The sequence below is a fragment of the Rhinolophus sinicus genome, linkage group LG01 (assembly GCF_036562045.2).
Source record: "Rhinolophus sinicus isolate RSC01 linkage group LG01, ASM3656204v1, whole genome shotgun sequence".
Taxonomy (NCBI): domain Eukaryota; kingdom Metazoa; phylum Chordata; class Mammalia; order Chiroptera; family Rhinolophidae; genus Rhinolophus; species Rhinolophus sinicus.
The window spans coordinates 105524847-106676131 of NC_133751.1; the positions used below are offsets into that span (position 1 = coordinate 105524847).

General features: G+C 40.0%; 3 protein-coding genes, 3 long non-coding RNA genes and 1 pseudogene across 11 annotated transcripts; 2 read left to right on the plus strand and 5 right to left on the minus strand.

The window, feature by feature from the left end:
- Positions 1-209168: 209168 nt before the first annotated feature.
- Positions 209169-230698, minus strand: DIPK2A (divergent protein kinase domain 2A). The gene is made up of 3 exons (XM_019750561.2): positions 229898-230698; positions 215333-215636; positions 209169-212017 (listed from the first exon to the last, which is right to left on the minus strand). Exons 1-3 carry the CDS (start codon positions 230552-230554, stop codon positions 211686-211688), a joined length of 1293 nt encoding a protein of 430 aa, XP_019606120.1. The 5' UTR covers positions 230555-230698; the 3' UTR covers positions 209169-211685.
- Positions 230699-230910: 212 nt separating this feature from the next.
- On the plus strand, positions 230911-241220 carry LOC109457580 (uncharacterized). 3 transcript variants are annotated; one of them, XR_012496931.1, is made up of 3 exons: positions 230911-231049; positions 231908-232130; positions 240968-241220. It is a non-coding gene; the product is annotated as an uncharacterized LOC109457580 (long non-coding RNA). The 3 variants fall into 3 exon arrangements; XR_012496930.1 differs by having other exon boundaries at positions 230936-231049; positions 231693-232130; XR_002139044.2 differs by lacking the exon at positions 230911-231049 and having other exon boundaries at positions 231249-232130.
- Positions 241221-331690: 90470 nt separating this feature from the next.
- LOC109457575 (large ribosomal subunit protein eL31) lies at positions 331691-332057 on the minus strand (annotated as a pseudogene).
- A 46266-nt stretch (positions 332058-378323) lies between these two features.
- On the plus strand, positions 378324-948739 carry SLC9A9 (solute carrier family 9 member A9). Of its 2 annotated transcripts, none has more exons than XM_074334001.1 (16): positions 378324-378652; positions 394329-394531; positions 428665-428742; positions 430242-430318; positions 535346-535461; positions 568038-568143; positions 642769-642907; positions 647217-647322; positions 673627-673715; positions 732978-733091; positions 734689-734800; positions 754558-754711; positions 827314-827365; positions 839889-839968; positions 945544-945649; positions 947059-948739. In XM_074334001.1, exons 1-16 carry the CDS (start codon positions 378484-378486, stop codon positions 947284-947286), a joined length of 1929 nt encoding a protein of 642 aa, XP_074190102.1. In that variant the 5' UTR covers positions 378324-378483; the 3' UTR covers positions 947287-948739. The 2 variants fall into 2 exon arrangements, with proteins under 2 accessions (XP_074190102.1, XP_074190104.1); XM_074334003.1 differs by having other exon boundaries at positions 378327-378515.
- On the minus strand, positions 833912-858236 carry LOC141571883 (uncharacterized). Of its 3 annotated transcripts, XR_012496939.1 has the most exons (6): positions 857445-858236; positions 853326-853423; positions 840572-840661; positions 839178-839287; positions 836801-836899; positions 833912-834918 (listed from the first exon to the last, which is right to left on the minus strand). It is a non-coding gene; the product is annotated as an uncharacterized LOC141571883 (long non-coding RNA). The 3 variants fall into 3 exon arrangements; XR_012496937.1 differs by having other exon boundaries at positions 833912-836899; positions 840572-840688; XR_012496935.1 differs by having other exon boundaries at positions 833912-836899; positions 857445-858235.
- A 58089-nt stretch (positions 948740-1006828) lies between the features above and the next one.
- Positions 1006829-1009987, minus strand: LOC141567153 (uncharacterized). The gene is made up of 3 exons (XR_012489574.1): positions 1009792-1009987; positions 1008610-1008791; positions 1006829-1008210 (listed from the first exon to the last, which is right to left on the minus strand). It is a non-coding gene; the product is annotated as an uncharacterized LOC141567153 (long non-coding RNA).
- Positions 1009988-1096645: 86658 nt separating this feature from the next.
- CHST2 (carbohydrate sulfotransferase 2) lies at positions 1096646-1099233 on the minus strand. Its single transcript, XM_019753595.2, has 2 exons — positions 1099095-1099233; positions 1096646-1098989 (listed from the first exon to the last, which is right to left on the minus strand). The coding sequence occupies exon 2, from the start codon at positions 1098805-1098807 to the stop codon at positions 1097215-1097217; it is 1593 nt and encodes a 530-aa protein (XP_019609154.2). The 5' UTR covers positions 1098808-1098989; positions 1099095-1099233; the 3' UTR covers positions 1096646-1097214.
- Positions 1099234-1151285: the final 52052 nt, after the last annotated feature.

Here is a 1151285-nt window from a genome sequence, read left to right on the forward strand (position 1 = left end):
TAGATTTCCCTAAGCCATTGTTCCATAGGGAAATAACACTGGACAAAAGATATCTCTATTTTCAACTATCTGTCATCTACTGGTCAGTTTACTCTCTCTGGATAGTGAAGCATCGCAGATCCCTCTGGGCATAAAGAACTTATTTACATGGGCCATTTGTCCCAGACTCAATGGTCTTATGTTAAATTAGCAAATAGCTAGAACAAAATGAATCCCTTTCAACACATATAGTTCAGAGCCATATTTTTCTCATATTGATGACTTGGAGAAAGCGTTGCCTCCCAATTTTGTTCTAGATGCCTAATGTTATGCTGCATCAGTCAAATCACATTATATCGAGTTATAGAGCAGGTCAGCACAAATGGCCGTGTTCAAAGAAGTCTCTGACTTCCTGCCAAATCATTTGGCACCACTCAAGTTGTCATCGGCTTGAATTACTTGTAGATCATTTCAGGAGATATTAAGATAATTATTGGCTAGTCTCATAAGGGTAGGAAGCCAGCAAAGCACTCACTGAATCTCTGCATCCATCTATAAATTGAGGAACAGATGTTTTATATCTTAAAACAATATAATTCATGTCATGTTATTGCATGCACCATTTCAGTTTATGTTCTATTATCCTACTCTTAAATTATATAATATACTGTGGTAATTTATCCAGTTGATATTAGAATGCATACAGCCTTGTTGTACGTAAGATACTTTCTCTCAGTGCTTTGCTGTATTTTTCTGCTAAAGAGTTATTAGAGAGTATATGGCACTTGGTCATGTTACATTCAAGAAACAATTGAAAATTAAGCAACAAAAACTACTTTTTAAGAGAAATATGCACACCACAACTGACATTACAGAAATACTCTCCATTTATAGTGAATTACATCGCAAAATTTCTTTCAAAGCCTTGGTGCCTAAAATGACATTTCACGTAGAAACTATACAATTATGGACCCCACATTCTGGTTATAATTCAATAATGTATTGATGATAATATCTTATTTACAATATTGATGCTGTGAATAAAGCCAGTCTACCCAAGCGGAAGCTCTAAGACCTCAACTGTTGGAATGATGCTCTAGCAGAGAAAGCATGCTCAATCTCTACACCTTCATCATTGACTTCTAAAGGTGCCAGCCGTATGAGAAAGAATAAAGAATCTCTTTTATCCCCTCAAAATCAAGCTACAGTGAAACAGAATGGATATTAGAGCCATGTAAAAATGAGTCATATCCCTAACTCTGTAACTTCTATATGAATAATGGAAATGGTGGATAACTAGTTAATTCTTGCCTCAACTTCAACCCTTCCACAGCTTCCCACTCTACCCATTTGAACTTTATTTTCCCATGTCTTCTTTTCTGATTACTTATTCCAGCTTATCAAGGAGAAGCTGTATGGTAGTAAAAAGCACAGCCTAGAGTCAGACCACCTGGGCTCAAAATAGGACTTAATATCCGAAAACAGTTCTCCATGGGTCTTTCACATTCCTGCGTATCTTTCCAGCAGAGGCACTGGCAGCCTTTATTCTAGAATATGTTTTTTCTAAGTTGTTTGTATAGAGGACAACCTTGGACAACACAGATCGTCCAAGTGTCTCTGGACCAGAGAGCATATTTATTTGTTTCCCAGTACAATAAAAATAATATCTTCATCCAAGGCAAATGTTGGAGAAATTTGCATTCAGCCCATTAAAAAGATTGGGATTTCCTAAACTTGGGGTTCCTCAACTTTGACGGGGTTCCATAGCATCCACCTAGTTCTGCCTCCACATTACAGAGATTGAGCATGCTTTCTCTTCTAGAACATTCTGGGACTTGAGAGGCAAGGGGAACCAACAGGAACAGGATACTGGTGCTGCCTGCTGTGCCCTTTGTGTTGGATCCAGGAATCCTTTGTCTGCGGCCAGCATCCATGTCACTACAAAAGGCTTACAAGTGGGGTAAAATCTCAGACCTGACACTCTGCCACGTAATAGGCATTTGACCTTGGAAATGAACCTTCAGTTTTCATATTTAAAAACTGAGATTAACCATAGTCTTTGCCTTACAAGATTGTTAGATGTTTAAATAAACTAATGCACATGAAACATTTAGCATGATTCCTGGCACTCTAAATGTACAAAAGTAAGTTATTGCTATTGATTTGTGTGTGTGTGTTTTCTAACATTTTTTGCTTTTGAAAAAACTTTTGGTCCTCTTATATGCACAATTCATCCTTGTGGAAGTACAAATTCATCTTTTCTTGTTTGTTTGTTTTAACAGTGAGAGTATTTGTATGAAACTGGAAGGTAAAAGCATTCAATAAAATACAATAGATATTTGTATGCCAACTATAATTATATACATATATATATATATATATATACAAATATATATATATATATATATATATATATATATAGTCACGAGATATGGAGTTCAGCATAGGGAATAGAGTCAATGGAATTGTAATAGATATGTACGATGTGGGGGACAGTCGATTAGGAGAGAGGGGTTGTCACTTTGTCGGGGGTGAAATGTCTGGCTATTGCATTGTTTTGTGCACCTGAAACTAATGGCATTAGAAAATATACAATAGAACCTGGGAGTTGCATATCTAAGCACCATTCAGAGATTTGCAGAAGCGCAAAAAGGAGCTTACTGCTTTTGCTCTCACAGCTCCGAGATGTGGGTTTAGCTCTAGATACTATAATAGTACAGAGAAGTTGCTGTCTAAGACAGAAAAATCCCAAATGGATAAACAGATAACATCAGAGCACCTTACCTTGAGGACCCAGGCGCTGATAGTTTCTCCATATTCTCCCAGGTGACCCTAACATTCAGCCAGGTTGAAAATTACTGTTCCGGTCAAAAGGATTTGACTAAGATGGTGGTTGAATCTTGACTGGAAGCAACTGGAGAGCTTTAAAAAGTACATATGGATGCCAGTGCCCACCCCCAGAAATCCGATTTAATTAGTTTAAGTGAGACTCCACCATCAGGATATTCAAAACAACCCAGGCTATTTTAATCAACAGCTAACATTCTAAGCAAATAGAGTAGGAAAAATCCAAAGACCTCTCTTTTTAAACATCCCATTGAGGAAGGGCAAGAGGTGTAATAAAATCATAAAAAAATGGGAAGGATGAACCCACCATTTCTCATACTTCAAAGTTTTTAATGTGCAAAATCAAGGTGAAGGCTCTCAAAATCTTAAGTCCAGATAAATTGGTTTTGCTTTCAATGTGTTCAAAGTGGACCTGCACTTCTTTCCCAAAACAAAAATTAAATTGTGATGCACTGTAAACTAAACATTGTGTATGTCTATGTTGATGATTCAAACAATTGCTGTAGCCAAAGATGCTACAGACATTACTCAGATAGGTTGTATAGACAAGTCTATAGTTAATCCTCATGATTTGGGGAGGTCATGTTTGTTCTGAATGCAGGTGTCTTTGTTCTTTACATCAGCATGTTTCACTCACATGTTTGTAAAACATGATACGATCCAGTGTAGGAAAGTCAAAACAGGAGTGTGACTGAATTACCTGCAAAATAAACAGTTACATCTAAAGAGTGAGTTTTAGACCACCCCTAGACCAGGATTTTACAGGGACATTTCAATTTAAACATGAATATTTAAGCCATAAAAAATATGGTTTAAAAGCAAATGCTGCTTGAAAATGAGGAACCTGTAAAAACAATTTAGGAAAAATATTTTAAAATGTTATTGGTGAACAACCTTATAATTCTCTCCCTATAAAATCAAAATACAGTGATCAAGACAAGTTAATCACTAGTTCATTTTATTCCTTATCAGTGGCATTCAAAGGGATAGGGCATTGATCTTTGAAAAGTTTCTTCTCTATATGTCAGGCACTTTACCATTATTTCATTTTCTGGCACAAAAAGCCCTATTAGGTGTTGTTCTTATTGAGGCTCAAGGAGATGAAGTTGTGGTAAAGGCAGGAGTGGATCTCATTAGTCTCAGGTAGAAACCTCACTCTTTCCCACTGCATCACTTGGCATTGACAATGGACTCAGCATATAGCAGTACCTAATGAACAGAATTGTGTCCCTCCAAAACTCATGTGTTGGAGTCCTAACCCCCAGTATGACTGTATTTGGACAGGGGGCCTTAAGGAGGTAATTAAGGTTAAATGAGGTCATAAGGATGGGGCCCTAATCCGATAGAAATGATGCCTCATAAGAAAAAGAGTCATCAAAGATCTCTTTCCCTCTCTCTCTGTCTTTCTATGAGTACACAGAAAGGAAGCTACTTGAAGACACAATAAAAATATGTAGGCATCTGCGAGCCAGAAAGTGGGCCCTCACCAGTGACCAATCCTATCGGTACCTTGATCTTGGACTTCCAGGCTCCAGACCTTTGAGAAAGTAAATTTCTGTTATTTAAGCCACCCAGTCTATGATATTTTGTTATGGCAGCAAGAGTAAACTAACACAGAAGGAAATGGTTCTCTAATTCATTTATCCTGCTATGTATGTCTGGAATCATGATCTGTTGGATAGTGAAGAAATACAGTTGAAATATCTCATACCATCTCCTCAGCATACTAGCCAGTGAACTTGTGCATGCCAAAAATTATTTGAGTCCCAGTTTTCTCATTTATAAAATGGAATTTTTACTATTTGCTCAGACAATCCCTCCAAATTGTTATGAAGATGAAAATACTACCGTGTTTCCCCAAAATAAGACCTAGCCAGACAATCAGCTCTAATGCATCTTTTGGAGCAAACATTAATATAAGACCAGGTATTATATTATAGTAAAGACCGGGTCTTATATTAATTTTTGCTCCAAAAGACATTAAAGTTGATTGTCCAGCTGGGTCTTATTTTCAGGGAAACATAGTAATGCTTTACAAATTGTAAAGAACTCAGCAAGCATAAGGAAATATCATCAGTAAAAATCTACTAGATGTGACAGTTATTTAGAAAATACGGGTTTCCTCCAAAAAAAGCACAGAAAATACTTATGGTATCAAGGAATGTTGTAGAGTTACACTCAGAATAGATTTCAAATGGCCTGTCTTATAAAATTTTAATTTCTCTGTAGAACCCAAGAGACCTCTTAGGATTTCCTGATTGAGTGGCCATAGGTGTGCAGAGTTACAACCCCTCATTATACACCAACAGGTTTTATATTCCCTTACTAGCCTTCCTTTCAAGGAATTCCTCCTCTACCTGGAGCATATATTAGTTTTTTTTCTGAGTACCTGGGTATCAAAATACCTGCATTCTTATTCCAAGTCAGCCACATTCTAATTATGGATACCATTATAATTAACCTCTGTGGACATAGCCTCTTCCCGGGCTATGTTCAGGGTAGCCAGATAAAATATAGGAAGCTCAGTTAAATTTCAATTTAAGATGAACAAATAATTTTTTCAAGTATAAGTGTGTCCTGTATTTTTATTTGCTATAATTGACAATTCTGGCTGAGTGACTTATCAGTTCCTGCATTCCTGGCACAGAAGATATAAAATAATGACAATAACAGTAGCTGATTTATTTGAGTGTATTCTGTGCCAGACTATACTTCGTGCTTTAACATATATTGTCTAAGTTAATCCTCTAGAAAACATATAAGATAGTATGAAGTTAGAAGGAGCAAAGTCCCCAAGACTGGCCTCTCTGCTGAAACCAATTGAAAGTTCAGAGTCATCAACACAGCCCCAGGTTTCAATAATTCACGAGAGGTACTCACAGAACTCACTGAAAACTGTTATAATCACAATTACAGTTTACTATAAGCTAAGGAATACAGATTAAAATCAGCCAAGGGAAGAGGCGCATAGAGCAGAGTCCAGAAGGGTTCCATAGGTTGAGTTTCCAGTTGTCCTCTACCTGTGGAGTCATGGGCAGTATTAACTCCTCCCAGATGATGTGTGCCAATGCACACAGAGCACTGCCAACCAGGAAAGCTTACCTGAGCTATGGTGTCTTTATTGGAGCCTAACGTCGACTGCCCACATGGCTGCCCATCATTCTCCAGCTCCTTCACAGGTAAAGCTAATGCTCTGAGACTCAACGTCCCCACCATAAATCACATTGTAGATTTTCTGACATGGCACAAAGCCCCCAGGTAAACAAAGATACCCTTATCAGGTAAGACATTCCAAGGGTCCAGAGATAACTTCAAATAGTCCAGGGTAAAGGCCAGACCTCTCTTTGGGCAAGGTTAATTTCTATTCTAGTCTAGATTTAGGAATTCCTGTGTATTTGGCCAAAATAACATCATTATTAAGACCCAATAGATACCCATTACATATATCATGTTAACAAAAGAATAGAGAAAACTGAGGACACAGAGAGTGATGTGAGGAGGCCAGAGTCACACAATTCAGCAGCCAAGTCAGGATTTAACAAAGGTCTCCTAATTTAGAACTCAACAAAGACTATACCACCTCCTCTATACAGAGAGAAAGAGAGAGAGAGAGAGAGAGAGAGAGAGAGCGAGAGAGAGTCTTTGCTCTAGATAACAGAAGATCAACCAAGATGACATAACAGTATGGCTGGATGGTTCAGTTGGTTAGATCACGAGCTCTGAACAACAAGGTTGCCAGTTCTATTCCTACATGGCCCAGTGAGCTGCGTCCTCCACAACTAGATTTAAGACAACAAGCTGCCGCTGCTGTTGAGCTGCCAGAGGGGCAGCTGGATGGCTCAATTGGTTACAGCGTGGGCTCTCAACAGCAATGTTGCCTGTTCAAATCCCACATGGGATGGTGGGCTGTGTCCCCTGCAACTAAGATTGAAAATGGGGACTGGATTTGGAACTGAGCTGCGCCATCCACAACTAGATTGAAGGACAACAACTTGGAACTAATGGGCCCTGGAAAAACAAACTGTTCCCCAATATTCCCCAGTTAAAAAAAAAAAGTCAGAAGAAACAGAAGATAACATAACAAAGGAAGGCACAAAGCAGGCACTCAGTCACACATATGAGGTTAACTAACTAACAGTTTAATAGCTTAGGAAAGATTTTCTAAAACGAAGAGTGGTGGATTTTTAATTTTTTGCTCTTGTTCTTTGTTTGCTTACATTTTACATTTGTCTTTAGATACCACCTCAATAAAATGGTCTCCAAAAGGAGTGTTTTGTTATTTGGATTGAATTTTTGTATTTGTTTTTATTGAGAGATGTGTTGAAAGTGCAGGAGAAATGGAATGTGAGGTGGTGGGAGTTAGAGAATCAAAAAGCTATTTTGTCCTCTCTCTTTTTTTTTTTATTTTTCTAGCTTTAAAATAGTCTCACAATAATATACTACCACCTAAGGGTAATATTAACAAATGCTTAAACACCAGTACACCAAGGACACCAACTAATTAGACTCTCAGATAAAACGAATCAGTCAAGATGCTGGCCATAGGTCATGGGTTTTGAGAAATCAGATGCGTGTGCACACTGGCTGAACGTCAGTGTTTTACAATTCATATATCCTAATGTTTATTTGAGCACCATTAGGGAGTGAATATATATGCCCCCATTTCAAAGGTTTAGATCTTAACCACCAATGTGATGGTATTAGGAGGCAGAGCTTTGGGAGGTGACCGGTCATAAGGGCAGCCCTCATTAATGGGATTAGTGCCCTTATAAAAGGGATCCCAGAAGACTTGCCCACCCCTTCTACCATTTGAGGACACATTAAGAGGATGCCCAAATGAATCAGGGACAGGTTCTCATCAGACACCAAATCTTCCAACACCTTGACCTTGGATTTCCCAGCTTCCAGAAATGTGAGAAATAAATGTTATTTAAGCAACCCAGCCTATGGCATTTTTGTTACAGGAGCCCAAGCAGACTAAACAAGTACTTATTGTGTATGGATCATTATTTACAAACATGTTGTAGTACTTAGTTTTTACAACAACATTCCATTTTACAGATAATAAAACTGAGGCCTAGAAAAGTTAAATAACTGCCCAATATTTCTAGCTAGTAAGTGGCAAAATTTAAATTTGTACCCAGTTTCTGCAACTTCAGGACTCATAATATTAAGAACATAAAATTTCCTCATAATATAGTGAGATAATAAGATATGTGGACAATTGATAAAGGCATTATTGTTTGTGTGATTTGGCTTTGTTTTGCTTTGGTTGGATTTAGTTTGGTTTTAAACCAACAGTTCTGAAAGAAAATTTTGAAATTAACATTTTAGCTTAAATTACTTTATTTGTTTTGCCTCAAAGCAAAGATGTTTCAGCAAATTTAACTTGTCAACAGAAATTCTATAGCAATTTCACATCATAAAAAAGTAAAAATATTAAAATAAATAGTTTAGCAGCTGTAAGTACTTCTTATTTAAAGTGTTTACCGCATTCAGCCTATTGCTTTTCTCAGACTTCTGCAATTATTTTCATGGATGGTTGATAAATAAACTCCAGAGTGAAGAAGAAGATGGGAATGGGAAAGCCATGCCTCATGGTAGGAACCATCCCCCAAATCACAATGCATCTTTGTATACCTGAGTCTTTACAACAGTTGTACAGAGTAAAAATGGCACATTGGTCTTCCTTTCTTAACTGAGTCCAACTGGACTCAGACTCATGGAGAAGGAAACAGCAGGTTAATGTTGCACTTCCCCAATAGATATTGGGCAGGATCCAGTACTCGGGGCAGTAATCATGGCAACAGGTGGGTAAATAGGAAGGATAATTGAGATAAAAGTATTACTGGAGAGATCCAAGATGGCAGAGTAGAAAAACACTGTACCTGTGTCCTTCCATGAACACATTAAAATTACAAGTAAGTTATAGAACAATCAACCTGGAAAACCACCTAAAGTCTAGCCAAACAGAAGTTCTATAACTGAAAATATAAGGAAGAAGACACGTGGAGATGGGTAGGAGGGGCTCAGATGCAGAACAGGCCCCAAACTTCCCTGTTGTGGTTGAGAATCAGGAGGGATATCTCAGCCACAAAAGTTCCCTCTGGAGGAGCAAGGGACCCCAGATTCCCACACTAGGCTCCCCAGCCCAGAGTACTGGTATCAGGAAGAGGTGCCCCACAACATCTGGCTGTGAAAAACTGGGGATTCCAACCATCCAGATGGGACAAAAGGATGTAAAAAACCCAGTCATCCTCTTAAATGACTCGTGCACAGACTCATTTGCTCATAGGCACTTACCTTGGGCTCCAGTGGAAGGATGGTGACTCAGTGGGCCTTGAAGACATACAGGGGGCAGACTGAGTTGTGTGGCCACAGGGGAGGACTGGAAGACAGACAGTATTTTCCTGGTGAGGGGTCCTCCTCCCAAGCATCTGGAAGGGGTGGTGCCATCTTTTCTATGTTGAGCCCACCCTCACAGGCCAATCTGAATCTGATTGACCTGGTGAGCTCTGCTGCTCCACCCTGCTGACTCAGCTGGGACCCTGTGCCACCCAACTCATGCAACTTGAACAGCCAGCTCCTCTCACATTGCACTTTTTCTTGGAAAACTATCTGAGTCCATGGGCTGCAGATAGGTGGCAAATGGTCTCAGTATGCTCTGAGACTTTTGCTGAGTTGCTCCAGGCTCAGCACTGGCACCAAATCAGAGTCTACATTAACATGATGACCACAATGCTTCCCACTCTGGTGACTCCCTGAGATCCTGCCTCAGCCAACTTGTGCACCACACAAGACTTTATCAGTGACTGAACCTTAAAGGAGCCAGCAGGTGGCAGCAGGCCTCTGGGTGTCCTGGCTTTTTGCAGAGTTACCCAGGCCAGGTACTGGTGGCAGATGTCCTCAGTTCACAATATGGCATCTCCCACATGCCTCCAGGTTTAGCACAGGCAGCAAACAACCAAGGATTGCGTTGTAGCTCTTACCATGTAGCCCCCACGAGTCACAAGCAGTGGTTGTCCTGGGCCTGCACCAGAGCCTCTCCTAAGAGGCCCAAGAACCAATATACTTGGGGGCTGGCTTCAGACCACAGTAGAACAATGCCCAATTAGCACACAAATGGCACACACAAAGGGTTGCCTCAACAGGCACCAGAGCCCACTGGGGTGAATTCCACTCAGTGGGGTAACCCTCCCACAAAGCAGCCCGTAAGCTGGACATGGCCAAAGTCCACACAACCAGTCAGCCTGAACATCATTCCCACCCACTGACATGCCAATAGCAACCAAGACTCAACTATAACAGAAGGGCACGCACAACACAACAAGGGGCACTTCAGGAGCTCAGATGACCAAGGAGAGTAAGTGACCCCATGGGACACTTACTACATAAGGCCACCTGGCAAGACTAAAACATATAGCAGATCTACCTAATACATAGACACAAACACAAAGAAGCAGCCTAAATGATGAAACAAAGAAATGTATCCCAAATGAAAGAACAGGAGAAAAATCCAGAAAACGAACTAAATGAAATGGAGGCAAACAACCTATCAGAGCTATAGTTTAAAACACTGGTTATAAAGATGATCAAGGAACTTAGTGAGAAAGAGAGTGCAAACATAAAAAAAGGACATAGAAACTATTAAAAAAAAGAGCAAATTAGAAGTGAAGCATACAATAACTGAAATGCAGAATGCGCTAGAAGGAATCACCAGAAGATTAGATGACTCAAAGAATTGAATCAGCAATTTATAAGACAAGATAGCATAAAACACCCAATTGGAACAGCAAAAAGAAAAAGGAATTTTTCAAAATGAGGATAGTTTAAGAGACTTCTGTGACAACATCAAGCATAATACATTTGCATCATAGGGTTACCGGAAGGAGAAGGGAGGAAGCAAGAGATTGAGAACCTTTTTGAAAAAAAAAGACTGAAAACTCTCTTAACCTGGCAAACAAAATAGACATACAAGCCCAGGAAGTGCAGCGAGTCCCAAACAAGATGAACCCAAACAGGCCCACAACAAGACACATTATAATTAAAATGGCAAAGGTTAAAGACATATAGAATCCTAAAAGCAGCAAGAGAAAGGCAACTAGTTACTTGAAAGGGAGCCCCCGTAAGACCATGGGAGCCCCCATAAGACCATAAGCTGATTTGTCTAGAGAAACTTCACAGGCCAGAAGGGGTTGACAGAAAATATTCAACGTGATGAAAAACAAGGACCTACAACCAAGACTACTCTACCCAGCAAGCTATCATTTAAAATTGAAGGAGAGATAAAGAGCTTCCCAGACAAGGAAAGCTAAAGGAGTTCATCACTACCAAACCAGTATTACAAGGAATGTTAGAGGGACATCTTTAAGATGAAAAGAAAAAAGAAAAGAAATCACAATCATGAATAATAAAATAGCAATAGCTACATATCTGTAAACAATTACTTTCAATGTGAAATGGATTAAACACTGCAATCAAAAGACATCTGAATGGGCAAGAAAACAAATCCCTTACATATGCTGCCTACAAGAGACTCACTTCAGAGTGAAAGACACACACACCGGAAAGTAAAGGGATGCAAAAAGATATTTCTATGAACATGGGAGAAAAAAAGCTAGGGTAGCAGTACTTACATCAGATAAAATAGACTTTAAAACGAAGGCTATAACAAGAGACAAAGAAGGACCAGTAATCCCACTTCTGAAGAAACCCGAAAATGTACTTTGAGGGAATGTGTGTATCCATATGTTCATTGCAGTATTGTTTACAATAGCCAAGATGTGGAAGCAGCCTGGGTGTCCATCAGTGGATGAATGGATAAAGAAAATGTGTCATATATATGTGTATATATATACACACACACATATACATATACATATATATGTATATGTATATGTGTGTGTGTATGTATATATATATATGTGTATATATATACATATATACATATATATACATATATATACATATATATACATATATATGTATATATATATATATATATATATATATATATATATATATATATAAAATATTGCTTGGCCAGGGAAGGGAAGAGGTTCTTGCCATCTATGGCGGCATGCATGGATCTGGAGGGTATTGTGCTGAGTGCAGTGTGTCAGACAGTGAAAGATAGATGCAATGTGATTTCACTTAAATGTGGAATCTAAGAACGAAATTAACAAACAAAACAGATAGAAACACATAGATACAGGGAACATTTTGATGGTTGCCAGATGAGAGGGAGTTTGGGTGTGTGGGTGAAAGAAGATGAAGGGATTAAGAAGTACAAATTTGTTGTTACAAAGTAGTCATGGGGATGTAGAGTATAACATATGGATACAGTCGATAATATTGCAATAACTATATAGGGTGTCAGATGGGTACTAGATTTATTGGGATTATACATGGAAGGGGTTTGGGGACAGGGTGAAAAAGGTGAAGGGATTAAGAAGTACAACTTGGTAGTTACAAAATAGTCATGGGGATGTAAAGTAAAGCATAGGGAATATAGTTAGTGATATGGTAATAACTATGTATAAGGCTAGGTAGGCACTAGACTAATCAGGTCACTTCTTAAATTATATAAGTATCTAACCACTATAACCTGAAATTAATATAAAATAACATTGAATGTCAACTGTAATTGATAAATTTAAAAAGGGAGGAGAAAGGAGAAGGTATAAAACAAGTTACGGGGATGTAATGTACAGCCTGGGGAGTATAGTCAATAACATTGTGACAGTGCGGTACGGTGTCAGATGGCTGCTGGACTTATCATGGTGATCACTTCTCTAGGTATATAAATGGTGAATAACTATGGTGTACACCTGAGACTAATATAATGTTGTATGTTAGCTATATTTTTAATAAAAATCTTTAAAAAGTATTACTGCAAGGCAGGAATTAACATTGAAAATAAATATGGAAACAGTTTAAAGAATTGCTAATGAAGAAACAATTTTAATATGAAGAGGTTATTTAGTGGGAGACCAAATTAGCATTTCTGCATTAGTTATATGTAGCTAATGCTGCACATTACGTGACTATGCTGAAGCTATTACAGAATAAAAGAATTGCTGAGTCAGTAACAGATCATAACCCGGAGATGAGTAAATATTATTAATTATACTTTCATACCAATCTTACGAGCATGTTGATAAAAATCTAAGCCAAATAATGAGTGAATCTGAAATCCTTTCTTTTCCCAGTGTTACCTGCAGCCCAAGAAGAAAAAGCATAGAATATATCCACACCGTTTTTGTGTATCTAAGTCAGATATCTGGGTCATTAAATTGGGCAGTGAGGAATAAAATAAGTAGCAACAAAAAGTAAAAGATTGCAAAGAATTAGGCATATTCAAGAGTCATCAATAATCACTCATTCATCACTCATGTCTGGAACTGTGGGTATTAATAGTTTGGGTTGTAATGCATCCCCAAAATCCAAAGTTCACAAGTCAGAGATGTGCCAGTTCTCACAGATGCATGTGTGCACACATAAAATCACCTAATGAGTCTATCATAGTCTAGGCTCTAAAGCAAAAGAGTACCCACTCAGAGTGACTAGACCAGGTTCCATGGTAATATCAAGGTCCATTCAAAGAACATCTGTTACCTCTGGTATTTCCATGACATCTGAGGGAATCTACAGTAACTCCTTTTCATCACAGATGAAGCCAGAACAGCATATTATGAAGCAAATGCACTACGTATGGATGTTTTAAGTAAATGGGCCACATACAATCTTTTTCAAAGGTATTCCAAATCAGAGTCCAGTCTGGTAATCAGTACTAAACTGGCTCAAATAAGGATGATTGTGTTGAAGTTTCATCCAATAAATAGCACGGTTAATATTCTATGCCAACTTGCTACTGGTGTTTGTGTATGGCAAATAAGTAGATCTAGAGATTCGGGGTTGAGGATATGTGAGCCTCTTCATTTAAGAGGCAGAAATCACACTAATCAAATTCCCCAGAGAGTACCCCCAGCTGCTACAGCAAAAAGAAAGATTACCTGGTCTGAGTCCCATCTGAACTCGAAAATTGAAGCCAATGAACAGAAGTAAACATACATGAGAATGGAGACTCTTATAGTCTGATTAATTCATTTTGGAAATGGCTGATTGGTTTTGAAAAGGGAACTAAATTTACCATTTGTACACTTCATATCAGTATGTTTAAGAAAGAAATTTACTCTAACATTTGTCAACTACTGTGTTTCTTAGGGTTTTATGTGTGTGTTCTTTTGTCTGTTGTAAAATACTATTTTCACTCCATTTGTGCCTTTAATCCCACTTTATAAGGAATGGCTTAAAGGCTCCAGTAGTGGCTGACATTAAAGCTGTCGTTTAGTTAAACAGCACTAATCCACTAGGAGAGGACATGTCATTGGGAGAAGCCTGAGCTTTAGCAGTGGTCAATAGCAGCTGCATTACTGAGAACAGAGGCAAGCCAGGGGAAGAGGAGAGTGGTAGAGTACAGACATTTCCGTGGATCACGGAGTACTCTATTCAAAATTATCCCATGTTAACAATATGGATGTTCCTTAAACTCAGGGAGTTACATATACAAAAATCAGTAATTCAATTTTTTACATGACAAAATTTGGTTTTCAAAAATAATCAACACTACAGACTGAAATTTAGATTTTAATCTCTGCTAACTTTCTGTACTGAATGTCTGTAGGGTATTTTACTTTCATACTGTATTTCTTTCGCTGTAATATTTCCTTTTACTCAGTTCACCCTTCCCATTCCTAGCCCAATGTCTAGGTAATTAATGTTAATAGCTTGGAGTTAATTCCTTCACATCTTCTATTATAGATTCTGTTCATAAAACACAAAACAGAAATTTATAGAAATGTAGAGAAAAATGATTGAAAAATAACAGTTAAAATGATTTATTTTTCTCTCAATTAAAAATATATTTATTGATTTTTCTATTTTAAAAGCAAACACAAATATAAAAAAAAATGAACCTTATGCAATGGCATGTTCTAAGACAATCATGCTAATATTTTAGAAAATTTCTTAAATTATTTATCTTCATAGATTTAGGAATTTTCTAAAGTTGTACATATATAGGTATATATACATACAAAATTTTAAGCCCGATTACATTTACCTGCAGCCTTTAATAAAATTAAGAATGAATTTTAAAGATACTTATAAATATCTGCATAATACTCCATTGAATGAATGTATCATGGATGTAACTATTAGTACCAGTATCCATATGCTTCTCTTCATTCCCAGATGCCCTTGCAGTTAGATTATCTATATTCTAGTCAATGGAATGTAGATGAGAGTAATGTATATCACTCTCAAGCCTATCCCCAAACTTTTCCTTGTAATTCCCTTTGTTCTCCATTCTTTATTCTCTCAGCTGTATATAGAGGATCAAGCTAGACTCAGGAATCCAAGAAGATGGAAAGAATCTGTGTTGTGGAATCACCACATAAAAGGTCACTAACTAAGTGCCTGATTAAATTGTGACATGAGCAAGAATCAGAACTGTATTTTAGTAGGTCATGAAGGTGGTTGTTTTGTTACATCATCAGGCTTACAACACCCAATGCATAGCTTCCATCCAATGTTTATCTTCTGGACATAGTGGTTAAGTGGTTGTCATGGAGGTGCCTTCTAAGATCTCCTACAAGAGCAACTGCAGCAGGAAGGGTGGTTCACTGACAGCCCAAGCTACTGCTCCTTTGGCTCTGCCGTGACGTTTACACCAAGGCCAGGCTTCTCCTGGACAACTCCCAGCCAATGGCTGAGTACAGAGTGTTAGAACAAGGATACTCCTACCCAAAGCAGGAATCCTGCAACCTTCATCCAGGGACTCCCCATCAGCATAGCTGAGACTTTCTAAGAACTGCACTGCTGTCTGAAGCTTTCTATCCAATCCTTTGTTCCTTCTCTCCTTTCACAGGTGTCAGACTTGCAGCTCAGTCTGAAGGCTCTTCCAACTCCTGCTCCCATTTCTTTTCTTTCACAGGAGTTTCATCTAATAAATATTTTACATGTATAATCTCATCTTTACATCTTCTTCCTGTAGGATCCAAACCAACATAAGTTATTTCAAAATTTTAACTATTATATATAAAATCATGATGAAAATATTTATGCATATTTTTTCTGAATTTCATATAAAATTATTAAAAGATATTCTTCAGTAGACAATATGAATATATTTAAAACTCTGGACACATATTGTCAAACAGTGTTCCAAATTATTGCAATTTACTGTAATACCAATAACAAATGAATGCTTGTATTACCATATCCTCAGCAGAATTAAATAGTATAGTTTTAAAAGATAACAAAAGTGTTTTACTAACTAGAAGGGCAAAAGTCATCATCCATAGCTTTTTTATTTTATTTTTTTCATAAAATTGTTTATAATTGCAGTAGCTAACTTTCCTAATATTCATCACGAGTAGAGAAAATAAATATTTTAAATATTTATTTAAATATTTACACAATGGAATACTATGATAAATAACTATGCCTACATGCAAAAATATGAGTGAACCTCACAAACATGATGTTGGATGAAAGAGGCCCGTTGCAAGAATCCATGCTTTACAATTCTATTGATATACGAAGTTTAAAGACAGCTGCAAGAAAGTCATGGTGGTAAAAGTCAGAATACTGATACCAAGAACAGTGAAGTGCGTGTGGAAGGTCATTTGTCTCTGATTCAGCATCAATGAAGCATGAGGGTTAACTGCTTAGTTCATAGCTGTTTTATTACAAACTTTTTCAAACCTAGTGAACTTAAATATAATTCTTGCTATATGTATATTTACACTGCCCTTTTGTGAGAATACTATCTGTATCTTTTGCCCATTTATGTCTTATAGATCTTACCATTTTTTCTATTTGTGATATTTATGTTTATTCACTAAAATCCCTAGGTCTTCTTTAAATTCTTTTAGAAAAAAACAGAAAACTAATTTTAAATAGAAATAGAATAACTAAACAGAAAATGTCTCTTTGTAAATACATCCATGTTACATGTGGCTAATGATAAAATATAAGTAGTACTTTTCCAGTTGTCATGAGCTCCTCTCTTAACAGAACGTCAATATTTATTTTTTGGCAAATTTTAAATACTAACAATGATGTACGTGCAAAATTACTTATCAAGAAAAAAACAAAACAAACAAACAAAGAAAAAAGAAACCTCTGCTAAAGATACTTAAGAAAATGTCATATATTTTTCTTAAGATTTTTTATTAAAAATATACCTAACATACAATTTTATATCAGTTTCAGGTTTACATCATAGTTATTCAACATTTGTATACCTAAAGAAGTGATCACCAAGATAAGACCAGCAGCCATCTGTCTCCATACCACGCTATCACAATATTATTGACTATATTCCCGATGCTGTACATTACATCCCCATGACTTATTTGTTTTATATCTGGAAATTTGGACCTTTTATTGCCCTTTATATTCCCCTCTATTTTTTAAAATTTCAATTAAATTCAACATTCAATATTATTTTATATTAATTTCAGGTGTACAGCATAGTGGTTAGACATTTATAATTTAAGAAGTAATCCCCTGCCTAGTCTAGTACGCACCTGGCACTATACATGCTTTTTACCATATTGTTGACTATATTCCCTATGCTATACTTTACATCCCCATGACTATTTTGTAACTACCAACTTGTATTTCTTAATCCTTTCACCTTTTACACCCTGTCCCCAACTCCCCTCCCATCTATACTCTGATAAATCTAGTACTCATATGACACCTTACATAGTTATTACAATACTATTGACTATATTCCTTATGCTATACTTTATGACAACCAATTTGTACTTCTTAATCCCTCCACTTTTTCACCCATCCCTTCAATGCCTCTATCATCTGGCAACAATCAAAATGTTCTCTATATCTATGAGTTTGTTTCTGTTTTATTTGTTTGTTTATTTTGTTCCTTAGATTCCACATATAAGTGAAATCACATCGCATCTGTCTTTCTCTGTCAGACATTTCACTCAACACAGTACCCTCCAGGTCCATCCATACCACTGCAGATGGCAAGAACATATTCCCATCCATTGTGAAGCAATATTCCTTTGTACGTATGTACCACCTCCTCTTCACCTGTTCATCCATCGACAGACCCCAGGCTGCCTCCACATCGTGGCCATTGTAAACTACGTTTCACTGAACAGATGGATGTACACATCCCCTTGAAGTGGTGTTTGGGGTTCTTCGGATAAATACCCAGAAGTGTGATAATAGGGTCCTTCTTTGTCTCTTGTTACAGCCTTTGTTTTAAAGCTTATTTTGTCTGGTATAAGTATTGCTACCCCAGGTTTTTGTTTGTTAATTTCCATTTTCATTAAATATCTTTTTCCATCCCTTTACTTTGTCTGTGTGGGCCTTTCAATCTGAAATGAGTTTCTCGTAGGCAGCATACATAGGGTTTTTGTTTTTCTTATCCATTCAGCCACCCTCAGTTTTTTATTGGAGCATTTAATCCATTTACATTAAAAGTAATTGTTGTGTTCACTTCGGCAGCACATATACTAAAAGTAATTGTTGATAGATAGGTAGTTATTGACATTTTATTATTGATATTTTTTATCTCTATTTTTTTTCTCTTTTTGTCTTAAAGAATTCCCTCTAGCATTCACTGTCATATTGGTTTGGTGGTGATGAACTCCTTTAGTTTTTTCTTGTCTGGGAAGCTCTTTATCTCTTCAATTTTTAATGATAGATTTGCTGTGTAGAGTACTCTTAGTTGTAGCTCCTTACTTTTCATCACTTTGAATACTTTTTTGCTAGTTTCTTCTGGCCTGCAAAGTTTCTGTTGAGAAATCAACTAACAATCTTCTGGGAGCTCCCTTGTAAGTTACTTGTTGTCTTTCTCTTCCTGCTTTTGGGATTCTCTCTTTGTCTTTAAATTTGTCATTTTAATTATAATGTGCTTTGGTCTGGATCTGTTTGGGTTCATCTTGTTTGCACTCTCTGCACATCCTGGGCTTGTATGTCTATTTTCTTCACCATGTTAGAGAAGTTTTCCATCATTATTTCTTCAAATAGGTTTTCAATTCCTCACTCTCTCTCTTCTCCTTCTGGTATACCTATGATGCAAATGTTGTTATGCTAAATGTTATCCCAGAGGTCCCTTAACTTATCATCATTTTTTAAATTATTTTTATCTTTTTGTTGTTCTGTTTGTTTTCTGCTTTCTTGTCTTCTAAATAACTGATTCAATCCTATGCTTCATCCAGTCTGATGGTGATTCTTTCTAGTGCATTCTTTATTTCAGTTATTGTATTTTTTTGTTTCCAACTGGCTGTTTTTATGGCTTCTATGTCCCTTTTTATGCTTGCTATCTCTTTGTTGAAGTTCTCACTAAGTTCCTTGAGCATCCTTATAACTAGTGTTTTGAATTCTGTCTCTGGTAGGTTGCTTACCTCCATTTTGTTTATTTTATATTACTTTTTTTTTTTGAGTCTTCTCCTGTTCTTTCATTTGGGACATATTTCTTTGTTTCTTTGTTTTGGCTGCTTCTCTGTGTTTGTTTCTATGTATTATGTAGATATGTTACATCTCCTAGTCCTGCTGTGATGCCTTATATTGTAGATGCTCTGTTGGGACCAGTCTCCCTGGTCACCTTCACTGGGTGCTGCAGGAGTGTCCATTGTCTGTGCCCTCCTGTAGTTGAGCCTTGATTGTTATTGGCATGTCAGTGGGTGGGATTGACCCTCAGGCTGACTGGCTGTGAGTTTAGCCAAGTCCACAGTTTATAGGCTGCTGTGGGGGGTAGGCCTTACCCCACTGAGGAGGATCTGCCCCAGTGCACTCTGCTGCCTGTTGAGACCACTCTTCATGTGTGCCAGTTGTGGAGCTAACTGAGTGATCTCTGCTGTGGTCCAAAGCCAACTAACATGTATGTTGGTTCAGGGGCCTTTAGGAAGGGGTTCTTGTGCAAACCCAGGTCAGTCACTGCCTATGACTGACCAGAGACTACCTGGTAGGAACTACATAGTGATGCACAGTTAGTTGCTGCCTATGCTAGATCTGAAGACATGTGGGAGAGGCCATGCTTTGAACTGAGGAAGGATGCCATTGGCACTGGGTGTGGGATAGCTCCACAAAAAGCCAGGAAACTCCCAGGCCTGCTGCCACTTGCTGGCTCCTGTAAGGTTCAGCAGCTGATAAAGCCTCATGTGGTGTAATACAGAGTTAGGTATGTCAGGGTCTCAGTGAATCACCAGGGTGAAGCAAACAGAACTCAACAGACCAATTCAGGTTTAGATTTGGCCATAGGTGTGGTGGGGGGGCTCAACACAGGAAAGATGGCACCTGCCTGCCAGCTGCACAGGAGAAGGAACCCACACAGGGAAAATGACAACTGTCCCTCCAGTCCTCATCCCAAAGTTACAAAACTCAGTCTTTCACTGTATGTTTCCAACACCCCCCAAGTCCCTGTCCCTCTGAAGGAGCCCAGGGTTAGTGTCTGCCAGCAAGTAAGTTTGCATGGTCCCTTTAAGAGGGTGTCTGCGTTTCCCACAATCTTCCATCCCACCCAGCCAGAATCCCCACTGTTTTTTACAGCCAGATGTTGTGGGGGCTCCTCTTCTCAGCACCAGTACTTCAGGCTGGGAAGGCTGGTATGAGGCTAGGGTCCCTCACTTCTCTGGGAGGGAACCTCTGTGGCCAAATATCCCCCTTCCCCTCCAATTTTCAACCACCACATCACTGGTTCCATATCTTCATATGGCTTCCAATCTTGATATGGCTTCTTTTTTACATCCTTAGTTATAAAACTTCTGTTCAGCTCAACTTCAGATGGTTCTTTATGTTGATTGTTCTATAATTTGATACTACTTTTGATGTGTTCACAGAATGAAGCAAGCGTAGTATTTATCTACTCTGCCATCTTGGTTCTCCATGTTTTCTTTTTCCAAATAGCAGTGTTGACTGTCTTTTGCTCATCTTCCATGTCTTCAAGGAATAAAATCAGTTGTGATTATTCTTCAACTGTATCTTCAAAATAAAAAATCACAAGGCAAAAAAGATTCAAACTTTTATAAAGACTCTGCATTGGACCACTGAGTTAACACATACACACATCCTTTAAGCCCTAATATTGGCATACATAAATATAGAAAATAATGTTACAAATACCTTTGTATCAAACACCAAGTTTAAGAAACAAATATTGCAGGTCATATCAAAGCCCCTTGTGTAATCTCTTCAAACTCTTTCCTCTACACTCCCCCAAAGACAGACACTATCATGAATTTAATCTTTATCATTCTTATGCTTGTTTTTACACTTTCACTACATATGTGTTACACATCAATAAACCTACAAACAACACTGGTTTGCATTATTTAAATTTTATGTAAATTATGTCATATTTTATATATTCTTCTGCAACTTGTTTCTTTACCTCAAATTTATATTGTTGAGGTTTACTGATCTTAGCAGGTGTATCTCTGGCTCATTTTAACTGTTGGATAGAACCTTCCTACTACAGGTAGTATCTGTGGAATAGCAACATCAGAGCACCTACAAGTATGTTAGAAATGCAGAATCTCAGGGTCCACCTCAGACCCACAAAATCAGAATCTATATTTTAACAAGATCCCTGAATGATTCAGATGCACACTAAGTTTGAGAAATATTGGCATTGAATTCCTTTGTATTAAAACTTCACACCTTATCCAGTCTCTGCTAATGGATATCTAGACTATTTCTAAAATTTTAATATGCTGATTTGACATTTAGCTTGTTTTATGTTTTCCTTTTTAAGAAAACTTTTCTATCAACACAATAATAAAGGTTTTATGAGTGGCCCCATTTAGACATGTAAATACTTACTGAAGGATGAGTTGGACTAGTCATATATAATTTGCTTAATAGACCTCAATGCACAAGACATGCCATATTTCCTTATTTTTATACTAAATGGATTAAATTGCTGCATATGTTAATCAAAGTCAACAAGATGTCCAACATCACAAGTTTTCATGGTTTCCTCTCCCTCACATCCATTATACCAGAACCTTAACCTGCAAACATAAGAATGAGGGATCTTGTTTTCAGTCCACCCTGGCAATGCTGAGAATGCTCCCTGACCCGACATTTGAAACCCTCTCAGAGGTCTGTGGCTCCACTCCTTCTGCACTAAAATTCACCAGGGACCACTTTACTAAGTCTAACCCATGTAGTCACAGGCAGTCATTTGCTGAAAGGTCCTGCCACATCCAGGGTGCTGTGTCTCAGCATACCATCGTTGGGTCACCTGCAACTCTTCTGTTTTCTTTCTCAGTGTTTGAGGCATCAAGCTCTTGGGTATAACTATTCTCTACTGAGAACACAAAGTACCACCGGAGTTCTCTCATGCTCTTTGGGTCAAATCTAGCATGCCTAAAACACCTTTTTTTTTTCAAAAATCTGTTCATTTTCCTTTAGGGACAAGGAGAGCTCAGAATTTGGGAAGAAGCCCAATTTAAGCCCTCTCATTTCTTTAGAGAAAAATAAAAAACCCAGAAAATAATAAAAGGTGCCAATTAATTTTTCATAACTTACTCTGTTGCAAGCTTAACATTTGCTAAGTTTGCAGGATCTAATTCAGGATAAATCAACCAAGTTCTCTTCAGTACCGATTGCCCTTAGCACTGAGTCACTACATTTTTCCAACTCACCTGCCCCACCTCAACACTTTCCCTTTTGTAAATTAGAAATTTGGCCCAATAGAGCATAACTGGATTATCCAAGCTCCCAAGTTTGCTCAGAAAATGATGAAGCCAGAGATCCTCTGGAAAATATCACTTAGGAAATGGTCTCACTGGTTTGATGCTGCATGAGTCCAGTAGGATTCCCCCTGCCTAGAACCATCATGGGGGTTCACTCAAAATGTTGCCTTGGCAATCAAATTGCAATCACACAACCAGTCCCTATTATCAATGAATTACAAGATGAATTTTAAAAAATAGAATATTTGGCTGCCTTGGTTAAGGTAGAAATGGATCAGAGAAACGGGTAGGATTGACAGGTGGTGTGAAGGCAAAACCTAGGAAGTCAGCATTAAAGATTTGCTAAAGTGGACACAGCTGGTTGGTGGTAGAGCTGGCAGAATTCCATGAGTTTAGCTGCCCAGGGAACGCCATTTAATAAACCTGTTCATACTTTATCTCACTCAATCTATAAAATCATCCTGTAGGGTAATGTAATGATCATCATCTTACATATAAAGAATCTAAACCTCATAATTTTTATAAAAAGGATTATGTACCTAGTAAGTAACAGAACTGAGTTTGCTCCAGATGGGACTTCTGGCTACAGACCCTCTCTCTTTCCTGTACACCAAATAGCCAATAAAGATATCAGATAGTTATAGACCTCTAGAATTACCAGCCCCATATTAGCAGCAATCATCCAGATGGCTCCATCTTTTGGCCTATTTCTGCTCAGGTTGAACTCCATCCACCTGAAAATAAGCTAAAGTGTTTCTAGAAGATATGCTCTAGAAAATGTCTGCTCCTACCAGGACACAAATCCTGAACTATCCCTTCCTGCCAGGCTTCTGCTGGGTGTTGTCAGATGAGGACACCACCATTTTTCATCAGGTAATCACTGGGCACTTCCATCTCCGGCCAGAGCTGGGACACCAGAAAACTCAAGATTCCAGACTTGGGCTTTGTTCTACTGTGTTGTACCAAAGAATGAATCTCAATCTTGATCTCTCTCAATCTCTCTCTCTCTCTCTCTCTCTCTCTCTCTCTCTCTCTCTCTCTCTCTCTCAGTCTCTCCCCACCCCCCAAAGAAGGCTATTAGTGTTCCCTATATAGGCCTTATAGTAAAATTGTTAATCATTTTTTACTGAAAACTTCTTTCAGTAAATGATGTCCTTTCATCTGATCACCACTAGGGCACATGTCAACTGAGAGCTCAGACAGATATAAAGAACCAGTTATCACTCAAACTCATCTCACTTATATGATGAGCTGGTGATACTCAATAGTTGGGTTTTGTAAACCCAGATACTTCCTTCATCAAGGGTATCCATGTATGGAGGCTTCTGGACATCCCACTCCATCAGTGTTTGTCAGACGTGTCTCAGTCCTTTCTGAAGCCAGGCCCAAGAGATCCCCACAAGGATGATACAGATAGCCAATATTTATTGTTCTGCCCTGCATAAGCCCTGGGTCAGATGTCATGTTTATATTACTTATTCTCCTCATAAACCTGCAGGTAGGTATTATTAACTTCATTTTCATGTAAGGAAACTGAGAATCAGAAACTTTAAGCTGTCTGACACTATTGAGATCATAAGTAAATTATCATTATTTTACCTAAGGTCCTTCTGTCTCTGAAACCCATGGCTATGAGTTTGTATCTTCCTCAAATTCATACCCCAATGTGACTTTATCTGGAGATAACGTATTTAGGAGGTAATTAAGGTTAAATCAGGTCATAAGGATGGGGCCTAATCCAATAGGTCTAGTGGCCTTACAGGAAGAAGATCTCTCTCTCTCTCTCTCTCTCTCTCTCTCTCTCTCTCTCTCTCCTCCCACCCCCTCCCCCACCATCATCACCACCATGTGAGGACAGACCAAGAAGGCAGCCATCTGCAAACCAAGAAGAGAGCTCTTACCAGGAACTAAATCAATAAGCACCTTGATCTTGGGCTTTCTAGTCTCCAGAAATATGAAAAATAAATTTCTATTGTTTAAGCCCACAGTCTGTGGCATTTTGTTAGAGCAGCCCAAGACATCCATTCTCTTTCCTCTATATCAGTAGTGTGCGTGTGTGTGTGTGTGTGTGTGTGTGTGTGTGTGTGTGTGTGTGTACTAACCTCCAGGACATTTTAGTCTCTCCACAAATATTGATATACACTTATGTGCCCTGTGTTGTGTATGGAAAATATAAATAATGAGAAAAAATAGATGTGGCTCCCAACCTCGCAGAGCTTCAGTCTAGTGGAAGAGGTAAACAGAAATCAAATCATCATACACATATATTAACACGATTACTGAGATCAGGCTCCCTGGCCCCCATGTACATCAAGCATGTCTATATAAGTCCAAAGGTAATTTATGAACACAACTCAGGATTTATTTTTCCCAGATATTTCTCATTCCATGGGGTAATTAGTAGATATATATTGGTATTCATTTAAGAGGCAGGATTCTACCAACCCCACGACTCAGATTCGTCCAAGTCTCAGCTAGGGTAAGTCTGGACACTGTGATGTAGCAATTAGCCTCAAAATGAACCTTACTCTGGAAGAGGCAGCACATGACTGTATAATTACATCAAGGTATAAAATCTGAAAGCAGACATCCTTGAGAGAAATTTTACCAACAGGGTATGTGCAAATATTTCCTATGGTATTTTGCCTCAGGCCAGTCTGGGAGAAAAACTATGACTTCAAAAATGCAATATGAGGTTAAAGTCTTACTAAAGTAATTTTATTTCCATTTTATAAGTCTTGTGTACATTTCAGATAGTTTCAACTGCCTTGGGGAAAAAATATTAGAAATGAAGCTTGGAACATTTCCTTTGAAGGAAAACTCTTATGCTATTAGCTGTTTGGGGAAATGTTACTTATGGCAGAATGATTAAGAGAATTTTAAGATAATTGCTGCTCAGTACTCCAGTTTAGAATTTGAGGTTGGACTTTGAAAGGGCAGAGTTGGCAGAAATTTTATGACATCTTAAATAAATTATAAGAGGGCACTTTCATTGTGTTTAAAAGAGCATTATTTTCCAGAACCAGCGAGAGTCTCTCGCAGGAGCACTTTTCACCTTTAACTGCTATAGAGTGAGCAAGTAACCTCATTTCTTAGATGCCTGCAATGGAGCTAAGTGGCTGCTGGTTCAGGTCCCTCAGATCTTTAAGGAACAGGAATAGAGCATTTGACTGAATGGGAAATAGGGGCTTGGCTGAGGCCACCGTCACAAGGGCCTATTGGTTGGCCTTGGTGATCCTTCTCTTCCATGGACTGTAACTCAGTTTCCAAAGGAAGGTTGGAGATAAAGTTGAAATGAATGTAGCTCAGAGTTCTGATGCTGTCTTCTTAAGTGGGATAGCAAAACACCTATAGATTTAATGGAGAAATAGGTGGTTTCCTTATAACTGGGGCAGATATGGTGATTAGCCTCACAGTGAGTCACCTGTGCTGTGCAGTTCCTGAGTACATACACCTATTTAATAGAACATCGGTAACAGACTTCAGTGGAGAATATGGACACTGCCAGTTGGCAGAGGGCTCATTACAATAACATAACCTACAAACTCAATCATTACCACACTCCTGCTCAGAATCCTTCGATGGCCTCCTGATGCCCACTGAATAAAACCTAAACTCAGGATGGCATACTTCTATCAAAATAGCATTGTAACTACCAATCTCCTTTCCATATTTGGCAATTCAGGATGCCACCTTACTTGTTTGCCTCCGGGTCTTTTCTCCCATATTCCATCCTTCTACTCACCCCCCACTTTCAAGTCTTGACTCCAGTGTAAAGCTACCTGCCTTATCTGAGGTTGTACTTGCTCTACCCACCAGCACCCTTCATCTGTCCATTACAGTACTTTTGGTCACTTTGTATGGTCTTTGTTTGCTTTGTCACAAAACTTTAAGCTCCCTGAGAACACAATCCATGTTGTAAACTTCTTTCTAACTTACTCACTGGGTGACTTTGGACAAATTATTTAACCACTTTGTAGCTCAGTTTCCATGTAGGAAGGTAGCTACTTATGCCATATTTCCTTGTACTTTGAAAAATAAAGAGATGTTGTCCAGCCTGGTGACGGTGATTATAAAGAGGTTGTACTTGAAGTTCACAACAGAGAAGGGACAATTCAGAAGTGAGGACTCAAAATTAACAGGGATCAGGAAAACTAAGTCTCTGAGATCCCTGGAGATAGTGGGAAGAACCACAGGGTTGGGGTTCCAGACACCCTGATTAAATCTTGAAGAATAAGATTGTCCCAAGAGACTCAAAGATTTATGGTTATCCATCCAAACAACAGATATACACACCTGTATTTCCTAATGTTACACTATTGATTACATCCTGATAATCTCCATTTTCAAGGTTTGCCCCAGGAATTAGCTCTAATTCTTCTCATACCTTTTGTCAAATTATATCAATAGTTGTAAAATAAAATAATAAAAATTAAAAATTGGACACTATTCAGGCTTTCATAAAGCTCTCCTGTGTAATTGTAAAGACTCAGAATTGTAGTTCATTATGACAGCAATCCCTTCAGAGTACACCCCAAGCACTAGATCTGCCCAGTACTTCAGATATACAGAGGAACGAAAGGTCATTCTTCAGAGTGCAGACTGTAGCCTAGAAATATCTCAGGACTAGGAACAGTAAACCCCAGCCTCCTGGCTCCTGGAACACCTTTATACCTTGATCTAGTGTGATCTTTATAAGAAAAGTGGATATCCCATTCTGAGGTGGTTACACTGATATTTCCAAATCCATGAAGTTGATTCCATTTCAACAGTTGTAATATCCTATAAAGGATTATTATCACTTTCATCTTATAGTTTCTGAAACGTATTCAGGAGGTTAGTCATGCAATCAAAATAATAACTTTTGATATCTCTGGAAGAGAGGGATACTAGTAATGTATCACTAATGAAGAGGGATAACTTCATAAAAGTTAGATGAACAACATTACCAGTATCCCAAAACATTATAATTGAGGAAGAGTTCAGTGTCATCTTCATATTGGCCTTCCATGACCTAAACTATAATGGCACAACCTCCTTTCCATGTAAATAACAGATACAGATCCAGAAACACCATAATACATCCTTAGTAATCTGATATCTTTCCCTGGGACAAAATGGAGACACTTAAAGAAAAGCTTGTGATGTTAACCCATCAATCATTCAGCAGACCTCCAATGAAGTGCTTAGCACATCTATTGGCCCAAGTCCACAGAACATGGGCTTTTTGGATTCCTTGAATAATTTTCACATGTTCCTTAAATTCCACGAAAATGTAAACCATTTTGCGATGGCATCTAAGAAAAAAAACAGTTTTTCCCTGAAATGGTTATTTATGTATGTATGTATGTATGCATGTATGTATGTATGTATTTATTTATTTATATTTATTTATTTTTACATTAAATTTCTTGGGATAACATTAGTTAATAATCTTATATACATTTCAGGTGTACATCTTTTAATACAACATCTGTATACACTATTATGTGCTCACCACCTAAAGTCTAGTCTCATTCTATCACCTTGTTTTTGACCTCTTTACCCTCTTTGTTCTCCTCTACCCTCTTACCTCTGGTAATCACCATTCTGTTGTCTGTACATATGAGATTGCTTTTCTGTTTGTTTGTTTTGTTTGTGTGTTGCTTTTTGTTTTATACCCCACACATGAGTGAATGAAATATCAGAAAGAGAAATGAAGAAAACAATCCCACTTACAAGTGCAACAAAAATGATAAAATACCTAGGACTACTCTTAACAAAGAATGTAAAGGACTTATACACTGAAAATTATAAGACATTGTTGAGAGAAATTGAAGAAGACACAAAGAAATGGAAAGATACCCCATGTCCATGGATTAGAAAAACTAACATTGTTAAAATGGTTGTTTCCTGAAGCTATATAAAGATTTAATGCAATCTCCCTCAAAATTCCAGTGGCATTTTTCACAGAAATAAAACAAACAAACAAACAAAAACAAAAAACAAACACACAAAAAACCCTCAGAAAGACCCCAAATAGCCAAAGCAATCCAGAGAAAAAAGAACAAATCCAGACTTCACTCCCTGAATTCAAAATATACTACAAAGCTACAGCAATCAAAATAGCATAGTATTGACAGAAAAGCAGACCCAGAGAAAAATGGAACTAAATTGAGAGCCCAGAGGTAAACCTACACATATATGGGCAACTACTTTTCAACAAAGGAGCCCAAAACATACAATAGAGAAAGGAAAGCCTCTTCAATAAATGGGGTTGGGTAAACTGGAAGACTACAAGGAATAGAATGAAACTGGACTGCTATCTGACATTGTGCACAAAAATTAACTCAAAATGGATTAAAAACTTGACTATAAGACCTGAGACAATAAGATACATAGAAGAAAACATAGGCACTAAAAGACTCCTTGGCCTCAAAAGGATTTTTGTTAACTTGACCCCAAAGGCAAGGAAAGTAAAAAGCAAAAATAAATGAATGGGACTATATTGACCTAAAAGCTTTCGCCCAGCAAAAAGAATTGTCAACAAAACGAAAAGGCAACCAACTGAATAGGAGAAGATATTTGCAAATGATACCTCCAATAAGGGTCTAATATCCAAAATGTATAAAGATCCCATACAACTCAATGATTAAAAAATAAAAATAAATAAACAATCTGATATAAAAAATGGGTTGAGTACATAAATAGACACTTTTCCAAGGAAGACAGACAAATGGCCAACAGATATATGAGAAGATGCTCAACTTCACTAACTAGAAGGGAACTGCAAATCAAAACCACAATGAGATACCACCTCACATCTGCTAAAATGGCTATTATCAATAAGACAAGAAAATAAAAGTGTTGTAGCGGATGTAAAAAGAAGGGAATCCTTGTACACTGCTAGTAGGGATGTACATTGGTGAAGCCACTACAAAAAACAGTATGATGTTTCCTCAAAAAATTAAGAATAAAACTACCATATGACTCAACAGTCCCTTTTCGGGGTATCTACTCAAAAATTTTGAAATGCTCTTTTAAAATCATGAATGATTTTAAACAATTCTCTTGGTCAATTTAGAAATTGGTGCTTTCTCCAGGTTTGAAGCTGTCTTTTCCAAATCATGAGGCACTGTTTTTTACTAATATTTCCAGGTAAACAATACCCCAAAGTATTACATATATATGGTTAACATCTTCCAAAATAGTATTTTGCTAGAAATAGAAAAGATGGTTTCATGGGTGGATAGTTCATGTTGAAGGCTTGTAATGGTGTGCATCTTGAGGCTTGAAGGTGGGGTAGGTCAAAGTCTATCACTTAGAAAATGTGGCAGACAGTGGGAAGCTTCACACAGGAGAATTTGCTTTCGTAAGTTCAGTATGGTCTAGGATTAGTATCTTAAGCTTTTTATGCTCAGACCTCATTTTGCTAGCACAATGAAAGCATCTCCTTCTACCGGGGGGTTGGTGGGTAGGAGAGACTAATGTGAGCTAAGCTCACACTCTCATTAAATAAGATATAGAATTATTTCTCTTTCACATAAAATAAGTCTAGAGATGAGAACCAAGGTTGGTGTAGTGATTGCATTATTACCATGGACCTAAACTCTATTTCTCTACTCTACTATTTTTACCCTTGACTTCTGTTATCAAAGCTACCTCATGTCCAAGATGGCTGTTGGAGCTCCCATAATGACGTCCACAGTCAAGGAGAAATAAGGAAGAAGAGGCAGAGAGCTAAAAAGGGCCATGATAGTCGTTGGTCTGCTTTTTAACAAATATTTTGGAAGATCTACCCTAATATTATTGTTTACATGTCCCAATGACTGGGGAAAAAAAGGTCTGTATATTTAATATTTTACTGATTCCACCTGGAATAAAACTGGAGTTCAATGAGTAAGGTAGAAGTAGAAAATGGAGATTTTTGGTAACTAGCATCTCTAGTTACATATTCTGATGTGTGAATCAGAATAGCAAGTTATTAATTTACAGTAAAAAATACTACTGTATTATTTTAAGGAGTGGGATGAGTTGGATGGAAAGACAAGTCAAGCCATTAAGTAGGAGTTGGCCATTAAGCAGGTAGGCAGATGGTGCATTACTTAGAAGTGATCCCAATCAAACAGGCAGCCACAGGTAGAGAAATAAGACAGAGCAGAAGTCAAAGCCAATAAATAAAGCAGGACAACTAAAGAAAGAGATGTCAACATAAGAGCATAGCAAGGAAGTAGAAGGAAGAAAATCAAACCACATCAAAACTCAAAGAATTTATAAAGGGAATATATTTGCAGAGCCAAAATAATTCTGCTCTAACAAGGTTTCTCAACCTCAGTGCTACTGACATTTTAAACTGAATAAGTCCTTGTTAGAGGGGGCCTTCCTGCCTTGCAGCCTCCTTAGCCTCCACCCACCAGTCATGACAATAAGGCATGTTTGCAGATATTGCCTAATGGCTCCTGACCTGAGGTACCACCGTGCTGGAAACTTTGTTGCTATACCGGCCGGTTTTGTTGTTCCGACTCGAGAATGCCTTGAAAGCACTGAGTCACTGCTTACATTTCATGCATCTTATCTCAGGAGTTGTGCCTCTCAAAGGCACTGGTGGTGGCATCAGGGAGTTGGAGGTGACCTAAGACATCTGTCACTCGGGAAGGGGTCAGTAAAGGGGTGTGGATGCATGTTCTGGAATCCTAGGCAGCAGTTAAAAGCAAAAAATTAGATGGATGTACAGCAACATGAATATAACTTTCAAACATAATGTTACGTCTTAAAAATTTAAGGGAGGTCTATAGAGTAAAGTTTATAGAAGTTTAAAATACAGATACACATAAAATAACTTTACAGGTTTCACAAGGATACAGACCAACCAAAGGTTATATATCAAACATATGAATACCTATGTAGGGGAGAGGACTGGAATTGAGAATGTTAGGGAGAAAATGAAATTAAATTAAGGATGAAGCCTTACATAGTACAGTGAGTTAGTATGTGATGAAATGAAGAGCATAATTAAATTAACTGAGGGCTGGCTGTTCAATAAGAAAGAGAAAGGAAGAGAGGAAGAAAGAAAATAACCCTGGATATCTTAAATTCCAATTTTCACCAGACGTTGACATAGTGTCATGGCGAAGGCCTTCCTGGTACTGAGTAAGCTAATAATCTGTGAATAAGTTATGTAGCATCTTGCTGATAATTTGTTTCTAAATTCAATGAAAGTCTCTCAGGCTCTAAGTCCCAGGAGGTGAGCTTTTGTCATCAAACTATTGAAGTATATTCCATGATATCTATTTTAACCTCAGAATCTGATCTGGTTCCAATATTATTTCAGGGTTGATTTAAACTGTATACAATTATCCAGCTTTTAAAAATGGAATTGCCTTTTTATAATGGGAAAGGTGCTGCCTTTATTGAATCTCCATGAAACCACTAAGCACATAACAAGCAATCTGTCCCAAGATGGAGCTTTGACTGGGAAATTACCAGACATAAAGGAATGACCCCTTTTCCTAAACTGATGAAATCATAGCAACGTAGGAATTCAAACTAGCTAAAATAAGAATATTGAAAGTTGACATTTCATGATAATCGCAAAAAAGAACATTTCAAAGTTTTTTAAGTTTTGGTATTCACCCAAAACTTATTCTCAAACTGTTTCCCACTATTCCACTAAATACCAGCTCTAGGTTACATTTAAGGTATAAAATATCCCCAGTTTTCTCCTGTTGAATCCCCATATGTCATTAAGATAAAACAAGCTCACTTTGAACCAAGAGTCTTTGGCTAGTTTTATGTCTTCCAGGGAAAATCTGAAATTTGAGTAAAGCAATCATTTCAGTAAAGGCTTTGGAAATGAGTACTTTTCCTTTTATGGCAACTTATTCCAGTCACTTCTCTGTTCTCTGGCAAGTCTAAACGACAACTTAACCACTTTTGTAGTTCATTCAAATCTTGGATAAGAAAAGTTATTCAAGGACATATATCTAACACTCAAAGTTCCGTCGATTTCCCCAGAATGAATCACAATCTCTGCAAGATGCAGAAAGAAAGTTACAAGCCCTGAAGTCTTCACTTCCTTCCATGCCACCCTGGTCACCACAGAAGCCTCTGGAGGCTGGAAAGCTTTGTCAGCAAAGCCACATGACTTTCTGCCTGTGCTGACTCTGCCCAAGGATTCTACCAGGGCACCCGGCCCAGACCCTCATCAGTTGGTCACGGTGGGCTGTGGTGCGCGGGTCCTGTGCTGACACAGACTCAAAGATGTGCCAGCTGTGCCAGCAATTGCTGCTGGAAGCCTCTCATCATGCTTGTGACCAGGCTACGGAAATTGCCATAGGAAGCCTTGCAGTTTGGTAATAATTGGGAGAGAGAGAGAGAGAGAGAGAGAGAGAGAGAGAGAGAGAATTGCCCAGAACTCCATATGTAGTCCACACCTTAGAGAGGCAACAGGGAGCCTGACTTTCTGGGCTGAACCCTGGCTCTGTCATTATTCACTGTGTGATCCACATAATAAGTTATTTGCCTCTTCGTGCCTTACTTTCCGTATCTGTAAATTGAGGATAAAAGAACCAAACGCTTAGGACTCTTATGAGGACCAAAGGAGTTAAAATTTGTAAAGCAGTTGGAACAATGCCTGGCACATAGTAAGAATTAAATAAATGTTTGCTATATACATTTATTTCATTAAGTTTCACCCAAGAAGGGATGCAGCCATGTTCTAGTCTCTTACATAAAAATGGGCCTTTGAAATTCGTGGACATCTTCTCACAAGATTTTAGCCCTGTTTCTATTTTCCAATATAAAATTCATCTCACATAGATAAGATGCAGTTTGTCTCGTTTCAGCGGATTCATACAGCAACATAGATGAAAGAGCACTGGAGATGGCAGAAGATGGCATGGCAGGCGAGCCATACTGCCTGCCTCCAGCGCAGTGAAACCGAACAGAGGGAGTCAGAAACTGGGACCTTAGGCAGAGCTCTCACTCTGAGCTTGGCTGCTGTGGCCCTGTCTATAACTAACAAATCTCAGAGCCATCAACTAACTTTAACAATCTATAAATCAAATCATTTGAAATAAAAGGCTGAATGCAATGAACCAATGGAGAAATGCGGTGTTGTGAGGGCCCAAGGCAGGGAGATGCTTTGTTAGCCTTTCCCTAGGTGTAGTTACAATCATTACGCATATGCGTACTGTCCCTTCTTAAATCATTGTCCTTTCTCTACCAACACAAATTATTTAAGGAATACAGGTCAGGGTTGGGGGAAGTATTATCTAGTATAAATCAGTGCAATTTAAATGATGAGATATTTTCAAATTTTAATTAGTGAGTTTTAAAAACAATGGAGTTTATCAAGTTGAAGTCCTTTTTTTAACAGTAAAAGGAAATGTTTTGCACCTAGCCGAAGCCATACAGGTCTTTGCTTTAGGGGATCTAAATTGCCCTGACTTTGGCTCCCACCGCCTCTGGCCCACTGTAGGCTCCCTGTTCCTGGAGTCCCCAGGAGGGGTTTCACATGTGCTCAAACACCAGCCTACTGTCCACTGTCCTGCCGCTTCCCCAGGCTGCTGTTGATCTGCCCACTTTGCCCCTTAGAACTTCTGCAGTGCCAGTCTGGAAAAGGCAGTGTCCCTGTCAGCTGGGGCCGGTGTCTCTAAGAAGGCTCCTCACTGTGAGGCTAAGGACAGTTCCACCAAACTCCCTGGCTGCTTTGTGTTACCTCCACCTGGCAGGTCGCCCTCCCTGGAGTTCCCCGGACTCCACAGTCCCCCACTCCTGGGTCTGCAAGCTGTCAAATTCTGTGGTCATTTCAGCACAACGGGAGGAAAGGAGCTGTGCTCCCCGCTTCACCTTAAGAATTGTTGAAATGTTCCCAAAGGCAGTGTGTCTTGGGTCTAAAAATATTTCAAGGTTAAAATAGTTTCTTGGGGTGTTAGTTACACATTGCTCTTCCTCCCAAGTAGGGTTTCTGGGCCCATTCTCAGGAATTTTTTTTCGCTTTCCCATTCCCAAACCACAAGAAAAGTTGGTTGGGAAATCGGGAAAATCGGCTCCTTGAACCCAGTAATACCCACAATGGGAAACAAAGGTACTACTCACAACGTATCTCTTAGACATTTTTTCTATTTAACGCTATCTAAAGTGACATTGTGTTACAATGTTACACACCACCAGACATGCACACAGAACACCAGAATGAGCTATCACATGACCAGCTAATTTTAGCTCTTGTAAATCGAGCACATTTGATCATGGAGAACAGAAAACAGTTTGTATTTACACAGAAAAATATTTATTTTCACAACCCAGGATTTGACTACAAAGTCATCTTCAGGTGAACTGACTAAGGAAGTCTAAGGTAGTTTACCTTAATATGACATTGTAGTCAAATCCTGGGTTGTGAAAATAAATATTTCTCTGTGTAAATACAAACTGTTTTCTGTTCTCCACGATGAATTGTTTCCACAAAGTGATGGCCGATACTACCAACCACATTCGATCAGTTTGTTTACAGCTGACGATTGTGATGTATGTGAGTGTTCTTCACTCTCTCAGCTACTGTGGGTAAGTCAGTCTATTTAAAAACAACTTGCACTGTTAATATTTTATTCCAATATTACAATAATCTCCAATCTCATATCATAATGTTTTGTGGCACTTTTTAGCTATAAATATTCGCTGCACAATATAGGTCTGTCTCAGTTTTTTCTTAATGCTTCTAAAGGAAACAAAATTTGAATTGGTTAAACGTAGAAATAGAGATCTCGTGTCTCTCACAAAATACTTGAGCAACGTTAGTTGTCTATGTGAGATGGAAGAAGATGAATTTTTTGCCTTGTCAAGTAAGAATGAAATTGCACGATTGGCAAAGTCATTAATGGAAAGCTTTTTAAAGGAACATTTACAGTAGAAGAAGTGCCAAGAGAAGAAACAAAGGATGTCCTTAGAGAGAGTTCTGCCATTAAATAAGAATCTGATCTGAAGTGTGAATTGACTAAAACAATATCAATTTTGACTTCAAAGCCTAGCCCTATGCATGCAGAAAAAATATTTGCTTCTCTAAGGAAGGAAATGAGCTTATATGAGGCAACACATTCTTTCACTCCCAACTTGAAGATGCTTTTAGATACACACATAAAAATATGAACAACATCTACAGAAAATGAAAGAAATTTTTCCACATCAAGTATATTTGTTACAAAGCGAAGATTGTCTGATTGGGCAATTACCATTCTATGATTCTTAAAGTTTCATTTTAAAAATGACAAATAAAAATGATTTGAAATATTTCTTAAATTTTCAAATGGATAATATTGCTTTTGTTTTCTATTAATGTTTAATTTAATAAATAAAATATTTAAATGAGATTGGAAATGTTGACGCACTGTGTGATATATGTAAAAACTCACTGTATACTATAAGGTTTGGTTAAATAAAGTTTGTATTAATTACATTGTTTATATTCTTGAAGTATAACAGAAACGTAGCCAAAATGATACCATAGTGACCTCTGTTTAGCGCTCAGGGCAAGAGATGTACTAGTCATGAAATTCCGGTCGACCTCCATTTAGGAAATTTTATTTGCTCAAGTTTTGCATCAACCTTTTACATACAGGAGTGTCTCAAAACCTCTGAAAGACTGCGCCGGGGCCACAAATCCCAGTTGCCCCATCTTCTCTACCACTTTTCTGTTTACTAACATTTACTGTTACAGCCATTATTACAGATTATCAACAAAAGTTAAATAAAAAAGATTATTTCGGGAATTTTCGAGAATTCTCGGGAAATATGATTTCCCCGTTCTCGATTCCCGAAGGTTCCAAAATGTCAGGAATTTGGAAACTCTACACCCAAGGACTCAAATGTGCCATCAGTGGTAAGGTGACAGTCCCCGCCAGGCACTAACTGCATCGCGTCCTTCCAGTGCAGATGACCTCTTTATCAGGCCTGGCTGGCCTGAGCTGGCTGCTTGTCTATGAATGAGATCCTCTGCACATACACTTCTGTTGGGACACTCACCCTTTCCCAAGGCCTAGAAGTTTCTTAAACTTAGCAGTAAACATAGTTTAAGTCCTTTCCCAGGCATCTCCTCAATCCTCAAGAAAATAGTCTCAAAATACTATTGCTCAAGCTTTGAGAAAACCCACTTGATATAAGCCAAATCTTCAGGCAAACCTCTAGAGAGGTGGCTGGCCAACATTAGGAGAAAGAAAAATATAAAGAAAGTGGCATCTTGCTAATTATTCCTCCAAAATCCATTCTCCCCTCCTTCCAAATTGTGAGGTTTTAGCTGGGCATGAGGGTGCCAGCCATGATTGCATAGCTCACGCTCCCTTCCACCCAGGAGTCACCATGTGGCTGAGCTTTTGCCAACCGGACACAAGTGAAAACATTATGTGCAGCACTTGTGCCATTTGCTTAAAATGAAATCTTTACTTCCTCTCTCCCCTCATTAGCACTGACAGTAACCAAGCTGCTACCAAGGGACAATGAAGCAAAGTTACCAGGAGTGAGGAAGTGAGGGAGGAAGAAAGGGAAAGGAAATGTGCTTTCTTAAGCATCACAGTTTGTGGACTGAGATGAATACCTACCAGGATTGCTTGTTAAGAGACAATGTTAATGATAATACATTATAAGAAGTCTGGCAATTAAGTCCGTGAACTTGTTGCGATGATGTTGCTAACTTTTTTTGATATCAGATGGATTATTCATTACGAATTTGTACCAACTGGACAAACAATTAACCAAGTTTACTCTTTCAAAATGCTGAAAAGGCTGCATGAAAAAGTTAGACGACCTGAAATTTTCGCCAACAATGCATAGCTCTTGTATCACGACAATGTACCAGCTCACACGGCACTGTCAGTGAGGGAGTTTTTAGCCAGTAAACAAATAACTGTATTGGAACACCCCCCCTACTCACCTTATCTGGCCCCCAATCACTTCTTTCTTTACCTAAAGATAAAGGAAAATTGACAGGAAGACATTTTGATAACATTCAGGACATCAAGGGTAATACGATGACAGCTCTGATGGCCATTCCAGAAAAAGAGTTCCAAAATTACTTTGAAGGGTGACATCGGTGCATAGCTTCACAAGGGGAGAACTTTGAAGGTGAACATAGTGATATTCAGCAATGAAGGACATAGCACTTTTTCTAGGATGAGTTCGCGAACTTAATTGACCTCGTATACTTGAAAGTTGCTGAGAGCAGTTAAATGTTCTCACTACACACCAAAAAAAAAGGTAATTATGTGTTAACTGTTAACAAACCACATTGTATTAACTAACCACTTTGAGCTGTTAACTAATTTTACTGTGGTAATCATTTCACAATATATATGATCATGTACATGTATCAAATCATCACATTGCACACCTTAAACTTACACAATGTTATGTGTCAATTATATCTCAATAGACCTGGAGTGGAGAGAAAAGACAACAGTGGCGTCAGAACTAGCTGGATCAACATAAGTGCAAGAACTCCCGTGAGAGAAGAAAACCTCTTCCCAGGAAGCTGAATATTTATGCTATTGGGTCTCAAATTCAGTTTGAGCGTGAGTCAACTGAGGGGCATGTTAATAGAGTGAAAGCTCCACCCCGAGATTCTGACTTTGGTCAGTCTTTGGTGGAGGTCCCAGGAGTACATTTTTCAAACACTTCTCTCAGCAGTCCAGCTGCACCATCAAACACCCAAACTTGTTTGCAATGGCTACACTAACCCATTGTGAAGTGGAATAAAAAAAATGAGATCGTAAAAACAGTAGAAACCTATAAAAAGCCTCAGGAAATAATAAGCTCATTTATTATCTTCCAGCCAAACTTTACTTCTAGGACGCTCTTCTGAGAAAAGAATCACATCTTATTTATTTCCTTGCAAAAAGTATTTTTATAGAGTATGAACTTTTATTTTGACCTTTGTAGTATTTCCTTATTTACAAGTTTTCCTTATGGTAAGAAAAGAAACTTTATTGACAAAGAAACTTCATTGAGTTGTCTCTCCAAATTATTCTAGATCCCTAGTTACAGAAGCCTAAATTAATGAGGTCGCCCCACCTTCTTCTGCCTCAACTACCGTGTCCTTCATGGAAAATATAACTGTTTGGTGTTAAAAATCCTTTGAACTTAGTTCATAGTAGCATCAGAGACTTGGCACACCCCTTAACAGTGTCTCCCTGTTTCTCCCATCAGTCCCTGTCCTTCCCGTATCTCAGACGAATCCTCTATCATATTTCCTCCTGCTGTGGAAGAAGTTTCTGTGTGGTCTCCGTCTAATCTTGCTCCTTTCTTGCATCTCCCTCCACAGACAGTCTAGACATAGTCTTCTAAATGCTGATTTGTCCATGAATTTTCCTAACTAAAATTCTTTAAATGCCAGAGGATAAAATCTCAATCCTCTAACCTGCTGTCTTAAAAGCCCTTTATTATCTGGCCCTCCTCCAAGGTTTCATGCCTTGATAAGCAGCACACCTTAGCCGTTCCAATGTCTCTGGGCCTTTGCATATGCTGTTCCCTGTGCCTGTATGACTCACTTAAACCAGGAACTTTGAAATAAAAAGGTAAAATTGTTCTCCTCTATTTGCTAAAGCAGGGTTTGTCCGCCTTCATCTTCCCCATTCCAACCACTGCCCTCATCACATGCACGCACTGTAGCATAAGCAAAGCCCTATTTGTTCCTAGGGCCTCTGAAGTCTCACCACATCCCCCCGTGATCACTCTGGCACATTCAGCGGCTCTGTGCTCCAATGCACTCTGCATAGCAGCTGTTCCAAGGTCTCTCACGGACGGTCACAATTCATAAACTCCATGTTCTTCCTACTGACCACAGTGACTGGTTGCTTCCATTCTGGGGTCTCATTAACTCCAACACCCACTACAGGATGTGACCAAATAACAACAAATGATGTCATTTTTTTGTTTTCATTTTTTAATTTTTTTTCAATTACAGTTGACATTAAATATTATTTCATATCAGTTTCAAATATACAGCATGGTGAATAGGCATTTATATAATTTACGAAGTGATCCCCCAATCAGTCTGGCACTACACATAGTTATAACAATATTATTGCCTATATTCTCCAAGATGTATTACTTTACATCTTCATGACTATTTCGTAAACACCAATTAGTACTTTTTAATCCCTTCCCCTTTTTCACCCACACCCTCTAACCTCCTCCCATCTGGCAACCATCAAAATGTTCTTTGTATTTGAGTATGTTTTGCTTTGTATTTTTTGTTTATTCTGTTCTTTAGATTCCACATTTAAATGAGATCATATAGTATTTGTCTTTCTCTGTCTCACTTATTTCACTTAGCATAATACCCTCTAGGTCCCTCCATGTTGTCACAAATGCTAAGATTTCATTCTTTTTTATGGCCAAGTAATAAATAGTCCATTGTACTCATACGTGTCTGTTTTTATGCCAATACCAGTCTGTTTTGATTACTATACCCTTGTAATATAGTTTGATATCACATAGCACAAACCTCCAACTTTGTTCTTTCTCAAGATCGCTCTGGCTATTCAAAGTCTTTGTGGTTACATATAAATTTTAGCATTATTTGTTCTGGTTCTGTGAAAAATGCCTCTGATATTTTGATAGAGATTGTATTGAACCTATAGATTGCTTTGGGTAGTATGGACATTTTAACTATGTTAATTCTTTGTATCCACGAACGTGGTATATGCTTCCATTTATTTCTGACTTCTTCAATTTTTCTTCAATGTCATAATTTTCTGACTACAGGTCTTTTACCTCCTTGTTTAAATTTACGTCTAGTTATTTTATTTTACTTGATGCAACTGTAAGTACATTGTTTTCTTAATTTCTCTTTCTGACAGTTCATAACTGGTATATAAATAATGCCACCAATTTCTGAATATTAATTTTTTATCCTACTAGTTTACTGAATTCATTTATCAGTTCTAATAATTTTTTTTTGGACTCTTTCAGGTTCTCTATGTATAGTATCATGTCATATGCAAATAATGACAGTCTTATTTCTTCCTTTCCAAATTGAATGCATTTTATTTCTTTTCCTAATCTGATTACTATGCCTAGGACTTCCAGTACAATGTTGAATAAAAGTAGTGAAAGTAAACATGCTTGTCTTTTACCTGATCTTAAGGAGTATGATGTTAGCTGTGAGTTTGTCAGATATGGCCTTTAACATACTGAAGTATGTTTCCTCTATTCCCATTTTGCTGAAAGTTTTTGTCATAAATGGATGCTGGATTTTGTCAAATTATTTTTCTGCATCTATTGATATAATCATAAAGTTTCATTTTTTATTTTGTTTGTGTGGTGTATAATGTTAATTGATTTGCAGATATTGATCAAACCTTGTATACCAGCAATGAATACCACCTGATCAAGGAGTATGATCATTTAAATGTATTGTTGAGTTCAGTTTGCTAATATTTTCTTATGGATTTTTGGATCTATGTTCATCAGGGATATTGGCTTATTTATTTATTTATTTACTTATATATATATATATTTTTTAATTGTCTCTGTCTGGTTTTAGAATCAGGGTAATGGAGACCTCATAAAATGAGCTTGGGAGCCTTCTCTCCTCTTGAATCATTTGGAATACTTTGAGAAGGATAGGTATTAACTCTTCTTCAAATGCCTGGTAAAATTCACCTGTGAAGCCATCTGGTCCAGGAATTTTGTTTGTTGGGAGTCTTTTTATCACTGATTTGATTTTGTTAGTTAATAATCAATCAGTTCATATGTTCTGTTTTTTCTTGATTCAATTTTGGAAGACTGTATGCTTCTAGGAATTTATCCACTTCTTCCAGATTGTTCAATTTGTTGGTATATAATTGTTCATAATATTTTCTTATATTTCTTTGTATTTTTGTGGTTTCAGTTGTCTTTTCTCCTATTTCATTTCTGATTTTATTTATTTGGGTCCTTTCTCTTTTTTCCTTGAGGAATCTGGTTGAAAGTTTATTAATTTTGATTATCTATTCAAGGAAACAGCATTTATTTTCATTGATCTTTTGCATTTTGTTTTTAGACTCTATTTCATTTATTTCTACTTGGATCTATCTTATTTCCTTCCTTCTACTCTCTTTGGACTTTTTTTCTTTTATTCTAGTTTCTTTAAGTGTAAAGTTAGACTGTTTATTTGATAATTTTCTTGTTTCTTAAGGTAGGCCTGTATTGCTATGAATTTCCCTCTTAGGACTGCTTTTGCTATGTCTCATAGATTTTGGGTCATTGTGTTTTCATTTTCATTTGCCTCAAGGTATCTTTTGATTTATTCATTGATCTCATTGTTAACCCATTCATTGTTTACCAGCATATTATTTAACCTCCATGTGTTTGTGTGCTTTTCAGTTTTTTTCTTATAATTGATTTCTATTTTTATACCATTGTGGTCAGAGAAGATTCTTGATACTATTTCAATCTTCTTAAGTATTGAGACTTGTTTGTGCCCTAATATGTGGTCTATCTTGCAGAATGTTCCATGTGCAACTACAACCATTTTATCCATTTACAGATCCAATACAAGAAGAAATAAGGATAGTGACAAAAAGAAAATTATTTTTCAACTCGTGTCTGTCTGTTTTAGGAAAGGACTGCCTCGAAATGCCCTGGAATCTTCCCCTTTGATCTTGGTGGACAGAACTGGGTTACAAAGCCTCGTTGGAAGGGAAGCTGGGCAGGCTAGAATCTTACTTTCTTGAGGTCTCTGTGAAAAGTTGGGGAGAAAGAGGCTGAGAATGGGTGTTAGATGAGCCAAACAAGTGTCTGCCACAGGTAGATTGGGAGAACCAGGATTCCAGTACAGGCATGTTTGATTTCAAAGGCCATCTCCCTTTCATTATTCTATACTGTTGTTACATGAATATAAACTAATTTATAGGAATTTAATATATTAGTTAAAAATCCAACTAAGGTTTCTATTTCCATTCTGAACTCTTTCAAAAAAAGCCTGACTTTTCTGCCTAGTGACCCATGATAAAAATAGCATGCTATAAATAAACTATTTAGCTTTATTGAATAGGGATATTAACTCTCTTGAGAATATGTTTTCTCTTTGATATAAAAAAATACGAGTGATGTTATAAAGCAGGAGTCATCAATTTGGCAACAGACTTCAGATATATTTAAATTGGAGAAGGATGGATTATATGCTTTTGGAAGACCCATTGTATATTTTTGATCATAAATTCATGGAACCTAGGTCACATGTTTCTACTACCTCTTTCAACCAAATATGTCTTCAACATTTTCAAATTTCAAGCCAGAATCTTATTGCAAATATTTTTTTATTTCTTTGAAGACTAAAGTAGACAGCGATTTATTGATATTTATCAATGTGAAGAGGTAAAAGACTAGAGAATTTCAATCAAAAATTTTGAAGATAAATATTTACTTATTAAATCAATTTCATTGTTGAAATGCAGTTCAGATCCATATTTCACTTTAAACGTAAAGTTGCCATTCATTCACTTTTACAAGAAATAACTGATTTTCCTTATTAAAGGCAAAAGGAAATGAATGTCTGTTTATCCAAAAATGAGCAAGGTTAGTTACTTTAAGGCATAAGAGAACAACCTCCGCTTTTAGTCCAAAAAATCACCATGATTAACTACACTAGTTGTCAATGATAAAGTAGTTTTTCTGGTTTAATAGTTCACATTTTTATTTATGGGATCACCTTTTTTCTGTTATAGGTATATAAGAAAGGAGTGGATTATATACATTGGTGCTCAGATTTGTCATCTAAAATGAGACATTTATAAAAGTACATTAAAGCAATATTATCTTCAGGGGTGCTTAAAAACTCCCATTAAAAGAAACAAAATCCTTCAAGTATCTGATAGAAACAGAGTTCATCCTGAGGATGGTTACAAATTACTAGCTGAATGCTGAGTATGGTTATTGACCTCAGAACTGCCTGGTGAGAAACACTAGTGTAAGGCTGCACTCATTAAAACTGCATTCAGCTCTGTGCAACAGAAAAGCAACTAAATGCAGCTTCTATATATAAAAGTGTATTGTTCCACCCAGCGAGGCATCGAGAAAAGGCCGGTCAGGGCAGGGATGGCACCTAACTGATGATATCAGGGGTCCAGCCCCATAAACCCTCATGTGCAGGCATTCATCCTCACAGTCACAGGGTAGCAGCTTGCACCGCCAGGTAATCAGTCTCATCCCAGGTGGCATGAAGAAGGAAGGGAGGTGTGAGATCTGGCTAGTAGTCCTAGAAACACCATTGTGAACTTTTATAAAATAATTTGAAAACCATTGTGCCATTCGGGGTGTCATGAGGGGTCTCTGGTCCCGCTCCCCACATAAGAATGCAAGATATGGTGAGGCCAAAAAGGAACACCCATGGAGCCATAGGTAGGGGAGTCACACCACTATATTCTCGCCGGCAGCTGGGTTGGAGACACAGGAAGCAGGAGCTACACTATCTGCAACCCGCCGTCCACTTCTCTCTGCCAACCAACCTCACTTACCAGTTGCAATCCACCATGCTAACTGCAATCCGTTCTTGTTAGCTCAGCCATCATCCTCTTGCTGGTCCCCATTTTCTGCTAGCGTAGCCACGGCAGTTATATTAGTGGCCAGTGGCTCACTGATTACAGCTGACGGCCAACTAGCCACAGCTGATGGCCATCCAATCACAGTTGATGGCCATTAACTACCCAAGTGAGCACCTTTCTACATAAGGGCGAGAGCCTGGAAACTGCACTCCTGGCTCTGTCCCCACACATTGATTCTAGTGTTATGCAGGGTCTCTGGTTCCGCTCCCACTCTCAGCGGGTAGACACAGAGTATGGTGAGGCCAAAAAGGAACAATGGAGCCATGGATAGGGGGTTCACAGCACTATAGTCTCGCTGGCGGCTGGGTTGGAGACACAGGAAGCAGGAGCCACATGATTTGCAATCCGCAGTCCACTTCTCTGCCATCCTACCAACTTGCCAGCATAACCACGGCAATTATATTAGTGGCTAATGGCTAACTGGTTACAGCTGATGGCCAACTAGTTACAGCTGATGGCCATCTGATTACAGCTGATGACCATATAATAATTGAGCCAGCACCTTTCCACGTGAGGCCAAGAGCCTGGAAACTGATCTCTGGGTCTCTGTCCCTACATCTAGTCCCCACATTTTTAAGTGAAAAAAACTAAAACACTCTAAGATCAAATAGCTTTCCCTAGGTGGCCCATTGATTTATGTTTAGAACAAGAGTAAGTCTTTTTAGTTCTTGGGCTGATGACATTTCTATTCCATGCACTACTTCCTTGCTGTTGGGTGGGCTTCCTTTGGAAAGCCAGTAATGCTGGCATCGGGGACCTCTCCATACCTGAAGGAGAAAAGTTAGCAAAGGGTTGGGTCACTGACTCTTAAGCATTTTACAGTATGGACACCAGACCAGTGAGACATCCTTCTCTATAATCCCATCCTTCTCTGTCATCCACAGTCACCTTTTGGATCCTGGGCCTCAAAAGACAAAACATAAAGAAATGTTGGTGAAGAGAACCATGGTCCCAATTACAATGACCATGGTGGTGAATGTGGTGGGTGCTGTGTGGTGAAGGGAGTGGAAGGTGAGGGACTGGTGCAGAGGAAAGAGAATCAAATTCATTTTGAAATGTGGACGTTTTTCTCAGCTTTGTGCACCACATCAAAGCATGGAGACAAACGCCAAGGTCTTATTTGACATCCTACTCATACATAGACAGAGAAGATACCTCATAAGTATCACTGACATTATATAGGTGGCCTAATACTTTAACCACTCCCAAGCAGCTTAAGTACTTCTGGTTTAACCGACATGAGTACCGAGCTCCTGTTATCAAAATAACTGTGTCATGCAGCTCAGTGGAATGACTGTCAGCTGAGAGTGGAGCCATGCGGTTAGTCAGAATTCTACTTGAGGAAGCTGAGACGTCTCCTGCTGTGTGTAATGGCAGATGGCCTCAGCATGCCTTTATGCCTTGTCAGATGTTATTCATCTATGACCAAAGGAACAGGTGGCAACCAGAGACTACGATTTCCTTCAGAAGTCACCTGAGCTACAGAAAAGTATGAATTGTCTCAATATGTTAAAAATCTCCACAGTGCTTATTTTTAATAATTGTACTTTTTAAGCAAGTGGAAATGAGGAACTAACATTTTACCTTCATTTTCCTGGTGTCTATGAAAGACTATATAGAATATTTCAGTGAGTAACTACTCACTTAAAAACTGGACAAAAGTAATTCTAAAATAGGATTTTAACTCCATATTTAATGAAAAATTCATTAAACCTGAGTATTTCATTACCATGAAATGCATTTGATTATATTTTATAGCATGAATAGGAGTTCCCCAAGTATAAAGCATTAAGCCAAATGTTTTCCACATTAAGGTGCATTAGGAATATAAATTATTCCAAACCAAAGGCTAGTTCCTTCCGAGTTCACTTCTGTGCAGCCCCAAGATATCACCTGGGATCAATGCCTGTCTGAGTCTTCCCGGAGGAAGGCTCCTAATGGGCCTCATCAATCCACATTGGTATATTTCTGAAAAGCAGTTAAAATGCCAGCCTCCCAAATTAAAACCTTAAATTTATTACCTACAGTTATTAAAATGCCATGATCAGATGCTATTTAGCATCACCCAAACTGTTTCCCTTTCTTATCATTATTTGTATTAGTGAAAGTCATTTAAAAATGAAGTCCCATTCCAATTTATCTTCGTATTTATATTGTTGGTCTAGTCTAAGAAGAAGAAAAAACACCTAATCCCTTTACAAATGAAAATTTCCTTTTGTGTTCTGAACTAATTTAATCTAAAGTGTTAACTCTGCAGAAGGTACATTCAGAAGCGAGCACTCTCATCCCAAGGGCTAGAGAGGTAACAGGTTTATCTTACTTACGCATCTGGTGCTGTAATTCATGAGGACTGAAAGTCTGGACTCACCACTCGTAGCTCACAGCCAGCAGTAGCCCCCTGTATTCAAAAAGTTCTGCCGTGGCCAAGGAAGAAGATATTAAGCTCAACCCAGTGCAGTGTCCAAGATAAATACAGACTAAACCCAGAGCTACATCATAAACCTTTGGGAAGTGGAAGGGAGCAGCTGTTCAGTGTCATGGGAAACTCCTAGAACTGAAGTTTGGGAGGTAGGAGGAAGAGGACCTGGAAAGAAAACCTTCACTTCACCCACCTTGTGAGGGGGAGTACATGTTCCAAAGCAAACAGCTCCGAATCATAAGAATGAGTATGTTTTCTCCTATGTGCGCCATGACTGCAATCTACTTCTTTGTATGTTTTAGACTCACCTCTGCAAAAAGAAACACATGACGGTTTAAGTTTGATGTTTGGAGCGAAATACTGAATGCTCCCTCAGATGAATCCACCCAAGATCTATTTCTCTGTTAAGTGTCAAAAAAAGTCTCCACATTTTCCCCACATCAATGGCCCAGCTCATTTCTTTTCCACTCCCCATGGAAAGTGGCTGTGGGGACAGAGTCCCAGAGAGCAGTTTCCAGGTTCTACACTTCATGTGGAAAGGTGCTGGCTTTGTTATTAGATGGCCATCAGCTGTAATAAGATGGCCATCCGCTGTGGCTGGTTGGCCATCAGCTGTTACCGGTTTGCCTCTAGCCACTAATATAACTGCGGTGGCTATGCTGGCAAGGGGGTTAGTTGATTAGCAGAGACAAGTGGACTGCGGATTGCAGATTATGTGGCTCCTGCTTCCTGTGTCTCCAACCCAGCCGTCAGCGAGAATATAGTGGTATGACTCCCCTAGCTATGGCTCCGTGGGTGTTCCTTTTTGGCCTCACCATACTCTGTGTCCACCCACCGAGAGTGGGGCCAGAAACCCTGCATGACGCATGGTGCAGCAAGCAGGGTATGGTACCAACCAAAACTCTCCAAAAGGCAGTGGAGCAGTTTGTGTGGATGAACACTTAGTCTCAGGAAGACCAAGAGGAGTGGCACTGGGAGCAGGAGAAGATGTGGATGGTTCTCCGACCAGCATAGAAAAAGCCATGCAGCTGCTGGAGAGCTGGACCCCCATGGAGGGTTGGAAAGACGTGGATGGTTCTCCAACCAGCATAGGCCAGAGAAAGCAAAGGTCATTGCAGCCGTGTGGGCTGGGAAGTGCTTGCTGAGACAGACCAGTCATGGGACTTATAGTCCCAGGAGGAAACGCTTGCTGAGCCCTCCCTGGAGAATGCAGGTGAAGTTAAGGTCATCCCTCACCCCCAGATTGGGGAGGACTTGGAGCCCTCGCCCAGTGTAGAGGGCACACATTGTGAGGCCAACGCACAACCCTAGTAAATGACTATGGACTATGGGGAATTGCCTTCCATCCCTGATTTGATGGACCACTTGACTGCTTAGGAACGTACCACCATGTAGTGGAACTGGTGGATGTTTACTTCCTGTGTCTCACCCAGTCACCAGTGAGACTGTGGTGCAGGAAGACTCCTTGTTGGGGTACAGGTGGATGTTTACTTCCTGTGTCACGACCGGCCGCCATAGAGAATATGTATGCACCTTGGCTGTGAGCCACTATTGTTCCAGCACGGTGCCCTGAGAAACCCTGGCTGTGCCCAGGAAGTCTGGCTGTGTTCAGAGAGACTGGAGGTACCCTGAGAAACCCTGGCTGTGCCCAGAAAGTAGGTGGACATCGAGGGACACCCCCTGGGACATTATTTGAACTGGACTAAAAGTTCTTCTCATGAGCTGGGCCCCTCATGGAAGATGTTTGTTGCGTGGATTGTGAGGCGAGACCCTGGAGGGGTGGAGTGTGGGGACAGAGCCCCAGAGAGCAGTCTCCAGGCTCTTGGCCTCACATGGAAAGGTGCTGGCTCAGTTATTAGATGGCCATCACCTGTAATCAGATGGCCATCCACCGTGGCTGGGTGGCCATCAGCTATTCCCGGTTTGCCATTAGCCACTAATATAACTGCCGTGGTTATGCTAGGGAGTTGGTTGGTTGGCAGAGAGAAGTGGACTGCGGATTGCAGATCATGTGGCTCCTGCTTCCTGTGTCTCCAACCCAGCCACCAGCAAGAATATAGTGGTATGACTCCCCTATCCATGGCTCCGTTGGTGTTCCTTTGTTGCCTCACCGTACACTTAGAGCGGGACCAGAGACCCTGCATGACAGCAGCATTCTATTTGGGACTCAGAAGCCATTTTCAATAGAGTCAACATACGTCCAGCTTCTAGGGGCATATTCTTTGCCACTCTTCCTCTTTAAGCTTAGCCCAGGACACAATTAGAAAACCACTTTTAACCAGATTGTGGTTTGCTTTTTAATTTCAGTTAGATTGAAGGAGGACACATATAAGTCATGGCTCAAATTTGTCCCCAGATTAGACCTTGAATGAAGCATCCCAGGCAGGTTTGTTCCTGCCTGAATGTTTGTTTCACAGCCCTTGCGAAACCTCTGTCAAAGCAAAGCTGTTCGACAGGTTCACAGTTAACAAGAGCCTTGGTAAACTCCACTGTTAGCAGAAGTTACAGCATCTACTAAAAATCATGTACAAAGCTACACAAGTGCATGAAGGTGAGCACTTGGAATATTTCTGCTTCCTGGAGGTGAGATAAACAACTTAGGATTGTGGTTGATTAATCCAACAACACCCTTGAATACTGGACTCACTCTGAAGCAGCTTGGACATTAAATGGGGAAATACTTGATGTGCTGCAGTCCCCAGTATGGTCTTCTTTCCCCATTTTTATTTAAGAAAGTCCACATTCACTCATGAATTCAGTATGGTCAGGACTATAGGACATGGCGTGGAATCATGCCCTCACTTGGGCCTGTCATGACAAGCTGAGAGTAAAGTTGCCTCAGCAGAAAACAGGAGCTTGAGCAGACACCAGATGGGCCCAGAGCATCTAGGTGAGCTAATCCTGTTCACCTGCTCCCATAAGATCAGTGAGGTTAAACATATAGTATGATGTGGCTGCTGAAAACTAAGATTATCAAAGCATCTGCCACTTGCTGGTTTCGTAATCTTGGGCACGTTCTTAAGCTTTCTTTCATAGTTTCCTCATCTGTGAAGTATGGACAACAATATGTCATGAGATTGTTGCCAGGAGTAAATAAACTAACACACAGAGTACTCAGCACAGTGCATAGTTCACAGAGGATGCTTTACAAATCTTACCTCCACATTCTAATTAGGTAACCCTCCCTCACTGCGGTAGGCTGAAAAATCAGTCCTCTGAAAGGTGTCCATATCCTAATGCTTGGAACCTATCAATATAAATGACTTGCTAAAAAGTGTCTTGGAAAACGGTTTTTGAGATGACATTTTCCTAGATTATCTGAATCTTAACTGTAAGTGTCATTGTAAGAGAGAGGCAGAGGAAGAAGGCAGCCACAGAAGACGAGGCAGCAACAACCAGAGGCTAAGATGAGAGTGACACGGCCACAAAACAAGAAATACAAGCGTCCACCAGGAGCAGAACGAGGCAAGGAGGCGTTCTGGCTTACAGCCTCTGATGGAAAAGCAGTGCTGCTGACATCTACATTTTAGCCCAGTGAAACTGATTTCAGATTTTGGTCTCCAGAACGGTAAGAGAATACATTTCTGTTGTTTGAAGCCACTACATTTGTGGTGATTTGTTACAGAAGGTACAGGAAACAAATACTTCCCTAACTTCATCAGTGTCACATACTGCCGTACCACACATTGGCCACCCTCCTTTCAAAGCCACCAGCCATTCCTTTCATTGTTCACAGTCAACCACCCTGTGTGTGTCATGCAATGCTGTGCATTTAATTGTAACATCCAAGTAAGAAGTGTCTGTTTTCCCTTCAATTGCCTATTTCACCTCAAAATAAAGAGAAAATCCTCAGGTGTTTATGATACACTGCACCATAGATTGAGCCAGCTAGGAGGCCCTGGGGCCTGCTGCACTTTGGGATTCCATGTTAAAGGCCACCATTGCTTTGCTTCCAAGTCCTTCTTCACCAGGGAAGGTCCAGCACTGAAGCAGACCTTCTGGCTTGGTGAGGCAGGAGCAGCTTGTGCTGGAGGGAAGAATGGACATTTTCTCAATTGCTTTCCTATGGTCATCAAAACAAGTAATTGAGACAAGTAATTGAGTAATAGAGTCAATGATTTTCAGTGGTACATGGGCACAGAATTAAATAGCATCACTGCCTTTTCAATTCTCTTTCAATCCCATTTACATCAAGGAGAAAGACTAATGGTATTTATGTTAATTATGACCTATTTATGGCAAAGTTTTCTCTTTCTTAAACATGTGTGATAATTATGCAAAGTTTCCTTCTTAAATGAACATATTTAAATAAACATATGAATCATCTTAAACAAAAGTATAAAATAAATAACACCACAGAGGGTCATAGTGAGGATAGTTGTCAAATGCTTAAACTTGGGGACATACCACCCTAAAAGGACAAGAGCTTCTATGAAGTCCTTGAAAGACTGCATCCAACCCCAGAGTTCCCCAGACCATCGGCAATTAACATCAACACCTTAAACCCAGGCCTGTACAGGCCCCAAACTGCTCTAAAATAGTTCTAGTGTTTTTGCCTGAGAACCCAGTGTGAGAGAGGGCCTCGGTGCCTCTGGGAAGTGCCGTGGGCATCCACACCATCCTGCTGAGCCAAGTCATCTGAACTGCATCATCCACCAACTCCCTGGACCGTCTCCACAGTACTCAAGAGAGCCTTGTCAAGGGCACATATCTACAATTCGGAAATTAAGCAATTGTCCATCTGATCTTACTTTTCCTGTCTTTCCAGAAATAGAAAGGTAATTGGCTTCTACATTAGCCACCAGAAAAAACTGTGTGACTGAAGGGACCTGTGTTCTAATGGTCACTTTAAAAGAAAAATATAGTTCAGTCATATTAAATAATTCAGGAGTCATGTAATTGCAGTAATTTTCACATTGAAAACAAAACATAAACACTTAGATGACTTGGACTGAGTCATACTTCACTTTGGTTAGTGGAAAATGACAGTAATACAGCTAGGGTTTATTTTTCTCCCATGGATGATAACAAAACTACACTCCAGGACTTCTAATGTGCAGAAAAGAAAATTACTTCCAGTCTTTCAGGTACTTACGTTACACTCATGAGTGTGGGGAAATGGTGCTCCCTTAAGTTACCTATAACAGATTCTGCTTCCTTTCTGAGTCCCATCCATGGCGTGGCAGAGAGAAAAACCTAAATTTTGCTTCAATAGAGTAATCCCAGACCAAACCCATTGTTGAACCATCAGTTTAGGCCACACAATCTCATTTTGAAAAAGTCTGTTCTTTTCCCTTCCTTCGTTAGTTTGGCAGTGGGCATATGACAGAGATTGACACGCTCTTGGAGCAGGAGGTAAATGGGGTGATGTACGTGTAGTTGTGCTCCTTACGCAGTTCTACTCATTGCTGAGCCTTCCAGCAGTGGCTACTGAATGGTTAAAAAGAGTCCACCACTCATCTACCTCTTCACTGAATCGGGGTTCTACAGGCTTCTCTAGATGACTCTTGGAGTTACGGGCATCCTGAGGGCTGGCCCGGGCAGGCTGTGCTACAGCTATGGATTATAAAAGCACTTCACTCTTCACACGGATCAAACCCAGACTCTGACTCAGATTGTCTGTTTTTAAATCACTGCTTACACTCTGTGACCTTGAGCAACTTATGGAATATCTTTGTGCCTGGGTTTTCACATGTATAAAATGGGGAGGGGGGAATAATAATAATAATAATAATAATAATAATATTGTCTACCTCAGAGTTTCTGTGACCATGAATTAATAAAGATAAAATGCTGTGAGCAGTAATTGGCACTTACAGGTGCTATATAATTGTTTATTACTATTATTTTCACTGTTGTGCTAGGAAGGTGTTCAGCCAGAGAGTCTGGTTCCTTCCACCTCCCACGGGAGCATGTGAGAACCACCAAATTCTATTTGGATCACACACCAGCCAAAGGAAGCTCACGGATCTACAGTCAGATCTTCTCAGGCTTTGCCCTGGGGCATTTCTCAGCGGTGACCAGCTGCAGGTTAATAGGAGAGCAAACTGTCAGGCAGCCTTCTCCAAGAATCTCAGAATGAACCAAGGAAAACTCTGCCCACGTCATGCCTTACGGTTCACTAATCAGCAGGCCCAGGCCAAAGCCAAAGAAGGGAGGCGAGGCTCTGTCTCACCTCCCACTCTCATCCTCTTCCCATGGTCATTCAGAAACTGCCACCAGGGTTTCTTTTTTACTTTCCCTTCCTGTCTTTCTTCCTTTGCACCATATCTTCCTCTTCCAGACACTGGGTGTTGGCTATGCCACAACAGTGGATAGAATCGAGGAGAATTTAACTAACGATGAGACCTAAATCAAGAAGCTTTTAAACATATCATACATACATGTTACACTAGGTTATAACAGCAAGAACCATTTTCAAATACCCATTGGTAGAAGGAAAAAAGTAAAAACAACTATATTGAATTGGAAGCTGGAATTCAGAGAAGTAGCAGGAATCCAGTATATTTCAGCTCATGGAACTGACTTTCTGAAGACACACCTCCCAGACCCTTTTCCAATGATAAATTGGGAGAGGAGGAAACATTTTCACTAAAAATAAAATGCTGATTCCAGGTAATTATAAACTAAGATTTTCTGGGGAAATTGGCCATAAGATGGATCTTTCAAATTATAATGAACAAAACAGGAAACAAAGCACCTTAATGACAAACAACATACAGTCAGGGTTCCTTACAGACATTTTCTGCAGGAAATGTCAGTTTCTGATCAATATATTATATTATATTATATTATATATATGAAAAGGAAGATCACTGGGCTCCTTGCAGAGGCCTGCTGTGAACTATCAAGGTAGGCCACACACAGAGGTTCAAGACCTGTCTATTCTCCATTCAGCCAATACCACTAAGCAGACCTGCTATTCTGACAGCAGGGAAGTGCTGTGGGACTTCCCCAGGCTACTCACACTAAAATTTAAAAAGAGAGGCTATTCCATAGAATACATATAGATATACAGACTTCTCTTTACTTAAAAGGTATAATCACCCCTCAAGGAGCTGCTGCATTTTCTAAAAAGCAGACACCACTGCTGATAGTGTCAGGTGTGAACGACACATCTCTTCTATTAACACTGCAGCCACGTTACATTATTGTGTTTTCAGAGGTGCTGCGTGTGTGTCCAGGCACATGATGAAAAGGTTAAACAGGCTCAGATTCAGAAAGAAAACTTTGGCAACTCTAATTGCGTTGCCCATCTCTGTCTGTAAGGTCATTTATTTGCTGTAATTTTGTGGAAATGGCAGGCCTAACTCATTAAAGTTATTGATGTTTTTTAAATGGAAATGGTTCATAACAGTTTAACAGAAGAAACAAAGTCTTGGGGGCATGCAGAAGTTTCTTCATTAAAAAAATAATAATAAACTAATGCTGAATTTGTAGCATGGTGATTTAATAAACAATGGTAACGCTTGCCCAAATATACTAGATCCAAAAAAGTACCATATGTCTTGATTATAATCAGTAATTAGGATAGAATTGGGAAGTAATGGAATTACAGAATTTTAGACCTGGAAGAGCTGGAATAGATCATTTCAGCTAATCTCTCTTAGTTTCTTCCTCCCAATTACCCTCAGCCCTTTCTCTTCCACACACATTTTACAGATGCAACAACTGAGTCCCTAGCCTACAAAAGTTAATTAATGTAGGCTACATATTTAAATATTATAACTGAAAGTCATCATTCTCACTTCAAAGCACAGAAAAAGCCAAAATAAATTCTACAGTAAACCACAGCCTAAAACAAAAATTTGCATTGTATAAGATGAAGAGGCTAATATCCTTGTTATATAGACAATTCCTTATTAATCATGACAAAAGTTAAATAGTCCAAAGCAGAAATAGAGAAAAGACATTACTAGACAATTTAAAAAAGAATCCATAGGAATTCTCGATCAATGTTTAATCTTAACAGAAAGCAAAGTAATGCAAATTGTGACATTCTGTGTTCAGGTATCCACCAAAACATATTTTTGAGAAGGTTGATATTCAGTCTTGTGGGGGGTTAGGGAAAAGAGTCCTTTTATATGCTGCTAATATTCATGAAAACTTGTACATTCTGAACAGCAATGTAACAATATGTCAAAAACCTTTAAAAAGTATGCCCTTTGACCTACTAACTTAATTTCTAACCATTTATCCTAAGAAATTAATTAAAGATGTACACCAATAATTATGTAACGAATGTTTATTGGAGTGATACAGGAGTGAAAGTTGGAATCAATTTAAACATATAATAGGGATGGCATAAATATTTTGTACATTTATTCAATTGACTACTACCCAGTAATCATATTATATGGCAAAGTAAGTTTAATGCCACAAAAATGTTTATAAAAATATCAGATTATAGAAGAAAGGTACAGTGTGACTTAATAAGCTAATCTATCAATAATATGTGTGTATACATATAGAGAGAAAATAAATACCATAAAAGTAGTAAAGTAGTAACGTAGTAGCACTGAATGATTTTTTTCATCTTCATTATTTTCCATAACTTTTTAAACCTTTACCAGTGAACATGTATTACCTAAGACAGAACAATTTAAATAACAACAAAGGATCTATTAAGATAAATCTGATTTGATTATCAACGTGGAGGCAGAATTTTGTAATCTCTAGGAACCGTTCTAAAGATATCATTTTATAGTTCAAAACTGAGCTTTCAGGAAACCACACACTTTTGAATTCTGCTTCAATAAGACAAGTGATTGCACACACACACGCGCACGCACGCACACACACACACACACACACACCCTTCATAGGGAATTATTATTGTTTTTTTTACATTTAAGAAACATATTTTTGTTAACTATTTTTACTTATGTAGAATTCACATAACATAAAGTTAACCCTTTTAAAGTGGCATTTGATACATTCACAATGCTGTGCAACCACCACCTCTATGTAGTTCCAGAACATTTCCATCACCCCCAAAGGAAACCCCATACCCATTAGCAGTCACTCCCCATTCTCCCTGCTCCCCCAGTTCCCCTGGCAACTGTTAATCTCTTTTCTGTCTCTGAATTTGCCTGTTCTGGATATTTCATATACATAAACTCATAAGATATGTGGTCTTTTGTGTCTGGCTTCTTTCTTCCTTCCTTCCTTCCTTCCTTCCTTCCTTCCTTCCTTCCTTCCTTTCTTTTAACATTTTTTTATTAGTTTCAGGTCCACAAAACAATGTAATAGTTAGACATTTATCATTTATATCCATCACACAGTGACAACCCTCCTCCCCCCATCCACTAATACTTCATTTAACCTTTGGAGGTGTTGGTGGGGCAGTTAGGGAGGAGGACTTAGTGTCCCTTTAAATCTTAAGCATCACTTTGTAACTTCATGGCTGAAACAGGGTCACCGCTTTAAATGCCTTTAGCACCTGAATAATTAGTAATCAGGGCAGAGTTAGATAGTGCTTCTGCTTCAGAGCTGGTGATTATCATTCCTGACACAGAATTCAACTTTTGGTAGGCAGAAGGCACACTGCTGTCACTATTATACTCTGCTCCATGCTCCAAATTTATTTTCAGCTTCTGTTTGGAAAAAAGAAAAAGAATCCTTGTGAAGATTTTACCCATTGCAGCCTCTTAGTGGAGTGATTTTTTTCTCCCACTGGCTCTATTCATAGGTGACATAATTGATTATTTGATGAAAGCAAAGATATGTTTTTGGAAAACTAGGGTGTTTCTCAAAGAAATATTAAACATTTCTGAGAATACATTTTGTATATGTATTCATTTTTTTATTTTATTAAATTTACTGGAGTGACACTGGTTAAAAAAATTATATAGGTTTCAAGTGTACGATTCTATAGTATATCATCTGTATACTGCATTATGTGTTCACTATCCAAAGTCAAATCTCCTTCTGTCATAATGTATTTGACCCTCTTTCCCTCTTCTACCTCCTCCCCCGTTTTTCTCTAGTAACCACCATACCGTTGTTTATGTCTATGAGTTTTTGCTTATTTGTTTTGTTTGTTCGTTGCTTTTAGTTTTATATTCCACATGTGGGTGAGATCATGTGGTACTCAATTTTTTCTGTCTGATTTATTTCGCTTAGCATGATAATCTCAAGATCCATCCTTGTTGCCACAAGTGGCAATATTTCATCTTTTCTTATGGTCGAGTAATATTCCATTGTATATACTCATATATACCACATCTTCTTTATCCAATCATCTACCAAAGGATACTTTGATTGTTTCCGTGTCTTGACCACTGTAAATAACGGTGCAGTGAACATAAGGGTACATATATCTTTATGAATAAATGTTTTCAAATTTTTTGAGTAGATACCCGGAAGAGGGATTACTGGGTCACAAGGTAGCTCTTTTCTCAATTTTTTGAAGACCCTCCATACCATTTTCCATAGTGGCTGTACCAATTTACATTCTCACCAGCAGTGTATGAGGGATCCTTTTTCTCCACAGGCTTTCCAACTTCTTATTACCATTCTAACAGTTGTGAGGTAGTATCTCATTGTGGTTTTGATTTGCATTTCCCTAATATCTAGTGAAGTTGAGCATCTTTTTGTATATCTATTGGCCATTTGTATATTTTCTAGGGAGAAGCATCTGTTCAGGTCCTCTGCTCATTTTTAATTGGATCATTTGTTTTATTGTTGTTGAGTTGTATGAGTTCTTTTTATATTTTGAATATGAACCTTTTATCGAAGATGTTGTTTACAAATATCTTCTCCGATTTGATTGGTTGCCTCTTTGTTTTATTGATGGTTTCTTTTGCTGTGCAAAAGCTTTTTAGTTTGACATATTCCTATTCATTTATTTTTACTTTACTTCTCTTGCCTGTGAGGCCAAATTCATAAAATCATTTCTAAGACCAAGGTCCATAAGTTTAGTACTTATGTTTTCTTCTATGCAATTTATTATTTCAGGTCTATATTTAGGTCTTTGATCTATTTTGAGTATATTTGTGTGTATGGTGACAAATAGAAGCCTCGTTGCATTCTTTTGCACATGGCTTTCCAATTTTCCCAGACCACTTATTGAAAAGGCTTTCTATTCTTCATTGTATGACTTTTGCTCCTTTGTTGAAAATTAGTTGCCCATATATATGTGGGTTTATTTCTGGGCTCTCAATTCTGTTACATCGGCCTGCGTGTCTGGTTTTTATTTTACTTTTATTTTTATTTTTTTGCCAATTCCACACTGTTTTGATTATTGTTACTTTGTAGTATAATTTGAAGTCAGGGTGTATGATACCTCTGTAATGTAATAGTTAGACATTTAGATATTACATACCTCCTTTTTTCTCAGGATTTCTTAGGCTATGTGAGGTCTTTTGTGGTTCTATACAAATCTGATGATTTTTTTTTTCCTATTTTAAAAACAAATGTCATCAGGATTTTGATGAAGATTGTATATTTTGCACGATTTATGTCAAAAGTGTTAAAAAAAGGAGGATATTTAGAAAAGAGTATTGAATTATAGGTAAGATTCCGAAAGTAGCATGAACAAATTACAAAGTCTGGCTGTCCAATTTTCAATTTTGTGCATTGTGCCTATAAACAAACATATGTACAAAACTGTCTAAAGCCATGGTTTATCTAGTGCCTGTTAATTTAGGATCCTTTTGGAAGAACACCTGTAACAAGTCAATCGCCATTCACATTTGGAGTGCAAGTAACCAAATTACCAACTGTAAATCCATTTTTCCACTCTCAATGTTGGATGCTATAGAAAAGGAAGGAAGGAAGGAAGGAAGGAAGGAAGGAAGGGAGGGAGGGAGGGAGGGAGGGAGGGAGGGAGGGAGGGAGGGAGGGAGGAAGGAAGGAAGGAAGGAAGGAAGGAAAGAAGAGAGAAAGAGAGAGAGAAAGAGAGAAAGAAAGAAATGTAAGATTACCACAACAAAAAAATCTTAAAATTCCTACTAATGAAAGTGTGGTCACAGCTAATACCTCCATGCATTGTATGAATAAACAAACAAACTAGAAAACAGACAAATACAGTGTACTGTGGGACTGCTGTATGACATGGGTCATCCTTGACCTGTCATGAACTTCTTGAATGAGGTCCCATTCTCATTATAGCACCATCACTTCTGTGCTCTACTGGCATTGCTGTCTTCTAATTACAATCCTTGGATATGGAGAGCCAGGCTTAAGACACGTTTTTTTTAAGTAGTGTAAGCAATTTTGGATTCTATGATCCAAAAGTTCCTTTACTAGAATTTAAATATAATGTTGACATATTTGGTATATTTGGTATAAGTGGCAAATGGCCATTTCCCATTCTTTCAGATGCTCGAGAGAGAGAAGGAAGTATATGCGATGCAGAAGTGATGTGTTGATGCTCAACTTTAAAACAACAACAACAAAAAACAAGTTTCAGGTCAGAGTAGCAGGGTGCTGTAGCAGGGAGACTGCAGGAGCCGGACAATGGCAGGAGCACACCAGGGCACAGCACTTTGCCTAGTCCTTTGTGTAGGATCATTAGACCAAACGTGTGAGGATAAGAACCAGATTTTCTTGGAATCTGGCATGGTATTAATGAGGGTGACTCTTGAAAATGCTCAGAAGGTGTTAAAAAGAATTTTTAGAAGGCAAGTTATTGTAGAAATGAAGATGTCAGAGACATACTAAGGTAATCAGCATAGTTTGCCAAGTATGTCCTATTCTCCTTCATCTTCGAGGAACTTCCAGGTGATGCTATGGGCGGAGCCATGTGACTATTTTTGGTCATTGAGTCACAAGTTCACAAGTGTTATTTCTAGAAGAGAACGTTTAATAGCGAGTGGGAGACACCCAAGCTTTCATTTTCTTTCTGGCATGGTAACTGGCCACATTCAAGTGGCAGCTACACTCTCAAACACACTTGCTAGTGTGTTTCTAACAAGTTATTATGAATCCAAACTCCTGTAGACCCACAATACACACTGTCAAATAAGAAATAAAATTTGGTTATTTGAAGCCACTGATATTTGGAGTTGTTACGCCAGCATAACCCAATATTCTAACTGATACATATATATAATAACTTCCAACTGGAGAGAGCCTAAGAAATCAGATATAAATGATAAAAGTCATAGAAAGATACAAAGACCATAAAAATCCCAGATTAGTTAGACATGAATGTTGTGAACAAATAAACAGACAACAAAGCAGTCTTGAACTAGTGCATTTCAGGGAGGGGAGATAAATATTCTGGAGGAGGGAAGTGATGAATCCAGAGCTACAAGAATAGACCCAATAAATAGAAATGTCTTTATATTGGCTACAAGTCCTTCAAGGAAAGTAAAAACCATTCATAGAATAGTTTCTTTTCATGAGAACTTGGACATAATTTCCTTACTTCTGGTAAACTGTCCTATACATAAAATTCACCATTCCATTATTCTAACACTACTGTCATTTTACCAACTGAAAAGCTATAGGATTATGTTTTTATTATACAGACAAAATAAACACACTGCCAACTAATCTTTCATCCTAAATCAACTGTTTCTCCAAACCGCATGAAAAAACAAAGTAAGAATATGGAGAATGTAAATTTCCACAAAACATTTATTTGTTTTTCCTTGTTAATAACAAAAATTCTCTGTAGATTTTGAGAGACAGAATTTGTGCTACTTATATTTTGTTCCTTCAGCATAAAAGTAGATCAGAACTATGCTATCTATGACACTCCCATTTCATAAGTGAAGAAAGGAAGATCCAGTAGAATCACGGAGCCAACCAAAATGCATTCAGGGTCCATTTTTAGTATTATTTATTGTCTAAAATACTTGACATTCATTTGGTCATTCAATAGATATATAATGAATACCTAACATGCAGCAAGACACAATTTAATAGGAAAGGCAACCCTCAATGGGTAATTAATTTCCAAAAACAGAAAACCCTAGGCTTGAAGTACAGGGAATTAGCTGTGAAGGCACATGAAGGGCCATGTAACCTGGGGATAGGAAGCCAGAGGAAAGCTTCCTAGCCATGATGTCTGAAATGAGACCAGATTAAGGTGGCTGAGAGCATGAACTTTCCAAGAAGGATAAAAAAGAGAGAACCTTATGATTCTCCATACTTATATGGGATCTAAAGAACGAAAATAAATGAACAAACAAAACAGAAACAAGCTCACAGATGTAGAGAACAAACTGATGGTTGCTAGAGGGAAGGGGTGTTGGGGAGTTGGGTGGAAAATGTGAAGGGACTAAGATATACAAGTTGGTAGTTACAAAATAGACACAGGGATGTAAAGTACAGCCTGGAGAATATATACAATAATGTTACAACAACTATGTATAGTGCCAGGTGGGTACTAAATTAATTGGGGTGATCATTGCATAAACTATATAGATGTCTAACCACTATGCTGTACATCTGAAATTAATATAAAATAATACTGAATGTCAACTGTAACTTAAAAAAACAAAAACAAAAAAAAAACACTTTTTTTAAAAAGACCTGAAGGAAGAGAGTGCACAGTGGACCTTTGGTCAGTAGATTAGGGTTCTCAAAGGCAAATGAAGAGTGGTCAGAGATGAAATTAATGAGGTTGATTTGACAGGATTCAGATCTTGAAGCTCCTTTTAAACCATGTAAAGGGGCTTGCATTTTGGTTAAAAACCAGTAAGCCATTAAGGGATTTAAGCAGAGACATTGTTGTGATTATACTTGAGGTTTAGCAAGGTCACTCTAACTGTGGTTTAGAAAATGGATTGGACAGTGTAAGCCTGGAAATAGAGTGACAGATTGGGCAACATTCTAAATGCTCTAGTGAGATATTGTGTTTCCCTGAAAATAAGACCTAACCGGACTGTCAGCTCTAATGCATCTTTTGGAGCAAAAATTAATATAAGACCCGGTCTTATTTTAATATAATATAAGACTGAGTCTAATATAATATATAATATAATAAATATAATATAACATAATATAATATATATAATAATATTGGGTCTTATGTAATATAAGACCAGGTCTTATATTAATTTTTGCTCCAAAAGATGCATTAGAGCTGATGGTCCAGCCAGGTCTTATTTTCGGGGAAACACGGTATATGTCCTCTAAACTAGGATAGTGGCAGCAAATTGGATAAAATTGGAAAGTTTGAGAGAAAGAAAATACAGTCAAGACAATGTCCACAGAACAGAGGATGGGGAGAATGTTCAGGGACATCCCCCCAGCAGTTCTGGGCTCATTTGCCTTCCTTGTAATCTTAGTTCCATCACTTACTATTCGGTAACCTTGAGGACCTTTCCCAACCTATTTTGCAATAGTTTTTCTCATGTAACAAATAAGGATAAAAATAGTAGTTACCTTATAGGTTACCTTACCAAAGAGAAGCAGCCTAAATAAGGAAACAAACAAATGTGTCCCAAATGAAGGAACAGAAGAAAATTCCAGAAAAGGAACTAAACAAAATGGAGGCAAGCAACCTACCAGAGACAGAGTTCAAAACACTGGTTATAAGGATATTAAAGAAACTTAGTGAAAACTTCAATAAAAGTATAAAAAATGACATAAACACCATAAAAAAGAACCAGTCAGAAGTGAAGAATACAATAACTGAAGTGAAGAATGTACTAGAAGGAATCACCAGCAGAATGAAAAAGCAGAGGATCAACTCAGTGATTTGGAAGACAAAGTAGGAGAAAACACCCAATTGGAATAGCAAAGAGAAAAAAAAAATCCAAAAAATGAGGATAATTTAAGAGACCTCTGGGACAACATCAAGTATAGCAACATTCGCATTATAGGAGTACCAGGAGAAAAGAGAAAGCAAGGGATTGAGAATCTCTCTGAAGAAATATGACTGGAAATGTTCCTAACCTGGTAAAGGAAATAGACATGCAAGTCCAGGAAATGCAGAGAGTCCCAAACAAGACAAACCCAAACAGGCCCAAACCAAGACACATTATAATTAAAGTGGCAAAGGTTAAAGACAAATAGGGAATCCTCAAAGCAGCAAAAGAAAAGCAGTTAGTTACCGACTAAGAAAAAGAAACGCAGTTAGTTACTCGTTGAAAAAATAATGACTGAAAACTTCCCTAACCTGGTGAAAACAATAGACAAAGAGAATTCTAAAAGCAGCAAGAGAAAGGCAATTAGTAACTTATAAGGGAGCTCCCATAAGATTGTCAATTGAAAACTTCCCTAACCTGGTGAAAACAATAGACATACAAGTCCAGGAAGTGCAGAGAGTCCCTAACAAGATGAACCCAAACAGACCCACAGCAAGACACATCATAATTAAAATGGCAAAGGTTAAAGACAAAGAGAATTCTAAAAGCAGCAAGAGAAAGGCAATTAGTAACTTATAAGAGAGCTCCCATAAGATTGTCAGCTGATTTCTCAACAAAAACTTTGCAGGCCAGAAGGATTTAGCATGATATATGCAACATGATAAAAAGAAAGGACCTAAAACCAAGGATACTCTATACAGCAACTGCATCATTTAGAATAGGACAGATAAAGAGCTTCCCAGACAAGAAAAAGCTAAAGGAGTTCATTACCACTAAACCACTATTACAAAGAGTGTTAGAGAGATTTCTTTAAGATAGAAATAAAAAACGTAAATTATGAATAATAAAATGGCAATAGCTACATATCTATCAACAATTACTTTCAATATAAACGGGTAAAATGCTCCAATCAAAACATGCAGGAGGGCTGAAGAGATAAGGAAACAAAACCCTTACATATGCTGTCTACAAAAGACTCAGCTTTGAATTGAAATATACACACAGATGCAAGTAAAGGGATAGAAAAAGATATTCCAGGAAAACAGAAACAAAAAAAATTTTTGAGGCCACCTCAGGGATGATGTAGATGCCTGATCACTGCACTCTACACCTGAAGCTGAAGCTGAACAATAATGAATGTCAACTACAAATATATATACATATATATATATATATATATATATATATATATATATATGAAAGACATGGAGTACAGCATTAGGAATAGAGGCAGTGGAAATGTAATGGTTGTGTGCAATGTCAGAGGGATAGTAGATGGGGGAGGGGGGTTATCACTGTGTGAGGGATATAAATGATAAATGTTTAACTATTACATTATTTGTACACCTGAAACTAATTTTAAAAAAATGTTAAAAAAAAATTCAGCTGGAGTAGCAATACTTTTACCAGACAAGATAGACTTTACAACAAAAGCTATAACAAGAGACAAAGAGGACTCAGTAATCCCACTCTGGAAATTTATCCGAAGAAACCAAAAACGCTACTTCAAGGTGATGTGTACATCCATACTCGTGTGTTCATCGCAGCATTATTTACAGTGGCCAAGGTATAGGGGCAGCCTCAGTGTTTGTTGATGGCTGAATGAATAAAGAGGAGGTAGTACATATATACAATGGCACATTGACCAGCCATGGAAGGGAACAGGTTCTTGCCATCGGTGGTGGCATGGATGGACCTGCTGGGTCTTATACTGAGTAGAGTATGTCAGACAGAGAAAGACAGATGCAATGTGATTTCACTTATATGTGGAATCTAAAGAACAAAATAAACAAAACAATACAAAAAACAGAAACAAACTTATAGATACAGAAAACACTTTGATGGTTGTCAGATGGGAGATGGTTTGGAGGTGTGGATGAAAAAAGGGGAAGGCATTAAGTACAAATTGTTGTTACAAAGCAGTCATGGGATATAGGTCATAGCATAAGGAATACAGTCAATAATATCGTAATAACTATGTATGGTTTCAGATGGGTACTAGATATGTTGGGGTGATCGATGGCGGTATTGGGAGTAGGGTAACAAAGGTGAAGGAATTAAAAAGTCCAAATTGGTAGTTACAAAATAGTCATGGCGATGTAAAGCATAGGGAATATAATCAATGATATGGTAATAACTATGTATAGTGCTAGGCAGGTAGTAGTCTAATCAGGTTTATCACTTCTTAAATTATGTAAATGTCTAACCACTATGCTGTTTTCCTTAAATTAATATAAAATAATATAGAATGTCAACTGTAATTGAAAATTTAAAAAAGGGGGAAAAGATGAAGATGAAAAAGAGATCCAAATTTCCAGGTATAAAACAAATAAATCATGGGGCTATAATGTACAGCATGGGGAATATAGTCAATAATATTGTGATAGTGTGGTACGGTGTCAGGTGGTTGCTGGACTTATCATGGTGATCACTTTTTAGGTATATAAATGTTGAGTAATTATGGTGTACACCTGAAACTAATATAATATTGTATGTTTGCTATATTTATAATAAAAATCTTTTTTAAAATAAGATGCTTTGATGGATAGATAGAAGGATGAAATAAATGAGATATGTGACAACTTAAAAACAGAAAATGTAGCAAAATATTAATGGTAGAGTCTAGGTGATAGATATGTGATTGGTAACTTCACAATTTTTTAACTTTTCTTCATGTTTTAAAATTTTTCTAATGTTGTAAAAAATACTTGTAAGTAATCATTTCACTCAAGTTCTTGGTTTCTTCACCTACCATCCTCTCAAGGGCCTTGTTTCATCAATTATGCACTTTCTCACTTTCTCCCTCCTGGCTCTTTCTTCTTTTTAGCACTTTTAATAGAGGGACAGAGGGAGGAAGAAAGAAATGTATTCGATTAGCTTTAGAGAAGTAAGGATTGTACTATTCAAAATTTGCAAGTTGCAGAAACTTAACTCAATCTGACTGAAGCAAAATAAAGAACTGACTCTCTTAACTCAATAGTCCAGCTGCAGCAGTGGCAAATCTAGAAGCTTCAGGCATAATAGGATCCATGAGTTCAAATCATAATATCAATAATCCACCTCTTTCTCTCTCTGCCCTTCTTTTACTATGTTGATGTCTTTTCAGCTACTGTAAGATTACTTGAGAAGCAGTTGTGTGAGGGGTAGGATTGTAGTATCATCTGACATGTTTATTGTATAATCGTCTCAAATTCTGGAGAAATCTCCCCCTTGGACTTGTGTCTCCTGGCCATCACCATGTCACTGGCCATACTCGTTGGAGCTTTATCAATGCATGTGTCTTTTCCCTCACCCCACAATCACTTCATGGTCCTCTGCAGTCTGGATTCTGCAGCCACAGCCTCACTGAAACTGCCATTACACTCGTACCCCACAACTTCTACCTTGAGGAAGTGGGGCATGCAGTTCTTAGCATAGTCGTCCTCTGAGCAGCATTTGACTTTCCTGACCACTTATTCCTTCCTTACTCTGGATTCTCCCAGTAGCAGAGCCTGAGACAAGGACTTGGGTTCAAGTAGTGCATTTAAAGGATAATCTCAAGAACCACACATGAGGAAGTAGAAAAAAAGTGAGACAGGGAATAGAGAAATGCTAACAGAAAGTCAGTGGTAAAAAAGGCCCTCATCAACTATGTGTGGTGCCAGGTACGGACTAAACTAATCAGAGGGAATCACACTGTAAATTATATAAATCTCTGACCACTATGCTATACCTGAAACTAATATAAAATAATACAGAATGTCAATTGTAATTGAAAAAAGATGTACATTGACCAGTGTCTGGCACATAATAAATGCTCAATAAATTAAAAAAGAAAAGAAAGGCCCTCATCAATTTTCTTCTGGACTGTGACAATAATCCCCTAATGGGTGGCCTTGACTAGGTTTTTCCTCTCTAAATCCACCCCTCAGCATACATTCAAGGAAATTTACACAAACCTGACAACCCCCACTTCTGCAAAAAAACAAAAACAAAAACAAAATTTCTTTTCATGCTTCCAGATCCCTAGCAAATAAAATCTAATCTACTTAGCATTCAGCACAAGACTTCCCACCACTTAACTCTTACTTGGTTTCTTGTCACTCCTTACCCTGGTTTCCACCTGTCGTTCTGGGGTCTGGTACTTAACTACTGTGGGACTCCCGACAAGCTATGCTCTTTCACACCATCTTGTTTTGCCAAGGTTATATCCCTGAAGCACTCTTCCCACCCCTGCACCTGAAATGTCTTTCGCATCCTCCATGACTGGATCGGACGTCCTCCATGTCCCATTGCACCATGAGCAAACCTTTATATTGGCACCATTTAACACTATGATATCAACACAATCTGTTCCCTTTTTCCATATCCCGTATCAGACCATAAGGATCTCATGGGTAAAGGTCATTTATTATTCAGTAGGCACTTAAATATTGAACTGATCTGTAAAAATAGGAGTAGTATTATTACCAACGTCTCTAAATTCAAGCATATAAAATTGATTCCAATTTCTTTTAGGACCTAAAGTTACAAGAGTCATTTATTGAAGGAGGTTAAAAACAGCAAGGGGGTCTAGTTTCTTCTGCATAATAAGGTAGTATATTGGAGCTAGCCAAGTGCCGACACCATGAATTGCTGGAGCTGGTGAAGGGGAGAGGCCAACCACCCCACTCTGTGCTCCTTGACTCTCTCCTTGGTGAATTTGCTGGGATTTCCAAGCTCTGAAATTAGCTTCAAGCCCCTAAAGCTGAGACTTGTTTTTATAAATCTGTACCAAGAATTTCAGCTGCTATTTATCTTGCCTACATTAATAGATGTAAACTTCTACCACAAAAATGGGTGACTTGATCTTACTTGTTGAGATTCTCAGAATGGCCTGTTATTAATAGTAGAGAATTTTTAGTCAACATTTATTCAACTAATATTATGTTTTGTTTTCATTAATATTTTGAAAAATAAAACATGTAATGTTATAAGTATTAAATGGTAAAACGGAAAAAAAAAAAGCATCAGTGCTCTCTAAAACACCATTCCATGATGATGGAAATGTTCTGGATCTGTGCTACCCAATATGATAGCCACTATGCATATGGGACCAGTAAGCCTTGAAATGTGGATAGTACAACTGAGGAACAAACTTTTTATTTTATTTTATTGCAATTAAGTTCAATTTAAATAGCTGCAAGTGGCCAACATATTAGACTCCGAGGGATAGATAGTAAAAACTCTTTCCTGTTGTTTCCTCTTAGCCACCAAGTTCCTTTCCTCAGAGATATCCATTGTTATTAGGTTCCTGAACAAATTTCCAGTGATATTCTATATAGTTACAAACATATCATGTGTATGTGTATGCACAAATAGCAATATACAAGTTATACAAACCACTTTGCGTCCTGTTTTTTTCCCTTAACAAGATATTTTGTCAATATGTCCTTATCAAAATGTAGAATTAACTCATGCAGGAGTACTCCAGAGTATTTATTTTTAATGTATGTACCATAACTAGTATTCAATTCATAGACATCTTACTTGCTTTAATATTTTGCTGTGAAGATAATTTATAATGAATATTTTACAAGTCCCCAAGACCATCTACATATTCATGATTCATCAGAAGAATTCTCAGGTCTCACAATTTAGTTGTGCTCACAGCAAAGGTTTCTTGCAACCAAAGGATACATGACAGTACCAGCAAGGGGGAAAAGCACAGATAGAGTCTGGAGACATCTGCAGGCTTCCTATGTTCTCTTCCTCCTGTGAGAGCGGACCTCAGAGTGTGTTCACTGTTTTCACAGCAAAAAATGCAGTAACATGTGTGCCATGTTTCTCCCCAGGAAAACCCATCAGAGATTTGGTGTCAAAGTTTTCATTGTGGACTGGTCACATCGGTTCCTCTTGACTGGCAACTACCAAAATCCTAAATTTCCAGAAGGAAGGCAGTTGCTCAGTGCCCCAAGTGGGTAAAACTGCCTTACCTCTTAGGAAAAGTTTCATATCAGTGCAGGGAACTATTTACCAGCCAAGTTACCAGATGCCAACTGAGGGTCAACCTTGTTAGCAAGCCTTTCTAAAACAACAGACTCAGACTTGCTATGTTAACTCTTTTCTGCCCTATAAATATTTTTGCACATACCTGATTTTTCACATGTGCGAGTATATCTGTAGGATAAATACCTAGATATAGAAATCCTGCATCAAAGAGCATGAACATTTCTAATATTAACAACTATTGTTGAATTGTAGCAGTTCACACTTGCATCTGCAGTGTATGAGAGTGTTTCCCTAAATCCCCACCAACACAATGAAAGAAATATTGTGAAATATTTACTAGTATGTACAAGGCAATGTTCTAGGCACCAATAATATGTCATTAAACAAGGCAGAGGTTCCTGCTTACATTCTATGGGAAGAAAAGCAGAAATCAATAAGTAAATGAGTAAGTGAACAAAATAACTTCAATAACAAAATGGTAAATCATATGAGGAAAGTAGAATTAAATCACATAATATATGGGGACAAAAGGCCTAATTTGGATTCAGTAGTCAAGGAAGTTATCTCTGATGAAATGATCTTTGAGATGAGATTTCAATTACAAGAAAGAGACAACTATCTCAAGACTGGAGGCAGAGCCCTACCAGACAAGCTTGAAACAGTAGTGAGTGGGCCCAAGGCAGGAACAAAATAAAGATCCTACGGCCAGGACAACGTATTGCGTCAAGGAGGAGAATAGCTCAAGGCGAAATCACAGAGGACAGCAGGGGCTTTCTGTGTCAATGCAAGAAGTTTTGTTTTCATTCTGAGTGCTACTGGAAAAAGCAGTCTTATATGCATAGTCTTTTGACACCCTCTCAGCCACATGAGAATGGGCCTTGGGCCAGAAATGCTTCCTTACCAAGAGTTAAAGAGTCCTCACAACCTCACAGCCTGTGCTGGGCTTACTGCCTTGTGTGAGAATGTATTTCCCTGTTTCAGACTCAATGTGTACTGCTTCGTTCTGCTTAAGCATGTGAATCACTTGGCATCTGGTCAGCCTCACTACTATTATCTGTCCCCTGCAGGGAGAAGATAGGCTCGTTCTGTTTTAGCACAAGAAGGGTGCATGCAGGCCTATTGCTCTGTGTCAGATGCCAGGAGGGACCTGTTGGCTGTGGGGGGCCGACACCCGCTACTGAAGCCGATCTTGCTCTGTCTCTTCTCTATGCAAGTAAAGCACTGCCCTTTCCAGTGCTTGACTCTGTTGTTTTCCTTGGTGACTCTGATGCCTAGATACTGTGGCAGAAGTGCTCAGACTTCTACTCCTGGTGATAGACAACAGATGCCACTTGCTTAACAATGCAATGTGAAACTTTTGGGAGATTTTAAGTCGGGGACAAAAGTGATCAGTTGACAACTGTGTAGAGAATGGATTTGAAAACAATAAAAGAAAAAGTGGTTAGAATTTGGAAGTTATTAAGGCATCCCACGTGAGAGATGACAGTAATTAAACTACAGTAGTAGCGGTAGGGATGAAAGAAGTGAAGCCGAATCTAGTTGCTGAGAGTTTGGATGTATGTATTTTGAGGACTGAAACTAACATGATATCTGTCCCTGTGTTAAACAATCCTGGGACCAGGTATATTTTCCTTTCCCTGTGTTAAATAATAATGAGAACAAGCATAAAATAACTCAGGTATTGCTTGAGGAATTACTTGTTCTTTAAAAGACAAGATTGTGGAACAAACTAAATAGCTCTCTCATCAAGACTAGTAGCTTCAATACTATGCAACCTATCCAAAGTTATTGTATCCTAAACTCAGTTTTTTGGCTTATAAGACCCACCTTAAAAATTACTCAGCCCAGGCCCTAAAGCCCTGTAAATATCCTCTCTGATTTCCCCTTCTGAGACACTGCTAAAATTGTCAAAGTGGCTTCTCCTTTACTACAGAAGATCTAATAAACTTGGCTTGATCAACAGGTTTTCCTTTTGTAGACTTGAAGGACTACAGTATGTTGGGAGAAAGGGAAACAGAAGCAAAGAGAGTCTTATGAAAAATTGCTATCCTACTTCTGTTACTGTAGTTTTCAGAATCGTAGTATGAGATCCTAGTAGAATGAGTCCTGATTAAAATTCAAAATGCTTGGTCAATGGCAAATCCATTGAATTAAACCTCTCAGTGCCTCAAGCTCCTATTCTACTAAATAATGTAAAAATAAAAAATCTAAACTCTGGTCCACCTTCAAAAATATAGAATAATATTTATAAAACATTGAGTAGCTTGAGGGGAAAATTGAACTTCATAAAGTAAAGGAACTGTATTATTTTCTGATTGGCATGGAACTTTTAGTTCATATTCAACCATCTATCCCTTTGAAGTACCAGATGAGATTTTCTGATTCCCCAGAAAGTGTCATGAAAGCAGCCTAATTATGTTTTACATGAATTTAGAGTCTATTAAAATAGGTGACAGAACTAGCATCTGGGTGTTAATTTCCCTTCAAATAGTACGAAATAGATAATCCCAGAGCCAGTGAGCCCTTGAAAATAGGCATAATGCTACATTACACAGAATAGTGATGGATAAATTAAGGGGCAGAAATATTGGCAGATAACCATACAGGGCTTTATTCAGTTTATGCAAATTCAATTTTTAAACATCACTTATCTCAAAAAAATCCATGCTTGTTATCACAGCTATATTGAAGTTTTGCTGACTTCAAAATGTATAGAAATTTTTGCTCAAAAGGAGAGAAAACAGCTATACTTCTTGATGGTTTGAATTTTTTTTCAGTGTGTATTTCTCATCAACTATTTGTGATTTCCTTATACATTGGGCCAGGTGTTACAACAAACCAGTAAAAATCTTTTCAATGAATACACAATAGTTATTCAGAAAATGAGGGTCTATAAACAGTGTGTTGTGGTACACCATCCTGCAAAAGCTAAATATAGTGCTGGGTCAATTCCTTTAGGTCACTAAATAGAACTCCTGGCAAATCCAGTCAATTACTTTTTGTAACCCCCCCACCCCCCATCCCTGAACACTTTCACCACCTGTCTTCATGTCTGACCACTCCAGTCATTTCAAGCAGTTCAAAAACGGAAGAAGGAAAAAATCCTGGCAAACCCATATGCCAAACTAAATCATCCAGGAGACCAAATGCCTTCTGAATCCAAGAAGTGGTTATTTATAGACCTGTAATTAGTGATTAAATCTCCAGGGAGTACTTTGTTTTCTTTTTAACCTTAAACTCCTCTCAGCTGCTGTGTGTTCTCATACTCCATGTGATGCCATACACCTCTGCCATTTATTAGGAAGCAGCCTAGTAATTACTGTGGGAAATGTGTTCTTCACAGCAAGTCTAGTTTGCCTTGTGTTTTCAGTGGCCAATTGTTATTTAAAATAAGATCAAAGTCTAATTTTTCATGGTCAACCATTAAAAAGCCCAGCAATGTTTCACAATGTAGAAATTTGGAGATACATTAAAAAGGAAAAGCAGGTTTGAATTAGTAGTGATATTTCTGATATACTTAAGCTGAAATTGTGATATTTAAGAAATGAGTGTTCAAGTAGGACAAACATCCAAGCTTACTACAGTACCACAGATTTAATAACTGAGAAGTAAGTTAGATTAAAAGTGTGCCTCTCAGGCCAGCTCGGTGGCTCAGGCGTGCTCCTAACTTCAAAGGCTGCCAGTTCGATTCCCACATGAGCCAGTGGGCTCTCAACCACAAGGTTGCCGACTGGACTCCCGCAAGGGATGGTGGGCTGTGCCCCCTGCAACTAGCAACAGCAACTGGACCTGGAGTTGAGCTGCGCCCTCCACAACTAAGACTGAAAGGACAACAACTTGACTTGGAAAAAAGTCCTGGAAGTACACACTGTTCCCCAGTAAAGTCCTGTTCCTCTTCCCCAGTAAAATCTTAAAAAAAAAAAAAAAAAAAAGCAAAACAAAAACAATATGCTTCTCTATTATCAATTGTTCTGAATATTTAACTAGTCAAGGATTATATATTTAATTAAAATTTCCCCAGTACAAGCAGGAACTACACTTCTAACATTGAAAAATAGATATCAGAAAACAAAACAAAAAAATGATTAAAGATTTCATTCAAAGAATTCCAAATAATTTATGTAGACATTCTGCCCTCAAGGAGGGGGAGCATAACAACCAACTACTGAAGTACAGGCTGCACACAGTGACTTCCTTCCAAAGAGCACACAGTATGGAAAGAGGGGACAAGAGAGTAACTTTATGGTCGAGAAACCTGACAAATACCACCTCAGCCAGATGATCAAGGTCTATATCAATAGTGATAGTTCATGTTGACAGTGTATATCCTTGATCTGATGTGATGAGAATGACATTTCACGTCTGGATATTACCCCCAAATCCATAACCTCAGTCTAATCATGAGAAAAACACCAGACAAACTGCACTGGAGGGCCATCCTACAAAACACCTGACCAGTTCAAAACCATAAGGTCATCAACAACAGTAAAAGTCTGAAAAACTGTCACAACCAAGAGGACCCCAAGGAGACATGACAACTAAATGTGATATGGTATATCCTGGATGGAATCCTGGAACAGAAAAAGGACATTAAGTTAAAACTAAGGAAATCTGAATGAAGTATAGGCTTTAGCTAATAATATATCAATATTGATTTGTTAATTGTAATAAATGTGCCATACTAATATGTTAATAATAGCAGGAAATTGTGGGGGTATATGGGTATTCTCTGAACTACTTTTGCAATTTTCTGTAAATTACAATTTAATAAAAAATAAGGTATAATCATCATAATCATCATTATCCACATGGGCATAGCCAACACCCAGATCTTGGTTACGAATACCAAAGGCTCCTTGGAAAAGTGGCTGATTCTTGGACTAGGACAGAAAATAAAACCTGGAGCATCTTATAGCATCAGAAAGTAAGAAAGTGCTCAAAAAAAAAAAAAAAAAATCCATGATGATGAGTGCTATGAAAAGGATACAGGAACCGACTTAAAAATCTCCTAATGGCAAAGCTAAAAAGAAAAATACTAATTTAGCTTTTGCCACTAATACAAGAGAGAAGGAAACTAATATTGATTGCAGGCCGTTTATGAACCAGGCACTATGTTAAATGCTGACCACTCACGTCTCATGCATTTAATCCAAGGAACCACTCTGTGAAGTAGATGTGATTCTCTTAACTTCACGAGTAAGCTGTAGGTCAAAAAGTTCAGTTATCTTACCCAGAGTCACACAGGTCTCATGAACAAAACTCGATTTTGAATCCTGGATCCTAAATCCATATTTTCTTTTCTCTATTGAATGCTACCCCTAATTCAAATTCAATCTTCAACTGGTCATGCAATTTAGTCCTAAATTATATAAAGATTTTTTACAAATACACATTAAAGAGTTTTAAAAATTGGATGAAGAGAAGAGCCTTATATTAGAATTTATTATCATTATTCCTTTAGTGATCATGATGGACAAATTCTAAACAAAATAGCTGCAAAGCTGAGGAAATGATAAAAAAAAAAAAAAAAAAATCCATCCCAATCGAGGTACCCAGACAGAGCTTATCTGTTTTTGGAACTCTAATGCACATCGCAGCAGTGACATCTAAACACTCAGTCTGCCCCTTAAACAGCAGAATCTTTCTGATTCACTTCTGCTTACTTAGCAGAACCAGTTTCTGCTACAAATTGGTGAGTAAACAGCTAATTGAACTTTCGTATGACATCATCACAGAAAAGAATCCAACATACATACCGTATAAGGCTGCCCCCATCAAGCTGCCACCGTGGAAAGACGAAAAGGGATCTAGTAAACAGAGTATCACTGGAAAATGGTTTGATGCACAGTGAAGACACAACCCACTATAACACATACACTGCCCATGTGGGGTTACATCACGCTTCACACATCTCCACTCCCCCCTCCCCTCCTTGCCCCACCATCCATGGTTCTGGGTTACTTTATCACCCAAAGGCCTTAGTATCCAGACACTGACCCGGTGACTGGTCACTGCTGTGTTTAATCAATACTTCCCTACTTCGCTTCTGTGGAAGTTCTTCCTTCTTTGTGAATAAGTAACTCATATTGGTTGTTCTTGAACTATAGGAGTTTTATTTAAGTTTTTTCTTCCTTCAGCCTCTTTACTTAGGGGTCCATTCCAACCACTTTTAAATTCTAACATGAACATTGTCTTGGGAATTGAGTAGCCTGGAAAGTTTAAGTCCTAGACAGTGACCAGTTCTATGAGGTATCCCCGATATGTTTTTATGACTTTGAGATCGTGTCCTTTCAGACCCCCTCTTTTTCCTTCCAAATCACACTCTTTATAATTATTCAGTTAATCACTGTTATAGTAGATTGTTTCCATTATTTCTTTGTAAACAAACTTTATATATTATATGAAACAACTTTTTAAATCTTCTTAGAATCTGATCGTGTTGTTTTCCTATTTTCTTTGCATATACAAGCCCTAACTCATTGAATAGACTAAGAAGTTTAAAATATCTGGAACTAATATAGGTAGAAATAGCCTTATTGTACTGAGAAGGCATCTAAGGCCTTCAAAATTGGGCTTCCAGAATCTGGAAAAGCTTTATTAAGCCAGAGCTCAGAATCAAAAGGCTTGACATACAGTAAACCAACTCAAGTTTCTATGTCAAAGAGAAAAACCTGCCATTTGGGATGATTTGTTGGGGGAGGGGGATAACTAACTAATAGCAGAGTTTGAAAAATACTATTTCTAATATTTTCCCACAGTAACAGTCTAGGGACTTTTTTTTATTAGATAACGAAGAAGCTGACTCTGCATAACATTCTGACAATTTGCCTCTTTGGACAAGGGTGGGAAAAGCAAGTATTCAAACTCTGGAAAAAGCCATCTCCATGGAAACCCTTATGTTTACCCTTCTTTGGGGAAGTTGTGTGAGTACAGGACTCTCCATGTCTAGGCAGGTGACACATAGAAAGAGCTTTCAGAGAAGAGGGTCTCCAAAGCCCTTCTCCAGTGAATGCCTCGGGCAGTCATAAGATTATTAGATTTCTCTGGTAAGTAGATGTCTGCATAACTGCCCAAAGCCACATGCTACCACAACAAATGAAATCACTGGGAATTTAGCTCCTGGATTTAATGGCTGATGAGAGAAATGGCCAAAAAGAGAGAGTGGGTGGAGGAATGGGTAAAACCAGTTGCAGAAAGAATGGGACAGTTCTTCTTTCAAAAAATAAATCAAATTTTAGCATCCAGTGTTTCTAATTAAATTTGGATTATTTAAAAGCAATTCCATTTCCTGTCACAATCTGTTTTAGAAAGGATTAAGCACAATGCTAAAGAAGAGATTTGGGGTTCACAAACCCTTGAATAAACAGCACCGTTTTAATATAATAGGTCAAATATGAGCCTGACTCCCACTATAGAAAAACCTGGGAAATGTACATGCAGGATCTCATTGTAGTTAACATTAGACTTTACACAAATGAGGGTAGAAAAAATAGCCAAACTGTACAATAGGTATAATTGTATACCTGAATCCCACTTGACAGATCTGCTGTAAGCTCTTAGAGAACCAATTTAAAAGGATTTAAAAAAAAAAAATTACAATTTTACTATTTTTTTTCCTTTCTCATCAAGTGTACTCGTTTTCTGGTGGGTTAATAAAGAAAGCACATTCTATGATCAGAGCGGTAATGGGAGCTCAGGGGAGGATGGAGCCCAGGTGGTTAGGAGTAAAAGTAGGCATTTTATTGATGAAGTATATTTGAAATGAACTATGAAGGAGAAAGAAAAATGAATTTTGATAGTTGATGATAGTGAGTAGTAGTGTCCAGAGAGAGGGGCAGTGTAATAATTAATAAATAATAATAATAATAGTTTTGTGTAGATGAAATTAGTAATTTGTTTAGAACATCAGTTATCAAAGTATGATTTCCAGACCAGCAGTATCAGCATGATATGGAACCATGTTAAAACTATAAATTTTTCTAAAGAATATATTGAGGAGGAAGTTGCAAGATGGCAGATTAGGTAAATGCTATGCCTACTGCCTCCTTGGATCACATAAGATTACAAATAAATTATAGAACAATCAACCTCAAGAATCATCTGAAGACTAGCTGAATAGAATCTCTATAATTAAGGAAATAAAGATGCTACATTGAGACTGGTAAGAAGGGGGTGATGCAAAGTCGGCTGACCTCAAACCCACAGACAGAGGTTGAATGCCAGGAGGTAAGCCTAGGTGGCCGAGGTCCCCTTGGAAGAGGAAAAAGTCCCAGCCCCACACCAAGCACTCCAGTCCAGGGGTCCTGTGATAGGAAAAGGAGTTCCCACAACATCTGGCAGTGAAAATCAACAAGGATTCTGTCTGTCCATCCTGGTGAGATAGAAGGTGGCTAGAAACACAGATGCCCTCTTTAAAAGCCTGTGCACAGACTCACTCACTTGCAAGCACTCATTCTGAGCCCGGCAGAGAGGCAGCAACTCGAGAGGTGCCAGAGACATACAGGGAAAGACTGAGCTGTGTGGCTTCAGGATGAGGTTTGGAAGGACAACAGTCATTGTCCCTGCGTGCAGCCTGCCTCACATCTAGCTTATAAGAAGGCATCATCTTTTCTACATTGAACCCTCCCCCAAAGTGTTCATCAGAGAGTGCATTGGTCTGAGACATTTGGTGATGCCCTGGGTCCCCTCCCTACACAGTTACTATTGCATTGCCAGAGGCACTCCTGGCTCCTGGGTGCTGGCCCTGCCCCACAAGCTACAGAAACCTTTTACAGCACCAGATGGCCTGTGATAGCTGTGAAACTCTTGGGGGTAGTCAGTGAGCCACATTCTGTGTTGCAGCCTCTCTTAGGTGGCTCCCAGGCAAGAGGCGAGAAGCAAGTGGTGGCTTACCATGGTGTTCTCAGGGAGTTTTTTACAAAGTGGTCATGGGCCCAGCCCCAGCACAAGAATGGAAACTGCATTAACTTTGTAAAAACCACTGCCCACACCCTGTAACTCCCTGGAACCGTATCCCACCCACCTAGTGCTACATTGCTCAGGGCACTCGCAGCTCCTCTGTGGCTGGACCTGCCGCAGAAGCTACAGAAGCCTTTTACAGCAATGGCTGCACAGAGAACTCTCAGTGATGGGCAGTCAGCCACAACTTGCCCTGAAGCCTCTCTTGGGTAGCTCTTGGGGACCTGCGGGCCTAAGGCGAACAGTGACCTGCTGTGGTGTTCTCAGGGAGTTTTGCAAAGGGGCCATAGGCCAGGCACTGGTGCAATAACTGAATCTGCACTAACCTTGTAAAAAGCATTGACCATGCCTTTTGACTCCCTGGGACCCCTCCACATCCAGCTAGTGCCCAGGACACTTTTAACAGTGGGTCAACCAACTCGGCCCTTGCACCTAAGGGGGCTCTTTCAATGGCTGAGCCTTGCAGGCAGCTGACAGGTGGTGACAGGCCTAGGAGACCCTGAGCCTTTTGCTAAGCTGCCCCAGGACCAATACTGGTGGCAGCTGGCCTCGGTTCACAGTGAGGCCACCAACACATGCCTGCAAGTATAGCACAGGGAGCAGTCAACACATATAGCTTTGTAGCTTCTACCGGGTATCCCTGGGCTGGTTACAGGCAAGGCTAAAATTGGCCTGCACAGAAGCCCCACCCATGAGACACCAGAAACAATACAACCAGAGGCTGACTTCAGACCATATCAGAGCACTACCTTGTTAGACCCACAAGTGGCACACCCAAAGGGTGGTCTCAACAAGCACAAGAGCCCATGGGTGTGAATCCCCCTCTGAAGTGTAACCCTTCACAGAGCAGCTCATACTCTGGCTGTAGGCATAACCAATCTGTATAGTCAGTCAGCCTGGGAGTAAATCCCACCCCCTGATGTGCCAAAAGCAATCAAGGCTAAACTACAATAGGAGAATAAACTCAACACACACAAGGAGCACTCCTGAAACACACACACAGGAGACTAAGGAAATTGCTGTTGGATCACACAGGACACATACTACATAAGGTCACCCAACAAAGTCTGAGAAACACAGAGGATCTATCTAACACATAGAAGTAAACACAGAGAGGCAGCCAGAATGAGGAAACAAACATGCTCCAAATAAAAGAACAGGAGAAACCTCCAGAAAAAGAACTAAAGGAAATAGAGGCAACCAACTTACCTGACAGACCTTAAAACACTGGTTATAAGAACGCTTAAGGACCTTAGTGATAGCTTCAACAAAAATAGTTAGCATAAAGAAGGGACATAGAAACCATAAAAAGAACCAGTCAGAAATAAAGAACACAATAACTGAAATGAAGAATACACTAAAGAAATCACCAGCAAATTAGATTAAACAGAGGATCAAATCAGCAATTTAGAAGACAAAGTAGTAGAAAATTGGAACAGGAAAAAGAAAAAAAGTATAAAGAAAAAAAAAATGAAGATGGTTTAAGACTTTTGGGACAACATCAAGCATAACATTTGCATCAGAGGAGTACCAGAAGGAGAAGAGAAGGAAAAGAAATTGAGAACCTATTTGAAGAAATAGTGACTGAAAACTTCCCTAATCTGTTGAAGGAAACAGACATACAGCCCAGGAAGTACAGAGAGTACCAAATAAGATGAACCCAAACAGGCCCACACCAAGGTACATTATAATTAAAATGATAAAGGTTAAAAACAAAGAGAGAATCCTAAAAGCAGCAAGAGAAAGACAACTAGTTAGTTACAAGGGAGCTCCCATAAGATTGTCAGTTGTTTTCTCAACAAAAATATTGCAGGCCAAATGGGAGTGGCAGAAAATATTCAAAGTGATGAAAAACGAGGGCCTACAACCAAGACTATTCTACCCAACAAAGCTATCATTTAAAATTGAAAGAGAGATAAACAGTTCCCAGACAAGAAAAAGCTAAAGGAATTCATTATCACCAAGCCAGTATTACAAGGAATGTTAACAGGACTTCCTTATGCAGAAGAAATGAGAAAATAAACAAAAGAAGGTAAAAATATGAATAATATAATAGCAATAACTATGTACCTATCAATAATCACTTTAAATGTGAATAGATTACATGCTTCAATTAAATGATATAGGGTAGCAGAATGGATAAGAAAACAAGATCCATACATATGCTGTCTACAAGAGACCCACCTAAGATCAAAATACACACATAAACTGAAAGTAAAGGGATGGAAAAAGATATTTTACACAAATGGAAGAGAAAAAATACAGAGCAGCAATACTAATATCAGACAAAAGAGACTTTAAAACAAAGACTATAATAAGAGACAATGAAGGACATTGCTTAACAATAAAGGGATCAATCTAACAACAGGACATCACCTTAGAAACATTTATGCACACAGCATAGGAGCACCTAAATATATAAAACAAATATTGACTGACATTAAGGCAGAGATCAACAGTAAAACAATTATAGTAGGGAACTTTTATAGTAGGGAACAATTATAGTAGGGAACTATCAAAGGACAGGTCTCCCAGATAGAAAATCAACACAAAACAGCAACCTTAAATGACATGCTAGACCAGATGGAATTAATGGATATTTTCAGAATATTTTACCCCAAAGAAACAGAATGTACATTCTTTTCAAGTGCAGATGGAACATTTTCCAAGACAGACCAAACGTTAGGCAACCAAACAAGTCTCCATAAATTTAATAAGATTGAAATAATATCATGAGTCTTCACTGACCACAATAGTATGAAACTAGAAATCAATTGCAAGAAAAAAACTGACAAACACTAAATAACATGCTACTAAATAATGAATGGGTCAACAATGAGATCAAGGAAGAAATAAAAAGATACCTTGATACAAATGAAAATGAAAACACAACAACCCAAAATCTATGGGATGCAGTGAAAGTGGTCCTAAGAGGGAAATTCATAGCAAGACATGACTACATATAGAAACAAGAAAAATCTCAAACAGTCTAACTTTACACCTAAGAGATGTAGAAAAAGAATAGCAAACAAAGTCCAAAGTGAGTACAAGGAAAGAAATAACTAAATAGAAGCTAAATAAATAAATAAATGATCAATGAAACCAAGAGCTGGTTTTTGGAAGACAAAATTGACATACATTTAACCAGATGAATCAAGAAAAAAGACAAAGGATCCAAATAAATAAAATCAGAAATGAAAGAAAAAAAGTGACAAAGGACACCACAGAAATAAAATTTTAAAAATTTTTTAAAAATTAAGAAAATACTACCATATACCAATAATTTGGATAATCTGGAGGAAATGGATACATTCCTAGAAACATACAATCTTCCAGGGCTGAATAAAGGAAAAACAGAAAATCTGAACAAACCAATTACTCGTAATGAGATCAAATGAATAATCAACAAGCTCCCAACAAACAAATGTCCTGGACCAGATGGCTTCACAGGTGAATTTTACCAAACATTCAAAGATTTAAACCTGTTCTTCTTAAACTATTCCAAAATATTCAAGAGGAAAGATGGCTCCCAACCTCATTCTATGAGGCCATTATTAACCTGATTCGAAAACCAGACAAAGGCATTACAAAAAAAAAAAAAAAAAAAGAAAGAAAGAAAGAAAAATAGACCGATATCCCTAATGTAAAAATCCTCAACAATTTATTAGAAAACTGAATTCAGCAACACATTAAAAAGATCATATACTACAATCAAGTGGGATTCATTCCTGGTATGCAAGGTTGATTCAATATCCATAAATCAATGTGATGCACCACATTAACAAAATGAAAAATAAAAATCATATGGTCATATCAGTAGATGCAGGAAAGGTGTTTGAAAAAATTCAGCATCCATTTATGGTAAAAACTCTTAGCAAACTGAGAATAGAAGGAACATGTCTCCACATAATAAAAGCCATATATCACAAACCCACAACTAATATCGTAGTCAATGGGGAAAACTAAATGCATTCTCCTTAAGATCAGGAAAAAGACAAAGATGCCTGCATTCACCACTTTTATTCAACATAGTACTGGAAGTCTTAGCCACAGCAATCAGACATGAAAAACAAATAAAAGTCAAATAAAAGGAGGAAGTAAAATTGTCATTATTTGTAGATGACATGATACTATATATAGAGAGAACCCCAAAGATTCCACCAAAAAACTAATAGAACTGATAAATGAATTTGGTAAAGTAGCAGGATACAAAATTAATATTCAGAAATCAGTTGCATTTGTATACACCAATAATGAACTATCAGAAGGAGAAATTAAGAAAAAATCCCATTTACAATTGCATTAAAAAAAAAATACATAGGAATAAATTTAACCAAGAAAGTAAAAGACCTGTACTCAAAAAATTATATAAGACATTGAAGAGAGAAATTCAAGAAGATACAAATAAATGGACACATACACTATGCTCATGGATATGAATTAATATAGTTAAAAACTGTCCATAGTACCCAAAACAATCTATAGATTCAATGCAATCTCTACCAAATGACCAATGGCATTTTTCACAGAACTAGAACAAATAATCCTAAAATTTATATGGAATCATAAAAGACTGTGAATAGCCATGACATTGAACAAAGTTGGAGGCATCATGCTATCCAATATCAAACCATGCTACAAGGCTATAATAATCAAAACAGCATGATACTAGGATAAAAGGTACATAGATCAATGGAACAGAATAGAAAACCCAGATATAAACTCGTACCTATGTGATCATTTAATCTATGACAAAGGAAGCAAAAATATGCATTTTTGGTAAAGACAGTCTATTCAATAAATGGTGCTGGGAAAAGTGCACAGATACATGCAAAAAAATTAAACTGGACCACCTTCTTATGCCATATACAAGAATGAACTCAAAATGGATTAAAGGCAAGGATGTCCACTTTCACCACTTTAATTCAACATAATATTCAAAGACCTAGCCACAGCAATCAGACAAGAAAAAGGAATAAAAGGTAGCTGAATAGAAAAAAAAAAAAAAAAGACTTAAAGACCTGAAACCATAAAACTCCTAGAAGAAAATATAGAAATTAAACTCTCAGATATTACCCTTAGTAATAGTTTCATTGGTGTATCTCCCCAGTCATGGGAAACAAAAGAAAAAATAGGGGCAACAGGTTTCCTCAGTGGTTAGAGCACGGTAATCATAACACCCAGGTTGCATGTTCGATTCCCACATGGGCCTGTGAGCTGTGCCCTCCTCAACTGATTGAAAACGACTTGACTTGGAGGTAATGGGTCCTGGAAAAATACACTCTTTCCCAATATTCCCCAATAAAATTTTTTTTTAAAGTAAACAAATGGGACTACATCAAACTAAAATGCCTTTGCACAACATTAATCATCAGAAATGCAAATAAAAACCATAATGAGATATCACCTCGTACCTGTCAGTATGTCTATCATCAATAAATCAACAAAAAAACAACAAGTGCTGGCGAGGATGTGGAGAAAAGGGAACCCTCGTTCACTGTTGGTGGGATTGCAAATTGGTGCAGGCACTATGGAAAGAGTAAGGAGGTTCCTGGAAAATTAAAGGTAGAACTACCTTATGACCCAGCAATTCCACTCCTGGGTATTTATCCAAAGAAATTCAGAACATTAATTCAAAAAAATATATGTGCACCCCTATGTTTACTGCAGCGCTATTTACAATAGCCTAAATATGGAAGCAACTGAAATGCCCATCAATATACAATTGGATAAAGAGGTACATTTATACAATGGAGTATTTCTCTGCCGTAAAATAGGTTGGAATCTTACTATTTGCATCAACATGGGTGGACCTAGAGAATATTATGCTAAGTGAAATAAATCAGACTGAGAGAGACAAATACCATATGATCTCACTTATATGTGGAATCTAAAAACAGAATAAATGAACAAACCAAACAGAAATGAACTCACAGATACAGAGAACAAACTGATAATTGCTAGATGGGAGAGGTGTTGGGGGGATGGGTGAGAAAGGTGAAGTGGTTAGGAAGTAGAAATTAGTAGTCACAAAATAGTCACAGGAATGTGAACTACAATATGGAAAATAGTCAATAATGTTGTAAAAACTATATGGTGTCAGATGGGTGCTGGTCTTATGAGGGGGTATCACTTCATAAATTATATAAATGCTTAACCACTGCACTGTACACCTGAAACTAGTATACAATAATATTGAATGTTAACTATAATTAAAAAATATATATGTCATGGGATATAAAGTACAGCATAGGGAATATAGTGAATGGTATTGTAATAGCTATGTACAGTGTCAGATGGGTAGTAGAGTTGCTGGGGTTATCATTTTGTGAGGTGTGTAAATGCCAAATCATTATGTTGTTTTGTACACCTGACATTAATTTAAAAAAATAACATAAGAAAAGAAATTAATAGCCTCTTAAAAAAAAGAATATATTGAAATTACCACCAGATACATGACAAAGTGCTCAGCTTTACAATCATCAAGAAAATGCAAGTCAAAACCACAATGAGATGTCATCTAACACCTGGTAGACTGGCTATTGTCAGAAAACCGAAATAATAAATGTTGGTGAGGATGTAGGGAAAAGTGAACCCTAGTGCACTGTTGGTGGGTATGTAAATTGGTGCAGCCACTATGAAAAGAGTTCCTCAAAAATTTAAAAAAGAACTACGATATGATCCAATAATCTCACTTCTGAATATATATCTGAGGGAGATAAAATCACTATCATGAAAAGATATTTGCATCTCTACATTCACTGCAGCATTATTCACAAAAGCCAAGACCTCTAAACAACCAAGTGTCCAGTGACAGATGAATGGATCAAGAAAATGTAGTAGATACGAGTATGTACATGTGAAATATTCTTCAGCGATAGAGAGAGAATCAAATCTTGCCATTTGCAACAGTGTGGATGCAACACAAGGGTATTGTTCTCAGTAAAATAAGTCAAACAGAGAAAGATAAATATTGCATGACTTCACTTATATATGGAATCTAAAAAAAAAATAGTGAATTCATAGAAACAAAGAATAGATTGATGTTTGCTAGAGGCCTGGGGTTGGGGCTCATTTATTCTCCTCTTATACTGGTTCCTATTCCTACTTTCGTATTTAAGTCTCTTATCTTATAAACATGTCACTTTTACAGGAAAACTCAGATTTTTTTTCCAGGTAACTGGAATCCAATGTGTACATAAATGTTGTAAATATTTCCAAGTCTGGAAAACAATAAATGTGAAGCTGATTATTTCATAGGAGAATGCATCATAATTAAGGGATATCAGCACTCAAAGATTAAAATATTTTACTTAGTTTTAAAATAAGTTAATGTATATATTGTAAAGAATATGCAGGGATAATATCGATGTGAGCCAAAAAAATTGATACTCTGACATTCAGTGCCTAATTGCAGTAATTTATCCAAGTTTTCTGGGATGGAAATCAATACATTGTAAATGATGACAAAGCATCCTTAGCTAACAAACTGATATGAGAACAATATACCATCTATGCAGAGAATTTGTTACACTGGAGAAAGGAGGGCAATATCGGCTAGGATAGGAATCTGAGAGTGATGGATAGTAACCTATTAAATAAAATAGGAATCCATGAGTTCAAAAGTATATAAACAAATAAACGAATAAATGGAAAGTTTGATAAAAAGTAGAATATTTCAGAGCCTCAATTTACCCTTTCAAAAATTACTTATTAATTGCAAGAGGAGAAGAATAATTTTATGGTGGAGAAGCTTGACAGACACCATGTTAATCAAGTGATCAGAATGAACATCAAACATAAAACAAATTGAAATCATATGCCTCCTGATAGGATGTGATGAAAACACAGTATTACTTCTGAGATAGCCCTGTCAAAGAGGCCTAAGTTCAATAATTATTTAAAAAAAAAAAAAAGACAAGCCCAAGTTGAGGGGAATTTTACAAAATAACTGACCTGTATTCTTCAACTATTCAAATCATAAAAATCAAAGGCAAAACTGAGAAAGACTGAAAATGACGTGACAACTAAATGCAATGTGTGAGTCTGAACTGGATCCTTTGCTATGAATGCGTTATTGGAACAACTGGAGAAACTTGACTGGGATCTCAGGATTAAATGTGAACAACATGTGGCTGTTCACTTCCTGAATATGACGGCTGTGTTATGGCAATCTGCGCCAACGCTCTAGTCTGTGGGATGTGCACACTAGGATGTTTGGAGGTGATGAAGCATCAGGTTGGCAACTTACTGTCAAATGGTTTGACAAAAACAAAGTTCTGTTACTGTATTAGCATCTTTTTGGTAAGTTTGAGGATGTTTCACAATAAAAATTACTAATAAAAATTAAACACAAAATGTTGGATTTAGACAGGACTGCCTTGGTTGCCAGTGCTAGAAACCCAATGTAAGATCACAAACCCAATGTACAGTCCCAAACTTTGGGCTATGCTAGCAAGCAGGGCACAAGGGTTCCAGTATGGGGATGGACAGAGCATGAAAAGTCACCCCAATGTATCAAGGGGATCACTTCATAGACTGTGTAGATGCATGACCAATGCACTGTACAACTGAAGCTGAAGTACAATTAGATATATATATATAGAGAGAGACTATATATATATACATATATATAGACTATATATATATATAGTCATGGGCAGTGGAGTGTAGCATAAGGAAGATAGTCAATCATATTATCACAGCTATATATCATGTCAGAGGGGTAGTAGATTGGGAGAGGAGTGTTATCTTTGTGAGGGGTACAAATGTCTAACTATTATGTTGCTTTGTACACATGAAACTAATAAATAATAATGATAATAATAATAATAAAGTCACCCCAATGAATTTAATTTTTAAAAAGCTATTTTGAATCATGCTCAACAAGGCAAAGTTGCCAGAGGGTGTGTGGTCAGTCCCAGGGCAGGTCAAGCAAAGCAGCAATGAGAGCTTTATCCTCACAGGAAGTTCAGCAGAGACTGTGGAGTTTAAGGACAACTTAGGCACAGAAACAAAACAGAAGCCCAGCTAGCCCGACAAGATGGAGAATGAGGCCCAAAGTACCATGCAGAAGAGGAACACAGGGAGAAACCGAGTCCCAGAGAATTCCTTCATCTCTCCCTCTCTGTGCATAGTAATATTCTTTCTAATAGGAAAAAACTGAGGGGAAGAAAATTAAATGCACATCAGTGGGTGATTGCTTAAATAAACGATAATACAGCCATACAATGAAACACTTCACAGCTATTTAGAAGGCATGGCTGACTTATGCTCTGACTATAAACCCATGAGAGCAAGACATTTGTCTACTTCACTTACTGTCTGAAAATGGCATGTGGTAGTTGTTCAATAAATATGTGTTGAATATACGAAGGAATGACTATTAATTAAAAAAAAAAAAAAAAACAGATTGCAAAATAGTATGAATATGAGTCAATTTCATCTAAGTTTTACCTAAATGTCACAAGCCCTCCAGTGTTTTCCCTTTGAATATCAAACCGAACAACTCAAGCCCTAATTCCTCTTAACTTTTTTTGTTGGGGGGCACATTTGTAAGGCGGATAGGGCCTCCATTCTCTTACACATTGCCTGTCCCTCTCATTCCGATGTCCTGCCCAGTCCTCTCTCAGCTCTTACCATCACATCTCTGTCCTCTTCCTCCATCACTTGGCCACAAGCATGAACTGTCTCCCTCGTCACTTCTATCCCCGCTAATAAAGGCTGTTTTGTGCAGTACATTTTAATTGAAGACTTGTGAACAACAGAGGGTCATTTCAGCTCAGTTCTCGAACAATCTGAAAATGAATAGCAGGCATCACTATGCTCAAACTCACAGGACATTCTTTGACAAGGAACCTCTTTCCCAAATGTATGGCTTTCCTAGTTCCCAGTATCCCCGTGATTTCCCTCAGCAGCTTTCTACTGCCTGGGCCTCCTCTCACACCTCATATTTTCTAATATCCAATGCTTTCTGCATTACATACCCCATACTTGCTTGCATGCAGCTCTGGAAATGGTAAAAATAACTGTTAATTTACTATACACAGGAATTTTTGTCTCTTCTTGGTCCCAAATTTTCCCATCCAACTGAGCCCTGAGCCTTTTCTTTTCACAGCCACTAACCCAACTCATTACTATTTTTTTCCACCAACATGCAGCTATCTTCCTAAAACAATTTCTGCCCTTCTAGACCAATGTGCCCAAAGTGAAGGCTATTTTTGAACTAGAAAATATTGTAACCTAATTATGCATAGATATAATCAGAAAGAATACGCCAAAACATTAATAGTAGTTATATCAAGCAGATGGGGCACCAGGGGTTGAAATCATAAATACCTACAGGGCTATACAGGCAACAAAACCAAGTGAATCATGCTGATATAAAATATATTTCTTTAACTGACTCTGGGTGATGAACACACAATGGGATTTATAGATGATGTAATACAGAATTGTACACCTGAAATATATGTAATTTTATAACAATTGTCACCCCAATAAATTTAATAAAATAAAATTAAATATATATATTTCTTTAAAGAAGCAGCAAAGTTTGCAGGGGCATTGCTTTGCCAGACATGTGCCTGATTTACTTTCAAAAGTTATAAATATTAGTATAATATATTCGGGTTACCTCAATGCACATAGATTTTCCTTAACTTAATGCATAGATATTTGCTTTAAACTTTCATAATAAACAATAGTCCATGAAATCCTTAATTGGAAGCCAGAAAAGCAAGATCTGGAGATTTTTATCACAGACATCTGAAATTCAGGTATATATGTAAAGTCTTCTAAACTTTAAGTAATAGCTTATTTAAGAGACAATACTAAAATGACAAATTACCTGATTAAGAAATGGGAAAGGGATCTGAATATACATTTATCCAAAGAAGAAAACCAAATGACTACGAACACATGGAAAGATTTCATTAACCACCAGGGAAAAGCTAATTGAAATTCCAATGAGATACCACTTTACACCCATTAGGATGGCTAGAATCAAAAAGTCAGATAATAGCAAGTGTTGGTGAGGATGTGGAGAAATTGGAACCATCATACACAGCTGGTGGGAAGGTAAAATAGTGTAGCTACTTTGAAGAATAATCTGGCAGTTCTGAAAATGGTTAAACATATAGTTACCATATGATTCAGCAATTCCACTCCTAGGTATATACCCAACAGAAAATAAAACAAACATCCACAGAAAAACGTGTATAAAAATGTTCACAATAGTCAGAAAAGTAGTAACTTCTCAAATGTCCATCAGCTGATGAATGAAAAAATAAAATGTGGTCTATCCATACAATGGAATATTATTTGGCAATAAAAAGAAATGAAGTACTGATACATACTACAATGTGGACGAAACTTGAAAACATTATACTCAATAAAAGAAGTCAGTCTCAAAAGACCACATATTACATGAGTCCTTTTAATATGAAATGTCCAGAATAGTCAAATTTATAGAGGCAGAAAGCAGAGTAGTGGTTGCCAATGGTTGGGGATATTGGGAGAATGTAGGAGGTGACTGCTAATAGGCACATAGTTTCTTTCTGGAGTAATTGTCCTAAAATTGATTGTGGTAATAGATACACAAATCTGTGTTTATACTAAAAGTAACTAAATTGTACATTGTAAATGGGTAAATTGTATGATATGTGAGCTATATCTCAATAAAACTGTTTTAAAAAGCACCAACTGAGCCAAATACAACATATCTGCAGGCCTGATGTTACCTGCAGACCATCCAGTTTGGGATCTTTATACTTTCTTATTTAGCGAATGTTTTATAGTGAGCTTTGTAGAAGTAAGCTCTCACTTCCATAACAAAATGCCACAGAGTTGGTGACTTAGGGAACAGAAATGTGTGGATTACCATTCTGGAGGCTGGGAAGTCCAGATCGAGGTGCTGGCAAGGTAGGTTTTATTCTGCAGCCTCTTCTCTCGGCTTGCAGATGGCCACCATTCTCTGAGTGCTCAGGTGCCCTCTTTGTGCATGTAAGGAGAACGAGCTGGCAAGCTCGCTAATGTCTCTTTTATAAAGGCACTAATGCCGTCATGATGTCCCCACTCTCTTCACCTCTCCCAACCCTAATTACCTCCCACAGTTTCCATCTCCAAGTACCGTCTGACAAGGGGTTAGGGCTTCAACATTTGAATTTTGGGAGTACACAAACATTCACTCCATAACAAACATGAATTACTCTATAATTTTAAAATTATGCTTTTAATTTAAAAAAAAAGAGTGGAACCTTTACTCTTATCGTCTCGTTTTATCTTAAAGACTAGAATGTAAGCTCCATGGGGCTGGGAATTTATTCATTGGTGAACCCGACTGCCTGAAATAGAGTTGGCACTTAAAAATATTTGCAGAAAGAAGGAATAGAGGAAGGGTGGCGGGCTAATGAACAGCACCCTAAGGCAGAGCGTTCAGGTGGGGGTTAAGAACACAAAGCTATGGAACCTACAGGGCTGCAGAGGCTAAGGCTCTCGGGAACCTTTATCCCCAAATTTCACGTTCTTCATCCAGGCACAGTGTTTGCCTATCTGGCCTGTTTTAAAGACAGGCAGTGAGCTGAGGTAGGAGTAATTCACCACTGTAGGTAATCCTTGTGTGCTGCCTGAAGCCATTTCAAATGGCGCAGATGTCGCGAGGCCATCTGCACAGGATGTGGCTCAGCACACGGAAGCAGAGACCGGTTAGCGGACAGCCAGAACAAGCCTCCGTGTGAACTGAGACGACAGTGTCCCGCACATACATGGGGCCCTGATAACTCGTGTGGCAGCGAGAAAGAAAGCCAGGGATGGGGTGTATCTCCGAGAGCAGCCACGGACTTTTGTCTGCGACTGGCCGTGCCTGTACATCGTGTGCCTCATCTGCCAGGTCACTTGAGACTTTCAGTGTTGCCATGACAGTAGCATTCCTGTACGCTGCAAGGCTGAGCACACCACAGTTTGGCTCCTTGGATGCTTTCAGTGTCCCGGTGGCAGGTCTCACAGTCTCACTTCCTTCCCTTCCCTCACACTCCACCTGGTTCCTTGAATGAACTGTCAAACACATAGTCTGACTTCTTTTCTTTAACAATAGTGTCTAACGTCATATGATTCTACTATCAAATCACACAGGCAAAGAATTCAGTGTTGGGGGAGAAATTTCCGAGAAGCAACAAAGAAATCAGCACTATGTTTTCAAGTGGCAGCTTAAAAGAAATGATGCCTTATAGCTGTATAATTCTGTACAAATTACAAAGCCCTTTCACATGTTTACCTCATCTGATCGTTTCAAATCCTACAGATATTAGCATCCGATAGCTGAAGCTCAGAGGAGAGAATAAAACACATTTAAGACTGAGCTGTTTACACTGTGCACGCTGCTCTGGGTGGTGGGGTGTGTGGACCCACCTAATGCTCACAGCAGCCCTGGCAGGAAGGAAAAGTGATGATCCAGTGAGGGAAGGGGCACGACAGGCCTCACAGCTTCGTCAACACCTCACAAGGACACAAAAGAGGAGGCCGGAGAGCAAGGCTGCCAAGCCTGCCAGGCCGGCTCTGCCCGCGCCGGGGTTTGTCCTGAGCTCATCGGCCTGCCTCTGTGCATGTGGCAGAAGCAGAATGTTAAAAACCGTCAGTCGATGCCAGGACTCTTGTACCATCCATTAGCCAGATCATTACTGCTGCTATTGATGTGCTGAAGAGGCAGGAGTGTTTGATTTGAGTTTTAATAAAGGTAGATGATTTATTAGCTTGTCTTTCTGAACTTCTTTATCTTAAAACTGAGCACAGGCAGACACACGCGCACGCGGGCGCGCATTTACTTGTGTGAACTGATGACAAGAGTTTTCTTTTTTGTTGCTAACTGAAATAAGAGGCTTACTAATTATTCTTTGGAGAAAAACGTATTGTGTGTCTTCCCAACTACCCTTAAAATAGGCTTCGCGACAGAGCTGGAGGAGATGGAGCCTGAAAAGAGTGGCTGTGCAGGTGTACAGTGAAAGGATGGGATGCCTAAAAAAGTCAATTCATCAACACACACTCGTTTTGTTTTTATTATTATGTGCTTAACTCTGGTAGCTGTTAAAAAAAAAATGTCCTTTTTGGGTAGTCTCCTCAAGAAGTTTGCATTGTCAAGAAGACAAGCCTAACAGATATAAAATAGAGGATGTCACTGACGCCCATGCTAAACTGTGTGGTACAGACAAAGGATTCTCATCCTTGGCAGAGAGTCTAGGACCAAGTACAATTTACCAGGTACAAGCTTTGAAGTTGTATGGAGCAGCCCTTCCAGGATCCTTTCTTACATGTGTGTGTCTGTGGGGGAGGAGAGGGCAGGGGTGATGGCCAGGGCAAGGGAATATATATGATCGTATGATTGTGATTATACTTTTAATCTCCATTGATTGAGAATAGATGTATGTGCAAATGGGTTCAAGAACATCTTGGAGTAAGAATCCTGCTCTCCGTGAGTTTAGTACCTGCATACTTTAAGGGGGAAAAAGCAAAATAAGTCAGGAAAGATGGGAGACTGTGGCAATTAGGATAGACAAAGAAGAGCTAGTAAAATGTGATTGAAAAAGGAGCAGAGGGAGACATGGGGCTAAGGCTCAGATAGAGGCATGAGTTTCCCATTTTGGGTCCTGTAGGGAATAATGTCATGCTTGAACTCGACTTTTTCAGGGCTTTCTGTTTTCATAATCTAACATAGTCATGCAAGTTCCTACTTAGAATGGAATCATCCCACATAATTTCTTGGCCAACAGTATTGTGAAAGTTATTCAAATTACTGTTTTTTCCATTGCGATGTTTCTAGGCCACTTAGGTAATTCATAGTAGAGACATATGGACTGAGCCAAATTATCTTTAACACATTCTTTATATTCTTACTAGTACAGAAATTCTAAAGTGAAAAATATGAGATGCCACATACTTATTTCAATAACTACTCAAAGACAAAATATATGTATATAGCTAAGATTCTTTTTAGCAAAATCTAGTCAAATGAATCCTGCCATGTCTGGAGTGTTTAGCTCACTGGAGGGCACAAAGGCAACCCTCCACTGAACTACTAGGTAACCTCCCTATTCATTGTACAATTGTCCTGAGACTTACCAGTGATTATTTCTGGTTTTCCAAAGAACATGAAACAATAGTAGAAGAAATGATTAAATTCCTCTCAGACCACAGGTCAATCCTTTTAGCTTGACTTCTAAGATTGCACACAGACCACATTCAGTTTCCTATATCCTCAGGCACACAATATTTCACATCCTAAAAGAGACTGTGTTGTTTCCAGCTTCAAGACAGAGGTCCTGAAGAGAAAAAGGGATGTTATAATTTTTCTTGTAATCCAGAGAAAGACAGATCCCATGTGATCCAGAGAAATGGAGGCAGAGCCAGAGGTGGAGGAATTGTTGTATTGTTTCATAAGAGAAAGCAGAATGGGGAGAGAAGAGTAGTGTATCTATCAGTTACTGTTGTAATAATGCTGTATAACAAAGTACCCCCAAACTCTGGGGATTAGAACATAAGCATCATTTTCCTTATGCACAGGTCTTTAGCTTGGCTGGTGTGACTGCTCTAGGCTGAGAATTGGCTCCAAAATGTACAGTGGGACCATATCTACTCCAGACGTCTTTCATCTTCCTCGGACTCGTGACTACCTGGAGCAAGTTCTTACTGACACTCAGCAAACTGGGTACTTACAAAAAAACCAAGAATCAAATGTAAGAGAAAGTTAGAGCTTCTTAAGAACCTCTTGAGACCCAAGAGAAAGAAAAAAGGAAAAATACCATTCAGGACCTGGGAAGCACGGTTCTCTCCAAACAGGCATTCTGACCTCATACCCTTGCTCCTAACTTGCCTATGCACTTTTCTAATGGACTTCTGAATTTACGGTGGCCAAGACATGGAAACAACCAATGTGTCCTTCAGTAGACAATTGGATAAAGAAGATGTGGTATATATACACAATGGAATATTATTCTGCCATAAGAAAAGATGAAATAGTGGCATGTGACAACATGGATGGATCTTGAGACTATTATGCTAAGTGAAATAAGTCAGACAGAAAAAGTTAAGAACCACATGACTTCACTCATATGTGGGATATAAAACTGAAAGCAACAAAGGAACAAGACAAACAAAGAAAGAAATGAATTTTCTCTACTCTTTATATTCTACTGATACATGGCTAAATTCATAACTCAAAAACAGTTAGATATTAAGGACAGGAACAAAAAAAGAGAAAAGCCTCTCTCTGAAGACAAACAGCAGACCCTACTTTGTAAGTTGCTCATTCTTTCTGAGCCTCAGCCTCTACAAAATAGGATTTTTGATTGCAGACAATACTGGAAGACTAAAAGCAGTAAAGTAACTTAATGAAGGGAAAGGGTGTTCGAAGTCATGAGTGCCTTGCTGAGAGAAATGCTAGAACTAAATAATTTTCACAACATTTTATTCTCAAATAAAATTTAAAAAACACCACTAGTAGATTTTCCAACGGCCATGTCTGAACCCAAAAGAAATATGCCAATATATATGTATGTAGGATAACTGTCCTAAGAAAGAGGTTTCATTTTCCAGCCACGGGAAGGTGTCAGGGTAGCAAGAGATGTCAGGAACAGGTGTGAGTAAGGTCAGAAATAATTTATAGGACACAGTTTTATCTTGGAATAGGCACAGGCACTACTAGAAACTCCATTCCCATCCCTTTCTATATCTTGAGCTCCATTTCTCCCTTGCACTCTGTGGGGCTGGTTGGGCTCCATGCAAATGAATGGAGAGGGAGTCAGAGGGAGTGGACAAGAAGAACTCACTCAGGGGTGCTGAGTGCACCAGAGTAGTCTACTTGGACATGCGGCTGGGTGCTGTATTCAGCCCTCTATAGAACAACCCACTTGTCAATCAAACAAGCCACTGTGAGCTTCCTCCTACAATTGCTTTACCTCAGGCAATAAATAGCAGAGTGACACCACCCAGACCCTGCCACTTCTGCTTATGCTATGGGCTTCAGAGACATTGTTAGTGCCATTTGCCCTGAGGCTCAGGGCATATGCCTTCACCTGCAGGGACACTGAATTTTTGTGTTGGTCACCAGAGTCATGCCAACTGCTAGAGGAAGACGAGGCCCCTAGGGCTGGAATATCAGCTCAGTGAGTGGCACTTGGTGAGCAAGTAGTCAAAGCCTCACGTGATGGGCAGAAGCAAGATGCCAGCCCCCATGGTGCTGCCAGAGAAACTGGAAACTGGTTCCCTGATAAGGTGGGCAGAAATATATCCCAGTATTTTGGGCTTCTTTTCAAAGAATGGGGCAAGACCCACAAGCCCAGAGAGAAAACAAGCAAGAGTAGGATGGCAAAACTGCCAGCTGGATGGTTGCTATGCTCTGTTTGTTTCCTTTGTTTGCTTTACTCATGTTCTGCCTCAGTATTGACTATAGTAATTGTGTCTTTAAATGCCAGCCTATCTCAGTGGTGGAACATTCCAGAGAAAACAGGACTTCGTCAAACTAGCATAGTATGTGGTGGCAGTGGCCACCTGGAGAGATTGCCTCCGGGGTGACGGAATTGGAAATGCTCAGTTCAGGTGGTTTCCGCCTTCAAGGAACATATGATTTAATGTTAAGGAGGGATTTCCTCCTCACAAGGGATGATAAGTTATTTGTTATACAGGATTTTTATTTTCCTTGGTGGTCAAGAATGTGGTCTCTGGAATTAGACCTAGGACTCAATTTGGTCCCACCACCTACATCTGTGTGATCTTGAATAAGCTTCTTAGTTATCTAAACTGGTTTTCTCATCTAAAATGGAGACAATTATTGTAACTTATACCACTGTTGTAAGGCTTAAATAAAGTAATACATGTAAAGTTCTTGGTACAAGGCCTGGAAGAACAGAATACATATTTATCATCATTATTACCATTGCTCCTTATACTTTCTGGAAATTTGGAGACTAGAAGTGATACTCTTACTCAAAAAAATAAAATTATAGGGTGGAAGGAATTGCTAAATCCCCCTATCACTCTCTCCTACTTCTCTCTCCCCATCATAAGTGGACTGCTGACTCTAGATAATTTAATAAGAATCACACTTTCCTGGGTGGGAGAGAAGAGTCTCTGGAAGATAGTGAAGCTCTTTTGTGAGGTAAGTTGGCTTCTGAGATGAGCAGAAAAGAAAACAAATGTGCCTCATTAGTTTAATAGAAACCAAACACTCCTCATGTCTCCTGGTATTGGAATAAGGCCTTCATATTGATTAACATCTCAGGAAAAACAAAAGTAAATGGCCCCTTCACCAACATTAAAATTCACTTTTAGAGGACAAGCTTCCCTTTTGAGGCCTACAGTTTAAGAGCCCATGATTCATGGCTCATGATGAGGGACTATCAAAAGGAAAAGTTAAATTAGAGAAGCTACATCTCCCACCCATGGGACTGGAACGTCCCCTCTCCCATACTCAATACAGCAATATTCACCAAATACAGAGAGAAAAACAATCCAAGGAGCCAGATCTTTTACTGTGGGAAAGGGGCATTTTTGGATACAGAGAAAAGGACAGGCATGTCTGGGGCATGGGAGTGGAGAATCTGAGGGCAGATCATGAGAAAAAAGAAGTGTCACCAGGGATGCCTTCCCACATGTGTGTTAAAGTACCTCAGACTTCATCAGACTGTCCCTGTGAGACCCAGTGGAAAACCCAATACAACTGGGCAAGTCTTTCAGTAAAGAAAACTATTTACATCTGCCCTATATGGAGTTGCTAATCTTGGTGACACTGAAGATACCAGGTAGAAAGCGGAAAGAAGGGGGCCTGTTTGGTCCTATTTCCTTCCAAGCACAGCACAGAAGTAGCTCCAAATTATCAGGTGAACTGCATTTTGAAGTACCAGATGGAAATTAATGGTACAAGTTAATGAGGTCAGCAAATTCAGGAAAAGCAGGAAAGCTTTAATGGGTCAGAGACACACTGGAGGTAAAGGGAGGAAGAAGGTAGATATAAAATGTGAGGAAAGTTAAGATAAAACAATAATCATTAGAGAAATTGAATTAGTGAGCAAAAGTTTCTCCCACCAAAAGATACCAGGTTTAGACAATTATATCACAGTTTTACCAAAACTTGAAAGAACTGATAATATTCATATTACAGAAATTGTTTCATGACTAGAAAAAATGAGAAAGCCACAACTCATTTTGCAATGCCAATATAACCTGGATACCATAACTGGAGAGCAATAGTACAATAAAAGAAAATTTATATCTGTCTCACCCATGAATATAGATTCAAAAATACTAAATAAATAATACATAGCCATTTCAGTAGCTTGTTTTTAAAAATGAATGAGAAGAGTTATCTCAGTCTTACAGTTTCAGGTTTTTGTCAAAAGTAAACTATAAATCTCTTGAAAATCAGAGAGCTTCCAGTTTTTTCCAAACTGGCCAGAAACTCCATTCTATGATGCCAAGATCCAGGGAATGTATAAAATGCATTTGAACAGGATCTTGAAACCATCTGCCTAATGCTTCAGTCACCACAGTCTTATCCCAGCTAGCAGGAAGGAGGAACAGGAAAAGGGCCAGGGCCCTATCTTTAAGGACACTTCCTCAAAGCCTCACAGAATACATCGGATTACATACCATTGGCCAGAACTTACTGAAATGTCCACCCATAGCTTCAGATACAGCTGGAAATGGTGCTGTTTGTTCCAGGCAACTATCTTCCCAGTTAAGTCAACAGATCCCCAACTAAAATTAAAAGGCAAGTAGGTAGGTAGATAGGTGAGTATAAATGCAGAACCAGTCCAAGTTGGCTTTGTCCTGTTTCATATGAGATACTGAGTTGGTTTTCGGAGATGACAGTACAAGGCCACAGATTATACAGTCAGACATGCTCACCAGAGAAAGAATTTACCCTAGAGTAACATTTCAATGACACCAGATCAAAATCCATCCCTGATTATATACTAAACCCTCCGAATTCAAACATTTGACACATGAAAAGCCATGCTCCCTTAGTGCCTGTGCAGTAAGCTCTCATTATACTGAAATACTGTAACTCCATATAATATGCAAAACTTCCCCCATTTTTTCCTTAAATGTGAATCAAAATTCTCAGGTGGTAAGACAGATTTGAGCCATGCCTCCTGTCTCCTTGGCAGCTGACTCCAGAATAAAGCTTTTTCTTTTCTCAAAAGTTGATGTCATAGTATTGGCTTGTGTGTGAGTCTAACTGCAAGCCCCTGCTCTGTAACATAGGTACAGAAGATGATGATGATAGCTAGCTAGCTAGCTAGCTAGAGAGAGAGAGAGAGATGATAGATAGATAGATAGATAGATAGATAGATAGATAGATAGATAGATAGATATAGATAGATAAATGATAGATGATAGATAAATAGATGGATGATAGATGATAGACAGATTATAGCAACACAATAGTAACAACCCATTTAAAACATAATAAAAAAAGCTCCCACCAATAATAACAATAATACATAATATGGACATAGGAATAAATATAAAAAAAACAGCAACCAAAAACATATATATATATACATGAAAATATTTAAAGGTTATTAAGAATCTAATAGAAAATTTGAATAGGTAGAAAGATATACAATATTCAGGATAAAAAGGCTCAATATCACAAAGACTTTAGTCTCATCAAATTAATCAATAAATTCAAAGCAACATCAATACAAAGCTGACCTGGGTTTTTAATGAAATTGTCAAGCAAGTTCTAAAATTCTCATAGGAGAACAAGAGGTGAAGACTCAATTTTGAAGAGGAATTAAATGGCAAGAATTACCCTAGCAGATATTAGATAATAAATAAGTTGGAAAGGAGTAGAAACATAGACAAATGAAACAGTAGTGTCAGAAAAAGATCCAAGCATACACAGAAACTTGATATCTGGCAGTGGTGAAATATATAGCATACAAATCAGTGGGTATATTAGTCAGGGTTCTCCAGAAAAATGAACCAATAGAGTGTGTGTGTGTGTACATGTGTGTGTATCAGTATATCTATCTCTCTATTGAGAGAGAGATTTATCTTAAGGAATTGGCTCAAATGACTGCAGAAGATGGCAAGTCCAAGCTCTGCAAGGTAGGCCAGTGAAATGGAGATGTCGCAATTCAAGCTTGAAGGGAGGCTGCTGGCAGAATTCCCTCCTCTTCTGAAGAAGAGGTAAGTCTTTTCCTATCAAAGCCTTCAAATGATTGGATGAGGCCCACTTATGTTATGGAGTACTCTGCTTCACTCAAATTCGAATGATGTAAGTATTAATCATATAAATAAAATACCTTCACAGAAACACCTCTGTAGAATACTGTTTGACCAAATATCTGGGAGCTGTGGCATAGCCAAGTTGACATATAAAGGTAACCATCACAGTGGAGTAAGATAAAGCAATTCTAAATGTTATGTTGGCACAAGCAATTTTCTGTGGAAAAAAAAATTAGATTCCCACTTACTTTACTCCAAAAATTAATTCAAGATGAATTAAGACTTCAATGTAAAGTAGTATCACTTTCAAACATTTAGAAAAAAATATATGTATTTTTTTTGTTGCCTCAGGGTAAAGAAAGAGTTTATTAAACATCACAAAAGCACATTCTATAAGGGGAAATTGATCAATTCAATAATCTAATAATAAAAACTGTTCTTTAAGTAAAGGAACCCATAGTCATCAAAATGGCAGCGTGTGGTGAGCCTCTGTAAATCTCCCCTGGAATTTACAACAGATAGAACAACTATAACTCCACAAAGGACTCCCTGCACAGCAGACAGGCAAGATGAAGAAGCCCACTACTGAATTCACCTAAAGGTGGGCGAATTGTGTGAGCAGGGGAGGTGGCAAGGGAGAAGTGCGGAGATGGAGTCGCAGACACAGGACGCAGACCTAGCTCAGTGCTCCGAGCTCACTGCATCCCGGAACTACCGCAGCTGCAGGAGAGGGAAGAACTCAGACTGCTAGGGTTCCATTTAAGGCCCACAGGACTGAGCGGGAAAGCATATAACGGATAAACCCAAAGCTCACAGCAGAGACCTCAGAGAAAGACTGAGGGAAGAAGGCTGAAAACGGTGGTTTAAGCCCTCACTGCTGAGCAGAGAACAGAAGCCTTAGGCACTGAGATTAGCCGCCCCCTCACTACCCTCGCAGAGCTTAACCCACCCCCACCTACCCGGTGCTAGAAGCGGAACATTAGCAGTATCATATCAAAAGAACAGAATATTTGCAGTTCTGAGAACTGTGGACCGAAGACACAGATTCGCAGCCCAACTAGTTCTGGCAAAGGGGAGGGAGCTGTGGAAGCAGGACCACTGTGGTGGTGGCCGCCGCCATTGCTCTGAGCCACCTCTCACAACTCAGCCCGCCCCTGGTCCCACCTATCAGGGCGGATCTCTGCAGGAGTAAACAGAACTGCTGAAATACACGGGCACTGAATCTGGTGCAGGAAGAGCTTTCGAACTTCAAAAGCTCTATGCATCCCCAGAGGGACTCAGCCCCCTATGACCCAGGTGAACTTTTAACAGAGGAGAAGCCATCTCCCAGGGTATCCCCCTATTGTGTAAGAAGCTGGAATAAAGCAGAGAAAATATAGCACTACAGTGTGAAAGAGAAAGAAGGCTGCAGTCAGAGAGAAAACAAAACATTCTACCAACAAGTACTGGAAAACAAAAGAAAGACCTCTTCCTATCAACCTGTTACAGAAGCCAATCCTGTAGATGTCTAGGAAGAGAAATAATATATCAGTAATTGTCGTGATAACCAAGTCAACAAGACAGCTCAGAAAGAAGGTGAAAAGTCTCCAGAAAATGAACTTAAAGATATGGAAATATGTGACTTAAATGACAGAGAATTCAAGATTGCAGTTCTGAAAAAACTCAATAAGATGCAAGAAAATACAGAAAGGCAGTTTAATGAACTCAACAACACAATAAAGAACAACATGAGCATTTTACAAAAGAGATTGAAATTTTTAAAAAGAACCAAATAGAATTTCTGGAGATTAAGAAATCAATAAAAGAAATTAAGAATGAAATAACCACCTTAGGTAGTAGAGTTGACCAGATGGAGGAAAGAATCAGTGACATCGAAGATACAAACCTGGAAGTCACACAGATGGAAGAAGAAAGAGACTTGAGACTTAAAAGAAATGAAAGAACTCTACAAGAACTTTCTGACTCCATCAGAAAGAGCAATATAAGAATAATGGGCATACCAGAAGGAGAAGAAAGAGAGAAGGGAACAGAGAATATATTCAAACAAATTGTTGATGAGAACTTCCCAAACTTGTGGACAGAACTGGATCCTCGAATCCAAGAAGCAAATAGAACACCTAATTACCTCAATCCCAACAGGCCTTCTCCAAGGCACATTGTATTGAAGCTGTCTAAAATCAACGACAAAGAAAGAATCCTCAAGGCAGCCAGGGAAAAGAAGACGGTAACTTACAAAGGAAAGCCCATTAGATTATCATCAGATTTTTCAGCAGAAACTCTACAAGCCAGGAGGGAGTGGAACCAAATATTCAAACTATTGAAAGAGAGAAATTATGAGCCAAGAATAATATATCCAGCAAAGATATCCTTTAGATATGAAGGAGGAATAAAGACCTTTCCAGACATACAGAAGCTGAGGGAATGTTCTCATACACGACCTGCACTACAAGAAATACTAAAGGAGGCTATTTGACCACCATCAACAGGGACAATTGGTGGCAACCGAAACATAAAGAGGGGGAGAGTAAAGGCCTGAACCGGAATATGGGAATGGAGAAAGTAAGCGTGCTGAAGAAAATGGAATACTCTAAATATCAAACATTCTTTTACATAAACTTAAGGGTAACCACTCAAAAAAAATCCAGAACTGAAATATACACTGTAATAAACTAAGAAACAGAGGGAAACATCATAGAATACCACCACACAGAAATAATAGACAACAACAAAAAGGCAAAGAAACAATGGAGACACAGCCTTACCAGAAAACTAAAGATAGAATGACAGGAAATCCTCACATATCAATAATCACCCTAAATGTAAATGGACTGAACTCACCAATAAAAAGGCACAGAGTAGCAGATTGGCTCAAAAAACTAAACCCAACCATATGCTGTCCCCAAGAGACACATTTCAGCTACAAGGACAAGCATAGACTCAAAGTGAAAGGGTGGAAACTCCAAGCAAATGGTACCCAGAGAAAATCAGGTGTAGCCATAATGATATCAGATGAAACACACTTCAAGGTGAAAAAGATAAAAAGAGACAAAGGTGGACATTTCATAATGGAAAAGGCGACTATGCAACAAGAAGACATAACAGTCATCAATATTTATGCCCCCAATCAGGGAGCACCGGAATATACCAAGCAACTACTAACAGAACTAAAGGGAGAAATAGACCAAAACACAATTATACTAGGGGACTTAAATACATCATTGGAAGCTATGGATAGATTATCCAAACAGAAAATAAATAGCAAAATAGCAGCCCTAAATGACACATTAGATGAAATGGACATAATTGACATATATATAGAACCTCATCCTAAAACATCAGACTATACATTTTTTCTAGTGTACATGGAATAGTCTCAAAGATAGACCATATATTGGGACATAAAATCAGCCTCAGCAAATTTAAGAAGACTGAAATCATATCAAGCATATTCTCTGATCACAAGGCTTTGAAATTGGATATCAACTGCAAAAAGAAACCAGGAAAAAACACAAATACATGGAGATTAAACAACATATTTTTAAAGAATGACTGGGTCAAAGAAGAAATTAGAGGAGAGATCAAAAGATACATAGAAACAAATGACAATGAAAATACATCCTACCAAAATTTTGGGAATGCAGCGAAACAGTTTTAAGAGGGAAATTTATATCATTACAGGCCTTTCTCAAGAAACAAGAAAAATCCCAAATAACCTCATGTTACACCTTAAAGAACTAGAAAAAGAAGAACAAGTGAAACCCAAGGTCAGCAGAAGAAAGGAAATAACAAAAATTAGAGCAGAACTAAATGAAATAGAGAACAAAAAGACAATAGAAAAAATTAATGTGACAAAGAGCTTGTTCTTTGAAAAGATTAACAAAATTGACAAACCCTTCCCTAGACTTACTAAGATAAAAAGAGAGAAGACACTAATTAACAAAATCAGAAATGAAAAATGGGAAGTTATCACGGACACAACAGAAATACAAAGGATCATCCAAAAATACCATGAAGGACTATATGCCACCAAATTCAATAACCTAGAAGAAATGGACAACTTCTTAGAAACAAACAGGCTTCCTAGACTGAACATGAAGACCTGGAAAATCTAAAGAGACCTATCACCACTAATCCAAAACCTTCCTAAAAGCAAAAGTCCAAGACCAGATGGCTTCACTAGTGAATTCTACCAAACCTTCAAAGAGGATCTAATACCAATCCTACTCAAACTCTTCCAAAAAATTGAAGAAGAGACAGTACTCCCCAACTCACTTTATGAGGCCAACATTACCCTATACCAAAACCTAATAAGGACTACACAAAAAATAAAACTACAGACCAATACCTCTGATGAATACAGTTGCAAAAATCCTAAAAAAAATTCTAGCAAATCGGATACAACAATGCATTAAAAAGATTATTCATCATGACCAAGTGGGGTTCATCCCTGGGGCACAAGGATGGTTCAACATCCACAAATCCATCAATGTGATATATCACATAAAGAAAATAAAGGAAAAAAATCATATGATTATATCATATGATGCAGAAAAAGCATTTGACAAGATACAACATCCATTTATGATTAAAACACTTAATAAAATAGGTATAGAAGGAAAATACCTTAATATAATAAAGGCCACATATGACAAGCCCTCATCTAATCTCATAATTAATGGTGAAAAACGGAAGCCCTTTGCTCTACGTTCAGGAACACGACAGGGCTTTCCCTTTCACCTCTTCTTTTCAACATAGTGTTGGAACTCCTTGCCAGAGCAATTAGTCAAGAGAAAGAAATAAAAGGCATCCAAATTGGGAATGAAGAAGTTCAATTGTCACTCTTTGCAGATGACATGATGCTTTGTATAGAAAACCCTAAAGACTCCACCAAAAAGCTATTAGAAACAATCAACGAATACAGTAAACTTTCCGGCTACAAAATCAACATACAAAAGTCCATTGTATTCCTATATACTAACAATGAAATCTCAGAAAAAGAAATACAAAAAACAATTATTTTTGCAATTGCAGCAAAAAGAATAAAATACCTAGGAATAAACTTAACCAAGGATGTGAAAGACCTATAGGCTGAAAACTACGAGACATTTTTGAAGGAAATTGAAGAAGACACAAAGAAATGGAAAGACATTTTGTGCTCATGGATTGGAAGAATCAACATAGTTAAAATAGCCACATTACCCAAAGCAATATACAGATTTAATGCAATCCCCATCAAAATCCCAATGGCATTTTTTAAAGAAGTAGAACAAAAAATCATCAGATTTGTTTGGAATCACAAAAACCCCGAACAGCCAAAGCAATCTTTAGAAAAAAGAACAATACTAGAGGCATCACAATCCCTGACTTCAGCTTGTACCACAGGGCTACAATAATCAAAACAGCATGGTATTGGCAGAAAAACAGATACGTGGACCAATGGAATAGAATTGAGAACCCAGAAATAAAACCATATAAATATGGACAGATAATTTTTGACAAAGAAGCAAAAAACATACAATGGAGAAAAGACAGCCTCTTCAATAAATGGTGCTGGGAGAATTGGATAGCCACGTGCAAAAGAATGAAACTGGACTGCTATCTGTCACCATGTACCAAAATTAATTCAAAATGGATCAAAGACTTAAGCATAAGACCTGACACAATAAACTGCATAGAAGAAAACATAGGTACTAAACTTATGGACCTTGGGTTCAAAGAGCATTTTATGAATTTGACTCCAAAGGCAATGGAAGTAAAAGCTAAAATAAACGAATGGGACTATATGAAACTTAAAAGCTTCTGCACAGCAAAAGAGACCATCGACAAAATAAAGAGGCAACCAACTAAATAGGAGAAGATTTTTGCAAACAGTGCCTCTGATAAGGGACTAATATCCAAAATATACAAGGAACACATGCAATTCAACACCAAAAAAACAGACAACCCAATTGAAAAATGGGCAGACTACCTGAAGAGACATTTCTCCAAAGAGGACTTACAAATGGCAAATAGACATATGAAAAAATGCTCAACATCACTAATCATCAGAGAAATGCAAATCAAAACCACAATGAGATATCACCTCACCCCAGTCAGAATGGCTATCATCAACAAGACAAATAGTAACAAGTGTTGGAGAGGCTGTGGAGAAAAAGGAACCCTCATACACTGTTGGTGGGAATGCACACTGGTGCAGTCGCTATGGAAGGCAGTGTGGAGGTTCCTTCAAAAAATTACGAATAGAATTACCATATGATCCAGCAATCCCTCTCCTGGGTATCTACCCAAAATATCTTAAAACATTTATACATAAAGACACTTGTGCTCCAATGTTCATTGCAGCTTTGTTTGCGGTGGCCAAGACATGGAAACAACCAAAATGTCCTTCGATAGATGAATGGATAAAAAAGTTGTGGTATATATACACAATGGAATACTATTTGGTGGTAAGAAAAGTTGAAATAGGACCATTTGTGACAACATGGATGCATCTTGAGAGTGTAATGCTAAGCGAAATAAGTCAGACAGATAAAGCAGAGAACCATATGATTTCACTGATATGTTGTGTATAAACCAAAAACAACAAGAGAACAAGACAAACAAATGAGAAACAAATACTCATAGACACAGACAATAGTTTAGTGGTTACCAGAGGGTAAGGGGGGAGGAGGGTGGTAGATGAGGGTAAAGGGGATCAAATATATGGTGATGAAAGGAGAACTGACTCTGAACACAGAATGGGATTTATAGATGATGTAATACAGAATTGTACACCTGAAATTTATGTAATTTTACTAACAATTGTCACCCCAATAAACTAAAAAAAAAAAAAAAAAAATACAAAGTGATTGTTATATAGTAGTCATGGGGATGTAGGGTATAGCATAAGGAATATAGTCAATAATATTGTAATAACTAGGTATGGTGCCAGATCTATCAGGGTGATAGATGGGAATGGGGTCTGGGACAGCGTGTAAAAGGTGAAGTATAGTCACGGGATGTGGAGTCTAGCACAGAGAATAGTCCATGGTCTTGTAACAACTATATAAGATGTCGAAGGGTAGTAGCTTGGGGAGGTGGTTTATCACTTTATGTGGGTTATAAATGTCTAACTATTACATTGCTTTGCACACCTGAAACTAATTTAAAAATATATACATTTTTTAAAAAGACTTAAGTCTAACTCCCTGACACTGTGCATGATTGCACTAACCTTAGACTGCTTACCTCTAGACTTCTTATATGTGCAAGGAAAATAAATTTCTCTTTTATTTAAAAAAAGAGAAAAGAAAAGGAACCCATAATCAAAGTTCCAAAACAATAACAGACTGGAATTTGTTTTTTGTTTTTTCATTTTTCATTCATAATTGTAATAAAATAAATAACAAAGTCATAGTCTCTATATTTAAAACATTTCATAAAACTTGTGAGAAAAAAAGACAAACAGCTAAATAGAAAATAAGCAAAAGATATCAACAGACAATTCACAGAAGAGGAAACATAAGTGGCTAATAAAAGTGTAAAATTTGTTCAATCTTTCTAGTAATCAGGAAAATAAAATTTAAGACAATATTATGCTAGTTCATATCCATCTTAGTAGAAAAAGTTAAAAAGTCAAATAACTGTAATTTCATGATAACAAGAATTTAGAGAAACAGACCCTCATGTCCTGCATGATGCAACTACTTTGCGAAAAACTGAGTAATTTCCGTGGAAATTGAAGATGCTCATGCACTTCAAACCAGCAGTTTCATTCTTGGTATACACCTTAGAGAAACTCTCCTAGCTATGACCAAGGATGGCAAGAAAGAATGAACACAGTAACATTATTTGTAATTGCAAAAATTAGAAACAACCTCCTACCTGTCAAGGAAAATGGATTCTTAACATGTAATATATTCACTTTTCATTCAATATTATATTACATAATAGCTAAAATAAATGACCTCTACAGCATACATTGTGTACCATGTATCCAAATCTCAGAAACATAGTATATAATCTGATCCTAATTACACAAATTTTGAAAACATGCAATGCAATATTATACATTATTTATGAGTTTGTGTGTGTGTATATATATAAATAGAGTAAGGTATACAAATGTGAATGAAAATGATAAACACCAACTTCATGACAGAGGTTACCCCTTAAAAGATGAGGGAGGGGAATGAGATCTGGGAGTGTTACAAGACATGCTTCAACTGTATGTATACTATTTTAAGAAACAATATGAAGCAAGAAAGACATGTTAGAATTTGATAGAGCGGTGTGATGGGTACACAGGTATTCTTTATGTTATCCACTCTACTTGTCTGTCATAGTTTAATTATTTCAAAATAAAACATGTATATTAAGAACACACAATGTGATATATAGATGATGTATTATAGAATTGTAACCTGAAACCTATGTAACTTTACTATTGTAACCCCAATAAACTTTAATTAAATAAAAAAAGAATTTACTCATAATTTTTAAACTGCCTCTGTCACACACAAAAAAGCCAATATCTGTTTCAAAAACATATTTGTTTTGGACAGAGTATATAGATGTAGAGTGGTTTCCTGACTTGATAAAACAAATTCCATTTAACAGACTCTGAACAGCATCCCTAATTTACTTAAGTACAAATTCTCTTGAACACTACACAACCACACACTTGTTGATTGTGAGGAAATGCTTCTGTTGCTATGAATTTAAAGATCTGTCAGTTGACAAAAATATAGTAAATTGTTAAAGGAAAAGATAAATACCCAAAGTGTTTAGCCAACTAGAAGAAAAATTATAGCTATTTTTTAACAAAAATTTACAACATTTATTCATTTCATTTATGTACACATTAACTGTTCTCATTGTAATGATATATAATAAAACCTTGTTACAGTTAAAGTGTTCAGTTAAATTCTATGTGTTATGAATTAAAGAGATGGCCACTTCCAACATGAAAATATTTGAAATAATACAGTGATATAGTAAAGAAAGATTCAATAAAATGTATCTCCCTCCCCTCTTTGTTTCTTTCATGGACCTTAAGTTTTAACCTCTGTATATAGTGAGTTGTGTGAAAACCACCAGGTGAGGCCAATGGAAACAAATCACAGAATGAGGAGCGAGAGAGACTTGGGTTCCATTCCAAGCCCAGCCACTTTCTAAATGTGAGACCTAACTTGAGAATTTTCCCCATCTTGAGCTTCAGCTTCCCTGTCTATAAAATCTGGATAACAATGCCTAGCTTATAGGGTGAAAGATCAATATGTACACTCATGTATATAGTGTAAACAAGTCATGCCAGCAAGTTGGAGCTATTATTACTAGCTTTTACATACGAGAACGTTTGTGTCAGCCAATATGTAAATGTAACAATAGTTTCAATCCGAGTAAAAATAAGCACTGTCCAAGTGAAGAAAATTATTTAATCAGTCAATCAAAGTCAGTGACTTGCAAGCAAACTTTAAGCGTACTTGAAAATGTTGGGGGAAATGCAGTTATAGTTTGTGCTAATTCTCTAATTTTAAGTAACACCTATTCACAGAAAGACTTGCTCATCTACAAATGGGCTACAGCATGTGCACTCAGAGAAACACTAATGAAAACTAAGTGTTTCCAATTTATACACTCATTTCCTTAAAGTTCTGCTCTCTACAAGTCCATATGTTATATCATGATTACTGAGGCACTCACTAAACATGGAGGGAGACACTGAGTTTTTCCTTCAAGAGAGAACCTGCTGCAAGAAGTGCAGGTAACTGACAACACCCAGCTGCACCACCTTGTCCACCCATCACAGTATTCAATTCTATCCAATGACTGAGCACAGGGGCATGCTGGGGCCCAGCCATTTCTACCCAATGTAGACCTCCTGTGTGGGCCATCTTTGCTTCCCAAGGATCTGGCCAAGATTTCTTGGAGCTGAACAACAGTCCAGGCTCTTCCTACACAATCCTCCCTCCTTCACACTCTCAAGTCACCGTACTTGCTCTACAAGTACTACACCGCAATCTGAAAGCTTTCCCTGCCTATTTTTGTTCCCTCTTCCTTTTATTTTCATAGGTATAATCTTCAATAAATCTCCTGTACTTATTGTTTTCGCTTCTGCCTCCTGGAGGACCTGAACTGAAACAAGGAAAAATAAATACTGTTGCCCAAGAGGAATTTGTAATCTAGAATATAACATAAGTTAAAATATAATATAATATATAATACAAATTACTTATATTACTATGGAAATGTGTAAATTTTAAAAGCACATTATGATTAGTCCATTGCAAAGCAAAATTATTATAGCCACCCCCCCAAAAAAAAAAAAAGTTTAAAAGATATATTTCTTAGAGTCTTTTTGTTCTGTTATGATATCTTGGGGGCAAATGGGACAAGGTGGACAATCATTCAGAAAAAAGAAAAAAATCCAACTTTTAATTATTGTATCCTACTATTGTTAGCAAGAACAGTAGCTGTAGTTACCCTGACCAACAGTACTTGACACTATTGAAATCTTTTCTTTATGAAGAATTATGGGGTGTGATTGACTCCTTATTTTTCAACTTTGAGAGACTATTCTTGAGATTTGTTGATGGTTATTTGAGTTGATACAAGTACATAAAAGCATGCTATAAAATTAATGTTTGAGAAAAATATTGCAAGATATCTGACATATTATTTACACTACAAATATTTGCTATGTATTATGGGCAAGGCTCAATGTAAGTGCTAGTGCTATTGGAGAGTTATGAAATTGAAGCAAATATGAATATTACCTCAAGGAGCTTAGAGTCAAGTTAGGGATTTCAAAATTATTTGGATATTTCCATTTTTAAAGTCATACTTGCAAATTTAGAATATTCAAAAAACAGGGGAAAGTAGCCAGAAGGAAAATACATTAAAGAAAATAAAGATAAATACAAGGCATCAATTTATGAAAGAGGTAAAGATAAAATTTTCTGAGAGTTCAGAATAAAGAGCAGTATTTTCAGTAGGGTTGAGAGCAGAAAAAGGGGATATCATGAGAAATTTCACAGGCAAGAAGGAATTGGAGATCAGAGGGACAGTATTTGGACTTCAAGCACAGAATAATGCCATACCATGCAAAGGGAAGAAAGCAACAATGTAAGGTGAACACAGAAGCAAGGACATGAAGAAGTCTTGAGGAAAAAAATATTAATTCAGGTTTGCTTGTACAGAGGATAAATCAAAAGATATAGTGAAAAATAGGATGGAGAGGTAAACTGAGGCTAAATTTGGAGGACCTTGAGTGCTACACAGAAGGGTCTTATTTTATATCATACACCCACTGACAGAAACAGAATAATGAAAAACGAACAGGTGCACTCTTTTACAATAAGTGAACACCAAATTAAAATATTAGCATCACCTTTGACTCAATATCACAAAGGCAAAACTTTTGCATCCAATTTAAAATAATTACAATAAAGAACAAATGACAGCCTGCCTGAAGAGAAATAATAGTAACGAACTTTGCATTCATTTAAGTTAATATGTATTTCTACACTTGCTTTTATTCTGCAAAATAACATATTTTTTTCTAATATCTTTCTCCATGAAAAAGGTAAGGGTTTCATATCTTATGTCTATGTACAGAGAACACAACATATTTAAAAGTTCACTTAGCTTGGAGTGGGAGATTTAAGTTCTGGATTGTATCAGTTAGAAAGCTTTATGCTCCAAGTGATAGAAAACACCAACTCAACTAGCTTAAACAATAAATAAGAATTACTGCTTCATATAACTAGAAATCCAGGGCAGAAAGTTTCCAAAATTGGTTAATTCAGCACTGAACAATATCATCCAGAACTCCTCAGCATGCAGTTCCCCTTCAGGCTAGCACCCCTCGTGGTGACAAGGTGGCACTCTGTTCCAGGCATCAATCTCAATTAGCAATGTGTAGCTGAAAAAGGAGGGCATCTGTCCTGTTTGCCTGCTTTGCTGAGCCAGAGAACCTTTACAAGAAGCCCCTCAACAGATTTTTCCCTCCCATTTCATTGGCCAGTGGCCAGTATGAGTTGACAAGCCCCTTCTTAAGGCTGAGACCATACAGGATTAGATCTGGGTCAATGATGCAGGGCTTGGACACCTAAAAAATTTAGGGTCAGCCACCAAGGATAGTTAAAAGTCTTGGGTTGACAACCAAAAATGCTGCTTCTTAGTCTGCTACTACATTGCTGTATCACTGTGCATGACATTTAGTATCTCTGAGCCACAATATTCTCATTTGTAAAATAAGGATTTTTTTTTTAAATTTCCACATTACTTACCAATTTACTATTAATTATCCTGCATATAAATTTATCTTTTTCCTCAAATTTTTCTTTCCTTTAGTTGTATTTCTTGTTTTTATTTTGACTGAAATTTAGTAAGTTGGTTATTTTATGTTGGAAAGAATTTCAGATAAAATTGTGATCAACAGGGGTCGGCCCAGTGGCTCAGGTGGTTGGAGCACTGTGCTCCTAACTCCGAGGTCGCCAGTTCAATTCTCACCATGGGCCAGTGAGCTGCTCTCTCTACAGCTAAGATTGTAAACAACAGCTCTCCTTGGAGCTGGGCTGCTGTGAGCAACCAGAGGTTGGCGTGAGTTGCTGTGTGCTGCTGTGTACTGCTGTGGGCTACTATGTGCTGCCATGAGCGGCTGGTGGCTAGTGTGAGTGGCCAGCAGCCAGCGTGAGCTGCTGTGGCCTGCCGTAGGCTGCTGTGGACTTCTGTGTGCTGCCATGGGCTACTGTGTGCTGCCATGAGCAGCTGGTGGCAAGCGTGAGTGGCCGGTAGCCAGCATGAGTAGCCAGCAGCCAGCGTGAGCTGCCCGTGAGCTGAGGTGAATGACGGACCAATGACTGGTGACCAACTGCCTCAGCCAGCATGGGCCAGGAGCTGTGTCCTACACAACTAGATTGAAAAACAACAGCTTGAACTGAACTGGGGGGGAGGCAGAAAAAGGGGGAGGGAATTGTGATCAACAGAAAAAAACTGGTAAAAATGTGCAATTAATATACAGAAAAGGGCTGATTTCACATATAAAATGTACAAAGAAAGAAAGGAAAGAAGGGGGCTCCTTCAAATTGGAAAGAAAAAAATCCAGTTTAAAAAATGGGCAAGATTGCAGAGTAGGTGAATGCTGTGCTTGCCTCCTTTCATAACCAAAATTATAACAAAATTTCAGCAAAACTACAGAAAAACCATCAATGAGAATTGCTTGAAGTCCAGCTGAAAAGAAGTCCCATAACTAGGACATGCAGAATAAGCCACATCCAGACTGGTGAAGAGGCAGAAGGGGTTGGTACCACACCCACCTCTGGTGGTTAAAAATGTGGAGGGATATCTGCAGAGGTCCTCCCTGAGGAGTGAGGGGTCCAAGCCCCACATCAGTCTCCCCAGTCCAAGGGTTCTAGTGCCAAGAAGAGAAGTCCTCATATCTTCTGGCTGTGTAGCTGAGTGAGACAAAGGACAGCTGAAGTCCCAGGAGCGCCTGTGAAAGGGCCCACACACAGACTTACTTGTAGATGGACTCACTCTCTGAGCTCCAGCTCTGGCTTGAAAGTCACCAGGGACATACGGGGAGGAAATGGATTGTCTGACCTCAGAATGAGGGCTAGAGGAGCAACTTTCCCTCAGAGAGAAGTACTGGCAGAATCCATTATTTCTTTGTTGAGTCCACCCCACTCCCAGTGTGCAGACACAGACAGCCACCATAGCTGAGTTTCCATCAACCTGGCTAACACTGTTTGCCCCACCCTGGTGATTCCCTAAGGTCCTGCCCCACCCAGTTTACAGGCCCACCTAAGCCACTTCCAGTTTCTTTTCCATCCAAATGGCTTGTCTTGGCTCATGCTGTGGACTTTCCTAAAACCTCAAAGGTTCACACACCCCAAACAAACAGCATCTGGCCTTGGCAAGCCCGTAACTCTTGCTAGGCAGCCCCAACTGGGCACTAGTGGCAGCCAGACTTGGTTCACAGCTTAGTTCTCCCACACACCTCCAACCCCAGAGTAAGTGACAACTATCTGTAGATCACTTTGTAGCTCATACCAAGTAGCCCCAGGCAGGACACAGGCAGTGGCTGAACCTGGCCTTCAACAGAGCCCCTCCCAAGAAGCCCCAGACACAACACAGCTGGTGATCAGCTTCAGACCCCACCAAAGCACCATCCAACCATCTCCACAATTGAAACACCCAAAGGGCAGACTCAGCAGGCACCAGAGTCCTGCAAAAGCAAATCCTGCTCCATAGGGTCAACCCCTGCACATCGGCTCCTCCACTATAGTTAGAGCCAGTCTTCACAACCAATCAGCCTGAGGGTCAATTCCACCCATTGATGTGCAAACAGCAACCAAGACTCAACTAAAACAAGAGGGCACACAGAATGCATACAAGGGACACACCTGCAGCACCTGGTTCAGGTGACAAGGGAGACTGTGCCACTGGGCCAGACAGGGCACTTACTATATAAGGTCACTCTATTAAGACCAGGAAACATAGCAGCTCTACCTAATACATGCAAACAAACACAGGGAGGGAACTAATATGGGGAGACAAAGTAATATGTCCAAAATAAAAGAAGAGTACAAAGCTCCAGAAAAGAAACTAAACAAAATAGAGACAAGCAATCTACCAGATGCGGAACTCAAAACACTGGCTATAAGGATGCTAAACAATATTTGGGATAACTTCAACAAAGAGATAGGAAACATAAAAAAGGAGACAGAAAACAGAAAGAAGAAGCAGTCAGAAATGAGGAATACAATAAATGAAAAAAGAACACATTAAAGGGAATCAACAGATTAGAAGAAGTGGAGGATCGAATCAGTGGTTTGGAAGATAAGATAACAGAAAACATCATCAGAACAGCAAAAAGGAGAAAGAAACTTTAAAAATGAGGATAGTTTAAGGGTCTTCTGGGACAACATCAATGGTACCAACATTCACATCTTAGGTGTACCAGAAGGAGAAGAGAGACAGCAAGGAATTGGAAACCTATTTGAAGAATCAATAATGGAAAATGCCCCTAACCTGCTAAGGGAAATAGACATACAAGCCCAGGAAGTTCAGAGAGTCCCTAAAAAGATGAACCCAAACAGGCCTACACAAAGAGATATCATAATTAAAATTGTAAAGGCTAAAGACAAAGAAAGAATCTTAAAAGCAGCAAGAGAACAGCGATTAGTTACCCACAAGGGAGCTCCCATAAGACTGTCAGTTGATTTCTCAACAGAAACTTTGCAAGTCAGAAGTGATTCGCAGGAAATATTGAAAGTGATGAAAAGCAAGGACCTACAACCAAGACTACTTTAAACAACAAGACTATCATTTAAAATTGAAGGACAGATTAGGAGCCTCCAAGACATGAAAAAGCTAAAGAAATTCATTACCACCAAACCAATATTACAAGAAATGTTAAAGGGACTTCTTTAAGAAGAAGAAGAAAAAAGATGAATAATAAAATGGCAATAACTACACACCTATTAACAATTACATTCAATGTAAATGTATTAAATGCTTTAATCAAAAGATATAGGGTGGCTGGATGGATAAGAAAATAAGACCTTTACATATGCTGCCTATAAGAGACTCATTTCAGATGGAAAGACACACACAGACTGAAAATAAAGGGATGGAAAAAGATATTTCACGAAAATGGAAACAAAGAAAGCCTGGGGTAGCAATACTTATGCAAGACAAAATAGGTTTAAAACAAAAGCTATAACAAGACATAAAAAGGACACAAGAATCCCACTTCAGGATATTTATCCAAAGAAACTCAAAACACTACTTCAAAGGGACATGTGCATCCATATGTTCATTGCTGCATTATTTACAATAGCCAAGATATGGAGGCAATCTGGCTGTCCATCAATGGATAAATGGTTAAAAAAGATGTGTATATATACATACACACACACACACACACACACACACAGTGGAATATTATTCAGCCATAAAAAGAAGGAAATCTTGTCATCTGCAACAACATGGATGGACCTAGAGGGTATTGTGCCTAGTGTAATAAGTCAGACAGTGAAAGACAAATGTCAGATGATTTCACTTATATGTGGAATCTTGAGAACAGGATAAACAATCAAAACAGAAACAAGCTCATAGATACAGAGTATTTTAATGGTTACTGGATGGGGGTGGGAGTTGGCAGGTTGGGTAAAGGGGGAAGACAAGAGGTTTAAACTGGTAGTTACAAAATAGTTATGGGGATGTACAGTATAACATGGGGAATATAATATAGCATGGAAAATATAATATATACATATGGGGGTGCCAAAAAATGCATACATATGACTCGTATTCATTTTTGTTATTGGTATATATTGAGTATTACAATTTTAATACAGTTTTTCCTTTCTTAAAATATGTATACATATTTTTGGCACCCTCTGTGTGTGTGTGTGTGTGTGTGTGTGTGTGTGTGTGTGTATAATGCTGATGTGAAACTATCTCAAAGAAAAACACAATCCAAAAGAATGTACACAATATGATAGCATTTGCTCAAGAAAAGTAGAAAAATATGTTTGCTCACATTTCATAAAATTATCTCTTGAAGTATAGCTTAGAAACTAATTCTATTAATTCCCAGTGTGAAAGGGAACTTGACAACTGAGGAACAGAGTTGGGAGAAAGATCTTTTTCACTGTAAATTATTTATTTATGTATTTATTTATTTTTGAGTATTTAACTATATATGGATGCATTGTGTTTTCAAAGGTAAATAAAAATACTTTTAAATTGCTGTGATAGATGTTTTATAAAATTAAAAAGGTTGCTTCACAGCATCTATCTCATAAAATGTCTCAGTAATCATCATCATATATATACATATATATATATATATATATATATATATATATATATTTCTATCCAGGAAAAAGTACATTTTTTTTTAATTTGAAAGAATATATCAGTAGAACTTCTGACTTTAAAACAGTATTTTGCTCGTTAATTATCAACTGTTCTAGGAATAGCATATGTATGGCTGAGGTTGGTTCATTAATGTGTACATCTGGAAATGGATTATGTGTAGAAATCCAAACTTTGGTATCCTGCAATCAGTTGCTGTGACAGCTGTGTAGGCCACTCACAAGGGCACCTTCACGTCTGGAGAGAAGCCAATATGCTTTCCTATTTCCTGGTTCATCTGCCACTAACTAGCAAGACATGACTAGGCCCATGATAAGGATCAACCCTCAGCTTCACCTATATCATTATGGAGACTAGATTTGCCTTCAAGATGGGAATCAAGGCTACAATTTAGGCAAGTGCACATAACATTTATTTTGAACACTGGGCAATGAGAAACTCCCTGATTTTAATTATAACATGCTATTTGGGGAAACTCTATAACATGGGAGGGTCGTTCAAAGCGAGCTAGTCAGCCACTGCCAGAAATGGAGCTCCTCTCCATACATTTCTGATTGCATCTAGCAATAAGAGTTTAGACTTCATATCCTCCTACTTACAAATCAGTTCACTTGTAAGTTATCTACATATACTTCTTTAGTAATAAATTATATGCAGTATAAAACCTACATAAGAAATAGAATTTTTTAAAGATCAAGGGAAAAATAAACATATATAAAACTTCCAATATTTTGTTCTCACACTCCAATATCATGCATTCCCTTTGGTGTGAACCCTTTAACATGGAATATCAAAATTAATTAATTTAGTAATTTTGGCATAATTTCCATACTATTATACTTTTTGTGAGTATAATTGTAACTAAGAATATAATTATAATTAATATATGTATCTAAATAGATTACTTCTTTATTCAAAAATGGATTTCATGATCCTGAGCTACACAGAAGGCTGTGTTCTACATGATTTGAATGAAGTAAAGACTAACAAGTCCTTTTCTTTGCCCTTAAGAAGCATAAACTTAGTAGGGATATTGAAATCTATGATTATATATAAAATATATATTAATATGAACTGATAACAACAATACACTCAAATGCTTTAGAATTTAGAGGACAGACAAAAGATCATTTCAACAGGAATCTTCAAGAAAGACTTGACTGAAGAGACTAGAATTACATCTTGACTTTGAATCATAAGAAGCTTTAACTGATAGAGATGGGTGTAGGCAGAGATGTCATTGGGCATGGGGGCAATGGCAGGAGTGATATAGTAGAACAATGAGGGGTGTTCAAAGTACAAGGAGAGCTACGTTGGAAGTGTGAGCTGGGAGTCAGGTTGTGGGACCTCAAATGTCTGGCTAAGGATTTTTGGTGTTTGCTTAACACACATTAAGAAATCTCTGGAGAAGATGTGATAGAATTGAAAGGATTCTAGAATAAGAGTTAGGACACATGGTTCTAGTGCCATTTACATTTATTTGACATCAAGAAAATTACTCAATCTCTCTAAACCTCGTTTTCCTTCCTAGATGAAAGCTTCCTTGATCACTGATATTCTCAATTCCTCAAGGACATTTGAGAATTCCTTGGCTTAAACTTGAGTCTTGTTGGAAGTATATCATAATAATCCAAAGAAGGGCCTGCCTAGGATGGTGGCATGCAAGAAGGCAGTAGTGTCTATAATAATAAACACACATTGCTCTGCTACAGACTTCCCTTATAGAATTGTTTAAATGAGATTGAGAAGGAAGAAAGAATGTGAATGACATTGCCAAGATCATACCACTGGAGCATAGCGAGTGATTGGAAACAGGGTAACGGGAGAGAGAAATGCAAGACAAGACTGGTAGCCTACATTAACAAGAGAATTTCAGCACCATTAACAGAGAGATTGGTATTATTAAGAGGCAAATGTTCTAGAAGAAGGAGGTGAGGACAGTTTGGGGCCTATTGAGTTTAAGTAGGTAAAAGCTTCTCCACGTCAAAATATTAAGGAAGTTGGTAATTTGAAATTAAATTAATAGCTTTGAGAATCATCTCCTAAGAAGGGAAAATTAAAGATCAAAGAATAATAAATACATGTTTTCAAAGAATTAAGAAAGATATAGGAAAATGCTCAGAAAATATTCTCAAGTAAAAAAAGCAAGATACATATTTTGGATTGGAATGTATATAAATATATTCATAAAAATAGAAAATAATCAAAATGTTATGTAATTCAGTCTAAATTATGAACCCATGAACAATTTTTATTATTTATACTTTTTTGTACAGGTTTTGCATTCCAAATTCACTTTTGCAAATCAAATTCATCCTTTTGCAGATCAAATTTTTCCACAAAAATGTTTTCTTAATCTTTGTAATAAATATAAATCCAATGTTAAGTTATTGTTAAAATTAAATATTTTATTGCATATATTTAATAATAAACATAAAATACTTATATTTAACATAAGAAATACTTATTTACTTATAGCTTCATTTATAATGGTTCTGCTGCTGCTTGTGGTAATTTCATATACATATTCATAAAATAATTATGACAATCTGTAGGAGTAATAGTTGCAATGAAATGATTAATAACATCTACCAAATGTTCATGGTTTGATGGATCAGCCAAAATATTTCTTGCACAGAAATTAATTTTTGAAAAAAAACTTCTTCAATGGGGTTCATTATTGGAGAGTATGGTGGTAGAAATACTAAAGTCTGTCTTGTCTGACCAACAAGATCACATACTTCCTGGGTTTTGTGGAGGCTTGCATTGTCCAAAACCACACTTCCTCCAGATTATCTTCATCCAATTTCTGCAAAAATCTCTGAAGAAATTCACAAAAAATATTTGAAGTAACCGTAGAATGTGTAATTACTTTGTGCCACATCATTCCCTGAATGTTTATTGCTGCAATTAGAGAAACATTTCACCCTCTAATCATTGGCATGGTCACACAAGCTGGTATATTAACTTTCTATCACACCTTTGTTTTTCAAAAATTAAGTTCTGCACAAGAAATATTTTGGATGATCCACCAAACCATGAATATTTGGTAGATGCTATTAATCATTCCATTGTAACTATTACTCCTACAGATTGTCATAATTATTTTATGAATATGCATATGAAATTACCATGAGCAGGGGCAGGAGAACAGTTATACATAAATGAAGCTATAAGTAAATAAGTATTTCTTATGTTAAGTATAAGTATTTTATGTTTATTATTAAATATATGCAATAAAATGTTTAATTTTAACAATAACTTAACATTGGATTTATTTTTATTACAAAGATTAAGAAAACATTTTTGTGGAAAAATTTGATCTGCAAAGGATGAATTTGATTTGCAAAAGGGTGAATTTGGAGTGCAAAATCTGTATTCTTATGGTTTTCTATGATGAACATACATTATTCTTGTAAACAGAAAAAAAAACAGTGAAAAAGGAAATTCAAAAACAAAGTGAAGATCAAAAAGTTGCTAAATTCTTCATAAGACTTTTTAACATAAATGTCTCCACATTTCACTGCTCTCCAATGGGTTACAATACAAGAATCAATTATCTCAAATCTACATAGTTCCAATTACAAATCATGAGCTGTTTATTCTCACATTCCTGGTAGAATCAAGCACATTTTTCTTCTTCCATAGCAAGTTTCAACCTGTTTTCTTCCATAGCAGGTTTCTATATATTTAAAGGAAGTGGGAAAATATATCTGGACAGGGAGAAAACCTTTGAGAGAAAAAAGATAACACTAAGTGTCAAGATAGAAAACTCAAGCTTCAACAATACAAGACTGCCCCACTAAATTAACTCCATCACCAAGAATTAAAACTGAGACTTTATGGTTTAATGCATGTTGCCAACATCTTGTCCCTTAACCCAGACCAAAGTAAGTAAATAAATAGATAGATAGATAGATAGATAGATAGATAGATAGATAGATAGATAGATAGATAGATATAGATAGATAGATAGATAGATAGATAGATAGATAGATAGATAGATAGATAGATAGATAGATAGATAGATAGATAGATAGATAGATAGATAGATAGATAGATAGATAGATAGATGATAGATAGATAGATAGATAGATAGATAGATAGATAGATAGATAGATAGATAAAACTATATCAAATATAGGAGGAGTCTTAAACTGAAAAAGAGACACTTTTATTAAATATAGAATTAAGGAATCTAATTTGTTAGGCCAAATATAGCCAAAGTATAAAAAACAAAGTAAGTAAATTGGTTTTGTCTACTCAGAGACTCACATTTATGTTGATATTATCTGTAATTAGGCCAGAGTAGAATACAGTAGATAATGATTACAGGGTTCTCCGAAATTGGTTAGTATTTTTCCTTCCCAACTATTTGGAAGGGGGCTCTTTGGGTTATACCAAGTGACCTGAGATATTCATTTTTCCTAATGAGAACACTCCTAAAGCCACTTGGACATAGATAAAAACGTTAAGTGACCTATGTGATGCCATAAATCAAGAGAACAGACAGTGACAGGAACAAATGGGAGGTTATTCCTTGTGCAACATTTAGGTGGGAGGTAACTCTACTGTTTAGGTAGGAGGTGGCTCTGGCACTAGGTGCTCAGGTATGATCTCTTAGCCAATGGGAGTGATCCCTGGGTTGGCCTAGCCTGCTGGCTCCACATCTGGAGCTGCGCACATCGATGCACAGCCTGACACTAAACCTAGTCTAGAATATTCTTCAAAAAGAACTGCTGCACCATGGTGGACGTTCTAACATCTTCTGCTTGTGGTCTCTCCTGTTTCTGGAAAACGACATAGCATATTGGGCAGAACACAGGTTTTGGAACTAGAGAGACCTGGGTTTAAATCCAGTAGCGCAGTGTGATTTGACCTTACCACATGACATTAGAATAGTCATTGAACCACTTGAAACCTAAGATTTTTGCATCTGTAAAAGAGGGGGCAGGAGGAATTCTGCCACAGAAGATAATATTTAAGTGAGATAACAATATAAATATTGTAACTATATCAATTCAATGCTAATGTAGTGCATTGCCATGTAACAAAGAACTACTATATTAGGTTCTCCAGAGAAGCAGAACCAAATGAGATTTTCTACTTATCATTTATCTATCTATCTGTCTGTCTATCTGTCTCTCTCTCTCTCTCTCTCTCTCTCTCTCTCTCTCTCTCTCTCTCTCTATCTACTATTTATCAAGAGATTTATTATAAGGAATTGACTCACATGATTACGGAAGCTGAGAAGTTCCAAGATCTGAAGTCAGCAAGCTGGAGACCCAGATGTTAAGCTCCAGTCTGAAAGCCGCAGACTTCAGACCCAAAAAGAGCCAATGTTTTAGTTTGAGTCCAAAGGCGGGGAAAGACGGATGTTCCAGCTCAAGTCCTCGGGCAGGAAGCATTCCCCTCCTTACTCCCAGGACGTTCAGCCTTCTTGTTCCACTCAGGCCTTCAACAGTTTGGATGAGGCCCACCCACATTAGGGAGGGTCTTCTCCTCTACTTAGTCTATGGATTCAAATATTAATCTCATCCAAAAATGCCCTCACAGACACACCCAGAATAATATTCTACCAGATATCTGGGTGCCCTCTGGCCCCATTAAGTTGACACATAAAGTTAATCATCACTGCAGAATCTCAGTGATTTACAAGGAGCATTCATCCTGCTTAGTGGCTACCCCAGGCATGATCTCACAGCAATGGTAGAAAACACAAGAACGTGCCCATTTTAAACACAAGCACAGTTAAGATTCTGTTCACATCATGTCTGCTAACATCTGGTTGGCTAAAGCAAGCCACATGGCAGGCCCAGCATTAATGGAACATAGAAATACACCCATGTCTGGTAGAAGAAACTGCAAAGCCATGGAGCAAAGGGCTTTCATACAAAGAATGGCAAAAACTGGGAAAAATACTGCAATTTACTGTGGTAACCCAATGCCTGGCACATGTTAGATATTCAGCAAATTTTATTTACGTGCCTTTCCCACTCCCTCTATCCCAGTTCCATTTGCTGTTTTCCAAGAATTTTCCCTTTCTTCCTTACAATGTTCTACATTGAATACAAATATAATATTTTAAGAATTAAGGTAATGCTCGTAATAAGAAAATGTTCTTTCAATCTATGGCAGTTTTTATGTGCCAGGCCAGCAGTATCTTTAACTGACCCACATTATCTGTTAGTTCATTTCCCTGTGAGGTTTCACAATCAATGTGTAACGTGTGTAAGTAATTTACATCCTATTTTTCAGCATGCCCTACTTCACACTTGCCTATGTTGACTTTCACTTGCTGTTATTTTGCTCAATTAAGTATGTTTGTTCCCCAATTATCTCATCTATTCAGTATGTTAAGGGAGTCTTTACAGCTCCTTTCTCATCTTTGCCCTGACTGAATAATTTATCATCTGCTGCATTAGCCATCTTGCCATTCAGTCCTACTCGTCAGAGAGTTCTTTGAAAATATGAACATTTCAAGTCCCAGTGTAGAAGGCAAGGATGTCGTACAATTAATTTCTTTTCATGCTGTGACTTGCCTTTTTCTCTTCCTTGTTTTACTAATCTCTCAACTTGTTTTTAATTCCATAATAGAATTTTATGTCTCACCACAGTGCTGCCTGTTCCTTTGTATATTTCTTTATGGAACAAATATGAAGAGCTTATCAAGATGTCAACAGTCACAGCTAATATCTTCAGGCAATGTGAAAATCACTCATAAAGAACTGAAGGGTTCAGATGGAATTTTAATCTTTGGAAGCCAATGTTTAACACTGAGATGTGTATTTAACCCTTAAGATGTCTCATTTCAAAAGAAGAACACTAAGAGTATTTGTTGCCACTCTTAGTTGCCACTTCTAGCATCTACCAGGCGCTGTCCATACAGCTCAGATACTATTTCACTTTAATTCTCACCACACTGCTATGTTATATCCACTTTACAGGTAAAGAAACTTGAATTAACCTCAGTTTAAAGGACTTGACGAGGGTTACCGGCAAAGATGTAAAATTTCTAATTATTGGTCCCAAAGTTCATTTCTTTCCTCTAAATCTCACTTAAGAGCACTTTCTCATCCTTTCTTTGTTCTATGACTCTTAGTAATAAACAGAAATTCTCACCATCCCATAGTTAGATTGAAAATTAAGTATAAATGGGGCAGGCCCAGTGGCTGAGGTGATTGGAGTGCTGTGCTCCTAACGCCGAAGTCACTGGTTCGATTCCCACATGGACCAGTGAGCTGTGCCTTCTACAGCTAAGATTGTGAACAACAACAGCTCTCCCTGGAGTTGGGCTGCTGTGGGTTGCTGTGAGCAGCCGGAGTTGGCATGAGCTGCCGTGGGCTGCTATGTGCCGCCATGAGTGGCCGGTGGCCAGTGTGAGTGGCCAGCAGCCAGCGTGAGCTGCTGAGTGCTGCCGTGGGCTACCGTGTGCTGCCATGAGTGGCCAGCAACCAGCATGAGCTGCCATGGGCTACCATGTGCTGTCGTGAGTGGTCGGCAGCCATTGTGAGCAGCCAGCAGTCGGCGAGAGCTGCTGTGAGCAGCCAACTGATGACTGGCAACTAGCTGCCTCAGCCAGGGGAGCACAAGGCTCATAACACCAGCATGGGCCAGGGAGCTGTGTCCTACATGACTAGACTGAGAAACAACTGGCTAGTACCAGAGTGGGGACGAGAGGTGGAAGAAGGGGGTAAAAAAAGAAAATTAAGTATTAATTTCAAAAATAAATTGAAGCAATAGGACAAAACTACCACTTTTTTCAAACTATACTCTTCCCTTAAAAATATATATGATATTCCCCACTATGGGAATTTCCCATCTCGACTTGAGAATCAATCCTTTATAGTATTAAAATCAGTTCATGAAAAATATCTCCCCCACACTAGTCTTCAAATAGGCTGATCTATTGCTCTCATTATACAGTATCTCCAAACGTTTTTCGTCACACATCCCTATTAGTAAAAAAATTTGCATATGCATCTCCAGTGCAAGTATATTGATTTACAGCTCATTTACATGGACTACTTTGATCTGTGTGCTAAATATTTTATAAAGCTACTGTTTTTCTTACATTTTAGGAAAGAAATATAATTAGAGGTTTTAATATCTCTTCCACCGCAGCGTGGGAGAAAGGAGAATTAGACACCAGTGCTGAATGATAAACTCCCTGAGATCCTCAACAATGTCTTACTTGCCTTCGACTCTTCATGACCTAGCACAGCCCTGGACAGTGCTAAGCATGGGATTGGCCTTCTAGAGGAGCAGTGAAAGACAGAGCTGACTTTCTAGGAAAAGATAAGGGCCAAGTCTTTGTTGTACTTCTCTAAATCTAGAGCAATCTTTTGCCAAAGACACAGCAGATCTTCCATCTTTTCCCTCAATATTGTGAATTTTCCAGTGAAATGCATCTGTTTGCTGCCACAACACTCGAAGATGGAATGGTTCAGATGAAGAACACTGACACGAGGCTTCCAGGTTTCCATCGGAGCCCCTTTTTTGTCACCTGTTACAGAAGCTTGAAACAGATAATTATGAATAACCTTGCAGCTACACCAAACCAAAAAAGAGAATGCTGGTAATTTTTTTCTAAAAATTATATTGTATCTATTCAAAGATTTACATAAACACCTTTAAAAAACATAGTTATTTGAATCACTCTAATACTGAGAAAAAAAGAAATCCAAAAGCTGTTCTTTCTTTTTCATACTCCCAAGTAAAAAAGCAAAGGGTGCCCAGAGGTGAGTAAAGCTATGGCTTGGTTTGATGTTCTGCTGGACCCAAACCCAGTAAGAGTTCAGCACCCCCACAGAAACTTAGGGTCTACAAGTGCCAGACTGTTCTCCTGTGAAGATGACTCATTTGCTGGAATCTAAGGAGAGGTAAAGACAACCAAATGAAGACTAATGAGTGATGGAGTAGGAACGAAGTCATAAATTTCCTTGTGCTGACCTGGCTCTTTCTGTTCAGGGAATGGTTGCACTTGATTGAATTACCGAAATGATATTATAGGAAAAGACAAATAAAAGAGGGTGGGGGTCAGGGGAAGAGAGACTCTTTCTTAGCGTAACTGAAAATTTCCACTTTAGAAAAAACACCATTTATTTATATAATTAAATATATCATGTGTAAATCATTCTGCCAAACGTACATCATATCTGAATACTGCCTCTTGGGATTTTGTCAGAGTTTGATGTTTCGAAGACCACACTAATGTGAAAGATTGAAATAAGTTATACCATATAAATAGAAAATTCTGCCATCAGATGGCAGTTTTCTGTCAGACAGCTGCCCTCTATCTTTTGAATTAGATCTAGTTGCCTTCCTGGAAATAAGTATTCTTATCTGAGACTAAAGCATTCACAATACAAAAGAGAAAGTTAAAATACTCTAAAGATTTACAAGGCAAGCCACTGACTTCTCAATATTTAGTATTTTAACAGAAAGGTAAGTCACATACATAATATAGGCAAAATAAAAGAGTGTAAATTATAATGTGCATTCCGCAGGACTAAAATAGAATCCTTAATTTTTTATCCTCCCTGTAATGGAGGGTGTTGTGTGTGAGAAAGGCTTCTCGCTGGGCGTTCTCCTGGGGAACAAGGTGGATTATGAAAGTTTTGCCCTGGCTTAAATGTCACATTCTCTACAGGAACAGTTATATTGCTTTTCTACTAACGTGCTTCCTACCACAGATGTGGGATCCAGAGCAAGGAGTGCCTACAGCCAACATCTGAGCACCCACCAATGCCTAGTGCTTTCATTCTGTCGCTTGAATGTGGATTAGACAGTATTAGTCCCTTTATACAGCTGTGGAAATTGAGGCTCAGGAAAGTTTAATAACTTGTCCAAACCCAGACAGCCAGTAAACAGCCAAGGTCTGTTTCCCAAAGCCCATGATGAGTGTGTCATGCTTCGTGTGTGGACACCAGCAGATGTTCGGGAGGTTCCAGGCTTGTATTCACTTCAGCAATGGTGGAATAAAATATAACACCTTCCAGACACTCCTGTGATCTCATACAGGATTAATCCTTACTTTTAATTTGACTTGACATTGTAGGCATTTTTTAATATTTAAATTGAACACTTAACTTTCTTCCACTAGAAACAAATCTAACAAAGCCTCAATTTCTTAATTAATTATGCATATACATAAAGTTTAAAAGATGGAAAAGTGAGTTACCCAGATGTATAAGAACCTGTTAAACTAATAACTTCCTCCTTATGAACTTAGTGTTTCATACCATCATCTCATTCCTTACAACATCGTTCTATAAAATCTGATTATCACATTTCATCCTTATCCCTAGATTCTGAAGACTGCTATTTCTAAACTAGCTCATCCAAAGAAGCCTCAGGAGGAAAGATTTATTTTATTGTCTTAGCCTTTTCAGACTTTTCTTAAATAAAAACAGAGCTGAAAGATGGGGAGTATGAGTATACCATAGGAGCCAAAAAACTGTATACAAATGGACACTTTGGTCAGTGTTGCTCAAGCAGTAGTTTGCCATAATCAGAAGTGTCTGGATGCTGATGGGAACCACTTTGAGCACCTCTTGTAATTGCAGAAGTCAAACGTGACTTGTATTCATCTTTTGTTATCAGTGTATATTGAGTATTACAATTTTAATACAGTTTCCTTTCTTAAAATGTGTATACATCTTTTCGGCACCCTCTGTATGTTTGAATAGAATTGTAACCCATACCAATAGCCCAGTGGCTTTTCACTAAGGAGTGCTTTTCTCCATTCTAGTATTACTGCCTACTTACCCCTTCCCCTCATTTTCCTCAAATATAATTAGGACAGATTCTAGAATCATGATCAAATGAATTTCTCCATCATTCTCACAGTATATGGTGCACACATGCACATGACTACTTATTATTTATTTATTAGTAAAGCTACAATAATATGTCTTTCCTTATTAAACCTGGTGATTACACAAGCCAGGCAAGAAGAATTTGTGTCTTCTCCTCTGTGAGCCCACAAGCTTTGAATTTCTCACAAGTTTCTTTCCTTAGAAATTAATCAGTAAAGCAACACTTAAAATTAATAGAAAACAAATACTCCTACCCATGCCTTGAAACATAACTAGACTAGTAATTAGACTCTGAATTTGATAATGGAATCAGCCTCAGGGGGTTTCACATGTATTTATTTCATTCAACATGTACTTAGCCAACTCAAGCCGCAATTTTCATGGCATTTCATGGCTATTCACTGCAAAAAGGGAAAAGGGAGGGAAAGAGATAATTTCATAATCTAGAACAAAAGTAAAATAACACTAAGATCTACCCAAAATGCACCATTGTGGACACTCTATTGTGGTCCAGACCTGTCTGGAATAAGAGGCCTCATGATAATATCTCAATGTCCCCATTCACACTGCCAAAGCCTGGTTAACTACACCTTTGTACAGGTTACCACATGGTAAATAATAGATTTTCATCCGTTTATTATCATGCAGTTTATTATCACATAGATGCAAATTACCCACACTGATATCAACTCAAGTAACACTTGCTTTGACTAAAAAATACTGATTCTTTGCCAAAAAGCTGTGCCTATACTTGAAATGGATTTTTAGAAAAAGCAATGCAATCCAAATTGGAAATAACCATACCTGGATCTCCAGCTTCTCCCTTAGATGAGAAAGATGTGAGTTTAGAAGTATCTTTATTACTGCTCTTCTTGGCACCTGTCAAATAGGACATCAGAGAGAAGCATATTGAGGCCTCATAAGAGAGGTACAGAACTTCCCTGGTGTGTATATATCATTGTCATGACCAGTGATTCCCCTGGCAACACAGAACACCTCCCACATGTAACAATGATATTGAGCAGAACCCTGTCAATTTTCTTGAGGTATGTTTTACTTTAGTAAGGACTGCCATACCAACACATTACTTACAGATTGGGTGGCTTAAACAACAGAAATTTATTGTGTGATAGTTCTGGAGACTAGATGTCAAAAATCAAGGTGTCAGCGGGCTTGGTCCCATCTGGGGACTGGCTATTCCTTGGCTTGCAGATGGCTATTTTCTCCCTATGTCTCTTCCTTGTCTCCTGTGTGCATCTCTGTGTCCAAATGTTGCCTTTTAATGAGGATAGCATTCATTGGATCAGGGCACACCCTAATAATCTCATTTAACTCGATCATCGCTGTAACTGTAAAGATGACTAGTCTAGTCACATTCTAGACTACAAAGAGTTAGGATTTCAACATCTGAATTTTGAGGGGACATAATTCAACCCATAACAAGGCATTACTACCCAAATATCTTGGACAATTTAGGAGCACTGTGCCCCATTTTATGCAGTAAGTTCTTGATCTTCCTTAACACCAAATTTTAATAAGAGGCTGGTGTAGATACAGGAGATCCGAATAATATAAGGGCCCAATTTCTGCCCTCAAAAGGTAACTAATCTAATTGAGAAACTGGACACACGCAGAGAAGATAAATAACAATACAATGTGCTTATGATGAATAGTAAGATAAAATGTTATCAACTGAATTATATTCTTCCATTTCCTTTCAATTTTAATAATGCATTTACCAGTGCAACCAAATATAACTTGTTTGAGCAACCGCAGAAACAATTGTAGCCATGCCTTACTCAGTGAATAGAGGCCAAGTACAAAGAAAACCACCAGGAAACTGCTTTTTGGGGTAATAGGCCAGTATCAGAGTTCAGTGTACAATAAAATACCAACAGGACCTTTACGATTTACTTGCTCTGGATACTAGCAGCTATACTTGTGCTAGCAGACAATGGAACTTCCAGCCATCACGTAGGTCATTTAAACCAGTTTTCTAACACTGGGACATGTATTGTAAACTTATAAATGAGGGCTCCGAGACTCAGGATCCCTTCGTTGAACTAGCCAAGGTCATACTGCAACTTGGCAGTAAAGGAAGGACTGGATCTTGAGTTCTTTCTTCTTCTCCACACTGATCTGCTTCTCATAGAGTGAAAGTAAGGGTTGTGAACCTTGCATGGGTAGGTTTGTTCTGTGCAGTGTTCTGTGCAGAACTTACAACTAATCTGTACCTGCTCTAGGCAGCTGTCTCCTAAATGTGTGTTGTAGGCTGCAGGGCCTGTCTGTGGAAGGCTGCGGATGAATCAGGAATAACAACTCAGAGTGAAGGCTCCACCAGTGTTGGGTCAAGAACTGTCTATCTATCTTCTCAGGTGAAAAGATATATTTATAATTTATACTCATATTATCAACAATCAATTCAGAAACCTGCATTCTTTGGGACTACTTCTGTTCCCAGAAATTTGATACACAGTTTGCAAATATGTTGCTCTGTTTCCATGCATTTCCTGCTTGTATGGGTCTTATTCCTATTGAGGGTAAAGAACAGACACAGAACCAGACCATTTATGTAAAGGAAAGGGAGAAATACAATAGAATGGTTGCTGGAATCATTGAGGTCATATCCCCAAGGAGACCTCAGAATCACCTGGTATAATAGCTCAGGGCCCATGATGGCAGGGATCCCTCACACCCCCATGTCCTTTCATGAAGGTAATTTTGCCCTCCTCTCACCAAGAGATGATGTGTATTGCCCCTCCACTTCAAGCTGGGCTGGCCCTACGACTGACTTTGACTTTGGTGCTTTTTGAGTTTTGAACTTTGGTCTTAAGAGAACTTACAACTACTGTTTTTACCTTCTTGGAAGCCAGACACCATGTAAATGAGCTGAATGATAAATGACCATGTGGACAGAAAATACTCCCAGCCTCCTAGATGTCCCCGTCAAGGCCCCAGGCATGTTGATGTAGGTGAGGCTATCTTGGACCTTCCCACCCAGCCCAACTGCCAGTTGAATGCAACGATATGAATGAGCCCAGGAAAGACTCACCAGAAGAAACAGTGTGCCAACCCATACAATCATGAGAAATTAAAGGGTTGTTGTTTTAAACCACAGTTTTGGGGAAGCTTATTACACAGGAATAGAAACCAGAAACATTTGAGAGCTCTTCTGAAATACCCAGGCATCCTTAACTCCCTCCCTTGGATTCTGATGCACTACCCACCTTCCCAGGAACCTAACATCTGTCAGGTGGGACGCGATAACATGACTTTTTCTTGCCCTCCAGTTGTCTAAATGAAGACAATTACATAGCCATAGTATAAGCCAGGTTGTGGCAAGGCCATGAATTAGGAACACAAGAATGTTGTCCTTTGTAAGTGCACCCCAGCATTGTTGTCAAAAAGTTTGAGAATTTCTGCTTTAAAGAATCATTAAAAATGATTCTCATTCAACAACAACAAAAAATGAACAACCTGATTTTGAAAATGTGCAAAAGACTTAAATCGACATTTCTCCAAATAAGATATACAAATGGCAAAGCACCTGAAAAGATGTTTAACATCGCTAAGTATTACAGAAATGAAAATCAAAACCATAATGAAATACCACATCATGCCAATTAGAATGGCTACTATCAAAATAAATAAATAAATAAATAAATAAATAAATAAATAACAAGTCTTGCCAAGGTTGTGGAGAAATAGGAATCCTGTGTACAGTTGGTGGGAAAGTAAAATGATGCAGCTGCTGTGGGAAACAGTATGGTGATTCCTCAAAAAATTAACCATAAAATTATCACGTGATCCAGGAATTTCGTTCCTAGATATATAACCAAAAGAATTGAAAGCAGGGACTTGCATGGATTTTTTACACTCATGTTTACTGCAGCATAGTGACAATAGCCAAAACGTAAAATTAATCCAAATGTTCATTAACAGATCAATACATAGACAAAATGTGGTATATAAATACAATGGAATATTATTCAACCTTAAACAGGAAGTAAATTCTGGCACATGCTATCATATGAATGAATATCGAAGACTAAATTATGCTAAGTGAAACAAGTCAGATGCAAAAGGACAAATATTGTATAATTCCTCTTATATGAAGAACCTAAAATTCATAGAAATTGGAAGTAGAATAGTGGTTACCAGGAGTTTGGGGGAGAAAAGAATGGATATTATTATTTAATGGGTATGGATTTTCAACATAGGAAGATGAAAGAATTCTGGAGATGGATGATGGTGATGGTGGCACAACGATGTGAATGTTCTTTGTGCCACTGAACACTTAAAATGGTTAAAATGGTAAATTTATGTTATGTATATTTTACCACAATAGAAAAATAAAATTTAATTTAAAAAGTGTTTGTCAACCTAGGGGCATATTCAAATAATATGGGGCAAATTTTTAAAATCTCAGTATGTGGGTCCCACCCCAGACTGAGTAAGTCAGCATTTCTAGGGAAAGGGCACAGGGACCCAATATTTTCTAAACTCTTTCCAGGTGCTGAAAAAACTACATAGTCAGTGTTGAGAATCACTATGTTAAATACTGGAATTACTTAATCTACTTCCTGTGTTCAGATTAACATGCACTCAGCACACTAAAATCAACACCATCAATTAAAATATGGAGAGAATCACTGTAATTACAAAATCATATTGACATTCTTAAAGACTTTTTCAAGTTACTAATGTATTAATCTGATTAAGGCTATATAAAGATGCTGCTGAGAACTGAAGTTTACCCAATCAATTGTTCATTCTGCAGCAATTGGGGTTGGAACGAAGTTTTACATCAATTTGCTTTCCTCACACAGCCTTTGGTTTTATATGTTATTAATGTTACCCTCACACTCCTTCCTCACAAATCTGTCCCAGCTCTGGAGCAGTTCCTGCCTCCCAGGAGCTCTGTCCACATTTGGTCCAGCCATAGACCTAAGTATAGCAGACTCTGGTTCCTTTTCTCTGCACATTAGGAAAAGACGGGTGGTATCACTTCCACTCCTAAGCCATCTACTTGGTCCCTGCTCTTCCTCATCAAGGTCTCATCTCTGTCACTCTCTAATGTGAGCCTTAGTTTGTTACGGTGCTGGTTACTCCTAGAGTTCCTGTATGCCAGACCCCTCAAAGACATGCATAGTGACTGTGTGGGCTTCCATGGTGAGTTGAATCAGTACCAGGCCATGTTTACTGACATTTTCATGTTCCTCATCCTGTCTCTGCCCCACCACCACCAAGTAGGATTTAACAAGCATACTAGAATTGTCTGAGAATCCAGGGGGCTAAATGGTGTAACACTGCAGCACTGAAAACAACAAGAAAGAGGATGGTAGGCATTCTTAGTCTCAAAAAAGCCTCCAATGATGTGGAGCAACTGGAACTCTAGTACGAATGCAAAATGATGCAGCACTTTACAAGGCCATTTGGCAGCTTCTTAAATGTTCAACATGCATTCACAATGAGACCCCAAAACTTACTCTTACATATTTACCCAAGAGAAATGAAAAGTTACATTCACACAAAACCTATTCACGACTAGTCATAATTGCCAAAAACTCAAATATCCTTCAACTGATGAATGGATAAACAAGCTGTAATACAACCCTACCACAAAATACTACTCAACAATATAAAGGAATGAACTATTGACACGTGCAATACAGTAACGTGGATAAATTGCAAATGCATTCATTGTGCTAGGCAAAAGATACAAGGCTAAAAAGGTTACATATTCTGTGATCCATTTACATGACATTTTGGAAAAAGCAAATCTCTAAGGACATATTAGTAGTCACCAGGGATTAGGGATGGAGGTGAAGTATACTATAAGGGGGTACTAGAAAATGTTGGGAGGGATGATAGAATTACTCTGTATCTTGATTGTAGTGTTGATTATATGACTGTTGCACTTACACAATTCTTATAATTGTATACTAGAAAAGGTGGATTTTATCTTATATAAATTATTCCTGAATAGCTGACTTTAAAATAATTAAAACTCTCCAAACATGGCAGAGACAATGGGCTTTATATCCTTGATCTTTATCACCATGCCAAATATACAGTAGGTGTTCAAGTAAAATTAATACCCTCCTGGCAGTACACAAGGATTTCTCATTAGTCACCATCTCAGTGGGCTCCAGCTACCTGTTATGTCCTCTCTCTTCCTCTCTTCTTTCTCTTTCAGTTCCACTCTTTTTCTCTTCCCTAACTTCCCCAAATTTCTATTTGTTTCTTATTCTGAACTGTTTACCTATTTCATTTAAAAAATTTAATAATTACCCCCATTACCCCGAATAATGCCTGACACAGAACAAGAGGTCAAGAAACAGTATGGAGAAAGGACGGTAGCAAAGGAGGAAGGAAGGAAGGAAGGAAGGAAGGAAGGAAGGAAGGAAGGAAGGAAGGAAGGAAGGAAGGAAGGAAGGAAAAAAGGAAGAGAGGAGGGAGGGAGGTCTTCCTCCAGGATTCACCTTTAGGACCTCAGTTTCTACCTCCAAGCAGCTTATAGAGGGATATTTTTCCCCTCCAAATTTCCCTTCCAAAGAACATTTGTGCAACTGTTAAGATAATAACATCTACACACGCACACACACACACACTCATTTAAATACCTTCCTTAAATATGTGTGTTTGCGTATATAATTTTATTACATCATTTACTCATTAAAAAGCTTATAAGAGGCACCAGAAGTGAGAAATTTTGATGTTTGAAAGTTAGAAAGTTAGGATCTTGAAAGGCAGTAGTAGAATGACCATCAAAATATCTTAAATATTTGCACATCGAAGGAAACACTACTGCATTCTGGAAGTACTAATAACATAAAGTATAGAATAAGAAAATGTGAGAAGAGACTAAATAATTCTGATAAAGTGTCTCAATTTTCCCAGGGCAAATGGGAACATATGAAGGGATTAGTTCTGAGAAAACTCAGATAGAAACACCAAAATGTCATAATTTTGTGCAGTATGGCTTTCCAACACATATCCCATCAAAAATTGAGTAGAAATCTTCCTGCCAGAAATGAAAAGGGCAGGTCCATGCCTTACAGATAATGGGGAAAATAAAGGCTGTGCTCTATTTGTTTTGAGATCTGTCTATTCTCAATCACATTGGACAATTGAGATCTAAGTAAAAGTGTAAAATGAATAAATGACCAATCTCTGACCTCAAGGAGCTCAAAGTTTAGGAAAAAATTGCTCACCAACAATGGTGACTGTCCAGTATAATAGGTGGGGTGATAGCAACATGTATGGTGTGCCATGGGGATACAGGAAAAGGGGCTGATCCAGGCAATCAGAGAAGACCCAAGAGCAGATATGACATCGGGGATTATTTTTAACAATGATGTTAAACCATCATGGAAATTCAACTTAAAACCATTAGATACCACTTCATACCCACTAGGAGGGCTAGAATAAAAAACAAGATAATAACAACTGTTGGTGAGGATGTGGAGAAACTGGAACCTTCATACACTGTTGGTGGGAATTTTAAGAAATACAGATGTTTTGGAAAACAGTTTGGCATTTCCCCAAAAAGTTTAATGTAAAGTTACCAAACGACCCAGCAATTACACTTGTAGGTACATACCAAAGAGAAATATCCACACAAAAACTTGAATACAAATGTGAATAATAACTGAAAAGTGGAAACAACCCAAAGTCTATCAGCTGATGAACGTATAAATAAATTGTGGTATGTCCATACAATGCAATATTATTTGACAATAAGATGAAGTACTGATACATACTACACACAGGTGAACCTTGAAGACATTATGCAAAGTGAAAGAAGCAAGTCACAAAATGCCACATATTGAATGACTTCATTTACATGAAATGTCCATAGTAGGCCAATCCATAGATACAGTAAGTATATTAGTGTGTGCCTTAGTCTTATTAGAGAATACCCAAGTAAAGGCTTGAAAAATTCTCAGCCTATGCAACAATTGAGATAGCACATTAGGAAGAGAATACTAAGGGTATGGTCAAATGACCATTTGATTGAGTGTGAACCACAGAACTAATCAGCTATCTGGTCAGAAGGCAGGTGCTAGTCTCCAAGCCAAAGGAAGAATGACCTTAAAGGCAGTTCAGATAGCATCAGAGCTGCCAGAGGCCCAGAGTCTAAGGCTGTGGGGGTGGGGGTTAGAGGCTAGAGGGGTCTAGCAGTTTCAAAGTCAAAAAACTGGTGGCTGTGCTATCCCAATTCATGCTGACCAGTACTGCCTCACACCTCAGGCTCCACTCCCAGCATTCCAGTGCCCTGGTCCTTGGCTATCCCAGGTGCAGCTCTGGTGGCCCTGGGGCAGCAAGGCTGCATTGGCTGTACCTCTGGAGGGTGCAGATAGCAAACTTGGGCAGCCTCCCTGTGGGCCTGGAGAACATGGCTGGAAGCTGTCCTGCAGAGCCTGTGGCTCAGGACCCCAACCTGGGAGAGTCCAGAACCCAGGCAGAAAGCACGGCCATCCCAGTCACTCAGGGCCATCTCACTGAGCCATGCAAGTGACTATCACCACGGTGGGCCTGGAAGTCAGAGCACTGAGTCAAAGAGGATTATTCACAAACTTAGTATCTCATGGAGTTTGCCATGTAGTCTGTACTACTTGGAACAAGTTATGCCTTTCTTCTTTCCTATTTCTCCATTTTAGAATTAAAATGTCCATCCTGTGCCTTTTCCACCATTGTATTTTGGAAGCACCTAACTTGTTTTGTTTCACAGATTCCCATCTAGAGAGGAATTTGCCTCAGGATAAATTGTACCTTGAATCTCACCCTGTCTGATCTAGGTATTTAGATAAAACATTCAGCTTTATACATTTGGGTTGTTGCTGGATCAAGTTAAGAATTGGGGGGGCTATGAAGATGGAATGAATGCATTTTGCGTGTGAGATGGACATGAATTTAGGGGCACAGTGGTGGAATGCTATAGATTTAATATTGGTATCTCCCCCAAAAGTCATATGTTGAAATTTTAACCCCCAACTTAATGGTCTTAGGAGGCGGGGCCTTTGGAAGGTGATTAAGTCCTGAGGGTGGAGCCCTCATCAATGGGATTAGAGACCCCAGAGGTGTTTCCTGCACTGTGTCATGTGACAACACAGTGAGAAGTCAATTTTCTATGAGCTAAGAAGAGGGCCTTCACAAAAACACCTTAGTATTGAATTTCCCAGCTTCCAGAATTGTGAGACATAAATTTCTGTTGTTTATATACCACCAAGTCTATGATATTCGGTTATAATAACCCCAACAGACTAAGACACAGGTAAAAGAAAATAAATCTCTTGCAATGTAATCCCATTTTGGTGTTGGCTTCTCAGAGGACAAAAAATAATAAATGGGGAAAAAGCAGTGAAAATATTATTGATTTAGCTTATTTTTGTTGAAATTCAACATTCATTCAATAAACATTTTTGACCACCTATACCTACAATAGAGTAACTGAAATCAAATCCCAAAAAGAATTTCTTGGTTATATTAATATTTGTTTCTTAAGGTTCTATGGTTTTGTATTACATGTTAATAATTTGGCCTTGGTTCAGCACACTTTTTATATTGTGGAGGAATATTGGTTATCATATAAAAAGAAACATTGTATAGTACCAAGGGAAACCTTAAAACTTTCAGCTTTCCCCTTATATTTTAAATGTATTTGTATACAAAGAAGGACAAAAGACCAAAAATAAATAACAACAACAAAGAATGATTGCTGAGTGGTAGAATTATGGGTTATTTTCCATGTTTACTCTCTTCATTGTACTTTTGTAAATTACCCAAAATTTCTATAATAAACATTTTGGTAATGAGTAAGATTTCTATTTGTTGAAGTTACCTATAGAAAGAGCTAAACTCTTTGAGGCAGATAAGAAAAGGTGATTTTCTAGTTTCAGAGACCTTGGCAAGACTCATTTAGTGTGTTGCCATTGGACATAAGAATAAGAATTGCTACATTTAAAAAAAAAAAATCTAGAAAGATCCATATGTTATGTTGAATCTCCTAGATTAGCTGAATCATCCCTCTGCAATTTGATGTAAATATTTTCATAAGTCTTATTATTAAATCCCCTACAACTGTCTAGGAACTATGAGAAACAGTACTTTTAAATAGAAGAACAAGTTCACACCCAATGCTCATTAACATTGAAAGGATATTTAAATTCAACATAATTCTCAAAAGAGAAAATTTAGAAGCAGCGATGTCTGAACCTGAGGTGCATTTCAGTTCCCTTTTCACCATACCCTCATTTTTTTTTTTTTGGTCTTGTGCATAAAAACTCATCCCCTCACTCTGGCTCCTTTCTTGCCCACAGCAAGGAAGTCAGATGTAGCACAAGCCTGTACCTGAAAGATAAAAAGTAAAGGACATTACACTTTTATCCTTGGGAGATTTCATTTTGCTTGCTTCATTATGTCTACAGCAAGCTAGTCTTTCAATATCTGTGCCATTCAATTTCTCTACCAGAATCTAGTCAAGATTAAAATATAAAAGCTTTATAACTCTTGCCAACACCCTGAACAACTGTTCATATAGAACTCCAGATAAAAAGTCCCACTAGGTATAGAAAAATGAAGGTTACCATTCAAGAACATTGAAGCAAAAAGGCCATTAAAGGTAAGAAATGATAGCATAATTGGAAATATGAAATCATTTTCCTTTGTTTGAGAAGACTAATTTCATTGTTTAAAACACTATATTCAGTTTGAAGTACAAAGCAGTGGGCCAAAACGTCTTGCTTTAACCTCTTACTATAATAGACTTTGAGACAAGATTGGTGGATCCAGGTAGCTCTCAGTAAATGGTGAGAACCATTTGATTTTTTGAGAATGCTGACAGGGGAAATAAATTTGGAAAACATTAAATCTATTCTGGAGGTACCAGAGTACTTTTTTATGTGTTACTATGAATTTGACTAGTGTTCCCAGTCTCAAATTAACATATTTTTTTAAAGTAAACACTTCAATTACACAAAACCAACAGGACTTGAAATGTAAGCAATCTCATTTCACAATATAGAGCACCAACAATAGCAAAATAAATTAGATCATTATTATAAGGTCTTTTATTAATTACTCACATGTAATATAACAATATTGGCCTGAGAATTAAAGAAAGCTAAATTCTGATCTCAGACATACCCTCTATTAGCTATACTAATTAGAGAAACAAACTGAACTCTCTTATCTGTTTCTTCATCTACAAAATGGGTTTAATAATGTCTGCTCTGTCAATGACAAGGAATAATGTAAGATTTAAATAAGAAAATGTTATATTAGTGTTCTGTACATCATGAAGCATTACTCAAAATAAAGATGATTACTTCCAGCTACGTGAAACTACTAATGTAGAGCATATAGGAAAGACAGCAATGTGGATTCATACTCCATCAACAGTGTCGAATACATACTAAAGGGCCTAGAGCAGAAGGAACTGGATAGAATGTTCTCTCTCTCTCTCTCTCTCTCTCTCTCTCTCTCTCTCTCTCATACACACACAACACACACACACACACACACACACACACACACACACACACACCACCCCTAATCAAAGCCAGCTATGGACAGCAACTTGGGTGATAAAGGAAAAGTAATATTTAAGAGCAAATTAAATATATTCTTTAATTCAGTAAAGAAAAAAATGCTAAGTGTTTTATGTTCTTAGTATTTAATATTAGTTCAATAGATAAAACATTTTATTTTCTTAAATATGCACATATGAGAAAAATAATAAAATTAGAACCCTACCTCATACCATTAACCAAAATAAAATCTACTTGATGAAAAGAAAGAAATATATATTTTTTTGTTTAAGCCACACAGAAAAAAATAGGTGCCTGACCTCTTACATAAAGATGAAAACTTTCTAAGCATAACAACAAAGGTAAAAACCATAAAATAAAGCATTGGTAAAATTTAATAATAAAAATTAAAATTTTATCTGTATCAGAACATCATAAACAAAAATTAAATGGCAGGTGACAAACTGGGGAAATATTTATAACATATTACGAAAGGATTGTTATTCTTATATATAAAAGATTCAAAATCAACTCATAAAAAGTAAACAATACAATAAAAAAATTGTTATGACAGTTCTCAAAAGAATAAATACAATCAATAAACATCTTTAAAGGGTCAACTTTCATTATAACAAAACTGTAAGTTAAAATAAAGCATAATGATTCTTCTCCTCTCAACTTGGTAGAGAGTTCAGGAAGACCAGCACAACTAAACATGGCTAATGGGAATTTAAGTTGTTACAGCATTTCTGAAAAGTCATTAGGCTATGTAAATTATTTTACTTGTTTAAGCTAAATTTGTTGAGTGTCAATAAAAGTCAGATACTCTGCTACAAATGGGAGAGAGAATAAGACATGCAAAATCCCACCATCAAAAAGCTTATGATCTAGTACAAAAAACAAGCATTACATTTTTTACAAATACCTATATTAACATACATAGTAATGGCATGAGATGACTGGAAGGAGGAAATGGACTTGAGGTCTGTTCTGGATCTAGAATTCATAGACCTTAATGTGAGGTATTTGCTCTCAAGAACATGTTTCTAGCATGATCAAGTGACCAACTACACAGCTGGGTAGATGGTGGATCATTCACAGATAGGAGCAAATCCCAGAAGAGGAACAGGCTGGGAAGGGAATAAGGAGATGTTAGGTGTGACAGGCTTGTGAGACATCCAAAGTGAGAAAATGAGTTATAAAAGAGATCTGTATGGTGTAGGGTGAATGAGTCACCCCAAGAAATGCCAGTGTGGTATGTGAATTATTTTTAGCTAAAGCAATTGAGACCCTGTGGGTCAACAGAAATGCCTGCATCCACCTTTCTTAAGTACCTAGAAGAATTTAAATTAGGGGCCTTGCCCATAATAAGAGTTATTATCAGAGATTACCCTTTTTGACCTATCTATATGGCAGGGCAAACATCTAGTTACTTAAGTATATGAGGTCTGACAACTAAGTTTGAGAACTGGCCACCGTGCACTTACATTGGCAGCACTGTACAAACAGCTCAGTAAGGTTTCATAGCCTTGGTTTATCAGAGTCTCACAGCTGTGTTCAAGTCAACATGTGGCGGTATCTTGCTGAGTGGCGTCCATTATTATTGTTGTGTGGTTTTGTGTGCTGTCGCAAGAATGTCTGAGTTTGAATTACAGTAACAAACAAACATTAAATTTCTTGTTAATCTTGGCAAGAGTGGAAGTGAAATCAGGGACATGTTAGTTCAAGCTTATGGGGATAATGCCGGGAGAAAAATGGCAGTGTACAAATGGGTTAAACATTTTCTCAGGGGAGAGAATGCATCACTGATGAAGAGCGGTCAGGGCAGCCAAGTAACGAGCAGAAGTGTTGAAAACATTGCAAAAATTTATCGAATTGTGCATCACATTTGTCAGCTGACTGTGAGAAGCATAGCAGACCAAGTAAGTATTGATAGAGAAACTAGGAAACCAGCTAGGAAAATCTTAACTGAAGATCTTGGCATGAGAAAGGTGTGTGCAAAAATGGTCCCGAAGGCACTTACTGATGAACAAAAGCAAAGAAGAGTCAAAGTTTAACAAGACCTTTTGGAGAGGCAAGATGATGTTTTGGGCCATGTTATCACTAGTGATGAAACATAGGTGTATGAATATGACCCTGAAGCAAAAAGTCAAAGTACACAATGGAAGCCAGACAATTCTCCACGACTAAAAAAGCTCCGTCAGTCCTAATCAAGAGTCAAAACTGTGCTACTAACATTTTTTTGTATATCAGAGGGATTATTCATTATGAACTTGTACCAACTGGACAAACAGTTAACCAAGTTTACTATTTGGAAGTGCTGAAGAGACTGCATTGAAAAGTTAGACGACCTGAACTTTTCTCCAACAATTCATGGCTTTTGCATCACAAAAATGGCACTGTCTGTGAGGGAATTTTTAGCCAGTAAACAAACAACTGTATTGGAACACCCTCCCTGCTCACCTGATCTGGCCCCCAGTGACTTCTTTCTTTACCTGAAGATAAAAGAAATATTGAAAAGAAGACATTCTGATGACATTCAGGACATCAAAGGTAATATGACGACAGCCCTGATGGCCATTCCAGAAAAAGAGTTCCAAAATTGCTTTGAAGGGTGGACTAGGCCCTGGCATCGGTTCGTAGCTTCCCAAGGGGAGTACTTCGAAGGTGACTGTAGTGATATTCAGCAATGAGGTATGTAGCACTTTTTCTAGGATGAGTTCTCAAACTTAATTGTCAAAACTCGTATGTTTTTCTTATTGATGTATGAATGACCTTCCTCCTTTCTGAAGTCTCAGGTGCCTTACCTCATTCCATAGCTCAGAATTCCATATATACCTCATTCTACCTGTCTCTGGATCTATCATGTATGTTGGTGGTCACTGACTCCCTCTTATTTATGGGGGCGGGGGTGTTCCCATTTGTACCTATGTAATTAAATGTGATCATTTTCTCTTGTTAACCTGTTTCATGTTGATTTGCACATTATACCAACCCAAAGAACCTAGAAGGGTAGAGGAAAATGTCTTCCTCCTCGACAATGAGAAACATAAATTAATGAATTATCAACATAGAGTTCATGGGAGTTGATAAGATAGGCTAGAAAGAAAGAAAAGATTGAGACAAGGATGTTGCTGTTGAAATCACCCAATTGTGGAGGAGTAAAAAAGTATTGTGGTCCAAAACTTCTGAGAAGTCAGGTAAAGACAAGAAGGAAAAGTGTCCTCAGAACTTTGCAACCAGGAGGTCATTGGTATTTTAGTAAAACAGTTTCAATTCTCTACTTCTAGGAATTTATTCTAAGGAAATAATTAGCAGAGCACAGAAAACATTAGGTAAGAAGATATCACATGATTATGTATAATAGGAAAATGTCACAAATGATCTAAATAACTGAAAATAAGTAGCTAATAAATTATGTTTCTTCTATAAATAGAAAGCTATTCACCATTCAAAATGCTTTTGAAAAAGGTATAAGTATACAGGGAATTTTTCATGATAAAATGTTAATTTTAAAAAAATAGGATACAAAAATATATAGTATAATTTCGAATTGTGAATAAATAAAAATATAGAGTAGCACATAAAATATATTTGAAGACAATATATCAATTCCTTTCTGTGTATTGTTATGGATGATTTCTATTTTCTTACGTTTTTTAAAAGTTTTCTCAATATTTCTACTATCACCCGTGTGTTACTTTAATAAGAAGAAACTATAAATTACATACATATTTTAATAAGAGCCTCCCCTATACACCTCTGACCTCCCTAGAGTTTTTAGTGATATTAAAACCAATTTTCACAATTCAAATATAAGTTTCAAATGATATGTCTGACCAATACGAGAATTTTTAAAACAATTGTGGAAAATATCGATACAAATTTTTTATTTTTTACATATGTCAAAAATGCAGAAATAACAAAGTTAAAGCTACCAAATCAGTAAACAGTATTTCAAGAGTTTATTGTGCCGATAAAAACAGTCCGAGAACTGGGAGCTTTTACATTCGAAGACTGACTTGAAGCTCAGAGTGTGAAATTACAGGATGGCTTATAAAGTGCAAATGAGGAAGATATTAACCTTTATAATGAGTGGCTACTAATGAGGGTTTCCAGATGTCAAGGGACTGGTTAAACATGATTATCTCATACCGTTTTTGGGGAGATGGCTTAAGTTTCTTTTATAGTTGTCAGAGACATTTACAAGGAATAACCTAAGTTAAGTTTTTCTCATGTTCATGAACCAAGCTAGACTTAGTGTTGCTCACATGGCTTAAATGGTTTTGTCTTCTCAAGGACTACTCAAGTTGGGTCTCTATTTTAAATTAAATTTTAACACACAAAAAAATAAATTTAGGTTATTGGAAAGAGATAGGAGAGAATGAATGACGCTTGTGACAATCAAGGAGGAATGCTACAAAAGAAACGGCCCCGAGGCAGGAAGGCCAGCCCCTGCCAGCCTCTGAATGCCATGGGAAGAGTTCCAGGGATACAGAGAGAATGAACAAGCTTCACTTCTAAAGTCTGACACCTGCATCTCTATTTTTTCAGCTAATTCTGTTGCTGAAACAGATTAGATGAAAAAGACACCAAAAACTCTTTCCAAAAGTTAAATTTCTATATTTATTTCTAAAATGATGTAAACAAAACTAATAAACCCTGGGGGGTGGGGGGGAGATAATAATTGACCTAGGCACCTGGTTTCAAACTCAGTGTTCAATTCCATGACCTATCAAAATGACACTTTGGGGAGGAGGCTTAGAGATTTAGATAATAGCTTTCAGCTAAAAACAAAAGAGCAATAGTATAGGTTTCTAATGGGTGATTGAGTTTCTGGTCTGGAGCAAGTCACTATGCTTTAAACAAAAAAGTCTGTTTTCACAAGTTACCATGCTTTCAAAACCAAAGTTATGGTAATAAAATTTGAAGTAATAAAAGACAATACCTATTTTCAAAAAAACATATGGCAAAGCGTTATAGAAAATAGACAGAAATCTTCTTTGCACCGCCCCCACAAAACACACACACACACACACACACACTCTCAAAGAAGGGTCTGCCTCTTCACTGAAGAAAGTTTAAAAACCTGATGGCTAAAGTTACTGCAGGTATCCAAAGACAGATTTTGAGATGAGAAAACCCTGTATTTTGTTTCTGAGATTAAGAAGAATGTATAAACAGCACACTTTTTAGCATATTCATATGCCTTTTCTCTTTTCCACCCAGTCATGTGCCCTCAGAAGTTCTTCAGCACTACTTATACAATAGAAATACCTCAGTTCTACTTCAGTCTACCTTAAACTAAGGTTATCCTTTTTTATCTACTTGCTTCAAAGAAAACTGTGCGTTGAAATAAAGAACTTTAAAAAAAGTCACCATTATAAGTTAATCTGTTTTGTAACAACTGTGATCATAAATGCTAATAAGGAAAATAGCTATTTTAATGAAAAGCATGCATCACCACAACTAAGTCTGAAATGTGTTAGAATATCTTTCTTGGTGATTTTATTGCCTCTCTTATTAAAAGCCTACTATTTTTTTATTACATTCAACTTTCTGCCCTAATTCTTAAGAGTGATTAAATGTCTGCCTTCCATTCTGACAGATTTTAATTTTGCTAAATGCCACTTCCAACTTTTAGATTTTTGAAAGTTTTCATTAGAGTAGACTGCTGGCAGAGCTTTGTGAAGATAATCTACTCAGTATCTCCTATGTCATTATGGGCTCAGTTTCCAATGGGCCTCCAAATTATATCTATAAAGTATGATAATCCTCTTAACAGACAAAATTGCTTATTTTCTACATAATAGTTAATTTCCACCATAGTAGTACAAGAATAACTTATCTATGATTTTAAAAGACTGCCAACTTATTAAATCCAAAAGAATGTTTTCTTATTGTGCAAGAGCAGATAGAGATTGAAAATTTTAATTTGATGCCAAAGAAGTAGAGTATTTAATTCATGCTTTAGTTTCACTTGCTGCCTAAATCTAAGCCAGACCCATACACAGACCTCCTGGACTGGGATTTCCAAGCACAGTGCCCACCAGTCAAGAAGGTGGAGAACATGTGAGAAGTAGAACCTCAGTGCACGGTGAGAGTATAGGACCCATGCAAAGGGACAGCTGCCAGCCAACACCAGCCAACTTTGGCTGGAAGAGAATATGGACCGGGTGAAACCAAAGCTTGGGATTCATCAAGACAAGCCAGACATAAAGATTTATGTATATTAGCAACTAATACTAAAAAAAAACAAGAACTAAACAAATAAACAAAAACAAAAACTCTGAAGGTTAAACCAAACAAGCAAACAAATGCTTGTGGTCCATATCCAGTGACCATTTTGCTACTTCTGATGTAGGAAACCCTCTATAGGATGTAACCTTTCTCTAACTGCGCCTGAAATTCCCACTGTACTTACTGACTCCTTTAAATTTATAAATGATACTATTTAAATATAACTTTGCTATCTGAAAGGAAAAACATTAATAATTCAGTTAGCATACTGTCTTGGTTTATAAAATCAGAAAATATTAATCTGAAACTAACAGAAATGAAACACAAAACAGCTGGGTTTTGATGATGGAGATGAGAGAGAGAAAGCTTGGTTAAGAAAATTCCAGTGGATTGTAGCATAAGAAAGGCTAGATGTATATGAAGCAATGGTCAGGGATTTTTGAGGAAATGGGGTACATGAGCTTAGAAGATTCTGAGGACCTAGAGACTCTGCTAGAGTCCCATGTAAGAGGGATGAAGCACAAAGCTACCTCGATTTCTAAAAGTTGCCAGAGGCCAGCTCTGCTCTCCAACAATTATTTCTATTAGCAATTTAGTGTCATAAGCCCCAGATCAACTAAATAATGTATGGGGGTGGGGGAGTTGCTCATTTTTATTTTCATCAATCATGTTAAAATTGAACATTATACAAAGCATTCAAACATTTCAGAATCATATTATTAAACGACCACCAAGTCTTGGCAACCAAGACAGAACAAAACAAGGAATCAAAGCAAAAGAGAAATTTTAATAGTACAGCAGCTAGGATGTTTTGCAAGCCAATTTGTTTATAAGTGTTAAGTAGCAAACTAGAAAGTACTCATAGGACACAAAAACATGCCAAATATTGAGATAAGTGCACTGCCAGGTTCGAAATTACATATCCTAAGTACCAAGAGTCCAAAACACTCCCAAGCCCCAATTCAGTACCTCTAGTCTGCCTGTCTACTTTCACCCTTCTTGTTTCTTCTGATAAAGCACAAAATTCTCTGTTCTTTCATGATGGCACTTACCATAAGCTGGTATGGACTATGGTTAATTGTCTTCACTTGAACAACTGAAAGGCAGGGAAAGGTTGTTATTATCAATAACATAACTGACAGCAGGATCCCTGACAGAAAATACCTGCTCCCTATACTTTGATGTCAATCCACTGATGGTGGCATTTCCTTAGCGCTTACTGAGAGCTCCCTTTCTCTCAGGTATTCCCAGGAAACACCTGCTCTACCTTCTTGTCTGGCTCTGCTGGCAGCCTTGTCAAAGATGGTGTCACTTCTCCCATCAGAATCTGTCAGCTAGTAACTGCTTCCAAAGTTTGCTTTTCATAATACTCTTAAGCTGGCTCTAATGTGTATCTTTGTATTGAGAATTCTCCTTATAAAGCTAGTTTTTCCTTCACATTTTAAAATTTATTTTTTATACAAAATTCTCCCAAGCTCCTATAAAACCTAAAATCTGTTAAAACTGTCCTAATGTAGTCACCCTTCCTAAGGCTTTATGATGACAAAGACATGAGCTCTGTCATACTTACCTCTAAACTTCCTAGTACTGCAAATTCCTGTGTCTTTGTAACCATTATGCAACTTTCTCTTAGGACAGGATTTGGTCCCTAATAGGTATCAGTTCTTTCTAGCAGTTCAAAGGAACCTTCATCCATACCAACTGACAAAGTTTAATTTCCTCTCTCCCTCTGCTAAAATAACGGCTAAGAGAAGTTACATTGCTGAAAGTGAGTATGACTCTCTGGCTGATGAAACTATGTGCATGAGAGGGCATCCTGAAAGCCTATCAGTGAACTTGAGAGATCACAGAACCCCATTTTGCTTGAACAGGTCATTGACAAAAGCAGCATGAGACCAGTGCTTCTCAAACCTCAATTCCCTGCAGATCTACTTGAATGCCCATTCTGACTCACTGGGTTTGGGCCCTGTGTTCTGACAGGCTCCCAGGGGCTGCCATTACTGTTGGTCCATGACGACCACACTTTGAGTACCAAGGATGCAGGCAAGGTGCCTTTGGAACTCTTCCCCCGACACTTTTACAGTTTTCCTCTTCCCCAAAGACCCACCCAAACCTGCCCAAGCCTGCCCCCCACTTCCTGCCCCACTTCAGTCCCTCATCACTCTTTATCCACCCTTTGATTCCTATACGGGTTCCCTCAGCAGGCCGCAACATTACAAGAGAGAGCTTGGTGGCTGACTCATAGGAAATATTAATAGCAGCTTGTTGAGCTATGCTTTATTTTATGAATCTCTAACTGATCTAGAAGCAGTAAGAGAAAGATTCTAGAGCAAGAGTGGGAGCTTTCTCTGGATTCCTTAAATCCCAACCCATGGGATCTACCTAAAGTCACATATGTCAGCTGATTCACTTTTGCTCCTGAATGTTCTTGTGCTGGAAATGTCCATTATTTGGCACCTCTCGAGTTCACCTGCCTCAAGTGACTATGATTCTCCTGATTTTATCCTAACCCCCAGGTTGAGATGCTGTGACAGCTTAGTCAGGAACTGAGATTGTTAAAAATGTTAAAATGCTTCTGAAATCCTATCAGACCTGGCAATATTACAGGAATGAATCACAGACAGAAGAATGTCCAACTTTCAGCTGAAATGAGAATGTCTTTATCTAAATTCCATTAAAGCTGGCACCTTTCAGAGAGTTCTCTGACAGAAACAAAACTCAAATACAAAGTCTGCAAACCTGCCAAGTCCCCTTATCTGAATAACCTTCAATTTAGGGCTGGCCTATATCATTGACTTTAGAAAATTACCTGTCATTCCATTTTTGCTTCTTGTGTAATTTAGGTTTTGTTAGTTCAGTTCAAGTATCATTTACAACATAACATTAAGATTCCTTTATTGTCATTACTTTACCTCCATAAATATACATGTCCATCAATGAGAAAGAAAAGATATTTTAAAGTTGAAAATTTTAAAGATTATATGCTCAACTATTCCTGCACCAATGTAGAAGAACCACCAGCCCCAATTTTGAATGTACTTGTTCCTGAGAAATGTTTTGAAATGGAGTTGAAATTGAGTTCTTTATAAGCTGGATGAAGGTACCCAATCTCTTGCGTAAGTTAACCGTCAACAGAAACAGAAAGGATAAGTCAAGTCAACAACAAATGAACCATATCATTAGGCAATGAAAAATAAAAGGATTACCAGAATGGGAATCAGAGAAAGCACAATATTTGTCTGGGATTTCCTCCTTAACCAACTAGCATGATTCTGATTGCATCTCCAATATTGGTTTATTTCAACAAAGATTATCCTAATTATCCTAATGATTTTTTCAACAATTACTTAGAAAAGTGTTTACTCACTTTCCCATCAAGGCAAACAATAAAGGGATCTGATTTTACAACATTGATAGGATGATCTTACTCACATCCCAGGGCCAGCAGAGTATTGACAGGACAGACAGACCAAGAGCCTCCTCTCCTGAACTAAACACACATGAAGTGTTTCCTAGCATTTCCTTCTCCTTGAGTACGAAAGAGTTGAGAATAAAAATCTCAGTCTGAAATGGCATATTCTGGGCAATGCAGAGTAAAGTGAGGGTCCTCCTATAACTTTATGGCTAAAGCTAAACAGTCTTAAATTAATCTCACAACATCCAGTCACCTATGTGACTTTGAATTATCAAGAAAACTCTCAACTAACTTCAAGGCTCTGGCTTGGAAGGAACAGCAGAAAATCATTAGGTATTAAGCATACACAGCAAGCATCTGCTGGGAAATTATGTAAATCCAACTAACTCTTTAAATCCCAGATTTAGAACTAGAATCCTGGGATGGCCTCTTAGCCTCCCAATCACAGCTTCTGTGGGATGTGAGAAAAAGGAACAATAAAGCCAATGCACATTAGAAATCTATTGTATGGATTCCTCAGTGACCTGGGAGGCTGGAGAGACAGCTCAGCTTGGTGGTGGAGAGCGCTGGCAGCCAGCAGCTTTGTGTGTGCCTGGCTGTGGCGAAACATAACCCCAGAGTCAGGAGCAGCCTCTAACAAGCATGGGCTGCTCGCTGCTGCCCTCCACCATCCTTAATAAGTGCCTGTTAGGTGTCGGTCATGTTCAGGGTTCTGGTCAGACAGAGAAAAGATGAGTACAGCAAGGTCCTCTCCCTGTTATCCTGTTTATTTATAAATACCACTCAACCCCTTGCCACCCAGGAAACCCTCAGTGAGCATCTGTTGAAAGGCACATAGCCCGGAACCAAGAATGGGAACATTTCAATAGATTAAAGGACAAGAGCCAACAGATCCACTTATGAATTTTAAAAAAAAACTGGAAGAAAGAATTGTACACAGAGGTTGGCTTAGTAAGTTTGGAAATTAATCAAGCTACCATCAGTATTATCTGGATTTTAAAGACACGGTGTTTTCAGAAATTGCCTTCTCTTAATTATATAATACCCAAAGTTTCCCTTTCTGAAAATTATCAATTAATGAAATAAGAGATGGTCTATATGCAATATAGGAAAATATGCATTTCTCCTCTGTTCTTGCAATAATATGAAACCTGGACTATTTTGTATGAAAACACACTTACCGAAATGCAGCTTTACAAATATTACCAAAAATATATGCCCTTATATCACTTCGTCAGAAAGTCAGCCTGGACTAAAATGACAGTAATTCTCAGCAAAGGCAAACAATTATTTGCCAAACTAAACTACTACAATATTTTATGGCTCAGGATCAGTTGTCAACAGTATAATGCAAATATTTTAGAATGCTTGATTACACAAGACTAGTTCGTTAATGCAAAATTCAAAGTATATTTATTTGATAAATATAAATATGTATGCTGATCAATAAAATATTAGCAGTGGGTTAGATTTTTTACAGTATTTCCATTTTGCGAAACAGAAAAATAACTACTGCTATTATAGGGCATTTTGCTGTTCAATGTCCTTTATTTGTTAGTAGAACATTACCCAAATATATGGAAAGTTATACCTGAAAGTAGGCAATGCCAGGAGTCAACACACTTGTTCTGTTAGAAACCAAACAGTAAATATTTTAGTCTTTTTTTAAAATGGTATGAGCTATTTTTTTTATTAGTTTCAGATGTACAAAACAATGTAATAGTTAGATGTTTACCCCCCTCACAAAGTGATAACCCCTCCCCCAATCTACTACCCCTCTGACATAGTGTATAGCTGTTACTTTACAGGCCACATGGTCGCTGTTGCAACCCGGCAGTTGTAGCACAAAAGCATCCACAGACAATAGGTAAAAGAATGAAAGTGGCAGTGAGCCAATAAAACCTTATAAACTTTGATCCCATGACCACAGGATGGTGAGGAGACAGACTACATTACAGACAATTACGACTTAAAAGTTACCAATGTCAGAAAACCCATCACACAGTAGCTTAAGCAAAAAAAAAAAAAAAAAAGTATTGGCTCTCAAAAACAAAACAAAAGAACTTCATTAACTAAAACAGGTGACAGACCGGATTTGACCCATGGACCATAGTTTGCTAACTCTTGAATAAAGCCAAACCCCAGTATGCAAATCAGATCCAACAATGTCATAAAGATTTACCTAATAATTTTAGCATTCACAGTTTATTCCAACTGCATTTTGTAATTACACTAAGTCCATATTTTCACAAATATATAGGAAATGAAAAATTCTGATTCAGTACATAACCAGGTTAACAATTTTTCAATGAATAAGTATTCATTAAACCAGAATATATCACATATTGTTGTGCGATTAGATTATACAGAAAATTGCATAAGCGATTAATATTCTGTGAAAACTTCATAATCGAAGCACATTTAAGTATCTTAAAGTAGTGCTGAAAGGTAAGTATAAACAACTTTCATTATATAATATGTTAAAATATAATTTCAAAACGACAAATTATGGCTGTCAAGCAAATATATAGAATGAACACATGTTAATGATTTTATTTAACTCATTATTTAATGAGAGAACTGGTAAGATGCCAAAACTGGTCCAAAGAGCACTTGAAAAGGTGAATGTAGGCAATTTAACAAGAAAGAGTAAGGATAAGATAACTGGGTTAGATTTAAAACTGGTTAATAACCCTACACCCGAGGTTATCTGATCCACCGGACAGAAATTACTTGCATATCTACCCGACAAAAATCTATAAGTTAACCTCCTATGTCTTACAGAGTTGTAAACAGCCTAGGTCAGTAAAAGCCCAACACTGTATTGAAAGAATACCCAGTAATCTCTCTTACCTATTTCCAAGTTTCAAATAATTTTTCTGACAACATTGGTGATTAGCTTATATCTGTTCTGCATCTTTGAAACACCTTGAAATTTATTAAATAAATTCTATACATTATCATATCATCTTTTCTCACCCATAAAAATAAAGGATAGAATTAGAAAATAGGTGCTCTTCTCTGAATCATAGCACAATGGAGACTAAAAACAATTAAGGACAGCCTTCTCCCAATCTGTCCTGCACGAAGGCCTGGGTTGTGAGTACAGCACAGCTGTTCTCACATCCTCAGCTTTACTGTCCCAGAAATCTATAGTCACACGGTTAACAGTGGACAGCTGAATGGATGAAAGTATATTAGTATCATGGAATAACTGCAGCTATTGCCATCATGTTGTAGAAACATATTTTGGCTTGAAATATTTTCACAATATACGTGTAGTCATAGGTGAAAAAAGTTTAAGTTACTAAATGATGTATATAGGCACTTCTTTCCATGAGTACATTTTCCTAGTTTTCTGCATTACTTATATAGTTTTAAAAGCTTAAGATTCTCTCCTAATTCCTCAAATGTTGTCTGTACATAATGACTTGCTTCCAAAGAGTACAGTATACAATGGAAGAAAAAATAACTTTACAGTGGAGACAGATGACAAACTACCTCAGACAGGTGATCCAGGTCAGTAACAACAGTGATAACTCATGTCAATAGCATGTACCCTTGACATGACGTGATGAAATGGCCCTTTACCTCTGTCATCTTCCTCCCAAAAAACCCAAAGTCCCAGTCTAATCATGAGAAAAACTTCAGATAAATCCAAATTGAGATTCATTCTAGAAAATACCTGAGCTGTACTACTCAAAACTGTCAAAGTCATAAAAAACAAGGCAAGTCTGAGGAACCATTACATCCAAGAGGACCCTGAAGGAGACATGACAACTGAGTGTAACATAACATCCTGGAACAGAAAAGGAACATTAGGCTAAAAACTGAGGAAATCCAAATAAAGAATGGACATTAGTTAATAATGATCTATCAAAATTGGTTCATTAATCATAATAAATGTGTCATACTAGAGTAAGATATTAGTAACAACGTAAAAGAAGTATGTTTCTCTCTGTTTTACTTTTTACCCAATCCCAGAGATTTCCCCCATTTTGCTTTCTCCCACCCCCTTAATCTACCACCAAAGAATCTCAGGTAACCCTTTTATGTCTCCGCCTTTGATTCTAATGTATAAAATAAGCTGCAAAACTGCTGTTCTCCAGAGCGTTTTCTCAATTTGTTGAGATTTTATTTCCTGGCAATTGTCATCAGTTTGACTCAAATAAACTTATAAGAATTCCCTACAGGCTTGGACGTTTCTTAAGTTGACAATCTCTTTAAAATTTTTTCACTCACGTTTCACCTTCACAAAGTATTTTAAACAAGGAAGGCATCTTCTATGAATTTATGCTTCTATATTTTCAAATCTGCCATCTCAAGTCTCAAAGTCTCCTTTCTCAGAAAAAAAAATACTTCTATAGGCATCACATTACAATTTTCTCCAATCTTTCCTTAATTGTTCCCTTTAAGAGAATTCTCTGCACATATATGAAAAATGGTAATTTGGATATAAGGAGATTTGAAATTCTTATAGGGCTTTCACGATCGATTTCCTATCACATAAACTGTGCTCTGTAATAACGTTTTACTTTATGAATACCACTCTGATGCCTAAGTTAAATCAATGCAGCCATATTGGTAAGGAGAAAAACGGTAAAAACATTAAAGGCAGGTTCTGCTCCATAAACACTCCAGTTAGTGTAGTGTGACAGAGGAACCTAACAAGTCATCCAGGGGTCAGAGCTGATTGTGTCTGAAACTTCACAAGTCATATAATCTGTGTGGTAGTTTTAAGTATAAGTAGTATGATAAATGTGTACAAATAAACTTTATATCCCCAGGGCTTGTTAGTGGCAGGAAGATCCCCAGTCAGAAATCTGCATGACAGAGGTGTCTAGTAAGCACTTCAAATACCTTTATTAAAATCTGCACCAGAATATGTGTTAATTAACATAGAGGGTGTTTAGAAAATAATTGTCACAGGTGAAATAGATGGGGTTTTAATGGTTTTACTTGGATTAGGGTGATCATACCATGTCTGCCACTCTTGAATGAAGTAAGTATAAAAAGCCAGCAAGCCCACCCCTCAAAGCCTGCTGCTCCAATGTGTCCTGCGTCCCCCCACTTTCCAGATGAACTTGTGACCTGACCGCACCAGAGCATCAGTGCTTGACCCACTAGAATGGTGGATCACGGTTTGTGTCCGAAGTAGTAAGAGCCAGTATTTATTGATCACTTACTGTGTCAGGCACTGTTCTAAGCTCCATACATGTAGAAACGTATGCAGTCTCTCTGAACTCTCCTAGAGCTACATATAACAGATAAAGAAACAGAGGCACAGAGAGGTACATAACTTGCTGAAGATCTTAGTGCCAATTAGAGATGATAATGACAGAAGCCCTCCTTCACCATAGAACTTCATTATGTCCTATATTCTAAAATTTAGAAACTTCAATAACAAAAATATCCTTAAGGTGTTAACTGTCTTGAATATATTGCATGACATGACCCATTCAAGGTCATACTCTCCTTTGTACTTCTGAAGCAACATTTGACTCCCTTTTATTTCGAATGTTTGTTTTTAGAACGTTTATTTGAATCTCTTTTCCAATGTATATTTGACCTTTCTTACTGCTGTCTCTTAAATTTGCAAAATGAATTTAATTGCATTGAAATTAGTGTGTTAAAAATTATTGTGTGATACTCTCTGGACTTGGGCTGGTGGTCATTTCCAACATGTCCTCCTCCACAGTGACAAATGCCATGCTTGGCCTTTCCCCACCAGACTTTGGTATAGTCTCGGCTTGACCTGGAACAGAACAGATCCTGACAAAGAGATGGGCTAAAGAAAAAAATCTCATGATGTATTACTTTCAGAAAACCTTCCCTGAGCAGTTTTCAGTTTGAAAGTCTTTCATCATTTTAGGTAGAAATCATACTGAGCCTATCTTCTGTGTTTGCTTGTTCCGTCTAGCTCTGTTATCCATTTCCACCACTTATAAGACTCCATAAAGAATTTTTTCTAGGTAGACTATTTTCACTGGTAGGTAAGACCCACATTTTATGGCTGCTCCTCTGTCCAAGAATCAGAAAGGTGAAGGATACCCCTGCTTAGTTATCTCCACCAAATGGACTCCATTCTGCATAATTTGGTGATCCGGGGATGACCCAACATGTTCACTTGATGACTTCTAGGACTATCATGTCCCAAATCAGCTGCGAGAAAATGGAAATAGTTTTTTCTAATACAATAATCCCATTCTGGCCAGATGGCATCTGGTATCTATCTATAGGAAGAGGAAGTGTAGAAAAGAAAGACGCACTTTAATTGACTCCCTCTCAGATGTTCAGGAAAGGTTGCAAATCTTATTAAGTAAAAAGAGAAATGCGGAGAGACAAGGAGAAAACGTGGGAACAAGCCTTGTACAAGTATCTATTAAAAGGCCCCAGAAGCCAAAGTCCTAATCCTCATACTTAGAGGGGGTACAGGTCCAGGTCCCTCCACTAGACTATGTCAGGGAACATGGAGCCCTGTGAAATGCCAGGCATTGGTACAGGGGTGCCAGTAACTTCAATAACCTTTCTGCTTTGTTCCTAGAATGATACCCACCCTTGCAGTAAACCCATACAAGCTACCAGATTTTCCTCCTCAGGGATGCCGGGAAAGTTTCTGTCCAATTATTTCAACATAAAATTAAATATTCAAAACATTATTATTTAAGTTCCTAAACCTGAGAAGTCATACATTAGAAATGATGGGCAGTGGTGGCCACTCCACTTATAGTAAATGGAGCAAAGACTGATCCCCAGGACAAGTCATTTTTCAGAAATTAATTCCTGCACTATCCATTTTGTCACTTTGGAATAATAGTATATCAAAATCATCTCTCTCCTCAAGTAAGCCTAAATTACAAAGGACAGCGAAATAGAAATATTTTAGTCTAGCAGTAAGCAGTGAACAGATGCAAAATTGAAACAGGAATAATTGTAAGCAACTGTTTTAGGTTGTAATGTAATCTCACCTCATAGATGAAAGAATGTGTTATTCTGAAAAAATAAATAAATAAAAACCTGCCTGGATAACTACAAACATATTATAAAGTTGGCGAATTACACCTGATGCTGAGAACGTCTTAAAAATCTTAAGAGCTGTCCATTTGGGAAAGGAGGACTCCAAAAACGTTTACCATATAAAATTTCTATATTTAAATGTATGTGGTTGACCATATAAAATGTGTTCAATCCGTATTAGAATATTTTAATTAAATATAAGTTGATTTTTTTAACCAGAGACATAGGATAACACTGAAAGTCTGTGTATGAAACTAAAAAGTATGAAATAATTATTATTTGCTTATTAGCAAAATCTTAAAAAGGAAAAGTGATCTTTGGTCTGATAAGACCAACAACAAACCGTGTAATTTATAATAGAGTTGGGCCTGAGGCCAGCCTCCAAACAGTGAATAAAACGTGAGGGAGGAAGGGAGAAAATATGTCAGTTTAAACTCTGCAAATAGCAAAGACTTTGTTTCTAGAAAATTGGGGTGACCTAAATAGCTCCATCTGCTTTAATAAAATATTCATATTTTATCTCATTTTTATTTCCAAAACATTCATTGCAAGTTTGAGGATTTTTTTTTTAATGCCCATTAGGAAAAATTTATCCAGTATGTGAAAATCAGGCAAAATGATCAGTGTGTGTCCTTTCACTGTCACCCTGGAACACTGTCGAATGAAAGTCAGCTGACTGGGGGATTATCCCTTTGTTTGACTTACTATTTACCTTTGATTAAAGTTCAGACTCTGTAAAGTGACTTATTAACGTGTAGAAAATTGATAACTTGCAAATGATTTTGATCTGGTAAAGATGAAAATAATGTCTGCCCTGTAGAAAATATAACTCCAAAGATTAAAGCTTCATTGTCCTATTTTGCACCTAATTCAGTGCTCTCATTTCTGTATTCTTTTTGGAGTCCTCCTTTGGTCCAGGTTTGCCATTCTGCTGCTTCCCTCATTAATGAGTTAAATACACCCTTGACTCACTATGTTCATATGAAAATTATGTTTTAACTATTTAAGTATTATATTTTATCATCTTTAAATCTCAAAAACCTGCAACTGAAAAAAAATATTCTTCAGTAGTCTTGCTCATCTGCAGTTTCACTTTCCAAGGTTCCAGTTACCAGTGGTCAACTGTGGTCTGAAAACATTAGATGAAAAATTCCAGAAATAAAAAAATTCGTAAATTTTAAATTGCATGACGTTCTGAACAGCATGATGAAATTTCGAGCTGTCTAGCTATGTCCCGCCCAAAAAAGTGAGTCATCCCTTTGTTCAGCTTATCCGTGCTGTGTACACAACCTACCCCTTAGTCACTAAGTGGCCTCTTGGTTATCATGTTGTCAGGTCAGTTATCAGAGAGACAGAGAGAGAGTGTGAGAGAGAGAGAGAGAGAGAGAGAGAGAGAGAGAGAGAGAAACACATTCACATAATTTTCATTACAGGTTATTGTTATAATTGTTCTATTTTATGATCAGTTATTGTTGTTAATTCTTACTGAGCCAAATGTATTAATTACACTTCACCATAGGTATGTATTTATAGAAATCATATATATATATATGTATATATATATATATATATATATATATATATATATATATATATACACACACACACACACACATACATATATATGTATATATGTATAACGTATATATTATTTAGTACTGTCCAAAGTTTCAGGCATCCACTGGGGGTCTTGGAACATATCCCCCTTGAATAGGAAGGGACTACTGTATAATAAAAATAAAACTTACATGAATTTTAAAGAACATAATTTTATATTGTACTCTATAGTTACAAGTGCTATTACTATGAGATATATGACATTGGAAATTTGGAGCACAGAATATTTTTTTCCATACAAGAATTTGAATCTCTGCACTAAAACTAAAGAGCTAACACTTTATGCAAAACACGACATTTTTTTCATTTGAAATGAATTGAAGTATGTTATAATTGCAAACTGGAGTGTTCTTTACAAATACCATTGTAACAGGACCCAGATAATTTGAAAATTATGTGAATCATAATTATGTGAATCACAGGAAGTATCCACTTGAATTTCTCAAGTATAAAATCTTCCAATTTTACAGTTATTTTAAAATCAATTGCATTTTATTTTGATACATTCTTAATATGCATTTAAAAATTCTTAGTTAGATTTTAGAAGTCTGACTTCATAAGCCCTCAGATAATATCTATCTGTATTTATCCAAAGGTTCCTAAAAAAAAAATAGCTGTTTATTATACCAGTTATTAAACGAAGAATATCAGTGATATATGTGAAGTGTTTTTGGCCCATTATTCCAGACAAAACCTGAAAAGCATATCCATGTTTTGTTCTTTGATAACCACATGAGTTATAACACATGAGGCATTGCCTTGATATCACTGGAGCAAAATTTAAGACTTGGATGGTAGTAGCTCAACATGACCCTAATTGGGAGATTTGGATTTGTGTACTGCAAATTTGGTGTAACAATGTAAGTCATGAGATATTGAGTTCTTAAGGGGATGTCATATACTGTAAAATAAAAAAGAATTTGTAGCTCAGTAAAGGAAGCAACATAAATTTAAAAGCTTGAAAGATCAGGAGATGATTTAGCAGAGTTTAAAATAGGTATATAACTAGATATACAAATATATAGAGTCCAATATTCTAGAAATTCAAGAATACTTAATTATACGTTAATATGTGTAGTTTAATTATATGTTTTTATTGGGAATGATGATGTTATAGGTGACTTACAGACTTTTGAAGACTGAGCTAATTGCATTTTATTTTATCTCAGCTACAGCAGACTTTTCTCTCCCCTTGCTGACAATAGACACCAAAAAAAGACTAGCAGTAAAAAGCCTCCACTGTCTTAAATTATCAGCTGATAACATGCCAAGGTCCTCAAAAGGAAAGCTAATGGAAAAAATTGAACCAAACTATCTATCACATAGTAATTATATAGCCAAACAAAGGCTACATAATTCCTAGAACAAAGCAATTTGACTGCAAATCCTTAGAGTGATACAGTTTAAAAACAAAAGAAAATACATATAAATGTTTGGACTTTTTTCTAGCAAGGTTATTGTTTGTGATAATGTATTTTATCTTGGAACGATAGTATTGTTAGTAAATAGTTATGTTAATTTTGTTAGAAATTTAGAATCCTGTAAGGTATGTAATATACACACACGCACACACACACGTGTGTGCGTGTGTGTGTGTGTGTGTAGTATAAAATAAACGAGGCAATATTTTAAAATCAACCATAAACTAGGAACACTCTACTGATAGAATGGGATTAAAAATTTCCCCTGGAAAATATACCCATGGGGCAAGATAACATAGCTTTACAAAAATTTAAAAAAAAAAGACAAGAAAAGGACTTATTTTCTAGCTCTGAATGTCACTCCGAAAATGTACCCTAGCACCAAGTTCAATGGCCTCCAATAGCACTTTTCCTAGGCTTCTTAGAAAAGTGGCTGCGGCCATATTTGGGTCAGGAAGATCGAGGCAAATGAAGATCACCTTATTGGCCAAAAAGCAAGAAAGCTTTCTAAGTTAATAGGGACATATCAAAGTCACATGCAAGCCAATCAAAATGACTGTGTTTCTTGGGGTACCCTAACAAAACACTGCTAGAAGGACGTCTTGAAGAGATGCCTGGAGTCACGAGACACCCTCAAGACTGTGTTATGAATTTGAAAAGCCATTACTCTAATACTGGATATAAGATTCATTATCTTTAACTCCCTCACAGTTGTAGTTCGCTGCTGCCTACACAGAGGTTCCTTCTAACCCACTTCTCACCACGTTCATCTTCTCCAGTGTCTCTTACAGTGAAGAACAATAGTGTTTGGAAAGGCAGAGTTAAGACTAAAAAATATATAGGTATGAATATGTGGGTTTTTATATCCAAATAGGAGAGACTATCATGACTAAATCAGTCCCTCTACAATCAACAGAAACATATAGTAGATGCTGTAAAATTTAAAATCTCAATTCATTTTTAAAAATCTTTAATTTACTCTGTGGAACCAGCTTCATGAGCCTTCAGTGTCACATTGTTCTTTGTTCTTCCAAAATAATGCCATGGCTCCTGTTCTTTCCAGTGTATGTTTCTTTTCAAAATATGTGCCTGTGTACTTGAGTGACTGTTAATGTCCTAAGAATTGAGGTGTCTGACTTCTGACTGTTAGATGCTCCCTTGTTTCCTCTTGAATGCACATTTTGTGCAAAAAACAAAAACCATGCTTCCAAACCCCAAGTGTATAATCTTTTCCTGTACCCATAACAGAGTCTGGGAATAAAACCTGGTCGGTATCTCACTGATCAAGTGTCTGATGACAGGGAGTAGGGTGTTTAAGATTCAAGAATAGGCTCTATGGTGTCTCTTCGCTAATAAATGATGGTTCTCTTGCTAGAATTTGGCTTAAGGCTTACTTTCATCGTAACCTACTCCTGGGACAGGGTGGTGGGAGGCAGGCATGGCCCAAACAATCTTAAATCACTAGAAGCTCCGACATTTTATGAGAGAAGCTAATAGTTGATAAACGGCTCTGATCATAGCACAAGGAAGGCTATTTCACTATATTAACCTCTAATATTCTTAGTAACTAGATCAAAATGCATCAATAACCAGAATTCAGACTGCATTTTGTATGATAAAGTTGGACAAAGTGATTTTTAACTAACTTTATACACATTTAAAAAGAAAACAGGATAAAGTTTGTCATTTTTTCAATAAATATTTTTTAACAGATCACAGTGATTTCTAATCATGTAGTCCAAATTTTTGAAAATGTAGATGTCCCTGAAAAACCATGGAATTCTACTTTCAACACTCTTCTTCTGTTAATTATCTCGATTACCTTGGGCAAGTATTGTGGTAAACATTAAAAATGTATGTGACAGTGCTTCAAAAAGTTGGAAACGAATAAATAAGGCTACAGTTCTAAACCTTTTTGTTCTACTAGAGTGCACACGGCAGATGACCTTCACATACACTGTCCACTCTTTTGGGAATACTTACATATTTTACAAATACTCACATAGCACTTTCTATATTCCAGGCCCCATTCTAAGCAACTTGTAAATAGTAACTCATTTAATGCAGTTGGTATGAAGTAAGTATCCTTATAATTTCTGGACACAGGGCTGGTGGTGCTACTCACAGTGCGCATATGTGCAGGTAAGAGCAGAAACTGCACTGACTTTGTAGAAACTACCATCCAGACCCTTCAGCCCCATGCATCTAAATCTGCAGTCCCAATGTCACTCTGGGCACCAGGTGCCCAGAGTAAAATTTCTATTTTACAGATGACGAAACTGAGGCACAGAGAGGTCATGATGTTGAGACAGTTTTTCCTGCAGGCCCCCCTAAGAGCTCAATCTCCCCCTTATTGGAGCTATCTCCAGCAAGCTCCGCCTAAGAGCTCTGTCCCTTCCTCCTCCCTCCTTATTGGAGCTGTCTCCTGCAGACCCTCCGGCTCAGAGCTCCGTTCCCCTCCTCCTCCCATACCTTATCAGAGATGACTCCTGCAGGCACCATAGTTAGCGGCCTCCCTGTCAAAACAAAGTTGAGGGATCACAGCAGCTAGGGACAGATCTCCCTGGCACCCTGGCTAGATTTCCCCCACAGACCCGAAGGCCTGACCCTATAAAATTAAGAGCCTGACCCGGGGAAGGGATCAGTTCTTTGGGAAATATCCCACTGAGCCCACTAGTGTAAAAGCTGAGTTCTCCATGCCCTCTGGGTGCCGTTTGGGTTCCTCGGTCCTCGCCCCTTTTTCCGCAACAATGAAACTAACACAGGGTCACACAGGTAGTGGAGTCACATAATTAAAATATAAGCCTAGCTCTATAACGACCACAGGAAGCCGTGTCTAATGAAAATAAAATGAATCATGCTGCAGTTTCTGTTTGTTATTAGCTTTTGAGTTTTTAGTGATTGTACAAGCCAAGTCACAAGAAGAATGAAATCAGCTATTTGAAGACCCCAAATTGTAATTTTACAGGGAAAAATAAAAGAGCTACTTTTTTTAATTAAACCTGGTTTTGAATGTCAACTTTTTAAACCATCTCCCCTCTCCCCACCTCTTAGTAATAATAATAAGACAGTCGCTTGGGAAGAATGTGGCATGGGGGTAAAGAGGAAAGGTTTTGATGTAAACTTCAGAATAACTTAACACTGAAATTCTTAAAGAAACATAATTATTAGTCCTGAGTATTTAGGATCAAATAATAATTTTTGTGGTTTTCCTTATTCAAGACCTGCTGCTGAATCATTTCCCACAGATTCAGGACCCCCCAGTCTCTCTTTTATCAGTTTCCACAAGAGAAAAAGAATAAATGGGCCAAAACTGAGTGATGCTTCTCAGATGAACATAAAATTCCTGTGGCTTCATTTTTCCTTTCTAATCCAATAGCAGTAACTTTTTACTCGTAAAAAAATTAAATGAGATTCTTCTTCCCAAGCAGAAGTTCTAGTGATAGCTGCTGGTTAAGTGATTTAGTGAAGTTTAGTAACAATGGATTTCCTCTTTAGCTAGAGTTGCCACTGGCAACAATTCCATTTTATGCATATTTCAGCACAGTAATGATTCAGAAATGATGCCTCAACAATCTTGTATCCTGAACAGAAACAAAGAGCTTTAAACACTGCAGCAAGAAGAGTGATTTCCCAGTTAGTATTCTACAAAAAACACTGCTGCTAGTTTGCCTACTATTTGTCAGGTCCTGCCACCATCAGGGGAGACCAAGAAAAGTCATAGAACACATCCCAAAACAGGTCCCACAGCAGTGGTAGGAAAGTCAGAAGAGTAAATAAGCATAGAACAAAGTGATCCGTGGTCTGACACAGGCATATAAAACATTGTGGAAACACTGCAAGGGAATAGCTCCATCATCTTGGGGAATCACTGATGAGATGACCTTTAGTTTTGCCTTGAAGGGCAGTGGAATTTTAACAGGTGGAGAAGAAGGCAGAAGGTGTCGATATTTCAAGGAGGAAGGGCAGCAGGAGAAAGGGCATAGAAGAATGAGAGGCAATAATTTGTTTGTGGGACTGATGATAATTCTTAGTGACTGGAGAACAGTGCCCCTGGGAGAAAGCTGGTGAGAAATGAGTCTGGAGAGGAGTGTGGGGATGACTGGAGAAGACCCCTGTAGGTCATTTTAAGGAGTTTATATTTTATCCCACAGACGAATAAGAGTTTTTGGTTTTGGTTTTGTTTTTTACGTTTAAAAGCAAGCCAAATAACACTTTTTAAAAATTGTTATTTTGAAAGATCACTCTGGTTGCAAAATGTGGAGGTTAGAGTGAAGAAGAAATTAGAAATGGGAAGACCTGCTAGGGGAGAGCTGTAATAATTCTAATGGAAGGTAATAGGGGGAGCCAAAGAGGTCAAGAAGACGGCTGTGGCCGAGCTTCATGACGCAGAATCCGCGGGAGTTGGTGACTGACTGGTTAGTTGAGATAAGAGAAAGGATGATGCACAGGTTTATGATTTGGATCACTGACACCACTAGCTGAGCTCCGAAGTATAGAAAGAGATAGATTTACCCAGAAAGAGAAAAACTGAAAACATGCCTGGTACTAGTGAAAGGAAAGGACAACGGGGAGTAACCGAATTGGAGTGTTTGAGCACAAAGCACAGAGACTGGAGACATTTGTAGAAGTCATGAGGTGGGAGGAGCCCCATGGCATCAAAAACCACGCTGCGGAGAGGAGAATGGACAGACGCCAACTAATAGAGGCAAGAGCAATAGAAGCAGGAATGGTATTGGGTGGTTCAGGGTCACTTGCAGCCCCTCCAGAGTAAAGATGCGGGCTCAGAGGGTTTTAGCTACTAGAGTTGCCACTGGGCCTCCAGGAAGACTGGAGGTCAGCTGCACGACCACTGCTGTGCCCAGTGAGTCCTGACCACGTGCCCTTCCAAGTCTTCCAGGAGTGCAGGGCCTTCCACTCCCGCAGCCTCCCATGGACCCCGACCACAAAGCCCTGCCACCCCAGCCAGCATGAGCACAGCCTGTTTCTATGAAAAACAAAACAAAACAAAAAAAACGAATACCAAGAACATAATGTGCAAAACCTCTGAGAGTTTCAGGACGGTAATACTTTCCAAACAGTAACTTATTTATTTTCTTTTTGGTATATTTTTATTTGTTTTTATGCCCCTTTGTCTTTTCTTTATGTAAGCTTACAACACAGGCAACAACAATACACTATGCTTATTATTGACTTTAAACCTATGGCGTTGGATTTTCCTAGCAAGCCCCTTTAGAGATATGATACAATAGTATATATTATGCCCTTCAAGTACTAGGCCCTTCTTAGAAATTAATTTCTGAAAAAGCCGATGCATTTGTGTTTCAAATCTTATGATCATCTGGGTATGGTTTTAATGCCAATGAAACTTCAATACACAAAAGTTATACTTTAGACACTGTACATGGCTTGCTAATTATATCTACCCATAAATTCCAGTTCTTTTTCTTCTCACATTAGATCAGAAGAAACTGTAAGCTCTAAGGCTTTATTTGAATAAAAATTAATAAAGCACATGCTGTAGGTAACTACAGGACAGATGATGTGGTTTCTTCAACAAATAAATCACAAGCAAAAAAAGAAATCTATATAAAACCCATAGATTAAGAGATTAAAATCATATGAATCAAAATGTGTGTGCCTGATTTAAATAGTTCAAATAAATTCAAGTTAAAATACAAATATATACAAAAAAGTATGACATTTATGAGACACTTGGAAATTTGAACACTGGCTGGATTTTGATGACAAGAGGAATATTGTTAATTACATTTATTTTTGATAATGCTTTCTGTTTATGCTTTAAAAAGGGAATTCTGATTTTTTAAAAACACATACTAGTAATTAAGAGTTTTTTTCAAAATAATTACAGGAGCGGAGAAATGGGTGAAGGCATAGATGAAACAATATTGGTCATAAGATAATTGTTGAAGCTGAGATGGAGACTCTTAATACTGTTACGACTCCTTTTACACATATTTTGAAATTTTTTATAATAAAAACTTTTTAAACATCAATAAAGACCTTCAGCATCTACCCTTTCTGAGCCTTGATATTATATAACATAAATGAGAGCACTTTGTCTTCTTCCAAATGTGTGTTTATGCATGTGTGTATATGAAAATATGACTGGAAATAAAAATGCCAAAATATTCATAGTGACTCTATGTGAATGGTATGTGCTTTAGACTGAATGTTTGTATTCTCCCAAAATTCACATTATAGCCTAATGTCCAGTGTGATCAGGTTTGGAGGTAGGGCCTTTGGGAGGTGATTAAGTCTTGGAGGTGGAACCCCATGCATGAATGGGGTCAGTGCCCTTATAAGAAGAGACCCCAGAGAGCTCCCTTTCTCCTTCCACCATGTGAGGACACGAGAAGATGACTATCTATGAACCAGGAACCAGGCCCTCACCAGACATTGAATCTGCCAGCACCTTGATAGCAGACTTCCCAGCCTCTGTAATTGTGAGAAATAACTTACTGTGGTTCATAAGCAATCTAGTCAATAGTATTTCTGCTACAGCAGTCAAAATGGACTGTGTGATTCTGTGATAAGTTCTTCAAACTTTTCTACTTATCTGTGTTATATATATTTTTCCCTCACAGTGGATATATATGAGGCATGACCAAAAATTATGGTGAATGTTTAAATTTAAAAAACAAAACAAAACATTTTTTACAGGAAAAGACACGTTGCCATTTATCCCCCTCGCTTCAAACACACTTATCCCATTGTTCTTGCCACTTTCTGAAGCAGTTCTGGAAGTCCTCTTTCGTGAGTGTCTTTAGTTGCACTGTCATGGCTGCCTCGATGCCCTGAATCAATTCAAAACATTTTCCTTTCATGGTCATTTTGACTTTGGGGAAGAGCCAGAAGTCGCACAGTGCCAGATCCAGTGAATAAGGTAGATAAGGACACACCACAATGTTTCCATTTGACAGAAATTGCCATACCAGAAGTGATATGTGACACAGAGCATTATCATGAGGGAGGATGAAGTAAAGACACTCACGAAAGAGGACTTCCAGAACTGCTTCAGAAAGTGGCAAGAGCAATGAGATCAGCGTTTTTGAAGCGAGAGGGAGTACTTGAGGGGGATTAATGGCAATGTATATTTTACTGTAATACATTTTTTTATTTAAATATTTACTATACTTTTCTGTCACACCTCATATAATGTTAAAAGATTTTTTCTTTCATTTTGCACAAATATCCATTATGCCAGAGACAGTAGCTGAATTTATGGGGCTTAAATTACATTGCACAAATTGGTGGATTTCCTGAACTGAAACACATACATGTTGAGAATTACTGAGCCAGTCAGAACCCTCTTAGTTACTAATATTTTCGGCACTAGTTCTTTCATATTTCCTGAATCTCACATTGAACATGATGTTGTTTCAACTGTATTTAAATATATACTTTTGTCATGATTTAATCTAAAGTAACACAAAAGTCCAATTCTAAGTTTTCTGCCCAAATGAAACATTTTTTTCTACTTCATATTTCAGGTATCAAGTTAATTCTTTTAGCAAGTTGATTCCAGGGGTCTATGATTTTACAAACACTTATTGACCATCTACTATGCTTAAGATACTGTGTTGAGTACTATAGAAAATAAATGACCAACTTATGTCAATTCTGTCTCTCTCTCTCTCTCTCTCTCTCTCTCTCTCTCTCTCTCTCTCTCTCCATACACACACACACAGAGGGTGCCAAAAAAATGTATACATATTTTAAGAAAGGAAAACGGTAATACTCAATATATACTAGTAATAAAAGATGAATATAAGTCATGTGTATACATTTTTTGGCATATATATGTATATGTGTATATGTATATACTATGCTGATGGCAACCACTTTGAGTACCTCTTGTAATTGCAGAAGTAAAATGTGACTTGTATTCATTTTTTGTTATTGGTTTATATTGAGTATTACAATTTTAATAAATATACACATGTGTAAGACAAATAAAATGTGATAGAATGAGATGTTAAAATACAGTGGGAAAAATAAAAGAGTGACAGATTAGTTCTGATGAGTTGTGCTTGAAATCTTCATGGAGATGATGACATGTAAGCTGGGTCTTCAAAAGTGGATGGCATATAACAAGCAAAAATGTACAAAAGGGCGTTTTTTCCCCTTGTCTGTGAAAAACACTCCTTGTTTTTCTTTACTGACACACTTACAATACTTCTGACACCAGATCTGTGTGTTTTCACATATCAAGCAATTCTCTGGAACACTAGATGGGTGCTTTAAAATTCATTTCAATTTGGACGCTATCTACCCCGAGTCAGCATCAGATCCCACAAGTTAAGGGCTCTGTCCCACAAGACTGCTCCCACATCAGACACCAATCACAAATCCCGGGTTCTCACCTATACTTCTACCGACTGCCTATAGATCAGGGTTCCCATGACTCTTCCTTGGATTAGATAATTTGTCAGAATAGCTCACAGAACTCAGGAAAATACTTATTTACATTTACTAGTTTATTATAAAGGGTGCAATAAAGGATACAAATGAGCAGCTAGATGAAAACATATACTATAAGGCAGGTTCTAGAAGGGTCTTACTGCAGGAGCTTCTGTCCCTGTGGAATTGGGATGTACTGTCCTCCTGGGATGCAGATCTGTTCACCAACTCCAAATCTCTTTGACCCTGTACTATTGGGGTTTTTGTGGAGGCTTCATCAAATAGCATGATGGATCATTAACTCAGTCTCCAGCCCCTTTCCCCTTTGCACAGGACGGGTGGTAGGGCTACAAATTCCAAGCTCCTAATCATGGCTTGATCTTTCTGGTGACCAGCCCATATCTGAGGATTTCCAGGAGCCCACACAGAGTTACTTCATTAGGACAAAAGTCACTCCTGTCACTGAGAAAATTCCAACAGATTGGGAGCTCTGTGTAAGGAACCAAGGTCAAAGATCAACTAATAGAACAAAAGATGCTCCTAGTGCTCTCATCACTTAGAAAATTAAAAAGATTTTAGGAGTTTTATGCCAGGAACCAAGGATAAATAGATAGATATGAGAGAGAGAGAGAGAGAGAGAGAGAGAGAGAGAGAGAGAGAGAGAGAGAGAGAGAGAGAGAGAAGGGAAGGGAAGGGAAGGGAAGGGAAGGGAAGGGAAGGGAAGGGAAATATCAAGGGAAATGACAAGAAGAAGCAGCCCGGTAGCACACAGCATACAAGAATCTTAAGTGAGAGATAAGCCTGGAGAAATGAATTAGGATCCAATCATAGGTGGCCGTGGATGCCATATTGAGACTCTACGCTATTTAAGAAAATGCAGCCAAAAATTAAATTTTACTGTGATACAATTTTATTGGTGTCATAATGTTCACTAAATGTAATTGTCTAGTTAATGATTATAATCATTACTAATGAAAATTTTACTCGAGTAGGCATCTCAGAACTCTTGAGACCCAATGGCCTGCCTAAATCATCTCAGTTTTCCACTAAGAGTGTGATGATGAATGAAACTCTTGGAAATATCTACGTATTTAGGAAGTAGATAAAAAAAGGATGAAAAAGTAGATTAATTAAAAGAATATACCTCAAACTTCCTTCAAGGTTTTTGCTCAAAGCTCATGCTATTTCTCTCTCCCCATCACACGTGTCTCTTCGTATCCTCTGCATGTTCTTCTCTGACCATCCAGTTCACATCCCCTTACCTGCACTGGGGTCGTTATAGTCATCCAAGCACAGCGGGCCTGCCTGGCTTGACTCTGAGCAAGCTCTATTCTGACGTGCTTCAATAACTACGCCTTTGTCTCTAAGCTCATATGAAAAAGAAATATTCTCTCTCAAGACATTATTTTCATACACTGATGCCCTGACAAGTATTAGGTTAGTAAAATCCCATTACCACATATCTGAAGGGACAGAATGGAAGGCATCATACATGATCCCATCTTGAGTTGAGTTAAAGGAATACACTCAGGCTGGTCTGTGTACATTCATTGCTCAACCTGCAGACCCAACTTGGGGCTGAATAGAAAAGCCCAAAGTGAGAACTTTATGATAAGCAATTTTACAAAGCAGCCTTAGGCAGTAGTATATACAACTGTGTATAAAAACAATGGCCAGTTTTAAAATAAAATCCCAATGTCAGGCATAAAAATGCATTTTTCTTGCTTTACTCTGAAAGAATGCACTAGGGAGAAATTCAACAAATAGAACCTGTTGAAAATATGAGCATTCCTGCAGGCTTATTTCCAGTGGGACATTAGCAGAGGCTTGCAGTAAAACCTCTATTAATGAGGACAATATGTTCCAATGACACACTTATTCATCAGATATTTCTTCAACAAGACAGAAGAAAATACAAAAGATCGAGGTGTCAGCTTCAGAACTTCCTGTAGGAAGGTAAAAAATACGATGTAATATACAATATGACAAAATACTAAAGAAAATAGCAGCAAATCTGCTGGAGAACATAAAATAGGCCTCCTAAGATTTAGTACAGAAGTAAATAAGGAGAAATCACACTAAAGGATACTAGAGAAGAAACTCAATATTAACTTGCAGTCAAGACAGATAGAGGTTTATTAAAGGGTTGGCTGGAGAAGGCTCACCAGCTGAGCTGTTGGAGGGCAGCACAGCTTAGGTTGCAGTAATGCAGGACACAGTTTCTCCCTGTTTCAGCCACCTCTGCAGCTGCCATTGGTGACTCAGCGGAGCTGATGGTGGGGTAGAGACTGGGAGGAGTAGCCTAGGGAAGAACTGAAGTGTCATTCTCCCTTCCAGTTTCTAAAGGAGTGACTCAACTTACTTTCACTTACAGTCCCAGAGTCCTCTTGACTTGAGTCTCTTACCCACTTGCATCCCAAGTTCTGATATCCTTTTAAGAGGAAACCAAACCTTTCCCTCCACAATTTGAATAAATAGATAGAAAACTTAAGTCCATAAGTGCTATTTAGGGTAAGATATTCATTAAATACAAGAGTCAAAACAAATGTCCACCAGGACCAGCAGGTGACATAAATGAATGAAGGAATTGAGCTGGGGGGTCATTGGGGCCTTTTTGCCTAGGACATACCCTATCTCCAGGGGACAGACATCACACAGCTTCAACTGAGGGCATCCAAGGGGAAGTCCGGATGGTTATAAATATTGCAAGTCTTCTTCTATTTCAAGAGGGATGCTCGTCCTATTTTTATGCAAAATGTTTGTACTTTTAAACATTGGTAACGAATTCATTAAAGCAAACAAAACACTGCAAGGCTAAACAAAACAGTTTGCAGGCTAAACGCAGGACATGGATTGCCATTTTGTAACTTGTTCATCAAGAAGTATTCAGTCAACTAGGCAACCTGGTAGAAGTGACAGTTACCAGAGTCTCCTTTGTTTTGGCAAAGTCAAGAATAAAGAGAACAGGAAGGCATTGGTTTGTGGGGGTTACGGCAAAATGGAGGTGAGAAATATTTTGAAGACCTCACAGTTTTGCTTATTGCAGCACTGTCTGCATATATTTACCGTGCTTCCCCAAAAATAAGACCTAACCGGAAAATAAACCCTAGCATGATTTTTCAGGATGACATCCACTGAACATAAGCCCTAATGAGTCTTTCGGAGCAAAAATTAACATAAGACCTGGTCTTATTTTCGGGGAAACACGGTAGATGGGTCTAGTGGCAAATGTGTGGTGCCATTTGTTAAACCTAACCACATACAAAGCTTTACTTCTCCCAGTTTTAATACTGCCAATTTCATCATAAAAGAGATTAGTTGCAAGTTTTCAATGACCAAGGTATCACCATACTCTATGCTTTTTTGGAGCAAAGCCTATTTATGAATCACATTAACTTTCAACTATAAGGATAATTTCTCAAGATGCAGCAGACCTAGTGCGGTTTTGGATTCCTCAGCCCAAACATAAACAAGGATCTGAGAATACTGGCACTTTTAAGGAATTAAACTGTAATCTGCAATGCAGCAATAATTTACTACAGAACTTTTGGGCAAGAAGCCTGCTGCAAATCGTCAGTCTGAAATGTTATTAACACAGCTATTGGAGTCACCAAAGACACTATAGACGTTTTTTATGCTGTTCTTAGATGCCGAAATATATAAATCACTTAACTGCTGCACAGAAATTGCTTTAGGCAAGTAAATTCAACATTTGCTATCAACTGATTTCAAAGAAAGCAGCAAGCTAATGAATAGTTCTTGGGTTAGGAAGAATCCGGAAGCTTAAATTGGATAGATAGCAAGAACCACCCACAATGATACCCTAAAGTACTCACATACTTATGAGTAAAAGGAACATATATACATTTATAGGTATGCGTGTGAGGTATCTACAGTGTGTGTATGGAGAAAATATTCTTTTGGAAAAACCGGAAACATTCATGTGGTTTCATTATGAATTCTTTAAAGCTGCTACTGCTTGCTTACATGCTTTCTGCACTCTGTTGTAAATTTATTTTCTACATAAATAAATATTATCTCATTACCAACCATTTCCATTAGAGTCTAGCAGACCATGAAATAGGCCTTGCAAGATCAAGCAATGCACTTAGGTCCCCCAAAAAACATTGTTTTGGCTTCTAGCTTAAGAACTCATGGAAAAATAAAATTTTACATAACAGTTTGGAGAAAATACACTTTGTAATCCTTACCAGTCAAAAGCGGTTCTGAAAGAAAAAAGCAGATCTTACAACTATAAAAAAATAAATGTTTCTATTTCTACTTACTTCTTTGTCTACCTTTCTAATATTTCTAACTTTTGCATTGTTTTCAATAACCCATATTTAAAAGAGTATATTTTCCCTAATGCATAAATCACTCAAGAACAAAACACCCTTAGATTTCAATCTACTTAATTAAATCCTAAGTAAGTAAGCAAACTACTCCCCCCACTTGCCCAAAGCACATCATTTCCAAGGATAATGTCACTAAAAATGTCATAATAATTCAAGAGCAAGTCAGTGGCCACATCCTAGATTCCATTCTGAAATGTGGCTAACATACCAACGAATCTAGTTGTAGATTCCATTAATTAGGCAAACGACAACCACAACAAATGCACACAGTCAATTCTTATATAAATTTTAGGAGCTTTCATAAAGTGCATGTGCCCAGAGTTCAAAGTTCAGAAAGAATATTTAAGAAACACTAAAGAGTTAGACTTTTGCTCAGAATTTAAAGTAGTGGGAAATGTAACAACATAAACTTATGCAGCACACGTCTATTGCCAAGTTTAGGAACTAGAAGACACCCAGGAACCAATGCAAGGGACTGGCCCAGCAGGAACGGTCAGTTTTGATTGGCAGAAGGCGTGCCTTGAGGGGCACAGTAAAGCACACAAGAGCCCCAGAGAAGAGGCTGTGCACAGGCCCCTGGCTGCTTACACAGCAAAACCATCAGAGTTCCGCAGCGTTAATGACACATGGCAGTATTTTTATTTAGCAGAGAAACAAAATTTTAAAGGAACTGAGCTTCTATTTGAGGGAAAATTAATTCACTAAATCATTTTGTCTAATACAGTGTTTCTATTACTCGTTATAGGAAGTTGATTTGGGTGGCCATATTTCAAAGTTGAGGATCTTTTTCACATACTTAAAGGGGTTTCTAAAATTACATATGAACTTATATGGAGACTCTATTTTCAAAAAAGCAATCAGTCTTAAAATTCAACTACCCAGTGGTGCTAAGGTATGACGCAAAGGCGTGACCCTGGGAACATTCCCTGTGCCTACCAGCGACCAATCTAGGTATAGCAGACAGTGTATTCTGAAGGCATTTAGGAGACAATTTTTATAACTAATATTAAACAATGATAAAAGACCTGAATGACAGCTATATTTAATTGGATTCCAACTTCAAGTAATGTAGTTACTGTGAGTTCTCAAGCCAAAGACAGGCCCAATGAAAGCAATGTTTCACATAGATAATCTGGTAAAAGTCTGTAGTATGCTTTGAATTGGGGGTAAATAAAATCTGGGAAAAGAGTGATATGTCTGTAACAACGAGTCAGTTGAGGGTCATAGCTATGAGTCTGGGAAGAAAGGAACATTGTAAAGGAAGAGTAAACAGAACTCTGTGGCTAATTAAATAAGAGAGAGAATGGAGAGGAATAAGTCAATGCTGACTCATAATGTAACCCTTCATGCCTGGGAGAAAACTATGTCACCAACTGAAGGGGGGCGGGGGGAGGACAGGAAGAAGATCCAGATGAGAGGGAGGCTTGATTTAGGATATCTGAGTTTGAGCTAATACTGGGATGTGCATAAGAAAATGTTCCATTGGTGTCTGGAAAGATGAACCTGGAACTAGAGTGTACAGTGAAATATGACAATAGAGTAATATGAAGACTTTCATGAGTGGTTGGTTGGTAGAGTTTAGCATCTTATCTGTACAGAACTTCTTATGTAGGCCAGTAGCTAAAGTAGTCACTGAAAGGAAGTTGAAAATAATCTTCATTCATTCCAAAAATAGACATTTATTTTCATCATGAATGACATATCACATTTATTCTATATCAATTACAGCCTAAGCCCATTTCCATTAAGAAGGTTTACAAGCAAAATTTAAAGTACATGAAAGTCAATTCAGGGTATCTAGGGAATGCATGCTATCTTCCTTTATGTTAGAAACAACTTGGATATTGAAAAATAAAGACAATTGTTTTCATATCACGGACAATATCAGTGTGACTCTATCTTCACAATTGGATAACATATTCTCTGTCTGCACAATTTGATAGCATGCTCCATCCTTTAAAACACTTGTTCGCAAACCTAGTCTTAAAATGCTATTGCACCTAGATTCAATGTTTCATTAAACTCACTTATAAAAAATACCCTGCCATTATCTTTGCTATAACTACCAATATGACTTAGCTCCCATTTTCCATGATATAATTAAGTCACATTGAATCTATTCCAGCTCTGTTGCATAGTTATTTCTGTTATGTCTCTAACACAGTTGGGTATGAGGTCACATAACAATTCAAAAACCTGTCCAAAATATAGTGAATCCAAAGTGTAACAGTTTAGAGTTCCAGTCAAGATGGTGGACTAGGTAAATGCTGTGTTTACCTCCACTCACAACCACATTAAAATTACAACTAAACTACAGAATAATCATCATTGAGAATCACCTGAAGTCTAGACAAACTGAAGCCCTACAACCAAGGACATACAGAAGAAGCCCCCTCCAGACTGGTAGGAGGGGCAGAGATGGGGAACTGGCTGGGCCGACACCCACGTGTGACTATTAAAAATCAGGAGGGATATCTCAACTGTGGAGGTCCCCACCACCGCAAAGGAGTAAGAGATCCCAGCCCCTCTCCAGCCCAGGGTTCCAGTGCCAGGGAGGGAAGTCACCATAACTTCTGGTTGTGAAAACCAGCAGATATTTGGTTGAGGGAGACGAGGGTGTTTGGAGTCCCAGGCACTCCTCTTAAAGGGTCGATGCACAGACTTACTTGTGCTGACGGACTCACTCAGCCTGAGCTCCAGCACTGAAGCAACAGCTCAAAAGGTGCCAGGGACATATGGGAGGAACTGAGATGTCTGGATTCAGGGCAAGGGCTGGAGGTGCAGCTTTCTCCCAGATGGACGAATTGATGGAAGGTATTGTTTCTTTGTTGAGCCCGTTCACTTTCTGGCATGCAGACACAAGTGGCTGCTATATCTGAGTTTTCATCAACCCGACTAACAACATTCACTTGCCTTTCCCTGGTGAATCTGATACCCTACCCCACTCAACTTTCAGGCACACACAAGCTGCTTCCAGTCACCTTTCTGTACAAACAGTCTGTCTTGCTGCAGATACCTAAAATCTCTTAAATGTTCACAAAACCCAAACGATCAGTATTTTGCTTTGACATGTCCTGTACCTCTTGCTGAGCAGCCCTAAGCCTGGCACTAGTCACAGCCAGTCTCAGTTCACAGCTGGGCCTCTTGAGGCATCTCCAAGCTCAGCACAGATAGCGGCCTTCTGTGGATTGCAATATGGCTCATGCCAGGAGGCCCAGGCAGGACAAAGGATGAACTTGGTCTGCAGTGGGGGCCCCTCTGAGTAGGTGCTGGGAACTGGCATGTATGAAGGCCAGCTTCAAACTGAGTCAAAGCATTACCTGGCCCACTCCAAAGCTTACACACCTAAAGTTCAGACTGAGCAGGCACCACAACCCTGCTAAAGAGAATTCTGCTCTGTAGGGTCAGCCCTTGCACAGCAACTGCTTTACTGTAGTCACAGCCAGTCCTCAAAACCAATCAGCTCAAGAATCAATCCCTCTCATTGATGTAAAATAGCAAGCAAGGTTCAATTACAATAGGAGGGCACATACAATCCACACAAGGGACACACCCGGAGCACGCAGCTCTGGTGACAAGGGAGACTGTGCCACTAGGCCCCACAGAACATCTACTACATAAGGCCACTCTACTAAGACTGGGACGCATAGCAGATATACCTAATACATAGAAGCAAACATAGGGAGGCAGCCAAAATGGAGAAAGAAACATGTCCCAAATAACAGAACAGAACAAAGCTCCAGAAAAAAACTAAAGAAAACAGAGGCAAGTGATCTAGCAGATGCAGAGTTCAAAACACTGGTTATAAGGATGCTCAATCATTTCAGGGAGAACTTCAACAAAGGGATAGAAAACATAAAAATGGAGATAGAAAATATGAAAAAGAACAACTTAGAAATAAAGAATACAATAATTGAAATGAAGAATACATTAGAGGGAATCAACAGTAGATTAGATGAAGCAGAAGATCAAATCAGTGATTTAGAAGCTAAGTAGCAAAAACACCCAAATAGAACAGCCAAAAGAAAAAAAGGATCCATAGATAGATGATAGCTAGCTAGCTAGATAGATAGATAGATAAGGGGTCTCTGGCATAACATCAAGCATATCAAAGGGTACCACAAAAAGAAGAGAGAGAGCAAGGAATTAAAAACGTATTTGAAGAAATAATGATGGAAAACTTCTTTAACCTGGTAAAGGAAATAGACAAACAAGCCCAGGGAGTGCAGAGTCCCAAACATTATGAACCCAAACAGGCCCACACCCACAACGGGACACACCATAATTAAAATGCCAAAGGTTAAAGACAAAGAAAGAATCTTAAGAGCAGCAGGAGAACATCAGTTAGTAATACTTGCAAGGAGCTCCCATAAGATGTCAGCTGCCTTGTCAACAGAAACTTGGCAGGCCAAAAGGGACTGACAGGAAATATTTAAAGTGATAAAAAATAAGGTCCTACAACCAAGATTACCCTACCCAGCAAAGCTATCATTTATATTTGAAGGACAGATAAACAGCTTCCCAGACAAAAAAAAAAACACTGAAGGAGTTATCATCACCAAACCAGTATTACAAGAATTGTTAAATGGACTTCTTTAAGAAGAAGAAGAAGAATTTTAAAATATGAAGAATAAATGGCAGTAACTACATATTTATCAACAATTACTTTAAATATAAATGGATTAAATGCTCCAATCATAAGATAGCATGGCTGAATGGATAAGAAAACAAAACCCTTAAATATGCTGCCTACAAGGGACTCACTTCAGATTGAAAGACACACACACACTGAAAGTAAACAATGAGAAAAGGTATTTCATAAAAATGAAAATGAAAAAAAGAAAAAAAAAAGCTGGTGCAGCAGTGCTTACACCAACAAAATAGACTTTTTATAACAAGAGATAAAGAAGGACCCAGTAATCCCATTTCTGGCATTTATCTGAAGAAACCCAAAATGCTACTTCAAGGGGACATGTGCATCCATATGTTCACAGCAGCATTGTTTACAATGGCCAAGATGTTGAGGCAGCCTGGGTGTCTGTTGATAGATGAATGGATAAAGAGGAGGTGCTACATATATACAGTGGCATATTGCTTGGCCATAACTGGGAATGGGTACTTGCCATTTGTGGTGGCATGGAGGGACCTGGAGGGTATTGTGCTGGGTGGAGTGTCAGACAGAGAAAGACCAATGCAATGTGATTTTACTGATATGTGGAATCTAAAGAACAAAATAAATAAATAAACAAAACAGAAACAAACTCATAGATACAGAGGATATTTTGATGATTGCCAGATGAGAGGAGGGTTGGAGGGGGTGGGTGGGAAAGGGATTAAGAAGTACAAATTGGTTGTCACAAAGTACTCATAGGGATGTAAAGTAAATCATAGGGAATATAGTCAATGATATGGTAATAACTATGTATAGTACCAAGTGGGTACTAGACTAGTCAGGGGAATCACTTCTTAAATTATACAAATATCCAACCACTATGCTGTACACCTGAAATTAATATAAAATAAAATTGAATGTCAACTATGATTGAAAAATTTTAAAGAGGGGGAAGATGAAGGTCAATAAGAGGTCCAAATTTCCAGGTATAAAAGAAAGAAGTCATGGGGATGTAATGTACAGCATGGGGAATATAGTCAGTAATATTGTGATAGCATGGTATGGTGTCAGATGGTTGCTGGACTTATCATGGTGATCACTTCTTTAGGTATATAAATGTTGAATAACTATGGTGTACACCTGAAACTAATATAATATTGTATGTTAGCTATATTTTAATAATAATCTTTAAAAAAGTGTAAGTTTAATCATTCAAAAATGAGTGCTGATGGAAGTAAAAGCAAAAATAAATGAATGGGACTATATGAAACTTAAAAGCTTCTGCACAGCAAAAGAAACCATTGACAAAATAGAGACGCAACCAACTGAATGGGAGAAGATTTTTGCAAACAGTGCCTCCGATAAGGGGCTAATATCCAGAATATACAAGGAACTCATGCAACTCATCAACAAAAAAACAAACAACCCAATTGAAAAATGGGCAGAGGACTTGAAGAGACATTTCTCCAAAGAGGACATACAAATGGCAAATAGACATATGAAAAAATGCTCAACATCACTAATCATCAGAGAAGTGCAAATCAAAACCACAATGAGATATCACCTCACCCCAGTCAGAATGGCTATCATCAACAAGACAAATAATAACAAGTGTTGGAGAGGCTGTGGAGAAAAAGGAACCCTCGTACACTGTTGGTGGGAATGCAGACTGGTGCAACCGTTATAGAAGGCAGTGTGGAGGTTCCTCAAAAAATTACAAATAGAATTACCATATGACCCAGCAATCCCTCTCCTGGGTATCTACCCAAAAAATCTGAAAACATTTATACATAAAGACATGTGTGCTCCAATGTTCACTGCAGCTTTGTTTACGGTGGCCAAGACATGGAAACAACCAAAATGTCCTTCGATAGATGAATGGATAGAGAAGTTGTGGTGTATATACACAATGGAATACTATTCGGCAGTAAGAAAAGATGACATAGGAACATTTGTGACAACATGGATGGATCTTGAGAGTGTAATGCTGAGTAAAATAAGTCAGACAGAAAAAGCAGAGAACCATGTGATTTCACTGATATGTGGTATATAAACCAAAAGCCAACAAAAGAACAAGACAAACAAATGAGAAACAGAAACTCATAGACACAGACAATAGTTTAGTTGTTACCAGAGGGTAAGGGGTTGGGGGATGGGAGATGAGGGTAAGCGGGATCAAATATATGGTGATGGAAGGAGAACCGACTCTGGGTGGTGAACACACAATGGGATTTATAGATGATGTAATACAGAATTGTACACCTGAAATCTATGTAATTTTGCTAACAATTGACACCCCAATAAATTTAAAAAAAAAATAAAAAAAAAATGAGTGCTGGTAGTTTCAGACAGGCAAATCATTTGCCTTTTTATAAATCTTTTCCCAGAGTATCAAATTCCTGATTTTCTTTATCATGGGATCATAAATGTCTTACCATATCTTTATTAAAATTGTCATGCACGATGTTAGTAAAAGCCAACATATCAGAAATAAACATTTTTAATAGTTCATTAGTTGGGTGATATTAGCTAGAATGCTTTCAGCTGCAAATAAAATCCTGACTTAACTGGCTCAGATAAAGCTATGCATTGCTCATATGCTTACAATTCCAGAGAAGGGCATAGTATAGGTTTGGAACAAGCCAATAATTCCAGTCTTATTTCTCTGTAATTCCCACCACTGGGAATTACGTAATTCCATCCTTAGATTAGCTTCTGCATGGTGGAAAAAGAGCTGTGGCAGTTCAGAATGTTTTATCTGCACCTCCATGACAACCAGAGAAAGAGAGAATATGTATCCCTTTCAAGTGGCTCTTTCTTAAGAGCAAGGGAATTTCTTTTCCTGAAGCCCATAGCTAACCTTCCTCTTGTCTCATTGGCACAAACTGAGTCACATCATGTGCCCATTTCTGAAGCACTCACTGGCAAAGAGGGATTATTTTAGGTTGGTGACACCAATCCCTAGAATTGAAGCCCATGGGCTGGAATGGTAAAAGGATATATCATCAGAAAAGGGGGAAACTGTCAGGAAGGAAAAAAGAAAGAAATGGACATTGCAGCAGACCAAAAATCTCTGCCACTGGACATAATTTTTATTTTTTAAGTGGGGATTTCTGGTGTGAGATAAAGGAGAAAATGGAGAATAAGCCATTTCACAGTTTTTATGGGTACCTGCTCCTCCCGAATGCCCTACCTTTTTTCCTTTTATATTTGTCATTGCTCTCCATTTTTGCACCTAATCGCAAAGTAAATGCCTCAATAAGATCAGTGAGTAGGATCGAATATACTGGAATGCCATCTTTCTAGTAATTTTTTTTCATGTATGTATTTTTCTTCTATTTTTGGAAATATTATTCAAGTTCCTAATATTTGGAGGGAAACTTGTCAAGAAATAAAGACTTTTTGTGTATCATTTGTAATACTAGATCATTTCCAATACTTTTTCAAGTATCCATGGTATTTTAGAAATAGTATCAATTTACCTAAGGAGATCTCACATTATCACTGCTAAAGCAAAACTTAAATTTAAAATACAATATACTTGAGATGTGTCCAATTTAATATTTTCTCCATCTCACACATACTGCTTGTGAAAAGGGTGTAGGTTTATCTGTTCCCTCCAGAGGGCCTCCCGACCCTGGGAGCCCACCAGCAATGAAAGTGCCTTCTTGTTCTCCTACTACTATGGAGACTCAATCCCTTGGCCCCAAAATCAAAATGTATCACAAATAGCAGTTACTATTTATTGAGCATGCAGAAGGTTATCTCAGTTACTTCTCATCTCGATCCTTCATGGTAAACATTACTTTCTTAATTTGTTTCTAGAACACTGAAGCCTACAGAAGTTAAATTTCACAGTTATCAGACTAATGATTGGTAGGCAAGATTCGAAATTATGTCTGCTGATTCAAGGGCCATGTCATTTCCAGTGTGTCAAATGGCTTCTCAATTCCAAATGCCCACCAACAGTTTTGCTAATTAATAAACTTTTTTGGGAAGCAATTCTGGATGCATAGCAAAACTGAGCAGAAATTAAATGGAAAGTACAGAGTTCCCATATACTTCTCCCCCTACATGTGCATAGATTCCCCGTTAACATCCCCACCAGAGTAGTATATTTGCTACACCCAATTCACTCTTGGTGTTATACATTCTACGGGTTAGAAATAAGTGTAAGACAAGAACTCATTCATACAGAATAGTTTCATTTCCCTAAAAACATTCTGTGCTTTGCCTATTTATTCCTGCTGCCCTCATATCCTTGGCAAACACTGATCTTTTTACTGTCTTCATGGTTTTACCTTTTCCTAAATGCCGTATGGTTGGAATCATACTGTATATAGCCTTTTCAGATTGGCTTCTTTCACTTAGTAATATACATTTCAGCATCCTCTATGTCTTTTCATGGCTTGATAACTCATTTCTTTTTAGTGCTGAATAAGACCCCATTGTCTGGATGTACCACACTTTGTTTATCCATCACCCTTGAAGGACATCTTGGTTGCTTCCAAGTTTTGGTAATTATGAATAAAGCTGCTGTAAACATCCCTGTGCAGGTTTTTATAAAACATAAATTTTCAATCCCACCCAAAATTCTCAGTTACTTCCAACCCTAAAAATCGCTTAGAACTACAAAAATTGTCACAAAGATTTATGCCAGGCTTGTCTTCTAAAGGAATTTCCCAGGGACATAAAGAATTCTCTAAATAAAAAGAAACATGTTTTAGAAATATAGGTTAGCAGTTAATATTTTATGAGAGAGTTTAGATAAAATTTATACATAAGTATAACATGGATTTCTTAACACAATGTAACTCCCGATATATTGAAAAAATAAAATTTGAAGAATATTATTATAATAATAAAGATTAGTTTTCACTGTTCAATTGATAGAAATAAAAGTCCCAGTGCCAAATGAAAATGACAAAGTGGAATTATTTTCCAGGAATTACATATTCATATACCATCAATTCTTGGCACATAGAGTGAACATATTTTAAAAACAAACAAACAAACAAACAAAAATACTGTGCAAACAAACACAAGAACCTTATCCTCGGAGGTCTTAGATTTTGTGCTCACAGACGGAAGACAAATGATGTGACGCCTGCAGCATTAAAGAGCAATGTAATTAATTCCAAATCATAAATTCCACTGAGGGCTTAATGTCCAATATGCGCTGAAACAATCATTTTAAAACAAGGACACATAAAATAAATTCCATTTTCCATACAGTTTTAGGAGTTTAATTTGAATCTGATGAATTATATTTAACATATAAATTTTTTATTGGAGAGTTTGTGTTATTTTATGTTATTCTTTTTATAACTGGTAGAGATAAAGATAAGAATGGTCTATAGGAAAAGAGGTATTTAATCAAGCCCTTACAGCTGACAATTTCAAAGTCACTGTGGACAATGTGTAGCCATGCAAGCTGACCAAGGGCAATCTCACTGTGAAAGCCAAGTCTGGAGAAGGGCAAGAAAGGAGAGAAGGAAACCAACTCTACCCTAAATAACAATGTAAAATACAAACTTGACAATGACAGGAGCTGCCTGGGAAATGAAAATCGTTTTCTTTTTCTTTATGGACTTTGAGTAGAGACCAGTCAGGTTACTCAAATGCTTACAAGGACCAGGCAAGTAACTGGTTGGGACTGAAGAAAACTGGGAAATCCATGCCTAATGTAGAGTGGCAATGCTACTCAGTGTCAGCCAATTGTTGCTAAGCAGAAATGAGGAACTAGTGTGGTTAGATTTTACTACATGGTGAATTATCTTGTCAAATCCTTTGCCTGTTTTTAAATTGAGTTGCTTGTTTTTGTATAGAATATTGAGCACGTTTTATATCAGGTTGGTGCAAAAGTCATCGCGGTTTTTGCACTTGTTTTTAACCTTTTAAACCGCAATTACTTTCGCACCAAACTAATATAATCTGGATATAAGTCCTTTATCAGATATGTGCTGTACAGATATTTTCTCCAAGCCTGTGGCTTGTCTTTTCACTTTCTTGACAGTCAAGAATAATGTTTTGAAGAGTACAAGTTTTTACATTTGATGAAGTGCTAGTTATCAGTCGGTTCTTTTATGGATTGTACTTTTGGTGTTGTATCTATGAACTCTTTTTCTAGCCTAAGACCATGAAGACTTTCTTCCATGCATTCTTCTAGAAGGCTTATAGTTTTAGGATTTACATTTAGATCTATGAACCCCTTCAAGATAATTTTATTCTGTGGTATGGGTTATGGATCAAGTCCTTTTTTCTTTTGCACGTGGATTTCCAACTGTTCTACCAAAATTTCTTGAAAAGACTGAATGACCTTTGCAATTTGTCAACAATCAGGTGTCCAGACTTTTGCTTCTGAGAAGACAGAGTAAATGTGCTTTTCCCTATTTCTCCCATGAAGTACAACTAAAGACTCTGAACACTATATAGGGGGTGCCAAAAAAAGTATACACATGACTCATATTCATCTTTTGTTATTGGTATATATTGAGTATTACAATTTTAATACAATTTTCCTTTCTTAAAATGTGTATACGTTGTTCTTTTTTTTTTTTTTCCTCCGGTACTCTCTGTACATAAAACAAACATAAGAAGACTTTGAAAGATGGAGAGAAAAAGGCAGACTGGCAGGGGACCCGAGAAATGACAAAGCAGTAAGTTCCATGGGTTTTCTTTTTGCCTCAGACATTCCAGGCTTGGACCTGAAGAAGCCAGTGATCCAGAAATGCCATTGGGTGCAGACAGTAAAAAACCCCAACACAAGCCTGCTCCCTCGAGCCGAAGAATCAGAAAAAGGACAACCTAAAAGACAAAGCTCTTTAGACATTTATTACTGTACTCCAGTCAAACACCACAAAAAGGGCGGGGGGTGGGTGGGCGCCCACACCCATGCCAGGAAAGGCTGAGTGGGGAGCCTAGATGTCGAGTCTTGGGAGGCTGTAATGAGGTGCCCCAGTGCTGTCTGCCTAATGTCAAAGGCGGCAAAGTAGGAAGCAAAAACCTCCACACTAGTGTGGACATCTGTACTGCATTCTCTCTGACCAATCTGCTGGCAATCTTACATTTATTCATCTAGAGAGTGTGTTTCGTTTCTTCTTTAGCTGCCTTTAAGATTTTCCTTTTATTACGCCTTCTAAGTAACTTAATTATAATATGCCTTGTAGTTTTCTTCACATTTCTTATGCACGGAGTTCATTGAGTTTCTTGGATCTGTGGGTTTAATATTTCAACAAATCTGAAAGTTCCTTAGCCATTATTTATTCAAACATTTTTCTACACCCCTCTGCTTCAAAGATTCCAATTACATGCATATTAGGCTGCTTGCAGCTGTCCCCAAACTCACTAATGCTCTTTTATTTGCTTTTATGTTCTCTTCTCTCTCGATGTTTCATTTTGGATAAATTTTATTGTTATGTCTTCAAGTGTACTAATCTTTTCTGCAATGTCTTATCTGCTGTATATACTATATTTTTAAATCTCAGTCATTGTGGTTCTCATCTCCTGAAGTTTGATTTGGGTCTTTTAAATATATTATTTAGCCTTATTAATATATGGAATATAGTTTAATAACTGGTTTTATGTCCTTATCTTACCCTAGTTCTGAGTCAGCTTTAATAAATTGATTTTTCTCATCATTATAGTCCATATATTCCTGCTTCTTTGAATGCCTGGTGATATTTGACTAGATGCCAGACATTGCCAATTTTATGTTATTGAAGTCTGCATATTTTTGTATAAATATTCTTGAGCTTTCTTTTTTAACACAGTTAAGTTACTTGGGAAACCTTGATCTTTTTGGATCTTACTTTTAAGATCTTTTATGACTAGATTTGTTAATATTTATTAAGACTAGGTACGACTAGAGTAACATTTAGTTTAGAGCTAATTAATTGTTCTCCACTACTGAGACCCTTCTGAGCACTCTACTCAATGTCCTGTGAATTGTGAGGGTTTTCCAGTGTGGCCAGTAGAATTAGACCTATTTCCTTATCTTATTATCTCTAATCTTTTTTGGGATGGTTCTTTCCTTAACTTCAGGTAGTTTCCTCACATGCGTGTGTTGGTTAGTATTCTATTGAATACTAAAGTGTGACCCTTTGCAGATTTCCCAAATTCTCTCTGTGTATCTCTCCCCTTTCAACACTTGGCCCTGTGAACTCTATCTACCATAATCTCTGTGGATTCCTAGCAGCATCTCTTTAACTCAGGGAGACCACTATCTTCTGCCTCAGTTTCTCTTCCCTGCATTGTGGCCTGGAAACTGTTTCAGGCAATAAGAGATGCAATACTAAGGCTAACTTCATGTGTTTCCCATATTTCAAGGATCACTAACTTCCGTTGTCTGATGTCTAGTGCCTTGAAAACATTTTTCATACATTTTTGTCTTGTTTGTTTGTTGCCAAGAAGAGGGTAATTCAATCTGTTATTCTATGTTGGCTAGAAGAAGTCTGGTGAGAAGGTCTTGAAGAAAACCAGATTTTAAAATTGTACAGTCAGAAGAGAAAGGAAGTTATATCTTCCTACCCCCTTCTACTTTTCAGTGGGATTTGGCATTCCAGCCATCACCAATAACTACGTGGTGTGTTTTTTTGTCTCCCTAGTCCCCCCACCTTCACCAACTTCCATACCTCAGACTTAGGGAAATATACTGTTGGGAAAATGGGGATAGATACTGGACCTAGATCTTACTCCTCTGTATAGAAGTTGAGTTTTTCTGAAAAGTCAGTGGTGATTCACCCAGCACAGTTTCAATAGAAGCTTGTAACTGACAATGCAGACTTGAGATTAGGATGAGACATTTCTCTGGGAAGACCTAAAATTTGTGAATGTGTCTTTACACCAGTCCTGAAAAGTGCACATATGCCAAAGGTGCATTCTTCTAAGGGAAGAACTCAGGAAAAATATAAGCTAAACTTTCCCCCATCCTAACATATTCTAGAATAAGCAACCCTAAACTTCAGTACTTAATTTCTCCCAGAATAGAGTATAAATAATAGATTCATAAATACAGGAAGAAGAAACTAGTGAAAGCTACAAGTTTCTAAAGTTAGACTCATTTGCTTAGTCTGAGATTGCTGAAACTTGACATTTAGAGAGTAATAGTATTCCCTAGCTGTGCAAAAACAAGTTTTTTCTTAGAGAAAAACCATTAAAGAAGTGGCCATTCCAGAATAAAATAATTTTTCAGGGTATGATATAGCCTTGCAACACATTTTTAATGTAGTGTTACCAAAATCTGCCATTTGAGTTGAAGTTCTAGTGAAAAACTTAATGCTCAAAACTAACCGACTTCTCTGCCTTCTTCCATACTTTATTCCAGCTTCCTTCTAAGAGAAACTCTCTGTTTAAATAGACATACATCTTATGTTTTCATGAAGTTCATTCCTCAGAAAGACGGCCAAAAAGGACAAGAAAAGAAAACTATATGCTTATACTACCTTGTTTGACTCCCATGATATCAAAGACATTGGTAAACTTTATAAGAAAAACATGATGTCCTAACACAGATATAATTGTTAACTGCAATAGCCTACCTTTTCATAGCATCTAAGTCAAGTCTTTCAAATGTATAAAGATGATTTAAAAATAAATTCTTACTTCATTAACGTGTGTGTGTGTGTGTGTGTGTGTGTGTGTAGTAGAAACCCAATATTACAGCTGCAGGCACTTCTTCCTTTCTCAAAAACTCCAGTTGTCTTCCCTTGAACCTGGCAGATAGTCAATAGCTGTGAAATGATAACCTGCAGGAGATGACTGAGCCCTTCCTCATACAGCATAGAGGTGTCTGATGTACACAAGGCCCCTTTATACTCTGAGCACGTAATCTCCTGTCCTGTCCTAAGATTAGACACAAACCAGCTGATAGGTCTTGATTTCCCAATCTCATTGAAGCATGGGCACAATAAACAAGTATTTTAAGGCCTCTAATAGTATGGAAGGGCAGATCCTGCCTCTGATAAGACCAGAAAAATCTTTACTCTGCTCCAGAAAGTCAAGGCACCATAGACTCTCTTAGTTTCCAGTGCTTTTAGCTCCAATTGTACAGTAGCAATCAATTCTCCTAGTCATTTATCCAACAAATATTTATTGTGCATCTGTTATGTGTTAGGCATTGTGCTAGATGATAGAGACACGAAGGAGAACAAGTCAGAAAAGGCCTCTGAAGTCACAAAGAACAGAAGAAAGTAAGAATAAGTAATAGATAAACAAAAAAGATAATTTCAGCAAAATAAGTGCTTTAAAGGAGAAAAAACAGGGTAGTTAGTAAAGAGTACTTTGGTATGTGGGGTTTCCTTTAAAAGTCTTCTCTGAGTAGGTGACATTTGGGCTGTGATGGAATGCAAGCCACACCAGGAGTCCAGGTAAGAGCCTTCTCCCAATTATAAGGGCAGGAAGGGCAAGGTAAGGTTCTATAAGACCCCAGTACTTTTCTGCAGCCTCTGCCTCCCAAACATTAGATCTCATGAACACTGACCTACTGATCTACTCCACTGTGACACACCTGTTCTACCCCCAAACTCCTCCAATGTTGCACGCAAGCCCTAAGAATTCACAGCTCTGTCAGAACAGTCACCAATCCAGGTCCAACACTAATTATCAACACTCCAAGAACGACATTAGCTTTATTGTACAAGTCTATGTAGAAATGGTCTTTGGGTGTCTCCCCAGCCAGGAGTTAGAGCTGTGCTCAAATCACAATTACAGGAAGATGCTGACACAAGAAATGGGGAGAAATTGATGTTGTCTAGGACCTGAATTAACTCTCTTCTAGAAGCCAGGCCACATTCATGCTGTTGGAGTATGAGACACTTAAAATAAATACTTTATATTTTTAATAAGCTAGCTTGAGTTACTCTCTGTTACTTACAATAAAAAATATTAACAATAGGAGGAGATCCAAGATGGTGGAGTAGATAAACACTGTGCTTGCTTCATCCTATGAACACATCAAAGTTACAACTAAATTATGGCACAGTCAACTTGGAGAACCATCTGAAGTTAGCTGAGCAGAAGTTTTGTAACTAAGGATATGAAGAAGCCATGTCGAGACTGGTAGGAGGGTAGGACATGTGAAACAGGCTGGTCCCACATGCACCTGTGGGAGTTGAAGATCTAGAGAGCTATCTCAGCCACAGAGTTCCCCACAACGGAGCAAGGGACTCCAGCCCCCCACAGCAGGCTCCCCAGCCTAGAGTACCGGTGCCAGGAAGAAGAGTCTCCACAACTTCTCACTGTGAAAACCAGTGGGATTCTGACCATCCAGGTGGGACAGAAGGCTGCGGGAAACCCAGATATCCTCTAAAACAGGGTAGTTAGCACACATGCACTCACCCTGGGCGCCAGTGGAGGGATGCTGAGTCTGGGGACATCGGAGACATATGGGGATACTGAGTTGTGTAACCTCAAGGTAGGGACTGGAGGGAGAGTCCCCATTTGCCCTGGGTGAGGCCCTCCTCCCATGTAGCCAGCGGGCAGACACCATCTTTCCTGTGGTGAGTCTGCCCCCACAGGCCAGATCTGAACCTGATTGGCCTGGTGAGCTCTGCTGATCCACCAAGCTGACCGATAGAGACCCTGCTTCACCCAACTTGCATACCAAAGGCTTATTAGTGCTGAACCTTATGGCAGCTGGCAGGTGGCAGCAGGCCTCAGAGTGTCCTGACTTTTTGCAGAGCTACCCCAGACCGGGTAATGGTGGCAGCCACTATGAGTTTGAACTGTGGTCTCTCCCATGCACCTCAGGGTACAGCACAGGCAGCAACTAATTGTGAATCTCTTTGTAGCTCCTACCAGATACTTCCAGGCCAGTCACTGGAAGTACCTGGTAGGAGCTACAGTGGCTAACCTGGGCCTGCACTAGAGCCCCTTCCAAGAGGCCCCAGAACCGACATACTTGGAGGTTGGCTTCAGACCACAGCAGAGCATCACCCAATTAGCTCTACAAGCATCACACAAAAAGGCACCAGAGCCCACAGGGGTGATTCCCACTTCATGGAGTAAGCCCACTGCACAGCAGTCCATAAGCTATGGAGATAGCCAAACCCCACAGCCAGTCAGCCTAAGGGTCAATCCGACCCACTGGCATGCCAATATCAATCAAGGCTCAACTACAACAGGAGGGCACACACAACCTACACAAGGGACACTACTGGAGCACCCGGCTCGGGTGACCAGGGAGACCGTGCCACTGGTCCTCACAGGACACTTACTACATAAGGCCACCAGGCAAGACTGAGAGACATAGCAGCCCTATGTAATACATATAACCAAACACAGAGAGGCAACCAAAATGAGGAAATAAAGAAATGCATCCCAAATGAAGGAAAGGGAGAAAACTCCAGAAAAAGAACAAAACAAAATGGAATCCATCAACCTACCAGATACAGGGTTCAAAACAATGGTTATAAGGATGCTCAAGGAACTTAATGAGCACTTCATCAAAGAGATTACAAGCATAAAAAAGGACAGAGAAACCGTAAAAAAGGAACCAGTCAGAAATGAAGAATACAATAACTGAAATGAAGAATGTACTAAAAGGAATCACCAGCAAACTAGATGAGAATCAAATCAGAGATCTGAAGACAAAGTAGCATAAAGCACCCAATTGGAAGAGCAAAAAGAAAAAAAAGAGTCCAAAAAAATGAGGATAGTTTAAGAGACCTCTGGGACAACATCAAGCATAACAATATTCACTTCATAGGGGTACCGGAAGGAGAAGAGAGAAAGCAAGGGATTGAGAATGTATTTGAAGAAATAATGACTGAAAACTTCCCTAACCTGGTGAAGGAAATAGACGTACAAGCCTAGGAAGTGCAGAGATCACAAACAAGATGAACCCAAACAGGCCCACACCAAGACATATAATCATAATTAAAATGGCAAAGATTAAAGACAAAGAGAGAATCCCAAAAGCAGCAAGAGAAAGACAAGTGGTGACTTATAAGGGAGCTCCCATATGATTGTCAGCTGACTTGTCAAAAGAAACTCTGTAGGCCAGAAGGAATTGGCACGAAATATTGAAAGTGATGAAAAACAAGGATCTACAACCAAAATTACTCTACCCAGCAAAGCTATCATTTAGAATAAAAAACCAGATAAAGAGCTTCCCAGACAAGAAAAAGCTAATGGAGTTCATCACCACCAAACCAGTATTACAAACAATGTTAGAGGGACTTCTTTAAGGCTGGAAAAATAAAAAGATAAAAAATATGAATAAAATGGCAATAACTAACATATTTATCAACAATTACTTTAAGTATAAATGGATTATATGCTACAATTTAAAACATAAGGTGACAGAAAGGATAAAAAAACAAACCGCTACATATGGTCTCTACAAACAACTTCAGATTGAAAGACACACACTAACTGAAAGTAAAGGGATGGGAAAAAGATATTTCATTAAAAAGGAAACAAACAAACAAACAAAGTTGGAGTAACAATACTTATACCAGACAAAATAAAACAAAGGCTATAACAAGAGACAAAGAAGGACCAGTAATCCCATTTCTGGGTATTTATCTGAAGAAACAAAAACACTACTTCAGGAGACATGTGCATCGGTATGTTCATTGCAGCATTGTTTACAATGACCAAGATGTGGAGGCAGTGTGAGTGTCCATCGATGGAAGAATGGATAAAGAACAGGTGTACATATATATAATGGAATATTTGCTTGGCCAGGGAAGGAAATGGGTTCTTACCATCTGCAGCAGCATGGATGGACCTGGAGGGTACTGTGTTGAGTGGAGTGTAAGACAGAGAAAGACAGATGCAATGTGATTAGCTTATATGTGGAATCTAAATAACAAAATAAATGAGAAAACAGAAACAAACTCATAGATACAGAGAACATTTTGATGGTTGCCAGATGGGAGGGGGGTTAGAGGTGGGTGAAAAAGGAGAAAGGATTAAAAAGTACAAATTGGTAGTTACAAAGCAGTAATGGGGGTGTAAATTAAAGCATATGGAATATAGACAATAATGTGGTAATAACTATGTATAGTGCCAGGTGAGTACTAGACTAGTCAGGAGGTTCACTTCTTAAATTACATAAATGTCTAACCACTATACTCTGTACACCTGAAATTAATATATAATAATATTGAATGTCAACTGTAATTGAAAAAATAAGTGAAGAGGGACAAAAGGTGAAGGGAAATAGAAGGTTCAAATTTCCATATATAAAACAAATAAGTCATGGGGATGTAATGTACAGCATGGGAAATATAGTCAATAATATTGTGATAGCGTGGTACGGTGTCTGATGGTTGCTGGACTTATTACGGTGATCACTTCTTTAGGTATATAAATGTTGAATAACTATGGTGTACACCTGAAACTGATATGATATTGTATGTTAGCTATATTTTTTAATGCCAATCTAAACAAAAATTAACTATAACACTTTCTCCACTTTCACTCTACCATACAAGTGTTTCTATTTAACGGCAGTTCTGAGCTATGCACCCAGTGATTCAATATAATGATGAGTAGCCACACATGGTCAGCGTTCCCATGCATTTTCTTCCTGATGGTAGAGAAGTTTCACTAGACAGTCTGTCATTCTTAAATACTAGTGGCTTATACTGTTTTCCAAATATAATACTGGAAGCATCTAGCTCTCAAATTGCCCAGCTGTTATTTATATCATAGCTTTCATCTGATGGCCAACCTTTTGATAATAATGTGTTCATTTTCCTGGTTCTGTCAATATTTACCTTGATATCATTGATTATTTCTAATAGGGTGCTATTGGAGCAAATACCAATGATCTATTCATTGATCAGTAATAATGTGTAAAAGAAATGTCACATTTTCCTTTCCACTGGTTAATTTAGTTCAGTGTATTTGATAGGAATTATAGACTTTAATCTATATCTTTATCAACTTTAATCTTTATCAACTTTAATCTCATGTACAAATATATAATAAAAACAAAATCAGGAATAGATTTTGTTTACAAATAGTTTCCCTCTGTAATAATTTCAAAAACTACCAGAATAAACCTCTAACATTCCTTTTGGTGCTAAACTCTGAAAGGAATTAGTTATGGGTTTTTAAAGGTCTCTGATGTAATCCCTTGTGGTTATATTCAATTATCTCTACTAAAGAGTAACACACCCATTTCTTTCTATGGCTGTCTTATCATGTGTTTAAGTTTTGTCTACAATCCAGGTATTGCCTGCATTTTGATGTTCCTTCACAGAGGTGGCAGTCCATGTGTTAGGGAATGTGCTTTGAGTACCATGGGGTGATCTGCAGGACTGGAGAGGTGACCTTCCTGAGAAGCTCTGTGTCAGCATGGTCCTCGCTGATCTGTAGCAGGTCCCAGCTGACCAGGCAGATATTGGAGAAAAATAGCCAAAGCATTAGGCAAAGCTACCAAAAACAAAACACACAAAACAACACACATAATAACCTATATACAAATGGAAGCAAGAGAAAGGACAGAAAAGCTGAGAATAAACAAGAAATGTGGAAACCTTTCAGTTTTAAAACGGGATGTAGAAATTTAAAATAAGTTTACCAAGAGGCAGCAAAGACAGCATGATGGCTGAGGAAGTGCTACGAATTGGAAGCTCTAACCAGCCATTTATTTACCTGAATGGAACCTTTAGCTATCCTTTGATGTTCTGAAGATCAGAAGCTCCAGCTAGCATCAGGAGTCTTTATGAAAATCATACATGTTGGAGAAACAAAGTAAATGGCTTGACTTCAATATTTGTTTATAGAAATAGCAGTGCCGTTTATCATGTGACCTGCAATGCTTTAAGTTGGCTGGTCTCATAAAGCCTATTGGGAACATTCTAAACACTTATCTGGGTAAGATATAGAACCTCCTTGAATGTTAAAAAATGTCCAGACTGCAACAGTGTCTGAATCATCTATCTATTACTGTGGAACAAAATGCTCCAAAACTTAATGACTTAAAAATATAAGCCATTTTGTTTGCCGATGAGTCAGTGAGTCAGCAGTTTAGGCTGCCTCATCCGGGCAGTTCTCGTATTGCTTTTGCCAGGTCAGTCACATGGCAGCAGGAACTGGTCGGCTTGGCTGAGGCGGCACACTGTGTGGCCTCACTGACGTATCTGGAAGTGGGTGCCGCCTGTCAGCTGGGCTCCATGTCTCCAGGCTTTGTGCTCTGGCTCCTTCCCAGGGCAGCAGCAGCAGTGCCAGGATGCCAAGAGCAGGCACTATGAGGCCTCTCAAAGTCTAGGTTCAAAGTCACACCATTCTGCCACATTCTACCAGCCAAAGCAAATAACAAAGCCAGTCCCAGGACTAAGGAGTGGGGAAACAGAACCTACTTCTCATGGGAGGAGGAGAAAAGTCACATCGTGAAGGGGCTTGTATACAAAGTGGGAGGAATTCATGAGCCATCTTTACAAACAATCATCTATGATATCCTTAATGCATTTTTCCTCACACCTGGGGGGCTAGCTCCCAATAAAAAAACAACTGGCATTTAAAGAAAAGGTGCTAAACTGTACTAACTTTGGAAAATGGTATTTTGCTTAGAAAATGTAGGACTAAAGATAACAGGAAAGGTGCATAAACACTGTGCTTCCTGTGGGGGTGTGGGTTAGCAATACTGTACTGGTAGATCTACTGAGACTAAGTGAGTAAATAAAGGCATGGCAGATGGGGGGCAGCCAGGTGTGTCACTGTTGGAGAAGGAGGCTACCAACGGGGTGGGAGGGAAGGCGGGTGGGGGTAGGCTAACAAACCTTGTGGTCCTGGGTTACATTTGGAGACATCGGGAAGAAATCATATTTAGCTTAACATAGATACAGATAGATAGATACACAGCTATAGATATCTGCATATACATATGTGTTGTCATGCGGGAGACCCTGCTCGCTCCGCCATTTGTCGTGCTGGGCGGCCTGTGGGGTCTCTCGTCCCGCTCCCCACATAAGAACACAGGATATGGTGAGGCCAAAAAGGAACACCCATGGAGCCATAGGTAGGGGAGTCATACCACTATGGTCTCACTGGAGGCTGGGCCCACCGGACGTGCAACCTGCCGTCAGCCTTTCCGCCAACCAACCGAGGACTCTCCTCCACTCTCCTCGACTCTGTTTCTCTCCTCTCTTCCGCTTTCCTCGGCTCTCCTCTTCCGCTCGGCTCCTCGGCAATCCTTGGCAGTCCTCGGCAGTCCTTGGCAGTCCTCGGCTCTCCTCCGTAGCCGCAGCAGTTATACAAGAAGCCAATCGGCTAATCGGCCACAGCCAATGGCCAATCAGCCACAGCTGACGGCCATCCACCACAGGAGCCAGTACCCCTCCATGTGAGGCCGAGAGCCTGTAAACTACTTTCTGGGGCTCTGTCCCCACAGTGTGCATGTATGTTAATACACATACATAAGTTTCTAGCTGTGGCCCTTGAGGGGACTTACAAGCAATGACAGTCCTATAGCAAGAAGCACACCAAGGGCCTACATCTTTCTTTCTATGTCATTCTCCAATTAAGGAACCAGTGCTCTTAGGAGAAACGGCTGGGGCAGGGAATATACAAGACGAGCCTGGAGCATTTTGTAGTGCCGTAAAGTATGGAAATGCTGAAAAAAACAATGCGAGCATGTCAAAAGGATGCAGGAGCCAACCTAAAGAATTCCCAATTGCCAAAGCTGGAACAAGTCAAGCAAAAAAAACATAAATACGGTTATTAGGTTATAACCCTAAAACATAAAATCAATCTCCATGAGTTTGTACTTATATAAAGAAATGATTAAATACATATGTGGGGGACAAGAGACAAATCTACTATACAAAAGAATTCCAAAAATTGTACGTAGCTACTCTTCCTCTGAAGGACGCAGCTTAATTCCCCAAACCTTCAGAGTGCACTGTGCATAGTGACCTGCTTCCAAAGAATAAACAGGAGAACAAAATGGCGGCATGAGGTGAGCCTCTGTAAATCACCCCTGGAATTTACAAAGAATCGAACAAAAATAACTCCACAAAGGACTCCCTACATAGCAGACAGGTAAGACGAAGAGGCCCACTACTGAATTAACACAAAGGTGGGCGAATCCCGAGAGCGGGGGGAGGTGGGAAGGGAGAAGTGCGGAAACGGAGCCGCGCGGGTGCGGGACGCAGACCTAGCTCAGTGCTCCGAGCTTGCTGCATCCCAGAACAACTGCAGCTGCGGGAGAGGGAAGAACTCCAACCGCAAGGGCTCTGCTTATGGCCCACAGGGCTGAGGGGGCAGCATATAACACAGCTGAACCCAACATTCACGGCAGGGACCTCGGAGAAGAGACTGAGGAAAGAAGGCTGAAAACGGTGGTTTAAGCCCTCACTGCCCAGCAGAGAACAGAAGCCTTAGGCACTGAGACTAGCAGCCCTCTCCCTACCCTCCCAGAGCTCGCCCCGCCCCCACCTGTCCAGTGCTAGAAGCAGAACAATAGCAGTGACAGATCAAAAGTACAGAATATTTGCTGTTCTGAGAACTGTGGACCGCAGACCCAGAGTCCCAGCCCAACTAGTTCAGGCAAAGGGGAGGGAACTGTGGAAGCAGGACCAGCTGTGGTGGTGGTCGCAGCTATTGCTCTGGGCCACCTCTCACAACTCACCCTGCCCCTGGTCCCACCTATCTGGGCGGATCCCTGTAGGAGTAAACAGAACTGCTGAAACATTCGGGCTCTGAATCTGGTGCAGGAAGACCTTTGGAACTTCAAAAGCTCTCCGCATACCCAAACGGACACTGCACCCTGTGAACCAGGCGAACTATGAACAGAGGAGAAGCCCGTCTCCCAGGGAATCCCCCATTCTGTGAGAAGATGGAATAGTACAGAGAAAACATAGCACTACCGTGTGAGAGACAAAAAAAAGGCCGCAGTCGGAGAGAAAATAAAACATTCTACCAACAAGTACTGGAAACAAAAGAAAGACCTCTTCCTATCAACCTGTTGCAGAAGCCACTCCTGTAGCTGTCTAGGAAGAGAAACAATCAATCAGTAATTGCCATGAATAACCAAGGCAACAAGACAGCTCAGAAACAAAGTGAAAATTCTCCAGAAAATGAACTAAAAGATACGGAAATATGTGATTTAAATGACAGAGAATTAAAGACTGCAGTTCTGAAAAAACTCAACGAGCTACAAGAAAACACAGAAACGCAATTTAATGAACTCAGAAACACAATCAAAGAACAACATGAACATTTTACGAAATAGATTGAAATTTTAAAAAAGAACCAAATAGAATTTCTGGAGATTAAGAATTCAATAGAAGAAAATAAGAATGAAATAACCACCTTAGGTAGTAGAGTTGACCAGATGGAGGAAAGAATCAGTGACATTGAAGATAGAAACCTGGAAGTTACACAGATGGAAGAAGAAAGAGACTTGAGACTTCAAAGAAATGAAAGAACTCTACAAGAACTTTCTGACTCAATCAGAAAGAACAATATAAAAATAATGGGCATACCAGGAGAAGAAAGAGAGAAGGGAACAGAGAATATATTCAAACAAATTGTTGATGAGAAATTCCCAAACGTGTGGAAAGAATTGGATCCTCAAATCCAAGAAGCAAATAGAACACCTAATTACCTCAATCCCAACAGGCCTTCTCCAAGGCACATTGTATTGAAGCTGTCTAAAATCAATGACAAAGACAGAATCCTCGAAGCAGCCAGGGAAAAGAAGACGGTAACCTACAAAGGAAAGCCCATTAGATTATCATCAGATTTTTCAGCAGAAACTAAACAAGCCAGGAGGGAGTGGAACCAAATATTCAAACTATTGAAAGAAAGTATGAGCCAAGAAAATATATCCAGCAAAGATATCCTTTAGATATGAAGGAGGAATAAAGACCTTTCCAGACATACAAAAGCTGAGGGAATTTTCTAACACACGACATGCACTACAAGAAATACTAAAGGAGGCTATTTGACCACCATCAACAGGGACAATTTGTGGCAACCGAAACATAAAAAGGGGGAGAGTAAAGGCCTGAACTGGAATATGGGAATGGAGAATGTAAGCGTGCTGAAGAAAATGGAGTACTCTAAATATCAAACTTTCTTTTACATAAACTTAAGGGTAACCACTCAAAAAAAAAACAAAAAAATCCAGAACTGAAATATATACTGTAATAAAAGAAGAAACAACGGGAAGCATCATAGAATACCACCACACAGAAATAATAGACAACAACAAAAAGGCAAAGAAACAATGGCAACACAGCCTTACCAGAAAACGAAAGATAGAATGACAGGAAATCCTCACATATCAATAATCACCCTAAATATAAATGGACTGAACTCACCAATAACAAGGCACAGAGTAGCAGAATGAATCAAAAAACTAAACCCAACCATATGCTGTCTCCAAGAGACACATCTCAGCTACAAGGACAAACATAGACTCAAAGTAAAAGGTGGAAATTGACACTGCAAGCAAGTGGTACCCAGAAAAAATCAGGTGTAGCCATAATGATATCATATGAAGCAGACTTCAGGGTGAAAAGGATAACAAGAGACAAAGATGGACATTTCAAAATGGTGAAGGGGAGTATACAACAAGAAGACATAACAGTCATCAATATTCATGCCCCTAATCAGGGAGCACCGAAATATACCAAGCAACTACTAACAGAACTAAAGGGAGAAATTGACCAAAACACAATTATACTAAGGGACTTAAATACATCATTGACAGCTATGGATAGATCATCCAAACAGAAAATAAATAACAAAATAGCAGCCCTAAATGACACATTAGATGAAATGGATATAATTGACATATATAGAGAACTTCATTCTGAAACATCAGACTATACATTTTTTTCTAGTGTACATGGAACAGTCTCAAGGATAGACCATATATTGGGACATAAAATCAGTCTCAGCAAATTTAAGAAGACTGAAATCATGCCAAGCATATTCTCTGATCACAAGGCTTTGAAATTGGATATCAACTGCAAAAAGAAAGCAGGAAAAAAACACAAATACATGGAGATTAAACAACATACTTTTAAAGAACGACTGGGTCAAAGAATACATTATAGGAGAGATCAAAAGATACATAGAAACAAATGGCAATAAAAATACATCCTACCAAAATTTGGGAGATGCAGCAAAAGCAGTTTTAAGAGGGAAATTTATCTCATTAGAGGACTATCTCAAGAAACAAGAAAAATCCCAAATAAATAACCTCACATTACACCTTAAAGAACTAGAAAAAGAAGAACAAGTGAAACCCAAGATCAGCAGAAGAAAGGAAATAACAAAAATCAAAGCAGAACTAAATGAAATAGAGAACAAAAAGACAATAGAAAAAATTAATGTGACAATGAGCTATTACTTTGAAAAGCTTAACAAAATTGACAAACTTTTGGCTAGCTCACTAAGATAAAAAGAGAGAAGACACTAATTAACAAAATCAGAAATGAAAAAGGGGAAGTTATCACGGACACCACAGAAATACAAAGGATCATCTAAGAATACTACGAAGGACTATATGCCACCAAATTCAATAACCTAGAAGAAATGGACAAGTTCTTAGAAACATATAGCCTTCCAAGGCTGAACCTTGAAGAACTGGAAAATCTAAACAGATCTATCACCAGTAACAAAATTGAATCAGTCATCCAAAACCTTCCCAAAAGCAAAAGTCAGGGACCAGATGGCTTCACTAGTGAATTCTACCAAACCTTCAAAGAGGATCTAATACCAATCCTGCTCAAACTCTTCCAAAAAATTGAAGAAGAGACAGTACTCCCTAACTCATTTTATGAGGCCAACATTACCCTGATACCAAAACCTGGTAAGGACAGCACAAAAAAAGAAAACTACAGACCAATATCTCTGATGAATACAGATGCAAAAATCCTAAACAAAATTCTAGCAAATCGAATACAACAATGCATTAAAAAGATTATTCATCACGACCAAGTGGGGTTCATCCCTGGGGCACAAGGATGGTTCAACATCCACAAATCCATCAATGTGATACATCACATAAACAAAATAAAGGACAAAAATCATATGATTATATCAATTGATGCAGAAAAAGCATTTGACAAGATACAACATCCATTTATGATTAAAACACTTAATAAAATAGGTATAGAAGGAAAATACCTTAACATAATAAAGGCCATATATGACAAGCCCTCAGCTAATCTCATAATTAATGGAGAAAAATTGAAGCCCTTTGCTGAACGTTCAGGAACATGACAGGGCTGTCCCCTATCACCTCTGCTTTTCAACATAGTGTTGGAAGTCCTTGAGAGAGCAATCAGGCAAGAGAAAGAAATAAAAGGAATCCAAATTGGGAATGAAGAAGTTAAATTATCACTCTTTGCAGATGACATGATGCTATATATAGAAAACCCTAAAGACTACACCAAGAAGCTATTAGAAGCAGTCAACGAATATAGTACAGTTGCCGGCTACAAAATCAATGTACGAAAGTCCATTGCATTCCTATATACTAACAGTGAAATCTCAGAAAAAGAAATACAAAAACAATTCCTTTTGCAATTGCAGCAAAAAGAATAAAATACCTAGGAATAAACTTAACCAATGATGTGAAGGACCTATATGCTGAAAACTATAAGACATTTTTTAAAGAAATTGAAGAAGACACCAAGAAATGGAAAGACATTCCGCGTTCATGGATTGGAAGAATCAACATAGTTAAAATGGCCATATTACCCAAAGCAATATACAGATTTAATGCAATCCCCATCAAAATCCCAATGGCATTTTTTAAAAGAAATAGAACAAAAAATCATCAGATTTGTTTGGAACCACAAAAGACCCCGAATAGGCAAAGCAATCTTAGGAAAAAAGAACAGTAATGGAGGTATCACACTTCCTGACTTTGGCTTGTACTACAGGGCTACAATAATCAAAACAGGATGGTATTGGTAGAAAAACAGACACATAGACCAATGGAATAGAATTGAGAACCCAAAAATAAAACCACATAAATATGGACAGATAATTTTTGACAAAGAATCTAAAAACATACAATGGAGGAAAGGGAGCCTCTTCAATAAATGGTTCTGGGAGAATTGCATAGCCACGTGCAAAAGAATGAAACTGGACTGCTATTTGTCACCATGTACCAAAGTTAATTCAAAATGGATCAAAGACTTAAGCATAAGACCTGACACAATAAACTGCATAGAAGAAAACATAGGTACTAAACTTATGGACCTTGGGTTCAAAGAGCATTTTATGAATTTGACTCCAAAGGCAATGGAAGTAAAAGCTAAAATAAACGAATGGGACTATATGAAACTTAAAAGCTTCTGCACAGCAAAAGAAACCATTGACAAAATAAAGAGGCCACCAACTGAATGGGAGAAGATTTTTGCAAACAGTGCCTCCGATAAGGGCTAGTATCCAGAATATACAAGGAACTCATGCAACTCAACAACAAAAAACAAACAACCCAATTGAAAAATGGGCAGAGGACTTGAAGAGACATTTCTCCAAAGAGGACATACAAATGGCAAATAGACATATGAAAAATGCTCAACATCACTAATCATCAGAGAAATGCAAATCAAAACCACAATGAGATATCACCTCACCCCAGTCAGAATGGCTATCATCAACAAGACAAATAGTAACAAATGTTGGAGAGGCTGTGGAGAAAAAGGAACCCTCATACACTGTTGGTGGGAATGCAGACTGGTGCAGCCATTATGGAAGGCAGTGTGGAGGTTCCTCAAAAATTACGAATAGAATTGCCATATGACCCAGCAATCCCTCTCCTGGGTATCTACCGCAAAAATCTGAAAACATTTAGAGATAAAGACACGTGTGCTCCAATGTTCATTGCAGCTTTGTTTACAGTGGCCAAGACATGGAAACAACCAAAATGTCCTTCGATAGATGAATGGATAAAGAAGTTGTGTTATATATACACAATGGAATACTATTCGGCGGTAAGAAAAGATGATATAGGAACATTTGTGACAACATGGATGGATCTTGAGAGTGTAATGCTGAGCGAAATAAGTCAGACAGAAAAAGCATAGAACCATGTGATTTCACTGATATGTGGTATATAAACCAAAAGCAACAAAAGAACAAGACAAACAAATGAGAAACAGAAACTCATAGACACAGACAATAGTTTAGTGGTTACCAGAGGGTAAGGGGGGTGGGGGGTGGGAGATGAGGGTAAGGGAAATCAAATATATGGTGATGGAAGGAGAACTGACTCTGCGTGGTGAACACACAATGGGATTTATAGATGATGTAACACAGAATTGTACACCTGAAATCTATGTAATTTTACTAACAATTGTCACCCCAATAAATTTAAAAAGAATAAAAAAAGAATAAACAGGAAAGGAAAAAAAGTAACTTCCCAGAGGAAAAGCCTGGCAAGCACCGCCTCAGGCAGATGATCAAGGTCAACATCATCAGTGAGAAGTCTTGCTGGTAAACTGAGCCTCAGTGTGATTAATGAGAGGGGCATTTCATCTGTGTGGTCATCCTTTCAAAATCCCATAACCCTCGTCTAAGCATAAGAAGACCATCAGACAGTACCCCTCCAAACATCCAAGTCGTTCAAATCAAGGAAAGTTTGAGAAACAGTCATAGACTAGAGGTGGCTGGGGATACATGAGGACTGAGTGTAATGGGATATCTTGGAACAGAAAAAGGACATTAGGCCAAAATTAGCGAAATCCAAATGAAGTATGGAGTCTAGTTCATGTACCAATGTTGGGTCCTTAGTTGTCACAAACTTACATTGTAATAAAACATGTTGATAACAGGGGAAACTGGATGAGGGTTTATTAGGAACTCTCTATGCTATCTTTGCAACCTTTCCATAACTCTAAAAGCTTATAAAATAAACAAACAAACAAATAAACAAACAAACTTGGGGAATTCTTGTAGTTTCCTGTTCTGTCGTTTAAACTTTATTTCCACCTGCTTTTCCATCTTTCCATCCTGCAACCTTGGAGTCTCTTAATCTGCCCTTTGGGATTGAAAAAGTCTGGATGACACATTGACCTTCATATATATATATATATATATATATATATATATATATATATATATATATATATATATATATATATATATGTAAGTATATATATATTTAAATACATATATTCCCACATATACATACACATATACACTTGAAATGCACAAACACACATATATATGCATATACACACATATGTGTGTATAAAAATAAATATACAAAGATATTAAAAGTCCTCTGCATAGCCTATTAGGCTTTTCTTAAATAAGAATACAGTTTTACATGCTGCTCAGAAATCTATTTTCTTCATGAAATGTATTTATGAAGCTTCAAAGCCCCACATAGGCATAGACCCCCTTCCAAGTATCTGAATCTTTTTTTTTCTACTAAAGACAGTCCCTAAATTGTGTAAACTTCAGGCCCCACAAAACCTGGATTCACCTGCTTCCACGTGCATTAATAGATACCTGTGTTATCATGTTTAATACCAGAAAGTATCATAGTATTTTACTCCATGTATGGACCACCTTTTTTTAAAATCAATCCCTTAAAGAGATGTCTAGTTTTTCTAATTCTTTGAAATATCATCCCGTATCTCAGCTTGGCTGTCAGCCAGCATCTCTCGACGATGCTTTCTCTGTGCCCTGAAGCCTGACCCTCACTCCTGGGTAGTGTTCCTCCTCTGCGGCTCGGCCCTCTAATGGTCTTCAGGAAAGAACTGGGCGTAAGTTTGAGACAATACAAAATAAGTATGGGTTCTTGAGAAGGAAATCAGTGAAGATGTATTTTGTTGAATATTATTATGACAATCATTTTATCAAAACATTAGTATGGTATAAGTGCTCTGTGCAAATGTAACTCTCAGAGTAACTGGAAAAAGAGAAACTATAACAGATCTGAGATACACTGTAGCGGAAGCTGCAATCTCAAGGGCAAAAGATCCCTTGATAAGAGAGACGATCTTTGAAATAGAAAATATAAACAAACAAATAATGAGGAATAGAGACATGGTCTGCAGAGAGGGCAGGGTGAGGTATGTTGGTGGGCGTACTTTAGAAAGGCACCCTCATAAGCTTCCCATTGTTTTATTCCTCCTGTGATAACAGGAGGCTGCCTTATGTACCTGGATAGGAATTTGCCACTGAGGCACGCAGAAAGTAGACAAAAAGTTTAGAAGAAAGCAAATTCATGCAGCAGCATGATGGATGGTTTCAGCATTTGGGGACGAAGCTACATTCCTCACTCATTGCACACCAGACAACATGAAGGGGTTGTGCAGCTCTGGGCAGGATCACAACTGAAGGACGGCCAGTCCCAGGAAGGGCAAGGCAAACCTGCAAGGGTAAGAGGGGACTGACTCTTCCTGAGGACTGCAGACAGGAACGAGTGGTGAGCAGAAAAAGAGTTGCACACAGGGGACTTATATGGCCAGTGTGGCACGGTGAGGTCTGGAGGAGAGCGACAACTGGAAGCAGAGCCCTGAATTCAACTCCCGTCTCTGCGATTTACTTGCTCTGTGCCCTTGGATAAGGCACTTAACCTCTGGGATAATAGCTTATGCGCCATCTTACAACATTTGGGTCGATAACAGACCACTCATAGCACGGTGTTCTCATAAGATTATAATGGCGATGAAAAATTCCTATGTGGTGCCATAGTGTCATCATAGCCAAAGTTACATGGTAGCGCAAAGCATTATGTGTTCATGGTGATGCTGGTGTAAAGAAACCTACTGCACTGCCAGTGGATAAAAATATAGCGCATACAATTATGTACAGTACATACTATTTGTAATAATAAATGACTATATAACATAATATTGGTGATAATAAACGACTATGTTACTGGTTTATGTATTTACTATACTATACTTTTTGTTATTTTACAGTGTACTTATAAAAAAAAGTTTGCTTTCAAACGGTATTCAATGTCATTCTGGCAGAGCTACATACATCTGGTGTTTACTGAGTCTCTTGATTGCATCATTTTAACTTGTGTTTGATTTAACTTCATATTGTTTTGTACAGTAACATGTTGTACAGGCTTGTAACCTAGGGGCAATAAGCTATACCATACGCCTGGGAGTGCAGTGGGCTGTGCCATCCAGGTGTAAGTGCACTCTGTGATGTCCGCACAATAACACAATCGCCTAACAACGCATTTCTCAGAATGTATCCCCATCATTAAGCAAGGCATGACTGTAAAGTGTTAAGTATAATGCCTGTCACTTAGTGTGTGTACATGACAGTGGTATTATTTTAAATGATGTTAATATTAATAGATTTAAATTAATTGTTCCTTCTCTCTCTTGTTTCCATCTGATACTAGCTTCTTTATTTCCCCAGGCCTCAAGTCATCCCTGTGGTTTCTCAAAAAAGATCAATTTTTCAGTAATTCTGGGCATATCCTTACTCATTAGATTTATTCACAATAGCTACTATTTATTTCTAAAGATATAATTGAAGAAGCTCTGGTAGCTCTTGCACTTATAAAACATAAACTTGCATGGACACTGTTGAAGAGGCACTGCTCCCTGTTCACTCACAGTCATTACTGCCCCCTTGCCAGTTCTGGAACAATAATGGGCAGTCTTCTTCTCATCTCTACGACATCAATCAGATGTTAGAGTTAAAAAATATTTTCAGAGGTTTCTAAAGAAGTTAAACATAGAATTCCCATGTAACCCAGCAATCCACTCCGCAGCATATATCCCAAAGAATTGAACACAGGGACTCAGACAGACATCTGTATACCAGTGTCCATTTCAGCATTTTTCACAATAACCAAGAGATGAAAACAATTCAAGTATCCATCAACTAATGGATGGATGAGCAAACGTAGCATCTACATACAGTGAAATGTTACTCAGCCACAGTAAGGAATAAAATTCTGACACATGCTGCAACATGGATGAACCTTCAAAAAAATATGCTAAGTGAAAGAAGCCAGGCACAAAAGGACAAATATATATAATTCTTAGGCAAATTCATAGAGACAGACAGATTAGAAATTACTAGGGGCTGGGAATAAGGAAAATGGGGAGCTATTGCTTAATGGGTACAGAATTTTGGGGGGTGATGAAACAATTTGGAAATAGATGGTGATGATGGTTGCATGACATTGTGATGTAATTAATACCACTTAAAATAGTTAAATCACTAATTTTGTTTTATACATTTTACCATAAAAAGAGGGGGGAAAGATGAATGACAAACTTTTTAAAAAGCACTCTAATTCATCAGTTATAACAAACATTTCTTCAAATTTTAACATACCTGAAATCAAATTTGTTTTGCAATCAGTGGTGTCTTACACTTGCTGTCTGCCAGGCAGTACTTGTGAAATGGAACCATAGCCTGCACAAGTTCAAACTTGGCTGTTATTCCCTTTATTATTGGAAAGGTGCTGCTCCTAAACACTTCAGTCAACACAGTGTTCAACAACCATTGAAGGAAGGAAATACAGGTCCTATTTTTTTGTGTCTGAAAACTTGTTACATCTACTGCTAAGTTCAAGAAAGTGCCAGCATCGAAACACAGAATTGGTCAGGCTACGGGTTGGAAAAAAATTCTGGAGGCAGCACTGATGGGCTCTTTGGAGAAATGTGGCTGTACCCATACCTTTGACGACACACAGGATGACAAACAGTGTGGAAAATATGCACAGTGAGGGCTCGCTCTAAACAAAAAAATGTCAGTCAAGAGAGTGGGTGACCGAATATAAACTGTTTTGCAAATACCTTAGCCCATCTATTTTGCTTATGATTTCCGTTTTAAGTATACATACCAAAAAGTCTAAGCAACCTCTATCAATACATACAAAATAAAAATTTTAAGTGATAAGACTTACTGTGACATCGCTTGTTTTTCTTTTAACCTCCCTCTACTTAGGAGTAAATAAAATAATGATATCTTACAAAAGTCATGTTAGATTTAATTACAGTAATTGCGGTAATGCAGTAATTGCAACAACCAACCAAAAATTAATACCCTTAATATATGGAACACCCCTACAATGCAATAGAAAAATATAAACAAACCAACTTTTAAAAGTGGGCAAAAAAAAAAAGCAGTTCACAAAAAAATTTAATGATTATCAAACTTCATGGAAAGATGGTTAGCCTCATTAAGGCTGGAGCTGCAGTGTTGGTGGAAGAAACTGACTTCCAACTCACATTTCCAGGTGGAATGACTGCCTAAGAGTCGCACTCTGGGTCTTCTCCCCTCCCCCAGTGGCTCATCTAATTGGTGAGTTTGGGAAAGGGAACAAGAGGTGGGCAATTCAACCACTTTCTCTTTCTTTTTAGGATGCAACTGTCCTCCGAATCACAAATTCTCTTCTTCTCCATGTGTGTTTTCCAGGGAGAGATTGCCAGTGGCAGAAGGTCTTTCTGCCTGTGATAAAAGCGGGGAAGATTAATGGTAGGGTATTTGAAAAACTATTGTCATCCTGAATGTAGGCCATGCTGTCCGGTAGCTTTATCAATAGTGTTGGTGATATTCTCCACCTTCTTGATTCCTGCATCTGCCTCTTAATTAATTCTAAGTTAGGCAAGAAGGTAAGGTGGTGTTATTAATCCTCTCAAGCCTCATCAATGCATTATTAAGCAGCTGCAAATAAAAATGAGGGTAATGGTATTTTGCACATATTGGTAAAAAAATAAATACATAAATAATAGTGTTGGCAGGTGTTAAGAAGCCAATTTCCATACACTGTTTTGGAGAATATAAGTTGATAAAGGTTTTGGGAGAATTTGGAATTGATATTTACATATTTAAATATGCACACCTTTGACCTGGCAATTCCACTTCCTAAAGTACTCAAACGTACACAGGGTTATTTGTATACAGATATTCATAACATGGGTGTGTAATAGTGAAAAAGTAGCCATTGCCATACTTTGTTTTATTTTTCTAGTTAATCAGACACTATCATGGCTACTTTTTATGCAGAAATACTACAGAATAATTTAGAACAGGGTGGGCAAACTGGGCCATGGGCTAAACCTGGCCTATTTTTACAAATAAAGCCTTATTGGAACTGTCATGCGGGAGACCCTGCTCGCTGTGCCATTTGTCGTGCGGGGAGGCCTGCAGGGTCTCTGGTCCCACTCCCCATACAAGAATGCAGGATATGGTGAGGCCAAAAAGGAACACCCACGGAGCCATAGATGGGGGAGTCATACCACTATATTCTCTCTGGCGGCACTATACTCTCACTGGAGGCTGGATCCACACTGTCCGCAAACCGCCATCCGCGCTTGCCAGCCCAGTCGCCATCTTCTTGCTAGCCCCATTCTCTCTTCTTCTCTCTCTGCTAGCGTAGCCACAGCAGTTATATTAGTGGCCAATGGCTCACTGGTTACAGCTGACGGCCAACTAGCCACAGCTGATGGCCATGCAATCACAGTTGATGGCCATTTACTACCTGAGCCAGCACCTGTCTATGTGAGGCTGAGAGCCTGGAAACTACTTTTTGGGGCTCTGCCCCCACAGGAACACAACCTTGTTCCTAAGTTTATGTATTTTCTATGGCTGGTTTTGTGCTATATGATGATAGAGTTCAGTGACTGCAACCAAGGCCACATGGCTGCAAAGTCTAAAATATTTATTATCTTGCCTTTAAAGAAGATGCTTGCCAGCCTCTGATTTAGAAGAATGAAGTGGAGCAGTTTAGACTGATAGGCTCTGAGGCCTATCTTAAAAAAAAAAAAAATTCCAATTGAAGACTCATATGATTCCTATTAGTGTGAACTCCATTATATAAAAAATCTGTTTGTACGTTTACATAAATGCAATCCAAAACAAACAGAATTTAACTACTGTTAATTCTGTTTGTTTTGGATTGCATTTATGGGCATATATTCATGTATTCCTTCTGAAAAGTATTGTGTATTGTAGACATCAAGAAGGGCAAAGAAAATGTCTGGATCCATCCAGAGGGTCTTCTCTTTGCCTCCTAGCAACTCCTGTCCCTCTACTAAATCTTTTGCCTAAGATTCACATTCTGCCAAGAAAAGAACTTCATTTGATTTTCCACCATTTTTACTGGTACTGTGTCCTTCCCATGAGGAGGGTAGAGATGATAGTTTATTATTTGATTATTAATGAGCTTATAAATTTTGCTATGTTAGCTCCCATTGTGTTTCCTCTCTTGAGAACTGTCAGTAAGACTTAATTTATAGATCCTGGTTTCATTTAATTTTGATCAGATAAACTAAAGACAACTTATAATAAATGAGCTGAAAACAAGTAGCTGTACCTTAAGGATCGTGGTAAGTGACATTTTTTCTTATTTTGGGTAGTTCAATAAAAGAGATGGAAAAATTAAGCTTCAAGAATGAGAATCTGACAATAGTAAATAGTCTTGGATCAGTCCTCCTTCCCCAAAAAAGTTTGAATTATTTTTTCCCTTGCTGATATCAATTATCCTATAAAGCACAAGAAACTAGAAACTAAATTCTCATGCTGACTCACCTTTGGCAGTTTCACCTAAACCATAGGAAGTTTTCTAAAAATATATGCTGCCTCTCCCCCTACTAAAACTAGTTTCCAGTCCTCACATTGGTGGCTATGCACTGCCAGGAAGCAAGAAGCGTATTATTTAATCCTTGAATAAATTTTCTTTTCTCTCTGGGCAGAGCATCACTGTTAATATGCTATTACAATACATTTGTATAGCATGTGACAACTTACGAAGTGTTTGCCCAAACATTACTCCATCTGTCCAGTTAAGAGTCAGGAAATTCTGCGTAATATGTACACTGTCTCATAGATGAGAACTGGCAAGTGTGAAGAGACTCACTCTCCTTCTCAGGAACATCGAAGTACGTATTTTTAACAGTTCAAAGATGGCTTTCCTTTTTTTAATTGCCTTGTCTCAAATGACATCAGAGAAACTTATTTCCATGTGGAATGAACAAGTGTTTGATTTCTATTTATGGCTTTAAGAACAGCAAACTACTTTTCGAAGAATGTTAGTGCTAGAGGAAGAGAACTATCCTCAAAACTTCATATCTAAGTGAGATCATACAGTATCTGTCTTTCTCAGTCTGACATCATTTTGTGAGGGGTGTAAATGTCTAACTATTACATTGCTTTGTACATCTGATACTGAAAAAAAAAAATTTGTATCTCACTATGAGTACATCAGCATCATTAACTAGTTTCATAAGACCAAAATCTTGTCTGTAACTTCTCCTAATTCTTACCGTATTCTACTTTCCCATTTGAAAATAAGTTATGTCTTAAAATCATTACATAAAAGGATGACAAAAAACATAGTGTCCCAATAAGTGAGAAAAATCAAAGAAACTCAACTCATGGTGTTATTCTAAAAATATAGGCATTAAGAAAAAAACTCTAAAAGGTTGAGTTTCAGAATTGATGAGACAACTGAAAACACATCTTTTAAAGCAAGTCTCAGAAAATAATTTGGGGTGGGTGTGTTTTCCTCACCACTCCCTTCCCAGCAACCAAAACTTCACAAGTATATAAAAAACGGAAAGATAACTTAGGATACCACAAGTATAATTAGGTAATTTGGGGTAACTAAGTCCCCTTCCCCCCAAAAAAAAGGGGAAGAAAAGGATGAAGGCATTACAAAAACTAAAACCAATAATTAATGTCTTTAAATATAAAAAGAAAAATTAAAAATTAATTAGACCACTTAATGACATTAGTCTTTGACTTTGTTCCAGGATTAAAATGAAATATTGAAAGAACATTGCTTCTGCTAGTTGTATCTTCATCTAACATCCTATAGATGACCGTTTTCAATATTTTGAGTTACACAGAAAATGAAATATACATAGAAATATACATCTGTGATATACATAGAAAAGGAAAGCTAAAGTTAACAAAATCCTAAACCTGTTTGAGTAACTGTTGAGCTTATTTTTAATGGTCTTTCACCTTTCAAGGTGGACTTCCTTACAAGTCTATATTCTTAAAACTTAGGGTACAAGGCATGAGCTACAGTTTCAACACTATTTGTAGGATAAAGAAAAGTGAAAGGAAAAAAATTTAAAAGGTTGAGGATGATCCCTAGCGTCTTGGTAAGAAACGTCTATCCTGTAGAGAATTTTGAGACAAACTGACAATTGCCAGGAAGCAAAATCTTAATGAACTGAAAAAACTCTCTGGAGAATGGCAGTTTTGCAGCTTACTTTTTAGAACCAAAGGAGGAGACATAAGGAGGGTTACATGGAGTCCACTGGTGGTAGATTAAGGGGATGGGAGAAAGCAAAGTGGGGAAATCTCGGGGTACACATACTTTTACATTGGTGGGTACAGGATAATTAACAATTAACATTTATAGCACATAGAGGTGGCATTGGAACAAGGTAACAATAAGGGGTTCTGTGGTCTCCTGCTCTGGTGCGGGTGGGCTGTGCCCTGAAAGGTCTGGAAAGGGAGGTTGCTGACATTCCAAGAGTATCTTAGATGCAAAAAATAGACAGGTTCACTTAAGGTAAAGATAGGCCTTTGCCCAAGTTCCTCATCAGCTTTTCAATTAATAGCTTTAGCAGCCATTGATGATCACTGCCTAGCTTTTGTCAATTAATTAGCAACTGCAAAATAGTGATATTCTAACACACCTTCTGCATTTATTAACTGGAATAATTCTACAGATTCTTCGCTTTCAATTATTTGACTACCTTGGGGTAAGGCAGGATAAATGCTTCTTTCTCTCCAAGTTACCATTCTTTCAGAACAATTCCTCAATATCCTTCCAAAGATGACTAAGTTGACTTGTTTTGGTTTTGGTTGCTGTTATCATTTTGAATGCCTAATTCACATTTAATGTGTTTCGATCCATTTTAGTTATTATGCTTATTGATCATCAAATTACCCCTGTATATAGCCAGTGGCTTATATAATTGGATTTTGAGCTTTTGAGAAAACACCAGTGGTATTTGAGAGCTTTTCTGTATTAGCGACATTGAGGTATCACTAATTTTTTAGATGTGAAATAGTATTGTGATTTTGCTGGAGGGGAAAACACCTAATGTGTACATTTTAATCAAACGATCTCTCTCCGATTTTCTCAAAATAAGCTGGAGGCAAGTAGGTTGAGGTATAGATGAAACAAGTTTCAGCATGTTGATAACTTTCGAAGTTAGTATTAACCACAGTTACACTATTGTTCATTAATTATTCTCTTGGATACATTTGAAAAATTCTATAATGAAGTGTTAATACCATTTTAGTAGTAAAAGCTTAAAATGTCACGATCACTGAAAAACAGAAAACACAAATACCTTAAGTCCAGCTCACATCCAACCAGATAGTTTCTAAAAATTGTATCAAAATACATGCAAGAGGAAAAAAATAACTTATCTACACAACTTTCCACTCAAGGAAAAATTAGATCTTTGAAGTTAACAGATAGTCTGACAAGTGTGATTCTTAAAGTATTCTTTATTAAGATCATTAAAGTTGTAGAAACAACTTTATATTGTAAAGGCACAGGGAGACAGTTCTGATAAAATATTCAAATCAAACAGTAACTTACAGTACAAAAGACAATTTTAATGCACATACAAACCCCAAATGTCTGATTCAAAAATATTTTACTGTGTCTATTAATGGGGAATGATTAAAAATATAAATTGCTGCTGTATAATAAATATCTGATAGTGAATATCTTGATAGCAAAGTGAACAAAATATTTATTGCTTTTCACATACATATTTTTCCCTGTAATTTTAAATTCCTAATTCTTTTACTATCTTCTCCTCAACCTTTTTCAAAGATAAAAGAAATTCCACATAATCTCACGGGGAAAATGGTAGTTATAAAAAAACTACCTCCAGTAGCAATCACTGCTGGCAGCTGTTTTCTCACTTCCTGTTCTGCAATCACAAATCACTCTTCCCAAAAGTAAGATAAATGTTTGCTAAACCACAGGAAGACAACCCCTCTGTGATTGGCATTCTAAAGTTTGCAATGAATATTTATCAATATAAAAGGTGTCCATTTTGAAAATGTGTATTTTACTTGGAGTTTTGAGTAAGAGGCGAATGTCTGACAAGTAATTTTACTTACTCCCCTAAAGTTTTCCAAAGTTGTAAAAAGTCAGGTTAGTAAAAATTTCTAGCACTTAAATGTTTCTTTGAGGGCTAGTTGATATAGGTAATGTACTGATGTATAAAAGTTAACCTATTGCAACCTATTTTATAATGGAGAGATCTTACCCTTCTTCCAGTTTTAAACTGGGATCACCTTTATTAACTTCATACTGCTCTTTTTATAGTAACCCAGTTACAGATGGTACAAGTAGAATTTCCGTTACAACAGTAAAATAACACAAAAGCATCATCCTAACTTAACGAATGCTACTCCAACTTAGGAAATACCAACATGAAGGTGTGTGACAACCATGTCATGTTCAGTGTGTAGCAGCTAGCACTGTGCCTGGCACAGTGTGGATGTTCAATAAATAGTTGCTGAAGGAATGGAGGAGAAACAAAAACAAACCTGGCTTTGGTTGTGTGTATTTTAATCACTTTATGATTAAGAATAAAGTGAATCTAGAACTAAATACTGTACACTACATCAAACTTTGCCATAAACAAATTTAATGATTTCAAACAGAAAAGTATCACTGTTTGTGATAGTCAATATATATTGTAACTTTTAAAATAGTCCACAAATTTCACACGTTTGTTCATTTCTATCCACATACTTAAATTTTGATGTTTAAAAACTGGGTAATGAAGACCAAGTTTGGCAGACGGGCTAAACCATCTGCTTACAGGAAAAATTACTAGTCCATCAATTAAAACATTATGATACCTGATTAAACTCAGACAAGGACTATGGTTCTAATTTTTGCAAAAGTACCAATGAATGAATGGTAAGGTATCTTGAAAGTTACATATGCGAGGAAGCAGTAGCTTAACTTCTCAACATAAAAAAACAACCAGGGAGACCTAAACTGAATAATGACCGAGTTAAAGTACTGGAAGAATGGGACAGTAAGAATGATTCGGTGACCAATTTTAAAACCTACCCATGGAACTAGGTCTAATATTTCTTTGGCATATGCATTACTATCTTGGACTAGTTAGCATTTTAAAAATACTGGTTTATTTTTTTCCTTAATCAAAATTAACATTGAGGTGAAGATTGCTAGCACTCTTCTTAAAGCCTTTTAAATAACATTTTGCTACATATGCCAAACTTCATGTTTAGTGTACACTTAGAATTATTGGCATAGAGTGATGTAACCATTAAATAACCTTAAATGATCTCATGCAATGGTGAAACCACAGAAAGTGGGGATAAAAGTATTTACATAATAAAATACTCAGCTTTCTGAAGAAAACACAGTAAACCTGGGAATCCTGCCCTAACAGTTAATGTGTACCGCATAGCACTGAATGGAAACTAGTCCAAATTTAAATGAATATCTACAGTAACCCGAATGTGTAAAATTGAATAATAAAACATAAAAATGGAAAAACAAAACAAAAACCCCTACACATCAGAAGGAAAAAGTGGCCTATAAAACAGACCAATCTAACTTGACATTCAAAGTAAATGCAAGAGATTCACAAAATCATGATAGTAATGCAAACTGAGTCAAGTACCAAGTACCCTTTGATACACAAGCCAATGTAACTATCAGATTCATCTCCAATAGCATAACAATATTCATTAACCCACTCAGGCGTTCAGGCGGACAAAGCAGTCACTGACAGCTCAAGCCTCCACAGTGTAAGAACAAACTCATCTGCAGAAGAATCATGTGATTTTGAAGTAATGTCTCATTTTGATGGATGTTAACATAAGATCTATCAGTGCAAGTTTATCCTCTGAATGTATTACTTACTAATTTCTTTTTTCTAGATACTTTTTGGTGGTTTCATTTTTGCCAGTGCTACTTAAATGGAGAAAAGTAAAGTTCACCATAGACTACCTCACATTGTTACTTAATTGTGCTAGATATTCACGCAGTTCTTTTGCAGCCTGGAATCTGCCATAGCGCTTCTTTGGGTTGGCGCACTCATCCAGCAAGGCCTCTAGTCGGCCATCTCTGACGATGTCACTCGGTGGGTCGTGGAGCAGGCCTCCGGAAGTGCCACGCCAGGTGGCATGTCTGGATAAGAGGTTCTGACAAACAGCATAATAATTGTGGTCCACAGTGGCACGAGCACAAAGAATTTCTTTTGAAAATGATAAGCAAGCCTCCTTATCACAGTCATCAAATTTGCTTTCATACCACACATCCCAATTTTCAGGTTTATCTGTAAAAGGGGGAAAGCAGAAAGAGAAAAATACATTTTAAGAGTTCTCATTGCTTCCCACTAATTAACATAGTAGTATTTGTTCTTAAAATTGTATTATAATTTTAAACATATTAATTTATATGCAGACATGTACTGGCAGTACACTGCCCGGCGGAAAGAGCAGACAAGATCTCTACCACGGAAGGGCTCAGTCTAGAGGGAAACCTTCCACCACATCAAGTGCCATACAGTAGCATGACGCTGAGCTACAGGAGCACAGGAAGCACCGCTTCTGCCTGGCATTGTAGAAGGCTACAAGGAAAACATCTGCTTTAGGCCTCACAAGATAAGCAAACCTGGGAAAAAGGAGAGAGAGCAAACAGCTCTGGGGGGGGGGGGGGGGGAGACACAGTCCGTGCAGAGGCATGGACTTAGGGGCTGCTCCATCTAGGCTCAGGAAACACAGATGCACTGTGGCTAGAGTGTGAGACAGGAGCTGTAGGTGAGGCTAGAGAAACAGGCTGTGCCATGTGTGGTCATGGCCATGATGTTTTATAGAAAGATAACTCAAGGCTGAAGACTGGAGAGACCAACACAAGGACAGAAACTAAAAGAGGGCCAGGAAAAAAAGACAGATTGTAGAAATATTTGAGACAAAAATCAACAGGTAAGTGTCTAAGTTTAAGGTTAGAACCGAATGACAAAGTAGACATGTTAACACAACAGTATTAATGCTTTATGTAGAGAGCAAATATAAAGTGGCTCTGAGGTATTCAGGTGGGCGTGCACTATGCACAACTAGAAATAGACAGAGATACAGCACACACACTTAGAACGCACCAGCACACAAGGCTTGATGGAGCCAACACAACAGCTTGACTCTACTGGAAAGCATGTTGAAAGCAAAGGGGAAAAAAAAGACTGTGGGCAGAACCTTAAAACTTAAGGCGTTGGCAGAGGAGAGGTTAGTGAAAGAAACTCATTCAGCAAATAATTATTTCAATGCCTACCCTAGGGCATGCAAGGGTGTATAATGGTAAACAGGTAAAAAATACATGGTTCCTACCCTCACTGGTTTATAATCAACTACGTGAAATAGGCTTTAAGCAAGTAAATAAACAAACATTAGCTATCACAAATTGTGGGAAATGCTATGAAGGAAAGAGCAGTTTCCAACAGTAGAAAGGTTTATGAAAGAAACTACCCTGTCTCATTAGATCTAGTGGTCAAGTCTCTCTCAGAGGTTAACATTTAAGCTAAGGCTTGACAGACAAGTACTAATCGCTAGTGGTATGTGGAAGAGAAATGACGCATTTTAGGCAGAGCAAACAGCACATGGGAAGCCCAGAAATGGAAAGTTTCCTTCAAGAAACCAAAAGGCCACTGTAGCTGAAGCAACTGAGGTATTGAGAGTGACAATGGACAGAGGAATATTACAAATGAATCAGAAGAGGGTCAAGTCACAGACATTATGCCCTGGTCAAGCAATTTGAATTTTAATTGAAGAACAATGAGAAGTCACCAAGAGCATTAAGCGAGGGAGTGATAAAATCAGATTTACGTTTTAAAAAAGGAACTATATGAGTAGAAGGAAATCAAAGGAGTAAAGAATTTCAGGAACTTGTTACTAATCACTACAGGAATTGGCCAATTAGGTGGTTGCTAATGGAAATGCAGACTTCTAAGTCAGGTTTCAAAGGCTGAGGAAAGAACTGAGGCCAAGGAAGTAGAGACAGACAGAGTAAGCAATACTTTTAAAAACAGCTGAGAAGCAAGGGAAAGCAGGAAAGTCTCATACAAACTGGTTTATGGGAAGGTAAAGAAAAACTGGATTTTAAAGAAGATAACTGATTAAACAAATTCTCAAAAAAGGATCTGCTCTGAAAGGATGAATGTGTATTGTTTTTATTCATTTAGAAGATAAAGGGAAGGACACCAAGAGAGACACCACATGGAGACCTCAATTTCCCTGTGAAGAAAAACAAAAAAGGTCATTTACTAGAAAGAATTCAGAAAAGAGGGTGAATGAATAGAGAGGGCCTTTTGCATAGTGCCTACTTGACAGCCCTCCTACAGATACTTGGGAAGAACTGGACAGGGCTAAAGCACCAGGACCAACACTCACTGTATGAGGTGCAAGAAGACCGAAACTATAAGGTTGTGTTCAGAGTCCAGAAGTGGTAGGTATAAAATTGTAATGTCTATCCCAGGAAATGTCCACATCAAAAAAATATATTTTTACAAACAGTAGAATATTTTAAAATTTTAGGCAAGTTGCACAACTCTGTCGAAATAATAAAAGCCACTGAACTGTACACTTTAAAAAAGGAAAGCCTCAAGTAAGCTGCTACAACCTTCACAAATGCAGGAAGAGGGAAGTGGGGAAGAAAGCACTCCAGCAGGGTGTCCACCCCTGGAGGATCTACATGGCGGGCGAGAATTAATCACAAACAGTTTGTGATTCAGTGAGTATGGAATCAGAACAAGGCCCTGGGAAAATCAAGAATGTAACAGGATCAGCTAAGATCATGCAGAGCGTCAACCTGGGATGCTGCTGTTACGTTCACTGCATTCCCAGGGGCCACAAACTGCGGTCTCTGTTCATCAGAGGATCCTCACATGCAGGGAGGGGAGAGAAGTAAAAACATAAGACCCTCACCATGGAGTACCAACCCCTCAGTTTCTTTTAATTAAGTAGATAGTTGGAGAACTACAGGCTTTGTCCCTGAAGCTTTGAAGTTCCTGTGGCATTTAATTTTCAAAACACTTTAGGTACTCTGCCTACCTGCACTGTGAATGGCTCACAGATAAATGGAGAGCAAGGTTTTGGGTGAGATGTTATAATGTCAAGACCAAAGTTAGAGAGCAGTGCTAGGAATCACCTAAATGGTTAAAAGAAAAAAATAATTCACTATAGGGACCCCACAGAACATCACTGTAAGAGACCCCACAGGAAAACAAGGCCTTCCTCCATGACAGCAGCATTGTCTCTCTGGCAGCCTGTAACTAGAATATAAAAACTTAATTCTACGTTAGACTCCTAAACTACAGAATACAACAGACAGTATGAAAAAGACACGCATGCATACACACTCCGAGTATATCTGTATCAGACTGAACTCAAAAGCTATTTTACTAAACATGGAGAAATTGTGACTAAAAGTGCAAGTATAATCAATCAATATTTGTTTACTGATACTGGTCAAATAAAACAAAGAAAGATGCAAGGTTGCCATCTAAGGGAGAAAATTTAATGTTTCCTTCATATAAAAACATTATTTTGACATAGAAAAACAATATGTACAAAAACAAATCTGAAAGCTATATACTTACTTTGTCTAATTAACCTTTTATCAGCAACCAAAACATTTTCAGCATCCACAATGATTACCTTCCCATCTCTAGGACCAACTGCAAAATTGTCAAAGCTGACATCCAGGAGGTAGAGTGCAAATTCAAAGTCATTGTTTGTAAGCTGCTCTGCTATTTCCATTAACTGCCAAGCAAGGTCAACTCGTTTTTCCCATGGTGCATTAAAGTAACTCCACAGTTCTTCTCCAACATAATTTACAGCCACCATTCTTCCACAAGCTCCAAGGTATTTTGCAAATGGCCAACCTTCATCAGATGGAAAACTCTACAAAAGAATTATCTTGGTATTATAAGACATTCTGGTGAAGACATCCTAGGTCTATCCCCAGATCCTTTCTGTAGAGATTGCTACTGGGCATGAGCTTGGATTTTCTTGTTATATTCAGTAGTTTCATAGAGAAAAACTGATTTCTTTTCTAACCCATATCATTACTATGGATCTGACAACAAATTTTAATAGATTATATTAGAAAGCTAAAATAGAATAAGTCTTGCTTATCAAAATCTCAGAACCAAACTGATCAACAAAATGCAACAATCTTCTTTATTATCAAATCTAAAAGTATTTACGCTTTCCTTTATCTTGATTTGTGTCTTAAGTACAATCAACCAATTCTTTTGGAACAGATAGCACTGTAGGCCAGTTAGTCAGCATGTATTTACCAGGCACCAGGCACTGACTGCACTATGCTGGCAATAAAAGTGAGCTAAACAGAGTCTCTAAAATAAAATCTTTAGATGAGAAGACAGATACCGAACAATTAATTATAAATACAGTTAAGTGTTAATTACTAAGAAATGGTACAGGTCCTAAGAGAGCATTTAATAGATGCCTTACCTAGTCCAGAAGCAGTCAGGCGTGGAATTTAGAAAGATTCCTGGGAAGCGTCTTTTATCTATACCCCAAAGTTGGGAAAGAGCCATCTGACCTTCTATCAGTGCAACTTCCTCTCCAAGTCCCTTTGGTTCCAAGTTAGTCTTGTTTCTCTTCCACCACCACATTTTCTGTTCACCTTTAGCCCAACTTTAAATGTATTCTAATCTTAGCAAGGTTTTCTAAAAGATTTTACAACCATTGGGAGGATTAACATCCTAAAACAAGTCTTCCATGACCAGAAAAAAATCATTTTCAACTTAAGTACAATGATAAGCTTTATCTAGGGTACTTTCCAGTGCTAAAATGCCAACCTACAACACAACCACTGGGGTGCAAAAGGATGGGAAGTGATATTTTCAACAACTTCTTGAAGATCACTGGCCAGAAGAGGTGTGTTTTAAGAGCCATTTCCTTTAGCCTAGCACCTTCCTTAAATTGGAAAAAATTACGATGTTTACACAAACAGTGCAGGGGAAACAAAGCTAAACATTACAGAATTTAAACAGCCTATTTCTAGTGCTAAAAATTGAACAATTCACATACATTAAAAGGGTTGGAGATAAAGGTCTTCTTCTGGGACCCCTTAAGAAATTAAGTAATATTAATTTTACTGAGTTTTTATAAAATTGACAAAACTCAAAAGTATATTAAAATTTTATAAACTTTAAAACAAAAAATATTTTTAGAACTAAACTTCATCCAAATAATTACCTATTTTCATCTGTTCTTCCTTTCAACTCTATCAATGCACAATAACTGTACTTGTTTATATATAACCTTTTCATTTAAATTTTAATATCTGCAGTTTTGTGATAACACTAATTATATATACTAGGAATTTAAATACGATAGTATGAATCTTTAAATATACTAAGTGAATTGATTCAATTTTAGTTCAGAGACAATATCTATTGATTCTTTAGCCATTAGGAGAAAGCATATTTTTAATCTTATACCTGAAATTTTTTTATTTCTTTTGGACATTGGGAAAAGTGACAGACTGCTAATGTCCAATGTGAAGTGTAAAAACTGTCTACTAACCACATGTTATTTTCAACTTTTCCTCCCAACTTAAAATACCTCTAGGACTTTGAAAATTTAGTTAGACAAAATGGTTACAAAAGATTTAACTGCTTCGCAGAAATACTCAAGTATAATGTCCCTGACATAAAAAGTGAAATCACTAAAACTAAGTAAATGTGTGATTATATAGTTTTATCATGCAAAAATTAAAACAAAACACTCCTCCATACACTTTTGGTATATTATTCACATGCCATATTGTAGAACAGATACAAACAAATCTTTGTGAAAATAAAATGGTCTTTGACAACAGGAGAAAAGGGAACCCTGCCAATGTCTGCACATGTACAACTGCCTCCTTGTGTTTGGAGCCTTTCCAACTGGCAAACGACAGTCAAATATACACTTCATTACCCAAGTCCCTCATAGAAGATAAAATATATGAACAAATGTCACATTGAGCAACTTTATATTCATATAGTGATTTCTGACAATATTAACTGAAATCCTGCTATGCTTCATTTTAAGAAGAACACTACAATTCTTTCATATAGTTTGCTACCTAATCTTTGGAAGAACTTTAATAAATGAATTCACACCACTTGCTCACATGACAAGAATTTTCATTGTATCATCAAGATAGTCAGATTTCATTAATGAGAACAGAATTCTATTGAATACATTGCAGTACAAAGAAAATGCTCAAAGGAAGCCAACATATTTATAATTTGTATTTAAAACAATTCTGGCTCAGAACCAAAATGATCATGGTCAAGCAGAGTTTGAGAGACAAAATTTTAAGACGTTTTTGCTTGGATTTCTTAAGTGTATCAAACAATAAGAAATACAACTTCATACTTCCCGATTACCAAACTCCCACAGTGCATAAAACACAGTAGCTAGTATAAAAAAAAAGTTTACTGCTGAGGTTGACTTTTTAAAGTTTAAACCAAATCTTAAAATCAGATTTTCAAATTGCCTAAGACAACAGGGAACATAGTTTAAAATAATCTACAGTAAAATGTGCGTATTTTAATGAATTATTTACAATTAAAAAATATATACAAATACTTTTCAGTATATATAAATACTTTTCAGTCTTTAAACTGAATGGTTTAAGTTCTAATGGGATTAAGCCACTGCAGTTAATTGTTCAGGGCTTTTCATCAGGCTTGAATGTATGTCATAAACTATAACATGTTAAGTTTTTAAATCTAAACATCAGTTTAAAACTGTACAACAGCACAAAATAATTATAAAATTACTGTCTTTTTTCAAAGAAAACATCCACTGAATATTACTACCAATGTAAAAATTAAAAATGGAAATTTAAGCAGTAAGTCAAACATGGTTAACTGCTATGATTTAAAGACATATTAAATGACTTCCCTGTTAATTTATAAAAAGTATTTTGAATATGAAAGCATGTCTATGTATCTTTTCCTTTTTAACAGAAAACCATAAGCTATTTCTTGGATATCATAAAACTCAAGTAATAACAATATTACACGCATTAATAGTAGCTTAAAGCCAAGGTTTCAGAAACAAATGAACAAAACCACTACGGTCATCTTCTATTTTAAGAGAAAATAAAAAGAAGGTGACATAAAATGTACATAATCAAGATTAGGAAATTTAGATATTTTATTTTCTTTATGGTACATATTAAAATTCTATATTTAAAGGGCAATATAGCATATAAGTAGAATAATGGACTTAAATAAAAATCACAAGGCTAGCTTTTAAGGTCTACCTTCACCTCTGTATCTCACCAGCTGTGTGACCCTGGCAAAATCAAAACTTCTTACTTAAAGCTTTAGTCTCTTCCTCTGTAAAACTGGAAAACATTTATACCAACATATTCATCAGGGAAATCCAACAATCAAAGGGAAAAAAAAGTATGAAATGTACTTTGTAGATTTAATACTACTTTATAAAGAATTGCTTACCAAAACATTTTCATACTTCCTACTTAAATCTGCTGAATAAAAAGTCTACATATTCATCAAGAGATGTGCTTATTTTCATATCACCTACTGATATGAAAAGCATCTACAAATAATAAACTCCTTCCAAATATAGCCAAGAACCACAAAATTAGAAATACATCTTCACTGCTCTCTAGTAGTTTCTAATTTACCATGGAATATACAAATTAGTTACCAGACTTTAAAAACATTCAGTGCCACAAGAAACGTATAGGGCATTCACAAATACTAAAAACACAAAAAAATTAAAAACTTGGTAACATGTATATGCACAGAGCACTATAATTTGCTTTTCATTGATAATATATAAGCAACACAAAGTAAATTCTAAATACTGAAGTAATCTATCACCTATCTATTGATCAAAAACCAAGTATCACGATAGCTTATGTGGTCAATGAAGGGGATGTGGAACCTAAGAACTCTAGAGGTGGAGGGTACCTGAGTTGTAAACGCAGTTCAATCTTATCAGCACACTTTACATGATTTGCCTAACTAAACTCACACAAGTAGAAGAAGGGAAGTAGGGCCCCTCAACCCCGTATCTGTCTGTTTCAGTTTTCAGATTTTAGAAAGGTAACAAAGCATATATTTCAAACTAGTACTACATACCACCTCCAGTAGCCTGGGGAAACACTTCACCAAAAAACATATTATGTTGCAAAAATAATGTAAGCTTATTCATCCTAAGTGGGATAAAGCACATAAATTACTTCACGGGTTTTCACTTTTGTTTTTTTTAATTTGACAAAACCTATCTCTAAAGGTTTTTAAATCTGGAATTGCAGATGAGGGATTCTAAATTAACCCACATTTCACTGACTATTATAAGCAGCTGGAGTAAAAAGCAGTGAGAGCTGCTGTGGAATAAATCAATATTTTGAATTTAAAAATCCTAGATCTAGCCTATCTCCACCATGAAACGCTAAGTCAACAGTTGTAAAGAAAACATAGCCCCTATTCTCTGGAAGCTTTTTTAGCCTGAATTAAACACATAAATCATAAATTACAGAATGTGTCAGAAATTACAGAAAAGTAAAGTATATGGAGAAAGAGTAGAGACCTATTTTTGATTGTGTGATAGAGGGCAGCCTCTCTAAGGAAATGTTACTTATGCTGAGACCTAAAGGATGAGAATAATATTAGACAGGGGATGGGGCAGTAAGAATTTTCCAGCTGCATGTTAGGGTCAAAAACTGTCTTCTCCGAACTGGGGAAAAAAAAAAAAAAAAAAAGAAAAAAAAAAAGGCCAAAGCAGCTGCAGTGAAATGAATGAGGAGGAATTAGCTTGAGGTAATATGGTCTAGAGAGGGAAGCAGGGTCCAGATTATGTTGGGCCTTATAGAATGAAACACAAAAACTCCTTGACATGGTCCACATACTGTTAAAAAAAAAAAAAGATTATATATATAAGACCCAGTCTTATATTAAATTTTGCTCCAAAAGACGTATTAGGGCTGACTGTCCAGCTAAGTCTTATTTTCGGGGAAACACGGTGTGTGTGTGTGTATATATATGTATGTCAAAGCCTTACCTTTCAGAAATATCTCACATCCTGGAATTAACCAACATCCTGTGGTACATAATGGTATTCTAGAAAACATGTTTTACAGTGTCACAATACCCTTTCATCAACATACATTGCTCTCCCAGGTTACTAAGGTCATTTTATTCTATTATGTCAGAACAGTCATGAAAAAAGGAGATGTGGAATGTATGAGTAATACAACATAAAACAGTACCTTTTGGGTTTATTCATTTATTTCCTCACTTACTTACAAACATTGAATAGCATGTAACTGATAGATTAAAATAAGGCCAATTCTAAAGTGCTTCTATTCTATTATCTTTTTTCCCTCTTTACATGTCCAAAAGTAGGGTATGCATACTAAATTTAAAAGATCCTTTCATACATAATTCCTTTCATAAAAGAAATATAAAATATTTCACAGTCATTTATTACCTTACGACATTTCATTAAAAGGAACGTAACTCTGTAGTTTGCCTAAAGAAATGTGTTACAAGACTTTTTTTCTTTAGAGGAGGAAATTCTCAGTAAAAAGAAACTGACTTGAAAAACATCTATAATGAAGATATACAAACTAAATTCTGGTTATAGGTTTTCTACAGAACTGGCATTTTTACACACATAAATTTAAACTTGAGAACACTTTTAGAAAGTATATGTTATCAAAAGCTTAGAAAATGCTTAAACGTTCAATTTAAGTTTCAAAATTATTTTTAAAAGCCCAAATTTGAACAAAATCCCATTGTGGTAATGCATGTTATAACAGCTGTTCATAGAGATTAGTCAACTGTACTGGTGACAGACTAATGTGTTCACAGTTTTGTGAACTGTCTGGAAGGGGGAACACAGTAAAATTACTGGGAGAATTTAACGGTTACCTAATTTTTGCTAAAATTTCTCTAAGACTTTAGTTTCTTATAACTTACACTACAAAATACTGGCCAAAACACATTGCAAATACTGTAGAATCTTAATAATCTCAAAATTTTCAAGTTATAGGATATCTTCCATTTATTTCATTAAATGATTTTCTGAATGCCATTTTCCACCCACCTAGATTCCAACGATATTAAGCAATGTTTTGAAAATAAGGCTATGTTACTTCACTGAATATCAGGTTCAACAGCTGTATCTAAAATTGGAAACTAATGTTAAAACACATCAACAAAAAACACTACCTAGTAGTTTAATAGAAATAAATCAGTTAAAATAAATAGCTTAAGAAATGCTCTCCCCAACCAAAAAGAAAAAAGTCACTTGGCCACAAATTTCAAATACGCATAAATTTGCTAGTCTCAACTGACCCTTTCTTACCTACTCTCACTACCAGCGACTGTGATCCATATTTCTTCATTGAAATATACACACCTACAAACACTATACTCCCAATAAAACAAAAATTCAAAGAAAAAAGATGCAAGTTTCTTTTGGACTCACTAACCTAAGAATGCTACTTTATTTTCTTTAGTGGATACCTGAATTCTTTAAACAGCCTGCCAAGTAGAACAGTACTAACTTCCCTGGTTCCTTTAAAGAACAAACTGAATCAATACAGTCCTTCAGAAGAATAGCAAAATGTCCACTAGTATCACAGTATCTCTCTCCATTAAATACCTGGTGCCTGGTTTTAGAGTTGTATTCCTATTTTTGCCTTAAATTGAACATAGCCAAAACAAAACTCTTGGCTCCCCTATATGAAAGGCATTCCTTCTCTGGGCTTCCTCATCCTAAGGAATAATCACTCAGTAGTTGCTCAGACCAAAAACCCAGATTATCCTTTTCTTTTCTCTTTCCCTCATACCTTAACCCTTAAAGAAAGTCTTGTCAGCTCTTTCTCCAAAATATACTGGGTCTGTCCAGTTCACTTTTCATAACCTCCTTTGCAACCAGCTTAATCCAAACCGCCAAACTCTCTCCCACAAACTAGTGCAAAAGCTTTCCTGTGTCCTCTCACACCACTTAAAACCCTTTCTCCACAAACCCAGCCCTCTGAAAAACACTTCTATTATTTCCCATTGCTGTGAAAATAAAATCCCAAATGCATTCAGCACGGCTATACAGGATATGGTCCTTGCTTACACCTCCCTATAATCTTGTACTTTACCACGCTTCTCTGCTCCCATGCTTGATCCTGCTGTGTGGTTTTTTAATTTTTTTCTTTTTTTCCCTATCTCTTGCTTAAAGACACTCTGCACCATTGACTTTTTCTCATCATTCACACTTGAGCTAAAATGTCACTCTTCCTGACCGCCCAATTTAAAGTATTCTATCCCCAATCCAATTCTCCATCACAGGAATCTGCTTTGATCTTTTTATAAGATGTAAAATCTGGAATTACCTTCTTTGTTTGCTGTTCACACCTAATGCCCCAGAAAGCAAAGCCTACACAAACTGTGCCTTGTCCTGTGATCTTTACTGTATCCCAAGGACGTATAGATCAGTTCCTAGCACTGTGGAGCAAGGCCACACAATTCTTATCAGGTCTCTTTACTCCACAGTTAAAACTCCAAATAAGCACTAGGAAGGTAAACTATGAAGACCCTGAAGAATCATACCTACCTCAGATAAGAAATCTTTTAAGATTCAGAGTTTAAGAATACCTATAAATATTCAGACTTAACCTCTATTTTTTAAATTATTCATCAATGCATGAAATAGACTAAACTGTAGTAGTGATTTACAGAGAACAATTAAATTATTTGCTTTGTATTACTGAGTCCTTATCTAAAGGCCGTTTCCTACACTATTCATTCTATTCATTGTACTTCATATGGGATAAATCCCTAACCCCCCTTTTAATTACTATTCCAAAACAAAACAAAACAAAACAAAAACTATAACCTGAAGCAGCAGCCACATAGGTATTTATGATGTGTGCATATATAAAAGGGGGTGACGGGAACATTGTCCATAGGAAGAGTAAAATGCATGTATTTCTAAGACAGATGTCAACATAATATACTAAAGAACTTTTCAACTACTATAGATATCTAAAAATGGAATAAGATGATTTGCAAAGTAATATATTGTTAAAAACTTTGTAATTAAAGACATTTCATGTGTGTTATCTAAATAATCCTGTCTTTATAAAATAATCCTGTTGGATAAGTATTAACATTCCCATTTTACTGATTAAAAAACATTAAGTGACTTGCTCAATGCCATCCAATAATTTTAGGGTACTAGAGAATGCTATCTTAATATTGCCCCCATCACTACTCCCGCCCCCCCACCCCCACCAATGGGTAAAATTCCACAGAGGAACTCAATTCCTCTGTGAAATCTGCCCTGGTATCTACGCCTATGAAGATACATACAGATACCTCTCCCTAAATAAGTCATCTGATCAAGTGTATGTATCTTTTCTTGTAGAACTTATTATGCTATATTGACTGTAATTAGTCATTTATATACCTACTGCCTCTTACACGGTAAGCTACTCGCTGCTTAGAAAGATCCTTTCCATCCAAATCATAGACTATTTACCAAACAAACAAATAATAGTTCTCTGACTCTAAGTCCAGAACTGTAAGTCCAAAGAGCTTCCAGCTATTTCAGATAACTTCCTTTCAAGACTCTATTTTTTAAAAAGACATACAAGTTGGATAAAAGATCTGATTACATAATTTAAAGCCTTTCAGGGTCACGACCAGGATGAACAACTATTCTCATCTTACATTAGTAATTTACAGTCTTAAGACATGCTACAATCATTTACTAAGGTTCACTGTACGTGTAGGAAAAATGCAAAACATGTATGTGAAGGTCCTATTAGTTGAATACACACGATTGAAAAGTGAAGAAATAAAAAATGTCAGCATTCTGTGAAGCATCAGCAGCAATGATAGCAATATAGGAAGTAAGCCAGAGACCTTAAGACAGAAAAATAGAAAACCAGTCTGGAGATCCCCTAAAAAGCTAAACACCTATGTCCAGAAAGCAGATACCTAAAAAGTAAACTTTCTGATTTCTCACTAACATACTTGAGACCCATACACTGAAAGTATGAAGAAACAGAGTTCAAAGATTAGACAAAAGTACAGAAAGAGCCTCAGGATCAATAATGGTCAAAAAACACGGATTAATCCAGAAAATAGGCTAGGGCATCAAATGATTGTGCTCCACTGACTTGGAAGTGGTGCTTTCCTAAGGATTCCTGTCTATCTCTATGGTCTTTCCAAAATATAAGTCTCCTTTTTGGGACCTGAGGTACACATAATTATTTTATTATTTTTGTTTGCTTTTTCAAGAAAAGATGTTCAAGTGTCAAAGGTGTTAATGAAACCGCTGATGAAAAACCAGAAAAACAGGGGGGAAAGAAACCTTTTAGACTTAAGCTTACGAATTTATTAGATAAAAAGTACTCTACTCAGAACTACCTAGTCAGAATCATCTCTGAAGCTAAATCTGCGAATGCAATCACTACAGCAGCAGCCAGGGTGAGAGAAGTAGGTGCCTCCCTAAGCTGCTATTTGAAAAGAATCCCTGAGAAAGTCTGGAACATCCTTTCTAGATGCTATAGCCTCACAAGGTCCTTGGATACCTTCACCTAAATATTTTTTTTCCTTTAAAGGTAGTCTCTGGTTTTTGTTTTGTTTTAATCTGATTTCATATGTATAAAAATTTGGGGGTAGAAAGACAAGCATGAAACAGAGCTATCTATCTATTCTGGCCCCCACCCTGTACCCCTAGCAGTAGGGACCAAGTCCCCAAATCCCCAATCCCCTTTCAGAAGAGTTTAACCCGACCAGTTAAAATCAAGCTCAGAAGAGAAGTAGAAAAATAATAATTTCTGAAGTCAAGAATGTGAGAGTCACAAGATGTTGGGGGTGAAAAGTAAAAGATCTAATCCAACCGTCTCATTTTATAGGTGAATCCCATAAAAAAGATTATCAGCTGGCCAAAGTAAGACAATTAGCAAATAGCTATAGTATGTTTTTTTACTTCAAAAACTGGATCTTGGGCAGTACACCTTAAAAATACATTCTTCTACAGAAATGATTTTTAAGGACAAAACAGCACTCAAAAGTTTTTTGTCAAAATGCATCCTGTAATGTAGAAGTGTAATAAATCAATGTAAATAAAGGTATGGTTGATCACAGGAATCATAAGTATCTTTAAGGGGCTCCATATCCAAATAAGCTTCAAAACAGCTGATCAAATGCACTATATGGTTAAAGTTGCTTTTACTTTAATTAATATCTAACATTTATTGAATGCTTACTATGCATAAGGCACTATAAAGTGTTTTGAATGATTTATGTCATTTACATGAATTAAAATGAAAGTTTAAAATGTATAGCTTAAATAATGTTACATACTGTAATTTTTTTTTAAATCCTCTAAAACCATAATTCAGAAAACAAAGGCAAACAAAGTTCTACAAATATAACAGTAAAACAAATTCCCACCTCCTCCCCTCGATATAACCAAGAGCTTTCTTCACTACTTCTAGGTGATAAAGTCAGAGAGAATAGTTAGGACTTCCAGGAATCCAGACAGTATTTTTCTCTCTCACACACAGCTTCTATAAATTCAATAGGTAAGTACAAATACTGGTAGAAAATTTACCAATACAATGACAGAAAACATCTTACCATCCTGCCAAATATATCAATATGTCAACTTTTGAATATTCCAAGAATGCTATTACACAATATAAAATCAAGGAAGTCCCTCGCCCCAGTTTTTTTCATAGGATTACGGCATACTTGTAATTAAAATATACTTCTTGGTAAAGTAAAAATGAGAGGATGAAAAGAAGGAATCAGAGTAGATGATAAAGGTAGTAGTATTATCTTATTGACTGATGTTTCTAAAAATTTTTAGAAGATAAGTCTATTACAGAACAACTTTCCTTAGAGATAGGTAAGTTTCTGTAAGCCAGTAAAACTATTCAAGAATGTGAAAAGAGCTGTGCTTTTATACCATTTCAAATGGGAATTCTATATTGCAAATCTATATAGCCTTACATTACATAGATAAGGCATGTGTATAATATACCTTACAGACAGACATTTAATACTTAACATGCCTCCTTTCATGTATAATAGGAACTTCAATTTGTTACTGTTTCTTAAAATCACAAGAGGCAAGTTTAATGGATTAAATTCCTACATTATTTTTCAATTCTTTCATTAGTACCTTGCCAAAGGAGATTTTTAAATGTTTATTTTGGAAACATGTTTATTACACCAGAACTTTTGTTAAGAATAGTTTGATAATGTCAGCTCAAAAGACTTTTTTCCAAAAGTAGTTAATTTCTGGACAATATAAGAATGGAAAAAAATCTAGTTTGTCACCAAATGTCCAAAAATTCAATAAGTAGCTCCCTCTCCTGGGGGGAAAATGTGAGTTCTTCTTTAAACCGTAAAACACACACTTGTACCCTTAAAAATATTTTCAAAAGTACACGAACCAAAAAATATACACAAATAAGCAAATTTGAGTTTTTTCTATCATTAGCAATTAATAACCCAAAACTAACATAAACAGCTATTCACAGTTTTATAGAAAACAGTATAAACACTAAAATTGCATACGTTTATCAAGCTAACAAAAAGTGATGAACACAATGATTTGAATTAATGTGCAACAATCTTTGTAGTTGATCACAGAATTTTAAGATTCCTCTCATTTTAGTGGTTTTATACTATACATCATTAAACCTCAATTATACTGTTCATACTTAACTCACTAGTTTTTACCAAAGATGAAGTGGTTCTATAAAGAAAGTAGCAGCTCTATGAAGATCCTTTACTTATAAGTAAGTCTTATTATACTTGCTGGTTCATCAGGTAAAAAAATAAACATACCAATATAAATGACTGGTACTAAAGACCCCAAATTTATATTTCACACAGTAATTAGCTATAGAACTGGGATGCCTAAATAAAAAAATGTAATTTATATATGACAGTCAACAATGTTCACACATATATATTTCCTCACATACCAAAAACAAACTCTTTTCCTACCTATAACCCATCTAACCACCCACTCAGAGCAACTGTGTCACTAAGTTTAAACTACAAGAATATAACTGACTTTTTATTTTAAAAAAAGCTGTTTATCACTAAAGATGAAAACAGAAAGAAAAAGTTTCAGGGAAGAGTTAATCAGAAAACAAGACACAAGCACACTTGACTACCTCAACTATAAAGTAATCTGAATATGCCAAGATAACATCAAACTTCGAAAAATAGAAACGCTTCCAAACAAAGCATATTTACCTTAGTGCAAATCAAATGCCAAAGTTTCTTATATTCAAATGCCATGGTATGTTTATAAAGAACTGGATACATAACATACAATGTTCTTAAAGTGTTAGTTTTATTATTAGTTAGTTTTATTATCAGGTTGTTACCTGATAAAAACCTTTGGAGAGCCAATATTTTAAGTGCAGAAAACATATATTACCACTACAATAGCTACTTACTAAATTTTTGGGTCCCAGAGAATTTGACAGGCTATTCAGCAAACTACAATGCTAAAGCTTTCTCCAGGGACCAACCTTGCTAACATAAACATCTATTTCTCAAACAGAAAAGGCAGCTTAAATGAAAAACAGTGTCAAGTCAAATAGATATATCACAAATATGGCCTTAAGCTTCAGAAGTTGACTAATTTTAAAACTAGCAAATAAAGTAATTTCATCAACGAACGTTTAGCTAGTTTTATACACTACGCACTGTTAAAGAGAGCAGTATTAAATATTCAATCTGTACTTTAAATTTCACCCATTACATATATCCTGTGACACCTTAAAATTTACCAAGACCCACACTAAAGTTTTGTTTGAGGCAAAATATTTGAAGTAATCAAATGAAGCAGGTTTTTTCTCTTACCTAAGTTGGTGAATGGAACTTGAGAAAAGAAAGCAACATAAATGAATACTGCACATGCACTTCAGAGTTAAAAAATAACAATCCTGTCTTGTACAAACCCTCTACCCATCAGTGAAATTATTAGCAGCGCAGAATTACTTGTGATTAATTGTAAATTGGGGTTTTTTCAACCTTGTGTTTGAAATACTACAGAAAAACTAGTATGGAAAAGGAGCAAGATAATGTTCTCTTTGGTTATCAGGAGGGATCACAACCCCACAGTTGTAACCAGTATCCAAGGACACATGCACTAAGGCCGGGTGCAAATGTGTAGAAATTCAGTAATTAACTCCAAAAGTAAACAGTTTTCGTGTTTTTTTTTAAGGTCTTGTTTTTTGTTTTTGTTTTTTGCGTCACCAGTAAAAAGCTTTCAACCTACTCCCCTAAAAGGCACGTTTGTTTTCAAAATAAAGAGAGAGCCAATAACTCAACTAGAAAAAAGGTGAGACTCTCCTTTCAGTCTCTAGTCCTGGCCTAACATTTCATCTCCTTCCTGCAGCCAAATACCAGATGAATGGGGCAGGTCACAGAATCAGGATGAAAATGTCTGTCTTGGCCTTAAACCCTCCCAGCCCCAAATCCAACGAAGCCTGAAGTTTTCCTTTTCCTAATCCCACCCAAAGCAAGGCTCATGAATTAACACCACCCTTGACCACAGTTCCCATTATCTGCCCGTATCTTTCCCAGCGTGTCCCCAAATTAACTGCCCCAATTATCTGCCAGGTAAATGAGCTAAGGAATAAAACAGACTTTGGGGCCGACGTTAGGCCAGCCATGCAAGGTACTGAAGGAGAGAGCAAACGTGGTAAAGGAGCACTTGAAAACAACTGAGAAAGGTCCAAGGGCTCCTAAACAGTCTGCGCCGTCAAAGTGCAACCCGGCGGACAAACACAGAAAGGCAGGGAGGAGAGCCGAAGAAAACTCGCCTGAGAGACATTTTGGGAGCGTACGAGACGCGCTCCCTCTGGCGTTGAAGGATCCGCAGTCAAGTCCGACCTGCGCCCGTGTCTAGGTGACAAGAGCAGAAGATCCAGCAGCCAGGTCGTCCTCCGCAATCCGGCACGGCGCCCAGGAGTCGCCCAGCGCTGCCCCCTTCCCACGCCCGCAGCCTGGCTCAGCCCCGCCGGGTCCAAAGTGGGGAAACGAACCGGCGGAGCCGCTTCTCCCTACTCCCGTTCCCCGCGCGGCCCCTCCCGGCAGGACGCCCCCCGCCCGGGCTCCTACCTGTAGCACTAGCGGCTCGGGGTTGAAGGCCAGGGTCAGCAGCAGCTGCATGCGCTCCGAGTCCTTGAGGTTGCGGAGCAGGAAGCTACCCGAGTCCTTGGTCTCGGCGTAGCGGCGCACTAGGCGGTCAAGCAGGCGCTGCGACGGGCAGTGCACCAGGTCGGACCAACCCTCCACCGCCTCGGGCGTGAGCAGCCGCACGTCGCCGTTGAGGCGCGCGAACTCGGTGCGGGGCATGGCCTGGAGAAGGTCGCAGCGGGGCCGGCCGGTGGCCCGCTTGCAGATGCTCTGGTCGAGCTGCGCCAGCTCGCGCTGCGAGCCGAGGCGCTTGAGCACCACTCGGCGGCGGCCGCCCTCGCGGGGCTCGCCGTACTGCGCGAAGTAGACGTTCTTCACGTTGAGAAAGTCCAGCAGGCGCAGGCGGCCCCACGCCTCGAACACCACCTGCCCGTTGAGGAAGCGGCGGCACCAGCTCGTGCCGAAGCACGCCGGGCACTTATTGAGCTGCAGGAAGCGCCGGTCGGTCAGCTCGTTGCGCTGCCAGGAGGCGAGCAGCGACGGCGAGTGCAGCACCATCAGCACCAACAGGCTGCCCAGAGCCGCCAGCTTCAGCGAGCGGGACAGGCGGCCCAGCTTCGGGGGCACCAGGCGCCACATCCCGCCCGCCGCCCGTCTGCCCGCACCCGGAGGGCGAGGGCACCCCCGGGGCGCCCCCGCCGCGCCGAAACCCGGAGAGAGACCCGCAGAGGCCCCGGACGAGAGAAGGAGCGAGGGCGCGGGCCGGGGCGGGAGGCGGAGTAGGTGTGTAAGAGAGACCGGGAGCGGGAAGGAGCCGACCAGGGCCGACTGCGACTTCTCCCAGTCACTAGCCTCCACAACTCTCGAGCTCCCTCCACCGAGATCCCCGCCCTCCGACTCCGGCGGCGCCTCCCCCGAGCCAGCCAAGTTATAGAGCGGGAAGGGGAGGGAGCGCGGGGACCCGACGGCCGCGCGCACGCGCGCGCACGCGTCCTGCACGCTCGGGGCGCGAGAGATGCGGCGGTGGCCACCCGTAGGGCGAGCGGGGTCTCTGAGGAGAGAGAAGGAGGGACTCACGGAAGGGGAAGAAAAGCTGGAATGTCTCACACCGAAAAGTAGCAACAGTGTAGGAAGGTGGGAAGAATGAGGTGCCCGCGCGTCTCTGACGCTGCACGACCGAATTCGTACGCGCTGGCTCTCCCGAGAGAGGGCCACGGGGCCAGGGGGCGGGGCTAGCGGGGCGGAGCGAGCGCGTTGCGCGCCGCCCGGAAAGCGTAAGGGCTGGCTCGCGGGGGTGGGGGTTGGGGGGGGTGTGCAGTCTCCGTGAGGGCGGAGCTTGAGTTGCTGGAAGAGGGATAGGCTCGCCAGTTGTGGTGGTGAAATGACTTTTAGTAATAGTTAATCTTTTATGAGTGAGGATTACGGAGGCCTGTCTGCTACCATTGTGGAAACGGCCCTCTGAGGGGGGCGGAGAAGAAATGAATTCCGGAAGGCTGTTGCAACCCCTTCTCACCGGCGGGCGCGCGTGGGGCGGGGGCAGAGTGGGCGGGGCACAGTGCCCCCTCCTCCGCGCCTTATATGGCTGGGGGCGCGCGCCTGGAGGCGGGGCGAGGCGTGGCGTGGCGTGGCGTGGGGTTCGGTTCCTGGCTAGAGCTCGCGTCCCGTGGGGCCCGCGCACCTCTCGGTGGAGGGCGGGTCTGCCAAGGAAACGTGGGAGAGGCCTGAGTTGTGAGGGACTGGGTGGGGACTTCATCTTTAGCGTGTCATATCTGTGCAGGCATCTTAAATTTTCCTGAGTGAGCACGGAAAAATCCAAGTCCTCGAGACACCGTGTTCTAGGGGAAGCAGGATGAACGGCACCGACGCGGCCTGGTGTCGCCAGGAGTTCTACCCTAATCGCTGCGAAGAAGCGGGGATGAGCAGCTGGCAGGTTTGCTGTGCTCCCGCCTGCTTTCCCAGCCTGGCCCTGATGCCGTTTCTTTCTACTTGTAGTGAATTTCCCCGCGCTGCCCCTGAGGGCCCCGGAGGAGCTGGCGGGCGCCCCCACTCCACCCCCGCGGGTTCGGGCCTGCGGGGCTGATCACGACGCGTTGCTGTGACGGCAGCCATGGGGACTCAGGGCTGCCTGGTGCTCCACACAGGCATGTTGGCGCAGATTCAGGCCACGACTGCAGAAGTAACTCGGAAATGATAAACTACTGCGCCTTGTTTTGCTGTAAGTTTCAGGGGACCCAAACTCTAGCAATAGCTGTGAATATATCATTATTTTTATCGCTAGACTAGTTTTAGCGCTAGAATAAAATGCGTTAGAATCGTTTTATGAGTCTGAGGGATAGGTGGTTCCTGATACGGTATTACATACATGGGTCTTAACTGAGTTCATTTTAAAGACTGAACAATGATTAATAGAAGACCCTACTAATGGGCGTGTATGGACCAACTCTACAGGGTGCTTAATGAGAAACAGCTATACTGGCTTATCAAATTCATTTTTCTGTATTGTTCTCAACACCTATTTGTAAAAAAGCCATCCTGTTGAGAGGTACTTAATGTTTTGTCCTTCGTGATGCAAAAATTCAAACTTGGAAATAAAACTGTTGGACAATTTAATATATTCAACATAGAAGTGACATTTAAATGATAGTACATTGAATGCAGACAAATGGGAATATTTAGTCTTCAAGCCTTATATAAAGACATTAAAGAAATTTCACTGCTACAGCTGAGGACTTCCTGCCACTTTGGGCAGTAATTTGGTTTAACTTGCCTTCAAGCATCTCCAAACTCGATACACTTAATGAGCAGAAACCTAATGAGGATTTCTTAGAAAAAGAGTTTGGTGTGATTGGTCTGGAGATGTCTCAGCTTTGCTGCTGCTGCTGAAATGTAAACTCGGTAAGTTATTACTAAACTGCAAATTTTTTATCTCTAGCATCTTTCCTACCTGTCCTGTAGATGTGTTCGGTTAATATGAGATAATTTATGTGGAATTGCTTTATAGCAATAAAAGCACTGCATACCTTTCTATATTTATAGTTAGAATGAATGATTCCATTGGCAGACTTGACAGTAAACTGATTAAGCTGAGGTAATTGGGGCAACTGAGAGACAATTTCAGTGACAGGATTGTAACAGGATTAAGGAGGCACTGTTTCTATGTATGGAAAAGGTCTTTTGCGTTATTAAACTATTTTCAGTGTCCAAATCTTTGGAATTGTGTAGGCATCATTTGAAGAGTGGAAGTAAAAAAGGTTACTTACTAGTCTATACAAATTGAATTTTGAATAACATTTGCTTTTTATCTAAATATTTCACATTTGTTTAAAAGTCCTGAATTTCTTTTCAGTTAAGTTTTCTAGACTTTTATCAAGAAAGATAGTTTTCAAGTACTTAATACATTCCTCAAGGGGGGAAAATAGGCTCAGAGCTACATGTGATAAACTCAGTGTTCTAAAGTACCTTACTGGGTTTGGGAAAAAATCAGTAAGTTAACGTACATTATCCACCGATCCTATAAACTACAGGATGTTTTGGCTAATGAATTATAAGCTAACATCCAAAGTTCTTCCCCACAAGTTTAAATAACAGCAAATAATGTAGTTTCCAGTGCATTGTAAAATGTCATTTTATAATATCTGTTACCTTTTTAAGTGTATGCAATAGAATTAACTATCAGCATTTTGATACTCATCATCCATGTTTTTTAAAAAGTGAACTAGCTCTTTGATAGTCAAAGTTTCACATTGTATTGGTATTCTATCCCTTGTAGCAGTGGTTCTCAATTGGGGACTGTTGCCTCCTGAATGACATGTGGCAATATCTGGAGACATTTTGGTCATAACTAAGGTGTGGGGGCTACTGGCATCTAGTGGGAAGAGCCCAGAGATATTGCAAAACATCCTACTTTGCACAAGGCAATCTCCAACAACAAAGAATTAATCAGCCCAAAATGTCAGTAGTGCTATGCTCTTGAGAACCCTGACCTACAGAATTCAATTCTTATGTAGTATGGTTTTAGGCATGAAAGTCTTATTAGTTATCATTCTTTCCTGCAACCAAAAAAATTGCCCGAATATTTAAATTTATTGCATATCCTGTAATCATAATGTTCTAAAAGTTGTCAGTCAGTTGATCAAAATACAAATATCACAATTTTGAATTATTAAAAAGTTTTATTGAAATGTATTTTTATGAGATTAGGCTTTTTATCATTTAGCTTAAGTTTCTATGAATGGATACTACTGATTGCTAGCATTTGACAGAATTCAACATCAGTTATTTTTTTCTCTTTTTCATTTTTAGAGATGTAAAGACCAAAGTATTTTGTTCATTTAAGTTGAGAGGAATAAAAAAAAAATTTAATATATTAATGTGGCTCAATTCTTTTTATTCCTTCTGAGTTATATGCTAAAAAGCATTTACTGACAGTGATCTATCAGAATATTCCTAATGACATTAAGTTCTCCAGTTTAGTTTGGTTTAGAAGCAAGGCATTAAAATCCCAACTTGGAAAAATAATCTCTCACCTAATCATTAATTTTCTCAGTATTGACTGTTTAGTGTGCTCGCGGTTGTGTCCTATGTACCATATTTAATATGTACCATATCATGTTTCCCCGAAAAGAAGACCTAGCCAGACAATCAGCTCTAATGCATTTTTTGGAGCAAAAATTAATATAAGACCCGGTCTTATTTTACTATAATATAAGACTGGGTCTTATATAATACAATACAATACAAGGTCTTATATGATATAATAATAATACCGGATCTTATGTTAATTTTTGCTCCAAAAGACACATTAGAGCTGATTGTCCAGCTAAGTCTTATTTTCGGGGAAACACAGTATTCAAATTCAGGATGGGTAAGAGATATTCGTTTTGTAAAGGCCAAAAGGGTAAATCTCTTTGTACTTAAGTACCCAAAACAGTATCTGATTTAAGTGATTGTTTATTAGTAGTTATTGGATGGGTGGGTGGATGATTTAAGTGATTGTTTATTAGTAGTTATTGGATGGGTGGGTGGATGATTTAAGTGATTGTTTATTAGTAGTTATTGGATGGGTGGGTGGATGATTTAAGTGATTGTTTATTAGTAGTTATTGGATGGGTGGGTGGATGATTTAAGTGATTGTTTATTAGTAGTTATTGGATGGGTGGGTGGATGAACAGTTGAAAGAATGAACACTTTAGGGTTAAATATTCTTGTAATAATACAAGCTAGAAATGATAGGTGATAAGCAGGGAAGCTGGTAAAAAATGGTACCTTCTGGATATATTCTGAAGACAGAATTTTCTCAAAGTTTGGATATGAGAGAAGGGGAAGCATCAGCTATTACTGCATGGTTTTTGTCCTAAACACTGGAAGAGTTACCATTTACTGAGATGGGGGAGACAGAGCAAAAGGATGAGGAAACACAATTCCAGCTTTCCTTCAGTGCCACATTTGTGTTTCTAAGCTTAATTTAGCTATTCAAACCTATAGTTATCTGTTGAAATATAAATAATATGTGACTTTTAATCTCATTAAAAGACCTACACAGTCATTTTTCCCACAAAAATGATGGGATGTTCCCCCTTTGTTTCTAACTCCAATGCCTAAAATTCAAACATTTGACAATGTTAATTGTAACTCTTCTAAGTAATGTTAATTATCTGATTTATGTATATTATATGTACCTTAGGACAGGTTTTATAGTTAAAGACTGTTCAGTGTCTTAATAGAATTTTAAAGTTTGTTATATTTTAAATCAATAACTCTACACAGGAATTTTTTTTAAGACAGGTTTAATATCAAACGTTGGATATAAAAATAGACTTCTCAAACTCAAAAACACCAAAACCATGATTTGGGTTGGGATAATTGAATCATAGTTTTCTGCCTTCGTCAGATCATGCAAATGCAACTGCAACATTAAAACTCATGATTTATATTAATTCAGGTTAATATGCATTGTTAGAGTTTTCCACCTTGGTGAGGCTAATCCAAAGAGGCACATTTTTCTCTCAGTAAGTTTTTGAAACTGAATTTTTCTTCCCGTTTGTTTCAGCAGAGAAAATAATATATGCAAAGACAAAAAAATTAACACCACGTCAATAAGAGGATAATTATGTCCCCATTTGTTATGATCTTTTGAAAAGTTAAACCAAAAGTGTACATCTGTCTGTATTAACATTATTAAGTATTTTATGAGTTGGCAAACATACTGATAGTGCCCCTTACTCAGTTCCACCCAAGTACAAGATTCTGAGGGTGTAGGTTCTCAGAGTCCAGTGAAGGAGACAGATACATACATGTCAACTTTATTACATGTTTCTGATAAATGTTGAGATATAAGCAAATGTTGAAGGAGCATAAGCAGAAAGAAATTCCTGTAGCTACTGACATTATCTTTGCATTGATAGCACTCCTCTTAGGAGAATAGGTTGTGTGCACTAGAATAATTTTGCTTCTTTCTCCTTTGACAGTCTGTTTTCTTCTTAAGCCTCACATTCCTGTCTCCTATCTCCACAAACCTACTGGTTTGTGCAAATTATGTTCTTGCCACCTCTGCTAGATAATGGCAGCTGCAGATACTCCTCTAGTCTCCGAGAACTGCAGCTGCCCCTTTTGGAGCAAAAGCATCCTTCTGGCTAGCTAATGCTCGGACTTCCTTTCTAAGTAAGGTATCTTCACCAGGATCCCTTCATGGAAACCACACATATAGGTAAAAAACCTAATGGCTGTGCCAATTATAAAGACTGGACAAGCTGAGGAAGGCAATTTACATTTTGTATTTACTTGGTTTATATGTATATGATACATATAAAATACCATATACTATATAATGTGTATTGTTCAAAATTATTGTTTTTTCCCCTTACAACAGGGCTTATAAACTCTGTTGGTAAATAATTGAGAATTCTCATTTTGGGGAACTAAAGAGTCTGGTCACCAATTCCAACATGTGGGGTGTATGTGTGTGGGAGGAGGTTCCCCACACTGACAGGCAATTATGTGACATCATCTGGATAGTCTACAATTTAACTCAATTCTGACACTGCCCAGAGATAGCATCAAATTCCACAAGTTAAGGGCTCAGTCCCACAAGCCAGCCTTTCCCTTCAGAGGCAATCTCAAGCCCAGGTTGTTACTTGTACTTCTGACCAACCAGCTACAAATCAGAGGTTCCCATGACTCCCTCCTTGGGTTACATGTTAAGGCGTCAGTCCTACAAGACTGCCTTCCCCCTTTCAGAAACCAGTCAAAAGCCTAGGTTGTCTCCTATGCTTCTCACAGACACTCTCCTCAGGTTCGATTAGTTTTCTAGAGCAGCTCACAACTCAGAAACATTTCACTCATTAGGTTACTGGTTTATTATAAAGGATGTAACTCAGGAACAGCCAGATAGAAGAGATACATAAGGCAAAGTATGGGAAAAGGGCTTGGAACTTTCATGCCCACCCTGAGTGTGCCACTCTCTTCACCTCTCCACCAATCCAGAAGCCTCTGAACCCCACCCTTACGGGTTTTTATGCAGACCTCATTACATAGGTATGGCTGATTTAATTATTGGCCATTGATTGAGTCACCCTCCAGCTCCTCTCCCCTCTCTTTTTCTTTCACCAAGGAGTGGGTTGGAAAGTTTCAATGCTTTATTCAAGGTTGGTTCCCCTGACAACCAGCCCCCATCTTAGGTGCTTTCCAAAATTCACCTCCTTAACATAAACCCAGTTGTGGTGAAAGGGCCTTGTTATGAATAACAAGACACCCATTTCACACTGATGACCTTGAAGCCATTTCAAGAGCTGAGGACCAGAGACCAAACATAACAAGATGCTCCCATTGCTCTTATTGCTCATGAAATTCCAAGGGTTTGGGGAGCTCTGAGCCAGGAAACTGGGTATGAAGACCAAATATGTATTTTTTATTATAAGTTACAATATCAGAAACTATAGAGATGCCTTATCACCAGTGTAATCTAGTTAGAGAGAGTGGCCAGTAGAACTATGGGTTCATAATAGGAATTCCCCATCTTTGAAATATAACTGATTCATTTATCTGCCTGAATTGACAGATCATCTCCTACTTTTCCGTCTTTGTGCTGCCTATGCTTTCTGTAGAAAGTACCTTGATTCCCCGAAAATAAGCCCCAGTTAAGATCATCAACCAGACAGACACATTTAGTACATTATGACAATGTTCCAGAAGAAGATGACATGACTATTTGAATAAATGTAGATTGTTGTACGTGAGAAAATAAGACATCCCCTGAAAATACGCCCTAATGCGTCTTTTGGAGCAAAAATTAATTAATGTAAGACCCGATCTTATTTTCGGGGAAACACGGTTGACCCTAGAATTAAACTGGAATGTCGTAGTTTACATTTTATAAATGTTATATCATTCTAAAGTAAGGAAGCCACTAATTGCAATTATCTGTTCACACACTTAGTAGTAAATACAGTAATTGAAATTCTAGAATCAGTTTAAAAAGAAGCTTTAAATTCTGTATAAGGTCATATATAACATTATTTTTGGATTAGGTTTTTGGTTCCCAAGTTTTTAAGACACTAGACTTAATATGAAAATTATATTCTCATTGCAAAGGAGAGTTTAGAGAAAAATACTAAAAAATATTTTAAAAATTACTTTAAAATTTCAGATATTTTTAAAAGTCATATTTAAAGAGAAATATTTTTCTAATAAAACATTAGCCTATCTTTTTGTATATCTTTTTTTCTATTTATTGCTGGTTTATAGAAATACTCATTTTTGTATATTGTCTTCCCCTCAGCAACAGTGCTACGTTTTTTAAATTCTAATTGTAGATTCTTCAGGTTCTTTACACGCGCAAATTATATAAATTATACTAACATCATTTTTTAAAAATGTAAATACCTAAAAGCCAAGTCAGTCTTGAAAAACAAGAAAGCTGGAGAATTTATACTAATAGTAAAAACATACATGGGTGATTGGTTTATTTAAGACAAGTGCATTTCCCAAGGTGGTTTTCTCAATAATCATGCAAGGTTAGGTGACTACCATGTGGACAAAAATATATACCTTGACCAGTACTTCACACACCATGCTCCAAAATCAGTTCTGAAGGGATTGCAAATGTAAATGTGAATGATAAAATAATAAAGTTTTTAAAATGAAATATAGGAAAGCATCTGCATGACCTTTGATAGGCTGTGATTGGGGAAATCCCCAAGTCCACCTTCAGGTTTAATTTACTAGAACGGAACTAAGGAAAGCTGTTCTACTCATGGTTACAGTTTACTACAGTGAAAGAATTGCAGATTAAAATCAGCAACAAGAAAAAGGGCATAGGGCAGGGTGCAGGAGAGACCAAGTCCAGAGAGCTTCCAGTAGTCCTCCCAGTGAGTTGTATGACAGTGCTTGCTTCTTCCAGCAACAGTGTATGGCAGTGCACACAGTGTTGTCAACCAAGGAAGCTCAGAAAGCCTTGTTATCCAGGGAATCTTATTGAGGGGTCAGTCACATAGTGATGGCTCTCTTCCCACATTGCTGACCTTATTCTCTAGCCTCTCCAGACATCGTGGTGATACCGAATGGCCAAGGCTATTCCATAAATCACAAATGGCCAAATGGCCAAGGCTAACCATAAATCACATTGTTAGCAGAGACTACTTGGCATGTCCTAAGGCCCCAGGTAAACAGAAACTCTCTTATGAGGCAGAACATGCCAACGGCTTACAGATTACTTCCCAGGAGCCACGGGCAAGGACCATTCCTTTCTCTGGAAAAAGTTAATCTTTTCCTACACATAGGTAAAGATTTCTTACACGGGAAGTACCAAACACTTTAGCCATAAAGATTTTTTTTAAATGATAAATTGTTCTGTATTAGGAATTTTTATTCACTGAATGATTAAGCGATTCAAAAAGTAGTAGAAAGTATCTGATACATATATTTGATGAAGACTAGAGTCCAGATTATGTGAAGAACTCATACAAAGCAATACGAAACAAGTTCAATTGGGGTCTGAGGGTGGACACAAAAAGCACTTTAAAAAAGATGTACAAACCTCATCTTTATTATCAGCCTAATGTAAATTAAAGCCATAATGTGATACCACTATATACCTCGCCAAAATGGCTAAAATAAAAAGATGGACAATACTAGAGTTGACAGAGGTGTGAAGCAGCCATACTTCTTGTACAGTGTTGGTGAGAATATCAGTTGGTGCAACCACTTTGGAAGACTGGCAGTATCTACCAAAGGTAAACATAGTCATACCCAGTGACCCAGAAATTCCATTTCTAAGTGTATACCCAAGAGAATATGCATGCATTCAATCACCAACCAACATATATTAGAATATTCACATCAGTACTATTCATAATAGCAAAAAAACTGAAGAATACTCCAATGTCCATTCATGAAGAATAGATAAACTGATATAGTCACACAGTGGAATATGATACAGCAATGAGAATGAATACAATACACAACTATGCAAAACAATGTGAATGAATTTCACAAACAAAATGTTGAGGAAAGTGAGACACCAGAGTACATTCTATATGATTCCACTTATATAAAGTACAAAATCAATAATTAGAAATCAGGATAGTAGGTATCTTTAGGCGTACAAAAACCATACAGTGACTGGAAGGTGCACAGAAGGGATGCTGATAACTGCTTCTTGAGCTGCATATTATGTAGGTAGTTTCAGTTTGTAAAAATTAAGTTGTATACAAGTTTTTTCTTGCATTAGTCAAGTTTACATTTATCAGATAATGTGAGAAGCTCATGCTCGAATAGAAATAGTAGAAGTGAATTACTGTGCAGCTTAAGCTTAAATAAGGCTTAAGCTTCAGGTTCCCTCACTTTCATGGTGAGGGACGATAGATAGCCAAGGAAATTGACAGTCACATCCGGGGTACGATGTGAGGTGCCTCACAGGTTACACAAATGACTGTATCCAGTACCTGCAGCTGGAGAAAAGAACCAATTTCATCCAGCAAGGCTAATCCCTGGGGCCTATAACCGAGGACCTGACCCTTAGCTAATCATAATGTCATAATCTCATTTACATTGCAGTTACTATGACTCCCATCATGCATGTGACACCATGACAGTTCTGGAGGAACCAAATAAGGAAGAAAGCGGGAAACTGAGGGTCCTGCCCAGGGGGAGGAGATGAATGAACCACATGAATGGGACACCACCAATTCCCACCCTGGTAGGGATAAAACCTGTGATCATGACTTCCTCAACGTGACTCGTTCTCTGAGTTCACCCTCATTTCAGGTGTGTACTTTAATTTTCAATAAATCACTTTCACTTCCCTGCATCTGTCTCCCTCTTGAATTATTTCTTGCACAGAGACAAGAACCTAGTCACTGCTGCTCTGAGTTGAGTCCTCTCAGACATCCTCGTGGGCCTCTGGTGATAATGAGACCCAATAAGTGCTGGGAGCAGTAATGGATTCTAGATGCAGTGAGAAAGCCAGGTTGCAGACAGAAGCATTTTTATGTAAACATTTATGGTTAAATTGCCTAAAAAGATATTAGAAGAAAGGGACTTGAATTGCCAATCCTCCGGTAATTTGTTGTATTCTCATTCTAAAAAATACTCACTTTGTGCCTAATTTTGTCTCTATATATATGTTATTCTTTGTCTTAAATATGGACAAACCCCCCCACACACACACACATACACACACTGTATTTCACTAGTTTATAAACTTCAGCTCCTACCTACTTAGATCTACCCCTGAGGAGTCAGAAGAGCTTGTTCTAACCCTACCTATGGTTTGATTTTTATCACCGGCATCAAATCTTTCAGTTCTTGTCCTTGCGTTAATAGTCTTCATTTTTATTCAAGAAACTCTAATACACTAAGTTATCATAGTTTGTCAGTCATTGTTTCAAGTAAAAGTGTGCTGTGGAATAAAGCAGCTATTCGAGCTTATAACTCAAAAGACTTACAGTGTGCTTTTTTGAAGATGTTGTACTTTAGTATGCAGAAGTAATTTGTGGGTATTTCCCATTCAGCACGCAAAATGTTAAAAGGATATGTACTCAATAAATAAAATTAATGGTTTTTACTAAGTTTTCCAAGGACATTCTTAAACTGCTCCCCCCCCCCTTTTCCAACATCTGTACGACAGGGTAAAATTCAATGACTTAATTCATACTAGCAGTTTTACTCACCATTGCTTTTGCACCATCAATGCAAATACCAGTGTACATGTTCCAAGATAAACAATGACATTTTAAAAAGTTTATTTAAGATTATAATATTGCAGTAAAGTTGTATTCAAATAAAAGATCTTTGATGATTAGTTGGTGCTGATACTGGCAAAACAGCAAATCCAGCAAAGTCTGTTACCCACCCATTTTTTAAGGTAAAATTAAAATTCTGCAGAAAAAAAAAAATCTTCATGATTTCAGTTAAATCTTTAAAAAAGGTACTGTATATTTGGAAAATGGAACTTTCATGGTTTATTTTACTGACTTTTCATCTAGCAGGTATTGCCATGTCACATAGCTTCATAGTATTTCGTGTGCTCCAGCCATGAAAATAGTGATTCACTCTGTAAAATGTTTCAGTGGTTTTTTCATTTCTAATTTCAAAAGGTAGAATAAATAATGGCTTGAATTGGCTTATATCTATTTTTAAACATTCAATTCCTTTTTCTTTAAACGTCAGTCTCAAAATGAAACTGCAATAGTGGAAGGTCCAAGATGGCAGATTAGGTGAACACTATGTCTGCTGTCTCCCAGGATCACACCAAAATTACAAATAAATTGTAGAACAATCAATCTCAAGAATCATCTGAAAACTAGCTGAACAGAATCCCTATAACTAAGGACCTAACGAAGAGACCACATTGAAACTAATAGGAGGGGCAGAGACATAAAGCGGGCTTATCCCAAACCCACAGATAGTAGTTGAACACCGGGAGGGACACCTCCTTGGCAGAGGTCCCCCGAAAAGAGAGAAGGATTCCAGCCCTACACTGGGCTCTCCAACCCAATGGTCCTGTGTTGGGAAAAGGAATTAACCACAACATCTGACAATGAAAATCAGCAAGGATTCTGTCTGTCTCTCCCAGTGAGATGAAAGATGGCTAAAAACCCAGACGCCCTCTTAAAAGGCCCACACACAGAATCACTGGCTTGCAAACACTCATCTGGTCTCTCGTGGAGGGGTGGCAACTTGAGAAGCACCAGAGACGTACATGGAAGACTGATTTGTGTGGCTTCAGAATGAAGGCTAGGGGGACCAGCCATTGTCCCTGTGTGGATCCTGCCTCACATGTAGTCTAGAGGAGGGCACAATCTTTTCTATGTTGAACCCTCCCCCAAAGGGCCAAACCTGAGGCCACATTGGTAAAATCCACTCATGCACACCACCATAGTGATACCCTGGGTTCCTGCCCCACAGAGCTAGTACAGCATTGTTGGGGCCACTTTTGGCTACCGAGCAGCTGGCTTACCCCAAGAGCTGTGGAAGCCTTTTATAGCAGTGGACAGCCAGCTGCAGCCCAAGCAACTTTTGGTGGTGAGCAGCAAGCTACACCCTGCAGGACAGCCTCTCTTGTGTGGTTCTCGGGGAACTGTGGGCCTGAAGTGAGCAGTGGCTGGGGTGAGCAGTGGCTGGGCATGGTGTTCTCAAGGAATTTTTGTGAAGTGGTCACAGGCCCAGCACTGGTGCAAAAACTGAAACTGCATTAACTCTGTAAAAACCACCAGCCACACCTCATAACTCCCTGGAACCTGGCTCCACCCACCTATGGATGTATTGCAGAACGTGAGGGGCAGGGACTCTCAACACTGCGTAAACCAGCTGACCCATGCACCTAAGGAGGTTCTTTCAACAGCTGAGCCTTTGGGCAGCCAGCAGGAGACAATAGGCACAGGGGGCCCCGAGCCTTTTGCTAAGCTGCCCCAGGCCCAATACTGGTTGCAGCTCACCTTGGTTCATAGCAAGGACACCCCTAAATGCCTCCAGGTCCAGCACAGGCAGCAACCAACCACATATAGCTACATAGCTCCTACGAGGCCAGTCACAGATAAGACTGAAATAGACCTGCATGGCAGCTCCTCCCCAAGAGACACCAGAGACAGCACACACAGAGGCTGGCTTCAGACCACACCAGAGCACTACCTGGTTAGATCCACAAATAAAGGGTGGACTCAACAGGCACAAGAGCCTGTGTGGGGGCAAACTCCACTTGAACAGGTCAGCCCCCACAAAGCAGCTCATACTCCGTGGGCATAGCCAATCCTGACAGTCAGCCTGGGAGTCAATCCCACCCACTGACGTGCCAAAAAGGCAACCTAGGCTCAACTATAATAGAATACACACAACACATACAAGGGACACGCCTAGAACACACACACAGGAGATCAGGGTAATCGAACCATTGGACCACACAGGACACATACTACATAAGGCCACATAGGAAAGGCTAGAGATCTACCTATTAGAAAAAAGCAAACACAGAGAGACAGCCAGAGGGAGAGAACAAAGTGACATGTTCTAAATAGAAGAAACCTCCAGAAATAGAACAAAAGAGAGGCAACCAACCACCCAGAGACAGAGTTTAAAACACTGCATATCAGAATGCTTAAGGAACTCAGAATTTCAACAAAGAGATAGTAAGTATAAAGAAGGACATAGAAACCGTAAAAACGAACCAGTCAGAAATAAAGAATACAGTTCCGGAAAAATGGCGGCGTGAGGTGAGCCTCTGTAAAGCTCCCCTGGAATTTACAAAGAATCGAACAACAAAAACTCCACAAAGGACTCCCTGCACAGCAGACAGGCAAGACGAAGAGGCCCACTACCGACCGAAATCACCTACAGATGGGAGATTCGCGCGAGTGGAGGGAGGAGGAAAGGGAGAAGTGCGCAGAGACGGAGTCGCGCGGGCGCAGGACAAGGACCCAGCTCAGTGCGCCGAGCTCGCTGCTTCCCAGAACTACCGCAGCTGCGGGAGATCGGACTGCTAGGGCTCCGCCAGGGCTCCACAGGGCTGAGGGGACAGCATATAACACGGCTGAACCCAAAGCTCACGGCAGAGACCTCGGAGAACAGACTGAGGGAAGAAGGCTGAAAACGGTGGTTTAAGCCCTCACTGCCGAGCAGAGAACGGAGCCTTAGGCACTGAGACTAGCCGCCCCCTCCCTCCCCTCCCAGAGCTCGCCCCACCCCCACCTCGCGGTGCTAGAAGCGAAACAGTAGCAGTGTCAGATCAAAACAACAGAAAATTTGCTGTATTTGAGAACGGTGGCCCACAAACACAAATCCACAGCCCAACTAGTTCCGGCAAAGGGGAAAGAGCTGTGGAAGCAGGACCGGCTGTGGTGGTAGTCAACGCCATTGCTCTGCGCCACCTCTCACAGCTCACCCCGCCCCTGACCCCATCTCTCTGGGCAGATCCCTGCAGGAGTAAACAGAACTGCTGAAACATACGGGCTCTGAATCAGGAGCTGGAAGAGCTTTGGAACATCAAAAGCTCTCCGCATACCCACCAGGACACTGCGCCCTGTGACCTAGACGAACTATTAACAGAGGAGAAGCCCGTCTCCCAGGGAATCCCCCCAGTGTGTGAGAAGCTGGAATAGTGCAGAGAAAACATAGCACTACTTTGTGAGAGAAAAAAAAAGCCTGCAGTCGGAGAAAAAGTAAAACGTTCTACCAACAAGTACTGGAAAACAAAAGAAAGACCTCTTCCTATCAACTTGTTGCAGAAGTCACTCCTGTAGATGTCTAGGAAGAGAAATAGTAAACCAGTAATCGCCATGAATCACCAAGGCGACAAGATAGCTCAGAAAGAAAGTGAAATATCTCCAGAAAAGGCACTTAAAGATACAGAAATATGTGACTTAAATGACAGAGAATTCAAGACTGCAGTTCTGAAAAAACTCAACGAGATACAAGAAAACACAGATAGGCAGTTAAATGAACTCAGAAACTCAATTAAAGAATAGCATGAGCATTTTACGAAAGAGATTGAAATTTTAAAAAAGAACCAAATAGAATTTCTGGAGATTAAGAACTCAATAGAAGAAATTAAGAATGAAATAACCAGCTTAGGTAGTAGAGTTGACCAGATGGAGGAAAAAATCAGTGACATCGAAGATAGAAACCTGGAAATGACACAGCTAGAAGAAGAAAGAGACTTGAGACTTAAAAGAAATGAAAGAACTCTACAAGAACTTTCAGACTCCATCAGAAAGAGCAATATAAGAATAATGGGCATACCAGAAGGAGAAGAAAGAGGGAAGGGAACAGAGAATATATTCAAACAAATTGTCGATGAGAACTTCCCAAATTTGTGGACAGAACTGGACCCTCGAATCCAAGAAGCAAATAGAACACCTAGTTACCTCAATCCCAACAGGCCTTCTCCAAGGCACATTGTATTGAAGCTGTCTAAAATCAACGACAAAGAAAGAATCCTCAAGGCAGCCAGGGAAAAGAAGACGGTAACTTACAAAGGAAAGCCCATTAGATTATCATCAGATTTTTCAGCAGAAACTCTACAAGCCAGAGGGAGTGGAACCAAATATTCAAACTATTGAAAGAGAGAAATCATGAGCCAAGAATAATATATCCAGCAAAGATATCCTTTAGATATGAAGGAGGAATAAAGACCTTTCCAGACATACAGAAGCTGAGGGAATATTCTAATACACGACCTGCACTACAAGAAATACTAAAGGAGGCTATTCGACCACCATCAACAGGGACAATTTGTGGCATCCACAACTCAAAAAGGGGGAGAGTAAAGGCCTGAACCGGAATAGGGGAATGGAGAAAGCAAGCGTGCTGAAGATAATGGAATACTCTAAATATCAAACTTACTTTTACATAAACTTAAGGGTAACCACTCAAAAAAAATCTAGAACTGAAATACATACTGAAATAAAAGAAGAAACAGAGGGAAACATCATAGAATACCACCACACAGAAATAATAGACAACAACAAAAAGGCAAAGAAACAATGGAGACACAGCCTTACCAGAAAACTAAAGATAGAATGACAGGAAATCCTCACATATCAATAATCACCCTAAATGTAAATGGACTGAACTCACCAATAAAAAGGCACAGAGTAGCAGATTGGATCAAAAAACTAAACCCAACCATATGCTGTCTCCAAGAGACACATCTCAGCTACAAGGACAAGCATAGACTCAAAGTGAAAGGGTGGAAATTGACACTCCAAGCAAATGGTACCCAGAGAAAATCAGGTGTAGCCATAATGATATCAGATGAAACAGACTTCAAGGTGAAAAAGATAACAAGAGACAAAGATGGACATTTCATAATGGTGAAGGGACTGTACAACAAGAAGACATAACAGTCATCAATATTTATGCCCCCAATCAGGGAGCACCGAAATACACCAAGCAACTACTAACAGAACTAAAGGGAGAAATTGACCAAAACACAATTATACTAGGGGACTTAAATACATCATTGACAGCTATGGATAGATCATCCAAACAGAAAATAAATAACGAAATAGTAGCCCTAAATGACACATTAGATGAAATGGACATAATTGACATTTATAGAGCACTTCATCCTAAAACATCAGACTATACATTCTTTTCTAGTGTACATGGAACATTCTCAAGGATAGACCATATATTGGGACATAAAATCAGTCTCAACAAATTTAAGAAGATTGAAATCATACCATGCATATTCTCTGATCACAAGGCTTTGAAATTGGATATCAACTGTAAAAAGAAAGCGGGAAAAACACAAATACATGGAGATTAAACAACATACTTTTAAAGAAGGACTGGGTCAAAGAAGAAATTAGAGGAGAGATCAAAAGATACATAGAAACAAATGACAATGAAAATACATCCTACCAAAATTTTTGGGATGCAGCGAAAGCAGTTTTAAGAGGAAATTTATCTCATTACAGGCCTATCTCAAGAAACAAGAAAACTCCCAAATAAATAACCTCATGTTACACCTTAAAGAACTAGAAAAAGAAGAACAAGTAAAACCCAAGGTCAGCAGAAGAAAGGAAATAACAAAAATTAGAGCAGAACTAAATGAAATAGAGAACAAAAAGACAATAGAAAAATTAATGTGACAAAGAGCTGGTTCTTTGAAAAGATTAACAAAATTGACAAACCCTTGGCTAGACTTACTAAGATAAAAGAGAGAAGACACTGATTAACAAAATCAGAAACGTAAAAGGGAAGTTATCACGGACACCACAGAAATACAAAGGATCATCCAAGAATACTATGAAGGACTATATGCCACCAAATTCAACAACCTAGAAGAAATGGACAAGTTCTTAGAAACATATAGCCTTCCAAGGCTGAACCATGAAGAACTGGAAAATCTAAACAGACCGATCACCAGTAACTAAATTGAATCAGTCATCCAAAACCTTCCCAAAAGCAAAAGTCCGGGACCAGATGGCTTCACTAGTGAATTCTACCAAACCTTCAAAGAGGATCTAATACCAATTCTGCACAAACTCTTCCAAAAATTGAAGAAGAGACAGTACTCCCTAACTCATTTTATGAGGCCAACATTACCCTGATACCAAAACCTGGTAAGGACAGCACAAAAAAGAAAACTACAGACCAATATCTCTAATGAATACCGATGCAAAAATCCTAAATAAAATTCTAGCAAATCGAATACAACAATGCATTAAAAAGATTATTCATCACGACCAAGTGGGGTTCATCCCGGGGCACAAGGATGGTTCAACATAAAATCCATCAATGTGATACATCACATAAACAAAATAAAGGACAAAAATCATATGATTATATCAATTGATGCAGAAAAAGCATTTGACAAGATACAACATCCATTTATGATTAAAACACTTAATAAAATGGGTATAGAAGGAAAATACCTTAACATAATAAAGGCCATATATGACAAGCCCTCTGCTAATCTCATAATTAATGGAGAAAAACTGAAGCCCTTTGCTCTACGTTCAGGAACACGACAGGGATGTCCCCTATCACCTCTACTTTTCAACATCGTGTTGGAAGTCCTTGCCAGAGCAATCAGGCAAGAGAAAGAAATAAAAGGCATCCAAATTGGGAATGAAGAAGTTAAATTATCACTCTTTGCAGATGACATGATGCTATATATAGAAAACCCTAAAGACTCCACCAAAAAGCTTTTAGAAACAATCAGTGAATACAGTAAAGTTGCCGGCTACAAAATCAACGCACAAAAGTCCTTTGCCTTCCTATATACCAACAATGAAATCTCAGAAAAAGAAACACAAAAAACAATTCCTTTTGCAATTGCAACAAAAAGAATAAAATACCTAGGAATAAACTTAACCAAGGATGTGAAAGACCTATATGCTGAAAACTATAAGACATTTTTGAAAGAAATTGAAGAAGACACAAAGAAATGGAAAGACATGCCGTCCTCATGGATTGGAAGAATCAACATAGTTAAAATGGCCATATTACCCAAAGCAATATACAGATTCAATGCAATCCCCATCAAAATCCCAATGGCATGTTTTAAAGAAATAGAACAAAAAATCATCAGATTTGTTTGGAACCACAAAAGACCCCGAAAAGCCAAAGCAATCTTAAGAAAAAAGAACACTAATGGAGGTATCACACTTCCTGACTTTGGCTTGTACTACAGGGCTACAATAATCAAAACAGCATGGTATTGGCAGAAAAACAGACACATAGACCAATGGAATAGAATTGAGAACCCAGAAATAAAACCACATAAATATGGACAGATAATTTTTGACAAAGAAGCTAAAAACATACAATGGAGCAAAGACAGCCTCTTCAATAAATGGTGCTGGGAGAATTGGATAGCCATGTGCAAAAGAATGAAACTGGACTGCTATTTGTCACCATGTACCAAAGTTAATTCAAAATGGATCAAAGACTTAAGCATAAGACCTGACACAATAAACTGCATAGAAGAAAACATAGGTACTAAACTTATGGACCTTGGGTTCAAAGAGCATTTTATGAACTTGACTCCAAAGGCAATGGAAGTAAAAGCTAAAATAAACGAATGGGACTATATGAAACTTAAAAGCTTCTGCACAGCAAAAGAAACCATTGACAAAATAAAGAGGCCACCAACTGAATGGGAGAAGATTTTTGCAAACAGTGCCTCCGATACGGGGCTAGTATCCAGAATATACAAGGAACTCATGCAACTCAACAACAAAAAAACAAACAACCCAATTGAAAAATGGGCAGAGGACTTGAAGAGACATTTCTCCAAAGAGGACATACAAATGGCAAATAGACATATGAAAAAATGCTCAACATCACTAATCATCAGAGAAATGCAAATCAAAACCACAATGAGATATCACCTCACCCCAGTCAGAATGGCTATCATCAACAAGACAAATAATAACAAATGTTGGAGAGGCTGTGGAGAAAAGGAACCCTCATACACTGTTGGTGGGAATGCAGACTGGTGCAGCCGTTATGGAAGGCAGTGTGGAGGTTCCTCAAAAATTACGAATAGAATTGCCATATGACCCAGCAATCCCTCTCCTGGGTATCTACCCATAAAATCTGAAAACATTTAGAGATAAAGACACGTGTGCTCCAATGTTCATTGCAGCTTTGTTTACGGTGGCCAAGACATGGGAACAACCAAAATGTCCTTCGATAGATGAATGGATAAAGAAGTTGTGGTATATATACACAATGGAATACTATTCGGCAGTAAGAAAAGATGATATAGGAACATTTGTGACAACATGGATGGATCTTGAGAGAGTAATGCTGAGCGAAACAAGTCAGACAGAAAAAGCAGAGAACCATGTGATTTCACTGATATGTGGTATATAAACCAAAAACAACAAAAGAACAAGACAAACAAATGAGAAACAGAAACTCATAGACACATACAATAGTTTAGTGGTTACCAGAGGGGTTGGGGGGTGGGAGATGAGGGTAAGGGGGATCAAATATATGGTGATGGAAGGAGAACTGACTCTGGGTGGTGAACACGCAATGGGATTTACAGATGATGTAATACAGAATTGTACACCTGAAATCTATGTAATTTCACTAACAGTTGTCACCCCAAGAAAGTGAAAAAAAAAAAAAAAAACATTGTCACAGCCCATTATGGGTAATAATTTACAATTTTAAGTTTATATTAAAGTGAAAAATAAATTGTGCAAAAAAATAAAAATAGGATATAATAATGGAAACAAATAATATATTATAGGGAATTAACAGTAGATTAGATGAAGCAGACGATCTAACCAGAAATTTAGTGGATAAGGAACCAGAAAACACCCAACCAGAACAACAAAAAGAAAAAAGAATCCAAAAAATTAAGGAGGGTTTAAGAGGTCTCTGGGACAATATCAAGCATACCAGCATTTGCATTATAGGAGTACCAGAAGGAGAACAAAAGAGAGCAAGGAATTTAAAACGTATTTGAAGAAATAATGACAGAAAATTTCCCTAACCTGGTGAAGGAAATGGACATACAATCCCAGGGAGCACAGAGTCCCAAACAAGATAAACCCAAAGAGACCAACTGAGACACATCATAATTAAAATACCAAAGGTTAAAGACAAAGAGAGAATCCTAAAAGCGCAAGAGAAAAGCTGTTAATTACATATAAGGGAGCCTCCATAAGATGGTCAGGTGATTTCTCAACAGAAACTTTGCAGGTAAGAAGGGAGTGGCAGGAAATATTCAAAGTGATGAAAAGTAAGGACCTACAGCCAAGATTGCTCTACCCTGCAAGGCTGTCATTTAGAATTGAAGGACAGATAAGGAACTTTCCAGACACAAAAAAGCTGACCACCAAACCAATATTTCAAGGAATCTTAGAGTGACTTCTTCAAGATGGGAGGGGTGTTAAGGATGGATGAAAGGTGAAGGGATTAAGAAGTACAAATTAGTTGTTACACAGTAGTCATGGGGATGTAGGTTATAGCATAAGGAATATAGTCAGTAATATTGTAATAACTAGATATGGTGCCAGATAGATACTAGATCTATCAGGGTGATAGATGGGAATGGGGTTGGGGGCAGGGTGAAAAAGGTGAAAGGATTAAGAAATACAAATTGATAGTTAATGCAGTATGGGGAATATAAGCAACAATGTTATAAAGATTATGTAAGGTGCCAGATGGGCACTGGACTTATCAGGGGGATCAAGTCATAGACTGTGTAGATGCCTGGCCAATGTGCTATACACCTGAAGAGCTGAAGTAGAATAACTAAATGTATAGGTACATATAATCATGGGATGTGGAATACAACATAGGGAATATAGTCAATGGTATTGTAACAGCTATATAAGATGTAAGAGGGTTAGTAGCTTGGGGGTGGGTTATCACTTTATGAGACGTTTAAATGTCTATTATATTGTGTTGTACACCTGAAACTAATAAAAAAATAAAAAAATAAGTAGGGAGGGTGTCCAATACAGTTATTTGTTTACTGGCTAAACATTCCCTCACAGACAGTGCCCTGTGAGCTGGCACATTTTCATGATGCAAGAACCATGAATTGTTGGTGAAAAGTTCAGGTCATCTAACTTTTTCACACAGCCTTTTCAGAACTTCCAAATAGTAAACTTGGTTAACTGTTTGTCCAGTTGGTACAAATTCATAATGAATAATCCTTCTGATATCAAAAAAGGTTGACAACATCATTGCAACAAGTTCGTGAACTTAATTGTCAGACCTCATATTTTTAAGTTTTTAAGGAACCTCCATTCTGTTTTCCATAGTGGCTGCACCAATTTACAATCCCACCAATTGTGCGCAAGAATTCCCTTTTCTTCACATCCTCACCAACATTTGTTATTTTTGTCTTTTTGATGATAGCCATTCTAACAGGCATGAAGTGATACATCATTGTGCTTTATTTGCATTTTCCTGATGATTTAGTTATGTACCTGTTGGTCATTTGGTCTTTGGAAAAATGTCTATTCAATTGCTTTGCCCATTATTTAATTGGATTATTTGTTTTTTGCTAGTGAGTTGTATGAATTCTTTTTATATTTTGGATATTAGCCTCTTATCAGATATATAGCTTGCAAATATTTTTTCCTATTAATTCCTTTTGTTGTCTTTTCTCTTTGTTGATTATTTCTTTTGCTGTACAGAAGCTTTTTTGTTTGATGTAGCTCCACTTGTTTACTTTTTATTTTGTAGCTTGCTCTTTAGGCGTCATGTCCAAAAAATCATTGCCAAGACCCATGTCAAGGAGATTTTTCCTATGTTTGTTTTTAGGAGTTATGGTTTCTGGTCTTGTATTTAAGTGTTTAATCCATTTTGAGTTCATTATTGTGAGAGGTGTAAGATAGTGATCTTGTTTCATTAATATTTACATATGAATATCCAGTTTTCCTACCTTCATTTATTGAAGAGATGGTCTTTTCTACATTAAATATTTTTGGCTCCATTGTCAACTATTTGTTGACTTTATGTGCATGGGTTTATTTCTCGGTTCTCAATACTGTTCCATTGGTCAATATGTCTGTTTTTATGCCAGTGTTACACTGTTTTAGTTACTATAGTTTTATAATATAGCTGGAAATCAAGAAGTGCGATGCCTTTCACTTTGTTCTTTCACAAAATAACTTCTGCTTTCAAAACTTACCATTAAGAAAATAAAAAGGCAAGCCATAGATTGGGAGAAAAATGTTATACACATACACATGAATATATATCTATATATATTTGAAACTCAAATGAGTTATTACTACACACGCTTTATATGTCTAAGATTAAAATAACTGGAAATATCAAGTGTTGGCAAGGATGTGAAGCAACAGAAAGTCATGAATTGCTGGTGAGATTGTAAAATAGTGCAGAACTTTGGAAATCTATGTAGTTTCACATCTTGTTTTAGAACACATTTACACAAACAAGTTAATGTCAAGAAATGCCATGAAAATTTATCTTATTCCAAAAATAAAGATAAAATTGTATAGAAATTCATCTTAGTTACAATCAGTGCTAGAAAATCATGAAACATTATTTACATTTTCCTCAGGAAAAGAAAGAACATCCTAAAAATTTAATGCAAGACCAAATTATTGCACAAGTTTAAGCTAACAGACATTTCAAACCTACAAAAAAATCAGAGGATAAATTATATTAATATAAAAAAGAAAACCATTTAAATTATTAGAAAATAAATAAGCTTAAAACTAAATCAAAGCAGAAACAAAACCTTGTAGCAAACAAGATTTTCATTAAATTAAAACATTTTTTAAATTTAATTAAAAATTAAAAGAACAAAATAATTTGACAGAATAGACCAAACATATCTATCAGATCAATAAATTTAAATGGAATAAACTCAGTAAAAGAGAATACTCTTAGATTGAATTACAAAGCAAAACCCAACTAGAAGCTGTAGATTAAAGAGATTTATCTACAACCAGTCTAATCTAGAGAAGGTTGAAAATTCATAGTTGGGCACAAAAAATTCCTGCAAATGCCAAAAAAATGAAAATAGGGGATTTATGCATGCATGTATCATTTGTTTTGTTGTTGTTCGCAGAAATTGCTAGATGTTTTTCAATCCCATATCCTCTTCCACATGGGGAGACTACCTTTTCCTGCCCAGAATGCAATATAAATATGACCTTGCAACTGGATTCTGGACAAAGTAATGTGGTGGACAGGGTACACCACTTCTAGGCTGATAATAAAATGTTTTGTGAAATCATCTTACTTTTTCTCTTGGCCAGCTAAAAGCAAAAGATCTACCGTAAAATTCTGAGGGCTCCATAGAAGTGGCTTCAAGTAATTTGTTCTTTTCTAGGTATGGATATATAGTTGATAGTTTATACTTATTCCTCTAGAGAGTATGGCCCTCCACACCAGAAGGTAGCATCTTCAGGGGTGGTTTCCTCCTCCTGGGGCCTAGATCTCCTCAAATCCCAACTATCAGATATCCTTAAACTTCAGGGGAAAGGTAATATTGAAATATTGCTGTGTAGTGCAACATAAAAACCATTGCAGTCATCTACTTTCCTCTATAGAGAGATTCCGAATTAGCAAAGCCTTTTCCAACTATTCATATTTTCAGGTCAGCCTAACCATTTCATGAGAATGATTTCATTCCTGCCATGTTTCTTTTCATAGATAAGTTTCTTTGCTGTGTACTGCCTCTTGACATAGGTTATGGTTTATCGTTCTGACAGCTAATCTCTGCATCTTCATGATCTTTTAACTATAAACTAGCAACTTACTACCAGTACCAGTTTGTTACCAAATATGTCTTTCTTGTTATTATCTCCTGGTACCACTTTTCACATCTCCTTTAACCCAAATGATATCCCATGATTTTCTTTCTCACAAAGTGAAATTTTCCGGTTTTCTTTTGAAAGATCTAAAGAATTTCTCGCTATGACACTTATAGATTTTTTTTTTTTTTGCAGCATATCTGGTGGTTTGTAATTTAGTGATAAAGTGCTGAATTATGTCAATGTATTAAACTGTGTTTTGAGCAGTAAAATAACACCACATTTTAGATTTCAAAGTCCTATTGAACTGCTCTAAAAATCTCAGTCTTAACCAAATCACTGTTGACAAAATGATGGATGAAACTCCATTAAAAGTTTCCTTATGTGATTATTTAACCCCACCCTCTTCTTCTTCTCCGCCATGTCCGGAGTGTCTGTACTTCCGTGGCCCAAATAAAATATTGCTTTAAGAGTTTGGGCAACATAAGCACCTTCCTTGTCTTTCAGAACCTTGGTTTGGGTAAAGTTTACAGGTACATTATTGGATAGCAAATCATCCTCTATTACACTTATAAAACTGGCTCATATTCTCCAGGTCTACTTGCCAATGTTATTCCATACCTAGAATCAAACTATTGTTCTCTTAAAATGAAAATATAAAATATAAATGCTTTATTGTGGAGAACGTAAACATTTTTTCACTTACAGATTGTACTACCTGATTCAATTTATCTTCTTGTTCCTCCATAACTGCTTCTGAAAGACAGGAGATAGTGCCTAGAAAATAGTAAATCTTCCTACAAGTGCTGTGCCTTATTAAATCTAGAGGTTTTATTAAAATACTGGCTGCATTACTTTTCTAAGGCTGCCATAATAAAGTAATACCAACAGGGTGGCTTGAAAAAATAACCCCAAAATCTATTGACTCACAGTTCTGGAGGCTAGAAGTCCAAAATCAAGGAGTCTTCCAGGCTATGCTCCCTCTGAAACCTATAGGGGAATCCTCCCTTGACTATTCGTAGCTTCTGGAAGTTTGCCAGCAACTTTTGGCATCCTTTGGCTTGTAGCTGCATTACTCTGATCTTCCATCTTCATATGGTGTTCTCCCTGGATCTCCTGTTGAAAGCATTCCTCCCTTTGAAACTCTGATCTCTAGACCAGCAGATCATAAGGTTGAGGGTACAGGAAGCAAAAATGTTGGTAATGGATCAGTAGGGGGAATACTGAGTGGTGCCACTCCCATATTAAATTAATCCCACCAGAGAAACAAGTTGAAGAAAAAAAAAGAGGTAAGATTTTTATACTTTATGTTCTTAAGTTAAAAATACCTTCTCACTAATTTATCATAGTGAGGCTAGCATTACAGCCATTGCAGTAAATTCCTGAGTAACAAACATGTAATACTTACCAATAGAAAAGTATGCAGACACTATTCCATGATTGATTTACCTCTCTTTCAGATGTAATTTTATTATTTATAAAATGTTTTTATATACACTATTTCACTTATTCAAAAGACCTTTGAAGTAGATTTATTGCCTGTCATGCAGGAGACCCTGCTCGCTGTGTCATTTGTCGTGCGTGGAGGCCTGCTCGCCGGGCCATTTTTCAGGCGGGGCAGCCTGCGGGGTCTCTGCTCCCGCACCCCACACAAGAATGCAGGATATGGTGAGGCCAAAAAGGAACACCCACGGAGCCATAGGTAGGGGAGTCATACCACTATGGTCTCACTGGAGGCTGGGTTCACCGGACGCGTGACCTACCATCCGCCTTTCCGCCAACTGACCGACCGACGACTCTCCTCCACTCTCTCGACCCTGTTCCTCTCCCCTTCCGCTCTCTTTGGCTCTGCTCGGCTCTTCGGCAATCCTCGGCAATCCTCGGCAGTCCTCGGCAGTCCTCTGCAATCCTCGGCTCTCCTCCGTAGCCGCAGCAGTTATACCAGTGGCCAATCGGCTAACCGGCCACAGCCGATAGCCAATCAGCCACAACCGAGCCAACACCTTTACACATGAGGCTGAGAGCCTGTAAACTACTCTCTGGGGCTCTGTCCCCACATTGCCTTTTTACAAATAAGAAAACTAAGGTTCGAGACAGTTAAACGGTTTATGTTGTCGTGTAACTAGTTTAATGGTAAATATGAAGCTAAAAATTCTATTTCCTTTTTTTCTCCTACAACTCAGCTTCCCAACGACTTTACAAACTGAGTATTTGTCATGCAGGGATTCAGTTCCCACTCCCCCCACAAGAACGCAGGATATGGTGAGGCCAAAAAGGAACACCAACGTAGCCATGGATAAGGGGTTCATACCATTACAGTTTCGCCAGCAGCCAGGTTGGAGATACAGGGAGCAAACATTCACCAATACCCAAACAAGGGGTCTTCCTTCACTCCAGTCTCGCTGGCGGCCAGGTGAGACACAGGAAGCAGGAGCCACACGATCCACAATCTGCTGACTGCTTCTCTGCCTACCACCCAACCAGTGTAGCCATGGCAGTTACATCAGTGGCTAATGGCTAACTGGTTACAGCTGATGGTCAATTAGCCACAGCTGACAGCCATCTACTATCTGAGCCAGCACCTTTCCACGTGAGGTTGAGAGCCTGGAAACTGCTCTCTGGGACTCTGTCCCCACAGTATTCTCTAGTAAATATTATAATAAGTACCATGTTTCCCCAAAAATAAGGCCTAACTGGAAAATAACCCCGAGCATGATTTTTCAGGAGGACATCTGTCGTGCGGGAGACCCTGCTCGCTGCGCCATTTGTCGTGCAGGGCGTCCGGTGGGGTCTCTGCTCCCGCTCCCCACACAAGAACGCAGGATATGGTGAGGCCAAAAAGGAACACCCACGGAGCCATAGGTAAGGGAGTCATACCACTATATTCTCTCTGGCGGCACTATACTCTCACTGGAGGCTGGATCCACACTGTCCGCAAACCGCCATCCACACTTGCCAGCCCAGCCACCATCTTCTTGCTAGCCCCCATTCTTCTCCTTCCTCTTTCTTCTCTCTCCTAGCGTAGCCACAGCAGTTATATTAGTGGCTAATGGCTCAATGGCTACAGCTGACGGCCAATCAGCCACAGCTGATGGCCATCTACTACCCGAGCCAGCACCCCTCCACGTGAGGCCGAGAGCCTGTAAACTACTTTCTGGGGCTCTGCCCCCACAACATCCCCTGAATATATGCCCTAATGTGTCTTTTGGAGCAAAACTTAATATAAGACCCGATCTTATTTTCGGGGAAACATGGTACTGCTTACTATAGTAAAAGTGTCTTTTAAATTATGGAAAATAATGTTACGTGTGTTAACCATTGTGGGGACAGAGCCAGGAGTGCAGTTTCCAGGCTCTCGCCCTCACATGGATAGGTGCTCACTTGGGTAGTAAATGGCCACCAATTGTGATTGGATGGCCATCAGCTGTGGCTAGTTGGCCGTCAGCTGTAACCAGTGAGCCATTGCCCACTAATATAACTGCCATGGCTACGCTAGCAGAAAATGGGGGCTGGCAAGAAGATGGTGGCTGAGCTAGCAAGAGCAGATTACAGTTAGCATGGAGGATTGCAGTTAGTAAGTGAGGTTGGTTTGCAGAGACAAGTGGACGGCGGGTTGCAGATCGTGTGGCTCCAGCTTCCTGTGTCTCCAAGCCAGCCGCCAGCGAGACTATAGTGACTCCACTATCTATGGCTCCATGGGTGTCCCTTTTTGGCCTCCCCATATCCTGCGTTCTTATGCGGGGAGCGGGACTAGAGACCCCGCCTGACACCTCGCATGACACTCATTGTAAAACATACAATAGCTTAAAAGTCTAATTGTATTCATCATTTATTTATTATTTTTAAAAAATACTTCTGAGTTGTTTGAATATTAAAATATTTGGCACAATTTTAAGAAAGAAAGCAGTTACAACTGAAAATTATCATTTCGTAGTCATAAGAAGATTTTTCAGAGGCTAAAAAGACCTCATGCATCATCCAATGTAATTTTCATAAACACTTCATGTGTCCATCTCATGGACATTTGAAAAACTGTAGGGTTAATGTTTCCTTTTATATTCATTTCCTGTAGTAAGTAAGGGCTTATAAGTCATCAGGTGGCAGTGCAGTTTAAATGGTCACAGGTATAACTATTAGAGAAAGTAATTCACTTTGAAAGGAAGTGACTGCCCTACTTTGTTTAAAAACAGTCCTTGTGTTAAACTTCCATATATAGCGGATAATCTAAATTTATATTTGCATCCCTGATTGCTTCTTTGAAGTCCATATGTGCCTATCTGCCATAATGACCTACCCCTTGGGATGACAATTAGGCAACTCAAACTTAACCAAGCCCTACCAGAACTTGTGTCAGCCCTTTATCTCCATCTTAGTAGATGGCTAATATCTAAGACATTGTTATTTCCCTTTTCCTTCACATCCTACATCCAAATTAAATTGGGTTTAATTTCAAAATATATCCTGAGTCTGGCCACTTCTTGTAACCTCTGCTGCTACCACTCTAGTCCAAGTCACCATCATCTCTCACTGGAATTACTGCCGTCGTCGCCTCTGCCAGACCATTACCACCCAGTCTCTCCATGGAAGAAAGGGTGATATTTTTGCAATGGAAATGAAACCATATCTGTTACGCTATAGCACAGAATATGTCCGAATGTCCTTATCTTGGCCTAAGTATCTACAACTCTTCTGTCTGGCCTCATCTTGCCCCCCTACCACTGCTCCAGACACACTTTCCTTCCAACTCTTCCTATGAACACATCAACCTTGTTCTGGCCTCTGGGCATTCCCACTTGCTATTTCTTTTACTTTTTGCTGGAGATCTTTGCATGATTCAGTCTTTCACATCATCCAGGTGTCTGGTTAAATGTCTCCTGAGCTTTTTTTCATTGCTCTGCCCAAAGTGTACCCCTTCCCACTACTTAATTCCTTTTGACTCCTTGAGTCATTTTCTTCATAAGAAGTATATATTTTTGTTTCCAGATTAATCATCTCTCTATCCTGCAGAAATAGGAGCTTTGTCTTTTTCATGGCTCCATCCCCAGTACCTGGTAGAGTGCCCAGTGCTTCGACAGAAATAAGTATTTTTGAATGAATAGATGAATACATTTGTTTATATATTCATAGTTGAGGCAAAATAGTTTAATTTAAAAATGTATAATGCTAGCTTAATCAAGAGTTATATTGTTTTGGAGAAACCTCAATCAGTTAAAATTTTATGCAATTTGCTTCTCTGAAGAGAGTTGATCTTCTGAGTCAATCAGTCATTAATAGGAACAGCTGGTGGCAAATGCAGGTATTGCAAAAATAAGAACTAAGAAAACATAATTTGTCATCATCTATGGCAGTGGTTCTCAACCTTGGCCATACATTAGAGCCACCTGGGTAGATTATAAAAGTCTGATGACTAGGCCAGATACCAGAACAAGTAAATCAGAATCTTTGAGGGTTCTATCTAGGGCACCATTAACTTTTTCTAAGAAGTTCTCAGCTTATTACAATGGACAACTAAGGTAGAGAACCACTGTTCTATGAGGTAGGGGTTTTTTCCAAAACTATTCTTGGTGCTGACGATAGTATAGGAGGTATTCAGATACCTATTAAATGAATAATTAATTAATTGGTGAATGTAAAGGGTGTCGATAGTCAACTGAACTGAACACCACTTGAAAACCATTCAAAGGGTTTGGCCTTATCAATAGGGTTGCCAGATATAGTAAATAAAAACAGGAGTCCCCAGTTAAACTTGAAATTTATGTTAAAAAAAAAAACACACGTTTTTTTGGTAAAGTATGTTCCAAACATTGCAGGGGACGTATTTATATCTAAAAAGTGTATTCGTTATTTGCCTAAAATTGAAATTTAACTGGGCATCCTGTATTTTATGTGTCAACTCTACCTACTAATGAGGAAACAGTTATGTTTCTCTTGTAAAAATCAGCAAGTTATTAAAATATTTAAAACGATTCACTGTTGAAGTGGTAATTTAATCTCTTCTATCTTCAGCTATACTAAGCTACCATAAAAACAGTGTATCCTTACGAATAAATTTAATTTTGCCTTTTTGAGCTGTTAATAGAGTCATCATAAAAATGAGGTGAGTTCCTCTTGTACGTTATAGTTTTTCCAAATGAACTTAGAATTTAAATTCTCTAGTATCTGTTTCTGAACTATCAAATTTCATACCCTAGAGTATAGAAAGGGGAGATTCTGAGTGTTTTAAGACCAGTGAGGTACCCTCTCAGCATGACCTCTGAATCAGGGGCTGCATCTTGGTCTGTGTCTTGAATTCTCTCTGTACCCCTTGAAAGAATGAGAAAGACAGGAATCCCTCAGGTATTTTCTGCTCATTGTACTGACCAGTTAAAACTATGATTAAATGTAATAATGAATAAGATTTGACTTTAATACTGGAAAAATAAAGTTATTAAAATAAATCAGTTGAATAATTGGTCATGCAAGCAGAAGTCTCAAAGACACTGCCTTTATTTTAAAGAATCCATAAAAGTCCCAATCCTCTGTAAATGTCAGGCAAACACTTTTCCACTTCCAGGTGAAATACTCATGTGTACAGAAATTCTCCAATGAATGGGTGACCCGAGGAAGGATCAGTTATGGTTTATTATGAGTGTGGAAAGAATGGAATGATGAAAAGGCAGAACAGGAAAGGCTATTTGTATGTCTAATGTTTTCTTTCCCCAACTGGATTGCACGGTATAGACCAGTACCTTGCTGAGACCATCCCTAAATCTAAAGATGGATTAAAAAAAAATCAGAACAGGAAAAGGCTATTTAAATATAAATTTTAATCCATCTATCCCAAAAGTCTGAGACTAGCTCAGCAAGAGCAAGGTCAGCCAAGCTATGTATTTTCTGTATATCACTCTGGCTGACAATCTTCAGTGAAGGTATAAAAACATAGGAACTCAAATTGATTTTTCTGGGCCGGCCCAGTGGCTCAGGTGGTTGGAGCGCCATGCTCCTAATGCCAAGGTCGCAGGTACGAGTCCCACATGAGCCAGTGAGCTGTGCCCTCTACAGCTAAGATTGTGGACAATGGCTCTCCCTGGAGCTGGACTGCCATGAGCAGCCAGAGGTTGGTGTAAGTGGCCAGCAGCCATCGTGAGCCGCCGGCTGCCATGAGCTGCTGTGAGCTGCTTCAGCCGGAGGGAGCACAAGGCTCATAATACAGTAGTACCTCGGTTTTCGTTACGAGTTCTGAAACATTTGAAAATCGAGGCACGGTTTCCCATAGAAAGTAATGCAAAATGAATTAATCCGTTCCAGACCTTTAAAATCAACCCCTAAAACAGCAATTTAGCATGAATTTTACTACCTAATGATACCATAGATCCATAAAATGATACACAATGAAAGCAATAAACACAATATACTGTAAAAGCAATAATAAATAAACAATGTGAAAACAGTACTGTAGATGATAAAAATGAAAATGTAATTTTTTTTTTACCTGCAGTAACGATAATCTTGGTTTGGATGGAGTGGGGGTCCCCTTCAATAATCACAGTAGGTGAGTGTTGTTTAGGTGTTCTGTGGCCCTCTTCCAGAATCACAATAGGTGAGTGTTGTTCAGGTGTTCTGTAGCCCTCTTCCATAATCACTGTAGGTGACTCCTATCCTGCCATTCCTTCCCTTGATTTTTTTCACATCAGTGACACCTGGCTTAGACTCATTGGATCTTTTCCTCACTAAAAATTTTTCAATTGACATTTGTTTTTTCCAGTGTTTAAAATTTGTCGAAAGTGAGACATAGTATTCTCATTGAAAGTGTTAGTGGCATGACTTACAGCAGGTTTATCAGGGTGATGTTTTTCAACAAAAATTTGCCCTTCAACCCATTTTGCACACATTTCTTTGATCAGTGCAGTAGACACACTTTCTCTTCCCTCCTCCTCTGAAGACAATTCCTCAGTTGCCGCCTGTTGCTGCTCCATCAGAAGGTGCTGAAGTTCTTCTGTGGTGAGTTCAGTCTTGTGGTCCTCACTGACTCCTCCACATCATCACTGCTCACTTCTAAGCACATGGACTTTCCCAGAGATACAACATCCTCAACACCAGGAGCATCCTCTCCAACATCCTCAAATACATGTTCAGGGACAGCGTCTGGCCACAATTTCTTCCATGCTGACTTCATTGTTCTGAGACACATCCCTCTATGTTTTGTCTATGAGATGTAAGCAATGTAGGATATTGAAATGATTCTTCCAGAACTCTCTGAAGGTCAGCTCTGTGTCCGAGGTCACCTCAAAGCACCTTTGGAACAGTGCTTTCGTGTAAAGCTTCTTAAAATTAGCTATGACCTGCTGGTTCATGGGCTGGATGAGAGGAGTCGTGTTGGGGGGCAAAAGCTTTACATTGATAAAACTGAACTCTTCCATCAACTCGTCTTCCAAGCCTGGGGGGTGAGCTGGAGCATTATCCATAACAAGAAGGCATTTCATTGGAAGATTTTTGTCTTGGAGGTATTTTTTTACACTTGGTCTGAACCCACTCAATAAAAAATTGTCTGGTTACCCAAGCTTTGCTGTTTGCCCTCCACATCACATGCAATTTGCTTTTTATGACATTGTTTTTTTTAAAATACCCTGGGGTTCTCAGAATGGTAGACTAGCAAAGGCTTCAACTTAAAATCCCCTCTTGCATTCCCACAAAACAAAAGGGTTAGCCTGTCTTTCATGGCCTTATGTCCTGGCAATGATCTCTCCTCATTTGTTTTGTAGGTCCTCTGTGGGGGCAGAGCCCCAGAAAGTAGTTTCCAGGCTCTCGGCCTCACATAGAAAGGTGCTGGCTCAGGTAGTAAATGGCCATCAACTGTGATTGGATGGCCATCAGCTGTGGCTAGTTGGCCGTCAGCTGTAACCAGTGAGCCATTGGCCACTAATATAACTGCCGTAGCTACGCTAGCAGAAAAATGGGGGCTAGCAAGAAGATGGTTGCTGAGCTAACAAGAGCGGATTGCAGAGAGGCAGATGCCACCAGAGAGAATACAGTGATATGACTCCCCTACTTATGGCTCTGTGGGTGTTCCTTTTTGGCCTCACCATATCCTGCGTTCTCTTGTGGGGAGCAGGAGCAGAGATCCCGCAGGATCCCCCGCACGACAAATGGTGCAGCGAGCAAGGTATGGTGCTGGCCAAAACTCCCCGAAGGGCAAAGGAGCAATTTGTGCGTATGAACACTCAGTCTCAGGGTGACCAGGAGGAGCAGCTACCGGAGAGCTGGACCCCCAAAGAGGGGTGGGAGGATGTGGATGGTTCTCCCACCAGCACAGGAAAAGCTGTGCAGCTGCTGGAGAGCTGGACCCCCGTGGAGAGGTGGAAAGACGTGGACGGTTCCCCAGCCAGCACAGGCCGGAGAAAGCAAAGGTTGTTGTGGCCCTGTGGGCTGGGAAGTGCTTGCTGAGGCAGCCGGGATGCAGGACTTGTAGTCCCAGGAGGAAACACTTGCTGAGTCCTCCATGGGAGATGAGGGTGAGGTCAAGCTTGTCCCTCACCCCCAGGACAGCCCTGGCGAATGACTATGGACTATGGGGAATTGCCTTCCATCCCTAATTTAATGGACAGCTTCACTGTTTGCTTGGGAACTTACCACCATGTAGTGGAACTGGCGGATGTTTGCTTTTGTGTCTTGTCCAGCCGCCATCGAGAATATGTAAGCACCTTGACTGTGAGTCGCTGTTGTTCCAGCACGGTACCCTGAGAGGCCCAGAGAGAGTGGCAGTGCCCTGAGCGCCCTGGCTGTGCCCAGAGAGAGTGGCAGTGCCCTGAGAGGCCCTGGCTGTGCCCAGGAAGTCGGGCTGTTCCCAGAGAGAGTGGCAGTGCCCTGAAAACCCTGAGAAGCCCAGGAAGTCTGGCTGAGTCCAGGAAGTCTGGCTGTGTCCAGAGAGAGTGGCAGTGCCCTGAGAGCCCTGGCTGTGCCCGGGAAGACTAGTGGTACCCTAGGAAGCCCCGGAAGTCTGGCTGTGCCCAGAAGTACTGGTGGTGCCCTGAGAAACCCTGGCTGTGCCCGGGAAAACTAGTGGTACCCTAAGAAGCCCAGGAAGTCTGGCCGTGCCCAGAAGCACTGGTGGTGCCTTGAGAAACTCTGGCTGTGTCCGGGAAGACTAGTGGTACCCTAAGAAGCCCAGAAAGTCTGGCTGTGCCCAGAAGTACTGGTGGTGCCCAGAGAAACCCTGGCTGTATCTGGGGAGACTGGTGGTACCCTAAGAAGCCCAGGAAGTTTGGATGTGCCCAGAAGCACTGGTGGTGCCCTGAGAAACCCTGGCTGTGCCCAGAGAGCCTGGCTGTGTCCAGGATATTGTATTCATCTCCAGGCTCCTTGCACAGGGCCCCTCGCGGAAGATGCTTGTCATGTAGATTGTGAGGCGAGAGCCTGTAGGGGTGGAGTGTGGGGACAGAGCCCCAGAAAGCAGTTTCCAGGCTCTCGGCCTCATATAGAAAGGTGCTGGCTCAGGTAGTAAATGGCCATCAACTGTGATTGGATGGCCATCAGCTGTGGCTACTTGGCCGTCAGCTGTAACCAGTGAGCCATTGGCCACTAATATAACTGCTGTGGCTACGCTAGCAGGGAAATGGGGGCTAACAAGAAGATGGTGGCTGAGCCTGCAAGCGGCGCAGTAAGGGTTGAGAATTGTGTGGCTCCTGCTTCTTGCTTCTCCAACCCAGCTGCTAGCGAGAGTATAGTGGTATGACTCCCCTACCTATGGCTCCATGGGTGTTCCTTTTTGGCCTCACCATGTCCTGCATTCTTATGTGGGGAGCGGGAGCTGACACCCCGCCGGACGCCCCCAACGACATCCTCTTTGGCATTTCTTCCAAAAGAGGCCTGTCTCATCACAGTTGAAAACTTGTTGGGGAAGGAAACCCTCTGCCTCTACATAATCTTTAAATTCCAAACAAATTGGTTGGCGGCTTCTTTGTTGGCACTGGCAGCTTCATCATGTCTCACCACATTGTGTCTGCCACTTCTCCTCTTAAACTTTTCAAACCACCCTCTACTTGCCTTGAAAATATCACTCTCAGCACTTGTTCCAGGGGTGTTTTTGATGAGGTCAGCATGCAAATGTAAAGCTTTTTCACAAATTATGCTCTCACAAACGCTGTCACCGGCCAACTGTTTTTCATTTATCAATATGAAAAGCAATTTTTTCCACTTCTTCAATTGTCTGTGTTCTTTGTCTTGTAAGTGTTTTAACACCTCTTGCAACATTGGCTCCTTTAATGGCTTCTTTATTTTTTAAGATGGTACCAATTGTAGATTTGGCAATACCAAACTGCGTTGCCAGATCACATACACGAACACCACTTTCAAGTTTGGAAATAATTTCCTTCTTCACCTCTATTGTTATTCTTTTGATGATTCTCTTGGTTTTGCAGTTTTTATCCATTTCTCACAGCAAGGGATGATGGGCAGATGGCTTCTGAGATGACATGAACACAGATTGATTGCACACACTCACAAAAACAAATTGGTTGCAAGAGGGCTCCTGAGAGAGATGAGCACAGATTGATTGCACACAGTCACCAAATAAGCCCAAATATCAACTCCGTGTTGCGCGGGTGCTCAGGACTCAACAGCCGACAGCTAGGCCTTAGGATCTTGCACTCAGTGGAAGCAGCATGACATGTTCGATTTCCGAGGTGTGTTAGAAAACCGAAGCATTTACTTCTGTGTTTACGGTGTTCATAAACCAAAATGTTCGTCAATGGAGACATCTGAAAACCGAGGTACTACTGTACCAGCATGAGTCAGGGAGCTGTGTCCTACAGAACTAAACTGAGAAAACAACAGCTTGAAGCAGAGTGGTGGTGGGGGAAGGTGAAAAAAAAAAGGTTTTTCTGACATGGAGTGCGTTTGGCACCATGCTCTTTCATAAACATTACTACACCTTACTTTGTCATAGCTTGAGATTACATAATTGCAGGCTTTGCCAATTCTCAGCAATATACTATTTAAGATACCTGATACAGATGTGAACGTAACTTTGGAATACAAAATTTCAAATTTTGTTTCTAGAAGGATTGTCCTGGGGAAGTGGATCCAGGTGTAAAGTGCTTAATTCTATTTTGACTTTTAGGACTTGACCTCATATTTTCTTTGCAATTCAGTACAAAGGTGGATGCTCTCAATCCAAGAGATTACACATGAAACTATTTGATTCCCTAACTATAATTGTCAAGTTTCCGACATATGCATAGTGTATTGATTTGGTGTTTTGTTTTGTTTTAACTGATACCTATGGTAATAATAATAATACTAGCTACTCCTTGCTGAGGTAGTATAGTTAGAGTTGAAGGAGAGCCCTGGGGGTTTATCTTCCTGGGTTCTGACCCAAGCTCTGACTCTTGCTAGCTATGTAACTTCGGCAAACTATTTATCCTCACTAAACCTTCATTTCCTCATATGAAAACTAGAGATAATAATAATATCTACCTCCTAGTACTGTGAACTAATTGAGAAAAGATAGGCAGAGTGCCCAGGATGTAGTAGGCACTAGATGATCGGTAGCTGCTCTCCTAAGCGTAGCATTTGTAAACTGGAAGTTAACACTTCAATTATCTCATCTCTGAATTAGAGATAATAATAGTATCTACCTTTTAGGCTTTTGTGAGGATTAAATTATGTAAGGTACATGACACACTAAGCTTAGAGTCTGGCACATAGGAAGCAAGTCAATGAATGGGAGCCCTTCTTTTGTTATTATTACTCTTTTCAAACACCATACATACCATATCTTCCATAAAAAATATGATTCCCATTTTATTGAGTAGATGCTTAGGCCCAAATAGGTGAGAAGGTGTTGGGCCAGCAGTCAAACCCCAGTGTGCCTGCATAGTCCCAGATCCTTTCATAACACTCTATTTCTCACTAACCAACAGCCATCTGACATTAAAGAGCTAACACTAAGAAACCAAGGAAAAAGTTTTATTTCAACTTAATTCCTCAGAGATGGGACACTCCTCTTAGTGCTTTGCTGATACTCTAATATATAATAATGGAGAAACACATTGTTTAAATTTTAGGGCCTTTTTAAAAAGCAACTTGATGATGATATTATCTTCTATCATTGAGACCATGAGAATACAGAGATTGTACAACCAAATGAAGAAGAAAAAAAGAAAAAGAAAATATTCTTTAAATTCTCCAAAATCTCTGACAGAATTATAGACTTGTTTGTACTTCTTGGTGTGCTTTTAAAGAGCAAAAAAGCTGATACTTAAAGTTATAAGTATTTTGTACAAAGACATTACATGAAATTATTATTTTTACTGCTAATGCTTAGTTTTTACCTCTAGTGCTTACAAAATGCACCTGGCTAAATATAAATGTATCAGTAAGTTGGTGTTCCAGATGTCTTGGGAAATATCCAGATGTTTGTGATCTTAAAAAAGGATGTTTTCAAAACAGACATTTTATTTTCTCACTTTTCAGCTGCATGTATTAGCCTAACTACATATTACACAGATTTACTATAATTTGCTTTTTAGTGTAAAATACCCTGAATCTTTTCACAGAGAAAATCCAATTCCAAAAATATAAACTTTAAGATACTTTGAAAACACTTTAGAAAATTAGAATGGAAAGAAAAAGAACTATTTAAACCAGGTGTCAGCAAACTTTTTCTGCCAAAGATCAGATAGTAAATATCTTAGGCTTTGTAGGGCACCTGGTCACTCTTGAAACTACTCAACACTGCCTTTAGAGTTGATTAGAGTTGATAGGCATGGCTAGATTCTAACAACTTTATTTACAAAAGCAAGCAGCAGTGGGCTTCAATTGGTTGGCCTGGGTCTAAACACAGGGAGGATACCAGAGATGTGCTATTTTGGGTGATATGCAAACATCTGCCAACATTAATTAGGGAGAAGAAGTTTCAAAATGGTAGCATCTATCACTATCCAGTTGGCCTTGAAAATGTGCTGATTATGCTTCATTTGCCCCCACCTCCTTACTTCCCCTTCCCTGCCTTCCTCTGTCTCTTGGGAGGTTGAACTTAGCAGACTGCATCATCCTTGGACTTTTGGGTGACACCAGCAGGAGATGAGATGCAATAAGGAGAGAAGTCCTTCTGACTTCAGAGTACCTCACCCAGACACGGATGCTTCACTGCCTGTCCAACCTGGACTGCTGAGTCCTAGGGAAATCCATACTGTGCACAAATCTTCCCTCTCTCCCCTAAAGTGCATCGCTTCTATATCTGTTCTCTCAGGGCAAGCCTCCTGCTGATTCTCACTTGGAAAAAGTCTGGTGAATCTGCTAAGTGGTAGCTAACCTTCAGGGAGGGACTTTTCTTTACTAGAGGACTCCAAGAAATGCTGTAAACAGTAAATAAGGAAGGAATTTATGATATTAAAAGATGTCCTGTGGGAAATGAGGAGCAAAAGAGTCATTCTGACAATTCCTATCATGGAGAAAATTCATTATCCATAAGGTCAACCTTGATACTGGCAATGGACCAAGACTTGGGGGCATAGGTCTATTGTATCACCTCACCAAATGCTATTAGGGCTTTTAAAACACGTGATGTAATGTTTATTCATGTTAGATGTCACTTTAACTGGTATTCTAGAGCTATTTTTAAAATTACTCTCAACTGTCAGGCGTTATGCTCCCCATAACATCCTTGAGAGATGATAAAGTAGAACTGAAGTGTTGAGCTTTTTTAATGTTATCTTGACAATTAAAAATGTTACTGGTTTGCCTAGTTATGTGCCTACAAAGGAGCTGTTGTTGATATTTAAAAACAATAGTCACTTTCACACTGTTAATGAGCCATTTGTACTTTGGTATTTTCTGAAGTGCACTTCTTATAACACTAATGCTATGAGTCTCTGTAAAGGAGTGTGTGTATATAGCCTGCTCGTAAAAGATCACAATGCACAGAGGCAGATTAAAGGCTCTGAAAAGTATTGTAGTAAATCACCTTCATTAACTTCTCAAGCTTACTTAACCATGAAATTTTATTTTGAATGTTATTTATTAACACTCCACGAAACTTACTTTGGGAAATGCTGGTAAAGGTATTAAGATGTTTGGTTTTAATCTCTAGGAAAATTGCTCCTATTTCACTAATAATCTTTTTGGCGTCTGTCCATTTATTTTAATATTTGTTATTTAAATCTTTTGTCTTTGAAAAGATTTTTAAGAAAAAATAATAGGGCATTCCCCCAAATGTCTGGTAAACACAACTTTTGCCTACTCCCAAAGGTTGGGCCTGCCAGAGTCAAGTCACCAATAGTGCTTGAGAACAAATACTTCCTACTCATGTCCAACATTCAACTCAAGTATCACCTTCACTTGGAAGCGTTTCTGACCCATAATCCAGTTAGTGCTCCCTTTTATGCTTCCCTTGTGATAACATGTAGCGATCTTGTTTCATCAGTGATGTATGTATCTAATCCCTTATAAAATCCTGGAAGGCAGAGACTGTAATTAAACATCTTTGTTCCTAATATCTAACACAAGGCTTGATGTTTAAGTAGATGCTTATAAAGGAAAAGCCCAGTTCAGTCGCCTTCTGTATAGAGACAAAACCCAGGCCTTCCCTACTCTGTTTATCTTCCCTGTGAGTCTCCCTTTACACACAAAACACTTCACTTGTAGTCACCATATGTGTACAGGTTTTCTCCACACCAAGCAATCATCTGCAACACCAGCTGGATGTCTACAATTTAACTCAGTTCTGACCCTATCTACCCAGTTAAGGGCTCAGTCCCATTAAACTGTCCCCCCCCCCCAACCCAACCCACCACTTCAGACACCAGTGCAAAGCTCTGTTATATTGAAACCAGTGACATAATCAAAGCCACAAAATTATAATCTCAGGGATATATGATTATGGTTGGACTACAGACAAAGACATACTTTCATTGCCACAAAACTGTGGCTAAACGAGCTGGAGTTGCAGAATTTCCTTAGTTTTGCATTTTTTTTAAATTTACCTTAAAAGACCATTAATTACCAGGGCTATTAATCAATCTCATGAACTAATTTATTATATGGAATGTGATAAGAATTTCAATATGGGTTTTTGACCATACATGAAGAAAATGCTGCCTGCACAATGGACCGTGTAGTATTATACTCATGATACAAGCACAGTAACTCTTTGAAGTCAAAGGCACTCTAAATCTAGCATTTCACCTCAGCAAAATGCATATTTTAAAAATAAATTAAGATATATTTTACATGCAGTAAAACTCACAAATCTTAAAGGTAAAGCTGGAAAATGTTTTACATACATATAAACTGCTGTAACCATTACCAGATGAAGATATAAATATTTCCACCTTGCCAGAAACTTCTCTTCTGTCCTTTCCCTGTTAATACCCACCCTTCTTGTATCATTTTCTGACTTCCTCCACAGTAGATTAATTTTACCTGTAAAATATATTTTTTAAGATTTGTATTAAAAATACAGCTAACATACAAAATTGTATTAGTTTCAGGTGTACACCATAGTTATTAAACAGTTATATATATAAAGAAGGGATCATAATGATAATTCCAGCAACCATCTGACACAGTACCATGCTATCACAATATTATTGACTGTATTCCCCATGCTGTACATTACACACCCATGAAAATTTGTTTTATGCCTGGAAATTTGGACCTCTTATTCCCCTTCACCTTTCCCTCCTGCTTTTTAATTTTTCAGTTACAGTTGACATTTAATATTATGTTATATTAATTTCAGGTGTACAGCATATGGTTAGACATTTATATAATTTAAAAAGTGATCCCCCTGACTAGTACCCACCTGGCACTATGCATAGTTATTACCATATTATTGATTATATTCTCTATGCTTTATTTTATATCCTATGACTATTTTGTAACTACCAATTTGTATTTTTCAATCCATTCACCCTTTCACCCTGACCCCCAACACTCTCCTATCTATTCCCCAACAAATCTAGTACCCATCTGACACCATACTCGTATATAGTTATTACAATATTTTTTACTATACCCTATGTCCATATGACTACTGTGTAACAACCAATTTGTACTTCTTAATCCTTTCCCCTTTCTCACCCACACCCTTAATACCCCTCACATCTAGCAATCATCAAAATGTTTTCTATATCTATGAGTTTGTTTCTGTTTGTTTGTTTGTTTGCTTGTTTTGTTCTTTAGATTCCATATATAAGTGAATTCACATTGGATCTGTCTTTCTCTGTCTGACATACTCCACTCAGCACAGTACCCGCCAGATCCATCCATGCCACTGCACACGGCAAGAACCCATTCCTTTCCATGGCCAAGCAATATTCCATTGTATATATGTACCACCTCCTCTTTATCTATTCATCCATCGACGGACACCCAGGCTGCCTCCACATCTTGGCCATTGTAAACAATGCTGCAATGAACATGGATGTACATGTCCCCTCAAACTAGCGTTTTGGGTTTTTTTCAGATAAATACCCTGAAGTGGGATCACTGGGTCCTTCTTGTCTTTTTTTATTGCCTTTGTTTTCAAGTCTATTTTTTCTTGTATTAGTATTGCTATCACAGCTTTTTGTTGTTGTTGTTTTCGTTTCCATTTTCGTTAAATATCTTTTTCCATCTCTTTGCTTTCCACCTGTGTGTGTCTTTTAATCTGAAGTGGGTCTCTTGTAGGTACATATTTAAGGGTTTTGTTTTCTTGTCCATTCAGCATTTCTATGTCTTTTTATTGGAGCATTTAATCCATTTACATTGAAAGTAATTTTTTATAGCTATTTCCATTTTATTATTCATAATTTTGGCCTTTTCTTTTTTCTGTCTTAAAGAAGTCCCTCTAACATCCCTTGTAATATTGGTTTGGTAGTGATGGTGATGAACTCCTTTAGCTTTTTCTTGTCTGGGAGATTCTTTATCTGTCCCTTGATTTTAAATGATGCCCTTGCTGGGCAGAATGCCATTGATTGCAGGTTCTTGCTTTTTATCATGTTGAATATTTTGTGCCAATACCTTTTGGCCTGCAGAGTTTCTGTTGAGAAATCAGTGGACAATCTTATGGGTGTTCCCTTATAAGTTATTAGTTGCCTTTCTCTTGCTACTTTTAGGATTCTTTCTTTGTCTTTAACCTTTATCATTTTAGCTATGATGTGTCTTACTATGGGCCTGTGTGAGTTCATCTTTTTTGGGACTCTCTTCTCTTCCTGGACTTGTACGTTTATTTCCTTCACCAGATTAAGAAAGTTTTCAATTATTATTTCTTCAAATAGGATCTCAATCCCTTTCTCTCTTCTCTTTCTGGTATCCCTATGATGTGAATATTGGTATGCTTAGTGTTGTCCCAGAGGTCACTTAAACAATCCTCATTTTTTTGGATTTTTTTTCTCTTTTTGCTATTTTATTTGGGTGTCTTCTTCTACCTTGTCTTCCAAATCGCTGATTCGATCCTCTGCTTCATGTAACCTGCTGGTGATTCCTTGCAGTGTATTCTTCATTTCAGTTATTGTATGCTTCACTTCTGACTGGTTCTTTTTTATGATTTCTATGTCTTTTTTTATGCTTGCTAGCTCTCTGTTAAAATTCTCACTAAGCTCCTTGAGCATCCTTATAACCATTGTTTTGAACTCTGTCTCTTGTTGGTTGTTTGCTTAGTTTAGTTCTTTTTCTGACATTTTCTCCTGTTCTTTCATTTGGGATGCATTTCTTTATTTTTGCATTTTGACTTTCTCTCTGTGTTTCTTTCTATGTATTAGGTAGATCAGCTATTTCTCCCAGTGTTGGCGGGGTAGCCTTATGTAATATGTGAACTTTGATGCCCTGGCACAGTCTCCGTGGTCACGTGAGCCACGTGCTCCAGGAGTGCTCCTTGTGTGGTTGTGTGTGCTGACCTGTTATAGTTGAGCCTTGATTTCTATTGGCATATTAGTGGGTAGAATTGGCCCTGAGACTGATTGGCTCTGGGGTTTGGCCACATTTACAGCTTATGGGCTAAAGTGCTGAGGGTTTACCCCACTGCGTAGGCTTTGCCCCAGCTGGCCCTGGTGTTTTTTGAGAATGCCCTTTGGGTGTGCCACTTGTGGGGCTAATTTGGTTGCACTCTGTTGTGGTCTGAAGCCAACCTCTAAGTATGTTGGTTCTGGGGCCCCTGATGAGGGGCTCCAGTGCAGGCCCAGGTCATCCACTCCCTGTGACCAGCCAAGGAGTACCTGGCAGATGCTACAAAGTGATCTGTAGTTTTTTGCTGCCTGTGCTAAACTTAAAGGTATGTGGGAGAAGCCACGCTGTGAACTGAGGATGGCTGCCACCCATACTGGGCCTGGGGAAACCCTGCAAAACAGCCGGGACACGCTGAGGCCTCCTGCCACCTGCCAGCTCCCTTAAGCTTCAGCCCCTTAGGTAGGGTCTCAGGGAGTCACTAGAGTGGGAACAGTTGTGGTCACCAGGTTAATGTGGATTTTGATTTTGTGCCAGTGCTGAGCTGGAGTTATTCAGGAAAAGTCTCAGAGAACACCAAGGCCAGTCACCACCTGCCTGGGGCCCTTAGACTCCTATAGTTTTCCAAGGAAGAGTGCATTGTGAGCGGGGCTAGCTGTTTGAGAGAAAGAGCCTCAGGTGTTATGGGAGTTGGATGTGGCAGGGTCTTAGAGCATCAGCAGGAAGGAATAAGCAGAACTCACCAGACCAATCAGATATAGATTTAGCCATGTGAGGGCTGGCTGAACAAGGAAACATGGCACCTGCCTGCTGGCTACATGGGAGAAGGCCCCCTCCCAGGGAAAATGACAACTGTCCTCCAGCCCTGTAGCCACACACCTTGGTCTGCCGCCTGTATGCCTCTGACACCCCTTCAGTCACTGTTCCTCTGCTGGAGCCCAGGTTGAATGCTAGCAAGTAGGTGAGTCTGTGTACAGGCCCTTTAAGAGGATGCCTGGGTTTCCTGCAACCTTCTGTCCCTCCTGCATGGTCAGAATCCCCACTGTTTTTCACAGCCAGATGTTGTGGTGGCTCCTATTTCCAGTACCAGTACTCCAGGATGGGGAGCTTCGTGTGGAGCTAGGGTCCCTCGCTCCTCTGGAAAGAACCTCCTCCATGGCAGAGACAACCTTCCTGATTCTCAACCATTTCATGGAGGTTTGGGGCCCCTTTCATGTCTCTACTTCTTTTATCAGTTTAGATGTGGTCTCTTCTTTGTGTCTTTAGTTATAAAGCTGTTCAGGTAGGCTTCAGATGACTCTCCAGGTTTATTGTTCTATAATTTAGTTGTAATTTTAATGTGTCCATGGAAGAAAATAGGCACAGTGTTTATGTACTCTGCTATGTTGGATCTCCACCTGTGAAAAAAAATTTAACAATATATTTTTGTGGTTAAATATATAAAAAGGAAAGGTTACTATTTGGGGACTAGTTTGGGGAAAATAAATATAAAACAGATTAGTGATTATATATTTAATAATAATGACTAGGTCTTACTTTCAGGTGACTAGCAATACTTTATTAAAGTGATTTTTAAAATGTCTTCGAACACTTTAAGAGATATCAGTAGCTACAAGAATTTTATTTACTTTTTTGCCTACAGTTCAATTAAACAACATGGCTGTTCTGTATAAAGAACTTTTTCATAAAAATAATTTTTTTATATGAAGTCCTTTGTTAGAGGTCCAAGAGTGCAGATTAGATGTAGACATTTCTGTCAAGAAGTTTATAATCTAATATCTATAGATCTTGCATGCCTTTCATCATTCACCACTGTTTGCTTTATTAGTCTTTCTCTCTAATGTGGCATCTTTAAAGCCAGTCTAGGGCTGGAATCTGGTTCTCCACAAACCCTACGGTTAGCTCAGGCTAGTAAAAGAGAAGTAAATGATGTTTGCTTTGACAGTAGACCACAAGGAGGTCACCACAAAGCCAAATGGTCTTGCTTAAGTGGAACTTTGTAGGCCCTGATCAGATGGTTTCTGGGAAACCAAGAACCTGAAGGGCATGATGTTTTGCAGTGTTTCCATGCAGACAAGATGGATTTCAGAGCCTGGAATGATAATGATTATCCTCTGTATTATCTAAAGCTTTCCCAAGTTGCTTTTGAGAGGGGGCATGATGTGAATGGAGTAAGCTTCTCTAGGCAGCATCCTTTGGGTGGTTTCCCTGGCCTGCTCCCCAAATCTGAACACCACAATCCTGTCTGTAATTGTCAGCAGGGGTCCAGATTAGAGACTGACTAGACCCTCTGTAACTTCAATCCCTTCACCTAATATTCTTCACTGCCTATTGCTGTTGTCGTTCAGCATCACACCCCCACCCACCCCTTTATTTCCCTGGTACAGTGTAACAAAATCTTCATGAAAGAAAAGATAATGATTTCTGTATCTTCCCTTCAGTTTGTTTTTTAAAAATTATTACTTTGTCAAAAAAACTCCTGTTTTCTTTCAAAGATATTTGATTCAATCTAGTACCCCCAATATTTCAAACTTAAAATTCAAGTTTAAAATATTGCCTGATCCTGCCAACAACGACATGAGTGAGCTTGGAAGCAGATCCTCCAGATCAGATGAGAGCAACCCTGGCTGACACTGTAACTACAATCTCATGAGAGATCCTAAACCAGAACCACCCAGCTAAGCTGCTTCTAAATTCCTGGCCCTAATAGACTGTGTGAGATAATGAATGTTTTTGTTGTTGTTGTTGTTTTAAGCTGCTAAATTTTGGAATAATTTATTACACAGCAATAGACAATATATATTTCAATCCATAATGAACTAGTGGACATCATTTAACCTCCCAGATTCATTCGTTCTCATCATTACTGAATTGCTTGCTGATTTACCAATTCAACTATAGTTTGTTTTCTGCGTGAGGAAGGAGCTTCCAATGGGTTTACCAAAACAGGAATGCTTTCTATTACTGTTTTTGGATTTAAAAAATAGTGGAAAATTAGCTGACTAACTCAGTATTTTCAGTATTAAGGGTTGATCTGGCTGAATGTTATGAGGAGAGTGATATTACATTTTTTTGACTTTCAATTTTATTTTATATTAATTTTGGGAGTTCAGCATAGTGGTTAGACATTTGTATAATTTAAGAAGTGATTCCCCCAAATAGTCTGGTACCCACCTGGCACTATACATATTTATTACCATATTATTGACCATATTCCCTATGCTTTACATCCCTGTGACTATTTTGTAACTACCAATTTATACATCTTAATCCCTTCACCTTTTCCATCCTGTCCCCTAACTCCCCACCCATCTATTACCCCAATAAATCTATTACCCATATGACATCATACATAGTTATTTCAATATTATTTACTATATTCCTTATGGTATACCCTACGTCTTCATGATTGCTTTGTAACAACCAATTTGTAAACACGTCTTAATCCTTTCCCCCTTTTTCACCCATATCCCCAACCCCATTCTCATCTGGCAACCATCAAAATGTTTTCTGTATCTATGAGTTTGACTCTGCTTTTTTTTTTTTTTTTTTCTGTTTGTTTGTTTGTTTAATTTGTTCTTTAGATTCCGCATATAAGTGAAATCACATTGTATCTCTCTTTCTCTGTCTAACATACTCCACTCAGCACAACACCCTACAGGTCCATCCATGCTGTCACAGATGGCGAGAACCCATTCTCTTCCATGGCTGAGCAACATTCCATTGCATGTATGTACCCCTTCCTCTTTATCCATTCATCCATTCACTGACACCAGGCTGCCTTCACATCTTGGCTGTTGTAAGTCTTTTTCCACCCCTTTACTTTCAGTCTGTGTGTGTCTTTCAATATGGAATGAGTCTATTATGGGCACCCTATGCAGGGTTTTGGTTTTTTATCCATTCAGCCCTCCCGTGTTTTTGATTGGAGCATTTAATCCATTTACATTGAAAGTAATTGTTGATAGATATGTAGATATTGCCATTTTATTATTCATATTTTTTGTTGTTGTTTTTTGTCTTTTGTCCTAAAGAAGTCCCTCTAAGATTCCTTGTAATACTGATTTGGTGTTGATGAACTCTTTTAGCTTTTTCTTGTCTGGAAAGCTCTTTATCTGTCCTTCAATTTTAAATGATAGCCTTGCTAGGTAGAGTAATCTTGGTTGTAGGTCCTTGCTTTTTTATTATTTTGAATATTTTGTGCCAATCATTTTTGGCCTTCAAGGTTTCTGCTGAGAAAATAGCTGACAGTCTTATGGGAGCTCTCTTGTAAATAACTACTTGCTTTTCTCTTGCTGCTTTTTAGGATTCTCTCTTTGTCTTTAAGCTTTGTCATTTTAATCATAATGTGTCTTGGTGTGGGCCTGTTTGGGTTCATCTTGTTTGGGACTCTCTTCATTTCCAGGGCTTGTATATCTATTTTCTTTGCCAGGTTAGGAAACTTTTCAATCATTGTTTATTCAAATAGGTTTTTAATTCTTTGCTTGCTCTCTTCTTCTGGTACCCCTAGGATATGAATATTGGTACACTTGATGTTGTCCCAGATGTCTCTTAAATTATCTTCATTTTTTTCTTTTTTTGATTCTTTTTTCTTTTTGCTGTTCTGTTTGGGTATTTTCTGCTACCTTGTCTTCCAAATTGCTGACTCGATCCTCTGCTTTATCTAGTCTGCTGGTGATTCCTTCTAGTGCATTCTTCATTTCAGTTATTGTATTCTTTATTTCTGACTGGTTCTTTTTTTATGGTTCTATGTCCTTTTTTATGCTTGCTACCTCTTTGTTGAAATTCTCAATAAGTTCCTTGAGCATCCTTATAACAAGTGTTCTGAACTCTGTCTCTAGTAGGTTGTTTGCATCCATTTTGTTTAGTATTTTTTTCCCTGAAGTTTTCCCCCGTTCCTTCATTTGGGACATATTTCTTTGTTTCCTCATTTTGGCTGTCTCTCTGTGTTTGTTTCTATGTATTAGGTAGATCTGCTACATCTCCCAGTCTTGCTGTGTGACGTATGTAGTAGATGACCTTTGGAGCCCACTGGCACAGTCTCCCTGGTCATCTGAGCTGGGTGCCCCAGGAGTGTTCCCTGTGTGGGTTGTGTGTGCACTCTTGTTATAGTTGAAACTTGATTGCTATTGGCATGTCAGCGGGTAGGATTGACCCTCAGGCTGACTGGCTGTGGGGTTTGGCCACGTCTACAGCTTATAGGCTGTTATGCAGGAGGTTAATCCACTGAGTGGGATTTGCCCCAGCCAGCTACAATTCCTGTTAAGACCACCCTTCTTGTGTGCCACTTGTAGGGCTAATTGGGTGGTTATCTGCTGTGGTTTGAAGGCAACCTCCAAGTATGTTGGTTTTGGGGTCTCTTGGGAGGGTCTCTGGTGGAGGCCCAGGTCACCCACTGCCTGTGACCAACTGGTCAGTACCTGATAAGAGCTATAAAATGATCCATGGTTGGTCACTGCCTGTGTTAAACCTGGAGGAACGTGGGAGAAGCCATGCTTCTAATCTAGTATGGCTGCCACCAGTACCAGGCCTGGCGCAGCACCACAAAAAGCCAGGATGCTCCCAGGCTTTCTGCCATCTGCCAGATCCCTTAAGGTTTAGCTGCTGATAAAGCCTCCTGCAGTTGGGTGAGACAGGGTTTCAGTGAGTCACCAGGGTGGAGCTAACAGGGCTCAGCAGATCAATTCAGATTCAAATTTGGGCATGGGGGGAGGGCTAAACACGGGAAAGATGACACCCACCTGCTGGCTGCATGGCAAGAAGACCTCACTCAGGGAAAATGGTGACTGTCCCTCCAGTCCTCCCTCGCTCCAAAACCACACAAATCAGTCTTTCCCTGTGTGTGTCCTACAACCCCTGAGTCACTGTTCCTCCACTGGAGCCCAGGGTGAGTGCCTGCAAGCAAGTCAGTCAGTGTGCAAACCCTGTAAGAAGACGTCTGGGTTTCCTGTAACCTTCCCTCTCACTGGGATGGTTGGCATCCCCACTATTTTTCACATCCAGATGTTGTGGGGACTCATCTTTCTGGCACTGGGTTGAGGAGCCTGGTGTGGGGCTGGGGTCCCTATCTCCTTCCAGGGGAAGCGTCTGTGGCTGAGATATTCCTCCCTCCCCTTGATTTTCAACCTTTTCAACCATCACAAGGACATTTGGGGCTGGTCAGTTTTTCATCTGTGCCTCTCCTACCACTCTTGGCATGGCTTCTTCTTTATATCCTTTGTTATGAAACTTCTGTTCAGCTAGACTTCTTATAGTTCTCCAGGTTGGTTGTTCTATAATTTAGTTGTAATTTTGATGTATTCAGATGATAAAGCAAGCACAGAGTTTATCTACTCCACCATCTTGGATCTTTCTGAGAGATTATATTTTTAACTAGGACAGTTAAAAACCCAAACACATGTGCTTGTTTGGATAAAAGTAATTATACATGTCTCTTATTGAAGAAAATATTCAGAATAAATAAGCTTGTTTTAAATAAATTATTTTCAATGACAAATTTTATATATATATATATATATATATATATATATATATATATATATATACACATATATATGTAATTAGTTATATATATATATATATATATATATAACTAATTTTACTTTAGTGTGTGAATATGATTTTACTTATCTCTTAATTATTCTTTTAAAAATTCATTTAAAGGAATTCAATTAAACAAATATTTCATGTCTTCTGTTGTGTGCCTGGTACATATCCTAAGTCCTGGGGAAACAACAACATATAAGAAGCTCACAATTTATAAGGCAGAGGTTCTTAGAGGGGTTGGGGTCAAGGAGAAGGTGTAGACCTGAGAGCATTTTTCTTTAAATTCCCGCTATGGTGGGAATTTTGAGAACAACATGTAGTGAATTGTGTTGTGGTTATCTCTCCAGCAACTATTTCTTTCCTTAGAAAAGATTTTTCATTTTGGTAACCACAACTAGTTCATACACTACTGTTTTGAGGGTGGAGTATGAAGGTCAGGCCTAAGGTAGGTACTGCACTCTTATGTTCTGATCTCAGTGATTGGTTAATGGTTGTATCACCATAGGAAAGCCAGCCTCAGCATGAGGCTAATACATAGAATGCATAGACCTGGAAAGGAATGAGTCCTCCATCAAACCAGTCCTGAAGCCCACTGAAGCCCTAGACTTTCCAGTAATATTAGTCAATAAATTTATTTTATTTTTAAATGTGTTTTATCTCAAGGTATATATTATGCTGCTGTAACAAAGAGGAAACAAACATCTAATTGCTATAATAAGATAATAGTTTATTTTTTTCTTGTGTTACAGTTCGATGTGAACTTCTAAGGCGAAGGAGCAGCTCTGTTCCATGAGGTCATCCAGGGACCAAGAGTCCTCCACTTATTCCTCTACTATCACTTGGGTGACCTCCTTTTGGGAATGGGTGAAGGTTTGACACTGACATATCTATACTCCAGCCGACAGAAAAAGTGGAGAAAGGTTGGAAAAAATATATTCCCAATGGTTTAAGGCCAAAGTCCAGAAATGGCAAACATTTCACTCACATATCATTGGTCTAAATATAATCACATGGCCATACCAAGCTACACAGCAGTCTGGGAAATATAATCTCCCACTGCATGCCAAGCTAAAACTTGATTACTAAGGAAGCAAAGGAAAACAGATTTAGGAGACAGCCAGCAATCTTTCACATAGTTTAAATTTAGTTTCTGTTACTTACATCAAAAGTTCTAACTGAAATTAATATAAGAAGAGACATCCATGTTAATCTTTGTAGGTAATGAGGTAGGTACTATTGAAACACAGAAAGTGAAGCATTTTTCCCCTTAGGTTTTACCTTAAGAATTGAAATTGCAGTTCTATGGAACTATTTCTTCCAACTTTAAGCCATTAAAAGGTTAATTTTAACTTTCTGTGACAGATTTAAGCCATAAAAGGGGGTATCCAATAATTTTCCTTTGGTCCATTGTCTCATAGTTCCCACTACCTGATCTATTATCTGCTTTTCAGTCTCCTGCTTTACTTCAAAGTATAGTCTCCAAATTAACATTGTATTGAGTATGTTGAGTCATTATCTTTCTGAGCACATATAAAACTAAAAATGTTTTCCAATTAATCATTACTCTTATTTGTTCAATCAAGAGTACAGAAATAGTCAATGGCATTTATAGAAAAGTACTTCAACCAAAAAAACTTGGTCAATATTTATTATACTCATATGGCCATCTGTATGAAAGTGGCTCATTTCAGTCATGTAATTTCATTGTAAAATTACAATAATGGAATGTTTAGTTAAAATATGAGGAGATGACATTATAATTTTACTTTAAAAATATTTACTTCCTATTAAAAAATGGTAGCACACCAAAGATTATAGATTTTTTAAAAATAGATTTTTAAAAGACTATTTTTTTAGAGCAGTTTTATATTCAAAGCAAAAGTGAGAGAAAGGTACAGAGTATCCTCCCTGTACACTCTTGCTCCCACATAAGCATATCCTTTCCCCATTATCAATGTCTCCACCAGAGTGGTACATTTGTTATAAGAGATGTACTTACATCAATGCATTATCACCCAAAGTCCATAGTTTACATTAGAGTTCAGTCTTGGTTTCTTGAGATCAAGAGATCTTAAATATAGACATCTCCTTTTTTAATAGTCTAGCTGAAAATTTTCACTCAAGGTAATTTTTTCTCATTCAAAATACTCTAATTTCACATTAGACCTAAAGTAGAGCTTTAAAAAGCTCTAGGGAATGATTACTGAGGTTTCCTAAGAATCTGTTTTTTCCCTTTTGACTTCCAGTATTAAATTTTCATCCTTAATCTCTAAGACTTGCTTTCCCACTGTTACCAAGATGAACAAGAGATCATCTGCCTGTGCACACTGAGTGAAAGAAATATATGAGCAAGAGTTTACAGTGGAGAAAGGAATTAATTTATTGGGATTGGCACCAATCTGGAGAATGGGTGAGCTTGTGATCCAGAAAACCTGGCTCTCAGATGGCTTACAGAAATGAGGTTTTATAGAGCAAAATCGATCATAAGTCTTCATGAGTAACGGGTTTAGGGTCCTGGGTGAAACTGATTGGTCAAGAGTGAGGGAAGGGTAAATCATGATTTCAGAGCTCTAGGTCAGCCTCAGTGTCCCTCAGTCTGGTTTCATGAGGGTATTGCCAGGGGGTCGTTCAGTCTTAGGGCTCAGCAGCTGAAACACAATTTAGGGCATGATTCTAGCTTTCGCTTAACAAAACCCTTACGTTGTGACCATTAGCCAGGGCCTGGCCATCATTTCTTGCTGCCTTGGGGAGTTAATAAATGTAAGGGAAAGGGCTGAGGCTTACAGGGCATGTTGTGAAGAAACTGAATTGAGTGCTGGGGCTGCATGTTAAATTAAAATCATACATTACATCAGGCCCCTCAATTTCACTACTAAGGAAATTTTCCATGTAACATCACTTCTTTGTTTTTTCAAACCCTGTGATTTGTAGCTAGAAACATACACACATACACATTTATTTACAAATATGTATATATCCTAAAATTTTAAGAATTTAGTATTTTTAAAAGTAAGATATTCCCTTTTACCCAACACATCCTTAGCAATGAGGCTGTGGCTGTTGCCTTTTTCAGTCATCTTTCAAAAGTTTTTTTAAAAAAAGAATTATTAGTATAGCAGTAAGGTGAATTATGACAACAAACAAAAAACACTTCCATTATTTCTTAAAGAAAAAAATTAGTAAGGAAACACAACTATTACTCGTCAATATTTTATTTTATCAACTGCATAATAGACACTTTGTAATGACCATATTGTATATTGGCATGTCATTAAATTTAATTCGTATTGATTAGTACAAAGGTAAAAAAGTAGGACTATAAGATAAAATATTTATATTTTCTGTCAGAATTCTAATTGGGATATTCATTTCATGCCATATATTATTTAAGGTAACGATCTAAAATTGTAACATAACTTTGTGTCTGGGAAATTGCAGAAGTTTGAAGAAAAATATATTTCTTCTTAAGTTGTTTTCCTATATTGACATGTAATTCTTAAATTCATATTGTGTTCTGAAAGGCTTATTCATCTATAAAACAGTTCAATGTACACACTTCCACTTTACATATTCATGATTTAAATATCAATAACAGATGCATTAAACATTGCCAACTTTTCAATGATCTTCAAAGTACTGTGCAGGTATACCTTAGTTGGATGCAAATTGATCCAGTGGTGTGTGGGAAGAAAATATTAGGACATTTATTTCTTGTTAACTTTTGAAAATCTCATCTCTTTAAAATAGCTATTTTTATAAATTGTCTTAATATGTAAGATATTAGTATGGAAACATATTTTTGTAATTTATAAATAAATATAGTTAATGGGTGAACTGCCTTTTATTTTCTAATAGCATTGCTCAATTTAAAAAGATTATAAGCTTCATTGTTCTCTGTTGTATGGCTGGTATGTTATACAGTGCTTGACACAGACTAGAGATGTTCAGTAAATATTTGTGAATGAATAATTAATTAGAATGGAGAGGGAAGGGCTCATGCATTATTTAAATATTGAATGCCATGGAAACAGGAGAAGTATATAAATACGAGAGTGAATGTCTTCCAGAAGACATTCCACTTCCACTTTTTTTCAGAACACTTAAACTTAGTGATTGGTGTGATACTGATTGTCCCAGGAAGCACAGAGCCTAGTGAAATGAATTCTTCCAATTTTTTTTTAGCTTTACTGCAGAATAAAAATAAAAACAAAAATAAATAAACCACGTAAGTCGTCAATATGCTAAGATTGCAGTTGGACTTAACAATGAAGATGAGATTAGGGAAGAATTTACTATTGAATCTAAAAATGTGGAAAAGGAGCAAAATGAGGTGTTGACAAGGAAACTTACAAAGACCTATCTTCTAATGTTCAAAGCCTAAACATTTAAGGACAAATGTCATTTAAAAAATTTCCACAAGACTTCATACCTTTAAGTTTATATAGGTTTCTTAAACCTATATAAAAAGGAGAAACAGAAATGTAAGGAAGACTTTTTTTTTTAAAGAATGGAATGAGTGACTTGATATGTTCTCATACAGAAATGATAGCTCTGTTATTTTGAGGGGAAAGGTAGTATTTTCTCAGGAACCTACAGTGTGGGCCTCAGGAAATTAAGAAAATAAAATTGTTTATTGACAGTTAAACTTGGCTATCAAAGCAAAGGGAATAATTTCATAGGTATGCAAAGTCATTAGGAAGACTGAAGCCTTGGCTGTGCCCAGACTGAATGAATCACCATGTCCAAAGCACCACTGCTGCTGATGAGCTGGGGCTGCTCCATCAGGGAGCATGGGGTTACCTGCAGCTTCACTTCAGAGCGTTAGACCTCAGGTGAGTTCTAATATAGTTACAGATGTAAGTGGTGTTGCCAGTAGACATCCCAGGCTGTTGTTTGTTTTCGTTTTGTTTTGTTTTTTAACCAAAACCTTCCCTATTCTCAGGTACAGATTAGTGTTTCTACTTGATCTGATTCCATTCCAACAAGGGTCCTTCTCCTGATTTGGTTGTTCACATGGGCTCACCTGTAAGTAGAAAAATATACTGATTATATGAATTTGGGTTCTTTGTGATAACTGTGATGGTGGTTTTTTAAGGGAACTAATTAAGTGGCTTCAGATGATGTTTGGGGTTCAAGCTGAGAAGGCAACCATGCTGAAGATGCAGGCACTGCAATTTATGAGAAAGAACTCTTGTTATGCATGAACTGGTGTCTTCCTCCAGTTCCCATTTATTACAGGAACCACGAACCTTGCTCAGGTCTTGTCATTCTTGAATCAGGTCTAAAGCAGTGTTTGGCATTTTGAAATGTTAATAGGTTGGCCTGAATCCAGGATGTGGCAGTCCAGGGAGCTCCAGCCACCTCTGCTTAAAGAACGTAGCTTAGCTACCTCTTCCGTGCTCTCACAGGCCTCAGCTCAGACCCTACCCCTTCCAAAATCCTCCCTGACTTCTGGCCACCCTCCCCTGAGAAGAGCAGTGTGTCTTGTCTCTGAGTGCTCTTCTCCTGCTGAGCAGCCCCTCTGAGATTCTGAAGAAAAAAATCCTTTATTCTAGCACAGCAGTGAGAACAAAAACTTCCTTGGAAAGACAGTCTTTGAAATGATGTCATTTTTGTTTTAAAAATAAGCAAGTACCCCTCTCAAACTTATTTATCCCCCCAAAAAGATAGCAAGCAACCTTAAATTCAAGTCTCATAAGTCATTATTTCAATAGTTTCACATTGGGCAACAAAGAACTGTTTGGGGAAGATCTGCCTAAAACAGCTTCAATCAATGTTAATTTCAATTGTTCATAAAGGTCACCCAAGAGAATTGGTTACAAAAAAAATAGGAGGCAAAGAAATTTCATCCAGCTGTAATCATTATTCACCAGTACGACCTCTCAATTGCAAGAGTTGAATTTCTTTGTAAATAAGTCTTAAAGGTCACTTTTAAAAGCAATAAATTAAGCGGTTACATTGTGGAGAACATAAATAACAAGTTGATTCTCACGGTTTGGGATAAAATTTCAGTACGAGCAGTACGAGCAGGATTAAGCATGCTGTAATTCAAACTAGTTAGGAAGAAATGAACTTGATGTGCTTTGGAGAACTGTATTAGATGATTCAACAATAGTTCTATTGATGGCAAAGACACCGTATTAATTTTCATGAATTGTGAGAGTGGGGGGGAAAATTTGTGTTTAAAAAAGCAATACAGGTCCTATGGAATGTGTGCTTTTGAGAGTGATTGAATGATTATAATTGATAAACTCAATACTGTAAGAAAACATTTGGCTATTTTGTCTACATCAATCATTCACATAAATATTTAAGTTGGCCAAAAACTTTATAAAGGGAGTCTTCTCTTTTGGATAATATGTTCTTGGATCGCTTATATTTAGGCATATATGGTATCTTGATGACCATCTTGTTGGAGAACTTGTGACTCTGGAGATGGGGAGAGAAGTTTGTTTACCTCTGAGAGAGGGGGTAAGCAGGGAGGGAGACAGAGAGGCTCAAACCACATGGAGGTATGGGGCCCGAGTCTCCATGGGGAGAAGGGCCCATTCCCTGATGGAGAGCCTGAGGACAGGAAAAGAACAGAGAGGAATATGTGCGTCTGAGATTACCCATGTGCCGCAATGCAAGCCCCTTCCAAGTCTCCTGTCACCCTCAAATCTTCAGAAAATTCTATACATTTTCACATGCTTGTGAGAGCAGAGTTTTTTGTGGAACTCCACAAGGGGCATGTTTTGCATCTGAGTTAACACTGGAAGGAATCTGGAGGTCGAAATGACCTTAAGAATGAAGAGTATTCCCTGTCCTCTCTCACTTTGTACTTGTGGAAAACTTGAGGAAGGCTCAGTGCTTTCACCAACAGAGGTCAAGTCAGTCTCTCCCAGGCCCCTCATTTTCAAAGAAAGAATATTTGGGTAATTGTTATTTATTTGCAATTAGGTACTTTATGGAATAAGAAGGGAGTGTCATGTTTTTATTGATCTCAAACCTGTCACCTAGTGGATTCAGATCTTTCTCACTCCGTTTTTATAGGAAATATAAGTGCTTTTGCTAGAGGTACACACTTGCTCAACTATTCTGTGTATAATTTTATAATTTAGTTATTACCTTCATTTTACAAAAAGCCATATTAGAAGTTCAACTTTATTATTTATGTTACCAGAGAGCTTTACTCAGGAACACAAATACTAGGAGTGGTCAACATCTGTCTCATAGGATCCAGGTGGAGGGAAACTCAGGTAAGAACTTCAGGAAAATTACTTTTCAGAATTAATGGAAAAAGCATTAGCTTCAATAATCATAACTTCTTAAAAGTCAACGAGAGGGAATTAAAACATATTCTCATTTTATTTTAAAATGATTTTTATATATTTCTGTTTTCTATAATAATAAAAATGATTTCATAATTTTTGATAAGTGAAAGTGGCATTTTATAAGCTTTGGTAAGAAAAGCTGTTATATGAAGTTGCTTCTGTTATATTGCTAAATTAGTCTTATTTGAACCATTTCTTCTTAAATAATTTTAATCATGTATCTATTTTGAAAGCGTACATCTAACATATGTAAGACTGAATAATTAAGGGGAAATAAATCAAGTTAAAAGCTGACTATGCTTTGTGGTTTATGTCCTGTGCACTGAGGACTTATTTTTCAGGAGGTTTAAGACGGAGGAGTGCAGAGAAGCAGGATACCACGTTTCTAGTTGCAAAGGACTTTTACTGTGATTTTTGTTATCTTGAATCTATTTCTATAAAACTTGTGGTAACTATTTTCTAAAAAAAGGAATTTGAGGCCTAACTGCTGATATATAATTATAGCAGTGTTATTATGCCTCTTGGTATAATCCTCTATAATCAAAGTCGTGTACTCCCTGATTATATACCCAATTGTTCTACCAACCATGAAGCAGTTGCTAGGAGTGTTCTTGAGAACCCGTTTCCCTCCTCCTTATCAGTCCTTCATGAAAACTGTTTTTGCGTCTACTGTAAAATCTTGAACTTGACCCTCCAACACTCATTATCTTCTATATAAAACTTCATATGAGGATTTCTTTTGGAATTTAGTTTTGAGGCCCCAATCTTCCATATCAACAGAGAATAATGAGAAGTCAGAGATAGACAACCAGAGAAAAGTACCTCAAAAAAAAATTCTCAGGGAAAAAATGTCCTTGAACAACATTGTTTATAATATTTTTGTTCTTCACACTAGAATGCTCTTTTGTTCATCTGTGAGGAGTCGTTTTTCCTGGGGGTTGGAGTAGAATCTCTAATTGCGGGTTCACATGCTGCTCGTGCCATTTTCTGTGCCTGTGGCCAACACTGCAAGTTACTGTAAGTATTCTTTCCTCACATGACCTCGGAATCCTTGTCAATACACAGGATTGGCAGCTGCTGAGAAATCATCAATTGGCTTACGAAAGTGAAATTCGTCTTCAGGTTGGAAAGTATGACTAACAACTCCCCTTTAAATACTTTTATTGATGTTTGTGTGAAGACACTGAGACTTTCTTATCAGATTTGCAGATGACATTAGGGTTGGAAGATGGCTTGTTATCAGAGCTGCTTAGAATTGTGCAAAGAACATCGGCTGGATACAAATTTAGACTTTGACCCCCAGTGTAGTAGTATTCAAATCACCTTCCTTCTACTGTCCTGTTTCCCCTTTTGTAAAACAAGAATCATAATGTACCACTTAGGTCTTTAGTTACAATCTAATTTAATAATGGGCATGACAACCTTTGTAAAGTGGAAGCCAGCGTTATTTCTACATTTTCCTTGGAAAACTGTGAGATGGGCACACGTTTTACTCTTTGGCCTTAGTCTCCTCAGGCTTCCATAACAAAATACAATAGATTATGCTTTAAACTACAGAAAATTAGTCCATAAGATTTATGCATTTTGAACTCTTGACAGTCATGTCAGCAAATCCAAACCTGGGCACAGGAGAGCACCTGGGAACTCTGACCCAGGAGGGCCAGGCTGCTAAGTGTAGTTCTTCTCTTTTTTAAATTAAATGTATTGAGGTAGCATTGGTTAATACAATTACATAGGTTTCAAGTGTACAATTCTATAATGCATCATCTATATATTGCATTGTGTGTTCACCACTCAAAGTCAAATTTTTTTCCACCACCATATATTTGACCTCCTTCACCCTCTTCTGTCTATCCCCCTTCCCTGTTCCCCTCTGGTAACCACTAAACTGTTGTCTGTGTCTATGAGTTTTTGCTTGTTTGTTTGTCTTGTTCATTTGCTGCTTTCAGTTTTATTTCTCACATATCAGTGAAATCATATGGTTCTCAATTTTTTCTGTCTGACTTATTTTGCTTAGCATGATAATCTCAAGATTCATTCATGTTGTCATAAATGGCAGAATTATAACTTTCCTTATGGCCGAGTAATAGTCCATTGTGTATATGTACCACATCTTCTTTATCCAATCATCTATCAAAGAACACTTAGATTATTCCATGTCTTGGCCATCGTGAATAATGCTGCAATGAACATAGGGGTACATATATCTTTACAGATAAATGTTTTCAGAATTTGGGGGTATATACCCAGGAGAGGGATTGCTGGGTCAGATGGTAATTCTATTCTTAATTTTTTGAGGAACCTCCGTACTATTTTCAATAGTGGCTGTACCAATTTACATTCCCATCAGCAGTGCATGAGGATTCCTTTTTCTTCACAACCTCTCCAATATTTGTTATCACTTGTTTTGTTGATAATAACCATTCTAACAGGTGTGAGGTGATATCTCATTGTGGTTTTGATTTGCATTTCCATAATCACTGGTGTAGTTGAGCTGTTTGTATGTCTTCTTGGGAGAAGTGTCTGTTCAGGTCCTCTGCCCATTTATTTTAATTGGATGGTTTGCTTTGTTGTTTATGAGTTGTATGAGTTCTTTGTATATTTTGGATTTTAGCACCTTCTCAGTGTTGTTTGTAAATATCTTCAACCATTCGGTTGGTGGCCTCTTTGTTTTGTTGATGGTTTCTTTTGCTGGGAAGAAGCTTTTCAGTTTGAGATAGTCCCATTCATTCATTTTTGCTTTTACTTCCCTTGACTTTGAGGTCAGTTTTATTAATTTCTCTCTAAGACCGAGGTCCATAAGTTTAGTACCTGTTTTCTTCTATGTAAGCTATTGTTTCACATCTTATAGTTAGGTCTTTGATCCATTTTGAGTTAATTTTGGTGCATAGTGACAGAGAGCAATCTAGTGTTTTTTTCTTTTGCCCATGGCTTTCCAATTTTCCCAGCACCATTTATTGAAGAGAGTTTTTTTACCCCTTGTATGCGTTTGGCTCCTTTTTTGAAAATTATTTACCTATATATATGTGGGTTAATTTCTAGGTTAACGATTCTGTTCCATTGGTCTGTGTGTCTATTTTCTGCTAATACCATGCTGTTTTTATTATTGTCACTTTGAAGTCAGGAAGTGTGATACCTCTGGTCTTGTTCTTTTTTCTTAGGATTGCTTTGGCTATTTGGCGTCTTTTGTGATTCCATACAAATCTGATGATTTTCGTTTGTTTGTTTCATTTCTTTAAAAAAAACGTCATTGGGATTTTAATGGAGACTGCATTAAATGTGTATATTGGTTTGGGTAATATGTCATTTTAACTATGTTGATTCTTCCAGTCCGTGAACATGAAATATCTCTCCATTGCTTTGTGTCTTCAATTTCTTTTCATAATGTCTTGTAGTTTTCAGTGTATAGGTCCTTTACATCCTTTGTTAAGTTTATTCCCAAGTATTTTATTATTTTTGTTGCAATTGCAAAAGGAATTTTTTTTTCCATTTCTTTTTTCTGAAATGTCATTGTTATGTAGGAACGCAATGGATTTTTGTACCTTGATTTTGTATTCTGTCACTTTACTGTATTTGTTTATTTTTTCCAATAGTTTTGGTGGAGTCTTTAGGGTTTTCTATATAATCATGTCATCCGCAAAAAGTGACAATTTGACATCTGCATTCCCAATTTGATGACTTTTACTTCTCTTTCTTGCTTGTTTGCTCTGGCGAGGACTTCCAATACTATGTTGAATAACAGTGGTGAGAGGTGGCATTCTTGTGTTGTTCCTGATCTTAGAGGAAAAGTTTTCAGTTTTTCATCATTGAGTATGATGTTAGCTGAGGATTTGTCATATATGGTCTTTATTATGTTGCACTTTCCTTCTATACCTATTTTATTAAGTGTTTTAATCATAAATGGATGTTGTATCTTGTCAAACACTTTTTCTGCATCTATTGATATAATCATATGACTTTCGTCTTTTATTTTGTTTATGTGATGTATCACATTGATGGATTTGCGTATGTTGAACCATCCTTGTGCCCCTGGGATGAACCCCATTTGACCGTGATGTATAATCTTTTTAGTCTACTGCTGTATTTGATATGGTAGTATTTTGTTTAGGATTTTTGCATCTGTATTCATCAGACATATTTGTCTGTAGATTTTTGTTGTTGTTGTTTGTCTGTTTTGTTTTCCCTGCCAGGTTTTGGTATTGGGATAATGTTCACCTCGTAAAATGAGTTAGGAAGTATTACCTCTTCTTCAATTTTTTGAGGGAGTTTGAGGATCAGGATTAAATCATCTTTGAATGTCTGGTAAAATTCACTAATGAAGTCATATGATCCTGGACTTTTACTTTTTGGGAGGTTTTCGATGATTTTTTTCAATTCCCTTACTGTTGATTGATCTATTTCTATTTTCCAGTTCTTCACGATTCAGTCTAGAAAGGTGATATATTTCTAAGAACTTGTCCATTTCTTCTAAGGTATTGAATTTGCTGGCATATAGTCTTTCATAATATTCTTGTATGATTCTTTGTATTTCTGTGGTATCCGTCATAACTTCTCTCTTTCATTTCTGATTTTGTTTGAGCCTTTTTTCTATAGTGAGTCTAGCCAGGGATTTGTCAATTTTGTTTGTCTTTTCAAAGAACCAGCTCTTTGGTGCATTAGTTTTTTTCTATTGTTTTTGTGTTCTCTATTTTATTTAATTCTGCTCTAATTTTTATTATTTCCTTCCTTCTGCTTACTTTGAGCTTCATTTGTTCTTTTTTTCTAGTTTTTTTAAAGATGTAATGTTAGGTTGTTTATTTGGGATATTTCTTTTTTCTTGAGATAGGCTTCTAATGATATAAACTTCTCTGTTATTGCCACTTTTGCTGCATCACAAAAGTTTTGATATGTCATATTCTCATTTGTTTCTATGTATATTTTGATCTGTCCTTTTATGTTTTCTTTGGTTCTATCATTCTTTAGTAGCATGTTATTTAATCTCCACATATTTGTGTTTCTTCCTGCTTTATTTTTGCATTGATTTGCAAATTCAAAGCTTTGTGGTCAGAGAATATGCTTCATATGAGTTCGAACGTCTCAAATTTTTTGAGACTAGTTTTATGTCACAACATATGGTGTATCTTTGAGAATGTCTCATGTGCACTATGGAAGAATGTGTAACATGGTGTTCTGGGATAAAAGGCTCTGTAAAGGTCAATTATGTCCACTTGGTCTAATGTGTCATTTAAGGTTGATATGTCCTTATTGGTTTTCTGTTGCAATGATCAAATCATAGCTTTCTATGGGCTCTTTAGTTCCCTTACTATAATTGTGTTTTTGTCAGTTTCTCCATTTAGTTCTGTTAGTAGTTGCTTTGTATATTTTGGTGCTCCCTACCTGGGTGTGTAAATATTGATGTGTTATGTCTTCTTGATGTATTGTCCTCTATACTGCTATAAAATGTCCATCTTTTTATCTTGAAATAAATTTTGTCAGATATAAGTATGACTACACCTGATTTTCTCTGAATACCATTTGCTTAGGGTATCATTTTGCACCCTTTCACTTTGAGTCAGTATTTGTCCTGGCAGCTAAGATGTTTCTCCTGAAGACAGCATATGGTTGTGTTTAGTTTTTTGATTGGAGCTGCTACTCTGTGCCTTTTTATTGGTGAGTTCAGTCCATTTACATTTAGGTGATTATTGATGTATAAGGATTTCCTGTAAACATTTTATCTTTTGTTTTCTGGTAGCTCTTTGTCTCCATTGTTTCTCTGCCCTTTGTTTCTATCTGTTATTTTAGTTTAGTAGTATTATGTGATTTTTTCCCTCTGTTTCCTCTTTTTTATGCTATAAGTTTCTGTCGTGCGGGGTGTCCGGTGGGGTCTCTGGTCCTGCTCCCCACAAGAGAATGCAGGATATGGTTAGGCCCAAAAGGAACACCCACAGAGCCATAGGTAGGGGAGTCATACCACTATACTCTCGCTGGCAGCTGGGTTGGAGAAACAGGAAACAGGAGCCACACAATTCTCAACCCTCACTGCGCCACTTGCAGGCTCAGCCACCATCTTCTTGCTAGCCCCCATTTTCTGCTAGTGTAGGCACAGCAGTTATATTAGTGGCCAATGGCTCACTGGTTACAGCTGATGGCCAAGTAGCCACAGCTGATGGCCATCCAATCACAGTTGATGGCCATTTACTACCTGAGCCAGCACCTGTCTATGTGAGGCCGAGAGCCTGGAAACTGCTTTCTGGGGCTTTGTCCCCAGTTTCATTTCTGATTTCAGTTTTCTTGTTTGTTTTGTGTGTGTGTGTGTGTGTGTGCGTGCGTGCGTGCGTGTGTGTGTGTGTGTTTACCATTAAGTTTATGCAAAAGAAAGTTTTATATATACAGTAGTCCTTTTTCTTCTGAATGCATCTTATCTCCACTCCCCTTTGTAAATTCAGATATTTACCCCCTCCCATTTTATGATTTTGTTGTTACAAATTATCCCTATTTATGCTGTGAGTTCATTTTTGAGTTGCAGTAACTATTGTCTTCTTCTCTTTTTGAAACGTTTTTACTTTCTTTAACCCCTTTCAGTATTTCCTGTAATGCAGGTCTTGTTGTGGTAAATTCCCTCAACTTTTTGTCTGGAATAGTCTTTATGTCTTCTTCATGTATAAAGGTAACTTTGCAAGATATATTATTCTTGGCTGGTAATTCTCTCAATAGTTTGAATATTTGATTCCAGTCCCTCCTGGCTTGTAGGGTTTCTGCTGAAAAGTCTGATGATAATCTAATGGGCTTTCCTTTGTAGGTTACTGTCTTCTTTTCCCTGGCTGCCTTGAGAATTCTTTCCTTGTCATTAATTTTTGACAGTTTCAATATAATGTGACTTGGAGAAGTCACATTATATTGAGATAATTAGCTCTTCTATTTGCTTTTTGAATTTGTGGATCTAGTTCTGTCGTGCAGGGTGGCCTGCAGGGTCTCTGCTCCCGCTCCCCCCATAACGCAGGATATGGTGAGGCCAAAAAGGAACACCCACGGAGCCATAGGTAGGGGAGTCATACCACTATATTCTCTCTGGCGGCACTATACTCTCACTGGAGGCTGGATCCACACTGTCCGCAAACCGCCATCCACGCTTGCCAGCCCAGCCACCATCTTCTTGCTAGCCCCCATTCTTCTTCTAGCGTAGCCATAGCACTTGTATTAGTGGCCAATGGCTCATTGGTTACAGCTGACGGCCAACTAGCCACAGCTGATGGCCATTTACTACCTGAGCCAGCACCTTTCTATGTGAGGCCGAGCCTGGAAACTACTTACTGGGGCTCTGCCCTCACAAGTTCTTTCCACAGGTTTGGGAAGTTCTTGTCAATTATTTGTTTGAATATTCTCTCTTTTCTTTTCCCTCTGTCCTCCTTCTGGTATACCCATTATTCTTATAATGCTCTTTCTGGTGGTGTCAGATAGTTCTTGGAGAATTCTTTCATTTCTTTTAATTCTCTCTCCTTCTGTCTGCATTGTCATGCAGGGTGTCATGAGGGGTCTCAGCTCCCACTCCCCACATAAGAATGCAGGATATGGTGAGGCCAAAAAGGAATACCCCCAGAGCCATAGATAGGGGAGTCATACCACTATTGTCTCTCTGGTGCATCCGCCTCTCTGCAAACCACAATCTTCCCTTGTTAGCCCCCATTTGCTGCCAGCGTAGCCACGGTAGTTATATTAGTGGCCAATGGCTCACTGGTTACAGCTGATGGCCAACTAGCCACAGCTGATGGCCATCCAATCACAGTTGATGGCCATTTACTACCTGAGCCAGCACATTTCCACGTGAGGCCAAGAGCCTGGAAACTGTACTCCTGGCTCTGTCCCCACATGCAGGATTTCCAGATTCTATCTTTGATATCAGTAATTCTTTCCTCCATCTTGTCAGCTCTATTTCCTAATCTTGGCATTTCATTCTTTATCTCTTTTATTGAGCTCTTCAGCTGCAGAATTTATATTTGGTTCTTTTTAAAAAATTCAATCTCGTGGGGCTGCTGGATGGCTCAGTTGATTAGAGCACGAGCTCTTAACAACAAGGTTGACGATTCAATTCCCACATGGGATGGTGGGCTATGTCCCCTGCAACTAAAGATTGAAAATGGCGACTGGACTTGGAGCTGAGCTACGCCCTCTGCAACTAGTTTGAAGGACAACAACTTGACTTGGAACTGATGGGCCCTGGAAAAACACTGCTCCCCAACATTCCCCAATTAAAAATTTTTTTTTAAAAATTCAGTCTCTTTGGTAAAATATTCATTTTCTTTGGTAAAATTTCATTTGTTTTATTGATTTTATTTCTGAGTTCATTAAACTGCCTACCTGAGTTTTCTTGCATCTCATTGAATTTTTTCAGAACAACTGTGTTGAATTCTGTGTCATTTTAGTCACATATTTCCATGACTTAACATTTATTTTCTGGAGATTTTTAAATTTTATTTCTGAGTTGCCTTCTTACCTTAGTTGTTCATACTATTTGATGGATTAATTCTCAGCCAAGGCATTTACGGGAATGAGCTCTGCAGCACATTGATATGAAGAGGTCTTCCTTTTGTTTCCAGTAGGTGGCACTGGAAACAAAAATTTATTTTCTCTTGCACTGTTCTGGCTTCTTGTGGTGGGAGATGGCTTTTATTTTCTGGGGAGATGGGCATCTCCTCTGTGACCAGGTTACCTCAATCTCAGGGGACCACTCTTGTGGAAGAATGTGGTGGGCAATGGGGTTCTGAACCCCTGAAATCCCAGTGTTGCCCCTACAGCCAGATGCAATGTTATACTACCTAAGCTGTCCCAGGTGCCCCCGTTAGGATCAGCCTTGAAAGGTGGAGGTGGGGTGGGCTGGGAGACACAGCTGGTGTGTTTGTGGCTTTGTTCTCCTCCCAATAATGGTGACTGCCAGACCTCAGCAGCCTCACCTCTATATCTCCACTCTTGTCACTGGAATTAGCCACAGTGTGCATCTGCTGCTCAGGAACTGTCTCTCCAGTTCTCAGGGTTGTAGATATTCTACTCTTTAATCCAGCACTCACTGCTACAGCAAGCTCTGGGAGGGTGAGGGGAGACAGCCAGGCTCCATGGTTTTGTTTTCTGCCTGGCAAAGATGCCTACTAGACCACAGCTGTTGCACTTCTGTATTCAGTCTCTGCCCGGATGCCTCTGCCCCGATTGCTGGGTTCAGCCATATTACATGCTGGTCACTCAGGCTGGAATGCTCGGGGTCACAGAGAGTGCACCTGTGGCCTGACTCCTCCCTCTCCCAGGACCGCAGTGAGCTCTGGGCTGTGTCCATGGCCCCTGTCGCTGCTCTTCCCCTTTCCCTCCTCCCCTGTTCACCCTGATTTGCTCACCTCCAGATGTTTCAATGCATGGATCTCTCAGATGTGTTTGTGTGTTGCATAGCAAATCCTTCATTGAATTATGTCTGTTCAACTTGTTGTAATTTCAAGGGGAAAAATCAAGGGGGACACCTCATGCCACCATGTTTCTAAGTGTAGTTCTTATAATACTAGGAGAAGCTACATTAGATCCTGAGCCAAGTGGTGCCAAGAAACTTGAATTCAGTTAAGGGTTCGAGAAAAAGAACTGTTACCTAGCTGTGGAGGCTGGCTGAAGCCACTTGGTGATCAGGCCCTGACTTACTTTTTTACAACGCCCTTCTCAGGAATTCCAGAGTGCAAGGCCACAGGACTCGAGAGACTCATGGCCCCGAATGCTGAAGCCCCAGGATGTAGCAGTCATCATGAGACCCTACACCTGGGGTAGATATGACTAATGCTGTTATCTGCTCATTATCTAGGCAGAGATGCAATCAAACACCACTTACCCCTAACAGGCAACTGAAGTAGGTTAGTCCTTTAGATACAAACAGCTTGCAATTTTCCCTCCCTTCCACCCCTTCTCTGTCTCCTGCTTCTCCTTTTCCTTTTCTTTCTCCTTCTCCTCCAACCCCTCTACCTCCACATTTTTCTCTTTCTTCCAGAATATTTTAAGGGAACCTTTGACTAAAGATTAGGGAAGAATCCCTTCTCTCTGCAGTCCTCAAATAAAATAATAAACTCTTTTTATACAGCAGTAAATAAAAGTTTCAAAATATCAAGAGATAGTCATCAGATCAGTCAGGATTTTGAATTAAGTTGCTTCATTGTCTCTCAAGAAAAGATGAGGTAATAATAGTCAGATTACCTGAATTGATCTTTCAGCCCTGACAGATGAGGCTTTGCTCCTTCAACTGTTTCAAAGATCTGAACAAAACATGTCTTAGGAAGGAGAGACCCAAAGAAGGTCATCCATGGTCAAGATCTGTCACACAACCTGGTTGCTCTTCCTTCCCCTTGAGATAAGAAATCTTTCTCTTTTATGCTAATGATGGATAATTGACAATGAGCACATCATCTGCAACTTTCCTATCCTCATTTGGAGTAACAAAAGGCCAGCTTCATTTGCTCTGACAGATTTACAAGGTCACTAGCATGCAAAATAGCCTGACAAAAAGCAAGCTATAAAGCATATATGATTTTGTTCTTTTTTTCTCATTTGTACTTATATAAATCACCTCATGGGAAACATGGGAAAGGGCCAGGTTAAGCAAGCAATGTCAGGCTGCCCTTGAAAGTTAGTACCCATTGAATGTGTTCATAGTATCGGGAGAGGGAGAATCTTTCCCCACTCTTTTTAAGTTCCTATGAGTAGACTAATAATAAAATTGACATAGATAAGATTAAGAGGAGAAAAACCAATTTAATCCATGTGCACGGGAGAATCATGAATATATCCTTAGAAATGAACCAGCCAGCTTTTTATACTGTTTAGACAAAGAAACAATAAACTTGGGAAAAAATGACAAGACAAAGACACTTAGGTTTGCATGTTCATTACTGAGGAATCCAGATAAGTTTGGGCTTGGGTAGTAAATCAGTAAAGCAGTAGGAAGGCTTGTTTATGCAGGCTGTTTTGGCCCTGAAGTCCCTATCTCAGTGGTAAGGATGTCTCTTTACCTCCTGGTGCAAGGAGGGTATCTTTCACATGGGAGTTCTAGTTCCTGCATTCAGGGCAATAAGGGAGGGTCCATGTGCCCTTCTGGCACTACCTGCTTATCAGGTAACTTTAATTCAAAGCAATCAATATGCCATTGTTGGACTTTTGGGGCTGGGACAATAGACTGCAAGGGTCCACATGCTCTTTTTGTGTGCTTAATGGGATTAGGGAGGGGACATTTGGAATGGAACACAAGAACCCATTCTGAAAATGAAATCTCACACAAGATCCCAGTGTGAAGAGCAGATGAAAGTAGAACTGCATTGCTGGGGGGTAGGGAAGGGTGGGTTCAGGGAGTGGGGTTTTAGGCACTGAGGGGCACACTTTGAGAACCACTGGCTTTGGGCATGGGCTTACCAGCAGACTCACTTACTCTGGATCCTGTCTAGGAGGGCAGAGCTAAGAGGAGAGCCCGGATGTTATATAACACATTGTGATTCAATCTGGGAAACAAAGAAACAGAAACAGAAACATCCTTGTTTAGAGCTGTGTAACAATGGAATAGGTTCTTTCATAAAGCATTGAACTTCCTGAAACAATAAGCATTGAAGAAACTATAACAATATAGCAGTTGATTTTTCCTTATCAAGTAGAACTTTGGCTCAGATAACATCTGACTGTCCATTATAGCTCTAATATCCATAGATTTTCTAGTTCTGTATGACATATTAGCAAGAGGCAGAGACTACAAGCTGCTGAAATACAGAGAAGTAGTTGAGGAAAACAATATTGAGTATGTAGAGTACACGAGTATATGCAGTATGACTATAGGTGCCAGTTCTGGCAGCACACAAAGGCTGCTTACTGTCAGTGAGGGCCACCTCCGCTTTCCAGCATTAACATATTAGGCCAGCCTAATTTTCATTTATCCAGTAACAAGAGTGTGAGGAGCAGTAGTCCTAAGTGAAAAGATCACCCATAGAGAGGTACACTTCACTGCAGAAAGCAGAACCACAGGCTTTCATGGCTGGATATCCTTGCTTCCACTGCAGGGATGCATTCCATTGCTCTGTTCTCCCCACACTTGAAAGTTGAGGCTCTATCCAGAGACTCTGGATCGCACTTGGCTCTGACAATGTGATTTGATCCAGAATAATATCCAGGTAGTTTCCTGGAAGAGAGAAAGCATCCTTACCTACAGGGTAAGCAATGGACCAATGTAACTACCCACCTAGAGACCCCACCCCTAAGGAATGTATATACATGTGTATATGAGGGACATATATTCATAGAAATGGTTCTACATTTATAATGTCACTCTACAGTAGTTATAAGACAAGGCTATTCTGATCAGTTTCCACTTATAACATCAAGGCCATGGATGGCATACTGTCCACTGTCCAGCTCAGCCCCAGCAGGAGCTTTGAGAGAGTAGTTTCAATATATCAGTACTTTTGAGTTATTTCCAGAGAGTGCTGCACTCCAGGGTTGGACTCTTCTGGCAACGAGAGGATCCCCATTGATTATACTAATCAAAGCAAGTCTTGTTCATCCCCACCACTCAGCTGGGACACTGAGGCCATCAGTGATGGTTCTGTGGAGTCCCACTCTGCTTGATTCTGACCATAGAAGGACTGAACAGGGAGGTAGGAACTTTTATCTTGCTAGTGAGGGGACAGTGTGAGGTGGAGTGTGTTTTGATGTAGCTTTAGATTCAATATTTAGCAAGCCTTGGGCCCCTGTGTATTGCAAGCTCAGGTCTTCCATGCTGATAAGTCGCTGCCCTAAGGGCCTGGTCAAAGCCAATATCTTTTCTGCCTCAATTCTCTGTTCTCTGGGGAACTATATAGCCCAGTACTGCCTTCAAATCTGGGCAGAAAGGCCCCCTGCTCTGAGCCCTTGGCTTTGGACAGCCTGAATATCACTGATATCAAATTGCAAAGAATATGAGAATGTTTTTTGGTGTTTGGTAACTGATAGAACAAATGGGAATTATAAGAGAGGGATTTATGAGCTGAACTGGGCATCCAGCCAGGCCAGATGATACAAGGCTGAGAACCCTCACTTGTGAGAGTGGTGGTGACGTTGGGGCTGGGTGAGCAGAGAAAGTCAGAGCCTCTGCCCTTTGAAACCAGAGAGAAGGAGTTGTTTTTATAGGAAGCTGGCCCCTGGTCATTCAAAGTGGCATGTAGGCAAACAGGATTCCATAGAAAGCTGTGCTCCCTCCCTCTCTTTGGCATGATGATAACATTTTTGGAAAGGAAAAGTTCATTGTAGGATGGAGAACTGGCCCCATTCAGCATTCTGGGGAGTTTGGCTGGGTCACTGGGCCTGGCCCCATTTCTGCCCTGCCCAGTCCTGCCCCAGTAGGTCTGTACTAAACCAAGAAAAGGACTGATCTCTTCGCCATCAAGGCTCCAGGGCAATATCTGGGAAACGAGTAAGAGAGAGAGTGCCACGCTATACTTTTGCCAGTCCCCTGTGCTGGGTTACAGGAGGGAGACTGGCTCCTGTGTCTCCAACTCTGGTCATGGTCTAGGGTCTGATTCAGTAAACTGGTTACCTGGAAAAACAATGCTGCTGCTGCTCTTCTGGGTTTGAGTTGTTGCTGCCTAGAAAATTCTGCTACTGTGCCCTTCCCTAGAACACCCACCATCCCCACATCACCACCATGACCACCACATTGGGCCATTTTGGATAACTTGGTCAACTTTAGCTAAACCACAATTTGCTTTGGGATATTAAGTAAAATTGATTCTCCCTTAACCCCGTTTCTTGCCAGACTTGATTCCCTGGTGAAAAAAGATAACTTCAGGAGACCCACAGACTAGGTGAAATTTCTGGGTTGGTCGCTGTAATTTGTTTGCTAAGGCTGCCATAACAAAGTACCACAGACGGGGTGGCTTAAACAATAGAAATTTGTTTTCTCACAGTTCTGGAGGCTGGAAGTTGAAGATCAAGGAGTTGTCAGGGGGTTTCTCCTGAGGCCTCTCTCCTTGACTTGCAGATGGTCGCCTTCTTGCAGTATCCTCACATGGACTTTCCTCTGTGCGCACACATCCTTGTTGTCTCTCCTTATAAGGACATCACTCATATTGGATTAGCATCCACCCTAATGACTTCATTTTAACTTAATTACCTCTTCAAAGACTGTATCTCCAAATATACTTACATTCTGAGGTACTGAATGTGAGCATTTAAACATATGAACTTTGGAGGGGATACAATTCAGCCATAATTTTCACTCTGTGACCTTGGGAAAGTTATTTAACCTTCCCCAGTTTCTATAACTGTAAAGTCCACAGGAATAACCCTATGGGGTTATTACGAAAATTAAATATATACTATATATAAATAACTAAATATATACTATATGTAAATGACTAAAATGATCCTTGCCACAGAGTAGACCCAGAGACCCTGGAATGCCAGTTTGAGTCCTGCGGGATGGCTGGGTATGTGGGCAGTAGCTTGTCTTACACAAGCCCCTCAGACTACAGTGTCTGTATGAATGTGAATGTGGGTAGAAAATGTGACTTTTAGATAACTACTCATGTATGTGCCTTTAGTTTCTAATACAAACATTTACAATTTAGTGTGAGGAAATACCCCTGTATAATTTCAGAAATAAAAGTTATAATCAAATTCAGGTGTTAGAAAATGAAAGGAGTTATTTTCATTTTGGTACATTTATAAAATCTTTTAACATTTTAACTTTGGAGTGAAGCAATTCATATGATGCTCCCTAATGGTCTTTGGTGTGCATTTCACAAATTGAAGAAATGGAACAAAACAGAAGAAAGAATCTACCCTTGGTGTAAAGGATTTTATGTTTCTTCTCTCTTTTTTAATACATTATCTTTGAAGTGGAATAGAATTTCCTTCATGAAAGTTGAAATGAAACTGAAGAACTCTTCACACAGAGAGAGCTGTGTGATTCTAAACATGTTTCCTGTCCATCTCCATAACCAGAAGGATCTTTTCTGGCATTGTTCTCAGGAATGTGGGCATCATGGCTGGGGTTATCAAGTAGAGCACGGTCCATCTCAGGGAAAAACAACACCGACAAAGACAGCCTGAGCTGCAGGGGAGTTTGCTTTTCCTTAGTGCCCCTGGCCATGCACCCCTGTAATTCCCAGAGGCTGTGTTGAGGGGCTCCTCTGAGGACAGTGCTGAGCGGAGCCCACTCTGGTGCAGCTCAGGAGTGGTCAGGCGCAAGCTGCCTCTGCAGCCTCATTCAGGGGCCTGGCTGTTTGGGCCTGAGGAAGCTGCTTCACTTCACGGGCATAAGCACATCCATGAGCTGGGGGAGGGCAAACCTGCACTGGTGTCTGGGGCTGTTTTCAGGACACCCTGAACTCAGTTTTGCAGTCTTTTCCCATTCCATCCAGTGAGATGGTCCTGTTGCCTGGGCAGCTAGTCTGAGAAGTACAGATAGCTTTCCAGGTAACACCTTCCATCCATTCTCCCCTGTCCCTGACAGCGCTAGTCCAGGCCTCATCTCTGGGCAGGGGCAAAACCTGTCTCCCCAGCCTTGAATGTATGCTCCACACTGGAGCCAAAGTGTTCTACAGATAAAGCTCCAAATGCTTTCTAGATTTCATAGTGATCCCTGATAAAATACAGGACACCAGTTATATTTCAATTTCAAATAAAGAATGAATAACTTTTTAGTATAACCTGGGACATACTTATATTCAAAAACCTATTGTTTATCTGAAGTTAATGTTTAACTGGTGTCCTGTATTTTTATGTGTTAAATCTGGCAAATCAGGATCCTGCACACTGTGGCCCAACCTTGCCTTTACCTCTTTATATATATACATACTTATTTATTTTTCAGTAGCAGGTGACATATAATATTATATTAGTTTCAGGTAAGCAACATAGTGATTAAACATTTATATAACTTACAAAGTGATCCCTCTGACTAGTCTAGTACTCATCTGACACCATACATAGATATTACAATATTATTGACTGTAATCCTTATGCTATGCCCTACATCCCCATGACTACTGTGTAACAACCATTTTGAATTTCTTCCATTTTTCTCTAGCATAGAACAACCCTCTCATCTGGCAACCATCAAAATGTTCTCTGTATCTATGAGTTTGTTTGAGTTTTGTTTGTTTATCTGTGTTGTTCTTTAGATTCCAATATAAGTGAAACCATATGGCATTTGTCTTCCTCTGTCTGACATACTACACTCAGCAAAATACCTTCTAGGTCCACCCATGTGGTTGCAGATGGCAAGACTTAATTCTTATTTATGACTAATATTCCATTGTAAATACCAGGGGTGCCTAAAACATGTATACAAGTGGACATTTTGGTCAACGTTGCTCAAGAAGAAGTTTGCTGTAATCAGAAGTGTCTGGATGCTGATGGTAAACACTTTGAGCACCTCTTGTAATTACAGAAGTGAAACATGACTTGTATTCATCTTTTGTTACCGGTATATATTGAGTATTACAATTTTAATACAGTATTTTCCTTTCTTAAAATGTGTATACATTTTTTGGCATACTCTGTATGTACCACCTCTTCTTTATCCATTCACCCATTGATGGACAACCAGGTTGCCTTTATATCTTGGTCATTGTAAACAATGCTGCAATGAACATATGGATGCACATGTCCCCTCAAAGTAGCATTTTGGGTTTCTTTGGATAATTACCCAGAAATGGGATTACTGGGTTCATCTTTGTCTCTTTTTATTACCTTTGTTTCAAAGTCTATTTTGTCTGATATAAGTATTGTTACCCTAGCCTTTTTTGTTGTTGTTTCCATTTTCATAAAATATCTTTTTCCATCATTTTACTTTCAGTCTGTGTGTGTCTTTTGGTCTGAAGGAAGTCTTTTCTAGGCAGCGTATGTACGGGTCTTGTTTTATTCTCTATTCAGCCACCCTGTGCCATTTAATTGGAGCATTTAATCCATTTACATTGGAAGTAATTGTTGATAGATATGTAGTTATTGCCATGTTATTATTCATATTTTTAGTCTTTTCTTTTTCCTTCTTCTTCTTTAAGAAGTCCCTTTAACATTTTGTGTAATACTGGTTTGGTGCTGATAAATTACTTTAGCTTTTTCTTGTCTGGGAAGCTCTTTATCTGTGCTTTAATTCTAAATGATAGCTTTGCTGGGTAGAGTAATCTTGGTTGTAAGTCCTTGCTTTTCATCACTTTGAATATTTCCTGCCAATCCCTTCTGGCCTGCAAAATTTCTGTTGTGAAATTAGCTGACAATTTATGGGAGCTCCCATAAGTAACTAATTGCAGGTAACTAATTGCTGCCTTTAAGATTCTCTCTTTGTCTTTAACTTTTGGCATTTTAATTATGATGTGTCTGGGTGTGGGCCTATTTGGATTCATCTTGTTTGAGACTCTCTTCATTTCCTGGGCTTGTATGTCTATTTCTGTTGCTAGGTTAGGAAGTTTTCTGTCATTATTTTTTGAAATAGGTTTTCAATTCCTTGGTCTCTCTCTCTTCTCCTTCTGGTACCCAGTGATGCAAATATTGTTATGCTTGTTGTTGTCCTAGAGGCCCCTTAAACTATACTCATTTTTTTTTAATTCTTTTTGCTGTTCTCTTTGAATGTTTTCTGATATTTTATCTTCCAAATTGCTGATTTGATCCACTGCTTTGTCTACTGTATTGTCGATTCCCTCTAATGTGTACTTCATTTTGCTTATTGTATTCTTAATTTCTCACTGTGTTCTTTTTTTATATTTTCTATCTCCATTTTTATGTTCCTATCTCTTTGTTGAAGTTCTCACTGAGATCATTGAGCATTCTTATGACCAGTATTTTAAACTCTGCATCTGGTATATTGCTTGTCTCCATTTTTCTTTGTTTCTTTTTCTGAAGCTTTGCTCTGATCTTTCATTTAAAAATATTTCTTTGTCTCCTCATTTTGGCTGCCTCTCTGTGTTTGTTTCTATGTATTAGGTAAGGCTGCTATGTCTCCCAGTCTTAGTAGAGTGGCCTTATATAGTAGGTGTGTTGTGGAGCCCACTGGTGCCATCTCCCTGTTCCCCTGAGCTGGATGCTCCAAGCGTGTTAATTGTGTATGCCCTGCTGTTGTAGTTGAGCCTTGATTGCTGTCAGCACGTCAATGGGAGGGACTGATGCTTAGGTTGATTGGTTGTGAAGACTAGCCATTGGTTGCAGGGGCTGACCCTGTGAAGCAGGATTCACTTTAGTGGGTCTCTCATGCCTGCCTCGTATACCTTGTGGGTGTGTATTTGTGAAGTTGGTTGGGTGGTACGGTCGGAAGCTGGCCACCAGGTGTGTTTGTTCTGGAGCCTCTTGGAACAGGTTCTGGTGCAAACCAAGGTCAGCTTCTGCCTGTTTCCTGCCCAGGGCCATTTGTTAGGAGCTACAAAATGATCTGCAGATGATTACCACTTTTCCTGGGTTTGGCCATGCCTGGGAGAGGCTAAGGTGTAAACTGAGGCCAAATGGTGCTAATGCCAGACTTGGGGCTGTTTAGCAAGAGGTACAGGGCACACTGAGGGAAGATGCTGCTTGTTTGGGGTTAATGCACCTTTGAGAGATTTTAGGAAATTTTGCAACATGAGCCAAGAGAGTCTGTTTGTATGGAAAAGCCACTGGAAGCACGTTGGGTGGGCCCACAAATTTTGTGGGGATGGGTCTAAGGCAATCACCAGGGCAGGACAAACACTGTTAGCCATGTTAATGGAGATTCAGTTATGGAACCTGCCTGCAAGTGCAGGGTGGGTGAAGGATGGCTCAACAAAGGAATAATGGCACCTGCCATCACTTCTGTTTGTGAGAAAGCTGTCCCTCCAGCCCTTGCCCAGAAGTCAGATAATTCAGTTCCTCCCCTTATGTCCCATGTGCCTTCCAAGCTGCTGCCCCAGCACTGATGCTCAGAGCAAGTGAGTACATGTGTGGACCCTTTAAGAGGAGCACCTGGGACTCCAGCTATCCTCCATCTCACTCAGCCATAATCTCCACTGTTTTTTGTAGCCAGAGTTGTGGGACTTCTCTTTCTAGCACTGGAACCCTGGGCTTGGGAAACCTCAATCCTCAGGAGGGACCTTCATAGGTGAGATATCCCTTCTGATTTTTAACCACCACATATGGGTGTGGGTCCAGCCTGTTCTTGGTCTCTGCCCTTCCTACCATTCTCCATGTGGCTTCTTCTGTATGTCCTTAGTTATAGGACTTATATTCAGCCAGACTTCAGGCATTTCTTAATGATGGTTGTTCAGTAGTTTAATTGTAGTTTTGATGTGGTCGTGAGAAGAGGCGAGCACAGAATTTACCTCCTCTGCCATCTTGGCCAGAAGCCTTTTACCTCTTTTCATATTACAAATTCTCTGTTCTTTAGCTGCTTGCAATTCTCCCAAACAGGCTACTCCATCTGGATTCCCCAGAGCAGACCCTGTGTCAAGGACTGGTGTGCAAGTACTTTATTGGGAGGTACAAAAAACACTGGTAAGTGGTGGGGAAATGATGCAGAAAAAGAAAGTGCCCACAGGGGGAATTTCCCTGAGGAAATTCTGGGGAACATGTTAAAACCCACATGAGGGGAGAAGAAACTGGGGTATTTACATTTCAACTGTACCACTCTTAGGAGTGTCATTCCTCTCAAGCATTTTACCAGCATTTCCTAGATGAGGGAAGAATGGCCTTCTGCTCATGGGGGGAATCTCTCAGGTGGAAGTGCTGATACAGGCAAGCGAAAGTGTACTGAAGAACAAGGAAATTTTCAGGCCCAAGGGCCACGGGCCATGCAGCCACAGGCCTGCTGCATAGATAATGCTTTTCCTCTTGTCAGTCCCTTTTCTTTGTTCCTTTCTCATAGTCTTCCCATCTCTCCACTGCCCTATGTTTTATTCATTATGTAGTTTTTAGATGTCACTTTGGGAGGAATTCATTCCCACTCCCACCCCAACCATTCACACATCTGAAATTCAAGTGCTCCCCACATCCTTGTGCTAACTTCTATTACAACTCAGTAGTCTTCTGTTGCAATGTTAAAGAAGGCCTTTCAGTCAGTTTAGTTATGAGCATGTGTCAAACTTCCATCATAACTTCACTGTAAGGAAAAAGCCTATGAGAGCTACTGGCCAGTTTAAAGATTCTTTGTTTGGTAAGGAATTGTATAGTTAAAAGAATGATTAGATAATTATTGTTAAATTAAATACAAAAAGAAAAGAATGTTTGGTTAAAGATCACCAGACTCTTGACTGACTGACATCAGAGTAGCAGGTCATCTGATTCCCCAGAGCCAATTTTTGTGTTAAAATTTATAGGAAAAATGTTTAAAAATTAACCAGGACTAATACCTTCTCCCAAAAGGACATCATAAATTACATCATTCAAAATATGTTCTTCCTCAGATCAGATGTAGAACAACTTTTTCTTTTTAAAACAGTGATTATGTATTTCTTTCTATCATGCCTCTTTCTAACCTCTTGAGGTTAGTCATTATATCTGGTTCTTGTTATATACCCAGTAACTAGTACAATTACAGAGACCTCAATATAAAACTTAGTGGGGACTAAATGAATGTATGTGAATAAATACTTAGTATGCTGGATGCTAGCAATCTGGTACTAGCCTGTTAATATAACCTTCAATCTTTCTTCTCAGCCCTTGTCAAATATGCATTTCTGAAAAACAATTTCAGCAGGAATTTCTGGTTTCTTGTCTTGTATGTACGGAGTTCAGAAGTTGCCACTCTATCCTAACAAGTAAAAAGCTGAACAACCTCAAAAATCAACAATTCTTCTTAGTTCCATCAGAGCAGTGAGGTTACGGTGTAATCCACTGCCTTCCAAATCAGCATCTTAGTCAGTTTGTGCTGCTCTAACAAAAGCACCATAAACTAGGTGGCTGAAACAACAAACATTTATTTCTCACAATTCTGGAGGTTGGGAAGACCAAGATCAAGGCTCCAGCAAATTCAATTTCTAGTGAAAATTTGTTTCCTTGTTCATAGAGGGCTGTCTTCTTGCTTGTTCACCTCTTTTCTAAGGGGACTAATCCCATTCATTAGGGCTCCTCCCTCATGAAATAATCATCTGCAAAAAGCCCCACCTCCTAATACCATCACGTTGGGGGTTAAGATTTCAACACATGAATTTTGAGGGGACACAGTATTCAGTCCATAATATTCTACCCCTGGCCTCCCCAAATTCACATCTTTCTTACATGCAAAATGTATTCATTACATCTCAACAATCCCAAAAGTCTTAACTCATTTCAGCATTAACTCTAAAATCTAAGTCCAAAGTCTCATATATATCATCTAAATCAGATGTGGGTGAGATTCAAGGTAAGATTCATTCTGAAGCAAATTCTTCTCCAGTTATGAACTTGTCAAACAAAACAAGTTATGTGCTTCCCAAATACAATGGTGGGATAGGTGTAGAATAGATACTTCATTCTGAAAGGGAGAAATGGGAAGGAAGAAAGGACTAATGTGTTCCATGTAAGTCCAGAACCTAACAGGGCAACATTTAACCATGAGGCTTGAAAATAATCTTCTTTGGCTTAACGTTCTGACCTCTGAAACCACTGGGGTAGCAACATCACCCCTAAGACTGTGGTGGCCCTGCCCTTGGTGCTGCTCTGTGCTGCAACCCCTTCACTGAGGTGCTGGGCAGGATCCTCCTAGCCCACCTGAACTGGAGAGGCAGCCTCACCCCCTGGGCCCATTCTATTAATTGGGCCCTTTCAGTTTGGGATTGAAGTAGAAGGGGCAGTCCTGATGATCTCTGAATCACCTTGGGAAGGAGGGTGTTTCTACTCTTGTCTTGAGGAATAGTTCCTGGCTTCTATTGAGCTGGCTCTATAGGTCCACAGTTCATAGTCACATTAATCTCCTTATCATATGATCTCTTGTCCACACCCTAACTGTTCTCTTTGGAACACACTTTCTCATTTTTTCCAATAAGGATAGGCTGAGAATTTACTAAATCTTTAAGTTCTGGTTCCTTGTGTTTAACAAGTTCATTTTCAAAAGATTTCTCTTTTGTCACATTTTTACTATAAGCAGTCAGGAGTAACCAGGCCAATCCTTCAACACTTTGATAGAGTTTTCCTCTGTCAAATATTCAATTTCATTGCTCACAAGGTCTAATTTCTATAAAAGACTAGAACACAAAAAAAAACAATCAACCAAGTTTTTGTGCCATTTTATGATGAATTGCCTTCCCTCTGATTTCCAATAAAATGTTTTTCATTTCCACATGAAATCTCATTAAAATGGCTTTTACTGTCCATGTTTCTACCAACATTCTGTTCACGATTATTTATGTATTCTCTAAGATGGAAGGTTTCTCTACAGCTATATTCTTTTCTTTCTGAGCTCCCACCAAAATTACCATTAACATTCCATTGTTAAATGTAGCCTTAAACTAACATGCACCTCAAAACTCTTTCATCTTCTACTTATTACATCGTTCCAAAGCTGCTTCCAAATTTTTGAGTATTTGTAACAGTACCACTCCATCCATTTCTTGGTACCAATTTCTGTATTAGGGTTCTCCAGAGAAACAGAATCAATACGAGATCTCTCTCTCTCTCTCTCTCTATATATATATATATATATATATATATATATATATACACACACACACACACACATACATATACATATATGTATATATACACACACACATATATATACATACATACATATACATGTATATGTATATATGTACATATATACACATATATACATATATATGTGTATATATATATATATATATATATATATATATATATATATATGTACTCTGTCCTCATATACTCTGAGGAATTGGCTCATGTAATTTTGGAGGATAAGAAGTTCCACAATCTGCAGTAGTCGACAAGCTGGAGACCTAAGAAAGATGATGGTGTAATTCAGTCTGAATGTGAAGGCCTGTGAAACAGGGGCAGCAATGGTGTAAATCCCAATCTGAGGGCAAGAGAAGATGAGATGAGATGTCTCAGTTGAAATAGTGAGGCAGAAAAAAAGGGGTGAATTAATTCTTCCTCTGCCTTTCCATCTATTCAGGATCTCAATGGATTGGATGATGCCCACCCACATTGGGGAGGACAATCTACTGAGTCCACAAATTTGAATGCTAATTTCATCAGAAACACCTTCAAAGACACACCCAGAAATGTTATTAGGTTAGTGCAAATGTAATTGCTGTTTTTGCATTATTTTTAACCTTTCAAACCCCAGTAACATTTGCACCAACCTAATATTTAATCCAGGAACACCATGGCCAGTCAAGTTGACACATTAAAATTAACCTTCACAATCAAAGAGACAGAAAGATACAGAGAATCATAACTTACTAGATCAGAAACCCCTGGGAACCAGTGCCAGGGTAGGAAAACCTAAATTGTAATTGATGAATTGCTAGAGGTTCAGTGTGGAAAAGTCTGAGAATTAGTAACTCCAGGCAGACCCAGTCAAAGGGAAGTCCCCACAATATGGTGAGATTTACCTCCATGAGCTCTACCAGGTCTTCATAATGAATATCAAAGAAAAATCCCCTGAGCTTTCAGGATACAGGGAGGAAAAAGAACCATTTTCAAATACACCAGATCATTCTGTTCTTCTTAACAAATCCTTCCCTCAGCAGAAATTATTTTACCAGAGACTAACCTGCAGGGATTTTGTCTGCGCCTAATCTACCTGAAGGAAGGGAAGTCACCAAGTTCAGCTGTCTCTAGCCTTCTATATGGAGTAAAGGCAATATGCCACTCCAATTGGCTCTAGCCTTCCACATCAGAGAAGGGAAATACATAACTTCTCCCTGTAGCCATCCTATCCCACCTAAGGCATGGGGGAGGGACTGGGAAGCACAGGTGAAGTTCACAGTCCTGGGTTATAGGAAAGATGTTAAGAGTGTAAATCCTATGAGTTCTCATCTAAAGGAGAATTTTCCCCCTTTTTTTCGTTCCTTTATTTTTATTGTGTCTATACAAGAAGATAGATGTTAGCTAAACCTATTGTGGGTCTCATTTCACAATATATGTAAATCAAACCATCATGCTGTATGCCTTAAACTTATACAATGATACACGTCAATTATTTCTAAAAAAAAAAAAAATTGAGGGTATTTGTTGTCAGCAGACATGCCTTGCATGAAATATTAAGAGACATTCTTCATTTTTTGTCGATTTTTTAATTTAAAAAAATTTTCAATTACAGCTGAAATTCAATATTATTTTGTATTAGTTTCAGGTTCACAGTGTAGTGGTTACACGTTTATATAGTTTATGAAGTGATTCTCCTGACTAGTTTACTACCCCCTGGCACTATACATAGTTATTACCATATTATTGACTATATTCTCTATGCTGTACTTTACATTTCTATTACTATTTTGTTTCTACCAATTTGTACTTCTTAATCCCTTTGCCTAAAAGATGTTTTTTTTACAGAGAGATGGAAAATGATAAATATCAGAAACTCAGATCTATAAAAGAAAAGAAGAGCATTGGAGAATGAATAAGTAAAGATACAATAAAAATTTTACTTTTCTTATTCTTAATTGATCTGACATATAGCAGTTTGTTCAAAATAATAATAGCAACATGTATTCAGTTATGGATGTTTACATATGCTTATGTATAAATGAAATGAACTGTCAATGATAGAGTGATGGAAGTAGGAATTAGGAATATTTTGTTGTTATAAAGTCTTGTACCATCTGTGAAGTGCTACAGTGTATATGAAAGTGGATTTGGATTAGGTATAACTATATATTGTAGGAAAAACATAAAAAGTGTAAAAAAGAAATACAACTGATATGCTAAGAAAGGAATCATATTAAGTCTTCAATTAAAACCACAAAGGGTAAAAAAATGTGGAAAACAAAAACAGGAACAAAGAACAAGGGCAATGAACAGAAAACTCACTTATATAACAACAATCATTTTAACCATTAATGATCTATATACACCAATAAAAGAGATTTCCAAAGTAGATCAAAAAACAAGACTCAATGTATGTTATGTACAAGAAACCCACTTTAAATATCAAGACATATATAGATCAAAAGTAAAGGTATAAGAAGGACATATCATGCTAATACTAATAAAAAGAAAATGGGAGTTGCTTATTAATTTCAGATAGACCAGACTTCAGAATGAAGAAAGTTATAGCAATAAAGAGGGGAATTACATATAAATAAATGGGTTAAATACTCCAAGAAAAAATAACAATCATTATTGTGCATGTACCTAACAACAGAGTGTCAAAATACATGGGGTAAATACTGATAGAACTGCAAGGAGCAATAGAAGAGTTCAAAGATTTTAACACCCCACTATCAGAAATGTATAGATCCAGCAGGCAGAAAATCAGTAGGACAAATATTGAACTCAACAGCACCATCAATCAAGATATAATTGTCATTAATAGGCTACTTCATCCAACAATAGCAGATTTCACATAATTCTCAAGCTCACTTGAAACATTCACCAAGATGGACCACATTTTGGGACTTAAAACACACCTTAACAAATTAAAATAATAGAAATTAAAACTGTCTACTCTCAGACAACAATGGAATTAAATGGAACAGGAATCAATAACAGAAAGACAATCCCTAATACTTGTAGGTTAAACAATACACTTCTAAATAACACATTGGACAAAGAAGTAATCTCAAGAGAAATTTAAAAATATTTTGAGCTAAATAAAAATGAAAACACAATTTATTAAAATTAATGGTATCCAATAAAAGTAGTGCTTAGAGGGAAATTTATAGCTCTGAATGTAAACATTAGAAAAGAAGAGGAGAAAGATCTAAAATCAATCCTCTAAGTTTCCACTTTAGGAAAGTAAAAGAAGATCAAATTAAATAAAAAGTAAGCAGATTAAAAAGAAATGATAAAAAATTAGATCAGAAACCAATGACATTGAAAAGAAAAAAAATAGAGAAAAATCAACGAAAACCAGAAGCTGGTTCTTTGAAAGGATCGATAAAACTGATCAGCCGCTAGCCAGGAAAACTAAGAAAAAAAGAGAGAAGGTACAAATTACTAATATCAGAACTAAAAAGTGGGACATGACTACAGATCCCAGGGAAATTAAAAGGATAATAAATAAATTTTATGAGCAACTCTAGGCCCATAAATTTGAAAACCTAGATGAAATGGGCCAATTCTTTGAAAGACATAATTTGCCAAAACTCACATAAGAATAAACTGGTAATCTGAATAGGCCTATATGTATCTACAAGGTAGGACAATTAAGTTCACAAACTCATCCTAGAAAAAGTGCTACATACTTCATTGTTGAATATCACTATGGTCACCTTCGAAGTACTCCCCTTGGGAAGCTATGCACTGATGCCAGTACCTAGTCCACCCTTCAAAGCAATTTTGGAACTCTTTTTCTGGAATCTCCATCAGAGCTGTCACCATATTGCCCTTGATATCCTGAATGTCATAAAAATGTCTTCCTTTCAATATTTCCTTTATCTTCCAGTATAGAAAGAAGTCACTGAAGGCCAGACCAGGTGAGTAGTGAGGGTGTTCCAATACAGTTATTTCTTTACTGGCTAAAGTCTCCCTCATTGTTAGCTGGTGCATTGTTGTGATTCAAGAGCCATGGATTGTTGACTAAAAGTTCAGGTTGTTTTCATCTAACTTTTTCATGCAGCCTTTTCAGTACTTCCAAATAGTAAATTTGGTTAACTGTTTGCTCAGTTGGTATAAATTTATAATGAATAATCCTTCTAATATTAAGAAAAGGTTAGCAACATCATTGTAAGAAGTTCACGAACTTAATTGTCAGCCCTTATATTTTAATTTGAGTCATTAATTAATAACCTTTGAAAACACATTGTACCAGGCCCAGGTGAGTTCACTGGTGAATTGTACCAAAGATTTAAGGAAGAAATGATACCAATTCTCTACAATCTTTTTCAGAAGATAGAAGCAGACGTAATACTTTCTAACTCATTCTATGAGGCTACAATTATCATAATGCCAAAACCAAATAAAGGCAATACAAGAAAAGAACAGACCAATATCTCACATGAACATAGATAAAAAATATAAATATTCTCAACAAAATGTTAAGAAATCAAATCTAACAATGTATAAAAATACCATGAGTAAGTGAAATTTATCTATTCTTTTCATGAGGAAGTCCAGTTGTTCCAGTATCATTTGTTGAAAAGACTACCTTTACTTCATTGTATTACCTTTTGTTCTTTTGTTAAAGATCAGTTGACTTTATTTATGGGGTCTATTTCTGGACATTGTATTCTCTTGCACTTTTTCAGTTTTTTATTCTTTCACATAGGTGAAAGAATAAGTGAAAAAATTCTTTCACTGGGTATGGCGAAGAATTTTTAGATACAATACCAAAGGCATTATCCATGAATGAAGTAATTGAAAAGCTGAACGTCACTAAAAAAGCTGGTTCAACATTTGAAAATAAACTAATGTAATCTATCACAACAGGCTAAAGAGGAAAAATCACGATAATCAATAGATGCAGAAAATGCATTTGATAATAGCAATACCCATTCATGATAAAAACTCACAACATATGAAGAAAAGAGTGGAATTTCCTCAACTTGATAAAAAAAAAATATCTACAGTTAACATCATACTTAATGGTAAGAAACTTGAAACTTGCCTGCTAATATTAGTCATAAGGCAAGGATGTCTTCTCTCACCACTTCTTTTTAACATAATACTGGAAGTAAAAGCTAATGTAATAAGGCAAGAAAAGGAAATAAAAGGTATACAGAAAGGAAAAGAAGAAATAAAACTATTTTTGTTTGCAGATGATATGATCATCTATGTAGAAAAAAAAGCAATCAATAAGAACAAAAAATTCCTGGAACTAATAAGTGATATAGCAAGGTTGTAGGACACAAAGTTAGCATACAAAAGTCAATCACTTTCTTATATACCAACAACGAGCAAGTGGAATTTGAAATTATAAACACATTACCATTTACTTTAACACCCTTAAAATTTAAATACTTAGGTATAAATCTAACAAAGTATGTACAAGATCTATATGAGAAAAACTACAAAACTCTGATGGAAGAAATCAATAAATAAATAAATGGAGAGATATTCCAAGTTCATGGATATAGAGTCTCAATATTCTCAAGATGTCAGTTCTTCGCTACTTGATCTATAGAGAATCAATGAAATCCTAATCAAAATCTCAGGAAGGTATTTTGCAAATGCAAACAAACTGATTTGAAATTAAAAAAAAAAAAATTATCAGGGAATATTGGGGAACAGTGTGTTTTTCCATGACCCATCAGCTTCATGAAAAGTCATTCTTTTCAATCTAGTTGTGGGGGGTGCAGTTCAGCTCCAAGTCAAGTTGTTTTCAATTTACCGTGTTTCCCCGAAAATAAGACCTAGGTGGACCATCAGCTCTAATGCATCTTTTGGAGCAAAAATTAATATAAGACCCAGTCTTATATTATTTAAGACCTAGTCTTATGTTAAAATAAAACCAGGTCTTATATTAACTTTTGTTCCAAAAAACGCATTAGAGCTGATGGTCCAGCTAGGTCTTATTTTCAGGGAAACATGGTACTTGTGGAGGGTGCAGTTCACTGGCCCATGTGGGAATTGAACCAGTGACCTTGGCGTTATGAGCACTGTGCTCTAACTACTGAGCAAACCAGCTGCCCTGATTTGAAAATTTACATGAAGAGGCAAAAGACCCAGAATAGTCAACTCAATATTGAAGGACAGGAGCAAAGTCAGAGTACTTTACTATCCAGCCTCAAAACTTACTATAAACTGACTGTAATCAAGAAAGTATGGTATTGGTGATTATAACAAAGCCAAGGTAGTCTCTTCAACAAACGATACTACAACAACTGGACATCCACATGCAAAAACATGAATCTAAAAACATATTACTCTTCACAAAAATTAATTCAAAATGGATTAGAGACCCAAATGTAAAACAAAAAGCTATAAAAACCTAGGTGACCTTGGGTATGGCAATGACTTTTCAGATATGACACCAAAGGCACTATCCATGAATAAAGTAATTGATAAGCTGGACTTCACTAAAATTAAAAATTTATGCCCTGCAAAAGATAATGTAAAGATAATAATGCTAAAACAAGACAGAGACTGGGAAAAAATATTTGCAAAACGAACATCTCATAAAGGACTGTTATCTAAAATACACAAAGAACTCTTAAAACTCAACAACAAAAGAACAAACAACCCAACTAAAAATGGGCAAAAGATATGGACAGCCAAGTCATCAAATAAAATACACAGATGACAAATAAGCATATGGAAAGATGTTGCATATAATACGTCATCAGTGATGTGCAAATTAAGACAACAATGAGAACCACTACACACTTATCAGAATGGTCAATGTCCAGAACTGACAACACCAAATGCTGGTCAGGATGTGGAGCAACAGGAATTCTCATTTATTGATGGGAGTGCAAAATGGTATAGCCACTTTGGAAGATAGTTTCTTACAAAAATAAACACACCCTTACCACATAATTCAACAATCCTGCTCTTGGTATTTATCCAAAACAGTTGAAAAATTATGTCCACGCAAAAACCTGTACATGGATGCTTATAGCAGCTCTGTTCATAATTGTGAAAACAAGGAAGTAACCATAATGTCTATTAGTAAGTGAGTGGATAAAGAAACTATTGTACATCCAGACAATAGAGGATAATTCAGTGACAACAAGAAATAAGCTATCAAAACATGAAAATATATAGAGGACTCTTATATGCATAATGCTAAGTGAAAGAAGCCAATCTGGAAAGGCTACATACTGAGTGATTTCAACTTTATGACATTCAGGAAAAGGCAAAACTATGGAGACAAGAAAAAAACAGGAGACAGTCATCAAAATGGCAGTGAGAGATGATCCTCTGGAAATCTCTCCTGGAATTCACAACAAATGAAACAGCTATAACTCCACAAACAATTCCCTGCACAGCAGACAGGCAAGACGAAGAGGCTCACTGCTGAATTCACGTAAAGGTGGGCAAATTGCCAGAGCAGGGGAGGAGGGAATAGATGAAGTGCAGAGATGGAGCCGCACCGGCACAGGATGCAGACCTACTCAGTGCTCCAAGCTTGTGCATCCTGGAACTACCACAGCTGTGGGAGAGAGAAGAACTCGGACTGCTAGGGCTCTGTTTATGGCCCACAGCCCTGAGGAGACAGCATATAACACGGCTGAACCCAACGCTCACAGCAGAGACCTCGGAGCAAAGACTGAGAGAAGAAGGCTGAAAATGGTGGTTTAAGCTCCCACTGCCACAGAAACCAGAAGCCTTAGGCACTGAGACTAGCAGCCCCGTCCCTACCTTCCCAGAGCTCTTCCCTCCCCATCTGCCCAGTACTAGAAGCGGAACAGTAGCAATGTCAGATCAAAAGAACAGAATATTTGCAGTTCTGAGAACTATGGTCTGCAGACACAGATTCACAGCCCAACAAGTTCCGGCAAAGGGGAGGGAGCTGTGGAAGCAGGACCGGCTGTGCTGGTGGTTGCCTCCATTGCTCTGGACCACCTCTCACAACTCACCTCACCCCTATCCCCACCTATCCTGGTGGATCCCTGCAGGAGTAAACAGAACTGCTGAAATATACGGGCTCTGAATCTGGTACAGGAAGAGCTTTGGAACTTTAAAGCCTCTCGACATCCCCACAGGGACCCAGTGCCCTAAGACCTAGGCAAGCTGTTAACAGAGGAAAAGCCCATCTTCCAGGGAATCCCCCGATTGTGTGAGAAGCTGGAATAGTGCAGACAAAACATAACACTACACTGTTAGAGAGAAAAAAGGGCTGCAGTCAGAGAGAAAATGAAACATTCTACCAACAAGTACTGGAAAACAAAAGAAAGACCTCTTCCTATCAACCTATTACAGAACCCACTCCTGTAGATGACTAAGAAGAGAAATAGTAAATCATTAATTGCCATGAATAACCAAGGCAACAAGACAGCTCAGAAAGAAAGTGAAAAGTCTCCAGAAAATGAACTTAAAGATATGGAAATATCAGAGAATTCAAGATTGCAGGTCTGAAAAATCTCAACGAGATGCAAGAAAACACAGAAAGGCAGTTTATTGAACTCAGAAACACAATCAAAGAACAACATGAACATTTTACCAAGAGATTGAAATTTTAAAAAGGAAACAAATAGAATTTCTGGAGATTGAGAACTCAATAGAAGAAATTAAGAATGAAATAGCCAGCTTAGGTAGTAGAGTTGACCAGATGGAGGAAACAATCAGTGCCATCGAAGATAGAAACCTGGAAATTACACAGATGGAAGAAGAAAGAGACTTGAGACTTAAAAGAAATGAAAGAACTCTACAAGAACTTTATGACTCCATCAGAAAGAGCAATATAAGAATAATGGGCATATCAGAAGGAGAAGAAAGAGACAAGGGAACAGAGAATATATTCAAACAAATTGTTGATGAGAACTTCACAAACTTGTGGAAAGAACTGGATCCTCGAATCCAAGAAGCAAATAGAACACCTAATTACCTCAATCCCAACAGGCCTTCTCCAAGGCACATTGTATTGAAGCTGTCAAAAATCAACGACAAAGAAAGAATCCTCAAGGCAGCCAGGGAAAAGAAGACGGTAACCGACAAAGGAAAGCCCATTAGATTATCATCAGATTTTTCAGCAGAAACTCTGCAAGCCAGGAGGAAGTGGAACCAAATATTCAAACTATTGAAAGAAAGTATGAGCCAAGAATAATATATCCAGCAAAGATATCCTTTACATATGAAAGAGGAATAAAGACCTTTCCAGACACACAGAAGCTGAGGGAATTTTCTAATACACGACCTGCACTACAAGAAATACTAAAAGAGGGCATTCGACCACCATCAACAGGGACAATTGTGGCAACCAAAACATAAAAAGGGGGAGAGTAAAGGACTGAACCGGAACATGGGAATGGAGAAAGTAAGCATGCTGAAGAAAATGGAATACTCTAAATATCAAACTTTCTTTTACATAAACTTAATTGTAACCACTCAAAAAAAACCCCAGAACTGAAGTATATACTGTAATGAAAGAAGAAACAGAGGAAAACATTATAGAATAACACCACATAGAAATAATAGTCAACAACAAAAAGGCAAAGAAACACTGGAGACACAATCTTACCAGAAAACTAAAGATAGAATGATAGGAAATCCTCACATATCAATAATCACCCTAAATATAAATGGACTGAACTCACTAATAAAAAGGTACAGAATAGCAGATTGGATCAAAAAACTAAACCCAACCATATGCTGTCTCTAAGAGACACATCTCAGCTACAAGGACAATCATAGACTCAAAATGAAAGGGTGGAAATTGACACTCCAAGCAAATGGCATTCAGAGAAAATCAGGTGTAGCCATAATGATATCAGATGAAACAGACTTCAGGGTGAAAAAGATAACAAGAGACAAAGATGGACATTTCATAATGGTAAAGGGGACTATACAACAAGAAGACATAACAGTCATCAATATTTATGCCCCCAATCAGGTAGCACCGGAATATACCAAGCAACTACTAACAGAACTAAAGGGAGAAATTGACCAAAACACAATTATACTAGGGGACTTAAATACATCATTGACAGCTATGGATAGATCATCCAAACAGATAATAAATAACAAAATAGCAGCCCTAAATGACACATTAGATGAAATGGACATAATTGACATATATAGAGAACTTCATTCTAAAACATCAGACTATACATTTGTTTCTAGTGTACATGGAACATTCTCAAGAATAGACCATATATAGGGACATAAAACTAGCCTCAGGAAATTTAAGAAGATTGAAATCATATCGAGCATATTCTCTGATCACAAGGCTTTGAAATTGGATATAAACTGCAAAAAGAAAGCGGGGAAAATCACAAATACACGGAGATTAAACAACATACTTTTAAAGAACGACCATGTCAAAGAAGAAATTAGAGAGATCAAAAGATACATAGAAACAAATGACAATGAAAATATGTCCTACCAAAATTTGGGGGATGCACCAAAGGCAGTTTTAAGCTGGAAATTTATATCATTACAGGCCTATGTCAAGAAACAAGAAAAATCCCAAATAAGCAACCTCACATTACACCTTAAAGAACTAGAAAAAGAAAAACAAATGAAACCTAAGGTCAGCAGAAGAAAGGAAATAATAAAAAGCAGAGCAGAACTAAATGAAACAGAGAATAAAAAGACAATAGAAAAATTTAATGTGACAAAGAGCTGGTTCTTTGAAAAGATTAACAAAATTGACAAACCCTTGGCTAGACTCACTAAGATAAAAAGAGAGAAGACACTAATAAACAAAATCAGAAATGAAAAAGGGGAAGTTATCACAGATGCCACAGAAATACAAAGGATCATCCAAGAATATTATGAAGGACTATATGCCACCAAATTCAATAACCTAGAAGAAATGGACAAGTTCTTAGAAACATATAGCCTTCCTAGGCTGAACCATAAAGAACTGGAAAATCTAAACAGACCGATCACCAGTAACAAAATTGAATCAGTCATCCAAAACCTTCCCAAAAGCAAAAGTCCGAGACCAGATGGTTTCACTAATGAATTCTATGAAACCTTCAAAGAGGATCTAATACCAACCCTGCTCAAACTCTTCCAAAACATTGAAGAAGAGACAATACTCCCCAACTCATTTTATGAGGCCAACATTACCCTCATACCAAAACCTGGTAAGGACAACACAAAAAAAGAAAATTACCGAGCAATATCTCTGATGAATACAGATGCAAAAATCCTAAACAAAATTCTAGCAAATCGAATGCAACAATGCATTAAAAAGATACTTCATCACGACCAAGTGGGGTTCATCCCAAGGGCACAAAGATGGTTCAACATCCGCAAATCCATCAATGTGATACATCACATAAACAAAATAAAGGACAGAAATCATATGATTATATCAATTGATGCAGAAATAATATTTGACAACATACAACATCCATTCATGATTAAAACACTTAATAAAATAGGTATAGAAGGACAATACCTTAACATAATAAAGGCCATATATGACAAGCCCTCAGCTAATTTCATAATTAATGGTGAAAAACTGAAGCCCTTTGCTCTACGTTCAGGAATACAACAGGGCTGTCCCCTATCACCTCTGCTTTTCAACATAGTGTTGGAAGTCCTTGCCAGAACAATCAGGCAAGAGAAAGAAATAAAAGGCATCCAAATTGGGAATGAAGAAGTTAAATTGTCACTCTTTGCAGATGACATGATGCTATATATAGAAAACCCTAAACACTCCACCAAAAAGCTATTAGAAACAATCAACGAATACAGTAAACTTGCCGGCTACAAAATCAACATACAAAAGTCCCTTGCATTCCTATATACTAACAATGAAATCTCAGAAAAAGAGATAAAAACAACAATTCCTTTTTCAATTGCAGCAAAAAGAATAAAAAACCTAGGAATAAACTTAACCAAGGATGTGAAAGAACTATATGCTGAAAACTACAAGACATTTTTAAAAGAAATTGAAGAAGACACAAAGCAATGGAAAAACATTCCGTGCTCCTGGATTGGAAGAATCAATATAGTTAAAATGGCCATATTACCCAAAGCAATATACAGATTTAATGCAATTCCCATCAAAAATCCCAATGACATTTTTGGAAGAAACAGAAAAAATCATCAGATTTGTTTGGAACCACAAAAGACCCCGAATAGCCAAAGCAATCTTAAGAAAAAAGAACAATGCTAGAGGTATCACACTCCCTGACTTTAGTGTGTACTACAGCTAAAGTGAAATAATCAAAACAGCATGGTATTGGCAGAAAAACAGACACACGGACCAATGGAATAGAATTGAGAACTCAGAAATAAAACCACATAAATATGGACAGATAATTTTTGACAAAGAAGCAAGAAACATACAATGGAGAAAAGACAGTCTCTTCAATAAATGATGCTGGGAGAATTGGAAAGCCACATGCAAAAGAATGAAATTGGACTGCTATCTGTCACCATGTACCAAAATTAATTCAAAATGGATCAAAGATTTAAGCATAAGACCAGACACAATAAACTGCATAGAAGAAAACATAGGTACTAAACTTATGGACCTTGGGTTCAAAGAGCATTTTATGAATTTGACTCCAAAGGCAATGGAAGTAAAAGCTAAAATAAATGAATGGGACTATATGAAACTTAAAAGCTTCTGCACAGCAAAAGAAACCATCGACAAAATAAAGAGGCAACCAACTGAATGGGAGAAGATTTTTGCAAACAGTGCCTCCGATAAGGGGCTAATATCCAAAATATACAAGGAACTCATGCAACTCAACAACAAAAAAACAAACAACCCAATTGAAAAATGGGCAGAGGACCTGAAGAGACATTTCTCCAAGAGGACATACAAATGGCAAATAGACATATGAAAAAATGCTCAACATCACTAATCATCAGAGAAATGCAAATAAAAACCACAATGAGATATCACCTCACCCCAGTCAGAATGGCTATCATCAACAAGACAAATAGTAACAAGTGTTGGAGAGGCTGTGGAGAAAAAGGAACCCTCATACACTGTTGGTGGGAATGCAGACTGGTGCAGCCGTTATGGAAGGCAGTGTGGAGGTTCCTCAAAAAATTGCGAATAGAATTACCGTATGACCCAGCAATCCCTCTTCTGGGTAACTACCCAAAAAATCTGAAAACATTTAGAGATAAAGACACGTGTGCTCCAATGTTCATTGCAGCTTTGTTTACGGTGGCCATGACATGGAAACAACCAAAATGTCCTTCGATAGATGAATGGATAAAGAAGTTGTGGTATATATACACAATGGAATACTATTTGGCGGTAAGAAAAGATGAAATAGGACTATTTGTGACAACATGGATGGATCTTGAGAATATGATGCTAAGCGAAATAAATCAGACAAAAAGCAGAGAACCATGTGATTTCACTGATATGTGGTATATAAACTAACAACAACAAAAGAACAAGACAAACAAATGAAGGAACAAAAACTCATAGACACAGACAATAGTTTAGTGGTTACCAGAGGTTAAGGGGAGGAGGGTGGTAGATGAGGGTAAAGGGGAACAAATATATGGTGATGGAAGGAGAACTGACTCTGGAGGGTGAACACACAATGGGATTTATAGATGATGTAATACAGAATTGTACACCTGAAATCTATGTAACTTTACTAACAATTGTCACCCCAATAAAGTTTAATTAAAAAAAAAAAAGAAACAAAATCAGTGTTTGCTAGTGGGGGCAGGGGTAGGGAAGAGATGAATAGGCAGAGCACAGAGGATGTTTATGCACTGAAAATATTCTATATGATACTATAATGTTAGACATATGTCATTATTCATTTGTTAAAATCCATAGAATGTACAAGACCACGAGTGAACCTTAATGTAAACTGTAGACTTTGATTGATAACATATGTCAGTTTAGGTTCATCGATTATAACAAATGTACCACTTTGGTAGGGGACGTGGATTGTGGGAAGGTTATATATGCGTGTGTGTGGGGGGGAGGGGTATGTGGGCGCTCTCTGTACTTTCTACTCAGTTTTGCTCAGAGCCTAAAACTGCTCTCAAAATGAAGTTTATTAATTTAAAAAAAAATTCAGTTGTATAAAGGTTTTGGTTTTTTCCCTATGCCTTCATTATCCTTCTCAGACCCAGTAACTTCCTGTGGTGAGGATGATAGCTAAGGCTTTTTAGAAAAGCTGACTGAAATAGTAGCTGCCAAAAAGATCTCAACCATTACCATGCAGGTACCTCCTAATGTGGGATTAGAAGCTCCTCCCATCCCTAGCTTAGGAACAATCTATCACCAGAGGTTAAACCAATGGTAAGAGAGAGTAGACCTTGTAAAAGAAAGTGAAGCCAGTATTATATGATCCCATATATATGCAATATCCAGGATATGCAAATCTATAGAGACAGAACATAAATTAGTGGTTGCTAGGGACTGTGGGGAATGGACCATGGGTAGTGACAACTAAGGAGTATGGGTTTTTTTTTTGGGGGGGGATGAATATGTCCTAAGCTTGATTGTGGTGATGGTTGCACAAGTCTTCTAAAAACCATAGAAGTACATGATTTGGACTTCATGGTTTGTAAATTACATCTCAACAAAGTTGTTAACAAACGAAAAAGAGGGTGAGACAAACCAAGAGCGAAAGTGACCAAAGGTTCAAAGGGAGGAGGAGGAACAGGAAAGGGAAGACCAAGGGGAAGAAAGTTTACTGGCCATCCTCCAACCTCCGGCCTCAAAAAAATAGCCACATGGGGATGCTTGACAGTTCAAAATTTAGGCTTCCAATTTTTAAGGAACTATAGACAAATAAGAGTCAAGAAGCCAACCCTGAATCTCAGCCCCGCTGTGAACTATGTAGGGATTGGAATAATCAACTTGAACTGAAGAAGAGACAATTTTGCAAATGCTTCTGGACTCTCTGTGCCTGCCTGTCTATCTAACCGTATGGCTGTTTAGGAGCAGCCCACCTTCACTATAAAGGGAACCTCATAATAGGGAATTGTCTATTTTTGAACTCTCTTGATGTTTTAAATTTTAATATCATTTTAACATAGGATCAAACACAAACCTCTTAGAGCTGTGTACCCAGCCTGTATTCTTTAGTCCTTAAAAAATTGCTTTGATTTAATTATGTTTTGTTATTTTGCCATCTGCCTCTGTTGAAGAATGCGTTGAAAAACAACCCTTGAAACTCAACATCATATTTATTGATGAGTGATTCTCAAAAGCGTGTCCATAGACCTTGCTACATCAAAAGCACCTGCAATTCTTGTCAAAAGCACTGATACAAAGCTACTGAATCATCACCTTGACATTGAGCCCAAACTTATGATTCTATACATTAATATATAATTTTATGTGTTAACAAAGGTCCTCTTCTGTTGCATGTAGTATCAGCCAAAAACCACTTTATTACATCATGTGTTCCTCCTTTATAAGAAACCAAGGGAAACATCTCTCTCACCTCAGTTCTAGGAACAACTATTCTGAGCAAATCACCCCATTTCCACCTACACTCCAACCACCACCATCAATGGACTTAAAACACAACGAATTATATAACTGACTAATTTTTTCCTCTTTAATTCAGCTATCAGGAGAATCAAAACCAACATTTCCATCAGCTTATATGTGATGAGCTAGTGTTAAACTAAACTTATTTTCCCTTATTCCAATTACCTCATCTTTATTGTATTCTGCTTATTGTACATCTTTGTAAGTCACCACAAGTGCTTTTGCCAACAAGGACATGCAAGTAAATTAACATGCAAGATCTTAGCCTAAAGTATCAGGATTCTGGGGTCAAGGAACCAGAGGCTTCTTTCACCCAGTCATGTGCAGTCCCACCCTTGAATGTGTTATGGCATCAGTGTCCTCAAGGGACAACTGTACGTCACCCTTGTCTGAAGAACAGAAATGCATATGAGTTATTCCTTAGTGTATTAGCCACAATATTAATTATGTTGATACCATAAAACTCCTACATTTTTACAAGAAACTGAGACCCAGAAATAGTCACTACTGCCCCAACGTTATTCAGGGAGTGACAAAGCTGGGATAAGAAGACAGGTTTCTTGATTCTTTACTCAGTCCTTTTCGGATCACACCATATCTACGTCACTTACCAATTTGCTAATTTCTAAGGATCAGTCAAGGAGGTCATTGCTTCTCATTGCACGTAGGCTTGTAATCTAACCACAAATCTGAGGGACATGCTGTGGCTGTCCCATGACATCAGCACAGGAAGACCTTACTACCTGGGGCTGGACATGAAAGGGGTTGGGAGCTGAGGGGCCATCAAGTGACCAGCTGTTAAACGGCCCAGAAGTCCACAGGATTTTGCCTCCTTGCCCTCTGGTTAGTATGGCTCTCCTCCATGCCAGGCCTAACATTCCAGGCTCTCCTCTCCTGTCAGTGGAAGTACTCTTAGAAATATGAGAACCCTCGTATTTCTGTGGAGAAGCTCAGCATGATCTGAGCATTTTCAAAGAGAAGACAGTTCTTTGATAAAGATTGCATGGTGGGATTTTTCTCCTTAAGGAACATGAAAGGTTTGGTCTGAGAAGCCCAGTTATTAGATGGAATCATTCACACTTTGGGATTTTCAGGAACCAGAGTGTGTGGAAAACCCACAAAATTCAGAAGGGCAATTTATTTATATTATATGTCAGTTAATAAATATGTAGATGTCCCCAAATTGGTTACGGTTATATATATTATAGTAATTCTAAGCTATTACTCATAAAATGACTAGTGAAATTACAGAATAAAGTAACAGGCTTGATTCCTTTTAAGTCAGTTCGCTTCCATTCTGGCTCGCTTGTTCATTTTTTTTCTATCTACACACGCGTGCAAACATACACAAGAGCAACTCAGTCATTCAAAGTGCAGCAGTTTGGAGATCAAAGTTTCTACATTTCCAGGATTGAAGGTTTCTTGAATAATTAAATCCCATCTGAAAGCACTTAAGTTTTTACAAATCTCATTTACTTTTTTCAAGTCACATTCTACCCTGTTCATCAAGGGGGAATGGTAAGAAAAAGTGCTTGGGTTTAATATCCAGATAATTCAAAAAGTAAACCAGCAAGTCAAATTAAAGATAATGTGCATTGGGAGCAGTTATTCAGCTAATTTGATTGAGTTGTTGTGAGTTCAGAATTTATGAACCGAACACAGGGCCAACCTTAGGTTCCTGGCTGGTATGTTCCTTGGGTTGGTCTTGTTTGGGGCTGTGGTGTCAGTTTAAATCATTAAGTCTTAAAGGGAAATACTGGAAATGTGACCAAGTTAGACAAGTTACTTTACTTCCCAGAACCTATTTCCCCATCTATTCATTTTTCATCTCTCAAGTTTTTAGTGAAAAGTAGAACTAATAGATGGGAATCACTTACATAGTGCCTGGTGCATAATAGGAAGTTATCGTTATCATAATAATACAGAGGCTCTTGTTCTACCATGATAATAAGAAAAATCAGCAGGTTTTACAGCACAAGTAGGACAATTATAACTAGAAACTACTTTCCATGTCATTCTATAAGTAACAGCTTCATTTTCCTTGAAATTCCCTAGGATTCTCAAACAATTTCAGAATGTTTATACTCCAAAATTTTCTGTAAAGTTATGCACTGATAATATGGCCTAGTGACACTGTTGTTTTCAACATGATGGTGCCTCACGTCTGCTCAAATAAATGAATATTATCTGGATTGACACCTTTGGTAGAAGCCATCGAAGGAGCCAATGAATGAGCTGGTCCATAACTTCTTCATTAACATAATTCCGTGTTGATGTCCTTTACTTTAACATACTTTACGATGGTCAAGTTTTTTTTCTTTGTTTCTGGTTGTGCATGGTCAGTTTTGACCTTTTTCTGGCCTTTTGTGTACTAGAACATCTGTCACTAGAAAGATCTTTTTTTTTTTTTTTTAATAGACTTTATTTTTTATAAGCAGTTTTAGGTCCTTTGACATCAATCCTGAACAAGTTTTGACACTTTGATGCAATCTGCTCCCCTCCCTTACCCCACACGAGTTGGCACAAATGGGAAGACCAGTGTGAATGGTTACAAGCTACCTGGTTTATAGTCAAGGTAGATGATACAACTGCAACAAAATAAAAGAAAACTCTTGTCCAGCTTTTCTTGAGCAAGTTATAGTATCTATAAAGCTAAAGATAAACACATTTCTTTAGATTTTCTTGAGAATAAGAAAGTTGTAACAACAACAATAAAAAGAAGGATCACAATAATTGCAATGAATGATGTCATCTTATTTTCCTGGTTCATCTAGTATTCAAGGATGAAATATTGATAATGCATATTGCAATTCTGTATAGTTCTCTTATTTGGGTTTATTTCCAGAAATTGATGTCCCTAAAATCAAAAGCATTTGCCAAGATTTATAAATGTTAATATTAAGGTATTGTATTAGTCAGCTTGGTCTGTCATAACAAATACTGTGGCTTAAACAACAGACCTTTGTTTTCCCTCAGTTCTGAAGGCTGGGAAGGCCAAAGGTCAAGGTGCAGGCAGACTCAGTTCCTGGTGAGGGCTCTCCTCCTGGGTTGCAGACTGCTGCCCTCTTGCTGTGTCCTCTCATGGTAGAGAGAGAAGGATCTTTCCCTTCCTCTTGTAGGGCCACGGATTTTATCAAATTAGGAACCCACCCTTATATTCTCCTTTAACCTTAGGTAACCTCTTAAAATCCTATCTGCTAATGCTGTCGCATTGGGGGTTAGTATTCAACATACAAATTTTGAAGGGATACAATTCAATCCATAGCAGGTATGTTTTTAATATCAAAAATAAATAGAGTACGAAGGGAGGGCAAAAAAAGGAAGAGGAGGGAGATGAATTTTCAGTGTGTGAAGATTGGTATCTTGATTTTTTTAGTTCTTGAAGAATGGGCTGCCCTTACGTTTATGGACTTGAGTTTTATTGCTACAAACAACCATTAACTAAGAAACATTTCCTGGCAAGCTGTCCCACAGAAAGGTGTGAACTAGCATCCTTCTCACAAGTTTCCACAGAATTCTCAGCTGACTGGCATTGTTATAGCAACCGGAGTGCCAATGGAAGCAGTCATGGTCTTCGTCATCATCAAGCATCGCTATGGCAACAGGAGCCTCTGGAAAGGAAAAGGAAAAAAATCTTACACTGTCAACTGGAATCAAAGAGCTTTGCAAGGGGGAAAAGGCGGAGGCTGAAATGAACATGAGGCTGGAGCAAGAGCCAGAGAAAAGAGAAACGATTGCACAGAAGCTGAACAAAGAAGAGAGAAAGGAAACAATAAACAAAACGGAGGGCGGAGACGTGGCTCGCATTGGAAAGAGAAAGGCAGGAAGAAGCACTTAAACATAAAATAATGGGAAAAGAAATGTTTCCAATGAGAAGGATTTGTAATATTGATTTGAATAACCCAGAGATCCAGAGACAAATAAACATAGGATGTTAAGGTCTATGTTGTTGGGACAATTCAGTGCTGCTATTGATACTTAAAAAAGAAATTAGAATGAGGCCACAAAATAGTAAGAAAGGGTAAATCAATTTGTGGAGTGCTTTTGGCACAGTGTCCTGCTGACTAGGAATTCTTATAATATTGGGTGTTCAGAGGTACCACACTTGAATGTGGGTCTTCCTTTATTGGATGGTGTGGTTGCTTCAGACAAGGGCATGTTGCCATTTGGTCCATTACAAATATGTATATTCTTCGTTAGAGGATCTTAGTGAATATTTTTTCCAAGAGAGAATTAAGGTAATTACTCTAATACTATTAAAAAGTAAGTGGCAATGTCATTTGGAATAAAAATTTTTTACTTTATATTGATATTGTGTGTTTTGTCAATGCTCAGAATGAAGTATGTTATGGCACATTGTTAATTTTTGTGAAGGAAAAATATGTATTTCAGCAAAAGGTGCCACTAAAATGTTGATGCTTTTTTTGTTTCTTTAGAATTAAGAAATGATTTTCAGAAATGAAAGATTAAAGAGGGAATAAAAATAGAGACAGGGAGAGAAGTGATAGGTACAGACAAAAAAAAGAAAAAGAAAAAGAGAGGGAATAAAAGCTGGATGTTAAAGCATAAAAATAAAAACAACAGTCTAAGTATTTTGCAGAGATCGAGTCCCAAGAATTGTAAAAGGTTTTTAATTTTTTTCTATGTTTTAATGATAAGCGTTTTCTCTAAAGCACTGTATTCAGGTGTCATTTGCTAATGTGGTAAGGAGTGGTTTACAGCCATTTCTTTGTTGCTTAGAATAGGTCAACTGGTTGACCCCACGAATGAACAGAACCTCTTCAGGAAGGCCCAAGTTTTCAATCCATCTGGTCTTTGGGATCCATCCCAAAAGCTTGTATACCAGCAACGACAATGCCTTTTTCTGAAAGTTTGCAACTGGAAAGCAATGCCAAGCCGTACTGGATAATCCTGACTCTCAAACAAGTTTCATTTTTCTTTGAATGTTACAACTATGTTTTAATTTTTTCCCTATTTTTCTTTCTAACACACACACCAAGCATCATTGTTTATAAATTATGTATAAAATTCAATGAAATGCGTAAATAAAATAGCCAATTTCTAATGTTCTATATACTTGAGAAATTAAACATAAAAGCAAGAAAACATGTAAATAGAAGTCAACATAAGGAGTTTACCTTTTAAAAAATAATCTTTTTTGAAGTATAATGTATAAACAGAAAGTGCTTCGAAATCATAAATGTGTTGCTTGATGACTTGTCATATAGTGAACACACCTGTTTAATCATCACCCATGTCATGATATGGAACATTATGTTATGCCTTTTTAATGTTTTTAAATAGTGTAAAAAAAAGAGTTTTGACATATTTGAAACCACATCCATTTGCATTGTAAGATGGTTAAGCAAAACAAAAATATTCCATTGCAACTTCTAAGACTTTTTTGTACCATGTGCAGAGAGAGACACCTACTGGAACATTTTTTTTTTTAAGAGAATGTCTAAATTGATCAAGAGAAACTGTATGGGAAAAGAAATAGTTATGACCCTTACTGGCTTTAAGATAAAATTTCTAGATGCATTTTATTCCAAGAAACAAGAAATATTTAACCTCTCCCACAAGAAACTATTTCTATAGAGGGGAAGCTTTGGGGCTTTTCTTGATTTTTACGTCTCTGCTCATATTCTTGTGATCTCCAAGCATGAGTAACAATAAAGTCTAGCTTTTTTAGTCCTTGTTTTGTTTTTCTGGCAGTTTTATAATTTTATTCAACAATCAACAGTTAGTTCTCTCTGACATTAACTGTTTGTAGATTTTTGAAGTGGTGGCAGGTACGTAAATAACCAACGTATAAAGCTTGTTTGGTGAGTCTTCATCCTCACTACCTTTTCTCAACAGCCACACCTGGATACTGTATGGGACATTCCTTATTCCTTTGGCTCAGACAGCTTTGTGAGTCTGGTGTCACTGCCCACATCTGGATTTCCCATTTCCTTAATGGCAAATTTCCAGATCTCTCTGAGTGCCTGAGGGGTACACTTCTTGAAAACTACTCCATGGACGTATTGATGAATGTTGGTGTTTTCTCTGGTCATTGCCTCGTTGATGGCAAAACAACCCTTCTTCTCACCACCATTTTGGGGAACCATTCTGCAAGCCCAAGTCGGAAAGGATTTTCATTGCGTCTTGAGGTCCCTATTTCCTCACTCCCTGTTGGGCGGATCCCTCCATGTGCCAAAGGTGCTCCTGGAGGCCTCCATCCTATGGGGTGCATGGCTACTTCTCAAGTTCTCTTTGGCACTGTTATCTGGTGTTAGAGACACACTGTCTGTGAGGGTGACAGTTGATTCCAGAGTATAGACTATCATTTCATAGTCAGAAAGATATATATGACTTATACTTTCTCTATCAAGTGATTTAATTTATCCAGACTTTGGGAATATTTACTTGCTCTTTACTGGGGTTCTCTTGGTGGCATATCAGGAGTCTGTGGTTCCAAATCATGAAGACTAGATTTCCAGTCTGTTCCTTTGTGAGGAGTGCCAGCTGAATTGGGAAGCTGGGAGAATCTGGACATGGAGGAATAAATGCATGAGGGATTGTCCAGCCTGAAGAAGCAGGGTGAAGGCTGGAGCACTTCCCTGCCCCAACGCCCTTGCAGTTGGGAAGGCTTTAGCAAAGGTTCCTCAGGCAGAGAATGGGGTGCCCAGAGGGATTCAGGTGTACATGATGGTAATTTTAGAAACTGCACTGCTCTATCTAAAGACCCTCCAACTCCATTGTCCTCTTTCTGTGTTTCTAGCTCCTCCTGCACCCCAAACTCAGGATGCTAATGTGCTCACCTCCCTCTCTCTTTCACCTGGACCACTCTCAAAAAGTTACCAATTTCTACTGAACTTCAATTTCTAACATATTCTGTATCTATTACTTCCAGCTTTTGGAATGCTCTGGGCTGCCCATTGAAGCCCACCATGATTTTTCACCTGGGCCATCATGACAAGTAAGAATTGCTGCCTCCAACTAATCAGTTCTCCAAATGGTAGGAATAAAACCATGACTCTCTTATCTTTAAAATATTCCATCTCAGTTTTTAGTGCCTTTGAAATCAAATATTTTTTGATATAGCATAAAGGGCCTTACATCATCTAGACACTTCTTGGCTTTTCAGTTCCATTTCTTGGTAGACATTTCCTCACATCCCTGCACTTTAACATTCTCAGCTGCTTGGGGTTTTCAGAAAACATCTTTGCATATGCCATTCTCACAGAAATAGCCTTCTCCTCCCTTATTTACCATGCCAACAGTTTGTAACTACCTCCTTTTTGAAGCTTTTATAATCCTTTCCCTGCAACCTCAGTTGAAAAAAACCATTTTCCTCCTTCATGCTACTGTTTTAACCTGTTCATTCTCTTATGGTCTTTCCTTTGCCAATTTCTTGAACTTATTTATTTACCTGCCAATTTCTCCAAGCTGGAAGGTAAGTGTGATCCATATCTGATTGATATTCTTAATGCTTAGCTCCGGGCCTGGCACCTAAAAGGAGTTCCTTAAATATTTGTTAAATGTGTAGTAAGGTGCTTCAAGACTGAACCTCAGGGATTCTGAAGGGGTGATTACATGAAATGTAGACAATTTGTTATTTTAGCTAAGAGGCAGACTAAATGTATTTCAAGACAACCTAATAGGCCTTTTGTTATGCAAAAAACAAATTCAATTCCAGATGGCCCAAGTCAAGACATAGAAAAGCAAAACTGAGCTACATTAGCATATGCCATAGAGTGTCTTCATTTTGGTCAGAGTGGAGTTTTTTACAGAGATTACGTGTGGCACTCGAAGGACGTCAGGCTGGAGATAGATTAGAATAAGGAAATAACATCCTCTCCCCAAAGATGGTCAAAGATACTTACAGGTGTGGGCAGTAGGCTCACCCCTAAAACATGGCATCTACTTGGGGGGTAAAGAGATAGTTGAGCAGCAGACTGGCCCAAGGAAAGGAAGAACATTGATATACAAAGAGTTTCCTTCTTCCTTTCCTGTGTTTTAATTCCTTCTGTGAGCTTCAGTTGTGTTATTATAAATACTCCAGCTTGGATGCAATTGAACTTTGGAGACATATGTGAATGAGGGTGAATGGCGGTGCCGCATCAGGACAAACAGCTTAGTTAGGTGTAGTCAGGCACAAGGAGATGTCCGCTGGAAGTTCTAGGTTCAGAGCGAAGTGGTTAGATGAATGACAGAGTTGCTGCTTGCTCTTATGGCACCTTTATAAAAATTAGAGGTACTCATTCTTCAGTAACCTGTACTTACCTCTGCCAGGAGATTGATTTAATATACTTATGTTATGACTTTGTTAAATTAACATTTATTAAGTGTAGCTCAGGGTGCCAGATGGTGAGCCACAGTTCAACAACAGACTACAAAAGAAATTGAAAAACTCATAGTTCCTGGAGGAAGCACCATACACCTGGTGGGGCTACATGGGGAGGTCAAGACTCAGAGAGACAGGACCCGGGCACACATCCTTATTAGGGCCCTTGGGTGGAGAGCTTTGGCATTCCCAGGCCCGGGATGGATGGATCAATTCAAATTTCAAAAGCTGTTTTGGGTAAGTCTTATGAGGGCTGATGAGGCAGCAGGTGCCGGGAGGTGGGGACACTGCAGATCACAAGGGCTGCTGGGGAAGTCATATGAAAGACCACAAAAGACATACATTTGCTTCTGATCCTAGGGCATGCACTTGTGTGAGGGTGTAACAGCAGGTGAACAGATTAGCCCCAACCAGCCCTAAATCAGTTGACCAGAACTCAATGAGGAGGTCCCAGGTTATATCCAATGAGCAACAGAATAATCCCCCTTTCTTCCTGAACCAGGAGCCCCAAGACTCTACCAGTGTCAACCAGTCTGTGGAGACTGCATAGAAAGAAAAATCTTGCCCTGAAGATGACCTTTCGATGTCAGGAGGCTGAAATTCCCTACAAACTACATGTTAACTCCCCCCTGAATTTGTACACGCACTCCAGGAAGTTGTACGAACTGCCCCCGCCTGCATAATAAGACTTCATTATACCACATGTCATCCCAATGACCATGCATAACTTCACTTATAAACCTTTAAATCTCATCCCCAAACCCCGACTGAGGAGAGAGATTTGAGTTTTGTCTCCTGTCTTCTTGCTGGTCGACCTTGCAATGAAAACTCGTTTCTTTTCTTGATAGCAGGTGCCATAATATTGGCTCCTATGTGCTTCAGGGATCAGGCCCTCGCTTGGTGACAAGGGGGTTAGTGTCAGGTTAAGGTGACTGCAGGTGACTAAAGTGACTGCTTGGCAAAACAAAATGGGTGCCATGCAGTAATATCATGGAGTAGCTTAGCTAAGCTCTCGACAACTTCATTTGTTAACACAAAACTCTTCACTATCATCTGTCAGAAAAAGTGTTACAACAACTTTACGATCTCCATCGTGGGAAGGATGCCCTATACATTACGGACTTTCATAATCATACACAGATTTGTGGTAATGAGACACAGAGGCAATACACTGGCATCCCTTGGAAATCCCCAAAGTATCTGAGACTGAGAACCTGTTAATCAGAACAAGCAAGTGCTGGCCAGGGAGAACATTCCCACTTCTGTGTGCATGAATGAATGTTTTTAAACAATCACACAATGTGTACATTTTCACCAAAGTAGGCAGCAATGTAGATAAATACAAGTGTAATCTAGCACATCTACAATAATAGAAAACTCTCTTTTGAAGCCAGTCCAAGACTCCCCCACCCCATCCCCCAGACATTGTTTTCAAAACAAAAGGCTGAGTGAGATGTCTGGTCAACTTGCCCAAATCCAAAAGATTAGATCCTTGATGACTCTGGCTTAATCTTCCTTTATCCTGAAAGATGTAAGATGTCCAGCATTTTCTGTTTATACCTGAAATTATCTCTGTCTGCTCTTACTATGCAGGCAGCAAAGAACTGGAATACTAAACCAGACAGGAGACCCAATGCCACTGTCAGGTGTGAGAGTTGGCTGGTTGGGCTGGGAAATTCAAAGGAGAATTAAATTCTGCACATGGGAATGGGGGAAGCCAGGAAGAATGCATCAATATGGAATGCTTGGTCTAATGGGAAGGATGGGAACAACTGCACATCAGAAGCAGAGGGTCTAGAACAGATGAGGACTGACATGGCAGGGTCAGGAGGTGGAGTGGGAGGAGATACCCTGGTGATGCTGCATAGAGAAAAGACACCCTACATGTAGAAACCTAAGACCAGGAAGGCTCTATGAAGGCCCAGCTGGTGCAGAGGAAACATTTGTTACCTTTGTGACTGTTCAGAATGTAAACACTCTTCCTACTTGGGGTTAATACTAAGTATAATAAATGAGAGGTAGGACTCTACCTCTCACCACAGCATTGTAAGTGTGGCCATGTTCCTTTCCCAGCTCACTGGCTGGACATGGGCATTGCAGCCCAGTGTCAGCCAACTGACTGCTCCAGCCTGGAAATGTGCAATTCAAGTGTGTGATACAGACTCAGCACTGGTTCCCTAGATAGAAGAGCTAGGAAAAAAACCCAGATGCCAACTTGTTATTGAGGAGGGACAATCCCAGGGAAACAAGAATGAGAAGAAAAAGGGTAGTGAGGCAGGGCAGGAGGGAAAGGAAACATGAAGCGATGGTTACAAATATGGCCACGCTCCTCAAGGAGACCCATTGGTAGCTCAGTTGTGTGATACGTATCTACAGCTGGCTCTTGGAGGCCTGTCTGGGAACAGTCCAGCAAGGGCAGACAAGAGGAGGACTTGTTTGCAGCCTCTTCCTTTCCTCCTTCGCCTGTTGATTAAATTCTCCCTTACTTGGATGTTAGCTCTCCTGCACTTCAGGGCTGTGTTAACCTGCCCTCAGGGGCAGTTTCTGGGGAGGCCCTGCAGGTGTAGACAGCTGATCTTGCCTTCGAGCTGCTTTGGCTACATAAACCCTAACCCCATCTCAGGGGTGACTGACAGAGTAGGTGGTTATAAATGTGATGGTGTTTGCAGCATGGCGTTTAGCACAACAGAAATAGCGTGAACCATTTCTGGAGCTGTCTGTCTCGAAAGTCAGGGGAGTGGTCCAGGCCTGAGGGCGTGAGGGCCCACCAGCTCTGGGTGCGCAGACACCGGATAGCCCCAGTAGATAGCCAAGGAAACCACTAAATATTATTTAACAACATACCTAGTGTCCCAAGGTGGCCATTCCAGCAGTGACATGATAAGAAGAGTCACCATCGCTAAGGAAAAATGGAAATGAGCAGTCACTTTTTAATGTTCTGTAGCTTATACAAGCCATTGGGTTTCTTTCCAATAAGCCATCTTTCAGTGTAAATAACCAGAGTGGGATTTTCTTGCTTTCACCCGAAACTCCTGGTCGCCATCATAGCCAGTTATTCTTTGGTTTGCAAAATGCAACACCCTTTCCTTGCTCTGGAGGAGAGTGTGTGTGAGCATACGCATAGATGTAGGGGCTTGGGATAGGCAAAAACATTTTTTATGTCTCTAGAACAAATCACCAATCAAGTGTTCTGTATATTACAGGGTATGAAGGAAGGAACTAACATTCACTCATGGTAACTCACTTTACCATGTGCTTTATGCGCATTATTTTATTTAAGCCTCAGAACAACTTTTTTAATGTCTCATTAAAAAGAGACATCAGGGAGAGTTCCTACAGAGCCAGAGCTGTTCATATACTTCTTCATTGCCATTTCTTAGACACTTAAACCTCTGTTTTATGTGACATGCTCTCCCTCTGATAGCTTTATGTTTTTGTTGGTATCTGAATTTTTCACTGTATTTAAAGCAGCATTTCTCACAGAGTAGGCCCTCAAAAATGTTCAGCAAATGGAGTTGGAGTTGTATGCCCCATGCTATCTCAAACTGCCTTTTACAGAGTAAGTTAAAAGCTACTTTGTATTCACTCTGCATATTGCAGCCATGGATTTTCATTTTCTTATGGATCACATACAGAATAGCAATTTTGATGTCTCATCAAACTTGTTAAAAACAGAATTTACCTGTCTGTATATGTCTGTACATGTGTAAGTCTTTTGTTTGGAAAATGACAGTGACTATGATTGCTATCTGCAAATCACTGAAATGACTTCTATGTAATTAGCAACATTCTACATTGAACACACAACAATTCCCACTCCTCCCCGAAGGATTTTAACCCATTGTTGCTACTTGTGTGCTGTTCACTTTTCTCATTGTAAGTTGCAACACAACACTTAGATTTCCTTTCTGGCAGATTATTTTATGAGACAATTGGGCATGTCTTGTCCCAACAGCTCATAACGATGCCACACTCATTCATTTAGTAATTATTTATGAAGCACCTGTCGTTTGACAGGCACTGTGGGGACTTTGGTGCTCTTTCGGCTTCAATAAATTGCAAGCATTGCCTTGATCTTTCATATGGGCCCTTGGTTTTTGTATTAGTTACATGACTCTAAATTCTGTAACAAAGAAACCAACAAACCAGTGGATTGAGGATTATTTTTCTCTTCTAGTGTTCCAGGGTGGGTATGTGGGGTCCTCTGCCCCACAGGGCCACTCAGGGACTCAATCACTTCCCTCTGGCCTCCTCCACTCTAGGGGACAGCACTCCATTTGCATGGTTAAAGATGAGTCACAAGCACCTTCCTGTTTCAGTTCCTGAAGGAGGATGCTTGTGCAATGTGTTAAAGCCCAGGCCTGGAGTGACGTAGCACTTCTGTTCATACTCCTCTGGCCACACCTAGATGCAAAGGGGCGCGGGACGTGGCAGTCCCCAGCTAAGTGCCACATGCCCAGGCACAGTGCACTCACACGCAGGCGGGGGAGGGTGGAAACTGTTGTGCCACAGCCTCAGGAAACCCCGTACTCCTTATGCTTTGTGTATTTTTTTTTCTTCCAACAGTATAAGTCACTGCCTCTTTTCAATCTCCACCTCAAAGCCATTCTGAGGCTTCACTTTTGGAAAGAAATGTTTTGATGACATTTTATAGAAGTTTATGCTGATCCAGGAAAATGTCATTTTTCTTTCCTATCCTTGATGTAGCACGTTTCTTTCTCATATATTCTCACTTTCCTGATCTTAGTCATAAATCCTGACACCAAACCACACACCTCTACCATATCTTCTTATTCCTTGCACTTGCCTGCTCGGAAACCTGTTATTGTTAAAGTTAATCCTTATGTGGAAGGATAATTTATTAAAATATTTACTGGGATATTAATTGATATTTCTTTTGTTTTCTGTTTTAGAAAAAGCAGAAAGTTGCTTATATTTTAATTTTTTTATTCTCCACATGTTTATTGAGCGATATTTATTTATTTATTTGAGGTAAAATTGACACGTGTTAGTTTCAGGTGAACAACATAATGATTCAGTATTTGTATATATTGGGAAAGGATCACCGCAATAAGTCTATTTGACATCCATCACCATACATAGAAACAAAGATTTTTTTCTTGTGATGAGAACTTCTATGATTTACTGTCTTAGCAACTTTCAAATATACAGTACAGTACTATTAACTCTAGCCATCATGCTGCACATTATATCCCCATGACTTATTTATTTTACAATGGTAAGTTTGTCCCTTTTGATCCCCTTTACCAATTTGACCCACTCCCAACTCCCTATCTCTGGCAACCACCAACATATTCTCTCTATGAGCTTGTTTTTTGTTTTTTTGTTTTGTTTTTTGTTTTTTAGATTCCATATATGAGTGAGATCATATGATATTTGTCTTTTTCTGTCTGACTTATTTCATTTAGCATAATGCTCTCAAGGTCATATTTTATTCCTTTTTATGACTGAATAATATTCCATTGCGTATATACACCACATTTTCTTTATCCATTCATCCATCAATGAAAACTCAGGTTGTTTCCACATCTTGGCTATTGTAAACAAGCCTGCAATCAACATGGGGGTGCATATATCTTTTTGATTTAGTGTTATCATTTTCTTTTGCTAAATACTAAGAAGTAGAATTACGGGGTCATATGGTAGTTCTATTTTTAATTTTTTTTGAAAGTGTGTTTTAAAGTATGTTTTTCCAGGACCCATGAGCTCAAAGTCAATCTAGTTGTGGAGGGCACAGCTCACAGTGGCCCATGTGGGGATCGAACCGGCAACCTTGGTGTGAAGAGCACCGAGCTCTAACCAACTGAGATAACTGGCTGCCCCCTGTTTTTAATTTTTTGAGGAACCTCCATACTTTTTTTCCATAGTGTCTGCACCAATTTACATTCCCACCAGCAATGCACAAGGGATCCCTTTTCTCCACATCCTCACCAACACTTGTTATTTTGTCTTTTTGATCATAGCCATTCTAACAGGTGTGATGTGGTACCTCACTGTGGTTTTGATTTGCATTTCCCTGATTATTAGAGATGTTGAGCGTCTTTTCATATATCTGTTGGCCAACTCTGTGTCTTCTTTGGAAAAAATGTCTGTTCAGATTGTTTGCTGTGTGAGATGCTCATGTTTTGTGTTTAGTGTTTGTTTTCTGATTATAGGTAGGCCTCTTCCTTCCCATATTGAAGGCTGAAAGCAGAAGCTACATGATGCTTTTGCTTTCGAAAATTTGAGTTAATTGAATGGCTATGCTAGTATGTTAGTCATTCTCAAAATGTGGTTTTGCATCAGAAGCACATGGAGGCTTTGTTAAAACACTTCTTGCTGGCCCCCTACCTAGAGGTTTCAATTCTGTTGGTCAGGTGGGGCCTGATAATTTGCATTTCTAACAAGCTCCCCCACCCCCCTCAGTGTTGCTGCTGCTGCAGCTCTCGGGATCACACTTAGAGGTGCCCTGTGAGAGAAGTAAGGTCAGGAAGAGTGTCCCTAAAGAACTTCAGAGCCGCACGTGCAGGGAAATGTGAAGGGAAAACAATATCCTCAGGCCGAGAAGGGGTAAGAAGGCCCAGGGACCTGAGGCTTACTAGGAGGACCTGGTAGGAAACATCAGACAATGGCTGCCGTCAGAGTCTCCTGCCTTCACACACAGTGAAGCAGTGCCGCTTATCTCAAGGGATGTGTGGACTTTGCTAACGCGTATCAAAGAGGACCAAACTCCTGGCTGCTCTCACCCTTTGAAGCATTCTTTTCCATTTAAGGTCCCCAGGACCTTCCCATGACCCAGGTGAGCAGGCCTAAAAATCCTGACATTAAATTTCCCAACAGCTCTGGCCAATCAAGACACAGCCTGAGATTGAATTTGATTTGAATAAAGAAACATGATATTCAACCCCATAACAGTATTGGCACAATTAAATGGGAAATGTACGTACATCTCTTTGCACAATGTTTAAGAACTCCCCACACTTTAACCAAAAGAGACAGAACCCGAAACCACAGTGGGTAGAGGCTGTTCTGCTGACTTGGAAATGCCCCCCGTATGCTGTATTCTTTTCTTGATGCTGAAACTTTTGGACCCAGAGGTGCTTTTACAATAGCAGAAGCTGCTACTTTCACTACTTTATTTTGAAATTAGAACCGTGAAGTTAATACCAGTCCCCAGTGTGCAGTCTGGTTATTTTTATAGCTACCAAAAATGTATTAAGCTCAATCTATAAGAGTAAATAAATAGTGATCGAGTGTTGCCTTTTGGAAGGGATGCTGCAGGTTGTATGACATTTATGTCACACCTGATAGAACCATGTAGTGTGTGACCTGAAAGAGTTCATCTGTGCACAGTGATGTAAAACTTAGTCCAAAACTGGGCTTGGCAAGTTCTATGTCAAATAGTTATGTGGTACGTACACAGCAGGATATGAATTACTCACCCAGTGTGAACACTGCTTTTGTAATAGGGATGTTTTCCCACTTTCTTTCATAGTGGTTTGTCTCGATGTCAATACCTGCTAAGTATCTAAACCTTATTTATATCACCTTCTCTTTCCACTGTCAGCTCCTTTAAATATAGTGGCCATCTCCTTCCATGTTTCTGTGAAAAAAGGCTAGAAAATAATTCAGAAAACAGACATTATTCTTGGGTATGCTTAGAACTTCAGTCAGTAAAGAACAGGCCAAAGCCAAAAGTGATGGGTAATTTTGAAAGGACAAAAAAAAAGCATTATATAACATATTCCAGATCTTTTGGAGACTTCCCTGATACATGTTTCCCAGAAGAAACTTTGTCCCAGAGAGCACTTTATTTGGGTAAGTGCATATAAAGTGGAAACATTTTTTGTGGGTGTAATATTTGGATAGTAAACATTTCTGACTTAGAACATTTGTTTTAAACATCTTGGTGACTACAAAATAGCCCTTTTTGGGGGGAGAATTAGGGACCAATAATAATTTTTGCAAGAGGTTTCCACATGTTGCTTAATTATAAGAGTGTTTACAGAAGTATAGCAGCAGAGTGTAGTCCCAAGGTCTAGAGAACCTAAAGGTCTGCTGAACGGGGGAACCAGGCCACCCCCAGCATAACCTCAGAATACCTGTGCTGGCTGCCCTGGATGGGCAGAGTGTAGGGTCACAGACTCTCACGTCTCCTTGTTTGAACTTAGCCAGGAACTTACATGTTTGGAGCCTCAAATTTTTTGCCTCTCTGCACGTGAGTTCTATATGTCCACACACACTCATACATATGATCACGGAAGTGCCAAAGGTGTAGATTTTGGGGTTACAGATTTTAGTGAGTAGGCAAATTTGCAAATATGGGATTTGCAAATAGTGAGGATCTACTGTATTAGGTTCTCACATTCGTTTTGGAACCAGCTTCCCAGCCTTTCAGTTCTTTCATTACTAAATTAAATAAATATTTGATAGATGCTAACTATGTTTGCATGAGAATTAGGTTTTTAATTTTTTTTAATTAAAATAGAAAGTTTAACATTTTTCACATGACAAAATTTGTTATTTAGGTAGACAAATGCCCAATATCTTACGGTCTTTTAGGGCAATAACTCTTCTGGGGTTATTTTAGGGACACGAGTCCCAGCCTAATGGGTACTGGGCACAGAGACAAATGTACATGGCGGACAACCCACTGTGTTCACGCTCTTCTCTCTGTTCAGATGTTCCTGGATAAAACCCACTGTGTCTGGCACCTATTTCCCTCAGGATAAGTTCTCCCTCAGGAGACTCAGTCCTTGGGAAAACAGGCTGCTGCTCAGCCCACTGCACAATTTCCAGAAGTGCCAGATATGTCTGAGTCCCAGGCTAAACTCAAACTGGGGCTCCTAGAGACAAGTAGGAAGCTTGTCTTTGGGGTTACAGCAAGGATGTCAGGGAGGCTGAGGTCTGGAAAGGTTTGACAAGGTTAAACTAAAAAGAATTCTAAGGGAAAAGGCTCCCCCCAAAGTGACTTTTCTGGGTACTAAAGAAATTCTCTTTCATCACAGAACTTTCTGGAACTTACAGAAATAAGGCCCATGGCCTGTAACAAAATAAATGTATAGTATACTCAGCTACTATACATTGAGAGTTTATTAGAAAATTAATATGTAAAAAGTATTTGCAATGGGAGGTGCTACATTATTTTAATGAGGCTGCTAAGAGGAAGGCCGATGTCTTGACAGCCCAAAGTAACTGCATACTTAGAATCCATGTCAATTGTATTTTTTAATACCATTATATATGTTCTGCTTGGAGGTTTTTAAATTAAAAGTAGTATTTTAAAATCTCCTCAAGGGTATAATAGCAGCATTTTCCTTTTCCTTTTCCTTCCCTTTCTTTTCTCCTTCCTTAACCTTTAGCAACCTGAATCATCAAGGCCTTGTGAAGATTATAAGGGGTGGTGTTTTCATTATTTACTGCATTGGCTCGGAACTGGGAGGGATTTCTGCCCCCAGGGGACATTTGGCAAAGTCTGGAGACATTTTTGATAAGTGAGGGAAGAATAGATAGGGAGTGGTCCAAAATATCAATAGTGTCAAGGTTTTAAAACTGGCCTACCCAGGGTCAGCAAGGTTTTAAAACTGGTCTACCCAAGGTCAGCAAACTTTTTCTGTAAAGGACCAAATAGTAAGCATTTAAAGCCATACTCTTGCAAAGACTCAACCCTGATTGTAATGTGAAATTAGTCATACACAGTTTGTAAACGAATGAATGTGACTGTGTTTCAATAACATTTTATTTATGGACACTGTTAAATTCATTAAACATGGAAGGCATTAAACTGATGTGGCTGTAATGCCGTGGTGGCTTACATACAAGCAAGGTATGATCAAAACACACGGTGAATATTTAAATTTAAAAATATATATATTACAATAAAAGACACATTGCCATCAATCCCCCTCAAAATACTCCTTCTCATGTCGAACACACTCATCCCATCATTTTTGCCACTTTCTGAAGCAGTTCTGGAAGTCCTCTTTTGTGAGTGTTTTCAGTTGTGCTGTCATGGCTGCCTCAATGTCCTGAATCATTTTGACTTTAGGGAAGAACCAGAAGTCACACAGTGCCAGATGCAGTGAATAAGGTGGGTGAGGACACACCACAATGGTTTTATTTGACAGAAATTACCATACCAGAAGTGATGTGTGACACAAAGCATTGTTATGATGGAGGATGAAACCGTTCGCCCATTTCTCAGGCCATTTTCTATGCACATTATTTCTTAAATGCTAGTAAAGACATCCACAAAAGAGGACTCCAGAACTGCTTCAGAAAGTGGCAACAATGGGATAAGAGTGTTCGAAGCAAGGAAAAGTATTCTGAGGGGGAGTAATTGCAATATGTCTTTTACTGTAATAATTTTTTTAAATTTAAACGTTCACTGTATTTTTTTTATGACACCTCATAACAAACCAAAATTTAAGCCTATAAATGCCTCAAGGTCATGAAATTAAAACTGAAGGACAATCAATCGCAAACAGCCAACTGGGATGTAAGCCATAGCCTATCAATAATTTCCTTACTTTGTTTCCACTTTTTTCTCTATAAAATTCTCTCCCAATCTCATGTCAGTGGAGTGAACCCAAACATGCCCAATTTGGTGGGCCTGATTCAAATAGACTTTTGTTTAAATAACTCTTAAAAATTTTAATATGCCTCAGTTTATTTTTTAACAACATTGAAATGAATTTCATATGTTACAAAATATTGTTCTTCATTGTTTTTAACAATTTAAAAATATCAAAGAAAAACTATTCCTAGCTTGCAGTCAGTACAATAAGAAGTGGTGGGTATGATTTAACCCAAGGTCCCAATGAACAGAAATCTCTTGCTTCCAACTATTTTAGAGGAAGCACAAAATTTTTATTCAGCAAAACCACTATTCTTTTCTTTCTTTCTTTCTTTCTTTCTTTCTTTCTTTCTTTCTTTCTTTCTTTCTTTCTTTCTTTCTTCCTTTCTTTTTTCTTTAACTTACATTTTAAAGTATGATTTTAAAATGTAAGTTAAAAAAACACCAATGATTTAGCTAAGAGCTGTGGATAAAGAATAGCCCTTTTTATGTAAGCAATGATATTATGTTCTGGTCATTAAGAACTGAATTTTTAGTAGGCTCGTGGACTGAGGAAAATTATTCTTTTTCGTAAGTGTTTACGAATTGCTTATTTAATCTTTGCCCCCTCTTTCAGCCTTCTTGGCTTCTTTTGGTTCAGTACTGGATTTTCTGAGTGAAGGAGACCCAATTTTTGTGTGGTTGAAATTTCACCAGGGGTGAGTTCATTCAGATTCAGTGTCATTTACATTTCTAGTTTGCAATTTGATCTGATCATTACTGGCTGAAAAGAAACACTAAGAGCTTCATTATGTGGGCTGACTGAAAAGCCCATTCCAAGGGCTGGGGTAAAACTGAGAGAAATTGGGAGTCTGGAGGGTAGTTGCTTTCGTTTTATTTCTTAGTAGTGGCATATCATGGAAGAGTTTCACAAACACCATTTTCCAAGCCAACCAAAAAGCAGCTTCACGTTTTTGCTGAAGAGCTGAGGAGGGAGAAATACTTCTACCTGAGAGATAAGGAAGAAAGAATGAGAGGCAAAGAAAAGAGTTTATTATGGGACAGGCTGAGACAGTATTGGAAAGTACTTTCTCCTTTCCTAAGTGGTGTAAAGAACACCTGAAAAACTTCTGGAACTGATAAGAGAGTTTGCTACAGTGTCATGATAACAATATAAAATATATAAAAATCAATATTTTTCTGTTTACCTATTAGAAGACATGATAAGGAAAATAAAGGATCCCATTCTCAATGTCAAAAAAAGACATAAAATAACTAAGAATAAGCCTATTAAAAATTTGTGAAACATATATGATGAAAACTATGACATGTTACGGAAAGGTATAAAGAAAAAAATGGATAAATTGAGAGACATCATGTCAGTCAGGGTTCTATCAGTGTAGGTGAACTATTATGAGTGGTGGAGAGTAAGGGATTAATTCAAGGGTTAGACCACATACACTGTGGGAACCAGTTCAGAAATCAGTGTAAGGCAGTTGTTTTTGCATCTGGTGCAGGCTTCATGTCAGCAGAGTTGGTAAATGAGGAAGAAAGATGGTCTTAAGTGGGGGAAAACAGGGAAAGACTGGAAATTGCATCTTTCTCTCATCTCGTCTAACCTCAAGGATGTAGGTGACCTGTAGGATAAGCTTCACCATAGTGGACCCCGAATGTGAACCTGACCCAGCTTCCAAGAGCTGAAGCAGGATGTCAGGCATTAACTGAAAGAGCTGTGGGCCTAGCTGCTGCTTCATTTCCTCCCTGCAAATCTTGCATACACTTGTCTTGTGGCCAACCCACACCAGAACCACAGAAAGGAGAAAAGTGGGAGGAGCATAGTTCCAGCCAGGCTAAGGTGACTCTGTACAAAGCAACCATACATACCGTCTCTCAGGCTGAGAATAGCATAATAGTGACCACATAGCATTTACTATGTGTTAGATGCTTTTTGAAGTGTTTTCTCTTTATCTACTCATTTTAACTCTCACCACAGCTCTCTGAAGTAGGCATAATTATTAGTCTCATTTTATAAATGAGGTGACTGAGCCTTAAGAGATTAATAGCTTGTCCGTGGCCACATAGCTTGCAAGTACCAAAATCATCTTGACAGTCTGGAAAGATTGAAGTTTTTAAAATGTCAGGTTAATGTATTTTAATATCATTTCAATTAAAATCCTAACGTGCCGAATGTGGAGAATTTGTGAGATTTTTCTGAAGGTATCTTGAAGAGCGAACATGTGACTACATGCAATAAAACTCCAATAACCAAAATAGGTAGCACATTTCTATAAGAATCAACAAAGAATCAAGTAGCCCTAAACAGAGCTTAACATACAAACCTTTTAAAGAAGAGTTAGAACTTGACAAACGACCTTGGGAAAACTGGCTTGTGGGGAACAATCCAGTGAGACCGTCATCTTCCTGCATTGCGCTGTGGCTGAGACTTGAAAAAGGGGGTGGCAGTATCTGTCACTTCCGTATTTTTTCACTACCATCCCTGAGAATCGGCCCTGTCAGCCCCTTACTTTCCTTGTGCTTGAGTACTGTCCTGGGTAGGAAGGTCTCATTATTTATGCAGCCATTTTTAGATAATAAGTCCTTCCAGTCATCTTCAGCCATAAACGTAGGAGTGATGAGGAGTAGAAAATTCTGGCAGGCACTGAGGTACTAGGTCTGGTCTTGGTTCCCCCTAGCTGTCACAGATGATTAAAGCTGGCTCTGTATCATGTCAAGGTTTTCTGGGGGTTCCCTCCTTCTGCTGGGTCCCTTCCTCTGCAGATCCCCTGAGGTACAAAACTTCTCACAGGCTGATTTTTGCCTCTTGCCTTACCTCTTTCTCCTGAGGGCTGCCTTGCCCCTTCTGCATGATTTCTTGGGCAACGTGTAGAGTGATCACCCATCCTGGGTTGCCTAGGACTGAGGGGTTTCCCAGGATACGACCCTTTTGGCGCTAAAACTGGGACAGTCCTAGGATAACCAGGAGGGGTGGTCACTGTAGCAGGTCCCTTTTAAACAACATTTCCTCACCACACCTGCCCACATCTGGCCTCTGAGAAATAAACATATCTGACCCAATATTACTCCACAAATTCAGCCTTCTACTGCCACATGTCACTGCAGCCATTCTGTTCCTGGAGACTGCTGGCAAGTGACTTGAGTCTCATTCTAGTCCACAATGTCCCCTCATGCCAGGGAACCACACACTAAGCTCCCAGAATGGCCTCCTAAAAGACCCCCAACTTGGCCTGAGGTGAAGAGTTCTCAATTGTTTCATTCGGAATAGGTGTGGGACCCACACCAACTACTCTGTCTGAAGAAAGCCACCCTCCCTTGGGTTTTCCATTTGTCAATTCTTTTGGGACTTTTTCTATGGGTTGGCTAAGGGCCACACACTGGTATTTGTCACTCTTTGCCAGTGCTGTTGAGGCACTGAGGCTTAGGCACTCCACTTTGGAATCTGGGAGTAACTGCCACCCCTTTTTTATTTGTCACAAATTCTTAGGCCTCACATAAAACTGTGACATAAAGAATTAGAGTTTTAATATGTTTCATAAAGCCATTAATCACAAACAAAAGAAAATTTCAGGACAAGAGAGGATAATGAAGCATGAAAATAATTGATTTGATACATAAAAATGTTAACTTTCTCTATGTCAAAGATTATAAACAAACGTAAAAGTGAAATGACAACCAGGAATATATTTCCAACAAAATAACAAAGAAGACACTAGTAAACATAATTAAGTAAAACAATGTACAAATAATCACCTAGAATGGATAGCTTACCACCTTCACCCCCATCTCCTTTGTCCAAGTCACTCTTTCCAATTTCGTGGCCTAGAAGCAGAGGGATTAAGGTTAATGATGCCTCGCTATGCCTCCCTATGATAGTCTTTCCATCAACAATCAGAATGATCCTTTAAAAATGTAAACTAGATGATGTCATGCTCTACCTGAACTTTCTTTATGACTTTCCCTTACATTTAAAGTGAAATCCAAAGTCCTTACGTACCGTACCATGGCGTAAAGGGTCCCATGCCATCAGGTGCTCAGCAGGCTGCATTTCTGACCTCACTTATACCCTAGCCCTCTGTGAGAGCAGGGACTCAGCGTATGGCTATCCCTCAGAACTTAGAGCTTAGCACAGAGCCAGCTTGCACTAAACTTATGTTGAATGAATGAATTAATGGATGGATGACTACAAGAAAAAAGACCAATGAAATATGAAGTTTTGTTTTTGTTTTGTTTTGTTTTTGAAAGAAAGAATACTGTTCATTGTTGGCTAGTTGATAAGGGCACTCACGTATACTACTTGAGAAAATAATACATTTAGGCACTGGGAATTGTTTTGGGAAACAATCTGGAAGTAAAAATGTAAAATATGTGAAGTTCATACCATTTTGAAATTTAGTACTTTCAAAGCTAAAAATTCAGAATATGACATGTCAATTGATTTCAGTAAAATAAGTTTATTATAGCATTATTAATCATAATGAAAAATTGGAAACAATCTAAATGTCCAACAAAAGGGAAAAGTGGAATACATTTTTATTTGCTCATATGATGAAATATTATGGTTTAATATTGATTAATATTAGCCCATATGGTTAAATATTAGCTGATATGATTAATATAGCTCATATGATTAAAATGATTTACAAATTTTTATTTCTGGGTAATTCCTAGGAAAATATGCGTGATATAATGCTAAGTAAAAAACAAAAACCAAATATTAGATAGATTATTGTAATTAAACACATACACATGCATAAATAAAAAATTAGAGCAAGTTTTTTCAATGTTAACGGTGGTTACTTCTAGTTAGTGGGATGACTAGTGATTTCAATGTTCCTTGTTTAAATTTCAAATTTTATTGTTTTTAGAATCGGAAAAGCATAAACAATTTGTTTTAAAAATCATTGTGGTTGACAGAGAAACTACTGATCAACTGGTGGTCGTCTTTCTAGGACTTCTAGCTGATGGTCTTTCTAGGACTTCTACGGACAGATATCGTTTAGTAGATTGATGAACATATCAAATGTGCATAAAATTAAATTCATTTATTTGCAAAGCAAGGCCAGAGAACCATATAACAAACCTAAGTTCACTGGTCCCATTGTACTCTACTTTCTGTCATGCTTCTTGATGGTAGAAAATATTTGATTTGTCAGGTGAAGTTGTCTCCATTTTATGCAATTTCAGATATTATATTTTGTGTTATTCCATCCGTTTCTTCTCTGGTTGATGTAAATCTCGGGGACGTGGTTCAGGAGCTGGCTGTAGAGACGTGTCATGTCATCCTTGCTGGCCCTAGTCACAGTATCTCACTCTGGCCATTTCCATATCTGGCCCCTTAGTGCTGGGGTCCTGTTCTGTCAACCATGGGAGAGAGGCTAGTCTCACCAAGTGTTCCAGGGCAGTGTTTGCAACTGATTTTTGTAACAACTAGCTTTTGTGGAGCACATGCCATGTGCAAGGACATTGTTCTGGATCCTGAGGTATTCTAGCTTGTGTGGTTCTCATACCAGCTCTGTGAGATTTTAGATACAGAAAAGGAAACGGAGACTCAGAGAGACTAAGTACCTTGCCCACATCCTATAAGTGTCAAGGTCAGAATGTCCACAGACCTTGCCCCTACTCCCAGTTGTCAGGTCCCTTCATGCTATGACCTTCTTATTTGACCCCAGGTCTCCTTGGGATTCCTTCCTCAAGATCCCAAGAACCCTTGGCTGCTTCTCCACAGGCCACTGAAGTGGTCAGGCCCTATAAGGTTCTCAGACACCTGTACCCAGATTCCCTAAACACTGGATTGGGGGCTGGCAGTTTTCCCAGGGTCCTCACAGGGAAAGAAGAGAGTTTGTCCCGCTGACTTGCATTTTCCAGAGTCTGCCCTCCTGAGAACTTCCGGTAGACACTTTTTTTTACCAGCTGTGTTCCTCCAGCCTCTGGACGAGCTATCTCCTTTGGAGCTCTGTCCTTTCTCTTCCTTGTCTGATCTTCAAGCTTTAGATTTTCATGTGTGAAAATCTAGCTATGGGATATTGGAGAAAACCATTGACAAGCCAGGTTATTTAGAGACAAAAAGTCTTGCAGGAAAAAGTCCAAACAACTGTTACCAGTTTGTTGTTTTACTAGATTGTTCTTTATGATGAAGAGCTGAAGAGGAAAACAACCACTTGATTACACAGAAGGGACATTTGGTGGTATTTGAAACATTATCCTGCTCCTTACACTCTTTAATCCTGTTGAATCCATGCTAGCCTGGCGGTCCTCAGCTGGGAACACCCCTTCCTGTTGGGAGACGGTCCCTCCTCCTCTTCCCTGTCCTGCCAGCATACACTCAGCGCTATTAGTACCTATGTTCTTCCACTTAAGCATTTGGAAGGCTCTTGGATTTCAAAGGGCCCTAATTCAAACTCTATCCTGGTGGAAATAAAACCTTAAGCACCCAAAACTGACATCTTAGCTATAATTAGCTTGTGTGTTACAAGTGAGGGTGGGAATAAGAACGAAAAGAGGAAAACATAGCTGGCCGGTGAGAGCATCAGCATTTGCCCAGAAGACCCTTTTCTTCCTGATATGAGTGCTTTCCTTGCATAAAGGGAAAGTTGCTGCACATGCAGAAAAACACTCGCAGTTTAATTTACCTGTGGGAGTCACAGTACTGATGATAATTAGTCTCAGTTGATATGTTTCATTTTGTCCACATCTCTAGATTCCAGGTTATGTTTTCCTCACACAGGGAAAATAATCAACACTCCCTTTTGATATCAAAGCATTCAGACTCACATTATTGACTCGTTCAATTTGTGAAACTTGACGCCTCTATTTCTATTTGGAAACTATCACAGTAAGTTTGGTTCCCACTCTTCACCACCCAGGGCAATTGGAGTGGTAAAAATAAAACACAACAAATGTAGACTACCAGTTTGGGGTTTATCTGGGTCCTTGTTCTGTCTTGTAAGCCTCTCCCAGAGCACGGTAAAGTAAGGAAGAGGGAGCGAATCCAATTAGTCATTCGGGCTCCTTACGAGTCTAAGGTCCCTGGGAAAGGCTTGAGGTCATGGGAAAATGCTCTTTGGGCCTCTGTACTTACCAGAGTGTCCACTTCCTAGTCTGTCCTACTAATTTCAGTATCTTGGAAAATCCAGAGCTGCCCACTTCTGGAGTAGTGGCATCCCAGCCTGGTAATGAGACTGCCTTACCAATCCTTCAGTTTTGGCCAATAATCATCTTCCCCTTCTCCCATGTTCACAGCCCCAAAGCACCCCAAAACCACAGCTGAAGGGATCCCCATCCCAAACTAGATTTTTAGCTAATGATCAGAAACCCAGAGAATCCTATTCTAGAATTAAATGTATATTTTAAATACACCTCTAATTTTATTATAGAAAAGCTTGAGAACATCCTAAGTTGAATAAAAATGAACAGACAAGCAAACAAAACCCATGGATTGTGTTTACAGTAAAAATAAAATAAATAAATAACCAGAAGAATCACTTTTCACGCAGGTATTTTTATCGTAATAATTTTAATCAAAACAATCTTGCCTAAAATTTGAGTCAACAGATGGTCCACACTCCCAGGAATTTCATTTCTTTCTTGTTTTGAAGGGCTCAGTAAAGGGAGGAACAACTTTTCAAGAAATATTATCCTGCCCGGGAGATAAAATTTTAGAGATTGAAAGTTCGTCTAAGTTAGTGGTCTTCTTCCTTTTTCCTCCTGTGAATATTGTCATGTACTTGACTCTTTTTTAAGTTGCTGAAAATATGGAAAATTCCCCTCTTACCATTGGTTCACCTAAAAGCATTTTAATAGAGGCATAAACAAACAAACAAACAAAAACCTCTTTAAAAAAAATTATCTCTGATGTCTATGATTTTAAGGTCCTGTCTATCTTAGGTCCTGTGTTTTTTCCGGTCCCTGTGTCACATCGTTCCCCTCTGACCTCTGCACTGGTAGAAGCATTTAGGGAAACGGTTACAGATGTCTGCCAGTGAGTCAGAGCTGGTTCACCACAAAGAAGCAAAGTAACAACAACAAAAATAATGAGACTAGTAAAGTTTTATTTGATAAGATATGAGTAGATAGTTCAAAGAAAAGGAAATACAATGTCTCTGAAGTCACACATGCACAGACGCTCAGAGCCATTCATGAGAGAAATGCATATTGCTCACTATGCCTTTTTCCACCAGTAGATTGACAAAGATCAAAAAGTCTGATAACATGCTATGGTAGAGAACATGTGAGAAAACAGGTACTTTCAAAATTAGTGATGAAATTTGGTAAAACCTAACCAAATTGCGATGGATCTAGGTGCTGGCGCATAAGTCCCACTTCCAGTAAATGTGTCCTATGAATACACACACGCACATGCAAAGTGACAGATGTAGAAAGTTGTTTATTATAGACTTGTTTTTAATAGTTTTATTGGAAATAATCTTAAATGTTTATTAATAGATCACTGGTTATATAAATTATTATATATCTACATTGGAATACTAAGTGGCCTTGCAAAGACTGAGAAAATAAGTATGGGTGCACGATGAACTCTAAATATAAGTGAGAAGAGCAAAGTACTGAAGGGCACTGCCTTCTGCATAGAATAGTGGAAGGAGAGGGCTAAGTACATGTACGGCGTTTTCTTACAGGCAAAAAATAACTCTGGAAAGACTTACAGGAAACTGATAGCATACGTTGCCCCCACAAAGGGGATCTGAAGGCTGGGGGTAAGGAGGCAGTGACAGTTTTCACTATACTTCTATCTATCTATATGCATACACCCACTCACATTCTTTTTTTGTTTGTTTGTTTGAATTTTGAACCACACAAATATATTATCTATTTAAGACAAACTTTTGTTTGTCAGTAGCAAACACTTTTATTTTAAAGAAATTATGAGATGTTTCTACTTTTGCTTCTGATACCAAATGTGTGGTGTATCACATTTGGCACTCTCAGAACCAACAAACTCTCCAACTGTCCAGCCATCAACTGCGTGCCCTACAATTCAATTAAGTTCTGACACTAACTCCCCAGAGTTAGTGCAAACCCCACAGGGTAAGGGCTCACTCCAAGCCTGCCCCCACTTCAGACACCAACTGCAAGTCAGTCCTGGGCCATCCAAATTCTGACGAACCAGCTATAAACTGGGGGTTCTCAGGACTCCCTCCTCAGGTTTGAAAATTTACTAGAACAGCTCACAAAACTCAGGAGAACACTTTACTTAGGATTGGTGGTTTATTATAAAGGGTACAATTTAAGAACAGCCAAATGGGAGGGACCCATAAGGCAAGATATGGGGAGGAAGCGTGTGTAGAGTTTCCATATCCTCTGGGCTTGCCACCCTCTCTGTGCCCCAGTGTGTTTACCAACGTGGAAGCTCCCTAACCCCCACTGTTTAGGAGTGTAATGGTTTCATTTCATAGATATGATTGATTAAATAATTGGCCATTACTGATTAATTTTATCACTGGCTCCCGTTTCCTCCCTGTAGATCAGGGGGTGGGGTTAAACATTCCAACTCTCTTGTCTTGCTTTTGTCTTTCTATCTACCAGCCCCCACTCTCAAGCTATCTAGGCCCCTCAACTAGCACTCTTCTCATTAGCATGCAAGAGACACCCTATTGCTCCAGAGAGTCCAAGAGTTTTAGGAGCTATGCTCCAGGTACCAGAGACAAAGATCAAACATATATTTTACTGCATCACAATAACACAATATCACCTTATAGAGGATGTGGAGATCATATCTTCCAAAGATAACTACATCAATATATATCAAACCCCACAAATACTTCTTACAGGATGATGCTGACACTCCCTTTGGATCTGGGTCGGCCTGTGACCATCCGGAGGTGACTATTTGAATTTCAAGGTTAAGTCATAAAAGATGATATAGTTGTTCCAGACTCTCTTCCTCTCTAGGGATGCTTGCCCTTGGGATCCAGCTTCCATAAGGAAGTAAAGTAGCCCAACTGAAAGATTTTGTGAAGGTGTTCCCACCCCAGCCCCACCTGAAGTCCCTGCTGACAGCCAGCATTGGCTGCCGGACTTGGGAGTGAGTGTGCCAGCCCCTCAAGCATGCCATACCCAACCTTCAAGCCATCACGGTTAGTGCTGACTGGAGCAGAGAAAGTGTCCTCTCCCAGCTCTGCCCCAGCTGCAGATTTATAAGCAAAATAAATGATATATTGTTTTAGGCCACTAAGTTTGGGGATGGTTTGTTGTTACACGGTGATGAATGAATGATTGCAACAGAGGGGAAATTGTTAGAAGTTTTCGAGAAGACCTCTGAGTACTTTCATAAAATAAAGGCAGGGATATGGTTTTGTGTCAGACACAGCTAGAATCAGGTTGGTTGCTTTCATGATTACCGTTCTCTCTATCAGTTTCTCCCTGTGTATTGGTCATTGCTACTCCCCTTTTCCTGGGTACGTCTTCTTAGATCATTCTGGCTCCATTTGCATGGTATGCTTTCCCAATTCCCAATTCATAGCTTGCCCCCCTAAGAAGAACTAAGCCTCTTTTCTTAGTTACAGGTTTCCACACACTGTGAACAACTTCAGACCAATCAAATATGCCTAAGGGGAGGGTCCTATAACGTTTGGCCCCAAGGGGCGCCTTCAGAGAATTGGGGCTATTTTTTTAAAATATTTTATTGGGGAAGGGGAACAGGACTTTATTGGGGAAGAGTGTGTACTTCCAGGACTTTTTTCCAAGTCAAGTTGTCCTTTCAATCTTAGTTGTGGAGGGTGCCGTTCAGCTTCAAGTTGTTGTCCTTTCAGTCTTAGTTGTGGAGGGCGCAGCTGAGCTCCAGATCCAGTTGTCATTGCTAGTTGCAGGGGGCACAGCCCACCATCCCTTGTGGGAGTCGAGGAATTGAACTGGCAACCTTGTGGTTGAGAACCCACTGGCCCATGTGGGAATCGAACCGGCAGCCTTCGGAGTTAGGAGCACAGAGCTCTAACCGCCTGAGCCACCGGGCCGGCCCAATTGGGGCTATTTTTTGAGAAGGGAAAATTGTAAAAGGAGTATAGTCCTCACTTTTGACTTTGGGAGAACTCTTAGGAAAATAAATTGTTTTCACTGTGAGTTTAAATCTCAGAGAAAATATCAAGCAAAATGCACCTCTAATTTTATGATAGAAATCACTGGTAAATAGGATTAGCTGAACAGGAATTCTTATAATAGTACCATTTGGATTATTTCTATAAAAGTCATCAAGATTGACTGATTAAAGAGCCAGCAGGATCCTAATGGTAAATTGAAAGGGAGATTATGAAGGGCCAATTCCTCCAGGGTGGTTTAGTACTTAAGCTAATTTTGTGGAGTAGCGTTATATTACAGTTGTTAGTGACCTGGACTGTGAGGCCAGGCTGCTCAGCTAAAAGTGGCCCCACCACTAGTATCTTTCTGACATTCAACAAGTCATCTCTCTGTGCCTCAGGTTCCTCCTCTGAACCTTGGCTCTAACAACATTTCCTGCAATACAGGTGAATTTTAATAAATTACATGTAAGTCACTAATAGTAGCATCTGGCACAAAATGAATCCTCAGTGAATGAATAATGACTGTTGTTTTTATATACCAGACACCAGGTCTGATATCCTGTAGAATGTATCCTAAATTAAGCCTTTGTTACTAGAACTTACAACCAAGTTAAATTCATACAATGTGAGCAAGTTCTGCCAAAATTCACATGCCAATGGGTAACCACTTGGTCTCTCTCTCCCATTTATATCAGGGAGGGTTAGCAATGTTAGGGATATGGTAGGTTGGCACTCGGGGTCAGTTCCAACCTCCTCCATATATGCCAAGAGTGGTGCAGACTTGCGTACTAAAACCTGTCTTTCCTAAACTCCCACACAGCAGGTGTTGGGTACAAATTAGGATCTCCCAACAGATGCACTTATGCAGTCTTGAAGGTGGACATCAGGTGGGTGCAATCTTTCCGTTGCTTTCGGTCATGTAGTGGCAAATATGGTTGTCAGGACTTGGAGTTTTTCTGGAGCAGACGTGCAGTATCCGTTCACTTGCTCCATGAATGTTGTCAGGCAGCTGTGATGGGGCAGGTGGTGGCTGCAGCCTCCTGCTCACAGCACTGGCAATGGGTTCTGAGGTCAACATAAACTCCTGTAGTTTAAACAAGTTTGTAGAATATTCTATTTCTGGTAGTCTCATTGCTATACAATATGTTATTTATTCCTCTTGGGCTTTTTGTGAGGCCATAAGACAACTGGTGTGAAAGTACTTTGAAAAACTAAAAAGAGAATGAATTTTAAAGTCTTATTTTAAAGTAAATCAGATGCTTTTTGAGTAGCTCAAGGTAGAGAAGGTTTGAATGAAATGATAAATGATTGAAATAAATATGCCACATATTATTTTCAACAACCCAGATGAAGGCTTGCTTCACTCTTAAATTATTAATATGCCCATTTAGAACTTTCAAAGTGCTTTGCCATCACTTGATATTTAATCCTCAAAATATCCCTAACAGATTGTGAAATCTCATTTTACAAGGGAAGAAGTGAAAATAAGGTTTCTCAAAGACTTTCTCCGAGACACCTGTGGCAGACTCAGGTTTCAAAATCAGAGAATAACAGTCCAGTGTGTAGTTGCTTTCCTTGTGTAAGTTTGATATGCAGGGTATAACACAGCCCAAAGAAGCCCTCAGCATTTAAAGTTTCACCTTAGGTAGATATGCAAAATAAAATTCAGCTAACCATACAGGAATCCTTAGACTTGTGAGTAAAATTCCTTTATGCACAATATCAGAAGAGGGCAAGGAAAAATTATCTTCTACTAGCGATGCTTAAATCTACTTACCCACTGCTGTAGTCTGTGTGACAGTTTTGTGTCTCCTCAAAATTCATGTATTGAAACCAAACCCGCAATGAGATGGTATTAGTAGGAGGTGAATGGTCCTCATACATGGAATTAGTGTCTTATAAAAGAAACCCCAGAGAGCTCTCTGGTCTCTTCTGCCATGAGGATACAGCAGGATGACAGTTTATAAATCCAAAGGAGGTCTCACCAGACACTGATCCTACCGGTGCCTTGATCTTATGCTTTCCAGCCTCCAAAGCTGAGAGAGATAAGTTTCTGTTGTTTATAAGCCACCAGTCTGCGGTAATTTGTTATAGCAGCCAGAACGGGCTAATACACACAGAGTCTGATCCAATCCTGACATAAAAAAAAAGAGGTCAGATTACTTTGTTTTCCCGATGTACATCGTTATAATAAGGAAAAACGTGGTTCTTATGATACTGCATATTGAAAAATAACAAGGGCAAAATAAAGAGAAAGATCTAGCTGCCTAAGCAGGAAGTGGTGTCATGCTTTTAAAAAGGAAGCAAAGAATAATTAGTGAACAAAACTTCATTCAGAAGTGTGCTCAGAATCTTCCTCCACCTTCAACCCAAGAAAATGTTCTGACAATTTTCATCATGTTTTGTTTGATGAAACCTTAACTTGACCTTTAATTAATGGTGTTATTTTCAAGAACAAATTTATGCATCTCAAAGCCTTTAATCCAAATTCTGACTTACTGAGATTTACATGATAAGAGGTAAAAAGAGCTCAAACAGAAATACAAAAAGGCCTTAATTAAGTCTATCTTATTACTATATTTATTTTAAAATCCAGAGACAGATGATGTAGGGATTTCCTATCCCAGCTCTCCTACACCCTAGCTGTGGGACTCTTGAGCAGTTTACTTCCCTCGGCATTTAATTTCCTCACGTGGTAACTGAACACCAGGGTAGTATGTACATCATTGGGTGATTATATGAGATGGTCTGGCAACAGTAACGTCAGCTATTACTATTGTCTGTGACATCCATGAGACAATGAGCACAACTACAAAAGGGGCTCATAAGACGCACACTAGAAAACTTGGACCCACACTATAAAAGTTGCAGGGCCTGTCGTACATACGTTTTGTAAAACATTAAGGGGCGGACTGTTGAGAAGTGCTGAGAGTGCAGTTTGGGCCAGTTCTGCCATCCTGAGGGCAGCAATGGTCAGTGGCTATTGGTGGGCACCGTGAATTTGAGGAATGAAGAGGGTGGGGTTCAGCAAGACACGGATCTTGCTGAGCAGAAATCCAATGTAGATGGGAAAACACTCAAAAATTACTAAGGAGTTATTAGTTGTCACAATAGGAGCAGATGGCTGCCTAGAAATGCACTCTCCAGAAAGCCTGACTAGATGGACTTTGATTGCCCTCTGGATTTCTTGTCGAGGTTTGTGAGCTTACTGGAACGGCACACACCTTGGGAGAATGAGAATTTGGCAAGATGTTTAACATTCTGTCACCTGGTGATTTAAAGGCTGCTGTATGTGTACATTTTATATGTGAACTACCTCTTCTGCAATGGTTTTATACTAACAGGGACAGCAGAGTGAAGTTCCTTCTGGCCTGTTTTATATAACAGATATTCCCAGGGTATAGTGGAGTTGAAACGGGTCAAAGATAGGAAAATGAAGCCAAGGAAAGCAAATGCTTAAAACTGGAAGAATTAAACTGGGCAAACTCTAGAAAAAAGTGTGTGTAGAACACAAGGGTCAGGCCAATCCTGGATTCTAGGTATTATTACTGTCAGGGGCACCCAGCCCAGGACAGGGCACCAGGGGTCCTCAGTGTCTCAGCAGCACCTTTGATGCGTCCTGTCTGCCTCCCAGGTTCTGCCTCGCCTGAGTAAACTGGGCCAGAAGGACAAACAAGATGAAAAAAGGGTGAGGAAGAGATGACACGAGGGAACAAGAGAGATTTTGTGAGGAATATTGAAGGAGTGTGTGGAAATTAAGGACAGGGAAAGAGAAGGAAGAAAATGAGATGAAATATGAGGAAGAAAGAAAAGAAAGCATGAGAATGCAACAAGCATGGAATCACAAAGACAGTACTAGGAGCTGGGATCGGAGAGCTGAACTAGAACTGGACACACGAAGGGGCGCAAGGGATGCTGTGTGCAGAGGAGGTTCCTGAGAGTAGGAGACGTAGGAGGGAAAAGAAACTGAGGCATAACAAAACTATTTGTTACCCCAGAGGTCTGGATACTAATTGATCAGCTTTATGTCTATTGTGTCAAAGCTCTTAGTGGCGCTGTGGGCAGGACCATATCCAATATTGTTTCAAAACAATGACACCTTTTGATAAGGCAGGTGTGTGCAGGGAGGAGGACTCAGATGGGTGATGAAGGAGGAGACAAGGCCAGTCCTGCAGGACAATGCGGAGAGAGGCCGACGCTGCACCTTTGGGCCTGGAAGTGATGCAATGCCTGTGAGAATGAGCAGCATGTTTACACGTGCCTGCCTTGCCCTGGGATAAAACTCTCAGCAATGTTCCATGGGCACTAAAAATATAGAGAGAGACCCGGATTTGTACTGTTTACAAACTGGGGACAGAGCCTTTAGCTGGGGATAGTGTTCCAGTGGCACAAGAATTGCCTGCTTTGTTTTCTAAATTTTGTTAGAGTGAGTCTGGTGCCATGACTCTCAGGTGTCCTGTTAATTTGGCAGAGCAGAACACATGAGTGGTTTGTGGTTCTGTGAATTCAACTTTGTAGTTGCTGAAGAAACCTCAGTCATTCTAGTGCTTCAAAGATGGCCCAGAACATCGTAGCTGCTGAAGAAAACCTGTCCTCTTCAGTGTGAGACCAATCCAACAAAATCAGAAAGCAGAGACAGAAAAAATTTGAATTTAGTTTCCAAGGGGGAGGGAAATTTAGAATTTTAGTGCTTTCTCTCATAATTTAATAATCAAATGATTAATATTCAAAATTGGGGTGTTTGAGTGTTGTTTTTATGGTGTATTTGTTGAGTATTGTTATGCTGGGATGGGGGCTGGTTTACTTTTTTTTTTCAGTTGGTTGCATGTCAATCAACACAGTTTACACACACAAAAAATTGCGTAGGAGTAAGTTTTCATCCTTTAGTGTGGGTGGAGTTAAGGCAACTTTAATGAGTTCTTATCCCTCCTCACAGTGTTTCAAAGGCAACAAGTAGACCTCTCCACACACTGGTCCCAGGAGGATACAAAGGAATTGTTCTCCTGAACACTGGAGCAGCACTGCTCCGACACAATGCTGGTGTCCCCTCAGGAGCGGGGCATTGCCATCAGCTGACAACAGGATTGGCAATTAAGTCCAACAGATTTAAAGCACAAGCACCTGGGGAGAGTTAATGAGGGAACCTCCTCCTCCCTACATTTCCACGGTGGTCCATGCAGGAGGAAACTTCTACCTACACTTCTGACTTCTTTTGCTTTTTGAAGTACAATGAGGAAGTTTCTGCCTCACTCTCAATCCCTTGGAACAAGAATGTTCAGTAGGTGACCCAGGCATCACATTGTTTGGGCCACACCTCACCTGCGATGAGTTTCTTGGGCTCAGAAGCAGAGAAGGTTGAAACTTTTCTCTCTTCATTTGATCATTGCAGTCAAAGTGAGCCCAGAAATTTGTGGGGTAGATGAAGCCCTAACATTCTGTCTTTCTTTTTCCTGCTGTGTCTCTGCAGGACAACTGACTTCTTTTTTAAATTAAATTTGTTGGGGTAACATTAGATGATAACATTATATAAGTTTCAGGTGTACAACTTTATAATACAGCATCTATATACTTCATTGTGTGTTTACCACCCAAATATTTTACCTCCTTCCATGACCATATATTTGATCCCTTTTACTCTCTTTGTCCCCACCCCCCCTGCTTCCCCTCTGGTAGGCACCATTCTGTTATCTATATCTATGAGTTTGTTTGGTTGTTTGTTTTATTAGTTCATTTGTTGCTTTTGGTTTTATATTCCACATATGAGTGAAATCATATGGCTCTTGTCCTTTTCCATCTGACTTAATTCACTTCGCATGGTACTCTCAAGATCCATTTATATTGTAGCTCACGGCAATATTTTACCTTTCTTTTATGGCTAAGTTTCCATTTTACCACATCTTCTTTATCCAATCATCTATCAAAGGACACTTCGATTGTTTCCATGACTTTTTGTTTTTTTTGTTTTTAGTTTTTTAAAGATTTTTATTAAAATATAGCTAACATACAATATTGTATTAGTTTCAGGTGTACACCATTAGTTTCAGGTAGTCACCATTTACATACCTAAAGAAGTAATCACCATGAGGAATCTAAAGAAAAGAATAAGTGAATGAACTAATCAGAGACAGTTTTGGAAACATGGAGGAAAAACTGAGGGGTGCTAGAGGGGCGGGGGGGTGGGGATAAGGGGAAGGTGAGGGGTTTAGAAAATAGTCGGTAACCACAAGATGGTCATGGAGTTTTGAAAATTAATTTGGGGAACGTACAGATGGGGGGAGGGGGGTTCACACAGTGTGAGGGATATAAATGATAAACGTCTAAGTTTTGCTTTGTCTTGTGCACCTGAAACTAATAAAAAATAAATAAATAAATAAAATACATACACCTACCATTATAAAAAAAAACCAAAAAAAACAAAAACAAAAACAAAACTATTATTGTTTTTTGTATACTAGCAGTGAATGATTAGAATTTGGAATTAAAGAAACAATATAATTTACATTAATGTAAAAAAGTGAAATACTTAGGTATAAATCTAACAAAATGTGTACAAGATCTATATGAGTAAAACTATAAAATTCTGATGAAATAAAAGATCCAAGTAAATGGAAATATATTCCATGTTCATAGATAGTAAGATTCAATGTTGTCAAGATGTCAGTTCTTCTCAACTTGATAGATTTGACACAGCCTCAATCAAAATCCTAGTAAGTTATTTTTTTATATCAACAAAAATCCCAGAAGAGCCAACATAACATCAAAGAGGAGAACCAAGTCACAGGCCTAATAGTGCCCTACATCGTTAAGCTATGGTAATCAAGACAATGTGGTATTAGCAAAAGATTAGACAACCAGATGAATGAAACAGAATACAGACACAAGAAATCGAATACAGAGCCCAGAAATAGACTCACACAAATACTCACCCAATGGATCTTTGGATCAAAGGAGCAAAGATGGACAAAGGATAGTCTTTTCAACAATTGTTGCTGGAACACCTGGGCTTCTACCAAAAAACAGAGAAAAAAATCTGTGGGAATGAATAAATTTGTAGTTCAGTTGGACAGAAGTGCAGCTACATGAGGACCCCACTTGAGGATCCTGTCTAAAATGGAAGCTGTCTTGTTAGACATTTTGTCTATAACTTGTGGCATCTGACACTAACTCTGGGCTGTTAGTACCAGAATTAAATTGAATTATAGAAAGAAAAAAAAAAAAAAAGAAGTAATCACCATGATGAGTCCAGCAACCGTCTGACACCGTACTATGCTATCACAATAGTATTGACTATATTCCCCATGCTGTACATTACATCCCCATGACTTCTTTCTTTTATACCTGGAAATTTGGACCTCTTATTCCCCTTCACCTCTGCCCCCTTTTAAATTTTTTAAAAAATTACAGTTGATTTTCAATATTATTTTACATTCATTTCAGGTGTACAACATAGTGGTTAGATATTTATATAATTTATGAAGGTAGTAACTACCTTGCACTATACAGTTATTAACACATTATTGATTATTTTCCATATACTTTACTTTACATCCCATTACTATTTTGTAACTACCAGTTTGTACTTCTTAATCCCTTCACCATTTGCACTCTGATCCCCCAATTCCTTCCCATCAATCACCCCAACAAACCTAGTACCCATCTTACACCATACATAGTTATTACAATATTATTGACAATATTCCTTATGCTATATCCTACATCTCCATGACCACTTTGTAACAACCAATTTGTACTTCTTAACCCCTTCCAATTTTTTCATTCAGCTTCCCAACCCACCTCCAATCTGGCAACCATCAAAATGTTCTCTGTATCTATGCATCTGTTTCTGTTTTGTTTTTTAATTTGTTCGTAGATTCCATGTGTAAGTGAAATCACATTGCATACATCTTTCTCTGTCTCATATATGAGTACTCCACTCAGCACAACACCCTCCAGGACCATCCATGACACTGCAGATATCAAGAACTCATTCCCTTCCGTGGCTAAGCAATATTCCATTGTATATATGTACCACTCCCTCTTTACCCATTCATCCACCAATGGACACCCAGCCTGCCTCCACATCTTGGCCATTGTAAGCAGTGCTGCAATAAGCATATGGAAGCACACATCTCCTTGATGTAGTGTTTTGGGTTTTTTTTGATAAATACCCTGAAGAGGGATTCTGGGCCCTTCATTGTCTCTTCTAATAGCCTTTGTTTTAAGTCTATTTAGTCTGGTATAAATATTGCTACCCCAGATTTTTTATTTTTTTATTTCCATTTTAATGAACCATCTTTTTTCATCCCTTTACTTTCTGTCTTTCAACCTGAAGTGAGTCTCTTGTAGGTAGCATATGTAAGGTTTTGTTTTTCTTATCCACTTAGCACTCCTATGTCTTTTGAGTGGAACATTTAATCCATTTACATTGAAAGTAACTGTTAATAGATATGTAGCTATTGCCATCTTATTATTCATATTTTTGATTTTTTTTTTTTCATCTTAAAGAAGTCCCTATAAGATTCCTTGTAATACTGGTTTTGTGGTGATAAACTCCTTCAGTTTTTCTTGTCTGTGAAGTTCTTTATCTCTCCTTTGATTTTAAATGATAGCCTTGCTGGGTAGAGTAATCTTGGTTGTGGGTACTTGCTTTTCATCACATTGAATATTTCATGCCAATCCCTTCTGGCTTGCAAAGTTTCTGTTGAGAAGTCATCTGACAATCTTATGGGAGCTCCCTTATAGGTTCCTAGTTGTCTTTCTTTTGCTGTTTTTAGGATTCTCTCTTTGTCTTTAACCTTTGCCATTTTAATTGTAATGTGTCTATGTTTGGCTTGTTTGAGATCATCTTATTTGGAACTCTCTGTGCTTCCTGGACTTGTATGTCTATTTCCTTCACCAGGCTAAGAAAGTTTTCAGTCATTATTTCTTCAAATATGTTCTCAAACTTTTGCTTTCTCTCTTCTTCTGGTACCCCTATGATGCGAATTTTGTTACAGTTGATGTTGTGCCAGTGGTCTCTTAAACTCTCCTCATTTTTTCAGATTCTGTTTTCTTTTTCTGTTCTGATTGGGTATTTTCTGTTATCTTGTTTTCCAAATCGCTGATTCGATCCTCTGCTTCATCTATGCTACTGGTGAGTCCTTGTAGTATATTCTTCATTTCAGTTACTGTATTCTTCACTTCTGACTGTTGTTTTTTTTTTAATGGCTTCTATGTCCTTTTTCATGCTTGCTATCTATTTGTTAAGTTATCACTAAGTTTCTTGAGCATCCTTACAACCACTGTTTTGAACTCTGTCTGGTAAGTTGCTTACCTGCATTTTGTTAATCTCTTTTTCTGGATCTTTCTCCTGTTATTTCATTTGGGACACATTTCTTTATTTCCTCATTTTGGTTGCCTCTCTGTGCTTCTTTCTATGTATGAGATAGATCTGCTATGTCTCCCAGTCTTTGCTGGGTGGCCTTATGTAGTAGGTGCCCTGTGAGGCCCTGGCACAATCTCCCTGGTCACTTCCTCCGGGTGCTCCAGGAGTGTCCTTTGTGTGGGTTGTGTGTGCCCTCCCATTATCGTTAAACCTTGACTGATTGGTACATCAATGGGTGGGACTGACCCTCAGGCTGAATGGCTGTGGGGTTTGGCCATGTCCACAGCTTATAGGCTGCTATGGGGGGGGGGGTTTACCCTACTGAGTGAGATTCAAGCCAGTGGGCTTTGGTGCTTGTTGAGACCACCCTTTATATGCTGCTTGGGGGGCTAATTGGGTGGTGTTCTGCTGTGGTCTGCAGCCAACCTCCAAGTAAGTTTGTTCTGGGGCCTCTTGTGAGGGCTCCAGTTCAGGCCCAGGTCATCCACTCCCTGTGAGTGTCAGGGGACTGCCTGGTAGGAACTAGAAAGTGATCCACAGTTGTTCTCTGCCTGTGCTAAACGTGGAGGCTTGTGGGAGAGGCCACGCTTCAAATCAGGGACATCTGTCACCAGTACTGGGCTTTGGGTAGCTCCATAAAAATTCAGGACACCCCGAGGCCTGTTGCCACTTGTTAACTCCCTTAAGGTTCAGCCCTGATAGAGCCTCATGCAGTACATGAGTTAGGTTAGGCAGAGTCTCAGGGAGTCACTAGAGTGGGAAGAGTTGTGTTAACTAAGTTAATGTAAATTCTGGGTTGGTGCCGGTGCTGAGCCTGGAGCTACTCAACAAAAGTCTCAGAGCGCACTGAGGCCAGTCGCTGCTGGATTGGGGGGCCTTCCAGAATCTGATAGTTTTCCAAGAAAGAATGAAATTAAAAGGGGGGTGGCTGTTCACAGAGAAAGTTCCTTTAGTATTGGGTGAGGCAGGGTCTCAGTGAATCAGTTGAGTGGAGCAGCAGAGCTCACCAGACCAATCAGATTCAGATTTGGCCATAGTGGGGGTGGGCTCAACACAGGAAAGATGGCTCCTACCTGCTGGTTGCACAAAAGGAGGACTTCACATAGGGAAAATGCTGACTGTTCTCCAGTCCTCCTGAAACTGCACACCTAAGTCTATCCCCAACCCCCGTATGTCTCTGAGGCCCACTGAGTCACCGTTCCTCCTCTGGAGCCCAAGGTGAGTGCCTGCATGTGAGAGTCTGTGCACAGGCCATTTAAAAGGACATCTGTGTTTCCTGCGGTCTTCCATCCCACCCAGATGGTTGGAATCCCCACTGTTTTTCACAGCCAGATGTTGTGAGGGCTCCTCTTCCTGGCACCAGTAATCTGGGCTGCGGAGCCTGGTGTGGAGGGCTGGGGTCCCTCGTTCCTCCAGGAGGAACCTCCCTGGCTGAGATATCCTTCCTGATTCTCAATGGCCACACAGAGGTTTGGGGCCTGTTCTGCCTCTCCACCCCACCTACTAGTCTCGATGTGGCTTCTTTTTATTTTCAGTCATAGGACTTCTGCTGGGCTAGACTTCAGGTGGTTCTCCAGGTTGATTGTTCTATAATTTAGTTGTAATTTTAATATGCTCATGGAAAGACGCAGGCACAGTGTTTATCTACTCCACCGTCTTGAATCTCCTGCTGGTTGTTTCCATGTCTTGACTATTGTGAATAATGCTGCAATTAGCATAGGGGTGCATAGATCTTTATGAATACGTGTTCTCAATTTTTTCAGGTATATACCTAGAAGAAGGATTGCTGGGTCTTATGGGAGCTCTATTCTTAATTTTTTGAGGAACCTCTATACTGTTTTCCATAGTGGCTGTACCAATTTATATTTCCACCAGCAGTGGGTGAGAGTTCCCTTTTCTCCACATCCTCTCCAACACTTGTTATGTCTTATCTAATTGACATTAACCCTTCTAGCAGGTGTGAGGTGGCATATCATTGTGGCCTGATTTGCATTTCCCTTGTAACTAGTGGATTTGAGAATCTTTTCATATATATGTTGGTTATTTGTATGTCTTCCTTGGAAGTGCCTATTCAGGACCTCTGCCTGTTTTTTAATTGGATTTTTTTTGTGTGTTATTAAATTATATGAGTTCTTTACACATTTTGGATATTTGCCTCTTATTGGAGGTATCATTTGAAAACATATTTTCCCATTTAGTTTGTTGTCTTTTTATTTTGTTGATGATTTATTTTGTTGTGTTAAAGCCAAAAGTTTGATATAGTTCTATTCATTTATTTATGCTTTTACTTTTCTTGCCTTTGGGGTCAAGTTCTCAAAAAATCCTCTGAAACAAAGTCCATAAGTTTAGTACCTATGTTTTCTTCTTTATATTTTATTGTTTCAGGTCTTATATTCAAGCCTTTGATCCATTTTGAGTTAATTTTTATGTATGGTGTCAGATAACAGTCTAGTTTCATTCTTTTGCATGTGGCTTTCCAGTTTTCCCAACACCATTTATTGAAGAGGCTATCCTCTCTTCATTGTATTTAACTCCTTTGTTGAAAATTAATTGTCTATATATGTGTGGGTTTATTTCTGGGCTCTCAATTCTGTTCCGTTGTTTCATGTGTCTTTTGTTCTGCCAATATTATAGTCTTTTGATTATTGTAGCTTTGTAGTATAACTGAAGTCAGAGAATGTGATGCTTCCCTAGCTTTGGTCTTTTTACTAGGATTGCTTTGGTCGTTTGGGTTCTTTTGAGGTTCCATACAAATTTGAGGATTTTTTTTCCTATTTTTGTGAAAAAGGCCTTTGGAATTTTGATGGGGATGCATTCAATCTGTATATTGCTTTAGGTAATATGGACATTTTAACAATGTTGACTCTTCCAATCCATGAGCACAGAATACCTTTCCATTTCTTTGTGTCTTCAATTTCTTCCTACAGTGTCTTGTAGTTTTCAGTGTACAGGTCCTTTACTTCCTTTGTTAAGTTTATTCCTAAGTATTTTCTCATTTTTGTTGCAATTATAAATGGGATTGTTTTCTTCATTTCTTTTTCTGATATTTTATTGTTAGCATATAGGAGTACAATGAATTTTTGTATATTGATTTTGTATTCTCCAACTTTATTGTGCATTTGTTTATTATTTATAATAGTCATTTGGTAGAGTCTTTGGGGTTTTCTATACATAGAATCATGCCATCTGAAAATAGTGACAGTTTTACTTCTTTATTTCCAATTTGGTTGCCTTTTATTTCTTTTTATTGCCTCATTGTTCTGGTTAGGACTTCCAGTACTACGTTGAATAACAGTGGAAGATTGCATCCTTGTCTTGTTCCTGATCTTAATGGAAAAGCTTTCAGTTTTTCGTCATTGAGTACAATATTAGCTGAATGTTTGTCATGTATGACCTTTAATATGTTGAGGTACTTTCCTTTTATACCCATTTTATTGAGTGTTTTAATCATAAATGGATGCTGTGTCTTGTCAAATGCTTTTTCTTCATTTATTGATGTGATCATATGATTTTATCCTTTATTTTGTTAATGTGGTTTATCACATTGCTTGATTTGCATATGTTGAACCATCCTTGTGTCTGTGGAATTAACTCCACTTGATTGTGATATGTTATCTTTTTAATGTATTGTATTCAATTTGCTAGTATTTTGTTTAGGATTTTTACATCTATATTAATGAGAGATATTAGCCTGTACTTTCCTTTTTTTGTGTGTTATCCCTGCCTGGTTTGGATGTCAGGGTAACGTTGGCCTAATAAAATGAGTTAGGAAGTATCCCTTCCTCTTCAATATTTTGGAAGAGTTTGAGTAGGAAAGGTATTAGATCTTCTTTGAATGTTTGGTAGAATTCACCAGTGAAGCCATCTGATCCTGGACTTTTGTTTTTTGGGAGTTTTTTTTATTACTGTCAAATTCCTTACTAGTGATATGTTTGTTTAAGATATTCAGTACTTCGTGGTTCAGTCTAGGAAGGTTACATATTTCTAATAATTTTTCCATTTCTTTTAGGTTATAGAATTTAATGCCATATAGCCTTTCATAGTATTCTTGTATAATCCTTTGTATTTCTGTGGTGTCTGTTGTAACTTCTCTTTCATTTGTCAATTTTATTTATTTTTTCAAAGATCCAGCTCATTGTTTCATTAATTTTTTTGTATTGTGTTTCTGTTTTCTATTTCATTTATTTCTGCTATAATTTTTATTATTTCTTTTCTTCTACTGACTTTGAGCTTTGTTTTTCTTTTTCTAGTTCCTTAAGGTGTAATGTTAGTTTGTCTATCTGACAGTTTTCTTGTTTTTTGAGGTAAGCTTGTAATACTATAAACTTCCCTCTTAGTAACGTTTTGCTGTATCCACAAAATTTTGGTATATTGTATTGTCATTTTCATTTGTCTCTATGTGTCTTTTATTTTTATTTTTATTTGACCCAATAGTTGTTCAATAGCATGATGTTTAATCTCCACGTATTTTTCCCCCCAGCTTTCTTATTGTAGTTAATTTCCAGTTTCATATTGTTGTGGTCAGAAAATACACTTGTGTTATTTCATATTCTTAAAATCATTAAGACTAATTTCATGCCCCAATATCATATGGTGTATCCTTTAGAATGTATCATGTGCACTTGAGAATAATGTATATGTATGTTCTCTCGTTTTGGGATGGAATGGTCTATAAATATCAATTATGTTTATTTGGTCTAATGTGTCATTTAAGGTCAATATTTCCTTATTGACTTTCTGTTTGGATTATTTATCCATTGCTGTCAATGGGGTATGCAGGTCCCCTGTTATAATTGTGGTTTTGTAAGTTTCTCCCTTTAGGTCTGTTAGTTATTGCTTTATCTATTTTGGTACTCCCGGGTTACGTATATATAGGACGTCTGACAATTAAGTTAGCCAACTTGCCACTGTGCGCTTACATTGGCAGCACTGTACAAACAATTCAGTAAGGTTTCTTAACCTTGGTATATCAGTGTCTCACAGCTGTGTTTGTGTATTGACGTGTGGTGGTATCTTGCTGAGTGGTGTTCATTATTATTGTTGCATGTTTTTGTGTGATTTTGCAAGAATGTCTGAGCTTGAATTAGAGCAACGAATAAATATTAAATTTCTTGTTAAACTTGGCAGGGGTGGAAGGTCTCCTGGGTTCCCCCTGTGGTGGGATGTGGCTGGCAATGGGGCTCAGGGCCTCTGAGTTCCCTCCACTCCTCTTTGTACTCAGAGGTTGTGAGCTGTACTCTGCTATCCAAGGCGTCTCCACTGCCTTTATTGGACTCTGTGTTATGGGTGGGGGAGAGGTAAGGTTGGGGAGGTGGCTTTGTGAGTCTGTGGCTTTGCCTTCTTGGTAGTGATAGTGGCTTTTAGCTCATGGCTGCCACACTGCAATGCTGCATCTCTACCCCTGTCATCCTGTTTAGCTACAATGGGCGCCAAGTCGGAATGTTGCTTCTGCCCTTCTGGCCCTCCAGGCTGCCATGTGGGGGCTTCAGCTCAAGTCCTTACCCCTACCAGTTCAGCTGGGGTCATGACAGGTACCAGAATGCATCTGTGTCCCCTATCTCTGTCCTTCACCCCATCCTGTATTCCCTGCTTATTTAGATACACCCACTTTCAGATGTCTCAATGCATGGAGCAGACATGTTCGTGTTGAGCAGGGAATCCTTTATTGAATAATATTTGTCTGATTTGTAACTTTAAGGGGAGAAACCAAGGGAACTTCTCTCTCTGTCATGATGCTGATGTCACTCGGAGACCTCCCTTCTTAAAACAGACTGAATTCATGGATGTGAACTGGATCTGCTCTGCAGATCAAGTTGTACCCCAGCAGGTGTTTCTCTGAGTGTGGTCTCCTCAGCAGCCCAGTAGGTTTGGGGTGAGGTGGGAGGCCTCTGGTCTAAGCCACATTCTCAAACATAGTTCTCCAAAAACCTGATATCTTGGGTGTGACTGTGTTCCTTTTCAGCTATTTGATTAAAACAGTAGAAGGAGGAGCTCTGAGGTTAAGCTGCTGAATCTCTTACAGAACAATTCCATTTTTCACATGGAGCTAAATCTAGCTATCACAGTAGATATTGGTATAGTAGAATACAATACTGTTTCAACATTAAATTGCTGACAACCAATTGATTCTGCTTTTTCCAAATTCAGTATTTCTCAAGATTACAGTGCTTTAACAGACAAGGCTTAAGTAAATTCAAAGTAGAATTAGAAAGACACTTCTGTTTTACAAAAAAGTTTATCATTTAAAAACTGTATATGCTTACAGTCCCTCAAGTTTGAATCCCAAATTTACTGTAGAAAAACTATTCTTTTAGCAAAGATACTAAGAGTGAATAAATATTCCTAAATATCTATCTTTTTACTAATTTTGTTTAGGAATCTAGGAACCTGGAATAGCCTTTCCAACAGCTACTATAACACAGTGTTACAGCTTTAATTGAGATGTATTGAGGTCCTGATAATATTTGAGTACCAATTCTTTCCCCCACCTAGTGTCTTAATCTATCTGGGCTGTTATAACAAAACTGCTGTAAACTGGGTGGCTTAAACATTTATTTCTTACAGTCCTGGAGACTGGGAAGTTCAAAATCAAGGTGCCAGCAGATTTGATGTCTGGTGAGGACCCACTTTCTGGTTCATAGATGGCCGTCTTTTAGCTGTGTCCTCACATGGTAGAAAGGGTGAGAGAGCTCTCTGGGCTCTTTTATAAAAGCACCAATCCCATTCATAAGGGCTCTACCTTCATAACCTGATGACCTCCCAAAGTCCCCGCCTCCAGTGATCACACATTGGGGGTTAGGTTTCCATATAGGAATTTGGGGGGACACAAGCATTCAGTTAGAGCTTAGAAATGAGAATGGATTATTTAGATACTTGGATCTTCTAACTGAATAATATAATTGTTGTTGTTTGCACATCCATATTTAGCCTAGGTAACAAAGAAATGTTCTTGGATTTATATATGGTATAACAACATTAAACAAAAAAAGCCATTGTAAGTTCTATCTTGCTTAGTGAATTTGTTGTTTTGTCCACAGTAATGCAGAGCATTTTTTACAGAATAAAATCACATTGTCCTCTGACAGCCTTTAAAATTTTCTAGTCTGAATTAAAATAAGTAAGTAACCACCTCTTGTTGATTTAAAATTAATTTTGAGGAAGACCTTGGGGGGCTGTGTAGTGTATGTTTGTAGATGCATACACTAAGTTACATAGTCTTCCAAGAGTCTAAGGGTAGTTTTAAACCATTAATTTAAAAGTTAAATTTTACGTATGACATAACCATCAGAAAAAGACATTTCACAGCAAATTGAATTTCCTTTCCACAGGTGATATGGGGTTTTCACTGGGCTGGCCATGGGGCATGAGTTGCCTTCTTATCTAAGAGACACATATTGTTTGTCATGAATTATTATTTAACTTAGTTCCCTCAGTGTAAATAAGCTTCATTGTAGGTGCTGCTTAGAATGTTTTGAGCATACCTGTAAATTACGTTATTAACATTTCAAAGTGCACAGACCCTATAAAGGTATGTGTAAAATGGGAAATGGATTAGGCTACAATAAGGCTTAAAAATTTGTTTCTGAAGAATGGTATTTCCTAGTCTGTGCAAAATTCCTCACCTGGGATTCCTGTGATTACTTCCTAAATAAATCTTCTGCACCTGAGTCCTCGTCTCTGGCTCTATTTTTGAGGGACACACATCGAGACTTCCTCCACCAAAAGCTGCCTCAAAGCCTAAGATTTGAATAGTTTTAGGAGGGACTGAGAGGCATTTCTGTCAAAATCTGCTGGGCATTTCCATAGTTAATTACAGAAAACTATTTCCAAGCTTATTCCTTGTCGGGAACTCTGCCTTTTCTATTCTTTGTCCCTTTCTCTCACTGGAGAAAAAGATAGAGGTTAGGGAGGGTGAGGGGCATGGTACCTTTCTTTGTTAGTAATTCATGTAAACTTTTTATGATAACAGAGAAGTGATAGAGCAAAATATGTTTTAATTAATGAGGTCAGAGTTATTAGTTTGCAAGACATGGAAATTATATCTTAAGAAGAATGTGAATTTATCATATGGACACTTAATAGGAGATCAAAGAAATGAATGTTCTCAGGTCTTTGATTACAGAAGTTTGCATTAAAAAAAGCTGCAGCTTGAAGTGGCAGTTGTCCTTCTCATCCTTCCTGTCCTTGGTTCCAAAGCTCATACTTCTTTTCATCTTTGTAGGCCCCATTCTGGGTTAGGGGCTATTCCAGCTATCGTGGCCAGCCAGGACTTACCCTGGCTTGTGAAGCACCTACAGAATTCGAACAAAATAAAAAGCCAATGAGTGAAAATTTTCTTACCACTGACTCTTCAATATACTCAAGACAGAAGAGGGAACCAATGGACAATAAATTATTTCTTAACTTTAAAAAAAGTTGAGATAGAATTGACATGTGACTTATTATTTTTTGAAGAGATGCCTTCTACAAAATAAAATGGTGATGTGCTGCGGAGAGAAGGCTGGGGACAAAAGGGAGGAAGAGCTGAACTAGGAATCAAGAGACATCTATCTGTGACTCTCCTCACCCCCAAGCTTTAGCTGTGAGGCCATCGTTCTTTTGTGGCACGAGGATGACATGACTAGTGCCAGATTTGCCTCCCTCCAGGTCTGTACAGCTGGGGACTCTTCAATGAAGAGATAGCTGAATAAAAAGTGGGATCCAGCATATGTTTGCGGGGCATGGCTCGCAAATGACATCCGATGCAAATGGAAGAGGATCACCCTCCTTGTTGGTCATCACTGGGTGGGTGGGGACCTTCTTTTATGCTCCTGGGCATCAAAGATCAACAATCCAGAGATCAGACCTCACCTGGGAAAACAATGAGGTCTGTACCCAGTTTCCCTCCTCAGAGCATGGCTGGAATGCACCCCGTGTGACAGAAGAAGGAAGAGACCTTCATTAAAGCACACATGTTTCTGTACATGAGTTGTTTAATAAAATTATACAAATTCTATCATTTCCACTAGTTTGTGGTGACCTTTATTTAACCTTGCGACTGTAATGAAGAGCAGTGGAAAGAATATGAACTTTGGGGTTATATCTTGGGCTCATGGTGCTGGGTCCGAGAGACCCAGACTTTGCAGAGGCTAAAGAAAAACCAGGTACAAGTCAGTGAATTTCTGTGGGACTTAATGTTGTCCAAGTATTTATTACAGAATTGAACTTCCCTGTGAAATTTTTGAACTCTCATTTCTCTGTGAGAATCTACTAGTGGGAGGGGTTTATATTGCTCAAATTAGGGACATTTTTATATTAATATATATATATATATTATTTTTAATATTAATTATTTTATATTAATTCTAACATGATTTTGGGGGATAAGGGAAGCTAAGATGTGCTAAGAGATAAACTGAGGCACATTAAAATTTTCTAGAACTCAACCATTTAAACTGGGGCAGCACCAAACTGGAAGTGGTTAGGAGCATTCCACGGACAGGAACTAGGAGAGAAGCTTTTATAGATGTGGAAGCAATGAAAATAAATTATTTGATTGGCTATAGCTTAAGTGGTTGCCTTATTTAGGAAAGCTTAATTGGCTCTTTGGAGTTGGCTGTTCTAAAGTTTTACTTTCTCAGATTTGAGCCTTTGACTTTGGCTTGGGTTTGGCTTGCTTGCATACGTTACCAAGGCATTAGAGCCACCCAGGATAATGGCTGCCTCGTTGAACTACTGTCCCAGATGGGTTAATGGCAAGTTTTAAAATAGAATGGGGGAGGGAGAGGAGTTTTTTTGTTTAGTGCATTTTGTGGCCTTCAAGTAAACTTAGTTATAGTCCTGTCCTGGCCCATTTCAGAAGTTTTGGGGAACAAAATATGAAAGTCTCCTCTCACCTATCTCAGAGAGGAACAAATATCAGGAAAGAGGCCAACTGAATGAGGTAATGGAATTTTCCTGTAATCCGGGCCCTGGGTTGACTTAAGTATTTTCTGTTAAGTAAGCCCAAATCAGAACTAAAAGTGAGCAGGGTAGGGCTCCAGGGAGCAGGGAAGGGGAACTCTCAGCATCTCTCCTCACCCTAGAAAGTTTGCCTTTTCCATTTTCTGAGCCTGCAATCTCCACTGTCCTCTACAAGACCAAGGAGCTTTCGAACGATTGGTTAGATACTGAAACACCATCTATGGGTTCTAATTAGTCACATTCACCAGTGGGTTGGATTCCTGTGCTATACAAGGTTACCTGGCCTGGAAAGCTCCTCTCTTCAAGTTTTTCTTTCCATGGGGCTGAAGGGAAGCTAAGACAAGGGCAATCCCATTGCAATAGGCTGGATCATCCTGGTTTGCTCTTTACATTTTATCACCTGCATGTTGCATCTTGCAACAAGAATGTTTGACTCAGTGACCAGCAGGTGTTAAGACTGGGATTAAGGGACAATCAACAATTCTTCCTTGATCCTTATGCCTACATTGTGGGTTCCAGACCAACTTCATCAGAGAACCTAGCATTAAGTGTTATGGTCACCAGATCATTAAACAGTGCCTTCATTTTTAATTGATATTCTTCCTTGGTGGATACCTTTTCAGGACGCTCTTAAAGACTGGTTCTTATTGACAGTACAGGATTTGGGAAATTTGGGAACCTTAGCTATTAGGGTGACCAACTGTCCCGGTTTGACTTGACTGAGGAGTTTCCTGGGATAGAGGACGCTGAGTGCTAAAACCTGGGAAGTCCCTGACAAGCCACGATGCATTGATCACCCTAGCTGAAGTGCATCTTAAGGCCATTAAACTCCACACGGGAATTGAATTTCTACTATCTGTGCATCCCTGGATATGTTACTAGCTCTCTTTGAACCTGAAATCCCTCATCTGTAGAAAGGATTTTATGAATATTTAATGAGACTAAATTTCCTAGCATATTTCCTGGTCCTTAGTAGATAGTTTTATTAGTACAGCAGAACATGAAATGATATTCTGAGAAGAAAACACAAACTGGAAGGAATTGGAATACTTTTCTGGGTAAAAGAATTGCAGAAGTTTCCTGAACCCCTTTTTCTTCTCAGCTTTCCATCTTAACGTTAAGCAATACAGGGGCGGGACAATGGAACGTATTCCACTCCTGGAATAAACCAGGGGCCACAGATTCAAATAGCTATAGGAGGCCACACAAGGAATGTGAATGGCTGACACGGGATGAATGAGACATGTAGCACACTTGCTGTAAACAGAGAAGGCAACCACACAGCCCTAACAGATTGTGGACACATGGCAAGAAGGCTCAGTGTGCCAGGTCTTACCAGTTTTGTCTAGAGAAGCCATGTGTATAATTTTTTATAAGGGATGTGCTTATTTGAATAAGCTGACATCAAATTTAGGACTTTTAAAACAATGTATGAATCAATCAAGACATTTCATGGGCCTTTAATCCTTTCACTGAATTGCTTGTTTGCACAGAAGAGAGAAACTGGATGTCATAATAAGACAACCAGAGAAAGTTTATTCTACACAGATGGAGTAAGCATCCTTGTTGAAAGGAACCAAAGTAATTAAATGATGACCAAAAATAAAAGGACATTGTCAGGTTTGGAATTTGGGTTATCTTGTAAATCTAACAAGTCTAAACCTGTGGGGTTGCAAAATTATACAGGTAGAAGCTGGTACTTTCATGAAGTGCTTGCAAGCATTAGCTGACAGATTTCAAAACAGTTTGAATATTAGTCAGCACAGATCTGCCTGCCAAAAAGGGCGGTGATAAAAGAACATCTGCAGCCCACACAAATACCCCCTGTTGAGTTAAAACCAGAGAGGAAATCAGCTCCAAAAGTTGCAGAAGGCAAAGAAGCTGATACAGCAGAGTTTTACACGAAACGGTTCAAGACTTTCTCCATGGGTGAAACTGCTTTCAAAGAGCCAGCAGCTCCCGATACGTTTCATGCTTGACCTCTAGCTTTTAGTGACAAGACCTTCTGAGGAGTATTTAGACTCATCCTACTCAGCGAATCACTTACACTGCATAAACTGAATGTTAATTCTGTCAAGTATGGGGATACTAGGTGATAAATGCCCCTGAGTTAAAATAATTTCATGAAATGATGCAAAACTCACTGAACCCTGGGATGAATCTAATTGCACTGTAGGAACAATAAGGCAAACAAATCATAATCACTGCTAAGAAAGCAGCAGAGCCCACAGTAGTATCATCTTGAACTTTTCCAAAAAGCATAAAAATGTGAATTCACACCGAAGCAGCCTGCCAAATGGCAGATGATGTGAAGACTCATCATTGCTGTGGTCTGACTGGTGATGCTGGAGCCTGCATTGCTGGTGGCAGACTGACCCTCAGTGAAGCATACTGTTCTGCCACCGGACAGAGGAGGCTTGTCACTGGCTGCAGCTTTCTGTGGGTCCTGACTGTGCCAGAAACGCTACAAAGAGAAATCCACACACGTGACATTATTGAGGATGACAATGATTTCTTCCTTCCAAGATATGTGTTTCTTTTCTTTTATTGACTTAATATATGCAAATAGCACAGCTGTTGAGATGGGGACAGAATTTTCTTTTTGTCTTTTGCTTTCATTTATTTTTGTTAAAAGAAAAACAATTGATTCAGAGTTTAAATGCTGCTCTTGTGACTACCCGTTATATAAAGCCAAGCAAAATTCATATCCTAAATTTTTTCTTCTCGACTTAAAAAAAAAGAGAAAACACCTTTGAAATCATTTCAGGTCAAATCAGAGCTATCAATCCCCAGCACAGTGGTAGGCTTTGGTGGAGAAGAAAAATCTCACAAGTGAGTGAGGCTATGATTCAGGAAACGGCTTTGTGAACTTAGAAAATATTGCTGATGTAAGGTGATCTGTTTTATTACTAATCTACAAATCACCAGCTAGGCAGCTTAAGGAGAATTGTTTGAAACAATGAGATCATGTTTGTTCTCAAGATCTCAGGATTCTTGCTTGGAGGTTTGTCCAATGTGAAAGACAATTTCCTGGAGTGAATTGTGTTAAGATAGTAGTAGCCCATTACGACACCACACTCTGGAGTTCAAAAAGAGACAGGGCCGCTTTAAGAGAGAAACAGGAAGTTGTAAGTAGAAGCCATCTGAATGCTAAGCCGAGGCAGAATGCTCACAGGGTAGCAACTTAAGTGGCGGTGTTTATTCTGAAGCCCTCAGGCAGCCAGACTGCCCTAGGCAAATCTTGATAAAATAGCCCTTTCCTAGGTTTTTAGTTAAGGAATCCTAAGAAGACCTGCGAATGGAGAGACAGCAAGTGTCAGAGAAGAACAGGTATCAGTTTCAACACGAGGGAGCAGTGGAGCTGCTTGTTTTTAATTTTTTGCTCATCCTTACCATTTTGACAATCTGGTTATTTAAAAATCATCGATTCCGCTTCTTACATGAGACTGGAGGAGCGATGGTGTACGGTGAGTGCAGAAATTATAGGATTGATGTGAAACTTGTTGCTTGGGTGTAATTAGAGACTTGTGCTCAGATAGCAAAGTACCGAAACTGGAGAAAATGTGTTGATTGAAAAGTCATTAGCTTGATGAAAGGTGCTGCAGCATAATGAATGCTCATCTCTTTCCAGAGGAGCTGCCGAAATTTACCTTGTCACAAGTGTAAATGTCCCAGTCCTGTTCTCAGGCAGCAGCCCAGCACTGGAGTCTGTTGACAGATGCAGTCCATTGTGATGTGAGGAGCCAAACTGGGAGCTGTTTGTGTTTGTAACATAGACTTTGAAAAGTGATGGTTCTGCAGCCACAGAGCTGCGTTCTCTAACAGCTGGGACTGATGGGCATTAGCAAGTTCTAGGAAAAATAACATCATGAAAATGTCTGAAATAAATCCTCTCAAGTCAACTAGTTTTCAAGAAGAAAATTGGCAGAAACGTACCCCACCCCTTCTAATGGAATAATTGTGCCCAAATCCATTTGAATTATGTGAGCAATGTTTTATTTTCTTATAATACACAAGAGTTTCTTTATATTTCTTTGTACTTTTAATTTCTTAGCCTGATTTCAGACTTTCTAATTTGTAATTGACATCACTAGTATTATTTGCTAAGTATCTTTCTTTGGGGGGGAGGGACTGTGGAAATGCATTTGTTTAGCATCTTAAGCTCCCAAAGTGTTGCCCTTCCTGTGCAATTTACCATGTCATTCCTTGCAGAAATTTTAATGTAATAAAATGTGACAGAAATTGCCCAGGCTGTACCCTCATCTTTGAAAGTAAGATGCAAGACACCAATAGTTTTAAAACTGATCTTATTGATGAAATAATTCACTTTACCACTTTTATCTCAGCCTGATAATGGATAAGAACCTTGAAAACAATGGAAACAGGTGAGGCATTGCTAAAATTCATACAAAGGAATATACTTTGACTGTATTTCGCTACCCTCATTTTGGAAGTCCTGAAGCCTTTTACATCCCTGAGGTTCAGGGAACGGTATCAGTGCACATGGTATGCTGACACATGGTGTCCTGATGATAACAATGTATAGTAGTCATGATTGGAGACCACAAGAAATGCTTTGCCTTAACTGGATCCCACTGTGAGGTATTTAGGCCAGGAGGTAGAAGTTTCAGGCTAAGCAGCCTGATTTCTTTCAGGAGACTGCTGTGCTGATCAGTTCAGAGCACAGAGTTAAATTCCTTTGTGTTGAGGGTCTTAAATCACAGGACAAAACTCTCACTTGAGGGGGAAAAGTCACAGTCAGGTTGAAGAGAAGCAGTCAAACAGAAAGGAAGTGATGTCATCAAATGTAAAGCCAAGGCTCCAGTCGCTTGCCCTTCTCCATCATCAGCGGACCAGGGTCTTTCTCTGACGTGACTAATAAATAACCAGTGAGGAAATGGGATGTAATCTGAGAAGCCAGAAACAATGGAATCCTTGACATTAAATAAAAGCGCTATCTATGGTTTACCAAAACAACACAGACTTTAAAATTATAAATCTTTATTAAAGGGAAGGATTTCTTCACAGCCCTGAATTTGATTGAACTATGACTCAGTTACCAATTTCAGTTTATCTATGATGGAGCACTGTTCTGGAAGGCTTTTGATTAAATCTGGTGACCTACTAAAATTAAAACATTGTAGTCACAACACATAAATGTGTAACTTTCATGTGGAACCTGAAAATTTTCAAATTACCTTTAATCTCCAAAAACTCCATGAAATTTGAAGTTGTGGTAGACTCACAAAGTACAAGTATTAGCACTGCACAATAGCTGAGAGGGCAGTTCTCTAAAAGGATATTCTTAAAGCAGTTTAGGCTTAAGGTTTGTGACAGTGGTATTAAGTTGAGCTGTCTGATTTCTGTCCTTTCACAATTTATTTTTATGTGAAAGCTGTTGAAAACAAGTTCTGAAACTGTAACGTTAAAGTTTTATAAAAATTATGAAGACATGCATATATATGAGTATGTATCACTTACTATTATTCCACTACTAGAATTTTGATTATCCTTGAGTTATCTTGAACTGTATCAATCAATGGAAAGACTTTTCTTTTAGTGTTGTTTAATTCTTTTTGGTGTTGGCATAGAATTATAATTGTTGGAATAGAAGAGGATTTTAGAGGTTCCCTTCTCCAGCCCTCTCATACAGAGGAAGAAGCTGAATCTCAAAGAAGCAAAGTAACTTCCTCAAAACTGAACAGCCACTCCTAGCAACGTCCGTGTGCTTTTGCTCATCCTCATGTCTCATAAGGTCATGTTTATCTTAAAAGAGCCCTCGCTGATTGTCTCTTAAACAGTCCATATGGAAGGTGTTAGTGACGTCTCCCATTTCTTCTGCAGGGATGATCGAAATGTTATATATGAAATGTTTATTAGGGACTTTCTGTCCGTGATGTAATAAGGTAATCTGAAATTACAACAGAGAAACAAGATGGGACATTCTAATAAATGTTTTCAAATGATAAAGGGAAAAGCGATGCCAAGCGAATACATTGCTTAGTAGCTATGAATGCATTTGAAATTCATAGATAGGGAAGTAGCCTTAGAGAGCATAAGTTTAATATTCTCATTTCACAGGTGAGAAAACAAAGACTTAGAGAGGTAAATGTTATGCAGTTAGTCAGCTGCTGAGCTGAGATTCATTCTCCATCTCTAAAAGATGCCAAAGATAATTTAAAATAGGTCAGTTCTCTCAATAGTCGCCTTGGAGAGAGGCTGTGTCTGTGAGACCCAGATGCATCTTCATATTATTTGTGCTTTCAGGAGTAGTCAGATCAATTCTATTTTCTAGGAAGTCCAAGAGTGAAATTTCAGAATAAGACTATGCAAATCCCTTCCTCATCAGAGGATGAAACGCATGGTTTTTGTGGGGTCCTGCTGGGGTCATGGTGATAATCAATGGGGAAGAAAAGAAACAAAACATGGTTAAAATGTAAACTTTTAAAAGTTTCTTTCTTTATAGGAGATGAACATTTCAGAGTAAACTGTGCCTCGGTGATTTCCATCCTACAGATAGATACACTTGTGAGGAAACATCTAAGATTTTGCCATCCTGTATCTAATGCTTATCAGAATGTGGCTAACAGCTCCTCTCCTTAGCTGACCACTGCACCTGCTCTCACCAGCTCTTTGTAAACTGTCATTTCCCTCTGTATCAAGAACCATACGCATTTTCTAAAACAGCGAATTTCCTGTAACAGCCCTGTCTGCCACCTGCCTTTCTGCTGTTATTCCATTGGTGTTTTTCAAATATCTTTTAGAAGGCATAATAGGTGTTCATGCATTTTACAGGGACTCCAATTAGAATGTTCTAGGGAGGAGGGCCTCAGGATATGAGCAGTTACAGTAAAATGACAGAGTAAGTGATCAAAACTTTTAATTCCTCTTTTACAATTTCCAAGTTGTAAACCTTAAAATAGGTGCGTTGCTTGGTTGGACTCTGTTCTTTGGAGATGAATCTGCTGCTTCAAATACAAATAATCCACTATATGAAAATTAGCATTTCTCTTGGTATTAAGGGTCACAGGATGCTTTTAAAATGAACGGCAGCATTATATCAATATTTTTGCCTCACCCGGAACAGTAATGTGTAATTGTGCCTCGTGACATTCTATGGCTCTCATTATTTCAAAATTGAAGGACTAGAATCCATAACTGGTTTAAAATATGAGCCATGGTCATGTTCATTTAAATTGGACTAAAAGCTTAAGTGACTATTAATGGCCAGAATATTGATTGACAGCAGCTGGTGCACTTAGCGCTGCCCACTCAGAAGCCTACATCCCCTGCTCTTGCTCATAAAAGAAAAGTTGCTTCTTGTTTCCTGCAGCATTAGAATTTCATTCCGCTGCACTGGGGCCTCCACGTAAGGGTTGGGGTCTGAGCTTGGGGCCAGAACAATTTAACCGCTTAGAATTCTACCTCCGATCTGAGGGCTTCTCATTATACTCACAGCCTCTTAAGTTCTGTGGAAATTTTGCTCACTATTTAGTGGGTAGAAGTGAAATTTAAAGCCACAGAGTTTAGATTTTGATTTCATTAAACTATTTCATATTAAATTATTAAATTATGCCTGATCCTCCAAGTATGATTACCAGTTTAATGGGGCCAATTTAGATCTCTCAACAGCATGTTTTTCTGATGCTGTAAAGAAAAACAGTTACATAGTGAATCACCAAGGTTTTAAAAACTATCTTTCTGTAAAAATCACAAGGCATCTATTTCATCTTAGCAGTGCTCGAGGTTCCTGAGGATAAAACCAGGTTGTTGGACGTGGCGTGGCCCCACTTTACTGATCCAGCTCACTCTGCTGTAGTCTAGCCCTGCTCCCGCTTCCTGACTGCCAGGCCACAGGCCAGGCTCACTACAGCTTCCCGCCCTTCCCCCTACCTGCATGTCCTCCTGGAGGCCTTCTACTTCTGCGAATGTAGCATGCTTTACAGAGAAAGCACTGGATCCTGTCTTGGGGATTTGGGTTTTGAAATCCTGATGATTTTCTTTTTTTTTTCAGTAGCTAGATACGTTAATTTGGGCAAGTGACTAAACCTCTGGCCTTATTTTGCTCATCTATAAGATGACAAAGAAAGGAAATAGATATCACTAACCTGTCTTGCGGCTGCAAACGTCTTTCAAAATTCAGGCCAAGACTGACTTCAGCCATCAGGCATCTCTCAGCGCTTCCAACCCAAACCAGTAGCTTTCCTCCCAGAATCCTGTCAGCATATAATGATATCCAGTCCTTTTTCCCAACGGGATTTCCATTATGTCATTTCACCACTCTTAGTTCTTTGGACCCAGCTCTGATTCTGAGTGTTCAGTAAATCCTGTTGAATTTTTCTCAGAAAGGTGAGGAGAGCAAGTTATGCCATCAGAACAGTGAGGGCTGCTCCGGGTTTGGGGCTTTGAGATTGGGTGCCTGTCCTGTGAAGATCGGGGTGGCTCTGGTTCGATTGGAAGGGCTCTGCAGGAAAGGTACTTAGGGTTAAGAGCCCAGTGAACTAAACTTTCTCTCCCTTTTAACATAAAAAGTATCGATTTTAAGGAGCTTCAGAGATCAGGGCAAGGTTTTCCATGCTATAAAGTGTGAACCAAAGGAAGATTGAAAAAGTGGGACAATCAGAGGTATATTGCTCTCTTAGATTTTTAAAAGTCAGTTTTAAGAAAATAACCTCCCCCATAGTCTGCTGTGCTTCTGATTCCTTAAGGACCTACAGAGAAAGAAGCCCTGCAAGCAAACGGCAGTGGGGCCTCAAAGAATCCCCTCTCATCAAGAAAATGAATTTATAATTCAAACTATTTAGAGAGATCATATGTACAGTCTAAATTGAATTCAAATTATATGTTTTGAGAACTGCACACATGAGGAACCAACATTTGTTAACATCCCTCACAATAACCATTTTTTAGATGGGGAAACTGAGGCAGCAAACAACTAAATAACAATAACTTGCCCAAGGTCACACATTTCTAAATGTCCCACTGGGACTCAAACCTTGACAGTTTGACTCCATGCGGCCACCAAGTGTCACAATCCTGGGTGTGTTTATGGGTGCATGTGTGTATTGGGGGAAGGTATTACCATTTTCATGTTACAAATGAGGAAACTGACACTCAGAAACATAAAGTAACTTGCTGGTAACCTATAGGTCCGAGCTTCAAACCCAGGGCCAGAAAACTCATGTTCTTTCACCTATACGTGTAAGTTCTAGAAGAGTTACTGTTATTTAGTAAATGTCTGCTTTGTGCCAGGTGATGGTACCTAGGGAATTTTACAAAGAAAGCTAGAGACTGAGATATCTAACTGTATACATTATTGCTAATCCTCACTACATCCATGCAAAATAGGCACGATGACCTTTAGTTTGCATATAAGACATTGAAACTCAGAAAAATTTACAGCCTGGCCAAGGCTGCACAGCATACTGGGCAAGAACTCCATTTTTGAAAGTGAGTGCTCTCAAACTTTGGCCACAGTTGTCTTCTCATCAGCGTTAGCTCTTGATATGTAACTCTCTCATGAAGTCAGGTGTAGGGAAAGTTGGGGAGAGGAGGTGGGTAGTTCAGTTTTTCTTGTACCTTGAAGCTTCAGAAATGTTATGCTGTCCAAAGCAAAAGCCCAGCTTGGGAACCATAGCGGGAACACATCCAAGTAGCCAGCTGGAAATGTCCCAGGGAGAGGGATGAGGCTCCGGGAAACACCTGCCCCAGCGTCAAGGAAAGCAGTGTTGCCAGTCCACAGTCGTTCTGGCTTTAAATGCCTGTGGTTGTCAGATGGGTGTGGAAGGTCCTGGAAATAGTATGAGAACAGACTGTGTCTCGTTCATGTGGCTCATACAATATGGGCTTTTGTCATATGTTAGTTTAATTGAATTGAATTTTTGGAAGAGGCTGAAGGTAGAATCATGAATTACGCCTCTGGGCTCTCCCAGCTCTATGAAGCCTGTGTGCGAGATCCGAGACGGCATGGATTTGGTGGAGGTCCACAACTGGCATATTGGTGGGGACTCTTGTCTTTTACGAACGTGCTTCTCACGATGTGGCCCCTGGACCAGCAGTGTCAGCATCGCCTGAGAACTTGTTAGAAATGCAAACATGTGAGCCCCAACCCAGACCCACTGAGTCCAAAACTCTGGTGGGGTTCAGCAGTCTGCATTTGAACAACCTTCCAGAAGGTTCTGATGCACTAAATTTTGAGAACTACTTCACTAGGAAAAATAAAATTGAACATGCAGTTCCTAGTTTTGTCTCCCCTATTTCCTCCTATCTTTTCTCTTTCTCACTTCATTGCACCCTGTGATGAAGAGGGGTTTGGGAGACAATCTCTTTTGTTGGGCAGTCCATCCCTCTTACACTATTTACAATACTTTGTAATGTTTCCACCTTAGGTTTGAGAAAAAGATCGACTTTTGTGTAAACATTATAAAGTAAGAAATCATTTTGTTTTAGTTGGTACGTATCTGTATATTTATTCTGTAAACTTTTTAAGCTGATTGCAAGGAAGGATGTTAGCTATGTACAAGTTGGTGATTGAGAATTTCTAGAGAAAAGTTATTGATAATGCTATGTTAGGAATCCCAGACTCTTGTGAAATGTGTGTGTTGTGTCTGTATGTGTGTGTCTATGTATGTCATGTGTATGTATTTGAGTATGTGTGTGTGTTGTGTGTGTTTGTGTATGTTGTGTGTTTATATGTGTTGTGTGTGTGTGTGTCTGTGCATGTGCCCATGCATGTGTGCATGTATGTGTTGTCTGATATGTAGCTAGGATGGGGCAAAACATTGGCCACCCCATCATGGTGGAAGATCTGAGGGTTGAGACTTTCTGTCATTTCCCACAGTGTCTGTCCTCTGAGGAGATAAAAACTCTGAATGAGGCATCCGAGGTGGAACAGCTTCGTGGACCACTTTCCACTTTGGGACACTTGCTGGCCGGTGCCCCAGACCTGTTCTGAAACCCAAATGGGACTCTTTTCTTCACCAAAATGAGCTGATAGTGAGCCAGTGCAATGCAATAAATTGTGTCCTTTTAGCAACACCCACACTTTCCTTTAGTTGGTTGAATTTAGAAGGTCGGTGGGAAGGCAGAAAAAGAACAAAAGCCCTAAATAACCAGATGGTGTTGCCTATTTTTACTTTCTATCCCTGACTTATCTCAGGGCAAATCTGAACTGTTAAAAGGGAAAATGTTAGGAACTGCTTTTAGCATTTGAAATTCAAACCCATATCATGTCCTACATCAGTGTTCTGACAAAGACTTGATAAGATGGGGGAGGTGGATAAATATCAAGTAGAAAGTTAAAAGTTGTGGAGGTGGCACTTCAAGTCTACTATGTGTGAACGCTGTCTACAGACACTTAAATGGTGTCCACTGATTTGGCTTTCTTAGGATATTTCTCACACCCTTTCCTTCTTCCTTTCCACGTTTGAATCCCTTGCTCATATTTTTTAAAATCTGAATGACTGAAATAACATTATGGACTCCCTGCCTTAAACACTCTCCCACTGCAAAAAGCCCTAATAATGATAAAGAACACTCTTCCTTAGGCTTTTTTTTTTTTATTCCGGTCATCTTGAAATTCCTCTACTCAAATTCCTTTGCTAAATTCTTCTTCATGTAAATAGAAATAGTTTCCAGTGTTAATTTCTTCTCTGTGTACTCACCGTATCTCTCTCTCTATATTTTTTAAATTTTTACTTTTTTTAAATTAAATTTATTGGTGTGGCAATGGTTACTAAAATTACATAGAGTGTACGATTCTGCATCTCAATTCTCTTTTCCCCTTCAGACAATTGTCTCCAAATGCAGTTTCCTCTGCTCCAAAACAACAAATCTGCTTTCTAACAAAGGACTCACACATCCTTCCAAAAGACCGCCTTGCCAACCATGTCTTCCTCTTGGATACCCTCTCTTCCTCAGCTGAGCTGGCTCCTTGATCGCAGCTGCCTAGGCAGCCATCCCAAACTACTTGACATGCCCGATTTACACAGCTCACTAATTTTCGTGTACTTCTCCCTAGAAAGTCCGAGCTCTGTTCTTTACTTGGTGAGCTCCTATGTATCTGCAAGATCCTCCTCTGTGAAGCATCCCTGACACCCTGAGGAGTAGAGTTACTTGGTCTCTCCTTTAGGGCTCCTTAGGACTTTCTACATTCACTTGTTAAAAAAATAAATAAATAAATAAAAATCTTTATATCTGTGAGGATGCATTCAGCTGCTAGTAACAGAAAAAGACTTAAGCATTAAGGATGTTTATCATCTCCCATAACTAGAAGTCCAGAGAGGAGGAGTCTCCAGGGCTGGTTGATTCAGCAGCCTGCTCTTGTCATCAGGGACCCAAGTTCTTTCCTTTTCTCTGCTCTGCTATTCTCCGTACTGACTTCAATGTCAGGTTGGCAGCGACATGGGCATGACAGTCCCTGGTTTCCCAACCAGGCCCAGGAATGTCCTGAGGGAGAAGACAGTCAGTCCTCTCTCCTCTGTCTCTCTTGGAATGTCAAAACTTTTCTAAGACACTCCCTAGTCAGCTTTCCTTGAGTTTTTATTGACCAGAAAAGGGTCACATGCTATTCTAGCACCAGTTATCAGCAAGGGGAATGGGAAGACCTGTGGAACTAAAAATGACTTCCACTTACCATAAGCACGCGGGGAGGGGTGGCTAGCTGAACAAATCTGGGCTCTGTTGGGAAAAAGGGGGATGTATGCTGGGTTGGCAGTCACTGGTGTCTGATAAACTTATAAAGTTGAAATATTATATAGTTTGAGGACTTACCTTCTTGTTTTTTGGTAAGGGAGAATGCCTCATTTATCAAGCTTATGCTTGGTAGCCACTCAATGCATAGAGGGTGAAAGAACCAGAAAACTCAGTTCTTCTACAATCTTCTTGTATTTCTACCTTTACTTTAGCCTCCTAAGTCCTCTCCAATATCACGTGGCACTTAAATATACACCTGTGTGACAGTCTTTAGATATGTGCAGACAACTGGGCTTGTGATGTTGTGTGACTGCAAGTGACACCCCCTACAGAAACAGCATTTGAGGGAGCCTGCTGGAGTGTGCCCTGCAGTGTGGCAGTGTGTGTGACAGTATTTAGCACACTCGTGGGTTTGAACATAGGCAAAGGGAATTGAGCACTTTGTGTTTTAAAAACAGTTCTGAAATCTGTTTCATTGTATGTAAATAGGATCATTGCACACTGTTAAGTCCCTATCCATATTCCTCTCAGAAAAGGCCCTTCAGGGAAAAGCTTCAGCATCATGTAGAATGATTGTCAATAAGATGCAGGAGAATTGGTTATGAACTGCAGGCTCCATATGAGAAGAGACTAGACATTTGTATAATTTATGAAGTGACCCCCCATAAGTCTGGTACCTACCTGACACTACACATGGTTATTACCGTCCTGTTGTGCTATATTCCCTGTGCTTTATTTTACATCCCTGCGACTATTTTGTGACTACCAATTTGTATTTCTTAATCCCTTCACCTTTCTCACCCAGCTCCCAAACTCTTCCCATCTAGTAACCATCAGATTGTTCTCTGTATCTACACTGTACACCTGCAACTAGTATAAAATAATGTTGGATGTCAAGTATAATTCAAAATATATGTAATCACAGTGATATACAAGGAGTAGAGTCAATAATATTCTAATAAGTATGTACAGTGTGAGATGGGTAGTAGACTTATTGGGGTTATCACTTTGTGAGGTATATAAATGTCTAATCACTATGTTGTTTGTACACCTGAAACTAATAAAAAAAAAAGAGAAGAGACTTAAAAAATACTTGTACCTTATGCTTACTGGAAATCAGGATCATAGGACTGGGGAAGAGGAAAAGGGCTGGTAGGATTTTAATATTTTGTGATCAGGGCCATATTTTATTCATTTGTTTAACTCCCACAGTTCTAGAGCAATGCCTTGTGTTTTTGTGGCATGAAAACATGAGGGAGGGAAGGAGAGGAGTTTTCTCATATTTTTAATGTGGTGAAGTGAGAGCCAGTCCAGAAAGACAAGGCTCATATTTCTCAATACACATTCATTCAAAGTGCTGGTGAGGCTGTTCCATCCTTCCTCCCTCCCTCTCTGCTTTCTGGTCCCACAAAATATACACCTGTGTGACAGTTGTATACACTGTGTTCCCGCACACCAGGCTTCTGCTCTGAGAGTTCTAGTGCAAGCTGTGCATTGGGCATGATGTTCCTTACACGGCACATGTTAAAATGTTGGTCACTGACTAACTACATATACTCAGAGGATCCTTTTCTTCTCGACTCCAAGGGAGTTTGTGGACTTGGCGAAATTGGGTTATAGTTCTCCCTAAGTGTTTGGCTTTTCTTGAGGAATAAAAGATGAGGAATAGCACTGAGACTCTTCCCTAAACAATCTCATTATCTAATGGGGGAGACAAAGCCAAGGTCTGTAAAGCAACACTAAATAGTATATTTTTATAAAATTGGTCCTAAGGGGCGGGGATCAAACTGTGAGTTCTGTAAGAACTCCAAGATGAGGGAGTTCATGAGCACAGCCCCACAGATGGGACTTGAGATGGAGTTTGTAGCATGGGGAGTGCTTTAGGATGAGCTGTATTGCCCAACTCCATCCTGGAGCTATATACTGTGGGGAGAGGTTGGTGTTCACTAGAGAGCAGGTCCCCATGATTGCCATCCCAGGTGCCTGGATGTTCAGACTTGCAGGTGCAGGGGATGCCTCTGGACTCAAATTTCTGCCTGGAGATGGTGATGCCACCAGCTGGCAGGGGACAAAACTCAGTGAAGTGTCATGCTTGTGAGGATACAACCAGGAACCAGGGCTGAGCATGCATGTGCTGGGTGCCACTGCTTCGCGGTACAGGCTTCCTTCTTTTCTCTTGAGCAGGTAGGTTTCTCATTCCTGATTCACCAGTGAGAGTGGTGGTGTGTATCCATAAGCCAGCAGCCAGTCTCCCCCTTCCTTCTTCTGTGCACAAGTGGTTGCTGCTGTCTTTATCCTGTATCTTTGTGTGGGTAGAAAAACAACTCTCTTTCATTAGCGTTTTCTTCCTCCTAGCAATCCCACTTTATCTGTCACGTGCTTTCACATAATATTGTACAGGACTGGGTTAACCCAACACTTCATACAGGGTCTAACAATTAGGTTCACAAACTCGTTGCAACAATGTTGCTCATCTTTTTTGATATCAGAGGGATCATTCATTATGAATTTGTACCAACTGGACAAACAGTTAACCAAGTTTACTATTTGGAAGTGCTGAAAAGGCTGCATGAAAAAGTTAGACGACCTGAACTTTTCACCAGCAATTCATGGCTCTTGCATCAGGACAATGCAGCAGCTCACACGACACTGTGAGGGAGTTTTTAGCCAGTAAACAAATAACTGTATTGAAACACTCTCCCTACTCACCTGATCTGGCCCCCAGTGACTTCTTTCTTTACCCAAAGATGAAGGAAATATTGAAAGGAAGACATTTTGATGACATTCAGGACATCAAGGGTAATAGGATGACAGCTCTGATGGCCATTCCAGAAAAAGAGTTCCAAAGTTATTTTGAAGGGTGGACTAGGTGCTGGCATTGGTGCATAGCTTCCCAAGGGGAGTACTTGGAAGGTGACATTAGTGATATTCTGCAATGAGGTAAGAAGCACTTTTTCTAGGATGATTTCGCGAACTTAGTTGTCTGATCCTTGTATGTGTGTCAGCGTACGGCTGAAGCACAGTGTGGAAGGGTGCCTGTCAAAAGCACTATGGGTAGGTGTCTGGCCTCTGGCATTAAGGAGTTTCCAGGTGATGCTACTGCAGTGGGGGTGCACGTTCGCTGTGTATGTTTGTTATACAAGCACACTGAGGCTGCACTTCCGCCACTAGCCCTTACATGCTGCCAGTGCTGTCCTCTCAGCCCTTGGGGTTGGGGAGAAGCAGGGTCAGAGCATTTTGTCTGGTGTGTTAATTTGGGTTCTCTGAGAAACAGAGGCTGGGAAGAAATTAGTTGTGCACAAGATTCATTGGGGGAAACTCCTTTGAGATAAAGTGGGTGAGGAGCCTGTGCGTGCATGTAGGGACAGCCGTCAGACTTTGGTCCAGCCCCGACCCTGTGGAGAGAGGGAAGGAAGGCAGGCTGGGTGGGGGAAGATTTAGGGTGGGTGCAGTTCTAAAAACAAGACTGATTGGGTGTCCTTGAGCCTTGGTGGCCTTCAGAAGGGTTCCATCTTCCTGTCAGCACCCCTGCTCTGCTCAGTCTTTGGCCAACCTCAGCGTGAATATGGTTGTGGACTCTGCACAGAATCTGAGGCCATGGTCAACTGCACCCCTCATCGTGGGAGATCTGTCTGAGCAGTACATTTTCATGGCCATTGCATCAGGTCACCTCTGGCAGCAAGCGGCTTACTTCGTTTACTCCAGAGCGCCTTGAAGGCTGGGACTAGAGCTGCTGCAGTGGGTGAGGCAGGGCCATCTAGGGTTTGAGGCCTTGTATGAATTTCACCACAGGGGCCCAGGTACTAGGTACTCATTATCATGACAAATACTTCTTTTTCCTTCTTGGGAGAAAAAACAAAAACAAAACAGTGGATACTTCATGTTTACCTCTTGTTATTGCATTGAAAGCATATTGCAAAAATAGATGGCTCACTCTCTGAGAATACTGAATGGTGTTAATACAGGTTCTTTCTGTTCAATCCCCAGGAGGACAGTATCTTGTGCTTTAAATCCCACGTGAGTAGAGAGCAGAGGTCATAGTGTCATTCATGCTACCTGCCAAATAACTTTTAGAAATATGAATCCGTCATAGTCGAAGGGTATTGAAGAAAAGACGTTCCTGCGCAGGCGCCCGAAACCGCTTGCAGTGTAGATGATACGTCTCCCTTTCTCTTTCCTGACTAGTTTTATGCAGTCGTTTGTCCCCATACATGGAAGGCTGCCCTCCGTTCTATGGCCGATCAAGCCATCATGGTGGTTACATATCCACCACGCGTTCCCTCTTGCTAACAAAGGTTAGGATACAGCATTTCTCACGATTACGGAGGAGTGGGCCAAATACTGAAGAATAAATAAGGTGAAAATATCTTGGAAAGAAATCTGTTTTCCTTCTTACCTCTCACTCTAATTAGTTGCTCAAGTGATAGTTCTTATATGGCAATCTGATTGTTTTATTCTCCTGCCTAAAATCTTTTAATAGTTCTACATTGCCATTGGGTTACAACTAAACACTTAGCATGGCAGAGGAGCCTCTGTACCACCTGGCACTCACCTATGGTCCGCAGTCTAGAGCTGTCTCTTATCTTGATCTCGATCTCGATCTGTCTCCTTCCATTTCTTCTCTTCTTGCACCACTACTGACTCCCTAAATCGACCAGATTTTTTAAGTCTTTCTGTATTTATATATTACATTAGTTAGGTCATCCTAGTGACTGTTAAAACAGAAACACTAACATTTCAGTGACTGTACAACAAAAGTTACCTTTTCATTCACGTAATAGTCCAGTGCAGGTATCCCTGGTTGGTAGATGACCTTCCCCACCGGGTGCCCTGGGGCAGGCTCCTTTGTTCCCTCCCCATCCACCTGGTAAATGGGGAAAGAGAAGGGAGAAAGCTTGTGTACTTCTTCAATGTTATTTTTCGGAAGTGACACGTATCACTTTTACTTAAATTCCTTTGTTGAGAGCCCAACCAGGTGCAGGACAGCCAGGAAACACAATCTCTGACTGAGCAGTCACTTCACAGAAGCAATTCTACACATTGGTGAACATAAGTCCTGGGGAGCTTTTTGCTGTCTCTGCTGTTACGCATGTGCCACCGACCACATGTGCAGCATGGGTCCCAGCTCATTCCCTGATTCAGCTTGTGTGGACAAATCTTATGTGACCATTTAAGATTCATCCACAGCTTCATCATTCAAAGGGCTTCACCTCTCTGTGCTCACATAACACAGTGTGCTTATCAGCTGTCATAGCACATGTCGTGTTGTATTATAATTGTTTGCTTATGGGTCTTTATTTTGTAAATTTGAGCTCCTGTAGGACTGGGATTGTATTTTTATTTCAAATCTATAAATGTCTGGTACAAAATATGCAGCCAACAAATGTTTTATTAAATAAATGAAAGGTTATTAGATGACTGGATTCACAGAGAGTGGTAAAACTTCCAACATTTGATGTTTTAAAGAGTGAATTTATCTTAAAAGAGTGGATTTATCTTAAAACACATAAATTAATCCTAATTTTAAATAGAATATGTAGGCCTATGAAGTTTCTTTGCTTTTGTTAATAAACCAATAATATTAAGAGAGTTCATAGTTATCAGATTCCATGAGCATCTAATAGAGTTTATAAATTTAAAAGTCAATGATTATTACTTGGGTTTCACTCTTCACTGTAAGGAACACTATATAATTAGAATGCATGTGGCTATAGGTAAGCTGCAACTTGATTCAAAATTGTTTGAAAAATTAGAAGTGTATTCTGTCAATAGCAAAAAGTCTAGAATTAGGGGAGCTTCAGGATAGGTTGATCCAGTGGCTCAGTGATGTCATTTAGGACCTGGGTCTGTCCGTGTCTCAGTCCTACCATTCTTAGTATATTGACTGTGTCTTTGGACTAGATCCCTCAAGGTCACAATATACCTGCCAGCAAAAATAAAAGATGGAGAGACATGTTGCGTTGGTCATGTCCTGAGGGGCAGAACAAGAACACCTCTCCCCGAAACATGGTGTATAAATGCTTCCTTTTAGTCTAATGGGACTGTCTTAGATATTTGCTGATCTGTGGACAGAAACTTTCCCCAGGGGAATTCCATCTCCTAACTGATTAGCTTATTGAGTATCTGTCATAGAGAAAATATTTTCTTAAAGCACATGGGTGGATAGAAGAGGTGGGTTGCTCTTCTCTCCAAAATGTACATGTCCATTAGGAAGAAAAAAGAGGGGAGAATATGCTGGATATTTAAGCAATAGTGTTCATCACAAATATTTAAAAAATGCAATCTATTGAACTGGTGTCTATGAAAGAGGGAACAATTTTCTAAACTAGGCAATGACTCAATTCTTTTTTCTGACACTTCTACAAGTTCCAAATCACATACATAAAAGTATGCAATAGTGAAAATTTTAGATTGTGTTCCCCCAGTGAAATTGTTTATTCTTTATTTTAGGCCTCATAATGGGATTAATCATACGATATGCTACGGCACCAACTGATATTGAAAGTGGAACTGTGTATGATTGTGGAAAACTGGCCTTCAGTCCATCAACTCTGCTGATTAATATCACTGACCAAGTTTATGAATATGAATATAAGAGAGAAATAAGCCAGAACAACATCAATCCCCACCAAGGCAATGCTATCCTTGAAAAGGTAAGGATCCTATCTGGTCATAGGATTTTGTTTTCCAATATAAATAATTGCATCATATATTAGCCACCATGCATACTATAATATATTCACACACATATATATGTTCTTTTTCAACACTGCACTGGGGGTTAACATCTTGATATATTCTTATTGTAAGCCCAGTTGTCTGTATTTTTTACTAAAAGTTGGAAATGAATACTTTTTCATATAATTGTTTTGCAAGCCATAGTTACTTTAGGGAAAAAGATACTGTGTTTCCCTGAAAATTAGACCTAACTGGAAAATAAGCCCTAGCATGATTTTTCAGGATGACATCTGTGAACATAAGCAAAAGTTAATATAAGATCCAGTCTTATTTTTGGGGAAACATGGTAGTAGTTCAGCTGACTCTGCCTTTCATGATACTTGATTTAAGTTTTCACATGTGTGTTTTAAGCATCTATCTATCTATCTATCTATCTATCTATCTATCTATCTATCTATCTATCTATCACCAGCTGGCTACTCCGTTCAAATTTCCCTGAAGTCAAAAGGGACATGGGGGAGGGATGAAACAGTGTGCATGCCTTGATCTAGGATGACTGGCGTTTGACTGTCAGCACAAAACACTGGCCACTTGGCTGTTTGTAAATACATTTACAATAGATCGATCTCAGTCGACCTTTATTCCATCAGTTTAGTTAGAGAATCCGTAGGTAGAAAAAAGAAAAAGTGTGAAGTGATTCATCCTTCAAAAATGGTTTTATTATTGCAAATTTGTGAACTGCTTTCAGGTATTAGAAGGAACACTTCCTTCTGCTCTCAGGACTCTGAGTCAGAAAACAGGTGAAGTTACCTTTTGTGGTGCCTTGTGTGTTACAGGTCAGTCTTTGGAATAAGTGAATTTGTGTTTAACAATACAAGTACATGCTAAGAACCAGAACTTCGTGTGACTTATTCCAGATCCACTTGGTTTGGGTCAGAGCTCATAACATCTTTGATATTATAGAAGTATATTTCATCACTTTCATCCTAAATGGATTTCGTTTTCTTTTAATATACACATTTTAATTTTGTTTCCATTTTGAGAGATTTGGGGGCAGGAAGGGAGATATTTGGTCTGCCATTTTTCCTCATTCAAGATGAGTAATTTTTAGTTGCTTTCTTTCCCCCACACATTATCTTTCACTAACACATTTCTGGATGAACTTCCTCCTAGTACTTGGTGAGGGCTCAGGAAAGTGAAACTAATTATAATATTTGCCTAAATCAAACAGTTAGGAAAGTAAATTGAAGCACACAAAAAGAAAATTAAATGACATATTTCTGAAATAAATAGGGGTAACTTCTAGATTTGCTGTTTTGGATGATCTCTTCCATGTCATTCTTTCTGTTCATAAGGATAATAGAAAATTATCTATGTTGAAATAAACAATTTTTTATAAAGAACTTCTTAGGAGCATAGGGTTTTAATTAAAACATGCACTTCAGTTTTTACTTTCTTTGGTTTAGTACCTGGACATAAACTAAGTATTGTCCTCTTTGCTTTTTATCTTTATCTAAATTTCTAAGCAGTATTGTTTCTGCAAACAATACTTGACTCCCAAAGATGCTGATAACGCTCGGTTCCTATAGCAATTTTGTTCTCTGTTAGGATTGCCAAAAAACACCTGATCAGAAATTTTGTTTCTGTATTACTGACCTATTGATTCCTTTATCAGCAGCCAAACTCCAGTGGTTGCTTTTGAAAAAGTAAGGCAAGAGATGAAGAGAGTATCTAAGTTGCTGGGGTCCTCTTGGTTTTTTTCATTGGATAGATTATGAGTTCTGCATATAAAATGTTTAATTGACCCTGAATGGCTCAAGTGTTTTCTAGATTAACTTCTAAATTATGTGACTCATTGAGTCACAATTAGCATTTGTTCCTCCAGACATCCAAGGCTGGCAATAGATGACTCAATACCCAGAGTACATCCTCCCCTCATTGTTGGTGGGGAAAGGGGCGTCCACTGGTATACTTACAATATTAGGTGACTTTAAGTGGAAAGGATCTGGTTTATAAATTGTCAGAGTATATATTAATGCACAATTTTTGTTGTTGCTTATGTGCCAGTGTTGGGGGACTCTAGTTAGTCTTTGAAAATAAAAAAAGCCGTAGTCTGTCTTCTTTAAGGGAATTTTCCACTGCATGCAACTATTCCTATCAATCAATCAATTAATCTGTGTCAGAGGCAAAAGGATTCCAAAACGGGTCCATTCATTGGAAGGCTTATAGGGAGCTAAAATAGAGTAATGGGAAGCATTGCTCCATTTTAGGACCAGCCAGATCTTCCATCCATGTTTAGTAAGTTTCTTGAATTTCCTAATCTTCAATTTTCTTGTTTGTAAAGTGATCAGACCCATTTTGTACGATCGTTTTAATGTTTAAACAAGATGCTGTGGATAAAGCGCCTAGCTGCCATGAGGCCCTGTACAGTGCACTCCTCACTGCGTCTGCTGCTGTCACCACGGCCATGGCTAAGACCACTGCCAATGGCAGTGCCAGCTGCCACACTGCCTAACACCAGTGCTGCCACAGCTGCTGCCAAATAATATCTGAGTGTTTACTATATGCCAGGGATTAACAAAATGACTGTTTGTTGTTTTATTTATGTAACGTCTGTTGGGAAGATGAGACCAATGTATAACATATGCCTACTTATAATTTAGTTCTAAATTGTATCCTGTGGACTATGCAAACTCGAAAACTTTACAGATTACTTATCACAGCTACTTGACCTGGTTAGGGAGGCTTCCTGCAGGAGGGGGCACTTGAGAAGGGCTTTGGAGGATGGACATGGCTTGGATCGGGCGTAGGAGTTGAGTTCAGACAGGTCACCGGCCAGGATGGATTGGAGGGTGAGGCTGGGAGGTGTGGTTTTCTGGGTGAGAAGGGAAGAAGGTTTCTCAGACTCTGGATCAACCAAACCTGCTTGGTATAGGAACAGTGTGAAGAGAACAATCTAAGATTCGTAGGTTTTAGACCTGGCAGAGAGAATATGAGAGTCCCAGGAGAGAGGTAAGAGAGGGAAAGATTTGAGGATAAGGATGGGTGAAAATGACCCTGGATCTGCATATAGTGATCATCTAATTTAGAGCAAGAAAGAAGCCTTCTTTAAGTTGAGCCCAATCATTTCATTGATGAGTAAAATGAGGACCTAAGCACGAAAATCGATTGAAGTCAGTGGTTCCCAAACATGTCTGCAGTTTAGAGTCACTCGAAGCTTCAAAACATCCTGATGCTTCTGTCCTGCCCCTGGGGTTTGTGATTTTACTGATGTAAGGTGTGTTCTCATCCTTGGAACTTTAGAAGGTCACCAGGTGATTCTAATGGGAAGACAAGTGTGGGAACCAGTGATTTAAGGTCTGTGTTGTGTTCAGTCACCCCCACTGCTGTAGACTGACTAGCCCCTTTTACACACAAAGCATTTTTGCTTCAGGACCTCTATACATGTCATTCTTTTTGTCTGAAATGGTGTCACTCCTGCTTTTCAGATGTCAGGCTCCTTCTTACCTCTGGAATATTGGCCCAAAATGTCATCTCTTTTGAGAGGGCTTCCCCTGCGCTTTCCTCACTCTGTAGTGTCTCTCTCCTCTCTCTCTTTTTCCCTCTCCCTCTATTTTGTTTCAAAGTACTTAACACCATCTAAAAGTAGATATTTATTTTCTTGTTTATTAATTATTATTCTCGAATTGTTTATTGTCCACGGGCAGTAACCTTCACAGAGACAGTGACCATGCCTTTTTATTGACCAATATATCCTTAAAGCCTATCATAGCACCTAATGCATAATTGCTGCCTAATAAATAATATGTGAATAAATGGATGATGAGTGAAAGAGTCTGAAAGCTGGTTAGAGCGTATACAGCTAGAGTATTTGGAATTATCATCTGGGAGACGGTAGAATTATTTCAGGTGCTTAATGCTTGAAGAAACTAAGGTATTATCTAAGTTTAACAGTGTACATGCAGATAGTAAATTTATATCTGGAGAAATTACACTGTGAGTCCAGGGTCCCACGACTGCTCAGTGTCAGCAGTGTACCCATTGCACTGTACCCTGAGTTCTGAGTGGTTAATCGTACCCCACACACTATGCTCCCAAGTGGCCTCGTGGACAGAGGGGCCGGGTACCTCGGGCTGAGGCCTGGGAAATGTCACAGTGAGACGGGTAGAAGGAGATGAGGACCAGAGCTACAAAGAGAGGAGGATGGTCAGAGCACAAAAAGAGGCCCCGCACAGTGGAATCACAGAAGCCACTGGTGCAGCCTCCCTGAGTCTTCTTCTTTGTGGCACAGATTAAAGAGAGTGTTTGGCCTTTGCTTCTAAAAGTTACAGGATAAATAAATGAGTTTTACTCTTAGTTAGAAGACTGTAGTTTAGAGAGTTGGATGAAATTCCTGACTTCAGAGTTGGAAAGGCTGGAGTGAATTATTGTGCAATGTAATTGCCTCCTGGAAGATTTGTAAGAGCACGTGTATTTCTGTGATGGTTAGGTATTGATGTGCTCTGAAACAGAGTCAGGCTTGATGGCTCCCTGAATCTCCAGTTTTATACCAAAAAGAAAGTATAAAACTGGAAAATATGAGAGCTGTTCGTATTTATATAAGCAACAGTATATTGTGCTTTTATGTCACATGTAAACATACTAAAATTTCAGGAAATATATGCCCAGCTTGTTGTGTTCATGCTCAATTCAGATAAAAATATAGAAAAGAAAAAATATATTTTCACTTAAAGATTGGTGAAAACAGTACTTTTCTATACATTATGAGCAGCTGATGATTTCAAAACAACCTTCTGAGAGAAGAAAACTAGATCTTGTTGATTTGTATTTATCCAGTCAGTGTTTCCAACATCATTTGTCAAATTGTTCTGTGGGTGCAAGATATCCTTAACTAGTTTTAACTGAATGGGACCTATATTCTATTACATAATGGCTTTACAAACATTAATTTGTAGTGTAATATTTAAGTGTACCAAAATGTCCACTAAGCATTTCTGAATTTCATATCAATAGGAAGTTTAAATCTTGCTTTTGAAATGCAGGTGATCAAAGAACTTTCTCCATCATTCATTCATTCTCTCAACATAAATGAACTGAGTGAGTCCCTATCAGTTTTAGTTCTGAAATAAGGAATGGTCTCAAGGAGTTTATTAGTAAGTCAGGGGGAAACACAGCATTTGAATAAAGGAATTAATATACCATAAGGCAGGTATCAAAGGAGTGGGTCAAGTACCGCTTGAATTATCTTGTTAGGGTGAGAAGAAATATTTTAAGGAAGGATAGTTGTTTGGCTCTGGTGGTGGTGTTGTATGTGGTGTATGGAGGTGGGAGAGACATTACAAGCACAGGGAAAAGTATGATATGGAGGTGGTAAATAGGATGGAGAATACTGCGAGAAAGAAAAGCATTTTTAATTGGTTGAAGTATGGAAGACGAGTGAAGCATAAGGCTAGAGATAAGGGCAGAGCTTAGTTATGGAAGCCCTTGAATGCCAGGTGAAGCAGTGCCCACCCTGTCTGTAGTCAGTGGAAGAGTAATGGTGACAAAATTAAAGGGATATTCAGGCTGCCATGTACATGGTAGAGAGTGAAAGTAAGGAGACAGATGAGGCCTGCGCTTGGCTGGTTACCAAGGGGCAGATGGAATAGAAGCAAGGAAGGAAGATGCTGTAGAGTTTGGTCCAATTGTGCCAAAGAGAAAGACAGAACAGCTTACTCTGCTACCATGGTCTTGTGGGTTCACAGAAGGTGGTGGGGCAGAAATGGGGAAGTTAGAAGTTAGGGGAAGAAGCTGGTTTGGAGGGGGAAAATCACAAGTATTGTTTAAAACTGATGAATGAATGAATCTGTCTCATCATTAATTTATTTATCATTGACTTAGCCAATTACGTTTGTGCCACATTGAGTTGGAAGGGTCAGCAGTTCATTTGCCTAGAAAGGTCTTTGCAGACACAGTAAATTTTCAAAAGGTTGTCAGCACAGTTAAATTTATACTTCCTGTCACTCATAAATCAGTTGACTGTAATGTAAAAAGCCAAAGGAAACTACCCAGTGAAATTTTTGCTTCACTTCCTGTGTGACAAGTGACACTATCACTTGGTAAGGGAAGTTATTTTGGAGTAAGTAACACTGCTGAGTAATCTGTCCTGGCTATTGTTTCAATAAAGAGAATCACCAGTCTGCAAACATGTCACACAGAAGATATTATCAATTTTGTTGACAATATTGTATATTTTAGAGATATTTTAAGGAAGTCTTCAGTCAATAGTAATCATATGACTTTTAAAAATAATTTTGTATTTGCAGCATTAAAACATCAGTGTCTTAATTTTTTTCTCACTGTCCAACTTTTTTTAATGATATTTTGACTTTTTGTGGTCCAGGGTCTTAATTCTCATATGTTTATTTGTAAACTAAGTTTGTTTTTTTCCAGTTTCTCCCTTTGCATGACTATTCTGGTTGCAGAGGCCAGAGGGCAAAGCTCTTCTGGTAACAGGAACAGTTTGACCAGGAGTCATCGGACCACAAGATAAATGTGTACAGTTAACACTGGGACCCTTTTGGGAAGGATAAAGAAAAGATAGAAAAGACATTTCCTCTAAAACTGTTCTAGGCACACTGAGAGAAGCAAGCATCACGAAAAAGCAGCACTTGGGATTTGTAGAAACATTTGTAGGATACCATCAATTATTCCTCCTCTCTACAGAGAATAGGGATTTGTGATTTATGTTTCTCTATCATGACAAGTCTTGGCTCTTACTACTGAGATGGTCCTGGGGAATCTCAAGTTCCGCAGTGAGGGGGGTGAGGCTATAGGGATAGACTTAGCTACTTCCGTTCTAAAGCTTAGTTAAGAGATCTGTTGTTAATAAAGAAACTTAACATTTCTTAAATTTGTTTTAGTTGTTTTCTTCCACCTTTGTTCAACTGTCTTTATAGAAAGTTGGTTTGAGAAATGATTTCAGAATGTCTCAAGACTCTAAGTATCCCTCTGCCTTTCTTTTGTTATAAATGTATCCCCCCCCCAGTTTTATTGAGATATAATTGACATATAAGATTGTATTAGTTTAAGATGTACAACATAATGATTCAATGTATGTATATATCATGAAATGATGACCACAGTAAGTTTAGTTAACATTCATCACTTTACATAGTTACAAACTTTTTTCTTGTGATGAGAACTTTTAAGATCTATTCTCTTAGCAACTTTAAAATATACGGTACAGTATTATTAACTATCATCACCATGCTGTACATTATATCCCCAGGACTTGTTTACCTTATAACTGAAAGTTTGTATCTTTTGACTTCATTCATCCATTTTTCCCCCACCCCTCACCTCTCACCTCTGTCAACCACCAATCTATTATGTTACCATGCGTTTATTTCAGATTCAAAATAAATAAGATCATATAGTATTTGTCTTTATCTTATTTTACTTAGCATAATGTCCTCAAGGTCTATCCATACTGTTGCAAATGGCAGAATTTCTTTTTTTCAGCTGAACAATATTCCGTTGTGTATCTTTGGATTTATTTACCCATTTATTTATCCATTTATCTCTTTATCCATCGATGGACACTTAGGTTATTTTCATATTTTGGCTATTGTAAATAATGCTGTCATGAACATGGGGGTACAGATATATCTTTGAGATCCTAATTTCAATTCCTTTGGATACATACTCAGAAGTAGAATTGCTGGGTCGTAAGATGGTTTTATTGTTAATTTTTACAGGAACTTCCATACTATTTCCCATAATGGCTGCATCAATTTACATTCCCACCAGCAGTGCACAAACGCTCATTTTTCTTCACATCCTTGTCAACGCTTGTTATTTCTTGTCTTTTCAATATGAGCCACCCTGACATGTGTGAGGTGATGTCTCATTGTGGTTTGATTTGCATTTCCCTGATGATTAGTTCCATTTGGTTTTAATTTAGTCATTGAACAAAATGGATTTTCTTCATTCATGTAGTCATTCAGCAAATGTTTTTTATTGGGCGTTCATCATATTCCAGGCACTTGTTCTAAGTGCTGGCAGTACACCAGTGAACAAAACAAAGTCCTTGCTCTCATGGAGCTTAGCTTCTACGGGAGAGATAGACAAGGGAGAGTCCGGCACAAGCATTTATAATCCAGTGTCAGGTAGAGATATGTGCCACGAGGAAAAGGTAGCAAAATGAGAGAATGAATAAATGTATTAGATATGTCCTGCAAGGAAGGCCGCCCTGAAAAAGGTACAAGGGGAGCTAAGGTCTGAATGGAGAATGAGCCGCGCAGAGATCTACAAGAAGAGAATTTCAAAGCAGAGGGCAAAACTAAGTAACATTAGATGTCTTTGCTTTCTGTAGGTCATTTTTTTCCTTGCCAGCTCTTTGCTATATTTTTCAATATTCAACATCATTTTTGTCTATACAAAAAATTGAGGAAAAATTGTATCAGTCACAGTCGAGAAGGGTGGGGGAGAGGGAGAGAGACGACGATTTGGAATGGGGAGTGAAAGTGCAGAAGATGCAGAAAGAGCAGGACCACCGTACAGGCTGGCGGGCTCTGTGGAGCCCCCTGGTCATTGGCAGGGTGGCCTTCAGAAGGCACAGGCCAGACACCATGGAGTTGTTCTTTGCCGTCTCTTTGCCTATAACTTGGAACACCCCAAACTGCAGGATGAGGAATTGCCCTGGACAGCGTTCCTTCACCAGATACTTCTGGGAGAGTTTGGGGTAAGCCCCTGCCACCTAGATTCCATCTCGACAGTGCTGTGGACACAGCACCCAGAAACTTCTGACCAGTGGACAGAGGACTGTTCTTTCTTTCTTCACACATCATCACTCAGGACTTGTGTTCTTGGAAACCCACCACTGGAACATTCATTGGGTCAGGGATTGAATTCCAACCAGTCCTTTAATTTTATTTCTTAACAGAAAACCTAGCTACTCAAAGTAATGTAAGGGCTGTTGGTGACAGTGGTCTCTCAGAGTGACATGTGATTTGAGCACAGAGTGTGCTGATGTCTCTCACACTCACGCTTGGTTGGAAAAGGAAGAGTCATGTGAAAGCATATGTGTAGGTTGAACGCTGGCATTGGTGCTCTTTCTGACATGACAGAACTTGATAAGAGGAGAGTGCTATGGGAGTAAAGGAGATGGCTTCTCAGATTCCTGGCATCAAGTCCTGGAAAATGTCCCAGACCACCATAGGCAGAAAGAACTGGAATGCCCCCACCCATGTCCCAATCACTCCTGCCTCCTGACTGTAGCCTAATCTTGGATCATCATAGGTCACTAAGAACATGATGGTGGTTCTGGGCCATATGTAGAAACCCAGGACTTCATCCATCTAACAACCCATTTGTCCAACTCCAGAGGGAGAGAGGAAGAGACATTTCCCATCAGACTCTTCAATCTGAGAAGATGAAACAGAATGGATCTTTCAGCTCTTTTCCCCTTTGCTTTGTTCCCTCTAAAACATTAAATGGTGGCAAGAGAGCACATTTATCATCGCTGGTCTCCAATGCGTAGTTATACAAGGTTTCATCTGACTGCATTTCCCGGCTTTTCCCTAAGGTCATGAAGAAACGCCTCATTCACAGCTGATTCAACCTGAGGGTGGGATGCACCTTGGCCTGCACAGGAGGGGTGGACCCATCAGAAGGGTTGGAGCCATCAGGGAGCAATGCATTTACCTGGCTTGTCTCCTGTTGCCATTTAAGCCCGTCTTGGGTTGGTGGGTCCCCCAGATGCTCCTCCCAGATCTATTTCTGATGTAAGACTAACTGGATACTGTCGGATTCATGGATATCTGCCTCATGTAGGGGTGTGTGCAGCAAGAACATCCCGCATTTGTAGGTTCTCTTCACCTTTCTTTTTGACTGTTGCATGATGAGTTCCCAGAAAAGTGGACTCGGAGTTGGAGTGTAGCAGGCAGGATGGATAAGTGCCCATGAGATCAGTGCCTTATGAACGGATGAGTGGTGAAGCCTGAGCAGGGTAAGGGCGAAGTTAGGCTGTAATGCAGGTTAACTAAGTCCTTGGGGAGCTCTGGAATTAGAAGGCTCTTCAGAGTCATCCCAGTTGTACTGAGATTGCCTGTCGTCTAAAATATCCTGTCATTCTGTCTGTGGGCGTGGGCTATTCTGGAAAGGGGGTGACCTTGGATGAGGTGGTTCTTTGCAGTATTGGCAGTCCCTGAAGGGGCTAACAGCACTCCTAGCAGCCGGGGCGACAAGACCTTCTTCATTCAAGGCTCAGTATTTAACAAATGACCCTTGCAGGGGAGGAGAAACCTTTTTTCCTACCTGTGTAGGTTCTAGACTAGGGTCCCTGTAATGAAAGGTTGACAAGAGGAAAATGAACAGAAGTTTATTGACATGTTCATTTCATATACACACGAGAGAAATCTAGCGACTGAGTAATCCCCAGAAGTGGCTTAGAATTCAGCCTTAAATTCCATCTTCAAATAAAACAAAGAAAGGTGTGGGTATGGTAAATTTTAGGAAGGTGACCAGGAAAAGTACAGTAAATAGGGTAAGATTGCTATGCAAATTTAAGTCTGTACATTCTCCATTGATGAAATTCTTTTTTTATTTTATTTTTTATTAGTTTCAAGTGTACAAAGCAACATAATAGTTAGACATTTAAATCTCTCATAAAGTGATAACCCACCCCTCAATCTACTACCCCTCTGACATCTTATATATAATAGCTGTTACAATACCATCAAGTATCTTCCCTGTGTTGTACTCCACATCCTGTGACCATATATACCTATATATTCAGTTATAGTTGACATTCAATATTATTCTACTTTAGCTCTTCAGGTGTATAGCACATTGGTCAGGCATCCACATAGTCTATGACGTGATCTTCCTAATAAGTCCAGTGCCCATCTGGACTTACATGATCTTTACACCATTGTTCTGTATTATCAATTTGTATTTCTTAATGCTTTCACCTTTTTCACCCTGTCCCCCAACACCCTATCTATCATCCTGAAAGATCTAGTACCTATCTGACACCATACATAGTTATTACATGTTGCTGACTACATTCCTTACACTATACCCTACATCCCCATGGCTACTGTATAACACCCAATTTGCTCTTCTTAATCCTGTCCACTGTCACCCGTCCTTAACCTCCCTCCCATCTTAAGGAAGTCCTTCTAAGAATCCTTGTAGTACTGGTTTGGTAGTGATGAACTCCTTGAGGTTTTTTCTCTCTGGGAAGCTCCTTACCTGTCCTTCAATTCTAAATGACAGCCTTGCTGGGTAGAGCAATCTTGGTTGTATGTTGTTGCTTTTCGTCACTTGGAATATTTCCTGCCACTCCCTTCTTGCCTGCAAAGTTTCTGTTGAGAAATCATCTGACAGTCTGATGGGGACTCCCTTGTAGGTAACTAACTGCTTTTCTCTTGCTCCTTTTAAGATTCTCTCCTTGCCTTTAACCTTTGTCATTTTAATTAGGATGTGCCTTGGTGTTGGCCTCTTCGGGTTTATCTTGTTTGGGACTCTCTGTGCTTCCTGGGCTTGTATGTCTATTTCCTTCACCAGGTTAGGGAGTTTTCTGTCATTATTTCTTCAAATAGGTTTTCAATTCCTTGCTCTATCTCTTCTCCTTCTGGTACCCCTATAATGTGGAAGTTGGTGTGCTTGATATTGTCCTGGAGGCCCCTTAAACTCTCCTCAATTTTTTGGATTCTTTTTTTCTTTTTGCTGTTCTGTTTGGGTGTTTTGTACTATCTTCTACATCACTGGTTGGTTCCTCTGAATCTACTGTTGATTCCATGTAATATATTCTTCAGTTCTGTTATTGTATCCTTTATTTCTGACTGGTTCTTTTTTATGGTTTCCATCTCCATTTTTATGACTCCTATCTCTCTGTTGAAGTTCTCCTTGAGATCATTGAGCGTTCTTATAACCAGTGTTTGCAATTCTGTGTCTGATAGATTGCTTATCTCCGTTTCACTTAGTTCTTTTTCTGGAGCTTTGTTCTATTTTTTTATGTGGGCCATGTTTCTTTGTCTCCCCATTTTGGTTGCCTCCCTGTATTTGTTTCTATGTATTAGGTAGGGCTGTTATGCCTCCCGTTCTTAGTAGAATGGCCTTATGTAGTAGGTGTGCTGTGAGGTTCAGTGGCGCAGTCTTTTTGGTCACCTGAGCCACGTGCTCCAGGTATGTCCCTGTGTGGGTTGTCTGTGCCCTACTCCTGTAGTTGAGCCTTGGTTGATAATTGCACATCAATGAGAGGGACTGACCCTTGGGCTCACTAGTTGTGAGGACTGGCCTTGACTACAAGGAAAGAGTTGTGGTTCAGGGGCTGATCTTACAGAGCAGGATCTGCCTCAGCAGGACTCTGGTGCCTTCTTAATCTGCCTCTTGGGTGTGTCATACTTGGAGATGGCTAGGTGGTGCTCTGGCTTGTTTTGAAGTTGTCCACTGGGAATGCCAGCCCCAGGACCACCTTGGAGGGGATCCACTGTAGGTCTACTTCAGCCACAGCCAGTGCCCCAGCCGGAGCCACCCAGAGGAAGCCAGAAAGAAATTCGCAGATGGCTGCCACCCGGGCTGTGCTTGGAAGCACCTTGAGAGGCCAAGCTGCGAACCAAGGCCGGCTGCCGCTAGTGCCATCTTAGGGCTGCTCAGCCAGAGGTACAGGACACGCTCAAGCCAGATGTTGCTTATTTGGGTTCCTCAAAAGTCTGCCCCTTGAGTCTAGGCAGGCAGTCTGTATGAAAAAGCCATCAAAAGCAGCCTGGATGTGCCCAAAGGTTGGGCTGGGCCGGGTCTCAAATCACCAGGGCGGGGCAAACGAACAGCAATACTCAGATATGGTGGCTGCATGTGACCACACACTGGGAAGGGGGGATGGCTCAACAAAGAAACAATGGCCTCTGCCAGCTCCCCTTTCCAGGAGAAAGCTGCCTCTCCCTCTTCCGTCGCAAGCCAGACAACTCAATTCCCCACCATGTGTCCTTGCCACCTCTCCAGCCGCTGCCCCAGCGCTGGAGCTCAGAGCGAGTGATTCCGTTGGTGGGTAAGTCCCTTTAAAAGGGGCACCTGTGAGTGCAGCCGCACTCTGTCTCACTGAGTCACAATCTCTGCTGGTCTTTACAACCAGAAATTATGGGGACTTCTCTCCCCAGCACTGGAACCCCGGGTGCAGTGGGGCTAGTATCTCTTGCTCTTCTCTGGGATGGGGAGGGACCCCCCACAGCTGAAATAGCCCTCCCGATCTTTAATGGTCACATACGATTGTGGGACCAGCCCATTCTGCATCTCTGACCGTCATACCAGTCTGGAGGTGGCTTCTGCGCGTCCTTAGTTAAAAGGCTTCAGTTCAGCCTGCTTTTAGGCAATGCTCAATAATCGTTGTTTTGTAGATTAGTTATAATTTTGATGTGATTGTGAGAGAAGGTAAACGCAGGGTTTACCTAGTGCACCATCTTGGTTGTCCTTTTAATTCAACCAAGTGAATATTCTGTTTTCCTATACCTTCCAGGGGCTGGAAACATGTATATAGGTTATGTGTCCAAGCATAGTACCCAAATGATGAGTTAATACATAATTGGTGTCAAATGACACTGGAACGGGCTTGTCCCAGCTCTTGAGCGCTGATTATCAAATATCCAGGAGTTCTGCAAGCCAATTGTTAAACCGTTGGCAGCTTGAAGTGGGTCTTGGTGGAATTATTTACACCGCAGAAATTGTCAAGTGCTACAAATCAGAGCTTGTGGGCATTTTTTTTCCTCCAAAGAGTTAAATTACTAGCACGACTGACTATATGTCCATATAATTGCATTTTTAAGAGAATTGGAAATATGCAAACACCTCATTTTCACTTCACCACAAAGTCCTTTTCCACATGGTGATTGTCTTAAAATTCTACTGTTAGAGCTTCATATCTTTAGCTTAACTTCTGACTACCTCTAAGGTGATATAGGGAAGTATATAAGGTTTTTGTCTGATTTTGTTCGAGCAGCGATAACAAAAACACCATAGCCTGAGTGACAAACAAGAACCGTTTATTTCTTACAGTTCTAGAGGCTGGAATGTCCAAGATCAAGGAACCAGCAATTTAGGGTCTGGTGAGAGCAAGCTTCCTGGTTCAAGTGTACTTGGCTGTCTTCCCACTGTGTCCTTACATGGTGGAAAGAATGAGAGATCTCTCTGGCAGGGCCGGTGGGAGGTTTTTCATTAGGGCACTAATTGCCTTCAGGAGGGCTCTACCCCATGACCTAGTCAGTTCCTAAAAACCTCACCTTCTAATACCAACACCTTGGGGGTTGGATTTCAACATGAATTTGTAGGCAGCCCAAATATTCAGTCCGTTGTAGTTCTGCAATTAAATCTATGGCTGAATCCTATCTCTGCCACTTCTAACATTGAGACATCAGACAAGTTAACTTTTCTTTATCTGTAAAACAGGGATTAGTGATACCCACTTTACAGGGGTGCTGTTCAAAATACATGAGAAAAAATTACGGTCGGTGTTAGGTGTGCTGTGACTATGACTCTGTTTCCTTAACATCTGCCCTTGACAGGCATGGATTTCCCCCTTGGGAAGCAGTTTGAGATGGGTATGATGAAGGAAGTTTGGTGGCATTTTTTAAAGCACCATTTTAAGGTGCATGCACCATTTGCAAAACACACCATTTTAATTTTAAATCAGGCTGTTTAGCATTGACTTTTTGCTGATTTCAGCACCTCCCCTTCACTCCAACCCCCTCAAGCATGCCTGCAGTGACTGTGTCCTTGCTGACTCAGCTCTTCCCTGTCTGAGTTCCCCAGGCCAGCTGCTCCCTGCTGAGAACTGTGAGGGGAAGCTGCAGGGCCCTTCAAAGTTCAGGCCCCAAAAGATAATGCAAACTCAGACAAATTGTAAGGCAATAAAGAAACTGTGGGACTGTAATGCTTCTATATATTTGGAGGGTTAGAAAGCAGTTCCTTTTGTCTTTTAGCTAGAGATTGGCCAAGATTAAGATCAATTCCAGATTGGGGGAAATTCCCTCTTGATGCACAGGTTTTCAGTTGTATTGGTATATTTTTCCTTTTGCAATTCTTACCTGGGTGCTAAGGTATAAATGCTCTTGGTGAGATGGGGGACCATGCCCTTCTCACACCTACCTGTTATTTTCTCTTGCTCTGCTGATATTGAATCAATCTTAGAATAGAATCCTACCTACTGTCATGTCAATGCCATAGCTAGTGGGGGAAGTTGGTGACTCATGCAATGAATGGCAGACCCACAAGGGACCAGCAGCCAAACCAAGTTATATGTAGTCAGTTAAAAGGCCGGGAGTCCGGGTGTCTAGGGTCAGATGCAGGAAACCATATGATTTGTTGATTTGTCCTTCAAATTGAGATTCTAGAGAGTAAAGGTGGCCCCAATGAATAATTAGGGCAGGACAACAGGCATTACTTGAAACTGTCCTGGTCAAATCAGGATGTGTGGTTACCTTTCAAAGAGTCACAAAGGTAACAAAGGTGAGTTTGTGCATCAAGAATCTTATGCAGAAACGGGAGACTTCCTCACTGTCAGTGATTAGGTGCTGTGGCTATAAGCTGGAAACCGTAGGTGGCCTTTATGTATTTGCAGCTAATGAGGACACATCCAGCAGTGAAGGGGGTGACCTGAACCCACAGGTGGATGGCAGGTGGACTATTGCAGTTAAGAGGGCAGGCCCTGGAACCATGGTACTTGGATCAAATCCTACCTACCAGCTGTGTGGTGTTGGGTGAGATAATTAACCCCCTATGTTTCAATTTCCCCACTTGTAAAACCAAGTATCCTAACTACCTCGTAGGACCATTGTGAGTTGTAAATGAGAAAATACATGTAAAGCACTTGGAATAGTTTCTGGCTCATAGTAAATGTTCAAAATATATTAACTGTTAGTTCTATCATTATTGTTATCAACAAAGCAGTGGGCTCACAATTAGAAACCAGGTTTGAAGCTGAATCTTACTACTTACAAGGTACGTGACTTCGGGCAAATCACTTAACACCCTGAGCCTTGGTTCTAGCTCTGTAAAAATGGGGTATTCATAATACTTCAAAGGATTTTGTGAAGAAAAAAATGAAAGACTATGTCTGAAGGCACTTTTAAAACTGTAACAGCCTTATGGGAATGTCAGTTGTTATTTTTATTCTTAATTAATATTATGATGAATTGGCAAGTGGTACCAGTCCGTAGGTGAGGAGGACAGACCGTGAACTTCAGCCCTGACTAAATTATGACTGTGCATTCCCTTTTCCAAGGTAGTTTGTTATTTACAAAAATTTTCCCTATGGATTTATCCCTTTCCGTCTCACCATTATCCCAGGAGGTGAACAGATAGTGCCCCATATCTCCGAGTAGAAAACTGAAGCTCTGAAAGCTGACATGACTTGCTTATGATTGATCCGTGGCAGAACTAGTCTTAGGACCAGGTCTTCTGACTCAGATTCAGTGTTCTTTTCACAACCCCATGCTGCCAAATTAAATATTTAGAATTATAGAAATGTTTTGTTCTCAATTTCCTACTTAATTTTGCCTGGAATTATAGGTACTACCTCTACCTCCAATGAAATACCAGTGATTATATCTGTCACTTTTGCTTGTATAATATTCACAGTAGTGTATTTCTAACTTCTGGAATTTTAATTACTTGAAAAGTAATCATAGTTGCGTGATATAATATTCTCAAATTTCTCAGTGATAAGTTATGATTATTAAATTTTCTCTACATTGTTCTCCTTTTACTGTTTCTCTGTAGTTTAGTTCTGTTTCTGTAAACTTCAGTGCAAAATGTATATACTGGGGGTGCCAAAAACATGTATACACATGACTTGTATTCATTTTTTGTGACGGTGTATATTGAGTATTCCAATTTTAATACAGTTTTTTCCTTTCTTAAAATGTGTATATTAAAATGTGTATACACTTTTTGGCACCCTCTGTATTTCAGTGATCCCCTATTTTGAAGCATTAACATGCACAATACCAAGTATTCTAATTGGGAGGACTATCGTCAGCCTCCCAGTAATTTTTTAAAACAATGAAAATAACAGTAAATTTGGACATGGCATGAGTTAACCATTTAACAAACATTAATTGCTCACATGACTGATTCTGTACCAGGCCCTTTCAGATATTTTATCAAACTGAAAAGTCATAACAATCAGGGGCTTCAATTCTTAATTTTTCATCATATATTATTTATCTCCTTTTATCCCTTAATTTTTAAAAGGTTCCATTCCATTTCAGATGTTCGTAATTCTTTGTCACTTAAAAGATATCTGTGGTTTTATTAGTGATTTTATTGCATTTGTGGTATAACTACCTATATGGTCACTTTATAAAATGTTCATTTGAGAAGGACAGGGAAGTTTATGTTTTGTGTTTTTTTGAAGGAAGAATTCAAATAACCCCACAACATTATGTAGCCACTGTAAATTCTGTTAAATTTCTATCCAGTCTTTCTACATACATTTTTTTTCTATGTACTATAAATCAGGTGGTCTCAAAAACTTTGTAACTTGTTTTATTAATTTGTTATCATGCCCTAAACCTTTCCTCAGGCTTTAAAAAATGCAAGGTGATGAGTTTAAACATACTTGATTTTTTAATTGTTCCTCAATTTCAACTAGTATAATGTTTTAGTGAATACCTACCTGTATAAAGCTTTTCCTATGTTTTGAATTATTAACTATGCTAGCTATTGGATAACAGATATCAAATATTTATTAAACTAAATGTTTTATGAATCTTTGAAAAAACACTGGACAGTGACAGAAGAGCTAACCAAAATCAGTGGGAAAAGGATAAACTACCAAATACCTGTGGGTATTCCTGGGACAATTTGCTATCCATATGGAAGAAAAAAAAATTATATTTCCATTTCACATCATCTAACAAATAAACTTGGGATGGATTAAAAACTTAACTGTAAACAGCCAATTATAAACTGTTTGGAGAATATATATTATGACATCAGGATAGGGAAAGATTTTTTTAAAAAGTTACCAAAAGCTGAAATCATAAGGTAAAAATAGAATAAATTTTACTATATTGAATAAACCCCTTTTTCATGAAAAAGACACTATTAACAAAGTTAAGACAGTTAAAAGTTTAAAGAGGCGAGAGAATAGAAGAATATACTTGAAATGTAAATAACCAAAACAGAATAGTAGGCAGATCTTATGAAGACCTAATCAATGAGAAACGAGAAACAGTTATACCAGGTAAGACGTACAAAAATAGTGAATCTTTTGTATATTTTTGAAATATCATGAAAGGCCAATAAACAAGGAAAATACGCTCATCTCATTAGTAATGGGACATGCAAAGTACACCATAATGTGATATCAGTTCATACTTATTTGACTGGCAAACATTAGAAATTTGTCAATATTAAGTGTTGGCTAGAATGTGGGGAGCTGCTCTTCTACTCCCTCTCCTGTGAGAGGGTAGATTTGTGCAGCCACTTTAAAGTAATTTGGCAACACCGACTAAAGTTGAAGATTCGTACATCTTACCATCCAGTAGTTCTACCTTATGTATTTTCTACTTCTAGAGAAACTTTCACAAATATGCAAAAACTTCAGCACAAGAATATCCTTTGCATTATTTTAATAATAGCATAGCAAGGAAAATAACCCAACTGCCCTATTTCTCTTGTTGAAAAGGGGGGAAAAACAAGAATGATACATTAATCTCATAGAAAGCTATACAGCAGTGTAACTGCATGGACAAGATCTACATGTATTAATGTAGATACATCTTAAAACAATGTTGAATGTAAAAAAAAAAGGATAAAAAAGAATATTGGTAAATTTCTGTAAAATTTCAAAAACACAAATAATACTAATTATTGCTTATGGGTGCATATATATAAAGTACAAGAATACAGCCGTGGATAGCAAGAATGCTTTCTAACTTCAGGGTATCACTTATTTCTGCCAAGGAGTAGAAGGAGCGTCTTCAACTGTGACACATCATTTAAAACTTGTTGGAAACAAAATTAAGAACATAACTATAGTAAAAGAGAAACAGCTCTGGTTTAGGATTTATAAGTTCAGTGGTGCCTCTGAGTGCCCTGGTGACCTTTTCATGTTCCTTGAAATTTCTAGGGGACAGTATTAGGTTAGGGTTACAATCAGTTTTTAGCACAAGAACCCTTCACTTCAAAGAAAATCTGAAAACCCTGCATAGTATGTGAAATAGGTGAAATCAAAACTGCTTGGGCAGAAACTAGAGGGTGGAGCCAGGCTGGGTGCCAGTGGGATTGGTAGTCCCCACTTCTTATCACCAGCACCCCCTCCACAGAGTCTGGGGATTGGCAGAGATCATTTTGTAAACCCATGCATGGGTGACCTCCAAGGCGTCTTCTCTCTCTGACAGTCTGTGTGACTGGCAACAAGGGCTCTGTAGGAAACACCTGGAGAAATAGAAGAATGCTTTTTCCCATGAAAAACCATCTCTTCATGTGGCCATTCCACAGATTTGAATGTTGAGAACAGGCTATCTCCCCCTTTTTAAAAAACATTAATTTGTTATCTTTTTGGTGCTCATATCACTTCCTTACCTCCCTAAACATATACCCTCACCATTCTATGTCCTCATCTGCTTTCCAGCCTCCTTTTCTGTGGCCTTTGGCCTTGTATTTCCCCTTGCTTTCCTTCATTGCTTCATTTCATCCAAGAGCCATTTATCAGAATCCTGACAGAGCCTGCTACTCAGCCTCCCAGTCAATGGGCCCAGAGCCCCCTGCTTTCACACTCCTTAACCCTCAGGACCCACTTCTTGGTTGAAATCCATTGAGAAGGATCAACAACCACTTCCTAATTATAAAATCCAGTGGACGTCTCCTCTAACTCGTCCAGTCATTGACATCAGGATGGGGTACATGGAGCCAGCTGCTGCTCAGTCAGCCAGGTCCAAAAATACAGGCTAACTTTGGGCTTTTTCATTCTCATATTCTCTCTCTCTCTCTCTCTCTCTCTCTCTATATATATATATATATATATATATATATATATATGTATGTATATATATGTATATATATGTATATGTATACATATATATATATATATATATGTATACATATACATATATATGTGTATATATTGAATTTCAGATAAATCATAAATAATTGGGAAAAAGTGTATCCCAAACACAGTACAACACTTTTTATTCTAAAAAAGTATTGTTTATCTGAAGTTCCAATGTATGTATTATAACTGTGTGTGCTGTATTTTCTTTGCTGACTCTGCAGCCCTGAAGCTGAAGGAGGGAGCACTGCCCTCACACTGCGCTTCTCCCTGGCTTCGTGTGACGCTGACCTTCACCCCCCTCCTCCCTCTGACTGCTCCTTCACTGTCTCTCTCCACAGCAGTACCACTTCTTCCGCCCCAACTCTGACCCTGATCCTTGTCTCTTTTCCATGACACTCGCTCCATCTATACCCGTCAAATCCTTTGTTCATTGCTGACAATTCTGGATCATTCTTTGGCCCTGAACTTTTCACCAAGCACATATTTCCAAGTGTCTCACAGACGAATCAGATTCGGTGAGCGGAGGCCTCAATTAGTCCTGAGCTGTTCTGACCCCTCTTACCTCTGTCAGGGCAGCTCCTCCCCAATCATATTCCCTCTGTCATGCACCCAGGTGCAAAAACATAGGTTTCTTCTGGGGCTTTTTGCTTTCACCTCTCATATTTCCCCCGCAAGCCCTGATACTCCTCCCTGCCATATGCCTGGCTTGTTCTGAGTAAACACCTGTTAAATGAATGAATGTCTTCTGGGTTTGTTTTTTCCTTGCCACTCTGTTACAGCCACCTTCACTCACATTTCCATTACCATATGCTCATTTTGGTAGCTGCAGCCTGGCAGTGGTTTCCCTTCATCCAGGACAATCTTGAGGCCCCTCCAAACAAATTTACCTGAGACATCTTTTTTTAAAGAAAGAGAATGCCTTTAATTTATTTTTTGAATAGATACTACATTTAGGTGGCTCAAGGTTCAAAAGGTATAAAAGGGTATGTTGGGATCTTGAAAGGGTCATTCAATATCATCTCACTGCCGACCTGATTCTGTAACTAGTTGAGACATAGATACAGGAGTGAGAAAGATGGAGATCAAAAGCTAGGTAACATAGGGAGGCGTGGTCTTTAAGCTGCCTTACTCATCTTTCACTCAGGAATTAGAAAGACTTATACATCCAGCCACAGACCCAGCTGGACAGCATGGGCCTTCCCTCTGGGCTCTGCTCTAGTAAAAGCTTAGAGCTGGGAGGGGCCAGGGGCATGCACTTCCAGCCAGCAGGCTGGCTCCAGCACGGAGAGAGAGGGGGCCGAGCAGCTCACACTCAATTCCTTTTCTCCAGCTCACCGATCAGACTAGTCACTGTGGTTCCTGGGGAAAGTGGGCCGGGTCAGGAGTGTTAAGTCCTGCACAGCACTCCCCAGCTGTGTGCTGACGGTTACAGGTGAACCACCAGGGTGTCAGTCCCTTCATTCTCGGGTCCAGGATGGTCAGAGCCCCAGTCTCCTCCTTTCAACCTTGACTAGTCTCATGAGAACCCTAATTTCCCCAAAGTTTACCCCAATGACTCAATGTAATCAGTTTCTGTATGTGACATAATGGCAAAAATGCTGGGATGCACCCCTCTAAGTCGTGGCCATCTCTGTATCTATAATATAATCTATAAGGGGAAAGAAAGGCACCCTCTCACTTATCACACACAGAAAATCCCTCCTGCACCACGTTCTCCTCCCTAACCTATCGGGAGGCCACCAATAGTGTGTATATATATATATATATATATATATATATATATATATATATATATATACACAAGTAAATTATATACACCCCCTTTTTTACACAAATCATGGACTAGGCCAAAGGCTTTCACAAATTACCATTAAATCTCAATGACAACACAGTAAATGTTTATTTCTTGCTCATGTCCCAATCCAGTGTGGCCTTTGGGCCAGTGAGGGGAGCACCACAGTATTTTTTCAGGAGCCATTATTCATCCCATCATCCTTTAATCTGCTGGCTTTACTGGTCCCTAGGGATTTGGGGCCTCTGCCAGATGCTCTCAGAGAGACAATAAAAGCAGGAAAAGAGGAAGCAGTGAGGATCTAGGGGGTTTTTAGGGAGTGGGCTTGGAAATGATTTATGTTTCTTCTATCCACATTCTGTTGGCCAGACCTCTGTCATGTGACCACAAGGAAATGCAGTCTAGGTATCTGGCCAGAACCAAAGGAAATAGGGTGTGGGAGCCCATCGCAGTTTTTGTTACTTGTGCGGGACATACTGTTCTACATCTTGCTCTTTTGATTTGACAACAAATTTTAGTAACTATCTGTTCATGAATAGTTTTCTCAGACTTTCTAACAGTTGCATGGTACTCAATTTTACAGAGTATATCACAATTTATTTAAGTGGTCCATGGTTCTATCATCCTCCATGCTTTCTTTTCTACCATCCTTTCATCTGCAATGAATACGCTTGTCCTTATGTCATTCCACACGTATGCAAGCATACCTTCAGGAAAAGTTCTCAGAGGAGGTGTTGCTGAATCAAATGGTGTGGACATTTAACATTTTCATACCTCTCGCTAGATTAGCCCAGTAAAAGGTTATATAGACTTGTATTCCCAAAAGCCATTTTATTGTTTAATCCTGTTTGTGTAAAATATTTCTACTTTTCTGCATGTTTGAATGGATATAGTTTAATCCATGTCCACTAGGTCAGAGAGGTTCATAGTCTGGGTGGTGTCCACATGCTGGGCCTTCATCCCTCCTCCATCCCTCAGGGTCCTTATTGTATATTTCTGTTCCCCAAGTGTGCCTTTTGCATCCTGCACTCAATTTAATGCTTCAACCCTTTCTCTCATTTAGATTCAGGTACAGTGAACACTCCGTTCACTGTAGTGTTCAGAGAAACAGGGCTGGGTACCAAGTAGAACCCTTTGCATCTGTTATTACTTTGAATCCACCAAAGTAACTCTAGGAAGTAGGCCTTTGCACGCCTATATTGCAAATAAGAAAACTGAGGTTCAGAGAGGTCAAATAAATCAAGGTCATCTAATTAGTATCTGCTATATTTTCATCAGAAAATCTATTCTTCTTTCCCCCACCCCAGTACTTCTCACACCAAAGCATAACTTAGGGCAAAAAAAAGGAAACGCTCACCATTGAGATGTCTCTGGGTACATCCCAAAGCTTCCTGCCCCGAGGGAGCCTAGATTTCTTTGAAGTCTCCTATTTGTATTAAAAATAAATACAGATTTTGAATTTCCCTTTTTAATACAGCTGCATTTATTTTAATATTTAAAAAAAATTTCAACATGCTTGCTATCAGGTAGTAGTAAAACTCCAGGAAGCTGCCAGTTTCCTGTGTGACTTGGTGAACCCTGGCCCACTGCCATGTATTTGATCCCCCTTACCCTCATCTCCCACCCCCCACCCCCCTTACCCTCTGGTAACCACTAAACTATTGTCTGTGTCTACGAGTTTTTGTTTCTCATTTGTTTGTCTTCTTCTTTTGTTATTTTTGGTTTATATACCACATATCAGTGAAATCATATGGGTCTCTGCTTTTTCTGTCTGACTTATTTCGCTTAGCATTATACTCTCAAGATCCATCCATGTTGTCACAAATCTTCCTGTATCATCTTTTCTTACCACCGAATAGTATTCCATTGTGTATATATACCACAACTTCTTTATCCATTCATCTATCGAAGGATATTTTGGTTGTTTCCATGTCTTGGCCACCGTAAACAAAGCTGCAATGAACATTGGAGCACACGTGTCTTTATGTATAAATGTTTTCAGATTTTTGGGGGTAGATACCCAGGAGAGGGATTGCTGGGTCATATGGTAATTCTATTTGTAATTTTTGAGGAACCTTCACACTGCCTTCCATAACAGCTGCACCAGTCTGCATTCCCACCAACAGTGTATGAGGGTTCCTTTTTCTCCACAGCCTCTCCAACACTTGTTACTATTTGTCTTGTTGATGATAGCCATTCTGACTGGGGTGAGGTGATATCTCATTGTGGTTTTGATTTGCATTTCTCTGATGATTAGTGATGTTGAGCATTTTTTCATATGTCTATTTGCCATTTGTATGTCCTCTTTGGAGAAATGTCTCTCCAGGTCCTCTGCCCATTTTTCAATTGGGTTGTTTGTTTTGTTGTTGAGTTGCATGAGTTCCTTGTATATTTTGGATATTAGCCCCTTATCGGAGGCACTGTTTGCAAAAATCTTCTCCCATTCAGTTGGTTGCCTCTTTATTTTGTCGATGGTTTCTTTTGCTGTGCAGAAGCTTTTAAGTTTCACATAGTCCCATTCGTTTATTTTAGCTTTTACTTCCATTGCCTTTGGAGTCAAATTCATAAAATGCTCTTTGAACCCAAGGTCCATAAGTTTAGTACCTATGTTTTCTTCTATGCAGTTTATTGTGTCAGGTCTTATGCTTAAGTCTTTGATCCATTTTGAATTAATTTTGGTACATGGTGACAGATAGCAGTCCAGTTTCATTCTTTTGCACGTGGCTATCCAATTCTCCCAGCACCATTTATTGAAGAGGCTGTCTTTCCTCCATTGTATGTTTTTAGCTTCTTTGTCAAAAATTATCTGTCCATATTTATGTGGTTTTATTTCTGGGTTCTCAATTCTATTCCATTGGTCTATGTGTCTGTTTTTCTGCCAATACCATGCTGTTTTGATTATTGTAGCCCTGTAGTACAAGCCAAAGTCAGGAAGTGTGATACCTCCATTATTGTTCTTTTTTCTTAAGATTGCTTTGGCTATTCGGGGTCTTTTGTGGTTCCAAACAAATCTGATGATTTTTCGTTCTATTTCTTTTAAAAAACTCCATTGGGATTTTGATGGGGATTGCATTAAATCTGTATATTGCTTTGGGTAATATGGCCATTTTAACTATGTTGATTCTTCCAATCCATGAGCACGGAATGTCTTTCCATTTCTTTGTGTCTTCTTCAATTTCTTTCAAAAAAGTCTTGTAGTTTTCAGCATATAGGTCTTTCACATCCTTGGTTAAGTTTATTCCTAGGTATTTTACTCTTTTTGCTGCAATTGCAAAAGGAATTGTTTTTTGTATTTCTTTTTCTCAGATTTCATTGTTAGTATATAGGAAAGCAATGGACTTTTGTATGTTGATGTTGTAGCCAGCAACTTTACTGTATTCATTGATTGTTTCTAATAGCTTTTTGGTGGAGTCTTTAGGGTTCTCTATATATAGCATCATGTCATCTGCAAAGAGTGACAATTTAACTTCTTCATTCTCAATTTGGATGCCTTTTATTTCTTTCTCTTGCCCGATTGCTCTGGCAAGGACTTCCAACACTGTGTTGAAAAGCAGAGGTGATAGGAGACAGCCATGTCATGTTCCTGAACGTAGAGCAAAGGGCTTCAGTTTTTCACCATTAATTATGAGATTAGCAGAGGGCTTGTCATATATGGCCTTTATTATGTTAAGGTATTTTCCTTCTATACCTATTTTATTAAGTGTTTTAATCATAAATGGATGTTGTATCTTGTCAAATGATTTTTCTGCATCAATTGATATAATCATATGATTTTTGTCCTTTATTTTGTTTATGTGATGTATCACATTGATGGATTTGTGGATGTTGAACCATCCTTGTGCCCCGGGGATGAACCCCACTTGGTCGTGATGAATAATCTTTTTAATGCATTGTTGTATTCGATTTGCTAGAATTTTGTTTAGGATTTTTGCATCTGTATTCATCAGAGATATTGGTCTGTAGTTTTCTTTTTTTGTGCTGTCCTTACCAGGTTTTGGTATCAGGGTAATGTTGGCCTCATAAAATGAGTTAGGGAGTACTGTCTCTTCTTCAATTTTTGGAAGAGTTTGAGCAGGATTGGTATTAGATCCTCTTTGAAGGTTTGGTAGAATTCACTAGTGAAGCCATCTGGTCCCGGACTTTTGCTTTTGGGAAGGTTTTGGATGACTGATTCAATTTCGTTACTGGTGATCGGTCTGTTTAGATTTTCCAGTTCTTCATGGTTCAGCCTTGGAAGGCTATATGTTTCTAAGAACTTGTCCATTTCTTCTAGGTTATTGAATTTGGTGGCATATAGTCCTTCATAGTATTCTTGGATGATCCTTTGTATTTCTGTGGTGTCCGTGATAACTTCCCCGTTTTCATTTCTGATTTTGTTAATTAGTGTCTTCTCTCTTTTTATCTTAGTGAGTCTAGCCAAGGGTTTGTCAATTTTGTTAATCTTTTCAAAGAACCAGCTCTTTGTCACATTAATTTTTCTATTGTCTTTCAATTCTCTATTTCATTTAGTTCTGCTCTGATTTTTGTTATTTCCTTTCTTCTGCTGACCTTGGGTTTCACTTGTTCTTCTTTTTCTAGTTCTTTAAGGTGTAACATGAGGTTATTTATTTGGGATTTTCTTGTTTCTTGAGATAGGCCTGTAATGATATAAATTTCCCTCTTAAAACTGCTTTCGCTGCATCCCAAAAATTTTGGTAGGATGTATTTTCATTGTCATTTGTTTCTATGTATCTTTTGATCTCTCCTCTAATTTCTTCTTTGACCCAGTCCTTCTTTAAAAGTATGTTGTTTAATCTCCATGTATTTTTGAGTGTTTTTCCTGCTTTCTTTTTGCAGTTGATATCCAATTTCAAAGCCTTGTGATCAGAGAATATGCTTGGTATGATTTCAATCTTCTTAAATTTGCTGAGGCTGATTTTATGTCCCAATATATGGTCTATCCTTGAGAATGTTCCATGTACACTAGAAAAGAATGTATAGTCTGATGTTTTAGGATGAAGTGCTCTATAAATGTCAATTATGTCCATTTCATCTAATGTGTCATTTAGGGCTGCTATTTCGTTATTTATTTTCTGTTTGGATGATCTATCCATAGCTGTCAATGATGTATTTAAATCCCCTAGTATAATTGTGTTTTGGTCAATTTCTCCCTTTAGTTCTGTTAGTAGTTGCTTGGTATATTCCGGTGCTCCCTGATTGGGGTATAAATATTGATGACTGTTATGTCTTTTTGTTGTATAGTCCCCTTTACCATTATGAAATGTCCATCTTTGTCTCTTGTTATCTTTTTCACCTTGAAGTCTGTTTCATCTGATATCATTATGGCTACACCTGATTTTCTCTGGGTACCATTTGCTTGGAGTGTCAATTTCCACCCTTTCACTTTGAGTCTATGCTTGTCCTTGTAGCTGAGATGTGTCTCTTGGAGACAGCATATGGTTGGGTTTAGTTTTTGATCCAATCTGCTACTCTGTGCCTTTTTATTGGTGAGTTCAGTCCATTTACATTTAGGGTGATTATTGATATGTGAGGATTTCCTGTCATTCTATCTTTAGTTTTCTGGTAAGGCTGTGTCTCCATTGTTTCTTTGCCTTTTTGTTGTTGTCTATTATTTCTGTGTGGTGGTATTCTATGATGTTTCCCTCTGTTTCTTCTTTTATTACAGTATATATTTCAGTTCTGGATTTTTTTTGAGTGGTTACCCTTAAGTTTATGTAAAAGAAAATTTGATATTTAGAGTATTCCATTTTCTTCACCATGCTTACTTTCTCCATTCCCATATTCCAGTTCAGGCCTTTACTCTCCCCCTTTTTATGTTTTGGTTGCCACAAATTGTCCCTGTTGATGGTGGTCGAATAGCCTCCTTTAGTATTTCTTCTAGTGCAGGTCGTGTATTAGAAAATTCCCTCAGCTTCTGTATGTCTGGAAAGGTCTTTATTCCTCCTTCATATCTAAAGGATATCTTTGCTGGATATATTATTCTTGGCTCATAATTTCTCTCTTTCAATAGTTTGAATATTTGGTTCCACTCCCTCCTGGCTTGTAGAGTTTCTGCTGAAAAATCTGATGATAATCTAATGGGCTTTCCTTTGTAAGTTACCGTCTTCTTTTCTCTGGCTGCCTTGAGGATTCTTTCTTTGTCGTTGATTTTAGACAGCTTCAATACAATGTGCCTTGGAGAAGGCCTGTTGGGATTGAGGTAATTAGGTGTTCTATTTGCTTCTTGGATTCGAGGGTCCAGTTCTGTCCACAAGTTTGGGAAGTTCTCATCGACAATTTGTTTGAATATATTCTCTGTTCCCTTCTCTCTTTCTTCTCCTTCTGGTATGCCCATTATTCTTATATTGCTCTTTCTGATGGAGTCAGAAAGTTCTTGTTGACTTCTTTCATTTCTTTGAAGTCTCAAGTCTCTTTCTACTTCCATCTGTGTCACTTCCAGGATTCTATCTTCGATGTCTCTGATTCTTTCCTCCATCTGGTCAACTCTACTACCTAAGCTGGTTATTTCACTCTTAATTTCTTCTATTGAGTGCTTAATCTCCAGAAATTCTATTTGTTTGTTTTTTTGAATTTCAATCTCTTTCGTAAAATGCTCATGCTGTTCTTTGATTGTGTTTCTGAGTTCATTTAACTGCCTATCTGTTTTTTCTTGCATCTCATTGAATTTTTTCAGAACTGCAATCTTGAATTTTCTGTCATTTAAGTCACATATTCCGTATCTTTAAGTTCTTTTTCTGGAGACTTTTCACTTTCTTCTGAGCTGTCTTGTTGCCTTGGTTATTCATGGCAATTACTGATTTACTATTTCTCTTCCTTGACATCTACAGGAGTGGCTTCTGCAGCAGGTTGATAGGAAGAGGTCTTTCTTTTGTTTTCCAGTTCTCGTTAGTAGAATGTTTTATTTTTTCTCCGACTGCTGCCTTTTTTTTTCTCTCTCACACGGTAGTGCTATGTTTTCTCTGCACTATTCCAGCGTCTCACACAATGGGGGGATTCCCTGGGAGACGGGCTTCTCCTCTGTTAATAGTTCACCTAGGTCATAGGGCGCAGTGTCCCAGTGGGTATGCGGAGAGGTTTTGAAGTTCCAAAGCTCCCCCTGCACCAGATTCGGATCCCGTATGTTTGAGCAGTTCAGTTTACTCCTGCAGGGATCCGCCCAGATAGGTGGGGTCAGGGGCGGGGTGAGTTGTGAGAGGTGGCCCAGAGCAATGGCAGCAACCGCCACCAAAGCTGGTCCTGCTTCCACAGCTCCCTCCCCTTTGCCAGAACTAGTTGGGCTGTGAGTCTGTATCTGCGGTCCACAGTTCTCAGAACAGCAAATATTCTGTTCTTTTGATCTGACACTGCTACTGTTCCGCTTCTAGCACCGGGCAGGTGGGGGCGGGGCGAGCTCTGGGAGGGGAGGGAGGGGGCGGCTAGTCTCAGTGCCTAAGGCTTCGTTCTCTGCTCGGCAGTGAGGGCTTAAACCACCGTTTTCAGCCTTCTTCCCTCAGTCTTTTCTCTGAGGTCTCCGCCGTGATCATTGGGTTCAGCCGTGTTATATGCTGCCCCCTCAGCCCTGTGGGCCACAAGCGGAGCCCTAGCAGTCCGATCTCCCGCAGCTGCGGTAGTTCCGGGAAGCAGCGAGCTCGGAGCACTGAGCTAGGTCTGCGTCCTGCGCCTGCGCAGCTCCGTCTCCGCACTTCTCCCTTCCCTCCTCCCCGGCTCTCGCGAATGTCCCACCTGTAGGTTATTTCGGTAGTGGGCCTCTTTGTCTTGCGGTCTACTGTGCAGGGAGTCCTTTTTGGAGTTATTGTTGTTTGATTAGGTGTAAATTCCAGGGGAGCTTTACAGAGGCTCACCTCACGCCGCCATTTTGATGACGTCTCTTCCTACCCAGGATGTTTTAACATCAAGCCTTCCTTGTAGGGTCAGCTGGCCCAGCTTACTGTCTCTGCCCTAGAGAATTTTGAATTATAGCTTAGCCCCCTGCCTTGTACTGAAATTGCACGGTGTCTTTTCTTTTTTCAACCATGACCTTCATAGATTCGATCTACCTATTCCCTATCTTTAAGTACTTTGCAGCAGAGAAGAGGCTTGTCAAGTGTTTAAAGAATAAAACATATGCTGATTGAACACATTATTGTGTTAACCACTTTCACTTTTCCGAAGGCGTTGGTAATTGACAAACTAATGAAAATCTTCTTCTGCATACCAACTTCTCTTAAACACTCTGAAATCTTTTAAGTTGGCTTGCTGTTTCCTTGGTGCTTCCATTAGTACATTGCCCATGCATGTGCACCCTATTCCCTGAGATATCCCTGTCACATTGCTTGACACTGGGCATGTGATTCATGGCTCCTCTCATCTCTGGAAAATGGAGATAACTGCATCTTCCAGCTACCACTCAGGGATGTTGTCAGAGTTGATGAAACAATGTTTTTATGGGGCCTCTTTGGAAATAATAGAGAAATCGCAGTCCCCCTTCCCCATTAAGATTGTTCTTATTGATTTAGTAGTTGAATAAAACACTGATATTCTTCCCAGCTAGGTCATATTGAGTTGCTGAGTATCTTAATCCTCAGACCCAAGCAGAATTTTGTATCTATAACCTTCAGACTGTTGACAAAAAGAAGGATTCTTGGTGGTCATCACAGGAAAGAATTCAGGGAACTCACCGAATAAGCCAAGCAAGCAGTAGATTTGTTGTAAAAAGGACAGTACACTCTCAAGATGGTTAGAGTGGGCATGCCCAGAGAAGAGCAGCCGCCCCAAAGAAAAGTGGGGCTTGGCAATTTGTCACAGTTACCATGAAGGCCTGAAATATTCAACACTTAGGGCTGGTGTGGTAGGTGTTCCTAGGAGGGTCCTCGCTGACCACTCCTTCTCTCAGAAGGAGGGAATTTTTGTCCTTATTTCGCTCTTGTCAGAACTGTCATGGTGACACAGGGGATAGAGATTTTCCTAAACTGCCATGCTAATAATATTATAATCCATTATAAGTAGCTAAAGTTCACTTTAGGTGTAAAGTGACAAGATGGCGTCCTGGGTCCTCTCTTGGCCACCGAAATCTAGTTCTGGCCAGTCTGTTAGCTGCACTTTTTCTTAAAGATGATCTCATCTGCTCCCTCCTTAGTCTCCTTTCACCTCCTCCATTCCCTTCCTGCCCCTATCTCCCTGTGGCCCTATTCTTATTGCCTATGATAGCATGATGAACTTGGAATTTAAACTTGGTACATTTCCGTTTTACTCTTGGAAGTATTTAAGTTGATTATCTCTCCTGGGCATGTCTGGGCCATTCCTAATCCTGGTATATGTATATGAGATAGTAGGTAAAACTACTGCATCTTGGTGAACATATTGATATTTTTGTGTCCTCCATATTATCTGATATTTTAAAATTAAATCCCAATATTTAAAAATCTCACTGCTTTCATGAAGCACCCATAATTTTTCCATTTCAGAGTCTCGGGTCTGTTGCTCCCAATTAGCCATACTTTGTATAGGATATTAGACCATCTAAAAACTGTATAAATGTTTTAATTCTAGTAACTGTCTGTAAATGTACTGTCCAATAGTGGCTAGCCACAGATGTGAAAGAAAAAAAAAAAAGATTCACTCCTGAATTGTTCTAGGTTACAGTTGAATTGCTCCACAGCTCACGTGGTGAGTGGCTACCGTGTAGAACAGTAGTTACAGAACATCTCCGTCATCACAGGAAGTTCTGCTGGATAGTGCTAGTCTATAAAATTTGTATCTTTAAAGACTTGCGTCTTTGGCTGAAATATATTTACCTTTCTGCTCTTCCCATTCACCCCTGTCATAGATATTCCCCCTCATACTATAATGAAGATTTTAATTGTTTGGGCCTTAGAAACAGTCTCAACTCCAAGGCCGTGGTTTGAACACAGCGTCTGAGGAACATGGCCTATGGACTCACCATCTGGAGGTGGTGCAGCGGCAGATCCAGCCATTTCTGAGAAATTGTCTGGATTTGGAGTGACTCCCAGAACTCTGATTTAGCAGTTCCTATGCTTAGAACAAGTTTGAAAGCAACACAAATCTGTTTTGTATATACAAATAAATCCTCGTGTGCTGCATGCCGTTCCTAACCTGCCAGTTTCCTCTGGCTGCTCCAAAAAATAGAATTCAATGGCACATTAGTTAGCCTGCATACAGGGAATGGGGCGTTCTGATTATTGAAATGTTCTGGTTGAGTGATTAACCTGATTTTTACAGAAAAACTGCCGAGGCCAGGGATTTTCTATCCAAGAGGTTATGCTGTGCCACTGTACTTCTCTCTTCCAGATGATCACAGCAACGCTGCTTCATTCCTCCAGCAGCTAGAAGTACATTGCTCTCTTTGGTAAAAAATTTCAAAAAGGCAATTGATATACTCTCAAAGGGGCTTCATAAAAATGAATCAACAATGCATTGTGTTTCAAATTATCTTAGAAAAAAGAATAAACACAGAAGGAAAAGGAAGATCTTTGCCCAAATTTTATACTCATAACCTTCAAATAGTATAACTTTAAAATATTCATTCATTATTTTTATCTGTAGTACTAAATACTTAAAAATCTTACTAGATGGCAGTGCTACAAGGCCTTTACAAATATTAATTTATTTAATTTTTATGACTACCTTAGAATAAGGTATCACAATTGTTATGCCCATTTTAAAGATGAAGAAACTGAGGAACAGAGAGCCATATAGATGGGCCATAGCTGATCTACCTGAATTCTCACCGGTATAGAAAGTTGTAGCTCAATAGCTAGAACACATAACTAGGTTTATGAAAGGAGACCTGGCTGAGTTAGGTGGCTCTGATTTCCCCTACCTCCCCCTCCCCAACTATTAGATGGGTAAAGTTGAGGGGCTGGTATGGGGAAGGGAGGTGAGGGAGTCTGGTAATGTTCAATTTGGCCCAAGGTAGAAAATGGAGTCAAGAGAGGCTTTTCCTAATTTGTACTTAATCCTTACCTGTGATGTGTAGGGATATTATAGGTACATATAATTCATTATATCATAAAGGATGTGACTCTCAAAATAAAAATTTTTTTTTTCCAATTCAGTAAAAGTGTATTGAGCAATGGGCTAGCCCTGGGAAGGATGGAAGTGACATGGAACTGACTAAGCCGTCATTGTGATCCTTGATAAATTCCCACTTCATGGGGCAGTCAAACACAAACTAGTAATCATGTAAAGGATGTTATGAAGCACATATGCTGCAAGGGAGGGTCCAAAGTGCTGAAAGAGCATGGGAGACAGAATGGTCAGTTTTGACTGGGAAGTCAAAGTGATTTCCGAGAGGAGTATCTCTTGCAATCCAGCTTCAGAGATGAGTAAGAATTCAGCCATAAAAGGAGGAGGAAAATTGAAATTATATTTGTGGCGTCTATAAATCTGAAAGACTTTGAGGAGTACTGTAATGGTAAGAAGGCCTTAGTGGTGAAATAGTGAATGGCAGTGTGTGTGTGTGTGTGTGTGTGTGTGTGTGTGTGTGTGTGTGTGTGAGAGAGAGAGAGAGAGAGAGAGAGAGAGAGAGAGAGAGAGAGAGATTTAAATATTAAATGTTTTTATTTTCAGACTACGCAGGAAATAGCAGATGTTGGATTCAAGAATTTGTACATCTCATTTCATTGTACTTCTCACCAAGTAATTTTGGGTGGGGGGAGAGTTTATTTTATCATTGAAATAAAAGCCAATGAACAAATACTAGAAAATCCATTTCCACTTTCAAATGTGTTTTTCCAGAGTCTAAAAAAATATTTTAAACTTTGGAATGGGATAAAGTAGGGAAAACCAAGACTGCATTTCTAAAAATGTTTTACTTGGCTAAAATTTAAATAAATCCTTGTCAGAAGCTAAAATGTTTGAGCACCACCGATTCCTTTGACAAGGAAAAAAAATAAAATAAAGTAGAATAAAAAACATTTAAAATATGAGGAATGAAAAACTAATCAAAATAAAAGGAAAAAGTTTTCTTTGCCCAGAAAAGTTTCACAGAGGTTTTTTTTTTTGTTGTTGTTGTTTTGTTGTTGTTTTGTTGTTGTTGTTACTATTAGCTATAAAATGGAGTCAGGTTTTACATTAAAAATATGTCTTTACAGTGATATTGTACTTATGAATTTCTGTATTGTACTTATGAATTCCTTATTTTTATCCTGCTAACTGAATAGCGCATGCTAATATGCCTCATACAACCTTAGCAAAGGTAATAGAACTGTATTTTTAAGTCACATCTTTAGTGGCCCAAAGGAGCATGTTCCTAACTGCGCTTTTGTCTTTTCTGGCAGATGACATTTGATCCAGAAATCTTCTTCAATGTTCTGCTGCCACCAATTATATTTCATGCAGGATATAGCCTGAAAAAGGTAAATACACAGTGATTGCTTTCTTCTTTTATTCTTAAGTAGAGAATTTTACCAGCACTAAGGAAACAAACAGTTATTGTATGGGTTTACCTGTTTGGTAAGACTATCATTATCATATATTATGCGACACAGATTCAAATCTGACCTACTTGGAATTCTCTAGATCTGCGCTGTCTGTTCCTGGGGTGCTAGCCACATGCAGCTCCTAAGCCCTAGTGATGCCCCTAGTCTGAATGAAGATGTGTTTTCAGTGTCAAACACTGGATTTCTCAGACTTAGTATTAAGAAAGAATGTAAAAGATCTCAATAATATTTTATATTGATTTAATATGGAAATGATAATGTTCTGGATATATGGGGTTGAACAAAATACGTTATGAACATTCATTATCCTTTTTTAAAACTTATTTTAATGTGGCTACTGGAAAAATTTGAAATGACACACATGGCTTGCATTGTATTTCCATTGGACATTATTATTCTAGATGATTGTAATCAAAGAGTTCACTGTTAATTAACACTGGGTTTATTCACCAGAGTGGAAACTCCAGAGTGCTTTGCTGATACTCAGCCAGTGGTGCTCACACAGGAAAGCTCAGTTTTGCAGTTCAATGCACTTGCACAGCCTGAATGTGTGCGTCTCATAGATTAGTAACTGGCATGGAGGGTACGTGCCAGCACCCCCTGAGCCACAGAGTGAGACTGGCTCTGTGAGCTTTGGGATGCGGACGTGGTGAGGCTGCCTTTCACTGCCCACCCCCACTCCGAGATTCCTGGGCCCTCCTTTCTGGCCTGTTAGTTGCAGCAGCGAGTTGGCTCCTTCAGTAGAGACCTGGTCTTGTGTACTCCGGGCTCCCTCTTGCTGTCAGCCATGACTCCTCAGATCCCACTTACACAACTGGAAGGGAGTTTTCCCAAGCAAGCACTTGAAAAGATTTAGAAGGCTGGATTTATTCGGGTTGTTCTTCCTCATCCCCAGCCCCATCGTGAGGTATCATTTTGTGTGATTCTTTACAACAGTTGTAAGTGATTAAGGTTTCGTATCATGACATTCAGAAGAAATATAAGGCAGAAACCCAATATTAAAAGTTAAAGGGAAGCTTAAATCTTTTAGAATAGTATTTTTAAAATACTAAAGGGTTCCAGTGACAACAAAACTTCTTAAAAACTTTTTCCAGAGTCCTGCACGGACTGTCCAGTCCCTTCCCTTTCTCTCACGTCTAGCCAGGTCTAACCAAATTTGTTGTTTCTCTCACTTCTGCTCCATCACCTTCCAGATGTTTCTTCCCCCTATGTTTTTGAGAAACCTCTGTCCTTTGTGGTGCAGACAGTTAAGTGTCTGTAGAATAAGGCCAGGAACTGAGGCTCCAATAAAAAATGTGCCTAAATAGTAAGGGAAGGGAGGGGCAGTGAAAATGTATACATTTATTTTTATTTCCTGTTACACTAGAAAAACATGCTGATGTACTACATGAAATATATATATTTTTTCTCCCCAGAGACACTTTTTTCAAAACTTGGGATCAATTTTAACGTATGCCTTCTTGGGAACTGCCATCTCCTGTATGGTCATAGGGTAAGTGACATTTGGAGTTCAAGTTCCAGGGGCCAGTGTGATCTCTGGGAGGAATCTCACACTTCTTGGACTCACAGTGACTGGGTGAATTGTCTTTTTTTTTTTTTTTTAATATATCACCTTCTTACATCTTTTTATGACTCAATTCCGAGGCTTACCAATCTTGTGACAAACACAAGGTAAAATCAAAGTGAGCTGGAATTTCATTGCTGGATTTTCTCTGTGAATTTTGGGCTTCAGACTTAGGGAATGTGGATTACTTAGCTTGAGTATGTGAAGCACATTTCATTCTTTTTTGGGGGGTGGGCTTAAATAATGCAGATAAGCACACTGCATTCTTTTTCCATCTTCTTTGGAGGACCTTGCCTGTAATTGACAGGAGTGCAACAGTAACTGCATGTCATCTCCAAGTATCAGCAGAGTTGTTTAATGACAGGATGGCTTTTCGATTGGTGCACTGTAGAATGCAGACTTGTTTCTTTCTCATTATATTTTTTATCGGTTATGCTGCTAAATCCCAAGTGCAACCATATAGACTTTGGCTTGCAGCTCATCAGAAAACAAAATGTGGTACAAAACAGTAAAGCCAGTCCAATTCACTTATAAGCCTACCCAATACACTGCAGAAACACATCCAGCAGCCACGGCTGTGGTGGTGTGGATGTCTTACGTTGCCTTTACAGACTACTCTACTCCTTACATGGTACTGCCTGTGACTGTTATATCCCCAGCACAAGAACTGAAGCTAAACACACACAGTGGTTACTCACCCAGCCCTCCCCTTATGAAGTGTTAGTGGTGTCACTGAAAGGTTAAGATACTTGTATTTGAAAGCAGGAGGTGGGGAGATATGTTGAATTTGTATTGATTCAAGCCTGGGACAGCTCAGGCTACATTATATGAAAATGTCCTGCACGTTAAAGCAGCAGGAAAGCTAAAGATTTTAGCACCTGCAGGTGGAGGCTTGTAGGAACGTAGACTGGGAGCCTCATCGAGTCTGGATGCCTAAGAGGCCTTTGCACATTTGTGACCGAGCGACACGGTAGATTCGGTTCTTTTCAAAGCATGTGTAGGGGCAGGCTTTTCTGTCCTGTGGGTATGCCACAGCTAAATTGTCAAATCTCAAAGCTGTCAAGGGCCTTAGACAAGAATTAAAGCCCCTCATTCTGAAGATGAAGAAAGGAACATCTTGAAAGGCTAACTAACCATCTCAGTCCCACGGTGAGATTGTAGGGCCACGGTCAACATTTAGGCTGTTAGTCCAGCAGGTCTTCTTCCTTTAGCAATTTCTCTTGAATTCCTACACATCCCTATACTTTGTTCCTAGATGTTGACAGAAGGCTCTGAGATGTGTGGACTCTCAACAAGTGTTCATCAGTTTATAGCAAAAGATTAATCTTAGCTGTTCTATAATATGGGGATCAGAAATCTCTAATGGATCCACATTCTAAAGTTGTGGACAATGCTGTCAAATTATGGAATAATCAGCTTTCATTATTACCCTGTTTCCTCTGTATAACTGATTTTAAGTATATTTAAGTGTATGCATTTATACAATGAAAAAAATCTATAAATCTATTTTTTAAGTGTGACAATGCATAATTATGTGTGTGTTTGTGTGTGTGGCATATAATTGAAATGTTCTAAAAATGTTCAGTTCAAATGGAGTTGAGAACCTCTTCTAATTGAGTTTAAGGCTGCAATCAATCATTTACAATGGAAAGTGATTTGAATAACTTTTAGAACCATGCCGTTGTTTGAACTGGACATAATCTGAACAACAAAAATGTGTAGGCTGCCTTCTTTAATGTAGGTCATTACAGTGCAGAAGAGATTCATAGTTTAAAGATTTTAGGATCTTATCTAGCAAGGTAAGGGAAACCATCAGTGAGCATTAGCTTGAGGGTGATAAGGTCAGATTGATACTTAGGAAGGTCATGCTGGTGGTCGTGTGAAGGAAAAATTTTAAAGTGGGGAAAAGTGGCAGCCAGGGGACCATTTAAGAAACAATTTCCATAGGCTAGGTTAGAAGTGATGAGGGCCTGGCCTCAGGCAGTGCCAGTAAAGTAGATGTGGAGTCATCAACCAACTGAGTTCCTGAGAGAACATGGAATCATTCAGTGAGAAGGGAAGGTACCTGGGCAGCAGCACTATTTGAAGGGAAGAGGTGCCCACAAAAGACTAAGAAGTATTGGTCCCAAGACAGATGAAGAAAACTGTCAGGGCAGATGTCTGGAAGTCCAAGGAAGAGGTGGAGTAAGGTGGAAAGTGTCTAACACAGGAGAGGAGGTCAAGTGGGATAGGAATCGGCATCCCTATTGAATTCACCCTCGGAGGTGATGGCTGAGCAAGCGAAAAGTATCGGCAAGTCTAATTGTTTGGGGCACATCTGATGAGAAGCAAGAGTTTATTGTTATGGTGTTGACCTCCAGATACAGTGTCAGAACTTCTGAAGGAAAGACACAAACTTAAATTCAGACCAAACTGACACTTTCACAATTTGTGACCCCTGTTGTATGAGTCGCTCCAACTCACAGTCAAACCTTAGAAAACCTTAGAAAATGGGCAGTTATATATTTCTGATAAATTAATGGTAATAAGAACAATACTACAAATATTTATTGAGTGCTTGATATGTATGTAGTATGCCCTTTTTAAAAGTACTTTGCATGGAATATTTCATTTAATCCTCAAAACAATCCTATTAGGTAGATACTATTATTACTCTCCTTTAACAGTTGCCACAACTGAAGTGTAGAGAGAATAACATAATGTAAATAATAGAGCTGGTGTTAGTAACTAAATAGTTTGGCTGCAGAGTGAAAATTCTTAATGCCAACAATGTGTTTTACTTCTATTTATTGTTGGCACTATCAATAAAAGTGAATATATTAAACTAAAAAATAAAATTATAAATCAGTCAATATTTACTAACATGCCACGCATTTCTTCATTAGTCCTGTAGGAGTTCTCACAGACATAAGAGATTTTTATTTGGCAATCCCATCAAAAGGAATTCACATATTAAGAAGAAGAAGAAAGGTTGCCTGGGCTTATGCAGGTGTACTCACACGTGCATGACATCGGCAGGAGGAGGGATTCAGGACTCTGAATAATTTCATGGAGGAGGTAGAGTCTGGGTAGTCGTTTAATGGGAGGGATAAGGTAGTTGGATTTTCCGTGCCATCGGGTGCGTTAGTCCTGGTGGGTGTGGTGAACGTTGGGCGAGTTTCCCAGTTGGAGAGTAGGCGTCACAGAGCCTGTGGAGAATGTGGGAACTGAAATGCTGGAGAGTCAGCTGACAGACAGACAGCCCTGAAGTCCAGGATCAGAGATTTATGAGAATGTGCAAGCCGTAAAGAGTGATTGTGGGTCATGAATGAAAACTCAGCTGGTAGGCATGGGCTTCTGTAGGTAAAGACGTGTCTAAGCAAACTACCAGTTGGATTTAGAGCTGGACTCGAGTGCTTTATAGGAATTGAGGTCATTGGGTCCATTTAAATGAAAGAGTTCTTAATTAAATTTTATTAACTTCATATCATTTTTAGAAATTATATACAAACCATCTTTCATGTTACACTGGAAAATTTAATAATATCCCTTCTGACAATAAAATCAGAGAAACCTTTAAGAAAATTCTTAAGGATGGACTGTTCTAAAAGAATCCAACCACATTTTCTAGTCCTGTCCCCCATTTGATCACTTAAGAAATATCTTAAATGCATCTCTTTTTTTAAAAGGAAACCCATGTATTTGAAATATTTCCCTACTCATCGCCTCCCTCTTTGGGGACTGTTTCTTTATCCTTGGCCCCATGCCACCACCCTTGGGTGCTGCAGGTGACAACCTACCTACTGCTTACTGTCTGCACATACGCTTTGTCCTAAGAACTGATCAGTATCCATGAAATGCTCCTTTTTTAAAAGCGCTGAAAACTGTATTCTTTTGTTTTTTTCTGTTAATTTAAACAAATGACACAATTTCAAAAATATTTGGAGAATGGGACATGGATCTAAATGATAAAGAACCCGGGGCGTACTCATTTTTTTCTCACAATGCCCCTATGATGTAGTTACTATTATTATCCTTATTTTACATACAAGAATGCTGAGGTTGAGACCCACGGGTGAGCAGTAAGCAAATGGTAGTAAATGGCAGAGCCAGCATGACTTCAGAACACACTCTTAGCATTAACTCGTCGTTCCTTCTCGTATGATAGTTTACAATTCTTGTAGTGTTTTGCAAGTAATAACTATATCTGCCAGACGAACCAAGCCCTCAATAATTTCAGATTTTTACATTTATCACTTTGGCTAGCAATTATGAAAAAATCTGAACATTTAAGAATGAGCTGTGAATATCACTGTAAAGTAGAAATGGAACCTGTCTTTTCTTACTGGAGATAGTTGCAGGGATAATATGAATCCATTTCACTTGGTTAGTTTTCTTGGACTCTGGGTAACTCACCTGGAAAACCTGGCTTCATAAATGTTAGGTTGTTTATATTGTTCATACCACCGTTCCTCAGGAATGTTCATTTTTTCTGCTGTGAACCACAGAAGCCATGCCTGACCTTCTGCGTGTCTGTCGTGAGGCACAGGAGTGAAGAGGCCCCATGGAAGCTCTCTCTCTGCCACTTGTGTCATTGTACCTGCTGACATGGGGACCTCTAGGCCTAAGTACCCCTGGCAGTGATTCTGGAATTGCTGTGGTTCTGTCCTTAACTAGGAAAAGGTATGGTGAGACTTACTGGTCTCAAAAGGCTGACTCCTAAACCTGGAAGAAGGGACATTTACTAGTCTAGAACCAAAACTTGAAGAGGCATAGTTCAGAGATGGAGGCCGGGCAACAGCTCAGTGCCTTAAGCTATAATAACTCTGGAAAGAGGATGACTGAGTACAGAGTTCTTAACCCAGGAAACACGGACCCTGACATGGAACACAGAAGGGCTTCAGGAAGGCTGGAACCCCCTTGTATTATCCATGGATTTTTAATGGAAGTCTGCATAGATTTCACAGTTTCATCAGCTTTTCTAGGGAATTACAATCCTAAAACCAAAGAACTGGTTTGTTTTTCAAAAGCCTGAGCAAAGAGATAATAGTTCAGAAAGGAAGAATTTTCCGTATCTCTATGTTTAATTAGAACTGAAGAATTCTCTAGGCTGCATTCAGAGTGGTCATAAAGTCTAGAATTTGCATGCTATGATTTTATTATGTACTGTAATGTATCGTGTACTGTAAAAGCCATAAACCAGTTAGTATGTATTTGTGTGTCTTCCCAGACCAGCTAGCCATCTTGTATATATACCTAAGAGTGGAAGTGCCAGGAAGAAGTCTCTACCAGTGAATATTCATTTTTACAAAATAATGGCAAATAATTCTCTAAAGCAATTGTACCAATTTTTCCTCTTAGTTTTTGGCAAATCTAATAGCTATGAAATTAAATTATATTGTGGTCTTCATTTCTGTTTCTCTGACGGTTAATGAAGTTGATATTTTCATATGATACCTACTCAGTATTTCTTTTGTGGATAGCATTTTTGTATTTTGTTTAATAAATCCTTTCCTACCCTAGAGTCAGAAAGATATTTTCTTCTGAAGTGTTTTAAAGTTTTGCCTTTTGCAGTAAGGCTATTTTCTGGAACTGATTTTTGTACATGAATATGAAGTAGACACCTAATTACAATTTTCTTCTAATAGATTTAGAAAACGCTGATTACCCTGATTACTGTCATTTCTGAGAAACTCTCATTCTTCCATTGTTTTTCTTTGTGTGTATTTTAACATGCACAACTTGGGGTGGCAGGCAGTAGCAGAGAGGCAAAGGTGCCGAGAGTGTATTTGTCAGTATCCCCCTGTTAATTCTTACCAACCACAAAGCCCTATATTTTTCCGCTCTCTTCTTTCATCTATCTTCACCTTCTCTCATCTTTCTTTCCTCTCCCTTCCCCTCCCTGCCAACCATGTGTTCCTCACTGTCCCATGAGACTGTCTGGTCTGCTGCTCTCTGAGACTCCGTTTTCAGCGTGCTGCGGAACAGCAGAGCTGGGGAGGCTGTGTTGAGTCCGACCAGAGGGCCCCGCCATGCCTCTTCTGTACATTCACTTACTCTCTGGATTCAGAATGGCACAGTAATAGCTTTCAGTGATGTCAAAGGGAAAGTAAATACACTGCTGCCCTGACACAGCCAAATAAGAAAAAAAGTCAACTCTGATCTGTCAAGTACAGTCCGAGCTGCTTAGCAGTGTGGCTTCTCATATCCATATCACAGCAGGCATGGGTTGTATTTCTGGCAGCAGAGAAGAAAGTGAAGTTCATGAGGAAGAGAAACAAAAGGTAGAATGGAAGGGATTGTGGAGAATATCAAGAGATGTAGTTTGGAGGTAAAGTCATCAGAGCCACATGGGTCTATGCATTAGTCACCAATGTAAATCCTGTCACAGCCTTGAAGATGTCGGGGATAAGAATGACAGAAAAGGACAGAGAAAAATAAACGAATTCTGGAAAAATCCAAAAGGAAAGCAAATAAAGACTATCTCCAATTTAGGAGGAGAAATGTTGAAAGTCATGTAGAAAGAAAAACGATGACACATGAGATTGCTGATATGAGAAAAGGAGAAATGTCTAATAATAAAATATTCAAGTCTTGAAATTATCAAGTTTACTTTCATTCTTCAGTGTCCACAAAGTCAAACATTTTTCTCAATTTGACCAAAATCTGATTGAAGGGCTACATACAGTAAGTGTGGCTCAGCTTCTACACACACACACAAACACACACACACACACACACACACACACACACACACACACACACACACGCCCATTCAGATAAAGGTAATAAAATAAAGGAAGTATATCAGTTATCTATTGCTCTAGCAAACCACTCCCAAAACCTAATGGCCTGAGACAACAACCATTTTATTAGTTCACAGTTCTATGGCTCAACAATTTAGGGTGGCCTCAGCTGGACAGTTCTGGGATTCTCTGGTGTCACTCACGTGATGGTAGTCACCTGGGCTTGACAGGGATGGAGTGGTCTGAGATGGGCTCACTCAGATGTCTGGTAGCTGATTCAGACTGAGCTGGTTGGTCTGGGGACTGATATCTGCTCCATGTGACTTCCCACCACCTACTAGGCTAGTCCTGGCTTTTCCCCATGGTGGTGTCAGAACAGCATTCCCAGATGATGGCAACAGAAGACCTCTTAAGGACCAGTCCCAGAAGTCACGTAATAACACTTCCACTGCATTGTATTGGTCAAATCATCTCAAGAGTCAAGGCACGGGAAATAGGCTCCACCTCTTGATGGGAGGTATGATAAAGTCATGAATTCAGGGAGGGGAAGATTATTGTGGTCACCTTTCAAATACTTTACCACAAGAAGGAACTATGAATTATCTTCAGGGATATCAAGGTGAGAGGTTGCGTTAGAAAATAGGACTCAGAACCTTGTATGAAACCTATGGCTACAAAAGGAAAACAATGGAGAACCGAGTAGACCATAGAGGGGCTAAGTCACTGCCTCCTCTTAGACTTCCTGATAGTCTGGAACCAAAAGCAATGACTTCTCACTCTGATTACTTAAGTGACTTACAAGAAGTATCTTATAATGTTCTGTGTTTGTATGTAAAACTTCTATGGAAAAATATACATAAAGCTCAAAGGAAATAAGGTAGAGACCATGGCTCACTAAGATTTTATGTTACCAAAGCAAAGTGCATTCATGGAACATTGACCTTTGCTCAGGCCAAATAGGAAATTATGAAGAAGTTTTATTTAATTTGAGAATTTCATTTGCTCTTTTTACCACCATTGATGCAGAGAATGTGGAGGAAGAGGTGTGCCATATTAGCTGTAAATACAGCATCTCCTCTTAGGGGTTTCTTCCATCACTGCCCCTCCCTTGTCAAGGACTGCCATGTTGTGATCACCGCTGGACCTGTGAGCTAGAGCTGGGACAAAATGGAGATTGCTTCCCCTAAATCCCCTCAGAGACTGTCTGTGATTAATACTTGACTCCTGACATGACAAGTACCTCTCTTTTATGCCCTGTGGCGTGCTGGTTCCCTGTTGTCCGGACCTGGAGAAGCATGTACGTCATTTTCCCTTCCCTGGGATCATGACATACCCTATACATCCTGCCCTGTTCTATATCATTCTTTGGCATCTGTCAAGTGGCATGGGGATCCACTTTATCTTGCCATCCCCCAAGATGTGTCTCCTGTATAAGGTCCCCTTCATAAACACTGTTAATTGCCAGACTGGACTGCCTTGCCTCTTTCTTTGGTCTTTCTCTGCGCTCCACTTGCATAGATATTCAGTCTAGGCCCTTTTCCCTGGGCCCGTGTGCATGAACATATGTCATGCCTGGTTTGCATCCATGTTTGTCTGGCTGGCAGTGGTGCTTTGGGCAAGGGTGGAGCTTTGGAGATGGCAAAAGCTTGATCCTGACAGCTTATTCACTTTCCTTGACCAGTTTAAGAAGTCAAGTTAAAGAACTGTGCCATATGGCCTTTCAGGGACTTGAAGATTAACTTAAAAATGGAAACCCATGAATCCTTCACTAAGCTATAAACTACATTACCAAAACTCATGCTTACCTATTTGTTCCTCCCCACTCATCTTTCTCCCAGATCCCCAGAGGTAAATCTTATCCTGAATTTTACTTATAGTTTTTCCACATGCTTTTGAGCTTTATAAAAACAGTATCATACTGATTGGGAGATGGAACTAACAAGGACATGGCTATTGATCAGATTTAGAGAAATAAAGGCTGTCATGGTGATTATCCATTTTCTGGCTTCAAATATAAGCTCGCTCTGGATTTGAGTGTCATATCTACCACAGTTTGGACATCAGGTGCTATCCTCTTCCATCTTTAACTTATCTTCCCCGGTAGACTTAACCTCTTATTGGTCATGCCCTCACTTTTAGCAAGAGTCAATAACTATATTGTCAAGTGAATCAGTGAATTAATGAAAAAAATTGAGAAATGCATATCCTTTCATTGAGAAAGAGGTAGTAGAAATAACAAAAGTTACAAGAACTAGCTTTTTTGGTGCATTTTCTATGTTCTAGGCCTTGAACTGACCAAGTGATTTGCATTTATTATATCACTTAGTCTTTACAACAAAAGTAGCAATAGATACTTCCATTGTTTCCTTTTTTGTAAGTGAAAAGTCTTAGGCTCTTATTGCTTAACTAACTTTTCCTAGGTGTGACTGACTCCAGAGCTGTAGCTAAACTCTGAAACTCACGTTTGCAACTTAAATTGCATCCTTGGGCTTGTAGCAACATCAGGGCACCTGGGGCTTGTTAGAAATGCAGAATGTGGACCTCACCCTGACCTCCTGAGTTCTAATTTGCATATTAACAAGAGCCATGGGTGACTCTGCTATGCTGCACTTCCAAACTGGCAGTTATATAGTAACTCAGGATTTAGTAACGACAGACTATACAAATCAAGATAATTTAAACTTGCGTTTAATCCATATTATCACTGAAACTAAACCAAATCAATTAATTTTATGATTTATATCCACAAGATTTATATGGCTATCTGTGAGTGTGCATGTTTCCGGGTCAAATATTGTATGTGTGTTATGGAGAAGGTATTGGTAGAATACTGTCAGTGAGCCATCACATGAGAAATATCCAGTGTTCTGGTCTAACGGTTTTTTGTGCTCCACCTGACTTAGCAATTATGCTCTGATGTCATTAAAATGAAATGGCCCCAATAAAGGAATAGAAGTCAATCTTAACTCCAGCTCTGAGATGCTTTATTGCTCTATTTCACCCTTACTTACTAATTCCCACTGCATGAGAGGTAGCCATAAAGGTTTCCAATAGGCAATCTACATTACCAACAGAATCATGAATATGAAAGATGACATCATTGTTGTAGCTTCGATGAGCAAGTATAATCTTGAAGGTCATTGCTACTGGATGATAAGTGCCTGCAATGCTTATTTTCTTGCAGTTCTTGACTATTTGCCTTATGGTTGCATCTCCTTCCTCCAAAATAAAAATGTGATTTCAACATCTATATGAATTTTACTTGATTTTTGACTGGATTTTTTTTTTTTTAACCACTGTTCCAGTGCTTTGTGAAGTAGATTACTCAATCTTTTCCTCAACTTCTCAAGGATACCATATCACTTGTTCCCATCTTCAAAACAAGTTCTACAACTATGAAAAATATTGACTATAATGATGATAATTGCTTGCATTTATTGAGCATTTACTTTTTGGCAGCCATTGCCATGCACTTTATGTACATTAAGCTCATTCATTACCTCAATCCCTCATTTAAAGATTTTTCTCATTATAAGAATATATATTTATTGCTATAATAAAATGCCCTCATTTTTCTTTATTAACACAATTTTTAAGTTTCCTTAAATGTTACAGAGTTCAACAAAATATTTTCATAAATATTCTTATTTATAGAATAGACTTTTGCTGAACATTTTTTTTTTTAAATTTAGAGTAGAAGCTCAGGTTTCTTAAGAAAGAATATCCACAGGGAAAAAGAGTGAGTCCTAATGTAAACTATGCACTTTAGTTAATAATAATGTGTCAATATTGGCTTATAATAACAGAAATTGGGGGGTAAAAGGGTAAATGGGGACATATTTTGAGATTTTGAGTACTTTCCACTTAATCTTTCTGTAAACCTGACACTACCAAAAAAAAGTCTATTCATTAAAAAAAGAATGTCCACATTAAAAATCGACCCCTTTCTTTGACAACAAATAGAATATACCAGATATTTCCTATGACCCCAGTGTTCCAATACTGGATGGAAACTGGAGAGTCCTTCTCTAAACCTAGGACTCTAACTCTTTTAGGTTCATGAACTCCTGAAGTCCACTCGGCCTGTTTTAGCGGTAGCACCTTGGTTGACCTGTTTGGCAATGGCCCTACCATACTTCTTATCTATCATTGTATCAGGAGCCCTGCAAATAGCATACAAGCTGGACTCTATATGGCTCCTAGGAAACTTCCTCTCTAGTTAGCTTCACTTCTCTGGTGGCCTCCTGCCAAATCCCTTATGGAGAAAATGATCTTCAGAAATGTTGAGGTGTTATGAGGACGATGCTTTCTTAATTATCCAAGTTAAACCTTATTTCTTCTATTTTACAGAATGGACATTAGCCCTTGAGTTTCTTGCTTTTCCTCTCTCAGTGTCCAAACTACACTATTGAGAAGATCAGGATTGGATAAAAGTTTTTCATGAAAGTGATCATAATGTATCATAATCCCTATTGACTATGATTCTGTATTCACATTTCTGAAGATCATTTTCTCCATGGCTGTGATCATAATACCTCCATGATGCTTTTTGGTTACATGTAATATGCCAACATTTCCTTCCTGCTAAATATTAACCATCATTTAATCATCTGTTACCAACTGATTCTTTCTGACTGGGTGTTACATGCCACTTCTGTTTCAAAGTTTACTTAAGTGTTTAATTTTTTCATGTTGATTTTACATAAATTGGCATTCCATTATTGGGCTGTCCTCTATCCAAGTAAACATAGGGCTTCTAACATGTAGATAAATTGCTTACATGATTGTGAAGGTGTTGTTTTTACTTTGTAGCAAAAAGGTATTCTATATTACAAATTTAAATCCTCTACAAAAGTCAATAACCTGATTATTTAACAAGTTATCCTCTGTGGTTCACAGCCTATCCCAACAGAGAGAAATTAAAAGTGTAAGAAAAGGTAAACATTATCCTCTAAGAGTGGAAAGTAAACAGAAACTCATTTGGAAGAATGTAAATTGTTATTGTGGATGGCACATGCTTTAGGAAAGAATTTCACTTCAAAATGGCCTTTTTATATGGGAAAGATACTCCAATGTTAGAAATATGGGCAAAATGTACTATTTTCATAGTTCTTTACCCTCTTCACAAAGTATTTTTATTAGCATTTCACAACAACCATATGAGACAGCTGGGGGCAGAAATGATCCTACTTTATGGATAAGAACATTGAGTATTAGAGAAATTATATTACTTTCTCAAATATTTTTCATTAGTATTTGTCAAAACTGGGAATATATCTATTTTTTCTTATTCCTAGAGCTCTGAAAATGCTTTTCATACTTGGTTAAGGGCCTGCCCCCACCATTGAAACAGACTCTTTTGTTAATCAATATAACAAATGAATTTTGATATCAGATAAAGTTTGACAGATGTAATAAATAATTACATATACTGTATACGCACACGCGCACACACACACGCGCGCACACACACACACACACACACACACACACACATTTGGGATATGAGATTTCCCTAAAATAACATAACTGAGCCAGATCCAGAAATGAATATAAATCCAGTGAAATTGTTTAGGATACTGGAGATATACCTTCAGGTGATTGCACAAACCCTACGTTAGTAATAGTGCGTGTTCACAGAAGTTTAGACAACTGTATTTAGGTAGTCTCTAGAAGAAATCAAATACACAGTGCATGCGACTCAACCAGAATTAACTCATTCAGCTGCAGCCCAAATTACGCTTTTCAGGAGCTGAAAAGTCTCTGATCTTCTCTTAGACTTAACTGATCTATTAGTTTTGCTGATGTGCAGTTTAGCTTGGCTACTTCTAATGAATAACTTTTTGTTAAAAAAAAAATTGGTTTTCCTGTTGGAAAATAGTAAAGAAATCTCCCCAAAGGTTTTTCTCTTTTACTTTCCAAATTTAATTTTCCTTATATCCAATTAGGAAAATTCAGCTATTTTTAAAGATAATTTCTTACATAGTTGCCAGATAATTTCCAATCCTGCCTTTTCTCTTCTTGCCTGTCCCCCAGCTGAGTCAAGTTACAAGGGACATGCTTACTTAGGCATTGATATTTAGTTCCAAGAGCCATTCTCTGAGTCCATTCTTCCTATATTTAAGAATTTCAGCTTTCAGTAATAGTTATGGTATTTTTGTTTTAAAGCTCCACACAAGGAATGGGACTGCTTAAACCAGGAGTTGTTCGTAGCTATTTCGATACTTTGGAACATACTTTGAGTAGCGTTCATTCTCTTCTGACAATGTAGTTATGAGAACAGATCAAGTGTTTTTAAACCTTGCTCCAAGAACAAAGGCCATTAGCCAATGCTACTGACCATGCACTCTGCAGACCTGCGTTGCTCGGTAGGTGCTGCTGGACTGGGAGGAACAAGCACAGAAACGGAGAAGAGACATTGAGCCACATCCATCATGATTTAAGAGAGTCACTTTATATCAGTTGAAGAATAAAATATCTGCACTTGTATTTTGTATAATGTAAAAATGTCATTTATCCAGCATATATTGCATTTTACAAAAGTATCAGTGGCAACAATTTGGAAATAATGATGTTAATTGACTAATTAATCAATGCTCCTTTGTCACACAGAGTTTCAGAAGCAGTGCTCAGGGAGGTTAATTCAAAGATTTCATCAGTTCTTTTTCTTTCTTTTTTTTTTTTTCTTTTCAATTACAGTTCACATTCAATATTATTTTAGTTTCAGGTACACTGCATGGTTAAACATTTATATAACTTACAAACTGATCATCCCTTGCACCATACACAGTTACTAAAATAGCACTGCCTATATTTCCTATGCTGTACTTCAATTTCCCGTGACTATTTTGTAACTACCAATTTGTACTTCTTTGCCTTTTTCACCCTGCCCACCAAACTCTCCCATCTGGCAACCATCAGTTTGTTCTCTGTACCTATAAGTCTGTTTCTGTTTTGTTTGTTCGTTTATTTTGTTCTTTAGATTCCATATGTGAATGAAATCACATGGTATTTGTCTTTCTCTGTCTGACTTATTTCACTTAGCATAATACCCTCTAGGTCCATCCATGTTGTCTAAATGGTAAGATTCCATTCTTTTTTATGGTCGAGTAATATTTCATTGTATATGTATATACATACCAGTTTCTTTATCCAGTCATCTGTTGATGGGCACTTAGCTTGCTTCCACATCTTGGCTATTGTAAATAACACTGCAGTGAACATAGGGGTACATATATATTTTCAAACTAGTGTTTTAGATTTCTTTGGATAAATACCCAGAAGTAGAATTCCTGGGCCCTACGGTAGTTCTACTTTCAATTTTTTAAGGAACCTCCAAACCATTTTCCATAGTGGCTGCTCCAATTTGCAATCCAACAGTGCAGGAGGGTTCCCTTTTGTCCACATCCTCACCAACAGTTGCTGTTTGTTGATTTATTGATAATAGCCATTCTAACTGGTGTGAGGTGATATCTGCTTGTGGTTTTAATTTACATTTCTTTGATGATTAGTGACATTGAGCGTCTTTTCATATGTCTGTTGGCCATATGTATGTCCCCTTTGGAGAAATGTCTATTCTGGTCTTTTGCCCATGTTTCAATCGGACTGTTTGTTAAGTTAAATCAGTTCTTTATATATCTTGGATATTAACTCCTTATTGGATGTATCACTGGTGAGTATCTTCTCCCATTCAGTAGGTTTTCTTTTCATTTTGTTGATGGTTTCTTTGCTGTGAAAAAAAAACACAAAAAACATTTTAGTTTGATGTAGTCCCATTTGTTTATTTTTTCTTTTGTTTCCCTTTGAATATATCCCTAAAATATACTACTAAAAGCAATGTCAGAGAGTTTATTACCTATGTTTTCTTCTAGGAGTTTTATGGTTTTGGGTCTTACATTTAAGTCTTTAATACATTTTGAATTTATTCTTGTATATGTTGTAAGACCAGTTTCATGTTTTTTGCATGTATCTGTCCAGTTTTCCCAACATTCATTTATTGAAGAGACTGTCTTTACCCCATAGTATATTCTTGCCTCCTTTGTCCTTCGCTAATTGGCCATATAGATGGGGGGTTATTTCTGGGCACAATTGAGTTTCTCCCAGTATGTCTTTGGTGCCTTTCAAGCTGCTAACCTTTTGCTGGAGCTTAGGGTGAGTGTTTGTGAGTGAGTGAATCTGTGCATGGGCCCTTTAAGAGGAGCACCTGGGACTCCAGCAGCGGGCTGGAATCCCTGCTGATTTTCATGGCTCCCTCTTGTGGGGGCTCCTCTTCCCTGCACTGGAGCTCTGGGCTGGGGAGCCTGGTGTGGGGCTGGGGAGCGTCGGGGGGACCTCTGCAGCCAAGATAACCTCCCTCATGCTCAACTACCACACGTGGGTGTGGGACAAACCTGTTCTGTGTCTCTGCCCCTCCTACTACCCTTGATGTGGCTTCTTTATGTCCTTAGTTGTAGGACTTCAGTTCAGCTAGTCTTCAGGTAGTTCTCCAGGTGGTTATTCTATGATTTAGTTGTATCTTTGATGTGGTCGTGGGAAGAGGTGAGCACAATGTTTACCTCCTCTACCATTTTCCATCTTGACAGGCAAAGGTTTCCTCATTTCACATAGGGAAGGAAAATGGTTAGAAAATAATTTTTAGGTTGTGGTTAAACTTCAACAGGTGGATAACTACTTTCTCAAAACAAATCTTAATTCTAGAAAAGTACTTAAGCATTTTTAAGGGATGGCGTTTTTTTCCCCTAGAAGGAGTTTTTTTACAAAAAATGATTGTGACTCAGATATGCTTTGCTTCAAATGTTCTTTTTTTCTTCTTTTTGGAGTCAGAGAGAAGAGGGAGGAAGTTTAGTTGGCTACTTGGAATATGGGTTGACTACATTCCTTTCTGATTTAAGCTTTCCGTACTGAGTAAGTTTGAGGTAGTAGAGCTGCAAGTAACTCAAGTTGCCCAGTTTTAAATGAAAATGGCTGTTTTTTAGGAAGGTCCCAGGATAACTGACTTTTAGGCATAATTTCTGTGATTGGTACACCAGTATCAACCTGGTGCTTTTGAGAGAGAGAGAATGGGGCCAGGGAAGAGGTGACTAAAAAGCCTTTTAGTGGCCTCCGTGGTGCCACCAAAGAACTAAATTAATGTATCTTTCACCAGATAAATACATATTCAGTTCCTTAATGTTGTGAGTTCTTGGTTTCCCCAAAAGATAAATTTTCATACTGAGAATATATTTTAGCCTTCCTTTAAGTGAGTTTATAAAATTGTTATGATGAAAACTGTTCAAAATTTGCAATCTTTTAAAAATAGCAAACATATGTAGAAATAGATTTTCTTCAGTTAAAGTAACATTCCTACCATGGTGTGAAATTCATTCATGTCAAATGGGAAATAAAATATTGCTTTGGAACATTACTTGTGATTGAAAAGAATTCTGATCTAGAAAATCCGACCCCCCCCACTTCATTTATAGATTCTCTCAGAGTCTTTATTTTTCACATAATACTTATGAGTCTTTTTGTTTTATAAATTTGAATTTTAGTCTTTCTTCTCTAATTACCAATAGACAGTTTATATTAGATAAGTTTATAAAAATCCATGAGTCTAGGAGAATTTATAGTTATGGGAAACAGCTTTTATTTTAAATGGCATGTTGCCTACTCTCCCCTTTTTAAAAAAAGGGGAGAAAATATTACAAATTGTATTCCTAAGAATGGAAGAGTTGCCTTTGTAATGCTTCAGAGTTTGTTTTCATCACCTGCCTTGCTATTCAGATGTAATGTTTTCTCATTAGTCTCCAATTCCACTGTATAAGTTCATTAAATCACTATCAAGAACATCTTAATACTAGGGGAAAATACTCATAAAAGTTTGGTTTGAATAGATGGAAGAATTCTACCATTGGCACAAAGATTGAGAGGACTGTTAATAATGATCTTTAATACCTGTTCCCTTTGAAGGATAGAAATAATAGATACATAGTTTGTTACTATATGTATTAAAATCCTTTCATACTGCCAGTGTTTAAAAAAATCATTATGTTTTGGTAAAGCAGAAAAGAATAGTAAATTAGTAAAAATAAATAAATAAATAAATAAATAAATAAATAAATAAATAAATAAAAGGTGTGTTGTTTTAGATTTAAAAACACATACATTTAAATTTTAAAGGTGACAGATTTTATTTAGAACACAATAAGTATATGTACATTTCTTCAATGTCCCAAAGATTTACATATAAACTAGATTCAGAGCACAAAGCAAATTGATAAAGCTACAACCATGTTTGTTAACCACTGATACCCATGCAGAGGGGAAGCCAGATTTCAGAAGACACTGCAGTGTGTTATTGTAAGTTCATATTCCAAGATCATTTGAATCTTATCATCTTTTTGAGTATTGGAAAGAAAAGTTGGAACTTTAAGAAAGGTCTATTTCAATAAACAGATGTGAAAAGATATTTTGGTAAAATTATTTGCTTAACAAAGACTCAGGCAAACCCTAAACATGTGAAGAAAGCAGTGAAGATTATATTAAAATGGATGTTAAACAGGAGGGGGGAAACTATCACCACTTAGGAAGCTGAGTCTCCATTCCAAAATCAACGGAGTGAAATAATTATGCACCATGAACGATGCACCAGCTGAAGGTCAGCAGCCATTGTTTTTTAGATTGTGCCCTCTGGTGGGAAAATTTATAAATCACAATTTTAACAGTTGAACTGACTCAACAAGGCTTGTTTCTTATTTCTGGGCTTTATGTACAATCAAACTTAAGCCTGAAGGAAAATGCATGATGAGGGTTTGAGGCAGTTGTGTATCAACTAATCTATCCTTCCAGTTTTACCTGGAGTTGATAAGTGATTTAGTCTGGCTTGAAAGAAATAAACTATTATTCAGTTCTGTGTCCAACCTAAAGTATTAATTATTGAATACCTTTTAAGTACCACACACTATGTGAGCATCATTTCCTTTAACCTTATTAACTCTGAATTTAGTCCAATGCTTTTTCTCTTCATTTTCCTGTTACCTTACGGTCTTCCCAGTGCTAAAATCCTATCTCCAGTCTGTTCACACCTGCATATTCAGGCTTTAAATAATATTTGTTTCCTGACCTCTTTCAGAGTGGGGCCTATGAGGGGCAAGACTGACAGGGAGCTCCCGGGAAGTGCTGCTCGCTCACAAGCTGGTGAGACCAGAGGCTGAGAGCTGGGCTCCCTCACACCAGTTAGCAGTGGGATTGGGACATCCTGCTCCAGGCCCCCTATCCTGGGCCGGGTGGGAACAAAGGATGTATGGCGGAGAGCCACATTGGGGCTTGAGAAGCTGGGAAAGCTGAGGAGAAAATGAAGCAAGGAGGGAGATGAGAGAAGGCTGACAGGGTCTCAGAGGGACATGGAAGCACCCTGGGGCATTTGCACTTCGCCTCGGGGTGGGCGTGTTCCCATGTGCCAGGTCCCTTTGAGAGGTTCAGAGTGGACAAATATGTGTACAGTATGAACAGTTTTAGAATTAAAAAATGTTGCAACAATATGTCTTGTCTTTTTTTCTTTATAATATGATACATGGTATACATAATAATAATAGAATAACTAACACTTATAGGCCACTTACTATGTATGTTGTCCTAATCACTTCATATAACCAAACCCATTGAATTCTTACCCACACCCCACGAAGCAGGCAGTGTTGTTGTTCTCCGTTTGCTGCTAAGGAGACTACAGCCCAGAGGGAGGAAGTGCCATGACAGATTCACCTGGACAGTGAGTGGGAAAGCTGAGCTTCAAACCCAGGAGCTAAGCTGTGTTCCTAACCAGTACTCCACGCCTCCGTGAAGTTAGGAAGCATGATGATGAACCACACACCTACAGACCCTTGGCTCAACTTCAAAAGTAAAAGACATGACTGGTACCAGTGCAGGCCCTGAGCCCAGGTGCCTTTCCCAGAAAAGCTAAGTGACTGCCCCACACTTGGTTATTGCATCTTCTGAGTTTAAAATCCAATCGTTGAGTTATATGGATGCTACACTGTAGCTAAATTAGAAATTTACTAGTTGACTTATTTTTTTGTTGATGCCGACAACACAGAATTTTTACCTTATATGCCTTTTTGCCTTGTATGTGAGGATTACCCCCGTACCCACCCCTTATTTGATTTTAAACAAACCTGAGTCTTTTATTGCATTTACAATTGGAAAAATTGGGGGCTCTGATAGTTATTCATGAATTAATGAACTAATCAATTCACCAAACATACGTAAAACACCTATTGGGTAGCAGTTACCATGTTGGGGACAGGGTAACAGCCAGTGGCACACTAGTGGCTTGTACTGGCTCATAACAGCCAACAGGTGGTGTTTCAGGACTTTTGTGAGCCAGTTGTCATACACAACCATTATCAAAAATTCAACTATATGAATATACAAATATATGAATTATATTAAAGATAAAGTTAATAAATACTAAAAGCTTATCACTTCCTAATTTTTTGCTACATTTTATCGTTCATGCTCTTGAGGTTATTTACAGTTGTATCTGTATGGTGGAACTATGTAAGAATGTGCTAGAGATTGTGCAGTTCTCAACTCTACTTCAGACACCTCACACCTGAAATTGGTCATTGTGCATTTACACTATGGAAACCAGCAAATGCTACAAATCAGGGCTTTTCCCCCAAAGGAGCCAGATGTTGAACATTTAGTAGCATATCACCAGTTACAGTGAAGATTAACATACAACCTAACCTCTACCAATGAAAGAATTGTTGGGTTAATACAACTACTGATTTGAGCAGTACACACACTCACAATTAAAAAAAAAAAAGCAGATCAAAACAAAGACCAAAAGCAATGGTCATTTTAAAGCATTATCCTTTAACGCAGTTAAAATCAACTCTGATTCTCTGGAATTTGCAGATGGAAATAGAGAGTTGACGCTGCATTTCTGAAACTGGAATTGGTTTGGCGGAGCCTCCTGGGGGCAGTGGTGTCTCTAATGTTTTTAGTCACAGCTCTGTGATCTGACAGTTTTTCACAAACTGAACTTTGGAGCAGCCAACCAGTTTGCTAATTAGCACTTCACAACAGTGGTCACAGGTTTTCTTTGGAGATGAAAAAAGCCTTTGGAAGTATTTACTAATAGGGTTTAAGTGCTATGGTTCCTTCCAAGACCTGCTTTCACTTCAGATAACAATTAGGCAGAGGACCCTCTGCCCAGGAGCTGCAGGGCTCACAGAATGAACCACACTGGACTTAACCTGGAATTTGAAGCCCTTCTAATAGTTGTACTTGGTTGTACTGGTCTTTAACTCATAAGACTGAGTGTACCAGAAATGCAATGTTGTTCTTCTTCTTTTTTTTTCCTGTAACTATAATTATTTTCTGCTTTGAGGCTTTAATATTCTGGGTGGCTGAAATAAAATCTCTCTCCCTGGGGTGGTGTCCAATCTAGGAAAGTTTGGATCACCAGGGTATCTGGGCAGGGGCCTCCTGGATGTTATCTGTGCACGCTGGCATTCAGAGATACCATCATCAGGACTTCAGGCATTGGTCTGTACATTTCACTTCTCTACCCTTCCTTGTCCTGGCAGCAAAGTCTGAGTCATGTGTGAGCCACTCGGGCCCATGGAAAACATTCTGCTGTCCGCCCCCCCCCCCCCCCCGCACACATACACATACTCTAGGGGGTCCTCTCCGGCTGCCTTGGACCCATCTGCCTCGGCCTGAGGCCCAGCTGTGACTCAGCAGACCATTTGGCCACGCTTGAGCATTTCTTCTTCCATTTCTGCTGCGCTGTTCTGTCTGAAAAGGAGGCTGCTTCTTCCTCTCTATCAATTCAGGAATGGGATGTGGTCCCTTCTCTGCCCCCTGGTAACTGAGAAAAAGAAGTGGAGTCCTCTACTGGCTACCTACAAGTGGTAGATAACAAGACAAGAAAAGACTCAGTGGTTTCTACTACTTTCACTACACACACACACACACACACACACACACTCACACACACACGAGGTGTGATAAAAAATATCGTGGATGTTTAAATTAAAAATAATTATTACAGTAAAAGACATATTACCATTAATCCACCTTAAAATACTCCCCCTTGCTTCAAACTCACTTATTCCATTGTTGTGGCCACTTTCTGAAGCAGTTCCGGAAGTCCTCTTTCGTGAGTGTCTTTAGTTGTGCTGTCACGGCTGCCTCGATGTCCTGAATCATTTTGACTTTGGGGAAGAGCCAGAAGTCGCATGGTGCCAGATCCATTGAATAAGGTGGATGAGGACACACTGTAATGTTTTTATTTAACAGAAATTGCCATACCAGAAGTGACGTGTGACATGGAGCATTGTCATGATGGAGGATGATTTACGACACACTTTAAAACACACCTTTTCTCAACCGTAGCTCATACCTGGCTGACTGCACCGAACAAGTTGAAACTTATCACACACTGTTATTAAGGTTTGATGCACTACGTCCCGTATTACAGATCCCTGCCTTTCCATTGGACGGCACTTGGCAGCAGCACTCATCATATATTTTGATCACACCCCATGTGTGTGTTTGTGTGTGTGTGTGTTGACAAAGATGGCAATAGGAGTAGAAAGGAAAATATAATGTCCTATTAATTAAGTGTACCCCAATGTCAATACAATTCTTGGTTATAATTAAAAAGTTTCTTGGGGTTTCAATCACAAATTAAGCTGAAATGGAACAGTTCCATGTAGAGAATAAGTTCCCATTCAGTGTCTTTAGCTCACCTTGAACTTGAGATCCCAGTCTTTTCCCCATGGCATCTATTTTCTGCAAATTCAGGATGTCTGTCTATGTGTATGAATGAGTGACAAATACGGATATGATTAATCTGGAAAGGTAAGCTTGATTCAAGCTAGTTACTCCATTACTGCCCTTCTTTGGTGCTTACCAATTGAATCAGAACCCCACCCAAAATGTCATGAAAAAAAATAAATATAAAGGATAACTCCATCTTAACACAGTTGGCCCTCGATGAACATTGGTTCTATTAATATTTAGCAAACACTGCTTTCCCTGGTCTCTGCAGATGCTCTCATCAGCCATGACTTTCAAGGTTGACCTTGGACTTCCCAGTCTCTAGAACTGGAGAAAACAGAAACAAACTCATAGGTACAGAGAACATTTTGATGGTTTATTTATTTTGTTCTTTAGACTCCACATATAAGTGAAATCTCATTGCACCTGTCTTTTCCTGACACTCCACTCAGCACAATTCTCTCAAGGTCCATCCATGCCCCCAAAGATGGCATGAACCCATTACCTTCCCTGGCTGAGCAATATTCCATTATATATATATATATATATATATATATATATATATATATATATATATATACACACACACACACACACACACATATACATATATATATATATATATATATATATATATATCACCTCCTCTTTATCCATTGTTCCACTGATGGACACCCAGGCTGCCTCCACATCTTGGCCATTGTAAATAATGCTGCAACAAACCTATGGATGCACACATCCCCTCAAAGTAGCATTTGAGTTTCTTCAGATAAATACCTTGAAGTTCTTCATACTGGGTTCTTCATTATCTCTTATAGCCTTTGTTTTAAAGTCTATTTTGTCTGGTATAAGTATTGCTACCCCATTTTTTTTTTCAGTTCCATTTTCATGAAATATCTTTATTCCATCCCTTTGCTTTCTGTCTGTATCTGTATTTCAATCTGATGTGAGTCTCTTGTAAGTATCATATGTATGGGTTTTGTTTTCTTATCCATTCAGCCCTCCTCTGTCTTTTGATTGGATCATTAATTCATTTATATTGAAAGTAATTGTTGATAGATATGTAGCTATTGCCATTTTAATATTCACATTTTTTTTTCCATCTTAAAGAAGTCCCTTTAACATTCCTTATAATACTGGTTTGGTGTTGATGAACTCCTTTAGCTCTTTCTTGCCTAGGAAGCTCTTTATCTCTGCTTCGATTTTAAATGATAGCCTAGCTGGGTAGAGTAGTCTTAGTTGTGGGTCCTTTCTTTTCATCACGTTGAATATTTTGTGCCAATCCCTTCTGGCCTGCAAAGATTCTGTTGAGAAATCAGCTCTAGTCTAATGGGAGCTCCCTTATAAATTACTAGTTGCCTTTCTCTTGCTGCTTTTAGGATTCTCTCTTTGTCTTTAACCTTTGCATTTTAATTATAATGTGTCTTGGCGTCAGCCTGTTCAGGTTAATTTTTGGGGGGACTCTATGTGCTTCTGGATTTGTATGTCTACTTCCTTCACCAGGTTAGGAAAGTTTTCAGTCATTATTTCTTCAAATGGGTTCTCAATCTCTTGCTTTCTGTCTTCTCCTTCTGGTACCCCTATGATGAAAATGTATGTTGTGACTCTTGATGTTGTCCCAGAGGTCTCTTAAACTCTTCTCATTTGTCTGGATTCTTTTTTCTTTTTGTTGTTCTGATTGGGTGTGCTCTGCTACTTTGTCTTCCAAATCACTGATTCAATCCTCTGCTTCATCTAATCAGCTGGTGGTTTATTCTACTGCATTCTTCATTTCAGTTATTGTAATCTTCACTTCTGACTGGTTCTTTTTTATGGTTTATGTGTCCTTTTTTATTCTTGCAGTCTCTGTGTTGAAGTTCTTACTAAGTTTCTTGAGCATCCTTATAACCATTGTTTGAACTCTGTCTCTGGTAGGGTGCTTGCCTCCATTTAATTTAGTTCTTTTCCTGGAGTTTTCTCCTATTCTTTTACTTGGGGCACATTTCTTTGTTTCCTCATTTTGGCTGTATCTCTGTGTTTGTTTCTATGTATTAAGTAGATCTGCTATGTCTTCCAGCCTTGGCTGGATGGCCTTATGTAGTAGGAGTCCTGTGGGGCCCTGGCACAGTCTCCATGGTCACCTGCACAAGGTGCTCCAAGAGTGTCCCTTGTGTGAGTTGTATGTGCCCGCCTGTTATAGTTGAGCCTTGGTTGCTATTGGTACATCAGTGGTTGGGATTGACACTAGGCTGACTGGCTGTGGGGTTTGACCATGTTCCCAGCTTCTGGGCTGCTGTGTGGGAGGCTTAACTCACTGAGTGGGATTTGCCCCAGTGGGCTCTGGTGCCTGTTGTGTTCGCCCATTATGTGTGCCACTTGTGGGCCTATTTGGGTGGTACTCTGCTATGGTCTGAAGCCAACCTCCAAGTATTTTGGTTCTGGGGCCCCTTTTGAGGGGCTCTGGTGCAGGCCCAGGTCACCCACTGACTGTAAGTGGCTGGGGGCTATCTGGTAGGAGCTACAAAGCAATTCTCAGTTGTTTGCTGCCTGTGCTAAATCTGCAACATGTGGGAGAGGCCACACTATGAACCCAGGACAGCTGCCACCAGTACCAGGCTTGTGGTAACTCCAAAAAACGCCAGGATACCCAGAGGCCAGCTGCCACCTGCTGGCTTGCTGGCTCCCTTAAGGTTCAACTACTGATAAAACCTCATGCGGTACATGAGTTGGGTGAGACAAGGTCTCAGGTGGTCACTAGATTGGGAGGAGTTGTAGTCACCAGATTAATGTCGACTCTGGTATGGTGCCAGTGTTGAGCCTGGAGCAACTCAGCAAAAGTCTCAGAGCACACCGAGGTCACTCGCTGCCTGATTGGGGCCGTGGACTCTGATAGTTTTCCAAGAAATAGTGCTGTTCAGGAGGGGCTGTCTGCTTGTGGAGAAAGTGCCTCTGGTGGTGCAGGAGGTGGGTGGGGCAGGGTCCCAGGTGAGTCAGCAGGGCAGAACAGTGGAGTTCACCAGGCCAATCAGATTCAGATGTGACCTGTGGGGGCAGGTTCAACATAGGAAAGATGGCATCTGCCTACTGACTTCATGGGTAAAGACCTCTCACTGGGAAAATGCTGACTGTTTTCCAGTCCTCCTTCTGAAGCCACACACTTCTGTCTGCCCCTGCCCCTGACCATATGTCTCCGAGGTCCCCTGAGTGACCATCCCTCTGCCAGATCCCAAGGTGAGTACCTGCAAGCGAGTGAGTCTGTGCACCGTTTAAGAGCATGTCTGGGTTTCCTGCAGCCTTCCATCTCCCCTAGATGATTGAAATTCCCACTGTTTTCACAGCTAGATGTTGTAAGGGCTCCTCTTCCTGGCACCAGTACTCTAGGCTGGGGAGCCTGATTTTGGGAGGCTGGGGTCACTCGTTCCTCCAAGGGGAACTTCTGTGGCTGGATATCTTCCTGATTCTCAATGGCCACAGGCATGTTTAGGGCTTGTTCCCTGTCTTCGCCCCTCCTACCAGTCTCAATGTGGCTTCTTCATATTTTCAGTTATAAGACTTCTGTTCAGCTACACTTCAGATGGTTTTCCAGGTTGATTGTTTTATAATGTTGTCATACTTTTAATGTATTCACAGAAAGACACAGGCAGTGTTTATCTAATCTGCCATCTTGGATCTCTTTCCCTTCTACAAATCTTTTTATTTGATCTTTGCCATTTGGCCAGGTGTAAAATAATAACTTGTAGTTTTGTTTACATTTCTCTTATTTTGAGTAAGACTGAGCAGCTTTAAATTTTTTGAAGGGCTATTTATATTTCTTTTCAGTGAATGACCTCCTTCGTGTCTTTTCTGTTTTTTTTTTTTTTTTTTTAATTGAGTTGTAGGAGCTCTTTATACATCAGTGAGATTAGTCCATTGTAGTGTGAGTTACAAACACTTTTTCAGTTTACCATTGTTTACAATGAGGGTTTTTTAAATACTATTTTTATATAATTGATGTTATCAATACTTTGTTTTGTGGGATCTATGTCATTCTTACAAAGCCCTTTCATAATCTACATTTTATTTTAAAATTTTCTTCCTTATTTTCTTCAAATGCTGTCATGTCTGTTTGTTTGTGTTTGGATTAGTTATTTGGTTTATTTCCAATTTTTGGAATAAAAATTTTGATGTTAGGTGCTATCATTACCCACCCTTCCTCCAACTCCACACACAAGATAGTGACACATTTATTTCTATAGTGTTTGTTGAATAATCCATCTTTTGCCCACCCATTTAAAATAATATTTTTGTCATTTACCATATTCAGACATTTCTTTTGGTTGTTCCTAATGATATATTTTGATTTATTGATTATCTTTTCTTAAGCACCTACCTCACTATCTTAATTATTAAAGCTGTAAACTATGTTTTTATATATGATAGGGCAAGAGTCTCTCTTTTTTTTCCCCCAAATTTTTCTGATTATTCTTGCTTGTTTATTTTCAAAATAAACTTATGAATCACCTGTTTAATCTTGCACCGAAATAATCTAGAACTAGGTGTTTTTAATAGGATTGCATTACATTTATAGATTAATTTGTGAATTCATATTATTTATGAGGTTGAGTCTTCTCATTCAAGAAATATGACATGTTGTAAGTAATTTATTATGAATGATAAAGGTATCAAGAGAGATATTTATATTCTGTGTACCGTTAGAATGAATTCCAGGCTACCATAAGCATTCATACTTACTTGCATTCAGATACACCTTCTATTGAATTGGGGAAAAGGACCACAGTTGCAGCTAGCTCCCTGGGAATGCCACATGCCCCTTGGCATAGCTTATCTCTGCACTCAGGGGAGTGTATTATGCACACAAACATTATTGCCCTTCTGTCACACTGGGGCGAAAAGGTTTTGAGTTGCAACCAGAGCATATGCTCTTACTTATCTAACAGAATTAATGTGCTTATTGACCTTTTCCTTATTTACCGTGTTTCCCTGAAAATAAGACCTAGCTGGACCATCAGCTCTAATGTGTCTTTTGGAGCAAAAAGTAATACTATAAGACTTGGTCTTGTATTATATTATATTATATTATATTATATTATATTATATTATATTATATTATATTATATTGTGTTATATTATATTATACCTGGTCTTATATTAAAATAAGACCAGATCTTATATTAATTTTTGCTCTAAAGGACACATTTGAGCTGATGGTCTGGCTAGGTCTTATTTTTGGGGAAACACGGTAACTTTTCCGCTATATTCTTTTTCTTTTTAAATTGCTAATAGTAAATATTTATTCATGGTTGAAGACTCTATATTCTTATTTTTCCATGTTTGTATGTGCTTTTTATTTATTAGCTCACATGGAATTACATGTTAGCATAGCTTCCTGGAGATTTGGGGGCCAGAAGGCTGCTCTTGGAAAATAGCAAAAGAGAACATTTGTAATAGTGTGGAAAAGAAACAGTTTTCATGTTTTCCAGTCTTTTCTCCTGGTTTTGCTTTTGTTTCAGAGGAATACGTTAGGGACTGAAGAATAAAACATTGTTAGCCCAGGCTGATATCAGGAACCAAATTCATATGGGCTTGTTTTCACTCATGTTAACATGGGTAAGGGTTGCATAAAGTCACAGAGGGGAATGAAGGTAAGAATTGCATAAATACACCGAGGGTCTCTGGGTGTAGAAAAAGCATGATTCACAGCAGAGTCCAAAGCAAGTTCAGGTTTTAATAAGAGTTGGAAAAGCTACTCCTGTATTTTTAAGGTTATAAAACACAATTTGATTTTCATTTACTGTGGTAACTCCTTGTCTCATCTTTAATTACTAGTAGTAACAATGTTTACTATTCAGTATGTGCCAGTTGCTAAGTATTTTAAATACATTTTCTCCTTTAATCTGATAACTCTATCATTGTTGTTTCTTCCTACTCTAAATCAAGGCTTAAAAAAATTAAATAATTCAGCTAAAGTCACAGAGACAGTAAACAGGGGAACCTGAGCGGATACTTGAGCTCTTAACCAGTAAGCTTGCTGAACTTTTTATAACAAACAAAACACCTTACTATTTTTAACTCTGCATAGTTATAATGAAGCATTTCTCAAAGTAATCAAATACGAACATTTATACTCACTGTTGTACAGAGGTAAGGGTCTTATCTGGTTTATAATAAAATAGCATTAATATGTTGAAATTGGAAAGTTTACTGAGAAATCCCATTTCCCTTCAGGGGCTTTCACATTTTGCTGAATGAAGACGTATTCAGAGAGCATTAATATGTCATACCATTCATTCAACAATTACTTTTAAAGCACCTATCATGTGTATAGATAGCACTGCACATCTCAGTAGCCACACTCTACAGATTCTGCATCTTTGTATTTGCATGAGTAGGAGTTCTTTCACCTAAAACAGCCTTTTGGTTTCTTAACAGCTCCTCCTGTGTTTAGATGAGATACAATCCTCCAGCTGCCATGTGGGTAAACAGAGCACTGTCACTAGTCACATGTTCAGGGTGGTGGTGCATCTGCTTCCAAGAGAATAATCCTTCATTCTCTTAAGTAAATAGAACACCATTTCTCAACATCTATAACTTGGAGATAAAATACATGGCAGACTGTTGTGAAGATGGAATGAATTGATAGCTGTGAAGTTCTTAGAGCAATATAATAACTTATAATGCCTCCCCAATTGGTGATATTCTTATGATTGTTTATTAGCACAGCCATAACTGTGATTTATAGGTAGGGATGTGTATCTGATTTTTCTCCTGACTGAGAATCATTGAGAGAGGGGATTGTGTGTACCCTTAGTGTCTGGCATTCGGTCAGTGAATGCTTTAAATAAAAGAAGAGAAGGTGGTGGAAAGAACTAGAGGGGGAAGGAAATGTTAAGGAAAATGGAAAAGTCCAGCTACACACGAACGGGGTGGGTATGGAGAGCATCTCTATAACTGTTATCTATTTACCTTTAATTGTGGTACTAACTTTGCAACAAACGGAGCAAACATTAGAATTCATACCAGCTCTCTTCAAGAGAATATATTTTGATCACTTAAAAATTCTGAGAAAGCGAGAGACTGGAAAGATATAATTACTGTCTGAACAGTTAATTCTAAACCATCAGGCTTCCTTTTTATAATTATTCGTTTATAAGTTGGAGAGGTGTCATAGAAATGTATGAAGTGATGAAGATGATTGGCCATTTCATTAAGGAAATAGGCTGTTATTTTAAAACATTCATTGAATATTTAAAAAATCATGCTGTAAAGGACAGCAAGAGTCATACTTAGTATTGGAGAAATTCTAAACCTGTTGCCCTCTGTAAAAACAAAGCTGCACTAAAAGTTGTTTACTTCAAAAGGCTAGAAACAAAAGACATATTTGTTGAGGGTGACAGTGTTTACTTCAGTGGGCCTCCAGATGTGTAAGAATGCATTGAGTCCCTGCCACAGAGAGCCTTCTAGCTGAGGTTAATGACACATTTGCCCATGAAAGTATCCTCCTTCCCCCCAAACACAGTATGAAGTTAATCTCGCCCTTCAAGTGAATTCATTGTTTTACTGTATCACACACACACACACACACACACACACACACACACACACACACACTTTCTGTTTCAGTGCCCAAATCACCTGAGGGGCAAAGCTAATCTCACAAGTGTACATGATAGGGAAGCAGTAAGTACATTTACTTGGCATGGGGAATTGCATGTAGGTAGCAGGGTCACCCACACCTTCAAAGCCCTTGGTGTCCAGTCCTGTTTGAAGATACCCTGGCATGAGTAACATGGATGAAGTTTGGCCATGTTGTTCTAGTTGAACCTCAGTTCCTGCACTCTGTCACTGGCAGAAACATCTAGAAATCCAATCAAGGGATGTGCCTTCTGAATGAGACATCATATGCTTTAAAAACCCGCCCATGTTATTAGCGTAATTCTCGTGAGGGATCCTTAGCTCAGGCACACCCAGGCCATGTGGTATTAATGCTATAGATACGACCCTTCAATTGCACACAGCTGTTGTGGGCATGATTACCATGTTTTCTGAGGATTATTTCACAAAATAATAAATCAGCATACTGAAATAATAGAATTATTGGACATGTGGAAGGAGCTTTGGAACTCTTCTAGTGCACCTCTCCATTTATAGCTAAACAAACAAGCAAAAATACAAACCAAGACCTAGTTGTAGAAATGATCAGTTTGCAATCTCTTAATGGTTAAAGCAATCACCCTGCTATCTTTAAATGTGTGACGAGGAAAATTCTGTGTGGTAGCCATCTTCCTCCATAGAAATCCCTTCTTTGCATGCATGCTATCTAAGCATAGTTATATTGATTTGGGCTTTGTTGTCTGATATTACATCCTTTTCATATTTCTTAAAATGTTAACTTATCCTCAGCATGAAGCACTTCCTCACCTTTGTTCCCTCTGGCTCTCATCTTCCAATATCCTATAGTTCTTTGCTCACAGATTACTGGTTTCCAATAAGAACGTTCTCTGGGTAACACTTAAGCCATTCTAAAATTTAGTGTGCAGCTTCTATCAGCTATCTATTGGCTCAATATGCTGCAAAACAAGCCACCACAAAACTCAGTGCCTTAAGGTAATAACAGCTTGAGTCTGCAGATAAGCAATTTAGGCTTTGCTCTGCTGGTTGGTTCTTCTTGTATAAATGGGTCTCACTCACATGTTTGATATTCAGCTGGGGTGACAACAGTGATTGGGCCACCTGCTTCTCATTTTCTAGCAGGCTTGCCTGGACATGTTTTTGTGGTGATGGGAGAGGTGTGAGAGAGGAAGCAGAAATGTGTAAACGCCTTGTCAGTCCTCTACTTGAGCCAAGTTCTCGAACAACTTACTGGCCAAAGAAGCCACATGGCAGAGTGAGAGGGCACTGCAGTTACATGGCAAAGGAATGGAAGGGTAAGGACGTGGAGCTACTAATGCAATGTCCCACCATACATCCTAAATAAAATCTCAGATCTGACATGAAAGCAATACTGAATTGAACTGCGCAGCCCAGGGTGACTATGAAGCACAGATTTATATCAGCAATCACAGATTTATATGTTTCATAGACAGCAGTCTTTAGCACTGACTGACAATGCTTTTTTTGTAGTAAAGAACAGTTATTATATAAATTAAATTCTATTTAATTAAATTTAATAGGCATTTATTTACCAAATATGGTGTACCAATCATGAATAAACAGCTAGACTATTGAGCAGCATAATTATCACAAGATTACTACTGAACTTCAAATGCCCACCATATTTCTAGGCAGCGTATGAGCAGTGTGTGAGTGTGACAGACTCACAGAGTCTGAACCTCAGAAGTTAGAAAACAGGAATCTCTCTTGGCTCAGTGATCTCTCAGGGGTCATTGGTGATGGACTCAGGTGTCTGAAACAAAATACTAGATGTAATAAAGAGAAGATGGAAAATTCAGCAAAGGAACTCTTAGCCTTTTCAGATAATTGGGGTGACCACATGAGGTGGTGACTATGTAACCTAAAGGTTTTCCAGAAATTACTCTGAGGGCAGCAGTTAGCACTGTTTATGGAAATGTAACTTGTATTGCATATGTTTTACTATTCAAAGGGAAAGAGAATCAGAAATGCAAGTGACATGCTATCATTGAAATTTCTCCAGTTGGCTACACGGAAATAGTTTGTATTTACCCCAAGAAGTAGGTGGCATTCCCGGGATTTATTATGTCTCTAACCAACCTGAGAGCACTATGTTAGATACTATCAGCAACTTTCTCCATCAATTCTTGGTGAATTAACAGCTAGGAAAAAAATGGCCTTTCTGGAACAATAGTCCCTTTCCATTTCCCTACCCTGTCAGAGTGTTTTTTTCAAAAGCAGTGAAACCCTCTAGTATGAGCTTGACAAAGCGAAGCAGGAGGGACCCAGGTGTCCTGCCTACAATATTGCAAAGGATGGTTTTCAAGAGTCAGAGATTTTAGTAGAGAAAGACCTCTTAGTAATAGCCTAGGAAACCCTCCCAGTTAAAAAGGAGAAACACTGACTTATTATATCAGACTCTCAATAAGCACATTTTGTGCAGGAAAAAAAAAAAAATCACTCATCTGACTTGGTGGCCTCATATGCAAGTTTCTTCTGTTTTCAAGATTTTACAACAGAGTTATCACCTTAAAGATTCCACTAGGTGGAGCTCCTGAGCCACATTCCATGCTTTATGACAAAATGAAGAAATATGAAAAAATTTTAGTTTGCTTTTTGCTTCCTTTCTCATGGCTTGTTTTTTGAAAGATTGCAGAGTGGAATTATTTATCGTTTGGTATATTAAAGAAAACCTGGCATGTACAAACAAGCACTTCAAAGGTTTTTAGTAACACCTATCACAAGAGGCTGACTTGATACCAGAAACCAGAAGTGTAAAATCTATGATGGTATTTTATTATAAAAGAGAAGTGCAGGGGAATGTTGTTTTCTTTAGAACCACAGTGACTAAACCACACATCAATTGTTTGAAGTGATCTGTTTATAAGACATTTACCTTAAATCAGATGACTGGATTCTTTCAACTCAAAATTTCTTTGTTGAGTCTTGTAAGATAAAGTCAAAATGAAAAAAAAAAGAAAAGAAAGAAGGGTGTATATTTTCAAAGCTTGTGAACGAAATAGCTCTCTCTTTAGTGACTGACAGGGATGCCTGAATGTCATCATGGGATGTATCTCAGGCACATGACCTGTGTTCTGAAGAAAGAAGGTCGGGCACTCCTTTGGCTCACAAGAAGAGTGATGAATTTCCAATTCTGCCTACTGTATAGGAAAGCCAGTAGAAACTGTCACCTAGAGCCTGAGTGGGGGCCTAGCAATGTCTTCTAGAAGCATCTGGGGCTTCTCCAGATGTCAAGAAACCCATGGACCCAACATTTCCATCTCCTCCTCTTTTTTATCTATGGAGCCCAAAAGCTCATTTCTGTAAATGGCAGAGCCTCGACAAGAACCCCCCTCCAGTGCCTGGCCATCCTCTTGGTTGCTTTTCATCTGAATTGATCTGAGTTCCTCAACTGTAAAATTGTCCTTAAATGTTACAGAACCTGTAGAAGTCAGCCACAAAGCCTTCTCAAAGAGGTGAGATATAAAGAGCTTTAAATCAGGAATATCAGCAGACTCAGGATCCAGTGCTATCCTGGCCATGAGACTGTGTGACCTTGTTCTTTAGGACTCAGTATCCTCATCTGTAAAGTGAGGAGGATGGAGAAAACAATTTCCTCGTTCTATCTGTGTTCATCCACAGGCAAGCTCAGGTCAACTCGAGAAAACAATCACAGGTAGTATCTTTACCTCTATCTCTCTTAGGAAAGTTGCTTTGGGGATCATCACACTAATAAAACCACCCATTGCCAAGTTTTATTTGGGAATACAGAAGTTATGCTTCCATCAGGGGTTATTTTAATTATATATTAAGGATTGCAGTAGAATTCCATCTTAAGAAAATTGGTAGACTATCAAAATAGCCCATTAAAATTCAAATACCAAAATCTCAGAACACCCTTAAAATGAAAGTTTTGTCTGCAAATAAAAAAGGTGTTTATGACATTAGATGTGATGGTGGTGGTGGTGGTTATTATATTTTTTAACTATTTTCATGAAGCAAATGTTTACTGTCCTCTCCATATGTACAGCAGTATCAAACTCATCAGGAGATGAGTCTAAAGAGGACTGTTTGGGGAATTGCAAAGACAGGCATATAAGAGAGTTTGGCTCTGACTGTGCCCACTCATCCGGGTCCTATGTAGGGGGAATCTATGAAATGTTCACAATAAAATGTGGGAAATTTGGACATGGAGATTCAAATCGGAGTTTGGTTGGGTTATTTTGTTCCCAGTCTTTCCAGTAGGAGATAGAAGTCTGCTAGTGCCTATGATGTTATGATTCTTCTAAGACTAAATCTCAGTGGGATTTAGGAAAGGGTCCCTCGCATGAAAGAAGACAGAAAATGTCAATGAAAGAAAAAAATGCTTAAAACAGTAAAATACTTATGAGGAGACAGAAACTACGGATTGAAGGACTGTGTTGTTTTAGTTGCTACTCTGGTTAAGTCAGCTTAAGCAGAAAAGGGGTGTTTATCATGAGGACACAGGGCATCTCACTGAATCTGATGGTAGAAAAGGAGGTGGCCTTAGGAAGGACCTGGAATATAAAAAGCTGGACAATAACTAAGGACTTAGGCAGCACTTACTTTCGATCTCTTTTCTGGGTCTGTCCACTTTCACCTCCTTCCGTCTCTTAGAGGAGCTGGAGGGAAGAAGGCAGATATCCCGTAGCCACTGCGTTGATAGTTCTTCAGGAAAAAAAAACACACAAAACACAATCCAAACTAACTGGTTATTTCTATCCGAGTCCCAAATTATTTGGACGGGGTGGGGTAGAATCTGAATGGATTAACGTGGTGCCACGTGCCCACCATGATTTGAACAATTCTTTCCTGGGGAGGGGATAGTGCACACAGGGGCCCACTGTAGGGAGGTAGTGATAGTTCTCAAGGGCTCTGTCCTTTAGACGTGAAAGGAGGCAGTGAAACCTCATGGTTAAGCACAGGGATTTGGAATCTTAGTACCCATGTGGCTAAGTTGGGCAAGTTACTTAACCCTCTCCACCTTAGTTTTTTTTTTAACTATAAGATGAGGATGCCCATGGAGTTGAGGAAAAAAGAGCTAATTTATGTAAAGTTGATAGCACATTGCCTATAATATAGTTAAGGAATACCAGTTGTTGATATTATCATACTAATTAAAAGGCACAGATGTTTTAAAAATGTACAAGGTTACTTTGAGTCAGTTTCTGAGGCTGTAGAAACTTGTTAGTTACCTCTTATTTTGTAATCCTCCTGTCCTCCTCAATAAGCATGGACATTACATTTAAAAGTCCAGTTTTATGCTAAAACTTAGATGCCCTCTGTGTCCTCCCTCTATCCCTGTCCCCTCTGTCTGCCCCCTTTCCCCTGCCCCATTTTGCTAGTCTCTGCTAGACCAAGCTAAGTATCATTTATACCTTCTGACCTTTCTTTTGCCCTAGCTCTCCTGCTCTGTTTTACCTATCTCTGACTGTCTTGTATTTTGAGCTGTTGAAACAGTCTGACACCTGTATTCCCACCACCCCTACCTCTATCTTGGTTCATTTTTTCTTCTCTATTAACAACTTTATTCCAAACATTTTCAAGTCCAAATACACTGGGGACCTTCTTATCTTATCAGTGATATGAGGGCCATTATTCTATCAGAGGGGATTTCTACAAGTCATGTTTGCATTGGGGGTTCATCAAATGATTCATCAATTGATGCCAGGGCCAGCCCGGTGGCTCAGGTGGTTAGAGCTCCATGCTCCTAACTCCGAAGGCTGCTGGTTCGATTCCCACATGGGCCAGTGGGCTCTCAACCACAACGTTGCCGGTTCAACTCCTCGAGTCCTACAAGGGATGGTGGGCTCTGCCCCTGCAACTAAGATTGAACGTGGCACCCTGAGCTGAGCTGTCGCTGAGCTCCCAGATGGCTCAGTTGGTTGGAATGCGTCCTCTCAACCACAAGGTTGCCGGTTCGACTCTCGCAAGGGATGGTGGGCTGCACCCCCTGCAACTAGCAACGGCAACTGGACCTGGAGCTGAGCTGCAACCTCCACAACTAAGATTGAAAGGACAACTTGACTTGGTAAAAAGTCCTGGAAGTACACACTCTTCCCCAATAAAGTCCTGTTCCCCTTCCCCAATAAAATCTTAAAAAAAAAAAAAAAAAAATGATGCCAGATTTACAAAGGATATTATAACATGCAATCATCCAAAAGTAATTCCGATATTTTAATGAGACAATATACTACTTAATATCAATAGGTATACTAACTAGGTTAACCAGTAAATGAACTGTAAGTGACTTGGGAATATATCTGTCCTACATGAGTTTTTCACTTAAAGAAGATAATTATATCCATACCAGCAACCTTGGGTATCATGTGGGCTGTTGACCATAAATTGGCAATGGCCTCATTATGCAGAACTGGGTATTATAAATGGTAGTCATTAAGGCAGGATTCTGCCATTATTTAGGGGCCAAAGATACAAATGCAGAGTTTCTCAAATTGGACATTCTGGGAAAGTTCCAAGCTGATGGAAGCAGATGAAAGAGAGCAGCTTTGAAAAACTGTGTGGTGGTAGTTATAATAAAAATCACCAGTCCAACCTCTATCCCCCACGTACTTTCCCTGCTGTGTCCTTTGCCTAGTGACTGCATTGTCTCGTCCTTTGATCATTTCCTCCTCCTCCTCATCTCATTATCTTCATATTTCCTGCCAGCCCCTTGATAGTACCTTTTCTAATCTGCTACAAGACAAAAGAAAAGGTCTGCTGTCATACTGTCCTTCATAAATCCTGAAAACCATGTTATACCTTTATGTTGAAGAAGGAAAAATACAAGGTGAGATATGAAAATGTCAAGAGACAGAATAGGTTAGCCATGAAACTAGACACTATGATTCTCACTCTGGGGGTGGGAGACACGTGCTTGAAATTTGTGGAGTTGGGGAGAACATATTTAGTTGTCTGAATGGTTACACAGTTTGATTCCTGGGACACCGGGATGTTCACTGACTTGCAATGCACAGCAAAGTTCTGCATGGTGAAAAATTGTTCATTCTAAGTGCCCGTAGTTCCACTGCTGAGATAACTTAGTGGGTAAAATATATTGATTATTTAGATGGGGGTCACAAAATGGCCATTGACCCAACAACTGTGGTCAACAGATGTGTTTTGTTTGCCTTGAAGTATGTTTTATAAAAATGTACATTTGAGTGGAGGGGAAGTTCATTCTCTATTTCCCCGTAAGGCCCACCCCTGCGGCTTGTCACCACTTTATTCATGTTCATTTACACTACCTAATTGGAATTTGAAGACATTCAGATCTGCCTGCTGATTTTGATTTAGGTTTCAGAAATCTACATTATTGAAAAGAAAAGCAAACCCTGAATTCTTCCTGTTTGGTGTAATTTTTCTTCCTCTGGTGTTTGTGAACTGTTTGTCCCTGTGAGCCATGTCTGACACTTTTTACACGGGACAGTTTCTGGGATATCACAAGTGAGAACTCTTATTCTCTCACTTCTCTTGTGATCTGATATGGATCTTATTGGTTCATCTTATAATTTACCTAAGCTCCTGTGGAAAGCATTTTTATTTTATTATATTTGTTTATACATGATTTCTGCTTTAAAAAACAACAACAACTTCGAGGCAGCTTATAGTACAGGACAATTAGTAAAAACAGAAGCATTGAAGAGATCAATTAAAAGGAGTGGAACTACCAGGATTAATTTTTTACTTCAGTCAGACATTATCGCTGGGCTCCCTTGGATAAAACAAAGAAGGGATTGCACAATTCCCGTTTTCTCACTGCCCGGTTAAGGGGTGCATACATCTTTGTTTGGAGAGGCAAACATCTTGAGCTGATATTGAAGTCTGAAAATATATTGTTGTACAAATTCTTATAATGAGACTATTCCTACTAATATTTCCAGCTTATCTGTATGAATTGCTGCAAAAATGGATTATCCACCAACAAACCCACACTCTCCTCCGAGTGCCCTTGTTTCTGATGTGCAAAAGTGTGGGGGACCAATAAATGCTTTGAAAATAAGTGCCTTTGAAAATCGCTGGATGCTTATCTACATAGGGCAAAGATTATGAGGGGAGTGGACATTTGTGCTAATGTTTGTCAGGCCATTAGAGGTATGGATATTTTGAAGAAAGAACAATAAACACATGGTACTAGAATTAGATAGTGTGTGGAAGTGACAGTAATAGGTCATTCTTTTCATGCTAAAGCCCTTGCCTGCGGTCAATGGCTTTAATTGGTTTATTATAAGGCATCTGTACTGCTCCTGTTCTGTGAGGAAGAGCTTCTCTTTCCTGAATCCTGAAGTCTAATTATGGGATGTGGCCTTCATGTTCTGTGACTACAGGTTCAGAAAGGCCTCCAGATAGTTTCTCTTTATGAGACACTGTGATGGATGAACAGTGATGTATTTGACTTTGTGTGAGTGCAGAGGAGGAAGAAGATCTGATTGTAAGAAAGGTGATTCACCTGCCATGGTGTTCCAGAGACTTGGTCCCTGGAGCCACTGCTGCATTACCTAAGACATGCCACTGAGCAAGTTTGTACTGGGACCTCGGATTCCCCAACAGTTGTGTGGTGTCCATCATCTTTTATTTTCATTTGCCACTCTTCTCTTCTCTTCTGTTCTCTTCCCTTCCCTTCCCTTCCCCTCACGTCCCCTCCCATCCCCTCCTCTCTCTTCCCTTCCCCTACCGTCCCCTCCCATCCCCTCCTCTCTCTTCCCTTCTCTGCCCCTCCTTTCCCGTCCCCTCCCATCCCCTCCCCTCTCTTCCCTTCTCTGCCCCTCCTTTCCCTTCCCCTCCTTTCACTTCCCCTCCCCTCCCTTCCCTTCCCTTCCCCTCCCTCCCTCCCTCCCTCCCTCCCTCCTCCCTCCCCTCCCTTCCATCTCATCTCATCTCATCTCATTTCATTTCATTTCATTTCATTTCTTCTTCTAGGGAGCTCAAAGAGAAATTTAGAGCCAACTTACTTTAACTCACTTCTTGAGATCCAATACAATTATTTCCCACTCTTCCTTTGATACATTCTTAAGATTACACACACACACACATACACACACGCGCACGCACACATGTACATGTGAGTATGCTTATTTGCATATATATATATATATAATAGAATATATTTGGCATAATGTATATTATGACATATTCTAAGTGACTTCAAACTTTTTTTGGAAGTCAGAGGGATATACATTACATAAATTAGATAAATAATAAATCATGGTATTTGTTTTTAGTGTTTTTTAGCAATCCTGCCATATTTCTATCTTCCACCTGACTGTTTAACAGGACACTTCTATGTTAGGAGCCTCCCAGTGAATACTTCTTGACAGTCTTGAGTCCTATTGCTTCCGATAGGGCTCTAACATGCTTTCAAAACATATCTTACAAATGTTAATATTATCACGACCAAGGTTGCATACACCTATACTCTTCCCCATGTCCTCGGATGTAGTCTGTAAAACTCCTTGCTCTGAGATGCCTGTGAACATGCTAAACACTTGAGAACACACTTGTGGTCATTTTGGGGATCACTATGTTGGGGAATCACCAAGTCTTATGTATGTGTATGCCAGGTTGCATCCTCATGTGCTCACCTTGGAAAAAGTCAAAGCATGAGCCTGGCAGACTCCTGAGAGGGGAAGTGTCTTCAGTCCTATTTGGAGGTGGCTTGGGAACCCTGGGGAGAGACCGCCACCCCCCTGTGCCCTCTGAGAAGGGCTGGGTGCTCTTAAGTCACCCATTGTGCAAACATCTATTCACTAGCAAGTTGTGCTTACAAGATCATATGTCCATAGCAAGGTTTTGACTGTACTGTACACCACTGAAGCTCAGCTCTTATAATTTGTTGAAACAGCAGCTCCCCTCAAGGGAATTACAGTGTGATAATTACCATTTGTCCAGGTGCCATAAACCTAGTCAAGAGACTTTGAATTCTCCATGGCAGAACTAAAGGGGGATTCAAGCCTATATAAAAACAAAACAGCTTAACACACAGGAAACTTACCACCCAGGTGAGGTTCTTTTGATACCCATTCCCTCAGCTCTCCTCACCAGCCACCCTTGCATTAATTCCTCAATGTTCCTTTTTTGAAGGCGCGACTGTGATAAGCAGCTTTCCTTTTGAACATCTCAAGGGGCTGCTGTTTTCATCATGGGCTTTGTCGCAGTTCTGGCTCAGTTTCCACCTCCCCGTTTTCCCCTTGTCATTTTCTTCTCTTGGCATCTGCCTCTGTCTGACTCGTCCTTTTCAGCAGCTCAGCCTTTTCAATCTCTCGCTCACATGGGGAAAGTCTATTCTGCTCAAGGACCCACTCAGGCTTTCCACATCAATAAAACAAATTGATGACAGGTTTAACACATTTCCCAATTATTGTCCACAGAAGCTTTTCAGAAAAAACAATCCTTGAAACCCTTCAACACAAGAAAACACACCCCTAGCAAAATGATCTTGTTGGGAGCTTGAAAAGAAAACCCTGAGGAAGGAAGAATAGAAAATATTCCCTGGCAGGGGCTTCCTGTTCAGAGGGATAGAGCAGGAAGAAGACCCAAAGCTTCATAGCCTGACTCTGGGGCTACCATATTGGAACTTTTACTGAGAGAGAGAATGGCTGCAAGAATACATTCTCTTATTTTACCATCTCAGTGGTTATGTTATTCTATAGTATTTTCTATTCCCTATGTCTCACTTTTCCACTGTTGTGGATTCAAGTGGTTAATCCTGCCATCTGGTCATTGCTTTTCCATATCTTTGTCTCAAGAGTTTCTTACATATAATCTCGGAAAACCCTATCCAAAACTATGGAGGATGGTTGGGCTTCAAGCCCTTCTCCTGGCTTCTAGAAGGAGAGAGAAACCCTGAGACACCCAGACATGCCTGGTTACAGAAGATTCATTGCATGCGTTGATCTGTTCCCTGTTGGCAGTCAATCTCTGGAAAATTATTTACTTTTTCTCTCTTTATCAAAACTTTTTCTTCTGTATTCCTTTTTCCTTCCCTCGCTACATAAAGAATTAACTCAATTTCAAGATCTTTTCTTATATTTCTTATTATTTCATGCCCTTCTGGGCAGCACTGAGATGCGAGTGATCCCCGAGGCGAAAGGCCTGCAAAGGACTAAGTCCCCTCCGCACTCAGTCATGTCCATCTACCGTGAGGGGCCATAAGGGGCTTGAAAAGTTCCAGGGATTGCTATAGCGGAGTCCAGCGTCCATTCCTGGAAACCTCTAAGGCTGCCATGGGCAGTCACCATTCAGAAACACTGACAACCAGTGAGGATCCTGAAGGGCACCAGGAAAGAACAAAAGGCCGGTGCTGCTCCAGGCCCAGGGGATGGCCTGCCTCGCTCCTTTCTTTTCATCTCTTGGAGGAAAAATTCCACCATGTTCTCCCACCATCCAAAGAAGGGACTGGAGCTCTATATGGCTGCAGTTAACAGAAGACGGAAAAAGAAAGCAGAGCTTTCAGAGTTCAGTTGCTCTGCTGCTCCCAACTTGCTTGTGTTTGGAGTAAGCCGTGTGATACATCTGTATCTGTTTTTTCCACTTAGGCCAAATCCTAATTTCAAGGAGGCAGAAAAGTCTTCCAACTGTGGCAAAATACAAGGCAAAACTGCAGCCTAGGGGCACATGTGACCTTTGTAAAAGCAGAGCAAAACTTCTTGGAGACATTTTGCTCAGGGGAGTGGGGAAAGAAAAGGAATGAAAGCCTGAACTTCAAAGAAATGTTAATAAAACATTCCTTCTCCTCTGATTTAAATCTTTTCATTGCCGCTTTCTGTGAGGGGACCTACGGGAGTGGATTTGCCCACCCCTTCAATAAAACAGAGCTTTTCAGAACAGGATCATGGGTGGGGACCCCGTCCCCCAGGAAACTGTAATTGGAGGTGAATATTAATTCCAGAGGAAGGCCTGTGAGCTCAAGAAATGCAGCAACAATGTGCCTCCAAGGAGCCACTTCTTTTCTTCTCCATATCCGTTGGAAGTAGATTGTGGGAGCAAAGCTTATCTCCCATTTTTATCCATTTGAACAATGCTCTGCCTACTGCTAGTTAAACTGAGCTGTCTTAAGCTCAATACAAAAAGCTCTTTTCAGAGCATCTAGCAGATAACTTAAAAAAAAAAAAAAAGAAAAAGGAACTTTTTCACACAGCTCTCCTGGTGCCCTTTCATGAGTTGGGCTGTTCAGGCAGCCAGATCCAAGATGGCGTTTGGGGACAAAGACATCACCAGGGATTAGGTCTACATTTATTATTCTTTAAAGTTGCCGCCACACTGTTGCCTTTACCTTCTACCTTTCTTGTAGTGCCCACCCCTATGCCCCCAGATAGATAGGCCTGTGCTGCCAGCTTTAATGGTTCTTCTTTGCACATTGGTCAGTAAAGCCCGGTGAGGATCTGTGGTAAATCATGTCTCATCTTCATTAGAAAGTAAGTGTCTAAAAGTCATGGTCGCATCTGGAGACACTAGAATGCTGTGGTGAAGGTGATAAAAAGGAGAATTCCAAACAGACAGGATGGTGAGCAGATTCTGTGAAAACTGTGAATAGCTTGTTTCCAGTGTAAAGATGGGCTGCAGTTCTCTCTGCTAATGAGAGAGATCCCCGGAATGCCACTTCCCTTCCACAATAAGGGCAGGGGTGGTGTCCACTCTGATGCTGCCGCTGAGGAGATTTCTGAGACTCTGGGGTTTATTTTAAAGTCTCTGAACATCACTTTGAAGTAAGGTTTCTTTGAAGTAACTCTGAAGCTGTTTCTGAAAGTTTGATGAGTGCCTGAGAGATGATTTAAAAGACTCTGGATGGAGGAATCAGCCCTCTCTTCTCAACTGAATTCCTCTCGACAACCGGCCATGTTGGTGAGAACAGATTTTGTGGCAACTCGTTGAAGCTCTCCAGGCTCTGATCCAGAATCCACTTGACTCAGCTCAGTCTGAGGAGGAAGAAAAATATTGCTTCCTTCATTTCAGTCTTCAGTGTGGCCTACTTGTTCCCTATACCTCCAACTACTTTCTTTCACATTTTTTCAGCACTTGCCTTTTGATGCCACGCCCACCTCATTACTCTGACCTTAATTATTGTCATAGTATTTACTTCTTTTGGAAAGGAACCTCCTGTCATTTCTGTCACAGGTCAGTTCCTTGGGAAGCCGACTCTGAAGTAGAGGTTAGGCAGTGCTCTTGTGATACAGGCCTGTGGATGAAGGTAAGACAGGCAGAGGAAGAAGCTGAGCTGCCAGACAGTCCCAACGAAGGTCCCCAAGGGGATATGAGACCCTGGAACCAGGATGGCCCTTTAGAATTTTCCTAGACTGACACAAGGAGGCCAGGACGTTATACTTTTTATATTACTGAGTGCAGGCCACCCCTGGATGAAAGTATGCACTTGTACAAGGTGAGTCTCCTCAACCAAGGCAATCCCTGGAGGGGCTGATGCTGAGGTCTGTCTTTGCAGCTGCAGGGGAATAAGTCCTGCATTCCTGAAGGGAGATGAATTCCACGCATCGTATCATACCACAGCCCCCACATTAGACGATTAGGTGGACCTGCCAGAAATATCCTACTGGTGATCGTAAGGTGAAAGATGCTTCGAGAGGAGGTTGTCCTCCACAAGTATGCATGCTCTGCTCCACACAGCAGGAACCTGATTGAGCAGTGGCAAGAACAGCAACCTCGACTCACCCTGCACTGCCAAAGTGGGGTCCCAGTTAGCCTGGCTTCAAAACCAGAGTTATCCATTAACACGGACTTCAATAGTTCATCGAAGCAGCATCTGGTGCGCATCTTCTCCAGCAGCCGTGGATCTGGAGAGGAGAGAGCCGGCATTTAGACTCAACAGGAATCCAGGATTTCAATAGAGAAAAAATACATCAATATTTATCTAATCACATAATTTAAAGGAAATCCACTGTTCCTGTACAGCTGTAATTTAAATGGCCCACTTCACTGAAATGCAAATTTTTGTGTGAAATACTTTAAACTATTTCCTCAAAAGGCTCTTTCCTTTATGGATTTACCTTTTAAAAGAGGAAACAAATAAATATATTTATGTCATATATATATATATATATAATGTATAAAAATGTAAAACATTTATATAATATATAAATATTTATATGTTTTTATATTTTATATATTTTTAACTGCATTTTGCTTTTACCCTATACCTTCTCCCCATTATAGAATGGTTATCAGTTATTGTACTTAAAGATATTACCAAATAACATCATGAAACATTTTCTTCTATGTTACCATTACAGGACAGCAGGTAGATTTGTCTACACAGGTGAGAGAAGTGGAAAGCTGAATTATTCAATGACTTTGATTAATGTTTATGTCAGAGTAGGAACTAATGTATCAGTAATAGGGAAGTGCAATTAATGCTCTAATTAAGTAGACTCCTGTATTTAGCTCTATTGTGAAAGATAATTATTTGTTAACTTTGCTTAGCATCTGGGTGAAGTCCTTGATTACAAGTATTACAAAAAACATAATGCCACTGAGGTTGGGGCTTTTTGAAGAAATGTGAAGCTTGTGAGAATGAGCAATGTCAGTGAAAAGTCACTCGTTGTCGTTTACTAAAGCCATAAAAGGCCTCATTGAAAGTTAGAACAAAGTTCAAAATCAGTGATTATAACTGCAGATAAGATCAACAGTGAGACGCCCCTTTGATGCATCAATTGTCCTCCATTTGAATTTAGGACCACTTTTAACTGCAGTATCAAGACAATACTGTATCATGCATGTAACTAAGGAGCTGGTGACTTGAGAATCTCTCTCTTGCTTGTATCCTTACAATGATAAACCTACTCACAAATATTAAGATCATGGAGACTTGATCACACCACACAATGGAGTAACACCTGCAGGGCAGCCAGCATCATTTAGATTTCCACCCTTGCTCATCGCTGGGGTTTGATCACATCTGAAAGGCAGAGTAATGTAGGTTCCTAAGCACCTGCATGTAGATTTTCCTTTCATTCCTCATTTTAGTCTAGCCAGTGGTTATCAGACTTCAATGGTGACTCACAGGGTTACTGCACAGGCACATGCTATAGAAACCGGGATAGTTGTACCTTATGGATCAATTAAGGGGTGTTCAAGGGCAATGTTGGCTTTCTGAGAATTATAATAAGAAGCAAATCAACTGTTGAGCCACTTAGGGCTGGAAATCAACTAAAGATCCCAACTAGCCATTCTCCTCAACTCTAGCTTTAAGATGTGACACAAATCTTAGGCTATGATAAAGTATTGACCTTTATGAATTATTTATGTTTCACTTTTGAATGAAGTAGAAAGCATTTAACATTAGTCCCATAAAGTAGCTTGCTTAATCTTTGGCATCTGGGGTTTTCCTGAGTGAGAGAGAAGGAATTCCAGCTAAGTTTACAGATATGGAATTCTTAGCCTAGGTCTTTGATGGTATAGCATTTTTCTGTGGGTTGTGACTCTTTCAAATGACTATATATGGGATTTTAAAAATTTTTATTTAAGTATAGTTGGTACACAATATTATATTAGTTATAAGTTTCAGCTGTACAATATCGTGATTGGACCTTTTTATACTTTACAATGTGATCACCCCACTAATCCTAGTAATCATCTGTCATCAGGCAAACTTATCATAATATTATTGACTATATTCTCTTTCACCTGTCACCCACCGCCTTCCCTTCTGGTAACCATCCATTTGGTCTCTGTTTCTATGAGTCTGTTTTTGTTTTATTTGTTTGTTTTGTTTTTTTAGATTACACATGTAAGTGAGACCATATGGTATTTGTCTTTCACTGCCTGACTTATTTCACTTAGCATAATACCCTCTAAAGCTATCCATGTTGTTGCAAATGTTGAGATTCCATTCTTTTTTGTTGCTACATAATATCCATTGGGTATGTGTATGTGTGTATATATATATATATATATATGTACCAAGGTGCCAAAAAATGTATACAAATGGACGCTTTGGTCAACATTGCTCAAGCAGTAGTTTGCTGTAATCAGAAGTGTCTGGATGCTGATAGTAACCACTTTGATCACCACTTGTAACTGCAGAAATCAAACATGACTTGTATTCATCTTTTATTAGTAGTATATATCAAGTATTATAATTTTAATACAGTTTCTTAAGATGTGTATACATTTTTTGGCACCCTCGGTACCTCTGTATATACTTGTGTGTATATATATATATATCTCCTATGAAGCTCTCTGAAGTTGGTTATTTTACTCTTACTGCTTTTGATTTCGCTGTCTTGGTAACAGAGAATCATTCTCACAGGGATTTCCTATTCTTCCTTCAGGCCTAAGCACAAGTATTTCTAGAATTTATCTCATGGAACACTGATAGCTTGTATCCCATTCTATCTTTCCCAATGCAAACATGACTTGGATTCATCTTGGGGATTCATCATTTGTTATCGGTATATATTGAGTATTACAATTTTAATACAGTTTTCCTTTCTTAAAATGTGTATAAATTTTTGGGCACCCTCTGTGTATGTGTATATATATAATCTCACATCTTCTTTACCATTCATCTATTGATGGATACCTAGTTTGCTTCCATATCATGGCTATTGTAAATAATGCTGCAGTGAACATAGGGGTGCATATATATTTTCAACTTAGTGTTTTCATTTTCTTCAGATAAATACCTAAAAGTGGAATTGCTGGGTCATATGGTAGTTTTATTTTTAGTTTTTTGAGGAACCTCCACACTGTTTTCCACAGTGGCTGCACCACTTTGCAGTCCCACCAACAGTGCACGAGGGTTCCCTTTTCTCCATATCAATTTGAGTAGGATCTTTTTCGATACGTCCCTGCAAGCAAGGAAACAAAATAAACAAATGGGACTTCATCAAACTAAAAAACTTCTGCACAGCAAAGGAAACCTTCAACAACATGAAAAGATATCTTACTTTTGAGAAAATTTTTGCAAATGATATATTCATTAAGGGGAAGATAACCAAAATATAAGAGAAACTCATAGAATTCAGTAACAAAAAAAATGAACAATCTGATTGAAAAATGGGCAAAAGACATTACTCCAAAGAAGACATATAGATGAAAAGATGGTCAATATTACTAATCATCAGGGAAATGCAAATCAAAACTATAATGAGATACCACCTCACACCTGTCAGAATGGCTCTTATCAAAAAACAGTAGTGCTTTTGAAATGTGATTTTACAGCTAATTGTCTTCTTAACTTTAGCCATAGATACATTTTCCTGAAAGGAAGTAAACAAAGGATAGGGGAAGAAAATATCTGATTGTGTAAGATGAAGAATGACACCAGAGCTATCTGTTTTTAACGTCACAGCAGTGGCAAGACCCCTAGATAAAGGGGAGGGATGTGTGCAACATTATGAATGTCAATTTAAAATAAGCAAATAAGTAAAACCACGTGTTCACAAGATTCATAATAACAAAGTGCTTTCAAATTTCTTTAAGAGTCTATATTTGTATTCATGAAATGAATGAAGGTCTGGAAAAAATCAAGACTTAAAAACTTGAGTTAGAAAATAAATATGCCATATTTAACTATTTTTATGAGAAAAAAGGCACTTTTATTATTCACATGCTCATATAATGCTATAATGCACATCTTTATTATGTTTGGGTTATTTTGGTCTGCAATTTTAGCTTTATTCCCGTGTTCAGTTCATACCGTCTTATTTTTATATCTTCTTTTATCCCTCTTTCAACTATTTTATACAGTTGAAATAAATCTTTCATATTTTACATTACCTCTCAAAGACTTCTGAAATCTTTTTTATGAAGCAAGTGTGTATGTATGTGTGCGTGTGTGTGTGTGTGTGTGTGTGTGTTTGGGAAGGAGGATAGTGGTACCAAGCAGGTAAATAAACAAAGACATTTTGAAAAACGTAGGGGCATGCCTGACTCTGCACCACTTCCACAGGCTGTGCTTGAATAAACCAATGAATGCAACCAAGACAAAAGCTGTTGTTAGATTTTTTGCATATTAAACACATGCATTGAACATACATATCCATTGAGCTTATTGGGATGTGCTTCTCACTTGTGGGGGGAAAAATGAATAATAAGATGTGACCCTGTTTTCAGGAGGCTCATGACCCATGGGAAAGACAGAATGGTATACAAGCTATCAGTGTTCCATGAGATAAATTCTAGAAAATGCTTGTGCTTAGGCCTGAAGGAAGAATAGGAACTCCCTGTGAGAAAGGTCCTCTCTGTTACCAAGACAGCGGAATCAAGGGCAGTAAGAGTAAAATCACCAAGCTTCAGAGACCTTCATAGGAGAAAGAGGTTCTTTCTGTTTATGATGGGTAGGAGGGGTTCGGTGGCACCAGATAAAGCACAAACATTTCTTGAAGCAAGAGTTAGTGAAACCAGAGGATCAAGAAGTGTACATCCTGTCAGAGGAAGGGGGGTGAGGAGGACCAGCATTTAATAAGAGCCTCACCTGAAGCGAGTGACTGACTCATTTACCCCTCAGAGCAACCCCATGATGAGCGTTCATTTAGAAGATAGTTACAGAGCAACTGCCGTGCTGGGCACTGATAATACAGCAGGGAACCAGTCAGCACGTCCCTGCCTACATGGGGCTTCCACTCCATTAAGAGAAACAGACGATAAGTAAACAAGCAAGGAGACATGAAAGTTCCAGTCATAAATGATATGACAGGCTGAGCCTGGGAGGGGGACCTCAGTGTAGAACTGGGCTCAGTTCCAAATACAAGGACAAGAGGGGTGTAGAGTCCAGGGGCAAGGTGCAGTGCTGCAGATAGAAAATTACTGGAGGCAACATCTAGTCATTTTGTTTACCAGAGGGCAGATTATAGCTAAACAAATTCAACAGGATTCTCTCTGAAGGCAGGTCAGGGTGATCAGATATTGAGGGAGGGAGATTCGCAAGAAACTGACTTAGGAGGATTCTTGCTCTTGAGGTCAAGGCCGAGGACAAGGTCTCATAGAGAAGGCAGGAGCCCGACTGAAGTCTGGTCAGGAGAGAGTGTTTGCCAATACCAGGAACTGACTGTCCTGTTGAGATCTCTCCAGATACTGGACGGGAATGGACCATGGAGGACAAAAGTAGAAGCTCTGAGGTCTCCACAGTGGGGCAGGTGACAGGCAGCCGAGGCTCCATGACATTAGAGCACATGCCACCAGTCCTGGAGCCCCAGTGCTCTGTTACGGGGTCCTCTCCCATGCTGGTTGTAGTCATGTGCACATGTTGTATGAGATGTCTGATCAAGGAGATAAAGAACATGGGATGCTCTTTTTTTTTAAATTGGGGGATAATGGGGAACAGTGTGTTTTTCTAGGATATCAAATTGTTGTTTTTTTTCAATCGAATTGTGGAGGGCGCAGCTCACTGGCCCATGTGGGAATCAAACCGGCAACCTTGTTGTTAAGAGCTTGCGCTCTAACCAACTGAGCCATCCAGCCGCCCCATGGGATGCTCTTTAAACTAGCTTTCGGACGCCAGGACTCAGACAAGGTGGAAGGAATCACATGATGTCAGCTTGGTGAACCCAGGCCCAACTGTGGATGCTTAACATCTGTGGGGCCCAGGACAAGAACATGGACGGACACCACATACCATGTGCCTAAATATTTAAAGCCAAGCCAGTAGACTGCTAAATAAGTATGTTCATACTTCTACCTTCATTATGACCCAGAAGGCCAGTTCCAATTTGGAATTCTCGAGACTCCAAGTTCAGTGCCAGATCACAGGGGCTCTGGGATTGTGAGTCTGTGGTCCCTGGCTGCCAGCCCATGCTGGCTCCATCTGAGACTTAGGAAGAAGAGTCCCAGGAGCAAACTTGGGACCATAAATGGCAGGGGGGTCTCAAAATCTCAAATACTGGAGTGTGGCCTGGATAGGAGTGTTGTGGGTTCAGGGTGGCCATCTCTCCTTGTCCCCACATACTCTCCATCCGGGCAGGGGAACCTCTGGACAAGGCTGATAGTTGGGTCTCTAAAGCACAGGCCCTTGGTCAGGTGGTAGTCATTTCACCAGGTCTCCGAGTAGTGCTATCTGTCAAGTAAGGTGAGAGGTGGAGTAGGAAGCCACAGAGAACAGAAAGCTGACCAGAGCCCTAAGGAAAACTCTTAAAAAGTAACTTGAAGCACACCATTGCTGTATTTGGTTTCCTACGGCTGCTGTAACAAATTACCGTAAACTTGAAAAAAACGTAAGACAACAGAAATATATTATCTCACAGTTATGGAGGCCAAAATCTAAAATCAGTATCATGGGGCCAAAAATCAAGGTATCAGCAGGGTTGGTATTTCACCAGAGGTTCTCAGGGGAATTGGTTCTTTGCTGCTTCCAGCTTGTGACAGCTGCTGGCTTTCTTTGTCTTGCAGGTCCATCACTCCAAACTTTCAGACCAGCATCTCCAAACCACTCACGGCTCCATCATCACATCTCCCTCTCTCTGTGTTCACATCTCTCTCTCCCTTGGTCTTATAAGGATATACATAGTTGCATTGAGGACCCATTTGAGTAATCCACGATAATCTCCCCCCTCAACATTTTTAATTTAATCACACCTGCCAAGTCCCTGTGTCCATACAAGGTAATGTTTCCAGGTTCTAGACATTAGGACCTGATGATGTGTGGGCCCACTGTTCAGCATTGCCATTGTCTGATGATTCAAGTTATACTATTTGGTCAAAAAAGGATCTTAAAATGTATTACTTTTGAAGGAAAAGCAATTAGTCTTGTCACATGGCTTAATATGGAAAGAAATATATAAATATGCAATCTTGCATATTGTAAAGACCATCATCAGTTATGACAAAAACTTTGTATTTGGTCATCTTTTTCTGTGATTAGGGAGGAAAATTGATAGCAGATAACTGGGAAAGAAAGGTTTTTCTAGCCAACTATTTTCTAATGTTGTTTATATTAGTCCGCCTTATTTTTATTTGGAATAGGCAGGTGGCAAATGACACCACGTTGGAAAGAAATTATTTGAGCACTTAAAAAAAAAAAAAAAAAGGTGAATGTATTCAAATAAGCAGGAGCTGATGAAGCTTTTTTTCCTGAGAATTTGACATAGGAGTTTGAATTCAATTCAACATTTCAATTAAACTCAAAAACATTTACTGACAGACTGCTAGGTGCCAGGCACTGGGCTTTGGAAATAGAAAGATAAATTATATCCCACACGTATTCTCCAAGAGCTCACAATTTAGCATGTGAGGGAGACACAGAAATAAATAAGAAAATGAAAATACAGCGTGTTAAGTGCTGTGAGAGAGGTATGTGTGAAGTGCTGGGGATAAAGTTATAAAAGCAGAAAAAAGAGAACCTAGAAAAACTGACACTCAAGGAGCACTCAATAAAGATTTAAAGAAATGGACCAATGCTCTCTCCTCCCCAACCCCACCTCAGTTTCTAGCTACCATCATCTCTTGTCTGAACTATTCTAATAGCATCCAAACTAGTCCTTGCCTGTGACTCTCTTCCCCCCAAATTCATTCTCTGTAGGAAATCCTGGTCTTCTCTGCCTGAGACCCTCGAATTGTTTCCCACCATATTGGGAATAAAATTCCATCTCCTCGCCCTGGCCTCTCGGTGACATGATGGGCTTACTCCCTGCCTACCTTTTGATTGTTGCTTTGATTCATTTTCTCCATCAACACTGGCCTTTCTCTTCCTGGACGCTCTCAGCCCATTCCTGCCTCGGGGCCTTTGCTCTTGTAGTTTCCTGTGTTCTCCCTCAGCTCCTTCTTCTCATCCAGTCTCTGCTCAGATGTCCTCCTTGTAGAGGAACTCGGCTGACCCCCAAGTAATGTTTTTATTTTATAGCAAATATCAATTTCCAAAGTGAGTATTTGTGTTTATTTATTGTCTTCTTTTTCAATTGAAATATCATTTCCTGTAGTCAGGGACCTTGTCAATCTCATACAACATTTTATCCCCACTGCTTGTCACACAACAGATGTAAACTCTGGCACTTGGCTTGATATGAAAAGTCAAAATGTATACTGCCCAAAGTCAGGACCTTGATGAAAAGAATTTCCAGGAAAAGATACAGCAGGCCTAGTGTTCCAGGCATCGGTGACGTGATTACACTGAGCCCTTAGGTAGGCTTAAGAGTTAATCCCTTAAAGGCCGCAATGCACAGCTGTGAAGTTTTCATGAAGGACCATTTTAGTGTTCTTTCTAGACTCCTAGGCTAGTCATTAAGCTAGAATTATGATACAGGAGTAAAAATGAACTTAAAAAAGTATAGTATTGCTTTAAAATGAGAATGGTCCAAGAGATAAAATTGTAATAATCTTAATTAGTTATTTGAAAAGCTCCTTTCTTTCTCTGGAGCCTATTTTCTGTACTTCAACAATAAAAAGACCTGTACTTTGCAGCCAGGAAAGCTTATTACAAAGACATGTGTTGTTTGCTTAAAGATGTGCACTGGTCAAGATTTTTCATTTATAGTCTCTATGCTGTGTTTTGTATGGAAGCTTCATCCCTCTCTTCTTTGAGTTATTGCCTGAGCAGCAAACTAGTGTGTTTTGTATGCCAGTCATGTTAAATTAGAGGTTAAACTGGAAGAGCTTTTATTTTTTGTAAAGGTCAAGCTCTCTTTTAAAAGCTTCTGGCATTCAAAGTTGAAGCAGTAAACAACAGACGAGAATGCTGAAGTTGAACAAATGGGCCTTAAGTGGCCATTGGACTTGGACTGATTTAAAAACAAATGCCCAGCTCTGCGTTCTGAGTAGCCAGCCACCAGTCTAAGGTAGCTCCTGCTTAGTGGGCACCTTCAGATAAGTATCACCTGATTCCTTTCTCATTAAAAACTTCCTTTGGATATCGGCATGGGAAATATCAGGTATAAAAAGCTATCCCTGGCTCACACCCCTTTTCTGATTCTCCACTTAACCAGACTTAATCGTTATTCATTTGTGTAACTCTGGAAACATTTTAAACTGTTTTTCACTTAATCATTTTGACTAAAAAAGCTACTAGACCAGTGGAGGTTTTGCAGCCTGTTAAAACCAATAGAAGATAAATGGTGAATTCTAATTATTATCTAAATAGGACGGGGGGAAGGGGGGGCGAGAAGCAGGAATTTTTTAATGGTGAGAGGAACACATGCAGGGCTGGGCAGGCTGGTGAGTGAGCAGAGATGGGCCCTGGGAAAAGGGAGGCCAAGTTCTCTGTTATTGTGGTTCAGCTCGAAAGGGGTTTGAGTTAGGGACCTCTGTGGGGAAAGCAGCTAGGGCTGGTAACTGTCATCTCTGATTGGCACAGCCCGGAGTCCCATGCTGAGGGTGCCACATGCAGAGACTGGTGGTCCGTCTCCCCAGTGAAGAGGCACAAAGAGGGATGTCTTTGCGGGGTGTGAGGTGGCCTTTGCCAGTGTTCCTAAAGACGGGGCATCAACAGGTTTCCCTCAGCTGAGTGGGTGTCTCAGGACACCAGAGCCAAGGGCACAGCTGGGGCATTGCTGTGCCCTAAAGCCACAGGCAGAATTGGCATTAACCTGTGGGCACTAAAGGTTCTGGACTTTTCAAAACTTACTTTGAATTCTATATTGCTGGTGACTGGGACATAGTTAAGGATTTAATTGATGTTAGCTACTATTATTACAATTAATTGTGTTAGCTACTCACCACCTGCAGCCGCAGAATTATAAAGCCTGGATGACCATCTGGTCCAAACGTCTTCCTTTAGGGGCTTCAAAGTGTCAGAAGATATTCCAGCTGAATTTCTCACTTGCAGTCATATTTAAAGAATTATACGGCAGAAAAAAAAAACAGTCCTCTCACACTTATGGACAGTTCTGTTCCCCTTCCTTTCAGTGGAGTATCTGCATAATTTTTTGGAATTCTTCTGCAGGAAGAGACTTGTCTCTTCTCCCCCATTTATTAATTTATTCACTTATTTATTTCAGTATGGACTCAGATATTTATTTTATGCTTTGGTTTATAATCCAATACTACTTTGTTTATTTTGTTTGCTCAAATTATTTCAGCTTTGGCCATTGGGAACTCTTTCAGTTGGCTCCTGTGCCCTGCTGACATACTCTCATTATCGTGGGGTTGTTTTCTTGGGGGGCGGGTCACTTTCTTACCTTCTGGCTCTACAAAATGCTCCAGGCTCATGTTGTGTATTTCCTGCCCAGTGCTAGAATCAGCCATTTTTACAAGAAGCACTGGTTTCTTTATTGGAGAATGGTGTTAGAAACCAAGATCTGAATGTTAGGTATGCTCATTGTTACTAAAGTCTTTTCTTTTAGGCCTATTCAGCTTACCGAACAAAGCAATGTATGTGTATATACTAACTGTGAATACCTGTTTCCCCAAAAATAAGACCTAGCCAGACAATCAGCTCTAATGCGTCTTTTGGAACAAAAATTAATATAAGATCCAGTTTTATTTTACTATAAGACCGGGTCTTATCTAATGTAAGACTGGATCTTATATTAACTTTTGCTCCAAATGACACATTACAGCTGATTATCCGGCTAGGTCTTATTTTCGGGGATACACGGTATACATATATCTATAAGTATCTCTATATGTAGCCCTCGGTATCTATGTTAACTCACACACATGTTCTTCCCTAGGTCTCCAACTCTATTCCACTACCACGTGGATCATTCTAGCCTTCTTCCCCTTGCTCATCTATAAATTTTCTCTCAATTTTCTTCATTACTTAATTCCAGTGTACATGTGTAGCAGTATCAGAATTTTTAACCCATGCCCCCATGGAAAATAATTTTATTAACTAGGGTGTAATATTTATGTAGTTCCTTTTGCCTTTAGTTTTAGGTCAGCCCTTTTCCCCTGACCCTTTTAGTGAAGTTGTTTCATATATTTGTAATACAGCTAGGTTCCCTTGTTACAGTCTCTATTCTTTCTTGGGATTCCCTAATGAGGAGATGTGATAATTTAATAAAGAAATTAATCTTGTGTTTACCAAATATATCATGGATATTATGCAAGATTGTTTTTAAATAGACCTCTTTGTTTTAATGGATATGCATTTATTTTAATTTGTATTAGAAAAAAAGCATATAACTAGCTCATCAAAACTGTGATTGTTATTGATTAGGGCAAAGGTAAACATATTTAATTATAAATTGAGTCATGTTAGTGAACATTGACAGTGACAAAGGCATGGCTAAAGTTTTGGAAAAACTAAATTAACTTATGTACAACGCTCACCTACATCATACCCATATCTACTTTTAATGCATAGCCACCTGCGAATCCTACCTCAGATCACCAGCCTACGACATTCTTGGCAGTTTGAAACAGTAATCTGGAATACAGGTAATAATCTGATCTATTTTTCATATCTTTCCTTAATTTTTGCCTAAAGTAGTAATGTTGCTGTCTCTGATATAGTCTCATACTCATCATTTTATATCACATGAAGCAATAGGCGATGCATCACTTTGGCCAACTTCTCACTGAATTGGCAACTTCTTCAAATGACATATATTAGGAACTCCAGGATCTCCACATAGAGGTTGGACTGTCAAAATCATAAATAAGACAATACTGGTGGCAACACTAGTGATCTAACTTACTTTATAGAAACCCAACTGAGAGAAATAGCGCCTGGGACAGAGCATGGATAAGACCAAGATACCTTACATAGAGGGGGATGGAGATTAAAACAAAACAAATAAAACAAAGAACCTTGGAAATTTATGACAACTCAGATTTCTGGGCCCATCTCCAGAGTTTCTATGTCATTAGGTTTAGGTGGGGTCTCAAGAATTTGAGTTTCTGACAAATACTGGAAATACTGAAGTTTTGGGTTACAGGGGCCACACTGTGAGAATCATTGGTCCAGGTGTTCAGGCAGTGGCTTAGGGCAGCAAAAGGACAGATTAACCCTGAATATGTTATTATAGGAAAATGACATTGCTTGAAGGCAAAAATCCTTAATGAAATTTTAGGTAACTAAATTAAATTAAATTTGAACCTTGGAGTTTCCTTAATTTTATTTTGGTCATTGGTCACAAGATCCGGTAATGTTTGTAAGTAAATATTAATCTGTAAATTTAATAAAAGTGACAAGTATTAACATCATCATTTTGTTGTAATTCTTTTCCTTTCATGGCAAAGAGACTCAGATTTTTATTAAGTAAATACTCTCTTTGGGTTTAACTTTTTAAAATCAGGGACTTTTTTTCGGTGGCAGATGAAAAACACAAATAGTTTGGGCAAGATGCACTTTTTTTTTTTTTTAATACTTTGTTTAGTTTGAAAACACCTTAAATTTGCTTCATTTTCACTTGCTCATTTGAAGAGTATCTTAAAATATAAGTATAAAAATCTTAAAGAAATTCATAGCCTGAGATACAGTAACCCAATTTTCAGGAATCTCTTTATGGTACAATATGACCTGTAGGTAAAACTTGGGAACAGACATGATCATTTCAGCATTATTTAAGAATAAAAATTGGAATTCATCTCAGTGTCCAATATTAAGAGACTGTTTAAATATATTATCTTAGATAAAAGCAAATATTCTGTAGCTCTTACAAGTCAAATGTGTAAATGACAAAATCCTATGATGGCATGTAAAAAAATAGCAAATTGCCACATTTTATAAATGGCATGGGTCAAATGCATAAAAATGCATAAACATTAGACTGGTATAAAATGTGCCAAAGTAATATACAATTTATCATAGGGATTAAACGTGCTGTCTCTGGGTACAGACCCAATACATATAAACCTCAGCTCTAACACTTTCTAGCCATGTGGCCATAAGTGAGTTTGTTAATCTCTTTTTGTCCTCTACTGTGAAATGGGAGTTGTGATACATGGGAAATGTATGCAGTCATGTGCCATGTGACAATGCTCTGGTCACCAATGGTGGTCCTGTAAGAGTAAAATGGAGCTGAAAAATTCCTATCGCCGGCTGACGTGCGGCCATTGTAAAGTCATGGTGCAGCACATCACTCACGTGTTGGTGGTGGTGCTGGTATAAACACACCTACTGCGCTGCCCGTGGTGTAAAAGTACAGCGCATATAATTAGGTACAGTACATAATACTTGTTAATAATAATAAATGACTAAGTTATTGTTTAATACAGTTACAATACTATTCTTTTATTTTCTTATTTTAGAAGGCATTCTTTCTAGTTATATATAAAAAAAATGTTCGCAGTGAAACAGTATGCCCTGTAATACCGGCAGCAACCTCACACAGCTCGTGTTTCCCTCATCTCTTGATTGCATCATTTTCTCTTGTGCTTGATTTAATCTCAGGTTACAATATGCTGACAGTGCAGGCTTATTCCTTATAGCATAGGCTTGTATCCTATGAGCACGAGGCCATACCATATAGCCTGGGTGTGTAGAATGCTATGCTACCTGGGTTTGTGTAAGTGCACCATGGTGTTCCCACAATGACACTATTGCCTAATGACACGTTTCTCAGACTGTATCCCCATCATTAAGGGGCACATGATTGTAATGGTTTCTGTCCTGGTTTCCTGGCACAGAGCTCCCAAAACCCTTAGAATTTTTGGAGTGATAGAAGTGATAGGATGTCTTTAATTATTTATAATAAGCTCCTTTCAACTATACCTTGCTTTATGCTTCTGAGGTTACCCTTGTGGGCCTCTAGATAGCTTCAAATGAGGCCTGGTGGCCAGAAAGAGTCAGGTATGATTAGAAGTTTGGAACTTTCACCCCAATCCCCCAAGTTCCAGGTTGGGGAGAGGGGCTTGAGATTAAGTTTAGTTATCAAAGGCCAATTTGAATCATTTACATCTACGTAATAGAGCCTCATAAAAACCCTAAATGATGGGATTCAAAGAGCTTCCAACTGGTGAACACATCAATGTACTGGGTGGGTGGTGCACCTGGAAAGGACTCGGAAACTCTGTGTCTCCTCACCCTCCCACCAGACCTTGCCCTATGCATCTATGTCTGTTTGGCTGTTCCCAGGTTGTATCCTTTATAGTAAACCTGTACTAATAAGTAGAGTTTTCCTGCATTCTGTGAGACAGTCCAGCAAATTATTAAACAGAGAAGAGTTGTGGGAACTCCTGATTTATAGCTGGGGGGTCGAAACTACAAGTGGCCCAGGACGTGACCCTTGTATCTGAATTAGGGGCAGTCTTGTGGGACTGAGGCCTTTAACATGTGGGGTCTGATACTAACTCCAGGTAAGTAGTGTCAGAATTGAATTGAATTGTTGGACACCAAGTTGGTGTCTAGAGAATTGGAAAATTGTTGCTGTTGTAAAATACTCCAAGAGTCATATTACTATTTACCTGTAACACTGATAGTTTAGTTGGGGAAACAGATCCACTCTAGGGATTTCAAGCAGAAAGTATGTATTAGGTTGGTGCAAAAGTAATTGCGGTTTAAAAGGTTAAAAACAAAACAATTGCAAAAACTGCAATTACTTTTGCACCAACCTAATACTAATACTACTTGGGAGTTTAAAAAACTGTTGGGAGAGCTACAGAGGGAAGTCAAGAGGGAAGCCACTAGATTTTATGACTGTACTCCAGAGAGTGGGGGAATGTCAGACCCCATCCAGTGCTGAGGGACTGTAGGAAACCTTGCTGCTCTCCCAGTTATGCCTAAGCTCCATGACAGGTGCCTGGAAGGGGATTCAGAGGCCATTGAAAGAGTAGTTTCTACTAAAGCCCACATGTCTGCCACTGCTGAAGGAAGAAGAATGGATTCTGACTCCATCTTGTGTCCCAAATCTAATTATTCTAGTGCTAGAGCATCTCACTAGAAGACACAATAGAATTGCATGCAGAAGAACTTATGTGGTAATGGAGACCATGACATGTAGTTCTTGGTCTTCCAACTACTGTGATAAAAGGGGAAGCACAAAAAAGCATGGGGAGAAATGCTAATCACTTAAAAACAGCTTTAAAATCCAGCATACTATCTCATAGGATTTTTATGCGGATTAAAAGAGACATGCAAAATATTAGAGACATGCAAAGTATTAGTGACATGCAAAGTATTAAAGACATGTAAAAGAGACATGCAAATGTGCCCACATGCTCTGTAAAGTATTAACAGAGCGTGTGGGCACATTTTTAAGTATTTAGTTAGTTTAAGCATTCTTGATGATGATGATGATAAGTTCCTAGGAGGTGAGGGAGACCAAGGATGATCTGTTTTGCTTTATACTTTTCTCACACTTTCAAATTTTCTACAGTAAAATTTTCTTCTATATTTAGAAGAAAATTAAGTAAATACCAGCATAAATAGTAGGAAATTGTGTTTTCTGTAGATGCACATAAAATATTAGTGTAGGATAGCATATTAGAAGAAATTGCAATATTAACTCATAAGCAAACTATGTTTTCTACACAAACCAAATACATAGATGTTTAATCCTGCACATGTTCAGAATTCTAGATTGATAGGTGTCATCATCAGTCTTCAGCAACTTTGCTATTCATGTGAGTTTTTAAACTCTCTTTAGTAGGCTTCTTATTTTAGTTATCGAGTGAATTCTGAATCGAGCCTTTATTCCTGTGATTCAAACTTAATTATTCTACCTGCTGTCTTCCAAAAATAAAAATGCTTCAATTCCTGTGAAAGCATCTTGGTGAAAATTGGAAAAGGCAAATGACTAACAGGAAGAACATTAAATGTACCTGGAACATAATGAGTAATAGGAAAATTAGAAGAGCTAATTTTTCAGTGAACCCAGGGAGACAATACCAGTTAAAGGACTAATTAAAATACTGGGACAGAAAATGTTTTCATGAGGAAATGATATAAAAGACCTAGAAAGTATCATCCTTCCAGAACAAATCTCAAAATGCAGCATACTGCTTTGACATTTTTGATGTGGTGTGAAGTCTATTGAGTTATTATTACCATAAATCTTTGATAATATAAAATATTGTAACTCGGTATTTTAAGCAAAGAATGTTATTAAAATGACTCAATATCTGAGCTTTGCTCTACTTAGCATATTAAAATCATTCTTTCAAATACACCAATTATGATTGTCAGAGTAAGTGGAGAATAATTTATTTAGAAAGTAACCACACTCTTAATGTTCCCTACCCACTGACTCAGAGCTGATTAATACTTTACAAACCAGATGTGATTAGCGGCAGCCTGGCTCAAAAGAGTTATCTCATTACAGGCCCATTATCATGTTAGCCCTTTGCTCAAGAACTGATTAGTGAGCCAATTAACTACCCTCTCCTTACTGTGCAGAAGCACAGAATTGTGGTGTGTTTGTCTTTTACAGATGTCACCCACTGTAGTCATTTATTTTGACTATCATGAGAACTAACAGCAAATAGAAAAGAGATTTTTCATTGTTCAGCCTTCTCACTATTAAAAAATACCGCCAGAAATTTAGGTAAAAAGCGAAAGAGGGAGTAGTTATTTTCAGAGCCCGCTATTTAAGGTATGTTCTGTGTCTATTCAAAACTTATTGAACATCCACTAGGATCTAAGTTCTAAGGGGGCAGGATTTTATTGTGTTGCCCTTGGAATCAAAATGCTGAGACGTGTGCCTGGCATGCAGTAGATGCTCAGTAAACATCTGCTTAATGAAGAAACAAATGCTTGGCATGATGCCAGTGTCTAATGGCAAAGAGCACGTGGGTCTTACTTTTGGGGAACTCCCCAGCTAGAAGAGAAACAGACACACAAACATAGGTATAAGGTAGTAGGTGATGATTATCATAATACAGATACAAGGAAGAGTGTGAACTAGGGAGAGACTAAACTTGGTGTTAGGAGGAGGCGGGGCTTGGGGTAGGGACAGAGCAAACTTCCCGGGGATGAGGATGCATCGATTTTAAAGGATTGTTAGAACTCATCAAGCTAAATGGAAGGTTACAAAACAAACCAAAACATCATATACCGTGTTTCCCCGAAAATAAGATCTAGCCAGGCAATCAGCGCTAATGCGTCTTTTGGAGCAAAACTTAATATAAGACCCGGTCTTATTTTACTATAATATAAAACCAGGTATATAATATAATATAATATAATATAATATAATATAATATAATATAATATAATATAATATAATATAATATAATATAATATAATATAATATAATATAATATAATATAATATAATATAATATAATATAAAATATAATATACTGGGTCTTATATTAATTTTTGCTCCAAAAGATGCATTAGAGTTGATTGTCTGGCTAGGTTTATTTTTGGGGAAACAGGATATATATATATATATATATATATACACACACACACATGTATATATATGTATATGTATATATGTGTATATATATACACATATACATATATATGTATATATATAAAATGTGCATATATATATATATATATATATTTATATAATAAAGGTATGAATTCTGGGAAGAACATTAGCCTATGAAAAATATCACAAGGCAAGTCATTTGCATAGCCCAAAATGTTTGGTTTCATGGTCATGATTTTAAAAACGAGAAGTAACATCACATGGGAAAGAATAGATAACTTGAGAGGAGAATCTGAAAGTGGCACATTAAAATCATTGTTGAAGAAACTAAGGCTTTAGAGAGGTTAAGTAACTTGCTCAATGTCACTCAAGTGGCAAATGGAAGAGTAGAGATTTGAACTCATGGTTCTTACTCTAGAACCCATAATCTTACACATTAACACTATACTCTTGGCAGTATCTGTGAGGCATCCACTCAGTTTACTATTTGCTTGAATTATTATACCTGAGAAATCAAATTATTTACAGCCTTATTTGGTGACCATGAAATCTGACAAAAATGAGGCCTGTCGCTTGAGTTCTGCTATAGAATCCCACTTTCCCGTTAGCTTCCCTCAGTGTCATTGCCTCGTTCATTCAGTTAGCAGTTCTCAGCATAGAAATGCCAGGCTCTGTGGAGAGCATTGATTCTCAACATTCCTTGCCCTGGGCTTCGTTGGACAGACAATGAGAAAAGGCTTAATCTCCGACTTTACTTTCCCAGGCTCACCGGAGTCTTAATCTAATAAATACAAATCCAATTTTACAAATAAATGTCTTTTTAAATCTAAGATTCCAAGGTGGAACAAAAAATTACTTGAGTAATTCCCGGAGTTCCCCAAAGGGCAGGAGTCCTTTAATTTGAGGCCTTTTAGGGTTTATTGTCTACTTCTCTGCTTTGCATTATTGATCGCAGAAGCTTTAATCATTATTAAGATTTTCATTTAGGTAGTTGGTTCTCAAAAACCATTCCAGTAATTGCTTTTTCTTTGGGGAATGGGGGGAAAGAAGAGAGTTTACTTTCATTTTTATTTTACTAACAGGACAGGAATTGTGGCTCTCACATGTTGGTTTTGCCAGGGATTGCGTTCCGTGTCTAGTGAACAGACTCTTCCTTCCACCAGAGCAAGTGTTTGACCCTGAGTATGCTACTTACTGTCATTTGTTCAATGGATCCAACTGGGCTGGATCCAGATTGAATTGATGTATCTTGACCAAAGTGCCGGTGACAACACAGTTCATAATCTTACCTTTATTATGACTCAGTCACACGATACTTCACAGAGGGTTTGACTCTCAGCCATCTAGAGAGGGAGAATAGAGGAAAGAATGTGACTATGCTACTTACTTTACCTCCCAACTCTCACCTCTGTGGCATTGAATACATTACCAAATCTCCATAACAGAATCTACTCATTTATGAACCTCCCTAGCAGGGTATTTATGGGATAGTAACCTGTAATGCAGGGACTCAGCTCCTGCTCCCTGCACAAGAACGCAGGATATGTTGAGGCCAAAAAGGAACACCCACGGAGCCATAGATAGGGGAGTCATACCACTATATTCTCGCTGGCGGCTGGTGGAGACACAAAAGCAAACATCCACCAGTACCCCAACGAGGGGTCTTCCTGCACCCCAGTCTCGCTGGCAGCCGGGCGAGACACACGAAGTAGGATAAACATGATCCACAATCCACTTGCTAACTGCACTTGCTAGTCGCAATCTGTGCTTGCTAGGGCAGCCATGGCAGTTGTATCAGTGACTAATGGCTAACTGGTTGCAGCTCATGGCCAGCTAGTCACAGCTGACGACCATCTACTCCCTGAGCCGGCACCTTTCCACGTGAGGTCGGGAGCCTGGAAACTGTTCTCTGGGACTCCATCCCTACATACCTACATGTAAAGTAACCAGAACATATCAAGTATCAAGTGTTCAGTAAGTGCTAAGTGCTGACATTGTTATCTAGGAACCATAGCTGTTACTTATTAGTATAATAACACATAAGCATGAAATGCTATGAGGACTTTGGGTTAGAGAAGAACCAGAAGATTAATTAGAAGGTTGAAGAATGAGCATTGAGATAGGAGACTATAGAGACTGAGGTTAGTGATATTAGAAATGAGAGGAGAAAGACGATTTATTAATGGAGTTGAGCAATCTGAAGGGTTATTGTCCTGAAGATGGCAGTCAGCTGTTTGCTATTTAACTGGATACAAAGTAGGAGAATGGGGGCCTACAATCTAGAATGGGGAATAGAGGTTAGGTATGCTGTTCTTTTGAGGCTTGCACACACGAGACTCTTGCTGCATTAGGTGAATGAAGGCATACATGAATTAATGAGTGAAGGTAGAGTAATTTTCTAGTATTTATGTTTCTTGAACATTGGTTTATTGCAGAGAGAAGCTGAGGAACTGTGGGGACAGAGCCAGGAGTGCAGTTTCCAGGCTCTCGCCCTCTCTTGGAAAGGTGCTCACTCGGGTAGTAAATGAACATCAACACATCAACTGTGATTGGATGGCCATCAGCTGTGGCTAGTTGGCCGTCAGCTGTAACCAGTGAGCCATTGGCCAGCAATATAACTGCCATGGCTATGCTAGCAGAAAATGGGGGCTAGCAAGAAGATGGTGGCTGAGCTAGAAAGTGCGGGTTGCAGAGAGGCACGGGTTGCGGATTGCAGTTAGCAAGTGAGGTTGGTTGGCAGAGAGAAGTGGATGGCAGATTGTGGATAGCATGGCTCCTGCTTCCCATGTCTCCAACCCAGCCGCCAGCGAGAATATAGTGGTATGACTCCCCTATCTATGGTTCCGTGGGTGTTCCTTTTTGGCTTCACCATATCCTGCATTCTCATGTGGGGAGCAGGAGCTGAAACCCTGCATGACACCCTGCATGACAGGAACTCTTCTAGATGGTGAAATAAAGAGACTGCAGATGTCGTCTAAGAGGGGCTTCAACTGTCTTGATAACATTTGATTTCTGAGCTTGGTGGGTATGTGTTTATCACAGTTGTGTGTTGACTTATTCCTTATGTCTTTTTGAACATGTTAAAAATTGCATCAATAACTTTAGGAATAAATAACTATAACCTATGAAAATAGATTCAGTTGTCTCAGAGGCTCAAATCCTTTGACAACAATGCTTAGAGATGAGAAGGAATAACAGGAGAAAAAGATAGTAGGAAGCTTGTTCGGTGGCACGTGTACCAGCTGCCCAGGATCCAGCAGCAGGAGGCGGGGCCACAGATACAGTCCACATTACCCCCTGCTTTTGTGCCCCACTGCCAAGGAGTGCAGGCTGCAGCAAGGGCAGGAGGGAAAGGTATCACTGCTCCTGGGGTGCCGCCCGAGAAGCAAGGCTACTTCTGGACACCTAACATGAGGGCTGGGACCTCAGCCTTGCTCTTTGGCATCTCATTGTTCTGCAGTAGTGACAGCTACCATCACGATTCTATATGTTTTTCTATTAAATTAGCAAAACATTTTACTACTGGTCAGAGGTGGCTAAATGTTGAGTGAATAAAAATAGGGCATTCTTCCAAATGCTGAACAATAAAATTGCAAAGAAATATGAACAATTAACAGTTTTGAGTATTGACTCGAGCAGGCAGACTCTCCTCTCTCTGTTTCCACCAGGCAGTTGCCTGTTCCTTTGGCTCCACTTTGGCCCGCCTCCCAGAGTACCTATTTGCAATGATCTATCTAGTGGTCAAAATGCCTATGAGTCACTAGTGGTGGATCCACACCTGTGGATCCTGGGTTTTACAAATGGAGGACCAAAAGGAGACCAAATCTCCTTCCTTTTTCTTCTGAATTGTGACCCCCTTCAGAAGGCTTCCTACAGCCTGGTCACCATTAGCCTTCCCTCCCCTCCCCAAAGGTCACTGTCAAAATCCTCTTTGTGCCCGTTCTGAGTATGAGACCCATGAGTGATAGGTAGTAGGGAGTAGGGACAGTGTTCCTTCATTCTTTGTTTTTAATTATAAAATATATACAACATAAAATTTACAGTTTTAGACATTTTAAAGTATGGAATTCGGTGGCATTAATTGCATTCCCAATGCTGTACAACCATTATCACTATCCAGGTTCTAAACTTTTTCAACATACCAAAAAGAAGCTATGCAACTATTAAGGAATAACTTCCCATTCTCCCCTCATCCAAGTCCCCCAATAACCTCTTACCTACTTCCTGTCTCTCTTAACTTGATATTTCCCATTCTAGATATTTCATGTAAGTGCAATTATATGCCTATTCTGTGGTGTCTAGCTTATTTCACTTAGTATAACTGTTTCGAGGTCCATCCATGTTGTAGCATGTGTCAGAACTTCTCCCCTTTTAACGACTGAAAAATTTTTGATCAGTAAGTTCACTGAGCATCTACCTACACTTTTTTCACAGCCCTGGGTTGACTACACAAAGATAAATTAACAACACACGGTCTGTGTTCATGCATGATGCACAGCACGGCGAGGGGAAAAAACTCATGCAGGGTGGGAATCAAACAAGCAAATCAGTCATTATTGATCATATCATGTGCCAAGTATGTATGTATGCCATGTAACAGTGCTTGAAAGTGAAAAACAAACAACAAAAATCGTTCAAAATGCCTTAAACAATAAGTGGACTTACTATGTCAAATAACCAGACATCTGGATGTCTGACATTTGGTTAACTGAGCAAATTAAATCCAAGCCAGTTTCCTCCCATCTTTGTGCTCTGCCATCTCCAGTCTCTTCCCATCAAGTTAACGTCCATCCTCAAGGTTGGACTGTAGCTGACAGTTCCAGGCAGATATTTCTCACACACAGACATCCAGAAGCTGAAAAGGGGATTTATCTCTGTCTTGAATCCCCTGTTAAGAGCTAAGAAACACTTTCCATAATCCCCACCTACCCCCAGCAAATTACTCTTTGGCTAAGATTGTCATGCTTCACGCCTGGGGCTGGGCATGGGGTCTCCTTACTCAGAGCACACTGAGGGTAGCTACTTGAACTCAGGGTTCAGCTGGCAAGTAAGAAGGGAAGGAAAGGTCACAAAGTGAGTCACCATAAAAAATCGTACTCCCTTCTGGGTCAGCCGTGCTCACAAGGTCTCTACACCAGCTTGCAGAGTGGGAGGGGCGTAGATAGGATCTTCTCTTATTGATGCTTTTCTCTGAGGCTCAAAAACTGGTTACTTACATTGAATTCTTCTTCTTTTTGTAAGTAACAGTTTTATTTCTAATATCAAAGTCCACATACCTCTTGGAAATGTTTAAAGTAGAAAAAGTATAGAAGAAATAAAAATGAGACATCATCCTACTATCCTGGGGTTTTCATGTATTTATTTTCTTTTTCCATAAATTGTATATATATGAGGTCTGACAATTAAGTTTGTGAACTCATCCTAGAAAAAGTGCTGCATACCTCATTGCTGAGTATTACTATGTTCACCTTCTAAGTACTCCCCTTGGGAAGCTATTTACCAACACCAGAGCCTAGTCCAGGCTTCAAAGCAATTCTGGAACTCTTTTTCTGCAATGGCCATCAGAGCTGTCGTCATATCACTCTTGATGTCCTGAATGTCATCAAAATGTCTTCCTTTCAATATTTCCATTATCTTCAGGTAAAGAAAGAAGTCATTGGGGCCAGATCAAGTGAGTAGGGAGGGGGTTCCAATACAGTTATTTGTTTCCTGGCTAAAACTCCCTCACAGACAGTGCTGTGTGAGCTGGTGCATTGTCGTGATGCAAGAGCCATGACTTGTTGGTGAAAAGTTCAGGTCGTTTCGTCTATTTCATGCAGCCTTTTCAGCACCTTCAAATAGTAAACTTGGTTAATTCTTTGTCCTGTTGGTGCAAATTCATAATGAAGAACCCTCTGATATCAAAGAAAGTTTACCAACATCATTGCAACAAGTTTGCTAACTTAATTGCCAGACGTTTCGCGTGCGTGTGTGTGTGTCTGTGTAAAGTATGTCAACAAACTCAGGTATATAAGCCATGTCACTGTATTTTCTATAGCTGAAATCACCATTATGCCTGGGGCAAAAACAAAATCTTGACCGATTACATTAATCTCAATCAGTTCCAAGTTTTATCAGTCAATCCCAGTTATCCTCAGTCAGTTCAGGATGTTGTCTCTCTCTTTATCTCTTTTCTTGGGGATTCTCTAAGTTCCTGGGGTCACAGTGTGGGTGGAAGCTGGGGGCATCTGGTATTTCATTGTCCTCTGTCCTCTGTCCACGGTTCAGTTTGCATGCTGGGTAGCTTCTCATCTTTGGTCCACGTACATGATCACCATGCCCTCTTTGTTTATACAGCAAGGCCTCTTGAGTCTGCCTCTGCCGGCTGTCTAGCTTGTCTCTCTGCCCAGAATCACACCAGGGTGTATAGGGAAAGTTGACTTCAGCCTGTCTGTGTGGGCACTTCACATCCCGTTTGTACTCGATTTCTCCCAGGGCATGCTCCACTAGTGACCAAGGTGAGGTGGGCTCCCTCTCCGGGGCCTACCTAGGAAACAATCTGTAAGTCCTGTGCTTGATTTCAGATTGCCACAGGTATATCTGAGGAGTGGCATTTGTTTCTCCATTTCCACTCTCAGTCAGCAGCCCAGGGACACACCAGTGTGTAATATCTTTTCTTCACCCTCCTCCCATCTCCATTTCTTCCCTCCTCCTAGCCTGGAAAACTGTCTGAGCTGGATTTGGTGCTGAGGGTGGAGGGACTGGAAAGCCTGGCTGTGGCCAAAATCTTTTTCTTTATCTTTTTTTTTTTTTTTTAAAGGAGGGCGCAGCTCACAGTGACCCATGTGAGTGTCAAACCAGCAACCTTGGTGGTATTAGCACCTCACTCTACCTACTGAGCTAACCGGCCACCCCATGAATGAAATCTTACTCTTTCTTATCTGGCATTATAACCTGAGTTCTTCAGTGTCTTTGTTTCTGACATTCAAAACACAAGCTTTATAGAAAAACTCCAAAGCTATTTCCAAACTTTGCATATTTTAAAGCTCAAAATCCGAGAATTTTAAAGCCAAAACCTGAGCTGAGGTGAGACTAAAAAGAAGTAATAATAATTTGTGGAATGGACTATTTGGGGGAAATAATCAAATATCCAACTGATGTAAACAGTAAGGCAAAGTATAGTCTTTACTTACTGATACTGAGGTCAGTTGATGGTTTTGACAATGTTTGGGCCTCAGTTTATCCATTTGAAGTGCTACTTATTGCTCAGCATATCAATCTAAGATAGCCCTGTGTTCTGACTGAAATTGCTCTCGTGATAATCCTGCCATATTTTATCCCTTTTTGTTTCCCTGATCCAAATTTCCTTTCTTTGGAGTTCACAAACTGATCACTCTTGTTTTCTGTAAGAAAAACACTTCAGAGAAGATAGCTCAACAGGGCCTTGAATTCCCGGGGGGTGTGGCTGGGGAGAAGGTTAATGAAGTGTTTAGATGGACTCTATCCAAGTGTGGATTTGTCTGTTTCAAAATTGGATATTAAACATTTAAGTGATGGCTTTATTAATGAGAAGTCAAAGTCGAGTGGTCAAATCCCCATTCACAATTCCTGTGGGTCTGTCTGAGGCATTCACACTGCAGACGAAGCAATGTTGTTTAAAGCTCTTTCTTTGAGGTTAACACCATAAACACATACTTTCACTTCTGAGAAAAGGGTCATAGATGGCACTTGAGGTATTTCTGCCACATGGAGCGAGAGTGACAAAGAGCTGTCCCACTTTTCTCTGTAGACACTCTACTTTGTTCAAGATTAGATCACAGATTAAACACAAACCAAGATATTTACAGATGAGATATCAAATAGGACTAAGGAGGCTAAATTAAGGGACCCAATTTTTAACAGAGAGGCATAAACTGCTACCAAGTTTCAGATAAAAGGAAATATTTTTGATTCATGGCATAATGTGCTTATCTTTTGAGGTGTGAGATCTGGGCCTTCTGTTGTCGTCAAGTTCATCCTCTGAATCAGTGACACATGTTCCAATAAACATCAAGTGACAGCTCCTAGTCACCAACCAACACAGGGTTCCTGGAGCTGATCCAGACCTCAGGAACAGAAGCCTGTGAATAAGCTCTGTTGGACAGGTTATGCACCGATAGGAGAGCCGACTAAGACATCAAGGCGATTCGTGGACATATTGCTATAGCTGAACAGATGGCAGGCAAGGGAAGTGTTTAAAGGAGCCACTAAACACAATTTCAAGTGATGTCTCACATTCTTTGACAGTTGGAGAGTGATAGAAGCAAACAGATCATGGGGATATATTACCACTTGGAAAGAAATGATTTGTTTCAAAGATGACCTGGGCAAAAGACAGGGGAATCTGCTCAGAAAAGGGCAATACCTATGGAGGGATTACTACACCGTAAGTACCAAAGACACAACGTGGGTCAGGTATATAGCAAGAGTAACTGCACTACATCTTAAGAGTCTCATGTTCATTGTAGGCACTGCATCCCAGATCATTTTAACAGTAAGAATACTTGATATTAGAGGAGGACAGGTGTATCCAAGCACTTCCTGGCTCAGAAGCATGGCTGAGGACACAGTATGACATTGAGCCTGCAGGTGGGAAGACGAATGAGAACAAGCTGTGGCCTGGAGAATTGAGAGACAGGGAATGAAGTGGGGACTGAAAATAAGAAGGAACATTTTCTTCAGCCCTTATAGACCCTGCACAGGGCCAGGGAGGAGAGGTCAACTCACTGCCAACCTTGCTTGGGTGTGTTTATTGAATAAGGGAATCAATTGGGAACGTATGGGGAGGGAACATATACCGACTCAGAATCCTCTCTTCCCCGCCCTTGCTACCAGAACTCCTATTTTGTTTAGGCATCCACCTATTACTCACATGGCTCTGATGATGGCGACCACTTTGCTAGTTCAAAAATTAATCCCTATAAGTGTGACCAGGTCCCCTGTCAGACACGCATTGGGCATGTGAACTAGCCGTGTCCAGTGAGGCTTGGGGTGTGGGGGAGAGTGTCTGGGGGGCTTCTGGGAAAGGTTTCCTCTATCCTAAGGGGAAGTAACCCTTTCATTTCAGAAGGTTGCCGTGTCTATTTATATAATGGCTGGAACAAGATGCTGCAGCCATCTGTGACCGTAAAGGAACCAGTCTATGCTGATCAAGTGAAAATGGCAGAGCTGGAAAATTACAATATGAGTCAAGAATTTTTTTTCACTTGCAGCCTATAGCATCTTAACTAATAGATTGTTTTTAGAAAAGTCATGCTAACTTTTCAGAAAGCTCAATAGAAGTGGGGAGGGGGGTGGCTTAGTCTGTAAGGCTTTATCTTCTGCTCTGTCCATACATCCATCTGCCCATTCATCATTTATTATGTGCTTACAATATGCCAGGCATTTAGCTGACCAGATATGAAGATGAATTGGAAATAGTTCTTGCTCTTGCAGTGCTCACAGCCCTGTTAACAGATGCTAATATGATACAATAAGTCTTATAACATAGGAATGTACAAAATGTCCTGGTAGTCCTGAGTGGGGAGTGAGGCGTGCACATCTCCAGGTCACATGGAGAGCAGGACACACAGACAGCAATGAAAACTGGCCCTGCAGAAAGTGTATTCCGGGGAGTAGGAAATACAGAGGCAATGAGAGGAAGTAAGGAAATCCCTAGATGTAAATCCATGCAGAAAGGTAGGCTATGTGGAAATGGACAGCCTGCATCATAAGGGAAGTCCAGAGAATGGTGAAGAAAAAAAGAGGTGAATTTACTGTATTTAGATGCTGCAAAGGGGGAAGGTAGCACAGGAAATGGGTTGGAAGACTAATCCTTGCTCTTGAGTTAAAGCCATGCCACATTCCCCCAAATCCCTTCGTTTCATGATGACATGCTCCCTGAAGTCTTCATGACTTTGGTTCTGATTTCTTCCACCTCACTTGTGTACTTCAGTTCCACAAACATTTATGTAATCAGCTACCTGCTATAGGTGATAGTTTGAAGAACGAGATACAGAGATGAATACTAGACACTGTACCTCAGGCGCTTACAGGATTAAAGAGAAAACACATATAACAAGTATCTATCATATAATAGAAAACAGTATAGTAAAAGTATGCACACAGGTGAAATCCTTTATGGATACAGTGGGGGATAGTGCCCAGGTACGGAAAGTAGATTATACTTCTGTTGATTTTGAATGATAAGTAAGAGTAGGAGTTTACGGGCTGGGAAAGGTGTTCCACACAGAAAGACCAAGAAAGTAAAATAATAAAATAAAAAACAGGGAACCCCAGAGAAGAGGTGTCTAAGGCGAGAATCTTCTTGGGGGAAGAAGTCACAAGGAGGTCAGTTGGTGGCAGGGTGGGTGGCACAGAGGAATGGAGGGAAAGGAGCTGAGGTGACAGGACTAGAAAGGCCTTATGAATCAATAAGGGTATGGATGCTGCCCTAAGGAGTCTGGATTTCATTTATTATGTATGTGTTAGTGTCTCCCACATCCCAGAACTCTGAGGATCCACAGGTACCAAGACAAGACACAGTCCCTGCTCCCAAGGAGGCCTGGACCAGCGGAGGAGACACGTAGACAGGAGTAAAGAGAACTAACGTTTGCAGAGCTCTGGCCTGGTGCCAGCACTCTACCTAGATTGTATCATGTATTCCTCAAAACGTCCCATGAGGTAGATACTCCAACGCCAATTTTACAGATGAGGAACTGAGGTGGAAAGAGTAACTTTTCCCAAGACCTAACAGCTAAAATATTGAAGAGTCTGGATTCAAAGCCAGGTCCTTTGGATTCCAGGGCCACCATACTAATGTGGAAGTTTGGAAGTGCAATGGAGTGGGACTTAACCAGGCTGGGGGTCAAGGAAGGCATCCTTAAGGAGACGATGCATAAGTGAAGTGCTGAAAATCAGAAGGAGTTGGCCAGGTGATGAAGGGAGGGAATTCCAGGCAGAGGGAACATCATGAACAAGTGTCAAGCTAGGAAACTTCCTGGTGGTAGAAGGAATCAGGTGTTGGTACAGCATGCATCGTGACACAAGAGGGGAAGGAGATGAGCCTAAATATGTAAGCAGGGACCAGACCATGGGTGACTTTTATGAGGAGAGAATCAGATACTGTCAACCGTAACACAACCAAAAGACATTTCAACAATTTCAGTGTCACCAGCTCCCTGCAAAATATCTCCACCATATCAGTGATTGGAAGTATAATCCACCCAGTTGTTAAGGCTATACCTTGAGCATCATTCTTGATTTTTCGATCCCTCTACCCCCTTACTTAATGAATCAGGAGTTATTTCAGTGAGGTTATTTCCCCCTTCTAAATAAATCTGTGATCTGCCCCCCCATCCTCATTACTATTCCCCAAGTCCAAGCAAATCATGCTTCACCTGCATACAGTGAGGGCCTCCTTTGTGACCTCTGCACTTCCACTGAACACCACAGCATCTTCTAAAAATGTAACTTGGACCAGGTACTTCCCCACCTCACTTGAAATCCTCCTGTGACTTGTCTTATCTTTCAGATAAAATTCAGGTATCTTACCATGGCGGGCAAGGCGCTGCCTTCCTTTTCAAGCTCATATCACGCCCTCTCCCCTCTATCCACTCTGCTCCACTTTCTTTTGGGTCCCAGAAGATGCTATGCTCCTTGCCTGGAGGTCTTTGTCCGTAATGCTCTCCTGCCTGCAGTCATTCCCTCCCAGATTCTCATGACTTCCTTCTTCCAGTCCTTAAACTTTCAGGTTAAATGACACTTTATCTGGTTCCTCCTTCCATTCTCTTTAATCCCACTCCAATTTGTTCTCCATCATTGATACCATCATTGTCTTACCATCCTCACCACAGGTAGTCACCATGTATTTCTTATTAAATGTCTGTCTCTTCTGCTGGTATGAAAGCTCAAAGAACCCTGTTGTTTTGTTCACACTGTACTCTGAGTGCCGAGCCCAGAATAGCCACAGTCCTGAGAAATGTAGCTGTCTTCTGTTAATTATTTAATAATGGCTCCATCTACTAACAACTGGAGACTTAAAAACAACTTTAAGGGACAGTATAACATGTAGAACATAGAGAAGAAATGAAATATGTTCAGCAAGTGGAAGAAAACTGATTTAGCAGGCATGGGGACATATGATTATTTGGGACAGTGTTTGGCACAAAATAGGCACCAATAACGATTTGTCAAATAAATTAATGTTAGCTAAATGATCGAATCTGGGGGCATAGACAAATAATCTGTAATAATAACGTGTTTCCCCAAAAATAAGACCTAGCCAGACCATCAGCTCTAATGCATCTTTTGGAGCAAAAATTAATATAAGACCCGGTATTATATTATATTATTATATTATATTATATTATATTATATTATATTATATTATATTATATTATATTATATTATATTATATTATTATATTATATCTGGTCTTATATTATATTATCTTATATGAGACCCGGTCTTATATTAAAATAAGACCATGTCTTATATTAATTTTTGCTCTAAAAGACTCATTAGAGCTGATGGCCCGGTTAGGTCTTATTTTTGGGGAAACACAGTAGTAACAGACTCCATAGTGGTAAGTGAAAGTAATAGCCCCCAATGGGTCATTGTCAAAAGCATTTTCTTCATCTATGAAGAAAAAGCACTCAGTAAATTTATCTGTTTTATTTTCTCAGCTGTCTTTTTTTCCCCTTTACTGTACAAAATTGAAGCCAAGATACACTTTGTTATGGTAGATGAGCTTTGCTAGCCATAAAATGTTGGCAGGATAGATGCAGAAGCCTTTTTCTTTGGTAGTGAATAGGATATGATTCACTAAATAGTAATATAAAAATAGTGAGAGAAACAAGAGTCAGGCCTACAGGGTGCCAGAGAATTTTTGGACCTCATAGGCTAATGCAGTGTGGATAAGGATATGTTTTAATTCTAGATGTTGATAATTCAAATGGCACAACACATCAGGCCATTGGAACTGGTCTTTGAAAGATATCAATGGTTTGTTCCACTGATGCTCCAAAATGGTTTCTCTAAAAACTCCACTGATGTGTTTTTAGAGAAAGCATTTTATAAAGCAATTTTTTTTTTAAATTTATTGGGGTGACAATTGTTAGTAAAATTACATAGATTTCAGGTGTACAATTCTGTATTACATCATCTATAAATCCCATTGTGTGTTCATCACCCAGAGTCAGTTCTCCTTCCATCACCATATATTTGATCCCCGTTACCCTCATCTCCCACCCCCCACCCCCCACCCCCCTTGCCCTCTGGTAACCACTAAACTATTGTCTGTGTCTATGCGTTTTTGTTTCTCATTTGTTTGTCTTCTTCTTTTGTTGTTTATGGTTTATATACCACATATAAGTGAAATCATATGGTTCTCTGCTTTCTCTGTCTGACTTATTTCGCTTAGCATTATACTCTCAAGATCCATCCATGTTGTCACAAATCTTCCTATATCATCTTTCTTATCGCTGAATAGTATTCCATTGTGTATATATACCACAACTTCTTTATCCATTCATATATCGAAGGACATTTTGGTTGTTTCCATGTCTTGGCCACCGTAAACAAAGCTGCAATGAACATTGGAGCACACGTGTCATTATGTATAAATGTTTTCAGATTTTTTGGGTAGATACCCAGGAGAGGGATTGCTGGGTCATATGGTAATTCTATTCGTAATTTTTTGAGGAACGTCCACACTGCCTTCCATAATGGCTGCACCAGTCTGCATTCCCACCAACAGTGTATGAGGGTTCCTTTTTCTCCACAGCCTCTACAACACTTGTTACTATTTGTCTTGTTGATGATAGCCATTCTGACTGGGGTGAGGTGATATCTCATTGTGGTTTTGATTTGCATTTCTCTGATGATTAGTGATGTTGAGCATTTTTTCATATGTCTATTTGCCATTTGTATGTCCTCTTTGGAGAAATGTCTCTTCAGGTCCTCTGCCCACTTTTCAATTGGGTTGTTTGTTTTTTGTTGTTGAGTTTCATGAGTTCCTTGTATATTTTGGATATTAGCCCCTTATCGGAGGCACTGTTTGCAAAAATCTTCTCCCATTCAGTTGGTTGCCTCTTTATTTTGTCGATGGTTTCTTTTGCTGTGCAGAAGCTTTTAAGTTTCATATAGTCCCATTCATTTATTTTAGCTTTTACTTCCATTGCCTTTGGAGTCAAATTCATAAAATGCTCTTTGAACCCAAGGTCCATAAGTTTAGTACCTATGTTTTCTTCTATGCAGTTTATTGTGTCAGGTCTTATGCTTAAGTCTTTGATCCATTTTGAATTAATTTTGGTACATGGTGACAGATAGCAGTCCAGTTTCATTCTTTTGCACGTGGCTATCCAATTCTCCCAGCACCATTTATTGAAGAGGCTGTCTTTCCTCCATTGTATGTTTTTAGCTTCTTTGTCAAAAATTAACTGTCCATATTTATGTGGTTTTATTTCTGGGTTCTCAATTCTATTCAATTGGTCTATGTGCCTGTTTTTCTGCCAATACCATGCTGTTTTGATTACTGTAGCCATGTAGTACAAGCTACAGTCAGGGAGTGTGATACCTCCAGTATTGTTCTTTTTTCTTAGGATTGCTTTGGCTATTCGGGGTCTTTTTTGGTTCCAAACAAATCTGATGATTTTTTTGTTCCATTTCTTTAAAAACCGTCATTGGAATTTTGATGGGGATTGCATTAAATCTGTATATTGCTTTGGGTAATATGGCCATTTTACCTATGTTGATTCTTCCAATCCATGAGCACAGAATGTCTTTCCATTTCTTTGCGTCTTCTTCAATTTATTTTAAAAATGTCTTATAGTTTTCAGTATATAGGTCTTTCACATCCTTGGTTAAATTTATTCCTAGGTATTTTATTCTTTTTGCTACAACTGCAAAAGGAATTTTTTTTGTATTTCTTTTTCTGAGATTTCATTGTTAGTATATAGGAATGCAATGGACTTTTGTACGATGATTTTGTAGCCGGCAACTTTACTGTATTCGTTGATTGTTTCTAATAGCTTTTTGGTGGAGTCTTTAGGGTTTTCTATATATAGCATCATGTCATCTGCAAAGAGTGATAATTTAACTTCTTCATTCCCAATTTGGATGCCTTTTATTTCTTTCTCTTGCCTGATTGCTCTGGCAAGGACTTCCAACACTATGTTGAAAAGCAGAGGTGATAGGGGACAGCCCTGTCGTGTTCCTGAACGTAGAGCAAAGGGCTTCAGTTTTTCACCATTAATTATGAGATTAGCAGAGGGCTTGTCATATATGGCCTTTATTATGTTAAGGTATTTTCCTTCTATACCTATTTTATTAAGTGTTTTAATCATAAATGGATGTTGTATCTTGTCAAATGCTTTTTCTGCATCAATTGATATAATCATATGATTTTTGTCCTTTATTTTGTTTATGTGATGTATCACATTGATGGATTTGTGGATGTTGAACCATCCTTGTGCCCTAGGAATGAACCCCACTTGGTCGTGATGAATAATCTTTTTAATGCATTGTTGTATTCGATTTGCTAGAATTTTGTTTAGGATTTTTGCATCTTTATTCATCAGAGATAATTGGTCTGTAGTTTTATTTTTTTTTGTTGTCCTTACCACGTTTTGGTATCAGGGTAATGTTGGCCTCATAAAATGAGTTAGGGAGTACTGTGTCTTCTTCAAGTTTTTGAAAGAGTTTGAGCAGGATTGGTATTAGATCCTCTTTGAAGGTTTGGTAGGATTCACTAGTGAAGCCAACTGGTCCCGGACTTTTGCTTTTGGGAAGTTTTTGGATGACTGATTCAATTTCATTACTGGTGATAGGTCTGTTTAGATTTTCCAGTTCTTCATGGTTCAGCCTTGGAAGGCTATATGTTTCTAAGAACTTGTCCGTTTCTTCTAGGGTATTGAATTTGGTGGCATATAGTCCTTCATAGTATTCTTGGATGATCCTTTGTATTTCTGTGGTGTCCGTGATAACTTCCCCTTTTTCATTTCTGATTTTGTTAATTAGTGTCTCTCTCTTTTTATCTTAGTGAGTCTAGCCAAGGGTTTGTCAATTTTGTTAATCTTTTCAAAGAACCAGCTCTTTGTCACATTAATTTTTTCTATTGTCTTTTTGTTCTCTATTTCATTTAGTTCTGCTCTGATTTTTGTTATTTCCTTTCTTCTGCTGACCTTGGGTTTCACTTGTTCTTCTTTTTCTAGTTCTTTAAGGTGTAAAATGAGGTTACTTATTTGGGATTTTTCTTGTTTCTTGAGATAGGCCACTAATGATATAAATTTCCGTCTTAAAACTGCTTTCGCTGCATGCCAAAAATTTTGGTAGGATGTATTTTCATTGTCATTTGTTTCGATGTATCTTTTGATCTCTTTTCTAATTTCTTCTTTGACCCAGTCGTTCTTTAAAAGTAAGTTGTTTAATCTCCATGTATTTGTGTCTTTTCCTGCTTTCTTTTTGCAGTTGATACCGAATTTCAAAGCCTTGTGATCCGAGAATAGGCTTGGTATAATTTCAAACTTCTTAAATTTGCTGAGGCTGATTTTATGTCCCAATATATGGTCTATCCTTGAGAATGTTCCATGTACGCTAGAAAAGAATGTATAGTCTGATGTTCTAGGATGAAGTGCTCTATATATGTCAATTATGTCCATTTCATCTAATGTGTCATTTAGGGCTGCTATTTCGTTATTTATTTTCTGTTTGGATGATCTATCCATGGCTGTCAATGATGTATTTAAGTCCCCTAGTATAATTGTGTTTTGGTCAATTTCTCCCTTTAGTTCTGTTAATAGTTGCTTGGTATATTCCGGTGCTCCCTGATTGGGGGTATCAATATTGATGACTGTTATGTCTTCTTGTTGTATAGTCCCCTTTACCATTATGAAATGTCCATCTTTGTTTCTTGTTACATTTTTCACCCTGAAGTCTGTTTCATCTGCTATCATTGTGGCTACACCTGATTTTCTCTGGGTACCATTTGCTTGGATTGTCAATTTCCATCCTTTCACTTTGAGTCTATGCTTGTCCTTGTAGCTGAGATGTGTCTCTTGGAGACAGCATATGGTTGGGTTTAGTTTTTTGATCCAATCTGCTACTCCATGCCTTTTTATTGGTGCGTTCAGTCCATTTACATTTAGGGTGATTATTGATATGTGAGGATTTCCTATCATCTGTCTTTAGTTTTCCTGTAAGACTGTGTCTCCGTTGTTTCTTTGCCTTTTTGTTATTGTCCATTATTTCTTTGTGGTGGTATTCTATGATATTTCCCTCTGTTTTTTCTTTTATTACAATATATATTTCAGTTCTGGATTTTTTTTTTTTTTGAGTGATTACCCTTAAGTTTATGTAAAAGAAAGTTTAATATTTAGAGTATTCCATTTTCTTCAGCACACTTACTTTCTCCATTCCGGTTCAGGCCTTTACTCTCCCCCTTTTTATTTCGGTTGCCACAAATTGTCCCTGTTGATGGTGGTCAAATAGCCTCCTTTAGTATTTCTTGTAGTGCAAGTCATGTATTAGAAAATTCCCTCAGCTTCTGTATGTCTGGAAAGGTCTTTATTCCTCCTTCATATCTGAAGGATATCTTTGCTGGATATATTATTCTTGGCTCATACTTTCTTTCAATAGTTTGAATATTTGGTTCCACTGTGTCCTGGCTTGTAGAGTTTCTGCTGAAAAATCTGATGATAATCTAATGGGCTTTCCTTTGTAGGTTACCGTCTTCTTCTCCCTGCCTGCCTTGAGGATTCTTTCTTTGTCGTTGATTTTAGATAGCTTCAATACAATGTGCCTTGGAGAAGGCCTGTTGGGATTGAGGTAATTAGGTGTTCTATTTGCTTCTTGGATTTGAGGATCCAGTTCTGTCCACAAGTTTGGGAAGTTCTCATCGACAATTTGTTTGAATATATTCTCTGTTCCCTTCTCTCTTTCTTCTCCTTCTGGTATGCCCATTGTTCTTATATTGATCTTTCTGATGGAGTCATAAAGTTCTTGTAGAGTTCTTTCATTTCTTTTAAGTCTCAAGTCTCTTTCTTCTTCCATCTGTGTAATTTCCAGGTTTCTATCTTCGATGTCAGTGATTCTTTCCTCCATCTGGTGAACTCTACTACCTAAGCTGGTTATTTCATTCTTAATTTCTTCTATTGAGTTCTTAATCTCCAGAAATTCTATTTGGTTCGTTTTTAAAATTTCAGTCTCTTTCGTAAAATGCTCATGTTGTTCTTTGATTGTGTTTCTGAGTTCATTAAACTGCCTTCTTTGTTTTCTTGCATCTCGTTGAGTTTTTTCAGAACTGCAATCTTGAATTCTCTATCATTTATGTCACATATTTCCATATCTTTAAGTTCCTTTTCTGGAGACTTTTCACTTTCTTTCTGAGCTGTCTTGTTGCCTTGGTTATTCATGGCAATTACTGATTGATTATTTCTCTACGTTAACATCTACAGGAGTGGCTTCTGCAACAGGTTTATAGGAAGAGGTCTTTCTTTTGTTTTCCAGTACTTGTTGGTAGAATGTTTTATTTTCTCTCCGACTGCAGCCTTTTTTTTCTCTCTCACATGGTAGTGCTATGTTTTCTCTGCACTATTCCAGCTTCTCACACAATGGGGGGGATTCCCTGGGAGACAGGCTTCTCCTCTTTTAATAGTTCACCTTGGTCACAGGGCGCAGTGTTCGTGTGGGTATGCGGAGAGCTTTTGAACTTCCAAAGCTCTTCCTGCACCAGATTCAGAGCCCATATGTTTCAGCAGATCTGTTTACTCCTGCAGGGGTACGCCCAGATAGGTGGGGACAGGGGCGGGGTGAGCTGTGAGAGGTGGCCTAGAGCAATGGCGGCTACCGCCACCACAGCCGGTCCTGCTCCATCAGCTCCCTCCCCTTTGTCAGAACTAGTTGTGCTGCGAATCTGTGTTGCGGTCCACAGTTCTCAGAACAGCAAATATTCTGTTCTTTTGATCTGACACTGCTACTGTTCCACTTCTAGCACTGGGCCGGTGGTGGCGGTGCGAGCTCTGGGAGGGTAGGGAGGGGTCAGGTAGTCTCAGTGCCTAAGGCTTCCGTTCTCTGCTTGGCAGTGAGGGCTTAATCCACCATTTTCATCCTTTTTCCCTCAGTCTTTTCTCCGAGGTGTCTGCCATGAGCGTTGGGTTCAGCTGTGTTATATGCTGCCCCCTCAGCCCTGTCAGCCATAAGCGGAACCCAAGCAGTCCGAGTTCTGCCCTCTCCAGAAGGTGTAGTAGCTCCGGGAAGCAGCGAGCTCGGAGCACTGAGCTAGGTGTGCGTCCTGTGCCCACGGCTCCATCTCCGCACTTCTCCCTTCCCTCCTCCCCTGCTTGCGCGATTCGCCCACCTTTAGGTGAATTCAGTAGTGGCCTCTTCGTCTTGCCTGTCTGCTATGCAAGGAGTCCTTTGTGGAATTTTTGTTGTCAATTAGTTGTAAATTCCAGGGGAGCTTTTCAGAGGCTCACCTCACGCCGCCATTTTGATGACGTCTCCATAAAGTAATTTCTTGATTGTTCACCGTTTATATGTATTTGGAAATGTAGTCTTATACTTGAGCTATTTTGGTTACAAATAGAGATAAGACTTTAAACAGTTGTATCCTCTTCTCAGAGCACTGAGAAACTTTTTTTTAATCAGTCAACAAATATTTATTGAATATCTTGCTATGTGTCAGACAGTGTTAATTAAAATTTGTTTCTCCTTTGTCATGTTAAAACTCTAGGTCTTTATTGTTGTTTGCCTTATATTTAAGAAGGTGGCTTCTCCATAAAGAAGAAAGAAATATCACCATTTGCAACAACATGGATGGACCTAGAGAACATTATGTTAAGTGAAATAAGTCAGACAGAGAAAGATAAATACCATATGATCTCACTTATATGTGGAATCTAAAGAAGAGAATAAATGAATGAACTAATCAGAAACAGTTCGGAGACATAGAGGAAAAACTGAGGGTTGCTAGATGGAAGGGGGTGGGGATAGAGGAGAAGGTGAGGGGATTAGAAAGCACAGTCAGTAACCACAAGATTGCCACGGGATTACGAAAGTTAATTTGGGGAATGTAATCAATAATGTAAAGATTTTGTAGGGTTTCCGATGGACACTTGTCTCCTTAGGGAGACCACCGCAGGGATGATGTAGATTCCTGATCACTGCACTGTACACCTGAAGCTGAAGCTGAACAATAATGAATGTCAACTACGAGTATATATATATATATATATATATATATATATATATATATATATATATACACTTACAAGAAGCGGAGTACAGCATTAGGAATAGAGACAGTGGAAATGTAATGGCTGTGTGTGATTTCAGAGGGATAGTGGATGGGGAGAGGGGGGTTTACACAATGTGAGGGAGATAGATGGTAAACGTCTAAGTATTACTTTGTTTTTTGCACATGAAAGTAATAAAAAAATTTTTAGAAAACCAGGAAAAAGACAGATGAATAATACAGTTGATTTAAATCCAATTATATCAATGATTGCATTAAATATAAATAGTCTAAGTACCATAAATTAAAAGGCAAAGATTGTCTGATTGGATAAAAAAGCAAGACCCAATGATACACTATCTACGAGAAACCAATTTAAATATAAATAAAAATGTTGGTTAAAAGTAAAAAAAACAAGAAGGTGGCTTCTTTTCTTACTATTCATCCCCCCCCCCAATTACTCATGACTTTTTGTGGGGATGGGGATCTCTTATGTTCAAAATCTTCTATGATTCATCTCAATCTTCAAGTGATTATCGAAAGTCTCATAGATGTTGTAAATCCAATCTTATTCAGGGAATATGCTTTCTATGAGTTGCATCCAATACAGAGTCAACACTCAGAGTGCTGAAAATGTCACTGAAGTACACATTATCCATAGGGCCACCAACACAGTGGCCTTCTCACTGGAAAATGTTTCACCTTTGGGTTAACACGAAAAACATGAAAATTTTTGTCTGTCCCAAATCCCCAGGGACCTATATACTAGATGTAGAGGTCCCATCCATCACCATCCTGACCTGATGCACTTAAACTTGTGGCAATGGCAGGTTTAGATCCCTTTATCCAGGACACCTGGTTTTAGAGGTTAGCATCGAACTATTCGTTTGCAGGAGTCTGATCAAATTTTTGTCCTGGCCTTGCTTTTCAGGAATACTGTTGTTTGTTTGTTTTCTGTGTATTACTTTGTTGATTTTTGAAAGCAATCATGTTCCATCAATCACATACTCAGCAACACATATTATTTTTATCACCTAAAGAAGGCAGATGCTGAGACTCAGAGCAGAGTTCTGTGTTGTTGGGCTTATTTATCTGTAGGGTAGCAGAGCTCAGTCAGCCTGTTGGTTTGACTAGAGAGCAGTGACGAGGAGAGTAATCATCAAACTACAGTCAGAAAACTGAGGGAAAAATATTGTAATTTCAAAGTTGTAAAAATAGGCGGCATTAGTAATAGCTAGAACTGACATGTGGGATAAGGATTACACAGGATCTCATGTTCCTATGAGATGGAAAGTTAGGAGACAGCCAAGTTCTTTGTGTCCTGAGCCCTGTTTGTCCTCAGCAAATATTGAAATACCAATTATCAAACATAATTGAGCTTTAAGAATAGAGAATGGGTAAATAAACAGAAACAATGGTCTTGGAAAATGTGGCACAGAGACTAATTCTTGGCCACTGGAGACAACATGAAAAGGAAATTCAAGAGGAGCTGGGGAGTAAAAAGAAAATGTTTCCTTCTCAAGAAAGGGGAACAAAAGGAAAAGAAATAGGCCAGAAGATGTCGACCAAGCGGTGAGGGAGGGAAGCCTGAGTTTGAGTAGGACTGGGGAAAACCCAATCGTTGGTCCACTTGCTTGGCCTTAAGATGAACTATCAACTTTTATTGATGCAGAGATGCATGCTAGCCTGCCAGGAACTGTTGGATTCAGGAGGTAGGAGAGTACTGCCAGACTTACATCTGGTAAGATTGCACTGTATTTCCCCATCCCACCCACCCGGCCATTCACCAAATTCCTTGACACTTCACATGATACTACTACCATTCGTTGCTTTAAAAAATTGTTTTGGCTTGCAGAAATCTTCTTAAAGGCCATTTTTTCAATAATATTTTGTTTTAGGTACTGACCAGTCAGATTGCTGAGATGCAAAAAGCAAATCTTCTGCTAAAAATAATGTTTTGCTGAGCTCTACTTCTTCACCTTAGTCTGAAGTGCATCGGACCCTGGGTACTAGAGGTCACCTCAGAAAGAGCTTTCCTGTTTCTCTCCTTGCGCTGAGCTGCTATTGTGTGGGGATTTGTTCTCTCCTGCTCTCTTCTCCAACTCTGCCACTGCTGAGCCTTACAACCACTGCCGTTCTGATTCTGTGTTTCGCTTCCGCCTAAGCCTGGTGTGAGGGACTCTAGAAAGCGTGGGCTGCTGGGAGAGTGTTAGGGGCATGGGGTGGTTGGAACTTACCCAGCTGAGTTAAAGTAGCCAAAAAGGACATACTGTATGATCCACTTATATAACTTTCTTTAAAAAGCCAATATAATCTCTAATGATAGAAAAGAGATCAGTGGTTGCTTGGAGATGGAGAGGGGCGTGCTGGGAGGGAGGAGCATTTGTAAATGGGCACAAGGAAACTTTTGTGAGTAATAGGTATGTTCATTACACCGATGGCAGTGATGGTTTCAAAAGTATATAAATATGCCTACGTTCAGTATCAATTATGAATTATCCCCCAATCAGGCAGAAACAAAAGAACAAAAAAGTTGTAGGACAAGAGAGATGCTATGTAAGACAGAATATGATTCTTCACTACTGCTCCTCAAAATATAAATGAAAAGCAGCATCCAGCTTTTGTCCTTATTCAGAAATCCCTTGAGGTCTCTGAACTCCTGTGAAGGAGCTTTGCATGTGGAGTGTCACCTCTGATCCTGACTCTGTGTACACCTTTTTAATTTTTATTGTATTTTTGATTGTATAAGATAATAACATAGTTCAAAAACCAAACCATATCAAGAATATACATTAAAAAGTCTTGATTTCACCTCTCTATCCATGTATACTGTTTTCCTCTAGTAAGTAACTTTTATTAGTTTCTTATATCTTTCCAGTGTTTCTTTACACAATATAAAAAATAAGAAAAATTCTTATTTTCTCTACTTACATAAAAGGTAGCACACTAACTACAGTGCTTTGCATCTTTTTCTCAGCTGCATTTTGGAGATATTTCTATATCAGAGCACCTTTCTTTGGCAGAGAATCTCACTGAGTGGACATATAAGTGTTTATTTAATCAGTCGCCTATATATGGAATGTTTTCAACCTTTTATTACAAACCATATTGCAATCAATGGTCTTGTACATATGCCATTTCACATATGCTCAGGTAAACCTATAAGATAAATGTGCAGACGTGGGATTGCTGGGTTGAAGAAGAAATGCGTTTGTAGTCCTGATAGAGATTACTGAGTCACCGTCCATAGATTCTATCGCTGTTGATTCCCAGCAGCACCACATGAGGCGGCTTACTCTTCACAGCCTCAACTCAGTGTTTCAGCATCTGAATTTTTGTGTATCAGTAGATGAGAAATGATTTCAATGTGTTTTTAATTGACACTTCTCTTATTATGGAGTAGACCGTCTTTACACGTGTTAAGAGATGTATTTCTTTGTCTGTGTACTATTTATTCATGTCCTTTACCCTATTTTTGTCTCTCAGAATGTTAGTCTTTTCTTGTTTTCTATATGTTCTTTCTTTTCTGAGAAAAAAATTCTATTGTGTTTTTTCTATATTAGAAAAATTCACCTTTGGTCTACGTGAGTTGCAAATATTTTTCCCAATTTGTCACTTATCGTTTGAATTTTTTTATAGTGTTGGGATTGTTTGTTTGTTTTCCCAACTGGATCTCTTTTAGTAGCTACTACCTATCTTAGCTGCAGGTCCTGGCCTTCTCTGGTATGTATGGTAGATCCCAAATTTCTCCTGTGTCTCCAGACTGCTTTGTGCCCCCTGACTGATGATATCAGTCAGTTGATTCTGTTCCACTGCCCAGAGTGCCAGGAGCACATTCTCTGGGGCATGTAGGGTATGCCTTCCAAAACATGCTCAATGGTGCCACCCATGTAATAACTGAAGATGTGGGCCAGTTTGTTCATGGCACGTTCCGACATGCAGATCAGGCTGAGCCTGTCCATTCATGCTGTAACCCCCGGGCTCCAAGGAGGACGCCCTGGGCCGTAGTGAGCTCGAGTTCTGGTCCCCGAGGCTTCCTGAAGACCAGTCAGTTGGGAAGCAATGCTGCCAGCCCAGCCTCCACCGGCCGCAGAAATGGTGCCCCCACCCATGGCGGCAGGTGCTGGGGACCTTTACAGGGTACAAAAATTATATCTGGTGACCTGCACTTAAGGACTGAACTCCACATGAGTTATAGCTTCAAAACATTAAGGTTGTCCTTCCTGTACCTAAACAGCCAACATCTTCTTCCCCCAGGCTTGTGCCTTCCTAACCTGGACTTGAACATGAGAACCCGGGAAGGCACTTTTTAATACTCTGCCCATTTTCCCTCTAAGGCTACATGTGTTCCCCGGGGACAGGTGGATGGGAGGTGAGGAATGGGAGAGAAGCTGAGAGACTGTTGGAAGTAACAGAAGGTGGAGATGAAAAGGGACGCTGGCTCTTGGCAGTTACAGGGTGTATCAGGACACCTGTAAGCCTGGGAGACATTTCGAGTAGGCTTATACCAGCAGGAAAGCCTGGTTTCCTGACACCTCTCTCTGCCTGGGTTGGATTTAAAAAAATAAAACTCTGCACCTGCTCATTTGTTCTTTCCTTAGCAAGTGTGGCCTGAGGCGTTGGCAGCCAAACACCTCCTCCTCAGGTGGCCTCCAACCTCACAGTTAGGTCTGACTGTCATTGCCAGGAAAGCGTCAGCAAAGAGAAACCCTGGGCCTCCGTAGAAATCTGTCTTATTCTTTTTTCAAATGATTTGTCTTGTGTGTAGCTATATGGATAGAACTCTTGGAATATTTGCCTCATAATTCCAGTAAAGAACCTAAACATGGCACATTTGTGTGTGTGTGAGTGTGTATGTGTATTAGAATTTTACAAATATCAATTGGGCTTAATTTAGTACATTCATCTTGAAGCCTTTTGAAAATGCTGCCAGCTATTAAGGTTAGGAATTCCAGCCAAGTATGAGAGAGAAAGTAATTATTTATTTAATTAAATAATTCCTGGGCGTCTGAATAATGGGAGCAGTCGGAGAAGCAGTTTTTCAGTGGAGCGCTTCAAGGAGTCCCCGTGCAGGATGGCCTCTGATTCTCTGGTTTGTTTAAAGTTGGTCTGCAGAAAGGATTACCGTGTTGGACAGACATACACTTGGTTTGATGAGTGAAAAATGGAGGGTGACTTCCAGAATGACAGGAAGACCTACACCGGACTGGGATTGGGATAGTTCAATACTACAACCACAGTAGTGTTTCATTTTGTTTTCATTTATCACAAATGTCTTCAGCAAGCAATTGTTTAGCTCCTCCAAAATGTCAGGGACTATGCTAGGTACTGAAGATAAGAAAAAGAATGATTTTTGGTGCCTGCCCTCGGGCGCCCACAGCCTAATGACAACAAGTAAGCAAATGTTCCAAAACAACAGGTAAGCTACACCTACCCTGGAATCGTGCCTCGGAGGAGGAGAGAGCCTACCTTGGGAGACCCAGGGGAAATGGTGGGCAGGTCAAGGTGGCTCTCCAAAGATAGCAGGCTCTGAATTGAGATGTGAACTCATAGGACAATTTCAGGTGGGTATCAGAGGGTGTGAGTGGTAGAGACAGAAGGTATTCCATATGAAAGTAACGACAGGTGCCAAGGTACAATTGTATTAGCCTCACATGTTGTTCAACAAGGAACATCACACATATCTGCATATATTTTATTTTCAAGTAAAAATATGGCCTCTAGTATTTCTCCAGTACTATCATCTTCTACATTGTTAATACTCTCACCATCTCCCTGATAGGAAGAACGAGCAATACTCAAGTAAAATAATGACTAGATTAATTAGGCAAATGTAATCAAAAGCTGATCCAAAATTCTATCTTTTGAACTAATTCCTCTAGTTTCTGAAAAGGCTTACTTGAAAGCTAAAGAGTATGTTGTTGTTACATAGTTTCATCTGTATTTTTATTAAAGGCATAAGGAAAGGAGTCTTTTTTCCCCATGTAAAACTCGGGTTTAAATTTATAGTTTATTATCATCAAACGTTATGCCTGTGCATTTCGTGCCCGTGGGCTGGTGTGGCCTAGATGTCTCCCCACAGGAAGGGAGGTGCTTTGAGGGAACTACAAGTCCTGCCCTAAACATCTCATAGAACAGGAGGTGGCAGGTCACCTGTCTGCATGAGGAAAACCTGAGCCCTTTCTCTGCCATGGAATATAAATTCACACAGTTAGAACCTCTCAGCAATTGTGTATTGTGTTCTATAAAGAAGCAAATGTGAATGGGAAGAACACCTGAAGAAATTAATGTCCGTGAACACAATAGCACGGATTTTTAAAAATCTGTTTAAGATTCAACAGCCACCTGTCTACTGTACGCAAGCATACCATCTCGTCAGGCTGGTATTGGTATCCTAATCGTTAGAGGAGACGGGCGTGCTGAGAGGCCAACTGAGCCTGGTTTAAACAACTGCTAAACAGTAGTGCTTGTAATCAAATCCAGAGTTTCTGGCTACTAGTCAAAGGCTCTTTGCCCTTTATTCAGTTGTCACCTTAAAACTCAGAAAGCAAGGTCCTAAAGGAATGGAATTCATGATTAATAACTGTTGACCAAAGAGTGAAGAAAAGGACATTTGCAGTCCGTGAGATACCCCCTGGCTGTGCTGTGATCCAGGAGAGCTGCTGCAGAACTGGGCCTGGTCACCAGCAGGGGTTCCACGAAGGGCTCCAGGACCACCCAGAACCTGTCTGTCCACAGGGGAGGTGGGGATGGGCTGGGAAGCTGTCAGCACCCAGACGTGTCACTCCTTGAGGCACTCAGGGCTGGTGCAGCAGGCATTGCTGGCGCACAACTGCCTTTCGCTCAGCCGCTGAGTCCACAACAAGGGCAGAAACGTTCACTCTGGGCGGACACTGCTGGTGTTAGAGATACTGTTTCAACAAAAACGGGAAAGAATTATGCAAGGAAAACATTTTCCCCTGAGTTTCTTCTCAATATCTTACGTGTGGGGGAGAGAAATATGTAAGAATAACAGAAAACTTTAAGTAAACAGTGCAAGTTAAACCAGTAGGCGAGCCTGCACGTCCAAAGACTTGCAAGGAGGAAAAAAGGGGTCATTTCAGGTTTATACTGTTCTCTCTGAATGTTTCTTTTTTGTTCTTAATGTTTTCTAGTCAGAGGCTTGCACACTTGCCAATTCCTAATAATGGCTTAGGTGGGATGCACTGTCTTCTTTTTTTTCTTTAGCTTCAGTCATTCTTTTCTCTCCTGTTGAACTCCTTGTAACCTATTTGATCTTCACTTCTGTGGCTTGAACTTTTCAGCACCATCTGGATCCTTCCGTCATGACTGAGCAAGATTAGCTGCTTAATTCTTACCACTTGTGAATACTGTGTCCACATTGTGAAGTGTGGACCTACTAATCCTGCCACCGGTCATTCAACTCTTCATTTTTGCTTTCCTTATCTGCAGACAGATAGGGCCACCTTGCAACAGAAGTGTGTTTTTTGTGGCCTTGTTTCCATCCCCAGTGCCAGTGACATTGCTCTCCAAAATAGAGCATGTGTTGATAACTGAAAAGCCTTTACTGGAAGCAAAATGCTTCTCCAATAAACAAATGGGGTGCATCTCAGTTCAAACTAGTGTATCAGAACCCTTAGACACACGTGCAAAGAGGGATGAGGCAAGATGTAAGAGGTCAAGACCACCTCAACGTCAGAGCAGTTCAGACTGCAGCGAGGTGGAGAGACACCCCATCTGAAGCAGGCCACCAGCCTCCACTCAGCTCCACTCAACATTGCTAGATCTTTTTATTTTTCCAAGAGAAGCTCATAGTCTGAATCTTTATGTGTAATCTTTTACTGTTAGTTACTAATCCTGACAATGAAAGAGGCACTCAGCTGCCACTCAGCAGGCACATTACAACCTCAGTGGCGGGTGAAGGATGAATAAGAGAAGCCAGGCCCAGATACGAGGAAACTGACTGCCTTGTATGGAGTTTAGGACCTGTTACCTGAAGTGTGGTCTGCTGACCAGCAGGATCCATATCACCTGGGGATGTATTAGAATTCACAATCTCCAGCCCTGCCCCAGATCCAATGAATCAGAGTCTGCATGTTAACAAGATCCCTAAGCGACGGGTCTGCACCTCAGAGTCTGAGAAATGCTGGTGTCTACAGAAGGTGCTATTTTGTGTAAGGACATCCTTGAGGTTCTGGAGGGGCCCCACGTGGCACGCCTACCCTGGGAGGCCCCAGAGTGGGTTTCCTCTAAGAGCTCCAGATTGTGAAGCAGCCAAAGGTGGTGATTCATGTACAGTCCCCTCGCCCTCATCTCTTGCCCATGCCCCTTTGCCCCATTCTGGGTCTCACCCATTGTGGTCAGTGCAGATATTGCTGTTGTCCCCCCAAGACCTCCCGGACATCTAAACCAACAGGAAAAAAGCCACATAAGGGCTCTTACACTTTCACTCTAGAATTCTCTCCTTCCTTCTGCCTGGGCACATTCTCTTACTCACCACTTCCCCCTTGGTCATCATCTTGCTTGTTTGTTTTCATTTTCTTTGTTCTGCCTCAGCCTTCATCCACCAGCATTTAAACTGGAAACCCCATTCTGGGCTGATATTTTTTAGCTGTGACCTTGTACTCCCTTAGGGTGCTGTGTGTCAGTGCCCTTTCTCCTTTTGGTTCTTACAACCTCCTAATAGGAGAGACTTGCTTGAGCTCTGCACAGGCTCCCCGGCCAATGGCAGCCACTCTTCCCCACTTGTCTGGAGTCTGAGATGAGACCCTGTAAGTAATCCTTTGATGTGAACTGATAATTAACAGATAATACTGACTGAACAAGAAATTAAGTATGTGGTTTTTCTAAACTATACTGACATTTGAGCCTTGAATAAAAACCACCACTTTTCTTTTGAAAAGAACTCAAGATAATACCTACATCACAGTCAGCCAAGTCGCTATGGACTGTGATGGCTGGTATGCAGTGAGATAGAAAATGACTTAATCTTTGGAGTAGGAACCGCACTTTTGAAAGTACATTTCACTGAAGATACCTTCTTTGACAAATAATCTCTTTGTGAACTGTATTCTGCCAAGCAATGTTTTGATGTCATATGTTCCCCAGCCTCGCTGTGACAGTGAGAGAACAGTATATGCTGTCCTCCCGTCTTGGACTTTCAGTGTAGGAGTCCTTGGTCGGGGATGGTTCTGGTCACTAACCTTGGCCTTCCTCTGTACCTCTCCCTCTGCCCCTCCCTTACTGACTCTCTTACTTCATATATAGCCATTGAACGCCAATATGTAGGTGCTCTTGGGGTCTGGGGATGGCTAAGACAGAGATGGTCCCTGCCCTCTTGGCAGGAAGAACAGACATTAGACAATCAATTACACAAATTAATCATTTACTTTTCTGGTGAGTGCTGTAAACAAGTATAGGCATTATAAAATTTCTATTTGGCAGATATGATTCTTGCAGGAGAGTCCAAATAGTTTCCTTGAAAGAGTGATGTTTTAGGACTATTTAAAAGACGTGGGCAAGACAAATAATACCCATAAAGAGTAGTCCAGTTTCTTAAGTGGGGCACCGTTGTCTAAAGTGGGACTAGAATCTGGAGGAAGCTGTGTGGACAGGACCAACTGAATGGAGCTATGACCTTTGCTTGAAGGACAAAGAGAGTTAATTATGGACTCTGAAGGGATAGAACTGAAAGAATAAAGAATAAATACCCCAGCGATACTCTTCTCTCCTACTCTAATCTCCTCCCAGTGTCCTTTTACCCACATTGGTCAAATCTAACTAAAAGCCAGGGGATTAAAGGAGTCCATTGATGGAGCATATAGATCAGCCTCTTGGGGCACAAAGCAAGGTGGAAAGGATGAGGAATGGATCTGGAAAGGATTAACCACCACAAGTATTTTGCATTTAATTTAAAAGCAATGGGAAGTCATGAAAAGATTTTGAACATGGGGATTCATGGTCAATTGTGTTTTAAAATTATTCTGGCTACACATTGATGAAAAGTGAGGGGATACAGGGGATCCTTTCAGCAGGCTTGGAAATATCCAGAGATGTGGTGTTAGCCTAGACTGGATAGTGGATGTAACTAAAATCAATTCAGGAGGTGAAATGTCAGTGCAGTGATGGGTTGCATGTGGGACAGTGGACTACAGTAATGGGGTAGGGATGTCTCCAAGATGACCTCCAGTTTTCTGGGAGGAGTTGGTGCCTTTGCTAAGAAAAGAGATGCTGGAGTAACACCAGGGTTCTGGATAAAACCGTGTGTTCAGGATCAGAGCTAGAGAGCTTGAGGTGGCTGCAGGTCCTCCTAGAAGCCAAACAGGGCCCTTGGTGTCCCATATGGTAGTCAGCCTGTTGGACATCCATTTTACAGTCATCCGGGAAAGCAAAATGCGTTGTTCGCCTGTCTTGGGGAGTTAAATGAGTTCTGTGAATGCCTCCCCCCGTATCCTGGGAAGGGTGAGGTATTTGACAGATACAAGGATAACTTCATTTGTTCACATTCTAATCCCAAGCTATGCATTTGTGAAGACGCTGCTGTCAAGTTAGGAAGAGAGTGCTATTTAATAACATCAGTTCCTGGTGCCAGATTTTACATCCTGTCAAACTTGTCTTTGTTTTTACCTTGATAACTGACTAAATGCTAGAAAATATTGTCAACTAGAAAGTTTTCCATCTTCTCTTGGTCTTCGCTTTTTTTTCCTTCAGATTTTTATAAAATTGTAAAGTTTTATAGTTTTAAATCACCTTAAAATTAATTGAGTTCCATCCCCCAAATTCAGTCCCTCAAGTAACCAGTGTCCTGTCTGTAGAATACTTCAGGGATGCTGAAATGACTCCAGGAAAAGAAACTCACTACCTCCCAGAATAGCACATTCCCATCTCATTCTTTGGACAGTTGTTCAATAGGTTGCTCTGACTCTTTGTAAAGTTCACACACACCCTTTTTTTGTCCCCTGACTTTCTGAAGGAACACAGATTAAATCCTCTTTCTCTCTACCTCATGGCCACCCTCAGTTCTAAACTCTGGGTGCCGTGTTGCTTCTTCGCCTTCTCTCAGGCAGCAAACCCAACCCTACATCTCTCACCCATCTAACATATTTCTAACTCCTCTGTATCTTAGGAGGTATTTTCCAAATGAGGTGTTTTAAACAAGACACTGTTTTAGCTGAGATCTGACCAATGTTAAATACAGTGGTATTAGTATGTCTCAATATCTGCAAGAATATACTTCCATTGATCCAGGGCTCTTTTCCCTCTGTGACTTCTTTTGTTATAGATCTGCTTTCTCTTATCATTTTCCCTTGTCAGTTCACTAGGCTTTGGAAATTTTGTGATATTGGTTTGAATATTTTCATAATGACTAAACCTGTTAAGCTACTTGTGACTTATTGGCAAGCTACCCTGCACCATATTCTGCGTGGCTCTCACCTCCGTTTTTCAGGGGGACCTGAGATTAGATGTAATGGTGTTCAGAGAGGGGGCCTCTCTGATGCATATCATGGTGATAGCACTAGATCCAGTGTGAAGAATTACTCTTTCCAATGAGGCTTTGGCAACTTTCTATAGAGAAACTAGATGAAAATGTATGTTTCTATGTTGAAAACAACTTATTAAATGCTTCTCTTAACAGCTCCAAATCGAGCCTTTCAGAACTCACTGGTTCTCTAAAGGAGATGTGAATGCTAAATGGCCCTTTGTGTTTCCCAGCAAACATGAGAGCTAGAAGAACGAAAGAACCCCTTGAGTCAGCTGTGATTCTCTGGTAGTAACACAAAAGGAGGACTATATTTCTGTCCATTTTATGAACAAGGAAACTGAGGAAAAGGTGAGCTAGGTAACTTGCCCGTGGTCAAAGAGCTAGAAATTGGCAGGGGCTTGCCACACTCGATTGTAACCGTCTGTTTACTTCCCTATGTACCCAGACAGACTGCTCGTTATCTTTCTTCCATATTGTGCCCAATGCCTGGCAGAGTACTGGGCACACCACAGGTAATCAATTAACAATGTATGTTATGGCTTAATAAGTACTCGTGATTCTTCTTCCTCTGAACACCATTTTTATAAAGAAGAAGGCACTGTGTTCTTAAAGATGAAATCACACTTGATGATAGCAGGGGCTTTGTTCTCCAGAGGAACAGTTTATAAGAAATCAAACTATTAAATTTTGGCCCATTTACTTGGCCCTTGTCTGCAGATGGTTCATCCCGCTAGGTTCTGTCTTATAGCTGGATTCAAAGCCCATTCAACTCAAACCACATGGGGATATACAGAACTGTCTACATTTCAGTTCAATGCCTAATACGATAAAGCCCATCCACTCATCAAGTGGATGGGGGTTAGTAGAGGGGAAGTAGGGGCTCAGATGAAGAGTAAGTTATATCAATTGTCTAGTGTTGGATAGACCAGATGGATGGGTGATTGGTCAGGCTGGCCCCATGTACATCTAGCCATGGGTCTGGTCAGTTAATATTATACCAGGGACACTTGGGAGTAACAAGATTTAGCAAACCAAGTGACCCTTTTTAACAGATACTTAGTTGTGTTGCTGGGGTGGTGGGAAACAAGAGCAGTGATTTCAAAGTTCAGGGTTTATAAAGGAATGATTACTTTATGGTAGTAAATATTTTATTGTTTTTTCGTTCACTAAGACATTTTAGCAATTTTTTTCAGCATTTATGAGTGGGTAAACTCTGTATCGGGAAGAGAAACCCATGAGAACAGCTTATCTGTTCTGAAAAGTGATTTGAAATATTGCAAAGGAAGTTCACTTTACAAGTACAAAGGAATTTCTAGTAACAAGTTGTATTACATGCGTCATAAGCAAAGCAGGCCATTTGAAGTGTTCCAGTCTAGATCTAAAAGTTTTCAAAAATATATTGGCATGTTTGAAAAAGAAGAATCAGTGCAAGGAATTCATGTTTGATTTTCATCACTCAGAAGATAAATTGTTCATTCTACCTTGTCACCAATAATGGTGATATATTTTAAAGCCATCAGTCAAACAGTAAATAGTATAACATTCTAATTTGAGCTGAATATGTTTTAAACACCTAAATTATTTATGAGCTTGCTACTTGCTGCCAAGTTGATCTGATTGGGGAAAATGCTTGGAGTTGCATTTCCTTGTAATTTGCATCTGTTGCAGCCAGTACTTGGCTTTGGGGTTCCAAACAGTACAGCTGAAGAATATACATACCCTTTGGGGAATACAGAAAAGAAGGGAAATTTTTCTGGGAATAACAAATTAAGCAAGTTATATTCAGTTCCCATCTTTTATTTTCTTTGCTGAAATCCCAGGCAGTAGAGAATCAGTGAAAACTGCCAGTTTTGGTGAAATCACTTCAGGAGAAAATTGGCATTTTAGTCTTGGCTCTGCTACCAGCTGGGCTCCGTGTGACTCTGGCCAAGCCATTCACCTAGATGGGTCATGGTTTCTATGTGTTTAAATAGGAGTTCTGGGTTGACTAATTTTTTAGGTTTTGTTTTTTTCTCCCCATATAAACAACTGATTCCAAACAATGTTTCAGTTTCACACCGTGAGAAAAAGTGGCAGAGCAAAGGCTCTGGAGTGTTGGATACCAGGCCTCTGAGCGCCTGTGGAAGTTGCTTCATCTGTGAAGGAGAAAAATGGACCTCAATTTTATGCACCTCTCAAGAGGGGTGAGGGCCAATGAGGTAGCAGTCCTGCATGTGCTTTTAGACGTGAGACGTGGTGGCCCAGAGCCTGTGCACACAGGGCAGCAGGCTCCTCTTGCTGCTTTAGCCCAGTTGAGCTTCACACTGTGAAATATTTTGTACAAGCTTTCTTACTTGGTATTAATAAAAAATTATATGTGTGTATATGTGTGTGTGTGTGTGTTGTGTATAATATATGTGTGCACACACACACACGCGTGCGTGCACACACACACATATTTGTACAGACAATCAGAGCTTCTGAGCTGATATAGTTCAGTCCAAAGCAAAGAACCCTGTTGTTGTTTTCAAGAAAAATAACTTTAATATTTTGAAAAAATATTTTCAAAATAACTTTAATAAATTACATAGTTTTAAAATTAAAATTACACATTAAAAATATAATAAATATTTACCTTTTAATATTATTTAGGCAGACAGCATATTCTAAAAATTAATCAGACTATTGAACTTAATATTCTTTTTTTTCTTTCCAGTTTGCATTTTATTTTATTTTTTGGATTATTTTTATTTTTTTGTATCAGTTTCAGGCGTACAAAACAATGTAATAGACATTTACACCCCTCACAAAGTGATAACCCCCCCAATCTTCTACCCCTCTGATATCGTATGTAGTTGTTACAATTCCACTGACTCTATTCCCTATGCTGTACTCCACATCCTGTGACTATATATATATGTATTAAATTATAGTTGACATTGATTGTTATTCAGCTTCAGCTTCAGGTGTACACTGCAGTGAGTGTTCAGGCGTCTACACCGTCCATGGAGTGGACTCCCTAATAAGACAAGTGTCCATCTGACATCCTACAAAATCTTTACAACATTATTGATTATATTCCCCAAACTGTCTTTCGTATAGAAACCTGTTGTTTTATTTAACCGGAACAGTATTCCTTTAACAAACATGCAATTTCTGCTAGTATTTTAAAAAATATTTTAAAAGAAAAGCTTGACAATTCCTTTTACCACTTTTGATAACTCGGTAGAACTTTTCAATGACCAGCCTCCATGAGATCAAAGCAATCACACAGGTCTTTCCCTGTGTCAGGAACAGGGACCTCAGAAGGACGTCTCTGCAGAGCTGTAGACACAAGCTTAACGCAGCTCCCCATTAAATTTGTGTTTCAATAGGTGAGACATTCATCCACTCCCTCTCTCTCAACCCTTTTGCTTCTAAAAGGAGCTCCAAGTTGGAGTTGAGAGGTAATAGCACCTTGAATTCTCACAAGCTCTTCAGTAATCCTTGTCTCTCATCTGCAAATCCGCAGAGAGACCAAGTCACCATGCAGTAGGCATTAGGTGCTTATCCATGGGGCTCTGTAGCAGTTGCATCTCAGGCAAGCTCCACTTGTGAATTCAAAGTGAGTTCAGCCCCCCTTGATGAGTTTCCCATCAGGCCTGAACGCACACAGACGGCTGAGTGCTTTTCCTTAGCTAGAGCAGCCTCATTTAGAGTCTCCCACTCAAAGTGCAGCCTGGGACAAGCAGCCCCGACACCACCTGGAAGCTCATTAGAAATGCAGAATCTCAGGCACCTCTTCATACCTGCTGACCACCAGGTGATTGGTCTGGACAGTAGAGACAAGCTGTGGGGATTTAGAATACTTGTTCTAGGTCCTGGCTACATATAGGAACAATGGATGAACTTTAAAGACTACTGATGCCTGGGTCCCACCTACAGAGATTCTGATATACTTGGTATGGGACAAAGCCTCGGCATCATGATTTTCAAAGCTCCCTATGTGATTCTAATATGCAGCAAAATTTGAGAACCACTGAAATAGAATATATAGCAATACACTCTGGAAGAACTTATAGTACTTGATTACCCAAATTTCACTGTCCACACCTCGTGTGTTAGCACCCACTTGTCTTGGTGGCCCATATAACTTTTCCCTGCAGTGACCATCCCTGTTACTCCCTCTCCTATCACAACTCATGTCTGATCCCATCTGCAATAAAGATTCCGCCCCAGTGCCTTCTTCCCCTTACCATGTTTCTCCCTTCCTCCTCCAAACCCCGTATCACTTTATCTCAGCTTTCTTACCGAACCTGTAATTTTTTACTTAGTAGTCCAGTTATTTACACACATTGCTTCTTATCTCTCCTCATCTGTGAGCTCTGAGAGGACTGAAGCCACATCTGAGTCATCTTTGTAACCCTTGGATCTAGGAAGGCTGAGTAATAGGTGCAAAGAATGCAGATTGGAGCAGGGAGAGCAGAAGGCACAACTGCCCAGATGTGCTGTCTTTCTTTCAATTAATCAGGCTAGATGGGCACACAAAGAATGCACATGTGGAATTTAGGACCTGGATGACATACAGAAGAGACCTTACAAACCACATTTGAGGATGAACAGTGGGGCTACGATTTGAGAGAGGGATGGAGGCAAGAGAACAGTGCTTACATACAGTGAGCACTAAGCATGGTATTCTGAAAGCAGGAGGAGAGGGACGGCCAAGAAGTAGAGAGCGGTGAGGAGCTCAGCTTACTCAGAGAGTGTTAGGGTCTGCACATCCCAGGATGCTGGCACAGCCTGACAAGCTTTGCAAGGGAGGCTGTCATTTAGTGAGTGTGGCTGTGTTCCACACTGCTTCCATCGCCCTTCTCAGTCTTCTCAGAAGTGATCCCATTTCATCCCGAATGAGCCACCATGTTCCCAGATAGTAGACATGAGTGGATATGCAATCAGGATGCCTGGTTCTTTTCTCACTTGTATGCCATTCATCTTTCAGTAGGTTTCTACCTCTTACTGCATGTCAGCATTGCAACTTATGCCCATTCCATATTCAAGCTTGGGATTTACATCACGTTTCCTCCAAGAACCTTGAAATACTTTACAGATGGGAAACTTGATTCCCTGAAGGTAACTGCACAGGTTGCTCTAAGAGCAGGATTTAGTGAAGAAATGCAAAGGTGAGTGAAGCCTCTAGATAGCAAGCCCAGGATGGTGGCAAATCGACAGGCAGTAGAGTATGTGGGAAGTGGACTCACTTAACTTTATTCCAAAGGTTGCAAAGTCCCAGAGCCTTGGACCCCAGCCATGGTTAAAAAACAATATATGTCATCACAACTTCGTCTCTGCAGCCTTTTCATTCCTGAAAATATATGGTGGCCACTTCTAGGCCCACAGGAAGCCAGATACAGAACTGGTTTAACTGGAAAATCATGGAAGGCACGGTGCTTTTTGTACACTTTTACAGCCAAATTAAATGCCTCAAAGGGAGGTGTTCTGGGCCATTCCTAACCGTTAAGGAACTTGTCCCATTATGTATCATGTCAAAGACATTCTACCAGGAACTAATAATATCATAATTGGCTTTTTTTAATTTGGGAAGCCAAAGCAAAGATATCTTAAATTTTTACTTAGTGTCCAGTAGTAAAATGTAGAAAGAAAGATGTGTTTAAATCTCAGTTCTATCACTTGCTGGGTTTTATTGTTTATAAAATAAGAATCATGAGGCTGCCCAACTGGTGGGCCCAGTACAGAATAGGTACTCAACAAATATGCAAATGTTTCTTCCCTCCCCTCTTCCCACACCGCCGTTCCTACCGCTGTCTTCTTATAATCTCAGGGCCAGAGAGTCTCCACCCAGTGACAGACAGATGCCTTAAGAATAATCAAGGTTCCAGGGTTGGTTGGCAACTAAGAGGAGAGTAGAGGCCAGGGGTAGAGAAAACTGTGGGGGTGTGATTGTCTTGGTGTTGGCTGTTGAAAAACAAAATTTTTGTGTGGCCAAATGTCGTGACATAGGATTTCCCAGCCTCAACATACACACTTATGGCCCTGACCGTGAGACCTCCCTTCATTGCTCCCCTCCTCCTACCCCTATTCCATTCCCTAACCAGCCTCCTCTTTCCACTTAGGGGTAAAATAATTGGATATAACCTCCCCCTTCCTCTAAAGCTTTTCTCCCTCCACCTCTTTCAGAGGAGAGAAGGTTAAGGGCAGGCAGTCTGCAATCTTCACAGTTCCTTGTGCAAGAGATCTGACATAGGAACAAGACAGGGGTCACGACTACAGCAAAGCTGGGTGGGACTTCAACTCATCTCCCACTTTTTAATGCCCACAAGCCAGCATGACTCCTTCATCCTCTTCTCCCCAACTGTCAATGGAACAGAAGAACAGTCTTGAGACTGGTAGGAAAAGTAAAATGGACCTAAGGAGTCATAGAGCATCATGAAATCTGAGCACCTGCTTTAGCTACAGCAGGCCTCGCAGGCTACTGGGCTCCTTGGGGCACAGCAGCCCGTACTGGGTGCTGAGGTAAAAGCCTTAACTGGAGCCATAGCTCCATCAGGACAGTACTTCCCCCCTGGTCTTTGCAGGGTTGGCAGATGGCACCAATTCCCTGGATTGCCAAAGGAGGGGTTTCGTTTTTTTGTCCATTGGGTTTTGTACAGATTCAAGAACAAACCCCCTTCTATAGGAAAGGTTTTGCATTCCAGAAAAACAAATCAGTAGCTGGGACATCTGACACATAGATGGATTATTGCTGGGCAGTCTCCTTACTTGAATGTGTATTTCAGGTTCAGCAGATATGCCAACTTCCTCTTCAAGCCTTTCCTGAGTCTGTAGCTAAAGAGAGCTTCTTCTCCCCTGTGAACTCAGGGCATTGATCTGCACCTCTCTAGTACACGTAGCACCTTCCGTCACATGCTCTGCTCATGTAGGTGACTTGCCTCTCCTTCCTGAGGGTGGAAATCATGTCTGATTTGTCTCTGTATTTCTTAGTAAAGACTTGTATGCTAGTAAAGTGCACACGTGCACACGTGCACACACACACACGCGTGCGTACACACACACACACACACACACAGTGAGAAACAGTGACAAAAGTGGAAAAGCATCCCTTTGATACCTGCAGGAGCCGATGGCTGTGTAGACCCTCGAAGGCCCTTATAATTCCATCCAGAGTCAGGCTTACTACCTCACGGCATTCTTGACGAAGCAGCATTATCATTTGGGCACCCTTATTTGTGAGTCCCCATAAAAGGTGAGCTTCTTCCAGCTCCTTCTTCGTATCTTCATGACCAAATCAAGTCTCACCTCAATCCTCCTTCTTTGTCTGGAGAGAGATCTGGCTCCCCTCATAACCAAACTTCTCAGAAAATTTGAGTATGTTGCCTGTCTCAAGTTCCTCATATTCCATTGGCTTTTCACCCATTCCAATCTTGCTTTAGCCCCACATTTGTAATGACACTCAATAAAGTGGCCCTCATGGCAACATTCAACCTTACTTATTATGCCCTTCTTCTTGAAATACTTTCTCCTCTTGACTCCTGTGGCACTTTCCTAGATTTCTACTCATGCCTCTGTTGACTGATTCTTGGCATTATCTGATGTTTCATTGTCTCTCCGCCATCTTCAAATACTGGAGTTCCCCAGGCCTCAACTGTGGGCTCCCTTCCACTTTACATTCTCTTCAGACTTTCATCCACACGCAAGGCTTCAGTAACATGCACCATGCAGTATCTGCTTTCAAATCTGCCTCCTGCAAACCCCTCATGGAGATCAAATCTGTGTATCCAACAGTCTCATCAGCAACTCAGTCTCAACATTTCTGAAATTGAACTCGTGATCCCCCCATAAGATGCAGTCTCCCTTCAGTGTTTCCCAGCTGGCAGATGTGGGCACATGTGCACTCTATACTCTCTCCATAGAACTTAACCACAGTATTCATGAAATAATAAGTTATAAATTAGCTGTTAAATGTCTGGCTACCCCCAAAAAATATAAGCTCCCTGAGAGGAGAAAGTATGTCTATTGAAAATTATTTGTTGAATGGATGACTTAATGAGCAAATTAATGAACCCATGAGTGAATAAATGAATGAGTTTGGCTGGTAGACCTTCCTAATCCCATCCAGCCCAGCAGTGAAAAATTATGAGTTCTCTCAAAGAAACAGAGAATAGGCACAGGGGGTGTGGGCTGAAGGAGTGAGTGAAGGTGACCAAAGGGTACACACTTCCAGTTAGAATATGACCACGTTCTGGGGATGTACTGTGCAGCATGGTGACTATAGCTAACAGTACTGCACTGTATGGTGGAAGTTGCTGAGAATAGATCTGACACGTTCTCACCACACACACACAAAATGATGACTGTGAGGTGATGGATGTGTTAACCAACTTTACTCTGGTAATTATCTTGCAATCTATCCACATATCAAATCATCACATTGCACACCTTAAACTTACACAATGTTATATGTCAATTTTATCTCAATAAAGCTGAAAAAGGGGAATTTATGAGTTCTGTAGTGGGGTATTGGCCTTGCACATGTGCCCCAGGAAAAAAGAAAATGTGAGATTGACACTATCCATTAAATATGAACAAATACATAAGGAAAGATACTTATCCAAATAAATATGTTTGGGTACAGAGATCAGAAATGTAGACACAGACTATAATCTTCATATTACTTCCAGAGACAGTTGGTGCGGGGTTTTCCCATTGCAGAGTGAGCTCTTGTAGTGACCTGTTCCCGTGCTTTGGTAAGCAGGGACAAGACCCTCTGACAGTTAACGGGACTGGTCCACAGAGCTGTCCCTCCAAACTGACAATAACTCTCCTCGCTTATCCCTAGAAACTCAAAAAATAGATCTAATCATAGCTTGATCAAGGCTATTTTTTTAAAAGAAGATGTATTCTTTAAAAAAAAAAAATACTGAGATTAAGATGGTATACTAAAAATCATCCAAGCAAGTGAGCCGTCTGAACTTTTTGTTTTGAAACATTTTTGCCACATGCCTTTAGGAGTGGAGCTCTAATAGTGTGAAAGCAGCTCATGGAATTCAAAGTCGGTGCATGTGTCCTAAACACTCCCTAAAGTAATTGTGCAGAGCATTGTGTGGTTGGACATTCCCCAAAATTCCCTTTGACCCAACGCCTTCCCTTAGCATATATGGCATCCTGTGGTGCTCTACCATCCTGTGATGCTCTAGTCTTTGAAGGCAGGTCATGGATTTCCATCTTTGTATCCTCCATAGCAGCAGCAGTCTGCTTTTCAAAGAATAGCACTAAGTGGATGTTTGTTGAAATCAATGATATCAGCCATTTTACTTTTTATGAGGTAGTGCTGCTTGTGCCCACCCGTCACTCACCACAGACTGACTCCTGGAGGACATCTCACTGAGGTCTGCCATCTTCACAGCGCGGCACACGTTAGACTTCACGGAATTGCCTCTCCCCATTGACCCACCTCTTTCTTGTATCCTCAACCACCTGAAATACTTTCTGTGAAGTGCTGAGAGACTACACCACTCTGTGGGAACACAGTGTTGCTAATGGGTTCATTTTGTTTGCCTCCTAATTGATATGGTTATAACTAGTTTTTATTAATAATAATGAAGCAACAATGCCAATAGCTACAATTTATAAAAGAGTGCCTGGACATAGTAGGTGCACACTAATTATTGGCTTATTATAATTACCAGTGATAATGACTTTTGTTAACAATGACCATATTGAGCTCGTAATGAAGTGAGCTTTTCTTTGGGGGGATGGAGGGGGTATTATCTCAAGGAAACTATTGGAATTATAGTTATTTTATATCCAGGAGTTGATTTGAAGTAAGTCATTAACTTTCTTTTTTTAAACAAATGTGTGTGTGTGTGTGTGTGTGTGTGTGTGTGTGTGTACATGCACATGTACTTCTCCTGCTTTCAAAGCAATTCAAAAGCTTTATAGATTTGGTGGTTAATAGTGCAAGTTTTGGCATCCAACTGCTTAGCTTCAAATGTAGCTCCATCACAAGCTAACTTCTGTGACTTTTTGCAAGTTACTTAACCTCTCTGAGTCCTAATTTTCTCATTTGTAAAAAGAACCTAACTCATAAAATGCTGAGGATTAAATGACACATTGAATGTCTACTGTGTCACATGATAGCACTCACCAATGTATATTGTTGTTTTTATTATGACTGTTATCTAAAAAGAACTGGAAAAATGCAGAAAAACAAAAAAGAAAACAGTCACATTTATTTTCATTATATAGCCACTATTAACATCCTAGACTACATGCTTCTGATCTTTTTTCTTTTTATATGTATGCCTAAGTATGTTTAATTATTGTAAAATTGTAAATTTTTATTTATTGCCAGCTTTTAATTTGCTTTATCAGTTTACTTTTCTGCATGAAATGTACAGTCTTGTCTAGAGTATTAATAGTTGCATATAAGTCCATCATAGGTGTGTTCTACAATTCATCACTGGACATTTACATTGCTTTGAATTTTTCACTCATAAATAATAGTAATCAAAATATCTGAATACACAACTTTTTGTTCAGATTTTTTTTGTATAAATTCATTGGAAACCATTAATTTCATGTCCATCAATAGTATATGAGGCTTCTAGTTTCCATATAGCCTTGCCAAGCCTGGATAGTATATCCTATATATTTTTTATCTTACCTGTCTAATGCTTCTTTGCAATGTGGGGCAAGTCATTTTAATTCTGAGCCTCAGATTCCTAACCTGTAAAATTAACTAATGGGTATAGAATTCAGAAATGTAGTCACAGGTCATAAAGTTTATATCGATTACAGAGCCTGTTAATACTCAGTATTTGAGCCATAGCTCAGATGAGAGAGGACTGGTTGAAGCTGGGCTAACCCCAGAAGAGGCTGAGGGACTAGTGTCGGAGAGCATTTCGGTGGTAATGGCATGACCAGCTAGAATGGCCCAGGATTGATCAGACCTGTAGATTCCAATTCAGAAAGTGATGTGGGAAACAGATAAATTTTAAATTTATGATTATTTTTTACTACTGTCCGTCTTGCTAAAATGCACACAGGGATCTTTTGTTTCTTTCACTGATGTATTGTAAGCACCAAGCTTGACACATAGTAGGGGTTCAATAATAAATGTCTGTTGAATGAAAAAATAAGCTGACTGAAGCTACTCCATACCTGTCAAGAGGCTGCACACCCTGGTAACTGGAAGACCCTCACCAGATAAGTGTGGGTGGGCTGCCATGACCGAGGCCTCGTGGACTTGTCTCTTCCTGTAACCATTGCTGTGTCCCGTGGCACAGCCTTTCTGATAGGTCAGTTCTTCCCACCTCGTTAGGGTGCAGCCTCTCCTACTACTAGGATCCACACTTCACAGCAATATTGGATCTCTCTGCTCAAACCCACTAGCTATCGTCTCAATGGTTCAACTCAGAGAGTAGTATTATTTCCAGGTTCTTAGGGAAACTCCATTGCTGCTCCTTTGTACTACCTAGAGCGACCACCTAATGGGGTAATTGTGAGTGTATCCTGTGAGATAATAAATAACGTAAAATATAAAACTATCCATCTAGGGAATATGCTGTTGTGGTTAAAAGCCCGGCTCTGGAGCCGATTCCCTGTAATTCAGATCTCGGTTTCGCAAGCTAATAGTTGTGTCCCCTAGAGCAAGTTACTTGACACACTGTGTTCAATTTTCTCATCTAAAATACATATAACTACTTTATAGGATCAACATGTAGATAAATTAGTTAAAATATGTGAAGAAATAGAAAGAGTAAATAAACATTACCTATTTTGATAATATAGTAAACTCACTAAAAATTTATTGTGTGCCGAAAATCAAACATGTATTATCTCAAGTAATCCTAAAACGACTCTATGGGCTAACTATTACTGTTTTTCCTACTTCATAAATAAGGATATTGAGTCTCAGAAAGTTTTCATAATGCCTTAACATCATATAGCTAGTGAGTGGTAGAAACTGGATTTAAATGCAGGTGTATTTGAAATATTCTCTCACAAAAAAATTTTTCTTAACAGAATTTGAAACATCTGCATTCTCTTTGACATTATAATTTTTAATATCTGACTTTGAGCCTTTTTAGCCATGCTTACAACCTTAAAACAATTTTTCAGAAACTATATATATGTGAATATTTAAACATGCATCTCTTAGTCTGAAAGTCCATAGTTTGTTTCTAAGGACTCTTACAATCACTTGTAGTGATTTTACTATGGTCCAATTCACCAATCTCTATTTCCTCTAGTAGGATTTTATCAAAGTGAATCAGCCAAGTCAATAACTAAGTATCACTAAAAGCTATAGTGTGGCAAATGATGATCAAAACAGACAATTGCCATGGAGTAGGTTTGGTAAGCTTATAAACATTATAATCTCATGGGAAAACAAAGAAACAAAACAGCTTTCCTTGCAAGATCAAAACATAAGCATTTCAGGATTCATTTTCCACAGTGTGTTGACGTTACAGGCTTTCTAACCTAACAGTGACTCCCCACCCACTTGGAAGTGTCCTGACATCGCAGTAGTACAGACTCCTCCATTGTAAAGTGCCTGGTTGACTGAGTGCCCTGTGAGTGGCCAACATCCTTCTCATTGCAGTGACAGACTAGAAATGTCAACCCTTCTCAGACATCCCTAGCAGACAAAACAATAAAAACTGAAAAGCAATCCATTTACAGATGTCAACCCAGGCCCTGTGCATGTGAGCGTGGTTTGCTATACCATATTTGACAGATTATTTTTTATATCCTTGAGACTTATCTTGTTTTCACTGAAAGATACTATAAAATGTTCTGTTACCTTTTTCCAGGTGAATTAGTTGTGATATTTGGTAAAAGTGGCTTTCATAATCAAGAGATTTAGATGGGGTACTGAGAGCCAGCACAGCCATGAATTGGCAGGACAGTGTAATTTGTGCATGACACTTGTGATGGCATGGGCTTGCACAGGATTCAACTTGATATTTGAAGATTTCATTTTTCTCTTCAACAGGTTAGTTATGTATGGCTTTGTGAAGGCTATGGTAAATGCTGGCCAGCTGAAAAATGGAGACTTCCATTTCACTGACTGTCTGTTTTTTGGTTCACTGATATCTGCTACAGATCCAGGTAATTAATTGCTCAAATAATGTTTTCTTCTTTTTAAGAATCAAACATTTAAACTGAATGTTTCTGTAAGACTATCACCCTACTCTATATAATAATTCCTTATTCCTCTTCACATGCAGTTGACACATCTGTTAGTGATTACAAAAAAGAGAAAAGAAACAGGTGAATATTCTAATAACTCTCAAAAAATGGGCCTGAAAGCAATTTCAGTAGTGGGAAGATTCTTTTAAATTTATTACAGTTTATTTCTTTAGAATATGTAGCCATTTTGAGCTACAGTCCTTAATTTTCCTCTATTCAACTTGTCTTCTTTCAAAAATGAGCTACTGAATTAAATGGTAAAAAAAAAAGATATTTTCAAAATTATTTATTATGGATCTTTTCAAACATATTAAGAGTAGAGAGACTAAAAAAAAAACCACCCACAAAAACTGTCATACACCCTTCAGCAATTATCAAATATGACCAATGCTTTTATCTATACCCACCTGTACTCCCTCTTTTTGTCATTATCATTATTACTTTGTGTAGTAGTTTATACAAATTAAGACACAAACAAGGGCTACATGCTGCATTTGATTGATATGACTATTGAGTCTCTTGTAATCTGTATATTTCCCCTCCATCTTCTTTTTTTTTTTTTTGTCATTTACTTGTTGAAAAAAAAAAGGTAGTTTATCTCGTGGTTGAATTGAATATGGCTCTTTATTTGTACCTCTACCGCCTGTATTTCTTGTAAACCGATGGTTAAATCTAAAGACTTAATACAGATCCATCTTTGTTGGGACGGATGCCTTGTAGGTGGTGTTGCAAGTCCCCATAGCAGCAGGAAGCACATAGTGACTAGTGAGCCAGCTGTCAGGCTGACCCACCTCACTATTGAGTTACTGCTCCAACAGAGACCACCAGAACACACCTGCACTTGACAAGGTGCATTTATTACATGTTGCCATGTGATAGAATGCTCTCAGAGGGTGTCAGAGAGGACTTATTATAGGACTTGGGCTTATGTTTTGTGATTTTAAGGAGGGTGTAAGGAATTGAGTCTTCATTCTAGATTAGATGCTGTCAGGAAGCAGAAGTAACTGGGCATTTGAATAAATCTTACCTAGAAGGAAGGAAGACTGGATTGAGCCTAAAACTACAACTGGTGAAGAAGCAACGGCCACTGATATAACCAGGATAGGGAGAGGTTGGTCAGTTTTATGTTTCGGGCAGGGTTCATCATTTGCGTTTAGACATGATCATGCAGTAGTCTTGTTTTGGTCTTCATCCAGGTCACAGAATGACCTTGTCTGATGCATTGTGAAATTGTTTATGTTCAGTGGAAGAACACCAAGGGCCAGCTGATCATATGAGGCCAGCTCCCCGATGTCAGAGGCTGCTTGTCTCTTTCTCAGAATGGCCCTCTGGCCAGCAGTATCAATGCCGTATGGTGGCTTGTTATAAATGTGGGATCTCAGGCTCAACCCCAGGCCTACAGAATCAGATTCTAGAATTTAGCAATATCTTCAAATGATTCATATGCACATTAAATCTGAGAAGCTCTATATTTTAGAGTTCCTCATTTTAGCTAATGGCTTTGGTTCCGGTCTACAGTTACTGCTTACTTCAGTATTTATTAGGGCTTACAAATGAGTGGTATGCTAACTCTGTCCTACCTTTTGTATTTATTAGCTGGTACTCTCCTATAAAGAAGCAATTTTCCATATCAACTATTTGAGTACTCATGATATCATTTGCACAAAACAGCAGGATAAATGATTGATTCATTCCGTTTATGTACTAATTTCCAAAATTATAAGTTGTTTGCCTAGTATCCTTCACATATAACCAAGAAAAAAGACTTTGTAAGTATCATATCAACAAATGGGTTTTAACATAGTTGATATGTTTCAATCTACTGCTGTCATTCTGTTTGATGATCAGTATACATATTCCATCTTTGACAACTGGGAGCCCCTTCAAGTTTCTCCTGTACACTCTTGTCATGACCCCAGTGGTCTTTCATAGGTTTCTTGTTTTGGGGTAGGGGTAGATGTTCCAACCTTATCTTGTTTATTTCTTCTACCCTGACTTGGATCCAGCCATTTTGTCAAGAAGCCTTGGTTCTTTCTAAGAGGGAAAATTATTTACAGACCAAAATTTGGGCATTAGGGGTTTTCATTACTACTGCATCAGTAACTGTTTCTAGATATTTTTATTTGTTTTAAAGGAGAAATAATATCGTAAATTCATATTAATATTTTCAGCTCAAATTTGCTTAACTGCCTTGAATTTTTATTTGTATTTTAATTTTTCTTCTGCCTACTTTTCATCTCCTTATTACATTAATATAATTTCTTACTTGCTTAAAATACATATTTTAAAAATTATAATATACATATTATTTCTAAAAATATGATTATTGAAAACTGTTTAAGATTTCACTGTGGTTCTTTTACCTTTTGGATATACGCTACTAGGGATAATAAGTTAAAAATTACTCTGTTTTAAGAGCCTTGAAATAATTTCTGTATTGCTGAGTTACAAGTCAATATACAATAATGTTCATTTATTTCATTTTGCTTTTAATTTTTGTTTTAAAATTAAATTAAATATCTACAAAATTCAAAAATGAAAACCATAGAATAGAACAAGAAAAACAATCTAGCTTCTATCCCTTCCCCTCTACCCTAATTTTCCAACCATTTTTATTGGTTTTTAGTTCACCCTTCTACTTTTAAATCTAAGAAAATACACAAACATGCACACACTCTACTAGGTTGGTGTAAAAGTAATTGCGGTTTAAAAGGTTAAAAATAATAGCAAAAACCTCAATTACTTTTGCACCAACCTAATATATGCTACTTCTTTGCTTTACTCTTTTTTAATTTACAGTATTTTGGACCGTACTTCATAGCAGTACATGAAGATCTTTCTCATTCTCTTCTTTAGCTGCAGAGTACCCAGTTTATTCAACCAATCATCTGTTGATGGATATTTGGGTTCTTTATTATCCTTTGCAATTAGTATGAATGATATTGCAGTTAATAACCTTGAAATTAATAGCTTTTCACATTTTGTCAGTGTTTCTTTGGAATAGATTTCTAGAAACAGTTTAAAAGGTAAATTCATTTCTAATTCTCCTAGATGCCAAATTCCTATCCATAAAGTTTGTACTATTTTGCATTCACACTAGCAATGTGTGACAGCACTTGTTCTCTGTAGGCTTGCTAATGCAGAATTTTGTCACTATTTTGGATTTTTACTCATATGAGAGGAGAGGATTTATATCACCCTATGTTTTTACTTAGTACTTCTCTTGTGATGAATAAGGTTGAACGTTTGTATGTTTAGGGGACATACTTTTTTCTGAAAACCAACTGTTTATAAGATACCCTTTCTCAGTGAGGTTGTTGGTCTTTCACTTTTCAAGTTTTAGAAGCCCTTAGTATATTAGGGATATTAACCCTTTGGAATATAAGTTACAAATATTTTTTCCAGTTTTATCTGTTTTATTTGGCTCATAGTGTGGAGGAAGAAAAATATTTTTAATGTCTGATGTTGACCCATTTCCTGAAAGAGGATGAAATGAAAGTAGGTCACAGATTTGAAATCTGTGGTACTGATTAGAAGATCAGAGCCCAGAGGGTGTATATGGGTAGACTGTTCCGCTCCAGAGCTGAGGGTGACAAGGCCACTAAGTCATTACCAGATGAGTTCATGCTCCACTCTCACAGCCCAGGGAAATGCTGCAGCTCCTTTGGACTCAGGATAAAATATTTTCAACCCACCAGTGATTTTTAGTTAGTTAGGGGTGTTCTTCTCTGTCACTTTTGGGCATTTTGCTTCCCATGGTCAGGTCTCCTTGCAGGTCACCTTTGCACTAATCTGCATGTTGAAAGCAGTGCACCCATGTTCCCTGGTGCCGACGCCAAAGGCCACGTTGGTTGTATTCTTCTCAGTGCTGCAGACAGCTCCAAGCACAACTGTGTTCAAGCTTTGTTCCTTCTTTAGCTGTTTTTATCCCTGAGGTTATGTTTACATGGCATGAAAACTGATTAAAATAGAATAAAAAAATCAAACTCGGTAAGAAGGTTATGTATCTACATTGTGTCAAACAATTGAGCTGACTGAATGTTTTTAAATTCAGAATTGACTCAGCCAAAGAGAAGCCTGAAAACCATGTCCACATTCCCAGGCTGGCATGGACCAGCTGTGCAACTTTGGGCACCACTCAGCCTGGCTAGACTTCATGGGTCCTTGCAGGTGGAAGATAATGTAATCTCAACTCTTCCAACCTTCATTTTACATATGAAGAAACTGCCTTTTCAACCCAAAGCCTCCCATCCAGACATTCTGGGGTTCTATCCCCACTCAGCAAATGTTAGAGATGATCTTACACAGCAGAGACCCACACACCAATAGGAATACTTACGCTTCATTTACTGGGAGCTAATTGCTATACTAAAACATGCTGAACCTACTCTCTGCTAAATTGGTACAATTTAAGATCTTCAACAACCTTGAAACACCTAGCTAATCTTATCCCACAATTATTCATTTATTGCCTAAATTATTGTGACTCACTAATTTATAAAATAGAACCCATGCTCTCGAGGTCTGCTTTTTCTTTGCCTTCTTTAAATCAATTCTTTCCCATTTAGCCTCAGCTAAATCTTGGCTAGGTATTATTAACTCTCCGTATTTTTCTTTTATAGATACACATTAGACTTAACTCTAATCTTCCTGCATGTTGCAGACTCTCCTCAGCCAATTTTCAGTTTACCTCCAGTTAGGATGGTTTGACTATTATTTGATTCATTTAATATCCTCCTTTCCTCACTGATGAAGATCTCACTAATGATGTAAAAGTCATCCACAGCACTTACCAGAGAGTGGACAGCTAAAGGCCTAGCCCCCAAAGAAACCGTGTGTGGCAGTTGGCGGAGAGGAAGAGAGAAGAGAGGGCTTGATCAATGAGTCAGCTCCTCATCAGGTTATGTTTAGACAAGGGAAGGTAGAAGGATGGAGAAGGGGAGAGAAGAGATCAACAAAATGGCAATAGAGTAGAAAGTCCAGAAACTGGAAACAAATGCTTTCCTAGTTAATATCCCTCATTTTACAAATGGCCAAAGGCCATACGGGATCCTCTGACCTCATGCGATGCCCGTCTTGGACTTGGGTCCCAGTTTGATAAATTTAGAGCAAGATAGTGATTTGTATTAATAAGTCTGAAATGTCTCTTTCTACAGGGTAGGTGAGGTAAAGAGAGAAGTCTTTTGGGTGTGGAAAGACACTGGGGAACCCCAGTGTGTACGCTGCTCCTGGAACACAAGCCTTGTTGGTGCCCATGGGGCATGTGCATCTGTGGCTCCTCCCTCCTCACCTTCCTCAGGTCGTTGCTCAAATGTCACCTTGAAGAGACCTTCCCTAACCATCCAAAATTGCACCTTTCCTCCCCCCACACAGTTACCCCCAAATCGCGGTGCTTCCCATCCCCTTTTCTCGCCTTACATTTCTGTAGAGCACTAATCACTATCTCATTTAAACTTTCTAGTAACCACATTAAGAAGGTAAAAAGAAATGGGTAGAATTCATTTTAACAGTATATTTTATTTAATTCAATATTAAATAAATGTTATCATTTCAAAATGTGATCAACATAAAATTATCAATGAGGTATTTTACTTTTCTTCATATTATCTTTGAAATCTAGGGTGTATTTTATTCTTCCAGCCCACCTGTTCGGCCTGGCCACATTTCAAGTAGCCACAAGTGACTTGTAGCCACTACATTAGACAGGGCAAATCTCCAGTAAGCCCTGTTTGAGGTGACTCAAATCAGGACAACCTGGATTAATTTTCTTGAGACAAAATAGGACAAGTCTATGAAGTAGGAATTATTTTCTAGTCTTAAGTACTGGACTAACCCTTCCGGATTTCGAAATAGTGCAGCAGCATTTGAGTTTTAATGCAGCTGCATCATATAAAACGAAGACATTTTAGTCCACATAGGAAACAGGGAAATTAATGAAGTGAGAAAATGCACAACCCACATGTGCTTGCATGAGTGGCTTCCTGGAGACCTTGGAGGAAATGTCAGTTCTGTAAATACCACGGTGAGTTTATAGCATCTTCTGGGTGATTAATACTTAATGTAATGTGCTGAGTTCTTCCTTTTCCTGAAGGAAGCTACTTTTCTGGACATCTTCCAACCTTAAAAAAACTACGCTACATATTATTAGTGCTTCTGCAAGTCTGCAGTGCATGGGTTCGCACTCTCTGGAAACAGGAAGAAAGAAATACTGGCTGCGTAGCCAAGAAGAGAGGCACATACTTTTGTTTTGGTTGAATATATTTTTTTCAGGGACAAAAACCAGTATCACCACTAAGCTCTGTGCTGGGAGTTCCACCATCATCTTGAGTCCCTGTCCCTTCCAGGGCCGTGAGACTCCTTATCACCGAGGGTGATCGGGGATACTCAAGTGCTTCACATTTTATTGTCGAGAAGAGATCCCCTCTCACACTCCACACTTTGCTCTAGCAGTTTCCTCCACAAACTTATTAATTCATTAATTTAACATGTATTTATTGAAAAGATACTGTTCTAGATACTAGAAATATAAGAGTGAAAAGATAGGGGGCAAAACATAAAAATTAGAAAAAGTTCCTCCCTCATAGGGACAAAGAAATAGGAAGTAAATAAATAGTAGATGAATAACAATTAGTGCTCTACAGAAATGTAAGGCGAGAAAAGGGGATGGGAAGCACCGCGATTTGGGGGTAACTGTGTGGGGGGAGGAAAGGTGCAATTTTGGATGGTTAGGGAAGGTCTCTTCAAGGTGACATTTGAGCAACGACCTGAGGAAGGTGAGGAGGGAGGAGCCACAGATGCACATGCCCCATGGGCACCAACAAGGCTTGTGTTCCAGGAGCAGGGTACACACTGGGGTTCCCCAGTGTCTTTCCACACCCAAAAGACTTCTCTCTTTACCTCACCTACCCTGTAGAAAGAGACATTTCAGACTTATTAATACAAATCACTATCTTGCTCTAAATTTATCAAACTGGGACCCAAGTCCAAGACGGGCACCGCATGAGGTCAGAGGATCCCGTATGGCCTTTGGCCATTTGTAAAATGAGGGATATTAACTAGGAAAGCATTTGTTTCCAGTTTCTGGACTTTCTACTCTATTGCCATTTTGTTGATCTCTTCTCTCCCCTTCTCCATCCTTCTACCTTCCCTTGTCTAAACATAACCTGATGAGGAGCTGACTCATTGATCAAGCCCTCTCTTCTCTCTTCCTCTCCGCCAACTGCCACACACGGTTTCTTTGGGGGCTAGGCCTTTAGCTGTCCACTCTCTGGTAAGTGCTGTGGATGACTTTTACATCATTAGTGAGATCTTCATCAGTGAGGAAAGGAGGATATTAAATGAATCAAATAATAGTCAAACTATCCTAACTGGAGGTAAACTGAAAATTGGCTGAGGAGAGTCTGCAACATGCAGGAAGATTAGAGTTAAGTCTAATGTGTATCTATAAAAGAAAAATACGGAGAGTTAATAATACCTAGCCAAGATTTAGCTGAGGCTAAATGGAAAAGAATTGATTTAAAGTGTGCAATGTGATTATGTGCTACCCATATATATTGCAAAATGATTACTACAATAAGGTTAGTTAACACCTCTATCTCCTCACATAATTGCCTGTTTTTAATGTGTAAAACAATGTAGATTTAAGATCTGCTTTCTTATTCACTTTCAAGTGCATGATGCAGTATCATTAGCTATCTTCACGCTGCCGTAGCTTAGATCCCCAGCGCTTACGCCTCGTACAGCCTGTGCCCTTTGACTGACATCTCCTGGTTTGCCCGCTCCCAGGCCCTGGCAACCACCATTCTGCTCGTTATTTTTATGACTTATACTTTCCTAGATTTCACACAAGAATATGCTCCTTAATGGAAATACCACAACAATTTAAAACTGAGAAGCATAGATACAAAGCACTGTATAGATGATGACATTTGGTGAAATATAGGCACTTGTAAAATAAGATTGAACTGTGTGAAATTTTCTCAAGTCCCTTTTTCCAGTCTTATTTTTCTCCTCCAACACATAATAACCCAGGAACTAACTTACACTCAAGCTTCAGAGGCAGAGCAAAAAGAAATGAGAGTAAATATCTATATGATTTAAGTACCATGCATGTGCCATTCAAAAGTATAAATACTGCAACCTCTGACTTGACAAAAGCAGATTAAATAAACTCCTGTCCAACTGTCTCAATTCTATTCTTTTTCATAGTAGAACATAATAACAAGTTCTTAAGGCCTGACAATCTTAGAGTTAATGCCCATTACTGTTTTGTTTTATGTAGCTTGTCAGAAATCCAAGAAACTTCACATTTATATTATGATTGCCCTGTTTCAAAGGATATGGATATGTTTAATGTGCCTAAATTGGGTAGACTCAATATCAGAAATAAATATTTATTTAAAAGTGGTAAATAGTAATTTTGTGTAGTCAGTTGGGGAAATACAGTCCACAATTCTTTTCATTAAGTTTAGTTTAAAAATCGAGTTGACGTAAATTATTAGTTTAATTCCTCAATTAAACAAGTCAAAATGTACATAGTGCTTCATAGGATCCATTTCTTCATCGTCATAAACATTAAATAATGTTTAATAAATAGATCTGATAAAGCATTTACAGATGTCTCAAATACAAATGGCATGTTGAGTTTTGCAAAGTGCATATCAAATATTTATTGAATAAATAGTCATTGACTATTGCTTAGGAAGACTGTCCATAGTGTGGGATAGGCCTGTGTTTAAATCCCTATTCTTTCTAACCCACTTAGCCTCAATTTCTCCATCTCTAAAATGAAGACAGTAAGACTTGAAGTTTCTTTATAAGGAGATAATATATTTTCCTTTTTTAATTGTTATATTGTTATTGTCATCTTTATGCTGTAGTAAGATGAGGCTGTTATTTTACCATCAACAAGTGAGACAAGCACAATTTTGCTTGCTTTCCTGGTAACAGCGATGTATTTCCTGAGTTTATACACTTGCTTCATGGAATGCCCTCTTGACCAACGCATTCATTTGTGAGTTGCTTGGTTTGAGTTGGGAATGTTTTATATGTAATGTGGTAATTTTGTTTTGAATAAAACACAAATACACTTTTATATTTATTTTCATAGGTGGAAGATAGTAATTTGTAAAAGCAAATCTCAGATATTGCCATTTTACCTCTATGTATTTTTGTATACATCTCTATAATTATGGTGATTGTTCTTACATAACCATGAAGCCATTATCAAGCCTGCAAAAATTTCCATAATCCATTGGTATCATCTAATACCCATTCCACATTCAAAGTTCTCTGATTTGTGCCATGTTTCTTTAATCAGAACCCAAACAAGGTTCACGTAGGACTTTTCGTTGTTACATCTCTGCATTCTCATTTAGCCCAGGGAAGAGCTTCCTCCTCATCTTTTCATTTTGTACTCTCGACTTGTTGAGGAACTTTGGTCAATTCTACATTTGTCTGTTTGCTTACTTGTGGTGTCATTTACTTGTCCCTATATCCTCATATTTCTATAAGTGAAAGTTAGCTCTAAAAGTCTTAATTAGGTTCAGGGTCACCTGTTTTTGCAAAAATACTGCATAGGGGATGATGTTGCTTCTTATCAGAAGTTACACATGCTCTGGGTATCAACTTTCAGTAATGCTAAGTCTGGTCACTTGGCTCAGGTTGTTGACATCCTGATTCCTCCTTCTGAATTTCCCCCATGAAATTTCAGGTAATAATTTCATCCATTGATGCTTATTGTCTGAACCTATTAGTTTCATTAAGATTGACAAAATGGAACAGATCATGCCAAAAAAAAAAAAAGAAAAAGAAAGAAAAAGAAAAAGAAAGAAAGAAACTGGACCGCTGTCTTATACCATATACAAAAATAAACTCAAAATGGATTAAAGACGTCAATGTAAGACCTGAAAGCATACAATTCCTAGTAGAAAACAGGCAATAAACTTTTGACATCAGTCTTAGTAATATCTTTTTGGATCACCTCAAGCAAGAGAAACAAAAGCCAAAATAGATAAATAGGACTTCATCAAACTAAAAAGCTTCTGCCCAGCAAAGGAACCCATAAGCTAAATGAAAAGACGACCTACTGAATGGGAGAAGATATTCGCAAATGATATATTCTATATCAGGTTGTTATCCAAAGTACATGAAGAACTTATACAATAAAAAAACAAACAACAACAACAAAAAACCTGATCCAAAAATGGACAGAAGACCTGAAGAGACATTTCTCCAAAGAGGACATGGAGATGGCCAATAGACATATGAAAAGATGCTCAACATTGCTAATCATCAAGGAAATGCAAATCAAAACCACACACACCTCACACCTGTCAGAATGGCTATCATCAATAAATCAACAAACAATATGTGTTGGTGAGGATGTGGAGAAAAGGGACCCCTTAAGAACTGTTGGTGGGAATGTAAATTGGTGCAGCCACTATGGGAAACAATATAGAGGTTCCTAAAAAAAAACACTGAAAAATAGAACTACCATATGACCCAGTGATTCCACTTCTGAGTATTTATCTGAAGAAATCCAAAACACTAATTCAAAAAGATATATGTAATCATATGTTTATTGCAGCATTCTTTACAATAGCCACGATATGGAAGCAACCTAAGTGTCCAGCAATAGGCAATTGGATAAAGAAGATGTATATATTACTCAACAGTAGTAAAGAAGAATGAAATCTTGCCACTTGCAACAACATGGATGGACCTAGATGGTATTATACAAGTCAGACAGAGAAAGATAAATACCACATGATTTCATTTATATTTGGAATTTTAAAAAATTAAAGCAAAAGAACAAACAAAACAAAAACAAACTCATAGAAACAAAGATCAAACTGATGGTTGACAGAGGGGAGTGGAGTGGAAGATGGATGAAAGAAGTGAAGGGGAATAGAGTCAATAATAATGTGATAAATGGACATGGTGACAGATGGTTGCTGGACTTAGAGTGGGGATCACATCATAAGATAATGTGTCAAATCACTATATTGTACACCTGAAACTAATATAATACTGTATGCCAACTATTCTTTAATTTAAAAAAATAGCATTACTTTGATATCGCCCCCAGACTTTTTTTTTCAAATAATTTAGGACAAAAATAAAGCATAAAACAAAAGACATCTTTAAAAAAATTAATAAAATGGTGATTCTTTTCCAATTTTATTGTTTCTTCCAAATTACTAGCTAGAATTATTCTTGCAACAAAACCATCCTATATTATTATTGTAAACCACTACTATGTCATCTAAATGGAATGTGCAAAACTTATCTGGATCGTTGGTCAAAGAAAGCACATATAAACAAATTTCTGTTTTAAACATATGGTTTTAAACATACCCCAGTACCATCATCACACCTAACATATTCACAGTAATACCAACCTAGTAACTTTTGTGGTAGGCAAAATAATGGTCCTCCAAGGATGTCAGGTTCTAACATCCAGAACCTGTGAATATGTTACCTATTGCAATATGGGCTTTGCAGATGTGATTAAAGTAAGGACCTTGCAGTGTGGATATTAGCCTGTATTATCTGGGTGGGCCCAAACTTATCACATGGGTCCCTAAAAGCTATAGAACCTTTCCTGGCTGTGATCAGGGAAAGATGTAACTACGAAAGAAAGAAACAGAGAGATACAATTTTGCTGACTTTGAAAATGGTGGAAAGGGACGATCAACCAAGGAATGTGGGTGACCTCTACAAGCCAGAAAGGGCAAGGAAACTGATTCTCTCCTAGGGTCTCCAGAAAGGAATACAGCCCTTCTGACACCTTGATTTTATCTCAGAGAGACTCGTGTCACACTTGACCTACAAAACTATAAGGTAATATATTTGTGTTGTTTTTAGGCCAAGTTTGTGTTAATTTGTTACAGCAACAATAGAAAACTAATATAATTTTTAAATGTTATCAAATATATAATTAGAATTAAATTTTCCAAAATGTCATAAAATTTTATAGCTGCTCTGTTCAACCAAGCCACACAATGTCTGCACATTGATTTTGGATGATATAAGGACTGATTTAAAATAATAAACTTTAAAATAATAAAATAATAAACTTGCAAAAAGAGACGTTGAATCATTTAATCTAACACCTTTATTTTACAAAAGAGCAAACTAAAGTTTAGAGGTGAATGACTCGTTCCTGAGACACTCATGTCAATATATATATAGTCACTCTGAAAAATTCATGATGGTAAGCAGTGGGTTCTGGGAAAGTGATGACCTTAACTTGGTCTCCTTGCCCTTTGTCCCCCACTGTACTCTCTGATTTTGCTAGAATCGGTGCTGGTGCAGCCTTGAGCTCCGCGTGGTCCCCACAGACCTAAGACATACTGAGCTTCCCTACCACGAGTAGCACGAGTACCTGGATACCAGCTTCAGAGTTGTTTTTAGACACAAACTGGAAAGCTATTAGGTTGTAGGTTGGTGCAAAAGTAATTGCGGTTTTTGCAATTACTTTTAGCCTTTTAAACCGCAATTACTTTTGCACCAACCTAATACGAGTCTTCAGAAAAGGTTTGAGTTGTAGAAGTGTGTGGGTCTTGGTGATGGGAAAGGGGGAGTAATTTGACCTGCCTGACGCTGCATGAGTGAACGTGGTCCTTGATTGCTGGGAAAGGGGGCCTCCTAAGGTGCCTGGAGGGTAGCTCGCCTGCATCTACACCACTGGCTTACTTTCTGCCACTTACAGTACTGCAATCCTGGAGGGTAGGCCAACAGTCTTAAGTCTCAATAAGCCAAGAAAGAAAAATAAAAACACAGTAAGACTTTCCAGGGGCTTGAGAGAAGAAAATAGACCAGAACATATAGAACGTATACACAGAATAAATTCCTAAAGTAGTCAGAAGACAATTTGAACAACTTCATGAGAAATCTTAGGAGGATCAGGGAAGATAAAATTCATGATTTTCCAAGTAAACAATTGAGCAGATAAACTGAAGAAGAGGATGACGCTGTCAAGACCTGCCCTCCACAACAGGCAGACAGACACGTGGCCCATAGTGTCCATGGCACCAAGCCCGACTCACCCTGAGTTAGCCAAACGCTCAGGTCAGGCTTAGGGAGAGAAACAGTGGTCATCCACCAGCCCCGGGATTCAGAGGGAAATGGAATGATGAAGATGTTGGGCTCCTTACCCCCAGATCTTTTGTGTTGCCCTGATATCATCCCCATGAATACAGATCCTAGAGTCCAGCCGGCTGTGTGTGCCTGGTGTAGAAAGGAGCTCAGCAATAATTTCTCCATGGAAATGCAAGTGAGCCAAAAACGTGGACTTGCACATTTTCTTCTAACTTGCCTTTTCACTGCTGTGTGTAGCTGCCTTGGCTGGCGGCTGCTGCACCCATCCACCTCCCTGGCCTTCAGCCCATAGGCAGCAGTCCCAAACAGCCTTCCTTTCCCCTGGGGAGTTCTCATGGCCTTTGTTGGTATTGTTCTTTTTGTTAGTTTCAATTCCTTTTTTCTCCCAGTACTTTTTCTATCACTTATTTTGGGGAGGAAGCCAGTAGCCTATGCTAGCTCATCATCTTAGGGATGGGAAGAATGCTATGATACAAATATTAATACCACTTTTCCCTACATTAATATAAAAAGTTAATGAAATTCCCATGAAAACCTAAAACTTCAAAAAAAATGGAACTGGATAAAATTATTTTAAAGTTTATAAAGTAGAGTACAAGCATGACGGGAACTGCCTAATCAGATATAAGAATATACTATTAAACCATTATAATCAAGACAATATGATATTGGTCCAGGACTAGAGAGACCAGAGGATCCAGAAACAGAGCCCTGTGTAAATGAGAATCCAACAGAGGTGGTTTTTCAATTTAGTGGGAAAAAGATGGTTAATTTAACAAATGGTACTTGCACAATTGACTGGCTATCCATTTAGAAGATGATAAATTGCACATTTATCTAACCATCTACAAAAATATATTTAGAAGAATTAAAATATAAATGAAAACAAAGTAAAGTAAGTCTGGCAAAAAAAAATCTGTAAATCTATATTTACAAATTAAAGATATGGAAATTCTTCTTAACAAAAAATAGAAAACCAGAATCTATAAATAAAGAACAGGTATAGTTAGCTACGTAAAAAAAATAACATTTTTAAATGAGAAAATACCGTAAACAAAATCAATGAACAGACAGCATTTTAGGGGAAAGGCGTTTAAATATACAGGACAGTGTATTGCTATCTTTCCAATATACAAAGAACACTTTGAAATGACTCTGGCAACAAGGAACAGAAAAATGGGCAAAGACTATGAAGAGGCAATTCATCGAAGAACAAACCCACTACAAATGTGAAAAGTTGTTTAAACTCAGCAGAAGTCATGGAAATGTAAAATAAATTAACAACATAGCACTTTACCCCTAGCAGTTTGGCAACAATTACAATAGCAGTAATAGTCATTACTGGCAGGGAAGCAGGGGAAAGTGGACTCTTACACGTTTTAGTGGAAATTTAAATCATTAACAGACTTTTGGAAAGCAATTTGGCAACAGCTATTACAATTTAAAATACATGGCCCCTTTTGACCCTGCCATCTGACTCCTGAAAGGCTGTCCCACACAAGTGAAAACACTGGTTCTTGAGGATATGTGGGCCCTGATGTTTATTGCAACATTTTTAAGTGAAGGGGAAAAAAAAGAAGCAAAGTCAGTTCTATCAATACGGGGATTGTTGGATAGATTGTAGGACATCTATACATATCATGCAGCCATTAAAGAGGATAAACAGTCCTCTTCCAGCTGACTTGAGAGTTTCCCAGGATGCATTGCTATGTAATGCGAGATGCAGAAAAGTATAAAATATGATTCAAAAATTTTTTAATGGTGTACACCCCCATGTATTTATGTATAGATAGCTAAAGCCCATCCGTGTGTGTGTGTGTGTGTGTGTGTGTGTGTGTGTGTGTGTGTGGCATGACTCATGGGTATAACCATAGATTAAATGTTTTTTGTTTTTTCTCCCACTGCTCCTTTAAAAGTGTTCAGTAGGGCTACTCCTTTTCCACCTGCTGGAATAAAACGTTGGTCTTCAAATTGAAAATTTGAGTCTCAGTTCAGCATGAAACGTGTCTAATCGCATGCAATGTTACAGGTTTTCAATTTAAGACTTTATCTCCCTTAGCCTTCTGCCTTTGGGAGAACAGGTGTGATAGGTATCTTCTCTCTCACGTGACTCATCTACCCCTTGCTACATGTGGTTTCTGACTACTACAAGGTGGGGGAGGAGGTGCAGTAAGGAAATTTTTTATTTGGTTGGTAATAAGAGACCATCAGAGTGGCTAGACAGCCACAGCCTGCTAGATGTCTCAGGTGAGAGTCAAACAGTATTTCACTGTTTCTCCCAAAGTCCAGGTATCACATCTTAAGCTGTCTGATAGTGCAGGCAAAGTCCCTTCCCATAGGCTTGAGCTGGGGGTCAGACACCCTGACCCCCATGTGGGAGGGTGGGATTTACAACTCACCAGTAGCAAAAGAACGCCCTTCACAGATGTTAACCTCCAGGCTGAGGTCTACAGAGCCTTCCGCATTCCTAATGTAGGTGAGTGGTTTAAGGGAATCCTGTAGCTGGTTTTGGTAAGCACTTTAAAACTGTGCATCTCACTGCGGACAGTGTTATTTTGTCTTTGTTCCTCAGTTTATACTTCTGTTTTAATATATATTACAAATGTGTGTATATGATTATTATAGAGAATTTTAGTGTAACGAGATTTAGGTGGGACGTGTTAACCTCAGCCTAAAAACATCCACTCTTCACTCTCTCTAATTCACCACGTTTACTCAGACATGTAAATATTTCACTCTGCAGTTCTAATATTCACCAGGTCTCTGGACCACCACCATTAGCATCGACTGGACACTTATTAGAATTGCAGTTTTGGACCCCACTCCAGACCTGCTGAATCAGAATCTCTTGTGGAAAAGTCCCCAGATTGTAAACCTGGGAGGAGGGAAGGTGTGAGTTTCAGAGAGGAAGTATGAGGAAAAGAGAGACATGCCAAAAAGAAAAAGGGGAAGAAAAGACTATTAAAACAAATAAACAAGTAAACAAAGTATGTAGAATGTGATGACACTTATGCATTTATATGGAAGCTCATCTATGTATGTAAAAAAGAAAGGTTTAAAATTTCATAGAAGTGAGAAAATTAACCAATTTTTTATATCATATTAGTAAAACACTATGAAGTGTAATGAGATGATCTTAAAAATCTTCAAACTCAGTATGATACTGTGCATGCCATGAAGTAAAAAAAAAAAAAAATTCAGTCACTTCATGTATGACATGTAAGTCATGTGTTTTGACTTTTCAGGCAGCTAACATGTGCTAAGAATCCCAAATGCTTTGATGATGCCCTGAGTCCTGGATATTGGCTTTCAGAAGGAGACTACTGGCTCGTGTTAATTGAATTTAGAAAATTCACTCTGGCATTATGCTGTCTGGAGCCTAAATTAAATGCATGGATGATAATACATTTATTGAAATTAGAAGCCATGAGGAATATAGATACAAAGTCAAAGTCTCTGCTTTGCTAACGTTGAGTTCAACCAGCCTCTACTTGACAAGCGTCATAGCACCATGCCTTTTATTATCGGGAGGTAGGAGATCTGAGGTCTGTTTTGGGTCCTGCTACTAACTCACAGGGTAAACTCGGTGGCCACTTCACCTTTCTAGGCTTAGTTTTCTCATCTATTCCTCGAGGAATTAGATGATTGCTGAGGTCACTTCCTGCTTACGTCACTTCCCACTTCCTGTTCTCTAAGATGAGCATATACAAAACCCAGCTGGAGAGCTTATTAAAATGCAGATTATTTGGCTCCATCTCCAGAAATCCTGATTCAGCAGGTCTGGTGTGGGGTCCAAAACTGCAATTCCAACAAGTGTCCAGTTACTAACAGTGCTGGTCCAGAGACCTGGTGAATATAAGAATTGACAAGTGAAATACTTGCATTTCTAAGTAAACAATTAATTATAGAGAGTGAAGTAGGCTCAGTGCTGATGTTTTTAGGCTGAGGTAAATATCAATTGTTGCGCTTGTAGGTCATGTATGTAATTTGAAGGGTAGCTGTTTTATATTTTAGCATAATTGTAATAAAGATGTTTCCCCCACTATATGTGTTCCTTCCTCAGAGACTGCAAAAGTCCTAGTTCCCAGGACACTGCAGAAGAGCAGAAAGTGTTGTAGGAAATCTCTGAGACCTCCACCTTTGGGAGTAGTGATGTCCCTCCTGAGGTGCCACAGCCTAGCTGTCTCCAGGCAGTCTCCATAATCCATCTGAGGGGACAGAGCCAGGAGTGCAGTTTCCAGGCTCTCAGCCTCATGTGGAAAGCTGCTGGGTCAGGTAGTAAATGGCCATCAACTGTGATTGGATGGCCATCAGCTGTGGCTAGTTGGCCGTCAGCTGTAACCAGTGAGCCATTGGCCACTAATATAACTGCTGTGGCTACGCCAGCAGAAAATGGGGACTAGCAAGAAGATGGTGGCTGAGCTAGCAAGTGCGGGTTGCAGCTAGCACAGCTGATTGCAGTTAGCAAGTGAGGTTGGTTGGCAGAGAGAAGTGGACGGCAGGTTGCGGATCGCGTGGCTCCTGCTTCCTGTAACTCCAACCCAGCCACCAGCGAGAATATAGTGGTATGGCTCCCCTATCTATGGCTCCGTGGGTGTTCCTTTTTCGCCTCACCACGTCCTGCGTTCTCATGTGGGGAACGGGACTAGAGACCCCACCTGACACCCTGCATGACACCTATCCACTTCCATGGCAAATCAGAAACGTAAAGAGTTTAAAAGGAAAAATTAATTGAGTGATAGTTATCCTCATGTGGATTCTTTACTTTTTATAATATCTCTTATCCATTTAAATATTTAAAATTCAGAGTAGTTTTCCTATGCTTCCGGGTGCTACCCTTGCGGTCGCATCCAGCACGACAAAACGAAGCATAAAGGCTTGTATACTAACTTTTGGATTATGTAAATCATAGACCCCTGATAGATTAATTGAGCATGCGTGGGTGCTCTCGCCTTTTAGTCCCTGCTCACCCATCCCTCTTCACCCCATTCTACCTCAACCACAGATTATAAAGCCAAATTCAGGTCTGTGTTTGGATTGGCATTTCAAACCCGTTCCACTGTTTCTCTAATTAAAGGCTCCTTTTCTTTGTAAGTTGCCTGCGAGTCCAAACCCTCAGTCACCGAGTAGAGCTTGTCCCATGTCACGCGTGTCTGCACTCACCATTGCCCATAGCCATCCTCCAAATGCACGGTGGCAAAATACAGCTTCTCATCCTTAGGGAGCCAAGGGTGGGGGTTTCCTGGGACAAATTCTCCAACTTGGCAAAATGACTAGTATTGTCTCCTTGGCATAGTCAGACAGGGGCACAGGACAAATGTGTAGCACTGAGTTTTCATCCTTTCTATTATTAACTCCTTAAGGAAATAAGAATCTTCCTAAATGAAAGGCGTTTTATACACCATACTTGTGAGTCATTATTTCCATTTCACACTGAAGTTGAGGGAGGAGGAAGGAAGCCACCTACGTCTTTTAAACTTGGCTGCAGTGTAACTATTCTGGAAGCACATGAACTATCTCACCTTTGATCATGTCGATCATCCGAAAACCCTTTCTATTTGGGGTTACTATGGTTACAGCTGCAAGGGCGATGTATGAGCCACACTGCTGTTTTGACAAAAATAGGTATTAACTACCAGCCACAGTGCTTCTCATTTCATAGCAGTTCTTGCAGAAGAGCAGTGTATTAAAAAAAAGGCAGGGGGTGGGGGAGGGAGGCAAAGAAAGAAAAAAAACCTTTCCAAAGGAGCCTGAGGGAACATCTGCATAAGTAATTGTGATTGGTCATGTGTATAAAAATATTTTAATTAAATTCTTTCTAATTAAACAGGGCATTTTGTTGAATCCTTCTCTGTTATTTGCACCAAGCTTAGCCTTGAGGAAGATAGCTGATTAACAGACCCAAGAACCTATAATTAAAAGCAGACCTGCTATTTTTGGAGAAAAGCTTCTCCAGGAGGGTGACTTAATTGGGCTGTCTCTCATATTTTTTCATTTGTTGTTGAACTCTCTGTTTAGAATTTTGATACTTTTTTTTAACACGGGAGAAATGATTACTAACATTGTCATAATCAGGACTTTGCATTTTTTAGCTTGGTTTTCCTTCAGTCCCTTTGATCACACATTCTCTTCACTGTTGCTTTTCACTGTGGTCCTCATTATTTTCTTTTGTTTGGATTGTGTCTTCCTTTTAAAGTGATATATATTGTCCTTTTTTATGTCTGGCCCTCTCTGCTTCTGCATTTCAGGGTTTTGGACTAACTAAGTTTATAATTTCATATCTATGCAGGAATTCAAGAGAAAACTGAGTAACTTTCTATTCACAGACAAAAAAATAAGAAGTACGTAATTTACAAAGCAGTTTCTTCAGTACAGGCAGGGGGGTTAGCTTAGAGAACAAAAACAACATTCATTTAGTATCCATTAAGCAGCATTTGAGGAGACCGAGATGATTTCATCCCATCTTTTGAAAAAAGAAACACTCAAACACAGTATAAGGTTCATGCCCTTGAATCATGTTGCCCAGTTGTCTGTACGGAAACTTGGGTGACTACTTTTAGTGTCTAATATTTGGTCCAAAGTATTCTATTAGCATTGCTATGGGAGATGGGAAGCAGTGAGGGAATGCTCAGGGTCTCCCCATATGTCTGCATTGAATTCCAAGGGGAAACATGACACTTGCAGGGAGTCAGAGGGTATTAGACAGGCATACTTCATACTGAAAGCAGAGGCTTGTGGAGACTGCAGACAGACCAGCCACTCTCACTATGCATCTGTTTCAAAGCTGCACACACTGCCCCTTAACAGCACTTGACTGCTTTTTGTGTCTGTCCAATTTCATGTTAAACACACTGGGATACCATCACTTTAAAAGCCTGTGCATAAACCCAGGTCTATAAAACACTGCCATATAAACACAGATTCTATTCTTGAGCAAATTTACTTGGAAATAAAAATAACAGCTTGGATTTATATTATGTATCTCTGTCAAAGAACTCAAGTAGCTTCCACACACAGCATTTCAGTTATTTTCACATAGTTTTCTAGGGTAGAGAGAATCCATTTCTTAGGTGAAATAATTGTGGAGCAGAGAAATTTTTGGATTTTCTCAAAATGTTATAGTAACTCAATGGAAGAGTGGTACAAAATCCAGAATCTCTATTTCTTTAGATAACTAGACTGTATTTTTTGCAAGACGCTAACATGTATGTGATCAAAATATATTATTGGCTTTAGATAACTTTCAACCAGCTCTAAAATCAGTAACAAACTTAATTCTATCCTTCAAAACAATGGTGCACTTGAGTCAGTATTTAGAAGCAACCCAAAGCCACCGATTAGAAGCAAATTAAAAGCTCCATATGAATTTTCCTACCTGGAGAGTATGTGCATTGTCATCTATTGATAACAACCATTGCCTAAGTGTGTCTACATATATCATCTAATTTATCACCACAGCCAGTCAATTTTCTCTATTCTAAGAAACTGAGGTTCTAAACTTTAGTGGTTTATTTCCGTTTCCAAGGTTTAGAAGTGGCAGAGATGGGAGATGAAGCATTTCCAATATTCTTTGTCCTGTACCAATAGTATTTCTCAAAATAGTATTGGTGATGTGCCCACTGGGCTTAGCACAAAATGAAACCCAATAGTGAGGTTCTTATTTTATTATTGGTTTAATTTAGCAAACATTTATTTAGTACCTGCTATGTACGAGGCACTGTAGGGGTGTTACAGGGAGGGGGTGATAAACCAGACACAAATTCTGCACTCAAGATACTCCAGTCTAACAGGGGACATCGATACAACAACTGGCAGTAAGTTTAAAAGATAAGACAGAGGTAGACCAGACAACTTTGTAAACACAGAGGAAGGGCCCTGTGGACCCTTGGACTCTGGTGGGAAAAGGCTTCTGGGAAGCCTCTCGCACCTCAAGTTCATATCTCACCTGAGTGATGAAGGTAACATGTCAGAAGGATGAATCATGCTTCTCCCCTATAAGAGATGACATGTGAGTAGGGGGTTTTCATTCCCCTCCTGGGCCAAAGACAACATGACCTGCTCAACATTACCAAGATCTGCCTGGGCTCACACACCTTTGGGAGTTTCCTGGCCTGATGATCCTGGGGGTCAGGGTCGAGGCCAGAGCACCAGTACTTGCTATCATGACAGCTCTCAACTCCCTCATGCAGAGAAGAGTCAAACTCAAAATCATTTGTCCTTGACACTGTTTGAGCTTTCTGCTCTGCAGCCCCTGATCCCAGCTCTGCACTCCGGCTCAATCAGCGGAATTAGGAAAACATTAACACTCCACATTCTGGAGTCAACAATTTGGAGTTTGGGTCTGAGAGCCATAGAATTTTAGCTTTGGAAGGACCTTCAAGACAAACTCGCTCAACCTCATTTTTAGATAAGGACCCTGAGACTCACAATCAGAAAGTAAATTCACACTGTATTAGGAGTAAGGTGTCGCAACAAATGCAGAAATTCAAGGGGTAATTTGTGAGAAAGGGAGGGAGGCAGAGAGGAGTTTTCATCACTTCTCTGCTTAATAATACCTATTTTTCCCTCTGGAAGTCATTTTCCAGTGTCAAAGGGGAAACACACAGGTAGAAGCTGTCATTCATTTCACAATGGACAAACATTCTGCTGGTGTTGACGACGTGAATAATGACAGTAATAGTAACTGCCATTAATTAAACGACAATGTGCCAGACACTTTACATAAATTATCCCTCTTGCTCATTCTCTAAAAACCTATGAGGAAGGGAATATTTTTTATGTCCAATTTGCTGATGAAGCTTACTGAAAGCTTAGTGAGGTTAAGTCACTGGCTCAAGGTCACCCAGTTTATTGGCATCCCAGCTGGTATCTAAACACAGGTTAGTTTGACATCATAATCAAGTGCACAACTATTATCTCTACTTGGGAACAGAGCTGTGAATAGCACCATCTTGGCCCAAAGGTCTCACTTCAGAAATCGGAAGCCCAGCTATGGAAAGTCAGCTCCACAGAACAAAATTGGAGAAGATAATAGATGACAACCAACTATTATAAATGCTTCAGGATATTGAAAGTGGATAAAGCAAGACTGCAGGTGTTCAGAGAATGGGATTTTAAGAACACACTGAAAATCTGTTTGAAGCAATTCAACAGCTCTGGGGACAGCTGGGAAACAGCTGTGGCTGACAGACCTCTCTGGCTCACTGCTTTGGTGACAGAACGGCTCTGTTTAAATGGAAACAGTTCATTCTCAGCAGTGCTCACAGACAGATCTGCAGGACGAAAGTTTTGAAAGTCGGTGTCCAGCCCATACATTCCGTTCATTTCATTCCATGCATTCCAAAGAAGATGGTGCCTATTGTGGCAAGTTGGATTCGGAAATTTCTTATTCTTTCCTTGGATGGGAAGCTGTCTGGCTCCCTGTAGAGATCAGCGTGGCTGACTGAGGTCAAAACCATGGGGTGATGGGGCACCATGATGGTCAAATTTAAGACGCTGCTCACTTTCGGGGTCATGCACGTGCAGAACCACCCTGATAGTGAGTGCTTCCTTAGGGTAAGATGCCTGGGAAAGCAAGGAGGGCACCCACTAGCAATCCAGACTGCGGTTGGGTCCCCTTGCTCTTCAAAGCCTCCTCACAGAGGCCCCCTGGATTAGGCTTCCCTCCTTCTAGAACACAGCCAAGAAAAAACACTGTGTTGTTCAGTTTATTATTTTGAACTGAAATGGAGACAGCTTTTTATAACTACTGCTGTCAGGTCCGTGAGTGGGCAAAAAAGTGACTGATCACAATGGAAGAATGTAAGAGAGGCAGGAGTTGCTCTGATCCTCAAGGAGTTAATCACATGGTGTGTGACCTTCAAGTTTCATTCATTCATTTATTCATTCATTCATTCACTCATTCAATCAACTGATTTAATTGTCTACTTGCTTGCCAAAAACTGTCAAAGGCACTGATGAATACATTGATGAACAACCAATGACAGTGACGACCAACTTTTCATCCACGAGGACTAATTGAAAAAAGAAGTGAAAATGCTTGCGGGCCACTTGGGGGTGGGGGGTGGGGGGAGCATAAAATGCTGCTTTCACAAAAGAAAGTGCATTTATCTACAACTGACCTTCTGCATTCTTACATTATTTTTCAGTCCAGAAAGGATTACTATGGAGAGCTAAAATTTCAGATATGACAAAGCGAGTTCATGCTGCAATATCTGATGTAATATAACACCTCTGGAACTGGTTTCTTTTTCTTTTCTTGAATGACTTTGTAAACTACTCAACTCCAAAATGTAGTTTGCCTCTTAATATTGTATTCTCTAAAGCCAGAGACTTTTCCATTGCAAATAAGATAAATCACAACATTTTTTAACACAAACAAAAAGCTTCTGGTTGGTGATGATGCCATTCATTGGGACAGGTAATTCAAGGACAACAGCAGCAGACTGACTGGGGCTGGTTCAAGGGTGGGGGATTGTGTAGAATATCCACACCCAGTCCAGGCACACCGTTGGTACTTAGTAAGTGTTTGTTTCAGGAGAATAACACCAGGGGCGTGGTCTTGGAAGTGGCTGAATATTAAACGACCATTAATGACATCATAATCAAGTGCACAACTATTTGACTGAGGGAGAGTCTGTAGCTGAGGGAGAAAAAGGGATGGACTGGAGATTCCTGGGTGTGGCTAAGATTGCCCAGGAAGAGTTTATAGAGTGAGGAGGGAACTGAGGAAGTAATCCTGGGCAGCATCGGTATTAAGGTCTAAGGAGTCTTGCTCCTTAGTATTAAGATCGAAGGAATCCAACAAGAGAATTAAGCTCTACAGAAAATGATTTGAGGGACTATTTTATCATTTCTCTCAAAGATGATGCTTTAACTTAGTATCATTCTTGATGCATAGTATGTAAGTTAATTCATTACATACAGCAAATGCCTTAGGACAATGGTTCTCAAGCTTTTTGGTGTCACAACCACTTTATAACTCTTCAAAATTAGTTAAGACCCCCATGGAGTTTTTGTTTTATGTCATATACTGTCAATATTTACCATATTAGAACTTAAAAAGTTTAGACATATTTTATTAATTTATTTAAACCAACAATCATAAATCATTTAGATATTAACATATTCATGAAAAATAAATTTATTTCCAAAACAAAAAAGAAAAATTACTGAGAAGAGTGACATTGTTTTATATTTTTGCAAATGTCTTTAATGTGTGGTATAGTAGAAGACAGCTGGAGTCTCACATCTGGTTCGGCATGCAATTGCACTATCACACATCACATAGCCTTTGGAAAATTCCATTGTACACAGACAAAAGAATAAGAATGAAAAATGCAAGTAATATTTTTATATTATTCTGCAAGTGATTTTGACCTTGGGAATCTTCCAGGATAGGTCTCAGGAACCCCAAGTTTCCCTGGCCCACATTTTGAAGCCATTGCCTTGGGGCATTAGGGCTTGTTCCTTCCAGGAATGGATCCCTGGTGAAGAGGGCTGCAAAAGTGTGTTTGCATATAGTATTTTCTCCACTACTAACTCTGTACCAAAATGATATATCATATTAATGGTCAAAATAAAATTGGAATGTTTTAGGTTTACCTCATTCACGATGTTTCATGTAACTTCTAATTTAAAAGAACATCAACAAAGTAACATGTAGTGATTGTCTTTCTAGATCCAGCATTATTTCTCTGACCTATTTCAGAAGGGTTAGGTTTTCCAGATGTATTGCTAGAATATAATTGGCAGAGCTTGACTAGCAAAACCAATCCATGCACTGATTCTGTTTCTGAATCTTCACTGAGAAGGTTTAGGCTCAAAATAATTCCAGTATTCCAGCCTGTTACAGGATGCCTCAACTTTTTTGAAGCCGCTCCTTGGAATCTTACTACGTACAATATTTCAGGAAAGTGGAAAAAGTTACAGGACAATTTCCTCCTCCATTCTCCCTCTGAGAAAAAAAAAAACACATTTTCACAATCACTTTTAGAAATGGAAACACGCTACCTTGTTGATAAGCATACCAGGGTTGTCTAGCAGTCAGGCCTGACATGATTCTGCAGCACAAGCCTGAGACATTTCTGATTCTCCATATGTTGCGGACAAGAGTCAGACATTCTGACCTGCACAGAACACCACAGAGAGCATTCACCAGGGAGAGCAGCATTTTGACAAGATTTAGAACAACAGGGTGGGAACGGTGGTGTTGTGTTGTCCATAGACCCAGGCAGGTTGTGCCAGGTTGTGCCAGGTTGTTGAGAGCTGCTGCGTTAAAATAGCATTTGAAATTGAAGTTCCTTGTAAAACAACAGGAAAATATGGGTCAGAGATCTGCTACTGGAGAGTTTAGGGAAGGGACTATCACTAAATCATCTTGAAGACAGAAATGATTGAGAAAACGTTAGGAAAATGGGCACTTGAAAAGCTAGCAGGAGGAAAAAAAGGCACAACATTTTTAAAAGTCAACGCATTGAGATACTACTGATGGGGCCAGGCAGTCATTATCTGTATTTTTATTACTAAGTATGGTTATTACATTTGGGCTTTATACCCCATACACCACTGTTGTTTCCTCTCTCCATCCCATATCACCAGCCTCTCAGGAGTGCAGTCTAAACCGCGGTCTCGTCATGCATTTCCCCACGGCCCTTGCTGTTTGACTAAATCTGTTTCCTCAGTTCTCTCCAGTGATTCAGTGGCATTTCTCAGTCATCCACTGCTCTTACCTGGAGGTAGTTGTGTGTGTGTGTGTGTGTGTGTGTGTGTGTGTACGTTCTTTTATTTGAGCATGAGATTATATGGGCTCATATCCCTTACTACCAATTTGAGACACAAAGTGGATTCATCTCTAGCTAAAAAGTCAAGTAGGAAGAGGGTTTGTGGAGCAAGGGCCCCGCCCCAGGTGGAGCTTCAGAACCTGTCACCAAGAGATGAGTGGAATTAAAGTCTGACGAAAGCAAAAATGGCCAAATACCCTGATAAAGTCAGAGGTTCAAGAAATCAGATTTTTGTCTTCTCCACTTGCTACCCACTTGGTATCTAGAATGTTCTCCTCATACTGTCACAGGAAGGCATTGATTTTTAGCTGAGCCTTAGGCTGGGATTGTCCTTACAAACTCAGCAGGGTGTGGGCAGAGCTGGTGTGAGCGTGTCCACAGCTGGTCCAAGAGATTCCCTCCCGGGAAGGTGCCACAGAGAATCCTGGACAGTGTGTGCAAGATTGAGCCCTGCCAGCACGCTAATTAAATGAGTTTTTTTAAAGTTTCAAACTTAGCAGCAAGAGTGGTGGCTAATTTCCTGACTCACTTCTTCACATCATCTGTGGTCCCAGTAAACACCCCCTGTCATAGGACACATTGCCTGGTGTCGTGCGGGGCGGCCTGTGGGGTCTCAGCTCCTGCTCCCCACATAAGAACGCAGGATGTGGCTAGGCCAGAAAGGAACACCCACGGAGCCATAGCTGGGGAGTCATACCACTATTCTCTCTGGCGGCTGGGCGAGACACACACAGTATCAGCCACACGATCCAGAGTCAGCCATTCACTTCTCTGCCTGCCAACCAACCAACCAATCAATGCAGCCCCGCATTTACATCAGTAGCCAATTGACTAACCGGTTACTGCTGATGCTGACGGCCAACCAATCACAGTTGATGGTCATTCACTACCGGAGCCAGCACCTCCCCACGGAGGCCGAGAGCCTGGAAACTGTTCTCTGGGACTCTGTCCCCACACCTGGCTTCATTTTGAAGCTATTCCATTTCTTCACAGGGAAGACAGGAACATGCAAATTAATAGCTTTCTTTTTGTATGGGGTAATGTTTATGAAGTGGAGTTTGGTTCTTTATGCCAAAGGAATTGTGGGAATGTCAGAACAGTTTTGAGGAAAACTGAATATTTAATTAAAAGTTCTTTCCCTCCAAAGGCCCAAAGTTCCCACTGGAAAGAAGCAGAGCACATCCCAGCACAGAATGGACTGCATCATGGGAGGTGGGGCAAGAAACCAGGGCCTTACACCTTGTCGTGCGGGAGACCCTGCTCGCTGCGCCATTTGTCGTGCAGGGAGGCCTGCAGGGTCTCTGCTCCCGCTCCCCATACAAGAACGCAGGATATGGTGAGGCCAAAAAGGAACACACAAGGAGCCATAGGTAGGGGAGTCATACCACTATATTCTCTCTGGCGGCACTATACTCTCACTGGAGGCTGGATCCACACTGTCCGCAAACCGCCATCCACGCTTGCCAGCCCAGCCGCCATCTTCTTGCTAGCCCCCATTTTTCTCTCTCTTTCCTCCTCTCCTCTCTGCTAGTGTAGCCACAGCAGTTATATTAGTGGCCAATGGCTCACTGGTTACAGCTGACGGCCAACTAGCCACAGCTGATGGCCATGCAATCACAGTTGGCCATTTACTACCTGAGCCAGCACCTGTCTATGTGAGGCCGAGAGCCTGGAAACTACTCTCTGGGGCTCCGCCCCCACACTCCACCCCTACAGGCTCTCGCCTCACAATCTACGCGACAAGCGTCTTCCGCGAGGGGACCTGTGCGAGGAGCCTGGGGGTGAATGCAATATCCTGGACACAGCCAGGCTCTCTGGGCACAGCCAGGGTTTCTCAGGGCACCACCAGTGCTTCTGGGCACGCCAGACTTCCTGGACTTCTTAGGGTACCACCTGTCTTCCCGGACACAGCCAGGGTTTCTCAGGGCACCACCAGTACTCCTGGGCACAGCCAGACTTCCTGGACTTCTTAGGGTACCACCTGTCTTCCCGGACACAGCCAGGGTTGTCTAGCAGTCAGGCCTGACATGATTCTGCAGCACAAGCCTGAGACATTTCTGATTCTCCATATGTTGCGGACAAGAGTCAGACATTCTGACCTGCACAGAACACCACAGAGAGCATTCACCAGGGAGAGCAGCATTTTGACAAGATTTAGAACAACAGGGTGGGAACGGTGGTGTTGTGTTGTCCATAGACCCAGGCAGGTTGTGCCAGGTTGTGCCAGGTTGTTGAGAGCTGCTGCGTTAAAATAGCATTTGAAATTGAAGTTCCTTGTAAAACAACAGGAAAATATGGGTCAGAGATCTGCTACTGGAGAGTTTAGGGAAGGGACTATCACTAAATCATCTTGAAGACAGAAATGATTGAGAAAACGTTAGGAAAATGGGCACTTGAAAAGCTAGCAGGAGGAAAAAAAGGCACAACATTTTTAAAAGTCAACGCATTGAGATACTACTGATGGGGCCAGGCAGTCATTATCTGTATTTTTATTACTAAGTATGGTTATTACATTTGGGCTTTATACCCCATACACCACTGTTGTTTCCTCTCTCCATCCCATATCACCAGCCTCTCAGGAGTGCAGTCTAAACCGCGGTCTCGTCATGCATTTCCCCACGGCCCTTGCTGTTTGACTAAATCTGTTTCCTCAGTTCTCTCCAGTGATTCAGTGGCATTTCTCAGTCATCCACTGCTCTTACCTGGAGGTAGTTGTGTGTGTGTGCGTGTGTGTGTGTGTGTACGTTCTTTTATTTGAGCATGAGATTATATGGGCTCATATCCCTTACTACCAATTTGAGACACAAAGTGGATTCATCTCTAGCTAAAAAGTCAAGTAGGAAGAGGGTTTGTGGAGCAAGGGCCCCAGCCCCAGGTGGAGCTTCAGAACCTGTCACCAAGAGATGAGTGGAATTAAAGTCTGACGAAAGCAAAAATGGCCAAATACCCTGATAAAGTCAGAGGTTCAAGAAATCAGATTTTTGTCTTCTCCACTTGCTACCCACTTGGTATCTAGAATGTTCTCCTCATACTGTCACAGGAAGGCATTGATTTTTAGCTGAGCCTTAGGCTGGGATTGTCCTTACAAACTCAGCAGGGTGTGGGCAGAGCTGGTGTGAGCGTGTCCACAGCTGGTCCAAGAGATTCCCTCCCGGGAAGGTGCCACAGAGAATCCTGGACAGTGTGTGCAAGATTGAGCCCTGCCAGCACGCTAATTAAATGAGTTTTTTTAAAGTTTCAAACTTAGCAGCAAGAGTGGTGGCTAATTTCCTGACTCACTTCTTCACATCATCTGTGGTCCCAGTAAACACCCCCTGTCATAGGACACATTGCCTGGTGTCGTGCGGGGCGGCCTGTGGGGTCTCAGCTCCTGCTCCCCACATAAGAACGCAGGATGTGGCTAGGCCAGAAAGGAACACCCACGGAGCCATAGCTGGGGAGTCACACCACTATAATCTCCCTGGACGCTGGGCGAGACACACACAGTATCAGCCACACGATCCAGAGTCAGCCATTCACTTCTCTGCCTGCCAACCAACCAATCAATCAATGCAGCCCCGCATTTACATCAGTAGCCAATTGACTAACCGGTTACTGCTGATGCTGACGGCCAACCAATCACAGTTGATGGTCATTCACTACCGGAGCCAGCACCTCCCCACGGAGGCCGAGAGCCTGGAAACTGTTCTCTGGGACTCTGTCCCCACACCTGGCTTCATTTTGAAGCTATTCCATTTCTTCACAGGGAAGACAGGAACATGCAAATTAATAGCTTTCTTTTTGTATGGGGTAATGTTTATGAAGTGGAGTTTGGTTCTTTATGCCAAAGGAATTGTGGGAATGTCAGAACAGTTTTGAGGAAAACTGAATATTTAATTAAAAGTTCTTTCCCTCCAAAGGCCCAAAGTTCCCACTGGAAAGAAGCAGAGCACATCCCAGCACAGAATGGACTGCATCATGGGAGGTGGGGCAAGAAACCAGGGCCTTACACCTCTATCTGTGAGCCTAGGAAACCTCTGCTGGAGTCATCTTTAGAGCTTGGAAATACAAATAAGCAACCACAAAGACTGAAGTCAACAACAGAGCTGCCATGCTAGAATTCTCTAGGTTAAGAATACTGTAGTTCTATACACAGCACCCTAGCAAAAGGAAACTGCTATTGATTGACCGCCCTCTGCCCCACAACACCCAACTGAAGCCGATTTATTTTGATTCGATGCAAGGTCTTGACTCTCTCTAAAAACGAGAAAGAGAGTACTTGGCAGTGGTCATTTCTACCTCTCCCACAACTGCAAAGGCTAAGAGCTGTATGTAACACATGTGAACAACGACACACTGGTAGAGAGCCCGTCTCTGTCATTTTGCCTGTCATGAGTAAGGACTTATTCTGCTAGAATCATGAAATTGATTCTCTGCCTGATAAAATGGAATCTGGCTAATTGCCATGCCAATTCATGACATTTTATTTCTATAGTCTCTGCTACCCCAAATCTACTTCTTGAGCTTAATTAATATTCCTTCTTCTAGGATAATTTTTAGTACATAAAATATATTTCTAGAAATTCAGGACGGATATGGTTTCCAGCCAACTTGTTCATACTTTAGGTCAAGTTCAGCAACTATATCACATGTGTATTTCATGCTTCTTTTTCTCCACACACCCCTTAGTTGTAAGTGTCCTTCAAGTGTCTCTCAGGAGCTCTCTTCTCTTTCTATATACTTTGCCCAGGCAATCTCAGCCGCTCTTGTGGCTTTATGTTCCATTTATATGTTTATCGCCTCCAAATTCTTCCTTCTGCCCTAACTCTCTACAGTTCCAGCCTTTTATTTCCAGTGTTTCTTAATGAAATTTATACTTGAAATTCTACCTGCCTATTTAAGTTAGTTTGTCCGAAACCAAACTTACTAGATTGTCCTGTCTATAAACTAATTTCTCTTATGCAGCGCCGTCTACCAATTGCCCAGGATTGAAACCCAGAGTCACTCTTTGCTGTCTCTCAAGCACCCAGACCCACGAATTTTCCCTCCTAAATATCTTTGGGGTGCTATGTCCTCTACTTTACCCTACCCAACATTATCTTTTATTCCTTCACTCATTAAAGGCTTATTATATCCTAGCGCTGTACTAAGGGCTAGTGACACACAGAGAGGATGAGAACCAACAAATAAGTCAAGCACAAAGCACTGTGTCATTGACCTCTCAGAAGTCAGGGTTCGGATGCGCAGGATTTGGGGAGAAATGTGCAGGATGTGCAGGAATCGAGGACGCCTGCTGTCTGTGTTCAACTTCTCGCTTCCTGGGGCATTTAGGGAAGCCGTCAGCCACACAGCCATTCTGCGCTTGGCCCTGATGCCTGAGCTTTATTTTCAAAATTCAAATCAGATAGTGTCACTCTTCTGACTGAAAAACCTTCCATGGCTCCCCAGTGCAGCAGGACAAGCACCAAACTTCTCGACCCCACTTACAAAACATTTAAACTCAGTATTTTCCCCCATAACATTCTTTTACACAATGTAGTTATTACCTTTTCAGTCCATAAAATAGGAAAGGAAAGAACAGAACTTAAGATGATGCCCACTCTGCCTTAAAAATTTGCCATCAGTATCATTTTCAACTACCCTTTTCTCCCTTTGGCAATCACCTCAATGGATCATTTTCCTAACGATTGCTGGTCACACCTCGCATAACTGTTTCAAACATCAAGACCCTGAATAGATTTGATGAACGCAAATAATCAGTGTTCTGATGTGCTGTCCTGATGTACGCACAGATGTGCCACACAGGTATTGGCATAGAATAACCATGCAGCAGGCCACCCGAAACAAGTCCTTAGGTCTTGCTCTTAGGAACACTGAGTCCATCTCTACAGATGAGTGTGGTCTTCACAGCGTGCCAACTACCTCTCCCTTCACAGGAGTAGGCCACTGCAAAAAATTCATTCATTCATTCACTTAGTCATTCATGCATCAAATACTTTACCGGGCATTTGTCAAGTACCCTGTGCTGCAAAGACGTGCCCTATGCCCAGGGAGCTCACAGTCTCTTCTGTTCTGTGATTGGATCCAATGATCCAAATGCTGGGATCAAAAAGGACTGAGCCAGGTCCCTGCTGAGGGATCAGGGCTGGGGAAACACTTGAGATGCTTCTAAAGATTGAATACAGTATTTTTTGTAGCAAGAAGGTGTGTGTGTGTGTGTGTGTGTGTGTGTGTGTGTGTGTTTAAGGAATGGGAAGAATGGCAGCACATGGATGGGAAAGAAATTCCTGCCCTGGTAAAGGGAACCAAAATGCAGAGGTAGTTAAAAAATGACACAATTTGTTTGGGAAGTTATGGTAAATTTAGTGTGGCTCGGGGGAGGTGGCAAAGGACAAGGCAGAAGGTGCAGATTGAAGGAGACATGTACCAAGGAGCTCACACTTTCTCTGTAAGTTGGGAGCCCAGAGAAATCACTAAGCAGGGTTTTCTTTTTTTTTTGAATAAAGGTCCGATGTGGGTATAGAGGATGGGTTTGAGATGAGTATGTGATGGATGCCGTTTAGAGGTGAGCACAGCCCAGGACAGGTGCACAGCTGTGTCCGAGCTAACTCGCATTCTGTGTTTCCCTAGTGACCGTGCTGGCCATCTTCCACGAGCTGCACGTGGACCCTGACCTGTACACACTCTTATTTGGAGAGAGTGTGCTGAATGATGCAGTGGCCATAGTCCTTACATAGTAAGTACCAGAATTTGATCGATTTCCCTTTGACCCTGTGAAATATGCTTTCCACTTGGTGATAATTCCTAGTAGCTTTAATAGCATCTTTTGTCTTATGTCCTAGAGATATAGGCAATTACTAGCTTTTAAGGAATTGTTACCACAGAAAATCTCCAAGAGTGTGTACAATTCATTAGGCACCTAATTTCAAACAGTATTAATGGGTTTCATGTTTCCAGCATATTACAAGATACTACCTAGAGGGTACATTGATTTATTTATTTTTTTCTACATGGATGGACACATGTTTAGCTGATTCACTTAGGGTTCCTAAAATGCACATAAATGAGATTTCTTTACTTCAAATCAATTTCACTTAATTATTTCCTTATACAAATCATTTTCTAGATAACAGACTAATAGAAACCATTATATGTATAGTAAGTTTGGCAAACTGGAGCTAGGACTTGAGAGTCAGAATACTGTTTTTATTTCTCAGTGCAAATGCAATACATTACAGGAGCACATGTGTCTTTAAATCATCACTTGACAAGTGAAACTGATGGAGCTTCAGCTAAGAGCTAATGTAATTTTCCCTTCATCCTGGAAGAATTCTCTTTCACCATGAGAACTCATGCTCTTTCCTCACCTCCTCTTCAGACACTCACCATTTATATTTAATAAGTGCCACTTTGGCAGCTCTCACTATGTCAGAGGTCTCCTTTGGGTTTTAGATTAAGACCAACATTTTGGACAATTGTCAAATACCCTAAGGAAAATAGCTCTCTGATAATTGAATGTGACAACAGGATTCGATTCAGAGTGTTAATTACCTCAAATGCATTTGAGAATGTACTGTGAAGTAACAAAGAGTTTTTTAAAGTCACATCTCACAGAGGGCAGTTGGAAACAAGGGAGCCACACTACTCTTTTTTCTGCCAGCTGATACTTCTTAAGGCTGCCACCCCCAAAGATGATGAATTCAGCAACTTTCAAGCAAGAGTCTCCAAATAAACTTATATTTCACCTGTCCACTGAGAAATGCCTTTCCTGCAGTATAGGAGAAAAATCAGCAAGAGCAAATTAAGAGCAACAGCTATGGCAGATTCACAAATGCTAAAGGATGCTTTTAGAGAAACCCCATAAACAGTTACTTAGGATGTCAGGAATCCCTGTCCAAAAAAACACAAATATTAAAGGAACATTTGGAATAATTTTTTTTTTTTAAATCTTTCCAGTCCTTTATTTTTACTTCCTGAGCTGCCAAGGTATAAGGGGCAAAGCAAGAGCAAAACCCCTAAAGCACAAATGGGTTGAGAGAGCATCGGGCAGCTACACCGGAGGGACAGTTTGGTTTTCCACTTGCAGCACTTCCATTCAGTAATTTTCTGTTCAAAATGCAGACCCCAACGATGGATGTTGATGCTGTTGGTTGAACACAAGTCTGGCAGCCTTTTAAACCAGTTTATTTAGTATCGCCTCAGGTCCATTTGGAGTTATTGCTGGAAGTGCCTTTTCCGCTCCACTACCCATGCAGCATCTCTTCCTTCCTAGGCAGGAGACGCTTGCCAGATTAGCCAAAATCATGTGCTCCCCAGCTTTGGCAATTCAGTATTGTGTAGAGGAACCCTAATGAGGTCCACCTTTAAAACAAAAATCCTAAATTAGGAATACTTGGCACTCACGAAAACATCTACACATTCGAATCTGTGGGTTCTGTCTTCCGCCAGTGCATTTGGACCACGACAGAGCCTCCCTCCCATGAGTGGGTGAATTACGCTCTCGGCGGTCTGGGCTGTGTCCCCCAGAGCTGGCTGGTACTGACCATTTCTTTCACTTAGTGTGGCTCCCCATGTGTCGTACTCTTCCCTTTTCTTGCTTGCTCACTTGCTTCTTAAACTTAGTTTATAGCACATGTGATAATCTCTTTGTATACATCTGCTTACACATACATATTTCCTGTCCTTTTAGTGCCCCATCCTGGCACTCTCTTGCATCTACTTTCTAGTTCCCTTGGAAAAACCCTATCTAAAAAGCATTTAAATGTGTTCCAGGAGTTTCAGACTACAAGTTCAAGTATTTGCCTCTCCTTTTCTCTCCCTTCACACTCATCGCGGCCTGAAACAACTCTGGATGGTACCTTCCTGCCTTTGCACACACAGTTCACTCCTCCCAGCTTCTGTTTCGGTCTCATGGAGCCTTTCCCCTTGTCCCCTGTCTCCTCCTTCAGGCTTGCTAGCCCACAAGCTGAGCCGCTACGTCACCACGCACTGTACCTCCATCAATTCCTTTCCACCACAGTAGCACAATCTTGGGTTTACATGTGTATTTGCCTCTAGGTAGTAACTTTTTGAAGACAGAGTCTATTAAATACATATTAAAAGACCCAATGAAAACCTCTTTTGTGGTTTTCCTTTTTAGTTTCACGTTTGAGGGTTTTTTTTAATTTTTATTTTTAATTATTTTTTATTTTTATTTTTAAGATTAGGAATAGTGATAGAGCTCTTCTTATACCATGGAGAAGAAAAACTGTGCATTTTGATATGAAATCAAGTACAATAATGAACCCCAATCATCTGCCACTCTGGCCCGTGGCAATGCCTCCAGAACTCTTTGAGAATGGCCACACACTTTCATTCACCTTCCCACCTTACACCAGCAAACCTCCTTGTTTAAAAACCATCCTCTTCACTTTGAGAATTTTAAAAAATTTAAATGGTAGTACTCTCTGGTTTTCAGACAACTATTTATAATTGAATTTGATAACCACAACTCTTACACAGCATCAGGTGGTGGGTGGTGTCCCTATGGCTTAAAATGATCCAGAATCGTTCGTCTTAAAAGGAAAGTAACTTTATTTAACATAAGAGTTTTGAAATTAGCTTGTCTCAGACCCACACTGTTATCTCACGTATATAGAGAATGTCATTTGCAAACATATATGCATATTAGTTCATGAATGAATGAATCCCACATGATGAGTTTGCATTTCTAAAGATTGTTTAATAAGCTATGAAGAAAAGCAAAAGATGTACTGAAGAAGCCTTGAAAGATGTGCAGTTTGGAATCCTGAACAAAGACATTACTTTGAGAGGCAGCAGGATAGAGTAGAAAGAGCCCTAGATTTAAGTCAAAAGAGCTGGTGTCAGGATTGCCGTGAGTTAATTAACTGCTATTATGGTAGACAGGAAACCAATCTAAACCGGCTAAACAAAAAGGGAATCTGTGCTGTCTAACGTAACTAAAATGTAAAAAATAGAAATGGCTCGGGAAAGGATCCAGTGAAATGAGCAGGACTCTTTCTTTCCTGACTCATCTTCTTCAGTTAGCTCCCTTACCTGGGCACAAGATGGCTGCCATTACTTCCCGGGGTTGTGCCATTCTTCAGGAGAATAGTGCGAGAATCTCTGTCCCACTATTCCCAGCCCAAATCTCAGTACACCTTATAGATTCTGATGCTATCCCAGACCCACTGAGAACTAATTGATCACTGTGGCCAGGGAAATGTACTGCACAGGTCTAAGTAGCATGTTTCATGAGTTCAAAGGTATAATCCATTCCACTTGGAAGCACATGAATTAAAACTGGGGGACAGTGGGATTATTGCTTAGAGTAATAATGCCACAAAAAAGAAAAAGTAGATGGATGCTGGACAGAAACAAAACCTAGAAGACCCCCACAGTGACTTCCTTTAGCCATTAACTCTCCATGCTTGTTTCCTTATCTCTAAAATGGAAGAACAGTTGTTCTATACACATTAGAAAATTATTCAGAGCGATAATTAAAGTACTATAGATGGAAAGGCCCTATATGCTATATAATCTATGCTATATAAATATATATATGCTTATTATAATTCATCAAATATTTTATATCGGAAACTTTAACTCTACTTACACGGATCTCTCTAGTTTCATTAAAATGACAAAGGATAGATCTGCTTCTAGTGAAACATTCCTCCATAAATATGGCATTTCATGATCCAAAGAATATTTTTACATGTGATTTCCCCCATTAGAAATGAACTACTTAGTTAAGGCATACTGTCTAATGTTGACAAATCAAGAAGTAGAGGTTGAAGTATATTACCTAAAGTTATAAAGTTACTCACAACCAAATAGTTATTTCTCATCCAAGTTAAACAGAGGAAGGGAAAAGGAAAGGAAGAGACAAGTTAACTAAAATACCACATCTCTCATAGTAAGAAATCAGTATCTACCATGCAGAGTTGGTAAATCAAGAAATGGAGGTGCATGCATGCTAGTTAGAGTCACAGGGCAACCATCAGAAGAAATGAAAACATAAATGCTTAAAATGGGATACTTTTCTAAGAAGTGATACCCCTGATAAGTCCAGTGCCCATCTGGCACCTTGTCAGAGGGTAGTAGCTTGGGGGGTTTAAATGTCTAATTTCGTAGTTCCCCGAAAATAAGACTGGGTCTTAATATTAATTTTTGCTCCAAAAGACGCATGAGGGCTTATTTTCAGGGGATGTCTTATTTTTTCATGTACAATAATCTACATTTATTCATGTACAACAATCTACATGTATTCATTTATTCATGTACAAAAATCTGCATTTATTAAAAAACAGTCATGTCATCTTCTGTAACATCATCATAACTCTCCAAACCCCGAATTCCAGCTTGAATTTCTTGCGACTCCATTTCTTGTAGAACCGTTGTCCCCAATGTCTCCTGTCCAGCAATAGAACTTTCCAATGAGCACTTCTTGTCCATGTAGCCTGCCTGTAGTGCATTGGCAACACAGCTGGCAGTGATTTTATCCCATGAATTCTTCACCAAGTCAGGACCTCTTGCGGGCTAGGCTTCACAAAGTTTCCACGCTGATTTCTCTCCATTCTATTTTCAATGTAGTCATTGATTTCCATGCACAAATGGTCCTCAAATGGCTTATTTATTGCAATATCAAGAGTCTGGAGATAGGCAGTCAATTCTGAGGGAATCATTTTTTGATCCATTCTTCTCTCCGCAAGGAAGTTCTTCATGTCTTTAGCGCGGTGAGTGCTGGCTGAATCCCAGACTAGCAGACCTCTTTGGCCACCTTGCAAAACAAGTGGCAGCATTAAATCGACTCACTTCCTTATAACTGCTTGTGTGCTCCAGGCTTCTTCAGTTTCAAGAACATAAATGCCTGAAACACATACAACCTTATCTTTCTTGCCTTTAGTGATGATTAGAAGTGGGGCTTTCTTTCCATCCATCCAGACAAATTGCCAAAATACAGGTAATACATGCACTTTTGTAACCAGTGGAGGGAATGTAGAGTGATGAGGCACCCCTCTGATCAATTGTCATTTGAGGTGCTTGGCCCATAAACACTGCAGTTTCATCCATAGCAATCATGATGGAAAATTGGTATTTAGAAAAGTCAATGCGATCAACAAAGGACTTGAATGCAAGTACACATTTAATAACTTCAGTATCTTCCAGCTTGAACAGTGTTGTCGATCTTAGAGACAGTTCATATCACTAAAGGAAGCCATCCAACCAGTGCTGTGATGCTTTGAATTCTTCTGGGGATATTTCTAACTGTGGTGCCATTGCAAGGGCAAATGCTTGAATATCAGCCCTGTGCACAACCAAAGCCTTTGCTCTCCTGTTAGCAATCCGTTCACAGATGATGTCTTCCAGCTCGGAAAATAATGGTTGCCGACCTGATCCACACTTGTGCTTCTTAGCATTTCCCTTGTCTACCTGTTGACTGAGGTTATCGTACTCTGCTCATTTTCGGACCATTCTGACCATTCTTCTCTTTGCAGAAAGCCATACGATTCTTACCCTGGGAGTCCTCCACAATTCTGTTCTTGTACTTGAAGAAATAGCTTTCTTTTTGCATTCATCTTGTCTGGGGGTCAAAATCTTGTTCCCTTTAAATCTACCATTAAATCAAGTGCTAATTGAAGACTTAGAGACAGGAGTGGCAACAAAAACGATGACAGTTAAGAATGATGGTCCACACAAAAGCAACGAAAAATTGCAGGCACCAAAATTCAGAAAATGTTTCTTTATTTCACACGAGTGCATTAAGTATGTCCATTATAACACACGACGTATTGAATTATGAAGATTCGTATTAGACACAACCACGTCCATTTGTTATCCAGTGCGCACGTTATTCGTGCACTGTGCCTGTACTCCAATTGCTCATTCAGCAATACGTCTCGAGTTCATCTGTTTACATAGGTGTTTACCACTCGTCCAAAGGTGCCCACTTGGGTATTTACTAATACTTAATTATAATTTATATTATCATTTATTGTAAGTATTAATGTCAATAATATTATTTACTTATATTTAATTATATACTAATATTATTATTTTATAATTCAATACGTCCATCATGTGTTGCAACAGATGTACTAACTGCATCCGTCTGGCTGACGCTGACGATCTTAATTGGGGCTTATTTTGGGGGTAAGGCTTATATTACGAGCATCCTGAAAAATTATGCTACGGCTTATTTTTCGGTTAGGTCTTATTTTCGGGGGAAAATGGTTATTATGTTGCTTTGTACATCAGAAACTAATAAAAAAAGGGAGATACTTTTCTATGTAGGACCATGGTTTATGCAAAGGGGAGAAAAGATAATTTAACTTTTTATTTGATATCCTTCTTTATTGTCTGAATGTTTATGTATGTTTTAATTATATTTATTTAAAATATTCTTCTTCAGGTGACCAAGATAGCAAAAGCAGAAACTATAAAAGAAAAGCCAATTTATTTAATAGCAATAGCAACAAGCAATCCTAGCAGGCAAAAACCACCACAAATAAAACTAAATGATGAAGGATGAACCAAGAAAAGCAGTTTCAACACACATGTTGATAGGTTAATTGTCTTTATAATATACATGGTGAATCATTAATCTCCTTACTATATCAAATGTACTAGTTATGTTACCTTAGATAAATTACTTAACCTCTCTGTGCCTCAGATGCCTCGTTTATAAAGTAAGGATGGTAAATAGCACTTAGCTCATTGGATGGGATTAAACATAAAACACCTAGAACAGGGCCTGGCTCGTGGCACTCAATGAATGTTAGATATTAGCCGCTGGTATTACTCCTGTTATCAAAGACCAATAAGAAAAAAGTAAGCATAGTAGTTAATGGGCAAAGGCTATAAGACGGTTGTGAACAAGAGGAGAAACAAAAATGATCAGTAATCCTACTAAATAATATCAGCTTCACCAATAGTGAAATAAAACAAATTAAACAACAATGCAGTACCCTTCTATGCTTAGCAAATCTTCAGAAGTCAGGAAAGAACTTGAGTGGGAATACTTGGCATACATCAAAGTTTGTGGAAATGGGAATCCTCCTATATTACTGGTGAAATAAAAGTGATAAGACTTTTACAAAGGCAATTAGGCAATACTTATTGAGTCATTAGAATCTGTGAATTTATTGATCCATCAATTTCATTTTTAGAAATTTATCCAGAGAGGTAATTAAGGGCACCTGCAACAATTTATCCATGGAGAATGGTACATTAATTTGTGCAAGAAGTTGTATATAAGTTACTAGTTGGTCAAGTAAATTATAATGTATTAATATCATGTAAATCTATGCAGTCATTTGAAAAATATAGAAAAATGTATTGATGTGAAAAGATATTCACAATGTTTTTTTAAAAAAAATAAGAAAAACTTGAAATGGTGTATTCAGTGAGATGTATTCTGGTTTTAAAAAAATCACAGTCTTTTTTTTTTTTTGTGTGTGTGTGTGTGTAATTATAACATATTATACATATAATTTATACATAATCAAAGTGTTAGGTGGGATCAGAGGTGATTTTTATTTTCTTCTTTTGGCTTATATACACTTATTGGAAATAGATTAAACTATTTATAACTAACTCTGGTCCAAAGACTCCCCCATTAGCATACTTGATAATTGGCAATCTTCATTTAGATACAGATTCTACATAGGTTTAATTTTTTTTTTATCCATGAAAGAGCAGAAAGAAGGTAAGTGTTTTCAGCTATTTTTCTGGAAAACAGAAATATTGCCAGTATAGTATGGAAACATCTACTAGTGAAATAATTCCGCAGTGTGCAAATACCTCCAGATTTTCTTAGAGATAAAATGAGATTCTCATTAAGCAGCTGGCTCTTGTATGACAATAAAAACATACTAGACGCCTTTATTCCCTGTTAAGCAACGGCTCATAAGGAAATTCAATGTTGATCATTAAAAGAGAAGGAAACATGGAGCACTAATTTTCTGTTTTCAAATAAGATTGTTATGCTGCTTAGAGGATCTTACCAGAAAAATGCCATTTAAAGTGTGATACCAGTGAAAGCTTGGCACTTAGAGTGAATGACAGTTTGAAAGACCACAGCTCTTATAGCCCATGTATCTTAAGGGAAATTGAACAGTTAATGGGATGGCTGTGAGACTCAAAGAACAATGCCACTAAGAGGAGTCTTGAGATATCATCCAGCCGTTCAACAAAAATGTACTGAGAAGCCCTGTGTGCCAGGCGTTAATGCTGAGCACTGATGATGTAGATGGATGGGTACAGTCACCCAGCCCTGCTCTCAGCAGCAACTCTCTGAAACAGGCAAATAATGGTTACAGAGTGATTTCCTGTGTGCAACAAAAGCTTGTTTTAACAATCACCCCCAAAATAGCTGTGTGGGGATAGGTTATTAACATATATCACTAAGGAAATCCCATTATTCTCTTTGTCCCATCATTTCTAAGTAGATTGCAAACTCCTTGAAGGCAAATTATAATTTTCTTCACCCCCACAACATACAGCTAATTATTTCGAAGGCTCTCGCATAATTACTGAATTAATACACCCTTTCAGCTACAGGTGGGGACATTTTACTAAGCCTCTCATTAAAATCTTTTCTAGAAGATGGGTGTTTAATCTTCTTCATGTTGCTTCTTCCAAATATTTGAAAAGCCTTATTAGTTATGCTCATTAGCTTTATGTCTTCTCTCATTTCACCCATAGTTGTAAACACCAACGTGATAAGAAGGTGTTTCCTTTTGATGAGAATAAATGGAAACTATTATCACAACAAGAAAGTATAATATTCCTCACTAATCTGCTTCACTTAAAAACAAGTTCCTTATATCTTGACACATCTCTCTGAACGTAATTCACTTTGATATTTGCCTTGGAAACTGATAATAAGCATGAAACACATATATTTTGATGCCTGTCTAGATACTGCTGTGATACATAATTTAAAAAAAAAAAAAAATCATGGCCCTTTTTGCTTAAGGATTCCTTGTTCTGGCCGCCAATTCGGAGCCGATTCATTTTTTGGACACCAGGTGGCATCACGTAGCAGGCCTGGGAAGCCATCCCCGCCTCTGTAAGAAGCAGCTGGGAGACAGCTCACCTGACCTCCAGCTTTAAGTCAGAATGCCCGTGTTTTCTTCACACACCCCTCTGCTGCTGCAGGCCGGCTTGTCTTTTCCTCGTTCCTGATATCTGGTTCCTGTTTCCTGCCTATGACTCTGGCCTCTTCCCACCCTAGCTCTTAATGTCCGTGTTCAGATTACTGAGAATTGACCTTGGCTTTATCCTGTGACTCTGTCCCTTGTCTCCCAGATTAGATCTGACATTCACTCATTGCATCTCCGGAATTCGGCCCCATGACTTGGAACTTGCTTTGCTCCATGTCAAGCCATGCACAACACACTGACCTACCAAAAATAAATAAATAATAGAAACCCATGTTGACAGTGTCTTACTCAATTCCAATGCACTTTAATTCATTGATAAATAAGTCAGATGTAAGTGACAGAAACCCAACTCAAAGTAGTTAAGCCAAAGGAATCCATTGGTTTATTTACCAGGGACTGGGCCAACTCTGAGCATGCCAGGACTCAGAGACTCTGTTCTTTCTTGGCCCCGATTCCCTCTGAGTGCTAGCCTCATTCTTTCCCAGTGCAAGTAGACAACTTACTCTACAAAGCAGGAGACGGTGACTAATGGCATCACAAAGCTTATATTGTTCTAGCTCAATATAACCCTTAATTTTCCCAATATTTGCATATCAGCCACAGAGAGGAACTCTTATTGGCTTTGCTTGTATCAGATCATCACCTGTAAGCCAATCTCATAGTACGTCAAGGGAATGAAACATGATTAGCCAGATCTGGATCATATCCCCATCTTGGTGGTCAGTGGCATGGAATCTATTATTAACAGAAAGTGATTGGAGGACAAGTATGATGGGCATCCCAGAACAACACTACCATTATTTATGATAATAGAATATTCAGAACATGGTGGATTGGCATGAAGCAGATAGGTCCTATGTCATTACAAACTCAAAGGAATGCTTTATATAAAAAGGCAAAAATTATTTTCCAAATGTAAAACTGATTTTGAAGAAGAGAAAAGGAAAATCTCTAGGTGTGAGAAATAAGAGAGGGAAGCTACACCTGTCAGTGGCCACATGATTTTGTATAGGATGCAGACCCAAAGGTTTTGGAGCTAGAGTCCCATTTCCATGTGGAAATCAGAGAACTGTCTGTAAGCTCATTTGTGGAAACAGAAACTGAGCCAAGCTCTTTGGATAAAGCCTGGAATCTCAAAATCTCCCTCAGTTACATAGATTCTGTCCATCATCCTATATAATGATGAGAAAATGTCATTTTTTTTTTTGAATTTGAATAAAAATCCCTGGCCTGAGCATTTGTGAAATAGCAAACACAAGCCAATAAATTAAGACAAAAAGTTTTAAGGACCATTCAAACGCTGCCCCAGCCTCACTTCCCTTTTCTTATTTCCCAATATGCCTAAGGGCTACTTTCTCAACCCATGCACACAGAAATCCCACAGAAAAAAACAACCCTTCCTGAAACTGAGTTCACAATAAAAATTCACAGGCCACAAAAAGAAATAACTCCACTATGAAGAAAAGCCAGGAGATAAATAAAAAGTAAATTAGAACAAGCACCCTAAGAACTAAACAAAAATTATGAAAATTGGAGATAAATTATAAAATGAGAATGTTAAAAATGACTAAAGGGATAAAATGGAGGAGTAATGTTAAAAATAGTAAAATAGAAAACAAAAGAATGTTTCAAAATGAAAAATACAGATATTGACATCAAAAACCAAATCAATGAAATAAATGTCATATTAAATCCAGCTGATGAACCAGAAGATAAAGTTAGCAAATGACCCAGAATACAGAACAGATTTAAAAAATATAAAAGTCTGGTTAAGAGACATGGAAGATAGTATGAAAAAGTTCAGAATACATCAGTAAGAATTTCAAAAGGAGAAACCGAGAAGGATTGATTTGTAGCAATATGTGAAGAGATAATGGATAATAATTTTCCAGGGTGGAAAGCTGGGGACATTTTCTGCCACACCAGTTGTTGATATGCTTTGTGAGGAGATGCCTTAAAAATTCTTTATGTCACAGGTGACTGTAAGCAGATGTTCTAGTCGAAACTATTTTTGAGAGAGAGAGAGATTTGGAAAAGGTAGTTCTGCCATCTGTCATACCTCGTCACTAAGTCAGAGTAGCTGCTTATTCATTTTGTTCCCCTATTTGACACTTTGGCTCCTTACTTGACGGGCTTGGACCCACGATGACCAGCCATGTACAAAGAGAGTTGTTTGCCCTGAGCAAAATACACATGAGGCAGAGATGGGAACCAAGGTGCTGATATAATAAACACCAATACGTTACTGACCCAAGGACTAAAGTACCCATGCTGGCATGATCACCTTATTTTCTTTCTATAATCAAGTTACTCAAGAAGTTGAATCATAATCAGTGTCCACTTTATTAATTCACCACAAGAAATTACTGTCACTGGAATTTCAAGTGCCCCAAAGGTCATGGTATGATAAAAGCTGTCTTTTCTATTAGGCAGACCTACATATGAAGGTGACTTAAATCCAGAGGGTCAGATGGTGTGTGCATGAGGATAGATGAAGAGTAGATAAATGAGTCAGATGTTTATCTGCATCCTTCACACGAAAGGTTCCCCTCCATGGGACTTGAAATTTTGAAGTATTTATAATCACCCCCTGAATCCATAACAACATTTAGAATAATTTAAAACCACTCAAAGTTTGTTAGGATAAGTAAATCTCACTCTCCGCTACACAAAGCTGAGATGGTCACTTGCAATGTTTGCTTCCGTGATTCTTTTCAATTTTTTCATGGCTAACCAATCCTTCTGATTGATGCATTGCACTTTTGTCATTATACATGAGTGTCATTTGTCCTGTCTAATGGCCTTTAATATCTGATGGGGTATCGATAGTGATTTCCTCAGTGTTTTTAGGTTGTAACCATGGCATACATTCACAGGACAGTGGCCTAGTGGCAGGGGATAGTTCATAACTAGGTATCGGGGTCATCAATGAGAAGCCACCTGTGAGAGGAACCAATCACAACATTGGTCTCACGTGAGGTAAGATTTCAAAAGGCTGTCAAACTGCTTTCTATTACTAACATGATCTACAACACGATATGTTAAACTTTCCAGGAGGAGATAAAAAACTTCTTTTAGAGTTTGAATAAAGCTGTGGTTCTCACCTTGGGGGTGGGAGGCACATCTAAAAAGACAAAAACAGTTTCGGGAGCTCTGGGTTAAGAAATGTTTTGTCTTAATGCATATGTTCTTTCTAACGCACGTAAGCCTAACTGCTCCTTCTGAACAACCAAGAACATGCCTTTTATTCCAGGTATTCAATTCTGAACTTTTTTCCAAGAAAAAAAATTTTCAGAGAACAAGGAGCCAAATCAATATGAAATCATAATTGTGATCTAAATTTAAAGCTCTCTCTTGGCCTGGAGTGTATATAATCTGTTCTTATTACTTGGACTCCATAATGAATTTACAAGGCAGGCTTATTGCAAGTTTTATGTGGGCTCTGCCTTACTGGGCCATGTAATGCTTAGGGAATCTGATTAAACCTTTGGGAAGGAGCAGCTGTTCAGCCCTAGAGGGTGAACTCAGAGCCCATTTTTCAGAGTCTGACTGCAAGGCCTAACATCCTTGCCAGCTATTGGATGATAAATGAACTGTCTTTGAATGCTCAGCTCCTGTGTTAATAGCTTTAAAATGTCGGTTATTTATGGGAAAGAAGTTGGGAGCTCTTATCAATTTTCCTGTTCCTGGGGTCCTCAAATATATCTTTTTTTTATTTTTTTTTTATTGCTAAAATGGAAGACATTATGGAAAGGAAAAGGAAGAAATCCTTTCACAATTTCATTTGTTCTTCGTGGGTTAACAGCAAGAGTTTCTCATTTTAAAAGACAGTGAACTGAGTGCCAGAGAATTCTTATATGAACAGAAACACATAAAACCCAGGCCACACGCTTTCTGGTATTATCCTGTAGTATCGGAATCATAATATAGTTTCATCTGATTCTTCTGAAAGCACTTCATTTAAATTGGACATATGAAAGTCAAATTCTGAAGCCTGTGCCAAATAGCTTATTTCCAGAATGGCAGTTAAATGGTCAAATTTGGTCTAATGCCATCAATGTGTGCATACTGATGCCATTAAATGAAATCCTAGCCTTCATATGTTTACAGATTTATCCTTTGTTATCTTTTCCATCCCCATCCTCACTAGCCTACTTTGCTTTTATGGACATCAGAATACCTTCTAAGTGGAGTTAACTCTTAATTATGTGACAACCATTTAGATTTTTCAGACATTCTCTATTGTTGTCATAGTGGTCTGCTTTTAGCCATTTCATTATCATTTTATAAGACAATATGAATATTAGAAAAAATATACATGTTATGCAATTCAATTTTCTTTCTATTAGTAATTCTAGTAAAAGTTTTGGTGGAAAAAATTTAATCTTAGGACATACCTTATATGTGGTAGTGTGTTTTACTTCTCCATGGAGAAGTAAAGGCTGGGCTGGGAGTCTAGATTCAGACTCTTTCATTTTCTAGCTTTACCTATTGAACAAGTCAGTCAACCTCTTCAAGTCTCCTTTCTAATTACATCAAGATGGCAGCTTTACTGTACATTTCTATCCTCATCTTAAAAAATAAAACTATCTTGGGATTTTAGAACTGAGATTACACTGAAGATATAGGTTATAAAAGCAGAAATCAGTGTTTGTGAGAAAAAAATCTGCAGAAAACCAAGGCTCCAATAATCACTTATTAAAATATATATAAAAGACAATTATGTCCATAAAGCAAGGATGAACTGAAATTTAAAAAGTAAAATCATAGAGATTTAAAATATAAAAATCAAAATAAAGTAGTTAATAGATGAACTGATATGTTGTCTACTTAAAAATACAAGTGACTTTAATGGTAAAAAGTAGAGGATCCAGAAATCTGGCTGGACAAAAGATTGACACACGAAAATCAATATCTGTTCTAGACTTCAGCTACAACTCATAAGAAAATGTAATGGGAAAACTATGTTGTTCACAATAGCATTAAATATATAAAATAATTAGAATATCCCTACGTAATAAACCTACGAGATATCTGAGGAGAAAAATCTTAACTTCAGTGAGGGACAAAAAAAGAGAACCTTAATAAATGAGAAGACCTAATATGAAATAGGATAGGAAGATATAAAGTAATCAACTCTCCCCTCAAGTCAGCTATACCTTCAGTGTAATCTCCCTTCTAAAATTCCAACATATTTTTAAGGTGATTTTAAGTTTCATATGGAGCTTCTGCTTAAGATAGCAGGATAAAATATTTTTGCTCTAATAGAATTCCTCAGAACAAATTAAAACTAAGAAAACATTGAAAAATAGAAAGAAAATTTTTATATGAAACAGGAAAATACTTGCAACTCCAAACCATAAACTATTAAACATTTAAGCATGAACTATTGTTGCCAAATAATGTGGAAGTAAAATCATAGAGATTTTACTTCAAGAACAAGATGAAAAGGTGCTGAGCCAAGTTGGTGCTTCTCAGACCTCACAGCAGATCACATTACTTAAAGGACCAGCCAATATCCATTGTTTAGAGTACAGATAAGATCAGGTGGATTGGCCAAGAGAGAAATGGGGGGGAAATAGTCTGACCCTTCAGATGAAAGATGAGTAGAAATCATGCTGACTCACATTCTAGTTTCCTAGCTAGGGCACTATGGGGAACTGTTTGTGTGGGGAACTATTTGTGTGGTGTGTGTATGTGTGTGTGTGTGTGTGTGTGTGTGTGTGTGTGTGTGGCGGGGGAAGGGAATACAGCAATTTCCAAATCAAAACATAATTTATCTGTAATTTATGGGGCTTTTCCCTGTGTTGTCTCAATTTGAATGGCATATGCTGCAAAAAGATGTATCCCCAACAAAAAGAAAACAGATTTGGTAACGGGTGTTTTAGACAAACAACTTCTAAAACATGACCCACAAATTCTTTGACACTCTTCTTATAGCGAGATAAAGTCTATGTTTCCTCTTTTTGAAGCTACAGAATGCAGAGGAAGGGATGCTGTGCCAGTTTCTTAAGAGATTAGCAGCAGTTTCCACTTCCTGTCCCTTGGGATACACCCTCATGGAATCCAGCCCACCTTGCTCTGAGTATCTCCAGCTGCTCTGTGGAGAGTCCCACCTGGGGAAGGAATAACAGCCACCACACTTCCCAGAGGTGTGAGTGATCTATCCCCGAAGTGGATCCTGCAGCACTGCTGGAGCTGCCTCAGATGACACCATGTGCAGCAGAAATGAGCTAAACTCACTGAGTTCTGTCCAACTGGCAGATTTGTGAACAAAATAATTGTTGTTTTAAACCACTATGTTTATGGGTGGTTTGTAATATAACAATAGATAACCAGAACAAAACCCAAATTAAAACTTCAGTCAGCCTCAGTTTACTCAACTCTATTTTACCCCTTTCCCTGTACCATTCTTTAGTAAACAACCAATCTCATTTAAAGATGAGTAATTAAAAAGAAGGGAGTGGGAGATATTCCTCAAAACTGCAAACTAGTTCTGGTCAAGATGGCAGAGTAGGAAAGATCTGTGCTCACCTCTTTCCACCACCACATCAAAATTACAACTAAATTATAATCAAACTGGAGACCCACCTGAAGACTAGCTGAATAAAATTCCTATAACTAAGGATAAAAAGAAGAAGCTGCATTGAGACTGGTAGGAGAGGCATGGCTGCAAAATGGCTGTCTTGACTCCCACATGTGGCAGTCAAGAATCAGGAGGGATATCTCTGTTGCAGAGGTCCCCACTGAGGAGCAACAGTTACCAGCTCCACACCAGGCTCTCTACCCCAGGGTTCCAGTGCTGGGAAGAAGAGTCCCCACAACAGCTGGATGTGAAGATCAGCAGCGATTTTGCCCTGTCTGAGTGAGATGGAAGGCTGCTAGAAAACTCAGACCCCTTAAAGGGCTGTCACATAGACTCACTCACAAACACTCACTGGAGCTCAGGGACAGCAGCTCAAAAGATGCCAGAGGCATACAGAGAGAAACTGAATTGTGTGGCTGCAGTTTGAGGGCCATTGTCCCTTTGTTGAACCCTCCCCTCCCCAGCCTGCAGGGGCAGTTAAGCACAAATCTGAATCTGCATTAACCTGGTGAATATTGCTTGCCCCACCCTGGTGATTCCCTGAGACCCTGCTCCACCAAACTCACACACTGCCTAAGGCTCCTTCAGTGGCTGTGTCTCACTGTAAGTCTCAGCTGGCACTGCTAGCTTTCTTAAAAGTTCTCCAAAGTCTGCAGGTCCCAGGCAGGTGACAATAGGCATGAATGTGTCCTATGCCTTTTGCTGAGTGACTACAGGCCCAGCACAGGAGGCAACCAGCCTTTGGTTGCAGCATGATCTCTCTCACCTTCCTCTGTGCCCAGCACAGGGAGCTGCCAACTGCAGATCACTTTGAAGCTTCTACCAATTGACCCTGGGCCAGGCACAGGCAGCTGCTGACCTCAGCCTATACCAGAGCCCCTCCCAAAGGGTTCCAAAACCAACACACCTGGTGGCCAGCCTCAGACCACAACAGAGCACCACCTGGTTAGCTCCACAAACTGCACACTCAAACAGTGGTCTCAGCAGGCACTAGAGCCCTGCTGGGGTGAATACCACTCCATAGGGTCAGCCTTTTATAGTTATGGCCAGTCCTCATAGCCAGTCAGCCTGAAGGTCAACTCCAACCACTGACAAGCAAAGAGCAATTAAAGCTCAACTACAACAGGAGTACACACAGAATCCACACAAGGGACACTCCTGGAGCACCCAGCTCAGGTGACCAGGAAGGCTGTGCAACCAGGCCTCACAGGACACCTACTACATAAGGACACCCTGACAACACTGGGGGACATAGCAGATCTACCTCATACATAGCAACAAACACAGAGAGGCAGCCAAAATTAGGAGAAAAACAAACATGTCTGAACTGAAAGAACAGGAGAAAACTCAGGAAAAAGAAACGAAAAAGAAAAGGAAGTAAGCAATCTAGCAGATGCTGAGTTAAAAACACTGGTTATAAGGATTATAACAAACTTAGGGGAAGAATAGATCAACTCAGTGAGAACTTCAACAAAGAAATAGTAAACCAAAAAAAAAAAAAAAAATGGAGATAGAAAACAAATAAAAACCAGTCAGAAATGAATACAATAACTGAAATGAAAACACACTAAAAGGAATCACCAGCACACTAGATGAAGCAGAGGACTGAATCAAAGATTTGGAAGACAAAGTAGTGGAAAACACCAAACCAGAACAGCAAAAAGAAAAAAGCATTAAAAAAAAAAAAAAAAAAGATAGTTTAAAGGGCCTTTGGGACAACATCAAATGTACCAACATTCTCATCAAAGGAGTACCAGAAGAAGAAAGAGAGCAAGGCATTAAAACTTATTTGGTGAAACAGTGATGGAAGAGTTCTCTAACCTGATGAAGGAAATAGACACATGAGTCAAGGAAGTGCAAAGAGTCTCAAACAAGATAAACCAAAAGAGGCCCACACCAAGACACATCATATTTAAAATGCCAAAGGTTAAAGACAAAGAAAGAATCTTAAAAGCTGCAAGAGAAAGGCAGTTCATCACCTACAAGAGAGCTCCCCTAAGACTGTCAGATGATCTCTCAAGAAAAACTTTGCAGGCCAGAAGCTTTTGGAACAAAATATTCAAAATGATGATAAGCAAATACCTACAACCAAGATTACTGTACTGAGTAAGGCTATCATTTAAAGTTGATCCTTGTAAAAGGATATAACCCTTGTAAAAGCTAAAGGAGTACATCACCACTAAACCAGTATTAGAAGAAATGTTAAAGGACTTATTTCTCTAAGAAGAAGAAGAAAAAAGCACATAAATATGAATAATAAAATGGCAATAACTACATACCTATCAATAATCATCTAAATGTAAATAAATGCTTCAATCAAAAGACATAGGGTGACTGAATGGATGAGAAAACAGGAACTATACATATGCTGTCTACAAGAGACTTATTTCAGATCAAAAGACACACACAGACTGAAAGTAAAGGGATAGAAAAACGTATTATATGCAAATAGAAATGAAAAACAAAGCTGGCATAGTAATACTTATATCAGACAAAATAGACTTTAAAACAAAGGCTATAAAATGAGACAAGGACACTATCTAATGATAAATGGATCAATCCAGCCAGAAGGTATAATCCTTTTAAATATTTTGCGGTCAATGTAGGAGCACCTAAATTCATAAAGCAAGTATTGATGTACACAAATTGAAGGATTGATATTAATACACTCATTGTAGGGGATGATAACACCCCATTGACATCAGTGGATAGACCATCCAGACAGAAAATCAACCAGGAGACAGAGGCCTTAAATGACACATTAAACCAAATGGATTTAATTGATATTTTTAGAACATGTCACCCCAAGGAAGCAGAATACACATTCTTTTCAAGCACACATGGAACATTTTCCAGGTTTGACCACATGTTAGGCTACAAAACAAGTCTCCATTAATTTAACTAGATTGAAATCATATCAGCCATCTTCTCCAACCACAATGGTAAGAAACTAGAAATCAATTACTAGAAGAAAACTGAAAAACACACAAACACTGTAGGCTAAATAACACGCTACTAAATAATGAATGGGTTAACAATGAGATCAAGGAAGAAATAAAAAAAATCTTGAGACAAATGAAAATGAAAACACAGCAATCCAAAATATATGGGACACATTGAAAGCTGTCCTAAGAGGGAAATTTATAGCAATGCAGGCCTACCTCAAGAAACAAGAATAATCTCAAACAAACAATCTAACTATACACTTACAGGGACTACAAAAACAACAACAACAACCAACAAAGCCCAAATGGAATAGAAAAAAGGAAATGTAAAGATCAGAGCAGAAATAAATGAAATAGAGTATAAAAAAATAAATTACAGGAGATCAATGAAACCAGGAGCTGGTTCTTTGAAAAGATAAACAGCATTGATAAATTGATAAATCTTTAACCAGACTCACCAAGAAAAAAAGAAAGAGGACCCAAATAAATAAAATCATAAATGAAAGAGAAGTGACAACTGACCCCTTAGAAATACAAAGAATTATAAGACAACACTACAAGCAATTATATGCCATCAAATTGGGCAATTTGGAAGAAACCATTAAATTCCTAGAAGCATACAATCTTATAAGACTGAATCAAGTAGAAACAGAATATCTGAACAGACTGATAACTACTAAGGAAATTGTACCAGTAATAAAAAAACTCACAACAAACAAAAGTCCTGGACTCGATGGCTTTACATGTAAGTTTTACCAAACATTTTAAGAAGAATTAACACCTGTCCTTCTCAAACTATTCCAAAAAGTTCAATAGAAGAAGGCTCCCAACCTCATTTTACAAGGCCAGCATTATCCTGATTCCAAAATCAGACAAATGCATTACATTACAAAAAAATAAAATTATAGGCCAATATCCCTGATGAACATATGCAAAAATCCTCAACAACATATTAGCAAACAAAATTCAGCAATATATTTAAAAGATCATATACCCTGATCAAGTGGAATTTATTCCTGGGATTCAAGTTTGGTTCACTGTCCACAAATCAATTAACATGATGCACCACATAAATAAAATGAAGGCTAAAAATCATATAATCATGTCAATTGATGCAGAAAAAGCATTTGACAAAAGCCAGCATCCATTTCAGCAAAGTGGGACTAAAGGGACCATACCTCGCAATAATAAAGACCCTATATGACAAACTCACAACTAGCATCATACGGGGAAAATCTAAAAGCATTTTCCTTAAGATCAGAAACAAGACAAGGATGTCCACCTTCACCACTTTTATTCAACATAGTATTGGAAGTCCTAGTCATAGCAACCACACAAGAAAAAGAAATAAAAGGCATCCAAATTTGAGAAGAAAAGGTAAAACTGAAAGAAAACCCGAAAGATTCCACCAAAAATCTATTAGAACTGATGAATGAATTGAATAAAGTGATTGGATACAAAATTGATATTCAGAAATCAGTTGCATTCTTATATACTAATAATGAACTATCAGAAAGAAAAATTAAGAAAACAATCCCATTTACAATTGAATCAAAAAAATAAATAAAACGAGGAATAAATTTAACCAAGGAGGTAAAAGATCTATACTCAGAAAATTATAAGACATTGAAGAAGATACAAATAAATGGAAGCATATACTGTGCTTATGGATTGGAAGAATTAACATTAAAATGTCCATACTACCCAAAGCAATCTATAGATTCAATACAGTCCGTATCAAAATACCAATGGCATTTTTCATACAAATAGAATAAATAATCTTAACATTTATATGGAACCACAAAACACCCTGAATAGCCAAAGCAATCTTGAGAAAGAATGAAATTGCAGTATCATGCTACCTGATATCAAACTATACCACAAGGGCCATAGTAATCACAACAGCATGATACTGGCATAAAAACAGACACGCTAGATGTCCTTCAGCAGGTGAATGAATAATCAAATTTTAGTATATTCATACAATAGACAATTTGTCAGCAATTACAACAACAACAACAACAACAAAAACCTAGCAAATTAAATTAAAAATAAAAATTAAGTCAAAGAAGAGCTTACAATCTCCAAATTTACCACAAAAAAAGTTTAAACAAATAATTTTCCATTACTGTGAAGGAGAACATGTATTTATCTGACTATTTCTCTCTCTGTCTCTGTCTCCCTGTCTTTCTCTGTCTCTCTGTATGTCTCTTGATAGGTGTGTGTGTGTGTGTGTGTGTGTGTACAGAGAAGATATTCAAAATTTCATAGAAAAGACATTAAATAATCAAAAAGATTAACAACGTGCTGGCAGAAGAACTCAGGAGAAAAGCTGGAGAGATAATAAAATCCCTAACGAGATGAAAGACACTTTAGAAGCAACAGAAATAGAATGAATTTCTCTGAAAACACTATCAGGGATATAGAAGACAGACTTGAGGAAATAACACAAAACAAAGTAGAAAATAACAAAGACATAATAATGACTATAGAGAATATGACAGAAATGGATGGTAGACAGATGTTTCTGAAGAAATAAACACATGAAAAATATTTAAAACCATGGTCAAACAATATTCTCCTGAAATAATGCAATAATTGGATTGAAAGATTTAAGGGATTCACTGGATGCCAGGAATATTTCATCTGGAATCACCAGCACGGTGAGATAATCTGACAAAGTTACTCAATTTCAAGTTTAAAGAAAGAATTATGGAGGCATCTAGGTAGAAAATCCAAGTCGCTTACAATAGCAGAAATAATCAGGTTGTTCTTGGACTCGACGGCAGTGACATTCAATTTCAGAAGATGGAAAAGCAGCATATTTCCATTCCTGAGGGAAAGAATGTGAAACCCAAGCCAAATTGTCCTTCCAGTGTAAAGGCAACTGATTTGGGTGTTTTAATAAATAGTGTGGGGCAATAGGTTATTACTTTGGGAGAAAAAGTTAAATGCCAACTTCACATCATTCCTAAAAAGAAACTCTAGAGGGATTACCAAGCTCAATATTAAGAAAAAGTATGAGATTATTCGGAGCCATTTCTGTAATTTTGGAATGTTAATGGTGTTCCTAAATAAAACTCAAAAAATAAAGGAAGAACATTATCCAGTTTAATTATAAACTAATTTTAAAAGGTAAATAGCATAGTTAGAAGACAAATGACAGATCAGAAGAAAATTTTTTCAATGTCTTTGACAGGGTTAATTTTTTTTTTAACACACAAAGGACACCTATAAATTAATGTAAATAATAATATAATAGAAAATTGAATAAAAAATATTAGCAAATAATTTACAAATCTTTCTGTATGTGTGTATATATACATATACATACATATACATATAACTATATATAGTTAAGTATAAATTGTGCTTAATTACGGACATAAAATTACAAAGTAAAATGAAACATTTTTCATCCATGCAATTAGCAAGATTTAATGAGTTTATTCATGTTCAGTTCAGTGTTGATAAGAACGAAGAGAATCAGACACTCTTAAATATATTTTTCAGTCAGTCAAATTTTAACATGTACCCAGCAAAACTACTTCTAGTAACCTATCTCAAGAAATATTTGCTTATGTAGACAATGATACCCATACATTGCATCAGCATGACAACAAAATGTAAACAGCCAGAATGTCTACTGATAAGGAAGAGATTAAACATACTGTACTATATACAAACTAGGGTCTTTAAAAAGTAGATGACATAGAAAAATCTCTAAAACACTTTAAGAAATAAAACAATGTTTCTAGAAAATGCATATTATATAATAGCTTTAATGCAAAAAAAATGACATTTGTGTAAGTGTCAGTTATATAAATGTAAGGGATTGGCTTTCACATTTTACTCTATATACTTTTGCATTTGCCTTAATCTTTAATGTAGTCTGTTTCTATTTTACTTCTGTAATAAAAATAATTTAAGCAATAAATACATTTTTAATGGTAATAAAAGTATCTCCCCTGCTTACCTAGAGGTTTTAAGTTGTGTCTACTGCTATACTCTGAGCACATAAACTGGCCCAATAGTTGACCCTCTGTTGTTAGTACATCTCTTGAATGAATGAATGAATAGGCATGTAGTGAGGATCCAATAAAACGATATTTGTAAAAGGCTCACATACGTACAGGTATTTGTGTGACAGCAAAACCTGATCTTAAATTATGAGAGTAAAACCCTAGGAATGCATGTGTCTCTGATGCCATAACAATTGATGGAAAATTGAAATATTTGAACTCTTTGGCCAACCAACCAGTTATCTGATCAGTTGTTTTGGAACATTATAGGCCCAACCAGTTCTGAGAGAGCTTAAAGCCCCTGCTCAGACTTGTGTCCAAGTTTGTGGAGCATCTGCATCAGACTCCCAAACCGTGGGACAGCTTATCAGATCAGCTAAATAGGAGATTTATTACCCAATGTGTAGACTTCCAAAAATATAAATTAAACTTTCCTCTAGCTTCAAATCAAACACCAAACATTCCATTTAGATTAATTTTGAACTGAAGTTCCAAATTCCTAACCATATAATGTTTAAGAGGTATTAGATTTCTGCATTATGAACTTAACTCAAGAAAATATATTTATATAAAATAAAAATGTCCAGCAGGGATGGAAGATCTGAGAGCTCTGGATCCCAGGCAGGTAATGTAAATTTGTGACCATCCAGGACACGAGACAGTAAGAAGTGGTGGGCCAATGGCTAAGTGGAGGGTATATGCCCTCCACAAGTACTTTAGGTTCTTTTTCATTTTAAACAGTGTCATGGCCAACATAACTAAAGGGGGCCAGTTTGTGTCCACAGCTATAATTGCCATAAACTGTCCACCTCTGTTAGAATCTTCTCATTTCCACCTTTACATTTTTGTGCCTGCTGTTTTATCAGCCAGGAATGTCCTTCCAAGTCTTCTGTCTCGAAATGGCAATCATTTTTCAAAGCCAAGATCACGTTTTACCTCTCCAACAAACACTCTCAAGAAACTTCCAGCTATGGATTCCTTCTCTGAATCAACAGGGAACGCTTTATTAGGAACTGTGGACTCTCAGAGTGAGATGGTGCTAAAGATCAGTTAGTCCAATCACGGAGCAGACTGCCTTCTGACGTGGTCAGCATGGTCATGCCACCCAGACCAGGTGATCTGGAGGGAAGGCAGGGCAACTTCCGGAGCTGCGACTTCCTCCTTCCACTCATTTCCCACCTGTTCTCTTCAAGCTGTTGGTCCTGGTCTAACCTCTGGGAATCAGATAGTAATTAGCAGACTGGTTTGTTGCCCAGATTTAAAAATCAAGAGAATTAACATGAAAACCTAGATTTCTCTTTTCTTTTGAAAAAGCTGGAAGATGCACTAATATTGGGAGAACACAGCTATCTCGCCTCTGACAATTAATTACCTGGCATTAAGAAATGGCTGCTCTATTCCTTTAACCCAGCTCGCACCTCCACTCCATCACAATTGCCACATTGCCCCTAAACTGAGCCCAGGGATCATTTGCCAGGGGTTATTGAGTTCGCACAGTGGCTTTTTATGGGAGACTTAAGAGGAAAGACATTACTTTTTGTGCTTATGTCTCGGTCAAAGGAGGAAAAATAGAAGACTAAGGCCATCCTCCCTCACTGCCTACCTGACTTCTGTGGAAAGATGAATTTGCCACCGTTAGTGTTGAAAAATATTCTCTTCTGCACGAAGCCATTTAGATATTAGAGAAAATAAAACTAGCAAAATGAATTAAACGTTTTCTCCTCTGCGAATCCTGACTTCTACTGTATATAAGACATAGTTGTATTCTATTCATCATCCTAGTTGCTGTCCTGTGAACAAGTTTACTTCTGTGCTTTCAAAAGTGCATTCGAAGTTTTGTACCTAAATGCAAGGATTATCCTAAATCCCTACTAAATTTTGTTTGGATTTATGCAAGGCACTTGGCTTCTCATCAGAAACTTGTGGACTAACATGGAGAATTTAGAGTTAGATGTGAGCAAAATGAAGTAATTTCGGATTGATTTAAGTAGCAATAAAAGCCAATATTTCTAGCAGTTTGGCAGAGAGCTCTACTTAGGGACTTACTTTGTTTAATATTTTTATCAACAACTGAGATTTGAGGGACGCACTGCAGGCTTGTCAAAGTTACAGTTGATATGAATCTGAGAGGTATAGCACATGTACTGAATAAAATAGTGAGATTCTGGAGAAATAGACTTCCACAAGTATTTTAAGTTAGGTTGATATAACTACTCTATGAATTATTAATTATCATATAATTATGCTATCATATTTTGTTTTAGGCTACTAACTGATAGATAACTCTAGATAGATTATTTCCCAAGAAATATACATTAGCAAACTGTAATATTCAGAAAATACAATGAAATATGAATTCATTTTTTAACTTGTTTAAATGAGCAAATTAAAAAACGAGCTGTAAGTCAGAATTTCATTCCTTCCCCTTAAATTTACACATAATGAACTCAACCCAGGGCCTGCAAACTAACCTCTGATTATCCCCCCCCCGCCCCCCGTGAGCTATATTATCATTAATAAAATGGATATTATCTAAAAAAGTCTCACAGATAATGGTCAAGGCAGAAAGAATTTACCTTAGCTTCCATGATAAGAGGACTAGCTCTGTGCTATTATCCACAAGAATCACTTCTTTCCCCCAAATAAACTGATGTTTAGAGCAAGAAGGTAACTCACTGCAGTATAAGGTATGTGTGGGCCCCGGAACTTCTCAGAAGGTGACTGCATTTGTAGCATTTATCTTCTGTTGTTGTTCCTTACTCACAGCCATAGCACCTCTGCTTTCTGGAGACACACTGGATCAAGTGGTTGTTCTGTGTTGTTTGGGGGCATTTTGCATTTTCCCCCTTCTTGAGTTGATTGGTGTAGGGAGTTATTTAAACTAGCCTGAAATCTCTCTAGAGAGTTTATTTTATTTCTCATTGAGTTTGAGGCATCTTATTTATGAGTAACCCAAAGACAATTATTGTAAAGGATAATGAAAGGTTGTCTGTTAATTAATTTAATTTTTACACCTCCCGCCACCCCCTCCCACCAAATTGAGGAGAAATGGTTGCTGAATTTACCAAAAATACTGTTTTGTTATTTCGTTAAGCATCGTATTTGTAGCTAAGGGAATAAATTTATACAGTTGGATTATCTTTCATCCCCTCGCTATGTATGATTTCTCCGCTTCTGTGTCCTGCCATCCTCATCTGGTTCTTCAGACTTACAGGTGTATGAGGGTAGAGAGTCTGTCCTGTTCACCATTGCATCCCCTGTGCTTGGTACCTGGCTCATAATAGACAATGAATGAATACTTGTTGAATAAATGAATGTCTCAGGGCATTTGAACATGCTATTCTTTTTGTCTGAAATTCTTCACCCTTATGCTGACCTACAGCAAAATCCCACCAAGCTGTCCTCTTTCTATCCTGGCTGGCTTCTTTTCATCTGTCCAATTTCAGTTTAAATAGAGTCTCTGGAGTGAATTTTGCCTGACTATCTTATCTAGTATATCTCGTCCCTATCTTCACAACACACACACACACACACACACACACACACACACACATTTTCTATTTTCTATACTGGTAGGATTACTAGACTTAACAAACAAAAATGTACGACACCTAGTTAAATTTGAATTTCACGTCAACGATGAGTAATTTTTTCAGTATATGTAAGTTTAATACTGGCAACTCTGAATACTGTACCCTGAACATGGCACTGATCTGCAACTGTATATTTACTTTTTCCTCATTTATTTTCTATTACCCCTACTATTTTTTAAACTCCATAGGGGCCAGGAACATGCCTGTTTTCCTCATCAACATATCGTCATTGCTTGGCACAGTTCCTTGCAAAACACCAGTGGGTGCTCAATACATATTAGCTGAGTGAGGAATCTGGAGATCAGACTAGCTGTCAAGCTTAACAAACGACTGTCTACTAATTGATGAGTGGTGTAGACAATTTATTTCTTAGTGCTTCCCTCTGCCTGGTTGCAGTCAGTTACATTGACAGAATATCGCTCCTTTGACGATGTCATCACAAAGGTAACCTCTCTCATGCAGATGATCCAGAGAAAAACAGGGAAAGGGCCCAGAATTTACCCAAAATAGATTTTAATTAGTAAAACATTGATACTGAAGCTCTTCTGTTGAGGGTATTTGTGTCTGTTCTAATATTTTTGCCAAAAAAAAAAAAAAAAACTTCACTGAATTATATTTTTTCACTTTTATTTATTTGTATAAAAAGAAATTTTGAATCTATTAATCTTGGAGAAGATAAAATAGTTTGACTATGACATTTCAAAAACATATTTGAACATGTTCTGTGGGCCTGATTTACATCATCTGTGAAGTGAGTGTTGACTAAATGCCTCCCATCTTATGTAGTGTAACTCTGATACCACCAAAGTATAGTTCAGCAAATGATTGGTCTAGCAGACATAATCTACTGAAATCACTCAGCGAGGTCTCCAACATTCCATCTTCCTAACAATGAGTATTAAGGAGTGAGTTATTATGGTACTCTCTCTATTCTTTTATTCTTCCATCATTCTATCCTCCATCCATCAGTGCCTTAGGGAAATAGCTTCTTCCCTTCATTGCTCATATTCTAAACAAGAGCATGCTCCTTCTAGGAGGTCACAAACAGTGAGAAAGTGTCATCTTCATAAGAGTGGGTAGGAAGGATCAACATATATTTAGGGGGAGCCCTGGGGTAAAATACCGGCTATATTATATTAAATAAATTGCATATGTTACTTAGATACCTTGTCCTCCTGGCAACTCACAGTTTAATTGGAAAAGTAAATGTTTACCTGAGTTTGTACATTACCAGCTTCCTGCTAATTTTTAAAAATTTTAATATTTATTGAGTGTTTACTATGTGTTATGTACTGATAAGTGATTTATATACATCACTATGTTCAATCTTCTCAGCAAGGATGTGTGATAGGTAATTATTATTCCCATTTAATAGATGAGAAAACTAAAGTTCAAGAAGGGTAAGCTACTTGCCCAAGACTCCTTAACTAGAAAGTGGCAGAACTTAGTAATGGATCCACTGCGCAGATGTTTGGCACAATTTGAAATGAGATAAATAGAATAAACGTCAAAAGAAAGCGGTCCTGCAAAAGAAGGACCCTCCCTGAGAATGAACAAAAGGACCATGTCATGACACAGGGACCACTGAAGGGAGGAAAGGTCCATGTCCAAGGCACAGCTGTGACAAAGGGCTCATTGGGAAGGGCAAGAGTGACCCAATGACAGCCCAGGTTGAAGCCCCACCTCTGCCTCTACCTAAAGATTCTGGACAAGTTATTCACCCTATTTGACCCTTATTGTTGTCACCAACAAAACAGAGGTGCAACTTTTATGAAAACTTAACGAGATGGGTTCTTTGTAAAGGTAAAACACCATGAAAACGGTATTTGTTATTTAGCCTCCTCTGTTGGTGGGGCCAGAAGTTGTTGCGATACTGGGGAAGAAAGGCCGTTCTTACAAGTGCTTCACCTCAGTTCTTCCCCACCCCGCTGTCCTGTGCGCGGCTCTCCAGAGGCAGCTAGAGAGTAGTGGAGATAAAGGAGGACTAGTTTATCCTCTTACCCAAAGCTATTGTCCTGGTCAAATGAGAATTTGTGTGCCTTTTCTCAGGAGTGACATAGCATGACACCATGAGATGAATTTTTATCTGGGGCAATACAGAACATTGTACACATGCACTAAACTAAACAAAAGGTTCTGTGAAAATTTTAATATTTGAATACCGTGCATGAAAAATGTATGTGCATTATGTAAAAAATGCAAATTTTTGCAAATTTGAAAATCCCATTTTTGTCAAACAAGCACATGGTTCTGGTTTTCTTCCAGTAAGCTTCCTTTCTAAATATTAGTTACTGTTTGAATTGAGTTTTCTTTCTTTTTCCCTCATACACAAACAAAATTATTGTTTTAGAACATTTATCAGAAGTTCTCGCAAATACTGAACATTGTCTGGGATTTTGCTGCAGAAACTGTGATCTTTACAGTGACTGCATTTTTTTTCTAGGTTTCCTTTTTAAACTTGCTTTTCCTCTTGTCTTCCAGTTACTCCTTGTGGACGTTCTTCAACATCTCTTTATAATATTAATAACACATAGCGCTTAGAAAATTGCCTCAGCAACTCTTCTGAATGAGTCAGAGGTGTGTGGGTGTTGAGGAAAAATTCTTTCTCTCTAGTAAGATTCTTTTCACTGTTATGATGGACTTCATTAGGGAAGCTATCACAATTTTCAAAATGCACGGTATTGTGGTTTGAGTCCTTTTGATGTGATGCTCTACGGAAACTGCCATTTCTCCTCTCAGAGAAATAGCGTCAACCCTGTCTTTCATTCTTATTTGGAGAACATTAGGCCAAAATCTACTTTTCTTTCCCCTTCAAGTAAATAACCATTTTTGAGATTATCTCACCATTATTCACTCCCAAGTGAAAGTAGCATTTCCATTGTTAAATTTGCTATTAGATGGGAATAAATTCTTTTTTTGTGCATGCAGCTCCTTCTGACGTGAATGCCCTTTTATACTTTTTGTTCAGCTGGCAAGTTTCGATTTATTCTTTTTTTTCTTTTATTTTCTTATTGTAAGATTCATGAGGGTCTTTTCAGGCAAGTAGTGACTCATCTTCTGTGTGTCTAGGGAACCTGAGAAGAATGGTAAGTCTCCAGTTACAGTGCCAGCAAGGTCCTGAGGCAGCCTCTCTGCCACCGTCAAGAGCCACCTTGGTTTTGGAGGCAGGATTAGGAAAGAGTGGGAAGAGGTATATGGATTCTGCACTATCTTTGAGCTCCTGTGAAGTTTCTCTATCTATTTGTATCTGTCAGACTTTCCAAATCTGGGATACACATTGGATCGCAAGGCTCCCGACAAAGCCATTTTTTCCTTCAACTACCCTGATATTCTACCCCTACCTATTACGGAAGGCCACAGCCAGCAGCCCCAGTACTTTTTTATGGTCTCTTTTAAAGAGCTTCTCCTCCCACTTCAACGTCTGTCATTCCCAAAGCTCCTGATGCATAAGCTCTCTGACACAAGGTTCATCGGTCAACCACAGAAGGCAGACCCTATGCCTTACTGACTTTAAGACTGTTAGAATCTCCAAATGAGGGTTCAGGAAATGGTAAGTGTTAATGCTCTTCCTCCCACCATTCCAGTAAGAGCTAGTAGTGGTTAATATTTGTCAATTAGTATCTCTTACTTTCATCTCAATCCCAGCTATGCTCTTGACTGCCATGCATATATTCCTAATATCCATTTCTTCTTTACCACCTTTCCTATACTAAGTTAAGGCCTTCCTCAGTCTTCTCCTGGATTTTTTCAAAAGCTTCTTAATTGGTTCTACTGCCTTCAGTCTGTTTCCATTAGTCCATTCTTCATGCTGCTATCTTGTTCTTTAAAAGGCCAATCTCATCAGGTCAGTGGGGTGCTCAAAACCCTTCAGTGGCTCCCTGGCACCTCAGGATCAAGTCTAAACTCCTCAGCAAGACATCCTAGGTTTTCAACGGATCACTACGACCTTTGTCTCCAGCTCCTGCTGGAATTTGTAAGCTTGGATTCATAAGGCCTCTAACACAGGTAAGCAAGGTAGGCTGAGAGTAGAAGAACAATGGGAAAATGAAGAGCTCATGCCCATTTAAGGGGGCGCCTGCTCCTCACCTCTCATTCTTGCCCTGCAGCAAAGTAGGTCCAAAATTGATAGAACTTCTGATTTTTCATGAGAATCTAGGAATCGGTATTTTTATGTGAAATCTCTTAATTTTTAAATGTTGAAAATATTTCCCATTTTCTTTTAAACAAACAAAAGGACAATGTGCAGGCCAAATAAAACATGACAGTCAGATGAAGCCAAAGGGCCACCAGTGTGCCATCTGCCCTGCCTCCCTCTACTCTAATTCAGAGTTTGGCAAACTTTTTTTTAATAAATTGTCAGGTGATAAATATTTTAGGTTGTATAAGCCATACAGTCTCTGTGGCAACTACTTAACTCTGTCGTTGTACTACAAAAGCAGCCAAATATACTATGTAAATAAATTAACGTGGCTGGGTTTCAATACAACGTTATTTATAAAAACAGGTATTAAGCAGGATTAGGCCCAGGGGCTGGCTGTAGTTTGCTGATTTCTGCCTAATTAAACAAAGAAGGAATCTGATATTTCTCTACAGATTCCATGTGATGGTACATTTTGTTCCTTTGCCTGAAATGCCGAAATTTCTTCCTTCATCTGCCTCACTGGTTCCTAGGCCTCCATCAAGACCACACTCAAGAATATCTCTCTTGGAAACCATACCAGATTCTTTCTAAAGGCCAACAGTGTTAGGTGTCCTCTGAGTTCCCATTTTACCTGGAGCATTCTTTCTACCACGCTGGACTTTCTTTGTTGTTTCATTTCTCTAGCTGCCTGACTAGACCATGATCATCTCTCAGGCAGACATTTATCTGATATGTAATTTATTGAGCAAAAAGGAGTAGTTATTATATTAGATAAGTAAAAGTTAGCCATCTCATTTAACTATGTCAAAAATGAGATTTGTTTTCTTTGTCCATATTTAGGAGAGGCTTTCTAGGAGCTGTCACTATGCATCTTTGGGAGAGAGAGCCAGGAGGAGTTGTCAAACCCTGGGCCAGGAGTTAGTAAAACGGAGGCTTGTGCTCAGCTCTGCAGTGACCAACTCTTGTCTGTCTGGTTCCACTCTGACACCTTTGGACCTTCATTATTTATGTCTGTAAAGTCAGCTCAACATGATGAATCAAAAACATCCTGTCCAAAAAAAAAAAAAAAAGTGAAAACAAAACAAAAACAAAAAAAAATCCTGTCCATCCCTAAAATTCTCTGAGCAGTTTTCTCCACATTTTAAACCACAATAAATACAGTTTAGCCCCATTTAATGTCACAATCCAGTACTAACCTCACGGATCATTGGGGGACATACAGAACTATTTGCCTCTTCACTCACTATCCCTAAATTATGCATTTGGGGGAGGTGGGGAGGTTTAAAATAACTTTTCTTTTCTCCTCCTAAAATTTCAGTTATAAGTTTTTTGTACTTTGTACTTGGAAGTCTCTTAACTCTGTCAAATTTGTCATTTCTAATATGTTTTACATTATAAAACTGTATAATCAACTTCTCTAAACTTCTTGGGAAGCAGAGCAATGTACTGAAAAGAACACAAGTTTTGGTCAAAGGAAGATTCAGTTCCTCCTTTTGTCACTGATGATGTGCAGCCTTGAGCATGTACCTAGTCCCTTTGAGCACCTGTCTTCCTCATCCATAAAATGGGGATAACTATACAGACCTCAGCCAGTTGTTAGAAAAGTCAACGATGATAAATTATTTATAGTATCTAACACATGATGAAAACAACAATGAGGCTCTCTCCATTTTATTTCACTACTGCTATTGACTCTGAGTTATCTCCTGCGGTAATTTTACTACATGGGCTTAAGCTTTAAAAAACTGTTGTTTTCATTATTTTAAATGTCTGGGCTCATAGCTGTCTTTTGGAAACTTGAGATTGCCGTATAGTCAAATCATATCAGAAAGAACATCAAGTGCCCCCCAACACATAAACGGATCCCATAAATGTGGAATCTGAATAGATACTTCTACTACCCACCACAGGAGTGGAAAGTTTCCAGTGTCCTAGCTATGGTTTATATCTTTCTCATACTAATAAAGAGACCAAAGAGAAAAAAAATTGTCCTGGGTCCCTGTTGAACGCTGTGTGAGCAAAGACATGATCCAATTACAGCATATTCAGAGAGCAATTTCTCCTCATTTTATTAGGCAGTCAGTAAGGTGTATTCTACTGTCTGTTGGAGGACCATGAATTAAAGTACCTGGAATCTGAAGAAAGCCATGCACAGTCTATTTTCTTCCAAACTGGAGGTATATCTGAATACTCTTTGTGGCTCCTTAGAAAAGAGAGGCACAAACGATTGAGAGCCAGAAAGACCCATCAAAGAACTAAACATACAGCTCACCAAATGATACTTAGCAAGCATGAGAGGGGGGCAAGGATCAGAAATGGATACACTCATAACACAAATAAGTAAAGGGACTTGTTTAGAGAGCTAACCAGAAGCAGGAACATGAAACCAAGCCCAGGTAACACTAGTCTTAACCCTGGGAGATGGTGAACTCCTCACATGTCTTGTTGAAGACTCCCTAAAGAAACAAAGGGAGGAGGACCCAGACTCATTCAAGTGACTGACTGCTGCTCTGAAAACACAGCAGAGGTAATGCTCGGAACCTATTGGGAGAGGCATACTATTTTCTAGCATAGGAAAGCATAATATTAAAAAAGCTAATTCTCCTCAAATTAATTTTAAAATGTAATGCAATTCCCAAAAACAATACGACTATTTTTTTTCTAAAATCAGAGACAATTATTTAAATTTCATATGGAAGAAAATGATTTAAAATCATGTCTAACGCAATCCTGAAAAAAGAAAAAATAATGGAATGATTGATAGAATTATTATAATTATTGCAGTGTGGCACTAGTACAGGAATAGATAGTTCAACTAAACAAAATAGAACACCCAGAAATAAACAGATGTGTGTCTGTGGACATGCATACACGCGTATTATATGCTTAAAGTAGCACCACTGTTACTGGGAAAATGATGTTGAAGCACCTCGGTTCTTCTATTCTTGAAGGAAAGACTTCAATCAACGGATGGAATTTGTGCAGCATAAATAGCAGAAGATTATTAGTAAAAGAAAGTACAGTCTGAAACACAGAGCAGACTGACCCAAGGGAGGGAAGCAGCCTAGAAAAGCATGTTCATTAGAAAATGAGGCTACACTCTCAGATAGGGAGGGGCTGACCCAAGGGAGGGAAGCAACCCGCTTTACATTGTGTGAGGTTTTATTTCTATGGGTAGAATTGCCTTCCCCCTCTTATCTCTCTCCCCCTGAGGTACCTAGTCCTCTGGCATTTAGCAATGCATTTCTTTGATTTAGGGACATATGTAAACACATCCCCTCGATTTGGGGGGTGAGCAAATATTTCATCCCTTAAGAGTCTATGAAAACCTAGAAACCTGTTGGGTAGTAAGGTGTCCATGATCCTGACAAACAGGATATCCACTCCCCCCATCCCCAGTCGCACCCCCAGCCCCACCCCCAACCCCACCCCTGACTTCTAACAACATATCTCTTTGATTTAGAGGTATGTGTGAGCCTGGAGTCCTGCTGGGGCTCCCTACCACGCTTCCCTGAAAATAAGACCTAGCCCGACAATCAGCTCTAGTGCGTCTTTTGGAGCAAAAATTAATATAAGACCTGGTCTTATATGATATTATATTGTATAAGACCCCATCTTATATTATAGTAAAGTAAGACCAGGTCTCATATTAATTTTTGCTCCAAAAGACACACTAGAGCTGATTGTCCAGCTAGGTCTTATTTTCTGGGAAACACGGTATAAAAAGACAAAAGAAAAAGAATATTATAATGGTACCATCATAATTTACATGAAAACAAGTTCCAGATAATATTTTTAAATATAAAAAGTACACTAAATCACCAGAAATACTAGGCTTAACTACTATTTAATACTACTTAGTAGCACTTAATAAATATTTTGGAAATGTTCTGTGGTTAAAAGGTTTGATTGATAAATTTGAGAAGTTTTGACATATTCTGAAGACTCTGGTTGCCAGGGCTTCAAACATATTAAAATTACAGAATGTTTCATAAATTCTTCATGATTCTATGCTTAATTTTCTTTTCAGTAACTTATTGTCTACAACTGCCAGAAAATTAATCATTTGCTATTGATATTTGGAATTCCTTTTCCACACTTTCAATTCTAAAATGTGTTTTGAAAAGAAAGGAGGGAAAAACACACAAAACACGCAAGAAAGGAGGGAAAAAAACACAAAACACGCATAGCTCAGATCCCCTGTGTTAAACATTAATCACGTGACCCTAACCACAGCACAGCACACAGAAGGAAAAGTAATTGATCACAGAAAAAGCAGCTTGCCATAAGAAAATGTTTTGTATCTTTTCAGTGCTTCCTGGAGTCCAGGAATTAAACTGAGAAGAGAATAGGAGCAAGAGAATAAGAGCTGTATATTATTGGGAGACTATTGCCATCAGCACAGCTGTTTCCAAACTATTTGTCACGTATTTCAGCCTTTCCTTGTGTTATTTTTTTCCTTTGTTTCTACATTAGGAAAAAAAACATCCATATTGGCCTGAGTTAGTTTTCTTAAAGTGCTTCAGGCTTCTAAGGAAGATCTTTAAGTTGCTATGGAGGTAATTCCTTTTGTTTCTATGTAATATTCAAATTGAAATCACAGTAGTCCCCTCTCTGTGGCAGACTGGAACATTTCAGTGAGAGGTGTCACAGTTTGCCTCAGGGATGTATGAAAATGTAACTCAGTGCAAATCTGCTGGGAATTCCCGTGTAAGTCATTTCAAATCTGCTCAGACTACTTGCAGGTATTTTGGTCTGTTTTGCTGTAAACAAAGGGATGTTGTGAAACGAAGGTTTGATAAATACACAGTTCTGTTGGGGAAACTTGAAATCACCTAAGAGAAGTCATTATTTACCTCTGCTTTCAATTGGGTATCTGTGTTGGTGGTCTAGCCTCCAACCCCCAGGTTCCTCTTGCAAAACTATCAGTGCACGAAGGTACCATCCTAAAAGTCAGTGTGACTAGAAGCCAGGCCAGCTCCTTGCTTATTCACATAAGATTGTCCCATGAGTGAGAGAGACTGTGAAGGTGATATGATGTATCAAATTTGGTTCTATCTTGCAGACAATATTCCATTTAAATGGGTTGCACTCATGCAAATTCATATGGGTTCAGGATTTCAGACTTTAAAGCAAACAGGTTGAAAATGCAAAGTTTAACTGCTGTGCTGTCATATATATATATATATATGTATATATATATAGTGACATTTACTTCTCTTCAAGCTTGCCTGCCAATGACTCTAGACACTCTAGACACCGAGATAGGACCAGTGCATCTTTGCAGTAAGTCACCCACATGGGCAGGCGCGGAGGCTGTCTTTTAGATGCTTCTAATATTGATGATTGACCCAAAGTTACCACTTAGAAGTTATAATATCATTGTCCTTGAACTCTTGATTTTCCATCTAAGATCCACTTTCAGTCAATGTGCTTTGTATTTTTTCACGCATGCTCCCAGGCCGTAGAGCACTTCCTATCACTTTGCAGAACAGGATCCAATTTAAAACAAATTTGGAAACCAATTGGCTGCAAATAAATTGATCCATCAATAGTTTTATTATTTTTTCTATAAATGGATATTTCATCTGGTTTTAATGTATCAGTTTGATTTTTAAGGTACTACAGATCAATTTTATAATGCTGTTTTCTTTTTTGAGCATCTCTCTCTCTCTCTCTCTTTTTTTCTTTTTTTTTTTGTTGTTGTTGTTTCCTCCCCACCTCAAAATACGAGGGGAACTAAGTGTTCAGAAAACTGTATTAACTTGAAAAAAACTTAAATGCCCAACAGTTGGGGCTTGTGCCTGCTGTAATTATTTGGAAAGGATTTTTTAATGCATTGAGGGTAATATTGGTTAAAAATGAATGTTTCCCTTCACTATATCATGACTTTATAACATTTGTGTAAAGGGCATGAGGTAGTTTATAAGGAGAACACAGAACAGGCAGAATAGCTGAGTAGACATACTGTTGCGGAAAACGGCGGAGACCGAGAGACTCAAGCGGCACGCAGAGATCAGGGAGAACACAGCTTTATTATGCCGGCAAGCTCAGCGGGATTATTCCCAAAAGACTGAGCACTTACTGGGGTTGGGCGCTTTGTTTTATAGGGTTAGGCCTCAGGGTTTGGGGGGGATTCACGCCATTGCTATTGCGGCGCTAGGGATTGGTTAAATCTGACCAGGGTGCTGGGGAGGTCCGTCCCTAACAGCTGTGATCGCTCAATACTGTTTTGACGGGAAAACCTCTAACTGCTGTGCTTCCAGGAAAACTGCTCCAATAAGATATCAGAGGAGGGAGGGGGATGGAAAGCTCCCAAGGTTGTGTTCACAGAAAAAAAACTGTCCCAACAATACTTGACTAAGAATTAACTCAGACCTCATACATTAAAAAATAAAAAAATCCAAAAGACCTAAGTCTAAAAAATTTTAGTAGTTTTTATTTTTGTTTTTATTGTTTTTCATGTTTAAATAAAGGTAATTTATTCATTTTTAGAAGAAAATCACAAATTATAAACAAGCAAAAAAATATATCAGTACCTCCCACCATGATCTAACCTACTTAGAGACAAGCACCATTATATATATACCATTTGTTTCTTTCTTAAGATTTTTTATTAAAATATAGCTAACATACAATATTGTATTAGTCTCAGGTGTACATCATAGTTATTCAACACTATCCACCTGGCACAGTACATACTCATTACCATATTACTGACTATATTCCCTATGCTAAAGGCAGGTCCAGCATCCATCTGACACTGTACCACGCTGTGGGGAAAGAGTCCCAGAGAGCAGTTTCCAGGCTCTCGGCCTCGGGTGGGGAGGTGCTGGCTTGGGTGGTAAATGGTCGTCAGCTGTGATTCGTTGGCCATCGGCTGTAACCAGTTAGCTAATTGGCTACTGATGTAACTGTGGGGCTGCATTGATTGGTTGGTTGGTTGGCAGGCAGAGAAGTGAATGGCGGACTGCGGATCCTGTGGCTACTACTGCGTGTGTCTCGCACAGCTGCCAGAGAGAATAGTGGTATGACTCCCCTATCTATGGTTCCATGGGTGTTCCTTTTTGGCCTAGACACATCCTGCGTTCTTATGTGGGGAGCGGGAGCTGAGGCCTTGCAGGCCACCCCGCACGACACGTGCTATCACAATATTATTGACTATATTTCCGTGCTGTGTATTACATCACTAAGACTTATTTATTTATACCTGGAACTTTGAACCTCTTATTCTTCTTTATCTTTTCCCTCCTTTTTAAATTTTTCAAGTAGAGTTGACTTTGAATGTTATTTTATGTTAATGTCAGTAGTACAGCATAGTAATTAGACATTTATTTATTTACAAAGTGATCCCCCTGACTAGTACCCACCTGGCACCATAGTTATTACCATATTAGTGATTATAGTCCCCATGCTTTTTGTATTTCTTTTTCTGAGGTTTCATTGTTAGTATATAGGAAGGCAATGGACTTTTGTGCATTGATTTTGTAGCCAGCAACTTTACTGTATTCGTTGATTGTTTCTAATAGCTTTTTGGTGGAGTCTTTAGGGTTTTCTATATATAGCATTTACATCCCCATGACTATTTTGTAACTAACAATTTGTATTTCTTAATCCTTTCCCCTTTTTCACCCACCCCCCAAACCCCACCCCATCTGGCAACCATCAAAATGTTCTCTGTACCTATGAGTTTGTTTCTGTTTCATTTGTTTGTTTATTTTATTCTTTACATTCCACTTACAAGTGAAATCATATGACATCTGTCTTTCACTCTCTGACTCATTACATTCAGCCTTGGTCCATCCATGTTGTTGCAGGATGGCAAGATTTCTTTCTTCTTCTTCTTTTTTTTTTTTTTTTATGGCTAATCGTCCATTGTTTGAGACCTGACAATTAAGTTCGCGAACTTGTTACAATAATATTACCAACCTTTTTTGATATCAGAGAGATTATTCATTATGAATTTGTACCAACTGGACAAATAGTTAACCAGGTTTACTATTTGGAAGTGCTGAAAAGGCTGCGTGAAAAAGTTAGACGACCTGAACTTTACGCCAATTCATGGCTCTTGCATCACAATAATGCACCAGCTCACATGGCACTGTCTGTGAGGGAGTTTTTAGCCAGTAAACAAATAACTGTATTGGAACACCCTCCCTACCTCACCTGCTCTGGCCCCCAATGACTTCTTTCTTCATCTGAAGATAAAGGAAATATTGAAAGGAAGAGATTTTGATGACATTTAAGACATCGAGGGTAATACGAGGACAAATCTGATGACCATTCCGGAAAAAGAGTTCCAAAATTGTTTGAAGTGTGGACTAGGCACTGGAATCGGTGCAGAGCTTCCCAAGTAAAGTACTTTGAAGGTCACCATAGTGATATTCAGCAATGAGATATGTAGTACTTTTTCTAGGATGAGTTTGTGAACTTAATTTTCTGACCTCATATACTGGGGTGCCAAAAAAATGTATACACATGACTTGTATTCATCTTTTGTTATCAGTATATATTAAATATTACAATTTTAATGCAATGTTTTTCTTTCTTAAAATGTGTATACTTTTTTTTTTTTGTCATCCTCTGTATATACCACCTCTTCTTTATCCATTCATCCATTCAGGGGCACCCCGGTTGCCTTTGTATCTTGGCTTATGTAAACAATACTGCAATGAGCATATGGATGAGCACATGCCCTCAAAGTAGCATTTTGGGTTTCTTCAGATAATACCCAGAGGTGAGATTACTAGGTACTTCGTTGTCTCTCATTATAGTCTTTGTTTTAAAGTCTATTTTGTCTGGTATTAGTGTTGCTACCCCAGCTGTTTGTTTGTTTATTTGTTTTCATTTTCATGAAATATTTTTTCCATCCCTTTACTTTCAGTCTTTGTGTGTCTTTTGGTCTGAAGTGAGTCTCTTGTAGGCAGCATATGCAAAGGTCTTGTTTTCTTATCCATTCAGCTCCCCTATCTTTTGATTGAAGCATTTAATTCATTTACATAGAAAGTAATTGTTGATAGGTATGCAGTTATTGCCATTTTATTATTCATATATTTGATTTTTTTGTTGTTGTTGTTTTTTTCATCTTAAAGAAGTCCCTCCAAGATTCCTTATAATATTGGTTTGGTGGTGATGAACTCCTTTAGCTTTTTCTTTCCTGGGAAGCTCTTTATCTGTCCTACAATTCTAAATGATAGCTTTGCTGAGTAGAGTAATCTTGGTTGTAGGTCCTTGCTTTTATAATTTGGAATATTCCCTGCCAATACCTTCTGTCCTGCAGAGTTTCTGTGGAGAAATCATCTGATAGTATCATGAGAGCTCATTTGTAGGTAATTAACTGTTTTTCTCTTGCTGCTTTGAAGATGCTCTCTTTGTCTTTAACCTTTGGAATTTTAATTATGATTGTGTCTTAGTGTTTGACTCTTTGGGTTCATCTTGTTTGTCACTCTTCTTGCTTCCTGGGCTTGTATATCTATTTCCTTCACCAGGTTAGGGAAGTTTTCCATCATTATTTCTTCAAATAGGTTTTCAGTTCCTTGCTGTCTCTCTTCTCCTTCTGGTACCCTTACAATGCAAATGTTACTATGCTTGATATTGTCCCAGAGGCCCCTAAAACTATCCTCATTATTTTGGATTTTTTTTTTCTTTTTGTTGTTCTGATTGGGTGTTTTCTGTTACCTTATCTTCTAAATCTCTGATTTGATTCTCTGCTTCATCTAATCTACTGTTGATTCCCTATAATGTATTCTTCATTTCTGTAATTGTATTCTTTATTTCTGACTGGTTCTTTTTTAATGTTTTCTATCTCTTTGTTGAAGTTCTCCCTGAAATCATTGAACAGCCTTATAACCAGTGTTTGGAGCTCTGCATCTGGTAGATTACTTGACTCCATTTTGTTTAGTTATTTTTCTAGAACCTCGTTCTGTTCTTTCATTTGCTACATGTTTCTTTGTCTCCCCATTTTGGCTGCCTCCCTGTGTTTATTTCTATGTATTAGGTAGGGCTGCTATGCCTCTTTGTCCTACTAGACTGGTTTTATGTAGTAGGTGTCTTGTGGGGCTCTGTGGCAGTCTTCCTGGTCACCTGCCCTGCACATTCCAGGTGTGTCCCTTGTGTGTTTTGTGTGTGCCTTTTTGTTGTAGTTGAGCCTTGGTTGCTATTTGCACGTCAATGGGAGGGATTGACTCTCTGGCTCATTGGTTGTGAGAACTGGCTAAGACAACAGTGAAGGAGTTGTGGTGCAGGGGCTGACCCTACAGAGCAGGATCTGCCTCAGCAGGGCTCTGGTGCCTGCCCAATCAGCCCCTTTGGTGTGTCGTTTTTGGAGGTGCCTGGGTCATGCTCCAGCTCATTTCAAAGCTGGCCACTGGGGCACCAGCCCCAGGGACACCTGGGAGGGCACCCATTGCAAATCAAGTTAAGCCACAGCCCATGTCCCCCCTCCCCACCTCAGGGCTAGCCAGCACAAGCCACAAAGCAATCTGAAGGTAGCCACTCCCTGTGTCATACTTGGAATTGCCTTGAGTGGCCAAGCCATGAACCAAGGCTGACTGTCGCTAGTCCCAGGCTTAGGGCTGCTCAGCCAGATGTACGGGACATGCTCAAGTCAGATGCTGCTTCTCTGGCTTCTGCAAACCTTTGAAAGACCCTAGAAAAGTCTGTGGCATGAGCTAAGGCAGACGGTTTGTACAAAAAAGCCACTGGAAGCAGCTTGGGTGTGCCCAAAAGTTAGGTGGGGCCTGGTCTCAGAATAAGCTAGGTGTGGCAAATGCATTACCCAGATTGATGGAGACTCAGATACGGCAGCCACGTCTGTCTGCACAATGGGAAGGGGGAGGGTTCAACAAAGAAACGATGGCCTCTGCCAGCTCCTCTGTCCAGGAGAAAACTGCCCTTCCAGCTCCTGTGTTGAAGCCAGATGACTCAGTTCCCCCCTTTATGTCCCTCTGACCTCTCCTGCTGCTGCCCCAGCACTGGAGCTCAGAGCCAGTGATTCCATCAGTTAGTCTGTGTACAGTCTCTTTAAGACAAGTGTCAGGTACTCAGCCGCCATCATCTCACTCAGTCACAATTCCATTGGTTTTCATAACCAGAAGTTGTAGGGACTTCTCTTTCCAGCACTGGAACCCTGGGCTGGGGAGCCTGATGTGGCAATGGGACCCCTTGCTCCTCTGGGGGGGACCTCTGCAGCTGAGTTACACCTCCTGATTTTTAATGGTCACAGGCAGGTGTAGGACCAGCCCATTCCGTATCTCTGCTCCTTCTACAAGTCTTGAGGTGGCTTCTTCTGTGTGTTATTCATTGTAGGACTTCAGTTCAGCAAGATTTCAGGTGATTCTCAATGATGGTTGTTTTGTACTTTAGTTGTAATTTTAATGTAGTTGTGAGAGAAGGTAAGCACAGTGTTTACCTACTGTGCCATCTTGACCGGAACTGTACCATTTCTTTTCTCATACATATGCAGAATACATACACATATACTTTATTCAGAAATTGTATCATACCATACGTAGTGTTTGAGAACATTCAACCAATCATCTATTGTTGCATATTAGTTTTATTTTACTATGTGTGTGTTTTGGAAAATTTTTACTATTACAGACAAGTACAGTAATAAATAGTAAAAATATAAAGTGAAAATATAAGAAAAATATTCTGGAAATTGACAAAAATATCTAAAAACAAAGCACACAAAACATTATAAAACAAACTAAATGAGTACCCAATTACCTATTCATGAAAAGAAAGTGTTCTTGATAATTATTTTCAGCAATACTTTATTCCAACTAAATTATCTTATTCAATAAAATTCTTGTGGACTAATTATTTTTCTGCCACCAAGTAGCTTTATTGGGTCCCATTAAAATTTTCTGTCAGTACCTGGGTCTGATGAGAGCCCCAGGTGTCCTACCCATTTAACATAATTCAGATCTATTGCTTACTAATTAAACTTCCCATTCTTCTGCTCTCTTTCTGAGTTTCTCCTCCAAGCATTGATTTATAGTAATATCCAAGTCATCGCTTATAAACTATTGCACTATGAACCATGACTACTGTGTAACAACAAATTTATACTTCTTAACCCCTTCCCCTCTCACTCCCAAACCCCCTCCCTTCTGGTAACCATCAAAATGTTCTCTCTATCTATGAGTTTGTTTCTGTTTCATTTGTTTATTTTGTTCTTTAGATTACACTTATGTGATATTTGTCTTTCTTTGTCTGACTTACTCCACTCAGCAACATACCCTCTAGGTCCATCCATGTTGTTGCAGATGGCAAGATTTCATTCCCTTTTATGGCTCAGTAATATTCCATTGTATATATATACCACCTCTTCTTTATCCATTCATCCATTCAGGGACACCCAGACTGCCTCCATATCTTGGTTATTATAAATAATGCTGCAATGAACATATGGATGCACACGTTCCCTTGAAATAGTGTTTGGGGTTTCTTAGGATAAAAACCCAGAAGTGGAATTACAATGTCTTTCTTTGTTTCTTGTTATACCTTTTATTTTAACATCTATTTTGTCTAGTAAAAGTATTGCTACCCCAGCTTTGTTCCTTTTTTTTTCCATTTTCATGAAATATCTTCTCCATCCTTTTACTTTCAGTTTGTGTGTATCTTTTGATCTGAAGTGAGTCTCTTGTAGGTAGCATATGTATGGGTCTTGTTTTCTTATCCACCCAGCCACCCACCCAGTGTCTTTTGATTGGAACATTTAATCCATTTACATTAGAAGTAATTGTTGATAGATATGTAGTGATTGCTATTTTATTATTCATATATATATATATATATATATATATATATATATACACACACACACACACACACACACACACACACATATATGGTCTTAAAGACGTCCCTCTAACATTTCTTGTAATACTGGTTTGGTGGTGATGAACTCCTTTAGCCTTTTCTTGTCTGGTAAGCTCCTTATCTGTCCTTTTGATTCTAAATGATAGCCTTGCTGGGTAGAGTAATCTTGGTTTTAGGTCCTTGCTTTTCATCACTTTTCATCATTTGAATATTTCATGCCAATCCCTTCTCACCTGCAAAGTTTCTGTTGAGAAATCATCTGAAATTTTTATAGAAACTCCCTTGTAGGTCACTAACTGCTTTTCACTGCTACTTTTAAGATTCTTTCTTTTCTTTAACTTTTGGTGTGTTAATTATGATGTGTCTTGGTGTGGGCCTGTTTGAGTTCATCTTGTTTGGGATTCTCTGGGCTTGAATATCCATTTCCTTCAGTAGGTTAGGGAAGTCTTCCATCATTATTTCTTCAAATAGGTTTTCAATTCAGTCTCTCTTTCTCCTTCTGGTACCCCTATGATGCAAATGTTGGTACATTTAATGTTGTCCCACAGGCCCCTTATACTTTCCTCATTTTTTTGGATTAATTTTCCTTTTTGCTGTTCTGACTGGGTATTTTCTTTTATGTTATCTTCTAAATCACTGATTCAGTTCTCTGCTTCATCTGATCTGTTGATTCCCTGTAATGTATTCTTCATTTCCATTATTGTATTCTTTATTTCTGACTCATTCTTTTTTATGTTTTCTATCTTCATTTTTATGTTTCCTATCTCTTTGTTGAAGTTCCCCCTGAGATCATTGAGTGTTCTTATAACCAAAATTTTGAACTCTGTTTCTGGTATATTGCTTGTCTCCATTTTGTTCAGTTCTTTTCCTGGAGCTTTGTTCTGTTCTTTTATTTGGGACATATTTCTTTGTGTCCTCATTTTGGCTGAATCACCATGTTTCCTTCTATGTATTAGGTAGGGCTGCTATGTCTCCCTGTCTTCATAGAGTGGCTTATACAGTCCCTGACCTGTGGGACGCAGTGCTGCAGTCTCCCTAGCCACCAGAGCTGCATGCTATAAGTGTGACCCTTGTGTGCATTGTATATGTCCTCCTCTTGTAATTGAGCCTTGGTTGCTATTTTCAAGTCAATGGGAGGAATTAACCCTTAGGCTCATTGGTTGTGAGGACTGGCCGTGACAACAGTGGAGGAAATGGGGGGCTGACCCTACAGAGCAATATTCACTTTAGCAGGGCTCTGGTGCCTTCCCAGTCTTCCCTTTTGGTATGTTGTCCTTGGAAGTTGCTGGATGATGCTCTGACTCAATCCAAAGCTGGTCATTGGGTTTGCCAGTCCAGGGCCTCCATGGGGACCTGCTGAAGGCTAAGTTCATTCTCAGCCTGTACCCTGTCTGGGACCACCTCACATGACCCACAAAGCACTCTGCAGATGGCCACCCCCTGCACTTTGCTTGGAGGTGCCTTGAGAGGCCAAGCTGTCAACCAAAGCTGGCTGTTGTTAGTGCCAGGCTTTGGGCTACTCAGCCAGGGATATGGGACACACTGAAGCCAGATGCTGCTTGTTTGGGTTTTGTGAATCTTTCAGAGATTTTAGGAAAGTCTGGAGCATGAGCCAAGGCAAACCATTTGTCCAGAAAAGCCACTGGAAGCAGCTAGGATGAGCCCAAAAGTTGGGTTGGGTGGGGTCTCAGGGACAGTGTGGGGGAGGGGTGTTGAACAGTGTTAGCTAGGCTGTTGGAGACTCAGATATGTTGGTTGCCTGTGTCTGCATGCCAGGAGAGGGGAGGGCTCAACAACAGTTTCTGCCACTTCCTCTGACCAGGAGAAAGCTGCTTCTCCAGCCCTCACCCAGAAGCTAGACAATCCAGTTTGTCCCCATATGTTTCTGGTGCCTTTTGAGTTGCTGCCACAGCACTGGAGCTCAGAGCAACTAATTCCATCAGCGAGTTAGTCCATGCATGGTCCCTTTCAGAGGAGTGCCTGGGTCTGCAGCTTCCCTCATCTCACTCAGCCACAATCTCTGATGGTTTTCACAACCAGAAGTTATGAGTACTTCAATTCCTGGCACTGAAACCCTGGGCTGGGGAGCCTGGTGTGGGACTGGGACCCCCTCACTCCTCCAGGAGGGAACGTCCACAGCCAAGATACCCCCGCCCAATTCTTAATGGTCACACACGTGTGTGGGACCAGCCCATTCCATGTCTCTGTCACTCCTACTAGGATTGATGTGGCATCTTCTGTATGTCCTTAGTTGTAGGACTTCTGTTCAGCTAGACTTCAGGTGATTCTCAATGATGGGTGTTCTGTAGTTTATTTGTAATTTTGATGTGGTCATAAGAGGAAGTGAGCACAGCATTTACCTACTCTGCCATGTTGACTGGAAAAGCAGCATTAATATTTTAAATGTAGCTGCTTTGGAGAGTCTTCCAGATTGTGCTGTTGTTTCTATTTCTTATGGCACTAATTCTCCCTTTTTTATTTTCTTCTTTGCCCTCATAGTAATTACTCTTTTTTATAATATATATATATATATATATATATATATATATATATATATATATATGTGTGTGTGTGTGTGTGTGTGTGTATTTATTTATTTATTGTAAAATAAAATTAGAATGAAAAGAGAAAGATATTGGTTTATATTATTCTTCAGGTCCATTAAAAGAAGCACACAAAAATTCATCTTTTGTGATGTGTTTTGTTTTCTGTTGTATTTTTAAAAGCATTAAATGGAGCTAATTATTTTTGTTCTGAGTTTTCCCTTATTTCTTACTCCTGGGGATTTCCATTTCTTTATTTTGAGTTCAGCTACGTGTTTAAAAAGTTGTTATAATTTACATATAAATTAATATGCACAAATGCAGAAGGGAATTCTGCATTAGTTTAGTTCTGCTAATTGCTAAAACCACCTACTAATGATTTTCTGAGCACACTTAATGTGTTTAACACTGCTCTGTACTCCTGTCAGCCCTCAAGGATGTCATCAGGTCATTGAAAACAAAAAGAGGTCTTAAAATTGCTTCCTGTAGAATTCATTTAATATATGCCAAAGATAGTACCTGTTCTTGTGATTGTCCAAAGCTGAATTACAAACATGTGGTGTCACGCCCTGCAAGACAAGAGCTGTGGGAAGCAAGAAGGGTGGCGCAGGGTTAAGAAAGACAGTAGTCAAGAGTAGAGTGCAAGCAGGGCCAAGTGACTCAAGCCTCAAGCACTGAGCCCTGGGCCAACTTATAGCTTTTGTTAGTTAACTAATGAGGATGTAAAGCTTGTTAAGCTCAAGATCTGTGAGTTTCATGTCTGCTGGCTATTTTCCTGAAAGTCCCCATTGTGCTCCAGGCTGTACTGTGCCTTCACCCACTCGCATAACCCCAGGGGATAAAAGGGGAGGGGCCAATATTATTTCATCAGGTCTTACCAAGACTTCCCCACAAGGGAGCTTTATGGATATCTTTCCATCAGTCTCGGTTTGCTGAGGCACTCCCTTGTGAAATCCTGGAAAAGGCACAGGGAACAAATGGTTCGGCAGCTGTAAGGCAGCAATGTGGTCCACCAGACAGATCTCAGCTGCTCAGGTGTTTTGTTTATTCTGCATAATGTTTATATCTATTACATTAATTTCCAACATTTAAAAATTGGCCAATTTCACATAATGGTTAAGCTTTACAAAGTCTCTGAAAAACAAACAAACCAAAATAACCAGAAAAACGAACTTCCTTCTGTGTACCTGTATTAGAACCAAAAGCAGCTTGTTCCAGTGTTAGAGGTCTCACCATTCTCCCTTTTTTCCACACATAGCATGTGCTTTTACATTATAGGTGTGCCCTAGCAGGCACCTGAGTTTGCAACTTCTGGTCTAAAGAAGAAAAAAAATTCATGGAGTGCCATCAAATAAGTCACCATTCAGATCCTAGTAAATATGTAAAGGGCTGACTGATCTAGTTAGCTGCTGGATGCTTGTAGCTCATGGGTACTTCTTTAACTCACTAAGGTCCAAACACTGATCCTGTTCTTTTGATACGTTCCAATGGAAGCATATTTATTTGGGGAAGTAATCCGACGTTCTGTTAAGAAAACATATCACTAATTGTAGTAAATATGAACACAGTGGGCTCCAGTGTGATTTAGAAAAGCAGAAAAAGGCTTTTATTTTTGCTTTGTACTGGTGCATCTGTACTTTTGCAAGGTTCAGTGGTTTCTTTGGAAGCAGACCCTCCAGAACTCTCTCTAACTCTTGTTTCAGCCAGTGGGCTGTAGATGGAAACTTGACAGAATCTGTGGGTAACTCATAAGAATTGAACATGTTTCCAATTTAAAATTATTCCTTCTTCCTTGTTTTCCATGAATTCAGCAATATCACAGCTGAGTGGGACTGTTGTAAACTGCTATTAAATGGCTTTATTATTATTCCCTAAGTTAGCTATTTATTAATCTGGTCAGTACTAATGTGGAAAATAGCCTTTATTGTGTTGCAATCTCTTCTACATAAACTGTGTTCCTGATATGCAAAAGCACATTAATTGTTTTTGATGTGTACCCCATACACTTCCACTTCCACTCCACCCCTCACTTTCGTCACACAAAACTCACCATATCCTAGATGACTCTCATTTCCCCTGAGACCTAATGCCAGCTTCTCCTTCCCCAGGTGCAGTTCTAGCTTCTGCCTCAAGTCAAAAGTCATTGTCTCTCACTAACACTCTTCTCCTGCTTTGTTTACTCTGTGAAGAGCATGGCTGTCACCTGGCTGGCTTTCCATATAGCTGTTTATCACTAAATTTTGAGCTTCTTAAGAGCAAGCCCTGCCACTTGTCTTATTCATCTTTGTATTTCTAGAGCCCAGCACTCTTCTGAGTGCCCAGGCTCTCACAAACTCATGATATCTTGAATTAAACCTAGTAACTTCCACAAAGGACTTGAGTTCATTTATAATACACGGCTAAACAATATTTATTTCCAAAAAGAATAAATAAAAGTAAAAGATGACAAGATAACTCTTAAACAAGAAAGTGAGTATCTGGCACAGATTCGATCCTTAATTTAGTACTAAATTTCGTTCACTTTAGCACCTAAGTGAAAAGGGAAGTACATCAGTTTATGTGGCTCTCCAAGTCAATTAAAGAAAACACACAAATCTTCTGCCAGTGTTGTTTTGTATGGAACTCTACGAGAAATGGGGCATAGGTGACACAGCAGACAATATGTTCTTCATTATAGACTTATGAAAAACACAGAAGTATTCTTCAAATTGACCTTCTAAAATGCATGCTTTACACAAGCTAAAAGGAAAGCAATAATCCCTAACTGAATAAAGCACTATTGTAATAGTTCTTTAAAGTTGTTTTCTGATGATCCGTTGTGAAATTAAGTTAGAATTTAAGTAACTATTAGATATCCATTGCTGTGTAACATAACAAATTACCCCAAACATTTGCTGCTTAATGAAGCAAACACATATCTCACAGTTTCTGAGACTCTGCTTAGGCAGGGTAGTCTGGTTCAGGTCTCTTGTGAGGTTGCAGTGAAGCTGTTGGCCAACGATGCAGTCTCTGAAGACTTGACTGGGACGGGGGGTCCACTTCCAAGCTTCCTCACATGGCTGTTGGCAGAACGCTTCACTTCCCTGCCACATGGACTGGGCATAACTTGGCTTCTCCTAGAAAGAGCAATCCAAGAGAAAGATCATGATACAGGGCATGTGAAAAAATGAGAGAACGACCCAACGGAATCCACAGGGGCTTTTTAAATCAAATCTCAGAGGTGACACATTATCATTTCTGCCATATTCTGCTGGTCACACAGACCAACCCCGGTACAATGTCAGAGGGGACTACTGAAAATTATAAAATTTTATTTTATAAAAATAAAGTTTATTTTATTTTTAAAAGATTTGTATTAAAATATAGCTAACATAAAACATTATATTAGTTTCAGGGGCACACCGGTTATTCACCATTTATATACCTAAAGAAGTGATCACCATGATAAGTCCAGCACCCATTTGACACTGTACCATGCTATCACAATGTTATTGACTATATTGTCCATGCTGTACATTATATCTCCATGACTTATTTGTATTATACCTGGAAATTTGGGCCTCTTATTGTCCTTTACGTTTTTCCCCATTTTTCAATTATAGTTGACATTCAATATTAATTTATATTAATTTCAGGTTTACAGCATAGTAGTTAGACATTTATATAATTTAAGAAGTGATTCCCCCTAGCTAGTCCAGTACCCACCTGGCACTATACATAGTTATTACCATATTATTGATTATATTCCCTATGCTTTACTTTGTATTCCCAAGACTATTTTGTAATTATCAGTTTGTACTTCTTAATCCCTTCACCTTTTTCACCCTGCCTCCCAACCCCCTCCCATCTATCACCGCAATAAATCTAGTACTCATTTGACACCATGCATAGTTATTACAATATTATTGACTATCTTCCTTATGCTGTACCCTACATTCCCAAAATTATTGTATAACAACCAATTTGTACTTCTTAATCCCTTTCATTTTTCACTCATCCCCAATCCCCTTTCCATCTGACAACCATCAAAATGTTCTCTGTATCTATGAGTTTGTTTCTGTTTTGTGTATATATTTTGTTCTTTAGATTCCACATATAAATGAAATCTCATTGCATCTGTCTTTCTCTGACACTCCACTCAGCACAATTCTCTCTAGGTTCATCCGTGCCTCCAAAGATGGCATGAACCCATTCCCATCCATGGCTGAGCCATATTCCATTGTATATATGTACCACCTGCTCTTTATCCATTCTTCCATTGATGGACACCCAGGCTGCCTCCACATCTTGGCCATTGGAAACAATGCTGCAATAAACATATGGATGCACATGTCCCCTTGAAGTAGCATTTTGGGTTTCTTCAGATAAATACCCTGAAGTGGAATTACTGGGTCCTTCTTTGTCTATTGTTGTAGCCTTTGTTTTAAAGTCATTTTGTCTGATATTAAGTATTGCTACCTCAGCTTTTTTATTTCTTTTTCCCATTTTCATGACATATCTTTTTCCATCCCTTTACTTTCAGTTTGTGTGTGACTTTCGATATGAAGCGTTTCTCTTGTAGGCAGCATATGTATGGGTCTTCTTTTCTTATTCGTTCAGCCCTCTATGTCTTTTGAGTAGAGAATTTAATCCATTTCAATTAAAAGTAACTGTTGATAAGTATGTAGTTATTGCCATTTTATTATTCATATTTTTTTTTTATTTTTTTGTCTTAAGGAAGTCCCTCTAAGATTCCGTGTAATACTGGTTTGATGTTGATGAACTTCTTCGGCTTTTTCTTGTCTGGGAAGCTTTTTATCTGTCCTTTGATTCTAAATGATAGCTTTGCTGGGTAGAGTAACCTTGGTTGTAGGTCCTTTCTTTTCATCACATTGAATATTTTGTGCCCCATCCCTTCTGGCCCACAAAGTTTCTGTTGAGAAATCAGCTGACAATCTTATGGGAGCTCCCTTATAAGTTATTAGTTGCCTTTCTCTTGCTGCTTTTAGGATTCTCTCTTTGTTTTTAACTTTTGCCATTCTAATTATAGTGTGTCTTGGTGTGGGCCTGTTTGGGTTCATCTTATTTGGGACTCTGTGCTTCCTGGACTTGTATGTCTATTTTCTTTGCCAGGTTAGAAAAGTTTTTAATCATTATTTCTTCAAGTAGGTTATCAGTCCCTTTCTTTCTTTCTTCTTCTTCTGGTACCCCTATGATATGAATGTTGTTACACTTGATGGTGTCCCAGAGGTCTCTTAAACTCTCCTCGGGTTTTTTTTGATTATTTTTTCTCTTCTCTTTTCCGATTGGATGTTCTCTGCTATTTTGTCTCCAAATCACTGATTTGATCCTCTGCTTCGTCTAGTCTGCTGGTGATGCCTTGTAGTGCATTCTTCATTTCAGTTATTGTACCCTTCATTTCTGACTGGTTCTTTTTTATGGTTTCTATATCCTTTTTATGCTTGTTATCTCTTTGTTGAAGTTCTTGCTAAGCTCCTTGAGCATCCTTATAACCACTGTTTTGAATTCTGTATCTGGGAGGTTGCTTGCCTCTATTTTGTTTAGTTCTTTTTCTGGAGTTTTCTCCTAAGCTTTCATTTGGGATGCATTTCTCTTTTTCCTCATTTTGGCTGCCTCTCTGTTTCTATGTATTAGGTAGACCTGCTACATTCCCCAGTTTTGGCCAGGTGGCCTTATATAGTAGGTGCCCTGTGGGCCTAGTGGCACCATCTCCCTAGTCATCTCCACCAGGTGCTCCAGGAGTATCCCTTGTGTGGTTGTATGTCCTTCTGTTATAGTTGAGACTTGATTTCTATTGGCACATCAGTAGGTGGAATTGACCCTCAGGCTGTTTGGCTGTGAGTTTTTGCCATGTGCGCAGCTTAGAGTGCTGTGCAGGGAGCACCACACAGACTCACCCCAGCAGGCTCTGGTGCCTGTTGAGACAACGCTTGGTGTGTGTTACTTGTGGGGCTAATTGGGCGGTTCTCTGCTGTGGTCTGAAGCCAACTTCCAAGTATATTGGTTCTGAGGCCTCTTGGAAGGGGTTCCAGTGCAGGCCTATGTCATCCATTGCCTGTGACAGCCTGGTAGGAGCTACGAATCAATTGTGGTTGTTCTCTGCCTGTGCTAACCCTGGAGGGCATGTGAGAAAGGCCAGGCTGTGAACCAAGGACGTCTGCCACCATTACAGGTCTAGGGTAGCTCTGCAAAATCCAGGACACCCCGATGCCTGCTGCCACCTGCCAGCTCCCTTAAGTTTCAGCCACTGATAAAGCCTTGTGTGGTACGCAAGTTGGGTGAGGCAGGATCTTAAGGAGTCACTCGGTTGTGGTCACAGAGTTAATGTAAATTCTGGTTTGGGCCCAGTGCTGAGCCTGAAACTACTCAGCAAAAGTCTCAGAGCACACTGAGGCCAATTGTTGCCCACCTGGTGTCTGTTGGACTCTGATAGTTTTCCAAGAAAGTGTACAATGCAGGGTAGGGCTCTAGCTACTCTTGGAGAAAGTACCCCTAGTGTTGGGGGAGTTTGGTATGGTTGGGTCCTAGTGAGTCAGCAGGGTGGAGCTGTGGAGCTCACCAAACCAATCAGATTCAGATTTGGCTGTAAGTGTAGGGGGAAGGCTCAACACAGGAAAGATGGTGCCAGCCTACTGGCTGCATGGGAGAAAGACCCCTTATAGGGAAAATGCCAACTGTCCTCCAGTCCTCTTCCCGAAACCACACAACTCATTCAGACCCTGGTATGTCTCCTTCACTCCCCGTTACTGTCCCTCAACTGGAGCCCAAGTTGAGAGTGAGAGAGTGTGCAGGGCTTTCAAGAGGACAGACGTCTGGGTTCCTCGCAGCCTCCTATCCCCCTAGGATGGTCAGAATCCCCACTGGTTTCACCTCCACATGTTGTGGGGACTCCTCTTCCTGGCACCAGTACTCTGGGCTGGGGAGGCCGGCATGGAGCTGAGGTCCCTCACTCCTCTAGGGGGAAATTCCATGGCCAAGGTTTCCCTCACAAATTTTGTCCACCACATAAAGGTTTTGGGTTTGTCAGTTCCTTGTCTCCACCCCTCTATAAGTCTTGATGTGGCTTCTTCTTTATATCCTAAGTTATAAAACTTCTGTTTACCAGACTTCAGATGGTTCTCCAGGTTGACTGTTCTATAATTTAGTTGTAATTTTAATTTGTTCATGGAAGGAAGCAGCCACAGTGTTTTCTACTCTTTCATCTTGGGTCTCCCCCAAGGTTCTCATATACTTTCAGATGGTCCTTTTTGAATCTCAGATGTAAGCACTTTTAAGTATTGCATGGCCATACAGAGTTGACTTTTATGGTTGGAAATCAATATTTATGTTGATGGTTAATGAAATATATGTATACTTCCAATCCCAAGAGACAAATGCACTTGGTATGGTGTTAGAATGCCTGGGCTTGATGTGTGTGTTTCTTTCCTATCTCTTCAGTGATAAAGTCAACTGTATTTTTCTAAAGAAGTCTATACGTATTCAAGTACTTAAAAAGAGATGCACATAGATTTCTGCACATGGGATATGGAAGAGATATAGCTTTAAAACTTTTAAGCTCACATGTGCCCACAGTCATTCTCAGCCACAGTATTGGAAATGTCATTTCAAATGCATAGGACTGCCTCTTAAATGGTCCATGAGGACAAAACTGAAACTGAAAGAAGGGAACTATCTTATAATGTGAAAGGGACTCCTTTGGAGAAAGACATGTACTCTTACCATTCTTATGGTACAGATGGATCAAATAACTTACCCAATATTTAGACCACATGCAGAATGGTGGCTCCACTCATTCTTGTATTTCCTATATCTTTTTAAAAAGAATTATTAAAACATTAAGATGAAATATTAAAATAAGCCCCAAACCTATTATAAATAGAGTTAAAGTAATGTGCTTATTACTTTACTTTACTTCCAGAAGAGTCTACAGAGGGAGCAGTGGTCTTGCACAAACACAAGGACACATTTCATCTGATGCGGGCACTTATCAAAATATATAGAACTAGACCTTGTTTCTAGGTGATTTTACATGATAGCGAGATCATGGGGTCAATAACTAGCCTCATGAAGGTGTGCTTTGAAGGCCTCAGGACATGAGAACCTAGGAAATAGACCACCTGCTCTGTTAGCTGGAGTTCTGTTCACACCATGGCATTGACCCAAAATTTCAGCAGAACACTTGGGTCCTCTTCATGAATGAAAGTAATAAGAAGCCTAGTCTAGCTACATGTCTTCCATCGGACGTCTGTTTTAGAGGATAGCTTTAGAGATAAATACACTTCACCACCATTCACAAAGTCCTCCCACATCTGTCACACAATGTCATTCTTATGACAACCTTGAGAGATAAATAATGTAAACTAAAGTTGTAATCATTACCTTTTTACAAATGAGCCAACAGAGGCAAAGAAAAGTAGTGGCTCCCCCGGGCTGCATAGGTAACCATCTTGTTGTGCCATGCATTGCCACTTATCCCACTGAACTCTGTAAGTTACTGCACTAACAGAGGGTGAGTGACTTGCTCAGTAACTGCTGTCCCCAACGGTGGCAGAACTCACTCTCACCAGTCCTCCTGTATCTCCACAGTAAAATTTGGAAGCAATGGTTAAATATGAAATCCGCAGTGCTATAAATTAGCAGTAGGGTTGGGAGGGTTAAATCCATGAATTTGGAGAACTGTTTAACACTGACTTTGGAAACCGTACATAGGTACGCAAAGTTTAAGAACAATTTATGGAGGTAGTATGATACAGTGAAAGAGCAGGGGTTTTGAAGAAAGATGTCCAGATTTTAAATCCTGGTTTCCCCATTTACTGTGGAAGTGGATTTGACCAAGTCACTTAACTTTGCTGAATTTCAATCCGCAAATCTATAAAAAAGAGCTCACCACAAAATTTATTCCAATGGAATATGATGAAACTCAGATAAGATATTGTCTCTGAAGTCACGCTATAATTCTAAATTCTGAATTATGTTAAATCTTTGTGTGGGGATCGTCACAGATCATTCCCCATCTGAAAAGACTGATTGTTGGTTTATAAATTTATTGTCTGTCTCTTTGCCTCCCTCCCTCCTATATTCACCTGCATATGCCCAGAATATATCTACAATAGTGCCAAGCACTTAGTAGGTACTCAGTAAATATTCATGGAGTGAATAAACATGAATTGCAATAGAAATTATATTAGAATTTCATCAAAGAGAAGAAATTCAGAAAAATCACTCCCCTACAGATATTACTGAGATTGTCTCTCCCCTCAGCCTTCCATGTGTAAGGGAAATGAAATGTGTGCTTAAACAAATACACTTGCAGCATTTTCATTTACATCCCTGTTCGCCACTTTCCTATGTTCAGTTAAAATAAATCACACAGGGCTTCCTTCCCACATTGTTTTCTGATCTTCAGAAAGCCCTGATAGGAGCAAGCAAGGCAGCCCAGTGGGTTGCCTTTCGGCTGCCTTTCGGCCTTGGACACAGTGAAAAAGAAGATGCAGAGTACTTGGAAGCATTTGTGAAGAAAATATTTCAGCCTTATGGTCTATTTGATAGTCTGTATCTCCTATATTTTATTATCTCAGCTCCTCTCAACGACTGTAAAATAATTCCTTAATTCTTTCCTTAGCCATGGTTGCTGACCAACATGGGCATTTTCATACTGATCGGTTTTTCTAATTTATTGTGAGTTGAGTTTTGGGAGGGTGATCTTAAATCCACTGGAACAAGAATGTCATCAATCTCTGCACGACATTAATGTTTAGAAATAGAGTTATTAGCCTTAAGGTTTGACTTACCAATGTTAATATTTAAATCTGATAAATTAATGAGTTCTACCTCTGTTTATTTTTCACATGCTCATAGAATTCTAGCCTATCTAGAGGGAACTTCTCTTAGTTTTTGCTGCCTGTCAGGGCAGCAGAATATCTGCCAGTAGCACTGGGCTGGTAGGTAAGAGACCAGAAAACAATAGCTGGGATGATTATTGATAAGATGCATAGCCTTGGACCAGTGAGGTCATTCTCCATATTTCCTCTGGTTTTCAGTTAAAAAATAAAATGTAGAGTCACTGACTTCTTACTTTGAGAGATGATAAAACAGATGAAATATTTTGGGACACTGATTTCTTAAAGGTCTTGAGGGATCTGTGAGGTGTTTGTTTGTTTCTTTCTTGTAATGATTTCCATTTCATTATATATTTGATTATGTATGACATTTCAACACTTACGGGATTTGTATTCCTTAGTCGCAGGCTTGTCTGTGCCCAGCCTGCCACCACAGGCACTGCGGTAGCACAAAGGAGAGAGTGATAATTTCCTGGGTCACAGAGAGTGCCAGTGGCAAGTGAAGGCCAAACACAGGCAATTGTTAGCCCAGCTTCCAGTGGATTATTCGTAGGTCACATCTCAATCTTGTGTTTAATAACAACAACTTCCACAGAGATTGCTGATTACTCAGATGTTAAACACGGCCATACTTCTTTGAGAACAAAGGCCCTCCTGACAGAATAAAAGAACCACAAACCACTTATGCTTTCCAAGTAAAGTCCTTTTATTATTAGATTCCTGGGCATTTGGCGATTTATACCATTTATAATTGAATGCCTCAGTAACAACAAAACAGCTGTAACTGATTGTTTGGTAAAATATAGAGAAGTCCAGAATCGTAATTATGGTTTTGAAGAGTTAAACAGTAAGGTGAGCTGGGGGGCGGGGAAATGACAGAGAACACAGTTTCTTTTTAATCCCTTTCCTCATGAGGCACATGGTAGGCTTTCTTTTCCTACGTATTCTGCTGCCACAGCCCCACCGTTTCTGTGTGACAGCAAGAACTATCCCTCGAGGTCAATGAGAGGCGACCAGCTTGAATCTTGTTTAGAATGAGGGATTGAGGCCACCAGTATTTCAAAGCTGTGTGTTCTACTCACATAATTTTTAGCATGTGGTTTGCCAAGCAAATCAAGACCCTAAAAACAAAAATCAAAACAAAAACATAACACGGAAGCAAAGGTGCTTGCTCCCTGAGAAAAAGAATGCCATCATTTGAGAAAACAGTGCCAGTGGCATGCGTTTGTCCTAGCTGGAGCCTCCCAGGCCCCACATAGAGAAATACAAGCTCCCTCCTGGAAGGGCTAGGGCAGCAGCCGGCATGCAGCACACTCTCCCTAACCGAAAAGTGGGGAGTGATTTGAAACACATTGATTGTGTTGACTTTTCCGTAGCACTCGTAAAAGGTGGGGGTAGGGGCCATGCATATAAACGAATGCGAGCATGTGCTGCTGGTTCCTGGAATGTTCTGGGATAGCATGTGGGGTTTGGGGATGAGGACGTCTTTTGGAGGAAGTTATGTTAACAGCATAAACATCGGCAACCTGGTGCTAAATCTCTGCTCAGGAAAACGGTAGCGGTTGAAGGCTCACCAGTTCTGTCACCCTCTGAGAAGCCTGTCAGAGCACACACAGCCCCAGCTTGGTTCTACTCTGACTTACAGACACGCCCCACTGATTCTGGCAAAAAGCAGGAACATCATTTCATCTGGGCTTGTTTTAGGATGCCTTGTGGAAACAGCTGCATTTCCTGTCCTTGTGTGCATACAGTTGGTTTTTTTTAAATGAAAATCACCATGGCAACAGCTGCAGCCACTTATTACAGAGCAGTGGAAGTGACACTGATATTTGTGAGGAAAGCTATGCTCTCAGAATAATGTGTCCCTGACAATGGAGTGGATTTCTCCCACTAATATTTCCATTTTTTAAAAAAAGAAAAAGGTATGAAAATGTGTTCTAAAGAAATTTACCAGGGAACTGGGGAGCTTAGGGAATTGGGAAGCAGGAATGGAGCCTGTTATCTGTGGTCCCCAAGTCTGTTACTAGCTCTCAATGCTGGGATTCCGGGGAAGGCTGTGCTCATTGTTTTTAGCCCCACAATACCTAATATGCCACTCTAAATAGAATTGCCAAGTAGCAATGACAGTGATGATCGGAATTAATTGAAGCCAGTTTTCCGTTGCTTTTAGCACCACACTTTCCTTAAAGCTTTGGGGAACCTGTATAAGAACCAATTTACTCCCATCTCAGTCACTAAGTATGAAATAGTTTAAGAGTAAGCTTCAGTTTCCTTGTAACTTAGTTCTGATTAATGACATCTTTCATGGGCTTGTGCTAAATGCTCCGGCACTTCCGTTTTGCTAAGCATTAAGAAGGAGAGTGAAGAAGAAGGCTAGCAAAGAAAGATTTGTCATGACATATATGCAAGACTTTCTATATATGAAAAGAATGCAGCAATCAAGAAAGGAGATAATCATTCTCTTCATAAGAAGTCAGAACATTTTCCTGGATATGGTAGCCTCAGGCACATGTTTGATAAGTAAGAGTTGTTGTTTGAGAAGGGATCACCATCTGGCATACAATGCATCTCAGTATAATTAATTTCTCATTTAATAAATGGATTCAGTTCTGCTGAAACCCCTCTAAAGCCAAAAAGAATATGGTTCTATTGGGAGGACATACAAGGAGGGTCAGATCTACCAGTTCCACTTAAAAGCTTTGTTGATGTGCTTAGGTCACAAGAAACCACTGCCCCAAACCCTCTGTGTTCTGAAGCACAAATTATGTATTCAAGAACTCATCAAAGCTCCTATTTTTTAGTGACATCTTGTCTAGATGTCCACAAGTCCACTTTAGTGGTGTAGATTTCCATCATTCTGCTCCCCGAAGCATCTCCGTTTGGCAATACATTCCATTCTGATGGAAAAAGAATGTTTTAATTAACTGTAAAATTTAGTAGCAGCCAAGGACAAATATGCTACTTTCTGTGAGATAACAAGCAAAACATTCTACCTTTCAAACATAAACATTTTGTGAAGCCTAGAGGAAAGTCTGTCAGAGAGCTAACCCTGTTCCACTTTTGTTTCAATAGCCCTTGGGGCCACTTTTTCCCCACTGCTTTGTTATTAAATAAATACACAAAGAAGTAACTACAAAAATACACAGGTACAAGCTAAGCTAGATACTGTGAAAACCAGTAGAGGCTACCTAAGGGAAGAACTCAGCCATTGGGACGGCCACATCTAACTCATCTTTTGTTGATGGGCAGTCACTGGGTGGAGGCAGCGAGGGGGAAGCCAGCATGTTGGGAACCAACTTCTAAGCCTGTCCTGCCACTTACTCTGCACGGAGCTTAACCTTCTTCAATTTCTCCTGTATTGTATAAATAATATTAGCTCTCCTGTGGGGTTGTTGTGAAGAACACAAATAACGTGCACAAAATGCATATGACAGTTCTGGCTTTCAAGATCCCCTGAATAAATGGTGGCTACTAACATTGCAATGTAGAGAGGACAAAGTCCAAGAGATATTTTTAACACTGAACATTTTGCAGAAACAGACTACATATCCTTTCCAAATTCAGTATTTAAGACTCTAAAATTAAGGTGGCATGCCACAGACTGAGCACTCAATTCACCAACAAACTGTCTTTTTAATATCTTAATTGTATTACGGCTCTAAAAAATAGAAATTATTTTTTCTCTCTCATCATTTTGGTCAGTTACTAAGTTCTTTTTTAAAAAAACTCCTGACTTTTAATGACTGAACATTTTCAAAGTAAATAATTTAATGGGATCAATGCCCTTTCTTCCCCTCCACTGGCACCTGCTCAGACTGACTGGGGCCAGAGCCAAGGATTGTCAGGCAGTTCTAAGGCAGGAGATGGCAGACGCCCTTGTCTGGGTCTCGGAGACTTTCCATTCCATTCCAGTCCCCACATCCCGGCATCATGTTTGTGGTTATCATACTTCTCCTGTAATGAAGTTACCTAGGCCTTTCCCATCGCAGTTCAGATGCACTCGTGGTGCTGGCATCTCTCATCATGCACTGACCTCCTGATGTTTCATTAGTATTAAGTGATAAAGCCAGGCTTTTCACACACAGTAACAGGGATTTTGCTATTTCTCAGCATAAGATTTTTCCGAGCCTCCCCCCCCACACACACACATACACACTCTCTCTCTCTCTCTCTCTCTCTCTCTCTCTCTCTCTCTCTCTCTCACACACACACACACACACACACACACACACACACACTCCTAATGGATCTGAAAGGAGCTACAGTCCTTTATTGTTTTCATCAAAATAACATTCTTCTCTCCTATCATTGGATCACCTCTGTTTCTATTTGGATGCTTTCTAACAATGGGCAGGAAACAGTTTTTAAGAACTGAATTTTCCAAGAAGATAGTAATAGGTTTGAATAAAAATCTAATAAATATACTTAATCCAGAGGAGACGGGGGGTGGGTGGGGGTCTCATTATTGAGTTCTGTCTTTTTCTCAAAGACTTTACAATTTCTAAATAACCTTAATTCCACTTAAGAAGTAAAGTTCAACACTAGCTGATAACATACCCATTAAACGTGTAGAATGGTAATATAAAAAAGACATGACCAAGAAAAGAAAAATGAGACTGAGAGAGAAAGAGAGAGAGAGAGAGAGAGAGAGAGAGAGAGGAGAGTCCTGCCCTAAGAGGAAGAGAGGGAGTTCCTCCCAAAGCAGCCCTCATGGCCTGCCTCTTGCCTCTTGTGCTCCAAGTAGGAGCAGCCCCGGTCTGGGCACCTTGTAATAGCACCTATCTTTGGCTACCTGCTTCCTCCTTTATGAGCTATATGAGCAATTCTCTAGTTTTAACCCATCTCAGAAAGAGACATCTGCCTCCCAAATACAGTTTATTACACAAATGTTACTTGTTTCATAATTTAGCCCCCGAGGGACATTCCTCCCCCAAGTTCTGATGCGAGCATCAGCCTGTTTTTCCCATTTGCTCTCATGATGTAAAAATAAAGACAATACACATTTTAAAGATCACACCGCAGGCATGCAGAGCCAAACCTGAGAGAAGCTGTGTGCACACGTCTGGTCGACCTAAGGAGACCAGATCCCTGGTGGTGGTGGTGGTGATGGGGAGTCCTGGCACATGGCCTTGGATGTGTTCAACCAGTAAAGTTGACATAAGCTGAACTATCAATAGAGAGTAGGATTGATACAGGCCACAGGTTCATTTATGCTTCTGATGTTGCCTGTGATACTTCCTGACTCTGTCAGCTACTCCTCTGTAAAGGCAACTCGCAAACCTCATTTTTCTATCTGGACATACTTAGACGTCAGGAACTGTCAGTCTTTCTGACTTGTCACGATCACTTACGTTCTCCTCTGCACTGCCTGCTCACCCACAGCAGGCGTCTATGATCTCTGCTCAGGCAGGAAGCGTGTAAAAGGTCATGGCGCAGGCACAGGGCTGCCTGTTTCCTGCACCTTGCCCCGGTTATCTGATTCTCCTCCTTGTCTCAACTTCTGCAGAGCACTGCTTGCCTCAGCTTTTGACAACTCCCTCCTTGTTCTACCACCAGCATTTGTGCACCCCGCTTCAGTGGTTTTTCACTTTTGGGAGGTTATGGACCACGTAGAGAAGGTGATGAATGTTAAGGTATCTCCTTCCAGGAAAGCATGTGTGCATTTACAAATTCTGGGTTCACATCCCTCCTGGGACACCCGAATCACTGATTTCCTGGCCCCCTTGCTGGTTGCTGATGGACTCATGGTGGCTTGTTTAGCTGGTTCTAACCCGAAGATCTCCACCCTAGGCCCCAGCTGAGTGTGCCAGCCTGCATGTTCCCCAGCCTCGGAGCCTGTGTTTGCCTAGATGAGCACAAACCACCCTCCTGTTCCTTCAGGAATGCCCAGGGCCCAGGGCCCTTGCTCCTGGCACCATGGAGTAGCTTGTACTCCCACAGCTCCCTCGCCTTCTGACTCCAAGTCCTGTGACGACCTTTACTATACGTGGTGGGAAAGGTCTATTAATTGCTGGAGTTAGGAATTTCTCAATTCTTAAAAGTTGCATTGGTTCAAGATTCAAATACACTTTAAAGTCCACATGAAGATCTAGCATCAGACAATGCTCTCCTGTGCAACGCTAACGTTCTGCAATATTCACTTTATAGCAACTGCTAGACACATATAATGTAATTGTAAAACATTATGTGGAAGAAAAACCATCTTTGGTAAGATTTGTTGATCTTCGGGTCCCATGATTCAAACACAAAATTGAATTCTGTTGGGGTGAGGCAACTGCCTTGGGAAAATATGTTAGTTTAAGAAGATAACTATGTGCTTTGCTCCCAAAGATAACTTTGAACTCCAGTGAAATTATCTGCAACTCTAAAAAGATGGATGCAGATTCTGAATTAAATTAAGCTGTGCATTGGGGTCCAGAGGCCCACTTCATAAATGGAAGAGCAGGGGGAAGAGATGGGGGAACGAGTTGATCAGTGCAAATATTTTCTGGGAGTCGGCTTGTCACCAGGTGAAACTGTCTCAGGCAGCTGTTTCTAATAGGAGTGGGGTTTGTCAAACAAGGGAAAGAAAGACACCTAGGAAGGCAGCCCACTGGCTATGAAAAGTCCTTTGATCCAGCCAGAGGAAACCAGCATTTCATTCAGCTATCATTTCTGTCCTCAGCAATGCGAAACACCTCAGGCCCCTATACAAGTAAGCACCTGTTCGCAGAGTCTTCTTTCTCTCTATGCAGCATGTCATGAGCTGGGAATTGGTGTCACCATGAAAGCAAACTCCAGTGGTCCTGACTTTTCCTTGATTGTTGTTAATCAGCAATTCTACAACTTCAATGACACCCTCTGTTCAAAAGCATTTGTTTTAAATTGGGGAATATTGGGGAACAGTGTGTTTCGCCCGGGCCCATCAGCTCCAAGTTGTTGTCCTTCAATCTAGCTGTGGAGGGCGCAGCTCAGCTCCAAGTCCAGTCGCCATTTTCAATCTTTAGTTGCAGGGGGTGCAGCCCACCATCCCATGAGGGAATTGAACTGGCAACCTTGTTGTTGAGAACATGTGCTCTGACCAACTGAACCATCCAGCTGCCCCTCCAGAAGATCAGCAGCAGCTCATTGTCTTCACTCTAGTTGTGGAGGAGCAGCTCACTGGCCTTTGTGGGAATCGAACTGGCAACCCTGTTATTCAGAGCTCACAGACTAACCAGCTGAGCCATCCGGCTGCCCCTCAAAAACATTTTTTTTTGCTTCAGGCATAGCAACAGGATTTCTGTGGTATGTCTACCTTAGTGTCCCCTTCCCGGTAAGGCTGCTGGAAGTTCAGCTCTGTTGGATTTTCAAGACAACTGTGGATCTTTCATGCTTGGCTATCATTAACAGTTTCTAAGCATCTCCTTATTTGATATGATCTCAGTAGACTTCTGCTTTACAGATTTCATTAAGAAAAAGATGAATTCAGTATTTGCTCTAACTCCAAACATATTGCTCATTCCACCCCAGACCATTCTTCTAATGTTCGAAAACATGAATTGGAATTCCTAAATGCCTCCATATGCTTAGTAGTAGAGCTGAGTTATTATTGATGTCTTTTGAGCAAATGGTGAAAGATAATGATTCCAATAGTAACATTAATGCAAATAACAGTAACCACAGTAAAGCTGACATTTGGGAAGTGCTTTCTATGTTCCAGGTAGAAGCACTGTTAGTCTCCACTCTGTGAAGGAGGCACAAGTGTTATCATCACCGTAATTCTGATGAAGACACTGAGACACAGATAACTAATTATTCTGAAGAGACAGCAGTCACCACATGGGAACACTGTGTGAGTAGCTGCACAGCAGACAGACCTGAACTGGTGTTGGTGTGACTGCCAAGCGACATGAGTAGAGTTTCCTATTAAACCCATTTAGTGTGGAGAAGAGGTCTCCATGAAGAAATCCTGGCCCAGAAGCAGCACTAGGTTGTTAGCAAAACTCTTCATAGTGAAATGGATATATTGACTAGTGCAAATTTTTCTTACCAATTAGGAATAAAAGTCCTAAAATTTTAAATTTCCCAAAGTGGTCTTTGCCTCAATCCTATGAAAGTGAAACATGTATTCATGTGATTTATCTGTGATGTATCTGTGAGCATGCTCAGGTGTAGACCCAGGTGTTCCCACCATCCAGGCTTTCAATCTGTGACTTCTGAGTTGAATAATACCTGCCACGCCTTCTCTAGTAAGTCAACTTGGACACAAGATTAACCTCCCTCTGTCTGTTTATTTCTAAAATGCAAACATTTTCTTCATTAGATTGTTGGAAGGATTGAATGGGATGAAATATATGAAGTTACTTAATCTCTCAAAGCCATAGTTTCCTCATCTGTGTAAGTTGGAAATTATAATAGCACCTACTCCAGAGGGTTACTGTGAGGGTCAAATGAGATAATATTTATAAAAATGCTTAACATGATGCTTGATACATAGTGAATGCCTCATAGTAATGAACATAGAAAAAAGTATTTCGAGTGCTCGATACATGTTGGAACACCTGACCCCCTTCTCCAATTTAGCCTTGGGGATTAATAATATTTGGTCTTGCCTGTACCTGTTAATGATAATATTTTAATTTTAACTAGATTTCCATCTTTAGTGGCTATTAACCTACTTTTCTGTGTCTTTTTTTAATCTATTATGACTAAAAGTTTCACATTGTACAGTACTCTTTGAAGCTAAGAATTCATTCATTAGTGAGAATTAAAGGAACTGAAAAGTTGGAAAAAAAAAGGATGGAAATTCCCATCAGATCATGCGAATTATTCTCTCTCTCTTTTAAATGGCTCACACTAGTGGGATTCAAATGCCTGTTTCTGTTTCAGAAAGGAAAGGAAAAGAAATATGAAGAGTATTTGCAAGTTATTTTTATCTTTAGTACTATCTCAAATTCACTTTCCTCTCAATATTAGGTGTAAGAGAAAATTTCTCAAAGACCACAGACTCATTCAATTCTGATAAGACTTTTTAGACTAAATTGCAAAGTAATTTAAGATCTCCTTTCAAAGAAAATGCACATGTAATTTATAACAAACCTCCTTTAACTCTTCTTCCCTTTTAACCAATTTTAAACTCAGAGCTCTTTGTCACCTTAAAGTTGGGATTTAATGGACCAGAGCCATTTACGAATCTGTCAAAGACTTTATTCTGGGCTGAAATTTGTAACTGTTCTACAGATGTCCTCATCAGCCCACTTCCAGCCTAAATCATGGGTGCCTTCATTGAAGTACTGCTCCTTGCCTACTGAGTGCTCAGCCATTTCCAAGGGCAGGATTTGGGTTAGCACAGAAAGCCAAGTATTCTATGTGCATCCTTCCCCTAGTCGTCCTGAAGGAAGTGAAAAAATACATAGCACGTCTCTAACTCTTGGGGCAAGAGATTCCTTGAGGCCACATTATCCAACTATCTAGTGCATGGATTTTGTCCTAGCAAGTAACTCTGTTGTTCTATGATTAAGTGTCTCTATCCTTTTATAGAATCCATTTTATTTTCCATCAGATCTAAGAATTAGGAAATCTTGAAATAGAACATAAAGCTAAAATTTTCCTCCCTGTGGTGTTTTACTTTTCGACTTTATCTTGTCCCCTGGAAACATGCAGAATGAGACCAGTCCTTTCTCTGCATGGCCCTCTTTCAAGTGCTCACTGCTGCTGTTTCTGCTAAATTCATCTGTCCTTTAAACTCTCCTGCTTCCTTCCATCCTTCCCCTCAGCACTCCACTCTCTCTTCTGTGGTCTGCTATGATTTGTCAGGTATCACTCAGATGGTGGCATCCAGACTGACGACGAGCAGTCTGTTCTGTTCCAGCTGTTGAGTAGTATAATGGGACCGTGCTGTCTCCTGTCTAGCTTGCTCTCCCCTTATCAACACAGCATTCACCTGCAATATTCTATACCACCCAAAACCCTTCAGTGCCTGCCCTTTCACCCCTAGAAGAAAATCCTAAGACCTAAAAATGGCCTGAAAGCTTCCACAAGACCTAGCCCAGGCCCCATGTCCAGCCCTGTCTCCCACTACTCTGGCCTCCCTCATTTTCCTCCAGCCACACCCCATCCTTGTGGCTACTCAGACCCATAGAGGGAGATCTGCTTCGGAGACTAGAAAGCTCTCCCCACTCCTTTTCTTTCAGGATTCCACTTAATAATCTTTTCCAGAGAAGCCTTTCCTGACCATGCTAATGGAAGCAGCACCCCACAACTCTCTGTGCTATCCGCTTATGCTGCCTTACTTTCCTTTTCAAGTCTCTGTCATTAAACCATATATTATTTGCTTAGCTATTTATTACGTTGTCTTTTCCACTGGAATGTAAGGAGCATGAGCTTTGTCGTGTTACCTGCTCTATCTTTAGTGCCTAGAACAATGTCTACACATAGTAGGTGCTCAATCAATATTTGCTGATGAAATGAATCAGTTAATTCAAGGGACTCAGACTTCCCCCTTGTCTTCTTTGTGTGTATGTGCCAGACATCAATATGGTAAAATGATGTTTTTCAAGGATTTGGAAAATCACTCTTTGGTGTGACTTTGGATTTTGGATTCTTATGAAGCAGTCACTAACTAAATGGTCCTCCAGAAGCTGCACAAGTTAATTAACGTGCCCCCCAAGCACAGCTCTCCACCCTGCAGGTTGCTGGCCCTTGGGAAGGTGAAACCCTGTGGTTTCTAACTCAGGCTCAGTGTACTTCTGGCCAGAACCTCTTTTTATTAAGAGGCAGCTCTTCTAACTTCCCAGGGTGCCTGGAATGCCCCCAATTCCTGAAATCATTATGTTTTACAGTAGGTTCTCTCGACAGAGCTTTATCGGCCTTTGGCAGAACATAAGCCAGAGTAATGGGCAGGCAGCTGCCAGAACGAATTCCAATGTGTACACACAATTCTTGGCCCTATAAAAATCAATTCCTTATTCATAATTAAGCAATTTCTTGAGAAAGGGCAGGTTAGTACAGTTATTAAAAGATAAATAATAGATAAGGAACCAGTTTTTTTAGGAATAAAAATTGTTAAACACAGACTAGCACTGTAATTAGTTTTTCTTCTACTGTGTTTCTTACCTATGACCCCGGGGCCAACCAAACAGGGCAACTTTTACAAATGCTTATCTCTCTTCTATGTTGTGTTTCTCCTTAAAATGTAGTTTTTATTTCACATGTATCCTTAGGAGCAAACTGACAAAACAACATTAGATGGGGAGAAAAGGAACTAGAAGCACTCAGGAGTGAAAGTCACAAGAGTGTCATCGGGTGGGCCTTTTTCTGTTTCCCGAATTGAGTTTAGGGTGCAGAGCTGAAAACGGAAGTTGCTAAATGACTCTGTACTAAAAGGATCAGCAGGGCTCCCAAACAGTGAGGACCATGCACACCCCCGACCCCCGCCCCAACTGGCTTAATGGGCGACAAAATTAGCCTCATTTCCTCCAATTCCCACCCCATCTCCCTATCCGCAAATCAATATATAAGAGGATGGGGAATAAAGGGGGTCGTCCTTGAAGAGGGTGCAGTGTTTGCAGTACAAAGCTGTCCCCTCTCTCCAGTGGGGTGCTTCCTCTCTCCTAAGGCAGGTGGAAGGGATTCCACTGGAATCACCCAGAGGGCCTGGGGCTGCCTGGAGAAGAGGGTTTGCCAGCTCATTCCCCAGTGGAGGAAACTGGAGGGACTGAGGCCCTTTCAGACAGACCAAGGATAGGGTGTTCCTGGATGAGGCTCCTTGGAGAGGCAGGGCACAAGAACACAGCGACTAGCCTAAAGATTTCAGAAAGGAGTCCGCTAGAGCCTGCTGTGTCAGCAGACCTCAAGTTTCCCTGAGGTGATGTGTTTGGGGAATGGGCAAGGTGCGCCTCCACAGTACATTGCTCCATGACCCATGGAAAATGCTAAGAGGTACCTCAAATAAGAGAGATTGGGGCTCAAGAGAAAGCTAAGAGCCACCGAGCTGCCCAAAGTGACCCTGATCCAAGCCATAGAAGAGGGCTGGGAATACATATAGCTGGCAGGGCAGATAGAAGATTGATTGTCCCCTGTGAAGGGAGTCTCAGTAAAATGGAAGTGCCACCATGTCAGCAGAGTACCCCAAGAGAGGGAAGAGAGAGATCGAGAAGGAACAAGAGTGACGCCGGGGACCCTTGCCCACCAACGACAAGCAGTTGGCCACATAAGGAGGAGAGCGTGGCTCCCATCTCCCCTCCAGGCCTCCAATACCAGGGCTTGCTGGTGCCCAGGAGGGAGGTGGAGGAACAACCCCCTCTGCCTCTCCTCCCTTCTATGTCATCTGGCCTGCTGTTCTAGAATATTCTGCTGGGAGAAGAAGAATCCTGCTTTGAAGATGTAGGTTTTAAGCTGGACAGAACTAAGTTGTAATTTGACAGAACTAAGTTGTAAGTTGAAAGGAACTGAATAATGGAATTTGACCAAGACATCAGTAATGGAACTACATACCCCGTACAAAGAGGGATTCAATATAGTACAGTTGGAAGCAGTGACTGGAAAAAAAGAATTAAATGTATATATCCCAACTCTTTAATGAACTGGTACCAGTAGTTAACTTTTTTGGGGAGGATTCAACATTTGGCAGAGAAAATGGAAGTTCCTTTCATATATCTTTGGCTATAACAATCATTTTCTCATATTTTTTTTCCTTACTGATTAAACTTATAGGAGTTGGGGAAGAATGTGTATCATGTTTGCTTGTACTTTTCTTCTAAAAGTTCCAAGTGGCCCTGGTGTCTTGATGTCATGTTAATAAAAGAAGTGAGACTGGCCTGGGGGCTAAAGAAGCGAGTTGTCCCAGTCAGGGACCCAGGACAGTAGACCATGGGAGGACAAATCAGAGGAGTGTGTCCTTAGGAAACAACAGCTCCTCAGGAGCTAGAGGCTGTTGGGTAGTTTCTGTGAGTATTTGGGAGGCAAATATTCCAGCAGCAGCAGTGAAGAATAACAGGAGTGGACAGTGTTGGAAATTGGATGGTCCTGGGAAAGATTGTAAGGATCAGGAGAGAGATGACTCTGGGGTCCAGAATGCGAAGGTGGCCCATCATGGAGGGGATGGTATTGGCAGCAGTGATGGTGGTACCATTTATAGAATACTCTCCGTAGCTTAGCTCATTTTCACTCTCAGCATCATCGTAATACGTTCTTTTCTTCTTTCTCCTTTTCTTGCTTCTCCTCCCCCTCTCCTTCTTCTTCTTCATCACTACTATTTATGGAGAATATGTGCCACACACCGTTCCACACAAAGCAATTTGTAAGATCAGATGATCCCTGACACCCAGAGATCCTAGACCAGGGAGCGGTCAGCGTGTGAGAGAGACAGGTGTAACATCTCAGTTCTGTTTCGGTTGAGGTGCTAATTGACATCAAGTCTGAGATACTTCTTTTAGAACTAAACCAAACTCTCAGTCCAAAAGAGAGAGGAGGAAGAGGAGGAGAAGGGATGGGTTATTTGAAGGATGATTTACTTAAGAAATGTTTATCTTGTTCTTACCTGTGCCCGGTACCATTTCAAGTGCTTTATAAGCATTAATTCATTAAATTGTTAGAGCAACCTGATTATCATCCTCATTTACAGGAAACTGAGATGCATATAGTTGAAGTAACTTGCTCAAGGTAGACGCCAGCATATGGCAGAGCGGAGATTTGCGCCCAGATGTCAGGTACAGGTTCTATGCTCCTAATGCTACACAAGGGGCCAGGCAGGTTCCCTGCGGGAACATCATGAAGATGAAAAGATGGGCTGTAGAGAAATACTGGCGTGGTGACCCTCTCTGCAAACCTTAAAAGACGTGAGCAGCAGGATCCTTATTCATGTTGCTTTCATCAGAGGAACTTAGGATGGTTCATCCATTTCAAAATTTTTGAATAAAAGATGCTACACACATTTATTTCTCAGAATGGATACAATACACCATCCTCAACCTAGTTTTTGCTGAATAATCTGTTCCTGAACAGAATAAATCAATAACTAGACTTATTTCCAATTTATGAGATGAATGTTTAAACAGCACTATTTCTGGTCATGTCATTTTCAAGAATATTGGTTCCATCCAATTCAAATATTCTTTCCCAGAAACCTTGGGATCGCCGATCCTTTTTCATCAGCTTGTGGTATAACAGTGCCTCCTCGGAGTGGGGTTCCAGAGCACAAGCACTCCAGGAGTCAGCAGAAAGTCTGCGTCCTCGTCCCCTCCTCTCCTACCCCCGGTATTTGCATCCACTAATCATTCAAGCACTTCCCTGTTGCAGGGTAGGATGTGTTGTCTTTTTAAGCCCAAAGGGCTGAAACTATTAAAACATGACATTCCTTCCTCTCTTGGGTTGAAGTTGGAAAACTCTGCACACACTATCCCAAACCTTAGTTGGTTTTGACAACACCCTCTGTAGCTGCTGCTCCATGATGCAGAGGCTGAGGGCTGCAACTACAAACCAGAGCCCAGGGAGATGCCTCCTTCTCTGGGGATTCAGGAGGCACAACTTCTGAACTATGGGCAATTGAGAGATACAACCTCCTTGGCCATAAGGCTCCTGCTTTCTTTCCCTCACGCCTCATCAGAAGCCAGAGGGCTTTTCCTACAAAATGTCCCTCCCCCCAACTTGGGGAGATGCACCTCATGTTCAATCTCTTGTCCTGTTCTTGTCCTGGGGCAGAACCCTGCCCAGACTGTTGAGGTCATGCTTTCCCTCCTTGATCCACAGAGCCAAGAGCTTGGCGCTAAACCTAACAACTTTTTGATCTCTCATCTATGGACATTTCCTCCCTGAAGATCCTTCTGTTCCCACGCAAAAGTGACTGGCACCTGGAGCCTGTGTGTCAGGAGGGGAGCCACCCCTCTGCCCGTGGTTGAAACCGAGGCCTGGTTCACTGCACTCTGCCCTCTGTCACTGAGCTTGTGGATGTTCTTAGCAGAATAATGGTGATGATGGTGATGAGAGTCAGAGTTCAGGAGTGTATTTTTTGTGCACATAATGAGCACTCAGTGAATGACCCTACAATTCACAAGATAATTGTAGAAGTTTTAAATATGCCTCCTATCCTTATGCATTTCTGGGAGTTAGTACTATTATTATCTCCATTTGACAAATTTTGAAACAGTCTGTGAGTGTTGAAGTATTTTGCCCAAGGCCACACAGCTAATAAGGGTCAGATCTTTGAAAGTCAAGTTAAGAGTCACAGGTGTCACCTTCAGGCTTCGACCCTAAAGGTATCCACAACATGACTACATATAGGCAATGCCTAATAAAAACTCTTGTAGATGATGATTTATTTTGAGAGACAATTAGCTTTGGCAAGCCTCCTTCCTTCCGGCCTTTCTTCCTTCTTTCCTTTCTACTTTCCAGTCGGCCTGCCTTCATTCCATTAGCCTTTTATATAGCCTTCCACAGGCCAAGCACCACGCTGTGTCCTTGGCAACCAGGCCAGACCCAGCAAAGCTTAAGATCTGGGAGCAGAAGCCAGACATGAAAGTAGGTTTCCACAAAGAGCCCTGAGTTTCGCTTCCTAGTGGGATGCAGAGAGGGGTGTTTCCCCATACAATGCACTCTGCTCTCTCCCTGTGTATGGGAAGGTACTGTCCACATTCCATCCAGGTAGGAAATGAAAGGTTCTGATACCTGAACTCTTGGTACCTTTACCGTCAATGCGACACTTACTCTACTATCCTGATGTGGACTCATGTTTTCCTCCCAGCAGATCACTCATTTTAAGGGAGAAACAAGCAATCTACATTTTGAACTCAACAGCTGTATGGTCTTAATTTCTCTGACCTTCAATTTCTTTATTTTATTTAAAAAAAAGAAAGAAGGAAGGAAAGGAAAGCGAAGGGAAGGGAAAGGAAGGGAAGGGAAGGGAAGGGAAGGGAAGGGAAGGGAAGGAAGGAAGGAAGGAAGGAAGGAAGGAAGGGAAGGAAGGAAGGGAAGGAAGGGAAGGGAAGGGAAGGGAAGGGAAGGGAGGGAAGGAATAACAATACCTGCCCTATCTACCTGGCAGAGATGCTATAAGATCAAATAAAGTTATAATGCAGGAGCAACCAGACGAAGTACAGTGTAAATGTGAAGGCTTTTTATGCCCTTAACGTGGACTTGAAAGGTCTGAGTGGTGACGCCTTCCCACTTCCCCCTGCAGGAGCCTATGTGCATGCTCCCCAATTGCAGCTGTAACTGTGTAGCTCTGCCTTGAAGACCCTCAGCTCACCTGCTCCCGTGCCTTTGCTTACGTTCCTCACACTGCCAGGAATACCTGCTCCCCATTGCTGTCATTGACGTGCTTCCCTGCACAAATGCCTTCTCCTCTGTTCTAAAATATGCCCTTTCCTCCTTTGCACCCTTAAAAGTTGTGCATCTCTCACAAAGTCACGCTCAGCACAATGACTAGATCTAGCTGGCATCTATTAGGCTTCCCTGCCTAGCTATGCCTTGCCGATGTTCAGTGAAACGTTGGTTGACTCAAATTCTGCTTCTCTTCTCTATGCCCTTCCTGCCCGCCCCCAGCAACCAGCACCTATTGCATCACTGGCACATAGCAGTTATCCGGTGCTTTCGTCCTGAGGAGCTTTGGGGCTGGCAAATTCAGTGGACAAGTCTCCATAGGTCAAGGAGAATCAAGCTTTCCCCTTTACTTAAGTCAAACATCACAGGGAAAGTATGAAGCGTGGCTGTACCCTGTTGGGTGGGGATCAGAGCTCAGGCAGAGAACATCTCCCAAAATGCAAACTGAACCAGTGGAGACACCCAGATGATTTCAGGAGACATACAGCTGAACTTGTTTTTTTCAAATTTAATAATCTCGTATTTGTTGAAAAGATATAATTAGCATATCAAATCTATGATTTCATAGATATTCTTTAATAAAAGAATATTTGAATAAATATTTTTATTCAAATGTTGTTGCATTTGAATAGAAATAAGTTGATTTAAAGGAAAATATTATGTAAAGAATGATACAGCATATGGCCAGATGGTGTGCTGGGGGTGCTCCAAGCTCAGGAAGCCTAAGGGACAGAGAAAAAGCTTCTTCTGGGAGGTGGGGATGAAGGTGAGGAGATGCCTATTCTATGGATCAGATCTGCTGGCAGTGGCCTCAGGAAGTAACAGAATTATTTACAAAACTGTGTTACTGTACAAAAACCTTAGTTTGAAAGGCAGAATGCAAATGCAGTGTTTTCTCATGTTATTGTTCCTTCACTGGAATGAAGAAATATGCTGCTGCATGTCAAGTCACACAACTAGCTTTTCAGCCTTAAGCACCACTTTTCATAATGGCCGTGGGGTTTTACACCCTTTCCCAAGACTGGCAGATACAAAGGACCCAAATATGAATCTGCTTTTTAATTTTTTCTGCAAGGCACAACACTTTACGAAAAGAAAAACACTTCAAAGGCAATCCTTTTCTTGCATACATTTCAGGGCTCCATTTGCAATCCATATTCATCTTATCCAATTACATGATCAAAGCAGAAGTGTTTGGCCTACTATAGTGGTTTAAAAACATCCAAGGAAAAACTAGGAACATTTAAAATTGCCTTTTTTTATGCCATACATCTTCCTGTAGGAGAATTGGAATCCACTCTCCCCCCCCACCTTCTCTCTGAACTAGTTTCCAGACACAAAAAGTCAGATGAGAGACCTGCTCTAATCATTCAAGCCATAAAAGATTCATTACGTCTCTGTAAAAATCCAATCTAATCTCAAATAGTGTGCCTAGTGTACTTTTTGCTCTCTATAATGCTGCAAAGTCCCTTCCAGAACCCTCTGAAAAACTCTTGATTTTGTCTGATTAGTTTTAAAGACCTCTTATTAAAATTCAAACTGCAAAAGAAAAAATCTGAAATGTTACTTCATTAGGTACCCCAAACTACTGGTTCTAGCCTATGCAGTTCACATTTCCTAAAATAAGACACACCTTGTCCTTCATAGTAACACTCTGAGATTTGAGGTCCCGGCTAAAAAATAAAAGTGCAAATATGACATCCTTAAAAATATTTACGTGAACACACTGCCTATTGGTGAATTAATTTTTCTCTATGGAAGTAAATCTGTTGGCAGCCACCAGAATGGGATATGAAAGATGACCTCAGCAGCTGTCACCATTTGTTTTGCTGGGAAAATAAGGGTTTTGTGTCTCCCCAGGGGTTAATTCTGTGATACTCTCTTCTGGGCTCTGTCTCTGAAGGGTTACACTGGAGAGGAGAAACGCTTTGTGGTTTATGACAAGATCACAGCAGAATATTTTGTACATGGTGTGATTTGTATCAGCCATTTGTGCACAGGCCATAAAAGTGCACTTTTTATCAGGAACATTTGTGAATATATAACAGCACTGAAGACATATGGCCACTAAATAATTCACAGTTATCTATCTACTCAGCATATTCCTTACACACCTACCATGTTTTAATGCCTAGTTTGCTCAGAAACAATATTCTTTATGACCCTTCCAGTATAAAAATGTTTACTGACTGGCAGAAATATATGGCTATTGTGGGATGGGTCTGTACAGAATGGGAAAGCTTTTTGCTTTCTACAACTCTCCCTGTCCTCATCTGTTTTCCCTGAACTCTTCCAACCAGCACCTAACCTTATAAAAGAAGGCGCCCTTCCCAAAAGTGGGTGTTAAATCCCGACTTCTGGTACTTGGGCTATGAAATGGAAGTCTCCGACTAACCTTCACCCTCTTCTCTTTTCAGTTCTATATCCATGTACAGTCCCAAGGAAAATCCAAATGCATTTGACGCTGCGGCATTCTTCCAGTCCGTGGGGAATTTCCTGGGAATCTTCGCCGGCTCATTTGCAATGGGGTCTGCATATGCTGTTGTCACGGCACTAATATCCTTTGTCTGTGTGGAAAGCTGGGAACTTTTAAGAGCAGTTAATGTCTTTGGCATGTTTCTGAAAATGGACAACCTCCATGCCTGGAAATGGCTAGGTAGTTGGTTCAAGCATGACACAATGCCACTGGGGCCATCTAAGTCATGCTTGAGGCACAGGTTGGTACCAGGGGCAGAGGGGCTCAGGCTCTTTTCTTGTCCAAGGCCAGTTCTAGCACTACTGATAAAGTCTGATCCTAGGGTATCAACTATCTTAAAAAATTACCACCTCTGAAAATAGGTGGGCAGGGAGCACCAGGATTGGCTGTATTAGGGTCAAGAGGAACGAACAACTGAAGATTCAAGGTCAAGAACAAGACAGGATTGGCTGGAAGTGATAAACTAGGTATTCTCTGCCTCCTTTTCAAGCTTGCATCAATCACCAGCTCAGTGTGGGCCAAGCCAAAGATCACTGAGGGTTTAAACAAGTATCCATAGATATTTTATGGAAGAGGACCTGAAAGCAAGACAGAAATGATGTTTGTCATATCTTGACAATTGTGTCGTCTCAGTCCTTCTTTTGCAGCATAGAGGTGGGGGATGGGTGGAGTTCCTAGAGGATTGGAGCCAGGGAATGAAGCTGGTCCGGTGGGGTGTTCACTTAGGGCAGTTGGATAGGGCAAAGAGAAGTCAGAGTTGAGGAGGACAGCCAGAAGGCCAATGTCAAGTGTGAGAGTTTAACGAAGACCACAGAGAAGAGGCAGAACAAAGGATAAAAAAACTAAAGACCTTGAGGAAAAGTAGGAAGAAAGTACAAGAGGAGCCTGGGCACCAGGCAAAGAAAAAAAAAAACATGTTGAAGTATTTATCCACGAGGACTGGCCCAGTGATTCACTAAGCAGCTGCTAAAAGTCTAGGATCTACTAAGGGTTTCTAAGATGTCACAATATGAATAAAACATGGACCCTGCCTTCAACTAGTGACAAACTTGGAAAGACAAGCTCTGCATAAAAGCTAGCTAGAAAGTAAGTGCCAAAGCCACAGCCAACTTATTAGGACTATAAAGATTGAAATGAGGATGAAGACACTGAGTCTGAAATAGTCCAATAGACTCTTTGCCAAACTTATGATGCTGGAAAATAATTTGAGAAGCAGTATTTATATACAGAGTTGGACTTGGGCTTGGCCTGAAAGATGGGTAGAATATAGGCAAAAGCTACATGATAAGTGATTCAAGAAAAGACCAGCACTCATTAAGAAGGGGGGATGGGACTGAGGTGGCACGTGGCAGATGTGCATGATTGGACCACGGGTTTGGGCGGGTTAGCAATGGGAGATGAGGGACACCAGTGGGGTGGAGTGAGCTTGCGGAGAATCTGGGAGTGTTACTCACAGGAGTTTCTGCTCAGGTGAGTGACACACTGACAGTCTTGTTTTTAAAACATAAACAAGGAACTGGTATGTAGTACGAATCATGAGAGGAGGATTAAAACCAAAGGAAACTGTGATAAACTGTGGAGGAAGCATCAGGAAGGAGACGAATGTTTTGAATAATCTCTATAATTTAATGGTTGGCTGGTGATGAGAGATAAAAAAAGAGTTGAGAATCAAAATCCACTCCAAAGATTTTTCCTGGACACCCTGGAGAATGTCAACTGCATTGACAGAAATAAAGTGAGTCAGAAAAGGTAGGGCCGATTTCTAACAAAATTAATGATAGTTAATTTACCCAGTACTTATGATATGTTAGGACACCTATATTTGTTTTACACGCAATGCCTTATTTGACCTTCACAAAAATCGTATCACACAGATACTATTTTTATGGGACACTGAAACTTAGAGTTAGCTAAAGCCCAAGGTCGTGCAGCTGGTATGTAGAGCCAAGATTCAAACCCAGGGAGTGAAACCAAGAGACAGACCACGCTCCTGAGCACTACTTTCTGTTGCCTCTTAGTTATTAAGTGGGATTATGATGGAGGTCACATGTTGTTTAGAGTAGAGTAATAGTAATGATGGTAACATTTAGTGAATGTCGGCATGTGCCAGGGCCTTCATATGTATTTCCTCATTTAAATCAACCCCGTAAGACAGGCTATTATTAGCCTCACTTTGCACATGAGGAAACTGAGTATCAAGGAGCTTAAGTAGATCACTCTGGGTCACATATCAGTAATAATGAACATGATAATAATAATAATATCATCTCACATTTGTTGAAAACATTACCATGTGCCAGCCATTGTCCTTAGCATTTTGCATGGATTATCTCAGATAGCTCTAATGACAACCCTGGGAGGGAGATACTGTTATCTTCCCAAGATTACAGCTAAAGAAACGGGCACATAAAGGTTAAACAACTTGTCTGAGACTATACAGCCAGGACATGATAGGGCCAGGGGTAAACCCAGGCTTTGTGGCCCCGAGCCTGTGGGAGGCGGGAGAACTGAAGCGGGAAGTCTCCTCTGCCTGATGTGAAGGGAGTGTACGGGTACATGAGTCAATGAGTTAATGAGGGAAAGGAACAATTCCTGGAGGTTGAAAGTCTGCCATGAAATTGGATCAGTTCTGGACAAAATGGAAGAGACGGGGCTCAGTCACGGTGGCAGGATGGATCCGGCGGCCCCTGATGGCTGCGGCTGTCACCAACTCAGGCTGCACAGGAGACAGGTGCACAGTCGTTCCCTCCACCACAATAACCTCCGTGCTTCAAGCGAGGTGCATGGCCCAGAGCTGACATACTTTAGGGAGGAGGTTGAATGAGAAGAATGACCTGTGCCCACCTGAGGTCCTCTTACTCACATTGACCTAAGCCTTCTCCACAACAAACCAGGGGAGGGAAGTCAGAGGAACAAGCCTCGCTGGAAACAAAGCCAGCCCTCCCTGTAACACGAGGAGGTGCTGAAAAAGGGTCACAGGGCAGCCCGTGTTTTCCTCCAGATAAAGAATTGCTTCCAGATCCTACTGAATTTATTTCCAGGAAAGACATTTTACAAAACAAAGTAATTTAAATCACACTAATAGAAAAACTTATGTACCCCTTGTTGCATACCCGGCACTCTTCTGAGTGCTTAACATATAGTAGTAACTGGTTTATACACCTAGAAGGTAAGTTGAATTATTACCCGCATTTTTACACAGGGAATCCAAGGCACAGAGTGGCCAAGAGGCGTGTCCATACTGACACAGTGAATTGGAACCCAGGTGGAGTTGCCTTCCAGAGGCCACTCTCCCAGCCGTGACATTATTCTGCCTCTTCTTGGCATTTTGGGCTTTCTAATACTTTACAAAATATTTTTAATATACTTCATCTCATTGTACTCTCCATGCTTGTTTGAGTAGGTATTGTTCTACTCTGCAATTCATACAGGATAGAAATGAGGCTCAGAGAGGTAAACATATTGCTCTGAAATCACAGAGCCGGTGACTGGCAGAGCCAAGACTTGGACCTGGATCTTTCACCCCAAGGATCATGCTTTTTGCTTCCCTGCCCTGCTGTTAAAAACCTCTTGATGTAGAATCTTCTTTATAATTTTTTTTCCTATAAGCATAAAAATGCAACATTTCGTCTTCTTATGTGTCAGAGTATTTTTGCCTAACTGTGGACACAATTGCACTGCAGCCCTTTCCCATCTATCACAGACTCCTAATCACCTCTCCGTAGCCCGTTCTCTGCATGACTGGGATCGCTGTGCCTTTGTTCTATTTGCAATTTGTAGACTATTGACCAAGTGTCGTCCTGGCCAGAATGAACCATTGCCTGCCAGAGGGCTTCTTGCTTGACCTAGAAATAATGCACGTTTTCCTCCATCCTGCTTACACCAAGAGGGCAAGGGCGGCTTCCCTATCACTGAATGCAAATGCTCAGCAGGGTCCTGTTTCCACCCCTAAGAGACAGGAGTGTTCAAGGTGATCTGTGCACAGACCAGCTCTCCCCAGGGAGCTGTGACCTCCTTTGGTGCTGACACACTTGCAGCATCTCACCCACCCACACTCTCCATGGCTTTGTTTTCCTGGATTGGCTACAGTGTCCTGAGGGGCACACCCCAACGCCCAATTCCAGAGGTTTTATACCCACTGTTAGCTCATTTTAACCTCTTGGCAAGATACCTTTTGTATCTGAACAGAGGTTTGTATTTTCACCAGGTGCTCAGCCCCCACTGAAGCATGGAAGTCGGGCTGAGTAATCCCAGCGAGAGTTCCAGTACCCCAGGCAGGTCCGAAGGCAGTCGTCTTATTGGAACACCATCACAACCACATCAGTTTTTCTCATCCAAGAAGGAGATGTGGCTGTAAAAGCAGTTGTTTCCTTAACGCGTCTTCGTCACTTGACCAAATTCACCAAACTGTGCGAGTTCCCTATGCTGGAAACGGGCCTGTTTTTCCTGCTGTCTTGGAGCGCCTTCCTGTCGGCGGAGGCCGCCAGCCTAACAGGTCAGTGCTTCCAGGGCGCAGCAAACTTCTACGTGGATGTGTGCGCGCCCTACCACGTACCCCTCCCAGCCCCAGCAGTGGGTCAGTGGAGTCCTTACACAGCTCTGTGTCACAGTCAGCCCCGCCTGGGTGGGTACTCTGAGGAGAAAAACTAATAATTCATCCATTTTGTACACAACAGCTTAATTGAAAGTCTCCAGAATACCGTTTCCTCTTCTCTCCTGGCTGGTGGGGGAGGAGAGTGTTGAAATCTACAAGTGACTGACAGAGGTGATGGATGACTTTACAAATGAAGTCTCTACTCAGAGTGGGAAGGGATGTACAGCTGCCTTGTAGAAAAGCGTGCTGCTTTTCCTTTGGCTGTTAACAGAAGTCCCCACGTGAGCAACCTCTCTGGGCTGCACGTTTCCACACACGCCAGCGTTTAAAATCTTTGATTCCACCGTCTGGCAGGCCAGAAAACAAGGAGCTAATGTGGCGGCTCCACAGCTTAACTTGTCTTACCACAGAGCGTCTATATACAGAGTCGTCTGAGGTGGAACTGTTGACAGAGAAAGGGGACGTCCCTAAGGTCCCCAGAGCCATGGATCCTGTGATCTGGATTCAGCAATTAGATTGCGTTTCAGCAACACGGAGGGTTTGCGCTTGGGTAGCTGCCACGATTGGGTGCTTTTTCCTGTAGAAGAATCACTGTGGCTCGGGGCGAAATGTCAAAGCTATTTCTCTCCTCTGGCCTGTTTCCTGAGTCTCCCAGGATTCAGTCCTCGATCCCTTATGCTCACTACTTCTTACCTGACATTCAAGTGGTGAGAGTCTCCCCTGAAGTGCTAACTGGTAACCAGGTCTGCCTCCCTAGGGGTAGTTGCATTTTAATAGATGGTACTTTAAATCTGAATAATAATAAAACAGGACCTATCTTGAAGGTGTAGTACCAGCCAGGTGCTGGCTCACTGCCTTCCATGAATGTTCTCATTAATTTACAGAAAGACCCAAAGTTGGAAAGTATACCTAGTTTACTCAACCAACAGTAAGTGGGATAGTTAGGATTCGAAATTAGGACATTTGATTCCAGAGCCTGGGCTGCTGAGCACCAAGCTTTGCTACCTTGAACGAAACTGCAAGGGTGAAATATCAGGCGGGGCCCCAACAGTAGGAAGGTATCTGGGGCCCTGGGACACTGTGTGGTCCACTTGCTCCTAAGCTGGTTCTGCTGTCCTATGAGCATGAACTCCTTGGCAAATCTTTTGTAATGATCACCTGTTGCTCTGGGCAGCTGACCCAACTTACTGCAGAGCCTGGGGGACCAAGCTGTTCCCTCAGACTTTGAGGGTGTCTGTTGCTGATACAGAAAGCCACTCTGCTAGTTCTTATAACACTGTGATCGAGATTTCATTGCCGGAGTCCATGCGACTGGGCCCTGTGTCCAGGTCGTTCCAGCACACGTCTGTTATGTTAGGGCCTTACTTGTTAGGGAGGTTGCTGAAGAGCTTACGCATTCCAGAGAAAAAGAACACTGGTGTTCCGAAGTGAAATAATGGAGGTAAACAATTTATATCTATCATTCAAAAAAAATGTGATTTCCTTTTCTCCACATTCTATACACTTTTAATCACTTGATGTGTTGTAAAATGATGTAATGTTAATAATAAGAATACATATTTGACCTTCCAGAAAGGAAAAGAAGTATCTTAACTTACCTGATATTCTTTAGTCTACTATTGAACGTTGTAATAAACACACACACACACACACACACACACACGCACACATTGCCTAAGAATTGTTCGTTTCTGTGTGTGAAAATTGTCATTTATTTCCTTGTCCATTTCAGCAAGATCTTGTTTTATTAACTCCATTTATTATCTAAAGGTTACAATCCATGTATCAATTGCTAGTTTATCGGCACCTTGTTCTTTCACTACCCTTTTCAACTTGTTATCTTTACTGGACGCCATTCAGACGACCTCTAAGGAGCCAGCCTGATGGGATGGATGAGTGCAGGTGTGGGCCTCAGTAGCAGAAAGACCCAAATGTCTGGCCTCATATAAGGGCACACTCATTCCAGAGCAGTATCCTAGGGTGAGCAACAGCCAATAGACATCAGATACAAACCAAATTCTAGGTGTGAGCATTTTCTACTGCCAAAGACCTGCCTCTTCATCCAAATTACTTATGTGTTTGTTTGTTTGTTTGCTTATTATTTAATCCTTTCCTACTTCCAAATTGGATTTAAGACACTTATAACATTAGCCATGCATATCATGGGACCGTTTAGTTGAGGGTAAACACTCAAGTGGTTTGAGATATAATTTTTCTGCAAAATTAGGCATCAGTTCATTGCAGTGGTTTGGCAATAAATATAGCTTTGAGCTTTGTGGCAGGCAAAGCCAAAAGGGAGACATAATGAGTTATATAGGAATAATACAGCATTATAAAAGGAAGTCAAACTCATTTATAAAAATGGACAGACCTTTTTCTGGTACTAAAATTTTAGGGGAATTTGTCACATGCTTCCTTATACTATAAGGACCTTTCAACACCATAACGGACAGTGTATTTAATAATAGTTTCAGGGAAGATGGACTCATTCCTCATATCAACTTTCAATAAAATCTGAGGGTGTGGTATCAAATTCAATTCTCTAAGGGCATTTATGTAATGACAAAAATCCTTCTAGCTCTAATCCACAAGTAAGCTAATATAACACAAAGCTAAAATCTAAAACAACTTTTTAAAAAGTGCTTAAATAATGAATATATGACAATGAATGTACTGAACCAAATGGAATGAGCTATAACACAGTTTATGAGTAACTAGAGGTAACCAGCAGTTGTGAGGCCTTGTGTAGGTTCACTAACACACATTGTGTAGGAACTGGGGATAGAGTTGACAAGCAATGGTTTCTCAACAGAATTCCCCCAGTCCTGACATTTCCAAGTGGGTGCTCAAGGACACCCACAAAATGAGCAGGGATCTAGGCCTGCCACCCCAACTTTACTCCTTTCATTGGTTCCACAAATTGGATTTTCACATAAGATTTCATTTGTAAAAAGGATTTATGTTGCTTTAAACAAAGTACATCTGTTTTTAGGAATGTATTTTTACTTTTACTACCACAGTAATGCATAGACAATGTAAAAAATTTAGAAAATGCAGATTCATAGAACGAAATAAAATTAGAATTACCTGTATTCTTACTGCCTGATAATAACTGTTGTTAATATTGGTCTGAGTCCATCTAATTATATCCATATACATACTCTTGATTAAATATATACATGCATACATATATGTAATTATATTTTATTTTGAAGTAACTTTTTTCACTCAGCAATTTATAGTGAATGTTTTTCATGACATTAAATATTCTTCTGTATTATTATTTTTAATAGTGGCCTAGTATTATATCATATCAACTTGCCATAATTCATTATATCAACATTTTGTTTACAGTTTTCAACATTATTAATATAATTGCAATGGTAATCTTTATAGATTGATGATGGATTTCTATTTATAAAAGTGCTTAAAAATAAAATTGCTGGGTTAATGGGAAGGCTAAAAATGTAATGTCTTGGAATAATTCATCCAAATTATCCTCCAGAAAATGTGTACCCCTTTATGCTTTCACCAACAACATAAGAGTGGGTTCTTTCACTTACATCTTCACCACCCTTGTAGCGTGATACCTCCAGCTTTGTTCTTCTTTCTCAACATTGTCATGACTATTTGAAACTTTTATGGTTCCATATACATTTTAGGATTATTTGTTCTATTTCTGTGGAAAATGCTGCTGGTGTTTTCATAGGGATTGCATTGAATCTATAGATTGCTTTGGGTAGTATGGACATTTTAATGATATTAATTCTCCCTATCCATGAGCCAGTATCTGTTTCCATTTATTTGGATCTTCTTCATTTTATTTCTTCAATGTCTTATAATTTTCTGAGTACAGGTCTTTTACCTCCTTGGTTAAATGTATTCCTAGGTATCTTATTTATTTTCTAATGCAGTTGTAAATGGGAATGTTGTCTTAATTTCTCTTTCTGATTGTTAGTTACTGGTGTATAAAAATGCAGCTAATTTGTGAGTATTCATTTTGTATCCTACTATTTTACTGAATTCATTTATCAGTTCTAATAGTTTTTTGGTGGAATCTTTGGGGTTCTTTCAATATAGTATCATGTTATCTGCAAATAATGACAGTTTTACATCTTTGTTTCCTATTTGGATGCCTTTTATTTCTATTTCTTGTCTGATTCCTGTGGCAAGGACTTCCAATACTATGTATATTAAAAATGGTGAAAGTGGACATTCTTGTCTAGTTCCTGATCTTAAGGAGAACACTTTTAGCTTTTCCCCATTGACTATGATGTTAGCAATGGGTTTGTGATATATAGCCTTTACTATATTGAGATATGTTCTCAATATTCCCACTTTGCTGAGAGTTTTATCATAAGAGGACACTGGATTTTGTCAAATCATTTTTCTGCATCTATTGATAAGACCATATGATTTTTATTTTTCATTTTGTTTATGTGCTGTATCATCCTAATTAATTTGTGGATATTGAGCCAACCTTGCATACCAGTAATGAATCCCACTTGATCATGTGTCGCCATGCAGCAGCCTACCCGTCTGTCCCCTTGTACTTGCCCCCAAAGAAAGGAGAGTCTGTGAGACGGATCCTTTCAGGCACTTTGCTAAACCTTTGTGTTTGCACCTCATGTCTCCCTGTTTGGCCCCAAAAAGATGGCTGGTCAGCCAATGACGAGTAAGATTCCTCAGGGAGGGACAACTCAAGTCCGCACAGTCGAATGGGGACCAACAGGAGAACCCATGAGGTTCATAGAGGTGGGCACAGCCCCCCACCTTCCCAGGCTAAGAAAAGCCTCTGCCTCTGTGGTTGCATTCCTTCCCAAAACCTGCAAGGGAAGAGATTCAATGATGTGCTCTCCATCTATTCATATGCATATAGGTTTTGTCAGTTGGGGAAGTTGAGACTTATGGTGCAGCTGCCTGCAGGCAAGGGTGATTGGCTTGAATCAGTTTCCTATTATGGTGTATGGAATTCACAGATCTTGAGATTGACAAGCTTTATCTCCTTTGTTTCCCCACCTAACTAATAAAAGCTGATGCTAGGCCAGATTAGGCACCAGAGCCCAGACCTTGAGGCTGCCAGTCCATTGGCCCTCACACTTAAGCTCTATTCATGGCTACTGTCTTTTCTTAACCTTGCGCTGCCCTCCTCGCTCCCCACAACCCTCGTCATCCTGGACGCAACAATCATGGTGTATGATCTTTTTCACATATTGCTGAATTCAGTTTGCTAATATTTTGTTGAGGATTTTTGTATCTGTGTTTATCAGGGATATTGGCCTATAGTTTTTTTCTTTGTAATATTTTTGCATGTTTTTTTAAATCAGGGCAATAGTGGACTCGTAAATGAGCTTAGGAGCCTTCCATCCTCTTGAAATTTTTGGAATAGTTTGAAAAGAATAGGTGTTAATTCTTCTTTGAATGGTTGGTAAAATTTATTTTTGAAGCCATCTGGCCCAGGACTTTTGTTTGTTGGGAGATTTTTGATTACTGCTCCAATTTCATTAGTAGTTATTGGTCTGTTTCAATTTCCTGTTTCTTCTTGATTCAGATGATAGTATGTTTCTAGGAACTTATGAATTTCTCCCAGGTTGTCTAATTTGTTGACATATAATTGTTTGTAGTACTTTCTTATAATTCTTTGCGTTCCTGTGGTGTCAGTTGTCACTTCTCCTCCTTCATTTCTGATTTTATTTATTTGGGTTCTTTCTTTTTTTCTTGATGAGTCTGGATAAAGGTTTGTCAATTTTGTTTATCTTTCAAAGAACCAGCTCTTGCTTTCATTGATCTTTTGTTTTGTTTTGTTTGTTTGTTTGTTTGTTTTAGACTCTATCTCCACTCTGATATTTATTATTTCATTCCTTGTACTTATTTTGGGCTTTGTTTGATGTTCTTTTTCTAGTTCCTTTAAGTGTAAAGTTAGATTGTTTACTTAAGATTTACTTGCTGTTTTGAGATAGGCCTGTATTGCTCTAAATTTTCCTCTTAGAACTGCTTTTGCTGTGTCGCATGGATTTTGGGTCATTGTGTATTCATTTTCATTTGTCTCAAGTATCCTTCAATTTCTTTCTTGATCTTATTGTTTAGTTGCGTATTATTTAGCCTCCATGTGTTGTATGTGTTTGGGGGGCTTTCTTGTAGTAACTGATTTCTAGTTTTATACCATTATAGTTGGATAAGATACGTGGTGTGATTTCAGTCTTCTTCAGTTTATTGAGACTTGTTTTATGACCTATGATTTGGTTTATCTTGGAAAACGTTCCATGTGCACTTGAGAAGAATGTATGTTCTGCTACACTGTGGTGGAATGCTCTAAAAATATTAATTAAATCTATCTGATCTGGTATGTCATTAAGTCTACTGCGTCCTTGTTGATTTTCTGTCTGGAAGATCTATCCACTGGTGTGAATGGGGTGTTAAAGTCCCCTACTATGACTGTGTTACTCTCAATTTATCATTTTATCAGTTAATTTTTGCTTTTTATATTTAGGTGCTCCTATGTTGGGTGTGTAGATGTTTTTTGGGGTTATATCCTCTTGTTGGACTGATCCATTTATCATTATATAATGTCCATCTTTGTCTCTTACTACAGTCTTTGTTTTAAAGTCTATTTTGTCTGATACAGTATTTCTACCCCAGCCTTTTTTTTTCCATTCACATGAAACATATTTTTCCATCCCTTTACTTGCAGTCTATGCGTGTCTTTTGATCTGATATGGGTCTCTTGTAGACAGCACATGTATGGGTTTTGTTTTCTTATCCATTCAGCTACCCCATGTCTTTTGATTGGAGCATTTAATCCATTTACATTTAAAGTGATTATTGACAGGTACATAGTTATTGCTATTTTATTATTCATATTTATGAGGGTTTTTTGTTGTTGTTGTTGTTGTTTCTCCTTTCTTCTTCTTAAGAAGTCTCTTTAACATTTATTGTATTGCTGGCTTGGTGGTAATGAATTCTTTTAGCTTTTTCTTGTCTGGGAAACTCTTAATCTCTTCTTCAATTTTAAATCATAGCCTTGCTAGGTAGAGTAGTCTTGGTTGTAGGCCCTTGCTTTTCATGACTTTGAATATTTCCTGCCACTCCCTTCTATTCTGGAAAATTTCTGTTGTGAAATCAGCTGACTGTTTTGTGGGAACTCCCTTATAAGTTACTAGTTGCCTTTCTGTTGCTACTTTTAAGAGTCTCTCTTGGTCTTTAACCTTTGGCATTTTAATTATGATGTGTCTTGATGTGGCCCTCTTTGGGTTCATCTTATTTGTGACTCTGCATTTCTTGGGCTGGTATGTTTAATGTTTTCATCAGGTTAGGGAAGTTTTCAGTCATCATTTCTTTAAATAGGGTCTTGATCCCTTGCTTCCTCTCTTCTCTTCCTGATTCTTCTGTGATGCAAATGTTGGTACACTTGATGTTGTCCCTTAAACTATCTTTATTTTTTCTTTATTCCTTTTTCTTTTTGTTGTTTTGGTTGGGTGTTTTGTACTACCTTATCTTCCAAATCGCTGATTTGATCCTCTGCATAGTCTAGGCTGCTGGTGATTCCTTCTACTGTATTCTTCATTTCAGTTATTGTATTATTTACTTCTGACTTTTTCATTTATGGTTTCGATGTCCTTCTTTGTGCTTACTATCTCTTTGTTGAAGTTTCTCACTACATTTCTTAAGCATTTTTATAACCAGTGTTTTGAACTCTGTGTCTGGTAGGTTGGTTTTCTCTATTTCATTTAGTTCTTTTTCTGGAGTTTTCTTCTGTGCTTTTATTTGGGACATGTTTCTTTGTTTCCTCATTTTGTCTTCTTTTCTGTGTTCATTTCTATGCATTCGGTAGGTCTTCTACCTCTCTCAGTCTTTGCAGTAGATGTCTTATGTGGCTTAGTGGCACAGTCACCCTAATCACCTGTACCACGTACTCCAGGAGTCTCCCTTGTGTTTGTTGTGTGTGTCCTATGTCAGTGGTGGGATTGACTCTCAGTCTGACTGGCTGTAAGTATTGGCTAGAGTGTATGTGCTGCCGTGTGGGGACTGACTCCTCAGGGGGGGGGGATTTGCCCCAGTGGGCTTCTCTGCCTGTTGAGACCATGCTTTGGGTGTGCTGCTTGTAGGATAATTGGGTGGTGCTCTGGTGTGGTCTGAAGCTTTCTTTCAGGTGTGTTGTTTTGGTGCCTCTTGGGAGGGGCTTCCATGCAGGCCAAATTTGGCTATTGCCTGTGACCTGCCCTATGTTCCCTGGTAGGAGCTACAAAGCTATATGTGGTTGGTCACTGCCTGTGCTGGATGTAGAGGCATGTGGAGGTAGCCTTGCTGAGAATTGTGGCTGGCTTTCACTAGTATCAGGTTTGAGTCAGCTTGGCAAAAGACCCAGGGCACCCCTAGGCCTGTTGCCATCTGCTGGATGCCTATAAGATGCAGCCACTGAAAGTGCTTTCTTAGGTGAGCAGGGCTGGGCTGGTTGCCCTTGTGCTAAAAGTGTCTCTGGTGGTGCTGGATGAGTTGGGTAGTGTGGGGTCTCAGGGAATCACTGGGGTGGGGGTGGGTGATGTTCACAAGGATAATGCAGATTCAGTTCTTGAACTAGTGCTGAACCTGTGGACTCTCAACAAAATGTCCAGAGAACACCAAGGCCAGCTACCACTTGCCTTGGCTTCGCAGATCCCCAAAAATTGTCTAAGAAAGGCTGCAGCATGAATTGGGGCTGTTTTCCCACCATCAAAAGTGTCCCAGGTGGTTGCATAAGCTGCTGTAGGTTGTTTGTTGTTGGAAGAGCCTCCTCCAGTGTGTGGGGCAGGGCTGGTTGCCCAGGAGCTGAGAGCGCCTCCAGCAATGTTGCATGAGTTGGGTAGGGCCAGGGCCCAGGGAGTCACTGGGGTGAGGTGTGTGGAGTTCACCAGGCCAATGTGGTTTTAGATTTGGCCCTGTGGGGGAGGGTTCAACACAGGAAAGTTGACACACACCTGTAGGCTCCACATGAACTGGGCTCCACACAGGGATAATGGAGGCTATCCCGCTAGCCCTCACCCTGAAGCTACACACACAGTCTTACCCTGTATGTCTCTGGTGCCTCTCAAGTTCCTCCCCATCTGCTGGAGCCCAGGGTGAGTGCCTGCAAGAGAGTGAGTCTTTGTGTGGGCCCTTTAAGAGGATGTCTGGGTTTCCAGCTTCCTTCTGTCTCACCTGAATGGGTGGAATCCTTGCTAATTTTCATAGCCAGAAGTTACGGGGAATCCTCTTCCCAGCCCTGGATCCCTGGGCTGGGGAGTCAGGTGTGGGGCTGGAAACCCTCACTCCTCAGGGGGGACCTCCACTGCCAAACTATCCCTCCCAATGTTTAACCACTCCCTGTGGGCGTGGGGTCAACCTATTTCACATCTCCACCCCTCCTACCAGTCCGACATGGTGTCTGATTTATACCCTTAGTTACAGGGGTTCTGTTCAGCTAGTCTTCCGATGGTTCTTGAGGTTGATTGTTCTATAATTTAGTTGTAATTTTAATGTGATCATGGGAGGCAGCAGGCACAGCATTAACCTATTCTACCATCTTAGAATCCTCTTGAAATTTGTTTGAATATGAAGTGCAGGATTTGATTTTCTTCCTTGGTGGTTATTCATGCATCCTAATGCCCTTCAACCTTAAACTTTGGATTTATAATATAAAGCCCATATGTGGAGGTACATATATGTGTATGTATGTTCTGGTTTCTATTTTTCCACTGAGATTTTGGTCTTCCCTGTTTTTATCATTTCATTTTCTCAGCTCATTTTAATATCTAGTAGATCATTCCCTCACACCCCTGCCCCATGTTCAAGAGTTTCTATGCTATATTTACATATAGAGAGTGCCACAAAAATGTATACACATTTTACGAAAGGAAAAAACTGTATTAAAATTATAATATTCAATATGTTCTGGTAACAAAAGATGAATACAAGTCATGTGTATACTTTTTTTGGTATCCCTGGTATTTATTATTCCAGATGGAGTTGAAAATAACTCTGTTTTGTTTCAAGCAAAAAATAACTTTGGGATTATAATTGGGGTTTCATTAAATTTTTAGACTAGTTTGAGGAGAAGTGGTGTTTCTACAATGTTGAATATTCCCACCCAGGAATGTGTTATGTCCCTCCATTTATTCAAGTTATCTTTTATGACCCTTAGTAAATTTTTATAGCTGTCTTCACATTTGATCTACAAATTCCTTATTAAGTACTTTTTAAGCTATCTCATATTTTGGGGTACTACGATGAATGGAATCTTTTCCCATTATAGCTTCTAACTGGCTGTTATTTGTTTATGTGCATCTAGACTTCACTACACTATTTGAGTTACACCTTATACTTCTAAAATATAGAACTAGAGCTGATGTGAAGAATTAGGATTGATAAGCAGAAGTTGTAGTAGACTACCGGGTCCATGAGGGCTATATGAGCACCAGCAGGGTGCCTGAAGTATCCTAGGCACTCAATAGCTCTTGAGAAATGGAATGAGTGATTTTAGCTCAACAAAAGGAAAAATTTCCAAGCTCTGCAATAACAGACTTTTTTATAAGGTAGCAAGTACCTGCCCTATGCTTGATAATATTCTTGCAGATTCTATATGTCACTGGTCCAGTACAGATTCATATGTCAATTAAAGGATATATCTTAAATTACATCAATCTGCAATTTAATTTCCCTAACTATTAAGTTAAAATAAAAACATGTAGACCTGAGGAAATAAGAGCCTAGTCTAGAAGAATATGGTGGACATATGTTGGTTTTTGCTATCCAGCACCCATCCTCACTTACACTGGTCATAGCATCCGGGTATTACTTAGGGAAATATGCCTCCCCTTTCAGAAGTTGGGAAAGTCCTTTGCTTTTATGGTAGAGAAAGAGGCAAGATACCATCTTGTCAGCCAAGGCATCCCACCTTCCCTGCCAATGAAAATAGGGACATCCAAAACGATATACCCACCAGACACTTGCCCTGGTATGTGAACCTGTAGGAGGGAGATAGAAGGATGTGTAACTGTTGGTACCTGTCCTTTCCAACAGCAAAGCCCTCTTATGACTATTTTTTTCATGCCATAGGTCCTTGGAGTTGTCTTTGTGCCTCCTTTCTGAAAGCTATCACACTTCCCTCCAATACATTCCTTTCTTATTCCAGTAGCCAGAATCAGTTTTTTGTGCTTGCAAACAAAGAAACCTCAATGCTACAAGGGAAGGAATAATTCACAAGGTATATCAACGAAAGATACTGCTTAACTTAGTGAGAGATCAGAAGGGAAGAGAGGCTCTAAGTCTTCACAGCCTTTAGGCTAGGCTACTTGGGGCCATCTTACGCCAGGTGCATACTGACAGACAAAAGGAATCAAGCCTTTAAAGACAGTTTGCACAGTGTTCATTATCCTTTTAAATTTGACTTCTTATGAGATTCATTCTGATCACTTCAGTGGTGGGGGGTGGGGGAGTTAGGGAACCTTGCTCATTACCACATCTTCTGCTTTCACTTTCAGTTGTTACTAATTTGATGATGATCATTTGATTTATTTTGATCATCTTTTACTTCAAAGGCTACATTTGCAGCCGCCTCATCTCCTGGAAATTGCACCTGCAAATGTTCAATAGTCACATAGAAGAACTTAGTTTTATGGAAACAAGTGGCTTTTAGACATGCAAATGAAGGTTGGTATTTCTATTACCCAGAAGTCTGATTCTCTGCTACTGGAAATATACAAGTACAGTTTAAGAATACTGTTCTTTGGGAAGACTGGGCAGAATGTCAAATGCAAGTGAGAAGTCTTTCTGGAGGTTAAGAATGTGTAGCTACAAATGGAATTTAGAGAGTCCCCACAAGCTGGGAGAGCACAGAAAGAGGAGAATGCATGTGGATGTGTGTGCTCTACTTAAATATCAGCCACTGAAGGTATGTCTCTGGGTTCTGGCTCTTCTGCTGACCTGCTGAGGGATTGGAATAAGTCGTCCTATTAATTGGCATCTCGATTTTCACTACTGCTAATGTAAAAAGGATTTTATTGTTTTATAATAGGTAGACATTATACATGTACGGAATGTGGTTTTTGAGGAAATGCATGACCCCAAGGGATTCTCTCTCTGAGGTGCCTGGTACACATGCATACCTAATTTCTGTTCGGGTAGAATTTTCCTTGTACAGAGGCCTATTTTCTAAAAGTCATTAGGTCACTGAGCCATTATTTTAAATTAAATATTGAAAATAACTCAGCAGTGTTATTTACAGCACAGTCTCTAATGGAATTAAATCCTGCTTTTCAGTTTATAAAGATAACCAAAAAAAGCACAGCTATATAGGTTGTTTGAAAATTCATTTTTATAATCTGTTTCCCAGCCGAGACTTTGGGGGTCAGGTTTTTGCCAGAAGCAAACTTGCAGGGACTGTCATTAAACACCCAAAGAGTAAGATTTTTAATGGCAACAATGACACCACATCTTATGATTCCCCTGCTTCCAGGCACTGCCGTAATAAAGGCAGCTTCCATTTTTAGATTCCTGGGGCATATTTTATGTCCATTGGAGGCAAAGAAGGGGGAGGGAAGACATTGGTATACCTCATTTTCTTACACAAAAAGTTAAACAATATAGCCCATGCTTTTTACTCAGCTTACAATGATTTCTATCTGAGAAAATAAGCATGTATTAATAAAAATCTGAGAGAGAAAAAAAATCCTGACTGCTATTGCTAGTGGGCTTTGTAGTATGATTCCAGAGAGTAAGAGACAGAAAAAACTTTAAACATAGACAGGTAAACACAAGTGATGCTCTGGCCCATTCATTAAGGAATTGACCGGGCTGAGAGAGAGGAGCAGTCAAGACCCACAGTGTCAAGCACAGCAGAAGCAGTTAACTCACCTCGATCCCATTCCCCAGGGGTGTTCTCCTGTTGGTCTCATGTGACAAGGGCCTGATTCCATTGTCATGATAAGAAAAAGCTGACACTGGGGAGCTCAGGCCCTGCTTATCCATCACGTCAGGTCTTACAAGGCTGTTGTCGAGTAAGTAGTGAGGAGAAGGAGAAGTCGGGAAAGTCCTTTGCTTTTATGGTAGAGAAGGAGGCAAGATTACCAGACGATGACTGCTACTGAACACGCTGAGACTTTACTTGATCTCAGCAAGTTGGCTCATTGCTTCTCTTCTCCATCATCCCTCAGCTTGGCAAATTTTTATCTGGAACTCTTCAGAAGGCTTTTAGCACAAAGGTGAATGTCCTCCATTTGGCTGACCACTGACACATTGCATGACTGGATGGGAAATATATTTCTAGATCTCAGTAAATAAAACAAATCACCAGGAGGGGACTTCGTCTGACTGATTTCTCAAAACAAATCAGGCCAGTTTGAGCTTCTAAGTGCATGTCGTTAGCTGACATCTCTTAGCTTAAAACTGTTCTTGCTTTCACATTGACAGGACCATCTGAATTGAACTTAATTAGCCAATAATTCATCAGCAGATGAGGTGCACTGAATGTTTCCCAAGCCAAAAATAAAACCTGGAGGCTCAAAATATTAGGCATTCAAGCTGTAATAACAGGCACCCGCAAATCCCAGGGGGATTAGTTAACCAACACACTGAAACAAGGGCAAACATGCAACAATTCCATTGCAATAAACACAGGTGTAAGTACATCTCCTCACATAAGAGCTCATTAACTCACACCTGCACTTGCTTGAATCAAATAGTCAAACAACCTAGCACATGTACCTTGAATTGTGGACAAATTTACCTCGCTTTCTTCACTTGTAAATGCTTTCAGTCTTCATTTACCATCTCCTGGTGGTAGAAGGCAGAGGGTAAAAAAGAAAGTTCTTTCCTTCTCAAGAACCCATATTCTGCATGGGCACGTAGAAAACTGTCAGAAGACAGATGGCACAAAGACACAACACACAAGTGAAGGAAAAAGAGGAGTCTAGGATGCTCCCCAGGTCCTGAGAGCAACTGAATCAATGATTCATTTCACCGAAATGGGGACTACTACAGTGAACGCATACCGGGGAGACACAAAAATGAGTTCATTCAAAAATCTTCTGGATTTTACACAAGTGGGGAACTCTACGTGAAAAAGTACAGTGGACAACTAGACAGGGGTATCTTGGGTGAGGTTACTAATTGGAGATTTAGGTAACATTGGTGCAAATTTATTAGCTGATTCTAAGAAAATGAAAACTGAAAAGAGGGGTCAGCCTGATGAACACCAACATTTGAGATGGAATGCCAGAGATTTAAGTGAAAAAGGATTTTTTTTCCTCTCCAGGCCTCAAGTTAATTAGCATAAATACTACTACATTATGAAAGAGATTTCTGTTTTAAATGGAAATTTATAAACCTTGCAACACAGACATGAAGTAACTCTTAAATAACTGCCTACACTTTGCATTGGAGAAACCAGAAATAAGAATATAGATCCGTGCTGCTTTTCTATATTGATGTTCTTATGATTAATCTGCCAATGTGGTGTTGCCAAATATGGTGAACTAGACAAGAATTGCACTCTTTGGAAACTTGGAATCTTTCACATTCCCTAAAGGAGTTTTCCGTTTCATTAAATCTTTGACTTCTCAGTTCCAGGCTCATGTTCAACGGTGGTGGTAGGAAACCTGTCAGAAATGTCTCTCTACTAGATCAAAAATAAATAAAAGTGTGGCATGGAAAAATAACCCATCAACCTTAAAACCCCTCTGAGTACTGTCTGAGAGCAAGACACATTTTTTTTTCTTTCTCGCTCGCTCTCTTTCTGCATTCTGATGATATAATCAATATTTCCTGTCCAAAAATGCAATATTCTCCAATCTTGGAAGCCCCGCAACTCTGTATTTAATGTCAAAGAAAATTATGCTCCGTGTGACAGATGTTTATTTTTCAGCTTCTGTATCTGAAGTCTCATCAACTTTTAATGAGAAAAGAAGTACTGAATAATGTTATCAATAACAGAGACTGTAGGTGACAGTAGTCTTGATAAGAAAATTTAAATATTAGAAGAAAATGGACTCTACCACTACTAAATCCAAATAAATATCTACTTATATGTGAGGATCAAAAACTAATTTCTCTCGTGTTCTCTTTTCAAAGCAGATAAATAGTTCTTGAAATACAGAGGTATTCCTTTGACAAACTTACATTTGAGCACCTGATGTCTGCAGGGTACTGTTATGGCTTCAAGGGCAAGGCAAAGAGGGAAGGGGTAGGCCCCGCCTTTGAGGAGATCTAGGTCAAGAGGAAGAGAGCAGGTATCCAGTTGACAGGAAGTCAACGTGAATCTGTGGGGACCCATGTAATCCTTCAATTCTGTATATGCAGACCTTGACGTACATGTAAAAACTGAACCATTCAGATCACAGACATTTAACATTGGAATATACTTAGAGGTCATCCAGAGCAGTGTTTGCCAGAGTTCCTTGACCCTTATTGGCAAAATATAAAATATAATAGCTTTATCATGTATCTAACTGCCCACAAAAATAGTTTTTGTTGGCCTACAAAGGTACTTACATTCTTTAGAGTACACAAAAATCAAATTAAAACTTATGAAGTTTTTATATTTTCTTCCACCCTTCAGTGGGCTTTCTTGTATAGCTCAATTTGAAGAATACTAATGCAGACCATCTTTCATTCATTAAGAAGAAAACAATGGACCAGACAATGAATTTAAATATCACAAGTCATCCAACTAGTTAAGTGTCTGAACTGTGACAAATAAATCCAGGTCTCCTGACACCCAATGTAGTACATTTTTTTCTTACATAATTTACAACCACACATTGAATCTTGATCATGTAAGCATGTGTTTATACATACACATATGCAATATTTAGTAGTACTTTTCTAAGAGGGTCCAGAAGTGGGAATCAAGAACAGTGTAAATGGTACTCTGGTAACCAAAAGGTGTTAATTGTCCTCTGAAAATTGATCTCTCTGGAACGAATTTACTTGCTCGCACAATCATTATTTTTCCCAAAGAATTACAGACCTCCCTATGCTGTTTCCTAAATGTCTTCACTTGCCAATTAATTTGAATGTAACTGTGTACCTCTTGGTGGTTTCTCAAACAGCTCTTTTAGCTAGTATTACAAAGTGTTGTTTCTAGTTCTTGTTCAAAATTGCATAAGTGAGTCTCTGCAGCCAGACCTTTGGGGATCTTGCCTACCACTGAAATCTCACTGTGCAGACGCTGAAAAGCAACCTTGTGCACACACATGCGTCAGAAACTCCTTTTATTTTCTCTAGGCCACTCCTTGATTTCTTTCAGAGTTCATTATTTATTTTAGGTCTCAAATAGTTTTGAGCCTGTTCCACTCCCTATAGACCCGAATGTATGTACTTGGTTCCATTTGTCATTGATACAGGGCCTCATAAATACAACTTGAATTCAAGAGCTCAGACATGAACTTAACAGTTGCATTTCATGACTGTTTTGGGGATTTTTTTGGTTTGTTTTTGTTTTTTGTTTTTTGTTGTTTTTTTGCCAGTGGAGATAGAAACAGAATAATCAGTTTTTACTTTTGTTGGGAAAAAAATGAAGTAATGTTGGCCAACAGAGGATAGATATGTGTATACTAGGTGTTTTATATTTCTAATTTTTATGAATACTGGGACTAATAAAACATGTAAGATAAATGCTTTTGTACTACTAATAATTAGTTTGACCATTCTGAGCGTAGAGTGTATTAGTTGCTTCTTCTATTAAGTTTTGTATTTTAAAAATATAATTATTAATTCTATGTGTATTTATTCCCTATAATGGATTGAAATCCAAAGTGTGCTGATAAACTGCCTGTTTCTCATACATACTCCATAACCTCCTACCTCTCTCCTTTCACTCACATTGAATTCCCTACTGTGGACCCCAGACACTTCTGATCTTTCAAGACCCAAATGCCTCTGTATCCTTTGTAAATCTGCATACGTACCCCATCTCTCTTCCACCTTCCCCAGGCTGAAAGAAATTACTCCCTGTCAGGATTCCTATTTTCTTATCACCTACTACATTCTGTCCGCTATTAGATGCCTTTGTATACATGTTGTCTCTATTAGGAGACATAAAGCTGCTTGAGGTCTGAGACTGGGTTTATTCATTCTTGTATTCTCACAGCCATGACTTGTGCTTTGCTCATGGAAAGAACTCAATTGATAAATAGCATTTGAATGGCTGCATAGCAGATACCCAAGTTAACTTACAAAAATCTGGTACCTTAACTGGAATGTTACTGAGAATTGTGTAAGTTTGGATTACTAGGAGTAAGGAACACATTTTCACCATATTTTTCTGTTGTGTGAGTTAATGTGGAAGAGAATGCAACAAATAATGATTAAGGGCATAGAATATGTGAGACCCTTACTAGATGCTTTGCGTTTGTTTCCCCAATAACTTGTTAAACAGGAAATGTTAGTGTGTTAATCCCTGAGGTGAGCTTCTCTAGGTTATTCCTTCTTGTCATGTCCACTTCCTTTTATCCACTTCTAGTAATTTTAGCGAAACCTGATATTTACTTCTCATTAGTATTTAATTTGTAAAGCATTTTAACTACTTATCGTAGTGCTTTATACTTAGAACACATCTGTAAAACACCTGAGTGCTATCCAAATGAGAAACTTGTGTCTTAAATGGGTAAAGCCATTGAGCAACATCACCCATGTTCTACCTGCAACCACTGGCCAGAGAATGGCGGCCTGGAAAGGATGGAGACCGGAGGGACTCCAGGCCTGAGGGGCATGGACCACACTGTTACATTGCAGCTCTTCATTTTACTGACCAAAGATATTTTTTTACATGTTCTCTTTGGCTATTTTTTTCTTCATTAAATTTTTAATTCTACTTCTTTGGGGTCCAGTTTTGTGTATTTCATCTAGCTTATTGAGGTAAATAGTCCATTTATTTTACTTTTTTCCTAAAAGAATGCATATAAGACTATAAACATTCCTCTGAATAATTCTTTGGTTTTATGCCATTGGTTTTGATAAGGAATGTACTGTACTTACTGTTATTTATTTCTATATGAGCTAAAATTTCAAATTTGATTTCATCTTTAACTTCAGTATTATTTAGAAGAATATAATTAAAAATCCCTAGTGGACACATTTTTTTTTTAATTAAAGTTTGTTGGGGTGACAATTGTTAGTAAAGTTACATAGATTGCAGGTGTACAATTCTGTAATACATCATCTATAAATCCCATTGTATATTCACCACCCAGAGTCAGTTCTCCTTCTATCACCATATATTTGATCCCCTTTACCCTCATCTACCACGCCCCCCCCTTACCCTCTGGTAACCACTAAACAATTGTCTGTGTCTATGAGTTTTTGTTTCTCATTTGTTTGTCTTGTTCTTTTGTTGTTTTTGGTTTGTATACCACATATCAGTGAAATCATATGGTTCTCTGCTTTTTCTGTTTGACTTATTTTGCTTAACATTATAATCTCAAGATCCATCAGTGTTGTCAAAGATGAAATGGTCCTATTTCATCTTTTCTTACTGCCGAATACTATTCCATTGTGTATATATACCACAACTTCTTTATCCATTCATCTGTCGCAGGACATTTTGGTTGTTTCCATGTCTTGGCCACTGTAAATAAAGCTGCAATGAACATTAGCGCACACATCTTTATAGATAAACGTTTTCAGATGTTTTGGGTAGATACCCAGGAGAGGGATTGCTGGGTCATACGGTAATTCTATTCGTAATTTTTTGAGAAACCTCCACATTGCCTTCCATAGCGGCTGCACCAGTCTGCATTCCCACCAACAGTGTATGAGGGTTCCTTTTTCTCCACAGCCTCTCCAACACTTGTTACTATTTGTCTTGTTGATGATAGCCATTCTGACTGGGGTGAGGTGATATCTCATTGTGGTTTTTATTTGCATGTCTCTTATTAGTGATGTTGAGCATTTTTTCATGTCTATTTGCCATTTGTATGTCGTCTTTGGAGAAATGTTTCTTCAGGTTCTCTGCCCATTTTTCACTTGGGTTGTTTGCTTTTTGTTGTTGAGTTGCATGAGTTCCTTGTACATTTTGGATATTAGCCCCTTATCGGAAGCACTGTTTGCAAAAATCTTCTCCCATTCAGTTGGTGGCCTCTTTATTTTGTCGATGGTTTCTTTTGCTGTGCAGAAGCTTTTAAGTTTGATATAGACCCATTCATTTACTTTAGCTTTTACTTCCCTTGCCTTTGGAGTCAAGTTCATAAAATGCTCTTTGAACCCAAGGTCCATAAGTTTAGTACCTATGTTTTCTTCTACGCAGTTTATTGTGTCAGGTCTTATGCTTAAGTCTTTGATCCATTTTGAATTAACTTTGGTACATGGTGACAGATAGCAGTCCAGTTTCATTCTTTTGCACATGACTTTCCAATTCTCCCAGCACCATTTATTGAAGAGGCTGTCTTTTCTCTATTGTATGTTTTTTTGCTTCTTTGTCAAAAATTATCTGTCCATATTTATGTGGTTTTATTTCTAAGTTCTCAATTCTATTCCATTGGTCTATGTGTCTGTTTTTCTGCCAATACCATGCTGTTTTTATTATTGTTGACCTGTAGTACAAGCTAAAGTCAGGGAGTGTGATACCTCCAGTATTGTTCTTTTTCTTAAGATTGCTTTGGCTATTCGGGGTCTTTTGTGGTTCCAAACAAATCTGATGATTTTTTGTTCTATTTCTTTTAAAAATGCCATTGGGATTTTGATGGGGATTGCATTGAATCTGTATATTGCTTTGGGTAATATGGCCATTTTAACTATGTTGATTCTTCCAATCCATGAGCACGGAATGTCTTTCCATTTCTTTGTGTCCTCAATTTCTTTTAAAAATGTCTTGTAGTTTTCAGCATATAGGTCTTTCAGATACTTGGTTAAGTTTATTCCTAGGTATTTTATTCTTTTTGCTGTAATTGCAAAAGGAATTGTTGTTTTTATTTCTTTTTCTGAGATTTCATTGTTAGTATATAGGAATGCAATGGACGTTGATTTTGTAGTCGACCACATTCCTGTATTCATTGATTGTTTCTAATAGCTTTTTGGTGGAGTCTTTAGGGTTTTCTATATATAGCATCATGTCATCTGCAAAGAGTGACAATTTAACTTCTTCATTCCCAATTTGGATGCCTTTTATTTCTTTCTCTCCCCTGATTGCTCTGGCAAGGACTTCCAACATTATGTTGAAAAGCAGAGGTGATAGGGGACAGCCCTGTCGTGTTCCTGAACGTAGAGCAGCGGGCTTCAGTTTTTCACCATTAATTATGAGATTAGCAGAGGGCTTGTCATATATGGCCTTTATTATGTTAAGGTATTTTCCTTCTGTACCTATTTTATTAAGTGTTTTAATCCTGAATGCATGTTGTATCGTCAAATGCTTTTTCTGCATCAATTGATATAATCATATGATTTTTGTCCTTTGTTTTGTTTATGTGATGTATCACATTGATGGATTTGTGGATGTTGAACCATCCTTGTGCCCCGGGGATGAACCCCACTTGGTCGTGATGAAGAATCTTTTTAATGCATTGTTGCATTCAATTTGCTAGAATTTTGTTTAGAATTTTTGCATCTGTATTCATTAGAGATATTGGTCTGTAGTTCTCTTTTTTTGTGTTGTCCCTGCCAGGTTTTGGTATCAGGGTAATGTTGATCTCATAAAATGAGTTAGGGAGTACTGTCTCTTCTTCAATTTTTTGGAAGAGTTTGAGCAGGATTGGTATTAGATCCTCTTTGAAGGTTTGATAGAATTCACTGGTGAAGCCATCGGGTCCCGGACTTTTGCTTTTGGGAAGGTTTTGGATGACCGATTCAATTTCGTTACTGGTGATCAGTCTGTTTAGATTTTCCAGTTCTTCATAGTTCAGCCTAGGAAGGCTATATGTTTCTAAGAACTTGTCCATTTCTTCTAGGTTATTGAATATGGTGGCATATAGTCCTTCATAGTGTTCTTGGATGATCCTTTGTATTTCTGTGGTGTCCGTGATAACTTCCCCTTTTGCATTTCTGATTTTGTTTATTAGTGTCTTTTCTCTTTTTATCTTAGTGAGCCTAGCCAAGGGTTCCTCAATTTTGTTAATCTTTTCAAAGACCTAGCTCTTTGTCACATAATAAACACATTTACATAGCTATACTTTTTTGTTAATTTCAATTTTACAACATTGTTATCAAAGGATGCGATTTGTTTGCTTCTTTTTTAGAGAGGGAAAGAACTTATTGAACTACTTGATAGTAAAATGTATCATCAGTTTTATCCTATGTAAGTAATTTCTTTCACATTCTAGTATTGCTGAAATTAAGAATAAATAATCTAAAAATAAAGAACAAAATTTTAAATTCCTCATATGTCCTTGCTAGAGAATTTTTCCATGAAACTAAAATTGCTTCATAGAATCATGTCAATTCTGGAAAGTCACAGAATGAAAATATGGAGAATAAAACATAAAAATATAATTTAAAAATATTTTTATAGTTAGCAAAAGACATTTATAAGCCAAGAAAAAAGGTAATAAAAAACATGTGGCTCCTCTAGAGCTGTCTTCTAATTGTCCCAAAAATGCTTAAAGGGCAAGAATGAGGCAAAACTCTCTTTTTGAGAGTATACGAGGTCAAAGCCAAGCCATAGCCACGGTCATACTTAATACCGAAATGTGGTTAGAGATTTGCTTCTTCAGTGTGATTCTAGGGCCAGTAGCATGAACCTCCCTGGGAGTATGAAATGTGCAGTCTTGGGCTCCATTCCACTTACTGAAGTAGACTCTGCCTTGTAATAAGATTCCCAGGTGATTTGGTTGTACATTAACATTTCAGAGACAGTAGGTAGCGTTCTGGAATCTCTCCTGCCTAATGCAGGTTCTTGGGCCACAGTTGTGCTTCCGGGTGGGGCAAGTAGCTTCTGATGTATAGGGGACAGTAGGATGCACTTTAAATTAAGCACAGCTGGGAGTGACAAGGACAAGCAAGACTGAGAGGCAAGAAAGAGACAAGCAAGAAATGGGTTTCTCTGAGGTGAGCTGTGTCTGTCACTTGGACACAGACATCAGAATTCATCATTTTCAATGTCCTTTGACCTGAAAGTTTGAGGTCTAGAGATTTAGAGACATCCTTGTCTTTGCAGAGAAGACATCCTGAGTTTATCTCTATACCTCTAGCTTACTTGGGAAAAAAGAAAGGTTTTATAATTAGTAGGTGTGGTGATGATACTTTTAAAATTTTTACTTTAGAAGCACTGTCTGTCTAAATTTGAAAGAATATTTGAAATTTTATAAGTTTATCTTGTCTTTATTTTTTGAGACAATTGGGCTGCCTGTATTCAAAATGTCTACAGGTTTCATTTGAAACCAGTATTATTTCCTTGCCCTGAAATTAGAAAAAAGAAGAAGAAAAAAAAAAGACAAACTCAGGTGTTAATCCTAGTGAATTAATAATATAATATATAGGAAAATAACAGACTCACAGAATTGGAGGATATCCAAACTTCTACTTTACGAAAAGAATTCTTTCTACGAAGCTCTGACAGACGATCATTCAACTCCAACATTTCAAATAATAGGGAACTTCTCACACTTTAAGGCCGGTGCTCCTTGGTGGGATAGCACTCACATTTTGGAAAGACCATGTGACTGAAAATCAGAAGACACATGTCAGAGTCTGGATAATCCCTCTTTAATAGTTCTAGACCTGACTTACTCCTATCCTCAGCCACTTGTTCCAATCTAGTGGCTCAAACTCATCACTTTTTTAAAATACCAATCCCAACCATACGTAAGATTGAAGTAAGATTGAGTCCAGTCCTTTGGAACTTGGCATGGCATCTCAGCTGCCCTTGGTAGCCCCCACTGTTATAGTTATAACAGAAGGATACAAGTTGTATCTTATTTCCAGATGACAAACTGGCAATGGTTTCCGAGAACCACCAAGATTTAGAATGAGAAGGGACCCACAAGAGGGTACTGGTCAAGATCCAGTCAGGAAAGAGAAACTGGCTGGCTATCGGCAAAGTTTAATGCAGGTGATATAGAGTTGAAAAAGCTCTCTGACTATAGGGAATGCTGAGAACACAGAGGTAGTATTTGCAGGAAACAAGTATGTGACTCCTGAGACAGGAGGGGCAAAGGGAAGAGAATCTAGAAGCTCTTAAGAGAACACCACTGAGCTGGGATCTTGACCTCTGAGAACACAGCCTGTCTGCTACTTCTTTCTCTGAGGGAGTCCCCTAAGCTGTTCTGGAAGTGCAGGAAAAAACCAAAAACAGAAAACAGGGCTGGAACCAATGGCCAAAGCCATGGTGAAGAAACATTGCTCAGATGCAGCTGAAAGGAACGAAGGCATATGTGAAGCAGCAAGACCTTTTTTCGTCTCCTGCATCTCAGCCTCTCTGGGCTCCAACTGGCAGAGCACAGCAGCTCTGGCAAAGGAAGATGTGGGAGCAGAGACCCAGTCCCAGGATAACAGAGCAAGCCCAGGAGGGGGCATTGGAGCTGAGATACTAGTTTGCTGAATGGCCCAAAGAACACTGGGTCCCCCTCCATGTCCTTTGTACACCTGAGAATCTGAGATCCAGAGCATGTAAGAGAATTGTCTGGGGCCCCACATAACAGTGGGTGTAACAACTAGTAACAACTAGGGGTGTAAAAATACAATGACAAGTCAAATGCACTTTTGTAAGGTAGAAAATTGGCAACTCTGAATCTGTTTAGATGGCAGAGAATTTGATAGATAATAGAGGCTTGTAGATGAGACATTTTCAAAATGTGTTTTGGCTTGTAAAAGGCATACTAATTATAGTAATTTGTGTGAGATAGTTAATTACCAAGGTATAGAATTACGATTATGTAAGCTAACACTACGGGTCAGATCGACTTAGCTGCTTTAGCTACAACATCAAGCCTCTGGTCATGTAGGCACATTCTTCATTGTTTCTTCCTTGTGTGTCATATCCATATTGAACTCAAAAAGTACTAGCAGAAACACTGCCTATTAGTGTTCTAACAGAGGCAAGAAAATGAAAACTATTGGAGTTACTAGGGAGAATGTTCTCAAACAAGATGCCCAGAGAGCTCAGGTATGTCATCTTCATCATCAAATCTCTGACTATTTCCCTGGGACATCAGAAATGATATTTTTAGATAGTTTAAGATTACCTTAAACTATTCAGGGATGGTTTAAGGCAGGGAGAAAAGAACAGGAAGTTTGTGGAATTTAAATCTCAGCTCTGCCACTTTCAAGGTGACCTTGAATAAATTAGTTTCTTATTTGTTACATGGAGATAGGAATATTCATTAATGTGTCAAACAAATACTGCTGTAATCCAGGCAAAAAAATGATGGTGGCTTGGAAAAAGGTGTTAAGGGTGGAAGTGTTGAGAAGTGGTTGGCTTCGGGCTAACTTTCAATGGACAAGCCAACAAAATGGCTGATGTGCAGAGAAGCAGTAAAGGGTGGTCCTAAAGTTTTATCATTGAGAAGCAGGAGAAATGGAGATGCTGTTACTGAGAAAGGGAAGACAGGTGAAGGAGCTGGTTAATCTCATCATGCTAAGCCTGTTGTGAGCTAATAAATTAATGAAATAAATAAAATAATGTAAATAAAACTCACACAGTGTTGCCTACAGTAGGTGTTCAGCCAAACTTAGTGCCCTGCCTATCCTGTGGAAAACGCCTCTGTATCCTCTTCTTGCTCTCAGAATGCATTTATGCACAACCCACACATGCTCCCACCTTTTCATTCACTCCTTCTTCCCAGCTCAATATATGGTCAAAATATTTCCACAATGGTGGGAGGGCCACCTAAACCTCACCCAGAAAAATCTCCAGGAGACTACTGAAGCAGCAGAAGTGGATAAATTACATTTTTAAAGCATGAAAGACAAATATTTGATACCAAAACAACCTTCATGGCAATCCTCCTATACCTCAGGGTACCTGAACGGCCTCAGTGCCCTAAATGTTTCCCTGGCATTCATTGTTTTTCAACAGAAATTCTGTGAAGAGTAGTAAAATGTAATATTTTATAAATGTAAAGTGTAATATTTTTCCTTTGAATTTCTGAAGAGAAGCTAAGAGACTGAGATATTACCCAAAAATCTATAAAAATGCTTACTGCATATATAAATTTTTTGGCAAAAATTTCTGGTTATTTTTATTCTTTTGCCTAAAATTTTGATGTATATAGAAAAGAAATAAGTAATGTAAATATCTAGGTACTTGTATTAGGTAAGTATGTCTCAGCAGTATTTTATCCAAAGCCAAACCAAAATATAAATAGATGCATATAGTCTATATATTAAAAAATAAGCTTGGTTCTTTAAAACTTTTTATTGCAGATTCATTTGAAACGTCAGTATTCAGTTCACATATCTCTATATGCTTAAGAATCATCAGCATTTAATTCATGAGTGTTTTTAGTTGAAAATATTCTGCTGCTTAAAATTCTGTTCCATCCCTTCGGTTTGAGTTGAGGAACACTTGCATCTTGTGTTTCCCCAAAGCCCTACTCTATGCCGAATTTCCCATGAGTCACTGAATATTTAATCCAAAGTAGAATGCAGCCCCACCCTAGCCCTGGGGCAATAACAGAGAGAGTAACAGAGCCTAGGGAAAAATTGGTCCCATGGTGGCGACCCCTCGGTCCCCAGGGAGCATCTAGTGTATGGGAGGCTTCATGTAGCATTTACAGCTGGGTATAATAGAGGCAATAAAGGGCCTCTCTCTCTTTCTCACCTGGCAAGTCGAGGCACTGGCCGGGACAACTAAACCCTTGTAGAGTTCTTAGGTTTGTGAGTCATGATTTTTAATACTAAATTATGGTATGATAGGAGCTTTTTCAGATTCCTCAAAGTCCCCCATGAAAAGCAAATGCCTGAGCAGATATGCCAGCTTTTAGTATAAGATATAGCCAGTAGTTGGCATTGGCTATGAGAAGTTGACTATACCGTTTTTTGTTCATGTTTTCCCACGCATAACTTTCCTAACTCATGACCAAGGGGTCAATTATCCTCAGGGAGAATCTACTTCTTATACTTTATTTAGGTTTTTTTCTTTAAGTTTTATCCTGCTAGACCCATTCTTAAAGCAAGTAGCAAGGTTTATCCCTTTCATTATCATAGTACTTACCAGCTGTTTTAACTCTGCTGACACCAAGTCCTTTTTCTTCTACCTGGGATAGTGAAAACCTTTGACTTAGGGGGGAAAAAATTGATTTTGACTGGTGTGTTTTTGCATTCCAGGGATAGTCGCTGTTCTCTTCTGTGGAGTCACACAGGCACATTATACCTACAACAATCTGTCATCGGATTCCAAAATGAGGACTAAACAGGTAAAAGAAAAGATTCACTACAGACTTCATCGCTTTTCTCAGTGTAATGGTTATGTAGCAATGCTGGCAGTGCACACAGAAAGCATTTCATTAACAAAGGAAGAAAGTAAGCTTAAGGTTTCATTATAGGCTGGGTATTTATAGATTTTTTTTTCCCCTCCAGGGTAATCATTAACAATTCTCTTGGTAAGCAAAAATATAGTTATAATAGTCTTTCTCTCCTGAGAAATGTGGAACCTAGATTGTCAGTCTTTAAAATGAAAGGCATACAGCCAGTAATAATTCAGTCACTTACATCTAAAAGCATTTAAAAGCATGTGAGATTGGGTAGTTATATAAAGAGAAGGAAATGAAGAAGAATAAGGAAGTGATGTTTGGTCTTTAATTGGGTACTTTTGCTTCCAAGTAAACTCAATTGCCAGTTGTTACATGAGCAGAATGTATCTTCCATATGCTAAGAACACATCTGTTTGGATATTTGCACATGAACACTCAGATTCCTTTCACAAACATTTCCTGCCAGCCTCTCTGTGCCAGGCATTGTGCTAGGTACTAGGAATAAAAGGACAGATAGTATGTGACCCTGCCTTTAAGAGGTTCATTATCAAGTCTATTGAGGAAGATACAGTGTATGATGGACTGCGAGGGAAATATCTCTATAGGGTGTTAGGGAAGCATTCAATAGGGCATTCTCCCGTAGTTGGGATTGGGAAGGTGAAAAGAAAGTTTCCAGAGATGATGCTCAGGCTGGAGATTGAAATACAAATAGAAGTTGATTAGGCAATCATGTGGGATCTAGCAGAGGATTAGAAGGTAGCAGGAGCTGCATTTGAGGCCAAAGTTATAGCATTGACAAAAGCTCTGAAGCAGTTGATGGAAACACTGTAAATAGTTCTGTGTGGCTAGAGAATGGGGTAAAGCCAAAGCCACTGGGATATAGTGAGGGATGAAACCATAGATATGGCCAGAGACCAGCTTACAAAAGGACTTCCAGGGGAATATTACTCAGCAATAAACTAGAATGAAATCTCACCATTTGTGACAACCTGGATTGACCTAGAGGGTATTATGCTATGTGAAATAAGTCAGACAGAGAAAAACAAATACAGCATAATTTCACCTATATTTGGAATTTAAAAAATCAGAACTAATGAACAAACAAAACAAAACAAAAAATAGACTCAGAGAAACATAGATCCCAATGATATTTGCCAGAAGGAAGGCGGGCGGGGGGATGGATGTAAAAGTAAAAGGGCAATACAATCAATAACATTGTGATAACTTGGAGTGGTGAGAGGTGGTTACTAGGCTTAGTGTGGGGATCACATTGTAAGGTCTATAAATGTCAAATCACTATGCTGTACACCTGAACCTAATATAATACAGTATGTCAACAATACTCTAATTTTAAAAAAGAAATAAAAAAAAGTTCCATACCTTGTGAATTCTATAACTTTAGACCTCATCCTAAAGTTAGTGAGGAATAGCTTAAACAACAGAAATTTTTCATTTCACAGTTTGTGAGCTACAAGTCTGAGATCAAGGTGTTGGTAGAATTCGTTTCTTCTGAGGGCTGTGAGGGAGCCCTCACATTCTCTTCCTGTCTCTTAGCTTCGGGTGGTTTTCTGGCAATCGTGGTGTTCTTGGGCTTGGAGACATATCCTTCTGGTCTCTGCCTTCATGTGAATGTGGCATTCTGCCTGTGAGCATGTTTGACTCCAAATTTCCCCTTTTGATAAGGACACTATTCACATGAGATTAGGTGTCCACCGTACTCCAGTATGATCTTGTCTTAACTAACTACATTTTACATTTGCAATGACACTCTTTCCAAGTTAGGTCATATTCTAAGGTACTGGGGGTTAGGACTTCAAAATATGAATTTTTGTGTGTGTGTGTGGGGGGGGGGGTGTGGTGACACCGTTCAGCCCAATAAGGAGAAGTCATTAAAGTGTCTTAAGCGGAGTAATTTTAGGACAATTGGATTTCCATTTCAGAAATCTCTCTGCCACACAAGAGGAGCGTGAGTCAAATGACATTTGTATCAGTGAGCATTTGCTGTGTAACAAACAATCACACAACCCCAGTGATATCCAACAATAAACATTTATTTTTCACCCATCTGCAGTGTTCAACTCTTTTGATGTGGGTTGATCTAGGTGGCTATGCTTTTCTCAGCTGGGCTGATTCACTGTATACAGTGCTATATGGTTGTCATTATTCTCTTGGCAGAAGCGCAAGCCCAAATGTACAAGTCCATTTCAAACCTCTGTTTGCTTCACATTTCCTAAACATCCTATTGGCTAAAGAAAATCATATGGCTGACCCCAAGGTCTAGAGTCTCAGAAAGTGAGAAAATGCTGAAAAGTTTTATGGCAAGAAGCATGAATATAGAGAATGATGAAGAATTGGACCAAATGATTGCAATCTATCCCAAAATGCAAATGGAGGTAGAAAGGCTCCTATAATAAAGCTAATGATGCTGAGGATATCTAATGTGATATTGGAGCAGTGGGAGTGGAGAAAGCCAAAATGATATCTAACCAAAACCTGTGATTAGAATATGAATTTCTAAATAGATTTTGAAAACTTAACTTAGAGCTCTCTAAAATGGTTATGGTTTTCATCCCTTTCTCTTTGTCACCTGCCAAGCTCAGCTGGACCTTACCCTACCTCCCACCTATTCAGGAACTCTTCAAGGTCACTTACCCCTCTGCCTATCAGAGGAATCACTAAGATGCAACTTCGGAAATTTCAAGTACTCCTGGTTAACACAACGAACAAAAAAACCTGATACTCATACCTAAAAACCTCCACTCTATAGTCTTTTAGGATCCTTTTAATTATGGAAATGACTAGCATTCTGCAGGGTTTAAAGGGAAATGTCTTGGGATGGTTTTTTCTGACCCCATCTGGTTCCCTGCACATTTGTATTCTGGGAAGCTGAACTCTCTTTAGGGATATGCACTTTTAATTCATGCTATCTAGACTGCTCAGCATAACTTCAAAGATAAGTCATCTCATGGAGAGCCAACAGCCTAGCACCTCAGGGAGACAAAGCCAATATCAGGGGTCCACACCGTTCTGTTCTCTGAATGACTTGACAAGTGCTCCCTGACGGACTGCTAACATCCATTCTTACAGCACTCCCCTTTAAGGAAGGAGGTTTTTATAGGTTCATTCTTTAACATCCAGGTAATTGCATTGCTCCATCTTTGTTTCCCCCATTGCCTTCTTTCCTGCGTTCCTGGTTCATAGGAGTAGCTTAATGAATGTGAAGTCCATTCCCTTCCCTTCTCATACCTTTCCTCACTATTTTTCTTTCATGATCTGTCATTTTTCTATTTATTTTTTCTCTCATAATATGTGCATATGTGGTATAGATACATATTTATCTACATGTACATATACATGCATACATATACACACATATTCCCCATTCTAGTATACAGAGTCTGAGGTCACCACTTTGAAAGAAATGAGATCCAACCTTTTAATTAACTTCACAGATCAAAGGTCTTTGGCCACACCTGCAGCAATGTAGTAAGGAAAGTTCAAATTCCATGTGGGAACCAATAGAAATTACAAAGAATAGCTGAGGCAAGTATTGTACAGGTTGCCATTATTTCCTCTCTGAAACTGGCAAAGGTTTGGAAAGTATTATATGAGGACCCATAGTATAGAACACAGTATCTTCCTCTGCATCTCCCCACATTATGTTCACTGTCAACGGGAGAAGTAGCAGTTTCACAATCTCTGTCCCCAGGACCGGTCAATAGGCGTAAAGGAAGTCAATGAGTGAAGCTGAGGAAAAATCCATGAAAATCAACTTTGTGTTATAAAAACCAAAGGTGATATGATTTACAAAGAAATTTTATTCATGGACTGTACCTATACCAGCTAATCAAATAGCTACATCTAGATACAAAGACTTTGGGGGATTATATATCCTTTATAGCTTCAAGAATTAGAGTACCTTTCTAAAATTGCTTTTTCACTTTAAAATATGTTCCAAAATTAATAATGACCTCCAGGTAGGTGAATTTATTTTCACTATGTAAAGTCATGTAACATCACTATATGTCAGGCACAAAGCAGCCTAATGGAGACACTTTGGTTCTGTACCCACCATGAGGATTTATATTTTGATAGCAAAGTATTCTATTCAAGAGTATAGGAACATATGTGGTAATCCCTTTTCCTGGACTCAGAGAGGTTCTTTTGCTTAAGGTGTGCACATCTAGCCCGAGAGCTAGACAAATACTGGAAGCCCTGACTCTTGCCCTAGAAACTAAGAACTTCTAGAGACACTCGAGATGGACATCAGCACACAGCTATCTGCGAGCCTGGAATGCTCAGCCTACACCACCCAGAAGATTGCATACAGACCCCATGACCCCACTCACACAAGTCCAAGCCTGCTTCCCAACCCCTTCCTCCCTCATGCTCTTGTCCCCTCGGCAGGCCTGGGAGCTGGCAATCTGGGCCAAACTCCAGGGTGTTCCCAGGGTCTTCACCTTGCCTGAGGCTAACTTGCAAAACCATGTACCATCCCTTTTAACTAGAATTTCTCCTTCCCTTCCTGTAGTTTCACCTAAAAATTACTTCCAACATATACACATGGGCATATATTACTTTAAGTAATTAACGTTTATTATGCATTAACATTTACAAAGTACTTATTTCATTTACTTTCTATTTACTTTTCTACCTAAGAGGTAGCTCTTCTTACCCAGTATTGTCACTGATTACTTTCATTCATTCAACTAATACTTTTTGAGAGCCTATTTTGTGGCAGTCACTGTTCAAGGTGCTGGGATACAAGAGTGAACAAAAAACAATTTCTAGTAGAGATTTATAGTAATCAAAATACATAAGCTAAATATGTAGTGTGTTTATGGTAAGTAAAAGGCCAAGAATCAAGCAGAGAAGGAAGCTAGAAGTGAGTATCTGGAGAGGCAGGGTTGCAGTTTTAGATAGGGTGGCCAGGGAAAGCCTTAATAAGAAGGTGAAACTTGAAAGAAGTAGAATTTTATACATTTGGGGCAGAGCTGTCCAGAAATGGGGAATGACAGATATAATGGCCTCCTGGGGTAGGGTGACCAATGTTGCTGAGGAGAAATGGACCAGGGGAGAGTATGAGAGACAATAGAGTATGATAACAGTGACAAGGGGTGGGTTGTGGAGAGCCTGAACAAGGTGGAAAGACATTGGAGCATTTTACTTATAGGCATGGCATGGTATGATTTAAATTTTAAAAGGATGGAGCTGCCATTTATTATCTGGGGAAGACTGCAAGATAGCAGTTTTGGGGGACTATTGGGAAATGAGTGTTGACTGGTGATACTTGGGATGTGTATTAGTCAATAAAGTGGAGCTGTTGAGTAACCAGTTGGACATAGAAAACATGAAACTAGATGAGCTTCCTAAGGGAGTAATGGAGGAGAGATCCAAAAACCAAGCCTTGAGCCACTCCAACAGTAAGAAGTTGGAAACCAGCAAAAGACAGTGAGAGGCAGTAGCCAGTAGGGAGAAGTAAAACCAAGAAAGTATAGTGTCTTGGAAATCAAATGACGAGAGTGTCTCAAGAAAGAGCACAGTGAGGACTTCCAGTCAAGATGGCAGAGTAGATAAACTCTGTACTCGCCACTTCCCACTACCATATCAAAATAATAATTAAACTACAGAACAACCACCATTGAGAACTGCCTTTAGTCTAGCTGAACAGAAGTCCTACAACTAAGGATACACATGAGAAGCCACATGAAGACTGATAGGAGGGGTGGAGACGCATAATGGACAGGTCCCATCCATGTGTGGTGGTTAAAAATCAGGAGGGATATATATGCTGTGGATGTCCCCGCCTGAGGAGTGAGGGGAGTCCCAGCCCCACACTGGGCTCTCCAGCCTAGGATTTCAGTGCCAGGAAGAGAAGTCTTCATAACTTCTGGCTGTGAAAACCAGTGGGGATTGTGGCTGAATAAGACAAAGGGCGGCTGGAGTCCCAGGTGTTTCTCTTAAAGGGCCCCTTCATGGACTTATTTATTGATGGACTCACTCATTCTGAGCTCCAGCATCGGGGCAGAAACTTGAAACACTCCAGGGACAAAGAAGGAGGAAATGAATTGTCTGGTCTCAAGATGATATCTGAAGGGGCAGCTTTCCCCCAGACAGAAGTGCTAGAAGACATCACTGTTCCTTTGTTGAGCCCACCCTGACCCAGCCTGCAAGCACAGGTGGGCGTCAACTCTAAGTCTCCATCAACCTGGTTAATACTCTTCACCTTGCCCTGGTGATTCCCTGAGACCCCTCCCCACCCAAAAGGGGGCCTACCCAAGTTGCTCCCAGTGGCTTTTTCACACAAACAGCCTGTCTTGGCTCATTACGTGGACATTCCTAAAGTCTCTCAAAGGTTTAGAAACTCCAGACAAGCAGTGTCTGGCCTCAGCATGCCCTGTACCTCTTGATAAGTGGCCTCAAGCCCAGCACTAGTGGCAGACAGCCTTGGTTCACAGTTTAGCTTCTCCCAATGGCCTCTAAGCCTAACACAAATGGCAACCATCTGTAGATCACTTTGTAGCTTATATCAGGTGGTCCCAGGCTGGGCATAATCAGTGGCTGACCTTGGACTGCACTAGAGCCCCTCTCAAGAGGCACCAAAACCAACACACACCAGTGGCAAGCTTCAGACTACACCAGAGCACCACCCAACCACCTCTACAAATAACTCACCCAAACAGTACAACCTGTAGGCACCAGAGCTGCACTAATGCAAATCCTGCTCCATGGAGGTCAGCCCCTGCACTGTGGCCCCTGTTATAGCCACTCCTCACAGCCAATAAACATAAGAGTCAATCTCTCCCACTGATGTGCCAACAGCAATCAAGGCTCAACTACAACAGGAGGACACATACAACTCACACAAGGGACACACCTGGAGCACCCACCTTAAGTGATGAAAAACACTACACCACTGGGTCCCACAGGACACTTACAACATAAGGCCACTCTACCAAGACTGGGAGATGTAGCAAATTGCCCTGATACATAGAAAACACACACACACATGTGGACACACACACACACACACACACACAGAGGGAGTCAAAATGAGAAAACAAAGAAAGCTGTCCCAAATGGAGAGAGAGAGAGAGAGAGAGAGAGAGAGAGAGAGAGAGAGAGAGAGAGAGAGAGAGAGAGAGAGAGAGAGAGAGAGAGAGAGAGAGAAAAGAACAGAACTCCAGAAAAAGAACTAAATGAAATGGAGATAAGCAATCTACCAGATGCAGAGCTCAAAACACTGGTTATAAGGATGCTCAGTGAACTTAGGGGAAGAGTAAATGAACTTGGTAATAACTGTAACAGAGATAGGAAACATAAAAAATGGAGATAGGAAATTCAAAACAGAACCAGTCAGAAATGAAGAATACAATAACTGAAATAAAGAATACATTAAAGGGAATCAACAGATTAGATGAAGAAGAGGATTGAATCAATGATTTGGAAAACAAGGTAGCAGAAAACACCCAATCACAAGAAAAAAAAAAAAGAGAATAGTTTAAGGGGCCTCTGGGACAACATCAAGTGTACCAACATTCACATCCTAGGGATAGCAGAAGGAGATAAAAGAGAGTGAGGAACAATGATTTGAAGAAAACCTATTTGAAGAAATAATGATTGAAAACTTTCCTAAACTGGCAAAGGAAATAGACATACAAGCACAGGAATTGCAAAGAGTCCCAAACAAAATGAACCCAAAGAGGCCCACAACACAACATGTCATAATTAAAAAGTCAAAAGTTAGACAGAGAGAATTTTAAAAGCAGCAAGAGAAAAGCAGTTAGTCATCTACAAGGGTGCTCCCATGAAACTGTCAGCTGATTTCTCTAAAGAAACTGCAGGGCAGAAGGGATTAGTAAGAAATATTCTACATGATGAAAAGCAAAGACCTACGACCAAGGGTGCTATACCCAGCAAAACTATCGTTTAGAATCAAAGGACAGATAAAGAGCTTCCCAGACAAGAAAAAGCTAATGGAGTTCATCACCACCAAACCAGTATTACACGAAATGTTAAAGGGTCTTCTAGAAGAAGAAGAAGAGGAAGAGGAAGAGGAAGAGGAAGAGGAAGAGGAAGAGGGAGAGGGAGAGGGAGAAGAGGAAAAGGATTTAAAATATGAATAATAAAATGGTAATACCTACACACATACCAATAATTCCTTTAAATGTAAATAGATTAAATGCTTCAACCAAAAGATATAGGGTGGCTAAATGGACAAGAAAACAAGACCCGTAATATGCACCCTACAAGAGACCCATTTCAGATTGAAAAACATACAAAGACTGAAAATAAAGGGGTGGAAAAATGTATTTTATGCAAATGGAAACAAACAGAATAAAAATCTGGGGTAGCAATACTTATATCAGACAAAATAGACTTTAAAACAAAGCCTGTAACAAGACACAAAGAAGGACCTAGCAATTCCACTACTGGATATTTAACCGAACAAATATAAAACACTAATTAAAAAAAAAGTTGCATCCCTATATTCATTGCAGTATTATTTACAATAGCCAAGATATGGAAGCAACCTAAGTGTTCATCAATAGACGAATGGATAAAGAAGATGTGGTACATATATACAATGCAATATTACTCAGCCATATAAATAGTGAGATGTTGCCATTTGAGATGACATGGATGGACCTAAAAGGTACTATGATAAGTGAAATAAGTCAGACAGAGAAAGACAAATATCATATGATTTCTCTTATTTGCAGACTCTAAAAAACAAAATAAATAAAAAACAAAACATAAAGGAACTCATAAATACAGAGAGCAAACTGATGTTTGCCAGATAGGAGTGGAGTTGGGGAGATTGGTGAGAAAGGTGAAGGGATTAAAAAGTACAAATTGATAGTTACAAAATAGTCACGGGGTATAAAGTACAGCATGGGCAATATAGTCAGTACTATTGTGATAACTATGTATGTTGTCGGGTGGGTACTAGGCTTATTGTGATGATCGCTCCATAAGTTGCATAAATGTCTCATCACTATGTTGTATACTTGAAACTAATATAATATTGTCTGTCAACTGTAATTGAAAAACAACAAAATATTTTTTAAAAGAGGACAAGGGATTGTACCAAATATGGCTGAAAGATTAAGTAAGATAAACAGATAAAATAAGATATGAACCATATTGGTGGAGTGTCAAGGTAAAAGCGTGATTATAGTGGGTTCAAGAGAGAATGGAAGGAAAGAAATTGGAATGTGAGAATATAGACAACTCCTTCAAAGGAGGATTGTTGTGAATAGAGAGCAGAGAAATGAGAAGTGAGTCCAAAAGAAAATTCTTTTCATTTTCAAGGTGGAAGAAATAACAATACATTTTCATGCTGATGATAATTACAGAAAAGAGATGACTGTGTATTACAGGGTTTGCCAAGGCTTATAAGTGGTAGAGGCAAATTTTGAATATGCTTTTGTGACTTTGTAGTTCAAACTATTTTGCCTTTTACTGAATATTCTTTGATTATAGATGGGATAGTAGCAATTGTGAGGCTTAGCATCATTTATTCAGTCAACTTTGAATGGATGGATAGATGAATGAATGAATGAATGAATATCTTTATTATGCTTTCAGCTAATTCAGATAATTAGCCATTTATCTTATATTTAATTTTATCATCTTTGAAAATCCACGAATTTCAGTGCATTTTAACCTTTTTACTAAAATGCAGGTTGGTATAGACATAGATATTTTCATGCACTTATTTTTGAAAAGCCAGATTACTCGTCTAGCATCTATGGGCAAACAATGACATCTTCATTATAGCATATTCTTTCCAGGTGCTTATGTTATTTCCATTCCCCCAGATGATATTTTGAGTATTTATCATCATTGAATGGGAAAACAGCAATGCAAATCCAAATTTAAATTTCCAATAAAAAATAAGGCAGCAGGAGCCAAATTGGATGTGTTGTTGTAAGGAAACTTGGAAAGTGGGGCAGGCCAGATGATATGGTTGGTAGAACTCGTGGCTGAGAGTCCAGAAAGCTGGGGTTCGCCCCTCATCTCTATGACTAGTGGTGGGGCCTTGGATAATCCAATACCTGTGAGCTTCAGTTTTCCCATTTATAAAAATTAATCATTGAAGTATATGACTGGGTTTTAAGGACTGTACTCTAAACCTAATATTCTGTGATGTAACATAGAGCATATGATATGTGTCTGGTTCCTTCTCTCAGACTAGGATTTGACAGAGATCACTTGCTTACGGACTGCAATGCATGGAGATGAGAGGAGGAATCAGAGTTTGCCATTGATCTTGAGGACAAATCACTGGGTAGACCTTTTCAATAAGTTGTCAAATCAAATCCCAGGATGAAGCAATCAAAAACCAAAGTCCCTGGTTCACACTGGGGCGAAAAGTTTCAAAGGGCTGGTACTACTTCCTAGACCTTCCTGGACCTCCTAAGTGAATGGTTGCAATGGCGCTTTCTAAGACTGCCTGCGTCCTTAGGGTGGAGAGTACATTGCTCACTCAGTCTCAAGCTCTGACTGAAGCACTTTCCAGCTTTCCAATTCAAGCGTGGACTGAGGATGGACTAAGCACCACATGGCTGCGTGGCAGGCACCGTGCTAGGCGCCAGGAGACAAAGGCACATAAGACATGGTTCTCACCCTTAGGAGCTCCTCATATGGCAGGGGACACGCAAATGCACACACACGCTTACACAGCAACAATCCCGTATGGCCAATGTTAACAGAGACGAATGCACAACATGTCATGGAAACCAGAGGACTGAATTGCTTCCTGGAGGCAAGGTGTTCGGGGGACGCTGATTGTGAGTTGGGTGTTTTGCAGCTGGGCGTAAGGATGATTAGGAGATTGTCCTGCAGATTTCATGGGTGAATGAAAGCAAAGAGAAAAAGAGTGTGCAAAAGCATAAAACTAAGAAAGAGCTTGACAAGTCCCAGAGAAAGTCCCAGAGGTACCACACTGTCACTGGGGAGCAGGTTGCTGTGGGAAGGAGGAGGGAGTCTGTTAGGGTCAATGGTATAGGTTGGGGAGCAGAAAGGAAAGGGTGTGGGAGAGCTGAGAATGGAAAAGGAGAAGTGAGTTCACATGGACCTTTCAGTGTCTCACTGTGCTACGTTTAGGAGAATTGTATCCTATCAGTCTAATAATTACTTAACGCTTTCAGGCATAGGAATGATGATAATAATCAGACCTGTGCCCCCAAAATGAGATCTGTGCCTTACAAAGATAATGAAAGTAGCCTCTTGGAGGAAATGACATCTATCATGACATCAATCTCACTGCTCCCCACGCTCCTGTTTGATAAACTGCTTACATATATATAACATCTAAATTTATCTTAATCTTCTCTGGCTCTGGACATAGTTTTGTTCTGTCGAACCTCTTAGGATGTTGTGGTCTCTATAAAAAGCTTATGGAAATTTACCATTTGGTTTTTGCCTTGAACTTAGGAGTTCATTAAATTCTTGCTGAATTAATAAATAAATGAATTATGACCATTAACATTTCAAGATAAAAGGTGGAGAGGGGAAACAATTTTTGCTAATGAATGGTTTCATTCAATTCTGATATGAGGCATTAATTTAAATATAATGAGTGGGATGCATAAAGCAAATGTCTAGGGTAATCCTGAGATATTGAAAGAAAGATCAAGTACAATTCTATTACTTGTGAGTTTCCTACAGCCTGCCTCTGTCTTATTGATTTGCATTACAGTGGTTTTTGATTATGGTTTTGTGCGTTCTTTTCTTCGTCACTTTTAACAAAAGCGGGCATGTCCTTTCCTATTACCTGTTCTGAGACACAGCCCAGACAGTGTCCTGGGTAACAATGCCCCTGCCTCCTGGCTTCTCACGTAAGATCAGAGATATCTTCATAAAACATAGAATTGCTTTTTTTTTTTTTTTAACTTTAATTACATTTCTTTTGTCAAGATTTCTACCACTTTTCCTCTTCCCTTCATTCAAAGTACCTTTAAAAATACCATCCCAGAAGGGTTGAATTTATAAATGATGGCAAAATGTTTCAATTTCCCCTTAGCTAAGCTGGTGATTCTTTTCAATGAAACTCATTGAATTGTATGATGGACATTTAGCAGCTCAGCTAATAAGTGTTCTCTTTTATGTGCTAATGCAGTGGAGCTTCCACATGCCGTCAAGAGCACACGTACTTTCAGTGCCCAGAAAGAATTTTGTTTGTGAACCCCTGGTTAAGAAGCCTTACTCCACAACCAACTTGCATTAGAGTAGGTGCCACAAATGACCATTCAGGACTCTCTATAGTAGTTACCTCCCGTATTGCATGTCCTGGGGCCCAAGGAGATATAAAGCTAAGTTAAGACATGAACTGTGCTTGCCCTTAAAATTTTTTCATGTAAATTTTTTAATCTGATAAAGCTGTGCTTGTACTGTAAATTCTCAATTCAATCTTAGCTACTCTTTAACCATACGTCTGTATTTGTTTATCACAGTATATAACTGCCGTTGAAAATTTTAAGTCATAAAATCCAAGAATTTCAGAGCTCGGTGGGACTATGAAGATAAACTTGTTAACCTAGGATTTTACTGGAGGGAACTAAAGCCCAAGGAAGGTCGATGGCTTGGCAGGGGAGTGTCAGTTCTTCAACGCAGGGACCACCCTGGACATAGACCAGTGCTCAAAGCACTGATCACAAGCTAAAAATACATAGTACTCACCTGTAAAAGCAACCTTTTGTGTATTAGTCATCTATTACTATGTAACAAATTACCCCAAAACTTAGCAGTTTAAACCTCCAAACGTGTATTATTTTATATCATTTCTGAGAGCTCGAAGTCCAGGAGCATCAGTGTAGCTGGGCAGTTCTCCCTCAGGATCTCTCATGAGGCTGCAGACAAACTGGTGGCCAAGGCTGCTGCCATGTCTGAAGACTGGACTGGCGGGAAGGGTCCCCTGCAAGTTGGCTCGCTCATGTAGCTGTGAGCAGAAGGCTCTGTTCTTCACCATGTGTCTGCAATAGGGCTGCTTGGGTGTCCGTCTGATGTGAAAGCTTAGTTTCCCCCTGAGTAAGTGAAAACAGAGAGAGAGCCAAGAAGAAAGCAGTAATGTCTTTTATAAACTAGTCTCTGAAGTCACACTGTCATTTCTGCCAGATTCTATTACAAGCAAGTCACTAAGACCATTCACACTTAGTGGGAGGGGAATTAAGCTCCACCATTGAAGGGAAGAGTAAAGAAGAACTGTCGACGAATTTTCAAACTACTGTGGAGCCCGATGGCCATTTTTGCTAATAATTTTTTGATAATGGTTTCAATTTCTCATATGGTTGAATATTTAGGTTTTCTACTTCTTCAGTTAACTTCACTTTTCCAGTAAGCCATCTGTTCCTCCATATTTAAAAAAAATGTAAAAACATCAATTGTTGCACAGTATGTTGTGCTAAGCACTATAAATATATTTTCATGTACATTATCCCAATTGATATTTACGAAAAAAATCCATGAGGTAAATACTATTATTAGTTAGGTTTTGCAAGCCTTAGAGAAGTTAAGAAGGTCACACAAAGAATAGAGTCATGTATCATAACCCATTATTATTTTAATGTCTTTTTCACATATATTTGAATATAGATCATTGATGTAGAAAAATTACATGCATATATTTCCCCCTTTTTTTAATTTATGAAACTGCATATTTATACTGATCATTTTAAGAAACAGCACATGGATTTATTTCCCCATTCTACTACTGTTTGCCCTAATTTATTCCTTTCCCTTTCATCACTATCATTCATCTTCCGCTCCTTGGGCTGCTCTTCTTTCCTGTCCTTGTTCTTCTGTTCCTTTCTGAGCTTTAACGCTGACCTGAGACAACTTTAAAAGGTAGAATCAAGAATGTCTTTTCTTTTTCCACTCACGTATTAGTACTGTCACATCTTCTATCCTGTTCACCTCTTTATCTTGTAACAGATATTGTATTCCATTTTGCCACTGTTGCTTTTCTTTTTCTTCCGGAGTCATCAATGTTCCATGGAGCTAACAGAAATTGAGTATTATTATTGTTGTTTTCTCCTGCTTCTTCATTACTAGCATGAGGGGCTCTATGTCAGAGTCACGTCCCAGGACCATCTGTATCTCCATCCAGCCGGCAACAGCTCTGTGGCCCATATTAATTCACCTTTAAATTTCTTGCCAACAAGATTCCAAAGACTTCTCTTAATTTTTATCTTTATCACTTTCCAAAGCCCTAGAAAGTATACTTATCTCATTCAGCATTTTCTAAAATTTAATTTTCTTTATTATATTTTCCCCAAACTAATGGCCTTGTATTCTTTTCCACAGTGCAAAAGCTTCAGTTCTCCCTCTCCCTTCACTCTTTGCGTTGCCCCTTTTTTCCTCTCATTACTTTCACTTTTGCAAAACAAAAAAAATACCATCATTAATACTTGAATATTAACATATAAATATATATGATCCATATTCTTCTATGTATGAGTCTGATTCAATGCACAGTGGGAAACTTTATCTGATTAGGATTTAAGAGATCAGCTGGCCTCGTCCCTGCTTTGATGACATTCAAGACAGATGGTTGCTCATTATTACCTTAAAATTTCTAAGAATGGCAATGGCATAACACCCTTGAATAGCCCATTACAGTTTTATCATCCTGCTTGATAGGTGCAGGTACGAAGGGCTTCGGTCTCATAATGGCGTTTTGGGATGATAAATGGAAATTACTGTAATTTTTCTACTCATTTTAATTAAATTTTATAGATGCAGCACAGAAAACATCAAGACTGAATATGTGTGCTGGAGTGTGTGTTTGTTAAAGAACATGCCAAATTTAAGGATGCCATTTCCTTGATGGTCTTGAAAGATGCAGCAAATTGATTTAATAAAATGTTAAGACTTTGTGCAGTTCCTTCAGAAGAGAAATTAAATTGCTTCTGGAGGCACAGCTCAAAACTCCAAGGAATTCCATCAGTGGAGATATAATACAGAATTTTGAATAAAGTACCTGGAAGGGAAATCTAATAAATGAGAATAAGAGTTTGGTTTTAGGAAAGTCACTTAATACAATTGTTCTGGGTTACATTGAGAAAGAATGTGATTGGAGTCAGCAGTGACTGACCTGTTCTTGAGGAAGAAGAGAATGTCCCTTATAACGAACCTATTTTAACAGTGAACATGCAAGTAACAAGCTATTTCTGAGGAATTTTTCCACTGGTTCCAAGCTGTTAACAACTATGCTTGCAAACATATATCTTTTCCCATTTGGTACTGTGCCTTGCTCCATTGAGATTAAGTTTGCAAAGACAAACTAGAGGAACAAAGATTCCTGATTGAAAATAAAGGAATTCTTCTGTTGGAAAAGAATGCTCAGTCTTCTCTCTTCAGTCATTATAGGTAACTGAATTTATCCAACTTTTCTCTTCCCCCAAGATTGTGAAAATGTGGTCACTGGGACTCAGATCTGGAGAGAGTGTGATTTGGGGTTCCCAGGACAATGACTTCAGACCTGGGCTCTTGTCACTCTCCAACTTGCTTTTCGTTTATAAAGATGATGCTCCAATGATAGCATGATAGCAATGATAGCATTTTCATTGGGACTCAGATCTGGAAAAAGTGTGATTTGGGGTTCCCAGGACAATGACTTCATACCTCGGCCCTTGTCACTCTCCAACTTGCTTTTCCTTTATAAAGATGATGCTCCAATGATAGCATAGGCTAAGGTAGAAGATCTCTTGGCCAACTGGAAACAGGCAGGTAGAGAGAGGTGCACGGCTAGCACCAGCCGAGCTCAGTGTCCAGGTTCTGATAGTGGGTTTCTGGACATTTTATGTGAAGTTCTGTGAGCCGCCCCCAAGGTCTTCCCTAGGGCCACGAGGTAAACTATAGCTTGACTGTGTATGCTCTTATGCAGATTCTTCCAAATTGTGGCGTTCAGGCTGGTGATTCAATTTAATGATGCCACCTGTACTCATTTCTGACATAAATTAATGACTTACACCAGACTCTTAGCGAAAATACCACCATTCTACCCCTTTGTGCTGATTTAGTGCCTGGGTTTTGGCTTGTTTTCATAGCTCCAAGTTGGAAGAGGTGGTCTTTTGCTTCATTCAAGTATATTAGAGACTAAAAGAGTTAGAGACCTTCTAACCTTCCAAGGAAAAGCAGCCTGATTTTAAGGGAACATTTCTTCCTCATTTGGCCCTACTGAATGTCTCAGGGACTGTTGTAACATTGTTTAAGGGTCTTCCCTGTGGTCTGGGCAGAAAAATACCTTATTAAAAGCTCTAGAACATTCTCAGGCACTGCCACAGGTATCTAGGTCTAGTTCCTGATTTGCTGGAGGTCCAGGCAACCCAAGGGAAGGAGCTTACATTTTATCTGTAATTCGGATTCAGGCATGTAGTGATATAGGTGTGAGGAAGGGGTTAAAGAAAGAAGTCAGACACAGAGAAGAATAAACCCTTAAGAGCGACATTTCTTTAAATGGGAAGGTGTGTGGTACAGCCTGAGAGTCAGCTACCTCTGGTGGAACCCTGTGGGAATGAATATGGCCCTCTCAGCCCACCCATATGCTGGCATGGCTGCACTCTGGGGAGGAGGACCCTCATTGGGAAAATCGGTGCAGAGAGGCCAGCATTGTTTCATGCTGGGACCTTCCTCCCTCCCAGGATGCTGGGCGGTAAACTTGAAAAAATGTAAGTGTGTGTCCAAGTAACTCTACTAAAGGACCATTTCTAAGAGAACTGGATAACAAGAAAATGAAGTCCTCCCCTACAGGTTGGAGAGAGCTAAGTGGTTGAGACCAGGAAGCAGGCAAAAAGGGAGTGTAAGGGGCCAGTGGCAGAGATAGCATGTGTCTTGGCAGAGTGAGGCCGTGCTGGAATTGCAGGGGCAGCAGCCGCAATGCAGACAGTGGGGAGAAGTGGTCAGCAGCCTGGAATAAGGCAGAGCAGGTCGGCGAGGGCAGCATCACCACGGCTGAGCAGAGCTCCCACGTGGGCAGCCAGCTCCATCACAGGGATGGCTAACGCCAGTCTGATCATAGGTGCCGCCCCTGCTCCTTCCTCTTGGAAGCCCCAGAGCAGTAATTCTCCACCCTGGGTGCAGTCAGGATCACTGACGAGCTTTTCCAAGTCCCTGGTACCTGGGCCCCATGCCCAGGAGTTCTGATTTATTTGGTGGAACCTGGGCTGCAGTGTTTTTTGTTGTTTGTTTGTTTGTTTGTTTGTTTGTTTGTTTTAAACTGTATCTAAATGATTCTAATGAGTGGCCAAAGATGAGACTCTAGAAAGACACGAAACAGGGAAGGACTGAGATGCTGTTATTTGACAGGTGGGGGTTTTTGATCCACCAGATCGAAGCTAAACTGTCCAAGTGACTTCTCATGTGAACTTGGGGCACTGGGTCTACAACCAAGCAGCACACGGGAATCACCCAGGAGTTGTTAAAATCTCCAGGCCTGGTACCTCCCCCTAGAATTTGAATTTAACTGGCCTGGGCTGCAGCCTGGACAGCAGAACTGTTTAAGCTCCTCTGGTGGTTCTAATGTGCAGCAACACTTGAGAATCAGTGACCTAGGGGGACACCAAGGTCACTCATGAAGCTCCCCTCTGGGATTCCCACCAATATTTAAACGAAAATTCTGGACAGACTTCATACTCTGTATGAGTAGAGCCACCAAGACTTGGATGTTTGTATAAATGCCTGTATATTTGCAGGAAGGATGTTTCAGAGACATTACCCAAATAAAAATTGCCATAGTTCTTAAATCTAGGAAAGCAGTCACACTGCCCAAACCAGAAAGAACAATTAACAGACTCCCTTATACGGTGACTTGCTCACCTTATCTGAAGCAAATAAATGGAGATTTCATTTTAAGATCCGCAGACTCATAGCGTAGTAATCATAATTGTAGTAATCATAGCTTGTGAAGCTGGTACACTACATAAAAAAATGTGACTTCAACTGGAATGAGTGATTCAGGGGTATTTAGTTTCATTTACTTTAACATGGTAGAATGCAGATTTGACTAATACCTACTTACTATCTAATAGGTGCCAGTCACCATCTAAGGCAGGTTAGTGAGAATTAGTATATGAGTATTTAATCCCCATGGCAACAACTGATGAGTTAGATCTTATTAGTAACTATTTTACTGAGGAGGAAACTGGGACACAGAGAGGGTAAGTAACTTACCTGGGATCACAGAGCAAATAGATATGGGTGGGGAAATAGGACTGAACAGAATCCAAGTCCAGCTCTTTTCCTACGTCACCAAGCTGCCTTTCTTCCCTCTCTAGTTAGTGACTTAAAAGTATCTCACAGCTTAACTCTCATTTTTCAGTTTTACTTTTATATAGTGATTTATTTATGAATTTCATAAAATACATTTGGAAAGTTGCTAACTGTAGAATCTATATGAATCTAGGCTTGTCTGTACCTATACCATAGAAATTTCTAGAAGAGATCGTTTTTACCCACTTTTTCCTCCACCTAAAGTTATTCGGAGATCTAATAAATAGTATCTTAGAATCCGTACTTTTGAGGCTTGAGAGACTGAAATCAAATCTCTAATTTTGGCAGGTGAGGAGGTGGTGTTTCTTAAATGACAGTTATTCTAATTAGTGTACTCTACCATATCCGAGTATGAATTGGGAGAAAACTTGCCATGTGTGTTTCTCAGAAGCTATGGCTAAAGCACACTCTGATAATGCTCAGAATTATGCAAAAGAAAAGTGAAAAGCTTCCTATATAATGAGTTACTGTGTAAAGAATCAATGTGTGTTTAAAGTTATAATCCATGTGCAAATATTCTATTCATACATGTTTGTGCTCGGAATTTTAAATTCTTTAACAGTCTCAAGAGCTTTCATCTTAGAACACTTGATTCTATTCAGTGAATCCCTTTCCACAAAGAACACATTTGTATCATAAGTCCTAAGTACTCCAAAAGCTGGTATCACCATACCACATATTCAATTACTTGGAAACAAAGAAAATCCCGTTTCCAAAAGCATAAGTACTTAATTTCAAGCAAGACACAATGTTTTTCAGCATTAAGAAAAAAAAAGATGTAAATTTATTGATAATGTTCAACTGGACTTATAAATGTACCACCCAGATATCAGAGAGTGATAAGATTGCACCTGACTCTGGGTTCTGCTTTTAATACGAATCTTTCTTTTATGACAGAACACTAAAGTGTTTTAAACTGCCTTTACAACTTGCTCCTATCTGTATGTTCATCAATAGCTTAATTTTACTTTGACTTGAGTATGTACATTAAATGCCTTTTCAGCACTTTCAAGTGCTTTTCAGTGATTGATTCTTTTCTAATTTTTTTCCTTGGTTATGATTTATTATGATGATTTAAATGATAACCTATGGGAGTTAAGCTTCAGGTCTACTTTGAAAAGAAAGATGGTTTCATTGTTCACCCAAATATTATAAGGATTTATGTGATTAAAGTTACTTTTTCTATCACTTTTTTTAAAAGGCCTCCACCTAGGAATTCTATTTGAAAAGAAAATGCTTGGTTTTAAATTGCGTCAGAAGCTTCAGCTTATGTCACAAAGCACAAAAAGTAACTTTTAAGCTTTTTTTAAAAATAAAGTATTAGGTGTACTATTAGTTTCTTAATGACTTAAGGGTTGCAATTCAAAGAAAACTTCAAGCTCAACTGAATGTATTTACACCAAATACACGTTTCTGATCCTACTGTCTTGCATCCCAACTCTTCCACTAGTTTTCAAATGTCGAGCCAAGCAACTGCTAGGGTTGTAAAGAAACAGCTAAATCTACTAGGCTGGTCAGCACACAGGGCTCAGGCGTGTGCTGGGTCCCCAACTCTGCCCTGCCGCCCTTTTCTGGGAGTAAACCCAAACTCTATGGACCAAGAGTCTGGGGTCTCTGAGTGCTCTGAAGCTGAACATGAGCCAAAGGTCCACCCACTAAGACACCGTCACCATCTGCATCCAAAAAGCATGACTGCCTGGCTGTGTGGGGAGCAGTTGTGGGGCTCTGGGAGGGGTGCCCAGTGCAGTGGGCTCTGGGACAGAGCCATTACTGTGGGAATATCAGACTTGTTGGAGGCCATGTGGAGGAAACCAGTCAACAATATTCCCATTTTACAGTCAGTCAAACTTCATCAGGTCACACTTAACCTTTCAAACTTTGACCTAGGTGAACAGAGATAATCTGAGCTGTGGCTCTGCCGGTCGGAAGTTACACATCATTTAAAATTATTTTAGAATTTATTTTAAAAGCACCAATAAATCAGTTTTGTGTTCCTTTGACTTCCAGATTTACCTGGTTCTTGAAACATTATCACCTTTTGCTTTCTATGAGCTGTTCTTGAGTTTCAAAATATCATTTGATAACTGAATTAATTTTCAATGTGTAAAATGTAGGCTTTCTTCACTAAAACAGAACTGTTTTTTTTAAGTGAAATCTGGGCAAGGTAATTATGACACTCACTTTTTACCATGTGAAATCTTTAATAAGAAACCCTTTGTCACAGCTTTGTGAATTGTTCCAACTTGCAATATGTAACTCCATTTATTCATAGATGCTTATGCTAGAAATTGTATTGTATTGTAGACAATAGGTTCAGTGGACTAAACCTAGACATTCATTGCATTACAGGAGAGATCTACACTATTATTTTTTGAAAAATATGCATAATAGCTCTTCATAATGTTCACCTCATTAACAAAGAAATGCCATTTCACTTTAGTTACAAAGACCTTTCCCTGACAGAGTCGCATTCCTTACAATGGTCTGTGTGAATTATTTTTCTCCTTCTCTCAGATGCATTTTTAAAATACCTCTACCTCCAAATGATTGGAAGGTACATGATATTTAAAGACGTCGGTTTTTTTCACGGTTATGCATCAGTGACACAACAAAGGTCAGCTTCGCTATGTTTTGCTTAGGGTATGCTCCTATATCTGACTGCTTCTATCTGTTTAGCCTTGCTTACTGCATTTTCCCAGATTTCAGTGTCTTTGTCCTTTTCAAGGCATCTTCTGCTGGGTTGGATCCATGACTTTCTGAATTATTAACACCTGGCAAAATGCCACCCGGAAGTGAGAGAATACATGTACTGAATTATCCTTTATGCGTCAAGGTCAGTCTTCACAGTCTCAGCATCAGGGAAGTCAGGCAGGTCGAGGGACAAGCACTGGATCTGGGAGACTTGTCCTGGGCCTGTGCGTGCATTGTGTGCCATGGGCGAGACCCCAGGGGCCATGAGCCATGGAACATCCACTCCGTGAGAGCCAGGGCTTGGTCTCTGGTTTGCTTTCTGCTGTCCTGCAGTGCCCAGAACCTTGTGTTTGTGGGGAGAAGAATCTCATCATTCTCCTCTGTGAAGGCCCCTGGCCCCACACTGGAGAACCCTGCTCTCATTGGAGCCCACACGTGGCAGGACGTGCTCAGAGGAAATGTAACATGGTTCTCTGGGGTTATCACCAAAGAGCCCTACTCACTGGGGGGCCAGAGGAGGAGTCCTTTTGAAGAGACACTGGAGCTGAGATATAAAGAATAACTAGTCATGAACAAGCAAATGGAAGAGACCTCCTAACAGGAGAGGTCCCGCTTCGTGTGAGGGAATGAAGTGTCCCTGCATTCCTAAAGTGATTATATAAGTGGAGGGTAAACCACAACGAGTGGGAATATCATTGAGTACAGAATTCTGGGGCTGGAAGGACTCCTCTTATTCAATTATCCCCTGCTGGCTACATTTTACCAATTTGGAAACTGAAGTCCAGAGCTGTCTGAGGCAAATCCTGGACCTTAAAATGAATTTCTATTTTTCTTTTTTCCATTTGAGTTTCAAGCACTGCAAAAGTTTATAAAGTAAAATTTAGTTCTCTGAAAGTAACCACTGTTAGAGGTTGGTGTATATCCTTCCAGAATTTTTCTACACACATATTTTTAAATAAAAATGTGATTTTACTATACACTAGTCGTTCTCAAGTTCTTTGATAGCAGAAAACTTTTACAGTTCTAGAAATTGTTGAGACCCCCCACCACCAAGGGAATCTTTTGTCTGTGTGAGTTACATACTGAGGTGTGCTGGAGCCATTTGGAACAGGCTCAGCTCAGGACACCAAGGATGCGTGTCTCATCTCCAAATTCAGAGTCGCTGGTAATCAGCCAGGAAAGTGTTTATACCGTGGAAATTGGCTAACACTACAAGTCAGCGCTCCCCTCTCCCTCCAGAAAGCCAGTTATTAAATATTTAATAGCATACCACAGATTATATATATATATTGTTCATCATATTAGAAATTTAAAATGAGACTTTAGAAATATGTATTTATTTTAATATAACAATAATAAACTCATCACATGTTTATTTAACGAAAATAACAGTTTTTGTTTGCATTTTTGCAAATCTCCTTGATGTCCGATTCACTAAAAGGTAGCTGAATACTCCTTTTTGCTGCTGCATTCAGTCTGTTGTGATATCACACATTGTGTAGCCTCTGGAAACCTTCATTCTCATGAAAGAATGAGAATGAACAAGGCAACACATATCTTAGTAATGTTTTGAAAATCATGTTAACCTCATGGACTTCCTTAAAGGGCTTCAGGGATTCCCAGGACCACGGGATTACACTTCGAGAGCTGTCCCTACACACAAGATTCTTTACTTTTTTACTAATTTTAAAGCAGTTTTGTTTGTTTTGTTTTATTTATTTTTTCACTTACTATGTCATGAGCAAGTTCCCTCCTATGATATAGATCTACTTCATTAAAATGAGACTCATGTATATATGCTGAGTAACAATTACCTAGATTATTTGGTCTTGTTTTCCCTACCATTTCTCTTCATTTGCTCCCACATATTGTATTTTACAGACAGAGTATGAAGAGATGAGAAGGAGTTTGGTGAAGAAAGTTTTGCCCAGACTACCTCTTCTATAGAGGTTTTTAAGACCAGCTCCCACATATTATGTCTTTCGGGTATAGTGCCACTTCCTGCAGGAGGGTGTACCATGGGACTGGTTTTGGTTCCTTCACTTCCTCAGCTGAAGCCCTGTCCCCAAGGACATAAAAAGGTGTCCCTACTACACTTTTGAGGAGAACTCAGGTAAAAATCAGCTGAATTGATCATGGGCTCTAGAGAGTTCAGAGCAGAGACCAGAAAAGAGGAAGTTGGAGGATTGCGGTTTGTCTTCTTTGCCAAGAGAGCAATCGAAATCGGAAGCGCTGAGCATGCTAGGCCAGGATGCCCAAGAGGAGGGATAAGCGGGTGAGTCAAGTTCATTCGTGAAGCGGGATAAGGCTAGCTTCTCCTGTACCAGAATTTACAACAGCACTCACCAAATAGCTGTTGATGAACGAACAGGATTGTTGTGAGGATTGAACAGTTTTCACACAGTTGTTTATACAGTGTTTGTGGCACTCTGCGTGTCAGGTTTTATTTTGGTTGCTTTGTCTCATTGCTGAGTGCTAGAATTAAGACTCATAATTACATCTTGCAGTTCAAGCTTCTGATCTGTAATGGAATTGTCTTATTCCATGAAATCAAATTTAAAATGCTGGGAAAAGACAGGTTGACATAGGCAAATCCTGGATCACATTATGGCAAATTTTTAATGAATTTAAATAGAGTAGCTACCAATCTGAAGCTGATTAGGTCCAAAAAGATGTAGTGAGGAGCACACAACTTGACAGCACCGAGAGGCCAGACCTGCCCGTCAGACAGCTGTCTGGTTCTTGTCTCCCTTTTCTACGCGTTACAACAACTATTTGGGTAGTGTTTCTGAGATTTCTGGTGGACTTGAGAAAATTCATGGGCACTTTCCATCTGGTCAGTAAGGCAAAACCTTGACTAGATAATACAACTTGAATATTTACTAACCATGATAAACCACTTACTTATTAGCCACTTCGTGTTTATTAGCCATAAATCTCTCAATTCCTCAAAAGCAGGTATTCATTCCCTTCTCTTCACACAGTGCATATTACAAACTCGATAAATCCAGACTGCAATAAACCATACATCTAAAATGAGGCCGCAGCTTCCTTCCCCGGTTCTAACAGGTGCGGCTCAGGTGAGACTCCAGGCAAGCCTGAGCCCAGGGTCTCAGGCCCACTCCTCCCCCCTGGAGTCACGGAGATGGCGTCTTCTCCTCTCATTGGAAATTCCAAACCAAGCAGGACACTCCTCTGGCAGACTTTTCTTTTACTAAATGTACTAGGAATATAGCATTAGGTGTAGTGTTCAATATTTCTAGTGTTTTAGTTGTGAATTCTTCATTTTTTAAATCTACATATATCAATGACTTTATACAATACTTTATAATTTTATGTAAATATAAAATACTTTATAAAATACCGTGGCTTCTCAATCTGTGCCTAGACATCAGTAACCATTCATAGGTCACAGAGTTTTCAGAATTGAAAAACTACGACTTCTATTTTCTTCTCTTTGTAAAATTTACTTCAAGTTTTCTTAAGAGTTAAAAATCCCTGCTCTAATGTGTTCAGTTCACTAAATATATAAAACTATCCGAAGCCTGTTGGATCCTTCCAAAGCTTACTCGCAGATCCTTTCATAGAATGACATTCCCTAAACAAAACTTCATGCCCTCATGCCCTCCATACCCCTAGAGAGAGTTACATATTTAAAGAAATTGAAACTTTTGTAGTAAAAATAGGGCCAATGTGCTTCAATGAATTGATATCCTCTAGGTCTTTTTCAAAAACCGAAATGAATTTGGACCGTTTCTCCATCCTGTGTTTTTATAAAATAAAAAGTTTCATTTGTGTTTTTCTTAACTATCTCAGTGTGGTTGTTTAGGCCATAGCACGCTGACTTCCTTCCAGAAATGCATTTCGCTCTCTGAAACCAGACGCCTGATTCTTGTGCAAGAGACTTGGCTGGGTCTCCGGATCGCGACAGGTTGGATTACCCAGGAACTAGTGCGCCTCCTTCCGAAGCTCTGTCTGCTCTCTCCACGGCCCTGGCTCTCTTCTCCTCATCTTTAAGATGCATATGATCTCCTCCAGGCTTTTTAAAATCTTTTTCTTGCTAGCTTCCTGTTTCCATCTTTCATGTTGTTGATTCTCCTGACTTATGAGTCATGAAGACCGACCAAAGTAAAGATAACAAACTACTGGTTTAGTCCAGTGCCTGGCACAAATTAAGTGCTCAAGAAATATTTGTTGCCTTTTCTTTCTTTTGATCTAGAGGGACAAAACTATCTGCAGGGAAGTTAAAATATAGAAGTCCCTTTCCTTTCTTTAGCCTCTCCTGGCCGTTTTAGGACTTTTAAATTGTTGCTATTTGATGATTTTGGCCTAGAAAAATGGCGATTTTGTGATTCAACCCATTTCATGCTGCTGAACATCTGGATGTTCTGTTTGTAAAGAGTTTCCACATTCATTAGCAGGGTGACCAACCAAGGGTGCTGGTTTGTCCAGCACTGAGGGGGCTTGGGTTATGGGACTTTCTGTTCTAAAACAGGAGAAGAGCCCAGCAAACTGGAACCACTTCACTACTGCCATCAAATTCTGCTTTCTTTGCTTTCTTATTTCCTAAATATGAAAAGAAAAAAAAAGGTCCAAATTCCTTATAGTAATATTCTAATGAGTAAGATTTATAGAAGGCCCACCATGTGCAGACACCTGAGATAATTTGTTCAATCTGATAATTCTTTGAGGCAGGTACTGTTCCTATCTCCTTTTTACTAGTGGAGATAAAAGGAAGCACAGAAAAGCAAAGTAACCTGACCGCAGCCACAGAGCCTGCAGCAGTGAATCTGGTCCAGTGCTGGTGCTCAAAAGAGGAATACTCACTCCTCCCTTCCCTGAGTGTCTGTGGTTTCTGCAAAGCCTGCCCATAGAAGCAGTTCTTGGAGGAAAACGAATGGAAATGGTTTTCTCCATAACTCTCTGGCTTTAGTCTTCCTTCTCCTCCCACTCTGGTGCCCTGAGTATCTGCCTTTGTGATAGCCAGTTACCCTTGGCCATGCCGCAGCCAGCTGCAGCTTGGTGACCTTTCTCCTGCCTTATTTCAGGTGCACCTGCTGGGCTCTTGACATGACATGCCACTCTCTCCCCTGCTTAGCCTGTTTCTCACCTCTGCCCGGACCACCATACCCCACAAAATAGTGCCCTTACCATTGCTTGGTTCTGCCCTCTCTGCTGTGAGGCAGACGGGGAGAGGGTTAAGCATTGCGAGGTGGGCAGGTTGCTCCATCATAAGACAGTCTTGAGTCTTGAATGATATGCTAAGCCGTTTGACTTTTATTTGATAGACAGTAAAGAGCCAGCTAAGGTTTATAAGCGATGGCATGAGCACATCTGTGTTCTAGAATGATAAGATGGACTGATGCAGGGAGTCTATAGAATTGTCTTCATTATATGAGAAATTCTGATGCAATACTGCTAAACACATGCTGTGTGGCACCAAGATGAGTAGTCAATTAAATGGAAAAAAAAAAAAAATCAACCTAATCCAGTTACTTCAGCTCTGTGAAAATGTTCCCTGATTTTTACTCGCCTCAACTGAGAAAAGTCTATCCAAAAAAATACAAGTTGTCAAGCTTTGACGCCTATCAATTAAATATTTTCGCCGTGTGTTGGAGCCTACTATACTCCAATACAACTAACGTGCTTAAAGTGATAGAGTTGGTTGATCTTATGGTAAAGTCTAAAAAGGAGTGGTCGGAACATATCCCATGCTATCCCATGTGAAAAATGATAAAAAGCAGACACGAAATTGAAAGTATTAAATGTATTAAAGAAAAATGCAAGTGCTGAAATATGTTATCAAACTCTTATCACTATTCTCTATATGCTTTTGTATTTGTGTAAAACTGCATGGAGGAAGTGCAGAACTAGAGACATAAAAACCTACTTTAAAATCAGAAAATATCTCATCAAATAACCTTGATCCTTATAACAGGAGACCTGCTTTTGGTGACTACAACAGGTATCTGTGCAAGTGTCCATAGTTCCCGGGGGTGCGCAAGCCCCTCACTCCACAGCCAGTCTGATATATATTCCAACACATGAGTAACATATACTGTGCCCTGAGACTTCTTTTTATGCTTTACTAAATTCAAGATCCTTACAATGGCTGCCATCTCCTAATATTTCAAAGACTGTCTACATTAATATCTTTCAAAGCCCCAAAGCCTGGCAAGGAATGAAAATTGTTTTTGAATCTGCTTCAAGAATTCCTATTAGAGAATAGGAAGTTTTCCTCTCAGCAAATTGAAGCTGAATAAATTGTTCTCTGTCTCCTCAGAAACAGGACTGATGCCTGGAGGTGAGCTGTGCTGTGAGGAGGCAGGGTACAGTGCCGGGAGAGGGAGGGGGAGCGCTGAGCAGGGCCTTGGTTCTATTATTGGCAGGTCTGTTTCGTTTAGCCTGGTGTAGATGCTGATATACAGGAAGGAAGTATACTACCTTGGAGTTACCTGAAAGACACCTGGGCTGGCTGGGCCATGACTGCCTTTTATTACTGTGTGCCCACATAGCCGCCCACTCCTAAGCATTTCTGGGTGGCCCTCACGTCCTCACAACTGACACACGCGAATTGAAACAATCCTGTGAGGACCTGCATGCAGTGTATTCTTTGGAACAAGTGAATAAACCCAAGAGACTTTTCCTTGTGGTGCTTCTGGCATCTGCTTTGCCCACTCTGCCCTGAACAAGCAGGGATCCTGTGGTTTGAGAGTTTGCTGTAATTTCCCCTGTGGATTTAAAAGATCCAGATATCAAAGTCACCTGCCAAAGGGTTTCAGTGATGGCTTTGACTTTGTTATTTTTTGTCTATTGTATGAAAATAGCATAATTCTTGTAGTGCACAAGTAAATATAAGACAGAAGAATGAGACTAAGAGAAAATCCTGCTGCCTAAAAGCAACCACTATAACTACTAGTATTTTGGCATTTTTCCTTAGCTATTTTAGTTTAGTCAAAAATAAACTGTGTGTACAATTTTGTATCCTGCTCTGTCCACTTGACAGTTGGAACCTAAGCATTTTCCCATCAAGTCTAATTCCTCTTCTTTCTTTTGTCATTATTCCCAAATATATATCTACTTCTCTTACAACCTGTGGATTTTTATTTCATTCTTTCTTATTTATGTATCAATTTAAACCAGATTGCACAATAACTCACTGACACCATCTAAGTGAAATGTATGTTTTAAGGAAAAATATACCTCTGGTCTCATAGGCCCAGGAATACGCTCTAGTTTGTGATGACACTTGCATACTAATTCCCAGAGTAAAGGAAGAAATAGTTCCCCAGGAAACTCACAGAGTGAAGGGAAGGCTGTGGGAAGATTTGGAGGATGAGATTCATGCACTACTTTATTTTAGCATTCTAGAGAAAGTATCCCTCACTAAACTGATAGAGTCCTCACGTCTCAGTTACTTGCTGTGTGATCTTCAATATGTCACTTAACCTCTCTGAGTCACAAAGGCTTCATCTGCAAAATAGGAGAAAAAGTACTTAACTCACACAGGGAAACTATTTAACATATAATCAATGCTTCCTAGAGCTCTGTCTTTAATATTTAAGATGAGCTCTTTTTATAATGGATCTGTGTTAATTTAATGAAAGCTGTGTTAATAAAAAAATAGAGAAATTACGTTTTCAAAAGCCTTAAAAATATGAGGAACAGTTTCTAAATTAACTGCATCCTCCTTTGTGTAACATTTTTTAAATGTGTAACCCATAATTTGTCTAGGCTGACAATTTGTTTTAACACCTGAATAGCGTTCAGTATACTTTTTTCATCTTGGTTGAGTATGCATGTGGATTCTCAAGAAATCTAATTCTACCAATTGGTCATAATGGTGGGCATTCTAGAAAGCTCAAATGAGTCATATAGATAGACTTCTAGGAGGTTTTTTTAAAAAGTTAAAAAAAAAAACCCTGCATAAACTAATTTTTGTACTGTCAAGCATTTTCAAAACCATTATCTACATATAAAGAAACAGCATGGTCCCCACACATTCTTCCGTTATTGGAGCTGATCCATCTTCTCTTTCTGCACATTCTCCAATCCCACCCCTCCCTTGTTTTCAACGGAGGTCATCAGTTAGATGGAATCTATTAACCTTGAACCACCATCTCAGTTCAGCCTCTAGCCTTTTGCTTTCCTGTGTCAGCAGGACCTTAGGTCTTCCTGGGGACTTGAGTCGTCCCCTCTCCCCGCTTGTATCTCCCACTCCTCCATCCCTTCTGGCTGTTTCTCCTCAGCATGGTGTTCTTCAGTGTAGACAATGGATACATACTTCAAACCTGCACTTCATTTGGTTTCTCTGAAATAGTCCTTTCCTGATCTCCCTCCTACTTTCTGGTCTTCCTTTCTCAGTCTTCCCTCTGCTCTACTAAGGCGTTAAAGTCGACATTCAGAAAGGATCCCAAAATCATGCCCTTCCAGCATCTCAAAGAAATGTAACATGCCTGTTAGATTTCATTGTTTGACTTGATTAAAACAGGTATCTGTATTCAACTCTTTCTTCTTTTTATATAGTTTATGTGGCACAACAGAAATAACTATGTGTTATTAGTATTTTGTTCTAATTAGTATTATTGGTGTTATTAGTATTTTGTTCCTTTTTCATTACCTTTTACATATACAGAGGGTGCCAAAAAATGTATAAACATTTTAAGAAAGGCAAACTGTATTAAAATTGTAATACTCAATGTATACCGATAACAAAAGATGAATACAAGTCACGTTTGACTTCTGCAATTACAAGAGGTGCTCAAAATGGTTGCCATCAGTGTCCAGACACTTCTGATTACGGCGAACTATTGCTTGAGCAATGTTGACAAAAGTGTCCGCTTGTACACATTTTTTTTGGCACCCCAATATATAAAATGTTGTCGTGATTTGCTGTCCTTCAGCAATTAATAATTGAGAATCCCTATGTGCTGGACATTGAAGGAATTACAGAAAAATGTAATGATAACAGTTACCCTTCATTGAGCCCCTCATGTTTGCCAGAAGGTTTACATATAAACAACCTTGTACAGTAGGTATTAAATTCCCCAATTTTACATGGAATGTTGTTGAAGCTTCAAGTTCTCAGGTTCACATAGCTTGCAACCAAAGAGCTGGAATTCAAGCTGTGTCTTTCTAACTCAACACTTTCTTTTTATGACTCAACACTAAATATATATGACACTTCCTAAAAAGTACAAATGATAAGGAGGGGTGATGACTGGGGTGAGCTTTGCGTTTTAATAAAATTAATTTATTTTCGATCTGAGGTTGGGAAGCTATGTATGCAGAGAGATGGCTTAAGTTATATACAGATTTTCGACTGTGTGGTCCAAAGGCACCCCTAACACCTGAGCTGTTCAAAGGTCAACTATTTATAGTTTTTAAATTTCATTCATCATTCTAAAAACTAAGAAAAATATGAAGCTCTGCAAAGTTTTCAAATTTTGTAGAAGGTAAGAATAAGTCACTCCTATCTACATTTTTCATTTCAATGTACAAATCTGGTTTTTCCTACCTTATATAGTCATGCACTTTGAAGCAAAGATAAGCATTATTTTTTGAAAATACGAAAATACATTCAAAAAGTTAACTGCTGGCCTGTTGCTTGTCGCTCCTAATATCTGTGTCCTAGGAATTTTTATATAATTCAGGAGCTGCTGCAGCTCTGCCTCCCTGACAGCTCATTAATTATTGACATTTTCTCTTTTTCCCTCCATGCCATTCTGGGACTGGAAAAGACCCTGTTTTATGTAGCCCCCATATGAAAATAAGCAATGACCTGAGAACCAAATGAAATTGGGGCAGGCGTAATGAGAATCAGGAGGTGTGTGTAATGAGAGGCAGACAGCAGGCCGAATGAGAAATTTAACACTCTGTCTCTTCTTTCTCTGACTTTTTCAGGTAATATTTTAGAGTGCACTTTACTGGAATTTGAAGCACATTTCCACTTACACTTTCTTATATTCTGCTAGGTCTCTAATGCAGTGAAGATAATGGCATGAAGTGGCAAGGCTGTGCCATAAATACATGGGGTAGTTTTAAAGTAGCTCAGGGAGATCCCCAATAGATCTGGGTGTTTCCATGCCACTGGAAGATGCCCAAACTTTTCTAACCTTGAAAGCTGGTCATATTTGGTGGTAATATTTGATGCTTCAGATGTTTCTCTAGGTCAGGGAAGATGATAAGGGATGATATGTGGTGACTCAGTTGAATTGACAATACAATGTTGAGTTTATGGCTATTTCCAAAAATCAATGGGGAAGAAAGTGGGGCTCAAATAAATACTTGGCATGAGCGTAAAAGGGAGAAGCTGTGGTACACATACTAGGTTGTGGTCATTTCTGTGTAACAAGACTGTAAACCTCTGTATTCAACTGCTAACTCCTTGAAGAGAAGAACTGTGTTTTATTCCTCATGGTGTCCCCAGCAGTCTTAGCACAATGTAAGCAGCCAACCTATATTTAGAAATAAATGGGAATTGAATTAAGAGTATACAAATAATGATTTTAAACTATTTTCAAGTCTGATTTATGGACTAGATTTGTCTAGTAAATAGATCTTTAATGTGAGCAATTATATCTATAATATCTCAGGAAATATTGGTGGGTGCTAGGTGGGAAAGGATATACCCCCTGAGAAATTTAAACCTCATGAGAGTTTGTGTTTTAAATTTATATTGCCTGTGATATCCAAAACACCCAAACTAAAAATAAATGTAAAACATGGCTTTAGGTTGGAAATATCTTTGGAACAACTGGCAGAAACAAAGATGAAGCATCTTTGGGAAGCCATACTCTATTTCAAGGCCACAAAAATATCACCTGTGTTAAAGCTCTATCAGCATTAGCTCTCAGCCCCAAATTTAAAATACAAAGGAAGCAGACTACCATGAGAGACAGTAGAAGTAGCAAACAGCAGAATTAGACCCCAAGATTTTCATATAATGAATAATTAGATAAGGATTATAAAATATATATATTTAAAATGATTAAAGAAATTAAAGATGGAAACATAAATTTGAGAAAGGAACATAAATTATTAAAATAAGGAGCAAACATATCAAAGGATTTTATGTTCTATAAGGGAGTGTTAAAAGTAATTCACTTTATGTAAAATATCTATTATAATAGAATGCATAACTTCCAACCCAATGGAAAAATAAAGAAGAAAAAATAGGTCAATCAATACAAAAGAAGGCAGGAAATGTGAACTACAAAAACAACAAAACCCCAAAAGTATAGAAAAAGCAAGGTAATTTAAAAGTAGATTGTAGAAATAAATTCAAGTACATTAATAGTACACAAAACTATAAGTGGACTAAATTCATGAGGGAGAGACTGTCAAGTTTAACTTTTTAAATTGTTTATTGAAGTATAATATACACAAAGGAAAATGCATGTAAGCATGCAGCTTACTGAATTTGCACGATCGGAACTCAACTGTGTAAACAGCACCCAGGTCAAGAAATATCACCGGCATCTCAGAAGCCTCTCTCATGCCTCTTTCAGTCACCACTCTGCTCTCCCCCAAAACAGTAACCACTGCCTTGACTCTAAGAGCATAGATTAATTTTTTGTGATTCCAAATTAGATTAAAGATGTAAATATGAAAGGCAAAACTCATAAAACTTTCAGAAGACAGTTTTTATGATCTCAGTTTTAGAAAGACTTGTAAAACACAAAAAATACCTAAAGGAAAAAATTGATCAATTAGACTACATTAAAATGAAGAAATTTGTTCGACAAGAGACATCATAAAAATAGTAGAAGCTGTAGTCACAAACGAGAGAAAATATTTGCAGTTTGACATACAACTGCCAAAGCATCAATATAACAGACTATATAAAGAATCCCTACAGATCCGTAATAAAAAGATAAACTACCTATTGATTCACACAATGGGATTTATAGATGATGTAATACAGAATTGTACACCTGAAATCTATGTAATTTTACTAACAATTGTCACCCCAATAAATTTAATAGAAAAAAAAAATAAATCCTAATTCCTGAGTTACACCCAAACCTATACAATCCCTCTCTTTTCTAATTACACAAATTATGGAAAAATTTCAGTTAAGTATTTGTTAATTTGAAGCACAACACAGAGTCGTTAAATAAAATATTTATTTTTCTGTCCAAAAAAAAAAAAAAAACTAGACTAATCTATTAACAGGTATTTCATACAAGAGGAAATCTTAATAGCCATCAGTATATCACAAAATGTTCAACATCAATGGTCACATAGGGAATTCAAATTAAAACCACAACTACCAGATGGGGAAAAATGGAATATACCAGTATAGTGCAGTGGATACAAGCATGGACTCTGGGATCCAACTAGCTGAGTTCAAGGTGCAGATCCACATATTAGTTGTATTCTCTGGGGCAAGTTAATGCAGTTCTTTGGGCTTTGGTTTCCTCATTTGTAAAATGAGGCTAATAATTCCTCCTATCTCAAGAAGGCACTAACTACATTGGAAGCAGTGTGATTCTTCCATTTGTTCATCCCAAAATCTTGGGTAGATCACTTTGGGTAGAGGAACATTGTTTTCCAAACCAAAAATAGAACAAATGATGGGAAAATAGAATTATATTTAGATGGGGACAAAGAAAAAGTTTCTGAAATAGGTAAGTCCCCCAAAATCTGAAATGTATGATTTCCTTACCCATGGAAAGGGAGGAGGTGACACACACAGAGAGGCTGAGCCCACAGACTAATCCTGTCCCCAGTTTTGTCTTCAGCAGGTCCTGCACTACTCCTGATATGGGTTGTAATTTGACTCAAAGTGTACTCAGAAACCCGTATACATGAGAAACCCTCAATACGATTCATCATTCTCAATTAGCAACTTTCACTTTAAAAAAATAATACAAAAATTAGTGCTGACAAGATAGACGACCAGCTTCAACTCTTGGCTCCTTCTTCCCAAATCAGACCTGAAGAAACTATGTAATTGAGAGGAAACGTGAAGGCGAACAAGAACTCCTGGAGAGGCCAAAGGTGGTCTTGTAGTGGTGTGGAGGATGGCAGCCCCTGGACAGCAGCCAGGGGAGGAGTGGGAAGAGGGTTCAGTTAGAGATTTTAACTTCTTCATTCATTTCTTCCCCTCGCTCTTTTGGGGTGATCTTCACCTGCCTTATTGCAGCAGCCTAGAGCATCCGTGTGGGGTCAATGGGGTAGCATCTGGGCAGTAAAGACATTGAAGGTGAGGGATGACCAGTTGTCCTGGCCTTGGGCATGCTCTCCACCATCTTCTGTGCCTCCACACTCCCAGGCTGATGGACGAGGACCTAGAGAGAATGCCTCTTACCTGTGTTGCTTCATTCTAAGAATTTAAGAATGAGTCTCAGACAGAGGAATTGACAGAGGAGTTAACCCAATTTAATTCTGAGGGGTAATCAAAAATTTGGTGGTGCTGAGGGCTTTCTCCACCCTGGAGCTCATCCATTCCCAGCTCCTAAAAATCACGGAAGGGCCACTTCAGTGTGTGTATGGCCTTTCCTCATAACATTGCCAGGCAGCACTGGCCCCAGGAAAAGAGTAGCTTACAGGCCTAAATAACAAGATGCCCAACGACTACAACCACTGTAAAACAGAGTAAAATCTGGACATAGATCATATGAAGCAAAATTATTGGAACAGACAGACCAAGAATTTAAAATAGCCATAATTAGTATTCTTTAAAAGATAAAAGAGAATATTAGTAACATGAAGCAGGTACAAGATGTGAAAAGAACCAAATGGAAATACTAAATTAAAAAAACAAGTTGAAAAGAACAGATGCTCGCTTTTATCCAACACAAAATCAGAACCGGTCAATTAATGGAAAAGTCTATCAAAGCAAGGAATTATGAAAAAAAAATGATACAAATACCTCTGACATTTAATTGTCACTGATATAAATGCATATTCATTTGCCAACCTTTTGATAGAGGCAATGCTTTTTCTTTAAATCATGGAGTTCTAGGCGGTCTTTCATGCACAAAGCACACCCAAAATATATCTACCAGAACTTCCAGTTTCTATTTCTGTGTTGTTATTTCAAAACCAAGAGTTAAAAGACATTGGCAAAGCAATATACATTAAGAATTCTATATGTAAATATATATTTTGTAACATTTTACAGTTGTCCCACTCACTAGTGGTTTAGTAGCATTTTCTGATCAACTAAAATTTATCACTTTTCTACACATTTAACTTAATTGTTTGAAAACAAAAATCAACTCATATTCACACTAAATTAATCTATAATGTTAAATTCCACAATTACAAACACCAATTGAAAGAAGAGATAAACAGATTGGGGAACAAGTGGAATTAAGTCTTGTGAAGCCTAAAATTCCTGTGGTGAGAGCAGAAATGACTTGTGTACCTGGAGAGTAACTCAGTAGCTACGACCAGCATTTAGTAAGTCTTGGGTCACGTGCTTTACAAAAGGACTGGAGGGTTGAACTAGAGAGTGGAGACTAATTAAGAGCCTCTAGTGCATATCTGTGACACAGTCTTTCCATCTACATATGTGTATGATTTGTTTAGCATATAATCTCATTTTGAACATTATAAAAAATATACATACTGCTCAAGAGAACTTTCTGAGGGAACTGTGTGGGGTAACTTTGAAGTACCTAAGCAGTTTGGAATAAAAATAAAAGTAGCTCCAAAACACCAAAATAAGTCAAAGCTAAAGTGCTCATTCAGAACTGCTTTGTGCATGCATGGTTTTTAATGTGAAAATATAACTGCCATCTTTGAAAACAAAGAGAAATATATTCTTGTACTGTAATAATTCATAACTTCTGACATTTTACCTATTCTGTCAAGGGTGTGCAGTAGCTTAAATACAAAGAGGCTTTAAGGAGGGGGTTTTATAAATCTTCCTGAAAAAGAAAGCTCAACAAAGTAAATCAAGGTACATTAAGAGTTTTCTGAAGTTCAGTATAAGCACTGACAATCTATATTCACTACATTTTAACTGTTCATTAACAAAGGAACAAGTCAAGTATACTTAATTTTCATCAGCTATTTATTTATTGATATCCTTGCTTTTATAAAAATCATTTGATAGCTGTTCTCCAATTGAATGGCACTATTCAAATGTCATGTTTTTGTCTTTCATTTTCATTGATTTTTCTGATTTACCAAGACTCTCACACTCTCCAATTTCTCATCATGCTCAGCAGAATCGAGCATGCTCAGTTTTCCTCTTAGCTTCAAGCCTTCTTTGGAATGCTTTTCCATAATCTACTCCTACCATAGTTCAAAAATTCAATTCTATATCTTCTGTATAATGAAAATGATTTTTAACCCTTAGTTGTGGTTTTCTTTCTCTTCTTTGTCAGTCAAATCAATTAAATCCATAATCATCCAGAGAACAAAAAATTAAGAGTTTGAATATTACTGCTTATGTATAGCATAAAATTGAGTTTTATGTACATGTATTAGGTTTAAAATCATACTGAAATATGAGGACTGACAATTAAATTTGTGAACTCATCCTACAAAAAGTGCTACATACCTTATTGCTGAAAATCACTATGGTCACCTTCGAAGTACTCCCCTTGGGAAGCTATGCACCGACGCCAGCACCTAGTCCAGCCTTCAAAGCAATTGTGGAACTCTTTTTCTGGAATGGCCATCAGAGCTGTTGTCATATTACCCTTGATGTCCTGAATGTCATCCTAGTGCATATCTGTCTTTCTTGCAATATTTCCTTTATCTTCAGATAAAGAAAGAAGTCACTGGGGGGTAGATCAGGTAAGGAGAGTGTTCCAATACAGTTATTTGTTTACTGGCTAAAAACTTCCTCACAGATAGTGCCGTGTGAGCTGGTACATTGTCTTGATGCAAGAGTCTTGAGTTGATGAAAAGTTCATGCCATCTAAGTTTTTCACGCAGCCTTTTCAGCACATTCAAATAGTGAACTTGGTTAACTATTTGTCCAGTCGGTACAAATTCTTAATGAATAATCTGTCTGATATCAAAAAAGGTTAGCAACATCATTGCAACAAGTTTGCAAATTTAATTGTCAGACCTTGTACATGAGAAAAAAATACCTGTACTTCTTTAACTTCTAAATTATAAAATATCTACCTCCATGTATTGTACAAAATATGACCCAAAAGCAAAATGAAATGTTGAACAGAGAATTTGTTTAGGTTCAGTAGCAAATTCTTTTCCATCAAAAACAAAAGATGGGGAAAGATGGTAAAATAAATTTTTCTGAAATGTTCTGATTACACTTGTACCGTTAGTGTTCAAAATTAACTAATTTAGGAAATTTATCAAAGGAATTTGAATATGATGAATGAGCTAACATAAATGACAGTGCTTAATAGGAATAACATAACATGAAGCAAAGAAACTTTAAAAATTTTCAAGATAGTGATACAACCAAGTGTTATTTCAAACATGTTATTTCAATTTCTGACTCTAAAATACAGGCGGCAAAGCCTTTTTGAATGAATACCAGTTTGATTCTAGTGTTCTGCATTGGTCCTGGTGTTCTACTGCATTTCATTGTTCAATAGCTGATCGTAAAACAGCACTAAGAAGTTTCCCAAGATGGCGAATAGCTAAATGCTATCCTGCTGCCTCCCAGGATCACATAAAATTTTAACTAAATTATAGGACAATCAACCTTGAAAATCATCCGAAGACTAGCTGAACAGAACCCCTATAAGTAAGGATATAAAGAAGAGGTCACATCAAAACTGGTAGGAGGAGCAAGGACGCAAAACACGCAGCCCAAACCCATAGGTAGTGGTTGAGCACCAACAGGGACACCTCAGCAGCAGAGGTCCCCCCTGAAGTGTGAGGGATCCCAACTCCACACTGGACAACTCAACCCAGGAGTCCTGTGCTGGGAAGAGGAGTCCCCACAGCATCTGGCAGTGAAAATCAGCAAGGATTCTGGCCATCCATTCTGGTGAGACAGAAGGTGGCTGGAAACCCGGACGTCCTCTTAAAGGGCCAATGCATAGACTCACTCACTTGCAGGCACTCACCCTGGGCTCTGGTGGAGGGACAGTGACTCGAGAGGCACCAGAGACAGACAGGGAAACACTGAATTGTGAGGCTTCAGGGATCAGGACAGAGAGATAGCTGCCATCACCCTTGTGTGGAGCCTGCCTCACATGTAACCTCCTGGAGAGTGCCACTTTCCTGTGTTGAACTCATCCTCATTGGTCCAAATCCGAGATCATATTAGTCTGGTAAAATCTGAGCATTCATGTACCACCTTAGTGACACACCTTGGACCACTCCCAGCTAGGGCGGCATTGCACTGGGCACCCTCAGGCAATTGGCAGCCAAGCCTACTTTGCAAGCTGTGGGAGGGTTGTGCAGCAGCAGATGCCCACAGCAACATGGGAAACTTTCACTGGGCCTATCATTTAAAATTGGAGGAGAGATAATGAACTTCCCAGACAAGAAAAAGCTAAAGGAGTTTATTACTACAAAACCACTATTACAAAAAATGTTAAAAGTACTTATTTAATAAGAGAAAAAGGGGTGAGAACATAAATATTAATAAAAGAATGGCAATAACTATGTATCTGTTAATAATCACTTTAAATGTAAATGGATAAAATGCTCCAAAAGACGTAGGGTAGCTGAATGGCTAAGAAAACAAGACTCGTACATGTGCAGTCTGTAAGAGACCTACTTCAGATTGAAAGACACACACAGATGGAAAGTAAAGGCATGGAAAAAGATATTTTATGTGAATGGAAATGAAAAGAAAAAAAGCTGGGGCATCAATACATATATCAGATACAATAGACTTTAAAACAAAGACTATAATAACAGACAAAAAAGGACATTATGAGGTCAGACAATTAAGTCGGTGAACTGGTTTCAACGATGTTACTAACCTTTTTTGATATGAGGTATTATTCATTATGAATTTGTACCGACTGGACAAACAGTTAACCAAGTTTACTACTTGGAAGTGCTGAAAAGGCTGTGTGAAAAAGTTAGACGACCTGAACTTTTCACCAACAATTCATAACTCTTGCATCACGACAATGCACCAGCTTACACAGCACTGTTTGTGATAGAGTTTGTAGCCAGTAAACAAATAACTGTATTGGGACACCCTCCTTACTCACCTGGTGTGGCCCCCCAATGACATCTTTTTTTACCCGAAGATAAAGGAAATATTAAAAGGAAGATATTTTGATGACATTCAGTTCATTAAGGATAATACAATGACAGCTCTGATGGCCATTCCAGAAAAAGAGTTCCACAATTGCTTTGAAGGGTGGAATAGGCACTGGTATCAGTGTATAGGTTTCCAAGGAAAGTACTTTGAAAAATGAACATGGACCACCTTCTTACTCCACATACAAGAATAAACTCAATATGGATTAAAGACTTAAATGTAAGACCTGAAACCATAAAACTCCTAGAAGAAAACATAGGCAGTAAACACTCAGACATTACCCTTAGTAATGGTTTTAATGATACGTCTCTTTGGGCAAGGAAAACAAAAGAAAAAATAGGAGGCAACAAGGTGGCACAGTAATTAAATGCCGTGTTTACCTTCTCTCACAACCATATCAAAATTACAACTAATCTACAAAACAACCATTATTGAGAATCACCTAAAATCAAGCTGAACTGAAGCCTTTCAACTAAGGACGTGCAGAAGAAGCCACCTCCAGACTAGTAGGAAGGTCAGAGATGCAGAACGGGCTGATCCCACACCCGCATGTTACCATTAAAGATCAGGATGGCTATTTCGGCTGTGAGGGTCCCTCCATCCCCTAAAGGAGCAAGAGATCCCAGCCCCACTCCAGCCCAGTGTTCCAGTGCCAGGGAGAGAAGTCCCCATAATTTCTGATTGTGAAAAACAGCAGAGATTGTGACTGAGTTTGACAGTGTGGCTGCACTCCCAGGTGCTCCTCTTAAAGGGACCACGTGCAGACTTACCCACCAGTGAAATCATTCACTCTGAGCTCCAGCATTGGCGCAGCAGCTGGAAAGGCTGCAGGGCCAAATGGTGGGGAATTGAATTGTCTGACTTGGGACGGGGGCTGGAGAGGCAGCTTTCTCCTGGACGGGGGAGCTAGTGGAGGCCATTGTTTCTTTGCTGAGCCCTCCCCCTTCCCAGCATGCAAACACAAGCAGCCACCATTTCTGAGTCTCTGCTGTTCCTTTGCCCCACCCTGACGATTTGAGACCCTTCCCCACCCAACTTTTGGGCACACCCAAGCTACTTTCAGTGTCTTTCTCATGCAGACCACCTGCCTTGGCTCAAGCTGCAGAATTTCCTAGGGTCTCTCAAAGGTTTGTGGAACCCAGACAAGCAGCATCTGGCATGAGCATATCCTGAACCTCTGGCTGAGCAGCCCTAAGCTGGCACTAGCAGCAACCAGCCTTGGCTTGACCTCTCAAAGGTGCTTCCAAGTATAGCAAGGACAGCAGCCACTTGTGGATTTCTTTCTGGCTCCCTCTGGGTGGCCCTGTGTGGGGCACAGGCTGTGACTAAAGTAGACCTACAATGGATCCCCTCCAAGGTGGCCTTGGGGCTGGCGCCCCCCAGTAGCCATCTTCAAAACAAGCCAGAGAATCACCTAGCTGTCTCCAAATATGACACACCCAAGAGGTAGATTGGGAAGGCACCAGAGTCTTGCTGAGGCAGATCCTGCTCTGCAGAATCAGCCCTTGCACAACAAGTCTTCCACTGTAGTCAAGGCCAGTCCTCACAACAAGTGAGCCCAAGGGTCAGTCCCTCACATTGATGTGCAATTATCAACCAAGACTCAACTACAGGAGTAGGGCACACACAACCCACACAAGAGACATACCTGGAGCACGTGGCTTAGGTGACCAGAAAGACTGCGCCACTGAGCCCCACAGCACACCTGCTACTTAAGGCCACTCTAATAAGACTGGAAGACATAGCAGCCCTACTTAATACGTAGAAGCAAACACAGGGAGGCAGCCAAAATGGGGAGACAAAGAAAAATGTCCCAAATGAAATAATAGAACAAAGCTTCAGAAAAAGAACTAAGTGAAACAGAGATAAGCAATCTGTCAGTTGCAGAGTTCCAAACACTGGTTATAAGACTGCTCAGTGATTTCATAAAAATGAAGAAAGCCATTAAAAAAAAAACCAGAAATCAAAGATACAATAATGGAAATGAAGAATGTTACAGGGAATCAGCAGTAGATTAGATGAAGCAGAGGATCCAACCAGTGATGTAGAAGATAAGGTAGCAGAAAACATCCAACCAGAACAGCAAAAAGAAAAAAGAATCCAAAACATTGAGGAGAGTTTAAGGGGCCTCTGGGACAATATCAAGCCTACCAATATTTGCATTATAGCAGTACCAGAAGGAGGAGAGAGAGAGCAAGGATTTGAAAACCTATTTGAAGAAATAATGACATAAAACTTCCCTAACTTGGTGAAGGAAATGGACATACAAGCTCAGGAAGCACAGAAAGTCCCAAACAAGATAAACCCAAAGAGGCCAACACTGAGACACATCATTATTAAAATGCCAAAGGTTAAATACAAAGAAAGAATCCTAAAAGCAGCAAGAGAAAAGCAGTTAGTTACCTACAAGGGAGCCCCCATCAGACTGCCAGATGATTTCTCAACAGAAACTTTGCAGGCAAGAAGGGAGTGGCAGGAAATATTCTAAGTGATGAAAAGCAATGACATACAACCAAGATTGCTCTACCCAGCAAGGCTGTCATTTAGAATTGAAGGACAGATAAGGAGCTTCCCAGACAAGAAAAAGATGAAGCAGTTCATCACCACCAAACCAGTATTACAAGGACTCTTAGAGGGACTTCTTTAAGATGGAGGGGGGTAAAGGATGGGTGAAAGAGGAAGGGATTAAGAAGAACAAATTGGGTGTTATACAGTAGTCATGGGGATGTAGGTTATAGCATAAGGAATATAGTCGATAATATTGTAATAACCAGGTATGGTGCCAGATAGGTGCTAGATCTATCAGGGTGATAGATGGGAATGGGGTTGGAATCAGGGTGAAAAAGGTGAAGGTCTTAAGAAATACAAATTGGTAGTTAATACAGTATGGGGAATATAATCAACAATGTTGTAAAGAGCACATGTAAGGTGCCAGATGGGCACTGGACTTATCAGGGGGATCACGTCACAGACTGTGTAGATGCCTGACCAATGCTCTATACACCTGAAGCTGAAGCAAAATAATATGGAATGTCAACTGTAACTAAATATATAGGTATATATAGTCATGGGATGTGGAGTACAGCATAGGGAAGATAGTCGATGGTACTGTAACTGCTATATAAGATGTCAGAGGGGTAGTAGCTTGGGGCATGGGTTATCACTTTATGAGGGGTTTAAATGTCTAACTATTACATTGCTTTGTATACCCGAAACTAATAAAAAAATAAACATTTTTTTAAAAAGGAAAAAATAAACAATTGCGACTACATCAAACTAAAATTTTTTGCACAGCAAAGGAAACCATCAACAAAATGAAAAGACATCCTACTGAATGGGAGAATATATTTGCCAATTATACATCTGATAAGGAGTAAATATCCGAAACCTATAAAAATCTCACGTAGCTCAACACCAAAAAACAAACAACAACAAAAAAAACCCAACAATCTAATTAAAAAATGGGCAGAAGACCTGAATAAACTTTCTCCAAAGATGCAGATGGCCAATAGACATATAAAATATGCTCAATGGCACTAATCATCAGGGAAATGCAAAGAAAACCCACAGTGAGATATTACCTCATACCTGTCAGAACGGTTGCCATCAATTAATCAACAAACAATTGTTGGCAAGTATGTGGAGAAAAAGGAACCCTTGTGAACTGTTGGTAGGATTGCAAATTGGTGCAGCCACTATGGAAAACAAAATGGAGGTTTCTCAAAAAATTAAAAATACAGCTACCTTATGACCTAGCAATTCCACTCCTGGATATTTAGCCAAATAAATCCAAAACACTAATTCAGAAAGATATATGCACCCCTATGTTAACTGCAGCACTAATAATAATAGCCAAGATATGAAAACAACTGAAATGCCAATCAACAGATGATTGGATAAAGAAATTATGGTACATATATACAATGGAATATTACTCTGCTATAAAAAAGAATAAAATATTACCATTTGCAACATGGATGGACCTAGAGGATATTATGCTTAGTGAAATAAATCAGACTAAGAAAGACAAATACTATAAGAGCCCACTTATATGTGGAATCTAAAGAACACAATAAATGAACAAGAAAAATAGAAATAGGCTCATAGATACAGAGTACAAATTGATGGTTACTAGATGAGAGGGAGGTTGGAAGGCTGGGTGAGAAAGATGAAGGGCTTATGAAGTACAATTTGATTGATAGTTATAGGAGAGTCACTGGGATGTAAAGTACAGTATGGGGAATATAGTCAACAGTATCGTAAAAATTATGCATAGTGTCAGATGAGAAGTGGACTCATTGGGGCATCACTTTATAAATTATATAAATCTCTAACTGCTATACTATACACCCGCAACTATTAAAAAATAACATTGAATGTCAACTATAATTAAAAATATAGTTATGGGGATGTGTAGCATGGGGAATATAGTCAATAATGTTCCAGTAACTATGTATAGTGTCAAATGGGTAGTAGAATTGTTGGGGTTACCACTTTGTAAGTCATGTAAATATCTGATCATTATGTTGTTCTGTACACCTAAAACTAAGAGGAGAAAAAGAAAAAGAAAAAATGTAACACTGAATTGATATCCTCAATCTTACCGTGTTTCCCTGAAAATAAGACCTAGCCAGATCATCAGCTCTAATGCATCTTTTGGAGCGAAAAGCAACATAAGACCCAGTATTTCTACTCTATTCTATTCCATTCCATTCCATTTGACCGGGTCCTATATTATATTAAAATAAGACCAGGTCTTATATGAATTTTTGCTCCAAAAGATGCATTATTGCTTATGATCTAGCTAGGTCTTATTTTCCGGGAAACATGGTAGGGTTTTTTGTTTTGTTTTTTTTTAGTTTGCAATACTTCCGTCAAGAAAAAGGAATGACATGGAGAGTTCAAAATATAACTCATGGTGTTTGGGTCTCGATATTTGGTATATTGCCAGAGGTAACTCCTCACGTGTGTTCAGAGTGGATGGGGCGGGGGGTACATCCTCTGTCATGTTGTGACTGGTTGTCACTCAGATCACTACCAAGGGCTGAGATATTGGTATTCAACTCACAGACCTTAGAAAATGACATCATTAGAAATCTTCCCTTTTTGTGTACATTCTTCATACTCCCACTCCAGACAGAATTTAGCATAGGCCAATTACAAAGATAAAAAGGCACACAAGATGAATAAGAAAAGAGATTAACAATAGCTAAATGAAAAAGTGAAAGACATGGAATATTAATCTTTAAAATTTTTGATAATGTGAATTTTCCATGTCAGTACCTGATATTAATATCAATGTTTCTTTTGCTTTATTCATTAAGGGATGTTTTAAAGCATGGCTTTAATTTCCACACAGAAAATATATTGTTTCAACTAGTTGATTTTCTTTAGTTACTATTTATTGGAAAAACTGTGGAGAAACTCATTATGTTATACCATGACTTTTTTTTTTCTTTTCCAAGAGCCAGTACTATTAGATTTACTGAGGAGTTCCTTCTGGAGAACACTTATTTAAACATAAGTCTGGTTACATAGCCCTCCAGCCTTTGCAGGTATTCTAAATTCAAAGCCCCACATACCAACCAGACTCCTAGCAAAATGTTTACTTTCAAGACTGATAAGCCTGTGGGATGTGGCAGTGGCTGCATAAAATGTAGAATTGCCTACTACTCAACTATTCTGATAGAAATCCCCTTTCTGCTGTTAGAGCAGAGCAGTATGGAACAAAGTAGTACCCTATTTGACTTATTTTCCATGAACCAAAGAAGTAGAAGTAGGAGAAATGGTTGAAAGTGATAGAGAACCGAATGTCAGGTCACTATAAGAAAGGACATTCTAACTGTTATACGTGTCTGAAAGTACCATTTGCTTCCTTCTAAGCAGAGGAAGTAGTGAGTGCCTTTGGCCGTGTCGGGTACAAGCTGGTCAGCCCCTTGGCCAGAGTGTTGGAGCAGTCGGGAATTGGGTGTATATCTGACTATATCCTTGACAAGGTGACTTTACCCTTGAAATCGTGTGATGTTATATTGTGGTGTCTGTGTGTGTGTGTGTGTGTGTGTGTGTGTGTGTGTGTGTGTGTTTAAATTCATCAAAATATATCTAACGCTAATCATATTTGGGGACCAATATTTCTGATCAATGTCATGATAATAAGCACTCTAGAGATTTGAGAAACTACTCTTAACTTTATAGAACATTAACTTAAATGCAACCTTACAAAACCTTATACTGCCTTTTACTTAATAGCCATAAATAAAAATATAAAAAATAAATAATAAATAAATAAGAATCAAAAGTGGAAAAGCTCCAGAAATAGAAGCACTATTATCAGTGTTTACTGCCTAAAGTAACTTAGCAAATTCATAAAGATAACTTTCTGTTTAGGTTATAAGCTCAAGGATTTCAAGAACATCTGGCTATAGTATTTTTCAGTTTAATGACTGTAGCTGTAACTACATTTATTTTCTGTATTAACTTTACTTACTTAATGACGCCTATTCATTGTGTGTTTTGTTATGTTTTTATAGGTTGTGCTTTTGAAATTCTCATGTTTTAAAAAAGTCAAGTTTAAAAGAAGACAATGAAATGCAGGGGATGAGAGAGGGCTGGGTAGACCCTGGGAGTGCATAGGGAACACAAGAATTCTCAAAGAAATATACAACAAAACAGCAGCTCTCTGAACACTGAAGTGGTGTACTTCCTCTACTGCAGGGACTATACAATCCTAAATAAACTTCAAGAATTTGGTCTTGGATTTGGAGCCCACTTCCTGCAGTGGGGCAGAGAGAGAACATAGAACATCCACACTGCATGAAGTTTATCTTATTTTCGGATACATATATATATATGTGTGTGTGTGTGTGTGTGTGTGTATGTGTATATATGTATATAGTTATATATAGTTATGTAACTATATATACTCTACTATACCTATACTATACTATACTATACTATACTATACTATACTATACTATACTATACTATACTACTATTCATTACCATGGTACCATAGGGCACAGTGCAAAGTTCAGAATTTATCTAAGGGGAAAATGGGGTTGGAAATGGAGTGATTGGGATGGAAATTTGTCTTGAAGTTACAAATGCATGGCAAAAGCTTTTTTTTCCCCCTTTGGGAAGGGTGGGGGATGTGGCTTGGATGAGTGGGTGGTAATAGACCCGGTATTCTACCGGGAGAGGATAAGCATCCCCCAACTCAAGGCACTGCTTGTTGCTTCCACTAGTTGGTTACAAAGAAATTTCCCTATTGGGTTTCTTTAGTTGAAAAAACTGTGGTCAGAGTCACAGGTATCTTTCCTGCCAACCCGAATTTCTCCGATGATCAAACAAGGTGTATCTATGAAAATAGGCTTTGGTGACTCTAACGAATTACAAATATTTACCGATACTATTGTTAACAAATATCTTGCTGCCCCCGAACCTGGATTTTACATAATGGGGAGGCAGCCTCATCTGACAGAGTGGTGTAGACCTTGGACAAGTCAGGACAACTCAGTTCTTCCGTTTATTGTGTTTTATGTGGGCAAGGGTATTAGTACCATTGAATACAGTTTTCCCATCTGTAAAATGGAAATAATATTAGCTTATGAGTTTTGTGGTCATTATAACATAAATTGTTAAGAGATATAAAAGTAAGGAAAAGCTTTTAACATATTCCTTAGGACAATTTAAGTCCTAAAAAAATGAGTCCTATTAGCATTATTACTATTTTAGAAGTAGTAATACTGATATTATTACAGTGTCCTAAATCTAGAAAGATCTCAAAAGATTGCACTTATATGTAACTATAAGTCTTCAGCTTCGTAGGGAGGCTGCATCCTGGGAACCATGAACTTGACTGGCAATAAACCCTCCAGATCATTTATGTCCTAGTGGTAAAGATCACAGGTCTTTAGTACAATTCATTTCCTATACTCCCTCTAGAGCCTGGAGAAATCATGGGTTCATCTTGAATAAAGTTCCTCAGGACTTGGGACTAAACAAATGTTAGAATCCCAGGAGTTTATAATTTCAATAGAATATATTGCAATGTTTGTTTGCAAGTCCCCCAATATAGGAATAAAAAATATTCACTTATTCTCCAGTTTGTTCACATCATTATAGATAAACTCAATAGTGTATGAACAATGAAATCCAAGATATTCTCTAAAGAAAGCTCCAAGTTAGGAATAAAGACAAATTTTGTAAACCATAAACTTAATCCTGGGACAAAGTTATGGAGAAAATAAAAAAACATTTTTGGTTCTTCCTTTTATTTTTATTACAGCTTTGTGGGTTCTTTAACATTCCAGTTAAAATTCATTTCAGTGCATTACTTGGACAAGTAGATGAAAGTCAGTAGATTGTATCAAACTGTAGTAAGCCAAAGAAAAGCCATGTTGAGGAATTCATTTCAATTTAATTACTATTAGTTAAGCAGGATTTAGTGAACTGCTGCAATATTTCTTTACGTGAACAATAGTAATATAGTAAAATTTTGTTCTTTCACTAATACGAAAAAAAGTCAAAAGTACTGATAAACATATTTTACAAAATAGATAGTAACTAACATACAAAAAAACACAGTATCTAATAAGTCTTCAGAGAACTTGGTTTGCTGATCAGACTAAGTTGTTTAATTAACATGAACTTTCAGAGTTTTTAAACACATATTATCCCTCTAATGCCTTTAAATTATTTCCCTAGTATTGTTTGCTCTATTAATTTGCTTTTTTTTTCCTCCCTAAAGAAAAACTTTGCTAAGCAAAGATTAGTTTAAATCTGGGTCCCCTTCAAAGGTTCACAAATTGTAAATTAATGGAAATAAAACAATTGTTGATCACTGTACTGGATAAATAAAATATTGAGTCAAGTTGTTTTTCATTGACCTTGAATGAGGAGGAAGTAGTTTGAGGTTATTCATATTGAATACTGAATCGATTAGCTTCACATTGTTGTTATTATGGTGATAACAGTGATGATTGATTTGGGGCTGGAGTTTTTGGTTTTTGATTTTTTCCTTTTTTCCAAAATTGACCAATAAATCTATTGCCTCAGTAACTGATTGCTCTGGGCCAGACTGCAGCAATGAGGTCCGAACAGTCTAGTTGGTTGCTTCTGTCAACATGGACATATTGTAGATTCTCCTTTTGAAACATCTCTTTAGGTGATTTTTGTGGGTGAAACAAAATTGAATTTGCCCACACATTTCATTAAGTGGCCTGAAAAGGAAATTATTATGCAGCCTGTTTATTCAGAGGAATGTTGTTACATGATATAAATAGACAAAAGAGTGCTAATCAGTGTTGCTGCATTGTTATAAAGGGAATCTTTTTCAAATGCTAACAACGATCTACAATTTAAAATAAGGGACTCTATAATACTGTCAATGGTTTTTAAAAATTGACGAAAACTAATTTTGGCAAAAAAAGGTGTAGGGAAAAGAGCACCCTCTGCACCATTATTGCAGGTGCAAATCGGAATATGCTTTCTGATGGGCACACTGATAGATGTGGAAAAAGAAAAATGAATGTGTACACTTTGACAGAGTAGTCCATGTCTAGGAATTTTACCTAAAGAGTAAACACTCATCTGGGGAGACATTTGTACAAAGGTGCTCAATGCAGCATTGTTTATAAGGGAAGAAACCTGGAAACAACCAAATGTCTAATAATGGCTACAGTGAAATAAAATTTGGTAGGAAGATACAGGGATTATTGTGCTGCTATTAAAAATTGTTTGGAAGATTCAAATTTACTGCTATGGAGAGAGGCTTATAAAATATTGAGTTAAAGTAAGTTAGATAAAAATTAGGGTGATATTTATGTAACATTATGCAAGTTATCTACACATCTACAATCTATGAATAAAGAGATCACTGAAAAAATATTCCACAAAAAGGTAAGTGCTTTCGTTGTTGTTGTTTGTATTTTTCTGCACTCAAAAACGGTTTTTAAAGAAAATAAGAAAAACATTAGAAATAGGTAAGAATGGTTGATAACTTGCTGAAAATAAAAAGATAAAGAGTTGCTGTTTGAGTAAGGCTAAATGAAGGAAATATTTGGAAACTTTTTTATTCTACTCAAAAATTTTTGTTCTAATTAAAGTAGGTTTTTAACTATGAAAGTAACACAGGTTCATGGTAAAAAAAAAAAGAAAGAAACAATAATAATGATACATATGTCAAATGTCCATAAAGCGAAGTGAAAGTTATCTCTGTATATGTTAATACACTTGATGGAGTCATACATAAACAAACATATCCTTTATTTTTTAAGTTACTTTTTATTATCTAATAATGGATGTTAGATATCTATATCAATATATAGAAATCTGTAAAATACAGAGAGTGCCAAAAAACTGTATGCACATTTTAGAAAGGAAAAACTTTATTGAATTTGTAACACTCAATATACACCGATAACAAAAGACAAATACAAGTCACGTTTGACTTCTGCAGTGACAAGAGGTTCTCAATGTGGTTACCATCCGCATAACTTTAATACTGTTTTTTCCTTTCTTCAAGTGTGTATACATTTTTTTGGCATCCTCTGTATATTCTATTATATGATTGTGTCATATTTATTTCACTATTTCTTTTTTTAATTTTTATTAAAATATAGCTAACATACAATATTATACTACTCTCAGGTGTACATCATACTTATTCAACAGTATCCACCTGGCACTATACCTAGTTATTACCATATTATTGATTATATTCCCTATGCTAAAGCATTGATCACCATGATAAGTCCAGCAACCATCTGAAACCATAACATGCTATCACAGTATTATTATTATTGTTATTAGTTTCAGGTGTACAAAGCAACATAGTACTTAGACATTTACACCCTCACAAAGTGATGACCCCTCTCCCCCAAGCTACTACCCCTCTGACATTTTATATAGCTGTTACAATACCATTAACTATCTTCTTTATGCTATACTCCACCTTCCGTGACCATATATATATTCTTATAGTTACCATATGGTATTATTCTCCTTCAGCTTCAGTTGTACAGCACAATGGTCATGCACCTACACAATCTATAAAGTGATCCCCTCGATAAATCCAGCGCCCATCTGACACCTTACATAATCTTTACAATATTGTCGATTATATTCTCCATTCTGTATTTTGTATCTCCATGACAATATTGTGTTTACTAATTTGCTCTTCCTAATCCATTCACCTTTTCCCCATCTAGCAACCGATAGTGGTTTTTTTTTCCATATCTCTGAGTCTGTTTCTGTTTTGTTTGCTCTTTTATTCTGTTCTTTAGATCCCACATATAAACGAGATCACATGGTATTTGTCTTTCTCAGTCTGACTTATTTCACTAAGCATAATATTCTCAAGGTCCATCCATGTTGTTGCAAATCGTAAGATTTCATTCTTTTGCATAACTGAGTAATGTATAAATGTGCCACAGTTTTTTTTTTTATACAGTTGTCTATCGGTGGGCATTTCAGTTGTTTCCATATTTTGGCTATTGTGAATAGGGCTGCAATAAACACAGGGGTGCATATATTTTTTTGAATTAGTGTTTTGGATTTCTCTGGATAGATACCCAGGAATTAGCACAATATCATTGACTGTATTCCTCATGCTGTACATTACTTCCCCATGACTTATTTGTTTTATACCTGGAAATTTGGACCTCTTATTTTCCTTCACCTTCCCCACTTCTCTAATATTCAATTACAGTTGATATTCAATATTATTTTATATTAATTTCAGGTGTACAGCATAGTGGTTAGACATTTATATAATTTAAGAAATGATCCCCCTGACTAATACTCATGTGACACTATACATAGTTATTAACTTATTACTGATTATATTCCCTATACTTTACATTTCCATGACTATTTTATAACTCCCAATTTGTATTTCTTAATCCCTTCACCTTTTGTACTCTTCTCCCAATCCCCTTCCCATCTATCACCCTAACAGATCTAGTACCCATCTGACACCATACATAGTTATTACAATGTTATTTACTATATTTTTATACTATATCTTACATCCCCGTGACTACTGTGTAACAACCAATATGTACTTCTTAATCCCTCCTCATTTTTCATCGACCCCCAACCTCCTCCCATCTGGCAACCATCAAAATGTTCTCTGTTTGGCTTTGTTTCATATGTTTGTTTATTTTGTTCTTTAGAGTCCACTTATAAGTGAAATCATATGACATTTGTCTTTTGCTGTCTGACTTACTACACTCAGCACAATACCCTGTATGTCCATCCATGTTGTTGCAGATGGCAAGATTTCATTCTTTTTTAACGTATGAGTAATATTCCATTGTGTATGTTTACAACCCCTTTCTTATTCATTCATCCACTCAGGATACCTGGGTTGCCTTCATACCTTGGCCATTGTAAATAATACTGCAATGAACAAATGAATGAGCATGTCCCCTTGAAGTAGCCTTTTGAGTTTCTTTGGATAAATACCCAGAAGTGGGATTACCGGGTCCTTCTTTGTCTCTCATTATAGCCTTTGTTTAAAAATATATTAATACTTTGTCTGGTATAAGTATTGCTACCTCAGCTTTTTTTGTTTGTTTGTTTCCAGTTTCACGAAATGATTTTTTCTATCCTTTTGCTTTCTGTCTGTGTCTTTTGATATGAAGTGAATCTCTTGTAGGCAGCATATGTAAGGGTCTTGTTTTCTTATCCATTTAGCAGCCCCCATCTTTTGATTGGAGCATTTACTTCACTTACATTGAATGTAATTTTTGATAGATATGTAATATTGCCATTTTATTATCTATTTATTTTTCTTTCTAATTTTTTTTTATTTTTTTGGTTAAAGAAGTCCCTCTAAAGATTTCTTGCAATGCTGGTTTGGTGGTGATGAACTCCTTCAGCCTTTTCTTGTCTGAGAAGCTCCTTCAATTCTAAATGATATGCATGCTAGGTAGCGTAGTCTTGGTTGTAGGTCCTTACTTTTCATCACTTTGAATGTTTCATGCCAATTCCTTCTGGCCTGTAAAGTTTCTGTTGATAAATCAGCTGATAGTCTTATGGGAGCACCTTTGTGGGTAACTAACTGCCTTTCCCTTGCTGCTTTTAAAATTCTTTCTTTGTCTTTAACCTTCAGCATTTTAATTACGATGTGCCTTGATGTGGGCCTCTTTGAGTTTATCTTGTTTGGGACTCTGCATTTTTTGGGCTTCTATATATATTTCCTTCACCAGGTTAAGGAAGTTTTACATTAGTATTTCTTCAAATAGGTTTTCAATTTCTTGCTCTCTTTCTTCTCCTCTGGTAAGCCTATGATGCAAATGTTGGTACGCTTGATGCTGTCCCAGAGGCCCCTTAAGCTCTCCGCATTTGTTTAGATTCTTTTTTTGTTTTGCTGTCCTGATTAGGTGTTTTCTGCTACCTCATCTTCTAAATCGCTGACTTGATCATCTGCTTCATCAAATCTACTGTTGATTCCCTGTAATGTATTTGTAATTTCTGTTATTGTATTCTTTATTTCTGACAAGTTCTTTTTTATGTTTTCTATCTCTTTGTTGATGTTCTCCCTGAGATCATTGAGCACCTTAATAACAAGTGTTTGGAACTCTGCATCTGGTACATTGCTTGTCTCCATTTTGTTTAATTTTTTTTCTGGAGCTTTATTCTGTTCTTTTATTTGGTACATGTTCCTTTGTCTCCCCATTTTGGCTTCCTCTTTGTGTTTGTTTCTACATGTTAAGTAGGACTTCTATGTCTCCTGTCTTAGTAGAATGGCTTTATGTACTAGGTATGCTGTGGGGCTCAGTGGTGCAGTCTCCCTAGTTACCTGGCATGGGTGCGCCACGTGTGTTTCTTGTGTGGGTTGTGTGTGCCCTCCTGTTGTAGTTGAGCCTTGGTTGCTGTTTGCATGTAATTAGTAGGGATTGACCATTAGGCTCATTGCTTGTGAGGACTGGCATGACTACAGTGGAGGAGTTGTGGTGATGGGCTGATCCTACAGAGCAGAATCTGCCTCATTAGGGCTCTCATGCCTGCCCAATTAACTATTTCTTTTATTGTAGATATTTATTTCCAGGTTTTTGCTAATATAAACAATTCTTATAAAATTTCCTGATTGAAAAATTATATACAAAATTATATACAGGTGGTATTTGGAATACATTCATAAATGATTTTGTTTTTCTATGTACATTGTTGATTCTTCTGGAATTTATTTGGAGATAAGGAGTGCATTAGGAACACATCTTTAGTTTGTCCCCCCCCCAAATTAGCCAACATTTTTTGTAATTTTTCTAAACAATCTATCTTTCCCCCAATAATATTATAAAATTGTCATTTCTCTTTATATTGATATACATATTATCTGTTACAAAATAAATTGCTCTAAAACTCTGGATGGAAAATTGACAAAATGATTATTCACCCAGAAAAATAAGCAGTCGAGAAGAGTTACCCAAGAGGTATAGCTGATGTCAGAACAACTCCACTAGGAAGCAACTAGTAAATTCGGTAAAATAGAGAAAAGCAGGTGTTGAAAAGAATTGACAAGAAACCACAGCATTTAGGACTTGAAGTAACAAGCTACAACAAAGTTGCTTCTGGAAAACACTCATAAAATTGGTAACTCCCTAATAGATTTATCAGAAAGAAAAGACATGAATTAACAATGTTAGGGAGGAAAGACATAACTACGGACATGAAGATATTGAAATCTTATGAAAAACTGTATGCCAGTAAATTCAAAAATGTAGGTGGAATGACAAACACAACTCTAAGACTAATGTAGACATGAATAGAAAATCTGACTAATGCTATATGTATTAGAATAATTGTATCTGTAGTTAAAAATCATTCTACAAAGAAAACACCAAGCTTAGAATTCTTCTAAGCATTTAAGGAAGAGAATAAGAACCAACTTCGTGAAATGTCAGTAATTTTAACTTTAGCAATACAACCTGGTAAAGACTACACAAGAAAGAGGAATTATAAACCAGTCGTTTGTCATATGGACACAAAAATCCTAAAACACTATTAGAAAATTAAATCCATATTTTAAAAAAGGAATAGAAGGGAACATCTTTAATCTGTTGGAGAGTTTCTATGAATTTAATAGAGAAATACTGAAATGTTTCCCTTTGAGATTGGGAATAAGATAAAGATGCCCCATCACAACTTCTATTCCACAATGTGCCAGAGGTCCTAACAAGTGCGAGATGCAAAAGATATGATGACTGGAAAGGAAAAAAACAAAACTATCTTATTAGAAAAAAACATGATTGTGAAAAGCCAAAAGAATCTACCAATAAACTATAAGAATTATTAAGTAGATTTAGGAAAGACCTGAATACAAGATCAATTTAAAAAATAATTGTATATGTGTATCTAGCAACAATTAGAAAATAAACTTTGAAAAGTGTGCCATTTACAATAGCAACAAAAAACATCAAATATCTAGGAATAAACCAAATCTAACCAAAGACACACAAAATCTTTATAAAGATATTGCTGAGAGAAATTCAAGAAAGCCAAAATAGTTATAAGACTATGATGATCAGGGATTCAAACTTTTAATACTGTAAAGATGAGCATTCTTTCCAAATTTGTCTATACATTTAATGGAAATCCAGCTACAATGCCAGTAAATTTTTATGGAAATGGAAAAAGCTGATTCCTAAGTTCAAATGGCAATGTCAAGAGGCAAAAATGTGGATTCAAAAAACAGCATTAAAACCAAGCATTGGCTAGAATATAAATCAAATAGAACTGCTGATGGGAGTGTGAACTGGTCCCACCACTTTGGAAAACTGCTTGGCACTATGTCCCAACAAGTCTACAGAAATGCAAACGTATATTTACAGCAGCAAAATTCATCATAGCCCCGAAATGGAAATAACCTAAATGTCTGTCAATAATAGAATAAATAAATAAATTGTGATATATTCATATAATGAATAAAAAAGCAATTTCTACATGCAACATGAAGAATCTCACAAACAATCTCACATCTTGAGTAAAAGATGACAAATGTGAAGTAGTATATATTATCTGATTCCATTCATATAAAAGTGAAAAAAAGGAAAGATAATTTGTGACGATAGAAGGGCAAAGAGTATGTAGTTGCATTGGGTTGTGGAGGTATAACTGGGAAGGAAAGCAAGAGTAATTCTGGGGTGCTAGTAATATTCCCTTTTAAAATCTTAAATTGTAAACATATGACTTATACACTTTTCCAAGTGATTAAGCATCAGTAAAAACACTTTTTTAAACATGCAAAAATAACCAGAAACATTCTGAAGAGGTAGAGTATGGGAACAGTCTGTCTATATCTATGGAATTTTACATCGTGTTATGGATCTGCATTAATTTAAAAGAGTGTGGTATTGGTACACAAATAGATAACAATAGGAACAAAGAGCATGTTCAGAAATGGACCTAAATGGGAAATCAAATTTTTGTGCAATGTGTATGTAAAGAGTTACTCGTAATTTTGGTCAGTGGTTAGATTTCAATAAACTAAGTGACTAAACATAATTAAAATGCTGAGTTATCAAAAGGAAGAAAATCTCTGGAAACAACTGAAATGCCTATCAATAGACAATTGGATAAAGAAATTGTGGTACATTTGTAAAATGGAGTATTACTCTACCATAAAAAAAGAATGAAATCTTACCATTTGTAACAACATGGATGGACCTAGCAGATATTATGCTAAGTGAAATAAGTCAGACTGAGAGAGACAAATACCATATGATCTCACCTATATGTGGAATCTAAAGAACAGAATAAATGAACAAACAGAACAGAAATAAACTCATAGATGCAGATGAACAAACTGATGTTTGCTAAGTAGGGAGGGGGGTTGGGGGATGGGTGAGAAAGGTGAAGGGATTAAGAAGTACAAATTGGTAGTCACAAAATAGTCATGGGGATGAGAAATATAGTATGGGGAATATAGTCAATAATGTAAAAACTATATATGATGTCAGATGGGTACTAGACTTACGGTGGGGGGGAATCACTGAATAAATAATACAAATGCCTAACCACTGCACTTTACACCTGAAATTAACATAAATTGATATTGACCATCAACTATAATTATATATATATATATATATATATATATATATATATATATATATACACACACACATATATATATGTATATATATATATAATATATTACAGTATAAAGAATATAATCAATGGTATTGTAATGGCTGTGTACAGTGTCAGATGCATAGTAGATTTGTTTGTACACCTGAAACTAATAAAAAAATTAAAAAAAACAAAAGAGAAAAGAAACAAAGTAAGAAAATCTCTAAAACAAATATTTAATACCATGAGTCCCCATGTAAAATGTATAGGACAAATTTCTATCGTATCGCAACAACCAACAGAAAAAAAAAAATTGACTTTATCCATACACTTTTTTTCCACCTTTAAGGTGAGTAGTAAAAAACAGTGGTGGTGGTGGTGGTGGTGGTGGGTAGGGATAACAGACTTGTTACTCAGTGAAAAAAAGTAAAAATGTTGACCACACACCATTTTATTTATCATCTATATTGAGTCAGAGAGGTGTTTTGTTTTGTTAAACCAGTATAAGACTGTAAAGGAGTTTGTATCATTTTAAGTGATAGAAACCCCACCTCAAGTCAAAAAGTGGTTTATTGGTCTCTTTAATTCAAACGTCTGAGGGGTTTTACTTTGAGAGAGGTTGAATACAGAAGATTAAACAGTGTCATCAGGACATGGCTTCTCTCTCAGATGTCTATTTCCCCTGTGATCACAAGATGGCTGGCAGCAGCTCCCCAGCCTGCATGCTACTGGATTCTCACACAGTGAAAAGTTGGGCATCTTTGTCCCAATATTCCCTGCAAAGGCCGATATATATATATATATATATATATATATATATATATATATATATATATATTTATATATATTTATAAATATATATATATATTTAATTGTTGTTAGATACACAAATATACATGTATATATGTATACGTATATATTTGTGTATCTAGCAACAATTATATATATATATATATATATATTTATATTTTTTTTTTTTTTTTCTCTCTAAATGCATCATACCAATCACGCTAGCTGGAGAAATGCATGATTTGAGTGGTTTAGTCCTAAATCACATATTCCATATCTAAGCTATGAAGACATCAATCTATGGGCTGAGTGTGGGAAGGAGATGGACCCCAAAAGGAAATAGGAATGTGGCCACCAAGAAGAGGCTCCTAGATAGCAAAATGTCTTCTCTAGAGTAAAATACACTTGGGATGGGGGTAGGAGAAGTGACCCTATAGATTTAAGCTTGGCATATGTTTATTAATATTAAAAACTGGATAGCTGCCATGCAGTGAATTTTTGTGCTGACCTCTCCCCCCAATTCAGATGTTGAAGCCCTAACCCTCAATGTGATGGTATTTGGAGTTGGGGCACTTGGGGGGTGACTAGTTCATAAGAGTGGAGCCTTCACAAATGGGATCAGTGCCCTCATAAGAAGAGACGCGAGAGGGATGATCTCTCTCTCCATGGTGTGAGGAAATAGCAAGTAGGCTGCTGTCTGTAAATCAGAAAGAGGCCCTCACCAGAACCAAATCATCTGGCACCCTGGTGTTCGGCTTCCCAACCTCCAGAACGCTGAGAAATACATTTCTATTGTTTAAGATATTCAGTCTGTAGTATTTTGTTATGGCAGCCCGAGCAGATTAAGACAGCCAAATCTCACTTCTTGAAAAAGTAAAGATTTAATGAGGTAGAAAAGTGTTCCCCATCCCCTATATTTTCCCTCATGTTTTCAAGTTTTCTGTGGTTATTTGGGTGACAGTATTTGTTGAGATGAGCTAGCCTAGAATGCGAAACGAGTGCTCAAAATAACTGATGATTGCTGCCACTGCACAAAGACCATTTTGTGCCACAGGAGCTGTATCTTTTCAAATCCTTTCTTTCTATTATTGGTTTTAAATAATGTTTCTGACACGATTCCATTTTTCTTCCTGTCAACTGTCAGTAAACAGGTATTGGGCATTATTTGTAGGACTGTAAATACATTACATGGAAAAAAAAAATGAGTTCTTAAAAAGCCAAGAGAAATGCCTCCAGAGACATTTACCAAACATGGTATTTATGTGGGTCTGAGAACGAAGTTTCATAAAGTTCCAAATGAAAAGTCTGGAACACAAACTAAAGTCTCTTCCAAATCTGTCTCTGTTGCAGCCCCTGGACACATTTCCCTTTTATTTCTAATCTGGAAGTTGGAGAACATTTTTCATGGTCAACTCAAATTGTTTAGTTAATGGTCTAAGAATAATTCTCGGGAGCATTCATCAGCATAGATGTTATCACTCCATTCCTCTGACTGAATTAAATGTATCTATTGTGTTCTTGCTGAATAAACTGATCCCTGGAATTAATCATCTTCTTTTTACCAGCTAGAAATTGTAGACATTTAATGAATATACCTACATCAATCAATGTAATGAGTCTCATTGTCTGGGGTTTGAAATATACTGATCCTTCTAATCTTGAAATATAGTCGACGTTCATCCTTATTCCAAGTTTCCAAGTTCATCCTCCTGGCTGCCTAAAGAAGATAATTTAGCTGAAGCTTTTTTTAATGTGGATCTTTAGGTTCTGGGAACTCAAGTGCACCTAGGGGTATGTGCAGAAGGGCCTAAGCAATCTTTGCATTGTTTACTACAGTACACCTTAAGCAAATTACACAGTTTCAGTTTCTATAACAGAGAGTATCTGTCATCCCAGTAGGAATGTTCCAGCATCACGCTGGTTAATTTTACCCAGGGGTATCTGCTGCAGCCTTGCCAAGAAGGAGGATGGGATGTTGACATGGCTGCAGCATCTGTCCCTCGGTAGAGAGCCATGGTAGAGTCACCTGGCCTGACAAGACAGGGAGGGGCCCCTGTGCCCCGCCCCCCAGAAGCTAACACAAGGCCAAAGCGATGGCCTTCCTGAATAAAGATGGGCCATCAGTCAACAAATACAGTACAGGTTATTAAGTGGAGTCAAACCTGAGTCATAATTAATGGGTTTTGGTTTCTGTTTATTTTCAGTTGTTTGAATTTATGAACTTCTTGGCTGAGAACGTTATCTTCTGTTACATGGGCCTGGCGCTGTTCACATTCCAGAATCATATCTTTAATGCTCTTTTTATACTTGGAGCCTTTGTATCCTTTGAAATATTGAACATGGGGTGACAAGGGAAGAGAACAAACTACTTACTTTTACTGATTATTCTGTTAAATTATTAAAGTAATTTCCTCAGGTTTGCTGTGGGGCTCAAATTTAGGGCAGACATGTAACTTCTAGTTAGGAGAGAAAAGCATCGTAAGAAACTGGGGCCTTTAGTAAATGCTTATGGTTCCGGATAAGAAATTTGGAATCTACTGGGGGAACTAAAGGGGAAAAACTAAAGGAGAATGACATTTTTTGAATAGTCACAATATTTTTAAAATTATGAATCATTTCCATAGAAATATGTCAATCCAGTCTTTATAAATAAATGTATTTAATCTGCATTAGCGTGTATCAGAAGACAGTCAGGATTATTAATCTTTAAAAGTATTTCATTATAAGATGGTAAAATCTACTTTACAGTAAGGACTTTGAGAGTAGGACATATAGAATAAAGATCCAATGAAATTAGCATGATGGACGTGCTTTCAATATTTTAATCATTGTGGACATGTAAGTTTGTTTTAATAAGGTAACCCTTTCTTATAAACAGAATAACAGACAAAATCTAGACATCACTTTTAATGCAGTGGACTTTTCTACCTCTAGGCCTGGGGTACAGGCCTTCCCAGGGGAATGGATGTCTGAACAAAAGGATGCTGAAGCACTAAGGACGTTTCCACGGACAGTCAGCAGCTGTTGTCCTTCTTTCCACTTGGACAATGGACAGACAGATGCCCCCTCAATCATAGCAGATGCTCTTACAGCCAGGAAAGTGACCCTTCTCTGTAAGCCCTGTTCCGACTAAACATCTGTGTTTGCCTCCTGTTCTTTCCTCGCGGAGCACTCAACTGACTCTCTAATTTCCTCCCAAACCTGGATCTTAGGAGGACGCTCCCTCCGCACAAATCACTCCACCCCATCTGAGGGTGAACTAGAACAGACAGACTCTCAGGGAAGGAGTCCTAGATGACAACAGGAGGGTGGTGACGACCACCATTATTTTCATAGATTTAACCTATCAAGTTTGGGTTTAGTAAAATGCCCCTGAAAGTGTTAGTTGCATTATACGTTTAGACAGGCAATTCCTCTCAAAATTAAATCTACTAGCAGCAAAAAATAAGTGAAGCTTGCTAGAGATGGGGAATATGAACTGATGGAAAGTGAGGTGGTAATCATGAGAAAGTACATTTATCCTTTCTAAAGTGCTGCTTGAGAAGCTAATGCCGGCCACTGAATGGTCTCTGCCTCACATTTTGCAGCAGAATTGAGCATAGAGTCAGTCATCAGCAACATAAATGTAATGAGAAAATTTACAGTGATTGAAATGGTATTGGGTTAACAATTGTAAACCAAATATAGATTCAAAGAAATGCAGAGCTCTCTATTATTTCTGGAAAGGAACTGACATTGAAAGATGAATTTTTTGAAGCAAGTTGGTTGGACATAAGAGTACACGTCTGGACATGTTTCTCCCTGGTGTCTGTGTCATAATATAGAGAAACCTAAAGACATAATAATTAAAGCTCAAGAACTTACCCCCTCACTGCAGCACCATTTTCCTCAATGTTTCCCTGTGCCTCTCTCCAGCTAGCAATTTTTGTTGCCAGAGCCTGCAACATATATCCCCTCTCCTTTCTCCTGAATCTGGGCCGGAAACAGAAGATCCCCTGGAACTTTCAGCACATGATGATGTTTTCAGGTACGTGAACTGTGTTAGATGTCACTGCTACTGTTCTCACGCTCTCACAGGACGTGCACGACCATGAGGAGGCTTAGAGACCTAGGGAAGCGTAACTTCTCTTTACCCCACTGGGCCTAGCACCTCGCTGGTACTTTGAGCAACAGTGGGATTTCTCTTTCTGGAAGGAAAATTAAATGAAAGGAAATCTTGTTGGGATGGCCTCAAGGTACAGTATCTGCCAGAAACTGGCCTGGAATCAGCAGTGGACTTTCCCATGACCTATTTCAGATCAGTTTTTATGTTGGGGAATTTGCATGATCATGAAGGTAAGTAGTCTGTAAATGGTGCCATCTCTGTCCATTGTTAAGGCTCCTTCTCCTTAAGCATGCTAAGCTCTAGGACTTCTCCTGGTTAATACAAAAGCAAATCATGTCTAAGTATGCTCTGTTATTAGTGGAGAAAACAAATATTAATTACATAATCACCAAGTGACAAGAGCAGTTCCAGGCACTGGTGGATGAAATTGACAAAGTCTCTGCTTTCAAGAAGCTTATGTTCTCCGTGCCTAAACCATTCCTGATGGCTCCTTTTTCCAAAAGAAAATAAACCAAATGAATCTGTTGACCCTGAACTCCTCTGGGGATTATGGTTTCTTTCTGTTCAAACAATATTCCTACCATTAGTCTTTCCTGCTTGGAGACCTGTCCGCTTATATGTTTTCTATGTGTGTATCCACTTATATGACACACGGAGGCCATTCATTGGAAGATATGTGAGAGTAAAACAAACTTCTTTCAGAATAGAGCAAACAAATAAAATTTGGGGTGTACAGGCAGCCATTGAAAAAGTGAGAGAAACTATGATTTATTGACTATCTACTATTTGCTACTCATTATAGATCAACCCTATGATGTATATATTAACCCATTTTTCAGATGGAGAAACTGAGGTTCAAGATCTCAAAGAGGTTAAGTAACTTGGTTGAGGACTCAAACATTCCTGAACTCAGGTCTGTGAGACTCCACTTTAAACCCAACCAAGTGTCTGAAAACCCTCATTTTTAGAAGTAGTACTAGGAATAAAAGTCTTGTTTCACTTTCAGTTTCATTGTAGCCTGCTCCACACAGTAAATGGTGGCAGCTCCCAGGCTGAGAATGAGTTGTTTGCCTCCATAGGCAAATGGAGATCCAGAGTGAAAAACTGTCCTTCTGCAGGGCACTGAGAGTACTTCCCTACTTTTCCAGACATGCTAGAATGAGAGAGAGTCATAAAAAGGATAAGTTGGACTGACAGGTGACCATTCACTTAGAGCAGCAATGAACTTTGGTGAGGAGTTCAGTTCTATCATGGGAACGCAAAAAGGCGTATTTGTTCACTTATAAATAGGAAGTCAGCACCGGGTTGAGTTTTTGCAAATCATTTCTAGGAGTTGGAAAGCTCTCTGCCTTCTTTCCCATCAGAACATCAGTAGTTTTATTCTACAGAATACTGGCTTATTTTTAAAACTGGATGTTATATTTTAAACAATGCTTTATTTTACAAAGACTACTTTGAGAAAGTGTAGGGTTTTAGATAACCATATCGAGATGTGAAGTGTCTGCCCAAATGGCCACCTGGCTTGATGATTTCTCCAGGCTTTGGCCCTTTCTATGTTCTCTTAGCTATAGAATTGGGGCTGCATTAAACACTGAGGCCAATAATAAGGTGCGTATAACTGAGGGATATAAGGAAGCCTGGAATTGGATGATATCTTTATGGTACTCTAAAGCAGGAGTCAGCAATCTGTGGCCTTCCAACCAATTCCAGCCCGTGCCACCTTTATAAATATAGTTGGAATACAGGTAGACCCCTTCTTTTGCATATTGTCCATGGCTACTTTTGCACTATAGGGACAGAGTTGAGTTGTTGCAACAGAAACCATATGGTCTACAAAATCTGAAATATTTGCTATGTGGCCCTGTTCTAAAGCATCTTCACCCTCTAAAAGGAAAGGAATAACCCCATCGCATTAACGGGGTTGACATGATTAATTTAATTCAGGGGAATACTAATGAGCTACTTCTATCTCTAAAAAGACCATCATGCCAAAATTTCAGGACCCCTACATGCATGACTATGATGTCCAGAGAATGACACCCATTGTCTTTCACATTGAGCATCCATGTCATCGGCCAGTCGTCAAGTCACTTACTGTTTGCAGTTTAGCAGCTTAGCCTCAAGGGTCACAGTCACCTTGGGCCAAAATGAACTTCTGTTTATCGATTTGATTGGATTTTTATATACTTTTCACATTGAAATGAATCTGAACAACCAAGAGATGGGGTTACTTCTTCATTTTTTTAATGCCATTTTTACTATAAGTTAATAATATTAATGACATTCCCTTGTATGGTGGAAAGAACTTTGGATTTTCCACTAAAAAAGCTGTCTTTTTAGCTTTAAAAGGAGGAAATTGCAACATTACATGGTTATGTAATGGAATCATACATGTTCAACTCAAAAATCACTTTACACCTTTCATGAGCAATGTTTTGAGACTCATAGCCAGGGCAAAGTAGGGTAAGCATATTGGTCTATTTTGCAGATTGAAAGAGTGGGGGAGCGGGGAGAGAGAGACATGGAGAGATGGAAAGGTTGGGTATTTTGCTCACAATCTCATGACAATTAGAGATAAAATTGAGACTTGAACCCAAGCTCCTTGACTTTGAATTTAGAGCCTCTCATCTACATGACCCTACTCCAAATTTACCCTCAAGGTCATGAGAACAAAAGTTAAATGAAAACCGTGCCCTTCCTAGCCCAGGCCAACCCCAGCATGTCTAACATGTCCCTCGTGCAAACCCAGCCCCATCCAGTTCACAACAAACCAAACACGTGGGAGACGCCCCTTCCAGCCATTGGTTCTGGTTGTAGACTGCACTCACTGACCCCATCAGAGTGGAGGAAGTCTCAGGTGAGTTCACCACCTGCAGGTCAATTCTTTTCTTCAAAAGAGAATGCTCCAGGCTGAACTGATTTTCTGCTTGAATTCTGATATGCCTCACTTAGGACCTACAGTGTTCATGGTATTTGCCAGGAAATAAAGAATTAAAAGGTCAACTTAAGGTAACATAAACCAGAGGAGGAGGTAAAGAAGCAGATCAAAGACCACGCTGTCTAGCCTTTTTTGGGTTCTTCTGCTGAAACCAGAAGAAAATCCCTTCCCTTTAAAGAATATTTACTTTATAATATAATCTGATATTCTTACTTATGCCTAGAGTGGTTTTGGTCATCCAATAAGGATAATGTTGGTAGCCTTCTTTCAGAATGCAGTCCGTGCTTCACTAGTAAGCTTAGATTGAGGATTTCTTTACATAGCTTAAAACGTTTTCAGAGTCCTTTGGAAAAGGTAAACAACAGTGACTTTTCATTTAAAATGCAAGTGTGAATTTATTTGCACATGCACTCATTCATAACCATGCATAGCTATTCATTCACTGATACCTTTTCTTGGGTAGGTATTTGGGTCAACTGAGACAAAGATGTGGGCCCTGCGTAAGAGGCGTGCACCTGACAGAGAGTGGCTTTGGCCCAAGCTCCTTCCCTGAGACAGTGCAGCCCAGGTGGTTCAAAGGCAGGCCAGATAAGACCCAGACTTTCTTAGTCAATTATACCTACCCTCTGATAAATCTTTTCCCATCATTTTTACCCACATGTAAGTGTGCCCTTTGAGCACTGGGCAGGAAAGAGCTGGCGATGCCTTCCCAGCAGAAATGGATTCACTTGTAAAGTTAATGAAGCTTAAGCTTTAGGCTCCCACTCTTACACGAGCCCCTTCCAAGATCCTGGGAGGGACCCTAGCTGTGTGTTCTGATAGTATGCAAAGTTTGTAAAAGACTTTTTGTACTATTTTTCTTTAATGGGACCCCCAAAATGCATATGTTTCTCAGGCCCCACAAAACCTGAATCAGACCTGTCTCCAAATCTGAATGCCCCTGGAGGTGAAAGTGTGCAAAGGGATCCAGCTGCTTGTTCCTCTCCTCCTGTCAGTGAGTGGGGCCTGCAGTGAGCACTGAACAAGGGCTTGGAGCTCTGGGCACAGTTCTGCTACAGCAATGCTTCTGAATAAAACATATTCTTTACGGCCGTTCCCACCGCCACCACCATCACCCTCTACCCGCCTACACCATCTGTCTCTGGAGTGGATTAAACAGAATGAAGCGACGGTCAGGGCCCAGATCAAATTTCTCAATAGCACACATCCTACCCAATTTGTGTTGTATAGACTAGTAATCTACACACGCACACACGCACACACACATACACATACACACACGTGCACACATGAAGCCTTAGAAACTGAACATGAGGAATGGCGCCAAGGTCAGGGGTAGGTGTTTCTGTCTTTTCTGTCTTGAGAAGCTGTTAATAATGCAAATTCTGGTTTTGGTAGCTAGGTTGCTGTCAAGAGTCAGTTGAGGAAGACTACCCTGAGACATTCCTAAGACCTTCGTTACCTTCAAGGCCAGGGGTTGGGAACTGCTCTGTGTATGGTGTGACACCCAGCACAAAGGATTTAAGAGGATGCTCAGCTCCCTGAAATGTCCCTCTCTCTCTTGAGCACAGCCCCAGCTAACACCAGAGTGAGCAGCCCTCCCCCAGCCCTCAGTTCCCTCGAAACCCAAGAGGCACAGCTCTGTGGTTTAAATTGAAAGAGAGGTGCTTCGCACAAATGACCTTTCCTCTTGATGTGGCACCTATGAAAAGATCAGGCCTCTTGTTTTAATTCAAACCCATGTGCTGCAATTTTTATTTAATTTAAAACTAAGTAAGAACCGGGAGTTGCTGAAAGGAGGAGAAATGTTATGCCCAGTGGAGCTCAGCCGCATTCCTGCAACCTCTGTGACCTGGGGACTGTGGCCTGTCGGTGACAGAGCCTCATGCAGAGCGGCTGCACTGAGACAGACAAGACAGAGGCCCCGAGCCCCTGGGCAGGTTGAAGGAGCCTGACAACACGTCAGAGAGCATGCTCCCCAATGTGCTGGTTTCCGCTGCACAGAGACACTGACACCCCAATGTACCCTATCTTATAAACTAGAAGAGTTTCACAAGGGAGGGTGGGGCGCAGTGTACAGCTATAACATGAAACCTCATCCCTGCACTCAGATGCCATAAAGACAGCACCAGTGCTGCCAGGCTTGGCTGCTAATATTGCTCATTGGGGTGTCCACCAGCACTCATAAGCGTTCAGTACCAATGGATTAAGAGAAAGGCATACAGAAAAACTTATCAATCAGGAAAATGTTTATGCTAGCATTCATTTTTTACCTCAATGGTGAAAGACTGCCATTGTTATTCAAGTTTGGGGTACACTATTTTGCAGCTCACGGAATACCAGTGTGCAATGGGAGGACAGTGTACTATGAGGAACAGCTTAAGAACCACTGTCAATGTGCAGGAGGCCCCCTTTCTTACTGTCTTTTTGGTGAGCCATCAGTTGGGCCATGGTCAGAGCCAATTTGAGACTTTGACCCTTAAGTAGCCTTGCCCAGCAGAATGTCAGTTCAACCAGGAAGAAAACATACGTAGAATTCGTGAAAGCGAAGAGCCATGGTCATTGTTTCAGTGCCTAGGAACCAGAATCTGTATCTGTGACAATCCAAGCCAATGAAACGCCATTAAGCCACCAGGACTGTCTCATAATTCCCAGCCTCCACGTAAGACTCCCAAAGTGTAGTCTTCAGGCCATCTGGCATCACTTGGGAGCTCCCCAGAAATACTGAATCCAAACCTGCCTTCTAACAAGATCCCCAGGTAATTTCCATGCACATGAAAGTTTGAGAAGCACATCCCAAAACGTCATCGCAATTCATGGCTTCTGTTCTGAGCTTCTGTCTTCCATCCATTTCTCCCGCTTCATTCTGATTGTTTTAAACCCTCCCAAATACTAATCTTGCTTCTTGTTCTTCCATTTGCCATCTCAACATAGCAGCATAGCAGTGTTTGGCCAGTTATTGAATTTCTTCCAGTTCCTTGAGCATGCTGACTTTCCCCCTATTCACTCAGCCTCTCCCTCTGCCCAGAACCTTTTCCACACCCACCCACCTTCACTCTTTTATTCAGCTATCCTTTAGATCTTTTATTCAGCTATTCCTGTTATTCGTTAGATCTCGGCTTAGACATCACTTCCTGTAGAAAGTGTTGGTAATTCCTCAGTTCTGGGCCGGCCCATCTCATCTGTTTTCATAGACCCAATACTACTCCTCTCCTGGGACTCATCACATTCTACTGTGGTTTTTGCTTTGCCTGCCTGTATGCCCCTCTAGACTGGGAGCTTTGTGAAGCCAATGCTTATCTGTTTGGTTTACTCTGTACCTCAGCACCCAGCACACTATAATTTTAACAAAACAAAAAGGTTTTATTTGTCGCTCTCCATCCTTAAAATTACTGTTGCTTAGCTCCTACCTGTAAAACCAATTAGGCTTGGTCTGAGAGTCTGAGAGCTGCTTGTGGGCCTAACTCCAGAATTGGAAGACCCCAGAGCTCGTAGAGCAGGATGGTCAGGAAAGCATAACCTTCCACAAACAACTGGTGCGTGAATGGGCAAATGAACGAACAAACTACAACATTGTCTAAATGTTGTACACTACAACATAGTCTAAATGTGTCTAAATTTGTACACTTCACTAAAATGCCACTTAAGCAATAATAATTTTCAGGACAGAATTCAACCAACAAATAAAAACTTTTTTTTTTTTTTTAGATGAAAGAAAATATTTTTCACCTACTCACTGCTAGCCACTGCTAGCCCTTCCCTGAGTATTGATAACAGTAAATATTGTTTGCACTCTTCAAAGGTGGTATTCGGGTCTGAGAACAGTTTTCAGGTCTTTGCTTGCTCTGTGTTGGGGAGATGGCTTTCTTTTCCAGTTAAACACCTGAGATTTCATTTGAAACCTTGGGACTTTTACACGAGCCAGATGATTTGAATCAAGAATCAGGCTAAACCTAATTTCAGCTTAGGAAAAGGTTTTGTTTTTTAGGTGTTTTTAATTTTTTAATTTTTATTTTTTATTTTTTTTAAGTACATGTAAGGGTTATCTGAGATTCTAAGCCCTCTAAGCAACAGGACTCTTTCCTTCTCTCTTCCCTTGTTCGTACTTTCAGAGAGAGACAAGTTGGATGACATTTTCATGCTGTCAAACATTGATTGTCAGGCCTATGTCTTTGCAGGACCCCACCTAGAATCCGTGTTCTCTCTCCCTTCTGTGCTATAAATCTTTCTTGCTGTGGGCATACCTCGTGCAATTGATTAGGCCAGTATCTCTTCCTTACCAGTACAAGGCCACTAACAAGATAATGTGGCACAGACTCAGAACTTTTTCCTCCATCGGAGGAGATGAACTTCCACCGAGCCCCAATCCCTCTCACGTGGTACCATCCACTGTGGCCTAGGGCAGGCATTAGAGAGCAAAGTGGCCCAATGGAGTGCGTCTCGTCTTCAAATGGGACAGGGTTAACCAGCTTATGCAGGAAATGAGTCATGAAAATGTCTTAACCAGTGTGTCAAGCAATCACAGAAATGTCCTCTTGAATAATGAATAAGTACAGCAGCATTGCTGTGACAAAGAAGATAAGCATAGTTGAGCCATATGAATTGCAGATCCCATTAAGTCCTCAGAGTTTCAAACACTGAGTAAGTTTGTGTGATTATGATAAATTCAGAAGAGCCCAGAAGTAGCTGAGAACTGTGGTCAGTCCCGTAGAGTTGTTTTCTCCTGTAATTAGGACAAAACATGATCATTCTTCACTTAGCTGCAAAATAAATTTACAATAAAAATTACCAGTGCTTGCATTTTTGTGCAGCAAATTAGATTCTGCTATTTGGCACACCACGATATTTTCTAACTAGGAACTATTGTTTTGGTGAAGTGTAGTGAGCTCAGGCTTCGAAGTGGGCACAGCCGCACGGGGGTCTGTGATGAACTCTCTCCAAACCTCAGTTCCATTGGCTAAAAAATTGAGATAAAAATGTTTACCTTAGATGGTCAGTGCTGAAAATCAGACTAGAAAATGTATGCACCATGCCTCGCCCTGGGACTGTTTCCCAGGAAACACTCAACGAATGACAACAGGGTTTCCATCACTTTCTTTAACCACTACAGATGAGAGAGTCATTAGTGCTTCACAGAGATGTGATTCCTATGTACTCACAACTGCTCTTGGGAAAACCTCTTATCCGAGACTGAGATTTTCCTTCCAAAGGGGGTTTGGCTGTCAAATCCCTGCGGAAGACACAGCCTGAGGCCGTGCTAAGTGCTAGCGCCATACCTGTGGAAGGCAAGACCCAGGGCTCCTTGTCCTTCCCTTCATTTAAGGACAATTGTTAATACTCAACCTTGAATTGCAGCAGTGACTTACTTGTGGCACTAATATGTGAATCAAAATGTTGTGACTCCAAGTACGAGCTTTTGTGAGGAGAATATACTGTAGCCTACTTGGGGACAAATAGGCCCATGCAAAATGCCACCATCTACTTAGACATTTATTGAGTGTGAGAAAGTGGCAAGCTCTTGTACATCATTCGACCATCCTATGTGGTGAGAGACTTCGACCAAAACAAGAGCAAGCCAGCCGTTGACAGACTCTGAGTAATGACAGGAGACAATCCAGAATGCCTGTCGCCTCTCCCTAGAAGTATACAGGAAACTAAATGATTTTATCATTTAATTCAGGAACTTACTGTGCACATTTTGGTTTTTCAGGATGTCAAGAGTGTCACAAATATCTGAATGATATTTTGAACCAAAGTAACCTGTCTGTCCACTGAAACAAACAAATGGACTATATTATTTTTTTTCATATTTCATCCTGAATTTGCTTACTAATTGCTTGCTCTGGCATTATGTAGACATAACCTTAGAAAACTATCCACATATGTGAACCAATTTCAAAAAATTAGCCTGTCTAGGCCAGGCACAAATCCTAATTCTGCCCTGGATTGTGTGGCTAGACATCAAAAGAAGTCATTAAGATTGACTCAAATAAGTTATATATGCAAATGAGCAAGAAGCAGTTACATTTAAAAATGCCTTGTGATAAATTTTCATACGGTCATTAAGTACTTTAGGAATTTATGGCATTAACCCTGATATATTGGGTATGTTCAAATGCTCTTTAGGCAACCAAGTCCTTCACAGACAGACCAGACCTCTGTGAATAGGGCTGGGACCCAACCTCACAGCCCAGCCTCCCACTGACTCTTTCTGGAAGCCTCTTCCAAAAGCACCAGGGACTTTTAGAGACCCTGGATCTGCATGAATGCAGAAGAAGACACAAAGGCAAGTGCCCAGCCTATGAATGACAGCCTTGCGCCCCCTTATAGGATCCCTGGTCCCATCTACCACACTCTTCCCCTAGTGCCTGAAAAATGTCACTGGACTTTCCTGGAGCTCCATTAAATTCTACAAATAAACATGAAAGTACACATGTTAATAAGTATTTCAACACATGACTTTTAGGAGGATAGTGTGCTATCCTTCCTGAACAGATTTCTTCCTTCTAATTGTTTTCTTCCTGGCAGAATGTTCATTTGGGCTGCACAAGAAAATGAGAGTTTTGACTGGACAGTAAAAATCCTGTCATTTTAGATTGGTGTAGCCTGGGCTGGGGGTTGGGTGAGGCGTAACATAATGTCAGTGATGCTGGGGAAAGAGAGAGAGAGGGGTGGGAAGGAAGGAGGGAAGAAAAGGAGAGAGAGAGAGAGAGAGAGAGAGAGAGAGAGAGAGAGAGTTGGGGAAGGGGAGCAAAAGGGAAAACATCTATTTCAAAATATTGCCTCAGTTTGATCTCCTGCCTAGGAAAGGGGAAGAAACTTTTCCTCTTCATATATTGCCTTAAAATTCAAATTTTTAAGATAACCATGTTTTTTGTCTCTGTTATGGATTCAATAGAGGGGATAAAACACAGATTGAATAACCAACTATAATATTTATTATGTAACCTTGACCACTCCATCCCTGCCAGCCCCTATTTCCTTATCTTTTAATAACTATTCTGTGATTCTATAGGGACATGTGGGGAGAGATGTAGGGTAAGTGGATATAGAGCGACTTAGGATAGGCTGAGCTGCTGGAACACCAGGATCCCAAAATTCAGTGGTTGAACCACAGTAGTAAATGCTCTAAGGCCAGGATTGATATGAACATGGAGACGGGGAAAAAGAGTCCTATTTTCCAAATGATGCTTCAGATATCACCAGGCTCCTTCTATTTTGTAGCACCACAATTCCCTAAGACACGGGTTCTAAAAGTATGGTGCCTGGACTAGGAGTATCAGCATCACCCCAGGGACTTGTTAGAGATGCAAATTCTCCGGCTCCACCTTGACCCACTCAATCAGACACTCTCGGGATAGACTCCGGCAATCCGAGGTTGAATAAGTCCTCCAGGTGATTCTGATGTAGCTAAAGTTTGGGAACCCCTGCTTTAAGGACACACCGTGATGGTAAAAGGGGAAAGAAAGACTGGGGCAAGGACAGCTGCTTCTTAATAAAAGTCTTGACCCAGGAACTCCACGCATCACTGTCGCTCTCATTTCACTGGTGAGAACCAGCCCTATGGCTATATGTAGCTGGAAGAGGTGCTAGGAAATGCAGCTCATGCAGTTATAGCAGCATACCACGTATGATAAGAATGGGTTCTGGCGGACAGATTGCCACCTTTGTCAGAACAGCCTGCTGCAGTAGGAACAGTATCACCATTTATAACATTGCTCCTCTGGGAAAAGCAATCCATTGTTTAGAGTTTCTCAAGCCCAGAAACTTGATATTTTGGACCAGATAATTATTTTTTATTGGGGGCTGTCTTGTACATTATAGGATATTTAGCAGCACCCCTGGTCTCTACCCACTACATTAACAGTAGTGCCCCCCACCACCACCACCTCCAGTTGGTGCCATAAATGTCTCCAGATGTTGCCAAATATTCCTTAGGAGACAAAATCACTCATGTTGAGAACCACTGGTCTAAACAGAAAACTTATAACTTGTCCTTTAGAACACAACCTGACCACAAGTTGTGTACTGCTCATAGGATGTTTTCTTTTTTCTGATCTCTTTTAGCCTTTCTCTTGAAATCTTTCATTGAAGATCTCAGCTAGTAGCAAGAATAATTCCATAGTTAACTGCCACATCTACCTTACCTACATAAAAATAAACTTCCAAAGCTACAGGCATCTGTGCATGTTGACTTAGAGGTGTGACAGAGCTAATCTTATTTACAATTACCTTTCCTGACTGCCCAAGGCATCCAAAAACAAACTTCATATTATGCAAAAATATACTGAAGTTATGTTGCATTCTTTTTCAGTGGCCTTAAGTTTAAATGATTCAAGCTCAGGGAGAAAGATGAAGGAAAGAAAGTTCTGCTTGCCTAACACAGACTTAGTCTCCAGAAAAACTCAATTTATTTTTGAATGCAGAAGGCTTTTCCACTGAAACAATGTGTTGGCTTCACTTCTATGTGACAAAATGGTGTTGAACTGAAAATGGAGCTGTGTGGCAAGGCTGTACTATCCTGGAAAATGTATTTTGAACCAAACTGACATTTTAGCTGAAAGTGGTTATCCTTTGCAAGGTCATGGGACTTCAGCAAGGGTAAAAGCAATGCATAATTGAATTGTAGACCTAAATTAAGGTTTGAGTTATCAGATTAATGATAATGATGTGTTAAATCTTTGAAATCAAACCCCTCACAGTACTTGAAATGAAAGGGAAAAAGGGATTGCAATGGATTATATCCCAAATGTCTGAGGGACATTTCTGTTAAAAAATGGATTGGATTCTCAGGGACATTTCTGCATTCCTGTCCATCTGCTGCTCATTTTCATTTGGGTTCCAGCTGTGTTTCAGATGCAAAATATGACCTTTCCCTCATCTATTCATGCAATGCATGAGGAAAGCTTACTCCAGGAGAGGCACCAATCTAGCAGCAAGTCTTCTCTTACCGAGTTCTTGTGAAGGGACACAGATCTTAAGATTAAAACATAAACATGAAAATTTCAGATGATGATAAGTGCAATAAAAGACATACAAAAAAAGACCTAGGTTAAAGTGAGGGCACTTAGAAAGTCAGGGCAGCCCTTCTGAGGACTGAGACGATGCGAGCAGCCAGGGGCAGCCTGGAAGGAAAGCTGGAGGTGGGAGGAGTGGTGTGTACAAAGGCCTGGATGCAGGAACAGACTTGGCTTAAAATACATTTTATCTTCCTGCACCTCAAGCATTAAACTTTCCAGCCATCTTCCCACTCTCTCCAGTGTAAAGACTAACCTCTCCCCTGAAGTTCAGACTGTTAGATCCAACCGCCCACTCAGCCTCTCCACTTGCATTTGAAACTAATAGGCATCTTGGAGCTCATGGCCGGAACATAACCCTTGATCTCCCCCATACACCCAAACACACTGTTCCCACAGTTGTCCCAATTCTTCTGGTTACACAGGTCATAAACTCTTGGAGTTCTCTCTTCTTCTCATCCCCTCTTCCCCTATCAGCACACATTCTTGCCTTTTGACGTTTTTCCAGCATCTATCATGCCACCACCTTGTCTGATCGCCTTTCACTTCTTGCCAGGACTAATCCAGCAGCCTTTCTCGCTGACCTTCTACCTCCAGCCTGGAAATCCGTTTTACATAGCAGAGCCAGAGGCATCCTTTTAAGCATGAGACAGATCATATCACTACCCTGCCAAAAAATTTCCTAAACTTTTCATCTCAAAATAAATTTCAAAAGCCTTGCTACTCAAGAACCTAACAGGATCTGGCTGTTACCTCCTTGGTATTATCTCCTTCCACTTCCCTCCCCCTCCACCCACATTCATTCCATTCCAGCCACACCAGCCCCTTTGCTGCTACTCCAACAGCCAGGCACATCCTTGCCTCAGGGCCTTTGCACCTACTGTTCCAGAAGCCTGGAATGTTGTTCCTGTAGATATGCACATGGCCTCTCCCTCATTCCATTAGAGTCACTGTTCAGATGTCACCTAACCAGAGTGGCTTTTCTAACCACCTAAACACCCCACCCCACCCTTCCCATAAATACATTCTCTAGCTTCTTACCCTACATGATTCGTACCCCACCATATATATATATATATATATATATATATATATATATATATATATATATATATATATATGGAGAGAGAGAGAGAGTTATATTTTTATCTATTTCAAACTAATCTGGAAGCTCCTTTAAGGCAGAGACCATCTCTTGGTTACTGCTATCCCCTGGAGCCTGAAGGACTGAAGGAATGAATATTTGACTATCACCACCTCATATCTAGAGGATCTGAAACCACTGTAATCGTTCAATTTAAAAGCATTTACTGAGTTTCATGTTTGGGGTACGAAGAGAGATATAAGAGCTGTGTAAAAGAAGGTGTAATTCCAACATTTTAAAAGATTCAAAATTCAGTGTAAAGAACAGATCACATTAAACTACTGATTTATCTCAGACTATCATTTGGTAACATGTTAAATGACATAAACAATATTAAATGGCATGAGTAATATGTTTTATAGGATTTTAAGAAAGAGGGAACACGTGGACTGGAGTATTCTAGGGAAAGTTCATGGGGGTGGAACAGAGGCAGAAAGAAGTGAAACAATGTGTTAACAGTGGATCATGACACACAGGGAAGGATAACAGTTGTTATGGGAAGAGAGAAGTCCACCTTGTTTGTATGAAAAGTTCTCAGTAAAGAACAGGCAAGTGGGAAAAGTTGGGTGAGGTTCTGAAGGGTTTCTATGGGCTGTGGGAAGCCACTTATGGTTGGTGAACCTCAGAAAGCTAGGTTTTGAGGAAACTGTTCAAAGGGGCATGGATAGTCTGGAAGGAGGAGAGGATGAAGGCTGTGACGCCGAGAGACCAGAGTGTCTGTCAGGGGCACAGTCAGGTGTGAGGTGATGGGCCTTGGACCAAGGCAGTAGAGAGGCAAGTGAGAGGAGCCTGGGCTGTCATGTGCCTCACTCTCTGCTGAAGCTGCATCTGTAGAGTTAGGACACTGGCGCCAATAACTACATCTATTTTTAAGTTCCATAGCTAACTTTGACGTGAACTTCTAGTTGAAAACCACAAGTCTAGTCTTAAAACCTCCGTTTTGAGATGAGACGACACAGATCCAGATAAGGCAACCCGCTTATCATCACGCACCCTGTCAGGGGCAAGACTAAGAGCACGTCCCATGTCTCTTGACTCTCAATATGAGGCTTTCACGGTCTCAATAAACAGGAAAGGGCCGAAGCTAAACTTGAAGAAACAATTACTCAACCATTGCATTGAACTAGTGAGTATCAATTACTTTTCCATATGTAATCTGAATCACAAACAATCAGAACATCCATCCACTCACTGATTTGTTCAACAAATATTTACTGAGCACCTATTATGTGTTTGGCATTGTTCTAGGTGTAGCTAAACAAAGAGCCATCCAGTTACAATGCAATGTCATGAATTCCCTGATCGGGCTAGCACAGCTTGTACTAGGGATGTAAGTTAGCTGAAACCAGCCCAGACCTCAGAGGAGGCGTCCTAGGGAAGTCAGTGGCTCAGCTGAGCTCTGAATAGCAGTTGAAATTAGGTGAAGTTTGGGTGAGGGTTATAGGAGAAAGAACTGGAGAGAATTTGAATGGGAGAAAGTGATTCAGGGATAGAAAGCCATGTTTGCAAAGACCTCTTTAACCCCACCAATGATTTCAGTGCCTTAAACATTACACATCTGTTGTCAGCAGTCATGATTTGGGCCTTAAGGAAGTTCAGCAATCTTAGCTTTTTCTTCATCAGACTATACATACAAAGGATACACCACACCTCTAATCCACCTTATTACAGTTTACCTGTGCAGAGAGTCATTTTTGTAGGACAATGAGTCCTAGGATAGAGGAGCCCAAATTTCCTCATCATTACACCTCCCCCCACCGTGTCTTGTGTAATGGACAGTACATAGTACGTGCTCAATAAATGTTTAGTTTCTGACTATTGCTTTGTGCCTTCAATAAAAATCACTTATATTTCTTTGATTTCAATGTAACTGTATCTAGCCTTTACTCATTCAGGAAACATTTGCAAATGTATAACAGATTAAATTTCACTTTTACTCTTTAAAGATAAACAGGAAGCTGCACACTTTCTGCAGCAGGGGTTCTTGCTAGAAAGCTTTCCTCAGTTCAGTAATCTTCTATTGTTATGAATAGTACATCAACATAATTAACATAAGGATCCCTTAGAGGCCAATTTTAAAAGAAACCACAATTAAAGGCAGATAATTCTTTTATTCCCCCAAGATGATGCTAATTTTCCAACTAAGTATATGAAATATGTCAAATCTCTACGAAGTAAACCCATCTAAAATAAAATTGTATAGTCTATCAAGTCTCAAAAATATGGAATTATTTCCATTAGTTGGCCAAAACTAAAGAAAGGTAATCCAAATAGCCAAAATGTCCATAAAATGAAACAAAACACAAGTTTGACAATGAGTTTTGGATTTCCTGAGTTTCTAAGCAAAATGCTGTGTGTTCTTTGGAAATAGTGATTAGGTGAAAGAAACTCCAAAGTCAACATAAATTTTTCACTTCTAGTATTTTGCTGATTGCCTAACTAACTGATTTCAATCCTAAAGCCCTCTGTTTCCCACATCCATGGGCACAGGCAGGTAATCAGTACACAGTGATACAGACTGAATCATGGCCACCCAAATGCATATGTTGAAGCCCTAAACCCCTATATGATGGCATTTGGAGATGGGACCTCTGGGAGGTAATTGGGTTAGGATGAGGTCTGAGAGTGGGGCCCCTGTGCTAGGATTAGGGCCATTATCAGAACAGACCCCACAGAGCTTGCGCAGTGAGGACATGGCCTTCTGCGAGCCAGGTAGAGAGCTCTCACCAGAACCTGACATGCACACCCTGATCGTGGTCATCCTAGCCTCTGAAACTGTGAGAAGTAAACCTCTTGTCGAAGCTCACAGTCTGTGGTATTTTGTTATATCTGACTAAGATACACATGTTGAATGAAGTAATGAATGGCCATTGATTTGACAGTTGTCTAGGCTCCACATGTGTGATAAATAACTTCGGAATCACACATGATGAGTGGGACATAGGCAATAGTTCTTATCTGGAGTTCTAAGTTGGCTTTACTTTGTCCACTTAGCAACCTCACCTCAGTTTCATGCTTCCTGTGCTGCCCGGCCATCTCACATGTGTCACATGTGCCATATGTGCCACACGTGACCAGGACTACAGACAGATGACCCCTTCTCCCAAAACACCCCATGGTTTTTTAGGCGGTCATCATATAGAGAAGGCATCCTTTTATCAACATCTTAGAGTCTGGCCCTAATTAGCAATATTTCTCAACCTGCCACAAGTACAAGTCAGTGGCTGCACTTTTTTCCCCCCAGAGATCTCTATATTACATCCTATAGAGAGCTTTATATATAGGATATATATATTTTTAGAAGCCAGAACAACAGAAATCTTTTGAGTATATTTTAAAACCAAGAACTGCTCATGTAGAGATAATTTAGATGTAAGAGCAGTTAGGCTAGTTTAACATAATAGCAATATATTATTAAACATATTTAGGAAGATAAGTGATTGTGTTCTTCCTTGTCTTTGATATCTAACATGAAAGAGTTTACAATAAGCCTGATATAGCAAGTTAACTCTTATTCCAGTCTCTGTTCTTTTTCTTCTTGCAAAAAGACCAAGTAAACAAATACACACACACACACACACAAAAAAAAAAATAAATAATAATAATAATAATAATAAAAACCAATACTTAGAATCTCATCACTTAATACTTTAAATACTCACTACTTAATTGGGGGTAATACTCCTTTATGGCCATTCTAACAATGTGAGCCTGAGGAAAAGAGAAAAATAAAAAGAGTGCCGTCTATCCCCAGTCTGGAACTGTGATTAAACACCGCTATGAGCTTTACTTGGCCTGTAAATTCCCTCCTCAGATACAGAAGTCAGTTGCAAGACTGTTTCCTTGAGTTTTCATTCCCTAATGACACCATTTGTATTTCCTGGAGGAAACATTATTAAACTATCCCCCCCGCCCCGTATCAAAGGTTATTAACATCCCCCTCTGGTCCTCAGCTGGGTCTGAGTGCATGAACATCTCTTGTGGGGACTTTCCTGGTTGAGTGCAGTCATCTCAAGTGTTCAGAATTTCTGATGTGTAAGAACTTTCTTTTATTAATATCTACTTCAGATGTTATCTTTTTTATCTTCAGGCCATTGCCTTGTCTACATGGAGTCTTAGAATAATTTCCTTCTTCTATTACATTGTGTTCCTTAGAGGTATTTTATAATCAGAATGCATGTTCCTTTCTTGCTGAGGCTTTCTTGTGTCAGGCAAAATACATTAAATCTCTCTAGTCTAGCCCTTTGGATCTTCTTTTATGCCACTTGTCTCTTGTATATTCTCAGCATGGAGATAAGAAAAGAGCATTATATTCTAAGTTGGGAACCCAGGGATAAAACCCAGGCTAGTTAGAGTTTTCCTCATCCTACCCTGTATTCAATTTCTAAAATTATTTTAATGTATGAATAAAGATTTGGAAATTTAGAAATCTAGTAAATATAAAAATGTTATATTTTTATATGATACTAAAATTTTATGTATGCGATTTATACCTCTCTATAAAAATAACCAAATTACTGGCTCTTTGACTTATACTTCCTGTCATTATAAATGTTTATTTGGCCTGTTACCTAATGTAACAGGACCCGTAAATGTCTCGCAAGTCTTGTGTTACCCAAGAGATCTACCTTCCATTTTAACTTTTACTTTACTGCTGTGCTTTTATTTACTCTTCTTCTAAGTCTCTGTCATTATTAATGCCATCACACTTGGATTTGAAACTTTGGCATTTAATCTTTAATGCCTCTCCTTGCAAATATATTTAATGTGGATTCATAAAAGTTCAATTAGCATATTGTTATTAATGAAGAAAAAATAAAACAGGAAAAAATCAGGTTTTAATAGGTTAGTTTAAATTATAGACTTTGTAAAAGTGTTTACTCAGGCTGGAGTAATTCTTCAAAGTTACTTATTTATTATGTTTCAGTGCTCCACACATTTGATTTTTCAAAAGCAAATGTGCCCAGAAAGATTTTTTTTTTAGATATAGACAATATTATTCTAAAATTTTATGGAAAGGCAAAATACCTAGAATAGTTCAAATAATTTTTTAAATGAACTATAAGAATCACTTGACTCAATACTAAGACCTACTAAATATCTACAGTAATCAAGGTAACCTGCCATTAGAAGGACAGACACATAGGTCAATGGAATGGGGCAGAGGACTCAGAAATAGAGCCACACAAATACACCCAACTGATTTTTGACAAAGACAAAAAAGCAATTTTGTGGAGCAATTGAACATCCATAGGTGAAAAAAGTGAACCTCAACCTAAATCTCATACCTTATAGAAAAATTAATTAATTCAAAATGATCATGGTTTTAAATGTAAAATGTAAAGCTATACAACTTTTAGGAAAAAATAAATAAATATAAGGGAAAAACTTTGGGACCTAGATCTAAGCAGAGTTCTTAGACTTTATTTCAAACACATGATTCATAAAAGGAAAAAGCAACAGATTAGACTTTATCAACAAAAAAGCTACAAAATGGGAAGAAATATTTACAAAGTATATATCCAGCAAAGGACTATCATCTAGAAAATTTAAAGAACTCAAAACCCAACAATCAAAAACCCAACAATCCAATTAGAAAATAATATTAAGACATGAAGAGACATTTCACCCAAGAGGGAATAAAGATAACAAATAAGCCCATTAAAAAATATTTAACACCATTAATCATTAGGAAAATGCAAATTAAAAGCAGAATAAGCTTTTCCCCACTCACCTATTAGAATGGCTAAAATAAAATAATAGTGACAACAATAAATGCTGGTGATGATGCAGAGAAACTGGATGCCATATATTGCTGGAGGGAATGTAAAATCGTACAGCCACTCTGCAAAATAGGTCGGTAATTTCTTTTTAAAATATATAAATACCACATGCCTCAGCAATTGCAGTTCTGGGAATCTATCTCAGAGAAATGAAAACTTAATGTTCACACACACAGCAGCCTTATCTGTAATCGCCCCAAACTGGAAATGGCCCAGATGTCCTTCAATAGATGGGTGGTTCAACATACAGAAACATCCATATCATGGAGTATCACTCAGTAATGAAAAGGAATGAACTATTGATACATTTGGCAACTTGAAAGAATACCCCGAGAATTATGCTGGGTGAAAAAAGACAATTCAAAGAGGCTACATACTTCATGATTCTATCTATATAATATTCTTGAAATGGTAAAGTTATGGAAATAGAAAATTGGTTACTGGTTGCCAGAAGTTAAGGAGGAAGTGTGCAGGAGGGAAGTAGATGTAGTTGTAGAAGGGCTGCGTACAGGATCTTTGTGGTGATGAGAGTGTCCTGTGTCTAGACTGTATCAGTGTCAAAACCCTGGTTGTGATATCGTGCTAGAGTTTGCAAGATGTTATCACTGCGGGGAGAGGGCACACACTAAGTCTCTATTATGTGTGACAACTGCCTGCAAAGCTACAATTATCTCAAAATAAAAAGTTTAATTTGAAAAAGCAATTGTGTTTGTTAGCAAATTATAAAGCTAAATTCAATTAAATGAGGACAAGATTAGTGCAGATGTTGATTTTCTCCTCTCGGTTTTCCCTGTAAGGTCTGCGAGGAGCGATAGCATTTGCCCTCGCCATCCGGGACACAGAGTCTCAGCCCAAGCAGATGATGTTCACCACCACACTGCTGCTTGTGTTCTTCACAGTCTGGGTGTTTGGAGGGGGGACGACCCCCATGCTGACTTGGCTTCAGATCAGGTGAGTGGCGCTGTGCAACCAAGGAAATCAAGATCAGAGCTGGCTGAGCTGTTCCTTTGCTGGTGTTGCTGACTTGGTCAGGAGTAGATGGCAGGTCTGCGCACTAACTTGTCCTGGGGGAATTTTGACCTTTATTCACAAGGTAAAACAAAATGACATGTCACCAACTAAACTGACCTTTCCAAGACTCCGAGAAACCTCAGGGTGGTGTCTGTTTACAGTCCGTCCCTAGAGAGTAATTAATTTCTCTATGAATTCCTTCATTCGACACTATTTATTGAGTACATTGTGATGTGTTAGGGAGTTTACAAAAATGAGTAAGACACAGGTCTTGTCCTCAAGATACTCACAATCCAATAGGATTTATACAGAAAAAGCTGTAATGCCAAGGAAAAAGTGAATTTGTTTTGTTTTTAATTCCTCGCAGCATTTATGATAGAACTAGGGACACAGGAAATGCTTAAACATACTTGATTAGTGAGCCATATGTTTCGCCTGAGGGATGTTATAGACACAAGTTAGACAATTTCTCAGACAAAAAAGGAGTCAAGTCTTCAGACAGGCACCCTCCAGTTAGTAACGCCTGGAAGGTGATTTCTATAAAAATGAAAGATGCAGGTACTGCACAATTTGACAAAAATGGGTAGCTGGTGCCAATTCTGAAAGTGAGTAAATCTATTTTTAAATGTTGCTATCTTTAGTCAAGTGTTTCTTTGACCTGGATCCTCATTTTCATATTCCAGAATGTAATAGTATTTTAGGCATATCACGTTTTATTACTCAAAGCCATACATCTTGCTCAATCACACCATCCCTACCTGGTCCCTGCCCACTCTCTGTAAAGTAATTTCTTCCCATATCTGCCAGGAAAAGATCCATCTGACTGCAAAACTTCCAAGAAGATTCTTACAGGCAAGGACTCTGTTATTCCAGCACAAATATAGTGCCTAGCACACAGTAGGACTGAACAAATAATTGCTACACAAAAAAATTAAATGAATATAATCACAAATGTAAATTGCTTTTGTTAAGCATTTACTGATCATTTTCTATCCATTTGATAAAGAGGAAGCAGAAGCAGGAAGTTTAGTGTAAGAAGTTTAGTATAGGAAACCTTATGCCTAAACTGGACCAAATGGCTATGCATTAAACCAAATTCAAGGAAAAAAGGACCTCTTGAGGTTCTGTGAATATTGACTAAATGCATAAAAGGGCTTTGACCGAAGGTGAGTGGAGAGTGGCATGAAATGCTTGTTGAATTGCTTCTAGGCACATAAATGTGAACTGCAATTTCTTTCACAGTGGTGGCTACCCATAGGCTCCTAGGGCTAAGCACACATATTGCATTACACTCTACAGCACTGAATCCCCTGTGAACTGTTAGTGAGATAGCGATTTTTTCAGGTTTCTGGAAAATAAAATGCAGTAGGTAGATTCACGCATGGAAAAATTAGGGCTTGGAAAACAAAAGTTAGAGGATACCAATTCCCACAAGATAAAAGTATTAAATACCCTGTCAGGTAAATTAGAATATTCAGAAAGTAAACGTGATATCAACATTTTCTTAAGTAATGCAAATATGACTTATTTTCTCCTGTTGTCTTTCTTAAGCTGAAGAGGTTGTCCCCAAATCAGTTATGTGTTTTACCCTTAAGTGTTTACCTTACTCCCCTATAGTGGTTTCCAGAGGTGTCCATTGACTTCTAATAGATATCTGAACTCATGCAGTCTCTTAACATCCAGGTCCGCTGGGAGAGGCAATGATCGTGAGGGAGCTGTAGGCAGGTTAGAAGAATTATGCACATCACAGGACAGGGCCTCATAGGGAAAGACAGTGATGTCGACCACAGCATCCACAGGTGAGGGCCCTGGAGATCAACTTAGCCAGTGTTCTCATGGCCTGCTGGGAGCACCTCATGGGTTGCCAGGTTGTGGAACTGCCCCAGTGGGATGTTATCACTGCAGGCTCCCAATGGCCCAGCTGATTCCATGCCAGATTCAGGCACCTGCCAGAAGGGGCGAGGGATAAAGGCAGGGCCCGTGTATAGGGACAGGAGCTGACGGGGCTGCAGTCTAACAGGCAAGTGGGAATCTCAGCTGGGAACAAGAGTTCATCTGAAATCAGGGCAGAGAGCCAGTCCCGAGGAATTCAGAGGAAAAAAACTGAAGTGCCTAGAGACATGACTACCCAGGAAGTCACCCCAGGTAGACAGGATCCAGGCAGGAAACCTGAGTTGAAACCAATGGCTTTCAAACTTGAGTGAGCACCAGAGCCAGCTGGAGACTGCTCGTGTTTCTGATCTAGGAGGTCTGGGTCAGGGCCTAAGAACGTGCATTCTACCACCTAGGGGCAATGCTGATGCCCCTAGGTCCAGGACCACACTTGGAGAACTGCTGCTTTAGATTTCCTAATCCCAAGCAGAGATGGGCTAATATTAAATACTGCCAGGTTTGACTGGGGCTGCCCAGGGTCAGACTCACCTGAGCCTTCGGTTGAAACTCCTTAGCACCTGTACTGGAGGAAGGCAGGGGCTGACTCCAGGAGGAAAAGTCACTGTGCATGAGTAATGGGAGCGGAAGAGAACACAATACAGTGGACATGAAAGAACAGGACCCCAAGTCAGTGTGTGCGCACACGAACACATAGTGTGACATAAATTTGGGTCAACCATGTGACAGTGATACCATCATATGCTCCACTCCTCTCTCATGGCTTGGAACGTATCAGAGAAATCCTCGTTACCAGCTGTTAAGTGACAGTTGTCTACCTTTTAGATTATATTTAGCAAGCCTTTCCTTCTTTACAGAACAATGTCTCATTCACCAACTTTCATATCAGACTCTTTCCATAAAATACCAGAATGTAAATAAATTGGAGCTTTAATAAAATAACAAATGGGGAAGCCCAAGGGGCAGGAATGCAAATGTGATATTGAATGAACTCAAACGTGCTCACTTGGTATATGATTTATTTACACTTTACATAGCCTTTCCTGCTTGACTTTCTCAAGTCTACATTTTTTTCTCTTAAATTATTAGGTATGTAAACTCGAGTTGCTTACCAAAAACTTGAGTTGTTTTTAGCCTTATAAAATTTACCATTCAGCCACAAACTACCACAGTAGGACGCAGATAAAGTGTTTTATGTAAGGTAAAATATGATAGCATTAATACAAATTGCACTTTGATAGAAATGACTGTAAAACTGCAATGATCCTGTGCTTAGAGAATCTCAGAATGATCTTTATATATGCAGCAAATTCTCCATTAAATAAGTCTTGTCTACAGCACATTCCAACTTCTTATCCTAAAGCTGTTAATTTTCTTTTAAAAATAATAAAATATTTTAATGTACCATTTGAAATAAACACAGTACTTTGTTTCTCAAAATTTAGAGAAGAAAAACAAAAAAGATTCTTCTAGTATTATCTTGGAGGTATTCATGTAAAAGAAAGTAGGATGGTTTCTTGATTAGGATTCTGGGTATCTTCCTTTCTGTGGAATACATTAACACTGGTGAGACCTCCAGTCTCCAAGGACTGGCTCTGCTGTTAGCCAGGAAACAAGAGATCAAACGTCAAGCTATGCCCTACAGAGGCCAAAGCTTTAAACAGAATTACTGTGTTTCCCTGAAAATAAGACCCAGCCAACAATGAGCTCTAATGTGTCTTTCGGAGAGAAAAATTAATATAAGACCCAGTCTTATTTTACTATAATATAAGACCGGGTCTTTATCATATCATATCATATCATATCATATCATATCATATCATCTCATATATCATATCATACTGGGTGTTACATTAATTTTTACTCCAAAAGACGCATTAGAGCTGATGATCCAGCTGGGTCTTATTTTCGGGGAAACATGGTATCCACCAAATGATCACACATGCGTACAAATAAACCTCAAAGACCAAAAGGACAGAGCTCTCTGGCAGAGGTAATTAATTTAAGGTGGTATTCCATCCTTGGCTTAAGGTAGGGCACCACACTGAGCTAACAAAACCCATGGGAATGGAGCCTACACCACAGTGCAAACCTTCCCTGGGCTCCCTCAGATAGGAAAACTGGACCCTTTTCTTGAGAATATGGGAAAGCCTTGTACACCAGAGCAATACAGAACTTGCATTCCAGATGGCATTAGAAAGTGCCTTCAGCAAGACGACTTCTATAGCTTCCCGATTTTGGCTTCTAACATCTCAAACAGTAATAGCCAGCTTTTCTTGAGTAGCTATCTCTGCCCAATATTAAGTAATAAAGTGCCAGGCACATCACTTGCCTATGACTCATCTTCTCATCTATAAAATAGGCATGACAGTAGCTACCTCCATGGTGGATGAGGCCTGGCAGAGTGGCCTAGGGTCACACCGCTGTCAGCTGCAGAGCCAAACTCCAGCCCAGGCAGCCTGAGCCCAGGGCCTGCATGCCCAACTAGTGCATTCTTTCACCGCCTTACATAAATGAGCTTATTCCTGATGCCTGTAACCTAACTTGATTAATAAATCCTCTAAGGAAAAAGAGGTACTTTTATAACCAAGATAGGCTTGTTGAAAACAAACACAGGAAGTCTTCATCCATCATGAGTGATTGGGTTGACTTGCTCATATAGCACAGAAATTGTTCCCTGCAGCTTTTCTCTTTGACCTAGAACAGTTAAAGGTAAAGAAGACCAGCCTTGGTCCAAAGTAGCTAAGCATGGAAGTTTGTCTTCCTCAATTGGATTTGGAATTATAGGAATCTGTCACCCTCATGACCATCTCTCAACCCCATTCAGGATCCTCAGTCAGACTGCTGTTGGCTTCTTTCACAAACCAAACAAGTAAAGTGCACACACAGGCCTGTGTCCATTGCAGAGAGAATACCTTTTAATTAGTGCACTGTCCCCACTATCATCATTTTAGTTAACTTTTTCAATTCTATTTTTGGTTTCTGACCCATCCCCATTATATGCCATCCTAGAGTGCTTTCTTTATCATTTATACACACTGGCTACAAAGTTTTTAATAGCAACAATCATAGGCATGCACAAAGAAGTAAAGAGAGCACTGTCCTTAGTAATATTTTTAAATCATCAATAATAGCAGAGTTAAACACAGCTGCTTCCAGACTTGCTTTGTTATGTGTATTCCTTCATGAGGTGAGGAAATGTCAATTTAATATAATGAAGGAATACATATAATTAACTTCCCTCAATAGCTGGCTGTGTTCTATTTTGTTTCCTTTCTTATATCCAAAGTCTCGTACATGTTGAATAATTTGGTATATTACTATAGTAAATCCGCATACAAATTTTGGAGGTGGATTGTGTGCGTCCCTTTCTTGCTAGCTGTGGGAACTTGAGCAATAAATTCAACCTCTCTATGTCTCAATTTTCATATTTGTAAAATTGGAATAATAACTGCCTCTTTAGATTGTTATAAGGATTAACTGTTGCACGGAAAAAGAATTTAGGGCACACAGTAAGTGCTCAACAAATTTTGCTATCACAATACCCAAATGACCAACTCTGAGCCTTTTCTTACCAAACACTCTTCCATTGCCTATGGCATATATACTCATACACACAGGCATACATAGAAAGTGTTATTAATTAATTATATTTGTGAAAGTATAGCTTATACAAAAGATAGAAAGAAATACTAGTCTCTGGAGAGCTCAGTTCATTTTATGTAATAACTAGATTCATCAATTTTACAGGAAGCTACTATCTCTGCATTCAAAATTATAAACCTCTTAAAGAAAAATGCTCACAAAAAGTATTACATTTATCCAACAGCTCAGATTCTTTCTAGAGCATGCTTCTATTTCCTTCTTAATATAATCATTGGTTAGGCTCTTTTCTGACATTCGATTAGCATCGTATCATCAATTTACATCTATTTTATTATTTTGCATTGATTTTATACCAATATGTATATTTTGTATCATATTGTATCAGTTGACACACCTGAGAAATACCCTCTGTCATGAAACATAGAAAACCAATTTACTTATTTGAATGTTGACTTATACTGTACATTCCCTAGTCCCCATTTAAAATTATGTTCTACTTTCCATAGTTCCTTCTGAAAAACTGTTTTGTAACTCCAAATATTTGTGGCTCAAATCAATCTAGTTTGACATATTCTATTAGAGCTATTGGATGAGTGTAGCAACCTATTGTTGACCTAAAAATATGTTAGGTTTATAATCAGTTTTATGAATCAGCAGCTCATAAATTTGCTTTCAATGTCATCTGGGCTCTTTAATATGCTTTCTTTCTGTGTACAGAATCTTTCTAGTTCCAGAGATAATAGTCTTTATCTTGACAACTACCAGCTATCTTCTACTAGCCATGTTCTTCTTTACCTTGTCCAACATGTTCTTAGGACCATCAAATCAATAAGCTTCATCCATTTATTAAATCTACCAGACAATGAACATTCTGTTCTATTGAAGATAATTTGTTAGACTGTTATCATAAAGTATGATCCACTATAGGTGCCTTACTTGAATGAATAGTTATATCTTTACTTTAGGTAGTAGATGAAGTCTGAAAAACGTGATTTTAAATGCAAGAGATGGAACTTGTTATTCAAAAGGGTATGGATGGGGTTCTAGTTCTGGGCAAGATGGAATAAGCATTTTCTCCCATGTCTCTTCCACTGAATGCAACTAAAATCCCTGGACAAAATACATGTAGCAGTTATCTAAGGACTCTTAACAGTAAAGAGTTGCAGATAGATTGGAGAAGAAAACCAGAATTCAGGGCACTCTCAAACCAGCAGTGAATTTCCCATCTTTTTCCTCTCTGAAATCTCTTGACCTGGACTCAAAGGCATTTCAAAGACCAGAATTATGCAGCATGGAAGACAGAAAAAAAACAAAAACATAAAAAAAAAACAAAAAAAAAACTGCAAGATATGATACATTCTGTTTGCTGACACAAGGAATAAGAAAAGGGACTCTGGAGGATCAGAAGAGTGGGGGGGAATCCCCTATGTTTATTTCTGTTGCTTTTTTTCATTCTCTCACATACCAACACCAGGCATTCCTGAGGGAGTGGTGGTGATGGTAGCAGCAACAGTTGGGCAGACCCTAAAATTCCAATCAGAGCAACTGAGTTCCTGAGACCTTGAGAAGAATTCTCATTGTATTTTTTTTGTCTCTTAATCCTCTCACTACTTAATCTTGGGAGCAAGAACAATGTCATGGAACTCAACAACAAAGAAACAAACAACCCAATTGAAAAATGGTCAGAGGACCTGAAGAGACATTTCTCCAGAGAGGATATACAAATGACAAATAGACATATGAAAAAATGCTCAACATCACTAATCATCAGAGAAATGCAAATCAAAACTACAATGAGATATCACCTCACCCCAGTCAGAATGGCTATCATCAACAAGACAAATAGTAACAAGTGTTGGAGAGGCTGTGGAGAAAAAGGAACCCTCATACACTGTTGGTGGGAATGCAGATTGGTGCAGCCCTTATGGAAGGCAGTGTGGTGCTTCCTCAAAAAATTACGACTAGAATTGCCATATGACCCAGCAATCCCTTTCCTGGGTATCTACCCCCAAAATCTGAAAACATTTATCCATAAAGACACATGTGCTCCAATGTGCATTGTAGCTTTATTTACAGTGGCTAAGACATGGAAACAACCAAAATGTCCTTCGATAGATGAATGGATAAAGAAGTTGTGGTATATATACACAATAGAATACTATCTGGCGGTAAGAAAAGATGAAATAGGACCATTTGTGACAATACGGAGGGATCTTGAGAGTATAATGCTGAGTGAAATAAGTCAGACAGAAAAAGCAGAGAACCATAGGATTTCACTGAGATGTGGTATATAAACCAAAAACAACAAAAGAACAAGACAAACAAATGAGAAACAAAAACTCATAGACACAGACAATAATTTACTGGTTATCGGAGGGTAAGGGGGAGGGGGTGGTAGATGAGGGTAAAGGGGATCAAATATGTGGTAATGAAAGGGAACTGACTCTGGGTGGTGAACACACAATGGGATTTATAGAAGATGTAATACAGAACTGTACACCTGAAATCTATGTAACTTTACTAACAATTGTCACCCCAATAAATTTTTTTAAAAATTGAAAGAAAAAAAAATCCATGGGAAATGTAACAGAGTAGGGAAACTGAAACCTTGGGCTTTTAGGAAGCCAGAAAATGTGGAGGAAATAGTAATGGAGGGATGGGAGTACAGAACAGTGATCTAAAGAGTTGTGTATAAACTTCTGGGCTCACCCGCAAGTTGTATATGCATGTGTCTGACCCTAAATAGCACACCAAAGACTTTGAGAAGTAAACTCAAGTCTCAGACTAGTTCAGGACAGATCTGACTAGTACTGCAAAGATGTTCAACTGAACTGACATTGGAACCGTAGGTAACGGAAGGCCAATCAAAACTTGCATCTTGGACCTAATGTGGTAGATTGCCTGATAAAACAAAACAACATTCTTCATAGGAGAATCCTATGTCACTTAACATATAGAGAGCCAGAGTTACTTACCATAATATTCAAATTTTCCAGGATAAATCCAAAGTTACTCAATATATGAAAACCAGGAAAATCTTAGTATCTCATAAGGGAAAAGGCAATCAACAGATACTAACCCCAAGATGGCACAAATGTTGTAATTGAGCAAATACAATGGAAACAAATGGAAAAAAATCCACAGAGAAATGGAAACTACAAAAAAAGAAATAAATGGAAATTTTAGAACTGAAAATGCAAAAACCAAAATAAAATATTCACTGGATTGGATCAACAGCAAAATAAAGGGTGAGAGATGAAAGAACCAGTGAACTTGAAGACAGATTATTGGAAATTACCAAATTTGTACAAAAGTGAGAATGGAATTTTTTACCAGCAGACTTGATTAAAAAAAAAAAAAAAAGCCAAAGGAATTTCTTAAGATGGAAGGGAAATGATATTAGAGGGAAACTTTGAACACCAGGAATAAATAAAAGTAACAGAAATGGTAAATATTTGTTTAATATAATATACTTTTTTTCTCTTAAAATCTTTCATATATATATGATTGTTGGAAAAACTTTGAACATTTTCTTATGGGATTTTCAAAAAAGGGTGTGGGTAAATGAACTTGTAAGGTAGTAAGTTTTCTACATTCTACCTGAAGTGGTAAAAGATTAGTTCAAAGTAGACTGAAAAGTTAATAATCTATATAGTAATTTCTAGATAACTACTTTAAAAGTCAAAACAATGAGATATAATAGTCAAAAATCCAAGGATGATATGGAATACACAACAAATTCAAATAACTCCAAAAAAGGTGGGAGAAGGAAAAAGGGAGAAAGGGGGAAGACAGAAAACAAGTAATAAGATAGTAGATGTAAATCCAAACACATCAATAATTACATTACATTTAAATTTAAAAGAAAGAGATTACCAAAGTGGATTAAAAGCAAGATTCTAAAATATACCGATATGCTGCCTATAAGAAACACACTTTAAATATAACAATGTAGGTAGGTTAAATATGAAATAATGGAAAAGATATAAGAAAGATGTACCATGCAAACACCAAACTGAAGCTGGAGTGGTCGGATTAATATCAGAGCAGAAAATTTCTCAGGGATAAAGAGGACATTGCATAATAATAAGAGTCAACTTACCAAGAAGACATGACTATATAAAATGTGCATGCACCTCACAACATAGCCTTAAAATACATGAAGTAAAAACTGGTAAGTCTGAAAGGGGAAACAGACAAATCCACACTTATAGTTGGAAATTGTAATACTCCTCTCTATGTAATTGGTATAACAATGGACATAAAAATTAGCAAGAGTATAGAACTGAATAATACCATTAATCAACAGGATTTAATTGACATTTATAGAACACTCCACCTAACAGTAGTATTGTATACATTCTTTTCAAGTGCACATAGATACAACAAAACAGACAATATCCCAGGTCATAAAATAACCTTACATATTTAAGAGAATTGAAATCATACAACATGTGATTTCTGACCATAATGGAATTAAACTAGAAATAAATAACATAAAAAATAACTGGAAAATCTCCAAATACTTGGAAATTAAACAATTCTAAACAAGCAATGGTTCAATGACAAAAACTCAAGGGAAATTATAAAACATTTTGAAGTAAAGGAAAATGAAAATGTAACATGTCAAAAGTTGTGGGATGCAGCTAAAGCAGTGCTCAGGAATAAATTTGTTGCACTAAATGTTTATATTAGGAGACAAGGAAATTCTCAAATCAACAATCTAACCTTACAGGATTAGAAGATTAAAAAAGCAAACTAAACTCAAAGCTAGTAAACAAAAACAAACAAACAAAAGGATAATAAAAAATCTGAGCAGAAATTAATGGAATTGATACTAGAAGAACAGTAGAAAAATGTCAATAACCAAAATCTAGTTCTTTGAAAAGATCAATACAATTGATAAATTTCTAGCCAGACTGACTGACCAAAAATAAAAAAAGGAAAGAAAAAAATATCCAAATTATCAATGTCAAAAATGAAAGGGGAATGTCATTAGAGACATTGAAAGGATAATCAGGAAATACTATGAACAACTCTATGAATATAAATTCAACAAAATGGATGAAATGTAACAATCCTTGACAACTACCAAAAGCCATTCAAGAAGAAATAAATTGAACCATCCTAGATCTATTGAAGAAGTAGAATTCATGGTTCAAAACTTCCAGGAAAGAAAACTACAGGTCCAGATAGTTTCACTGGCAAATTCTTCTCTGAAAGACGATATAACAGTAATTCTAAAAATCTCTTCCAAAAAAAGGAGGAGGAAAAAACATTTTCCAACTCATTATAAGAGGCCAGAATTACCCAAATACCAGAGTCCAACAACAACCTCTCAGTCAACCACATTCAAACCAATATCTTTCATGAGCATAGATGAAATATCCTTAACAAAATATTAGCAAATCAAATCCAGCAATGCATAAAAAGACTCAACACCACAACCATATGTGATTGATCCCAGCAATGCAAGACTGCTTCAGTATTCTAATATCAATCGAAGAAATCTATCATATTAACAGGTGAATAAAAAACATGATCATATAAATTGATACAGGAAAGGCATCTGACAAAAAGCAATTTTTATTTATGATTAAAAAAAAGTCTCCTAGCAAACTTAGAAGTAGAAGGAAACATCCTTAAACTAATAAAGGACGTCTACAAAAACCCAAAGCTAACATCATATTTAATGATGAAAGACTGAATGCTTTCTTCCTAATATCAGGAATGAGACAATGCTGTCCACTCACCACTTCTAGTCAATATTGTACTGGTAATCTTTGCCAGTGCAATAATGCAAGAAAAATCAATAAGATTCAAACAGATTGGAAAGGAAAAAAAAACAACTGCCCATTTTGCAGATAATATAATTGTTCATGTAGCACCAAGTAAGCTACAAAAATAAATAAATAAATAAATAAATAAAATAAACTTCTAGAAATAATAAGTGAGTTTAACTAGGTTCTAAGATACAAGGTCAACACTCAAAATTCCAGTGTACATCTATATCCTATAAGTGAACAATTGGAAACAGAAATTAATTTTTAAAAATACTATTGTTACTATTAGATATAGGAATATCAAAGAAATCACATGCAGGATATTTATTCTGAAAACTACAAAATACTAGTGAAAGGAATTAAGAAAGACCTATCTAAACGGAGAGACATACTGTGTTCATGGATCAAAAGTCTCAATATAGTTAAGACATCAATTTCCCGTGAATTGATCCATAAACTTAATGCAATTTTAATCAAAATCCCAGCTGGATACTTTATAGATACAGACAAACTGATTTTTAAATTTAGAAAGAAAGGCAATGGGACTAGAATAACTAAGCCAAATTTGAAAAAGAATTAAGTTGTAGGACTGCTTAATTTTAAGACTTTCTATAAAACTGCCGTACCAAGAAATGTGGTATCTTCAAAGGGATAGACATATAGATCAGTTGAACAGAAGAGAGTCCAGAAATAGATGCAACAAATGTGGCTTAGTGATTTTAACAAAGGTGCAAAGACAATTCAATGGAATAGGGATGTTATTTTTCACACATCGCAATTCAATGGAACAATTGGATATTGGCGGCAGGCAGAATTCTAAAATGCCTCCCGACATTTTCTGTCCCTTCCCACTCTGGCATACACACCTTGCATAATCCTTGGAACTGCAAATATTACAGACTTTACTGCCTTGCTTAGAGTATATTACACGGGACAGTTGACTTTGAAATAGGAAGATTATCTGGGGTTGCTAACATGAGTTTTTTTTACAAGTAGAGAGTATTCTCTGGCTGGTCGTAGGAGAGGAATTCAGAGATTCAGAACACAAGAAGGATTTAATGCACCATTGCTGTTCAAGGATGGAGACAGCTGTATGACAAAGAACGCCGGCAGCCTCCAGTTCCTGAGTGCATCCTTGGCTGACAACTGATAAAGGAAAAGGGCCGTAGGCTTACAACTGCAAGAAACTGAATCCTGCCCAAAAGAATGGACTTGGAAGCAGATTTTCCCCCCAGAGCCTCGAAACAAGAGCTCAGTCCAACCGTATTTTGATTTCAGCATTGTGATACCTTAATTAAGCAAAAGAACCAGTCACACCATGCTAGACATCTGACCTAAGGAACTGTGAGCTAATAATAGGTGTTGTTTTAAGCCTCTGAAGTCTTGGTAATTTGTTATATAGCAATGGAAACCTAATACAATATCCATAGGCCAAACAATGAACCTTGACTTAAAGCTCAGACTTTATATGAAAATTAACTCAAAATGGATCATAGATCAAAATGTATAATATAAAATTATTAGGTTGGTGCAAAAGTAATTGAGGTTTAAAAGGTTAAAAAATAATTGCAAAAACCACAATTACTTTTGCACCTAATATATAACTTTCAGAAGAAAATTAAGAGAAAAATCTTCATGACCTCGAATAAGGCAAAGGATTCTTAGAAATTATACCAAAAGCATCATCCATAAAAGAAGACATTAATAAATTGGACTTCATCAAAATGAAATATAGTTTGTGTCACAAAAGACACTGTTAAGAGAATAAAAATTAAAGCTACAGACTGGGAAAGAATACACTGATGGTGGACATGCAAAATGGTACAGCCAATCTGTAAATCACTTCAGCAGTTTCTTATAAAGTTAAACACACAATCACCGTATAACTCAGCATTCCCTCTCCCAGACATTTACCCTAGAGAGTAAAATAGGGATAACAACATCCTTCTCTGAAGATAAAATGTGTGAAGATTAAATGAGAAAATACATGTTAAAGTTCTTTGAGCAGTACCAAGCATTCATTAAACAACCCCATTTTACTCTTAGCTTTTATTAGAAATGTTAGATGAATTTAAATAGCATTTCCAGCATGTGTTGAGATAATCACATAATTTTTTCCTCTCTTTCATTGATGTGATGAAATATATTAGATGTCCTCATACTTATGTGGGGACAGAGCCCCAAAGAGCAGTTTCCAGGCTCTCGGCCTCACATAGAAAGGTGCTGGCTCAGGTAGTAAATGGATATCAACTGTGATTGCATGGCCGTCAGCTGTGGCTAGTTGGCCGTCAGCTGTAACCAATGAGCCACTGGCCACTAATATAACTGCTGTGGCTACACTAGCAGAAAATGGGGGCTAGCAAGGAGATGGTGGCTGAGCCTGCAAGCGGTGCAGTGAGGGTTGCGAACAGTGTGGCTCCTGCTTCCTGTTTCTCCAAACCAGCCCCCAGAGAGAATATAGTGGTATGACTTCCCTACCTATGGCTTCGTGGGTGTTCCTTTTTGGCCTCACCGTGTCCTGCGTTCTTATGTGGGGAGCGGGAGCTGAGACCCTACCTGACACCCTGCATGATACCTTATATTCTCAAGATAGCTATTTTTTCCTGCAATTTTGTATCTATAATAATAACTGAGATTTGGTCTATAGTTTCCTTTTTTTCTTTTGTGGGGAGAGGGCTGTCTTTATTGTGTTAAGATTATTAAGGCTATGCTATATTCATAATTTGAACTTTTCTATTTTTTTATGGTCCAAAATAGCATAGAATAGAAATGATTAAGCATTTAAAGGCTAGTTATAAGTCAGCTGTAAAATCCTCTGGCTCCTGGAATCTTTGTAATAGTAGATTGTTATTCACCTTTCTAGTGTCCTCTATGGTAATTGGTTTATTCTAATGTGAAATTATTATTTTGTAGCTCAAAAATGGTCAAGTATTGGCAATTTCATATGGTTCAACCTAATAGTACAATGAATATCCATATGTCCCTTCACTTACTTTTATCCATTTTGCTTTCTCACCTCTATCTACATATATATCACAAATATTAAATATGTGAGTTTTTAAATTTATTTCTCTATTTTTCACTGGGCCATTTAAATGTCAGAACAGACATTATACAGTTCTAATCTAAATACTGAAGAATGCAGCTTTGAAGAATAAGGACATTCTTTTAGATAACCAGAATAACATTACTGTGCCTAAAAATATTAAAAGAAATTAATAGTTTTATCAGTACATACTCATATTTCCCCAGTTATTACAAAATATATTTTATTAAATATTTATGAAATATAAATATACATATTTAATAAATTATTAATATTTTTAAGTTCAGGATCCAATCAAGGTTACATATTGCATTTGGTAAATTTTTCTTTAGTCTCTTTAAATCACTTTATCCTCTTTTTTTCCCTCAGTGACATTGATTTTTAGAAGAAAACAGATCACTGTTTTGCATGTTCTTCCACATTCTGAACTTGTTTATTTCCTTGCAGTATCAATTAATATATTCTTCTCTCTGCTATATTTCCTGTAAACTGGAAATTAGGTCAAGGCTTGAAATTCAGGTTGATCATTTTTGGCAAGAACATTCATTGGTGATGTTGTATACTTAATAATGTGTATTTCATATCAGCAGGCACGTAAGGTCAGGCTGTCCCGCTGTTGGTGATGCTAAGTTTGCTCATATGCTTACAGCAGTAACCTCCATCACAAAGGTATGGTTTGATCTTTGTAATTAGTTTGGAGTCTATGGGACAATGCTTGATCACTACGTAGCAGCTCGTTTCCAACAATCTTTTACACACTGTTTGTAGCATCCACTGATCCTTGTCCGATTCAGTGATTACATTTGAGAAGATTCAGTTTTGATTTTTCTTTGATAATTTTTGAGAGAATTTCTTAGTTTATCAAATTATTTTAATCTTATACCCTTTTATTATTTATTTCTAATTTATTGAATTAAGAGGATGTAACCTGTAATAATTCTACTTTAAAATATAAGATATTCTTTGTGATCAAGTGTGTGACATTGTGTGCATGTTCCATGGACATGAAAAAAAAAAGCATATTTACTATTTTTCTTTTTTTTTTAAAGATTTTATTGGGGAATAGTGTGTTTCTCCAGGCTCCCTCAGCTCCAAGTTGTCCTTCAATCTAGTTGTGGAGGGCGCAGCTCAGCTCCAAGTCCGGTCACCATTTTCAATCTTAGTTGCAGGGGGTGAAGCCCACCATCCCATGTGGCAATTGAACCAGCAACCTTGTTGTTGAGAGCTCGCACTCTAACCAACTGAACCATCTAGCCGCCCACCTGGCAGCTCAGTGGCAGCTCATTGTCTTCAATCTAGTTGTGGAGGACACAGCTCACTGGCCCTTGTGGGAATCGAACCGGCAACCCTGTTGTTCAGAGCTTGCACTCTAACCAACTGAGCCATGAGGCCACCCCATATTTTCTATTTTTAAGAAAAAAAGTTCTGTACATATTTATTGAGTTTCTTGATTATGTTGCTGAAATTCTCTCTATCCTTACCTGTATTTTTACTAAATGTCAGGTTCTGAAAGAGGTACATTAAATTTCTTACTATAATTTCTTTGTAATTAAGATCATGCATTTTAATTTTATGCATTCTTCTATAGACATCTGAGTGTTGTGTGTGGTGTATCATTTTATGATAGCTAGGGGATGTTTAAATTGGCCTTTGTATTTGTCTGGTATGTCTTTCTTATCCCAGAAATACAACTTCAGATGGTCATATCCTCTTTATATGCCCATGCCTCTCTTCTATCTTCTAGTCCTAGTAATGTGGAATCCTAAAATGAAGAGTGAAAGCAATATAGAAAATTCATATTTATAAGCACTACACAGTGGGGACTTCCCCTTTCCCCCATTTTATTTTGGTTATAAGTGAGCAGCAGTGAGCTAGTATTGCTTGAAATAGATTTCAGTGTTTTGATCAACATCATTTAATTCCCTTGGGCCCTTAACTTCTTTTCAGAAAATAAACTCTTATTTTTTAATCTATTGTAATCTTTCACCTGCTAGTATGCATTTTAAACCTTAATGAAATAGTTTAAGAAAAATTAGTATATAAAATCCAAAGAGCTGCAATAAAACTCCCATTTTGCATTTACCCTAAAGATCAATTGCACAGCAAAAATCTGAGACTTAAACTGGAGTTTTTAAAAATAAGTGCTGTTTTCTATCACATAGAGTCACTTCGAAGAAATTGCTTAAGAGAGGGAATTGCCCATTAGAGACAAAATATATTTTAATGCAGATTTCATTGTACTCAGTAGGAGGAATGTTTGGATGAACATTAGCTCTTCTTTCCTCCTCCTCCTCCTCCTCCTGCTCCTCCTCCTCCTCCTCCTGCTCCTCCTGCTTGTCCTTATTCTTTAATGGGAGGAGTGTTCCCTGCTTCCCAGTGCTAGATTTGCAGTGTAGAGTGTAATTGGCCAGTAATGAAGTGGCACCCATGTTTGGAGATGATGGTTCAAAAGCATCTCAACAGCTAGCTTCTCAGGGGCACTGGCTACTTTTTTCTTATTTTCTTTAGGATTCAATTTGCACCTCAAGGGTCAGCTCATAACCCCTCAAGCCTCCTTTTGTCTCTTTCTCCTCAGGCACAGCACCTACATATGAATCTCTCCCAAGCAAAATATTATCTTTGGAAAGCTCCAGCTAAAGTGCTGGGCGTGGCCTGGTCAGCGCTCTCTGGCCCACCACAGCTTGGGTCCCTCACCTGCCCCTGGTGTGGCCCCCCATGGCTTTGCCTCGGAATGGCACTGGCTGCCTGCAGCCTTTGCCCATGTGGGCTGCAGTGTGCTCTGGTCTAGCCATCAAAGTAATCTTACACTTTCTTTTATTAGTTCACTGTCGCCATGGATCTATTCTTTTTTCTGCAGCACTCTTATCATTTTAGTGGGATTCTCAAAGAAAGGAGAGAAAATGTATATGTTTATAGTAGTAATCTGAGTTCTATTTTCATTAACCAATACCAGGCATTTAAATAGGTGTTTAGTTTTATGAGTATAAAATAATATATGCTTGTTACATAAAATTAGAAAACTAAAAAATTATTTTTAAAAACAAAATTCACCTGGTAATCACTGTTAACACTTTAGTATATTTTCCATAGACTTTTTTTTCAATCAAAAATTTTTACAGTCCAAAATTCAGATATTTTGTTATCTTTTTATTTAAAAATATAGCATGATAACTTTACAATTTTATTAGCTATCATTGAAATTCTGTTTTCAAGGATTGAATAACAAAATTATATGAATATACCAAAATTATTTATTCAAATTAGTAGAATACATTAGAACTAGAATTATTTTAAACTATGATAAGTGATACTGTGCTTATTTCATATACATACATGTATATAAAGTTTTACATCTTTGATTATCATCTTAGTATAGGTTCCTAAAAATCAGATTAAGGAGCCAGAGGGTAAGAATATTTTTTAAATCTCAAAATATATTTTTCCAAATTCCTTTCTAATAAGGTTGAGTTCATTTAAACACCAGCAGTGCAATCTATTCTTTCCTTGGTGACTTTCCAACCAGTTTCTTAGAGGTTAGGATTATTGCATTGTTTTGAGAATGCCTAACAGTTTTCTAAAACTTTGTCCTGATTCCAGAAACTCGTGTTTTGTAGGTCTCCAGGAGATGTTCCTTTTTCCTTGTTCTATTGGACATCTTGATAAGTTCTGTGCTAATTTTCTTTGCTAGTATCTAAATATAGAGAAATCTTTCCATATCTGATACTTGACAAGAGAGAGGTGTGTGGACTGCCCCTGACTCCTTTCAATGCCCATCTGGTTGCTCATCACTTTGCTTTCTTGGAGCCATAGCTAGCAAGTCAGTTTGTAACATTTATAACCGAGGCCCTAGGATCAAGCAAACATACGTGTTTGAAGCTATGCCCTATGTGTGTAGAATCTTCTGTTGCCTACACGGCTTAGTTTTCGGGAACTCTGGACCAGGGCAGCACGCTCTACTGCATCTCCCCACCTCTACCCTCAGCTACCTCTTTAATAATGGGACATATACCCCCCAGAATGCAACACAGCATTACAAATACCAACCTCTGCCCCCCATCCTTTCCTTAATTGATTCAACAAAGATTTACTGAGCTTCTACTCTATGTCAGCCACTGGACAGAGCACAAAATAGAAGAAACAGAAGTCCCTGCCTTTGTGTAACCGACACAACACCCTCAAGTCCACCGTCTACCTTTTCCCTCTGACTTTTTGCGATAGATTTTTTGGTTGCTTTAAATTCTCTAAATTGGGGCAGATAGTGGGGCTAAGAACAAAGTGTGTTTCTGCTGTCTTACAGATAAGCAAGGAGGCTTTATTCTGTGAGGTGGGGTAGGGAGAGGCCACTGGTTGCTTTTCTTAGCATAGCTCTATCACTCCTATGATTATTGGAAACTCCTAGGAGATTTTAACTCTAGCTTGTTCATTACTTTGGGTTTTCAGTGGTATTGGGGTTGTTTGCCTTTTATGTGCCTTCAAAAGCACTTTGGTAGAAGTTAGCAGGGGCACCATAGGGAGTATTAACTGGAAACCATGTTAAACAAAAGTCACACAGGGCATTTACAAACTATGACTTGTGTGGTTTCCTTTTTTCAAGGTAAACTTTGAGGCAATGGTTTCCAGAGAATTTTTCTGTTGGCAATAACCTCCCTCCCCACACACACACACACAAAACTGTAGAAGTAAATGTATTTTGTAAAGCTATTGATGTGTATTGGTAGTATAGTTTTGATTTTTTGTTTTACTTAATATTTCTGCCTCCAATTTTCAACACAAACATTTAGCTAGGGCTTTTTTTCTTTCAGTCACTGAGCCAAATCCTCAGTCTGTGTAACTCAGAAGGATACGGAGGTGAAATGGAAAACTGGTCTATGTTTACATCTTACAATTAATTTCTCATTGGGTTGTTCATTGTGTCCCATAACTTCTAAGACATGCTATAATAATAAGTAACAACATTGTAATTATGGCTTCTGCCAAGTGTTTTTGCAATAGGTGGGGCTTAGGGGGGATACGTAGGTAGTTTCAAGTATGATACACATCACATGGAAACGGGGAGGCAGAATGTTGCTGATCCTTCAACACGTGTATCTCTGGGACCCACTGAGTCATACATATACCCCTATCTCATCCAGATAGAAATACTTTCATTTCCCCCAAACATGCCGCACTACCTTCTTAGCATAGGCTTCTCTGTCTACCAGGGTGACCTTTTCCCCTTGTTACCTGGATCACTCCTATTTCGCCTTTCTGCCTCCAACTAGGAATCGGTCATTTCTCTGAGAACTTTGTCTCATCAGCAGCACGTGCCCCCAGCTATAATAGGTTATTCCTGCTTTGCACTCCCACATTGGTCCCCATGCTTCCCTTCCTGACTGATCACACCTCACAGCAGCAATTCATGGGCCACTTACGTATCTGAATGATAGCTCTCAGTCTTAGCCTCTGAGACTCCCAAGGGATGCTTGGCATGCCGTAGGAAGTCAGGGCCTTTGGGGGTTGTCCATCACTCATCCTAAGGTCCATTCACAACCCCATTCTGCTAGACACGTTCATTCATATCTCCTCTCCTCCCCCTCAATCCCTCCTCACCTCTTCCCCAGCTTTTTATTTCAGTTGATGATCTTCCCAATTCACTAAGAAGATAGAAACAATCAGAACATAACTTTCACAAGTTTCCCCTACCTCCCTGAATCCCACCTTCCATCATATTACAAGGGACAAACTGGTATTGCTCCAATTAAGGCCCATCCTTCTATTTCTGCATTAGTCACACACTCTCTCACTTATTGGAAAACATTACTCCAATGTTTGTCTCTCTTCTTTTTCATATCATCATTTTGTCCTCTTCACTGAATAATTTAAAAACTTAGTTCAAATATTTCCATCTTAAATAAAAATAGAAAGAAAGAAAAAAAATGTTTCTTGCCCATGTATCCCCCTGCAGCTCCAGCCTCATTCTCTATTGTCTTTTATAGCAAAATTCCTCAAAAGAGTTTTTGACTCACAGAGTCTACAAATCCTCTCCTCTCACTCTCTTGAACCCACTCTGATCAAACAGTGGTTCCATCATTTACCAAAACTGTTCTTATTAGTCTTGCTGCTCTCCTCCATGCTGCTAAATCCAACGGTCGAGCCTCACTTTCATCTTTATCGGACTATCAGCATTTAACTCAATCCATTCTCTTCTTACTTGAAACCGTTTCTTCACTTGGATTCTAGGACACACATTCCCTGATTTTTCTAATCCCTCTATGGCCACTACTTGGCTAGCATATAAGTCAGTTTTTGCTACAGAGAAAACAGCCCTAATACCTCAATGATCTGCAACCACAAAGACATGTTTCTTATTTAGATTATGGAAAGGCTAGGGGTTGGCCAGGTCTCCCTGACCCCACTGGGCTCTACTCATCTGCAGCTCAGCTTGGCTTGACACTGCTTGGCTGCTGGTTGGCTGGGGCTCGGTGATCTGTTTTCTCCTTTTAAGACCCAGACTATCTGGAACATGCTCTTCTTTCATAGCAGAGAACAGGAGCAAAGGGGCTGAAACTCCCCAAATCTTTAAAAGCTTGTGTTTGCCCATGGTGTGTATCATGTGTACTCACATTCCATTGGTCGAAGTAAATTGGTGAGTCCCATCTCCTATGAGAAAGGGGTAACACAGATGAGGCTGTCTGTCATCTTCAGCTCATGAGATGGGGCTCAGTGAAACCATAGAAGCTTGATGTGTGTCCCCAGAACATTGAGAGACTTCGGGGTAGATCTGCTGCCTGACTCCCCAGAGAAATCTAAAGGTCAGAAGCGGGCCAAAGCAGCCTGCCACAACAGAGTGAGACCCACAGTTTGGGAAGTTGATACATCCCACCCAGAGCATATCTAAGAGTGTTTCCTTCTGATGGACATGTATGATGTACTGGAGAAAGCTGTGTGGAATTATCAGACTTTGCTCTGGAATGTCACCTGGAGAGGCAAGGCAAGCACAGCAGGAGAAAGCTGTGGCTCTACAGTTCAGGAGCCAAGGGACAGGTGGATGGAGCACACAATCCACATCAGAGAACCACAGTCAGAGAGCCCAGCAGTGGATGGGCCTCTGAAGAGCCCTCACAAATACCCGTCAGCTTCCAATGTACCGCACAGCCAAAGGGAAATAATGCCATAGTTACACCAGGGAAACGAAACCTTTCTTGCCCATTTACCTCTCCTCCTTCTCCTGTTCCCTAACCTAAGATAGCAAGTAGGAATCGAGTGGGGAAGAACAGAAGAATGAAAAGAAAACTTGGTCCCTTGCAGCTGGCCCAAGCTAGTGGAGAGGACTCACTTTGAAGGAAATTCATATTCTGGTATTATTACATGTGACTGAACAGTTATTATGGAGCTGAGACCGTTGATGTGATTACAAGTGACCAGAGGATTCCCTTATCAACTATCTAGGAGTCATAAAAAGTCATGGGATCCAGCTTCACAGAGGAAGTCTGTAGGGGCAGAGATGTGTGTGTGTGTGTGTGTGTGTTGGGGTGTGGGGGAGGGAGGTGTGATAAAGTTGCTTTCTTTTTTACTCCATGAGCCACATTTGCTCCAAGGGCTCTAGACCCCTGGGCTGGCTGCTTCCATCTGCCTGGGTTTCTTCACACTAAGAATTGCATCAGGATCTGGTGTAAAGCTGGTAACTTCATTGACATCTTTGGCCATAAAGGTCTGAGAGGCCAGGACCTTAGCTTACGATGGGCTGGCCTCACATTTCACCCTGTTTGCGTACAGGAAACCTAAGCATCTGGCCAATTCAGGACCAAAGAATTTTGCGGCTGGGGTGTTGAGCTTCATTTCCTTTTTTAATTTATAAACACAGTTGGAACTGATTCCAGAGTGTTTTTAGGAAGTCAGTAAAAACGCTTTGGCATAATTACTACTGTTTTATGAAATTCCATCTATTGTTTTGACCTTGCCTGTGCTTAAATACGGAAATAAAAAGCTTGGTGTGGCCATGGGGGAAGTGGAAGGGCATGTGTCATTACAGCACCTACTTCAAGTCAGGAAACTCCAAGCCTACCATCCATTTCCTACTTTATTAAGGCAAGAAATGCAACTGAGTGTGACTAAGGGTAACATGACTCAGTTTAAAAACTGGATCTATGGAATTTGTTTCCTGGCTAAGAGAACTACAATTCAATTGCTATTAGAGTTAAGTGGAAAATATATACTTTTGCTTTCTTTAGAGCTATTGTTGCTTTTAAAGATTTGTTGAGAACATAGGTCAAACTTAAACCTGATAGCATGAATTCCAGTTATTGGAAACTAAGAGAACCCTTGGGAATATTGCCTTCCATTCCCAGTTCGGCCTATGCTCCATATCTGACCTTGGACATCACACCTCGGTCTTTACCCTTGAAAGATAGACTATTGCTCATTAACACTCAACACCAGGCAAATAAAAAAATACTCATTTAGACTAATGCAATTCCTCACCTGTGGATTTATTTGTTTATCTAGTTATTTATTTCTTAGAATGCTACCCTTCACAGAAACACCTCAGAGTACAAGCAGCACATTAAAACAGTAATTAAAATAGATAAAACATTACAAAGCATCAATCAAAAGAGCAGCAAATGAGGTTACACCTTAAAACACTATTATGCTTAAAACCTTAAAACAATGTTCACCTCATCAGTTTAACAGGCACACATGTAAATAGTCCGGGAACATTTGTGGTGATTTGAGAAACATAGGGAAAGCATGTGGTGATGCAAATTACCCTTAACCTTGCCTCAAAATGTCATTTTCCAACCCTCCCCACCTCTGCCCCACTCTGTTCACCCACAGGGGTGGCTTGTGTGCACCGTGCTTTCACGTGTCTATTGAGCCAAAAAATGTTCCAGGGGATTCAAACACCTCTCTCCTTCCCAGAGGCTGTAACTGGGATCCTTAGTCATACTTACATGGCCTAAATGGCAGTTGATCGTGTTTAAGTACTGGAAACAATCAAAGAATTGGAACCTCAGAGAACATTCTTTCAACTGAGGTAGGAAAATCTTTGTCCTTCATCCGCGGCTCCCACCCACCGGGCCCCACAGACCCACAGAGCTTACACAACACTGTGTGCCCCCATCTTGTCCACACCTAAGCAATCCTCTGTTAGTCTCATTTCCCTTTCTCATGTTAATAAAGGTTACGTGAAACTTGGATGTTGGAGCTAGGGTGTGCGTGGGTAGCAAGCAATTTACGTAAGCTGGCAGTGCTGTGACTGTCCTACTTTTAAGGCTGGAGAGCGTGGTGAACATTGTGAACTGGGGAGCTGAAACCTTATTCTCCATGGTATTGAAATGGGGGCCCATCTCCACTGAGATGCTACTTACTCTGTAAGAATATATTGACTCCTTTCAGAAACTCTTCTGTTGGAAGTCCATCTTGTTGTCACTGCATATCCATCTTGGTCTACATCAGATTCAGAGGGTGGAGTTCCATCATGCCAGCGCTTGACTGCCTCCCTGGCTCCCTCTCCACCCTCCCACCCTCTCCCAGTCCAGCAAGGCCAAGCTACTCAGGGTGCTCAACACCCAAGCACTTAACACCACAGTGCTTTCAAACATGTCGTTTTGCCTACCTAAAATGACCTCTCCCTTTTGACTAGAAAATATTTTCCATCCCAATTCGATTCATAGAGTTAAACATCCCATTCTCTATGGCTTTATCCAGGTCCTGACTCCTCTTAATATAATTATCTATCTACTGTCTGGCCCCTCTGTTACTCTGTGAACTTATAGAGGGCAGTCACTGCACCCCATTTGTCTTTGGGGCCCCAGCAAGTAGTCTGGCAGGATCATGCAGTTGAGTTTAGGGTTTAAAGAGCACTGGACCTGGATTTAGAACTAGATTGGATGCTACATCCACAATTCTCTATACAAGTCACCTAAGCCTCAATGACCTCATCTGTAAAATGAGGATAACATAGTACTTATATCAGACATTCACTCATTTATTCAGCAAATACTATCGTTAGGTGTTTCTGTAGGCGCTGGAGATAGAGTAGAGAGGAGAAACAACTAGGATCACACTTTCCTGGAGCCTACATTGTAGGAAGAGTTACAGATAGAAAACAAATAAGTATCTATGCTCTTATATGGTGATGATTTTAGTAAGTGTTTGGATAAAAAGTAAAGTGGGGGAAGGGGACGCTTGGAAGGGCTCTTTATTTTAGAAAGAAAACCTTTTTGAGAAAGTAACTTTTGATCAGAGACCTGAATGGAGTGTCTCAGTGAAGAAGGTTCCGAGCAGGAGGAATAGTGAGCAAAAAAGATCTTTAAGGAACACAGCAAAGCCTGAGTGACCGAGTGGAGTGAGAAAGGTGCAGAGTTATAGGAGAGATAGGCAAGGGATCGGTTATGCAGGAGCTTGTTAGCGCTGGCAAGGAGTTGGATTTATCATGAGGGTGATGGCAAACCACTGGAACATTCTGTTCAAGGAAATGACGAGTGGCTGATTCCATAACATAAGGGATGGATGGATGGGATAAATGGATGGGTGGGTGGATGAGTGGATGAATAAATGAAGTGTTCTTTATATTTTAAAGAACACTTCACATATATCCAAGCTGAGAATACAAGGCTGAGGTGCGGAGCTCTGTGAAAGAGGCCCCCAGAGAGGCTGGTATAGAAAAGTCTTTCTTTCTGTACAGCCCGTTTGCGGCACACAATAAACACTTCAACTCAACTCTGCAGTGAAAGAAGAGAAGGTTTTCTCCCCCACCCCCACCCCACCCCCCAAGAAACAAAGTGCAGATATTGGCTCATAAGAAATTTGCAATAGCAGTCTTGGGTTGTCCTAAATGCTTGGGAGAGACACACGTTTACCGGCCAGGATGCCTTTGAATAACCTTCGGGTCCTTTATGAAAGTACAGAGACCAACAGCTACTAAGAAAGCAGCTGTGAATATATGCTAAGATATCTGACACAGCAGGAATGACACAGTAGTTTGATGCTAAAAGTGTTCATCTGAGGTTTTCTGTGAGGGTCCCACCTTATTTAAAAATATACTTCCCACTTTCCCTGGCATAGCTCCACACCCATTTTCATGTGGCCTGAAATATCCTTTAAAACTCCAAAGAGCACCTATTAAAAAGATATTCTACCACAAACTGGAGGAAGGGGTTGGGTGGAAAACTGAAATGGATCCCAGCTCATCCCACTCACTCATGAATACAGATGAGATTGTCAGTCACCTTTGCCACTTGGGCAAATAGAGAATAGGGCCCTGAGAAAGTGAGACTTCAGATGTGTGAGTTTGGATGGAAGGGAGGGAAGATGGGAAAAACAGAAAGGTGAAAGAAAAATCTATATAAATAAGAATATCAATATTGGCAAAGTGAGATTCTAGAGAAGGGCAGGCCTGTCTGAAAGGGTACAGCACAAGAATGGACTTCCTGACAGCAAAAAATGGAGCTGGCCTCAACTCAGTAAATACGGTTCCCAAAACACCTTTAAATCTATAATTCTGCACTGAGCTCTGTAGAATAACAACCCACAAAACTTATGCCAGGCTTATTTTAAAGCCTCTTCTATATGAAAATATTTAAACAGCTTCAATTCTGCCAGTGATCTCTTTTGGGGGATGCACTGTTCAAGTGGTTTTCTGCCATAAAGTCCTCTGTGATCTTTCTGGAATTTCACATCAAAGAGAGAGAATTGCTATGTTCAGTGCCTTGGGAAGCACAGGCTTACTGAGGCCTTTGTCAAATTCTTTCAGGTTCCTAGGGCTCGTTTCATAAATAGCTCCATGTACTGAAAGGGGTATGTCCCTACTCTGCCAACAATAAACAATGGGAAAACCTCCCAGAATTCAAGCAGCATTAGCATAGTGGTGATTAAAGAAATCATTAGAATGCTTAAGGGATCTTTTGATTTCCTATGGGAAACGTTATGAAATTGCCATGTTTTCAGAGTTTGTAAAATCCTTAGGTGGGTCTCCCCTGCAGAGGAAAATAACAAATGAAAGTCAAATACATTCTCAGCTGATATATATGTCATCAGCATGTGTTGCCCTTGTTTCCTGCACTGTTCATTCCATCTTAGCTGCCTATTTCCTGCTGTAAGCACAGTTTGAATGCAGCTTAATGAGTGAGGACGAACACAACTTGGTTTGGCTACTTCTGCTGCCCCTGAAAGCCCACGATGTCAGGGGTGGGCTGAATTTGGCACTAAGTTTGCCTCTGAACCTTAAAGCTAGATGAAGGGTTCAGAGCTTTACAAGACCGTCTCTGCTCCTATCAAGACCAGCTTCTATTCTGTCCTGGTGGCCACACATCCCTCTGAACTGCTTCTTCCCCACCCACCAGGGCCCATAAAAGACCTCTTAGCCTCCTCTTTTCAGAGCTCAAGGCCCTGTGTTCTCTGCCTCACCCCCTCTTTTTATTCACCTCGTATTTATTGGGTGCTCTGGAGAATGAGGAGGTGAGGGGCACCGAGAAGAATAGTGTCAACCGATCATCATTGGTGTTAATTCAATGCCAACAGAAACCCCCAATTTGGGATGCAAACAGCTCAATTGTCATACAGCATGCCTGCAGAACAGCACAGCTGTCCAACACCTCAACAGTGTTACAGCTCAATTATGAATCAGCACAACTGCAAAGCAGCCCTGGGGCCAGGCCCCTCTCTGGCTTGGCACCTCTGCTCCGCCTCAGTCTGGTCTCCTCCACTCTGCCCCGCCCTGCCTGCTCTTCTTCACTGTAGTCTGGAGAGATGTCTTTGGTGTTGCATCTTCAATTCTTCGATACTTCCCCTCCAGCCAGGGAAACACAATCTTCACTGGAAAGGGAAAGTACATTTCCTGAACCAAGGGAATGCTGACCTATATAGCCAGAAGCCCCTGCTCCCTGATTGGTCTGTCCTCATGCAAATGAAGACCCTAAATCCTCAGTTTGATTGGTCCAAAAGGCACTCTCCTGATTGGCAGAATGGAATCACTCTGGTTGGTCGGTGAAGATGCTCATGGGGCTATGGGTGTGCAGCTCTGATTGGACAGGAAAGCCTCAGTCCTGTTGGTTGAAACACACTTCCAGGAACTCCTTTAGAAGGGCTGGCTCAGATGGCAGGACCACAGTGCAGGCAGGCAGGTCAGTGCCGGCTTCTCCCTGAAGTGAGGCTTTTGTGAGAGGCCCCTGTTCAGAAATGGCTGCTAGGCTCGCCTTTTAAATTTGAGCACAGTTAGACACCAGGAGCTCTTTTCTGTAGGTATCATCTTTCTCAGGGTCCACAGTGGCATGGTCCCCAAATTTGGCCCCTGATTGAAGAGACAGGTTACACATTTGTGAAAGCTACATGACTGCACAAGCCAAAGTGGGACAGGTAACCCGCTGTGAGATCCCTCCAGCCTTCACTCCTGAACCTCCCACAGCCCAGGCTGCCTTTCTTGCCCCAATTCTTCATACTCCGCCTTCCACCTGGTGCTGAGTTGGGCTGTCTTTTCCCCATGAACCTTTCCTGATCCCACAGAGAACTGCCTGTTACTCCCTGTACCCTCACTGAACTCTGAAGCTACAGCAAGCTTAGCCAGAGCCGTGTGAGGTTGTGGCTAGAAAGAGGTGCTCAGAGCCTCAACTACCACGGTCCTAAAACTGAATCTCCTTAGCTGTGTGACTGGAGGCAAGGTATTTCAGTAACTTTCTGTAACTGTTTTGTCATCTTCAAAATGGGGACAAGAGCTCCTACTGCACAAGGTTATTGTGGGGGGTTAACTAAATAGATAAGGCGCCTAATGGTGCCTCACGTGTGATCAGTTCCTATAATTGTGTGTCATTCTGCTGTCACTCCTCTTAGGCTATGTGACTCCTCAGAGTACAGACACTGCTCGTTTACTGTTATAGCTCCATCACTTGCAGCTGTGGGTAGCACAGAGTGGGCAATACACTAGCTTAATGCTGTACAAATTGAACAATTGTGTAAATGACAAATCAACAAATGAATGTGCCTTAGTAACGACATAGGAAGCAACATCTTATTGTAGCTGTAACTCTTATTGTAGGAGTCCTGAGTTCAGCCAGTGGTGTGACTGTCCTCAGTCAGATGAACACAAGTCTTCCAGCACTGACCGTCCTAGAGGTGGTGGGTTGTGGCTCGGGAGGCAGCTTAGGGGGCTGCAGTGCCCTGAGCCAGTCACTGCAGATCGGGCTCCACTGATCTCGGGTTCAAAAACCACGTGGCTTGAGCACCTCCCACCCTTGGTTTCCTCAGCTGTCAAGGTGCTGGACAGATCACAGGACCCCAAACCCTGACGGTCATTCCAGGCTGAGAGTTTTGTAAAATACTGTTCTGATTCTTCCTCAGGTGACTGCTGCTACTGTCTAGAGTGGGGCTGAGGATCTGTGTTTTTAAAAAGTTCCCCAGGTGTTTGTCAATCTCAGATATAGGTTTCAGATGACTGGAGTAGCCGGTTTCCCAGCCTGGAAGGCAGAGATGGCTGCGGGCAGACCATGGAGTGTCCTTCTTTTGTAGAGCTCTCTGCACTCCTCTCCCAGCCCTTACAATGCCCACGCACACACACGCACATGCACACGCGTTCATGGGATACTGGTTAGAACCCATCTTCACTCAGATCCTTAAACACTGAACCTTGGGCACTGCCAGCTCCCTCATAAACCTCTGCTCTATTAAGGAAGTGAAGAATTGTCACTCTGAAGCCACCGGGCTTCCCTGGCCCCTTGCTCCCTCGCCAGCACACACATGACAGGTGGTAGGAAGAATTACCACCTGCAGTTGATCCACGCTAGTTATAACTGTTATACACCTGCTTAATTGTTTTGCCTGTATAAGCACATTTTGCTTCATCCATTTGTCAAGTTAAGGAAGGTTGTTTTATAAAAGGAGATTTAATTAAATGTTTTGTACCAGCCTGGCCTTTCCTTTCTGAATCTGCATTATGCTTGTGTCATATTTTCCCTGGAGGGCAGGAAAACAATTTAGTGAAAATGAAGGATCCATTGATTTACTATTGAAAAAGGAACTGCCAAGCTAACAACTTCCCTCCATAATTTTTTAGTGACCCTAAGAGAGAACCCAGCCATTTAACTTAAAGACAGTGTGTGTCCTGGTGTGTCTGGCTCTTTATATCTTTCTGTACTATTCATGCTGTTATGTTTATAGCCTTGCTATTTATTGAAATTATTTTGTGAACACTCTTAAGGTCTATTTGTCTTCCCTAAACCAAATAGATGTTTCTGGTAAGTGAAGGCCTTTCATTGTTTCCACTTTCAGTTGGCCAACTGGGTGGTGGAGAATACTGATTTCCCCAAGAACCTATCAGTGGGATCTGTGGGGGCAGAGCCCCAGAAAGTAGTTTCCAGGCTCTCGGCCTCACATAGACAGGTGCTGGCTCAGGTAGTAAATGGCCATCAACTGTGATTGCATGGCCATCAGCTGTGGCTAGTTGGCCGTCAGCTGTAACCAGTGAGCCATTGGCCACTAATATAACTGCTGTGGCTACACTAGGAGAGAGAGGAAAGAGAAAGAGAAGAATGGGGCTAGCAAGAAGATGGCGGCTAGGCTGGCAAGTGTGGATGGCGGTTTGCGGACAGTGTGGATCCAGCCTCCATTGAGAGTATAGTGCCGCCAGAGAGAATATAGTGGTATGACTCCCCTACCTATGGCTCCGTGGGTGTTCCTTTTTGGCCTCACCATATCCTGCGTTCTTGTATGGGGAGCGGGAGCAGAGACCCCGCAGGCCTCCCAGCACGACAGATCATAACAGGCCTCCCCTCGTTTAACCAAGGATCTCCCCTAGAATTTTTCTTTTAATTTGTATCTTTAAATTACAGCTGACATAAAATACAGTAGTTTCAGGTGTACAACATAGTGATTCTTGGACACTTACATTTCATGAAGTGACCCCTGATAGGTTTAAGACCGTCTGATACCACGCATTGTTATTACCATAGTACTGACTATATTCCCTGTGCTGTACCTTACATCCCCGGGACTATTTTTATAACTGACAATTTGTACTTAATCCCTTTCACCTTTTTCACCCATCCCAACTTGACCTACTTTTCCGCCTGTTGAGCTGCCTCAGGCCTCAAATGTTCTAATAGACATCAGCTGTTTTCTGGGTTAAAGTCTTACATCTTTAGCTCAATATAGTATCCCAGCCTCAAAGGAAGTTGACAGTCTGAGGAAGCGGGATATGGAAGGCCTCTTGCCGGGCATTCCTTTCCCCCAGCCACCCTGTGTCCGCTGGTTATGATCCTGGAGTCAGCCTGCAGCTAAGGACTAGGGTCGTTCTGGGAGCAGTCTGTGAGATTCCGAGGGGAAGGGATTCATAAGTGACTGGAGGAAGGAAAGTGGCACTAGAAATCAGGAAAATAGGATTTGCTACAAGGAAAACTGTGACTTTGGGCAAATTATGTCACCTCTGGGGGCCTCAGCATCCCTTCCAGTATAAGCAGTCTATGATTCTTTCATTCAAAATGTATTGAGCACCTGTTAAGTGGCACCTACCACAGCTGGAGCAATTGTGGGGAACCAAAGCAGACCTCGTCCTGCCATTTTGGAGTTCAGAGTCCAGTAGGAAGAACAGGTTGAGTCAAATGTGAGATGATAATACTCTGGTAAGAGCTATACTCGTATATGAATGGCACACCTGCTATGGGATGTAACAGGGGTACCTAATTCGGTGCCTGACTATATACACGTATAATCCAGGCAGCGGGGGAAGACATTTGGGAGGGAGTGGCTGAGTGAACTCATTAAAGATGGGCCAGGTAGGAGGAACATGGCTGCAGGCAGACCCCATCCAAGCAGAGGAGCAGTGCTAACGCAGACACAGCCAGCTCACCCCAGTGGAGGATGCTTGTTTCCCAGTGATGAGCATTTGCCTGCTCTCTTGTTGATCACTTGGGAAACACCAGCTGACTTCTGGATTGGAGTTCCTCTGCCAGAATGCATCCATAATTAGCTACAAATTACAGTCCACAAAGAAAAAAATGTTTTATTTTGCTGCATTAGCCCAAGAACCAGAGCAGCCATACTTGTTCACTCTTTCTTCTTCCACTTGCACCACAAAGAAAGCCAGGGAGAGGACCTTGCTTCTGCTCTGACATTCACAAATCATCCAACCCAATTGGAAGGGGCACGTTAGAATAGGACAGTAACTCGCCTACCATTTGCTGATGGGCTGAACAAGATCAGCTGAGGCTGTTTTGCATTTATAGTACTTTCCATCTGAAGGTTGCAGCATGTTTTGTGAGCAGTGACAGGCAACATGACCTCATACCAATGCTGAGTTCTCTCATAATGAATTTGCACAGGCCGGGGTCTGTCTCTGAGGTAGCTGGGATGACCGAGGGGCATACCCAGATAAGGGTCCGTGCTCTGAGCCTGAAGCAGTAGGATGGGAACCTATGCTCACCACCCAGTTCTCTTACCACCAGACACTGAGTGTGAGCCCCCGGCATCCTCTAAACCACATCTCCCTGGCCCTGGGTTCTGGAGAGGTGCTGTGAGGGCTGATTGACATGAACTTAGAGCATGAGAAGGGCAGAGAGAGAATAGACGTAAACAGGAGAGACCTGTTGTAGGGACGGAGTCCCAGAGAGCAGTTTCCAGGCTCTTGACCTCACGAGGAAAGGTGTTGGTTTAGGTAATAGACGGCCATCAACTGTGATCAGATGGCCATCAGCTGTAACTAGCTGGCCATCAGCTGTAACCAGTTAGCCATTAGCCACTAATATAACTGCCATGGCTATGCTAGCAAGCGCAGATTGTGGCAATCAAGTGTGGTTAGCAAGCAGATTGTGGATTGCAGATCGTGTTGATCCTACTTCCTGTGTCTCTCCCAGCTGCCAGCGAGACTGGGGTGCAGGAAGACCCCTCGTTGGGGTACTGGCGGATGTTTGCTTTTGTGTCTTGGCCAGCTGCCCTCGAGAATATAGTGGTATGACTCCCCTGTCTGAGGTTCCGTTATTGTTCCTTTTTGTTCTCACCATATCCTGCATTCTTATGTGGGGAGTGGGAGCTGAGACCCTGCATTACACATGGTGCAGAGAGCAGCGTATGGTGCCGGCCAAAGCTTTCCGAAGGGCGGTGGAGCGGTTTGTGTGTATGAACACTCAGTCTCGGGAAGTCCGTGAGGAGCAGCTCTGGGAGCAGGAAACGTGATCTGCCCGAGAGAAACGTGACCCCTCAGTGAATTGGTGGTCCTCTTGAGCCTCCAGATGGCATGCGGCCCTATTGGCCATAGCAGGCATTACCTGCTTTTTGGTGGTCCGCTGCTGCCATGGGCTCCTAGAGTTGTGGACATCTTGCGCCGGGCCCACCACCCACCTTGACACCTGGTGCAGCAGACAGAATTCTGGCCAGGTAGGAATGATGTCTGACTCTGGGCAGGAGGACCTGTGGCCTCCACACAGTGTGTGGTGCCTGGTGGCCACTGTTCTCAGGAGTTGGACCCCCATGGAGGGGTGGGAGGACATGGACGGTTCCCCAACCAGCATAGGCCAGAGAAAGCGAAGGTCATTGTAGCCGTGTCGGCTGGGAAGTGCTTGCTGGGGCAGCCCAGGTGCAGGACTTATAGTCCCAGGAGGAAACATTTGCTGAGTCCTTGGTGGAGAATGCGGGTGAGGTCAAGTTCCCACATCTAGGTTGGGGAGGACTTGGAGCCCTCGCCCTTTGTAGAGGGCAGCCAATGCATAGCTCTGGCGAATGATTGTGGACTATAAGGAATTGAGTAAGGTGATGCCACCTGTGCATGCTGCAGTGCCTTCCATCCCTGATTTGATGGACCACTTGACTGTTTGCTTGGGAGCGTACCACCATGTAGTGGAACTGGCGGATGTTTGCTTCCTGTGTCTTGCCCGGCCACCAGCAGGACTGGGGTGTAGGAAGACCCCTCATTGGGGTACTGGCAGATGTTTGCTTTTGTGTCTTGACCAGCCACCAGCGAGAATATAGTGGTATGACTCCCCTACCTGTGGCTCCATTGGTGTTCCTTTTTGGCCTCACCATATCCTGTGTTCTTGTGCAGGGAGTGGGAGTTGAGACCCTGCATTACACCTGTCTTGAGGAAAAACACGATGAGAAGTGTGGGTTGGGCCTGGGGGACTGGTTAGAGAGACCAAAGCTGGAGCAATCATTGTACAGGGTTGTTGTCAATATCTGTGACTTCCCTCTATGGGATTCGTCCTGGTCGTACCTCCAGCCCCAGTATATCCCTCCAGGGAGGAAAAGAGGGGAGGATATCAAAAGTGCCAAGTACACCTGTTTTGTGCATAGTTGTGTTAGTCTTCTAGATGTATTATTGGTTTGACTGAGCAAAGTAGGGAGAAGGAGTCTCATGTGCCATTACAGGCTGAATGGCATTCCAGATGGGACCTTAGGAGAGACCAAATGGGGCTTTCTGTTAGTCCTCAAATCCCTCCAGTCCACAGGCTGCTGCGGACACCAGCCCCAGGCTTACATGTCGCTGGCCTCTCACTCTGAACCCCCATATCCTCTGAAAAACTTGACTTCATTGATTCATTCCTTCAAGATAGTCTAGTGAAAGTCTAATGTATCAGGCAACATGTTGAACTCAAGGTGATAACATTTTCCCTTGCTCCAGCTCTGCAATTTCCCAAGTTTTCTGTAATGAGTCTGCAATTTTTTTTGAAAAGTAGAGTTTACCATAGAATTATATTTGGAAATGGAAATATGTAAGCTAAACATTTTAATAGTATGAGCAAAATAAACAAATTATTACTTTAAAAGAAAAAGGTTATTTGAAACTCTTACTTTAAAACCTTGACTTTGCTAAATTTTCACCAAGAAATACAAGGCTATTGCATTCAAATTATCTTACTATCGACTTATAATGCCTCTCTTCCCACTCAGAGAATCAGGTGCATTAGGTTCATAATCGGGGGGATAAAACTTCTTTAAAAAGTAAAGACACATCAGTTATGCATTCTGTCCTCAGGACACTTACAAGCTAGGTAGAAGAGAAAAGACATCTCAAAATAGAATTTTTTATAATATGAAATGTATAAAATATTTTATTAAATATAAGACAAGATTGACATGGATAACTGTTTTAAAATGGGTCTGGACAAGGTCCAAGATGCCAGTAGATGGTTTTTACCCCAAATGAAAGATGGGAAAGCTTGACAATGGAGAGGCATGGAAACTAGGCCTGAAAGGACACAGGGTCCAGAGCTGCAGACAAGAGCAGTACTGGGCACCCAGGAAAGGATTCACATGAGCCAAAGAAAGGAGGTCAGGGGGTGCCTGTGGGATGGACCACATGAGCTTGGTCAGGATGAAGCCTGGGAGGCCTGAGAGATGCAGGTGAGGCTGAGAGAGCTGGGTGTGGAGAGGCCATGGAGCGTGGTGGAGCCGGGCTGAGGGTTTTGATTCTACAGTCAGGGGCATTGAGATGATGAGACCTCTACCTGAATCAAATAGGTCCAGCAGCAGAGGTTATGGATCGGGGTGGGTACAGATGGAAATTTATGGGACTGGACTGAATCCAGGTGAAATAAGATGAGCACCTGACTTAGGGGGGTAGCCGTGGAGATGGAGAGGAGGGGTGAGGCATAGGACGCAGAATCAGTAGATTCTGGAGAAGTAGGAGTAGAAAGGATTTTTCTTTCCACCTGTGCCCTCAAACCGGATGGGGCCAGCAAGAAGAGGTTAAGATAGTTGCAGTGGAACACTGGAAAGGAAAATTACAGCACAATACAGAGGCTGGAAAGGAAAATTACAGAATGTTTTTTTCATGAGGACTTCTTCAGCTCAGAGGAACTATACGAGATACCAGGATAATGAAAGCTAAACATAGGATTTCCAGATAAGCAAAAAAGATAACCTATAAGGCTTCTCTTTTTTTCTCTCTCTCTGCCTCTCCTTTTTTTTTTTTTTTTTCAAGTCATCACTTATTAAATATCTAAGAAGCATTTACACTATGTAGGAAACCAAAGAAACACAATTCAACCCTACTTCCTGTCCTCACCTGACTCTCAATAACAGGGTGCCGAAAAAATGTATACACACTTTAAGAGATGTTAACACTTTGATCAGCATTGCTCAGGCAGTAGTTCACCGTAATCAGAAGTGTCTGGCCGCTGATGGGAACCACTTTGAGCACCTTTTATGATTGCAGAAGTCAAATGTGACTTGTATTCATCTTTTGTTATCAGTATACATTACAGTTTTTTCCTTTCTTAAAATATGTATACATTTTTTGGCGCCCTCGGTATATTTTCAGAGAACTGCATCCACATATCAACCTAGAATCATACACTGTATAAGAAAGGCCACTTTGAAGAAGATGCAGGAACTAGAAGAAAGCTTGAAACACTGATTAAATTAGGGGAAACTAAGTGTGTGTGTGCGTGTGTGCATGCAAGGGTAATCATAGTATAGTGCTGCCATGTTCCATATACTTGACTTTTTATCTTACTGTGCCCATTTTAAAGATAAGGAAACTGAAACCAAGAGAAATTAAGTTATTTGTTCAAAGTCTCACAGCCGGTAATTGGCAGAGCCAAGAGAGGCTGACCCTAAGGCCATCCACGCCTCCTCACCCTCGAGTGAGGTAGGGAGCAGGTGGGAATGCGACCTAGAGGAAGTCTGGGAGCCGCAGGCTATCTACATTTCACAACCAGTGAAGCTCTAAAGGTTTGATATGTACCTCCCCACTTACGTTACTTTCCAGTTGGTTTTAATAAAGCTTTCTGAGAGACAACTTCTGCTGACAAGACTCTGCACATGTCCTCAAGACTTGGGGCAGGGCAGGACAAGATTGAAACAAATGAGTCAATAGAATATAAATGAATTGCTTTCCGGAGTGTGTTTGAGAGTAAAATAGGTGTATTCCTCATGTCGTCCTGTATGCCTGCCTAATGGGACTTAACGGGTTAAGAGACACCCAACCTTTTATAATATCAGATCTCGAATAATCTGGCAAATGCTATAAATCCAGGGGCAGTGTGAAATTGGACAGTAACTGTATTGGACATTATTATAAAAAGAGAAATTGGATAATTTCTGCTCATTTCTATCTGAAAATGAAAAACTGCCAGGGTAATGAATCTTCTTCATGTGCTGAAATGCCTATCAAGTATTATAAAGTACTTTTCCATCAAAGATAAGCAGAGTTGAAACACATAATAAAAATGATTCACTACAATAGTTTTGAATAAAATAAGTAAATCTCCATACTGTTTGTGGGATACAACACCCCCCAAAAGGACCAAATGATCATTTCTTAAAGAAAAACACACAGACACACACAAAGTCAAAATCAAGAGGATCTCTTGTTGGTCTGACATATTTAAGTAAAGGAGGGAATCTTTGCAGCCATTACATGAACTGTCCACCCTTCCATAAAACCAAGAGCAAACGATCAAAATTGAATCTGATAATCAAGTTCAGTTAGGTTTACCTGAAAAGGAATGCTGGTCCAAGGGTTATATTTAATTTTCTCCTTCATTGTTAAGTTTTTAAAAAGTTACCAGGGCTGTAACTTCATACTCCAAGGAGCTGCTGGTCAGATCACATCATGTCTGGGATACTGATTTTTCAGCCATAGTAAAAAAGGTGAGACATGACTACGGTTAGCATAAAATCTGGACACGACTGGCCAGCTGGCCTCCATTCTTGGGGGAAGAGAGCCCTTCAAATACTGATTCCACGGCAGCCTGCTGGTTTTCACATCATCTTTGTAAAGTTCTCCAAAACCTGAAGCCATCTGTTTCCCTTTTCTGTATGAATTACGGATTTGATCGTAACAAAAGGGCCCTCCAAAAATCAACGTTTAATTCTTATACTTCCCTTATGTGATCAATGCCCTCTGCCTGTTAATGAGACTCATCTAACTGGGGTAACTTGGATGGTAAACAATCTACTCGATTGTGACTCTTCCGGGGCTAGGATCGTATCTCGTTCCTATCACATTCCCAGGAGCTGAAAGGATTTGGCACACAGTAGGTCCTTGGTGCCATAGTAATCTTATATGAATCAATTTATTCATACACTCAACACAGGTTTATGTTCCAAGCACTATTCTGGGCACTTGAAATAAATCAGCTAACAAAAAAACGACACAAATGCCTGCCCTCGGAGCTTTCATTCTGGCAAGAGGAAGTAAACCATTAGCAATTAGCATAGTAATCAGGTATATTATGCATTATGTTAGAAGGTGATCATGGCTATAGGAAAAAAATAAAGCAGCGTGAGGGTGAATGGAGGACTGGGTGGAAGGGATGGTGCTGGAACCCCTCTGACTGCTGTCCTGAGAACACACTGCAGGGAGGCAAAGGTGGAGGCTTGAAGTCAAGTTAGGAGACAATTGAAAGAATCTGAGCAAACCAATAATAATACATGGTTGTATGTGCTGTTGTAGTGCTGAGAATCAGGCCAGGGCACAGAGCAGGGTGGTGACCAGTTCTTCCAGGAAAGGGAGGGAGGTGGCAGGAGGCGAGATGGGAAAGCTCTTGTGGCATCAGGTTGTGAAAAGCCTTGAATCCGGGTTTTTGCTTGTTATGAAACCAGGCTGTACAGCTTAAACAGATAGGGCCTGTCATGCGGGGCGGCCTGCGGGGTCTCTGCTCCCACTCCCCACATAAGAACGCAGGATATGATGAGGCCAAAAAAGAACACCCACAGAGCCATAGGTAGGGGAGTCATACCACTATAGTCTTGCTGGCAGCTGGGTTGGAGACACAGGAAGCAGGAGCCACACTGTCTGCTGTCCACTTCTCTGCAATCTGCAACCTGCACTCCGCCGTGCTAACTGCAATCCGCGCTTGCCAGCCCAGCCACCATCTTCTTGCTAGCTCCCATTTTCTGCTAGCATAGCCATAGCAGTTATATTAGTGGCCAATGGCTTACTGGTTACAGCTGATGGCCAACTAGCTACAGCTGATGGCCATCCAATCACAGTTGATGGCCATTTACCACCCAAGTGAGCACCTTTCCATGTGAGGCCGAGAGCCTGGAAACTACACTCCTGGCTCTGTCCCCACAGGGCCTTATTTGTCTCACATATAAAGAAATCTGGAGGAAGCAGTTCAGAACTAGTGCAGAGAATCGATGTTGACAATGGTCTCAGGCTCTTTCCATCAGCCTTGTTGTGTTGGCTTGTCATGGTCATAAGAAGCTGCCCCCATCCATGGTCTAGGAAGGAAGAAGAGGGAAGACAACAGGCGTAACACTTGAATTGGTCACCCCCTTTTGTTTTAAGCAGGAAAGCAAATCTCCTAGAAGCCCTACCCAACAGACATCTGCTTACATACCTTTGGCCCAACTGGGTCCCATGACCACCCCTACCTGGAAGGTGGCTGGGCAGAAGGGTGGAGGGACCAGGTGTGTCAGCGACTAACAGCCCCGTCAGAAGATCTTAATGCAGCTGATGAAAGTAAAGAGGATGCTTCGCAGAAGGCCACATGCAGCTGCCCCCGCCCCATCTCTGGGAGCCAGGCTCAGTGGAAGCAGGGCTGCTGACGAGCACCCACTCTCCACCTTGGCTGTTGTTGCCCTGCTTCCTCCACATGGCCCCGGGTGGGCCAGCGGGGGCTTCCAAGTCCTGCCTTTCCTGCATGTCTGTGAGCACCACTGATGCAGCAGTGGGGGCAGTCCCCAGTGCCACCTTTGGGATCTGCCTCTCTGTGGAGAAGAGGGATGCAGGAGTGTACTTAACAGTCAGAACTTCCCTGAGACTGCAGGACTCACTTCTGTTTTGTCAGAAGAGGTCTCTCTCCTGCCAGCCTAAGGGATGAAGTATGTGTGAGAGACCCATGGCTCTGCATGACTCAGCCACACTGAGGCAGCCAAGCTTGATTTCAGTGGCCACAACCTGCCCTCCCCACCCCAAGTGTCAGCTGGCCATCTCTCTTCACCCTCTTTCCAAATCTGTTCTCCAAAAGGCTCTGAGAAGTCATTAACCCCTGAAGCGTTATGTTAACCCCTAGGTATGTGCTCATTTTCATAGCTGCCACACCTGAGGCTCAGCCCTGAGTGTGCCATGAACAGGGCATCAGAGCCTCTGGTTTCTGTTTCTAGTTGCCACTCACTGCCCAGTGAATCAGTATATCTTTAGAGCTTCAATGTCCTCATCTATAAAATCACAGATTTGGACATGATCTCTGACGTCTCTACAGCTGGGTAACAAACACGGAACATTCTGTGGCTCTGGCCTTGGCTGTGGTTTAGCTGCCGTCATGGGTGCAGTTCATGAAGAGGCTTCGTCCTACAATCTCTGAGGACCAGGACCCCACACACTCTGCATCTCCCTGTGCAGGGGCCATCTCCATCCAGGTGTGCAATCCATTCCTCCCAGTTCTCTGCCTGACTCCCATTAAGTGGGTATCTGGGTGTGGACATCTGCCTGTTGGTGTCATTCACTAGACCATCAACTTTTCAAGGGCAGGGACTTTTCTGAGTCACACGGTACTTCTGGCATCCAGCACAGTAATGGCACACAGTAGGCACTCAATAAATGCTTGTAAAGATGAACTTCCCTAACTGTGGTTAGAAAGGTAGCAGAGATAGACTTCTCTCTCCACTCCTCTCCTGCAAATAGGCTCGTGCGGCTCTGCCTTTTGTCTGCCTTTCCTGTCTTCTCCCCTCCTTCTCTCTTCCTAATGCAAGGCAAAGCCTGCTTTACCCTGTCATATTACAAACTCCCAAGTCGGCCCCCTCATCCAAACATACAGCCTACATATCTGCCTGAGCTACCATTTGATTCAGTTCCCTGGTTTAAAGGTATTACTGCTTTAAATGTCCCATTAATAATAATAATAAATACCTGTATCACCTTTTTAAGTTTTCCAAGTGTTCTCATTTATTGTACCCCAGCTCTCTTGGGAAAGGTAGTTTCTCAAGCCGCTATCAAGCTGTGGCTTCTAACAGATGAGCTGACATCCAACTAAGAGACCCTGTGGGGAAGAAGCCTCAGGAGACGTGCCTGAGAGAAATATCAGCATAAAGTGCCAGCAGCGGGCAGAGAACAATGATACAAGAAGAAATAGCAGAAGCCGAGACACATTTCACCAATGTTGCCTTGTGCCAGTTAGGCACAAAATGCTGGGCTCAGTTGTAGTACCTATGTCCAGCCCTAGGTTTCTGAAATCATCATTTTCTACCTTCCCCTCACCCACCCTATCCTCTCTTGCATCACACAACACTGTCCTTGTTCAACTACTTGACCTTCTATTGTGAGTTGCCTCAAGCCCTGTTTTGTAAAAGGATGGGGTACAGGTAAAAAATGCCTTGCTTGCTAATTGTTACAGACCACTTACTCCTCTACACAAGATTCCTTGACGCAATAGAAAGAAGATTCAAGAATACTTTTAAATACCTAAAACGTAGCCTTAATAATAATAGGTTTAATTATGTGGCAAAGAATGGTGGTTCCTTCACCTACTTAGAGTTTGAGACCACAAAGAAGGGTGACGTGAATAATCTGTTATATGCATTAATTACATAAGCGTAAGTTTTGCCATCATTTCCGTGGATATTTTCTGGACATTTAACCCACTTGATGCTTTAATGTGGTACAAAGTAAGCAAATTGAACATTCCCCAGGAATTTCATCAGTGTTGATTATCAATCAGGATATGAACAAGTTGCTTTTCAACTTCATTTTTATGGATTTAAAAAAACAAAAATTGAAAATTGGTTCAACATTGCTTTAATAGTGATCATTTCTGTAGATACTGGTAGACAGTAGTGGCTGAAGGTATGGGCTTTGGTGCCGCCTACCTGGGTTTGAATCCCAACTCCGCTCCTTACAAGTTCTGCAGACATGGCCTAATGACTCAGCCTCTTGGCCCCTCCCTTTCCTCTTAAACTGGGGATTATAATAGAAACCACCTCACAAGGGCATTGTGAGGATTAAATGAGTTAATATGTGGACAGCATAAGAGTACTTAAAACAGTGTCTGACACATAATACATACCCTGTAAGTGTTAGCCCTTCTAACCATGAACAGTCATCCATTATTACACTTAATAATTTCCATTCCTAGTGCTTTTTTCAACATGGCATTTCATTGCTTATTATCTAAATTATTAGCTTGCTTCAAATAGGTTGTCCACATAAGGGTGATCAAAAAATGTCTAGTTGACCTTGAGCAAAAATAGTTCCTCATGCATGCTGCAAATATCAAGAACATGACCCTACATTGAGATAAAAGAATGTATTTAGGGATGAACAAGAGCACAAAGGTGGAGTGGGTTGGGGGCAAAGGCAAGAAGATTGCTGCCACATTTTCCGGAAATGGACAATCAATGAACTCTGAGCTGGGTATTTTAAGAAAAGAAACTGATAGATTTTCACAAGGTGCTTCTTATAAATCCGAATCAGCTTGGAAATTTCCAGTGGCTTAATTGTGAGGGGCTGAAATGTTTCCACTTTGGTGACTGAATATAAAAAGGTTGATTAAAATACTTTTTTAGTAGTTCATACCCTTGAAAGTAAAGTCTTGGCTACGATCTGAGCCAGTAATAGCCAGAAAACAGCTAATTACATTAGAATGTGTGTTTTTTAATTGTTAATTATAATAAGAGAAGCAACAACCCAACAATAATTTGCCAGTTTGTACATCTGTGAAGTTTAAATGGGGAAATTGCCTCTTGTCTCAGCAAGGATGTAATTGATTCTTGGGCACTTAATGATATAATACCAGTGGCTGCCTGTTCTTCCTTCCTTCAAAGAGCTGACACCATTATGTCACTGATATAAATGGAATCTTGAAGATGCATCAAACATTCTCCACCTTTTGAGAAAAATACAAAGCCATTGTGGCTCTTCAGTTTGGACCAGGAGCATATTCAAGTGGGCATCCTGGGCCAGGGTCAGAGTTCAGCCCAGCGAAGTTTTCACTCTTTTCTTTGAGGTGGGGTGGAGCCCATTTTTGTCATGTTAGCAACCATCGTTGTGAACCTCTAAAATGTTTTAAAGTAACATTTTAAAAGACTGCCAAATGAGAGAGCAAAGAGGCTTTGTCAGAGGCCATCTGCTCTCATGTCAACCAGAGCTAGCTGGAAAAGAACTGAATTTCATTAGTGGAGATGGACTAAAAATATATGCATCGAAAGATAACTTCCAAAATATTAGCCTTACTCCCCACCCCCAAACTCAACTCCTCGTATCACATTATTGCAACTTGACATTAAGTATCCGAACGGCAGAAAATGAATAAATTCAAAGAATCAACATCAAAATGCTATCTATATTTCTTTTCCAACCAGAAAAAATGTTTTATTCCAATTTTTAAATTTCCATTTTTAATTGAATTGGCCACTCTTGGAAGTGGATATACTTTAATCCATTGGAACATGCATGTATACTTTTAAACTGCTAAGAAACATCTTGTCAATGTGATTATTACTTTTTCTGCATACTAATTCCTAGATTATTCCTAATACAATATTTTGGTCCTACCGTGTGTCCCCGAAATAAGACCTAGCTGGACAATCAGCTCGAATGCGTCTTTTGGAGCAAAAACTAATACAAGACTGGGTCTTATTTTACTATAAGACCGGCTCATATAACATAACATAACATAACATAACATAACATAACATAACATAACATAACATAACATAACATAACATAACATAACATAACATAACAATACCGGGTCTTATATTAATATATTTTTGCTCCAAAAGATGCATTAGAGTTGATTGTCCAGCTAGGTCTTATTTTCAGGGAAACACGGTGTATAATGATTATGTATCGTCAAATAAAACCTAATTCCCATGAAAACTAAGTTTATATGTTTATAACAAAGATTATAAACATATCTGTGTTATTTTAAACTTTCTCAGTCTATGGGATCTGCTGCTATCTGCCTGAATAATAAGAGTGACCATACAGCAAATGTTTTTGAGCTGATTTATATTTCTAGCTGAACAAGTCAGAAGGGGTATACCAGATCTTCCTCTCTGGGATGTGCCCTGAGGGAAAAATGAGTCACAGAATCCTGTCTTTAGCTACCATGTAATAAAAACAGAAGGCAGTTTTACTGAGTATACTGAGTATTACTGAGTATAGGCCTCGTGACATTCAGCACTTCTTGGTGGCCAACTCTAAATCCATAAGAATCCTACACTGGTGCTTTTATTACCTGCATTGTATAGACCAAAAAGTAAGTCACAAATAATTTAGGCCTAAGTTCACACAGCTAGTAAGTGGCAAAGTCGGAATTCAAACCCAGAGCCCATGTTTTAACTACTTTACTCTCCCCTGTATACAATACTTGTGTTCCTTTTTATTGTTGTTTGTTTTGATATTTGTATTGCTGGGGAGGACCGCTTTTTATTTTGAAAAATATCAAACTTAAAAATAGTTGCAAGTACAATACGAAGAACGTTTTTTGCCCTGAATCATTTGAGAATAAATTGCTCACCTGATCCACAATCATCTTGAAATACATTCAAATATAATTCCGACAAACAAGACATTCTCCTACATAACCATAATACAACCACCCAAATCAGGAATTTACCACCCCAAACTACTTCCATCTAAGCCTCACACCCCATTCAGGTTTCACCAATTCACCCGATAATGCCCCTTAAAGCAAAAGGCTGCTGTTCAAAGTCACATGCTGCATTTATTTGCCACATCTCACCGGTAGCCTTTCATCTGGAACAGTTTCTCAATCTGTTGTTAATATCATGATCTTGATACTTCTGAAGATCATAGGCCAGATGTTTTGTAGAGTTTCCTCACTGGGGGTGGGGGTGAGACGTCTGACATTTCCTCATGATTAGATTGAGGTTTTGAATCCTTAGGAGGAATATCGCAGATGCGATGCTAGGCGCTTCTCATTGCATGCTGTCAGAGGCCACACAATTGTGGCAATGTTGGTGATCTTTACTTTAATCACTTAACTGAAATGGTATCAAGCAGATTTCTTCATTGTAAAGTTACTCTTTGTACCCTCCAAAATTATAAGTATTACATAGGGAGGTACTTTGAAGCTATGTGAATATTCCAGTTCTTATCAACTTTCAAATCATTTATTTATTTATTTATATCAGCATGGACTCATGGTTTTCTACTTTATTCAATGAATTATAATGTGTTACCACTATTATTTATTTTGATGCTTACATTGCCTTCAATTTGCCTTATGGGAGCCCCTCCAACCTGTGCCCTCTGTCTTTTCCATATGTTACCATTATTTTTGGAGCACTTTTTGCTGATAGGCACAATAAGTTGTTTCAGGCTCATCTTGAACTCCCTGCTCCAACCATGGCATCAACCATTTCTCCGAGGATCTCTGCTTCCTTTTAGTGAAGAATAATATTTAGAAACCAAGATGTGTTGTGAGGTGTGCTCATTGCTGCTTCATGGCTGGCTCTCTAGGTGGAAAGAATTAGGAAGTGTGTGTGTGTGTGTGTGTGTGTGAAGAAAGAGAGAGCTGTACATATATGTTCATTACTACATCTGTCATCTGTGTGTACCTTTATATATGAGTTCACACCAATACTTTCAATTCTAGTCCAACACCATTCTCGTTTTTCCGTGTCCATATTTGTAACTTCCTTCTATGACACCTAACAGCCTATGCTCTTAACCATTCTACTATATCGTCTGCCCCCAGGAGCTCAACAAAAATGAGGAAAACTAGACTGAACATCAAAAAAACTGGGACTCAGTCTTAAGCCTCCTCTCCAATAGCTGTATGACCTTGAACAAATCTCTTAACGGATCTGGTTTACCAGTCTACATCTGTAAAACAGCTTTGATCATAATACCTATTTCAGGAAGCCAGACTAAATGGAAGTCAGAGCAAAGGGCCTGGGGCCAGGCTGGCTCTGACACTCAGTGGCTCTATGACCTTGAAAATATGACTCAACTTCTCTGAGACTTATTTCTTCATCTTTAAGATGTGAATAATGCTACCACCAAACTCCCAAGCAATTATGATATTTAAATGCATGCAAAACCATGCACAGTGCCTGGTAAATAGAAACAATCAATCATTATTCCTTTCACCTTTCTCCTCACCACAGTATTAAGTAATAAAAATAATAAAACAACTATAATTAGATCTCTATAGAGTAATAGAAAGTCCAACATAAGTTCAAATGATCATGTAATTTCTTAAGTATGGTCCAGTGACAACCTTTTAAAGAAGCAATTGAGTACAATACATTGCATTTTTATGGCATTTTCCCCCCCTGGCTATTCCCAAGGTGAGCTAGAACTAGGAAGACTAGATGACTGCTCCAGCAATAAAGGATATATTTAAGAAAATTTTGCCATAGAGTTTTTTTGTTTTTTGTGTGTTTTTTGTTGTTGTTGTTGATTAATTTACTTTTTTGCCATAGAGTTTTAACTGTCATGTGTAACTCTGTGCAATAACAAATAATAAAGGCTTTGGTTGATCGAATACCTGTTATACCAAGAACTTTACAAACTTATTGCTAATCCTTACAACATCCCTGCAAGGAGGGTATTACTTTCTCCATTTCATGAATTAGCAAACTGCAGTTCAGAAAGCTTAGATGTCTTCCCCAGGGCTGTACAGCCAGTGAGAGATGGGCCCAGGTTGTATCCGACGTGTCAGGGCCTCCAGACCTTCCTGCTTTCTGGTCAGCCCACTGTTACATGACCTGTCATGAGAAACACGCCCAAGACATGACCCCATCCACTGGATTTGTGGAACTCTGGCCATGTCAGAATTCCCATTTGGTCAGAGACAAATTAAAATTGCTGAACATGAGCTCAGAAGATCATCTCCAGTTCCCAGCATTCTACACTCCCTGTGTTAGGGAAATTCAAGAGCAGAATGCCTGGAGTCCTTGGCAACTTCTTGCCAGAGTATTTTTCTAGCACAATCAGATGAGTTGGCATCTGCTCAGGGACTAAAAAGTCTCCTACTGAGGTTGAAATAAATTCAGCATCGTCGACCTGTTCTTTCTCTTTATATAGCTCGTTTTTCATAGGATCTTGTGTCTACGGGGGGGGTTACCTATATCCTTTGTTGTACTTTTCCATTCATTTGTCTCATCCTCAGCTAACCTGAGTTCTGGGGATGCAAGGAGAGTTTTGGGTCATCTTTATTTGTGCTAAGACAGAATAGGTCTTTCATAAATATGTGTTGGCCGGCTGGATAGATGATACTGGTAATCTTTATCCTTAGTCATGTGGGGAGTGGGGAGGTAAATACAATGTGATAAAAAGATAAAGAAATGGCACAGTTAGAGACAGGTAGATCTACTATAAGTTTCCTCAGAAAATAAATATTTTAGAGAGACACAAATGTTAACTTATTTTCAAGGGTACATTTAAGAAGCATACAGTACAGAGCATGGACTCTTAGAGCACGGCTGCCTGGGTTGAATCCTAACTCTAATACTCACTCATTGTGTGAGCTTATGTTAGTTATTTAATCCTCTGTGCCCTATCTGTAAAATGGGATTATTGTGAAAAATGACTGAGTTCGTAAACGTGAAGTGCTTATAACGGTGCTTGGCACATAGTAAGTGCTTTGTAAGTATGAGCTGTCCTTATCTTCTTGTGCCTTTGTTAACTTTGGCAGAGATTAAGACCCCAATAGGGTAATGAAAAGAAAAAATAGTACCCAAAGACACATAAAATAAGAAAATAAGTTCCTTGTCTAAAGCATTCCACAAATTAAATTACCATAAACTGGTAATTTACACATGTAGTCTCGGGGGAAAGAGACAAGGAAATGAATATAAACCTGCAACAAGGTGAGAAATCTCTAATATATTTCCCTTCATCGCTAACATAATGTGTTATGAAAAAGTTGGCACAATCATTGTGTATAAATATAGGCGTCAGTGCACCGTGGATGCACCACCCTGCAGACAAGGACGATGGATCAGAAAGCAACTCCAGGCCTTCTGCTTGCCAGCACCCGGGGCACTGGCTGTTGGGAGATATTCACACAATCAAGCCTCTGTTTTCATTTTAAATTCATGACCTCAAGACTCAAATTGGCACTCAATATTGCCCAGCAAACTTACTAGGTTTCTCATTTTCTTTCTCTCTTGCACTTCTAATTCATTTCTTCTCCATCCCTCACAAAACTCCACAGCCCCTCCTCCACACTTTCCATCAGCTGATGACCTTGTTTCACACATCACTGAGAAAACAGAACCCAACAGACACACACCCCTCACCTTCCGCTACCAAACCAGCTTCATTCGCTCCTGTCTTCTCCTGATACAACCAAGAGCTTTTTCCTTTAGAAGCAAATGTCTAGGCCCGAGCTGCCTATGCTGCTGCTCTAGGACCTTCCATGGGCCCCCTGCTGATGAACTCCAAGAACAGTGACAGCAAAAGATTGTACCAGCAAACACTGAGTGTTTACCACACGCCAAGATTTTACATATGTGTGTATACATATATATACACACATATATACACATATATACACATATATCTATGTTTACATATATGTGTGTGTGTGTGTATAAACAAACTTTCTTGACCCTCCACAATAAGCCTAAAAGGTATGTGGTATGATTATTGCCCCCATGTTATAGGTAAGAAGCAAAGGCACAGAGAGGTTAGCTAACCTGCCCTGGGTCACAGCCCCAGCGAGTGATGAACCCAAGCACCTGCCCCAGAGGTTGGACTCTTTACCTGGTACAGCCTCACCACGAGGTCTGGGTAGCAGGCGTGGGAAAAAGAGATAATGAATGAGTCATGAGTTTTTATGTCAGCTTCTTGGTGCTCAGAACTGACCCTCCTGCTGGGTCTGCTTCATTTGTGGGGGGATTGAGCAGGAATTAGCCAAATAGGGAAGCACAAGAAATGCATGTACTAGAGCTCCTCGCCCTGGAGAGTGAGCCTGCAGAATCCCAATAGTCCCTCCTCTGAGAGTCTTCTACTGGCCCTGGGACCATCACATAAAACAAGGTGTGCTTTCCAGAACTCAGAGTATCTCTGGGCTTTGGCGACTACTGTTCCACAAACCAATGGCAGGAATCCTTCAGGGATGTCTTAGTCTACTCACGCCGCCATAGCAAATACCACAGACTGGGCGGCTTAAACAACAGACATTTATTTCTCACAGTTCTGGAGACCAGGAAGTCCAAGATCAGGGTGCCAGTAGATTCAGTTTCTAGTGAGGACCCTCATCCTGCCTTGCAGATAAGGGTCTTCTCACTGTGTCCTCCCATGGCCTTTCCTCAGTGTGTGCAGGTGGAGAGAAAGATCTCTCTCTCTTCCTCTTCTTATAAGGTCACCAACCCTGTGGGATTAAGACCTCATCCTTATGTCCTTATTTAACTCAGTTACCTCTTAAAAAGGCTTTATGTCCAAATGCCATCACACTGGGGGTTAGGGATTCAACATGTGAGTTGCAGGAGGACACAATTCAATCCCTAGCAAGGAGTATTTCAGAGTCTGCTTCCACAGTTGCTGTTGTCCTGAGAGCAGTGAAACAGGGTCACTCAGCTTAGAAAGAGCCTCCTACTCCAGTGGAAGCCTTATCCATTCTCCTCTCTGAGACAACCCTTCCTCTGAGCTCTGGATTCTATCTTCTGTCACTTCTCAGATCTTACTTCCACTAGCTACCCCCAACTTTTCCTGCACCAATATCTCCCTTTAGACTAGATGGCTATCATCAACATTCCCAAATATTCTCTTATATCCCATTCCACTGAAAGAACTGTCTCTTCTTTACCACCCCCATCCTCCTCCAGCAATGCTGCAAGAATCAGAGTAAACCTCAGCACGATGGCATTCAGATTTTTTAATCTAGCTCCTGTTAGAAATGGCTTGATTGCCAGGCTGTAGTGGGCAATGAGTATCTGGTATATATACACACATACATATACACGTACACACATACCCACATAACAAACACATATATGCAAATATACACATATATATACACACATACACACATATACATACAGCTATGTACACATACACAGACATAGCCACACATGAACACACAATTAAAAAATACAAACACACATATTGATATACACACATGCACACCTACACACACTGATATACTCACATATACACAGACATATATACAGATATACACATGTACACACATATCTAAAGGCATATACTCCTTTACTCACATAATCACATACACACATACACATACAAACACACATACACATATAAATACACACATATATACAGAGGTGCAAAAAGAATATATACACATTTTAAGAAAGGAAAAACTGTATTAAAATTGTAATACTCAATATATACCGATAACAAAAGATGAATACAAGTCATGTGTATACATTCGTTGGGGCACCCCCACAATATACATATAGTCGTGAGGAGGCTGTGAAGACAAGAAGAGGAAGTGGAATGCAACTGTGAACACAAATGGTGTGAAGGCCAAAAACAAAGAAACGATGGATTGAATCTACCTTTCTACCGAATACTAACTATTGCATTTTGAGCACATTTTTCAAGAGCTGACTCTGTGTCTGGCCCTGGGCGAGGCACCAGCCCTTGTGTTTAAATAGTCCGTGTAAAGTGACAGCACACTTAACAGGAGGCTTAAAGGGGGCAACAGGCTCCTCTCCAGGAAGCCCTGCAGGATCTTCTCGCCCAGGGAAGGCTGCTTGGAGCATGCTAGCACACCTTTACAATAAACACACACACACACAGCTAATAATACTGGTCTCTGTATTTTAGTGTCTTTGACATGGCTTCCAGAACAAGAGCAAGAAAATGGCACCTTGAGATCACTACTTCAAGGAGCCCCCAAGCAGAGAAAGGGTTAGACTAGGTCAAGGTTAGATGTTGCTCACCCAATAGGTTTTGCTTCACTCATTCCCAAGTCACACAAAGGCCTGGTGACAGGTAAAGGGTTCTTTAGAAAGTTATGGCTCATCTTTCCCCCCATAGCCTACCCTCCTCCCACACAACCCCTGTGCGCAGTAGCTCTGCTCCCCTGTCCTGGGTCCAGCTTCTCTCCAGGAGGCAAGTCTTCAGTCAAGCCTGAGTAGAGAGAGTCCTGCTTCAGTATAATGAGTCGCCTTTGAAAGGCACCTCCCAAGTGTTCTTGTGCATTCCACAGGACTGCACCTTACTTGCTTATCTAATCCTTCTGTTTATTAACATGATGCATCTTTTAAAACTTCCTGAAGTGCCAGGCATTTTCCCCTCAGAGTTCATCTTTGTAATGGCTCATGTATGACAGGTTTTCTGAAGAGCACAAAACTCTGGGCTGGGCGTTGATGTAGCAGCCATCTTCTACTTAACTAACGTGAGAAGGAGGCTCTGTGTGAAATGCAGTGCCTATGACTGACCACAGTCCCTGTTGCTCTATATCTTGTCACCCTGTACAATGACACCTCCATGTGGTGGGAGAAAATCATTGGAAGTCCTTGCTGTGGGATTCGAGGCCTTTTCTGAAGGTGAAAGTCCGTAAGCCGATGCTGAGGACATCAGTTCCTCTGTTAAATTGTAGCAGGTCTTTGTGGCTCTGTCTCCCACCTATAGTAAGAAAAGCTCAGGACCGGTCCACCCATGTCTAGCTTAATCGCTTTTCATTGTCAATTCAATGCTTGTGCTCCCATTTCATGCAAAACACTGCGGGAAGAGATAAAATGAAACAGACCTGGAACCTGCCCTCGTGTTACTTAAGGCTTGGGGTGTGAAAGGGAGAGAGGTGACACACGGATCATCTAAGAAAAGGCAGGTTGTGTTCAGTGCTTCCTTTGAAGAACAAGTAGGAACCATGGGGCACTGAGGAGAAGGAATACACTCCAAAGGAGGCTTCGTGTCAAAAAGGGTATCTGAATTAGAGAAGAGAAGGATGCTAAAAGTCAGAGACTGGGAAAGTGATGGCACTTCCAGGTGAAAGGAACCTGTATATCAGCACAAAAGGAGCAACACATGGCATGGATTGAGAAAAAGTGAGAAGTCTAGTATGACAGGACACATAGGGTGTGGGGTCTGGCCCAATGTGTCCAGCTTGAGGAGGTCTCAGCTTAAAGGGCTTAGGGTCTGACCACTGCGATATAGATTCAGAATGGGGTGCCAATGAAGTTATTCAGATTGTCATGCCTGCACTTTAGGAAGATAACTTGGAATCTAAGAAGGTGGTTGCCAGAGAGAAAGCCTGGCCCTTCTTCCCTATCTTTTTAATACCATCTCTGGAGTCAACAAAAGTAAGATTAGACACGGGATCCAGAGGATGTATCAAGGAGAAAGCATGTTGGGGACTCCTGGTTCCAGGGTAGCCAGCAAGATCTGGTGGCCAACAGCAGAGGTAGAACCTCAAAGTGAATGCCTTGGATTTTGTGGTTCCCTGAAGAAGCCCATCTGACAGATGTTTGTCCCCTTCAAATGGGGCTGTCTCTCCTGACCACAGTACGGAATTCAAAGAGGTCACCAAATCACCCTCGTGGACATACATGGGGCATTCTAGATGGGCTGTACTGGTGTCAGTCTGTTCTGCTGAGGGAGGATTCAATAGGCACCTTGGCTGAAAGTAACAGTTTACCTGCTTGCTGGCCACCAGCCCACAGAATGGACACTGGCATGCCTCCTGCCCCCTGCTCTGCCATCACTGATAGAATGCCCAACAAGCTGACCAGTACAAATACCAAGAAAGCACACAAATGAGTAGGTAATGAAAAATTACAACCTACTTATGGGGTCTCTATAAGCAAAGGGAAAAAGACTAGACTGAGCATGGAGAGCTGGCAGCTTCCTTTATAGCAGAACTAATGGGAGAGAGAAAGAGGACATTAATAAAAGTAATTAGAACAAAGATATAATTAGAGCACAGAAAAGGCTTTCTGGAACAAAGAATGATATTTCTGAAATTTAAAAGTTCAGTAGAGAAATTTTAAAAAAATGAATGCTTACTGCTGAGAATAGAATTCATATTCTGGAAGATAAAGTTAAAGAAATATCTAAAGACACAGAGAAGTAGCCCTCAAAGTAGAAATCATGTGGAACAAGAAAAGAGACTTAGAAGACAAATCCAGATGATCTACCATGTTAACAGTGGGAACGCCAGAGGATGTGAAGTAACAGTGCATTGACAGTAATAAGAAAATAACAGAAGAAAGCAGTCCCTAAACTGAAAAAATACATGCTTCTTCAGATTAAAAGCTCTGCTGAGTCCTAGAGAGGATGCATTAAGAGAGGAAAACAACAACAAAAACAGAAACCTGAGACATACTCTACTGACATTGCTACATTTCAAAGAGAGAGAGAGAGAATCTTACAGATCTTCTGACAGAAGGAACAGGTTACTGACTTATCATCTGAAATACTAGAATCTAAAGAACACTGAACACCTATAGAAAGGATTATTAATTAAAAATTACTAAAATACTATCCTAAAATACTATCCAGCCAAAGTATCATTCACCTGACAGGGAAAAGAAAAAGTAATATTATGGGTCCCATTCTCTGATTATAATCAGTGATACTATAAATCAACAACAAATAATTACCAAAAAATTAATTACTTGCAAATTAAGAAACATCTTTTAAATTATCTTTTGTATAATAGGTAAGTCCTAGCTAAAATTTGACATTCTTTAGAGAGTAAAGGAAAACATTTCATACTAAAGAGTATAGGACACAGCTAAAGCTGTACTCAAAGGAAATGTTTAGCTTTACATGCTTTTAGTGTATTAGGCATAGTAAAACAAAAATAAAGACTAAAAATAAATAAAATGTACCTATTCACCTTGAGAAATTAGAAAAGGAAGAGCAAGGTGTGAAAGAAGACAATTCTGGCAGCAATGCCATGGGATAAAAGATGGAAATGATTCTGCAGCAAAGTGATGAAACCCTGAAATAGAAGCAGCAGTATCAAAAAGAAGAGCTAGACTGAGAAGTTGTTCTGGAACTGGAATGATCCTGGTGTGGAAGCAGAGAATAGGAAGGGAGAGGAGTGAAAGATGAGGAAGAGTCTGAGACTGAGTAACGAGGTGAAGGTGATACTATTAATAAGACAAAAAGGAGAAGGAGGACTGAAAGGGGAAACACAAAGTTCAACTTCTAATATATGGAATTTGAGGTGCCTCCGATGGTCAAGGCACTTATGAGGCACTGACCCATTATAAACCTGGAAATGCCCGCTCACCCCAGATTCCTGTGCCACCATATCAGTCCAGGATTGCAGGTGGCATATCAAGATGACAAGCAAAAATGTATATGTTTAATAGAGGCTGATCCCAGAAATGTCTGGCCCAAGCTACAGAGTGAGAGAAGGCTCCACCCTCTCCACCCGTCTCCTTGATTACAATTCTGAGGGACTGTCCTAGGAGATTGGGAATACAGGATGGGGGCGGGACAGAGAGAAACTAGCAAGGTCAGCATTCCCTCAGCCAGTTTTCATTATTCGATTCAAAGGCCCTACTTCAGAAACAAGTGAGCTCTCCAGGGACTTGTCCCTAAATTAACCACAACCTCACAGTTGCAGCCCAAAGACCATTAAATACGACTTTAGCACTTCAATTTATGTTTTCTTTGCCCTTCTTCCCCCACCCCCCACCCCACCCCTGTAGCCCAGAACCTCAGCAACACATCACTGAGAAATCTAGACCTAGGAAATCAAATCAAAGAATCACAGATCAGGATCTCTCCATATTCAGATAACTCTTTCAAACAAATCTGGTAACAAACCTTGTGGATGCCATCCAAGTCCACCTTCCTGCGTAGCTTCTAGGAAAAGCAGTAGGTCAATGATAATATTCGCTTGGGGGAAAAACAGAGCCAGGCAGCCAGCCTCCTGGGAAGACTCTCCTCTGGCCTGTGCCTGCACTGAGGTCAGCTTGACTTTCTCTTTGATGCAGAGGGTAGCTTCAGGCAAAGTATATTGGCTTAATCCTTGACCACTGATTCGTGTTAACTTAGTCCTTGGTGAGAAAGTTTCAACTGTGAATGAAATGGGAACTTTGAATGCTGGCAGCTGATTTTAATCAGACCTTTCTCGTGCTCTGTTCAAAGCTGTGCAACAAAGGGCTGAGAGGCCAAGCCACTCTTCTAGATTGCCAGGGATGCTTTCAACATGTGGACCTCAGCTTGGTGCTCCTGCCATGAAGCTGTGTCCACGAATGCTGTGCGTTCTCCCAAGCACAAGCCATGGAAGTTCAGATAACCATGACTGTGCCTGCCACTTTTCTGTCAAAAGAAATACTAGGTCATCACACAATTCACAATTGAAACCTCCAAAGTTTTACTTTCTTTTAATGCCTTTAGTGGTAACTGAGTACAGGCACCACTGCCTGATCTCACATCCAAATGAGCCTAATTCTTGCTCAAGGAAAATAAAAGCACAGACATCCAAAATTCTCAGAACCACCGACATATCACTGGAGAAAACTGGTACTGCTGAGCCCAGAATTAACGAGGCTCCCTTGTAGGAAAGTGTCGAAATACATCTCGGGGGGCATTCTTCTTTTTCTTTCCCTATTTTTTTTTTTAATGCAGGTCTTTTGTAAGGTCAATCTTCATTCCTCCTAGCTCATATGATGCTTATGAGCAGTTCAAATAAAATGATGGGAAAACATCCTAATTCTTCACCTTTTTCTAAAGATGCACCTACTATCTCTGTAAATTGAAGTACCAATTCGGAAATTCAAGTGTAGTTTTCTTTCCCCTCTGTGTGCTAAGATTATTTTTCTTATATGGTACTGATGTTTTTGTCTCTTTACATTAGTGAAAATGAACTTTTAATAATGTGCCAGAGAAGGAGTCTTTGGTAATATACTTTCAGATTTGGAGGCATGAAACATATTATCTGGAGAATTTTACATGGCTTAGGAAAGGTCCAAATATTTAAAAGACACTCTGCTTAAGGCGTTTTACTGGGGGTCATTTGTTGAAGAATTAGCTGCCATTGTGGGATTCTCTTCAAGTCTTTATGCTCTCTTTGATGGCATCTTACATACAAAGGTGATGCGGTGCTGGTATCTCATTAGCATAATCCCTGAACAAACCTTATTAACATTGTTAGCTACGTGTCATCTTATTCATCACTGAGCCCCCTCACTCTGCCCTGAAATGGGACCCGAGACCTTAGACTTTAGTTCCCTGATGCCCAGAATGTGATCCAAAGACCAGCAGCATCTCTCAGGCCACAAACTGAATTGTCACCCCCCTTCCCCCCCCCAGCCCCAACGTTACTGTATTTGGAAATAGGGCCTTTTAGGAGGTAATTAAAGTTAAATGATGTCAGATGGGTGTGGCTCTGATTCAATAGGATTATGTCCTTACAAGAAGATACACCACAAGAGAGAGCTTGCATTCTCTTTCTCCACACATGCACAAAGAAGAGGTCATGTGACCACATAGCAAGAAGGCAGCCATCTGCAAGCCAGGAAGAGAGCTCTCAGTAGTAACCAAATCAGCCTGCACCTTAATCTTGGACTTCCAGCCTCCAGAACCATGAGGAAATAACTGTCTGTTGTTTAAGCCCCCCAACCTGTGGTATTTTGTCATGGTAGCCCAAACTGACTAAGATATCTGCTGAATCCGATTCTTCATGCTAACAAGATCCCCATGTGATGAGTATGTTAACAAAGGGAATATTTACATAAATATTGCTTGTTTTAAGAAAACCAGGAGACATAGTGTGGTACCCCAGGGCTGAAATCAGTGGCGAGCAGTTACCATCCACCCTATAGGACAGGGAGAGGCAGTACTGACCAGAACCCAGAGAGAGTAGCTGCATAAAGAAGACCGCCAGTTAGTAGCTGAGGTTTGGGAGAGGGGCACCCACAACCCTGGTGGCTGGGCAGGGAGGGAGCCTGAGAAATGAGTAGCCTGTCTTCTCCCTCCCTCCTCCTTCCTATATCCTGCTGGTGCTTCCCTCAGGCCAAAACCAACTCAAAGTCAGAGGACGAGAGAACACATTTGATGCCGGCCATCTTGGTGAGCATCGGGGAGCCCAGAACAGTGTGCAGAGGGAGAGAGGGTGGATATAGAGTGGTAAACGGAAAAAGTCACACCTTTCCAAAAGGTCCAGATGTAGGGCAGCGAAAACAATTATGAGGTTATTTTACCCAGGGTAGGACTAACTAGAGTGAGGCAAACGAGGTACCTAGGATGCAAAACGTAAGCAGGTGCTCACTTCCAGGATCTGGCAAATGCTTGCTCAGCACTCACATGACTGGGAGAGAGGACGCCTTCCTTGCCTCACCTAGTCCCAGCTCTAATGTCACCCATAGACTTGGAATTGTGTTGTGTGCAATAGAATTAAGAAAGGGAATGTATTACCGCTTAGTAAGTAAGCATAAAAAGAACACTTTGTTAAAAGACTTAAAAATATCCCTGTGGGCTTTCCCCACCAGGACCGGGCAGGCTATATACATGTCCAGACACCAGGGCACGTACTACTCTGGCACTGGCACTGAGCACTGGATTTCCTTTATTTTGTGTGGATGTGTCATTGAGTCCAACTGCACGGTTTTTTCACATCTTAACATATCTGAAGTCAAGATGTGCCTTATAATCAATGGCATCTTTGATTTGATGAAATTCAGTGTGAATACTTCGAGGATGTATGACATTTTATGACATTTTATGACTTTATGACATTTCTCATGTCTACCACAATACCTAACATGTAAGAATGGGCATGGTCTATCCTCAACCAGGACTTCATGCACGAATGAATAAGTGAAGGTGGGAATGAATGAATGAATGAAAGACTCCACTAGTCATAGCTGATATTTACTCTTAGAACTTGGATAATGTAGTGTCATTGTCGTGCGGGAGACCCTGCTTGCTGCGCCATTTGTCATGTGGGGCGTCCGGCGGGGTCTCTGCTCCCGCTCCCCACAAGAGAACGCAGGATATGGTGAGGCCAAAAAGGAACACCCACGGAGCCATAAGTAGGGGATTCATATCACTATATTCTCACTAGTGGCATCCGCCTCTCTGCAATCCGCTCTTGCTAGCTCAGCCACCATCTTCTTGCTAGTCCCCATTTTTTTTGCTAGCGTAGCCACAGCAGTTATATTAGTGGCCAATGGCTCACTGGTTACAGCTGACGGCCATGCAATAACAGTTGATGGCCATTTACTACCTGAGCCAGAACCTCTCTATGTGAAGCCGAGAGCCTGGAAACTACTTTCTGGGGCTTTGCCCCCACAGTCATGAAAAATATAAGTTTATATACAATAGATGTTTAAGCTGTTCTCATGACAGACTGAAGAAACCTGAATGTTGTGTTAGCCATGTGCATTCACTTAACTCTCATTATTTCATGTCTGCAAAACTGATGCTAGTTCTGTTTCCATGCCATGCACTCTCTGTAGTTTTCATGATTTGAAAACATGTTTTACAGCAAACTTTACCCCACTCCTTTCATCCTCCTCTTTCTCATCTGCTTTAAGACGATTTCTTCCCAATGGCGTTTTCATTAATTCTCCACTCACATCCCTGATTTTAACCCTGTGATTCTGAAAATAAGGTACAGTTTTTAATGTAATTCTAGCATTAAACATGGCTTTTTTATTTTTTAAAGTTTAAACATTTAACTTCATTTTAATATAGTCTTGCTTGCTAACATGTACCTCAGTCCCATTGTTAACAGCAGCTGGTTTGGCCAGAGAAAAATATTATTTTTCCAGTGATTTTCTTTAATTCCTCTCAACAAGAAATTAAAAATTATTTTCTACCCTTTTGATGAGTCATGCAGTAGCAGCTTCCTAGCTTACCTATTATCTCACCCTGTCCATTTCCCTTTTAAAATTTAGATATTTACACATTTTTAACAAAAAGGAAGATAATGCAATATTAGAACTCGTATTTCTGACAACTCTCTTCTGGGAACAAGGAAGAAATATTTTCATTAAAAAAGTAAATATGTGTATATCACCAAGCTGGTTATTAATTATTAATAACACTTCACGATCTTACAAAGTGTTAATCACCCCAACCAAAGGAGGCTAAAATTCTACTGTTAGTTTGTAGAGCAGGGATCACAATCTATTTCCAATTATGGGCTTAAATAATGGTTTTGACAACAATTATTTATCCCAAAGCTGTTTTAATTTCAATATTAGTTATGTATTGGTGTTGGTTAAATAATCTTCTTTGACTACTTTTTTTTATGTTTTAAGTCCACATGGTTAATAATTCTGTACTAACTGGTGATGGATAGCCAGGAGCAATAGATTTACTGGTACAAAATTGTTACAGAATTCAGCTGCAAGTGCTTTTTAATGGTGAAGGTAAAGAAATGGGTTATAAATCTTTCTGTTTTTATTTTTAATTACTGAAATAAATGGTGTTACAATAGCTTCACTTCGGCTCCCTTTTCCAATCTCCATATGCTTTAGGTAGTGCATAAATATTACCTAGTGCATATTCTCACACCTCATAAGCACTTAGTACACGTTAGCTGCCACCATTATAACTCTACATCTCCAGCTGCCTTTTCACCCGTCTGCTTCCCTTACTTCTATGCACTATGGTTCTCTCTCTCAATACCTTGGTGCCCTTTTGCCCTTGAGCTTTTGTTTTCACCTCTTTCTGCTCTCAGAAATAAGTCTGATCCAGTCACTTATATCTTGTGTAAACACAAGTCCAAATATTCCTCTCCCAAGTCTTGCCTTCAGGCTGAATCTCAATGGGAAATGAAGAGCTTGATCCCATGCTAAGGAAGTTCAGGCACCAGAAGTTAGAGAAGGTTATGATTTGGGGAGGTAGCCCTCTCAAAACAACTTCTAGACTGACTACCTGCTCTACTAACAGGTAAAGTCAATGGGAATGGAGAGTTCAGAATCAGCCATTAGAATTGTATCTTCCATCAATTTTGTGAAGCTCTGTTCTCCTCTTAGGATTAGGCTGGGTCAACTTTTCTCCTGGATTCATGCACAGAGGAATTTTATGATTTCTGAAATGTATATCCCATGTATTTCCCTCTCATTGTTAAAGTCCATTCTTAATTTTTGAGGATGATTGCTCTTGGGGAGAATATACTCCTTTCACCAAGATAATACATATCCATCTAGGTCTTTTCCCACTAAAGTCTGAGTACATCAAAGAATAACAATGTGAAGACTTGCTCTGAGATGGCACTTGAGACCCACACTACACACCAAGAGTGGTCTTTAATGAAGATCTGGTATTAGGCCACAGTTCTATCTAACGTTCCTTATAGTTTGGAATGGTTTGGGAAGGAAATACACTTCTGGTATCATCAAAATGAGCCTATTCTGCCACATAACTATGTTTTGGTCAACAACAAACAACATATATGACGGTGGTCCCATGAAATTATAATGGAGGATTCCTGGTCAAGATGGAGGAGTAGAGAAATGCTGTGCTCACCTCTTCTCAGGACTACATCAATTACAACTAAACTACAAAACAACCATCATTGATAATCTGAAGTCGAGGCCCTACAACTACAGACATACAGAATAAGCCACCACAAGTCTGGTAGGAGGGACAGAAACACAGAACGGGCTGGTCCCACATTCTCCTGTGATGATTAAAAATTGGGAGGGATATCTTGACTGTGGTGCCCTCCTGCCCAGAGGAGTGAGGGGTCCCAGCCCCACACCAGACTCCCCAGCCCAGAGTTCCAATGCCGGGGTGAGAAGTCTCCATAACTTCTGGCTGTGGAAAATAGCAGAGACTGTAGCTGAGTGAGCCAGAGGGTGGCTGCAGTCCTAGGCACTCCTCTTAAAGGACCCATGCATGGACTTGCTTGTCGATGGACTCACTCGCTCTGAGCTCCAACACTGGGACAGCAGCTTGAAAGGCACTAGGGACATACAGGGAGGAATTGAGTTGTCTGACTTCGGGGTGAGGGCTAGTGGGGCAGCTTTATTCCAGATAGGGGAGCTGGTGGAAGCCATCGTTTCTGTGTTGAGCCTTCCCCCCACTATGTACAGACAAAGACAGACACCATATCTGAGTCTCCATCAAACTGGCTATCAACTTTCATCTGCCCCACCTAGTGATTCCCTGAGACCCCACCCCACCCAACTTTTGAGCTTACCCAAGCCACTTCCTATGGTTTTTTTGTATGAACAACCGCTCTTAGTTCATTCTGTGGATTTTCATAAAATCTTTCAAAGATTCACAAAACCCAAACAAGCAGCATCTGACTTTGGCATGTCCTGTACCACTAGCTGAGCAACCCTAAGCTTTGCACTAGTGATAACTAGCCTTGGTTCACAGATTGCCCTCTTGAGGCACCTCCAAGCCCAGTTCAGGTGGTAGCCATCTGTGGATTGATTTGTGGCTCATACCAGGTGGCCCTGAGCAGGGCACAGGCTGCAGCTAAACTTGACCTGCATAGTGCCAGGTGGGTACTAGACTAGTCAGGGGATCACTTCTTAAATTATATAAATGTCTAACCACTATGATATATACCTGAAATTAATATAAAATAATATTGAATGCCTAAATAAATAAATAAATAAGTCAATAAAGTATAAAACAATAAAAGTAAAAAACAAATGCAAGGCCAAGGGCCAAGGGCACAAAATAAATAAATAAATAAATAAATAAATAAATAAATAAATAAATAAATAAATAAATAAGATTATAATAGAACTGAATTTCCTGTGAGAAATAGAAGGATATGTGGTTCAGAAGGATTTTTTTTTTCTCTGACAGGAGCAGTATGTGTGGGGCTTGGCAGATTTCCTCTCACTCTCAGCACCTCAATTTTGAGTACAAATTCCATCCCCATGAGTCAGCCCCGACCTTTCTCAGCGCACAGGAGCCTGTCCCTCCAGTGCTATACTGAGGGGGCGCTACAGCCCTTTCAGATCTAGCCTGATGGTCTGCAGAGCACACTGCTGTAAATTCTCTGTTGAGGACAAAGATCCTATACAAGGACACAGGTCCACAGGAGCCACCTTAACAAGTATTTAGTGCCACTGCCACTTAGTAAAAGCTTTCTGTGGTAGCTTTGAGCCAGCCTCTCCCTGCACTTTGGAAATGTTTTCAGGCTGTAATGATGTAAAGCACAGATAAGTTTTATTTCTTCCATCAATTTAATGCCAGAGAGAACCCTTTGTGCCAGATTGGGTCCATGGAACCAAAAACAAATTTCCAAAGTCAAAATAAGGTGTCCTTGGTTCTATACCCTCTCAATGTTAAACAACTTCTCTTTTTATGAGTGTCACAAAGTTCCTTAATGTAACCACTACTCCAACATGCCATAGCCAAACTCAAATCACCCCAATGTCCCTTTATCTGTCCATCCTGATTTCTTATTCCCACTGATGCTCAGATCCCCTTTCATTCCCTCCTGACAGTCACTATTATGGTGATTGATGCCTCACCCAGCCAGTTTCTCCTCAATATTTCCAATCAACCCAGCCCACCTCCATGTTTGTGGAACAGCATTGACAACTTTGATGTTCTATTTCTGACACTGTCAGAGGGAACAAGGGGGAGGGCTGGTGGGACACTGGTGTACTTGTAACTCCTAGGCCTTCACACTCACTCACTGACTCACCCAGGGCAACTTCCTGTCCCACAAGCTCCATTCATGCTAAGTACCTTTGTACAAGTGTGCCATTTTTTTAAAATCTTTTGCATCATATTTTACATCATATGAACCTTTTCTATGTTTAGATATGTTTAGGAGCACAAATACTTACCTTCATGTTACAATTGTCTACACAGTAACATGCTGTACAGGTTGGTAGCCTAGAGCAACAAGCTATACCATATGCCTGGGTGTGCAGTGGGCTGTACCATGCAGGGTGTGTAAGTGCACTCTGTGATGTCCACACAATGACAAAATCGCCTAACAACACATTTCTCAGGACATATCCCCATCGTTAAGCAAGGCATGACTGTAAGCACAATAGTTTCCAGGTTTTCACTTTTCTGCCTCTTGCTGAGACCTCTGACAGTCCAGGATTTATCCTCAACCACTTTTGGTTTAACACCAACATACAGTCAGACTCTTACAACTACTTTGTACTCAGTAATAAAATGTCCCTCTTTTTTCCCATACAATATCTTCACTGGAATTTAAACAAGTTAATCCACTTAAAAGTGAACACTCCAGAGCTTTCCTGGGCATGTGCTCTGGCCCAGGCAGCGCACCCAGAGGGAAACCACAGGGGAGGAAGGCCAGGAGCCTTGATAAGCCATCACATCTGCCTTCTCACCAAAGGGTGTCAGTGTGCTTGCAGCTTAGATCAAAACAAATTAGTCTACATACTCAGTCTCAACCCACTTTCTAACTGACTCTTATCTGTAGCCTGACGTTCGCTTACATCTTGGCGGAACTAAGCCCTCCAAACCCAGAGGAAGTTCTGCCAAACTCGAGGAACAGGATGTATATCTGTACTTCTGTTTGCGACGTGTACTTGTTTATTGGTGTTTATCTGTCAAAGAACATAATGTTTTCAGCATACTTATATTTCCCCAAGTGTATTTCTAAATTGACAGACATTATAAACACCGTCCCCATGGCTCATCCACACATCCAGAGCACACCTACTCTTCTCAGTCTTTACACTGTAAATAAGCCTCCGCTGGAGCCAGAAGTCACAAGGAAAATCGATGTTAAGATCAGGTGAGGAAGTAAACACAACTCTTATGCTGGAGATAGTCACTTAACTCTATTCAGAAGGCCTAAATCTCAAAGACACATCCACAGCCACCACAAGGAGAGCAGCAGCCACTGCTCTGAGTGGTTTCCGGGTTGGGTCCTGTGCTGAGCCTGGGCAGGCATTATCTCACAACAACCTTATGAAATAGTTACTATTCATCTTTTCATTTTATGAAAAAGGAAAGTGAGGCAGAACTTCTTGCTTATAGTCATACAAGTCGTGGGATCAGCTATTCAGGGTATTTAACTCTTCGTGATTATGCTGTATGTCTCTTGTTAGCTGTTACCTAGTATTTTCAGCAAACTGTGGGAGCAAAGACTTAAAGAGTGATCGGATCCTTTAATTTGATGGACCTGACAGTGATCTATGGAATCTGTTCCACAGTCAGTCTCTGAAAGAAAAACAAATGTCACATGGGCAGGTTTGGGACACCAACAGGAATGTCACATCACATGAACCCTGGATCCAGCCGTTTCAGTGAGTAATCAGACAAGTCCTATTGGTGATAAAGTGTGACGTGGCAGAGCATACATTTGACCAACAGGTGCACTGGTGGAAACCCATTGGGCAGCTGTGCTCTCAGCAGCATCCCCAGACTTGTATCTTATTTGTCTTTGGGAGTTCACAGTCATATCACATACTTCATGTCCCCACATTATGGGCCTCCCTTTCTTCTTTCACTTCACGGGAAGATATTTCAACCTGTCACTCCCTAAATTCAAAGGCAGAGTTGTCTCTGAGTACACATTAACCTTTGTGCTCTAGAACTCCAGTTGTCTAATAGAAGTGTAAGATCCTCTACCCAGTTGCTACCACAAGGGGTTTGCTGTCACAGCACCTCTGATACGGTCCATCATCCTTTGCTTGAAAGTATCCACGAACTGGGAGGACGTTGCTTTCCCTGAGCCCACACTGACTACACTGGATGACTCCCATGTTGTGCCATCTCATTTAGTGCATATTAATCCAAACTGAAATTTTTCTACATCTGCTGCCACAGAAAATGTTCACCTCTCTCCAAGATGATGGTAAAGTACTCTCCTAAGCATCTTTTCTTCCAGCTCTCTGTAGCCCTTCCTAAATAAGATATCCAAACTGTCTTCAGATACTGAACGTGACATACCTTTCTCCAGCTTCTTTGAATACAAATATTCCCAGTCTACTGATCTTGGCTTTGAAACACCCATTATTCCTCCCTTATTCCTTGGACTTGACTGTTTGGTCTCAACAAGCAAACTACTTCAGACAAGCAAATAGTCAAAACTCATAAAGGAGGTTGGGGGTGGGGGGGGGCTCTTTTTCTTGAGCTTATGAGAATGAAAAGAGCTGTGACCTTGCTTCATTCACAAGAAAATGCTCAAACCCTATTGACCCTGAGCTTTAGGTCCATCTTTCTAGTGGGGAAAACTCCCACACATGCTTCTCCTCCGCCCATCACATGGGTAATGGCAGGGACAAGCCATTCAGGTGTCCTAAGGGGGAACTCAGAAACATCTCAATACTTTCCTTCACTCCACAGTCAGTCCTTCACGTTCCCCCATACTACCCCACCATGCACACATCGCTCAAATCTCTCCTCCACCACCACTATCTTAGTTTAGACTCTAATTGACACATTGCAGTAGTCTACTAAATGACCTCCATACCTCCAGTTTCCTAATACCAAAATGTGTGCCACCAGTGATTTTTCTAGAACATAAATCTAATCATTTCATCCCCTATAGCCTAGAGAAAAAAATTTTTCCTAAGCATAACATTCATGATCCTTCATAATTTGGCTTCAAATTACTTTCTGATCTCACCCACAGCAGCTCCACTCCCTTCAATATGAGTAACCCTTGCAGTTGAGCCACACAAGACTGTTTACCCTACCCCGAACCAATTTTGTTCTTCTCAGATTCTCTACACTTGCTCACACAGTGCCCGCAGCCTGAAGTGCCCTCCACCCACCGCCTCCTTTTCCCTTATGTTATATCCTCCTATATGTCATCTCAGCCCGCTGACAAGGAGGCCGTTGGCTAAGAATGCCGGAGGCACTCACCCGGCCCATCACTTGTACTGCACCCACAGACATTTCCACCACCCGGCGGGCCCTGCTGGTTTTTGCCACGATTGCAGGAGGCACTCCAAAAACCATCAGAGAATTCTGAGGAACAAGATTTATGACTTGCAGTTTCTGGGGGCAACATGTAAAGTGAATAAGCAGGTCCCACGTAGAGAGAGAGAGTAGGAACGTGAGTGCCACAGAAAGAGCAAGAGTGAGGGAGAAAGAGAGAGCGAAAGTGAGGACCTGGGGCTCTGCTTCTATTACGGTCCAAGAGTGAGGTGTTCAGGTTTTCATGGGTTCACTCTTTACTGGCTAATTTACAGCAGAAGGCAAAGAAAGGGAGAAGCAGGGTGACTCAAGCAGTCAATTATCTAGGTTACCCCGGGGTTTTCTGAAAGAAGTGGTTTTATGGGGGAGGGGGGGTGGCCTAATTCCTACTTGGTTGTTTTGCTAGTACGTAGCTGTGTAGTCCAGCTGGCAATACATTTATTCGAGATGGATGCATCGGCAGTCTAAAGCTTAATGCCAGGCACTTACAGTACACTCACTTTTCAATACCCAGCTCCTCTGTGAAATGTACCCAATCCCTCTACAGCCCATCTGGATTGGCTCTTTGGTGGTGTGTTCAAATAATTCTGTGTGCAATGTGTATCTCACCATACTGTAGTTCTTTCTTTCCAACGCCTGGCTTCCCTATTAGAGCTTGTATCATTGATGGCAGGAATCCTGCCATTGACTTTTATATCTTAGAGTCTGTTGTTTATAGAAAATCTACTCTTGGCTTTACTTATTGTATTTGCCAATCAATTTAAGGTACATCTATTTCTCTCTAATGATAACACCAATAACAAGAACATCAGCTAATATTTCAGGTGTGCTTCCTAGGTGGCAGCCAATATTTTACATATACATATAATACATACAAATATACATATACATATAGTACATATAAATATAACACAATATTATATTATAATTTAATGTATTAACTCATTTCATCTTTATAATAAGCCATAATGTAGATATATGCTTATTACATTTACAGTTGAAAGAACTGAGATTTAGAGAGGTTAAGTAATTTGCCTCAAAGTTACAAATGTAATAAATGATAGAAGTGAGATTGGAGCCCATGCAGTCTGGCTCCACGGTCCCCGCTCTTAATTACTGCGCCACCCTAAAATAACAGTAAGATTTACAGTGGTATTTTCCACTTATTTTAATTCACTTGCTTATTTCTCCAAAACAAACTTAAAATATTTGAATGACTGTATTAGATTAATTTTGGCCATACGCAGCTATACTAATATTTAGTCAAAATATATTTGAGGTGGGGTGGGGTGAAGTACCAGATTTTAACACTATGTAATGTTTTAATAGATACACAAAAGTCCCCAAACCTCCGCAAATGTCTCTCAGACTCCTCCATTGTCTTGCTGTATTTATGTGCTCAATGTCCAGTCACTCTTCCCTTAATGAAAATGTCATTTTTCACATTTAGCCATCAAATACAGCTCTTAGAGGAAGTGGTTTGTCCTCCCCCGCCACCCACCCCTGTCAGCAGGGTGTTCAAAAGAACCAAAACTGCATCTAAGACTATAGGAATTCCCATGATGGGAATAAACCCTAGTAATATTTCACTGCCTTTCTGGAGGTGCTAAGTGATAGGATCAGGATGGATTTTGTGGGCTTTAATGGGAAAGTGAGCCTTTTGTTAGCTACTTACCTTGCTTTCCTTTAAGAAAATCCAAACTTTGGAGCATTCGATTTGGCCATAGCTGGATATGGGAGCATCCCAAGATTTTTTATGTCTAATAAAATTCACCAGAATGGAGGCGTGATAGGAAGGAAAGCGCATTATGGTGCATAAAAATGGGTTCTGCTCTGAAGGTGGAACTGGAACTTGAAAATTAAACAATACATGCAAAGCTCGCTTTCATGTCCATTACCAAAGAGGCAGCACTCGACTCAGAACTAAAAGGGACATCAAGAATACAAAACATCGTATAAAATTTTAACCAGCCTTTTTAGTTGCTTTTTAATCCTTTCCTGATTCTTCATTTCTCTATATTTTGAAAAATGTTCCTGGGTTGTGTGGTTGTTCCTCTGCTACCTGGCTTCCCTATCCTAAGGCTGCTGGCACCTTTATAGTTGTCTTCCACCAGCTGCACCCATTGTTTATTATACTGTAGTTTCCTTTCTACCTTCCTGCTCTGCTGTCTGCCTGCCCAGTTCTACCTTTCCCTCTCTTCCCCTGGCTCCTCAGTCAACTTCCTTTCCTTCTTTGTTCCCCTCTCACCCACTCCTAGACCACCAATAAATTGTAAATAAATTTCAATCTGAGAAGTTCGGCCTCCTTAAGTAGAAATGATAATTTACTATGAAACCAGAACCCCTGCTGTACACCGGCCACTCCCTATGGCTTAACAGCAGCTGTTACTATGTATTCAAGGATTGTTCAATGCAGAGCTGGGCAGTAGGAGGGTTTATCTCTCAAATTGCTGAGCACTGAGCATCGCAGAACTTGGCTCTGGCCTCACTAATTTTAAAAAAAAAGCACTGATATGAATGAAAGTAGTAAGAGTAATAACATCGACAATAGCTGCTGACATTTCTTGAGAGCTCACTAGGTACCAGGCTGTGGGGACAGAGCCCCAGAGAGCAGTTTCCAGGCTCTCGGTCTCATATGGAGGGGTGCTGGCTCGGGTAGTAGATGGCCGTCAGCTGTGGCTGGTCGGCCGTCAGCTGTAACTATTGAGCCATTGGCCACTAATATAGCTACCGCGGCTACGGAGGAGAGTTGAGGAGGGTCGAGGAGAGTTGGTCGTTTGGCAGCAAAGCGGACAGCAGGTCGCACATCATGTGAACCCAGCCTCCAGTGAGACCATAGTGGTATGACTCCCTTACCTATGGCTCCGTGGGTGTTCCTTTTTGGCCTCACCACATCCTGCGTTCTTATGTGGGGAGCAGGAGCTGAGACCCTGCAGGCCGCCCCGCACAACAAATGGCTCAGCGAGCAGGGTCTCCCACATGACACAGGCCCTAAGCTAACCACTTTACAAGTATTTTCTCATTTAATCCTCACCACAACCCTGGGAAGCAGGCCTGCTATTATCCCCATTGCACTAACGAGGAGACCGAGGCACAGAGAGTTATGCAGGTCACACAGCAGTGAGAGACACTTCACAGCTGGGCTTCATTGAGCCTCCACAGCTGCAGGGCAGTGCTCAGTCCTGGGATTCCAGCTCGGGCTAGCATATCATGCCGAGCAATAGCTCACCCCGCACAGCTGGATATAACTGCACAGGTGAACACAGGGTGAACGAGGGTTGCCATAGCCAGAGCAGGGATCACAGGTGCCACAGAAGGGTTGCCGGTCTGGGAGCAGAGAACAGAGTTGAAGGTGTACAGGTACTGGCAGTCCAAGTCAGTGAAAATGTAAGTGATGGGGGACTTGAGCCAAGATGTGGCAATAAGATGGGTGGTCCACATGGTCATCAGAAGGGGAGGGGCAATAGTAGGGAGTTCAGGAAAGGAGGTGGAGCACCACAGATGCCCAGGGCTGGCCAACATGGCCCCAATCACCAGCTGGAGTTTTGAGAGAGGAGCTTCAGCCGATGGGAGAGGAACTGTCAGATCCCAGCAGGGCTGCAACTCAGCGATCACATTGGGTACTGAAGTTTAGAAACAAGGACAGATACAGTTACCAGCCCTAGGGCACTGTGTCCAGATCAGACCAACAGAAAGAGGAGCTCAACTCTGCTGGAAAGGTGCTAAAGAGCCTTGGATGTCACCTAAGGAGGCTTGGCTTCATCTCAAACACCTGTGACCTCACCTGGAGAGCCACTCTATACACCCATGGCACCACTAGCCAGGTGACATCATGTCTTCTTTCTAATAAACTCTCAAGAATCAATGTAAATGATCTTTTATGCAGAAAAGTAGGCAGATACAAGTTAACCCTACATGAATCTCACTTTCATTTCTGACTTGCTTTCTTGAGCAGGAGAATAAGAGATACAGATGCACCTGGCACACTGGCTTCACCAAATGTGTGTGTGTGCCAAGCATTTTGATATCAGTTTATATATCACAATGGAGAGAAGATAGAAATTGACCTCAGAGGCAATGCAGAGCCTGTTTGGGGGTGTGCAAGGGTGGGGCAGGGAACACCTGCATTTTACTGTAAATCCTTGTATGTTAGAATTTTATTATTTTGTTATATGTGTTTGTGTGTGTATGTGTATATGTGCATGTGTGTGTGTTGTAAACTTGAAAAAAAAGTGCCAAATTTGAGTATCAGTCCCATACTACCTGAAAAGGAGACAGGCAGGCAATCCAGGCATTCTAATGGCACGTACAAGAATTTAAAAAAGAAAAAGATTAGTAGCCGGGGTCCATTTAATGTGGGCATAAAAGGTTCATGTATCTCTTGGAAATCATTATACTCAGTGAGTGTCAGCCTTATGGAGCCAGTGGCGATACCGAGACCTCCAGGGAAGATTTGAGTGTCCCTACCATATTCTGTTTAAGGAAGCAGGGGCAAGAGAATATATTTTGGAACAACTTTTATCAAGAGAGCTAGAATCACAAGTGAAAGGAGACATCGTCCTTAAGTGCCTTTTCTTCATAGCACTTAAATTACAATAAATTTTTAAAGGTTTTTCTACTGAAACCTGCCAAACTGTATGCCTGTGAGGGCACGGACCATGTCTGTTTCATTCACCCCCACATGCCCAGGAGGAAAATAGCTTTCAGAGTTTGTCCTCAAGCCACTTGAGATGTTTAGTCTGCTCTCGGCCCAGAAGCGCTGTGGGACTGGCCCCAGGAGCAACCTGACCTAGCATGACCTGGGGCTGGGGGGTGGGGGAGGGAGGAGGTGTGTCCCTGCTCCTGGCTCTGTCACTCAGGCCTCTGAGATGTTTTCCACCAAGTCCCACATAAAACTGAAGAACTTAATCCCCGGCCGGCCGTCATTCCTTAGCTCCATCTGGCTGCCAGAATAATTGAAACTAGAAATGTCTCCTTTGATTGCTGCTGAGGAGGAAAGCCTATATTTTAGTGGGAAACTTTAGCATGTACTGCCTCAAACTTTACACATTGGTTACCTTGTGAAATTTGATTTCTATTCTCTCCAGTTGTCTAGACAGAGAATGAGAAAACGGCCCTAAACAGATGCAGCAGTGTGGGAACATGAGGACCTTCGTCAGTCATAGCCTACATGGGTGCCAGGTAGCCCTGGGAGGGGGTGCTAATCTAGGCTCCTAGGGGGCTCCCAGCATCAGCCAGCATCAGAGCTGCCAGAGGTGCGAAGATGGCCTAGCCCCATGAGAGAGAGGGCCGGGGCCTCCAGCCGGGACCCCATTGTTCATCGGGGTTGGACTCAGACCACTGTATCTCAAGGTCGCGCCTTGGGAGGGTCCACCTTGGGAGGCTGGACCTTAAGTCTCCCCCCGCTCTTCTTCCTCTGCTCCTTCCTCTATCCTTCTGCCCACCCATCCCTCCCTTCACCTCCTTCTGTCCTAACCCCCTTCTCTCTTCACTACTTCCCCTCCCTGCCTTACCCTCCATCAAGCACTGCCCTTCGCTCCCCTCTCTCTTTTCCTCCTGCCCTCCTCCTTTCTCACTCACAGCCTTTCCCTCTCTCCTCCCTTTCCCTTCCTTCTCTGCCGCTAACTTCAATGAAATGGATCAAATAGTTCTGTCTACACTAAGAGAATCAAAGGTTAGCCCCCTCCAGAGGCCCTTCCCATTACCTGAAGGCCAACGTTCAGAATACAAGAAAAAGGTACTCATCTCACCCCCTGGGTGGAGAGAAGGGGCTACTCATGCCCAGAGGACACTCAGTTTTGGAGAATCAGAGGTATTTTAAACAGGCTGTCACTCCACTTCTGCCCTTTTCGCATGTTCACACAGCTGCCCGACTGGCAGCTTCTCACCCTTCCCCTCCTAGAGAACAGAACTGAAACGGGACTGAAGTGTTTACAGGAGCAGGAGTTGGCGCTCTAGAAACTGTGGTGTTCACAGGAACATCTCAGGGCAGCCTGAGCCAGGTGTCGGAGGTCCTGAGCTGCCCACCCCCACACCCCTCCCCCACAACCCCGCCCCACGCAGGCAAGACCCACGCTCCAGAGCAGAGGAAGTTTAAGCTCCAGGCACTTCGCTTGCTCTGGCCCTTCCAAGACCCTGGGAAGAGCGCTGGCCCTGTGTTCTCACGGTCCTATGTTTTTGTAAGATTTGCAAAAGGGATGTATTTTAACCACAGTTGGGGCAAGCACTGTTTCTGTCCACTACACTTCCCCTCATCATACTTCTCCTCTGGTCAGATGGCCCTGGAGTGGCCGTGGGCATTTGAGGGGGTCCAACTTAAGGGGAAGTTGAATTGGGAATGCATTGAGTTGGCCTTTGGTGTGACATGACTGGGTGGCCCCGTAATCACTTCTGTGCACGGGCAAGTCACTGCCGACCACCCCAGTGCAGGAGCAGAACGCAGAAACGGTGTCACAGGCCGACTCAAAGGTGAACGTGTCCCATAGCACCTGGCCTCAGAAGTCTGTGGGTAGCGGAGGGAAAACCAGGCTTGAAATGCTCCGAACCAGAGGCTAGTCTGTGGGAAATTCTTCCAACCCTGAGGTGTGTGAAATGCTAAGCGGAGGATCCGGTTCCCAGGACCACGGCCTGCAGAAGCGAAGTTGAGGAATCCATGCAGTAGTGCAGCACTCGTGCGGATGTTTCTGCGAGTTCTGAGAAATGAAATTTACCAGAAATCTCGTCTTGCAGGGCATTTACCTGTAACAGTAATGCACACAGCAGGCGTGTCTGTGTGGAAGGAGGCAGGCTTAATGCCTCCCATCTGTCAATAATTTGAATCAGTCTTGTTAACCAGTATCATAATGATAGTGATCATATAGACTATAGAGCATCAAAGTATGCAGGCAGAACTTACACAGGAAAAAGGTTTTGTAGAGGTGTGTCAGGCAGTTAGTTACTTAGATTATATGTATTGCCTGGATTTTGAGATATCTATTGTATTTGCCTGATTTTAAAAGTATGTAGTTTTTTGTAATTTATTTTCTAAAGTCATTTTCATACCTAATTTTGTATTTGTATTTTTGTATTAACAACCCCCCCCCAAAAAAAAAAAAAAACCTGTATAAACCTCATGACCCACAAACCGAGATCCTCCCTACTGGCAGCCTAGGTGAGTTTCTGGACAAAGGATAAGGGTTTTCTTCTGTCTTGGAGAGCCACCTACTACTCCAGCCTGACTTCCCATCCCCTCCACCCCCCATTCCCAGCGCAGTTTAGTCAGTGAGTCCTGACTAGGGAGCAGGCAGCCTTCCCTCCAGGATCCCTGTTTTCCAGCTGCAGAGGCCCTTTTCCCCAAGGACTCCTATCCCAGTTCTCAGGCTCTTGCTCTCACTGGGAAAGACCTCAGCGAGCAACAGCTGTTGGTGCTCCATTTCACCAGCTATGTGGAGGCCCAGCTGTGCAGTTCTCATTTTGCCATAAATCTGTTTGAAGTTCTTTTGATTCTGGAAGAAGTTGGTTGGTTTTCTGCCAAACCTTTCCTCTGATTTTGTATTGTGTTTGGTTCAGGTGATCTGACACACATGACTCTCTCGTCTCATCTGCAACAAAGCTATTACCAGTTTTCTGTTTTCTTTAACAGAGTTGGTGTGGACCTGGATGCAAATCTGAAGGAGGAGACCTCTTCACACCAGGCAAGTCAAAGAAGCCCCTGCGTACATAGAGTGCAGAGATGTGAGAAGTTCTGTTCCATGCAATTGTTCCATGCTTTCCAGTGTGTGGCCAAGAGGCCTGCTCTAAAGACAGCTGCCTTTGCAGATAAAACTAATCAGATGACTATAAAATCCACTAAAATTCAGGGTGTCAATAACCACTGCATAACCTTTGGAGTGCTTAGCACCAGCATACACTTACGTCCTCTGTGTAGTAGCAGGAAGCCTGGAACCTGCAGTGTAGGAGGAAAAATGCAGCTTTTGGAATCAGGCGGTCTGCAGCTCACACCCCTGCCTGGAAACTTGCTAGCCAGGTAATCTCAGTGAAATGTACTCAGTGCACATCGGATGCATGTTAGGCACCCAGGGAATGGACCTGTTTCTCCTGCATGAGTTCTCATTCAGCAGGTCTAGTTGTACAGAAAGACTGAAACTTTGCAAAAGCACAGCAGAGCTATCTAGGTGAGCCATTCCTGACTTAGCTGAGCAACCATTCTCTGCAAAGACCTGAAAATCCTCAGGGAAAATTGTTCAGAACTACGTGCTGTCCCCTCAAGTAAGGGAAGCATATTCTCTAAACTCTGGACTTGAACTTAACATCATAGTGGAAAATGCTATTGGCAATTTTGCATTAGTCATTTTTAACTCAATATTTAAACAATTGTGGGAAGTGTGGCAAGTAGACAGACATGATAGAATAACACAGTAAATAAGGATGTTGCCGAAAGAATTGTGTTATTATCATGTCAGAATTTGAAGAGGATCCATCTCTCTTTTAGTTCGTGGTTTTTCTCTACAGTACCATCAAGAGGGCCCAACTGGTTAGTGCCACTGCTTTCCAGTTTCACACAGACATAGAGAAGGAAGGATCCTGTGCTCTGCGGAAAGGGCTGGAAGTTAAGTGAGTGATGATCCTGGCTCACGTGCTCTTTGAATACTTTTGTCACGTGTTCCAAGGCCAGGCTGGTGCTGTTTTCACAGACGTCTTTGCCCAGGAAACACACCTAACTGCAGGACTGAGCACAGCCAGGGTGCCAGCATCCTGGGATTCAGACCAGCCCGGTGACCTGAGAAAGGTGATCAAAGCCATCTCTGTACACTGGTGGACTGATGAGCAGGTAGTGAGGGCTGATGGTACTGGATTTTCACAAAGGATTGTCATGTCACATAGGTCAACTAATCTAGTCTCCTACTTTCAAGTAAAACTTTTATCTAAAAATATCCCTTCTCTTATATTGTTTACTTTTTTTAAAAAGAGAGAGAGAGAAAGTAAGAAAATTCTTTATCTTCCTCTAATTGCCTAATATTTTACAATCACATGTAATTATTGGTAAGATTACCTACTAGCCTAACTCCTTCATTTTACAATTTAAGTGTATTTTATTTTTGCTCATTCACAGCATTGTTAATTCAGTAGTAGCTCTTACCTGAAGATACTTAAACCAGTAGAAAACTTTGTTGCTATTATTGTTGGAGAAATGAGATAGTGCAATATAGTACATTGAAAACTATGTGGTATTTGGATCTTAGGCAAGGTTTTTACATCTTTGAATCTCAGTTTCTCTGTAGAATGTGAATGATAATGTCTAGTTCTCCAGGTTGTTATGACAATCAAGTAAAATTGTATCTATAAAAACTGCCTAATAATTGTTAGGTAAATCTATCTTCTTTTATGAAGAATTTGAGGCAGCTAACACCACCATGTATAGTAAAATATTTTAAAGAATTTTAAAATTCAGTAAAAGAAAAATTAATAGGAGCAGAAAATCAAAACCAATGGAGAGAAAACAATCATGAATAAGTAGATCACAAGGTCCTATATGCTTGCTATGATTGAACCACAAGTAAGCTTTCTGGCAGCCAAAGTGAGGGAAAAAAGAAATAATAATCAGTAATATACTAAATTATTATCATTACAGGGAAAAATCATACTCTCTTCTCAGGTGATACAAAACTTCACAGGCCACGATATTTTAATAGAAATTTCTCACTTGGGGCTTCCTGTACAGTACACATAAAGAGCTACGTAAATGTTAACGAACTAATCTTAGTATAATTTGCATGGTTCCTACTGAACTGCTTAAAAATACTTTTACTTTTAAGAAGTGTCCCGGAAATGTTCTTATTCATGATAATGTTTGGCTACCAAGGTAGCTACCTTTCAGAAAGTGGTTTTCTCCATACCTTGGATTAATTTTTATCTTCCATGTCAAGTACAGGAAACAGTGGGCTCAGGCTGCAAGTAACAAACCACAGTATCCATGCAGCTGCCACTCCATCTGGACAGTTTTTTGTTTGGGGTTTTTTGTTTGTTGGTTTGTTTGTGGGTTTTTTTGTTTGTTTGTTTGTGGTGTGTTTTTTTTTTGGTGCTTTGTCAAGAACCTCACTGCCCTCATTTTTCTTGACAGCTCGTTGCTTAGTATCACATCTGGTGCTCTCTCTGACTACAGAGCATAAATCCTAATTCTTAGGAGGATCGCATGCTTCCATTTGGTTTGCATGAACTAATAGGATAATCTGTTGCCCTTCACACTGGTCAATCTCTTTTTTTAAAAAAAAAAAGAATCTGTTCCTACTTATCAAATGCTAAAATTTCATAGATTGTATGGCAATTACTGATAGTAGTCTCTCAAAATCAATAATAAACATAGTTTTAAAGGAATTTCCTCTTTCTCTATTTACGGAAAGCAAAATAACCTTTGGGAAATATGGACTTGTAGCTGTGACTAACAAGCAACGTCACAATTTTCCTTTTTGCCTTATAACACCTTTAGAGTGTGAATGTATTACATTCTTAACTTGTACCAGACCCAGAAGCTTTAGAAAGCATGTTCCCCGTGCAGCTATTAAACTTTAACTACATATTCTACGTAAATGTGCTACTTTGAGAAATGGAAGGTATAGCAGTTGTGAATTTTATGTCACACACGCACACACAAACCTCAGACCCCTCCCCCATCCCCCTAGAAAGCTCTCCTTGTCACTGATTCTGTGCCCTTGGAGGCACGGCATTACAGAGACGTGATTGGCTGGAGTGCTACACCTGCCTTTAGTCTTTCAGTAGAAAATCCCCGCTACCCAAGAAGGGCTGCCACGATTACTTCTCTTTTTCCCTTTTTGTCATTTTTTCATGACATCCTAATATTTGTTGAATACTGACTATCATTGTTAACACTGTTCTAAGCACCTTATCTATATTAACTCACTTACTTTCCAAGATAACCCTAGGAGTAAGTAGGTACCATTACCATCCTCATATTTCAAATGTAATTCTGTGTACAGTTACATATTTCCTCCTCAAAAGAATATCAAAAATTATCCCAGGTCCAGTATACCATATTACAGATTGCAGATTGTATACCAAGACATAAAATAATGGACCAATGTACAGGCAGTTAAACTTAGCTAAGTTTTCAGGGAGTCAAAAGTTACACATGGATTTTCAACTGCACAGCGGTTCAGCACCACTAAGTCCTGTGTTGTTCAAAGATCAACTGTACTAATAGCCTACTGTTGATCAGAAACCTTAACTCATAACATAAACAGTTGATTAACACATATTTTGTATGTTATAGGTATTATTGACTGTACTCTTACAATAACACATATTTTGTATGTTATAGGTATTATTGACTGTACTCTTACTAGAGAAAAGAAAATGTTATTAAGAAAATCATAAGGAAAAGAAAATACGGTTACAATATTTACTAAAATATCTGCATATAAGTGGCCCCCCACAGTGCAAGCCCGTGTTGTTCAAAGATCAACAGTATACAGTATTATGCATTTGTCTGAAAACAAAACAAAACAATGTTACCCCCTACAAAACTACCTTCAAAATATATAATGGCTGACCATAATAGAATAACTGGTATCCTAAATATATGATAGATTTCGGGTATTGGATAACAGGCAGCAAAGGACTATGACCCTGAAAATAAAGAAAACAAATAAGGAGAGCCTGGGTTGTCCTTGACCTTCTACCTCAAGGCGCTCTCCCCATTGCAGTGCCAGGAGGCAGAGTCCAAGCAGAGAATCGGCAAGTACAGAGAGGCGGTTTCACTGGGTTGAGGAGTTAGAGACTGGCGTTTGGGTGTTGATAAGTGGCTGGAGATTTTTGTTGTTGTCACCTCTGAAAAGTTACTTTAATTCTTTGAACTTAAATTTCATCATTTATAAAACAGAGGTTGCAATAGTTGTCTTGATTGGTCATGGTACAGGTTAAATGTGATTTTATATGTTGTACCCAATATATCAAAAGTGCTCACTACATTGTAGGTGCCATCTTCCTCCACCTCCTCTTCCTTGTTATTATTTCTACCTTCTAGATCATGCAATTGTAGAATCTGCAGGTAAGAGAAATACATGGAATTTAGTGTTAAGCAGTAAAAAGTTAGTGGGGAGGGGGTATACTTTTGGATATATAAATCATAAGCAAGTATAACCAAAATAAATTTAATATTGATTAAGGGAAAACCCAAGATATTTGCTCTGAAATATTCATTTTACTTTTCTCAGAACACTATTAGTTACAATAACAAGAGCAACAACAACAAAAAACCCTTATTTGGGGGTTTTACAGCCTAGTACGTATTCAATTTATGAAATATTTGTGGGGCTGTAGCGTGGAATTTACACTCTATGAGGCCAAGTCCAACAGCATTGGGACAAATATGGAAAAATGTTAATAGTTGTTAAATATGGAGGATGTATATGTGGGGATCTTTATTCTGTTTTCTGTAAGTCTCTTAGGAATATTCAAAAATATTCACAAGGTAAAATGAAATTTTGTTTGATGATTAGATGACCCTACCATCTGCTAATTAATCTCTTCCCATCCTGAACTACTTATATTTCCATTTCCAACCCTTGCAACTCTAGATGACTATGAATAGTAAGTATCAACTGTGCAGAAGAACACATACTTTTTCCCCCCCAGATGAACTCTTTCAAGTTTTAAGGGTATTCGAGGTTAAGGTTTTCTAGAAATCAGCAAACAAGTCTTTGTTCCCCTTGCTCACACCCTTCATATTTTCACAGACACTGTTGTGTCTCTTTTCAGTGCTGGTCTTTCTGCTGAAGAAATCCTAATCCTTTTCATCTCCTTCTGCTCAGTTGTTGAAGTTGCCCTTCGCTGGACCTTTGTCTGTTCTGCTCTGACGTCCCCAAGCTGCAGTGAACAGAACCAATCTACCCATTCTATACATAAGCATAAACAACAACCAAAAGTAGAATTTCAAGGAAGGGACTACTAGAAGCAAAAATACAATTGGAAGTTAGCATTAAGTGAGCATATAAAAAAGCAAGCATAGCATTAAAAAATAAAATTATGTTAGAAAATATGAAAATTAACCTCGTAACAACTGGCAGAGTGGAGATGGGAGAAAAATGAGTCTTTAAAAACAGTTGTTTTTCTTACTTCCAAGCTCCAAACCTTCAAGAGTTTAACCTCTATCACATGACATGATGGTCAGTGATCCGGCCCCTCTCTGTGTCTCCCACTCCCTCTCCATCGCTCCCACCTTGCTTACCACGTGGCCTTCCTGCCGCATGAGGGGCACCATCGCAGTGACTGCAGCTTCTTCCTCTTTGTAGTCCCCTCTGCCTGGACTGTTTGCCCCCAGATCCCACAGGGCTCACTTCTGCGTATCATTCAGGCCTCTGGTCAAATGCCACACTCTCAGAGGAGCCTGCTTTGACCAGCCAATGCCCGCTCCTCACTGTTCTCCCATCCTCTTAACTTCTCCACAGTTACCAGTCCCTGAACTTATAGTAGGTAGCTGTGTACCTTTGTATTATCAGTGCCCCCATTAGAGGATAAGCTCTGTGAGGGTGAAGACTTTGCATTGATAACTGCTGCATCCTGCTCACACCTAGATTAGTGCCTGGCATGGGTGCTTTGTGTGAATGAATGACTACCACGTAAGAGTGGAAGTTCTGGAACCAGATTGTCTGGGTTCACATTCCACCTTTTCCCACTATGTGTCCTTGGGCACGTTTAACTTCTCTGTATACTTACACTATAAATATGTTACTTTTGTGAATACATTTTCTAAACTACAAAATTATGCTCATCATTTTATTATTTCTTCCCAACTCCATTCCATTGCCTTTTACACCTAGAACTTATGATTCCAATATTGTTGTATTAGCTTTCTGTTGCTGATAACAAATTATCCTAAAAGTTACTGGCTTAACACAACAAACATTTATTATTTCAGTTTCCATGGGTCAGGAATTTGAAAGCAACTTAGCAGAGTGTTTCTGACTCGGGATCGCTCATGAGGTTGCAGTCAGGATTCAGCCAGAGCTGCAGTCGTCTGAAGGCTGGCCTGGAGCTGGAGCAGCCACTCTGTGTTGGCAGGAGGCCATGGGCAGGGAGACTCAGGTCTTCACCACACGATCTCTTCATTGAGCTGCTTCAGTGTCTGCACAAAATGGCAGCTAAATTCCCTCAGGTGGCCCAAGGGAGACAGCAAGGAGGAAACCACAATGCCTTTTCATGACTGAGCTTTGATTATGACACTCCATCACTTCTGCCCCATTCTATTGATTAAAGATGAGTCACTAAGCACAGCCCATGCACAATAGGAAAGGAAATTAGTCTCCATCTTTTAAAGAGAAAAGCACCACAGAATATGTGGGCATACATTTAAAACCCCCCACAATATTATAGTTAGTTAAACCAAACAGTTTCTTTTCCCCTTGGATCTCTTACACAGACAAAGAGTTATTTGAACCAGACCCTTTCTTTTATCTAAGCCATGATTTTATCCCATCTGGTCGTATATCTGTGATGTCTACACGTCTGACCGTTTTACCCATCTTTGACTAGTTGTCTCCCTAAGCATGTATTTTCGGAGTACAACTTCTTGGGACTATTTATGAATTTGTCACAGCCTGGGGGTGGTGAGAATATTTGTGTACTTTCTATGTAGAGGCTGAGAATTAATGACTTACTTTTTTAAATGTAAATTTGAAAAAAAAATCCTATTGGCCCTCAATTATATTACACTCCCTTTTCAGAATCCAGAAATATTTCTCTTTAAGGGAACAGGATCTGGTCCTGTCCTTGGTAATTAGAAAATCAAGACAGCAAACTTGAAAACGTTACATAAATAATTTCACACTGGGGGAGGCGGTAGGGCAGAAGTACTGCTGAGGAGCCCCATTCACACGAACTACCTGAAAAATGATTCTGGAGCTCATAAGGAGCTCTACAGGTCAGTTATGATAATGATTTGTCTTTGTTATCATGCCATGCATCTTGCATTGCCATTAATATTGAGTATGAAATATTGAGAAAACTCTCTTAATCTATTGAATCCCCCTGAAATTCGGAGTGTTCCCATATGATTATCCCAGAGCAGAGTTCATCCAGTTCACTTCGCAATTTGAGAGAGGAATGTAGTTACATTTATTTAGCTGTTTTTCATCAAGGTTAATACAACTAACAATTCTTTCTTGCTTCAGTGTCTGGTGTTCACAGACTTCTGGCTGGAGCCTTTTGTTTTCTCTCAGGTGTCCAAATAAACCTAAAACAGAGTATAGTAATTTTTTCTGTTGCTGTCTCTCTGGGGTGGTGCTAAAGGTGAGGGGGGGGGGGTCGCTTAAAAGATAACTACTCCCTGCTGTGCTCTGTCACTTTCTTTTTTTTTTTAATTAAAGTTTATTGGGGTGACAATGGTTAGTAAAGTTACATAGGTTTCAAGTGTACAATTCTGTAACACATCATCTATATATCACATGTGCTCACCACCCAGAGTCAGTTCTCCTTCCATCACCATATATTTGATCCCCTTTACCTTCATCTACTACCCCTTTCCTCCCTTACCCTCGGGTAACCACTCAACTTTTGTCTGTGTCTATGAGTTTTTGTTTATTTATTTGTGCTAAGTTAAATAAATCAGACAAAGTTGAAAACCGAATGATTTCACTGATATGTGGGATATAAAACTGAAAGCAACAAAAGAACAAGACAAACAAATAAAGAAACTCTCTAACCTCTGGACTATTCCGTTATTTAAGGGGAAAAAGGAAAGGTGTCAAATGCCCCAGTGATTTTTAAATTTTCTCAGAAACAGAGGATAATAAAAGAATCAGAAACTGCACATTATTGAACACTCTGCTTCCTAGAAGTATCAAGGGCAAATTAAAGTTGGGATTCAATGCTCTTGAATCTCCAGTTTCCATTACAACTGTGAAACACAATGTTCAGAGTTGGTAAGCATTTTGTTATTAAACAGTAAATGGTAGACAGTCAGAACTCAAATCCTGGCCTTCAGCTTCTGGATCCTATGCTTGTTCCAACATGCACATCACTTCCCCTCGGGGAGAAAGGAACTCAGAAGAGAAGGAACATTGCTAGTGATAAAGAAAATGCCACCAAATTCTAGATTCTACTTTTGATGACTGTTCACATCAGTTGTCCTTGGGGTGTGAGCTGATCTCTGTTCCAGAATAATCCAGGTATATTGATGCTACTTGCTGTCCTGCCCAGCCAGGCTTCCCAGGGACTTGCTGTCATGCTGCCTCATCAGAGACTTTCCCTGCTCCGAGGTGACTGCAAAGCCTGGCCTCCTCTCGGCATATTTATCTTCAACCCCCAGTGCACAAGCAGAGCACACAGTAGACTAACTCATTTATTTCTACTCATTTATTGATGGCCTTTCATAACCAAGTTATTAAGTCATCAATAACTTCACAGAAATAAATGAATGGATCCAGAACTGGGCCAACAGCTATTTAAGATATACCATCAAAACTTTATCTAGGATCAGCAAGAAAGTGATATTTCCCTCACCTGGGAAAACATGTTCTATGTTTTATTCTAATTAGAACCCAGTTTATTTCTCTACTAATTAGTGAAATGAATAGTACCCCCACTCTCCCACGTAAAGTAATGTTTGAAAAAAATGATTACATGTGTTAACATTTTTCCAAAATGCTGCTTAATATATGTTGCTCTCATCAGCTAACAAAAAAACTACCCTGGAAGTTCTGCCAGAAATAGAGTATAAGGTCTTTCAGGAGTGCTTATGAGTTCTGATATATTCCCCTCAGGAAATGAAATAAAATATAACATAATAAATAATAAAATAAAAAATAAAAAAATAAAAACAAAACAAAATAAAATAGAGAGGGAAAAAGGAGAGCAAGACAGGGAGCATTTCTAAGACCTTAGGAAACCCTTGAAGCCAGTATCCAGGAGTCTAGAGCAATTCCTATCACTGAAGTGAAGTTTCTAGCGGGCCACTTTCAGAGCCCTCAGCGGTTCGTCCAGCTGAGGACAGCCATACATGTCCATTATGTACTGGGGAATATGGAGCTGCTCTGTCTCAACCTCATGACCACCCAGTCTCCTGAGCTCAGCTCCTTGTTCAGACACCTCTTCGATCTAGTTTGCTCCCAACTTACACCCCGAGGCCCCATCAAGATGAGAGCAATCTTGGCTGCTGAGGGGCCACAAGTGTGCTTGGAAACCTCTCTGTGTCCCAGTTGCCTCAGTTTCCTCATCTGTAAAATGGAAATAATAATAAAGCATACTTCATTAAATTGTTATAAGAAATAAAAGAGTTATATATGAATAGCATTCAGAATAGTGTCTAGCACATGGTATATATTCAAGGAGTGTTAGCTGTTATTGCTATTGTTTACATTAATAAAAATGTATTTGCATATGATTAGGGACTCAGAGACCAGCCAGTCCAATATCCTCAGTTTATTTTCTAATCAAGGAAACTGCAGCCCAAGTAGCCTATTATACAATGTCTGTGTTTTCCCAAGTTTAAGGCCAAACGAGATACTGGCAGAAAGAAGACCATCTTTGTAGTCTAGCAGTTCTACATGCAAAATCCAGCTCTGTCACGTGCTAGTTGTGTGACTTTGGGTTCATCTCTTCCTTTTCCTTGGCTTTTCTAGGTCCTCACCTGTGAAACGGGTATAACACGGCCTATCTGGATGGATTGTTGTGAAAATTGAAAAATAATGAATGGAAAATTTAATGACTGGATAATGTGACTAGCATGCTGCCTAGGAATTAATGAGCATGCAAAAGCTGGGAATTGTCATAGCTTTAAATGTCATTCAGTTGGGCTGCTGCAGAGTGGATGCTAGAACCTGGCCCTTGACTGCCAGCCGAGCTCACCACTACATACCCCTTCTTTACTAGAAAAGGAACAAACAAACAAAATCAGGAATTTGTTTAAACTCCTTTCTATCAGTTTTCTTCAATGATTATCTTGTCATCAGTAGATACTACCTGTGCCTGTTAATGGATAAAAATTCTGTAAGTTCTTATTGTTCTTAAAGAAAAGGAGAGAAAGAGAGCGAGATCGAGAGATCCCCTCCCCACTGTTGGCTCAGAGTAGGGTTTCGAGGCGGGAATTCCCACCCATTCTCAGGAATTTTTTTCCACTTTCCTGTTCCCAAATCCCGAGAAAAAGTTGGTCGGGAAATTGAGAAAATCGGCTCCTTGAACCCAGTTTATTGGTAGTATCAGCCATCACTTTGTGGAAATGATTCATCGTGAAGAACAGAAAACAGTTTATATCTCGGGATTCGGGAAAAGGAAAGCGAAAAAAATTCCTGAGAACAGGTGGAATTTCCTACCTGGAAACCCTAGCCCAGAGCTTTCGTAACTAGTTGAATTGAGGGGGACCAGTTTTGCTCCTCCAGCTGAGCCCCAACATGTTGGGCCTGTTGGGGAGATGGTGATTCCGAAACAACCTGCAAATGTTGCAAGATGATGAAAACACTATGTGTAGCATGATTTTGCAAATCTGACACCTTTGTTGAGATAAAAATAGTTAGAGAAAGGTTCAGGGAAGGATAGAAATTGAACCACACACTGGTTTCCTTTTGGGAGGAATATGATGAATAAATTCTAACTCTAGATCACAAGGTGTGGCATTAAAGGTCTGTCAGAAAACAGATCTGTGGGACGCTAATGTCCATGAAAAGATTTGAGATGTCCTACAGTGGGGGTGGGAATGGGGAGTGGGTCCACGGTCAAGTGTGAGAAACACTTTCCTCTCGAAGACTAACAATGGTCATTTGTAAATGAAAGACTCTGAGAAATCCTGTATATAAGAAATCTGTTTCACGTGGTCTAACCCGTTCTTTCCAGCATGATTGGCACAGAATTTCCATCAAAACCACATAGAACAGTGGCTACTAGGGAACACCATTTGGAAATCAAGGTTTGAAATCAGAGATTTCACATCTTATTGCGAGTCTCTTCTTCAACCATTTTAGACAAAAGATAAATGACTGGCTAGAAACGGACCACATTTTGCTGTCTTATATTCCCATTTCCTTTGAGGGGGCTGGACCAGCAGCATTGGCTGGTACACATCTCAGAGAGCAGAATACAGCCCTTTGTGTTCAGCTATTTATCATTAACCCTCAAGGGAACTATCCGAGAATGGGCGAAAAGTAAATAAAATAAAATGAAAGCAAGTTATTTGGGCTCATCTAAGGGCTGGCTTTGGAGCAGCCCGTGCATTACCATTGTCTCCCATGGGTCATAATTTCTTGAAAATGTTCACATTATTACTGGACTATGAACTCATGATACAATTTGGGCATGGAAACTGTGGGCCCAAGCAAAGCAATGAAGTCCATGTTAAGATGTAAGTGCTTTTAATGATGGACCAAATTACAGCTGACTGAAGCCTGGAATTCCCTTAATATGCAAAATGGGATACACAAAGGAAAATGACACTGAACCTCCTCCTTCCCACACTGCAATGTGCATTATCTTCTGTCTCTCAAGTTCATACAAATTTTTCACCTTTTTACCACGATTTTCCACCTTTTAGCTCTGCTTTCACACAAACACCCATCAAATGTTTTCTCCTTTGTCCTTCTTAATTCCTTTTCTTCCTCCCTCCCACTGTGACCCTTTTAGAAAAAGAGAATAAAATGAGACAAGCACATTCAGTTATTACAGGCTTCCTATCAGGAATATCTGTTTCAAAAACTCTTAAAAATCAAAGCAAGAAGATATCAAAAATTAACCATAGCATTTGGTGGTGATCTACCAAAAATAAAATGAATGAAAACTAGTTTAAAAATTATTAGACTGCTTATCATCCCTTTAGTCTTGACCTTTTGGTAAGTCATAAGTAAATACTATCCAAATTTGACAGAAGTAAACTGCAAAATTCTTACAACAGCAATCTGAAAGAAATATCATTTTTATTGATGTCAAAATGTGGCATTTCTTAGCTGTTTAATAAAATAGGAATTATTAAGAGAAGTAAATGTTGAACTACGCCACAAGAGTCTCACCCATATGGCAGGATCTATGAGCTAATTTGCATAACCACTGCTTCACAATTCAGATAGAAATGGCTATACCTAGAAAGTTGTTTGATGCAGTTAAATTTAATGGGCTTTGACATGTATTTTGAGAGTGAGAATATATTATATATTAATGTTGATATTATATGTCAATATGTTATATTGATTATCCAATGCCTTTTCTATTGTCTCTCTCCAGGAAGCTAATAACTTGGATAAAAGCACGACAAAAACGGAGAGTGCTTGGCTCTTCAGAATGTGGTACGGTTTTGACCATAAGTATCCTTTAATACTGACAATCTCCCAGGTCCCGCTGCCTGGCAGAGATTAACTTGGACCACTTCATCAACGAGATGTGCGCTCATGCTCTTCAAGAAATACAGAAAGGTAAAGTGAATTCATGACTAAACTTATCGAAAAGAACCATATCAAAAAATAAGAATCTGTGTCGTCCATGCTTAGGTGTTATAAGAGGCTAAAGTAAAATCTCTCAGAGTCAAATGAATTCAGCGTTTTCATGGCAGTCTAGTATTTCCTAATGCCAGATGATAAACTCCTAGAGTCCTGAAGGACCAATCTATTTTATTTATTTTACTGTTCTTCCCTTTGTAAAGATCTTTCTTCTGGTCCAGTTGGCCGGAGTGACCCACAAAGCTCCTTCAGCCTTTTCCCAGGAACCCGTCTGTGTGCTTTGGTTTCGTGCAGTAAAAACATGAAGGGGGGCACAGGGGAACGAAGGGGCCGCGGAGAAGAATGTTTCTGCTAACCTCATTATAAAATAGCACGACTTGGCTTTCTAGGCAGACTTGACTGAGCCTGTCCCAGTGAAGGGCATTTTTAAATTCTAGCAATCAGTGTGAAAGTGGTTCAGATACACCTTACCATGTGACTCCCAGGGTTGAGAAGTCAGGCCTGAAGGACTTTGCCGGCGTGAGTTGCAGTAAGCCATCCATCTCTAATCCCAAACAGAAGCTTCGTGGAAGAAAGGAAAGGACTGTGCTGAAAATTGAATGTGTTGGGTCTTTGTAGTTAGTTTTCCACAGTCATAAATCCCTGTCCTTTCAGGGAGAAAATGTCAGTCTCTGGGTGATTTTAAAGCATTGCTTCAATGATTAAAGCCACAGCAGATCAGTGGGAGAAGAAGAATTAAGAATAGAGAAAAGAAATTCAAAGAATGAAATGAAATAGAGGTAAAAATGGAAAGGGCAGAAGAGGCTAGAAAAATACTGGAAATTCACAGTAGGGAGGAAAGGAAAGCAAATTAGAGGAAGGACTGTGTAGAAAAAAAATTTAAGTAAGACTGAAGTACAGAGAAGCCAATTGAAGTGTGCACAGATAAGCAAAAGTAAAACAAGGTGAGAATTAGAAAGCAATTCTACAAAAATAGAGCATTCCAAGAATTACAAAATAGAGATGTGGGAAGTAAAAATTATTTGAGGCTACAGATCTGTGGTCAGATATCTTATCTTGTCTTGCTCAGTCTTGAGCTTTTATGGGCTGTCTAGGTTGCTACCACCTGAAAAGCAACCCCCCTCAGACTCTTGGTGATGAGCACACAATGTGATACTATATAGATGATATATTATAGAAATGTACACTTGAAACCTACGTAATTTTACTAATCGTTAACTATGTTTTGGAGGTTCTGGTATCTCCCTAACCAAAGCCGTCCTGATCTCTCTCGGGGAAAGTGGTTCTTAGAAGATTGTACTGTTTATGTTCCTGGTTGATTTCTCTTCTGAAGATGCAATTTTCCCCTGCCATTGCTTAAGGTATCTGATAACCAAATTTTCACAAAGTTAAAAATAAAATGATTAAAGAGTACACATAAAATTTGCTTGGTTATAAAAAGGTGTATGGCAAGAAAATGGTGAATTGGAAATGAGACAAAAGATTTTTTTTTTTTTCAAATTTTGACAGTGCTGTGTGGAAGGCTTTAAAATGAAGAAAAGTAATAAAGTGGAAAAAGGTATCTTGAAGACAAGAAATTAAAGTGAGAGAACCCACCCAAAGTTTAAGCTCAGAGCGGTGGCACTAAATGCAGATGATGTCATAGTTTTTATCTCACTTTTCAGCAGAGGTTTATTTCCATATGATTAGGGACAGACTAGCAACAAATGAAAGCAGATTTACACTCTCATGACATCCTTTCTCATGGTAATTTGTCCTCCTGTGTCTTCATTCTAGAAATTGCTGTGCTGCTATCACTGCACAAAGGTATTTTCACTTAGACAACAAAGTTCTTATATCCTAGTTATGCTCTGAATTCATACCCAGAGAGTAGCAAACTAACCAGTTTCCACTCTGTGACCTCTTGATATATCTGTCTTTTTACAGACAAATTATCCACTTGACATTTATGTTCATACTATTGTTCACCTAGAACCCAGGTGATGTGCCCATGAGCCTCATAGGTAGGCCATGCTGGCCCCCAAGTGAAGGGATAATCCCCTGGGGTCAGGTTGCCTGTCTTGGGCCAAAACGGAATTGTTGTCAGTCCGAAAGAAATTGATTATGCAGTTTGGAACTGCTCAAGTTTCACTTCAGTAAAATTGCATCATGCAAAGGAGGCATCATGAAGAATACTGACAAAAGAAAAAGACGAATAAATAAGCCTTCATATGCACCTGTATCAGTCAGGGTTCTCCAGAGAGACAGAAACAGAACCAGTAGGAGCTATATACACATATATAAATGCATGCATATACATACAAACATACACATGTGTACACCCATATACACACATACACATACACACATATAAAGGGATTTATATATCGGCTTATGTGACCGTGGAGGCTGGCCAGTCCAGAATCTGCAGGGCAGGTCAGCAGGCTGGAATCTGTCCGTCAGGAGCCGATGCTGCCGTCTTGAGGCAGAACTGCTTCCTCAGGGAAAGCTCAGTTTTGCTCCTAAGACCTTCCGACTGATTGGGTGAGCTTCCCTCCCCCACTCTGGAGGATCATCCCTTTACTCAAGGTCAACGGGTGGGAGATGTTAAGTCTCCTACAAAATACCTTCCCAGCAGCACCTCGATTAGGGTGCTACAGCCCAGCCAAGGCGACATGTAAAACTCACCATCACAGTACTCAATTCACATTCAATGTATGCCCAATATTCAGATCCAAGAATAGAAAAAGACCATCTTATTTCACCATTGTTATCAACAAAACAAGCCACTGTTGCTCATAGTTTTGTTTTCTATTTTTTACTTTTTCATAACATAATTAATTAATACATACACACAGTCCCATAAAAATTTTCCAAAACTACAGGAGAATAAAAGTCATAAAAATTAACATTTGATGAGGATGAACAATGGCCAAGTACTATGTTGAGTGTTTCACGTTTACTATTTCATGTCACATGCACAGCTCTGTAGAGTATAATGCAACACAGATGGCCTGCTGATTGTGGCAGCCTCTGCTAAAACAACCTGGGCTGCCCTGTTCCAGAGCTTTGTTGGAAGCCTGTGATGCCAAAATTGATGATTAATTAAGGTTTCATTATGATTCAGTGTGAGCAGCAATTCTGAGTCATGCAGTGCAAAGAAGAAATGGAGAAGGAACAGATGAGGAAGGGAATTGTGCTACTCGCACCAATGTTTTCCATTGAGTACGTTTTTCACATAATTCTCGTAACAACACTTTTTGTTTTATTTAATTTGTATAAGCACCCTCTTTGAGGTGGAAGAAACAAAGTCTCAGAGAACTTAACTTTCTTAAGTTTCCATAACTGGTGTCAGTCAATTCCAGGATTCAAGCTCAAAAAGTTCATGGCTAGACTTAAATAAACATTATCAGTGACAACTCTATGTCCATGATATTCCTTACTCTACATGTAAAATCCCATTTCTATATGTTCGTAAAGTCACCACAAATCAGTGAATAATTATAACTGTTTACCTCGTGTAGTGGCAAGCTCTGGGTCAGATCCTCGACTTTTCAGGGGAAGAAAGCTAAAAATGCCAAGACTCCAAGAATAGTTTAGTTTCATAGAGATGGATACACTCCAGCCAAGCTCCAAGGAGGCACCGACTTCCACCAGGTTCAGGGGGCACATCACCTGTGTTCTAGGTGGACAATAGTATGAACATAAATGTCAAGTGACTAATTTGTCTCTAACAATACATATCCCCATGGGGAGGAGTATTCTTTCCCAGCTATGAGAAGGCTCAGGTCACAGTCAGGCTCCAGTGTCCCTCTTGCCCATTGTCCTGCTGGCTCCCTGACTTACTCTGCTCCAGCCACCCTGGCCTTTCTGAGACACACCAAGCACATTCCTGCTTTTGGGCCTTTGCACTGGCTCTTCCCTCTGCTTGAGATGCTGTTCCCTCGGACATTTGCATGCCTATTTCTTCACCTCTCTCATTCAACTTGTCAATGAGACATTCCTGGCTCCATATATAAATTATCAGTCCCAACAGGAGCACTCTTTCGCCCCTTCCCCACTTCATTTTTTACCCTAACATTATCACTATCTGATACAGTAGGCATTTCATTTGTTTTAATGGTCTCCTCCAACCAGGATGTATGCTTTCTAGGACAGGGATTTGGGTGTGTCTTTATTCACTGGTGTGTCCTTCAGGCATAGAACATTGCCTGACATGGGGTGAACACTCAATAAATATTTGTTGAATGAAGCAAGCAAGCAATACCTTCCATCCAGGGCACCTTCATTTTAGACATTGATGTAGCTGGAAAATCCAATTAATTATCTGAAGGTTGCTAAGTGAGTCTAAGAGCAGAGCAAGGCAAACTAGGTCATCTTAGTGTTTTCACCCAGACACCTAGAGAGCCCTACCGCCCAGCCTCAGTGTCTCTCTCTCCCAAGGCAGGGGCAGCCACATCAGTGACCTTAGGTTGAGTTAGTACTCCTTATCTGATAGTCAGGCCTGGCTCTGCCTCAGTAGCCCTTCTCTCTGTCTGGATGATTTCAAATGCATCTTCTCTCATCAATTATGTGTTAATTTTATTAACATAAAAATCCTGGTTTTTATGTTAATTTTATTAACATAAAGATCCTGGTTTTATAAATGAGGCAACTCAAAATTTTAGAGCCACCTATCTTCCTCACTAACAATCTCTTATAATGAGGAGGTTGGGAGCAGAAATCAATACCCCTTTATTCAGATTTTAAGACAGTAAATAAAATGGTTTGCTGAGATTCACAGTGTTACAGCTGGCATGGGAATCTTATGTTGCCTTATTCATAAGTGACTGATGATTGTGCTGGACTGTCTGCTTCCTACAGTCTCTTTCCATTCTATCATTTATCATCTCTCTCTTTAAGCATGTGTATATATTAGTCCTACAAATGTGAATGACACAGGATAAGAATGACCTTTTCCAAGATAAAAATGGCCGCCTAAAATCATTTTTAGCACTTCCTGTATGCTGATATAAACTGAAAATAAGGAGTTATCATGTGGTTGCCAATATTTTACATAAGTGTAAATAAAGTGCAAAGATAACAATAGATTGGCAAGTTGACCCAGTAACAGAATTACATAAAGTCACGTGGGTGGGGACTTTCTTCCCGTCACTGATTTGGAATGAAGAGTGCATGGAGGTATCACCAACATAACGAAAGGCCCGTGGCAGTACGTGTGGATGCTGCAGCTCAGGAGTTTCTATTGAAGAGTTTGGCAAGGAAAGTGGCAGATACCAGACCCCCTCCTGTACTGAAGTGTAACAGGCTGGGGCTTCCTTCCAGGAAAAGTAAATATGAACATTGGGTCATTAAAAATGATGCTCGGAACAAGTATTCAATGGATTTAAATGTAATGGCATCGTAGTCTGTAAAAAAAGTGGGGGAGGGAACTTTTCCCCTCCTAAAACTTGACAGAATTCATTATATCCCACACAGTCATGCTTATTTTAAATCATAGGTATGAATATTGTGAGCAGTAATTTCCATTTTAAATGGTGATCACTGCATTGCAGTTATTTCTTATTCTGACTAGCTGAAGCATCCATGAATTATTTATTGGGATAGTACTGTGGCCTTGTGAGTGACTTGAGTTTACTTCACAAAAAAAACTCTCAGAGGAACAAGGAATGTTAGCTCTGTGATCCTGGTTTTATAAATGAGGCAACTGAGCCCAAAGGAGTGAAAGGTGCATCCAAGGTCATGGACAGACTTGGAACCAGCATTCATAATCAACAAAGAGCACACTGTGTCCACCTGAAGACTCCAAGGGTCCTGGTTCCGTGGTCCACCCACTGATTTCTGGTGGCGTTCATGCGTGTGATGCTACTGTTGTAAGTGTGCCTGACAGAAAATTGATAGTGTATGTGATAGCTTCTTTGGTGCCTTCACCATCAGAAGCTTCACCAGTCCTGGGTAAGGGTGTATTTTACTTTCAGTAACAGCAGGAGGGATAGCAGAGGATATCCCTCATTCAATGGAGTGCCTACTGTGTGCCAGGCAGTACACAAGGTACTGAGGCCTGGCAGCAAACAGGGTAGGTATGGTGGACCGTCCTGCAATCTTACTTATTTGCCTCATTGAAATGAGTCAGGGCCCCAAAGCCCCTTGAAATGACAGGTGGTCTTTAGGATGAGAGAGAGAGACTCTGGCATGACCAGAAATTAATGGAGGGACTCTTTCCATCCATAAATTAAAATCATTTGTTACCTTCACTTGCAAAATGTAACCAGATAACTCCACAGTGGTTTCAGAAAGCACCAAAATTTCAAAATATTTGAAACATACAGAAGCAATTAGTTTTCTAAAGATTCTCTCTAACTACATTCCCACTGGTATCCCCCATGAGGGTGCACATGGCATTATAACTACTTCCCTCTGGGGAAGCTAGCTGTAGTGGGGAGCTGAGCTTGCACTGGGCAGCAGCGCAGTCACCACTCCCACCCAGGTGGTTAATCCATTGGGTATACAGCTTGACTTTTGGTCATCCATGTCCTTGCAGGCACTGGTGTAAAGACATCTTGTAGATAGGCCTTCACTTACCAACCAAAGTGAAATGAAATTAAAATTCACTAAAAGAAAACACCACCTTCCCAGATCTTTGTGTTTCCATGACTTTTTCGTGAGAATCAATGTAGGGGAATGCTCACAGTACCTGGAAATACGAGCTGTCTTTTGTTCAGGTCATAACTTGGGTCCTCTGTGATGTCTTCTTCCATATGATGGGAATAATAAATACTTTCCTCTGTTTTGGCTAAATCCATTGGAGAAGTTGGCAAGTTATTAAAACAGCTTCCTACTGATGGTAACTGGGTCGCTTGCCTCTCAGAGACCAAATGTATCAAATCAGTTAAACAGTACAGTTTTCTCAAGACCCTTTTGCCTAAATACATTGCAGTATTCCACAGCTGGACTACAGCTCTTCTGGAGCTCTGACAAGTACAACAATGTGAATTGTTGCCCGAACATGTTGGACACCTCACTGTGAAAGTAGAAAATTGTAGGTCTCAAGTTGATAACTGGGTTTTCTTCCTAGGATTCTATGCGCTTTTGCATCCCTGATTTGTTTTGCAATTTCCCCGATAAAATTTGTAATGCTTTCATTTCACCTGCACTTTAAGCAAACAGTATGAAAATCTGAGTTTATGTAAGAAATCAGAAGGTAACTCTTCTGAGAATTAATTCATAAAGTCCTTTAAAACTAATTTTTAAAAATCCATTGAACACTTTCTCATTGCAAAGCAAAGCAATATATTAGGCTCTCTTCATTTGTTTATGTATTCATTTATTCATCACACGCTTGTCAAGCACTACCACATGCCAGGTACTGTCCTGCACACTAGAAATACAGCCGTTGATGAATTCTCACAGAGCTCACGTTCCAATCTGGTTCTGTTTTTAGATTCCTGATTTACAGATGTCTTTTCAGAGACATGACTGTGGTATAAAGATACACTTAGGCATTCCATTTTTTTATTTTATCAAATAGAAGAAAGTCTAGTTCGGTGGTTAGGATTTATTGATTTGTTACTGTAGCCTATCCACTTAGTAGCCATGTAATTTTGGGACGTTATTTACCCTTTCTGTGCCTCAGTTTCTCAGCTGCAACATGTGGATAATAAAGTTCCTGCCCCATAGGTTTGTTTTGAGGATTAAATGAGTTAACGCAAAGCACTGAGAACAGTGCTCAATGATGTTAGCTTGATTATCATTACTACCTGTTAATGTGCACATCTCTTAAAGGAAGCATCATGGAATGTGCTTAGGATTCATTGTCACTTATTAAACTGAGTGACCAAAATATCCATTATTTTGTGCGCTTGTAAAAATTTTTAGTTGCAATAGCTTTATTTTAATACTATAAGAAAATATTCAGTCTCCATTAAAAAAAAAAAAGGGTTCTACTTAGGCTATAAATCAGACATAATTCTTCTTATTTGATCTTGGGTAAATGGATTTAGCTGGGTGTTAGGTAGTTCTTTTGTGTCTTCTATTCTGTACATGCAATTGTTTCATTTCTGATTCTTCTAAGTTATAGTCAATCGTCCCACAGTTATTTTTCTAAAAATCACACCACAGATAGCAATTTTGACTTGTGGAGAAGTGCAGTGATTTTTCTGCTCCATAATGGAAGTAGTACAAGCCTTTGATGGTAATTATTCCTCTTGTACCTTCTTGTGATACAGAAAATCTTTCAATTGTACCTTTCAGGTGAAGTTGTGTGTTTTGTCATTAGCAGTGTGATGTTATTTTTGAAGATTTCTAGGTCAGTATTGAATCATTTTATTAGACAAAAAATGAGAAGGAAAAAAATTGCTAAAACTGATAAAAATATATGTATTACCTCAACATTGCCAGTTTTAAGTTTAGTTTTTAATATTTCCTTTCCATGGAAAGAGTTTTTTGTGTGTGTTTTTATTTTTTTTATTTTTTTCTTTAATTGCTACTTGGTCACTCCTTCTCAACTGTAGAAGCTAAGTCATTTACAGGCTGCCAACAAATTCCTGCATTACCAGAGACACCTCATCGGCCTGAGTTATGGCTGCGGGCCTCACACATTATCACCTGACAGGGAGGCGGAGGTGGGGTCTGTCTCTTGGAAGGCAGTATCCAGTCCTTGTCCACATGTGAAGCTGTGGTAAACACAAAACATGGAGCAGACGTGGGCCTGCTCTAATTAGAGTTCACTTCACAAGGTAGATGGTGATGACACATTCGCAACATATGTCAAACCAGCTCATAAATAAGAGCGCACAAAGAGAGAACTGTGTAGGTGGTTAATGGAGGAGAAGACGGTTAGAGGAGCAAGCACTGACTGTTCTAGTCATGTGGGAAAGAATCCACGGAGGAATCGGGATTTCCTAGCATGAAATTAAATAATAGAAAGGGAGGAGGAGCATTCCGAGCACAGGGAGTACCGTGGAGGAAGGTCCCATGACAAGTGTGGCATGAATAGCTGAGAAGCCTGAATAAACCTGCCTGCAAGGTACAGATTGGAAGAATGAAGAGAAAGAAGGTAGTCTCCAGAGGACAGTGGAGTCAGCCTTTGAAGCTAGGACGAAACTCTTATTCCAAGCGAACTGCAGTCAGAATTCTCTCTTACTGGTATTAGTTTTATATTTTTGTTTGGTGACTCAGATGGCTAAAGGTAGAGCAATGTGTCAGAGGCTAAAGAGTTTTTAAAGTTTCCTTTTTGTCACAAATCTGGTTCATCTGTATGACACTCGTTTATCACGTTATCACATTTAATGTTTCCAGAATTGGATTTAGTTTTAGCATTTCTTCCCCTGAAAAAATAAATAAGTATTTTGTTTCAATTTTCTTCAATTATTTTAACTGAACTTAGTTTTAATGCTTTTCCACCCACCCCCAAATATAGTTTCTTCTGAAGCCACAGAGATAAGAAACGGTGATTGCCCTCAAAATGCCAGCATCCTAATGAAGTAGACACAGCAGCCGCCAGTGTACTAAGAACTAAAAGTTTTGAGCAAAAAGTGTTTTGGAAACCAGAGATAGCTATAGCAAACTAACCAGCTTTGAAGAATCGGGGATGCCAGAGTCACACAGCCCAGGTTATAATGAAGAGAACTCCTGGCCACGTGGGAGGTGGTGTGACGGGGAGAACATAAACTTAAAATGAATGGGGACAGCTGCTCCCCACAACATCCACCAGTTTTCTGTGTGGTTAGAGATGAGGACAGGAACAGTCTCATTCTCCTTTGAGAGATATTTCAGACCCCTCAATATGTTTCACAATAAAGGTATCATGTCATTAAGACACTGATTCTTTAATTTCCACTAAAGAAAATGATCCAGTGATGGAATAGTTAGGGGCTACCAGAAAGTCTTCTAGTAGTTGAAAACCCCACTCGGTCTCTCAGCGCCGTTCTGGTATTTCAGTTACCTACTCATGGTCAGAAATGGCAGACTTTCTGACAGAGGTTTTAACTAATCTATCAGAAATTGTTGAATGAAAATTCACTTCCAAAGAAAAGGCTATTCTTTGTTCCTAAACTGATACACTAAATGCCACCAGCCCTCGGGCCACGCTCAGACTACTGGTACTGTCGCTTGCCAATGGTAGCTGATGGTGTGGGCTTCTAAATGTAGAGGAAGAAGCACAGGAGAGCTAACCTTTTTCCAAAGGAAACAGATACATCCTCAAACCATTGCCTTTAACATCCCTTGAAGCCATTTCCTTGGAATTCCTTGAAATCCACCAGTGTGTTGGATTTCACTGACCTATTGCCTGTAAACATGACCAGAGTTGATTTCCGGCTTATATATATACAGGCTTCTAAACAAGTCTACCCCTAATCCTTTATTATGTCTTTGATAGCTGCACCAGGAAATCCAGGAACTGCTCCGTCCCTTTCCTCATGTCCCTGTCCCAGCAATCTCAGGCACCTCTTCCCACACCCCTCACTACCACCTAGCACTTGGGTTGCAGGCACCGAGCACTTCACCTTTCCCTCCCCCACTTCATGTAGACGCAGATCATGCCTGAGCCAATGTCTGTCAGGAGAGGCGGCTGTCCAAGGCCAGCTGCCTGCACTGCTGACTCTGGGTGCTGAGGATAGGGGACCCCATTCAGAAACAGATAACCCCCACATCATAAACTGCTCCAGCAGCCCAAGTTCAGAAGCCTGGTCTTCACCTTGATCAATTCAGCAGCCCAAGTTCAGAAGCCTGGTCTTCACCTTGATCAATTCATTTTCCTTTTTTTTTTTTTTTTTTAATAGTCTGATGTCCTCGGGCCTTCCCTGAACTAAAATGTTCAAAAGATGAACAATATGGTAACTGGTAACTGTGTAAGCACTTTGCAAGCATCAAGTGCTTCATAAAGTTGAAATGATACTAAATTCAGTGACAGGTTCACAGGCCCAAAGGCCCTCAGTCTCACTATGCACATACAAAGGCTTTTACTACATTTCTATTATTTTAAAATTCTAGCTGATTTCCCGCTGTATTCAAGATTATGACAAGAACATAAGTCCCCCTCTGACTCCAGATATGTCTTACTGGGAAGTGTTCCTCCCCAGATCTCTGGCACCCACAAATCCCACCCTTTTGAAGATGACCCCCTGTGAAATGGATGCATTTCACTCCTCCATCAATCAGCCCGTTAAGAATCCCTATCCTTCATAATATCACCTACATGTGGAATCTGAAAAAAATCAAACTCATAAAAGCAGGTGGTTACCAGGGGCTGGGGCTGGGAGCAATGGGGAGGTGTCGGCCAAAGGGTACAAAGTTTCAGTTCTGCAAGATGAGTAAGTTCTAGGGATCTAAGGAAGAACACGATGACTAGTTATTAATGCCGTGTTGTATACTTGAGAAGGGCTAAGAGAGTAGACCTGAAGTGTTCTTATCACACAAAACGTGTTTTAGCTATGTGAAATAATGCATTTGTTAATTATATTGATTGTGGTAACCATTTCCCAATGTATATGTACGTCAAAACTTCACATTATATACCTTAAACATACACAATTCTTATTTGTCAATTATTCCTCAATAAACCTGGGAAAAAATAATCCCTATCCTTGACCTTTCAGCAAGCAGAAGCTTGTGCTGGTCAGCGGAGGCCCTTCCTTCCTGGCCTCATTGTGAGAGCTGTTTGTGTTCCTGTTGGGAACTGCAGATTAACTCCCTGATGCACATAGCTCTCTGGTGACCGCAGTCTTACGCAAAGCTTTGAAAATGTTGTCCAGGACATTTGAAAAAGACAGATTCGATTTAAACCAGAGTTTTCTAAACAGCTGATCAGGACTCATTAGTGGTTCTCAAAATCAATTTAGTGGCTTCCTAAGCGGCACTTTTTAATAAATGAAAGTAGACTAGAGAAAATATGATAGTGCATTGTAGAATTAGAAGTAAATACTTCTTCATGAAACTTGCTTTAGGGGTGTGTGTGTGTGTGTGTGTGTGTGTGGTGTACACTAGTTCGTGATGTAAAATGTGTTTCTTACTGGGGGTCATGATCCAAAAGGTTTAAAACTTAGATCTATGTTGGCTTCAAACCCGTCTGCAGGAACTCTCAGGCCTTTCCACCTATTATAACTGCTTTAAAAACAGGCACGTTGGACAAGGCGCTGTGAGTGCTCAGACAAGAGAGAACCATCACATTTTATAGGTGACTTTGCAAGTATTCATGGAATGAGTGGATCTGAGCTGGACTTTGAGAAAAAGGTAGAATTTGACAAGTAGAAGTTGAAAGGAGGTAGAGGAAAGGCCAGATGAAGCAGAGAGAGAAAAGCAACACAGAGCTGTGAAACAGCGTGAATTTGAAGACGTGGCTCCTAGGCCTGCCTCAGCCCCTCATCTAGGGAAACCTCAGGTTCTGGGCCAACTCAGAGCCAACATTTTCTAAGCTATAAAATAAACATAATCATATCTGCCCTACTTAGTAACTATTAGGTTGGTGCAAAAGTAATTGTGGTTTAAAAGGTTAAAAATAATTGCAAAAACCACAATTACTTTTGCACCAACCTAATAAAATTTTCAAATGAAATAAGTTAAGAGAAACCCTTTGAAAACTAGGAAGCACCAAGCGAACACAAGATATGCTTACTAAGTTTTTCCAGACAAAGCAAAATTCCCAAGTAAAAGAGTTAATGTGGAAAAGTAATCTCTGTACTTCGGATAAAGTGACACAGCAACTTGGCACATTTAGGGTTGGCTATTAAGAGAAGGGACTGAAAAACTGTGTTTAGGGAAATCTGGAAAAATTTTGTGTACCCAGTGAAGGTGTCTAGATTTGATTCAGTAGATAATGGGGAATCAGATGATTTTCATAGACCAGGAGTAGACAGAGTTTTGTTTTAGAAAGATTGATCGAACAGCATTGATTAGGGAGAAGTCACAAGGGCCTAAACAATGATAGTTGCAAAGGGAATAGAAAGGGATTGAAGCTAGATGACTCGGGCCCCCAAATACAGAGAGTTTGATGATGCATTACTGGGGGTATCTGGGCCACAGAGAGGAAGGGCCAGGGAGGTGCAGTTCTAAGGAAGTGGGGGGTCCAAGTGGCCTGGGATTCCAGGCCTCATGACTGTATCTTGCTTCTGCCAGTCACAGAAAGAGGGGAGGCAGGAAAACCACTCTATGGAGAGGAGATGAATGGTTGGTCCCCCAGATGAAAACACATTTATACGAATCTGTCCGCTTTCTTTGAGCCTGTTCTTTGGGTCAAAAAAACACTCACCAAGTCTCGTTCCACAAGTGGCTCTCTCTAGACCTCTGAGTGAACTTGGTTTACTTCTGAGCTGCTCTCTTGTAGGGCGATGCTCCACACTGAATATCCTACTCAGAGAGACACACACTGACGTTAGTCTTGTGTGAAAATTCAGTTTCATCGAGCTGTCTTCTGTTTGGAGACTTTGCTTAAACTACCCTTAGGTTGTCTCACATTATGAATGTAGCAATGATACTATATCCTACCAAGCCAACTTCAAATGCATTAGCCTAGAGCAGCATGGAAATGAATGAAACAGCTAATTTAGATCTGCCTCCTACAAGCTGCATGACACTGGGGGACTTCCTGGAACTCTCAAGAGCTGTTATTATTATTATTCAAGGACATGAATGATGTACCCCACCCTCCTTCCTAACCACACTGCAGCTTTTCCCGAGTTCCCTGGGATAAGACTTACCCAGGTGCTGCCCAAGGAGAGGAACTTCCAGGGCTGACCTGGCAGCACCTGCCCATGCAGGAGCAAAAGGCTCTCACTGCCCCTGTCACTTACAAGCTCTTCAGGCAGAATGACCTTGTTCAGCTCATAGTGGTCTGAAATGCCACAAGTCCCTAATTGGCAGTAAACACACAGAGGTAGGCCTACTCTGTGTGCACCACTCCATCTCCCAGTAGCCAGGGGCAGGGGGCAAGGGACTGGGGCAGGGGAAGACTGGATCTCCACGGCCTCAGTCTGCAGAGACCTGGGGCAGCTGGCTTCCTGCTGCTCCATGATCAGGAGAATCCTTGGGGATCCCACTGGCCAGGAAAACAAACTGTCTATTTTTCTATCATAAAATACGATAGCAAGCATTACATTCAAGCAATGATTTAAATGAACAGAATTCTCCTTATGAGAAAGGTCAGGTATTCTCCAGCTAAATCAGAAACCATATTCAAAGGACATGCAGGTGGGCCCCGGAGGTCACAAAGCAGCAAGATTGAGTCAGAAGTCCTGGTCTGGGGCCCCAGCTTTGTCTGCCATGTGAGCTTCAGCCAACCCTCCAAGCTCCAGTCTCTCATCTGCACAGTACATGGCACTTCCCTTCCTGTCCCTAAACAAGAGCAATTCCCCAACACAAAGCAGTCCGCATGCAATCCAGGACCCCTGAGGCCTTGATAACCCATGATTCCCAGTGTGTGCTTCATGTTTTTTAATTGGCTTGCAAATTAGAGCTCATTTTTGCCTTTCATGTCTATTTATGCTTTCAACCAAAACCATATTGCATAAAGGAACTGTTTAAAACAAATCCTCCTGTAAGAATTCGGCCAAACAAGAGCTACTTTTATGAAAAGGAGTATATGTTCTGCCATGGTTTTGTGTGAAGAAAGGAAAGATGTGCCTGGCTCTCTATTGCACACTTGGAATCTATTTTCCAGAAATAGGGCACGCTTTTCATGTTTTTATCCTTACAAATTTAACAAAATGAAATAGCCCATTTTGATGGCATATAGTAAATACTGGTTCTTTCTTAGATTCCCAAGAAGTAAACGACATTAACTTCCATGATTTGATCACAGGAAACATGCATGAAAACGAAAGAAACAAATGGAATAAAGTCCAATATGCTGCCATTAATAGCTGTTTACCTTTCTATCCAGCTTCCCCAATGACCAGATTCTACCCTATTTCTGATACAAACAAAGGAAGCAATCTTACATTGCTACTGACACGCCATGAACTCATCTTCTTTTTTCTGAGCTCTTTAAATTGTTGCCTTACAAATATTTTTTCTAACTGGATCCTTTTCATCATCTTGGTTTTGGAAATATTCTTTCAAGACAGAGGTAGAAATAGCTGCTCACTCAGGATTATCTATAAAATATATCTCAAGTATTTGGGAGGGTTGAAAATATAGCTATCCTAAGTCTAATAGGATGGCTTTGGATGAGGGTGGGCAGGTGACAACGCTGGTGGACTTTTTGTTTTAGCACAGAGCAGAAGACCCTCCTCTCTCTTGACAGGTAGGGAAACTGAGACTCAGCCAAGCAGGGACTAAAACCCAGGGAATGGGACACCCCCATCCAGGGGCTCTTTCCCTGTGCTGTACTTTATAGCTCTGAACCTCAACTGGGAGTAGTTTCAATTTGATTTCTGGTTTAGCTGAGAAAGCTTACATTTTCTTGTAACAAATTCTTTTTGGAGGAATTTTGAATTTCATTTTTACTCCTTCATTTACCTGTTTCCTTGAGTGATCTTCTAATTTCCCCTTTTACCGTTCTCATCATTCCATTTGTCAACACAAACAAAACAAACTATTTCTGCTCCTTTCCCGCACTGCCATCTGATTCAACCTTACGTAAAGCCCCATCTCTCTTAAAGCGCTAAATGAGTGGTTGTCAAGCTTGTGAAAGTCCCTGATCTGATACATGGCCAGATTCAATGACAAAATATACTTGGAGTGTCCCTTGCTGAGAACAATTTTATTCATCATCCCATAGCCTCACAGATTGGCACATTCTGGAGTTCTAGCAGTTGCTTCAATATATGTCTCCTACCAGGTCCAAGTTCAGGTCCTTGAAGTGTTAGATGCTTTGTGTTTATTTGAGATTTAGTTGGTAAGAAGAAAATTCCATTTCCTTTCGTTTGCTTTTCCAGAATAACTAGTCACTTTCCTCTCTGAAGAAAAAGAAAACTAGACTTGCCCTTGACCGTGATATTACTTATTATTCAGTCATCTAAAAAATTTTGTAGAGTTTGCATATAAAGTTCTTTTTCACTATTTTTCTCTTGTTTTGTAACTCTATTTCTAATTCTATGGCTATCACTTTTCATTTTATCCAAAGGTTTTAATAAAAGCAATATAACATAAAAAGGCCACAGTGCAGAAAAGGAAATGAGACTTCAGGATGATTATTTTCAAGTATTTTTTTATAACATCAAGTATCAGTTTTTTCTAGCAATTAGCTCGGCATTCATTTTGCTGAGAATAAAAAACATTAAATGAGGCTCCCCTTTGAGTAAGCTTATGGTTTTCATTCTCTCTTTCCATTTTTTCCCTTATCTGGACTACGGTTCTCTATATACAATAATGTTCCTTTACCCTTAGCCAAATGAAAAAAAGAAAGTATTTTTCCCACAAATTATACTGAGAGTTTTCATGGGCGTATTAGGGGAATCTATATTCAGATAAGAATATATACAAGCCTGAGCTTGTCTTTGAAATGTGTTTTGTCTGTGCTTTGAACCTCCTACAAATTTGAGGGTAGAGGGAGTAGTTAAAATTGAACTTAGTTCTTTTTTGCCCTTTAGTTTAATCAAAAAGAAATTCTTTATAGTCAGTGGCTTTAAAGATTTATAACTTTAAATAAAACATTGTTTCTCCTTATTTACACAAGCTGTATTAGGGTGGTACATGAATAGATGAGACTTTTTTTTTGACATGACAGGGACTCCAGTTCACTAAGATCTATCCTTTCTTCCATTTCCTACTTACCTACATTTGAATCCATGCTCCATCATTTCAATAACACCCCTGCAAGCACTTCAGATTGCTTTTTTCATGCAATCTTTTTTGATACACCTACCTGGCAAAACCCCAAGCAGTGATGAACCCAACTCTCTGCTTTTGGGGGCACAGCATCTGAGTAGCTCAGCCCTGTTGCGGAGATCTACAGAGTCTACACCAGAACACTGGTTCCCGTATAAATTATTCATCAGCAACCTCAAACGGACCCGTACTGCCCCACTATCCTACTTCACATCTCTTTTAATGTTTATCTTTAATTAGTTTTTCAAACCTACATCTGCTCTCCTCAAACTTTAACTCTCCGACTCCCCATCTCACTCTCAGTAAACGAGCTCACCTCCTACTTCACAGAAAATATAGAAGCCATTAAATGAGAACTCCTCTCATCAGTCTGTCAAATATTAAAACCAACCTACTTCTACACTTTATCTTTTCTCATAACATCAACCATTCTTTCTCAATTAAATTTTTGAAAAAGCTTCTAAGCATGCTTAACTCTTAAGAATTGAACAACAACCACATAAATATAAACTTCCAGGAAACTCACAACCCCTTCATCGGTCGTCTTTTATTACCTTCCCTTCCACAAGCAAACTTCTCAGAAAAATTGACCTGTACTCACTGTCTCTATTTGCTTTCCTTCTACTTCTCGCCGCACTTAGGTCTGGCATCCATCTCAACCACTTTACTAATAAAGCAGCTTGTTAGGTCAACCACGACCACCATATCTCTAACCAGACAGATATTTTTCAGTTCTCTTCTGACAGGTCTTTTTAGCAGCATATGTTACTGTTGATTGTTCCCTTCTTCTGGTAATATCCTTTCCGTTGTCTTTCCCAAGTCAGCACTCTCTGAGTTTCCTTCTACTTCTCTGGCCAGTCATTTTCAACCTCATCTTCTTTTGTCCATTAAATGTTGGAGTTCATTAATATTCTATCCAAGGCCTTCTTCTCTTTTCACTCTATTCTTTATCCCTAAGTGATTCCATCTGTACTCTTAGATTAAAATAACATGGAAACAGAGATGAGTCACAAGTTTATTCCTCTGTCAAACTCCAGACACATAGATGCAACTTACTCGATTATCTTCACTTATATCTGTCTTAAAGACACATCACTGTGAATATGTTCAAAACCAATCTCAGGAAAATAATCCATACACAGTGTCCTCTCTATTCTGTTATGCAAACAAAAAGTTCACCCGTTTTCCTACATATTCTCTCCTTCATCCAGCTGTTACGTAAATCATCTCTCACTAGTTCTTCTTCAGAATTTACATTCAGGATAAATAGTTTAGAATGTTCTGATTGTCATTATTTGGTTTAATTTAAAAAAAAAAGAAAGAAAGAAAGAAAACTGCAGGAAACCTTTTATTTTCCTCCAACATGCTGAAACAAGAAAGAATTATAAGTGGGAAATGATGTAAGTGTAAAATACTGCACAGGGTCAAGTGTTTTTTTGAAACTAAAAACAATTACATGCCAGGAAACATGTTGTTTTTTGATTTTTTTTTAAGAGAAATAACATTAATGTGGGCATCATTCGTGTTAACTTCGCAAAGTCAGAGTCACTAAATTACACAGAACTGAGACATGAGACACATAAATGACTGCAGGCTGCACCAACGATTGCAAAAGCTCTGAATGGATTAATGTCTTAACTTCTTAGATGCATACATTTCTTACATTTGGTGGAGTTGTAAAACAAAGTTTTAAAGTTAATTTTCTGGTTATAAAGTATTGTAAATAGACATCATCATCATATTGGATTTCTCAAGAGATTTGTAACTTAGCCTATAAACGAGATACCTCTCAGTGTATTTTAAAATATTATGTTTAGTTCTAAGCAGAAAGCACTACAGAGTTAGAATGAACATTTTAGCCTATTCTCCTTCGGTCTTGGCTAAGAGAGACATAGTTTTCTGCAAAGCCTCCTGACGATACAGAACTAAAAGCATCAGGATATTGAATTGTTTTAGAAAATAAGAGTTGCAGTTTTGCAAAAACCTTGTACTTATATTGAAAGCTCAATATTCATAGGAGCTTTCCCAAATAATGCGTCACCCTCTGCCAAAATACAAAGCAACCACCAGCAGTTAATAACGAGCATGACTAATTATTAACCTGAACAACAGATGACATCAGAGAAAACTGGCATAAATTATCCCAAAATGAACTGTGAGTGAATATGTCCATTTAATGAATCTAATTTACATAATTCTTCTTCCTGCTGCTCCCTTTGTAAATAATCTTTCACTTAAATCGTTTTCAGCCCAAAGGCGAGAATTATAATTATTTTGGGAGTTATGTGGGTTTGATGGGCAAGCCATTCGTACAGCCGTAACTTGCAAGCTGTTCAGATCATTGATCACTACACCTGGCTGCTCATTTAAATATAACATTGCACAGGTAGTCAGCGCAGGAGCTTGTGCAGAGCTCAGATCACACATAGAGATGCCTTACATGGGAACTCATGGGTCCTCGAACCATGCTTCCAAGGCAGCATGGGTAAATAACCTAGGTGAAAATTTATATTCTCTGTCATTTTTAATGTCTGAGTAGAAGACTGAAGTGCTTCCTTTTATATGTAACCCTGAATCATCTTTGACACCATCAAAAGAATCAATGGTAGGCACACCACCTTCACAGCCCTCCAAGTTCCAGCAGACACTTTAAATTCATTTTGAGGGGACACAATAGGAACTCCTGCAGTTTACTCTCCAAAACACTTTCTTGTTGAATCCGAGACAACATGATGAAGCCATGTCATCGATTTGATCGACTATCACTTGTGGCAGTTTTCTCTTAGCTGTTGAAAATTACTTTTTTTTCCTCTTTGGTAGAACATCTCATTCTGTGAATTGACTTACTCTTGCCCTCCATTCTCATGCTTTGCCTAGACAAAGAAAATAATTTTAAAAGAATGCTTTCCTGTTTCTATCACCACAAAAAGGAATTTGTTTCCTACCACGTGTGTCCTTATGTGCATGTGATTACGTGCAATTGCTCTCTTTTATGGTAAAGAAGAAGAGAATCAAGGGAATAAACATCCATAAACTCTTTGATATTAAGTCTATGGGATGCCTGCACAGACAAACCATCTATTAAGGTCAAACCGTTATCTCCTCCTCTGGTTGTCAAAGCTGCTCATGTTGGTCATTTTAATGAATAAAGCAATAATGATGAGAAAATGGGATAGCTACAGATTTGAGAAACAGTAAAAGTGTCAGTGCCATGGACGGCAATGGTACCACTTATATTATTACAGTCATTTTTTTAAAAAAGATTTTATTGGGGAAGGGGAACAGGACTTTATTGGGGAACAGTGTGTACTTCCAGGATTTTTTCCAAGTCAAGTTGTTGTCCTTTCAATCTTAGTGTGGAGGGCACAGCTCAACTCCAGGTCCAGTTGCCATTATTAGTTGTCGTTGTTAGTTACAGGGGGCACAGCCCACCATTCCTTGCAGGAGTTGAACCAGCAACCTTGTAGTTGAGAGGACGTGCTCCAACTAACTAACTGAGCCATCTGGCCACCCGGAAGCTGAGCGGCAGCTCATTGACTTCATTCTAGTTGCGGAGGGCACAGCTCTCTGGCCCATGTGGGAATCGAACCAGCATCCCCATTTGCCCAGAGCTCGCGCTCTAACCAACTGAGCCACTGTCCACCCCTACAGTCATTTTTATATTACTAGCATTTGAGGATTATATTATCTAGCTTTGGAGAATTGTTTTGACAATATGTTCAAAGAGAAATAAGATAGAAAGACAAAATAATCTTTCAGGAGAGACGTGTGTGTGCCTTCACACGAGTGTGCATGCCACATATGCCCAAGCTTGAACTTGCACTTGACACCATACCCCTCCTAAGTTTTCAAACATCCCCAGTAGGAATTTCTATAGCAAGTTTTCAGTTTGCTTGGTCTTTTGAAATAAGGTGATATGTTATAGTAGCTACAGGTATATGTCTACAAGCATTGCTTACTTTTAACAACTTACTTAAGTTAATCTTGACAAATCTAATTCTTGGTAGCTGTTTGGCCTTGAAAACTATTTTATTCATGGGTGATGCTCTAGTTGCTACATAGATGCTGGCGTTGGGTGGGGTGTTTTGAATCTAAGGTAATTCAAAGATAAACAGTAATACATCGCAATAAACTTTACAAGTAGCCCCAAGAGGAGTCTTCCGGGTCAGTAAATTCTGGATCAGGGACTGCTGGTCATGAGGAAGCAGAAGTCTTGCATTTATTTTGCTGAGAGTTTCCATACTAAGGGGTCAGCAAGCAGCTTCGAAGATGGTCAGCAAAGCACTCAGCTGTGCTTTGCTGTGAACGTTAAGTGTGAACATTAGAGTCCTCGTTTCCACACCCCTGAGGTGGCACGGTGCCGGGCCCTTCCATGGTCTGGCTTCCCACAGCACAGCTGTACGTCCAGAGGTGGGTTCCCAAGAATCAATGACACACAACCCCATGTAAGGGATTTGTCCTCATTTTATATTCAAAAGTTAATATTCTTTTTGTTAAGGCTAATCCCTTGAATGGGGTAAACTTCAGGCTCCATACAATCTGAATCCATTCGTGTCTGTGGGAGTAAGCATGATAGAGAAAATATGATAAATTTATGATTTTCCGTAATATTAAGTATTATAATATATCACATCCTTGTGAATGATTTCAATCACTAACACCATATAGCATCACTTTCTTTATTTGCTTATTGGAGTAGTTTTAGTAAAAGAATATATTTTCAAATTACTTAAGCAGCGTTTAAAAATTCCTTAAAATTAAAAAAGTTTAATTCTCAATTTGGTGTCTGAAGCTAATGTTACTTCTCTCCACATCTTTCCCCAATCATTTTGCACAGCTTTTCTTGCTCATAATACCATGGCAAGCAACTTGTCTCCTCCTGGAAGTTGTGTATCATAGATACCCAATAATGATTCTTCAGGATGTCCTTCAGCACCTTTCACTCTCCGGTGTAAATTTGCATTGAACACCTGAGACCTAGAATGACCATCTTATCCCCTTTTGTTATTCAATCCAGTTATGAATTGATGATTGTTTTTAAATCCTACCCTGGATCCCGCCAAGATCCCCACACTGCATATCTTCAATGTCAGGCATTGGAGGCTCCCACACTGGTCCCATTGCAGGTGTACATTCTCATAACCCAACGTGCACAGGAACTAGGCACCTGTACGTCCTGTGCACCAAAAGGCCTGCAGAACAGCAACACTAAAGAAGAGTGAAAAATATCCTACTTAAAGAAAGTCATCTCCCGATCATACCAAATTAATTCTACCCTGAGAAACACCCAAAGAATTGTTTATATTCAATGTAAGTACCAAAAGACATTTGCACAGACTTTTCAACCTAAAAGATGATGAGAGGGATAGTCTTAATAATTTTGTTAAAGATTTCTTACAGAGTTTTCTTAGAATTAAGTATCCTTTTCAGCTTTAATTATTATTCTGCTACCAGCCAGAGCAGTACTTAGTACAGTAAGGGCATATAATTATTATGAATTGTGTCTGAGAAGGGATTAGTGCCCCCTTTCCAGCAGAAGTCTTGAAGAAGGTGCAGAGATCCCAGGGAAAGCTGCCATAGACCTGACCCGAAACCTCTTTGAAAGAGTCTCTTCAAAGACTGCACTAGATACAGAGAAGTTGAGATGCGGACCCATCTGGTTTTCCATCGAGAAACTCCAACCACTCATTAGGACCTATTTTCTCACCATGATAGTGGCAAGGCCTACCCCGATACCTGGCAGAGTGCAGGTGTTCTAGTAAATGTTTAGTAAATGCTGAGTCAGCAGGTAATCGAAAAAGTCCTTCAGGTAAGCAATAATAAAATCACTAATGGATTTCACCAAGACACTTGCTCTATTTCAGGTTGATGTTGGCCATTGTAGTTTGATATCTGCCTACTGTTTTATTTACTTATTTGCTTTTTACTTAATTGTTGTGGCTTGGTCTGGTGTGCACAGAATCTGGAAACTAAGTCTGTGTTAGGCTAGTCAAGCATGAAATTATAGTTTGTTGGCTGACCATGTGCAAGAGTGCCCAGGGGACTAAGCATGATATAATAGCACCGAGGTCTTCTAACATGAGTTTAATCACCCATGATTCCAAGTCACTTATTATTTTGGTTACAATGTCACAATGCAAAAGTTCTCACTTTAGGCCCTTAATGCTTTTGAGACTTTTCCTATGCATTAGTCTTTGACCGGGTTGCTTTATTTTTCCATGTCAGTTAACACCTTTTTGAGAGCTGTAATTGTATGTAGCACACCCCATAATTCAGACAGCACCATCCTTTTTACAGAAGCAATTGTCACTTCCAGAGTTATGTTAATAATTATAAGAAAACAATGAATTGAGCAATAGCTGTTAATGTGAATCTAATGATCAGAACTGAACGCAGCCAACCTTGGCTTTGGAACAGGAAAGGAAGTCATCAGAGTAGATGTGACGTGGAGAAGTCAGGGGATACCTCAACAGTCTGCTCTTTTATTCACAACCATTGCTCATCAGGCACAGCAATAGTTTCCAATCATCTGGCAACATAATGTGATGCAAAGTCTGAAGAACATCAGTGAAAAGGATCTGAAGGTAATTTATTCAGGTTAGAATCAAAGTAGTATGTCAATGTAGAAGGAGGGAATGGGACATAAAGGGAGGTAGGAGGGAAAGGAATGCTGTGCACTGAGCGAGAATTAACCTGAAACTAAAACAGCGAAAATCCTCCCACAAGGACGGCTTGAGCCGAGTAGGTGAGCAAGAGAGCTGGAAGCTGCCCTTCTTTCCTCCAACCACTCAGCTCATATGCAGCTGTGCAAATTGTAATTAATTACAAAAATACGTGACAGCCAACGCATACTAGTGGTGAAGGAAGCTGAAGGTGACTGTCCCAGGAGCTGCGCGATGAAGCTCTACAGCAGGAGGGAAGATGGTGAGATAGAGCAAGGTGGAACTCCAGGGGACTCACAAACAATTGTGGACGATGATTGAGAGTGAAACCGTTGGTGGCAGATAGGGGCATAAGGAAGCCAAAATGTCATCCTTCAGGCCGTTGGTTGACACAGAGCCTTGTGTGGGAGGCAGCAAGATTTAAATTATGCAATCGGAAGGTTTCCAGCAGTCTCAACAACTCCTTGGCTATAATTCCAGCAATGCCAGACACAGAAGTGAACAAATTTTCAGATCATATAGCATTCTTCTATGCTATAACTTAAAGGTAGTCTGACATTGTGGAACTTAGAAGGGTTTTGTATTCAAAACACATGGGTTCAGACCCCTGTCTCTTTCAATTAATAACTGAGAGACTTGGACAAGTCACTTAACTTTTTCCAATCTCTGTTTTCTAATCTTCAAATTGGTATAAACTGTTGTCATAATACTGCCAAACCATACCCACATTCATCATTATTTTAATAACTTGACAGCCTAGACATACAATCTTCAGGTTGCATTAAATTGGTTTTTTTTAACATAAAGGTGATTGATTTGCCCTGGACCATTCTAATTTTTTCTCTGCCCAGCTGCTGGTGTGAGTGGAAGCAAGCACCTGTAAGGCTGTTACCTGGTTTGGGGTGCAGTCAAATGTGTCGTTATTTTTAAAGAACCATCTAAAAATATATGTGTGCATTTCCCAAGATCTGTACACACAATTTAGGCCAGGAATGAGTTAAATCAAAAACAAGTGATTAAGCAGAGCTAGTTGGCTCCCACCTGATCCCCTCCCACTCTCTACGGGATTCACAAAGGTGTTTTTTAAATAAACCACTGCCCTCTCTGCCTGTCAGGATTTTCAGTCTGACACACAAAAACACAAAGACAGAATCAGGCCCAAAATGTTTACGACGTCCTTCTTTTTGCCACACTTTTTGTGTAAACTGAAGTATTACAGAAAACAGGATTCCGTTTCATTTATAATGAAGCCTCTTAAGACATATTTAGGTAGAACTGGATTGACAACCACAATACTTTGACACTGCAGTCAGAATGAGAGCTCTTCTGTTTCTGGAAACTCTCCAGGACCACTACGACAGTGTAGCCAGTTTTCAGCCTGGGACAAGTATACATTCCATACCTCTCCAAATATACATGCATATCATATTTTTTTTTATTTAAAGAGACATTCACATGTGTCTCATATACAAAAGTCACTTAATTGGCATTCAAGGATGCCTTCTTGCTTCCTTCACCCTTTCCCTGAATGATAGAAAAGCAAAAAGCATGTGACTCTCCTTCACGGGATCAGGGCTGGCTTCATTCTGGCCCTGACAAGAAGTGTCAATGGGTTCTGACCTGCCAACAGAGAGGACACAGGTCTAAGAAGGAAGAGAAATGGGTGCGAGGCCAGGGTCACCATAGGCTGGGGATTCCTCTTCCTATTCTTTATTCCCCAAGAACCTTTATCAGGGCTTGTCAAGTTGCCTCTAAGGTAGTAGTTTGTAAACATGGAAGCAGTTCAGAATCCCCTGGGGCATTGGTTAAAAATTCAGATCACTGGACCTCTCCCCAAAGATTCTGATTCAAACAGCCTGGGGGTAGGGCCAAGGGATCTGTATGTTTAACCAGTGTCCCAGGGATTCCACTATAGCAGGTCCACGGAAAAGCTTTGGGCAAGTCCAGAAGTCCTATGAAGACACTGCCCTGTCAGATTCAAAAAGAACCTGACCACTACTATGCCCACTGTACAGAAAAGAACACTGAGGCTCAAGGTCACAAAGCAAGTAAGCAGCCAAATTCGGTCATAAACCAAAAACTGTTAGATTCCAGAGTCTACACTTTCATCTACCATGAGATAGTCCCTCCAGTACAGTGGGTGACTAAGTCTTAACTCACTTCCTCTGCTGTGGCATCTATTATTTTAAAGTATGTCAGCTTCCAACAGCTCTCTGCTGATATATGCTGTTGAAATCTAGTAACCATGATTATTAAATCAGAAGCCTGACCTTTAAACCCATTTTAAGTCCATTGGCCATGGTATAAGGGCCTGCAGACAGATCCAGACCTCTCCTGAGAGTCAAGTTCCTAAGCTTTGTGACAACTCTTTTCTGCTATGTTCAGGCCACTTTTTCCAGACATGTACAGGAACAAAACTGAATTTCCAGATGATTAAAATTGAAAAAAATCCAATTGATTGACATATGCAAATGTTTTACCCAGAGATTTCTTATGTCTTGTGCAGGGCTCTTCACACCAATTGTAGCCTTTTCTTTTTTTCTCAAATATAAAATTAATAAAAGCAAAACTTCTCTGGTTGAAGATGGGATGAACATCCTAGAGCCTAAAGTCGAACCCTCTCTGCCACCCTCTTCTCTCCGTGACATCCACTGAGGTCCGTCTCATCCACCAAGGACTTTCAAGTCTCCACAGAACATGGATGGAAAGCCAAGGTTCTAGGGTCTCCTTCCAATAGTAAAAACAGCAGGTGCTAACGAAATACATAAGATTTTGTCAAGAGAGTAAGCCATAACAAAGAAATAAAATGCCCCTTACTTAGCTCCATTGCTAGTAATTAAAACAATCTGACAATCAAAGGTATTAGACTTGGAATTAGGAATTCTGCACTCTGTTGCGCATTCCACTGTTGGTGTGTTTCGTTATCAGGGCAAGCCATGGGGCTTACCTGGCTGCAGTAACATGCCCCTCCTCCAGCCCAACCTTCATAGACTGTCTGCCACCCAGGCCAGGAAGCAGGCTGCTGGCTTGTAGGTGAGATACAGGTTGAGTTAGACACAGAGCATGGGCATTGGCTATTATAGCTGCCTTAGTTGTGTAGAGAGATTCTAGAATTGAAGTTTCAGCCCAAGTAAGACTTTAGTGTTTCCTGTGAATCCTACTGCCACCTCTAGTTGCCTGCCGACTAGTTCTGAGACAATCCAGGTAATTAGGCAGCCACGGAGCATTGTTTAGTTGCTAAAAAACAATCAGTGAATCAAATCCAAGACATTTGCAAAAGGACATTTAAATGAGCCAAAGTGTTTCTTAATTTTAGAGGTTTCTTTGTACTGTTTGTTCACAGGAGCCACAAACCAGGTAAATATACCTAGTCAGGGTCAGCATGCGAAGTGCATACACTGGGAATTTGGGCCAACCAGGACACACAGTGGAAGCACAGGTAGGAATGACCTTGTTCTGACCCAGACAGAAATGCTCCTGTTCTCACCAGTCTTCCCCAAAAAGACTACAATAGATGTAAAATCACCCATTTACTGGTCCAAAGGGCCAGCACAGCCTCCTTCACAGCAAGAGGTTTTACTTCCTAAAAGTGAACTTGATCATGGTCGAGACTGACAACACACTCCCCAACTGCCCTGTTTCTTCTAATATGTTTCCTGTGTTTCACGTGTGATTTAAATAAAAGATCTAAAAGTAACATGGAGGAGTAAGAAGAATCTAACTTTTGGCATCAGATTGCCCCAGGATTAAGCAAGTTAATAAGGACTCTGAGACTTGGTTATCTCAGCCATAAATTGGGGATAATACATCCATATTACAAGGTGGGGGGTTAAATGAAACGATGTATCGATAAATCAGCAGATGTATATAGGCCGCCAAGACAGCATGACCATTATTAATGTGCTGTCTGAGTCAAGACCAAACAGTGGCAAATCCTTTCCCATCTTCCCCAAGTCATCTTCTCTCCTTTCCTTGAAGGAGGATAACACCTCTTCTGTTAATAAATGTTCTCATTAACTAATACCTAGAAGTGGATCTCAATGCCTGGGCATACATGAATCTTGGGCTCACTGGGCTAGGGTGGGGCCTAAGCAGATCTAAGAGATTTTTAACAAGCACCCAAGTATTTTAGTGCACACCCAGATTAAGAACAAATGGCTTCAATTGTCAAATAGTTCAGTATTAGTTTTCCTGATTCAAGATTCTCCCCCCTCCAATCCATTCTCTAATGCATTAGTGAAACAGTCTTCCCAACAATCAAATTTGACCTTGTCACTCCTATATTTAAAAACCTTAGTTAGCTTCCTTTCCTGTAGCAAAGATTGTAAATATACTTACTTCTCTTAAATAGCAGTTCCAGTAAGTTGGTGGTGACTTCCTAAAGATCTGTGTAGACGAGTCCAGGGTTGGCCTGGGCTCAGCAGGAAAGAACACCATTCATGGCAGACTGGGGACATCTGCCATGAGGACAGAAAGGGGAGAGCTCTGGGATTTCCCATTCCTGGTAAATGGAATAAAGCTAAAGCTCTAACATGACACAGAAGATCTTGCACAGGTTATTTCTAGCTGCATTTCCTGCCTATGAAGCCACAAGCTATACCCACAATTACTTCTTTTCTTCTTTTCCTCTCAAGCATGAATCCTTAACTCCAGGATTTACTCATGCTGGTTCTTTCCCAGAAATGGCCTTGCCCTTCTTTCCCCCACCCTTAATTCCTTAATCCATCTTCAAGATTCAGGATGAATGTCACCTCATCCGGGAGAATTCCTATGACTATACCAGATAAAATTAGTCTCTCTCTGCACCTCTATGCTTGTGAAGCATTTTTTCCCTATCTTTATAACTGCCTTTGTCATAATACCATATGGTAATTTACACTATGTTTACATATTCCAGTCCCTAATATACAATGCACATCATTCATGCTCCATAAATGTTGATGGATGAATGAATTAATAAACAAATGAATGAAATCCTTGGCAGCAGATACCATCGCTCACTCATTTTTTGGTTTCCCAACGCCCAGCTAGTAACTGATGCATAGTAGGAATTCAGAAGTCTGCTGAGTGACTGAGTCCGTGTCTACAGGCTCTGCTGCCATCCATATGGCACAGTGAACTGGGCTCATTCTGAGTCACAAATCACAATCTGCCAGAAAACTTCCATCTGGAGAGATCACTCCCCACAGCACCTTTTCCTTTCAGTCTTTAGGCCTGTTTTGTTCCTTATTCAACAGGAAATAACTGAATGCTAGCACTGACTCAAAAATAACTCAGAAAGCTATAAAAATTGTAAAAGGTCTATTAGTAATATTGTGCAGGATAGTTAATGGCAGCCCTACAGAGTGCCGTGCATCTAATTCTCGGGGTCTCTTTCTGCATGTCTGTTACACATGCTCTTCTTCCCCATGTGGTCAGCAGCCCACCAGCCCCTCACCACCCCGCCGCATGCAACCCAGCCCTGCTGCATGCTCAGAGCAGCAGACCTGACAGGCTGTCCACGTATGATCGGGATTATCCCTAATCAGTTAGTGTGAAGAAGAAACAGTGCATCCCTCCTTCTCACCCTATCCCACCTGAAACATCAGTGCCGGACTCTCTACTAACTAAAGATGAAATTCTGCACCCCCCAAATTTTTTATAAGCACAACAACTCTGAGATACAGAGTTAAATTTTCATGATTGCTTGTGGTTTACTCATTTAAATCAGCATGACTACAGAGCAGAAACTCTTTGGGCTCCATGCATAAGTGGAATATCTAATATAGAATTACATGACAATGAAATATGCATTAACGCAGGCCTCATAAAGTGCTTTTCATGTTCTGCGGGCATTCAAAAGTTGAAAATGCTTATAATCTTATTTTAGTTACTGCTCGAATGATGATACATCAGGTTAATATGTTTAATTAAAAGTCACACTTGAAACATTCAAAGGGATAATTTGCTGTTGATGTTTATTATAACAAGACAATGGGATACGTCACTCCTGCTAGGAACAGAAGGAATTATTTTATGATTTTCAGGAAACACTGTATGCTTGACACCCAAGAAAATGCAACTAACCACACCCTAAAATATTTGCCATTAATAACAAATTAATATCGCAAAATAATATCTAAACCACTTAACTGTCTACTTTTAGATGAAGATTAATGAGAAAGAGATATTTCCAGGTGCCATTTATTCCGAATTCAGGTCTGATGAGGTGACTGTTAGGCACATTCCTCAGAAAAGGACAATGACTGTCCCTTTCAGCTTCGTCCCCACGTCCCCACGTTGAATGTGAGATTTGAAGCGAATACACTCCACCCCCTACCACTTGGCACGGAACTGAAAATAAAACGAGCTCACTCCAGTCACAAACATCTTGCCTCCTATTTACAAAACGTTATCCTTTTGTTCTCCTGCCCTGAGTCTGTGTTGGTTTACAGTGCAGGTGGGCCATCCTCGGCTCATGCTAGTCCTACTGGGGTCCTGGCCTGGGATCAGGGGGCAAACGTTTGCCTCTCTCCCCTTTCCCCTTCCCTCCATCCTCCTCCTTCCCCTTCCCTCCCCTTCCCTTTCTCTCCTCTCCCGGGGTCAATACTTGGCCAAATTTTGCTTTCCAGAAATTGCGCCTCCAGCATTTTTTAAAGTATTTTGAAGGCTCTGTCTCAGGATGTCCTCTGAATTACTCTCCCTCCCATGTCATGAAATGAAAACAGTCAGGCGTGCAGGGAGCACAGGTGAGGAAGAAAAGCTGGGGGGATGTGGGCGCCTGAGGCAGAGCAGGGGCTGTGCCCAGGAACTGGAACGGGCTCCATGCCTGCCTCCAGGACCCCGCAGACCCTAGGAGGACAGGACAGGGAGTCTGAAAAGGGGTACGACTGGGCAGCCGGGCAGACGAAGGGAACGGAAATGGAGCGCCCACGTGCGAGAGGATAGGGCATCTAGTCCACCCAGAACCACTAGGCTGGTGGAGCACCTGGGCCAGTTCTGCCACCTGGCAAGCGCACTGCTGGCCGAGGTGGGGTGCACCTTCCGGATCAGTGCGGGATCTGGGGAGCCCAGCGTCACCAGTATGACCCACCCCGCCGAACCCATAACTTGGTGGGAAATCAACATTGTTTTGCTAATCAGTGATTTCAATTTTCATATCAATAGAGATCCGTTGCTACCAACAGAGGGGAGGAACTTTTACACTGTCCACATGTTATTTATTTTTCATTTTGGCTGACTTGTTGCTCCTGGCTCTACTGAGTACCCTGTTCCACCTTTGGACTCAGGCTCTCATCTTTTTTCTGTAAGCACCCATCAGCTCTCTTACTGCCACCTCCACACCCAACACACACACACACACACACAGGTACACCCCTGCAAGGGATAATAAACTACCACATCCCTAAGGCTGCCCTGAATAACAGACATCCATATACCCACAGGATTTGTGAGCATTATGGAGCAATATGTTGTTGGGGTTATGGCTGCACTGAGGCTCAGAAACAGCCCCTTGCCCTTAAGCTGGATTCTTGAAAGCAGCTGTTTGCCTTCCTGACCCTTTTAGAACAAGGCCACATGCAAAGGTCAACTTTGTGGAAAATCCGGGGTCCACATCAGATGATAAGGTTATGTTGAATTCAGGGCTCTTTAACAAGATCCTTAAATCGGTCAAATGGGGTCAAGCAAAGTTGATACAGAATATTAAACAGCACAAAACACTCATCATTGCAGGCAGGCAAGAACAGCATTCCAGAGAGGAAAATTTAAGTACGGTTGTAACAGTCCTTGGGGCCCATAACAAACAGGGTGTTGAGGGAGTGGATAAAGCTACTGAGAGAACAACACAAATATCCTCCAGCAGCTACAGCTACTTGGGGTAGAAACAGGAGCAGCATTATGTACAACATGTGGAGGAACCGGGGAAGTTCCAGCAAATGACCCTCTGGGTCCAAGAGAGACAAAATTACTTCCAGGTGGACTTGGAAGTTCTGACAAAAGAGATCCCAGGGAGCTGTGCTTTGAACACTGTGTAGGGTTTTGAGTCAAGGAGATGAAAGAAGGGGAATGTGTCCAATTTGATCACAGGCACCTACACTCCAGTGTTACATCAATATGCCATTAAGATGGCAGGAGGACTTCAAGTGCTTCTTTATGGTTCATTGTTGCTGTATTTGCAGGCTTCTCACAATAGTTCAGTGAAACAATGTCATCAACTATCTTAAAACCAAAGAGATTATAAACTACTTTGTGTTTTGTGTTTGTTTGTTTTTTTATTACTAGACTTACTTTTTAGGGCAGTTTTAGATTTACAGAATTTTGAGCAGAAAGTACAGAGTTCCTATATACTCCATGTCTCTCTGCACAATTTCTCCTAGTAACACTTCCCAGTTTGGTTTCATTTAATAAACTAATATTGATATATTATTGTTAACTAAAGGCTTTGGTTTACATTGGGGTTCACTCTTGGCATTGTACATTTTATGGGTTTTTACTAATATGTAACGATGTGTGTCCACCATTACGGTATCTCAGATAATAGTAATTTTTTTAAAGAAAGCTAAGATTCCGATTTCTAGATACTCTGTATTCTTGACTAAAACCCATGAAGGCAGGAAAAACAGACAGTACTTATACATGCATCAGAAATGGCTGCATAGAAAACTTACCCTGTTGACATACATTGTAAGCAGGGAGAGAGGAGCCTTTGAAACTTTCTTTTCATAGTAAGAATATCTTATCCAGATTTGCAACTTTTAGTTTGGTGCTCAAAGTTTAGAACAAATTTGGAAAAATTGGCATTACTTCTCATAAAAGTTACTGTATGTACTTGATTTTTCCCGTAGATAACTGGTTAATCTAGTTACTACCACATTCTGGAATGGTGTGTAAACACCAAAATTTTGAGGTCAGAACACCTTGTATTACATTCATAGTGTTACCCCCAAGTACAAGGAACAGGAAAGATGCTACAGGATATTTCTATATCTCTGTTAGGTGGCCATAAATGGAAGATGTTTGTGGAAGGACTAAGAATACAAACTGGAGGAAGGTAGGGGCTGGGGGGAGGAGCAGAAGAAAATATTTGTAAATTCAAAAGATAGCAAATGAGAAAAGCCTCAGAGCACAAGAAATGGAATCAATCTACTAGTAATAATAAGAGGAGATGGAAAAAGCAAAACAGACAAAAGCTATGTCTCCTTTTCTTCTTGAATGATAATTAATATTTGTTCCATATGGTACTATGTTAATGGACTTCTCCTTTTTGCATTGTCTGATCCAGTTTCTAAGTTGTTTCTCCCCCACATTTAACAGGCAAATTCCTTTACCGTTTATCCACTCCACTCTACCGCACGCCCACAAATCTACTTTTATAGATTTTTTTGTATTTAATTGTAGAAAAGAGGAGGTTTAGCTCTTACTTGAATTTGTCATTTGCCATTTTTGGAGAATTTAGACTTCCTTCCTCTTTCTTTCCTGTCTGAAAGAGCTTCTACAAGCGAATTGTAGTTGAAATTCTGGAGGAATATGTTTCCAGCTCCCCACTGTACTCTCAGAGTATTTGAAAGGACCATTTCTGAGCTTTTTTGACTGCAATTATATTTAAAGAATTATTTCTGAATGTGTGTCTTCTGACAGATTCAAGGAGATCATTACTGCTGAGAAAAAAATTACTTATTTCACCGTAGGATCGATGAGTGGCCTCTATCACCATTTGTAAGAACTATGAGCACAAGGCAAGAGAAAATGGCCCCTGCTAGAGAGACATATGTGACCATTGATTTTAAGTGGACAAAGATATAACAAACCTATTAATTCTACAGTTGTTTATTTAGTGCTCACTGCGCTAGGCGTGGGATAGAAGACATTGCCCCTGTTACACAGCTTCCAGTCTGATAATCTAGTGAGAGACAAAAACAAAGATCAAATTAAACAAGTGGAATAATTACAGTTGGTCATCGTTCACCATGATGAAGAGTGACCACTGAGCGAAGAAGCAACCTTAGAGAAGGCAGTCAGTCAGGAAAGGGCTTTCTGACACTGAAAATGAGAAGGAGCCAGTCTACTGAGCAGCTGAGAGAAGACGGTTCCAGGCAGAATGACCAGCGCATGTAAAGGCCTGACTGACAGGGAAGAGCTGAGTGTGTTTAAGACACACAAAAGCAGTCAGGGTGGTTGAAGTGTGTCGAGGGAGAGAATGGCTGAGGCGGCAGCTCCAAGGGAAAGCCAGTGAGCAGGACAGATCACGCCGGTCCTGTTGTCCAGCTGAGGCATGCAGACTTTATTCTAAGTGAAGTAGGCATCCACCAAAGGGTTTTAAACAGGGGAATAATGTGACCTAGTTTACTGTTTTACAAGTCACTCTGGTTGTGCTGTGGAGAATTGTCAGAAAGTGAGGCCAGTTAGGAGGCTATTGCATTTGTGCAGGGAAGAGACAATGCTGGCCTGGCTGCAAGGAGTCCCGGTGCCTTGAGATCTAGTCTGGAAGTAGAATCACGGAACTTTCACGCATTCGGTGTGGGGAGTAGTGTGAGGGAAAGGAGAAATCAAGACTGACTCCCAGGTCTCTGACTCGAGCAACCATGTGAATGGTGGTGCCAGTTACAGTTAGGGATGACTGGGTGAGGGAAGGGAGGACTCAGGAATTCAGTGTTAGACATGGTGTGTGTGTGTGTGTGTGTGTGTGTGTGTGTGTGTGTGTGTCCGCGCGCACGATTTGTTAAACTCTAGATGTTATTTAAAGCCACGGATGAGCTCACCTAGAGACACAGTGTTTGGGGGCAGACCCTCCAGGAAAACCAGTATTTAGACCTAGTTAGAAGGATGGGAGTCTACAAAGAAGTGAAAAGAAGACTGAAAAGAAGAGGCCCGTGAGTAAGGGGGAAGTCAGGGGATTTCGGGGTCCTCAGAACTCAGGTAGGACAATGTGTGGAGAAGAATGGCCACTGCCAGGGACTGAGTGACACAGATAAGAGTCCTTTGCAGTTGGCAACACAGAGGTCATTGGTTGACCTTGACAAAAGCAAATTCAGTGGGGTGGCAGGAGCAAAAGCTAGATGGGAATAGATTCAAGAGTCAACAGAAATGAGGAAGTACAGCTAGTGAGCATAAATTAAGTCTTTTGAGTTCTTGAGTTGTAAAAGGAAGCAAAGAAATGAGGCAAAATGTGGAGGAGAGTTAAATGTGGGAGATACTACATCATGATAGAAATGATTTAGTAGGGAAGGAGACAGCAGGGATGCAGAGTGAATTAAATGGACTCCCTGAAAAGGAGTCAGAGGATAGGATCCAGATCCCATGAGGAGGCACTGGCCTTTGCGGGGGCCAAGCAAACATACAGAAGAAAGGAGCAGAGCGGGAGCATGCAGGCCAGACAGGTGGGATTGGATGGGGGCGAGATGAGGCGGTTCCCATCATGACACCTGATGGCTTGTCTTTATTTTCAATGGAGTATGTGGCAAGGTCATCAGCTGACAATGGGGACAGAACAGGAAGCTAGAGAAGAGAAAGGCAAGTCCTGTCAGGGAGGAAAAGTAACTCTTCTTAACAACACAGTTAGGGTCACCTGGCAGGGTTGAGGACCCAGTTGAGGTTTGTTACCACAACTCAGCTGGGTGATTTTCTCCATTGCTGTCTAGAGAGAGGATGCTCACTTTCTCCAGAAGGAGTCCTTTCAACTCCCAAGAAATGTGCCCTGTTCAGGTGCTGACACAGGTAACTTCGGAAATGCCTACCAGGACTAGAGGCTTTCTGTGAAATGAAACCCAGACACTACACAGTGCCTGGGAACAAGGGATTCCCAAAAAGTGCTGACAGAGGATGAAATGGACATAGGAATGTCTTCTAACTTCCCCATCCACTTCAAAGTACTCATTTCTCCAACAATTAGGTCCAAAGGTAGTCAAAACCTGCTTTCACTGAACATCCAAGATCTATATGATTTTTTTCTTTCCATTATTGCTAACAACTTTTTATTGACTTTCCCATGAATATTCACCCATAACCAAATGTACAAAGTGCTCACAGAGCCGTTGCATGAATAGAAAACCAGTACCAAGAGGCATTGGAGCTTCAACCATAAGAAAACAGAGTCATCCCTCCTTAAGCAATACATTCAGCGGGGGCATAATATGATGTATAAGGCCCAATGGGGACATGTCTGTGCATTTCAGAAAATCCATAAGGGATGGCTGCCACACCCCTCCATGTTTGCCTGAACTGACTCTACAGGCAGAAGCCAGTCTGCAGGATTCTCTTAAATAGTTGCTCGCAAGGCATGAAGAGACAGTCCATAACTGCCCATTCTGATGCTGCTGCTGACAGCGCTGACTGGCGTGAGGCCATGGGCTTCCAAAGATTTGAAACCCCCAGAGCCCTAGGGGACACTGTATCCTGTGGAACTAGCCAAGGCATTCCAGAAGTCACTGTGTTCTCAGCGGTTCCTGCCCACATCATCCTCACCCTTAGCAGGGTTAAGGAAGCCTTTCATCCTAACTGGCACAGGTGGCTTTAGGCTAGGGCCGTGGCCTTGGGTGTCTGCAGTCAGAGACAGGAAATGCCAAAAGGACAGGTGGGCTGACCCTGCCAGAGCAAACCCCATCTGACAGTAAGGTGTGTCCGACCTGAGGCCAAGGGTAAGGCTTTGGCTATGGAGGGTGAGGAAATGAAAGACATTCTTGACTATTTTCCACAGATCTACTGACAAATACTTACCAAGGCCAGTATTTCAGGCATTTCCTGGGACTCAGAGCTCTCATTGCTTAAGCACTGTGCTGGGGAATTTTACATGCATTTTCCTATCCTAATTTTGCACAAACGGGATTTTACTGGTGAAAAGAATCTGGGGTTGAAGGACATTAAGTGACATGGTGACATGACCAGTGAGGACACATTCAACCTGGGCCCCCTCAGAGTGGCCACAGAACTGTCCTTATCACTGTGAAAGGTGAAGTGGAAGCTTTTCAACTTTTTTTTTTTTTCCTGGTCACTGAGAAGAGACAAAAACACATTAAAAAAAAGAAAATAGCAGGCCATGCATACTCTGACCAAGCAGAGTAAAGGATCAAGGGAATTTCTGCATATTTTCCATAGAAGGATTTTGATGAAGGAAGTGATACTGTTTGAAGATGAAGCTGAGAGTAGTGGACAAGGTGAGAAAGCAGCTTTGGAGACGCCTCGAGAGACTCAGTGCAGATGAATGGAGAAGCAGCTACTACTCCCTCAGCAGCCACATTTCATTTACGCTCTGCTCTCTCAGCCCAAACAGGCAGAGGTTGCTTCCCAGGTTGGAGGGACTCTCCTGATGGGGCCACACCCTTGTAAGAGGAGGGTCCCTAACTGTGGTTGAAACTCAGGTTGGTCCAACTGCAGAGTTTTCCCACTGGGCTGTGTTGTTGGGCTTCAGAGGCCTGAAGAGGCCGTGGAGATGAAAGGAAGGCTCACCTGGTGCCTGGGGAGTGTGCCCCTAACCCCATGGTGTCCCCACTTGTCCAGTAGGTCTTCAGGGAAAGCTGATGCTGCCCCCTCCCCATCTTAGCCCTCTCCCAGGAGAGCAGGAGTTTTTACGGAATTATGTACATAAAGGGAAAAGTCCAGTGAGATCCACTGAGAGGTCGGGGCTCCTCCATTGTCTTCCTGAAAGCCAGAGGGGGACTCCATCACCCACCCACCCCACCCACCCTCCTGAGAAGTCAGTGGATCAAGCAGCTTCCCCAAGCTGAGATGTGGGAGGAGAAGACCCACCCAGAACCGAGCAGGGAGTCCTCACAGGAGATCCAGGGCCTAACGTGAGTATCCAGATGTTGTGAGTATGTTCACCTGTCTGGGGAGAGACTCTGTAACCTCATCAGACCCTCAAAGGGCCTGCCACCCAAACAAGCCTAAGAACTACTGCTCTAAGTAAGGAGAGTCTTCCTAAGGAGCTAAAAATTAGAATAAAAATGATTGATGTTTCAAAAACATTTTAATTGAATTTTTAAATATTGCTTAGTTACAAGAAGGCATACATAATACTTCAGAGCAATGGATGTACCATTTCAGCTGACTCTTTGGGCCTTCGTGATTATAATTAACATGAGGGAAAATGTCCTAAAGCAGGACTGACACACAGAACCCAGTGTCCATAGCAGACCCCTTGGTCTCACTGGAAACAGAATCACGATCACACAATGTAAAAACTTGGCGCTCCAAAATGAAGGGTAGCCAATTAATAAATAGCTGCTCTTATCAGTGCCAGTGACCATGCCACATGAAGTCAACATGGGCAGAAATGCCTCCTGGAATGTGAAGGCCGTCAGGTGGCCACAGTCAAAGACCACACAGACCAGCAAGGACCCAAGGGCTCCTTGGCACAGAGGGAAGGCCTCAGTAAATTCCACACACTTCCCTCTCTCCCTATCCATACCTGTCACCACTGTGACAAATCTGCTGCGAATAAAAAGACACTGCCTTGTTTCGCAATGGAGGCCAGAAGTAAACAGAGCTCCAAGCAGTAGTGAGGAGGGTTTCCCATCTCATTCCCCAGAAGGTCTCTTGTTGATCTGTAACAACCTTCACGTATTAGTTTCCTAGGGTCGTTGAAACAAAGTACCACAGAGTGGGTGGTTTAAAACAACAGAAACTTACTCTCTCACAGTTCTGGAGGCCAGATGGTTGAAACCAAAGCGTCAGCAGGGCCATGTTGCCTCCAGAGACTACATGGAAGGATCCCTCTTGCCTCTTCTAGTTTCTGGTGACTGCTGTCAGGCATTCCTTGGCTTGTAGATGCTTCACTCCAACTCTGCCTCCAGCGCTTCACATCATTTTCTTCCCTGTGTATCTATGTCTCTGTGTACACATCTCCTTCTTCTTACAGACATCAGTCATTGGATTAGAGCTCCCTTCTACTCCAGTATGACTCCTTCTTAACTCGATGGCAACTGCAAAGACCCTATACCAGTAAGGGCACATTCACAAGTGCCAGGGGTTAGGACTTGAATATATCAACCACAGCACTTCAGCCATGGAAATTCCCTCTTCTAAACAGGAGTTTGTTGTCATTGGAATGGTAACGTATAGAGGATCGGCAGGAATTCATTCAAGCAATATTTATTGAGCAGCTCCTATGCGCCAGGCCAGTCCCAGGGAGTGAGGATACCATCGTAAATAAGACAGACAAGGCACCTGCCCCCATGGAGCTCACAGTGCCCTGGAGGGAGACAGTATGAACCAGCAAACCAGCAAACAGCTTCAGGGAGTGGTGCAAACTACCATCCTAGCTGCTCCAAACTGGCCATCCAGGTGGCAGAGAACTAAGTGGATATCCTATGGGCTAATAGCTGTGTTTATAGGTCACAAAGATCTTGAAGCAATGGACACAGGTGACAGCATCAGCCCATACAATGTACCAGGGAAGCAAGGGACAACAGGACCACCAGCCCACTTCAGAGTTAGGAAAATAGGAACACCTCCTCTCTCTCCACCATTTTGCTGCCATTTTGTCCTGTTAATTCTGCAGCTTTTAAATTTTGCAAGGTTTTACATTTCAATTTCAGCAGAAATCCTTAGTGGCTTGTCACCATTGCTACTTAGCTTTCCCCCCAGTACATCTATCTTTTAGGAATTTGTGACTTGCAACAGACTGCAAATGTCAGCTGGGGGAAAAGATAAATGATAATAATACACTGGGAGCTGTGGCCTCTTTGCTAATTCACAGAACTGTTTCCAGAAAAACACTGCCTACTAATTAAACAAACCCCTTTCTTCTGACAGATGAAAACATGGGGAAGGTTTTATCCGGTCAGATGGAGAGGAGCCACTGCCCTACAAGGTGGCCTCTTTTTCTAAGGGAATTGACTTCTCAGGAACAGCAGTAAAACGCTTTTACAGTAGGTAGAGCTCTGATTTTCAAAGCACTTCACAAACATTAACTAATTAATATACCTACCTCCTGTGGGTAGGTATCATTCGTTAGCTACTGTTCACAGGTGGGAAACAGGAAGCGACAGGCAAGGTCAATAGGAAACTGAGGGATACCCCCAGGAGAGAACCAAGGAAGTTTCACCCTAGGCTGCCCAGAATCTCCCTTGGGGACCATAGTCTCTCCTTTGCATTCATTCTCAAACTACTATTGAAAGACTTTCTTCATCAACTCAGGTTCCAGGGACAAGGCTTCCAGCGTGCTTAGTCATTGATCGGGTCTGCAATGAGTGTGCTTTCATATTATTAGGTGCTACCTCAAGAGGTTAAATTTGTGGCAATTTCCATTATCTTTACAAAGTGGGTAAATGTTGTTTATTTGACAGTTATTTTTTTTTTAAATCAAAGTTATTTATTATGAGAAATCAAAGTCAAGATAAGAGACCTTCCCAGAGACCCAGAGCTAGTGAAATGTGACATCAGAAGACAACCCAACCGCAGCCTATCCTACCAAGTCCTTTATTTAGCGGCATCACAATCTGTGCTTTCTCTGCCACTGCGCCACTTCTTTCTTCATTTCACCAGTCTCTCTCTAGCAAGGCCAAGCTCAAGTCCGTCTCTCTCAAGAAGCCTTCAAGTCACATTACCATCTATGGTCTCTAACTCCCTTTGCCCTACCTCTGTCCCACGCAACTGGTCTCAAGGAGCCTAGCAACAATGACATTTGTGTAGACAGGGTTTTTTGTGTTGTTTTTTTTTAATATAATTTTATTAGTTTCAGGTGCACAAGACAAAGCAAAACTTAGATGTTTATCATTTATATCCCTCACACTGTGTCAACCCCCCTCCCCCATCCACTATCCCTCTGACCTCGCACAGAGCCAATATATTTCCACTGTCTCTATTCCTAATGCTGTACTCCGCTTCTTGTAACAATATACATACAAATATATAAATATATAAATATATATATATATATATATATATATATATATATATATATATATATAATTATAGTTGGCATTCAGTATTGTTCAGCTTCAGGTGTACAGTGCAGAGATCAGGCATCTACATCATCCCTGAGGTGGTCTCCCAAATGGGACACATGTCCATCAGATACCCTACAATATCTTTACATTATTGATTACGTTCCCCAAATTAATTTTCAAAACCCCGTGGCCATCTTGTGATTACCGACTATTTTCTAAACCTCTCACCTTCCCCTTATCCCCACCCCCCCACCCCCGCCCCTCTAGCAACCCTCAGTTTTTCCTCTCTGTCTCCAAAGCTGTTTCTGATTAGTTCATTCACTTATTCTTTTCTTTAGACAGGGGGTCTTATACCATATCCTCAGGGAGTCAACAGAACTGGCTATCGCAGGCAGAGTAAAGACTAGGAATGGAAACTGAGAACACACCCCTTGTCAGAGACATGGTGGGGACTCTGGCAAGGTCAGACAGCCATTTGTGACTGATGGGTTGTTTTGTTTTATTTGGTTCGGTGCAGGCTCCTGGATGGTTGACTATTGCACTTCCTGGCTAATTGTGAGGACTGTATGTAGTTACAAGTTCTGCTTTACTGAGCCATGTATTCTGAACAAGCAAGTCATTTTTCTTCTTCATGTTTATTTTCTCATGAGAAAAATACACCTAATAACATTTCTCTCATATTTACTCCACAGGGTTAATTGAATGTTGCTTTGAGTTCCTCTAAGAAATAACACAAAAATGCCTGCTTATCTTTATTTTAAAGATCGCAGTCACGATAGTTTCTTCCTAATACAGTTTTAATTTATTTCTCATCTTCCCTTTGAAATAGCACAGACTTGATTTGTTGAAAGAAGGCTGAGATGCATTTAGGAACACTTATTAGCCAATGGTGAAACAATCTTAGGTATAGTTTTTGAAAATAGATTGTCTGAGAAAAGGTAAAAATAAAGATTACTGTGTACCATATCAACATCCAGCCCCACGGCTGGTGGTTGTAACAATCGTCTAGAAATCCTATTGGATGGCAAAGGCCTATAAAGAGATTAGGATGGGTAGAGAAGGAAGAAAATGGAACACAGAACTTTTCAAAGCTTTAGAAATAAATAATGAGTTCTATAGACATTGCTTTAGAAAGAAAGGAAGGAAGGAAGGAAGGAAGGAAGGAAGGAAGGAAGGAAGGAAGGAAGGAAGGAAGGAAGAAAGAAAGAAAGAAAGAAAGAAAGAAAGAAAGAAAGAAAGAAAGAAAGAAAGAAAGAAAGAAAGAAAATAGATATCTGTTTTCCCCAGTGCCCAGAGTGTCTACATCTTGAAAACACACTGGTGGGAAGTGTGGTTCACCAAACCTCATCTGTCAGCCCACCTAAGGGTTTCATACACCCTCCTGCTGGTGTGGGAATCAGGAGGATTTGGACTAAGGAAGATCTTTTTTTTTTTTTAATTAAAGTTTATTGGAGTGACAATTGTTAGTAAAGTTACATAGATTTCAGGTGTACAATTCTGTAGTATATCTGAAAACATTTATCCATAAAGACATGTGTGCTCCAATGTTCATTGCAGCTTTATTTAAGGAATATCTCTTAATCTTGGTACCACTGAGATGTCCAGTCTGAGAGAAAAGCGAGGAAAAGATGAGCTGGGAGTTCTCCCTGGTATGTGCTCCAAAAGAGCCTCACTGCTCTACGGGAGCCTAGCTCTGAGGAAGGCTGCCCAGTAGTGCCCACCATGTTTCCATTTCGCCAGGAGCCCGATGCCTGGCTGGACAGAGGGAGCTGGCAAACTCCTGCCTCATTTCTCTTCTCCTCTAGAGGCAAACAATTAGAAACAATTAGTGCCTTTAATCACTGAGGGGTCTGCAGTAGGTTGGTTATTTGAGGGAAGATTGTTTGTTTTTTCTTGGAAGAGATCTGTGGGAGAGATTTGTCTGTGTTAGTAATGATGGTTAACACTCACCAAGTGCTGGCTACATTTCGGGCCCTGTTCCTAGCACTCTGCAAGTATTTAATTATTTAACCTTCACCACAATCCTAGGATCAGGACTAAGATTGAATTCTGCACCCATTGCTGAGCATTTGTGTGATACTGTGCCCATGCAAGCTACTTGACCTCTCTGAGCCTCAGTTTGTTGGTCTATGAAATAGAACTAAGGATTGCTTCTTCTTGGGACGGTTGGGAGAATTAATGCGGTAACACTTATAAAGTATTTTTAAGTGCTTAATATGAATTTTCTCTCAGTAGTGTTAATATCACCTTTCTCTACGCCTTCCCTGGAATGTCCATTCCATCCTGCTGATTCCATTGGGCTGGTTTTCCCCACTGACTTATTTTTGGTCCATGTCCTATGGTGAGGGTTTTGCCAAATGTCCAGAGCGCATGACTTCATATTTATATGTCATATGACTTCATATTTATATGGTATGGGATCAACCCAGTGTTTTCTAAATATCATTGTGGTATGGATGTCAGTACAGTCTTAAAGGCAGAGTTCTAGGGCAATTAAATGCACGGAATATCCTGTGCTTGGCACTTTGTTGCATACCAGCTCTTCTGCAATGGACGAGAGGTCCTCCTGCTTCCAAGTGTGGTAATAACTGACAGTACTATGTGTTCCCAGAGATTGCAATCCAGCCCCTCTCAGAATACTGAGCACAGGAAGTGAAGTTGCCTGTTTACTTTCTGTCTCTCACTAGAATAGGAGCAAGGACTATGTCACAATTATGGTTATATTCCCATGGGCTAGCAAACTCCTTGGCCTGCAGTAATTATACATTGTAAATGTTGGGTGAATTTATCAATAAAGTGAAATAAAGCTGGCCACCCCCTTTTCCCATGTGGCCATATTTGTGATCTATGAGTGGCAAGTGGTTTTCAATGTCTAAAGTTTGGGGGAATGTGTTCACCTGTGCAATTTCAGCAATGCATCATTTCCTCCTCATAGCTGAGCTTCAAACCCTCCACTCCCCATTCCCAGTGTCCCTCAATCCTGGCTGTCTCGGCCAAGTATAATACAACTCGTCTATTCAGAAACTCAGATACGAATCACAGGAGCCTCTAGTAGCTTTGGGCAAGGGGAAGTAGGTGTCACCGTCTGCCCTTGCTGCCTCCTAACTTCTTTTCACCAGCTCAAGACCCTCTCTGGCTGCCATTTAGAGGCCTCTCCTCTCCATCCAGATCTCGGACTCCATTCTGTAGTACTGTCCACAGCACAGGGCCAAGGAATCATGTTCACTCTACCAGCACACAGTGAAGCATTAAACACTGGGTTTGTTTTAACATTGCCCAAGTGGGAATGTTTCCAACTAAAGAAGGTAATGGTAAAGCCTAAAATTGGTACAGACAATAAATGTCATCAAGTCTCCTTGGCCAAAGAACAAGCAATTCCCTGAATCTTTATTTTCTTTTGGTTCCTGAACCATGATCCTTACACTTGGTTTTAAACAAAACTAGGTAGGGAAGTGACTAAGTGGCATGGGCCAGCCATATACTTACTCTGTGCTAAGCGGCAGAGGAAAGAGAAGTGGACCACTGAGTTTTGTTTTGTCATGCCACATGACACTACATCAACTCTTGAAACACCAAGAACGCTTTATGGAGCTGAGCAGAACAGACTCCTCCCAGATGGAGTATGTTGCTGGCAGAGGCTCTCATCACCCGTCAGCCTTGTCAGGATGAGCCAACTATATCTTCACAAAGATCTAATTTTAGAAAGATCAGAGCTCGGTCATGTGTGCCCAGTATAATAGGAGTAAAACGTGACTCCTATTAGTTAGATGGCCAAAAGATAACTCGTCTTTGCTGGGGCTTACAGCTACGCATTATAAATTTAATTTAGTCTCAGAAATTGATTTTCTTTATTTGATTTGCCTCCTCTATCAGGCTTTCTACTAAGGCTGCCCATTCATTGTATTGCCATTAATAACCAATGGACTCTCTGAAATTTCCTTGAGTATCACACCTAGGGGTTATTTGTTGCTGAGAATTACTCTTAATTCTCTAATGAGAACATTTTGAAAATCAAACAGTATTTTTTGTTTAACTTCCCAGGTGCTGAAGGGCTAGTGGAAACAGTGTTGCCCACCAGCCTCTCAGCTGCTCACTGTGGAGTGCTGTGTGATCCACCAGTTCTGAAAGTCCCAAGGGCTGCTCTGAGGCTAGTCTCCACAGTGTGGCTCTTGCCCCAAAGTGGAACCGATGTAGCCTGGCTGCCTCTGTCTCAGGCGGCATTTTACTTTCAGTTTTGCAGACAGTGCTGGGGCATTTGCTGGGGGCCAGCTAAAATCCATGACAAACAGCCAGCAGGAAAGAATTGGGATACATCTTACCACTCTGATGTGGGGAACTGTGGCTTCCAGGAAGGCTGCATGCAGGGAAATGCAGGACTAAAGGAGATCTTTTTGGTGTTCAGCTGGAGAGACTTCTTTTCTTTGACCAGTTTAGAAGGATTTAGAATGATTCGTTTCCATGGAGTTTTGTTTTAAACTCTGAGTTCATTTATAGTGATGCTTGCTAATTAATTTTAAGTGGAAACAGCTGTTGTATGTCACTCACACAGTCCCCCTTCAAACCCTGGAAAACGATGCGTAATTCAAACCATTCGCTCCCCACCCCCACACCTACTCCTAATGCTCATACATGGGCACAGGGCTCGGTCTGCCGGCCTCCTTCCCTCTGTTCCCTGGGGACAGCCCCTATAAGTGGGGTCAGGTCAGAGGGAGAAGGACCCGCATACTGCAGGGAATAAATGGTTCGTGAGCAGGGAAGGAGGGGATCCTGATATCTGCTGTAATGCAGCAGTTTGTGATCTCACCAGCAAGGAAGGTCATCTACGTGAGGCAGCCATATTTCTCCTTCCATTTGTCCCGTATGCATTTACTGAGCAGTTACTACTGCGAACACCCCTGCCTGCTAGGTATGGCAATGAAAAGACGCAGGCCCTGTTCTCCCGGAGCTCACAGCCCAATGGGGAGACCAAGGCTTACAAGTCGTAACCCAGGTAGTTAAGTGCTATGATGGAGGTGGCACGTTAGTGGGAGTTCAGAGGAGAGTCACCGAACTCCCTCCACCCCACGTGTACACCCACAGCCTCGGTCCCACAAAGAGGCGAGTCTCAGCAGTGTGGTCAGCGCCATGCCTGGGCTTGGCATGGTGACTTGCTGGAGGTGCGTTCTGCTCATGTGGCACCAGAGGGAATGAACCCCTGTCTGCCTCCCTGCTCTGTACTGCAGGACTTTCCAAGACTGGCAGGCCCACTTTGAAGGTCAGCATCCCAGCCAGGGCCATTCTCCAGGACAATCTAGTTGAAGAGAGACATCTGCCTGCCTCTTCTCTACACAGAATAGAAGAGGAAGAAAGACCTGAGTGTTTCGCAAAAGCCAAGAGGTCAAAAGATGGTGAATTTTGACTCCTTCATTGCTCTCAGGACATGGGTTTCTCCACCAGCAAAATGGGAATAATTTGGGAGAATTCAGGGAGAAAATAGAACTGTTGACATTCTGGTGAGAGAGCTTGAACTAATCTTATGGCAGGGCAGTGTTTCTGGCCACTGTGGCTGCCAGGATGGAGCAGGTCTATAGCTTAGATTGCTCTGCCAATACCAAACCAGATGGGCACTGAGTATGTTTGTGAATTACACACGGAACTATGTTCCTATGGCTACGGGAGGACAAAAAAAAAAAGAGGCAGGCAGAGACAGGATTTTCCCCTTGGGATGGACCTCTCCCTGTCACTGGTCCCCTGCCCTCCTTCTGTGGCTGGGTAGCCTCAGAATCAGCAAGACAATGAACTGCTGTTTCTTCATTCACAACAGAACTAAGGCTTCATTTCCTCAACTGTGAGAAAAGCACAGCCAAACAAACCTACCTCAGCCTTTTAACCTCCTCAGCCTTTTTTCTGTATCTCATGTGATATCATTATCTTCTTCAAAGTCTCATAAGATGAATCAGTTAGCGCTCTTGCCTGCAGAACGATGTGAAGGAGGGCATTTGAAAACAGAGGCGGTGTGTATCTAAAGACAAACTTGTTCTCTGGGATGGAAGATTGACTGGGGAATTCTTTGAGTCAGCAACATATGTGGGGGCTGTTATGGAGCATGAGCTGCCATCTTGGTCTGAGCAATTGTCAGGTGTGAGGGGGATGACGTCAGTCACCAAATGCCTGATATTAGAAAATAGTAACCAGCTACACTGGAGATGGGCCATGAGAAACTAACATTCAAAAGTGAAAAGACCTTCTTGGAAGCTGGGTTGCCACCCCAAGGAATGAATTGCCCTAAGAAAGGTATAGACTATTGTTTCTTTGTCAGTTCTGTAAAGCAAGGAAGGTTTCATCTACTGGACAGAAAGGAGGATGAGGGAACAGATAATTACCCTAGGTCCCATCTCACCTTTTGGCCTGGTGAGCCAGTGTTCAATTTGGAAAGGCCATGTTTTCTGCCCTGGTGTGACATCGAGCAGCTTACCTGCTTCTCTCCTGTGGGACAGATTAAGAGACAGTGAGATGAATGTTGGAGCAAAGACCTAAGAAAAGCCTCTTTCCAAGCAAATGCTCATACTTCCAAAAACAGCAAGACCAGACCTTTTGTAGAGGTGTTTTTATGACATTACGATTGAGGGTCATCTTTTTGGCAACCATTTCTGTTTTTCCTTTCAAGTTTATTCTTGTGCCTTTGACTTGCTATTGGATTGAGCCTAATTGCCGTGCATTTTCAACCATCCACCATCCCCACCCACCCATCCACACATCAGTGCTTGTTCAGCAAATGACAGAAGTAGGTTTTACCATATCCTCTGCCATTGTGAGAGGGCAACTGAGTAATTCCCTGGGGTGTTTTGCTTCCCTATAACTTAAAAAAGACTTAACAGACCAACTCGTCAGGATTCAGACTTTGTTTCTCCATGAAGATGGGAGCTCAGTGCTTTGTTTCACTTTCTGGTACACAAATAGAATGTGTCTTTTCATCAAAAGGAATTTCTACTTATTGGGTAGAAAAATGTGGTGTATTTTCAGAGTATTTGCTAAGGCTGAGTTTAGGAAGATCTCAGAGAAACTAAAGTATGGAATGGCAATCCTCACTCTTCACTCTCAATGTTTAGGGTTGGTATTCATTACACAGGGAACAAAGGCAGCCAGAGCAATAGGTGGGACAAAAGAGCATTCAGTACAACATAGTCAACACAATCAGAAGAGACATTTTCCCCAATATTTTTATTTTATGTAATAAAACATGTCACCCGCATCTAATACAACTTTACCTACTCCTAATCCTCCCTATTACTCTTGCTTAGTTTTCAAGGTAAAATGTGTAGTTATTGATGGTAGAATCACCTAACCTGGTTAGGAGTGAAGTCTATATTAAGTTGGGTCCTAGAGAAGAATTTCTCATGCACTGGAAAAATTGAATTTCATAGACAAAGAATTTTGAATTAAAATAAGAAGTCTTGGGGTCAAGCCCCACATCTGCTACTTAATTGTATGCCCCTTAAGCAACTCATTTTTCCCTATGCTTTTCATTTCTTTACCTATAAAAATGCGAACACATACCTTTTAAAACAGACGTTTGGAACATGTGAGTTGATGTGTTCTCATTAACTGCTAAGTGCCATCCAAATGTATTAGGTAAAGCACGATATTTAAATGGTTTTACTCCATTAAATTTCCCAACTAACCAAAAGAGAGTGTCATAACCCATAGAGAAAGCAGGCACATCAATTTATTAATGTAGCATATTTATGATTCCATCCCAAAATAATACTCCATTTCACTTCACCAGCCATGTAAGTTCTTCCCTAGACCCAAATTATCAAAATCTGGACTATTGAAGCATATTTGGTTTGCTTTTTGGTCATCAGGTTTATTTCACTGTCTTTTCTGCTCACTGAGACATCCTTCCCTTTATTGTAAAACTATAAACCCTCCTACTTAAGAGAGAGATACTGGGCATCTAGGAAGAGACCTAGTCGTTATAGACAAGGCGGTTAACCAAGGGCCAGTTAGTACACAATGGACTCGCTTTGAAAGAGAAGACCACCATCTCCCACTGATGTGCGGGGTAAATAAGAAGCCAGTTTTAGTCTTGGCTGAACTGGATGGGAAAAGTTCTCTGGAAATCAAGTTGTTTACACAAAGTGTCTTCCCTTCTGCAACCTCGGGCAACTCACTTAACCCTTCTGGGTGCCCACTTCCTGATCTCTAAAATGAGAAGCCTACAGACATCCTCCCAAATAAACGATCCAGTTTGACTTACGGACATTCTTATTCCGGGGGATTTTAGGCCCAGAACGTTTCTAGAACTTAAATTTTCATTCTGATTTCCTGTTCATAAATATGATGACCACCTGTGCTTGTTAGTATTTATACAGCCTCATGAGCATGGGAGGGGCCCCATGGCACATTCTTGTGGATACACTGGTTCTCGTCACTGCCCTCTGAAGACACTGGGTTACTAGTTTTCTTCGTCCCTCTAGGAAATGCTCCATCTACCTACACAACTACAACAAGATCTCTACAACTTTACAATCTCTGCAACTAAAAAGCATCCCTTGTGTCAGGATAGTAGGCAGGAAGCAGAAAGTATCCGTTTCTGAAACTGGTACAAACCTAGATTCTAAATTGGGATTTTAAAAACAAGTGTAAGATTTTCTGGTTTTGTTTTGTAAAGGCCACACCACCCCCGCATTTCACTCCAAGGTTCTCAGCTCTCATGTTGGCCTGATACCAGTTGAAAATTCATAGCAGCCCCAGATTTACATGACGTTCTTTGAGAAGGGAGATTATTACACAGCCCTGTGGAAAAGGAAGAAAGTGCCCACTGGAAACTGTTCTTAGTTTACAACCTGATTCGCAGGCTGACTCAAACTGGTTGGCAAATCATAGTTCCTTAGAATTTGAGACTGTGGGCTTCCTTTCTAAGCTATTTGAAAATGGAGAAAATGGCATATTGCCCTAAATCTCAATGAACGTTGAGGGTGGCACAAGAAACCCTTTCCAGCTGACTCTAAAGCATCTGTCAGCTTAGTACCACCGCAGCAGAAGGTTAGATTAAACTAAGAGACGAGCATAAAATTACCGTCTTCACTCACACTAAAACAATCTATGTTTTGTCTAGCCCTGAGCCAGTTCATGTGAAAAGTACAACCTTAAAATAAAAAATAAATCACTCAAAAAGTGAGCTGGATCTATTGTCCAGCCTGGGCTCCCTCAGTGAAAGGACCAGCAGAGATGAGATGGGCATGATTTTAGGAAGAAACAGTATTTCCAGAGACACCAACTTTTTTTTTCTCTAACTCTCACCCTTGGGAAAAGCTCAAAATACCCCAGGAGAGGTCCAGTGGGAGTTCACACGGACCAGACCCAGGCAAGGGCTGAGAACATCCCTCCCTCTTTCCAACCTTTTCTTTGAAGGGAATATTAGATATCCCCAAAAGACCAGTTGAGATAGAGAGAAACAAAAACTTAAGAAGATGTGCCTTTAAAGGAACAGCTGTTTATTCACCCTAGAGTACAGAAACACGAGAAGAAAGGGTCTGGGAATCCCACATTCAACCCTCATCCTTTCTAAATAGAAACCACTGGAGAAACCATGAAACCAAGCCTGGGTCAGCTGTCCAGGGTTTGAGAAAAATGGGGACAAACTTGAAAAAAAAATTATTTAGTGAGCCCAAATTAAAGTTACTTTTATTTGTTTGTTTTTATACTTCCTCTTTACTTTTGTGAGAAGTTTTTCAGGAAGGACTAATTGCAAAGTACAATTATAAAGGTACTCACTGGTGCTTCCTTAGCTAGGAAAGAAATAGTACTCTGGAGGATGTGGGTTTTATTCCTATGCTCCCCCATCTCATTACATGGCCCTGAGCAAGACATTCATCCGTCCCAGGCCTCAGACTGCTCACATGTAAAATAAGTTGACCTTTGAATTAGAGGGACTTCAGAAATAATAATATAAGAACCCTGATTGATGTATCCAGGGTTGGAAAGGGAGATTTCCCTACATGAATGGAACTTGAAGAACAAATAGAATCTCAGCAAACTCAGTGAAGAAGAAACAGCTCTCAAAAGAACATGAAGATCTTGTTCATATGTGTAAGTGTCACGGAGTTGACCGAAACAGATTTAGAGTTGGTAAGCTCTTTAGAAATTTTCTGCAATCCCCACATTTTATAGAGGGAAAAATCTGAGCCTAGAGAAGCTGAAGTGACTTACACTTCAAGATCACCCAATTCACGTCACTGTCAAGGTAAAAACTCAGGTGTCAGGTGTGGGGGAGGTGGAGCAAGCCAGGGGAAGCCAGGCCAGGGCCCAGAAATAGTCACCCACCCGCTGACAATCACCCCAGGCAAGGCATCGCACTGTTGATGCTTTGGACCACTGGATCCCCATATCTCTGAATGACAGGTATTATCATTTATCTCCAGGGCCAGCTTCGTGGGTTTGGCACCAGGGGAGTTGCATAGAGACATCCATCCATAAGGACACCCTGCTCTTTGTTCGACATCTTGAAATTCTTAATTTTTAAGCAAGGGACCCCACTTTTTCAGTTTACTCTGAACCCCACAAATTATGTAGCTGGCTCTCATTATCTCCGTGTTATAGGTGTATCAGCAGAGGTTTAGAGGAATTCGGTGGCTTGCTCTTGGTCCTGGCCACTCACAAATCAGCAGGCATTGTAAAGTTGGGTCTAAGGGAGTGGCTAAGTTGATGCTGTGCTTTCAGAATCCCTTTGAGATTTCCTTTCCTTTGATGGCCTCATGATGGCTCTGTGCTCTGAGTAGAGTGACCAACCATCCCAGTTGCCTGGGACTGTAGGGGATTCCCAGGACACGGGACTTTCAGTGCTAAAATCATAAAAGTCCCTGGCAAACCAGGATGAGTTGGTTACCCTACAGCTGAGCTGCCGGCATGGGGCGCCAGAGGATTCCCAGCCCTTATGTGTCATGCCATGTCCTGTGCCTGCTCGGTCACATGTAGAGCCCCAAAGGCAGGGCACACCCAGAAGGCAGGCTGGCGACCTTGATTCTGGCAGAGGGTGGGCAGCCAACTGGCTGTTATTATGAGAATGGGAACCCATGTGAACCCCAGAGGGACCGGTCTGCTTGGGACCCAAGCCAGGCTGGAGACAGTGTGGGTACAGACAGCCAAGAACAGAAGGCAACAGGCTAGAAAAGAGCTCCAGGGTGCAGGCTCAAGGAATCTTTAGCTTACTCTCTGCATGACATTGGGCAAGTTACTTTTCCTGAGCCTAAATTTCCCTCAAAATAAGGGAAGCAATACTAACATCAGGAAGTCATTGTCAAGCTGAAAGATAATATATGCATGTTGCACAGTTCAGTATGGCCACACTGAAAGTGTCAATTTCTGTTAATTTCAATCCATAAATTTGTATAGATCCCTATCAGGAGCCAAGCTCTGTGGGACAGACTGGGATTCCTCCAGCTCCTGTGGGACTAACCAATGGTGGGCTAATAAATGTTTAACAACCAGCTCCCTGGGGAGAAAGTGAAAAACTGCTTTGTAGCACATGCCAATTTCCATGGTGTAAATACTCCCACCCTGACTGACACCAATCTACCAATCCAAAGTTGGGAAGAGATGTGCACAGTCTGCTCCAGGGAGCCTGTCCCTGATGACTGAGCTGCCTGCTATTACAAAGAATAGACTATGGCCCCAGAGGTGTTATAGAAGAGGACGGAACAGGGGAAATAGGTCAATATCACTTTGGACAGAGAACAGGGAGAACCCCTTGAGGAAGTGAGATTTCTGAGACCTGAAGGATGGGTAGACATAACCCTGGGAAGGAAACGTGTTTGCAGGCCAGGAAGAAAGATGGGAGAAAGAAAGAAGAAAGCACATTCGAGAAAGACCTCACGTGGGAAAAGACATGACTGTGGAGGAGCAGAAACCAGAGAGAGAAGGGCCAAGTTCACCAGGTTCCAAAGCTAGGTTTTATGCTAAGGAAGCCATGGGCATAACACTCATATTTTAGAAGCATCACCCTGCTCAAGTGTGGGGAATGTGTTGAGGGATAAGAGGGCAGGCAGGGAGATCAGGCCATGGCAGTGTCCCAGGATGGAAAGAAGAGGCTGGTGTCCTGTGTAGTTGTTTAGCAGGTACTTGAGCTCTTGCCTTGTACCTCTCACTGTGCGAGGCCCTGGTGATTCATCCATGAGAACACCGTCCTAACCTTCATGAAGCTTACAGGCAAGTGGAGAATTTTTTTCAAGATACAGTAATGGTGAACTCTTGAGTGCTCACTGCATGCCAGATGTGGTACTCAACTCTTTAAATGCATTATCTCATTTAATTCTCACAATAATTTTAGGGGGTAGGTCTAATTGTTTCCCTTGCATGAGATGTAGGCAGTAAACTGGAAGCAGATAGGTTGCTGGTGCAGGCACCTGGGATTGAGCTAGAAAGTTCGTGGCTGCTGGAGTGATGGCCGAATGGGCCAGGTCCTCTGGGGAGCCCTCTGCCCTCTGCCCAGCACCTGGACTACACTTCGCACCCTGCCCCCAACCCCCGATGGTGCTCCTCAGGTGAAGTAGAACTGTCAGGAAGAAAGTCAGGCAGGAATGGGACAGTAAGGAAAACAATGTCCATGTCTCTCAGTGTCACATTCTAGAATGCTTTTTAAGGAATTTCATTTTCATGATTTCTTTTAGATCATACACCCACAAAAATGTTCATCATCCAATTAAATCACCAATTAAAATATACCACAAAGGAGGTTTTATTAGACTGTTTAGTCTATTCTCAACTAAACAGGAGTTTGACAAATAGCAAATATTTAGCAAACATTCTTCTCCACCACTTGACAGTTGAGAAATTGAGACAATCCAGGAAAGAAGCTGAGGAGATGGTTCAGTGACAAGCTGTGTTTCTGCCAGCCCACTTCTGCTCAAAGACATACTTCTTTTTACCTTCAGTCTTCCTTTTCCATGAGGTGATCAGCAGTTAGTTTTGATCAGGAGTTTTAAATAGAATTGACCTTCATTAAGCAGATCCATCATATCTGCCAAAAGATTTCCTTGAGACAATTTTACACTATGGTATTTGTATTTTCATAGGCAGTCTCTTCCTTAGACTTTCTCCTCCTATCTGTTCACTGCCCCCAGCACCCCTGTCATAAAAAGGATGAAACCCAGGTGGCTGTGAACTTCTATCAAGGCAACAAAATTGCCTTCAGGACTTTAAGTTCAAATAGACCTGGTTTAAGACCTAGTTTCCACCATATATGAGCTGTGTGACTCTGAGAAATATACCTGACTTCTCTGAACTTCAGTTTCTCAGCTACAAAATGCTATTGCCTATCTTACATGGCTGTCAAGAAGAATAAACAAGGTAAAGAATACTAGGCGCTTAGCACTCAGCACATCTATTGCGGTCATCACTGTCAGGAGCTGCTGACACCCAGGGAGAGGTTTAGAAGTGGGAGCGGAAGTCACCTGCTAGGGCCCGGGAAGAAGCTGTAAAGAAATGCCTCCTGGAACTCCTCAGAAATTACCCTCAACTCTCCCTTTTCCAGTCTACCCAAATGGCCCTTGTCAGTTGGCATTTAGGATTCTTGAGCACATAGATATTCATATAAAAGCTGTGACGTTTCCTTGTCGCTGCCCGAGCAAAGGAAAAAAGAATCTTTTTCTTAATCCCCCAAATGAAGTATAACTTTGACATTTGGCCCAGGATCAGATATCAGAATATAAAATATTCTCAAGTTACTACCTATAGACCCAATCAGTTGGTTGACCTTGAGTTATAAAGCTGAAAGCAGAGCTGAGCAGTCACTGACAGGAGGAGCTAAAATGCCTAAGAGTATGGGGTGGGGTGACCTAAGGGTGGGGAGGCGCTTCACCTGGGCTTGCAGGTAAACAGTCAACCTTTGGAAAGATCAGTGTATTAAAACTAAGGCATTTCATGCTTATGGTTTAAATTTTAACAGGAATATACCCTAGAAGGAAGGGGAGGATGTTAAACCAACCTTTGAAAAAATTACTAATAGGAGATGGATTTTGAATGCCTTAGGGAACATTTTGGGAAAAGCCATTATTCAGTTTTGTTGAGAGAAACCTCAGAGACTCAGCCTATCAGCAGTGCTAATAATAATTTATTGGCTTCTCTGAAAATACATCTTGGGTGTCTCATTTATGAGCCAGACTTGGCTGGACTTTTATCAAGTCTGTCAACTTGAAACCAAGTTCTTGGCTGAGGCCTGAACGCCACCAAGATGAAGCCACATGTAAACAAGACGTAAATGTCCCCTCTTGTCCCAGAGTGTCTCTCTTGTAAAACTCTATCTGATTAAGAGGTGAGGGGCTCCCCTCTCAGTTCCACATCTTAGACAATGGGCGCAGTCCCATTGATCCATATCTTCCTCAGTGCTGGAGTTAAAGACACTCCAGGCACAGATGTCAGGGCAGTGGGATGGGCCTAGCAAGTTCTGCCAGGGAAATCTCAAAGAAGTCACCCAGACCTGAGGTATGGGCGAAGCGACCGAGGGGTAGCACAATGAAATGGAATCAAGTGCTGGTTCTGCCATTAACTGTGTGACACGGAGCAGGTCATTTATAAATACCCCCTTGAGGCTGAGTTTGCTCACGTGTAAAAAGCAAATAATAATACTTTTACAAAGTAATCCCTCTCAAATGCAAGTCTCACCCTGTCTCCAGTTAAAACCAGACACTCCCTGTTTCCCATAAGGTGACACCTGGGTTCTAACCCTGGCGTTCCGGTTTCTTCCCCACCACTCAGTCCCCTCTCAGGGCCCTTCATACAAACACATCGCAGTGATATTGACTATCAAAGTGCTCCCACCTCTGCTATACACATCTTCCTGGCCCCAGAAGGCCTCTCCCTTCATTCCACCTTCCCCATGTTCCCCAAAAAACCACCTGGAGCAGGGAAAACATTTGCTCATCTTTGGAAGTTCAGTTTAGATATCACTTTCTGTGAGAAAATTTCCCCAAACACCATCTACACACACACCCTCCCCATCACACAGACACACAGCTTCTTCAGTCTCTGACTCTGACCCTCATTTTGTTGGTCTCACCTGCATCTTTTTCTAACTCATCTGCCCAGGACCCTGTGGGCCTCTCTTTCAATTTGCACAATGGCTGTGAGCAGGCTGGCAGCGCCCTGGAGGAGAAAGGGTGTGTGGGGACAGGAAGGCAGCCTAGAAGCCCATGTGTCACACTGGATGGAAAGTCCAGTCCACTGCCTGGAAGTCCAGAAGGGAAATGCCTGAAAATCCAGTTGTGCTTCTGCGGGGGAAGGGAGGGATGTGGCTTGCGGAACAGGGAGGCAGGGAAGGCCAAGAGGAGGTGTCTGTGGTGGTAGCAGTGGGTGCCTGGGTAAGGTGGGTTTGTACCGTGGGAGGAACTCCGCTCGCTTGCGGAGGACCATTGAGAACAAGGAGGATTATGCAATTTAAAAAGACCCGAGTCCAGAAAAGGTGATGATGCCTGACAGTGAGCCACCTCACCTGTCTGGCTCTCCCTCCAGCCCTGCCTTCACAGGCCTGAGCCACTCTGTCCTCAGCAGGAGAAAGACCAACTCTCCTGGCTGTGGGAGGTCCCTTTATGACACCTCTCCCTCTCTCCTCGGCCTCCTTCTTCCTAGCCTGATTCCTTTTCTTCTGTCTTCAACTTCCCTCTGTCCTTACTCAGTCACTACTCTTACTTCTTTCTCTCCTGTCATTTTTCATCTTTTCACGGCTATTTTAGGGGCCTTCTTTAAACCAGGCCAAACAAGTCCGGGGCTCATCCTGCCTGCGCAGCTCAGCCAATGGACCAACATGGGTTGGGTCATAGAATAAGCGTTTATTATCAGAGCACCAGTGGTCTGAGAAGGCAGTGGGTTAACACTTCCAAAAACTGTCTTAATATTCTCAAACTAACTTAAGGTATTTAAGGGAAAATCTGGGCATTGCTCCAGAGACTACGTGATGGTTCCGGGGGATCTGCATCGAGCCTTCCCTCTGGCCACATGAGACTCCAAGTGGTCACCAACCCAGGAGCAGTGATGACAGTAACCTGGAAAGGATGCTAGGCCGTAGAGATTGTGATCAGTAAGCATGGGGTATTAATCATAAGTTGCAGGGCAATTTTCTAAAGCAGAGAACTGGGACAGGGGACATTCCAAGCTTAAGCTGCAGGGAGGGAGGCTGATCTATTGTTAAGCTCTAGGGCAAGGAGAGGCGAGGCCAGGAACGTTGCAAGGCCTCTTTTGCGGGGGTCCCAACGGGGCCCTGCCTCACTCTCATCCTCTCTACTCCACACAGAGACTTCAATCAGGACTCCTGGCCTTTCCTGCATCTCCCTTAACTTCCTCCCCTTCACTGTTTATTACCATCAATGCTTTATTTTCACCTGTCGCTTTCTCTGTCTTCTGGAGTCCTTTTGCTCTCCTTGTGCTCCTTGATTCCACATGTTTCTGCCACTTGATTCAGTCGTTCAATAGGAATTTCTTAAGTACCTACTATATACTGGGCAATGTGCTAAGTGCTAGTGGCACAAAGGTATACGAGCTCACTTCATAAAGCTAAACTATAGGCAATCACCGGAAGTGTGGGCTGGGGGACTGAGTTTACCAGGTAGAAAAGTGAGGGACTATTCCACTGGGGAATCAATAAAAAGACTTAACCCTGCAAGGCCAGTCTTCTCACCACAGCTTTTTAAAAGCCATTTCTGTCTTCTTGCTGATTTCTTTGAATCTCTAGGGTACATTAAGCCTAAACTTTGTGTGGATAGAACAGGAAGCAGTTGGTACCATTAAAAGAGAAAGAGCATAGAAGACTGTAGTTTAAATGTGACAGATTTTCAAGACTCACAAAGTATTCATTTTGCAGAAATGTCCCACTTTAGTCAGCAAAACAGAAGCATTCGGAAGACGTGCAGCAGGAGTGTTTTTGAAGCTGCATCTGACCACACACCAGTCCTGTGGTCACTTTGTAGGATTAGCCAGGTTTTGCAAATGAAAAAATATGGAAACATAAACATGAAGAGATTTCCCAAGGTCACACTGCAGGGATTGCTGGCGGGGCTTAGGAGCTGAATACCCTCTCGGGCCTATCTGAGCTACCAGACAACATAGCTTCCTGAATGCAGGTGTTAAACAGGTTTTTGCCTTTAAAATAAGGTAAAAATCGTTCTTATTTTGGCCATATTTTAGTGCAGATCTCCTAGGGAAAAAGGGGTCCGTCTGGAGGCAAATTAATTACTTCAAGCTCCTGGAACGCAAGTCAATCCAACTTCTCCCTGTGCCTTACTGAAGATTTTGGAGAGAGGCTCTCAAACTCTGCTGCTCACTGGAACCACATGGGAGCTGGCGAAAGCCCTAACGCCCAGACATCCGCCTGGACCAAACCAGTCTCTGGGGTGGGACTCAAGCACCTTTATTGTTTAAAGCTCTCCCACCCGGAGAACCAGTGCTGTTGAAACCATCCACAGGAGAATAGCCGGGGAGCTTCAGCCATGACTGACGTCTGTGTTCCACCTCCAGATTGTGATTTAATTAGTTTGGAGTATGGCCTGGGGTTGTTATTAGATTGATACAAAAGTAATTGCAGTTTTTGCAACTATTTTTAACCTGTTAAATTGCAATTACTTTTGTACACACCGTAATAAAACATCCTCAGATGATTCCAATGTGCACCCAAGTTCAAGAACAACCGCTGAAGAGCCTTGCTATCAAAGTGTTACTCCATGGGCCAGGAGCGAGGGCGTAACCAGAGAACTGCTTAGCAATGCAGAATCTCAGGCCCCACCCCAGACCTACTGAATCAGAATCTGCATCTTAATAAGATCACAGGATCATATTAAAATTTGAGAAGAATTCTTTTAGAGCTCTCCCCCCTTTTCCAATAAGGTGCAGGATAGGTATAAGAGTGAATTTCAGAATTTTAGAAATGGAAATAATAGCCGTGTTTCCCCAAAAATAAGACCTAGACAGACAGTCAGCTCTAATGCATCTTCAAGCACTGTGCCCATTTCACAGCTGACCAAACTGAGACTCTGACCAAAGTGAACAACTGCAAGACCACACACATAGGCAGAGTGAGAACTTACCCTAAGATTTCTAGGACTTGAAGACACATGCTCTTAACCCCTTGGTCACTTTCCCAACCTTTGTGTAAAACACTCTGGATGGGTGCCAGATGTACTGAGAGACTGATTCCCTCAGCTTTCCATCAGTCTAGCAGGGCCTGGGGTGGCCACCCACTACAGAAAAAAGAGTAAGGAGCTCTGTTCTAAGTTACATCTTCTGCCTGTTTTTAAACAAAGGACTCGCGTGACCTGCCAAAGGTCATGAGGCTTCTTAAACAATCATGGGCACAGAAGCCAGGAGTCCCCACTGCCTGCACGCCTCCTCTCACTAAGCATGGTTCTCCAAGTGTGGTCCTCAGACCAGGGGCATCAGCAACATCCGGGAATTGCAAAGTATGCAAATGTTCAGGCCCCACAGAGCCAGCTGTGTTAACCAGCCCTCCCAGTGAGGCTGATGGTCACTAGTTTGAGAACCAGTGCCCAGAGGCAAGCAGCCCCTTTGGCCCCGAAATGGACTTGCTCCCACCCCCTGTGCCTGAGTTCCTACCCAGAGGCTGCAGGTCTCTGCAAATAAGGGCTCCTTAAAGGGCTTAGCTTGGAACTAAGCTGAAATTTACATGATGATTTAATCTCCTTAGGGCCTTCCTTTCCTCTCAGAAAAAGAGCTGTGATGCTTTAGAAAAGAGAAAGTAAATGATGGATAACAGATAAAATATGAAACACTCTTTCCATGACTTCAACACATTTTCTGCTGGGACAGCAAATGTGTGGGCCTCATAAAGGGAAAGGAGAACTGACATTTCTTGAGCAGCTGCTGTGTACCAGACATCAGGCGCAGTGATACAAGCGTGCGTCCTTTGCTCACCCATCATCTCATTTAATACAGTGATCCCTGTCTGAGAAACAGGGAAACTGAGGCTCAGAGAGCTGCAATGGCTTGCCTAAGTTCACAAAATGGTAATGGTGGCCCCGGGTTTTGTCCCAGAGCCTGTACTCCTGTGTTCCTGGCCCTCCAGCAGGAAAGACACTCAGTATCTGGAGTGATTGGATTCCAGAATTCTCGGAGCAAGCTCCTGAGACAGAGCTGCCTCCTCAAAGCCCCCGGGATGTCTCACTCAACAACCTTCCCTGTGTCCTGTGTTCTCGCTGCACTAGGGAAGCTGTTTTCATAGTAGAATAGGCCAGCCATGGAAAGTGACACAGCTCAGCTGTGCCCATAAACACCTGCAAATCCATTCTTAACGGTGGCATCTGTTCCGATGCAGCAGGTGCTGCATCATCAATGCCCTGCTAAGCAGCCATGAGTATTGCTCTTCGAAAGACCAAGGAACCTCTTTGCCACATCTAGAACCTAAGAACTGAAAATTCCCAAGAGAAAGGAACACATGAAGATAGCGTCAATGATCACATCCTCTCCACTTCCCCGGTGACAGCTGGTGTTCATGCCATTGAGCGAGCCTCTGGTCCAACAAGTAGATCCAAAAGGACATTCTGCGAACTCCATCACAGAACGACATGGGCCCTGGTTAAAGGTCAGCATTGGGTTGTGGAGCCATACAGACTTCCTTCCCTGTTTATCCCAGCACCTGCCCAGCACAACCTCTAAACACCTGCTTCCCAACCACCACGTTCATCCACAGCATGGACACACAGTAGGTAACCTGAACCCCAAGATGAGGAAAGCCCTTCCAACACTTGGTCCAAATAGATAAGCCTTATACATAACTCAGCAGGCAAAACAAAAAATTTATCTCAGCCTTTCTCATTCATACAAGGGGAAAGCCATTCTCCACTCTGAGTAATTTTATTTGAATTATATGCTTTTGCCAAAATGCAGGTCAATTATTTCTATAAGGGACTCCATGGGCCATTTTCCATTATGTTTGAGATTAAGTCAGGCCTGAGACTCTGAAAACCTGCATCCAGCTCAAGAGATTTACTTGTCACAATGGGGACTCCAAGTTCTACTCCCCATTGCTCCTTCCAGGTAATACACCACCACGATGGCTGACTCTGAGATTAAAGCCAAGAAAAAAGGCAGGAGACTTTGCACATTTCACTCAATCGTTCCATTTCATATTATGAAAATATGTTGCTGTGTAATTACAGTAATGGTAGAAATGATCTGAAGCACAATTAAAAAATCACTTGGCTAAAGAAGGAATGAAAGAGGGCAAATGGTGTAGCGAAGGATGTAGGTGATTAGAATGGCTAGTTGTGAGGATGGATAAGAGCCTGTAGGTTCATTTTCAGTTATAGCATCCTCTGAGGATTGGTTGGAGGAACAAAACTTCCTTACGAAATATATTTTTTAAACGCCTTAGGGTCAGTTGACATTTACTGAGCATTACCTCATGGACTATTTTATTTAATCTTCCTCAAACCATTCATCATTCCTACGTAACAGATGAGGAGTCTGAGGGTCAGAGTGGTTAACGGGCTAGCCTGAGATCACAGAACTGATTAGTGGCATGGTACGTTCTTTGATGCAAATGTCTCTTCTTCTAGCTTCTACCACTCTCTGTATTAGAAAACCCACCTACAAGTGCCTAAAGGGACAAGGCAGGCAGTGTAAATAAGGGGAGCTGCCAGATTGGGGTGCAGGGGGAAGTAAAAGCAATGGCTTCTGTGTCAGGAACACACTGGGGACTGGTGGGAACTAAGGCAAAGTGAACAATTGCAGACAGCATCTCAAGTGAAGAGCTGGGACTCAGAACTAGCTGTCACCTGTCAGGAGTGCTGATTCAATTGCCAGATCTGCTGATTGTTTAGAGGAAACTGGAAGTCCAATTTTTTATAAGCTGTCTAGTTTGTTTGTTTTAATGTTAGCTCAAAAAAATCTTAAACATCAGATGTTTGCCTGTTCCATCAACAGGCAAAATAAAACCTATTTACAAACCAAGTTCAACCCATGGAAAAAGCCAAAGGCAGTCTCAGCTTTTTCTAAGCCAATATCAAATCATTCAATTTTATCATAGATAGGAGCTCAGTGATCTTATCAATCTCTTCATCTTACAGATGAAAAATTTATAAGTGTAATAAACACTAACTGAAACTGCAAATATTAATCCCCATGAAAATGTTATTTTAGACATAATTCTATTTCCTACATGGCCTATGTGTAGAAAGAACATGTCCAACCAAGGTTGGAATTACAGTCCTGCTAAGTAAGACTTGCGTCACCTTAAGTAAGTTATTTAACCTCTCTGAGCACTCAGTTTTTTCATCTGCAAAATGGAGACACTGACATGTGAATTACAAAGTGGAGATAAGATGTAAAGGAGGCAATTATTAGACATTATAGTACACAAGGCCTATCAGAAGAAGCTTGGGCAAAGCCTTAGGGACTGCCACTGCCCGCCTTCCCCCCCTCCATCCTCCCTTGTCCATAAATTTCGTTTCTTTTGGTATTTGGACAACCAACATAGAATCCAGCTGATTTTCTCAAAAAGTTCATGTAAAACAGAAACTAGAACTTCTAATTTTGTCTGAAGCCGGCTCCCCCACTAGATTTCTGTGCTTCCTTGTCACACACTTACTGGGTACCTTGTTTGGCAATAATGTTGTCTTGTCAAAATTTAAAATACATAGTAAGGACTTGAGTCTTAACCCTACTATAAAGAAAAACCCAGTTCGTCTGTACTGTGTTTTTTCCTCTGAGTTTTCTTCAGGACTTACACAGCACACTACTTCTGACACACTATCAGATGTGCGGGCTGTTTCCCCCCCAGCAACAAACAAGCATCGCACCAGCTGGGTGTCCTACAAGTTAACTCAATTCTGACACTATCTACCCAGAGACAGAGGCAGAGCCCACAGAGTAGGGCTCAGTCCCATAGGGCAATGCGATGTTATTGACTCTCAAAAGAGGTTCCATAGAACACGAAGTCTAGGAGGCGGGAGGAGTAAGGGGACAGGTTTTGAGTCTATCTAAATTTGAGAGACACTGTTTACTTCACAGTGTTTAAAGGGTCTTATCAGTAAAGAGATATGCTTAATTTCCATCACTTACCTGAGCCCAGAACCCACTTATCATGTAATATGTCTTAGCATCCTCAGTGCTTATCTGCCATGAAATGCACATTGGGACCCAACCCGTCTACTTCATTTCACAGGACTGCCCTACCCTTCAGGGGTCATCGAAACCTCCTCAGGTTTGGTTAATTTTCCAGAGGGGCTCACAGAACTCAGGGAAACACTTATGTTTACCAGGTTATCAAAGGATACAGATAAACAGCCAGATGAAGAGATACATAGGACAAGGTCTGGGAGGGTCCCAGTGTAGTTGGGGTGTGTCACCTCCAGATGTGGATGTGTTTGCCCACCTGGAAGCTCTCCAAACCCCCTACTTTTGGGATTTGTACATAAGAGTGACCAATTATTAACTCAATTTCCAGCCCTTCTTCCCTCTCTGGAGAATCGGGGTGAGGCTGAAAATTCTAAGCTTCTAATCGCGGGTTGATCTTCCTGGTGGTCAGTCCCCATCCAGGAGCCACCCAGCGTCACCTCATTAGAACAAAAGAGGCTCCTAGTGCTCTATCACTTAGGAATTTACAAGGGTTTCAGGAGCCCTGCGTCAGGAATGGGGTAGGTTGGGGCCAGGGGGTAGAAACCAATACATATTTTTTCTATTATCTCACACCTACCATAGGTGTTTGTCAGTTGGAACAAAAGCCAGAAAATCAAAACTCCTACATCTCTCTCCCTTCTTCTCTCAGTTGCCGGAATCCAGCATGTTCTTTCCCACTGTAAACACCAACTACAAGAGAGGGCAGGTGGTTTGGATTTAGTTTTCTTTAGTTTTATTTGAGGTTAAGTGAATCCCACAGCAATGAAAAATCAATACTGTGTTTGGCCAGGTAGACATTATTAATGCACCTAGATTAAATGAAACATAAATAATAGTCCATTGATTTCTTTTTTTATCCAACTATTTGTAATTTAGTTTAGAAGAAAGAATTATTCTCAATGCACCAAGTGCTTGACTTAGCTGAGTATATTCTACAGCACTTTATAAGAATTTTTGTTTCATCATCTCATCTTATTTGTTCAATTTTTTCACAGATGTGTATAAGGAAAAAAGTTATAATTTTTTTTCTCTTTTTTATTCTCTGGTCCCTAACTCAATACTTGGTTTTAACAATGAATACCTCCTTCAAAGGCTACAGAGGCATTCAAAACATTGACTTCTGCTGAAAGACAGAACTCTGCAGTATTAGCAAATAGTGTAGGAATCCTATTTTAAAATCTGATCACAGAGATTAAACCAGCTTCTGATTCTGACACTACCAAAGCTTGAGTGTGGCATTATTCAAGAAGTTCCAATTCCAGGCCCAGTAAGACTCAGATAAGCCCCTGTGATTGACAGTAACACACTAAAATTCACAGCCGCCAACCCAGTCTCAGATCACATTCAACAACAGAAAGTGAACTTGTACAATGATGCCCAGGCCTCGGGTGGATGAAGATGCTCTGTCCATAAGCACTGAGGATACTAAAGGCAATTATTGGGAAATGCCAACTGTGCTAATAACAGAACAGCCGCAGAATGATAAATAGCATGAATTAATCTCCCTCCCAGACATTCCCCAGAGTATCTGTTCATGACAGGTGTCCTATCTAAAGGTGTGACAGCAAAGCTCACTTTGTGCACATACGATTGACTTTTGGCAGAGTGGAGCCAAATGCTAGTAATACTAAAATAACATAGGCGGAAAACGAGCAGAAACACTCATCTGCGAAGCCACTTGGTAAGCCTGCCTGAACCAGTGCGTACAAGTAGGTCATTGAAAGTCAATGCAAACCTGGGTGGCTCCCCTGGCAGGAGACGTTAACCTGAGGGAGGAATTTTACAGACAAGTGATACATTTTAGCCAAGCAGCTGTATATTTTATTTATGAACTAATATAAGCTTAGAGACATATGGGGAGAGGAATCCATATAATATGTATCCTTAAACACTTGATCCAAAATAAAGGCGGATGAGAGGAGAGATTTATACCCACACTTTCTTTAATTTAAAAGGCCCCTTCCCCAACTCCCACTCCCCTCCACCTCCTCCAGGGAAATAAAAGAAAGAAAGAAATCGGAGCTCTAATTACAGCCCTGGGCCTTTGTGTAGTTAAGTGTCTTCTGTTTTGTCCCCCAGCAGGTACAGCATTAAGCAGCCCCAGGTTCCTGTCTCATTAAGACCACCTGTGCTGCAGCCCAGGTCGTGCCATCAGGGCACAGAAGGTCAGGAGACTCAGCTATGCCACTTGGTCCAAAAGGCACCAGTGTCTTGCATTTTGGAAAAGAGGTCTTAAAGGTGGCAGATTTGTCTTCCTAGCTGTCCACTTAGGTGGGAGCCCCATTTTACAGAGTGCAGCATATGTTTCCTTAGAGCCACAGAACACAAGATCAGGAAGGAACCCCTCACTCTACAGCTCTGCGACAGCCCCAAGCCACAAGGCACAGGAAAGTACGGACAGAGGACTGGCCTGCGGTCAGGAGGACACAGGATGTAGCAAAAAGAATATGGGCTCTGGAAACAGGCTGAGTGGGGTTTGAATGACAGATGTATGAACTGAGCCAAATTCTCTAACCTCTCCTCAGTTGACTCACCTGTACAATGGAAATAATAGTAGAAGGCCATAAGCTGTCATCGGTAGTTCAGAAATTGAAACTGCCCTGAAAACCAAAAGGGTTCACAAATTCATTTGGTGGCGAGGTCTGCCCAGACTGAACTTAGCTGGGGTTTGTAACGCCTGACCTGAAGTAAGGAGGCTGCATATTGTCCTTCTTCATCCCACGGCAGCCGAGCACCAGCCCAGGCCCAGAGCAGGAGTTTCTAAGGCAAATGGAAGGCCACTGGCTCTGTGTCCTCATCCCACAGGCCTTTGCTGCTTCTAACGCCTCTCGCGCGGCTCATGCCTGATGTTCTGGTTGGTGTAGGAGGTTAGGCCAGGAAAGAACCAAAAGGATGGTCTGCTTTGTAGGAGCAAAGTTTCCTTGGGCTTACCCCACTGGCCTGGAGCAGCTGTGTGGGCGACAGAACCTCCCAAGGGACTTACTGGCAGCTCACACGGCTCAACTGCAAGATGCCACTGTGGCCTTTCCTGATTTGTCCCCCTTTTTTAAAAGGGACAGTGGAAAATGAAAAGATTCAGCTTGTAGCTTCATGGAATTTTGTCATTCTATAATAAGTAATTAATTTGAAAGAAGGAATAATATCTTAAAAGAAAGAAAAAAATCAACGTTACACTGTAAAAAACTCAACACAGATTTTTGAAACCTGCTCCAGGGAGCCGGCCCTAACTTCTGATTGCCACTCTTTTCCTCCCTTATTGGGTAGTTTGAAGTTGGGTTTGTGCTTTTCTTTCCTGGTATTTTAAGGGCAACAGCCTCATCCTTCTCTTTTCTGGATGCTGACCCGTGAGTCCCCCCCACCCCGTTGGGTGATGGAGAGAACAGCTGGCTTCAGTACATGATCAGGGCCAGCCCAGCTTCCCACCTGGGAGATGTATGCCGGGGACAGGAGGTGGGCAGGATGCTGCCCAGAGGAGCCCTGCACCTGGTCTTCTGCCTCTCAAGCTGCTCTCCTCTGGGGCCAGAGATGGCCATCAGCAGGAACCATCTAAGCAAACACCACTGGATGAGACGTGGCCTTGTCAGTTTAGCACTTTGGTGAGCAGACACCGACCAGCCAATTTCTACACGTGTGGACTCTGGGACAGTGGGATCCGAGGAGGTGTGAGGCCGAGGAGCGCACTGCTCAGAGGGGCGTGACAGGGTGCGACAAAAGTTTCGCCACCCTCGTGGCTGCCCTTGCCATTTCCGGCATGTGAGCATCCTCTCTATCACAAAGTCACCTGCAGGGCGGCATGGCAGAGTTACGGGCTGCCCAGCCCCAAGCTCCTCGGTCCGCAGGGATGCATGATGTGCCAGTCCACATGCAGCAAACGTCTTTTGAGCATTGACTGTTTGCCAGGTCCTGGTCTAGGCAATGGGAAGAAATAAAGTACAGCCCTGACCTTTCAGGACTCAAAGCTTTCACCAACCTAGAGAGGTCTGGGCAACATGATGTTATTGACTCTCAAAAGAGGTTCCACAGAACACGAAGTCTAGGAGGCAGGGGGAGTAAGGGGACAGGTTTTGAGTCTATCTAAATTTGAGAGACACTGCTTACTACACAGTGTTTAAAGGGTCTTAGCAATAAAGAGATATGCTTAATTTCCATCACTTCACTGGGCCCAGAACCCATTTATCATGTAATATGTCTTAGCATCCTCAGTGCTTGTCTGCCATGACACGCATAGTGGGACCCAACCCATTCAGCCAGATCTGAGTTCAGAATTTTGGGGTGTTACAAGGAAATCTAGTACACCCCTTTTCTGTGCTGTTTGTGATGGCTGAGGGCTTCTTCCGAGAGGAAACAGAGACCTCGCTCCGCTTGATGTCAAGGCCTGCCAGCAGGGTTTGGGGACAAATAGCTTCCCATTGGACTCTGGAGTCGGGGACCATAAACAGACTCCTATTTATTTCAGCCATATTCATTCCTTCACTCATTTGTTTAATGACAAAAATATATGTGAACTGAGCACCGAGTATGGAAACAACTACATTAATAACGGGAAATTGTCATCAGGGAAATTGCAGCCTGCCAGGTAGGGTAGGGGGAGACCTGGTCAGTTAACAAGCAATGTGATGGTGTGATAAATGCCGTGATGACAGTCCACACGCAGCATCCTGGTTTTCCTGGGTCAGTCTTTGTTTACATTTGTTGTCCATGGATCAGGTGTCCAGGTGCCCCCTTTCGCTACACTAGTGTTCTAGTTTTGACAACAGATTACGTTGTCCGCTGGTTATAATGGGTGCAGGCTGTGGAAGGAAGAGGAGGGAGGATCAGGGAAAGCATCTTGGAGGACTGGCTCTTAGCTGAGTCCTGAATAACCGAGAAGGAGGAGGTAGCCCATGGTGGGGACAGCACTCAGGTGGAGGAAATAGCACGTGCAAATGGTGAGAGAAGACAGGACTCGGCACACGTGGTTATACTGACGATGGCGGGAGACAGATCTCAGAGTCCAGCTGTGTCATGCTCTTCAGAATTTAAACTCCTTGGGGCCATGGGAAGCCTGTGACAGGGCAGTAAGCAGGGAAGGACCACAGCCCAGCCACCATGCAGAAGGACCACTGGGGCTGTGAATGGGGTGGAGCTGGAGCAGTGAGCTCCAGGGGCTGGTCGGCAATGCCCTGACCTGGTGAGAGACTGTCTCCGCCACCCAGGGACAGGCTGGCAGCCTGGATGAGGGCAGCAGCTATGGGCTGGAGAGAAGTGGACGGACAGACGGATGGATGGATGGATGGATGGATGGATGGATGGATGGATGGGGACGTGTTTGGCAGGTGGAAGAGACAGAACTTGGTTATTAATTGATCAATTGATTCGCTATGGTGGAGAAGAGAGAAGAGAGAGTTCAAGCTCAGGCCCATGGCTGAGCAAGGCAGTGGATGACACAGGGAGCATAAGGGCAGGGAGACAAGGTCAATTTTGGTCAGGACAAATGTGAAGTGTACTTGCTGTATCTTGGGCTTTCCCGGAGCATTAGGGCTGGAAGGGTAAAGACAAAGGGACATTTCAAAAAAATGATTCAGAAACACTCTTGACACTGAATGAAACAAAAAGGCAAGTCAAAGTGTACTGAGCAGCCTTGTTACTGGCACGAAGTGTCCCCGGCTGCTGCTGTTTGGGAGGCAGTGAATCGAGCCTCCGACACCAAGCTCCTCTGTGTAGCCCGACAACAGAGCAGGTATACACAAGGGCCCATGAGCATCCCCCACCTGGCCTGAGCCCGAAGCCCCTGCTTCCAGCCTGTGCTCACAGCTGTACTGAGCAGACCAGGGTTACCCAGTGATCTCACTCCTTCCTCAGGCGGAGGCAGGTTTGCAGCCCGACAATAGAATGTTCTCGAAGACATTCACCCAACCCCTGACCCACCCACTAGCAGCATCACTTCTTCTGCCAGTGCTTCCTCGTCATCCCTCAGGCCACCATGCAGTTTAGATGAAGGCAGACGCAAGAGGTTTACTTTGGGAGAGAGATAACCAGAGCTTTAAATGCCATGGCAGCCCTTGGATCTTCCAAGGTTGTTTGGAGTTCTCTACTAGACTGTCTGGTTCTTGGTTCACTGTTTATTATTATTCATCTTGGTCATGAGCTAAGAAGTTAAAGTGACTGAATAGCTGTAATAGTCCTACTCTTTCTAAGCAAAGAATAAAACAAATTCCTTCATAGGACGTCACTATCAATCGGGCTCTGCTCGGTGGTGACACGGCAGCAGGAGGTGTCCCCGCTACGACACTGACGAAGTCGTCTCACCTAAGACTGCCCAGTTCAGAGAGTGGGATGAGTCCTGTGTCAGGACCCCTGAGACATCTGCAAATTTATTATTCACCCTCAAACGCTTCCTGTTTGAGAGCCAGCTTTTGCATGCAACGCAAGACAATTCCAAATTCAAGTTTGATTTCATAAGTTGTTAGTGACTTGGGGCCAAAGTAAACCTTTTAAAGAAAGCCTGGAAAGAATTATTGGCCCTGAAAATGCAAATAAGTAGAACCTCGACTATATATTTATATTTCACTTAGCAGTCCCAGGAAACATACGGGCATTTGGATTTTATAAAGTGTGATGCGTTGTTTTTTTTGTTGGGTTTTTTTTTTTTGGTTTCTGTTATAATGGGAGTCTAGGCTTAGCTATTTTCCATGCTCTGTTTGTAACTGGAATTACAATCATCATCAAGCATTTACGCAAACAAAAATAATCATTTGGAAGCTATTTTTCATAAGCTCTTTAATTCTCAATTCACTACAATGCCGCTCAGAAGGAAATGTTCCATTTTTTTCCTATTGTAGTCCTGTCAGCAATAAAGCAATGACCAGTTCTCCAAATACAACATCAATTCCATTTCAGCTTTTCTGAATAAAAACAAATCGGTCAAAAGCCTAAATGTGTTTTTCTTCCAGGAACACTTTTTTTGGTCAGGCCAGAATCTACTGCAGAGCACCATCCTCGTTCTACTTAAGTGTAAACATTTGGTGTAATTTTGAGCCCTTCTGGAAAAATCAAATAATTTATCTCTGGGAAATGTTTTAGTCTCTAACATCTCCCTTAGCATCATGCAAATTCTCCTTTTAAACCAGGGCATTCCTAATCAACGTGCAAAGTTCTACAGATGCACCGATTCTATGAACTAACTCACTAGTATTCTATTACCACTGAAGGACAAGGTGCTGAATAGAAAATGGGGAAATGATTGTCCAGCTTCCATGCATAGCAGCAATGGAACTATTCCAAATCCTGAGGGAAGAGCTACACAGTCAGCTCCTTCCGAGTGCAGGAAAAGAGAGAGGGAATTTGCATGGATAACTCAAAACTATGGGTTATCTGCTCCAGGTTCTTTTTCCAACTTCAGTAGCCTCTGAATCACAGACATAAGACATGAAATCAGAAGAGAATCTAGCAATGGTGAGCATAGGAACAGAAGCTCCAGAGTCTAACAAAGGGGTACAAGAATTTTTCCTTCTCGTCCATTACACCCTTTGATGTCTGCCCCTTACAAGCTATTTTTCAGTCATCGAATAAATCATAGTTTGCTCCATTAACAATCTTCTAAATTGGGAAAGCAACAATGTTTGCCCAAGGTGTGAGCTGGCCAAGCGAAAGATCAAGCACCGAATAGGAAATGTTACCAGCTTTGCCACCTCCTCCAGTCAATGCCAGCTGCCCGTATAGAACTGCCTCGCTGGGCATCCCTGGGACCCCCACTTACCAGCAATTGTCCCCCCACCCCATGCCAGCTCAGCTGCTGGGACAGAGAAGGGCCTCAGAGATGGAGGATTTTGCTGCCTCGCACCTTATAAGGTCCAGAAAGAAGCAGGGGAGCCACAATTTGCTTTAAGACTTCTAATGACATGACTTCTAATGGCTCCAAAGTGACGTGCATTGGCGCCAGTTTCCACATCTATCAGACACTATGAAGTTCCCTCTAAAGAGTTCGGAGTTAATCTAAGTTATTTGCTTCCAGGGGAAACACCAGAAGATGCCATTCTTATGGGTATCTGCAGTCAATGGAATCTGGTGTGACAGCTTTCCAGCTCCACTTATATCTAGAGCTGCATCTCTAAACTGGAAAGAATTCATGGGAGAAAAAGAATGTCACTCCACCGTGCAAAGCAAGGCAACCTTAGCCTAAGCAGGAACATGGTATGAGGCCCCAGCTGAAAGGAAGTTTGGGACCTGGAGGGACTGACCCCAGGAGACAAATGTCAGTGATGGATGGCGGGACACTGGGCACCACTGAGAATGCTTAGGCATCCTTTTAATGTCGGATTAACCCGAAGGGCTCTGAATGTCATCGGGAGCCCTGTGACCCTGTGGAAGCCAACAGAAGGAGCCCTGGAATGCTTGGCTCAGCCTCCTCCAAATCTACAAGGTCGCAGAGCCTCTGTATCCAGCCCCACTGTGGCCCCGGGGCCAGGGACTGGCCACAGCTCTCGGGCAGGCCCCAGGAGCGCTTGCCAACACTCCCTCCCCTCCCCACCACTGCCACCTCCAGGGAATACACACATTTTCCTTTGCACACACTCTTAAAATCAGCAATAAAAAAAGAAGCTCAATTAGGAGAAAATTATAATAACTAGCATTCAGTCAGCAGATGGCATGTGGAATATAGAAATTCCCCAACTTTCAAAGTCACCGCCCTTTGAATATCCTTGACTTCCCTTCTGTTGGTTGACAGAGAAGAGAATATCTCAGTTTTGGGTACATTACAAACCTCTATACGCCAGCCTCCCCCAGGTTCTGGGTTATAAGCCACGTCTCATGCTCCCTCAACCGTGTATTCAGTTCCTAAAATGCACGAAACACTATACCTTGTGAACAGAACCTCAAAACTACAGTAGAAGTAGGGGGAGAGATCTCAGTTCCTCTTCCATGATGTCCCTATTTTTTTCTCCTTCTCTTCTTTTTCCTTCAAGGGACCAGGGATACATGGGACAAAATATTAAAATTCCAACCGTTGCAAAAGGAAGTCACCAGTAAACTCCTCCACAGCAAGTCTTTTCATACCAAACTGTGGCTAATTTTGCCCCCACCCCAAGCCCATGAGTCATGCTGCCAAGTTCCAGGGTTACAGTCACCTACAGGGTTGACAGTCTCAGGTATGAATGGTGCTGAAGCAGCCTCAGAGAATGCCGGAAAGTAGAGGCATTTTCTAAGCGGCACCTCTAGTGACTCTTTCTGAGGCCAGGGCTGGGGTGCCACGCTGCACTGAGCTCCAGAATCAAAGTGAGGGGGACAGAACCTGCATTCACATCCTAGCTACACCATTTCCTAGCTGTGTGGCCATGGGCTGGCTCTTTCGTCTCCTTGTGCCTCAGTTTTCTCACCCATAAAATGGGGATAATGATAAAGCTACCTCGGAGGATGGAGATGAATCATGTAAAGTGCTTCACACACAGTGTCCAACATGCTTCGGGTTTAGTAAATGCTAGACACCATTAATATTGCAGTTCTGAACCAGAGGATCAGATAGGCACGAGCTTGCTTGCTTTTAATTCTAACCCAGGTCAGAAACTCAGTGATCTTGTATAAAATTTAAAATTGCAGGACAGAAATAGCAGGAACTCATTCAAACTATGGAAAGACCCATTGATATGAACTTATGTATCTTTCCTATACCTATTTGTACTCAATCAACAGGAATCTCAAGAGTCTTTGAAACCTCACATAGAGCAAAAGATATGCAGCTCATTTTGTTAGCAAAAAGTTGTACTGGGATTAGCAGATTACCAATAAATTATCACTGCTTTGTGGGGTGGGGGACGCCTGAAAGATGGCTGAAGAGCAAGGACCCTCCAGCATAGCAGAGGGGTCCCCATAGGCTTCAAGGTTTTGTCTAGACACCAAGGTACTATTGGGTTAGGAGGGAATGTCATAACATCTCGTTTCCTTTCCAAATCCCATTTCCTAAGATTTAGGTGGAGCTGGACGTGTCCTCAAAGTAATCGTATTCTGAGAAACTGCCAATATTTCCCAACCGTGAGCACTGAGTGAGGGACGTAAACGAGGGAAAGTTCTCCATCCTGCTAAAATAGTTAGAGAAGAGTCCTGACCGAAGGTCACAACCAATTCAGCCTTCCTAATTCCTGAGGGTGACTTCAAATTGCATTCCCAAAGAGGCCAAGAGCCAAATTCTACAGAAATTTCTGGAGCTGGCCGTAAATGACTCTTTCACAGAACTCCTAGAAGCAGTTGGATATTAACAAGGAGGAAAGAACAATTATCATTTGGGACTCAAAGTGCCACTTTATGTCACTTTAAAGAATGCATAGACTCCCAGCTCCCCTCGCTGTCTGCTCACAATTACAAAGGCCTGGTAAATAACTGGCAAATGGCAGGTGCGATTTAGGAGAGGGAGACTATATAATGACTTGGCACTTTCTCTTCTGTTTCTGTGGCAAGTGGGACAGCTCCTGCCACTGTTTGGCTTAAGTCCAGATCTGCGACTGAGACTCTGGGACTGTTTACTAAAGTGGACACACACACAGCAAATGTACCAAAACATTTTTTCATTATTTTTACCAGGAGAGAATATCCATACCATGAGACATGGATTATTTTAATTTGCTCTCCAGTTGTTTTATTTAGCCAAAGGATCGTATTTGTCCATGCCAATAAAAATTTTGAGTGGCTTTAATAGAAAATGCATCTTTCCTTTTTCTCAGCACACTGGTTTCTGAGTACGCCACCTGAGCTCTACTCTGAGAAGATGTGTTGATAGGGTGAATACTCGTATGGGTAGGACTTCTCTCCTTTTGCACCCATAATTCACTCTAAGGGGAAGGCAGGTTTTATACTCACTCTGAAAGGGGTCTAGACCCCGAGCAATGAAGACTTTGATCTAGGGCCCAAAAGCATCTTATCAAACACTCTTTCATTTAATCTTGCAACTCAAGAGTGACGGACCCTTCCAAAGTGATTTGGGAGGACTGAGGGGACAGCACTGGGGCACAAAGGAGGGACTTGCAGGTATGCCCAAGGAGCCAGTTATCTGTGATACCCAGTCTCGTGGGAGAAGCTTTGCCTCTCTGAGAGGCAGGAGGGGCAATGTAAAGCATTCCTAAGGCAGGCAGTCTCCTCCCGGGGGTTTCAAGGGCAGTGAGGTTTTGTATACAGGAAAATGTAATGGCAAATGAGAGCTGCCCTGGGGAGATCCAGACAAGCTGCAATCCATGGTTGTGGTTTTCCCACTTGTCCTTCCAGTTGCTGGTCCAGCCCTACCTATGTCTCACACCCCTGTCCCTAAGGCCCCCATTTAGGGTCATTTCCCATGACTTTATTTCTTGCCAACTAAACCCCAAATAAGGTTCAGGTTCCAGAAAATACCCTTCCCAAAAGAATTTGCATATTAACAGAAAACCCTAAATCCTTTTCAAGTCTCAATTCAACAAATATCGATCGAGAGGATTCATTTCTGACTACTGGGCATTAAGCATTACACGTACAAAGAGGTATGAGACAATGTTCCTCCTTCAGGGAAGTCACAGTCTAACAGAAGAGGAGATATATTGTCAAATATTTCACATATATTTTGATAAATGTCATGAGAGAGATCTGAGTGAAGGCCTGTGGGTGCTCCAGTGAAGAAATTCTCTGGTTGGGATACATAGATAGTGACAAAGAAAATGCACTATTTGAATTTATCTGTGTATCCAGTCAGATTATGTTTGGCTGCATGTAACAGAAAAATCCAAATAACAATAGTTTAATGAAAATAAAGGTTTTCGTTTCATGTAAAAGAAGTCCAGCATTAGACAATCTACAGCTAGTAATGGAGTTCCATGATCTCATCAACATTCCTATGGTCCTCCTATCTTTCTCATCTACTATCCTCAGTATACAGCTTCTACCCTCAAGGTTGCCTCATGGCCCCAAAATGGCTGCTGGAGCACCTGACAGCTCATTTAACTTCTAGACAAGTAGATAGAAAGGGCCAAATTGATGCTCTTTAAGGAGCTTCTCTAGAAATTCTACCCAACAAACTTTTCCATTTCACTGGCTACCCAATCTGCTGAGAAAATATAACCTCCTTCTGTTGTAAGGAGGAAGCGGAGATTCGATCTGCAGTAGGTAAGCAGCAATCTCTCTCACAGGCTTTAAAGAATAAATAACACTCCCCAAAAGACACAGTGAGGAATGCTATTCCTGGTAATGGAAACAGAGTATGCAAATATAGAAGTCCGTGAAGTATTCAATGGATATGGGAACTGTGAATAGCCTAGAAAGGCCTTCCGTGTCAATCCTAGTAAATCAACCATGTATTTTTTTTTTTTTAAGTCAGTGGATTTTCTAACTTTGGATGATGTGTTGTGGTTATTGTTGTTGATAAGAACCCTTTAATTTGGATGGAATTTTGTGTGGAACTGCAAGATAAAAAAGCTAAAAGAGAAGCAGCCCTGGTTCAAGATGGGATTGGAGGAAAACTCTGGTTTAATAATTATGAGGTAGAGACTGGTAAGTCCTAGGAGTGTAGTAGATAAAGGATCAGTGGGATCTCAGAGGCAGTGACAGTTGAGCTCTTTCTGAATGAATTTAAGATTTCCAGGTTCCAAGGTGGAAAAAAAAGCTGTTCAAATGGAGGAAACAGCCAATGCAAAGGCCCAGAGGGATAGTGATACATATACAGTGTATAATTTCACTTATCAGAAACTAAGGCTTGTGAAAGAGTGTGGGCATAAAGTTGGAAAGGTAAGTGCAGCAGGATCTATAGGGCAACAAAATTCAAGTATATAGATACCGGTGCAGTGAGCAGTGTCTACCACAAGCATAATAGAAGACAGGAGGAAAGGAAGGGAAAGATAGGGTAAGATAGGCTAGGCTAGGCTAGGATAGCATAGCATAGGATAGCATAGCATAGGATAGCATAGCATAGGATAAGATAGGATAGCATAGGGACCAGGAATAGCTCCAAGTGCATCACAGAAGTATTTTCAGTTTTATGTGTGTATGATTGAGCAGGTGTTGGGGCATGTACTGAGTAGCAATTGTGAAATGCATTTCCAGGTACGAGTTAGAAGTGAAAAAAAAAATGTTTGAAAATGACTGCATCTGAGAGAAAAATGTGCCTGGAGAGGAGAATGAGATTATTTGTGACATGTGACCCTGTAACAACAAAGGGCTCTCCTCTTGTGTCTGCTCAAAGGAAGTAATTTCTAATGTCTACTGGACAGGCTTCATAGCTCAAAAATGACCCAATGTCACATATGCTGGTTTCAATAACAAACTCAGTGGGTTATAGGGGTGTGTGTGTGTGTGTGTGTGTGTGAGAGAGAGAGAGAGAGAGAGAGAGAGAGAGAGAGAGAGAGAGAGAGAGAGAAAGTTTTGTTGTTGTCAAACAGCTGCAGAACAGGTATTCTATTCAGCGTTTTGTTAAATGGGCAGGAGGAGACAGTATCCTTAGAGTACAGGAAAGTTAGAGTGGTGTCAAGGACAACCAGGGCCCAGAGAAACAAATATGATGGTGAAAAGCGGCTGCCTTAAGGTGACTTTAAAACCTGATGCTCAGTATGAAAACGTGAGCCCCTCATGCCTGTGGAGACAGGTCAGTCCTGTGTCAGGCTCTCATGATGTAAGTGCTCCGTTGAAGTCCTGCTATCATGAGACAGTGAGCAGCCCTCCCTGGGTACCACCATGTGGGGCACTGCTCCAAGAACTGAAGGGAGTCTCGGAGAGAAGCTGCAGTGCCTGTCTCGGGGCTCCAGCATCCAGCAGAGGAAATATTAGAACACTTCAGGGCACGTGGTAGGTGTTTCATGAGCAAACTGAGATATATTTCTAACATTTGTCACTCCTCAAGGGACACAGCGAAAAAATAATAATGTTAACTAATATTTGTTGAATGTTTATTATGTGCCTGGAACTATGCTAAAAATGTATCTATTTTTATCTCAATCCTCTCCCCTATGAGGTCACTTGTAAGCTATTTTCATTTTATGGATGATGAAAATGAGGCTCAAAGAGCTTAGAAATGTGCCGACTCATAGTTAATAGGTAGCCGGCCTATGATTCAGACCCAGCCTGTCCGTCTTTTAAGTACTACTAAAAAATATTGGGATTATTCAGAAGTAGCAGGAAGTTATGGGCTGAATTGTTTCCCCCAGAAAAAGACATATTGAAATCCTAACTCCCAGTACCTGAGAATGTGACCTACTTTGGAAATAGGTTTGTTGCAGAAGCAATTAGTTAAGACAAAGTCACATAGGACTAGAGCAGTTTTCTAAATCCCATACTATTGATTTGCTTATATGAAGATGGTCATGTGAAGACACAGGGAGAACAGCAGGGGAAGATGAAGGTAGAGACTGGAGTGATGCATCCACAGCCAGGGAACACCGAGCATCTCTGGCCATAACCAGAAGTTATGAGAGGAGCATGAGACAGACTCTCCCTCAGAGTCTCAGAAGGAACCAACCCGGCCAATACACTGATCTCAAGACTTCTGGCCTCCGGAACAGATACAATAAATTTTTGTTGTGTTAAGCCACCCAGTTCATGGTACTTTGTTACAGCAGCCCTGGAAAACAAATACATAAGGTAACTGTAATCTCTGAATAATTACCTGATCAGATCCAATATAGCATCACATGTCTCCTTAGCAACAGGAAAATTGAGGCACAAGAAGGTGGAGACTTCTGCTCAGATTCAGAAGCAATCACAGTAGGCAGAACCTCAGCCATCCCCATGGTATCTGCTGTCTCCCTCCCCATGAAAGTATTGAAGGTAGTCTCCTCTTTAACTCTGTGCTCTGAGATTCCTGACCTATAGGGTCCATATTACAGTTGCCAGTGCAAAAGTAAGTGTTTCTATTTCCCCACAGGTAGAAGATGAGTACAATTATGCACCCCAAAGGGATCACTGCCAATGCCCACATGGGGACCAGTCCCCCAAGGCACAGCCCATGGGGTACTGCTTGAGCCAGACAGGGCTGGGGCAGGCCTGGCTGCCTCCATCTTAAACCTGAATTCTGGGGTAGCCAGCTGAATCTCCAACACTCACAAGACCACATCCAGTGAGTGTTGGGAGGAGAAATCATGTGGAAATTTCCCTCCAAACCAGAGTGGAGACTTGCAACACTAGAGCAGACTTACTTCTCAGAACTGAGTTCTCCTACACACCACCAGGGACGTGACCCAAAGCCCTATTGTCAAAACCACTGTGAGCTAACAGGGAGCCTGGGTCTGAGCAGCATTTCCTCCAACCTGGAGGCCACCAGAAGCCGAGGCCCACTCAACGTTAGTAGCAACAGCATTTTTCTCCAGAACTGTTTTCTCGCAAAACACTTGAGCCAAATGTAATATTGTGTTAGCACAAATGGATTTCAGCTGCTTCTATTAGGCAGCAAAGATTCCTAGAAATCTGTGGATCCCATCTTGTGTCCATAGGGAAAAGTTTTAAGGACAAATAGGAGGAGAAGCAATGGTCATAAGAGTAAAAGAAATATTATTGTTGCTACTGTTATTACTGCACTGTGTAGTTCATAGATGTGGCACCTCCACATCCAGTCCGTCAGGAGACCAGGTGTCACCCTGCTCTGCATCACATAGATCAGTGGTTTTCAGGGGATTGTTAAAATGCAGGTTACTAGGTCCCCACTCAAGTGAGTCAGGTTCATGGACCCAGGAGTCTGCATTTTAACAAGCAAAACAGGAGATTCTGATGGAGATGATCAGGTGACCACACTTGTAGAAACCCTGGGTTTAGACTTTCTTCCATATCAGGATCCAAGTTTATGGATCAGATGAACTCTCAGGTTCACTCCAGCCTCATGATTCCAATATTCCCCCGTTTTATCTTGTGTTTATCTATCTTGTATCCACTTGTCCTACTTACTCTGGTTGCTTTGGTATCCTATGACTATCTTCTTTCCTTTAACCTTTACAACAAACTCCTGCTCTGTCTCTGCCCATGCATTGTCTCTCTGGAACTGAGGAGTCCAATAGAATTATTTTAACATTTGATAGGTGGATCCTATAGGTATCACTGATGAAACCAATTCCCAATACAAACAGGACAGCAAGCACACCTCTTCATCACCCTTTAGTCTGCCCTCATTCTTAGTACTTAATCACTCATGACCAGAGTGTCCTAGCTCAGGACCTTTAGGGGAGCATGGATGGGTTTCAAGACATCTGGAAACTCTCTGAAATGTCATGTGAAATTTATGCAAATGATGAGTATATGGGCATTTTTCAGAGATGCCAGTTCAAGACGAGGGAAGGTTAAGAACCACGGCTCCAGGTACCATCTGACTGACCTGGCTGTGATATAGGAAGTCCATTTTGATAAATCTAAGCTACACTACATTGTTTGGATCATGAAACGTTTCCAGTTAGATTCAGCAGTTCATACACAGTGCAATTTAAAAGTCTAACTAGATCACACCCTACTAATTAGTAATGTGCTAGACACTAATCACCAAAGATAGAAGATCAAATAAATCATAGGAGTCTGGGAAGATGGTAGTGGCATCAACAGCAGTATTTCAGTCTCTCCAAATTCCTACGTAAAACTACACAGAACACTGAAATAACAAAACCAAAAACCTACGGACACATTTACAACAAAACTAGGGGCATGATTTCTCACAAATTCCAAATTCCAAATTCCAAACCACCAATAGCACAAGTGTACATGAAAGAGGAAAAAGGTAGCAATAGGGTAGCATGTGAGGAACCTGAAAATAGGAGAACTTCTAAATAACCAATAGTATTTCCTAGGAAGTGTAGTTGGGCCAATTTGATAAACATCTTTAAAACTGGAGTTGGGGCAGGGAGTTAGTGGGGGAATGGGAGTAGGTGAAAGGACCCAGTAGGAAGGACTGAAGGGGCTACAGTCAAGACCCCTGAGAGCTCCTAAAATGGATCCACCAGGTTTCTATTCCAGGTCAGGGCCATCCACTCAGGAGAAACTGTCTGGAGTAGAATCAAAAATGAGCTGGGTAGAGACAATGGTGATGAAAAAAAGATGAGGCCTAGATCGGCTGGGAAGGGAAATGGGAGGAAACCTTAGAACACAAGCCACCATACTTACCAATATATATAAACAACAGAAGAGGGAAACCTGTGAAGTTGAAAAAGCTTTCCTGAATGCTGCCTCATCCTATAAATTCAGGAAAATTAATTTCACATATAAAAAAAAAAAAAGAAGTAGAATCCCACATAGTGTTATTATAAGGAAAAAATAGGATAAGGAAAAGAATAACATTTGTAGACAATGAACGCATGCCAGAAAGACATGCCCAAAAACAGATCAAAACTATAACATACTATATTAAAACAAGTAGAGACATGAAGATGATACAAAACATGAAAGAACATAAACCAGAATTAGAAAATTAAACTCTGGACATAATTTAAAATAAAGAAAAAAGTCATTTCAAAAATTAACAGTAGAGACGTCATCAAAATGGCGGCGTGAGGTGAGCCTCTGTAAAGCTCCCCTGGACTTTACAATGAATCAAACAACAATAAATCCACAAAGGACTCCCTGCACAGCAGACAGGCAAGACGAAGAGGCCCACTACCGACTGAAATCACCTACAGGTGGGAGATTCGCGCATGGAGGGAGGAGGAAAGGGAGAAGTGGGGAGACGGAGCCGCGCGGGCGCAGGACGCAGACCCAGCTCAGTGCTCCGAGCTCGCTGCTTCCCGGAACCACCGCAGCTGCGGGAGAGGGAAGAACTCGGACTGCTAGGGCTCCGCCAGGGCTCCACAGGGCTGAGGGGGCAGCATATAACACGGCTGAACCCAACGCTCACGGCAGAGACCTCGGAGAAAAGACTAAGGGAAAAAGGCTGAAAATGGTGGTTTAAGCCCTCACTGCCGAGCAGAGAACGGAGCCTTAGGCACTGAGACTAGCCGCCCCCTCCCTCCCCTCCCAGAGCTCGCCCCGCCCCCACCTGTCCGGTGCTAGAAACAGAACAGTAGCAGTGTCAGATCAAAAGAACAGAATATTTGCAGTTCTGAGAACTGTGGACCGCAGACACAGATTTGCAGCCCAGCTGGTTCCGGCAAAGGGGAGGGAGCTGTGGAAGCAGGACGGGCTGTGGTGGTGGTCGCCGCCATTGCTCTGGGCCACCTCTCACAACTCACCCCGCCCCTGACCCCACCTATCTGGGCGGATCCCTGCAGGAGTAAACAGAACTGCTGAAACACACAGGCTCTGAATCTGGTGCAGGAAGAACTTTGGAACATCAAAAGCTCTCTGCATGCCCACACGGACACTGCGCCCTGTGAACCAGGCGAACTATTAACAGAGGAGAAGCCCATCTCCTAAGGAATCCCCCCATTGTGTGAGGAGGTGGAATAGTGCAGAGAAAACATAGCACTACCATGTGAGAGAGAAAAAAAAAGGCTGCAATCGGAGAGAAAATAAAACATTCTACCAACAAGTATTGGAAAACAAAAGGAAGACCTCTTCCTATCAACCTGTTGCAGAAGCCATTCCTGTAAATGTCTAGGAAGAGAAATAATAAATCAGTAATTGCCATGAATAACCAAGGCAACAAGACAGCTCAGAAAGAAAGTGAAAAGTCTCCAGAAAAGGAATTTAAAGATATGGAAATATGTGACTTAAATGACAGACAATTCAAGATTGCAGTTCTGAAAAAACTCAACGCGATGCAAGAAAACACAGAAAAGCAGTTTAATTAATTCAGAAATACAATCAAAGAACAACATGAGCATTTTACAAAAGAAATTGAAATTTTAAAAAAGAACCAAATAGAATTTCTGGAGATTAAGAACTCAATAGAAGAAACTAAAAATGAAATAGCCAGCTTAGGTAGTAGAGTTGACCAGATGGAGAAAAGAATCAGTGACATCAAAGATACAAACCTGGAAATTACATAGCTGGAAGAAGAAAGAGACTTGAGACTTAAAAGAAATGAAAAAACTCTACAAGAACTTTCTGACTCCATCAGAAAGAGCAATATAAGAATAATGGGCATACCAGAAGGAGAGGAAAGACAGAAGGGAACAGAGAATATATTCAAACAAATTATTGATGAGAACTTCCCAAACTTGTGGACAGAACTGGATCTTCGAATCCAAGAAGCAAATAGAACACCTAATTACCTTAATCCCAACAGGCCTTCTCCAAGGCACATTGTATTGAAGCTGTCTAACATCAACGACAAAGAAAGAATCCTCAAGGCAGCCAGGGAAAAGAAGACGGTAACTTACAAAGGAAAGCCCGTTAGATTATCATCAGATTTTCCAGCAGAAACTCTACAAGCCAGGAGGGAGTGGAAACAAATATTCAAACTATTGAAAGAGAGAAAGTATGAGCCAAGAATAATATATCCAGCAAAGATATCCTTTAGATATGAAGGAGGAATAAAGACCTTTCCAGACATACAGAAGCTGAGGGAATTTTCTAATACACGACCTGCACTACAAGAAATACTAAAGGAGGCTATTCGACCACCATCAACAGGGACAATTTGTGGCAACCAAAACATAAAAAGGGGAGAGTAAAGGCCTGAACCGGAACATGGGAATGGAGAAAGTAAGCGTGCTGAAGAAAATGGAATACTCTAAATATCAAACTTTCTTTTACATAAACTTAAGGGTAACCACTCAAAAAGAATCCAGAACTGAAATGTATACTGTAATAAAAGAAGAAACAGAGGGGAAAATTTCAGAATACCACCACACAGAAATAACAGACAACAACAAAACAGCAAAGAAACAATGAAGACACAGCCTTACCAGAAAACTAAAGATAGAATGACAGGAAATCCTCACATATCAATAATCACCCTAAATGTAAATGGACTGAACTCACCAATAAAAAGGCACAGAGTAGCAGATTGGATCAAAAAAATAAACCCAACCATATGCTGTCTCCAAGAGACACATCTCAGCTACAAGGACAAGCATAGACTCAAAGTGAAAGGGTGGAAATTGACACTCCAAGCAAATGGTACCCAGAGAAAATCAGGTGTAGCCATAATGATATCAGATGAAACAGACTTCAAGGTGAAAAAGATAACAAGAGACAAAGATGGACATTTCATAATGGTGAAGGGACTATACAACAAGAAGACATAACAGTCATCAATATTTATGCCCCCAATCAGGGAGCACCAAATATACCAAGCAACTACTAACAGAACTAAAGGGAGAAATTGACCAAAACACAATTATACTAGGGGACTTAAATACATCATTGACAGCTATGGATAGATCATCCAAACAGAAAATAAATAACGAAATAGTAGCCCTAAATGACACATTAGATGAAATGGACATACTTGACATTTATAGAGCACTTCATCCTAAAACATCAGACTATACATTCTTTTCTAGTGTACATGGAACATTCTCAAGGATAGACCATATATTGGGACATAAAATCAGTCTCAACAAATTTAAGAAGATTGAAATCATACCATGCATATTCTCTGATCACAAGGCTTTGAAATTGGATATCAACTGCAAAAAGAAAGCAGGAAAAACACAAATACATGGAGATTAAACAACATACTTTTAAAGAACGACTGGGTCAAAGAAGAAATTAGAGGAGAGATCAAAAGATACATAGAAACAAATGACAATGAAAATACATCCTACCAAAATTTTTGGGATGCAGCGAAAGCAGTTTTAAGAGGGAAATTTATCTCATTACAGGCCTATCTCAAGAAACAAGAAAAATCCCAAATAAATAACCTCATGTTACACCTTAAAGAACTAGAAAAAGAAGAACAAGTGAAACCCAAGGTCAGCAGAAGAAAGGAAATAACAAAAATTAGAGCAGAACTAAATGAAATAGAGAACAAAAAGACAATAGAAAAAATTAGTGTGACAAAGAGCTGGTTCTTTGAAAAGGTTAACAAAATTGACAAACCATTGGCTAGACTCTCTAAGATAAAAAGAGAGAAGACACTAATTAACAAAATTAGAAACAAAAAAGGGGAAGTTATCACGGACACCACAGAAATACAAAGGTTCATCCAAGAATACATCCAAATTCAATAACCTAGAAGAAATGGACAAGTTCTTAGAAACATATAGCCTTCCAAGGCTGAACCATGAAGAACTGGAAAATCTACACAGACCGATCACCAGTAACGAAATTGAATCAGTCATCCAAAACCTTCCCAAAAGCAAAAGTCCACGACCAGATGGCTTCACTAGTGAATTATACCAAACCTTCAAGAGGATCTAATACCAATCCTGCTCAAACTCTTCCAAAAAATTGAAGAAGAGACAGTACTCCCTAACTCATTTTATGAGGCCAACATTACCCTGATACCAAAACCTGGTAAGGACAACACAAAAAAAGAAAACTACAGACCAATATCTCTGATGAATACAGATGCAAAAATCCTAAACAAAATTCTAGCAAATCGAATACAACAATGCATTAAAAAGATTATTCATCACGACCAAGTGGGGTTCATCCCCGGGGCACAAGGATGGTTCAACATCCGCAAATCCATCAATGTGATACATCACATAAACAAAATAAAGGACAAAAATCATATGATTATATCAATTGATGCAGAAAAAGCATTTGACAAGATACAACATCCATTTATGATTAAAACACTTAATAAAATAGGTATAGAAGGAAAATACCTTAACATAATAAAGGCCATATATGACAAGCCCTCAGCTAATCTCATAATTAATGGTGAAAAACTGAAGCCCTTTGCTCTACGTTCAGGAACACGACAGGCTGTCCCCTATCACCTCTGCTTTTCAACATAGTGTTGGAAGTCCTTGCCAGAGCAATCAGGCAAGAGAAAGAAATAAAAGGCATCCAAATTGGGAATGAAGAAGTTAAATTATCACTCTTTGCAGATGACATGATGCTATATATAGAAAACCCTAAAGACTCCACCAAAAAGCTATTAGAAACAATCAACGAATACAGTAAAGTTGCTGGCTACAAAATCAACGTACAAAAGTCCATTGCATTCCTATATACTAACAATGAAATCTCAGAAAAGAAATACAAAAAACAATTCCTTTTGCAATTGCAGCAAAAAGAATAAAATACCTAGGAATAAACTTAACCAAGGATGTGAAAGACCTATATGCTGAAAACTATAAGACATTTTTGAAAGAAATTGAAGAAGACACAAAGAAATGGAAAGACATTCCGTGCTCATGGATTGGAAGAATCAACATAGTTAAAATGGCCATATTACCCAAAGCAATATACAGATTCAATGCAATCCCCATCAAAATCCCAATGGCATTTTTTAAAGAAATAGAACAAAAAATCATCAGATTTGTTTGGAACCACAAAAGACCTCGAATAGCCAATGCAATCTTAAGAAAAAAGAACAATAATGGAGGTATCACACTTCCTGACTTTGGCTTGTACTACAGGGCTACAATAATCAAAACAGCATGGTATTGGCAGAAAAACAGACACATGGACCAATGGAATAGAGTTGAGAACCCAGAAATAAAACCACATAAATACGGACAGATAATTTTTGACAAAGAAGCAAAAAACATACAATGGAGCAAAGACAGCCTCTTCAATAAATGGTGCTGGGAGAATTGGATAGCCACGTGCAAAAGAATGAAACTGGACTGCTATTTGTCACCATGTACCAAAATTAATTCAAAATGGATCAAAGACTTAAGCATAAGACCTGACACAATAAACTGCATAGAAGAAAACATAGGTACTAAACTTATGGACCTTGGGTTCAAAGAGCATTTTATGAATTTGACTCCAAAGGCAATGGAAGTAAAAGCTAAAATAAACGAATGGGACTATATGAAACTTAAAAGCTTCTGCACAGCAAAAGAAACCATTGACAAAATAAAGAGGCCACCAACTGAATGGGAGAAGATTTTTGCAAACAGTGCCTCCGATAAGGGGCTAGTATCCAGAATATACAAGGAACTCATGCAACTCAACAACAAAAAAACAAACAACCCAATTGAAAAATGGGCAGAGGACTTGAAGAGACATTTCTCCAAAGAGGACATACAAATGGCAAATAGACATATGAAAAAATGCTCAACATCACTAATCATCAGAGAAATGCAAATCAAAACCACAATGAGATATCACCTCACCCCAGTCAGAATGGCTATCATCAACAAGACAAATAGTAACAAGTGTTGGAGAGGCTGTGGAGAAAAAGGAACCCTCATACACTGTTGGTGGAATGCAGACTGGTGCAGCCGTTATGGAAGACAGTGTGGACGTCCCTCAAAAAATTATGAATAGAATTACCGTATGACCCAGCAATTCCTCTCCTGGGTATCTACCCAAAAAATCTGAAAACATTTAGAGATAAAGACACGTGTGCTCCAATGTTCATTGCAGGTTTGTTTACAGTGGCCAAGACATGGAAACAACCAAAATGTGCTTCGATAGATGAATGGATAAAGAAGTTGTGGTATATGTACACAATGGAATACTATTCGGCGGTAAGAAAAGATGAAATAGGAACATTTGTGACAACATGGATGGATCTTGAGAGTATAATGCTAAGCGAAATAAGTCAGATAGAAAAAGCAGAGAACCATATGATTTCACTGATATGTGGTATATAAACCAAAAACAACAAAAGAACAAGACAAACAAATGAGAAACAAAAACTCATAGACACAGACCATAGTTTAGTGGTTACCAGAGGGTAAGGGGGGTTGGGGGTGGGAGATGAGGGTAAGAGGGATCAAATATATGGTGATGGAAGGAAAACTGACTCTGGGTGGTGAACACAAGTGGGATTTATAGATGATGTAATACAGAATTGTACACCTGAAATCTATGTAATTTTACTAACAATTGTCACCCCAATAAATTTTAAAAAATAAAAAAAGAAAAAGAAAAGCTACATTACTAAAAAAAAAAAAAAAAGTTTTGTCAAATGCTTTCTCTACATCTATTGATATGATCATATGATTTGTATCCTTGATTTTGTTAATGTGGTGTATCACGTTGCCTGTTTGCAGATATTGAACCATCCTTGATTCCCTGGAATAAATTCCACGTGATCATGGTGTATGATTATTTTAATGTGTTTTTGAATTCTGTTTGCTAGTAGTTTGTTGAGGATTTTTGCATCTATGTTCATTAGGGATTTAAGTCTGTAATTTTATTTTCTTGTGGCACCCTTGTCTGGTTTGGCGTCAGGGTAATGCTGGCCTCATAAAATGAGTTGGAAAGAGTTCCTTCCTCTTCTATTTTTTGGAAGACTTTGAGAAGAATTTGTATTAACTCTTTGAATATTTGTTAGAATTCACCAGTGAAACCATCTGATTCTGGACTTCTGTTGGTTGAGAGGTTTTTGATTACTAATTCAATCTTTTTACTAGTGATTGGTCTGTTCAGGCTTTCTATCATGATTCAGTCTTGGTAGGTTGTGTATTTTTAGGAATTCATCCATATCTTCTAGTTAGTCCAATTTGTTGGCACATAATTGTTTATAGTAGTCTCTTATGATCATTTGTATATGTGTGATATCAGTTGTAACATCTCCTTTTTCATTTCTGATTTTACTTATTCGAATCCTCTTTTTTGTTCGTAAGTCTGGTTAAAAACTTGTCAATTTTGTTTATCTTTGCAAAGAGTCAGCTGTTAATTTCATTTATCTTCTCCATTGTCATTTTAGTTTCTATTTTATTTATTTTTGCTCTAGTCTTTGTTATTTCCTTCCTTCTACTAACTTTGGGCTTTATTTGTTCTTCTTTTTCTTGTTCCTAAAGATGTAAAGTTAGATCGTTTGAAATTTTCTTGTTTCTTGAGGGAGGCATTTATCACATTTAGCACTTCTCTTTTAGAAATGTTTTTGCTGCATCTCACAAATTTTAGTATATTTCCATTTTCATTTGTGTCAGATATTTTTTAATAAATGAAACCATATTTTCATTAGACTTTTCTGGAGCAACTCCTTATGTCAAAAGAAAATAATAACACATTTAAGAAAATCAAATAAAGAAAATATATGCTAACAATTTTATTTCCAGAAAAAAACACTTTCAAAATATAAAGGGTACAAACTGTTATCAATATAAAGAACTAGAGAATGTCCCCATAAGCCCTTCGTTAGGAATCTACTAAAGAACAAGCTTCAGACAATCAAACTGACTAAAAAGACATTGACATAGGCCTGAAGGTTAGCATTAAATACATAGTTACCTGTAGAGCTAGGAATAAATAAGGGCTGAGAGAGGGATAGGGAGAGGGAGAGAGAGAAGGAGGGAAAGAGAGAGAGAGAGAGAGAGAGAGAGAGAGAGAGAGAGAGAGAAACTATAGGATGTAATGGACATATATTCTGAAAATGTAGATATAGTACAACTTCACATAGTTGTACTATAGTTTTGTTTTTTGGTTTTTTTAAGTGGGAGGTTAGAATGCAGGGAGAATATACAACATGTTTTTAACATATTATGGTATTAGTATCAGTATTATTATTATTATTATTATTATTATTAGACTACTATATGTGTGACAGAATAAAAATGAGTAATTGTGGAATATTCTAACCCTATCATTCCTTATATCCTTGAGAATCAGAAATTCTTGTACTTGAATTGGATATATCCATAGGTAATCATGAGATATATAACAATTGCCAGGTGAAGCTAGTTTGCACTAGCTGGTAGGGACAGATTGGGCACTTCTTGTCCTAACTCCACATTCAGTGATTTCATGTTGGTATATTGAAATCAGCCATAATGGGAGTATTTACACCATAGAAATTGGGAAATGCTTCCAATTCAGTCTTTTTATTTTTTTAAGAGCTTGTCAGCTGTTAAACATTTACCACACCCCAATATATAGTCTAACCCTTGGTTTCCAGATTAGTTTGTTAAAATACCATCTCTCACTAAAAGAAACCAGATAATTTTGGATAAATAGTTGGTTTGAGGTCTGAAACAGGAAATATACAAGATAAGCCTAGGACAACTTGCGATACAGATGACAAGGCAGCTATCAAAGATGCTAGCCTCACATCACTAGGACCCAGGAGCCAATCTGAAAAGGCTCTCACTGACTAAAAATGGGTCGGGTTGAGTTTCAACAATGAAATAATTGCAATCAAATTCATTTAAATTTATTATTTTATAATGATATTTAAACAAAGAATCAGCCATCTTCAGAGGATGCTAACCAATCACTATCTGGAAAAATGGTAAACAGATACAATAAATCAAATATTTATTTTGTCTTTCCTATATTGACTATTCCACTGAATATCCCAATAGGATAAATAAAAAGTGTCTCTTTACAAAAATATTCTACCTAATATAATAATAAAAAAGACATCATTAGAATTTCACTATTTGCAATCCCCAGTGAGAAAATATATATGGGTATTACACACACCAATGGCTGCCATGATCACACAATGAGAGACAACAAGGTATGATGAACAAAGAATAGAATAGAACCTGAATCTGATCCAATTTCTAGGCCCAGCTGGCAATTTGCAAGAAATATCAAAGGCAGAAGAATATGCTGGGCTGCACATGAGTTTGCAATCAGCAAAATTCAAGCTGTGGGAATCTCCACAGGTTCTTCAGTAGATAAAGTGTAAAAAATTAATAGCATGGAGGAAGAATTAGAGTAAAAGATATAACACTTTTTTTAAAATAGGCAAGACCAAACTGTGGTGTGTATGAATGAACATTTGAGTGCTAAAACTATAATATAAACTCAAGGAAGTGATGAGTATAAGAGTTAGGATAGTAGTTCCTTGTTGGGAAGAGGGTGGAGTTTTGATTAGGATGAGACATATAGAGGGACTTCGGGGATAGGCAATAAAGTTCTGTTTCCTGGCCTGAGTAGTTTTATTGCCTTATAATGATCATTAAGTTATATTGGAATTGTCAGGCTTGATGTATCCTTGTTTTCCTTTACATTAAAATATTTTTAAAATAATAATTAAGTTCTTGCCCTCAAGGAAGGAGATGTCTTAGCTTTAAGACAATGTGATAAATCCTATCAAGCAAGTGTGTACATGTTACTATGGAACCGCCATGGAGATGAAGCAGTTTGGCATGGCAGATCCAAGAAGTCTACTGGAATGAAGGGATACATTAGCTTGGCCTTGAAGGGAGAGCCATACACCAATAGACATGAGTCAGCAGAGATCAGAGACCAGACTGAAAGGGGTTGCAATTACTCCTTGCTCGCTTATTCCAGGCTGTTCTGCTCACCAATCAGGGTGTTTATTCTCATATTTACTGCTTTCTTTCTGCCCCAGAAGTGGTCTAGGGCAATTTCCTCTAACATGATAAAGGTTAGGATTGTAAATCAAAGATGTATGTTTACCTGTGTGTGTGAATGGAGGATTTCTGCCTTTTCCTTGTTTTAAAACCAGAATTTAATGAATAGCCTAAGAGAAGGTACCATCTTAATAGCCTTTTCTTGAAGAAATCTATTTCAAGCATTTCCTTGAAATAGATTGGCTGCTGCAAAGAGAGGATTCCACTCGTATTTCTTTACAAGTGCCTGTTGTAAAGTTGGAAGTCCTCCCTTACGCCAGAGAGAACAGAGGGATGAAACAACTTGAAGAAGTCTTTTTAGTTGGACTCTTAAAGCCCATCTCTGTCCAGAACTCTACACCCTCAGAATGGTTCATCCTGTATTAACCAGGATGGCAAGATGATGAATGACAAACTACAGAATCCAACATATCCAGAGGAAAGAGGAAGAATACACTCAACTTTGTAAACCACATTACCTGAAAAACAAAGCGGAAGAGGTGTGATTTGTATACTGGAATCGAAAAGTGATGGGATGTGTATAATTTTGGGTGTCCTCTGCTATCTCTGCTCATGGATGCTATGTAAATTGCAGTGTGGGGACTCAGTATGTCAATATCAAGTGGGACTTGGGCTTGGAGGGCAAAGTTGTCTTTCACTCCAGGATGCATCTAGCCTTTCCTACCCACCTGGCACTGATCTTTGACCATCTCAGGTGGAAAGCTGGCAGTGAAAGCTAAAACTACTCAACAAGTGGAGGTAAGAATAGGTTAGAAGAAAATTGAAAAAATACCTGTTTACACATTTCTTGATCTGTAAAATGGGACTATAATACCCACCTATAGTTGTAAAGAGAAAATAAGATATATGGAAATGCTTTATAAAAGAAAGGGTCGGGGATATATTTCTGAAAACCCTATACAGAGATAAATGTGCTTTCCTTCTTTATACAGCTGTGCATTGACAAGTATTTTATCCTGATAACAAGATTATTTATCAAGCCTACACATGCAAATGCTCCAGATAGGCACAAAGTCTTCCTATGCAAGCCAAAATGTGATTCTTCATTAATTCATTCTCAGGTGTAGCATCACCAAGCCTTCATCTTGTTAAGCCAAGTATCTACCCCATCTCCTAGACCAAGTGAAACAATTGGCAGAGACTATTAGATAGATCTGGGTTCTGAGCCAAATTAAGCTTAAACTTTATACCAATCTTCACCCTAAAAATGATGATTTGATGGATTAAGAGACTATGCTCTTTGTCTTCCTATTTAAGATTTCAATCTCATATGGAGGGTAATGCTCTGTAAAGAGACCACTGTCTTCTATACTTGCTTGATCATCAGTCACCTGGGGCCCTTATTAAAAAAACAGGGTCCCAGGCTACCTTCCAAACCTGCTGAATCAGTCTCGAAGAGAGGACATGGAAATCTAGATTGTTAACAAATGTCCAAAATGATCGTCATGAGGCAAGTTTAGAGAAAGTCAAGATAGAACATAGCTCGTCATTGCTCTCAAATCAAAGACTTTTAAAGAAGGTCAAAGAGGGGGTCTGTTAGTCTGCTCAGGCTGCCATAACAAAATACGATAGACTGGGTGGCTTAAACAATAGAAACTTATTTTCTCACAATTCTGAAGACTGGAAATCTGAGATCTGGGTGCCTACATGCTTGGATTCTGAAAGTGAGAACACTTTCAGGTTTGCAAATAGTTGTCACCTCATTGTGTGCTCACACAACCTCTTCTTTCTGGATGTGTCTTATTATAAGAACACTAATTCCATCATGAGGGCCCCACCCTCATGACCTCATCTAACCCTAATTACTTCCCAAAGGCCCCATCTCCAAATACTATTTTGTGGGGTTAGGGCTTTAACATATGAATTTTGGGGAGGATACAAACAGTACATAAGAAGGGGCAATGAGGTTTAGTCCCCTCAAAGGGGCACATGTTCATTTGTGGAGCTGACCTTTGCTTGATGTTTTCACTTCTCACCAATATATGTAGTACTGTAGGCACTGGTTCTGTCAACTTACAATGGACAAAAATGGATTATTTTTAAAATAATCAAAACACCTAAAAAATGATGGCAAAGTAGATAAACACTGTGCTTGTCTCCTCCCATGACGACATCAAAATTACAACTAAACTACAGAACAACCATCATTGAGAACTGTCTGAAGACTAGCTGAACAGAAGCCCTATAACTAAGGACATACAGAAGAAGCCAGCTCGAGACTGGTAGGAGGGACAAAGAGTGGAACGGGTTGGTCCCACACCTGCATGTGGTTGTTAAAAATTGGGAGGGATACCATGGCTGTGGAGGTACCCCCAGAGGATTGAGGGGTCCCAGCCCCACACCAGTCTCCCAGCCCATGGTCCCAGTGCTAGGAAGAGAAGTCCCCAAAATTTCTTACTGCAAAAACAAACAGAGATTGCAACTGAGTGAGACCAAAGTTGGCTGGAGCCCCAGGCATTTTTTCTTAAAGGGTCCATGCATGGACTTACTGACAAACTCACTTGCTGTGAGCTCCAGTGCTAGGGCAGCAGCTTGAAACCAGGTATCAGACACATATGGGGAGGAACTGAATTCTGTGGCTTCAGGGTGAGTGCTTAGAGGGGCAGTTTTCTCCTAGACAGAAGTGCTGGCAGAATCTATTATTTCTTTGTTGAGTCCTCCCCTCTCCAGCATGCAGATCCAGGCAGCCACCATATTTGAGTCTCCATCGACCTGGCTAACATAACATTTTTCACCCTGCTCCACCCAACTCACAGGCCCATCCAAGCTCTTCACAGTGGTTTTTCCATACAAATGGCCTATCTTGACTCATGCTGCAGACTTTTCTAAAATCTCCTAAAGGTTCAAAAACCCCAAACAAGTAACATCTGTCCTCAGCATGCCCCATACCTCTATCTAAGCAGCCTCAAGATCAGCAATAGCAGCAGCTAGCCTCAGTTCACAGCTTAGCCTCTCCTCCAAGCCCAGCACAAGTGGCAGTCTTCTTCAAATCACTTAGTACCTCATACCAAGTGTCCCTGGGCAGGACACAGGCAGTAGCTGACCTTAGCCTGCACCCTCCCAAAAGACCCCAAAACCAACACACTCCGTGGCCAGCTTCACCCACACCAGAGCACCCCTCAACTACCTCCACAAATAACACAATCAAACGGTAAACTCAGCAGGCACCAGAACCTTGCTGAAGCAAATCCTGCTTTGTAGGGTCAGCTCCCACACAACAGCCCCTCCACTATAGTCCCAGCCAGCCTTCACAACCAATCAGACTGAGAGTCAATCCCTCTCAATGAGGTGCAGACAGCAACTAAGGCTCAACTACAACAGGAGGGCACACACAGACTACACAAGGGACAGACCTGGAATACCTGGTTCAGGTGACTAGGGAGACCATGCCACTGGTCCCCACAGGACGATGACTGCATAAGGCCACTCCACTCAGACTGGAGATAGCACTTCTACCTAATACACAGAGACAAAACAGGGAAGCAGTCAAAATGAGAGACAAAGAAAGATGTCCCAAATGAAAGAACAGAACAAACTTCAGAAAGTGAACTAAAGAAAATGGAGACAAGCAATTGACCAGACGCAGAGTTCAAAACACTAGTTATAAGGATTCTCAATGATCTCAGAAAGAACTTCAACAAAGAGATAGGAAACATAAAAATGGAGATAGAGAACACAAAAAAGAACCAGTCAGAAATAAAGAACAATAACTAAAATGATTAGAAGGAATCAACAGTAGATTAGACAAAGCAGAGGATCAAATAAGCAATTTGGAAAATAAGGTAGCAGAAAACACCCAATCAGAACAGCAAAAAGAAAAAAGAACCTAAAAAAGAAAAAAGAGAAAGGAAAGAAAGAAAGGAGTTTAAGGGGACTCTGGGATAATACCAACCATAACAACATTCAAATCATGGGGTTACCAGGAGAAAAGACAGACAGAGCAAGGAACTGAAAATCTATTTGAAGAAATAATGGTGGAAAACTTCCCTAACCTGGCACAGGAAATAAACATACAAGCCCAAGAAGCACAGAGAGTCCAAAACAAGATGAACCCAAAGAAGCCAACACCAAGACACTTCATAACTAAAATGCCAAAGGTTAAAGACAAAGAGAGAATCTGAAAAGCAGCAAGAGAAAAACAGTTAGTTACCTACAAGGGAGCTCCCATAAGACTGTCAGTTGATTTCTCAACAAAAATTTTGGAGGCCAGAAGCAATGGGCAGAAATATTCAACGTGATGAAAAGAAAGGACCTACAACCAAGATTACTCTACTCAGCAAAGCTATCATTTAGAATCGAAGGACAGATAAAGAGCTTCCCAGACAAGAAAAAGTAGGAGTTCATCACCACCAAAACAATATTACAAGGAATCTTAGAGGGACTTATTTTAAAAGGAGAAGGAGGAGGTGGAAGAGAAAAAGGAGGAGGAGGAGATTGAGGCGGAGGAGAAGGAGGAGGAGGAAGAAGAGGAGGAGGAGGAGGAGAAGGAGAAGAAGAAGAAGGAGAAGAAAATAAAGAAGATCAAAAATATGAATAATAAAATGGCAATAACTACATATCTATAAACAATGACTTCAAGTGTAAATGGGTTAAATGCTCCAATCAAAAGACATAGGGTAGCTGAATGGATAAGTAAACAAGACACTTAGGTATGCTGCCTACAAGAGACTCACTTCATATCAAAAGACACACACAAAGTAAAGGAATATTTCATGAAAATAAAAATTAAATAAAGCTGAGGTAGTAATACTTATGCCAGACAAGATAGACTTTAAAACAAACACAAAGGCTATGACAAAAGACAAAGAAGGCCGCAGTAATCCCACTCCTGAGTATTTATCCGAAGAAACCCAAAACACTAATTCGAAAGTGTGTGCACCTCTATGTTCACTGCAGCATTATTCACAATAGCCAAGATATGGAAACAACCTAAGTGTGCATCAATAGAAAAAGAAGTACACACACACACACACACACACACACACACACTCACAGTGGAATATTTGTCAACCACAAAAAATAAAAAAAAGAATGAAATTCTTTTTCTGCCTGACTTGTTTCGCTCAGCATTACTCTCTCATTAAGGTCTTATCCTTAAGTCTTTGATCCATTTTGATCCATCCATGTTGTCACAAATGTTCCTATGTCATCTTTTCTTACTGCCGAATAGTATTTCATTGTGTATATATACCACAACTTCTTTATCCATTCATCTATCGAAGGACATTTTGGTTGTTTCCATGTCTTGGCCACTGTAAACAAACCTGCAATGAACATTGGAGCACACGTGTCTTTATCTCTAAATGTTTTCAGATTTTTTGGGTAGATACCCAGGAGAGGGATTGCTGGGTCATATGGCAATTCTATTCGTAATTTTTTCAGGAACCTCCACACTGCCTTCCATAACGGCTGCACCAGTCTGCATTCCCACCAACAGTGTATGAGGGTTCCTTTTTCTCCACAGCCTCTCCAACATTTGTTACTATTTGTCTTGTTGATGATAGCCATTCTGACTGGGGTGAGGTGATATCTCATTGTGGTTTTGATTTGCATTTCTCTGATGATTAGTGATGTTGAGCATTTTTTCATATGTCTATTTGCCATTTGTATGTCCTCTTTGGAGAAATGTCTCTTCAAGTCCTCTGCCCATTTTTCAATTGGGTTGTTTGTTTTTTGTTGTTGAGTTGCATGAGTTCCTTGTATATTCTGGATACTAGCCCTTATCGGAGGCACTGTTTGCAAAAATCTTCTCCCATTCAGTTGGTGGCCTCTTTATTTTGTCAATGGTTTCTTTTGCTGTGCAGAAGCTTTTAAGTTTCATATAGTCCCATTCGTTTATTTTAGCTTTTACTTCCATTGCCTTTGGAGTCAAGTTCATAAAATGCTCTTTGAACCCAAGGTCCATAAGTTTAGTACCTATGTTTTCTTCTATGCAGTTTATTGTGTCAGGTCTTATGCTTAAGTCTTTGATCCATTTTGAATTAACTTTGGTACATGGTGACAAATAGCAGTCCAGTTTCATTCTTTTGCACGTGGCTATCCAATTCTCCCAGCACCATTTATTGAAGAGGCTGTCTTTGCTCCATTGTATGTTTTTAGCTTCTTTGTCAAAAATTATCTGTCCATATTTATGTGGTTTTATTTCTGGGTTCTCAATTCTATTCCATTGGTCTATGTGTCTGTTTTTCTGCCAATACCATGCTGTTTTGATTATTGTAGCCCTGTAGTACAAGCCAAAGTCAGGAAGTGTGATACCTCCATTATTGTTCTTTTTCTTAAGATTGCTTTGGCTATTCGGGGTCTTTTGTGGTTCCAAACAAATCTGATGATTTTTGTTCTATTTCTTTAAAATATGCCATTGGGATTTTGATGGGGATTGCATTGAATCTGTATATTGCTTTGGGTAATATGGCCATTTTAACTATGTTGATTCTTCCAATCCATGAGCACGGAATGTCTTTCCATTTCTTTGTGTCTTCTTCAATTTCTTTCAAAAAAGTCTTATAGTTTTCAGCATATAGGTCTTTCACATCCTTGGTTAAGTTTATTCCTAGGTATTTTATTCTTTTTACTGCAATTGCAAAAGGAATTGTTTTTGTATTTCTGTTTCTGAGATTTCATTGTTAGTATATAGGAATGCAATGGACTTTTGTGCGTTGATTTTGTAGCCAGCAACTTTACTGTATTCATTGATTGTTTCTAATAACTTTTTGGTGGAGTCTTTAGGGTTTTCTATATATAGCATCATGTCATCTGCAAAGAGTGATAATTTAACTTCTTCATTCCCAATTTGGATGCCTTTTATTTCTTTCTCTTGCCTGATTGTTCTGGCAAGGACTTCCAACACTATGTTGAAAAGCAGAGGTGATAGGGGACATCCCTGTTGTGTTCCTGAATGTAGAGCAAAGGGCTTCAGTTTTTCTCCATTAATTATGAGATTAGCAGAGGGCTTGTCATATATGGCCTTTATTATGTTAAGGTATTTTCCTTCTATACCCATTTTATTAAGTGTTTTAATTATAAATGGATGTTGTATCTTGTCAAATGCTTTTTCTGCATCAATTGATATAATCATATGATTTTTGTCCTTTATTTTGTTTATGTGATGTATCACATTGATGGATTTATGATGTTGAACCATCCTTGTGCCCCGGGATGAACCCCACTTGGTCGTGATGAATAATCTTTTTAATGCATTGTTGTATTCGATTTGCTAGAATTTTATTTAGGATTTTTGCATCGGTATTCATCAGAGATATTGGTCTGTAGTTTTCTTTTTTGTGCTGTCCTTACCAGGTTTTGGTATCAGGGTAATGTTGGCCTCATAAAATGAGTTAGGGAGTACTGTCTCTTCTTCAATTTTTTGGAAGAGTTTGTGCAGAATTGGTATTAGATCCTCTTTGAAGGTTTGGTAGAATTCACTAGTGAAGCCATCTGGTCCCGGACTTTTGCTTTTGGGAAGGTTTTGGATGACTGATTCAATTTACATTGGTGATCGGTCTGTTTAGATTTTCCAGTTCTTCATGGTTCAGCCTTGAAGGCTATATGTTTCTAAGAACTTGTCCATTTCTTCTAGGTTGTTGAATTTGGTGGCATATAGTCCTTCATAGTATTCTTGGATGATCCTTTGTATTTCTGTGGTGTCCGTGATAACTTCCCTTTTACGTTTCTGATTTTGTTAATCAGTGTCTTCTCTTTTTATCTTAGTAAGTCTAGCCAAGGGTTTGTCAATTTTGTTAATCTTTTCAAAGAACCAGCTCTTTGTCACATTAATTTTTTCTATTGTCTTTTGTTCTCTATTTCATTTAGTTCTGCTCTAATTTTTGTTATTTCCTTTCTTCTGCTGACCTTGGGTTTTACTTGTTCTTCTTTTTCTAGTTCTTTAAGGTGTAACATGAGGTTATTTATTTGGGAGTTTTCTTGTTTCTTGAGATAGGCCTGTAATGAGATAAATTTCCTCTTAAAACTGCTTTCGCTGCATCCCAAAAATTTTGGTAGGATGTATTTTCATTGTCATTTGTTTCTATGTATCTTTTGATCTCTCCTCTAATTTCTTCTTTGACCCAGTCCTTCTTTAAAAGTATGTTGTTTAATCTCCATGTATTTGTGTTTTTCCGCTTTCTTTTTACAGTTGATATCCAATTTCAAAGCCTTGTGATCAGAGAATATGCATGGTATGATTTCAATCTTCTTAAATTTGTTGAGACTGATTTTATGTCCCAATATATGGTCTATCCTTGAGAATGTTCCATGTACACTAGAAAAGAATGTATAGTCTGATGTTTTAGGATGAAGTGCTCTATAAATGTCAATTATGTCCATTTCATCTAATGTGTCATTTAGGGCTACTATTTCGTTATTTATTTTCTGTTTGGATGATCTATCCATAGCTGTCAATGATGTATTTAAGTCCCCTAGTATAATTGTGTTTTGGTCAATTTCTCCCTTTAGTTCTGTTAGTAGTTGCTTGGTGTATTTGGTGCTCCCTGATTGGGGGCATAAATATTGATGACTGTTATGTCTTCTTGTTGTACAGTCCCTTCACCATTATGAAATGTCCATCTTTGTCTCTTGTTATCTTTTTCACCTTGAAGTCTGTTTCATCTGATATCATTATGGCTACACCTGATTTTCTCTGGGTACCATTTGCTTGGAGTGTCAATTTCCACCCTTTCACTTTGAGTCTATGCTTGTCCTTGTAGCTGAGATGTGTCTCTTGGAGACAGCATATGGTTGGGTTTAGTTTTTGATCCAATCTGCTACTCTGTGCCTTTTTATTGGTGAGTTCAGTCCATTTACATTTAGGGTGATTATTGATATGTGAGGATTTCCTGTCATTCTATCTTTAGTTTTCTGGTAAGGCTGTGTCTCCATTGTTTCTTTGCCTTTTGTTGTTGTCTATTATTTCTGTGTGGTGGTATTCTATGATGTTTCCCTCTGTTTCTTCTTTTATTTCAGTATATATTTCAGTTCTGGATTTTTTTGAGTGGTTACCCTTAAGTTTATGTAAAAGAAAGTTTGATATTTAGAGTATTCCATTTTCTTCAGCACGCTTACTTTCTCCATTCCCATATTCGGTTCAGGCCTTTACTCTCCCCTTTTTGAGTTTTGGTTGCCACAAATTGTCCCTGTTGATGGTGGTCGAATAGCCTCCTTTAGTATTTCTTGTAGTGCAGGTCGTGTATTAGAAAATTCCCTCAGCTTCTGTATGTCTGGAAAGGTCTTTATTCCTCCTTCATATCTAAAGGATATCTTTGCTGGATATATTATTCTTGGCTCATGATTTCTCTCTTTCAATAGTTTGAATGTTTGGTCCCACTCCCTCCTGGCTTGTAGAGTTTCTGCTGAAAAATCTGATGATAATCTAATGGGCTTTCCTTTGTAAGTTACCGTCTTCTTTTCCCTGGCTGCCTTGAGGATTCTTTCTTTGTCGTTGATTTTAGACAGCTTCAATACAATGTGCCTTGGAGAAGGCCTGTTGGGATTGAGGTAACTAGGTGTTCTATTTGCTTCTTGGATTCGAGGGTCCAGTTCTGTCCACAAATTTGGGAAGTTCTCATCGACAATTTGTTTGAATATATTCTCTGTTCCCTTCTCTCTTTCTTCTCCTTCTGGTATGCCCATTATTCTTATATTGCTCTTTCTGATGGAGTCAGAAAGTTCTTGTAGAGTTCTTTCATTTCTTTTAAGTCTCAAGTCTCTTTCTTCTTCAATTTGTGTCATTTCCAGGTTTCTATCTTCGATGTCACTGATTCTTTCCTCCATCTGGTCAACTCTACTACCTAAGCTGGCTATTTCATTCTTAATTTCTTCTATTGATTTCTTAATCTCCAGAAATTCTATTTGGTTCTTTTTTAAAATTTCAATCTCGTTCGTAAAATGCTCATGCTGTTCTTTGATTGAGTTTCTGAGTTCATTTAACTGCCTATCTGTGTTTTCTTGTATCTCATTGAGTTTTTTCAGAACTGCAATCTTGAATTCTCTGTCATTTAAGTCACATATTTCTGTATCTTTAAGTGCCTTCTCTGGAGATTTTTCACTTTCTTTCTGAGCTATCTTGTTGCCTTGGTTATTCATGGCGATTACTGGTTTACTATTTCTCTTCCTAGACATCTACAGGAGTGACTTCTGCAACAGGTTGATAGAAAGCGGTCTTTCTTTTGTTTGTCAGTACTTGTTGGTAGAATGTTTTATTATTTCTCCAACTGCAACTTATTTTTCTTCTCCCACACGGTAGTGCTATGTTTTCTCTGCACTATTCCAACTTCTCACACAATGGGGGGATTCCCTGGGAGACGGGCTTCTCCTCTGTTAATAGTTCGTCTAGGTTACAGGGCGCAGTGTCCAGGTGGGTATGCGGAGAGCTTTTGATGTTCCAAAGCTTTTCCAGCTCCTGATTCAGAGCCCGTATGTTTCAGCAGTTCTGTTTACTCCTGTAGGGATCCGCCCAGATAGGTGGGGTCAGGGGCAGGGTGAGTTGTGAGAGGTGGCCCAGAGCAATGGCAGCGACCACCACCACAGCCAGTCCTGCTTCCACAGCTCTCTCCCCTTTGCCGGAACTAGTTGGGCTGTGAATTTGTGTTTGTGGGCCACAGTTCTCGAAGATAGCAAATTTTCTGTTGTTTTGATCTGACACTGCTACTGTTTCGCTTCTAGCACCGGGCAGGTGGGGGCGGGGCGAGCTCTGGGAGGGGAGGGAGGGGGCGGCTAGTCTCAGTGCCTAAGGCTCCGTTCTCTGCTCTGCAGTGCGGGCTTAAACCACCGTTTTCAGCCTTTTTCCCTCAGTCTTTACTCCGAGGTCTCTGCCGTGAGCGTTGGGTTCAGCCGTGTTATATGCTGCCCCCTCAGCCCTGTAGGCCATAAGCGGAGCCCTAGCAGTCCGAGTTCTCCCCTCTCCCGCAGCTGCGGTGGTTCCGGGAAGCAGCGAGCTCGGCGCACTGAGCTGGGTCTGCGTCCTGCGCCCGCGCGGCTCCGTCTCCGCGCACTTCTCCCTTTCCTCCTCCCTCCACTGCTGAATCTCCCACCTGTAGGTGATTTCAGTCGGTAGTGGGCCTCTTCGTCTTGCCTGTCTGCTGTGCAGGGAGTCCTTTGTGGAGTTTTTGTTGTTCGATTCTTTGTAAATTCCAGGGGAGCTTTACAGAGGCTCACCTCACGCCGCCATTTTCTGAAATTCTTGTCATATACGACAACATGGATAGACCTAGAGGGTACTATGCTAAGTGAAATAAGTCAGACAGAGAAAGACAAATACCATATGATTTCACTTACATACAAAATCTAAAAAACAAAACAAATGAACAAACAAAACAGAAACAAACTCATAGATACAGAGAAATTTTGATGATTGCCAGATGGGAGGCGTGTTGGAGGAGTGGGTGCAAAAGGAGAAGGGATTAAGAAGTACAAATTGATTGTTACAAAGTAGTCATGGGGTTGTAAACTATAGCATAGGAAATATAATCAATAACATTGCAATAACTATGTATGGTGTCACATGGGTACTATATTTATCAGGGCGATCACTTCGTAAGTTATATAAATGTCTAATAAATATGTTGAACACCTGTGTGGGGGCAGAGCCCCAGAAAGTAGTTTACAGGCTCTCGGCCTCACGTGGAGGGGTGCTGGCTCGGGTAGTAGATGGCCATCAGCTGGGGCTGGTTGGCCGTCAGCTGTAGCCATTGAGCCATTAGCCACTAATATAACTGCTGCGGCTACGAAGGAGAGCCGAGGAGAGTGGAGGAGAGTGAAAGAGAGTCGTCGGTGGGTTGCAGACAAAACGGACAGCAGGTCGCACGTCCAGTGAACCCAGCCTCCAGTGAGACCGTAGTGGTATGACTCCCCTACCTATGGCTCCGTGGGTGTTCCTTTTTGGCCTCACCATATCCTGCGTTATGTGGGGAGCGGGACCAGAGACCCTGCAGGCCTCCCAGCACGACAACCTGAAATTAATATAATATTGTATGTCAACTCTAATTGAAAAATAAAATATATATTCAAAACAAAACTAACAAACAAAAGAGAGAGAGAGAGAGAGAGAGAGAGAGAGATCAATGTTATCAGGTAATTTGGATGTTAATTCAGTTAAAGCACTAAATTTAGCTGTGGAGCTGCTAATAGCTCAGGCCAGAGGAAAAAAATGTATCTGCTAATTGTCTTTCCTATTTCATGCAAGTTAAATTCTGGGTAGAATTCTAATTTTTATTTACATCTCCTGAACCGAAGTTCCATTTCCAAACTTGTACCCTTTAAAAATGAGAAAAGTCTTTTTTTTTCTCTTTTTTTTTTTTTTTTTTTATGCCCCCAGAGATTAACATTTCATCTTGATGTGCTGCTACCTAGCTGATTAGAGAAGCAAAACTAGCCATAACAAAAATACTCCATAGGGAATCTCCCTCCAAAACGTATACTAGAAACTGATGAGAAAAATCATACATTTTGCAAAATCTTCAGTTGGGGTTTTTTGTAGGTGAAAAGAGTTTTCTTACTTTTTCATAATTCGGGTAACCCTGGAAATCCAGACAGTACTCAGCAATGAAGAATTTGCAAAGTCACTGATTCCTGGATCCCAAATCAGTTATCCAATCTGACAAGTCCTGTTACCCAGTGTCTCTATAATAGAAGGAAGACATCCCAGTGTGGTGGAAATGTCCCTAGTCTCGGGCCCAGCTCTGCCATTAACTAGCTGGCTGGGTTCCACAAAGCAATTAATTCTATAACTCTCTTTCAGCCCATTGTCATCATTAATCTAACAACAATTTCTGGAACATCTAAAATGTGCCAACTCAGATGAAGGGGACAGCCCTGTTTTCAAGCAGACCACAGTCTGGAAACAAGTGAGTTTCCATTCTATAAGGTAATTGTTAATTTCACTGTGTTGTTGCCCCACTAGTTTGGCATGTAAAATAAAAACAAAAACATGAGTATATGAAGGAACAAATGAATGAGTGAGTGAGTGAAACACAAAGGTTATTTTTTAACCCCTTTATTTATGCCATTACCACTCTTCTCATGGTTCCCTTTATCTATTATTACTCAGGCCCAAGAGATCCATGTTCAACTTGACCTTTCTTAGCCTTTATCCTCAGATAAACCTCTGTAATCCACTCCCTTCAATATTCTCTTGGCATGGTCACTCAGAATCTACTTTCATCACTTATACCACCCCTAAATATTTTCCTATATCATAAATTCAACAAACGTCCATTGAGCACATGATATATCGCTAGCACTGGACAAATCAGATGCTGCAGAACAGACTCTGCTCCCGATAGTGGTGGCTATGGCTGACGCCTTGCACATTCCACTCCATTCTCTGCAACACAGTGTGTGCCTCATTCCTTCACTCACAGCTACCGAGATACCAGAGAAGGCAAAATGGAATCACAAGATTTTTCCCCACCTCTCACCTACCACCTCATGCTTGCACCCCATATAATTTTTAACCCAAATAGCTATGTTTTGTGTAGGAGCACCTTACATTTTCCACCTACTAACTAGCCAGTGAATCTCAATTATACACCTAATGCCTGGACTAATGCCTGCCATTCTGTCATCTCTACCCTTGGTATCATTTCCCAACATTGTTTGAACAATGCTTGAGCTACCAGTTTCTCCTGAAAGTATTGTTTAGGGAGTGAATTTTTAAAATAAAATAAATAGCATTTTGTGGCATAAAAGAGTTTAAAAGCAATCCTACATGTTATTTCAATTAATATTCACAGCAATACTTGAGGCACAGAGGGTCAATAACTAGACCATAGGTCATACCGCCAGTAAAGTGGTAGAGATGGCAGTTATGCTCAGGCCTTCTGAGTTAAAAATCGCAGAGTGGGACAAATGGCACCCTGTTTGGTTCAGGCCTCACACAGAAAGCTACAAAGTTTTTCCTTAAGTTTTAGCTCCAACAACATTATACACAGACTTAAAGAGATTAAAAGTAGAAAATGTTCATTACACAAGTCTAAATTTGTGTTTTCCTTTTGTAATATTATATTGCACTTTGATTTTTCAGAATACTGAGAACCTCACACAATGGAAGCTGTCAGTCCTTTCCTAGAGCCTTGACAAACCTCTTTATTTTCTTTTTTTTTTTTTTTTTTTACATGACAGCTCTAAAAATGTTACTTATTTGCTGTCACTTTTCCATCTAAGAATAACATTGGCTGGAATTTCCTTGGTTTACATTCCAGTTGTGCATTTATCTTGTCCTCCTCATCTTCCTGAAAAAGCATTTTTCACTGACCTATGCACACCATAAACCTAAGAAGACCAGGTGTCCTCACGTACCCCTGCCTGAGGGGGTCTGCAGCTCTCCAGCAGGGTGAGGCCTGCGAGCTTTTCTCTCTAGAGAACCAGCTGGTCGCATGCATGCTTCTGTCCTGAAAAATTAGCTTCTGTCAGGGTCAATGCAGGTGGATTCAAATAGCAAAGAGAGCCTTTGGATTCTTTAAAATTATTGTATCTCTAGGCCTCCATTTCTTCATCCATAAAAGAAAGGAAATAACACTCTGTAATAAAAATTAATGGAAGGTCATCAAGGGCTTTCCAGAGTTGTAGATATATTTATAAAACGTCACAGGGAATTCCAGGCTCTGAACTTGCACATCTTCCCTAGTCCTGAACTGAACAGCTGCCCATCTGCAAGGAGCCATCAAGCTTTCCATCTGCAGTTGGAATTACAGGCCCTCCCAGGCATCGTTGGAGTCACTCTCCTGCACCATAACTAGGCTGTGTTCATGAGCACGCCCTGCCTCATCACCACGTTGGTGGCGAATGATTGGAAGCCGGAGGCAACCATGTTCCTGGCCCCTATTGGCTGCTTCTTCCCTCCGTCCCCTCACTCAGGGTATCACGGGAATGACAGGAGGGGTTGTCCAGCTAAGGGTGGACTCCAGTAGAGTGCTCTCCGAGATCTTCTCACATCCTGCATACCTGGTGACTGTGATCTTCACAAACCAACCTCTGTTAACTGTTTTCCATTCCTGCCCTTTCCCTATTTACTAACGCTTTCCAGGAAGTGGATGAGGTGAAATACTCTCCAGCAGAGGGAATAATATAAAGCTCAAAAGTTGTTTCTGATAGAATGATGGAATGATTAGATTACTTTTCTTTCAGCAAAAAACTAATAATACTGATAAGGCAACCAGAGGATCACATTATTGACAGATTGGAGAGAAGCACAATGGCTTTAGATGAAACAGGTTTCTTTTTAACTTGTTAGAGCACTTAGTCGTGAAGCGATGAGAAAGACAGGTGCTAGACAATAGAACAAACCTGGTACCAGCTTATTTACGCAATTTTGTATGGAAATGCATTGATAAATGAAGTATGAAGTGATTATGTTGAATACTGAAAATAAAGTATTTTGGAAAACAGTATGTTCACTACCCAGCTCTAAAATGAATGAACATTTCATGAAATACCTCTTGCTTCTTTGTGACAATTACTGGTAGTTTACACTGTGTGTGCAGTTTTAAGAAAACATGATCCTTTATGCTACCATTTAAGATAATTCTTAAGAATGCCTTCTCTAAGCAGATAAGACACTGAGTGGGAGAGGGGAGGAGGAGGAGAGGAACGTTTTACACCGCTCTGCTGCTGGCTGGTCCAGTCGCCATTTCTTCACGATTAAAGTCTACCAGGAGGGCTGGAAAAGTGTGTGGAGCAACGATTATAAACAGCAATTTGCAGGACAAATGGCCTCCTGCATGAGGGAGTGGGCGATTTAAAGTGAACATAATGGTCTTTTTGGCTGTGTGCAAAGGTTTGTGCTGTGTGAGAAACTGAATCCTAACTCCCTTTTGGCAAGTATTCCTTAACAGACCTCACAGATACCTGAAACCAATTTTAACCCACTCTGGTCCTCCGCTGACCACAACGTTGCCCGAATGGTGTGGTCCAATTTCCAGGCTGCTCACCAGCCCTCAGGCCTATGGGGTGAGTACATGTCCCGAGTGGCACTCGCGTGCTGAGTGCTGAGCCCAGGAAGCTCGGGGCTATTCCTTCCTGGCTAGTGGAGGAAGCATTTTGAAACTTCACTGCGCCAAGAAGCTTTTCTCTTCTCTTTTCAGTTGTTGTTGATGTGGACTCATTCTTCTTTTAAAAATGCTATTTTTTGTCATTCCCAATATTTTTAACCATAAAATGAGTTTAGAAAATGTAAAAGTACTGTGTCCTCACAAACTGCTGTGTTTAGAGGTTTTAAACATTGAGCCTGTGCTTTGTAGCTCATGGGAGTGGGAAATAAAGTGCTGAAAAGCAATTAGAATTATTAATAGCAAACAAGAGTGGCAGGGATTGCAAAGGAGCAGAATCTTAGACTTGGAGGCGCCCTTCCAGGTTGTCCAGCTGGCCCCCTTGCACAAACAGAAAAACACATTTCACGTGTGCTCAGGGCATAAGAGCCTAAGGCAGTGGTTCCCAAGGCCTGGTCCCCAGACCGCAGCCTCAGCAGCACTTAGGAACTTGCTGAAAATGCAAATGGTCAGGTTCCACCTCGGACACTCTGAGTTTGGGGCCCAGCATCTGTGTTCTCAGAAGCCTCCAAGTGATTCCTGTATAAGCTAACATTGGAAACCACTAGCCTGAGGTGACCCAGCCGGGGCTCATGCTACAGGGAATTTTCATGGCTTTCCCAAAGCCGGTGGAAGAAGGGTTGAGATGGTAATTCTTTCCTTCAAAGGAACCTCTATCTGAAGAAAACTCTACTGACCAGAGCTAGTTAGTTTCCACCATCCTCCACTACAGTGGCTTCCAACCCTTTTTAGCCCGTGACACTCATCCCAAGAAACATGCTGTGAGGATACACTTCTAAAACACAACGGAAACCTGTGTTTTGAGAATTTTGTGATAGCCTAAAACCAGCATTACCATGTACCAAAACCAACACTGAGAATCATTCCGTTCTCTGATGTCACAGGATCCTGCTAACTCCTACATCCTCTCAACTCCATTAGATACTAATTCAAGAAACCCACTGAGTTTCATTTTAACTCCCTTAACTCCAGGAGCACTCAGTTAGCAGGTACTCTCTACAGAGCCTTATCTTCGGCCTAGAGACCCCTTACGGCTGTGTTATGGCACCAAGTCTTCAGTGCGACTCACAGAAATTCATCACCACACCCACAGAGATGGAAAAGGCCATGTCTGCTGTAGCAGAAAGCTCAGCCAAGGCAAGACACGGCAGTTTCAAAAGGCCAATGAACACCCAATTTTCTTACACTGCAGGGCTGTGAACAATTTCTGCCTTTATCATGAAGTGACACCTCTCTCTCTCTCTCTCTCTCTCTCTCTCTCTCTCCCCTCACCCCCCACAACCCCCCCTCCTGACCTCCCTCAAATTCTAGGAACAGCTAAAGGAGGATGATGTGGAATGCATCGTAAATCAAGACGAACTGGCCATGAATTACGAGGAACAAGCCACTTCACCCTCCAGTCCTCCTGCAAGGCTGGATCTGGACAAGAAAGCTTCACCCCAGACTCCAAAGAAGGAAAACATTTATGAGGGGGACCTTGGCCTGGGAAGCTATGAACTCAAGCTTGAGCATACTCCAGGTCAATCCCGGCTGAATTAATGGGCATGAGGAGTGCAGATGTAATCACAAGTAATAAAGGGCTCACTGAGGAATACAAGCCAAACTGGCAAGGCAATTCAGAGCAGAGGCTGGAAAATATATTAAGAGCATAAATTAGAGAGAATCAAAACCTTGTCATATGTATCCTCTGGTGCCTGAAAAAATGAGAATTTATTATCATCCCTCTATATTATGCAACTGAATTTAAGTTTTGACAGCAGCCATTCTTATTAATGAATTGGGCAGGGTGGAAAAGGTGGAGAGGGGAGGAAGTCAGGAGTCCAGCTGCTGTAGACACAGAGACACGTGCTCTGTGTCTGCAGGGTGTTTATTCTCTGCATGCAGCACTCTGGGCGTTTCACTTAAATTTTTGGATTTTATTCACATCATTAGGGAAGAGTCTAAACATAAGAAAAAGAGTTTCCGAGCAGAACATATTGCTCCTAAGCTGAAGGGAATGCCCACTTATTTAGTAAGTGATAAGGTTTACATTTTTAGGACCTAGACTCCTATGTGCACTTACTGGGCTATTTGCTGAGCCCAGATCAGTGCTCGATACCACTGCTGACAGCCTCACCGAACCTATGCCACAGGGAAACCCACTCTTCTCATTAGCATCCTTTCCAAGCTGCTTCTCCTATTGAATGAAGGGGTTGGTTACAGTTGGGTGTACCCTGCACTAAATGCAACTTTGCTTCCCAACTTGGTAGGACCCCTTTCCAGGGAAAGCTGGTTTCTTTTCCCCATATCATGTTTCACCTGAAGAATGAGACGTCCTTGTCCTTGCTTGCATTTGAGTCTTTTTTGGGGTCATTAGTGGGTCCCCTCTTCATGCTGGGTAATGAGATTCCACAGCATAGATTGCTCTCTACATGGCAGGAGACAGTGCAGGAGCCCTAACGTGTCCTCCGATTCCACTCGCGGCTGGTTAGCAGCACAGGAGCAGGAGTGGGAGCAGCAGAGCTGACGACATGGACCATGTCATCATTGACTCCCCTTACAAGACATGACTCATGACCCAAGACAGAGAGACCAACACAATAGCTTTTAATGCAGCTGCATGACCAGTGCCTTCAAGCTATACAGATACCTCAAGCCTAGCTTCTCCTAAAATACAGAGGTGACATTAGACTCCAAGAAGCAAGCTCCACATGCCCAGGCCATTAGGAGTCTGCTTCAGGGAGGTAGGGAATGACGTCTTCCTGGGACCCAGAGCTTGGAAGTGACATATGCTTTGCTGACCAGTTGTTAGGCCTTAAACGTTAACCATGGTGGTGTCGGGCACACTGCTACACATATCAATTTTCTTGGTTTCCAAACAGCAGGATCTAGGGGCACAAACTGCTTTGTATTCAGCTAAATATAATCTGGTCATTCCAGGTAAATATGGCAAATGGCGAAGCATGAACTTTCTTAATTTGATTTAATCCTAATAAAATTTTGTTACAAAGTATGATGATATTGGTCAATGATTTATTTAAGGCGTTTTCTTTGTCTGTACTAATTAGCTGTTCTGAGCCCTTATACTTGATGTGACAGGTGAAGCAGGCGCTGAAAGGTAACGTGAGGGAGACACAAGGGTCTCAAGGAAAAGCCAATAGAGACTGGCAGGCCGTCATCCATCCTTCAACTATGGCAACGCTGAGAGTGGTGTTGGGCTGGGAGGATGTGCCAGAGGAGGGAAAGCCAGTCAAACAGGGTGGAACAACCTCCTCCTCTCACACCGCAGGCGACCAGAAATCATGAGAAGCTTCAAAAATAGGGGATGAGAGTCTAGGGCAGAAAGAAAGAAAGGCAGAAGGTAAGATCCATCTTGTTTCTGTCCTTGTCATGTAAAAAGAGGGGATGAAAGTTTGGTGTTTTGTTTTCTTTCCATTTGCCTGGAGGAAAACACACAATGAAAGAGAAAATCCCCCCAAAACAAACAGTGGGGGCAGGCGTGGAGAGAAGGGAGGAAAATATGACTTACCAGATGGAAATGAGATGGGTGGGGAGGGGAGGTACAGAGTGTAAACCCAGCACCAGCTCACTAAGAGGGCGCAGCAAAAGTATCAATGCTCTTTTCCCGCTGAGAAACAATCTCTTCCAGCGAAACATCATGAACCATTGCCAACAAGGAAAAGGAGAGGCTGTCTAACCCGGGCTGGTCCACTTATTCCAGCTGACTCCAGGTAGGCACAGGATTGGAAGCTGGAAGAAATGCTGCCCTGCCCAATCTGGGAGACGTTTTCCAGTTTCAAGATGTGACTCCCAGCCTCCTTACCTATGAATCAGCCCAGGGCCCAATCAGAGGTTAGTGTTCCCATTAGTAATTTATAAAACCAAATTCCTTTCATGCTCCTGCTGTGAAGGATAATAATTGAGGATCTTAAGAAATGCTCTGTGCTTTGATCAGCAGCATCAGGACTGTGAAATTCAAACCTATTATTTACTGCCAGTTTCTATTGAATAATAAAGTCAAAGGAGCTTTATTCAAAGCACTAACACGTCCACTCATTATTACAGCTAACATACTAAGAGTCTTTCCTTATGTTTCTTACCATGTGTCCATCAAATACACATCCACCCCTGTGCACACGCACACTTGCACGCTCACGCACGCACACCCATGCACACACAGAGTTCCGCTGGCTGTCAGGGTCCCAGCTGGAGGCTCCGTGGCGTCCCCAGGTTACTCAATGCCTGTCTAAGCAAGTCTCAAGCCTGGTGGCAAGTGCCATCAAGGTCTTCATTCATGAAATTTCGAGATATTTTTTGGAGGGCAACTTAATGATATAACACAAAGCTGAAAAGTCAAATACCCTTTGACCACCAATTTCATGTGCAGAAGTTTTATTCTAGATATTTGAAAATATTATACATATAAAGGGTACTTACTAAAACAATTGAATTGCCATCTTGGCTAAATAAAATGGCACAACCATCTCATGAAACAGCATCATATGTACTGATATGGACTAATCTCCAAATATATTGTTAAACAAAAATAGCGAGATGCAAAACAGAGTGGATGGTATGCTGCCATTCTGGAAGGTTAAAGGAGAAATTGGTAGTATAATTGCCTCTTAAGAACTGAGAGGACACTTAATGTTTGACTTTTGTGCCTTTTTGGTTTTGTGTACTGTGGAAGTATTATCTACTTAAAAATAAATTAAGTAATAATAGTAAGAGTCCTGTGAAATAACTCATTGAAGTACTGAGCTACAAATAGGAAGAGGAGTAAAAACTGAGAAAGTTGATACTTTCACCATGATCTTTGAGACCTTGAGAATGCAAAGTGTACCACCAATAGCACCAATAGTTTCTGGGCTTATTTATTGCCATCATTCAACACACATTAATGCAAACTATGCAAAAGGTCTTTGACGTTTAAAGACAAATATGACTCAATCTTATCCATCAAATATCTAGTAGAAGACAGATAACTAAAAAACAATTGATTCCTTGTAAATACCAAAACATAATAAAGCTATAGTAAACAAAGAAATGTGATATTGACTGAGACATAAGCAAAGAGACCAAGAAAATCTACTACAAAATACAGAAACAAACTCATGTATATATTTACAAAATTTAGTTCATAAAAAATGTCATTTCAATTTTGGGGTGGGAATGAATGGATTATTAGTCAATAAATAGTGTGCATCAATTGACTTTTTATATATAATTATTTTTCAATTATAGTTAATATAAAATATTATATTAGTTTCAAGTATACAACATAGTGATTAGACATTTATATAACTTACAAAGTGATCACCATGATAAGTCTACTACCAATCTGACACCAGACATAGGTATTATAATGTTATTGACTTTACACCCCTGTGACTGTTTTTATACTGCAATTTGTACTTCTTAATCCCTTCTTTTTCATCTATCCCCCAACATGCCTCCCATCTTGCAACCATCAAAATATTCCCTGTATCTATGAGTTTCTTTCCGCTTTGTTTGTTGATTTATTTTGTTTTTAGATTCCACATATAAGTGAGATCATATGGTATTTGCCTTTCTCTATCTGACTTATTTCACTTAGCATAATACCCTCTAGGTCCATCTATGCTGTCTTAAATGGCAAGATTTCATTCTTTTTTATGGCCAAGTAATATTCCACTGAATATACGTACCACTTCTTTATCTAATCATCTTTCGATGAACGCATAAGTGGCTTCCATATGTTAACAATTGTAAATAATGTTGCAACAAACACAGGGATGCATAAGTATCTTAGAATTAGTGTTTTGGACTTCTTCGAATGAATACCCAGAAGTGGAATTGCTGGGTCATATGGTAGTTCTATTTTTAACTTTTTGAGGATTCTCCATACTGTTTTCCATAGTGGCTGCACCAGTCTGCATTCCCACCAACATTGCATGAGGGTTCCCTTTTCTCCATATCCTCACCAACACTTGTTGCTTGTTGATTTATTGATGAAAGCCATTCTGACAGATGTGAGGTGACATCTCATTGTTGGTTTTATTTGCATTTCCTTGATGATTAGTGATGTTGAACATCTTTTCATATGACTGTTGACAAAACTGTAAGTCCTCTTTGGAGAAATGTCTATTCTGGTCCTCTGTCTCTTTTTTATTTGGATTGTTTGTCTCTTTGGTCTTAAGTTATATGGCATCTTTACAAATATTGGATGTTAACCCCTTATTGGATACATCATTGGCAAATATCTTCTCCCATTCAGTAGGATGTCTTTTCATTTTGTTAATGGTTTCCTTCACTGTGCCAAGACTCTTCAGTTTGATTACCCTCATTTATTTTTTTTCTTTTGAGTCCCTTGCCTAAGGAGACATATATATATATGTGTGTGTATGTGTATATGTATGTAAATGTGTATATGTACATATATACATATATATTCATTTCCATCATTCCATCATATATATATATATAAAATTAAGAGTATATATATATATATATATATATATATATATATATATATATAATGGAATATATATATGTGTGAATATATATATATATATATATATATATATATATATATATATATACATATGTATATATATGTAACTAAGAGCAATGTCAAAGAGTTTACTGCCTAAGTTTTCTTCTAAGAGTTTTATTGTTTCAAGTATTATATTTAAGTCTTTAATCTGGTTTGAGTTTATTCTTGTATATGTATAAGGAAGTGATCGAATTTCATTCTTTTGCATCTCTGTCCAGTTTTCCCAACACCATTTACTGAAGAGACTGTCTTTATCCCACAGTATATTCCTGCCTCCTTTGTCATAGATTAGTTGACCACATAGGCATGGAAGTATTTCTGACCTCTCTATCTTGTTCCTTTGATCTATGTGTCTGTTGTTATGCCAGTACCAAGCTGTTTTGATTACTACAGCATTGTAGTACTGTTTGATATCAGGTAAAACGATACCTCCAACTTTTTTCTTCTTTCTCAAGATTGCTTGGGCTATCCAAGTCATTTTGTGGTTCCATATTTTAGAATTTGGAATCCATATTCCAATTTTAGGATTATTTGTTCTGGTTCTGTGAAAAATGGCATTGGTATTTTGGCAGGGATTTCCCTGAATCTATAGATTGTTTTGGATAGTATGGACTTTCAAATGATGTTAATTTTTCCTATCAATGACCGCAGTACATATTTCCATTTATTTGTATCTTCTTCAATTTCTTTCTTCACTGTCTTGTGATTTTCTGCATACACGTCTTATAACTCCTTGGTTAAATTTATTCCTAGGTTATTTCATTTTTTTTATACAACTGTAAATGAGATTGTTTTCTTAATTTCTCTAATAGTTATTTGTGTACAAAATGCAAATTTCTGAGTATTAATTTTGTATCCTGCTACTTTACTGCATTCATTTATCAGGTCTAATTGTTTTTTTTGGTGGAATCTTTAGTATTCTCTACATATAGTATCATGTCATCTGCAAATAATGACAGTTTTACTTCTTCCTTTCCAATTTGAATATTTTTTATTTCTTTTTCTTGACTGATTGCTGTGGCTAGGACTTCCAATACTATGTTGAATAAAAGTGCTGAAAGTGAGCATCTTTGTCTTGTTCCTGATCTTAAGAAAAACACTTTTAGCTCTTCACCATTGAGTATGATGTTAGCTGTGGGTTTCTCATGTATGGCCTTTATTATGTTGAGGTATGTTGCCTCTATTCTCACTTTGCTAAGAGTTTGTATTATAAATGGATGCTGGATTTTGTCAAGTGCTTTTTCTGTATCTATTGATATGATTATTTGATTTTTATCCTTCATTTTGTTTGTGGTGTATCATGTTAATTGATTTACAGATATTGAACCAAATTTACATACCAGGAATAAATCCCACTCGATCAGGATGTATGATCTTCTTAATGCATTGCTGAATTTGATTTGCTAATATTTTGTTGAGGATTTTTGCATCTATGTTTATCAGGGATATTAGCCTGTAAATTTTTTTTATTGTTTTTGTCTGATTTTGGAATCAGGGTAATGCTGGCCTCATAAAATGAGATTGGGAGAATTCCCTTCTTTTCAATTTCTTGGAATAGTTTGAGAAGGATAGATGTTAATTCTTCATTTAATATTTGGCAAAATTCAACTGTGAGGCTATCCGGTACAAGATTTTGTTTGTTGGAAATTTTTTGATCACTGATTCGATTTCATTAGTAGTTACCAATCTGTTCAGATTTTCTGTTTTTTCTTGATTCAGTCTTAGAAGATCGTTTGTTTTGAGGAATTTATCCATTTCTTCCAGATTGTCCAATTTGTTGGCATAAAATTATTTGTAGTATTTTCTTATAATCCTTTGTATTTCTGTGGTGTCAGTTGTCACTTCTCCTCTTTCATTTTTGATTTTATTTATTTTGGCCCTCTCTCTCTTTGCTTGTTTTTTGTTTGTTTGTTTTTTTGTTGTTGTTGCTGTTTTTGTTGTTGTAAATTTTAAAGGTTTATCCATTTTGTTTGTCTTTTCAAAGAAACAGCTCTTGGTTTCATTGATCTTTTGTATTGTTTTTCTACACTTTATTTTGTTTATTTCTGCTCTGATCTTCATTATTTTCTTTTTTCAACTCACTTTGGGCTTTGTTAGCTATTTTTTTCTAGTTCCTTCAGGTGTGTAGGGTTAGCTTTTTTTCTTTGAGATTTTTTTTGCTTCTTGAGGCAGGCCTGTATTGCTATGAATTTCCCACTAGGGCTGCTTTGGCTTTGTTCCACAGATTTGGGGTCATTGTGCTTTTGTTTTTGTTTGTCTCAAGTTATCTTGATTTCTTCCTTGACCTTATTGTTAACCCATTCATTGTTTAGTAGCATGTTATTTAGCCTCCATGTATTTGTGTGTTTTTCAGTTGTTTTTCTTGTAATTGATCTCTGGTTTCATACCATTGTGGTCAAAGAAGATGCTTGGTATGATTTCAAACTACTTATATTTATTGAGACTTGTTTTATGGCCTAACATGTAGTCTATTTGTTAAAATGTCCCATTGAAAAGAATATATATTCTGCTGCTCTGTGAAATGCTCCAAAATATCAGTTAAAGCCATCTGATCTAAAGTGTCATTTAAGGCCACTGTTTCCTTGTTTACAATACATATATATATATATATATATATATATATATATATATATATATATATATATATCTGGGAGATCTATCCCTTAAAGTCAGTGGAGATAATTATGGCCAGTCCTCACAACCAATCAGCCTGAGGATCCATCCCTCCAACTGATATGCCAACAGAAATCAAGGCTCAGTTACAACAGAAGGTTACATACAAGACACACAAGGGACATCCTTTGAGCACCTGACTCAGGTGACCAGGGAAATGACATCACTGGCCCCTAAAGGACACCTAAAGTCTATTCTTGATGTCTCCTACTATGACTGTATTACTGTCAGTATCTCCCTTTATGTCAGTTAATATTTGCTTTATGTGTTTAAATACTCCTATTTTGGGTATATAAACATTTATAAGGGTTATATCCTCTTGTTGGTTGATCCCTTTATCATTATGAAATATCCTTCTTTGTCTCTTGTTATAGCCTTTGTTTTAAAGTCTATTTTTTTTTTATGTAAACATTGGTTCCCCAGCTTTTTTTCCCATTTGCATGAACATTTTTTCCATCCCTTTACTTTCAGTCTGTGTTTCTCTTTTGAACTGAACTGGGTCTCTTGTAGGCATAATGTACAAGGTGTGATAAAAAAAATACAATGAATGTTTAAATTTAAAATTTTTAATTACAGTAAAAGACACATTGCTATTAATCCCCCCTCAAAATATTCCCCCTTACTTTGAACATACTTATCCCATCATTCTTCTCACTTTCTGATGCAGTTCTGGAAGTTTTTCATGAATGTTTTTAGTTGTGCTGTCATGGCTGCCTCAATGTCCTGAATCAATTCAAAATGTTTACCTTTCATGGTCATTTTGACTTTGTGGAAGAGCCAAAAGTCTAATGGTGCCAGATCCGGTGAATAAGGTGGATGAGGACACTACATAATGTTTTTATTTGACAGAAATTGCCGTAACAGAAGTGATGTGTGACACAGAGAGTTGTCATGACGGAGAATGAAGTAAAGACACTCACGAAAAAGGACTTCCAGAACTGCTTCAGAAAGTGGCAAGAACGATGGGATAAGTGTGTTCGAAGTGAGGGGGAAGATTTTATGGGGAGTTATGACAATGTGTCTTTTACTGTAATTTTTTTTTATTTAAACACTCACCCTATCTTTTGATCATACCTTGTATGGATCTTGTTTTCTTATCCTTTCAGCTGCTCTATCTTTTGATTGGTATTTTTAATCCATTTACATTTAAAATAATTAGCAATAGATATGTAGTTATTGCCACCTTATTGTTTGCATTTTTTGTCTTTTTCTTCTTCTTCTTCCTCTTAAAGAAGTCCCTTTAACATTTCTTGTAATACCAGCTTGGTGGTGATAAACTCCTGTATTTTTTTTCTTGTCTGGGAAGCTTTTCATCTCTTCAATTCTAAATGATATCTTGTTTGGATAGAATAATCTTGGTTGTAGGCCCTTGCTTTTCTTCACTGAATATTTCATGCCAATCCCTTCTGGCCTGCAAAGTTTTTGCTGAGAAATCAGCTAATAGTCTTATGGTAGATCCCTTATAGGTAACTGTTTTCTCTTGCTGCTTTTAAGATTCACTCTTTGTCTTTAACCTTTGGCATTTTAATTATGATGTGTCTTGGTGTGGGCCTCTTTGGGTTCTTCTTGTTTGGGATTCTCTGTGCTTCCTTGACTTTTATGTCCATTTCCTCTGCCAGGTTAAGGAAGTTTTCAGTCATTATTTCTTCAAAACAGTTTTCAATTCTTTGTTCTCTCTTATCTCCTTTTGGTACCTCTGTGATTTGAATGTTGCTATGCTTGATGTTGTGTCAGAGGCCCCTTAAGCTATCCTCATTAAATTTTTTTTTTCTTTTTATTGTTCTGATTGTTTTCTACTACCTTGTCTTCCAAATCGCTGATTTAATCTTCCGCTTCATCTAATCTACAGTTGATTCCCTTTAATGTATTCTTCATTTCAGTTATTGTATTCTTTATTTCTGACTGGTTCTTTTTTATGTTTTCTATCTCCATTTTTATGTTTCCTATTTCATTGTTGAAGTTATCCCTGAGATCATCTACTCTTCCCCTAAGTTAATTGAGCACCCTTATAACCAGTATTTTGAACTCTGTTGGATTGCTTGTCTCCATTTAATTTAGTTATTTTTGGTGAGTTTTTTCTTGTTCTTTCATTCGGGACATTTTTTTGCCTCCTCATTTTAGCTGACTCCCTGTGTTTGTTTTTACAATTAGGCAGATCTGCTCCATCTCTTATTCTTGGCAGGGTAGCCTTATGTAGTTGGTGTCCTGTAGGGCCCAACAGTCTCCCTGATCACCTAAACCAGGTGTTCTGGGAGCGTCCCTTGTGTATGTTGTGTGTGCCCTCCTATTGTAATTGAGCCTGTAGTTGGTTGCTGTTGGCACAATAAGGGAGGAATTGACCATCAGGCTGATTGGTTGTGAGGACTGGCCATGATTACAGTGGAGGAGCTGTTGCACAGGGGCTGAGCCCACAGAGTGGGATTCGCTTTAGCAGGGCTCTGGTGCTTGTCAAGTCAGCCCTTTGGCTGTCATTTGTGGAGCTGGTTGGGTGGTGCTCTGACGTGGTCTGAAGCTGGCCACCTGGTATGTTGGTTCTGGGGCCTCTTGGGAGGGGCTCTGGTGCAGGCCACGTTCAGCCACTGCCTGTGCCCAGCCCAGAGGCACCTGGTAGGAGCTGCAAATGGTTGCTGCAAATGATCTGTAGATGGTTGCTGCCTTTTCTGGGCATGGAAGTGCCTGGAAGAGTCTAAGCTATGAACCAAGACCAGCTGCCACTAGTACTGGACTTGATGCCACTTAGCAAGAGGTTCAGGGCATGCCGAGACCAGATACTGCTTGTTTGGGGTTTGTGAACCTTTGGGAGATTTTGGAAAAGTTCACAGCATAAGCTGAGACAGGTTGTTTGTTTAGAAAAGCTACTGGAAGAGGTTTGGGCTGGTCCCTTGAATTGGGTACAGCAGGATCTCAGGGAATCATGAGGGCAGGACAAACTGTTTTAGCTGGGTTAATGGAGAGCTCAGATTTGGTGCCCACCAGTGCTGCTGGTTGGGAGGGTAAAGGGCTCAACAAAGGAATCATGGTGTCTGCCAGCACTTCTGTCCCAAGAGTGAGCTGCCCTGACACCTGTCCTCCCAGCCCTCCCCACCCCCCTGAAGCTACTCAGTTCAACGCCTCTCTGTAGGTCCATGGTGCTTTTTGAGATGTTTCCCCAGCATCAGAGCTTAGAGCAAGTGAGTCTGCTAGTGAGTAAATCCCTGTGCAGGCCCTTTGAGAGGAACTCCTGGGACTCCAGCAGACCTCTGTCTCACTCAGCTGCAATCCTCACTGGTTTTCACAGCTGGAAGTTATGGGGACTTCTCTCCCCGGCACTGAAACCCTGGGCTGAGGACCTGGTGTGGGGCTGGGACCCCTTGCTCCTCAGCGGGTACCTCTGCAGCCAAGGTATCTCTGACTTGTGATTGAATCTGAAAGTGGCTTTGGCTTCAAGATGGAGGAGAATGGATCAAGACATTGTCAAGAAAGGCTTCAAGGAAGAAGTTACACTTGAATGCCATCTTGAAAGACCTCAGTTAAAAGATAACTGGTGTTTATCACATGGCCCTGAAGCAAAATCTTGATGTATATACATCTGACGTTAGCAAAGAAGTATTCAGGTGCATTTGTTATTCAGAGCAGGGCAACTGTTAGAGGAGATGAGGGGGAGGTTACAAGGAGTAAGACACTTACTTATAGAAGGTTCCATATACCTCCCAAATACTCATATTACCCATAAAACTATCATTTAATGACTTTGACAAACATTTATTAAACCCTTACAATGTACTGTTTGTAATTAAGGTTAAGAATTGCCAATACAAGAAACATTAAAGGGATAAATAAAGATGGGACAGATGAGCAATGATAGAGTTGAGAAAGCACATTAATTTGAAGACTTCTGGGCCCATATTATCACCTCATCACACAGACTAATTACTTTTGTCAATAAGTGAGTAGGACCACAGAGCTCCAACAAGACAGCCTGCCTGTAGGTAAAGGAAGGGAATGGACCATCTGAACTGCAGCACTCCATGGGTCAGTTCTTCTGCATAGCAGCATCCTCTTCCACGCTCCCCTCTATCTGGGAACTGGTCAGTGGGAGGGGAGCACCTCAGCAAGGACCTAATACAAGGGATCAGATTCAAATGCACCCTACTTCATAATGTGGACAAACGCAATGCAGTCATACTGTGAAGCTCGCCAATTCTGTGCTTGGTCTACAGGCAGCCCTCAGTTAAGCGAGATTATCAGGTCACTCTCCCTGAAACCCTATTGTCCACTAATCATCTTGCAGATGGCAAGCATTCAGGATATGCTGATTTAACAAAACTGAATTAAATCCTGTCTAGGTAGAGCTCGGTTGCACCTGGCACTAGAGGGAAAAAGGAAAAATGATAAAAGGAGAAAAAGTAAATAAACATTAATTGACTGTTTAATATAGGCCTCACTTTTCCATATATGACATCTCATTTTATCCTCACAACCATCCTGGGAACATAACAAGCCCTGCTTTATGTACACAGACCTGGGAAACGGACATGCCTAAGATCACACAGTTGATTAACCACAAAGGGGAGTTTGAAACCCAGGACTGTATAGTTCAAAATACAGACCACGAGTTTCCCCCCCCCCCCATTATACCAGGCTGCAAGCAGATTTAGCACAAGTCTGTCAACATGCACTAAGAGACTGTGAACGAAAAGGGGGCTACATAGCAGATCTGACAAGCTCATTGGGGCCACATGGCAGGCCTGATCAGCTCAGTGACCAAAAATAACCACACAGGATGGTCTGCTCATAAATTCCTAGCTGGGCAGGCCATGGTGGGTCATCACATTCTACCCTGTAGCTTCCTTAGCAAAGGTCAGTCTTTACCTTAAGTGAGTCCTGTCCATCGTTCTTATGTATCTAGGATAACACACCTTTGAAATCTCTGAGTAATTTTCTTTCCCAGACCCCTTGGAGGCACAACCACTGGCACCAGGGTACAAAACTCCTCATTGCTATCTTGTTGCCCACATACCATCTCTATGTACCATACATGTGAGGATTTTAATATCATAATTTTGTGACTATCTAGACCCTCCTGCTTGAGTGACTATTAAACTGCCATTTTGCAATTTAAACTCTGACTCTGTCTACATGACAAAACGCATTCCCTGCATTGTCCATTTCACCACAAAGCTAGTTTTCCCAGTTTATTTTGCAAACTCCAAGGGAAACTGAGGCTTTGGCCCCTGCCTTGTGACCCCCACTACTCTGCTGACCATGTCTTTTGACTCCAACAATTGACCATACCTCTGACTCTACCTGCTGACCATGAGTTAACTGAAACTACTCTTTGTTCTTATCTCACAAGCCAACTTGCTGACCACTGAGTCAACTGACCGTTGAAAGTCCAGTTGCCCCCAGCAATCAGAAAATGAATGATACAAGTTTACGGTTTTGTTTCCCTAGCAATCCATCCCTTGGATCATCAGCTCCTTGCAACTCTCACCTTTAAAACCCTGCCTTACTTTCCCTAACTCACAGTGTGTCTTTGGTTCATGCCAAGACTACATTCTCTGATTTGCAAATCATATCAGAATAAAGCTGTCTTTTAGTTTCTCAGAAGAGTCTTCTGGAACTTTTGTTTACAAATGTTAAATGTTAATTCTCCTGTACCCACCAATGCAAAAGAAACAGTATGTGTCTCTTTTTCTCCAATCCCAGAGATTTCCCCGCTTTGCTTTCTCCTGACTCCTTAATCTACCACCAATGGATTTCATGTAACTTTCCTTATATTTTCTCTTTTGATTCTAAATGTATAAAAAGGGATGCCAAGCTGCCATTTTCCAGAGTATTTTCTCAATCTATTGAGATCTCACTTCCAGGCATGTCCTCAGTTCTGGCTCAAATAAACTTTTATAAAAGTTTTCTATAGGTTTGGGCATCCTTTCATTGACAAACTCCTGATGCCCCAGCATTGGGGGCAGGAAACCAGACAGATGCATGTCAGCTGCTTGGGGCATACAGTGATCAGACCAGAAATTGCAGAATGGCCACATGCAAAGCAGAGTGAACCAGAATGATCTGGGAGGGCCCAGGCTTCCTGCCCTAGATTAGTCAGCACTGACTTGGTACTGAGAGGCAGAAATCTAGATCAATCTAGCTAAAGAAAAAAAGTCTGAGGTTGCGTAACTTAGAAGTCCAGGAGTGGAAGTAGGCCTTTGTGAAGTTAATATCAGGGAACAAACCAAGTCGTCGAGATGTTTCTTCTTCTCCTTTTGCTTCTCCTCCTCCTTCTCCTGCTCCTGCTCCTCCTGCTCCCTCTCCTCTTCCTCCCTCATCCTCCTCTTTCTGCTCTTTCTTCTCCTCCTCTTCCTCGTTATTCTCCTCCTCCTCCTCCTCTTCCTCATTCTCCTCCTCCTCCTTCTCCACCTCCTGCTCCTCCTGCTCCCTCTCCTCTTCCTCCTTCTTCTCCTCCTTCTTCTTTCTCTCTCGCGTTGTCTTTCTCTCTCCCTGTCCCCTGTCACCCCACACCCCGCTCATCTCCATTTTGGCCTCATACGCAACAGGCCCAACAACCAGCTCTGGGCTTTCATTATTCTTACAGCCAATAATTTCAAAACCAAGAGGACATCTTTCTCTCAAGCACTCTAACAAAATCCTAGGAATGATGGTGGTTGGCCCAGCTTGTATCACAAGCCCACCTTTACACCAGTAATATTCACGAGGAGCACAGTTATTGGGTTGGCTGGGCTATATACCATGACCATCCTCGGGTGGATCAAACAGAATCATTTATTTTATTCTTTTGAATTTTTGTAAAAGTTTATTTGAGCCAAACTGACAACATATGCCAGGAAGCAAGATCTCTAGTTCTTCTCCAAACAGAATCACTCAAATGACAGCTCCTTGGTGAAGAAAAACCAAATTCTCTGTATTGTCCCCTCCCACATTGACCTGGGTAGCCAATAAGATATTGTGGAGATAACAGCAAAAACTGTAAAAGACATTTCAAATGCTGCCCAGCTCTCTTGGATCCTCACTGTGGTGGGAAATTAGTTGCCATGCTGAAAAGATACTCAAGCAGATGTGTGGAGGTCATGTGATGAAGAATTGAGGCCTCTTGTCAACAGCCAGCACGAGCTTGTCAGCTACATGAGGAAGCCACCATGAAAGTAAATTGCCCACCTCAGTCAGGCCTTCAGATGACCACAGTCCCAGCTAATGTCTTGACTGCAACATCATGAGAGGCTGAGCCAGAACCATACACTAAGCCATTCTCAGATTCCTGATCCACAGAAACTGTGTGAGATAGCAAATGTTTACTGTCTTAAGCCACTAATTTGGAGTAATTTGTTATGCAACAACAGATAATTCAAATGAAAGCTTCCTAAACAGACAAAAAGAAGTCTGTAGCCATCTATACCTTTAAGCACACTTTTTTTTCTAGCAGAGTAGAGTCCTTTGCTTAATGATAATGGTCCTAGAATGCCAGAGGGAATAACTTCCCCTGCCCTTAATCCCTGAATCCAGAGATGGAGGTACAAGAACAGCAGTAACCACACACTCTCTGTCAGAGTCAGCGGTCACCCAAGGACCCCACAGCAGAGTGAATGATGGGAGGGCAAACAGTGTTCAAGTTATTGAGCTATCTGCTAGATGCTGTTGAGGACAGAGACAAGAAAACTCTGCCCCTGACTTGTGGGAGCTCACAGTCGGGGCATAGGGATAAAGTGAAAACAGCAGAACTAGGCTTAAAAGGAACCCTAAAAGAAAAAGGATTATGGTTCTGGTTCTCCACCCTGGCTGAACATTGGATTGACCTAGAGAGCTTCACAGACTACTAATGCCTGGGTGCCACCACTGGTGACTCTGACTTAATTGATCTGGGCTGTGACCTGAATGTCAGATTTCTTAAAGCTTCACAGATGAGTCTAATGTGCAGCGAAGGTTGAGAATCACTGGATTATAGGGACTTTCTAGGAGGGAGACAAAATCATCAACGGCTTCCCTAAAGAAGTGGTGTTTGGAACGGGTTATAAAAGCTGGGAATGTGGGGAGGACATTCCAGGGAAAGGGGAAAGCAGGAGCAAGCTGTGATGTCTGGGGGTGGGGAGAGACTTAGGGCCTGAAGATGGTATCACACTTGCTGGGGCCATAAGGATAGCACTGGATAAAAAGTAACTATGGAGGATGGGGATGGTGCTATCATTTGTATTCTGATTCTCAACCCTCAAGCTCTAACTATATGCATTGCTGAGACCACTGTCCAGCTAGAAAAGCACCAAATCTCAAAACTTGTGAATCATCAAATTTTAAATCCCTGGCATGCAACACATTTGGGATATCATTTATAGGGAGCCACAGCTGCTGCCTGAACAAAAGAAGAAAAAATTAACTGCTCCCTTCAAGCTCCCATGACCATGCAACGTCATCCATCAAATCACTCCAATTGTCTCCTTTTCATAACACTGGATCCTAAGATGAGAACTGAGTCAGAATTTGGCCCAACCTTGGCTAGGGGTCTCCAGGTGCATCCCTTTTCCTGGTGAAAAGGTCACCAAGAGCCACCCCTGCCCCGACCCTCTGCACTAGCTGGAAATGAAGAGATTATTGATTCAGTCAGGGAGGGCCAGTTGCATTGGTGTGGCCTGCCATCCTTAAAGGCTTGGAATGCTGCTCTTAAGTACACCCTCCTGATATCCATCTTAGTCAGAAAAAGATGTTTAGAGCAGCACTTCTCAACTGGTATTGTGCACTTGAATGCCTGAGGTTCTTGTTAAAATGCAGATGCTGAAGGTCTGGAGTGGGACCTGAGGTCCTGCATGTCCAGCCAACTCCCAGGTGATGCCGACCCGCTGGTCCCTGGACCACACTTTGAGGAGCCAGGGCCGGAGCCGTGTTTGTCATGCTTCGAACTTGGTGAACAGCTGGTCTTTATCTGTCAAGGGGTCTGCAGGCAATTTCAGAGACAAAGTGACAGAACCACTGGATTCACAGCAAGTCACTCATTTGAAATATAATATTGTGATTTTCGGTTTATATACCACATATCAGTGAAATCACATGGTTCTCTGCTTTTTCTGTCTGACGTATTTCGCTCAGCATTACTCTCTCAAGATCCATCCATGTTGTCACAAATGTTCCTATATCATCTTTTCTTAGCGCCGAATAGTATTCCATTGTGTATATATACCACAACAATTGTACACCTGAAATCTACGTAATTTTACTAACAATTGTCACCCCAATAAATTTAAAAAATAAAAAAATAAAAATAAAATATTGTGATTTTCACAAGAATCCTTCTATTTTTAAACTATGTCCAGGTTTGATAAGTAGGGTATTGGTCAGTTTACCCCAGTTTACTCTTCAGTTAGCTAATCTTCAGTTAACAGGTCACTAATATACATGTAGGTAGAAAGCAAGGCTCTGGTGAGAGCATGGTCTGTGATTCTGGTGGCCGGGAAGGCAAGCCCACAAGAATGACAGCTGCACACAAGCAGCCACAAAGGAAAAATATCTAAAACTCTGCAGTTACCAGTTCAGCCCTCTCTCACAGGATATCATCTGTTAGCAAATGTGTCAGAGGAGGGCATAAAGCTTTACCTTCATCTTCAGAGCACAGAGAGAAACTTCTTTTACCTTTTATGGTAAGACCCTTGATTTTTTCTAAAATAAGTACAAAATGATACTTTTCAGTATTAAAAAATGATTCGGCCCAAAGTCAAAGAAGAATATAAACCACAGAAATACCATTCAAAGGTCTATGCCTAACAGCAAAAATGGGCCAAGCTATACTTTTACCAAAAAGTTTGTTAAACCAGTTTAATTATAAATATTAGATATAGAGGGCAAAAAGAGTGAACGTTAGCACATGATTTTCAAGGTGGAAAGCTTTTGTGATCATGTGTGTTTGCTAGTTGGTATTTCACTTTTCGGTTGAACAATACCAATGAATAGAGTATAAGTCTGTTCTGGGCTTATGTGAGATAAATAAATGAAGTAAATTTCTCTATGACTTTTTATTATCTGTGTTATTGAAAGCCTTTGCTACAGAAAAGACTTTCCGCTTTGAAAATAATCGCTTTGTGCCTGATGAGGTAGCGCAGAACATGTTAGGATCATCCCAACAAAATGCTGTTCGGGTGGCCAGGCAGGCCTCTGCTAGGCAAATAAAAGTGTCCATCCACACATTGTGTTATTCAGAGAGAGCCTCCATAGTCACCTATATAACTCTTAACAAAGATTTATTCAACAAATGTCTAAGACTTTAATGAGTACCTAAAACATGTCAGGCACCGTTCTAGGTGCTTGGATACATAAGTGAACAAAACACAGTTTTTTGCCCTCATAAAGCTTACATTCTAGAAGATGGCAGACTTCAGCAATGACTGTACAGTATATTATTACCACGTGATAACACTGTCAGAAAGGAAACTAGAGCAGTGTAAGGGAGGTTGAGAATACAGAGTGGGGAGTAGAGTAGAGGTTCAAATTTAAATAGGATAATCGGAATAGGCTGCTATAAGATGGCATTTGAACAGAAACTTGACAAAGATGAGGGAGTGAACCATGAAGATATCTTCAGAAAGAAAATTCCAGCCTTGTCTGGAATGTTCAAGGACAGCAAGGAAACACATAGCTAAAACAGAGCGAGCCAGGGAGAGAGCTGTGGAGGGTGAGGTCAGAGATTAGTGGGGGGAGGTAGTTCATGTGGGTTCTGATAAACACATTGGTTTTACTCTTAGTGAAAGGAGAAGCATGCAGTCAATTGCAGGGGCAACAGATAACTGACAAAATCTGACTTCTGAATGGATTGCTCCAACTGCCATGTTGCCAATAGCCTAGGAAAGTAATGCTGAGAACAAGTTATTTTGGTCAGCTATTACTGCATAATGAACAACTACAAAATATCAGCAACACAAACAGGAAGCATTTATTTATCTCTGCATTTATTTAGCATTTATATGTCCGTGGGTGATTTGAGGGTTTGGGGATCCAGGCTGGGGATCCATGCTGTCGAAACGATAGAAAACTATCATTTCGACAGCATTGTTAATTAAACACAATTACAAGAAAGAAGTCACAACCAACTACAGCTGGGTCCCACTGGGGCAAAACCAGGGGGCTAGCCCTGCTGTACCTCCTGTCCTCTGGGACCAGCAGGCTAGACCTGAAATTTTCTATATATGAGACTCATTGGCATATAGATAGCATTTTAAGCCATGATCTTAATTTAAAATTTGCATATAAAATTGTGGCCACCAAGTATAGTTTTTCAGATCATCGTGTAAAGAACGGACATTTAGTCTTCTGTGCTTTGCCTCACTGGAATTAAATGCCAAGGGCAAAGGGGCTCACAGTGTTAAGTGGGTGATGAGGTACGTTTTCTTGGACTTCATGGCTCTGGATGCCAGTAGAGACCATATCTAATCATTTCAACTATGTTGCTCAAGCTACATGTGTCAGTGTCTTGAACTACCTGAACCTATCACTTCAGAGCTGAAATAACATTTTTAAAGTTGGGGAAAAATCAGTACTTTTAAGAAATAAACTGGTGCAGACAACTCCATCCTTGGAAGTAGCCGTTTTCCAAAACAATTTTCTTCTCTTCTGAGTGGGAGAAATATATGGTTTATGAATGGACATATTTAAAAGCCATAACTAAATGTTACAAAAGAATATGAAGAAAACTAACAAATACAACCAAAGAATAAAGAAGGAATCCATTCACCAACATCTTCCTTGTTGGAACACTCATATTTCCTCTGCAGGACATGCTAATTTACATAAGGGTTGATGAGCACCAAAAAAATAACGAACTCAAATGATAGAGTGTGTTCTCGTGTTCTAGTCAGACAACTGGGACTATCTGAAAGAGCCACCCTACCTGTCTTCCCATTACCAAAGATACAATTACGAATTTGGGTTTTCAAATTTAGGAGAAATACAAACTAAAAGGCAATAGGCTAGACAGGGAAATTGATCTGTGGCTCAAAGCATCTACCACTGAACAGATACATAATACAAATCTATAAACACATTAGAGAAGAATGGCAAACTATGTTATGTCTCTCATTTGAATGAAACTATTCTTTTTCATTTTGAATGCAGCTTTAATTTTACTTTTTGAAAAATTGTGTTGCAACTTTTTTATACTAAAATGGTGGTCCATGGGTATATCAAGTACCTTCTAGGTATTCTTATATGCTAATTTTTTGAGAAACACATGCCAAGAACATGCAAGCAAATCCAGTTCAGTCACTCACCTACCACAAGTCAGGTAATGCTAAGTACTTTTGATAGATAACCTAGGAAGAAGTAGGGGAGTCTTTCCACTGGAAGGAAAAATATTATTCCTAATAATTTTCAGTCTACAACACCTGGCTGTGCCAATAAGCTCAGCCAGTTATAAGAAAGATGAAACACTTACAGTCATAAAAACAGTGACCCATCCATATTATAAAGAAAAAATACACACAAGTCCATTTAGCAGCTCAATTAAGATGACCTCTAGCCATCACACTTGTTACAATGACAGCTCCTCCCTCCAAGACACCCACTAAACTTGGCTTTCTCAGGTGGCCTGGAAATGACAGGGAAATTATTAGCTTTTTATCTCCAGTCATCAGCATTTCACAAGCACTTATGGAGAGTTTAACCTCAAAAGAGTTCCTGCTCTGTGGGGTAAACTTTCCTCCATCATATGTAATTAACCCACTGATGCATCTCCTACACTATACTGATCTTCTGGAGGGTAGCATTAGTAGGTCAAGTTCAAGTGATGAAGGAAGGTAGCACAGCTGCATAACATGCCAGAGAGCCCTCTGAGGAGCCGGAGCTGGACCTGAGAGTCTCTGAACAAATACTGATGGCCAGGGAGACAGATCAACAGTCTGAACCATGTAGTGTGTGACAAAAGTGTGGGAGGTACAGGGTAGGAAGGACGTGATTGGTGTGCACCAGTGTAGTCGTTTTCCCCCTTTTACCATTCACAGGAATTCTGAGCAAGGTGAGGGCAGAGCTGGTGGTGATGTGAGAGAAGAGGGAGCAGGGAAGGAGACCAGAAGCTATAATATATGCACAACTCCTGACAGATGCCAGTGGGAAAAGAAAACTATTGTTTTGACAGCATTCTTAATTAAACACAATTACAAGAAAGAAGTCACAACCAACTACAGCTGAAATAACAATATACTGCAGAAGAGTAAGAAACATGCCTTCTAAGCCAAGCAAAGCTGAATTGGCATGGTCACAATGACAACAGAGACGCTGGGGCTGAAGTGTCATTATCAGTTGAGTTGTACTTGAATGTTCAAATTGTTTGTTTTTCTGTTCTAGATTGGTGAAAAACATGGAATTTTGCACTGTTGCAGAACAAAGAGAACCATGACTTGAGTTTCTCAAGTTATGAAGCTGAGTTTATATGCTTTTGACAGTTCTAACCTAATTTCAACACTTACAATCCCTTCCTCACCCAGGAATTTGGGGAGAAAGATGAAAATGTGTTCTCTGTCCCCTTCACAGGCATCCTTGCTATGCTAATGGGTGGGTTTCCCCCAAGGAGAGTAGACAGCCCCTCTCAAAGGTGAGACTGTCATCACACATGTGGGTAAAACATAGCGACCATAGTACCCAGCAAACATTCAGGAATAAATCTGTCCTCTGAGATACCACCTGTAAAACCCATACATAAATGCATGAGTTCAGCCATCTGGGAAATAAACCAAAAGATCGCAAATGTGTGACTGAAAAGATTGGGAACATTCAAGACTCCAATCAAGAGGACAAGGGTGTAATTTCAAAGAAACAAAACCAAACTGTAATTACAATTCAGAAAAATAAATTCTAATCAATGGTATTGTACCCAGTTTAAGAACAGACTCTGGAACACATAGTGAGCGGTTGACCTGAAGCGCACAGAAGCGAAGCCCGGAGACACCGTCACTGACAGTGTTTGTTCAGCCCCGTCAGTCTTTGTGGGAGAAATAAGGCTGGAATCAGCTAGGAGGTTTATTCTGCCATGGCACAGGGCTGACACACCAGGCCTGTTCCTCGCAGAGCCATGGTGGCTCTCCAAGGGTCTTCAGGGTCACCACAGGTGAGGAGGAGAGACCCCTACCCTTGATGCCTTCAGAACAGCTCTCCCTTTATAACTCCCACATACTAGACTTCAGCAAACATTTCTTTAAAAATAGCTGTCTTCTTTTGAAAACAGGTGTCCTGAATTAAGTACCCCCAAAACCCCCCAGTATATATTAATACTTCCCTTTGGTCAACTTCATGACTACTAAGACAGCCTCTGATAATTCTTCTTCCCTACTAAAGGGAAGAAGGCTCCCAAATGGCAAGTGTAAATACCCGTCACCAGTATTATATATGCCCAATTATGGATGTATAAAACCCAGTTTAATCATCAGTCTCTTCTGAATTTAATCGGCTCCAATAACACCCCCGTCATGTTACAAATGAAGTCACCTTCCTGCCAAGCTAAGGCCTAGTCCCAGGATGAATTCACCATCCTCTAGGCTCTCAGTAACCCTGAGGAAGCTGGCCTTCCACTGCTATCTTCAAATTACAATATGTCCTTACATAAATGGTTAACTTTGTATCACTCAACTGACAAGAATCATTTATCACGGTAAAACCCAGTGAAAGAGCAAGTGGACAGTCTTGACCAGCAGTTGCTGTGGCAGGGGGAGTTATTGCTAGTGCAACACAGGAAGCAAGTGGAAAATAAAGGCCTTGTAAGTAAAGGGGAGTGTTTTTGAGGATGCACACAAACAAAAGGTTGTTCTTTCCCCTCCTTGGGCCAGAGGAACCCACGAAAACCCACATAGGTTGATCGGGGGAAGTACATCTTCACAAATACATCACTCAAACACTAAGTGGCAGGTGTTCGCAGAAGGCATTCGCTAGAGGAAAAAATCCCTCCAGCATCTAAATTTTGGTGTGGAACTTTGCTCTGTAACAAATTACCACAAGTTCAACTGCTTAAGACAACACAAATTCATCTCACCGTGCTAGAGGTCAGAAGTCCAAAACCAGTCTCATTAGCCTAAAGTCAAGGTTTCAGCAGAGTTGGTTCCTTCTGGAGGTTCAGGGGGGGAGTCTGTTTCTTTGCCTTTTTCTGCTTCTAGAGGCTCCTGGATTCCTTGGCTCATTACCCTTTCCTGCATCATTCCAACCTCTTACCTCGAACATATATTTCCTTCTACTGACTCTGAGCCCCCTGACTTTCCCTCTTATAAGGACTGCAGTGATTACATTGGGCACACCTGGGTAACCCAGGCTAATCTCCCCACCTCAAAATCCTAACTAAATCACATCCATAAAGCATCTTTCACCGTGTAAGGTAACATAGTCAAAGGTTTCAGGCATCAGGACGTGGACATCTGTGGGAGCCATGGTTCAGCCTACCCCAAGCATCATAGCCATGAGGGATGTTAAAAGATACACTGGGGCATATTAAACATGTTAAGTGTTTATTTGAGTAAAAAGCAATTCTAATCATGCAGCACCAAATTGGAGTGGTTAAAAATGTTCTGCAGAGAGAAGCTTGGAGAAAGATTTAGGTACAGAAGCAAAGAAAGGGAATTGTTTGGTTGGCTATAATATAAAGCCTAGTTGGCTGTTTGTGATTGGTTGTCCTTGGCATTTTGATTTCATAACCTTGAGGCATTTACAGGCTTAGATTTTGGCTTACTTACATATGTCACATGGCATTTGAGTCACCTCAGTCTAATGGCTTGCTTGCTCAACTAATTTAACAGAAGAGGGGTAATAGGCATGACTGAAATGCAACTGATAAACCTTAAAGACTGAGCTCCAAGGGGTTGCATTCTAAGAAACAGAGAACTCTTTGGACATCAACTCTGACTCAAAAAGAAGATTACATGTCTGAGGTGCACTGGCATGGGAATATGTGGCACACAAGTCACCACACGTGTTAGCACAGATCAATAGAACTCCCAGGACTGACACAACATAGGGAGAAAATACTAATAGAACCCGCAAACACCCCCTAATCCCAGCCAGCTCCCCATATTACCAGCTAGGAATTAAAAGCAGATGCTCAACTATAAGGAGCATCCAGTATGTTTAGGACCCGTCTGGCTTTATTTTACAATATATAAGCTGGGTGAGAGCTGTGTGCTACATTGTGTTCTTAACTATTCCTTCTTCTTGTCTGTACAGTCCTGGGTAGAGAACTCCTTTAGATCTGGTGAAGCAAGTAACCTAACCAGAGATCCCAACGAAAGCTGGTGGTTACTATGTCAGGGCCTGAGGTGCGTAGCTCAGGGCCAACACCATACATGATCTATTCCTGTTGACTGTGTCTCCCCTTTCAATGTCAGGCATGCTAAAAGGCCCTCCTTAGCCCCAAATATCTCCCCAGTCAACCCCGTCACAAGCCTATAAATGAAGTTCTGTTTCATATCGTTTGGCTTCCAAACTGGGTCTATCTAAGTACAGATGTGTCCTCTTTTCAGCAGCGTTATGGGGATTTTAACCTTTCTTAACCTTGGTTTCATCATCTATAAAGCATATATTATGTCTCCAGCTCACAGGTTGTTATGATTATAATGGAAAAAATAGAATTCTACATAACATTGGAACCCAGACCTTCGATAAATAATAGCTATCATTATTATTGATATTATTTTATGATCTGTGAAACAGAGACAATGATATATACAAGACTGTGTAAGAATTAAGTGAGGTAACACGTGGTAAGACCCTGACAGTACCTGACATTTAGATGATGCTCAGTAATGATTCATTCTCAACCTCCTCCTTCCTTGTGTTCCTCATATTCACTCTGTTGGAGACGCATTGGCTCCAGAAAACTGCTGTCAAAATGTTAAAACATTTTACCTGAGTCAGCCCTCCATCCCTCTCCCACTGGCTTATCAGCACAAACTCATTTGTTAGACAGACTCGCTGTACACCACTGCCCAAGAGCTTGTCCTTAAAGAGACAGGACAGACTAGTTTTAACAGGCTGGGACCTGAGGTATGTATTAAGGTATTCACTAGGGACCCTTATGAAAGAGTCCGGTGAGTGACAGAAATTCAGCTTTAACAAGCTTAAGGAAAGAAATGTAAGGTGAGGAATTTGACGATTAATATAACAAAAATGTCCAGAGGACATATCTGGTTAATATGACTAGATCCAGATACTCAAAAGATACTCAAAAAGTGTGTCATATCCATCTCTTGACTCTGCTTTCTTCTGTTTTCTTTTTCTTTCTCAAGAAGCTGCTCTCCTCACAGTGGCCCCTGCACACCAGCTCAGCAAACTCACTGGACAGAGGAAGCCCTTTTCTTAATAGTTCCAGCAAAATCCCTGGGCCAGAATTTATTGGACTATCTTTGCCGAGGTGACCAGCCCTATACCAGTCACTGAGGCCAAACAGATGGAATATGCTTATTGCCCAGGCCCTGGGGACATGCCCACCCGTGGAGCTAAGATACATAGATGTTGGGGGGGGGCAGGGGGTGTTAGTTACAGCTCCCACCTAAATTCCATGGATTGAGTGGGTGACTAGTAGTTTGCCAAAGAAAAAACACAGTGCTAAGATTAAAAGAAGCAAGAATAGATGCTGGAGAAACAAAATCTTCCAGAGGACTTAAGATATAGGGAGCCTGGCCTAGCTTGGCAACAAGAGGTCTCTGGACCAAGGTAGCAGGCCCTAGAGATAGGAGAGACACAGAATTTCTATGCAGCATTTCTGCTTACAAGTCTTGCCCTGCCGGCCTATCATTCCCATCAGCCTTTTAAACCAGTCTCCATCAGTCTCTGGAATACCCATGATTCATTTGCTTCATGACATTTTCGAAAGTCAGAGTGTGAATCAAGGTCTAACTCCTTTGGGGTTAACACCAAACTGCTACTCAGTCTTGCTTTTCTGTGCTGAACAAGCCATCCTGGAAAAGGAGGAGGGTGGAGAGCTGGTAATTACCCCTTTGCTTGAGAAGCCTTGTTTCTCAAAGGGTACTCTGAAATTGAGTAATAAAAACAAAACGAAACAAAACAAAAAAAGAATCCTAAAAATCACGAACTTTGTGGATTAGATCATTGTGTGGGTCCCTGCCAAAGGTGGCTACACTGAAAACTAGCCATTTCTTCCATGTCCTAATCAGTTCTTAATCCCTGGCTCTACAGTTCCCTCCTTGGTGCCGAGTTTCCTTCTCACAAAGAACTTTATCAAAGGCTCCTGGAAAGATTAAATAAATTGTTTTATCCACTTCTTTATTTTAAGGATTTCTGACAGGCTCAAGAGGCACAATTTTATTCACTCCAAAGGCATCCCAATTTGTTCCATTCAGATTCTACCCGTCCAGGTGATTTGGAAAACTCCCAAGTGCTTCAATTTGCTTCGTTTGTCTTGGCTGTGTACAAAATCATTATGTTATGTCTGTAATTCCCAAGGATAAGCCAACATTCTTTCATCAGTATCTGCAGAGTACAACAAACGTGGCTTAAATTAAAAATCAGCAAAGTCCTGACCTGTTTGGCCAGGGCCCTACAAAGCCTGCTTTTAAAGATGGAGTGGTTCCACACCACATCGGCAAGATAGCCAAGAATATTGGTTTTTAACCCTGGTCATACCTTAAAATCGTTCAAGGAGATTTCTTAAAATAACCATGCCTGAGCCTTATCCAAAACCAATTAAATACAAATCTCTGAGGCCAGGGCCTAAATTCTGGAATTTTCATTTAAACGTGCAGCCAAGTTAAGAGCTACTGCATCAAAGATGCTGAGGTTCTCCGGGCATTGCTCTAGGTAGTCATTTCTGATTCATCCCCAGGCTGGAGTCAGCTGGGAAAAGACATCTGCACGCATCCTAGGAACCGTGTGCCCACTCGTTGTGTCTTGGGTACCTGAGGATGACGAGCTTATGAATTAGGGGATTCTAAGGTCAGCTTTTAAGGAGGCCAAATCCCCTGTACTTTTAAGAAACTCTGTCTAGTCACAAAAGAAGACAGTGACTGACAAAAGAAGTTTGTCATCTAAACTATACAGGATCAGACTGTCAGGATACGGTTAGCAAAATCTTGTGGTGACAGCATATCCAGCCTGGGTGTTTATTCGTCTCAGACTCTGACACTCATTTGCTATATGACCTTGGATTAATTTATTAACCTCCCTTGTCAAGTTTGCCCACTTAAGAAATGGGCATGACCTTCTTGGCACTTAAAAGATTCTTTAAAGAAACAAAAGGTATTAGCTCTCATCTAAAAGTAACTTTTGACCTATAATAACTGAATGAAAAAACAGGTCATAGAAGTTGTTAAGAGAAGGGCAAGTCTTCCCTATAAATGCTATCTTTACCCCTCCTCATTGTTTTAATTCTCTACTTATAGAAACAAGAGACAAACATATTGGGAAGGCACCAAACTAGGTAAAGGATAGGTTAAAACTCCTTCAGGATGCTGAAGATAAATGCTTTGAGAATTAAGCTGATCAGAGCACCTCAGAACTGAAATAAGTCCAGGATAAATTAGAGATTCAGAGATCTCAACAACCTGTTGAAAAGAACAAAAACCACCAGCTTTCAAAGAGCACCCCAGACCTACAGATAGGTTCGTGCATTGTCAAAATTCTTTTTTTGTTACAGAGAGGCAGGAAATAATCATAGAGAGTGAGGTGGAAGAGATGTTATCAACCAGTACAAGGCCCCTGACCATAAAATCTGATACATAACAACTGAACAATAACATGCAGTGAGAAAGACTGGAGTCAGGGCAGACATCTTGGCATTCATTCTTCCAAAGTCTTCAGCACTCCTAAGTCAAGTAGCTGAGAAGGTAGACACAGACTCTTTATGTGACATCCATTGTCAGAAGGATAGAACCTATGAAACAAGCTGGTTAGTTGCTCCCAGGCCCAGGGACCTGTTCCTAGTGGGTGCTGTTATTTGATTCTGGAGAGCCCAGTAAGCAGCTGCGCTTCTCTCCACGTGCAAATACTGAGATGGAGCACAGGCAGTTCATGTCACAAGGCAAAGGCCCCTTGGCAAGTACCAAGAAGCAGGCACTAAGTCTCTGAGGACCTTCTACCTTCTAGATTATTCCCATCAACATGGTCCATTCCTTCCTTCTAATCACTCTTTCAGAAAACATATCGTATTTCTACTGTGTGCCAGACTTAAGGCTAGGTATGGTGGATACAGAGCTTTAGAAAAACACTTCCTTTCCTTCAAGCAGTGTGGTAAGAATTGTTATTAAGGAAAGCCTAGGATGGAATGTGCACTGAGAGGGGGACCTAACCCAGATTGGAGGTGTACAGTCAGGAAAGGCTTTATGGGGGTGTCAGCTGAGCTGAATTGAATGACCCAATGAAAAAATTAATAAAATTACATTCCAGACAGAGGGAAGAGTTTATGCAAAGTCCAGGAGAAGTCCATCAACCAAGAAGAATTCCAGTATGGCTGGAAGTACGAGGAATTTGAACAGAATGGCAAAGAGGTGGGACAAGCAGGAGGGGAAGCCAAATCTGGGAGGGTTTTTCCAACCCTATTAGGGAGTCTGGGATTTTACACTGAAGTTAATGTGGAGCCATCACAGGTTTTAAACAGAGCGTTGCGAATAGATAAGAGCAACAGAGTGAAGGATGGATTGGAAGAGGGAGGAAATGCAAATGAGGAGGCCAGTTAAGAATGCTCATTACAGTGCAACTGTAGAAACCAGGGGGCATCAGAACAGGGCGGAGGAGCGTGGAGAGGAGACTCCGTGAGTCCCAGAGGTGCAGAGTCAGAGAAAAAGTGGGGGCTGGGCTGAGACCCGGGCACGCTGTTGACTGGGGGACTGTGGTGAGAAAAATACCTTGGAGGAAAAATGCATTTGGGAAGAGGACAGTGAGTGCAGTCTTAGTGTTAGTTGCAAGCTGGGTCCTGTCAGCAGGTGAACTTGTAAATCTGGGACTCGGAAGAGAGGCTTGACCAGCAGTAAAAATACAAAAGTGGACACACAGGATGGCAGTAGACGGGATTGCCTGAGAAAGCGTGTTAGTGAGATGAGAACAGAGTTAAGGCCAGACTCCTCCCTCAGGGAACACAAGATGATGTGTTCTCTCCCTCAGGGGACACAACAGTGATGGAGTCTGTAAAGACTAATGAGGAACTTCAACCCTCGCCAATGCACAAATACAGTATCCCAGTGCTGGTTACCATTTACTGAGCACTTAGCAGGTGCCTGGCAGTGCTGTGCATGAGTGACCTGGTTTCATCCTCAAACTCTCAGGTAGGCCTCTCTCACGATTGCCCTCATTTTCAGATAAGCAAACCTAGATTTATAGAGGTTAACAAACTTGCCCTCAAGAATGTAAATCAAGGAGCCAGGTTCTGAACCCAGTTCTAGCCAACTCCAGAGCACAAACCTTTAAGTAATGTGCAGTGTTCTAATACCACATGCTGTCTGCAAAAAAAGAGAACTTTTCCTTTCCTCTGCTCTTCACCAAGACAAGAGGTGGAATTTTGAAATAAAAACATTAGAAGAAGAAACAACGATTTGAGAGCTAGGAGAGACCAGAAGAAAGCCTTGGTTTACTAAAATCGCGTCAGAAACTCCTCAGCCACAGCCTGCCTGTGCAAGGGGCACAAAGGCCCCTGGGGATCAGGTGTCAGCTAGTCTGGTCCTTGTTTCTGAATCTGAAAGACACACACTGATGTTTTAGTACAGTCCAGGCCGCATGGCAAAACATTATGAGGGGTGGGTGGGCCAGGGACTGAGATGCTGGAGAATAAGCTTCAGGGCAGAGTGCAACTTTGCCAAAAGGGTGTATTTTCTTCAGCGAATCATCAATTAAAAAAAAAGTGCCTTTCCACTTGCTTGACATCAGATGACATTTGTCTCACATATTTTTTCCTCTTTTGTTTTTCCCTGGAAATCTTTGTCTCCACAGGGCAGTAGGGTCTTGGGCCTGGTTCACTTTTCCACAGTTTCTGGCATTCAGAGGCAGGTTCATCAGGAACCTGACTCCATCTCAAACAGGGGGGTCCTTGAGGGAAATTGTTCAAATAAACCTATTCTGCAGAATCCCACCGAGGGCTTGTGTTTTCCTCTTTGAGTGCACATGGCTGATGGATTGTTTTTGTTTTTTGCACTAAACTCAAAACTGTCAAGTCTCTCTGACTGTCTTTCTTCCACACTTCCTCTCTCTCTCTCTCTCTCTCTCTCTCTCTCTCGCTCTCGCTCTCGCTCTCGCTCTCGCTCTCTCTCTCTTTCACACACACACACACACACACACACACACACACACACACACCTTTCTTTCAAGCAGTATCTTATTGCTTTAGCAAAGAGTGCAGTGAAGCAGAAAACAAATGCAGAAGTGACAGATGGCACAAGCATTTGTCCAAATGGCAACAAGAAAATCACAAGCACCAATGGTGACCACTCATGTCAAGCTGTCAGCTCAGCACAGATCTCACTTCACGTCTCTCTAATCCAATTAGAACCATGGTGGCCTCGACTGACCAACTTGACTGACCAACTCCCCTGCATTTTTACTGCAGTGCTCATGCTCTCTTGGGCATTAATGAGGGCTGTGAAGCCATCAGTAGTTGTGATTAAGACACATTTAGATGTACCACATTTCATCGGTTCTAAGACGTGCCTTTCTTCCCATATTTTAACTTCTTTAAAGTCAAAAATGATCCTTAAGATCAGGCAATCGTGGTATAGTTGTCACTGCCTCCACATGGTAACTTGGTCACAGCTGTTCTTATTGTCATTATTTCAGCTGAGTTCAATGTGTGGTCGCAATGATGGCTGTTGAGGTTCAACGCCGTGTGAAAGCCCCTCAAAATATTATCCTCTATGTTGGCATTCAAACAATGAGCTATTGTGAATGCAAAAAGAAACAGCAGAGTAGTGTGTAAGTTTGATATTCATGAAACAAATATTTGTTGTTCCAGGAACAACTGCAATTCCATACTTTCTCACAAAGCAACAACAACTGCCTTCAAGACTTAAAAAAAGAAGAAATCCACCAGAAATGCAGCAGTTATATTTGACCCACATCAAGCAATGCAGCTGAAAGCAGGAGTAATTACCAAATTTTTCAGAAGAGATGGAAGGAATTTCAAAGCACAAGGGGCTAGAATTACCGACTCAAGGGCTATGCTAAAATAACTGTTTTATCTTAGAGGTTTATAAAGCAATGGTAAATCTTATACTCTACGGTTTCTTAGGTTTGGTGAAATATAGTATGTCCAGAATAACTTTCGCCCCAAGCAAACACATAACTACCCTTTATAGTGCTTGAGAATTTGTAAAGGGTAAATTCCACATCTCATGAGAGATTAGCCACTTGCAGACTTTTATTTGAAACAGAGACAGGTCTGAGTACCCAGAGGCAACACCCACGAGGTAGCAGATGTTATCAGTGGGCATCCACTACCCTACCCTGCTCTTCTTGCTAACAGAACTCTGAGTCGATGCAAGGCATACGGGGCCTTGTGCTTCAGAGGACACTTGGTGCTTCCTCACCCCAGAGAATCTTCATGAACCAATCCCAACACGATGACCTCTATTTCCCATTGGTTGTTTTAGGAGCAGCAATTCTGAGCAACGAGACATGAAGGGAAGGGAGAGGGAGGGAAAAGGCTTCTGGGATCTTAAAAACAAAGACGCATGAGGAGAAAATAAACGTGTCTTTTCCACCTCTGAGCTTGGTGGTACATAGGGCTACTGTGGCCACCTTGCAACCATGAGGACACTAACTGAAGGACAAGGACCCACACTGAAGATGGCCGAGAAGGAAGAGGGAGAGGACCTGATACTTGATGACGTGGCTGAACCAGTTTCTTACCCAAGCCTCAAGACTGGTTTCTGGTTATGTGAGATATTAAACAGCTTTATTATTTAATCCATTGTTAGTAGTTGTGTTTTCCATTACTTGCATCAAAAGTCATAAAACTGATACACTCCTACCTCCCCACTACTGCCATGATGCCACCTCTTCTATATTTATTGAAAGGGCAGCTTAAAGCAACATGCATTTATTATTGCACAGTCTCTGAGAGTCAGGAGGCCAGGAATAGCTTAGCTGGGTCCTCTGCAAAGCTGAAATCACAGTGTCAGTCAGAGGTAGGTTCTCATCTGGGGGCTCAACTGGAGAAGGCTCCACTTCCAAGCTCCCTCAGGTTGATGGCAGAATTTATTTACTTGTAAAATTCCTGACACCTTGCTTCTTCATAGTCAGCATTGGACGTAGCAAGATAGTCTGCTAGGGGCATGGAGTCTTATGTTATGGGAGTGACATCACCTTTGCCACATAGTGTAATGTCATCAGAGAACCCATTACCTTTACCATATTCTCTTGGTTAGAAGTTACAGGACTCGCCTCCACTTACAGGAAGAGAATTACACAAAAGCATAAACATTAGGAGGCGTGGTAGCGGGATCGTCTTAGAGTCTGTCCAACTCACACAGTGAGTGGCTGTCGTGGAATTGGAGACCAGTTCTATCTTTTCCCAATATCTATTCTCTTTTAATTTAACTATGAAGCCTCAAAAATATAAGAGTAGGTTTCTAAAAAATGTAGAAGAGCCTTCTGAAATGGAATATAGTGACTGCAGAGGTCCTAAATTCTCTGTCACTCAAGATGCCTGTGCTTAAGTTGGAAGGTCATCTGATGTGGACGTGGCTGAGGGGGCTTACACTTTAGCAATGGAGGCAGGAAGTTGTGGAGATAGACGGCTTCCAAGGTGCTTCCCAACCTTGCAGTTCTGATACTTTCAGGCACATAATAGCATTACAGAATGTGAAGGTTAGGAGACATCTTTGAGATGAAGCCCAACCCCTGCACTTTCAAGATGAGGAAACTGAAGTCTAGAGAAGTCAAAACTTGTTTTAGGCTCAATGAAAGCTGCTGGTTATGGAAAATGAATGGACATAATAACTGTCTTCAAGAAGCTTATAGTGTAACTGGGAGAAAGCAGTAAAAACATAACATAATAGACAATAAACAAGTATTTCGATGAAATTATATTTAAGACGCTCCAGGAACCAAGAGGAAGAGAGGAGCCTTAGGAGCAGGACAGTTGTGGGGACAGAGGATCCGGTTAGATTCAGCCCAGTTGAGTCCCTAACAGACACCCAAGTGGTCACGTCTGGTACAGGGCTTCTCAAACCTTAATGTTCACACTAATTTACCTAGAGACTCTGTTAAAATGCAGCTTCTGACTCAGCAGGTCTGGGTGGAGCTTGAAGTTCTGCATTTTTATCATAATAAGCCCACAAGTGGTACACATGCTAATCATTCTCAGACCACAGCCTGAGTAGTAAGTCTAATAAGGCAGTTGGATAATCAGGTCTCAGATATTTGCTCTCCATGCCTTTGCCCCTCGTTCCACTGTCCCTTCTCTGAATAGGGATAAGACTAGATGCTGTTGCCAGAATGAGGAGGAGAGACACTGAGGGGATTTCCAGATAGGAGCACCTCACCAGAAGGTCACTGTAGATAGCCACATAACCTGGGGTCGGAAGATGCCCTTTTAGTTGACGCAAAGAATTCATCCACTATTTCTTACCTTCAACGCACATTCGCTAATCTTCCTTTTCAATGGAATATAAGCATGAATGACTCAGCCCACCAATGCAAGAACTTAATAATGCAGATCAGGATGCCTGATAACCAGACATTGTGACCTTGAGGGAAGGTGATACAATGGATAGGTTTCAATGCAGAGGGTGAAAACCAGACGGAGGTAGGTAGGGGGTAAGACACTAAAAGGAGAATCAGGGCTGAATGGAGAAGAAGCCAGAGCTGGAAGATAGTCTCCTAAGATGTCCTTTCACTTTTTCAAGACAGTACCTAGACCTACTCTAGATCAGAATAAATTACTAATGTGCTGATTCTACAATCCTTTGAGACTGTGTTCTTCATCGGGCACTCTTGGCCCAGTGCCCATGTCATGTCACTTCTTCAGGGACCTACAAAACTGTTTGAGTCCAGAATATAAAATCATTGACTCCCAAATGTGAAAAGAAACCAGTGAAATATAAACTACTAATTGTTTATTGCCAAAATACAATATTATTTTAAACTCACTAATTGTTCAGCTTAGTATTCATAAGAAGTCCATTATATCTGAAAACCATTTGTAAGTTATATTTGCTCATCTTGCAAAAATTCCTGAGCAGGCATGATGATTGCCAAGAAAGCCTAGCAAATTGACAATTAAGTTTCCAATAGCCAGTAACATCTAAAGCATCACACAAAAACCTTTTTAGTATTTTACAACAAAATATTTATTTATTTTTATTTTATTGGGGAATAGTGTGTTTCTCCAGGGCCCAATCAGCTCCAAGTCATTGTTCCTTCAATCTAGCTGTGGAGGGTGCAGCTCAGCTCCAAGTCCGGTTGCCATTTTCAATCTTTAGTTGCAGGGGCTGCAGCCCACCATCCCATGTGGGAATTGAACTGGCAACCTTGTTGTTGAGAGCTCGCGCTCTAAACAACTGAGCCATCTGGCCGCCCCAAATATTTATTTTTAATGCAGGCTTTGGGTTGCTTGTATATTAATACATTTAATGTGATATGAGGTCTGAGACCTAGTACTAACCTTAGAATGTGTCAGTTCTTTGTAAAAATCTATAAACTGAAAAAAGGAGATGGATCTCCAGGTGACAATAATTGTCCAGATGAAAATTATAAAATTCCTGGGGCTTCACTCGAAATCGTCTAAGGATAAAAGACACAAATTAATTCATTGAACGCTCTCATTGAGCACCTACCATGTGCCAGGCACTATTCTAGACAAAGTAATATGACAATAAAGAAGTTAGATAAAGCAGCAGGTAGTAATGTACCTTGAGATAGAGCTCACTGAGCCAAACTCGCCCCACCCACCTGAGGCAGGGCCAGGGGAGGAAAATGGACCTCCGGGATGTTGTGGAAGGCCACCCTTGCTTCCTCAGAGAGAATGAAGAAAACTCGTGTTAAGTGCCAGGCTGTGCTACGTGCTGTCTAATTCATTCCTGTTGAATCCCCCTGACGACTTCGTGGAGTCTCTTACTTTTTTATGTTAACAGCAAGGAAACTGGGCTCAGATGGCCTAACCACCTGCCCACGATAGACAGCTGTTTAGTGAGCAGGTCACTTAGGAGTCAAGCCCAGGTCCATCAGAGCCCAGATGGTTCCTGAGGGGCAGCCAGCTCAGGGGCAGCTTGGAAAGTTCTCCGAGCTGGCACTGTTGATGAAAGCCAGAGACTGTTAGGGCTGTGCGTCTTTGTCACAACCCAAGGACACAAGCCCCACCCAGGCTCTGGCTCTATCAGAGAACCCCCAAACTGGTCTTGAAGGATTGGCTGTGCTTCGGCTCTGTCTTCATTTACTGGCCCAGAGCATGGCAATCTGCCTCTGGGGAGCCATCCTGTCCCTGCCCTCCTGGCTTCTCTCAGTCCTTCACATGGTCACCTGTGGCTGCAGCAAAGCTTCACCTTGGGAGCCGAGCTCGGATGTCCTTCGCATCCCTGACCGGCATGGCTGACTGCTCCTTTCCCACTTCGGGTCGCCACTCAGGTCAGCCACTCTCCCCCAAGCCTGAGGAGGCAGTGGACGTGCCTCTCCTGGATTCTGCTGCCAGGCCAGCCCACTGCTCCTCTCAAGTTTCACCAGGCCTGGCTGTCCCTCAGGATCCACGCCAGAAGCACCAGAAATGGGACTTTCAAGAGCAGCTATCCACAGCCTTAAATGCTCCTTGCCAAGCACCCTACCCAGGGGTCCTCCTCTGCAAATTGCGGGGGGAAATGTTTAATGACCCCCCCACACACACCTGTCTGGTGTTCCTTAATAGTGAGTGAAGAGTTGGCCTTCTGTTTCATTTTCTGGCTTGTATCACCCCCACCCCCCGCCCCACCTTTTTTTCAAAGTACTCAAGTATGAAGAAAGAGGCAGCAGTAACTACATTTTATCTGCTTCCTAAGAAGCTGTTCTAGAAAGGTGGGGGCAGGGAGTCCTAAACATGCTATTTGGACTGTTTCCCCATCAGTACCTGAGACAGAAGTCAGTCTCCCTGCCCTTCTAGGGGCAGTTGCAGGTAGCACAGTAAAGGCTGGGCCAGAAGCCAAAGCTAATCAAACAAGGGGAAGCCAACCTGTCTTATAGTAAGAGCAACTGACCCCAGCCCACAATAAAAATATCCCAGTATAAACTAAGTAACTGTCTGTCTCTCCCCCTGTCCTCCTGCCCCCCACTGGCTTTCTTCAGCAGACACCACCAGCTGCCTACTCAGGATCCATGCTCTCTCTTCTATTTAAAACCTTGGCTTCTAAGCTCCTTGCAGCCAGGCAGAACAGGCAGGCCCATGTCTTCTGCCCTACAGCTTCTCTGTCATCATGTGAGGATTTTGGTTAGGGTGACTCGAGATATGGTCATGAAAGTAGTTTCAAAATATGAGATCCATCAGTTTAAAGAGACCCTGCAGGTCTCATTTCTTTCATCTATTTGAAGTTTATTTTTATAAAGAATACTAGATACAAGTCCTCTTTAATTTTCTTCCAGATGGAGAGTCTGTTGCACTCACATTATTTATTAAGTCATTCTTCTTACAGTGAATCCAAATACCACATTTTCATACATAAAATTCTCACATAAAACGGGATTTATTTCTGAGTTGTCCATCTGTGTTGTAAGCCATATAGCTGTCCTTGTGTGATATCACATACTGATTTTATTACGGTGGCTTTTTAGTGTTTTAATACCTAGTAAAGCAGATGCCTCCTTACGAGGCATCTTTATACACTTTTACTGGCTGTCCATGGCCATTTTTTTCATCTATATGAAATTTAAGATTATCAAAATCAATTATCTCCCCAAAAGCCCTCATTGGAACTCTAATTAGAATTGCACTGATATATTAATAGTGACATAATTGATTTTATATAATATTAACTCTTCTATCCAAGAACATTAGAAGTTTTTCCATTTCTTCAGATGTTGATTTACAACCTTCATATTACCATTTATTTCATATAGGTGCTTCCTTTTCTTATCTATATTTTTACATTTTTACTTTTCTTACCCATATATTTTTTTTTAATTTTGGTGTTATAAATGGAATGTTTTCCCATCCATTTCTAGGTTCTTTTTTCTAGAATAAAGAAAAGTTTGTGTACAGCATTATCAAACTCTCCTATTTGTTCAAAAAATTTTTTTTAATTATTGGGGTGACAATTGTTAGTAAAATTACATAGATTTCAGGTGTACAATTCTGAATTACATCATCTATAAATCCCATTGTGTGTTCACCACCCAGAGTCAGTTCTCCTTCCATCACCATATATTTGATTCCCCTTACCCTCATCTCCCACCCCCCTCACCATTTACCCTCTGGTAACCACTAAACTATTGTCCGTGTCTATGAGTTTCTGTTTCTCATTTGTTTGTCTTGTTCTTTTGTTGTTTTTGGTTTATATACCACATATCAGTGAAATCACATGGTTCTCTGCTTTTTCTGTCTGACTTATTTCACTTAGCATTAAACCCTCAAGATCCATCCATGTTGTCACAAATGTTCCTATGTCATCTTTTCTTACTGCCGAATAGTATTCCATTGTGTATATATACCACAACTTCTTTATCCATTCATCTATCGAAGGACATTTTGGTTGTTTCCATGTCTTGGCCACCGTAAACAAAGCTGCAATGAACATTGGAGCACACGTGTCTTTATGTATAAATGTTTTCAGATTTTTTGGGTAGATACCCAGGAGAGGGATTGCTGGGTCATATGGTAATTCTATTCGTAATTTTTTCAGGAACCTCCACACTGCCTTCCATAACGGCTGCACCAGTCTGCATTCCCACCAACAGTGTATGAGGGTTCCTTTTTCTCCACAGCCTCTCCAACACTTGTTACTATTTGTCTTGTTGATGATAGCCATTCTGACTGGGGTGAGGTGATATCTCATTGTGGTTTTTATTTGCATTTCTCTGATGATTAGTGATGTTGAGCATTTTTTCATATGTCTATTTGCCATTTGTATGTCCTCTTTGGAGAAATGTCTCTTCAGGTCCTCTGCCCATTTTTCAATTGGGTTGTTTGTTTTTTGTTGTTGAGTTGCATGAGTTCCTTGTATATTTTGGATATTAGCCCCTTATCAGAGGCACTGTTTGCAAAAATCTTGTCCCACTCAGTTGGTTGCCTCTTTATTTTGCCGATGGTTTCTTTGCTGTGCAGAAGCTTTTAAGTTTCATATAGTCCGATTCCTTTATTTTAGCTTTTACTTCCATTGCCTTTGGAGTCAAATTCATAAAATGCTCTTTGAACCAAAGGTCCATAAGTTTAGTACCTATCTTTTCTTCTATGCAGTTTATCATGTCAGGTCTTCTGCTTAAGTCTTTGATCCATTTTGAATTAATTTTGGTCCATGGTGACAGATAGCAGTCCAGTTTCATTCTTTTGCACATGGCTATCCAATTCTCCCATCACCATTTATTGAAGAGGCTGTCTTTCCTCCATTGTATGTTTTTAGCTTCTTTGTCAAAAATTATCTGTCCATATTTATGTGGTTTTATTTCTGGGTTCTCAATTCTATTCCATTGGTCTATGTGTCTGTTTTTCTGCCAATACCATGCTGTTTTGATTATTGTAGCCCTGTAGTACAAGCTAAAGTCAGGGAGTGTGATACCTCCAGTATTGTTCTTTTTTCTTAAGATTGCTTTGGCTATTCGGGGTCTTTTGTGGTTCCAAACAAATCTGATGATTTTTTTGTTCTATTTCTTTAAAAATGCCATTGGGATTTTGATGGGGATTGCATTAAATCTGTATATTGCTTTGGGTAACATGGCCATTTTAACTATGTTGATTCTCCTATCCATGAGCATGGAATGTCTATCCATTTCTTTGTGTCTTCTTCAATTTCTTTTAAAAATGTCATATAGTTTTCAGCATATAGGTCTTTTACATCCTTGTTTAAGTTTATTCCTAGGTATTTTATTCTTTTTGCTGCAATTACAAAAGGAATTGCTTTTTGTAGTTCTTTTTCTGAGATTTCATTGTTAGTATATAGGAATGCAATGGACTTTTGTACGTTGATTTCGTAGCCAGCAACTTTACTGTCTTCATTGATTGTTTCTAATAGCTTTTTGGTGGAGTCTTTAGGGTTTTCTATATATAGCATCATGTCATCTGCAAATAGTGACTATTTAACTTCTTCATTCCCAATTTGGATGCCTTTTATTTCTTTTTCTTGCCTGATTGCTCTGGCAAGGACTTCCAACACTATGTGGAAAAGCAGAGGTGATAAGGCACAGCCCTTTCATGTTCGTGAACATAGAGCAAAGGATTTCAGTTTTTCACCATTAATTATGAGATTAGCTGAGGGGTTGTCATATATGGCCTTTATTATGTTAAGGTATTTTCCTTCTATACCTATTTTATTAAGTGTTTTAATTATAAATGGATGTTGTATCTTGTCAAATGCTTTTTCTGCATCAATTGATATAATCATATGGTTTTTGTCCTTTATTTTGTTTCTGTAATGTATCACATTGATGGATTTGCATATGTTGAACCATCCTTGTGCCACTGGGATGAACCCCACTTGGTCGAGATGAATAATCTTTTTAATGCATTGCTGCGTTCGATTTGTTAGAATTTTGTTCAGGAGTTTTACATCTGTATTCATAAGAGATATAGGTCTGTAGTTATCTTTTTTTGGGTTGCCTTTACCAGGTTTGGTATCAGGGTAATGTTGGCCTCATAAAATTAGTTAGGGAGTATTGTGTCTTCTTCAACTTTTTGGAAGAGTTTGAGCAGGATTGGTATTAGATCCTCTTTGAAGGTTTGATAGAATTCACTAGTGAAGTCATCTGGTCCCGGACTTTTGCTTTTGGGAAGGTTTGAGATGACTGATTCAATTTCGTTACTGGTGATCGGTCTGTTTAGATTTTCCAGTTCTTCATGGTTCAGCCTAGGAAGACTATATGTTTCTAAGAACTTGTCCATTTCTTCTAGGTTATTGAATTTGGTGGCATATAGACCTTCATAGTATTCTTGGATGACCCTTTGTATTTCTGTGGCATCGGTGATAACTTCCCCTTTTTCATTTCTGATTTTCTTTATTAGTGTCTTCTCTCTTTTTATCTTACTGAGCCTAGCCAAGGATTTGTCAATTTTGTTAATCTTTTCAAAGAACCATCTCTTTGTCACATTAATTTTTTTATTGTCTTTTTGTTCTCTATTTCATTTAGTTCTGCTCTGATTTTTATTATTTCCTTTCTTCTGCTGACCTTGGGTTTCACTTGTTCTTCTTTTTCTAGTTATTTAAGGTGTAACGTGAGGTTATTTATTTGGGATTTTTCTGTTTCTTGAGATAGGCCTGTAATGATATAAATTTCTCTCTTAAAACTGCTTTCGCTGCATCCCAAAAATTTTGGTAGGATGCATTTTCATTCTCATTTGTTTCTACGTATCTTTGGATCTCTCCTTTATTTTCTTCTTTGACCTGGTCATTCTTTAAAAGTATATTATTTAATCTCCATGTGTTTGTGGTTTTTCCTGCTTTCTTTTTGCAGTTGATATCTAAATGCAAAGCCTTGTATCAGAGAATATGCTTGGTATGATATCAATCTTCTTAAATTTGCTGAGGTTAGTTTTATATCCCAATATATGGTCTTTCCTTGAGAATGTTCCATGTACACTAGAAAAGAATGTATAGTCTGATGTTTTAGGATGAATTGTTCTATAAATATCAATTATGTCCATTTCATCTAATGTGTCATTTAGGGCTACTATTTTGTTATTTATTTTCTGTTTGGATGATCTATCCATAGCTGTCAATGCTATATTTAGGTCCCCTAGTATAATTCTGTTTTGGTCAATTTCTCCCTTTAGCTCTGTTAGTAGTTGCTTGGTATATTTTGGTGCTCCCTGATTGGGGGCATAAATGTTGATGACTGTTATGTCTTCTTGTTGTATAGTCCCCTTTACCATTATGAAAAGTCCATCTTTGTCTCTTGTTACCTATTTCACCCTGAAGTTTGTTTCATCTGATATCATTACGGCTACACCTGGTTTTCTCTGGACACCATTTGTTTGGAGTGTCAATTTCCACCCTTTCACTTTGAGTCTATGCTTGTCCTTGTAGCTGAGATGTGTCTCTTGGAGACAGCATATGGTTGGGTTTAATTTTTTGATCCAATCTGCTACTCTGTGCCTTTTTATTGGTGCATTCAGTCCATTTACATTTAGGGTGATTATTGATATGTGAGGATTTCCTATCATCTGTCTTTAGTTTTCCTGTAAGACTGTGTCTCCATTGTTTCTTTGCCTTTTTGTTATTGTCCATTATTTCTGTGTGGTTGTATTCTATGATGTTTCCCTCTGTTTCTTCTTTAATTGCAGTATATATTTGAGTTATGGAATTTTTTTGAGTGGTTACCATTAAGTTTATGTAAAAGAAAGTTTGACATTTAGAGTATTCCATTTTCTTCAACATGCTTACTTTCTCCATTCCCATATTCTGGCTCAGGCCTTTACTCTCCCCCTTTTTATGTTTTGGTTGCCACAAATTGTCCCTGTTGATGGTGGTCGAATAGACTCCTTTAGTGTTTCTTGTAGTACACGTCGTGTATTAGAAAATTCCCTCAGCTTCTTTATGTCTGGAAAGGTCTTTATTCCTCCTTCATATCTAAAGGATATCTTTGCTGGATATGTTATTCTTGGCTCATACTTTCTCTCTTTCAATAGTTTGAATATTTGGTTCCAATCCCTCCTGGTTTGTAGAGTTTCTGCTGAAAAATCTGATGATAATCTAAAAGGCTTTCCTTTGTAGGTTACCGTCTTCTTTTCCCTGGCTGCCTTGAGGATTCTTTCTTTGTCGTTGATTTTTGACAGCTTCAATACAATATTCCTTGGAGAAGGCCTGTTGGGGTTGAGGTTATTAGGTGTTATATTTGCTATTGGATTCGAGGATCCAGTTCTTTCCACAAGTTCGGGAAGTTCTCATCGACTATTTGTTTGAAAGTACTCTCTGTTTCCTTCTCTATTTCTTCCCCTCTGGTATGCCTATTATTCTTATATCGCTCTTTCTGATGGAGTCAGAAAGTTCTTGTAGAGTTTTTTCATTTCCTCTAAGTCTCAAGTCTCTTTCTTCTTCCATCTGTGTCATTTCCAGTTTTCTGTCTTCGATGTCACTGATTCTTTCCTCCATCTGGTCAACTCTACTGCCTAAGCTGGCTATTTCATTCTTCATTTCTTCTGTTGAGTTCTTAATCTCCAGAAATTCCATTTGGTTCTTTTTAAAATTTCAATCTCTTTGGTAAAATGTTCTTGTTGTTCTTTGATTGTGTTTCTGAGTTCGTTAAATTGCCTTTCTGTGTTTTCTTGCATCTCACTGAGTTTTTTCAGAACTACAACCTTGAATTCTCTATCATTTAAGTCACATATTTCCATATCTTTAAGTTCATTTTCTGGAGACTTTTCATTTTCTTTCTGAGCTGTCTTGTTGCCTCAGTTATTCATGGTGGTTAATGATTTATTATTTTCTTCCTAGACATCTACAGGAGTGTGATCTGCAACAGGTTGATAGGAAGAGGTCTTTCTTTTGTTTTCCTGTACGTGTTGGTAGAGTGTTTTATTTTCTCTCCAACTGCAGACTTTCTTTCTCTCTCACACTGTAGTGTTATGTTTTCTCTGCACTATTCCAGCTTCTCATGCAGTGGGGGGATTCCCTGGAAGGCAGGCTTCTCCTTTGTTAAGTTTGCCTGGGTCATAGGCGCCACATCCGTGTGTGGATGCGAAGCGCTTTTGAAGTTCCAAAGCTCTTTCTGCACCCGATTCAGAACCCATATGTTTCAGCAGTTCTGTTTACTCCTGCAGGGATCCGCCCAAATAGGTGGGGACAGGGGCGGGGTGGCTTGTGAAATGTGGCCCAGAGCAGTGGCGGAGACCACCACAATAGGCAGTCCTGCTTCCACAGCTCCCTCCCCTTTGCCAGAACTAGTTGGGCTGCGAATCTGTGTCTGCGGACCAAAGTTCTCAGAACTACAAATATTCTGTTATTTTGATCTGACACTGCTACTATTCCGCTACTAGCACTGGGCAGGTGGGGGCGGGGTGAGCTCTGGGAGGATAGGGAGGGGCCGGCTAGTCTCAGTGCCTAAGGCTTCCATTCTCTGCGGCAGTGAGGGCTTAAACCACCGTTTTCAGGCTTCTTCCCTCAGTCTTTACTCCGAGGTCTCTTCCGTGAGTGTTGGATTCAGCCGTATTATATGCTGTCCCCTCAGCCCTGTGGGCCATAAACAGAGCACTAGCAGTCTGAGTTTTTCCCTCTGCTGCAGCTGTGGCAGTTCCGGGATGCAGCGAGCTCGGAGCACTTAGCTAGGTCTGCATCCTGTGCCTGTGCGACTCCGTCTCCGCACTTCTCTCTTCCCTCCTCCCCTGCTCATGCAATTTGTCCACCTTTAGGTGAATTCAGTAGTGAGCCTCTTCATCTTGCCTGTCTGCTGTGCAGGGAGTCCTTTGTGGAGTTATAGTTGTTCGATTTGTTGTAAATTCCAGGGGAGATTTCCAGAGGCTCACCTCATGCCGCCATTTTGATGACCACCTTCTCTTTTCTGTTCTGATTGGGTGTTTTCCGCTGCCTTATCTTCTATTGCTGATTCAAGTCTTCTGTGTCATCTAATATCCTGTTGATTCCCTCTAATGTATTTTGCATGTCAGTTATTGTATTCTTCATGTCTGACTGGTTCTTTTTTGTTGTTGTTCTTTATCTCCATTTTTATGTTTTCTGTCTTCGTTGAAGTTCTCGCTGAGATCATTAAGCATCCTTATAACCAGTGTACATCTGGTAGATTGCTTGTCTCCATTTTATTAAGTTCTTTTTCAGAAACTTTGTCCTGTTCTTTAATTTGGGATGTTTCTTTTGTCTTCCCATTTTTGCTGCCTCCTTATTCTGTTTCTATATATTAGGTAGGGCTACTGTTTTCTGGTCTTAGTAGAGTGGCCTTATGTAGTATGTGTCCTGTGGGGCCCAGTGGCATAGTCTCCCTGGTCACCTGACCAAGGTGCTCCAGGTCTGTCCCTTGTGTGAACTATGTGTTCCTTCCTATTATAGTTGGTCCTTGGTTGTTGTTTGTACATCCATGGACGGGATTGACCCTTGGGCTGATTGGTTGTCAGTACTGCCATGACTGCAGTGAAAGAGCTGTGGTGCAGAGGCTGACAATACAGAGCAGGCTCTGGTGCCTTCTCAGTCTGCCCTTTGGGTGTGTTGTCCCCAGAGGCAGCTGGGTGTTTTTCCAGTGTAGTCTGAAGCAGGCTCCCTGTGAGGGGTCCCACCACAAGCCAAATTCAACCCCAGCCTGTGCCTTGCCCAGGGCTGCCTGACACGAGCCACAAAGCAATCCACAGATGGCCACCACCTGGTCTGGGCTTGGAGGTCAAGAGGCCAAGCCATGAACTGAGGCTGGCTGCCACTAGTGCTGGGCTTAGGGCTGCTCACTCAGTGGTACAGGCAACACCGAAGCCAATTACTCTTTGTTAGGTATTTGTGAACCTTTGAGAGATTTTAAGAAAGTCTTCAGCATGAGCCAGGATGGGCCATTTGTACAGAAAAGCCACTGGAAGCATCTTGGTTGTTCTCAAAATTTGGGTGGGGCAGGGTAACAGGGATTCAGTGTGAATGAACAGTGTTAGCCAGGTTGATGGAGACTCAGATATGATGGCTCCCTGTGTCTGCACATCAGGAGGGGGGAGGGCTCAACAAAGGAACAGTCACTTCTGCCAACTCCTACGTCTGGGAGAAAGCCTCTCTTCCAGCCCTCGCCCTGAATCCAGACAACTCAGTTCCTCCCTGTATGTCCCTGGTGCCTTTCAAGTTTCTGCCCAGCACTGGAGCTCAGAGCAAGTGAATTCATCAGTGAGTAAGTCTGTGTGTGGTCCCTTTAAAAGGAGTACCTGGGACTCCAACCACCTTCCATCTCACCCAGGCAAAATCTCTGCTGGTTTCCACAGCCAGAAGTTATGGGGATTTCTTTCTCTGGTGCTGGAAGCCTGGGCTGGGGAGCATGGTGTACGGCTGGGACTTCCACAGCTGAGGTATCTCTCCCAATTTTTAATTACATGCAGGAGTGAGACCAGGCCATTCCATGTCTCTGCCCCTCCTATCAATCTCAAGGTGGCTTCTTCTGTATGTCCTTAGTTGTAGGACTTCTGTTCAGTTAGACTTCAGGTGATTCTCAATGATGATTGTTCTGTAGTTCAGTTGTAATTTTGATGTAGTCATGACAGGAGGCAAGCACAGCGCTTACTTACTCTGCTCTCTTGACTGAAAATCCTTAGTGCTTTTCTAATTTCTTCCACAATAAGAAATTCTGTTCAAATTATCCACCACTTCGTACATCATGTTCAGACATTTGTCTGGGAAGCCATCATTTTCTTCTTGCTCAGATCCACAAAGAATTGCTCATGCGCCATGTTCAGCCCACTATCCATTTTTCTACAGCCATTGAGCTAAGAGTAGTTTATAAACTTTTAAATACCTACATAGTATCCTCAATTTACCTATTGACTTGCAAAGCCTAAGATATTCACTATGTGGTTCTTTACAGAAAAAATTTTTCAGTCCTTTTTCTTGATTTTCTAATAAGTTGCCAATGCATGTAGCATTGTCTTGTTGTTTTAATCTGCATTCTCTGTAGCTCTGTCTCTTTTCTTAATCTTGTATATTTTTTCTCTCATGCTTTTTTTCTTAATGAGTCTCATTTATTAATCTTTTCAAAAACATAGCTTTTATATTTATTTATACATTACTCTTAGTTTTATATTTCATTAACTTTAGCTTTTGGTTGTATTACCATATTTTATCCTTATTTTGGATACCACTAAGAAAAATAAAATACTTTCACATAGTTTAGGACATAGGCTTTCTTATCACTTAGAATATTTATTTTGTACTTATTAGAAAAGCTATTTTAGATTTATTAGACAGAAATTTTAATCATATTTCTCTTGTGCATACATAAAAGGAAAACACAAATGCTTAAGATATTTCTAATATGTCTTCTCATTGAGAATCCAGCTCTTTTAAATCACTGTCCACTCAATCATCAATGTTCCAGTTTTTCAACACAATATTGTCCTCTGTGCTAGTGAAGCAGCATTTCTTAAGAGTGTTCCACTGCTGTCTTCAAGATTTTCTTCCAAATTACTGATACTCATTCTGCAAGTTTCGATGCTAGTGCTCTCTTACTGGAAGTGTCATTCAAAATATTTCAGATATCAGCCAGAATTCATATCTCTTCCTCAAATAGTGCTTAACTGGATTTTTGACTGACATACTAAAGGATTTCAATCGTGTCCCTAGGGACATCAGCCAAATTACACAGGCAATAACAATGAGGTCACACTGCTACTCAACAGAAATTGAGGACACCTTGTGATTTCAGAGATGTCAAAATAAAAATAATAAATTGAGACTTAGAATTGATGAGACATGATAAGCTTCACTTCCTGATTTATTTTGGCTTATTATATTTTTTGTATTTTTTAATATAGGTAATATGTTTATTTTTAATCCTTCTGTAATAATGAAGATATTTAAGGCTATGAATTTTTTTATGAGAATAACTTTTGAAGTGACTATAAGGTTTTAGTACAAAGCATTATTTTTATTGCTTTGAAATAGATTGTAAATTCAGGTTTGATATTTTTATTGTACCAAGTGTTTTCTATTTATTCTTATTCCCTGCGTAGTGATATTTTGGTTACTTTCCATTATTTGTTTTTAATTGTATTAAATTATGACCATTCAATTTCTCTTGCAAAATCTCTGCCTTTAAAAATGTAGTAAGATGTCCTTTTTGGTAACACATATAACTAATTTTATGCATTTTTATGGACATACAAAAGTATATAGTATTTATTCAAAGAAAATAAAATTAATTAAAATAAAATTCAGTGAGAATAAAAATCAGTTTGATCATTATTTTATTCAATTCCTCATTGTCTTACTTTTTTTTCTACTAGTTATGAAAACTAAAAAATTAAGAAATTTCAAAAAGCCCAGAGTTTCTGAGTAGTGTGGAAACTAAGTGGGACTGGAGAGTGAGATTCTTTTTTAACCACATGGTCAAACAGAGGTCAAGGTGCAGATACAGTATTAGACGTTAGGGTAGTGGGTGCTCCTGTGGGCTCATGTCCAAGTTACCACTGAATCTTGCAAACCAGCTCTTAAACTCATGAAACTGGTATCTGAGTCCCTTTTCCTTCATCATAAAACCAAATAATGTATGTAAACATTCTGCTTGATTAAGAAAGCAAAAGATTCCAGTGTTTGTTTCTAGTTAGACTTGGGGTGGGAAAGGGAGAGTTTTACTTATCTATTTACTTATTTAATATATCTAATTTTTCTTAGACATTTCTTAGCTCTTGTCCAAATTTTCTTTTGAAATTCTTATATAAGTAATATATTAAAAGAATCAAACTCATATGATATAATCAACAAATGGCTTGATCATTTTCTCCTCCTACCTATCCAAACCCATTCTGTGGGCCTCATTTTTCCCCTGACAACTAGATGAAATTTAAGGCAAGTTTCATGATTTTATGGTCAATCATCACCAATAAAAAATTTTTTTCCAGCTACTTATAGTTATGAAAACAGTCTCAGGTCAATAACTAAAATCTAGTCCTGTGTCATAGGATTAACTCCATTTAGAATTCAATATTTTTCCTGTCAGACATGCTTTCAGTAGGAAACAGGTGTGGTTAACTTTTTTTTAATTTATTTTTCTTGAGCTTCTCCTCCTCCATTCTCTAAGCTGTGTCCACCTCTTCTAGGCTTAGAGTGCAGTGAGAGGTAAGGGATAGAAAGATTCTTACTAGACAGATACTGCACTATAAAGATTAATTCCAGCAATCCTGGAATATACCTGAGCTGTTTTACTCAAATAAGTAATGTACCAGCATGGCGCTGATAGGCATGATTAATAGTATCACTTTAGAGCCATGTGTCCAAGGAGTTTGGGGGTGGTTTGTACCAGCTTGTCCATATTATTTATTGATAAAAGTGAGGTTGATGATTTGTACCTGGTCTTGGTGAGGCCATCCCCCCACCAAAGTTTTGCCATTGGGGCTGATTGCATAGAAAGACACACCTACCTGACAGGCAGAGTGTAAGAAGCACTGGCTAAGGCTCTATGGTGGGCTCTCTTGCTCCTAAGCATTTCGTGCACACATCGGTGGTTTCTACTCTGAGGGCACATGCGTCCTGCCATGGCCTTTACCTGAAGAAGACAACTGGAGCTTGCACCTGGTCTTTCCGGACCCCATACTGTGACACAGCCTTTGCCTGGGATGTATGTCCTTGCTTTAATGCTGATGCTGTATTTATCCTTTTCCTGCAATAAACTGGATTTGTAAGCCCTAATATTTGGTACCTGTGAGTCTTCTTTAGCAATCATGCCCCACCTGCCATCTGCGTGAGCGCAATAGGCACCAGTACTTCCTAGGATTGGCAGTTATACACAACTCACTCTTTATTTTGAGGAGCATTTTTGTGGGTTCTTCAGAGACTCCTTCCAACACTAGGTTTCTCCCACAAAACTGGGCCCAGCATACCCAACAGTGCTCTGCTGGTTTCATCTTGCTTCTCAGCAGCCTTCCTGACTGATATCTAAGAATCTTCATCAGTTTTCTCACCCTCACAGGCAACATTTGGTCAAAAAGAAACATATTTTTTGTCCCAATCAACTTGGGGGGAGAAAGAATACATTAAAGGAAATACATTTTTTTTTCATTTCCATTTTCATGCAACTTGTCCCATTTGCAGCAATATCTTTCCACTCTTTTCTCAGCACAAAGAAGTGACAATAGTCCTTTACTTTACTGATGTCTAGGGCATGACACAACATCAAGCCCTTGGGACATACGTCAAATTCACTGGTGGTCCCATTGAAGACCTTCTACATAGGCTTGGGTAAAAGAAAAATGTTCCACCTTTCCAAACAAAAGTTTTCTCCTAATTTCTACTCAACCCTTTTATATTCTTGGTAGTAGATGCAATAAGAGACACAAAACATCCTTGCGAGTCCTGCATGAGGGTCTCACACATCACTTTATGATGTAAATTAATAAAGTGTGATGTCTTGAAGCCCATATGATGTCTTGAAGCCCTAGCCAAGCTAATACCAAAAAGTTTTAGCATCTTGTTATATTTGATATAAATAAAAATGAAGGATTTGGACCCACACCTACCTGAGTCCAAATTCCATATTCTTTCTACTATTCCAGGTAACTCCAACTATGTCAAATTAAGGATGCCATTCAGAATTTATTTAGTACTTTTTGATGTCTTTTATTTCAGTCCTGGTAAAGATGTTTTTCCAAATGTGTATTGTTATACACTTCCCTTCTCAGTGTTTTGTGTATTGTTTTTTGTTTTGTTTTGTTTTCCATTTTACCAAGAGATTGAAAACCAAAGAATTTATTGCTTTCTCTTTTCTTGGTCAAGTGGAAATTTTTAATTAGCTTCTGTGCTCAATAAATAGTGCATTTTTAACTTTTGTCAAATTATAGTCTTGTGACATTTATTGTTTCCTTAGAGAAATGGGAAGGTTTGGTGGGGTACAGAAATATATATATTTTCTGAACAAATGCTCAGGAAAGGCATTTGAAAGCTTTTGCCGCTGGTTACTGACTCTGAAGCCTGTGTTTTCCAAATTTTCCTTTCCATATCAACAAATGTGTAAATGTCTCTGCGTCCTGTGGGTGATGTTGTATTCATTGTGGGCAGTGAATTCAGAGCTATCTGACACCCTGAGCTTTGGCCACATGATTAACCTGTGACAATTCACTGGGGAGATGTTTTCCCACAGCTTAATTATTTCCCTCACTCACTCTGATCACCTGTTCCCACAATTGCTCCACAATGGAAGCAAACTGAAAGACAATATTGTGCAAAACGCAACAGTTCCTCTTTATTTAATAAAGATAATCCATCTTCCCAATAGCATTTACCCACCCATGTAAAAGAGCCAACAGGCCTTCTATCGACAAACAAGTTTGTAAGAATGACCCACAAACATAAATCTCTTAAACAGATATAGCACCCCGCCATGGCAAAATAGTAGGCTGGGTTTCTGCTCCTGAATTTTATTCCAAAAGCCTATGACTGTGTGGTTTATTTTTTCTTTAAGATGTTATTAAAATGTAGCTAACATACAATATTATATTAGTTTCAGGTGTACACCATAGTTATTCAACATTTATATACCTAAAGAAGTGATCACCATGATAAGTCCAGCAACCATCTGACACTGTACCACGCTATCACAACATTATTGACTATATTCCCCATGCTGTACATTACATCCCCATGACTTATTTGTTTTACACCTGGAAATTTGGACCTCTTATTCCCCTTCACCTTTTCTCATCCTTTAAAAATTTTTCAATTACAGTTGACATTCAATGTTATTTTGTATTAATTTCATGTGTACACCATAGTAGTTAAATATTTACATAATTTAAGAAGTGATTCCCCCTGACTAGTCTAGTACCCACCTGGCACTGTACATAGTTATTACCATATTATTGACTATATCCCCTATTCTTTACTTTGTATCCCCATGACTATTTTGTAACTAACAATTTGTACTTCTTAATCCTTTCACCTTTTTAATCCACCCCCAACGACCTTCTCACCTGGCAACCATCAAAATGTTCTTTGTGTCTATGAGTTTGTTTCTGTTTTGTTTGTTTGTTTATTTTGTTCTTTAGATTCTATATGTAAGTGAAATCACATTGCATCTGTCTTTCACTGTCTGACATACTGCACTCAGCACAATATCCGACAGGTCCATCCATGCCACTGCAGATGGCAAGAACCCATTCCCTTCCATGGCCAAGCAACATTACATTGTATATATTTACCACCGCCTTTTTGTCCATTCATCCATCAACGGACACCCAGGCTGCCTCCACATCTTGGCCATTGTAAACAATGCTGCAATGAACATAGTAATGCACATGTCCCCTCAAAATATCGTTTTGTGTTTCCTCAGACAAATATCCAGAAGTGGGATTACTGGGCATTTCTGTGTCACTTGTTATAGCCTTTGTTTTGAAGTCTATATTGTCAGGTGTAAGTATTGCTTAACCCAGCCCTTTATTTATTTTTTTTTTTCATTTCCATTTTCATGAAATGTCTTTTTCCCATCCCTTTATTTTCAGTCTGTGTGTCTTTCGATCTGAAGTGAGTCTCTTGTAGGCAGCATATGTAAGGGTCTTGTTTTTTTATCCCTCCAGCCACCCTTTGGATTGGAGCATTTAATCTATTTACATTGAAAGTAATTATTAATAGATATGTAGTGATTCCCATTTTATTATTCATATGGTAGATTTTTCTTTCATCTTAAAAAGTCCCTCTAAGATTCCTTGTAATAACTGGTTTGGTGGTGATGAACTCCTTTAGCTTTTTCTTGTCTCGGAATCTCTTTATCTGTCCTTTGATTCTGAATGATAGCTTTGCTGGGTACAGTAGTCATGGTTGTAGGTCCTCACTCTTCATCACTTTGAATATTTCCTGCCAATCCCTTCTGGCCTGAAAAGTTTCTGCTGATAAATCAGCTGACAGTCTTATGGGAGCTCCCTTGTGGGTAACTAACTGCTTTTCTCTTGCTACTTTTAAGAGTCTCTCTTTGTCTTTAACCTTTGGCATTTTAATTATGACGTGTTTTGGTGTGGGCCTCTTTGATTTCATCTTGTTTGGGACTCTGCACTTTCTAAGCTTATATGTCTATTTTCTTCTCCAGGTTAGGAGTTTTGCATCATTATTTCTTCAAATAAGTTTTCAATTCCTTGCTCTGTCTCTTCTCCTTCTGGTATTCCCTATTATGTGAATATTGGTACAATTAATGTTGTCCCAGAGGCCACTTAAACTATCCTCACTTTTTTCTTTCTTTCTTTTTCTTTTCTTTTTTTTTTTTTTAATTCGTTTTGTTGTTCTATGTGGGTATTTTCTGCTACCTTATCTTCTGAATCACTGATTCAATCCTCTGCTTCATCTAATCTACGTTTGATTCCCTCTAATGTATTCTTTATTTCAGCTTTTTTTTTTTATCTCTCTGTTGAAGTTCTTACTGAGATCATTGAGCATCCTTATAACCAATGTTTGGAACACTGCATCTAGTAGATTGCTTGTCTCCATTTTGTGTAGGTCTCTTTCTTGAGCTTCGTTCTGGTCTTTTATTTGGGACATGTTTCTTTGTCTCCCATTTTGGCTGCCTCCCTGTGTTTTTTTCTATGTATTATGTATGGCTGCTATGTCTCCTGTCTTAGTAAAGTGACCTTATGTACTAGGTATGCTGTGGGGCTCAGTGGTGCAGTCTCCCTAGTCACCTGGCATGGGTGCTTCAGGAGTGTTTCTTGTGTGGGCTGTGTATGCCCTCCTGTTTTGTTGAGCCTTGGTTGCTCTTTGTACATCAGTGGAAAGGACTGATCCTCAGGCTGATTTGTTGTGGGAACTGGCCGTGACTACAGAGGAGGAGCTGTTGTTTAGGGGCTGACCCTACAGAGCAAGATTTGCTCTAGGAGAGCACTGGTGCCTACCCAGTGTGCCCTTTGGGTTTGTCATCCCCAGAGGCAGCCAGGTGTTGCTCTGCCTGGGTCCAAAGCTGGCCACTAGGCATGAGAGGGGCCCCACCACCCCCAAGTTCAGCCCCTGCCTTTGCCCTGCCCAGGGCTACCTGGCACAAGCCAGAAAGTCATTTGCAGATAGTTGCCAGCTGCACTGGGCTTGGAGGTGCCTCAAGAGATCAATCTATGAACCAAGGCCAGCGTTCACTAATGCTGGGCTTGGAGCTGCTCAGTCAGAGGTATGGGATACACCAAAGCCAGATACTGCTTGTCTGAGTTTTGTGAACCTTTGAGAGATTTTAGGAAAGTCTGCAGCATGAGCCATGACAAGCTATTTATGCAGAAAAGTCACTGGAAGTGGCTTTCATGTTCCCAGAAATTGGGTTGGGGGGGAGGGTTTGCGGGGAATCAGGGCCAATGAATGTTAGGTTAATGGAGACTCAAATATAGTGGCCACATGTGTCTGCATGCCAGGAAGAAGGAGGACTCAACCAAGAAGCATGGCTTCCACCAACTCCTCCATCCAGGAGAAAGCTGCTCTTCCAGTGCTCCACTGAAGCTAGACAACTCACTTCCTCTTCATATGTCCCTGGTGCCTTTCAATCTTCTGCCTCAGCAATGGAGCTCAAAGCAAGTGAGTCCCTCAGCAAGTGAGTCCATGTGCGGCCCTTTAAGAGGAGTGCCTGGGATTTTAGCCACCCTCGTCTCACTCAGCCACAGTCTGCTGGTTTTCACAGCTAGAAGTTATTATGGGGACTTCTTTCTCTGACAATTCTCCAGGGAAGCTCTCTGCAGCCAAGATATCCCTCCTGATTTTTAATGGTCATGCGCAAGTTTGGGACCAGCCCGTTCCATGTCTCTGCCCCTCCTACCAGTCTCCAGGTGACTTCTTCTGTATGTCCTTAGTTGCAGGACTTCACCTCAGCTAGATTTCAGGCAATTCTCAATCATAATTGTTCTGTCGTTTAGCTGTAATTTTTATGTGGCTGTGAGAGGAGGCAAGCACAGCATTTAGCTACTCTGCCACCTTCACCAGATCACCTCATCTGCATGGTTTACATAACTACTTTCACATTAGATACTCATACTTCAGGAAGACTTGAAATATTTTTTTTCATAAATTACAAAAATTTTTGTTATAAGTTTTAAAAAGATAAAGTTTTAAAACGTATAAACACTTTCTCCTCACCCCACTTCTTAGGAAATAAAAGTTAGGAGCTTGGACATATACTTCCCTACTTTTCTTCATAATCATTTAAACATTTACAAACATATATGCATAGGTACAAGGCAGATTCTTTCACAGATATTTTTAAATCATATCATGCTATAAATTTTAAACTGCATTTCTGTTTATATAAGGTATTAAATGGGCTATAAGTCTGGCTATATGTAACATGGATCCAATAAGAAGACAGAAGTTTCTATTTGTCTTAATAGTCTCTAGGTAGATGGTCAAGTGACCTTCTGGAACTCTTCTCCACATGATGAGCCAGGCATCCAAGACTTTCTTTCTTGTTGCCCACCTTCCCCAAGTAGCACCGCTCATCTAAATGACCTACGTTAGTGTGCCATCACAATCACATTCCAAGAAGTAAGATAAAGGAAAGAGAGAAGAAAGGACCTGCTCATACCTCCTTTTCAGAACACAACATGGAAGTTGCCCATCTCACTTCCCTCATATCTCATTAACCAGGACCTGTTCACATGGTTACACCTGTTCAAGGGAAGCTGGGTAACGTAGTCTTCTCCCCTGGTAACAATGTGCCCAACTAAAAATCATGGAAAGAGACATACTTATTTGTGAGGAGGGGGTTAACCAGTAGCCTTTGCCCCAGATAGAGTTCTTACTACCTATAATACCTGTCACTCTAAATCATTTTTTTAAACTATTCAACTTTCTATGTGTGGATGTATCATAGTTTATCGAACCATTCTCCTATCTCTGAAAATTTGCACCATTTCCAGGTTTTCCCTTTGCAAGCGTACTTGAATTTGAGTGGAGATTTATCAAACATATTTGAACAAATGCATCTCATTTTAACTCTGCTTTACTGACATGTGAGGGAACTGTCAAGTCTCTCTTCTTCCATATTAAAGAATTTTGAAGAAGGACGAAGAAACTCATGTAAAAGGCCACAACACCTTCTTGTTTTCCTTGTCTTCTTGGTGTTTATTATTCCCTTCTCAGTGAAAGGAGCTGTTGAAGATCACACCAATGGAATTAGACATACATACTTAACTCAGAGGAGGCTGCCTTTAGGGAAGAACAATGACTTCACTGATTTTCTTCAGACAATAGATTGTGACTTCCATTCTGGGAGGTATATCCTTCAGCTTAATTTACCCTGCAAAGCTAAGGGTTTGTAACTACCGTGTTTCCCAAAAAATAAACAGGATCTTATATTAATTTTCGCTCCAAAAGATGCACTTAGGGCTTATCTTCGGTGGATGTCATCCTGAAAAATCATGCTAGGGCTTATTTTCCGGTTAGGTTTTATTTTCGGGGAAACACGGTATGAGATTCCTGGCAAGAAAATGGCTTTGGGTTAGAACAGGTATTCTCTGTAACCTGAATACACAATCATAATACAGTTTGGGGAGGGAGGGAATTAAAGAAATAAAGAGAGAGAGAGAGAGAGAGAGAGAGAGAGAGAGAAAGACCAAAAAAAAGGAAAAGTTGTGCAGCAACATACAGGCACCAGAAGTATATTCAGGTGAAAGGGCTTCTGTTAGTTAAGCGTCTTTGGTTGTAAGTAATCAAAAATAACTCAAGTCAGTTTAAAGAGGATATGGGAGGAGGGTTTATAAAGATATAGGAGTATCTCAGAAGGCAAAAAAGAAAGTGCAATCAGGGAGGGGTGGAAGTCAACAAGGGAAAATCTCTCTGAAAATCTGCTTCTCTTTTCCATCTGAAGACCAACGTTTGATGCCTCTCTGTGCATGTGTAAGGAGAAGGTGAACGTGTCCCAGCTCCTGAGACTGTTCTCTGTTCAACAGAGCAGCCCAGACTGACTGAGCCATATGCTCAATTCCAAGTTCTCTGGAGAAAAAAATCTTTTTGGTCCAGCTTGAGTCAGGGGCGCACCGTTGGACCATTCCACTGTGGCCAGAGAGGCAGAGTCAGGCAGTGCGAACTGGCTGCCAGGGCAACCTCCCTGTGAGTAAAGGTGTATTCTCTAAGAAAGCACATTCTTGTGAGTTGGGAAGGCAGCCAAGTGCATACTCAAGTTAAAGAGAGAACCAAGTACTTACTCAAGTCTCTCAACAAAGAAAGGATAAGACATTCTACCTCAAGTAATATAAATTGCAATGTGATCCTGGCCATCTCTGGGCATGTGTCTGGGATTAAACATTCAGATTATAGAGTTAAACATTCATTATAATGAATGCAGCTGTTCTTGTCAACAATATTTGCAAAGCTTAGCATTCAAGTCAATAGATCAGGAAAAGGTAATTAGGTAGTGTACAATCATCTGAACACCATTCCAGCCCACAGGAAGAAGGTGTGGGGTTTTCTCACCGCACTGAAACCCAACTATCAGGAAAGTCATTTAAACCTTACACATATAATGACCTACCTGCTCACAGGAAGGTGTAAGTCAGGACCAAAACAAGTTCAGGAAATGAAAGAAAAGTTAAATTAAGGAATAATACTTCCCACTTCCAGCATGGAATGGAGAAATTAAATGTTCTCCAGTACCCACAGGGAACACTTTATGGCCACTCCCATAGATCTATCCACATGCCTCTTTCCCACACCTCCTGGTCCCCAGCCTTCCAATTTTTCTTCTGCCAGGTCTCTGACCAACCAGTCAGGCCATTCACTACTGCCTAGGACTCCATTTATATTCATACCTTGAATCGTTTCTCCTTCCATAAAAGAATATGACCAGACGCACCACTCAAAATTCTGTCCTTTGAGAGGGTTTAGGTCTTTATCAGTTATACTAATCTCTGCCATTCCCCCAGGATGCAATATTGTTTTTTATTTACAATTGCTTAAATAATTTGTTGCTGAATAACAAATTACCACAAAATGTGAGGTGGCTTAAAACAACAACTATTGTATTATTTAGCATGATTCCGTGAGTTAACAGGGACTTAACGTGGATCATTCTTCTGTTGATCTTGCTTGGAGTCTCTCATGCAGATACAATCAGATGGCAGCTGGGACTGGACTGTCTAAAATAGCTTTACTCACGTGGTTGACTTTAGTCACCTTAGCAGAGATAGCTGGCAGGCTGGGACCTCTCTTTCCATGAAGTCTCTTTATGTAGCTACTTAAAGCTTCTTTGTGTGGCAGCTGGATCCCAACAGCAAGCATTCCAAGAAGACAAACCCCTTTTCAAGTCCCTGCTTGCAACATGCCTGCTTGTATCCATTTTTCCAAGCTCAAGCTCAGTCACTGTTGGCGGGAACTACACAAAGGTGTGAATATTGGGTGGCATGGGTCACTGGGGATCACCAAATAACTGCCTATTTGGCCATGAGGAGGAGAGCAGTTCCCAAGGCTTCCACTTGGTTTTCCCCACTATAGTATCTCTTAGTTTAGAGGCCAAGAAGTAAGTAGGGCAGTTCTGCAAACTACCAAGTACATCTGTTCCAGAGGAAATGACCTCTGGATGAGTCCGTGGACTCAGTATACTCTGTGAGTTGGACCTCAGCTATCTAAGAGGGAGGAACTGTGGGAATTAATGTCAACTCATATTCTGCTGCCAACGGTCTTTGAAATGTTTGTGTATTCCTCTTGGTCCAGTGTACAGTTAACTGAGTAAACCGTTGGGGGCTCACTGGGGAGTTATTATCATATTCACCTGCCATGGTATTGCAGGATCCTTCCTCCTGAGGATTCTGCCTCTTCTTTAGTTGACAGGTTCCACATCCAAAACACTGGCTTAGGTCTGGAAACTGCACAAGGGACATCATAATTGATATTGGAGTAGTTCCTTCAGCTTCGTGATAATCTAGCCTTGATATCCTTTGATTGTATGATTTGAGCAATCCTTTGTTGGTTGCCCATCAATCTTACCTGTAGGAATGCTACATTTTACTAACCACCTTCATAACTTTTAGGGAGTCTAAGCTCCTGGCTGTCACTTTGACTTTGCCATGATTTATGATAATTGTGTCCGCCTCGCTTCTGATAGTTAAGCACCACCCCCTGGATCCTATCAGCCCCACTGCTATCACTGAACTTAGTGCTGTGACAGCACCGCCTCCTGTCAGCCTTGGCCTTCAAACCACTGAACTCATCGATGATGTCCTTCTTACCTGCTCATCCTTATTCTTTGTTAAATGCATAGTTCATCTGGCTTTCCCACGGAACATCGTTGGGTTTGGGCTTTCTTTTTATGTTCTCTCTAACATTCTCACTTCTAGGCTTGGATCCCATCCTACTGCACTTAGTGTATACAATTGCATTGTCCGAGCTACCAGGAGCAACGTGCTAGCAGCATGTTAGCATCATCTCCCAGGAGCCCTGCCAAGGCATTAGCTCATGTGTGCTGTAAGAGTGTTCTCTCTTTTAAACAACTTTGTGTTTCCCCTTTGCCACCACCCCACCTGGTCCAGCAGCCCGCTCATGCTTTTCCAGTCTTCCGCACGTTAGCCAGATTTGCTGCTCCCGTTCCTCCTTTAGCAGGCCCAGTGCTTCTCTGACCAGGTTACACTGTGACTGAACTTTAGCTGTTGCTCTAGAGAAGAGGACAAGATGGACCCTGGAGGTGGTCAGGAGGCGTGATTCATGGTTTTCCAAGACAGAGACAACTGCCTTGTCTTCAAGAGAGGAGTGCACTAGCCTTTAATGTGAGGACTACAGCCATTTCTACAGGCCTGGAGACTTCAGGGGACTCTAGGGATTAAGATTTTCATTACATCAACCCAGATGACCCCATCCCAAGTCTCAGAGTCCTGCACCTTTCTCATCAGGACCCTGACCTTGTTTGAAAATTCAATTTCTCCTGGAGCTCCTTCATCCTTATAATTAAGTCCTAGACTTGATGTTGAGTTTTTTCTGCCCTTTGGCTTCAGTACATGAGAATCTTTCTATGTGTCAAGGAGGCCCTCTGCTTTTCACACTTCACCTTAAACTAGTGATTACTCACCCTCAGTCTTTCCTTTTCTCAGTGCCTTGATATTCCCAACTAACCATCATTCAATTCCATAATCCTAAAATGTTTACTTTCCCTGAACTTCTCAAATGCTGAGATATTGCATCTGTCAGTGAATTCCTTTCTGCCAGTATCCCATCTCAGTTCACCACCCGTAACATTCTAGCAATTACATGATACCACATGCAAGGGAGCTACCACCAATGATAGGGTCTCCATTGCCACCTGGCTGGTGATCCAGCCCAAAATTTTATTGTGGACTCTGCTTCCTAGTACTATGCCTGGCACCAACTTTTGTAGGTGGGCTCCTTGGCAACAACTCTGAAAGAGAGGTTTATCCAGTCGTCTTGTTGGAAACAACTCCTGTAAGCAAGTTAAGGATGCAGGATCGGGCAGGGGGAAAGCTGAACTGTGATGCAGTGGCTGCTGAATCCAAGCTGAAGCCATGGGGAGCTCTAAAACTGGAATGGTTCTTCAGAGACATCCCATACTGAGGCAAAGGGATCAGGCCTTTTCACCACCACGTCATCTTGTCCGTTGAGCAAGGCAGCGCCCTTTGTCCAAGGACCATTTCTGAGGAAGACTGCCATGAGCCATCAACAGGCAACATACCTACTCACTGGGGGAATGAATGCCTCTGACCTTATGGACAGAGCTCGAAGGTATATCACAGCATCCACTGTACAGCCCAAAGAAGAGAGTTTACTACACAAAGCTAATCTTCTAAAAACATGTATTAATAATAATGGACACACTAGGAAAGCATTGCTATATTCCAATGATACTGAAAGACCCGGCCAATATCAATAATGGCAGTGAGAAAGACAGCAAATATCAAAAGCCTCAAAAACCTAAAATCTCATGACTGACCAGAAAAACAAATTAAAAAGTGGACCCAGCCAGTGTCATTGACCAGAGCTCTGTTTTAAATCTTCTTGAACTTAAAAAATAGGTTCCAGGTCCAGACCTCAAATCTGCTGGTGCATCCCAGAACCTGCCATCTACTTTGGCCTGGAAACACGACTGCTGCCCAGGGAGGTGTAAGAATAGAGTGAGAATGAGGACATGGCCATGGACAGAAACAATATTAACACTAGTGTAAACCAATAGTGTAAATACAAGAATGCTGCAGTCATTGTGATATTCCATGGGTTTTATCTCCTTCTTAGAGTGATTAGACAATTTAGAGAATCTGATATGTTGGATTTGTGAAAATTAGCTGTTTAAAAGTTTAATCAAATGAGTTTCTAAGTTTGGGGGGGAATACCTTCTCAAAGTCCTAAAATTTGACTAATTGGTTGTGTTCAATTGGGTGTAAATATTTAGAGGAATATTAACCATTTAATGATTAAAGAAATGTTTATTGTTTCACAGTCCAAAAAGTTACTAAATTGAGCATCAGAATAAAGACAGGTCGTAGCAAGTGTTCCTCTCCAAGCAAAAATAAATAAATAAATAAAGCCTTTCAGAGAGTGAACCATAGAATCAATAGAGACGAGATCACAAATGTGAAATTGCCTTACCCTAGGCTTCGCACAGAACTTGATATATGTTGATACTGTTTTAACCATAAAATCTACCACATTAGAAAGACAGTATGAAGCAAATGACAGTTCAAAGCTAAATATGAGTGACTGGGTATTCTCTACAGCTTTTCCCTTTTTACATCCATGTGTCCCATTGGCCACACTCTACATGCAAATATTTATGAAATTCTCTTGGTTGGCCATGACATAAGAGGGGCTCTTTGTCTGGTTTTCAATCCTCTGTTCTTCCTGGAACGCAGCAGATAAAGCATGTTTCAGGGTCCCAGCAAATGTCAGCTGCAATTGGTAATTGTTTGAGACTTTATCCAAAGTGATTCCACTGAGAAGGTTGCTCTACTTCCTCGGTGGAAGAAAATCAGAAAAATAAAAACAAATTCAGATTTATTTTTGTGGGGTACAATAAGCAGAAAACACTAAACTACTAACACTTCAGAGAAGCCACAAACAGGCAAAGATTCAGATTTTAAAACCAATCCCTTCCCAAGTGTGTTTTTAAGTACTTGGGCTTCCAGAATGCATGCTGTACACTCAAAACGACTCTCCTGGAAGTGTTAGAGCAAACCCCAGTGAGTTTATTTCCTTTTCTTTGTAAAGCGTTTAAGCTCTGCACCTGTAATGGGAAGACTCTGTCCCTGGACTAATAACCACTCTTGGAAGTTTTTAATCCTCAAGCAAAATGTAGGTGTGAGAGCTTCCTGGCTCAATTCAAAGCCACTTTAATCTCAAAAACAAGTGAGTACACAATGCCTGCTCTGTTCTCACAGATTTGCTTGTGTTTGGGGGAGGAGGTTGTTGTTTCTTTAAGACTCTTAATTCCTTTCTATTTTATGTTGAGTTAGTATTTATTTTTCAAGTCACTTGCCTGAGCGAACTTTTCAGCAAACATCAGACAAGTTGGTCTGGGGCTGCCCCAGCAAGAAAGACTCTCTGACGGCTGATCTGCACCTGCCCGTCATCCTTCAGTGTTTCCTCCTTCCATGCAGAGCCACAAAACGTGGAGGCTGTGCCCTGGAGAGAGAATTTTCTGTCCAAGGTGGTTTCAATGAGGTGCTGTGAAGGAAAGGAAAAATCTCTGGTTCCAGAGTCCTGGATTCTCTCATCAGCACTGCCACTAGCTGACTTTGTGACCTTAGGCAAGTCACCTCCCCTTTCTGTGTCTGAGTCCCCATTGGATCTGACACTTTTAACCTCACTCTTTGTCTTCCTCCTTCTGCCCCACATCTGGGAAAGCTGAACAGAAAGCCCCGGTGTCCCCGGTGTCCCCGGTGAGGGACTTTCAAGTCACTCAAACCTCTGCCAACAACACAAGAACCCTCACCCCAATGCCATCTCCTAACCACTATAAAAACTCCAAGCCAAGTCCCCTCTCAAGCCATTTTTGGGCCTGCCTGGGATCTACTCTGCTCTTCCCAAAAAGCCTCATTATGTGAGTAATAAACCTTGTCTTACTCTCTTGATACGTGGTATAATCAGTCTCGACATCTGAACCAAACTTTGGGCTGAAGTTCATCCAGGTTCTTCACAGTGATCACGACAGACAACCTCTGGGATCTTTGTACTAAGGCAGCATGTCCAGGAGAAACGTAAAGTGAGCTAACTGCATGTTGAAATTAAAACTTTCTAGTAAGCACCTTAAAAAGGTAAAAAGAAAGAGATGGAATCAATTTTAATAATATAGTTTATTTAACCCAGTATATCCAAACTATTACCATTCTAACATGTTATCAATAAAAAAAGTATTAAGGAGATATTTCAGCTTTTTTTTTTTCCCTTCTAAGTCATCAGCATCTTGTATTTGATGCTGCATATCAGAATGTGAACAAGCCACATCTCAAGTGCTCAGAACCCACATGTGACCAGCGGCCCCTGTTCTGGACAGTGCCGTTCTAATGAGATCCCAATGAAGGCCCGAGACCCCTAAAATTATTGTTCTTGTAAAAAGTATTACCATAGTCATCAAAGCTAAAATGCCATCAATTACGTGTTTTCGTTTCATATACCACAGAAAAAACCAACTGTAATTATAGATACCATAAATTGTCAAACCAATTCAAAGTTCAGAGGTACTAAAGTGTGAGAAAATTGTGTACCTTAGAACTGTTTTTTTTTTTTTTTTTTTCCTAAGGAAAATGCCTATATTATTTTCCCCTAAAAGGCCTGACCTCAGGGAAAGTTGTCAAGTGAGAAAATCGATATCTTTGGTGCTTTCACCCATTTCCTAGGAGATTCTCTCTCCCTACTTAATTTGACCTTCTCTGCTTAATTCCTGTCAATCCTTGCTTTAATTATCATTAGATGATGAGGGAGTGGTCATATTATAGGAATCCTTGACGTGACACTTGTATTTTCAAAGGAGACATCTAAAATGAGACATTTATTGAGCACATTTATTGTGCTAAGCAGTGAGTTCACCTAACCCTTCCGGCAACCCTGAGAGTTAGCTTTATTTTCAAAAAAGCACACTCAGAGAGTTTAAGTAACTTTCCCAAGGTCAAACCGTGTCTAAACAGCAAATTCAGCTTTCAAACCTAGATCTGCCTGATTTAAGAGACCAGGTATTTTTATCTATAACCCAAAGAAGGAGGTGAAAAGGGTGGGTGGCAGGTTGGGTCCCAGAAGGCACCTACTTACCTACTTTCCTTCCTAGTAAGACGACCTGACCCCAGCACAAAGGAGTAAGGATTGAGCAGTCAGTGGCCTCCTTCCTCAGAAACAGTATCAAATGCCAGCTCTGGCTACAGTATTTGGCCATCTATGGTGATTCAGCAGGTTTCTTTTGCAAGAAGCACTTAGAATCGAGAATCCCTTTTTAAAAAGTGCGCCATCCTGAGCTCCAGGGAAACGCCTCAGTGAGCACATGCAAATTCACATGAAAAGAAAAGGGACACGTGTGCATTTTTGGAGGTGAGACTGCACAGTTGAGGGGCCATGGCCCATCCCTCATGACACAGTGGCTACACAGCTGCCATTCTCAGAAGCTTAGCAGCCAGAGCTAGGCAGACGTGACTTTTTTTCCTTCCCCATGAGCTTGACAGCAGCAGCCCGAAGACCTCACTCAGGTCGGAAAGGCTGCCTGGCAAGCCGGCCAGATTGAATTCCAACCCGGCTCAGAGAGCTGAAATGTGAGAAGAGGGTAGTCTTCAGGATAACCAGGGTCAAGCCAGCATGCAGCATAAGTAATGCTCCGCAATACACAGACAAAGAGCTCAGCTCAGACTCTCAGCCCAAGGTGTACGTAAACAGCAAAACTGCTCTTGAGCACTATTTATTACTGACAAGTTCTAGTATTAGGGAGAAAGTAAACAAGGATGTCTTCATCGAGAGATAACACAGTGCTAAAAAGTGGTCCAGGCTGTGTTAATGGTGGGGATTCGAAGCAGGCTAACTTAGGAAAGAATGTTCTCTACCCCTTTGAAGTAGAAGTCAGCACATCGCAAGCATTAATCATTCTTGGCCACTGGTACAATTTAAAGATATTTTACAAATGCTTGGCCACGCCTTCCTCCAAAAATCCATACTCACACTGAGTGGTTTCTGTCCTTATTCTCCTATTGCTAGGTATTTGGAGTACTTAGATTGAGAACGGCTGCTGCAAAGGCTAAACTAGCCTCATCACAACACAAGCCCCCCTGTATTTCCATGGAAGGCCTCGGCATGTGGGCACCAGGAGCCGTTCTTCCCATCTATCCGCTTCACACAGTTGGGCACCTGAGACAGGCAACAGGCAGTTTCTACAGGAAAATCTGGGTGCATACTGGCACTTGGCCACCTCCATATGACACACGTCAACAGCTCTGGCTTCCCAAGGCTCAGAACAGAGCCAGTGGTGGCCCTTCCCACAGAGCCCTGTCCACAACAGCCACACACTTCAGTCAGATGGGATGGAGAAGAGCCAAGGAGGGAGCCAGTTCCAAGACCCTATGGAGTAAAACTTCAGAACAGGCCTAACTACTTAACCCTAATAGATGGAAATCTGGGGAATAAACACCCTTCATTTTTCTACAGTCCTCAGACCAAAATCAAAGTTCACTCAAGTTCACTCACTTTTCCTAATGGTGGCGTGAATATGATTAACTTTAGTAATGGAAATAATAGATACCATTACCGATTGCTTACATTGTGCCAGGTCCAGTGCTAAGCATTTGGCAATGTCATCTCACTTTATTTCCATAGCGCTTGCCACTATCTGAGATCATGTTTTTCATTTACTCATTTATTATCTGTCTCCTTCACGTAAGTCTAGGAGCCACGAGGGCTGGAAGCTTAAGTCTCACTCAACGCTAGTTCCCCAGTGCCAAGCACGGTGCCTGGCACACAGCAGGTACTCAGTATTTGCTGAGTGAATAATTTTATCTTCACAAGAATTCAGTAGTGAAAACTTATCCTAAATTTACAAATGAAAAAATAGACCATCTCAAAGTTCCATAGCTAATAAGTAGCAGAACCAAGATTTGAACCTAGATCTTAAGAAAAAAACTATGCTCTGAAACATCAATGACCACTTAGGAAGCTATGGCTGATGCTCTCAAAAGGCCCAATAAAAACAAGCTTAAACATGAGAAAATTGCATTACATCACAAGAAGTCCAAACATGGAGGTATCCCCAGGATTGAGCATCCTCAAGGACATAGCTTCTCCACCCTTTTTTTTGACCCGTCACCTTCAGCGTATGGTTGTCCTCTTGGGCTGTCGGCTCCTGGCAGTCCTAGGATGGACACCTACAGGTATAGGCATCATCTGCATACAGCAACATCCAAAAGTAGCACTGAGAACAGTAGAAATGTAAAACCTAATGCTACAACTCTTACTGAGAATACTGGAAATTTTCCCAGAAGCAGCCCCAAGCAAACTTCTCCATTCATCTTATTGGCCAGAATTGCATCTCCTCACCATACCCAAGCTAAAGATATAGTAAGAGAAATGAGAGGACTATAATTACCTTAGACAAAATAAACAGGGCCACAGCCTCTCCTCCTGGACATAAACATTCAGTAGTGCACGAACAACTGGGGTTCTGTTAGTGTTTTAGTTATTATTGTTATGTAAGAAATTTCCTTAAACTTCAAACAACGACTTAATTACTCCCACAGATAATTTGGAAAGGACACAAAAGGGGTGGCTAATATCTGTTCCACAACAGAATAGCTAAGGGGCCAGAATAATTACCTGGTGGCTACTTCACTCACATGTCTGGTGCCTGGGTGGGAATGACTCGGGGTGGGCTCAGCTGGGATGGTTAACCAGAGTACCTTCACACAGCCTCACACACAGCATGGCAGCTTCATGGTTGTCGGACTTTTTACATGGTTTCCCTGGGCTCCTAACATACGTGTTCCAATGAATGGGGCGGAAGCTCTGTCACTTTTCTGAATCAGCCTCGGAAGTCATATAGCATAACCGGCACAATACTCTCTTCGTTGAGTAAGTCATAAGCCCACGCAGACTCAACAGGAGGTTACAAAGACCCTATCTCTTAACAGAAGGAGTATCAAAAACTTGGCGACCATTTTTTTAAAGCCAGCAATATTCGCAAAAAGAAAAGCAGACAAACAACAGTACCTGACTTTGGATCAGAAATGAATTACATTTTCAGAAAACAATCACAAAATAATCACACATTTAGAAAGCTAACAACATCTTGCAAACTTTTCCTACAGCTGATTCTCTATTTAGCATGAGGCTGTATTATAGGCCACTTACTCATTGATTTCATCTATAATTTATTAGGTTGGTGCAAACGTAATTGCACTTTAAAAGGTTAAAAATAATTGCAAAAACCGCAGTTACCTTTGCACCAACCTAATAGCAATCAGGAAGGCTAGTACTTTTCAAAATATATGAAGAGCACATTCTCTGTTCCTAGGAGTTGTCAAGTTTAATAAGAAAATATTGGACTGGTTTACAGCACCTTTTGTTTAGTTTTCTCCGTTAGCAGGAAGTTGTTTCTCATGCTTCCTAGCAGTTCTGCCGCTTATGTGGAATACACCCCTGTGCTCTGTGTGCTCTAGTTAGCCATCTGTAAAGTGGAGCTAGCCATCCCTGGAGAAGCAGCTCCTGTGACTCCTTTTCTCTGTTCACAACAGACTGTGACATCCTTGGAGACTGTGCTGTTGAAGTGCAAAATGTTGTGACTACCATTTATGATTTGGAAAACTAACCAGCATGAGGATGCTTCTGTTGACACGTTGCTAGGCTACTGACAGAACTGCATGCCTGCACTGAAATGTTGAGATATGCAACTTTGCACCAGGGCAGACTTTCTGGGGCAGAGACGAAGGTGGGAGAGTGGGGTAGGTGACTTAGGGTCACATTGCCCTGGATATCACTGGGAACAGGGAGTATTTAACTACCAGGTACCATGGCTCTGTGTGCCTGTCTTTGAATCCAATGAGTCAGCTTGTGCTATCAGTGCTGGAGGTGGCTCCATACCCACCTGGTGGGCTTAACCCTGACAGAGTTCAGATTGCTTCTCTGAAGGAGCCAAGTCCCTACATGCTTTGTTTTCCAGAGAATTGGGATTAGATAATCAAATGAGGAAAGCAGGCAATATTACCTGGAATGCTTTTCATATGCTCAAGGCACGACATCGCCCTTCTGACACATTTGCCCACATATTTTAAAGAGTGATGAGGAAATCTCATTTGTACCATTAAAAATGCTCTTTCCTGGGCTGGGTAATCCCGTTGGCATCCCAAGGTGGCCGCTATTGTAAATGTCTAAAGGGAGATAAGCTCTCACAGAAATGACATTTAGATACAGTGACAAGTAATTACACAAGCACACAAAAAGAAGGAGCTCTCACCCAGCACACCTCCAGGTGAGTGCTATTTATTAAATATATCCTACTGCTAAAGAAAACTTCCCACCAGCTTTATCCCGGTGAGACTTTGTCTCTTTAACAATGATTTAAACCTGGCAGCAGCATCCTGATTCTCAAAAACCCAGGGATATTTTCTCCCTGGCCATGTAAACGTGAAGAGTAATTTTAGAAAATTCCAAAATGATCTCATCAATGGGTATGTGATATTCAGTATTCATCTGAAATCCTCTACCCATCTGTTTCCTTCTAGAGGAACATGGGAGAAAAAAACAAAGAAACCAATAAAGTTGTTACAAATGGACTAGGGGAAGAATGGAAGGACCCAGAAGGGGAATGAGAAAGTTAAAAAAAGAGACAGATGGAAAGCAAGCTGTTGGAGAATTCTGCCTGGACAAGGCAGGGGAATGGAAAGGACAGTGTTCCTCAAACACGGCAGAGTTCCCTCATTCGTCACAAGGACTGGCTGGGCATCTTCTCTGTGCCAAGCGTGTTCCGAGGGCTGGGGAGCAGCAGCAGCCCTGACCGAGGGTAGAGCCCGCCAGAGAAAGCAGTGAGCACACAGCCAGGGCACGGTCACCGACCGTGCAGTGGGAGCTACTAAGGAAACGCGCAGGATGCCGTGAGCGTGTGTGACTGGGCGATCTCGTTCAGATCAGCAGGTCCTGGGAGGCCAACCTGAATTGGTGACATTTACCCTTGAGAAACACGGGGAGCCTGCGGAAGGTGGCTAGACAAGAGGCCGGCGGTAGAACTCATGGGCGCGCCAAGCGTGGGGACCTGACCCCAAGACAGCAGGAAGAGAGAGTGGAGCCCCTCCGCTGGCGACATTGCATCTGGAGTCCCAGAGAGCTGCAACCTGTGGCCTTGCCCTGCCTCTCTCCTTTCCCAGGGCCCCCAGAGGAAACAAACATCTGTTTGCAGGATGGGAGGCTCACTCTACCTCTTTCTTGCATCTGTAACGAAGTCTAAGAAAACTGTCTTTGGTTTTGTAACTCGGCATATTATCCTCTCTTTCAATGCACATCATTTTCATAGCATTTTCATCGCTCTTCTATCCACATGAAACGCCCCTCCGTTGGTGTGTGATAAAATGCTTCCCCAGAACCCAATTGTAAAGGAGGCTTTGCAGTAAGCTATTTTCCATGGTGAAACAGGAAAGGATCTCAGTGTGCACAAACAGCGTGAATTTATATTACACCGTCTTTAAAAAGAAAGAAAGATTTCAGGAGCTGGACCAAAAGCATTTATTCCTTTTGATATTGAAAAAGTTCCTTAAGGGGACTCACCTTGCAGAAACCTGGAACATCAGTTAGCTGCAAATTAAGTTAATATTATGTAAACCTTGTGGGGGCCTGATACTGTCCCTCAATCTCTTGCATCAGTTTTCTTAATGCAGCAAGGCCACAGCTTCCTTACTGCGTCAAGGTGGCCAGGACAGAGATGGAACAACACTTGCAAGAGCTGGTTCCACTTATTCAAAGTCACATCTGCCATCCTGCAATAAACATCCTATGTGCAAATGGCCTCAAGGGACGCTTCAGAAATTGACTAGTTTCTAACGTTGTGTCTTAACACCAAAAGAAACTGAAACATTTTTATGGCTTATGTTCACAATACATTCCTTCAGAGTGTGCTATATTTTTATCTGCCAATATATTAAGCTCTTCTTCTAAAACTTGCTTATGCATCAGCAGTTCATTTTTTGTGACAATGAAAAAAAAGCTTTCAAAAATATCTATCCAAATGAGAGCTATTAACAGCCACCACCAAACTGAGTTCGAGCTCCCATTGTCCTTGATACTGAATTGTTTCAGAAGCAGTAGGAAAAGTTGTGCAGATTAAAACCATTTATGATGTAGAAATTAAACCCCATTTTTCTAGGGATGAAAGGTTTTGGGTGGACCTGAAGCTCTGCTCTGAGTTATTCTGTCCCATCATAAAGCTTTGGCCACTTTGTTGCAAAAAAAAATTCCATCTAAGCTTTATAATCCAATTAAAGAGATCAAGCAATGCTACTGTCCTTCATGTTTTCTTTTTAATCATGAGATGAAGATGATTGTGTTTTTGTTTTGTGGGTTCCAAGCGGGTATTAAATGCTGGGTCATTCTCTCAGAAGCCTCATTTTCCTCCTAATCCTGCTGCTCTTAAGAAGAGTTTGGCAGGGACCTTCAAAGCTGCTCTGTTTCTTTTGTCTTGCTTCCCTGGAGCTTTGCAAAATGGTAACAGTGCCCAGGGCTCCATGCCTCCAGCTGAGGCCTAGCTCCTCCTGCTGAGGGCTCACATCTCACCCCTGCTTTGGAACTGCAACAATGGCATTGTGGGGTGGTTTTAAGCTTGTTTTTATCACAGTACTGAAAGCTAGAAAATGTAAGAAATGGAACTAATTCCATAATATACACAGTTCTTGTATTTCTTAGTGACTTTCATCTGAGGAGTGGTGGGTGAATATGTTCAACCACAGCTCTGCACACGCTTGTGACCGTGCACTGAGCGACAGCGCCAGTGCTCCTTCTTTGCGGGACCCCTTGCTATACAAATTTTACATCATGATTTATAGACTCACAGACTGATGTTGCAGGAGAGAGCTTAGAGGACACTTCAAGCCTTCCTAGCTTTACAGGCAAAAACACTGAGGCCCAGAGAGGCTCATTGCCCAAGTTCATACAGCTAATTGGCAGAGCTGGGGCAGGAATCCAGGTTTCCTGATTTCTGGTGCAGGACTGCTTAGGTCAATCCACAGTTCTGCATGATTTTATGCCTTTATAAAAGATATTCTATTGAACATATTTTACTGATTATATAAAAACAAGTTGACTATTTTAATAAGTGAGAAGATGGGTCATGTTGGGAGAAGAAGCCTGGGTATTACGAAGATGTTTGTTCTCTTCAAATTAATTTATAGGCTCAATACATTAGATTCAGTAGGTTGGGGATGGGAAAGAGTGTGATTAAGTTATTCTGAAGTTCATATGAAAGAACAAGTAGGCAAGAATTGCTTTCAAATTTTCGGAAAAAGCTAGTCGTTGGAATTTTCACTACCAGTTATTAGACCATACTATAATGATACAATCATTAGAACAGTATTCTACTGCTTCAGTAAGCAGATACACTGATGGGAGAGAATCAATACCCTTGAAGCAGATACATGTAAGAATTATGTGTATTTCAAAAATAACATTTAAATTTAGTGGGTAAATAAAATATTTTTGGTGAATGATGTTGGTACAATGGCCATCTGTTGCTGAACTGTAAAGTTAGATCTCTATATCACATTTCACAAAGATAGATTCCAGATGATTTAAAGATTTAAATTTCAGAAGTATCAAAGCAAATAAGCCCATAAGAGAAAGAATTGATGCAAAGAACTTAAAATTTCTTTATTAAAAAAACATTCTAAACAAAACTAAAAAGAAAATCAGAGACTAAAAACATTGTTTGATTATATGTATATATATGTATGTACATGTATATGTATATACAAAGGGTGCCAAAAAACTAAAAGATGTGCAAGAAAGAAAAGAAAAAAGAGAAAGAAAAGCTTTATGAATGAAGACATTTCTCATAGTATTATTCATAATAGAAAACTTTAGAAATATCCCAAACATCAAAAGTAGAGAATAAACTCTAGTGTAGCCATGTGGTAAATATCATTAAGGATCATATTTTTGAAGAATATTCAAAGACATGAGCTATAAATTTTTAAAAAGTCAAATGAAACCTACATACAAAGAGGTTTTTCTTTCTCAAAAAATTGGAAAGATATACACTGAAATGTTAAGTTTTTTCTGAGCAGCAGAATATTGAGTAATATTTAATATTTTAACTCTTCTGAGTGTTTCAAATTTTCACATTGGTCTTACAATCACAAGAGAAGAAATAAACATATGTCATTAGTAAAATAAACACAGAATACCAAGTTAGGAAAGGGCCACAGGTGGTCCAAGAGTAGCATGCTAACCTTTTTTTCTAGACAATGTAGATTCAAACCGTTGCTCTATATTCTGAGTCCTGGAGTTCTGCTGTGCTGCTAATTGTTGTGGCTGGGCAGTAACTTTGTGAGGTACCTAGGGGCTGGAGGAGATGGTTCTGACTGCTGGGTTTTGAGAGAAAGAGAATAAAACTCACCACCATTAAAAACCCTCTGTATTTGAAGCAACCAAGATGTCCTTCAGTAGGTAAATGAATAAATTATGGTCCATCCAGTCAATGGGATATTATTCAGCATGAAAAGGAAAGGAGCTACCAAGCCCCGGAGGAACTTTAAATGCATATTACTAAGTGAAACGAGCCAATCTGAAAAGACTGTATACTGTAGGATTCCAACTATATGACATTCTTGAAAAGGCAAAACTATGAACACAGTAAAAAAATCAGTGGTTGTCAAGGGTTAGGAGAGAGAGAGGGATGAATAGCACACCACAGCAGATTTTGAGGGCAGTGAAAGTACTCTGATGGTACTATAATGGTGTACGTAGATCATTACACATTTGTCCAAACCCATAGAATGTCCAACACCGAGAATGAACTGTGAGGTAAGCTATGGATGTGAGTAATTGTGATGTGTCAATGTAGGTTCATCAACTGTAACAAATGTACCCCTCTGTGTGGGATATAGATAATGGGGGAGGCTGTGCACCAGTGGAGGAAGGGGTGCACAGGGAATCTCCGTGCCTTCCCCTCGACTTTGCTGTGAACCTTAAACTGCTCTAAATAAGTTAGGTGTTAATAAAATTACCAAAAAATGCCCTATGGATTTCTTGTACACACTCAGCTGCATTAAACACTAACTCATGGGAGAACCACCACATATAAGATAGACTCTCTTTCTTCACGTCTATCCCTCAAGCCACACGTTGACTTTTTATGATGCCTTTTCCCTAAAGCCTTCCCGAGATGCTCACTTTCTTCTGGTTTCACTTGGATAAAAATACACAGTTATATATAGGGAGCAAGCAGTGTGAACAGCTGCCAGAGTATGAATAGCTCCGAGTGAATTTGTGTATATCAAAAGTAGATGGGAGTCTACTGGAGGATAAACCAGTACATGGGAAAATTCATTTCAGAATGCAGAAAAGATAAGGCTCATGCAGAGTTTGAAACCATTTTCCTAGAAAAAAATACAAAGTCTCCTAAGTCAGAGTTGAGATGTTCAGGTAGCAAAAATTTATTTTGGGCTTCTAATCAGCATAATTAATTAAAGAACTGTATGGAAGAACCACCCAGCTGAGCCAAACCCAATTTGCCAACCTACAGAATTGTCAGCTAAATAAATTGCTGCTGTTTTAAGCTTCTGGGGGGGAAAAAAATGTATACAAAAGAGCCAAACCAGACCTCCTACATCTCCCACTTCTACCCATATTAGAGAACACAACAGCCACACTGTTGACCTCCACACAAAGTCAGAGCTCTGTCCTATAAAGATATTGAACATTTGCCTTGGGAATGCTGAGGTTTTTCATGTGGGTGTTGTTGCTTCATAGCAAAGTCCATCTTATTTTGGCATTTTTTTTGGAAGGGAAGGATGGTGAGATCTTCTGCAGAAACAGATCCACTCAGCTACAGAAGAAATTTAGCACATATTAGAAAATTCTAATTTTTTTAAATACAAACAGGAAAAGGCAGCCAAGGCTCAACAAACATTTAAGATAAATCAACAACACAGAATAATCTCTTAAGGTATAAAGAGTAACCGATTGCCAAGACTGCATGTACAGATTCAAAAAGAGACTGTATCCAACAAATCCAACGGGACACTTGAACATGGTACAGAAAACAACAATCTTTTGGAAATTAAATACAAAATTGTCAAAATAAAAATCAATAGAAGGGCTAGAAGATAAAGTCAGAGAAAAATTATAGATTAAAAAGAAAGAAAAAAGGAAAGAAGAGAAAATGTTTAAAGGAAAAGAAGAGAAAAACTTAAGAAATATGGCAGATCTAACTTCAATGGAGGAATTCCAACCCAATGCAAGAAGAGTTCTAGAAAAAAGAAAAGAAAAAAAAAAGAGCCAGAAGAAAGGAAATTATCAAATAAATCAGGGAAGAAAATTTCCTAGAGCATAAGTCGGATGTATCAATTACTGAACAAAAAGACAAAGCAAACATAAAGCTTCTGGGGGATGGAGGGGGAATACCCACAAAAGAACTGGCATCATACTTCTCATCAACCATAATGAATGCTAGAAGATAATGGAGCTATATGTTGGCAAAGTTCTGATAGAAGATTATTGAAACTTAAATTTTATAGTTAGCCAAACTATCAATCAAGTGTGAGGTCAATATAGTGACTTTTTAAACATGCAAGGACACACAAATTTTACTTTCCAGTTATTCTTTCTGAAAAACTTACTTGTCATTGTATGCCAGCAACAATTTTAAATGAAATCAAAGAAAGAGGAAAACATGTAGACCAAACCAGAAGCACAATGAAACAAAATGTCAAGATTACGGCTATATAGCAATTACTCAACCTGAAAATTCAAATTGAAACAGAATGTCAGAAATCCCCCCCAAAAAAAATCTTCAACTTAAAAAAATAGATTTACTTCAATAACAGTGTAATAAAGAAGTTTAATATGCTTACAAACTGGGTAAATACATCACTACGTGATTAAAATCTCAGTCTCCAAAATCAGACTGCTTGGTTCAAATTACAAACTACGTATGGGACCTTGGGCAGTTACTCAAATTCTTCTTGACTCAATTTTCTTGTTTGAAAAATGGGTATAAAAATAATTTCTACTTCATAGGGTCATTGTGGGTATTAAATGAAATAATGCATGTAAAACATTTAATGCCTGGCCTTAGGGAACTTCTCTAGAAAGATTTATTTTTATTATTATAAGTTTCATACCAGCAAGAAAAAAGAGAAGCTATTAGAGATTTTGGAAAAGACAAAGCAAAGCTGTCAAAAATGTCATATGTCAAATCAAAGCAAATTGAACTACAGCATGATTTTAGCAAGTAAGGGAATATAAGTGGAAAACAGAATTCATTTGACCTTGAAAATTGGATCTTTCTCCTTTGAGTGTCATGGTTTGATGATTTAGGATTATTTTTCCTTCTCTACAAGTCTAATCAAACTACGTGGTTCTCCACTGAATAATATTTACATAATCATAATTTCCAATTGCCATTTAATGGTATTTGATTTTAAGAAACTAATCTATCATCAAAGCACAGAAGACTTAATTATAGTTACAGATCAGAATATAAATGTAATAAACCTTGATCATGTAAAGTAATGACCTAAGCTAAGAAGGAAGGGGCCAAAGAATAGGGGAAGAGTCCGTGGTATATATTTTCTTTTTTTGTTTTTTCTTTATTTTTTATTTTATTACTTTTTATTTTTTTATTTTTCAATTACAGTTGACATTTAATATTATATTAATTTCTGGTGTATAGCATAGTGGTTAGACATTTATATAACTTACGAAGTGATCCCCCTGATAAGTCTAGTACCCACCTGACACCATATATAGTTATTACTACATTTTTCTTTCTTACATAAAAGGGACATAAAAAAAATAGTGATTTAAGTGTACTACTTATGGCTATAAAGTAACCAAAGGGAGACATTTTAAACAATAATGTAATTTTTTAAAATAGAAGTTGAGGAGAGATGTTAATGTGCTAAACTCTACAATTCCCAAAACCAGCATATTTCTTGGGAGTAGGATCTGGAGAGGGAGGTCCTAAGAGCAAGCAGAAGGATAATTCTACTTTCATTTTATGTCTTGAGGCTATTTAAGATTTTTCTCATGTGCTTGAATTACTTACATTAGTCAATAAATCAAAAAGCATTGTGCCAGGCCTTGTCTAGTTTCTGGGAATCAAAAGATAAAGTCCTTGCCCTCAAAAAGCTGACATTCTGGTAAGGAAGATATTAACAGTAAACATGGAAACAATTTGATGAACAAGCAAATTTTAGATAGTGATTGCTACAGAGTCTGCAAGGGGGTATGTGAAATTTGCTTTTTCTGAGGTAATCAAAGAAGGCCTCTAGGAGGAGATGATTTGAACTGAGATGTGAATGATGACAGCAGCCATGCAAATGTTTGGGGAGGTATCACATTCAAAGACCTGAAACTGGAAGGAGCTTAGCATGTACTCAGGTGAGAAAGAAGGCTGGCTGGTTGGAATGGAGTGGGTAAAGGGAAGGTAATAGGAGTTGAGTTCAGAGAGTCTGGCAAAGGCCAGATCTTATTGGGCCTTTCAGGCCATGATTAACAATTTGATTTTATTCAATTGTAATGCAAAGTCATTAAAGGGTTTTAAGTAGGAGAGGGATATGCTCTGATATTCACTTTACTAAGCTGATGCTCTCTTTAATTTGTTTGTCATTTGAACCAGGCAGGCTGATGCCACATGCTGTGATGTTAACAGTGTGATGTCTTTACACAATTAGTAATAAAAAAGGTTTTAACCAGGAAAATTGGGCAGCTAGGAGGTGCCATTATGACTTGGACCAGGGTATAACAGTGGAAATGGTAAAATAGTCAAATTCAGAATATTTGGAGCTAGAGTAGAAGGACTCGAGAATGGAATCATGGATGGATGGAGGAATGGATACACATGGGAGAAAAACAAAGAATCTACTGGGACTACTAGATTTTTGTCAAGTGGGAACTTGAGGAACAGCAGTTTAGGGTAGGATTATGGGGATAAAATCCATTGTTCTATGTTAGCCATGTTAAGTTTGAAATTCCTGTTAGACTTTCAAGTGGAGACATAAAGTAGGCAGCAGGATATACAAGCTTGGAGTTCAGGAGAAAAGCCCTAGCTAAAGATATAATTTAGGAGTAATCAGAGGAGAGATTGCATTTAAAGCCATGGACTTAAATGGGCTAATGAAGAAGAAAGTGTAAATAGAAACAAGAAGGCATCCCCAGAGAGCAAGAGAAATTGATGATGGTGAGATGAGAGAAGAGAAGAAAGATAAAAGCAGGAATGAAGTCTTTGAAAAGGTGAGAAAGGGTGGAGGGTTTGCCTTAGATGGATCAGGGATCATTTTTCCATTTCAGCAGAATGGAAGGGAAGACGTGTGAGTACAGATTCATGTAAATTGACACAATGGTAGGAAAATTAGGTACATCTCATGTGATTGCATCTATATATTGTGAGTTGAAGTTAACCCCAGTGTGGGCTAGAGGGATAGAATGCTGTTGGGGATTTAAGAAAGAAATGGTATGAAATGGTCCTGCTAGAAAGTGGGAAAAATAAACATCCAGGGAATTAGTAAGATTGCTTGGCAGTCTTCAGAGATCATTTGAGATTCATGGTAATAATATAAAAGTGAGGATAGTTAAAAAGTTGTGTGATTTTTCTCCAAAAACATTTAGCTACTCAGGTACAGGCATGGAGCTGATTGATAGTTGGGTTTGACCAGATCAGGCAAGCAGGAAAAGGAACAGGATAAGGGAGGTACAAGTGCTTGCAAGGGAGAAATTGTAGCGCTGCGTCACAATTACATTGTTTCCAAATATTGCTGCAATAATACCCCCATTTCACAGGCTCTTTTGCAGTGTGATCTTGCCATTCACCCACCAAGGGATATAGTCTATTTCCCCTCCATTTGGATCTGTGCTCACCATATATTTTGTTTTGACTAATAGAATGTAGCAGACGTTATGCTGTGTAGCTTCTGCAGCTTCTAGTTTTGCAGAAGTTACAATCCTCACTCTTGAGATCCAGCTGCCATGCAAATAAGCCCAAAATACACACGTGGAGGTGGTCTTTTACCAATTAAGAGAGAGAGAGAGCCCATCCAGCACTACCCAGGTTCCAGCCGCGTGAGTAAAGCCATGTTGGTGGCTCCAATCTCAGTCACCATCTGACTACAGCCTTGTGAAAGTCTCCAGCTGATGTCACATGGAGCAGAAAAACCATCCAGACAAGCCCTGCTACAATTTCTGGTGCACAGAATTGTGAGCAAATAAAATGCTTGTAGTTTGGAACCACTGGGCTTTGGGGTGAATTGTTGCTCTGCATTAGATAACCGAATCAAGAAGTGCTCCCCTAGTTTGTAGCCATTGTCCACTGGAAGGAAGTGAGGTTTCAGGGGGGTTAACACAAGTGAAATAATGTAGAGTCAATGGAGTTCTTGGAGTTGAGGCTTCCATGAAGCTGAGGTATTTCTGAAGTGGGAGTACTGCAACAAAGGGTTAGAAAGATGGAGAAGTAACGCCAGAGAGTGGAAAACTTTGAAATACCTATTTTGATATAATGTTGTTATAACTGATAAAAAAAAAAAAGGTCCTGGACATTACCACAGGGGTGGGGAGCTATGGTAGGTCAGAGGAGCCAAGGAAATTGAGAAACAGAGCGGCCAGGGTGTTGAATGGTCACCTGTATAGATATGAAGGTTCCCAGGAATACGGTCAAGGAAACAGCTTCATATAGTGTTTAAGTGCACATGCTCTGGAACCAGGCTGTATTTCCAGCCCTACTCTGTCACTAACCAACTGTGTGTGATATTAGGTAAAGTATATTACTCTTTGCACCTCAGTTTACTCATCCATAAAATGAGGGTGATAATAGTACTTATCTCATAGTATCACAGGAGTTAAACAAAATAATGCTTTTAGAGTGCTTAGAAGGGTTCCAGGAGAAGGGAGAACACCATGAAAAAGCTGTCACTGACATCACTGACAGTAGAGACAAACACAGCAAAGCCAGTGCTGGAGGCATCGGACTAAGGTCAGTGAATGACAGCAACAAGGTGGGGGAGCAGCTGGGAACGTCTGATGAGGGGCTTCAAAGGGGCTGAGGTCTCTGGAGTTGGGAGCAAGAGCGATGATTAATTAGAAGCGGCAAAGGGGAGTGAGGAAGAAACTTACCCTTTTCCCAGGCTCTAAGGTTCATGAAATCAAAAGTCTCTCCTTGAGAAGACTGCGGAGGAAGCTACGTCCTCAGGCAGAGCAGGTTCCAGTTAGAGTGAGAAGGCAAAGGAAACATCCAGGGAAGGAGATGAGAATGTATATCTGTAGATGACAGAGCAGGAGCTCCAGAGGGCACAGTGGAAGGGTTTGGACAGATAAAGAGGAATGGAAGAAGGATCAGGTTTCAGGATGTACAAAGCAGTGTGGGGATGAGGGAGCATGCAGCGAGGGGCTACCTGACAGGGATTAAGAAGTAACAAAAAATATTCATGACTTATATGAGGTTGGTCCAGGAAGTTTCTCAAGAAGAAGTGTAGGAAGATCCAGAACCAGCTGTCATTCTGGTTCAAAGTGGTGTGTGGGTCTAGAGGATGGTAGAGGGCTCCTTAGAGCCATTCTGCAGGCAACTCATTTCCCGATACAAGTTTTAAAGATGTGGGGTGTGGGCAGTGAAGGGGCTATTCTTCCCATCTGTCTCTAGCTGGAAGGGTAAAGAATTAGATCATCCATGTGCGATCCATTTGTGGAAGCCCAAAGGATGATTATTCTCTTTCAAGAGCATAGAGTATGGGCCATCTGAGCCTGGACAATTAAAGGGTATCAGATGCTTGACATCTCCCATGGGAAAAGGAGGGTCCATCCCCAGCCTTTACAGTGTCACTTAGTTTATTCGGGCTGCTATAACAACAATACCATAGATTGGGTGGCTTATAGACATTTATTTGTCACAGTTCTGGTGACTGGGAAGTCCAAGATCAAGGCACTAGCAGATTCAGTGTCTGATGAAGGCTCACTTCCTGGTTCATAGATAAATAGCCACCATATTATTATGTCCTCATGTGGCAAAAGGGACAAGAAAGCTCTCTGAGGCCTCTTTTATTAGGGTAGGGTACAATCCTCATTTCTTACCCCTCCCTCTCACCCTTCCCTTTCTGCTCCAGTCACGCTGGTCTCCTTCTGTCGTTGGCCTCACCCGGCATACGCCCGCCACAGGCCTCTTGCACCTCCTGTTTCCTTGTCTCTGGAATATGTACACAGCTTGTTTCTGCACTTCCTTCAACTCTCTACTTAAATGTCATCTTGTTAGAGAGGACTTCCCTGACCCCCTTGCACAAACAATAGAACTGTCATCCATCTCCTTGTCCTATCTCTTTGTCCTGCTTTATTTTTCTCCATTACATGTTTCATCCTCTAATTTACTACATTCACTTTTGGGGTTTTCTTCCTGCTCTATCCCTGGCATCCAGAACTGTTCCTGGAACGTAAATATTTGTTGAATAAATGAATGAATTTGAACTCTTACTTCAATATGTTTTATGTGCATGACCTTAAGTAGGGAGTTTACCCTCTCTAAAGTCTCATTTTTTTTACCCATAAAATGGTGTCATCAAAGCTTCTATCCCATAATGTTTTTGCTCAGGTGAATGACATCTGTGTGCAGTATCTCCCATGATGCCAGAATTTGATAGGAGCTAAATAAACCATTGTTGTCATTGTTGTTGTTGCTATCATTAATCAATGTTACTTCAAGAATTCAGTTTTAGAGTCCCCAAAAAACCCTTCTAGATGCTTCAGGGACCAAACACTATCCCCATGCTTGCCCTGCCCTGGCAGACCCTCAGCCAAACATCCCGCAGTCCACCGTCCAGACTCAGGCTCATTGGCAAGCCAGAGCCCTCTGTGTAAGCACACTTTTTCTCAGGGAGAAAATCGCTCACCCATGTAACACCCATTCCATCTTCCCACACACCCGAGTGGTATTCTGTGCAACAAAAGTAATTCACTAAATGGCCCTCTGGTGCTGTGGAAAAGTGAATTCATTTGCACAGATCACAAATGTACTTCCAGGGAGCAGTTTCCTCCCTGCCAGGGGAGGCCCGCGTCTGATAGAAAACTGAATGAAGCACAGCACTGAAGGTCCATGCAACCTTCCATTAAGGGGCTGCCAGTCGTTCTAGGCCTTGGGAGCCAAATTGAGAGAAAGAAACATGAGGAGAAATAATGACAGTGAGAAAGTGAAGTTGTTCTCTGTCTTGTTCCAGGGACTGTTAGCTTGTCCAGAAAGAACGAAAAAACTGGGGCAGGGTCAAGACTTCCATCGGGAAGGTGTGGGAAGAGAGCACAAAGCCAGAGGCCCAACACTATGGTCAGTACCAGCTATCCAGAAATGCAATGAACCTGAACCGGACTGGTGTTCAGAGAGAGCTAGTGAATGGAAGGGGGGGGGAGGGGAGGGAAGGAGAGAGGCGAGGAGAATACCACATTCTTAACCATATTCTTAAATTAGAGCATGGAGTGATTACAATAACTACAAAGCCTTTAATAAATAACAAATCCCTACATCCAGCTCTCTCTCTCTCTCTCTCTCTCTCTCTCTCTCTCTCTCTCTCTCTCTCTCTCTCCTGTGTTTTAAAAAGATCTCATTTTCACATATGTGTCTGCACCCCCTGGCTCTTCTCAGATAAGTAACAGTGTTTCTCACCAGGTCTGGATTTATAACCTACCCTTTTGAGCATTCAAAATCACTCTAAAATGTCGAACAAACCAAGGCTATTTGAGGAGACATTCACAGCACACACAGGGAGGCCAAGACAAGTTTGCTGCTACCCTTCCCAAACTTACATGTAGAGCTGCCTAAGATCACAGAGAAATCCAGTGGACAATGTTATTCATGATGGGAAATACCAGTTTAGCAGATTACATCTGTGTCCTTGTTTCACTTCTTGGTCATTTTTTTTAGCCCCCTCCGCTTTTTGCTTGGCTTCTAGAAATTTCTGACACAAAGCTTTGATTTTAAGGAACCAGTTCAAAATTGTACAAAGCTGGTTCTACAGGATGTTTATAAATGTAACAATTAATAAATAATTCTTTGGTACATTTCATTTGATAAAGTCTAGGTTAAAAAAGAAGTTAAACAGGTATCTTTACTGATGAACTATTCAGTATCTTTAATATGAGTGTTGTGAATCTCAAATATACAGATATAGCGTGTGATATTCTGCAAACTTTATTGATGATGGAAACCTTTCTACAGGGAATATCCTGCAAGGGCATTCCTGCAGGGAACACATTTTCAGTAATGCTGATTAGATCTTTCCCTTCAATTGGCCCAAAGGATCTTTGATGGATTCTCTTAAGGTAATATTCTAATCGATAGGATTTTTAAGGCGAAGACTACTGGGCACTTTTGAAAATGTTAGTTTAAATGTTTGGTAAACACTTCAGTTCATAATATGGGAACTTGAGCTCCATAGTAGTGGCATTATCATAAACTCATGTCTCCATTGAATGCAGACAGCCTGGCATAGTAGTTTGGCCCCACACGCCCTGGAGCCGGACTCCCCAGGTTTGAATCCCAACTTTCCCATTTATTAACTGTGTGGTCTGCTCTTATGTACCCTCTGTGCCGCAGTTGTCAGCCTCCCTGAGTGTATAATGAAGATGATAATGATAACGTTACGTACCTCACAAAGTTTCTTGAGAGTCCATGAGTTAAAAATTTTAAAGTACTTAAAGTGATAAATACTAACTAAGCTTTTGAAAAGTAATATGTGACATAAATAATTTCAAGCTCTTAGGAACAAAATGGTGCAAACACCCTTTGAACCAATAAGATTTATTCCATCGCCCTTCCCCATCGAAAAACTGTCCTATTTTCAATGTGAAAAAAAAAATGGAAATTTAAGTTAGACATTAACAAAAAAATACTGCCTGGAAAGTTATACAATATTCATATGTAGAATAAGAGATTGTTTCATTTGGGATATTTTAGAAGAAATTATCATACATGAATTAAATATGACTTAGCCGAAATCCACCAAGTCTCCAGGCCTAGTAACACTGACATTTTGTGTGGGAGAGTATACAGACAATTAAATATGGGTGTTTTTGCATGGGCAGGGCAATAAAATTGTAATATTTTGCTATTTTAAATTGCTGAATGGAAAAAACAGCTATTTCTATGTCATAAAGCAATAATCAGTGTCATGACCCCTTCATTAGCAAACAGATTTTTCAGTATGACTAGATTTAAATAAGTTCAGGTATGATTGATGATTGTTCATTGAGCAATCCATGCCCCCCACAGGTCCCTTCTTCCCAGACCTCTCTGACCTGCACCTTTGTACCCAGTCTCCCCTGGTCTGTCTCTTCCTCCCACCAGCATAAATGCCAGCCTCTGCTTTAAAACAGTTCTTCAAAACTCCACTGAGAATGCCATTTTCATATCCTCAGATCCTCCCAAGCTAATTTCAAATTTCTCCACCAAAATTTTCCAGTCTTAAAGACAAAATCAATGACTGAACATTGTTTGGGTTCTCTAGCCTCGGTTTGGGAAAGGCACTTTATATCCCATTAGTCCTAGTGAAGTTGGAGCTCCACAAGAAATTTCTCAACTCTCATCAGACCCATTATTGCTTGCTGTTTCTGAAGTGAGCATGTGTGTGTTGTGGTTAGTTTGCTCCCTCTCGCCACGTCTATCCTTGGCCCTTGTCCGTGCAGCTCTGAGCCCTGGGGCCCGACTCTGTGAACTGCATCACCACTTTCCACTGCCAGCTGGCTCTTGGGCAATTTTAGCCAAGGAAGGCACCTCAAAGCAAGGCAGAGGGAATGAGAGACAGGGCATTTCTTTCCTGCTTCCTCCCTGACTTCAGCTTGCACTGGACTGAAGTCATGCACTTTGTAATGCCTAATGTCCCCTCAGGCCTGGGGAGTAATGACTCCCATTACTGCTGGTCTCTGGGTGCCTCCCCATCCTGCTGTTCCCTTACCCTGTCCACATCCTTGGAAGCAGCCTCTTCTTTGCAGGTTCTGTTTTTTGCTAAGACCTTGACTGATACAGAGCCCTAATAAATATAGAGCATTTTATGTAAATCACAATTAGTAATGTGATTACTAAAGAAAAATAGCATACTTGCATATACCTCAAAGGTAAGAAGAAAACAATTATTGTTTCTACTCAGCTTTATAACGCTGCTGAATGAGTGGCCCTCCTACAAGGAATTGTGCCTATTACAGGCATCAACTCTTTCAGGAGCCATAAGTAGCAGTCATGATTCCTAAATGAGTTAAAATACTTCATACATAGCACATACTTACAAGCCAGAGACAATTATTTAGCAAAAATTAGAAACGTTTTAAAATTATTATGTTCTCTTTTTTAAAAAAGTAGTTTATGTTGACATTTTTCATTTAGAATCTCACAAAATTAATTTACTTTAGTGAGCACCTTGTGTCCCTCACACTTGTTCCACCTTCTACCTGGAATTCTCCAGATCTCTTCGTAGCTGTCTTGTTTTCTGTCATTTAGATCTCAGTGATGACCCACTTAGAGAGGACCTTAAGTAGCCACCCACCTTCTCCCCCAGCATTTTAATTTAATCCCGTACCTAACACCTTTAGTATTCGATATTTGTGCTGTTTATTTATTTGTGTGCTTTCTTCTGCCCGAGGACTTGAGCTCCATAACAGCTGAGAACTTGTCCGTTTTTTTGACTGATGTGTCCTCAGCACTTAGCCCATAGTAAGTGCTCAAAAAAATATTGTTGAATGAATTGACATTTTATAAGAGAAAAGTGGAATAAAATACTCTTCTTTTTCTCAAGGAAGTCATAAATGGGGGAAAAAACACACCTGAAAATTTATGGTAGAAGAAAGTACTGTAATAGAAAAATACAGAGTCCCACTTCCATCTATGGCAGACTATCTTGTAGCAAGCAGATCAATCATCCCACTGAACAAACTACAAAGGTGTGATAAAACAAAAACAAAAACAAATCTGTTTGAAGACATTGGAAGCTCTCAAGGAAGCCAGACTTTGCAGGGCCAGGAGCCCAGAGAGAAGAGAAACTCACTGAGGTGAGCACAACATTCCATAGCACTTAGCACCTCAGAGCATTTGCTGATTCATACACAGCACACATGGAAGGGCTAAGAAACCAAGCAGAAAGCAGCTGCTAAGAGGCAAAAAAGCTGAGCAGAACTTTCATCATCTTACGGAGTTGTAGAGACAAAAATTGGAGTTCAGGGCCAGCAAGGCACCAGGACTTAAAGGGCCAAGATCGAGAAGAAGAGGAAAGCAGGGATACATGAGCCCGTCAATCTGAGTAGCATTTCCCCTGAGGCATCTACTGATTCATAAGAAGCACCTATAGAGAGGCATATAGTGGCTTCTAAGACTATAAGAAGCTGGACAGAGCAACCAGCAGTGTCAAAGTGCTGAAAGATTTTTAAAATTCTCTCTGGAACAAAAAAGTGTCATCTATAATCTCTGCAATTTTTATATACATGTCTGGCATTCAATAAAATGTCACCAGACATCCAAGAGAGATGACCAAGAGGGAAAAAAGACAATAGAAGCAAACCCTCCAGAGATCCAAGGAGTTATTGAAATACTTTTAAACCGCTCTGATTTCAAATAGATGGTAAGAGTGAGAATTTCATGAGATTTAGAATCTATAAAAAAGAATCAAATGAAAATTCTAAAACTGATATCAGAAATTGTGAACTCAATAAATAGATTTTTCTACCAGGTCCCCTATGTCTCTTTCAGTATTTTCCATCCTTTTTCTCTGCACTTCACTCTGAATAATGTCCACTGTCCTTATTTCCAGATTACTAGTCTCTTTTCTAGCTGTGTTTAATCTTCTATTAAAACTATTTATTGAGTTCTCAATGTAATGGAATTAGATTCCCAAAGAGAAGGAGGGAAAGAAAGAGGCTGAGTAACATTTGAAGAAATAATGACATGAATTTTCCAAACCTGACAAAGACCTTGAGCCACAGATTCAAGAAGTCCCTCAAGCCACAAGCAAGATAAATACAAAGAAAAACATACCAACCCACATCATTGAAAACCAAATGCAAAGAGAAGAAACTTGGGGATATATACAAAATGTTATCCTACGTAATGGAGAACATAATTTGCATCAGAGGATCAGATAAAGATTCACAAAGTAGGCAACACTTCATTTATTTATTCACTCAACAAGAAGAATTCATTGAGCATTTAATATATATCCATCGCTAAGTTGAGTCTTAAAAAGAAAGAAAAATGATACAGTCCCTGCTCTCTATGAGCTCAAGTTTGATGGGCAGGGGAGAGAGAAATGTAAACAACACCTCCATAAAGCCTGCCAAGAAGAACTGTTTAAAAAAAAACGTAAAGAAAGAGTGATGCTTGGGGGCAGGGAGGGGTGATGGGCTAGGGGAAGTTGTAGGACATTTGTATGTTGTCTTGTTGGAGGCTGAAGGGGTGAAAACAACCCAAGCAAAGACACAGGTGGTGAAGTGGGTATCTCACAGAGCAATAGTGAGCTGTCTCTTGGGGTTCAGTGTGGGAAGATGGGAGGGAGTTGCAGAAAATGAGGCTGAAGAGTTAGGTTAGAAACAGATTCAGTAGGCAGTGGGGACCCCCCACAAGTTTTTTTTAGCAGAAGTGGGTCATCATTTATGTCATTCTTCAGGAAGAGCACCCCTGGGAACAATGTGAAGGATGTGTTTGAGAGGAAACTGATGGCAGCCCATGAGACCAATTAGACAATTATTTGTTGCCTTGACACAGGCAAGCAGAAAAGGGAGTGACCTGGACTAGGACATGGAAATAGAAATGGAAATCTGAGAGCGTATTCTCTAGACATTTCAAAGTCAGAATCAACAGGATTTGGCTACCATTGGTTGTAGGAGACAGAAAAATAAGTTGAAGTTGACTCAGGTGTGGAGAATGGCAGTGGTGTTGATGCAAATATCGCTTGGGGATAATTTCATGAGGTCACTTCTAGCTTATTGAGTTAAAAATATCAATAGGACTTTTCTAAAATGTTTATGAGGGAGCTAGAAAATCCAGTCTGGAGATCAGAAGCAAGATCAAGCGCTGACACCAAGCTGTGTGGGCCCAGAGGGGAAGGCTGGCAGAGCAGGAACTGAGTGAAGACCAGTGGCTTCAAAGTTAACATCTTGGTAAACACAGGTTATCCTAACAAAATGCTTTTAGGTTTCTCATTCTCAGATATGTGAAAAAATATCAATTGAAAAGGATCATTAAAATGTTCATTACACAGGAAAAACATCTAAGAAACAGATCTCTTCTTACCCTTCACATTTTATGTTTTCTTTGGCCTTTTGCTAGGGCTGCATCCCAATTTTTTCTGCTTAGACAGCAGAAACACAAATGATGTGAGCTGTAGTTCAAAGTGCTTTCCAAGTCAGCTGGTTGAAAGTGTCTCTATGAATAATGCCAGAGGCATGGGTGTTTTAAAGACATGTCTGTGCCATGTTTTTAAAATAATGCACATTAAATTAAGAAAAACACCCCTTAAAACTGAGATGAAGTTTCCATAATATTACCAATTACTTTGGTTTAAATATATATACATATACTGTCACTCAGGAAACTTTTTACTACGTCATTAGGTTCCTCTAATTTCAGATGTGATTTATGATAAAAATATAACTGTCAGTGAGATTAGAAGCATTTTTGCAGCTTGCACATTATCACAGAATACTAAAGTTCAGGTCAAGAATAGCAGACTTCCTTCTGCTGCAAAAATTCTCTCACAGGGTTACACCGGATGTAATTTGAACTTTTGTGTTTTTCAGCTACTTGTGGTTTATTTCTTAAAAAGTCTTGTTGATCTGCTTCAAGTCCCCTGGGAACTAGAGAGAGGCAAACTCAGCTAATATTTCCATATTTGATCTTTGAAGATGACTCCCCCAAATTACTTTTCCACACCCCTGAAAACCAGCATGCTATAGTATCTACTTCATAGTGGGTTTAATTGGAGAATAAAACAGTTAATAGTTACTCAGTTCTTCCTATGTGTTCAACATGCTTTCATGTGACAGGAAGTAAGGAAGTATGAAAAATATGAGCTTTGAAGCAAATGGAAGACAGAAGCTATTAAAGGAGCTAACTAAAACTAGCAGGACATTATCATCAAGGGCTTAAGCAGCATCAAGTATTAAATGCTGTTGGATCTTCCATAAAGGAGTGATGTGCGTAGACTATATGAATGCGGAAGGCTTCATGGAAGAGGGAGAATTTCACCCCAAAAACAGTAATGTGTCTCTTGCACCCTCTTTGGTCTGGGTGTAACATTTGTGCTGCATTTTGCCAACCATCCAAAGGAGGGTGTAGCATCACCAATCTGGTGTTTAGACCCTACTGAATCCATGAAAATTCACAGCTCTTCCTCACATTTTGGAGTGAGTCGTCAAAACTACCACTTCCCTCACTCCCAGACCTATGCTGCCTGCCCCCACCACACACACACACACACACACACACACACACACACACACACACACTCACCTGAGCATGCATGAAGAGAGAAACCAAAGGATGTGAAGTTCCTTATCTGCTGATGTCTGTACCTTATGTAAACAGGTGTGTTGTAGCCTGATTCCAGGCCAATCTCAGACAAAATGGCAGCACGGCATAAACTGGTCAGCAGAGCCCCTCATTCTACACCTCTTCCAACAGCTCTTTTCACTCTCATTTGGCTTCTCTCTGTACTTTTTCCTCTATAGATTAAGACCTCATGAGCTGTCATTCACCAAACATTTATGAAACACCTACAAAGTACTCTGTGTGGAGTAATAGAATGTGTGTACAACGAAGTGACTGCCAAGGAGTACACAGTCTATCAGGGGAGCCGACAGGAAATTCCAAGGCTGGCAGGCAACACTGCATGCTAGAACTGTGTACACACAAAACTATAGGATGATGTAAACATTAAGCGTACAGACACAGGAATATTTTTAAAGCCTTCTTGTTTACTAAGATCTGCAAGGAAGGGAGGAGGGGAATGTTCATCAGCCAGTTTTTAAGATATGAAATTTGTGAGGGAACCCCTCTAAGAATTGCCTTCTGGTCAGCAGAGGAAAGGGACCCAGACGACACTCAGGGAAGAGGAGATCCCACTAGACTCAATATAAGAGGAAAGGGTAAACCTTAGAACTGTAAAAAAAAAAAAAAAAAAAAAGGAGGAGGAGAGGAGTGCTGCTGACATACTCTTGAAAGAAGTCCCAGTGTTTGTCCAATAAAACCATCATGAGCTGTCATTTTACTGAAACTTTACCTCTCTTTCTCTAACTCCTGATGTATAATGTCATTTTATCCAAATAGGGGCTGGTTTCTGCATTAAGGATCACTAAGGGAGAGAGAAATCAATTGGGAGGCTCAAGGAAAATATAGGAGAACCCAACTCCGTAGGCAGATTTTTTAAGGTAGTAGTGGGGAGAAGAGCATGATGGGAATAGGTGGGAAATGTGAGTGGCATGGATGCATGGACTCCTAAAGAGCTGTAATGTTGACATGTGGGATAGGAAGGGAAAATTTAGGAAGAGTGTTGTCCAGAAGACTAACCTGGGAGCAGTTCCTATGTGCCAGGCTAAATTGTTCAGACTTAATTACACAGACACTGGGGACCCACTGAAGGTTTCTGAGCAGAGGTGGGGACTTGATTCCATCAGACAATCCCCCAAAGTCACTGACTGATATTACCTCAGGTACTGTCTTCCCAGAAATACTTATATTTCAATTAAAAACTTCCTAAAGGCACATCCAAATAAATAGGTGCCAAATGAGAGAATATCTACAGGAGACGTGTCTTGGAATGGGGGCCTCCAACTACTCCTCAGACCACTACTTGAGCATCAGGATGGTACTTTTTGAGGTTAAGATTTTAAAAAAAAAATCATGCCTGAAGTTTCCCTACCATTTTGCCCCTGACACACCTAAGACAGATGGCAATTACTGATAGAACTTACTCCCATGGGTATACCCAGGTTTACGTGAGAAGCCAGCTCATTGAATGGTCTGACTCAATCAGGGTTCAAACAGGAAACAGTTTTATTTTCTTCCAGTTGCTGCCTTTAGACCTGCCCTTTCAGGTCTCCCTTCTCCACCTCTTGACCATACTTGACTCATTCCATAACTTTCCAGTCACTGCCAATTATAAGAACAAGCCTCATCTTGGTAATCAAGACACTCTCAGGCCTGGTCCAGTCTCAGTTAAAATATCAGTCCCGTAATTCAACGCTCAGCCTTCTTTCCATCAACAAGCTGACCTGCTCGCCTCCTGCTTAACCCTGGTGTGCATGGGGGTGGACAGGGGTCTGTACTCCCTCCACTCAGCTTGCTTCTGGGGTAGATGCAAGGAAAAGGAGGATGGTGCAAAGTGGACCTACGTGGTACTTTTGTGATCCACTGTTGGTGCCCTGCGGGAGCTCCCACCCCAGGATTGGAAGTAAGAGCCAAAGCTCTCTCCCTTGGGGCATGTGATTCGTTTCCTTGATGATTCCTTTTGAATGTCTAGTCTTCTCTTTATATAGGTTGGAGGTACTTATTGAACTCAAGACCACCAGTCTACTTTGGCTAGGCCACCTCTTGGTAGGTGCTGCAGGGACATGCCTAGCAGCAACTTCCTAGGAACTTATCCAATCATTATTGGCTTTGGGTCTTTAGCTGAATTTTTCAAGACAACAGAAGTGCCATCCAACATCTGATTTTATGCAAGTTACCACTCACTAACTGTAACAAACATTTTTCTGTGACTTACTCATGAAAGCATATAAAATGCAAGTCAATGAGAATGAAATTATTATACAGAAACCCCTGAATCTACTCTAATTTTTTTTTTAATATTATAAAACATGGATACTTGAAGCATGACTAATAACAAGTTTGTTGGGACATGCCTCACAACTCATGTTTTGCAACATACATGGAACCTTTCCTTTACTGGAGCAACTATAATCTTATTCCAAGTTGAAGACAGAGGTCCATTTATGCACATGTATCAATTCTAAAATGTCAGTGTTAAGTATACTTTGTATTACTAAATTACATATCATGTGGGCAGGTAAGAAATACTGGCTAGAGAGACAACCAAGATGTCACAGTAGGTAAATGCTGTGTTAACCTTCTCTCACAACCACATCAAAATTACAACTAATCTACAAAACAGCCATTATTGAGAATCACCTAAAATCAAGCTGAACTGAAGCCTTTCAACTAAGGACATGCAGAAGAAGCCACCTCCAAACTGGTAGGAAGGTCAGAGACGCGGAACGGGTTGGTCCCACACCCTCACATGACCATTAAAGATCAGGAGGGCTATTTTGGCTGTGGGGGTCCCTCCCCATTCCCTAGAGGAGTGAGAGATTCCCAACTCAGAGCTCCAGTGCTGGGGAGAGAAGTTCCCATACTTTCTGGTTGTGAAAACCAGCGGAGCACTCACAGGTGCTCCTGTTAAAGGGACTGTGTGCGGACTTTCTCACCAATGGAATCACTCACTCTGAGCTCCAGTGCTGGGGAAGCAGCTGAAAAGGTGGCAGGGACAAATGGTGGGGAAGTGAGTTGTCTGGCTTGGGATGGGGGCTGGACAGGCAGCTTTCTCCTGGACGGGGCATCTGGAGGAGGCCACTGTTTCTTTGTTGAGCCCTCCCCCTTCCTGGCATGTAGATACAGGTGGCCACTATATCTGAGTCTCAGCTGTTCATTCACCCTGCCCTGGCTATTTGAGATCCCTCCCCACCCAACTTTCAGGCATACACAGGCCACTTTCAGTGTCTTTTTCATGCAGACAGCCGGCCTTGGCTCAAGCTGCCTAGGGTCTCTCAAAGGTTCGGGGAACCCAGACAAGCAGCATCTGGCTTAAGCTTGTCCTGTACCTCTGGCTGAGCAGCCCTAAGTCAACACTAGCATCAGCTAGCCTTGGATCACAGCTTGGCCTCTCAAGGTGCTTCCAAGCACAGCATGGGTGGTATTCATCTGCGGATTTCTTTGTGGCTCCTGCTACGTGGCCCCAGGTGGGTCACGGGCTGTGGCTGAGCTTGACCTACAATGGATCCCCTCCAAGGTGGTTGTGGGGACAGAGCCAGGAGTGCAGTTTCCAGGCTCTCGGCCTCATATGGAAAGGTGCTGGCTCAGGTAGTAAATGGTCATCAACTGTGATTGGATGGTCATCAGCTGTGGCTAGTTGGCCGTCAGCTGTAACAGTGAGCCATTGGCCACTGATATAACTGCCGTGGCTAGCAGAAAATGGGAGCTAGCAAGGGCGGAGTGTGGAATGCAAATCGTGTGGCTCCTGCTTCCTATGTCTCCAACCTAACCACCAGCGAGACTATAGTGGTATGACTCCCCTACCTATGGCTCCATGGGTGTTCATTTTTGGCCTCACCATGTCCTGCATTCTTATGTGAGGAGTGGGACCAGAGACCCCACATGACACCCTGCATGACAGTGGTCCTGTGGGCGACACTAACAGTGGGCAGCTTCAAAATGAGCTGGAGCATCGCCCAGCCATCTCCAAATAAGACACACCCATGGGGCAGATTGGGCAGACACCAGAGTCCTGCTGAGGCAAATCCTGCTCCATAGGATCAGCCCCTGCACAACAACCATTCCACTGTAGTCAAGACCAGTCCTCACAACCAGTGAGCCCAAGGGTCAGTCCCTCACATTGATATACAATTATAAACTAAGTTTCAATTACAAGAGGAGGGCACACACAACCCACACAAGGGACACACCTGGAGTGTGTGGCTCAGGTGACCAGAAAGACTGTGCCACTGAGCCCCACAGCACACCTACTACATAAGTCCAGTCTGCTAAGACCAAGGGACATAGCAGCCCTACCTAATACACAGAAACAAACACAGGGAGGCAGCCAAAATGGGGAGACAAAGAAACATGTCCCAAATAAAAGAACAGAACAAAGCTCCAGAAAAAGAACTAAGCGAAATGGAGACAAGCACTCTACCAGATGCAGAGTTCCAAACACTGGTTATAAGAATGCTCAATGATTTTGGGGAGAAATTCAACAGAGAGATAGGAAGCATAAAAATGGAGATGGAAACCATGAAAAAGAACCAGTCAGAAATAAAGGATACAATAACAGAAATGAAGAATATATTACAGGGAATCAACAGTAGATTAAATGAAGCAGAGAATCCAACCAGCAATGTAGAAGATAAAGTAGCATAAAACACCCACAAGAACAGCAAAAATAAAAGGAATCAAAAAAATTGAGGAGAGTTTAAGGGTCCTCTGGGACAATATCAAGTGTACCAACATTTGCATTATAAGGGTACCAGAAGGAGAAGAGAGACAGCAAGGAATTGAAAACCTATTTGAATAAATAATGACAGAAAACTTCCCTAACCTGGTGAAGGAAATAGACATACAATCCCAGGGAGCACAGAGAGTCCCAAATAAGATAAACACAAAGAGGCCCACACCAACACACAACATAATTAAAATGCCAAAGGTTAAATACAAAGAGAGACTCTTAAAAGCAGCAAGAGAAAAGCAGTTAGTTACCTACAAGGGAGCCCCCATCAGACTGTCAGCTGATTTCTCAACAGAAACTTTGCAGGTAAGAAGGGAGTGGCAGGAAATATTCTAAGTGATGAAAAGCAATGACATACAACCAAGATTGTTGTACCCAGCAAGGTTGTCATTTAGAATTGAAGGACAGATAAGGAGTTTCCCAGACAAGAAAAAGCTGAAGGAGTTCATCACCACCAAACCAGTATTACAAGGACTTTTAGAGGGACTTCTTTAAGATGGAGGGGGGTAAAGGATGGGTGAAAGAGGAAGGGATTAAGAAGTACAAATTGGTTCTTATACAGTAGTCATGGGGATGTAGGTTATAGCATAAGGAATATAGTCAATAGTATTGTAATAACTAAGTATGGTGCCAGAGAGGTACTAGATCTACCAGGGTGATAGATGGGAATGGGGTTAGGGACATGATGACAAAAGTGAAGGTGTTAAGAAATACAAATTGGTAGTTAATACAGTATGGGGAATATAATCAATGATATTGTAAATATCATGTAAGGTGCCAGATAAGCACTAAACTTATCAGGGGGATCACTTCATAGACTGTGTAGATGCCTAACCAATGCATTATACACCTGAAGCTGAAGTAGAACAATACTGAATGTCAACTATAAATATATAGGTATATATAGTCACAGGATGTGGAGTACAACATAAGGGAGATAGTCGATGGTGTTGTAATAGCTATTATATATAAGATGTCAGAGGGGTAGTGGCTTGGAGGGTGGGTTATCACTTTATGAGGGATTTAAATGTCTAAATATTACATTGCTTTGTACACCTGAAACTAATAAAAGAAAAAGAAAAGAAAAGAAATCCTGGCTAATTGCACCTTGCATCCCTGATTCACCTCTCTGAATGAAGCCAGTAGGAAATTGACGGAGAGAGTGGGAAAGGGCCATGGCAGACAGCGTGTGGCATAGAGGAGGTATGATGGCTTTGCACATGCAGCCTCCACAGTACACTTGCTAGACTTTTCCAGTGACTGGGTTGTGAACCCCTTTGGTCTCTGTGGCCTAATGTGAGGTAAACCAACATTAGAAGAACTGCTGAAAACCTGACCCAAATGCATCACTTTGGCACCAATACCTACTCCCACCCCTTTGTCTACTGCAGATGAGAGCCTCAATTTTCACAGTGGTTTCTTCAATCATTGCAGCATGCAATAGCCTCTGCTTCTGTGAGCAGGGAGAGGTTCACAAAGAGTAGCCAATTCTTATCAATTTCTTAGTCTCTTCTCAGTTAGTGAAAATATTTAGAATCACAGGCCAACCAACAACAATCAACAAAAATCTAAGCACCTACTAGGCACAAGGCACTACAGGCCCCCAGTTCTATGGTCAGTACTAGCTAGTCTACCTCTAAGACTAGAAAAACTGGACCCTTACCACATAACACTAGATCTCACAACATTTTTTCTTTAGGAGTGGACCTCAGAGTGTGATGTGGGTCAGGAGGGAAGGAAAGGAGAAAGAGCATCAAGAAGTGGAAGAGATAAGTTTCTAGCACAAGATGCTCAATTATAGTTAGAAATTAGAAACTATGAAGAACTAGGATTCTTAAGAGAGGAGAGGTCTAGAGATAGAGTTGGTTCTGAAATCAGGAAGTATGACTCCTGAACGAGCCAGATTCATCCACTCAACAGATTGGATTGAATGATTTCTAAGGCCTTGCTCCTCAAGGCATATCCACAGCCCAGCAGCATCACCACCAGCGGACCTGGGAACTTGTTAGAGATGCATACCCTCAGGGCCTACCTCACAAATAAAGAATCAGAATCTGCATTTTAACAAGATCCCCAGGTTACTCACAAGCATTTTAGAGTTTAAGATGTACTGGTCTGAGCGCCAAGAATTGATTATACATATATCTACAGATGGAGACCAGAAAGTCTGCTTGAGCAGAAAGAACATTCTGCACTGCTGAGGAAGAACCAACCCAAAGCTTGTCCTTCTCTACACATCTAGAGAATTCTCAAGTGGCTGGTGCCTCTCACCTGGAACCTAGTTTCTTCAGTGAGAGCTATTGATTGCTACAGCTGCTTTAGGATTCAAGAGTGCCCTCATTTCAATCACTGAGACTGGAGAAGAGCTACTGAATTAGAACTCAGAATGCGTTTTTCCTACAAATCAGTGTTAGTTATGTGTTGGCATTATTTATACCTCCAAATTAATTTACATAAATGATTTATACTTCCCAAAAAGACCCGTGACAACTTGCACCAAAAGAGATATATTCAATAAGGCCATTAAATGCAAAAGAAAAATTATACAACATTGAAAAAAAAGAAACAAAAGGAAATGTTTCAAGCACCTTGGGTATTGTGACTATTTAGGCTAAGCAATAAGTGTAGGTCTGGGTTGCTGGTAGCCAAACAAAAAAAGAAACATGATAAGTTATAAAATTCTCATTATCTGTAACACATTGCTCAAGGGAGACAAGATGTATTTTTGTTAGGAAGAAGAAGTTAAGTATTTAGAGAAGGGAAGTTTAAAGAAACAAGTCTGGCCTCAAAATCTTCAGGAAAAAAAACAGACTTCAGATGAGTTTGAAGAATAAATGTTTTTCATTTTACATATATACTTAAAACTCTGTCTAAAATTCTTCAGGACAGCAAATATTTTGTCCCCCTACCAAGGCACCGAATACAACCTGAAAATTCACTACTAGTGAAAATATATTTCCTTCTTTTCCTCTCCCTTACAGACTTAGCATTTAAAACACTCAGATTTTCAAAGCACTTTCAAGTATTAGACAGTGGTCGCCTGTAATCTGCAGGGATATGTTCCAAGACCCCCAGTGGATGCCTGAAACTGTGGATAGTACTGAACCCTGTATATACTGTTTTTCCCTATATGTACATAGGTAAGTACATTTTCACTTAAAGGAAGCACTTTACAGCTTCTCTTTGGCATATCTGAATTGCCAGTATCACTACTCTTGCGCTTTGGAGCCAGTATTAAGAAAATTAAGGGTGACTTGAACAAAAGCACTGAGATACCATGACAGTGGATCTGATAACCCGATGGCTACTAAGTGATTAATGGGCAGGTAGCGTGTACAGGGTGGATACACTGGACCACGGGATGATTCCTGTCCCAGGCAGGACAGAGCAGGATGTCTCAAGATTTCATCATGTTTCTCAGGACAATGCCCAATTTAAAACTTCTGAATTGTTTATTTCTGGAATTTTCCATTTAAATTTTCTGACCGAGGTTCACCGTGGATAACTGAAACCTTGGAAAGTGAAACCATAGATAAGGAGGGGTTACTGTACCTTGTTTGACCTTCACAGCAACCTTCGGAAATTATTTTCTCTATGGCACTATGAGGAAAGCAGGCCCAGGAAAGTTTCTTGCCTAATTCACAGTGAGTCAGTCTCAGAAGTTAACCTGGAATCTATACGTCCCCCAACACCCAGTCTGGTGTACTTGATGCTACTATAAGCTCACCATTCTTGGAAGTCAAGATTTAATTCCAGTGATCAGTCTGCAAAGCTCATTTCCAGCTACCAAATGGCAGATTCTTAGGGGAAGTAGCTCTTTAAGACAAGAGGAAGATGGACCTGTAATACACTGCAAGGCCAGTGACCACCTGCACTTAGGAAGCTCATTCCCAAAATGATCAACGGAAGAGGGCCTCCACCTCAAAATGCCTGCACTTTATAGCTCCAGCTGAAACCCTAAGAGAAGGTTTTAAAAACTAAAGTAACTTTGAGAATGGGAAGGAAAAAGGTAAGCCTACCATAATCAAAGAAAAACAGCCAAGACAAATGAAAGCGATGTCTGCTGGGAAGTGCCATTCAGTGACAAGCTTGTCTTGCCAGAATATAACTCAAGAAAAGGTGTCAACATCAAAACTGAGATTGCAGAAAAACAGTGTGAGGATGAACTGTGCAGTAGGGCAGGCTGATCACAGAGAGGACGACAACAGAGACTCAGGATACAAATAATGCCACCTCCACTGCAGGGAGAGCCCCAGCGCCATTCACTTCCAGAAGGAAACTCTCAGTGTCTTCCTGCCAGGAAATTTGAGCCAAGAGCAAAATAATCCCTAGTCCCTTCTCTCCTCACCACCGATCCACCACTTAGGCAAATAACCTGGAAACCTGGGGCTCTGAATAACAGATAGCAGCTGAGGACACTGTTTTGTGGTAAAGCGAGTCTGCTCTGTGGGTTGTTTAGTAACGGATCATGTTTCCCTTTTCATTGCTGTGGCTAGGAAGCTCAGAGCCAAAACCGCAGCCTGCATCTTGCAAGGGTTCAGGACCAATGGTGTCTATTTCTTTGTGGCTTTGGATTTATATTTATTTCCTACACCATTTTATCCAGTGGCTGACATGTATTTTTATGTCACATTAAATTGGTGTAGAGTGAGGTGGGATAAGATGATAAATAAATAGGAAGGAAGGACTATGACTTTGTGTGTGTGTACACGTGTGTGAGGGAGATGGTGAGAGGAGAGAGAAAATATTTCTGAGTTACGAATTCAGGTGCACCATTGGGGGTAACAATAGGAACCTCACAACATCTGCCAAGAGTCCCACGTTCGTCCCACAGAACCCTGCTGGGCAAAAGAGATGGCTGACAGAGCAAGCGATCAAAACCAAAACACTGGTGTGTTATCCATGCCTGTAAGACCCACAGCCACCATTCCTGAGAATAACCAGGAACTGTGCACTTTGCCACGCTGTCCTTTTTCATTTAGGAATAATTTATATACAGTTAAATACAGACATCATAAGTGCTCAGTTCAATGAATTTTGACAATTATATGTACTTGGGTCACGACCAGTTCCATAAAAGCAGAGATCATGTCCCTCACCCCACAGCATCCCTGTGCCACTTTCCAGTCAGCTCCCTCCCACGAAGACAACCATTGTTTCATTTCTGTCACTATAGGTTCATCTTATGTGTCGTAGAATTTAGCAAAAATGGAATCATGCTGGATGTTTGCTTTTGCATCCTATTTCTTCACTCAACATGAGGTTCACTCATGTTGTTAGGTATTTGTTCTTCTTTATTGCTGAATACTATTTAATTATATGGATGTACCATAATTTGCTTCTCTTTGTACCTGTTGATGGCCATGTAGGTTGTTTCTATTCTAGGTTCTGGCTATTGTGAACAAGACTGCTATGAACATGCTTGCACAAGTCTTTTTGAGGGCATACATTTCCATATCTCTTGTATAAATATCTATAAATTTAACTGCTGGGTCATAGGGTCAGTGACATTGGCAAACAGTCTCCCGAGTTGTACCATTGAAGTTCCTACCAGCATTGTATGAGTGTTGCAGTTGTTATACAACTGGGTATTGTCAGTTGTTTTAATTTTAGTCATTTTAGTGGGTATCTTGTAGTATCTCATTCTGGTTTAAATTTGCCTTTTCCTGATGAATAGATATATTAAATATCTTTTCATGTATTTTTTGTTCATTTATGTGTCTTTCTTTTGTGAGTTCTGTGTTCAAACCTCTTGCCCATGTTTTTATTGGGTTGTTTGTCTTCTTATTGTTGAGTTGTAAGAGTTTGTGATATTTTCTGGATATAAGTCCTTTGTCAAACATATGTATTACAAATATCCTCTCACAATCTGTGTCTTGCCTTTTTATTTTCTTAACAGTATCTTTTCATGAGTAGAAATTTTTAATTTTGATGTAATCTAATTCATCAATTTTATCTTTTATGATTAGTGCTTTCCATGTCCTGACAAAGAAGTCTTTGCCTACCCTAAGGTGATAACGATATTCTCCTTTGCATTTTTAGAAGATTTATGACTCTGATTTTGTATATCACGTCTATAATCCATCTCAAATTAACTATTGTACATGGCCTGCTGTAGGGGCCTGCTCATTTCCCACTTCACCCCCCCAGCTCCAGTTGTTCCAGCATCACTTATTGAAAAGCCTTTCTTTTCTCCCTTTGAAATAAATTGTCACCTTAGCCAATTACCATGTTTTCATATTTAATCTTCATAGCTGGTGATGTACTTTCCCTGTTTTACAGATAAGGAAACTGAAACTCATAAAGATGAGATGACCTACCCAATGTCACACAACCTCTGAGAGGAGGCCTGTGATTCACACGCAGGACTGCCTGACTATAAGGCATCACAAGGTACAGCCTCCTTCCTTCAAAGACCCAATCAAAGTCCGCCTCCTCCAGGAGGACTTCCCCAGCACTTCTAATCTCTCTCACTTTCCTAAACTCAATTGCACTGAGAATATGAATTTAGTTACAGTGACGGTGGTTGTTATACTGATGTGAATCACTTTCTAATTGATACCTATGTCAATTCCCAAAAACTGTTTTTCTCTGTCCATCAATATTGTCTGGAAATTAGCAGAAGCCAGGTCTTAAATTTGGTTATGCCTTTATATCATCAAGCACAATGCTGGGTATGCAGTAAGTGCTCAGTAACTACTTCCTCTGAGTGGAAAAGTAGTATTCATTTGAACAGGAGCCCTGTGCCTTCAGACCTCGCTTAAGGCACTTTGACTTTTGTGTTAGGTCTCCAGATCCCACCTCAGTTCTCCCCAGAAATGAACAAGAATTTTAGTGGGACAATTCACCTGTGTAGAATTTGAAATTATGGAAATGAACAATTAAATAAAAGGAGAATTTGAAAGTAACAGTTGAATGTCCTTCAAAAATATTAAATCCCCAGAAAACTACAGCTTTGTCATAAATATAAAATGTATATGTGCTACTAGACACAGAGAAATAAAGAGAGACCGAACACTAAGTCAAGGGGCACTGGCAAGACAGGGAGGCTCCAAAGAGTCCCAAAGAAGGCATTTTGAAGACTTAAAAAGACCAACCCCACCAGAAGATACATCGGTACTGAGCTGAACTACAGGCCACAGAGGTCCAGGCTGGAGGCTCAAAGGCCACCAAGAAACGAAGCTAAGAAGCAGCACCCTTGTAGAGTAGGAGTGTCTGGGAATCAGAAGGGCCACTGGCCTGGGGCCCACCCAGAGGGTGATGCAGCTGCTGAGAAGGTCAATTAATCCGTCAAAACAGCCTGTTCTTTAGAGGAGTTGATGGAGTGATTTCCACCCCAAGGACACTGTCAGCAGGAAATCATGGGAGGGTCATGATAGAGACGAAGTCTCCAGGGAGGAGGTCCGGCAGCCTCTAGAGAAACACGGAGGTGATTAATCATGAGGACAGAAGGTCGGGGTCTCAGAATTCAGAAGGAAGTAAACAGCCGAATGGTGGCCCTTGTGATGAAGATATGAAATCCAGGTTGTAAAAAGAGAAACACTCCGGCTGCAGATACCAACGGAGAGTTCAGCTTCACGATCATGTTTGTGGGACACTCCCAATACAGAAACACAAACATTTCTGTCTTCACAAGAAAGGGTAAGTGGAGAATTCAGCAAATCTCTGGAAAACTAGGGACAGAGAATTCAGGCTTTTTTAAAAAGGACTGCTTCTTTTCTTCATCTAAATTGTTAGAATACATTTAGAGCTCTACCAATAGGACCTTGCAATTAAGGTTAAGTCTCACCATTTAGGTAAGTCAAGAGGAAGTTAGATTGTTGAATCAAATCAGTTTATAAATATTTCTCTAAATGTCTCTTCAGGTCTTTATAATCTTTTAGAGTTCTCTGAAGAAAATAGCAACAATGATTTTCTCACCAGATACGAGGCAATTTGCTTAAAATATATGTACATACACAGGAACCCAATTACCCACACAAATGAAAGGAAGCACAGATAATTCACCAACAGCCATTAAGCCAGGTAGTAGCGATGGCCACCACTTATTAAGGGCTTGCTGTAGTTCGGCAGGCCCTGTGTACCTACATACATGAATTTAATCCTCGAGAAAATTCTGTGGTAAGGATAACATTAATGACTTACACAAATTATTTCATTTAGTTGTCAGATCAAAGCTTGGAAAGGAGGCACTACCATTTTCCCATTTTGTCGATAAGGAAAGAATTTGGAGATACTAAATAGCTTTCCCATGGTCATGCAGCCATAGAGTGTGACCCAGGGACTCAATCTAAGTGTCTGATCCCATTGCCTGTGCCTTTCACCACTAGACCCTCCCCACATTTTACAGATGCAAAAGCTCAGCCCTAGAAAAGCTAAATAACCTCAAAGAACACACAAGTGGTGAATGGCCACGTCAGGATTTGAACTCTGGTCTTTCTAATTCCAAACCTCCAGGGTCTTAAGCTTGGTATTGTATTACGTTAACTTTCACACCCAATCTACTTCTATTTTTATTCTATTTGAAGACTTCATAAACTATGAAACTGGGGAAATCCCAGGGCTTCCAACCAACACCAAACCTCACAGTAAAGGAATGTTTCAGAAGAAGCTGGGTAAGATATCCGAGTGACCAGCCCTGCCCCGTGTTTCATCCGGCCCTGAAGGATGGCCCAGAGCACTGCTTGTACAACAGCAAAGCCGACCATGCGTCCCTATCTAAATCACCCCTGCCCTGGCAGTGAGGTGATTACTCTTTAGGATGTAAGGTGAAGACATGTAGGGAATGTGGGAAAAGACAGTCCATTGCTTTTACTTTATTATTAATAACTTAATGTAAAGCTCACAATAGATAGAAGGAAGATGAGTCCATCCCGGAGAGTAGTGGACGTCTGCTATTGGTGATTTATCACCCTCTCTCCATTGATGGGTTTTTATTCAGGGTGCTCTGCCTTCCCACAACCCAGGGGTGGGCATGTGACCCAGGCTATACCAATGGAACAGCCCCCAGAAATTGGGTCTTGAGTGGAGAGATCCAAAGAGGGGTTTCTGGAATTGATTCATCCTGGCAGCCCTAGCCTGGCACAGCAATGATTGGTCCCTGCTACAGAGTTTCCCAGAGCTGTTACAGTCCCTGCCATCATGAAACAGGATTCGGTGGCTTTCTCCTCAGTTCTGTGAGCTGCCTCATGTCCTCCAGCACATTGCTTTTCTGTTTATGCTAGCTCGGGTTGTTTTCTGTGGCCTACAACCAAAAACATCCTAACCGCATCTCCTGTTAGCCAAGCGGAGGCAGACTTTGACCTTGGTGAAACTCAGCATCAGAATTTTCTACAGAGATCAAGAGGTAACTGACTGACTGACTAACCTAGAAAAGGAATGAGTGGAGAAATGGAGGCTGTTTTGAGAGACAAGAAAATGAGGAAATAGGCTCCCATTTTGTTGGGTTTCTGCATAGTTTTACACCCCTGAAGTCCTCTGTCCCTTGCATGAGTCACACCTTTTCAGACTACTCATCATTTAAACCCAGAGATTTGTTGTCCTGTGAGAAGCAGTTCAGCTATCTAGACCATGATGCTAATGAGGGCAGCATGTCTGACGTGATTCTTGTGGGCTGGTTACCTTAGTTCTGAGTCATAGGCAAGAAAAGCACTCCAAATTTGATCATAGTTCTTTTGACATTTCACAGGGCTGGAGTAATGAAGCTGATGGACAACACTGATCATTGCCACAAGTTCAGGTTCAACTCATGCTTCTTAAGACCTGCTCCATGCCAGGTAGTGCATTAGGCACTTCACATGCATTATCTCACTGCCTGTCAAGTAGGCACTCGTGACAAATGAGTCCAAGTGTATTAGAAATGAGTGACATAACCACATTAGAGAGGGTGAGGAAGGAAGGAGCTGAGTTAAGTAACTTTGGAAGACACTCTCTTGACCGGATGCTAGAAGGCTAAGACGGGGAAAATACATAAACACTGTACCCCGGTAAATCTGTTTCTCACAGGGGTATTATGTTAGCAACTCTGAAATGACTTTCTATGTATGCATATCATATATACACATATACATGATCATGAGAACCAAGTTTCTTACTGCTGCAAAAAGAAGAAGTTACAAATAAGGCAACAGGAGGCTAGGGTAAATCCTGTGGTGCTGGTGGGCATGGGACTTAGCACTGTGAACTTACCCATAAGTGTGTGTGTGTGTGTGTGTGTGTGTGTGTGTGTGTGTTAAAATACACATCACATAAGAAATTACCATGTTAACCCTTTGTAATCATACAACTCGGTGGCATTAAGAACATTCACACTGTCTGGCACTCATCAGCACCATCCATCTCCAGAGCTTGTCCATCATCACAAACTGGAACCCTGTACCCTTACTCCCCATTGTCCCATGTTCTTGTAATGCCTTTGGCTTTGATATCAAGGATCATGGTTAATTGTCCACATAAATTAGTGCACACACATGAGTGCCCCAGCTCAACCTGTCTCCTAAGAGGCTCTAGAAGGTAGTAGCGATGAGCACATCTACTGCCTGATCTCAGTTTCTAATACCAAGTTCTAATAAAAGAAACCTGTGCTCCATGAGAAGTCATTGATTCCAGGGATGGAGCAAGAAAAATACAGCATGAACTTTGAGCATCTCACAGTGGCAGAAAGTAAAGGGTGATTTTAGAAAAGAGAGAGAGACAACGTAAGGGCATGTTAAAAGGCACACAAGGCCAACCTGAAAGAGCTCCCAACGGCTAAAGCTGGAACAAGTTGAGCAACAAAATAAATAGTTTTGCTGAGTATTGAATTATAACCCAAAAATTAAAATAAATATCCCTGAGCCCATAGTGTGACAAATAAATGAGTGAGTGAATGAATGAATAAATAATAAATAGGTGGGAGAGATGAGACAGGACTTACTTACAGAAGAACTCCAATTAATAAATATGGAAAGAAAAAAAGAAACCAAAAATCACTACCACTGATAGATGCTAAAATTTGTGAGTGAAAATTAAAGGAAAAGCAGGATATTTCCGTAATCTCAAATTATCTTTTTCCAAATAAATATTTATTAATTTCAGAGGTAAAAAAGTTCATTTTAGAGCAAGGAAATCACTTTAGCCAAGTGATCAAGGCTAATGTCACTAGTGACATCAGTATGATACCATGTACCCTCTGATATGACCCACTGAGAAGGGCACGTCACACCTGTGGTATTCCCAGAAATTCATCACTCCAGTCTAATCATGAAAAAATATCAGACAAACCCAAACCAAGGACACTCGACAAAATACCCGATCAGTATTCCTTAATACTATCAAAGTCATGAGAAATAAGAAGAGACTGAGGCATTGTCATAGATCAGAGGAGACCAAGGGCACGTTATGCCCAAGTGCAGTGAAGCATCCTGGATTGGGTCTGCAGCAGGAAAAGATGTTACTAGAAAATTCTATTATCGCCTGTAGTTTAGTTAAGTAGTATGGTGCTGATGCTAATTTCTTAGTATTCATAATTTTATTTACGTTACATTCTAACATTAAGGGAAACCTGGTAAAGGGTATATGGAAACAGCTATTTTGGTAACTGTCCTGTAAGTCTAAAATTATCTCAAAATAAAAAGTTTTCTAAATATCTGGATGAAAATAAAAGCACACAGAATAAATACTTGGAGAGTCCTGAGACATCATCTTTCTAGGCAAAGAAGGCACATTTTCATTCTCCTGGATTTATTACTCATAGTAAGAGTTTGCCATCTCTGCCACCCCCAGAACATAAAGGCCGGCAGGGCAATTGGTCAGGCAAGGGACTTGGAAGGACTGTGCCACTATGCTGAGGCAGGTCTGACTGGAATTGGGGGAATTTGTCGGGGTAAAGTTGTTTCATAGCTCTGAAACGTAAAGATATCTTTCCAGGCTTGTTGTGAATATTAAATGAGGTATTCAATAACAATCCTTTCTTTTTTATCTTTTCTGTTGTTTTAAACATTTTAAAATACAAAAGGAAAACAAGATGTGGTACCTTTTACATCAGGGTTTTATAATCTAGCTTGAGACAAAATGTACACATGTGACATAATTACACTCTGAAATAATCAAAGCTGAGTTCAACTGGAAAGTGGGACAGGGTGTGCCAGAGCACAGCACACACAAAGGAGTAGAGATGGGAGAATTGTGAGCTGGCATCACCCCTCCTTCCCTCTTGAAGAGGGGCAGGCCTATCCTGAGCATGGAGTGTACAGATAAGGAAAGGATGGGGCTACGGGGGGCAACTGAGCCTGACATGGGAAGAAACAAAGACCCGAAAGCAGGAGGACATCTGGATGGGTGCCGAGTATTACCACTTTGCAGATAAAAGCAGACCAGTGGGAGATACATTTTTTTGGAGTACAAGATGAATGTAAGGAAACAGTAGAGCCATACTGACGAACTAGGGAATGGAGCTGAACTCTGGAGAGCCTGAAAGGCTGGCTAAGTCTTTCTGGATGTCAGAGGCAAGAGGGGCTGTGCCTGGTCCTTGAATGAAGGTGGGGCTCAAGGGAAGCATCCAATGTTTTTGTTTGGACTGTACTTGGTAGCCCAGAAGTGTTTTAAGCAAAGTACTCGTGTTATCATAGCATGGTTTACCAGGCAGTGTTCTGTTGCAGGAAATCAAAGCCACTTAGACAATTTTAAGTGGAAAAGGAATTAAGTGCGTATGAAATCAATGAAGGGCTAGAAGATTTAGCTGTAGGCTATCCTATTAGAGGGGCTGTAAATTGGTGAAGGCTTTTTGGAAAGCTGTTGAATGGCACCTATCAAAACTGTAAATGGATCAAATATGATCCAGGAATTCCATTCTAGAAAAAAACTCAATTCTAGGAAAATATTTACATATGAACACAAAGGTAAATATACAAGGTTGTTTAGGGGAGGATTTTTTTGTACTAGTGAAAAATTAAAAACTCCTAAATGGAAGCAGTTAAACAAAGGCTGATGTAAATATTATGCACTCTCTAAAAGACTACGAGGCCTGACAATTAAGTTCGCGAACTTATTGCAACGATGTTGTTAACCTTTATTGATGTCAGAGGGATTATTCATTACGAATTTGTACCAACTGGACAAACAGTTAACCAAGTTTACTATTTGGAAGTGCTGAAAAGGCTGCATGAAAAAGACGAAAACGACCTGAACTTTTCACCAACAATTCATGGCTCTTGTATCACGACAATGCACCAGCTCACACGGCACTGTCTGTGAGGGAGTTTTTAGCCAGTAAACAAGTAACTGTATTGGAACACCCTCCCTGCTCATCTGGTCTGGCCCCCAAACACTTCCTTCTTTACCCAAAGATAAAGGAAATGTTGAAAGGAAGACATTTTGATGACATTCAGGACATCAACGGTAATATGACGACAGCTCTGATGGCCATTCCAGAAAAAGAGTTCCAAAATTGCTTTGAAGGGTGGACTAGGCACTGGTATTGGTGCATAGCTTCCCAAGGGGAGTACTTCAAAGGTGACCATAGTGATATTCAGCAATGAGGTATGCAGCACGTTTCCTAGAATGAGTTCGTGAACTTAGTTGTCAAATCTCATATATTGAAACTTTATGGAAAGATCTCCCAGACAATTTGAAAAAATAAGCCACATAGCAAAACCTATAGTGTGTCCCAGTTATGTGTTTTAAAAGTGTATGAACTGAACAATTGCAAAGCACTGTTCACAGAGCTGTCACTTGAGGTAGGACTAGGAAGCTAGAGCAATGGGGGGCATGCGGTTAAGAGGGCTGTCGTGTTTTCCTGCAAATATCCCTGCATTGTTTCAGCCTTTTATGTGAAGCATGCATTCATGTATCATTTGTATGGTAAAAATATCAGTAACTTCCCCCTAAAATGCAATCAAGTAAACACGTCTGGGTTTAATTCAGATCATGATAGGGATGGGTGAGTAATGACATTCCTCTCGCCTAAGAAATGAGCTGTTGTCCATCTTAGGTGAAAATGATTATTGAAATGGAGTGCTGAGCCTGTTTCTCCTGATTTTGCTCTAGTAGACTGGGTGTGAGGGGAGACGTGGAAATTTAATTTTTCCTTTGTGAGCCATTTAGGGTTGTAGGTGGTACCAAAAGAGATGTACTGAAAGCGTAGAGACACTCTCTGAATTGATTGGAAGACAGAGGATCTTGGAAAACAGACAGAAAACAGGAAGCTGGCATCCCAGGAGAACAGACAAGTTCCCATGCAGGCAGGGTGTAGTCAGCTAATCCCCAGCAGGGCCGGTGCCACCTGCCTCTGCCTGCCACGGCTGGTCTCCAACAGACTCTGCATCCTTGCACCGCTCCCTGAAAATTCCAAGTCCTGGGGAAGTGTCTTATTTTCCAAACAAAGATGAAAGGAATGAAGAGTATGTGTCCATTTCCTGGGTTTGATCATGGGCATCGGGGCCCTTCTCCTCTCCACGACCTCCATCATGAGAGACTTATCTCAGATAAGAAGGATCCTCTGACTCCAACAAGGATGACGGCTAACCACACTTGGGTTGACTGAAGATTTTGCCCAATTATTAAACAGATTATTAAACACCTGCCTAAGTCTCCCTAATTCATTTCCTTCTGATTTCTGAGCACCTTGGTTTAGCTTAGCACTGCACAAACCACGTAAGGGGGGAGGGCTGCGCAGAGAAGGGCGGCCTTACTCTGACAAGACGTTCATAGCAGCATCCTGAGACGAGCACTGACTGAGCTGAGGCGCACAGATGACTCAGCTGGAGCCATGCGCCCCATCTCAGGGGCCCCATCGCCCCATCAGGAAAGGAAGCAAATCATTGCGAAGAGTCTAGGCTGGCTGGCTGGGAGGGCGAGGGTGGGGGTGTATTCAGCAGGCTGATGGCTTACATTCCAGAAAAGAGTTATTCAGACTAGACTAGACATAAAAGCAAATTCAATTGAGGTTCATAAAACTTATGAAGCATATGCTAAAAAAGGCCTCAGCAACTCACTCCTCAGACTTGTCCCATAAATAACACAAGGACAAAGGGATAAGGAGAAATGAAATTGGAGACTAGGAAACAAATCTCTTTTGCACAATGAGGAGTTTAGAAGAGGTACGCTCCTGTAGCAGGGTAGTTGCCAGAGCACACAGGGAAGCAAAATGTCTTTGGAGAGGCCCATTTCATGTCAATTTTTTTTGTTTGTTTGTTTTTGTTTTTTGTTGTTGTTGTTTTTTACCATTTCTGACATTTGCAGATACGTGGTATTGGCATTTCTTGATTTAGGATGCATTTACATGTTTACTGGAAAAGGAAGGACTCAGGGGGTGATCATTTCCCATGTGTAAGAGCGGTTCATAACCATCATATTCACTTCTGCATTTCACCCCAGGCTCTCTCCACATCACCCTCATCAGTTTGGGAAAGGAAACATGTGGATTTCTTTTCTCTGGAAAATCTCGGGGCATATGTGGCCACAAGCAAAGAGGAGTCTAAAGGCTTTGTCCCATCTTAGACATCAGAGTCCCATCTGCTGATGGCTGGAGATACGTGCATATGCTGTTTGCGGCACTCTCATTTTCATGGCGGAGCTGCTAGGGGTGCACCAGCTGCAGTCTGTAACTGCACACCAGGAGTCCTTTGCCTGAAACCAAATTCCTCTTCTCATTCAGTAGACCAGCAGTTAAAACAAGCAGGTTTGGGGGAGTAAATATAGTTCCCTAGGAATGCATTGGTTGTTGAAGTTTTTTCTAAAGGACCAAACAAAGCAAATAGAACTATGGCTGGTCTCTCTCTCTCACCATTCTAATGTCTTTAGGTCGAGTCATTCCTGGTCAAGATGAAGGGGCAAGAACTGCCTCTGAAATGACAAATGCAGAGAGAAGAGCCCTTGTGTGGCAAACAGAGCCAAAAAGAAGCTGGGGGATGTGACCAAGAATAAAAGAACCAGGACGAGAAACCAGGCTAAAGAGGAGCAGAGTGAAACCTAGCCAGATCTGGAAATGCAATGGCCCATCAGCGTCCTTACAAAAGATTGCTTCAATTTAAATTGTTTTAAGGAACAAAAGACATAGAAGGCCAGATGCCATAATTTAAGACAAAGCAGTAGCTAGAAAGGCCAATTCTCCTACAGAAAACTAAACTATATATTGTTTTCATTATCTGTTCATATACCCTCTTGTGGAGACAGAGCCAGGAGTGCAGTCAGTTTCTAGGCTCTCGGCCTCACGTTGGAAGGTGCTGACTCAGGTGGTAAATGGCCATCAGCTGTGATTGGATGGCCGTCAGCTGTAACCAGTGAGCCATTGGCCACTAATAAAACTGCTGTGGCTACGCTAGCAAAAAATGGGGGCTAGCAAGAAGATGGTGGCTGAGCTAGCAAGAGCGGATTGCAGTTAGCATGGCAGATTGCAGCTGGCAAGTGGAGTCGGTCCATTGGCAGAAAAGCTGACAGCAGGTCGCACGATGTGTGAATCCAGCCTCCAGTGAGACTATAGTGGTATGACTCCCCTACCTATGGCTCTGTGGGTGTTCCTTTTTGGCCTAGTCATATCCTGCGTTTTTATGTGGGGAGCGGGACCAGAGACCCTGCGTGACTCCCTGCACGACACCTCTGTTTTCACATAAAACCCAGGGCCCATTTCCAAAAGGAAAAATGTATTTATGTCTGCTAGCCCATTGTTATGGAAGCTAGTCATATTAGTTAGAAATGTGTGCAGCTGCAAAGAACAGAAACTTGACTTTTAGGGACTTAAATAGATAAGGATTTATTGATCTTATGCAAGAAGCAGTCTGTGGTCAGCAGTCTAGCAAGAACACGGGATCTTAACACTGGCATCAGGATTCCAGGGTTTTCTCTTTCTTCTCCACAAGCCTGTTATTTTAGGTTTCCATCCTAAGGCTTGTTGCTCGTGATTTCAAAATAGCTGCAGCACGTGTAGTCATCACAACTATGTCCAGGTAGGAAGAAGAGAAAGAGACATTTGTATCCAGAAGACAAATGGTTTTCCAAAAATTCTTTAGAAGCATTCTGCTTACAACTCAGTGACCAGAATGGTGTCACATGGCCACTCTGAGCTGGAAGGGGGCATGAGAAGCATGCATTTTTAGCTGGACATATTCCCAACACTTAACAAAATCACCATTCTATTAAAAGTGACACTGTATATTGGATGGGCAACCGGCAGAGCCATGGTGGCAGTTGGGCTAGTTGTACCATGCACAGCCGAACGCATCAGCCCCGTTAGCGCGTCATTCCGTGCAAGTGTCATGATCTGCTGAGTTCAGATGGCTATGTGAGGAACACTGGATTTTACATTCATGTACAAACGTGTAATGCTGCTAAGTTTGTATGTTGTTAATCTGATCCCAGAGTTTTCCACATCTATAAAATTGTTGTAAGCAAAGTTGGATTATCTGGTGGAAGAAGGGGCAGAGTCCTTTTAAAATTGGGGAACATGCATCTGATTTAATTTTCTCCTCAGCTGCACACAGTCTACATTGTGATTATTTGTTCCCTTAATTATCCAATTTTCAATCCCACTGAAAGCCCTGAAGTTGCTTAATGAGAATATGCCTTTACAAAATAACGTAGTGATTAGGCATGTATGTACTTCACAAAGTGATAACCCCAATAGGTATTACCCATCTGACACTGTACATAGTTATCACAATATTATTGACTACATAATATTGTATATCGATGGTAATTGAAAAACAGATTTAAATAAATAGATGAATAAATAAAAAAGCATGCCTTTAGGTTGTTGTTGTTAAGTCAGGATCTCCTAGTCACATTGTCAGAACTCCTAAATGTCCACCCTGCTACTGCTGCCAGCCTCTGGGCATTTCCAGGCAGAGGTGCAGGGAAGAGATGAAAGTGAGAGAAGAGGGTGAGTGAGGAGAGCTAAGAGAGAGCTGCTCTGGCATCTGGTCTGAACACTAAAGCAGTCACCGGTCCCGACTCCTGCAGTCAGTGCTCTCCTGAGAGGCTCTTGGGCTTTCAGAGTGACCCTGGACTGGGAGAGCGGCTCAGGTACAAAGTACTGGAAGCTGTGGAATGCGTCCGAGAATCAGAGTCCTCTTCGTCATAGTCCCTCGCTGGGGCATCACGTCCTTTGTCCATGCCTCCTGAAGACAGTGCCCACTCTGATGCGGAGGACATGGGCTGGCCATTGCTTTGTAGCTTCCTCCAGAGAATCCCCTCTTGAATGTATTTCCCTCTATGCAGATTACCTCGCTGAGCGGCCACTGCTGGCTGTGGCGCATGGGGCTATGGGACAGCAGAGTATCTGAGGGAGTTCCACAGGGCCGCACAGGTCGGAAACCGTCTTGCAAGTTAGTCTTCCTCTCCCTCCAGCCCCTGATAGAGTCTCTGAGATCACACTGCGTTCATCATCTGTCATGTCAAATGTCACTTTCTCAGAGAGGCCTTCCCCAGTCCTTCCTTAACACATTTGATGTTTCCCTGCTCTCTTTCATGTTGCTTCATGGCGCTTCTATTTACATGTGTTTCTCACACGTCCGAAAGTTCCGTAAGGGCAAGTCCTCTGCCAGTACTCTGTCCTGTGCCTAAGCAGTGCCTGGCATGTAGAAGATGCTCAGTAAATGTCAGTCCAATAATTTTTCAAAGATTTTTTATTAAAATATGGCTAACATACAATGTTATGTTAGTTTCAGTTGTACACCATAGTTATTCAACATTTACTGAATATTACCAGGCATGATTCTAAATGCTTTGCATATATTAATTCACTTAAACTTTATAGCAATCTTATGAGGTAAATGCTGTCATTTCGTTTTCCAGGTGAGAAAACTGAGGTTCAGTGAGGTTAAAGTTGCAGTAAGTGGGGGAGCTAGGACTGAAAGCCAAACAGTGGCTCCTGAGTCATGTTAGCCACTGCTCCATTCTGCCTCCACATCGTAGAAGTTTCCACACACAGTGAGTTGTGTCATAGCAGTGCCTGGCTACTGTTCCCAACATGTTACATGGGGATCTCGTACAGTCCTACAGTTGTCCTTACTTCTTAGTCTTTTTCTGCCTTCTTGGACCATACTTCCCCACTACTTAAAGTGACCCCAGATCTCCTGTAACACTTTATTAATCAGGCATAAAATAGACACTGATAAACATTTATTAAAAACTGTACTAAAGTCCTTAAATGCCTGGAAGAGTCATAGTTTGTTGGAAATAACATACATTTTAAAGCCAACTGTGAAAATGTTTATCCTTTTCTGCTCAAGGAATTTCAATGACGGCAGATAGAATTTATTAACTATCTACTTCATTCCAGCTGAATGCTTTGCATGCATTATTTCTAATTCTTTAAACAATCCTATGAAGTAGGCAACATTTTCCCATTTTTGAGATGGGAAACAGAGGCTTGACAAGTTTCAGTGAATTGCCTAAGGTTGTATCATAAGAAGTAAGTGCAGGATCAGTATTCCTGTTCACCAGGTTTCACCATTTTTTAATGATTTAAGCATCTACCCAGACCTGAGGTCCTCACAAGGAAAGTTTACAAAGCAGTAAACATTCAACCGTGGTCTCAAAGGAAATCAAAATCCATAAGGCATCATGTGATGCCTAAGAGAGTTTAACAAACAGAACTTTCCATCCTGATGAGAAAAGGTGCTATACTTCTAACAATTGTGCCAAGAGGAAACCATCTCTAAAATTGCCAGAGCCGGTTCACAAATCACAGGAGGAAAGAAGCATTATGACTCGGCAGTTATGTCATGTATGCCCAGATTCTTCCAGAGAGAAAGCCACCTTATCCGCAGCTCCTTTCTGCAAAGGTTTTTTTTTTGCTCTACTCCAAAAATCAAAGCCACCCTAAAAGGATGAAGATTGGCCCATCATTGGAGATGATGATGAGATTGTAATTATCTTCATTTTACCAAAAAGGAAGTGAAGACTCCGAGTTTCAGTAAATTGCCTAACGTCATTTATTTCGTTGTCACTTAAATCCCCATCTTATGACATTAAAGCCTGTGCTTTTCCTCCATTTCTAAGAGGAGCTTCATTGTCCAGCACAGGATGCAAAGGGCAAGAGAAGGAGGAAGAGAGAATGTGTCCTAGGCATGGGCAGCATCATTGAAATAAGCCCATTCTGGCTCAGGTTTTGACTTTGGGGACTCCCATACTTATGTGTGTTTGTTTAAAAGCATCAATGTACTTCATACTCACAGCTCATGAGGTTTCATTATGCGAAGCTTTGGTGGTTCTTGTCTCCAGGGAGAAAACATCATCAGGATCTGGGTAGGACATATTCCCCTGGACATGGGGGCTTAGAGGTTTCTCGAATTTCTTCTCATTTCCTCAGTCAAGCAAATGGTGGACCACTTAGATGACAGGCCAACTCTCACAATGGCTGAGAGCTTGTTATGGGCTCCAGAGTCAGACAGACGTGAGACCCACACCTTCTGTGCCATCCAGCAGGTGAATAACTTCAGTTTCTCCCACCAGTAAAGTAAGGTTGACTGGTACATTGCTCAGGGGTGGGCATGAGGTCTGGATGAGCTCATGGATACAAAGCCTTGAGCACAGTGCTGGCACTGAACAAGCTCAGCTATTATTTCTGTCCCTTCCAGCTGGAAGTAAATGGTCCCAGAGGGGCCATTTCTGCCCAACTATAGGGAGTTAACAGGACGGAGGAGGCAAAAACTGCTCTCCCTTCCAAGGTCAGCAAGGCGTTACCTAAAGAAATTGATTTCAGACAGAACCACACAGGCTCCCTGAAAGAATCATGTGGATGCAGAACAGGGAAACATCCCTGCCTCCTGCCATGTGAGTGCAGAACCCAGGAGCATCCCTGCCTCCCACCACGTGGGTGCAGAACCCAGAAACATCCCTGCCTCCTGCCACGTGGGTGCGGAACCCAGAAGCATCCCTGCCTCCCGCCTCGGCAGCTGGGGGTAATGTTTGCTGAGGAGCACCATCATTCACGTGGAGAAAAACAGATGAAGGAAAATACCCAGGAGCAGCTGGTTTGCCAAGCAGCCGTTCAGAATCTAAGTACACTTGTTCAATAAAAATGCACAAAAACACTGTTTTCCTTTGTTTATACCATTTCTAGTATAGAAACGTTGTCTAAGAGACACATTGCCATAACTGCGGTCACCCTCTGTGCACATAACCTGCTTCTTTCACAAAATATAATTATTCCAGCTCTCCATGCTTTTAGCCAAAGATTAACTTGTAGCAATTTGAAAGGTCAAAGCTGAGATCAAGCTGCCTGTGTTTTAATCTGCAAAAAATAAAAATTGGGCCAAAACTTCAAGAACAACAAGCCCTGCGGGTAGACAGTATATTCGTAAAATGTTTCCTGTGACATATGAACTGGTCTTTGGATAGCCAGCTCTGTATCTGAGCAGCAGGTGTAAGCTCTGATGAAGAACTTGCCATAGTACAGTAAGTGCTGATGCTGGATTGCAAAGGAACAAGCAAACAAAATAGAAACAGCATGGGATCCAAAACTTTCCATGGTTGAAATGAAGATTGTGTCCAGCGTAGTGGCCATAGTGATTTATTCAGTCAAATGATCAAAATAATGGCCTTGGTATGTTTGTATTGATTGTACTTATTTTCACTGACAGAAATCATATCTGCTAACTCATCTCTGGTTATAGGGGTTGGGTTTGGGGACACAAATTTGACCAAGAGTCACCATAAACCATCCCGAAAAAAATGTGCTCCGCTTTGCACAAAAACAAAACACATTCCCTTCCACATGGTTTTTCTTCAAGAAGAAATAACGAAGGAAAACAGTGCTGAACTGTGCTGTGCAATTCTTAATGGCATTTTAATAGTTCAAATTAGGAGCAAAAGGCCTCTCGGCATGTGGTTTTGCATAAACATTGCCTTATTGTGGTATTAATTGGGGAAGGGAGAGACAAACCAGAAGAGAGAAGTCAGACGGCAGGCCTCAGTCCTGGCTCACACGGTGAGGTGGTCAGTGTCACAGACGCCTCCCTAAGCTCCTCAGAAGCAGCAGGCAGGCCCAGATGTCACAGTAAAGCAAATCCTGTCTGCACTCCAACATTATGTAATGACTTGCAGTGTGAAGTACACGTCACACACGGTTGACGGCTCACTGGCCTGCACACTGCAACTGCTTCACTTACGTAATTTTCAGCTAGGGAAGGAGGCTTTAAAGTAAGAGGCAAATGACTCTTCATTTACCACCAAAATCCATCTTTACTAATCTCTACAAGGAAGGCGATCATAATAATGAAATTCCAAAAGACAGCTACATGGAATGTGGGTTTACAAGTTGGTGACATACCTGAGACCACAGCGCACCAGTGAAGGAGGCACATAGTCTTGGTTCTTTTAGGTAAAGTTGGTGGCTCAATTTACTGTTGACCCTGAGAAGAATATACCTGCAAAAAAGGACTCCTCGTGGTTAACTGGACTCGAATTCATAATAAGAATGTAGCAGCCATTGTGTTCAGAGGTCCCTCATGCATACTGTATTTCAGAGAAAAGCCACAGACTGGGCTGCCAGCCTCCTGTACTGTGCTCCTGCAGTCTGAGTCGGCCCTTAGAAGAGATCAAACTTCGACCAATAGAACTGAGACTTTCCCCATCCAATTGGAGCTGCGTAATTATATTCTCATTTCATCTTCACTGACCATTCAGAGCGGCTCCATTCCGATCAGTCAAGACAGTGTTATTTGGATATATCAAACTGTGAGGATTTGGAGTCTTGATTTGCATATAAATGGACCAATCAGTGACATGTGGTGGGCACTCTATATCAGTCAGCTTCACCTCTACCTCAACTAGGCACACTTTCAGTTTCCACTGAAGACTGTGTTCCCTGACTAGAAAGGCAACATGGGAGATTAAACTCCAAAGCCACTCGCCCAGGCTCCCTCAAGGCTGTCTTGTTTGACTACTGAGCTTTCTCTAGGCATGCTCTTCCACAGCCATGAGGTAGCACAACTGAGCTGTCTGCACTAAATAAAGTCTTCCTCCCCTCACTGCACCCCAAATTGGGGACTCCTGTTAGCACTGAATTGGTGGAGATGAACTTTTATTTTTTTAATTTATTGGGGTGACAATTGTTAGTAAAATTACATAGATTTCAGGTGTACAATTCTGTATTACATCATCTATAAATCCCATTGTGTGTTCACCACCCAGAGTCAGTTCTCCTTCCATCACCATATATTTGATCCCCCTTACCCTCATCTCCCACCCCCACCCCCCTTACCCTCTGGTAACCACTAAACTATTGTCTGTGTCTATGAGTTTTTGTTTCTCATTTGTTTGTCTTGTTCTTTTGTTGTTTTTGGTTTATATACCACATATCAGTGAAATCACATGGTTCTCTGCTTTTTCTGTCTGACTTATTTCGCTTAGCATTATACTCTCAAGATCCATCCATGTTGTCACAAATGTTCCTATTTCATCTTTTCTTACCGCCGAATAGTATTCCATTGTGTATATATACCACAACTTCTTTATCCATTCATCTAGCAAAGGACATTTTGGTTGTTTCCATGTCTTGGCCACTGTAAACAAACCTGCAATGAACATTGGAGCACACGTGTCTTTATCTCTAAATGTTTTCAGATTTTTTGGGTAGATACCCAGGAGAGGGATTGCTGGGTCATACGGTAATTCTATTCGTAATTTTATGAGGAACGTCCACACTGCCTTCCATAACGGCTGCACCAGTCTGCATTCCACCAACAGTGTATGAGGGTTCCTTTATCTCCACAGCCTCTCCAACACTTGTTACTATTTGTCTTGTTGATGATAGTATTCTGACTGGGGTGAGGTGATATCTCATTGTGGTTTTGATTTGCATTTCTCTGATGATTAGTGATGTTGAGCATTTTTTCATATGTCTATTTGCCATTTGTATGTCCTCTTTGGAGAAATGTCTCTTCATGTCATCTGCCCATTTTTCAATTGGGTTGTTTGTTTTTTGTTGTTGAGTTGCATGAGTTCCTTGTATATTTTGGATATTAGCCCCTTATTGGAGGCACTGTTTGCAAAAATCTTCTCCCATTCAGTTGGTTGCCTCTTTATTTTGTCGATGGTTTCTTTTGCTGTGCAGAAGCTTTTAAGTTTCATATAGTCCCATTCGTTTATTTTAGCTTTTACTTCCATTGCCTTTGGAGTCAAATTCATAAAATGCTCTTTGAACCCAAGGTCCATAAGTTTAGTACCTATGTTTTCTTCTATGCAGTTTATTGTTTCAGGTCTTATGCTTAAGTCTTTGATCCATTTTGAATTAATTTTGGTACATGGTGACAGATAGCAGTCCAGTTTCATTCTTTTGCACGTGGCTATCCAATTCTCCCAGCACCATTTATTGAAGAGGCCGTCTTTTCTCCACTATGTGTTTTTTGCTTTTGTCAAAAGTTATCTGTTTTTATTTGAGTTCTCAATTCTATTCCATTGGTCTATGTATCTGTTTTTCTGCCAATACCATGCTGTTTTGATTATTGTAGCCCTATAGTACAAGCTAAAGTCAGGGAGTGTGATACCTCCAGTACTGTTCTTTTTCTTAACATTGCTTTGGCTATTCGGGGTCTATTGTGGCTCCAAACAAATCTGATGATCTTTTGTTCTATTTCTTTAAAAAATGCCATTGGGATTTTGATGGGGATTGCATTGAATCTGTATATTGCTTTGGGTAATATGGCCATCTTAACTATGTTGATTCTTCCAATCCATGAGCACGGAATGTCTTTCCATTTCTTTGTGTCTTCTTCAATTTCTTTCAAAAATGTCTTATAGTTTTCAGCATATAGGTCTTTCACATCCTTGGTTAAGTTTATTCCTAGGTATTTTATTCTTTTTGCTGCAATTGCAAAAGGAATTGTTTTTTGTATTTCTTTTTCTGATATTTAATTGTTAGTATATAGGAATGCGAAAGACTTTTGTACGTTGATTTTGTAGCCAGCAACTTTACTGTATTCGTTGATTGTTTCTAATAGCTTTTTGGTGGAGTCTTTAGGGTTTTCTATATATAGCATCATGTCATCTGCAAAGAGTGACTATTTAACTTCTTCATTCCCAATTTGGATGCCTTTTATTTCTTTCTCTTGCCTGATTGCTCTGGCAAGGACTTCCAACACTACGTTGAAAAGCAGAGGCGATAGGGGACAGTCCTGTCATGTTCCTGAACGTAGAGCAAAGGCCTTCAGTTTTTCACCATTAATTATGAGATTAACTGAGGGTTTGTCATATATGGCCTTTATTATGTTAAGGTATTTTCCTTCTATACCTATTTTATTAAGTGTTTTAATCATAAATGGATGTTGTATCTTGTCAAATGCTTTTCTGCATCAATTGATATGATCATATGATTTTTGTCCTTTATTTTGTTTATGTGATGTATCACATTGATGGATTTGCGGATGTTGAACCATCCTTGTGCCCCGTGGATGAACCCCACTTGGTCGTGATGAATAATCTTTTTAATGCATTGTTGTATTCGATTTGCTAGAATTTTGTTTAGGATTTTTGCATCTGTATTCATCAGAGATATTGGTCTGTAGTTTTCTTTTTTTGTGTTGTCCTTACCAGGTTTTGGTATCAGGGTAATGTTGGCCTCATAAAATGAGTTAGGGAGTACTGTCTCTTCTTCAATTTTTGGAAGAGTTTGAGCAGGATTGGTATTAGATCCTCTTTGAAGGTTTGGTAGAATTCACTAGTGAAGCCATCTGGTCCCGGACTTTTGCTTTTGGGAAGGTTTTGGATGACTGATTCAATTTCGTTACTGGCGATCAGTCTGTTTAGATTTTCCAGTTCTTCATGGTTCAGCCTTGGAAGGCTATATGTTTCTAAGAACTTGTCCATTTCTTCTAGGTTGTTGAATTTGGTGGCATATAGTCCTTCATAGTATTCTTGGATGATCCTTTGTATTTCTGTGGTGTCCGTGATAACTTCCCTTTTTTCATTTCTGATTTTGTTAATTAGTGTCTTCTCTCTTTTTATCTTAGTGAGTGTAGCCAAGGGTTTGTCAATTTTGTTAATCTTTTCAAAGAACCAGCTCTTTGTCACATTAATTTTTTCTATTGTCTTTTTGTTCTCTATTTCATTTAGTTCTGCTCTGATTTTGTTATTTCCTTTATTCTGCAGACCTTGGGTTTCATTTGTTCTTCTTTTTCTAGTTCTTTAAGGTGTAACATAAGGTGATTTATTTGGGATTTTTCTTGTTTCTTGGGATAGGCCTGTAATGATATAAATTTCCCTCTTAAAACTGCCTCTGCTGCATCCCAAAAATTTTGGTAGGATGTATTTTCATTCTCATTTGTGTCTATGAATCTTTTGATCTCTCCTCTGATTTCTTCTTTGACCTGGTCATTCTTTAAAAGTATGTTGTTTAATCTCCATGTATTAGTGTTTTTTTCTGCTTTCTTTTTGCAGTTGATATCCAATTTCAAAGCCTTGTGATCAGAGAATATGCTTGGTATGATTTCAATCTTCTTAAATTTGCTGAGGCTGATTTTATGTCCCAATATATGGTCTATCCTTGAGAATGTTCCATGTACACTAGAAAAGAATGTATAGTCTGATGTTTTAGGATGAAGTGCTCTATAAATGTCAATTATGTCCATTTCATCTAATGTGTCATTTAGGGCTGCTATTTTGTTATTTATTTTCTGTTTGGATGATCTATCCATAGCTGTCAATGATGTATTTAAGTCCCCTAGTATAATTGTGTTTTGGTCAATTTCTCCCTTTAGTTCTGTTAGTATTTGCTTGGTACATTTTGGTGCTCCCTGATTGGGGGCATAAATATTGATGACTGTTATGTCTTCTTGTTGTATAGTCCCTTTACCATTATGAAATGTCCATCTTTGTCTCTTGTTACCTTTTTCACCCTGAAGTCTCTTTCATCTGATATCATTATGGCTACACCTGATTTTCTCTGGGTACCATTTGCTTGGAGTGTCAATTTCCACCCTTTCACTTTGAGTCTATGCTTGTCCTTGTAGCTGAGATGTGTCTCTTGGAGACAGCATATGGTTGGGTTTAGTTTTTTGATCCAATCTGCTACTCTGTGCCTTTTTAATTGGTGAGTTCAGTCCATTTACATTTAGGGTGATTATTGATATGTGAGGATTTCCTGTCATTCTATCTTTAGTTTTCTGGTAAGGCTGTGTCTCCATGGTTTCTTTGCCTTTTTGTTGTTGTCTATTATTTCTGTGTGGTTGTATTCTATGAGGTTTCCCTCTGTTTCTTCTTTTATTACAGTATATATTTCAGTTCTGGATTTTTTATTTTTTTTTGAGTGGTTACCCTTAAGTTTACGTAAAGAAAGTATGATATTTAGAGTATTCCATTTTTTTCAGCACGCTTACTTTCTCCATTCCCATATTCTGGTTCAGGCCTTTACTCGCCCCCTTTTTATGTTTTGGTTGCTACAAATTGTCCCTGTTGATGGTGGTCGAATAGCCTCCTTTAGTGTTCTTGTAGTGCAGGTCGTGTACTAGAAAATTCCCTCAGCTTCTGCATGTCTGGAAAGGTCTTTATTCCTCCTTCATATCTAAAGGATATCTTTGCTGGATATATTATTCTTGGCTCATAATTTCTCTCTTTCAATAGTTTGAATATTTGGTTCCACTCCCTCCTGGCTTGTAGAGTTTCTGCTGAAAAATCTGATGATAATCTAATGGGCTTTCCTTTGTAGGTTACCATCTTCTTTTCCCTGGCTGCCTTGAGGATTCTTTCTTTGTCGTTGATTTTAGACAGCTTCAATACAATGTGCCTTGGAGAAGGCCTGTTGGGATTGAGGTAATTAGGTGTTCTATTTGCTTCTTGGATTCGAGGATCCAGTTCTGTCCACAGGTTTGGGAAGTTTTCATTGACAATTTGTTTGAATATATTCTCTGTTCCCTTCTCTCTTTCTTCTCCTTCTGGTATGCCCATTATTCTTATATTGCTCTTTCTGATGGAGTCAGAAAGTTCTTGTAGAGTTCTTTCATTTCTTTTAAGTCTCAAGTCTCTTTCTTCTTCCCTCCGTGTCATTTCCAGGTTTCTATCTTCAATGTCACTGATTCTTTCCTCCATCTGGTCAACTCTACTACCTAAGCTGGCTATTTCATTCTTAATTTCTTCTATTGAGATATTAATGTCCAGAAATTCTATTTGGCTCTTTTTTAAAATTTCATCTCTTTCGTAAAATGTTCATGTTGTACTTTGATTGTGTTTCTGAGTTCATTAAACTGCCTTTCTGTGTTGCATCTTGCATCTCATGAGTTTTTTCAGAACTGCAATCTTGAATTCTCTCTTTTAAGTCACATATTTCCATATCTTTAAGTTCCTTTTCTGGAGACTTTTCACTTTCTTTCTGAGCTGTCTTGTTGCCTTGGTTATTCATGGCAATTAATGATTTATTATTTCTCTTCCTAGATATCTACAGGAGTGGCTTCTGCAACAGGTTGATAGGAAGTGGTCTTTCTTTTGTTTTCCAGTACTTGTTGGTAGAATGCTTTATTTTCTCTCCGAAATCAGGCTTTTTTTCTCTCTCTCACATGGTAGTGCTATGTTTTCTCTGCACTATTCCAGCTTCTCACCCAATGGGGGGATTCCCTGGGAGATGGGCTTCTCCTTTGTTAATAGTTCGCCTGGGTCACGGGGTGCAGTGTCCGTGTGGGTATGCAGAGAGCTTTTGAAGTTCCAAAGGTCTTCCTGCACCAGTTCCAGAGCCCGTATGTTTCAGCAGTTCTGTTTACTCCTGCAGGGATCCACCCAGACAGGTGGGGCAAGGGGCGGGGTGAGTTGTGAGAGGTGGTCCAGAGCAATGGCGGTGACCACCACCACAGCCTGTCCTGCTTCCACAGCTCCCTCCCCTTTGCCAGAACTAGTTGGGCTGTGAATCTGTGTGTGTGGTCCACAGTTCTCAGAACAGCAAATATTCTGTTCTTTTGATCTGACACTGCTGCTGTTCTGCTTCTAGCACCGGGCAAGTGTGGGCAGGGCGAGCTCTGGGAGGGTTGGGAGGGGGCGGCTAGTCTTAGTGCCTAAGGCTTCCGTTCTCTGCTGGGCAGTGAGGGCTTAAACCACCATTTTCAGCCTTCTTCCCTCAGTCTTTGCTCTGAGGTCTCTGCCGTGAGCGTTGGGTTCAGCTGTGTTATACACTGTCCCCTCAGCCCTGTGGGCCATAAATGGAGCCCTAGCAGTCCGAGTTCTTCCCTCTCCCACAGCTGTGGTAGTTCCGGGATACAGCGAGCTCGGAGCACTGAGCTAGGTCTGCATCCTGCGCCCGCGCAGATCTGTCTCTGCACTTCTCCCGTCCTTCCTCCCCTGCTGGTGCTATTTGCCCACCTTTAGGTGAATTTAGTAGTGGGCCTCTTCGTCTTGCCTGTCTGCTGTGCAGGGAGTCCTTTATGAAGTTATAGTTGTTCAATTAGTTGTAAATTCCAGGGGAGATTTACAGAGGCTCACCTCACGCCGCCATTTTTATCCTCCTAGAGATGAACTTTTATGAATAGTACAAATTGACAAGTCATCACAGAGCTGTAATAAGGCAGATTTCACCATTCCTGTTCTGGACCCTGAGGATACACTCATGACCAAAACAGACAAGATCTCTGCTCTCAAGGGGTTCCCACTGAGCACCGAGGTGCTAAGTAAACAAATCAACCAACAAAATAACATCCAATAATGACAAGTGCTATGGAAAAAGTAGAACTGGGGGACAGGAAAGAGAGTGCTACATGGTCAGGGAAGCCTCTCTGGAGGGTAGATTTAAGCTGAGACACAAATGGCAAGAGGGGAATATCCATGCAAAGATCTCAGGAAATAGCAAGCATTCCAGGCAGAAGGTACTGAAGTCCAAAGGCGCTGGGGGAGTCTGTGCCATGTGCCCTTCCTTTCACCATCAAAGCAGGTCTGTGTCATGTCAGAACTCACTGCAGCATTTCTGGAACAGATGGCCTAGCTCTCCAGGATAGAACATGGGCATGTTTCTAATACAGAAAACGACCATTTTTTTTAAGAAGTGAATGTGGTGCTAGGGGATCATGAGGGCACAGAATCCCAAGAGAGTAGGAAAAATATAAGTGCTGTTTTCTATATGTAAGAACTGGTTTTATAGAACCCCCTGTAGGGCAATTAATAATAGTAACAACACATGGAATCAAAGTGGGGGGAAGGTCCTGAAAAGGTGTTTGACAAACACCAGATTGTTAGGTTTTTAACAAATACTGAGAGATAACATACTCTGTTGCCAAGTCGGCTGATTCTGGGTCAGTCACAACTTTTCCTCTGCCCCACAGTTCTTATGATGGCAATAACACCTACCCTTGGAGGTAATCTACAGAGGAGAATTGGAGTGGAGAACTATACGGTGGAGCAGCAGGAGCCAACGGGAAGACAAGTCTCAGTGTTCTGGGGTGAGAGAAATTGACTTTCTCTACATCTGGAGCTCTGAATGAAGAAATGACGCTCCCAAGTGTCTTCAGAAAGGTATCATAGTGTGTCTCATGAGGCTAGGGTGAAAGACTTGAATGGATCTTATTTTTCCAGAATAAGGAAAGAACTACTAATAAGAAGCATTCTTCTATTGAATAATCCAGTGAAGCTCACAGGAAGTAACAGAGATATCTGCATATGCTTTCCAAGCCTATCCTTGGGGGTTTCCTTCTTTTTGGAAGGACAGTGCCATTTTAAAGTCTGGTATACATCCTATTCAGATGTATCTCTTGAATAACAACTACTTTTATAATAAAAACCCAGGTTTGATGGTATCAGGAGCTATTCATCTTTTGGGGAACTGGCTCTGAGTAAAGCAACAAAAAAAAATGCATTTTTTATAACAAAATATATAAAATTCCTCATCTCTTCTCTCTTGAAATCTTTTATTTTTCCTAATGCATCAAATACAATGTAGAAAAGTCTGACTTTCTAGATAAAAAGAATTAGGTGTTTTGATTTATATGATTGCTCTAACTGCATTACCCATGTGGGAAATTGTTGGTTAAATCAACATGGTTGAATTGTGTTCCAAGGGTTTCCTCACTGCAGTCCTATGTGATCTGAAGAGTGAGTTTGATAAGAAATCCATAGAAAATGAAGTGGAGACATTCTTCACCAAAGCAGAACAGATTAGCTTTTGTACTGGGAAGTTTGGTGTTAGAGTTCATAAATTACCCATTGACTATGCATGTAACTCCATAATATCCTTCTGTGGAATGGGTGTTCCAGAGTATCAGCTATGATGAGATTTGATATGATTCAATCATCTTGGAAAATGCATTACAAACTGTGAAACTAAATTTCTACTAAAGTTGTATACACACTAGCACAATTGTTTTAAAAAATGAAAAATGTAGTAGTTAAATAGTACCTAAAAATGCTGAACAACTAGCCAGGCTAATTTTTGCTCCACTAAGTTGACCAGTAACTTCAACAAATGGGCTGAGTTAGCCAGTTGATAGGAACTAAATAGATATAGTCTGCAACAAAACACACAAGTATATAATCAGAGCTAGAGAATCTATAATTATTTCTCTTTTCAACTATAATAGCAATAAATTTTGGTACTCAAGGGTAAGAAAAAAATGAATTATTAGGATTGTAAATATTCAATAAATATTTGTTGAAACATAGTAAATAAAAATAAATTGAGGATTTTGGGTCAAGATACCAGAGTAGGTAAATGCTATGCTTGCCTCCTCTCATGACCACATTAAAATTACAATTAAACTATAGAACAATCAACATTGAGAGTCACCTAAAGTCTAGCTGAACAGAAGCTATATAACTAAGGATATACAGCAGAAGCCACATCAATACTGGTAGAAGGGGAAGAGACATAAAACAGGCTGGTCCCCATACCCACATGCAGTGGTTAAAAATCAGGAGGGATATCTTAGCTGCAGTGGTCCCCTTGAGGAGCGAGAGGTCCCAGCCCCACAACAGGCTCCCCAGCCCAGGGTTTCAGTGACAGGAAAAGAAGTCCCCATAACTTCTGGCTGGAAAAACCAACAGAAATTGTGGCCAAGTCAGATGGAAGGCAGTTGGAGTACTAGGAGTATCTCTTAAAGGACCCATGCATGGACTTACTGACAGTTTCACTCACTCTGGGCCCCAGCACAGGGACAGCAGCTCAAAAGACACCAAGGACATATGGGGAGGAACTGAATTGTCTGGCTTCAGGACAAGGGCTGGAGGGACAGCTTTCTCCTGGACAGAAGAGCTGGCGGGAAGCCATTGTTCCTTTTGTGAGCCCTCCATCTTCACACTGTACAGACTTATGCAGCCCCCCATATCTGAGTCTCCATCAACCTGGCTAACACCATTTGCCCCACCCTGGTGATTCCTTGAGGCCCCTCTCAACTTGCAACCCCCCACCCCCCAAGCCACTTCCATTGGCTTTTCCATACAAATAGCCTGTCTTGGCTCATGCTGCAGACTTTCCTAAAACTTCTTAACAGTTTACAAACCCCAAACAAGCAGCATCTGACCTGCTCATGCTCTGAACCTCTTACTAACCATCCCCAAGACCAATATTGCCAGCAGCCAGCCTCAGTTTGCAGGTTAGCCTCTCCCAGGTACCTCCAAGCCCAGTTCGGGTAGTGGCAATCTGCGGATTACTTTCTTGCTCATTCCAGGTGTCTCGAGGCATGGCACAAGCTGCCACTGAATTTGGCCTGTGGTGGGGCCTTTTCCAGGAGTCTCCTGGGCTGGCACACATGGTGGCCAGCCTTGGACTATCCAGAGCACCACCCAGCTGCCTCCAAGGAAGACACACCCAAAGGGCAGACTGGGCAGGCACCAGAGCCCTGCTAAAGTGAATCCTGCTCCATAGTGTCAGCCCCTGCACAACAGCCCTTCCACTTAGTCACAGCCAGTCCCATTGACATGCAAACAGCAACTAAGGCTCAACTACAATAGGAGGACACAAACCCACACAACTGACATATCTGGAGCACCCAGCTCAAGTGACCAGGGAGACTGCGCCACAGGGAGTCTGTGACCAGTAAAACTGGGCCCCACAGGACACCTATTACATAAAGCCACTCTACTAATACCAGGAGAAATAGCACCTCTACCTAATACATAGAAACAGATACAGGGAGGAAGCAAAACTGGGGAAACAAAGAAACATGTCCCAAATGAAAGGCCAAAACAAAGCTCCAGAAAAAGAACTAAGCAAAATAGAAACAAGCAATCTGCCAGATGCAAAGTTCTAAACACTGGTTATAAAGATGCTCAGTGTTCTCAGTGAGAACTTCAACAAAGAGATAGGAAACATAAAAATGGAGATAAAAAGCATACAAAAGAACCAGTCAGAAATGAAGACTACAATGAAGACTGAAATGAAGACTGAAATGAAGAATACATTGCAGGGAACCAACAGTAGATTAGGTGAAGCAGAGGACTGAATCAGCGATTTGGAAGATAAAGTAGCAGAAAACACACAATCAGAACAACAAAAAGAAAAAGAATATAAAAAAATGAGAGTATAGATGAGGGTAAAGGGGATCAAATATATGGTGATAGAAGGAGAACTAACTCTGCGTGGTGAACACACAATGTGATTCATAGATGATGTAATACAGAATTGTACACCTGAAATCTATGTAACTTTACTAACAATTGTCACACTAATAAACTTTAACTGGAAAAAAAAAGAGTATAAGGGACCTCTGGGACAACATCAAGCTTACCAACATTTGCGTCTCAGAAGGAGGAAAGAGATCAAGGAATTGAAAAACTATTTGAAGAAATAATGACAGAAAACTTCTCTAATCTGGCAAAGGAAATAGACATACAGGCCCAGGAAGCACAGAGAGTCCCAAACAAGTTGAACCCAAAAAGGCCCACTCCAAGACACATCATAACTAAAATGCCAAAAGTTAAAGACATAAAAAAAAAATCTTAAAAGCAGCAAAAGAAAAACAGTTAGTTACCTACAAAGGAGCTCCCATAAAACTGTCAGTCGATTTCTCAACAGAAACTTTGCAGGCCAGACAGATTGGCATGAAATAGTCAGTGATGAAAAGCAAGATTACACAGCAAAGCTATCATTAAGAATTGAAGGACAGATAAAGAACTTCCCAGTAAGAAAAAGCTAAAGGAGTTCATCATTACCAAACCAGTATTACAAGAAATCTTACAGAGACTTCTTTAAGATGAAAAAATAAAAATAAAAAAGATGAACAACAAAATGACAATAACTACATACTACCAATTACTTTCAATGTAAATGAATTAAATGCTCCAATCAAAAGACAGAGGGGCTTAATAGATAAGAAAAAAAAGCCCCTTACAAGAGACTCACTTCAGATCATATGCTGCTTACAAGAGACTCACTTCAGATCAAAAGATACACAGAAACTTAAAATAAAGGATGGAAAAAATATTTCATGAAAATGGAAACAAACAAACAAAGCTAAAGTAGAAAGACTTATACCAGACAAAATAGACTTTAAAAAAAAGACTATAATAAGAGACAAAGAAGGACCCAGTAATCCTACTTCTTGGTATTTATCTGAAGAAACCCAAAACACGACTTCAAAGGGTCATGTGCATCCATATGTTCATTGCTGTATTATTTACAATAGTGTCCATCAATGAATGAATGGATAAAGAAGAGTTGATACATATATACAATGGAATACTACCTAACCATAAAAAAGAATGAAATCTTGGCTTCTGCAACAACATGGATGGACCTAAAGGGTATTGTGCTGAGTGGAGTAAGTCAGACCGAGAAACACAAATGCCATATGATTTCACTTATATGTGGAACCTAAAGAATAGAATAAATTAACAAACAAAACAGAAACAAACTCATAGATACAGAGAACATTTTGAAGGTTGCCAGATGGGAGGGATGATGGAGAGATGGGTGAAAAAGGGTAAAGGATTAAGAAGTACCAATTGGTAGGTACAAAATAATCATAAGGATGTAAAGTATAGCATAGGGAATATAGTCAATATTTTAATAACTATGTATGGTGTCAAATGGGTATTAGATTTATCAGGTCAATAACCTCATCAGTTATATAAATGTCTAATCACTATGTTGTACACCTGAAATGAATGCAATATTGTATGTCAACTCTAACTGGAAATTTTTTAAAAGTTATTTAAAAAATAATTTAAAAATAAGTATATATACTGATATTTCTGTAACTATTAGAACAGTAGCTTGTATCCTGACACCTCACAGATTATAAAAATAAGGTGATAATAAAGAAGTAACTGAGCAGTAAAGAATGAAAAGTGGCAACACGCAACAAAAACCCCTTATATTGAAACTTACAGTTGTTCTGGTTGATGACCAAATTAGCACCTAGATCTTACTTCCTGAACACCATTCTCCAATAAAAGGAATCATGGCTCCTTGGAAAAATGGCTGATTCCAGGAAAGGGAAGGAAAAGTAAAAGATGAGCTTGGACCATCTTACAGTGCCAAAAAAAAAAGAAATGCTCAAAAACTTACAGAGATGTGCCAAAATGACACAAGAACGAATTAGCCAAATCTAGGAAATTTTCAGCAATAAAATAATGATAGTAATAGGTCATTGCCTATAGAATTAAATAAAAATCCATAGGAATGTAAAGAAATAGTTAATTAAACAAATAAATGAGAAAAAAAAGGGAAACCTCCTTCTTGCAATAGAATTCTAATTGATAAATGTAGAAAAAAATATGGAAATAAAGAATTACTGTTTGACAAATACCCCAGTAATAATTGTTCCAGACAAGAATTATCAATGGATGCTAAAACTTAATGGGCACAGTATGAGAAACAAAATATTTACAAGGTCTCAGAGTATCTCCCCATAAAATACTTACTATTACAAAGGGGAAAATAGTAACTTTTGAAGGGAGATATTTGCCAGACACCATCTTAATCAAGTTATCCAAATTAATATCACCAGTTATGGAAGAAATCAATCTCATGTGCCTCCTAATATGCTGCACAAGAAGAACACAATATCACTTCTGTGGTGTTCTTGTGAAAAACGCAGAACGTGAACTTAATCATCATGAAATCTGGACAGATTCAATTAAGGGACGTTCCACAAAATAATTGGCCCTTCAAAAATGTCAAGGTCATGAAAGACAAAGACTGAGGAGGAAGCTGTCACAAATTAAGGGAAAATAGGAGACATAACAACTAAATGCAATATGTTATCCTAGATCAGAAAAGGGACATCAGATGGAGAATTGGAGAAATGTGATTAGATCTCTACATTATACAACAGTATTAGATCAGTGTTAATTTTCTGTTTTTTTATAATTTTACTGTGGCTATGTGAAACGTTAACATTTGGGGAATATAGGTGAAGGGGATGCAAAGCTTCTTTGTACTATTCTTGCAACATTTTGTAAAACTGAAATTATTTCAGAATTAAGTATTAAAAACTAAAGAAAATGTTTACAATGGTCCTGGTTGGGGTTGTGGTTGGAGTTGGCAAGGAGGGGGCAGCCAGCTTTGTAGAGACCAAACTGTGGTCTGTCAGAGAGCTGAGGAGTCAGCTATCAACAGGAGGCAGCAGTGAAAGTGCAAGGGTTAGATAAAGCCTAAACCCTGCACTAACCTATGAACCTTAACCCATACCTTTGGACACGCTTTCCTGTTTTACCTACAGATGCTTCCAACCCCATACTGCTCCCAACTCTTCTCAAAATGGAAAGCAAACTACTTAAGGAGGCTTTGGACAACTTACTTAACCTCTTCATTCTTCATCTATAAAATGAGCCCATAATAGCAGTTAAGTCATAGGGCAGTTGTGAGGTTTGTATGAAATAAGGTGAAAAGTGCTTAGCATGCTGACACAGAGAAAGCTCTTGATACATGTTAGCTTCTCAAACCCTCATCTTTTTCATCATCCTCATTATTATTTTTGGCTTACAAAGCCTTACAAATTGTCTCACTAGAGTCTGGTGCCATGAGAGTGGGCACCCTGCCCAGCGTGGTCACCACTGTAACCCCAGCACTTCACACAGTCCAGAGCCGGCACTCAATAAGCATGCTATGGAATGGAAGAAAAAAACATCTAGCCCCAGCCTATCTCTTGAATTATTTTGAACAGAAATATATGTGCTATCACAGAGACCCAAACTACCAGTAACTTAAATAAGACAGAAGTTTCTTTTTCTTTCCCATAACCATCTGAGCACGAGCGGCCCATAACTATCAGATGCCTCCAGTAACAGGACCCAGATCCTTTCTTGGGGCAGGGCCACCCCCAGAGTGTTCATGACCTCATCCACATTCCAGCCCACAGGAAGCAAGAAAGGTAAGGAGGAAGAACACTCTCTTTCAGGGCACTGCCAAGAGTGCACATCACTTCTGTTTCCTTCTCATTAACCACATCCAGTTGCAAGGAAGGCTGGGAAATGTAGTCTTTATTACAGGCAGCCATGCACGTCACTAAACATCGGTGGCTCTATTACTATATAGATGAAGAGGCTAATGCTACTGGGAAGCAACCAGTAGTCCTACCAATCTCTCCAGCCTCATCATTCACATTCTACACACCAACCCTCCTGCATTTCTCCAGGCCTTTGCATCCACTGCTCTCTCTGCCTGGTGCCCTAACCTTATCTCCACCCCACAACCATAGGGAATTCCTAGCTCACCTTTTCAGACCTCTGGAGAGACATCATTCCCAGTTTGAAGCCTTCAGTACCCCACCACCACCCCATAGGAACTAGCTATGCAAGGCCTCCTCCTTCCCTGAACATGTCCTATAGTGGCGCTTGTCACACTGCATCTGGACTATGGATTAGTCTGTCTCTCCTACTACAATGTGCACTCCAACAGGGCACAGAATACGTGTCTGTGTCCCTTGCACATGATAGTTCTTTAAATTTCTGCTGAATTATTAAGTATATACTTTTGAGATTCTATGTTGAATTTCCAAGCTACTGTTGCTTTGTCCAGTGGAAGAATATTCTTAACATAAATATGACCACATTACCCTGGACCCTGGCAGGTAGTAGACAAGGTACCAGTGAAATCAGACTTACTGCTTAAGAGAGAAAGGAATACAGATGCTATGGGCTCCACAGAACCCTGGGAATGCTTGTCCAGCTCCTGACTTATGTTTACATCTGGCTAAGCTGATGGACAACAGAGACTCATCAACAATGCCCATCTCACAGAAATCAGCCAAACTGGGGGCTGAGTCTGGATTCAGGACAGCACATACTGGCCTCCTGGGCAAAGAGGCTGCTGTGGCAACATCAGGACTCTGCTGGTTGAAGTCACAGCACAGATGGCTTATGAACATGAAAAGCCTGTTTAATGATAAAAGCCTTTCTTTTTTTTTTTTTTCCCAAATTAATTCCTTTGGTGCCCTGTGAGCTGGAGGCAAAACTATGAGCCAAGGAGAAAGGGCATTTCAATCATTTCCGTGAGTTCCAAATCAGTGTCTTAAATGTATGTTTGTAGATTCAGGGTTTGTTTTTGTTTCTTTGAGGAAGGGGAGTGAATGATATGGTTTTAAGCTGTTTTGTTTGCCCAAGTCTCAACAAAAGGGAACAGAGAAAAACATCAAGCTCAGATGGAAGAATAAAGAGAAGTCACCATTTGCTCAGGATGTTCCAGTAAATGAAACCTAACTGTAAACATAATCCTAATTCTCACTTTGCTCCTGGGTTAGAACTCCCACCTCCATCTCCTTTCCTCACTTAATGCCATGCCACTTCCCTCATTTCCAAATCAGAGTTTTAAACATAAGTTTGTGGAGTCAGGGTTTGCTTATTTGTTTGAGAAAGAAAGAGTTCTTTCAATATTATACCATCAAGCACTCTAGGGCTACACTAGGTTTCATCTCACTTAATTTTCTTGCCAACTATCTCAACTCAGTAAAAAAAATAAAGAAATAAATAAACAGGGTTCAGAATAGTCCCCAGCTGGTAAAAGACAGTGACTTCTCATCAGAGACCACAACCTGGAAAAAGAAGCCAAAGATACACTATTTTCTCTGTCTACTCAGGGAAAGATAAAAACAACCCAAGAACTCTTTCATGAAGAAGTTAATAAGCCCATAGATCATTCTGGATCCTTGGTCCATACTAGTCTGCAATGTCACCAGCAGATAACACCACTTTTCATCAAAGATGCCCTGACTTTGTCCTCTGACTTGGTGTTGAACAGACTAGAGTGATTATTTGTGTGTACTTTCTGGAAAACCAAATCTGTGCTCTGCAGCTGTCTCCTTTGTCAGTGAACACAACTATGACATGAAATAGTAATAGTTGTCACCTACACAATGTCTTTATCCTATTTTTAAGTACATAACACTGTGGAAGATGACAGGTTTGGGATTTTTTTTCAATGTACACTGAATATCACAAGATATCTTCATAGTGCCTTGATGACCCAATCTCTAAAACACCAATATCCATGTGTGACTAAGTTTTAAATGTGCATTTTTATTAACAATGGGGCCACTGAGGTCCCTTGCTTGCATTTCTGATGAAGAAAACATAAAAATAAATCTACCTAAGTCATTCCATATCAATTAATTCTGAATGACACATAAAAAGAAATAATTGCTTTCTTCCTGTACCCAGATAGAACATTTCCATTAAAACTGTTCATTTGGACAATTATAAGAAAGATCCAAGGGCTGGCCCGGTGGCTCAGGTGGTTGGAGCTCCATGCTCCTAACTCCGAGGGCTCTCAACCACAAGGTTGCCAATTCAATTCCTCGAGTCCCACAAGGGATGGTGGGCTTCGCCCCCTGCAACTAAGATTGAACACAGCACCTTGAGCTGAGCTGCCTCCCAGATGGCTCAGTTGGTTGGAGCATGGGCTCTCAACCACAAGATTACCAGTTTAATTCCTCGATTCCCGCAAGGGATGGTGGGCTGCGCCCCCTGCAACTAAGACTGAAAGGACAACAACTTGAAGCCGAACAGCACCCTCCACAACTAAGATTGAAAGGACAACAACTTGACTTGGAAAAAAGGCCTGGAAGTACACTCTGTTCCCCAATAAACTCCTGTAAAAAAAAAAAAGAAAGAAAGAAAGAAAGAAAGAAAGAAAGAAAGAAAGAAAGAAAGAAAGAAAGAAAGAAAGAAAGAAAGATCCAAGATGGCAGAGTAGATAAACGCTGTGCTTGCCTCATCCCATGAACACATCAAAATTACAACTAATTATAGAACAATCAACCTGGAGAACCATCTGAAGTTTGGCTGAACAAAAGTTTTGTAACTAAGGATATAAAGAAGAAGCCACATCAAGACTGGTAGGAGGGGCAGAGATGAAAATGGGCTGGCCCAAACCTTCATGTAGTGATTGAAAATTGGGAAGGATGTATCAGCCAAAGAGGTTCCCCCCCAGAGGAATGAGGGACCCCATCCTCACACCAGGCTTCCCAGCCCAGAGTATTGGTTCAAGGAAAAGGAACCCCCACAACATCTGGCTTTGAAAAACAGTGGGAATTATGACCATCTGGGTGGGATGGAGGGCTGCGGGCCACCTAGATGTCCTCTTAAAGGGCCCACACACAGACTCACTCACTCACAGACACTCACCCTGGGTTCTGGCAGAGGGACAGTGACTCAGGGGGCATTGGAGGCATACAGGGGCAGACTGAGGTGTGTGGCTTCTGGTGAGGGCTGGAAGATAGTAGTCATTTTTCCTGTGTGAGGTTTTTTTCTGACAGCCACCTGGGAGGCACCATTTTTTCTTTGTTGAGCATGGCCAAATCTGAATCTAATTGGTCTGGTGAGCTCTGCTGCTCCACCCTGCTGACTCTGCTGGGACCCCACCACACCCAACCCTGTACCGCACAAGTCTGTATTGGTGGCTGAAACTTATGGGAGCCGGCAGGTGGCAACAGGCCTCAGAGTGTCCTGGCTTTTTGCAGAGCTACCCCATACCTGGGACCCCAGGCCTTGTTTCACAGCATGCCTCTCCCATGTGCCTCCAGGTCCAGCACAGGCAACAACCAACCATGGATCGCTGTGTGGCTCCTACTAGGTAGTCCCCAGCCAGTGACCGGCAGTGATTGACCTGGGTCTGCACCAGAGCCCCTTTCAAGAAGCCCCAAAACATTCTTTGAGATTGGCTTCAGACCACAGCAGAGAACCACCCAATTAGCCCCACAAGTGGCACATCAAAAGGGTGGTCTCAACAGGCACGAAAGCCTGATGAGGCAAATCCCACTCTGTGTGGTAAGCACCCCCACCCCGACACATACTGCACAGCAGCCCATAAGCTGTGGATATGGCCAAACCACACTGCCAGTCAGCCTGACAGTCAATCCCATCCAATGACATGACAATAGCAATCAAGGCTCAACTATACAGGAGGGCACATACAACCCACACAAGTGACACTCCTGGAGCACCCAGCTCAGGTTACCAGGGAGACTGAGCCAGGGCCCCACAGGGTCAGACTGGTAATGAAGCCACCTGGTAAGAGTGGGAGACATAGCAGGCTACCTAATACATAGGAACAAACACAGAGAGGCAGCCAAAATGAGGAAACAAAGAAATACATCCCAAATGAAAGAACAGGAGAAAACTCCAGAAAAAGAACTAAACAAAATGGAGGCAAGGAACCTACCAGAGACACAGTTCAAAACAATGGTTATAAATAGGATATTCAAGGAACTTAATAAGAACTTCAACAATGAGACAGCAAGCATAAAAAAAAGGACACATAAACCAAAAAAAAAAGAACCAGTGAGAAGTGAAGAATATAATACCTAAAATGAAAAATGCACTAGAAAAAATGACCAGCCACCTAGATGAAGCAGAGGATCGAATCAACAATTTGGAAGACAAAGTAGCAGGAAAAAACACCCATTCAGGACAGCAAAAAGGAAAAAGAATCCAAAAAAATGATAGTTTAAGAGACCTTTAAGACATCAAGCATAACAACATTTGTATCAGAGGGGTACCATAGGGAGAAGAGAGGAAGCAAGGGATTGAGAATCTATTTGAAGAAAAAAATGACTGAAAACTTTCCTAGCTTGGCAAAGGAAATAGATATACAAGCCCAGGAAGTGCACAGAGTCCCAAACAAGATGAACTCAAACAGGCCCATACCGAGAAACATCATAATTATAATGCCAATGGTTAAATACAAAGAGAGAACCCTAAAAGAAACAAGAGAAAGGCAACTTGTAACTTACAAGGGAGCTCTCATCAGGCTGCCAGCTGATTTCTCAAGAGAAACTTTGCAGGACAGAGAGATTAGCAGGAAATATTCAAAGTGGTGAAAAGCAAGGACCTACAACTAAGGGTACTATACCCAGCAAGGCTATTATTTAAAATCAAAGGACAGATAAAGAGCTTCCCAGGCAAGAAAAAGCTAAATGAGTTCATCACCACCAAACCGGTATTATAAGGAATTTTAGAGGGAGTTCTTTAAGAGTAATACATACATACATACATACATACATACATACATATGAATAATAAAATTGCAATAACTACATATCTATCAACAATTACTTTCCATGTAAATAGATTGAATGCACTGATCAAAAACATAGGGTGGCTGAATATATAAGAAAACAAAACCCTTACATATGCTACCTACAAGAGATTCACTTTAGATTGAAAGATACACACAGACTGAAAAAGATTGAATAAGTTATTTCATGAAAATGGAAATGGAGATTTAAAAGCTGGGTTACAATACCTGCACCTGACAAAATAGACTTTCAATCAAAGGCTATAACAAGAGACAAAGAAGGACCCAGTAATCCCACTTCTGGGTATTTATCTGATGAAACCCAAAACACTACTTCAAGGAGATGAGTACATCCATATGTTCATTGCAGCATTGTTTTCAATGGCCAAGATGTGGAAGCAACCTGGGTGTTCATCAATGGATGAATGGATAAAGAAGAGGTGATACATATATACAATGGAATCTTGTTCGTTCATGGAATGGAATAGTTTCTTGCTATCTGGGGTGGCATGGATGGACCTGGAGTGTATTGTGCTGAGTGGAGTATGTCAGACAGAGAAAGACAGATGCAATGTGATTTCACTTAAATGTGGAATCTAAAGAATAAAATAAACAAACAAACAAAATGGAAACACATTCATAGATACATAGAACATGTTGATGGTTTCCAGATGGGATGGGGTTGCGGGGATGGGTGAAAAACGGGAAGGGATTAAGAAGTACAAAATGGTTGTTACAAAGTAGTCATGAGGATATAGGGTACAGCACAAGGAATATAGTCAATGATACTGTAATAACTACGTATGGTGTCAGATGGGTACTAGATTTATCGGGATGGGAGATGGGAGATGGGAGTGGGGTTGAGGGATAAGGTGAAAAAAGTGAAGGGATTAAGAAGTACAAACTGGTAGTCACAAAATAGTCATGGGGATATAAAGTATAGGGAATATAATCAATAATATGTCAATCACTATGTATAGTGCCAGGCAGGTACTAGACTAGTCAAGCGGATCACTTCTTAAATTATATAAATGTCTAACCACTATGTTGTACACCTGAATTAACACAAAATAATATTGAATGTTAACTGTAACTGAAAAATTAAAAAGGGGGGAAAGGTGAAGGAAAATAAGAGGTCCAAATTTCCAAGTATAAAACAAATAAGTCATGGGGATGTAACGTACAGCATAAAGAATATAGTCAATAATATTGTGATAGCGTGGTACCCAGATGGTTGCTGGACTTATGGTGATCACTCTTTAGTTATATAAATGTTGAACAACTGTGTTGTACACCTGAAACTGATATAATGTTGTACATTATCTATTTTTAATAAAAATCTTTTAAAAACTGTTCATTTAATTCAAAATATGGATGATATGTGATGATGATTCAAATCAAATTATTAACAGATCCCATATGACCCTCTAGATTACAAAACTTGAAGTTTTCTATTAAAAAGAAGAAGAAAAGAAAAAACTGAAAACGTAATAAACAGAGATCCTTCAGTATTACATGTGAGGAAGAGTTGTGTGATGTTTTCCTCTTCTTGGCAAATCATCAGACCTATTTGAGATTTTTAACTTGACAGAAAGTAGCCATGTCAGTCTAAAATGAGATCAGCTAGAAACTCTTTAACTAGGAAAGGAGTTTTATTGTGAGAGCTTGGGCTCTGGATTGAGGCTGCTGTTTCTACTCATTCATTACTGTGTGACTTTGGGCAATTACTTTATCTCTTTGAGCTTCCTCTGTTAACAGGGATATGAGTGGTGGCTAGCTTACAGGGTCACTGTATGGATTAAATATATGCCCAGCACAGTGGCTGGAAGAGTACAATCAATCAGAGTCGGCAAATTATCATCCTCTGGAGGCCAAAGGAAGGAGGATCTTTTCTACCCATTCACTGAAAATACAAAGTTGCCTTTGAAAAGTACTGAACCAGTTTGATAAATCTAAAAGGGCTGCTACCTGTCCTGGAGAAAGAAGGCATTTTCTGCACGAGCTGGCTGTCAGGTGCGCTCTCACCGTAACCTGTTAGGTTCGGTACCCTCTATCAGGTGCACTCAAGCCCACATTGGGGTGTTCACCCCACCTTGCTCAGCTCTGTGTCAAAATGCTATTATTTTCACATGAAATAGCTTCCTTAAATATACACACTATATACACAAATATAGATTAGATAGTTAGATGATAGATAGACAGGTGTAATGAATAGGTGACCATCTATTATTGCCATGCTCTGATTTCCACCCACACTCTAAGGCCTGTCCTGAGCCTTCAGACCAGCATGGCCACCTGTACAGAATTCTCCCCAATGAGAGCTCCTCCAGTGACTGCAGGTTGAGTGTGTTCCACAACGTATCTTGTTTAGTCTGTGGTGTCTTTGCTTTCTACCATTATCAGAGCTGTGAACCAAGTTGGCTGTCAAAAATTATGTAAACAAAGACACCTAACCTGCCACAAACAAAGGACGCGTAACATGTAGAATATTAAAATGCAGGTTATCACATTGGAACGTTTTCATCAACGTGGTGAAGTAACCATCTATAAGCAAGTCTTCTAACATTACCATCGGGCCTTATAACATTCCTGCCATCCAGAGAACTGACCCATAGTTGGCTCATCACTGTGGACTAGAGAATGGAAGAAATGATGGCCAAAGGTCTGAAGTGATTTCAGGTGGTTTGAAAAGCCTGGAAGAGCGACTGCCAATCGCTATGCCAGGACCACATCAGCCCTCAGTGATAATGCTGAGCCGGTCACTGCTCCCACTTCCAGGAGAGCAAAGTACAGTGAGGAGGAATACATGTGTGTTCCTCTCCTGTCCCCAACCCAAAGTCTCCTAACGGACAAATTCTTAAGTTACAGAAAAGAAATGACTCATTCTTTCCCCCCTGCATTATTCAAAAATTATGCAAGTCATTTGTCACCTGTACACATGTATAAAACATGCGTATATGATCCTTAGAGGACACTCTGTCTTTATAAATTCATTCAAAATTCATGTTATCATTGGATGTAAAACTCTTACAATAGAAATATCTTCTCACTAAAGGGAGAAGAAATCAGGGAAAAAAAGAAGACCTACATCATCATTTACAGCTAACATGCAATTTTTAGGGGGTCTGGCAAGTCAAGCTCTCTCATCACCTTAAAACAAGCTAAGAAATGAGAGCATTTGTCATATTTTTCTGTTATTTATACAATGCTTGTTAACCTTTAGCCCTCCCAATAATGCATGCTCAAAAAGACTCCAAAAATAAAATTCTTGAGTCAGCCACATGGCTAACATGCTGCAGGATGGAAGCCCAGAATTCATTTTAACATGTAGTATTCTCTAGACTGTGACAGAATTCAGGTTTCAATTAGCCTTCTCCAGGCTCCTGCAAATCAGGAAAAATCTAGTGGGTAGTTAACATATTCATAAGTAAACAAATGCTGGGTTCCTTTGGCAGGCTGCCAGAATGTGGGGCCAGGGCCGATCCAGGATCCAGGCGTGCATGGTGAAGCCGTGGGGGCCCTTCATCTCCTCAGTCTGTGGGCCTGGATCAGCTGCAGGTGCCACTTCTGTCCTGGCATCTTTATCTCTCCATTTATGGAGCTCTGTGTCGAAGACGCCTGTTGAAAGAGGCCTGAAGTGCAGCCAGAAGCACTGACCTGGGGCTATGCTCCTTGTGCAGAACCACTCTGGGCTGGATGTTGGCAAAGTGAAATTGTCTGTAGATCTGCATGAGCTTTAATGTGCACGCAGATCGCGTGAGGATCCTTACTAAAATGCAGGTTCCAACCTGGCAGGACAGTGAGGAGCTAACGCTGGCGGTCTGAGGCCCCACTTTGAGCAGCAACACAGTAAAGTGAGCACAAGGCCATCCCATTCACAATTCAATAAACATAATGTGGACGCATCCCGGGGCCAGGCTGTGCCCCTACCACAAGCACAAAGATAAGACACGGGGTCCCGCCTCAGGGAGCTTGCCATGCGATGGGGAGACAGCTTACAACACACGGAGGAAATTCAGCATTGGTTGGGATTCTGCATTGCAAGAAAGAAAGGCCGGTCCAAAGTGGCTCAAGCACCAAGAGAAGGTAATTGGCTCCTGTAATTACAAAGCCAGGCACAGTGACTTTGGGTACAGTTTGAAGCATCGCTAGGACTTGGCTTCTGTCTCTCTCTTTTGGCTCTGCTTCCCGTAGTTTGGCTCCCTTCTCCTGGAGGCACCATGGATGCCAGTCCATATGTCTTCTCCTCTTAATAAGAGTGCCTGCCAATCCCAGCAGTCTCAGCAAAAACTTCAGGGTTCCATCTCATTGACTAATTGGGTCACATGGTCAGTCCTTAACTAATCACCGTCCTGGTAAGTCAGACTGTTAGTCTGGCAAACCCTACTGTTTAGGGTGAAGTTAGCTGCAGCATAAGTACATGTACCAAGAGAACAGGAGGCATGCATTCCAAAAGAAAATCAGGAGATGGATACTGGGCAGCCAACAGCCCATGCTCATCACTACAGAGGTGTGATAGAAGCATGTGCAGAGAGAGACAGCAGGCAGAAAAGCAGTGGCACCTGATACATTCTGTGAACAACCTGGAAACAACCGAAATGCCCGTCAGTAGATGACTGGATTAAGAAACTGTGCTACATTTATACAATGGAGTATTACCCAGCCATAAAGAAGAAAGAAATCTTACCATTTGCAACAACATGGATGGACCTAGAGAACATTATGTTAAGTGAAATAAGTCAGAAAGAGAAAGACAAATACCATATGATCTCACTTATATGCGGAATCTAAAGAAAAGAATAAGTGAATGAACTAATCAGAGACAGTTTTGGAAACATGGAGGAAAAACAGAGGGTTGCTAGAGGGGCGGGGGGGTGGGATAAGGGGGAAGGTGAGAGGTTTAGAAAATAGTCGGTAACCACAAGATGACCACGGGGTTTTGAAAATTAATTTGGGGAACGTACAGAGGGATAGTGGATGGGGGGAGGGGGGTTCACACAGTGTGAGGGATATAAATGATAAACGTCTAAGTTTTGCTTTGTCTTGGGCACCTGAAACTAATAAAAACAAAAAAAAAACACAAAAAAACAATGTGTGTATGTGTGCGCGCATGTGCGTGTGTCACCAGCCTCAGGCAAAGCACACACAGTACCCAGTCTGCTTTCCTGGGAGCCTTCAGCACAACACTGACCCACATCCACCTCAGCCGTGGTGTGGGTCAGTCACTCTTGAAATATTTCATTCACTACTTTCTGTGCAAGAGATTAGAAGTGAAAAGTGTGGTTTAATCATTCCTGGGGAGATTAGAGCTAAATTAGAATATGAACCAGACTGACACACATCAAATATTTTGAAGACAGTACAAAGTACTGTGCAGCTCAACACTAATTTGTGCTCAAAGGAAGGAGACATCGGTGAGAGCCGAAACAGAACCTTCCGCAGGCATGAACACACAGATGCAATAAGGAGCCAGCTTGTGCACGGGCACATGAAGAGACCAAAGAAGGTGTAGGAGAGGATAGTGTCATCTTCAAAAACCAGGGACAAGTACAAGATGTGAGCACCCAGACCAGGGTCCTCCACTCCACCATCCTCCATGACTTCAGTGTTAATTCTGGGAATCCACGTGACATCCTAGCCTTTCGCTCCTAACATCGTGCCCTCCAATCCAACAAGCTGCCTTAGCCCTTGACCAGTAACAACTGCACCACCTCAGAAACCGTCGTTTTAAGAATTCCTGATCACACGTTCTACATTCTATCCTGCCAGAACCATATAAATACATATATACATATAATATATAAATAAACAAACTGTATATTTATATTTACATAAAATCTCAAATCTTTGATCTCATTGAGAATTCCAATCCAGTACCCCTCCTACTTTTCACCTATCTCTTACTCATCATCCAATTAGCCATTTTCTCTACAACTAACCAAAAGCAGCAGGATGAGAGAAACATGCAATCCTTAAATTTATTATAGCCACAAATTCCCGAAATGATGATAATGATGTTGATGATCATGGTGATATCGTTATCGCCAAACACTTCTTGAGTGTCATTATGAGCTAGCCTTATATTCGGTTCTGAGTCAGAACATATGTAGTTCTCTTTGGCTTAATTTGGCTTAGTATTTCTCTGAGGAACCACTACTGGCTTTTGGAGCAAGCCAGTTCTTTATTAGGTGGGACAGTCCTGGGCATGGCAGAACATTCAGCATTCCCACTTCCAGTCATTAAACACCAGTAACACTCCCTGGTCATGGCGACACACACACACACAGAGATACACACACACACACACACACACACACTTTTCCAAAGGCTGGCCCCCAACCAGATTGCAGAGCCAGTCTGACACCCTAGTGAGAACCACAGGCTGAGTGGAAAGAGTACTAATTTGGACATCAAACCTGACACTTACTGTACTTTCAGACCTTGAATAAGCGACTTAGCTTCTCTGAGTATCAGTTTCTTCTCATATAAGAGGCAGATTGCAATCCTACTTCTGCCTAGTGGTGGCAACTTTCAAATGATCTAAGAAAATATTAGAATAATAGTGTGTTCATTAGGATTGTATTTAACAATCCTAAAAACTGACAGCAACAGCTTAAACAATGAGGTGTTTCTTTTTCCCACACTACAGGTATTCTGAAGGCTGGTGGTCCACGGCTGACGTGGCAGCCCCGGAATGTCATCATTATCCCCAGCTTCTGTCTTTCTGCGAGTGGCTTTTACTCTCATGGCTGCCTCTCAGTCACAACATAGAGACCCCACTTTCCAGACTCAATCTGCTGAAAAGACAGACAGACAGACAGACAGACAGGAGGGAGGGAGGAGAGGAGAGAGGGAAGGAGGAAACAAAACATGCAAAAAAAAAAAAAAAGCTCTGTCTATGTCAGAAACATAATACCTAAAATTCCCCAGCAGACTGCCATATACATCTCATTGGCTATCACATGATCATCCCTACCCATAAATGTAAGGGAGACTGGGGGGTATTCTTAGGTAAGCGTATTGCCTCCTTGAACAAAATTAAGGTTCTGTGAGTAAGAAAGAAGAGGAGAATGGACAGTGGGTAAGGAACCAGCACTACCTTCCATACTTGGTAAACTGCAAAGCATTATGGAAGTGTAAGGTGGTATTATTATGAAAAATTGAAAGAAAGCATCACAAAAATACAGGATCTATGTGAATTTAGCTACATTAATTAATCCACATTTAAGATAAATAAGTGAATGCTCTCTTAGATATCCAGTAAGCATGGCAGCCCAATTAACTAATACGGCCCATCTCTGCCCTCATTTTAACACGGCAATGCAGAATGAAGCACCTTGTGTGTGGCACACTCTAAAGAAAATATCCCCCAATTATTCAAGGTCCCAGGAGAATGAATGAATGAATATAGAAGACATTTATTGGTTTAAGGCCACCTGGTATCCATACTCCTACTTTTGATAATTGCACCCTGATTTTCTTACAGAAAATTACTTCCCCACATTGTGCAGGCTGGTGGGACTGTCAGTCAAGCTGCCCTGCTCAAGTGCCAAGGAACAGAAACCTGCCCCAACCTCAGCCAATGCAACTCTCTCTTCCAGGACTCTGAATTCAAGGGGAGAGGGAGGGAGGGAGGCGAAGAAAAGGAAGAGGGAGAGGGAGGGGAAGGAAGGGAGGGAAACAGAGGTGTCCAACCTTGCTCTTTAGCTGTTCTTCAATTCTGTGGGCTCCCCACCTCTATTCCAGTTAATTTTCCATTTTACTCAATTTGGTTGAGTTGGTTTTGCAAACAAAGAATCTTGACTGATGCCGAATACCATCGCACTTCCAGGCCACCCAGACATTCAGCTGTCTGCTTCAGTTTCAACCGCATGTCCTACTAAAGGTTGACCTTGACCGCATTCCGAAAGGGCACTCCTCTGACACCCGGACATTCTATGGAGATATTGAGAAATATTGGAGTGGCCTGAGCACTGGCAGGAAGGAAGAATATTAAAAAGTCTTCAGAGGAGAATAGGCCAGAGAGCATGGATTGGGAATCGGAGCTGTGATTTCTAGTTTGTGGTTTTCCTCTAACTAGGGACACACAGGACCTCTTTCAGCCTTTCTGCACCTCAGTTTACACACTTGTACATGGCTGAGCTGACTCTGTACATGAGCTTTTGTAACCTGCCAATATTTCCTAAGTTTCCTAGGTCCCCACCTGCCCACTGAGTCCCTAGCTGCATAGCCTTAGAGTTACCACATCTATCAGCCTCCTGAACACCCTGCTCCCAGAGCGGTACCCAGGCCATGTCTCTTTTAAAATGCAGGTGTTTGCCTAGAAGCCCCAGCAGTTGAAGAGAAACTTCCCTCCCTCCCAAAACCCTCCAGGGACTCCTGGGGAAAGCTAGCCCTTCACCGAGCAGCTCCAGCTCCTGGTTCCTGCTTCCCATCTCTCCTCCTGTGGCCCCATGACACCCTGGTTGCCACAACTCTGATCTCTTCAGCCTGTAAACATCATCCACTCCAGGAGAAGCCGGTAGCAGCTTTTCCTGGAGGTTTGGGGAGACGTGCCGCTCAGTAGGACAAAAAAACTCCACGCTGTACCTCATTCTTCCTGTCACTGGCCATTCCCCTCTCTTCTGGGGAGTGTGACTGTGGTGCCCCCTCCTTGGGCTCCAGCACCCTGTCATATTGCTTGTCTGTTACTCTTTCTTTTACCTCTTCCCCTCTCTTTTCAAACTCTCTCCAACCCCCAAATTTCCTGTTCAGGTTTTACACAAATGTTTTTCCCACCATCAAAATGGCCTAGTATAGGTTTTGCTAAACAAAGGTCATTCTAAGAGGAACTTTGACCAATAGCACTTACACCAATAATTACTTTTTTCTTTCTGCTGCAGAAAACAACAACAACAACAACAACAACAAAAATGCACCTCTAAAGATACTGATAACTCCCCGGCTGGAAGTGTAATGCCTCAAACATTCAGGATACATTTCTCAGAAAGCACTTGGCTGGGAAAAATGGATTTGCTATTTTGTCGGTATCCTTTAAGTGGAAACAGTGTGATCTCTGATGTGCCAAGCAAAAAGAAAGTGGCTTTATCACTTACTAGCTGTGTGATCTTAGGAAAATTACCCATCTAAACCTCTATTTACCTTCTGTAAAATGGGGGAAATAATACTTATTCCATTGGATTGTTACGAGAATCAAATAGAATCCTACACATAAAGTGCTTTGCACAGTGACTGGCACATAATGAATGTTCTAGAAAGGGTAAATGATAGTATGCTTACTATTATCACCATCATCATTATTGCTACTTAGGGCATTTGAAAGTGAAATTAAAATGGTGATAGAAAGTTACAGAGAGCACAGCACATTGAGAAGTCACTTGGGAAATGTGAGACTATAAATGAAAAACTATGTGTGCAAAGACTTAACCTAGAAAAACTGCACTCAGGACTCATGTCCTGGGAAGAATGGTGGTCTCACCAGCAAGTAGGCCTGGTTAAATAACAGGGCTAAAAACTATAAATGTGAATACCATTACATATGTTTAATTCCTATTTTTCTTTTTTTAAAAAAATAACATAATACCCCTTTTCATCTAAAGGTACTGAGCACCAATATGAGAACATCAAATATTTTAATTCCTCCCAGGAACTAGTTCAGTCCTAAAGAGAATAAGAGTTTACCAGAGTAACTAGGACATCTGAAAATGGATATGTAATATTTAGACCTCCACATTGTTTCTTGAAAATTTTCCAGTCCCTCAAAAGGGTAAAAGAGGATCATAATGGCAGTGAGCTCCACATGTCAAAAACAAATACACATCACAGCCTCTGTTAGAGTAATACATTTTCCTACGAGTCCTTTAAACATTGTAACATTTCTATTTGACTGTAACTCAGTTGTTACCTTCCTTTTGGGGACCCTAATTGTTTCTATGTTTCAAATATTAACATGGAAAGACCACAGCCGAGGCCTTCCGCAGGCATTATTGCTATTCTTTTCGTCCATGTGAATTTGTCTTCCTTCTCAGTTTGTCTGCCACACACTTGAAGTTCAGGGAATGGCAGACTGCTGCACAGTAACTCCAAAGCCTCTTTGTTGACGTGTCTGCTCCTCAGTCCCTTCTGCTCTGGCTTCCTGGGCTACACCTCCTATTTAGCACTCAATAAAGAGCTCCAGGCATCGGGGAGATGAACGCAAACAGAACCCAGTCCTTCCCACCTGAAGGGCCCAGCCCAAGAGGAAGGAGGCTATAAACAAAGTCCTAGTGTGCAGTGACTGCCATCACTAGATCTATGCATGAGGCAGTATGGGGAGCGAGGGACCCCAAGACCATTCTGCGTCTTAGAGCGAGACTGATGCAAAAACGCTTCAAAAACATCCAGGAGCTTCAATACTGAGTAGGAATTCACAAAGTAGAGAAATGGGAGGCAAGAGAGGGTAGTGAGGGTGGAGAACTGTTAGCCAGGAGGAAATGGAGCTTATCACACCGATAATAACAATAAACCTAGCCGACTCCACTTAGCATGAAGGGGAGGCATGCCAGTTGGCTTGGCACATGCTGCCCCTTTCTCCCTTGAGTTTACTGTGGCTTGACCTTTTGCTTTTCAATACATAGACGTTTTCTCTATATCACACACAAAGTAAATAGAGAGTCCCACAGTAGTTCCAAAAGGGAGGGAACATTATCATTAAGGAAGCTGCCAGCCCCCACAGGCTAAGGACAAGGTCACGCTCTCCATGCTCATGGAAGACGTCCAAGCTATTCCTGGAAGGATCCCCACAAGCTGTCTGTCCTGAACAGGATCAAGACCAACCGATGACTCAGTCACTTGCTGCAATCAGCAAGGGCCCTGGTCATGTGCACACGTTTGTCCTCACATCCTTAGAATTCCATCACGCAAAGTGCGCTTGTCCCAGTAGGGTGTCTGCTTTACTTCCAGTCATACACAGTCGCTCATACCTTTGCACTGATTCTCCTAGAACGTGTGGCCAGCGTCATTTACTGTCTCACGTAGTTAGGCATGTCAGTCTCTGCATCTGGATGCCGGGCTGTCTTCACGGGGCACAGCCTGCGCAGTTTGTGGGCCCCACGCTCAGAAAGGCCCTGCTTGGGTTAATCTCTGCTGTTACCGAGTTGAAATGCTTAGTGATTTTCTTAACAAGGGGTTCCACATTTTCGTTTTGCACTGAGCCCCACAACTTAGGTAGATGATCCTGTCTAGAGGACTAATTGCTTTAAGGTGAATTTCTACCAAGCCCTGTCTCTGCACCTGGGATGGGAGCCATTACTGAACGGTTCTGAGTAGCTTTTGGTTACAGGGATCATTTTCACTATCATTCACTTGGCAGGGTGACTGTCACAAACCTGAAAGTTCAAGCAGTCCAAAAACACTTTTGACATCTGATTACAAACAACTGGCTCAACCAAAAGTTAAGCTGTGGCTTGGCCACCCTTTGTCATCCTGACAAGCGTCCAGATAGGCTCCTGCCCCTTCCAGACTCCTTCAAGTTTATAAACAATACCAACCCAAACACTGGTTCATAATGTTTCCTGCTCTGCAAATGTAATATTCACAATTTAACCATTTCCTTAGCGTTATAGATTAACGGTGTGCAGAACTGAATCAGATGTAATAAAAGTCTAGCCCTATCATTTCAATTATTAAAAACTTGTACCCATGCAGCTCAGGGGCTCTTACCTGACCTGCAAAAGCAGCAGCTGGAGTCTCCAGAAAGGAGGGAAACTATATGAAGAAACTGTGTTCCTGGCCAGCGTAACAAAGTGAGTGACAAAGGGCATCTGTGAACTGTGCATTTACCCATCACATACCTCTAGCACTTCCTCACATTGCATTGCCATTTTCTACCTGTCCACAGTGGATCCTGCCACACAACTGTCACAGGTTCTGAAAGAATAATTGGCCACTCACTCTCCGGAGGCCTGAGATCAAAAGTGCTCTTCGCCACGTACCTGTTAGCTGGCATTGACACGTTCTCTTTTCCAGACCTCAGAACAACACAGAAACTCAATTGTACTCACATGTGCAGGCATGTGTGTTGTGTGGAGGGAGGGAAGAAAGTTGGGGGAAGTGGTAAAGTGACACCGCTTCCTCACTCATTACCATGGAGAACACATGCCTTTTTATTGCCCTCTGGGTCTTCCTGAAGTCATCTCCAGAGACTGGATTGCTAATATGAGCGTTATTTCATTGCGCAGATCCAAACTATATTAATTTAATGGCTTCTCTCAGATTCACAATAATGTCACACCAACAGCCTAATCCAGCCACAACTGTCTTACGTGCAACAGAAATCCTGGACAGAACTAGCCCCCTGGCCAGGCAGGGGCTGCATGGGAATAGGCAGCCATTGTCTCATTCAGCATCCACAAAGGCACAGCTCCTCAGAGTAACCATTCCTGTGCCTGGGGAACCCACCTCACCGTCCCTCAAACTGTATTCACCACAGTCACTAAGAATCACATGGTTCCTGCAATAATGAACGACTTTCTGGCCCGCCTGCCCTTCAGCACCAGGGCACCATTCTGATCCCTGCCTGTATCCGGTTAATGTGACAGGAAAAACAAATAATGAAAAGCACACTTCTCATCTGGAAACTTTTACCCCTCCACATTCAGAAATTCTGAACTTTTGTTTTTAATTCATCAGTGGGAAATATTGGTCTAAGCACATTCACCCTGGAAACCCTGAAGCTATTTTCGTTGCCCACTCCTCACACCTAAAGAGAGCCTAATGCCCACTTCCTTCAGCAGGCTTTGCTGAATGGCCTGGCACTGTCTCCAAAGAGGTACCACATTCTTCCTCTTTCCCTTCTGAGCACTTTCAAAATCTGACAGTTACATGTTTCATTCACTCATTTCATAAATATGTACCAGATACTCTTACGTGGTAGACACTGAAGGGTACAGGATTTGCTGTCCCTGCCTTCCAGGTCCCTGGGGGTCAGTCTGAATAGGGCTTTTGAGCACCTCTGAGCTAGCTCCCTGAAACTCGAGCACCTCACTCACCCATGTCGTCGTCTTGTTCCAAAGGCGTATTTGTTGACTAAATGCAATGGGTAGGCTTCGTTTTATAAATAGAGCTTTCTAATTAACAAAGGCATTCCAGAGTCAAAGGGGTAGGTCAGGCGGACTATCAGTTGAGCAGAGTTTGAGAATAAAAATCACTCTGATGACCTGCTCTGAAGAATATTTCGTCCTGCTGATGGATATATTGCCAAGTTGGGAAATGTGGAAGGATCTCTTTCACCATTTTGCTGTCTCAGAAATGGTCACAGGCTCTGTTGCAATTTGTTGTGGCACAGGTCTGTTTGCACCAAGGGCTGACAGAAGCTTATTAATGCCAAAAAATAGTTCTCTCGTTCTCAAACTTGTGGCAGCTGAATGTCATTGATATGATTATCTCGGCCTTTGGTGGGAACTACACCTGTCTCACTTTCCTAGAATGCAACCAGGTACAAGTCTCCGGAGCAACAATTCACCTTTTCAAATTACAGAGCCCAGGAGTGGCAGAACAGAGAAAATGCAGCTGCTACAAAACAAGGGAATTACAGGCAAAAAGCCCCATTCGAACAAAGCCAGGGAGAACTGTTGGTGTTTAGCTTAAAATTTTACCTGAGCACAGGCCACAGCCGCTCTGCAGGCTGCAAGGGCTGAATGCAGCATCTAATGTATTTCTAAATACAAGGTCCCAAAACATTGTGATTCCATTTGAATGCAATCAAAGTCCTTCAATATATTGAAAAGAATGCATTCAACTGCTTAAAAACCCTTCACTCAGAAACTAAGCATGGATTTTACTGTGATTAAGTGGTAAGAGCTGAGTCTAATGCCATATGAAATTTGTTTTTAAATGGTTATTTTATTCAGAGTGGCTGCTTCTTAATGATGCTGTCTTAATTTCCTCTTAAGCTTGTTTCATCTATAGTCATCCAACATTAATATTTATTTTGTTCATTTAATTTTAAAGTATTCTTAAATTAAAGCTATTACAAATATTCTACTGAAGATAATCAGCATAGGCGCTACCACAAAAATATCACAGAAAACAGGATCAATATATTATAGCTGTCATCTGGCTTAATACACACAATACTATAAACTATTTTAGTAAATTAAAAATAAACCATTCTAGAATGTGTTATAAAATCGACTGCTAAACACATCTTTGTTTAAACCTCTGTGCTTCTTTATCTTGGAATTCTTAAGTGTAGTTTAGGTTTCACACTGTAATGAAAATTTACTTAAGAATCATCTTGTTAAAATATTTCCCATGTACATATTTTATCATACTTTACTTGAAATAAAATCTTCAGCACTTACCCTACATAGATGGGCCTGAAGAGATCTCACAATATATTATAATAGTCATTATAATAGTGAACTTGTACCCTGTTCAATGTAATATATTAACTACACTGTCTCTTGTTACTATTCAGGCTCCATAACTTCTTATTGTAATGTGACATCCTGCAGAATGTCCCCATACAAATGGGCTCAGGACAGCAACAACACAATTACCGCTGCAGGAAAATTACAATGGTTTCTTTCCTGGAAAACACCAAATCTCAAAATCCAACACACTAGCTCATAATTCATTTTCAGATCTAAAAGAAGCTCTTGGCTAAAGCTGTATACTAACTGCCCCCATGGGCATCACAAATAAATCAGTATAAATTCACATTCTCTTTTGCACTAATTTGGATGGTAAGCAAAGAGCAGAAAAGCCTGTGAGTGCCCTTAGATTTTCAGATCAAACTTCCCTGTTCATATGTCTCCATATACTGTCAGAAGTAGGAAAACACTCCAGACACATACACTTCTGTCACTTTTCTAACCAAAGAAGTTGCAACCATTGCCAACAATACATTCACACTAATTGTTGAGGTTTGTGTTCAAATCATAAGAAGTATTTTTTATTTACATACTTTTCTTTTTTAAAAAATATTTTTTCTGAACTAACCTCAGGACCAAAACATCATTCTCTGCTAAGACAAGGTTCCCCAGTCTTAACTCAGTAATCAAAACCGAATGCCTTCAGATTCTCAAGGGGTTGCCTCTTCCTTTCTGTGTTCCAAGCGGAACAGGAAAGCAGTGTGTGCTTTCTCCTCCACTGCCTGGACTGCTTCTGCCTTTAGAATTTGAATATTTGTTCCCATTCCTGGGCACCTGACAGGCTGTGACTTACATGTGAGGAAACAACTCCCAGGTTCTTATCAGGGAGTCAGAAGCTGCTCCCACCCATCTTAGCTGTTCTCTAGGAAACAGACTGGAAAAGGGGGTTGTGGAGGGGAAGCAGATTCTGTCTGAAGCTACACAGATTAACACAGGTAAATCCAAAGTAATGGAGGCAAATATAAAAGAATATTATTTATTATCTTCTTTATTAATACTCACATAGAACCTTTGCTTTTTACAGAAAAGTCTACTTTAGAAGGATGCCTCCTTGGTTTATCATGCCCAATGGGGCTTTTTGCTCTGGGACCACTTCCCCTTTCTCTATTCCAACCCCCACATCCAAAGTACTCTTTTACATGTTCACAGATACCACAAAAAATTTGTAAACAAGATTTGAGTTACTGGATCTTGATTTAATCAACATCCCTGTGGAGGACAGGCAGTGGAGAGGGTCAGACATGGGAGAAAAGGGAGGAGAGAAAAGGCAGGGGAGGGGACAGGAGGCTCGCTGGTCAGAACGTTCAAGTCTCGCTGTTTCTGAGATGTGTGTGTATTGTGACTGTCCCTTGGAATGCAATGACTCAGAACACTGACAGCAAGTGCCTGTGTGGTTCCTTATATTATACCGGTATATCTATAACAGAATTAGGTGGGCTTCCTCAGTTTGGGTCTGGGCTGTTTTTGTTTGAACACACCACAATCCTCTTATGGGTGTTTCCCACAGAGTCAAGTCTCCCGGAGAGCCCTCTCAGAGCCGGGGCTTGCGGAGCAGGGTCTTGCTGAGATCTTTGACCTCCTCCGGGCTATTGACGCGCTCGTAGCCCAGCACGGCCATGGGCTGGTAGCAAAACTCCTCCACCTGTTTGATCTGCTGGAAGGTGAGGGCGGTCCGCCAGGCATTGGCGGCCTGCGTGGCGTTGCGTGCGGACACCACGAAAGGCTTAGAGGAGGAGCCCGAACCACTGGTCATGTTCAGGGCAAACTGCTCCATTTCGGGGCTCACCAGCAGTCCCACAAAGTCGTACACCCTCCGTAGGGTCTTCACCGGGTCTCCTACCAGGTCCTCGTACCGCACCACCAGGTAGTGACCTTGCAGCCAATCGGGGGGCTGCAGGGCCGTCTGCAGTGTCTTCGCCATGCTGTTGCAGATGACCTCCATAGCGCCAAGCGCGTGGTAGTCTGCCGGACCACCTACACCCTCCTTCTTGGCGCCAAGCTTGTGGCCAGCGGCCTCCAGAAAGGGCATGCGATGGGCTCGTGGGTCGCGGCTACGCACGACCTGGAGGCTCTCACGGATGAGACCATGGCGCGAGCGGATGCGTGAGCTGGCCACGGCTCGGGGATCTCGCACCAAGTGGATGACCTTGAGGTCCAAGGCAGGGTCGCGCAGCAGCGGCGCCAGCACAGCCACGTCGAAGACACGCACACCCTTGATGACCAGCGTGCGGTACTTGCGGCACTCCTCCTCGAAGCGCGCCAGGCGCTGAGGTGGGCACTTCTTACACACGCGATCGTCCACCAACCCCACGACCTCTTTGCGATAGGCAGGGCAGAGCGGCGACGAGCACACCACCTTGTTGGTGGCCGCACCGAAAATGCCCAGCGTGGTGAGGTTGCGCCCCCCGCTGCCAGCGGGGCTGTACAGCTGGAAGACCGAGAGATCGCAGCGATAGAGAGCGCTCAGCATGTCCCTCGCGGCCCCTTGCAGGGAAACGGCATCCCCTGGATACAGTTTTTGCCACACGTGCCACACTGGCTCGTAGAGGAAGAACACCTCGGGGTTCTGGTTGAAGAGCTCGCCGAAGAAGGATGAGCCTGAGCGCCAGGTGGTGAACACGTACACCAACTGCCGCTTGTCTTCGCTGGCCCCGCTGCCCCCGCTGCCTCGGGTGCTATTGCGGGAAGGGGCGGCAGCCCCCGCGGCAGCGGCGGGCGCTGCCCCGACGGCTGCTGCGGGAGGACGGTACGGAGTGCGGGGGTCCAAGCGGGTGTGCGCACGGCGCGACACCGCTGGAGGGGGCCCCGGGCGCCCCCAGCTGCCGCCAGCCGCCCCCGCCGCGACACCAAGCGGCCCGTCGGGGCTACACTGCTGCAGCGGCTCCTTGTGCCACTTGTAGTCCAGGAGGTTGAGCATCGTCAGCACGAGCAGCAGCGCGTAGCCTGCGCACAGCACCAGCGCCTTCCTGCGGAACACCTTCATTCCGAGCGGAGACGCAGGCCAGCGGCGGCCCGGGCGCCGGGGCCACGGCGGGAGCAGGGCGCGGGCCGCGGCTGCAGGCGCGGCCGGGAGCAACCGGGGGGGCGCGCCCGGGGGCAGGGCTCGCAGCGGGCTGCGGCTCATCACAGGCACAGCCCTGGCCGGCGGCGCGGCGGAGGCGGCCCTGCAGCCCGGGAGTGGGACGCAGCGGGCCGGCTTCGGGCGCGGGGACTGGGTCCGCGGCTCCGAGGCGGGCGTGGCAGCAGCGGCGGCTGGTCCCCGGCGCCCAGGGCTGGCACTCCCATGGCAGCGGCTCGGAGAAGGACCTGCGAGGGTAAGCGGAGTAAGCCGATGCGCCCCATTCCGGCTCCCAGCCGCCTCCTCCGCCTAAGAAACGCCCACCCTCGGGTCTGCCTGGCTCCCCAGCTCACCTGGAGCCGCCGGCGCGACCCGGGCCAGTCCCGGATCGCGGCCCAGCGGTCTGTCCTGCTGTTACTCCTTCCCCGATTCCTCGCGCGCTGTCTTCTGCTGGGGGTCCCCGTGCTTCCGAGGGGGCCACGGGACTCGGCAGCCCAAGCCCTGAGCAGAGTTTCCGGGCAGCGGGCGTCCTGCGGCTCGGGAAGGGAAACTTTCACAGGGCCCGGAGCTCTGCTCCACGCTCTGCTGAACCCAGTGCGCCCGGCTCTGGCAGCGTCTCCTCCGCTTTCTCGGGATCGCAGCTTCCTTCCTCGCTCCTAGGGGCGAAGCCCGCTGGGGGGAGGGGAGAAGGGGGCTTATACGGGACCCAGCTCCAGGCAAAGCGGCTCCGCCTCTCTCGCTGTCGGCCTCCGCGCCCCGAATCTTCCCATCTCTCTGGCGGCGGTGGATGGGGCGCAGCGCGACCCTGCAGCAGCGGCAGCGGCGACAGCTGCTGCTTCCATCACCCAGAGGATGCCCCGGCGGGCACTGTCGGCAGCCCCCGACGCTCCGCAGCCTCGGACTGGCCCGGAAGGATCCTACACACACAGCTCTTGGCAAAGGAACCGGGGTCTGCAGCGCTCCTTTGCCCGCCTCGCCCCCGACACCAGCTGCTTCTGGCCAGGGAGGAATCCGGGCAGAGAAAGCCCCTGCCGCCGCGCGAAAGCGGCGCCCGGGAAGATGCTGCTACCCGCCTCCCCCTACGCCGAGCCGCTGCAACGCGCTCGGGCCGGCCTCTGCGCGGCTCCTGCCAGGCGACGCCGGGTTGGTGCGCGTCGCCGTCTGTCGCTGCGGCTCCTCCCCTTTGCCGCGCTGCCCTCCTCCTCCGCGCGTCCCGCGCCCGCCCCCCTCGCAACGCCCGCTCCCGCCGCCACTACCGAGGCTGCCGCCTTAGGGGCTGGAGATGCGGGGCTGGATTTACAGCGGCGCTACTTGGGCCGCCATTCGTGCAGCGGAAGGGATAGCAATCCGTGGGCAAAACGCCGGGGCGCGCACGCGGGGCTCGGAGCGCTTGGGCGCCCGGAGGTCTGGGAAACTTGGATTCTGCGTGAGGCTGCCGGGCTCAGCCGCAGATTTCGCTCTCGGAAAGAGTTGGTGATAAAGTTTGGGCAGAAATCCTCCAGCGGCCGCCCACTCCGCTCTTCCCCGGGGGTCAGCACAGCCTGGCTCCTCCGGGAACCGAGGACGCCCCGGCCGCGCCCCGGAGCGCTCCGAGGACGCCAGGCGCCACTCGCAGGCTTTCTACTCCCGGCTCACCCGTTTCAGCTGCCCTGAGGTTTCTCCCACACCGAGGAAGTAATAAATCTTTCTGACCCCGGGGTCAAAGAAGACGCATCAGTTTTCCGGAGGGCCGTGCCAGCCGGGTGTCTTCTCCCGGCTTTACTCCGTCGATGGAGGGGGCAGTTTCGGGCATATTATGCCCCCAGCAGAAGCTCTCCCCAACTCGGCTCGGAATGTGGCGTCCGCTGTGACTGATGTCCTCAGGGGATGGGGGGGATGGGGAGTGACTCTTTGTTCTAATTTACAGTAAAATTCTTGTCTTCTTGGTTTTAGAGATGAGCTCAAACCATTCGACCCTAAAGGAAACACCGTTGTTGGGAGTAGAAGGTCATTTTTGAGTTGGTTTAAATGCTTTCTTTAAAGATAATGAGGAAAAGCTTTCTCTCTCCCCATCTCCTGTCTCCTCTGTCAATTAAGTGAGCCAAAGCAGACTAAGCCATAACCTCAATTTCATCCCTAAATTGGGGACAATTAGAATAGCCTTCCGTAACTGAAGGTGATTGGGTGTTAGATGCCCAGATGATTAAGCACCAGCGGAGGCCTTGGCTGAATCGCGACGAGTCTGATGCCCGCTAAATACCACTGATCTGGAGCGTTTGGTTTGCCTCTTTGTCCCCAGGGAGTTTTTGGAAGTTTGACAAACATAATGCAAATTTATTTTTGTACTGTTTTAGACAGCCTCTCTCAGCCAGAGGATCCTTCTAAATTTAAAATGTTGCTGTTTCTGTTGTTATTCTTCAGTGAGGCTTACAGAATCTTCTAAATTCTAGGACTCTAGAAAGTGATTTACCTCATGTGGTTTTTCAGGGTAGGAAAATGTTTAAAGAACTTTACTTAACCCCTTTTTCCAGAAAAATCCATAATGCCACGAGTAGAGTTCATATAATTCCCCCACCCCGTGGTTCTGATAAAGTGTAAGGATGAGGCATTTCTAGGAGAGATTTTATGCAAATAGAGGGAGAGTAGCACTCAAATTTTACCTAACATAACTTCTGGGAGCAGGTCAGGATAAACAGACGTTCATAAGCCCTGTTTACAAATGAAGGTGATAGAGTTTAATTGAAATAACTCCCATGTCTTCATTTCTGGACTCACCTGCCTCCCTTCACATGCTGTCTCCAATGTCCCTTTCGCTCCTTCCCTTTACCCTTTCTCCACAAAAACTAAAGTTAAATTGGCATATTAAAAGACTGATGGGTAAAGGAGGTAGTTGGGGAGTGGTTGTCACTGTGTGAAGGATATAAGTGATAAATGTCTAACTATTACATTGTTTTGTGCACCTGAAACTAATAAAAATAAATGTTAAAAAAAATCTCGATCTGAGTATTCAGCATGATTCCAAGAAAAATAGTATCTAATACTTTTAAGTTAGTCTCTGGCTTTGTGATTACTCAGAAAGCTGTGAATGGCAGTTATTCGATGTAAGTACCTTTTTTAAACAAACTTTTTCATAGAAACAATTTTGTGGCAATTTTGTAACACTTACTATAGTTAGCAAAATAGTAAATCCATTTGCCAGACGCCCCCACAATGAGTGCTCAGCTGGCATAAATTTACTGTTTCCTGCATCTCCACCCTCTCCTTACTTGCACATATTTTACGGTATTGCACCCTGTCATGATTAATTCCAAACTTTGTTACAACCAGTGACATCCAAAGACTCGTAATGCCTGGTGCATTTGTTCAGAGACTTCTTTCATTTTAACCCACTTATCCTTTTAGCACAGTAATGATCCAGACATATAGTAAGTCACATAATAATTTCATTGGCAGGGGAGCCAATCATACCACAGGGCTGTCCTTAATTTCAGCTCTTTTTCTCCTTCAGTCTCTCTCTTCTCTGCTGTCTATGATATGGAAAGGAAACTGCTGTGGCTTTTACCTAATCCTGGACAAATAGCTCCCCTAAAATTCTGGGGAGCTGTAGACCCAGCCTGTGGAATATGAACAAGAGATCTTCCAGCACCTTCCACCATAGTCTGAATTGGGAAAAGATGGAAGGCTGGGTTTCCTGGACACTTCCCATCCAGGCTTGTCTGTGTCACTGGGGGCCTGCAAGTCTCCCCTCTGGGGAGTGTGTGCCCTTGGGCACCAAGATAGATTCCAGTCACTCATATGTTCAGCAAATGTGCATTTTCAATGGAACTTGAGTACACGGAATTGGATGAATAGTAATCTTGATTTAAAACATATTGTCATCATCAGTCCGAGGGTGGCCATTTTATGATTTTAAGTAATATAACGAATACTGAACCTATTACAGAGCACAAAAACTCCAGAGGTAACCACTCTACTTAATTTTATTTAAAAATGTAAATGAAATGGTCAAGTTCCAAGGGGAGGAAAAACTTTCCTTAACTGTCAAAGAAAGAAACAGTCTGAATAGTTTTATGATTATTAAGGAAATGAAGCAGTCATTTAAAATCTTCCCATAAGAAAAACAACATGCCCAGAGTGCTTTAAAAGAGGGATCTACCAGACTTTCAAGGACTAATTTCTATCTTATACAAACTCTTCCAGACAATAGAAAACAAGGGAATACTTCCTCAACTCAGGGAAAGAAATAGGTCCTTTTCACTGATTAATATATATACAAACCTCCTTATTAAAATAGCAGCAAAACATATGTAATCGAGTGTGGGAATACAGACAGTGCACTACAGCCAAGTTGGGTTTATCCCAGGCATATCGGGATAATTTAATAGTAATAAATAGTTATCGAACACCTACAAGGTGCCGGGTGCTGGTCGGACTCTGTGGGACTCAGAAGGGGAACAGACAAGCCTGGTCCCTATTCTCATGGACTGTATACTCCAGCATAGGAGACATTCAGTAGACACACATTTAAACAGATAAAATTATTTTAGAGAATGATAAGTGCTATGGAGAAAATAGAATAGCTCAGTGTTGCAGCGAGTGGCTGGAAGCCGTACAGTGAGTTGGGGAGGTGACCCTTGCAAATAATGAGGAAGCGGCCCTGTGCAAACTGATGGAGGAGCATTGTGAGCAGATGATAACGGCAAGTGCGGAAGATTTGAGGGGGGAATGAGTTTGATGTGTTCAAAGAGCAGCAAGAGGCCCGTGGGGCTGGAGCCAAGGGAGAGCGGTCTCAGGGGCCCCCTGGTAGGGGGACACCCTGCTTTGCAATACCTGAAGGGGTTTCCTTAACTTTAGACTTTAAAAAGCACTTTGTTAAGAAGCACAAAAAGGATGTTATGGGAGAAATGTGCTCTGGGAACTGCTTCTCCAAGAACAGGAGCAGCTAATTATTAGGTTGGTGCAAAAGTCATTGCGGTTTAAAAGGTTAAAAATAATTGCAAAAACCGCAATGACTTTTGCACCAACCAAATGCATCACCCTGGTGTCGTCCTTATTTGAGTACCGCTGTCTCTTCCCCAGGCTCCATCTGGATATGGTCAACCTTTCAGCATCTTTACCTTTTAGACCCAGCCCAGCTGTCTACTTCCTGGATTTCACCCCAGCCTTAAAGGTTGGCAACGAAGCCTTGGAATTTCTGTCCGCAGTTTTCCTTCCAGACATTAGTAAATAAGGACAAGCTAACTGGACCAGGAGATGTTCCCCTGCCACGACTAGAGACACCACCTTCTCTAGTCTGCCAGCCATTTCTCTGCTGCCTGGAGTGGGCACGCTCTTGGGTTCTGCCTGACCCCCATCCATTCTCCCTTCCTTTGGTAACAGTGTCTGAACCACCCCACCCTATTGTATGTGGCTTTGGTAGGAACTTTGGCCAAGATACCCCTCCTTTCCCTTCCTCCACAGGGGCATGCTAGCAAATTAGATGTTCTTTCCATGAAAGTTCCCTTCATTCCTCTATTCATTCAGTCCATATGTACTGAGCCCCTACTATGTGCCAGGCAATCTGAATCTTCATCAGAGAGACCAAAAGATGGAAAACAGTTGCTTCCCTCTCATCCCAACAGTACAGCCCTAGAGAGATGTCCCATTACCCTTTCAGAAGGGACCCTGTCCCTTATAAGCCTATTATTTGGTTTTTCCTTAGATTCTGTGAGCTACTCCAAATGCATCCATAAATTTTTGCCTCTTCCCCATTAAGATCATTAGAATCAGTTTCTGTTATTTACAAGCAAAAATTCCTAATGACATGGTGACTTACCACCTCATTACAGATTTGGTTTCATTCGTGCTTTGTCTTTGTGCCTTAGTCTCCATCTGCCCTTACAGCAGTGCTTTCTCTTTGAGTTCCCACCTTTAAATTCTAGTATCTAGCCAGCCAGTGACCCTAAGGAACTGCAGCCCAGCCCGCACATCAGCACCAGTGACCTCACAACTCACTCCTTTCCCTGGCCCTATTTATCACCAACACTGGCTGGGCTGCTCACTTGTAACCCCTGACCCCTTAGCTACACAGCCAGGACTGCTTGCACACTAATTAGAATTCCTTTTTAGTCAGATTTATTTCCAGAAACCACTCTAATCATTAGTATCTCCTGACTTCTGTGCCCAAGGACACGCTGGGCTCCTTTATTAATTAATTATAGCCCCCACCCCATTTAAAAATATACGTATAGAGATGTGAATTGGCCCACAAAGATAAATACAAGAAAACTGATCAAAGGGAAAATAACATGAAGCCAGGGATATGGTCTGTATAATGATTCATTCCATTAAGTCCAGTGCAGTTGGTAAAGATGTGTCCAAAAAAAAATGGCTCTGAACTTCCTAGTAGCAACAGTAAAGAAGTAAAGTTGCTCAGGAGATCGACAGCTTTGCCTACCATAGAGAACTAAGAAAAAATGCTTTCTTCCTTCTATTGTAAGGTTCAGTCATGTGATTCCTTTTTTTAACTACTTTATTCCCAATACTAGAATAGTATCTGGCATATGAGTGCTTGGTAAATACTTGGCTGACTTACTATGGGTCCTTCTAACTAAAAGAATTACGTGGTATAGAAAGTGGGCTAGGTCCTTAAATGTGTCTCTACAATCTGCAATGAAAATAACTAAAGAGTTGAGGCAGAAGGTGTTGGTTCTTATAAGCCCAGTAACTGCAACCTAATGGCATAATGTCGCTCCTCGGTTCACTAAGGGCAGTTTTGTGTGAAGCACATCCACCATGCTGAGGTCCTGGCCTGCTGGTTCATCTCAGCAGGATGCATGAAGCTATTTATCATTCCAAAGTGTACAGGGATGAGCAGGCTTCTTGGAGAAAGCATTGCCTGGAAACAAAAACCCAGCTCTGTCTTCTTCACATTTCCATGCCAAACATCTCCCAACGGTAGTAAAAGCTATGTCTTGCACCATCCACAGCTGGAAAGTGATCTTGAAGTGTTTGAAAATCATTTCACTTCCCCAATCTTCCCCCTTCGTGTCCCAGGACTCATGAATTATAAACACACTAAAATAGGGTTGAAACTGGGAGCGTGCAGTGTGCCTTGCTCTAACCACTGCCCCTTGTCCCCAGTCTGCAGCTCCAGTTTCCAGGAATTCCTCTGTGGAGTAAACCTGTTCTCTCCATGGAGGGCCTGTCTCCTGACAGTCAAGTGCTTAGTGGCCAGCCAGCCCTGGATCTGCTGGGAGATGGCCATCCATCCTACTGTGGACCTTCTGGATCCATCTCGCACCTGGTCCTAAACAGTCATGAGGGATTATGCTCACTGTATTTTGAAACACAGCATTTAAAAATGTGGAGAAGCTTTGATGCTGAGATTTTAGTCCATGATCAGAAATGCTTTAAAAATAATCAACCAGTCACCAAAATCAACTGTCATGAAGAAGCAGAGATAATATCACATTAGTAGGAACTCTATGGGACATCCACATGGCTCTGCAGTAATCAAATTCTGTTTAAAATAGATAAACGATGCCTTCGGTGTGATTTCTACCTCAGTCACCCCAGTAGCTGATAAAAGGCTGTAAACTGGAAAACCCTTTCTATATTGACAGAAGGAATTAAGTCCTTGAGATTTAGAAACAAGATGTAGTAGCTCATGTACAGAATTGGGAATCAGCCCTGGATTCAATTTCCTGTAAGTTTACTACTGGTTCTATGTTCCTGGACGGGTATGTAATCCCTTGAGCCTCAGTTTTCCATCTGTAAAATAGGGGTCACAATAGCTGTCTCACAGAATGGCTAGGAAAAGCCAGGGAGAGTGCAGAAGTCAAGCACACAGCATGTCATGGAACGGTTAGTAAATAATTCAAAGTGTGATCAAACAATATGGTGAATGTTTAAATTAAAAAATTATTATAGTAAAAACACATTGCCACTAATCCCCCTCAAAATACTCCCCCTTGCTTCGAACACACTTATCCCATCGTTCTGGCCACTTTCTGAAGCAGTATGGAAGTCCTCTTTCGTGAGTGTCTTTAGTTGTGCTGTCATGGCTGCCTCAATGTCCTGAATCATTTTGACTTTGGGGAAGAGCCAGAAGTCTCACGGTACCAGATCCAGTGAATAAGGTGGATGAGGATGCACTGTAATGTTTTTATTTGACAGAAATTGCTGTACCAGAAGTGATATGTGACATGGAACGTTGTCATGATGGAGGATGATTTACGGCACACTTTAAAACACACCTTCTCTCAACCATAGTCACACCCGACTGACTGCACCAAACAAGTTGAAACTTGTCACACACTGTTACCAAGGTTTGACACTTCACTTCCTGTATTGAAGATCCCTGCCTTTCCGTTGGATGGCACTCGGCAGCAGCATTCACCCGATCGTTTCATCACAACAGAAAGGCTCCGTGTCACACATTGCTTCTGGTATGGCAATTTCTGTCAAATAAAAACAGTACTATGTCTTCATCCACTTTATTCACCAGGTCTGGCACCATGTGACTTCTGGCTCTTCCCAAAGTCAAAATGACCATGAAAGGTAAATGTTTTGAATCTATTCAGGACATTAAGGCAGCCACGACAGCCAACTAAAAACACTCATGAAAAGGGACTTCCAGAATTGCTTCAGAAAGTGTCAAGAACAAAGGGATAAGTGCGTTTGAAGTGAGGGGGAGTATTTTGAGGGGAATTAATAGCAATGTGTCTTTCAATGTAATACATTTTTTTTAAACTTAAACATTCACCGTATTTTTCGATCATACCTCATAATTGCTGCCCCTCTGGTGAAGGAACTCTCCTCCTTTGGGAGGAATGAAGCCAGTTAAAAGAACTCAGGGTGTACAAGAAAGAAGGATGCCCTATCACTTTCTTTATTTTATTGTTAGGGACATTCGGGGACTTGGTTTGGTGAGGGCTTTTTTCAAGGTGAGGAGGTTTCTGGTTGAGGTTTGTAGGAGCAGAAAGACAGAGAGAAGGAGTCAGTGGCAGCAAAGAGAATGGGGCTTGTCGCGATGGGAAATTTGTTGGCCTTGACGTCCACTGGACTTTGCTCCTCAAAATGTGGTCAGTGGATCAGGTGAATCAAGGTCACCTGGGAGCTTGTTAGAACTACAGAATGTCGGGCCCCAGACCTCTTGCATCAGAATCTGCATTTTATAAAGACCTAGTTAAATCAGCCACTATCCACACAGCTTTTTCCTTTTGCATAACTAGCCCGGGGTTATAGGAATAACAATAATAAAAGAAATTCAAGCCATAGACCCTGACCTCAGGGTGCTTACTTATGGAGGCAGAGAGAGAGTCAAAAAGGATACAATAAAGTTAATCTTTTAACTCAAGACAATGATAGAAATACAACTTCAAGGCAGTACAATATTTACTCTAAAACTGACAAGGTCTATAATGAAAGATGTAAGTCTACTTCTAAATATCATCTTTCTGCTTTCCAAGTGAGTTTCCAAAGATTGGACACTTGATAAAACAGAATCTATGCAGGAGACATATTGATAACCTAGGCTACTCATTAAAAATAATAATAATAATGCCCAAGGAAGAATATGGCCCATTGAGAGCATGTGGATTCATTCCAGAAACGTTTACTATACACACACACATACACACAGAGACATACATATACGTACACAAACATACACACACGCATACACACACACATACACCTACACACATATACACAGAGACACACACATATACACACATACAAACACATACACGTACACACAACATACATACACACACATATACACACAAATACACACACACCTGCATTATAACAAGATCCTTGAGTAGCTGCTCTGCACATTAGATTTAGAAGCACAGTAACAGCCATTTTGGTGTTTAATGGTGGGTACACACCTACAATAAATAACTCAGGGTCACAAAGCTGGGTAGACACTGGTTTTCCCCCACTCCTTTTTGTTGCATAAGGTTACAAGCTGCCTAGTAGAGGCTTCTTCTGGAGCAGCTTCTAGCCTATGCAGTGCAAATTTAAAAGAGTTGCCTCCCTCCCCACCCTTCCCTGCCCCAGCTACAGCACCATGCCAGGGTAGACAGCTAGTGAGCAGTTGCTGGAGCTGTTGCCCAGTACACAACCTACACAGCCATATGAGGGCCTGTTCTTAGCACAAAAATAAGTAAATTCCCAGGACTAGTCCATCACTCTCAACTTTGGTATTTACCAAAAGCGATAGAATTAGCTGTTTGCTTGCATTAAACAGATTGAAAATTATGGCAGCACTTAATCACAGTAGCAATACATTGTGACATCAATTCTTTCTGAAGAAAGACAGGGCTTCAGGCACATCACAAGTCTTGCAGTACATGTTGCCACACATAAAAGCAAATTCCATTCTAGGCAGTGTTATCTCCATTCTTGTAAGTTATAGGAAAACTATATGCAGAAACATTGCAATTTTCCACAAGTGACTTCTGTGCTCATGTATTTAATTTTTGCAGTGCATTGGTGAATTAAGTGGAATGGACAATTTTATACCTATGTTGTTTTGGCAGTCACAAGATAGAAAATCCAACAGGGGAAAAAAATGGAGAAAGAAATTAGCTCTCAACCTAGAGTTTTATTCTGCATCTTCTCAGCTCTATAGTTAGTCTTTTCCTCTCTTTCATCTTCTATGAGTTCTGAATTCCCAAAGTTCTATGTCAACTCTTTATACTTTGGCTCAGATCTTGCTTAGTTACATGCTGAAAACTTGGATGCAACTTTGGCTCAAAATGTAACAGCTCATTAGTTTTCCGATGATACATCCTTGTCCTCTTACACATTTCTCTTTTCTCAGTCACGACATAACATGTGGTTTTATTTACTTCAAAGAAGCGACCTTTCAGCTCTAGTGCAGTTCTGCCACAGACATTTCTAGAGCACAAAATGTTTTGTTGATTTGTTGAACTGTTTCTTTTCCTCTGCCTTGTTAGCTGTCTATTTTTATGCACGATTTCATTGTTAGGACACAACTTATTATACAGAAAAGTCTCTTCTACAAATCCGTGTTCCACTTACAGTTTTTGGGAATCTACATTTTAATGTCACAGGTCAAATTCAAATCCAATACATGTCTAAACTCCTAGCTTTCATATGAAAATATATTGTTTTCTTCATCTCCAGCTAATGCCCTATTTGTCATTTATTTCAGGATCTAATTGACTTGAAGTTTCAGTATAACTTAAGAAATTAGTAATTTATTATACTGAGATATCTGTTTTAATTTTCACGATTAACACCTAGGTTCACCCAGATTTATCTTTCCAACACTATTTTAATGATGGATATTTCGCTCCTTTTTCCCAAAAAATCTTTTCTGCCCAGAACATAGAAGACTGGTGGGCTTTCGATCAACTGTTTCAGTTCAAGGCTTCATACTCATTGTGGAGAAGCAGTCATTGTTCAGCCATTGCCACCACCTGGACTCTGCCCAGAGAATGGAGACATGATGCTACAGCATCGTAGCACGTGGTGTTGTGCCTGACAGAATGGCAGTGCCAACAAAGTGAGAGTACCAGTCACTAATGACAGAAGAAAGGCCTCGCCCTCTGGTTCATATGCATGGCACTGCTCTGGATGCTTTTATATCCCTGGCCCATTTAATTCTGCCTGTTTAATAATGTGGAGGCCACAACATCTTCATGGGTTTGCAGCACTCTTGCTGGTGTCGCCAGATCAGAGCGCCTGGATGTCCACCACTCAGATTTTGCCCCTCTGCTCGGCCATATTGGAGAAGAGCCCAAGAGCGAGCTGTTATTTGCTATGCTTTGGTTGAATGGCATTGTTTCTGTAAACAGCTGCATTTTTCCAACTATGTTGACCATCAGCTTGGATGTTTATGGCCCTTATAAAACTTCCATATCACATAGGCAGGCAATTGCCTACTTAGGTTCTGCTGGACACCCTTAGAAATACATGCACAGTAACTGCCGATGTGCCCACAGTCCCAACCTGAGTCAGCAATCCTTTATATCCTTTAAAAAATCCACACAGAAGATATGCCCTAACAGACTATTATCCATCTGGAAGTTCCAGGCATAGTGTTCAATATGCGCTATGTGAACTGGAGGCTCACATCTAGCCTAATTCCATGGTCCCACCTGATTCAAAGTATTTATTTACCTACAAGATTGCCCCACATCGCTGCTTCTTGCTGTCAGTAGAAGGTAGATAACGTCATCTGCTTTCACAGTCATGGTTCACTTTCAAAACAATTGACCAAACTCATTTTTATACTCTCCCACCAGAGAAGGATAGAGATTTCAGGAAGACTGGAAATGAGGCACTAATTTTGCCCATGAATAGGTAGGTCCAGTGGAATTTCAGCGTCCTTATGTCATGATTTTCCCCAAGGACCACTGACTGCCTAACCCTACGCTAGGCTTATAGAAAGCACATACAGAACTCAGAAAGGAAGGTCTCTTTCCATTCTCCCATATCCAAGCATTCTCCTCCCAATCGCTCCCACAAGAATGCCACCTAACTGTAGCCTAAATGCACGTCACGCTCGTGGGCAATGTGAGAAATACATAAGTGCACTGAGACTGCATTTAGCCACTGACTGCAAAGAAGGGCTGAGGAGAGCAGAAGCAGCCCAGTTGTACTGCACGTCCATGATCACGAAGGAATGCTCAGGGGGTCTGACCTCCAGTTCTGTGTTTGTTCTCTAGATTCACAAGCTTTCTCAAACTGGGGTCTGAGGAACTTCTCAAAGTGAAGTTTAACCACACCCCTCACCCCACTCCCTGAATCATTGTCTCCAACAGTGAGTCCTAGAAAAGTCCTCCAGCTGATTCTAATGCACTTAAATGGGGAGCCACTGTCAATTGCAGCACACACCTTGACCCTCAGGCTTTCACAGTCCTGTCTCCAGTGTGCAAGGCCCCTTGCTCCAATGCCAGTCTCTTTCCATTGAAAGCCAAGCTAAAAAGCCTCCTCCAGGGGGCCTTCCATAATTACTACAGGAAGAAGACATAATAAAAGACGTAACAAATCTTTCTGTAGCTCATGCTTGAACTTATAAGTTTGCAGAGCAGACCTGTGTGTGCAGCTCCTTGTGCTGAGTTTCCCAAACTCATTCATTCCTCCACCACTTTCTTGCCATAGAACAAGGTACCACTTGTTCTATGTCTATTTAATATTGTCTCTCATCTGACCCACTGTTCAAGACGTAACCTGTTTATTTTAAATAGAAATTGTACATCACCACCACAAATGAAAAATCATTATCATGCTCCAAAAATGAAAAGTAACCGGATTTCCGAAAAAATGGCAGCGTGAGGTGAGCCTCTGTAAAGCTCCCCTGGAATTTACAAAGAATCGAACAACAAAAACTCCACAAAGGACTCCCTGCACAGCAGACAAGCAACACGAAGAGGCCCACTACCGACTGAAATCACCTACAGGTGGGAGATTCGCGCGAGTGGAGGGAGGAGGAAAGGGAGAAGCGCGCGGAGACGGAACTGCGCAGGCGCAGGACGCAGACCTAGCTCAGTGTGCTGAGCTCACTGCTTCCCGGAACTACCGCAGCTGCGGGACATCGGACTGCTAGGGCTCCGCCAGGGCTCCACAGGGCTGAGGGGACAGCATATAACACGGCTGAACCCAACGCTCACGGCAGAGACCTTGGAGAAAAGACTGAGGGAAAAAGGCTGAAAACGGTGGTTTAAGCCCGCAGTGCCGAGCAGAGAACGGAGCCTTAGGCACTGAGACCAGCCGCCCCCTCCCTCCCCTCCCAGAGCTCGCCCCGCCCCCACCTGCCCGGTGCTAGAAGCGAAACAGTAGCAGTGTCAGATCAAAACAACAGAAAATTTGCTGTTTTGAGATCTGTGGACCGCAAACACAAATTCACAGCCCAACTAGTTCCAGCAAAGGGGAGAGAGCTGTGGAAGCAGGACCGGCTGTGGTGGTGGTCGCCGCCATTGCTCTGGGCCACCTCTCACAACTCACCCCGCCCCTGACCCCACCTATCTGGGCGGATCCCTGCAGGAGTAAACAGAACTGCTGAAACATACGGGCTCTGAATCAGGAGCTGGAAGAGCTTGAACATCAAAAGCTCTCCGATACCCACCGGGACACTGCGCCCTGTGACCTAGACGAACTATTAACAGAGGAGAAGCCCGTCTCCCAGGGAATCCCCCATTGTGTGAGAAGTTGGAATAGTGCAGAGAAAACATAGCACTACTGTGTGGGAGAAGAAAATAAGTTGCAGTTGGAGAAATAATAAAACATTCTACCAACAAGTACTGGCAAACAAAAGAAAGACCGCTTTCTATCAACCTGTTGCAGAAGTCACTCCTGTAGATGTCTAGGAAGAGAAATAGTAAACCAGTAATCGCCATGAATAACCAAGGCAACAAGATAGCTCAGAAAGAAAGTGAAAAATCTCCAGAGAAGGCACTTAAAGATACAGAAATATGTGACTTAAATGACAGAGAATTCAAGATTGCAGTTCTGAAAAACTCAACGAGATACAAGAAAACACAGATAGGCAGTTAAAGGAACTCAGAAACTCAATCAAAGAACAGCATGAGCATTTTACGAAAGAGATTGAAATCTTAAAAAGAACCAAATAGAATTTCTGGAGATTAAGAACTCAATAGAAGAAATTAAGAATGAAATAACCAGCTTAGGTAGTAGAGTTGACCAGATGGAGCAAAGAATCAGTGACATCGAAGATAGAAACCTGGAAATGACACAGATAGAAGAAGAAAGAGACTTGAGACTTAAAAGAAATGAAAGAACTTACAAGAACTTTCTGACTCCATCAGAAAGAGCAATATAAGAATAATGGGCATACCAGAAGGAGAAGAAAGAGAGAAGGAACAGAGAATATATTCAAACAAATTGTCGATGAGAACTTCCCAAATTTGTGGACAGAACTGGACCCTCGAATCCAAGAAGCAAATAGAACACCTAGTTACCTCAATCCCAACAGGCCTTCTCCAAGGCACATTGTATTGAAGCTGTCTAAAATCAACGACAATGAAAGAATCCTCAAGGCAGCCAGGGAAAAGAAGACGGTAACTTACAAAGGAAAGCCCATTAGATTATCATCAGATTTTTCAGCAGAAACTCTACAAGCCAGGAGGAGTGGAACCAAATATTCAAACTATTGAAAGAGAGAAACCATGAGCCAAGAATAATATATCCAGCAAAGATATCCTTTAGATATGAAGGAGGAATAAAGACCTTTCCAGACATACAGAAGCTGAGGGAATTTTCTAATACACGACCTGCACTACAAGAAATACTAAAGGAGGCTATTCGACCACCATCAACAGGGACAATTTGTGGCAACCAAAACTCAAAAAGGGGGAGAGTAAAGGCCTGAACCGAATATGGGAATGGAGAAAGTAAGCGTGCTGAAGAAAATGGAATACTCTAAATATCAAACTTTCTTTTACATAAACTTAAGGGTAACCACTCAAAATAAATCCAGAATTGAAATATATACTGAAATAAAAGAAGAAACAGAGGGAAACATCATAGAATACCACCACACAGAAATAATAGACAACAACAAAAGGCAAAGAAACAATGGAGACACAGCCTTACCAGAAAACTAAAGATAGAATGACAGGAAATCCTCACATATCAATAATCACCCTAAATGTAAATGGACTGAACTCACCAATAAAAAGGCACAGAGTAGCAGATTGGATCAAAAAACTAAACCCAACCATATGCTGTCTCCAAGAGACACATCTCAGCTACAAGGACAAGCATAGACTCAAAGTGAAAGGGTGGAAATTGACACTCCAAGCAAATGGTACCCAGAGAAAATCAGGTGTAGCCATAATGATATCAGATGAAACAGACTTCAAGGTGAAAAAGACAACAAGAGACAAAGATGGACATTTCATAATGGTGAAGGGGACTGTACAACAAGAAGACATAACAGTCATCAATATTTATGCCCCCAATCAGGGAGCACCGAAATACACCAAGCAACTACTAACAGAACTAAAGGGAGAAATTGACCAAAACACAATTATACTAGGGGACTTAAATACATCATTGACAGCTATGGATAGATCATCCAAACAGAAAATAAATAACGAAATAGTAGCCCTAAATGACACATTAGATGAAATGGACATAATTGACATTTATAGAGCACTTCATCCTAAAACATCAGACTATACATTCTTTTCTAGTGTACATGGAACATTCTCAAGGATAGACCATATATTGGGACATAAAATCAGTCTCAACAAATTTAAGAAGATTGAAATCATACCATGCATATTCTCTGATCACAAGGCTTTGAAATTGGATATCAACTGTAAAAAGAAAGCGGGAAAACACAAATACATGGAGATTAAACAACATACTTTTAAAGAAGGACTGGGTCAAAGAAGAAATTAGAGGAGAGATCAAAAGATACATAGAAACAAATGACAATGAAAATACATCCTACCAAAATTTTTGGGATGCAGCGAAAGCAGTTTTAAGAGGGAAATTTATCTCATTACAGGCCTATCTCAAGAAACAAGAAAACTCCCAAATAAATAACCTCATGTTACACCTTAAAGAACTAGAAAAAGAAGAACAAGTAAAACCCAAGGTCAGCAGAAGAAAGGAAATAACAAAAATTAGAGCAGAACTAAATGAAATAGAGAACAAAAAGACAATAGAAAAAAGTAATATGACAAAGAGCTGGTTCTTTGAAAAGATTAACAAAATTGACAAACCCTTGGCTAGACTTACTAAGATAGAAAGAGAGAAGACACTGATTAACAAAATCAGAAACGTAAAAGGGAAGTTATCACGGACACCACAGAAATACAAAGGATCATCCAAGAATACTATGAAGGACTATATGCCACCAAATTCAACAACCTAGAAGAAATGGACAAGTTCTTAGAAACATATAGCCTTCCAAGGCTGAACCATGAAGAACTGGAAAATCTAAACAGACCGATCACCAGTAACTAAATTGAATCAGTCATCCAAAACCTTCCCAAAAGCAAAAGTCCGGGACCAGATGGCTTCACTAGTGAATTCTACCAAACCTTCAAAGAGGATCTAATACCAATCCTGCACAAACTCTTCCAAAAAATTGAAGAAGAGACAGTACTCCCTAACTCATTTTATGAGGCCAACATTACCCTGATACCAAAACCTGGTAAGGACAGCACAAAAAAAGAAAACTACAGACCAATATCTCTGATGAATACCGATGCAAAAATCCTAAATAAAATTCTAGCAAATCGAATACAACAATGCATTAAAAAGATTATTCATCATGACCAAGTGGGGTTCATCCCCGGGGCACAAGGATGGTTCAACATCCGCAAATCCATCAATGTGATACATCACATAAACAAAATAAAGGATAAAAATCATATGATTATATCAATTGATGCAGAAAAAGCATTTGACAAGATACAACATTCATTTATTATTAAAACACTTAATAAAATGGGTATAGAAGGAAAACACCTTAACATAATAAAGGCCATATATGACAAGCTCTCTGCTAATCTCATAATTAATGGAGAAAAACTGAAGCCCTTTGCTCTACGTTCAGGAACACGACAGGGCTGTCCCCTATCACCTCTGCTTTTCAACATAGTGTTGGAAGTCCTTGCCAGAGCAATCAGGCAAGAGAAAGAAATAAAAGGCATCCAAATTGGGAATGAAGAAGTTAAATTATCACTCTTTGCAGATGACATGATGCTATATATAGAAAACCCTAAAGACTCCACCAAAAAGCTATTAGAAACAATCAACGAATACAGTAAAGTTGCTGGCTACAAAATCAACGCACAAAAGTCCATTGCCTTCCTATATACTAACAATGAAATCTCAGAAAAGAAATACAAAAAACAATTCCTTTTGCAATTGCAGCAAAAAGAATAAAATACCTAGGAATAAACTTAACCAAGGATGTGAAAGACCTATATGCTGAAAACTATAAGACATTTTTGAAAGAAATTGAAGAAGACACAAAGAAATGGAAAGACATTCCGTGCTCATGGATTGGAAGAATCAACATAGTTAAAATGGCCATATTACCCAAAGCAATATACAGATTCAATGCAATCCCCATCAAAATCCCAATGGCATATTTTAAAGAAATAGAACAAAAAATCATCAGATTTGTTTGGAACCACAAAAGACCCCAAATAGCCAAAGCAATCTTAAGAAAAAGAACAATAATGGAGGTATCACACTTCCTGACTTTGGCTTGTACTACAGGGCTACAATAATCAAAACAGCATGGTATTGGCAGAAAAACAGACACATAGACCAATGGAATAGAATTGAGAACCCAGAAATAAAACCACATAAATATGGACAGATAATTTTTGACAAAGAAGCTGAAAACATACAATGGAGCAAAGACAGCCTCTTCAATAAATGGTGCTGGGAGAATTGGATAGCCACGTGCAAAAGAATGAAACTGGACTGCTATTTGTCACCATGTACCAAAGTTAATTCAAAATGGATCAAAGACTTAAGCATAAGACCTGACACAATAAACTGCATAGAAGAAAACATAGGTACTAAACTTATGCACCTTGGGTTCAAAGAGCATTTTATGAACTTGACTCCAAAGGCAATGGAAGTAAAAGCTAAAATAAACGAATGGGACTATATGAAACTTAAAAGCTTCTGCACAGCAAAAGAAACCATTGACAAAATAAAGAGGCCACCAACTGAATGGGAGAAGATTTTTGCAAACAGTGCCTCCGATAAGGGGCTAGTATCCAGAATATACAAGGAACTCATGCAACTCAACAACAAAAAAACAAACAACCCAATTGAAAAATGGGCAGAGGACTTGAAGAGACATTTCTCCAAAGAGGACATACAAATGGCAAATAGACATATGAAAAAATGCTCAACATCACTAATCATCAGAGAAATGCAAATCAAAACCACAATGAGATATCACCTCACCCCAGTCAGAATGGCTATCATCAACAAGACAAATAGTAACAAATGTTGGAGAGGCTGTGGAGAAAAAGGAACCCTCATACAGTGTTGGTGGGAATGCAGACTGGTGCAGCCGTTATGGAAGGCAGTGTGGAGGTTCCTCAAAAAATTATGAATAGAATTACCATATGACCCAGCAATCCCTCTCCTGGGTATCTACCCAAAAAATCTGAAAACATTTAGAGATGAAGACACGTGTGCTCCAATGTTCATTGCAGCTTTGTTTACAGTGGCCAAGACATGGAAACAACCAAAATGTGCTTCGATAGATGAATGGATAAAGAAGTTGTGGTATATATACACAATGGAATACTATTCGGCGGTAAGAAAAGATGAAATAGGAACATTTGTGACAACATGGATGGATCTTGAGAGTTTAATGGTAAGTGAAATAAGTCAGACAGAAAAAGCAGAGAACCATGTGATTTCACTGATATGTGGTATATAAACCAAAAACAACAAAAGAACAAGACAAACAAATGAGAAACAGAAACTCATAGACACAGACAATAGTTTAGTGGTTGCCAGAGGGTAAGGGGGGTCGGGGGTGGAGGGGTGGGAGATGAGGGTAAGGGGGATCGAATATACGGCGATGCAAGGAGAACTGACTCTGGGTGATGAACACACAATGGGATTTATAGATGATGTAATACAGAATTGTACACCTGAAATCTATGTAATTTTACTAACAATTGTCACCCCAATAAATTTAATAAAATAAAAATTAACAGAGGCTGAAGTGGGAGCAGGTGTTGTCTGTTTATTACATTTTCCCATATGTGCCCCTTTCATTTTTTACTAGGTCATGAACCACACTGTTTTATTATAAGAGCCACTGGTTGATTTTTTACGTTTGAGTTTTGGTTTAGGATTGTATGTCTAACACTAATCCTCCAGTCGCCAGCTTCTCTGTTGCTGAGGTTTGTGTGTATGCCTATGCAACCTAAGGCAGTTTTCCTCAACCTGCAGCACTGGCCCTAGCTCACTGAACAACTTCTTTATGCTCTTTTCTTATTAACATAAAAAGTAAATATTTCTATTCCTGGCTCATGAGCATTGCGAAAGATGTTAGCAAACTCCATACACCCAAAATCTGATCATTCCTTTGAAACGTTTCTGTAAACCATATATATATATATGGTTTGCTTTTCCTGTTAAGGTTTCCTGTTAAGAGCTTTTCAAAACACTCGTTTTACTTTTGAGTGTATCTGGGCCCTCTTTTCAGAATTGTATATAATATTTGTTTTCAAATTTCAGGGTCCATAAAATAAGACCAGGTCTTACATTAACTTTTGCTCCAAAAGACACATTAGAGCTGCTTGTCTGGCTAGGACTTATTTTCAGAGAAACACGGTAGGTAGCTCCATCACAGACTCATGCAAAAACAGACCTTGAGTTGTAACAGAATTGGCAGTGCAAAGAAGAACACAGAGACAGTCTTTCAATAAATGGTGCTTGGATAATTGGATGTCCATATGGAAAAAAAATGACATTGGCCACCAACCTCATACTATACAGAAAGCTCAATTCCAGCTAAATTACAAACCTGAATGTGAAAGATAAAACACTAATACTTTTAGAACATAATAAAGAAGAATAACTTAATGATCTTAATAGAAAAAAGAATGTTTAACATTACACAAAAGCACTAACCATGAGAGAAAAAAATATATGTACTTAACTACATTAAAAATAAGAGCTTCTGTTCATCAAAAACAAAACAACAACAACAAACCACAAAGGAAAACAAATCATGGAACAGGAAAAGATATTGCAACACATGTGAGTGACAAAGGACTTCTATCCATATTACACAAAGAATTCCCACAAATCGGTAAGATAAAGACAGGTAACCTAATAAGAAAAAACTGCAAAAGATTTGAATAGGCTCTTCAGAAAGGAGTAAGCTTAAATTGCTAATATACGTTAAAAAGGTGCTCAATCTCATTAATAATTAGGGAGCTGTAATTTAAAAACACAATGAGATATTACTATACACCACCAAATTGCTCAAAACACAAAAACCTAGCAGTACTAGCTGTTGGTAAGGATGGGAACTCTCATTCACTACTGGTGGGCCTCATAAATTATTGCTACCTTGGAAAAAAGGTTCAGGCATTATCGAGTAAACTTGAAAATGTTCATACCATATGACCCAGCAATTCTATTCATAGTATACATTGGCTAGAGAATTTGTGCACATGTGCACCAGAAGACAGGCAAGAATCTTCAAAACAACATTGTTTATAAAATCCAAAACAGCAAAATACATAAATAAATTATGGAGTCGAAGAGTAGAATATAAAATGAGAAGGAATGAGATAGAGTATAAACAACAATATGATGAATCTTACAGACACAATTGAGTAGAAGAAGCAAGACATACAGTATTACCTCATTTATATGACGCTCAAGAACAGGTGAAACTGCACAATATTCTTTTGGGTTATATACACAGATGATAGAACTATATTTTTATAAGAATCAAAGAAATACTTTTTACAAAAGTTAGACAGTGGTTACCTCCATGGAGGAAAAAAAAGATGTTGATTGAGAAGGCATATGAGGGTGCTTTGGGGGTGACTCACAATATTATATTTCTTGACTTAGATAGTGGTACATGAGTGTTTACCTTACCACTATTAATTACAGTGTACATTTTTATGTGCTTTTCTAATGTGTGGTGCATTTTATAAGATAAAATAAAAGGAGGAGGAAGGAAGGAAAGAAAGAGTAAGGGAGGAAATATGAGAAGTAGGAGGATATAAAGAAGAAGCCACATCTGTGTGGCTGGTAGGAGGGGTGTAGACATGAAACAGGCTGTCTAATAACCACATGTGGTGGTTAAGAATCAAAAGGGATAACTCAGCTGTAGAGGTACCCCATGAGGAGCAAAGGGTCTCAGCCCCACACTGCGCTCACCAGCCCGGATCAGCAGTGTAGGGAAAAAGGAGTCCCCACAATATCAGGCTGTGAAAATCAGTGGAGATTCCCCAGGTGTTCCTCTTGCAGGGGCCACAACAGGACTTATTCACTGACAGACTCCTCTGAGTTCCAGTGCTGGGGCAGCAGTTCAAAAGGCGCCAGAGATATACAGGGAGGAACTGAATTGTCAGGCTTCTGGACAAGAGCTAGAGGGGCAGCTATCTCCCAGACAGAAGTACTGGCAAGCGCCATTGTTCCTTTGCTGAGCCCTCCCCACAGACCACATGCAGCTACAGGCTGGCACCAAATCTGAGTCTCCATCAAACTGACTAATACCACATGCCCCACCTGGGTGATGTCCTAAGACCCTACCCACCCAACACACCTCTTTCAGTGGCTGTTCCTCACAAGTGGCCAGTCTCGGCCTGCATTGTGGACTTCCCTAAAATATCTAAAAGATCTACAAACCATAAATAAGCAGCAGTTGGCCTAAGCGAATGCTGAACCTCTTGAAAAATGGTCCCCAGCCCAGCACTAGTGGCAGCTGTCCTCAGTTTATAGCATAACCTCTCCCAGGCATCTCCAAGACCAGCATGGGGAGCTATCAACTGCAGATCACCTTGTAGCTGTAGCTCCTACCAGGTAGCCTTGGGCTGGGCACAGGCAGTGTCTGACCAGGGCCTACACCAGAGCCCCTACAAGAGGTCTTAGACCAACACACCCAGAGATCAGCCTCAGACCACACCAGAACACTGCCCAATTAGCTCCAAAGAGGATATACCCAAGGGTGGATACCAGAGCCCACTGATACCAGATACCAGAGCTGACTACAGTGAATCCCACTCCATAGGGTCAGCTCACACTCAATAGCTTATCCACTGTAGTCACGGTCAGTCCTCACAGCCAGTCAGCCTGAGGGTCAATTCCATCCACTGACGTGCCAACAGCAATCAACTACAACAGCAGGGCACACACAGCCTACACAAAGGACACCCATGGAGTACATGGTGTACTTTCAGCTCTGGTGACCAGAAAGACTGCCACTGGACACCTACTACATAAGCCCACCTGGCCATGACCAAGAGACATAGTAGATCTACCTAATACATAGAAACAAACACAGGGAGTCAACCAAAATGAGAACAACAACAAAAAAAATGTTCCCAATGAAAATACAGGACAAACTCCAGAAAAAGTACTAAATTAAATGGAGGCAAGCAATCTACCAGATACAGATTTCAAAACACTGTAAGGATGCTCAATGAACTTAGGGAAAGAATAGGTGAATTCAATGAGAACATACACAAAGAGATAGAAACCATTAAAAAAAACATTCAGAAATGAAGAATACAATAACTGAAATGAAGAATACATTAGATGGAATCAATAGCAGATTAGATGAAGCAGAGAATGGAATCAGTGATTTGAAAGACAAGGTAGTAGAAAACACCCAATCAGAACAACAAAAAGGAAAAAGAATCAATTAAAAACTGAGGATAGGGGCCAGCCGGGTGGCTCAGGCGGTTAGAACTCCATGCTCCTAACTCCGAAGGCTGCCGATTCAATTCACACATGGGCCAGTGAGCTCTCAACCACAAGGTTGCCAGTTCAATTCTTCAATTCCCGCAAGGGATGGTGGGCTCCGCCCCCTGCAACTAAGATTGAACATGGCACCTTGAGCTGAGCTACCGCTGAGCTCCCGGATGGCTCAGTTGGTTGGAGCGCGTCCTCTCAACCACAAGGTTGCCGGTTTCGACTCCCGCAAGGGATGGTGGGCTGTGCCCCCTGCACCTAGCAACAGCAACTGGACCTGGAGCTGCGCTGCGCCCTCCACAACTAAGACTAAAAAGACAACAACTTGAAGCTGAATGGCACCCTCCACAACTAAGATTGAAAGGACAACGACTTGACTTGGAAAAAAAAAAAGTCCTGGAAGTACACACTCTTCCCCAATAAAGTCCTGTTCCCCTTCCCCAATAAAATCTTAAAAAAAAAAAAAAAAAACTGAGGCTAGTTTAAGGGGCCTCTGGGACAACATCAAGAATAACAATATTAGCATCATAGATGTACCAGTAGGAGAAGAGAGAGAGAGCAAGGAATTGAAAACTATTTGAAGAAATGATGACTGAAAAATTTCCAAACCTGGAAAAAGAAATAGACATACAAGTCCAGGAAGCATAGAGAGTCCCAAATAAGATGAACCTAATGAGGCCCACACAAAGGCACATCATAATTAAAATGCCAAAAATAGATACAAAATACAAATAATAAAATGGCAATAACTACATACCTATCGATAATTATTTCAAATTTTAATGGATTAAACACTCAAAATCAAAAGACATAGAATGTTTGAATGGAAAAAAAAAAACAAGACCCATATATATGCTGCCTACAAGAAATCTACTTCAGATTGAAACACAAAGACTGAAAATAAAGGGATAGAAAAAGATATTCCACTAAATGGAAACCAAAAAAAAGAAGAGAAAAAAAGCTGGAGTAGCAATACTTGTAACAGACAAAATACACTTTAAAACAAATGCTGTAACAAGAAACAAAGAAAGACATTTCATAATGACATAGGGACCAATCAAACATTTATGTACCCAACATAGAACACCTAAGTATGTAAAGCAAATATTGATGGACATAAAGGGAGAAATTGATAGTAATACAGTCATAGTAGGTGAATTTATCACCCTATTGACATCAATGGATAAATCACTGAGACAGAAAATCAACAAGAAAGATTAAACCAGATGGATTTAATAGGTAATTTTAGAACATTTCACCCCAAAGCAGCAAAATATACATTCTTTTCAAGTGCACATATTACATTTTCCAGGATAGAACACATGCTAGACCACAAAACAAATCTCAATACATTTAAGAAGATTGAAATCATATCAAACATCTTCTTTGATCACAATGATATGAAACTAGAAATCAATTACAAGAAGAAAACTGAAAAACACACAGACATAAAGACTAAATAACATGCTACTAAACAATAAATGGATTAACAACGAGAGAAAGGAAGAAATCAAAGATACCTTGAGACAAATGAAAATGGAAAAAAAACACCCAAAATTTATGGGACAAAACCAAAGAAATTCTAAGAGGGATATTTATAGCAATACAGGCCTACCTCAAGAAATGAGAAAAACCTCAAATAAACAATCGATACTTAACACCTAAAGGAACGAAGAGAAAAAAGAGCCCATAGTGAGTAAAATGAAGGAAATAACAAAGATCAGAGCAGAAATAAACAAAATTGAGTCTAAAAAAATAATACAAATGATCAATAAAACCAAGAACTGGTTCTTTCTGAAAATAAACAAATTTTATAAACCTTAATCAGACTCATCAAGAAAAAAAAGAGAGGGGAGCCAAACAAATAAAATCAGAAATAAAAGAGGAGACATGACAATGAACACCCCAGAAATAAAAAGGATTATAAAAAAATACTATGAACAATTTTATGCCACAATTGGACAACTGGAAGAAATGGATAAATTTCTCAAAACATACAATCTTCCAAGACTGAGTCAAGAAGAAACAGAAAATCTGAACAGACTGGTAACTACTAAAGAAATCGAATCAGTAATCAAAAAATTCCAAACAAACATAAATCCTGGACCAGATAGCTTCACAGTTGAATTTTACCAAACATTAAAAAAGGAATTAACACCTACCCTTCTCAAACTATTCCCAAAAATTGAAGAGGAGGGAAGTCTCCCAATCTCATTTTATGAGGCTAGCATTACCTTGATTCCAAAATCAGACAAAAACATTACAAAAGAAAGAAAGAAAGAAAATTATAGGCAAATATCCCTGATGAACATAGATGTAAAAATTCTCAACAAAATGTTAGAAATTTGAAGTCAGCAATACATTAAAATGATCATACACCACGATCAAGTGGAATTTATTCCTGGTATGCAAGGTTGGTTCAATACCTGCAAATCAACTAATGTGATGCACCACATAAACAAAATGAAAAATAAAAATCATATGGTCATATCAATAGATGCAGAAAAATCATTTGACAAAATCCAACAATGATTTATGATAAAAACTCTCAGCAAAGTGAGAATAGAGGGAACATACCTAAACATAAAAAAGGCACTATGTGACAAATGCACAGCTAACATCATACTCAATGGGGAAGAACTAAAATTGTTTTCCTTTAGATTAGGAACAAGGAAGATGTCCACTTCCACAATTCTATTCAATGGTATTGGATGTCTTAGCCATAGCAATCAGACAAGAAAAAGAAATAAAAAGCATCCAAACTGGAAAGGAAGAAGTAAAACTGTCATTTGCAGATGACATGTATATGTTAAGAACCTTAAATATCCCACCAAGAAAACTATTTCAACTGATAAATGAATTCAATAAAGTATCAGGATACAAAATTAATATTCAGAAATCAGTTGCATTTGTATACACCAATAATAAGCTATCAGAAGGAGAAATCAAGAAAACAATCCCATTTACAATTGCATAAAAATAAAAAAATAAAATACCTAGGAATAAATTTAACCAAGGAGGTATAAGACTTATACACAGAAAATTATAAGACATTGAAGAAAGAAATTGAAGAAGACACAAATAAATGAAAGCATATACTGTGGTCATTGATAGGAAGAATTAACATCATTAAAATATCTATACTACCCAAAGCAATCTATAGATTCAATGCAATCCTATCAAAATATCAATGGCAATTTTCACAGTACTAAAACAAATAATCCTAAAATTTATTTGAAACCATAAAAGACCTTGAATAGCTGAAGCAATCTTGAGAAAGAAGAACAAAATTGGAGGTATCACACTACCTGATATCAAACTATACTACAAGGCAGTAGTAATCAAAACAACATGGTACTGGCATAAAAACAGACACATGGATCAATGGAACATAATAGAGAACACAGAAATAAGCCCACACCTATATAGTTAAGTAATCTATGAGAAAGGAGGCAAGAATATGCAATGGGGTAAAGACAGTCTCTTCAGTAAGTAGTTGGGAAAACTGGACAGACACACGCAAAGAATGCAATGATCACTTTCTTACATGTATACAAGAATAAACTCAAAATGGATTAAAGACTTAAATGTAAAATACAAAACCATAAAACTCCTAAAAGAGAAGTTAGGCAGCAAACTCTTTGACATTGCTCTTAGTAATATATATATATATATATATATATATATATATATATATATATATTTTTTTTTTTTTTGCTATATCTTCTGGGCAAGGGAAACAAAATTTAAAAACAGGACTACATCAAACTAGTTTTTGCACAGCAAGGCAACCATTAACAAAATGAAAAGACCACCTACTGAACAGGAGAAGATTTTCACCAATGATACATTCAATAAGGGGTTAATATCCAAAATATATAAGGAACTCATACAACTTAACACCAAAAAGACAAACAATCCAATTTAAAAAAATGGGCAGCGGACCTGAATAAACATTTCTCTAAAGAGTACATACAGATGGTCAATGGACATATGAAAAGATGCTCAATGTCACTAATCATCAGAGAAATGCAAATTTAGACCACAATAAGACATGACCTTGCTCCTGTCAAAATGGCCATCATCAATATATCTACAAATAACAAGTGTCGGTAAGGATGTGGAGAAAAGGGAACCCTTGTACGCTTTTGGTGGGATTGCGAATTGATGCAGCCATTATTGAATATGGTTTGGCGGTTCCTCAAAAAATTAAAAATAGAACTACCTTATGACCCCACAATGCCACTTCTGGATATTTATCCAAAGAAATCCAAAGCACTAATTTAAAAATATATAATGTATCCCTATGTTCATTGCAGCAGCATTTACAATAGCCAAGATAGGGAAGCAACTAAAGTGTACATTGTTACACTATTGGATAAAGAAGAGGTAGTACATACATACTATGGCATATTACTCAGTCATTAAAAAAAAGAATGAATCTTACCATTTGCGACATGGATGGATATAGACGATATTATGCTAAGTGAAATAAGTCAGACAGAGAAAGACAAATACTACATGATTTCACTTATACGTGAAATCTAAAAACACAAAATAAATGAACAAACAAAACAGAAATAGACTCATAGATACAGAGAACAAACTGATGGTTGCCAGATGTGGGGGTTAGGTGGCTGGGTGAGAAAGGTGAAGGGATTAAGAAGTACAAAGTGGCAGTTACAAAACAGAAACAGGGATGTAAAGTGCAGCTTAGGGAATATAGTGAATAATATGGTAATCACTGTATGTGGTGTCAGGTGGGTGTAAGACTTATTGGGGGATCTCTTTGTTAGATATATAAATGTCTAACCACCATGCTGTACACCTGAAACTAATAAAACACTGAGTATCAACTATAACTGACAAAAAAATTATTGTTTCTAATAGCAAATATGGGAAGCAATCTAAAAACCTCAGAATAAGGAAGCAGATAAGTATAGCCATATGATATGGTACGTTTATATTATCGAAGCCTATGTAGCTATTATGTTAAAATGATGTTATAGAAATATGTTTATTGACATGGTGGATCATATCACATGGTAGACACAGAGATGCAAGGAAGGGGGTAGGCCTCCTCCAGCTGGCAGCTCCGCTAGGTTGGCCTCAATTACAGAGAGCCGCTGGAACACATACAGGCCTGTGACCCAGCTTTGATCATGCAGATAAGGACAACAACTTAAGGGACGACAGAGCAACAAGATGGAGGGAGCCTGGGCCTCTGGGTGACCATGTGGAGCACAGAGGATCCCCGTCCTGACCTGCCTGGGCCACCCCCTTGGAGAAATAAACTTCTATCTTCTTAAAGCCACTATATTTTTAAGTGTATTTGTTACAGCAGCCTTGCCTTTTACCACAACTAATATAGTTTTGCAAATTAGATTTTGCATAAAAATTCAAATTTCTGTTGAAAAATTTGATAATCTAGCAACACTGTATTTTTGTAAGATAATCTTCAGAGGCAAGTGGTGGCTGACTCCTCAGAGGGGCCATGTGATGGGTAGCCCACCATAGCTCCACCTGGTCCATTTCATACTTGCATGGTACCTGCCTAGCTTCTGAGGAATTTGCAAATCCAGAACTGAATGCAATTTCATCAATCCATTCTCCTGATCCAAAGATTTCATTTGCTCCCCACTGCCAGAAAGATTTTGCCCAACCGCCACAGGCCAGTGTGAGAAGCAGCACATTGTCACCCCACTGGTGAGTCACCCCTCCACTCCTGTACTCTCAGGGGTCCCACCTCCATGCCTTTGCTCATGCTGGTCCCCCTGCCCAGAAAAACCAGCCCCCTCTCTGCTCAGGTGAAAGTATCCCTGTAAAGCTCCTCAGTGCCCAGTGACCTTGTCATTCTCTAAACTGCTAGGACAAAAATTAATTGTCTGGCTTCTCAAAGGGTCATAGAATTTCAGAGCTAGAAAGAACCATAAGGAAAGGAGATGGAGATGTAAAGAAGGGGGAAAGGGGGCGGTAGATGAGGGTAAAAGGAATCAAATATATGGTGATGGAAGAACTGACTCTGGGTGGTGAACCCCCAATGGGATTTATAGATGATGTAATACAGAATTGTACACCTGAAATCTATGTAACTTTACTAACAATTGTCACCCCAATAAACTTTAATTTTAAAAAAAATGAAAAGAAAAAAAAAGAAAGTGTTTAAAATGACAAAACTAGTTCATGGTCAATTTCTAAAGGAAAAAACTTAGATTGCCCAACACCTAGCCCTTCTCACTCCATCTTAATCATTAATTTCTCCAAACCAAAGTCTTATAGACTTTTTTTATCACAACACACAATAGAAAGCCAGTTTTATATTACAACTCTGCACACACACACGCATCCACACGCACACGCACACTTCACAAAACATGAAATATACTATGATATTTTCCAGTCTTTTCTATTTCTTTGTTGTCCTTGAATTCTTTTTATGACCCATTCATGGTTTACAACCCACAGTTTGAAAAACAGTCTGCTCCATGATCCGTCTTTGTCTGGCCAGGGAGCAAGGAGCTCTGCTTGTCTTCAGTCCGCGGTCAGCCACTTAAGGGGCTCCGAGGCCTTGGGGAATTACTTAACCTCTTTGAGTCTCAATGTTCTCATCTATTATATGGGGCAATAATGTTTACTAGGTTGTTGTAAGGATTCAAGATAACATATAAAGGATTTCTAGCACAGTGCCTCTTACATAACGAGTGGTCTATAAATGGGGGATTTTTTATCAGTTTTTCTTTAGATTTTTGTGTCACATTCTTCAAGTGCGTGGCAATTTCTTCAGAATTCCATGGCATCCAGACAGCTGCTGTGCAGCGGACAGGACCTCAGTATGTGCATTAGGGACAGTGCCCTGTCACCCCTCTTGGATTCCTGCCTAGTTGATTCAACTTCAGGACTCAACTGATAGAGTCCACCCAGGAATGGGGGAGGTGGTGAGAGACTGTGAGAGGGAGGGAGGAGAGAGGAGGCCGTTTTCCCTCATCTGAAGACTGTGAGCACCGACCATTCCATCCTTCTGAGGAAAGATTCAGAGGCTGTCAGAATTACCAAGAGTCTTTAGGGTGATCAGACAAAATTCCTAATGTGGGGTCCAAAGGGAGCATTCCCCAGCAGCAGCCAGAAGGATGAGTTAGAACAGTGGTACTCAACTTGAAGACTGGTAAGTTTTTGGAGGGCAGCTTTTAAAAATTATACACACATACATACACACACGTGCGTGTGCACAAACACACATGCACACACACATGCACACACTGGGTTGGCTGGTGAGAATAACAGTATGATATGGTGTGACAGCCCCATTTCACAGATGAGGAAGCCAAAGTCCACTGAATTGCAGGCTGAAGGTCTCAAGTCAACCTAGATCTGGGCCATGAACCAAGTTCTCTTCCAGTGGGAAGAGATAGATGCCTCTGTCCCTGAGCAATTGCCAGCTCAGATACCCACTCGGCCTCATTCCCCTGGTACAGTCAGGTTGTGTATTAGCTTTGGAAAGCCATGGGCTTGAACGTTCTATTCCTATTTTTCATAAGAACAAAAGTTGTTTTTAGATTAATTTTTGTTTTTTAAGTCTGTGGGGAAAGTAACATTGACTACATGTGATGCTGCAAGTATAACCAGTCTACTGGCCTCTTCACAAGCAGCCCCCAGCCCTCAACAGTACAGATCTCTCCATCAGGGACGTTTTCTGAAGGCATTTCAGGGGCCATGTAAAAACTGTCTCTCTTCCCATCCTCACGTTTGCCTCCTTTGATTCTGAAAATCAGAAAATAAACACTGTGGCCGGCAAGTGGCTCAGGTGGTTGGAGCTCCTTACTCCTAACTCCGAAGGCTGCCGGTTCGATTCCCACATGGGCCAGTGGGCTCTCAACCACAAGGTTGCCAGTTCAATTCCTCGACTCCCACAAGGGATGGTGGGCAGCACCTCCTGCAACTAAAATTGAACACGGTACCTTGAGCTGAGCTGCCGCTGAGCTCCCAGATGGCTCAGTTGGTTGGAGCGCGGGCTCTCAACCACAAGGTTGCCGGTTCGACTCCCACAAGGGATGGTGGGCTGCGCCCCCTGCAACTAGAACCTGGAGCTGAGGCAACTGGACCTGGAGCTGAGCTGCGCCCTCCACAACTAAGACTGAAAGGACAACAACTTGAAGCTGAATGGCACCCTCCACAACTAAGATTGAAAGGACAACAACTTGACTTGGGGAAAAAAAAGTCCTGGAAGTACACACTCTTCCCCAATAAAGTCCTGTTCCCCTTCCCCAATAAAAGAATCTAAAAAGCAAAATAAAAAGAAAATAAACACTGAACCATTAATATACTGTTGAATCACTGATGGATGAGAAACCGAGTAATTTCATTGGCAGCTTGCACTGCCGGCTCCCCATCCAGCCTGGGAAAATGCAGAACGTTAGGCCAGGAAGTGCTGGCGAGGCCCAATCCACAGAACAAAGGAACTTCCCATGTGCAGGAGACCCAACAACAGCTTGGGCTCTACGTTTCTTAGCTTTGTCAGTTTAAATTAGTACTTTAATGCAATTTTAATAGGGAGTATTTTATTTTGTGTCTAATGAAATCAATGGAGCATGAACATAGACATCAGAATTTGGAAAAGAATGAGTCTGCTCACTCCGCCGCCAGCACAGCCGAGCAAGGTACAGCAGTTACGGTAAGAGACGTGGACTGCTCCAAGAGGCGTTTATTAGCTGCATTAGAGCGGTCATCAAATGAATGATTTCACAGTAGGTCTAATTAACCAAGGAGCGTGCAGGAGTGCGTCCTCTTCCTGCTAATTGGGCATCTAGAAGCAAGGCATATTAGCTGTCTTCGAAATTTAGCATACAGATAAACTTGATAGATTCTTTTTGGGAGTGTTTCATGCAAGGGGATTTTATAGCAGAATTTTGAACAACACAAGAATAAAACTTTCCAGCCTCTGGCTTCTTTCTGATGGTGGACCGAGCACACCCATCTATCTCACCTGTTTCCCCAGCACCAGAAAAGGCAGAATCAGAGACAGAAAGTTTGAGAAATCTCTGAGGGAAAAAGAGTGGAGGAAAAGTCAGTGCCAAATAATAGACATAAGTGTAGGGTACAGATCTACCTAAGGGAGCCCTATAGAAGCTGCAAGGTCTACCAGAAACAAAGGCCTGGAGCAAATGCTTGGCTTGCAAAGAAGGGCCTGAGGACAGCCAGAGCTCTTGGCAGTGCCCACCAAACAGCCATGGTGAGCTGGTTACACTGAAGCACTCCACACCAGAATGAAACCTCCTCCTGCTATGCGTTCCCCAAGGCCACCTGCCTGAATTTACTTGTCAGTGCACCTATAAGGTTGGCCTTTCAACATGCCCCACCCACTTACAGGAAAGCTCCAGGCTCCTGCTTCAGGAAAACTCAGATCTACACCTCCACAAAGGAAACTCATGTCAACTACTGGGTGCTGTGGAAAATGGTCAATGAGAAAAAAGAAGAGAGATCAATTAAAAATATGATCACCAATATAAAAAAATAGAAGGGATAGCGGAAAATATTGAAGAACAAGAGGTTGATTTTAGTAAAATTCTCCCAGAATATATAAAGTAAAAATACAAAGAAGTAGAAAATATGACAGAAAAGAAGAGAAAGAAAACACATTCAGGCAGTTTGACATATATCTCATAGTAATTCCAGTAGGAATGTAGAGTCACACCTAAAGAGAAGAAATAATCAAAATGATAATAAAATAAAATGCACTTGAACTGAAGAAATATGTGAATTTTCAGACTGAAAGGGTCACCAAGTTCCCAACAAGATTAAAGAAAAAGACCCTTCTCTAGACACATTCTGCTGACATTTTCTGACTCCAAGGATAAAGAGAAAATCCTAAAAGCTTCCAAGAAAAAAATAAATCATTACTGAAAAGGAACAGAAATGGGCTTCTCTTAAGCAACAAATGCATTCTAGAAGACAATCATGCAATATATTTAATAGTCTAATGAAAAGTTATTTTCTACCAAGAATTTTAAGCCCTGGCAAATTGAGTCAAACATTAGAATAAAATAAACATATTTCCAGTCTAACAAGTACTAAAAATTTATCACCCACATACCCTACATGAAAGAACTGAACAAGCAAAATTTAATGAAATAGGGGCCGGCTGGTGGCTCAGGAGGTTGGAGCTCCATGCTCCTAACTCCAAAGGCTGCCGGTTCGATTCCCACATGGGCCAGTGGGCTCTCAACCACAAGGTTGCCAGTTCGATTCCTTGACTCCCGCAAGGGATGGTGGGCAGCGCCCCCTGCAACTAAAATTGAACATGGCACCTTGAGCTGTGCTGCCGCTGAGCTCCCAGATGGCTCAGTTGGTTGGAGCGCAGGCTCTCAACCACAAGGTTGCTGGTTCGACTCCTGCAAGGATGGTGGGCTGTGCCCCCTGCAACTAGAACCTGGAGCTGAGGCAACTGGACCTGGAGCTGAGCTGCGCCCTCCACAACTAAGACTGAAAGGACAACAACTTGAAGCTGAATGGCACCCTCCACAACTAAGATTGAAAGGACAACTTGACTTGGAAAAAAGTCCTGGAAGTACACACTGTTCCCCAGTAAAGTCCTGTTCTCCTTCCCCAATAAAATCTTTTTTAAAAAAATTTAATGAAACAAAATAAATCTACATTATGTCATAGAGTGGCCATTGAATATGATTTCAGAGAAGTGAAGAATAGTGGAAGAATTTAAGGGAAAATCCATTAGGATGAGAGACTTGAAAAATTCTTTAATGAACAAAGTGTTTTTAAAAAAAGATTACATTTTCTACTACGTGGCTCAGATCATAAGTGGCTTTACAGTGACCAACACCTCCCTAGTGATAACATTATTGTAAATGCTGCAAACAGGTTTTCAATTTTTGGAATTAACCTGAAGACAAGAGGGACAACTTAGTTACAGTTACTGAACAGAATGTAGTTGTGGAAAAGCGTGACATTGTAACTATAAGAACCATACACTGGGAGGTAGAGGAAGAGATGGAAGGAAGAGTAAATGGGGAATCTACAGGGATTCTGTCTGCGGTGAAGACAACACTTGAAGAATTAAGGAAAATTACAGGCAATAAGCAACCAGTGTGGAGAGTAAGGAGGGGGCAGTCATAAAAGTGAGCTAGAAGGAAGTTAAAAGATTCCATTTAAAGATGATAAATCAAGAAATAGAGGTACAAGCATATTACATAAAGGTATGATGGTAAGTGCCAGAAGAATTCAGGACAGAAACTATTGACAGTATTTGTCTCTGGGGATCGGCTCTGATAGTTGAAGAAGGAGATTTTAAATTTCATTTTCCAGTCTTCTATGTGTTTGAAATCTATTATTAGGCATATGTTTTTAATGGAATCTTTAAAATAAAAGATGAATTTTCATATTGAAAACACTGTTGTTTTTAAAAAACACCAATGTGTTTCAAAACCAGTTAGTAGAAACACACTAATTTAAATAGCTTCAGGGCTTTCAGGAGATTTAAAATCCACTTAACTTTAAAGAACTTTACTTAGCTGGGTGTTAAAGATCAAAATGAAATGCTTAGAAACAATTAGAAATTTTCTTTTTTTCTCTTAAAAGAAAAAATGAGTAGCTGTCTGTATGAGAACTATGAAAACACACACTTTTAGACTAATTTATAAGTATATGGCTCCAAAACTATTACTATAGGCCCAAAATACATATGTCATGACAACAGTAAAGAAAACGTGCAGTTTTCTGAATAGTAAGCTCTTCAGGAGCTCAAAGACGATGATGATATATAGATATAGATATAGATATAGATATAGATATAGATATAGATATAGATAGGGATAGGGATAGGGATAGGGATAGAGATGATAGAGATAGAGATAGAGATATAGAGATATATACAGAGGGTGCCAAAACAATGTATGTACATTTTAAGAAATGAAAAAACTGTATTAATATATACCGATAACAAAAGATGAACACAAGTCACATTTGACTTCTGCAATTACAAGAGGTGCTCAAAGTGGTTACCATCGATGTCCAGACACTTCTGATTATGGTCAGCTACAGCTTGAGCAACGTTGACCAAAGTGTCCACTTGTATACATTTTTTGGCATCCCTGGTATATGGCACCCCCGATGTCTAACAATTAAGTTCGTGAATTCATCCTAGAAAGAGTGCTCCATAACTCATTGCTGAATATCACTATGGTCACCTTCGAAGTACTCCCCTTGGGAAGCTATGCACCAACGTCAGTGCCTAGTCTACCCTTCAAAGTAATTTTGGAACTCTCTTTCTGGAATGGCCATCAGAGCTGTCATCGTATTACCCTTGATGTCCTGAATGTCATTAAATATCTCCTTTTCAATATTTCCTTTATCTTCAAGTAAAGAAGTCACTTGGGGCCAGATCAGGTGAGTAGGGAGGGTGTTCCCATACAGTTATTTGTTTACTGGCTAAAAACTCCCTCACAGACAGTGCCGTGTGAGCTGGTGCATCGCTGCGATGCAAGAGCCATGAATTGTTGGCGAAAATTTCAGGTCGTTTTCGTCTAACTTTTCACGCAGTCTTTTCAGCACTTCCAAATAGTAAACCTGGTTAACTGTTTGTCCAGCTGGTACAAATTCATAATGAAATATCCCTCTAATATCAAAAAAGTTTAGCAACATGGTAGGAACAAGTTCACAAACTTAATTGTCAGACTTAGCGCGCGCGAATTTGTGTGTGTGTCCTGATTGGCGTTAGATGAAAGAGCTGGAGAGCAAAGAGAAGCCGTAAGGAAATCCTAAACCCCGGTGGATTTTAAGATCTTAGCAAACAATACTGGAAGACCCCTTTCCAGGTTTCTTTTGATGAAATCAGTGGAAACTGTTTCCCTCCTAGTGTCTCCACTACAACTCTAGAATCTTTGCGGAGCAGCAATAACAGCGGATTATCTTGCTATTACAAGCAAGGTTCTTTCTGTTCCTGGTGTCAGACAGACTGAAGGCCTTTAAAATCTCACCTGGAAGGTAACTGCTAGCTGGAAAGCTGAAGGCAACCCATTGCTCCCCACCCCAGGCGTCTGGCATCACCAGGTAGCTGTAACTCCTAGCTGGGAAGAAACATCTGCCTGAGAATTTGTCTAAATCTCAGTAACTCTCTTGATGGTATATATGCATGTGGAGAGAGAACCAATCCAATACTAGAATTGTTTTAGGAAAATATGGTTTTGTCTTTCAGTTGGCAGTGAGGGAAGACATCTGAGTGTCCTCTGCAGTCCTGGCAACACAGTGTAATCCCGATGGTGGCTCAACTGTCGAAAACCCGAATGGACACTAAAGGTCTTCATAGGAAAGCCTAACACTTACGGCACACTCACTCTGCCCCTGTCCACACGCCGTCCATGAATGCGCGTTACTCAGTCTTCACATGTGCTGTGAAATCGGTGTCATTACCAGTGTCCCATCTTTTAGAAGCGATAACTGAGAAATAGAGAGGGAAAGTAATTTACTTGAGGTTACACAGCCAAAAAGAAATGAAGTTGAGATCGGAACCAGGTAACTGTCTTCCCCCTTAAACTATGCTTCCTTGAAAAGCAACGCTTTCATTCTCCCAATATTTTTAGATGCAGCTGACTTTGAGGACCACAGTTTGTGCCAGAGGATTTCGGAGACTAGGTAGATTTGTACAGTAATGCCCGCCCTCCTCCCTGTGACCCACAGCCTCTGGGTCCACACCTCCCTGCAAAGTAAATTTGATTCTCCCATCTAGAGAAGGAGCCGTCTGCCCCAATCTGTGTGTGTGGCTGAGCTTGTCTGTTGCTTTAACCAAGAGAGTGCGGTGAAAGTTAAGTGTGACTTCAGAGCAAAGCATTAAGAGGTCTTGCAGCTTCCAGCACTGTCCTCTCTCAAGACCCTGTGATCAGCATGGCAAGAAGCCCAGGGTGAAAGACCACATGGAGAGGGAGGTTCGTGTCCCAGAGTTCCCAGCTGAGCACAGCCCCGCCCCACACCAGCTGAGCGCTGTTCACGAGTGCATATGGGTGAGATGGGCAAACAATCGCCCTATGAAGCTAAGCACTGAGACACTGTCATTGTAGGCCACTGAGGGGTGGGGTGGTTTGTTAGCAGCCATAAATAATGGATACAGAGATCAGGTAGCACAGCCCACTAATTTTACAGCTGTGAACTAGAGGCAAAGTGATTTACCAGGTCCTTAATGGCAGAATGAAGACAGAGTACCTGTGACTTGCTGGCTGACCCATGGTCTCGCTATAGACAGAATGGTGCCTGTGCTTAGCAAGTCACTAGGTGTTGTGGGGTTTGCATCCACCATGCCCTGGGAGGCTGAGCAGCCAGCTGGGGGACCAGAACCATCGGGGCGGAGAGTTCCAGGTTCAGCCTGCTGTGGTCAGACCACCCACTTCCCTGACTTGGCAAAGTACCAGGAAACCTCAAGATTAGTATGTGGAGGTCGGCGGTGTGGAGGCTGGTGGGTCCCCCACCTTGTACATGGAGCCTGAGCTTAAATGTTGGCAAACTGGAGAAACATCAGAAATCATCAAAGGGCTCCCCTCCTGATGGCCTGAGCCTCAGCTGGAAAGCTGTCGAATTGGGGTTACACTTCACATTCATCCCCTTGCTGGGGACGAGATGACCTCAGAAGGCCCACACTCATCACACCCGCTGTCCTGGCTGCTCAGCCAGCAAAGCTGGGGTGGAGGTGGTCAGGGGATGCTGGATGAGAAGGGAGAGGAAAAGAGGAGGGGAAGAGGGGAAAAGGAGAGGAAGATAAGAAGCCCAGGGAGGGGTCCCAAAAGCGCCCTTGCCCCACCCTGCCACAGTTGGTCCCTCTGCACCTGCAGGACAAACAAGGGGGTGGGCAAAGGGTCACCTGGGGATCTCACAGCAGTTCAGCGCCTCCTTCCAGCCTGGGCCTGGCCATTCTGCTGTGCCTGGGTCCCTTTCCCTGGGGCCATGGCAGGAGGCATCTCACACTTCTGGCCCCCTTCAGCCTCTCCTCTCTCCAACCTGCCCCCACAATGGCACAGAGGAAACTCCCTAAAACTCAAATCTGGGTTCCCTTTCCCTCCAAAAATGTGCCAGTCCCCTCTCGCGTCTCCGCCAGTTTCACCACCTATTCGCACATCACCTTCGACACTTTCTTCCCATAGCCGGAGACACCTGTGCTATCATCACTTAGTGCTTTCCTTTAAAATGATTCACTTTCTGACTTAAATAAGTGTGTTTTCATTCTAAGCAGTAATGGCCATGACATTGTGGGCTTGATGTGCTGTTTATAGGTTTTCCCAATGTGTTAAAATAATTGCATAACTGAAAAATTTAAATGCTCCATATGTCACCTCAAATCATCCTACTGACTGTATTTCACTCTGAAGCCATATTAAGAGTATGTTCAAATACTTGGGTTGCAAGAAACAGGAACTGAGTCTGACCCCTATAAATAAAAAGAGATTGTATTAGAAAGTTGGGAGCATGGGGGTGGGGTGGGGCAGTCTCGCAGGATAGAGAGGAAGGCAGAAGTTGCAGGCTCACACAGAACAGGGCCAGTAGGTCTGGTCAGGCAGTGGGGGTGCCCAAGTGACTGGGCTCCAGCCCCACCCAGGTACAGCCATTGCAGTAAATGACAGCCAAGCATTTTCTGAGTCTAAGTCACTCTGTGATTCAAAATCTGAGTAGGAAATTCCCACCTGCTTTCTTGGGTTCCTTACCTACCTCTGAGCTACTGGCTATGAGGTACAATTATAGGTTTGATGCCTCAACATCAAAAAAGAAACCACTTTCCACTCTTATTTCCTTCTTAACTGAAAACTGCCCTTGATGTTGGAGCTTTTTAGGAGGAAGGGTGGGCAACGAGGAGAATTAATAGCACTATAATTGTCTAGCTGTAAAAAATAAATCCCATTTAAATAGATTAAAAATACTCTAATCATAATAATCTCCTGATTACCTGGGCCCAAAAGAAATTCTTTCTGGTTCATGTTCTAAGACCAGCTGGGCTCCTCTGAGTTCAACGAGAAAGCTCAGAGCCCAATTTTGGCCCCTGATAGGAATTGTGTGTGATTTTTAGCCTTATTCCGTTTTCATATATCTATACTTGCTTTCTTTTTCCCATCACTCCTTCCTAAACTCCACCTACTTTCTTTTATGTGATATTGTTTGTTTGTTTGTATCCTTGAAAGGTATGTTAAATTTGACACATAACTAGTTGGGAGACATAGATGAAGATGGTGACAGTGAAGGTTCACATACATACACACACACAACAGGATGTTAAAATGGGCCTCTTTCAGTGTCAGTTCTGGCTAAAGCTCATGGCCAAGAAAAAAATCAGTAAGTATCAAGTATCGCACGTTTCCCAGGTTGGTACTAGATCATCCATGCAAGACTTGCAAAGGAGGGGCTCAAAGATTGCAACCAATAGCCTAATACCACCTTGAGGACTGAGGCTGAGAGGTTCCAGAGAAAACTATTAGTGAAGCGAGAAAATCCCCTCTTCCTCCTTAATAGGAGAACGTGAGTGTAGGGGACTGGGGACAAGAGGGGAGAATAAGTGGTTCCTTCTGAGTCCTCAGGACCTCAACTCTTTCAACACACCAGTTCCACAAACTCACAGTCTTAACACAAAGAGTTGAGAGCACAGGAACCAATTCTTCACACGGCAGCCACTGGTTTCAGGTTCTTGGATGCAAGCGCACATGATCCCCAGGAGAAAACCTATCACTGAACCAGATGAAAGCTCTCACTTGAGGTAAGGCCATAGCATTGCTCTAAGTCTAGCAGATGCCCTTCCACCCTGGTGCCAACACTCCACCGAGGGGTCTTTGCAGTTTGTTTTCTTGATCTGTGACCTTTCCAAGTTTTCCCTCGTTTTACATTTGGCCAGCACTGGTCTTTGGAAATTAAGAACAGGACAGCTGCTTCCCCGTCCTCAGGAAATGTGCTGACAAGGCCGCTGCCCTGTGGCTGTCAGGGGTGTCAGAGTCTGAGGAGGGGATGGTTAATGTAGCCCTACAATGGTGGTGGTGGTTGGCTCAGGCAGCAGGGGCCTCCCACGATCTAAACCGTAGGAGAGCCTGTGAAATATCTATCAGATTATCAAACCAGAAATCCAATGGTGAGGCCCTCATCTGGCTCCTCCACAGGATGGGAGGTTAAACAGCCCTGCTCCCTCATGAAATGTAATAGCTAAATGCAGTGCTCTCGAAGGGGACCCACCCACTTCACCTAATTGGTAAACCCTTGAAGATCAGGTCTTTCTATTGGTTGGTGTGAAAGTAATTGTGGTTTAAAAGGTTAAAAATAATTGCAAAACCCGCCATTACTTTTGCACCAACCTAATACGTATCTTTAATAATAGGTTGTACTGAATGTTCAATACACATTAATAGATGTGGTAGGAAGAATGGATTGTACAGTTTAAAGAAAGTGGTATGAAATTCTAGCAGATCAATGCACTCTAGGTTAAGTGTTTTATTACAATTACAGAAAAACTTAGACTAAGTGATAAGCTCAAAATAAATTGTTCCTTAGTTTTCTGAGGTTGTGACTTTAGAACATTATCTTTTCTGAAAATCTAAAGCACAGCAAATGACATTCTTTTTTTCTTCAATTGTTTATTTTTCATTCACTTCTGGGATTGTGCCTGATAGCTAGTAAAATGAGAGATCAAGGCACCGCAGGGTGCCTTACTAATTCTTACCCCAAATATTTCCGAATAACCCTGTATAATACACTGCTGACAATAAACATTTTAGTCTGAGAAACAAATATATTTAATTTTGAATTGTATGGTTTGGGGATAAGCTGGCTCTCGGCTTCTTATGCTTTTTATTGTTTCCCAGAAATTTCCCAAAGATAAATGTTGAAGGACTTTTCAGAAACAAATTTTTTAATGAGTTATGAACTCGATAAAGAAATGGGCAAAAGAAGTGAACACACACTTCACCAGCACCAAACCCCTTCCCCCCTAGTTGACAGCATCCCCAACATGAGTCCATTCCAGTAGAGGAACGGAAGGGGCTGACACTCCCAGTCCCAGACTCGGTGTTAAGGGCCTGGCCTGTGACCTCAGCTGGGCCCATCAGCCACACAGAGGCAGAAGAGACAAGAACCCAGTCTGACAGAGGCAGCTGCAGGTCTGTGGGGTCTGTGCCATTAGCACCTCCTTTCGCGCCTATTCTCTGAGCCTGACTCACCTGCCTTCTTGGTGATTCCGGAAGCTGCCCTGTAACTCTTTTTCTCCTCTATCAGCACTAGTCAGCTTCTGTTGCATTCAACTAAGAGCGCTGATCACTCAGTACTGAACCAGGAGTGTGGGACGCTGCTCAAACAAGATGCCAGACCTCAAATGTGCCTCCGTTTCCTGCCTAAAACATGGCGCTGCTAACATCAGCTTCTGTTTCACTGAATTCTTGAAAAGAATAATTCATAAAAATGCGGAAGTTCTTCGAAATGAAGTGACATGGACAAAACAAGTATGTATACCTGTTTCAGGTATTTTACTAAAAGGAATGCAGATTTCAAAGTCAGCAGAGAAGAAAAGACTCTATGCAGAAATGCTGTTCCACACCCACGTTCTAGTTCTTTCCGGCAGTAACTGAAAATCCAGCCCGCACAGCAGCCTGACTGGATTTCAGAATTTATGGAGCCACCTAGGAAAAGAGAAGTTTTTTTCACAGACCCAACAACGCCACCTAAAACTTTGAAAAGCCTAGCCATAATTCCATCTGTGTGTCACAGCTTCTGTATGTCCCTGCCCTGTATCTATTTTAAGCTACTGAGATAAGTACAGGACCTTGGTCACTTAAGAATTCATCTGTTCAAGCCTTTTCCTTCTCACCGGCTATAAGCTGCAATCATAGCATCAGAGGTCCAGACAAGGGACATAGTAATTATGTCACAGAGAATGAGCCCAGAAAGAGAAAAAGCAACAAACATGAGGACACCCTGAGCGAAAGAGGCCCCTTCTTAGAAGAAAAGTTCACTTACAGGGGAAACTACCAAAGGAAATTGAATACAGTGCATCTGGAAAATATTCCTTTATTAAGACTTTCTTTTTAACCCTATAAGGGCCATGTGCCCCCAACTTTTAGAAAATAGCACACACTTTCATTTGCAAATCCAGCAGCATGGTGTCCCCTCTTACTGTAAATGTGTTAGAGAAGATGAGCAGAGATACCTCGGGATCAACCCCACTGGGGAAAAACAGAGCCCCAGAAACTCTGGGCGTTAGACCAGAACAAGCTGCTTGGATGAGCTAACATTTTCCTTCCAGTGTCGATGACATGGAAAGTCAATTCCATTCTGCTGAGTCTTTTCCATCAGTTATGACACCCATTTTCTTTTCACACGTGCAGCTTAGAGAAAATCCCATGTATCAGTCTGCCTCCAGCCTGCCCCTGCCGTGTCTTCAGCAAGCACAGACGTAGATGTGGCCAGCCTGTTTACGGCAAACACAGAGATTCCTTTTAGGGGAAGGTGCTACCAAAAGAATGTCAAAGTATGGGCACATGTAAGGGAAACCTGCAGACCTCCTGCTCTCCATGGAACCCAGAGGCAGGCAAGGACGGCTCTGCCCTGAAGGCTGAGGCTGTTTAGTCATCTTTCCACATTCTTGGAGGGAGTGCCCAACATACAGACGAACTCACTAAACTTGTAGAATTAAGAGGAAGGAAGACAGAGAGTGAAGAGGGCTAACCTCTCCCTGCACCAAAGAAGTGACCAGTCAGATGAGGTTCTCCCAGTTTAGCCACAGGGCTGCACAGAGGGCTAAGTGTCACTGGCCCCAGGGAAGGGGGTATTGGATGTTCCAGGTTTTCCTTCAGCCTGTCTTGTCTCTCACCCAGGGCATAATGAAAAGCCTCCAGAGGTTACTGTCAATATTACAGAGTAGGTAAACACCATGCTCATCTCCTCTCATGTCCACATCAAAATTACAACTGAACTACAGAACAACCATCATTGAAAATCGCCTGAAATCTTGATGAACCTAAGTCCTACAAGTAAGAACACACAGAAGAAGCCACCTCGAGACTGGTAAGAGGGGCAGAGATGTAGAATAGGCTGGTCCCACACCCACTGGTGACCATTAAAACTTGGGAGGGATAACTCGGCTGTGGAGGTCTCTCCTAGAGGAGCAAGGGGTTCCAGCGCCACACCAGGCACCCCAACCCAGGATCCCAGTGCCAGGGAGAGAAGTCCCATAACTTCTGGCTGTGAAAACCAGCTAAGATTATGACTGAGTGAGACAGAGGGCAGCTGGAGTCCCAGGCACTCCTCTTAAAGGGACCATGAAAGGACTTACTTGCTGCTGGACTCACTTGCTCTGAGCTCCAGCGCTGGGCCAGCAGCTGGAGCGGTGGCAGGGACAGATGGTGGAGAACCAAGTTGTCTGGCTTCAGAATGAGGGCTGGAGGGGCAGCTTTCTCCTGGACAGAGGAGCTGACAGAAACCATTGTTTCTTTGTTGAACCCCACCCCTTCCCTGCATGCAGACACATGCGGCCACCATATCTGAGTCTCCACCAAGATGACTAATGCTGTTCATTCTCCATGCTCTGATTATTCGAGACCCCACCCCACCAAACTTTGGGGCACACCAAAACCACTTCCAGTGGCTTTTCCATACAAACCACCTGCCTTGGCTCATGCTGCAGACTTTCTTAGCCTCTCTTAAAGGTTCCTGGAACCCAGAAAAGCAGCATCTGGCTTGAGTATGTCCTGTACATCTAGCTGAGCAGCCCTAAGCCCAGCACTGGTGGCAGCCATCCTTGGTTTGTGGCTTGGCCTCTCAAGGCACTTCCAAGCATGGCACAGGCAGCAGCCACCTGCAGATTGCTTTATGGCTCCTGCCAGGTGGCCCTAAGTGGGGCAAGGGCTACAGCTGAACTTGACCTGCAGTAGGTCCCCTCCCAGGTGGTCCTGTGACTCGTACCCCCAATGGCCAGTTTTGAAATGATATGGAGCATCACCCAGGTGCCTCCAAGGATGACACACCCAAGGGGCAGATTTGGCAGGCACCAGAGTCCTGCTGAGGTGACCCTACTCTGTAGGGTCAGCTCCTGCACCACCACTCCTCCACTCTAGTCACAGCCAGTCCTCACAACCAATGAGCTCAAGGGACAATCCCTCCAATTTACATGCAAATAGCAACCAAGGCTCAACTACAAGAGAAGGGCACACACAACCCACACAAGGGACACACCTGGAGCACATGGCTCAGGTGACCAGAAAGACTGCGCCACTGAACGCCACAGCACACCTACTACATTAAGGCCACTCTGCTAAGACCGGGAGACATAGCAGCCTTACCTAACACATAGAAACAAACATAAGGAAGCAGCCAAATGGGCACCAAAGAAACATATCTCAAATAAAAGAACAGAACAAAGCTCCAGAAAAAGAACTAAACAAAATGGAGACAAGAAACCTGCCAGATGCAGAGTTTCAAACACTGGTTATAAAGATGCTCAATGATCTCAGTGAGAACTTCAATAAAAAGATAGGAAACATAAAAATGGAGACAAGAAACATGAAAAAGAACCAGTCAGTCAGAAATAAAGAATACAATAATGGAAATGAAGAATGCATCACAGGGAGTCAACAAATTAGAAGAAGCAGAGGATAGAATCAGCAATGCAGAAGACAGGGTAACAGAAAACACCCAATCAGGGGGCCAGCCTGGTGACTCAGGCAGTTGGAGCTCTGTGCTCCTAATGCCACAGGCTGCCGGTTCGATTCCCACATGGGCCAATGGGCTCTCAACCACAAGGTTGCCGGTTCAACTCCTCGAGTCCCGCAAAGGATGGTGGGCTCCGCCCCCTGCAACTAAGATTGAACACGGCACCTTGAGCTGAGCTGCCGCTGAGCTCCCGGATGGCTCAGTTGGTTGGAGTGCGTCCTCTCAACCACAAGGTTGCTGGTTCGACTCCCACAAGGGATGGTGGGCTGCACCCCCTGCAACTAACAACAGCAACTGGACCTGGAGCTGAGTTGTGCCCTCTATAACTACGATTGGAAGGACAAAAACTTTACTTGGAAAAAATCCTGGAAGTATACACTGTTCCTCAATAAAGTCCTGTAATAAAAAAATTAAAAAAGAAAAACACTCAATCAGAAGAGCAAAAAGAAAGAAAGAATCCAAAACAATGAGAGTTTAAGGGTCCTCTGGGAAACATCAAGCATAACAACATTTGCATCATAAGGACCAGAAGGAGAAGAGAAAGAGAGCAAGGAATTGAAAACCTATCTGAATAAATAATGGCTAAAAACTTACCTAACCTGGCAAAGGAAATATACAAGCCCAGAAAGCACAGAGAGTCCCAAACAAGATGAACCCAAAGAGGCCAACACTGACACATCATAATTAAAATGCCAAAGGTTAAAGACAAACAGAGACTCTTAAAAGCAGCAAGAGAAAAACAGTTAGTTACCTACAAGGGAGCTCCCATCAGACTGTCAGCTGATTTTTCAACAGAAATTTAGCAGGCCAGAAGGGATTGGCAGGAAATATTCAAAGTGATGGAAAGTGAGGATCTACAACCAAGATTATTACTCTACCCAGCAAAGCTATCATTTAGAATCAAAGGTGAGATAAAGAGCTTCCCAGACAAGAAAAAGCTAAAGGACTCCATCAACACTAAACCAGTAATACAAGGAATGTTAGAGGGACTTCTTTAACATGAAAAAAATAAAAAATAAAAAGATGAATAATAAAATGGCAGTAGCTACATATCTACCAACAATTACTTTCAATGTAAATAGATTAAATGTTCCGATCAAAACATAGGAGGGATGAATGGATAAGAAAACAAAACCCTCACATATGACTTACAAGAGACTCACTTCAGATTGAAGGACACACAGACTGAAAGTAAAGGGATGGAAAAAGATATTTCATGAAAATGGAAACAAACAAAAAGAGCTGGGGTAGCAATACTTATATCAAACAAAACAGACTTTAAAACAAAGACTATAACAAGAGACAGAGAAGGACCCAGTAATCCCACTTCAGGATATTTATCCAAAGAAACCCAAAATGTTACTTAGAGGGAATATGTTCATCCATGTGTTAATTGCAGCATTGTTTACAATGACCAAGATGTGGAGGCAGCCTGGGTATCCCTGAATGAATGAATGGATAAAGAACAGGTGGTACATATATGCAATGGATATTATTCAGCCATAGTAAAAGAATGAAATCCTGCCTTCTGCAATAACAAGGATGGACATAGAGGGTATTGTGCTGAGTGTAGTAAGTCAGACATCAAAGGACAAATGTCATATGATTTCATTTATAAGTGGAATCTGAAGAACAAAATAAATAGACAAACAAAACAGAAACAAACTCATAGATACAGAGAACATATTGATAGTTGCCAGATGGGAAGGGGGTTCGGGGGCTGGGTGAAAAATGCGAAGGGATTAAGAAGTACAGATTGGTCGTTACACAGTAGTCATGGGGATGTAAGGTACAGCATAAGGAATATAGTCAATAATAATGTAATAACTAGGTACGGTGCCAGATGAATACTAGATTTATTAGGATGGTGGATGGGATGGGGTTGTGGGGCAGGGTGAAAAAGGTGAAGGCCTTAAGAAGTGCAAATTGGTGGTTAAAGAATGGTCATGGGGTTGTGAAGCAAAGCATGAGGAATGTAATCAATAATATGGCAGTGGCTGTGTGTACTGCCAGGTGGGTACTAACTAGTCAAAGGGATCACTTTGTAAGTTGTATGGATGTCTGACCACTGTGCTGTACACCTGAAATTAATATAAATAATATTGAATGTCAACTATAATTTAAAAATTAAATGGGGTGGGGGAGGGAGAGAAGTGAAGGAGATTAAGAAGTCCAAATTTCCAGGTATAAAACAAATAAGTCATGGGGACATAATGTACAGCATGGGGAATATAGTCAATAATGCTGTGATAGCGTGGTACAGTGTCAGATGGTTGCTGGACTTATCATGGTGATCACTTCTTTAGCACAGGGAATTTAATCAATAATGTAGTAATAACTAGGTATAGTGCAAGGTGGGTACTGTTGAATGACTATGATGTATACATCTAAAACTAATATAATATTGTATGTTAGCTATATTTTAATAAAAATCTAAAAAAAAAGAAAAGCCTCCACCCAATCGAAGGTGGGCAGTTCCTTTGCAGTCTCAAAATTTGTGCAACCCCCTGAGCTTCAGCCCCTGCAAGTCTAAATGGCTTCGCTGTCCCTGGCAGGAGGAGGCGGACCAGGGCCATGCAGACCTGGACTCCGTCACAGTGCCCAGCGTGTCCCTGTGATTTCTGTTCTATACGGGGCATCCACAACCAGTTCTACTGACCACTGCACAAAGAACTGACTCTTCAGAGAGTTTACACAATCTGTGTTACCATTTTTCTGTGTTATTCTTAGATGAGATACAACTTTATTACCATCTCGAGCTGCTCTTTCCAATTCTAATATTCCCATATTCTGTGCACCCCAAGAGTCCCCTTGCCTGACAAAGATACTACCTTAGGTATGTGTAACTTCTGGAGTCTAAAATACAATCTTATGATTGTATTAGCAACATGGTGGTTTTGACTTCTCCATAGCAGAACTCACATGATTCGTAAGTCTGTTTGGCTATTCATCTTTGTGTGGCTTTCCTTTGACCCCTGTGAGGAGGACTTTTACAGGCTATATCTTGGATCCACCAGGGGACCACAGAAATGAGGTTTACATGGCATTTTATTAGCCCAATAGATTATGTTCACAATGGAGAAGAAGACCAAACAAGGTAATGGGCCTAAGTCTTGGCCAGGGAAGGTTGGACTCCTGAGGATGGGGGGCTCCTAGTAAGGCCAGGGGCCTGAACAGCAGCTGAAGCGGGGTAATGGTCCTCAGGAGACATGTAATGGTCCACAGCTTTTCCGTCCAACTGAAACAGCAAGAAGCCCCAGCCTGGGCAAGAAAAGGTCAGGCTCCTGGGTGTCCTCTCACAGGCCGCACTTCTGCCCTCCAGATGCCTGAAGTTTGTGCTGTTCGGGAAACCAACTCTGAGAGGTCATCTGTGGATTCAAAGTAGGTGTAGGCAGTGGCGCCCATACTTGAGCACTTATCAGAATCACGTGGAGGGCTGGCTGACACATAAACGGCTTGGTCCCACAGAATTTCTGGTTCTGTTGGTCTAGAGTGGGGACTGAGAATCTGCATTTCAAACCAGTTCCTAGGGATGCTGCTGCCACTGGCCTGGGGACCACACTCTACTACAACTGTTTTAGGACACTCTAAGGGAGCCAGTGAACATAGGCTCTGACGGACACCCCATTCCAGCTGCTGCTCAGGCCCCTGGCCTTACTGGGAGCCCCGCATCCTCAGGAGTCCAACCTTCCCCGGCCAAGCCTTAGGCCCATTCCTGCTGACCGCAGGCCAAGTGCTGTCCATGCAGCAACTTCCATGCCACAAGGTCAAGTGCCCGCTGGCTCTGCCCCTGCTTTTCTCACTGCTAGGATCAGCTACATAATGTGTGGGGCCTCTTGTGCAAAAATCATTAAGAATTTCAGTACAGTGACAACAGAGCATTAACCCAAGTATATGTCTTTTTTCCTAGAGCTTGGTCTCTGGGCCCACACAATCCAAACCAGCGAGTTCTGATTCTTTCTCTGCTCCACCCTCCTGTCTTCCTCAAGTCTTCACACAAGAATCCATCCCCACCCCCTGCACCATGCCCCACTTCTTTGGCTCCACAACTTCTGCCCCCCAAAAGGAGGTCCTAGTATATTTTTGGAGGGAAATTTTAAAAACCATCAAAATTATAAAATGCAAATTTTTTTATTACAAAATTATTGACACAGCAATTCCACTCCAAGGGACTTAGTTGTCCTCCAGTGGGTAGATTCCTTGAAGGGCTCTCACAGTACTCAAAGGGTACCTACTGATACTGTATGCTGTTTGTAATAAGAAAAAAATGGATACAGCTTAAATGTCTATCAATAGTAGTTAAAGAATGAGGCAGATTTATACGTAATGACAAGAAAGTATATTCAAGATACAGCAAGTATAAAAGGTCATGTATATATGTAATGACAAAAGGACTTTACAGGTATGATTAGGTTAAGAAACTTGAGGCGATTGTCCTGGATTCTGTGGGTGGGCCCAATGTAAGCACAGTGTCCTAGTAAGAGAGAGGCAGGAGGGTCCACGTCAGAGGGAGGGGATGTGAAGATGGAGCAAAGGTTGCAGTGATGGCTGGAAGGTGGAGGAAGGAGCCCAAGACAAAGAATGCAGAGGCCTCTACAGAAGCCGAAAACGGCTAGGAAATGGATTCTCCCCAGAAGCCCCTAGAAGGAAGAAAGAAAGCCCTGCCAACACCTTAATGTTACACTTCTGACTTCCAGAACTGTAAGAGAATAAAGTTGTGCTGTTTTAAGCCACTAAGTTTGTGGTGATTTGTTACAGCAGCCATAGTACTAACACGAGTGATCCAGCTATGTGCCAAGGAGGAACAGGCAACAGAATCTGGTAAATAATAGCAACATTTTCCTCGGCAGAGAAATCCATCCCACCCTTTCTGTTGCTGCCATTTCTGTTCAAGTCCCTGTGGCCTTCATCTGGCTGTGGCTTTGGCTGCCGTCCCACTGATTTTACCTCATGCCACTGTCTTTCCTACTCAGATGCCAGAGGGGTTTCTGTAAATTATAGGTCTGATTGCATTACTTCCTCCTCGAAAACTCCTGTAGTTCCTACAGAAGAAACTGCAAAATTCTCAGCCTGGCATTCCAAGTCCTCTGTGCTGTGGCTCTTCTCTGCCTTTCCGTGCTCACCACTCACAAGGTTCTCTCCTGCCAAGTGGAAATGCTGGACGATGAGTGCCCAGGAGCACAGTTGGGAGAAGGGGGTGAGGGAGGCCCAGTTAGGTGCTGTCAGGGGTCTGGGCCTTTCCCTTCCTCAGTCTCCGTGTCCCCTCAGGCACCACTCCTGTCAAAAGAGAAAGCCAGGGAAGGACCTTCCAGATGTGAAGATCTGAGAAAAGATGCCTCACATACCAATAACTACTACCCAAGGAGCTTGTGCTGAGTCCAAATAATGGAAAGAGCAATCCCAGGCAAATTTCATGGACTCCCCTGGTTACCTGGACACACTGGAGCCAGTCTCCTCAACACGCCGGCTGCAAGGTCATCACGCTATCAGGTCACGTCACTGAAGTCCTTGGTGTGAAAACTGAGCCACGCTACTCCAGGCGTGGTGAAAGGCCTAAGCAGGAGAAAAGGAGACTTAAACACTCCACGCCCACCCTGAGTTTCTTGCTGAACTGCTTCTGAGCACAATGAAGACAAAGCTTAGATAAGCCTGAAGGGGGTCATGTCCTCTGTCAACCCCACCGGCCCCTATCAGCAGGGTGCCCATACCCTTCCCCATTACTCCCTGGGCAATGCCCCAAACTCCAGGCTGGGCCTTGTGCTGTGTCCCTTATCCCTGACCCCTGTTGTTTCTAAATGACAAGGGACTGCAAGTCACTTAGTCATAGAAGACCACAGACTTGCAGAATTTTAAAATATGTGTTTAAATAATTTTGGGAAAAAAATTTGGAAAAGGGGGAAGATGGAGAGAGATCACCCACAAGTCTACTAACCTACTGCTATCTTTTTGATATATTTCACTGAAAACACTTTAGTATGCATATCTTAACATAATGTCATAAATGCAGTTTTGCATCTGGCTGCATCGTCCTCCCAGGCATCAGTTAATATTCCTTCCAGTAAATTCTCTGCAATCAACCAAACTGCTTCCCTATTTTTGGATGTTTGAGCTATGTTTAATTTTTTACAATTTGCAAATAAAGCTTTGATGCACGCATCTTTTTCTAGTTTTTAAAATTATTTCCTCAGACCAGATTTCTAAAAGTGGGATTTCTGGGTCAAAGTCTATGAAAATATATAGGACATGATACATTTGGTCAAACTGAATTTTAAAAAGTTGTAGTAACTTAAAGTGAACAAAGGAAAAGAATATCGGTTATTGAAGTATATTTTTATTTCATATAAATATTCGAAATCATTTCAAATATATTTTTGCTACTGTAATTGGCAAGAAAAGAAACAGAATTTTGGAGATGGAAGGAACAGTGGTTCCCAAACTTGGTTGCACATCAGAATTACCTAAGGAGTCTTTTCATAATTTGAGTTTTACTAGAGCTTGAGAAATGGCTGTTTTAGGTCTGGAGTAAAAAATGTTCAAAAGGAGCCTGGAGAATTTGCCATTTCAGAAAAGGAGGAAGCTATGAAAGACCAATTGCATGTGTGCAAAGGCTTCAGGAGCCAATGTGAAGAAGCCCCCACTTGCCAAAGAGAAGAATTCTTTTTTTTTTTTTTTAATTTCTCCTTTTTATTGTTCAAGATGTGACAAATAATGGCACTGAATTTTGGACTGTAAAAGTCAAATCAAAGATTATCTTCCTGACTACAATACAATCTTGTTGATTTTTCTTATTATATGCAAAGGAGCTGGGTAGAGAAAACATACAGAAGTAGGGTTGTCAGATAAAATACAAGATGCTCAGGTAAATTTGAATTTCAGATAAACAAAATTTTAATATAAGTATATCCCACATATTTCATATACTCAAACATTATTTGTCATCTAAAATTCAAAGTTAACTGTGTGTCCTGTGTTTTTATTTGTGATATCTGGCAACTCTTTGTAGAAGATCCTTATCTTCAGGCAAACTTCTATTTAACAGAAATTAATGAATTTTCATCATTTAAGGCCTATATGATAAGTGCAGTAATACAAATAATCAGGTGAGAGAGGATCTCCTCTAACTACCACAGAAGACTGGAAGGGATGCCAACTGTAGTGCCTAAATTTTGATTGGTGGATAGCTGGTTCAGTGTGATGATTTTAGAGTTCAAGCGTCATGAATTAAATCCCAGATTCACTGCTCACCAGCTATGTAATCTTGGATAAATTAATCTCTTTATTATAAAATGAGGCTCCTAATATCTACTTTACTAGGCGTCTAAGGATCAGAGATCATGTATGCCCAAAGCACCTGGGAAACAGGAGGCACTCCCTACATGGCAATGCCTACTATTAAAACATCACACGGCAAAGAGGGTATTTGTCACAGGCAAATATTCAAATGTTAATGTTATGCAGTAACAGTAATATTGAGTACAGAA

Excerpts from the sequence above, each read along its gene's own strand:
- CHST2 (XM_019753595.2), bottom strand. The coding sequence starts at position 1,098,807 with ATGAGCCGCAGCCCGCTGCGAGCCCTGCCCCCGGGCGCGCCCCCCCGG.
- SLC9A9 (XM_074334001.1), top strand. The coding sequence starts at position 378,484 with ATGGAGAGACAGCAAGTGTCAGAGAAGAACAGGTATCAGTTTCAACAC. Across the intron at positions 378,653-394,328 it reads TGGAGGAGCGATGGTGTACG|GCCTCATAATGGGATTAATC; the intron begins GTGAGTGCAGAA and ends TCTTTATTTTAG. Across the intron at positions 647,323-673,626 it reads GGAGGCCGCCAGCCTAACAG|GGATAGTCGCTGTTCTCTTC; the intron begins GTCAGTGCTTCC and ends TTTGCATTCCAG.
- DIPK2A (XM_019750561.2), bottom strand. The coding sequence starts at position 230,554 with ATGTGGCGCCTGGTGCCCCCGAAGCTGGGCCGCCTGTCCCGCTCGCTG. Across the intron at positions 215,637-229,897 it reads CCGAGCCGCTAGTGCTACAG|AGTTTTCCATCTGATGAAGG; the intron begins GTAGGAGCCCGG and ends ATTCTTTTGTAG. Across the intron at positions 212,018-215,332 it reads TAAAAGGTTAATTAGACAAA|ATAAACCTGAAAATTGGGAT; the intron begins GTAAGTATATAG and ends CCCCTTTTACAG.